This window comes from Hetaerina americana, unplaced genomic scaffold (assembly GCF_022747635.1).
Source record: "Hetaerina americana unplaced genomic scaffold, ioHetAmer1.1.p SCAF_9, whole genome shotgun sequence".
Classification (NCBI taxonomy): Eukaryota; Metazoa; Arthropoda; class Insecta; order Odonata; family Calopterygidae; genus Hetaerina; species Hetaerina americana.
In genome coordinates, this window is record NW_027287538.1 from 64,621,677 (window position 1) to 65,559,176 (window position 937,500).

The 937,500-nt window shown below is 38.6% G+C and overlaps 5 protein-coding genes across 16 annotated transcripts in view; 3 read left to right on the forward strand and 2 right to left on the reverse strand.

The window, feature by feature from the left end:
• The window catches only part of LOC139698643 (uncharacterized), a 212,860-nt gene extending 40,385 nt beyond the window's left edge, over window positions 1–172,475 (forward strand). For both annotated transcript variants that reach the window (XM_071597499.1, XM_071597498.1), the window contains exons 2-4: window positions 117,143–117,272; window positions 169,517–169,766; window positions 170,712–172,475. In XM_071597499.1, coding sequence (XP_071453600.1) covers window positions 117,143–117,272; window positions 169,517–169,766; window positions 170,712–170,843 — 512 coding nt within the window. In that variant the 3' untranslated portion in view covers window positions 170,844–172,475. The remainder of the gene's footprint in view (window positions 1–117,142; window positions 117,273–169,516; window positions 169,767–170,711) is intronic.
• Window positions 172,476–177,270: 4,795 nt separating this feature from the next.
• On the reverse strand, window positions 177,271–188,844 carry LOC139698989 (transmembrane protein 192). 2 transcript variants are annotated; one of them, XM_071597982.1, is made up of 8 exons: window positions 188,630–188,844; window positions 188,396–188,536; window positions 188,150–188,266; window positions 187,953–188,067; window positions 187,687–187,848; window positions 187,503–187,614; window positions 185,400–185,535; window positions 177,271–177,559 (listed from the first exon to the last, which is right to left on the reverse strand). In XM_071597982.1, exons 1-7 carry the CDS (start codon window positions 188,666–188,668, stop codon window positions 185,409–185,411), a joined length of 813 nt encoding a protein of 270 aa, XP_071454083.1. In that variant the 5' UTR covers window positions 188,669–188,844; the 3' UTR covers window positions 177,271–177,559; window positions 185,400–185,408. The 2 variants fall into 2 exon arrangements, with proteins under 2 accessions (XP_071454083.1, XP_071454082.1); XM_071597981.1 differs by lacking the exon at window positions 177,271–177,559 and adding an exon at window positions 183,480–183,852.
• Window positions 188,845–201,148: 12,304 nt separating this feature from the next.
• On the reverse strand, window positions 201,149–714,726 carry Snap25 (Synaptosomal-associated protein 25kDa). 10 transcript variants are annotated; one of them, XM_071597944.1, is made up of 11 exons: window positions 714,661–714,726; window positions 714,526–714,573; window positions 694,441–694,492; window positions 524,930–524,978; window positions 398,290–398,389; window positions 243,689–243,730; window positions 222,146–222,194; window positions 214,768–214,885; window positions 211,600–211,728; window positions 210,733–210,877; window positions 201,149–203,658 (listed from the first exon to the last, which is right to left on the reverse strand). In XM_071597944.1, exons 5-11 carry the CDS (start codon window positions 398,380–398,382, stop codon window positions 203,593–203,595), a joined length of 642 nt encoding a protein of 213 aa, XP_071454045.1. In that variant the 5' UTR covers window positions 398,383–398,389; window positions 524,930–524,978; window positions 694,441–694,492; window positions 714,526–714,573; window positions 714,661–714,726; the 3' UTR covers window positions 201,149–203,592. The 10 variants fall into 10 exon arrangements, with proteins under 10 accessions (XP_071454045.1, XP_071454048.1, XP_071454053.1 ...); XM_071597947.1 differs by lacking the exon at window positions 524,930–524,978; XM_071597952.1 differs by lacking the exons at window positions 222,146–222,194; window positions 714,661–714,726 and adding an exon at window positions 217,451–217,499 and having other exon boundaries at window positions 714,526–714,654.
• Window positions 714,727–715,047: 321 nt separating this feature from the next.
• On the forward strand, window positions 715,048–738,779 carry LOC139698976 (uncharacterized). The gene is made up of 8 exons (XM_071597970.1): window positions 715,048–718,028; window positions 722,291–722,488; window positions 726,436–726,552; window positions 733,555–733,690; window positions 733,891–734,012; window positions 735,929–736,045; window positions 736,128–736,199; window positions 738,219–738,779. Exons 1-8 carry the CDS (start codon window positions 715,200–715,202, stop codon window positions 738,297–738,299), a joined length of 3,672 nt encoding a protein of 1,223 aa, XP_071454071.1. The 5' UTR covers window positions 715,048–715,199; the 3' UTR covers window positions 738,300–738,779.
• Window positions 738,780–834,157: 95,378 nt separating this feature from the next.
• Window positions 834,158–937,500, forward strand: part of Rat1 (5'-3' exoribonuclease 2 Rat1) — a 319,165-nt gene continuing 215,822 nt past the window's right edge. The window contains exons 1-18 of the mRNA XM_071597487.1: window positions 834,158–834,324; window positions 834,413–834,540; window positions 834,647–834,758; window positions 834,874–835,047; window positions 835,240–835,402; window positions 836,032–836,190; window positions 837,299–837,603; window positions 841,873–842,079; window positions 846,427–846,543; window positions 847,048–847,269; window positions 847,480–847,587; window positions 848,414–848,503; window positions 848,652–848,808; window positions 851,232–851,406; window positions 851,829–851,885; window positions 852,165–852,233; window positions 854,864–854,992; window positions 862,127–862,230. Of these exons, the coding sequence (XP_071453588.1) occupies window positions 834,250–834,324; window positions 834,413–834,540; window positions 834,647–834,758; window positions 834,874–835,047; window positions 835,240–835,402; window positions 836,032–836,190; window positions 837,299–837,603; window positions 841,873–842,079; window positions 846,427–846,543; window positions 847,048–847,269; window positions 847,480–847,587; window positions 848,414–848,503; window positions 848,652–848,808; window positions 851,232–851,406; window positions 851,829–851,885; window positions 852,165–852,233; window positions 854,864–854,992; window positions 862,127–862,230 (2,551 nt within the window). The 5' untranslated portion in view covers window positions 834,158–834,249. The remainder of the gene's footprint in view (window positions 834,325–834,412; window positions 834,541–834,646; window positions 834,759–834,873; window positions 835,048–835,239; window positions 835,403–836,031; window positions 836,191–837,298; window positions 837,604–841,872; window positions 842,080–846,426; window positions 846,544–847,047; window positions 847,270–847,479; window positions 847,588–848,413; window positions 848,504–848,651; window positions 848,809–851,231; window positions 851,407–851,828; window positions 851,886–852,164; window positions 852,234–854,863; window positions 854,993–862,126; window positions 862,231–937,500) is intronic.

The following is a 937,500-nucleotide window of genomic DNA, read 5'->3' on the forward strand; positions in this document are numbered from 1 at the left end:
GTCACTCCTTACTTAGTCATTCTGCATGTCTTCGTTAAGTTAGTATTAATTTGATCAATAAATATTAAGCATCATCCTCTGGCCGTAGACAGGAAAATTACGCAAACATTTCAATACTCATTTAATAGCGAATTATCTCGAACGGATGGTGCTGGCAGAATCCAATTGAATTTGATTTTGTTGTCGGATTTGATACCTGTTCTGCATTCCACCAAAGTGCTTAAGGAAGTTTAACGGAGCTTAACATAATGGTATCCTAAAATATGCGAATGTGTAGTCATCAATGAATAGTATAAGGTGCACGTTTTTCTTTACAACTCAGCGCCTAAATAAGAGAGCGATCTCGAAGTGAGCGGGAAGCAGAAAATGAGACGAATCTTCTCTCTCGACTAACAGAAATATCGCCAATTTACAATGGAAGGAACAACACGAATTTTATAATGGGTGGTAATATCTTTAATTAATACTTTTTTTTACATCTAGCAATTATCTTTTATGAACTATAGAATTTGACTGCTTTCTACAAAACATGGTGACGTTTTTTCCATGGTGTGGGACACTGTTTTTCTCGGTTTATTGGAATGTTACCTTGATTTCATTTATCGCGGTGAGAATTACGTATTCTGCCGCCTTACCGTCATAGTTCAATGGAAATCGTCTCGGAAGGGTGGTCCTGCCATTTTTTTTGCAGAATTAAGCGATGGGAATCAAGTGATATTTTAACGGCATTCCTCCGTACTTTCCAAGTGATTGAACAACACGTGGTTATGGTAAATCGTGGAAATGAGCTGTGCACTGGGAAATTTGAGCGCACCCCAAGTTTATTTTATCTGATATATATTATATATATATATATCAATATATATGCAAATATTATAAATATGCGTGTACATATATATATATATATATATATATATATATATATATATATATATAATATCTGCACTAAACAGGCATATCATTAACCATCAAGGGCAAGTCTAAAACAGGTACAGAATCAAATATTCCGTGCACATTTCAGGGATACACCACGAAGGATTATTTATATGAGTGCCAGCAGACAAAGCGAATAAATTCATTAGGTGAATGCATTCATTGTTTTAATCTAAATCTTTGAACCCATTAGGATATTGGAGAACTTGATTTAAATTTACGTAGCTTCTTACATTTTGCAAGCGTTAATTCTTCCTGTCCGAGTTCTCTCTCCGCCTTCATCGAGCCAAACTGACGTATAGGTAATACGGTTTTGATCTGTTTGATTCCAACCATATGAATTTACACTGTTCATGATCTGCTCCATTTTTCTTATCGAAGTTTTCCCGCTCCAATAAAAACATCAAAACGGAGAAGTTTCTAACAAATCTGCTGACCTTTAACGAAAGATAGAAATCTATTTTCACTTTTCACTTTATAATTTGTACAAATTATGTATTATCGGCTGTCTTTATATTTTTACGTGATTGAAATTATAATGTACCATGTTGCACGCTTTTCTGAAAAGGAGGCGATGCAGTCTCAAGAGTTAAATGGCAGAAAGAGAGAGATAGTGTGACAAAAAATGTCTCCTGGCGATTCAGAATAAGTATATACTATATTTAAAATATTGCCTTAGATTAAGAAGTCTTACTGGACATTACGGAACAATTGAAACTAATTATACTATGGATGAAAGACCTTTATGATTCTATGAGACGGAAATAAAAAATTCCCGTTTAAATAAAAATACTTTTTCCTACAAATAACTAAATAGCTCTTTCAACTCATTTTCAGGCGCTTTAGTTTTTATGCAAGAGTAATATTATTAGCACAAGATTTTATGCTACAAAGCGTTAATTAAACATGTAACGGCGAGAAGAAATTGCTATTGAATAAATTCGGAGTTTATTTATGTTCTTCTACTGTAATTCTTGAGATCCAAATGGGAGATTAAAATGTTAGTGAAAGAATTGAAAGTCATCGCTGACAGTAAGTCTGGAAGTAGGTGAAATATTCAATAATAGCAAAAAATTGTCAATTTAATGGTAATTTTCGTATTACAGAAAGTATATATGCATTGTAGTTCAAGACGAGGATAACTCACTTGAGTGGAAATTGGAAGACGACACCATTGAAACACAAGGCTCGTTCGCTAGGTCGGATTATAGCTCATAGATTGAGGACCATGAGCATACCCTAAGTGTGTGAGAATTACACATTAGATTATTGCGGTATTTTCCTTTCACTGTGCGTGAAGAAGGTCTTGTATTCGAAAAATAGCGCAGTTTTGGTAAATCTGAAAGAGACACCTTGAACCTCCTGCCAGTAGCCGGGCGCTCATAATACCCAATAAGCTACAACGCCCTTGAAATTCGAAGCAAAAATGTATCCAATATATTCCCTAACCATATCTCCGAAATGACTACGGTAAATAACATCTGTATTGATCCTTGCGCTTACAATTAAATATATTGTCTGCTATCGTAAGGATATTTTGGACCAATACGACGAATACTATCATCAGATTTTTTTCATTCTATACACGCAAGAAAAGGTGCGATTGATTATTTGCGCATGATTACAATTCTAATGTTAAGATTCCTTAATTTAATCAATTCACTTCGAAAGTTAACTTCTTTGATGAATGAGTTAAATGCCATTCATCAAATGAAGCTCTTGACTTAAACTTTTGTTTGAAATTTATCCAAAATTTGAAATATCCAAAATCAATATTTTTTAATAAGAATACGAAATCATTGATTGCCCTTCATAGAGTTAGCACGTTTTTGGAAGTAACTCGAATTTAAAGTTAGTGCTCGAGATTTAGGTAACTAATTACTCAAGAGTGGCAGGAGTTAGGAACTGATTTTCTCTTGGAAGTAATACAACAATATTGACAAGAACCAATAATATATGATAAATAATATTGTGATGAAGACTTCTTAAAACAAGTATGAGCTAGCTTGGGTCAGCTCATATACAACATAAGTACGAGATCTGAGAGTCACTCGGGAGAAAGGGAGTAAAACATGATAACATGAATACCATTTCACCCCAAAAAATGCGTACCTTCAAAAAATTAATATTCTCGTATACATATATATGTTATATATATATATAAAATAAATAAATATATATATATAATTTTCATATATTTCTGCACACACACACACTGTGCAAGAGTACTCGTATATATATCGAGTAAGGTCCAAAACCTGTATAAGTATCACACTGCGCAAGTTCTGGTAGTAGATGGAGAATCAGGATGGGCAATAATAGGCAGGGGTAGTCCACCGTCTTTCAAGTTTCTCAGTGTTTAAACCACCTAAAAGGTGAGATACAAGTGGAAACGAAAAAAGACAGAGGTGAAAGTGGGCTGGGATCTGATGAAGTCAATTAGATTTGCGGATGATCAAAGTTTAGCTGGCAAGTCACCCGAGGGAGTTCCATCATTGCTGAAGGCATTACACAGTCAATGTGTTGGTTATGGAATGAGAATACACCATCATAAATCGAAGGTAATATAGTTATTAACAAATAGAATGGCTAAGGTAATTTTCAATGCTAAACGGTCATAAACTAGCGCATGAAAAACAAGTCACACATTAGTGCTTTGGACGAATGTGAGCTAAGAAGTTATAGAACAATCAAAGAAGGATATCACACTATTAGATAGACGCTATTACAGGAGGGAATCGGCAACGAGGACTTTTATCACAGATAGAATGATGAGACTGGTGAAGACTTTAATATTGAGCGTGGTTTCTACATAAGCGAGCATTAGCCGCCGAGGCTAGAATGGCATCATTGATTGCTTTTGAGAGGCGGGAGAGGAAAGTAATGCAAAAGGTGAAATGGATGTAAATGAAAACAAACGAAGAAGCGTTAGAAAAGGTAGGAAAGGAGAGAAGGTTGGTTGTTGGGAGACATTTAAGGAGGACATGATAAATGAATACATGGCATTTTGAGTAGTAGTCAAATGTTGAAGACTGTGAGGGAGAGGAGGATGCAAGGTATGGAGGGAGGAAAAGATGAAGCATTTTGGACGGAATGAAGGGAGGCAGAAAATATGAGGAGTTGAAAAATGTTTCACATTAGTGTGAAGTGTTACGATATTCATGTCGTGTGGGGCGAGGCTTAAAAGCGAAGCAGTGGTTAGCATCTTATGTCCATCACGAATCTATCTTAACCGATAGAGTACCATTTGTAACAATAACATATGTGGAGTAAAGTAAAACGTCGTATAGTGTTCGCGATCTCATTTTGGTTAGGTTCTCTTCCCGGTAGAGGAGCCCCATATAAGGCTCCATTGATATACGGCTTCGCATGGTATCATTTATTCATTCAATCCATGGCTTCATTTCGTAATTTATTTTAAATCAAGGTCAATGCTGTGCTCTTTGCCATTTTTCTTTGCTAAAATCCATTCTCATATAAGGATATAGATGGGTACGACCTGTTACTCAGTTATATCAGATATAAGGCTCATTTTTGGCAAAATATTCAGATAATAGCACCGAAATCCACATCCTGCTTTCCGTATTTATATATTGGGAAGTTGGTAACTTGCTGGAGTATGGCAGACGACAATAGTAAGAGTACATTCGGTGGAATATAATGGTATCACTATCACCGATAAGCTCCACTGCCGTTGAAATGAACATGACGGAGGGATGACTTTAATTTTTCAGATTACTAGTGCTCGTCCGCAAAGCCGAGACAAGAGAGGGAAAGAAAAGGTCTTTTAACGCAGGAAAGGATATGTCATGAAAAAACAGTTAGGCTAAAGGCAGAAATAAACCAGAAAGTTTATATTAATTTTTAAAAAGGTAATTTTCGACTGAAATATGAAGCATCCATTGGACTGCGAGTGTGAAATTGAAAGAAAGATGATTAAAAATAAATTCGACATAAATCTATAACCAGGAATATTTTTTGAGTTGGATGGATGACTGTTCTAAAAGATAAATAATGTCCCAATATTAAGTTGGATATACGTTAAGCGTAATAAAGGTTTTTCATAAAAAAATACTCGAAAGATAATACCGAATATTTTGTCATTTTTACCAACATCAAATTCATTATTTTCGTCCAAAGTTAAGTTTCAGCTGAACACTGATAAAAAATCTTGAGTATCCCCCACTTCCAGTTTAGGAAGGAATATATTGATTTTCAAATAATGACAGATTATGCGACATTTCAGGCTATTTAGATAGATTTTCTTTATACTTTAAATCACAGAATTCAACGTAGAATAGTGAGGTATCACTTGAGATCTTTTTTAAAATTCGAAGAATTTATTGACGGCAACGGGAAACGTTTATCAACCCCACGAGAAGAAAAACTTCCCAAGAATACTATCTTTTCTCTGTTATCTTTGACACTCCTCCGACATTCACATGGATTCGCACCGAAGAACACGCATGCATATACACGTAATCCATTAAAGAGGACGTCACTTCCTTGTCACGGTGACAGAACCATCTCACGTAAGCCCCTCGTGTTGCTGTAACGGGCTTCAGAAACGGATCTCTTTTCATACCCCGCATGAAAATATCTCCCACGTCCTGAAATGGGGATAAAAGCATTGCACACGTATCCTCCGCAGCCATTTCGTAGCTTCGAAGCTGTTGTTCGCGAATTTATACAAAGATCACGCGCTAGCGTGTATTCGTCCATTAGATGGAATAGACGAATTGGAGAGGAAGACGGCTAACGAATGCAAATACCGATGTTTTCATTTAAGATGAGTATTTGAAATTCCGTCAAATGCCGTGGAATTACACCTATGAAGTAACTTCCGTGAATAATTTGAACAAATAGCAGTTTCAGCAACTCACCAGAAGTATTAAACAGAGTGCTCGGAAGTCATCTTAAAATGTAGTATACATATATCACACCTCGGACTGAAAAATTCATTCTTTCCTTCGAAGACGAGCAAATGCCAATGCTGGTGTCGATCTCTTACAGGGTACGTTTCAATAGTAATGGAATAGAATTTCCCATTCCAAATTTCCCCAAAAAATGTCAATAAATTACTTTGAAAAAATAACAATTGCATTAATTTTGGAATACACCCTGCATTTTCCCTCTTTTAGCTATGAGAGTTTACAAAGGTTCACTTTTATTCCGTAGAAAGATTCTACTCAAACGAAAAGTGTTCTTCTAACATGGCTAATTACCAATAACTCCACGAGCCAAGAAAGGAGAAATTTTAAAGTGTAATTCATTTGGTAATATACGTCTAATGCAGAGATTTTCAGTATTTGCTCCCTGTAATAAATGGTCACCCGTCTATTTAGATCACATTGAACATCTTCATTTATCATATGATAATAGCTTAACTTAACCACACTTCATTTGTAAATCTGAATTAAACAAAAAGCCTCAATATCTTCATTAACTATTAGTATAATGATGAATTCGTTGTAAAAGGCGCTTTTCATATCGTGTACTTTAAAATGATATGGCAAAGATCATTCGAATGTATGTTTCAATCAGTGCACATATGTATTGATCACTTCCTCCACTTTCTTTTCTACCCCGTTACTGATGATTACAGGCATTTTAAAGGGACTACTTACGACAATTATCTCGGGCATTTAAAACCCGTGACGGTTAGTTAGACGGCATGACTAACCATATAATTTTAAAAGAATAGAACACAAATAATCCAAGAAAGCATTTGCAGAAAATCGATGCAGGGTCCTTAAGAAAATCGATTGTTACTGACTGTGGAGAATATGGTGATTCTATCATCTAAACCGCTTTTACGGATTTTATGCAGGAAATTAAACGAAAATATTGCAATAATTATGCTTAATAAAATTATATTTTGATAAAAGCGCCTCCTGATGGGTTATAGAAAGAAATGGCATTAAAATTGTCCACTTTTCGCATGGGCTCTTATCGCTAGTTCAAAGATATTGTTAGAAAGACACCGCGGAGACATTAGACCATTTTTTTTCGCTAATATCATTTCCATTTCCCGTTTCGTTAAAACTCCATATTTTAGTCACGGTTTTTCGCCGTCGCTCCCGAAATATCACCGGCTCAAACAAACATATTTTCCACTCTCCACGGAAACAAAACTGAGCTTTTCCTATCAGCAATCTGGTGGCAACTGGCCTCGGTTCTATTATAATGTGCGGTCGAACACTGGACAGCAAATTTATTTCACTTTATTCGAAACACCATCGATGAAAATTGATCTTCCTCCGTTTATCCCCGGACGAACGCAAAGGAAAATATCCTAACTGATTTGTTCCGAGGCATAACGTGCAGGATAAGTGCCTCTTTTACATATTGGCTAGACTTCATAAAATCGCAATAAACGAACAAATGACTAGGACGACAGAGTAGCAATAAATACTCGTAGTATTATTATTTGTTTGAGGATATATTTTTCCATGCGTGCTATGGCTAATCACTTTCCAAATTTAAAGTTGGAAAAGTTCCTGACGGTGAGGTACAAATTGAATTACTAAGTTTACATGACTGGATACTATTCCCTGAAAAAAATTCAAAATATCTGCAGCGTGTAGGTTAACTCAACTGCATCTGGTAACAAAACGAGGCTAATCTCAAAACGTTTCCATTTGTAGGCATAACATTAAGGAATAGGGAGAAAATAATAATGAAAGCACATCACCGAAGGCAGAAATATTAGATATTGGAAATTTTAGAAAAATATTAGAAATTTGCATAAGGTAGTGAGAGGCAAATATAAAATGCATGGAAGGGTTAGAGCACTTAGTACGAGCAAATTTATGCAATTTATATTCATATTCTCATTGAAAATCCTAAATTTCTAAAAAAATGAGAATTATGACATTTCAATTTAATTAATTAATGTGGTCTCAATTCGGAAATTAAAACTTGTACTTTCTTATTTATGTCGCTCGCACCAAAACAAATAATAGACCAATTTGAGCTAGCTAATAGGTTAATTTCCATGAGTGAACATCCGTTTCATATATATATATATATATATATATATATATATATGAATTTCATACTTGTATATGTGTGTTATATGGTATGGGGTTTTATAAAGCTAGCTCACGGTGCGATATAAACTCAGCCGTCAGTTTGCATATCCTAAAAACTCAAAAGCAGCCATTATTAAGTACTTCAAAGGTTATCAATGCTAGATCTACATATTACCTTTCTACGTAGCCACCATGAGGGTATATTATGACAGGATTATTACATTAGATTGGTGTAATAGCTTATTGCTAGTATTCGGTATCATTTTCTTTTCTAGTAGTTCAAATTTTCGCGAATTGAGTGAGGGGAAAAGAGCCCGGTTCAGCCGTCAATATCCCATCATTGTGGTATCCTATCGTTGTGGCCTCGCCTACCATTGTTAAGGGGGCGCTAGGACTCTCCGTCAGCGTCACGCTAAAATAGTTGTATTTATCTAATGCTTTGAGTCTTGTGTGCACTTTTTGTGATTTCAGCGGCGCCCAACCCTGTATTTAGAATAATATGATACTTTTATGTTCGCTCATCACGATTATTGTGGATTTTCTCAGTATCTTATTAAATTCAGAAGTTGTATCCTTTTGCAAAAGGGTCCCAAATGCCTGACGCGTACTCAAATTGAGGCCTACCAACACGAAATTACACTCGTCTTTAACTTTTCCTTTCGAATATTTTCCAACTATTCGTCTGTTGATGGTAATTTTGTTTAAAGCAACTCAAAATGACTCTTACGTGTTTTCACCATTGTTTAAGCATTACTCAGAGGTACTTCATTTTATATCATGGTCACAGAAATAAACTAGTAACGTAATTGATTAGCTTGACAGACTATGCAATAGGAAAAATTAAGGTGTAAGGTACAGCTTCGGGAATCGGAATGACGCGGAGGCTGACGTATTGGTTTCTCAAGCAGATGGTCTAGTTTCGAATCCTAGAGACGGCAGATATTTTTCAGAGGTATCTCGATCCCTACTTGAGGAGCTTTGTGGAGAGCACTTTGAGTGAGTTCGCCGTCTGTCGGATGGGGCATTAAATTGCAGACCCCTTTACGCCTTTCGTTATTGAGAGGAGGCTAATGCCGACGTCGGGTTTCCCTTCCTCCTTTCCCAGCTATCCCTTATGGCGCAAATGACCTCAGCTGCCGGTCGCCTCCCCAAAAAACTACTACTACGAGCAGCTTCGGAGAGCGATAATATGGATCTATTTTAAACCAAACCATAAACAAAATAATCAACCCGAAGGTCGGTTTGGTAGGCGATAGTATAATCCACCAAGTACTAAGGCAGACGGCGTGTAAAATTCGCCCATCAGGGTTTGGGGGCCAGTTCCCTTCCCTGTCCCGCTAGGGTTTCCCAGGAAGATCTGGTAACCGAAAAATCACACAGTTTGGGAATAGCGAGAGAACTTACCCAGGAATCGAACCCGGACCCTCCAGTCAGTAGTCCAACGCTATACCCATGGACCTCCGCAATCCTCGAATCTTTTAATTTGACAATATTCGTTGTCCCAATGGAAAAATAAAATTTAAAATCAAACATTTCATATGATTTTGCAGAAAAATAGTTTTTCGAACAACTCTTAAACAATATCTAAATAATAATTACGTTGCTCGCATTCCCAATTTTAGTTGATGCTTTTCTTTCAAAACTCCTTCTATACGGCTGTGCGTTTCCTTTAAATGTTAGCGTTGTTTCAGTCCCAGTTGATCGCTTTCCTTGCAGTCCCGGCATTTAGAATAATTTGCATCGGCAATAGTCGAAATATACCATATAATTTTAATCGTGCTCAGAAGGATCGTAGAAATTCTGATGACTTGCAATTTTATATCCAATTCCTTTCCACAACCCGAAATTTGAGCTACCATATAAATGGTTAAAACCTTTCAAAAATCCTTACGAACCCGTTAGGTCGAGGCAGGGTTATTAGAGGAAGAAGAAAGATGGACAAAATCCTTATTTTAACCATTAGTTTCCTCTCTAACGATGGAGGGATAAGTGTACAAGCAAACATCTCGTGTAATTAACATAATGAGATACAAATGGAAGAACTGACGTCAAGGAGATTCGACCGTGGGCCAATTTTGTGAAAAGCCAACATAATGGAAACCACGACTGATCGGACCCATCGGCGTTTTCTCCTAGTCAGTCAAAATAAAAACCTTGATATTCTTAATCTCTTCCTTACCAACCGGTTTCCTAGCTTATGCTGTCACATGTCTCTAAGGCGAGGTGTACGGCAGCATATACAATTTTAGAACGTTACTCGATCTCAATATGGCTTCTCTCACGTGAGCATCACGTTCGAATCACACAAATATAAGAATCAACACCCAGTGCCGTCGTCTGCAAACGAAAGACACCTACGACGTCGTAATGGGCGATCAATATAAATTTTCGGCTCATTCTACGTTTTCCGAGTGATAGGCGAAGTAAAATTGAAACCTTGGCTTGTAACTTAGTAGTTTAAAATTTGGATTGGGGTAAGAAAGTAGAGATAAAAAACATTAATTCTCCAAATGATTGGGCAAGATAGAAGGTGGCGTGTCTGCCTGAGGAGCCGAAGGTCACTGGTTCGATTCCCGTGACCGGCGAAAATTTTTCAGCTTAGAAAAAAATTCTAAATGGTTTTTCAGAACGAGACAACCACACATTAACAGAAATATCAGCTGTGGTATCAGCTGCGGGCGAGAGTGAAGTGCACGGTATCGGCTCAGTACTGCGATGTGGAAGGAAACGGGAGACCACCACATTATCCTCCCTAGAATATGCGGCCTACCATTCTAATATAACGAAGGTTGCAGTAAACCAATCCTAGGATTGAAACACTGATAATAATCTCCAAATTAAATGTGAACATTATAGCAAAGCGAATATACGAGTATTTCTATTATAGAAATTCTTATTCGTATTTCTTCCACTCCACACCACATTACAAAATCAACGTTAACTGATAAACGCCGCTAGCACTCCAAAACCACCCCCTCCATTTCTAAATACTAGTTTCAATTGAGGGTTAAAACAGTTTCTGGGAATTAATGGAACAAGAGCAAGCGATAAGATTGTTGAGTACATCCCAAATTGAGGAATGAGCCATAAAAACACCTTTAAGTATATATTTTTAGCACTTAGTCCCGTCATTAAATATTCAGTGTCAATGCTTACATTGACTTTTATACTTGAATGTTCCTTTTGGAGGGAAATGTGAAAAGATCTTCGAAGCGGTCACGCTTAGCAAAGAAGCGTTTCACCCCAGCGGGACTAGCTTCCATACGACGATTCTACTTTACTCTATGAACTTCAATGCAAAACTATTGATTTTAAACATTTTCAAAATGATTTTGACTTATTTATTTTCAGTAATTTTTAAATACTATGAATAGCAAACATTTGAAAATATTTAGCATTATCATCTTGTTTCAACTTTTGTAAATACATGCCAACAACCGCAAGGGTAATGCCAGATTAAGAACGATTTCCAGATTATCTGCAAATTTTAATTCCTCATAAGAATTTTAATGAGTTACCTTTTATGGAGATTTATCGCATCCAATAATGATAGCCTACGCCAATAAATAAATGCCTATTTATTGATTTTGTCCCAAAGGTTCCTGTAGTATAGGATAAGGATACGAAACCGATTAAAAAGTTCCACATCGTCACAAATATAAAATGGTTATTACGTAGTAGACTACTTTATATCTTTCCGATCAAAAAAGAATTCGGTGGTAGTAATGCAACGAGGTAACAAGAGAATTCAGTGGTCATGTCTATGCATTATATAACACATTATGAATTATTTATGCATTAATATTTGATAGAAAATACATATTTATGATATGATCATGTATTATATAAAACAACATTTAAATCAACCTCAGAGGTAGTAATTTAGCGACTTTTTAACAGTCAAAGAGGATTGGCTGTAGCTCATACAGCAAATTTTCTTGGTTTTTCCATCAAACAACATTGATCTTCATGAAATAGAACGGTAGAAGAAAAACGGGGAAGTAAGTCAAACAAAGGAAAATAAAGCGAACAAACGAACAGCTAAGGTGGGTCGATTAGTCGAAATTTCAACATATTAACAAATTTGAAACTCTATTGACCGTAGTTATTTTGAAAACTATTTTTCAAGCAAGTTCAAAATTTAAAAAGAAGGATTTTCATTCGCCTATATTTTTTGTCGGTATTTTCAAGAGATTCGTTGTTTAGTGTTGCCATAACCAGTATCACGGGCAATTTATAACACATACAGTCGCCTCAATGTGAAATGAACTGATCAGAGATTCAGGCCCACAGAAGACTCAAATTTACATATTGATATTACATATTTTTCTGTTCGTTGAAACATTTTTAGTGGAAAATAAAATAAACAATTTGCAAATTAAAGTTGTTATCAAATGCAGTCCTCTCTAAATGAATTCCTTTATTATGCATGGACTTCCTACTGCACGTAGATCGAATATCTAAATTGGAAGGGCTTCAATCCACCTTGACTTTAAGCATGCATTTCTAAGCTTTACAACACCTGACATTAAATTTCAGTGTCTCGTTCACAGTTAATCATTCATTATAAAATAAAATATGATATTAACAAATTTTCAAGCCCCATTCCTTTTCATTTTCCTTTTCATGCCTTAAATAAGTTTTCCTAAGCGAGTGCGTAAATTTGTCTATGACAGCTATGCATAAATGGCTACATGAAAAACATTTTAAAATAATGGAGGCAAAAAGAATTTAAATTTAAGTCACTTTTCTACCAAACGTGGACAGAACCTATTTTAAATGCCCTGATTTCAGTCCTAAAGTTTTTTAGTACTTTCTTAATTGATAATTTGTCCAATTAGGGCAAAAATCTGTAGCTTTTTCAATTTATTAATGGTTGTAAGGCTAACAATGATATACAAATTAAATATAATTAAGTTCATACCAATTAATAATTTTATATTTTCTCTAAATACATAATTATGTATATATTTCAAAAGATTATAGCTAATTAAAACTAATATTAATAAATAACGTAAAAATAAATGCATGTGAAATTATAAACATTAATATAGAATGAGAGTTAATGCATGAGAGTTATGAGTTTTTTGGAAATTGTTAACTGAAAAATTCTCAAACTGATAACGGTTTTTTCGACGCTTAATTTTACATTTGGGATTAAAATTAATTGCTATTTCTATTACAATAGCTGTGTGCACATAATTGTGAACAAAGCTCGTAGGCACACCACTCAACATGTTCACCCAAAACCCATTTTTGATCAATTTCTCTTTTGAATAAGGATACAGTCCGGTTCTTATGGTTTTTATTACGGGCATTTATTACCATTCATATTCACATTGATACGATATGGATAAACCACAGAGACTAGACACGCAGTTAGATCTAATAAAAAGCGAAAAATGGGAAAAATTTCTGGAGAATATCTACTTACTTGTCTGCCAAGTACGGATCAAGCATCCAACAGCATCATCGACGTCTGGTCACACGCCGACACTGAAAGAACGAGGCAATGAAATACATTTGAATCTTTCTGCGTCCTCCAATCATTCAAAGATCCCATTACCCGAAAGGCATTATGAGAAACTCGATGACTGTTTTTTTTTAAATTAAGTGATATAATTTCTTTTTGAGAAATACTTTCCGTATAATTGTGTACCAAATTAGTCACTTGTCCAATTACCTCAAAACTCTTAAAGCAATCTCATTTGGTACTTGGCATCGTGATACTAATTTGTCATTAAGTTCAACAACATCTGCTTTTGTGAGAGAGGAAAACCGTACCACCTTAGTCAGAGGATTAAAAATACCTTTCACTAGATTTCGTTTTCCAGCGAAAACATGGAGCAGGACAGGTCTTTTACCCTCCCATACCCTTTTCTCGCACTCCTTTTAACCAACCCCTGTTTCAGAATTTTCACGCAAGGCATCCCTGGGGAAAGCAATTCATTTATTCCGTTAAAAGGTCGCAACAAATCGAGTTCCAGGCCTTTCAGCGCTCCTCTCGATCCCGAGATTAAAGTAGGGAGAAGATGAAAGGGATTTTGACGCGAACTGAGAGCGGCAAAAATGGTTCTTACGTCCGATACAATTGAGTGGCAGGACCAGAAAACCAGAATGTTTATCCTGTACGTTGCTTTTATACAAATTTCACCCAGAATCTCGTGGAAGAGGACGCGTGTGAATGGGCAAGATCTTTAATTTTCCATTCCCTGTTTTGGTTACTGAGAATATGTGTAATATATTCGTACAAAAAATCGGATGAAAAACGAAAAACTTCATGATGGACATTCAACTGTGGAGTAAATAGACATGCGTATGAAATTTCACTAATCTGGAGGTTTCGGAATGAAGCTTAAAGTCGCTCAATGAACAGATTCATTTCTTTGTCTCACGCCGTGTGAAGAAATGGGCTCGCTGAATCAACTTTATGGCTAAAAAAGGCCCGTATGGTAGACTCAGAGGAGAAATAATTTTGGAGAAAAATAAACAAATCTTTTAGCAATTCATTTTCATTTCCAGCCCCTAAAGTCCATTGCGTTCAAACACTACGCCTAAGTACGACACGCATACTTCATAAACTCTCCGTAGCATGATTTAATGGCGCCATACGTCGATGGCCCTGAGATAGCACACGACACAGAAATTCCATGGGGGTGAAGATACTCCACTAAAGAAAGGTAACTAGAAGGAGAGCATGACTCAAAACGAATGAGAAAATTCTTTTTTTTTTAAGTGGGTAACTAAAGAAGGAAACCCTACTGAAATAAGGCAAGCGGAACAGGGGAGATCTAAGACAGCGCACGATTGCGCAATTTATGAGAACGCGTTGGCATGACAACGTGGTTAACTGTGTTTAGGGAAGGAAAATGCACACGGGGAAGAGAGGGTGGGAGAATGAGAGAGAGGAACAAAGGGAGCCGAACGCACGCATGGGCATCCGCTTGCTTCTCGAAAGATTCACTAAAGGGTAAATACACCACCGGCTCAAAGAGAATGTCGCAATGGCAGAACGAGCAGCAAACAAGATTCGAGTTTATTCCCATATCATAGTATTACTTCATCTTAAAAATGAATCCCTTTCCGGGAGTTCTCAACAGAGCTACAAAAGACACGGCAGACACAAAAAGTTACGAAAACGTTTTCCATTCCTTTACTCATGAAGATGGAATAGGTTTCAGATCTGTACATAAGAGAGACGGCGTCGAAGAGAGAAAATAATTGGTGAGTCGCATCAGAAATACACGACACGATGGGTGACTGCCAATTTTCCGACAGAAAAAAATTGAGCACAGAAACTTAATAATGAGATCAGACGAAGTAAAAATGAGGTGCCGCATATTTAACTAAGTAGAATGATTGTTTTGTCTGCAAGGTAGGAAGAAGATAACAATATACAAGAATGAATTAGATACGAGAAAGCTATGGAGGTGCAATGGCGATATTTGGTAGCTTTGTTTACCGTGAAGGCTGTTATAAATTGTTAACCGAGTATTTTCTCAACCAAGTCCAGCAAAAACCACCACCCTCTGATTGGTCCACGCAGAAAAAAATCCAAAATTGTGTCATAAATTAAAGATGTCAGCACAGCTTGGTGTGAACACTTTTACCTGAAGGAATAGCGATCGATCAGCAAATGAAAATGGATTCTTCGATCGGTAATTAAACTAAGGGACACTTAAAATTCGTCGGCATGCCAATTCAGGTCGAGGACATTCAATTATATACGTACTAATTCGCATCACATTGGTGTTCACATCATAATATTTCAATCGCGCATCATAACACGGTACGATAAACAGAGGAAGGGAAATTGCAATATTTGATCGATACATCTTCTCATGCTTGTATCGGTAATTTTTCGATAATTAGATTTACGAATTAATGCAAAAGAGGGCATGTTTGGCACCTCAGAATTTCTTTTTCGATTATCCGCCAAACAAAACGGCCATTTTGCAACTTTTTACATCGTGCGAGTTTATCGTGAGCTTGATCGAAGACATGCTTGGTTGACTCGGTGGAATATTTGCAAAATAATTGCCGATAAAAATATGAAATTATTCAACGAAAAGCCAAAAGGTACGCGTTTTCCAAAGCGATGAAATATTTCCAGGTCCTGAAGACGCTCGAGATGCATTGATCGCTGCGAACTTGGTAAACATTTATCGTATCGTAAACACAGTCGGTCATGGGAACAGTGGCAAGGAACGTGCTCCCCTCACACCTACTCCACCGCCATCGCACTGAAAAAGAATGAAAGCACACTTGTTGATTGCCCGACGCGATACTTTCCGGTCGTAAAAACCCAACTGCAGCACGTCTGCGCAGCAGACGCGAACCCAAAGCGTTTTCGGAACTTGTTAATACAATGCGTCAGCTGCGGGGAGAGTGTGATTGTTCCTTGAAGTCGGCGAGGGCTACATTTTTTTCACCCACGTGCCCCGTAATGGGAAAACTTTTACGATAGCCGTAGAGAAAATCTTTCCTCCGACACAGACGCTCTCTCAGTTCGTAAAGATGTCAGCTCAGGCCAAGGCTCAGATTCTGTTCCTTCGTGACGAGGTAAGGTGTTGTGAATAGCAAAACGTCTTGTTAACATCTTTTTCAAATACCAATTATGCTTCAGGATCTTTCCGCCCAGTTAAAATAACATATCTTCTAAAGGCTTGCTGTGATCAGGGTCTCATTGAGATGCTAATGAAATTAATGTGATGCTTCAGGCTTAGTGCAGTTCCATACTTTAATATTACGGCCAGTAAATCTTTAAAATGTGGTGTGATGCAAGAACCAAGAACACTCTAAAGATAAATATTGGGCGAAACATTTAGTGATTTCAATTAATTTTAAATTAGAATCTACATAGGCAAAGTCATATTTTAAAATGAGATGACTTAAAAATTTAATATTTTGGTTCATATAATATATTTTCATTAGCGCTTCAGACTAGAAAATTTTCCTCACTAAAAAATCTGTGACTCTATTTCCGTTTTCGGCGAACTTTTATGCAGAACATATCTTAAGTATTCGTCCCAATTCTAATATTTAGTGTTTTGAGGTGTGAATAAATTAACTATGGCAGAAAAATTATTTCTTTTAGAATTTGATTATTCTGAATGAGATTTGCGTCTCTATGAAAACTAAAGCTTAAAAACTCATTTCGCAGAAGTATATGACAGGACATTTGTTAGATTCCATTTAACATCCAAAGAGTTTTGAAAAGTATATTCACAAAAATTAATAGGACGATAAAAATAAATAAAAAGCGGAACAATTTCCAACTTTCAAATTCCATAAACATTTCCGTGGTCCCGGTAGTCCAGTGGTAGTTGGACCACTGACCGGAGGGCCCAGGTTCGATTCCCTCTCTGGGCACCCTCGGGTCCACCCAAGCTATGTGATTTTTTGGGTACCAGAACATCCTGGGAAACCATGACCGACACAAGGAAAGGAACTGGTCCCCCTACCCAGATATGTGAATTTCACACGCCGTCGGGCTTAGTACTGGGTGAACTCTACCATCACCTACCAAACCGACCTTCGGGTTCATTACTGTGTTTATATTAGACATTTCTAAGACCTCCTTTCCTAAGCATTCTTTTTATTTCTCTCTCAGATGTCCCGTGTAAGATCTAGGATGCTTTCCCGATCTCTAACAAACATTTATTGCAGACGCTTTATTTGGTTAATTCACAATCCAAATTATGTTTGACCAGAAAAACAAATACTTTCCTTAAAATGAAGAACCAATAGGGTAGAAAAATGTCCTGGCATTTAAGTTTGATATCTCAAAACGATCGAAATGCATTTCTGAAGGGGACTAATTATGGTAGTTATGGCATCAATTGCGAACTTGGTTTCATCCGTAATACTCGCGTTCCTGACATATACATACACTTCGCAAATTGTTTGACGCGCAGAAAAGTTAGTTGGTCCATTATACCGCCTCCGGAAGCCAATCATCATACACCAAATCGTTTCTTTCCATAGGATGTTCACCGATTGATTCCTTTCAATCTTTTCTATGCGTATTGAGCGCAGTGATTACGCACACCGACGCTCTTTGAGATCTGATGGTAAATCAATCACTCCGTCAATGATATCACTGGTTTATCTCCTTGGCGTCAACAAGAAAGAGTAATTTTCGCAACTGACGCAGGACGTTGGGTGCAATCAATCAATTGGACTTCGAAATCCCGTGCATTCACCCCACGTCAAAGAGCTAATGCACTGCTATGCATGGAAAGGAACCAAAAACTTAGAAGGGTGAGGACTAGGGCGCATGACTGAGATATAACCCAGGCAGTTTGCTGCAACTCGAACGACTCTCACAAGGCTAATTCAAAACATGCGTCGGGACTGCGCTTGCAGTGGACTCTGCATTTGTGGCTGTAAACGTTCCAGCTGGCAGTGAATAGCTCAGCGGCTGAAATCCGAAATAACTACTAGGGACAATGATTTTTTTCATTCCGAGGTGTCGCATGATATAACCTTTCCACCAACATAAATAACCTGTAATGTTCTCCTTTATCCCACACATTCACAGCTTTTTGAACTGCCTTAAGCAATCGTAAATCACCTCCTCACTTCACCATAAGAATTTCAGTTTACTTTCGGCTGCAGAGGTATATCTCCACTCCAGGCAAACACAACTTTCGTTCTTGAGTATGGCCACTAATTTCTCCTGACTTGATAGCACTCTGTGCTAATATGCAAATGTACATATTTACGAGATAATTTAGTTTTAATGGGATTCATGAACTAATGGCTACCTATGTCTCAATTGCAATTCAAAGGCGCCCTTTCGCCCATTATTTTTATTGGAGGTAATATTACCGTAATCCCTACTCAGATTTATTTTATCTATGGCACTGAAAATGGCTTCAAAGCAGAGCACCATTTGGTAAATTGAACGTGTCGCAGTTCAAACAATTTCTACATTATGTGTAATTATTAATTGCATTTTAAATTATCACCCACGTTGAGACTATCTACCTCAAATACCATGTCGTTCCATTGTAAACGTGATCTCAGATTTTTTTACCGAGTCCCAAAAGATGAAAAAGTAGCGGCAGCCTAATGAGTTAGATTGTTCGGATACGGAGTGACGGTAGAAATCTCTGATGACGCCTTGGGATAACTTGGTCAGAAATGATCTAAATGAAGTGATTTTCAGATTACCTTTCTCTTATGGGAAACCAAACGATGGCTCAAGGAAAGGAAATGTCCAGATGTGTGAATTTCAAACGCATTAGTGCTATGTAATTATAAATAAATGAAGCTTTCAAATTAATTACTGCAGTGATGACAATATGAAATAAAACAAGATTTTCTGTTTTTCAGTAATGTAAGACTTATTTTTCCTCAATCCTATTTGTTTCAATATACGAGTATGCAATGCAAATTTACACTTCAATTCAACAACAGATGCCTTATTTCGTCGATGCTTCAGTTCAAATACAAGAGAATCAATACGATACAGAATTCACCAAAGTAATAAAACAATCTGCTTTTCTAAGGAAAACGATTTTTTAAAGTTATTTCCACAGGCGACACTTTGGTTACATATTTTTCATCAAACAAGATCCACTGTCGGATTTAAAATATTTAAAAAGCTATAAATATCCTGAGTTTTTTCAAGTGACAAGAGTTAGCCCCTGATATAAGAACGTTATTTTGTAAGACTATGGAAACTGTTGCACAAAATCCCCAAAGAAACGAATACCATGGATAATTTACTACAGTGATTACAGTAGAAAGATTTCTGCCATTATTTCCAAATCAGATCATCATAAAAATACAGAGCGTCATTGAAAGTCACCATATAAGATCGACTTTCCTTTCACGTGCATTAATGTAAGCTCGGATGGGGGGACTTTATAACAGTAAAAGCTATTAATGGGGCATTCAAGATTTGGCCTCATTGTGTGAGGAACGTTAATGGAGATGGGTGCGGGAGTTGCTGATGACCCATATTGGAGTCAAATGGTCCTTGCATTACTTAAGCCAATAGAATACCGATGGCTGACGATTAAAGTGAAACTGGCTTAAATTTATGGGCCCATTCCGCTTTGATTGAGTGACTTGCGTTGGGTTTCGAGATTAGGCAAAGCAGAGTAAATTGCGGATCCCCTTCCAATAAATAATGATAATCCATTTTAATTCTATTGGTATCGTTTCTTGCTACTAATTGGCTAACTTGAATAACTTGTCCTGATGACAAATCTTTCGTAATATAATCCATAAAAATTAATAAAAATTAACATGAACTTTTTAAATGTTAATTCAATCTGCTCACATTTTGAACGGTATAATTCATTTTATATGTAGAAACTTAGCATTTTGTTGGTCACGAAGGATCATCAAAATTGACGTAAGATGGTGGAACTTTCATATTTCACTTCACGTACCTTTTCTTGATGAATAACGCTATACAGAGTGATTTTCGCAAGTCCAGTGGGGAAAACCATAAAATAATTTTAGACTAAATTCTACCTTTAAATCAAACACTTTCTTTCCTACCCAGTTCAAGAATATATCATTTACCTTCAATGTTTACCATCGTAGCACTCGAAAAACAATTCCCGAGCAACTTCTCATGCTGTGAAGGTTTTTTAAATAAAGAAAAGATTAGTATTAAACATCAACCATATACATTAAAATTTCTGTTATCATCAACCGATAGGACTCAAACATGCAGAGAGAATGAAAGCAGATAAATTCCCAGATAATGAAAGCAAAATAAATCACTGAATATTATTTACAGAAATTCCAAACACTTGAAATTCATTCCAGACATTAATTTTATGATATTTTAAAACAATGCGAATTTGCATGCAAGTCCATAAAAGCGTTACGATTAGTATTCTGTTCAGTCAGTTGGCAGAAATTGAGACCCGCTGACCGCCTCTTAAGCATTCCACTAAAGGAATGATTATCTTCGTGTTTAGAGTAACTTATGTTAATATTTTGAATTTTCCTGTTTAAATTATTGTGAATATGGAAATAGAATAGCTAAACAGTTACATAGCATAAGAGTAGCCAGAGCAGAGGCCCATCAAAAGGGTAATGCCCTTGGAGATGATGACATGCATGAACGGAGATCTAGCACACATTACAGTGACCTGGTGATTAGCAAAGTAAAAACAGATGCAATTAATTAACAGTTAATGCATTCAGTGTGAAATGCAAGTAACCATAATGACAAGAAATATAAAAAGATAGGTTTTCCCCTTCAAGGATCACCTCCGCCACTGTGAAACATTCTAGAAAAGGTCAGGCACGACGTATGTCCGCAATAACGGCATTTTATAAGGAGATAGTATATCTATACTCGTATTTGAGAGTTAAGCCAAAAGATGTGACTATTCAGATGGATAAAAGGACATATTGGTTAATTGTCGCATAAGGAAATGTTACTAATTAAATGAATAATTGAGAACGAGGGACGAAACTAGAAGAAATATTTCAAGAACCACAGACCTGCTCTGGACAACTGAAAGACATGCCACACGCCAAATTTATGCATAAATTTACTCTTCCAAAGTACTCATCTAATTGGTCCAGCATTTAAAACTAATTTAAAACGCCTAATTAAGTGGTCATCGGAGACGATGCAATCGGTCTTTGGGAATCCGAACACAAGCGTTATAATAAACGTCCGAAATCTATATGAAATGTTTTCCCCTTCAATGGCCTTTGAATGGTAACTTTCACCAAGGTGAACCATAATTAACACGGTAATTAACGATCGATAGTATTTGACCACCAACCATATACGGAGAGTATTCGTCTCTCAACCAGGACTTAGAGAAAATAAGTGGAAGGAGATAGGTGCGTGTGTACATGTATGTGTGTGAGTGTGAGAGAGAGAGAGGAATGCTCTTGAATCGCATAACTGGAGACGTGGGGGACTACTCACTGGCTCTCAGTCCCTCTTGACTGAACTTTTCTCATCAAACAAAGTTTTAATTAAAATGTAACAGGCGTCAGGAAGCATGCGATTGCAGTCGGGTGCTGTCGGGCAACCACATTTCCCGTGGGTGGGAGCTTATCTCGTCAGGCGCTTTAACACTACCAAATAGCGAAGCTCTTTTTAAATGACAGCCCGGTTAGAAAAAAAAAGGAGAAAATCAATGCGATGACGTTCATTGACATCAATGTTGGTGGTAGAGATGTAATCATTACAAAAGTTGTCGGATGACGCTTGTTCCACGAGTCATCTCATTTCAATAAATGATATCGTTGTGTTCAATTTGGTGGGAGAATGCTGAGTAAGAATAGTAGTTTTAACTTTAAGATAAATTGACAGTGTCACCCACGATCAAGAGTATTCATTATTCTTATCGAGTGATGTGAAAAATTTCTGCGAGTATAAGTTCAGGGAGCAATAATAATTCCTATAAATCAAGTTTCCCGCTTATCGCACGATTACGTAAACGACACGTATTGTCGTATAAATTCTTTTCATCACCTCATTATTGTACAACATTGTGAAACAATTATAAACAATAACCTGACGGCCATTTTGAGCGAGTGTGATTCTACATTCTGATTACAGTAACATGAGTGGTGTACTCATGAAATTGAAAGTAACCCTCCTGGTACAGTCATAGCGTTTCCAATTCTTGAAATGATAATCATTAAAGAGAAAGAGTCAGATGTTACATATGCATAAACTAGACCATATCCACGAGAAACATGATTCTAGATACATCAATCAAATATTTAATTAATAATATTTTTCAAATTCAACGCTACCGTAGAGTAAAATACGACTTTTTAAGAACTTTTCTTAAAAATAAACATTCGTCCATATGTGTGCGATGCACTACTACGGTCAACGAGTTCACAAAAATAATAGATCTAATTGCGGACATGAATTCTACAATAGTACTTTGGTTTTGAGAAGACCGTATTCACTAAGAAGAACAAGCTCTGCGTATTCACTTATTAAGAGAATCGGAGTTTGCCACCAGAGTTTAATACGCAATAACCTCAAAATGGCTCAAATCCGCATTCGCAGGCAGACACAGTAATCCATCCAAATCACGGAATAATAAAGGCAACCAATGCATATTGCGAACGCCGGTATAAGGGATTTCGAGGCCTCTTCCAATATCCTTTCAGGGTCCGTGCATCATCCGAGTGACGCCAGAGACGGGCTGCAGACCCGTCAAACGTATTCGTCCCCCACCGTCCTTGCCAATGAATGTCATTTTGTTTTGAAATTTCAACTTTTTAACTCACTGATGAGATTTAGAGAGAGAAAACAGCTTTTATTGAACGAAAAGGAATGCGATGCTTCGGTATTATTACTTTTTTGATCCATCCGTTGTTCAGGGAATGAATGACTTTTTAAAAATCTAGAATAGAAAATAATACGAAATATCCAAGATTTTCTCCTGTTGGGAATTTATTATAATACCTTTTTGTCACAAATCTGTGCGTCAGTGTGCGGCTATTTTTACCTTCTGCCGTCAAGTGTAAAGTAACATTTTTCCTTAAAATATTGATTTTTTTTGTACTCTTCATTTGAATATTGTACCAATGGAATTTTAATTGTCATGGACTGATCCTAATAGCGTGTGGGTCCAAGCGTCTTAAAATGTATTTCAGAAACATTTGGAAAATAAAGAGGTAGTAACACTTAGCAAGTAATTTTTTTTACATACGAGTGTCACTGATATGTATGTTTTACTCGTATGTCAATTAAGGATGACATGAAGGATCAAATGTCAAATAGGTATGTCAAATGACATGAAGGATCTCAGGTTTTCCCGGCGTATGGTATTCAAGAAGTTCTCTCGGGTTTCCCACCGGGTCAGGTTGCAGTACACCGAGTACACCGCATAAAGGGTCACTTCACCCTGAAGACGATGGCAGAGTCAGCCTTCGAAACGTTGGTGTACTGCAACCTGACCCGGTGGAAAATCCGAGAGAACTTCTTGAAATGAAATGACATGATTGACAGAATAACTTCAAAATATTCACTTAAGCAATTAATGTCGATTGACAATATAGTATATTACTTCTTAACATTTGTGCATCCCAAACAATAACAGAGGAAGATATTTTCCATTCCTCAGATTATCCTTGGCGGTTATTCAATACGAAGGTATACGTGGTTACATTCTAAATTGCCGTAGCAAAGGAATAGAGTGAATATTTCACTAATGGAACGAAGGATTTAAAACTTCAAGCCATAAATATAATATATAGAATATTTGGGATCCCAATGCAAAGGCAAAAATTGTCAATCACTACTCTTAACTTCAAGTGGAAGAACGGTGAGGGGGTTACTCCGATTAGAACTACACATAACCCAAAGGGCAGCATATTTAATAGAATAATCAATGAGAAAACTAATTACTGACCTCTTGTTTCGCACTTTATCATCGCTTAAATCCATAATATATTATGTCAACAACATAGACACATCTGTTTGAGCGAAATTGGGTGACAAATTTATTAATTCATAATCACAGATGATCATCAGACATGTGAGGTCTTACGTAACCATCTCTTTGTCTTAAGAAAAGCAATCTTTGTTATCAGCGATTTCCTCTCACAAACCCCAACTTGATCCACCAACCACTTGTAGAAAATGAGTATTTGCTCGAGAACGATGGGCCGAATCCAGTTATAAATAAACATTGACGGAAACACCAGTAATTGCCCAGAAATCTTTAACCTCCCTTTCCTTAATGTTCACTTTCAAGGCGACTGCGGTATCAGAAGCTGGAACTCGAGCGATTATTCGGGACATGGCAAGGATGAAGCAATATTGAATGAAGGCGTAGAGCCAGGGGGGTCGACACATGAGGAGGGGTACGGGGAAGAAAGGCGAAGGGGTCAGGGATAAGGAGGGGATGATTTGAAAGCGTCGAGGGAAGGGAGAGAGAGGGAGGGAGGGCGAAGGTGAGCATGGGGAGGGGGGGCGTAGTAGTCGGCCAGTGTCGATATGCCGCTGCCCAATTTCCGCCTAATTAATTCAATGACCCTCGGGGGATTATTTGGCTCAAAAGAGGATCTAGGCCCTAACGTGTAGCCCACGAGTGTATCTAAATGTACTCGAGCAGGTGAAGAGGGCGAGGGTCGAGTGGATGAGGGCAGCTGCGGGATTTTGTAAACGTGGATGAGGAAGAAGTAAAAGTTGTGTAGAATAGAGGCAATGGAATGGATGAATGAGTTCCCTGGCCAACGAAACCCGTGGAGTGAATGGAAAAGACGGGAAAACACACGTGCGCATTTGGAGATATGAAACGCCATTGAAAACAACCGAACTGGATCCATAAAGGAAATCAACATTGGCTCTAATGGTCACCAATGTTGGAAAATGAGTCATAAGTTCAATATGTTTCCCCAAAGTCATTTGGAGTAGATTAGAACCCTCGGGGGCCAAACTATTCATCACTGTTTCATCCTCGCCGCCTCAAGATAACGAGCGAGCGCAAGCAATCCGGATTGAGTTGAACTAATATGAACACAAATAAACGATAGGCACGTGATTAGACTAGTTATTTCTAAATGCCCGATTAATCTTTATTTTAGAACCATTAACTGCGCTTCCATCGATTCCTACACACATTTTATTTCTGCTCGCATATTTATTTTTATCGAAATTCATCCACAAGGTAAAAGTAAGAAATGTAACGCTATGTCGCCAGACCTAGTTTGAATATGATTTTGACGATGCCACTTGCAAGAGAACGCTAAAGTTATAAATTTAAATAAAAACATTATATACGTTCTAAATATATTTTAACGAAAGCTCTTAATTACTCGGCAAAATGTTGCATGCCTTAAGATGCTGTGTTCCTTCTGAGAAACAACCGCTATAGTGATCGACTCAATTACGGTTCTTTAAGGTGAGGCTACCCTAATAAGCTTACCTAATACGAATCCCGAACGGCAGATGCATTTTAAGCTTCATTATAGAGAGCTAATTCCTCTCCCTCCTGATAAAACATATTGAATGAATATATATAGCCTAAAGCAACAAAAGTTTTATAGACACCTGCTAATAGGCGCTTAATACGCAAAATTAAACACTGAAGCCTATATTATTGATTTCGTCCTAGAAAAAGCAGAAAACGAATAAACGGAGATTCTTACTTAGTAAATTGGATGATGTGGTAATCATATTTTTGAGGTATTACGCGCTTTGAGAGGCAAAAACTATCGAAAACGGAAGTTGACCTTGTCGAGGTTGTTATACTAGATAAATAAAAAAGAATCGACCAAATAATGATGCAGTACGAGGGACGTTGATATGGGGGAAACACCTTAAAGATTCCTCGATCATGTCAAACGCGAGGAGACTGGCTTTAAAGAGGGCATCCAAGATGGGAGGAATCTTGACTAAGGTTGGCTTCGCAACTTTACACATCATGGGGGCTAGTTTCTTCTCTCTCTGATAATAATTGCTGATTGCCACCGACCACTAAAAATCGAGTAATAAAGAGCATAGATTATAATTTTAGAAACTCAGGTTACCTTTAACCGATTCTTATATCGTATTTTCCATTTAAGAATCGTGAAATAATGTCTGTTGTTCGGGGTCAGTCAGTTACATATGATACTTATGTCGTTCAAAATTTATTGATTATAAAAACAAGAATACAATTAAAAAACCAGATTCATTCGCATCTATTACTATTCATAGTAACTACTTGTATTGATACACTTATTCAAAATATGTTTTATTTAGCATTCAATTTATTTATATTTACCTATTTATTTTTCATGCAAAATGATATATTTTCCATTTTAATCGTTACAGTACCTACCCGAAGGGTGGATTGGTTATGTTGACCGCTGAAGACGTCTGTCTCATTAAAAAATGCAAACATTCTTATATATGGGATTAAGAAGAGTTAAAAAAAACATACAAACCATTCATACGGAAAAAGTGATTCCACAGTAAACTACGTGATTGAGATGATATCTTTAGCTACCAATTCCAGAGGATATACACGTAACATAACTGATGCGAAAAGAGTAGGAAATAATAAAGGTAGGGGCATGGGGTAATAAATAACAGGAGGGAGAGAGGAAAGTGGGATGGGAGAACTGGGAAAATATGTATTCCGAGGAGGGCAAGCCAGGGAGGAAGGAGACGAGCCACGGGAGGGAAGTGGAAGACTGAAGGGAGAATATAGATTGCCCTTTGACGAATACGTCACCGACAGGTTTTTGTCAGTGGTTTTTTCCTCCCGGTGACGTCATTGGCGGAGAAAATATTTTTTTCTCTTCTTTCTGGTCCTCCCCCTTCAGTGTTTTGAATCCACAAATTCTTTGTTCGCCACGTTATGTCAGCCCGATATCTTGCCGTGCGACCGTCTTTTTTTTTATTTCATATTTCGACCATGGGAGCTCCAACGTATGTTGAAGTTTTCCATGGGAAGAAAGAATGATGGATAGGAAACCAGATTCGGAGTTTTGAGTGAAGGTAGATGTTGGATATGGGGAAGCTCAGAAAAACAGGAGAAATCGTAAAGAGTAGGTCGCTACTGATCAAATGAACGTGACCTCGGTGCGCTCATGACAGCTACATGATGAGATGATGGGCAAAGGACTTCATTACCTGCAGTTCCCACATGTCTTAATAAGGCCTTAAGGTTTTCTTTTAAACAGCTCAGAATTAAAAACACTTCAATGGTGAATTATAATATCATTTTACTGAAGAAAATACTTGGCATGGTGAATATTTTATTACTCTTAGGCAACGTTGCAATTGTATTAAATACATCGGGTAAGGTAGGATAAGATATTTCACGGCTAAAAAATTTGAAAGACTCTTCTTGTAATTTTTATCGCACATACAATTTCGTTGTTTCAGGCGTAACTTTACGAAATCTACTAATATTGAAGTTAAACAAAAATACTTAGTTATTCCTCACAATATTTATTCAGAAATGACCTGGTAAATATTGTGGGAAATAACTAAGTATTTGTGTATATTCTATTCAATCAATATATACAAGTTAAATCACGGGAATTGCTTATTTCTCTTATACGATTCCAAATAATTGCAAATAAAAAGTAACGCAGAAAGTATGAAAACTTCTACAAGGGAATCAGCCTGAGAATAAAGATAATTCTTGAGAAGGTAAAACTAGAGATATTTCAGTTCTTATTTTTGTTCATACCTGAACTGATATTGCTGCGCACAGTTCGATAACTTAGGATTACTTCTATTGGCAATTTAACGTTTTTCCTGAAAGTAAAATGGAAATGCCCATTGAGCAAAATCTAGATGCTAGTTGGTTTTCAGAACGGTGAACGCTCAAAAGGTGAAATGCATTTCAATATGCCTGTATAATGCCAATTCTTCCCAATAATTATCTCTGCATGAAAAGTACCTCATTGTGTCAAATATCTGTGCGACAATATGCCATACAAGGCACGTACTAGAACACCATACCTAAGATTGCCTTCTAAACGCTAATAAAGATGATTTTGTTCCCTCTGCGCGTGTGCAAGAGCAGGGACGAAAACACGAAATGATTTCCAATATACATCCATTAGAAATTTTGACACTTGGGCGCACATTAACGATGGCAAAGTTTTGTGAACGCTTTATTTTCATGGTATGGGATTTTCAATGGGGACAAAAGGCAGCCTGCAACCCACATTCCGGCATACGCTCATGGAGGGATCAAATTGATCCCCATGAACCACTTACGTAAAATAGCGATATATCTATAATCTAGTGGTCTGTGACGGCTCTCCACGGAGTAGTACCCAAATGATGAAGGGTCACAAGAGGAAATTACACTTTCACCTCCCATTGTCATGCATGCATCTGAAATCTAAACAGTGTCCAAGTGACGCCCCCACCCGTCGTAATGTCAAGGCTAGGTTTGGACCCAAGGGTGATCTGATGATTGCATTAAATTTAGTTGTAGTTTTAATCGAATTACTGTCAGCAAAAACTATAATTTTTATGGATACATATGTTAAAAATTGTATTTTAGATTATCATTCACTATTTCACTTAATCTAAAGTTGAAAAACTGATATTGAGTCTAATTAGTCTCAACTATAAAGCAAGACAACAAGCCAGTGTGTCCAGTCTTTAGGTGTATAAGAAAATGTTTGACTGTCTATGTAGTAGTAGTACCCAGACTTCGACGAAACTGGCCAAATGTGTTAATGGTGGATTTCAGTAGTGCAGCAAGGAAAAGTGAAAAAAGCGCATACTAGCGCCTCAATAAATTTATTGTAATGTCGAAAAATAAAAGCGTCAGGAATTAAACGTCGGAATAAAAAAAACACGATAGCGATGTACGCATGGATAGAGAAAGGGGATGATGGTCTGAGAAGTGGTGGGGCTCGCGTCGGGAGAGGGCTAATAAAAAACGAGCGATCGATATTGCTACATTCAGCTCGGGACGTTTTGGACCCCCGTGTGGTCCTAATTAAAATGCCCTCTCTGCTTAGCTAAGCGTGACCGATTTAACGATTGGAATTTATCAAGCGAAGGGTTGCTCATCGTATTTAATAACATTTGCTCGGCTTGTGCTTACTTTGTACCGTTGCCTCTTCGCAAAGGGCATTCAAGGCCGGCCAAACTATTTAAACCATGATATTGAATGTGATATGACAGCACAGAGTGAACATCCGAGCGCATGCGCGCCAATAATTGCATTAAATTTTTCCCAATTGCAAATACCATCCTTTTTGTAAACGAAGTCCCAGAATGCGCCACATAAACGTTTTTCTTATATTGTAAGGTAGTTTCGGCAATGCATACTGCCAATAATGTATGAATGTATCTGATCAATATTTGTTCTACATAGTATAAATGATCACTTTGGTAAAGTACATTAATTATTAGAAGTTTTACATTCTTCATAAACGTGTTCTCCAATCTTCATTTGTCTTCAACTCTACTGTATGAAGTATAAACCATTACTTAAACACATATTTTCCGAACCAAAAAGAAGGTATACGAAATTGATTAATGCCGGTCATTAATCGCAGTTCTAATAGAATAAAGTATTAATATAATATTGATTTCCAAAGAGTTTCTGAAGTATAGAACGGACTAACCTTTCGAATAACTTTGCCGACACCTAAGGACCCGATGCCAAGGAGTCTATGATGAAGCCCATCACTACATTGAATATAACGTGAATCTGACTGTGAACATTTGAATATATTAAAGTTTTGCATTACATTAAAGTACGTATGTTTTAAATTACATTAAAGTATGAATTCAAATCAGAGATTTTTAGGCCTAAGATGAGTAGAAATATATAAAAAATTAATCTTAAAGATTTAATTAATTAAAGGAGGAAATTCTTTGTAGGTAAAGCATTCAAAAGGACACTAGGATGGAATATGATAATACATAACGAAAAAATCGACGAACTTCGTCGCCAATTTGTGGATATTCTGAATACTTGATATAAATAACCATATTTTCCTTGAGTAGGTGGCTTTTATTTGGAAGGTTAATGGTGAAGGATTTATTTTTAGTGGGAATGGACATAATGAGAATATTTTACTCCATTGATCATAATATATGATTGTAGAGCAAATTGTTCAGCTGAATTTATCTATCCGTGCCAATTTGATCCATCCAATTTATTCTCTTAACATTTTCTAAAGCAAACTGACTAGACTGATCGAAGGGCAGCCTTATCGGAAAAGAGTTTCTCACACATTTCTGACATTTATGTATAAACAATACGGATCAAATCGACTTCCGTGTTCTGCCAGGATTTTTTTTGTTTCTTTTTTTTTTTGATTTCTCTACCGTTATCGTTCACCTTGAGCAAATGGGTAACATAAAATTAGAATCTGAATAAAATCTATTCCGCTAAACATACAAGTCTCTCCCATATTTTTTCATTACTATTACTTTTAACTCATATGGAGGCAGGAAAAGTGGCTGAAGGGGGTATTGACCGGCAGCGGGATGTTGAAGACTGTAATTGAGGGGAGAATGTTAGGCAAACGAGGAAAGGGAAGGAACAGGATAGGGATGTTGGACGGGATGAAGGGAGGAAGGAAGTACTCAGAGCTGAAGAGGGACCTGATGTAGAGTAGGATGTTGTGTTTTGCTAGGGGTCACAAATTATTTAATTAGTAATTACGTCCATCCAAAAACCTACCTTAACCGGTAGATTGCCTAAATAATAAATTACTTTTAACATGCTCTTGAGGACACAATGGCCATTCATTTGCGCAACAGATTAACTTTACAGCAATAATTTAGGGTCAATAAATTACACTGTGAGCCATCTTCGAGTATTTTTCTCCGAATTTAAAAAATGTGCATGCTTGAAAAAATATACACAGACATTATGAGATACAGTCATTATAGTAATCATTAGAGAAGGGGGCTGCATTTGAAGAACTCTGATTCCCTACGAGCGATTTTAATATTCGTAAATGGCACACGTGTCATTAGTACTATCACTTTCGATATCCTGTTCGGAGTCATCGACGCGACCAAATTGGAAAATATGTGAACAATCATTTTAATGACACTCAATAGTTTAACCTTACTCTGAGAGGCCTCCGAGTGCCTGCAAGACAGTGAGTACCAACAAAACGAACTTTTTTCACCATTCCCCAACTCACGATGGGCGAGGTAGTGTGTCTACATATTTTTTGGGAGTGGTAGAAAAGGATTAATAACCAATCGCATGTCAAATACTTCCGCCATTACCAGGTTAAAGATAATATAAATCCTCTTGCCTGCCAGAATCTCTGCTGCCCCGTCAATCAAATACTCTCACGCAATCACCCACCACGGATCCGGCATTCAGTACTCCCTTAGTAGTCACGTGTGGCACCGAAGGCAATCGGAAAAGGGCACTGGAAATGAATGCGTTTCCATACTTTGCTCTTCCCGTCGAAGCTATAAATAGTTTCATTCAAAGTTCTTATTCCTACCCGAATTCTCGCAAACATTCCTCTTTTTCCCCCACCCTTCTTTCAACGAGGGCTTTCGTGCGTTCTGTGGGCTGGCGTGACTCACGTCATTTGTCCGAAAACCGACCTCAGATAATCCACGGGGTGTATTTATTTTCGAACGGCGTTTAAATACGGCTTATCGTACGAAAATCATGGTCTGAACCCTTCCCCTTCTCCTCCTTCCCCTGCCTTCCCCACCCGTCGCCCTCGCCCCTCCAGTCCAAACTCCTTACGGGCCAGTCCTCTTCGCGCCCTCTGTCTTCACTCCTCATTTCCTCCAGGTTGCGCCGGCTTCTTCAATACGTACTACTCGGGAGGGTGCCCGGGAAGTTAGCGGAAACAAATGGAAAACGGGGAGCGATGGCGTCCATTTGAAATGTAAAAAGAAAACAGCCTAAAGAGTGCTGTATTACGATTTTCTTCCGTTTCCCTGCTCGAACGCTCCTCCCCTTCTCCCTTTCCGCCCCTTTCCCTTCTGCTCCGATCTGAAATCGATATTGTTGGGGAAGGAGTTGGATAAACCGTTCAGGAAAACGACGCAGAATCGCCGTCTTCACGATGAATGAGTAGAAAAAAATTGGGCCGATTTCATAAATAGTCTCTCTCCGTCTCTTTCTCTCTCTCTACATATATTTATTATTAGGTAATCTACCGGTTAAGGTACGTTTTTGGATGAACACAGCTACTAAATAAATATTTTGTGACTCCTAACAAAACTCTACATATATATATATATATATATACATACATATATATACATATATATATATATATATATACATATATACATATATATACACACACAAACAAATATATATAGTACATTACACAGTAACAAACAATATAGAAACACAAAAAAAGGAACACTCACACGTTATTTCTTGATAATTTCGACGGAATTCTACTCCGTCTTCATTGGAAGAGAGAGAAGTAATGAATAAGTCATTTATATATATATATATATATATATATATATATATATATATATATATGTGTGTGTGTGTGTGTGTGTGTGTGTGTGTGAGTGTACATATATATAGAAAAACATTTATATATATATATATATATATATATATATATATATATATATATGTATATATATATATATATATTAACATATATATCTATATATATATACACACACAATTATACGCGTATATATGAAATTTTCCTGCTGCTGCTCTTCTCTAACACTACTTCTGTCTTCATAAACCCAGCTCCCAAAATTCAATGACGTAACAGGACTTCCCGGAAAAATACGTCATCATCGACAATTTCTTTTAACAGTTGTGATGGTTTCACTTCAATCAACTTAGAAGAGAATCCGATTCCGCTTCCGAGTGGATGAGATTGACTTCAAACGTCAAAACGGTCTCACTTTCATTCGGATGACGAGGACTGAAATTGCGACCGCCGCCTTAATAATTCGGGATTCAATTACTACCTTATTTATGGCCTCTAGAGAACTAATCTTGATCCATTCGTTCGCCTCCTCATTCGCATTTTTACACGATAAGGGATTTAAATCCTTTCGCGTGACCACCACTTTGAAAAGGACCAAATGAGTGCCATAGAACTCATAACTGCGCCAAGTATGGCGGTAATTAATGGTCAATGAACAATCAGAAACTCGAAACGGTGAATCTTCTCTTGGTACCAGTAGAATGATCATCAGAGTTATAATTATGAAAGTCATTCTGGAATGGGTATTCCGGAAATATCAGCCTTGTCAATGGCCTGCGGTATAGAAGCACATGTGTATGGTGACTAGATGGATTAACCGTGGATTCTACCTTGACTAACCGCTTAACGATCATAGGGTCCTTACCGACCCACGTATATATATATTTATAATTATATATATATATACGAATATATATATATATAAATATATATATGTATATATATATACCTACATATATATAAATATATATATATATATATATATATACTCATGTATACAGAAACATATATAAGGAAAAGGGATAGGAACACGTATAAAGGACGAACACAATAGAGGTGGGGAAGGCGGAATCGAACGGATCACAAGAGTAAAAAAATTTCCTCAACCGGGACTCGAACACCGGATCTTTCCACTTGCCGGGCGGATGCTCTTAACCACTTGAGCTATCGAGGACATGTAATTTACCCTGAGATCCGTGGCTCTTATATGTCGCCAAGCGCCCCGATTCTTTAGCCAAGAGATGGCGTCAGGGGGCTGTTTCACCCACCAAAGGAGAAATAGACAATACACAAGAGGAAAGGATAGTGGTTAGAATTCATACAACATCATACAGGAAAAGAACAGTGCGTTTCGTGGCACGCATAGCCAGAAGAAAGAGATGAGCCACATTGGCCAAATACACATTCAAACACGAAATCCCGCCAAACGGCGAATAAATACTCATATATACAGAAACATATATAAGCAACATGTAATGTAACATCATATATAAAACATGTATGATGTTGTATGAATTCTAACCACTGTCCTTTCCTCTTGTGTATTGTCTATTTCTCCTTTGGTGGGTGAAACAGCCCCCTGACGCCATCTCTTGGCTAAAGAATCGGGGCGCTTGGCGACATATAAGACCCACGGATCTCAGGGTAAATTACATGTCCTCGATAACTCAAGTGGTTAAGAGCATCCACCCGGCAAGTGGAAAGATCCGGTGTTCGAGTCCCGGTTGAGGAAATATTTTTACTCTTGTGATCCGTTCGATTCCGCCTTCCCCACCTCTATTGTGTTCGTCCTTTATACGTGTTCCTATCCCTTTTCCTTATATATGTTTCTGTATATATGAGTATTTATTCGCCGTTTGGCGGGATTCCGTGTTTGAATATATATATATATATATATATATATATATATATATATATATATATATATATATATATATATATATATATAATATATATATATATATATATATATATATATATATATATATATATATATATATATATATAAATATATATATATATATAAATATATATATAAATATATATATATATATATATATATATATATATATATATATATATATACCTACAGGGTTCGTCCGGAAAATAAGTGTACTGAGCTCAAGAAAAAAAATGTATTACACTTTTACATATCTTAAGCTAATATTCCTCAAAATAGGACCCTTGTGAGTCGATACACTTGTTCCAGCGGCGTTCCCATTCCTGGAACGCTCCCGCGAAGGCATCATCGGGAACCTCTCGAAGACACGTCGTTACGGCCTCTTTGACGGCGTCCAAAGTCCCGTATCGCGTTCCTTTCAAACTCCTCTTTATCTTCGGGAACAGAAAGAAGTCCGGTGGTGCCAAGTCCGGGCTGTAGGGCGGGTGCGGCAGCGTTGCCACGCCGTGCTTGGCCAAGAAGTCCGACACGACAAGCGCGGTGTGAGACGGCGCATTGTCGTGATGCAGCCGCCAGATGTTTTTGATCGCTGGCCGGACGCGGGCGACTCGTTTTCGAAGCCTGTCGAGCACTTGGACGTAAAATGCAGCATTTACAGTTTCTCGTTCAGGCACAAATTCGTAGTGGACGACTCCCCTTTTGTCAAAGACAATGAGCATCGCCTTGATCCGAGATTTGCTCATGCGAGCTTCCTTTTGACGGGGTGATGATGGGGTGTGCCACTCCGCACTTTGTCTCTTCGACTCCGGGTCGTACTCAAAGATCCACGTCTCGTCACCCGAAACAACGTTCTCTAAAAAATGTGGATCATTTTTGCAATGATCCGCAAGTTGTGTCGCGATTTCCAAACGATTGAGTCTTTGATCATCACTGAGCACTTTCGGCACCAACTTTGCACAAATTTTTCGCATCTGTAATTGGTGCCTAATAATCTCGTGCACTATTGTTTTTGGCACATTACACTGCTCTGCTAACATCCGAACACTAAGACGACGATCAGAGTTCAGTACATCGCGAACTTTTCGCACATTTTCGTCGGTGAGTGTCGTTGATGGGCGTCCAGGCCGTGGTTCGTCGTCGACCTCTTCTCTGCCCTCCACGAACATCTTGTGCCACCGAAAGATCATGTTTCTGGACATGGCTGGCTCCCCGTAAGCCTGGTTAATCATACCGACAGTTTCGGTAGACGATTTCCCAAGCTTTACCGCAAATTTGATGGAATAACGCTGCTCCAAAAACTTCGGCATCGCGTTCCGTGACGTGGGTCGAGCGTGGAGGTTCGCGTTAACAGAGCTCCTCACTACACCACAGCTCAGAGCCGTCTGCCTTTTTCAGCGTCGCTTGCCAACATACCCCCCCCCAATCGCAGCCCGTCAGAGCGGTGCTGGGCGCGCCTGGAGCGGCGGGAAAAAATCAGTAGTCAGTACACTTATTTTCCGGACGAACCCTGTATATATATATGTGACCGGAGGGTCCCGGGTTCGATTCCCGGGCACTCTGGACACCTGCAGCTCCACCCAAGATTTTTCGGGTACCAGATCTTCCTGGGAAACCATAACCGGCGTAGGGAAAGGCACTGGCCCCCCTACCCTGATGTGTGAATTTCACACGCCGTCGGGCTTAGTACTGGGTGGACTCAACCATCAGCTACCAAACCGACCTTCGGGTTGATTACTGTGTTTATGGTTTACATATATGTTTGTGTGTGTGCGTACGTGAGTGTATATATGTAAATGTATATATATATATATATATATATATATATATATATATATATATATATATATATATATATAAACAGAGATGTAGATTTTTAGAATATAGAGACACAAAGAAAGGACACTCACAATTTGTTATTTGACGTTTCGACAGCACGGCTGTCGTCTTCAGAATCAACAAAATTAACATTTCAACAGAATTAAAAATCTACATCTGTGTTTTTATATATATATATATATATATATATATATATATATATATTTATTTATTTATTTATTTATTTATTCATTTATTTTATTTATTTATTTACATGTATACTATATACACACACACACATCGGAGGTGAGATGAGTATAAACCACACAAAACAAAAGCAATTTTATACACAAGATTTAACAAGGCTTTGCTAAATATTTAAAATGGAGAGCATAAGATACTATCAGTAAAAAAACCAAAAATGAGAAATCCAAAATATGAAAATGGGGAAATGATGGTATTTTTATTTGTACTGGGCTATAAGTACAAGCATGTTATCAAGATTAAAATCACCAAAACTTGGATTGTGTCAATTAGAATTTTTTAGGAAAGAGATTGAGCTACATCAAGAAATTTTCATTTTGTTTAATAGTTGCGAAGATGGACATCTCTAACTCATGCATGGGCGTATAACTGGTAGAAGGCAAAATGAATTAGCGATGGATACCATTGGCAAGTAGAAGATTTTGGTCGGTGAAATTCGAAGGAGGCAGAAAAGATGTCGGAAAAACATATCGGGAGGATTTTTAAAGATGAATGAAGAAAAATATGATGAAAATATTTTTCCTCCAGGGAAGAGAATTTCTAAAAGGCGATTTGGGCATGATGAGTGAGGTAGGCATTATGGGAAGGTGATGATAGCCCACATGTGCCTCATTAGTAGTTAGTATCTTATTAAAAAATATTTCATAAGTCATGAAGAGTGTTCGTTAGTTTTTATGAGTCATTCAAAAGATTCTTCCACGCGATTAGTAACTGGTAATGATAATTTATTGGATTAAGGAAGCTTTTCTGAGTACAGATGGTTTTTCTTTCGCGGATTAATATGATTGGAATTGACGAAATAAACACAAAACTCTGAGAATAGGATTCCGAGAACGATGTGGTAACATATTCTGAGATATTCTCTGAAATGTTTCACCCCAATCTCTGCCCACAAAATTATTAATCAATGCACTTAAGGTTCACTTAAACGATGGCCGAATGTTGTAGAACCTGAAAAATCTTCCTTGAGTAGTGTTATATTATATTACTAAACTTTAGTCCCACACGTATAGCCAAGTCTTAATTTTAAAATATATTTTAAATATCTAAGGCGAAACGATTACTTGAGATTTTGTTTTGAAACGAAAATAATGCCATACATATATGACCTTAAGCTTCCAGTTTAGATTCAATTCACCCATATTTTCAAAGATTTAACATGTAAGTACATTATTCTGATGGAGTAGGGTTCAATGGGTGTATTTTAATATTTGACATAATTTTTCTTTAAATGAAGCTATCTATACTAACATTTAACGCTAAATATAAAGTAATAAGTAATCTATTGCTAGATGATGTGTAAAGGTAATCTTTTTATGCATAGGGTAGAAGAATAATTTTGGGATAAATTATTTCGAGTGTTTAGGGTGATATAATTGTTAACTAAACATAAAGGTTTGGGACCATATCATAAAGTATCGTAGGTGGATTGTTGATTCAAAAAATGTTCTTATAAATACGCTAATGTTTGCGTTTAGTAACGAAACAGTTTTAAATAAAAATAACGCCTTTATTATAGAACGAACGAGGTGGTACTAAGCAAAAGTGTGCGAAGTTCACTCAGAAGTAAGGGAGGCGACTACTTCCCTTGTCACCGCTAATACCCAAGACTTAGACATTCATACCATTTACCTTTAGCTGAGGCATTGAACGGAATAGTTCAAACTTGAAGCTTAGTTTTTCCTCATCCGTAGCCGATCCGTTGATCTTCCATGTCGCAATGTAATATTGATCGGAATTCATGAATCAAATTGCATTTTAAAAATTTCAAATTATTTCTTTGACATTCTTTAATAAGTTTGGCAAATATTACTCTAGCTATTTCGATGCGAATTTCTTTAAGGAGTCGAAATATTCTCCATAATCAACCACATCATTCTAATCGATTTATACCACTATCGTAGCACGTGGACAGTTCAATTCCGCAGTTTTATTTTTTTTAAACGCCACTAGGAGATCACGATACGAGCGCTCACGTTTCGTGATGAATTCATAACAAAAACGATTCAATAAAGTTTATCCTAAATAAGAAAGGCACTATGGTAATGGCGTGGGCTACGATCCCTAATTTACTAGAATAGGTTTACTCGATCGAAATGAAGTATATTTTCATTGGAAATTTGAATAAGCCACCATTGTTTCAACATATATTAAATGCAGTCCAACTACGAGGGTCATCCGGAAAGTAGTACCCGTTCGTGAAATAAAGACACAAAAGTAAATATTAACAAACATAAAAAATTTTATTTGAAAGAGGATACTTTAAACTACTTCTCAACATAATCTCCAAGCAAATTAAGGCATTTGTCATAACGTGTGACAAGTTTCTGTATTCCTGCTGCATAGTCCTTCGCCGCCAGCTCATTGAGATACGCGAGGGACCCATCTTGCACAAATTTTTGCATAATGCAGATGGTGTTTAACAATTTCATGAACAATTGTTCGAGAAACATTGGGAAAATGCTCACAGATGTCATCAATTGTGACGCGCCAATCGTTCCTCACGAATTCGTCAACTGAGCTCACCAGTTGGTCTGCAATGACAGACGGTCTCTCCGAACGCTCATCGTCGTGTGTGTTCCCCCTCCCCATGTTGAAGTTGCGACACCACCGCCGAACAGACGACTCGTCCATTACATTGTCTCCATACACCTCCTTTAATTGGCGATGAATATCACATGGGCGAACGTTTCTTGCATTGAGGAATTTAATCACTGCCCTCACTTCACAACTGGCGGCGTTCTCAATTTTTTTAAACATTGTAAACAATCACAGAAACAACACAGGCAATGCTAGCGTCACGCAACTTGGCTCAGAGAAGGCAGACAAGCCACTGAAGCTATCTGACCTCGTCCAGCGGCTACTCGCGTCGTCAGCACTTCATGCGGCACGAACGGGTACTACTTTCCGGATGACCCTCGTATATTGCCGTATTAGCCTTTACAAGCGAATGGAAATTTGTTCACAAACTCAATCTCATTTTATTTCAATATTATGCGAGTGAAAATTTCAGTCATTTAAATCAACCCCTGAAGCTACAATGGCTTTAAAAGCCTAAAATATGTATACAAAATCATTAGCAAATACCAAATGGAGACATAAATTTCTATCGTGGAATTTTATAATATGCTCAGTAAGCATCATGGAAACAGATTAAAGCGAGTAAACCTTGAATAAGCGTCCTATTTACAAGGGAAACAAAACTAACCCCATAAGCCTACGCTTGTTTTTCATCAGTCCATATATTAGCTAGAGAAATATAAATTCACGTTTGGGGCTAGTCGCAGTTCCTTCCACTGAAAATACGAACTTTCCTCCGCAGTATTTGGGATTTTTCTAACCATCCATTAATTTCCAATTGATCAGTCTTCTCCATAAAATATCTTTTTTAAATTCTTACAAAAGTATATATATATGTATTTATGTATATACATATATACATATATCCATTTATATATATATACAGGTATATACCTGTATATATGTATAAATGGATATATGTATATATGTACATGTATATATATATATATATATATATATATATATATATATATATATATATATATACAGGTATATACCTGTATATATGTATATATGTATAAATGGATATATGTATATATGTATATATGTACATGTATATATATATATATATATATATATATATATATATATATATATATATATATATATATATACACCATAAACACAGCAATCAACCCGAAGGTCGGTTTAGTAGGTAATGGTAGAGATCACCCAGTACTATACGGCGTGTGAAAATTCACACATCAGGGTAGGGAGGCCAGTTCCTTTCCCTGTGCCGGTTATGGTTTCCCTGGAAGACCTGGTACCCGAAAAATCACTTTAGCTTGGGTGGGGCGGCAGATGCCCCGAGCGCCTTGCCCGGGAATCGAACCCGGGACCCTCTGGTCAGCAGTCCAACGCTCTACCCACTGGACTTCCTGCGACCCACTATATACATATTTATATATATATATATATATATATATATATATATATATATATATATATATATATATATATATATATATATGTATATACTTTAAAAAAATAGTATATGTATATATATACAACAATCTTTGACAGCAACAAAAAATATAAGGGAACATAAAAAGGTCACTCACACGTTATTTCTTGATCATTTCGACGAAATTCAACTCCGTCTTCATCGGCAGAAATAGAAGTAATGACTGATTCAGTCATTACTTCTATTCTTCGTTGCTGTCAACGTTTGTTATTCAACACTTCCGTGTTACTTCGACGAAATCATCAGAAAAAAAAATATATATATGTATATATATATATATATATATATATATATATATATATATATATATATATATATATATATATATATATATATATATATATTGTATACATATGTATATGTATATACATATAAATGCATATGTATATAGATACATATATATACATACATATAGACACACATACGTAGAGGTAGATCCATAAATAGATACAAAGGTTTTCTTGCTTCAAAAGCGAGGTTCCATCATAATTAATTCTGGGCCCCTTGGTGTTCGTTCGTAACATTTCCAACACAGCCCTATGAGAGTCCCTAACTTACTGGCTTGGCCAAGAGAATTTTCGGCGCGAAACAGCGCAGTTGGCTGAAGGCAAACGTCTTGAGGGATTCCTTCCGGATAAGATATTGTGCATTTAAGTGGGATCCTCGGTGCATGCCAGGGGAACGAAGGTCGCCCTGATTCTGGTCCTGGCGGATGGTTTCTATTTCAGTGTATCGCATCGTCTTCCGCGTCTCAGAGAGTAAATGCGAGAGAGAGAAAGAGAGGAAAGAGAGTGGGTAGCTATGAAATCAAAAGTAAAGTGTGATGCTGTCATGTTAAGAGCAGTACAGGTTAGAAAACAGAAGGATCAGTTAGCATAAGTTTAAACGAACACGATCTGTTTACCTCTAATTTATGAACGCTTCAAGAAAATCTTCTCATTATATTATAAAACGGTCAAATTATATTCCCGATATTTGAAGACATTCAAAATTCATTAGATTAACCTGGCACTTCGATTTATTGCAAAGATAATTCGTGTTCCATTAATGGGGCACACATCAAAATGGAATAGCATAATGTTCTTTTAAATCACGAGGTAACTCTAGGTGATAAAGTGGGTCAAAAGAATGCATAGGACCTCTATGCATATTTGATATTTTTGGTACGCTTAATCTTGCCTAAATAAGTATAAACTCGCATTGCTTTATTGGTTTGAGTAAATGTCATAAACCTAATGTAAGTAGTACGTTATTAACTTACTTTTTCCGACGGTGGTAGTGCCTACGGTATCTTCCGTCTCTCAGAATCTCTTCCAACCAGGGACAGGGACCAACTCGTGCCGAAAACTACCGTTAGTTCCTTAGAAGATTCATATAATTGCTGTAATATTATTACTGACGATACTTAAATATAAATGTCTGAAATAATTTCACAGTCTACCAAATAAATTTTTCTTTGCAATTGATATGAGGACGATTATCTACTAATAACTTCCTCATATCACAGTAACAAGTTCCTTCTTAGGTGTACAAATTGGTAATACCGTTTATGTGTGAATTCATAAAATTATATATCATTTTATCATTTAAATGTAACTTTATATTATTTCTAATTTCATCCAGTATAAACTACAGATTCAGGTTTGATGTGATGGAACTGTTCCGTAATAATAGAGACGAAGACTATTACCATTTTCCACTTAATAATGATTTGTCCCTACGACATCATTTCCAAGTAAAGCTCTCACTGTACAGATTCCAATATACTATATATTAAAAAAATCGTTCGGTATACTGCCACTGACACACCAATTCACTAAGAATACAACGAAGTGAACGAATTATAAAAATAGTACATGCAATAGCACATCAGATCACGTATCTCGCAAATAAAAAATACTAGGTTGTGCAAAATACATGGCATTTAAGTGTTCATTCAATTTCTAGACCTTGATTAAAGAGCGAATCACTGTTTCACGAGGCAGCCACGCTAATAAACAGAGTACCTGATAGTTGCCGAGAAACCCAATTAGTTTTTATTTTGCATCGATTATTTGATTTTCATTCTCAAATGCAAATGGGCGTAGATAGGGATGAATTTCGAACGCTTAGAAAGGGTTACGACATCGAAGGCGAGAGAGAAGGCTCTTGCGGTGTCGGAATGATTAAATCACAAAACTGTCCAAATGCGGATACTTGAATGTTAACGGACGACACTGCCTTTCGTTACTCCCATCCCTATCATACGACACATATCCTGTCACATTTAAATCAGCGCCCTCCGACTTGCCATGTTTCTTTTTTACCCTTAAAGTTTATTTTTTACCCTCATCATGAAAGAATTCCACAAATTTAAACCTGAAACTTCTATGTTTAATATAAATGATATAGACAAACTTTAGTATGACACAGACGTGCGCAGTATATCCGACAGAAATCTTAATCCCATCAAGCTTTTTCATATTATATTTCGATTCCATAAATGACAGATCGCGAACCACAACTGAGACACAACTAATATGTATTACACAACTAAGATACCTTACCAGATAAATTCATAACAATGTTTCTATTGAATTCAAAAAGCGAGATCCTACATTATTACCTTCTTTTAATCACTGCGTTGATAATGTAATATCAGTAAGTTTATCAAAGTGGTAACTAAGGGTGGAAATCGCCAGCTAATAAGAAGTTCTTAAAGTTCATCTCCGAGAGATTCCTCGGAGAATCCCGATAATAACTCCAGCCTAGTGATTTTCTCGGAACCTGGGCATTCTGCAAAAACTCAAGAAAGACACAGAAGAAGAAACTGGCTCTCAAGGCCTTATATTCGGATTTTTATACGCTATGGGACAAGCCTTACAACTCACAAATACCCCCAGATACTAATTTCTTGAAGGCAGAAGTAAATTTACGAACCCTCTCAAAACAACTTGAAAGAGTAATATAAAACGTTCTACGTAAACCTCATTAAGGGTGAAATGTAGGCGTCAAAAAGTTTGGGATTGTGAGTCCCGTAATAGAAAGTTTTGTGTGAAAAACTTCAAGAAATTTGAAACTTGTAACTTTGAGCAAAGGGTATGCACCAGATTTATCTGTGCTATGGTGTTTAATGAGTATATTTTTATTCGTAAGTTAATTATCAAACTGATATCTTTCGCTTCCCCGTATCTCCATCCAATTTCAATGAATATTTCGGTAAATCACAGGTTAGGAGCCAATTCAATAGTCGGCAAGTTTCCCTAATGTAAATCCTATGGCTCTAAAGGTCTCCTTGAGGACAACTATTCGCAACGGATTCTCTCCGTCGGGAAGCTTTTGGATGGCAGGAGGAGGGCGGGACGAAGTGAGGGAGATATCTCCTTAAGAAGGCCCTTATGGAAGTTATCTTCCTCCAAACCGCCCCCATCCTCTCTTTCCCGCCCACGAAAGCGAAAACCAAAAATAAAGCGGGAGATTATATCGGAGGGAGAGTAGGCATCTTGAAACGTCTTGAGAAAGGATCGCCAATGGACTAGGCCATCAAATACGGTGAGGTGGGTGCGAGTGGAGAGAGGTTTCGTTTTTGCAGCGGCTCTTTGAAGATGGCCTACCGTCGGAAATTTTATGAAGCCATGCGAAAACCGAGCACAGAGCAAGAAAATCAGTCACGTGCGATGAATACGTGATCATTCTCTACATATTATTGTTCCTGGAAATACACCGGGAGGTCAAGGGAGTCCGTAGTTCAATGACCATGACAACTGTCACAAGAATCACAAATTACTAATATTATATTATATATATATATATATAGTAAGGCTGAAATGAAATGTAATTACGAATGACTGTCTGCATATTCGGACAAGAAGACCGCTTCCAAAGTTTTAGGGGCGTTGCTAGGGCTACAAACTTGATAAAGAAGAGTTTAGGGAATATGCTTATAGTAAAACTCCTCTAATACTTTTTTTCTTTTTATGCTATGGCTGTAAATTGAACCAGGGTTACCACAATCTGCTCGGTAATGTCTCTTACTCTCTTGTACGTCCTACTGATGGATTCGTGCTTGGCTTATGTACAAGGTGTCTCAATGAACACAAATGGTGCATTAAAAAATATAGACCTGCACTGACCCCCTGCCTTGTAACTGTGCTAGATCTATTACTGGAATTTACATAGAGTACGTCTGAGAGACTCGTTTTGTGTTACCAGAATTAGATATAATTCCGACCACCTAATCAATATACCTAAATTTACTTTTTCATCATGGAGTACCAAAATACATGCATAACTTGCAAAAGAATATGCAGAAAAAAACTTCTTATATTTTATGCAATAGTTTCCTCGTATTTTAAAAGTTTCAAATGAATTTTGGCTTTGACTTCGGACGGGCTCAAAAGTTCTCGGTTCATACGATCCACGCTGTGACCACAATCATAAAAAATGGCATGCGCAGTAAATAACCCCATGAAACAAATTCCCTCGCAAAATAAATGAGAGCCGTAATTTATCATGATTCTCCGCAAAAATACCTAGGCTTATTATTTAGAATGCAAATTGTAAGATTCACATGCCCTGGGTTGGCTGATACTTATTGCGGAAATACTGCGAGTCGAGCCAAAACATCTGGCCGACTCCGGAAAAATATTAAATTCTACAAAGATAGTATTCATCACGAAAAGCCTCGCATAAAGTCGGAGTTGCACTTCAAAGGGATGTACCTCCATTAGAGTGAATCAAATATTTTTTTTAAATAGTACATATTTCCATGGTGAAAGAAAGATAGGAGTGGTTGGTGAATTTCTTATTATTTAGATGCAAGTGTACCCTTGGTTTGCACGAAACAATGCCACGGATAGTGCCCAAATATTTTTGAGGTTTACTAACGGATGTTTCCAATTCCGCTTTCGTCCTAACGTTAGTGCGCAGTGAGAATTTGTGTTGGCTGTTGAAATTACCCGATATCAAACAAGTAGAGGAAGCCATTGGAATCGGCATTTGTGTAATTAAGTACAAACGGAAAGAAGGGAAGAAGTTTGCGGGAGAAATTGGAAAACGTTGGAGCGTGAAAGCGATTTCGTATCGGAAGCAAAGATGATTTCGCAAATTTTTTTCGCGTTTCAATTTTCGTCGACTTTTTCCTTCACAACGGTCATGCCGCGGAGATATAAGCATGATCTTCCGCGCGATATTGCTTTCGAGAAGATAAAACGAGCCATCTCTTTCAACGCTGGAATGAGATTGTGTTTGTGTACGGATGTCTGAGGCGATCACGAAGCTCTTTTTCAAAACCCATAAATGTATTTTGAATAGGCAGGCACTTCATTCGAGTGTGGAATTCTATTTCTTCTGCGCGGCTATTTCCAGCTCCCCGACTTTGCCTTAGAAAGGAATCCACGCTTGAGTTATCTACGATTCAGGCGCTCCAATTTTGCCACTTTATCAACACCTGTACTTATTCTACATGCATGAATTGTATACGTGTAATAATTTTCTCGCATCAATTTTTAATTCTGTAGAGGAAGAGTAAAGTTCAAAATTATCAACCATTTTATCGGGGATTGTCGTTCTAAAGAAGCTGTTGAATACCATACGATTGTACTAGATTGTAATTCATTTGAACGATAAATTACAAAACTAAAAAAGCCTCGTCAAGGAGCGTTAGAAAAATTATATGGGGAAAACTAACGTTCTATCCGACAATTTTAAAACAAAAACATTATTTCAAATTGTCTTGGTTACTTTCTGACTCATAAAATATGAACAAGGATGTCGTCAATGGTAAATATATTCCAGTAAATTTTCATGAGTATGTTTCTTTCACTAGCTAAAACAATTCTCCCGCATCTAAACCACTTGAAATCTACTTTTCTTCGGCAATACTCTGCAATTGAAAACAACTCAATTGGCTTTACACTTTGCCGGTCGATATATCAATTAAATACCTACAAAGACTTTAAACTCTTCTTTCTTCAAAGTAAAATAACACACCATTTAGATATGAGATTTGTTGCCATAATTTTGTTGAAATATTTTTTATAGCGAAAATTAATATTATATAAACATTCTTTCGAATATTGGACAATATTGTTCACTAGTCACGAAGAAGAAAATCTTGGCAACTGTTTCAGATGTGATAATAATGTCTGAACCACAGCGTGTTACTCAAATCAAATGAAAATAATCTGAAACACAATGAAAAATAATTAACTCCTACAGTGAAGAAGTAGATAAATATTTCTATTGGCTATAAGTGTTAAGTACAAGTATACCCTACAAGTATTCTCCTCCCATTTGCATTCAATCCAAATGAATCACTATGCTTAATGACGCATGTGTACATAAGTACAGCTACGAGTAATTGTCACTACTGACATTCCATTCAAAAAGCATGTTTCACGAATATCAATAAAAAATATGCATGAAATAATGGACGACCATCAGGGTAGTTTTTATTCCCTTTGGAATAGGGGATGAAAGTTATTCAAGCATTAGTAAAAAACTTCGAAAAAAAAGAGCGAAGTCTGAAAGCAACACGCAGAATTTCCGTTAATTTAATGCTTGCGTGAGCAGGACTGCAGTAAGGTTGGATTTTTATCACTAAAACAATGGGAATTAAATCGTACACGACACACTTACCCTTCCAATTCGAAAAAAATCTTTTTAGGCCATTCTTTCGTGTCGGAGTTGCAACTTTTTCTTTGGAAAACAGAATAGGAGCCGCGACTTCTGGGACGCTTCAAGTTCTGGGCAGGGATGGAATCCCTTAGGTTCAATTGACTTCCAAGGCTGGCATTTCTTTATAATTCTTCAGCGGAAGTAGACCTCCACTTCTCACGGCACGATTTTCTCACGCCCAGAGAGCGATCGGATGCGATACCAAGGCGAGTGCTTTGAAATTCTCTCTCTCTCTCCCTGTCCCACTACTTCTCAACTATTGTATCTTATTCGAATTTTGGCTAGAGGGATGGCGTAAACTTCTTCCAATTTCCGCGTGGAATGTATGTGAATTTCAAACTTTTACAGTAAAAAAGTCTCCGTCGGCGATTGTATCTTACATTTCCGTTGAACACGAAGTTTGTTCAGTGCCAAAAGTTATATTTCTAAATAAACCCGATCCTGGGTCATGGAAGCTATAATATGTTTGAAAATGGCATGATTATACGTACATTATGACTCATAGTATAGTGACTTACTTTAACTTATAATTAATTTCTATATTTTTAGGTTTTTTAATAAAACCGATTTGAACGAAGAATTAGAAAATAGGACTAATTCAGGCACTATAGAGAAAATAGAATCGCCTTCTAATTTTTAAGTTATCGTGAATTCATTAAACTTTTTTTACGGAAAAACTTATTTTTCAATTCAAGAAGGGCAATCATGCCTTTAGTGGGTAAAATTCTTAATTCCTTGTTTTCCACTCCAAACCAAACGTCAGTGATGAACGGTTTGGTATCTGTATACATTTAATGAAGAGCTAAGCCGTCTATAAAATAATCCAGACATGAATGGGAAAAATTATAGAATCTTAACAAAAGTAAGCCAGGGAACGAGCATCGTTTCTCTAGCTAAAGAATGGAGAAACAACATTTAAGAATAGTTAGAAGTATTGTTTTATAACGACGAAAAAAAATAAAATTCACGATATGTGGCCAGATAAGACAATTTTCCATATGATTAGGTAATAATTTAGATAGCTATGACAGTAAAGTTAGTGAAATAGCAGCTGCACTATTCTTTTATCCAAGTTTAACAAAAATCCCAATTATTATCTTCAAATAGAGATTATGAAACATGTCCGAATTTTCAGATGCTATAATATTACGTTACGAAATAACAACGAAAGCAGACCGACCGTTGCGCTGTTTCAATTTGTAAAAGAAGCGTGGAACTACAAATAACTACGAATCAAGCAATCCGGTTTTCCTGGTACGTCGCGTATTCAAATTTAATGGGTGCGAGTATTGCCCTCGTACTTCTATTGTTGTATATGTGAGAAAGTGTTTGAGTTTCTCACGTTGTGATATGAACTGCACATCAAATAAAAACTAAATAAAATTAGTAATTGCAAGTTATCAATAAAATGCTGTGCTGCGGATATCGCATCTATTTCTAAAATTTCCTATGCTTATTGATCCTAAAAATATAAACTACCATCAATTTATTTACAAAGATGGAATAGATAATAAAAATAACTTTTAATACTAAAATGACAAGAAACATAATGATCATGAATACCATTTGAGTGCCAAAGATCTATTCTGATAACTTTAGTGAAGTCTAGGACATGGCTATAATATGCACACTTCTATGTGAATTTATTATTATCGAACTACTTCATATATTCCCCTCTTGGTTGATTATATAATGTGCACCGCACTAACCAATTAAACGCCCCGCCCTAACCTTATAAGGATGAACAACAGGTCAATGAAATTATGAAGGAAAAATCGAAAGCGAACAAGGACGACGAGTATTGACACACAGAACTCAAAAACTGGCTGCATAACGAAGTATCTGAAACGAGTTGAAAAAATCCCAGAAAACGTCGAAAGGAATTAAATACTCCTTCTCAGGGGTTCCATGAACGACTTAAAAAAGTAAGCAAAATAGTATTCAGGTAGCAGTGAAACAAATCACTCATGCTGCCAATAGACATAATTGAAGTTCATCTTAAGGTGGCTTCCATAATTGTTGCCCGTGTGCGATACCGAACCAGAGCTAAATACTAAGCCTCAACATTCCCGTTTTTTATGGATCTACCGAAATTTTTTGCGTATTCATATGAGTGAATATGCTAAAAAAGGACCGTAATAATAACCAAAACTGGCCCACTTATCCGCATATCTGAGTTATTCGGGGATAGTATACCTATTTTTGAAAGATTTAATATGCAAAATATGAGTACGAAGAAATACGCACAGAATAGAGCTTGAAAAATGAATGGATTAAGTGATGTGCGAAAAAAGTAAGAGTTAAATCGTATACAATGCATAGACTTTACACAAGATAAACTTTTACATTACATGACAGCTTTCAAAACGTTATGGTTATCCTAAACCTTTCATTTTTGTAATTCCTAGAAACTGCGGGAAATCTTACAACATTAACTTTTAACAGAGTCATCCCCTAAATTTGCATTACAATGTCACAACTTGTGAGTGTGAAATTCATTCTCCTTGACCGGAATTCGAACTCAGTTCCCTCGATATCCGGCCGAGCCGCCGAGGTAGCTTAACTGGCCCGACTGCACTCGGCCGGGCATCAAGGGATCTGGGTTCTAATCCCGATCGAGGCGAATGATTTTTTTTAGACTCAGAAATAGTATGTTACATTTTAATTTTCTGCCTGTTTTGAAAGACTTGTACTTATCTCGTTAAAGAAAAACTTTCGGGTTGTTCAATCATTGTTAGATTATACGATTTAGAATTGATTCTAATTAGGAAACATGGAAGTGTCTCTTGATTACGAAAGAGAGCTCTTTCATGATGTACATTTTGAACAAAAACTATAAGAGCATCAATCTGGGATCAAATTTCATGTTGAAGGAAAAAGTGAATTTGGAATCATGAATTGATCCCCATTATGTTGAAGAATAGGTGAAAAGTAAAAAGGAATGAGAAAAGACACTAAAAATAATATGATCATGGCAATCCTCCATTGACTTACAGTCTGTTTAAGTAAATCATGAATTCCTCCTCTACCCTAAACCATGTAAATAAAAAAATGCTCCCTTTCTGCATGTTTCATTGATTGAATGGCATATTTCACATATGTCATCTCTAGACACACCACGGATTTTGGAAGGCCTCCAAATATACCTGCATCCCCTGCGGCTCCGTTTACATATATACCCGCTTCCAGTCGTTCCTCCATTCTATTCACCGCTATCCGTTTCACATACCTATGCACATACAAACATCTTTGGTCCAAATCACTCGATTCAACTTCCACCCCGCCGACGTCTTCCTTGAATCCCACTTTTTCCACTGCGACAGCTGTCAGAACGATCTCTTTGCTTTTGACGTCCCACGCGGAGGAACCTCAATATCCCTTACACCTACGCCATGACTTTAACCCACCCCTCCACACTTCAACCTCATCCGTGAAAGCCCTTTAGGGGAAAATAAGTAATAAACACATGTAGTGGGTACGCCCACCTTTCACACTTCCGATAATGCAAAGCTTGTGGGGCGATCCCGATGATGAAGCTCCGTAAACGTCCCGCCAAGTTATGCGAATTCGAACATCATATTCATATTTAGTATTGTATATGTATCGGCATCTACCTCCGCTTTGTACATATTATTAAACGCTTAACTGATATAAGGTTATTAAAATATTCTTTGAAACTGGTGGAGGAGAGGTTATAATATTGTTAAATCAGTTTTTAAATCGATGTATTGTATCATTTACGAGGGGTATTGATCGATTGTTATAAAGAATTTTTGATATTTGTCAAAGAAGTCGCCAACTCTTTATCGCATCCCGTACTATTTTTTCATAGGAGATAGATCTTCCTGAGATACAGTTAGCCATCCAACGAGCTAATTCCTTAAAGCATTAAGAGGAGAATAAATATATCATCTCTATGTCACCCAATATTTATGGTATTCGGATTTGTAAATTAATAAGTAACAGTATCCATAACTCATTAACTCGCAATCGAGTTGACAAAATCTCATTCCCCCAATAGTGATCCAACATTAAAAGAAATAAATGTTCGGCTTAAACGTGAAGTAAAAATATGAGGTCGTAGGTGCACGAAAATAGAACAAGAAGTCGCAGACAAGTCGGATCAGGATTTTTCTTCGAAATTTTGCGAGGAAGAAACCCGTCTGACAAAGTCCTTATAGTCCCATCCCGGAACGAAACAAAAGAAATAAAATGGTTATAAAAGTATCATCTTGAACCGAAATCAAATAAAAATAAAAGAATGCTGATCTATACGTGAAAGTGTTTTTAAATGAGTAAAAATACAATGTTTCAAGTTATTCGGCTGATTTTCTTAACTTCAACAATTCCATAGCAAATACATCACACTTTGATGATGACGCTAAACAGACATTTTCTCACTCCATTAATAATTGGTTCTAATTAAAACTAGATCATTCAGTTCTTCTATGACCAAAATGATCAAGTAAAAACGGTGATTTGAATATTTTGGTCATTTAACTCACCACCTCAATGCTATTGATGCTTCTTTCTCGACCAAATTCCTCGCAATTAAATGGGAATGTGCCTCAAGTCCAATATTTTAGGTTGTCGCCATTTTTTAAATTTCAATCAGAGCATTTCCGCTTTTATGGAATTCTATTAATACCAGGTGCGGGCGTAAAATGTGTGGAGAGATTTCCGAAAAATGATTTGAGAAGAAAAGATTTAGTTTTAATGAAAATGGCACAATGGAGATTCATATCTTATTGATACAGACTTATATAACGGTAAATTTTCACTTGGAAGACCTTATTTCTGGAACTGAAAGTTAGCCTTAAATAAAGCCTGGCGACAATCATGACTTAAAATTTGTATTTCATTATTTTTCCCATTAATATTTTGGAAAATGTTCGACGGCAGCCCAGTAGCATTTTCCTGCGAAGCGAGAGGTTAGAATACCTGGAATAAGTGACTTTAATTTGGTAATGTCTATCAGACCGTCAATTATCAGATTACATTTCAATTAGTTTGAAAAAAGTTTCTCAATATTTTCTAATTCAGTAATCACGAAATCTGTATTGCGTAGAAGATTCATTACACCGAATGGCTCACTTATCTGAACCAAGTTTGCGAAGCTATGGTGGACATGGTTTCGCCAACAAAGGTAGCGCATGACTACACCTAGCTAGCTATCGTTACTAACATTGGTCCGAAATAATTTTTAATATCCCGATTACTAACAATTGAGTAACACTCTCGGTTTTATAATAGTAATTATTCGGGATTCTAAATTTATTTGTCTTTGAATTAAGTATTTATAAACTCGATTTTTACGTACAAACGCCAAATTAAACGAGGTATTACTTATGCAAGATAATAATGTCCTTAAAAATTTGATTTATTCTCCTTAAATGTTTCATATTTTCCCGTCATCTGACTGAAGTTCTTTGTAAAAATTCTCAAATATTTCAATGTGATTTTGATGTAACGTTTGAATGATGGCCAAGTCTGGTACCCTATGTTTCTAAATACTTACACTGTCATTTTATGTTTCTATGTATTAACCCACGACTAAAGGGCGGAGAGTGGTGTAATTACTTTACAATAATGTGGATTGGATTAGTTTTTTTGATTTAGATGGAGACTATTCGGGACACCAGTCATTAGAATTACTAATATAATTTGAAAGGCTCTCTTAGTTCATTATATTATCTGAGATGGTCAAATGACTATATCATCAACCTTGCGTTGCTATATACTTCAGCGTCTGTGTTATTGATGTAAATGAGGAGTAAGGGGGACCAATCACGAAGGCGTCTTGGGTAGTTCCAGGAAATTAGAACTATTTCTTTCAATAATGACATTTTTACTTTTAGGAAAAAATTACAAACCCAATTTAAAATGTTATCATCAATGCCAGATTATCACCGCTAATTTTAATAGCGAATTTTTGTGATTATTGAGCAATATATTTTTGATAATTTATGTGCCATCCAACTGCTCCTTTTTATAACCCCAATGCAAGTAAGTCTTAAACGAATGAACTCCTTTGAATTTCACAAATTCTCCTTTTTCATTTTGGTATTTTTGAAAGGAAGTCATAAAATGACACTGTCCATACGAGACGTCATCCCAATTATACGCAAAAACATTTTTCGTGAGCAGAATTTTGAGCACATCTGTCCTAATAATTCCAAAACATTCACCATACCCCTTGTACCCATAGTTTTTTAAAGAGAATATTCGAAAGGTCAAAGGAAAAATTGAACTACGAACAATAAACTCCGTTTGGTTAAGATCTCCGGATAAATTTAAAGGGACGATATTCATCCTCGAACGTTGGCTGGCGCGGAAGAGTCAAAGTCTATTCCACTAATGAAAAGAAAGAAATATCGATACCTGAGTCAGGGAGAGAGTTTCGTTAAACATCCCATCTGCTTTCTGTGATAGCCGATCATCCATGGAGTAAAACAAACTCGATAGTGATTGATTTATGAAACTCCTTTCCCAGAGGAATGGAGACAGGTGGATTGCCTTCTCTCTACCCTGTGAGCAACTGCGTGGAAACACAGCCTGGGAGGAACCGCTATTGAAGCAGCCATGCGCTCAATCAACTAATGAGACACGCATAATTTTACGTCAAGAAAACCACTGAAGAAATGACATTATTTTCATTCCTGGTCACAAATGCTCCATCGTCATAAGTATCAATACTATAGTGTTCATCGAGGAAATAAATTGTATTCATCCATAGTAATCGTTGATGTATATCTTATTGAATAACCTGAAAATTGAAGATTGAATAAATATTCTGTGAATTTTACGCAAATATGAGCGTTTTTTTTCAAAGTTGACCGGCCCTTTGATAATAATATTACACATATTTTCGTGAAATACATACACAATTTATTCATTCCATGCTCAAGATGAAATCTCGCAAATTTGAACCTGAAGCCCTTTACCTTCGATATTTCCAACCAACTGTTCAATTGGTTCCCTTTGTTACGTCTGCCTAACGAGCTGGCTCTTCAAGCTATTCTGTTCATTCTAGATAATATAATCTCCTGCTTTATATCATGGCTTATTAGTAAGGAACTCGTATATCAGAATGATTGTTTGATAAAGGTCCTTGGGGTCTCTATATTCAAGTTAAGGAGGGCTATTTTCTTTCCATGTTCTGCCTGAGGTTTACCTGTGAATATAGTCCACAGAAAGTTAGAGAGCTTGGATTGGCAGAGTTTGTCAAGAAAACATTTGAATCGGGACTCTCTCATCAGTAGTGATAGTAGATAGTAGATATTCTGTACCCTTTTTTCTTGCGCACTATTTATATTTATCAATTTGAGTTATGTTACTCTTACTTAATGAGTAAAATTGGAGGGTTTATTTTCAATTTGTACGTGGAAGAATACTACAGATATATATTGAAAATTTAAGCTCAAATACTCTTCTAATAAATAGGTGAAGAACATGACACATAAATCAAATATATTTATGAATGAGACCCAAGTGTAGACTAATGCTGTCAGGTGCTTAACAATCATTAATTAGTCCTTCAAGTTGAACAGTGATTCATGGAAATTCCTACAATAAATAAATTTCTGAGAAAGGGTGGACAATTATTCTCACGATCAAAATAAAAATGTTTAACGGAGAGTTTTCTTATGCATCAGACTGATTATTTTTTCAATTTAAATAGCATATAAAAAAAGAACAGACGATATTTAACTTGTAAACATACATATTGTCGAAATAATTATGTTTTTATTAATTTAAAACCCTTCGAATTTCTTGCTTAGGATAAAACGTTGTTAAGAATGCATTTAAAAGAGTAGACGATCAATCAGCTTCAAGAGGAAGCAATTTATAGGTAAGTTTTATAAATTATCACTATACATGTTTTCATTATTTATCGCATAGTAGTAAGTAGTGGAGGCGCTGATGTTGGAAAGTCTCAATTTACTTCACTTTCATCACCTATTCCGACCCTCCTATGACAGACGCCATCAATACGTATTTTGAATAAATTAATTAATAATAAGGTGTTTCACATATGGCACTGCTTCAAGTACGAAATGATCAGGTCAATTTCCTCAAGCCAAATGTGTTCAGTGAAACCTGTTCATTACTCTCTTCTTTACGGAAGAATAAATGCATCGAGACTTGGGTTCCTCGGTGGTCTTGGGCTAAGATATTATAAATTCAATGTTCGTAGGCTCAAAAAATGATATTGGTAGAATTTTTGAAATTTTCGTTCAGTGATTATTAGGTACACTAATGACTTTATACAGCCTATAGCTATTCATATTATATACACCTTAATGTCAAGATAGGTAAGTCGAACAATTTTTCATAATAGTTACACATCGCCGCATACTTTTAAAGCTCTTCTACAAAATGTAAACATGCAAGCATCTTTTTCCCTTAAATATTTCCTCCTTCAGCCCCTCGTAGTTTCTGCCCTCTGTAGCTGTTTTGTATTTGCAGGCAATTCCGTTACGATGCAAATGATACACATCAAAAATACACACAGATAACCCTTTGCACATTTTCCATTACATATTTAGACAAATAAAATTTTTTCGAGTTTTGAATTCAAATGCAGTTGCGGCGATGTCCAGAGGCATCTTTTTAACAATCACAAGAACAAGCACAGCTCTATATTTGAAAAAAATTGCTTCATACATGACTTAAATTATTATTTCTACTTTTTCGATAATGAAAGGAATGAATGCTTAGATTTTGGAGCGCGTTCGTGGGTCGTCGATGCGATAAAGGAATAAGCGTGAGGGGTAGAGAGAGAGAAAGAGATAATGCCTAAATGGCAATGAACGGATTTTTAAAGAAGAAATGGAGAGGAAGATAGGGAACTGATGAAGGGCAGGTGAAAAGGAAAGCGGGGATGCAACGGGAAGGGAGGAAATGAGAGTCTGGAAAAACTGAACCACCCTTCCCTCCACCACAGCCCTCCCTCCACCTCCTCTGCCACCCTCTCCCCCTCACTCATTCCTCTTTCCGCTTGAGTGACGTCATTTACACCGCCCCACCCCTTTCGTCTCTCCCTCCCCTTTTTCGCCCACCACACCCCTTCCCCCACGCCCGATCCCACTTTATACTCTTCCCAACGTCCGCCCGGGAGGATGTAATTGGTCACGTGACACCGGCCTGATCACAAGAAGAGAGAGGGAGGGCTTACCCTCCTCCTCTTCCTTCGGGGAGATCCCTTCTCTCTTCTCTCCCTCGTTTCCCGCAGTAACCCTCGTGCTCTTCCTCCCCCCCACCCCATCGATTCCGAACCAGTTCCCTTTCGTTACGTTTTCTTTGCGAGCGAATTTACACGTCTGGCAAAGCCACCAGCCCTAGGTTATAATTACATCTTTTAAGTATTACGGTTCAACATTATTCAGAAGATTTCCTCAATAATCTCCATACATATTCTCTATATTACCCTTTGAATTTCTAAAGAACCAATTTGAAATTTGGTACTTATAAAGATTTGTGTTGTGAAGAGATATGCAGCGTTGAAATTAGCCCTAGCTGTACCATCATTGCATAACCTGCAGAGTTTTGAAACACTGGACTATTGTTTATCAAAATATGTACTCGTAATACTGATTGTTCACGTCAAGCAGAAGTTGCGTTTTTCTCATTACCTTTGTAGATTTCCAGGCTATATGGTACTAATTTAATTTATCTTAAAGATAAGGCAGTCCCTTGTGAAAAGTACCGTGGCTGGTGGGCTGATGCGAGCTGTCCCTCGCGGTTAAATGTGATAGAAGTCTTCGATGGTATCCTCCAGAAGAACCTTGAGACATAAAAATAAATCTGGTTTCGTGAGACGCCGTCATAATTTTTTTTTTGGTTCCCATGTGGCATCATGAAACACGCACGCAATGCTATTTAAATCAGGAAAATATCGCGGCGGGGTGAGTTAGGCAACTGTTTCGTTGTGTGCCTCTGAGTACGCTGTGGTCAGTGGCTTCATGGGTGAGAAAGAGGTTTCTGCAGTTCACCGTGGGAACCGTTCCTGTGCGATGGAAGTGCAGATGAAACGCATCATGGGCGTAAACGCACAAAATTAATAATGCGTGATACATACAATCGTGAGATGTATTGTTGGAACCGAAGGCCAAACTTTGGCTGCACCTCGTTTGGAGTTGGCTTCATCGGCATTGGTTGAGTATTGATAGAGCTTAGTCCTCGTGGGGAGACAGCGAGAAATGGGGAATTGGAATCCCCCCCCTTTGAAATAACAGGCAATAGACAGGTCAGATGCGTGCAGTCACTTCGACACTATAGGAAATTACGTACATGTATAAACGGTACTAGCTAATAACTGCTCCAGGCATTCGATTCCCTAAAAGGACTTGAAAAACTTATAAATGAATAGGGCTATAACATATACAAATATGTATCAAAAATAAAAAATGATAATTTATTAATATGAAAAGATGAACAAGAAGGTCAGGAATATCTCAAGTTAGTAGGTCACCACAGTCCTCTTCATAAGGTATGGAATCTATTGAATCAAACCCTTGCAAGTACGTGTATGCTCAAATTTCTTGAAATTACACACCGGAATATCAAAGAATCTTAGGGCAACAAATAGATGTCATGTCTCTTAGGGTAAAAATATACTGACTTTCTAGTTGGGCGTCAAAACTCGATTTACGTAAATTTGGGCCATGTTTTATTGATAGTAGTGTATAGTAAAAGTCCCACACATAAATGTTTTAAGACCATAGCTGGGAAAGAGGAAATGCAAAGACAAATGAAATAATAATTGCGTACCATCTTAAGCCTCGAAGAAAGATGATTAGCTGCTTTTCAATGACTGCCATTGTTCGATGCACTTCTACGCTCTCTATACTATAGTTACAGAGGGCCATTTGATGAAGTTTTCTCGGGTCTTCCACCGGGTCAGGAGTTCCATATTGGCCGACGTTTTGGTGCTCGACTCGTGCATCACCCTCAGGTTAGATGAGCACCATTGTTTGAATTCTCATCGTCCCGTCCTATTGAACTAGATTCTATAGGGTATAAACCCAACACAGCAACTATCAGTTTTGCACAAATTAATTACCGTAGAGGAAACCTATTGAGAAAAATTACTGCCGACAGGAAAATCCATCAGAACATGGATTTTCCTGTCGGCAGAAAGGGAACATGGATTTTCCTTTTACAGAAATACTTTTAAATTTTAGAGCGCAGGTAGGGAATAGAAAATAAATTCCGTTTTCGTTCGTGAAGGAAACTAGGGGTTGAACTAGTATTTAATTACACGATGAGTCATAAATATTTAAATGATCCACGAGGAAGAGGCGACGTCATGGTTGATAGGAAAATCAGACCTGCTATTTGTTTTTGATTCGCCAGTGGCATATATTTTATTATTTGTTAGTGATTGGTACTAACCCTGATCGCCTTATTCGATTTTTATGGAATCTCTCATGTAAATAGTTCTCTTTTTCCAGTCAAATCTGCAAAATCTTTTAGTTAGCGTACAGAGGCAAATGAAATATCATAGGATACAAGTTTAATTTTTAGATTCAGATTCTTGCTGCACTCAGTAAAACGGCTGCACGATACCTCGGTTTCCTTGTACTTTAGAACCTCTTAATAACTGCTAGAAATGTTTCCAAAAATTACCATTCTTTCCCTCACTTACATAACCTCGGCTACCTAATGCTCCACTTCTATCACAGTCCTCATTGAAAGGATAATATGACAATGCATTATGAAATACCTGAATGCTTAAATCCTTCCAAGTGTCTCTTCGCAAAGGAATTGAGAAAGGGATTCCGCGAAGGCCTTACTTGTTAATAAGGCTTACATCGCTTCGCAGGGCGTTCATTTGGGAAATTTAGGATGTTTAAGGGATCGCACAAAATCGTTTCTAAGAGATCCGATCAAAGATTTCCAGGATGTGATGCGAAGAATCGATTTCGTACGATCGAATGATCTTAATAATTCGCAATATTGCCTTGTTCGAAACTATGCTTCAATCTGCGGCAGTCGATACGATGATTTCTTTGATCTTCCTGTCTCTAATAAACCGAATAAGTTGAGAAGGAGATGCTGGGAGATATGATTGATGGAAATGACTGCAAACAACATCCACTTGAACCTCAAGACCCTATTAATTTAGGCATTGTGTGAGCTCACGCCGACTAGTCGAGGCTGAAATTCCAAGCCTGTTGCTCACGATCCCGTTATAGGATTATCAAATCAGAGGATGGGAATTATTTTCGGAGTATTCCACTCTTACACAACGCATTGGAATAGGGGAATCCGTTGAGATGATATTTTTTTAATAGATGCGGAATACGGAATCACGCCGTTGGGTTAATAAGTTTTCGAAGCTCGTAAGTATTATCGAGTGCGTGATTACAGATCACTTAACAGTCTCAAAAAGGTATCCAAGTATTACTACGTAAACGTCCATAAGATAACAAAAGGAACAATCCTGAACATTCTGGATTAGCCAACCTCACCTGTATATGAGTTTACCTATACTTCCCGTAAAATTTTGCAAATGCATCCTTTGTTTTATTATTCTCTTCAACTCTACGATATTGAAAGCGGCATGGTCGAATTTAAGCATAAAAATATCTTCCCAAATTTCTAGGCATTTGGAGGTAAGCAAGGAATACATACGAGTACATTCAGTTTGAAATATATCACCGGAGATTTTCAAATGAATTGGATTGATCTTTGTGTATGATGAGGTTATACAGAACGATACATATAGACTTTGCATAGAAAAGTATATTATTGTTTCGGAATTATTACTGGGAATCCTTATTATATGGATTTATGCGCCCTATTTTAAATATGGTTCTAAATTTTAATAAGGCAGAATAACAATTGATAGTTGATTTTGTTGAGGAAAACTTCTAAGAAACAAAACACTTTAACCATTTTTTCCTAAAAAATATCATCATGGTTATTTAAACCACAAATAACTTTATATCAGGGCCGAAATAAAACTAAGGTCACTCCTTCACAAGGATGGATAGAATAAGAAACGGGTGTGACTTGAGCGTCTTGCTAACAAGATCGGAAATATTTTTTTTCGCAGCCGTGGGCCCGGTGGAGTGCGCCTCCGTGTTTTTACGACACGAATGCTGTCTTTTTTTTCTATCTCGTTATGGCCCGAAACGCAAATGGCCCCATGAGGAAAGATCAAATTTTTTATTCAAGATTATGGGCCATAAAGATTGAGAGGAAGGTTTCTTTTTCATCTCTCGCCCACGCACTTGCCTGATCTTTGCTTTTCTAAGCGCAAAATAAAAACTTCGGCCACTCAATTTCTCCCATGCAATATATTTATACCAGACGGCTACCCTCTCCACTCTCACCTCTCTAGAGGATCCGCCACATTTGATCGACTGTGCATCAGCATCTCCTCTCGTAGGAGAATTTTCCTAAAAGACACGGATTTGAATAATTAAGAGTTACTTTAAATACATCAAGTGTATTCACGAAGCAGTATCCCTATCATTCGGAGTGCAATTACATGTTTCCGGAATTCGCAATGGCGTTTGGCGCTGGTTCAACTCAACTTAGAGCATTGAAATTCAAAGTTCTAGATCCCTTCCTCATTTATTGGATATTACGAAGATTATTCTGTTGAATGCAGGAAGAAATTGGAGAATTTCATTGAGGAAAAAATCAAATCCTTAATTATGCAGGTGTGTGCAGAGATAAACCAAGTGACCGATGAGGAAGTCACAGACAATTGGTGAAGAGATGAGCTAAATGAAGAAGGTATCGGTAAGAAAAGCTAAGCTAATTCAGTAAATTCCGAGTGAATATATTTATCTATACAATGAAATAGAATCAATGACGGAAAGGAAAATCAACCGAGGAGAGCAAATAATTAGTTACGAAAAACGTGATCGGCGGCAGCAACGTTCAAACTATGAAGGGATAAAGAAATACCGCACAAAACTAAGGAGTGCTTCCAGCCGATTCTTAGACATAATCTGTAAATTCGATTAAAATATTCTCTCACAAATTTACTTTTACTAAAATGCAGGGCAAATATTGCCCTAAGTCCTAATCTTTAAGAGAGTACAAAGATTATGGCACAGCATACAAAGTGTAAGGGACCATTAGGAAGAGCGTTGGTCTGCATTGTTTTCTGACGCCCGGAGGTGTGTTCTAAATTGATTTTCTTTCTTTTATACTTGCAATAAATGAAAATTTGTGTCTATAGGATGAAACCCGATATTTTATGCACCAAAAATTGTATTTATCGATTTTGGGTAACGAGTACGTATTGAAAATTCTGCGCTTTGAAAATGTTTGGAAAATCTTATTGTTTACCATGACCAGAAAGGATAGTGGTGAATTAAGAAATAAACACTTGTATTATCGTTGCTTACAAATACTCGATTAAAAAATTTTACTTGGCACGAATACCACAAGTGAATTAACATACAAAACTATCTATGATTTGGACCATACACCACAACAATTAATTTATGAATGCAATCGTATAAATTGAATGAAATTACGAATCAATCAGTTTATTAAACTGATTTCATCCATTGGGAAATGTCAATAAAAAACTGGCGGAATAATTACAGAATAGTATTAATTTTTCAGCTTTTGAAAATGTATTCAAAATCAGGTAATTGAATTTTTTGATAATAACGCTTTGTTTTGAAATAACAAAAAACTGAGGGAGCAGTAAGCTTTTAAAGTTCCTTTTCATATTTTAGGTCTTCGATTTCGTTAAGATTCCAATAATAGCTTGTAAGGTCTGCTATAAATAGCAATTATAAAGGAACTTCTCTAAAATTACGATTTATCAGCAAAAGCTTTATATTTCATATGAAATCTCAGAGAGAGTATATTGTGAGTCAATTTAAACAGATGCCATACTCGCATTTCGTAATACTCGCGGAGCGGTAGTAAATGCAGGTCATTAATCGGGAAAAGAATTCCTCATTATTTAACCTTGGAAAGGGGTGACTGAGGCTAACGAATCCTTCACCAAGGCATCCTTGTGGACTTGAATATTTTTTTTCATTTTCTTTTATCCAGCGGCTGAGAAGAACTTCTTGGCAACTCTAGGGCATCGGCTGCAAATCACACCTAGATATGCTTCTCCATGAAATAAATATTTTTCTTTAATTCCGTTCTTCATCTAACTTCTAGACTTATAAAATGATTCCCAGATATGTCACATGAAACGAATGGCGCCTCAGAAGTTTTAAATCAGAGCTCAAGAGTCTTGGTGGATGGAATAGCGGCTATGGGAATGGAGGTGCGGATTGCCGGTGACTGGATGAAAAGTCGGGCCCGTGAAGTTGATGAAGGACGGATTTAGTTCTTTTGAGTATGAGGAAAAGCACAATCGTTACAAGAATATTGCTTCCAAACTAACCACGACTCCTGCCACCGTAACCGTTAATTCCAGCGAAGACATTCGGGACGCTAAAACCCAATCATATTGAGATATAAAATTGATCACATACCATAAAAGTTCCGCGATCAAATTAGTATTTCTCGATGAAGTTAAAAGATGTTTTACTTTAGAGTTTTTTATATACTACAAACACACATCAGTTCTTTTTACTTAGGTGATGAAAAACTGCATCTAAATTGCTTGATGAGGGTAAAAAAGAAACTTTACACTTCCACAATAAATATTCAATCTTTATTGAGGAAGTGTAAAGTTTTTTTTTACCCTCATCGTGAAGGAATTCCACAAAGTTAAACCTGAAGCTCTTATGCATTGGTTGAATAAACCATAATACTATGATCAAACGGTATTATTAAAATCTTTATAATTTTGGAATACATTCACTGTAAACTAATACGGCCAAAATATTCAATACGACCGAGTAAGAAGTGTTCATTTCGAGATAAATGCGAGAACTTAGAGCGCCCATGGACCATGTTGCCCACGAGTTGAATTGCGACGCGACATTTTTTTCCTTTTCCTTTTGGTTCGCTACAGTTAGAATTGCTTAATGGGACCACCCATTTTGAAGCATTAAATGCATTTTGTGCATTCGCACTTAATGAAGAATACACGTTCGATCAAAGAAACTTCCCACACAAGTGACTCACTCCATTTGGGAACTCTGGCACTCGAGACGTTTGAGCTTAATTAATTTGTGCTCTACTTTGCCAATTTCGTTTTCTACATTTTTGTGGCTTCGACCGCAATAATTGGAAAACTTCAGAACAGAGGCTCCACAAATGCATTCGGAATTGCAACTTCAAAATACGAGTTTTGCTTCTGAAATCTGAAATCAGAGAAACGCAAAAATTTCACATACGCAAAAAAAACACTTAGATAATTATTCGGAAGATAATTATTCAGCGGGTGTTTATGCAAATTAGTTCAATGGCTGGTGAGGATTGACTTCACTGGTTCAATAAAAACCCGCATACTCTTGTAAAATATTTCATAAATACATTGCACATTGTATATTGCACTCGCTCAACCACCAGCTCACACAACCTGTACACAGTTTCTATTCGTCGAGTGTTTTCTAACGTCTTTGTTGAAAAAAATAATAACATATTTCTAATTATTCACACCATTTACAGAGTGCGTTCCAAAAGAAATGCAATTATTTTTTAAAAGTAATTTATTGAACAGATTTGCAGAAACACTGAAAACTCTTCAAAGCACTGTTCTTGGGCATCTACACATTTTTTCCAGCGACTCTGCCATGACCTGCCGCGCCCTGGAAGGTGTCTTTGAGGACCTCTTTCAAGGTCTTCGTCACGGCCGATTGGATTTCTTCTATGGACAAAAAGCTGGTTCCTTTCAGGGCTGCCTTAATCTAAGGGAGCAAAAAGAAGTCTGCTGAGGCGACGTCAGGGACTATGGGGGGCTGGGGCAGCGTTGGTACCTGGTGTTTGGCCAGGAACCTGCGGACTCGTAGCGCATTGTGGCAAACACCTTGGGTACGATTTTGGCGCACATTTTCCTCATCGCTAAGTCTTCAGTAACAATGCGAAACACAACAGTAGACGACAAGTTCAGTTAATTGGCAACCATCTTGACACTCAATCGACGGTCAGAGGCCAGCAATTGTTGAACACGAGCTACATTGTTGTCGGTTTTACTGGTTGACGGCCACCCAGAGCGTTGTTCGTCGTGAACCTCTTCCCGGCCCTCCTTAAAGGCCTTTAACCACCTCATAACTTGTGAGTAGGACCGACCAGAGTCCCCGTAAGCCTCACAAATCATTTTGTTAGTCTCCTCAGGAGATTTTTTTCAGTTTGGCATAAAAATTTGTAATCGCGTACCGATGCTCGATCGTCGATTCCATTTCTTTCGTGGCGAGGTCGACGCGCAAAGGTTTACTATAACTGACGTCATGCCGCTTCCACAGTTTGGAGAGCCCTGAGACCTGTTTTGCGGCTAAGCTTATCATTGCCTCCACCTGCGCCAAGTAATTTAATCCCAATCCGACCAATAGCAGCTGCGCGGGAAATTCAATTGCATTACTTTTGCATTACTTATTTACAAATTACCATAGTTAAATTATAGTTTGTAACAGCACTAACTCATTGGGAAGAAGATAAAGCATATATTTATGAATGGTATATATGGAAGGTTCTGCGCCATATTGTACAAAACGTTCTTCGGCCAAGATAGAAAAAAAGATACCAAGGAAGAATTCCAGGAAATATTCTCAATAAACATGATATGCATTCTCTGCTGTGACAGGATATGCGTTGGTGTGATTTGGGGATAAGAGAGCTAGAAGGAGGCAAAGAGCGAGATTTTCGAACGCCATAAATGGCGGTATTAAGATTGTAGTTGAATAATAGTTTAGTGTAACAGAGGGAGAGGGAATTCAGCGCGATTCTTTAAAAGTGCTAGGATCAAATGAAAATCACGAGCTTGATATAGTAATATTTCTGGGTAAATCAACAATCTGCCTCAAATCACAAAACGAGTACTAATAAGTAATCATCGTATGGAGAAGTGAAAACCCTCAAGTTTGTGGAGCGGCTCAATGGTTCTGCATCACCGGATGGAATTCGAATAGCAATAAGGACAAGACGGCGCCATATTGCGAATCCCTCGGAACGTTTCAGCGACCCTTAGCGGGAATTACATGCATATATGCGGGCAGTTATTCATAACATAAGTTCTTGTTCATTTAATGGCAACAGATGGAACCCCTGGATTTTCCTTGTTGCTTTAGAGCGTGGTTGAATATGTATGGAGGAGATGGTTAAAAGAAAGCACGGAGCCGTTATAGGCTATGTCTTGGCACGGATGTATTCCCAGCTGGAGTGCCTTAGTACGGATAGCATGAAGATCCAACCACTAGGAATCCCAGTTTTGATGCGTCTTATTGCTTTACATATCCGTGGGATATTTCCAAATTCTGTTGCAGAAAGTTAAATCTTCATTCATTGTCTAGCCTTATAATCCGAATTTTGGGTGGCGGGAGACTGTCTTTCTTTCGTATCCAATGCTTATTCTCTTAAGCAGCTTGTCTTAATCACCTTGTATTAATTTGGTCTCCCCATAGTCCTTTTCTTGGAAACTTCCTTTGCCATCCTTTATTACGATGCGTAACAAAGCCTAACAAAGGCATTGTATGTACTTCAAAGTGATTTTTTCACACAAGTTTTAAAAGTATTTAATAATTTTTGTAAATATTTCCGTCGAAGTTTGAAAGTTTATAGTAAAAATGTAAACGCTACATAGACTGGAAGGGAAAAAGAATATTGAATCATCAGGATGTGTTTCAAAAAAAGACTTGAATAAGGAGTCCATACTGATTTCAGGCCAATTGAGTACTTGAGTGATTCCAGATGAAAGTAATTCCTGAGAAAATCGGACGCGTAAGATGGCGAATCATATCCAATAGGATTTTAACTATTTCAAGGAGCTTCGATCATTGCAAATATATATACTCGGAGAGAGAAAAAATCAGGAGTTAGCGGGAGAAAAAAATTATCATGACTGACGGTGTACCCTCAGATCGTTTGTTATAAGAGAATAATGAGGATGTTACATTCCAATGCAGTCATACTCACACATGTGCATATTTGAATGAGTATAAATGAGTCCTCCCTTCCACTGGAAAAGGCGCAAAAGGCACCGAAAGTTCTGAGTTTCTCTTCTTCTTTATGTGATCTGCTTTATCCTTTCGTTAACCTGCCTAGCCTCTGTTGTGCTACCGATATATTTAAAAATCTAAATCTTGAGTGCTGCTTTTTTTGAGGTTTTTAGGGGTCGTGGTAATGTAATTACGTGAGGCATTACGGTTAAGGTATGAGGGGAATAAGCAATAGACTTTTTGCATATAGAATTTGCAATAGAATTGTTGCATTGAGAGCAATAGACTTCGGCAGGAGACAGGGGTTAATCCTCACCAACACTTGCTTTAGAATCCTTGGCAGGCGTAGGTATACAAGGAAAATGCCATGAGATTCAGAAAGGTATCAGCAAGACTATGCAGTAGTAAGGTCACCGATAGAAAAAATATACAGGAATAAAGGACTGTAGAATACAATCAGGATTTATGCGTCTTTTTCGTAGATTTCGAAAAAGCGTTTGATATAGTTAATTGGGTAGAATTTAACGAATGTATTGCAGAAAATATGAGTAGACTGGAGGGGTATGAGGCTTATGCGCAACATGTACATGTCCCAGACAGGTCAGGAACAAATGGCAGATGGAGATTCCGGATGGGCGGTGTTAGGAAGAGGAGGTCCATTGTCACCGGTGTTGTTCTACATAGCCATGGGAAGAACTGGAGATAGGAATGAAAGACGGCGGGGAATTCATAAAGTCAATTAGTTCTGCGGATGACCAAGCTTTAGTTTTCCAGCCAGCCAATTGGTTGCAAACTTTGCTTAGCGCATTGAAAAGTCAGCGGGATAGAAATGGGATGAGGATAAATGTAAATAAAATAAAGGCGATGAGGTTTTCAAGGTAGAGAAAAGCTAAGCTAAATGATAAAATAGGAGGGCAAAAACTAGATGAGGTAGACGAGTTTACGTAGGGTAAGTTGATAGATGGAGAAGAATTGTATTTGGCAAAGAAGGAGAAAGAATATTGATAGATTTAATGAGGAGGAAGAAGTTGACTTCGAGGAAGTATGTTAAGAAAAGGCTCGTAAAAACCTTGATACGGAACATGGTTTTGCACGGCGCTAAAACGTGGTCATTGAAGCAGGATGATAGGCATAGTTTGGAGGCTTTTGAAATGTAGGGTTATAGAAAGAAGGACGTAAAAGGTGCTGGGGACTGAAAGGAAAACAAATGAGGAAGTTCTAGGTGCGGCAGGGGAGGAGAGAGAATTGTTGGGATTAATCAAAAAGACGCAGGAAATATGGATGCAGAGCGTTTTGATGGGAATGAAATGTTAAAGATTGTGTTAGAGGAAAGAATGTTAGGAAAACAAGGAGGGGGCAGGTGGAAGGTTGGATGTCGAGCTGTGTTTATTTAAGAAAAACAGGGGAATCGTCGCTCTACCGTTAAGTAACTTATGTCCGTCCAAAACCTACCTTAACCGACAAATTACCAATTAATTAATTATATACATAATTTTAACTCGAGGAACGATAATCTCATATCTTAAATTCGGTGTATAACGAGGTGTCTCAATTCCCGTTCGAAATATCTGCTCCTAAATCGACGATATTCTGGAGAAAAGTTTTCTGTCACTCAAAGCAAACCTTAGTATAACCAAGCAAAACCAATCAAGGCATGATCACGCGTTTAATATCCATGTAAAAGTGTTGCCTGACCTAGTTTCAAAGATCACAGCAGGTCAAAGCATTCAACATCATCACCAGCTAAGCTCAATTTATCTTTAAGCCAGTACATATCTTCTCTATACCTTTTCAATACTGCATCCATAAATCATCACCGCGCGCGATAGCATACTACGTAATCTATTGAGAGGAGATAATCAGGGGAGAGATAATAATCAAAAGTACCGTTTTTCAAACCACTGGTTAAAGGAATGACGGATGGGCAAGGTGAACTCTTAAGAAAAATGATGGGTATAAGAAAATCAGTGGATAGTAGGACAAAATTAATAATTTTATGCCCGTTGCAGAGTTCTGGTTTACCTATATCAAATTATGTCCGCACCTTTAATTTTTTGCATTCTAAAATTAGTTGTAACCAGCCATTCTGTACTCTTATATGCTAAATCATGCAGATAAATAAATGGACATGCAGATATAGTGAATAAGTTATACGAATTATACTATTTTTTTCTAAATACCGAAACAATATTAATATAATGTAAACCTTGAAACCTTGACGCTTCGATTTATATGTCTTGAGCAAATTAAGCGCTGAAATTGTAATGCATGATTTTGTAAAAAATTTGCCCCAAAGGAGCAAATCTTTGCAGAGTAGTAGAAATATGACAACTATCGACATCATTTAACCCGATACGCAAAGTTCGACTGAACTAGTTAAGGTTTGATATCCAATTACTTTCAAAATAACTTCCAGCCATAAAATTTAGCATTTACGTCGCATTCAGTTGATGAGGGCCACTTTGGTCACCATTGTTCATGAAATCATGCTTTCGAGGTCCATGAATATAAAATCAAGACTGATCTGAGAGCACTGTAATTTCGTCAATCATTGTATCCTGGGAATTTCTAACGATTCCGTTTTCCCTAAACGAAATCTATTTGGCAGGCGTGAAAAAGTGACGTTAATCCTCATCGGGAAGTCCAAAAGAGAAAAGAGGAATTCCCAATGGGTCAGTTTAACGGAGGAGGTAATATAATTGATGCTTCCAAAGTCATTGCAGAACAATATTAACAAAAACACAATGGTTACGTTATATTAGACTTCCAAATTCGTGTTTGGCCAATAAAAGAGCGCTTGGAAATGTAACGACGCTGAAAAGAGAACAAGAAACGCCCAACTTTTGCAAATTAGCTTCGTATTACAGCGTTATCCTTGCAAAAGTGTTGTTAGCCCCACCAATTTGAGGGTTCTTAGTTTTTTGCCTTTGGATTCCGACTTAAGCATACTTTTCATGGAATTACACCGACACGGAAACCAAAACAAAGCAGAGAGAAAGACGTTAGGACAAAATAGAGAAATGAGAAATAGTAGAAGGGAAAGAAAACCAGTGGATGAAAAAAGTGAGGTCTATTGCGAAAATAGAATGGAGATCCAGTGAGGAGAGAGGATGACTGTATTGGACGTATCTATGGCGTGGATTGGCACTCCATGTCCCGCCCGAATCGACTTCCAATCCTTATAGAGACCAAATTCTTGCTAGATGAAAAAGAATAGTAACAGTTATCATCGATGTCGGTTAAATCAGTGAATTGGAATACACAAGAGAAAATTACATTCGTTATAAGGCTGTTATACAGGGTCGCACCCAAAAGTGGTAGGACTGATTTTTTTACAAGAATTTTATTGACTATATATAAATACATCGACTTAATAATCTTCAAAGTATGCTCCTTGAGCTGCTACACACTTAGTATAACGTTGCTCCCATTCCCCGTACGCCCGCTGGAAATTTTCTTTGGGGATGCCGTTGATGACCCTCGTCGAAGCCTCTTGAACGGCCTTTTTCGAGTCAAAACTTCGTCCCTTGAGCTGTCTTTTCATCAGGGGGAAGAAGAAGTCCGGTGGTGCCAGATCGGGAGAATAGGGCGGGTGCGGTAACGTGGCAACGCCGTATTTGGCCAGGAGCTGTCTGACGATGAGCGCGCCATGGCACGGCGCGTTGTCATGGTGAAGCACCCAGCAGTTTGCGATGGCCGGTCGACTATTTTCACGCGTTCTCGGAGGCGGGTGAGCATCTGCACGTAAAAGTTCGCAGTCTCCCCTGTCGGTCTGTGTTCAGCAGTGTCCTCACTCTGTCCACATTCGTGTCGGTTCTTGCCTGCGACGGCCGTCCGGAGCGATGGTCGTCTTCAACGAGCTCCCTACCCTCTTTAAACAACTTGTGCCACTCAAATACTGTGGAACGGCTTAAGGCAGTGTCCCCATAAGCCTGCTTGATCATATAGAGGGTCTCATTTGCCGTCTTCCCGAGTTTCGCACCAAACTTCACGGAATAACGTTGCTCTAAATTCAGATTCATTTTGTTTTTCGACGCGGACAAAAAACTTGCTTCACTAAAAACGGTGTCCTCACTCAACGACAGCCCGCAGGCGACTGAGGATGGTGTTGGTCTGTTGCTAAGAGCACCCCTCCACCATATCCTGCCAAGCAGACCCCCCTCCACCGCTCCGTTCGCGCCAGAGAAAATCAGTCCTACCACTTTTGGGTGCGACCCTGTTTAATCATTATCGAGGTACTGATGAACATAGGAAGGTTATACCGCAGCATAATGACTTACGGATGCCAGTCTTCAAAAATCTGATGTAACAATAAGTATGTCAAATTAAAGTAATTGTTTTAAACTACCTAAGGAGATTTTTAATTCAATGGTCCACGAATTACTAATTAGAAGGTTCAACTGGCAAAGTAAGAAGGTAAAGTGGTTTAAAAATTCGTACATGAATCAGTACCATTGTTGGCATGATACATTAGAATTATCCCTGTGTAAAGGTTTTTCACTTCTAATTTGCCTATTACTCATATGCTTGGACATAATTTATTGTAATATCATAATGGATTAGGAGGATTTTAGATTTTAATTGATGCAGAGAAACTTCATAAATGCAGTCCCTTTTATTTTTCTCCATCCCTGCATGCCTTATAAACGACTTAGTTGTCGAAGTCTGTAAATACATAATATTTTGATACATTTTATGTCTAGAATGAAAGACTGATTTATTTACACGTATAATGCGCTGTTTTATGGTCTTAATCTCTTGGAATGTACATGAAATTTTGCAAAAACATCAATACTAACTTGTCGCCATAAAATAAATAGCGGAAAATCATTTTTAAAACGGGAGAGAATTGTAATTTGAAGGAGCATGAAGAGCAAATATCAATATATTGAATTGTACGTCTGTAAATCCCACAACCAGTGCAATGAGCAGAAAACGTTGTTGAAACTACTAGTAACACTCGCTACGACGTACATTTCGGAGAACTTTTGAAATATGTCTCAGGGATATTCCCTAACCATTTTGAACTGTTCCAGATCGATTAATTGGAGATTAGGCAAACAATCGTAATTAAGGCGATAGTAAAACCAGTTTAAGACCGAACAGTGAGCTTTGGAAACCTGTCGTAAATTTAGATTCCAAATAGTCTGTTCTAAAAGTCAATTCGTAAGTAAGAGCAAACGGCATTTAGGCCTCGATTGCCGTTGGGTGACATTCAATAGTTTGTTGCTTATCGCGAATTTCATAGACCACTACGAGACGGCAAACCCGTAAGATAAACAATCACCACTAAATTAGTGAAAAAAAGGTAAATAATGTTTCATTTTTTAGCTGCTCCGTTCTAAACATGCCAAATATTTCCGATAATGTTAATTTTTGGTGAAAGATTTTCATTATTATTATGCTTTTTCATTAAATCCTCCAAAATATGCCGAAGGTAAAGATAAAATCAGAAAGATTAAAGGAAATTTCATTTGGCTACTCGTCTAAAACTGAAACTGGCAAATTTTGTCATGTGGATTGTACTATCCTAGGGCATGTCATGGTGGAACAAACACATTTTAATAACTAATACCGATTCATTTATAGTACTAATCCACGATAGCTTCGATTAATTAATCGCCGCACGTATCCAGCAAATTATCAATTATAATTGATCAATAAAGCTACATGTATAGTCTTTATTGTAAAGAAAATAAATTTGCATTATAATAATATTTCGATAAGTATTAATAACACGAGAGAAACTCATTTTGAGATAGCATTTTTGCCCTCTCAAATCGGACACTCTTCCAAGCTGTGTAAATACCCCGCAACATTCAAATAATTCCTTCTCTACGCTTTCTACGTTTATCATACAGTACACCAGACGCATAGACGGGAGGAGAACCGGCTAAATGTGTGTATGGAATGAAGGATAACAGGGAGTGTGACGCTATGCGGGCAATGCCCGAAATTTTGTGCGATAAGTCCTAATGTCTGGACGGATTTCAGGGATATTTATCTCTTAATGCTACAAATATCTACCGAAAATCGATTCCTGGCATCTTCCAAATATATCTATATATACCGGCATTTCAAATCCATTCCGATGTGGATATCCTTGGAAATATTGATGTATTTGCGAAATCTACATGATAATATCGTTAGAAATTGAAATTTTTAACATGGAACAGGAAATATTTGTTAAAAAATCTACAGAATATTGGCTAGCATTACTTAGTTCATCTTTCTAAACTATAATCATCTCAAGAATTATTCGGAGGTAAAGTCGGAGATAAAATCATTAGTCAAGGTTATAGTAAAAAAATCCTTCTTCCTTCTTATAATTCACACTCAAAAGAAAACCAAAGTTTAATGCCCAAATAATAATCACGAGAGAAAATAATTGTGAACTGACCTGCCGACGAGCGCATTAACTTAACCTCTTATTAAAGCTAAAGGCTTGTGTTTTGATACACCCTGGGCGATTTCAAAGTGCAACATAGCTACACTATTTGTAAATATCCTCGTTAATATTAATGAAAATTATATCATAGTTATTTTTCATGTTAGCACCTGAAAACAATACATAATAAGTTTTATCTCCATTTAATGAAAACTTTCGTCATAAAAAGGATAAAACCCTCGTTATTTCAGAAGAGTCCATATATTTTAAACATCACTCAACTAAAATAGACCCGAGCTTTTCTCATAGAAAATAAACTGAAAGAGAAAATAATGCTGACAAGATAAATAATACGAACACGTTTTGGTAATACTCGCGTGCTTAAGTGGTCAAGGATTTGAGCATTTTTGTAGCCGTGTTTAGACGTTCAAAACGAGAAAAACATTAGTTTTCTTCATTTCTTTAATTATTTTCGTAATTTTGTCGACAGAGATAACGCCAAAAAATATGTAGTTGTCTCCAAAAGAACTCACACTACAATAATGTGATTAGCATCTCGCTGCACGCTTCTGAAATTAATGTTTGGATTTCATTCGATGGCTGGAGGAAAATTTTCAGTCCTCTGATGATATTTTAAGTACTTATTTTATGGAAAAAGTCTACAAATAGTGATTTTTTTCGAAATAGTATTCATCAAAATCATTTATTTACGCAATACTGCTGTTATTCTAGCTATTGGTTACCTCCAAAATTAATTTAATGAAATCACTCTCACTTAAGTTGCTACAATAGCCCATATCATATTTTATTTAACCTGACCATAATTATTCCCTCCAGCATATAAAATGTTTAATTTCTTTCACTTTGCACCTGAATATAAGTCATTCTACACCAAAGTATTACTACTACCCTTTCTTGGTACCCTATAGAAATGAACTCTGGCTTGATGATATTTACTTAGGTAAAATGATGAAAAAAATAAAAATTATTCCTGGAAATTTGGTGTTATTTCATTTATTTTGTGATACTTCATTTGTAAAAGTTTCATGAAATATTTATTGAAATGATGGCCCGCCATTATGGGGAACATATCCTTCGATCTTTAAAGTTTCATTGCTTAGAATTGTAATGCTGATCTCTTCGAAAGCATGGGAAAGAACTCCACAAAGCCACGAAAAAGCGAGTCGGAATGCAAGGGTTAGCGCGGATTTAACGTGGAGGGAGACGGAGGGGAATAGGTGGGAGTGGAGGGGAAGGGAGAAAGACGTCTGCACAACCGCGCTTGGTTGGCTTGTAACCGCTGCTAACGGCAACAGAACTGCAAGGTTTGGACGTCATAGGGGGATTGGCTAGGATGGGTAAGTGGGGAGTGGGGTGGGGAGGGGACTGGGAGACATCTGGCGGCGGTGCGATGCGGTGTGCATGGCGTGCGCGTTTTCGGAACGAGCGTACGTTAGTGGGTGCGTATGTGTGCGTGTGTGTAGGGGGAGGAGGAGGGAGACGTGGGATTTAACTGACGTGGGAAGGGTTGAAGGGGGGAGGGGGCGGGGGAGGAAGGTGACTCCAGAGCCAGGTGGAGCTATGCAGTGGGCTGATTGTCACAGGGAGGCTAGCGGTGAGGAATTTGCTTGTTAAGGTTTGCGACTACGACCACTTATCCCTGTTTCCCATGCGCCAAATTTTCGGGAAAAATAATTAAAAACTAGACTTTTGCAAAAACGCATTGTTGGTAGGAGGGCAAGAAAGGTTGCAGAATGCGTGCATCTTACTCTTGTCAGATCGTATTCGCAGCATGCACCTAGTACGTGGAATGGAGCCGAGTATGTGATGTATCATCCGTGACATAAGAAAGATTAAGAGAAGGGCATCTTGATTTATCTGGAATTGTCGTAATGAAATGTAGATTTTCACTGTAATGCATTCAGATCTGGATTGAGAATTGCAGTGGAAATGAATATTTGACCCCAGCTTGAAATTATGTGCAGAAAGACTTTATGGCAAATAGTTTCTCATCTCAAATACATTCAATTGCCCGTTTTCCATATTATGCCGATGGAACACATGTAAACTACATAAAAGAATATTAAATTAAAGGGATTCTTTCCCTACCAGAAATTCGTGATGGTAACTTCGTGATGCCCTAAATCTATTTCCCATTCCCAATCTCACACCAACTGTGCGCAATGTCTATTGGCTTTCAGAGTCAGAAACAGGAGAGATAAATCAAAAATATGAATAACACCTTAGAATAAGAAGAAAATATTCATCAAGAATAAACCTAACAGAATTGGATGCTAATTACCATTTTAAGAAATCGATGCATTTTTCAATTTTCCATTAATAAGTTGAAGGACAGCGCTGGGGTCATTGTTCTTGACTCTACTGCTCTATTCCGTGTTGCTGATCCTTTGGCCGGTATTGAAGTTATTTGCTTGAGCAAAAGGGTGAAAAATATTGGAAATGCAAATCACAGCTACTTTTCAGTCACACTAATTAACCACAACCATGATTCTGCTGCGATGTATCAATTTGGTAATAGTGAAAGTCATGTCCACGATTAGTGTGATCGTGAAATTCCTGCAGTTAGAATTTTCCTTTGTCCTCTGAAGATGAAAGAATTCCATGCATTTAAAGTGGAAATATTTCATTATATTGGCAATACTGTTTTAGAAAATCTCTAGTGACCCCCCTTGTTCGGCATAAACTTGAGTTCAAGACAAATTAACTAAGGAATATCGCACGAATGTGGATAATTTCCTTCTAAAGTTAGTATTTGGCTGTCGAGTGTATCGATGCCCGACAACATTTCTAACCGCGAGCGAAATGACAATGCAACCAGGTAGCATCTACCACCACCTCCGTCACAGGATTGAAATACTAGATCCCAGGGTTAGCAGGCGACAATAGAATATTATATTTTGGAAGTGTACAAAATTTTATTTCTTATTCAAACCGTAACACTGTAGAGCCAGTAAGTTACGACGGTTGATTACATTGAACTGGATTAGTAAAACTGTAACTCGAGACATTAAAAAAATATTACTGTTTTATTTACGAAAAATATGATTAATGAGAACTTTTTGTACCAGCAGAATTTTTCTGTTTTTCCTCTAATTAAAAGATTTAATATTGTAGTGAATAAAACATTCTGCTTATTTTTTGGTTGAATTCAAAGTATAGTACGATTTATAATTACAAATGCATCGTTAAAAACTGTCAATCTAAAGATAGTTTTTAAAAAGAATATGTATGTCCATAAAACTGAAACATTAAACATATAATGCAATCATACATTCTCCGAAAGTCGTTTTCAATCTTCTGTGAAGAAATTCGTGTATGTCTGTGAATACATCCATGTATGATAATGAGATTGAAATTAATACTGGACTTACTTTTCAATATTTACTGCACAAATATCAAGTAAAGCTGGACTCAAATATTGTACATTATATACATATATACTTTCTAATGCTAATATAATATATAGTTGAAGATACTAGTTGATCAAGTGGTATATATTATTGCCATGTACTGTCGAAAAGGTTCAATTGTTTCACAGCTATTACCTATTTTTATCTACGTTACCTTTATTAATACCTACATTATCAACGTAATCATGCCAAAATTTTAATCATTATATTTATAATATCTTCATATGTTATATGTCACCACAAATTTTGTTGTAAAACTAAATCTGGGGTTTGCTTTCTTGTCTGTTTTGCTAAAATCCTAAGCACTAGTGCATAAAGTAACATGAAGCAAAAACAGGAGCAGCTCGTCAGCGCAATGGAGATAAGGCCACGACTGCAATGCCACTTGCCACCGCAGAAAAGGAATATTGAAGAGACTTGTTTCCACGTACAAGTAGTTATTTTTAATAGCTGGTGTTAAATACTTGTAAGCCTCATAAATCAATTAAAGATTTTATCTTTAAAGACCAAAGATATATATTCTTAATTGACGCCCACGTACCAGACTGTGCTGTGTGATAGCACTTCTTAATCAACGATCGTATTTTAACCACCTATCACTAGAACAGTGAACATATATCCGATAGCAGATAACATAATTCTTAGGTTTATACGTATTTTGCGACCTAATGCTCCCAAAAGAGGCATAGATTTTAGATAAAATGTACTGAATTTGGTTGTGTGTTCTTACACTAGATTATATTGTTAACAATGAAGTTAAATTATGTAAATGGTAATACGATCACGATTATAGAAATATAATCAAGATTATATAGAATAACACACCATAGCATGAGTGTTATTTTTCTGAAAAGAGATCTCAATTTCCTCTAGTGCTATCTGGAGATGAAAATGCTTTGATCCATTCCATTAACAGCAATCGATGATTGATCAAAGAATGTTACCTGATTTTTCGTTTTTTTCTGTACTCAAACCAAAGGGAAGCATCGATCAAGTTGTCAAGCTTAGTGTCAAAAATATGTTCCATAAATTACCACTGAATATCAATCAACTAATTATGATTAAATTTACAGGAAATGATTTATGAACGGGTAATTGGGATCAAACAGGGTAGGGATCAACTGAAACATCTTCTCAAAAATAACTCTTTCATTCTAGCACATATTTTTCGTAGATAGACCCTGATCCGCACAGATGCAACCTTACAAATCTTGGAGAAACGCATTTGGTGAATGGATGGACAGTTTTTGAGGGAAACTTTAGTCCTGTGTAATTCACAGGTCTTATGGAGATACTGTCACGACCTGACCGTTATTGGACCACCCGACAGGAAACAGACTTCTTCATTTATCATTTCAAATTCTACGTAATGGTTCCCCGGAAAATTACTGCCCGTGTATTTGCCTCGAATATCCTTTTCCAATGTAGGTTTATCTAATCCTTATTGAATCGCGTTTTAAATAATTCATCTGCTCATCCCGCTTTGGTCCTCCCATCCAGCCAAGTGTAATTAAGATCACTGTCGAACTAGGGAAAAATATGCATAGATCCCTTCCGCGAATTTGTAATTGGTCTCTTCGCGGAATTCAATGCGCTTCCTCAGTACGTACCGGAACCGATTTCTTGAAATGAGTCCCACGCTTTCCTACTCCGACTGCACTCGGAAAAGCCGATTCTAGTCGAGATGGAAGTGGGGATGGGGTGGGAATGAGGGGAGGGATAAGATGAAGGGAACACCAGGGGGTTGTGAGTGTGGACTTAATGAAGATTATTTCCGAAGCCCACCCCGTAGTCTCCGAAAACGAAGGGAAATAAACGTGAACAAAATAAAAGGGAATCTCCAGACGGATTTAAATCCGCAGGAAAACGATCAGACCCTTTGTATGCTTATCTGGATTTAATCGACCTCCCCCCCCTGGGATACGTTAAATCGGCTACTTAAGGGTAAGTACACTCTCCGAGGTGTATCAGAAAATTTAAAGGAAGGACCTACGGTTGGCATATCAATTCTATTGAGATGAAATAACTAGATTTCCAGTAATATCTGACAAAAAACTGCTTAATTTGCATGTATTTAAGTATATGTATGAAGAGGTACGATACAATTATATAAAAAATGATTTGCATTAATTAAGAATAAGTTGATATAGCGTCTAAGCTTCTTGAGTTGTAGTAAAACACATTGTAACTAGAAATGTCAAAATAAATGAGACTAAAATAGTTGATGTCGTTCAATTTAAATTCTGCAAATAACACAAATACTTAAAATAACAACCCATCTTAGATTATTTATTTCCCTACTGTAAAAGCTAACCCTCTGCCGACTTTCTGCCTGAAATAGAGAAAAGTTGAGATGCAGGTGTAAGTACTAGTAATAAGTACTTTTTTAGAAATATATTCAGATGCATAAAACATCAAAAGTAATTCTGCGTAAAGCCAGGTCTAAAGTTCAATTTTTAGCAGTAATGAAGGCATCGCGAGCAGATACTTGATTAATGTCACGCTGCCATATCGCGATTCATATCCACATAACTAAGCAGCATCCCGGTGAGTAAGGTAGCAGTCACACCGGTAGTGAACCAAAGGGGAAGGAGGGCGGAGGGGTACGGAGACAGGTCTGTGGGAAGAACTGTGGGGCGGGGTAGGGAATGGGTGGGCAAAGTGCTCTGGAGAGGAAGGGCGGGGTGGACGTCGGCGGTCGGCGGGAGAGAGGGAGGGAGAATGGGAGGTTAGGAGATGAGGGAAAAGGCGAGGAAGGCGGAGGAGGAGGTGGAGGTGCGGAGAGATAAATGCAAGGTGTGTGTGTCTCTTGATGCTCACGAGAGGGTAACGGGAGGCGGTGGGGAGGTTTCCGAGGGAGCGGAAGCAACTGTGCCGGGGCCGGATGGTGGGGGGGGGGGGGTTAGAGGGTGGTGAGCTGTGGTGACGGCGGAACTGCGGGTGGAGGTCCTCGCTTTCACCCGTGCTTGCTCGGCGTCGCGATGGACGTGGAACTTTGGATTTGAAATCGTGATTTTTACAAATCCGCGTCCGAATTCCACAATTGGGTGCCTTTCCGAAGGGAAGACGCCATCTAGCAGGGAACCCGTATTTATTTATTATCCGACTGGCCGAATAATTTAGTCAACCAAGTATACCCTCAAAGATGAAAGCTCCGCAGCATATACTTTCCCTGTGCGATCTCATCCCGATTTCCTGATTCTGTAATTCATTCGGTACAATTGCGTGTATTTCATATTTTTATATTACAGAAAGCGTGTGACGCCATGAAAAGTTGATGGGAAAACCTGACGAGAAGATGAAAACAGATGTTACGTACATTACATAAGCTAGGACTGGTATTATTAGGTTAAAATATGAAATACTTTGGGTTTGGAAAAAGGTTTTATTTCATAGGTAGTATACACCTAAGAAGGGTGAGATTTTTAAAACAATGCTAATACATGCTGAAGTAAGAAGCAGATTAGAGAAAGAAAGAGGTTGGAAACTCATAGGGCGAAGGTTAAATGATAGGTAAATCCTATTAAGTTATTGCAGAGGTTTTATTTTTAATTTAAGTTAAAAATAAAATAGCAGCCTCATCTCACAAGGGTAGAACTTATATCTTTCTGTAAACGTACCGAAATCAAATGACGACGTTTCTTCGAAAGGTTATACATCATAAAGACGGAAGACACATAATGAAATTCCGAATGAGTGTTCGTGGTAATCAACCCACAGCTAGGCAGTCACCACCACGTATTTAATGGCAATGAAATAGTCTTTGGGGTAGCTTGAAGTCAGAATGATATTCAATACGCTTACTAGCATATTCTTTTAATGGATCCACTGAATCCATTACATATGGTCTACTCACTATCGACTGTCAAATAATTACGCTCAGCAAGTAAAATTATGGCAATATAACTATTATCGCAGGAGATTATAAGCCCCAAATGATTGATTTGGCCACTTACTGCACATAAAGACGACGAGAAACTATGATTCTCAAGACGCCATTAACATTCTCCAAGAATTCCTTGTAAAATTAGTTAAATTGCTAACATGAGCCACTATTATACTCCACGCATTTGAAAACAACACAACAGAAATAACTTCTACTGTCAAAATAGGTCAGGTCATTCGGCACCATAAAGCTATTTATCGTAGCAATCTATTATAAATTCGCGAGTGGGGAAAAAAAGTATAAGGTATAGTTATTAAGCAAATATTTTCATAGAATTCGATTAAAAGCAAGAGTAATTACCATAATTTACATTAAAATCATCAACACAGGCGACTCTTGGAAATAATTTCTTAACTTTCTCCGTTCATGAATAAAAGATTTTAAAGTTATTTAAACTTAACCTCGATTACTGAGAAGTGAAATGGTACGAAAGAGAAGCTAGAACAGCTTTAAGTCAGCAAAGATATTCTTTTTCAAGTTTTAACATAGTTTTAAAGAAAAAAAACGGTAGAACAGTTCAAAGAATAAACTCGTAAAATGTCAAACACGTTCAATTTAGGATATGTGCAAAGCTCTACGTTACGTACATTCCAAAGTAAAACGATTTTTTAAATATTACGATGAAACCCCAAAATCAATCTAATCATAGGTACGAAGTTCAAGGGAAACAACCAAACTTGGATTTTTTTTAAGGGAGACAACTTCGAGAAATAAGCAACATTGTTAACACAGCTATTACTCTAAATAATTTTTTCAGCCTGCCTAAAGGTAATCAACTAGTACTCGAGCCATAAACGTATCCCCTCCAGCACTTGATAAGCAAATGGTGTTCAGAGGAATTCCAACTCAAACGGATTGCAAAACATCTCCAAAACATAAAAACACATTAAGCCCCAGGACCAGTAGAAATACCTTCCAGTCTAGAAAAGGAGCTGGCATAAGGTCGCAGAAGGTCAATGACCATGAGTATGGAAAATATTTCTCATAATCCCCATTAAATTGTGGCAATTGGGAGAAGAGAATAATTAAACTAGATTGGTCGTTACTCCCAATACAAAGAGAACGAGCGAGGTTGAAAACCTTTTGAAATCCATGGGCACTAATGAGTTTTCTTGTGACATGGAGGAAGGACACACGCACTATCTCCGTATAATAGACCAGCTGGAAAAAATAAGAGTAATTATAGGCTCCAGACAGAAAGGAGAGATCCGCCACAATACTCTTTCTTCGTTGCAGAATACATGTTCACAAGAAAAACAAAGTGAAGCCTAAGTAGGAGAATAAATTCTAAGAAATGGGATTGTGCCGTTAGAACTTACTAACATGCTAGAACCCAATTCACATAAATATGCATAAAGTTGAACAATAAAATAATTAAAATGTCCACAATTTCACTGATATTTAAATAGACGTCATGGACATAATGGATTTTAATTCAATATTGCACGATCGTTAATATCAATTCCATCAAAATTCCTATGAAAGTCCTTTCAAAGTTCTTTCAAAAATATAAATATATTTCAAAAGCACAAATAAGGAATATTTGCCTAGTATGCAAGTTCATTTTTTGCGTGTGGCTTGATTTTCTGTGTGTTGAGTCATCTAGGAATAATACTAAGTTAGCAATTTCAACTGAATTGTTAAGCAATTTAGTTTAGTTTATTTCGTTGGTTTAATTTATTTAGTTTAGTTTATAAGTTGAGATGTGGGGCTTCATACAAACGTCATAAGCAAAGAAATTGAAGAATGCTTCAGTACTGGTTTCATAAACCTTGCGCACAAATATTACGAGGTCAAAATTGATATTGCCCGCATGTTCCTGTACACAGAGTGCGCCTTCATCATTATGATAAATGGAGAAAAAGTTTAATGGCATGATAAAATCTAAAATTTCTTTTTTACTTGAGCATCAAATTCCTGTAGGTTTTTATTATCCAGGCTTATAATTTAATATCACATATCATTGGTGATCCAAAGAAAATTCTTTAAGAGCTTCGTAATTAAGTCGTGTAAAAAATTAATATTTGAAGAGTTCATTTGGATGAATAGAGATAGGTGGGGATATTGAGATATATGATTAAGCGGGTGCCTCGCCAGCCACTACCATTTCGCACTACTCTAGGGCCAATTAAACTTGCAAAATTTGCCGCTCAAAAGAAATGGGAAGTATTCATAAAGAATGATATATAAATAAATGCGTATATTATAAGAGGTATAAATTCTGAATTAAAAAAGTGGAGATGTGTTGATGACCATTACAACAAGGAACTCTAAATTCAAATAACTGATCAAAAATTAGGGGAAAGACAAGGGTGATGAAATAATAAGGGAACTTCCCCGTATCCTATGCATTTTACGTATGATTTGATTTATACGAAACATTCGTATTAGCATGAGATATTAAATTCTCCGAATTCATGTCTATAATTATAAGATATATTTAAGTTAATAGGAGAACTTTTCAATAAAGGGTAATCGTAAATTTTGATCTGCATAATTTGTCGAGAAAAACACTAATCATACATAATTATACTGATAGCTTACTGCGTGATGTAGTACAAATTTCATTAATTTGACCCCATTATTGCGTCATCGGCAGGCGTTGCAAATTGAAACATGTTCCGCTCACCAAACAAAAATAGCGGTAAAACTGAGCGAGAAATAAGCCTACATTCAGCTTTTGTTTCACCGTAATAAATCGTCACCCGATGCTCATATAATACTTAAGGAAGTTAAGTAGAGTCTGCTCTTCCCTAAAGAACAGCTAGAAGACGGTTTTAAATCTACAAAGAGGGGAGACAGTAAATTTCAACGGAAGGAGGACTTGGAGGTACAGTCACTGCTCTTGTGGAAATTAACATAAGCACCGCTGCTGTCGCTGTGAGAGAAGATCGTTGAATAAACTTACGAAAAAGACTATCAGAAATATCAAACATCTTATTGGGTGCCACACTCACGGTGGTAACGGGAATCTCAGGCATCGTCAACACTAAAAAGTTGGGTACTTGTACTTGGAAAGTTATGGTTATTTCATTTTTCGATATCCAAGAAATGGTGTATCAGCATATCATACCAACACACACACAAATATGATTGGAGCATACTATAGGAATTTACTGAAAATTTTCCAATATCATACTAATTGTAAAAGTCTACCTTAAAAAACCACTGGCTTCACCACGATATTACACGACCGCACATCCCAAAATTTGTCGCTAAATAACCCGCGAAAATCAATATAAAATGTACTCCTTATATTCCCTTTAGTTGAAAGAGCTCAATATGACTTTTTCTGTTCCACGACATGAAGAAACACCTCCGTTGAAAGCGCCTTACATCAGCACAACCAGGCGTAAGCTAATTGAACACGTTTAAACTGGAAACGGCTGCCGTTTGCACAATACTGGTGTGTAATCAAATAAAGCTGCATCGCATAAAACATTACACATTAATTGAACAACATCTCTGTACTCATTTTTTCACAATAAACTACGCGAATAAACATTGTTCATCACCCTTTAATTGAGTTAACCTCGCAAAATTTGCAAAAATAATCCACCACAGACTCTTCAAGTTCATCAGGAGAAATACACTAATGAGGGCATTGTCATCATGTGTATGAAATGTAATGAGATTTAATAAGAAAATTTGTTTCCCAGGAAACGAGAATAGCCTACAAACAAAACGGAAGGATGATGGCACTAAGAGGTGGGAGGGATGGACGAGTGGAAGACGCGGAGAGGAAAGCCAAGGAGAAGAAACTCCGACGACAGAGGAAAACGTTGGAAAAGCTTCAGCAATTTAGAGGGATTAGATAGGAGATTAGATTATGGGCATTCCCTGAGAAAGAATGTCAGCCCTAATTATCCACCGTTATCTGAAATATCTCCGTCCAAATTAAGAAAGCTCGTAGGCACAAAACAATTCAAAGGAGAGTGCCCTGATTCAATTAGCCTCATTCTAAAATCTACAGGCCTGTATAGTACCATACGTAAATCTTACAGCACAACTAACGCGATGATTTCGGCTCCAATTCATAATTTAACTGCAAATTACATTCCAATAAACATGTCCGATTTTAACCGTTTAGAGTGCTGGGGAACCGTCGTAATTTTTAAAATTTCTATTTAGTCTAGAAATGTGCAAATATGTGATTGATGAAAGTATAAAATATAATCTTTTAACTTTTCCAATATAAACTTCATCATACCCTTATTTTTGCTTCGTTCCCTTGCATATAAATTCCCACACATACCATTCTGAAACTTACCAACACCAAAATGACCTTACCTTCGCTGACTCATTTGGCAATTTTATTGTTTAAATGTTTAAAAATTAACTACATATCCATGTAATGATCCTCAGTTGAATTATTGCTTTTTAAATATTTTCAGCCCTCAGATTAGTATTTTCAGCGAACGATTTTCACTCCACTAACCTTTTATGGAAGCCTTCGAAAATATTTTCGACTTTCGTGCATTGGTTACACACACCTAAATCCAGAATCTACCAACGTATTTTGTATTTCTAATTACTCTGGAGCAAAATTGTGATTAGTTTGAATTTCGCAGGACTTCAATAATATTTACGCGTTTTGAACATTGAGTATTTTTGGTTGAAAAAGCCTTTTTTAATAAATTCGAAATAAGGGTCATCATCTACATTCGCAAAAGAATACGCAGAATAAGGATAAAGCACGATTTCTTTTAGTACGCTTATACCGGAGCCGCTAGAGGACAGAATATTGTGAGCAAGATTTGACCTGATTGATTAATAAAACCATTACTCAATTCTGGCACTAAATGACTGATTATAACCCAAGATTACATTGAAAAGGTAGACCATAAATAGAGGCTAACAAAAATTGACATTAATTGCCGTGCATTGATATTAAGAATGATTTTGCCATTACACTACTTCCGACCACGAATATATTCAAAAGATATTCTATAGTTCAGGATACTTAAAAGGGGGTTTTAAAATCATTATAGCATAAAAATATGATGATAAAATAGAGATTTTTGCTATTGATTGGTTACCTAACGCCCAGCCTCATGGCCCTAATGAGGATTTTAGGGTAATGTGTTGGCAAAGACCTCACCATGTAGAGTAAGAGAGATAGTTGGTTAGTAATTGGTTGACGATTCGTTGCAACCAAACAATAGATATCTTTGCAATCTAGCATTAAATTTTCGGGTCTGCAGAGACTTCCACCTCAGATTTTAAGGTAATTACAGGTTCAATAGTTTCAGCCTCAACTTTGTGGAAGTTCATTTTAATAAATGAAAAAGAAACACTTTGTTCCAATCCAATGGATGGAATGGAATCCAATGGATTGGAACAAAGTGTTTCTTTTTCATTTAGTAATTACAGGTCTTTTTTTCTGTTATTGCAATTTTTCCATCAACCGAAAGGTAATTCGTTCAACACTTAAATCAATATTTTATGAATTTTAAAAAATTCTCAGTGTATTCATTGTGATAAAAATACCGATATAAATAATACAAAACTAAAGAAAAATATTTTAAGAGAATTTTTAACATTTCAAGAGAAATGTTTCGGTCGATTTTTAACATTAAATGTTCCAGCATGACAATTTGACAAAAGCGTTTTTTTCCAGACAATTTCACAATTTTGTTGATGTTTTCATTATTTTATTTGACATTAATCCTGAAAAAGCTAAGTTTTGACATTAAATAGCGAATTATTGGCATGAAATAACCATAAATACCACATCCATAGGTAGATTGAACCCTTCTGGGCAGGAATCAAATCAAAATCATTTTTAAATTAAGTGATGATCACGATTATAATATTTATTGTTTTACCCATATTATCCAATAATCAATGATTTATGCTAATTGAACGTTATTGGCCGGTTCATCAAAAATCGTATAGAAAATAGTATTTGTCAAGCTGTCATTTCGCGACCATGGTTACAATTTATTGTTTTATCATCATCTATACCTATACCTGCCCAGTAATTATAATCACTGGGCTTCTGCAATCAGTTTCTCCATTACACGAGTTAATGATCCGTCGCTTCATGCTACTCCTCCCCTTTCTCTTTTCTTAACGGAGCACTTGAAGGCAATACTTGACCTCCCTTTTCCCCTGATCGAGAGCCAATTTGACATTCTCTTCTCTTTCGCTTAACTCAGCGATTCCTACAGTGAGGATCAAGGACCCTTGAGAGCACGGTGGAGAGAGAACCACACAAAAACTGGACTTCCGAGTAAAAGTATGTAGGCACGCATGCCCTTTTTGCGACGAATGAAAGCGCACGTTGAGTCCGCAAGCAGGAGTTGGGTTCACAACCTGTTGCTCTGGCCAAGGGCACACCCTTAGACAATACACCAAGTTGAATTACGGTAACGAAAGGCTTTGCTAAATAGAAGTGGGCTACTGAATTAAGTTTTTTTTTAAATTCCTCCATCAAATTCTATTTAGTATCACGCTCTAATTCCTTTATATTTCTCAGTTGGGGAAAAAATCCGCCACACCTAATTCCTGCAATTGAAATAAAATAAAAAGCAACGAAAAAAATTACATACTCACAGCTAATACTCCTCATCATATAGTTAATTGAAATGCTGGCGCATATCATTAAACAAATACCCGATTCATGACAACTTAAAGTGTTTTGCATCCGACCCGATCAGCGAGATGGTTAGGATTGAAATGATAAAGAAACGAAATGATATCCAAAGATTCCGCCTTGACAGATCATTTCGTCCGAGTTTATTGACATTTCTGTGAATACCGAAAATAGTGGAGCGTCTGTTAGATGTCCTTCTTTGAATGCCTACCTAAAAAATATCGTTTTTTAAATTAAAATAGAAGACGTCACTGACCTTCCCGATTCCATATTCCACACCATTGCCCCTGCCAATGATCAGCACAATCGATTCCTACTTCATATGGACAAGCTTTTCATTTCACGCAATCACTTAACAAAACCTTGCTCGCTTGAATGCCAACGAAAATAAAAACCCTTTTTTTTGTTTGAGGATCCTGCTCATTGAGCCGGAAGGAAATAAGTAAACGAGGGAGCGGGAAAATGAAAACCCCTCTGCCTTGATTTCAAAACTCGGCAGTTTCAGTTCGCCCTCACATCCGTCCCTTACTAAAAGAGGGCGTACCCTGCCTCTATATTAATTAGCGGGGGAGAATTAATGACATTTTTTTAAAAGGAAGGAGGGAAAAAGGGAGGAAGAGTGATTGGGAAGGCAAAGGCAACGGGTCATGAAAGTCTAAGATAATGGTGGGTTGAGAGCAAGGAATATCAGTTTGAAAGAAGTATGTACATATAGTATACAATTCAAGAGAATACGGATGGATCTTCGTTCTGCGCGACAGGGTTTGGGTGCCGTGACGCATGGGATAGCGAGAGAGGAAGAGAGGCCAATGAAGCAAGCACCATGCACGGCAATGATGATACAGAGTTCCGACGGTTGTGGACACGCACGTACGCAAGTGATTTCGACGTTCCCTTTGACCAGATTCAACCAGCCGCTTGCGCGTCGCATTAGTCGCTCGGATCAAGGCTCAGAGTAACAAGGTTGCTAAGGGGACGATCAATCAAAAGCGGCTCATTACAATGACTCTGGGAAGTACAGTGAGAGTTTCTGAGTCTGTAAAAAAATTGAGTTTCCCCATCACCTCGAACCTAGCATGGCGAAAACAAATACCTTTGTACTAACGTTGCCTCCTTGAAGATATTAGCATTTATCATGGACTTACTTGGAAAAAATAGCCATGACAAATCGAAATAAATACGCTATTTCTCCATATTTACACCTCAAAGTGATTATGTTGCAAGCATTTACGGTAAATCAATAGAGTCGTCGGAAACAGGCTTGGGAATCACGTATTTATTGCTGCAATTGGCTTAAAATAAACTTTCCATTTAAGTTGCAAAATATTGTTTTGATGAAATTGTAGATTTTTAAAGGAATTTCTTTTTATGTCACATGGATATCCGAATCATTTTTCCAAAACAATTCATATTTATATATTGCCAAGTGCATCAACACTTGATCTCAACACCCGCTCAAATTGTCAAAGTGGGAAAGCGCCACAAAAGTTTTCACGCTAGAATCCAGTTTAGTTTTACTTTTAACTTTTAAAATACCGTGTTTTTAAATCATTTTTCAAGATTAAGTCGCAAAATCTTTCTTATTCCCTCTTTTAATTTGAGATCCAAATGATAATCTAGAATGATATCATCTTAAGTTGTTTCAACTTCTGAATTTAAGTGTTATTTTTATTCACCGCGCCATAAGCTCCGTATTTGGAGCCATCAAAACAGCGTATCTCTTACCTAAAATGCTAAAACAACCGATTCTCCAGGAGAATACGAAAACAAACTGCTACTTTTCTGCTAACAACAAACTTGGTTAATTCAGTTTTCACAAGATGCGTCCAGATTCGACGGAGCTTGCATTCCACGTTTTGGAAAACTGCTGACCAAAGGGGAGACGACCATCTACGGCTTTAGTTCCAACCGGTACCTGGGTGGATACTCCAACAGAGAAATCACCTCAATGATAAAAACTCCATAGAGTTTTTTAAAAACTGAAATTCTAAAGAGGATGATACGGATTATATGTCATCATTTAGGCCAATTAAGCTATGAATAGAATAGATTTATCAATAAGAATGACATAATTATTCGAGGCATGCCTCATTTATTAATAGATTAAGTAAAATGACATAGGAAATAATACTTGCTGGCCTCGTCTAAAACATTAAATGAAGGAGACTGATGGGTACGGTGAACGACTTGCTCGCATGATATCTCAAACGTTTTTCCAAAAGGTAACATGTACGGCGCGGATCAAGAGAACAGTAGGTTTGCGTTCCGCCGAAGGTATTTCGCCCTTGCAAATGGTGACTCAGCTCCGGAATGACCTCATGGCAAGCCAACAATGGATTATCGGGAAGCAATTGCAATAATCATCTTCCGGACAGCAAAACAAATTTTAAATGAAATAGAAAACTCTATAGCTAGTTTCCTATAGCTAGTTAAAATGAAAATAGGAGATTTTATGGAAAATTCAAATGTACACGAAAGTAATCGGCGTTAAGATATTGCTTGCCTTCCAAGTGCGTCGTCCATCACCCTATTGTGAACAGAGACGGCAGGCTACAAGCTGTATCTCTCCCAGAGAATAATTAATACAGCTAAAAACTGCATCTTCGGCAATAAAAGTTCGTAATTGATGTTAATTAAAAAATCAATGAAAATGCGATAGAAAACTGCAGATTTTGGACGAACTTTTGCACAAAAATCAAAAAGATCATCAAAATAGTTATAGATAATATAAATATAATATTAAAATTATAATTCTATCCGAAATCCGATTAGAAACCGAAAAAGCAATCTAAGAACTCGGTGCCTAAGTCTGATAAATCCAAAGAGTTTCTGTTTTTAGTTTTTACGCGTATATTTCCTGTAATTTGTCATTGGTTGCAAATAGTTCTTTAAAATGAAAAGTTTGCACATAATAAAATTACATTAATTTTAAATAATGTATTTTTATTATGTGAAAATAGAGTAATAATCAACTCCTGTTAGTTTTTCTTAGTCAGTACATCTAAGAGTCCGAAGTTTTTTGTATCTCCTATAAAAATCTCTTGGTACTTCCATAGTTTTTACACGGGGTCTTCAATTACAGGTAAGCCCTTTAAGCTATGAGAAGGAACACTTCGGAAATGCCTGAGGCCCAAAACATTATTTCATAAAGAACAGGTCTCCTGTAGTGCACACACAATATTAATATTTGATTTATTCCGAAAATGTGTGATGCTTGATGGAGCGAATGCCATATTTGAAGCGCCAACAAATGGTGTCTTCGGTTGGCTATATTCGCACATTAAGTGAAGCGGGCCGTGCAGAAGAAACACAAGAACAATTTTAACCTTTAATTAAATTTCTTTGGAAAGACAAAGAATATTTTCATCGGAATATAAGTATGTCAACGTAAAGAAAATACATTACGATACGAACAGTGCCCCTGGTTTAAAAAAATATGGACTGAAATATTAATTTTTTTGGGGACAAATACTTGAAGAGCAGCTGTAAATCCCGCAGTTTTTAAATATAATTCAAAATCAACAACTTTTACGAGGGAAAACAAATTCGATCGATCAGCCAGTTATGTTGAATGGCTGTATGGTTTACCTTAACAAAATATCTTGGGATCTACATCTACATCAATACCCCGAAAGCCACCAAAAAGGTGTGTGGCAGGGGGGGCCGGGGGGAATTCCAATGGACAAAGCATTCAAGACGTAGATTACCAAATACTGAGAAAATAAAAAATGTAAAAGAAATCAGAGCTTTCCATTCGTAATGATGGCCCTAAAGTGCTAGACCAATTCGTGAAGAAAAAACAGTGAGGTCAGTCAACTACTCAGCTACAATTTTTCGAAAACTTAAGAAAAATTATCAATATGATCAATATTCGACCCCCGCAGCTTTTGATGAAGCCTGTTCGCTTATTTGAGTTGAATGGTAATGGCATTCTCGAAAATTCAAGCTATGTTTAAGGCATCGAATGCTCTTAACCTTCGGATCCACCGCGAAAGACGTCCAAAGCGGAAGATTTACGAGCTGAGCAGTACTTGCAAGCCTTATCCCTTACCAGGAGGCAGACAACATCAGAGGCACGGCAGAACCAGAAAGGAATCGCGGAGAAGGGAAGTCGAGGCAACATATTTTATCGGATTCAGCTCACGCAACGCCTCAACGTTTAGCGCTCATTTCTGAAACATACCATATGGCCGCGACCATTGTTACGGCTGGATGAAAAAAAAATAACTTTCTATGGTGGATGATTGTTTTTTTTTGGACGTAACATCTCTCTTTCTCACCCGCGGAAACGTCTACGATCAATGGGAATAAGGTAGGCACGTACACGGAGTCTCCTCATCCACAAAAGTTGCCCTAACGTAACCAGGGACTAACACATAATATTTACTAATAAAAATGTTACAGCCTACCTTCAAGCCATCTTCAACCGCGACCTCATTCTCTTTGGGAATGGATCTCGTATTCTATCTTCTAATCACTCATTAGTGGGACGCAGTAGTCCAGTCGATAAGAGCGCTTCTGGGCACCCTCTACGCAATCTGTGTGATTTTTCGGGTACTATGTATATATTCGGGTCACGGTAGTCCAGGGGGTAGAACGCTGGACTACTGACCGGAAGGTCCCGGGTTCGATTTCCGGGCAAGGCACTCTGGGCACCTGCAGCTCCATCCAAGCTATGTGATTTTTCGGGTACCAGGTCTTCCTGGGGAACCATAACCGGCACAGGGAAAGGAACTGGCCCCCTACCCTGAGGTGTAAATTTCACACGCCGTCGGGATTAGTACTAGGTGAACTCTACCATCACCTACCAAACCGACCTTCGGGTGGATTGCTGTGTCTATGGTTATGTATATCATCCTGGTAGGAAATTTTAGGTGTCAAAGGAACTGACTCCTTATTACCTTGCCGTGTGAATTCCAAACTCCTTTGGCTTTAGCAATAGGTGAGCTCTAATCTCTACCCTAATTATAATCAATAATGTAATGATTGACTTCATTTTTTGTAGAATTTTTTAATCTCGTAGTGCAGCACCCTTTAGGGCTATCTCTCAATATTCTGGCCATGTTTATGTTTCAGCTAAATAATAGTTATATTTTATTTTAGGGAAATGCCACTCCACGTATTCCGTTCATCATTAAAGCTAAACTGAGCTAACTTGCAGGGGATAGTCCTTAGTTTCTGCTCAAGCATAGTACTACCCATATAAAATGATATCTTATTATGTCTCTTCTTATTTGCATGATCACATATTAAATTCGTATAGTTAATTGCCTGGTAATGGGTGCGAACAAGCTATTATTTGTCTTGCAACTCTTTCGTAAGCAAACCTATTGTTTTTGGCATCCTGTACATAAGCTTTCAAACTTCCAGAAAATTTTGCATAGTTATCCTTAATAAGATCAAATGCTTTCTTCCTCGGATGTTGTCTGTTATTTTCCCTTGGGGAAATCATGTTTAGGCTTTACTCGGTTTATTAATAATTTTTATGAATTTATCCTGAGTAACACAAATATGTTTTGAATATGCTTTGCTTTCAATGAGTATTCTAATACTTCTCAGCTTTTTATTTTATACCTATCCTCCACTGTTTCTGATCACTAATGGCAAAAGAGTCGACTCTTTCTCCTCCACAATAACTTATATATACCTTATCCTCAATCTATCGCTTTAGTATTTCCCGCTGCCATTCTATTTCATCTCAGATAACCCTACCTTTCTATGCTTTCTCTGTTTCCTGTTAGATGCTATTCAGCTTTCCTATCCTCAACATCGCCCTAACTTCCATACGCCTATTCTAAGAGTTGCGGTCCAATTCTGTGTCTCTATTTCTGATTCTGTTGACTTGTGTACCTGGTTTTTGTGTGATAACGAGAACTGAAGTCTTGCTTCTCCCACTGTCTGGTACAATACCCTTCAGACAAATTACCCGGACATAATACCAGCACATTCAATCTCGTAGTGACCATAATTCATTACAAAGTGCAAAGTGTCCATTGAGTTAATTGAGAAGTGAAGTTTTTTCCATTATTATCCCTCATTACTGTTCTGTAATAACACCATAAGTTGAATTTACACCTTATGCCTGCGGACAGTACTGTAGCCGCCTCACTGAGAGGTATGAGGTCTCTCTTTCCTCTGGATGGTACCCTTCGAGTAGCTACGCATGAGAAGCCCTTCCAGAAGCCTTTTTTTCATCAGTGATATAGATCTCATTAAAAAGTAGTACTCTCTCCAATACGGAAAAATTACACTCTATGTAGGTTGAACACGCAAATATAAGTACGAGTTGTAATTTAAATTTCCTAAAGAGAATTTGCATTAAAAAATAATTTGTGGGAATAGCAGATAAGCGAAAGAGAAAATCAGGAAAAATGGAACAAATTAAGGCCAGAAGTTTCAAATTTTGGAATCTTTTCTTTGAATAATATTGCACTAATCTTATATAAATATCCTCCAAAATCGCTCGTTTGAAAATGCACGACAACCAACAAGGCACGCATTCAGAAGTAACGAAGAAGGAAATTTTGCTGTAATTCCGTCTCAGCCAAATGCAAAAAAGTACAGGCACGCGAACGCATCGTTCAATTTGCGCCGTTTGTAAATGCTCGACCAACGGAGCAAACTTCGGCCCCAGCCCCAGTCCGAAGGGACGCAGAGTCAAGGAGTGGATGCAGGAGCCAGCGTTTGACCCCTTGCTTTATAATATGCAGAAGTGGCAGGTGAGCAGCTGAAGTGAGCGGGTGTCGATCACGAGGTGCCTCCCGAATTGAGAGGAGGAGAGGAAAAAGATAAATATAATGACAGCGGTAAAACCGGCGACTCAATTATTCAATACGGATGAAGTACTCATAAACAGGAAATCCTCACCACCCACAGAGGAGACAAGGTGGTATCGTACATAAAGTGTCGACGGAGTCAAACAGTAGAAGAATGATCGGCGAAAATGGATTGAAAAGAAATTTCCCGATGCATATGTTGCACTTTGAATTGACCGTGAATATGTTGCTTTGGATAGTTTGGTCATTGAATTAACCACCTTAATTTACTCCATAATTCCAATTTTTTCGTTCAATTAAAATGGAATCTTCATCGCTACAAAATATTAAATAAATAAGTTAAATGAATCATTTCAAACTTGCTCTCTATTAATATCGGGAAGCAAGCATATGAGACAATAATTATGTGGACACTTGAAATACGGCCATTCCTTATCTAATATTATTCATCTAAATCAGCATAATTAGTTATTTTTTATAAAACAAAAATATATTCCGTAAGAAGGTTTCGTTTAAGAGAAACGTTATTAAACATTGCGAAATCTAGTGCGAATGGTATACATGGAAAATGTTCTAAATATAACTCCATTACTAAGCAACCTATTACTTAATAGTTTAATGAGTTTATCTCCTTCACATCTCCCTGGTAAACCAAAATAATTTTAAAAATTGAAATTCTTCATAAAATGTATCGTAAGCATATTCTTCCTTGTGTGCTCTGACGGAAGGATATGTCACCATCACCAAGTGACAATGACTGGGAGCTGAGTTGGCAAGAAAACTGTCGTAAACTGTTCAAATGGAAATAAAAGCGTAACAAAGCGTCCTCTACAGGTTGACTATTCGTGAGTACAAAGGGTGGCAAAATCCCAGAAGTCGACGACTCATCCTCAGAAAAATTACGGCATGGAAACGACTAAAGCTTCTCTCCCAGAGGAAAGTCATTCCAAAGTTACATCAAGATTAGAACCACGCACAAAGAGGAACGGGATTAAAGCCAATGCCGTTCTTATCCGGAAAAAGAACACTCTTCAGGAGTATGAGCGACCACTGTCGTGGCTATAATTCTTCACTGGAAAAGCTATCGATCATGATTCACTGCTATACAGTGTAAAATAAAGATTTTAGCAAGGAATTTCCCTTGTTAAAAACTTTTTTTTATTCAAATGCCATAATTTTAGATGTTGTTTCAAACCCCGCGAATTCTCCAATGATAAGACCATTCGCGGCGTTCCTCCAACCTGTACCAACGGCTCCAAACTTTGAAATAATTACTCGATCTAATCTAAATTAAGAATAAGATGACTTTTCTCGATTTTTTACATGCAGCCAAGTCTAAAAATATTCAACTGGCTAATGAAGCCTTAGCAGATCATTTAATGTTTCAGGAAAATTAATGTCCGAAATATAATTATAGCAGCAGTGAGGCATCCTAGCGAAAAGTTACTACTAGTCATTACTAGAAGTACGGACTAGAAGAGTCCGGTTTAAATCCTTGTTAATGCCTTCTCACGACTAATTTTTGCACTTTGCTCCCCGTTCGGTGATATTTTCTGCATTCCAAAACTTCGTGGGAAATCGGAGTTGTCACGGAACAAAAGAATTATTTCTAGCCTAATAATTTAAATGTTTAATAATGCTGTCTCCTATTAACACGTCGTATACATATTTTATAGTATAACTGAGTAAAATACAATTGAAGAAGTGGCGGAGGCCACCAAAATAAAATATGTCAGCTGAACTTGAATATTCTTATAGTAAATTCTCTGAAATACGCGGGTAATAGAGGTAAATAGGCTTGATTATATGGAAAGTTGTCATTTTATAGAACCCTCAGAGGAAAAATTTCCATATAAAGTATTCTTAGCTTGGGTACAAGGCAGGAGAACTCGCAATATTCATGGAATCACGGTTAAGTGACCACTGAAGTAGTCGAACTGTAGTTACTGCCTGCACGAAGTAAAACAGGAATCGGGTTGATAAACATCAGGTATCGACCATCAGGCACATATCTCGGCTTCCCTCACCTGGGGTCCAGGTTGGTTAGAATTCTGGAAGTGGCAATTTTTTTAGCTGCAGTCCAAATTTTAGGGGGGTGTCATGTTGAGAGCACGTCAAGTGATCCCTTTTGCGGCTTCCATTAAGGGTACGCGGGCAGGTTTCTTTCCACCAGTTCCCTGAAAATCTTACCTCTACCTAATTACCAACCGATTCCCATTTGACCTCATCTAGCAGTGGCTTCTCCCTTTTAGCTTTCAAAAGCTTAATGACATTGGCAAGGATTGAACTCATAGTTTCCTTTTAATTACCATTATTCTTGTCTATCAATGAGTAGTTTTTCACTTCAGGAAAATGAAATGATATTTTAATCTCTCTTGAATGTCTCTGCTCAGGATCCTTCGTCAGTTCATTGTCGACTGGCAAAAGTATGTTCTTAGTTCTTCTGTAATTTTTATTCTTAGGCAATTTGCTTTTTTAAGCCCTTACAAGTGATTACGTACCAAAAGAGCACCAGGATTCAGATAGGAAACAGATGTTTCGAGGTGTATCTCGTGATAAATGATAACTGTAGAAAATTAGATGTTTTAAGTTACTGTGTCGTTTCCGGATGGAAAGAAAAACTTAACAAACTCCGCCCCCACTAGATGTACTTACTGCCAGTTAGATTATGAGTCGGAAATACTTGGTTAGTAGTTTTAGAGATTTCATTATCTGAATATCTTTTTGTTTTTCAGACTCAGACTTTTCATCTGCAGACTCAATGAGTTATTTTGAAGCAGCTTTCTACCCACGGACAGGGTGTTTGATGACGGGCCTTTATCTTTATGGGCTATGAGAAACTTTCATCCCTCTATTTTTATCAAAGTGTAGGCACTATCTTTTTCATTGAAATATAAGAACCCTCCTTTTGTTAAACTTTTTCCTTTGAGCCTTGCGGGTATCTTCGGTTAAAAATATATCATTTTTAAATCTCGACGTCAATTTCAGAATTTGATTCCTCTCTTTTAAATACTTTTTTTCATTCTTAAGAAGAAAATCAGAAACCCTTCCAATCAGAGGTGTACTAATGATATTGAACAATTGTTAGTACTTTTCCACTAGATGTTTATCTGAACCACGACTGGTTTCGATGGACTACCGTACATCATCTTTTGGTGAAAACTTCAGGGATGTGCCTACGTGTATACCTATTTTAACCAGGGAGGAAAGGGGAAGGAAAGAGTGGCTGAGAGAGGGAGGGGAATTTGGCAGGAACGGGAGAAGGTAATATCGTCTAGGGGAATTAGCGAATATAGCGAAAACAATTACAATGCAAAACGTTCTATTCGATTTGTTTTCGCTATTTTCTGCCAATCCTTCCCCTATCTTTCCTTCTTACGTTCAAGCCACATTCTCCCTACTACCACTGTTTTCTTCCCCCTTCCTCCCCGGCACATACATATAAGTCGGTACATCCCTGAAATTTTCACCTAAATATGCTGTATGTACTATATTGAACTCGGCCGTGGTTTAAATAAATATCTAGTTAAAAAGTGATAATATTTGTTCATTACCATGTCCAAATTTCACAAAATCATACCTGAAACTGCTTTTGTTCTGTATTTGGTTCACGGGTGTGCTTTCATATAGGATCCGCTATACGACAACGTGCATTCAAGTATTTGTGGGAAAGGAAATTAAAGTAATGAATAAATTGCATTTTCAAATTAATTGTGCGTGAAACTTAAAAACACAATATATAAAAATTATGAATAACTCATTTTGAGTTTTAAACGGTGTCGCACTTGTAATATATCGCCTAAGTCACGCTTGTTATTTTCGACCGACTTCGTCTTTCAAAATGATTAACCATCGTTTCATTAAAGTTTGATTCTATTATTTTCACAATGCGCTCCCTTCCAATATCGAGTGAAAATGTGACTATCATCAATCCGATGATAGGTTTGTAGCAGCTCTCCAAAAACGCCCACTTCTTTCCCTCATAGCTCCTTACAACGATATTTTAATACTTTTTCTCATGGCTCATCCTTGGAGTTCCTCTGCAATCCTTCTCCTCTATTGCCATCAATTGGACTCAAAACGTCATTCGATAATAGAATTTACTCTATTCCATCTTACATATACATGTATGCACTTCTATATATCTCTATGAAATAATGTATGTATTCGGTAATTGTGGAGGTGCACTGGAAAAGAGGCTACAGGTGGCTCCCTGTCATAATGGCTCTAAGTTTAAATACCGCCTGTTTCAGCCAAATATTTTCGAAAGTCGCTTTCCGCCATTGGCTCATCGATTTAATATTTTCGCATAAAACACTTTCATTTCAAAGTTTTCCCTGCCGTTTAGGACCACACTAATATTTTTTACACCATGAACATAAAAAAAAATTGCGGTAGCCATTTCACATTGATTAACCTAGGATAAATACTTCATGCCAAGTGGAATTAAATTGGAAATTTTAGATTTCGATTTTACAAATATTTGCATAAAGAAAATAAAAGTGAGTACATGAAGATCAGTTTACGGCCATAGGTCGCAGTTCACTAAATTCCACTTGAGAAATTACGTAATTATTCCAAGAAACGTGTTAAGAGTTTCCTTAATGCCAATAAATTCACTCGAAATTCAGAAAATCCAAGCATTTTGTTTTCTACGCTTAACGTGAGAACATTGAAATTCTTTTTCTGACTGTATCTCGTAAAATATCCACAATTCCTCCTCTTGTATAAACTTAGAGGTTTTACAGGGAAATAATTTAAACAGTGTAAAGAGCATAAGCGTGACGACTCCGTTAATGTTACTCAGTTACTGCTACGCGGCATCTCCCGCAGTTTCTTTGAATTTTTTATGGATATTTTTTCTTTTTAAAAAAATCTCAGCAAATAGCGTTTGACTCCGAATACGAACTCGAAAAACTGTTGGTATACATATAGGTGAGCGGTCACAAATCTTAAAATCATAGAGGAATAAAATTTGACGTAGTCATCGCACAAGTTTGAAAAATCATTTAGTCTAGTATTTAGGTTATTTTTTAATGAGTCTAGTTTTGGTTTTTACCGAAGTTGGAAATGAAGACATAAAACAGCTTTTACGACTAAGTATAAGATGAAGTTTTAGCAAGGGGAAACAAACTACAAAAAGGTAATTTAATAATAACCAAGAAAATCAATATTTCTTTGTAAAACGATTAACTTTCTAATGGAATGATACATAAATACGAGAATATGAAATTACAATAAAATCATAACACCTAAGAGAGCTCACTCAAGATTTATTTTTCTTAATTGTTATGCTTTAGTTTCAATGCAATAAATTCAGAGTGTAAAAATCATTCGCCTTGACCGGCATTCGAACCCGGATCCCTCAATGTCCGTTCGAGTGTTTTAGCCAGTAAAGCTATCGAGGTAACTCTGAAATTTGAAATGCATATTAGCGGATGACTCCATTAAAAGTGGTGGAATCTCCCGCAGTTTGTTTGGAATTATGCTTTAGTTCCAAAGAATACGAACCTTATAATTTTCAGACAATATTTTTCATTTTAGTGTTGAATATTTATAAATATCAAACTATCTAATCAATCTATTTATCAAGCAATTTACTCCTAAATTCTGACACGAAGAACACACCAAGAATGCCAACATGTTTAACGTTTCTTATACACGTGAATGTGCCAAGCTGACCATAGATTCATGACTCCAATACTTTCGCACATCACCGAACGTGTCTCTGCAAATGAGATCTACATAAAGAGTTCTCCATCATTTGAATGAATGCTAATTAAGTTGAGAACAATATCCCTCCGTGGGAGATTATTTTTAAAAGTCATGATTTTTTTACATAGTTGACAAACGTATGAGTTCTTCAAATTAGGAAAGTATTTTTTCCAACAAGAGTACTGTGTGATTGATAGTTATCATAAAAGCAAATTTTCATTCAAACCCTTATGAAATTTGTCCAGATTTATCATTCTGAAATGTCCAAGAGAGGTCACTTCTTAGATTTTAGGCCACCATTAGTTTTAATTTCGGCATTAATTTTGGCGTATGATGCTAAAGAATTACTTTTTCCTACAATTTATCAATCTTATTTTCTGTTATAAAGATCCTTCTTACTGCTGAAGCACTAAAATTTAATCATCCTAATCTCGCTTTTTCTTTGTCACTAGACGACGGGATATATTCCTCAACCATTTCCCTCTGTTCTGTGTCGTTTTCTCCAAATCTCTCTCCGCGTCGGAGAGACAATCGCCGTCGCGGTAGACGTCAACTCAACAGGAAATAGCTTAACCCCCCTAAGGGGACGAAAGGGACATTCGTGGTAGGCTTTCCCTCTCCCAGTAAACCCCCTGGGGCTACAGCAACTCGCCATAAGGGCTCAGCGTCCAGCCGTTTCTGACATTTCCTTTCATCATGACTGACGAAATTCAGCCAAGGTCGATTGGAAGGGCGTTGATTTTTGCCGCTCGCGGCCACGACCGGCGAGTTTCCTTTGAAAAAGCGTTCACGCAGCTCTCGCCACCAAGTGAGGGGTGGTGTTTTTCGACTAGTATCTTAAAAGATATCATTCGCGTTTATTCTGGCTTTTGGTTTGACTTACTAGATTAAATCAAATCATAAAACATTTTACTTTGCGGGGACACTTTTAGACACAAGGACCATTGCTGTGTCTGTTAAGCTGGGTCCATTAACTAAGCTGGCGCGCAAAAACATGAATATTCTGTTTTGAACGCCGGTTCCGATCGAGCTGGAAACGCACCAACGTATTGAGGTAAAAGCAATCTCAGGTGTCCCAGATTCTCCGTATCGCTTTGAATCCAAAGTGCTTCTGAATATCCTTAGCAAATTGGTGCACATTGTCGTGAGAATCGGTAATGTCGTGCAAGAAAACATTTTGCCCTTTCAGTTACAAGGCAGATACATGATCGCAGGGTAATTGACGAACCGTTTTACTTGTTACACCTGTTGAATCACTGAACCCCTCCATACTCGGGTTTAACGGTTCCGACAGACGGGCATGTGCCTTCAAAGAGTACTCATAAATCTTCTGGAACGATATTTTTCAAACAGTCGGAGTTTTCTGAGAGCTTGATTCAATGGGACAACCTTTGATTACAAGTTCCCTAAGTTCAATGCTTTGCCTAAAAGAGGCGTCTTGAAGGCCTCTGTACTCTATCCATTGCTCAAATTCTAGACAACGCCGTGTAAGATCCATATTAAAATTATATAACTACAGTTTAGACGAGGATATAAGCTAATCATACTGCATTAATTCAATTAAGAACTAATTTATACCAACATTCTTCGTTGAGCATCTAGAGATGGTTCTGTTTATAAATGTCACATAGTATGAATTGTGTAATGCAGTGAAAAAGTGAAGTGCAGTCTCTGAAGCTGTGATACGCCATTATACGCAGTTTCTAATTTCTGTTATGATTTCACTAGCTTATATTTCTTTGACTATCGACCCGAAACGCTCCACAATATTAAATTAGGACTTTTTATGACGCCCGTTATTGATAATACTTTCCCGATTTCCACTGCTATAGAAAGCTTCAAATCAAGTCAAGAATTTCAAATCTCTTTTAGTCTCCTTTATCTATTAACTCTTAAACTAACACCCGCAGTAATGCAGACACGCGCCATTATTTCGAATGTCTAAATTTGTCTTAATGTCACATGAATAATACATGCTGGCCTTCTGTTGAAAGCGTTCCAACTGTGTAAAGCAGTATAAAATCCAATATTAGAACCCCTTTGCTACAAGAAAAGGGAAACTAGATAGTTCTCTCGTTTTTACATTTATCATAGAATTTCTCTGCTATTAATTATCTCCACAGATTAGATTTTTTTATTTCATTTTTCTATTTTACCAGAAGAAACACTAAAGTCAAAAGATAATTTATGCTATTAGTACCTGTGGTAACACTTAATTCAACATACAATTTTCATTTAAAGAATCTCTTGAGTTTTAAAAATCACTTGTGTAAACACAATCAACGAGGCATATTAAAAGACTTCTGCTCTTTAGACATTTGTGGTTACTTTTTAAAACTGGAAGCTTTAAGTACAGCTTCATTAAAATCTTTCATTAAAAAATACGAGGGAAACAATTTATTTTTTAATTTAATAACCCCTCACTTAATGAACATCCTTTAGTTCTATTATTTTTCCAAAAATGTAATTCAGCGTATTCCGAGTTCCAAGAGATTATTACAGCCTCTATATCCCATGATATAAAATCCAAGGACACGTCCGTAGCTGTTTATAATGCCCTCGCAAGTGAGCTCAGTGACAGCAGCAATCAATGTACAATAATTCAGCTATTTCTAAACATGCATCCAAAATTTAACAACAGTTTTTATTAAACCAAATCTTTTTCCCTTAAATTTACATTTTCTTCACCTAATTGATAGAATCAAGGTAAAAAACGATCATCAGCTAATTTCTGCTTAGGTTTGCGAGAGCCTGAAACTGACTATGGATTATATCAGAGACGAAGACTGCTACAATTTACCACGAAATCAAAAAATAAATTATTCACGAACATTTTCCATGCACTGCATCTAATTGTCTAGTGAAACTTGAAAATGATTTAGGGCATCGAAACTGGCCGTGAATAAATTTTTTTTCAGAAAAAATCATACAAAATTGTTGTAGTCTTCGTCTCTGTTAGTATGGAACAGTTCCACCACAACACACCTGAATCCGTAATTTACGAGAGAATATTTTGTACCACCGATAAACGTTGATTCGGTTCAAGGTAGCTCCTCCACATGTCACAGTCAACATTCGGAATGCGTCCGCGCACTTAATTTCGTTTTTCACTCAAAATTTGATTCAGATTCTTTGATCCATTTTTTGAAACAGGGAAAAATCGAAGGAAAGCCGAAACGTGTCCAAGCAAAACAACTGCCAACAATTAACTGAACATTCAAAATGGCCGAAACCTTCGGCATAAGTGAGAGGCATAAGTACCAATATAAGGCCCCAAAAAATCGAAAATCATATATAAACGCAACCAGCGGAAATTCAAAATTCGCGATACTTTTTGAACCGACCTCGTATATATTTCTATGGATTCTTGATTCTATCAGTTATCAACCCTCACGTTACCATTTTTAATGATTAATCAAATGACATTTGTTTTCATGAATAAGTACATATTGAATTAACGGGAGATATATTCATATTTCGATACTCTTATAACTTCTCAAGGAAATCGGCGCGGACAACGGTTGAGCAGTTTCTACTTACTATTTTCTCCCTTCTATTCAAAGAGAAAATATGGATTTGTTTACTCCTGCTATCGTCGACTCTCACAAATACTTCATTTATATAGTCACATTCGTTCGTACGCACTCCCATTCAAGTGCCCTCTGCAACAGTACCGACATCGTATCTTCATATGCAAACATTATATTGCAAAAGGAATGTTTCTACTGAACGAATTAACATTTGTTTTATTTCCTCACTGTTCCGTCAACTTGCTCTCTTTCCAAGCTGATAATTCTCCGCGTATAATGGCAACATCCTTCTCCTTGACGTACGACAAGAAAAGAATATTATGGGTCTATTTCCCACCCACGATTTTTAGCAACTTGCTCATCGTCATCATGACTTAGTATTTCCCCATCACGAATCCCGTGCTAGATTCCGTCCATACTCTACCAGTACCCCCAGCCCTCTGGTGTCGGGAAATCACGGGCTAGTGTGAATGTTAGTGTGTCCAGAAGAATGAACTGGTAATATGTGGCTCATTGGCGAGCCAACACATTTTGATTCACTTTGGTCAATCTCTGTATATGCGCCCTACGAGATTATAAAGGCTTCAAGGTAGTGAAACGACCTTTACTTGACAATCTGTACCACACATCAAGGCGAATCTAAAAAGAGCCTCTTTCTTCCTAAATATTTCCCTATTCTTCCTATTTCTGTAGGCTCAATTTTACTACGATTAAGCCGTTTTCCCATCTGTCTCTCCTCTCCCGTTGCCATCCCTCCCTACTTACATCCCCCCTTCACCCTCTTCCCTCCAACCTCCTCCGTTCCTCTCCCCCTTCTCCTTCCGCTGCTCAAAAAGAACAGAGCGTGCCAACCTCCGCCACGGATCCTCCCCCTCAGCTTCCAAGACTGGTTTTGTGCACTCTTCCATAATCGCCGGGGAAGGGAGCGAAATAAAAGGGAGGGAAGGACGTTCCGTACCTCGCCGGCGAAGGTCGTCCGTCGCCGGCCACCTCTTGTGCTCTCACGGGCCATGTCGCGTTCGCTAAGGCCGTTATTGCCTCGAAGCCATTCGTCAAAAGGTACGGTTCCTTTAAATACATAACGCATGGATGCGTGCAAGGAGGAGAACGAAGGACTGCGATGGAAATATTAATATAGGATCAGCTGTCACAGACGCAACCCGAAAACGGAATGACACAACCTAGAATGAAAAAGCCACTTTTATCAACCTGAAGGTCGGTTTACAAGGTAAAGATGGGCCTCGTCTAATACTAAGCCCGACGGCCGGCGTGTGAAATTCGCACATCAGGGTTGGGGGGTGGCAGTACTTTTTCCTGTGCCGGCTATGGTTTCCCAAAAATAAGTGGTATCCGAAAATTCATACAGCTTCGGTGAAGCTGACAGTGCCCAGAGGCGTCTCCAGGAATCGAACCCGGGCCCTCCAGTCGGCAGTCCAACGCTCTCTACTCACTGGACCACTAGAATGGAATAGAACATAAAACATAAATAACATCGAATGCTGTAGGATTACTACAAATTGTTAAGTGGATGAGGACAATGAGGTTATATTTCTGAAAAAAGTTGGCCCGAATCAGAATTTTCCAAGAAATATTCTTTTACGAAGAAATAAAATGTAGGATCGCCGACTAAAAATCTGATAATGCTTGTGGAAATGTATAACATAAGGAATACCTATAGGCACTTGTACTACCATCAGTATGTGGAATTAATTACATTTTCAAAGGATTTCCGCATGATAATTACATTGATGAAACCACAAGCAATGTTTTCATTATATTTTCATTGTGTTTTAGTAGTAATGTACATGTACGTGAATGTGCTATAGCTTTTTCAGTGATTCTAGATGGTATAACATGTTCCAAACAGTTTTGATGTGATACGTGTTAAGAGAAAAATATTTTGGCTCTACTTTGTAGAACATCACGATGTAGATAAAGATGCCACTCTTACAACAGAAGAGGTTATTCTGTTACGAAACCTGGCCGTGTAATAGATACGTTTATATGTGGAAACGAAAAGCATTGCTTTCATCCTGTGGATGATATATGTTTTCTTTAAATCAGTCTTCCTGTTGTCGTGTATGCCTTGATAACCTCATTCTTTTACGATAATATCCCTTGTGATAGTTGAAATTCTATTAGGTGCTGAAAGAAGTTTACATTTTGTAACATAAACTGAAATATGACTTTTCTACGCTGTCAAATCGAGTAAATATAACAAAAATACGCTTCTCCCCAATTTGCGAGAATGCTACGAAAACACGTTTTGAGTCACTTAGTATCATGGCTCGGAAATAAAAAAGAAATTTAATTTTATTGTTATGACTAAAATAATATCGTTAGGTGCAAGTTCCGAAGGTGGCACGTGCCCTTAGAAGATATTTAAGTTTTGAGAATCGAAAAAGCATAATATTGACCCAAAATTCAATACTCTACGAATAGCGACATCGGTTTCCGCAAAACTTGCCACTGATCAGGTGACTTACGGTCACGCTACTGGGGCCCTGTAAGCTAATTTTCCCAGGTCGAAATTTATTGCACGTGCGTAGATTTTGGGAACATGACGTAAGCAACGAGCTGGCCAACCCTGAACGACGTCAATTTTCACCTGCATTAAGTTGCCTGACACGTGCGGTTAAAATCCCTATATCGTTTTCTATGAGAGGAAAATAACGACACTATTTTAAATAAACGAACATCAGTTATTAGAGGATTAATATAATAATTTCAGCCTTTCTCATCTCTTGAGATGAGAAAGGCTGAAAAAATGGCGTAAAGCCTGGTCTCAAATTGCAATGGTATTGAATTCCGAGTATTCTGATTGGTAATCGAAGCGTATTAGTAACAACACTCTTCTCTTACGTAGGAAACGTGTGAAATTGAGTAATTTTTTTCTTATATACCTTTTAGGTATTATTACAATATTATCGCAGCCGTGCGTTTGTTTTAAATGCATTTTCATTGTGTATTGTGGTATTAAAGTGAATTCAAGAGTGAGAAATATAAAAACATCGATTAATCTAAAGATGCTAATTTTAATATATTTTTTTGTTTCAATCGAAAATAACTTTGAAGAAATATTATGATAAAATAAGGGTAAACGATGTAAAAATGAAGAATAAAATCTGCAGTTACACAAAATGTCTCTCACTTACCCGTAAAGTAACTACATAATTACGTGTGCATAAAGTTGAATTCTACGTGCATTTCATAAAAGAGGTCCAATTGGCCGAACAGCTTGGTGCTTTCCATTTTTTTTCAAATTCGTAACTGTTTTTATACCTCAAGTTAAAAAATTTGAATCCTAAAAAGCGTTTTTAACTGGAAAAAACATTTACGTGAAGTTTCAATGCAAAAATTTCAGAGTCTAAAAATCATTCGCCTATTTTACACTCTGAAATTGTTGCGTTGAAATGCACATTAGCGGATGACTCCGTTAAAAGTTACTGTTGCGGCATCTCCTGCAGTTTCTTTGAAATTTAAGTGAAGTGTGTATTTAAAGAGTGTCCCCTTATGTACGGGTCGTTAAGTGCCTAATGAGGCGATGTAAAATATTTGGCTCGAATTATTTCCTCGTACTCTTGTTTAATAACACATTATTGGTATATTTCCCAAATTAGTACATTTCATTTGTCTCCAGAGCCCTTCATTCCAGTTTTTTACTTAACGCGCAATCATCTCTACCACCTAAGGTATTTTTGCAAGGAAATACAGATGCCCATCTCACTTAGTTATACACGCATATTTTGCACTTTCCTCACTATCTTCTTATCTGATGGCGATGCTAAAAATCCATTAAATAACTGCCATGATTTACATTAGTAACAAGGGGGGACGCAATTAAATATGATTTCAGCCGGCTGCGGCGGCTCTCAGGGAAATTTGTCGGCGTAGAATCCTAGAAAAAAACAAATGGCAATGATACCTCTTGCACTGGAGGGAATTTCAATATGGATTATCCAGCGACTACCTCCTCCTACGACTAGCCCGAATAAGAGTGACAAGCTCAGACAATAATTACAATGCTTTAATCCAGGGCAGACCTTTGAAAAATAAGGGTTACTTCATATTTTTCAGTTACATCAGTTACTTGGGGATCTACTGTTTATCTTCAAAGTAAGTCAAAAGAGAGGAAGTGGCCGACAGTTTCTTATAGCACCAGAATTAAGTTGCCTTCCGATAGCTCTCCAAAATGAGTCAATCGCGATCGATATTTGAGCAGTCATGCTTTGGATCAATGAACGCGTCGAATCAATTTTCACCGAGATTCATCGCGCGTAGGGTACATATCACGATGACAGCTGAGTCATGGGTAACCATTATTAAACGTGAGGACAGCGCAAAGACCCTCTATTTTTGGAATTCTTATTTCATATTTAGAAGTTTCTTTGAGAAATGCAGATCCTAATTGAGAAGAGAATAGAGGGGAAGGCTGCTGCAAAAAAATTTGAATTATAAAATTGGCTAATAATTATGGGCCACATTTAATATATTTCCGAAATTTAGAAGGCTACTTATTCTACAGTAAAATGAATATCTTTGGAACCATGCCCGGATTATTAAAGTTTTCCAGGAGTATGGTTCCAGTGAAATTTATTTCACTGGGTGAAATAACATTTCCTTGGAATTCCGTGGATTGATCACTTTCGATTTGAGGAAATAAACATAACATAATTGACGTGTCACTGACATTTCACAGCAGGAGTGGGCACCATGGAGTCCTGGATAATGATTTTTAAGCAAAATATAAAATTCGTATTTGTGTCATTTATTATGAAAAATGGGTGAAAAAAATAATTTGTTCTTCCACGTTGAGCAACGCACGTACACAGTTACCAGGTAGTTGAAAATTTAAACAAGAATGAATACGGAGATAACTTAAAGTTGAAAACAAGATATAAAATTGAGTGAACGGACTAATTTATTCAAAGTTCTGTTCCTTAAATATTACCATGTCAATTTCCAACACCAATTCCCTACCAAGTGCTATGAAAATTTCGTTCAAATTTTGTCAAATTTATAATTGTTGAACCTTAAAGCTTAAAAAAATTAAAATCAGTCTGCAAGATTCGTACTAATTACTATTCCATGCCTCTTTTTTCCACGGAATCCATTTTTGACAGCCAATTCGACAATTTCCTTAATGAAATTCTTCTCGACGGGTACAACAAAACTCTTAAGGCCTTCAATTAAATCAGCGTAATAGTAATCAAAACCGACGTTATCAGCATTTCAATAGTGATGAGTTGCTTCACACTTCCAGCCTAAATATTTGGAGACTGCTAAACACTATGCATCATAGGGTAAGGAGACGGAGAAAGTTTAGATTAAAACTAATAAACGTCCTACATATTGCCGAATAAATGGCGCGCAGTCTAACGAATCTCAGAAACTGATTTTTTCGCATCATAATGAAGCAAAAACAGGCATAAAAATTATGCCTTTCTCCTTCGGTCATCCGATCTCAGCGCGGGAAACACAACCTTAGTTTTAGAGACAAATACAAACCCTCTCGTAATCTTCGTAATGTTGCGACACCATTCGGCATTAATTAATTTGCTTTTTGCGAATATTTCAAATATCTTTTCCCTCTCTATCTAAACTAATAAAAAGTCAAAGTTAACATATTCTCCGATCTATGAAACATACTTTTGGCTTTCTTCAAAGATGCGTGGTAGTAATGAAGGAATCTCTATTCCACCATTGCAAATCCCTATAAATATTCTAGGGTTTTCATGCTGTTCATTTCCTGATGGGTATACTGTAAAAATTAAAAATTTACGATAAACTCCTCCCCATAGGATCAATAAGAACGTTTGGTCCCACTTCCTTGCTTACGAAAATCAAATAACAACCGATAGTACATGAACCAATGTGAATCTCTTGAAAACATGTTATTGATGCACTATCAGTAAGTAGTAGGCTTGGCAAAAATTAAAATCTAAAAGCCTAATTTAAATAAAATAAATAATTCACAGATAAGCATTAATTTGCCCTGATCGTTCCAACAAATCGTATTAGATTTTGCCTATGCTTTAATAATGTCTGTGAATTTGTTTTTTTTTTCTTTTTAATCCTCTGCTAATTTTTTTAAAACCTCTCCCGACGTTTCCCCTAACTTATAATGGAGTCGTGACTTGTAGTTAGAGAGTCACTGTCAAAGCACGCAAAAGTCACCTAACATACCTCTTAGTAATTCAGCCTCCACCCATTTTAGTCTTCTTCGCATATCCCCGCGAAACGCATGTCGACCCTAATCTCACACGGTAGGAAAACAAATCCCTTGAGGCGCGGTGAGTGCGACATCCTCCCATCCCTGAAGATATATTCCAAGCATCCAAACTCCTGGCCGAGGAAGGTTAGTGGGTGAAAAAAATTGATTACTCGCCCACACTGCGAACATTAGCGGAAGCAGACGGTTTATTTTTCGATCCGAATGAGTCACTTGCGAGACGCACCGTGGCACTGGGAGGACGTAGGAAAGCAGAAGAAGGAGAGAAAGGCACAAAAAGCCAAGTGCGGCGAGAGACAGTGGTGCAATGAGTCGGAATGGATTAGGAGAGTCGCCCGCCTCTTGGCTAGGCGAGAGTGAATTGGCAGCGCGTCAAGGGGAGAGTTTTGGAGCGAGGGAAGAGTCGGAAGGCGACGGCGAAGGGACCCCGCGAGCGCCAACCTTTCCCAACCCACCGTAGCACGGAGAATGCAGCCGGCCAAACAAAAATTTCCGGAAACAAAGCTGCCTCCGGGTTATCACTCCTGAATAAAGCGCTTTAATGGGTATCTCGATACGTCCAGGAGCATCTGCGAAATGTAACGATGGCATTTACGTATGCTGTTTCATGTGAACTCTTGCCAATGATGTCAATCATTGCAAATGATTGGTAGATTGTAGCTTAGAAGACTCAAGGCCTGATTTACTATGAAGCTGCATTTTCAAAATGGTGGAGTCACCGCGCCATCAAGGCAAATTATCAAGTACTGTTTCGGGAGCAATGAAGGAAATCAATCAAGTCCTTGATAAGTTCATTAGTTCACCGCTAACAAAAAGTTATAATTCCACGATATAAAATTTGACTTGGATGAATATTATATATATGTATATACAGGTGTATATATATATATATATATATGTATATATATATGTATATATATATGTATATATATATATGTGTGTATATATATATATATATATATATATATATATATATATATATATCTGTATAGTCCATCATGTTAATTTTGGGAATGATAATTGAGGTGGTTTCCCGTTGCCTTCCTCAATAGTGTTTTTAACGTGACACCATCACTTACTGGCCGCCCCACTAGGGTCAGACGCCATTGCAGCCGCCTCACTGAGGAACAGACGCTGCGTGGACTACCTTTCGTCTGGCTCCTAACCTTCGACCTATCTGGCATGGGTGACCCTACCAGTAGCAATTATTATTACTGCCGCCAGCACAGCTCTAGGGGACATTGGAACGCACAAGTCCTTCCACCACGTCAAGTTTGTAGTCCGGGGAGGGATATATATATATATACTAGTATATATATATATATATATATATATATATATATATATATATATATATATATATACACACAATATCTATATATATACACACATACATATATATATATATATATATATATATATATATATATATATATATATATATATATATCTATATATGTGTTTTTGTGTGTGTGTCAGAGTTATATACTAGTATACATATTAAACCTCGATTATTGAAGAAAAAATCTAATGCAATGTGAGTTAATTTATGAAATGTCCCTACTGATCGAAATTAAAATATTTGGATGCTGTTTGAGTCATGAAAGAAGAACAATGAGTGTAAAACGAAGGTTTTTGAGGTGCAGAATGAAATAAATAAGGTGGGGAGAGACAAAAAGGTGTACGTTTTCACGTACGTGGGTGTTAAAGTAAATTTGAATAAAACAGAAAATTTAAACAGGGAAGATACTGAGAGGTAATAGATATCGTAAGTTCTGATTATAAAACCGATGAAGGAGGAAAAGAATAACATTTTTTATGGCATTAAAGGGGAGAGTGTTCCGTGGGAATGGCAGAAAAATGTTCCAATTGAAAACAAAAGGTGCGTTGCGGATTTGCTTTAGAAGTCAATGACGTTTGGTAATACGAGGACTGTTCAACAATGAATGATCCTATTCTTTTACAACAGACCTTAACTCATCCACCAAATATTTTATTTTTCTCCTAAAAGTAGTCCTCACTGGAGGCAATGACCTTACTCCACCTTCTTTTCCTGGTTTTTAAGACCAATTTTTATAGGTCATTCAAATCGTCTCAGCAGCCTTCACCACTGCTTCTGATGATGAAAAACTTTTTACAAAGTAAATTTTCACATTGGGGAAAAGAAAAAAGTCTCGCGAATCCATAGTGATTATTAGGAACACCTCCACATTGATTTTTGCAAGATATTCAGCAATGACAATCGTGACGTGTGACCGTGCATTATCGAGGTGCAGCATCTAGTCTGATGTTTCAAAATGTGCCCCTTTGCGATTGATATAGCCTTTGAGAATTATCAGTGCATCCCTATAGCATACTTCAAAAGGACGTAGCCAAGTTTTTTCTACAGTGATAACCTTAAAAATAAAGCCCCTCGTCTACCGGTAACATTAACTTTCAGCTGAGATCAATCTTCACTTGAACGTGCTTTTGTTCGGGTATGAACAGCATCGGTACGTACCCACACAGCACATACGAGTATCATGCGTTATTTCTCTGTAAATAACGCGTGGGTGGCACCTGATAAAATTGTTGATATTTCTGATAGTTTTTCTCTTGAGACTACTTGACTACTCTCACATTTGCAGCAGCGTGTATATGTTTACTCCTTTAAAAACGGTTCCTGGAGCTACGGGTCCACTTCCCTTTGAAATTGATTATCTCTCCTCATCATAGAATTAAAACCAAAATTTACTATATATAGGGAAGGACAGGCTTTCCATAAATATCCTGCAACATTACATATGCCTAGGCTGAAGATTTGTTTAAGCGAAATCAAAATATCAATTTAGCGTGTTGCTCTTCGCATTTACCTACATTGTCGCCTCAGTCGAACCGAAAACATTTAAACCTGTAACGCAATACGTAAGTCAAATTACTCAGTCTTATATTAGTAATTGCATTGGAGAGCTGATATTGGGTGATCATCCGTATAAGAAAGTTTATAGAAGAAGAAAATACGAGAACCCAAGAATTGAAGGGGAGACGGCCATGTATAGCAAGGAATAAAACCAAGGTCCAGGAGACTTAAAGAATGCAAGGGAAGATTGGATTGATAGCTGCGAATAAATCAATAGAAGAGAGAATAAATCAATGGAATCATAAAGGAGGGAAACACTGAGACAGCGTATAAATTAATCACTTCGGAGAAAGAAAAACGAAATATCACAGCATCAACGAAACGAATGCAGATAAGCTAATGGAAGATGAAGACAAAGAAAACGTGGACGGAATTCCTCGAAGTAGTGTATCAAGGAACGAAAGCTCAGGAAAAAGGCATAAAGAAAGATGAGAGAAAATTAGGCCCAGGTATACCAAGAAGTGATTTCGGCAAGGCAGTGGAATTCTGCGGACACACAAGACTCCTGGAGGGAATAACATCTGCGAATAAATGATCAAGGCGCTCGGAGCTAAAGGAATATTGTTCGGAAAACTTCTTGGAAAGATATAAGATATATATGAGCAAGTAAATGTGGTTAAAGAGCATCGAAAAAGTGTAATTGTTGTGATTCCGAACAAAATGAGGATAGAGAAATTTGATAGACAGCGAAAAGTTGGCAAGATTGCCACATGCAGCCAAAACACTAATACGAATAAAATCATCCGAAGAATTGGAGGATAAATTGAAGACAACCTGCCGGTAAAAACGATTTAGACTCAGAAAGGATGAGGAAACAGGAGATCGTATTACCAGTCTAAAGGATACCGGTAGAAAAAATTATATACCATAACAAGTCTTGGTATGAGATATTCGTGGTCTGTTACTTCTTGGCAAGGGCTAAAAGGAAAGAGGAATTACTTAATAAATATATAAGAATCCAGTTACCATAATACTAATGAAGGGCAAAAAGGAAATAGATGCAAAAATACCTTTCGCCTGGTTTGAAAGATATTCATTCGCCTCTAAAATAGAACTCATGGTCATTTGTACTTACAATGAACTGACCAATTGTTGACTTAAATGAATTAATTACTTATTTTGATAATCAATTGAATTCTAAAGTTACAATGTCCTGACTATTGGTGTTACATTTATTCACGGTTAAGTAAGACTGGTTAGCATCAATTGTTTTCGGTAACTGTTTAGAACATTCTAATTCACGATGTTCCAGGTGCTACATGATCGTAAGTGAAACGCGTGGCAATAATCACTTTTTGCTCTCTCGTCCCATTAAGCTTAGAGAGAGAGAGAAAATGACGAAGCGTCGGGATTCGATAATCCCTCTTTTTTCCCCCCATTCCCTCGTTAAGTCGTTACTGTCAGCTCTGCTGTTTCCTCCGCTCACAACTAACACGGAAGAACACTCCGCCGCAAATGGCAGAGTTAGGCTTTGCAAGAAATGAGCCTCCCAATGCAAGTTAAGAGCGAGCGCTTTGCTTCAATGAGCAAGCAATTCTGAAGATTGTAATGCCCGCCTCGGGAATCGACCTAAAAGGGAGTTTGAGGTGGAAACTATCCTCATGTCACTCCATATGTCTCTCTTTCCTCATTTGATTATGCTTGTCTTCTGGTGTTCATGTGCGATTGTCGAGAGCTTAATGCTTTGTTTTGAAAAGGTTCCTTCTTCATATCCGCTGATTCGGAATAAATGGTATAGGATTGATTAGTGGTAGCATTATTGGAACCACTACACTTAATTCTCACCAAACAAAAATATATACGCCATAACTTTGGATTCCTATAGAGTTTTGAAAAATTTTCACTTGCCGGAATCTTCCCTATAGTGACTTTCCAGAATATATTCATTGACGAAATACTTTTTATCTGAAATAAATCGGTGAAAATCTTTGGCATTGTGAATAGTCATACATCGCTTTGAACTTGAGAAGCGGCAGCCATCATTGTCTTCATAACTACCGGCCATTTTTCATAGTAAAAATTAATAGTGTGGTTTTTCACGGGCTTCGCCTTATTCGCTCGTAATCTGAAGCAGTCTCTCGAAAATTCGTTTGAGAAAACTTAACTTCTACGACCGCGGAGGGTTTGGGATCAGCAGCCTTTTGGTTTTGACCTCCAACAAGACAAATTGGGCTAGCCCATAAAACGAAATCACGGGTACTTTGCACATTTCATAGACTTATGATACCAGATGCTTGAGAATAAATTTAAGAAATATGGAAAATTCCTTTTATATGAGCTCAATCTCTTCATTTGCACAAGATTTTTTTTCCCTTTCGCATGGGCAACAGGTATGATTCGTAGTCACAGTATGTATGACTAAGTGTTTGAGCGTTGGGTCGTGCTTGGCTTCACTTCAACTGTACCTAATAAATTCTGTGGTGAAAGTAGGTCGGTCGGTCATGCCGTAAGTTTATGCATTGTTTGTCGATAAGAGAGTCCGCTGTGCTAGAGAGGGCCCTGCAATTTTGCATGCTGCATCACTGTGAAAATCACACGGTATATTCAACCAGAGATTATATATATATATATATATATATATATATATATATATATATATATAATTTACATTGTCCATTACGTATATGTGGTTTTTCTGTTACCTAACTGTAAAAAACTGAACATACTGAACTCATTATTCATGATGACAGATACAACTTCAGGCTTAACTCAACGAAACCTTCTGCATGATGAATGAAAAGAATGGCTGCTTCCTTAACAGTTAATCTAATTACTAACAAATATTTCGATACTTGACCAACGTAATCTCTATGCATTCTTTTAATATAGGAGCCCCCTGGGTAGAAATATAACCTCTTTCTTCATACTGATTAAATATCACATTTTTACAGTCTGCCCATCAGTAAAATGCAGCCATAGTTCCACCAAAGAGATTTGATCGAGCATTGCCTTAGTGTTTTCAATGTTTGCGAGTAAATTTCCATATGCAGCTAATTCCCATTGTATGAGTATCCTCATCTTTGATTTCTAACTGCGTTGGACCATATTTAATTGTATGCATATCAATATAAAACTTAAGTATTCAGCGTGGAACAGGTGAATAGATGTAATGTTCATCTCAAAATTATCGAATAATGAGAACAACTGAAGAATTGAGGAATTTAATTTGAATAAGGTACTTGCTTTCTTGTAATACTTCGTCCTTTGACCCAGTCGAGCTACTACATATAAAAGAGGTGAAGACTTGTTTCCAAATTTAACCCAGGGAATGAACTGCCAATTAAAAAACCTTTTAAAATTTCAACCCGAACAACACACTTAAAAAAACCTAGCAGTCTTTGAAGTATTTCTCAAATTCCACAATAATAACATAAGTACGGCGAATTTGCATGAGATTGCATACTTTAGGCATATTAAATACAGTCCATATTAAACGATTTTGTAATTTTCTTGATGATGCCGCAAATCGGTGAAACGCGTTGTACCTTAACATAAAGTCTATGAAATATTACAAACTCATTTAATATGGACATCAAACAATGCCAAGAAGTGAATCCTGGAAGTGTAAAGTATATATTAAATGCTATCTATTGTTAACGCGCACTGTTCCACAACAAATATCGGCAAGATCTAAAATATCATTCGGTTGATGCGAGTAACTGTTATTCTCTCTCTCTCTCTCTCTCTCTCTCTCTCTATATATATATATATATATATATATATATATATATATATATATATATATATATATCTCTATATATATATATATATATATATAGATAGATAGATACGAAGCAATGGCCTCATTTTCCCATGAGGCCATTGCTTCGTACTTTTTAGATTAAACTGGGGATATCACTCGTCACCAAGGGGTAATAATATTTTTGACAATGGTCGTAAGAGCCAAATGATCAGTTTCATAGTTTTTCCTCCGTAAATTTCTATTTCATCAGGAAATTACAAAATTTCCGTAATTTCAGAATCAATGTTGGTGATGAACTATACGATCTTACTTCCTTGGGGTCCTCTGCGAATACTCTAATATTTTATGATTCCTTTAGGAAAACGATGAGATTCAATAAATGAAAACGTAAATTTTTAAATCATTGTAATCAGAATGTAAATTTCACATATATGTTTATTCATTTGTATTTATGGTTAATGGTGCTAAAAATAATAAATTCACATTTCAATGTCTCTAAATACCAAGAGTTGATCTCGGCGCAAAAAATCTCGATAACTGAAAAAAAGACTTTATTTGTTACCCAATGCGATGCAGTCACTCGCGCAACAGGTATTTTTATGGAGGGTAAATCAAAGCACCGAAATCGCAGTATTAATCGTAAAACTTTAAATCAAAGATGAAACACGAGCCTGGCCAAGACATTAAATAATATACTTATGTCTTTGCGAAACACCTTCATAAAAAAAATGTTGGGAAATCAGCCAGTAATATTTGATTTTCAGCTATGATCATTGATGAAAATCGAAGTATATAAATTATCACAAGATGATCTCGACGCGTTATGTAAGATTAGAGCTTGTGACACGCTATTTTATACACACATTCAAATAGGGTTATCACAGACTTATATAGAACACCATAAGTTCAAAATGGAATACGAACTGCCCGTTGAGTTTTCAAAAGAATTGAAGCACCCATATATTTTACTCAAATTTTTTTTTGAAAAATATTAATTGCTTGAAGCAAGTTTATTACTCCATTTCTTAACTCCAGACCAACATCAAAACAACTGAAGAGAATTGGAACTGGATTTTTTGAGCTGGTAAATTCATTCATTAAGCTTCGTATACGCATATATATATTCAATAATGGCATTGATTAAATCTAGCAAAGGTCTACTCGTCTGAGATTTTAAAAAATATTAAGTTGACAAAAAATTAATGAATTTATTTCCAATGAATTTTCTAAATGGTAGAGAAATAATTCCTATATAATTTAAAATTCACTCTGCTTTACTTGTTATGTACATTACGAAATCACCAATTGCAAACGTGGTACATCTAAGTGGTCTTCATTCTTCCAGCTGGAGCCGAAGCAGCCGACGAACACATGGGTCCATCCAGTGAAGGAGACACAGCGCCAGAGGCGACCCTAACGGAAGCTGGAGGAAATGAGCACGCGCAGTATCACTCTCATATTCCTCCCGGATTCAGGTGAATATCACAATTGACAACATTACAATAAAATTCTTATTGTAAAATTGCCATAATCTCCCATGGATACTGGATTTTAAGGTCGTTCTCTCTTGATACGCAACGAATTGAAAGATTAACTAGAGAGTATGATCGGAAACCACTTTCTCATTGGCGCATGTTTATTGAGTAAAAACTGACTTCTACCCCGGAACACTTGAAGGTGAGATGATCCATAACTGCGTTCGTTGGGTCTGCCAATTAGATCACTTTTTCTATCCGGCAAACAAACAAACACGTGAAAACCTCGCAGGAAGCAATGCTTGGTGAATAAATTAGCTGGATATGGTGAAAGTTCCACGGAGGGACTTCCAACGAAATAACTCGAGATTCCTTTGGCTTTTATTACATATCCTCAGAAATTCCGTCAGAATTCACAGGGCGCCGGGTCTCCTCAGGTCAATGTAACCTTAAGGAAATAGGAACTGGGTTATCTCTTTTGTAGAAGGAAAAGTCATTCTTTTCCTCCTGCGACATGCAGGACTGAGGACGATGTTTTTTTTTATATTTTCCTAGAAGTGAAGAAAGCTCCTCAAGTATGCAAATCATAGATCTGCAAATGGTCAAAACATTTCTTTTACGACCATCTTTTTCTTAAAAAAAATCATTTTTAACAATGAATACATTTTTAGGATATACTACATAATAACTTGTAAATCACGCCAGGGTTAGAAAAACTACGAAGTTCTAAAAAAGGGTATTACTATTAAGTCAGAAACCTTTAAGAAGTTGAAAGCTATAAGCTTAAATCCATATCATATTTCCTTTTAACGATGCTATCAAAGATTTTTCATGGTTATTTTTTAAAAAATCCTATGCGATTGCTTTCTTCCTTTCATTTTTTTAAGAAATCCAGAATGAGACAGTCAAACTGGTTACGGCGATACCAAGGGCGTAAAAATATTAAAATAGTTACCCTTTCATGTACGCAGTTACGCATAAGACGTCGACCCCTTGCCAGAGGTCTGATCTATATGGAAAACATGTATAGCGTTGGGACCACTCCCCAGAGAAAAAACTACACGGTAATGAAGCCACTGAACCCTGCCCGATTTTCCCGTCAAAAATACCTAGGCATAAAAGCGGCCGTAAACTTTTGTCCCACTTCTTTTGAGAAATTTTCGCCCCCACTCTTTTTCACGCAAACCCTTTTCCACACGCATTAAACTAAAGGTCGCTGGATTCCAAAGGACACTGTGGCTCTAATGGTGCTCTTACAGAAGATGAATATTCTACGATAATATCACCTTAGCCAATTTTGTTTCCTTACCATAGCATTTTCAAAGGGAAGAGATATTGCTAACTGCTGGATCCGCAATGATAATTTTTTATCGCAGAAAACAGAGACCACTTTAATAACACAGTGATTATTCTTATTTTAATGCTTAGAATTTGGTTCTAAAAATGCCTTCATCAAAACTTCCTTATCTGAAAATTAGCAGGCCTATACAATGAAGCGTTGAAATATGCTTACATTCTTTCAAAAAATTGTGACAACTCCTCACTTTTCCTGCTTTCACCCACTATTCCCAAACTGCCATTTCTTAAACAATAGTATACTTCGGTGCAGTTTAGATCCGTTTTCACCAAAGAATAAAATAAGAAAGAAAGAAAAAAATAAGAAAGAATGAAATAATTAAAAATAAATAAAGACGATAAAAAATAAAATACACGTCATAGTTAATATCAAAGGTACACCGTATAATAATTCACATGAAAAAATGCAAATCCGCGTTATTTTGTGCATTCTGTGATACGCTCTTAAATTAATTTTTGACACACGTGCTATTGATTCCGATGGTTTATGAAAGTGATATTCAGTACGAGTAATCATGAATATGAGGCTATTCTACCCTAAGCACATTAAATATCTTTTTTTTGGGATTAATATTTTGAGCCTTCAATAATTTAATTGATCGAAAGATTAAAAATCAAAAAAGAAGCATTTTTATACTCAAGATATTCGCGATAAAAATCCACCAGGAATAATTTTTGAATTGTTTCGTCAAAATATTAACGTGTTATAGTTTGCACACTCCGAAAATAAATGTGTTTCCTCAAAAGGTCCTCTTCGTTTTTTTGCGTGATGTATGAGATTCCAGAAAGAGTAAAAAAAATCATTCAAAAAAGAAGCATTGATTCAGCTCATGATGCTTTTCATTGGAGGCCATATATTACTGGTTTGATGAAGGGAATATCTTCTATATCCATGATTCTCCGTCAACTAACTTTATTGGTCCGCAGCGGTATCATAATTGCAATAGGGATGATGACCTTTTCATTTGACAAGAATCCTTCCATGAGCTCTGTGAAATAATTCCCAACTTCGGAGCATATAAAATAGTCAAATGAACCATCGCAGTCGATGACACGCTATTTCCATCGGCAGCCCGCGCTACTCTCACCTCCTTATAATCACGTCGCACTTCCTCAACATTTCGAAGGATCGCGAACTGAGAAGCCTGGAAATATTTCAGCTTGTTCTTTCCCCCTTTTTATCGCCTTGTGCACGCAAATTTCCCGCTCCGCATAGGTATTTATTTTCGACCGCACTCGAATTTATTAGTTTTCGTTTTTGTTGTCCCTCGTCATCCGTAAGCATTCAAATTTTTCCCACAAAGATGAACAAGAGAAAAAAAAAAGAGGCCCGGGATCCTTTTTGATTAGAGAAGATGCTCGTTGAGAAGGAATCTCCCCTTTTTTCGTGGGGATGATAAAAATCAGCCTCTCTGAGATAAAAATACATCCCTTGTGAAGAGTGGGGACGGTGGCAAAAAAAAGTATATTTTTCCACCATCCTCGAATCGGAGAGCGTTGAACTTCAACGTAATTTCTTTTGAGAACAGCAAAAACCTATCGTGGCACCAAGAGGCGTCGCGTCGGTGCCTAGAATCCCTCGCATCACCAAAAGTCAACTCAAATAAAAATAGATGAAGAAAGCGATCGTTTTGCTTCTCAAAAGGACTCTTTCTCTCCTTCTCCATCCCTTCTTCCTACCCCCACCCACTCTTTCTCTCTCTCTTTCCTCCTCCCAATCTTCCACCCTCTTCTTCTCCCTACCTTTTTTTATCACCCGTACATATCACGTCGCCTCCAAGGGGCCACCACGCGATGAGGGAGAAGGGAGAATCGATAAATCGAAGTCACCGTATTTTTTCGCTGTTGTTTTTTTTGGGAGTGGGTGGGAAAGTCGAGTATTCCGGCATTAGATGGAGGCAGTCATGGATGGCTCAGAAGAGGTTAAGGTGGGAAATACGCGGGCATGTGGGTAGGGCGTGGGTGAGGACTTCGGAAAGATGCACGAAGAAGAGGGATTTGAAGCTTTTCACGCCACATATCTCCTTCTTTGAAGGTTTGGATTCTCGCAGAGGTGAGAGGGTGTATGATTCACAGCCCAAGGTGGGCAATGGAACAGGACGCCGGCAGGTGCGAGAGATAATAGAAGGTTAACGCCTTAACGAGGCAACTGATGCATTATTTAACCACATTCCTCAATGCACTAAGGACATGGCGTTGCTCTTTTCTGAGATTCTTGAAAGTAATTCGGTACCTCCAAGGTTAGGTGAGTTTCCCTAACCCGCAATACCACATAGTGACCCAAATCACTCGAAGAGTTGGCCAAAAATATAGTTCTCATATAATGCAAGACTGTACAGGCACGAGGGTAAGTCAATAAATAAGTCGCAAACGTGAGCAAGACAAACGCAGGAGCTGTGACAAATGCTTGAATCGGAACGCTTGAATCATCCACCGTACAGTCCCGACTTAGCCCCTAGTGATTTTCATCTGTTCTAACCCATAAAAATCATTTAGGTGGGCGACGTCTTGAAAATAACGATGCCGAAGTGCAAGGGGTTACGCGTTGGCTGCGACAGCAAACAAAAGACTTACTTGCTGCCGGCTAGCAACGACTTGTAAAGGGAGTGTGTGTCTGAATGTACGGGGAGAATATGTAGAAAAGTGAAATGAATTTCAGGAAGTTACTTTGATTAATGTTGCCTCTATCCACTTTTGCGAATTATTTATTAACTTAACCTTTAATACGAACGGGTCGGCACTCTTGCGTATGATATGAAAAACAGAATATTCTAGAGGGATGGTTGCAGGAGGGTTATGGCGTTGATGGACCAGCCGTTCATGGGCAATTGGACTTTCTAGTGGTTCCCAAGAGTTTGGATGACTTGGGTATCTAGTATCGTCCCGGAATCCTCGGCGCCCCACATAACTTGGGAACACTTGGCGTAACGGAAGAATGTGAAGCCCTCGAGAAAACCATATGGCATCCTCCCTTTACCAACAACTTGTGATGCTTACGACAACACAAATAATTAAAAACTGAGAATAATATCGAAATAGAGGGCAACCAAGATCTCCGGTTTAATTAGATCTTTCCCTTACAAGCCTAAAATAAAATATCTTTCTTATCATAAGTTTCTTTTATATTCGCCGACTGCTCAAACTCAAAAGGATGTAATTTCAGATTCAACGAATGAACGTTGGTTTTTAAGCAAGCAATGCAATTATTGGTGAATATGATTTCAAATTAGTGTGGTATTTTATGCAGTTTTTCACTCTAAGCATGATTTCGTTCCATGAAGTAAATCCACAGAGTGAGATACCTAGAACTACTTTAACATTCTTTAATAGCATACATTTCTATGCAAACCTTTGTTTTATATTATTTTCTGAAGACAGACTAATAGACGGAAAAAAACGAGTCCCGTTCGTACTCCCTTTGGATAAGAAAACGTGGGCGATTTCTGTAAAACCTTTCATCTACATCTACATAATACCCCGCAAGCCGCCGCAAGGGCGTGTGGCGGGGGTTGTTAGGTCGCCACCCGTAAAAGAAAACAAAACCACATTCAAAACCAACACATACATGCAAACCCTTACCCAGAGTGGCGCATAAATTCATGCAAAATCCTTTCATTTTACACGCATGCAAATACATATAATAGGCTGATGGGCTATAGGGCATTAGAATTAAACTTTCACTAATCGAAAAAAACTTTTTTCACCACAAGAAAAAGAAGAGAGGCACGGAAAATGGATGCAGAGCATATTGACTGCCGATTGGGTGTTGAAGACTGATAGACGGGAGAATGTTATGTAAGCGAGGAGGATGCACGATGTGATAGGATAGGGATGTTGGATGGAATGAAGAGAGGAAGGAAGTAAGGAGAGTTGAAGAGGGGCCTATTGCACTGCTGGATGTCAGGTTGTATTTTGTTAGGAGAGACAAGGGAATCGTCACTGTACCGTTTCCTTTGCCTGTGTCCTTCCAAAGCCTAAGCCTAACACCCCAAACACCCGTCGAAAGGGCGACTCATTGGGTAGGGCATAAAAAAGGCCGGAAACGAAGCTGGGACGATCCCAAATGCTCGATTTTTAGTGTTTTGTTCGGAAATATTTCCAAAAAAAAGAATTATTTTTCCGAATTCTTTTTCTCTTGTGCCTAATTGTACTGATTTTATGGAGCAGTTTTCCCAAGAGTATGCAATTGTTTTGGAGAGCACCTAAGTTCACAATCCAGCCGTCTTAAATTGATAGTCATGAAAAAATTTATCCGTAGAAAATTGACCCAAAAAAACGTGTATAACACCTAAATTCTAGAATAAAGGGATCGAGTCTCGTCTCGACAACGTCCCAAAACCAAAAATCACGGAGGACAACTGAGAGCGCACGAATTTTTATCTCGATCGCATTGGGCGTAAGAACCAATGGCAGACAACACAAAGGAAATAAAGCTTTCATGTTTTGTTCTCTCATGCGAAATGTGAGGTTATATTTATAAATCTGGTACACGTGATGACTCTCTTGACTGATGTAGATTTTCATACATATTTTACTCATCAATTCCAGTTTAGAGATTGAGTTTGGGTGTACTTGGCTTTTTTAGGTGTAAATTTGGCTGTTCATAGTCAAGCAGTGGTTCAGCCACTGTCTCACAAAATTTTGAAGTACAAAATAGCAAATACGAGCATAATTCTCAGAATTCACAGCTTTCAATTACAACTATGTCCTAGTGTGAATGACTTATATTTCCAGAGTAATTAGATTTATCGTGATAACATATTATGGAGTTAAAGCACACATAGCTAAAACATGGTGCATGGCCATATGAAATAACAGTGTCTAGTGTGTATTATGAGGCATGTATGTAAATGCTTATTATTGAGGAAAAACGAGAGGAATGAGGAGAAAGAGGATTGAGTGAGGGACAGGATAAGGAATGAAAAAAGAAAACCATGCTCACTAAATGGCCAATTTTTAGGAGCCAACGTTTGAAAGAGTTACCATTGTCGTCTCTTATATCCTATTCCATCCTACTGTCTTTCCAATACTCCTTCTCCAGACTTACCGCCCTTTTTTCTCAGTCATTGGCCATTAAATTCACACCTCATAAACTATCACGCTTCAATATTAAATAGCTTGCTTTATCTATGCATCTATATCTACATCTATACCCTGCGAACCACCTAAAAGGTGTGTGGTAGGGGGTACAACACCAGGAGGACAGGGTAAGGGATGACGGGGTTAGGGTTTTTCAAATGGACGGGGAAAGGTGGGGGAAACCTGCGAAAAAAAATATATACATATATATAATAGAACTAAAATATATACATACATATAATAAAAACACATGAAAAGAACACTCACACGTTATTTCTTGATTATTTCGACGGAATTAAGCTCCGTCTTCATCGGAAGAAGCAGAAGTACTGACTACTGAAGTATTACGGAAGAAACAGAAATATTGAGTGCTTCTGTTTCTTCCGATGAAGACGGAGCTAAATTCCGCCTAAATTATCAAGAAATAACGTATGAGTGTTTTTTCCATGTGTTTTTATATTATTTTTTGCGGTCCAAGTTTTTTATTCAACACTTTCGTGTTGAATAAAATATATATATATATATATATATATATATATATACATACATATATATATATATACGAGGCTCGTATATATATATATATATATATATAAATTGTACGGAAAAACTCACACGAGCGGCACAATAATGGGCTGACACAATATAACACAAATAGAAAATAATAGCAACACTTAAAAGAACATACACACTTGAAGAAGGCCTCTGAGAGGGCCGAAAGCTCGATCAATTTACCGTGTGAGTGTTCTTTTCAGTGTTACTATTATTTTGTATTTGTGTTATATTGTGTCAGCCCATTATATATATATATATACATATACATATATATATATATGTATTTATATATATATAAACAATAAATTGAGGCGGGTAACAAATAAAGCAAAAGAAGCATGGTGGAAGACGCAGTGCGAGGATATGGAAAGTCTGCAGAGGAAGGGTGAAATCAGTGCGCTGTACAGCAAAGTTAAATCTTTATCGGGAAGTAAGAAAGGGAGATCAACGACAGCAGTTAGAGATAAGGCGAGTAAGGTAATAGTTGACGCGGGAAAGATCCAAGAGAGATGGAAGGAATATATAGAAGAACTGTATAGTAAAGAGCTTAGACCAAAAAATCTAGACATAGAAAAGGAACATGACGTAGAGGAAGATAGCCTAGGTCCAGGCATACTAGACAATGAGATAGAAAGGGCATTAAGGGAGATGAAACTAAATAAGGCCGTGGGGGTGGATAACATTCCCGGGGAACTTTTAAAAGGCTTAAAAAATGTGGGAGGAAGAGGCTATATGGGCTGATTCGTAGCATTTATGAGGAAGGAATCTGGCCGGAAGACTTTGTGAGAACAGTTTTAGTTCCTATTCCGAAAAAGGTAGAGGCTACATCATGTGAGGACTATAGGACAATAAGTTTGATATCCCACGCAGCTAAAGTTGTTCTCAGGATCATAAACAAAAGGATAGAGAGTAGGGCAAATGATTACTTAGGATGTGATCAGTTTGGGTTTAGGAAGGGGAGAGGTACGCGTGATACCATTGCAGTAATGAGATTATTAATCGAGAGGAATATAGAACACAACCAGGAGGTATTTGCCTGTTTCATAGATTTCGAAAAAGCGTTTGATAGAGTGAATTGGGAACAACTAATGAGTATATTGCAGAAAATAGGAATAGATTGGAGGGAAAGGAGGCTAATCCGCAACCTGTACATGTCTCAGACTGCTCAGGTAAGAGTGGGGAACGGGGAGTCCGGTTGGGCAGTGTTAGGAAGAGGTGTAAGGCAGGGTTGCCCATTATCACCGTTGCCGTTCAACCTGTATGCAGAGGAAATGATTAAAGAGGCATGGGAAGAACTGGAGGTAGGAATGAAAGTGGGCGGGGAATTCGTAAAATCAGTTAGATTTGTTGATGACCAAGCTTTGGTTTGTCAGTCAGCCAAGGGGCTGCAAGCATTGCTTAGTGAATTGGAAATTCATTGCGAGAGGTATGGGATGAGAATCAATATTAATAAAACAAAGGTTATGCGATTTTCTAGAAAGAAAAAGGCTAAGCTTAATATTAAAATAGGAGAGCAAAAACTAGAGCAGGTAGAACAGTTTACGTATCTCGGCAGTGTTTTGGACCAACACGGTCAAAGTAGTTGGGACGTAAGGAGAAGAATTGCGCTAGGCAAAGAGGCTTTCACAAGGAGGAGGGAGTTAATGACGGGGACGTTGAGTAAGGATGTTAAGAAAAGACTCGTCAAAACTTTGATATGGAGCGTAGCTATGCACCGCGCGGAAACGTGGTCATTGAAGCAGGAGGATAGACGTAGACTGGAGGCTTTTGAAATGTGGGTGTGGAGAAGAATGGAGAAGGCAAATGGACAGAGAAGAAAACAAACGAAGAAGTACTTGGTATGGTGGGCGAAGAGAGGGGTTTGTTGGGAGGAGTCCTTTGGAGGCAGGAAGAGTGGCTGAAGGGGGTATTGACCGGCAGCGGGATGTTGAAGACTGTGATAGAGGGGAGAATGTTGGGAAAAGGAGGAAAGGGAAGGAACAGGGTAGGGATGTTGGACGGGATGAATGGAGGAAGAAAGTACTCAGAGATGAAGAGGGACCTGATGTAGAGTAGGATGTTGTGTTTTGCTAGGGGCCACAAATTATTTAATACATATATATCCTCGTATAACCATGCGCAGTCCCTACCTTGTAGGCTAATACTTATTGTGTCGAACTGACTCCTGGGGGATGTCAATTACAAGCATTCCGGTATCTTATTTTTCTTGGAAAAAACGGTATTTTAAACCGGTCAGTCCTGCAGTCTATCTTTCTACTCTTATATTCGTGATCCCTCCGCCCGCAATACGTTGGGGTTAGTATTATGTTCTTGATGTCATCGGAAAAGAACCCATTTCTTTAAATGTTATTAATAAGTTTAATCTGTATTTCAAACGCCGCTGTGTACATATTATTTTGTAGATATTCTCTCAGAAATAATATAAAAAATGAAAATAGTTAATCAGTTATTCTATGATATCAATTAGGACAAAGACTCTCCCCATCTGATGGATTTCATCTACCGTGGAGCACCTGTTTCTTTTAACCATGCCTTACCGGAGAAAGTATGGCTCCCATCAATGTGCACATATCCTTCCATGAGTTATTAACCGCCTGGTGACGCCGCGTTCGCGCGTCAAACGTGAGATTTTCGAATACCTTACACGCATCGAGTAGCATCTGACGAGTGGGACTAACTGGGGCAAGGAGGGAAAAAAAGGCCCAAAGTTCGAGAGGTGAGTTTGAAGAGGGGAGGAAGATAGGCGTGCTCACTCGTATGCGTCAGCCCCGAACCTTTGGCCTCTCTCATCTGGGCCCTCATCATTAGCACCAAGAGCAGCACATGCACCCTTTTTCCTCACCCCTAAACCCCCACCGCCAGCCCCATCTCGAGGGCAGGGGGGTTGGGGTTGGCTCCGTGGAAGGACGCGATTCGTGCCGAGGGGATGGATGAGGTGCTCTCGGAAGCATGAGAAAGGAGAAGAGGGGTGGGCACACAGGGGGTGTGTGGGGGGGAGGCGCACTCACGGGCTCTCTCGTACGGGGGACTTGGCGCAGGAGTTCGTGTCGAGGCATATTACTGGGAGCCGAAGGTGTCTGGAGGGCGGGGGACGCGAAGGAAGGCACTGGCGGCGGGCCGCGGAGTCGCGCCCATAGTGAGACCCTTCCCCTGGCCTAGCGGTCCCGAGGCCTCGATGGCTGTGTTCAGAACGAAGGGAAAGATCGCACGCCCCCACCACAAATGTCAAAGGTTGCTGGGAGCGAATGAAAAGAGAGATAGTGAAAACACCAAGATAAAACGTTAAATCTTCCGGGAAAGCGTATCGTCAAGACAATGTTACGCCAGCCGCCATTGCGATCTCTACTGCAAAAAGACGTTCGGGACTCGTTTTATTTCTTTCAAGGCGCCAGTTCTGTTTCCTGACTTTTAGTTCTTCAGGCTTTTGAATTTGTTTGCCGGTGGATCATTTCTTTCTCCGTAGAGGAATAAAATCGATGCCCCAATTTTTTCCTCTCTCCACTCAAATCTTATTTTTAGCGCCAATTTAAAATAATTGTTTACACGTCACTTTTGAGAAACAAGGTAAAAGGATATGTCACTCTACTTCTCGTCCGGGTCTCTTAAAACGTATTTTCCGAATCGCACTTCACGACCAGAACAAGTTCTTCGGGAGGAAGCAATTAGATGAGCTCTTTCTCCTTAAATCTTTTTTTCAATAGAATCGATCATTTTACCAAACAGAGGAAAAAGTATACGAATAAATTTAATTTTCGCGTGGATAACCTCGACATGCGAACGAAAAGTTCACGTGCAATGGCCAATTTAAAAACAATTCGAGGATCTAATGGCTGCCCGCGCCTCTGAAGCATGCAATCAATACCACTGGGAGTTGATGCAACGACCCGTGTCATTCCCACTGCTGGAATCAAACCTGGAGCTCCGTTCCTGGAATGCCACTCTGCACTTTCTGTGATTCCACTTGAATGACACCAATCTCCTCGAGTGAATTTTCCGTCGATTGACATTCCTTTAGAAAACAAGAAATCACAGGGGACCGTATCGGGAGGGAAGGGTTCAGGGTACCACAGTCCGTGCATTGATTCTGAGAGTTATTACGAGTAAATATCCCCAATCACGAGTAGATGATACACAGTACTCGCACCGATTCTCAATTTCGTGAAATTATTTTCCTATCACGCTAACAGGCACAGAAGTATAAAAATACGAGATCGGTTAGGTATAGTCTTTCACTCGCCTTGTGTATCATTGGGAGAGTGAAAATAACACTTGGACTCAATTTTCGTGTGCCAGAAATCAATTCACACTTGTATCAAAATATGCTTACCATAAATACGAATGTTGGAAATGACATAAATGCATTGGGTTGGATAATGACCAAATACGTACGTATGAGTTGGTGAAACCAGAGTTGCCCTCCCTGAAGTACGAGCCCTCGTAGATCCTTGCAGCATTGGAGCAGGGAGCTTTGTACCTGTATATCCGTGTCGATTTTGATATTTAAGAAGATTCATCGGTGCACCCTGATGGATCACTGCCATTTCGTTTTCTGCAAAAAAAAGCTGTCCCAAAAAAATAGCAGACAGAGCCTATTAAATTCTCATGTCTTGGGGCCAAAACCTATTCCGCGTGCATCACTTCCCGTGGCATCCCTGTTTCTCCTGCAGTGGGGTTACTTCGAGAGAATCTGGAAACGCGCACCTCAGGGTACGCCCACGATGCCACAAATGTTGAATGGTACGTCGAAGATACGCCGTCAGTAGTTCGCCGAACACACCCCGCCACATGCCCTTGCGATAGCTTGAGGGGTATCGTGCAGATGTAAATGTAAATTTAGGTCATCGGGAGGACTTGATCTCCATTCGTTCCGCTGAAAAATTCGAATTCGTCGGCAGAAATTCTGGAGACTTTTGAAGCCTTCACAAATCTAGTTACACCTATAACGTTTGTATCATTTCCAGGCTTAAATATTTCTTTCGCCACGCTATTAAAACAAACAGCAAAAATTTATGAAGGCATGTCAGGTCTGCCTTTGCTCAGTAATCGCAGAAGGCCACTTAAGATTACTGTATATTGACATCATGAAGAAAACGCACAATAGCACCTATCTCAGTGACTTACTATTTAGTTGTAACCTACTCCTCATTCCCTACCAGCCCACCCATAATCTTGTGAATAGCAGTACCCTCCTAGACCTCTTTATTGTCGACGACATGTCCAAGGTTGAAGAGTATGGACAGCTCCCTGTCTCTTTTTTGTCTGAACACGACCTAGTTTTCATTAAATATAGATTTAAACTGCAAACTTATAAACCTAATTATATGTGTTTTCGTGATTTCAAGAATTTTGATTTGTCCAAATTTGCTGCAGACTCACTTGAAACTAATCTAAGTGAACTTTTCAAAACCCATCTGGTGGATAAAAAAATTAATATCTTCAATACAATACTCATGCAACTCTTTGATACACATGCGCCAAAAAAAGTTATTCAGCCAAAACGTCATCCAGCTCCATGGTTAACCTCCGAAATTAGGAACCTCATGGCCGTTAGGGATCGTCTTCGCCGTAATTTCAGAAGAACTCAACTCCCGAACCTTCAAGAACAATAGAAAGTGGCTCGCAATCATGTGCAGCACCGAATCCGTACCGCTAAACAAAAATACTATGTTTCGTGCTTTTCCGATAAATGGGACATAAAGTCCACTTGGCAGGAGCTGAGGCGCCTCGGACTTGGAAAGCCTAGACGTCCCCCATTCAAAATGAAATTCCCCTTGGATGATTTAAATAGCTACTTTCTCACGTCTGCTTTCAAGGATGAAAATAATGTCGAGGATGGTAACCATTCTACTCAAACCCAAAATAATCTCACTTCATTAGATCATGCATTATTCTCTGACTTTGACGATGGAAGGCTTTATTTCCCCCACTATACACCCGAAATGCTGATAACACAAGTGAAAAGTTTAAAATCAAATTCAACAGGTGTCGATGGAATCAGTGCAAGAATGCTAAACGTTATTCTCCCAGTAGTAATGCCTATGATACTAAACATCTATAACTGTTCACTCAATTACTCTATATTCCCTACCCTGTGGAAATCTGCCCTAGTTCGACCAATAATGAAAATAACAACTCCGAAAGAAATGTCTGACTACCGACCTATTGCACTTCTTTGCTCTATTTCCAAACCTCTCGAGCGAATCGTTCATACGGTTACAGTGGAGCATCTTACGCGGCACAATTTCTTCGATGAGTATCAGTCGGGCTTTCGTAAGCCCTATAGCACTCAGTCGGCTTTGATAAAGGTAACTGATGATATACGCAGATCCATAGACGCAAAAAAGGTAACAGTTTTAGTCCAATTCGATTTGAGCAAGGCTTTTGATTCAGTAGACCACGGCATACTACTGGAACGTATGAGCAAACTCAAGTTCTGTTTTCTGTATCTGTTTTCCAACCTGTCCTATGCGGAGTTCCACAGGGGTCAATTCTCGGGCCTTTATTATTTACTATTTTTATAAAAGAACTAGCTACCATAATAACTCATTGTAAACATCACTTTTATGCTGACGATCTACAGATATATCTTGAGTCCTACCCCTCTGAATTTAACCATGCCATTGACTTGGTCAACAAAGATATCCAACTCATCTGTGAATGGCTGACTGAAAATCGGCTAAATCTAAATCCCAAAAAGACCAAGTCGATAATCTTTGGAAGCACCGCCAATGTACATATGCTGCTCGCAAGTGATCTACCTAAAATAAGTGTTTTAAATATTCAAATTGACTACTCAAATACAGTGAAAAGTATTGAAAAGCTTAGGAGTTTATCTAAGCAGCACCTTAACCTGGCGCGAGCAAGTAAATGCCATTTCTAATAAAGTTCACAAAACTCTTTACACAATGAAGCATTTCAGACACCTAATCCCTATAACGTTACGCCAGAAGCTTGTTCAAACTTTAGTATTACCACATCTCGACTATTGCTCAGTTGTCTACGCTGATGTGAATAAGGAGCTAAGTACCAAATTACAAAGGCTCCAAAATTCTTGTCTACGATTCATCTTTAATATGCGTTTTAATGAACGTGTAACTCCTTACTATAAAATGTTGAATTGGTTAAAACTCGATCAGAGGAGAATGCTTCAAAAGGCCTCACAATTATTTAAAGTTCTGAATTCAAAAACCCCCTCATATTTATATGAAAATTTTATATTCAATTCACTTACGACAAAGAGATCAACCCGCATTACAAAAACATTCCATCTTCCCAAATACCGCACGGCTATATATGAAAAGTCATTCAGTATTTCATCCTGTAATCTATGGAACTCTTTGCCTAATAATGTAAAATTATCCAGCAACACATCCCAATTCAACAGGAAAATGTTTGAATATCTGTCTACCACACTACCAAAATGACCTTATTACTGTTCTATCAGGCTAAATATTTAACTATTGTTCTTTGTATTTGTATGTATGTATTGTACTATATGTTTCGTTCAACTGATGTTAAATTATGTCTTGTTTCACTAGTTTAGAACCAGTTTCACTCCATAGGTTTCAAAACCTAATGTAACCTGTATTCTGCTCCAAGGGACTTTGCTCACAGAGCAATAAAAATTGTTTATATATATATATATATATATATATATATATATATATATATATATATATATATATATATATATATATATATATATTTCAAGTACCATACGCGCCAGCACCAAACTATCTAGTAATACTTAGCGGCGAAAGTAGTGTGCATACACTACTCAGTATGAGCTCGTTAGGTTAAGTATTACCGAGAAAAAATACTTTGATGCCTTACTTTTTGGTAGCAGGAATATTTGTACGAGCTAAGGAATAATTTCACAAGATATGATATGCATCTTAAACATGAACTTATTAAAATATGCGCAATTTATCCGACTTTTCATATTTTCTTATGGACGTCAAAATGTAGAACATGTTTATAATGTAAGTAATGCATTTTGGAACTTTTTGAAATCAGTCACAATTTTACGTAAAACTATTAATGTAAATATTGCCCTTATCTGGTTGATGGTAAGTTATGGAAAAATATGTTAACATGAATCGAACATGGCCACATTTAGTCAATAGAACTTGGTAAAACCCGCAATTGGGCTTAACAGGTTCTGAGCGTGATGTGATGCCAATTTCTCATGCGTCGCACTGGAAACCAAATGTTTCCCTTAGACACGCTATTCTTTAATCTCTCAGTTATCAACATAAATTCAAATATATTACTAAGCGTGTGATGACACGTATGGAATAATGGATTGTCTAATAATAATTAATAAAGTGACATTCGACATACCTAAGAGCCTATCCTACATCACGAATATGTTAGAAGGAAGATATACGCGACAAATATGTGGGAGATGTGGCAAATACATTAAAAGTAAGAGGAGATGCACGATGGGAGCATAGAAGTTATTCCTTAGTCCTTTTTCTCCTTCAAAAGTCATTCTTTTGGGCTGACTGTGAGTAGGATGTTTTCCGTTCGTCTAAACAAGGAAGTGTATCCAGTCATTGACGGTGAAGGAAAGTTGTGCGCGACCTTCGGTGAGCTCAGAGAAGCAGCGAGAGGAATTCAGAGAAAAACTTGGGGTAAATACAGGAATAGAAGACCTTTTTAACTGTGCATGAAAGGACTATTTCTTTGACAACAAGAAGCGCCTCATATTTTCCTCCTAGCCCAAGGAGGAAACAATGGAAAGTACAAGCCTGGCGACCCCGCAATTCCTCATTCTATTTTATATCCCTTTCCTACGGGTCTTATTATGAATATGTTTGATAAATATATCAATCTAATTTATATTTTTACATTGACTTACTATTATATTGATTTATCAGAATTTAGATAATACTCAAAAGCACAATTCAAATAAAAATAAGACAATTTTGGCCAAATTTCACGCCGAATAGTCCTTGGAAAGGTTAAAGTATAGAGCAGAGATGCAATGACTTGGTGTATTTGAACTAAGATAGGGATTTAATGGAAGGAGGGGCTAACCTATGAAAAAGATGTAGAAGAGAAATATGGAAAAACTATTCAAAACTTTGCCAAGATGAATAGACTATTTTGGGCGTTATCTCGCCAGATATAACCGTCTCCTGGAAACCTTAATTGGAGGAAGAGTAGGTAGGAAGAACTGCGATGTCCACGAATCGAATTTGACAATAACACGGGGTAGGGCAGATTAATATGTTACGAGTACAAGAATTGAATACGGCAATAACACAGGGTACGACAGACGAAAATGTTACGAGTACAGACATGAGTACAAGTTACAAGCACCAGTGTGCATACAAAGATGCTCAGTGAGAAGAATTTTGAATGTTGTGCGCCAGCAAACCGATCTCTAGGTTTGGTAATACTGACAATTTCATTTACTCTATATCCAACAATACATCTGCTTAAGCGAACTGCGATATTGTGTAACGCGACTTGTTCTTGTCACATTGGTAATATCCAACATTCTACATCAATGAAAATAAAATATACCAGCCCTGGTTTGTGTGCTGCCGGGGAGATCCTGCTAATGAACGAAACGAACTCGAACGCATAGCAAGCAGAAGTCAGAGTGGGAAGGTAGGAAGGTAGCTGGGGAGGGAAACTCTTCAGAGCAAATATTGCAAGGAGAAAAGCTGTGGCAGTTGGAAAAGGGACACATATTGGAAGGGTAGAGATTTCCCTGAGAGGGTTCGCCGAATAAAAGAGGGAAATAAGGCAGAAGGAAAACCGTGGCGAGGGCATGTCATGGAAATCTCCTTCCCACTGTCGCCCTGTCATCGATCAGTTCTCATCTTTGCCTTCCAAACTCCCATTCTCTCTCCCCCTGCTGAACGACACGGTTCATCTTCAAAATGAAAGAAGGACGAAAAAGAACAAGATGTGAAGCCATGTGTCTCTTAACGTGAATAAGTCCTTCTTATCTACTCACTCTGCTCCTTGGTCCTTCTTAACTAAAACCCACCCCAATTTAACGACGAAGCCCTTCTGAGACGGACTGAAAAGGAGGGTCTGGAGAATATATGTTCGTATTGATATCAATACGCTGTATGCTATTACCATTATTACCGATACCCAAAAAATACATATCGAAGTGTGTATACAACATAGTACAGACTTTACTCAAAAGTAATAATTCCATTTTGGTATGCCTTCAAATTTTATGAGCATAGTACATCACCGAAATTTCCCATCAATACCATTGAAATACTATTAGGATGAACCAAATTTCACAACAACTCAGTGGAATTATCTGAACTTAGCCGTTTCAAATCGAAATTTGAGATTTACCTGAAGTTTAACGTTCCAATCAAGTCCGGAAGTCTGAATTTGTGTCTATGAGCGGGCTGAATATTTTATTAAACCATCGCATAATATGAATGGCTAAATATCGTCTATTTAATAGCGATGCTTCCACCGGGATAGCGATGTGTAATTATTGCGTTCGATAAGGTCTTCTAGTGGTAACTGTTCCTCTTCCCTAGTAACGTGAATGAATTCCCTAGAAGTGGTGGGACTGTTCTTGTTCCCTAGAAACGGAGCCGAAAAGAAAAGGTGATGGCTGCCTTGGAGTTGGCGGAAAAGGACATCTGCGTAGATACGTCAATGGGATAGGAGGCAGCGCCAATTTTTGGGAAACAGAAGCAAAGTTCGGAGAAGTGTCGCAATTGCCTGTCAACCTTCAATGTGATCTCCATCGTCAACTGCAGGATCGAATAAAAATGCACGAATAAATCTGCCACGTCCGATATAAGTACTGTAAATAATATTCTCCGAGATTTTTCGTTTCGATCATTTATGACCATAATTCTCCTTTGATTAAAAGTTCCATGCCCAAATCGAGGGTTAACCTTGATGCATTTAGAGGAGTACAATATTGCATTAGGATGCTTGGGCATGGAAACACTACCTACTCACGTCGGAAATCAGGAACACTAACCACGCCGGTCGATTCTTGGACCTTTAATATGCCTAAAAGGTTCTTTTGGGGCGCGGGTGCCTTACTCTCAGTCTTAATAAAAATAGGAAGTTTATGAGCCTCGAAATTGGACATCTATCGGTCATAAAAAAAACCCCGCGGAATCCTCTGGCTCACTTTTACCAAATATGAAATAAAAGTTGATATGGGCCTGAGTTTAGCATAAATATTGCGTAAAAAATTCAATCTTTAATCGGTTATAAATGGAAACATGGTTTTTCTAACGCTCCACTCGTACTGCATGAATTAATTACATTATTTTTGAAGAGAATAAACTGTTATTCAAAATATTATACCTTTTATACTCATGCATTTTCAATGTCTGAGGAAAAGGCAAAGAATCTTTCAGTGAGTAAGAGATATTTCCAATTTAATAGTGCATCATAAATACGGCAATATAATATTGACTTAAAATCCAAAAATAAGAAAAGGATATCTTTCCTTGATAAATTACCACATAAAAACCCAAAATTCCAGCCCAGGTAAACGGCGATCGATATTACTGTCTTAGGCGAAATAGTGCTATTGGCATGACATGCTTACGACTAGTTAAACAAGTATTTTAATTTTTAAGTGAACAATAGATGAAGCAACTGTATGTCTCAGTAATTTTCAGAAATAACGATGTTATAAAGCACCAACCCAGGATAAATATGCATTACATTGCATTTTGTATAACATTTTAGGAGCGCAAACAAAATTTATATATTATTACTAAATCTGTTAACTAATATTTAAATATGAATCTAAAATTTAAGCAAGCGGCAGGGACTCTGTAACATTATTGTATATTATTAGCTTCACTGTACTTAAAATAATAAGCTCATGTTACTCTTTTCACAGCCATTTTGAGAAACTTTTAGTTACTTTGTTGTTTTTGAGTGTGTCGAATATATTTCCCCCTCTTCCCCATTCAAAGTAATTTTAGTCATTTCCACAAAAAAATTCAAGAATCCACGATGGAAAATTCTGATTCCTTGCAAACAAAAATTTGAAGCGTGGCTCTATTTCCAAATGCAAAGACTCCAAAGCAAAGAAAAAAAAGAACGGCGGAGTTTACGAAAACAATGAGATATCATTCTTTTAAAAATTCAAACTCCGAGGTAAAGTGAAGCGCCGATGATGTCTGCTAAATCAGATTTCATCTCATGAAACTCATCCGGAAGGCGGACGCCCACACAGTTTACTCGAGATAAAAGACACCCGATCGAGAAAAGCAACGTCGCCGATCGGGATGCAACCCCACGCCGTGAATCTCGAGGTCACTCCAGGCTATCTTTGCTCCCCGATTAATCCACCGATTTAAGGATTCCATTTACGGGGTAAGACGCTGCCAGCTTCTCTCTAGGTCCCACCCCGTACGTTCGTACCACACGCCCACAAATGCCATCTAATTGCGTATTCCCGTCACCCGAGACCTCTAACGAGCTCCCAGGGGATCCCTTTGGATTTCCCACGTCTCTTTCCTTTTGTGCGCAGGCAAAATCCAGGGTCGGCAACTCTCCATCCTCCTCAGGAGTTGCACGATCCCTGTGATCGGATCTGGGCGAATCGCAGCGACTATGACGACAAAGAGAGAGAGAGGGCGGAAGAATGAAATTTGAAAAAAAAACTAGACCACCATAGTCATTCGTTGAAGTAGCGTTCGTAATACGTTGAAATAATAAGAGAGGGAAGGATATCAGTTGTAATTGTGAAATAATATTAAAAGAATCACTGTATTGCCTTCAAACCTACAGGATCGAGGAGTCATCTGAGGATAGAACCAAAGTCACTCTCTGCGGCGAAATTTGAAGAAAAAAATTCGATGATGTTATAGTATAATATTTGGCTCCGTCCAAAATAAAGTTTTATTACTTCCATGTCTTCTTCCAACCCTCTTTTCAGGGGTCATGTGGTAGAAGAGACTCCAAAGTCTCAATTTCGCCCAAAAATAATGACTAACATCTATCCATCTACCTATCTTTCCAAGTACCATCTTATATTTCCCCCTTCAAAGTCGCATCCCTCTTCAACCTATGGATTAAAGTCTAACTCAAAGCTCTTCTTTCCATTTTCCCAACGTTATCCGTGATCCATCACCCCCTTTACTTCCCAATTGGTGCACATACACACCAAAGATTCAACCTACCTTCTATCTTTCTACATTGAAATTGAAGCTAGTGCGTCCTTCTAACAAACAAAGTTTGATTGCACTCAATATCAGGTATTTAATTTTTAGTTTTTAGAATAGAGAGCAGAATTTTAATCCCAAAATGTAATTGGAGAAAAAGATAGAGCAGGCGAGTGGACTCCTGAAGATCATTTAGTTATTTCTAGCCAAACTTATACGCATTTACCGATCGGACTGACGACATAATTTTAGAGGGGTAGATGTCAGAAACTATAGATTCAACGGGTCCTTTTTGCCTTAAACTATATGTGATAGCAGCAACTTAGATCTCCCTTTGAATAATGAATCCTTCATTCCTGTTCTCATTCATAAATATTTGCACCCTCTCCCCATGCACCATTTTTTGTCTTGTAGGACAAACAAGTATATTGAACAATGGCAATCAGCAGTAGACTGAAGTTGAAACTGCAAGCATTGCGACAAGAGCATGAAAACGAATAAAGGGATAATTTCTATTTTTCTATCGGGATAACAAAGGCATAAACTCTAGCTACCACCTCGGAAGTAAATCAAATTGGGATGGAGAAAACCATTCGTGAATAACCGTCTCCTACTGTTCCAAAAGGAATTACCAGTACAGGCAATGAGGAAACATATTTGTGTGGGGAGTGAAGAACTAATGGAATGAGAAGCATTGACAACTGAATAATCAAGCTAAAGAAGTTTGGAAACTTATGCAACATATTGCTGGGGACTACAACTAGAAAACAATTGAAATTTAAAGAAATAATTGACTTTGTAATTCCACACACTTTATTTAAAAACACTAAATAAAGTGTGTGGAATTACAAAGTCAATTATTTCATTACATTTCAATATGTTATGCAAAATCCACAAAGTTACGCCTGAGACAACATTTTTTTTTAGAAAACAATTGACTAGATATGGTGAGGAACGAAAAGTTTGTACGTAAGAGAATAATTTAGAAATCAAACGGAAGAAACGAATATGTTGCGCTCTCCGTCCGGCAATTGGTTCTTGGGGAGTTTGAGGGATGAAAAACGAAAAGTAGATCTACAGGTCAAGGAACTACAACTAGTGGAAGAGATTTAGAAGTGGTAATCCAGAATTCGATAAAGGAGTCATCATGGAAAGGAAAAGAATGAGATGACTATAGTCAGTAATTTTGGTCAGAAAATTAATTACGAGGATGATTGGTATATGATATGTTACGTTGGCTTCACTTCATTCCATAGCAGTGACTAAATCAAACTGGTAGACAATTATCTTCAAATGGTATGCAATTATTTTAATACGTAATCCCATCCAAATTTATTTAGAGTAAACTACGCATTAATGGTTCAAATGCATTTCCATCTCGGTGAAGATAGTATTAAACAAGGAATTATTGGAAAAGGGAGTTCTATAATAAAACTCCCTCGTGAAATCACTGTTTATAGTATAGTGATTTATGGTTCTTATATATCTATGATGTCCCTGATGCACCTATGTACATAAAATACTATTTCCGTTAATAATCATTAGCAATTTTGTTTTAAATCTAATTGACACTAACTGAAAAGGTTTGAAGGAATAGTGCGTTGAAAACAAGTGATGAAGAAGTTGAATCCCGGTAAATATGATTTAAATGTCCAATTTACCGTGGAATGTGAGGAATAAGGAAAAAACCACGGTTCAATATTTCGTTTCCGTAGCGACTTTAGCGCGCAGACGAATTGGATGTATGCATTTGTATCACTTGGTGAACGTAGGTGGACTACAAGAGGGAACCTGCTGACAAATCCTCTGACGATTGTCAGTACCTCGTTCTCGTATACAGCGAAACCCGTGATAAAAAGAAAACTTGTTTATATTGCTATTAATGAGGAGAATTGAATTACTATACATTTAAATTAATGCCGTGTTTTAAATCAATCGCAGCATTTACCTCAATGAAAGACGTGATAAAAAGGACAAGGGAGATCTTTCTTGCTGTTAAAAGTATCTATGAGAGCAAATCAAACGATACGGAATCCTTCCTTGTTTACCTTTAGCATTAGCCTTAAAAGAAATAAAAAAACGAATGTTTAATACCTTTAAATGTACGAATCACTACATTTTTACATGCTACATGCATTACTCCAGGTTTTTGGACAAATTTAAGTTCATTATGGAGTAACCTGGGAACTTGGAAAAACGTAGACTTGATTTCTACTTACAATTGATACTACCGCCAACATGAGACGGAGTGAGCAATAATTTAAGACGCACCCACTATCAATAAAACAGGATTGGCCGTTAACACAAACGAGCGGGAAAACAAATTGCTTAGCCATTGTCACGGAGTTTAGAAATAGGAGATCTCTCTGAATAGTGCTGGGACGACTTTATTCTTGCCAAAGGTTTCGCAAACCATTTGAGAAGCGGTCCTGCGTAAACAATTGTCATCTTCTTGGTTACTCATTGCTGGAGTTGTTATCGATGGTTTGCGGCAGTACGTTTTGGCCCTTTCTCGAATATTTTTGTGCTGTAAGAAAATCCCACCATGAGCAGAGGATAAAGCTGAGAATCTAGGTCTTGTTGCATTGGAATGAGGAATAAATCACGGAGAACAAATGAATGTAGCGGAGGTCAAATGAATAATTACTTAACATTTTCACACGTCAAACAATTAGATGACGAAAGGAAATATTTTATACTATTTTATTTGAGAAAAATCTAGTCGAAGATTAATCTTTATCTGATGATATGTATATTAATATAACCTATCAGGTGACGCAGGAAGTTAACTAGTTACGAAGGAGTCGCGTTCCATAATTTAATCGCAACATTGTTAACTTTGCATAAAGTATCTCCAGCGTAATGAATGAAATAGCAGCAAGGCAAGGAAACGAATGATCATACAGAAGGATTGGAAGGAGACCATAGCTGTTGCATATGAACGTCACTAGGATAGAACTGTCGGCATAAATCTCGCGCTAAAATTTGAGATCGCGAATACATTTTCTAGTTGCTCTGTCGCCTTTCCTGGATTGTTTTTATTAAATTCTGTGTAGGTTTTGAATAAAGCTGATCAACAAAAACCAGTAAAAAACCAAAAATGTTATTATCCATCTTCGTGTACTTTCAACAGTGAGAATATATTGAAATATGGAGCTTTTGCGAAACATTCGAACATACTCCTGATTAAGTTGATTCTAAAAGTCGACGCACTATGAAGTGCAAACTTTTGGCTAGTCTTCATTAAACGGAGTTCTGAAGCGGCCGGTGATTCAAGATGGCAAGATGCTGACAAGCTCTTCCTTGAAACTTTATACATGTATATATTCATACACATTAAATGTATAATATATATAATTTATAATGTATATTATATAAAACAATATAATATATATAATGCATGTATGTCACAAGTCCAATAATAAATCATTAATTCTCGGATACATTGGCTCAAATGATTTTCTTAAAAATGAAATGATCATTTTTCATTCCTCGCCATGTAGATTTCTTAGATAAAAGTCACGGCTGTGGGTGTAACATTTGATATCTCTTTAGATAGAAAAAGACTATCAACAACAGTACTGTTTGAATTTTTTTTCTAAACCATATGGCCATAGCAATACGAGAGAACCTGGAGCTAGAATTGTTTCCATGGAAACTACAGCTGTAAAGGTTCCAAAATCATGCATGGAGATTTTTCAACATTTCAATTAAAACGCGATAAATGAAGAAATAAAAAGAAATTTGTCATACTGGACCAAGAGAGTTATATTTGATACGCTAAATAACATTACGAGTTCTGAAAGAAATTCAATAGCAGTCCCTAGATATGAAAGGTGCATTGAGTCACCTGAAATTCTCCAAAATCCATGGATTACTCCCACGTTGGCATTTCAATAGCAGTCCCTAGATATCAAAGGTGAATTGAGTCACCTGAAATTCTCCTAAATACTGGCACAAAGGTCAATGGATTACTCCCACGTGGATCTATTTCGGTGGGCGATAGTTTGCGCAGTGCTCCCATTTAGCATCTTTGGAGCCGACTTAAATTTGCACATACAATTCATTAAATCAAAAAAATAAAATCCTTAAGAGTAAATCATGTTTCCATACAATATTTGCGATCTGTAGAGCACGGGCTCTTCGGGATCTGATTGAAAATTCATGAATTCTAGGTTAATTCAGCAGTTGTATGACATAATAGTGAATTAATGTATAATTGGAACTTCAAGCCACCAGTACATGAGGTTCTAATGACAGTAACAATATAGCATTGATATTAGGATTTTCAATAGACTAGAAGGGCTCAATGGAATGGAATTTTGCCCAAGGCATGAGGGGAACAGATCATAACCCCGCCATGGTCGTATGAATTGATTTACCTACGTATGGAGGGCTGAGGGATTGAGGTATGGGTACGGAGGGGTAAATCATAAATTGATTGAAAGAAGGACATCAACCAATGGATGGATCTAGTCGCGAGGCGATAGTGGAATGGAGTCACCCGGTGAAACGGCACAGTCCCTTTATGAAAAATGTGGTTTCTGCGGGACCATTTGCGGTGTCTCGTTGTACTCCACGTTACCCTCTTCATTTTCATCTCTAATATCATATTCAGGGTTCTTGGTGTCCTGTGAAATCCAAGTCTTGTCCATTCCTGAGTCCTTTTTTGTGCTGCGCATTTTAGATTTGGTCCTCCATGCAGTTTTATCTATACACTGGCATAATTTATTTAGCTTAGTTTTCGGAGTTTAACGACCAATAAACAATAATTCAGAAAAAATAAAAACTGGTTTATTTTTTACGTGTGTGGTTCAAATATTTCGTATCGTGGTACGAGGAGCTCAGAAGTGTAGCAGTATATAGTCCCACTGTCAATTGGAAAACTACTCTTACTGTTAGAATACCGATAATTCTAACGTGCATACCCTTCACGACATTCTACGAGGGTAACTTGAAAAGATCTCGGAATGGAATAGAAATAAACGACTTCCCTCAGTGAAACGTTTTTTTATTTTTCAATATAGTCTCCCTGTACTCTTACATACTTGGGCCAGCGATGTTTGCTTAGTTTCATTTGATTTTTATTCGATGAAAATATTGTAACCCTGGTAAAAAAAATAGAAAAATGTCGCCATATACTGTCAACATACACTAAACTCATCATCTAAATTCGACATCATCAACACACATTATCGATATGAAAATTGGTTTCTACTATTGATTTGTTAGAAATACCACAGTTATTAGAAATACCAACTCGTGATGAAAACTTCCTTCTAAATTATTTGTACAGGTAAAATTCGAAACATGTTACAATGTCATACTATAACCGTTTAAAAATGTCATGTAATTTATATTCATTGCACATAAAAAGTCACTGCACAACAGGTCAAGTGTATGCTCAGATTTTGACATTGAATTGAATAATCTATGAATCTTTGTGGCTCAACGATGGGAGTTGTAATGAATATTGTGGCTTTAGATTTCTTATTGGAAAATTTTATTTAATGGAATTTCTACAAATATGAGGGTAATTTGAAAAATTATCGGAATGGTCGAGAAATAAACGGTATACTTCAGTGAATTTTTTTTTATTTTTCAAATATAGTCTCCCTGTACAATAATTCACTTGGTCTAGTGATGTTCCAATGTCTTGATCCTATCTCGAAAATTAGATTACTTCTGGGCTGTAAAATACCCGTCTACTTCGGATGATAGTTCTTTGTTTGAAGAGAATCTCTGTCCACGGAGGAAAATTTTGAACTTGGGGAAGAGATGGAAATCTGATGGAGCCAAATCAGGTGGATGTAGCGACAATCCAATCTTAGTTCATTTTTGCCATAGCTACGACACTTATGTGTGGGCGTAGTGTATCAACATATTTCCACCGCTGTGACTGCTGTTTTGTCTCCCGGGCATAATAATGGACTCAAGTTTCATCCGTGGCCACGAACCGGCCCAGAAAATCTTGTTGGTTGCCCTTACGGGTCAATCATTGTTCGTAAATTTCCATTCTGATGACTCTGTAATCCTGTGCCAAGAGTCGTGGCACCCATCTGACAGCTATTTTTCTCATATCCACTTCCACAATTGAAGTGTGATATGACCGTTCAGATGTCATACCTAAAGCTTCAGTGATTTCTCACTCTTTCAGTCGGCGATCCTCCATCACCATTTTATGCACTTTTGCAATAATTCATGGGGTAGCGTCACATTTTGGCCGACCACTATGCGGATCCTCATCCAAGCTGTCCCGACCAACTTTGCTCTCATACCTTTTTTTACCAAGCATTTAGCCACTGCTCAAATCTCAATTTTTTCCATCTTCACAAATCACTACATGGGAACAAAAACTGAGAGGCATCCGCACCACAGATCTCTTCCTAGGGTACTGACGCGTTACGTGTTTACTCGTAAAGGATTACCTATTACTACACGGGAAACTCGTAACACTAGCACTGATATCTGGTGGCGATTCCAAGAACCTTTCAAACTACCCTCGTATTTCAGGGTTTATGCAATAAAAAAGCTTGATTTTAGGATAGGACCGGACTTTCTTTTTTACAAATGTTTTTCTTACTTGCCTCCCCTGCATATTTCTCCCACCTCCGTCCAGTTTATTCATTATTGTACACAAATTTGTCTTTTTCGGAGTTTCTACATTATTTACCATGAGAGCCTCTCCCATCAAATTGATCCATAACTCTCATAATGTGTCCCTTCCTCCCAAATTATTCTCATCTCTTTACTTTATCCGACGAGTCGCTTGACTCTCATTCATTCTCTCCGCATTACCAAAACAGTGAATCAAACTTCTCAAACCTCTCCCTCTTTGTATCTCAAAACTGCCAATTACACGTAGGTGCAACTGAGTCTTCTTCTATAACTGAATAATGGCATGGGCTCCTCTTTCTACCTCTCCTATTGTCACCAAAAGTAATGCTCGAGTAACCCATACCCACCCACATTCAGCCGAAATTTATATTTATCCTGGCATACCCAAGATGCACTACGCAATGATGTGCGAATTAGCACATTCCTTTTCACATGGTTGATTCTCTCCTAATATATTAAGTTACATGGGCAAATATCAAGAAAATTTTATCCCTATATTACTAATATATTAATTCATTTAATGGACTCAAATGACGTGATTATATCACCGATGAAACTTTTCGCCGGTGAAATTTAGTATCCCCGTAAAAGAAGAATACTGGCTGTGATTTAAATGAACAGAATTCTGTTTTTATGCCAATGCAATATCTTTTATAATTTGAAGCGGCACTCCCTCTTTTATTAAATAAGTGAATGCATGAATTTCATATCATTCTTTGTGTAAGAATGCAGAAATCTATACTAAGAAGGTATTTATGCATGAAATAACAATGCAATTATAAATATAAAAGGCCAATATCGATACCTGCAACTAGTTTCGAAAGTTAATATTTTTGAAGCACACATCTGTAACCTGAGTCGATTTAGTGTGGAAACCGTAGTGTTTTCTTGTTTCTGATGTTCTTAGGTTATTACTGGAAATTGCTAAAATGTTTCCACTCTCTTATGTTGGTCACCATCGCACTTTTACTTTTGAGGGAAATTGCTTACGAAATAAAAATATGCATGAATAGTCTAAATTTTAAGTTTTACGTAATCGAAAATGATTATTAAGTCCTACAAAGTGATACTTGAAAAGTTTAAGTACATTTAAGACAAGCAGTTATTTTTCAAAATTAAATTCAAATAAAGTTCAAAACACCTACGCGACTATGAGAAAAGAGTGGATATGAGCGACATTATCGATCAACTTCGGGAGTAAAATAGATCGAAAATTTAGTTAAGGGTTGATGCACTTAAAATTTTGAAAATAAGATTCTTTCACCTGAAAAATTAGTGGTTTCTCAGATTTTCCCATAGACTCCACGTACTGTCAACGACCTTTCTGTTGGCAATCTGCCGTGTTTTTATCTCGTCTACCTCACCGTCTTTCACCAACATTCTGCCAAGTTATAAAATATGGTCACGTCTCCTAAGACTTTCGTCATGAGGTCACTCACACTCATTCAAAACTTCACTCCATTTTCCCCAAAGCTCGTCCTTCAAGATTTCACTAACCTACCACTCGAGCACAACATGCTACAGTCATAACACTCCGATGCTTACCAAAAGTACTTCACCAGAAAACACACTATACGGGGAACCAACATTACACACGTCGAATCGGTAAAATACTTGGGTTTAACGACAACTACGCATACGTCCTGGGGAAAACACATTCGTGAAATTTGCAGAATAGCTAATAAAAGTTAGGATTCATAAAAAGCATACTTGGGAATTGCAATGAAAGGGTCAAGGAACTTTGTTATCTCACGTTAGCTAGGTCCCACCTCCATGCTGCAAGTGTATGGGATCCTCATGAAGTAGGCCTAATTTCGGAACTAGATCGAGTGCAACGAAGAGCAGCTAGGTTTTTGAAAAGTTGTTATGAACAAGATAGCAGTGTCACAACACTATTTGAAATCGCCGGCCCCGGTGGCGGCGGGGTAACGTCATCGTCTGCCATTCCAAGGGTCGCGGGTTCGATTCCCGCCTGGGTGAGTTTCCCTCCATCTAGGGCTTGGGTGTTTGTAAATGTGACATTGTTATCGTTGTTAATAGTTCGATGTAAAGGCCTAAAAGTGCTGTTTTCGGACTTATACTGAATAAATAAAATAAATAAATAAATAAAAGAATTACTAGGATGGAGCCACTAGTTGACCGTATGCCTAAATACAGGTTTAATTTACTGCGTAAATTTGAGGCAGGCTACTTATCTGACGATGTTAAGGAAATACTACAGGCCCTCATGTACTATGGTAGATCATATCACCAACGTAAAATCACGGAGATTTATTGTAGAACGAATAGATTTCAAATGTCGTTTTTTCCTCGAACCATTAGAGATCATAATAGACATGACAGCAATCGCGTAGGATAAAATTAGAATTGGTAGTGTATATACTTTTCGATATCTTGCACATTTCTTCCTACATATTATTCTTTCTACTTGATAGACAAATCTTTTTAACAGTTATACAGCATGATTTGAATGTGAGTATCCTGTTATTAAATATTGTTGCATGCAAGTACTTTCTTTCGTGTGATTAAGGTTTGTCGAGTGCATGACAAAACTAATATTTGTGTAGAAGTAACATGATTTGGTTTGCATGTGGTTTTATTCCAGTTTACGGGTGGTGACCTAACAACCCCCTCCGCACGCCCTTGCGGCGGCTTGCGGGGTATTGTGTATGCAGATTTCCGTAGATGCAACTTTCATGTGAACCCAGAGCAATCTAAGGTGCACGAGCTAAACTTTCCTTAGATGTATCCGAACCCCCTTTTTCAGAACCCTGACTCTAGTGACTTCGAGTTGGGGTGGGAATCATTTGAAGAAAGACAATTCAATGCAAGATTTAAATTACTAAATAAATTCAGATCCACATGTTTCAGCACCGAGGTCTCGCAAATTATTCGCCCTCCAGCATACATTGGTCGCTTGGATCATGAGTATAAAATTGGGGAAACAGATGCCAGGGCTAGCAGACTTAAGGACTCCATCTTCCCACGGACAATACGGGATAGCAACTGTAGGGTTGTAGATAGCGAAAATCCCACTTGCCACCCACAGCGTCTAGCGAATAATTAGTTCTACATAAATGCATGCACTTTCACTAGCCTCGTATGTTTTGTTGTCAAACCCATTCCCGCATGATTGCATGGGACTTCCATTTAAGTATTTGGTGCTCGTTAAAGTATTGCTTACCCTGTTTTCTTTGTTTCCAAGTTTCATTTTGTTCTTCCATCCCTCGTCTCTCTCTGTGGGGTCACGCCTCCCCTACCTGCTGCGGTGTGTCACCTTCCCTATCTGTGTCTTTAGGGCTCTTAAGTTTCATGTCCATTTGACAGTAGGGTTTCCCCTTTTTGCTTTTCAATTCTAATTTCCACGTCATTGGATGGATTTTAAGTAAATTTTTGAAAATTTACTAAAAAAATAATTGAATATGTTGGTTGATGGTATATGTGTTTGCATGCGTGGGGGTTGAGGAGGTTTTTGCATGAATATGTGCGCCACTGTGGATGTGGGTTAGCATGAATATGTTAGTTTTGCATGTGTTTTATTCCCTTTGACGGGTGGTGGCCTAACACCCCCCGCCACACGCCCTTGCAGCGGCTTGCGGGGTATAATATAGATGTAGTGTTCACTGTCATCAACTCCTGCACATAATTCCTGACCATTCATATTAATGTCGACAACGTCACGATCCTTGTGCTTTGTTTCACATACGCAAGGGACATTCATCCATCTCTCCATTTTATTTAATTTTTTTTTTACTTTTCTCCTCCTGAAACAAAACACGAAAGATTGAGTGAGCAAGGTCATCATCCTTAATAGTCTCCGTAGCGCGTTCATCATTCCTTACTGATTGTTAAGGCACTCTACCATTCAACTTGAACACATTTTTGCCAGATTTTCAACGGCAAAACTAAATTTCTACTAACCTCCTAGACCTGTTTTTTTATTCTAAATAAGCTAGTATCCTCTCTATATGGTCTATTTTGATAGCCAAGATGCCGTTGCTCATACGCCAAATGCAGGAGATAAAGGTTGTATAATGATGCACTAGTACACTGGATTTCAGAAGGACAAAAAATTTAAGGTTCAAGAGTTAGCTATAGACAAAAACTTTTGGCAATATCCAAGCATGATAAATATTAACATAAGATAATTCGATAAATACATGATAACCGTTTACATCACACGATCAAACCCGATTCATTTCATTCAGAAACACTGAATAAAAGTTGTTTCATTTTGCGAGAGTATCACGAAGCTGGCGACATCCAAGAAGTATGCTCAATACATAAAACTTTGTAACTCTCCATTAGACTTCGTTTAAGTGTGGCACTTATTGAATTACGAGGCAGTTTCGCCAATAAAAGTGAGGACGAAAGTCGTTTCCGATGTCGCATTACATATAATTAATTACAAATAAATAAAAACAGTTGCCACCCTAGACCTACTACGCTGGGTGTTTGAAGAGTAAATGGATCTCGCAGGATCCAAAAGCAGAGAAAGCACTAAACAAACCTCTTACAAATCCACGTATTTCCTTCCGAATGAATTCCGTGTGATTCGCGTGTTTCTCGGGCAAAAGGCAAATAATGGCTAAGACTCAGACGGATGCTTGTCCACTAGAGTAACTGGGAGTCGCATATCTCAACTTCTTATTTTACCGTTCAATCTCTACGATATGATTCGCTTGAAGATAAGTCTAAATTGAAGACAATGTTGCCGCATTAAAGATAGAACAAATTGTGGATAAAGTGAATCTGTTGGAAAAATGATACTATTTGATGCGATGGTTCATCATCCGCTCAATTATTTCACTGTTTTATAAATCTTGGGTACGAAATTCTTAAGCTGAGTTGATTTTACTTATTAAAGAATTGTAAACGCTTCCTGTCAAATATAAGAGAACATCATGCACTTTTGAGTGCCCTCCTCACGGTCGCCCTTATGGTGAGAGCGAGAGTGTTTTCTTATTATGATGACAACATGTATGATTAGGTGTTGAAACTAAGGAATGAGAATCAGAGACACGAAAATTTAACTCCTTTTAATATTCTCCTCACATGCAGAGAGAGAGAGCTAATGCCTCTCGGATAATTTTCTAAATTTTCTCCTGCCAGACGCTAGCCTCGCTAGGAGGCAAGACGGCAAGTGGACGACCGCCTCCGATCCCCCAATGGATTTCCGGGTAGGTGATAAGGATCTCAAAGTCAGATAAAAGCGATAAAAACATTTCTTTTTTTCTATTTTGTAAAGCATGATAACTGCATTAGGGCTCGTTGAAATAAATTACTGACATGAAATTACGATGTGTCTAGAACCCTTGACGGCAATCTACTCCGCGAAATCCGACCGCTTACCCTCACAATTGATCCCTAGCTCCAGGGACACCGATGGATTTCCTTTGTTAAAAAGGGCACACACGGAAGATATATATTCCGATTGAGGAAAAATAGTTCATATTGACCAACTAAAAATTAATTAAAATTATTTTCAGTGCTAATGCAGAGATATACGAGATCTGAGCATTAAATACGCGAATTGATGCGATCTGGCGTCCATGACGCGGACTATAGCCTTGCCCACTTGCAGCCCTAGTTGCCTGAGACCCAATGAGCCGCCTGTGCTTGGCGGATCGACGAGCTGTGCGCATGGTGCCAGTTATATTAGTTTCTGTTGTCCTTGTTTTTACTGTTTGTCAAAAATAGAAATTGACGAAATCACGGAGCCACGAATCAACATAAAGGTCTTGGGTGAAATGCGGTAAAAGTTATCAAGAATTACTGAAATGTTGACAGCTGTTTACTGTAATAACGCCCTGTAGAAAATATCCGTTTTCAAGTAGATAAGCGATTTAAAGATGACCGAAAAGACGCCACGGATGATGCAAGGCCGGGACGGCCTTCAACTAACTGTGTTGACGACAACATTGATCGTGTGCGGTCCCTTGTCCTTACCGATCGTCGAAAAACTGTCCGAATGATAGCTGATGAACTTAATTTAGGAAAATCAACAGTGCACACTATTTCAACCGAATATTTGGGTTTTAAAAAAATTTGTGCAGAAATCGTGCACATTCAGCATTGAATGTTTGCCAGTTTCTGGCAAAAAATTCAATCGCCAACCTTGATCATCCTCCTTATTCGCCAGATCTCGCCCCCTGCGACTTTTTCCTATTCCCAAAATGTGAGGAAGGGATATCACTGGGTAGATGTTGACACAATAAAGCAAGAAACTACGAGAAACTAAAAATCCTAACTGCCAAGTACTTCCAAGGGTGCTTTAAACATTGGAAAAGAAGATGAAATAAGTCCATAGCATCGAATGGAGAGTACTATGAAGGAAGCAAAATCTATGTGGATTAAATTTTGCAAAATGAAGTTTTTATGGCCTCAGTTCGCGTATTTATTGGACGAACCTCGTACATGTATAAATTTTTCTTTCCGGATTTCCCACTAAGCGAGCCACAAGAATTTACACATACTAATGCCTGAGACGTGACGCCAACCCGTGGCCTTTGAGGGAGTTATTAATACAGTAAATAATGGGAATTAGTGCTTTCAAAATCCCATCACAAACACATATATCATTCAGGTGACAGAGAGATATGGAATATTTGTGGATCAATATAAACGTCATTAATTTTTAATTTTCTTCCACCAGCCTTCGTGCTCAGGTTTTTCCATTGAGTTATCGATCGTAACGGATACAATTATATTGATTCCCCCTAAAAATGCGAAAGTGGAACATGAGAAACTTTCACACTCGAAAATAGTAAACTAAATGTCTTTTATACGTGCAGGATGATGAGAATTGTAGGGTAGGGGTTGCGTTTATGAAAAGTGCGATTTTTGGCAAGATCAAGGTTCCGTAATTTGATAATGAAGAGGATTGAAATAGAGAGTGGTCCGTGAGTGGCGAATCGCCAGCTCTTGGAGCCAAAGAGTAGTTCTAAGATAGATCTCACACATTCATAAAAAACTTGGCGGATTTTAGTTATGGTGGGAAAATATAAAAACCTGTCTCTCAAATTCGGGAATATTGTGATCCTATTACATTATATTCTCCATATTTGTAGAAAAATTGGGTCAAATTCCCCAAAAGGTTTGTAGGCATAATTTCCCGTTTTTCTGGCTTTCCGCTTTGTTTTGAGTAATGAACCGCAACCGCTAACAAGGAAGAATTACCGAGGAAGATGAAGGATATATTATAAGAAGAAAGAGAGTATAAGGACGTCAGCGCAAGGGAGTATGAAGGAATGAAGTGGCTGGCGAGTATCAGAATAGTTTGGAGAACTGCCTGCAATCCAGTAATCGGATCGAACACCCATGATAATGAATCTTCAACAAATGTAGCCTATTTTAGAATAGCATGCGTCTAACATTTTATCTAGAGTGGCTGAGTGCGTTGTCTGCTGGTCAGTGAGTAAGTTAAGCCAGATGTGCCGTCGTGCGTCTGATAGAATGAGGCCGCGACATTTTACACGTTTCATGGCTGCGCGTGGCAACTATTTTTTAAAATCAAAATGGGCGACCTTAGAAGCATTTAAAACTTTAAAAATCCTCAATTTATATTTTACATTTTGGAGATACTCTTGCAAATGTTTGCATTTTTATAAAATACGACAGGGAGCGAACGCAAAACTAATGTGATTCTTTACATTTTGAGTTCTTTCCTCTCATATTCTGCACTGCCGTTACATGTGACAGTCCATAAGTCACAATGGCATGCGTTAGCCGGGAATTGAACCCTTATTTCCCAAGGGATCGATGTTCTGGAGCACGAGGAAGCTATTGCGACACAAGTGAAGCTAACCCCCTTTTTTTTAGTCATTGTCATAATCGGCGAAAAACGGATATTTGTTCGTCACAGCGCTCGGCCGGCCTTCCTTCAATCCATAATAGGATGGCTTAACCAACGACGAATATTTCCCCACTGCAACTATCCTTATGCGGGCGGTGAGAATCGACTCGCGGCGTGGAATGTACGAGGACAGCAGCGGCGCACGGACACTGGGCGTCTGCGCCGGTGGAGGGGCGAGGAGGGGACAGAGTGATCCCGCCACATCCTTTTCCCTCGCATTTGACACGCCTCCGATTCGGAATGAGATCCAGTGTCAACAAGCGGACCTTTAAGACGGTCGCCGGGGATATTCCCTACTTCGACCCCTAAAACGTGTGGCGTGGCTTCGAAGCCCACCACTATGCCCACTCTTTCGTCTTCCTCGAGATATTTCGCATGCTGTGGGAGACTTCCCGGTGCGAGGAGTGAGAAGGCGTAGCAGGGTATATAAAGGTATATCATCTCCTTACAGTGCATCATCGCCCTCGTAGCAGGAGGTGAAAGAACAGGAAAACGGGCTAAATGTCCTTCAAGTCTCGAGGTTTCACGATGTTTTGCTATTTTTACGGTGTCCACGAAGATTTTACGGGGAGCAGGAGATTAACTGCTGCAGCTGATGCGTTGGACTAAGTTCTGTGGTGGAGCTGAAAAGGCCCTCGGAAATCTCTTGAAATCCTTGGAATCCATTTTCACTTCTTTAACTCGATATTGATGAATTGATTGCCTAAATCATCTTAAAATGGCATAAAGACAAAATCAGTAAGAATGAGGACCAAACAGGTGGAAAAAATTAATGACTTTTCCTACACAGAAATGTTTGCGTTTGATAAAAATGGCAAGCACAACGCAGGCTAATTAAACTAATATGTTAAACAGGTTCTTAACCACCTCAAATTTTCGTGACACGTACACTATTTTACAGCTCATGCTGTAGAGAACGATGAATGAGTGACTTAAAGTGACTTCCAATGAAGTCACTTTAAGTCACTCATAAGACCTCTCAAATAAAATATACTCAGAATATAATAAATTATTTCGCATCGCATTCGGATCCACTCGGATCAAAGAACGGAGAGCTGTCGAGAGAGTACATCAGTTAAGTTTACCATACAAAGATTTACAATTTATAACTGGAACCACATTAGTCCGATGGGTCATGTCGGAGCTGCGGAAGACCGAAATACCTGCGAGCGAATACGTGGCAAATGGATCTAGATACTCGTATTTTAGGGTAGGGTGAAGCGAGATACCACGAAGAAGGTAACTTAAGCAGGGATAACTACAGGACAATTTACAGCGGATCTATAATTGGATATGTAGGTGCGAGAAAATCGACGGACTTAAAGAGCTTTCGGCGGTGTTACGATAGGATCGTTAAAGCGAGAATTGAAACTAAACCTAAGATCACCAACGTAGTAATGGAAGTACATATGCTTACATCCGACTATTATGGCACTGGCATATATCTGTGAAGGCATAGAGAAAGTGATTTTTTTTCTTTTATTAGAGATGAATATTTTCTGGCTTATTTCGTATTGAATTACTACATATCAATGTGAATAAAAAATACATTTACATTCAATCTTAATCATATGTAATAGTTAAATAATCTTCCTCACATATGATATACAACAGAAACATTTCAATATAAAATATAATTACAGACAATTTTCGCCATATATCATAGGCGTATGATCTTCATTATATGTAGTATTACTAATAGTAGTATTTAATGACTTTTATAAATGGAATACTCATTCTAGTCCTGCTAAGCCAGTCAGTTCTGGCTTGACAGCAGGTGTCACATAAACAAAAAAATAGCTTAAACTGTTGCAATTATAAACCTAAATAAACATGCATTCTGTGTCAAGTCTTGTTCCGAGCCCTAATCCATTTTGTGTAATGGCCATTCTTTTATTCTCCCTTTCACAGCATTGGCCGACTGTATCATTCTTAAATCCTTAGGTATTTCATTAAAAAATTAGAGGTACACTAACCTCCAATTTTCCTCTACCTTGATTTTAATGGTATATTTTGTTATGTCTTTAAAATTGTCCCTCGACGGTCATTCCTTTTTATGTAAATCAGGTATTTTACATTTGAGATTAAAATAGTTTCCTATTATAATGGTACATCTATACAGCCTGTAAACAGGCAGGATTCCCAATTTTTGAAAGATATTTCTTCCATCTAGAATATTTCTATTTTTCATCTAACCTCAGACATGTTCTCGAGTATTTTTTGCTCTCTAAGTTTTGGTATATTAATTTTTGTGTAACCAGTGGATCCCCACACTGTTATACCATATCTCAAAATACTAACCAGTGCAAAATACCCTATCTTGATGACATTCAAACTTACAAAACTAGTACTGTAATGAACTACAAAAAGTGTCAAAGGATAAGAAAATCATTCATTCATCCCAAAGATTGCTTGGCTGCACCTTTTATTCGTCGAGTGTCAATTGTAATTATGCAATTGCCTGAGGACCCGATAACTCTTCTTTCTTCTATCCCATTTTATTTAATACGCGTATATATTGTTCCTCGCTCTTTCTCATTTCATCATCCCTTTTATTTTTCTTGATTTAGCATTCCAATTAAATCAATGAGTCCCAAGAATTGTCCAATTCATTTGCCCCTTCTTTTTCATTTAGCACTCTGAAACGATTTTTCTTCTACGTATATTCTCTTGTTTATCCTGTTTGTCATGAATTCAGCTCCAGCATTGTATTTCGAAAGAATCCCTTCTTCACCGGCTCGCTCCTTCAATAACCGATTCTCGGATGCACTGAGAGAATTTGAGAGGCATTTTATGCAACAAGCGAATTCTTTTTCATAACTTCCCTGTCTGCATTCCATTAGGGCTCAGTATGTAGTCGCCTCTACATCATCAACTCCTTCTTAGCTTGAGTTATTTGGCACTTAATACCAGTCGGGCATCCTTCATCTGATTTTACCAGAGTTAATTGAATGATTCCACACCGTCTAATCACTCCACTCGTCGCAAAACGCCTGGCTTCAGCTTCTCCCTCGATTCTAGGATTTTAGTTTTCTCTTGATTCAGTTTTATTTTACATCCTTGAAGTATTTCCTATCGTGCACACGAATTCCTGCTGATTTTATGCAATCCACAATGCCAAAGTGGGCAAAGAGAGCAGCATATGGAGGACACTTACAAGAAGACGAGGGAAATGACTAGGAAATATCGTAATTCAAATGGATTTACTGATGGCCATGAGGCCACGAGACGGGTAGGGTTGTATGAGGGATTACATGTACAGGGTGCAGCGCTTAGATCCGGACAAATTTCAATTTGAATTTCCATCCATATCGTAGTTCCACTGGAGGTTGCGATTGGCGTTCTTGAAATCTATAGGCATCTAGTAAACAGTTATAACCTCAAAATGGTCGAGATGTTACGTACAAGTGCGGAGTACAATCGAAGAGCCGCTATTATCGAAAGTGCTCGCGCTGGACGTCATATTTTTCGAAATAGTCCCATTCTTCTTCTGGTACCCCAGATCAACCGTTTACGATATTGTGGCTAAGTAAAATGCTTCGGAGAAGTCTGGGGAAGATTTCGCCAACCCGGCGAGGAAATCTCATTCGGGGAAACGCATGCTTATCCGGATTTGAGCGCCGCACCCTGTATGTATATGCAGGGAATATCTTCAAGAGCTGCTATTAAGCAATCCTCAGATTGATAACCAGAGACAACAAACATAAATTGGCCCATATTATGATGATGCTTAAGATTAACGCTGTCCTTGCCAAGAAGAATTTAATTTCAAGAATTGATACATATTGACTTGAAAATCGTAATCTAGTATTGTTTACCTGATGATGTTGTCAATTGCATGATTTCAGCACAAATGTAGGTCCACAACAACCCAATGCATAGCAAAAAAATAAACCAATTCATTCCGTAAAGGAATTAAGCAAACAAATCGATACGTGTGAATGGGTCCATTTTCACCTCGTCGTCCACAATACGCATTCTCAATCTATTCACTATAACTAATAATACTCAACTATCGATCTTACTACTGAAACATTAAAGAGTAATACGAGATACACTCCTTAGGTAATGCGATGTCTAAGAACGCAAGAAATAATGGAGCTTGGAAAGTTACTGAACCTGAGATCTTGAAAAGATACAAGAAGAAAGTAAAGGATATGCACATGGAGAAAAACAGCATTGCGGAAAGAAAACAGAATTTGGGGAAACAGGCTTCAAGAGGTTTCGAGACTTTCTCGGATATCACAAGGCAGCAGAGAGCGGAGTTCCTTCACTCTGCGGGGACTTTCCCGCGTTTCATATCAGCTGACATCAACTACTCCAAACCCAGTCTCTCCCCTCCTTCCCCCCTCCAAAACCTCCCCTCCCTACCACCATCCCTAAGGTTAAACGAAGACCTATCCATCACGATCGAAGACAAACGAGCATCGTTGAAGCGCAACACGCCACGACTGGAGCAAAGTGGGCGGAGGAGTGGAAGGGAGGAGGGTAGGGGTGTTGGGGTTTTGAAGACTGGGGAGGGAGAAGTTGGAGGGGGCAATAATACGCGTCCCTAGCCGTTGGCCTCTTAAAGTAGTAGGAAGTCATGATGAGATGGATGTGTTGATGCAGGCATGCAGAAAAGTGGGGACGTAGAGAGGAAACCTTCGCGAAGCAACGAGATTCGTTAGCGCGTGTATTCTATGGAAAATCTGTGACGGCATAAGTGCAGGCTACCTCCCCTAAGGTTGGTAGTTCACTGCGTATATTGGTCCTCTCCTTTGATACAAGTTGGAGTTGAGTTTCTAGAAGATGAAGTTAGGCAACTTATGGGGGCTGAAGTTCGAGCTCCTGATACTCAAGAAATGAAAAATTATAATTCTATAAGAAACTGAAGAGTAACTAAAGTTTGACATAATTTGAGATGGACAAAGAACACGAGCCACTCTCAACCTGCGTCCACGGCAGAAGAAAATGTTGAAAATTATAGCTACAAAATTAACAACACTTTGATTCTCGTTGCGATCACCTTCCTAAGTTCAATTTATTCTTCTATGTATTTATTTACTGTGTAATTAATTATTGTATGTTTCAATAATCATTATCATATACACGTTCATTGAATAACGGAGATGTAATTACTAAATTACTTGCTGATCAACCATCATGTCGTAAAACTTTAGCTTTTACGAATGATGACCTTAACAGTCCCAGCTAAAATTAATTTAGCGGCTAGCAAGGCAAATGCAGATATAAAATTCCATACAAGAGTCTCTAACATCACATTTATGGGTATCAATTGAATAGGGCTCCAACAAGATGGAAAAAATAAAAGAATGACCCCATATCATGCAAAGAAATAAGTTGATTTCACATCGATGTTTTGAGTCAAAGTTCCACAAATAGTTTCTAAAGGTTTAAATTTGGAGAACACAGAAATTCATCACCAGTTTCCCAGGATTAACTAATACTAAGGGCTTGAGAATTTCACATGACATGGTACCAAAATGACGACATAAGGGCGAGGGATCGGGTCTGATCGAGCGTGATGTTACCAGGCATAGAGGTGAGAGTCACGGCATACGTGACATGAATGTCGCAACAGCGACCTAAGTAATAAGCGAGATAAAAGCAAAGTACGTAACACTACTGTATGTTTTATTGAAAAAATAAAAAAATGTGATTGAAAAAACTGAGTTAAACCTGGGAAAATATTCTCGGAGCATGACGTCATATTGAGGAAGAAGGCTTGATGTGACCTCACGTGGAAGGACAAAGGGGGCGAGATAGCATGTTTTCAAAAGTCCTAATATATCAGAGCACAGACGTCGTAGAGGATTTTTAATAGAATCTTTAATGCACTTGCGGTTGTGCTCGACCGATCATGTTCATCTTCGAAGCCGTGCGTCGGAGAACTTCCACTTGGAACATATGGGGCAGGGATAATGCCGGGCTGAGAGAGGTCGCAGAAGATTGAGGGAGGGGAAAGATGAGAGGGAAAGCGGCGAGGCAATGAAAGGGATAGAGAGAGGGAGAGATAGAAAGCTTAGAGAAAGAAGAGGATGGAAGCGTTATTTCCACCGAGACGTCCATTGAAAGGAATAAATTCTGAGAGTTCAAGACGTCACGGAATGACGCAAAGAATCCCGTGACCTAGAGCCTCTATCAATGACTGTGTCCAGGCAACGAGCCGAGTGAACCGACCTCAGGAAGCCACTACCGAATTGACCCAAATATTCCATTGCCGTGACTCCTTTCACCTCCAAACCGACCCTCCCCCACTCACCACACACACAGACCCTATCTATCCACCAACAAATCTATACCAATACGTAACCACCGCAAAACACACACGGACATGCTCGTACATAACCCCTCCTCTTAACGTCTCTCTCCTCTGCCAGCCCCGTCGAGAGGAAGAGGCAGGAAAAAAAAATCGAAGACGTATTTAGAAGGACGGTCCCTTGAGGGATGGGATCGCCGACATTTCCATGGAGACGGCTTACGGTCGTTAAGGAGGGATGTTCGACTCCCTTGACCTTTGCTCCGTTTTTCGATTTGCCATCGAGGAAGCGTAAAAAATAAAAGTTAGCGCGATCGTAATATTAGAGACTGATCACCGCCGTATCGTTCCTCGCACCAAATTTAAAAGAATCTTATAGATATTCTCATCTGCTCTCCTCCAAGTAGTTTCCGCTGCCTAGTACCGGGGAACACTGAGTATGGATTTGAATGGAATTGGATAGAAAATTTTGGACCGCATGGATATACGTGATCGTCAAAATTCAATTTAAAAATGAGAAAGAGTCGTTGGAACTAAAGCTTGCCATCGAAAACATACGCCATGGGTGTGAGCAACACGACCTTCGTAGCTGAATGAATGAGCCCAATGTGAATCTATTAAATTATAGTCTCAGCCTCCCCGAGGGTTATTTTCTTCAACTCTGGAACGGCATATACATATAGATATATACAGAACGTTAATATATGATCAGGAAACTAAAAGATGCTATTATACCAATGAAATACTTCTCTATAACTAATAATAAATCGAGGTGATAACTAACGCGCCCTCCCATAACACACACGGGCTGCCATTACGGAAGGAAGAGAAACAGTGACACTTTGTCTTAATAAACTATATTTTAATTAGGTTATACAAATGGTCCCGCTAGTGACCCTAGCCTAGTCCCGTAGCAAAACCTTTATGAAGTTATTTTTCCATAGCATGTAAAAATCACTGACGACAAATGTTTCAGTTTCGACAAATTCAAAATTATAGAGTAATAATATCTGTTTAAAACATTCCAGTCAAGAGAAATGGAGGATTTGGATTCGAAAAACTTTCAAATACTGATTAATGGAAATTAATTAAATAATTGAGTAGCTGGCAACTGATGAGGTCGTAGTTTAAAGCATGAGATTCTTGTATCTTCCCAACACCACGATGCTACATAATTCCTATGCAAATATCTGAACCCTTCTCCGTCTATATACATGTAAAAACCCCTCCTAGTAAAACATAAGAGGGTTCTGTGAAATGGGGGGTTAAGAGATCAGCTATAAATTAAAAACATAGCAGAAAAGAAATTTTTCATGGTGAATTGCCTGAGGCATATATAATTAAAACTATTAAAATGCTACATCATCTATTTACCTAACACGTTTGGTGGAAGGTATCGTTCCAGTTTCTATGTTAGGCTTTTTGTATCAAAAAGCCCACATTATCTGTCGACCACTGGGCGAGTGAAAAAGTATTTCTGACATATATCGTAGTGGTTATTTCTCTCTCTAACATCATTTAATTTTCCAGAAGAAAACTAATCTTTTTTCAGAAATCATGCAAATGAGCAAGAGAAATAGCAGATATAGGATAATCTTCATCCTGTTTCGTACATAAACCTGTAGTAAACAGGGATAAACATGGAGTACAGAGGTAATGGAAATTTTCCGGATGCGTGTATAATATTTTTTTAACTGAAATTATAACTTTCAAGCATGAATATTAAATTATTTACTTTTCCATGCGCTTTACCATTTTTGTGTGTTGCCCAGTTCAATAAGAGTTACATTAATAGTAAGGATGGTCACAATAATAATTTTTTAATCAATTAGGTTCTTATGAAACGCGCATAAGTTTTTGTGGCTGTAAGTACAAATGATCGAAAAAAGAAAAAAAACCTCAAGCTTCTAATTTTGAAACGTACTTTTAATGTTCTTATAACTCAATTATTTACTTGAAATCTTAAATGATTTCCGAAAGTAGTTGAACTAGTTTGGAATCCAATTAGCTTTACAACTACAGGGGAGTGTCACCAAAGCCATAGAATCATCAGGTTAAATAATGGAGGACAGTTACAGCACAAATCCGTTAGACTAAAATCATTTGCATGCTTCCCTTAACTTATCTGCCATAGAAGCATTCATTCCTTTCCCTCATTTAGCCCACCCATTGTCTAAATTTTCTAATTTCATTGTGAAATTTCAACTCTAATCTATATAATATATACACTGAATTCACGAAAGTGTGAACATAATGCATAACGTCTCACGAATTTGCTGTTGCATGCCTTTTCTCACCGACTGATAATGACTTACATATTTTTGGATCACAAAATCGACAGACCAACTTCCTTTCGTTACCGACTATTTTCAAATGCTGCGATTCTCTTACATATTCAATATAATCCCAAAATTTCAAACGCTCTTCTTAATTAGATCACTTTTTCTGAAATCATTTCATTGACAACGCTATATTTTGCAAAATCTATTCGATAAAATAACGATTCAATAAAATGCGACAAGGTGTTAATCGGAAGTACGGCAGATGTCTTCAAAATCTCGATAATATTCACAAAGAGGACAATTAAATACTTCCGGTGGGCTACATTTAATACAGGTTTTCTCATAATAGGAATGAAATTAGTTAAAAACTCGTCCAAATCAATTATGAAGTAGTTTCATCCATCGGGAAATTAATATTTGCCCGCTTTTCATTCGTATGGAAGGATGGATGAAATGGAAGCAGCCTCCTATGCACACGTACCCCTCGTCGTTCCTTATGGTTGCTTTTAGTCCTTCCAAAAACTCGGTAAGATGGCAACCTCATAAGGCTTGACAGTAAGCTGAAACAGCTATTACTTTTGCTATATTATGTAGGCTTCCCTACTTGTCAAACAAGGTTGGGAGTGGCTCAGGGAGCTCTGGAAGCCTTTAATGGAATTATCATCCTTAGAAAAACAAAGGAAGAAATACATCCACCATGTGAACGGATTTTTACCCGCACAATGATCTACGAAAAGTGGCGCCCAAACTGATTCTTAATTGGTTCATGAAGAATTGTTATGATAAAACATGAAGTAATACCTAGTGTCATCAGATCAGTCAGCCTCATTGAAGTCATAGATTGAGATTTTTATTTCCCCAAATGGTAAAATATAAAAATAAAAGAAATAATATCGCCCTAAAACACATACACTCCCTCTGTTGAACGATGTTCAGTGTTACCAAATATCCCACGGAAGTATTATTTTTAGAAACCTGCTAGTCGACTAGAAAACCAATATACGTATTTCTTCTTACGTCATGCATAAAAGAGTGCCATCGATATTTCTAATTTAGGGAGCCATTCGAAACTTGGATTGACTTTTCCCATCGAGAATGATAAAATCGATGGAAAGGAGCATATTTAGGAGTCAAACGCATTATCTTTTATGCCCTAAAGCACAAATTTATACCCGATATTTGCCACCGTTCGTTTCTTACTTCATGAAGCAGATCAGTGTGTGATACACTTGATGCGTCACATCATCGACAAATTAGAGGCAGCACAATGGCATCTTGATAATAGCAACGACATTTGGGTCCATACTTGCCACTACTTAGCCAAAAGAGCCTGCCTGATTTAGTTAAATCAATAAAAAAATTATAAAAAAATGCAAATATCATGTTAGTAGACTCGTAAGTTTTCTCACCAGGTAATTTTCCCATATCCATAAACACATAATTGAAATTGTGTATCCCTAAAATCACAGTAAAAATAATCAATCAAGAAGCTATTCTATTCACCACCCACAAGTTATTATATAGAGTCATCGGTTTAATTTCACTGATTTTATGTTATTATCCTGTTTAATTTCTACCCTTTTAAAATATGAGAATATTTTCAACAAAATCAAAATTTATTACAACCAAAATGAATGAAACCCCACTGTACTTTCACATTAATGTTGCTGACCTCGCGTACCTCTATGCATTTTGTACTCAACAGATGATTATACACACAATTATGGCGTTTTGGTAAGTCCAAATTGCATATTTAAAGTATGTCTGATTGAGCAACATCTCATGAATTGGTTCAATTCGCGTTCCAAGGGATCGAACCCGAGGGTTAATTTTTTCTTTAAATGCGAATATTAGAGTAGATCTAATTACGCAATAACTAATAAAAATGGAGGAAAGCCTAACTGGTTTAATTACAGCATTAAAAATCAGATGCCGACAATTTTTTTACGAGTAGGTACTTAATTTATTGATTCCAAAACCTTACTATGATCATTTCGGTCTTTTTCCTGGTTGAAAGTTGTTACTAATTTACTCTGGTACTACAAGGCCCATTACAAAAGCGAGGGTGGTTTCCTTCAATTTAAGTGTTGTCGGGTGAAAACAAAGTTGTTCATATGCAGCGTCATCGATTGATTTTTTTCTGAACCCACTAAAGTTAATTTTTTGATTCATTTGTCTTTTACTTCTTGGTAAATGTAAATAACAATGTCGCGAAAATCGCCGCTCCCGCCAGTTGTTAAGTGCTTAGTCGTGATTCGATTTGTGTGTGCAAAAGGATCATTAGCTACTCAAAATTCATTGAGATTCGTGTCTAGTTTATGGAACAACAGTAATGGGTCAAGGAAAGATTTGACAATAGTGTTGAGACTTCAGAAATTACTGCAAAAATGTTCTTGATGAAGGGCGGAGTGGTAGGCCCAGTATCCAGACCGATGAAATCGCCCAACGAATGGACCAAGAACTGCGATCTGATAATCGACAATTGACGATTATGCTCTGGCTGATGCATTTCCTCTTGTTAGACGCACCGCTATTTATACGGTTGTAAGGAAAAAGCTTGGATATCACAATTTATGTGCAAGGTGGGTACCGAAAGTGCATACCAACCAACACATACAAGTGTTGGTTGGTATGCACTTCGCTCAACATTCTTCGCTCTATACTCCTGTATAGAGCGAAGAATGTTGAGTGGACGAGAGTTTATGGATAACTGTCGAAACTCCCGACTTTGCACCTAGCGACCGTTTCCGCTTCTTTCACTTGAAACAGTGGCTTGGTGGACAATGATTTGAAGAAGACGAGGATCTCAAAGACTGCCACTGTCAACGGGTTCAATTCCCAGGCGACGGACTTCTATATTGAGGGATTAAAGAAGCTGGTTCACCGTTACGAAAAGTTCTTAGAAGCGAACAGCGTATTGTGTTTAAAAGTGTAGAATGTTTTTAGGAAACTAAAACCGCCAATAAAAACTTTCTCTAACGAACATATTTTGTTCATGACCAAACGGCTCTCACTTTTCGCATATGTCTCATAATTATATAAATACTGATTACGCGACACTCTTCGAGGAATAAATATGTTGGGTACTGTAGCTGATTTCAGAAGACTCGAATTTGACCGAATTCCTTATAAACATTTTTCAATTCTGCAATGCAACAATTATTAGACTAAATAAGGCGATGGAGGCGATGGAAATGTGGTGCTACTGAAGAAAGATGAACATAATATGGATAGAGTAACAACGAGGAAGAGCTTTGAAGATTGGTTTAATAGAGAAGCCCATGGAGGACACTTTCAAGAGGAAAAGGGAAACTGATTGGACACATATTGAGGTTGGACAAGGGTTTACTGAACACAATAATTGAAGGAAACTCAAATAAGAATCACAGAGGAACGCTAAGGACGAATGAGGTGATGGAAGATGTCAGCTCAAGGAACTGTAAACTAATGAAGAGATTGGGAGGAAATATGATAGCTTGGAGAGCTGCTCTTCGGATTATCCATGATAACAATATCCCACATTAAGTTTAATGAATGGTAGTATAGGTCTTTTTTGTAACTAACAAATACCCCTAATGAGCTATGGATTGACTAATAACCTATGAATGTAAACAAAAATGTACTTACATTCATTCTTAACTACTGTAAGTTCCTTGAAATACCTTATCTCATTCTTTTTTTACCAAAAGCTAGTCGCAGGTACGGTACGAATGTAGGATTGTGATTTCCTAGAAGAAATGTTGAAAAAAATGTCCGGAGAGAAAAAACGTCATCGCAACTAATGAATTACATCTCTCGAGTTTCTGAATTTTGAACACCTATCGCAAAAAAGTGTTCATGTTTTAAAAAAATGCCAGATACACCCTATGCACATGACAAATAAAAAGACTAAGATAGCAGATTTATGTACTCATTTTATATTACCTGCTAATTGAAAGAACAGCTTTAATACTCCACATAATTAATTATAAAGGCGTTTCTTACAACATCCTTAAGAGTTTTCACTATCAATCACCAGTCGAGTAAATGCAACCCTTAAATCCCTAGGCTGATTTCAATTGAAGAATTCGATCACCTCTTGGGAACAGCCCAATCAATGAGCGAAGGGGTGAACGCGTTAGAGTTGCGTAAATTAATTTTACGAATCCGTGAGGTTTGACGAGAGGAGGAGTAAGGATCCGTGTCCGAGGCAGATTATGAATGAGCGAGAGATACCACTCTTACCTCCTTGAGGCGAGCCCGAAAACCACTCAAAAGAGAACAAACGAGCCGCCGCCGCCGTGGAGAGATCTCCCGGTGACGCAAGGACGGACGGAAGCCTTGTCCCGAGCCCTCTGCTTCCATGCGCACGACGCGCTCACATAACCGGCTTCCTTGACTCCCCCCGCCCCCATATCCCACCCTTCTCCCCCCCCAGCCCCCTGAACCCACCCACCTCCTTCGGAATCCCCTAACGACCACCAACCAACCCCCATCGTAAGGCCAAAAACACCTTCCACCACCCCACCTCAAAACCTCCCCGCCCACCTTTCTTCTGCCGCCGTGAAAACCCCTCCTCCCTCTTTATACGTCCCCGCATCTAAAAACCCACGCAATCAACTTCGTTCGGAACGAAAATACGGAATCGATTCCCAAGGCCTTTTTTCTCTCTTTTTCTCCTTCCACACCCACTTCCCAACCTCGTGTTCCTTCGCAGGAGGAGGGAGGGGTTTCTGCATGTCCTACTCCCGCCTATTCCATTTGCTCACTCTCGCACTTCTTCCCCCAAGGAATCCCCTCCTCACCCAGGAATGCCGACGGAGCTTTTGTTTGCATTGTAAAAAGAGACGGGACTGGTGAAGGCTGCGGGGGTGGTTAGAGGGACAGGGGGGGGGAAGGTACTTGGGGTTTTCGGGAAGGGTCTGGCGGGAAAATTGAGGGGGAAAGGAGACCGAGGGAGCTCACTGCCGATCTCCAAAATAGCTCTGCGAATATTTCGATTCCTTCCGAGAACAAAAGGATTTTCGGTGACAACATTTTCGATAAATTCCCGTCACTTGGGCACGTATGGTAAACAGACACGCGAATACTCTTATCATGCCAACGACGACATCAAGCGCCCTCCAAAAGAAGTAACATAGCGACGCTCTGAGATGATTATCTTAACATTTTCCGGGGAAAAAATTTTTACAAGAATAAACAAAAATGGGACGCATTAAAAAAATTGATTCCAAAATAAAAAACAAGAGTAGAAAGGAAAAGCAAGTATAACTTGCCAAAAAAATATAAATGAGAAGGGAGACGTGGCCAATTATTGGAGATCAATCCTTAGATCAATGAAAAAATGAATTTCGAGAATCATTGTAAACATTGAAAAATATAAGAATAGCAAAAATAAATATTGGTTTGAGAATCTAATAAAATATATCTTTACCTTGACATGTGTATGTGATAAAATTGAAACAAAATAAGGCTTCAAAATGAAATACAATGAAAAAGAACGAAAAAATTCCAATGCTAAACCTGGTGATATTGAAAGATAATGTAACCAAGAAACCCAAAGGGATTGATCAATTACATTGAAAGTGAATTCCCAATATTTGTGAAATCTTTGGCAAACTATTATCCCATTTCCTATGATTTACTGTTTCTAGTCCGATTTTTAATTAAATTGCTTTTATCGTGCGTCATTTTATAATTCTAAATTTCTACAAGGATATTCTTTCACTGTGCACTTTGGTAAGAATACTTACAATGCACTAGGGATTATTTTTCAATATTCAATATAGAATAAAAAATGATTACAATAGCTGCTAACTAATTTCATGCCTTTTCCTGCGATTTTCAAGCAAACAAATGAATTTTATTCATAATATTTTAGGTTTCTTCGCTTAATAAGAACTATCCGAAAATGACTGGAGAAAATGCATCTAATTAAAGATTAATCACTTACTCACACCTACGATAATTTCAGCGAAAATTAAGCTTACGTCTGTGAGCATGTGTAAAAATAATTAATTGAATAGACTGCTCAGAAAAAATCTTTCCTTGATTGCCCAAGGGAGAATGGGTCGATGGGCCAAAAAAATCTATCAACTCTAGTTAATTTTTTGGGTATATGGGAGGAGTAGTTCTTAGGAATTAATTTCTGGAGATTGATCTTGCGCAGAGATATTGCACACTGCTGATGTGGATCAAATAATAATTACTGTAACAGCACGAAAGAAAAAATATGGAAAGCAAGATAAACACAGTGTATGTCAGAAATGAGAAATAAAAGAACTGATGAAGAAATTCCGCAAAGGGATGGAAAGTAAAAACCAATAAATATCACTACAGAAAATCGGGTGGATTGAGAAGAAAAACGACTACCTGAGGAGAGTACTTACTAGGGCAGTGCAATAAATTAACCACACGAGTCAAAAAATGGATATGATAAAAAGGAAGGATGGATGGCGAGAATGGATTGAAAAAATGTTCACAGAGAGATAATGATTTATTTGAGGGATGTATCAATCTAATCTTCATATCGCGATGAGGACGGTATTCCCCGTTTCTAAAAACATGAATGATACATTAATGCTACTTTTTGATCCACCAGGATTTGAACCGAGAGATCGACTGACTCGGCTACCACGCCCCGGATATAGAGAACACTCGGAAAAATAAGCACCACATGCATTAACTCGCAATTTATACGGTATCGGGAGCTTTAGGAGCCAAATAACGAAGCTACTGTCATGATGACAACATGGACTTAAAAGGGAATATCATTTTTAATATGCGTGTTATTCATTCTTCAAAGCCACACTACTTAACCACATAACTCTGCCCTCTATTAAAAAATGTTGAAAATAATATAATTACAGTTTCACATAGTCCCGTAAATCAATTTCCTCCCTTGTTACACAATTTTGTTTACGCGTCTTTCCGTACCTCCTGTCTAAAGAGGTGATTTTTTTTAAAGATGACACCTGGAATTGGAGCGATTATTTATGGCGCCTTGCTTTAAAGATTAACTTCGTATTCCTTTCATTGAGATTGCCTACGCTTACTTTTTCTTAACATTCTTATCTTATGATTTTTTCTATGATGAAGAGATCTAACATTCATCCATATGTCCCACGTAGGTACTGTACGTAATACCTTCGCTGACGATTGCAATTTGTAGTCTGATAAACAAAACTTGTGTCATCGCAAAGCCAACCGGTTCAATCAGCCCAACAGCGTTGTTCACTTTTATTTGTTGATATGCCATTTTTAGCATACTATCTTTCATTTATGAATGAAAACCGCACCCGCGTCTCATTCTTTATGTACAGGGTGTCAGCATATGATGTCTACGTATTTGATGATTCAGTGCCACTTTAAGTAACACTCGCAAAACACGCATTATTGGAAATATCAATTTAATTAGTTTCATGGAGGTAAATGAAGTCATTGGTAGAGTTAAATTCCACCAGGCCGCCACCCGCAATCCAACGATATTCAGGTACGATTGACTTTATTGTGAAAATGCCGAGGGGCACCGTCTTGTTGATAAATATCAATAGCCTGCAATTGTGGCATTTATGGTTCACTGAGAATATATAGTATGCGATCAGCTGAGCCATGTCATCGCCGATTAGATGAAGTATAAGGTACGATATAGTTTTTCCTCGAGACAATGCGGCAAAAAATTGACAGTTTGGCTGTTTTGGCGAACTTAGCACAGTGCAAGCAAACAGAATAGGCAAATAGCAACTGAGCACGAATGTCATTAAAATTCATTGAATTGATCCTTCACTTGGCTTGAGTTTTTTATGCGTAACTTAAGGTTGCTCTGAATAATAAAACACCGAATGCATTATTTACGGAGACTGTAAATTTATCCTTCCAGATAAAATCACTTGGTTAAATTCCTTCCCCCTACCATACGGGCGTTTGGGTATTTAATGAAACTTCATATATTTGAACCAGCCTTTCCCCATTTAGTACAGGCGGCTTACCAGGCAGGGTTCGAGAGCTGGAAGAAACGTTGGCAAAGGTGTGTCCTCAGCCAAGGCATGAACTTCGAGGGCGACATGTTCGATTTAAACACGTTATAAAATCAGTCCTATCTTTTTTCACCACACCTTGTAAATCATGGCTCCCATGTCATCTGAACTTGACTGTTTTCAACGTTTCGAGACTAAATCTGTAAAACTGTTCATGGGAATCCTTCACCTCTCCCCTTCATTCCGGTATGCATCGCTCAACACAAGAACTTCATTCCTTTTCCGACGCAGCATTTCAAACATTGTGTCAGTCGGGAAACGGTCCGGTACTGCCCCTGAACCCATAAAAGGTTCAGGAAATGGATTTCGCTTCGAACTGAACCGTTTGGTTGATTACGCGTTCGGCTCCGGTCCGAAGAGCGGTGCTTCCGGTTCAATGGATCCATTTCGGACATAGCGAAGCAGTGGGCTCAGTTTCGAGAGGGCGGAGGGTTTACAAAGGTTCTCGGAGACCAGCTCCAGAACGGATTCGGTCCAAGCTCCCAGTTGGATTCGCATGCGTCCATTAGGGTCGATTCGTGATCCGACTTATCTTATCTTTGGCTTTGCTAAATCCGACTAGCAAGCTAAGCTTATTCTCGGACTATGCAGTTATAGAATCAACCTCGATGGACACACCAAAGAGGTTAGCATAGCAACGGTCCTAATAATGGACATTTTCGTTAAAGATGCTTCCCATAAATCCCTTCGACCCTTCATCGCAAAAATTGTAATACCCTCTCACGAATACTGTGTATGTATTACGCAAACTATTGGATGATCACATCTGATAACTCGTTAAATATTATGCTAGAAACATTAGAGTGGTTGTGTACTGCCTCAGAGGTCTCGAGCAAATGAAGTTTCAATATTTATGCCAACCCCGCAACTTGCCCGTTTATCCTAGAAAAACGCACGCGGCAGAGGCGAGGAAACTGATCCCCCTTATTGTTCTGCTAGCACGTGAATTTCACACCCCAAACGAACCCGGCGAGGTCCTCCCTCACCTATCAAACCGACCAACCTTTGGGTTGAGTGCCATGTTTTTAAATCAACTAAATTCTCACCTTGCGTTTCCTCGATGACATGTATCCTCGTTTTATCTTGCAGCTTAGTGGTAAACGACGTGGATGCGGAAAAGGCCAGTCCTCCGATGAGCCCGGATGAGAAAGCAGTCATCGACAGGAGCGATTTTGGTGTGGAGGTTGTGGTGGCCGTTGAGTGTGACCCTTCCCTCGAGAGTGTTTACAGGGAGGAGAGCAAGGAAGACGAAGGGGAAGGAGATTTCAAGAGGCACGGCACCCTCACCCACTCCTCAAGCCAAAAGGAACTTTCAGACGCCAGGATAAAACAAATCCAGGTAAGCACTGCAAAAGGAAAATAAATTCTATCGACTCATCCTGAAATAATAAATAACCAGGAGTTTACCAGGTCGGAGAAAAAGATTGTTTTGCTTCGAGGTTATTTCTTTTACATTCTCAACGAGAGTTAACATGTAAAAGTCGTAAAATATGTTTCTAAATTAATAATAAATTATTTATCACATTCAATATGCTTATATGTTTGAAATATACACAATTAGAAATAAATTGCCCCAGTATAGGTCCAAATGTGTACTACGTATGTTTAGCCTAAAAAATATTAGCAATAGTATTCTGAAAGCAGGTCGACCGCAACCCCCAACTTTAAAATAAAACCTGATGCCTCCGTGATTCCCACTCTTGATTCTATGGCATGATGCATAGAAACATGTCATCAAGAAGTAAATGTTACAACTGGCAATCTAGAGGGGTTCTCATCACTAAAACTTGGGAATTTTAAACCTTATCACATACCATACTTGGATCAAGAAACCTCACAAAAGAAATTCTTATGCAATCCTTAATGCCAAAATGTAATTACACCGCAATTACCCAGCCACTAGCTTACACAGTAATTACACTGCATTACCCAGCCATAGTTTTAGACTGAGTAATTATCAAACTGACATCAGAACATGAAAAGATTACTTATTTCCCTAAATTTGCAGTCCAAAGTTTCCCCAGCTCAAATTTTAGATGATGAAACTCCTCAATATGAATTCAAACGCTCCAGTAGTACATGGCAAGAGAACTTAGTTAACTGTTTTAACTTTGAAGGAAGCACATCCCAGTCGTGTCCCTGAAGAGATATGTTAGAGATCTTACAGCTGAAGGATATGGCACAAATTATGATCCAAACATGTTTCCTTAAAAATATTTCATAATCAATGTTTACCAATACCTTCTGATAGTGTCTCACATTAATTGAATCTATTTAATTTCAGGGTGAAGTAGAAAGCAGAAAGAATGAATTTGCTCGCCTCTTGGAAGAGCATGCCCAAGTCGTGAAACAGCTGAAAGCAATGGAAGAGGAAGAAGGTGGGGATGGCAGAATGGGAAGACAACAACTCCACTAGTACAATTAAGTGTATTAAGCGTCTTCCCCTTCCAAAGCATAACAAATCCTGTGGTACAGAGATGCAGGAGTAATGTAATTGTAAATGGTGTGTGAAGACCAACAATTGATATTTTCAAAAGTTACATGGGGGAAAATTTAGGGATTGGAACATAAGTAAAGCAAGAACTCTTTCGAGATCTAACTGTGTTGAAGCACAAACCACCCAACAAGAAGTTATACACTATTTTTCCAGCATATTTTTGGAAAAGTGCCAATATAAAATTTTGATTTCTGCATTAACAAAGGTAGCCATTAAGGCTAGTTATAGTGATTTTAAGTAATTATCATTTGGCTGTATGAAAGTACATATAGCTTTGAAGTAGGAGCCATAGGGTGAACGAAATGGAAAAAATAATGTCATTATAAATGGATTAGTATTTGGTAATACACTAATTCCAAATGAAATTTGTTGTCAGCTGAAGACATTCAATTGGCTAGAGTGTGATTTACAGGTGTTTGTAGAGGGTGAGCAAGTAGCAAAATATGCCATCTAGTAAAAAATAATTGCTTTCCATTTTAAAGCAGCACCTAAAACACTCAGGTTTTCAAAGTTTATAATTTCTATTATTCATGTTTTACCATAGATAATTTTTATAGGTGCAAAGAAAGCCTCTCAATTCATAAAGCAAATGAAAGCTGCAATGATACTTAAAAATGTACTAATTTTACAGAAAAATATTTGAAAACACGTCCTAGTTTTGCTAGATTCTTTTGAGCAATGATAACCTCTGCAATCAAGTCTTATTTTATTTAATTAATCAAATGTGAGGCTTGAGTTACAACCTATGATTCTGATTATGATATGTAAATAAGCAGGGTTTCGTAAATCAGGAATAATACATGTAACCATTTGAAAAAATACCTATTTTGCAATTTAACTGTTCCATATTTATGATGAAAGCATGATAACAGCATATACTCTACTATGTGAAGCATGCAATTGTAACTTATTGTTGGATGTAAGCAGAGTATAAACCAAAATAAATCAATGTAAACGCTGGAGGATAATCCACTTCGTGAAAAATGTCTGTGAAGATTTCAACTGAATATAAAATTTATAGATGATATATTTATATGTTTGTCCGTATAGATTTAATGATGACATTGTTCAATGTTCATATATTTTTAAGAAGTCCCCACATGTCGAAATTAAATGGCTAATTAAAATACAGATCACGTCTAAGTAAGTGCTAAGTAGTATTTAAAAATGTTGCATTAGATGCTTATTTTACTTCTTGTTCACAGGAAAAGAAAGAATATTTCATCTTGTGAACATTCAGCATGTACACCCTATTGCTTTGATCAATTTTGCTTCTCTAGCAAAGGGTAAAAATAAGGGTGATACATAATGAGAAATAGCCAATCTGAATCAAATAGAGGTATGCAGTGGATTTATGTAATTTATCTGCTACTGTAGTTATCAAGACCAAATATCAATGTCCAAATGGTTATGAGTTACAAAATGTAATTTTATAACTTTCACAAATGTCACCCATAGAGTTAGAGAGAAATATTTTCCCAAAGATAAAAGTTTGTAAAAAAAGAGAGCTTTATAAAATGGAAATGCCACATTACTGTGTGCTATTTATAACAAAAGATAAAAATCAATAAATAATTGTAAGAAGTTATGACTATTACTGACTCCCATGTTTCACCAACAGAGTACACCTCAAAAAAAGATAAGAAAATGAAAATTTAGAAAAACTGTCACAACAAGAGTAAATCCCTCAGGAAGATGGTAACCAGAGACTGAGTTCAACTGCTGGACATGTTTTCCACGATGAATAAACACTTCACAGACTAAACATTGTATGGATCAAAATCCCTCCAACTTATGGTACTCATGTCATCATTGGCTATTTTTTCTTCCACAAGCCAAATCATTCATTTACAAGGGCATAAGGACTGTATAAAAATCCACGAGTAAGTGTAAAGTATGTTTTTAAATGAGTTGCATCTTCAACTACATATAGGCATGATAAATGATGAATCTGCGAGTATTCAATAAACCACTTTTTTTTCAACTGATAATCTACCATAAGTACAACATAATATGTTTTTTGGTGGTATGAGATGAGGAGGTTAGGCTACAAGAACAGTTTAGTACATAAAGAGATCCTGCCAACTTATATATGTTAGCTGCACAAAATGTTGAAAGTGAAATTTTAGATAATTCATATATGCCACCTTAAAGCAGCTGTACAAACAATGAGTCTTGGAATTCAAACTAACACAAATAGAGGCTACCATTTAATGGCAGCAAGACAAAACATGAAACTTTAGATATCTAGCAAGAGCGGAGAAAATTCTGTAACATTTGACAGGTTTTATGGCTTTTCTCTCATTATATTTAAGCAAACTTCTCTACCTGTCCATCAGACAGTTTCATGAAGTTCCTAAATGCTACAAATGCCTACAAGAGCAGAAGTTCAACTGAAAAATGAATTAATGGCAACCACAAAATCCTGCTAAAATACTAGTTACAGGCAATGCCTCAGAGCATGATCCTATTCAAATTTTATCAACAGCAAGTGCAGAGGGGTATAGGTCCTACTCATGCTAGCACCACCTGGCCAGCACATCCACCAAGGGACAAGTATGGTGTTCCAACACAGGTATGACCCATTTACTTATTGCACTCATTCATACAGATGAAAAAAGAGAAGCTATTCCCCAAAGAGTATTACTTTTAAAAACACTGCCCAAAGGAGTATGAAAAAATCTCACTCACAGCATCATTTCAAAGCAATGCATGACAGCTTACAAGAGTATGGAATGTTTCAATGAAAGGTATGCAAGTTTAAGAATATTATCTGCAAATTATGACATTTTCTACTTTTAATGGCCATCATTTGAAGCATAATTCAAAGCTAGTCTACTTATCACTCAAGAAGAATAATCAAACACAGTAGAGGAATTAGTACTGTCAGCTGCTTAAGACATACTTTGTCTTTGGAGCTGCCAAACAACTTGATGCAATATTCCTAGCTGATAATGTTGCAGCATGAAGTAAAAGTTTCATGACAAACATATGAAGATGTAAGTGATAGAAAAAGTGTACCATGGTATATAATTTACTCTCGATTTGATGGGTTTGCCAATGTTGCCAACTTGGTACAGGTTACTTTTTACATATGAAGGCGGAAAACTGTTCATCGTGAATTTATCTCCTATGAACCACTAACTACTCCTTTTAATTTTGCAGAAACCTTGAAAATTAATTATTTTATCAATACTAATGAGTTGGATTGGGGGTATATACATGAGAGCAACAATAACATAACCAAGTACAGTGAAACTTGTCATCAGAGGAATCAGAGAAGACCAGGACATTTTTCCGGAAAAGACACTTCCACTCAACTCAGGGTCAGCCACTGGTGCAAGGGGGGTACACCACTTTCACTATTTGACCATATGAACGGGTATTAGAACATGATATGTAGCTAAAATTACACAAGTGAGATGGCTGATAAATTACATAATGCCACATTGTATATGTACATTTCTACATTATAACTAATATTAACATTTATTAACTATATATGCACATATTGTTATTTTTTATAGTTAACCTTCTTTTACCCTTTCACAAGGGTGGTTAGAAAGGTTCCCTGGGCCACCACCAGATATCAGCGCTAGCACAATCGGTTTCCCAAGCAGCAATAGATATACCTTAATGAGCAAGAATGTAATGCATCAGTGCTCTGGGAGGGGATCTGTGGTGTGGATGCCTATCTGTTGCTGTTCCCATGTGATGATTTGTGGAGATGGAAAAAATTAAGATTCAAGCAGTAATTAAATACTTCGTAAAACAAGGTATGAAAGCAAAGGAAATTTATGCTGACTTTCAGAACACTCTCAGTGACTCTGCTCCTTCAAAGTCAACTGTTTCTAAGTGGACAACCAATTTTAAGTCACGTCGGGATAGCCTAGATCCACATAGTGATGGCCAAAATGTGCAACTACCCCAGAAATTATTTGCAAAGTGCATAAAATAGGCATAGAGGATTGCCAACTGAAAGTTCAAGAAATTGCTGAAGCTGTGGGGATGTCATCTGAATGGGGATATCATATTTTATCACAGTGGACTTGGATATGAGAAAATTGTCTGCCAGATGGGTACCACCTCTCTTGACGCACAATCACAAATGCAACAGAATGGAAATTTCTAGACAATGTTTGACCAGTTTTAAGAGCAACCAACAAGATTTTCTGCGCCAGTTTGAGACCACAGATGAAACTTGGGCCACTACTATTCTTCAGAGACAAAACAGCAGCCATAGCAGAGGTAACGTTGATTCCCCACCACAAAATAAGCAAAAGCAATATGGTTAACTGGAAAGTTAATGGCTTCTCTTCTGGGATGGGAAAGAGATTCTGCTGATAGATTATCTTCCCACTGGTCAAACAATTACTGCACAATACTATGCTAACCTCTTGGACCAACTGCAGCAATTATCTTGATATAATAATAAAGAAATCATTAGTAGAAGAAAGCATGCCAGGCAGCTGGAAGATAGCTTCTGTAACGCCCATATTTACAAATGGAGACCAGGAGGAGCCCAGTAATTATAGGCCAATATCGCTCACCTCCACCTCCTGTAAAATTCTTGAACACATCATTGTTAGTTCCATTTTGAGATACCTGGATAGCCAATATTGATTAATAACCAACTAAGGTTCCATAAAGGTAGATCCTGCAAAATTCAACTCGCACCCTTTGTTCATGATATAATGCATTCCGCTGAAAGTAATATTACTGTTCATGCCATATTCCTAGATTTTAGAAAAGCTTTTGATAAAGTCCCTCATTGCAAGTTATTCGCGAAGTTGGAAACTTATGGAATACACAGGAGTATTATACTCGATTAGTATGGAGTACACAGGAGTAGTATGCTGGATTAAACAATTTTTAAAAAATCGTGTTCAAACAGTAGTCCTGGACGGTGTACCATCGGATACTGTCAAGGTCATGTTGGGTTTACCACAAGGAAGTGTCATAGGCCCCCTTCTCTTCCTTATTTACATAAATGACCTCAGTACCGTAATTAATAGCAGGCTCCATCATTTTGCTGATAATGTGGTGATTTATGTGGACATTCGAAGTCGGGAAGACAGAGTCGCATTAGCTAACGACCTAGATGCAATTCAGACTTGGGGCGATACTTGGCAATTGGAATTAAATTTGAAAAAATGCGTAGCAATAAATTGAGTAATTCCTTCCCATTTAGTTACAAAGTAAAACAAACAGAAATTGCAAGGGTAGATTCCTTTAAATACTTGGGTGTAACAATTACTCACGATCTATCCTGGGGAAAGCACATACGAGAAATATGCAGTCATGCTAATAAAAAATTAGGATTTGTAAAAAGTGCTGAGTAAATGTGACGAAAAAGTGAAGGAACTGTGTTTTCTTGCCCTAGTCAGGCCCCATCTAGAGTATGCTGCCAGTATGTGGGATCCTCAAGAGATAAATTTGATTTTGGAATTAGATCGAGTTCAGCGGAGGGGGGCTATATTTTTCAAACATTGCTATGACCAACGCAGTAGCTTATCTACTTTACTAGAATATTTAGGCTGGGATTCCCTCACACATCAGCATTTACAATATAGATTAAACTTAATAAAAACATTTAAAGATGGGGCCTTTTCCGATGACATTATGAACATGATACGAACCCCAACGTATTACGGGCGGAAGGATCACGAATATAAGATTAGAGAGATTGACTGCAAGACAGACAGGTTTAAATGGTCATTTTTCCAAGAACAATAAGAGACCAGAATGCTTGTAATCGAAATCCCCCAGGAGTCAGTTCAACACAATAAGTATTAGCTGACAAGTTAGGGACTGCGCATGGTTATACGAGCATAAAAAAATATATATATATAAAACCATAAACATAGTAATCAACCCGAAGGTTGGTTTAGTAGATGATAGTAGAGATCACCCAGTACTAAGCCCTATACGGCGTGTGAAAATTCACACATCAGGGTAGGGGGGCCAGTTCCTTTCCCTGTGCCGGTGATGGTTTCCCAGGAAGACCTGGTACCTGAAAAATCACTTTAGCTTGGGTGGAGCTGCATGTGCCCAGAGTGCCTTGCCCGGGAATCGAACCCGGGACCCTATGGTCAGCAGTCCAACGCTCTACCCACTGGACTACCGCGACCCATATATATATAGATATATATATTTTTTTCTGGCAGGTTCCCCCCACCTTTCCCCATCCATTTGAAAAATCCTAACCCCCCTCATCCCTTACCCTTTTCTCCTGGTGCTGCACCCCCAGCTGCACACCTTTTTGGTGGCTCGTAGGGTATTGATGTAGATGTAGAAAAGATAAATGAAAAAGACTAGGTTTGGCAAGAAAGAAAGTTATCTTTCATCAAAGCAATGCATGCCCACAGACAAGTGCCATTGCCATGGCAAAAATGTCAACTAAGATATGCATTGATGTCACACCCACTCCATTCACTTGATTTGGCTCCACCAGATTTATCTTTTCCCCATGCTAAAAATTTTTCTTGGTTAACTTGGTTGCTTGATTCTCTTCAAACAAAGAACTAACGGCAGAAGTAGATGGATATTTCGCAGGCCTGAAGGAATCTCATTTTCAAGATGGGATCAAGACATTGACCCAAGTGCTTCAGTGTACAGGGAGACTACACTGAAAACTAAAAAAGTTTCACTGAGGTTAGTCGTTTATTTCTATTACATTCCAAGAACTTTTCTAATACCCTTGTACGTAATTTCCAACATGTTCAATTGCTTAATTTAAAATTACAATTAATGAGTTCCAATTTATTTTTCAATATTAAGATGATACACAGCATGGTGAGATTCACTAAACAGATAAAATAACCCAAACCTATTACCATGTTAAGCAAATTCCATAAAGTTACGCCTGAGACAACAAATTCTATTATGATGTTGCTCACAGATGAGTGGCTAACACGAAAATGAGCCAGCAAACAATTAACAAGTGCTGAAAATTATATAAGATACTTTAGATGTATACTAATGATGTCGCACACAATGAAACCTGGGCTGCCAAATAAGTCATGTGGAGAGTAAAGTTTCTTACCTCATTCCATAGATAACTGCAATCCACATAGTTACACAAGATAGTATGCATTCAATTTTACATAATTATCGCCTGTATGTAGCTAGGGGTGGCAGAAAATGAATGTCAACTTGGGATACATTCTGATAGCAGGCATGCTCTGTTAGCAGAAAAAATACACTTTCTTGGTAGTTTGAGATGGGGGAGACCATTAGAGAAAATACAGAGAATATTTCCCCTGCTGAAAAGTGAGTTGGGATGAATTAGTCATAAAAGACACATGGCTATGGCTAACTTGCAATAATGAATGATGTATTTTGTCTTGAGATTCTGCTTAACAATAGACATGAAAATGGATATCAATTCTGATCCCACATTAGTTTCCATTTAACACAGAATAAGAATGCATATTAACCTATAGTGCAATCTGGAATTAAAACTTATTGCAGGATTTTGCAGGTTTCTGCTTAATACCGGTTCCATCCACCCAAGACGTCTCACTGTGAATATCAAATATCTCTAGATTCACTTCATACTTAGACTTAGCCATTTAACTGTTGAATATCAAAACAATTTTGTTATGATTTATACCTGTGCAGTCAAAATCAAGTCTTCATCACACTTTCAGTGGGGTTTATTCACAAATAATATCTTCTTTCTTTCATAGCAATACTTCAAACTACAAATTTCATTGAAGAATGATCTGGTACTTTCCCGGCGAATAATGTTTTCCAAGATTATTCGGGTCTCCCACCGGGTCCACGTTCGTAGGTTTGCCGACGTTTCGATGGCCGAGTCGTCCATCGTCTTCAGGGCATGTCGGTACTCAGGTATTTGGCCGCCTTATATAGTTTGGTCTTTGCCGAGAAGAGAAATTTTGGGAAAGATTGACTAAGGAAGCAATAGCGATCCGGCTCGAAAACAAATCCATTAACCGAGACAGCGGATACTCCCTCAGTAACGCGTGGAAACCCATTTTGAGGAACATCAAGGAAAACAAGAGGCGGAAAGCGTCCGACCAATCAAGACGTGACCTGAACTCCCGACCAAACTATATAAGGCGGCCAAATACCCGAGTACCGACATGCCCTGAAGACGATGGACGACTCGGCCATCGAAACGTCGGCAAACCTACGAACGTGGACCCAGTGGGAGACCCGAATAATCTTGGAATACAAATTTCATTACTTTCTTTTAATCCACAGCACCATATTCTCACAAGTTCTCATTTCTTGGCAATGCATTTGGCATAAGGTAACTGTATAGCCAAAATTTTGAAATGGGCTAGTAAAAACAGAGCACTTTATTAATGATACTGCTTTCATAAAATGTTAAATTTAATTCGAAATCCCAAATGAACAAATTATAGTTTCAAATTTTGTTGAAAATTGCTACACGAGGTGCTTCATAATAAATTATTCTCAGCAACAAATTTAAATGGCATCTGAAATAATATTGCTCGTTCTTTCATTGACTACCTTATAATCACTTGTCGATTGGAAATTTTGTAGATTAAGTTTTAGGCTCGACTTTGATTTGAAGAATTTCCGTTATAACATACAATTCAATACTTTTTTCAAAAACTCATAAGCACAAAAATTAATTATACATAGTTCCCAATCTAAATTATTAATAATTCAACAACAGTGGCACTCATAGTAGTTGATTATCCGCCATAGTAATGTCCTATTAATGTCATAGTAATTTTAAGTAGCTTTCATAATAATTGCTAGGGTTTTGAATATGAGTTTTTAATCATATTCAAAACCCAATTACCCTCCTATATTGGAAGAGTAGAATTCAAAATAATATTAATGCCTTAACTTTGGAAGTATTTTACTTAGGTCATTCCTATTGTAGATGGAAAAATTAAACAGATTTTGAAAGGTTTACGTATTTAATAACACAAAGCACAAATTCTTCTACGAAAATTGAATGCTGATAGCTTTTAAAGGAGAATACATTCAAAGGGACAAATTGAAGATACATTTGGCCAACTTTTGGAAGTCATTCATGAAACCAATATGATAACTGCCATCGTGAATCAGAGCTCTGTCAGCTACAGTCGGATCCTCCCAAATTCCTAGCCTCACTGGAAGGACACTGTTTTTGGAATGACATACTAGATCCAAAACAAATCCAAAATTCTAATTTTGAAAATTTTTATACCATTTCCTCTCGCATAATTTAAAAAATTTTCTATAAAAGTATGTGTATTTTTACAATAGTTTTCTCAACAACAAGTGGGACAAGGTAACACACTTTCGAAATACACGATTTTATCATTTTGAATCAGGCAGCAGTTCCAAATGCAGAGGTTGCTAAACTTCAACGTACTTGGAACTTTAACATAAACATGATGTCTGAAATCAGACTTACTCATCACTACATACAGATGTTTGCATGTTTTACACAAACAGACATTACTGAAGACTAAAGATCCTTATCAACCACCACATTCTCCATTAATATATTGGCACTTGTTATATAATATTGAGCAGATAGTTACAGAAGAAAGAAGTGTCAGGGACTGGAAAGCAGTATCACCTGATATCCCTAATTTCCATTACACCAAGGCAGGGAGTCAAATACAAGAGTGCCCAGGGCTAAGAATACCTAACATGGCTCTTGGGTGAAAGTAGACCACTCCTTAGAAAATTCATATTATCAGAAAAGGTTTGCTTCTAGCCATGTTAATTGCTTGTGAAAACAGTACCTTGTGATTTGGCTGTGGCCTCGTCTATTGTGTGAACTTTGATTCTTCGATCACTAAAAACCATATCTTGGATTTAGTCTATCATTTAGGAGGAAGTCCCTTGTATAGGATGTTCTGAAGGATGTTCATCATTTGTAGACACATGGCAACATTTAAACTCATTTAACCAATTGTAAACAATTGAAAACTCAAGAACAGATGCACCATGAACTTCGTCCAACTCGGCTTTGATTTCCTGCTGTGTTCAGCCTTTTAATGGAAGTGTTTAGTCACCCTATGAGACTCACTTTTCCCATTTTTTCTAAATGAACAAAAGTTTGTTTCTTCAAGCAACTATGGCGATAAGACCACATGATTGAGCAAACATTTTCTGATAGAAGCAATCTATTAAATATATTATTCAATACTTAGGGGTCAGCTGGGAACTTAGAGTTACATCACCAATTGTATGACCTATAAAACCGAATGGATCTATTACAAGAAACTGTAGGCAAAGCCACTACAGTAACTTTTAATGGAGTCATCCACAATATGCGCATTACAATGCAACGATTGCAGACTAAAAATCATTCACCTTGAACGAATAGATTGTTACACTCTGAAATTGTTGCATTGTAATGCACACAGGTCTACTAATTGAATGGGAAAAATTAAGCATACTGTGCCAAAATATTTGAAAAAATTCAAGTAGAAGGCCCTTTCCAAAAATTTTATATGACATAATGCTTTTTACATTATGGCTTTAATTTTTTATTTAATAACATTTTAATAAAAAAAACTATCATTAGTCTAATGATATTCAAAATACTTCCAGATTTCAAAATCAGAAACGTTTACACCAATGACTTTAGAAATCTAGAAAAAACACTACAATTTGGTGATCATAAATGCAACTAATCAGCTAGATGTGATTAGACCCTAGAGGATTATTTCTGTAAAAATTGGATGCTATGAAAGTTATTCATTAAGTTTTATACGATAATTAATCTCAACCATTCGTTTATAGTGCTGCAAAAAAATTTCTCCAGTATAATCCACGACATCACAGTAGAAATAGCAGTGTGACTATCATTTGTACATGATTCAGGATAGTTATTGATATCATGGCACTTTATGTATCATTTATATTCAGTACTCATACCATAATGAAACATATGATAGATATCCTTAAAAAATATACAATCTATTGTTAAATTTCCATCCCAATTCATAATATTACTCAATATTCCTCATTGTAAACATTGGATGCCATTCACAATTTTAACCAAAACTAAGCCTTCATCATTAGCAAATTCAACAATCATGAAGGTACGGTGAAAGGTCCTTGGACTGACAATGAAAGACTGCAATTTTCAGCCAAATATTATTTTATTTTTCTACATAACCTCCCTCAACTTCAACACACTTGGTCCAGCATTTTTCCAACATCAGTATTCCTTCCCAAAAATGAGCGTCTAGAAGCCTGTGAAAATATCCATCTATGGCCCTCTCAACTCCTTCATTGAACACAAAGTGCTTCCCAGAAACAATATTCTTCAAGTTTGGGTACAGATGGACTTCTGAGGGTGCTAAATCAGGAGAATTGGAGGGATGGCTGAGCAAATTGTTCCCCAAATCATAACTTATTATAATAATAAGTAATTTTCTCATCGCCGATGCACCTTTGTGAGCAGGTGACAACAGGTTGTCCCGGTGAAAGATGATTTTTTTCTTCTTCAAGCCAGGCCTCTTCTCCCGAATTTTGGCATCCAGCTGGTCAAGAAGGTTGGAGTAATATTCGCCTGTAATTACTCTGCCTTTTCAAGGTAATCAATTAACAGGAGCCCTTTCCCATCCCAAAACACACTGGCCATGAACTTTCCGGCGGATGCAATAGAATTTGCTTTCTTTGGCACTAAACCACCGACTTCCACCCACTGCTTGGGCTGCTGTTATGTTTCTGATGTGTAGTGGTGGGCCCACGTCTCATCCATGGGTACAAATCACCACTCAAGATCAATCGGTTCCCTCTTGAATCGGTCCAAACATGGATGCAAAATTGGTTGCACATGTTCTTTTGATCGGCATTCAGCAAATGTGGCACCTACCTTGCACAGCTTTTGCATCCCTAATTCTTTATGCAAGATGTTTCGCACCCTTTTTCCAATATCCCTATGGCCTTACCTATCTCACTCACTGTCACTGGCCTGTTGTCCAACATGCTAACGTGTAACTTTGCAATGGTTTCTGGTGTGGTTGTGGTCTTTGGCCATCCTTCAGGTGGGTCATCTTTGAGGGATGTGCGACCATGTTTGAAGTCAGCTGCCCACTTTTTAATGGTTGATATTGAAGGAGCAGAGTCCCCATACACTTTTGTCAACTTCGGAAGATTTTCCTTAGGGGTCTATCCATCAAAAACAAAGACTTTTATGACCGCACAAAATTCAAGTTTTTCTATTTTAACGAAAATCACTCAAGATGCCTACTGCAACAATACGTGTAAACAAACTAATCGAGAGAACAATTTGAAACTTGTCTTACGACTTACTTGTCTGCACCCAGGCAGGAATCATCAATTTTCACTGACTGGAATGGCATCTCTGTGTTAAACCGAGAAATTTTCACCTTACCCTCATATGTATGCTATTGCCACCTTTCTCATCTGACTGTTGTATATTCGCAGCAATGGTATAAACCCATACATTTCAAAAGTTGCGGTACCCAAGCCACTGGTGAAACAAAATAATATGCCATCTGCAAAGAATTTTTAAGAATGAAGTGTATACCTAACATCAATTAATATAAGCAGTGGTTGAAGAAAAACATTACAAAAATATAAAGGTACAACGTGCTTTGGGTTAGTACACCATATAGTTTTACATTTTATTTAAAAAATCAATGAAGTGGAGCACATGTATTATACAAAAATACAAAAAAAATCTCTTGACTCTACACCACACTTTGATGGCTGTACAACAATTAAAACAAAAATATTTTTTTCATTCCTGGGAATGATGCCTTTATGAGGGTCATAAATGGCATGAGTGGAATCTATATTATCACAGGTATATTTTAGAAGACAGCTGAAAATTACAAATGCCATCACTGAATTTAAAATTTTCTCTTAGGATGTGACTATTATTAGTTGACAGTAATGATCTTAGAACATCTGGCTAGAACTTTATGGTGATCCCTCAAATACAGTGTCCCTGAAACAAAATGACAAACTTTGACAACAAGAACATATAATCATGTCTATACTTATCCATAATACATTCTTAAAGTTACATATAGTATTCAAATATGAAAGAAGAGCATCATAGAACCAGGATGACTTGTTTGTCTTGAGTGGCTATTCTACGAAGGTTTCAAACCACATTTACCCTTCGTTTAGTCAGTTATGAAACTTCAAATAGAAAGCATCTAAACCTTTGACCATTGGAAATTTTCATGTCACCATGTGGCCAGTGAGTAACGGAGGTCTGAAACTGTGAACATCACAAGGATTATGATCCCCATTTCCCTGAATACTCAATCAAATCGTGCATCTGGGTAGAAATTGTGGCTTGCATCTCTCACAATAGATGTTTGAAATCAGACCTACATCTTTTTCTTTGATCTTTATAATGTTGAACAGAGACTACAACAACAAAACCATAATGGCTGTTTAATTCAAGTACACCGATTCACATGCCTGGATAATGTCCAACTTTTTGTCAAATTTCGAAGCCTTTCTCCTAGTCAAGACCTGCCTCCTTCATTAGCCAGTCTTCAAAAAGTCACCAGTAAACTGAAACCGGCAACATAGTGGTAGTAGCTTCAGGGGAGGCGACCAACAGCAAAGGTCACTTGAACCATTAGGGATGGATGGGAAATGAGAAAGGGTGGAGAGAAACCCAGAATTGGCATTAGCCTACTCTTAAAAAAAAGGTGCCAATGGGTATGGCTAACATCCCATCCAACAGAAAGCATACTCACTTTTAGTGTTCTCCTCAAAGTACCTCGTGTACAGATCGGGATACCACTGAAAAAAATCTTGTCTCCAGGATTCGAACCCAGGCCCTCTAGGAGGGAAGCCAGTATATTAGCCACTGCACCATCCCAATCCTCAAAAAGTACCATTGAAACAACATATGAGACACCCATTCAACCACGGAAGAGTTCAACACAGACAATGAATCAGTAGTGTCACTTGAAATATTGATGTGATTTACTTATTATTATGATTTCACTGCCTTAGGCTCAAATCAAGATGATACTTTTCTATACCCCAGCTAAACCCACCCTTCGTGCAAAATTCCCTGAATATCATAACTTCTTGGCATTCAAAGATGGCATAGGAAAGGGAACTAACTTCATTAACCTGAATAAATGAATTTCACATGCCTTGTTGCTTAATTAAGTACCATATAAGCTCAGACCTGCATTCATTTTGCTATTTTTAAGTTGTCATTGATAGCTTCTTTGAACAATGGTGGAAATAATTGGCAGTATGACAGTAATACAGAGGACCAGGATGGTGTAGAGGCCAACTAAACATGAGAATTTTTTGGCATTTTTTTCCATAAAAATCTAGAAACTTCTCAAACCCTTTAATTATACTACCACAAATCAGAATCCAAGCATTGGACATACATGTATAATATGTATTTAGAACAAGACCCACAAGATCCCAATGCTCACCTTCATGTACATCATTATTTTAATCTATTCTAATTCAACCTTTCATGCGCATTACAAGACCTTGAATACTTACAATCATTTTTCAAGGCAGCCTGAAAGAAGCTTCCCATTGAATTATTAGTGCACAAAGAGCATCATTTCTGTCACGTAAGCACCGAATAATGCCTGCTTGTTTTTCTAGTAATTTCTGACACTGTTCATTTGCATTCCTAAAAGATAAACGAAAAGATATTTATAATCTCTGAAGATATGTGGTAATGGTATTTCAACAAAACACACCCATTTCTACCTTTGTGACTAGTAATTTTAATGAAAGTTTTAGCAACATCAAAGTGATATTATCAAAAAAAGTGACTACATATTAGCAAAACCTAGTTAAGGTACTAAAACTGTAGAAAAAAAAGGCACACAACTATCTGATTGGAAAACCAAGAAAATAATCATCACAAAATGAATCTTGTTGAGAAATTGAATTGAAAAGTAGGTTCCGATTATAAGAACTATTTCAGCTTTCCATTAATTCAATGGTGATGTGATTAATACAAAATAAAGTTGCACAGAGAGATCAAAATGCTTTTACAAACAATATAGAAAATTAAAGTTAACTTTTGCAATATTATAATAAGATACACTAACAGAGTTTTACAGAGAGTAGGAGAAGGAATAGAATGAAAACTTTGATGAAGTATCAACCCAATCTGGCTCATGTTGAGACAGTTATAAATCAAATGAAGATAGCAGCTGAAAGGGAATATTTCAAAGAAATGATGACTAAGGAACACCCAAAATTAGATACAAGGAACAAATAAAATTAGCTTTCAAAGAGAAATGTGTAAGCAGTATATGGTTAGCAGATAAAAGAAGAGTGAAGAGATCCAACTAATCAATATTGCCAATGATGATAAAAATATTAAAAATAATTTAATAATAAATTACATATCATTAAACTTACACCTTTTTTTTACCAGCACATAATGGAAAACCTCTAATTTAATATCAAAATATTTTGAAGGCGCTCTTGTCATTTAGACATTATCTTAGGAGGGCTGAGTCAGGAAGCATCTACAGCTATTTAATAGCTGACTGCCACTGCAGACACGGGATTACACTGAAACATTTCTTCCCCTTATACTGTAATTATGCAACTTTTATCACTACAGGTGTTTTCTACTATATCCACTACGGTCTCTGAGGTCACACAAAACCATAAGTTAATTATATTTTTAAATTCCATGAGTATCTATGTTTTTTTTAATTTGCTGGCAGACACCAGCAGTCACCGACATTTTCGCTCCTCGTTGTGCTTGACACACGTCTACAGAATACTCCTCATCTAAGCCTTATGATTGGTACGTTTAGACACTTCTAGAGATGAACTAATTAATCTAAGCCAACCAAATATCAAGTACCTAAATAAGGAGTTATCATTGGTTATTCCAGTACAGTTCTAGGGATCACTGGAGTATTCTAGCCATTCCACCATGCCATAGGTTGTAATACACGTGTAAGGATTTCAATAGTAAATTAGACCAAAATGGCATAGTAATGCGGACATAACCATATATTTTAATGGTAACAAAAGAGTCACTTAAAAATGGAAGGAATTGATGACAAGGTCCCTGAATGAAATGCAATAGATTAGTGAGACTTCAATGAGGAGATTAGCTGTGTACAATTGTAATTGTACACTTGTGGGGAATGCAAAAGATATTGACACTGAGATGCTCATATCTGTGACAAAGGGGAGATGGTTGAGAAAGGGCAGAAGAGGAACAAAAATGAATTTAGATGACATAGCTAGGATAAAAATGCAGGGCAGATGTTTTAACACTTAATAAATATATCCAAGTTCACGACTAATGTCAAGGGAGTCTAAACACATAACCTTTAGAATAACAATATTAGATTGCAACCTATGATAACGACAAAATACACAAAATATTTTTAGTACATATGTATAATTCATCAAATGTTTTATTCCATGAAAATAATTCTTAGTGGGCACAATGATGGCCTAATTTTCCACAGAATATAGCATTTTTTCAATTTACAGTATTTTTATTAGTCAAACATGTTCAATGGATATCCTTTTACCATAGCCTCGCATTCTTTTTCTAAGATTAGTAGTCGTCCTGTCTTGTAAACATCCATTCAAATATTTTTGCAGTACCCTTACCATAATCCAATTTCACCCGAGGCGCGGCTGCTTTCCCCTATAGTTTGAGGCCCCCAATCATTTTTCATGAAGTCAGGGGAAGGCCTTTCTTTGTTGTAGTTACGCACTTTCGCTGAAACAGACTCATTTTTATCAATATATTTCCATTTTTCAATAAACGACAATCATTTTCTTACGAACTCACCAATGTATGATAAGCAATATGGGATAAAGAACATATTCTCAATGGTAATAATACCGAGGAGATATTCATATGGCTTCAAAAATGATGCACTATCACATTTTTTCTGCAGGTCACCATAGTTTTGGTATAAAATAGTAACTATTACAAGCATTAAGGTGTTGGCTGAAAGATTAGAATGCGAATATTACTAACCATTACAATGATAATTGCATGATCACCGAGTGTATAATACACAAAGTACTATAATATTCAGCACTTGTACTCACTTGCAGACACTATATAAAATGTTATTTTGCCAGAAGTAGCAATTACTTTATGGAAGTCCACATAACCCCTTAGCCTAAGCACATGATGTTTTAGCCTCAGGAAATTGTGGATGATCTGCAAAAAGTATTTATATTTGCATAATGTAAAGGGGCATGAATAGTTTACCACCTTTTGATTGATTCATGAAAATACTTACCAACGCGATCAACCAGAAAACTGCATGCGTATAAATGATAATATAAAATGGTTCACATCTGCCTAGTGAAGGAGGCCACAAAAAATATAATAGTACAGCTGTCAGTTCAACACCAACCTACGACACAAAATGCATGGAAAAATAAAAGAAAATAAGCAATCCAAACACTACTTATACTACATAAAATTCCGTAAACTTAGGGAAATGGAACATATTCGTTATAAACACTTCAGTGACAGAGCTTACAGCAATCATTAACTGAAGCAATACAATGTGTCCTGTGTTGAGTGGACTAAAGCTATCGAAGTCCTCACGATCTCTTGATGACAGGATACAGTCATTATCGTCACCTTCTTCCGGGGTGTCAGAGGATAGGAATACCCCTCCCTAGATTCATAATTCAACAGAACCATTTGATTACAAACTCAATAAAAGAAGTAATACCATAATAAATGAAGTTATTAATATAAAACCACTAACACCAGAAGAGACGCTGACACCTCTCGCAATGCTAACCATTGCTGCGAAACAACATAATAATTACCACCACTAGGCACAGCTCGGATAAATATTTCAAATATATTTTACCATTGGTCATAAGATTATGACTAAGGTACATAAAACAACTCGAAAGAATTTCGAGTGGGAATTTCGTATTTGGAAAGTCGAAGCTAGAATCGACAACGATCATTCGATAGCCGGTTAACAGTCACCTGTTCGAAAGTGTGTTAAATTCGCATGTACTACTAAAGTTGAGTACATTTCTTTATGCATTTTACCTAAAATATGCACATGTCGATGTCTATGCATAATGTTTTAATATTGAGTATGCTTATGCACAAATAAATGCGTAGAACACTTTTAGGTGACCATTTATTAAGATTTCTAACAAAATTGCAGAGCTAAATTAATATTTATCAGTGCGTTTGTCATAGGCACAAAAGAGGATACAAATCAACAACTGTAATAACACATAACTACGATCCGAATTGACCAAGAAAATTTAATTTCATTGAAAAGTATATATCATTATATTAAAAAATATTATTTAACTACCACTTTAGTTGGGGGGCTTAACAGTTAACTGAACTTGGCCCACGACTATCTACCGGCCGTTGGTGCTCTGGATTTTTCAGTCATACCAACGTAAATATTTTTTCACGAGGTAACTAAGTAAATCCCTAAACCATAACAGTAATCTCACTACAGCGGACATATTATACTCAGTGATACCCCCTGTAATCACTTGCAATTGTAAGACCAGGATGAGTTATGTATAATATGATATACGGCCCTAGAAAGACGTCTAACTGAAGTTAGCCCAAACGGGAGGTCGTCTTTTATTGCGAAAACTAAGAGGTCATCACGAAAACGTTTTCGACAATATCTTCTCAACAAGAAAAGTAATTTTCTTGAAAATCACCAAAAACACTCGGCACTCCCTACTCTATCATGACGTAGGCATAAAACCCACATCCATAGCCTAATTTAGCATCCAGGGCTCAGTGCAGTCACCAGAGTCGCCCTTTCACACAAAAATGAGAAAGTACTTAACAATATCTCCTAAACTAGAACATTTTTTTCTAAAAAATGGCAAAAAATCAACCCTCTTTCCTCTATATTCAGCCTTTCGCTTACTCCAGGCTCATGGCCTAGTTTATGACCCAGGGCCCACTGTAGTCACCAGCGTCTTCCTTTCACACGAAAAAAAAACAAAGTACTTCACGATATCTCCTGAACTAAAACAATTTTTTTCCAAAAATTTGGCAAAAATATTAAAATCACTACACTCTGTTTGCTGCCTTTCGCTTACTCCATGCTCATACCCTAGTTTAGTAACCAGGGCCCAATAACGTCACCAGGGTCGTTATCTCACACGAAAAAACACAAAGTACTTCACAATATCTCCTAAACCAGAACATTTTTTTCTCTAAATTTTACAATACACACTAGGCACCACATACACTTTCGGCAGTCTTTCGCTCACCGCATGCTCATGGCCTAGTTTAGTAACCAGGGCCCAATAACGTAACCAGGGTCGTCATCTCACACGGAAAAAAAAACAAAGTACTTCACAAAATCTCCTAAACCAGAATCGTGATCAACCCATAGAGTCGACAGGTAGCTACCTCGTCGATGCCGTCATGACGTCGGTCGCTTGGTGGTAATTGCTATTATATCGTCTTTTTCAGCCAAAGACAACTAAATACCTTTAATTTGATGAGTGCGACAACATAGGGAATCGTTCCAAAGGTATCGCGGTTATTTATTTTAAGTAAATGATAGAAAATATCTGCACAAAAACTGTATTTTCCCTTCGATAAAGCGCGCGTTATCTATAACGAAAATGTTCAAATTATCGAAAGAATAGACGCTGCGCGTTATGTTAAATGAACATTGAAAATATCAATACGATAACATACTTATGTACACAATAATTTTAACGAAGAGTCTCGCAAAAATAAATTGCGAGTGCGAGCATGCCGTTTAAATTGCATTCTATTTTACACAGATCTGCCACTGTTAAAGTTATTTCACCTCATGAATCCATGATAAATAAAAGAAATATATTTTCAATACCTCATTAATTCTAATACGTAGTATTTTTTGTTCTGATACATAGTACTTCTTTGTTCCAATACATAGTACTTCACGAATACGTAGAGTACGTTGTATGAAGTACACTTATGTATAAATATATTACAGGATAGGTTGATTACTGCAATCAACGACATTCGTCCCATGAATCACACTTAAATGAATTAGGTGCATTTTTTATCTCTTCAGGCAAATCACCTAACTCTCTCTCAGAGGATAACTCTTCCTAATCATCTAGCACTGGCGATGAAATAGTGCTTGAAGAATTTTTAGAACCGTTTTTACTCAAGTCACTCTGACAACGCATTATGATCCACCAGCAGGATTCGGTTTGGTTTGGTATGGTTCATAAAGCATTTAATTTATTTCATAAACGCGATATTTAGTTAATATTAAGTGCATCCAATTAGTTTAAAGGCCGCCATTTCAAAATATAATCTGTAATTTACGTGTATATAAGACACAGCACCTGTCTTATTGACTGACATTGGATTTTGTTATGTGATATGCCATAAATAGGGTTTTATAGTATTAATATGTGAAAATCTAATACAACCTACCAAACCTTCTTTCGGGTTGATTGCTGCTGCATGAATGGTTTCGAAAGGCACGTCAAAAATCATAACATGAAGGCACTTCAAGAGTTTAATCTGTTACTCACATTTTGAATCGACATAAATACCCTGCAATCCACCAGAAAGTTTTGCGGCAGGGGGTGCAAGCAACAGGTGGGAAGGGTGTGTGATATAAGGGACAATAAGGCAGAGGAAGGGAGAAGTGAAAAATATTTGTTGAAAAACTATCAAAGAATGTGCAAATCTATCGGGGAAAGACCTTGATTCACATGAAACAAGAATTATTTACATGACATTCACGTTTGTTCCTAGAATAATGTGTGGCCATGCGATACATGGGACCAACTTTTTGAATATTGAATCAATGGTATTGTTGTGGTATTCATATTACTTCACTTTCCGTGTTTGAGTTAATATTTTGTTCTCTCTCTCTTTTTTATAAACCTAATCGCCCCATTTACATTAGCGAGCATTTGCACTGTGGTATACTGTACCCATATAATTATTTACCCGTATTGCAGTGATTCCACAAATGATCAAAGCACGCGGAATTTTGGAAGTTAAGAGGTAATCGAGCAAGCAATAAACTACGAAGTATTAACATGCATTTTTGGAAACGTAACCCAGGCTTGTGCACTAATGCGCCATGGCTCGGATTGACGAACTCATAGGTGAGCAAAAAATAAAGCATATAAGGCTTTTATTTGCACTGCAAAAAATAAACAAAAAGTCGCATGTTGTTGGTCATGGAAATGTAAAAGAAAATTTTCCTTTCACCCCAGATACTGTTAATAATTTTTTTCTGAAAAGGTGCTGAAGACAATAATTTCTTTGAAAAAGTTGATGCTGTCAATATTGGCAATATGCTGCAAAATCTCCTCTGAATAACTAAAATTTATAATGGAATTTTGCTTCCCCATTTGATATAATAATGACTGCAAAAACATTTTAAATATTCAACAGTAAGTATATTTATGGTCTATCTAATTCCCTAATAAAGAACATTATAGTGTTCATTAAAGAACCATTATCTATGTTACTCAACTTATGTTTTGAGACAGGAGATCATCCAACAGCTCTAAAGATTCCAAAACAGTACCTGTCCATAAGAAAGGTTATGAAGAAGATTTAACAAACTATCACTCCATTTCCATAGTCCCTCTTCTGGGTAAAATTTTTAAAGTCATCATGAAAGATCAAATGTATGATTTTTTTGAGCCAAATAATCTGTTTTTCAAATCACAGTATGGCTTTTGATCTGGCAAACCTACAATTATGGCTGTAGAGTTTATATTTGATTATGTCATTTATGCAATTGAAGAGAGGGAATCAGTCTCTGTGACAATTTGTGATCTTAGTAAGGCTTTCAACTGTGTTCATTCATTGTTACTACCGAAGCTAGAGTATTATGGTTTGAAGGGAGTAGCCCCGAAGCTAATGCAGTAATATTTGGATGATTGCCACCAATTAGTTTAACTTGATGGCTATCAATCTGCAGCTCTTAAAGTAATATTTGGAGTCTTACAAGACTTTCTGCTTGGCCCAGTGCTGTTCAACATCATGATTAATAATTTGTCCTGTAATATGAAATCTAAATCTGTTTTTATGCTGATGACTCCACTTTGGTACAAAAATATCAACATCTAGAAGATGCAAAAGCACGATCTAGCTCTGCCAAAAACCAAGCTAAGGAATGGTTTGATATTAATCATTTACATTTAAAAGCTGAAAAAAGCCAGCATTTGGTATGCAGTCTCGAATAACAAATAATGAAACTGCTAAAATACTAGGAATTTATATCGATACAAAACTTAACTGGGAGATCCACATCATTCAGATCTGTAATAAACTGAGTAAAGCTGTTTATATTTTAAGAAAGCTCAACTTTCTCATTTCAAATGAGTATCGTTTAAAACTTTACCATACCTTCTTCCAATGTCAGTTGAACTATGATGCATAGTTATGGACTCATTCCCCACATGTTAAACAAATCTTACAATTGCATAAGAGAGCTATTTGCTCTCTTGCTAATATACAACCACATGATTCCTGCAAGCCTTTGGGAACTATAGGTGGTGCAGGGAAAAAACTGACCACCTTACCAGATGCGTGAATTTCACAGGTCATCAGGCTTAGTACTGGATGAGCTCTACCCTCACCTATCAAACCAACCTTCAGGTTGATTACTGTAGTCGAATTGCCTGAAATATTTACATGTTCTGCAATATAATCCCTGGACATTTTTTTGGTCCAGCAAAGTATCATAGTCACATGAAAATAGCCTGGGATAGGGAGCTCATAGGAAACATTCTACTCACATTGTGATGTAGATCTATTTTTATAAAAATGATTATCATAATAAATTATCTTTTGACTTAATACCAGAGCATAAAATTTAAAAAAGTTTTCTGGATGCTCTAAACACAATATTGATGCCCAAAGGAGAATATAAAATATTTTCCAGTTTAATTATTGCTTTCACCAAGTTATATCTTTTAACTATATGAGGTCTATCTAATCAGTATGCGAACTGAGGCCATAAAAACTTTATTTTGCAAAATTTAGTCTACATCGATTTTGTCCCCTACAAAGTACTCTCCATTCGCTTTTTAGTTTTTTCGTCATTTCTTCCTTTATTGTGTCCACATCGTGCCAGTGAAGTCCCTTCATCACATTTTTGCATTTTGGGAATATGAAAAAGTGGCAGGGGGTGAGATCTGGCAAATAAGGAGGATGGCCAAGGATAGTGACTGAATTTTTTGCCAGAAACTGGCAAACAATCAATGCTGAATGTACCGGTGCATTGTCATGGTGAAGGATCCATCCATCGCTGTGTGTTAAATTTAGCCACACACAACACACATGATCTCTCAAATGCTTGAGAACTGTAAGGTAGAATTAAGCATTTAATGTTTGTCCTTCAGGAAGAAATTCATGATAAACAACACCTTTGACATCAAAGAAAACCAGGAGCGTGACTATGATTTTCAATCGGCTTTTTATTGATTTATTGCTCTTGAAAACGGATGTGTTCTTTAAAGCATTATCATCATAAACAGCTGTCAACATTTCAGTAATTTCTTGATAACTTTTGCTGCATTTCACCCAAAAACTTTATGTTAATTTGTTGCTCCATGATGTCATCAATTTCCATTTTTGACAAACAGTAAAAACAAGGAGAATAGAAACTAACGCAACTGGCACCATATGCACAGCATGACAATTCGCTAAGCACAGACAGCTCATTGGGTCTCAGGCAACTAGTGCCACTAGTGGGAGGAGCTATGAGGTTGATCCCAGAAGTACTGGCCCCAACAAAGAAAACAAAAATTTTGGAAAAAAAATATAATTATTTTTCAGCATAATTTCCTTTCAGCTCTACACTTTTTCCAGGGATGTTCAATAAGTTTGATACCCTTTTTATAATAAGAACTGTCATGCTCCTCAAAATAGCTAATGTGCTAAAATTCTCATCACCCATGGGCACTATTATAGTTTGTGCTTCTTGGAATGGTCTCTGAGTTTGGTATCATTCCCCACCATGATTTTCATCTTTATGATATTTGGGTTTTATAACCGCAATACTGGGCAACTGCAAAAGACTAAGAGTGCTGCCCTGCCCATCACCATGCTGATGTGCTTGCATGAGTAGCTGCAGTTTCTTTTACTATCATTCTTACATTATATTTACTCCAGCATGTTAAATGCAATTAAATGCAATAAACTTGTACATCTACCTCTATGTTACAATTCTTATATACTAGCTAAAATAATATAATTAGGTAAGTTTCTATGTGAAGAAAATTGAACACAAATCTTAAAATTTTAATCATCTTCTAATCTAATTTTAATCTCTTAATCATAATTTGTGAAATTTCAAATATTTTTCACATGATGAATTAATATTTGAAAGGACCCATCATATATAAGTTATATATAAGACATATTGCAAATTTAATTTTATTATTAGGTGATATTGCTATGGAAAAACTATTGTCAAATAGACATTTTTCTTCAGTGTTAAAGTGATATCAATTTAGCTGTCTAAAAGTGATGTCAATTTGGTATCCATCTCGAGTATAAAACGTCAATTGAGTATCTATCCCCAGTATTTATGTACCTGTCTAAAAGTGATGCCAATTAAAAATCTTTCTTTGATATAAACATGTCATCAGCAGAACAGACTATAATAATTATGCACTAAGAATATCATCCAGGGAATATGCTGCCATATTGAGTAAAATCTCTTATCACATTACTCAATAGCTTTCAGCTGATGTGGCATAGAGTACTGAAAGCACCATTTACATACTACTTGAAAAATCTGATACACCTTATCTCACTTCTAGTCTTAGAGAATAATTGAGATAGCCAAGTGGTCAAACTGCCTATCAGTCTAAAGGCCACTTGTTCCATTCCAAGAACATCAAATATATTTCTATGAATTTATTACTCTGATTTTTTGCTTTTTATAATTTAGTTCAAGCATATGAGTCATATCATTTCACTTAAATTTTTATTAAAACAAATTTATGCGATTGCCTTGTCAAAAAAGATATCTGTTTGATGCCAAATTTCCATCTAACGTCTCCTGTAAATATCAGATTTATGCCAGCCTCCGTTGGCTACCAGCCAATACCATTTTAACTAATATTATGTAATGATGCAAAAATGATATTAAGAAGATCGAGTATCAGGAAGCTGCTTGGGTACTATCATTGAAAAGAGAGGTTTGAAAAAAAATTTCCTTAAACAAAAGCTGTTGATAATTTTATATTCAAGAAAAGTACACCCACTCAAAAGAATCCATGACCTTAAGGTTAATAAATTTTATGAAAAAAGAAATTAATATAATGGGCTCATCAAAAATTCAATTCAAAATTTGTAGAAAAATATTGAGCCAGAATTTTTAAATCCAATGTTTTAAGAAAATTTGTTTCATTCAAGGAAACATATTAAATAATAAAAGCACCTTTATATGAGTTTTACCAACTTTTACTCAAATGCAGTCAGTGCTTCTACTCTTAATTTAAAAAATCAAAAACCTTTGATGATAAGATTAATAGGATTAACCTATTAATTTAATTGGGCCCTGAATTTCCAATCAACACCTAATTATCAGAAAAACATATCTCATCAGGGTATTAAAATGTGTGAATGTTTCTAAGAAGACAAACATTTTTTTTTTCACTAGTACATTACTCTCTCATAACTCCATAGAAGATATATTTCTAAAGAAAGTTAAAATTAAGCTTTTGGAAAAGTCTCAACTAATACTCTCCTAATTCTAATGGTGGACTTTTGTGCCTTGTCTGCTTAGCACATCATATGAAGCAAATGTGTGAAAAATAAAGCATAATTACTTCCTGTTTTTATTATTAATAAGCCTGAGGCTAACTTTTGCAAGCACTGTGGCCAGAAGTACCGAGCATAGAAGTAATGCTGTAAATTTCCTCATAGAGATTGAGGTAAGAAAGAATGACCAGTGAAAAAAAAGGGGATTATGTCCTGTTTCTGCCTGCCAGGGGCTATCTGATTTCTTTACTTGCCTGCTTGGCACAAGCAAGGGAGAATGTTTCATGGCCACAGCTAAATGTTGCTGATTAAGATTGCAATCTATTAACCTGCTTTGGAATGGTGAAGCACATTTCAAGCCTAAATAACCATGAATCATTATTTACTTAGAACAAAAGCAATTACTGCCGTTTAGTATTATTCTAAACCTCACAGAGGCAGCATGTGAACATTATTTATTCAGGGTTGCGTGATCGTTCCTGTCACCTATGGTTTCCCAGAAAGTCCTGGTACCTAGAAATTCATGCAGTTTGAATTTAACTGGGGGTAGCCACATATCTTCTGAGGGCTGACCTATATTATTTCTTATACCACTTTTCACAGAGTGCACATGACCTCCTAATATCATCCTCCTTCCATCATTATTAAGTCTTTACTGCTTACTGATTTTGTCTTTTTAATTTCCATGCACACAAACCCTTAAACTGTGCATCTACCTTCCTGAAAGCATCTCTCACTCTTCCATATTTCTAAATTGTGTTTCTTTTCAAGATTAATATGTAATTAAGGGTTATCCAGAACATGTTTCCCTGTAATGAAATTAGTTGACAACAGGTGAAAAGTAGTATGTAAGTACTAGTATTAGCACCTACCTCATTAGATTATCCATTCAATGATGTAATCTCCGCACCACACCAGCTGTTTTGGAACTCATAGATGTGCCCCTATGCCTTAATAGTAAATTTTTACATTTACTCAAGATATTTTTCTTTTGGTTGATGACAATTTTTTAATAGATATGCATCATATATTTTCATAATGATTCTCAAACTCATGGTGATGCCATCCCACTAGCCATTTGTTCACTTTATGTATTTCCATTCATCTTTGTGAGTTCATATCACCAGAAGATACCATATTAATGATATTTAAAATATTAGTAATTAGAAATTTTTGAAAAATTTTATAAACATACTCATGGCAAGACTTTGTCATAAGTATATATTATCAACTTTCATCAGAAAAAAGTTTCATCATCAGTATTTCAATCCTAGGATTGGTTTACTGCAGCTACTACATTCTACTCTATTTGAATGCAAGGCTGCGTATTCTAGGGAGAATAATTTTAGGGGTTCCTGTTGCCTTCCACATCGCAGTACTGCGGCTGATATCATGAATTTCACTCTCACCCACAGCTGTGGCGGCTGATGCTGGGCCGATCCACTCAGTCTGCACCATCCGGGCCTAATGGTGAAACTGCTGCCTTTCACCATGGGTTCAGGGTAGTTTAAAGGTAGACACGCTACCTCTGGTTCACCCCCGCAGCCCCTTTTGTTTATATGTTATAATATAGCTACTCTACTTTAAAGTCAATTTCAATAATGGAGCTTATCATCTCTTATAACCTGTTCAGCAAAGCATGATGAAAGTTGATTCATCTTATTTCCTAAGGATTTTATCTGTTGGTAAATATCCAATAAAGTAAATGCGAGCTTAAAAACTTTTCCCTCATGGCAATATATAAGCTTACTTACTGCACTTTTCAAAACAAGAGTATTGCTATGAAATTGCAATTCTTTATGGATGAAATAATTAAATAAGTATGAATTAATTCAACAAACGAGCACAAATTCATTTTCATAGATGCTACGTGTGATTGCCGAGTTTCAAGTGTCTGAAAAGTCCTCAACAATAAATATGAGCAATGTAAGAAAATTCAGTTAACTTAATGATGACTCTTGTGTATAGAGGATAAAAATATACCTCAAAGTTTACATTTAGTTATTCCTTCTTATCCCTCCCATCAAATTATAATCATTAGTCTTAACTTTGACTCCAAACCTAATGTTAACTAGGCCTCAGTAAATTGAACTTATTAATCACTGATCTGAAACTTTTAAATACATAGACACATGATGGTGTTTCATCATCAATCTGAACCAATATATATGTACTAGTTTATCAAATAGGCAAATAGTCTGAATATAAACAACCAATCTGCCATTCATACATGTAAACATGAAGCAGTAGGGACCACTGAAGTTACATAATACTTTAATAATTTGACTATATATATATATATATATATTATTTGGACGGCACATTAGAACACAAATAATATAGAGAACACTTAAAAGGGTCTTACTTGAAGAAGGCCGAAAGCTCAATCAATCTACAATGTGAGTGTCCTTTTAAGAGTTATCTATTTTATTTGTGTTCTTATGTGCCATCCAAATATTACACTACTCGTGTGAGTGTTTCTACATCATCGATATATATATATATATATATGCTAGCACTGAAATGAGTGCATACTTAAGAATTCTAAGGGTTTGCAGCTATGGTCACCAACACAAGCAAATCTGAGAAAGGAATGATCAATGGGTATCCTTGTGTGGTGAAGTCATGTTATCACAGTGAAAGTTTAAGGCTGAACAGCATCCCATGCCTGGATGTTGCTGAATGTTTACCTAATTTGATTCATAAAAAGAAGATATGAAATATGCACCATAATCTTTGATGAATAACTGATTGAAGCACTTTTCCGCATGATAAAATTTTTTATTTTACGACCGGGTTTCGATGTATTACATCATCATCAGGTCCAATGATGATGTAATACATTGAAACCCAGTCGTAAAATAAAAAAATTTTATCCAGTGGAAAAGTGCTTCAATCAGTTATTCATTATGTTCGACTTCCACCACATCACGCCTGAAGCTACTCAATTTATAATCTTTGATGTTTTCATACAAATTTAATTTAGTTAAGAAGATTAATTTCTGATGAATATTCATTTTTTAATAATGCAACATTTTCTCTGTGGTGTAAAAGAAACTATACAAATAAATATGCAACTAATTGTATTTTATTAAAAAACATTGAGGGCATCATGTTTAACAACGGAATATCTGATCATCTTAAACAAATCCATCACATAATTCCCTTAAAGGCATGATCTATTTTTGTGAGAAATTATTTGGAGGGAGAAGATTTGTCAACAACATAATAAAATGATATTCAAGGCTTGCTCTCTCTTTGTCTCAGCAAAAGTATGTGAAAATTTAATTTGGCATCAAGCATGTTAACATGTTATCCTCATTAGAAGTCTTGAATTGACCCTAGCCATCCCTTCATTTAAATGCAGAGACTGCCAAGGACAAAATGAAATTCTTTCCAATATCCTATGCTAATGTCTGCTTATTATGCTACTTCAGAAATCTACTTTTTTATCCCTCTTTAACATCAACAGTATAAAATTTTAGCTTTGCTGGAAGCACCAGTAACAAGTTCATTGATGATGAAGATGCATTAATTTTGACAAGTAACCAGCAAACTTTCTTTTTTATGTTCACCAATGAATATTGGCCACCCCCATTTGTGTTGGCAAATTTTGGATGGAATATGGCCATGCATAATGGCTTAGTTGGAATTTTGTCACAAATATACCAAAAATTGAACCACCAGAAAAAATGTCAATGTGATAAACCCACTGACCTGCAGGCTATAGGTTTCCATACACTATTTTATTTGCTAAAAAACAGAGAACTTAGAGAAAATGTGTATAAAAATGAAATATTTCTAAAGGATTTCATTTGAATGGTAGAAGTGAGAATATGATTAAACAAATTAAAAAAATTTCATTGCAAAAATAAAAATGGTTAGATAAAAAACTGAAGTCAAATTAAATCAAATGGTAATAAAAATTGAAATTAACATAAGTACATAGTCTAGATTCTATAAATCATCTAATCAGTCTACAGTACTCGGGCAAGGGACTAATCTACCTACTTTTAAGCAAAAAAATGCAAATTCATTTAGAGGAAGCATATTGCCTTCAAGCCGGTAGAGGTACTAAATCCAACTGTGGGAACGTAATGCCATCAAAATTGAATGTGCAAAAGTACATAAGAAAGTCAAAACCGAAAAATTGCATCACTGCCATATGTTTGATGCAGTTTTTTGTTTTCATAGTGAAATCAAAAGTTGGTGGATGTTAAATGTAATATTACACTTCAAAATCTCATGCCAATTGCGGACACTAAACTTGTGACTCTTCTTAACATATTTAAAAATTAGTTGTGTAATACTTTCATTCATTTTATACCATAAAACAGGTGACATATCATGTAAGTATAATTGACAAAATGTTCAAAGACTTCACATTGTAATTTTATGTTTAGTTCACCTGTCATCTACCACAGATCTCTTCCCATGCACACAAAAAGAATGAATACAAAATCTTTATTTAATATATTTAAAATATCAAATTTGGGTATTCAGGGCATAAAAATTTAAATATTAGATAAAATTCTTTATATAGGGGATATATATTTTCTGAAGGCATGTACAATATTAGTCACTAGCAGCTGTTAACTTTATACTGGGGGTAATCAAAACTTGGGAATGAAAAAGCTTGATATGACCATTAAAAAATAGTCATCCAAAGTAATTTCTACAGATGTATATATAAAACTACAGAAAGTATACTATAAAATGTATCTTGTTACCGGCTTGATAGGTTTATTAGAAATATTCCAAAGTGGTAATTATAGTTTATTTTGACATTTGGCTCACAGGACTTCATTATAAAATAAATGGCTTTGCTGTTTTCAAAAAAAATACTCAAAAACATAATACATATTTGATGTAATCAGAGAAGAAAATAGATTTCACAAGCATTGTAATCAGGTTTTAATGCAGCAAGTGGGTTGCATATCAAAACAATGTGTGAAAGAAGAATTAAAATTACAGAAAAATATCATAAAATTAATAAAATTATACAAAACAAAAGGAAACATGAAATAATACAAGGTAGAAAATATAAATTAAATTAACAATTCAGTAAAAGTGAACAATTGTTAGAAATCATATGACTCTCAGTATATGTCAGTAAGTACTCTAAAGGGCAAATGTTATTTGAACATAAATAAAAACTATTTCTTTTTAGTTTTGAAGTACAAGTATTAGTAAAAAGTAAGAATCATGCCATGAAAATTTACTTTTGCAAACATATGCTTTAAACATACCATATCTAAAATGCATTCATAACCAGTCATTTAAGAAACTGTTATAATGCTTGTGCACTTCCAAATAATAATGGTATTTACCATATACTTAGTTGTTTAAATCAATGCCCATGTAAACAGTTTTGGCATATCTATTGGTCCATCAGCCTCAATTACATTAAGTACATAAACCCATGGAATGTTAGTAATAAAAGTACGTACATTTACTCAACATCCTCTTCTTAGTTATACACAAAAGTAAAAAGAAATCCTCGTAACATTTCAGATAATTCATACTGAGAGAATCTTTGAGTGCATCCTAATATGAACTTAAGTAACACAAAATAATGGTTACTGAAGCCTAAGTCAGGGATATCTACTCTATTTCAGTACCATGAAAAATCTTTACAGGAAAACAGTTTATTACATTTTCATAAAAAAGACATTTAAAGCACTATCATAAAATAATCCTAAAGGAAGTGTAGACACAAAAATTCAAGATAATGTTCATTAATTCCTTGAAATACCACACATAACCAACATTTCAAGAATAATAATATATCTATTAATTTTGGAGCATTGCATAGCATGTTCTCTATTAACCTATGTTTCAAAGTTACCATTTGCTTAAAGGGGGTGACAAACTGTCCATTAATTTAGGTAGTCTTGAAATGAAAGTGAAAATTCATTACTCATTTCTCAATTTTGTTTTCCTTTTTTTCTGCATCTCTAATTCAGGTACATCCCATTTTTTTAGCTTGTTAAGATGGGTGCCATATGTGTAGATTTATTTTTGCTTTATTAGAAATTCTTCTAAAACTTGAACATCCAAAATATTCTAATTACATGAATAATTATAGATAACACATGACTCAAAGAAGACACTATAATAATATTTTCTGAGGAACATTGCCAAAGTAATTAAATTTATGTACATATAGGTAAGTTTGATTAGAATCATAACACCCCCAATGATATATACAAAATGTACACAGTTGTATTTATGTATTTAATACACTCTACTCACATTATAACAGATATAAGATTGAATGATTCATTTGGCCAAAATTTTCTAGAAAAAAAATATTTCCATATTTTGTACAATGTTACCAACCAGACAAGAAGAAACTACATCAACGGCAACATGATAGGTTATTGCTCAATGTAGTTATGCTTAATAATGATGTTAGAACAATGCCATGAGTTTGGCTACAATTGTTCTTACTTAATTAGTAATAATTAAGAGTTATGTGCGACACAAGTTATTATAAGCAGAATTAAATTAGTATTCATTTTAAGTACCTCCAACACTCATTCTGAAGACAGGAAACATCAGAAACTACTGACCTCCCATTCTTATAGCCATACAGCATGGTCTCCAAGTATTTAGGTTTACAGTGATGCCAGTTTAAGGGACCCATAAGGAATATGAAAGACTTGGGCCAGCCAGCATCAAATTAATGAAAACAACTACCAATTTTTTTTGACATTTTGGTACACACAGGTTTTAAAAAGAGGATGACACTTACAAGATAAAAAATGATGAGTTAATTCACAACTGATAAGAAACAGACTACATCTAATACAGTCCCATGATGACAGGCTGGAGGGTGAATGAGAGCGTAGGAGTCTAATGTTGCATTGCCCTTTGCATCCATTGATCAGGCCTTGCGGGTGTCATGGATCCTTCGTGATGTTGCCGTTTTCAGTGTAGCAGCACCCTGGCCCATCATGCTTCTCCTCCTCCTTATGATTTGAGGAGCTTGTTGGCCCTCTGGTTGGCCACCGCTATCCGTGTCTCGTTTGATTCTCCCTAAATGGTCGATGCAAGTTGGCCAAGTGGGTAGTATTGAAGGTTTGACAGGGTCATGGATAACAAAGGTGTCATGATTTTCAAAGGGAAATGGGAAAATACAAAGGATAAGGGAAGGCACCAACAAATAGTGGTTTGGGAAATGAGAAAAATAAACAATGAGTAAAGCTTATTTTAGCATTGCATCAGGTTTAATAACAGCTCTTAATAACATCAACTGCTAGCTCAGTCTGTATCCATTGTGGTCAAGAACCATATGGATATAGCAGGCCAACTTCAAGCGTAAATCAAATGCTATGCTTGAAATGCCTGACCAAATTATAAATGCTTCAAGCTCTATGAAATAAATTAAATTAATGTTAATACTGCAGAGTTTACTGTGTTCACTAGGAAATTTGATAAGATGGAATAAGATAAGACTGAATTAACAGTGATAACTCATAGGCAAGTGCTATACTTATGAATGTAACTACACCACCATTCTAGCTTAGGTAAATTATTTAAATATGAAGTGAAAGAGCTGATGATTCAAAAAATATATTATGCTCATAAACTGGTAAAAACGCAGAGATAAAAATTAGCAAGCTGAGGATACTCCGAAGGAACCTAGGATGAGGGCATGATTTCCTAATCAATTTGAATACTGTTATGCAAAAATATTTCATTATGATACATTTCAATTTTTAATGGAGGTAGATATGTCCTGAATGGATATTTATCGTTTAGATATAAAAAAAATATTCTAAGATGAGTGATGATTTACAAGATCTAGTTAAAAAGGACCACTACCTTCACTCTGTTTAACTATTTAAACGTACCAATTACACTAAAATAGGGATAACCTTAGAAAAATAATCATAGATATACAGGCATCCACTCTTGCACACTACCTAAAGAAACCCACACAGGCATATGTCGATTTTCTGGCAAGGCTGTAGAAATAAAAAGGGCATTGTTTTACAGAAGAATGCAAAGATAGGACGGACAGGGATAATACACAATAATATCCAAGAGGAGAGGTTTATCCTTTGTTTTTAAGATTGGAGAAGTTTACCAGTTCGCTGAGTGACTGAGGTCACTTGGAGGACATTAGAATCCGCCTGGAGAGAGAAAGAGAAGAGAGGCAGCATGGATGTGGGTTGGAGGAAGAAGGCAGAGGAGAGTAAACAAAGAAACAGTAGAGTATCAAAAAACCTGGGACCAAAGAAGCATGTGCAAAGACACAAAACAAAATAATTATATGATTAACAAAATTATAACATGGCGCACATTTTCTTCCACCAATGAAATTAGATGTTCAATTTTCTGTTCAATAATGAATGAAACACTTCACAACAACAAACGTCTGAATGATTATAATATCTCATTGGATGCAGGCTTAAAACTGCAGAATAAAAGTTTTTTTAAATGTTTTCCAAAACATTCTTACACCTGAGATTTGTAGTATTACATGACGACTTCAATGAATTATAGTATTCAATAACAAATGGGTACTGTCAAGATTTCAACTTCTGAATGTCGAGGGCTCACAATCCGGCTCCTTCATTAGCCAGGCTATAAAGATGTAAACAATATATCTGACAGCATAATGTGCTATAACTTTATATACAGTTGATAAGGAAGACAACACAATATATATTTACCACACGTCTAAGGCATGGATTTTACAGACAGAGACTCCAAACTTTATTGCTCCCAATCAGCGCTGTCCCACATTATTTCAGAAAATGTTGCAGCACAATATTTCGTTTTTAAAACTTATTCTTTGCATTAATGTTTTTTGAAGTAATGATGAATTTAAAAAAATTCTATGTGACACCAGCACAACAAAATATAATAATTGTGCTAGAACAAATTGTTTCAAAGAGGCAAATATTGGTGCAAGTGAAAATCAAGATGGCACAACTACAACAAAGACATGGTGATTATCATGATATTCATTCATTAAGATCCCACATTATATTGCATTCATGAATTATACTCTCTCAAGTAAAATATTGATGAAGCCTTACTGTTTTCAAATATCATTATCACTTGAGCCATACCTAAGTTTTTAAATAAAATTACTTGAGGAAAACTACAAGTCAGAAATAAAAGAGTAGACGCTCAATTTCAGAGCAGTGGTAGACGCAGGGTGACAGATTCAGAGGGAATCACAAGCAAATGATGCTATGTAACCCACCAAACACATGACTATTATTTATTTTTAGGTAATCTACCGGTTAAGGCAGGTTTTGGATGGACACAACTACCAAATAAATATCTCCTAAAAAACACAATACAGCATACTAGTCTACAAAAAGTCCTTCTCCATCTCTTTGTGTATCCTTCCTCCCTTCATCCCGTCCAACATCCCCATCCTATTCCTGCCCTTTCTTCATTTGCTTATCATTCTCCCCTCTATTACAGTCTTCAACATCCCACTGCCGGTCAATACCCCCTTCATCCACTTTTCCTGCCTCCATAGGATTTCTCCCAACAATTCCCTCTCCTCACCCACCAGACCTAGCATTCCCTTGTTTGTTTTCCTTTAGGTCCATTTAACTTTCTCTATCCTTCTCCACATCAACATTTCAAGAGCCTCCTATTTATGCTCATCATCCTGCTTCAGTGACCATGTTTCCATGCCGTACATAACTATGTGCCATATCAAAGGTTTCATGAGCCTTTTCTTAAAATCCTTACTCAACATCCCTTTCATTAACTCCCTCCTCCTTGTGAAAGCCTCTTTCCCTAGTGCAACTCTCCTTACGTACCTACTATTTTACCATTTTGGTTCAAAACACTTCTAAAATATGTAAACTGCTTCACCTGCTCTAGTTTTTGCCCTCTTATTTTAATGTTTAGCTTAGCCTTTTTCTTTCTAGAAAATCGCATAACCTTTGTTTTATTAATACTGATTCTCATCCCATATATATCGCACTGAATTTCCAATTCACTCAGCAATGCTTGCAACCCCTTGGCTGACTGACAAAGTAAAGCTTGGTCATCAGCAAACCTAACTGATTTTACGAATTCCCCGCCCACTTTCCCGCCAACCATATTTCCTCCATAATGTCCCGTTAACTCATTTTTCCTCAATAGCACTCAGCTCTTTTCCCTCTTCATGATTTTTTCATGACTATTGTTATTTTCCAACAGATTACTTTGAAATTTTTGAATGATTTTTTTTTATCTTTAAAAATATCAATAAAATGTAACAAATGATTTTTTCATGGGACCTACCTCTGCTCTTCTTCTCCAAAAAAACCCTTTGAAAAAATTTATGAAATTCCACTTAACCACTTCAAACGTAAGATCCCATACATCTACATAATTTTTAGTACTCAACTACAAATTTCTATGAGACTCATAGAATACAAAGAATTGCCACAAGTGGGTGTGTCCCAGAATGGCAAAACTGCAAAAAGTGACATAGTAGACCCTGGCATGAATGTCTATTTTTCATACAGACATAGTCTGTTGAAATATGGAATTATGGTTTGGGGGCTAATTCACACCATTTCATAGGCTCCTTGGGCTTCAAAAAATGGGTATTCAGGATTCTGAGTAATATCCCAGGATAAAATAGCAGTTGGGCCCATTTCAAATCTTTCAAAATACTCATTTTATCACTTCTATGCATCATTTGACTCCTTATATAGTTTTTTTCTGTTTTCATATGAACTGTTCAATACATATAAACCACACGTCATGGAACCAACAAAAATCATTATTATTATTGCTAACTGTATTAGTTTCCTATTTTGCATTAATTCATCACATAGTTAATCCACTGTACCCTAATTTGAAATTAACATTTTTATCATATGGTTGCCACCATTATGAAAGACTGTCAGTGAATGTCAACCTAGCTCTCAAAAGAGTTTTGAAAGTACTGCTCTTAAGTGCCTCTAAAATTAATTTAGAGCAAATTCCATCGTTCAGTGAGGAAAATTTAAAAGTTCTGGGAATACCTTCACTAAATGCAACGATTACATGCTTCTGATTCACGTCTATTGCATTTTGTGTTTATAAGGTGCAATTAATATTTTCTGATTTTCATTTTTTTACAAATAAGCATACTGAGTTTTTACATGCTTAGGTATTTTTAGATGCCCATTATTTATTAGAATGCATAAAAAATGACTAAAAGGTCAGTTTCACCAGTATATTATTAATTCTTATTTATTTATTATAATATCTTTATATTTTATTTATTATATTTTATTAATTCTTATTTATTTATTATTATAAATATATATTAATTATAATATCAAATCGCATGGGGTAGTATTGGCTAGCATTTTTGTACCCCATGTATGAGCTGTAAGCCAAACTCCTTGGAGAAAGGACTAGTTCAGCATGAAAGCCAACACATTCAGTTGGCATTAAAAAACCATGCTATTTTGAGAGTGACTGTATGGCATAGTTGTATGTATTAACTTGTGATGGAGGGAGGGGAGCAGATCAGATGGTGAGTGAAAGGAGGGCACAGCAGATGACACAATTACTGACTGTGAACAGGAATATGGCAGAGGGGTCAGAGGAGTGTATGACTGGAGAAAAAGACATTGAGCATTGTGGATTGGGAAGAAAATTTCAGTGTAAAGCTCTCCCATTCCTAAATTTTCTCACTAAAGCCTTTGTGTTCCGAGCAAAATAGGGAAGATAAGAGATAGTGTAGTCATCTTTGACACACTGACTGATCCAATAATTCTACCTTCCCCAGAAATTAATGTTGAAAGTCAGCAATTCTCAGAGATATATCTAGGATTGGACTTTGGAGGTTGGGAGGGCAATGATCTCCATGTGCCAAAGCCACTGCTCCATAGGTTAGACTTAAGGTTTTATGATGGATAAACTCCACAGAAAACAAACATAAAATTTATGAAGTTTTACATATGGTAGGTTCAATGGTATAGGTTACATATTGCAATGCTTATAAAAATATAAGATTATGGAATTAAACCAAAGTTGCTATGAGTGTAGGCTTGGGGGCAAAATATATTTGTGTGATGGAAAATTAAAGACCTTCGAATGTTAGATGAAAAGAAAGATAACTTCAAAGTTTTCAGGTGTAATGCTTGCAGGTCCCTTGCTTTTCAAGGAGAGGTTACAGGAATAAATGGTAGCTGGACCAAAAAGGTCCCTGGGTGTTTGCAGGGTTACTTCCACCAAGGGTTTCATAGTTTTAAAGCATTATATAATGTGCCCAACATTTCTTATTAAGGGGATGGCACAAATACAGCTGATAATGTATCATCTGCATATACCACCAAATCTTATTGAAGTTTTGTAAAAAAACAACATGACAGCATTACCTTAATTTTTAAAAAACAACTTAAAATTATAAAGTCAATTTATGTTTAAAGTTAAAGGTCCACTCCCTTGGTTGACATAAAGGCATTGGCAACCACCACAAAGGAAGTTTAAAGAGTCTAGCCATGGTATTAACATACTGAGTGATGAAGGAATGATAAAGACCTGTGGTACTGAGTCATGCAACTACTTCATCTATTCGAAACCATTTCCTTTCAATTATTATTATTAGGTAATCTACCGGTTGAAGTAGGTTTTGAATGGACACAACTACCAAAAAAGGTTTCTCCTAACAAAATGAAACCCAGCAACCTACTCTATAACTAGCCCCTCTTCATCTCTGTGTACTTCCTTCCTCCCTTCATCCCGTCCAACATCCCTATCCTATTCCTGCCCTTCTTCTTTGCCTAACATTCTCTCCTCTTATTGCATTCCACTGCTGATCAATATGGTTTTCATCCATTTTTTGCCTCCTAATGATTACTCCCAACAATCCCCTCTCCTCACCCACCAGACCTAGCACTTCCTCATTTGCTAGGTATGACACATGATAAATGTTGCGCACAGCAACTTTTCTAAGCTAGTTTTGGCAGGATCTATTACATATATTCATAGACCAAACTAAATTTCCTACATAAGAATTTTTGTCGAATGTTATATCCTATATATAAGGTCAATTAAGGCAAGTTAAGAGTTCATTTCAAGAAATGACTTCCATTAAAAATGAACATGCTATTCCTAGTTCCACTGGAATCACTTCTAAAGCATACCAAATGGATTTTTTTTATTCTCCTTAAATCATAATTTTTTGATTATTTACCCTATTAAAAACATCTTCGATATTAGGATTTATTGTTTCTTTATAGGCTGAATAATACTATAGAATAAAACATAACAGCCTTGTCTCATTAATTATTGAACAACCTAAAAGATAATAAACAATCATTCCTGAATAATACAGTTCTAACAAATACTGTGATACTATGCTCAACCAAACTTCAAAGGATTTAAGGTGACTGGATTGATTTCTAAATGTGTATAGATTTTGAGGAACCTTGGCATATATGCTCAAATGTACCATCAATGTATATCAAAATTACTGCTATCAAACTGAAGGTCAATTTGATAGACGAGGGTGGAGTTCACCCAATATCAAGCTCGATAGAGTTAAATTCACGGGGGGGGGGGGGGGGCAGTTCCTTTCCCTGTGTTGCTCATAGTACCCCTGGAAGATCTGGCCCCATTAAAATCACAGCCTAGGTGAATCTGAGGGTGCTCAGAGGCATCCACGGGAATTGAACTGCCTTCCAGTTATTAGCCAAGTGCTCTACCCACTTGGCAATCATATCCCCCCTCAATGTGTATATTATAAGAAAAAAGGTGCATCACCAGGATTAGTTTCATCTATAGCCCTGTAAGTTTCTAAAAAACTAACCAATTTGGCCATGTATAATATTCATATAATGCATTTATATAGGTTTCTCTCTGCAAAAATTCAAATGAATTTAATGAACTTTAAAATTGAGCATATACATGTGAAAATTTAATTCTGAGGTCGCATCAAAATGTGATAGTAATAACATGACTTCAGAAGGGTCAATATTGAGGAACGGTGCACATATGCCAGGAGTTTTGGCATCAGAAACAATTTTGTTCAACCCGAGATCCTTCTGGCATCAAGGGATTTACTAGCTACTGAATGAACAAAAATTTCTTTTTAATTCAGCTCACGTTCACTGAAAATCTTCCAGAAACACTGTCTGAATTGCTTACCTTGCGGTTGATCCTATCAACCTGCCTATTCTGATTCTCAAGTTCTGATCCCATATCAATGGCCATGTTGCGAAGGTTACCAATCATTGTGTTCACCTGCCCCATGTTATCTTCCATTTCATCTTCACGAGCATCATTTGTAATCCTGGAAAAACAACATATTTTTAAGCATATTCTAGGTACTTCAACCTTTTTTAAGAATGATTTACAGTGCTTCATTACAATAGATGTATATAAAATGATGGCAAGAGAGATTAAACTTCAATTTTAGAATGAAACACTGATGCAAATTTGCACTGGTGACAGTGCAGATTTGCAGTGCAGACAGATTAAGACAATAATTACTGCAATTTCCACCAAATTAATCTGATGATCAAGAAGCCTAACTTCTGGCATAAGGGTTGCAAATAATATACTCAAAAGCTTATATTAACTTAGGCCAGTTCCATTTTTTTTCACATCTGGCTAATTTCCTAAATTACGTTTTTTCCATATTATGAGTAGCCCTGAAATATAGTAACCATTATGGTGTATTGTGGTCATACTTCACTTTTGGTAATTTTAAATTGCGTTAGTTTTGTAAATTAGGTCTTTATTTGGCCATTGAAAGAAATATCTGACATTCATTTTCTATGGTTAAACTACAACAAAACACTTATAACATACAACTGAGTGGCCTCCGTTGAGAGAGCCAAATTCTTGACACAAATTGGAGAAATTAAAGAAATTCATTGCTCTGATGAGAGCGAATGAGAATGAGAATGAGAATTCCAAAATGCAGTGTCATGAAATAATGCATACCAGTAGTAATATGTATATATTTCTTCTGTTAGGAATCACACATGAACACATTTCACTAATACCCACTTTGCGATATATCCACCTTGTGGACCAAGCCCATTGCGGTCATCCATAACCCTCTGAGGTTGGTTGTTCACGACTTTGCCATCATCATTTCCTTTCCAGGTACCTTCATCCTCCTTGAAAGAAGCTGATCTGAAGGGAAAAAGTAGGAAGTAAACAAATGAATATCATCCAAAATACATAAAACAAAGGTAATCTATAAAAATGCAACAATTTTAGAGTGTAAAAATCATTCGCCTTGACTGGGATTCGAACCTGGATCCCTCGATGTCTGGCCAAGTGCTTTAGCCAGTTAAGCTATCGAGGTGTCCTCTTACACTCCGAAACTTTGGGGACCTTTCTTGGAAGTAATCTATAACAACCACTTAACCTCATCCGTTCATGAGGAAGAAAATATGAGTACAAACATATATAAAAACGGAATGCAAAATTTTAAAATAAATAGACTCATTTCAACAATTCAGCTCTTGATAAAATATAAGAACAATTTCCAATATAAAAACCTCTTCAGTCCAATTTCATTTTTTCCACTCACTTAGAGTATTGTTTTATTATTGTTTTGCACAAGTGTAATTCAGTTTGAGTATCCGGGTGTTAATGCTAAGAAAACATCTAAATCAACATGTTTATGCATGAATTAAAAAATCAATCTCCATGTAAGACCAGTAACAAGAATTATAAGAATTTTTCTGATTAAAACTTCTTTAATAATTCACCTCAAACCTCATCATTGCCTAATTTTGTGTCTAGAACCAAAATTTGTAGCAAAACTTTATTTGTCATAAATTTTCTCACAGATTTCAATAAAAGACAGTTTATATTGCGAGTTTACTATTACAAAAATTGAAAATAAATATTCCTTTGGTTAATAAAAAGGGACTTATTAGGGAACAGGAAACAAGTGAATGGAAGAATCAACTTCCATCTTCAAAGGTTGTCCATTATTTGAGAGGCATTAAATTAATTCAAATCGAAATCATTCACATATACTGAGTCGCATTTTTTTAGTTGAGCATTATATACCCAGTAACATTAGCCCAAAAATGTAATCAATGTGGTCTAAATGCAATATGAGGTCTTCAAACCATAAAAATAGGTAAATTAAAAATCTATTTTCACAAATGAAAACATTTCCTATTTTTGGTAAATAGAAAAAGTTAAAATAAGTTCCTAATAATTTATTCATCAATATAGTCTCATGATTATTCAAAAATTTTTTAAACTTTTTCTTAGCAACACAGGAAGATTTGCTTAAATGTGTAAACACCAATTTTATGGTCCAATGGCAGTTCATGTTTTATTCATCTTACTAATGAAAGATATCTGCTCCTGTTCATATGATTGGCATTTCATGGAAACAAAAAGACAAAAACATTAATGCGAAAACTCATAAATTTACATTTAATGAGCCTGTTAACGTTTGATTATTGTAAGGTGACACTCATTCATCCATTCTCTGATGGTAACAGAAGAAGGGCATAATTTAAATAACAGAAATTGGATCCTAAGAAATTTGCACACCATTGAATATGACATCTGCTGTACTCAATTGTTCCCGGCTCAACTTTCTGGAAGTTCATGTTCATTAAATGAAGACCACAATGTATATATTTCCAAGAACAGTGGAAATATACATTATGTTCTTCATTCAATGACATCTACTCGTAGAAAGGAGTATGTAATGGGCATTCATACATTCAGATATGGCTTGAGTAAAGGGCATTAGTAATATAGGAAATAAGTACAAGACTACGCATCACAAGAGGCATATTTCATTATTAAAAGAAAATGTACATGCACAGATACTGCACTGATTTTCCCGAGATTACTATAAAAAGAGAAAACTTTGTGAAGAGAATTACAAAGGCCATTAGTCAGAGACTGAGACACTATTATCAACGTGGTGATAATTGTTTATTGCATTAATGTATATTAACATTGAATCATTATTTATTCAACCTTACACCTTTATAAGCCTTCCCATTAGAATAAAATTATTTAGAAACATATTTTTCCCCTCATTAGGCAGTTTATAATTAATTGTGGCTTTATACTAATACTTCAAGAATGGGAGTAATGGTACTATTTACATATTTTTTATGTGATAAATACTGCAGATTGCCTTAGAGTGAATCTTAACTATTGCACTATAATTGCTTCAAAAATGCTGTGAACAGGTGTAAAATGACATATTATTCATTGCACTTCCTGCATGAGTAGAAAAGCAATACACATTTCTTGGGAATAAGGGGGTAAAGAAAATAGTTGAAAAATGACTACAATTAGAATTCACATTGCTTTTGATACTAGAAAATAATTCATGGTACCCTGTCCCTGAGGCACTGAAAAATACATGATTAACGGACATTTTCCCTCTTTTCTTCAGTACAACTAGTGTAAACAGATTTGCATAGAAGTATGTAAGCATTGAAGCTAATTAAGCACTATACTGTATATTGAGGCATATATGTCAGTGGCATATTTTGATATGAAGAATTCATGTTAAATCAATGATTCACAACTTAATAGCCCAATTCTTTCTAGTATCCAAAAAGTATGAAATCTAATTATTCATTCAATGATTGAAACTTGCAAGTAAGGAATTATTGTGCTTCTTAATTGCTTAGCACAGATAATTTTTACCATTTTCATTTAATTTGACTATGGCAGAATCCAAATATTTAGAAACAATGTACACAGATAATCTCAGTCTGAACTTCAGAATTGTAAATGCATAAAATGTAAAGGATTCCAACAAAAGTAGCCAACCTAATGGCATTTTGAAGGTCAACATATCAACAACAGGAAAAGTTATTTTCTCAGCTTATAACCAATTTAGCTTGCTAAAATATTATAATTCCTGCAAACATGTGGTGAACTGGGATGCCATAACATAATGATTTCAACATATTATTTAAATGGCAATAGCAGCTCCGGAGGATTAATCTTAATGAGTTTCCATTTAATCAGAAACCAACTGGTTCAAGTTGGCATTCAAATACCAGGGAAAAATCCCTATTTAAATAATTCGACTAAATTTCAATAGCTTCATTATTTTTCCTCATTTATAAGTTGAGCCTGGAACTTTTAGAGAATATTTAGTGCATCAAGAGCTCGGCATAGATGCCACAATATATTGTATTTCATTTAGTTAAGATAAAATTGCCTCACTTGTTGCATGGAAGCACACAAAGACCACAGCACTTCTCCATGCCTGTGAGGTTCTTCTCTGCCTCTCGCATGTCGGCATTGATCTGGTCCATTCCCTCCTCGATGCGATCCAGTTGTTCTGGTGTTGTGGCGCCACGGCAGATGATCAGGGCGCATCAGTTTTTTTGGAGATATTTCATGGATTTGGAGGGGAGGGGTGTCAAGTATGCAGGAAGGAAGAGGGCCAAGGGATAGAGAAAGAACGAATGTGGGTATGTGGTGAAAGTGAGTGAGGAAAAAAGGATGTGCAAAGGAAAGATTGAGAAAAAAAAAGAAAATGGAAAGAAACACAGTGAGGTGACGTGATTCAAAGAGATGGTATTAAGGGAGAAAGGAAAGAATGAAGTTTTTCCATTAAAAATGATTGAGGCAAATGAACATGTGGAGAAGAGAATAAAATGAAGAGGAAATTTGGGTGACAGAGAGAGAGAGAGAGAGAGAGAAGTAAAAAGAGATACAAAGGAAGCAGGACAGAGGGGGAAGAAGGGGAAAGGAAAAAATTTGAGGGTCATAAAGGGTCAATACTCATCACATCAGAAAAAAGTTTTAACAAGAGCAATTTGACTGATCAATAAAACAGCTAATTTTACTGCTTTACATTTATTTTCAAGTCTTGAATTTTTTTTTAAAGCTTTTTATGTTTCAATGAATGCACATCGATTAAGCAAAATAGCTCGGCCCATTCAATGACCACAACAAGTGAATGACTAGTACTTTGCGCTATAAAGAATAATAAAGCAAAAGATTCAATGATCAGAGAAAGTATATTACATTAATTGCTCATTTTTAAGCAGAAAAACTTAATTAACTGAGGCATTACAGGAAGTGGAACAACTTGTCTAATGTTTCTAACCTGAATGTTGCCAGCCAAAATAACGCAATGAAAGACCATTGTACACAAATGAGATCATGCAATCTGTATTCAAATTTTTTGGACACTCATTTAATACTCTTAAATATATTAACACAATGAGCACATAAAAAGCTCTCAGCAAATTTTTGCAAACAAGGATGTATTCCAGTTCCTATATGGCCTTACTTAGAAGTGTGTTATATACAGAAGTTTTACTTACCACAAATGAATAAACATAACATATTTCATGTCTGTGTGCTATAAGTGAGTGTGCCAAATTAATGAATAAAAACTGAATTAATTCTCAACTAACTTTTCAATGTTTCTTTGAGAATGAATGATTTAAAGACCGGGCGATTATTCCTAAAATTATAATACTTTAATGAGGAGTCTTCCTACACAAATAGTGTGCCAGTGTGCTCATTTTTGAAATAACTATGATAAATGGACGCATTTGACCACAAAAATAAAAATTTCACATTACTACAACTTTTAATGGCTTTGGTATTTAAAACTAATATTTTCTTTTGAGGATTTAGCATTTTTTCTGTTACCACATTTCACGAATAATAACTTTAGTATCTCTGTAAGCAAATTAGTCAAACTCTTCATTCAAAAACTTACCTCATTAAAGATTACATGCCATACAAACTATTGATAAACTAATGTTTGTTCCATTATGATGAACACATCACTATTTCCTCCTTCAATGCCTATTTATTATCTATCCATAATTAGCGACAACAAGTGATAGCTAGTGTTGGACAATGAGAGGTAGAGGGATGTAATTAGGTTTATCATAAAAACACCAAAATAAAAAGCACACAAAATAATCAATGTAAAACTATAACCAAAGAAATTCCATAACAGCCCTCAAAAGAAACATGAGTTCCTTTCAGTTGTCACTGTGATTGGAGCTTTCTTATATTATATACTTGCCTCGCGAAATTTTTGAAAAATAAATAAAAAGAAAACTTGGAGAGTATATCTGTTTAGAAATATAGAAGATAAAGAGGAACTATTATCTCTAGTGGTGTTGGTTCAGTGATGCAGAAGGTGCTACATGAAATTTTTTCCACTTTCCAAACATCTAACTACCCTATCTTGGTACAGGTGGTTTGTGTGTGTTTTAACTTTTACAAGTTTGGCATTAGTCTAGCAAAGCAGCTGTGTTTACTAAGGATGTAAAGCCACGAATGCTCAAGGCTCTAAAACGGAAATTCTACTCAGGCACACAGCAAAAGAAGTCTACACTTGCGAATTATACCATGTACCAAAAAGTCCATCGACTATAACCTGTTTTAACTCATTAACCATTTTAAACAATCAAAATAAGTTTCACTTTAGTGATTGTCTACAATTCCAACAATTTGAATAATGATTATCTATAAAGTTAAAAAGGTATACCAAATAACATGCCAATTTTTAAAACATTAAGGAATATCTGTCTGGAAATTTCTATAGGTAACTAGCCTAAAAAATACACAAAGAGAAAATTAGTGAAATTTTCAAAATTACTCAAAGGGATAGAAAGAGTTCTCTAAATTCTGAATTTCATTTCTTTAAAATTCTCTCTTTTTCATTAGAAGATATTTTTCAAGAGCCCTTTTTCAAAGGAATACTTAAGAACCTTGAAGAAATGGCATGATATGAAGAAAGTTTACTTTGAAAATTGTAGGATTGTCAGAAATTTTTTCCAAAACTAATTTAGGTGCACAACTGCACAAGGTCGCAATGAAAAACGAATGGTAGGCAGCACACAACAGCTATCAACATAATGTATTGTCTTACCCCCTTGCTCATCCAACATCACTAGCGTTTTCATTCCGACTTCGTGGCTCTACAAAAACAGTAACAACAGGAGGAGAGCATCATCAACAAATGTGGGATGGACAGCAGAGTGCGTTGTTCGCGCACGGCAGCGTCTGGGTCCCGTAGGGGCAAAGGGGAGGGAGCCAAAGGAACCAAAGCAACAAAGGGCTCTTATATGGGAAGAAGGGGAAGATCATATGGGTGGAAAATTATGGATAAATAAGAGGACTCATAGAGAATGACAAAAAGAAACATGCATATATAGAAAAACTCTATAAGGTTGAACAACAAAAGATAAAATTCTATAAGAATAACTAAATAACAGATTAACTGCATCAAAAGGAATGCAAGAGTTTAATAAAATCAATATATAAAAAAATTGGGCCATGAAAGCAAACTGGGAATAATGATAGCAGTAAAAAAAGATCAAAGGAAATATAAATACATACACAAGAATATGGATATATATGTATCATAGAACGTCCATGATTCTCTATTTCTGATTGAAACAAATTGGTGGGCAATTGGCCATCTAGCCTTCTATGCCTCATAGGGCAACTATCACACTACGACTGGCATCGGAGAACTATATAGCTGCCACCATCACTGCCGAACACCAATCACTGGCCATCACCCACCACAACACCGTAGCTACATAACACACTAGTCTACAGCAGGGCATCGGCGCTTTGATCTTAGAAGGGACTGCAACGGCTCCGTAAAATATGCAAGAGGGTACATTCTGTTAGTGGGAATATCTCATCTACACACACTCTCAAACAGATTCACACACATGATGGTGATTTTTTTGCTACCTAACGGACAAACACAGGGATACAAAAACCTTCACTCATCCATTCACTCATCAAAACAGGAAAGGTTATTGTGAGTATGCAAGTAAAGATGGACAGATGGGTCAGGACAAAGGTTGACATATGCTGTGGCCGGCAACTGTAACCAGTTTCATAGGCAAAGAGCCGACCATTAAGGCAGCAATACCCACTTGAGGGTTTCCCATTATCCCATAGTTGGAGTAATGGATACTTCTTATTTACTTTTCAGAACTACCAACCAGAGCAAGCTTGCACCTCGCAAACAAGAGGGAAGGAGAGTGCCAAGTGCTCTTCACTGTGACACCATGGGAAATGGGGTCCATTGGCATGGGGGGACTAGGACGGGGGTTGGAATGAGGAGCGAAACACTAACAGACTGGGCATACACACAGTAGAATTGGTTGTGCACGGCCTTCCGTAGCCCACAGAGATGACATGCAGAGGCTTGAAGTTATGAGGAAAAAAAGGCACCCTTTTCAACCATCGCCTAGAATGAGTTAACAGACTGTTAGTGATGAAAGGAAGATGATGGAGATTGGTTGAGAGGATCAAGTCTGATGATGTAAGGGGAGAGTCCAAGTATGAATAACGTAAGGCTTTGGAATTTGGGTGTGGATATTCTTGAAAGTTTTCTTTTATTGATTTTTTTAAATATATGATCTGTTAGCATAATATGTCTTACCCCCTTGATGGTCCAATGCCCCCAAAGTGCGAGCACCAACTTCTTCACTCTACAAAACAAAAAGCAAACTCTAATATAAATAATAGCAAAATAACAGCAAGAAAAACAGAAAAAAATAACACAAAATAAAAATGTGATAAAGAAATTAAAAATTTAAAAAAGTTGAGGAGATTTCCCTTGTTTCACTTTGAAATTCCACTTCATAAACTCTTTAGTGCATTCATCAAATCATCATTGGATGAAGGTTAACCATACATATGTGAAATAATTATCTTTTGTTTTTCCTTCATAAATAATGTTGAAAATAATAATGGATATTTATGGAGTTTAATGACACAAAAAATGTCACCAATTCAAAGAGAGTTCAAGCAAACATTTTATTTAATGGAAAATTTAATGGTTTCTATTGGTCAATTTTTCCGAAATTTTTTCAAAAGTTTATGTATACACTCAAGGATTAAGAGAATATGAAGTAAAAATACAGGAATCCAACATGGAAGAGTTTAAGACAAACTTACTCAGAGACAAATGAAAAACGTGACCAAAAATCTTTTATCTAAGAGAGACTCATCAATTCCAAAATGGATTTCAACACAACTAATTTAGAAATGAGTTGAAGTTATACATGTACATGGAAATTATAGTATTTTTAACTGGTAAGAGTGTCCTATCTTTTAAATCAATAAGAGTCTCTCACAAAAAGCAAGGGGAATCTCCTGGAAATATCATTTGCTAAAAAGAAACAAAGTACTTTCAACAAATAAGCAGTAGGCAACTTAGCAATAAACCATTTCAATTAAACTAAAAAAATTAAACCATATAACAAAACAATTCTAATGAACATATATCCTAAGATGGCATTGTCATTACTTCAAACAAAACTCAAAGTTTGCATTAAATATTGCAAGATAACTTCATACAAAGCTTGCTAAGGATAATAAAAATTGAATGTCAATTGAAAAAAACCCCTCCTTCTAGCGATAAATGTCAGGGTAGGGTCCCAAAAGATATTTTTATTAGGTTGATTTTTTTACTTCCCTGGTAGCATGGGGTTTTCAGGAAAGGGCTTATCAGACAGGTACATGGTGGGAAAATGGGAGGCTTACTGGGGCCTTCTGGCACCACAGGGCTTTTCCTGCTAATGTGCCTAAGACTAAGGGAAATGGCCTAAGCAGACAGAGCTGCATAAAGCAATTTTGAAAGATATGAGATACAGAAACAGGAAACAGATCATAAATTACCCAAAGTGAAGGCTACAAGTTCTATATTAATAAAAAAAAGTAAAATAAATAACTAAAATGAATAGGCATCACTGATATTGATCCCACACAGAGCTGCAGCAGCGACAGAGAGCATGGTTGGGATGCGTTGTTTTGGCGCATCAGATTGTGGCTATGAGCAGCTGCTGTCGTGGGCTATAGGGCATGGGAATTTGTTTATGGAACACAGCAGGAATCAGTTGAGGCAATCTTGGAAATAAAGGTTAAGAGGCAGGAAACATTGACCAAGAGCAGGCCAGAAAAAGATATGAAACGGAAAATAAAGCAATGATTTAAGAGGTCTTATAGAATGAACATTACAGTGCACACTAGACAAACTATAAGGCACCTCCCTTTGAAATGGCCAGAAGCGTTCACGTCTAGAAAATAAATGGCTCAGGGAGGGTGAAGAACACATCAGGGAGCTAATGGAACACAAGCCATACGTAGATATGGGAAATGTGGAACAAGGGATCAACGAAGATACAAAATGAAAATATTCCATCATGATGAAAATATAGTGAGGATTCTATTAGGGATTAATGATTGTTAAACATGTTAGTGTCATTTATTTTATTTTTGAAGCATACACCACCCATGCATGAGCTTCTAGAGTAGTTTTATTTAATACAGTTAACCTCTCTTATGTATAAATGGGGAGAGCTGTAATATTATTATAATTATTATAGGCATTAATTAAAATATTATTTCATATTAAAATGGTAAATTCCCTGCTTAAATGAATAGTTTTCAAAATGATGGCTCAACCCGTTTGCAATAAATGCATGGTGGGGTTCTGGTGTGAAACTGAAAGTAGAGATGAGTGGATAGATGCTTAAAAACGGCTTGACCCAGCATTTTGAGTATTTTCTCAAGCTTTAATGAACTGACAATTTTTTCCAAACCGAGAGACATCTTTGTGATAAATCAATGGTTCCAAAAGTTATACATTACTTTTAATCAATTAAGAGTACTTATTACCACTTTAAAGACACAAAAATTTACTTTTTGAAACATTTGGTAATTTAAGCAGTTAATCATTATGGGGTCATGCTGTGTTTAGGCTGTTAAGTTTACTTATTGGAATTAAATCTATTTATTATGAGCTTATTCGACAGACTAAATAAGTTAAATATAAATGTGACTTGCATGCATATAAAGATGTCCCGTATATTAGTTTATTTTTCCTAGCAGTTAATTTTCCTGAAGAAAGATATAATTTATTTTTTAGTGTTATAATGTGGTAACAGTGTGAATAGTTAAACATAACACATAATGCACACTATGTGAGTATTCGTTTTATAATGCGAAGGTATGTCCTCTAGTGAGACACATTAAAAATCACACACATCCACAAACAGTCACACAAAAAAATACTTCCCAAGAAGGAAGGTCCATGTGAAAAGTATCAAGTAATATATATCAAATATATATTTACATAAATATATTTTTCTGATGGTATTCTCGCTCTTTGTTCGATATTAGTGGTCTTGTAAAGGTGTACACTATGATTGGCCATTTTTCCGGCACTGTGTCCCTGTCATCGTTTGCAATAATGTAGCATGTGATTCAAACTGGAAACAGGAGGTACAAATATGAGGTATCTTGGAAAAAAAACTGGAAGGAAAGAATGGGAGGTCAGAGGACAGAGAGAGAGAGAGAGAGATAGAGACAGAGAGAGAAAATTTGAATAAGGTGGCAAAAAGGATAGAACTTGCAGAAGAGATGAGAAATGGCAACATCTTTCTCAGGCTTTTTTTGCCTGCCTCTGCAAGAGCTGGTTTTGGACGGTAATGAGTTAGGGAGAAGGAGTTAAGGAGGAATAAGGAGAAGAGAAAGATGGGAAATAAAGAAAAATAAGAGAGAGAGAAAAAGACAAAGGTGACAGGAGGGAACTCACCTCCCTGGTCGTCGAGTGCAACCAGTGTGCGGATTCCAGCTTCCTTGCTCTGAGCAGCACGAAAAGAAAGAGCCACACGATTTTAGTCTTCTGTATATATATATATATATAGATATATATAAGCATGGTTTCCTTATTTAGAGAAAGTGTTACGTGGTTAAGATGGGTTTGTTTGGGATCGTTTTCTTTTTGGTCAGTGGATGAGAGATCAGGGTTGAAAAAAAAATACATAAAAATTTGGGGAGAGGTAATTTTTTTTAAATATAAAGGAGATTCAAACAGAGACATGCATTATCAACACTTATCAACATTGAGAAACACCACACGCATACGACAGCTCCACGCACAAAAATCACAAAAAGAAACACAGCCACTATTAAAAGTATGTCAGCAGGGTAATTGGGAGTGGGGAACAGGAGGTTTATATTCCTGAAACACCTACACAAAAAAAATAAGATGAAAACAAAATTTAAAAAAAAATGAAAGAAAAAAGTTTGACACACTTATTCAACATGGAGGGTACAAAAGCACACGGGCACATAGATAGAGAAAGATAGAGAAAGAGATAGAATACCAAAGCAGAGAGTAATCGCCATCCTTCGTTGGATACAGAAAGACAGATATAGAGAGGCATTCCATTATAGCCCCACACTGCAGACTGGTTTGGTTTTTTGGAAGGAAGGTGGAGGAGGTTAAGGATAAAGCAATAAGGTTGAAAGGATTTACAAGGAGGCTTCCTGATATTTATATAAATATATATATAGACATTTTTTTTTGGAGTTCCCTGGCCTTCCCACATCATTCCTGCCCAGGGGGAGCATGCAGGCATCTACTGTGGTGAGGTCTGGTGAGACTCGGCAGAAACCAGTAGGGATGAGTAATCTATTTGGAAACCCCATGAAATGCAGCTATGGGCTGGGTGAGGGAACAAGGGTGCATTTTCACAAGGCGGTGATGGTTAAATTGCATGGGTTTGATTGGAATAGATGACGGGGAGGATATTTATAAGGGGGGGGAGGGGGAAACACCAACTGCCAGACAATCTTACCTCCTTGTGACCTCCGATCGCCCATTCCCACAATGCCTCACGACTCCAGCAAGGTTTTTCATACAAGCTATCTCTTTTTTCTTTTTTTTTTAAGACAGGGGCATTTGTGGTAACAAAAATTCTCGTTGACTGGGATAATACAAGGGGAGAGGGACAGGGGGGGATTCAGAGAGGGGAGTATTCCAGAGGGTGACAAAGGGGGAAGATTGGTCAATGCTGTCACTCGCGTGTCCCCAGGTCCTCTCCATCTGACCAAACTGTCGCATTGTGTCATGGCAATAAATCTGCAGATATGAGGGTTAGACAGTGTACTATAATTGTGGATGACTGTGGGTTCTGGTCGGCTGTGAGAGAGAGTTGATGGGAATGTAAGGAGTTGGATGAGGCTAGGTTTGAGAGGCGATCAAAGTGACAATGGGAGGCTGCAAGAACCTCTGATGAGAACAGAATAAGAGCTGTATGATTAGTTGACCAAAATGCTACAACAGGTCTCTAAGCTTCAGCCTCTGCTCATGAGCCAACTTGAAAGAGAGAAATATTGTTACTTTAAAGAGATATATACAAAAAGCAGCAACGCCAGGACAGCTGGGATGTTGGTCCTTTTGTAAGCAATGGAACTTCTTATTTTCCATATTTTTCATGTCTTTTAAGCAGCTGAATTAATGAGGATAATTTACAGAGGAGTGGCAAGTGGCAGCCCCAAAAAATGCAGATGATGCCCTTAAGAAGCATTGAAACCATATTTACAGAGCAGAGGAGATGACCAAGCCACACAAATCTTGAACAGCACCAAGTTATTTCCTGTAATCTTGTAATTTCAAAACCTTAGAGAATTAATTTCACAAGTACTACATAATTTCTGATACAGCAGCAGCATGCACTGAAACCAGAATATGTTACTACTTCAAATATGAAATGGGGACCCATTAGACATGGCAGAATATTTTCACTTATTTGAAATCTTTTTCTAAAAAACCTTGACAGGTAATGAGGATGTGGAGTGGAAATAGGTGCAAAATTTGGGTGTAAAGGCAGTGAGGACTGGAAATTTTACTTAGCAGGAGGCTCTTCAGTACATGGGCTGAAGGTATTAGAGTGAACACACAGGCAACAGCTGACAGAAATACATAACACCACGGAGCAGATCACAAAGGAGGATCATTCACAGTCTGCACAGAGAAAAGGTTGCTGAGAGAGAAATCATTTGTGAGTAGAGGAGAAGTAAGAGTAGAGGGACAGACAAAGAGAGAGACAGAGCACAGCAAAGACAGGAGTGTGTCCTTGATGCATTCACGGAAATAGTTACAGTGAGTACAGAATGCCTATGCTTGTGAGCGTTAGCATATCAATAAAAGATACTCTATTGGCAGATTGGCAGAGGAAAGCCTCTTCCAAATGTGATTACAGTGCATCACTGATTTTAGTGCTAAGAGACATGCATCAAATACAGAAATAATTTTTGAACAGTACTCTATTATCATATTGATGCTATCTTAATTGCTACATGTGACATATGCCACGGCTACCAACTAGATGGAGATCATTTGAAATAAAAATTACTAAATTATTTCATAGATACTAGTAAAAATTAGACATCATCAAATAGCAAAAAGAATCGAATAGTGGCTGTAGATTAAAATTAATCCCACCAATGGTGCTCAAACTTGAGGTGCAGAGGTGCAGCTGTACACCACTCCCTCAGGGGGCTCTGGATGGATGAAAGCAGTAAAAGTAAAAAAGAGAAAGGATGGAAAGGGATGAGGAAGATAGGAAATAAGGGAAGGGAATCAATCAGTAAAATTAAGTCAGGAATATGGGATTGATTATGAGAGGAAGGGTAGTATACAACCACAAAATGCACATCACGAAGCACCAAGTGTAGAAGCCACTGCATATGCATCTGATTCAGAGAGAGATCCATTTATTTATCTTGAATTGCCTAATATTACTTTCTCCATGATTAGAACCACCATTTAGCGGTGGTATGATGATTGAATAGCTCATTTTGTGTCCACTCATAGAAATTGACTCAATATAATGGGTCTATCAGTTTTCAGTATTAATGGTCACACCAAAAACAGCATTTACGCAGGTTAATTTTGTGACACAATATTTTTTTAAAAATCCATGAACATGAGCTTTCTTATCAGATCAACTGATGAGCTTAATAGTCAATAGCTGATATTGAGGGTATTGAATTCAATTTTTCTTTTGCCAAAGTGGCAACTAATATATGAGATATTATTTTTTACATAAAAAATCACCAAATAGAAGAAACTTAACTGCAATCTGCCATTTGAAATTTGGAATACAACACCACAAAACGGTAAACAATGTATATATACATAATAATATGCCAAAACACACACAGCACATAGGCAGTTACTACAGATATGCTCAAGAGGGTGAAACAGATAGATAGGGTGAACACGATTTCAAGCAAGGCTTAAAACATCCAGTATTTAAATCTTGGGATATAGTGGGTGCATGCTGTCATTTTTGGTAAGCATTCCAAATATCAGATCTGAATATCTGGCACATCACACAGTGCCTTGAGAGTAGGAAACCAAATAATAAATAAAAACAATAAATCAAATTCTTGTTCAATGATTTTGCAATTTTCAAAGAAATTGTTTCAATATATTATAAGCTACTATTTAATTTTGACAAAAATAAATCCATAATACTTATTTAGGTACTTTGTATTTTTAATGGATGTTTTAGAGCCATTTACACAAGAATTAAAAAATATATGTGCTGGACTGCTGTTTCATTACTTTAACTTAGTGCATGAAAGAGACAGACATGTTAGAATAGGAACAACTCTCATAAAAGTGAAGCCATGACTTTCATAAAATTTTTCATTTTTCATGGTCAAAAAGGCTTAAGCTCACATTCACATTTTGTAATAGTTACAAAAGCAATCATATGATAAAGCTGACATTATAAAAATTCACATTTATTAGAATATTAAAAAGAGCAAGCATGTTTTTTTTAACAGTTTATCCATATTAAAACTTCATAGAATTCCAAAGGATGATCTTTAATTAGCACTGTGCCATCAAAATGTGGAACTTTGGTAGAGATAAACAAGCATTTTGTAATTACATGGCACTTAATATCATTACTTAAAATGTCTAAACCATTTTAAATGAAATATGTCACAAATATTTATCTATCAATACAAAATTTTAAGTTCATAAAAATGAGACACATATTAAAAGCGGGTTAAGCAATCAAGAAGAAATATTTCACCTCTTCACTTTGAAAATAAAGTTGAGGCACATGATGTGTGCAGATACACAAAGATGAACACCACAGTTGAAACAAAGAAACTCAAAGGAGTAAAGTTGTGACTCTTTATGAAACTCGGACAGTTTTCTGTCTGAGGTGACATAAAGTGGACCAAGGCTATCGTACACACAGAAATGGGATATTTTACCTTTATTTGAAAACAATAATCATTGGAAAAATAGTATTTCACATTATTTTTTACAGTTTCTGAAATTCTTCATATGAGAAAATTTACATTATAAAGAGAATAACAATATTATGATTTAATAATAAATGATGTTATTAGTTTATACAACATTAACTGTAGACAATATTTATCGGATTTAGTTAATTCTGTGACATATGAAAATGACTAATAGAGAACCATTCAAGGCATTTGACTAATGAGTGAATTTCTGATGAAAAATTTATCAGGTTGAGCTTTTGATGGGACCACACCTGAGCTAGCTACTTAAAGATGGAGAATTGTTTTATAACTACTAAAGATAATTCAATCAAGAGTTATCATATCATTTAATGGCACAATTCTTACAATATGACATTGATCAAAGAATTATTGCCAGCCTCAGTGGTGATGCGGTAAGCACCTTCCCAGCTAATCCAGAGCTTCTGGACTTGATTCACAACTTGAATCCTGGATTTTCCTCCATCTGGGGTCAGGGAATTTGCAATATTCTTTGCCGTCATTTTATGTTAAAAAATATTAAAATCTATGCCATCAAGTTCTGTAACATGTAAATGAAACAAATTAGTATTCAAGTGTAATAATTATTAGACAGTTTTCCATATCTTCAAATCAATTAAATTCAATCTGTACATGAGCAAATGGCATTTGGAAAACTGAAAAATGCATTGACTGTAAAGCAAAAAATTTTTTTCTATGAATCACTCAGAAAAAGTTGTTCTTCTATTTTGTAAACTAAATGCACAGTACTTTATAAACAATATTTCAATGGTTGAGAGGCAATAATCAGTTCAATTTACTCAAGGCTCAAAATTCATGAATCCCATACGTTTACTGAGTGCTCATTAATGACCTCGCCTGCTCAACAGATTCTTACCATTGCAGAACAGAAAAATTTATCATTTATAATGAAATGTTTTTCTTACATTGATGCTCAAATTTTTAATTTAGGGTATGTGGTACACAATATAACAACAGTATATACCATTTTATAGTACTTGATGGGAGGTGACTATACCTCAGCCAGAACATTAAGGAATATCTCCACCTCACATGCACTATATAACTTGGTGATATAGAGAAAACTTCATGGTTTCCATTGATAGAAAATGGCAAATGGCTAAAAGAGCAATCTGTTCTTTATTCAAAACATTTGTGGTGCAAATTGCATGGCAATATGATGTAGTTAATACTTCATTTGATAAGAAACTGGAGTATATTATATTTTGTGAGCATTACAAAGGGAATATTAAGAAGAATGTCATTTGGTCCCCATTAAAGGCTATCACACAAAACACTAGTTCCTCATATGTATGAATAATTTACTCCAGGAATTGTTACTTGAGAAGATGAACCTTTTCCCAAAGATATGGGAGGCTTTCCCAATGTTAAGCAGGTCTCACCACAATGGACCTGGAATATTTTTGTTTCCTAACTATTGTCGTTAGCTATTTCCTTTCCTATATTTTTAAATGTTGAGAAATTCCTTCTTTGACATTGTCTTCCTCTAGCTTTTTCTTCTCTAACCAATTATATGCCGCAACAAAGGTTTTAATGTACACTGGGCTCGATGAGCAAACTATGGAGCTGTGAAAGGTAGCAAAATTGAAGGCATGCCAACACTGACAATAATATTTCAGACGTTTTGTGAATTCACTTCCTAAAGCTTACTTTGGAAGGGAGTGGGGGATGGGAGTAGTGAGCAAAGTGAGTCAGCACCCATGTCTTTAAGAAGGGACCATCAAAGCAAAAAAAAGTTAACTTAGCCCACTTTGAGTCAGCCCTGGGTCAAAGATAAGTTTGCCGGGGGCACAGATATCTAGCTCCATCCCTGATCTAACCTAGTGGGTCTAGGGTTAATCAGTTTCAAACAGGCACCTAATAAACACTAGTCACTTTTTATGCCCTCTTTGTAGAGCAAAATGGGGTAACTTTCATTAAGAAGAGAGAAATCTAAGCATCTCCACTTGAGAAACAGACTTGAAGACGTCAACTGTAGCATCAACGAAAGCATTTCAAGCTCAAACAGCTATGAAACCATCGCAGCATCTAGACAAAACCCTGATCGAGGAGCTTAATGTAGTCATAATCGTGGCTGCTATTCACTTCACTTAATTTGAATGGGGACTCCTTCACAAACTGGAAGAAGAAGATAAGAAGGGATGGAAGGGAGGTGCTACAATACAATAATAGCAATCCAATGGAATGACTTAGCGACTAGGAGAGAGATGCCTGCAGAAGACATCAGTGATAAGAAATAAGCCAATGAAGTATATCCCGATGCACCATGACTTAATTACAAGTGTAATAGACATGGTGGAGTGGTATAACTATGGTGCAAGGTACACAGCGAATAGCGAGTAGTTACACGAATGGGATTTTCAAGTGGGGACATTATTAGGAAAAACAATAAGATCGGCAAAGCGCAAAGATAGAATTGAAAGCATCAATCTAAGGATGTTCACGCATGACGATGATTTTCGGATAACTTAATTACTGAATAAAGGCCATTCGCAAGGGGGGTGCGGCCCACGCAATACCCAAGGGTTTCGCGGCGGATGGGTCGCGGGGGAGGACGAGGAGGAAGAGAGACGCAGAAAGGGGGATAGTCATTCCAAAAATATACCCCTTGAAGTGTTTTATCGGGGGCGATAGGGTCACGGCCCAGTCGATATTGGAAGATCCAGTCCTGGTTAAAAGAGAGGAGAGGGAAAGACGGAGAGAGAGAGAGAGAGAGAAGGGGAAAGAGGACGGAGGGGAGGGGGAGGATAGAGGGGATGGTAGGCAATTGCTGCCGCCTCCTCCCGGCTGGTCCCTCCAGTGACGACCACTCCCAACCTCGCACCACACACCCTCTCCCCACGCCCGCCTCACTCCCGGGTGCGAATCCACCCACGCCCCTGGTTACGAGACGTTTCCGCGACGCGCTCACGCAGCCCTCGCCTGTTTTCCTTTTTGTGCTTTAAGCCGAAGGACCAAAGGGGGCGATCCTTAGGCCCGCGGGCCACTGCCGGCGGCACTGGGGAGAATCTAGTCCATCGATAGTACGGGAAAAATGACGCACTTACCCCAACTGAGCATGCGCTTTTAAATATCCTAGAATTCCGACACGACTTTCTTTGATAAAGCTCTAGGATGGATATTAAGAGGAGATATAAAGTGACGTACGCTTCCTCCTTGGGACGTACATATGCATATTAATAACACAAGTGTTATTTTGGGGTTTTTCTCGCAGTGAATTTTAAAGAGAGGGACAATCATATTCATAATCACTACTAAGATATAAAAAAGTTTTTACAATCACTTAAGTCTCTGTTTTGAATTAGCTGAGAGAGTACTTTTTTCTCGATTTACCCCAACTATGTGTTACATAATATGCTTCGTGAGAAGGAATCGAAGGGACGAATGCGCCATAACCTAACCAACTAAGTCAAAATAACCATCTACGCACTAAACGCAAATGGCGTGAAGAAGATTAGGAATTGACAAAGATCGATTTCTCATAATGGTACAGTCGATTTGGATATGATGAGTTTTTCATTTTAAAACGCATATCTAGTTTCAGATGACGTTTACCAAGTTTAATTCCAAATCCTAATTCAAGCCTGCGTCTTGAAATCAATGCTACCTTGGAGTCAAAGAAGAACATTTATTAATTGAGTATTTCTAGAATTATAAAATCATTTATAAATTTAAACTTTGAAGTGAATGATTAGTTACATTCACAGGTATGAGATTCAGTCTTGTGAAATCGCATCTTGAGAAATAAGTAAAACTTCTTAGATTTCGCCAAACTTTATTGCGGTAGGACTGATTTCACCACATTGCGAATAAACAATCAACAACACCATATTGAACCTTAAGATGCCACAAATTAGTTGCTTTGGTCAACGTATGAAGCAAATGAATTGATTTTTTCAATGAGTCGAAGAAATTTACTGATATCTTTTGACCCACTGAAAATTCCCTTCACACTCCTACCATTCGAAGTAGTTATGTGAGAGTACAAACTTTTGTCGACTCACTCAAAGAAATCAACATGCTATTTTCGCCATTTCATGTTTAAACATAGGCGTTAAATTCTTGGTGCCCTGCAACCGTTAATTAAACTTAAACAGCGCGGGGAATTGAGACAATTCACTATCCATGGCGGCGCAGGGATTGCACACAGAGAGTCCAGGCTGTACGCAATGGACATCGGCGCATCTATTTCGAGTTGGGGGTCGGTCTCTGTTGCGTAGTTGCGATCAAAGTCACAAGGTTCCATCTGTTCGAGAGTTTTTGACTAACTAAAAAAAGTCTGTTTACCTCTGCACCCACTTTATTACCTTGATTTCGATCTGCGCGACTTTTGTGTCAGATACCTTAACTCCAGAACCTAGTGAAAGGCAGCTTTTATGATAACGTGGTTAAGATCCAAAGAGCTGTGATGATAAAAACGGGCGGCATGAAGGGTACAACCTTTCACCAGTCACTCTAGTCGCCTTTTCGTCGTGAGAATAGAGATTCAGGATGCGGCATGAAGTTAATTCAAATGAAAATGTTAATATAAGTACACATATATAGAGTATTACTTTTTAAACCGTCAGTCTTACCTTCCAAATAAATCGCTGTGCGCTCCTCTGCAAGCATCTTGCATTAACAAATCCATTACGTTTAGATATAAAACACATAAGGTCCTATTATATTTTGTTCATGCATTTTGAAGGAAGGAAAGATGTTTTTAAAATGGTTAGAAATTATACCTACTGTACCAGAATATCTTGTTTTTAATATGCAAAAAGGAAGGCAATCACGGTAATTGAATAAAATACAATTTGATTGCTTGCAAACAACCTTAAAAAAATTCAAATTTACTCCAAAAAATAAAGTTTAAATTGGAATATAAAATAATCTACGCATTCGTGACTAGATTTCACCATTCGAAAAAATGCCACAAGGTGGATACTGCTTTGCCAATGCACTATAACCGGATTGACATTCTTTTTCAATTAGCAATCTTCGAAAGGAAGTCGTGATGTGTGACCGAATGGAACAGCCGTTGCCGGTTCTTCCTCGCATTTCTTTATTCATAATTTCAGAGAAGAGAGAGGATATCCAACGGCTCTTTCGTTTCCCATCTCAAGAAGAGTTGAGTAGGGGTTCTTATCGCATTAATGACGTCACTTTCATCTCCCCGCAATTTGAGCATATATGAGGGACGGTCATTCGAAGCCGGAGACGCATTCGAGAAATTTGCGTCGCTATCAAGTCTAAGTGATTGACGAAAACAATCAATAATTAATGGTATACACACAACAACATGGCAATAGCGAAATTTATGTAAAAAGGGTTACAGCTTTGTTTTTCTTCAAGAACTTCAAGACTAAATTAAGTCTCAATCAGGAATCAATTGAATTTCAACATTTTTTTTGGATGCGGTATTCAAAATATTAACTAGCCGGTAAAGGTATCTTCAATGGGGGCTGCCTCCCACTGCACAATCACGATGGAAATATGGACAGAAAAACATCAGTTACTGTCTAGAGTTAATACTTCCGTCATGGTGGACTGCATTTCGGAATCCCTTAGAGAGTTTCCCCGTCACCAAGAACAATGGTTTAATTTAAAAACGCAAAAAGCTTTTTTTTCCGAAAAGCATTTTTTATAGTCACAAGGAAGATTCTTTGGGAACGTTCACGCGCGATTAAACCCAGAAAAGATACGTCTGATAACATTCTTATGAAAAAGAAAGGCTTACAAATACATGGAAAAATTTAGATTTTAATTTTAAAAATCAGCGATAAAATCTTAGTGCGCTCGCCAACATCCCGCAGTGTTTCGTCTGAAGCAAATATCACACCCAAAGAACACACTGATTAGATTTTACACAAATGTAGTGCACACGTATGAATGCAGTTTCATCGCACATATGTTGGTTCAATCATTGAGATTTTTCTCTGAGCTAAAATGCTAAATGCATAGAGAACAATGGTTCTCAAACTGTACGTCGCGACGTCATGAAGAAGAATGAAGTCAAGTCAGGGGAGGCGTAAAAAATTATCAAAGAAAAGTAAAAATAATACCTTACTGCATTAAATTGAAGAAGTTCTCTAAGACATTTATAAAAATTTCATTTTTCGGATATCTTAGATTATTTTAGCTGATTACTCATGCTTTTCTAAAATCGGTACCTTGAGGAGGAGCGTGAATTTCTTATATGATTAAGGAAGGCGTCAAAGAAAAAAATAGAAATTCATGGTGCTTGGAATTTCTCCCAGTTAATTTTCATCGAACGATTTCAAAGTGAAATGCCGAAAAATGTTTTTCGAGACATTTTTTTCATCATTGAATAGGCAAACAATCACGTCGTCGCTGTACATCGATTCCTCAGGAATTCGGCCCAGACACATTCAGAATCAAACCAATGACACAGCCGAAAAACCGGCAACTAATTTTCACTATTATATTTAATTTACGGTATGGAAGTGGGTTTTGAATTTATTCTGACTTCTACAGCACAGCATTGCGTTCTCCCTTTTATTCTAATATTCTCCTTCCTGACATGGTCTTCAACACTCATTACATTTTAATGTCTCCTCCATTCACTCGTCTTCCTCGATTGCCTTCCTCTCTGTTCATCTTCTTTTCTTCAACCGTATCCATGCCATTTCTAAAAAAACACGAGCGTATTCTCACTTTACTACTTCAAAGACCAGGCTTATGAACTATAAAAGGCTACACTTCAATTAAAATCTTAACTAATACATGCTTTACATGTGTCTTTGCATAGAGTTCCTTCCACTGTTTTCATCTTTCATTTATGCCTCTTTTGGTAACTCATTTCTCCCCCTAATGCAATTATAATAATGGGCATTTTCTTCCAAAATATTGTCCAAAGGCGAAAACTGTTCCTTCTACTTTAATATATGCCCTTCAAATATTTTTTTTACCTTAGCCTTTCTACTTCCTAATAATTTCATTACTCTCGCTTTTATTAGATGTATCTTTATCAAACACTTATCACAATGATTCGCTGATGCGCTATACCATATCTGAAATTCCCTGGCTGACTGGCTAAGATTCATCATTTGCAAATTTTTGAGACTCAAGGAGCTTCTCTTTGGCTTGGACACGCCCACTCTTAGTCCCAAATTTTACTTATTTATCTAAATTATGCATTTCCTCAGCAAACGTAAATATGCGCGGCAAAACTAACCAAAAACTCTCCTTAACGCTCCCTGCTGTTAATCCAGCCTGATTCTCCATTTCGACTCGTATTTACGCAGTTTGAGTATGAAACAGTTTCTATTAAAGCCCTCACTCTCAAAGCCACTCCTAAATTCCGCCCAATACTTTTATTTACTTTCTCCACACAACTCTAGAAAGCCTTCTCGAAATCGAAGAAGCGAACAAAAACATCCTGATTACGTTCTGTATTCCTCTAGATCAATAAGCATTATTCTACGGCGTGTGCAGAAATTTGCCCAAATTGAATATAATATTTTCAATTTAATGTCTTTATAGTCTCACAGAATTCGGAACAGTTATTTAAGACATTTATTGACGCCTGAAAAGGGATGGAACGAAGACGGACCGTCTCCAACCGACAGGCTTCCATTCAAGCAAGGAAAAAAGTGGGAGGAATTGGGGGGGGGAGGGGTATCCGCGTGGGTATCTTTGATAACCGGCTGGAGGCGCCACCTTGTCCGCATCACATCAACCCTCACAGTTGAGTCGGGTCCCGGCGGAGCGGTGCCTTAGACATGGGGACGGCTACAGGCGTGGCGGAGACTGGGAGGGGGAAAGGCCGGGGGAGGGGTGAGCTGAGACGAAGCATGGGAGTGAGCAGAGGTGTTAAAGGAACGGAGGTTTCCAGTCGCGAGCTCGACGGGCAACGGGCGGGGGTGGAATTCAATTGCTAGGAGTCCCTAAAATATTCCAAGGTCGCGCTCCAAAGATTCGCCGAAGAAGGGGCATGACGGTTACGGATGAATAATGCAAAACATTGGCTCTCCCGTCGCCTCCTTCCCTCTACCAACCAGTCCTCCATCGGCCGCCCAAAAGTTTTAGCCGTCGTGTGACACCAGCAATGCAGAAGGTGGAGGAGAGCACCTCGGCAGCGATGCGCACTACGCTTCAGCAGGTACGTACGTCTCGTGTCTATCGCAGGCACCGGCGGGGAGAGGATGATGCTCCACCCGCCAGCAATCCGATGATGTACACTTGCGCTTGGCGGTAAACCATGTGCTATTGATTTTAGAACGCAAGCCGAGCTTCAAATTCAATATCTGAAAAAGGGATTTTCGCTGAAGAACGATATATACATATACATACATACCTTCGAAAAAGAGCGCTCTTCGGCGACGCACAAATATATAAAGACATTGCTAAAGATTTTTAAAACACAGAAACACAAAGGAAGAACCCTCACATATGTAGTTTTGACGTTTCGACAGCACAGCCGTCATCATCAGAAAATCAAGATTCTGATGATGAAGGCCGTGCCGTCGAACGACAAAACTATAAATGTTAGTCTTCTTTCTGTGTGTTTCTGATTATACCTGTATTATATATATATATATATATATATATATATATATATATATATATATATATATATATATATATATATATATATATACACATATATATATATATATATATATATATATATATATATATATATATACATATATATTTACTATTATTATTATAAGGTAATCTACCGGTTAAAGTAGGTTTTTGGATGGACACAACTACCAAATAAATATTTTGTGACTCCGAACAAAACACAAAATCCAGCAACCTTCTCTACATCAGGACCCTCTTCATTTCTGAGTCCTTCCTTCCTCCTTTCATCCCGTCCAGCAACCCTATCCTGTTCCTTCCCTTTCTTCGTTTGCCTAACATTCTTCCCTCTATTACAGCCTTCAACATCTCACTACCGACCAATACGTCCTTCATCTATGTTTCCTGCCTCCATAGGATTTCTCCCAACAAACCCCTCTCTTCCCCCACCATACCAAGTACTTCTTTTTTTCCTTCCGGTCCATTTCACCTTCTCCATCTTTCTCCACACCCACATTTCAAAAGCCTCTAATCTACGTCTATCCTCCTGCTTCAATGGCCAAGTTTCCGCGCCGTACATAGCTACGCGCCATACAAGTTTCAGACTTATTTCTATTCAAAAGTAGCTCTATCGGTCATGAATTTAGAATAAGTGAGTCTTCAAAAATGAACCAAAATAATTAAAATATTAACCATTTCTATATTCACTGTAAATAAACCAATAAAGTGAGTATCTGCATTGCTTTCATGATTTCACTAAATGCTTATGAAATACGAAGCATGTTACCTTATTCTACCCCCTTGAAAATCTAATCGAACAACTGATATGACAAGCCGATTGAAACATACATGCATAGCCGTGGGAAAATGAAGTAAACGAGGGAAGTTGCACGGGATGCGTAGATAGAGGCTTAGATCTCCGGAGACGACCGCCAAAAAAGCTTTCAGAACAAGAAAGCAAACGTAATTTGAAGTTCTTTCGCATACGACTTCACGAAATATGGGCACAAAAGTAATTCAGTTCAATCCGAGCGTCACCAACGAACCTCTTCCGCTCATTTTGGCTTTATAATGTACGAGTACTAAGTCCTGCACACGGACGAGTTTGATAATGTATAGGAGACGATGTTTACTCTCAGTGTAATTTCTGAACCCTAAAAACATTCCTCGTTAAATTCCGTCCCACCAGTAGAGGCTGTTGATTTGGTGAAATGAGACAGATATGAATAGTTCATCCCCCCATAAAAGATAATGTACGTTTCTCGTGAAATATAAAGCTCGGGAGTAGCGACGTCTTTTGAAATAAATTGATCCCCAGACGGCTTGGTAGTCTGTTAGGGAGGACATTTAGCCAACGACTACAAGGTCTTGGATTTAAATCCCTTTGGAAAACTTGAGAAATTTCTCTTGGCACAACCCATTTCCAGGAAACCACAGCAGCACCGGGAAACGCTCTGTCCCCGCATAATTTTAATGCGCGAATTTCGCGCGCGCGTCTGTTAAGCCTTGGGCACTTGCTGAGCTCCACTCTCACCCATCAAGCCGAACTCCGGGCCGAAGGCTGAGGTTTACATTACCATCCTTCCCACACCCAAGCCTAAACCTTGTTTCCCTCACGTCTGCACTCGCAGGACTTAGCAATTGGTGTCCGAAGTGGTGTTGTGAGGGAAGGGACGAGTGGGAAAGGCAGGGCGGTCGAAATTACTCACGAGAGAGAACAGCTCACACAAGGAACAGGTGGGACAGGGGAGGGAATAAGAGGCAGGAATGGAAGAGAGGGAGTCGGTAACGGCTCGGCAGGAATTCGGAATTGCACGGGATTGATTCTCGAGAGTAATTCGTAAAACGAGGAGTAGATGGAGTTGCGGTTGAGGTCCTATTGGGAAGAGAGGGAGAGTGGGAGAACGGGGGGAGGATATTGGGAGGGCGGGCAGATGGAGCGGATTAGGGAAAGGGTAAGGATGAAGAAAAGAGAGAATGGTGGGTGGACAAAGCGAGAAAGGAAATTGCTGGGAGAAATGCAGGAGAAAACGTAAATCAAGGAAGAAAGCAACAGAGAAGGAACGCCATGATTGCGTCTACTTTGTCTGATGAAATACACTCTCTTGAATTTAAGCATTCCTGACCCTTTCAATGATACGGAAATCAACCTTCCCCAAACGCTATTGCTGTTCACCACTGCACTAAACGCGTGGTCAGGATGTAATATGGTAACGGATGAGCAAAGAGAAGCTGGCGACGCAAATTACTGGGGGCCTCGTTCCCAACACGTGACGCGCGTTATTTGTACGGCGCACCATCAACGCATGCAAAATCCATACACCTTAATATGTCACGATAGCGTAAAAAAAAGAATAAGCATTATGTTCAACAATAACTAATTTTAAGGAGCAAAACAAAATACTGCGTAATTCCACATTTAAAATATTTGACACGACCTAGGTTTCCCTGCCGTATAGAATTATCAGGTGGACCTGACAACAAGTATAGACAGAAATAGTAAAGAAAATCTCATTTTCACAAAATGCGAGGTCACACCTTCCATTATCCTTTTTGTTGTCTCAGACGTAACTTTTTGGAATTTGCATAACATATTGAAATGTAATGAAATAATTGACTTCATTTCCATTATCCTGTAAAGATCTGCCGGAATTGTGAAGCTATATAAAGATGGAAGACTGAAAAATAGCGGTATTTCGATGTAAATTTAAGCATAAAACGCTATCTCATCCAGATTTCTTCGACACCTATATTTCAATCAATAACGATTTCCAAAAATGAACGTCGTGAGTGGCTTGAGAGAATTCCAGTCGTACGATAAATTTCAGAATGTCAATTGTTAAAGATTGAGTTGTCGGGCGTTGAAACTTCTTGATGACACGAATGAAATATTTCTCAATAGGAATCCTCCACACTGACCACGCTCTCTGCATGGGGTGTGGTAAGAGTAAGACAGCGAATAACATCACACCCCTCTAAATGGACGAGATCTTTAATTTGCTCCCATATACAAAAAGGGAATATCGTACTCTCTCGCTAAAGAACCGTAAAATAGCAAACTGTCGAACATCTCCCTAACTTGGTTTCGTCCAGGCGATTGATCCATGGAATTTCATTCTAAGCACAGCATATTATAGTTACTATTTCCCAGTTATTAATAGAAAGAAACTTTGCTTAAAACGGGCCTTGAATTATAGACTGCGACTTGCGATGAGAAGACAAAGATGTTAATATCACCCTTGGCAAAATACGATCGTTAACTTTCATCTTGTTTCAATTCACCCAAATATAGATGTGTAAATTTCGTTGATCAGTTAATGCACAGACAAAAAATTGAAAACATTTGGAGGAAGAAGATAAATAATCACTCGATCTATTCTCAAAAACCTCTCAAAAGAATTCATTTTTCTGTTACACCGTTAATTACTCCCGAAACGGTTTCCAGAAACTATTTCTCTCAATTTTCAGCAAGACAACTTTTGCAACGTGATTGAATCATTTTACACATAGGCAAACTGTATTTCTGGATTAACCACTTCGTTATTATATTAAAATGGGAGTAAAATTGATATACAAGAGAAATAATATCAAACAAAGTTTTAAAAGGCCATATGGGTCACACTTTCTAGGTGGATATATCAGTAATGATCCTTTACCTATACCAACATAACAGGGGGAGTAGACAAGAAGTTTGTCACCACAGCGCAAGATTAGTAAGTTGGGACGCATCCATAATCTGATTCGTCAAGTTTACTACTATATTTAGCAAAAATGGGGGCTATAACGTAGGTTTATGAACAGGTAATGCCGATTATGAATGGTTATTTTCTTTAGGTACTAATTTTTTACTATTCATAATTTAAATTATCTTTCAAAACAGCTAATCTTCTGATTGGGTGCTTTGAAAGATAATTCCAATTATTAAGAGTAAAAATCTCCATCTTGTAAATTACAATACTGGGGAGCCAACTCGGTGGATCCGGTGTTCGCGAGAAGGCAAACTAATCCGGAGATTCGAATCCCTCCTCGGACACGAATGTAAGATTTTTTCACGAGCCGTGCCTTCGGAGTGCGACACCCACGCCGTGTGACGGCGAAGTAAGGTCAATTACTACCATGCAACGCAGAATCACGAGGCGTTTCTATTCAGAGGGATTCCGTGAAATACCGGAGAGGTCATCGCGATCTCGGAGATACACCTAGAAAAAGTATGGGTGGCATCGGGAGGGTACGGGCAAGAGAAGGAATGGATGGAATGAGAGAGAGAGAAGCAGGAGGCTGGTCTCGCAATGGCTGATTCGGAGCGTGGCGCCTCTCGCGGAAGGGGTGAGCGAATCGAGAGGGCGGGGGCGTGGGAAGGGAAACTGCGCCGCCCTGAATCGGAGGAGCTCCGCCCGCGTTCAACTTCTTCCCCCCTCGCTCAAGTTTCACCCGCTTCCACCAGGACGAGGAACCCTCGACCTCGCGAAACGTAGTCGGAGGGGAATGAGGAGTCGGAGGCATTTACAAGATGAGCACACCCCGAGAGCAAGCTGGGGGAAATAATGATTAATAGAATTGATTGACATTTATATAATCGGTACTTATATGATTTAAAAAAATATGAAGTTAAAATTTAATTATCGTAAAAATAATCAATTGTGTTACTTCTAGGATTCAAAAATTAATGTATAATACATGGAAGGCTGATAATAAAAAAAATAATATGATAATGCAAATAAGCAGACATCTGTTAAGGGACCATATTAAGGAAATGGTCTTTCCACTTTTGTACTCTCTTTTCTCAGGATAAAACTGGAAAAAGCACTCCAAAAAAGGCGTAAACTTTGCGATGCATGACATCCGAAACCAACTGCAAATAATACAGTTTTTATATTTTCACTCATTTGTCTGTAAAATACAATTTTCAACTCAACTATGAACATTTTTGTAAAAATTTCTTTAAGTTAAAATGATTTCTTGCAATCATTTTTTATGACTACCCGGAAGGCAGGATTGGCAAGAATACTAGGGGATGCACGGAAAATTCGTAGAGATCAGTGGTTGTGAATTATTTTGCACCGGGAGGGGGGACTTATAATCAACTGTAGTCAAAATCAAATTTGATAATTTCCCAAAAATAGAGCACAAATGAAACGGATCCAAATCAATTACTCAACTTCGATATTTCTATTTCGATTAACGCATAGATAGCAATACCATATTTCGTAAGTTATACTAAAACGGAAGGAGGCAATTTCTCACGCATATGCTCTACTGCTGACAACACACAGAGTATGAAACTGCTGACTGATAAACAGTCAATAATTTTTTAATAAAACCCCCAGCTGAATTATACAATCCCCACATTTTCACTGGACAGACAAATTAATAATTACCCAGAATTTGGCCCAGATACTGCTTTCATCAATGTTTTTTGAATGATCGAAGGTCAGGGCTAGGGCAGGGTCAGATTCTCAAATAAGCCTTGGCCTAAGAGTGACTTAGCCTAAGTGACTGTAAACTACGACGCATTTTCTTTTACCGATAGCGCCAAGTCACCAGTTTCTAATGGAAAGCGTACGAGAAGACAATTAGAAATCAAAAAAGGGGGGTTGGAGTTTTCTATTCACTGTCACTTGGCGTATGTTGGGCTGTCTGTCTGACGTGTCACTGTAGAAATGTTGACATAGTAACCACGCAGATGGCATGCGGATGAGCGTCTTTCATGTGATAGGAATTACCCTTCGTTCATAGATACACATATCTATGTGTGTGTGTATATATATATATATATATATATATATATATATATATATATATATATATATATATATATATATAGTATATATATATATATATATATATATATACACCTATATACACACACACACATACATACATATGTGTGTATATATATATATATACACACACGCATATATGCGTGTGATAACAGTAGAATCTACGTCGTAGCAGCAGCAGACAGAGATGCAAGAGGATGCTACTTGTCCAAAACGGAATTAGTCAAGTCTGCGATATGTTTGTGTTGGCTGTGGCCCGTATCTTGAAGAATCAATCCTTGATACTATTCCGAAGGGAAGACAAGGGAACTCGAAGCGAAAACATGTTCTGGCTCATCGAAAACATCTGGACGATGAAGAATGTTCTCGGATTGTGAAAGGGGTGATGGCAGGGTGAAAGACTACAAACAGGAGAGGATGAAATAAGAATCTGAGACTATCAGAATATATGTAAGCAACATTTGATATGATAGAAATTTGAATGATATCGATTTCAAAAGCTAAAAAAATTATAAATTTCACAGATAAAACCTACCATCCAAATTATTGTTTTCTCCATTCGAGATAATGAATACAATATTTTATATTAATAACAACGGCTCCACATGCCACACTATTAGTGCTCTACATTGAAATTAATAAGAACTATTTTACATGAAATAATTATATAATCTTACCCATAAAATTAGATAATAGAATTGCACACTTTCAGCTAGTTTTTTCATGCACCAGGAAATAAGTTAACTCGATATATGCCTTGAATGATTCTCCAAATGCCATTGATTTTCACACTGGTACTTCATTACAGCCTTTTATTTTATGATAGAAATCAGAAAATTACAAATATTTCTAATAATATTAAAACGATAAAAAATGTCACTTCACCATGAAACAAGAAAGTCTAATTATTAATACAAAAGTGCTGCTTTGTTAGTCTCAGAATCATCCCAAAAGACACAGACCTACTATGATCCACTACGGCCATAATGCAGGAAGATTCCTACCCAAAAATATTTACTCTTTGGTAATTACATCAAATTTATAAACTATACGATGAGATACCTCTACCATGTAAGCATGAAATCGAAAAATTCTCAAAAAACTACATAAAACAGGTTTAAAAATTTAAAGACAGTAACAAATTTTTGCCAACTATTATGGAAGGTAAAATTCAGTTTCAAAATCTAAAAATAACATGAACATGTCCACAAGAAATGATAAATAATTAACTTGTAAAACATTATGATTTATACGGTACGTACTTGGCATAATTAGACAGCTAAGTTGAAAGGGAAAAATTATTTAGGAGATTTATTAGAATGACCTGTACGGCAAAAGGTTCACTGATTGTTATTTACTCGTTTCAAAGAGATACCTCGAATTGCTGCATTTTAGTTAACTATTGGCTTGACGTTATTGTAGGTACATAGTCATTCATAATTTCGAGTATCTCATCATTCATTAAAAATAAATGTAATTACTTGGACACAAAGGCAATTGTATCGATTTTGGGGAGACGGCGGTGATAACTAAAAACAATAGCGCTTCGAAGCACTTTCACAGGAAAAAAAGCTCGCGGAGAATGTCCAACGTAAGGGAGAGCCTTTCAATGTGAAACAGTCAATATTTTATAACTCACGTTTAAAGAGAGAAATAATAATCAGCTCATCGGTATGGCATTTTATACTCGAGAAAAAATATAAAAAAGGGCTTGGAATCACGTGGTCGAATCTCATGGGATGATGCTGAGAAAGAATGGAGTTATGCTAGTCGTAAGACTACCGCGAAAGTAGACTAATAATTTATTGCTGATTTATTCGCATTTAAACTTTGCGTGCCGGTTAAACGCCCCATTGCATACCGGGGCCATTGGGCTCCAGTGGTGGAGACCAACTGACGATCTGGAACGTTTTTTTTTTCTTGGTGATCGATTCCTTCAACCGGAACACAAAGCATAACCGCATTTCTGTTTACAACACGTGTACAACTTCCGGGTTATTTCTTCGCTGACCACTAGGAATCCTCGGTGAAAATAAGGAAGACCCGAGGTTGGATTTATCTTCGCGGAGGTGAGACTTTGTTTAAGCCCTTAGTGAAAGGCGTGTGGACTCGGGAAAAACCTTGAGTAGGGGGGAGTGAGGCAGCAGTCCAGCACATGAACGGAGTGAAAACACGCGATCGTGGCAGATGAGGGGAGTAAGAGAGGGAGGAGAGAGAAACAGTGAAAGAAAGAGCGAGGCTAGCGGGACTCGGGATCCCGGAGATACCGATGGGTGAGCGGAGAGGAAGATCGTGCGTTTCGCAGCCACAGGGGATGACGAGAAGTGACATTAGTTAGTAGGGAAGTTGTTACACACATACTTCATCTAATTTTAAATCTATCTTTCTTATAAAAGAAGGAGGATTAGACGGGTATTTTAAAGTTTTCGTTATCCTGAGGGAGATTTACTTTAGGGGATGGGGTAAGATAGACTGAAAAGGACAGAGGGAGAAGATTGAGAGAGAGATAGAAATATTTATATATGCATATATAGGTATTTAAAGAGAGAGAGAGTAGGTGGGAGGAGGCGAACAGGGTTTTTTGTTCGGCCCCCGGCGGGTGCCCAGGGGGCCACCCGTTGAGGGCAGGCCCCCTTGAGGCTCTCGCTTAAACTGGGGGGGGGGCTTCCGGGGGGAAGCAGACTCACCTCCTCGCATAGCGACAGCATACGCCGGGTGCTCTCCAGGGACTGGAAAGGAAAGAAAAAAACAAGTATTAGCACGGATCAAGGCAGCAGAGCGTCGGGCAAACATTGTGGGTTCGCTGGTCGATAGGACAACACACAACAGTCCGGGGCGACCACATTTTGGAAGGCTTAAAAATAGGGACGTGACGACCAATATGTGTATGGAAAAGAAAATCGGCATGCGCAGTCGGGTCGAAGGCAATTCCGATAGAAGCACCGTGATTACGTCGCCTTTCCATCATGCCATGCGTGAATGAGTGAGCATGACGAGCCGAAAATCCCCACCCCTTATGAATCATATTAAATAGTTTTTTTTAATTACTCGACAATAATCCCACCGAGAATACTATAGTTCACACGCATCCTTCAAGTTTAGGTGTGGTGGGTTTACTCAACTGACCGGAATTGGAATCGGTGTTTGTAAGGCAGTCAATTTTAATTGTAATACTCATTTAAAATTTTATGTAATCCATTTCCTCTTTATAAGGAGGTATACTCTTCCTGATAGCAATTCTCGTGTCCGAACGTGCGTGGGCTGCAATTCTAACCGGAATAGATACTTTCAATTCTTAGAAATTCTCAAGGAAAGAGAGACAATCACAGAGAAGCAAACGGATTTCGGGAAGTTGGAAGTTCTTTTTCAAACGAATGGCAGGCATGGATCTCAGAGAATTAAACATTAGAGTGAAAGAATAACTGAATATATATTGCTAGTAAATAATCTAGTTACTTGCGTTAATTCAGTTAATATCACATTAATAGACCTATGCACCCCTAAGATCTTTCATTAATATGAAACCATTTTGAGGAGGCAATATCAATTAACATATTACAAAATACGAAAATATTTTCAAGCTGGTTCAAACTCATGGCATATGATTTCATACAACGAATCTGTAGATGTTTTGGCAGTACGATAACACAATCGCTTTCCGTTTCACCAACCGAGAGAAAAATTATGTTCTTAAAATCACAAGATTTAAGATATAGCAAAATACAATAAATTGAACAAATGTGGTTTATCGAAACATTTTCTATTGCCTATTAGTAGATTTTTAAACGAAGAAATGAATAAAATTAAACCAAAATAATTCTAGGCAGACAAAAATAATTTACCATTAGTAAAAATGGTGTAAGTCTTCGTAATACCATATTAAAAATTATTTAAAAGTTCAATATCAATTGAATGCAAGTTAACATTAATATTTGATTCCGCAACCATCTGTTGAATCATGAGCCAGATATAAAAGTTTACCACGATCCACTACTTTTCGGTTTTACAGATCCGCCAGCTGGTAATGGGAATTACTAGAGACAGGGAAATGCCTATAAGCAGTTCGGTGCATAAATTAATATAACAATCATATCTAATATTGTACTTGGTAGTAATTTAATGGTGATCGGTGAAGTAGTAATCGGTGATCTATCGGGAGATATCTGGGGATGAGGATCGTTTTATTCTAGAGCAGGATTTAGATTGCATTACTAAATGGTGTTCTAACTGGGGATTGACTCTAAATTATAATAAATGTTCAGTGGTAAATTTCTTTAAAAGATCAACGGGATTTGCTTACAAATTAGCTGGAGGTGACCTAGCAGTAGTTGATACGGTAAAATACCTAGGTGTCACATTCACCAAACACCTAACTTGGGGGACTCACATACGTAAAGTCTGCGGTCAAGCATATAAAAAATTGGGATTCATTAGACGCATTGTCGGCAAGTGACTCGAAGGTCAAGGAACGTTGTTACCACGCTCTCGTAAGGCCTCATTTAGAATACGCATGCAGCGTGTGGGATCCGAGTGAAAAAGGTCTCATTCGGGAAATTGAGAAGGTTCAACGCCGGGCAGCCCGTTTTGTAAAAAATTCCTACGATAAAACGCAAAGCGTCACCGAAATGCTCATGGATTTGGGGTGGGAATCATTGGCTGAGAGACGATTCAATGCAAGATAGAAATTATTAAATAAATTTAGATCCGCATGTTTCAGCACCGAGGTCTCGCAAATTATTCGTACTCCTACATACATTAGTCGCTTGGATCATGCATATAAAATTCGGGAAATAGATGCCAGAACTAGCCGACTCAAGGACTCCTTCTTCCCACGGACAATACGGGATAGCAACTGCAGGGTTATAGATAGCAAAAATTCCACTTGCCACCCTCAGCGTCTAAAAAATAATTAGTTGTATTTAAATGCATGCTCTTCCACTAAACTTATGTGTTTTGCTATAATAACCCATTCTTTCCGAATGACTTCATTCATGTTCTGTTCATCTGTTTTTAAGTTTCCCTTTCAATCCCTCGTCCCTCTCCGCGGGGGAAAATTCCTGCTACCTGCAACGTTGGGTCCCATTCCCTGCCATTTAGAGACTCTTTGGGGGTAGAGTGTTTCGTGGTGCATTTTCATGTGGTAGTGATGTTTCAATTTCTTGCTTGTTGTGTCCTGGCTTCCGTGTTGTAGGATGTCTTTCGTGCTGCATCATGGGGTGCAGTTTTTTAGTTGTTTTGCGGTATATGTGTTTGCATGAGTATTGGATGAAGGGATTTTTGCATGAGTGTGTGCGCTGCTGTGGGTGTAATTTTCCGTATTGTTTTTTTGCATGTGGTATTTTTCTTTTTTACGGTTGGTGACCTAACACCCCCCGCCACACGCCCTTGCGGCGGCTTGCGGGGTATTATGTAGATGTAGATGTAGAATGTTTACAACTGACATTAATATAACTGACTAAAACTCGTCATAAAGCGACTCTCCCACCAATTCCCTACTCCTCATGCACCTCCAGCAATGTAGTTTGCCTTCTGAAGTGCAAACTTTGCCATGCCTTTTATATTGAACAGTGTACCACACCCCTCAATATTAGAATCAATAACCACCGGGCCTTATGCAAGAATTCTTCCCTGATTGGTATGCCCCCAACCCCAAACACGCCTCTGAACACAACACTCCCTTTGATAAATACTATAATGTTTCCATCTTAGCATCCCTCCCACACTCCGATCCTCCACTGAAACTCAAAACAATAGAGCAAGCCGTCATCTGGCTCTTAAATTACTGGAATTGCCCAGGTATTAATATTAGGCATTAATTACCCTGATCTGCATAAATTTTCATTCCCCTCCACCCCCATCGCCTTCCATATTTTCCCCACCCTTCTAAAAATCCCCCTTCGTAGTGTTCCCCTCCCAAACCTTTCCCCACCTTCTCCTTCCATCCATCGTTCCAGCCCCGTATTTCCCTCAAATTTGTCCTTCTCTTCCTTGAGAAAGATGGCTTGGACCACCGAAAATTCGAAACCGAGTGAGTTTCTTTTCTTTTCTTGTGTGTTTCTGTGTTTTTGTCTTTGTCCCCTAGCTCTATATAAATTATTATTCCCGTCCGTGAGACTTTCACTTAAGTGTTATATACAAATATATACACGTATACACACAAAATGTACACTCGTTCCGGGATTCAATTTAGTTTGGCCATATCACTCCTGATTGGTCAATCTTACGAGCAATTCCGGCTTGCCTCATTGGCCGTGATTTCTCCCTGAATTTCTACATGTTTTTAAAAACTGTTATCCAGGCTTTGCTAAGAGAAAAACTATACTGGAATTATTCAACAGAATCTCAATGGCCTCTTTTGTTAGCCTATTAGCATATTCCAACACTCGGCCAAAGCGGCAGAGTAATTTAGTTTGTTCCCAGCTGATGGTGTGGTCCATGTTGTTATTTCGTTCAGCTACGGCGGATTTCTCCGGTTTTCCAAGTCTGAGATATTTCTGATGTTCTTTTAACCTTGTGGCGAAGGTGTCTAGGTGTCTCGCCTATATTAATTTTTTTCCGCAGAACTTAGCGGGAAAATAATAATAAATTGCAACAGAAACACTTGGTTACTACATTAATACTTTTTACGGCTCACAACTTTGGCTCCGGCTTGAAACGTCATCATCAGGTGGCTGATCAAGCACCTTAATCATGAGTCGATAAATATGGAAACCCTGGTCCTGATGAATAAAACTTACTGGTAGATGGATAAAGTGTTTGGGTTTGAATTTATACACAGCTTCACAGCCTGAGGACTCATGATCGATTTTCGGAGAACTTCCGACTAAACACTTTTAATCCATTCACCTATGTGGTTTTCATGTGCACAATTATGCAACAAAGTCGGAATATTCATTTATGCACTCCCTGGATACTTCATTTGTCCTTTGCTAACGCAGGTGGCATGTTTCTGTTACATCATGTTTTCTCTCTAGTGGGTGAAGCCAACACAACTTCAGTGTGGCATCCTTTCTCACATCTTAAGCACCTCCGTGAATAATTTCAAATATGTTATGAATCCGTCCCCGAGAGGATTTTGTGGAGCCATTACGTCATATTTTCTTTTTAACTGCCTTTCTCTAACGACCCTTCCAGGATTTTTTTCCGCTGCCATCTTAATCGTAAAGAATTACATCAATTACTAAAGGCATAATAACTTGGATCCCTAATTAGAAAGAAATCATCCGCTATCTTTATAAATTGCTTTCCTTCGTTAAAAGACTTTTCCTCGTACACCAAGAATTCGGGGTCCAGCTAAACAAATAAGGCAATCCATAATTATTTAAAAGCCAGAAAACAGTTATTCACACAATACCAAAGAGCCAATTAAGGAAAATTATTCTGAGTAATTTGAAGGATTAGAATTTTCCATGACAAATTGACCCAATGTTGCAAACATCTTCAGTTAATACGAAATATACTAAAATCGAAGAATTGAATTTTTCATATAAATTCACTGTGAAAAATCTTGTTCTCATTACCCTGTTCATTCTTCATTATCTACTCATATTTACGCATACTTTTTATGCTAAACATTGTCTCATTGAAATTGACGATCGCAACATAAATATTAAATTAACGTTCACAAAGGTATTCACTTGTATAAGTGTTCAGTAATTTTTCTTTGTAGAAGGAATTAATATGGGGTATATGAGCTATGTACTCGGGTGACTAAATTCCAATACTAAAATAAAACTCTTCCCCCTCCTCTAACATACTAACTTACATGAAAGCCTTCAAAATCCAACTACCTAACTCCAGCCACTTTTTCTCTCTTCTTCCAATTTCCCCCAGTAATTACCTCTTTTCCCAGATCGTATCATATCCTGCATACCCATTTGAGGTCCCCACTCTTCTACAAAACCGAATCTCCTCAAAATCCTCCAATTCTCGTACGTTCTACCTCTTTCCCAAAGCACTGCTTTAGGTGCCAGATAACGCTGCGCTCCATATTAAGGTTTATTTTATGTTTGTTTTGCGTCTTTGTTCAGTCCCTCCACCATCGATCCCCTCCTATTTGAGAAGACATCTTATGCTAACACAATTCTCACTCCTGGATCTAATCTAAGTCTCGGTCCTAAATCTCAGTTTCAAATAAAAAAAATACCTTTTATGTCTGACAAATTCATGGGAGATGCACAAAGCGTTCGTTCCATCGCGACGCCATATGTCGTTTGACGCCCGTTTGTGGAGAAGAATCACGCTCAACTGAGATTAGGGATCAGCCCAGCTTTACAGGGTGGTAACTAAAGATTCCCTCTTCTCCCTCGCCCCCACCCCCGCAACCCCTGCGAAGGCCTTCGCGTGTGGATCATAGTGGAAGGGAGCGATGGCGACATTGCCCGCCCCATTTCTCCGCTGCGCCGATGGGTGGTCCATATATATCTCGGGCAATTCCTTGGACCCCCTTTCCTAGGCCGTCTGCGCGTCGCGATCTGGTTTAGCTCCAGAACATCCCAAATCCTCCACGGCTGCTCTTTCTCTGGCCGTTAAACATCGGTTGCGCAACAAAGCCGTGCCTCAGCATGATTTGAGAACGAACGGACCATTCCCATAATCGGATTCGTGGACAGCAAGCATTGCAGTATGGCCTTCCTCATGAGCATATGAGGATTCCTTCGATTAGACTGAAAACCAGACGCATATGCGTGGCCCAAGTTGGGGATACACCGACTCAAACTCCTTAGATCATATGATTATGCGGTCATTTTTCATGGAAATCGAACTGCGTTTGGATTTTGATAGACATTAATGATTATGAAAACTATTTTGACATACATCTAAACAAAGTAAAATGGGTACAAAGTTTACATTACTGATACATAATACCTAACTACGTTTACCAAACTGAGAAATAAGAAAAATACTCTTTTTTAAACACAACTATTGTTGAATGGAACTAGCGGCCTGGAGGTTTGTTTGAGCCCTTTCCATCCAATTTTAGGAGTTTTAAGAAAAAGTGTAAAGCAGTCACTAGGTGATAAACTTTATTGGTCGGTGGATATTATACTATTCTACTTATTATTATTCTTCTGTGCGTGATGTGGATAGCGTGAGAAGTTGTATTGCAAAAGTGATTGATGTGTTAACGGTGCGTGATTTTGAACGGTATTGAAATCGAAGAGTGCGTGATTATGGACGGAGTGCGGCGATGGACGGTGCGTAATGAGTACTCGTGTGGTGTGAACCTAGCGCATGTGTGATGCTAAAGGTCCGGTTGGTAATCTTTAAGTGTTATTGTATATAAGAGCATTTTGTCTCATATATGTGTTTCTTGTGTATGTACGTATGTATACTGCAAGAGTGACCGTTGACCAGACTTGACCGTTGCTCCCAAGACAATTGTCTAATTGCTACGATATTTATATTTCTCGTCTTTGATGGAATCACGGTTTTGGTCCCTCTACCCTGAGGACGATGCACGAGTCGGGCATCGAAACGTCGGTCAATATGGAGCCCCTGACCCGGTAGCAGACCCGAGAAAACTTCATGGGGATTCAAATAATAATAATAATTTACATAAGAGACCTTTTCAGGTGTAACTTCACGGAAATCTATCACACTAGGAAATTCACGTCACTAAAATTTCCAGAAACAATTTTATTCTCCTCGACATTGGTACCGTGTCGTCGAAAAGCGAATTCTTTGTGGAAATTGCAATGCTGTTGTTTCATCAAATTATTAAGTAACTGGTAGGTTTTATCTCATAATATGCGATCATAAACATCAAAGTTTAACAAATTAGCGCAGGCTTACTCTAAGCGCTACTCATGTACACCTTTTATTTCCGTCCGAGCTTAAATACTCCGTCAGACAAATTAGTACCCAGTCTATATTAAGCAACGATAAGTCATGACTTTGACTAGTTCCTTAACACCCCCATCAGGGTCTCTTGGTGGCTCAAAGAGTAATATGTTGCTGCTTCGATGAGATTACCTCTGATCAGTCGGTATTTCTCGTCTTTAATGGGAACATGGTTTTGGTCTGAAAATATTTAGAAGCTTTATCTTGGGAAACGCAAACGATTTACGAAGGAGGATGATAATTTACCTTTATAATCGCTCAAATATCAAATCATTTTGCTACAGCCAATGTAAATGCCGTGGAAACTAATAAATGGCGATGTTACAATAAAATTTATCCCATTACATCGCTTCAAGTAACAATCTGAAATACTGTAATGCATCGCGATACTATTTTTATCTACATTAATTTCATGTACTTAGAAATTATCAAGTTCACACAGAATAGTCCACGCTAAGATAGCTTTCTCGAGGATGAGGTATCTACAAGGTATCTCGTGCTTTGCTCATAAAAAGATATTGTAACAAAAAGGAAGTGTTGAGTAAGAAAATTCGTGACTCTCCACGCATCGTGTAGAATATCATGAGTGAGAAGTCACATTCTATCAATCTGCAAAACGGGATGGATATTTTCCGCGTAGAAAGAAAGAGATTAAGGCTAGATAGACGCTTTACAAGAGCTCCTATCCATCCCGCTACCCCTTTATTTACTTTCCCGATTCCAAATAATAATGATTCTGAGATTTTATTCTACCCTTTACCCCGCAAGCAAGAGGGTTGAGGGAGCAGGATGATGTAGCCATTCATTTACCTACACCATTGTCACGGCATTGCACAGCGATAAACGCTGTTTAAAACTCTGTCGCTCATTTGGAAAGTGAGTCGTTTTCCCAGACCTTTCCTCCATTCGTCCGACCACTCCCTTCACTCCATGTATGCTTGGCTATCCAACTTTCTCTTCCAACACGCCGGCATTTTCCGACCTCCGAACAATAAAGTCCGCGTGCATATTTGACCGGCACGTCCAACCTTTGGGCGCTGCCACGTATCGACGCGGGGCCACGAAGCACCATTAACTCCCCTCCAAGTCCCTCCCCAACCCCTTCTGCATTCCGCCCCCGCATCCCTCCCTGCCTCTCTGCCATCTCCTTCCAATCTCCACCCACCCCAACGACGTCCATTCTACTCCATATTCGCCTCAGGATAGTAAGCTTTGTTATCCTGCCGATTCCTTTTGCTACCCCGTTTTCGTGCCTATCGTATGCAAATCTCTTGGAATTCAAGGTTTCGGGAATACTTGTGGGTCTCCGGGCACAATTCACCACCTTCTTGCCTTGCACTGTGAACAATCACAATGCCATATTTGACTTGAAATTACCAAGTACACCTACTTGATGTACTGCGAGTACATAACACTTGCTAAAGAGACTGTGAGAGAATCTGTGCTGTTGCGCATGTTTTTCACGATTTATTGCTTCTAAATTCCCAGTGGTGCTGTAGTGTACAGACACAGGATCTATGTATTAAAACATGGGATGAGTGCATGGCGAAGGGTTCTGAGATGCGAACTTAATAAACGGGAAAGCAGAAATGCAAGAAAAAAATTGTTAGAGATCGTAGATTCAGAGAGGAAGTTGCTGGCAAAATTTAATGAAAGACGAAAAATCTATTAACAGAATGCGACATTGAAATAATTTGATGGAAAGAAGCAATTTGGGTTTTAGGGATAGAGGAAACGAGCAGTTTTAGAATTATATAAAAGAGAAAAATACGAGGAGTATAAAGCATAAAATAATTGTGTGCCGAAAGTTTGAACAAATTGTAAAACAATTGGAATTAAATCCCGTGCTTTCGAGTTCTTCCTCGACTATGCAGAAAATTTATCACATTGAAAAATTGACATCTTTACTCTGGCAAAATTAATACCCTTAGGTCTCTTTCTTTATTTTCATTTGTTATATACTTAGGTGGACGCTAAATGTATAAATGTTCAAATAAACTACTTCGCTAATGTAAAGGTTGGTTAGGTTTTATGGAACTTTAAATAGTCAAACGATAGCAGCAAGGTAAAAAATAGCAACATATATTAGCAGCATACGGTAACCTTGCATTATTGCATAATATGTCATGAGTCTTGACATTTATGTGAAGAAAATGATTGATAGCAAAAAACGCAAAAGAACACAGGAAGATACTTCTTAGAGCCTAACCAAGAATGTATGCAGTTATGTATGCCTAACTCTTCGTCATTATAAAATACGCATCATTCTTTTTGCATGGTTTAGTTGTACAAAGAAAATAAATAACTCCGATCAAAGATATAGATTTCAAAACCCACTAAACCTTCGAATAGGTAAAAGTTTACGTGCCAGGAGAAACTTTCATACAACATCGCAATGATCACATCGCAATGCCCTTGCTTATATTATATGAGAGACAAATTCGCCTTTAAGATTTTCCTTAAGCAATTTTATCACTATACGGTAATAGGAATTACTGCTCTTTTATATTCACTACGAAAATCTGATATTTCAAACAAATTCAAAGTTCATCGCTTTGCGTTCTGGAGTCTTCATTTATTCTCTGAAGGGAGACTACGCACTACGAGTTAATGAATACATCTCTAATTTAACAGTAGTCAAGTTGTTCCACGTAGGATGCCTTTTAAAAGAAACCCTACAGAAAATCAACGTTAATTTTTAATCGATGGATTCATTATCAATTCATTGAATGAACGCACCAAAATACGAAAACCTTTAAAATTTGCCCTTGGGAACAAAGAAATAATACTTCTATTATTGTTTTTAATTCCTAGAATTTCAGTAATTATTCTGTTTAGAAAAGAAGCAAAGTCAACCATCACTGGAAATTTCAGACTCCACTGCAGGGAATAAGAAGAAAGAAGACGCTGAGTATAATTTCGTGAAAAGAATAGAGCTCAGTCTAGAGTCTTTCATGCCCCCCTCCCAGAAACACAGTTTTAGCGATATTTTTCGGATGCAGCAACGTGCATGTGAATATATCTTTGTTTTTAACGAAAAATGAGTATTCTTTTGTTCCCAAAATTTCTACTGCCATGGAACCCCGGTGTGGAAATATTTTCTTTTAAACAACCACACCCAGTTTAGGTGAGTACATTAAAAATAATTTAAAGATAAACGTACATCAATTTATCATAAAAAAAGGAGCCTCGACGAACTTCTCTGATGTTAGCATTGATTGACGCCATAACCTCTGGTGTGCCAAATTCTTTGCGGAAACCAAGGAAATATCCTCAGAACCAATTTTGGTAAGTTGTATTTTAATCTAATAGAAATAGTTCATAAGTATAGGTGAGGTATTGATTTATTTTACAACTTTGCGACACATTTTGGAAAAACGGAGGGAAATGATTCTCATTATTGTGATGCTGAACAAAAAATGCAAGCCAATGGAAGGAGTTGCACTGCCATAAAATATTTCATTCTTGACAAATCAAATCAGTTGAAGTGCTAACCAGATACATCAGAGATCTTGGGTTTGAGTTATGCCTTAGTAACGGCCGTCGTGTTACTTATTCGCGTCGTCGAATATAAGTTAGATGTTCACCCGATGGCGACGGAATAACCTAACACTTAAGTAAATAGCTGCACGCGGCACTGGAAGTGCTCTCTAAAAATATCTCGACTCGGAATCGAAATGTCACCGAAAAATACACAAGAATTGGGACTCAAACTCTCGGATGCATAGTCGAGAGCGTCCCCGCCAATCCCCAACTCAAATGGAGAAATCCATTTGCATTGGGCTGAATTTAATAGAAAATCCGAAGCATACAATTCCATCTACCTATTTCTCAGGGGAAAACGAAGTTATGAGAGTCCTCCAAAAAACGATTCGCCAAAAACCATTAAATGAATTAAATGTAACTGAAATTGATAACTTCATCCTATTTCAATTTTTAAGTTCGTTCACCCAATATCTACTCGAGTAAACAGAAACTACGATAATTTTCACTTTCAAAGTATACCGCACATAAATATTACGTATGTTTAAGTGCCTTTAATGTAATATGTACGGGGTAGGTAGAGGAAGGGACTAAAAGTCTCAATATCGGCGCAATGAAGTCGTTAAATAAACAAAAAATAAGCAAAACGTGAGAATGAGACGAAGAGAAAAAACAAAGGCAAAATAGTTCGTTGTTGATCACCTGCATTTCTTAACTTCATAGTTAGTGATTTTATAACGTTCCACGATCTTTTATATAGTATTAATTCATTTGATCTATTATCAATACCTACTTCGTACTTTGTGCACATTCTAAAAAACAAATTTAGAAACGCGACGTCTTTGATACGACGTAGATATTATTTCAAGAAACATGAATAATTTTATTCGTCCTCAGTTTTCATACCGAACACGAAGATGTTTTAAGAAGACATGGGAGTTGAACGTTGTTATCAAACAATAATTACAGCCAAGCATGCAGCCACAGCTTCGAGAGGCCGATTGAGTCAGTAGCTAGCAAGATCAATCACTGATAAATTGAGCAGAACCAATTACGTCTCTCTTTCTCTTTCAACATGAAACAAAATAAGACATCTAAAAATGATTAAGACACGATCAGATTGCTTACTTTTCACCCGAAACTGCAATAGGTGTAAGGGCTTAAAAGTTAAAACCAATTTCTTTGCTCGACATTTAATGAAGACTTTCTTTTTTCTGAGCAGAAACAGTTTCGGTGTGACACAGTTGGGTAGATACGGTCATATACTATATATTGGAACCAAATAGTAAAATTCTCGATTATTACTGCCCTTATATAGTATTCCTAGTACGTGGTCCTCCAGCCTCCAACCTTTCTCGTGGCGCGCACACAGACTTACGAACATTTGGCGTTGTTAAAAATTCTATGACCAAGTATATAAATCTATTTATTTGGGGACAACAAACTTAGAATGTGCGACAAGTATCTGGGAAAAATTAGAGAAATCGTAAATTAACGAATTGGTTGAACCTCAAAGACACCACTTAGATTTTTTTTTAATTGTTAGGAAATGAAAGAAGGGCGAAGAGGTAACTGAGACTCAAGCATGCGAGTCCTTCCAAATGCGAAGGAGCAAAAAAACCTAAGACTTATGGAAATGAACGAGACACTGGTTTTGTGATTATGAGAGAATTATTAGAGATTCACATTATGCAGGCCGCATGCTGATTGAATTAATTAAAGAAATAAAACATCATCACCGGCAGATTGAATATCTTTCTTCCCTCACACAATTTGTGATTATAAAAAAACCAAGATTATGAATACCCGCCCTACTAATATTGAACAACCATGTTGTAATTTGGTATTTCTGTCACGACTACATCACATTCATTCGCATTCACATAATAAGACAAATAACTAAACGCTACCTGCCACATGTTGCGTTAAGCCTCACAGAGTACAGCTTAATGTTACATCGGTTGGGAATCGGTTAAGTATTTTCGTAAGCTAAGTATTTTGCAAAGTATTCGGACCCGTTGGCTCCATGCATTTTTCGCTTCAGCTAAAGTCGCTACTACACGGTTGAATATTATCAACGCTAACAACTATGCCATCATAGGCATAGGCAATAGCAATTATGTCTGCTTCGCAGAGGAACAGAATCAAGCTAGCCAATTAGAGTCCATATAGTATGTCTGATCTACACACTATTCTCGCCTTTACTTGAGTCTCGGTTTTGATAGGAGAGCTATCGATCCATCAATTAGAAAAATTCAGCGTGGAAAAGTCGCCGCTTCAAAGTCACCTATTTCATTTATGTTTTGTAGGCTATTAACAGCGCGACGGAATTAGATGGAAGAAGAAGAGTTATGAGAGGTGTATTGCCGGCATCGGACTACTCTTGACAAGAGGCACCATAGACATCGAGCATATGAGGCCCACCCGAATAGATAGTCTAAGGGATTTTAAATGATCTTCACACGACAAACGTAAGAGAGATCGGAACTGAACTAAAATGCTCTTCTCCCTTCGGAATGGATTGAGATAGAATTCCACGAGGAATCGTATAGCAACTTTATCCAAGCGACAATCCCTACAAGCGCCGGCCGTCAGCCGTCCCTACAACCGACAAGCGCCGACTGGCAGGGCAGGTGTACGTAAGTTGGGCGTAAGCCATCAACCATTGGCAACCTAATAAGGCTAATGACATAATATTTTCTAAAGAATTCGTTTCGAAAAGACATTCTAAGGTAGTGCTAAAAAATATTGAGCATCAATAGTGCTAAAAACAGCAATATGCTAGGTGGCTTAACCTTGGTATGGTAAAAATAGCGAATCGTGCGAGGAGGAACACATTATTCACACCTAGCAGTTTTATAGGCCATTTATATTATTTTATCTAGGCGGTTTTGGATGGCTATAGGTTTTCAATTATTTCCCATCATCAAATCCTTTATACAATTTTACAATAAAATCAAAAACTACTGAGCTACAGGGCGTGTGAATCGGCGAGTGCCATCCCGCCAAATGTAGAAACACACGTTTATTCATCCGGTAGGAGACTTTTCCATTTAGTATTTCCGAAGAACATATTCCGGGATGACGGAATCCTATGGGATACTGGCAATATCAACCATTAAAAGATGAAATATATCGTATTAAGATTTCAAAAGAGAAAGAGAGTAAAGTCATTCAGAACTGACTGAGAGCTACGTATCTTGCAACACATCAAGAGGTCATCTACATCGACATCACACCATTTTGGTCGAGAAATGAACGTGTGGTAGGCGGTATTAGAACACAAACCTATACATTTTTTTATATGCGTCGAATCATATAGCCATCCTAAGAGGAACGGCACATGATGACTGAAGTTCTTCCTGAAACTATGTTGGATCACAGAGCTTTAGTTTTGTTGTGATAGCTAATTTTCGAAAGAAGAACACTTTTCAAAATCATTTATTATCTTTTACAGTAATTGAATGATCTATCTTGCTGATACAGTGTGTGGACCTTCGCCATTTAAATGACTCGAGCTGCTTTCCTCTAAACACGAACTGAACCCTAATGACACGAATAAATCTTTTCTCAGAAGAATCCCATCTCTGGGACGCTTACTCTAAATGACATATGTGTGACTACGGCAAATCAGCCACGCTTTTTGACTTTAAATCACTTCAGCTAATACTACTTCCCTCTTGTGTGAAGAGGAATTACTGCGTAATGGTACAGCACCTTATCATCGGCCGGGTGAATGCAATTTTTCCCCGCGACCATCCTTGAATTATGTTGACATATAAGCGGTAAATTACTTGTGAGCGCGATACTGTTCAACGTATCTAAAACGATTTCAATTGTTGATATATGACATTCAGAAAGGTGCACTGAAAGGTCCCTGATGAGTCTACCGAGAGGAAAGGGACACACACGCATGGACAGGGAAATGTTACCGAGGATAATCCTCAGTGACTCGAGAGGTAGTCGGTTAATAATAATAATTTGTCTGAGGTGACATTGAAGCAGAGCTAGTCCCTTCCGCCACCTGAACAGGAGGCCACGAGGGGGGGAGGCAAAAAACAAGGATGGAGTGTAGGAAAAGGACAGGAACGCCACGCCGGCCGCCCGAGTAGACAAGTTCAATTGATCCTCTGTGGATATGTCGTTGCTATGACGACCAAGAAGGCGTGGGAAAGGTCTTCCTCCGGGGTGTTGTCGCGGGAGAAGGGTAGGGGGAGGGGGAAGAGCGTGGGCGTGGCTTAGGGCGGAGTGATGGGTTGCACCGACGGGGTGAAGTGGAAAACGGGGAGCGGGCGGGCAGGGAGTGGATGGGGGAGGAGGCGGTGCGAATTCCCCTTCAAGGTTTGGCCGATTCCGAGGGGATTTATTAGTTACGACCAATATCGGCGCGAATGAATCACGAAAACGCCGAGCAGATGACGACGGGATCCCGCCGGCGGGGCTCGGAAAGGAATCGGTGGCAGGAAGTGACGACGCGGAAACTTTGAATAAATCAGGAAGAGAGGAGAAACAGTGGCGTTGGACGTGAGAGGTCTCACCAAATCCCCTTCTAAATGCGATAGATGGAGTGCACAGATCGCTGGGTGCAATGTCTGGACTAAGGACAATATCTGGCCAACGATTTTCTCACTTCGTGTATTGGACAACTTAGGAAATGAAGAAGAAATTCGGTTTCAAAATATATGGATATTGTCGTTCGGATTCCAGCAATATCCCCCAAAACATGTGGTTTGGAGTATGGCCAAAAGTTAAGCGCCTGGGGATAAGCCAAGATAGAAAGAGCGGATATGTCGAATTCCTGCCTCGCATCATATAGTATTTCAAAGTCTCGGCGCGTTCATTCACGACCGTTTCAAATCAGCTCACTTAGGGAATCCTTACTCTGTACAGCTGTTTAAAGAGCATCACACAATGGTAACTGCCTTTTGTGCGAACACAATTTCTTCAGGTGAAGATTATCTCAGTCGGTTATTCTGAGGACTATGAATATGATGCGCACAATTATAAATTTAGGAATGGATACCTGAAATAAAAATGTCCTTTCCAACAAGCACAATAAGCCATCTGCAAAGTGAGAACGGGATCAAGTGAATATGACTGAAACCTTGCATGCCACCGAGAAAACTGTAGATAGTCTAATATCCATCATCTATTCAAACTCTTCACCAGTGCCTGGATGTTCAATTTAGAGTCAGCTTGATGCAGCTTTTTGAGCATGGATAAAATTCACGCCTGCGGCATTAGAATGAAAATTTACGATCAAGAACAAGAAGCCTATAGCTTTTCTAATTCTAATAAATATCAATTCTACCATTATGCGTGAAAATTAATTCAATTCGGTCGAGATTGGAATCTAAACAAATGATTCATGATTCCGGTTCAGATATTTCTTCCGTGTGGTACCGTCCGCAGAAATAATCAACCCAGCCGAACGTATTTTCCAAATATATTAGATATTCAGAACATCGATTTTCCCGACTGGTTTCCGAGGGAGATTATAACGATAAATATATAAATCATACCTTTTAATACGCCCCATGAACTTGTGGTAGGCGGTCGGGATATATGCCTTTAATCATTTTAATGTAGGGAGTTATGAATTTTTTTTACGAAATGAATGCAAAACGACCGGCTACCACAGAGACCAAGAAAAAAAAACTATGAAGAATTTAAAGCTGTTTTCATTGAGATCACGAATCGCAGGAACAGAAGAGGCCAGACTAAAATATGAGAATGTATCAGGGCGAGCGTATATTTCTCTTATTATCTTAGATGATATTATCTAAAAATACTCTGCCGATGTAGGATTCCATCCCCTTATGTAAAAAGTAAACTCAAAGGCAAGGAATTTTTCCTGAACATCTTGTTGATTACTAATTAATAAACTAATAAAAGCATAACCGTATAAATTCGAATATCGTATCAACCTCAAATTAACTACAGTGCTCTTTTTCCCTGTTCTTTTCATCACTGTTACCGCATGAAATTCATGAATTTTTAAGTTCCCATGCATATACTGAAATGGTTATCTTACACTCGACATTTCGTTATTCAGATTCCCACACGTATTCGAAGATAAATCCAACCTCATCCAGACTCGGTGAATTTACGGAGGGCAGGGTTTTATACTTCATACAAAAGTGTTACTTTTAAGCTTAAAACGAAAAATATTCCCCATAAAAATCTATATGGATTTTTCCCAACTTAAAAAACAACCGAAAATTATAAGTCACATGGCATTGTCCTTGGCTTACTTTCAAGTTTTCATATTTACACAAAAAATTACAAATATTTCAGAGGTAATCAGTTCATCAAAGTTTCTCCGACTTTTGGTATTGGCAGGAATCGAGTCGACTAATACCACCATAAATACACCTTATTCCCTTAAAATTACATATGCCGTCAATTTTTATAAAATCCTTTCATTGGTCGAGGGAAAATTAAGAGCCGTCAATGTCAAACGTAAATTTCCACTCTTGGAGGATCAAAAAGTAATGCCCTGTGGATTACATTTTAACGGCGTAGGAGGTAGGTCGAACCATAATTTAATACAGGTGAAAAAAACTGTTGTACGACCATCCGACTAAACGAATGCGGTTGACAGAGATAAACACCGCGTTGTATGGACAAATAGCTGAAAGAATAGTTTTCTAGATGGACTAGAATCAAAAACCTATACATTAAACCTGTAACTTTGATTGGGTGTCAAGGACTCTACTTTTCCAAACAAACGATATCGTCAGGAGAAATTAAATAGCGGTCAAATATGCTCCGAATTCGTTTACTTTTCCAGTTTTACACGCTTCTTTCTCTTCTTTCTTAAAGGCATCTCGACTTGGATAACTTTTCCTTAATTCTTCATTTCTCGCAGAAAGTATATATTTCAGAGTAAGCTTGAGAACCAATCAATAAGGCTCCAAGATACGATAAAAATCCAAATTTCTCTTTTTAAAATGCAGTTTAACACTAAAAAAAGTCTAATACGAAGGTAAAATCAACAACATTCACAAATATTAACTATTATTTGGTGTATCAGAGAGGACTGACTCTTGGATTTCTATGCATAACCAGTTTTATCGCAAAAGAGTTTCATCGGATGTAATTTGTGAAAGAGAAGTAGGTAAGCATGCATTCATCTTCATCACTGCGAACTTTTCCATCTACATTGAACTCTGCGATTCGCGGGCGAGTGTACGCCGTATTTAGGAAAAAAGCTTTTTAATTAGTGTAGAGTGCTTTGAGTTTATTTTTAAAATTACTACAAGGGCAAATTAGATACAGAAAAATGGTCTATGCTTGGCTAATCTTCCGGTGTAGCATCGATGGTTTGCCACCAAATACAAATCGCAAGTAAAAAGTAGGACACTTTGGTTTATTTATCAGCCGATTATTCCTTTATAATCCACCAAGATAACAACATCCAAGTCATACTGTAAAACTTATAAAATGACGTTTGGATAATGGCTAAATATGGACGGTAGTCTACGGTCGTTATAATGTCTGTACAATAGTCTGTATTTGCATGCGTGTAAAATGAAAGGATTTTTGCATGAAAGTATACGCCACTGTGGGTATAGGTTTGCATGTATGTGTTCACTTTGCATGTGGTTCTGTTTCCTTTTACGGGTGTTGACCTAACATCCTCCGCCACACGCCCTTGCGGCGGCTTGTGGGGTACTATGTAGATGTATAATAATCATTTCAGTGATAAGATCAAATATAAGAAAAAATCAAATTGGTATAAAAACGATGAAGATAATTAATTACCACCAGTCTCCGGAAACGTCCAGTGGCCATTTAAAAACCCGTAATACACATGGCCATCCACACACAGATCATTTACACACAAGACCCTAACACAATCTACGGCGCAATTAGACCCCCCTTCGACCTTTACTTTTTTCAGTATCTTCCATGACCAAGATCCATTATTTATTCCTCATTCAACTGCTTAACTCGTCGAGGGTGCAACCATGAAAAAGTGGGAAGAAGCAGGAGCAGGCGGTGAGAATGCGGAGGCCGAACTCCGGGGAAGAAAGGTCTTCTTCCCCCAAGGAGGAGGCGAGCGCGAGCAGCCCACCACACGAAGGGCACTCGGAATCTCACACTAAAACTCGCGCCGATCCCATTGCATCAATTTTTTAGCTGACATATTCACCACAATTTCTCATTCATTTTAAACAACTAAGGAGTCACTCACGGTCATAAAATATGAGACTTAAAAGTCGAGTATAGAAGAAGATCAGATTAAAATTCAACTTTTCCTGATTTTGTCCACTAAATTTCATGGTTTTAAGGCCGGAGGCAACTGATTTGAATTCATGCCAAAGTTGGTACAACCCAAAACTCTGGAATTAATAACTAAATAACTAGTTGAAAAGTCTTTTAACCTGTTTCTCGTCTGAATATACTCACGGCTCATTACCATCATCTTGGACTCATGTCAGCCAAACTCACCTGAAAGGAAAAAAATATCTGGTTTAAAAGAGTGTCCACATAAAATAGACAAAAATACACGTGCATGATCATTGCAAAGTACATTAAGCCACGCGTGGTATACTAACGCGGATATGTTTAGACTCCAATCACAGTTTTCATAATACAGAATAAGTATTTATTTTCATATGACACTAAAGAGCATACATTTTTGGAATTATGCGTCATGTTGTGATCAATCCACATTTAAAAAGACTAACATTACAAATTATTCACCAAATGTATTTACATGGAGAGGTATTCTGGCTTTTGTTACGATGAATTTTGACAAAAATATGACATTTTTTCTTACGGTAAAAACAATATGAATATATAGCATTATCAGAAAATGTTGCCAATATTTTTACATATTTACACCACCGTAAAACTTACGCTGAATATTTTCCTATTCGAATTCAGATAAACTAATAATTAGCTAATACTCAAAAATCACCGCACAATGACTAAGCTAAATCGTACTTAAAATCCGCCATCCGCATGTTTCTCAAAATGTAAACACCCACTGAAACTTCTCAGATCCCATTAGCACTTCAATGAGCAAGTAGGGCGTCGGTATCACTTTCCACCATTTGATACATAGAATGAATTGAATATTAGAGCAAAACTATATGGTCCATAATGCAAATGGACGTATATCGAGACCGCCCACGCTGCCAACCTTCCAGAGAAAAACACGCAACCGTATGAATTTTTGCCATGCAGCGGACACACAGAGGCACACAAGCGACAAATAATGAATGGAATAAGGACATACAAATCAAGGAAGTAGTCATATAATGTAAAATGAAGATAATTTTGAATAGGATAGAAAAAACAAGAGGACAAATACCCGATCAAATGCGTAGAAATAATAAATGCAGGCGAGCTACAGATATGAATCCATGCGAAGGAGGTTGTCCACAACACTAATTTCAATTCATATGTACGGTGCCATGTTAAGCTGCAAAAAGTATTCTTCACTTCTCAGCCAGCATGACTGAAGGGCTCGTGTTTCTTCACACAAAGAACCTTAATCATCAATCACCTGAATACATTTATCACGCGGAATAGATAAAAGAAGGTAAATAAGTAATTGCTTATAGGCAATACTAACCTAACACCAAGAGCGCTCTTCAATTACAATATATTAGCTGTAATAATTCTCTTTGAGGTTATTTTTTGACGGAACTTAAGGAAAGCCGCCAATTACTGGAAAATTACTTGACTCACGCACAATGACGGTTGATATCATATAATCATCATTTATCGTTGCCCTATTTCAGCATTTGGTATTTAGGGACAGAAAAAAACTAAAATTAACACAATATAATTCATCAAGTCACGGAATGGTAGAAATGAGTACTAGACAGACGCAAAACTGAGGTCTGCTATTAAATGTCTATTGAAAAAATAAGTCACTAAAGCAAGCCTTTTACCTAGAAAACTGTAAGGCTTTTTTTTATGTTTATTCAATCCTTTCGTTCTTATAAAAAAAACAAAAAGCTTCTCCGTGGTTTATTTTGTGCACGTACACATAAGTATAGTATGCGCAAAGAAATATGTACAAACATACCAGCTGGTTCATTGGGTCGATTCCAGGCGAAATTATAGTTATTTTTCATTTATTACACTTGCGTTCCATTACTGATTTCCTTAAATTCCTGTATAGAATCGTTTTGGTATGTATGTGCATGTATGTATATGCGTGTGTGTGTATATGTGTGTGTGTGTGTGTGTGTGTGTGTGTATATATATATATATATATATATATATGTATATATATATATATATATATATTAATATATATATATATATATATACATATACTCATTTAGAAAGAAACAGATATAAGGAAACGGGATAGGAACACATATAAAGGACGAATCCCGGTCTAGGAAATATTTTTGCATTCTTGATCTACTTGATTCCGCCTTCCCCACCTCTCCTGTGTTCGTCCTTTATGTGTGTTCCTATCCCTTTTCCGAATATCTGTTTCTATATAAATGAGTCTTTGTTCGCCGTTTGGAGGGATTTCGTGTTTGAATGTGTGTGTGTGTATATATATATATATATATATATATATATATATATATATATATATATATACACACACACACACATGCACATAACTTCACCTCCACGGTTTTCCACCCTAAGGTTGGTTTGATAGGTGAGGGTCAAGCTAACCCAATTCTACGGCCAACGACATGTAAAATTCATACATAAAGGTAGAGGGGCCAGTTCCTCTCCTTGCGACGCTCGTGGTTTCCCAGGAAGATCTGGTACCCGAAAAACCGCACGGCTTGGTTGAAGCTGAGGGCTAACAGAATCGTCCACAGGAATCGACCCAAGGCCCCCTGGTCAGTAGACCAACGCTCTACCTTTTGGACTACCATGTCACCTACAAATACAAGTCTCGTATATAGTATATGAGTCTGACCTCAAGAATACCTGAGAGAAGGCCGAAATCTTTAACTTTCTGAAATGTGAATGTCCTTTTACGAGTTATCTATTTCATTTTTGTGTTCTATCGTGCAGTCCAAATTATATATATGTATATGTATAAGTATATATATATATATATATATATATATGCGTGTGTGTGAGTGTATACCCATGTATATGTCCTTTATATGCGTGTGCGCGCGCCGATATATGACTTCCCTCCCGCACTGCTTAGGAATAATTAGTAAACTAGCAAACGCAGATCGAATCATCCATTCATACGGCCTTTCCATCCATCCATTCATAGTAATTTGTCACGAGGCTCTATGAAAAGGAGATGACTGCTGCGAAGTACATATGTTGAAAGGAATCATCACGGGAAATTAACGGATGACATTCACACCGCTGTCGAATTCGAAGCAAACACCGGCGTTTATGGGCGTCAACAGCCCATTTCTTTCTGGGAACGGACCCTTGCCCCCTAGCTCCATTCTCTCACCCCCCCCCCTCTTTCCCTCCCCCCTATTTCACACGCATGCCGGCGAAAGGGAGGAAGAGAAACGGACGGCATTGCCGCCGACGCGGAAGAGCGGGGAGGATGCGAGGGAAAAAGTGGGCGGAGTCGGGAGATGGGGGTGGGAGGTGGTCCGTCCCGTCTCCGTGCTGTGAAGAGGAGGATGAGAGAACCCATGCATTTTGCCCGGGGGCCGACACACATATAACGCGTAACCTCTGACCTTTTAACGGCCCAGGCGGCGGTGTCACCGTGAATTGGTTTATTTCTACTCACCAGTTCACGACTCCACTCTCCACCCCCTTTCCCCACCTCCACGCTTCACCCGCCCCACTCGCCCAATCCCTACCAAACCCCCCTCTCCCCTCCCCGCACGATACACGGGTCCGATATCCGGATTGATCTTCAACCATCTCCTCCATCGGGGACAAAAACTATTTCCGCGGTAACGGAGATTTGTGCTCCCATCTACTCGTCTCACACCTCCCATGGCCAGGCTTCGAATTCGCGCACCCAATAACAAGGATATAAACGTCGTTCTGAGAATAGAAATGCTCCCGGACGTGGGTCAAGAACATAATGGTGGCTCAAATGAATTCATATGCCAAGTGTAAAATTTGTTAATGACCGTTGTTGGGCCAGTAAAGCAAAAACACATTTTATCATTACTAATAGCATTTAAATCCCCCGTTATTTCGAATCCTCAGCCTCGAATGCCTCAAAAGAGCATGCCAAATTGAGATAATGACAAGTATAAAGAAGAGTTAAAAAAGCCAATACTTCTTTAAAAAATTAAAGAACGATGCAGCGAGCACTAAAAAACATAACCTTTTCATTTTAGGTTTAACATTAAAAAATGTGGTAGGCATAAAAATAAGTTGAAATGAAACAGAGGCAGGATTTCATTTAATATAAACCGAAACGAAATAAATAATACTGACAATGTCCACCTCAAAGTATTCTGCTGCATAAATCATAATAACATCGTTGAAGTAAACGTGACGACATTACAGGTCCATTGCGTTCAAATAAAACAACAACTCAATATGCTATTTTGACTTCTCTTCGTAAAGTGATTGGCCTACTTCACGCGAAACCATTCAGCGCGATTTACCTGTTAGTTAGGTATATATTACGCTAACGTAAACATTGTTTGTAACGTGTAACCGGAATACCAAAAAATCAACTCCAATCACCCAAGCCCAAAAAGCCAAGCACAGAGTGATCTATCGATTACGATGCATACTCAGTAAGCATTTTCTTTTGGTGCTGTTTTCCAAAAATGGACTCAAATATTTTAATATCTGAAGCGAAATCTTAAACTGAAATAAATTTGAATAATCAAACACTATAATTATTTAAAATATTAATTAAATTGTCTACCGAGGATGCATTTACGCAATGCTAGTGATTTCTTCCAGATTTTTGATTCATCGCAACCCAATTAAAGGAACAAAAAGGAGGAAAATCAATGGCCAACCGTTTCAAGGAACATCAAAAGATGAAAAAAGGAAGAACTCGACTTGGTTTTCCTTTTCCTGGTGACTTGTTTACTAAGACCAGATAAAGTAGTAAAATCATTAAATTAATATATATATATGTAATTATATGCATGTATACATATAATTATATGTACATGTATACATATATATACAAACACACACACATACAAACGCACAAACAAAAATATATTTAAATATATGTACATGTACATACTTTTCTCAGCACCGAATTATTATGATTATTAAGTTATAATTATTTATCTTGGATATTTGTTATTTAAAATTACAATTGACAACCATTTTAACTTCGACTCCATGTTGATACAATATAAATAACTATGTGATTATATGAATGTTGTGTTTTTCCTAGAAATTGACAAGTTCACTGTCCGAGGTTATGTATTAAACTGCAATCATTCATTTTTTATAAATTATACACTGATCCTCCGCTCTACATGAATTGGCTTCAGGGCACGTAAAAATTGTCAATTCATTACATCCTTGGTAAATTTCCTTTCCTTCAGAAAATCCCGATTTATTTTCCTCACCAACCCCCTCAACTTTCCGGTTCCCACCTACAGGCTCTCCTAATGACATTTCATGAAAATTTACCACAATCGATGTGGTCAAAGTTATGTGCAATCTAGTTTGTGGTCAAGGAACTTCCATCTATCACGATAATATCTGATTCCAGTTTTCAATCTAAATCGACCCTTTGAAGCACACTGGAGATGTTTTCTATTTTATTTCCTCATTTCCCCAATCTCATCACCACCTTTGCCATCGCGAAATTCGAAATATCCTATAGGAAATTTATCCCATGATAAAAAACAATGAATCCATTTCCATCCTTCCAACTTTCCCCTCCGTTTATTTCAAACGTTCGAATACATACCGCTCCCCACGATAAATCCTTTGGTATCTGCTTCACCGTAGCAATAATAGAAATCCTCCTTAAAATAGCAGACAGCAATGAGGCGAGAAACCGCGAGTTAGTCCATAGCTCGTAATTTGCTTCGAAAGGCTTTTGAATCGCCCCGTTTAAACCAGGCACACTAATACCCGATATATAGATGATATATATAGATGATTTCGTCGAAGTAACACGGAAGTGATGAATAACAAACTTTGATAGCAACAAACAATATAAGAATGCGTAAAAAGATCACTCACACGTTATTTCTTTATCATTTCGACGGAATTCAGCTCCGTCTTCATCGGAAGAAATAGAAGTCTTCTATTTCTTCCGATGAAGACGGAGCTGAATTCCGTCGAAATGATAAAGAAATAAAGTACGAGTGATCTTTTTAAGTCTTCTTATATTGTTTGTTGCTGTCAAAGTTTGTTATATATATATATATATATATATATATATATATATATATATATATATATTAACAAAAAGTAAGTAATTCTATTAAATAATAAGTAAAATGTTTTGACAAATCCACCAACATATATGGTTTTACTTTAAGTTACATTTGGAACTAAAGAGATACTTTTATTTTGGAAAACTATTTCAGTTTTTAGAATGGTTCTAGTAAAGGCAAGCAGTCAGGACAGCATTTATGTACTACTATACACTTAGAGGTAAAATTACTTTTATCTTCACCCAGTTGACATATTCGAGTGCAGTTCTGCAGGGAAAATTAGGAAGAGAGAGAATAGTACGAAAGAGAAGGGATTTGGAAGCCACTACCAACGACACGGCCTTTTAATCCTCTCCAGTTACTCGAGCCCCTACAAGCCCACCCTCATTTTGGTTCCAATCCCATTCCTAACCACCATTACACCCCGGCCTTCTTAAAGTTTCGCACTTACGCGAGGTAAAAGTCTTTCTCGTCTCCGGCTCCTTGAGGAGGCACCCCTTTTTTTGGGCGGATCACAAAAATCCCTCTCCCCCCTCCATCAAGACAAGCCGCTCCCCTCATCTTCCCCATCCCTGGAGTCACAACAGAAGCGGGGAGGGTCCGACCCTCTCTAGAAGGGCGTCAGGGCTCGGGTCCCGTCGTCGGATGGAAGGGTGACTGCGATTAAAAACACGTTCCGTACTTGTCGGGCAGGGATGACGGGGGAACAAGATGGATGCCGTAGTCGGAAATTGCAGGAGAATGCGGAGGAGTAGGTGAGGTGGTGTGACGGCAGCGGAGGGAAATAGAAAAAAAAGAATAACGTCTGCATTTTATATCAACCCGGAGTGAGGCGATTTTTTTTTCGAATTAGACGCATGAATAATACAATAAGGGTCGACTTTAAAAGTTGCTACGTGAAGCTCGTCGTCTGAAAATTGAAAGTCGTCAGCGCAATCTGTACAGACGGGCGACGTCCTTCGTCATGCCGGAGATTGTAACTTAACGACCCCGTACTAAGACCAAATTAACCCATCGTTAATGATGCAAACTCTGGAGGCCAAGAAATATTCATCATAACAAGGGGTCTTGTTTCCGTATTTACAAGACACTGAAAACATAGTGTCGTTGTAAACTGAGCGGCAATTTGCGAGTTTGATAATGGCTGTCGGTGTAATAATGGTGTCGGATGAAGCCCAGAAGAGAGCATTCATAGTATGACTCCCTAATTATTTACTGTGTGATAACACTGAGTACACTGAGGCAATAAATTCAGCAAATTATTTTATATAGTCAGGCATAGTAAGATATTTCAAATATAGTAAGATAGCAAGCAATATAGTAAGATACTATATACGATATATAGCAATATAGTAAGATACTTATCGAATCGCAAACAACTATTAAATTCGATTGCTTACATTGAATACAACGTAGCACACACCAATCTAGTAGCTGACACTTAGGTAACTCACGGACAGAAGATTGAACCAAAAGAGAGAAGACACTAATAAGGTATCATGGTATATTGCAATTAACATGATTAACACAATACGAATTAATTGGGGGATCGAGATGGTGCGGCGGCTAACGTATTGGCTTCTCACCTCAGAGGTATCTCGATCCCTACTTGAGGTGCTTTGTGGAGGGCACTTTGAGTGAGTACGCCGTCCGTCGGATGGGACGTTAAACTGCGGACCCCTTGGCGCCTTTCGTAAAGAGTAGGCTAATGCCGACGCCGGGTTTCTCTCCACCCTTCATCCTTTCCTGTCCATCCCCTATGGCGCAAATGACCTTAGCTGTCGGTCGCCTCCCCTAAAAACTACTACTACGAATTAATTACCTACACAGCAATCTAAGTCACTGAAAGCAGAAGGTTTTGACGGTGTAGATGTTATCGGAATAATAACCGTAAACCTTGCAGTCCTTTATCTCAACTATCAGGGATGATCGAATAAATGTCGAATGGTTTTCGACCATGATATCAAATTCTCTTGATTCGCAGAAATATCAGATACAGGACTGGAAAGCCAAGCGATGTAGGGAGCGAGGGAAGATGGCGGCAAAAATGAAACCATGATCTGAAAAACCCTGGAACGGTTCAACAAGAACGTTAGTAGGAGTGTGTGGGAAGGGAGGCATACGGGATTAACGGGCAGAGAATTGGTTCATGGGTCTGAAGTGGCCGCCCTCATATACAGGAACGAATACATCGAGCTGGTCAAGCGGGTTGAGTAAGACCGTAGTGGTGGCCCTTAATTAAAAGCCGGGTCTAGCGGGACGTCGGGGCATTGGAGAAAGAAAGAAGGGGAGACGGGAAAGAGTGATGAAGGGGACACCGGCGAGAGAGGGAAGGTCAGCGTGAATGCTTAATAGAGCTTTGTACGAGGCAAAAGAGGTGGGGAGGGGTGTGGGATACGCCAATATCGAGGACCACGGGGGAGTTGGGCGGGGTAGCGGGCACACCTGCCGTCGCGGTCGACAAAATAACGGGGCGACGGAATCGACTCGACCATCAGGAGATTGCACAGTCGAGAGAGAGGATGCAGGGAAGATTAAGTTTACCAGTGCGGATTAAATTTCATGAATAAACTATTTCAGGGGACACACAACATAAGAGTATTCCGTTAAAATGATTAATTAAGGAAACATAAAAATTCAATCAACTTTGGTTGTTAGGGAATGGAAATAGTGCAAATCTTATTTAAATTCGAATTTTTCCTCGAACAATGATGGTGGTCATTAAAAAAACAAGACAACGATTTATTTTATTGTGTTAATCTATGATTTTAGTGCGCGTCATGTCTGGGCTGTGGAACGTAGCCATTTATTACACTTTTACAGCAGAGGTAGGGAGTATATTGATTCCCTGCACATGGATTTAAATAAATAAATACATTCATGCATTCAAATATATTCACACACGCAAACATACGTCTAAATACTACAAATGGCATCAATACCAAAAACAAACCAGGGTCAGTGCTCATAAAGTCACATTTATGTGAATTTCGGAATTATCTCCCTTAATCCTCTCCTAAACCTTTGGGGGACGAAACACTTAACACCAAAAGATTCGAAATAAGGGATACGGGGTGTACGAAACACCCATCACGGAATAAAAACTCTAAGCTCATCGAAACCGTAGTGGATCGACGGCAAAAAACACCTCTCCCAAACTAAGTAAAACATGCATTAGGGGGATTTATCTCCAAGGGAGTGGGATGATGTTGCCTCACCATGGTTAAGAGGGCATACAAAGCAGAGGGCGCTCATCACCCATAGATATTCACGACTAGAATGGTGAGGGAGAGAGAGAGCCCAAAGTGACGTCTCACACACCGAACGCCCACATCCCGCCCCTAACATTATCCCCTCGCTCAGAGGGTCTTCCATATGATACCAAAAAAATGCCTTGCCGCTTATCGACAAGGCCAGATATCTGCCCGCAGGCTGGTGTGAAAGCTTCAAGGAACGCAAAAAACTCGCAGAGGTTTAGTAGGCTCCACTTAATGCGACCGCAACAGATCATGGGATATCTAAGCGATCGATGCGAGCAGAGAATGCTTCATAGAATTCGATTGGAATAGAGCAAACGTAAAACACTTGTTTTATTTCCCCTTATTTATTTTACTTTCACACCGGTAATTTTAATCATATGATTTTTACAATAAATGTCATCATTCATTTATATTCGAAGGTGACGTGATACGTAAAAAATAATACAAAATAAAAATGTATTCACGAGATAACACATAATATGTTTAAAATAAATACTCTTTGCTTTAAAAAGTCCTTATTCGCGGGTAAAATGTACTGAAAAACCCAAAGGATTGCGCAAACGTTTAATAACAATAGCAAGTCCGTCAGGGTTAGTATGGTTTGGAGGGAGGGGGAATTGAGGGGCGAGGGTTGGGAAGGGGGGTGGAGACCGATCCCGACTCACAACCCAAAGGTCGTGCATTCAGGTGTCGCCTTGGGTCCCCCTCCCCATCGTGTAAGCTCAGGTGGTCTGTTCCCTGGGAAACCTACTGTCGGGAGAAGGCTTATCGGGATCCAACAGGAACTATGTTCACCAGTAGCAACCGAACACCAAGGAGGTAAACTAGAGGGTGAGGGGAGGAATCTCTCCTCCCCTCTCCCTTCCCCCACACATATCCTCTCCGCTCATCCCCAGAGAACGGCATTCTGATGATGACGGCCGTACCGTTGCAACATCATAACTACATATTTGAGTGTCCTTTCTTTATTTCTATGTTTTAAAAAACCTATATCAGTGTTTTTATATATTTTTGCGTCACCAAAGAGCCTTCTATTTCGAATATATATATATATATATATATATATATATAAAGATAAACAAACAGTTTTTCCCCTGCCAATAAAAATTTTTCCGATCAATAATACGACATTTTTTTTTCCGCCAACTTTCCCCTCACGTTTTTGCTTGACTAAACATTTGGGATTCCCAAGTTTTCCCATCCGATCCAAGTTTTCTCCCCACTGATTTTCAAGAATCTTTCCTGTTTTCATAATTCGAGGACCTCTCGCCACTCGGAGAGACACGTGCGAGACTGAGAGCGAGGGGAATTTGAAATAGAAGGCGGCTCTGGACCGGGAGTCTGGTACCCTTCGCCTCCCTTCCCCTGCCAGATGCAGCCGGGCGAAAAGAAATGATGTGACTCCGTGGACGAGCGGGCGAACGAAGATGAGTGACGCGCACTGATGACACTACCCACCGTGGCATCGCGGGACGGAACACCCGGCCACATTCTTTCCCCACGGGAAGACCCCACGAGCGCCATTGTGGCCTCAGCTCGGGGAGCGGCACACACACACACACGGAAGTACGCTTTCACTATGCTCCTCGTCGAGGTCGTCTCCTCTTCAATCTCGTCCAGAGCGCGAGATACAGGAGGGAGGGAGAAGAAAGCGATCGATCCCTGGATGAAGGGCCTGAGATTACGTAAATAAAGAGTCTCCTCCCTCCCACAGCCTAGGTCTCCTTTTCGAACAAGAAATGACATTGGTAATCTACCATATTCTGAGGTCTCTCGACGAACGACGGATAAATGTTAAAGGCAGAACGGAAAAAAATAGAATGTTTCGCTATAAAACCCGGGAATTCCTGGAGACATTTTTCAGGTAACATCAGATGACGAAGAACATTAGTTTTGTGGTGAAACTAGTACTGCGCAATACTAATTTAGAATTAAATAATACAGTATTCTACTTTCGAGTTTGAGAGTATGTTACATAACCTCAAACCTATGCCTTTTCTATTTTCCTTCATAGTTTCTATCGAATGGAGGTGGAGGAGAGACATGAGAAAGATAATGGGCCAAAAAATTATTCATGCACACAGACCATTCCAAGTGACACTTACATCAATGAAGGCGTACCAAAACTTTTAAAATAATAAATAAAATTAAGCATTTTAGCTAGACGTTAAAGTCACCCCAACAAATACTTCCATCAGTCAATTCAATATGGAACGGAAAACTTTACGCATAATTTCGTGAACTTATGCAATTTTGGTGATTTATTCACTATCGATTTTTTTCTAAATCCATTGAAAACGCAAATGATACAGACACTATTTTCAAATAAATGTACTGTTGCGATATCAAACTAATGCCACTGGAATCGCTTATGCATAAAAATATTTTCAATTTTTTTAGCTTCATGCCCTTCACATCCAATTAGGTACGGTAGAAGGAGTAAGTTATCAATCAATGTCATTTTCCACTACCAGAAAAAAGCACATATGAATTCCATAATGAAATTCTCCAAACAGAAAGTTTCAACTACTAAAAAAATGAAAACTAAGCTATGAAATAATTTTCCATGGAATATTAGCGTTACTGTTTTTAATAGAATTTGATTTCACGAATAGTAATTACGACAAAATACGATTACAATTTATACATAAGACATTAACTTTACCATGACCATTTAGAACTTTTTTAAATGTTTTGAACACAATAGTTAGCCCTCAAACTCAACTTTTTTTACGCTATAAAAAACCCTTTGCGGGATTCTCTGAGGGTATTTACATGTAAATTTTCGAGGGATGAAAATCAATTCGCGAGTATCATGAATCTAGTTCGCCTAACTATACCCTAAAGGCACAACGATCCCAAGAATCGAATTTTATCTGATTGGAGCAAGGCGGCTGAAAGAAGAAATATGTCGACTAAATCCACCAGATGAGAGAAAAAGATAAGGAGGATCAAAACAAAATACACTCCCCAGTCCAGCGTTTGGTCGGCATCGGGAAGCGGACTTTCTCCCCAGAAATGGCGCTGGCGGCGACGAAAGAGGAGCCAGACGACCCATAGGGGATAAGGCGAATCTCGAGGCCGCACTCTCTCGGGGAACACGGCCAACATTACGGGGTATATCACGACTGGAGAATGACACTCGCAAGATACATCTCGACCATTCCGCTCATCCTTTCTTTTAAACGGCCTGCGACCCGCCGTCGTACACGCGGGCATTTATCTTGAGCTTCTCGAAGATTTCCCATCAAACCTCACGAATGACCCACAATCAATACGGTGAAGCTCGCGCGTCAAAGGTCATCTTTTCACGCAATTTAGCCGTTCAAAACCTACCATATCCTCACATTACCTTCAACCCTAAAATTTAATGACCTGAAAGATTGAAGATGAGAATTATTGAGATTACTCATCACTCTCGCAATTAATTAGGACATTGAGGCGTAGAAGTTGACTGAGAGTTAAATACTTGGGTGCCACCGTAACATCGGACAAAAAAGTCAAAATATCCGCAGACCAGCGGGTAAGAAAGGTGATAATCGAATAGTTGGGAAATATTTTTATGAAAAAATTATGGAACAATGCCAGTGCTCATCAGTAGTTATACTAAAAACGCCTAAAAAAGGGGATTAGTAGGAGAAAGAGTAAATTGTGGATGACATAAATGCCAGAAAAAGGCTCTCGATTGGGCGAATAATTCTATTAAAGAAAATAAAATAAAATGAGATTTTGGTTCCACTAATTAAATACAGGAGTTAATTGGAATCGACTATTGGCAACAAATAATAGTGATGCACAGTTCAGAGCCACAACGATAGTAAAGCACTGCGTTAGAGCTTTTTAATAGATGTTCAAACACCTCCTGACGGCCGATAATGTGTTGGGACTTCGGGGGTTTTTAGTCGTAGTTGCATGCGGCCGAATGGGAGGAAATCGATAAGAACTTATAAAATTTCCCTGCAAAGGTGTTTTGGAAGAAAGCATTTTTCAAAAAAAGATACAATATTCTTGTCGAAATTAAGTCAACACGGGTATATCCCAATTACATTAGGAGATGCAGAGTTCCAACAACTTAGCATATGGCCTCTAGCTCCAATTCTGCATCCGTTAGGGATGCTCTGAAATCTAGACGCATTTGTTCAATTCACGGCGCAATATGATCAAAGCTTTCTTCCATTAGCATTTTATAAAATCAAACAATAGATCTAATTGGTGCATGAAAACATATGAAAAAAGTCAATCGTTCAAAAATAAGTATTTAATATCAAAGGCAAGTATTTAAACTCAAAATTCGATTCAAACAAATAAATATTTAAATGCAGCATTCTCCATATTAAGTATTTTATAAAATCAATGCTCTAAAATTAAGACAACTCACGAGCATTGGGACATGTATGATGGTATAGATGTCAATTGTTATTAAAAATACTTCAGACAAGTAAATCTCACACAATTTGATGAACTTATCTCCACTAAAAACTATAATCATTTCTATCGTGTCTTTTATGGCAACTTACAGTCAATAGCGTCGACAACATCAATTTACCCAGGGCACAAGATCTATTATGGGTGAAAATAACGTCATCATTTGCAATGAAACTTTAGTATTGTCAAACTCTAAAGAATTCACCTACAGCTAATTATTTACTAAGGAGTTTTAGAGGTTAATATACAATAAATCCCGCAGTTTAACACCAAACCCTATTTTTCCAGCAACGCTTGAGCATAATCACAACTGCAATATTTAATGATTCAGCATATACGTCCGATATAAATAGGAGAAGCTTAGAGTGCAAGTTTTAATGGAAAGAAAAAGCAACATCCGGGAACTTCTGCAGAGCATATCATACTATTCCTTTTTATACATATTCTCTAGTACATAAAATATGTTCTCAATTACTATCGAGCTGTTAATTAATTTCAGTGCATGATGCAGATGTAACGATAATTTCTCGTGAACACTGCACCCATCTCCTTTGTGGACACAATAAATTGTGATCATGATGAAAACGTTTTCATGAGTGACTAACAATGGCTACTATCATTCAAATGGAACGGATGCGCTCTTCTTTATAATACGAGAACAGCACACACACTATCCCTCAAGGTATACACCCCAGCTAGTAACAAGGGCTGCCCACGTTTAAGGATATAAAGACAAGCATGGGAGCTGAATTTCATGACGTTCAGTTCCTACGCCACGCCATTCTTCATTCATACCACCCCTTTTCGTTCTCGACATACACGACGAATCATGCGGAATTCCAAGTATCGGTTATCTTCGCATGTGGATGATATATCGATAAAGATAACTTTTATATGTATTGTATACAGTATAAATATTAGAAGTAGGTTTTAGGTAGTCAGTGAGAATCTTAAAACATCGCGGTATTTCAAAAGACAATCAGGGAGCGTCAAGACTTTCTGGCCAACACCGTACCGATCTTACGGACATCATGCAGATTAAATTCCCTCATGAAGTCCTACTTCACCTTCAATGCTACCCCATAATTCTTCCTTCCATCACAGTCTTCAATATCCCACCCTCTTTCACCATCTACTCCATCCATTCTCCGCCTCTTTTGGATTTCCCCAACAACTTCCACTCTCCCCCCATCGCATACAACACTCCGTCGGTTAGCCTCTCTCTCCAGATTTTTTCTCTATCCCTCTCTATACCCACACCTCAAGGGCTTTCAGTCCAGGCTCATCCCCTTTCCTCAAGTATTCAAGCAGCTGATCCATATTACACTAAGCTACATTTTAAAATCTTTACTGATCATTATTAGTTTCTAATAACAAATTTATTTTAGCGCATTTTTACCAACACGATCCTTCTCCTATTTCCATTATGTCCATTATGTCAAAACGTCAACGCCCCAAAACATAATAGATAGCAGAAAACAAATAACTTCGAATGAAGAGATAGAAAGCAACCAACATTCAACCAGCAGTAATGCAGGAAGGAAAAATTAGCATTGTTAAAATATCCTCTTTGACATGTATCATTTGCTGGTAATATTTCTGCTGAGGAAAGTCGTAAATATTTAAATATTTCTGTTTCAATTTATGGTCAAATCCTTCAACATATCAATCACGTATACATTCTGAAATATTCTTATAATATTAACATTGAAGGCAACCCACGACGAATGTCAATCAAATGAACTTTGCGCTGCTTTAAGACAAAAGACGTTCGTATAAGCATACTGCTATGGATGTGTTGAGAGAAACGAGCCACTATTATGGATAATACACACTGATAAAAATTCACTTTTATTTTTATAATAATTATAAAATAAATTTCCCCTTACCCTCACTCACTTTGTTTTTGGTCGTGTATTCAAAGGTATGTCAACTCTAATTTTCCCTTCAGCAGAAGGTCGAGCAAGGGAAAACCAATACAGTAGAAACCTAAAGTAAATTATTGAAGAAAAATAAAATAGCTTGACGGTTCAGTGAGAGGTGGATTAAAAAATCTGTTTAGGCCTTCTGCACGGGTTTATAACGCACTCAGAGCGGGGAGAATCGATTCTTTTTATGGTCCTTAAAAGCGTTATAAAAGAAACGTAAATCGAAGGGCGATTTTGACAGGCAATAAAAATGGGTTGCGGCCAACGCATTTCCTGTCTAAATATAGAGGATGAATTATTTGCGACCCAAGGCTGTCATTGCTCGATAATCATACATTAACTCCGCTAATTTTTTATTAATTAAGATGTGTTTCCGTAAAATACCTATTGACAAAGCATAAAGTGCGATAAAGGTGTACATATGTATTAGCACGGGCACGATAGAACTTGTCCAAAAAAATAGCCATTTTATAAGTTGTTACCTATGTAGTGGCAAGCTCAAGCATAGATTGCCGATTGGGAGGGTGAAATCTATTATCTCGTGTCCCGAGATATGAAAACAGGTTAAATGGGAATCAGTAATCTAACAAAGGATAGCGTTAAAAATTATGTTATTTCTAAAACTTCGTTGAAATAATAGCAGAAAAAATTGGGTCCTTCCTATAAGAAAGCGTAAGTTATAAAATAACCACTAGCCCTAGATACAAAGCAAATACAAAATCCATCTAGATTAGCAGACAGCTGTTGTTCTATGGGTGTAAACTATGTAAACTCAGAACTTGGTGTAAACTATGTAAACTCAGAACTTGAAGTGTGTAACAGCCGAATATTTTATTTTCTTTTAAACGAAGGGAATACAGAAGAGTGGAGGATAAGTATATTACAACTTGTACGTTACCGTATAGTAAGCGTAAATTAATCACTTCGAAGGTTGGTTTTGATAAGTTAATAATAAGATCCAAACTTAGCCATTAAGGGTGTGAAATTCACACGTTAGGTTTGGGGGCCGTTCTTCTCCTTGAGTCACAAATTGACTTACCACGAAGTTTCAGTAATCAGAAAAGGATGTATTTAGATGGGGTCGTGTCAAGACTTACTACTGACATGCACCCACCCTTCAGTCGGAAGTCGACCGCTCTATCTATTGGGCTGCCACGCCACTGTAAAACTAGGAATATGTTAAGGAAGAAGCGTTTAGGATGTCAGTAATAGAAAAACAGACACTGGTTAACCTCGGTTATCACTAAAAAAATGTATTTCCTTGAAATTTAATCAAATTGATTAATCAAGCTAATAAAACCATTCATTATTCACTTATTTAAGTTCCAACTTTTCTAAATCCCGTAAACTACAGTATTAAATTAGCCAAAAATGTCCAAACAAAAGTTATCATTGCCACTCAAATTATTTGTGTCACATTTTTACATCCAATAAAATAATAATAATACTACTGCCACTATAGTTAAATTGGTCAAAAATATGAAATTCTTATTTGACCAATTCGTCATTGTTTTTTCATCAAAATACATTCACAAATCAGGAAATTAAAGCAGGCGAATGCGGGCGGTTTCCTGGCATGAAAATTTTAAGTGCGGTAAAGTCGTGGTTCTTACTTCTCTTGTTACATGTAATACATTCAATAAGTGCACCCTACACACATTGCATTCTATTCTTATTTAAGCCTTATTTTAAATTTTTGAGATTTTTTTAGCCTTTTTGAGAACAAGAGAATTCGTAATAATAGATATTTCAACAGTATCTCACGTCCCTAACACGGAAATTACTCTATATTTCGCAACGTTGATTAGAAATGAAATTCCTATTTTAGGGGGAAAGAGAGAATGATCACAATTTTAAATGGGTGCAAAAATTGACATTACGGACGCAGTAAAAAAAGGGCAGTCATCGCAATATATTTTCTTCGACTTAATTGTTTCTTAAACATCATCGTTGTGATCAAATCGCATTTGATTGCACGCGAGAGTCAACACTTTTAAGACCACCTCGGAATCAGGCGCGAAATGGAGGGAACTCGGCTTGACGCATATCAATTCCACCCGACCCTCCACCATGTCATCACCAGGTCCCAATTGCCTAATTAGCTCACTTTTGGTTCCCTCGCGTCATGGAGACGCGAGGGACCCAAACCGCGGGACCTTCTTTGGTTCGAAAAAATCAATCGAGTCGTGAGTAGGGGATTGGGATTGGGGGAGGGGGGGAGCGAATCTTTGCGCGGATGTCACGAAGGGAACGAGGGCCAACGCGCAATCACAACGCAGTCGAGATGCTTGAAGCGCTTCCCCGGGTAACGAGGCGCGCTTAATAAGCTGATCGCGGCCCATAGCATTCTCGTTTGCGCGAGGTAAACGGCTTCGGGGGAAGAAGGGGGTTGAAAAATCCAGCCGCGAGCACTCGGTCTCTGGATTAAACGAACTTAACGACGCTTTCAAAAAGCACTTTGGAGAGGTCTGTGGATTACAAACAGGCCGTCAAATGGAGACCACACGGGGAATGGTACGGGGCAGAGAGTGAATGAAAGAGAGGGTGAGAAGATGGGGGGGTGGATGAGAGAAGGAGACTGAGGGGGAGAGAGATGGAAGTGAAGGTAGAAAGAGGTTACGAGAGGCGACCATAAGGTGCCACTAAATCGGATGAAACTGAGTTAGCTGATAATCCATCGCGCGATTACACCCTCGGGCAGCCTTCTCCCTAATTGAAGTTATCGTCTCGGCGCATTAAACGTAAGATTTCGATCTAGGAAGAGCAGCGATGCTTCACTTCAAGATAGATTGCCGCTGAAGTTCAGGTCGATGAAACATTTCAGCGAGGCCTGGCGGCATATGGTGAAACCTATCACCAGGGTTCGACAGAGGTTGAGGACAGAAATGGGGGGTGGATTAAGCGTGGGAAACGAAGGGGCTGCCAATACGTATATTACCAATAAAAACAAGCCTCCAAATACCATGTACTCATTCTGGCACTTCTCTAATTATCTGCCTTTGGCCTGAGGATTCCGCACGTAAAGCTTAAACTATAACTAATGCAAGAGAGAGCCGGCCTATTATTGTTTCAAGGCTTTAAACTGGGGTTAATAATATAATTTTCCATCAAATTTGTTCTAAAATCAGTCCAATTCAAATAAGAAAGCTAAGAGGTAAAAAGTGCCGACACTTTTCGTTGTGTCGTAAAAACTTTTACCGAATCGGGCTTCTAAAGGTCTTCGGATTTTTTATTTCCACTAATAGGAAACAGAATGCTGGAAAGAAATACAGTAGTGGACGCGTGGGTTAAAACCGCAATGCATGAAAATAGCGAGATAGCACAGTTCTACAGCTTTGAAAGCGCATTCGATAGAAATATTTGAAAAAACTCTTTTTCTCTTTCTATACTTGAGAGCCAAGAAAAGAAATTCATTTCTAACAGTTACTTCGATGCATTTATTCCATTGAAAAACATAAGGATCAGTCCCAGCCTTATACTATACATAATAATTCTCTTCATGAACCTTTCCTCCGATAAGGTAGACCCGATCTCTTATCATAATTTATTTCCACTAGCCTTAAATCAAACCATTTAAAGGTATTATCAACATCAATACTATAAATTGATTTTTTTCATGGATTGCAGAAAAGGAATTCATCTAATATAAACTGCTAAGATTCGCAAAGGACCTGCTTTTTAGACCAGGGTAATTGTTCAAATGTAGACGTTTGGGGCCAATTTCTCAAATATACATGTAAATTTAAAAAATTGTTTTACAAAAATGTGCGGGAAGAATAAATTAAATACATAGATATGTGAGATATTACCAATTAATGTGTTCTATTACAAGTTTATTACAATCAGAAAGTTTTCTACCAGAAGCCACAGAGAATTGTGTAATTAATTGTAAGTTTTGAGAAATGAACCCATGAAAAACATAAGTATTTAAAAAGACAGCTTGCTTAAAACCCAAAGATGTTATGCTTTATTTGATCAAACTAAGCTAGTGTTATAGTTTTAGAATCAATTCTATGGCCTGAACATAAGATGTAGAATTCTATGTGATCAGGAGGAAAGCGCAACCGGAAGCACTGAAGGGAAAGATGTACTTTGGAGAAGTGGTCGTTCAACTTACTCGAAGGTAAATGGATATTAATGCGCGCAAGCGAAATAAGTAATCTCTAGACGTATACACGTATTCAAGGGGATTGCAGGGCCAATGCTTATGTGCTCCATCCTTGAACATCGAAAGAGTTGATGTTTTGGGAATTGAAGTCATAAAAAAATTCTAGTGCAAGGTAATGTACGAGACCTGTGCCAACTGCTTAGACGCTATCTTTTTTTTTGTAGAAGATAATATGAAAGACATCAAAAGTGGACCCTCTAAAACACTTATCCTGAAACGTGACTTACAAAGGTTACCACCTAAATAATAGAAAATAATTAAAAATGAAAGTTACTTTGAGATAGAAGGTACATTCCAAGAAAGTACGCAGATAGAGGGGTTGTTTAATATTGCATTATTCTTGTCCTAAAATATTAATAACTTTAATTTGCACTAAACGAGGTTTAGGATGCATACTAACATACTGAGTGCCCTTATGGAGTTGGATAAATATTATATTCCTGCGGAGAGTCCACGAGAAAATGCGGACTGGCCCATTTCCATTGCATGGCTAAAAGGGTACACTGGCTCTCAGGTGTAACCTTTTACCCACGCTGTGAAAACTGTACAACTGAAAGTTTTTTTACATAAAGTCGACGGGAAAACACTTTCGTTACTTTCTAGAGGAAAAGATCGCAGGTGGAGGGTAGTTTAATATGACTAATAAAGAACAATATGAATCATATTACACACACTTTGGTAGACTACAAACCCTGGAGTACTAAAAGTAGCTTTACGATAAAAATACAGGAAAACATTTTCCGAATATAAAGTAAGAGCATCAGTAAAATCCTGTCTAGTAAAGGAACTCGTAAAAATTGTCAGAACAAAGAAATCAGTGTTTTTTTTCGGGCAAATTTTACGGAGGAAAGCAAATTTACTATGGCATGTCATTGGCAAGATCTTGAGGAGTCACCTTTATGACTACCAGAAATATACAGAGGAAAAGTGGAATATTTATTTGGATAATCAATTTTAATAATTCATGCGTAAGGAAGGGTTTGGACCCAAGAGGTTTGGGTCGGCAGACGTGAACATTAACCAACACCAACTAGGCAGTTAGGTAGTCGTGCAAATAGATAGAGAAACTTCAGACAGGACCTACTGTTTGCGAAAAATATGTAGTACCTACTTATAATTCTTTCCTTAAATATTTTGATGAATTAATAACAATTAAGTATTCATGGTCAGCAAGTAAAGACTTAGGCTAAAGTAGTCAATCAAATATCACATTTAAACCTACCTGTTCCATATTGCACCAATAATTCAACTTAAAACTAAATAATATTCCATAATAATTCCAATCGTCCGAAAGCATAGCTGGGACTCTTTCGATCTTATCGCAGCGATATTCAATCTCCTTCACGCCTTAAGCCTTCACACCATCATGAACAAATCCAACCGATCACTGTAATCAACCCGAAGGTCGGTTTCATATTTGAGAAGAGAGCTCACTCAGTACTAAGGGCAACGAGGTGTGCAATTCATACATCAGAGTAGGGAGGTCAGTTCCTTTCCCTGTGCTGCCTATGGTTACCCAGAAAGATCTGGTATCCGAAAAATCGTACAGCTCGGGTGAAGCTGAGGGTACAGAGAGACTTGCCCGCGAATTGAACCTCGGGGCTTCCTGTGCGTAGTCCAATCTTTACAATTGCATTACAACAATTACACTGGACTAAAACGTCCCTATTTTGAACAAATAGTATTTCATGAAATAAACATGTCCTCAAATCGGGATCAAGGTAAAGCAAGATAGCCATGTTCCTAATAAATATACTTTATTCACTGACACATAGTTAATAAATACTAATAATATCCCGCTTTGAAAGAAGTTTTACTTAAAAAGCCAGAAAACTATATCACCGGAAAGCAGCCAATGAAACGTGGGGAACAAATACGTGTATACCAAATTGAAAAGTCATATCCATTAGTGATATGATTCTTCCTTGTAAGGATGAGATATGGGCCATTGATGTTTTGAAACCATAATGTCCCCATTAGGGGACAACAACAAAAACGAGAACTGCGCATTCTTCTTTAAATAAACCCTAACAAGCCGATCGAAACGTCACGGGGTAGATGGAGGAGGACGAGGTCACCACAAACTTCGCCTTAATGACCTCAGTGGGTAGGGAAGGGTGAGCGGCGAGAAACCGAGAAGGGGGTGGGAGGCAGAAGGGTCCTCGAGGGCGTCACGGCCGAAATCAGACGGACATATTTTCCCTCGCCGGTGCACGCGTGGAGGAATTAGAGAGCACGAGAGGGGCGTTGCCACTGGAGTAGCGGTTATTAAAACTGGAAGTAGACCCACAACTAAGCCCATATAAGACAAGTGGCACCTAGTATTTTACCTTACGTTGAACATTAGTGCTTACAAATGAATGCTCCGCATAATCCAGACCAAAACGTAATTTACACGAAGAAACTGATTTTGCGAACTCCACAAATGTAAATTGTCATTAGAATTTTACAATTCCATTTTTGAGGCAGCAGAGTTGCACATTGCATATTACAATCGAATTTAAGCATACCAACTGGGTCAACTTAAAATGTCATACAGCTCATAGCGATTAAAACGTTTCTAAATACTCCTCCGACACTTTCCCGCGAGTCAAATTGAAAGATCTATCGGATCGGATTGGACACGCGGGCGGGTCTAAAGAGACTGGTGCGTAATTAGGGGTCCACAGAATTTGTAGAGAGTGGATTACGTGTGACGAGAAACCTGGCGTCGTCATTAGACTACCCCAAACACAGAAACGAGAAGAGACCCCGAGTTTAATGTCCCATCCGAAGAGAGAGTGACCTTAACAACTCTCCACACGACACCCTTAAAGTAACCGGATTACCGTTGACGGATCCCCCACTTCTGTAATTAGAAACCGGAATTACAGCTTTTGAATCCAGTTTATGGTGGACAGAAAGGAGGTGTTTTCGATTTCCAGGTTTTTTCTCGATGTTTTAGAAGAACAATTCCATCAAATATAAAAGTGTTCTTTTTACGGCGAAAAAAACTTTCCGGGAGGTTTTGAGAAGTAATATGCAAATGCTATTCACCGTTCTCATTTTTGGGAACAAACTTTTTGCAGTAAAAATACCGCATATTATATTTTAAACTTGGTGAATTATAATTAAAACGATGAAGCACAAAGTAATTTCCTTATTATTGCCCAATATTATTCGAGTCACAAGGGGATCGAGATGGTGCGGGGGCTAACATACTGGCTTCGCGCGGGTTCAAATCCCGGCGATGTTGAATATTTTTCAGTGGTATTTCATTCCATACTTGAGGTGCTTTGTGGAGGGCACTTAAAGTAAGTACGCCGTCCGTCGGATGGGACGTTTAACTGCGGACCCCTCGTAAAGAGTAGGCTAATGCCGACGCCGGGTTTCTCTCCACCCTTCATCCTTTCCTGTCCATTCCCTATGGCGCAAATGACCTCAGCTGTCGGTCGCCTCCCCTAAAAACTACTACTACTCGAGTCACAAGGTATGAAGCATCCATTATAATGGGTTTTACTGCCAGACTGTAGGTTATTATTAAGGTTTTTTCCAATCCCAGTTTCAATGATTGAAGCATCGCTGAAAAAAATACAATAGTCTTTGGGCTGAAAAATACCTCCACGAAGAAAAATACAGAATTTCACTCACGTACTCCATTAAAACGATCACATTGTGATGGTTAATGGCAATTATAAATAAGCACTATTGGATCCCCACCACTCAAGCCGTTCCTTGTGATGACGCAACAGGAGAACAGTGAGATCAATTAGATATATTATTGATGCTATAAATGTCATCCTTACTATCGTTTTCTCTGTTCTAATGCTCGCTCTAAGCATTAAAGATACTAATTGCGAGCGATAATAGAATATTAATAACAACTACACATCTGCGACCACTGGCAACCGCACCAATGCTAATCCTTCGTCGACACGGAAATGCGACCTGTGCCGAGTGATCACGGAACCCTTGGAAAAAAAAGAACAAAGTTTATAAATAAAACAAAACGACACGGGTGAAGGGGGCGCGATCGGTAAACAACCCTACTGGCCGATTGATGAATATAAATAAGCATAAAAGACGGGGTTGGGGAGGTAGGACGAAAGGGGCGGGGCGCAATAAGAGATGTTTCCTGTGGAGGCAAGAAGGGGGCAGGGGGAGAGAGGAGACGGTGGGTGGAGAGGTGTGAGCAGGAAAGGGTTTCGTGAGTGAGGAGGGGGGGGGGTAGGGCTCGGCGGGGAACCCGTGAGAAGAGGACAGGCGGTATTGATCTGCGGCGGCAAGGAGAGGAGTGTGAAGGGAGGGAGGGCTGTGGGCGAGTGGGTAGGTGGGTGAGTGGGAGCGGTGAGTGGAGTGGGGCGAGAGGGGGAGGGGAGAAAGTGAGTGGGAGGGGTTGGGAAAAGGAGGGGGGCTGTGCCGGAGGAAGAGTGAGAGATAAGAGCGGGGGAGGCTGGGGACAGGCGGGACAATGGCCCTCGTTTCGGGCGAATTTGGGAACGCGATGTCCCCTTTAGGAGATTTGACCCACGAGAGAGGTTGTTCGGGAGGAGGGTGTAGGGATCGGGAGTGGGGGAGATGAAAGAGAGCCTTGCGAGACGCCTGCGAAGACAATGACGTCGTGGGTGAACAATGACGGGACATTCCTCACCGCACAGAGCAGAAGTCCTGCGATGTGTTGGATTGACAAATACGCAGGAAACGACCCGGAGTAGCAATTGCGGGAGGATGCGGCTGCCGGAATCGGGACGATTTCTCTGCCAACGGAACGGGGGAAAAATGAGAAAAACGGAGTAGGTGGTGTTACCGAAGGTAAGAGTTTCAACGTCTCAGCCGAAGGACGGTTAATGCACCTGGAGGGTCCTACGCCCACAGGTAATTTCACCGAAAAATTTCTCAAAACCCTTGGCATCTACTCCATCTCTCGAGGGCGAAAACGATCATGCAAGGGAATGTTTACATACCGTCGCGATAATGAAATGTCCATCGGGGAAGAGTGCATTATGATAATGTCACGTAAATTTTCACATCAGAATATTAATCCGAAGCACTGTTGTCTTTTCCGTATTTACGTTAGTACGCAAGAAGTAACAAAACCTAAATTTGCATATCAAAAGTGGACATGCAGTAATTTCAGAACTGAAAACTAGGGGCGGCCTTCGTAATTCTATTCGAAGAATTTTCACGGCATCAGCTTGGATTTTCGGAAAATGATCATTAAATGGAGCCGGAACTCATTAATTCAATCCATCTTTTTCGTTTATCAAAGCAGGAATAGTGTTTCACATATGCAATTTATCATACACAGCGTATTTTATTCCGCGAAAAATATTTTCAAACACTCGTTCACGGGTTCGTGAGACCAAAAAGATTATCAGGTACTCCTCGGAGGGGGAGATAAAAAAAGAAAGGGCCAAAAATGAAGTGAAATGAAATAAAAAAAACTAGGATATGACAAAATTAAAATTTACAGCAATTCACCTTTGAGGTAATTTTTCCCTAAACACAATTTTAACTTTGATAAAAATGATTCGTAGGATTCCAATTTACTTGAATTGTTGCTGAAAGACACGATGTACACATCATAACCACCACATGCTAAACCGCACTGATGATGACTAGGAAGCGAAAACAAACATGAATCAACTTTAACAGATTATGATGATCGGCAAGGTGCGCTGTGAGGAAAAGTGACGTATTTGCATCTTCTAATGAAGTACTTTAAATGTCTGTTTTGTATCCATGGATTAAAAAATGATTGACGTAACCTATGACTGCATTTGAATGCAATACTTAAGAGAGGCACAAAATCGAATGAAAATAAACTTGTCAAAGACATTAGTGGGCTATGATTAACTTTTAGATTCATCCGCCTAAGCCAAACCTGCAAGAATGCATTGCTAGTGTTACTTTTGAGTCATGAAATGTGATTATTTGGGTAAAACATTAGGGATGATTTATTCCAAAAAGTTGAATAAGCATCTCTTAACGTAAAAACAGGACAACGAAAGACCAGTGGTAGCAAAAAGCGTATTTTGAAACGATCCAAGAGCACATATGATTCGAAGATATAACAGCCTAATGAAAGAAAAATGTTGGTCATATTTTAATATTTAATGCTTCCGGATATTATCATAAGGATTTCTTAATTATTCGACTAGGTAGAATGTAAATGTTCTAGTTCAAATACACGCCTTTTATGATAATTTATTGGTGCGCATGAGATTCAAATTGACTGAACAGGAATCATATAATATAATTTTAGAATAAAAGATTTGATGCAAATGGAATAACAATTAGGTTGCCACCAAACCTATACCACACATGAGCTTAAATTTGATTTTGTTCTGTTCGAGTATTTTCTAATGCACACCATGGCGGGAAGCCCTTTGTCTCTGAGAAGTCAACCTTGCGCGCTGAATAGAGTCGGATATAGCATGGGCGTATTGCACAACGAGTTTATTTACAATTCTTCGCCACTGACATGAAAGAGCCAAAAACGCTTAGCATTCCTCAAATAACAAATTATTGTTTTTTTGAGGAATTAATCCATGAAATATAAGAACTGGAAGAATGCCAATAAAGTTCCACGGCTGCCATGACAATCGACTTCCCTTGAATTTTTTTAAACCTTCAATCTTTGCTCCTGATATTATATTTGTATGAAATATTTCGAGTAAATCTATATTTGTAATTAAGGATCCGGGTAACGGGTACGCACTTCTACTTCACACGAACCAAGAGAGTTAACCTGTCAAACCGAACCAAGCGATTGAGTTTTTGACTGAGAACAGAAATAATCTCGAAGGAATTCAAGCACAGATCTCACATGACATGGTGACCTCTAAATCTAAAAAAAGCAACTGATCGGGACACTGGAGTACTCTTCAATTGACGGGAGTGACGATGATGGAAAGAGACGAATACCGGTCTAAGAGGGAACAAGAGAGAGAAACGGACCACGGGGAGCAAACTGTGAGCTTTTTAAAGAAGGAAGAACCAGGCGCAGAGGGCAGTGACGTGAACCCGCGCATCAATCAGTAATGAACCATTCTATTCCTAGCGCTCCGAGATGAGGTAATTGCGAACGAGATGGAGTCACACGAAAAGTATCACCGAGAATCCGCAAAGGCTTTTACGAATTAAGTATATAGTCACGAAGGCAGAGCATTTCACCCTTCTCCAACCCAAGATACTTACTGCGCACAAAAAAAAAGACTGAAAACATTATTTACCAGTAAATTACGTTGACCAAAAGCACTGAACAAATAACTTTTAGTCTTATATTGCCGTTACAAGTATTCATTTTACCAAGCGAGCCACGAGGAATGGAGCGTAATACTGAAATTAGAGATTTATGGCTAATGTTTCCAAAATGCACGTGGCTTTTTGCAAGTGGAACGCATGAAACAGTCCAAATGTCAACAAGTAGAACCAAAGATTGCACTTGAGACTGACCCTTAACCTTCAAAGATAAAAAAAACCACAAATAGCATAGTGTATTAAAGATGACGAAGAAACCACTAGGTTGGCATTCGAAATTACAACGTCCCACAACAAACACTAATAGGGTCAATTAGATCGACCCACTTTCCTGTTGACATTAGCCCAGGGGCCGAACTTAGAAATTATTAACAACCGACCATATCGGCGCTATTCAATAATCATTTCGAATGATATAATATTTATATTTATAATCTCTACTCTTCGAATAAAAACTCATGCCTGCACTACAATAGGTTTGACTGAAATCCTCAAGTGAGAGCTTTCATGATGTTGAAGAGTAAACCAAACGAAAAGCGTTCGAATATTACCATTTAACGAAAATCAACAGAGTGAAAAGTCAAGGGAGTAGAGAAGACACTGAACTTTTTACGGTGAAATAATATCATTACTTTGCATTAGTTTTACTCTTGCGGAATCTTAAAATATAAAACAGATATCCCAGAAATATTTCGAGGAAAAAAACAATAAATACAACAAGAAAATTTCATCGAAGCTTGAAGTGTTAATGCGCATTATTGATAAGACGTATTCTGGTTCAATAAATATCTTGTTTGAACTTCGATGAAATGGAGGCAAAAAAACGTGTCGCAATAAATCATGTCATTTTAAATTATTCTTTAGTTTCGAGCAGGTTTGCGGAATTGAAATCCATACATGTATCCACTCTAAAAGGTAAATTTTTCCAGAAGTTATTTTTCTTTCTTCATAAGCTAATATTTTTAAGATGAAAGGTTTAAAGGAAGAGGTTTGAGAAAAAGGCTTCAATGACTACAAATATATAACCATAATCAGGCATTATTTGATTGAAATAATTAAAAAAACGAGCTGAATAGAAAAATTTCGACGCCTAGACATTTCGCACGATGCACAAACGTGTTTCTGCGTTGAATACCAGTTGTTACCACTAGAGCATAGGTTCGGCTTAAGATTACTTGGCATCTTTCAAAAAACAGTAAAATATTTGAGAAAATGCGAGTAATAGATAATATGTTAAAATAATTATAAAAAGTAATTAATTAGTTATTTGTGAAATCCAACGAATTATTAACGAACGACTTAAGTGAATTAGTATACTAAATTAAGAAGTTGTAATTGTTTTTCAACAATAATCTTATTGCCTAAGCAGTTAGCATTTTAAAGTGAAATTTAATTTTATTCATTCATGCTTCTTCAAGTATGCAGCCCTGATTTAAAATAAGCCAATTCATTCCATACTTCTCTAGGCTTGAAAAATGCGCTCTATTGTGGTAGAGGTCGAGGTCTCTATTGTGTGCATGCATATTCTTCTATTCCAGAGGCTTCTGTGCTCCTTGTCTCGAGAGTCTGAGACCACACCCACCCACCTATGACTTTCTTAATCTTTCCCATCCTCTCTAACAATTAATCCCTCCATGAAATTACGTCAATATCTAGTCTGTAGTGTTTACTTCTGTACATTTTAGTCACCTAAAAAATAACTGTTAATCTATGTTAAGTTCTGAAACACAGGATTGAGATTTAAGAAATTCTCAATTTGAATGTAGACCCAATAAGCTGAAAAAATAGCCACTTACGAGGCTAGAACCGTGTGTAACGAGTAGTTGATAGAAAAGACGACTAACAACTAATGCCACTTGTGCTGTTAGATAGAGGCAGATGCTTTGAAAGTGGTAAGATATACAGGGAATGGAGAAAGATTAGAGAGAAACCCGGTGTTAGCGTACTCTAGGAGTAAAGCGCCATGGGGTCCCAAGTTTGACGTCTATGGTCGACATAACATACCTGAGGTGCTTCTCCAAGTGACACCCCAAAGTAAACAACGGGATTTCACTGAAAAATCCTCCCACCTCCGGGATTCGAACCCGAATAATCAGGTAAAAAGCGAATATAATAGCCACCACACCATTCCAATCCCCCATGCATAAAAAATTGTTAAATATGACGCAAGGGCTAAACGTTACGCAAGTTGACGGTTTGTGGTTAGTTGTTCGGATTACGTTTTTCCATGCAATGATTAAGTTATTAAGCAATATTAGAGATGTGAAATGGTGCTAAAAACTCGAAAAGGGAAAAAAATGATAACTGAATTCACACCTAGATTGCCTTCTTGAAAACTTTCACTAGAAAAAGTGATATTACGATTTCATGATGTTTTCATGAGGGCGGCTTTCTAGACACCGACCTTCTGAAATACTCTTTCCAGACTTTCCTGGAGCTGGAAGTAAGTGCTAATACTACTCGCAAATTTTGCAAAATACTACTCGCAAGCATGTAAAATCTACAGTTGTGTCATAAACATAGTCAACTTTGTAATCGCCTTTCAAGTTTTGTTGCGTTTTGAGTATTTCGTTACTCAAAGTTGTTCTTGCGTTGCAGTGCAAGACCCAGAAGCGAGATAATGCCCACTTTTATTCCGTCTCCTAATGCAACACTATATATATTTTAAGAGAAGTTAGGCTAAAAATGACTCCTTTATGGATCTTAAAACTCGAAAGTCAACTCAGCGCCTAATGATTGTATCAATACTATTTTAATCTAATGATTATTATAAAATTCTACGATCAACGATGAAATTCGTATCATTATAATAGTTAACGAAGGAAAGTAAGCAAAACGGAACGACTTAACTCGTATACATATAAATCCTCTCCCTTCTCCCACCACCGTAATTTACAATTCTCGCGCGAGTTTCATCTGTATTCTAAGTCTAAAGCTTGTCACGCCTGGGCCACCCAATCATTTAAATTGCCACACTATGAGTTGCTGAAAAGTCAGAAAATATGGTTTAGGAAACGTCACACTCCTCGCGTCCCCGCGACATGGCTAAACGGATGTGGGTCGTCTGATGGACACGTCAAATGGAAAGCTGTCTCTCCAAAAATGGAAGAGCCGCGGAAATCTATTTTGGCACCTCTGAACCGCACAGCACTCGATCTTACACTCACACTACACGTCGTTAGGAAAAGGTAAACAAAACACCAGTGAGACGGAAGGAAAACAATAGTCGAGTCGAGCGAGGGAGACGGAATAGTGATGTGGGGGAGGAGGGGATGATGGCGGCAGGGTATCAGACGAAGGGGTGCAATGGGGCTAAAAGTCTTCCGAAGTGGGCGTGGGAGAAGGGGACGAAAGAAATGCGCCGATTCCAAGAAATGGACGCGAGAGGAAGGACGGGTCCCTATCGATTGCAAATGGGTGTGGAAAGTTGAGGGGACGGGAGAGAGGCGGGAGGTGTGGGGTCGAGAGATAGCCGCGGAGGGAGTGGGCGGTGACGGAAAGACTCCCCGGGCGCGAGATGGGCGGCTGAGCGAAGGAAGGCCACCGGAGGGAATGATGGTAATGCCCGATCCAGTAAGTGGTACATCATTTTTAGTGCACCGTAGTAAACGACCAATATATCTCGGGCATTTGGGCCCTTCAAATAAAGGTAGAGATTGATGAATCAAACGTTATTAAAGGAGAGCCGCAAAATAAGCAGATGCATTAGATGCTATAAATTAATATAGAAGGATATGTACTGCATAGGCCACACGCTTAAATTATAAATAATTAGTTTAAACACGTACTATTCTCAATTTTCCCTAACTTGAGCTCCCTTTAAAATAAATTGAGATTTCATTACGAGGTGTGTAGAAAGAAACAGATGACAAAAATTCAGGTTAACATTCATGTCGCATATTTACAGGAAAAATGGACTTATAACCCTGGTTAAAAGCACAAAAATTGAAAGATTTATGTTAACAGAGCAACACATGAAATATGATTTGGCAAAAGGAAATTAAGTGACCCTAAGATATTAATTAACTCAGCAGCCAGATATTCCAAAATATGGTATTGAAATGAAAGGAGATTGGTCGGAGATTGATTAAAAATGTTTGATAAGTTAAACTATCTCGATTCCGATTCATACCTTCCTCAAAACCTCTAAATCGTAAAAAAAGATCTTCCCAAGTGCCAACGTCATCGTGAATACGGAAAAAGTCTTGCAGCTGAGTAGATGGATTCTTCTGGGCTGCTGGAAGCGTGGGCGATGAAAACTAATGGCAAAAGACTTACAAAAAATGAATCCAATCATCGAAAATTCTCCCGGAGTAAATAAGTCCTTCGTACCTGAAACTAACGATCCGATTTTAAAAAAGCCACTGAATCAGGTCAAAGTTATTAAAAAAATGTTTATGTGAAAACTAAACTGTTAATTGGTGTTTCTCCAAAACTGCTTCTACGAGAATTTCATTCTTTTCAAATTGTATATCAAATTCCCTCATTCATCTCCAAATCTAATCAAATTTGGAAATGTGATTAAACATTAAACCGGAATAGAGTAGAAAATATAAATCTATACAATTTATAAGTACAGGAAATAAGAAACAAAATAAAACTGGATAGTTGGGTCAATATACTTAAGGGTTCCTTTCCTCGAATTTTCATTTTAAAATATATACCAATATTTTAATTTAAATAAATACAAAACCCACGCCATACTCGTAAAGATTTTGAAAATACGATATTATTAATTGGCAAACTAAATAATCTTATTTTAGGACATGATATAGCGGTGACAAATGATCTATTATGGTAAATCACAAATTCGTTTTTCGTAACATTAAAGAGAAAACAATTATAGTATCCATTATCGCCCTGGTAGTTTCATAATTTATATCTGCTGCATGCTTTATATTTAATTTCTTCCAAACAGATGCTTATGCAATGAGCAGACCGTCCATAAAATGGATTACCTCGGTTTTTTCCTCATAATCCATCCGCAAACGGAAGTAATGCTGCGCATATCTGCAACATTCCCTAGCCCAAAGACTTCGGAAGGAGACATTAAGGCTTACAAAACACTAAGGCTTTGCCCCCAAACGTTAGGCCCTGAAGTTACAACCAACCACAACAGCGAGGAACGAAATCTTTTGCAAGAGCAGAGAGATGGGGAATGGCCGTCTTGCATCATTCACGGAGCACACTCCAAGCGGGAGGGAAATGATCCATGGCCTCCTGCCTCATACAACACGTCACAGAACACTATCGACGAGAAGTCTGGACGGAGGAGGAGGCGCAAGAGAAAGAGAGAGAGATGCATTAAGACAGGTCAACACGGTTTTTAGAGCAGCATTGAAAATAAGAGGGAGGAGAGGCCGACGCTGGCGCGGTAAATAAGTATTTTTTTAGAGGAGAAGTTACATGGACTCATTTGCGTAGGACGAAAATGCAGACGTATCACGAAATGCTGAAGCTAAAGAGTCCGAGAGTAACGACTCAATCGAATTATAATGACTGTCTATCTGCCGGCAAAACGATGAGGTTTGGCAAGTTTATTTCACTGAACTTTCTCTATCAACGCCCTAAACAGGTGAGCTACATCATACTTATGTTCCGACGCATAAGTATGTCGTGTTACAATGCAACTCACTTCGCAGTGTCGATAAATACTTCAATGGCGACAGTATGTTTATTACGGAAAAACTAAACAATTCCTGAAAAATACGCAGTTAATTTATTTAAGCAGTTATCGATTTCTCATTCCTAGAAAGATTTAATTTTTTCTACATTCTGGACCAAGAGGAAAATTCAGTTCCTTCGCAGAGGCATACTTATAATTATCTTTAACATGGCTGTTGTACTACGTAAATTGTGATTCTTCAGAAGAATGAATCGCCGACAACAAAATGCAAGGTTTATCAAGTTTTAGTCGCTTAAAATTTTCTCTCCCATGACTTGCAGTGGGGAAAAGGGGAAGGCAACCAAAATCCCTAGGAGATTGAGGAATAGAATCATAAGTATATCATCGAGGTGAAAACCAAAATGATACTGCGTGTCACGAACGGAGACGCCTAAAATAATCAAGAAACACAAGTCGAATCGGAGATATGAAGAGCGAAGTAGGTGGGAATGCCAACTCGAGGAACCGAGAGACAGTTACTTGGCGCGCACATCGAGACGATTCGTGGGGACGAACGCAGGGAAGGAGACGAACTCGGGGAAAAAAATGAAAGAAGGCAAACAAACAAAAATGATGACGGGGAGGCCACGGATATGGCAAAGACGACAAGTCACGTACTTGCGCCTCTCCCACCGCATCACTCCCTCCACAGTCGGGCCTTCCACCTTCATCGCGATGACACACTGGCAAAGGGGTTAGGGCGGCCGCCTCACTAAATGACTCGGGGATCAGGGGACGAGATAAAAAATGGGAGGCGAAGGAAGGGCGTGAAGGGGGGCGTTCGGGCAAGGTGGAGGGGGTCGTGGAGACGAGGAGTGGGGTGGGGGCGACGCGGAGAAGTGGTGCTGGAGGTCCGAGACGTGGCCGCAGGAGGAGGTCTGAGGAGTTGCGACGAGGGGGCAAGAGAGGACCAGGGAGGCGGGGCAGGGCAAATGCAACGGAGAGTGGGGGGACACAAATGGTTGCGGGGGAGGAGGGAGAGAGGATGGGAAGCCGCGGGCGGAGAGGAGACCGGTCGGAAATCACATTATTTTTCCCTCGACGCGAGGACACGTCGACAAGGCGTGTTCGTGTGTGCAAACACACACACACACCACGGGCGGAAGACCACACGGCGCGGGCGCACACGGAGCGAGCACACGGCTGCGATTGCGGTAATTACGGAGGCCGCCAGGCGCGGGGGCACACGAGGCAACAAGGTCACGCCATTCCAGTGATAACAGCCGTCCCGGGGACCGCGGGGGGACGGTATCTTTTTCCCGTTGAATTTTTCCGTGAACATGTTGGTCGCGATATGCTGAAATAAAATGAAGTGGCACAACACCCAACGAGGGAATGAGGGATAAGGGGTCCCTCCTCACTCGGGAGAGTACCGGATCTCTCTTCCCGACGCCTCCTTTGGGCCGAAGAAGCAACAAAAATGAAAAAAAAACTCGAGAGAAAGAAAGAAGAGAGATTTATAGCGTCGCACAAGCAAGTATTGCTTTTATATTTTTCCTTTACGTACACTCCGTTTTCGTCTTCCCTCTAAATCTCTCCCTCCTCACTTCCCTGCCGTCTGTATCATCCACCGAGATCAACAGAAAAGTTTTTAATTCCCATATGGCTGCTTATGACGAGAATCGAAAGAGAGGGTCATTAAATAAACGGGTTGAGTCCCTCTGTTCATACCTATTTACGGCGCATAATAAAGGATAACTAGACGGGCGACCACACTAATTGAGTAAATAATGTCATTTAATGGAGACAGAGCGAGCCGCGAATTATGACGTGACGTTCCCCACAAAATGTTTTAATGAAGTAAATACAAAGCGTATTGTAACGTGTCACGACCAGCACAATCTCACTTCCAAGTAGGAATTAACGAGGGCATGACACAAATATTTGACCCCAGGTTACGTTACTTGCCGAGAGTATAAATGAGTCTTCTTCCTAATTTAGTATCGTTATTACAATGTTTCACGGACAAAAACAATTTAGTTTTCTTTAGTCATATTTTTAAAGACAACTTTCGGTTGGGAAAGTGTTATGTTTTTGCTGTGTTACATAATTGAGGGACAAATGTAACAACATAAAAAGAATGCCTAATACAATAGAGAGGAATTTTAGGATAAGGCATGCCTTTATAAGTACCATTGCATCTTTATATCTCTATTAAATACTAGTCCTCTATTCTATCTCTCTAGAAATTCAAATTTGTCAGGCAGGAGCCTTAAGAATCCTACAGGTACCGCGTTTCTATGTAGGTAATCAAATTGCACACGTTAGTACTTTCCACAACTTTGTATAAAATTCATGGAAATAATTTCGACATATTTCAGACATTTTCTGATGCCTTTCTTCAAGAGTTACGGATTTTCACAAACTAGAGCCTGAATTTTCGTGATTTCTCCAGTAAAAATTGAATGTTTCACTAAAACCAACGGCAATAAAGGGAATGAAAGTTACACACAGGTTTTTACAAAGCACAAATAATATCTCCTCTATTTATTGCCTTTTTTTAAAATATTACCGATCACAATAAATTTTTATCTTTAATTTACCCATGAAACATATTTAAGAATGCTTATTTTGTTTCTCGAAGAGGCGGACAGTCATTTCGACAGTCAGAATCTTACAAAGCACACACTAAATGCAACTCTAAATGAACACTAAACGGAAATCAAATAATAATAATGAAACCTTTGAAACCGACAATCCTTTAAAGTTAATTTCGCAGTGCTTCTACTTTCTTGGGAGGAATTTTGGCCGCGAGGCGACGGAAAAGGCGGCTAATGAGAAAACCCAGGCGCTCGCTCATCCCAATTTATAGGTGGAGGGTACTGGCACTCTCCAAATATTTCCCAAAAGCCTCTCACCTCCCCGATCTCACCCAATCCTCTCTTTCCCTCCCTCCCCTCACCCCCCCTTCCCTCTCGGCAACCCCATCCCCTCCATGCCGCTCCCTCCACTCTCCATCCTTCAATTTCCTGTACCACTCATTCTTTACTCAAATCCTCTTCAAAACTCCCAACCTCCCACCCCTCTACACCCTCCTCCCAACCCGCCCCCCCTTACCATCCCTCCACACTGCTTTTACTTTCACTCTAAGCGCAACTACCTACTACTCACTCGCTAAAGGAGTAGTGTGGTGATGTACAACCCATATACTAGATATTACCCATATACTAGATACACTGGAAATTCAGGAAATTCTACAGAAAGCATTTTTATAAAAATTTAATACTACTCTTCAAAGGCTTACTCAGATTGAACTTCCACTAAAACAGTATCGAAATTCGGAACTAGTTATTAGAAGCCATCGGAGTTACCTACTGCCTAATAACTAAAAAGTGTAGGAATATGATCGGGGGTTTAAATTTTTCACTACTAGACGATGCAAAGGCGATCAGAGCAAAGCCAGAAATGTAGTCAGCGCATCACTTTCGCAATGTTTGTATCCTTTTTTCAAAAGGTAAAATTATGAAATACATGCAATTAATAATAATAATACCTGTATTTAATAATAAAATATCACCCGAGATGAAGAAAGGTATTAATAGAGATATGTTTAATTAATCAGTAACACTTTTTCCATTACTCCGCACATGATTGCATGCAATGATTAATGGTCTCGAAGTCATTATCACATCTCCCCGCCAACTAATTACCTTCGCATTTCCCACCCCCAAGTTTTCTCTTTCCATAATGGCCTAAAAAGAATATATATATATATATATATATATATATATATATATATATATATATATATATACATGTACTTCGTTTCCTTTTATGCTATGAAGGTATCTTCCTTTCATCTCCATTTTTCGACGCCCTACTGCTGTACACAGTCATATCCCTACATATACATTAAATCGCCATTTATTTGTAAACGAGTAGAAATTCACCCACTTCTTACAGAAAAATTCAAATAATTTTTGACAAAATCAACGATTGAGAAAATCTTATTTATTCTTTTGGTTTAGGTATAATCGTAATCTTCCCGACTTTCACACCAATATTATTATATTTTATTTTTTGTAGAAATCAAATGCTTTATATGACATCAGTTTTCGTTGACTGTAGTTTCGTACAAAGCATTTGGCATTTTCTTACGGGAGAAGTAGCCTCCGAAATATTGTTCGTGGAACAATGAATCACAACATTTCTCAAACGATTAGTCGTAAAATTAAATTTACAATGTTGAATTTTATAAATGCATTTTCCCTTGATTAAAATATTGCTAAACACGCTTTGAATTTTTAATCAAGGAAATCAATAAAATAAAAGAAGTAACTTTAATAAACTTCCACATCTGACCGGTTAATTATGACCTAAAAATTGATTAACTGTTTTTAGATAAATCATTTTTATACACGGCAAGAACAGTTATTAAGAGGTGAAATGTGACGGCAGAATTAAAGCTTTTGATGGATAAATGATCGGAATGAACACATGTTTAGAAACAAGGCTTGAACCTCTTAAAGCTTTCTCTTTAGACATCTCCTAATTTGCTTTGAGTTCTATAGAGCGAACACATCGCTCAAGATTTAAACCCGGAACGACAGCATCATGTGACACCGATGGTTGAAACGATCTTTCACGATATCATCACATAACTCACCGTTTCAGGGTCTGACAGCTTTTATACCTACAGCTGGAGTTTCGATAAAAAACTATCGCCTTGACATAATCAATTCTGCTATATCCCTAACCGCTTTACCAATATATTTTATCTAATTGACTCGCCATATTTTCCAGTTATCCTTATTTTCCACTGTCACAGCTGACCGCCGGGCGTTAACTGTTCAGATTTATACAGTGAATGGATCAATCTCAGTTCAACGAAAATGACTTCATCGAAGTCGACGGAAATGAAACTCGGAAATTAAACCATAGGATGAGAAGAGTGCGAATATGGACGGCTCCACCGAGGAATTAATCAGATTCGTCCAACGGTGAATGTTGGTGGGCTCGAGCGGGACTCCCCTGCTGTCTTTGATTCCGACTTAGATAGGTTTGGCGGAAAGAAATGCGCGGCCCCCGCCGGGAGACCACCGCAGAAATGCGAACAATTAATCAATCCTCACACTCTCACCTCCATTCCTCGGTGACCCCTCTCCCCTCAATCCCCCCAGTCCCGACCTCCACAGGGGCTTCTCAAACCCCACCCCCTCACTCAAACTTCGCCCCCCACTCACTCACCCACACCGCGCGCGCGCCCCGGGGAACTGCAGCGGCAAGGAGGGCGGTGGCCTAGGGGTTAAGCGGAGCGGAAACGCCGGGATGCCAACGGCCTCCCAGCCGCCACATACATTTTTGAATGTACACACACAGCAGGAAACCCAACGTCGCGCGAATCACAGCTGTCCGCATTCACCAGAGCGTTATATTTCATGTACCTACGTATTCGTTACTGCATCCTATTCACGTCTTTTTATGCGTGGTCCAACATTTAAACTTTGTCGAAGATGTAAACCAAGAAGTATTTTTTAGAGAATTCCGATGGCACACGTTCGTTACCCCGAGGGGATCGCCAGGGAGGATATTCAATTCCATACAAACTTAAACGACTTTTACCATATTTGGGTCGAGCCCAAGGAGTCGCGAATTCGGTGGACTGGTATTCCGTAGTTGTCATTACATAACCAATCACCACTAAACGGTTTCAGTGAAAGTAAAGAAGAGTTTGCCCAATAATATTTCGAGAAAGTCTTCAGTGTTCCTTTTTTACACATAACTATGTTTCTTTAATGCTTGTCCCTTAATTTCAAATATTTAATATTTTCACATTCGAGATTATTCGTTTATTGATTATTAGTATGATATCACATTTGAAAATATCTTTAATATACCGTGGGTACATATTTCATTTACACAGTCAGTGGCAAATTAAAATAATTACTCCGATATTGAAATCTCAAATTTTATTTGGTATTTGAAGAAGGTATACTGAGTAATTACTCTAATTAAGTAGCCATATGACGGAGAGAATTTTAGCCAATTCCAAGTGATTATTAAAGGGGAGATTTGAAGTGGACTCCTACTCTTGAACAAACCACTTGGAACGCAAAGGCTGGGTTCTGTGCCTGACTCTAGTGGATGGAAAACTGACTACGCAGACCCGACTCCTCCTGAACTTCTCCATAAGCCTGTGCCCGTATATAACCCCAGGAAAAAAGTAGACGGTTGGGGAATGACGAGAACACCACTAACCTCTAGTCACGACGGCGGTAAATTCATTATTTCGGTATGCCGACGCGCTCTCTCTCTCTCTCTCTCTCTCTCGAGTGCGAAATCGACCTATCCACGAGCCAGTAAATGCGATGGGCTGTGAACCTGCCCGGCAATAAACCATAAGGTACCCTGGTGGATAATGGCCTCATGAGATTGTGCTAAAATGATACACTTTCGGATTTACTGCATCTTTTGTCTAAACTGCAAAGTCGTAATTTAAAATTACTCACTTGGATTCCATCTTGGGCATAGAAACTTTTGAGCCAAATGGAGATTACTGGAGATAATTGTGAAAAAAAGATTGGTTTCCGCAAACATTTGTGAACTAAAGAAGTTTCAAACTTTGGAAGCTACATCAGGCGGCGAAAAAGGCCGTGAGCCCATTGTGTTATTTTGTTTAATATTTTTAAAAGCCATGTTCTTCTACCGACATGAATACGCAGATATTTATACGGCATTCACGCCAAAGTCATTGTCACAAGTCGGAGTGAAAATCACGAGCCAAACATTCTCTCTACGAATAAAAGGGAAATCTAGTTCTCCCATACGACGGCGAATCAATTATTGACTGAAGACATCTTTCCATCTATCTCATTCAATAAATTCAGTGTTTCTCACATATGAAGGATTTAAATGCATGATGTATCCGTCATCAAATTTTAAGAGTTAGATTCCCGAGATAAGTACTATCGAATGAGGAATGACACTTTGTGACCGATCCATGCACGAAATTGTTTAACACATAAATAGTACTGTTATCATTATCCGAGGATAAGAATGATGAAGCATCATAACCACATTTTCAGAAAGAAGATTTCCATGCTTTTGTGCTAAATATTCTTCTCAACATACTATTCCAACCTATAGTTAAGTTCATGCCAACCTTTCCCTCAAGAATCATCTCAGTGGATTTGAAAAGTATAAGCATCCTTGATAAGTCCTACCTTGACTCTGATCAAAGGACCCCATTCCGACTGCTTCCTTTATCCTGGTTTAAAAAGAGATAAGTCTACAAAATGTGTTATTCACGGCGAAAGAGTACCATGAGGTCATTATTGAGAGTAATGAGGCAAGCAACATGAATAAGTGAGTAATAATAGGGTTATAAAATAAAACGGGTTTGCTAAATTTACCATGACCGATAACATTGCCCTAAAAAAAAGATTTTACATGCAACTATTGGAAAAATGTATTCCTTTTTAAGAGTGGAGACAAATTTTAAATTAAACCTAGACCATTCAAGAGCACGCCGAACGCTTCTAATAGCGGTATAGCTAATTGGATGGTCGATCCCAATCCCATTGGGAACGTGAGCGTTGCATACCCGACGACGGAGCACTTGAACATGCATCCATTTGTACGCTTACATGCCGTATCACCATTGCCGTCGCTACATCTAAAACGGGTTCACATTGAAGGATCACAGCGGGTAAATTCAAATGAACGGAATAGACTTATTCGTTCGCCATTGGTTCACGCTGAGCAAAGAGAATCGAACGCAACGCTATCATCAAAATCGCTCCAAAAACGAAAATGAGAAAAAAAGATAGGAAACTAATCGCTATTAGAAGTGGACACGGAGAAGCACCACTAGAAAGCAAAATAACAAGAAGCTAGTTTCCCCAACGTCCACCTAACTCCCTATACATCTTGGCGAACAAATGCATTCTCTTATCCGAAAACGCCACCAGAACGAATTCATCTGCACCCTCCGCAAGCTGGATAAGCACTTGTCTAAGATACTATATTTCCAACATGATGTGCAGCGTGCGTACGCCTCCATAATGTGTCTCCGATCATGTGCATTAGAGTGCTAATAAACGAGGTACACCCAGTTCAATGGTGAAACTTACGTCTGCCGGGATAAATGAAACAGAGGAACCTACTACTTTTGATTGGGATGAGAATAATGAACTATAATTATTCAACAAGGGGTTACGTAAAAATCCTATCATCAAATATCACAAATATCACAATAAGCAACCAGAAAACACAAAATCAAGCACAAAGATCACAATATCAATCAATTATCAAGGGTTGGCTCCGTAGCTGTGGGTAGAGCTCAGCTCGTAATAACTTTCACTACGCATAAATATACATTAGGATGGAAGGGGGGGGGGGTCAGTTTCATTACTTGTGCCGCCTATGGTTTTCCACGTAGATCTGGTACCCAAAACATCACACCGCTCGGGTAAAGCTGAAGTTAACCAAGGTTACCGAGAATTAAACCTGGGCCTTTAATTTAGAAACCAAATTCGCTATCTACAGTATTTGGCTGCCACTCCCTGAAAAATCTAATTAACAAAAATAAATAACTCACATCCTGAAATAGTCTAGTGCGCAACAGTAAAATACGAGGAGATTAGAAGCGTTCCAAATTGGGAAAATCGAGGGAGTACGGTGAGTTCATTAGGAAGGTTTCGGAAGGATACTCTAACATTCTCTCTCGAATAATTGGTGCCGAAGCGTGAAATCGGATTCCAACACCTGCGTACCAATTTGGGCCAACAGCGGAGTGAGAACTATTGACCATGAAATCCAGGGATTTGAATTTCGTGACCTAAATACGAACGAACGCGACTACCGTGGCGCGATGGCTTAATAAAAGCATACTAAATGGAATGAATGACATGTGGGTGATCGCAGAATGGAACCGTTCACTGTAGTTAAGCAGAAACCACACTTTGGCGAAAACATAAATTAAGAAAATAATACTTATCGTGACTTAAGGCTTGAACTGATTTTTCATTTCATGAAGTAATGCCCAGGCTCATAGTTTTTGTTCCTATCAGTTTGCACCAGTACCTTTAATAAATGTACACTATGAACTTCATCCGTTTAAACAATGACACTTATATGAGAAAGTGATGTTGATCTATTGTTTTAGATTTTGAAAGAGATTCTTTTACTCAGGAGAATTTCCGATCAATGGCTACCGGCTAAGAAGAAAATTCAGTATTAGATTAGAATGTTAATAAATAAGTCATCATTATGCACTTGAAAAGTATTATTCCTAATTTATAATCATGTATTGTCCTTGTCATAGGCTATCAATCCCTGAACTGAAAATGCATACTTTGTTCGGATTGATGCCGTGTATTCTTGAAGTGAACCTAACGTTCCGTGACCAAATGCCACTCGCTTTTTCGAGAGAAGACAAATAATGATTGCCGCCGAGATAGTAAGAGTGTATATAGCTAGGAAAGAACGGAATGTGAGTGGCGAGGAAGATTGCAGGGAAAAGGGAACGAAAGAAAAGTTTTATTTAAAATTTTGCTCAAAGAGTGGCTGAGCATCTTATTCAGCTACCATTTCACTTGCTAATTATTCTATTTCATCATAATTTCTTGAGCTGACTTCTGACATTGCATGCCTCTAACTCGCAATTTGTAATCCTACCCCGCGATTGTTCTATTACTAATTTACTTGTTTTGGGAAAGATTAAACAGCTGTACCTTGGGATTAGTCCAATTAGTTTTCCTGTCTTGTAATTGTTCTCCATTGGCTTTTATATTTGCTCTCTCTCTCTCTCATTTATGCATTCCGGTCTATGTTATTTTCATGACTCTTTTGTACAACCACATTACCATCGCTTATAATCTTCTTGCCCCCCTTTCCCATATCGTACATGAATGAAAAGCAATTAAAAATAAAGTTCAAACAGCATTCGTCGATCGCAAAATATTTAGTCATATTTGCCTATCATTTTGAAATTTAACTATAAAAACGCGTGTTCGTTTATATGATAATCTTTGCTTACATACCTTGTAAATGATCTACTTTTACAGTTAAGGAGTAAGAGTTATCGAATGTTTAATGTCCCGACAGCCGACAGATTCTAGAGCATTTCAACAGGCGTCTTCAGGTTAACCCTTGCATTAAACCCGAAGACATCAGAAGGAAACAGGAAGAACTTTTGGAAACAAGCTATGATAAGAAAACCGAGAATCATGCAGCATTCATATACTACACACTCGAATAATTTGCAACAAATAATGGCTCGGGCATCAATGATACAAAGCATAAAGTCGATTATTTCCTTCAATCTCCAATTCAAAAATCGGCATTATTTCTATTCTATTTCTTCTGTGAGCAGAAAAATCAGAGAGTACACTAGGCTACAGAAGTAAGACATTTGAATTCAAGAGAATAAAATCATACGAAGCATGCAGATTGAACAGTTAAAGCATTTCACTAAGCCGGACGCGCTGAGAAGCAGAAAATTATACACAATGCAGACGGATTGTAGCATGAGAATATTTAAGAATAATACGTATCCCGATGCGTCTTTAACGCTAAATATCCCGTGCAGTCTATTTTAAAATCTTCAGGCATTCTCTTTCTTGCCCACATGCAGGGCATGAGGTAGAGAGAGAGAGGGAGCAGAAAAGAGGGCACGAGCCCCTTAGGCTCCATGCTTTCACGCTGCACCTTGCTAAGAGAAAGGGAGCATAAAGGAGGGAGGGTCCCTTCCTCCAGTCCCCCATCTCCTTTTCCTTTCAGTCCTCATGACGTGAGAGCAAAGCCGAGGCCCAAAGTGCACAACGACGGCGCGCATTATGATGATGAAATACTCTCATTCCCAGGGTGCGAGTTCGATATTTGTAGAGGCCGCGGAGGAATGTCTCCGGCTCACGAATACCGACCATGACTTGAAACAGCAACAGGCGGGTTTGTAAGAGATGCTGAACAAAAAACACAGCTTCGTTAAAATTCTACAGACTTTGTTCGTCTTCAAAGGAAAATATGAACAGGGAACTCTTTAAAACCAATGCTAAGAACCTCTTTGTGGGACCTTCCATCGTCATTATGGTTATGGCCCATAAACATTGGGAGCAGGATTTATCAGGTTACGAAACACCGTACATTTTACACAGATCGATTGGACTACATGAAATTAGGGTAAGTGGAATTATTTGATAGTTAAAATATCTACTCATTCGTAGTGGGTATACATAAATAAATAATAGCATACTGTTTCAGAAATAGGCCTCTGCCTATATTATTATGCAGCTGCTATAGTTGAAATAGTGACGCTGTGAAAGGGTCACATACTCAAGAGTGGCTACAAAGATTTAGGGAAATATTACCAGGGTATTACCCAATTTTCAGACCCAAATTTGCAGTTTTTCCACATTCCTTCAGAATTTGTAACAGCGATGCCTAAGCTTTCGAAACCGTAACAACACATTGCACCTTATCAAATAGAATCTAGTTTACACTAAGAACCAATTACAGTTTTAAAAAAAACTATGACTAAAGCATCCTTTGTTTATCACATACTATATTTCTTTGGAGAAAATGTAAAGCACGTAAAAACCCTAATAAGTTCATACAATTTTTCAGTAATTTCTCGAATCAGCGAACATTTCCGTTGGATTATTTAAACACATATTGGGACACATTGTCAGCTAATTTGCTGGAAAAGTTGCCAACACATGTCCCCCTAATCGTACGAATTCCAGGACATATTTGTAATTTTCCTGGGCATTTCCAGAATTTACAAACACTTAAAATCCAGAACATTTCCAGGTTTTCCAGGTGAGTGGCCACCCAGTTTATAGATGCACCTGGCTGATTTTGGAGAAAGGTTTGCACCACGTGCTGACTTCGGTAATACCATTCTGTGTGTCTGGAAACTCACCGATGCTAAAGGAATTTTCGCAAACGCGGTAATGTCTCTCGGGTCTGCTTGTAGGGCGTAATAATGAAAACATGCAGAACATAAATACGGTACTTGTGGTGCAGATAAATTGATTTCTACCCTAAATATGAAGATCATTTTCCTATATGATATCAGCGAATATGCATTAAAGAAGAAGAGAAATTGACTCGTGAAAGAAAATTACGATTAAAATGAATACTGTCTAGTTGTAGCTCAGAATACAACCTGCTTATTCTAATAGCAGACATTTTTCACGAAGGATTATTCATATCTATCAGCAGTCGCAGAAGTGCAACGCTGGAAATATACTGGAGTACTCATATTTTCATCCAAAAGTCACCATTCAATCACTTGAAAAGGGACTCAATCCACAAAAACACGGTTTTGAGATTGAAAAATTTTGTTCTGCACTCCTGGGAACCCAACTAAATTGAGGGGGGTAACCAATTTTTATCTGCTCCCATACTCCCACGAGAGAAATCAAGTCATAACATATGTATTGCCCGACAAGCAGGCGCTAATTTCCATCACATCTCGAGTCTCGCATGAACCAATCTGATTCCGCCAACTCACGGCGACTAAAGCATGCAAGCTTCGACTTGGGGGAACATTTTGCAAGGGGAACCCGCGACGCCAATCAAATATTTCCGGTACCCGAGAGAGGGGGGCATAGAGGCGGAAGGGCGGAGACGAATACGAATTTATAGTTCCCCGGAGGAGAGTCTAAGACACAAAAGAGTGGAGAAGATGGAGGAAGGAGGCAAGGCAAAGAGGGAAAAGCTTGGGTGGAAAGCCAAGCTTGAAGGAGAAGAGCTTCCGCCAATCGATTCCCTTGGTCCCTCACATCAGAGGTCAGAAACGCCTCATTTGCCATTCCCTTTACACGGGATGAGCACAGGTGTGTAACAATAATTCAGAGCATAACAGGGAAGCACTCCAATCTACCGCCAGTGCCCGAGGGATATGGCATTCCGAGAAGAGTACCTGATGGTTGCTTCAGTACGGGTACTCCGACGGCGGAGGTCGATGAAGATCACCCAGGGGTAATCTGCAAATGCTAACAAACGATGGATCGCACAGTCTTCCCTTCCATCCATCAGCCCACTTGGACTCGAATATGAAAATCGGTTTAAACTTGATTGACATTCATAAATATGATACCATAAACAACATAGCAATGAGGAATCATAAAAAGAACTTTTTGGATTTCATCAAACTTTATTCCGGTGCCACTAGTTTCATAATATTTGCGACATCTTCTGGTGCAATGTTTGATCACAGGATCGTACCTGAAAACGTCACGCGTGCGATGAAACTGGTCGTATCGCATAAAGTTTCGTGACATTTACAAGGTTAATCTAATTTCTCAAAATACGATTTCACAAGGTTGAGCCAGATGCCAATAAATTATTCTATTTGATGATTAGTCATTTACAAACACGCTTTCAAATTTTATTGAATTATTATTATTATTTATTCATTATATTCAAATAACAACTGGGATACGACTGGCAGACACTATGACTATACTACGTGAAGCAAATGAACACATTTTCCTCCATCTTAGCTCCAAATATGCCTTTTTAATCAACTAGAGGAAACGTTGGTCAACACATGTACCCCGTCCTGACTTATCAAGTCAACACCGGAGGCATTCGATTATCCTTACCCCAAAGCAGAATATTAAACTGTTCGCTCTAAAAGTACATTACATTTTTAAGAATTCTTTACTACGCAACTAGAATGAAGTATTGAATTAAAGTGGTAGGTCGGGGGTTAAGGCACTGACCTACTGAGTGGAGACCCCAGGCTCGATTCCGGAAGACACGTCTGGGTACTCTCAGCTTTACCCAATCTGGGCTATTCAACTTTATGAGCATCAGATTTTCTTGAGAACCCTAGAGGCGGCACAGGAGAAGGAAGCTCTGCCCGCATATGTGTTTGTTGCGCTTAGTAAAATGGAAACTCTCTCTTCATCTACCAATTAAATCTGCAGACTGATTATTGTGTTACGTAGTATGCTATATGTGGTACTGGGCTGCTTGATGGCGAAGGGAATACCAGAGCAGCTATCAGAATATAATATTTATCATCATTTTCATTATTTCGGAGCAAATTCCTTAAATATTCATACCTTTTCGTAATCTGAAATGTGGCCAATTTTTTTTCAAAATGTCATGTCTCTCGCACTTCCTCACTATGTGGTACTTAATAATTCTCGAAGGTGATACCTTAAACAATATAAAATTATATTTCATAACTGGCTTCAAAGAAAGGACAATGAATGAGGAAATATTCAATATTTAAGAAAGGAGGGTTTTTCAATAACACTAAGAAATCTGGGTAAAAGAAAATCTAAAACGAAGTTACATTTTAAATAGATAGTTTTGTGAGATACCTTGAAGGAATCGATTATCATTTCGTGATTTTAAATGGCTATATGAAAGCAAGGGCATCGTAAGAAGTGATGTATTTTTCTAAAAACTAATGAAAACATTTGGGATGAAAATGAAAATTCATTTAAAATGACGAAATGACAATCGATTCCTTCAAGGTATCTCACAAAAAACTCATAATACTATATATATATATATATATATATATATATATATATATATATATATATATATATATATCGATAAAAGTAAAACATAATACCATGCGATATGGAAGATGCGATTTCTAGATAAAAATAAACTCACAATTCACACCTTATAAACACACTCTCCGATTATCCTAAAATATCGACTCCAACCAGAACACTTGAATCGTGAATCAATATTGGAGAAAATGAAGGACACCAGGTGTCTTTTCTGGAAACGAGAACGGCTGAAATAGTAGAACCAATAATAATTTATACTGAGTCAAATTTCTAAACAAAAACTTGAAGATACCAGCAGCAGAAAAAAGGAAGAAAGACATTCTGGTAATTAAATCATTTTGGTAGTGGTGATTCTGATATAAAGAGAAATGTTCGAAGCAAATCTACTCGAACTTTATTTCCCCGTCAAAATGACATTCTATGGTGTGGTCCTCAAAAGGTAATATGAGTAAATCTTTAAAGGGAATTGTTGACAGCATATTTCTTCGTTAAAGGGACTATGACTAGCCAGCAAGTAATTTGAGGGTAAATGTCTCCTATCAGACCATCTTAATTATGGAATTCACTCATGATTTCGATTTCAAGCCTCCGACATTACTTGAATGAAATCACAATCGCCAATTTTAAATAATATATTATGTTGCCTTAGAGACAGTTGATCTCGTTACTGTTAATTTTAAGAATTTTGCTAGATCCATGAAAACTAATTGCACAAATTTGCCCAATAGAGTTACATTTTGATATTAAAAATTAACAAACTAATGATAAATTACACAAGTACACGTATATTAGGACGAAGCGTGATTTTAAAGGTTTACGTTAACACTATTTCCATAAGGTAGTTGGTCTTAGGGAATTTAATTTTCATTCAACACGCGATAAAAACGGACCTTACAATGGAATGGTAGTTAACGATCTCTTTAAACACCTTCTTTCGCTTCGCAACGTAGTAATTGAAAAGAATAGGGATGACTTGTTAAGGTAGGTAACCCGTTAACTTGAGGGTTTATGAGATAATAAATTCACATATTGAAAATAAAGCTAAATACAATAGCCATTGTCTAAGATGCAGATACAAGTCTTGCGTATATGATGTTCAAATAAATAAATGGAGAAGTATCTAATTAGAAGAATATTAAAACTATCGGGATAATCATCGATTATATCAGAGGTAAATTTAATAAAATTAGAGAGGAAAACATGAACAAAATATTTATTTCTTTAGCACTAATCCAATAACAGTCAATGATGGCTCTTTACATCGGATAACGAACATGGTATTACAACAGTCACAAACAATCACAGGTAAGCCCTAGGTGGAGTAAAATCTTTTTCATTGGGGATTTGAACTCACAGCGACTTGAGTTGGCCGGCGAGGACGTTACCCCGCCGATAAGGGCTGGTAAATGTGTTGAAATAAAGGGAATGGTGTGGAAAAGTGTGTGCTCGTGAGAACTTAAGAGAATTAACGAGGGGAGAAAAGATCCGAGATAGAAGCATCTACAACTAGAAAAACCTTAATCTAATAACGGAAAAAATGGAAGGTTCTTATAAACAAAAAACATATTAGATTCATGACCTATAAATTTTGAAAACAACAAGTACTATATTTATGAATATAAAAGGGCAATATGAAATTTTATGATAATTTTATTCCATTCAACGACAGCAATCTACAGCGTCTTATCAACACACTGACTTCCCTCCGATATCAATGTACAACGTAGACGTGGGCGGTAGAAAAACAATACGACGAAGAAGGTGCGCTCAAAGAGAATCCACTAACTGAGTAAAAATCAAGCACTTGCGAATTATTACTCAAAATAAAAAGCATCAATGATAAAATAATAGTAAAAAACAATTTCCAAGCAAGCAATTATAATTATTAAAACCCTTGATATATTGTCGTGGCAAATTAAAATATATCAAACATAGCGAAATAAGGAGGTAAGTCGAAACTGTAACTAACGGAAAATTCCGATATACCTCGATATATATGATACTCAAACTACTGTATTCCTTTTGTGCACCTCTATGGATCGTTAGAATAACACTTAACAATTCAATATTAGATTAAGTCAAATATTCAAACTGGAATCAGATGGAAAACGTGGTTTCGTACAAAAATAATCATCAAAATTACTCATTCGTTGTGCTCAGGTAGCCGAATGATGCAGAGCGGCTTCTAAGTTAGTTTACGCAAGCAAGCGTTGCACTTTAACGAAAGTGAACTTTAATTACTAGTTCAACAATTCAGTAATGGGTGGCCGAAGAAAGGAATCGAAAAGACGGGTTACCATGCCGCTAGTACGGCCACTGCCCACATTTGACCGGAAAAGACGGCCACCATGCCCCACGCATAAACCTTTCCTCCACCTTCCATCTCCATTCCTCCACCCGAAATCGTTCTGCTTTTCATATTTCATCCGCACCATTTCAAACCTTTTACGCCTCCCCTCTTACTGCCACGCCTGTCCCCTCCCTCCGTCACACTCCCGGGCTTTCGGCCCCCATTGCTCCCCCGCCCTACCCCGATGCCCCGAGAGGTCTCTCCCGACCTCCCCGTGAAGGGAGACGGGAGCCGAGCGGGAGAATGAGACAGCTCCGCCTGGGGATATCCAGGGCGCCGGAGTGAAAGGGCCCGGCTTTTCCTACTTTTCTCCCTGGGCATCGGGCACAAAAAGTGGCACCCGCCGGCCTGGCGTTTGCACTCACTGGTCCCCCCCGGGGGCTGCCTCTCACGTACCTTGAGAGGTAAATTTAGAGGGCCGATAGGGCGCGGCCGGAGTCTAGCAAGATTACCTGCGGCGGACAACGGGTTGAGCGGAATGGGGAGATACGAGAGAAGCCGGCGTACTCACCACCGCACGGCGTGAAGAGCGGACCAAAGCGGCGGGCACACATGTCGTTCCACCGCGGCGGACATAAGCGGAGTAGCCGGCATTATTGTGCCATGTATCGGGATAAAATTTTACCTAGTGCTTGACTTGGGGCCCAAGTCGATGATGCGGAGTCAGCTGACAATTTCGATTTCCTGCTAATCCTTTTCGAAAATATAAACAAGATCTGGATAAACATCATTAAAAGAGTAAGAGCTATTTTTAATGCCTTTTAAAAATGCCATGGCCAATGTGGTGCTTTAAAAAGAAATTCGGGATCAGCGGATTACGCTCGGGAAATCTGCTCCGCTTGCGATTGAAAAGGCTGGATTCAACAATACGCATTCAACGGAACTGAGAAAAAGGTCCGCTCCGCTCGGGCAATGGAAAACAATCCCGTGCATTTCATACCCCTGTGCACTCGCTTCCCTTTTCCCGCGGGAAAGGCAGGGGGCGCGGGTGGGGTAGGAGAAGCGGAGAAGCGGGGGATCGCAGAGAGTTTCGCCCGGCTCTCCATTCCGCGGATTGAGCCGCCGAAATTGGATCTTGGGTTTTTCAATTCCGACGGTCGTGGGCGAGGGGAGAAGAGAGCGCGGCGGCCGACACGACCGCGATAGGGGACAATAGGGATGAGGGGTCGGGGGGTTGCTCGCGAGACAGGTCACACTTCAAGGCGCCATCATCATAATCATCGCCCTCGGACAAGATCTCCGGGAGTGCCTCCTGCATCCCGTGCGGGCTCCACAGAGTGGAAGATTGAAATCCGTACGCCGCGACATCTCGGGGGTCTATGTTTGTAATACTACCTGATAAACTCCATGCGTAGCTGAGGAGTCACGCGGTTCAATCATAAACTGCTACGAAAGTCTAAACAGGCTAAAGCATCACTGACTCTCTCTCGCACGGGAAAGGGAAAACATTAAAATGAAAGAAATAGACTTTCCTGTTGAGTTGAGCGAACGAATACTGATCCGACGGTTTTGTGCCCAACAATCGAAGCAATCTAGGCTGCAATAGAACGGCCATTAAAAGGAAATTCCTTCTAGCGTGTCTTAGCTATGCATACGGGAGGTGAAAGATGGATTGCGCGAGTTCAGTTTTTCACTCCGTCGCAGTTTAATCAATTACGTGCATCCTATTCCCCATCCATTCATCTTCTATTCAGTCACAATGAAACATCTTGACGGAGTTATGCCAACCCTTCCCAAAGCACCACATCGCGAGTCCTTTAATTGGGTTCTTATGTATTCTCTTTCCAACTCCATTACCATCTGTCTCACTTGGTTTGCTTTCGAAGGAGAGGACCTGGTATTGGTGCACCCGTCGCGTTTGGAATGGCGCAGACACCGCCCATTGCATTCAATGCAGTCCAATTTACGAATTCACATCAGACGCGAAACATGACGTCGAAGGATCCACGGTTCCCAGGGTGGACGTGCATTTTGTAGTTCTTATAGGTTAAGTAAAATCCTTTGCAACGGGACAGACAATAATTTTACGCTAAATAAAACTTCCTAGAAAAAAAGCATGGAAAAGATTCGCTCCGTTTCCTACGTAATTATCATTTGCTTCCAAAATGAACCAAGGAGAAAAGAAATTGTGAATTTCTGGGGAGTGATCTTACTGAGAAATTGAAGGCGGCAAAAGGAACGAAACTAATATGTGAATTTCAAATTTCGCAAACTTTAGCTTGTAGGTGAACTTAAACATAACCTATCTTATCTTGGGGGTTGCTTGCTGTAGTTTTCCGTTTTCTATTTTTTCTCACCACATGCCATTGCAAAGGAAATGGGCAAAGCTCCTTATCAAGTATTGTAAAGAGTAAGCTAACAGCTGAAACTAACGATGTGGTATTGGACCTCGGATGTAATACACTGAAAATTTATACAGAAAGATGACTACTCCTTTTTCCTAAACAAAAATTAGGAACCATTAGTCAGAAGAAATATTAAGACAAAAGCAAAAAAAATTATTCACAAAAGATAAGGTCCAATCCTCCAATTCAACGTCAAGAAAAGTTGAACATTTATTGAAAGCACTCATTCGGTACGATTCCACGCACAGTCTCTCAATGAATATCAGCACTCGTGGCAGATGTGCGTATTTCTAAATGTGCATTGAATTGAAATATTGAAAATTCAGCCTATGTCCATCCAAAACCTAACTTAAACGGTAGATCATGAAGCACAAAACGGTATACGGTAAATTTTTGCCGGCGACCACACGGTAAACTATTTAAAACACATTAACCAATGCACGCTATAAATGGAAGCTAGTCCAAATATCTATTTGCAACTGGAATTAAAGGAAAACTATGAGATCAAAGGGATGACTTTTCGTTGATCCCAGGGAGTAATATTTAATAATAATGAATAACCTCAGCAGATGAACATTATGAGAAGAAAGGCTTTAGAGTGTATCGTTTCTTCCAATTTTGTGGAATAAATAAAATATCCTGATTGAAATCTAACTGATACAGGACAATTTTACCTCGCCTAAAATTTTAGCCGATGATAAAGCAATTTAAGCCAGTTTTTGTAAATTACTCACTTCCTTTGGCAGGAAGAAGTGATTTACCGTAAGGACTACGTTAATTCGGACACGCGATTCTTCAAGAGTGTATACGTGTAATTGATTTTTAGCATGAATAAGAGGGTCCCAGAGCTCAGAGGTACTAAAGCAGGTTTTACTAATTGAAACAGTCGATTAGTCTTAGTCGAACAGTCTTCATGCATTTATGATTAAACAATATTTATATTACAAAATAAAAAATCTATCCAAATATTTCCGACTTTAATTCATCCAGCATTACGCAGGCAGGGAATTTTCCTCGCTTGTATCAGACAATTTAGGGATTTTGAGAGACAGTATACTCATACAAGTGTTGCCTTCAGAGTTTTCCGATTAAAGATAGCCCTTTTTCGGTAAATTTATAAAAGGAAAATGTTTACTCATTTTATAATACCTTTAGCCCCGATAACAAGCTGGCTATTATTCCCGTAATATTCGCTATTCATTCTCAATGTTTACTAGGTACACCATTTCTGTTGATCAGTTTTTCACTTTGGCTAGTTGAAAGCAGCCCAAAACAAACTTTCAAGTCGAAACCAACCTCAAGTCAAGTCCAAAATTTTTTCTATTAAACCCATCATTGCGGTGAACCAATTCTCAATATGGAGCGAATAAATACCTGGCTCTTGATTTCAACGTCCATGAGCACGCTCACCTGTTTATCGATCTAAATTCCGGCAAAGCCACCGGCACACAATCTCCGGCGGGGCGGGATCCGGTCTCATGCCACGCAAGGGGCGGATAGCGAGCGACCTCATACTCCCACGCTTTTGTGCCCCACTCTCGCATGCTTCGTGGAGAGCGAAGGGCCGCGGGTCGAGGAGGACCTTTGTGGAAGAGCCCGCCGAGAGGGGTGGGGAGGGAGGAAGACGTGGAGGGATGGGCGCGGACCTCATTAGCGACACCCACGCTGGGCGAGGGGAACGCGTCTCGAGCTGCGCGTGCATCGGAGGGCAGCTGGTAATTGGGTCAGACAAGGAGTAGTTCGAGAGGATTCAATCGCATTTCGAGTCACTCCACGTACCTGAATCCCGGATTTGGTGAATTAGATAGAGATTCTAGAGGAGATACGCGAATATTGTTGGGCGAATAAATCCGTCCGCACTCTCCCTTTGCCTTTCCCTGAGGTGGGCTACTCAAGACCAAGATTAGCACTTCTGTTCCTTCAGTAAAGAAGAGTATCAAAATATGGAGATAACTGGATGTGCAGGAGACTAGATTCTCATCTTTAATTGTTATAGGAGATGGATCGCAATGAAACTAATCCAGTCGAAAAGTATAGTTCCAACATTAGCAAAATTTGCAAATAATATTTTCACCACGTAATGCTAGTGGTGGAATTCTCCAAAGTGTTATACACAAACTATCCACTTCTTTAACACAGATTAGGGTTTCAGGGGCACTTTAAAAGTAACTAAAGCAAACATTTTTAACTTTGAATTTATTTAAAATATGAATATTATAAATTCTTCCCTAACTTTCTTAAATGATATAAGCACTTTCTAAAATTCACCAACCTTAAATTCAACGGCTGCCTGAATCTATTCAGCCAACCTACTGTTCAGAGTAATTACATGCTTCATTAAAGCTTGTATGTATCATACAAACATCTTATGAATGGCGTATACCAATAATAATGAAGTCTCAAATTTAAGTAGAAATATCCCTCGATTCCGCTTGGTGGCGATACAAAATGCACAGCTTATTTATTTACAACTACTTGACCAATAAAATATTTCTACCGACACTTGCGATGAAAATTTTACATTTTATAGCAGCATTCAATTTTAAATGATCCGAATCATTGGGAGAAAATAGCATAACAAAAAGAAAGGATTTTACGGCAAACCAACGATTTGCGGCATTTTGCTCAAGGTTTCGTAATGCGCCTGCGCTTCTCGATGAAACCTGACACTTATTCGCAGCTCATTAGGCATGCAAAAAGTGTTTACACGACTCCATCCCACTACGACCGATACAGTAGCAAAGGATATGCCGCTGGTAAACAGTTTGCTCAAAGATAGTATCTTCATCTCTTAAAGCTCTGCTAGCACGAATGCAAAGATAAAATTTGCACTAATTAGCATTAGGGATATATTTAAAATATTTTAAGATGCCATCAAAAATAAATAGTTTAATAATTTTTTTTCCGTGCAACAAAGAGACCAAGGGAATTACGCTAGCAATCTTTATAAGTGTGATCGTTAGAAGGGACGACAGATATTATTTTTACGCTTTCAATTAGCACATATAAGAAGAATATATGAATGAATTAAATTTGTATCGTAAGAACTTAATATAAACTTAAACTACTTCAGTGCAGATCAGTTTACCAATACCGGAGGATTTCGATAGCTCGACGAATAATTACGCAGAATAAAATTGGCCACAATGAACTTGTACATTGTTTCCAAAATGAAATATAAGGCGTCAATGCAATTAATTAATTATTTATTATCCTAATTACTTATTCACCAGGGCATTTAGATTTAGAAGGTTCCCCAGAAGGTGAATGCCTTCCCCATGAGGCATTCACCTTCTGAGGAAGCCACAGAAGGCAAAGGGGAAGGGTATGGCATTACCTGATATGTGAATTTCACAAACTTGAGGTAGTGGCGAAATTATCTCTTAATTCACAAGAGCGGAATCTCGATAACATTCATTTCTAGGAAGACACAGAATTTAAGCTGTGGAATTACAAAGTAAATTACTTAATTTCATTTCAATCGCAATATCAATAGAGAATTGCCGTACGAAGAGATATAAGTTATCTACATTACACAGAATAACGTGATACAATGAGTGATGTGACTGATGTAATTCCGCCACCGGAGTTCAACGTAATCTCGGAAGGCCATTACACTTGGAGTGCTAACGCCATTAATTTACGCAGAAATACATTGCCCATGATACATCAATCCTTAACCTCAATTGAGGTAGTGGCGAAATTATCTCTTAATTCACAAGAGCGGAATCTCGATAACATTCATTTCTAGGAAGACACAGAATTTAAGCTGTGCAATTACAAAGTAAATTACTTAATTTCATTTCAATCGCAATATCAATAGAGAATTGCCGTACGAAGAGATATAAGTTATCTACATTCTTAAGCAATCTCTATAGTTTATAAAATAATTTTAGGGCAAATTCAAATACTGAAGGGAAGACTACACTTAAATTTCCATGTTAAACAACACACGATTTGATATTTTTTAAACCTATAAAAATGCTCTCATTAATATACCTAATTAAGGGTTAATTAGAGCAATCCAATTAAAGTAAACCTAAATAAAGCGATAACCAATAGAAATGACACCTTGTCAGCTACGGCTCTAATAAACACGGAAACAAAATGGTAAATTCCTCTAAGCAAAATTCAGAAGCAAGCTGCCAGCACGTTGGAATTTTGGTGAGAGAGAAATCCAACATTAAAGTCACCCAAAGAATTTATCCAACGATTTTTCAGGAAATATTCCCTACAACGCAAATCAATATCTTACCATTTTTCATCTGTCAAGTTCGAAAATGAACAAAATAGCCTAAATATGTGGGAAAGAATAGTCTCTCGCCAACATAAGACCTTGAGAGAGCACCCATGAACGAGTCACTTTAGCCTTGCCACAGCGCATACGGAGGACGACTTGAGAAAGTAATTTAAATAAATCGCAGAAATGAAGGTATAACTACAACATTAACAGTGATAATTTAAAAGGCTAATAAATAATCTATAAGGTTAAAATTCCCATATATGCATACACTTTAATGACACTCATATTTTACCATTAGAGGGAGGTAAAAACTTCAACTTCTCGTGAAAACCCTTATTTTGGTCATTTGAGTAGCAATGCCAATATTAATGCCTTTTATTGAACGTAGGCTTGAAAAATATTAAAGAAATAGGTCTATGCCTCGCAGAATATTATATACTTCGTAAAGAACAATTGGTGAAAACGAATTTTTCTTAATGCTACAAAATTTTTAAACCAAATTTCAAATTAGCCATATTTATCTAGTTTTTTTCTCGCCTACAAAACTCTAGCATTTAAACCGGTTTTTAAACACACACATCATATAAAAAGGCAAAACAAATACGAAAAATTACCAGAGATATTTTCGAGCGTTCTGCAAGGGTTAACCTCTTAAATTTAACATAGAATTTAACACTGTAAAATTGATTGAAGAATAATGTAAACCAGAAAATGAATCCAATCCTGACAATGAGCTCATTTTAATATACAGCAATTCTGTCGGTCACCTTTCTAATAAAAAAACCGAGAAATCGGCAGAATATATAATGACTTGTAACCATGAAAGCTTTGACTTAGCTTTAAAGCTCAAAAACATTTTCTTTCTTGTTATGCCAAGTGATGAAACAATATAGCCAGTTGCTCCCTTGATTTTCAAGAATTGAAAGAGTAGACGTAAATTATAGAGTCCAAGAGACTCGCGGTCTACTTATCACAATTGAGTATATTCTAGCAAGTTCAGAGATACCATACAAAGCCATTACGAAGGACGTATCGCTCCTTCTTTTATATGCAATGAAAAAATACCTCGTCTGAATACCTATGGCAGCCATTCACCTCTTGCCATCGGAGTAGATAAAAAATTATAGTTTCAGATGCTATGAGGCGGCATGAAAGAGTGGTCTCAATGTTAGAATAGGACGAAATAACTGGAACGCATAGCGTTTATAGGGGCCGGAAACATTTTAGATGCACCCCAGCATTAATTATGTATTAAAGAATTGGATCCGGCACTCACGTTTGAAAGTACGAACGGTCCAGAAATCGCCTTATACCAATGCGGATAATTTCCGCGCGATCGCGTGACCAGGGAGCTACTCGGCGGAAACTAATACCGATGCACCCATCCTGTGCGACACTAAGTGAGAAGGAAAGGGGTCATGCTTCTGTAAACGCTACGATGCGGAACTACAGTAAACAAGGACGGTTGGAATACACAAATTCCATACATTTTCCAACATACAAAAAGCAACAAGGGGTGCTTTGCAGTCGTAAAAGCACGCTTAAACTACCTATTCCCTGTTCTTAAACAGTACTTCCAGAACCCTGAGTCTTCACGCGATAACGCCCCGCGACGGCATTTTCCTTGTTGGATGAAGAATAATAAATATTTAAAAAAATAATTCTAAAGCAATTTTTTTAATTCATGAAAATCACTACAGTCGAGAGACTTTATCAGTAATTAGAAGCACGCCTGCTTGAATGTAAGGGGTTTACGTGATTTTAAAAATATAAGCAATACATATTTTTCTTGTTGGTCTTGATATAAACGTATTCTATTTGTGCGCATGGAAAATAAACCAGGGGAATATGATGTTTCTTTATATTGCTGGGAGAAAATTTAAAATGCATGTAAAAGCTGAATTACTATTGAAGATTCTAGTTTCATTATAATTTCATAAAAGCTTACCCTAAAAAATGTTATGCATTTTTCTGATCATGAAAAAACCGGCACACTAAACGTCATTTAACCGCTATATGCTCGAGTGTAATCCTGATTATCGATATCAAGATCCCCAAAAAGTGGCTTTCCCGATATAAAAAAACGTCAAACGACGATTTACCAAGACTTAGACACTCGATTGAAAAGCTACGATATACCCTATGCAGGGTAATAATGAGCGGCTATAATAATCAATTCTAATAAAAAATCAATATCCATGTAACGCTAACTGATGGATGCTGCAAATCAACACGTACATTCTTCAAGAGGGTTTCTTTATAAATAATGAAGTCAGCTAAAGCATAATACTAATCATGAAAGTATGATATGCCTACTCAAAAGTGATATAATGCAATTATGCAATCAATGCGCTTACTAAAAAATCGAATTTAAAACTTTCACTTAAATTTCTACTAACCGATTTTGTACCAACATCATAATAACTGTGACAAAATGTTTAAGGTCATTCAAATATTGTATTACAATTCTGGCTCCACGTGTATGCTGAATTAGTTAAATTAAACAAAGTACTCCATAATATAAAATAAATCCATGGAAATACGTCAATATTCCGAAGTGAGATCCTAACATTGTACAATCAAGCCAATTTAGGCGATGGTAAGACTTCAAAGAACGGAAACAATATCATCATCAACTATCCGTAGCCGTAAACTGTTAGCGTGGCACTACTTTTGAAGGACACGCAATGCGTAAGGAAGGTCAGATGCCTAAGAGTTTCACTTTAGATATGTGGGAAGCGTGCGAAGGGTGTGGGAGTTCCAAAGAGAACACCTTACCGAGCGAAGACAAAAGGTTACGAAAATGTTTGCCAAGTTGTCAAAGTGATCAATCCCATCCGTTCCTTCTTCCTGATGATGGCCTATCCCGCTTCAAACACTTTGACCGTAAAATTCTCGGGCGAGTTACAATTGAGCAGTTCTCTTGACCTTCAGGATAATCAATCAATTTATTTTTAAAAATTTATTTAACGACTTTTATCGGGGCGAGACTGAGACTTTATAGCACCTTCTTCCACCAAACCCTTACATTACGTGAAGGCAATTTCAAAGATATAATATTAGGCATTCGTATTTAACATTAGCAGGCCTATAAGCGTGATTAGGGGAGGAGAATGGTCCCTCGATTCTTAAGGGCAATTACTTTACCTGGAAAAGAGGGCCATTTTCCTAAAAGGCTAACTTAAAGAGATAACTGTGATAAGTCGACAGGCACTATCCTTATTCAGAATAGTGTATGAAGCCACTAAGTACCCTGTTTACCTAAGCATGCAGGTGTTATGGAAAGTAGAAACTGCTCTCAGGGAGAAAAGGTGTTTAATAATAAAGCGTGCATAGGAAAGCCTTGGGTTGTCAATTTAATATTCTAATACAGTTTTTACATCAAGAGTTAAACTCCGATAATTAATACTTACTGCCATAATGAAAAGTAAAGTTACGAACTTCCCATCCACCGAATGATTCTAACCCTGTCTTATTAGGGAGAACAATATATGAAAGGAATGTATATCAGACGGTTTTTGAAAGACGATGAGCTTGACTCATATGCAGGAGAATCGGTACAAATAACCAAATTTCTAGAGAATTTCGAAGACAATCGTTACGGAGGAATATTCTAAGACGCCACAAGGACATCCGCAAGACATCTGTATGGAAAGCCTCACTGCGACCTTCATCTGAATTTTATCGCTCACGAATCTATAAGATTCATGATATTACTCAAAGAGATGTCTCTGGTGCAGCAGGGGAACGGATGATAGATCGTCATAAAACGGAGTAATCGAGGAGGGAAATTAGTGTTCCCAGACATGAGCCCCAGTACGAAGGGTCCCGACCCGTTCAACGGAGCGCATAAACACATCTTGCACACGAACGCATAAACACATTTCATGCCCAGCGCTTACGGCTCCTTAACGACCACCTCGCAAGGACATCACTAAGCCGGGAGGGTAATTCCCTCGAGCGGAAAGCTCCACTCCATCGGGATGACCGGCGGGGACGGGATGAAAAAGTAATACGGAGAGCAGGAAAAAAATGCACGCAGGATCGAGTTATCTCTTCCTTCTCCCTACCTCATCTGCTTCCCTTTACGCCGAAGAAATGAGTCTACCGGCGCACTTAGTCTTTCGGAGCAATCCCGACCTGGCCATTGATTCTTCAAGGACGGCAATGGGGAGAGGAGTACGAAGCCCAAAGGGATCCTGCGGCCGAGAGGGATTTCGGGACAAGGGAAAAGAAGAGGAGGAGAAAGCGGAAGAGATGGAGAAGAATGCAATGGAGAAGGAAAAGGAGGGAGGAAGGAGGAGGGCCCAGAGAGAGAGAGTAAAATGAAAGCGGCTTACATGGGGATTCGGAGATGAATGAGCACTTCCGAGACGAGACCAACGCAAGTCATAAAAAATTCGACTGCAGGACGATCATGGCTAAGCCACTCCCTCGAAAAGATACGGCCCCGGAATCATTATCCTTAGCTCTCGTTCCACGCGAGTACGGGCCTACAGGACTGTTGGCCGTTGACAAATGAAAATTGGCAACGGTTCGAAGCATTTGGGTGTTTCTCGACTAATTTCTACGAAAAGAGCCTTTGGCGAGAACCGTCCTCAGGTCGAGTAGCACGAGATAAAATAATCAGTCAGAGATTAAGATCTTTTGTGCAACAAGTGCTTACATATGGACTCACGCGAAGACAGAAGAAATTACAAGTATATCTTTCGACCCATATTTCATTGAGACTTTAATATATATGCCTCTCTAAAATCCTAGGGACCATCCTAAAATGATGATAAAGTAATATCTATCAAAATTATTCGTTTGCGCATGGATTTGTGAACTCGAAGCGATTTGGTCATTGAAAATTGGAACGGATAAACATACCGCAAACGGACAAACATCCAAGCTCACTTTAAGCATTTCTTAATGACTCTAAGTACATCATGTTCGAAGCGCCCCAGTATCTTAAGTAAATTTAATGTGAAGAGTTTGGGCACGAGAATGACTCTTTGAAAATAAATTAAAAAACGAATTAGGAATATATGAAAAGATAGGGAATATGTAATAGTTGAGAAACACATTTTATGTACTTAAGTTTTTATGATGACCTGCAGCCAAAACATCGATATTATAATATATATACTGACGAACGAACCGACACAAAGTATTCGATACATTTTATCGAACATGTTTTCAAAGACGTAATAGTCAATCATAATAGCAGTACGTAAGTAATAGTAATCAGAGTACATAGCCTCCGTAAGCGAGTTGAATCATTTTCAAGGTTCTTTTGCAAAACAGAGGAGAAAGGAAAGACACCCGAATCATGCACTCGTAAAAATGTTCTGCAAGAGATCATATTAAAGTTGGAAGCACGCTGACCAAGATGACTAAAGGTCGTAAATAGCTCGTTGCAGCCATTAGTACTGGACGGCTCGACAATTAACACATGAAGTTCAAATTAATTTTTTGTTCGCCTCATATTAAAAACATCCATTCGGTATTAAAAAATCTAGATTTTAAATCCAGCTAGTTGGTAACGTTACTATCATAATTTTCCAACCAACCCTGGTGAACTGAATTTGTCCTGGGAAAAGACATACTATAGAGGAATCTTACTCAAGGATTGAAATATAATGATAGCAACATATTTTAAATTTTTACACCGATTCGTATTTTAAAATGAATTGGGAAGGAAATACAGTAAAAAATAAATACCATTACTAACTGATGCATTAAAACTCAATATTCTGGTAACTAAAATACCAATCTAACCGCCAATATTTATAAAATATAAACTTGTTGGAGTTCAAGAATCATCACAAGGGGTTACATTTCAGGAAGACATAAAACACAATATCAGAGCAAAAAAAAGAAAAAAGAGGTTAATAGAAGTATACAGGAGTACATTTTTGAGGCTGAATTGAGTTTTGGATGACGGTTTAACTCGCAAAAATGAAGTGGTGAGATAACAATTCTGGGGAAGGGAGACGGAGGACAGTGGTGGGCTACGGCTAGCGAGACTGAGCTTAAACGACAGATGTATGCGGGGAGAGGGAGGATGGAAGGGGAGTGCGGAATTGGGAAGCGTAGTAGCGGAGAGTGCGGGCTGATTTAGAGGGTGACTATTCACCCGACGAGATTATCAATCTTTCACGAAGGACCGAAAGCTCGGGTCCGGAAAAGGGGAGCGGAAACGAGTCGGTTGGCGGGACGACCGGGGCGTGTAAGGGGGGAGGGGCGATTGCATTGTAAGGAGGGAGGTGGGACGGGATGGGGCGGAGGAAGGCTGACTCGTACATCTTTTGACGCGAGACATTCACACATTCGGAAAATTCCTGCCGCCGTCCGTTTCCCCCCATCCTACCCCCCCCCACCCTTCCTTACTCGAAAATACCATAAATACATTTATCGGCTGCCTCTTCGTTTTCTAACTCAAATATACCTCCTTCAAACGCAATATTCACTCACGTCGCTCCAAATGTCTCCCTTCTACGGTCCCTCTCGACTTCCCTCTCCAACTCTTCCTTTGTCGGTCGGTCATAAAATTTAATAACACATGATGGAGCGACGCGCTCTTTTTAGCCAGTACAAAAGTGTTCCATTAGACCCTGGTAAACCAAACGGTCGATGCAAATATCGATTTTGCACGCTAGTAACGACCAGTGCATGTAAGCAAACGCTACATCCAACGCCGCTTAGCAAATAAAACATTTCTTCAAAGTTCACGTGTTAATGTAATTGGCTATAAAAAGGTGCTCGTGCTCCACTGCTTATGAATAACCGTAACTCATCCATATTAAATCCTAACACTAGTCCGAGCCGGAATTCTAAATCGCGCTCCTCGGGTCACCCAGGAAGCACTCCACTCACTGAACCTTCCAGAATCGGCTCCAACAATAATAATTTTTAGTCACACACAATGAAATGGTTTCGATAAATTAAAAATTTACTCCTTTGTTAAAATGGCTCGTAAGAGAACAAAGGACACGAAACTGAATTACGCTGGGCAAAACCTTTCAGCACGCTCTTTCTTCTGCGGCCGTGAGTTTGACGGAACAGAACACCGATGAAATTGATGAGATCGACTGATTGAATAGAATTAAAATCAATATCAATTCCATTCCATCGATTTCAGTTATCCTTAATCATACTCAAAACTATGAAATTTAGGCTTCGATATACTTTCGGGTATCTAAAACTTGGTAATTGTGATCACTAAACTAGCATGCTAATTAATAACGTTGCAGTAAACCCGTACAACACGCCATTGTTGAGCTCTTAAGTAAATTACGCCACGCATATCGCTTCACTTCTGCCTTTTGCCTATTTGTGCACAGGAACGTGCATGTTGATGCGATAAACCCATCCCGATAAATTAAAAACGTACCCAACGTCCTTTTGTGTGCTCGAAGTCAAGCGTGTAACAGAACATGCAAGTACCCAATCTACAAAAAAAATCGAAAACAAAGAATTGCTGACATTTTTTTGAACGGCATTCGGGAAAACTCTGTAGATTTTTGTTAAATTTTCCACGGGTAAAAAAATTGTTTTGCGTGGAAGCAAATTAGGTGGAGGAAGGTCCCCTCAAATGAACTAGTTTTCTGTACTTCACGAGTCAATAGTGAGGGAGTGGTCGTTCATTATCGATCGGTGACTGCGTGGTTTGTCCATCCACCGGGTGCCCATGAGAAAAGACGATTTATTGCCATCGCCAATCAATATGCACGCATTCACGTTCAGTGACATTTATCCAATTATACGAGACTTGCGCTGCGGACGTTGCTTGTGCGCCACCGTGAATGTGATGAGTGGTAAATGGGACTTTGAGATGACATCTACAAATTTGGCAAGATTTTAGAGACACCCTTACATTTTACTTGATCGCATTTCGACATGGAGCCAGGAGTTAAAATACAATACCCCTGTGTCGGAGAAAAAACTCAACGGTTCGACGTTTCATCTCGGGCAGTAAAAAGGTGGGACCGTTTTTCGCATCATCTGAAACTTTGCCACGGGTCAGAAACGGATTAACCTACGAATGAAATCACCAGAAGGAAAATATTAGATTCACAATCCCGCACTCCAACGTACATGGACTGTTTATGAGAAAACCCTGTAGCCGAGATACTTAAAAGAAAGCAATGGTATATTTCCCCATCGCCTCTCAATGTTTATATCAATAAATCCGGGTCAATAGTTCGACGTTGTAAATTTACGTAAAGGATGGGAAAGAGGGAGAGCGAGAGAAAGAGAGTTCCTGAGCATTAGCCCAGTTTAATGGACAGTAACTATGAAAGACGGTTTGAATTAGGCACATTTAGAATGGCATTATCCTTTACATATGGAAGATATCTGTGAAAAAAGCAAAACTATGCCAGGAATAAACGACTAATGACACAAGCCCTGGCATAGAAAATATACTTTGGCTCTGAAAACCCTCAATACAATTGGAAGAATCCGAGTCAACGTTCGGAAACTTCATCGACATGGAGAAGATTCGATGATGCTGTCTGGATTAGAATGCTGACAATTCCTAAGCGTCCATGAGTAGTCCAGAAAACAGATGAGTGATTTGAAGAGCACATGAAAAGCACTTGGAAATGATCATGAACAGCTTCAGGAGCTAATATGCATAACTAAGAAACATAGAACGAAAATGATTAGCAAAGTCTTCTCAGTTTTAAAGGGAAAACTCACAAAATGAAGGTAAGAAAAAAGAAGGCTGATCAAATAGCCAATTACAGCAACTTTGAAGGAGAAGAAAGAATGAAAGAAAATATTTCCATTCATGGAAATGAAAATGGAAGAACATAACTTAAATATTAATGTAAATAAAGCAAACCTAATAATTTGTGAAAGTTGAGAACCGAATAAGAGGACACGGTAGAGAGAATATAAAAAAACCACTTTATCATGGATTCATCATCACCTATGGTAGGAGAAGAAAGAACAACAAACATAGGAACTCAGGAAGGGAATATAATCAACAAGAAGGGCCAGCTGAACACAACTAACAACACAAGATTATAAAAGGAGAAATATCCCATAAAAAGGGAAATTTCCTGAAGCATAAAACAAACTATGGTGGTGACGCATTAGCAGCATAGCAGTGAAAAGAAAAAAAATTGCAACCAATAGAAATAAGGTGTGACATAAAAATAGAGGAGAAAGGGGAGACAGCCAAATACGATGAGGAAATTCTAAGAAGTACTAAGAAGGAAAAAGGTTTCTTAAGATCTCTCAGAAAAAATGAGAAGAAAATTGGCGTCACTTCCCATGAGGATAAAGGAATAATCATTAGAAGTCGCGTATAAATACACCAGTAACATAGTAAAAGCTGCATTGTAATGAGTAATAAAGAAATGAAGACGCCAGCGATGAAGCGAAGAGTTTGAAGAGCAGCAGGAAACAAAAATTTGGATTTACAATTATAAATGATAGAGAAAAATAATGTAATTATATGAGAAGAGTCGAAAAAATAATATTCATACATACCACATTTGAAAATTAACCAGATACATTTAAATGGTATCAGGATCAACCTTGTGAACATTCATCTTGAGGAATAAGAAAAACTTTGTAAAATTCACCAAATATTTTTTGCACAATTGTTCGAAGTTTGCCTTATTCCTCAAGATTAATTTCCTTTGCGACTTATTAATTCCTACGATTAAAAATATCCTAAGCAATAATAGATAATTGTCACTATCTTTATTTATCACTGAACAGTGAAATAATGCTAACGACGATTAAGAATAACATTGCCCGTTTATGAGTTAAAATAGCATTCAGCCTCATTCCGCAAATATCACTTCGGAGCCGAAGCGCCACAAGAGATCAAGGAACTTCCTGGCAATTTATTTTGCCAGAAATAACTTCCCGGGACGGATGCGAGGCGAGGCATATGGCGCAAAAAAGGTCCAGATATTACTCATTCACATTATCAAATCCCACGGAAGGCGGGGAGGGAGAAAAGAGAAGAGAATGCTTACAGAAACGTTGAAATAATTAGGAAGCGGAGTGGACAAAAAAATTCGTAGCGCGGTCGGTTAAAGACGCTGAAAAACCCAACGTTAAATTTCTCAGGAATGATATGACTCCCCCAAATAATCCCTAGATTTACATAGAAATAAAAATAAATGAAGACGCTCTCGAGGAGCTGTCGTGGACTAAGCATGATAAATGATTAAGGGCATTCTTCAAACTTAAGGAATTCCCCGAATTCAAGGACTCACTTCATTCAAAATTCTTGAAATTTACGCATAATTCTTCAAGGTTGGAGGGAACAGTTTTTAACTGCAATGCCTTTCGACAAATTGTGCTTTTTGAGTAGAAAATGCCACATTAGCGAGAATATGGGACTGGCCTAATCTTTTCGAAGGCCATTTCATCGGAGGAGATTTGAAAATTTAGAAAAAGTTAATTAATCAAAACATAAAATTCTTAGAATTACTAAATAAGACTCTGCAGTAAAAGAAAATTAAGCATACATATTGCAGCAGATTGTTTCAAGGCCATGCATGAGCAAATTTATGAGATAGACAATGAATTCATTGGATAACGTCGGCTATAATTATCGAATTGAATAGATGTATAGCCAATGGTTGAACACACGCCTGGTCAAATAATAATTCACGAGTGCCCGTCAGTACTTTTTGAAAGGATTTTTCGGGGCCACGGGAAGTCAAAATTTGAAAGGAAGATATATCGCCCACTAATCAAAAAAATTTATTTTCCTGGCGTATTTTAATTTTTATCACTACTTCTAAGTCCCATTACCCCACGTAATTAACCTATTCTAATTTCATACGGTAAATGATACATAATTAATTGATATTCGAAAAAATAATTACATTATTTCTGAACGAAGCGCAATTTAAGAATGGAGACTTTTAAACAAGTTTCTACGCCTTTATAAAATATGGTATATCTTGAAATCATAGGATTCCGGAATCTGTAGGGATATGAGGGGTTAATAAATGAAGGCTACCTGTAGGGATATGAGGGGTTAATAAATGAAGGCTATAAGGAATGAGTTTAGATGTACACGCTGCCTATGGTGTACAGCCTATTCCCACCCCCATCCTTGGTACACCTCTAAGTACGATAATGATTTATAATACAAGCCATTCGAGTAAAAATGAGTGCAGAGTGATTGGAATATTGCACTAGATGGATTCTTAGACACATAGTAATTCGGAAGAGTAGACTTCCCGTTGAACGTACCTCAAATCAACACTATGTAAGTATTAAGTAGTCGAGTATAATTGGAAGAAGTCGCATGGTTTTTCTCATCCCACTTCCTAAATAATTAAGTATATTGAACCAAAGATGTCAGTAAGTAGCTTTAAACGTTTTAAAGAACTTCAAATGGGAATGCAGAACTGATAATTCGGGCACGGTTCGTAGCGTAGCTAAATCTAACCTTGGAATTTGAAATCAAACTTATAGTGGATCATCTAAACATTAAGAATTCAATGTGGAGGAAGAATTTATTAGGATAATACTATGCACCTTTTTAAATAGCTATGTATGTCACAAGGGTAGTGGTAGCCTAGTAAATACCGCGTTGGACCACTGACCATAGGGTCCAGATTCGATTTTTGGGAACGCCTCGGGCACTCACAGCTCCACCCGGACTGTGTAATTTTTCGAGTACCGGATATTTCTGGGAAACTATAAGCGGCACAGTGAATACCCCCCACCTTGATGATTGAATTTCACACATCGTTGGTCTTAGTACTAGGTGAGCACTACCTTTACCTAATTAACTGATCTTCGGGTTAATTACTGTGATTGGTGGTATGCCATCGTGACCTAGACAATGACAAAATGTATTATAATTCCTGAGATGAGCGAATTTAAGGAGCTCGAGTATGGTGATTCGCGACTTTTTTACTTCTCAAAGAACTGCATGCCATACATTTTTCAAGTTAAGACTTGATATTTTTCATTAAGGTTTCTAGTTGGGGGGGTCATTATTCCAGCTGACTTCCTAAGGGAAATATCAAAAGCATATATTGACCGGTAAACTTGGATACGCTAATTCTGCGATACAATTTAAGGGAACTGAAGTTTGAGTATGACAAGCCAAAAATCAAGTAAGACGCATAGATTGTGCACACGAAATAATGTGAATATATAATATAAGAGCACCATTGATTAAAAAGCAGGAGCCTGCGGTTTAATACGAGTGTCATGGTTGCTAATGGACATTTAGGATTAATGTCATCTGGCATAAAGATTATCATAGCACTCGTTTAAAAATGTGTAATCCACGAAGAATAAGCAAAGAATGACGCAAAAGCGAAAACAAGAAAAGAAATATGTATTGACTGGGAAGGAAAAGAAACACGCTAACTTTAGAGAGCTACTGGTTATCAAGGAAACCTTATATCCAATGGAATAGAGCCAAATTTAGCACTACGGATCAAAGACACGCAATCGAAGGAAGGCCAACTCCCAAACGCCGCCCCCTCATCCAGTAAGGCATAAGTCACGGAGAGTCGACTGGCTAAATGAACGACGCATGGTGTTTCCAATAAACCAAAGATTTCCAAGCGTCAGTTTGATAAAGAGTGACGCACGATTGCTTCACCACTGCACGTGTCCTCCGATACCAGAGCTTAAAAAGCATGCTGACCTTGTCAGGCTGCAGCCGAATATGAAGAAAATTATATGCACAGAATCAGTAGGGTATAGTCATGATTATCCATTTGGGAGGACATAAAATCGAATTTCGCTTACCAGAAGAGTACCTCCTACAGTATCCAAAATGTGGATACATATGGAATACTCAGAAACAAAACTTATGCCTGTAAATACAAGTATGCCTGCATTAAGACCACGTAATTTTCTGCAAATGCTCATTTCTTGATAAGATACTTATGAGGGAATTTTTCATTCATTGTGGAACGAGTGATATTTTCATAGAGAAAAACATCTATAACTGTGGCTCTACAGAGTTAACTGGTTAAGACAAGAATTAGAAAAAAATATTCAGGACATAACGACAAAAAGTTAGCCCTTTCAAATTTAGAAAGAGTATAGCCACAGGATTTAACAGGATAGTAAGAATTTCACGAAGATGCTGTCTCTTACAATACTAATTAAAAAATATAGATAAAATAAAATGAAGAAGACTGTCTTGGCACGGATATAAACGAAAAATGAATGAGGTTCGATGAACCTGGAGAAAATAAAATCGGGAACCCTTGGCGGGCAGGAGGAGGAGAGGACGACAGAGAAGAACATAAGAGGTTAGGAGTCAAGTAAGCCATGCTCCGCAGTCAACAAGATGAGAAAGGCAAACACAACGGAGGTAGATTGTATTGAATGATGCGGTCAAAGCTTTTAAAAAAAAGCCGCAATAAAATATTGAGTCAATTAGTTTACCCTCAAAGACATGAAGAGAGCTTAAGCCAGCCAGGATTCTGGTTGTTATTCAGAGAGATCCGTAATAACACCTGTAGTTCCTATCAATTCAAGTGTTTGTACCAGAAAATACATGCATCAATAATGCGTTCCAGTAACTTGGCAAGAAAGAAACTCGGGGATGAGATGTACTCAAAAGGTAGTTTTTAAAGAGATTTTAAATAGCAGGGGAACCTAGTAGACACAAAACATTGGATATTGGGCCGTCTCTCGTGAATGAAGATGAATTTGCCGAACTTCCTCCTCAGCGAGTTTCGAGTTTCTGGCGAAATGAATCAGATTATCCAACAAATGTACAGCAATAGACTGGAAACCTCCTCTTGCACTCCTCTCCACACAATACAATGGAGAACCTGTCCAAGGAGTGAGGAGGTTATTATCTCTATACGCTAGAGCGTAACCTCTACACCGTTTTCTACATTACATAATACTCCGTTCGTCTTAATATCAGCATCAACAACCTTCTTCATCAACCGCTTCTTGAGAACCACAATTCCCGTCAGTCGGCCTCCCCGTCCCAAACAAGCCTCCCTCCACGATGATTAATTCCATAATTACTATAATATTTTAGAAAATGTCTCACTCCCACCCATCGAACATTCGATCAAACTTAAAACACTTCACAGGCATGTAATATAATTCCTGAAATACCGTCACCCATCGCTCATTGCTGTACACCCAGGCACATTCCGCCCCCCCCTTTTTTCCTCTCTCCACTGCCAATCCAATCACCCAATCTGTAGTTCCAGTTCTGACAACGATCATTAATTACAACATTTGTCAAACCAATAAACGGTCGGGAATTGTAATCAAAAAGAGCGCCTTTTGGCTTGAATGACTATGATGGTCTGAAGGGTATAGCTTTAGGGTGAGGTGCGTAACCACGTAGGACTTCATGATCTCCTTAACTCAAAGCGACAACAGCCGAAAATAGCTTACTACTTAGTGCTCCCTTTCACCAGTAAAAAAAAAGAAAAAAAACAATGCATATTGGTTTCATGCAAGACGAGCAGAAAGACAGAAAAAAAACAAAAAAAGAGGGGAGTAAGAAGATTTAGTATTTTCAATGAGCTCAGGCCTTGACGGCGGCACGCTGAACGGCTCAAATTCCTCGCAAAGAAGGCGGCTAACGAATATTGGCGAGTAAATTCCGGGCTCGTCCCAGATTCCCATTTTCTCAGTCATTCGAGCACACGATAGAAGACGAGAACTTTTGCCGTTCCAATTCTTGATCGAATCCACAATTCCAGACCTATCGTATCGTCCCGTTTCCAAGCCCCCCCGCTTGCGCCCCGGGTGCAGGCAGGTCCCGCTCAAACGGGCAGCGTGGGGCAGCGCGACCACCTGCGGCGTGGTGAACACTTCCCATCTCCCAAGCCCTACACGCTCTGTGCCGTTCATATTATTTTCCACCCCTCTGCCCACTTCAGCTGGCGTCAATGGATCGCTTAGAATTACCATCAAAAGCATCTGTCTCGATCCTCCGCAAACAAAAGAGGATTCTCGAATAATTAAGGGTTCGAAATGGGGAACTAATCAAGGTGAAGCGTCCATGCCAGATTTTCAATACTTCAAAATGATCCGGACAATTTAAATGCCAAATTTAACTGCGCTGATGGATCGTATGAGGTAAATCAGTAATAGGGGATAAAAAATTATATCGGAAAATGTCAGGTTCCACTCTCCATCATACGACATTTAAAAAAAGTTATTCTATGCCCATTATCTATTCACTCAACCTGTTTTGGCGGGATTTGACACACTAAAACCATTTCTAAATAAAAAATGTATATATTGAATTGATTATTTATAGTTAACCATGTACCTGGGAATAAAAATTAGGCATTTATCGTGCAAATATTAGCGAGGGCACTTCAGTTTCATGACAAACGCTTGGCGACAACATGAGACAACATAATCAATAACTCATTCATTTATTTTCACAGAAGACGGCATTCCTAATATATATTCATTAAATCTATCGTTTAAACTGATTCCGTGTAATTATTTTTCCTGGTGAGGAATCGTGACCTATATAATTTATTTCAGCGATAAAAATAATACTGCAAAATAGTAAGTCAAAACTCATGCAAAAAATATTTTGAAAACTAGAGTTAAATCAGCATCTCTACATGCCATGTTCTTCAAAGGTACAATTTCTTATCACCTCCTATTATTTTTGTCACAAAACAATATTTGAAACCGCAAATCTAGAATTGTGATTGAAAATTAAAGAAATCCTAATTGTGTAACAACTCTGATTTACGCCATTCGATAACTGAACATAATGTATCACATAATTGGTGTTATATTCGTCTGAGCACATTATGTTACGAGCATTCAACCCGACCTAAATTAAAGCATAACGATGTTTTACAACGGCTCGGTTGAAAATAGCGCCAGCACTCAAATACTTACTCTATCACATCACTGCTATCACCCTCGGAAACTTGAGGTTCTCTTTCTCAAGATTTTGAGAGATATTTTGTGATAACTGAAGCAAAAATGAGCATCAATATTTTGTCATAATATAACACTCAAATATTTAATAAAATTATACTACCATAGCGTAACCACAGAAACTCAGAATAACCTTTCTAAATTTGGAAGAAATATTCAGAAATAGGGATCAGTGATTTTGATTTATGGTATTTAAATTTGCCTTCCATTATCATACTCAAAAGAAAAATCTATGAAGCTTCATAAGATAACGGGACGCCTTGGTTTCACATAAAATTCTCCATTGCTTTCAACATTTATCTGCGGAGACCTGTGGGTCGATAAATCCATTTTTGGCTTCGTAGAAATATATAAAACAGAAACCTTAGGATGGCTTAGTGGTGTTTCCACAGAATTCGAACGCTCATGATTGACGGAGGGAATAATATGTATGAGTCACGAACGTAATTTTGCAATAGAATAATATCTCTCCAGCTTAATTAAACATTTAAGGGATTATAGAGAGTGAAATCCTTCAAATTTTCAATACTTTCAACTCAGGGTAACTTATGGTAAGGAATATTTAATGAAGAAAAGTCTTAGGTTAAAATTCCTTTGATACACACAAACCTTCCAGTCAGAAGAAGAAAATTAAATATAAAGTAGATATTTAAAGCTCGATACAGAGGTAGACAATTTGATTTTCTCAGCAGTAAATCATTTTCTTATAATTTCTAAATATTTAGCAACAAGCAAATTTCTAATTAATCTCCATTATGCCCAATGAGGCGGAGGTAAATCTATGATACATATATATTATTTTAATTGCGCAGTATCACAATGAAATACATATCAACAACTTGTTAAGGCTTATTCGTCGCACAAAAAATATTTTAAAAATCCTTTTCAATAAAATTTAGCCAACCGATGCCACTGAGGAATTTTCACATGAAACATTCACGATTCAAAGAAGAAATGATATTTAGGACAAATAAAATAGTATAGTAGACTCACCGGCACCACGTCGAAATCGTAGCTTTGCTCAACTAGAGCAGCCAAGTTATGGAAGGGAGGGATTGGGGAGATGGATGAATGCAACCCGCGGCGCGCAAACGCGTGAAGGGTCATATATACTAAAGGATATTCTAGTTCTCGGCTGGTATTCTCGGTCGGAAGGCCGGAAAAGACGAATTGCTAGTCACTGAAACCTAGCTGTACTCAGCTCGAATCTTTTAAGTTATTTGTAAAATTAAACTATATCCCAAACAAACATGCTATTTAAACAAATAAAACAAAACATACTCGTCAACTTCAGTATTAGTGATCTATTGCTAATTTTTATGCAAGGAAAATTAACTAATAGGAAGGAAAAGTACGTGAAAGTTTTTTTTTAACCTACTTCCCATTATTTCTCAAAAAAATAGGTCAGGGACGGCAAAATGTGATGTTAACTATAATATTAAAAAATTAATTATCTATTATTCAACAATTAATAACCAACGAAATCATAAAAAGTATAGGCACATGAAACATTCGTTTCAATTTCAACTCCTATGTCCCTTTTATGGTCGCAAGCACTTTTCATTAAAGAGTTACCGAACACCAACTGACTTTCAAATGTAATACAATGACTACAAGAATAAAAGTCTTGGTCATTTGCGATAGTTTAAGAAAAACTCAGCATAATACTGCAGAGTATTAACAACAACTAAAAATGTGATTAGAAATACACCTCTGAAAATAAACAAATTATCTAATATGATATTGTATCCCTAAAATGGAAACCTTAACATGTTATACGAACTAACAGGGTACAAGGACCAAATTTTTAATATATACCAGTGACAAGTATACAGCAGACTATGGACAAAAGCTATACAGATAAACAATATTAATAAGGAGGGATAGATGCTTAATTTACTGCTAATTTACTTAATTAGGAATAAATCTAACGTATAACGAGTTATTTATTGGCTATATTGGTGAAGACGTTATCACTATACTGGCGTAAGAAGTCATTGATTTATAAGAAAAAATTTGACGGATATTAAAATTACCGAAATAGTAATGAGCTGAACCGCGTATAAAATGGCTCAGAAAAATCAATTCTTTCGATCGACAGAATTTGATCTGCTGATAGTTTCCCTATAGAAATAAAGTACAAAATCTAAAAAATTCTCATAAAAATTCTAGATAATAAATATATACTAGATAAACATATTATTTAAGCAACACAGCCCTTATATTGGGACGCTTCAGTCGTGAGAAATTCTGCTTTCAGTATTAACATAAAAAAACATCCAACAGACACTAACTTAATAGGGCCAAATGCGAGTTCTCCGAATAAACGATATTTGTTTCCCAAATGGGACGCGTACGTTTAGGATAAATGCTTCAATGAACTATCAACAGGTCAATAATATCACTGGTTTCCGGAGGCTAACTGCAATTTTGAATCCCTACACTAAGTAATATCTTTCTGCAATGATATACGCAAAACTAAAGGAATATCTATGCAAGAATGTCCTCTTAAATTCTTAAATGCCTGACTTGTTTCTTCGGATGCCTTCGAACTTAGTAATTTAAGATAAATTAATTCACTCATATCCCAGGATGATAGCTTCATAACTTTTAATCATTAATAATAAGAAGAGTAACCTAAGTGAAACATAAATCTCTCCTAAATTTTTTAATCCATACAAATAAAACTAAGCTTACGGGGACAACTTATTGTCACGACTCACAGAAAAAAAGCTAAAATAAGCAGGCATAAAATGGAAAAAATCGAACTCATTCCCTTAAAATTAACCGAAGACGATCTTCGGATTCATCGCCATTTTATAACGCAATCAAAACAAACGACTACGTAAATTGAGGCAAACATGAAATGGGATAGAAATTTGCAAGCTCGTTAAAACACTGCAAAAACAAAAAGGCAACGGAGGAAGGAAAAAAGACTCAAAGGATACGGTGAATAAATGCGGGAAGAGTTCACCCGTGCCGACTAGGGCTTTTCACGTTGGATAAATGGCCATGCCGTGCCTCGGTGTGCAACGCAAATGACGAGGGACAGCCCTAGAAAAGACGTCTTTTGCCAGCAGTTCGGATGAAAACAATAGGTTTAACCCTGAAGATAAGAAAAGTGGGAGACGGGCATAAAATGGAGGGCCGTAAAATTTTTAATTTGCAACAAACCCAAGCAGAAGAGAAACGTCAACGGGACTCGGTGGAACTGAGAAAGGTACTATAACATGAAAGGAAGACTTTAGGATAGAGATGAGAAATTTAAAAAAAGTATGCAAACATAGTAAAGAGCTCAAAACACAAAATAATTAGGATCTTTAAGGCTCGCCGGGCATTTGGGTCAGACACCAAAGAAATCTGACGATGTTTCTCATATAAATTTGGTATTCATAAACAGCATCTGATATTCTCAGCTTGAACCTTTTTCAGCCAAGTACCCACGGTAAAGAACGCTTCTCACAATCCTGTGACTTAGAATATTAGACCTCTCAAAGACCACATCTTAATGAGTGACAATAGAGTAGGGAAACGGGCGAGTTAAAATAGGATATGGACAAGGATACAACTTCTCGCCCAGAATATAAGTAAATGGGTAAGATTTACTGTCGACGCGATCCTGGTAACAATTTACCAGAGACGTTCTTTGCATATTGTGCATGAAAACGTGAATTATAACTGATTGGCAATATTCAGAATTGAATTAACCCTGGGCCAAGGGCATCCTCAAAACAGAAATTGCTCCCTTGCAATAAATATAAAAGACGCTCGAAAATAGTTTATTAAAACAGAGTAGGCAGGCACCTAAACTGCTAATCTTTTTGTAGAGTTTTTTCTGTCACTAAAGATAACTTTCTTCCTACTGGGATCGAGTGTTGATGACTGCGTAAGTACAATAAAAATCTGCATATGTAATGAATCACCTTGGAACTGTAGTCACCCTGTATAAGTGTAAACGAAATGGATATAAAAACGTAAGGAACTAGGGAAGAAACATTTCGAGATATTAGATAAAATACGTGGGAAAGAGACACAATCGAGAGAAGGAAGAACACTTGAAAACAATCCATAAATGAGAGAGGGAAAGAGACCCTCGGAGACGGGTGGAAGGGTGAATAACAAGCCCTATATTAATGACGAGAAGGGGGCAGGAGGAGGAATAGAAGGGGAAGGGTAAAGGGCAGTACGCGGAGAACGGAAGTGCGAAAAATGAGTCTTAAGGAGGAAATCAGAGGATGGGGCGAGGTAGGAGAAAATACTGAGGATGGTGGTGGTCTGGAAGGAGTGGGAAGAGAGATGCACCGGGCGAAGAGCGCACAGAAGGCAAATGGTGAAAAGATGGGGTATTTTAAAGGAAAATGAGGCCGAAGAAGGTTAGAATGAGAGGGTGGAGTGGATGGGGAAGGAGGCGGATGAAGTGGGAAAAATATGTATGGGCGCCTTGAATGGAGTGCATATTACTCATGGGGGGATACGGGGCACGGATGGCGGTGGAGAGGGAGGAGGGAGAATGAGTAGGGGAGGAGAGACGGCCCAAGAGAAGACATTTTAGGAAATACGTGACTCGTCAAAAAAAACAGGAGGCAGGTCAAAGACTAAAGAAAAAGAGATGACGATTTCTTCCACCGGGGATAATTCGTTTTCACGAGGGTAAAGCCGTTCAGCATCTAACCGTGTTTAAGGAAGTAAAGAAGAAAAATAGAAAATTGAAACGTGAATAGACTACAGGCAGCTGTCGGCTAAAGATTTTATCCAAGCATCAGATTTAAAATCACGTGATGAATAAGGGACCTGAATTGTGCACACGAAAACGTCTGGATTCAACTTCAAAGAAGTACTACTTGAGAAACGTTCGAGAGATTACTAAGCAATATGAGGTAGCTTTAGTTTGCCTTTTTAAAATAAATGTATGTACTCATTGTCACCCGCAAATATTTTCCGACATATTTAAGTTTTCTTAATTGGGAAATTTTCTATTTATTTTTATTTGCGAAAATAATAACCAGAAGGTTTTTTAAGATATTTTATCTACTTATCATTAGTGGTAGAAGAATATCGGTTGAGGGTAGATTTTAAATGGACCTCCCGCACTTTTATGCTCCTTAAGTCCTTATGCTCCTTAGTCTTAACTTAAGTCAAACAAAATATCCTTACACTCCATAATTCATGTTCCAATAACGCAGTCCATCAACACACGATCTAATGTAAAAATTCTGATTCGAATAAGATCCGGACAAGTAACACAACTACAATCAAAAGCACAAAAACATGCACATGCTCCATCAATTGCGTCGAAATGCTACTTTGCTATATGCTATAACTTGTTGAAAACTGAGACAGAATTAGAATATATCTTTACAAACAAACTCCATGTTTTATCAGCATATTAAATATTGAATTTAAACTATTTCACCATTGAATTATATTAATAACTGTGGCAGGATATGTCGCATATCTGAATTTCCGCCCTTATGTAGGTACTACTCAACTTAAAATGGCTTAAGAAACCCTTTATAGATGGAAAGTTCAGTTTACAGCGAAGGAAATCAAATTATACTTATTTTTCCTTTTTTATGTATCCTATGAAATTATTTATATATTTTTTAATTAACTATATCCACTCTTTACCGAAAGCTATAACAATGAAATTGAATTTAAACTTACAAAACGTCCTCCTTCGACTCATGGAAAAATGATTTGTAAGAACAGTGCCTCTAACGGGAATGAAACACGAAACACCGCGGAATATAGCATGCAATTGTCAGTCAAAGAAACCAGAGAAAAAAAACTAAAACACGGCAGCTGGTCACAAAAATTTCCCCCTCCTACGTAGGTGTACATCACGCGACGATCAGCAGTAAATGGCAGTCAGGTAAGGAGATAAATTAGCTCTACCCCGAGGAAATGAAACGCACGATAATGCGATAGTGGCTATTTGCTTTAAATGGGTTAAGGCCATCGAAACCATTTTCACATATCTTTCTCTCGTCATTGTCCTCATAACTCTGCGATGGGAAGAACGGTCCCCAACTCGGTCATCGCACGCGCTACGGCCCGTGAACTCGAGGCAACGGGGGGTTGGCAAAAACCAAAGAGGAGGTAGGCGGGACGCAAAACACACGGATCTCGCCGGAACACAACCTGTTCGAAGAACTTGGGTAGGTTGAGACAAGACAAGAGTGGAGAGGAAAGAGGGTTTAAGAAGGGGTCAGACAACATTCGACGCTCAAAAAAACTGTCTTAACATTCTCAAGCATGTAAATCTCTGCGATCATACCTTAGGCGTACACCGACAACTCCAATCAAAGAGACGGCAACAACACCAAAAGCAACACAGTCAGAGGCGAGGTCGGAAGAAACCACGGGATAAAATGAAAAACTGAGATGCATATCATAACTTATTCCGATAAAGAGTGAGTGGTGTGAAAATAAAAACAAGATTCCAAGAATTAAATTAAATACGGAGTACATGAAAACATAATAAAGAGGCATTTCAAAGGCAAGGAGGAAGGACTCGAGACACGAAGAGGTTGGCAGGAACACAGAAACGCACGGGCTGAGAAAATTCTTTGGAGAAAAAAGAGCGTGAGGGAAACAGAGGAGGATGGGAGCAGAGAAACACTGAAAGATCCGACTAAACACTCAATAAACACACATACGCACACAGAAAACACTTATATAAAAGGAAGCCACACACACACACATATATATGCGGAGGGACACTTTTCTCTGGGGGAAGGAACACGAGGGGAACACTTCATGTCAACCACACAGAAACGACACTTTCCGAAGAGCGACACGAAAAATTTTGCCGGTAACCACGCACAGCACCACACACGAATCGGAGACTCGATCGCTCTCGACATAACAGCACGCCGAGTCCACGTCCCGTCTCGCGCTTGAGAAGATTAATTAAGCCATCCTCAAGGCCATATATGCATATATTAAGGAGTACGAACCCCTTAGGACCGGCCCTTCATACTAACCCCCCCCCACCCAACGACAATATCTCCACCCATCCGTTTGACAACAACTGGTCCGATCCCTTACCTCCACCTGCTTCCCGGTAACCGTGGTCTGAGGCGCCTTTACGTCGCATCTTTCCACCATGGCTTCAGCCTGCGGGGGAGGGACTACAGACGCTGTTGCCCAGTTCACGCCTTCAGTGCGTGTGCTCGTGTTGACCCACGAAACGAGCGGAGGACAGGGTGAGGCATTGGAAGGGTTGGAGGTAGGGGAGCACCTATTCGTGGGGGTGGGAGGGGGGCGAGGAGAGCCAGGGAGGAGAGGGAGAATCGCGAGGGGGGAAGGGGTGAGAGGGCGCGGCGGCCATAAAAGGAGTGGGAGGCCACGAGTCGACCGTGGGACGCCGGTGCCGGGGAAAGCGGGGTCGGTCTGGGGAGGGGCCGTCTCTAAGGCAACGGCCCCACCACACCCCCGCCCCCCTCCTCCTCGAGAGACATGCGGGGGAGGGAATGCGCGGAGAAGAGAGGGGGCGGCATGGGAGGGGAGCGGGGAGAGGGGTCGAAGGGAGACGGGCCACGGCGCATGCGTCCGAGGTCGCCCTGCCCCACCTCCCCCTCGCCGAGAGGAGTCCCCGCACTTTTATGAATGGGGACGGGGCGTAAAGGAGAACCTATTGGAAAATTCCTATTGGAATATGGTGTGCGTGTGTGGGCACTCGGGGGCGACTGCGGGCCGACAAACTGAGGTGAAGGGATTCTAACTATCCCGACTCTTCATGGGGAAATAATAAACGTCGGCGGGGGAGAGATGGAAAAAAATTCAGACGAACCGTCTCCCGCTTGAAATATAGCGCCTCGACAAAAGAGTTCGCGCCTTTGTCTGGCGTGGGCAAGGACGGGAGGGGAAGGAATTCTCGAGAGCGTGGGAGAAAGGAGAGAGGGAAAAAAGGCTACGACAGTACAAAACGAAACAAGGGGGTGAGAGAATGGCGGAACGAAGTCTAAATGGGGAGTCACTCACTTATTGTCGTCAGATCAGAGGGCTACGAGAGCTTGACCTTTATTAAGAGGTGCATTAACTACAACACTCTTAAAATGAAAATGGGTAGAAAAAATAGCGCAGAGTAGTCGAAAAAATGACACTGATCTGGTGGAAATATCAAAACGGTTCTTGTAAAATACCAAGGAAAGGAGAAGAAGTGGGAAAATTTCCATATAAATCCATTGCGAATAGTTTGGTGCAGAAAATTTTCAGGTCGAACAGTCGGTTCAATTACCCTACAAGTAAGGTTATTAAACCCACAAATCAACAGCATGGACTTGTACGCTTGTTTCAATCAATTAATCCACAGGTTGCTCGCAGGGAAGATGTAAACAAAATAGGGATATGTCCGTAGGATCAATAAGGAAACCAGTTCTCCTTTTGTACGAGCTATGCTGAATAAAATATGATAACTTTTATCTGCAAATTTTATTGCGCAATCATTTTAAACTGTGTTATTTTGGTAGCCTATTGTATAATTTAGTATAAGTGTTATTGATTGGACTGCGTCAGTGGTAGGGCGATGCAAGTCGAACAATATTCAATTCGCCTTTGAAAACGACGGAAGTAACATGTCACTGGATTAAAGTTTTACTTTCGAGTGAAAAAATCATTGCCCGAGGCCTATGTATAGCTAAATAAACTTATAGAGACCTCTTTCTACCCTATGGCATACCGATAAGATCGCTTAAAATGTTAAAAGAAAGAAGGCAATCAATTTCAAAGGAAATTGGACCCGGGGTACCCGTCACTCCTTTCACGGAAGTAAACATTAATACAGCTGCTGCAACTTTGAGAGATGAATACCGTCACGAAAACAATCAGATATATCTGGCATTTAATTGGGTGCCACCTACTGGTCGGCAAAACAAAAGTTGCACTTGCTTGTGCGTAGTAGGTTTTACAAAATGAACTTTTCAATGAAATTGATACAAAACATACATTTAAAATTAGGCTACTAATGTAACAAATGAAATTTAATTCAACACAATAAATTGTGCTAATTTACTTATTTATGAATTACTCCTAACTGAAAATCCATTACATATACGAGTCAGTCAATTAACATCGTTAGCTCAAGAAAGATGCTTGGAGTCACATGCGATAAACAAGTTAACCCACTACTAAATGAATTAGCTTTCATAAGGACTACAGAGAGAAGGCATACTTCTATAATAGTGGATATATGTTTTGTGAGAGGGAAGGGTTAAGTAATAAATTATTCCATTTCAATGTTTGACCCCACAAATATTCAACATTAATGCAGTGAACATTTATTTACAGCCCTTATCGGATTGACTGATTTAAGATACCTCGAACGAACCCACAATTAGCAGTTCACTCAAGAATAGCAAAACCAAACTGTTTTAATGTGGTTTCAACAAAGGGTATACGAAAGAATAACCCCACGAATGTGATGAGTAGACAACTCCAGGAGAGAAGGGTCACGGATGTTTCGATTTCAATCCAATGCACAAAGGTGATGTTAAATGAAATCGAGATCTCCACTGGTGATATTATACATATTTTATTACTTTACATATGGCAATATATTTCATTAGGATAAGAGCTGAATAAAGTATGATATGGTTAAACTGAGGAAATTGTATTTTACGACTGAAAACACATAAACGGTGAAGACAATTTGTTTACGACAGAAAATGATATCAAAACATCTCTATAAATAATGAATTTTATGGTTTGAAAAATAAAATAATAGGAATTTGCTATTTTCAAATGCTTCTTACGTCCACAGAACATGATCACGGCTTTTAATGAATGAAATCTCTCGTCATGTGACGGAATTAATTTGCGCAAAAAGAAGTATGCCCTCATCAATCGGTTGTATTAGAGTTCGAATGAGTAAAATACGAGGGCCGAGCAACCAAAATGACTACCTCACAATATTTAATGAAATCGTAGAAAAATGAGTCATTAAAGACAGAATCACTGATTGCGAGCACTTGATGTAATTGAAATCCACTTTTTAAAATATACCCGTCTAAATCTTCTCAAAAATGAATTCGCACAGTGAACTATGAAGCAGAAATAGGAAATCAGTCAACAGCTGGGATTTAATATTGTTAACTCCACTAAAAATGAGATATCTATTATTGAAGGAAACGGATGGCCCTGAACTGGAATAATAATACGAGTAATTATAATGGATATAGAGAAACCTTTTAGTTATTAAATAAAACATTTTTCGAACGAGCACATTCCTATATACCAATCACCTATCGCATAAATATTTTCTGCGTTTTGAGGACGTGCTGCCTTGGGCCAAGATTGAGTAAATGCACTCCGTAGCATACTTGCGTTCATCGACATCTCATCTAATTCTACAAAAGCGATTCATCAGCTTTAATAAATAAGCTACCCAGCTATTTGAACACAGCTAACATTTTTGAAGATAAATGATTAGTTTTTAATTAAATGTTCATTAAAAACTTAACACGGACGACTACATCTTGAAACATATCACACTGAAAATTAATTTATTTTTTTTGTACATTTCATTGGTTTCCGATTCAATTGGTATTCCTCAATATTTTTATACATCCACTTCAGTGCCAAAATGAGGACGCGCTCTTACATGGTTTGAATCAATCAAACAACAACATCAGAACTCCTATAACCCACTGAGCTCAGCTAGCAGTAGATGTTACTCGATGGCCACGGGACTTATCGCTGCGAACATATGAATGTGGATGCTCATACCGCGAACCTGAACATCAAACTGTCATTTACTGAAGGGAGTGTTTGTGTCTACTGCTGCTCTAAATCTGTCCCTACAATAAATGAAAATGATCTGAATCCATCACGGCCAAATCGCATTTATAAAATTGACTTCCACTCGAGTATCGGAAATTTTCTAAACCACCCAATAATTTTAACGGGGCATCGTCATCATAATCATCAGAGCAGATGCCCGTTAAAAAAAGATCAGCGAAGCGGTAAAAGGTCTCGATCAAAGGAATTAATGCATGCCTCGCGTGATTACGCCCGGCTCATCGCGCACATTGCGCCACATATATTTACAACTTAACCTTTCGAAGGCGTCCCATTGGATCGCTTTGTACAACGACTAGGCTTGACTTTTATTTGCCAATGCGATGGCGCGTGAGTTTAAACAGACCGTTCGGTACACAGAGAGGGGAAAGGATTTTCATAATGACAAACGACAGGGATTGAATGCACACTCATCCCGAGAGGAGAGAAGGCACGAAGGGAAGGGGTGCGTCGCAGTGTAAGGGCGGTGGCAGTTGCGAATAAAGGCGAAAGTGCCAGAGAACATTCGGTACGTACAAAGGTTCGCGAAAGACGCTTAGGGTTGAGGGGGTGGGAATCATGGAAGCCAATGATGAAAAAAGGAAAAGCTAAAAGATAAGGAAAATATCCACAGCAACATATTACGGCCCTCCAAGCTCACAAAGGAGTTTTTGATTGGGGGAACTGTTAACACTAGCTTCAAAGAATAATTAATGAAAGAAAAGAATCGTACGAAACGGAGGGATCCTTTCGACGAAGAACATTCGCCTATATATAAAACTGAAACGGAATAAAATGTAACCGGTGGCCAGAAGACCAGAAATATTATTACCAGAGTTAAAAGGAATTGTGAATACGAAAAACCCAGCACCACTTCCTCGGTGCTCCTAAATTAACTTACTCCCTACCACGTTAACCTACGCTACCCTGCACAAACTACGACAGTTTTAATTTAAACACATTATTTCTCTTCCAATTTCTTCTTTGAGTAAAAATTAACTTCGAAATAATAACCTAAAAAATTTCATTTCTTTACGTACGTGAAAGAAATGATTGATATTTCGGGATTGAGACCAGTTATCATTTTGCTTATTATTTTATTGCCCTGAAATGTGAATAATTTTAAACATTTTTCTTTTAAAAAAGGTCCTCGAACTTCCATGATTTCAAAATCGCAAAGAGTAACAAAAAATAAAAACAAATTCACCAAGAGCGGTCATACACTTGATCTCAATTTTCTATTTCTTTCGATGACTGGTATTATTGGCGCCAAGCTGAGAAAGCGACAAGCGAAAAGGGAAAAGGCGAAGACCCAAAGGCAAACTAATTGAAATTAATACGCACTTTCAATAAAGCTAAAAGGTAATACATATAAATGAGCGCGCTAATTATGAATCAAGTTTTTAAATTCATAATCTGCATGGAAATGAACAAATCACGAAAAGCAAAGGGATATTAAAGGAGTCACATAAACGTTGGAGAGATATCGTACAAAGGAATCTAAAGAGAAAATGGTGAATATCAGAGGTCAATGTATGCTCATATTTCTATGCGTATTTTTCGGTTTACCTTGATCCATTTTCATAAATAAAAATAAAAGAAGGCGGAATAATGACAATCAAAAAAATTGGAGATACAAACAACATAAGATAACAGGAAAAAACGGAGAGAAGTATGAAAACAGCACGACTTCACTAATTTTCCTGACATCCAGGTTTTTCAGATTAAAAATTCAGATTATTTTCCAGATGACAATACAAAATTTGGCACTATCCCTAATCCCCCATTACTGAATGGTTATCAACTACAGCAAAGTCTGAACTGGGTGGATGAGAGGGTGAACTGGGAGGTTGCTAAAAACAACCAAGTAGCCTCATTTTTACGAATTCCTTTGACCTTATAGCATTTTGTTCTACAAGCATCTAGCACCATCACTATAATTTATATTCTTCAACTCTTTCAGATTCTCAGCAGTTGAATTTTCCTTATTTTCCAAATTTGTTCGAATTAATTTCACAACTTTTCCTCTATTCTCCTAAGATTGAGGAAACCATGCTCTCCTAACGTCAAGAAATAACCTTGAGAAAAGGACCTCTTGATCATTCTCCACTGTTGCGTGAATCAAAGGAAATGAGAAAAGGAGGAGGATTACCCTGATAATATTGTCTCAATAAAGTGGAAAGAAGGTGAAAGTTATGGGGAACATTTAAGCCAGAGAGTGTAAGGAGAGAAAGCGAAAGGAAGTGGCCGTGGAAGTGACACGGGATGAGGAGAAGGAGAAGGACATGGAGGAAGAAACTGAAGGAAATTAAGATGAATCTGTTGACATTTTCCGCGTCCTTGCTCCGCAACCATTCAATTCCGAAGGGAAAAGAGGCGGAGTCGCCCTCGGGGGATTTGGAGACAGAGGACTCCAGAGAATTTAAAGAACAACCGCGCGAGGCGTAAGGATAAGGGATTGAAAGGAATGGTGGCCGGGTGGGAAGGTTATTTTAAGATCGAGGACAATGTAATAGTATTCAGGAACACTCCAAGGGCATGGACAGAATGAAGAAGTTGCAACTTCAGGAAAAAGGCAACCAGACCATTAGTGGAAAGGGTACACAAGAGTACTCATCATTACCATTTGCGTGTAAATTCATACTTAAGGAGCTTTATTAATACCAAATGCTCAGCTAAATCATATCGAAACGTTAACGGCATCATTCCACTCATTCAACTTCGAAAAGCAACTGATAGCAGAATCAACTGTAAAAAACGTGTATTCAGGTCAACGCGCAGCATTCTCATCATCAGTTCTATTGAACAACGGAACAAATGGCATTGATTTACATATTAAAACGAGAGGCTCAAACTTTCAACCACATTTGCCTCCAATGAATGACCATGGCACAACGCATGGATGAATTCAACGCTTACTTGTAATATTTGATTTCAAAGAGCACAGCATCAGGAAATACGCATCATAACAATAAGTCGCTACAAAGACGTAAGGATAAGGCGCATATTGTGTTAGACTGGCGAGCTAATTTTCCTTCTAAGACCATCAACGAGAAAATGGAAGGAAACAAAAATTATTAATAACGAGCACACACTTATCCGTTACAGTTCCTCTTCGAGCCTGTTCCCCTATTCATGCAATCCACAACATGAAGTTACACCCCTATTTCTCATCTTGCAATATCTCTTCCATGACACCCATCTTCATGTAGATATTTTCCCAAACTATTCCATAATTACTTAAAACTTTTCTTAAATTCATGGAATCATCACTAAATATTCGTGCAAACACGGTCGTCACTTTACATTAACGTTACCCCAATGTAATTGGTTGCTGCCTTTAAGTCTGAAACGTTTCTGACCTGAAATCACAGGTATAAACTTCATTCCTGAAGGCTATAATTCCAGCTGATGGTGTATACTATCCCTTTGAAGTAATTCCACATTTACGACGAACAAATCACATCAATTTAAAAATGATAAACTAAGAACTTAAAGCAGACTTGCTAACTTAATGCAGTACTAATTTTTCCGTGATAATCGCCCTCACCAACCATCTCCAAATCTGCAAAACAACACATTTTTAGTAGCACTGCACCTTGCCCATTTTTTTCGATTCTATGAAGGCTATCCTCTAACAATTGTCTTCTGCTAACGGCAAAGCTAAAAAAGTCTGATGTTAAATTACTTCAGAAAACAATAAATTTCAATTATTACTTTCCTAATGCCCTGTACCTCTCAAACCTCGCGTGCATTTTTCGAATTTATAGATTGTTTCATAAATGCTCTCCTGTTAAGGAAATTATAAAATAATCGTAGTTCAGCTCAAACTGATATTTTGTAACAAATGTGTGATCCATCGCAAGCTGTGCAATGAAGATGAATGCTGATTTCTAACAGTTTTCTAACATAAATAGTCTTTCTAGCATAGCATAATTAAAACAACATTTAACTTTAGTTTTTAGCATTATAAAAGCGATCCCAAAAAGGTGTCCTAGGAGCAGTACCTGAAGTGTCATTAATTAGGAAATTATTGATCTAAAAAATTTCTTCAGGTGCATGTTAGAGGTCACATTTCGTGGTCCACTGCAATAGCATTATTTTACCTCCAAGTACTCTATAAAAAGGGCTAAAAACGATAATAAACTAATTAAGTTCAGACCGCAAAAAATTAAAGAGTATTTTCATCGACTGATTATAATTACTAGCACTCAAATAGCATATGGCTCTTTATTGGAGATGATGCTTACCCATAGTACAACACGCAATGATTACGAAAATATTCTAAGGTCATAAAATCAAATGTGTGTTTTAACTTTTTGTAATTATTTCCCGTAAACGGGACAAATACTTTTATAAATGTGCAATGAGACTATATATTCAACATAATAAAAAAGTCATGTTGAATTTCAAATACGTTTTTCCTGTAATTATACCAAAAACAGAGTTGTTTAGATCCTTGCGAAATAAAAAATACTCCTCCGGAAAGACCAGAATCCTGTAATTGGAGAGTCATTAAAAACTCCGCTCGTGACTACGAGGAGAGAACTGAGGTATAAGTACCGCCACTCATTACTTCAGACCTTTGAGGAAATTTAATTTTTCATTAGTACAGCCGATTCGACAGCGCATATCCATTGAATAGGTAAAGTCACCAGTGAACTCAAGCGCGTACTCTCGAATCAACATATAAGTAAACGAGTTCACTTCAACGTACGCAAGCAGGATCGTGATGTGTACTGAGACAGCTACAAGTACCGTTAACTATCTCTTCATGCTTCCAAAATCACATTTATTTCTATTGATTCGCATATACTAGAGAGAACCTAAATCACAAGTTAAGTGTTTATTTCACCCATGATCTTATTTAAAATCTTAATTTTACAGAGCACGTAATTTCTCTTTTGTACTCTATGCAGGGGCATCATTAATTTTTTTTTCACTTTTCATTGAAAATTTTGAGAAATTCCATTAAACCCTTTTGCATACTCTCACCATGTGTATTTTTTGTTAACATTTCTATCTTTCATTACCATAAAATCTATTTCAACCTTTGCGAAATTATGATGATTCTTAACATTCAGTCATTTTATTGAAAATTGGTTGCATCCGCTCATCAATTCTTCTTTATTTCCATGTTATTTTCTGAATACATCGTTTTTCCTAACTCCGTTTATCTTCGCAGGGTTTTTAAAAAATGTTTCAAAAGGATATCAAGCAAATTCTCTTACAGGATTTATCTAAAATATGTCTCCAGTATTCTCTATTCGTTTATATAATTTCTTACTTTAAATATTCTACATTCTTTTACATCAGTTACATTTTGGAATATAATTACGTACTGTTAATGAAAGGACAATGTAGTTTTTCCTATGCACATAATATTTCCAAATACATACATGATTGTTTTTCTAGTCCTTCGTTCTGTCAGAGTAAAATGTTGAAATTTTCTGACTAAAAGTTCCTAAAAACAAAAGCTATCAATGCAGAAGAAGAAGAGATAATAAAAGAGGAAAAACGATATCATTGAGATTCCTGAATATCACTTTGATAAAAAAAAGTGACTACATGATTAGATAGTGAGATTTAGGAACTTTGTGCATGACTTAGCTACTTTATTGAGGAATCGTATTCACAAGGATAAAAAATAGGCATAACCGTATTTCCCCATAACACGAATGGGACGCTTGCTCTGCAAATTAATGCTGGAATTCCCTAGAGCTTAATGCCTGGTACGCTTATTTGTAGAAATGAGTCACGATACACTAAATGACGATTTTAGTATCACAGCAGTAGTACATATTTACTACGAGGTGAATTAAACTGACTAATAATTGCTTAATACCCAAAGAAACGGCACTTAATCACAACGTTTCAAACGCTGGATTTGACACACTCTCCTGACGCATTACTAATTAATGTGCACGGATATGAAATTGAAATGTTTGGAAGAACATTAATGTTTACCGCAAAAACGCATGCTAGTTTATTTAAAAAACAAACTTTGCGGACAAGAACTCGTAAAGATAAACAGCGTACCAAGTACAAAAACGAACGCGTTGGGGTAGAGTAGCAGGATCTGCCATTAATGGCAAATTCTGGCGTAAATAATAGTTCAACTGGTTATAATAAGTATCACACTCGCATATTGAGTGTGAGCACGTTTGGGGATGGCTGGTTCCTACCGACAATGTCCTTCCACGCCACAAACCTATGCATTAATCTCGGATGGGGACCACAGTGGATTTTCAGGGGTATTGGTATTATGAGGAGCCCTTGAGGCGGCTTGAATTATAATCGATGGCTGATTTATTTCCACCCCTCCTCCTCTTCCAAAAACCCCTTACCACATCGATGCACTCATCCATTTATATTGCCCTCAAATAACTAGGGTAGTTTTACATTTGAAATAATAATTGTATACTGAGGTATATCAATATTTTTTGGTTGGTTGGTTTCCACATCAACAAATGGTTGATGTGATAACCCTTTGATTATGAGTTAAATATAGGCTAGCGTTGGAAAAAAAGAAGAAACATGGATGAAAAAATTCGACACATGCAAACTTTGGCTGCAAATTATTCATAGTGCTCCTTAAAAAAGTCCAAGTGACAATGAACCTAACTGACTACCCCAGTGTTTTTGGAGCGAGAGGTGGTTCTCACTTACACGAGAGAAGACAAGGGTGTTGGGAAAGTGCGGTTCGCAGTTCACGACGTGAGCGATAAGGTCAACGTGTAGAGCAAAGAAGCACGTTCCGCTCGTGAAAGATCCATAGAGCTCGTTAAAACAAGGGAGTGACGAAGGGAGATGGTTGCGCACTTCGCTTCCATCACCATCCCCTAAGTTCGGAACTCTTGAGACCAAGAGAACCGCAGAAAATTTCATCGGCACACACTGACAACGTTAAGACTCCAAACTGTAACGGGATTGAGAACGAAGGGTGGCATTCCCTCCATCTCGAGCCCTCTTTAGCACAAAATATAGCTCAACACGACATTCGGCTACGCATTTTCAATCACCATCTTCGGACGCGAAATTCAATTCTATGATATGCAGATTGGAGAAAACGACATGACACCACCCACGGCAAATTTCAAAACCATATAAAAAATACGATTGAATTAAAAATATTACTGAAGGAGTATTCAAAAAAGAATGGGAATTTTGCAAATTCGCATAGTAAATGGCATGGTGCACTATTTAGTGTTTGCCACAAGGTCACACGATCAACAAAGAAGTTCAACGCCGTTTTCGTGAAGCAATACGAACAAAAAAACCGTAATTGTGGCGAAACAATTCGTGGCCTTCGCACCACTGCAAGATAATGCACCTGCTCAATGCTTGTTCGTGAATTTGTAGCCAAAAACAATTCAGAAGTAAGTCCCAGCCTCCATATTCGCCAGACATTGCCCCGTGTGACTTTTTTCTGTTCCTAAAAATAAAGAGAACCTTAAAAGACCGTCGTTCTACAAGCATATATGAGATTGAAAACGCAACTCATCGCTGAGAGGGCTAAAAGCTGTACCAAAGATCGAGTTTCAGCAGTGTTTCGAGGATTGGAAAAAGCGCTGGCATAAGTGTATAATATCTAACGGGGACTACTTCGAAGGGAATAACACTGATATAGACGAGTAAATAAAATTCATTCGAAGTAACTCAAGCTCCCGTTATTCATTGAACATACTTCATATCTACTGCGTAACTCAATGTTTCTACATTTTGAAGACTGTTGTTGCTAAAAAATTTGACTGAAATAATAAAAACTATGATAAAAGCGAGAGCATCAATTTCATCTTTCATTTTCCTGCATAGCATATAATAAAATCAATCCACTCTATATGCACGAACAGGTGTATACGTACGTACGTAAAGTGTGCATATCGAAGTTGATACGTTGATTCAATATTCGGAGTCGTTGCTTCCACGAAATAGACATTAATCAGTCGAGTTTTTTCATTTCCCTACCAGAAATACGAGAGCTACCAATAAATCCTTGCGGTGAGCTGCATGTTGTTGAGATTCCATCAAGTCTTCTCATAACGATTTCATATTTCCGAGTCTCTATCAAAATTATTTGCCTGGCCCGGTGAATAAATGGGTCAAACGGATATGTAATATTTTAATGAATTTGCAACGATTTACACAAGGACGACTTATTGTTCACAAGCTGAATACTCTTGATTCACCCTTAATTCCGTGCTTCGATCCGTTAAAAATGCACCTGAATCTTCCATTACAACGTATCTTTAAGTATTGGGGCGCATTAAGCGTGTAACTAATGAAAGAAAAATAAACATAACAGGTCAGACACGAAATAATCCTGCCCATCATATAAGTCATTCGGTGAGCTCTCCAAAAAATTTAAATTTTTCACCGTGAAGTCAAATATGAACAGGGACGTAGAGGGAGGGATAGAGAAAGAAGGTTAGGAAGAAAAAAGGCATACATTTATGTATTCCGAGGGAAAAAAAATTACATTCATGATCAATTATAATATACTAATAATAGGATATGACATTTTCAAAAAGATAATTTGAAAGACATTTTTTGATGCCGCACTTTTTGACATGGATTTCGCACAAATAGAACAAGAAAAATGTTTTGATTAATAATTTGGGATGACAAACATCGATAAAAGCTATTGACTAACGTGATCAGCGAAAACCTTCCACAACTGCATTCCTGAACATGGTCATTTAACTTTAAGCCCTAAAAATTATACATTATTTCCCGTGACGAGGAATGAGAAAAACACAGCACTAGGTTTCCCCAGTATGTGCGACACATTATCTGGATAATCTATGATGAGATGAAATAATATTTTCGCTTAAAGATTGATATCTCTATGACGCACGAGTCTGTCCAACCGGGGCGTCCGAATACAAGGGTTCCATTTCCGTCCCATAGAAACCCACGATCGCAGCACGGTGGAGGACAGCGATAGAGGGGGGCGGGGTGCACACGTGGAGACGACCCCACGGGGAGGAGCACGGGTGAGCCTTGAGAGAGTAAAGGAGGGGAGTGGAACATACCCGGCGGGACGGCTTGTCGTAGAGGGATGTGGGGAGAGAGAGGAAGTTGGGAGCACACGCGTGGCAATTCTTCGGGGAGGTACCCACGGGCGCGGCGGAGGTTGCAAAGGGGAGAGAGTGGATGGACGTATTGCGGGGGATGATGAGGGAGGGGTGTCGGCAGGAGGGGAGGGGTGTCGGCGGGAGGGAACGTGATGCGGCCTCGTCCCAATCCACCCCCGGCATCTCGCGCCTCTCCCTCCCGGCACATGCTCCCGACCGGGAACGCGATGGGACTCATGTTTGGCGACCGAGAACGAGACGATCTTCCCGGCTGAACGAGGACACCGACCGCTCGCGTCGCCCCAGGGGGGTGGTGGCGGTGTTGCTGTAGTGGTTATTAGGGAGGGCGACCGACAGTGGAGGTCATACGCGCCACTTGGGACCGGCGGATAATTTGGTGGAGGTTGAATTTTTGGGAGCGGCGGAAGAGTGGAGGGAGACATGGTGACGACATTGACTTGCTCCGAACGAAAGATGGATCTACCCAATTCTTACGCCATTTATTATTATGCCAGCCTTTAAAACCTTTTACAATCCAGTTTAAACAATACAAGAATCTGTAATTTGGCGCTCTTCACTCCGTCGCGTAGGTTCAACTTCACAGTAAAGAAGCGGCAAATCACGCAAACGTTATAAGCGTCTACTATTGTGTCCGCACGCAACTGCGTCTACCTTTCCGTGCCGAGTCTCCACCAGATGAGTCGAAACGTTTATCGCACTTTTGAAGTATTTATTTATTTATTTAATGCATTTATTCAACGCATTTATACATTTCTTTTTTCAAGATGTCACGGCTTCTTATTATCCGCTGCCTGTTCATTTCCTCGTCGCTCGATTGCCAAATAATCCCCCTTGCCTCCGTTGATGTAATAATATTTAGTGTAGCGGTTTCAATATAAATTCAAGGAATTGTATCTAGATAGACCGTGAACGAAATTCGCGGTCGTACGAGGTTTTAGAATTGGCAGTCTTATCCTAAATAAAGGGTGTCGCAATCAATGGTTTGCATATGCTTGAGGAACTTCTTGTTTTAGCCGGCAGGCTAATTTGAATTTGCATAGCAAAACGCGAGAGATTTCATGTGAAGTCTCTTCTGTTAATGTACGACTCGTAAACCATACGACATACATGACCTGACTTAGTATGGTGATGGTCTATCGTGTAAGTGGTTGTGGTTTATTTCAACTCCCTTCATTTTCGTATAACGAAGAACTATGCCACTAGGTGAAATACCCTATTGTTTTCAACTAAGTTTTCCACCGGTATGTTATTTAAATATGCACGTTTTTTGGAGGTTTTCCGTGATTATTTTTTCCCATTTCCCTTCCTCCACTTATTTTTCCTTATCCATCCCACCTGGTGCTTGCACCCACTGCCACGCACCTTTTTGGTGGATCACGGGGTATTTATGTTGATGCATTCAACCGGGAGGTTGGTCTGATCGGTGAGAGCAGAGCTCACCGAGTGAATCACAACGCGTTTGAATTCATAGGTCCTATTTCCGTGGTTTCCCAGAAAGATTCGGTACCTTAAAATCACATTTCTTGGAGGTTTAAGGCGCCCAGAGGAGTCACTTGGAAACGGATTCGGGCCCTCGGGTCAGTAGCCCAGTTCTCTACCCACTGGACTAACGAGTACGTGGACCTATTTATGTCATGTTCAAATTGATTTCAATTGTCTCCGACAAGTAAGGGCATTTCCCATCACAATTCACTTTTTCGCCTAAATATACTTGGCTCTTTAGACGACCCTTCCTGACTCGAGTAGTAGGCCGAATCTCTGAACACGTAGTTATGAATTACTCAGCATTGGACCGTAACTTTTCATTACTTTCATTTTCGTTTGATACTTAAACGGTGATGTCAGCTGTCGGTCACATCCCTTAATATATACATGGAATGGCTTCAATGCAATAATTTTAGAGTGCATATTAGCGGATGACTCCTTTAAAAGTTACTGTTGCGGCATCTCCCGCAGTTTATTTGGAACATCGAATAGCGACAAAGAATTCAGATTATAGTATCCCAATCGAAACAATAGGTACAGATGGGTATTCCAATAAAAATTGCCACGGGAGTGGATCGAAGGCTAGCCTCGGCATAGAAAGGCTATAAAATAGCTATTTCCCTAAAGATATAATCCCTCCCCTTCCTCACCGTTCAAATTCGATACTAGCTCAAAAAGAGACCTGAGTTTACTTAAGCTTGGAGTTAAGTCTTTTTTTCTAGAAAAATTGAATAAAGACATGTAAAAATATTGAAAAGTCTCTCTCTTACATACTTAGTGTCATGACATAGCATTAAATTTTAAAATACCAATATATTTAATCAATTAAAACTTTATAATATTTTAAGGAAGTATTTTCACTGACAAAGCCTTCCAGCATCATATCGTCACATTTAGGCACGTAACATTTAGCTGTTAAATATTTATGAGGGCGCTTCAACGCAAGAATAAAAATATTTCTATCAATAAAACTTTAAGAGTGTTTCATTCAATTGAACCAAATGAAGTTAAGGTCTACTAAGTGACGGTTGTATCAGCACCTTTTTTGTTTTAAAAACAGATCTTTCCGAACAGTAGCCTTTTACAGTCCCACAGTATCCGCCCATTACCACGCCCTCAAAAATTCCTATTCCCTTCCTCCTCCTCTTTGGCCACCCATATCTCCCTTCCATCTTTCCAGACGTCGGCACCCGCATATGTCACATAAGCACACAAACGATGCGTTTATCTATTTTCCTCACCTGCTTTTACGCACACCACCGAACACTTTCCCGCTCGTCTTCCTCACCAAATAATTTACAATCTACGTCCTTCTACAAAGCAAGCATTTCAACATTTTGCACACCACGCATATTTTCTCAGATCAAAGACCAAGTTTCTGAACCATATCATTACTAACTAACCACATTCTCAGAAAAATAACATACTACAGATGAAAGAATGCACGTAAGATTTTGAGCATGTTGGTGAAAGTAAGTTTCAAGAGAGAGGTTTAAGAACGCATCAGATACGACCCATAGAGAAAGGGAAGAGACCCTCACACACCCCTATCGATAAGAAGCCACCGCTGGCCTCCGCAGCAGTCACCTTTTTACGAGCACCCACTCCTTTTGCCGACGCACCTTACTCTACACGGTTTATTTTCCGACCCAATATCCGAGTGAAAGGAATTTCCGGAGCTAAGAAAAAGTAAGTTGACATCCCTCTATTTTATGGCGTCAATGGAATGCACTTTTCAAAGAGGCACGATTTCAGGATAACGCTAAATAAAAGAACTCTCTTTTGGGGGCAAATTGTGTATCCTGGGTAGGAATTGCCGAAGACTTGTCAGCCGTGTAAAATTTTGTCCATTTCCCAAACATTAAATCCATAGGTCCGCATCCCTTTACGTGAAGGGTGTTTGTCGTAGCCCTCAATTTACATTAACAGCTAACCATAGATTGAGGCTTTAAAGATCCACTCGATTGCTATTCATCAAAAATATTCGACGTGAAATCCAGATTTATCCGTGGATAAGAAACAACGGCTAATTTACTAGAAAAACTACTATAAATAAATATTTATGAAAAATCAAATATTCTCACTGCTATTCAACAGAGCAAAACTAAATGCAGACCAGCATGCTCATAAAAACGATAAAATATATGAAAAAAATTACTGAATGATTACGAAACACTACATAAGGATAGAAGGCTAAGCTCGAACAAAAGCATTTTCCCAATATCATTCGGTTAGCATGAATAAATGCATAATGAGAAATGACATTTTACCCTAATGCATTGGAGACAAGTGGAAGTTGGTTTACTGAAGGGTAAATCTGGGCAAAAAAGTAGGGTACTTAATTAGAAACGTATATTTCCGAAATATAAATGAAAAATACTCAAAATAATGAAGTTTACAAGTTCAACGGAATTCCATTGCAATCACTCTAAAAAATGAGCGAAATTAGAGGGTCGAATATCACAAATAGCATAAATCGCTGTTTTTATATTGTATTCATATAATACATAGATTTTAAGAGCATACAAGAGCAAGAAAAACAATGATTGAGACAAATTTATGCAAATTAAACAACTGTTGTATCAGAAGGGACACTAACGACCTCTATGTCTACAGTAAGCAGCGGCAACAGTCTTTAATGCACATATTTGCGATCTAACTGATTAAATAAGTGTTTTTTGACAAGGGTAAATAATAAATTGCCATGAATCACATTCAATTAACGTTATTTTCCACAACTGTTACAAATTATTAAACATATCAATCAACGAAAATACTGAAAATTCGAAAAAAATGCTCAAACAAGGCATTGAGATTAGCGTGATAGCGCCAGTATATTCCAATTCATTCCTCGCGAACCCCTTTCGTCAGATTTACAGTAATTACAACGCGAAATTCATAACAGGTTAATTAATAAATCTATTAATTGACAATAAACCCGGCAGACGTTTAAGTTTCGTCAGAAAAATGAGAATACAAAACGCCGACAGTGTCATTCAAGCCAGCTTCCCGATCTCTCCCTCCCGCATCCACGCTAATGACTTCTGAAATTCAAACGTTTATTCGGGCGAAAGGGACGAATGGGAGCAGATCGCGGAACGAGAGGGAGACGAGGCAAATCAGAGCCACGCATCGGGGCGGAGAGGGGCCGGCGCGAGATGAAAGGGGGGAGGGGGAGTGGGATGGGGGAGAGACCGCGGGCTATTTAGCGCCGACACGTCCCATGCATGCGCACATTGTGAGCGCGAGGTGGTCGCCCACGCTCGACGGGCCTCGGCGTTGAGATGGCCCTAAGGAGCCACCCGATCCGCCGCCTACCCTCCGCCTCTCCTCCCTCGCTCCGACATATCCTCGCGTGTGGGCGGATTTAATTTGGCGCAGAGGGACCCATCTCTCGCAGGCGCCACTCCAATCAAACGAGGACCAAGGGATTCGCGATCCGGGGCCCATCCAAACAGCGGAGACGTGTTTGGCGTGATGCTTGTGCGCCCTCTTAGCGGTGGAACCCATCAAACAACGCGGTTAGGATTCAGCTGTCTTAATCCGGCGATTACGTCGAATTTCGATTCAACGTGCACGTAAACTTTTCTATTCCGAAATTCGGCTATCTAAGCCCCTTAACCATCAAAACCTTTGATTGGCTTGAGGGGAGATGAATGATGATGAATATATCGGGGAAAAGGTTAATCATTACCAATTCTTCGATTGATTTGTAGAAACACACCAAACTACCCTCTTCCATTCCAGTTCCCTCATTATGGTCTTCCTTCCTTCTGACGTCTCCCATCCCCTCAGACTAATTCATCCTTGGTCTGGCTCAGTCATTTTTTCCCTCTATTTTTTTGTTCAATCGTGATTTTTGGTATATTATAGCATTTCACTATGAGTCCAAAAAGTTTCCCTTTTCTCTTGTATCTACCATAGTCTTCGCTCATCCTTCCCCCCACACGTTGCCACATTTCATCATTCGCTCCTGGCCTCCCCATTTTATTTTCCTCATTTTTATGTTATGCCGTAACTTCGTCGCTTATTAAGTTCTTTTCTTTGCCACTGAAATAATAAAGTCACAAAATCGTAAAAAGGAATACAGTACATAGAATTTGCAGGGTTAAATATCCTCCTCCTCTCTTGCTTCTTCCAAATATGGAGATACTGCCTTCGAAACAGAGGAGTTTTTTCACTGGCTCAAGAACGCTTTTTTATTGTTTCATTTGAAAAAATATCTTCTTGAATTTGGACATTGAAAGATACATTTCCTTCTCTACAAGTATAGCTATTCGGCCGTTTTTCGCTACTACATGCCACCACTTATCCAAACAAGTTGAGAATAGGTTGAAAATAAGCAAACAATAATAGAGAATAAAATAGGCTACCTCGGTATCTTCACAGAAACACATGATGACGATGCCTTCTGACCCCCGATCTGAATATTGACGAACTCAAAACTAATAATTAACGAGTTAGAATCCTCAAGATATTTCTTTCTTTAAACAGAATTTTTATAATTCATGAGGCGACCCATAAAACCCAAACATATTGGGATTTAGCTTACAGCAAGATACAAATTACAACGTAATTACTTAAACTCAATGTATTTTGGTCAGACCGGCAGAAAATTTCAAAAAAACGAATTGAAGAAGTTCTTAAAATGGAGACTCCACCTTCCTCTTTGCGAAACATGCAATCAAAACGATGACTTAGCACTACAAATCCTACACTGTTTACCGAAGGGCTTGAACATGGACGCACTCGAACGGATGGAAAATAAAATATCCTCAGAGGATCCTAACGCCAACGTACGCAACGAACACTCACCCTTGCCCACTACTTACAGCAATATTAATGTTGCGAAAACAGAAACCCCCACTTCCCAGCCTCCCACGCATTGCCATTCCATCACTCCCCCTTGACGGACGCCACCAAATTACCCTTCCACTCTACTCTCTACCGTCTTCCAGTGCAACCTTGTCTAACGCCCGACTCACCTCGAATTTCTTTCACTTAAGCCATAACTGACTGGTCTTCTCATGGTTATCCATGTATCTGTTTATCAACATTAATTTTTCAAACAATCATTGGGCTAAAAGACGAGCCGTTGACACCAAAAAAACCAATCCTATTAAAACTTCTCAGAAGAGTCCCGAAGATCGGAATAAAAACGCGTTCGAAGTGTGAAAAGTCGCAGGATAATTAGCTGGAATTAAATAATTCCCAATCTCAAAAGAGACATCCCGTAAACGAATTGCAATACGTTGTAAATCTAAAATCTGAAATCAAGCTCTACTTTTACGTTGGACACCAAACTTTAACTAAATTGTCAGAACAGTAAAAGCATGCCATTAAAATCTGAAATATTATCTACACGGCAAAACAAATCGGTGGGATCAGTAAGGATAATAGTGGATGGTAGTCTCCTGGAGAAAATAAACTGGACAGAAAATATAGAGAGAAGCTTTAAACAGGGAAGGGGTAAATTGGAAAATGTTGTTAAGGTTGTATTACGATAACAAAGGTCTTCCGAGGGGATGTTGAAACTTAGCTTTGCTTGAAATACTGATGGAAAATGTGGGGTGAGCGAGATTAAGGAAAAAGGAATATTAGCATTTTAAACTGAACGCTCAGTTGAAAATTATGAAGCTGCAATGAAAACCCATTTACGCTTACATAAAAAATGAGGAATAATTTTAGTCCATTAACTAAAGGTCCATTAAAATTTTAGTCCGTTAGGTTGCCCTTTAAATAGGGGAATAATAATAAAAATAATTCAATTCAATCTGGTTTATGTAAAAATTGCTTGTATTAAAGGACCTGTACACAAACGGAATTTGCATGCTACTCCTATTAAAAGAGGAACAGAAATTAACGGTCCCACGTGAGAGAGTAAAGAAATAACGCTCAAAAGAAGGTAGCTAAATACACAGAAGGCAGATGCAACGTGATACGTGACACGCTGGAAGGTGGTGATGGACCCCGCTCACACTTCCGCGAAGGGCGCGCCGCATCCACGGCCTCGACAGTGAGAAGAAAATGAAGGAGGGAAGCATCCACGCCCGGTGTCTGCGGAAAAGTCCGAAATGGCAAAGGTCAAGAGGCCATGAGGATGAGTTCCGCTTCACGGAAGGGATAGAGGGGCAGAGTGGGAAGCAGCGGCTGCTATGGGAAGAGGAGCAGGAAACTAAGGGAGCTGACGAATGAGGCAAGGGCTTGGGGAAGTGTGAGATTTATATGTGCGCGTGTGTGTGTGTGTGTGTATATATATATATATATATATATATATATATATATATATATATATATATATATATAACTGTAGGTGTAATATTAGGAAAGGACGGTGCCAGTTTCCCCTTACGCTCGCTGCGCCACTGAATGGGCATTGAGTCAGCATTCGGAGTGGAATGCGTGATTGTTTCTCGCACGGATATGCACAAATTGAATTGGAAACGATGGTTCATGGCAAAATAGAACGTTTCGTCGGCTAACTCGCGAGAAAGTTGTACGCTAATGGTAAAAAGGAACCATTGTCATTCCATTTCCCAAAATAAAAGAGCAGAACATTTCTGAATCAAGTCCTTATCAGCTTTTCTGAGTGATATAAACAGAAATACAATTTGAATGGAGTGGAAAATAAAGCACTAACAATCTTTGGCTTTTTCTATAACCAGAGACTCTAAGTAGCTACATCATAATATTATAGGGTGAATGAAAACAAATCTACTTCTTTCAATTACAACAATCACTTCCAACGTCTTTAATTGATAATTTAATTATAACTTAAGCATCTGAAAAAAGTTGATCAACAAAAGAACCACTTGGATGCGATTAAAATTTAATAAGCCATTTAGCTACCAATTAAAATGAGAAAATTACACCATGAACACTACATACAGTTTCCGAACACTAGAATGGTTTTCTCCTGAGTTAATACACAAAGTGTTTCAGATTCTCATAAAAATTTGAGTCATCTTTTTAGTCATGAGAAAGATTTTGTTAAATCAAATTATTAACTCCTATCTCCACGCTGTTCGTCATTTTAATGAAATAGGGACATAACTACTAAGTCTCGAATCCTCGTAAGAACTAATACCAACGGCTGAGAACAATCTCGCGGAATTTAGTTGTTAAAATGAATTATCGTGCAAGAGCACAGAAATGTCGAAACGTAGGTGAACATTGTTTATCAATTGGGAAGGTGATTCACGGAGAACAAAAATATGAACTACTCCAGTGGATATTCCTAAACAGAGTTCATCTTAAGGTGCAGGAGTACTGTTGTATAAAAATTCCTAAAGTAGCTGAAAGCAGTAATGGAAGAGCATCGAAGAGAAAGTGGCCTCTCAAGCTATATTTTTAACATAAGCACTACAAGCACGAGACTAAAAAATAAAAACCACATTAGTTCCACTTTTGAACAAAGTAAGAGGCCAAAGAAAATCATAATATCAGCCCATGACAATGCCGGAATGATAATTTCACAATAAAAGATAATATTCTCCTTATTAGCCTTCTTTTTTCTATTTTTCTTCTGAAGTCTCGTGACGTAATTCTGATGTGACTCCCCGACCCCGGAGAATCATGACGCACACTTCGGAAAACTGTGGCGTAACGCATTCACGTAATTCATGGAACACCTACGAGGAAGTCGCCCACGGGATTTCGACCCGTGAGGCGCCGGAGAAGTTTCCAACATTTGATTGATTAATGGTGCGATGGAGATGAGCCGGCTCACCACACCCAGGCAAGCACCACGGATGTGAAATTTCCTTAAGGGCGGTCGTATCTATTTCTCTGGCATGCTCCATACAATGTACCTTGTGTTGCAGAAACACAATAACCCTCGTCTTTTATACCCCACCCTTTAGAAGCTGAGGGATCGTCACTTATGCAGAGAGGTGATTGAGTGTAAGCTATGTGAAGATGCGAGTTAAGAACTTGCTCACGGAAGCCTCAAGTTCCAATACGTCATAAAGTTGAACATATCTTGAGTGTAATATTTTAAACAGTGCTCAACAAAAATTTTTTCACTGATAGACAGCGATTATAAAACTAAGTCTTTATGCTTGCGATACAGTATTTCCGGGCATTAAATTATTGACACTATTTGAGGCTCAGAAAAAATAAATAAAATAGATGCAAAAACTCAGATTAATTAGGAGAGTATTTGGGAATTCCAAAGATCTCTAATTGCCACGCTATCAATAACGTATCGACTACTGAGAACTAAATGGAATTTAAGAGAACTTTGACTCTCATTTAGGAGACAAGTTCATATTTAAATCCATTATAGAGTATGAATTTTAGGAAGCCTTATGTTATACCTAGAAATCCGTTACACGTAGAACGGTGACGATTTCAATGATAGCCATAATCAAGAGTCGAAGGAATTTAGAAGAGTTCGCTTAGCAAAAGAAATCATTAACAATCCAGAAATAACTAAGTTAATAACATCGAGTAGACAAATTCCATACTCTTTGTTTTTTTGTCGACAATGTTGGCAAATGCGTGAGAAATGTTGCTTCAGGGTGGAAGACATTTTTCCATTGTCCTTCAAGATTTAGTAAGATACGCCGATCAAATTAGCGTCAGAAAAGAAAATGCATTGACACATTCGGTATTTAGTGGCTCGGAATAAAATGTAAATACACCGAGGTGAGGTAATTGTAAATGGATATATCTCGACAGAATACAAGACATCCAAATTTCAGGACTGAAGGACATTTTACCGGCTTCAGAAATAATTGCGAACTTAATAGAAATTTTACCAAACAACAACCAAACAAACAGCGACGAAACCAGGACATTTTATGTGATCATTTTACACCGAGTGCTCTTAAAATTTTTAAAAAGAATAAGTGACCCTAAAGTGACCGTTGTCAATGAATCCTTTTATCCCATCGTTTCCCCATCCTTGTTACAGCAGTGCAATAGAGTAGATATCTTCATCTTTCTCCTTATTATCCTTCTCTCCATGATGTGTTTGTAAGAGATTTGCTGTTTTCTTTGCCCAGCCTTATGCTGATGCTAATGTACTGAAATACGGATCGCGTCACTTTGTAACCGCGGAGGTTTGTGGAAGTTTCCCATCAATCGAAAAATAAATATTTATTAATGACATTCTCAATTGTTAGTTTTAAATTTGAAATTAAAACACGTCATTGGCGAACCTAAGAACGATTGAGCTCAAAAATTGATATGACGATGCAAATAGCAAACCTAATAAGAGAAACAAGCATGGGCAGTGACACTATAATATTTCACATAGCATTCAAGTACAGTATACTTGCATAGTGACCAAACCAATGATCACAACGTGGAAAATGATTCTAGGAGCATCTCCATTGATTTCAGCTGGTTATTTATAAGGGTGCACTCGAAGATGAGTCCAAAAATATAAATTATCATGGAAATTAAAATAATAAGAGATTACCGAAGCCACCACCTCTTGAGGAAACTCCGAGGGACGTGAACGTGATCCGGAATTTTCTAAAAACGGAGCGTCTAAAAGGCGTCACTCGAACGCTAAAGGAATTTTGAGCAAGACTATATAGAATGGAGCCTGCTTGCTGAGTGCCGGAGGGTTTGATATACTGAGTGCAATTGAACCGGAGTTGTCGTCGGCCTGCCCAGCAGGGCGAAACTCATTCGTGCCATGCAACGTACAGCAGGCACGGAGCCATTGAAGTCCCTTAATTTACAGATTCCCCTTCCAAAAGATAACCACGCACGGGCGGGAGACATGGGGGTCGGAGTGTCTCGAAATTACACCCCGGAATGTCCTCAAATTAGCTCATCGGCGGCCAGAGAGACTTCCATTGCCATGCAATTTAAAATCGACCCAAGAAAATACCTCCACTACAACTCGATACTATTAACGAGTAATTATCCTCGAGGAATGGGAATACTTCCTCACAAAACCCCCTGGATTCCCATAACGTTTCATCTGAAACTTTATTTTTTTAGAACTTCAACATTAATGCAGCTCGTGATCGTATGATAATTTCTGTAGGAAATGTCAAGAGTATGAGAAAAATTTTGCGGTCGGAAGAGTTCCGTAGGGGAATCGTCTAAAATTTCCATCTTGAACTCCGGATAAAGCTGGGGCATCTTCAAGCCGGATAAATGACTTCTCGAGACCATTTACGATTTCTGTCTTCTGAAATGTTTTTGACCAAGTTCCCCTCTCTCTCAGCTTAAGACTCCAATTCCCTGTCCAACATTTCTTACCAACTGACTACACCTCTCCTTCTCCAAACCCGCCCATTATATCCCTTGTCCAGGATTAAAATTTCCTCGCTAAGCAACGCAGAGTCCTCCAAGTTTCAACTGCCTTGAGTGATATAAATCTCTTCAGATAATCTTCATTCCTGCTCAGCCATCGAAATAAAATCGTAAAATAGACCTATGTTAGTGGTAGCGCCCTGGGGGGATAGGAGTTAATTCAACCAGCTAAACTGTTTCCCTACAGGTGCCTCATGCTCAAGGACTCCAATTTTCCTTTCTCATGCGAATGACGGAACGGTAGGGGAGTTCACGTTCCTGTAGGCTCAACGGGCCCCACGAGCCATAGTTTCCATGATGTTACGAAGAATAAGGAAATATTGACGAGAATCAGTAATTAAAAGTGAAATGATGTCGACGGTGAGAGGGAATAAACAAGAGAGCCGAAGAATCTTTTGCCTAAGAGAAGCTATGCCTAGGGTTTCATTCGTTCCTTCCTTTAATATTCATGGATTTGTTTTGGAGGGCGCCGGAGGGGTTCACCTGTTGGCTGAACTTCCGCCCGACGACATCATCCCGAGGGACTTCTTGGACTAGGAGGTGAGAAGAAATGGAATACGTGTGGGTGGAGAGGAGGGATGGTCCCGCGGAGATAGCGAAAGGAATGAAACAGGAAAGAGGAGCGTGGAGGAAAGGAAGGAGAGAGGAAAACATAGAGACGCTGGGAGAAAAGAGCGCGCAGATTAGTCCATGACGTGTATGATGGACGGAGATATTAGACAATCATTTTGTACTGTACTTTTGCAAGACATCACCCTGGGTATGGATCTTTCATTTTTTACCATATGTGATTAAATTGTACAAGAGGTCGGCACAATTCTTTGTATACTTATTAGGAAATGTTTGAACAAAGAATTTTCACAAAATTTCATTGATTCAAAACGACTTAATCATTCCGATTGCTACAATTTTTGTTCTATTCTCTGCACCTTTCTCCCAATTTCATTCATTCATAACGTTTATTATGATAGATGGTATATTTTTAAAGTTTCGCCTAAGTGAGGAAATTCATTGTTCGAATTTTATTCCTGACACTGGAGGTTTGTGACACATTTTCTACCTCATCACTTTAAGGGTATGGAAAGAATATTCAGATGAAAATTGAGATCATAGGTATTCGCGAAAAAGGTCATCATATTCATATTTTTCTGCGTGCAACATAAGTGGGAATTTCCACTGTTCAATAAACTTAAATGCCTGGTTAATTTTCCATTACTTTAGTGATACATATTGATACATTCAACTCGCGTCATGACAAATAATAATATGAATTATTATGGATGCATGATCCTACGAAGCCTAGTAATTATCAATAACAAATCAACTACTACAATATTATAAATCAGTCCTCTCAGATCAGTCCTCAACTCCCCTTAAAAATTAGCCCTAAGAACTAATTGGCCCAGTCTTGCATAAAAATAACATAATCGACACTTAATGTCAATACTAAACACTTTTGAGCCTATTAAAAAAATACCCTCCATGGGATTAATTGCCTCAAATAATTACGAACCAGAAAACTTCAGAGCAATGCTAAATTCGCCGATATGCAAATTGTAGAATAACATTGATCGAGATAGGAAACCGAAAAGTATACACCTCCCAGAAAAAATCACCAAATTATGGAAGGGAGTTAGAAATTGCCCGCGAATCACCACCAACCCACCCTCCCTTTCGCTCAATCTCCGAGGAACGAGAATGGAGGAGGGGAGATGGGGGGTGGAGGGAGTTGAGGGAGGAAGAAACGCGTGGAGGAAGAAAATGCAGAGAAAAGCGATAGCGGTGGGCGGGAAAAGGTGCGGCTCAGGGGTGGGGGAGACGTTTGGGGGGGTGCGAGGGTGGAGGGGGTAGACCGTGGGAAAGGGAGGCAGGGCGGAAGAGGAAAGAGCTGAAGTAAGCGACGGGAAAGTTGTTCAAAAGGAGGAGCGCGGAAGAAAAGTGGAGGGAGGGAGGAGAGACGCCTCTGTTTCCAGGGAAACGGTGGAAAGGGCGGAGGGTTGGTGAAGGGGGTTGAGTGTGGGCGTGGAGGGAGGGGCGGAAGGGGCGAGAGAGGGCGACGGGGCCGATGAGGGTGGGCCCGGGGCCTGTAGGTGGGGCGAGGGCGATTCGCGGGTGCCGCGTTCGAATGGGGCGAGGAAAGACGGCGGCGGGAGAGTCAATGACAGGAGATTGGGGCCGGAAGGGCGGGGGAGGGGCGAGGTGGGGGGCACCGTGTAACCTTTCACCTTTACGGCGACCCGTTCTGCGGGGGTGGGGAGCGACCGGCTTTGGCAGGGCGCGGTGGGAGGCGGAAGCGAGGTACTGAGTGGATGGAGGGGCCAATAACGCCGGCTGCGCGAGGCAAGGGCCGACGGGGGAGGGAGAAGGGGCGGCCCAGACGAGCGAAGGAGTGCGTGGAGCGGGGATGAGGAATACGTATGCGATGAAATCAGGGGATTGGGGCGAACGAACATTTTTTTTCATGCATTGCTGGAGAAATATCGGATGCTTGCTAGATATCACGACGTGCATATTTTAATGAATCTCTACAAGAGGAGCGTAGAGAAAAGATACTCCGAAGACGGGGGTTCTGGCGACTGGGTCTCGGTAGAATCAACTCTCCACATTTGAGGACGGAGGGGCGCACCAAAGAGCGACCAGTTATTAATTTTTGCCTCCGGTGGAAGACACACACTAATCACAGTACAAATTACATCGGCAATTTTTACGTTAATTTCACAGGAAGGCAGGTCTTTCGTCTCTAAGAAAGTCATACCAATGGAAATATTTTTTGCGAAAACTAAAAACATCATAATTCAAAGGTAAAGCTAAATTTATTTCAAAGTAAAAATTTTCCTTTAAAAAAAGGACAACCTAAAGATTAACAAATATTTATATGTACATGATGGGTTAAGAACTAAATAGCAAATAGCAGCAGCATTGAATTAACTATGTAATATAATTACTTCCCGATAGAAATGCTTGCTTGCGCCATTCGGGCTTAATGTTGAAGTATTTTAATTTTTAAATGCCGTAAACGAGAAAATAATTTAACCCCAATCATTCACCCGAAAGGCAAGGTTCTGGCTTTATTTGAACCGTGGGGTATTTTAAAATGATGTGTCGAGGGGTATTTCAAAATAAAAATTGAAGGATGGGCATCAGTCATCAAAAGAGATACCTACATCAGTATTTAAAAACGAATGAGAAACCAAAAAAAAGCTGAAATGTACAAGTTCTTCCGAAAAGGAGTAATTCCTAAATCGTAGGAAGAGAAAAAAAATGTCATCAACATCTCCGAAATCTCCGAAATATTCACATAAAACCCACGCAACCATACATTTTTAATAGAAAATGAAAAATATTTGTTTTAAATTTCCTATTTAAATAAGAGAACATCGATAAATATTTTCTTCTCATGGTTTGCTCCATTATCATGGATTTGAAACCGATACACTTCAGTCGGTAGCTGAGAGTTCTAGAAAAAGTATGCTACCTTTCATGCAAGTATTCCCTGATTAAAAAAAATCACCAGCAAAATACTTAATTCCCACTATGAATATCAGAAAGGAGCGCCCACTTCAAACTGGTTATTGAGGACTAATCCACTGACTAGTATGACATACACGACCATCATGAATGGGAACATAAGAATACATATCAATGCGTCTTTACGCAAAGTAAGCCTAACACTGGGATTTTTTTAATGATCGAAAAAATGTTTACCAATGCTTCAATGTCAAAACAATTATTGGATATAATTGATAAAGACTAGACGTAAGAAATAATTCTGGAAAAATGAGGATAAAAGATAAAATCTCAATTATAGAACAATTAAGAGACGAGGCAGCTGAAAAAATCGAGAGCGATAAAGCGGAAAGGGGAGCAGTCCGAGAACTGCTGCGTGAGCAAGCAATGCCTTCCTTGGAGAGAGACTCATCCGAGTGAACGGGATACCCCGTGGGATGCAACGGTTTGTGTGACAAGTGCGCGAAAAGGAATGGCAATATTAACAACGGCAGAATGTGTGCTGATTATCTACTGGCCATCGGTGATATTTCATTTTTTTCTTTTTCATTTTCATGGCAATGAATACAATTCCAATATGGTTAAGGATAAGATGGAAACTAAGCGATATTGGCAAAAAGACGATTGTCTGGTTTACTCTGTAATCCCGACATGTTTAATCAGTGCTCCCTTTTTAAGAACGGTTTGATGGTTGATATAGATCCGCCTGTCACACTTATGGTTCGTGGTTCGAGTCAGGTAAAATATTATTTTGAACATTATCCTTCAATCTCCCCCATGACATATGACAGGTTCTGCCACACCAGCCTCGACCACACTATTGCGTTTATTCTCCACTGAGAGCGAACCTGAGAACACTGAGAACACCCATCTTGACGATATTATTTTCAAACCCAATTTTTCGTGCAAAGTTGAAAATACTGAAACACGTGACGCGCATGCCCTTGGCCTCAACTATTTCGCGAACTATGAATCCTCAATCACTCAAAACCATATCGCGGATTTTGTCGATCATTTCGAAGGTAGTCACTCCCAGTGAACGATGATCATCATTTGTGGATGTAAGGTGTACCCATGCAAATTCCCAATACCAATTCGGTAAATGGGTACATGTAAATGTAACCGTTTACCGCATTGTAAACAGTCGCAAACACAGGAGCAGAAGTGCCATTAACTTAATCCAACACGGCACTGATCTATTTCGGTGTTAGGCATTTTATTAATAAGAAGTGTTTCGTCACCGCACGACACTAATTATTGTTTTCTAAATAAATGTTTGTTACTTCAATCGACTATGAAAATGAAACCATGAGACGGATATGGCTGAAACGTTAACAGCCGTCTTGGGAGAAACGAAGCTTACTACTCGTATAAATTAACCTTTCCTGATGCTAAGAGCGCCCTCCCTCGGATATTTTAAGAAATATTTGAACGACCCACGCACCGGAAACTTGTGAGGAAAAGGGTACGAAAGAAGGAATAAGATGAGAAGGAAGAAGTTGCAGCATGAGCTGGCAATGGCATTCACGAATATTTACAACCAGGACATTCAGCTAGGCTGTGGACTAGCATATACTAATTGAACGTCTACGAGTACTTGCATGGGAGGCACTAGCCGCTAATGGATAACGTTCGTGCTCTAACTGTAATAGGTTGTCACACATGATCGCAACACTTATGACTTTAATAGAAAGTAATGTATACACTATTTGGATTTAGCAATGAATAAAATTAGAATTTTCAGAGGTATTTACACCTTCGATTGAAGCTCCTCCCTCACATTATTATCCCGTCCCTCTTCGTCGTCTTCCTTCTAACCAGATGAATAGACTTCATTTTTTCATTTAACTTCGGACTATTTAAGGGATATTTCGTCTATGAAAACTAATTTTCCAATACTATTACCCTTTGATAAACGACCAGAACAAGGTTACGCCACTCATAATCACCCTAATTATAAATATAAGGAAATTACAGAAAAAAATCACCGTTGCTAAGACCATGAGATTCAGAGGAGGGCTAAGAAGCTTTACTTTATTCCAGCTTTGTTTTTGCAACCTCCAATTATAATTTCAACGATTCATGGGGACGATTTGCACAGAAACATTACGCGAAAAAAATCATCTTGCTTGCGAGTAAATACATTTTATTTCCCCCTATACTTTTTACGACAACCTAGGTTGCCCGAAGACATGGCCTCTCCGACAATTAGTTCTATTTTTAAGTCCGGTTCAATAGATCCAAGTCAATCCTTCTCGTTCACGATTTTTAAAATTAGAGGGAAGCCTCTGCGCTGTCACGTGACAATCCCAATATGACTGGCGCATGGATTGTTGAGTTTCCGCACTCGTGAATTTATTTTATTTATCCTCATTATCGAGGAGTAATCTCTCTCGGATCCCAGCGAATAATTTCACCCTTCAAAATTTGATGCGAGAGATTTGTAGAAATGCATAAAAGAATGTCGGAACTACATATGATATTTGACATTTCAATCTGATGATCAATTTCATCAGTGACTCTCTTTTTAATTATATCAAAAACGCCATGGTAACGAAAATAAAGGGATTTGGCCATCACACTTTGGAGCTTGATAAATATTATAATTAATTATTCGCGTTATTCATTCCTACTGAAGAACATTTTCCAATTTCAAACCAAATTAGCTTGGCCTTGTCTCAAAAACATAATACAGCAAAATAATAAGTCCCACACACCTAAAACTAGTTCTTTTTACCATAGATATGTTGAATGAATGGACACTTTACCCCTCTCAACTTGTACAACCCAACTTTATACCTAAATACCTAACGGTCAAACATAAAATTCCATCTTCGATCTTCCGTAGTGGTCTTCCATTTGAAAGGAATTATTACGGCGAAAATAACAGAAAATTTCCCCAAATCATGTATCCCACCTCTGGCAAGGATCTTCAATTTGAAAGAGATTTTCTCGTGCTCGTAAAAATAAGCATCCTGTCACTCCTCTTTCAAAGATCCTATCTTATGAAGGTAGTGCAAGCCAAGTTTATACTTGAAGCGTGCTTATAATTCAACCTATGTCCGAAAATTAGAAATTCAACTCAGCCAATAGCTATGCAACTTCTCAATTGCTATATTACAAAATATTACTGGTAAATACAGAGGAAATAGTCTTCCGCCAATACAAATGTCAAGAAAACGCTCAAATTTCAGTAATTCGTTCGCCCGGTGACCATTTTTGTGAGAAAGTTATTCCACGCATTGAAGAGGCATTATTTGCTATAAGAAGCCAATGACTACGTGGGACTCCATAGCTGACAAATTACGAAAATACACAAGCATTTTCTCCAACTAAATACTGGCAAAAGTCTATATCATATAGATGTCAACATTAGCCAATAGCACGTCAGCATCGTTTAATATAAATAACCTCGAAGAGGATATCCATGTTGGTTAACCCACATGGACACTCCCACATTCAGCGTACCAAGATGACAACGTGAACTCACACAGGGACAAGGGCAGAAGGGTCCGTAAAAGGAATTCACGTTTCTAGCACGCCACGAATGACGAAAATTCTTTCCAGGAAATTATTTAGAAGACCGCTTCACCCAAGATATTTTTCGTTCATTATTCATTAAAGGTACTTCGTGGAGTTCTCGCGAGTGAAAATGAAACCTTCATCCTTCGGAGGTGGAGGAAATAATCAGCAAATGCTGCATGAGTAGTGTAAGAGATTCCCTGATTGAGAGGAGAAGAGGAGGAGGGGAAGGTGCCCGCGCGTGGAGTGGGTGCGGAGGAGAGGAGGTGATTGGCTGGCGAGACGCGGGAGTGGGTGCGGGAAGTGTAGGTGGGTGTGTGTGTGTGAGTGAGGGGGCGGCGGCGCGAGATGAATTCGTGATAATTATCCGGCATCAGGTGTTCCGCCGCGGGCTTTGTACGCGGCCCCGGTGGGATTAATGCGGTATCTCACGCGAGGGCGTGCGGCTGACATTTTGCGATTCCGAGTATCCGTAAAACACCACCTTTATGATCGTTTTGAGAGATTATTGGGGGGAGGGGGGGGTCACCAGTGAGGCATGTGCTTATTTGAGAAGTGGTGACGACATTACCGAAGATGGGACACCACTCGGCAGAATTCTCTCGTTGTTACACGCCGGAGAACTTGGCGGTGTCCGCTCAGAACTCCATGGGTGACAATTATACAACTAAGTCTCATAATCACGGATGAAAATGCACACATTTATAAGTCGTATCGATTGATAGTTCTTCTCAAGAGTCGTGATGGAAAAATACGCTATACTTAAGACAAACGCTATTAAGATATTAATTCCAAAATTTGAATAACAATAGTTTTAGGAAAACAAAAAAATACCACATCAAAATAAACGTTTCGAAACCCCTAATGATTTATACGTACTCCAGAGGGAGTCGAGAGAAATTTGAACTTTAATATCTTTTACTTCTTCCGGTTTTGCAAACGATTTTCTTTCCCATTTTCATATGGATCTCTGATTTCTCGAATTTTACCAAGTTATTTACCTACCTAGATCCATCATGGAAGGCACAGAGAATGACATTATAAAAGAACAATCTTTTACAAAACATTTCTTGCCATAAAAATGGCTGAAGAATAGTCGCGGAGAGATTTATATTGAGAATGTTGGGAGATAATTTAAAGATTAATACATATATTCGGCTGCCCTGGTTGGGTCATAACGCAACTTTTAAATAATGCTAGAGGAGAGGAACATGGATGGCCTGCTGAAACCAGTTCTGATAATAAATCAAATGATGTAAGATTAAATAGGATTATTTTCACTCGCAAAATGGAACGCTTCCATAAAATTTAGCCTGTAGCCTTTCGCTGGTTCCAATCAATTGCATTGAAAAGTTGAATCTTTGCATCGCTAAGTGATGGAGTAAATTGGCACAATCTCAGTAAAAATTTAAACAAACTAAAAAATAAAAAATGATCACGGACGAAAATAAAACATTTATTTACATAACAACATATGCACGTGGAGTTGAATAGAACGCAATCTCTTCATATTTTTAAATAAAGTAAAAATGTTGGACCATTATCTCCAATTAAAATCCAGTGATATTAAATTTAATTATTGACTGTAATTGCACACACTTTATTTAGAAGACGACCCAGGTTCCGGAATTGAACGTCATCATCAAGTCCGATGATGATGTCATTCTGACCTGACGATGACTCTCAACGTCGAAACCTGGGTCGTGTTCTAAATAAATCGTGTGGAATTAAAAATACAATAATTTCATTTCAATATATTACGTGAATTCCATAAAGTTACGCCGGAGACAGCAAATTTAAAAAATAACATCTAATTCAAGCGTTATGTTAAGGCATAAAAATAAGTATTCATATTTGGTTTCCCTTCCATAGTCTGCATAAATATGATTACTGCCAGAAGTAGGAATATTATGCAATTGATCTAGAAGTATTAACAAGTGACACCAATTGGGAATAACCACTTGACAGCTAATTATACTGTGCGTATCACGTTTTATTTCACTACACCGTGACTGACTTCGAGCATCACCAGAGAAGGCGTCAATTCAGGTTATTACTGCTCATTGGTTTTTCATTTCCTTCCAGATAATATCGTAAATTTTCTGAGTTTTTCCTATAGTTTTTCCTTAGCATCCTAATATCTCTGAACTAGGCGGGATTTTCACCCATAAATAAAATAATTAATTTGTATTTCCCATCAATGATTAGACGAATTTCGACATTTATCAGATCTAGCATTGCTTAACAGAAGATTTAAACCGAATATCTCGGCATTAGGTATTAGCCTACCCTTACCCAGACGAGGGGAGGTCAATACCTTAAGACACAAAGTAACGAACATGGTATCACGCTTCAAATGATTTAAGCAATCCACCCAATGAATGGCTAAAGAAAAGCCCTCTTTTAATTGGAATACAATTTGATTTATCGACCCAGTATATCTAAAATACACTCTTCGACATAATACTCCTTTGGCTATTATTATTCTACCGACTCATCAATCCTTTCACATAATTTCGAATGCGTTTTCGCAAAATGTAATTTCAGATTTCCCACTGCCTATACTCCATGGTTCCATTGAATAATCCCCGCTCCCATAAAATATTATGCACTAATACAAAAATAACATCACTGATAAATTAGTACTACATTTTATGTAGGCTTTCTTCAGAGTCTTTATTACTGTCATCATAACGGTTTAATATGAGTAATTATTTTTCTATTAAAATATGTCCCACCCTTGCCGATACTTATGGCCAAAAAGTCCCCAACGATAGTTCTGTTTCCAAGCCGAATATCGGCATTCTAATCCGAACACTTCACTATTACTAATTTCTACCTCCCCTCTCGTTACCGCATATTTACTATAGTAAAATCCTACGAAGACTAAAGGATTTATACACCCAAAGAAAACAAGGAGAGAACGGATAAATTGGCCCGGGAATAATGTCATCACGAAAGCTTTTTATTTGCTTACAAACTCAACGACACCCGCAATGCACACATGGCATGCGGAGAAGACTCCCCCCCAGGCGTTTTCATCCCAAATTCCATCGACACACATTGCTGAACCACTAGATTTGTTTTTTTTTTGGATTCATCTGAAAGTATTCTCTTAACATACCTACATACTTATTAACTTGGGTCGCTATTTTTTTAAATGCGAGTTTTTGACATGGGTCATCAAATATCCATTCTGAAATATGTACTAATAAAATGTGCGATCACTTGACCCATGATACTGACAAAAAAGACAGTGTCAATTTAATACTCGCGATTTCATGAACGCGTTGATTCACCATTCATTTCTATCGTTCACTGATTACTTTAAAATCTTAATATTATACTGATATTTACAAAAAAATGTTCCCACCTGTTTACAATAGTTTCAAAATTACGAGTGATCAACTCGTTACGTAGATAAAATGTTGCTATGATGAATATTTCTTAAGGATTTCCGTCATATTTTACTAAACATTGCTTCAAAGGTGTTGGTAGTGGGGCGAAAATAATTTGGTAACATGATCAACATCGATATAAGGCAAATAGTTTTAATATGACCAAAAGAGAGTCTACACATATGTAAAATATGCGATCCAAATAAACCTCAACCACTAATCAACGGTCGAGTAAGTCAAACCATACACCTGCTTTTGTAAATTAAAATAGAATACTGAAATGTTCATCAAACTGCACATGTCGCATCCCCAGAAATTGCTGAATACACGCCCGTGCCATCTAGCGGTGTCCAATGGAACTTCATCGTTCTTTAAATCGACCCGTTGAGGCTAGCGCAACATGGCGCAGCGCAATGGCACGAAGACATTAAAAAAAGATCAATAACATTCCTATGTGCATTTTGTCATGAACAACAAAAATATCTCTTTTAAAAAGTCGTGCTAAGCCATGAAATCCACCCAATTTTTTACGACAATTTTGTCAGGAAATGGGGGAATGCGGTGAACTCTGATTAAATGTTGTACTTGAAACGGACTGTTAACATTTATTAGAAAATAACACATTTGCAGAAAACGAATGAGAGACAATAATGAGCCGTCGCCCGATATTTCAAGTAATATTCGACAGGGAAAAATCATATTGAACTAAAGACTATGAGGAGAATCGCGTTTCAAAATAACTCCTCTTCAGGTTGACGAATATCAATAATAGAATGCAGTTTTTCAAAGTTTTATTCATTAAACTCATTGTTTGATTTGGAAGCAAAGGCTACAATAAAAGTAAACTCAGTACTGCGACGAGCAGTAGGGTATTTGATTAGTACCGTAGCGGCTCGACGGAGCAGCTGGCGCCATCACACCGTCCAATCCCGAACTGCATAGAAGGCGTTTCGCTTGGTGGTTCAGTAACTACCCGCGCTGGCGCCACACGCAAAGACCTTGATAAGGGTCGATTGTGAAAGAGAAACCGCCATGGGATAGATAGTAGAAATGACTTCATGATTACAGAAGCAAGCAATTTTCATTGACCAGGATGAATTTATTAAAACGAACGCAGAGACTGTTATGTCTTCTTAATATAAACCTATGAAGTCCACTCTCTCTAACTCAGCATTAGAGTGCAGTCACCCCTAACGTGATGTGTGAATTTCACACGCCTTTGAATATTTGGTGCGCTCTACTCACAGCTATCAAATCAACCTTCAGGATGATTACGGTGGTTTGTAAATAAAGATGTTCTAAAATAAATAAATAAATAGAGAAACAAACGGAGAAGATAACAGTTATATTGTATTGTATTTAATGAACTCAATTCTTAAAACGATTAGTTATCGAGAGCGAAATAGGAAATACACTACCTAGTAATAAGCCTGTACGCACTATGAATATACTCTAACTTGTTACTGAAAAAATCATTTATCCAATTGCATACCAATCACACTAAAAACGAGTGTCGATCATGTTCAAGGATGAAATTAGGTAAATTATTTAACAGATATATTCTCATTCGTATGCACCCATTAAAATGATGTTTCAAGTTAATTTCCGACTATCATTCTTCCTATGATAAGAATATATCATATTTATTTATTACTGTTACGTTTAAACCATGGTAAGACAAAATCATGAAACAAGAGGTACTGTAATTCCCGATGCTTATTAATTATTATACATGCTGGCATAGAACATATTGCAATTATACTTAAATGGTTGCAAATGTATATATAAACAGAATATTATAAATGCGTGCTCAATAATTAACTTAGTAGTTAACGATGCCAGCCTTAGGATGACCTGAATATCTATAGGAATGTTAAGCATAGAACTTTCACATATTTTTTAGCAGAAAATGTGCCCACATCTATCACGATAAGCAGACTTTACGCCGAGATACATGCTCTTCGTCGCAAAATAGCGTTTGCGATCGGGATGACAAACTTAAGATGACTTCTACCCTAATGACACAACTGTCCATTGCGTAGTATAAATATGGGAGAAAAACAATCAATGCCCTTCTACCCTAATGGCATTTGCTCGGGCGCATTGGCGGCGAAGTGATTAATGATGGGGGTCCAGTAACCAATATCAAGTGCGAAAATGGCCCGTTCTATTTCTACCGGTAGGGAGGAACTCGTTCAAGGCCGTAGCACGTCCCACTTTCGCGGGAACGCCAGATGGGGTATTGGGGGAACTTCGATTCTCTCTCCTTCTAAGTTCGTTACAAGCCTATAATAAGGAGCCGTACCCTATTCATTGAGCTCAAGTCAAAACACTCCTTTTATGCCCACGAATTCATACTAGTTCCCCATTTCTTCAGATCTTTCAGTGAAAACTCAAATATGTTTGCTATCAAATTACATGAAATCGAAGAAGGAAATCACATGATAGTTTATCAATTTCATCGTATTGCTTGAGTCTGGAACCTCCGAGACTCTTATTTAGCTTTACACCTGGGATATTTATGCATGGTAAAAAAATTAAGTTTTAACCTTTAATTTATAAGATATAATCAGATTTCACCACGGAAAAGGACTTCATGCATTCCACTGATTGTGTCCACCACTTGATGCCGAAAAAAGGTGAGATAAAATTAAAGTGAGTCCAACTTTTTTTACTTTTGCTACCCTTCCCATAATGGCATTTATGATAATGAAGGATTTTATCACTCAACACATATCCCTACTTGCTTTGCAATACCATATGCTTCAATAATGACCATATATCACCAGCTGACTTACATAAATGGGTCCTGAAAAATATTTCTAGCAAAGTTCAAATAAATATCGTAAATATATTCTATTGTTTCAGGCTTCACTTCGTGGAAGTAATTGATATCCATTATTGAAATAGAAAGAAAGACTCGTACTTTTCCACAGATTTTATTATACGGCACGACGCGTTTCACCGACTTGCGGCATCATCAGGTATAACAGAATAAGTTATAAACAGTTATTCTGTTATACCTGATGATGCCGCAAGTCGGTGAAACGCGTCGTGCCGTATAATAAAATCTGTGGAAAAGTACGAGTCTTTCTTTCTATTTCAATAATGGATATAAATATCGTAAAATTTTCAAAGAAATATGCAAAATTAAGTGAGAATAACAAGCCGGGAAATGGAAGCTAGCATAATACATTGGAAACTATTTCAAACAGGAAATTTATCCTAGGCTAGAGGTGAATTTAAGACACAAAAAGGCTCCACCCCAATGCCATAGCATCTAAAAATCTTTTAAAATTCGCTTATTATGGCAGCCCTAACTAAAAAAGTAAGCAGGCCATTAAAAAATGAACTATGATGCAGCACTGAAAGTCCAGGTATGTCAGCAGCATACACAATTATTTTAGTTTAGAGTCGTACGTATATGTAAAAAAGGCTTCAATCACAGGTGGAAACGGAAAATTAAATTAGTAGTGGCAGAAGTAGTTATACCTGCAGAATATAAATCACTCTGTAACATTCAGCACTTTTACTGCAGAACCTCAACTAGGTCAACCATATGCATCATCAAAGTATAGTACAACAACGTATAATGACATTATCAAGTTTTTTTAGTATCAATGCTGAAATAATTAACCACTTGTGACAACCGCCTGCCATCCTTTTCTAGCATTGATTAGTGCAAAATGATTTATTTTATTCCTAAATAAACACAGTAGAAAAAAGGCTAAATGATTACATAATATAATCATAACAAGACGTGATAAACCAACTTCTTTGCTTTTTAGGTCAACATCAAACCTCCAAATCCTGAAATTCCACAGAAATTCATAAGAGCTCTTACCCAAGGTGAAAAGATCTTTTGAATCCGATTGAAACTTGTGACGCTGGATTATCACGCGAGAGATGAAATACATTAACACGCAATCTTAATCTAGTTGAAATCATGAAACAATTTCCTGATTCTTGGCCAACAGTTTTGAATAAAGGCTTGAACAATACGTTACGGTAAATGAAACATTTACGGTGGCTTGATAAATCTTAAAAATAAAATACCAATGATGGGAATTTGGAAGAATGGGGTAAACACTGTAATCAAAATACGCTGGCATATATAAATTAATTTCAAACATTTATTCAAAAACACAAAACACAATATTATGTCCAGGCACTCGAGTTTGGCAGGAAATGTAACGTCGGCAATGAGTGCCCAGCGAATCGCTGAATGGGCAAGTGGCAGAAAAATGTGACCTTATGCAGTTTTGACTGTTTGTGAAAAATGTTAGTAAGTGGACGGACAGAAAAACGGGATTATGCATAAAAAGTGAGTTCATTTGGGCTTGTGTAATCACGGAGAGAGGTACAGTTTAATATGGCAGAGGCTTTAACATTTTACGACAAATTACGCTAGCTCAATTTATTCACGTAACCTATAAGGGCAACATTATCTATTCCGCAATCCATATTAGAATTACATTTTCAAACTATTGTGATGACCAGCTCTGTCATACAACATAAAAAAGTGACACTTTCTAAAAAACGTAACTACTGTTAACTTTTCCAGATAATACGATGCACAATACATCCTATAGATCCTTATAAAATAGCACAAGTACTAAACGTAATGAGAAAATCTACTCGTCACGTCTACCGACGTTTTGCATAAATACGAGTATATTAGCATTTATCGTGACTTGATAATTGAAGATGTAGAATGGTATGTGTTCGTATGAAAGCAGCCTAGTATCGCCAAACCATTTAGAAGACTACGGTGTAACTAAAATCACATTAATGCTGAAACTAAATCTGTTGTAATAAATAGTTAAAATCTTCCCCTAAACGCTGTCATTTAAGATGGTCCGGTGTATAAGTAAGTTTTGGGGGGTCCCTTTACGATAGCTACATGCATTATCGAGATTAACTGAAGTAACTGATTACTCCAACACATACCCAGCACTTCATTCCCATTACCTTCTTAACTTCTCTACGTTTAAGTAATACTACAATTTGTGCATACTCTTCATAATTTATTTGTAAAACTATCACTAAAACTACTCATGGAACGGCGAATAAATCAAAGAATTAATATCTTGAATATTTGAAAGTAGGTTCCTTTTGCATTGACGTGAAATAGGTACTACTAGTCTCGTCGTACTACGGTAGGAGAAATCATGTAAATAAGATTAGACCGAGCAAGTGTAGAACCGACTGATTCGAATTGTAATTTTTCCCACGAAAAAGAAGCAATTACGAGGGTCATCCGGAAAGTAGTACCCGTTCGTGAAATAAAGACACAAAAGTAAATATTAACAAACATAAAAAATTTTATTTGAAAGAGGATACTTTAAACTACTTCTCAACATAATCTCCAAGCAAATTAAGGCATTTGTCATAACGTGTGACAAGTTTCTGTATTCCTGCTGCATAGTCCTTCGCCGCCAGCTCATTGAGATACGCGAGGGACCCATCTTGCACAAATTTTTGCATAATGCAGATGGTGTTTAACAATTTCATGAACAATTGTTCGAGAAACATTGGGAAAATGCTCACAGATGTCATCAATTGGGACGCGCCGATCGTTCCTCACGAATTCGTCAACTGAGCTCACCAGTTGGTCTGTAATGACAGACGGTCTCTCCGAACGCTCATCGTCGTGTGTGTTCCCCCTCCCCATGTTGAAGTTGCGACACCACCGCCGAACAGACGACTCGTCCATTACATTGTCTCCATACACCTCCTTTAATTGGCGATGAATATCACATGGGCGAACGTTTCTTGCATTGAGGAATTTAATCACTGCCCTCACTTCACAACTGGCGGCGTTCTCAATTTTTTTAAACATTGTAAACAATCACAGAAACAACACAGGCAATGCTAGCGTCACGCAACTTGGCTCAGAGAAGGCAGACAAGCCACTGAAGCTATCTGACCTCGTCCAGCGGCTACTCGCGTCGTCAGCACTTCATGCGGCACGAACGGGTACTACTTTCCGGATGACCCTCGTATAATAACTCTAAACTACCGCGCTAGGGGAAAATGTACTCAGTTTAATTCAATTATTTAACCTTTGCAAGGAAAACTAAAATTTAAGGCACTAAATTACAAGCCAGGTGTGGAACACCCCCTGCCACGCACACCAGTGATCGCTCGTAGTTGACCATGCAGATGCACGCTAATCCTTATACGCTGTACGCTATACTACAAGACAGAGTAAGCCCCATTAAACGACAACAATCAAACGAGAGTTATATGTCCTTAGTCAAAAAAATGCGACAAGCCACGAGGTGCCAAATTCATGAAATAAATAACCTCGCTAACTGGCTTATACTAACTGAGCGAATGCATCCGTCGAAGTCATTCAAACTTAGCACGCGATCCACATTTCTTTTCCCTCTTCCACGCTAATGAGGAAAAGCGACCCGCATGTGAAGTCAGAAAAAAATAAAATTCTAGTTCACGAAGCACCTATTACCCGCGTGGAATTTAATTTTGTTCCAGAGCTCACCGAAACAAAAGGAGATGCATTTATCGGCTCATGGCCAGGTGACAATGGCCGCCAGCCAAGAACAATGCTCGGTAGCCTTGGCCTCGTTCCGCGGAAAGGAAGAAGGGCGAAAATACCCCTCGCGGGAACAAACAAACTACCCCGAAACGCTGCACCCTCCCACAACATGATACCAGGTTTAAATGAGAAGAAAAAACTAATTCGCGACCAGTAGAGCTCAATAATTTACGCGAATTGAAAAAATTTTGCCCTTTCCTGCTCTTTAGCTGGTGAAAGACGCTTCTAGGAAATGACGCCCGGACAAGGTCGAGAACAATTTTTTCGGAACATTGGAAAGTTTTTCATTTTGAGGAAAACTTTCACAAAGGCAAGTTTGAAATCTTATTATATCCACATATTCAAACCGACGGAATAAGTGCTGTATTCCTCTTTTTGATTAGGAGGAAATGTGATACGACCCTTTGAAAAAGTGAAATAATGAAACAAAAGAATCATTGACCCTGAATTTTAGTAGGCCAGCGTTTTTTCTCGTTTTAATTCACACTGAAAGTTAATTGAAAAAAAATGGAATTTACCAAGTGTCTTGTCAAGTGATTACAACATAAATGTTTACATTTAAGATCTAAAAGTTTTGAGAAGGAATTTTCAAACACACTACGCTTAAGGAATGCAGATTACATAGCCTATTTAGCAGATTTTATCGCATTATTCGGACCATAATAGTACTAGGGAGGAAAACAGCAAGGCATGATTTATCTCCCAGGTTCGAAAACCTTCAGTGGAAAAAATTTACCTTTTTAATGTATTACAACAAATTCGTTCCTTCCCACCCCACACAGGGGGAGGCAAGGAAATTATAGCCGAAACAGGCCAATTTATGGTGAAAAGTGACTGGTAAGTACATTTTAAAATCGCTGGATAAAAAGAAAACATCACAGATTGGCGTAAAGTTTGCGTGGTTTCATTAGATATTACGAATTTTAAATAATCATTGGTGGCCCGAAAATAAATCGTTTCATCGCACGCATTTTGTTAACGAGCAAAGAAATTTCTATAAATGATGAAAATATTCACCATGTGCTTCCATTATTTGCAAACAAACCTTGACGTAAGAGCGTTTTCACATTCATCCACACACTATACAATCGGTTCCACATTAATGAGGCATCATTAGGCAAACTATATGTGTTTACATTCTTAAGTACGAAGGGACGAAAGGGAACGGAGTTTCGGAAGGGAAACTTCACTTCTGGGCTATTTACGGAGAAGGTGTTTGGGCGGCATTGCACACGTGGAGGGGTGCACGATGAAAGGGATAAAGCGTACGAACTGTTGCGTAGGATCGGGAGTCAGATTGAGGAGGAGCGTCGGGCGTGGTGTGTGAAAGTGGGAGCAACTCAGGCGTGCACCCATGGGGGAAAATTGCGTGTCACTTTGCCATAGAAATTGGTTAAAATTGGAAGAGCGCAAGTGACGGCGTCATCCTAAAGGACCTCTCTCTGCACAGCATGAAATTGTTGTTCTGTGCAAATCGTGCTTCTTCGGCGATACAGAAACACTAGGGAAGAGGGTGAAAACCAGATGAAGCACGTTGCGCTTCACCAAGATCCGGAAGGTGACAAGAAGTGAGGTAGGGAGTGGGTGGGGTAGACGAACGTTATTTCTTGAAGTTGAAAGTGAGATACGATTGATAGATATGAATATTTACTAATAAAGTATCCAAAAATATCTGATTTTGAAAAATCTTAACTCGTTTCAAAACATTTGTATTTCAGCCGTCCAATCCAGCACGTTGGGTAAACAATTAAAATTTGGTGGTCTAAGCCCAATCTAATAAACATAAATTGGGTGGTCTAAGCCCAATCTAATAAACATAAATGTTTAGCAAGAAGAGGCGTGATATCAAGATATATTGTATTATCAACCCCAGAAAAATAGTCTTGGCTCGTCAGGACGCGTCCCTCCCTGCCCTACACAGCTTGCCAATCAGTCATTGCACACTAATGTTGAGGCATTACTGGTGCGTCTAAGGGTTGAGCTTCAAATCAGACGAGCCTATGTAAAATATCTCATGATTCTCGGGAGAACTTTTCGGAAACCTTTAAACCATGATGGTTCAAGCTTCCAAGAGTAAAATCCTTAACGCTCTCAACATTTATTATTTATTAGTGGTTTATTGTTGGAAATTTAAATAATTTATTATAGCGTAGCAGCATCTAATTCACCAAAATTGTTTTTGTTTGGGGATACGCCATTTCTGCGTGAATCTTTGGACAAAAATCCTCATATGGAGAAAGGAAAAATATAATGCGACCATTAAATTATTCTGGGAGAATTATATCTAAACAAGACTAATATTCTCGAGGATCACCAAGTAGTAGCGGGACATTTTGACCACCGTAACGGAATCACACTGTGACGCAAGAATCCTGAGCAAAGTTAATTTAAAAATATATGAAACAAATCTCTCCGACAAAACGTCTTCAACACGTACTAAGCACGTTCAACTACGAGAGGAAAGCGACTGTTCCTTGGTGCTCCTGTAATAATTTCTCTTTGAAAAGTTTTCAAAGACAGCTTTAAAGGATTTCCAGGAGAGAACGGTGAGGTCTGGAGTCCCTCGTCCCATAACTTATAATTATGATTTCGCGAGTTTCAACAGTTTCCGAAAAAGCCACACATGTTCCGCGCAAAAATATATTGCTAAGCCATGTGCCACACCACGTAACGTATCCAAATTATTATTTCTGCTTCTACTGAGACACCCAAAAAAGTAATTACACAGCTCCTCTCCGAATACCGAAATTAACTTTGCCACATGTTGCAAGAGCACCCCTTAATACTTGAACCGCTTTAATACCAATGAATGATCGCTGACGGTTGGCATTCAGTTGGCTAAAAAAAAGAGCGCTAGAAAAAATATCACGACCAAGGACTATACAGCAAATTGAACAATTACCATACACGATTATTCTTCGATGGGTGAGTACAAGAAATATTTAGGTCTTACATCCAAACTCCTCTTTCAAGGTATATCAAAGTTTCTCCTTACCTTAAATTAAAACTCATGCCTTGAGAGTGTTGTCTGATTAGATTGGATGGATTCTGGTTCCTTCGGATTCAAAGAACAAAACTGAACGACGGATGAGATTTAAACACCATTACAAAACTGGGAATTTCTAAACTCAACCATACATTTTATTTGATTTCTAGGATCTAAATGAAGGATTATGTCGCCCTTTAGCATAATAGTAGCCATCATAACGATGAATGCCTCAACAAAAGTCGAAAATTTGTACGATCCGCCGCTATATTCCTGTGGGGTATAAACAAGGATTAAACGTTTAACGTTGATCTGAACTGCTACAATAGCGTTGATCACATTTCATGCTTATCTTACATCCTCACTGTCAAGATAAGACCAAGTTATGTTTACTTTCGACACTTATAACGCTGTCGCTATTAACTTGAGATAGGAACCTCATCGTGGACCAACACTACATTCGACCCAATTCAAAAATTTTTCTTAACCAATAATGGCATCGACAGAAATAATCAAACTACGCATTATTCATATTTTTATGCTAAACGAAAGGAAAAATATTTTCAAAATCCGCTGCCATTCTCACCTGTGCAATAAATATCAACTTTGTGTATTTCGCAGAAACAAGAAATTAATGCGACGGAGAAAAACCAAAACTTCCACAACATATAAGAAAATACGTTCAATTCTAATTTTAAGTAATACAAGTAAGAAGCAAATAATTAGTTAATTTTAAATATATAATATGAATAACAAGAAAGTAATGGGTAATAATGGGGTAAAAAATATTCTCGGAGATATAATTATGTCAGCTTAATGGATGACATTTGTTTGAGATTCCGGTTTAGAACAGGGAGGAAATTAGATAAATAGAAGTAAAACTTAAATCTAAAGCTTGAAAAGTAATTAATTAGGGTGAAGGAAGGAGGGACTTCGGTGGTCAAAATTTTAAGGAGTAAACATTACATTGAAGAGATAATGAGTGGCAGAGGTAAAATGAAGTCTGATAAAGAATGTCGAAAGTTGGAGAACCTGAAAAAAGAGGACGTTGATAGGCGTTTGGATAGACGCAAAGGGAAGTAGAAGCTCGGAGGTGCAAGAAAAGGCAATCAAGTGCGGAACGGGTAAAATGTAACCCCGATTCGAAATAGTTTAAGAGCCCAAAAGTGTACATTATACTTTTCAGGAGCGTCCTAAAGCCAACTACACACACATATTAGATTGCCCATAGATACGTATCATTATTATTAGGCATAATAAAATAAAAATGTTTCAGAACTTCAAATGAATAAGATTATACATATTTTCTTTTACTTATACCTCGTAATTACCAGCGCTTTACTCAGCAGCTTGCTTAAGTTTTAATTGACTTCTAATTTAACCCTGGAAACTTAACACCACCCCTTAAACTCCTCCACGTGGTTGATTTTGGAGAGGCATGTGGATATAGATTTATGTATTAATCAACTCTAAAAATGGCAATCGAGGCGACTAAAAAAAGCTTTAATAGAAACGACCATTTCGTCCCTTTCATTATTGATTTATGATTCTAGTCTCTCATTATCACTCAAATAGCCGATAAGATCCCTATCGCAGCCATGACTACGGGATCACAAAAAAACTGAGAGTTTCCATGCCGCCTCAATCTACTGCCGGGAGAGAATGAAACAAACGCTAACTCCACTAATATCACGAGCTGCAAAATGGCTAAAATGGATGACATTGTCAAAGCGCTCCGCATTGACAGTTATGTCCCCAGGACATTGGATACCACATCGGCAATCGTTGCCAATTGTTGAAATGCTTAACATAAAACATGGTCAGAGTTGAAAAATTGACCAAGAGTTAAATAAATTAACAACACCTAAGCATATAACTGAGGAGAACGAATTGACTGCAACCGAATGGAAATTTAGCAAGGATGAACTTTTTCTCAGCAATTGCATTCATTGACTTGCCTTGCTATATTTAATGCTATCTACGTTGAACCCCCGTTAACACTTCCATCGGCGCTATAATAATGAATAAACATTTTTAAAAACGAATTACATTACCAATTATTTTTAAAGTTCAACAACGGTAATATAATAATTGCTAAACAAGAGAATTGTCAATAAAAATTCTAAATTTTCTCGAGTAATGAGAAACCTATCGAAAAAATGCATTTTCGCAAAATGGAACTTGTCTGCATGCAAGTCTCTCTGCGGTAATTTAAGCATTCGTCCTTTGATATATTATTAATATAATGTGGAAGGAGAGAAATCACCTCAGGGGATAACAATTGGGAGAATGATCTCACCCATGATTCAATTAAAACATCATCTAGAATTAAATCGCCTAATTTTCTCGCTCTAAATACATACATTCGTGTATTAGTTAAGCCACAGAAATAAGAGTCAATGAAAACGCTAATGTTATATTTGCAAGCTAATAAAGAAAAAATCAAAGTATTTTTCCATTGCCTGCGCAGGATACGAGCCTGTTTCTTTGGAGTGGGCTTACAGGTGCCAAACTACTAGAAAAACCAACCAATGCAGGGGCATGTTAAATAATTATTAGTATTAATTTTTTTTAGTTTAGCTGAGTAGTCAAGTTTTTTTTACGTTTTGTTCTGGAGCTTCAGTCACGCAATCTCTCTCACGGACGATTATTTCAGGCTAAAAACAGATATTCTGTTTATGTATATTCCAAGTTACAATAGGACACATCCAATGTAGGCCAAACTTTCATAACGTCCCACCCAGATCATCGTAGATGAAATCTGGCAGAGAATTAGGCAGTTCCATTGAATAAATTTCTACTTTACACCAGTGTTACGATTCTTATAGATGGTTCAACCTTGCTGTTAGTGTTTCTCACGTTCACCAGTTCTGAGTCACCAAATATTTTCACTCTATGGGATAAAACAGAAGCTATGCCCTATTTCTCGAATCTCGTACTTGTAATTTGAAAGGTTTGAGAAACATATACCAGGACGAAACTGCCTAACCCAATAATTTTTTAGTATTTAACGATTTTTAACTGAAAATAAATCTTTTTAAATGACTACAGCAATGGCCTGACCGACTTAGACCCACCTAAATTATGTGCAACAAGAATCGGTAAAACCCACTGTAAAATTGAATGACTTTGCAGAAACTTCCAGATTAAATAAAATGAAATCTCTATCAGGAGATGGCTCACTACGGATGGTATTCTGCACTTCCAGCAGTCAATTAAACCATCGGACTGATGAATGCCCAATTTGAAAAACATTACACATTTTAAAATACCGTGGCTATTTGAAGCCACAGCCTTGAAACCATTATACTTCAAGGCTGAATAATGGCGCTTGCCGATGCGTACAACCGAGTTTCCAGCCTCATCCCACAACAGTGCATAAGGTGACAAACAAGAAAGACAAGGGTGTCATTTTGGCGATATCTTCACCCAATCAGCGACCCTACGTAAGGTTTCACTGCTATCCTGCAACTCCAATCCGCCAGTCCGTAAAAACAGAAAGTCTCCCTCATCGCCGAGTGAGTCTGTCAAGAGTCATGAGCTGACATTAATGATGGCATGATGCCGATCCCCGCAAGTCTGTGATAATATTAGTAATATCACTTCTATAGAATTTCTTAATACAAGCATATACATTAACAGATATTCCTAAATGTAAACAATATTATTGACGGCAGGGCGTAAGTAACTTACAGCACACCTTGACAACAAGAATTGATGAAATATTGTCACAAAAATAGTTATTTCACTCTGCTAAAAGTTTAACAGCTACTGTAAACAAACAGAAAAGACATATAATATATCTTGTTTTTAAAATAAAATGTGAGACCAACAAGAATCCGAAAAGACAAATTTTAAACCAGTGTCTGTCTGAATATTTCGCCCCCCAACCTTTTTAGTCCCACTAACGTAAGAACATGACGACGATATTAGCAATAGATTTAATAACTTTTCGAAATCGACATGACTTAAATTCAAATCAAAGGAAATTGCTTTAAAAGGATAATACAGTACAAAAAAATCCGATTTTTGAAACAAATACATTTTATGATTGATAAAATATTAAAGAATATTATCACATGAACGTTAAAATCGAAATTGAAATTTAAATACTTTGCCTGTCAACTTGTCCATCCATTTAATCCACCAATAACTAAATGGCGGGAATGTACACAGGAATGAGGACAGCCAGATCAGCATTTATCAATTCCACCGCGATCGCGTCTTCTCCCAAAACACACCATTCCTGAACCCTTAAACGCCCCTAACACCGCGGCCCCTGGCTTCCTTACGCCCGCCCTCACCGCCACATTCCTTACTCCCGACCCACGTCACTCAAACGTCCATCTCTGCCCACCAGGATTGCAACTCTAACCTGCTCTTTCCCAATCCTCATACATCAAGTCCAATTCTGACTTCCTCATAGGCACGACTATTTTCCACGACGGAAGACTAAGCCCAACGCAGTCAGCAATTAGCAGTGGCGCCAGCGAAAAATCTGAAACTCGTTGCATCTTTAATCTGGTAACAAAAAAAGCAAGTCTCTTGCAATATACGGCTCAAGAGCAGAGCGTAGAGCAAAAACTCAGGTAAACGCCATTTGACTACGGCGGTAGACGAATTATGAAAATGGTATTATTACTCGTACATGTTTAACGAAAACCAGGGCAAACACCTTTTTGGACAATCAATCATTGTCTCCTTGTCATTAACCATGTGGCACTCCACATATTGAGATCTGAAAGACAGCAAAATTTCGCTGAAAAAATATTCAATAAATTCCATTTTATTTCTACGTTTTGAGGAGAGATAAGAATCTATTGCCCTGGACAGCAACGGTTTTACACATTTTTTTTACGGATTTTCCCATCTGCAGACAAAGATATTTCGAACAACATAATATTTATCAAAAGGTTTCTCAAATGAGCAGTTAATTTTTTACGTAAATACGCCTTTTTCCAGTACCATCGATCTGTTTTTATGGATTTAACTCTTGTACGGGCCTATAGTATTAGCCAACGGCATCAACTTGTGAGTTAAACATTTATCTTACAATCACGCCTTGTTTCAAGTGATTGCGTGTTTGATGTTATGACAATATCCCTCCTTTTCCTGTTAGTCACCTCTCACCACGTCTAGTACAGATTATATTTAACACTGTACATCAGTGTGATTGGGGAGTTCTAATCAGTTAATCAGAGAGCGACTGTTAAAGACTCGAAGAGTTCATCGTACATCCTCTTAACAGAATTACAGGATGTTCTATGGCAATGAAGTGACTGGACAATATGATAACAATATCGATTTGGAGTCATGCGAGTCTCGTAATATAACCTGAAAATATGTATACTTTGATACAATTTATATTCAAGCACTACAGAGGATATCATATCGTGTCAACATATTGACGTAGTGAACAGTGAAGCGTATTAAATTTTTCTATGCCTCTCCCAATAGAGCTAAATTACAATATTGCTCTACACATTATCAATTACATTTTTAAAATTTAATACCGACCGATAAAAATCAAGACGTCAAACAGCCTAATCTAGAAGGTAATTACTTAAGGCCCAAGCAATTGAAATCTTCTCAATAATACTACAATTATGCAAAACTTTTATGTTTTAAGGTAGAAATTATTCCAAAGCACGGGTTTAAACTTGTTCTCAGAGTGATATTATATTTCCACGGAGGTAAATATAGCTAAATATTTAATACTTTAATTAAATCCTAGGGCATAGAAAATGTGCGCCTAGAAAATGAAATTAATGACCTTGAATTTTCCCAGAGTTTTATTGTAAATTTACTACACTTTCCATTTCATTGCGAATTCAATTACATTTTAATACCTTGGAGTATAAAGTAATTACCTTAATTCGTGGGAAAATACAATTTCGATAGTGACTACTCAAATTACAGCCAGGAATAATGCAATGTTCTCCACGTGAGTTAATGATCCCGAAAAGTTAATACACCGTTAATTGGCCAGCAATGCGCCCATCCTTGTGCACACGTCGCCTTCCTCCTCCCCATTCCTTCTAATGCTCCCCGCTACCGTTTCCGCGACCCGCGAAACCCACCACTCCCGTCGCCGTGCAGTGTTCGGGTATGCGAGAGACGGGCAGCCTCCAAGGAACTGCGTGAGGCTCGCTAACTGACTAATGCATATGACATTGTTTCCCTGCGTGAAACACTCACGAAGTTCTCCATAGAGCCATGCGCACGACGGGATGTAATCAATTACGCATTATGCAATCACATTCATCAACTGAATGCCCTCCCCTTAAACAATAAAGATAACGTTAAGAGGGAGACAAACTGAAATAGCAACGCCAATCTTCATGCTTATTCTCCCCCTAACTTTCGCAATTGCTGTCATCCAGGTGCCCCAGAAATGAGGATAGCTGTGCTGAGCCAGGAAAAAAGAAGATTGCATAAACTAAACTTTAAAAAATAACACGAAAACGAAATAATTATGACACTTTACCATAGAATGCACGGCATACACGAAAATCGAGCGGCTGATTTTTTTCCATCAACTTTAATTCTTAGCAATGATTCTCAAGCTGTAACAATAATAAATAAAACTTAAGTATTTAAATAAATGAGTATCCTTATGAATGCGTACATGCTTAACAACCTTCTACGTGAGCGCGGTACTTGTGACACAATTTCTATTTTCAATAGCAAAATTATCGCCACGTTTAAATGAATGATGATATCATGCTGAATGCGATTGCAGAAAAAATTTCGCTGTTTAAGAAAATCACACGTTTTCAAAAAACGTATAAGAGCACTTTACACAGGAGCCTTTAAAAAAGAAGCAGATACCTATCTACAGGGAAAACATTTTTCGCTTAAAAACCCAAAAATGAAAGTGGCTCGTCATGCTAACGCCACGAAATCGGTGACCCCAGGTGCACTCTCAAGGAAGCACGCTATCTTAAATCGTACCAATTCATTTCTCCCGTATGGCCGACCCTCGATTACGAGCCGACGCGGGGACACGTGAGGAGAAACGAGGATAGCCATTAGGAAGATTGCAAGAAGACAAATAGCTACATGATACACTTACCCAGAAGACTAACGATATTCCCCATATCTACTGTGGGAGATTTATTCCACAGAGAAATAATTAGGTCAAATTCAGAACGTATGCTGCTTACTCTTAATAATGCCCGAGATGATATTCCAGTGTACTGCGAAAACACAATTAACAAAGTGAATTGTGCTAATGTACAGAGAAACCTCAGCTATTAAAATACTAATCTCACTTATTTACGGAAACTAAGCATTAGGATGAAATAGTACCCATAAAGTAGCATTCAACAATTCATTCAAGGAATAGTGCGTATTCCAACGTCGTCCGAGGTGATCAAAGGCAGACGCAATGGACCGTAGACGCAAGATACCGTAGGTTTTATTACAAACCGTACTGGCGTATGGTTTGTAATAAAACCTACGGTATCATTAGTTTACCCTGAGATTACCAACAAAATGCAAATGAAGTTGAATAATAGTATTAAATAATAAGGGCTTATATTATATGCCGTAAATTAAACATTAAATAGCATTAATATATCCATTAAACCACTTGGAACCGAAATCTAATAGTAAACTATAATGCTCACTTCAATTCAAATTATATAATACTAAACACACTCATCGGGTGAATCAATATGACAAAACTTCAACCTAAAAATTATACAACTTGAAACCTTTCTCAATGTTTTCAATAACCCCCTGAATCATGTGCACTTTAGACATTACGAAAGAACCCTCCAACAAACTCCATTTACATGTCTCATTCATATCTACCGATGACTTCCTACGTGACGTCCTCGGGTCGAATGCCGAATGACGTCTTCGATAATTGATGCGAAGTGCACGTCCACGGGCACTCGGACGCCACGTCCGCCCTTGCCGGGGAAACGTTAAGCACGCGGACGCGGGGGGCGGGTGGCCCTTTGTGCGCGCGGGAATTGGGTCAGAAGGCCGAAAACGTTGGCTTGGGGAAAAAAACGACCTCCTACCCATCACAGAACTTCAACACCCATCCCCCGCCGTTCCTCCGTGCCCCCTACCAAGAGTCGCGAGTGCGCTAATGAACGGGAGACAAGTCCATACGGCATCAACCCACGGGAGACGAAGCCCATGCACGTCCCTCCCCTTCCCACACCCTCCTCCCCCAGCCGTGACGTCACACGCCCGCATCACCACCCACCGGGGACTTGAGCAATTCTGCACGGCCTACGAAATATTCCAGGAAAGCGCCGGGCGCCTTTGAGCATCTACGAAGGGCGAAGGAAAAACGTTCACTCTCCGCGAAAAATTCCCTTCGACTTTCCAGCGAGCACGTGCTTCACACAAGCTCATTAAGGAGCTTTACTAGTCTTAGGGATTTTTGTTTCATCCCCGACAAAATTAAGATTCGCCTTCTTTTTTAAAAAATACCACGGTTAAAAACTTCCCGTGTGTGACGAAGGATAGAGGAAAACATTTTAATTGAAGACTAGGGCGAATGCTCACGAAAGGAGAGCGAGACGAAATTGAGGAACCTCAAAAGGTTGAACTTAGTCATAGGAAAATGAAGTGTTGCGCGTGATGTACAGTGGCTCACGACACTTAGTACAAAACAACCAACACTATGAAACATTAAATTACCCATCTGGAGAAGAAACACGAATAAAATCTAACTATCTTAGTCTTCATCATTAAAACTGTATGTACTAAATACCTTGTGAATATTCTAGTTATCTTGAAATACGTAAGAACATTCATAGTAAAAATAAAGTTTTTTCGTCGTTTGATTACGCGACTTCAAAAATATAACAATCATACTGAATCCATTGTTTCATATACTTAAATACACGCATTTCTTGTAAAACCAATTTTCAAAATGAATTCAAGTACTAGTAACTTTGAGCTACATCTTCAAGCTCAAAGGAATTTTTTTTGTAATGCATGATGTTACTTTTGCCAAATTCCAACTTGACTTATTTTCTTTCAAAGTTATGAAAATTCACAATAGAAACTGTTAATTACATGTCGTCGAATAAATTAGATGGAAAATAGAGAAATGCAGACTCACTTTCCATAAATGATGAGCACGAATATTTTAGTGCAGGATATTTTATCTAGTTTAGAAAATTCCAACAAATATAAGAACAGGTTCTTTATATTTTTTCAAATTATTCCCAAATACTAGAACACATTAGTACGTATTATGTGAAGCATAACTGAGTGAATTATGGAAAAAAGTTTTTAAAAACCGAATTAATAAGCAGAAAATATTGTACTTTATGATAATCACGGATTGATATAAATTATTTAAGGTATTCACAAGAGCTGAAACACATTCCAGATGACACGTTTTATTGACATAATAAGAAAAAGGTTTTCATCAATAATGTATTCCTTACGTCAAGGAGCAAAGTAAACACTTGGACTAAATTAGTTTTTATTTATTATTTTTTTATTTGAATATTACCTGGCTCGCTTCTAATTTTTGATTGGTTCAACATTAACTTTTGTACTCTAATTTTTAATGGCAATTAAATGTGTGTTTGTACAATTGCTTAGTCTGCGACTATCCAAAACCTACCTTAATCGATGGAATACTGATTGATATTATTTTTAAAATGTTGTTGTAATTGTAATTTATAATTATTGACTGATTTAACTGCACATTACCACTCAGCTGATTGCCAAATTAAATTGCAATAAATAAATAAGTGAGCCAAATAAATGTTTAAGTATTTCAATAATTAAATACCGTGATTGTCATTTAGTTCCTTTTAGAAGTGACAATCAAACTAGATATGCTTAATCCTTGTTTGCGAAGTTATGCACACCATTCACTTGGTTTATAAAGACGCGACAGAATCGCAATACCACAGGAAAGAGCAAAGACCAAAGTGGCGCCCCCCCAGCTACCGTTTCACTATGAAAACGGCATTAAGACCCAGCGGAATGGAGTGCGGAGAGCTAATGTTCAACGAGCTGCCTGAACGTATGCACCCAAATGTCCGTTCTATTTCAGCATCCCACTTCGCTGTTCCTGAGTATTGAAATATCATTAACCTACATATGAAGAACTCCCAGCCGCTTCACATGCGAGGGCCTCGAGCCAACTACGAACGACGACTGGATTTTTAAATATGTCACGTGAGGGAGCACATACGGTCACATGGCTGTGACGTAATCGAACCGCACCCACACCTGACGACACTGCAAGTGAAATGACTTCTCGAGGAGAAAGACACGGGATACGGAAACGGAGAAACATGAGACAAAGAAAACCACAAGGAATCTTGGTAATCATGGAAACGACCATGACTAAAGAGTACTACGTATGTAGTAATAGTCCCATAGCTAGATTTAACCAATACTCTATTTCGGTCAAATGAAACCCGACCGAAATCGAGTCTGGGTGAAGCGGTAGAGAAACCACCATCATTTTCGACATTTTCTTAACATTGATCGCAATGTAATAATAATTCAAAAAAGCTGCTAAATTAAAAAGAAAGGCATTGAGAATTACATAATCAGAAGGATATCATCCCATCCGCTGGTACTTCATGTAGCCTACTTGTTTTCAATTACCTCAGTTTGATGAATAAACATTTTCCCTGATTTAAGCTTCCACGGCAAAGTGTACAGTTATTTATGGCAACCTGTACGGTCATTATTGTTCATTCCCAAGCACGCTCATGCGTATAACGTCGAAGGTTAATTAAAATTATGAATCAACTTAAGGTTTTTTAAAACTTCTATTGCTCAAAGGTACAGAATAGAATGAAACAGGACAAATATAGGATGCTACCAGCAGTTAACTATGATTTTATGCAGGATATGGAAAGTGTTCAATGCTGTAATTTTTCGTACGTGTCATTATACGACATCATATTCTTAACAACCGCTTCAAAGCTTTCGAATAATATCCAAGAAGCAAGACAAGTTGTACAGCTTAAACTGTATGAAACCTAAACGCGATGAAATGAAATTCGTCTTTCTTCATATGAAAATGTCACCTTCCAAAATATAACTTTGGAGAAAACATTTGGGGACAACAACAACACATCGAATGAAAATAAACGAGCATCTTCAGACAACATTATTCCTATTCATGGCAGCACTACAAAGCCATATGACTGAATAGGCTCTTGAACTACATCGAGTCCCACATTAAAATTATCCAAAATATATTAACATTTTCGCATGACATTGTTTTTATTAAACCGGAATCACCTGTGGTTGGTCTTACTAAGTCCGAAATCACAAGAACGTTACCGAAAGATAAAACAACTACGCAAAATTTCACAATTTATTTCTCAGCATTTGCAGCGAGATAAATTGTGCAATTGTGCAAGGTTGCTTTTTCTTTCCCAGTTAAGACGTAATATCACCGTCAAAGCTTCTACAGTTAACGTTATAGCTGTCGTAGTTCAACGATAATTTAAAATCATGCAATTTGATGGGATCAAGACAATATTTGATTGAGGTGAAATAAATGGCCGCGGAGGAAATAACAAGCATTACGTGAGAAATAACCGATGATTAGCTTATTAAACAGATACGCGACGTTCAATCTGTGTTACTCATCCCGTTCTACCCGTTTTTTAATAGCAATTTCTATCCTTTCTTTTGACGATTTAGTCAACAGCGCTCAATCTCAGAGCACATCTCAATTATTTTAGTTGGGGCTGAAGAGAATATTTTTGCAGGCACCATTTGTGACCTAAGAGACTAAAAACAAATTTTATTTCAACTACGCCCGGCACTATCTTGGCGTTTATAAAATTTAGTGCTTCAGAAATAAGATTAAATACGGGCATTGATAGAAATAATCAACCCTTTTCGGAAAACAAGCATTTCTATCCGATAGTGAAATTCAAAGGCAACTAAACTGAAACAATAGTTTTCGTTTTAAACTAATTAATTAGGAAGAGCATTGGCAAGATGAGCGACCCAAAGTATTGGACATGGAGCTGATAATAGGCGTCCAAACGTTAGTTGTGAAATTGATGAAAAAGGTTACCTACCTCATCTGTAACCTGCCCAGCTTTGAGCTGCAATTCCTGCAGCTCCGACTTTGGGGGACCATTTTCAGGGGCTGCGGGCTGCGGAGCAGGCATCTTGTCTCTGTTCGAAAGAAGAAGGGAAAAAATGTAAACATTAGACACTGAAGGAAACAATGGACTGAAGGGAAAAAAGACAAAGAAAGACACTGAAGGGAAAAAGAAGAGAAAAATGTAAAAATCAGACACTGAAGTGTTTGTAGAACATTAGTAGGACAGACAGAAACGATGACAAAATGCTCACTAAAACTACAACTGAGAAAATAGAACGGAAAAGTCACAACACCATATTCTCAAACACACGGAAACACTTATAATGGCTTAAGTAGCACAAGATATGGACTCTGGGTTCAGCTCGAGATTTTCAAGGTTTTCCTGAATCGATAAAACGAGCTGAAGTTCTTGAAATAACCTTATCAGTCTGAAATACTGTGCGGTATGGAAATAAATGCAGAAGGGAAGTTCGACTCCATTCACCGGCAAACGTAAGCAGCAGTCGACAATACATCACTCCAAAAAAACCGCAGAACAAAATAGTATCCAACAGCACAGCGGAAGATATCTTTCCGAACACTCTCTCGAATAGAAGCGAAAGAAAGCACCATTAGCTCATATAAAAGCACTCGAAGCAGGCTTGTTTATAGACCATTCAAGTAACAACAACAAATCCAATACTTCAGCAAAACATTTTTACTAAAGAAAGACGAGAGTCAAGCCGCAGAAATCATTATATTAAGGCTCTCGTGACCTCCACTATCAACACGCAATCGCTGAAAAGCGTATCAACACAGTTCGTAGGAAAAATATACCCTCCAATTTTATTGGTCCAACAATTACATATCAATAGAATATCACAACCTTGAAATCGAACGACTGGTTGGATAGAGCCTGAAGAATGAGATTTTAGTAGCGAAGGAAAGTATGGATCAATAAATACTCAAAAATTAATTTTAAAATCAGGTCAAATTCAAGGTAACGCACAGGAAGTGGGTCAATGCCATTAGTATGGTAATGACCCATTACATCGCCGGGTCCCGTGAGGAAAGCACTTCTAGTCACATAGGGGAGACTCAGAAGTGTAAATGGATCATCAAAACTTTCTTATAGCCAACCGCTGGGGCGAATCGCTGCAGAAACATGATTCGGGTACATATAAGTACATGTGAAAATAGCACATGATCTGAAAAAAACCTCAAGTTGGTAGTGTTTTTAAAGATAAAGGGAGATTGGTATCTTTTTCGATCGCATTTCGAGTAAACAGACGGCGCAGGATGAAAGGTTTCGATGTAGTTTCGCCCAATATATTCAACATGTCTAGAAATGTACTAGAAATGCGCCATTAATGCTAGCAAAATGCAAATTATAAAACGCTATTAATATAGTCAACAACATAAACTATAGATGAATAAGGTAACTAAGACTATAACCGATAGAAAGTTCCTATCCGTCATCGGTCTTTTTTAGCCAGTTCTTTCCCTTCATACTTCTAAGTCTGCATCGATACATCACAAAAAATCCCCAAAAATATAAGTTTAATTACATATTGTATATTTAACTGCCCTTACAGGGGCCCTTGTGGTGTCTCGCAAGGTTGGACGCTAATGTAGAGTGAAAAATACTCTCCCGAAAAAACCTGGCAGTGTTATGCGTTGCAAGGCAACATCAAGCTCTAAAGGATATTATAGGCGACTCCCCCAAGCAAACGTTCAACACAAAACTAGGTATAGACAGCATGTCGCAATAGTAACAATTATTATTTTAAATCAGCTTCTATGCGTCGTCAACATTTTACCCAAATTAAGTGGATTTTTACGCAGAGGTACGCTAAACATAGGTTTTCAACAAGACTTCTTGATTCCACTGACTAGCAAATTTCAGCGATACTTTTAAGGGCAGCCTTGGTGATTGGAAAAAACATTAAATTTTTCTCGAGCATGTTTATTTAATCTGTGAAATAAAAGAGGCCACACAGTGGGCCCAGGTTTGAATCCCGGGTGCAGCAGATATTTCCAGGGTTATCCCGATCCCTACTGGTGCATTGTGGAGAGCACTTGTGAGTAGAGAGAAAGTACGCCGTGCGTCGGATAGGAGATGGGAACTTCAGTCCCCTTGGCGTCTTTCGTTAAGAATAGGCTAAATACCGACGCCGGTTTTCTCTCCACCCTTCATACTTTCCTTATCCCTAACGGCGCCAATGGCGCCAGCTGTCGGTCGCCACCTAAAACTACTGATATGAAATATAATTAAACAGGATTTCAAAACGAAGTGCCTTGAACTTAAAACTACTCGGTTCTAATGTAGTGATTCGCAGAAAATATTCGCACTCGAGTCCATTTTTGGACTGCATCGACAGATTTAGACCTCCGGCAGCCTATTAGAAGACGGACATATGCCTGAAATCAACGGGTACTTGCTTAAAAAAGTCGACTTATCAAATTTCCGAACAATAGAACAAAATGGCGACTCTTAGATTTTAATTGTTTATAAATTGCACCAATTTTGTCTAGAGTATATTATTCCATGTTTGATAGATAGCATACGCAATTTAAAAAGTGTCGTCATTTTGAATTAGAAGGGCACGTGGAACTAAACTCATCTACGATAATGCCTTTAAGTAGATTCTGGGCGTTGGTCATCGGGACTTATTCTTTGTAATTTTTGCCGACTCCCAGAATGCACCACAAGCCAATAATTGAGCAGGGCAGTCGCGGATGGAAGTGCTGTGCTCTCGGAAACAAGCATCGGATACGAAGATTAGTCAAACGAACGTCGAACCAGTACGTGCGAAACGTTATAACTAAACAGCATCCAATTTCCTAGGCGACAACCACACCGGAGGTATCCCCGCGCGGCCGGAGTTCCTTCTGTACGGAGAGAGGGATTCCCGAGAATGAGGTCTCGACTGCAACCGTTGGAAACGAGTCGGTGAGCGGAAGCGCTGCGATTCGGGTTCTCATAGGAGGTCGGCTGCATCCCTCCCACGGCCCTCATCAATATTTCTCCTCGAGGCATGGGAAATTATTATGCCCGCTTTTCACTGATTAACAGAAGTTGGGGGAGGAGGAGGCGGAATGCGCATATATTACGCACGAGGTGTGTTCACAAAGTAACGGGAATTTTGTAATTTCGCATAGTGCACGGCTTTAAGAACCATGAGTTCTGACCACAAGATCAAACGATCGTTAAAGAGTGGTACTTAAAAAGTTCAATCCCGTTTTCGTCAAGCAAGATAAAAAAACATCCATATTTGTAGCGAAACAATTCATGGCCCTTTGCACCACCATGAGAACTGCAACTACTCACACTGCTCACTGCTTTTTCGTGAATATTTGGTCAAAAACAGCACTGTAATGATGTCCCAGCCTCCATATTCGCCAGGCATGACCCTCGTGTGACTTTTTTCTATCCCCAAAAATAAAGTAAACCTTAAAGTTTCGTCGTTTTACAAGCATTGATAACATTAAAAACGCATGGCTTAGAGAGCTAAAAGTTATGACAAAGATCGAGTTACAGAAGTGTTTCGAGGATTGGAACAGGCGTTGACATAAGTATACCTGTACATATAATATCTTATGAGGACTGCTTAGAAGGGGATAGTACTAATCTATTCGAATAAATATAATTCTTTCCAAGTAACTGAATTCCCCGCTTTTTAGTTTAAACACCTCGCACGTAATCATCTTCGAAAATGCAATGTTCACTCATTCCCTTTTGGAAATTCAACCACATGTTTTAGACTCTTGTTAACCTGGACTTATTCAGCTCAATATTCTCAATAATTTTCCATATATTTTCCTTTTCACTGGTGAGGTATTACAAAAGTTTATTGTTGTCAAATCGACTGAAATTGAACGGCGAATAATGTCTCCATGTTCAAAACTACCATAAGCACAGTAGAAATAGTATCAACGCTGACAGAAACACAAAGAATGAGTTACAGGAATAATTAAATAACTTAGAGCGTATTTAATTATCAGAGAATAAAATACGCTATGATATTTTCACGGTACTTTCTAGTGCGATATGATCGAAATGATCGACCTCAGTTGAATGGCGATAAATACAACGAAGGTGGATTCTAAGTATCGAACTCGGCCGTGGTCGATTATGAGCTCGCAAGAGTGATGTACTTTACAATACATTTTACAATTCGACTCCCCTCAACAAGTGAAGTACCCCTCTTAATTTCAATGAGCATCAATTTATAAAAATGAATGGCTAGAAAGTAGCGATTAATCAAACCATCAAACAGTTCATATGGGGATTTTATGAACAATATTTTAACATAAAAATCTATACTTAGGGTTGTAAAATTCATTACTGACTTAGTCGACGAGTATCCTTTTGATTGCAATGGAAATATCAGTGACATTGCCTATAAAAACTAAAAGAGACAATTTCACAAGGACCACTGAGATAATATATTATTAATTATAAGCGGAAAGCTTCGAAAAGGCCAAAACAGTTTACGTTGAATCCCCATTGAAATAAATATGTTCATGAATAAACTTTAAAGACTAAGAGATTCAATTGTTTTGTTTTTTAAAGGGATCAAAATTGTGAATAAACTATAAAATTTACTTTTCAGAATTTTCGACAAAAGTTCAATAAAAAGTTCTTAAATTTATCCGCTATCATTCACTGTCAACACTGATTATATATGGGGAATGAAACGTTGTCTCTAGCAAATTCCAAAGAAACTGCGGGAGATGCCGCAACAGTAACTTTTAACGGAGTCATCCGCTAATGTGCATTTCAATGCAACAATTTCAGAGCGTAAAAATCATTCGCCTTGACTGGGACTCGAACCCAGATCCCTCAATATCCGGTCGAGTGCTTTAGCCACTTAAGCTACCGAGGCCTCGGTAGCTTAAGTGGCTAAAGCACTCGACCGGATATTGAGGGATCTGGGTTCGAGTCCCAGTCAAGGCGAATGATTTTTACGCTCTGAAATTGTTGCGTTGTCTCTAGCGTCGAATAAACTTAAGAGCTCCATTAATGAATTGAAATCATTGAAGAAACGTCATTTCCTCAACATTTATTGCCACCGCAGTAATTAATAGATAACAAGTTTTATTACCAAACGCTCGACACTACTTATCCTTAAAAAATATTATACACGCACATGTCTGAGTTCTGATTTTAGTAATTATATTTTAGAAAACTATTCATTCGGAGGAATTCAGAAATTAGTTGATGATTTTTAGAACACAAGTAATATTTACCAAGAATATTAAAGCAGTTCAACAAAATAATATATATATATATATATATATATATATATATATATATATATATATATATATATATATATACAGGTATGTGTATATATATATATATATATATACATATATATTAAAACCTAATTCAAAACGTTCTTGCGCTTTCCAGAGCCCGCTATTCAAAGCTACTTGTTAATCGATATGCCATTTTGGATTATACTCATTGTAGTGAATTTAATACAACGCATTGCACATGCCTGGATACAGTACGATTGCAAGTACATTACGATAGGGTTAGTTTTCAAATTGACTCGCAGATTTGACAAGTGGGTTTCAGAACTAATATTTAATCTCTTTGAATTTCTAAGGGTTTTCAAATTTTCCTGGTTTCTAACACCCAAAGGAATTGCCACTTTGTTATGGCGGGCGGGGGAGTCCCTCTTAATCCTCCTAAATTCTTTCATTCAAGTTTCCACGATATCCCAAAAAATGAAAAACCATTAAAGTCTCCGCTCGATTCGGAAGTTTAATTAGGGTTTTGCAACACGAATGGTGGGAGGGCCAGGTGGGATAGAAATGTTTTGATAGGCCCGCTCCGTTTCAAGTCTTTTAATTGACCTGACCCAACCTTGATGAAAAAGTATGGAAGAACCATTTAAGACGGTGTAATAGGATACGGTTAAAACAAATGTTTGCGGTAAAGTGGTTATTCCGCAAGGACGCCAATGCGGTGTCTTTGGTAACGGAATATTATTTTCAGAAACGCCATTCAACTACCAAAATAAACTCGGGAGAGCAGGTGAAGGTAAATATTAGAAAAGAGGGAGAATAAAGGAGGAGGTCTCATACGCTTCCCCATATCCCCAAATTCCTTCCAGCAGTTTCAAACTTCGAATATAATTAAATAAAATCGGAAAAATTACAAATACATTTTGAGGGTGTTAAACAAACGGGTCTGATTAGTATCTAATTACTTTCCCGCAATACTAGTGTACATTCATTTATTTATGGAGTATGTAAAATTTATTATAATGCTTCTACTATGAGTAATAAATTATTCATTTAATCATTTAAAACCGCGGTGTCATTTTCCACGGTTCACTCCGTATTTTTGCATATTTCCGTTACTTCTTATGCCACAAAAATCATTCATTATCATCAAACCTTAAATAGCACTAAAATTAAATTTGTCAATACCATGCCTCCTCTCAGCTTGGATAAATAGAGATGAAATTAACTACAAAATGGGCTTTTAATTGTGCTCCTAACGATTGAAAAATTTTCAACATTAGCCATGCAGAAAAATATAAAGTTGGATCGCAAGGTTTATCATTTAGTATCGGATCCCATGCATCAGCACCTGACAGTGTGAAGTTTGTAAATACTTGTATACTAGCGTTTTTGTTAGGTAAAAATTAAATCCTCGACGATTGGTTTGTAAATTCCAAAATCTAGGAAAAAATTTGCTCAAATTTGAAAATTTTATAAAATTATTTATATTATAGTAGGCAATAACCTGAGTTTTTTAATTAAGCCATTACAGAGTTAACTTGTATTTGTCAAAAGGTAGACAATTATAGTTTGTGACTGTCATTTTTTTGCTTTTATCATTAGCCAATTTTGACACAATTTATAAAATTTGGAAACTACTAAGTTCGCTTTACCTATAATCAACCAATATGTCCAGGAAGTCACAAATTAATTATGCTAATGATCTTAATTAATAAAAATAGCATAATTTTTGTTAATTTCATTCTTTTTAATAAAATATGCTAGGAAAAATTCTGTAAGGTTGTTATAAGCTTAAATTTTGAAATTTCGCAAAGCCGTTCTAACTGGATTTTTACGCACGTGCATTTATTACCACCCTAAAAGAAACAAACATAAGCAAAAAATGGCGTTTATGTCGATGCATATCGACGCTTATGGTACAAAAAATATATTCAAAAGATATATTATAAACCTGAACATAAAAGAAAAAGTAATTCTAAAATAGTTAACTGCTTAAGAAAGACTTTGAATGATTGATATATGTGTCTATTAATGATGTCATCGTGTATGTGATTAAACTTTTACGAAATATTCGCACTGTATTATTTAATGGGTAATTTAGGTTTTCCCAGAGTAAACAAGCTTCGAGTAATTTTGCATTGGTATTGAATAATGGAATCTTTGATCACAATTCAGAAACTATTACAGTAAACATGAGATGAAAAAGGGTCTCGCGGAAAAGGCTCATTTAATTAGACCAAGGCTCAACAAACTAACTAGAAAGCCACGTTCACTCCCATGTAATGCATAATTAGTTCATTTGAATAGTCAGGCCATAATAAAGTAAAAAAACTATTAGTAATTAATGTTAACTGAAACAAATCGCCGCTCTTGCAATCGTAGGCATAATTGGAACAAGAAATATACTCGATTCAAAGAAAGACAGCGAACTATAATGTGCCATTCAGAGATAAATCGCCTTTACAGAAGTTATTGAGAGCTCTGGATTGTCATGATCTTTCTTACTAGTCATACGAGGGTCATCCGGAAAGTAGTACCCGTTCGTGAAATAAAGACACAAAAGTAAATATTAACAAACATAAAAAATTTTATTTGAAAGAGGATACTTTAAACTACTTCTCAACATAATCTCCAAGCAAATTAAGGCATTTGTCATAACGTGTGACAAGTTTCTGTATTCCTGCTGCATAGTCCTTCGCCGCCAGCTCATTGAGATACGCGAGGGACCCATCTTGCACAAATTTTTGCATAATGCAGATGGTGTTTAACAATTTCATGAACAATTGTTCGAGAAACATTGGGAAAATGCACACAGATGTCATCAATTGTGACGCGCCGATCGTTCCTCACGAATTCGTCAACTGAGCTCACCAGTTGGTCTGTAATGACAGACGGTCTCCCCGAACGCTCATCGTCGTGTGTGTTCCCCCTCCCCATGTTGAAGTTGCGACACCACCGCCGAACAGACGACTCGTCCATTACATTGTCTCCATACACCTCCTTTAATTGGCGATGAATATCACATGGGCGAACGTTTCTTGCATTGAGGAATTTAATCACTGCCCTCACTTCACAACTGGCGGCGTTCTCAATTTTTTTAAACATTGTAAACAATCACAGAAACAACACAGGCAATGCTAGCGTCACGCAACTTGGCTCAGAGAAGGCAGACAAGCCACTGAAGCTATCTGACCTCGTCCAGCGGCTACTCGCGTCGTCAGCACTTCATGCGGCACGAACGGGTACTAGTTTCCGGATGACCCTCGTATTTAGAAGATTTTTCAAGAAAACAAACCAAATTAATCTTTATTCATTTGTTTTTAAACACGCGATCAAAAATATCACTACTTAGTCTCATAAATATGTATATGACTACGTTAAATACTTTAAAATAATTACTACCGACTATTTGCGCTTACTGCAGTTGGTGTTATTTCTGCAGCAATATTTTAAAATGCCATTCTATTATTGTCAATCTAGGTTTCGACTTTTTAAGGTAATTTGTGAAAGACATTTGTACAATACTACGGGAAATAATTGAAAATCTTTAAGAAAATCTTTTGGAAATCTAGAATTGAGTTGATGAATAATTGATCGATGCAGCATTTTGTTCGAGTTCCACCACATCACGCCTGAACCTACTCAATTTGTAGAATTGAGTTTGTTTAACTCCAATTAACTCTCTCATAGAACGTTAGAATACTAAATAGGTTGTTTGAGTAATTTTCATGTTTAGTTTCATCATGCTCACAGGAATGAGATATTCATATTCTACCTGGAATAGTTGAAAATGAATAAAATGCTACAACGTACCTTGATTTAATTTAGAACGCCGTTCGTAAGACCTTAAATGAGTTCTACGAAAGTTCTCGCAGGATGGTAAATACTTCAGGCGGGAATGAATTCATTATCTTTTTGTCGCAATGTAGAAACCAGAAAATTCCACTCACATTATCACTCAGTAATCAACTTCCTTGAAACGATAAAATTTCACATCCTGGACTATAGACCATGATAATTTGCATCAGCTTTTTTGAAGTGATAATAATTCAATTCCTGTCTAATTAAACCCATAGAATTTATTCTTCAATTAAAACTCATGATAAATAAAAAATCTTAAATTACGATTATAACTACAAGTATCCATGACGAACGATAAGTAAATCAGCAGGAGTAATTTCAAAATAAAAGTGGCTCAGTGGTAATTTCTTTCAGACACCAATTCATCCTGAAGTATTCATTTCTCCGTTTTTGAATTATATGCGGCATAATTCACATATTTCATCGTAAGCTCAGTCAAAGAGGTTCACATTTCATTGTAATAGCAAATTAATGAGTCCCAAATAAAAAACGTGATGAGAGAATAAACGAACTCATCGCTTTAAATATTCATCTCGTTAACGAACTGTCAGCCACAGGATTTTCATTTTAATTAGAAAAATCTTATTTATTTCGCGGGAAATTACATAAATTAGAAAAGAAGCTGCTTTTCAAATCAGTGTTATCTTTTAAATAATCCCTCGACCATCTTCCTCCCCGTCATTACTTTCAGTTTAGTAAGGAGAGCACTCCATTTTTCTCCATTCTTTGTTAAGTTCTTTACTGCTTCATGACTTTCATCTCCCATACTTTTCTCAATTTTTGCACAGCTTTTATCCGTGGTTACATGACCAGTCGCAGACATTCCCCTGATCTTCCCATACATTTCATCTCTTACGAATTCCTGGAATCTAATGCTGTGCACAATATAGACATAAAAAACATTCCAGTGGGAATATTTTCATAATTTCACGCGGAAATGATGGTATTTATGAAAGCCCTAAAACGACACTGCGTTGCTAGCCTATGCGGTTAGTTAATATCCCTACCATATGGAGTTAATAAAAAATAGTTAGAGAGATTTTCATCGAGGTACATATTCAAATCGCAAAAAAAATTTTTAAACCTTCACACTAAATAAAAATTACTGGTAATCAACGCGCGTTTCCACTGGCACAGTCATTTTCAGGCACAAGACTTACAAACCGCAAAAATGGTGGGAAACCCGAGAAGACTTCCGACAGAGAGCACGCCAGAAAAATATCAAATCCTTCCGATACAATGAGAATTTATCTTCCATGGACAAACCTATCCCTACTTCAAGAAATCAAGAGTGCTGTGCATCACATCATGGGCTACTGTGTGGTCACATCACAGTCAAATCAAACGTGCCGCAGAGAAAGATTCCCTTTCGGGCGCCATGACGCCTTTTCCCTTGCTTCGGGAAAGGAGAATCCTCACGGTATGATAGCCAAGGGTCCTCTAATTCGTAAATTATTTTCACCAGGCAGGCCATTAAGAAACTCCATCTCAGGCCGGAGTAATTAACTCGAAACCCCGTACTTTCACCACATCTACGATATTTTACCCTTAGTTTATTACCCAAATCATATGTTTGTTATTAATCAATCTGCGCTCCGCGTTTATTTTCCGAATGGAACTTCCTTTATCACTCGACCTACCATTTAATGTTCAATCCAACACAATGCTTGCGAAGCTATAACACCATTTCCTATTTATTAACAAAAGTCATTCCACAACCAACAATTTATGTGGAAGCCCCTCCGATCCATTGTAAAACTTTCCAAAGAAGAAAATAAGTAGTTCTAGTCTATAAGGACTGCGAATAAGAAGAAACATTCACGCTTTCTACATTCCCCATTGAAATGTCGATAGCCCATGTTTAAAAACTTTAGATGGGGCAAAATTTTACCGAGGAGAATAGATTCCATATACTAATTCATTCAGTTTCTTCGTGCCAGAGAAATTAGCGTCAAAATATATAGAAGATTAGTAGTAAGTATATAAAATGGTAGATTATCATGAAAAATATGGGCACCCGAAGAAAGGCACCCGCAGCATACTTTTCACACCACCTGCGCTTCAAAAAAAAAACCACAATTTACACTTGTTAACTCGGACGCTCAAAAAACTCAAACCCACGAAGAGCCCCTCTTTAGGATACAAAATTCCGGCGGCGAAAAAATGCGTTCGCCGAAAGAGTAAGAGAAGGTGCAAGCATTAAATCTTCCCGATTCTACGATAAAACCACGGAGGAGGCGCCAAGACACGTACTTATATTCGAGAGAAGATGGAAAAGGGTAAAAGCTGACTCCCGCGGGCTCGAGATTTATTAACGGGTACAAAGGTCGCCTTCTTCGAGCTCTTTACGACAGGTCTTTCCTGTTGAATGTGTGTGTGTGCGTGAGAGATAGAAAGAAGAAAGTGGCTGAATGAAGGTTCAAGAATAGCTAAGGAAAGGAAGTGGCAAAGGCTGGAGGATGGATAAGAAGCGAGTGAAAAGGGAACCCAGACAGACACACACACGCACACGAAAAGTGAATATTTGAAGAGGATCCGAGAGCGGAACGGCAACGGAGTGGTGCGCTCCGTCTCCGGCGGCCGAGAGGCGCGCGGGGGGGCGCCTGTCGGACGGAGCGGTGCGGAGCTCGCCCAGCGAGGCCACGTTGGCACGGGTGCGCGTGCAATCGCGTCTGCGCCCATGAAATCCGTTTCCCGAAACCATCTGCCGCCAACATATTCCGGAGAAAATCTACATCAGGTCTTAAGAGGTCGCAAGGAATGGGGTTAAGACGCCAACCTGCAATCACGTAATTATCATGTAAGTGAACATTTGGCACGGAAAAACTTTGAATTAGCCAAGATTCCAGGTTTCCCAATTATTGTTGGGTTGTCCTATCCAATACCCTTACCCCTTATTACCATCTTACACCCTTAAGGGTTACTGCTTACAGCATTTTGCCAGGGTATAAACCACAAGATTTTTTAATAGCTTGTAGGGGTCTCTTTTATATTCATGAATGCAAAATGGATGTCGTAGTACAGTGGACAAAGTGATCGACAACCGACTTGAGGGCTCTGGTTCGATTCCCGCGCACACGCTGTGTGATTTTTCGGATACAAGATATTTCTGGGAAATCAAAGGCGGCACAGGAAACGGAACTTGCCCCCTTACCTTGATGTGTGAATTTCATACCCCGTTGGGCTTAGTACTGATGTAGCTCTACCCTCACCTATCCAATCGACCTTACATTATAGCTACGGTTTTCTGCTTTTGTGCTATACACAACACCTTCAGTTTGATGAAAAGCTAAATCGTGGACTCACTGTTTTTTACTTAAATGGAAGTCAAATATCGATGTAAGCTTACTCTACGCCCCTAATTCTTCTGATGCACCATATAATAGATATTTTTCAAACTAATTGTCGACGAGTCGTCAGGACTCGGAAGTAAAGCATCAATCACGTTTTTATTGCGCACTATTTTCCATTAACATAGGCATACATACCCACTACGATCCGTTTAATTAGTCCCGAATTTGAGACCAAAGAGAATATTCAAAGCATAACCGCAGGAAAGGGAAGGGAGATTGGAAAATAAAACCCATCAAACACGATGTAGCTGAAAGGTTACGTCGAGCCGAACTTTCAAAAGTATTAGGATATTTTTTAAGACATCAAGGTAGGTAGGAGTTCCCCTCCCTCACTCAAATAAGTTTTGCGAACCCGAAAAGTATGCAAATATTTATTCTCTTCGCGCAGAAAGGTACACACTGAAATATAAAATTCGTCCAAATATGAATCCCTCAGCAGTTAACCCACGAAATACGGTCATGAATACTTGATTGTAGCAACAAATGAAAATTTCACCTTCTACATTTATCAGTATTGCACGACCTCATTAAAATGATTAAATCATCTTCGAGGTTATATCCATCAATTCAAAATAAGAATTCAAATTGCAAAAATAAGTTGTATTAAGATTCGGGATATTTGCTAGGAGTTCATGCAGAAGTGTACACGTAACTTAGCGAAAATAAAATCGAACTGTTTAATATCTAATCGCTATCGTAGCTCTAAAGCAGCGGCATGTTATTTAGAACAGGAAAGGGGGAGGTCAATCCCGTTTTAGTTACAGAAATGAAGGTGTCTCTTAGGGATAGCTGACAAAGACTAGTAGCCACGCATTCCAAAAGAATCTTTGCCTTAAAAAGCCATTAATACAGAAATATAAGTATCTCTATTGATTCACTAGGATATTTTTGCGAAAGTACGTCCATTCAAAGGGTATATTGAAAACTGAATGAAATAATTTCATTACTCAAGAACGCCTAGGATTCGTTGCGACAAAAATGGCCATTAGAAATCCTTTTTCTCTTTATTCTTCTCTCTAACAATTCAACGTTTCCCATTCTTCTCCATGCCCGTATCACAAAACCCTTCAATGAATTACCATTCTCTTTGTTAAAGTAACAAACCACTGGATATTATTTCCTCTACACTCTATTTAAAATATTCAATGATAATGTTTATATCTCCACTCAAGAAACCGCCGTCATCAGAAGATTGCAGTCGAAGCAAGAAAAATGATGAAAATAAAGAAATGTAGGGAACGTAGCTTTTTTCGAAATACGTGGATTGAGAAAAAACTAGCTTTTCCCGACATTTAGATTTTTAAAATGTGATAAAAATTAGGAGGCAAGATCCACCGTATGTGGTATCAACTTCAAAAAATAGAAGAATTTTACTTCAGAAGCATAAATATCAATATTAAAATCATTTAAATCAGTATAAACCGTTTCAAAAATAGCTAAAATTCTTGCAAATCCGAAGAATATCATTATACCTTAAGACACACTAATACTCTCCACAAATATATATTCAAAGGGATTCATAACAAAATATTCTTTGGAATAGAGAATAATATATAAAATTTTAACATAGAAATTGAAATTCGAAAATCAATCGGAATAATATTTTAACGAGCGTTGCAATTTTTACTCCAAGAGAAAACGAAACTTAGATAATATTACCACGAAATATCTACACATATACCAATCAAACATACTTAAACGAATTAATTTTCTTCTAATTTTTGTCAGAATAACATCTGCTAACTTTCGAAGTGAAAAGTCATAGGACAAACTTTATACAATTGAATTAGTATGAAGTACCAGCTAAAAAGATATAGATTAAAAATACGTCGAAAAAACCCTTATTTTTCGTAGTAGAGTGGAGTTCACATCTGCAAATGGGATATTATATAACCTTTGGGATCTCTGGAGAGGCGAGAATCGCATAGAGTTCGAAACCGTCTTCACTTTAGACAGTGGAGCAAGGTGGTGCATTTGTAATCGAAGAGACAAGTGACATAAAAAAATTGAGAGATGCTCGACGGAGAGAAATGGGACGCCTAGGATGGTTGAGGGGAGAGGGGCTGAAGACGGGGAGATGGCAAAAACTTAGTGATTGATGAAAAAATAAAAAAAGGAAGGCACCTCTATAAATGTCACCCCACTCGTTCCACTCGCCAATCCTTCTCCTCCATGACGGAGTAAAACGGAAATTTCGCGAAAAGGTCTCAAGAGAGACTCCCCGTGGAGCAAAGGGTGGAAGTGAAACTCTGGAACCAGGTAATGGTTCTCGGTAAGTGTCTGCGAGGGGCGCCCACTCTCCCTCGGTCCTTCCCTCCTCCCTGCAGCCCGCGAGTAAAAAGAACTACCGAAGCCGGAGAGCGATCCTCTGAAAATAACTGGCACATTACTCGAGTGAAAAACCATCTGAATCACCGTTCTAACTCGTTGGTACGGTGTAAACCCACATGCAAAAACCTCCACTTATTCCCTGAAATGCTTCAATAGTTATGAAGAATATGTAGAAACTACCAATATTCAATTTAGCGGAAGTAGTAAAATTAGTGAATTTCCTCCTAACGAGCTCTTAAATATTAAATCTGTTTCCCACAAAAAGGCATCACAATACCACATTAAACGGTGTTTTATTTTTCCGATTGAGATATTAAGGGTAAAATTAGCAATATCATCTATCAGTGCCGCCGGGAAATTCAACAAGTTTATATTGTTCCGTTAATTCAAAATTAATGGCTTCAACAAAGTGGCACCGCAAATCATCCATGTCATAAAGGTAATACCTATTTTTCTGAGTCTGTCCTAAATATACACATTCCCATTCCGCCTAAAATAAAATAACGTAAACTACTCGTGCATATAATTATTGCAACAAATAAATATGGCGATGAATTGGGCGGGGTGGAAATTTTACAAACACGAAATGAATAACGAGTAAATTTACGTCCCTATAACTCGCAAACTTGGTTTGTGAAACATTTACCCAGAAGAAAGAAAATACTTGAATTTACAAATATTGATAGCATGCTTCACTTCAAAAGATATTTATAATAACTGCTCTTCCGTGACTGGCTCAATCCTCCGAAATTAATATTCACCCTAAAGATGAAATAATATTATAAATACTCCCAAGTGGCAATGATAGAATTTTCGCACATGAGGCTACAAATTCACTCACACTACAAAGGTCTGTATGGCCTACTTAAATAACGATAAAGACTCCCATTATGGTAAACGGAAATGTAAACTGTCTTGTATGATTTTTCAAAGGTATATCAATGTACATTCGATAGATTATTCATCAGCTTCCATGTCTATTTACTGGCTGACAAGACGGTTTTGGTTATAAATTAAAGCGAACAAATTGAGCTCTTCGCGCATTTTTAAGACAAATGGCTCGGTAAATAACAAGACTGCTAAAGCGTATTTACACAGAACACACAATTGGTTGAAAACCAATCTGAAAAAGTAGATATGTTGAACCTGTCCATTGCAGCGGATGAATTTCAAATTGCGATTCCACACCTTAAGGACATATAATATAATGGCTTTAGACATAATCAAACACATATGTTTTTTTCACTGGTAGAGACGGTAATTTTAGAAGTGCATTTTTTTATTATTTGATCTAAAAATTTGGTCTAAAAATTGCTCATATACTAGCTGGTGTTTTCAGTCATTAAAAAAATCAACGGTCAATCAATCATATTCTTAGTAAATTATGCTCTTCCTTCACTCTGCTTTTACTCTTTTAATCTTTTCCCCACATCTAACCGAAAGCTCTCGGATTGTGAACAAAACTTACCAAAGACTACGACGAAGACACGATTTTCATCTACCTATTTCATTTTAATGTTAACCCCGGACTAAAATTTGCAAAGCAGAAATCCTTATGTTTTAATCAATCCAAAGTTTTCAATTCATCCTAGGCCGCAACAAGGGGGAGAAGGGTCAGGTGGAACACACATCCAGGAATCTGCGTTGTAATAATAATTGTTTGTGCACTGAACATTCCTTGGCACTTATGATTATTCCCATTACGCGAAAACAAGTGCGACAATTGTAAAAAATTCGCGATTCGTGCAATTTTCGAATGCGGGGGCGTCAGAATTCATTCTTTCCGGTGTGACACAGGCATTAGGTGCGGGCTTGAATGAATCTTTGAATCTTTTACGGGAACCTTCAAATTGTTTGGCGTAGAAGTGTACTTCGTCCGCCTGAATATTTTCCGTGCACCCGCGATACTCGATCTTAAGGTGTACCTCGGGGATCTCGAAACTCTTATTTTTTATTAAACCGTCAAGAAATCAGAGGTTAGTTCTTTCTTAATAATTTTTCAGTATCGGACACAAAAAATATCTGACAGAGGCCATTTGGGCAATTATAAGTTTGTAATTCCCTCGGGTCGTCATTGACTTGTGTGTGGCCAAGAGGAGCAGACTCGAAATGAAAATAATCAAGAGGCCATACACATAGAGAAGTATTTATTTCAAATGAAAAAATCGATCAAACACACTAGCGGTGATCAAAGTAGAAGCCGCCAACCAATATGCTGAAGATATTGATTTTTACATTACCGTGATTTTAAAGCGTTAACCTAAAAATAACTGCCACCCGGCATATGCAATTTGAAGGGGATTTGCTCATATTATGTTGGGAATACCATCACGTATAATAGCACGAGTGAACTGTCACCCTGTCAACCGCAGAAAATCGAATAATACTAGAACTAACAATATGAATTGGGCAAGGACAAAAAAATCCACAACATTCAGAATAAAGCCCAAAGGATATATAAGATTTGAAGGAAAGATAAACACTCCGCTATTCCACCAAAATGCAACTTTCCTGCGGCTGGTTTCGATGCCACGTGTCAGATTCATTCGCAAATAAGTCTTAATTTGGAAAAAGAGAATGTTTTTCTTTCCACCCATCATGAAGGAGTAACACCAAGTTACGCCTTCCAGCATTGAATATAAGATCTGTTATTTCTTAGTGACTTAAAAGAAGTCCATAAGCGTTATGGAATTTTAATTCCTATGATGAAGTAATTTCTATAGTTGAATATGAAACATTTACGATGGTCGGATAATATCGTTTGGCTATTTAGGATGGTTTGGTCTAAGAAAGCATCGCCACTGTATTAAAAGTGCATTAAAACGTCATAGCTGACCAAATAATGAAAAATAGTGCATATAAACCTAAATAATATTTAGATTTCAATTATACAAGAATACCAAATCAATTATCAATTGATTTTAGTACAGATTAATAACTATATTGACATTTTCCATTCGCGTTCTTCTTTAATTCATCTTGGTCCAAAACACATAAGTTAGATCGTTATCCATAAATATACGGGCAACATAACCAAGTGAATTTCCCTTGCTCCTTAAATTCAATGTAAAGATTTTATACGACAATTGCAAAACAGCGCAATGCAACAGCTCATGCATACAAAAAGGAAGTTATTTTTAGCCTGTAAGGTCGAATATTTCTGACTCTTCCCCTAGGGTGTTACAAATAAAATAAGGAGCAGGATCACCTCACGGCCTGAGCTCTTCAAATGGATACTTACTAATGGATAACAAGTTATTTTCCGGACGAAGCACGCAAAACGAGTTGAGAGTCCCCTCGCAGTCAGCCGCCGGCAAAAACTAGACTCCAATCAGTTCGCCCAATTTATCCGGCTGATACACGTAACTACGTCCCAATGATTCAACGAGATACTCCGACCAGGATAAAGCCAGACATCCCAAAAAACATTCCAACCCAAACTAAAATAAAGGGAAAAACCATTTGATTCAAAGCTTACGTATTTACAACATAATATTTTCGGAAGTTAAGGAGTCACCTTATGACGCCGAGCTCAGTAGGGAGAACGAAACATTGAGTCTTATAAATACTCAGAAAGCTGCAGGATATCTTCTCTAACATATATTAATAATCACTCCACGTTGAAATAAGACAACATAAATAAAATATATACTCATTTTTAGTATCCGACCGATACGGCCTATAATAAAAGACCTAAATAAGTACCTATAGACATAAAAAAATTCAAAAGAAATAATACTTGCTTAATCATTGCTGTGGCGTGAATTTGTATACCACCGTAGGTCTGTCCCCTTAGGCCAAGTTTCTTGATCTTTAGGTAGTAAAAGATCAGCAACAATTCGATTTAATGCACACACATACGGCATTCCGCGAGTAACTTTGGTGAACCGTTTATACTTTATTAATCAAGCCGAAGCAGTAAATTCCTTATTTAAATTCTATTTCATTTTAAATACGTATCGTAATGATAGTAGGAAATAACAACGACAGTTGAATTAGCCAAAGGTACACGAAAATCTTCAAGTACGTGCACCACTTAGTACAATATGTTACCACTAATGCGTGAATAGCACCCAGTGCAGCTCTCCAGTCGCGTCCTACGGTGAAATAATATTAAAAGAATTCAAACTCAACTTCCCCTGGACATGGAAATAACTCTGGGTTAATTTAAAACAATGCTTACCGTGGTACGTATTCAGTAATTTTCTGTGAGTAAGCGTCAAGAATTTTCTATACAAGTGCATTAAATGCACACTTTTACAAAGAAAATCGATAAAAAATAGTAAACGCGCGAAAAAAACGGCGGCGACATTGCCGCAATGCGTAAGCGCATCTATTTTAGACAAATCGACCCAATGTAGACCACAATATGAATTATGGCAATCGAGACAGACAGAAAGAGAGACACACACCCAACCACCCACAAACATACGTAATATGCCTGTGTGTGTGTATGTTTATAAATCTATACACACACATATATATATATATATATATATATATATATATATATATATATATATATATATACACATATATATATACATATATATACATATACACACGAACACAGACATAGACATTTGATGGGCACAATAGAATACAAAATAAATAGTTAACACGTAAAAGGACCCTCACATTGTAGATTGCTTTGAGCTTTCGGCCTTCTCTGAAGTCTTCTTCAAGTCAGACTATTTCATTTGGTGTTCTATTGCGCCGTCCAAATGTTATCCTGCTCTCGTGAGTGCTTCTACATCATCTATATAAATATATATATAAATATATAAATATATATATATATATATATATATATATATATATATATAGATCTTGAGTCTCTCTTGAAGAAGGCCCCTGAGAGGGCCGAAAGCTCGAACAATTTACCGTGTAAGTGTTCTTTTATATGTGTCTATTCTTTTCTATTTGTGTTATGTTGTGTCAGCCCATTATATATATATATATATATATATATATATATATATATAGTAAAACCGTATTTCTTTTGCATTCGAGAAAGTAAAAAAAAACTCTCGCAATCATTTCTCCTGAAATTTTCAGGCAGCGACGCGACACGGGGAAATAGGACTTGTTATTTTTCTTCGCTCGCGAGAACGAAAACTTGAAAAAAATACCCACCGCTCACCTCCCACTACCCTTCTGTTCACTTATTCCCCGGCCTCCAGCTCCGTTAATTTCCCACAAGGCCAATCCCCTACTCCCCTCTTCCCTCCCTTTGCAATCCTTTCCCCTCAACCCTACCTATAGACTGCCACCACCACCTTTTCCACATAAACTGAAACTCACTCCCGCCGGCTTTACCTTCATCGTGAAGTGCGCGCGAAATAATTCATTTAATAAACGTCAGGAATGAAAATGACATGAGAGCGACGAGCCATAACACTATTCCAAAAAAAAAAGCATTGCCCACTCGGCCAATTCGGCGTCACCGCAAATTTTTCAACTACGTTTCCTTTTTTTTGCGAAGCCTTGTTGAAAACAACCAAGGTTTAACAATCAAGAAATTTGATTCAAAACACGCTAAAAAGTATTTTTAAATTAAAAAAGTATTTTAATGACAAGCTTAAAAAACTTTCAACTTGAATCGAGTAGAGTGAGCATGTAATTATGATGGCAACACAAATTGTTTCCCTAAGAAATATTACTCGTGCATAAAAACTATTAACCACTTGAGCAATTATTTAATGGAATAATTGCATTATAAATATCATAAGATTCTTGGCATTCCCCCACATAACCGTTATCATACAATATGCGCCTAGAATGGTTTACTAATTCTCCAGAATCCTTTACCTGGATCCCAGCACCTTCGTTGACTTAAACACACGTTTATCAACGGAGACGTAAATTAGATAAAAAATGAGCAAAGTGGATTTACTGAATATGAAATTATTACTCTCCCATGCCTGAGGCATCGTAGAAGAATGAAAGACGAGGGTAACTTTGCATAAAATAAAAACTGAACGCTGACAACATTGTTGAAGGGTTTTCTCTCTCGAAACTTTCGCGCCTGTGAGGAAGATAGAAGTGATGATACTTGGAGGTGTTGCGGAAACAAAAACTTGGCCCGCGACCATTTTATTTCTCCCACAAATATCTCTCCGGTTCCTTCACAGCACTTTAATTCCCACCACTCGCTTCGGCGTCGGGAAATAAAAATAAACGATGAACCGGAATAGAAACACACTTATAGAGCTCAACCTCATAAAGGCAAAACTACCATCCATATTGACCCGAAGAGAAAATACGCATTGATGGAAGAGAAAGTATCTCAGGTATGCACAAGATTAACGTCTACGAAGTGCTTCTCATTGAGATACATTTTTGGCAGACATTTTTGAAAGCTCACGAAGTTTACCTCAGTAGTATTGCAGAGACAAAACTGTTTATAACATCCTAGGAATTAGCACAGAAACAAATTGATCCTTCCAGTTTTTTGCATTGACGTGAAAATTCTTAATGAGAATTGCGCAACTTGGTAGGTTATAATATCAACAATAACAACTAATCAAACAAATTATACATGGCATACAAATAAAATTGCCGACCCCGTTGGCGGCGGGGTAACGTCCTCGTCTGCCATTCCAAGGGTCGCGGGTTCGATTCTTCCGTCTGGCTGAGTTTCCCTCCATCTAGGGCTTGGGTGTTTGCAAATGTGACCACTGTTATCATTGTTAAAAAAGTTCGATGTAAAGGCCAAAATGAGCTGTTTTCGGACTAATACTGAATAAATAAATAAATAAAATAATTCTATCTTTTCTTCTCCTTGCCAATAATTAAAAAAATTAAAACGTTCATAGACATTTCGTTTATCAATTATATCTACCTTCGTTAAATGATGTGCTAACTGTCAATACCATTTACAGCCGAAGTACAATATTAAATAATTTATCCATGAAATTAACCACAGCGCTACTTACAGTCGTCCTCACTATAGTGTTTCAAATTAAATCAAGTTCCTTCTTAACATATACATCTCATTCTCATCGTTTTCTCGGTTTTCATTTAACACCCGTTATGAATCGGAAATATTCCAATCCTTTCGGAAGCAATAAAACGCCATGATGCCTACTTGTAAGTGTAATTTAAATCCAAGATATCCATTTAATTATTTATCCATTGGGAGTCCACCATGCGAATGTGCCACAGAAACAAGCTCGCTTATTCTTCCGAAAGCAGGGACCCCCGCGCCGCTCGACTCATCCAAAATTCCGGACTTATTGTCCACGCAACAACGATTGGTAGTGTGTTTCGGTTTACTTGACTAATGACGTGAAGTTGTAGGTAGTACACCACGTTCCGAGCTTCCCTTGAGGTTGAAGCACTCCCACTGACACGAATTCCCACTCCCATCGGAGATGTGAAACGAAGTGGATCAGAGGAAGGGCCCAGGGAAACGGACACACGTGGCCACGCTGCTTGTTCCAACAGCCACGTCTGCGAATGGTAATTCACTTATAAGGTCGCACGTATTGCAGGCATAAAATAAGGGTGAGAATCCGTACCTACAACAGAATAATAATAGTATGAGCTAATACGAAAAGTAAACGATTAAGATGTCCAACAAGTATTTTCTAAAGGAAAAAGTGGACGTATATGAATGTATGCGAAAGAACGAAATATTTTCTTTTCCGACTATAATCGCTTCAACAAAGTGACGCCTTCATACCATTCTATTGAAAAAGTGAACCATGCGTCACACGTCTTAGTTATTTCATTTACAAGAACATGACCGTAGGGAAATACATACCACCGAACTGACGAGTTGGATTTTGGGAAGTTTGTCTTCTCGAGATCAAGTCAGTTAATGGAATGTTCCATTGCATCTCAGTGAGTGATGCTAAATATTGAAAAAGATGAAAGTCAGGAAATAAAACTTTGTCGGCCAATTACAGGGTAAGGAATACGACAAAAAATCATTGTTTAAGTTATTCAATTAAAAAAATTCAAAGAAAAAGAGGTTTCTTTACATCATTAGAAACTTAATACCTGAATACGTTTTACGCACGGGATCACAAGTTAAAAGCTCTTAAGCTTTTTGTTGTCTCAGGCGTAACTTTGTGGAATTTGCATAACATATTGAAATGTAATGAAATAATTGACTTTGTAATTCCGCACACTTTGTGGAAGTGTGTAGAATTACAAAGTCAATTATTTCATTACTCTTAAGCTTTGTTGATTTCTGAATATTTCTATACAACTCGCGATAAATTCACAAGTTAAATTCCCGTTTCCAGATTTTTAAACTCATTCGTTCACTTGAACACTCGTACATTCTACACTTCAGGATCATCAGAAAAATTATTACGGTGGATTATATACGAATGTCAACGGAGAGGTTTAAATTTCCTTGGATCAGTGACGACTGCCTCTGATTCAATAAATTTATATCGACTTCGTTCACTTTGCCTACAGATGACCTTCGCCCTTTGGCCTTTGCCCCAATCAGTGAGCTGTAAATTATTGCCTTGGGTTAGTTATTCCATAATTCAGTTTTATGAGGAGAACTCAACTCCATAACCACCACATGATTCTCGGTGCCATTTCAAACAAAAGAGCAGGCGAGAGTTCGTAATCAGAGACTGTGCCAATATTTCAGCTAATGTTTCTGTGCCAATATTTACTTTCCTACCCTCTTGGAGCCAGGCTATATAAGTTGAAAATTTTTTCATGTATGTCACCTGATGATGATGCGCAGCATCGAAACCATGGTCGTGTGAAGTAATAAATCTTTATGTGGAAGTGCAAAGTTTCTTTCTCTACCCTAATTATGAAGGAATTCCACAAAGTTAAACCTGAAACCTGTAATGTTTACCAATATTTCAGACCTTGTGCTCATCTACTTTTCGATTTTCCATTCCTTTCGGTTTTCTATTCCCGCTCACCCTATTCAACATGTTTTCACAATAAACTTCAAGTTTTATTTTATTTACGTCGATAAACCAAAGCGCATCATTCAAATTTAATTTTAGACCACAGGCTGAAACCGCGGAGGAACCGAATTCGTTAACATTAGAAAAATAGACTCCCACGTTCATTTAAATTTCCTTTTTCCGCACACAATGCGCGGAGACAATAAAACCAAGTTCAAACATTATTTTAGAGAAAAATCACACTGATATCTACCACTCTTTTTGCGGGTTCTTCTAAATTACAAGCAAACATAGATAAAAACGATCTAGACATAAGAACTCGTTACACACTCTTATTAGACGCTCTCACAAAGACTTGGAGTGCATGATGTCGATAGCACCACCGAACTCCGTTATAATGGAGACTTATTGGAATTATTGCCATGTTCCTCATTATTCAAGGGCCCGGAAACGAAAAGAATCTTATTTCTCCCAACGTAGACCAAACAAGGGTGAAAAAATCGCCCATCCCGATTCGAATGTCAGTTTTAGTCAGATAGATATTAATTCCATTTAAAATTTGGGTTGCCACACAGACCACGACTTGTAATTGTCCCAAAGCTTTCTCCCATCCAATACATTTAGTGGTAGTGCGTTGAAGCTACTCGTACGAATGAAAAACGAAAAAAAAATTAGGCACGCATACGCAGACTCATTTAATCAGCAACTAACAGTACATGCAACCCCGCAGCCCACTGGTCCACCCTGGCTATTCAGTGATGGAACAACCATTACACGCGATGATTTCAACTTTTGTACTTTACCATTCAAATGGAGAGTTTATCAATTAACCGACAGCAGGGGTGTCTCAAACAGATAAATATATTACAGTGGTTAGCAATCTTTACCCATTTGATAGCGAATAAAGGATGGTGGAAAAGAAAGAAGCGGGTGAGGATAGAGTTGGAGAGGTGAAACACAAAAGGGAACACGTACACATTTGACGGTAAGGTTGAACGGCCAACTTTATCTCGCGAGAATAAGAAGGATTTAGAGGGGAGAAGTTCAATTGTAACTTTCCCTATTCTAACCCTCTCCTGGACGCCTCTTTCAAGATAACCTCATCCATTCAACCTAAAAGTCAGTAAGTAAATTACACCCCTGCGCTATACCTTTCCTGCTTCCTGCGCTGAATCGCCTACCTATAACTACCGTCATTATAAATCCTATAAGATATTGCTAAAAATCACAACTAAATGTATGAAAAAAAGTCTAAGAAAAAAGCCTTATCATTTTGTTTACTAGTTACGCCATCAGCGCTTGTGCTCATTGTAAAATATTCGGAGATGAATTTAGATGGCGAAGATATTATACCGTCGAAAGGCGATGCTATGATACCTTCACCATATGAAAATTCCCTCATTCAGGTCGAAAGTCGTGTTTGTATGCGCCCGGCACATCCCTCACCTTCCAGCTAATTAAAATTCTCTCTCATGTCGTGCTCCAATGTAACCCACGGTGAAACAAGAGCGAGCCCGTGTATGGATACGTCATCCTACCTTTCAGGCCAAAATGTCGTAAGCCCTTGAGTCTTTCAGTCTAACTTGATCGAAATTCCTAGCAAGAAACTCATTTAAACACTTTTAAAGAGCGGGAAGTTTTCACCAAAAATTATGAAGAAGGGTTGTATCAGTGGGCGGAAACTTCGTTTTAAGTTTCCTCGAAACCAGAATTAATTTCTTGAGTTAACAGCAGTGTACTCCGTGCAACGAAAGGACGCGCCTAAGTCTAAAATAAACACGTAAAAAATCATCGTGAACTACGGCATAATCAAAAATTGTGCGGATAATCTTCCACACTGAACGTTGACACTAGCAAAAATGCCAAAGAATGGTGCTTTGGATGCTTAAACTACGGCTGAATGGCTTGAATAGGAAAGGGCCTCCAACGAGGCCCGTAAATGGCAAAATTACCGGAATTGGTAGGAGATTTGAATTTAATTGGGTGAAATAGTGAACGTCACAACAAAGCAAAGGAATGAAAATTTAAGATCCTTTTACAATGTGATAATCTCGAACAAGCAGAGTTTCACTCCTCTGTAAACACAGTTCAACGAATTTATAAAACCATAAACACAGTAATCAACCCGAGGGTCGGTTTGGATGGTGATTGTAGATTTCACCCAGTACTAACCCCGACGACGTGTGAAATTCGAACAGTCGAAGGTTTCTCAGGATGATCTGGTGACTGAAAAATCACACAGCTTGGGTGGAGCTGAAGGATTTTGGAGAGGGGTAAGCTAGGGAATCGAACCCGGGTCCTCCGGTCAGTAGTCCAACGCTCTATTCCTAGACTACCGCGACCCTACGAATTTATAGAAAAGTTCCAAAAATTTAAAGTGCTCGACGGTGAATATACAGTTTGGTACAACGGAAAATAAATATATCAGCACACAAGATAGGATTTACATTTATAGAATTAGCTATAATAATATTTTTTTATCGCCGTAATTCTTGATTAAATTTAGCCTCGAATCAGCCGCTTTCTCACACAGAAACGCGTAAGCACCATAGCCGGATAATCTAAATGACTAAGCAAATAGCAGTTTTACTCGCCGATAGGGGTACAAAAACCGTTAATGAAAGTGAAGACTAATGAAATTCATATAATTCGGCTCGGAGCAGCTTGGATCTACTCTAGATGAAAATAAACAGGCGTTTTTCAAACAGCTAAGACCGTCGAATCAAAATAACTGAAATAAACTATAGCAACTCCTAAATCCTTGATTAAAGAACTAGCATGCCGACAGCTGAGCAGAAATAATTTAGAGCACACTCCCCCCAAGTTCTAATTAGAATTTAGCGATGGGGCAGAAGATAATAAGTTTTCACGATACCTTCCATAAAGCGACTATCGCAAGACTCAAGGAAGAACGTTGGTGAGAACATGGGTGACGCGAAGAGACTGCCTCGTACATCGCGATTAAAGGATGAAAAAAAAACATTTAAAGTTCGCTGCTGTGCCCTACTTATTACTAAGGGGCAGAAGGGTTACTCTGAAGGAGGCCCTTAAAACGTGGAGAAAACCGGTGAAAAAAGGGAAAATTTCCTCGCGAAAAACAATTAACGACGTAAGTAAATATCCACCACTGAAATTTCTAAAGCGAGAAGAAAAAATATTTAGTCAAGCCTTTAATGAGGAATATGACGCAAGACTGTGGAGCCATGTATCCGAAAATGAATTTTAGATTGTTTAGCAATTTTAAGAAGCAGAGGAAATTAATAGACTTGATATTAATGTATGTACTAATGAAAAACGAAGAATTAACGAAAAGTTAAGAATGTACTAGCCAAAGGGAAATTGAAATACTTGTACAACTCAGCGAAATGAATTTGAACGCATTCATTTCATGGAAACGAAGAAAAACCTTGTACGTAACTATTTTGTACATAAGACTCCTCAAGAATTACTGCATCCGCAATATAAAACAGAATCGAATAAAAAATTATTACTTTGAGAAATTCACTTTGCCCGATTTATGGTAAATGTTAAAATACGCGCTTTATATAAAATTAATTATGCTTAGTCATAATTAACTATTAAAAATCCTAAATTGGATCAATAAATGCATTGCATCTGATTAAGAATACATAAAAATGAAATTGGCGGGAGAGGCTCACCAAGGCTTTCAGGCCAAGGATTATTACCTGCAGAGTTCCCCTATTTCCTGATCAACGCTAATTAGTTTATTGATATAAAATTCCACTTTCCCAGGATTTCCATCACACATTGGTCATGCTATGCCACATTTTCATCTTGTGGCCTTTTCCACTTTTACAATCATAAATACATTGCCTTTTTGCGTATCGTATTCACATGTTTCCTCTTTCCCGGAATTTTCTTCACTGCCACTTATTCTTTTAACTCTTCTTTTCTTAGTTTGAGCGTCTACATCGTTTTAGCAAACGGCAGTTTCAAAAATTATTAATTTAATTCTGCCAACTGATGCAATGGTGGCCCCATTTCTTCGTCTCCATATATTTAATGCTAAGGAAGACTTTCCCTTGATATTACCTCTTCATACGTGATTTTTTTATCTAAAGAGGATATAGGTATTATAATATTAACATGATCGGTCAATGGAGGAACACGTGAGAATAAAAGCACAAAATGCTCAAGTCCGTGAATAAAAGTAACTCGAGGTTGATGTTACAAAAGGAGTTCAGTTCAAGGAGTAGAAAACGAGAAACGTTTGGCAAAAGTATTCGATGTCTTCTTCAAAGCTAAGCCATGCTTTCATTAAAACGTTTGTACGGAAGTATCGACGGAAATCCAAAATGTGATATGATCTTAATGGAAAAGTCTTATCAAGGTTTGTTTCCAATTCACCCAAGGATACTGCAGTTTTTGTTCCAAACCAAACTTGCAATGCATGTTTCTGAGAGGGTATGAATCATTCGACACAAGTGAGCCCTGGACGAAAATTTCTCGTCATAGACAAAACTATATACATTTTTCTCTCAGAAAACAGAGTTCGATCAAAAAGATACTATTAAAATAAATGTCAAATGTTCATAAGCTAACATCTACGAAAAAATGCAGAAATCCACCTGAAAAGGGAATGTGTCAAGTAATTGATAAAGAAGAAGAGAATGCTTATCCTTAAATGGCAACTCGGGGGTGATGAGAAAAAGATATCACGCATGTGAATAAATTTTATTTTAAACCAAAACTCAAATAGGCTCCGATAAAAATTTATAGCAACACAACAAATAACGTGAAACCTACGTTGCTTGGTACGTCACATGGTTGCTTATTCCTAAGTAGGAAAAATTAACATATTTGATATTACTGCTTAGTCCATTAAGACGATCGCTAGTAAAACGTTGAGCCATAATATATTTCAAAATTCCTTGATTCCTTAGAGTTAAAAAGCTTCTGCTAAAGTCTACGACCAATCTTTGCCAATTTTTAATGTTTTTGTAACTCTATTGCATTGAAATTTTCTCTCTAGAGGGACAGAACTGATTCCAAAGTGATTACAAATTTCATTGATTACCTTCTTTTACATCTCTTCCTCATTTCGAATTCCATTCCATTCGTAAACTGATTCCACTTAACTAAATTAACTTTGAAGTTGACTTTTGTTCCATAAAAACTACAGATATTTTGACGCTACGTGTTTCCAGTGAAATTTGTGGCAATGTGAGCTTTTGATTAGACTCAACACTGAAAATAAAATATCGCTTTATAAACAGTCATAAATATTTTCTATTTATAAATATTAAGATTCTACAAAGAGCCTTAAATACCCACGACTGACTCGAATTCCTAAACCGATTAAATTCCATAGTCTACCACCAGGTACTGATTTCCATGCTTCCTTGGTCCCTATTAATACTACGTAGTTATTACTTTAGCAGATTCCATACTTTCAAATATTACAACAAATCGAAATTTTTCAAAATGGAAATCCAAACGATAATTATGCTGTACTCTATGGAATCAAATCCAACACTTATTAATCTGAAAATAGCAGCATGCTCACTAGATAGCTATAGACATCAACGCGGATACTTCTTGCAGAGTGAGAGATATCCTACTTTAATTTTTCTGGTCTATACTAGTTATTTATTTATTAGAAAATGCATTTTTTTTAATTTTAGGTCTTAATTATTTAGATCACTCTTTACATTCACAATGAATTAAAAAATTTGATAAACGGATTTGCTTTTTCAAAAAATAATTTCTCATCCTTTATTTTTTTATCATTTATCCGTGTTATATTGTGACATTTTTTGGCTATTGATAATGATTTGGCCAATATTAAAACAGCATAAAATTTGTTATGCATAATTTATATTCAAGAAATTAAATTATATTGAGATTATTACTACAAACTTCTTATAATAGCCTTGGTGGAAAACTTGAAGGTTTCAAAAACAAGATTTCAGAAAAAAGTCCTTTGCATAACGAAACGTCGCAACACGTAAAACGTCGTTAACTACAATTCCGATGGAATGAAAAGCAAAGAAAATGATAGAATATCATACTAGATATAGAAAAAAATAACATCATAAAAGCCCCGCCTAAAAGGAATACGGAGATTCTTTTCATTTTTCACAAAATAATCTGGCTAAAAGCTTGCACAGAGAGTCAACGCTTGAATTTCTCCATAAAAGGAACGTATCTAAAAGAATTGCAATTTGAAGGCATAAGATTTCTCAACAATTTTTCTGGTTCCAATGCCTCTGAGACCGCAATGAATTCAAAAAACCATCATACTCGTACTCGGTTTCCTCCATTCCAAATGATTGAAAAATGAAATTCATATTATCATGATAAACTATCTCCTATTACCTACAAGTATACGTATACAGGCTATACGCTGTATTTGCAAGACCATTGAAAAAATCTGCCATCGTCAAAGGACGAAAGGAAGGCTGTTGCCATTGTATTATTTGTCCTTTCGGTTGCAGTACCAATATAATCATAAGACATTTAGGGGGAAACATGAGGATATTGAACACATTTTAGGATTAACGAAGTTCCTCCGCATTACGTCAAGCTGGGAACAATAAACATTGCACGTAATTTGTTTTACTTCAGTACTTAGGAAAGTAACAGGAATTATTTGATGTACTTCACCAATTTTAACCCCAATATTTTATTTCACTGCAGAATTTCATGCATTTCACCAATTTCAACGCAGCATATCATTCCATTGGAATGCAATTTGGACACCGCCTTGTCAACAATATTAAAATGTTGGTTGAGTCTGGCTGGGGTAGGATCAATCGCGCGGATCAAAATGTTCACATAATTTAAGGTATTTATCACAAGAATTGAAGACGTAAGAGCGAGCAAAATAAAAGGAATTGAAACTTGAGGTGATGAGTAAGTACATCGACAGTGTGTAACCAAAGCTTCCAGTTTCTCCTGGTCTCCACCCTTATTGACTCAAATGTCACATGATCGCCCGAGAATCGATAGCAATCAATCTTGACGCGTTGGCCTTCCCTTTCCAGCAACTGCACGCATTATGCCACATCAACAATTTTTGATTGCCGCTGATGAGTAAATGCAATTAAGGTCCGGCAGAAACACACAGCGCCACTACCCTTTGACCAGAGAGTCCTCAAATTTTAATTTTGTACACCATATTACCCGCAGCGAAAAAGGCATTTGCACACAATGTATTGCGAATGAAATATCTACTCACGGAAGAAAAGAAAAAAGAAACGAAACATCCGAGGAGGATACTAACATTACTGAGAAAAGAGAGCGGCATTAAAACGTAATGGATATTTTGCTCTGCAAGTTAGAAAATAGTAATCTGGAAATCATAATAAATAACAAATTTGCGGAATAAGGGAGGTAAGGTTTCACACAAATGAACGATCTTAACCAAATGGGCAATTCGACCGACGTCGGGTAAAGAACGATGGAGATAAGTACGCAAAAAGAGCAAATTAAAGATTAAGGGGATATCATTAGTCGAAGAATATTCCAAATGGAATTACTTCTCATAATAAGTAGGAAACTGGTTATTAGAAAGTATTTCAACGTAAAATCCTATTAAAATATGCTGTGTAACAAATTGTTTGGGCAACACACTGATGACAATAGCAGCAGAAAAAGATTATTAAAGTTCAAACCAAAGGGCGCGAAAGCAGCCTAACGTGAGATTTTGGGTCTAGATCTTGTAATAAACCATGCAAAATAATCTCGTCAAAACGCATAAAATATTGCTGAGGCATTTCCCAAGATTCTTTTTTTATTTTCAAAAATACAAGAACTGACTGAGGAGATTAGACATAACATTATGAATTCAAACCTTAAGACTTGATCTCCACTACCACAAGAAATTAGATATCATTTGTTTACTAATCCAATATTATATTAAGAGCTTAAACTGGTGAAAAATATCCATTTCTAAGATACCTACACATAAAAATGCTTCCCAAGGGTCAATCTACACTCCGTGGAATGGAATATCAAGATGGTATAACTTTTTTCTATAATTCAATACGGATCCATCAATTTCAAATTAGTGGGCAAGCTGAGATAACACTATTTTCTTATTTTTTTATTTTGTTTCAGAGTATTCAATACATGCAATGCATGATACGCAAGCATATCTGCAAAATGTAAGTACAATATCGAATGCCTTACTAAGAAATACATTGCATAACCATTCGTTCGATAATCTTTTCAGCATTTTAACGGAAAGAAAAAAAATACAAAGCTGAATCACGTGATTTCTGCAAATGAAGGATACATTTTTCAAGAATGAATTGCGAACGATTCATGACAAAGCAAGGACTTACGAACAAATGGTGCTAGAATTTGCTAATATACTTTATAAAACCAAGATAGCATAAGTTAAGGGAATATCTTGCACGAAAATTAAGAATCTAGAGAGGAATAACACTTAATTTGTTGCAATACTTTACTAATTTAAGGTAAAAAGGGCGTTCCGCGATGGTATATGTAGACCAAGAGTAAATATTATAACACCTATTGTGATTACAGTTGTATCAGTCATATATTATACCTATCTTCTAAAGCCGTGGACAGTTAAAATCTTGAAAATACATACACCTAATATGCAATTTTGCTAATAAGATCGCAAAATTGAAAATCAGGTAATTGACATTTAAAATATTATCCTCCTAAAGATCAATTCGGATGGCTTAATTCGATTTGCAGACAACGCAAAAAAATCAATTTTTCATGTCACTCCAGCTTCCCCGCATTTTCCCGATCGCGCCGACCGAATATCCGTTTCGCTCCAAGTCAAATGAAAACACGCCCTAAGGGGAGAGACACGCAACAACAGCTTCCGTCGCATGGGAACAAGACTCGTGGCGCACGGTGCGCAGAAATTGACCGCTCGGGTCGTTCACTCGCCGCTTATTCTGACCGCTCACCGCTTATTCTGCGCCGCAAAAAATTCTGACCCCACGAATAATATTTTTCGACAACGGGCGGACGCACGTACCCGGCGAAGAGTCACGCGCAAACACATAACAAGGCACGTCACGGTCGGCTTAAAACGGTTATTTTAGAACCGTTAAGGAAACTAATACCATGATCCAATCGCTAATGTCGGCAATTCGATGGGAAACGGGCATCTCTCCCGATGGGCTGGCCGGAGGAGCGACTTGGGAGGGAAAGAGGGAGGGATGGAGGGAACGGCTGGCGCAAGGGCCGGGATCGAATCCTAACCGTGTTGGTGTCTCCGCGAGACAGGATGGTAGGGGAGATCCCTGTCGGAAAATCAATACTCGGGAGGACTGCTGGAGGGAGGACGGCGGGAGATGGTAGTGGGGTGGCGGTGGGGGAGGAGGAGGTAGGGGTAAAGGGCGGCGCCTACCACATAACTTTCCCCTCCCCTCGCACGTACCTTCCCCTTCCCCTAACCTCTCCAACCCCTTTTTCCATCGGCCTCTCCTCGACCTTTCTACCTTCCCTGCTTGCACCCATTGCCGACGGCCCGGCATTTTCGGGGCTCCGCAGAGGAAGAGCGGGCGAAGGCGAGATGCGGGGCGCGTGTACAAGGAGGGAGTTCATAGATACTTGACCTCCCCTCCAACAGATGCTTCCTTCGAACAGAACTCCTAAAACAAACAGTGCACCGGGCGCCGCGATGCCTCCTGTTCGAGAGGAGACCGAGTTCATTTTGCGCCGTCTTCGCAGAGCACAGCGGATTCCGTCTGGATGCGCGGGCATTTTTGGCCATTCCGTACGTATGAAATTTCCCGGAATTCGCGCGGGTCCGCCATTGGATGAACTCTCTAGGAGGATCGCTCCCTCGCCGGGTGCTTTTGGAGATAAAGGGTTGCCGTCGATGCCCTCCGGTATTTGAAAAGCGGGGAGGAGTTCGACCAGAGTGACCCACAGAGTCAAATCTTACGATGGGTTGGAATTCGGACTTCTGTTCTGTTTTTCTTTTTTAGAGTTGAAGCGGCAGGACTACGGTTGGCATTCATCTCCAAACAGTTGACGGTTGACGAGCCCCTTTCTATAAATTATTTGTGGATTCACAAGTTCATATCTAAAGATTTAAATGAGTTTCTAAAACCTTCAGGACATTCGACATGGATATTGATTTTCATTTTCGAAATACTCATAAATCATATCCCTAGAAGATAGAAGAATATCGGGCCGCCGCAAACGTGGTAAGGCGCCACGTGGGACAAGGAGGCCCGACGAAATGGAAAATGTCACTCAGCGCAGGGAAAATGCCGCAGAGTGAAAGTCCGATAGGCGGGTTCACAGGCTATTATGCTTTCGAATATCACTTCGTACTTTGTCGTCATGACAATCGTAATATTAGACACTGAATATAAACCCGAGTATTCCATTGTTATTTGGGCGGATTGGGAACCTAACCCGAAAACCGTGAGGCATAATCCAGCGTAACCCATAGGGATTGTGTTATAATACATAGGATTTCCTGTAGCGCAATATTGTGCCAGCTCTGAACTTAAATTAAACGCAAACCATCCAGTTCTGAGGAGTACTTCAACTGACTTCTAAGAAATCACTGCACCGCGTAGTGACCGTCAAACAGCGCTGCCAAAGTAAACAAAAGACCGACAACCAACCGAGTCAAACTTTACGTTTCCAAAAACGGATTTATGCTGGACGACTCCCCAATGAGAGTTAACACATCCCTATTTCATGGGTGGGTATCGCTGATGCATACTTCGAAACCTAACGAAAAAAAGCGAAAAGAAGAAAGCGAAGAATGAAAATATGTCTGCGGGGATTAAAAGTTCGCGAACCTGCAACAGGGAATAATTTTTCAAGATCAGCGAGGGAAGGAGTTTCAATGACAACTTAATGAATACATGTACGTATTCCGTGGCCTGATAGTGGCCGAGAGCATTGAGCGAGCGGCGTTAGAGCACCGATATTTAATGAAGTGATGGTGCTGGTTCATTTGAAGTCTGTGTAACAGAGGTAACACATGAAAAGGTTTTTCTAATTCCACTTGCGTGTTGGAGTTTTATGACTTCCTTGCGATCGAAATTAGCTAGAGAAGAACAGATACAATACCTATCCGTGTTCATGTCCTTCTTCTGCAATGCTATCTGAGAGACGTAATTTGCCGTCATAATCTGGGGTCCTGAATAGTTCCCTAACAAGTAAAGTCCACTTTTCTTCACCTTTCAGGAAGCCTATTTCTCCTCACGATTGGAGGAACTCAAATCCTTGTTTAAGAACCCGGTCACACTTTCTTTTTGAAATGTTTTATATCCATAAACCGGATTTCTTTCAATCTTCAACCAATGCATAACTAGCAATTTTTTCCAGCTAAATAGAATTAAATATATTCAAATACCGAATAGGACCCCTAAATTGTTAAATCTTATGTCTAAAACACTTTTAAAAAACCTTACTATTCAGCAAACATACTAAAGAGTAGCTGTCATGTGGCCAAGAGATAATATGAAAATTCATCTGGAGGAGTCAAGGCAAGATAGCGCGGCGGATAACGCATTCCAAGGCAAGAAATAGGTTTGCAATCAGCTTCCCGATTCATGTGTTGCTTTCTGCTCTGGAAATGGGATTTGCATTTGATAGGGATTAACACCAACTACTGAGAGTAAAAATACTCTCCAGTAAAGCTTAGTAAAATATTTGAACGAAAATTTCAATGGAGTCATTTAGAGCAGGTATTTAAACAGAGGAAACGATAGATCATGCTACAAATACAAATGGTGGAAATCACCCGGTTGGTTTTCTTCTTCTTTAGCATTTTATTGAAAGAGCAAGGAAGCATTTATTCCTCTTAAATATAAATCGGTGGCCCAAAATGGACATTTATCGGGTTCTCCAATACGCACGCGTTCGGACGCGTAACTTAATCGAAGCGGAGTGCCAAACTGGTTCCCAGATTATCTTCAACTAATTCATCAGCTTTCCCGATTGAAAGGAAGATGAGAAGCAGGGGGGGGGGGGAAGTGGAGATGATGGTCGGGATAGGGAAGCAGTGATGAGAATTGAGCCACCTTAGGCGTGGGCGGACGCCAACATTTTCGGCCCACCGCCTCAGACCCTTCCTTCCTTCGCTCACAAATCCCGTAGAAGGATTAAGTCGCGTAGAATGGAGCTGTAGTATTTTTAATTCAAAATCAAAAGCATAAAAATATGTTCACATCATTGAAATTACTGCCTACGCACTTTGCCATTTGCAGGGATATTGAGACCGATTGACAAAAGAAGGCCATAGAGAAATGGCTCCAAAAAAATAATTTCAATCTAGTAGCATTACAAATTCTATTCATTCAAGTTCTCAGTCAGAGACTGTTTGTGCAAAAATTGTCTATGATGCTGAGGAATAACTTAATGTATACTATAATGGCGGGAGGTTTTCCAATTAGAATTGCGTGAGCCAAATACGAAGCAAAGATTTTTAGAATTGAAACACTACTATATAGTTGTTAAAATTCACCACCAATACTTAATGCTGCAGTGCTCATAAAACTCACAATCCACCCATTAACTCGCTTGGTGGCACGGCTTGAGTCAACAGGAAATTTAGGTGCTTTGTACATCTTGGTTTCAGAAAAATCGACTTCTCTGGCAGTCTCACTTAAACTTTTTATCGATGAACCCATGTTTTGAAAATATCTGTCACCTAAACGATATATTGCCTTGGAAATCCGGTTTAACGACATAAAATCATCACTTACTTTTAAACTAACGGTTTTGCTAATTTTTGCTTATGTGGGATGGCCTTTATAAATTGAATCAGTACGCTAAATAGCTGATTCCTACCAATTACAGTACGAATGAAGTATTATAGAGTAAATGCGTATTTCAATCTCATTAAATGGCGATTTGAGGACGAAAATGTTTTTCGGCGCGGGTAGAGGTCTCCCATTAGGAATGGAGGCGGATCAGACACCGGAAAGTCAACGATGAAAAAATTGATGAAAGGCTCTCGTTTGAAAAAAACGTCTATGTGGACATTAAGCCTTCAATATATATTTGTTGACCGAAAAATATTTTATCTAATATTGAATAAATAGGCATATGGTCGGAGCCCAATGCGCAGAAAACACGACTCCCGACTATGATCCGCAGGAAAATCGAGAGAAGGGCCGCACACCCGGAGCCTCACGACGCTTTTCATTGGCTCGGGCTCACTATTAATGGCTACAAATCAATTTTTACTTCTCCAAATATAATTCGCAAATTTAGAATAAAAATCACAAATCAAGCCTTACGAAATTGAAGTAAAATGGAATAATGGGGCTGATTTAATTTTCCATATAGAAAGCTTTTCGCGAGTAATGTGCAATCTCGGTTAATTTGTATTTTAACTTCATTAAACATGGAAACGGATTTAAATATGCACACATGAAATACCATCGTATCTCCACAGACTTGCTTCATTTGTTACGTGTTTTTTATTACTGCACAGAAAGCAGAAGACCAATTAGAATCACCATTTTAAATTAATCAATTGTCAGCATTTATGACAAAATATACATATTTCAAACTTCGCGTGCTAACAAAAACGAAACCATGAATGGCAATCGTAAGCTCAGTGTGACCGATTGTAATAACGTAACGTTTTCGCACTACCGAAAAGTGGTCCGAGAATTTTCGGCTTTTTCAGACACGTGGACACACTTCGCTTCTGATCGCAGTCGCACAGGTATACAACCGCCGGTCTACTGTTCAAAGCGGAGAGTGAGTGCTAATCGAGAAGAGGAGACTCGAACATCCACTTTGCGGTCGCGGGGGAGAGAAAGGAGAGCGGCCGGGAAGAGGGCGGCTGAAGGGGCGATGGCAAAGAGAGGAAACAAGTGACGGCAGTGATGGGGAGAGGAATGGTCCCGGACGGGTGGATGAAAGGAAAGAGAGAGGGGAAGCCGACGTGAAAGAGGAGGGCTGGAGGGTAGGAAGATAGGGGATGGGAAGGCAGAGGGGGTAGGCGCTCGTGTGGAGTGAGGGCAAAGATGAATGGAAGAGGCGACAAATTGAGGGAGGAGCAAATGGAGGGCGGGAAAGGGCGGAGAGCGAACGCGCGCCTCGGGGGAAAGGAACAAGAGGAGGGAGAGAGAGAGAGAGAGCGAGGGAACAAGAAGGATGTGTGAAGCAAGAGGCTTTGAAGACATCAAATACCCCTCCTTCAATTACGGCATTACAAACCAAATCACGGTCCATCACTTCAAAGACTTCAAATTTAGATTATTATTCCGTGAGTTTCCCGCAAATGTAACTCACTCGGTTTTACACATTTCTAACTTCTTGAGACAAGTTTTGCCGCTTTTCTAATTCTACATACATGCCCTGCAAGCCACCCACCCAATGACATATCTCGCGGCGTTAAGCTCCTCTGAAAAGGTATGCTGAACAAGGAATGGATTTGGAGTGATTACACTGGATGCAAAGATTTTTCTGTGGTAGTGATCAAATCTTATATGGTTTCATTGATTTAAATAATTTTACAGTCGTACATTCGACCGACTTATTTAAGATTGAGTATGACTAACTCATTGCATTTCAGATACATATTCATACACTTTCTCTACAACACAAGTAAATTTGGAAGCATACTAAACCTAAAGGGTATAAAAAATGGGTTAGGAAACGCTGCAGCCAAATTCCAAATAACAATTCTTCAGCCCCACCTCCCATTCATGTATCATATCCCAAGAATGGCGCCGTAGCAAATCATAAAAATAATCTAAAATCCGGTGGAATTAATGCATGATATATTCTAGAATATTTTTTAAATTACCTATATTTATCATACCAGCTAACTTATGGCTTTGTCATTTCTCATATCGGTATCACTTTTTGCGTGTAAGTCTCAAGGGCTAATGATTTAGAGCAGCGGCATGAAAATTAATCGCAAACCATTTACATATACTATGCCAAATTCTTTTGTTCGATAAGCCTGATGATTTACCTACATGCCAAGATCCATATCCAAGCTCGCCCCAAAGTGCTTCAAAAGTCACGACGGATTGATAGGTATTTATAAATAACCCTATAAATATCAAAATAATTTGGAGGTCCATGTTGAACACTGCAGCATCTCAACGATGAACAACAAGTGATAGTTTTCCAACTGATTCCCAAACGTTTACATTGAATTTTAAGGCAAATATTGTTATGGAATTATTTCAGCTTTATGCTATTACTAAAAAATGATCAGGTTATTATTAAATTCTCCAAAATTAATAAGCAAAAGCCCTTGAATGTCACAATTCCAGTCTAAGGAGCATCCATAGGAAATGTAGGGAAATCTTGTGCATAACATATTTAGAGTGGAGAGGGACTAGATTTAGAATTAATTTTGCCCAAACTGGAAGAAATAGAGCTCTTTCTGATACGCCATGACCAGCAGCTCAAAAATTCTTCTTATACGCATCGTATCACACATACGTGTATATAATAAAGAAGGTCTCAGAGAAGACGGAAAGCTTAAATTTCTGAAATGTGAGTATCCTTTTACGTGTTTTCCATATTTAGATATTGAGGCCAAAATGGCAAGCGCCTAAATTTCACAGTGTTGCTGTAAAAAAATAACCCGTTGAAATATCTGCACCTTCTCAAAGAAACAACGAAATAACATAGAATTGAAGGTTCATCTCACCCCGAGCCTCTCACGAAATCTCCTTAAAGATAATAATGTCAGTCACCTTCTATGAAAAAAGAATTTGCAACGTTAGTACATAAATTTTTTAAAATGCACAAATATTGCCAAATAATGCTCATTGTTTTCCATTGAAATTTTAACAACAAACGATCCTTTCGTTGAAAACTCCCTTAATTTTTTCATTTCCCTTGACTCGTGAGCCCCTCGATTGGGCTCGCTTACTTTCTACAACTAGTTCACATAATAAGTTCTCCACATGTAGAGAATTGGGAACCGCGTTTATCACGCGTTGGGAATTATCTCCCGAGTAAAACAAGGGAACAAAATTATAAACTGAATTATGTAATTCTAGCCCTCAATACACTTTAATTAATCTGAAAGATTACTCAGCCGTATCCAGCTGGGATGAAACGATCTTAGAATTTTATATTCATAATTTTAACTCCAGTCAAGCTATCATAGGGTAGAGAGAGAGAGCAAGAACTCGTCTAGCTCAATTAAGTACAACGAAAGTGTCTTAGCATGAGCAATAGAAATAATTACGCAGTACACATGATGAGTTTGTAATTACGCAAGTGCAACTATCATGCACTTTATACTTTCGCGACGTCTTTTGGAGCTAATGTTCTCCAAGTTTAAACTTCCCTTTTGAAGGAAATTTTGTTATTAAACCATTAAAAAATATTCTTAACTTCTTTCACTTTTAAAGTTCTTTCAACCCGTCATCCTCCTGACAGTTCTCAAGGCTTAACCAACATTCGGTTTCATCAAATGTGGGCAATCATATTAGCCGATTTCAGATCTCTTTATAACATTCCGGACATCCTTGCCTCTACACGAAAGAGAAACTAATTCCCAACGAACCTCTTTCCACCACTCGACCCCTACCCCAGCCTTCCCGGTCCATTCAATCTCTGGTTGCAAACCCTAAAGCAGCAAACGGAACTCCCCTGGAACCTCCTGCGTTTCTCGTATCCCTAAGACTTCCCCCTCCCCCGCCCTAGAACGTTTATGACGCGAACGCTACTCCTGTTTCGGCTGCTGCTTCCCCTCCGCACCTCCCGGCGCTAAGGCTTAAGTATTAGCGGGATAAACACCAAGTTTGAAGATCCTCACGCTACGGTGAATTCCTTTGCGTGATTACGGAGGAGGATGAAAGGCATATCACAAGGGGGATGGAACACGAGCCGAGAGCAATTAAATTCCGAGGTATTTAATCAGCGCATTTTAAGCACGAAGACCTTGATACAGACTAAAATGAAGGAGAATCGATTTCCAGGAATGCTCCTCACTGGGAGGGCAAGAGGAGGAATTCAGGAAAAGGGTAAACCACGCGTCCTCGAGGATAATGTTCCTACCACAATAAAGAATATGGAGAGTTTTTTCCTACACCCGCACCACATTTTTTTATAATGCTTACATTTCACCAGTAGAAAGGCATCGTCTGATTAAATTACGATGTACGTACGCATTTTTTCATTTCTTAGGCACGTGTTTCTCATTACACAGAGTAATAGATGAAAACGTTTAAATCGTAAGCGAATTGTTTGCATAGTGAATAATTACAAAACTCACTCAGGATCAAGCGATTTGGCGTACGACCGATAAATTTCTATGGTACTTTTTTTAGTCGCAATAATATTTGTTTGACGGTAGTTAGTACCGCTTCATATTACATGACTTCAGGCTCATCGGTTACTTTATTGTAAATCTTTGATAACGTAACCTTATTTTTTAATATCCTGAGTAAAAGCGTTACTAACTAAACTAACATTAGAAAATTGCAGCCAAGGTGCGAAAATATTTATTTTCACTTTACTTGGAAAGGAGGGAAATACACTAACGAATTCGGGAAAAAATTGAAACAAAGGTGAAAATAATGTTTCCTTAGTTTCTTAACGTTTTGTTAACGAGAGATATTCTTCAAATAAATCAATTAACTCCGAACTTAACCTCATTCAGTTCCAGAATCAAACACGAATTGCATTCTAATCATAGACGTTGCCTGAATTGGCCGCCAACTTGGTATGCCAACTAGAAATATATTCCAGGCTGAATGTCCTTACAGCCATAAGGCTTTGCAAAAGACTCATCACATAAACGTTTTCACAGGGTTTACAATTGTCATAATACTAGAAAAGAGAGCACATATTTGGAATTTAAATAGCTAAAACTATGCTAATGAGTGCTGAATCTGTCCAACCACATTCTGTTCCATTTTTAAACTTAACTTCTTTACGATTACTTTCATTATTAAAAGAAATCTCTCGGCTTAAAAAATTCTACGGAATGTGTAAACCGTATGAGATGGAGATAGCGTCTTTGATTTCTTATGAAACAGTAAAAAAGGAAGATGTGTGAGTGAAGAAATGTCCCACAGTGACGAAAGTACTCGTACCTGAAATTACCGTCATTATAAGCATATATATATTTAAAATGTTTATCTTCGCCCATGCAACATTATAATAAATTTTACACAGTACTTCTTGGCGCTATCTGCATTCGATTACTCAGTGACTATCAAGTCCCAAATTATTTGATAAAAAGGATTTTATTTTCATGAGCGCACAAATAAATAAAAAATTCCAGTCAAAGACCTCTCAACCAGCCCGTCTACATTCCCTCAGGCCGGCTCTTCTTTTCGAGGCCTTGGAACTAGATCCATGCATGTGTGAACTATTACTCTTATGCCAAAGTTGTCACCTACTCGCAATAGCCACCGCTGTGATTTTCAAACGGCGGGCATAAGCTGCGAGGCTTCAAAGCACAGTCATTAATTAACCTCTATCCACAATATCATTTACTGTTCTTCATGAATGGCGATGCTTCGCAGCAAGATTAAGAACTATGCCTACGGAGTAGGAACAAAATTTTGCCCGCCAAAGGGCATTCGGCTAGTGATGTTCGGATATAGCATGAGATCATCGCTTTTTTTAGTACGGGAAGCTACCGTAGAAAAATAAGGAGATCGCAAATAGTTAATGCCACATTTGGTAGTAGTAGTATTTAGGGGAGGCGACCGACAGCTAAGGTCATTTGCGCCATAGGGGATGGGCAGGAAAGGATGAAGGGTGGAGAGAAACCCAGCGTCGGCATTAGCCTACTCTTTACGAAAGGCGCCAAGGGGTCCCGCAGCTTAACGTCCCATCCGACGGACGCCGTACTCACTCAAAGTGCCCTCCACAAAGCACCTCAAGTAGGGATCGAGATACCTCTGAAAAATATTCAACACCGCCACCGGATTTGAACCCGGGCCCTCTGGGTGGGAAGCCAGTACGTTAGCCCCCGGACCATCTCGATCCCCATTATGCCACATTTATGGCGCTAGATATTGACACACAACTCGTCATTAAACGGTAATTTCAAAACGCTCTGATAAAATACACTCCGCATTGGAATGCGGGCTTTATTTGACCAAAATACATTTTTATAAAATCATTTTGAAGCCAATTACCCCATTGGTACTTATGAATGGGACTTTGATGAGTGGCCAAAATAAACGTCCTCAAATCTCCCATTTCACATTTAAAGGCAAATGGAACTTTATTAAGAATAATTGATTGCTCAGTCACGATGGACATAATCAATACAGATGATAAAAAGAAGCTTAGATCTTCATGTAATTAAATTCTAGGATTTGAATAGAATGTTAAAGGCGTCATATTTGTGTTACAGTAATTATAAAAAAACACAAATGAACGAAAATAACACTACTTTTTATGAAATACTGCGCGGTGGAGAAAATATTTCCCCATCTGGAAAACAATTTCGCTAACATTTTGGAAGAAATTTGTCTCATTGAGTTAAGAAGCTTATATCACAAGTTATGCAGTGCTCCTAAAGCAAGATGAGGAAACTAAGATTATTTTCCACCGAATGAATACGAATTAAATCTTCCTGGAACTAATTTCTTGTTTCCCTTGAGGTAGACGAGTAAAATTTCAAATCACGGAATAAATAACGTCAAGAGACTGACACACTTGTTTACAATTCGGAGGGATAATCATCAACAAGCATAATTTAGGCATGCCCTCAGGGGTGAAAATTTCAATCCTATAATGCTCCGTTTGTTTGTCAACCAGAGGAATCCATCAACTGCATGATGGAAGTGTAAGGTTCCCAAACAATGAACATTACTTGGCAATTAATCACCACCCGAAGTCATAATACAATTCAGATTTGACAGTAATTACCACTCCAAACAACAAAAATCAAGATTTCACCACTTCAATTGTTTTGGAGAAAAAAAATAATTTGTATTTTGCATACGCTTTATTTTTAGTTAGGTATAGATGTGAGTGTGTATGTACAGGGTGGGACAGAATACACTCCCTAGTTTCCAAAAATCACTGAATAGCGAAGTTTTGAAGCGAAATCACTGAAGTTTTCCCGTTTCCACATACGAGGGCTGTTAAGAAATTAACTTACGTTAAGGCCTAGCGTGGCGGTGGGTAGGGCTGGAGTCACCATCTTGGTGCCTAAACGTCCCTATACTCAGTACAGACTGTGGTCCTCCTACTTTCCTCACTGCGAACTGTTAAAATGTGTGAAGCAATAGAAAATTCCGCGAGTTGTAAGGGAGTACTATTGCTATAAGAAACTAAAGTCACACAAAAATGTTGATGAACGAAATTGTCTACGGTTACATTGAGTTATGATTAATTTTTTTCCAATAAAAGAACTGAATCAATAAGGTCAATCTATTTGGATAAAACTTTGATGATTTGAGACCAAATGGGAGCTTGCTGAGACATCATAGGAATCATAACATGATATTTGAAGAGCATTCATCCCGTAAGCCTTTCAATAAGATGTCATCCAGTAGAAAATCCTCGATGTGTCATGAAGTTAAATCACGAGAGAGAAACAAATTTTTTATCTCCTCCATCGCGTCAATTAGTTGCATATTTTAATGAAAATATTTCCCAACATGTCCTTCCTTTTTCAAAATGAATTCACCCTCTTGTTTGGCACACATTTCACTTAAACGAAAAAGTGTCAAAATAAAAATGTGTACCCAGTTCGAAAACGAATTCTCTGACATTCCAACTCCCGTCCGCCTCCCGCGTTGGATCTGGAACACGGGATCAACGCTTCAGAGTGGACATACCCTAGCATTTAAGCCCCACACTTAGCATCCAATTCCTCACCCCTCAAATCCTAAACCGCAGATTTAACGTGAAATGGGCCACGAAACGTCGCCAGTGACTGCGACGAGGATCGGACGTGAGGAAAGGAGGATGATATTATCTTTCGCCCTCTTTCTCTCCTCACTCGCACATGAAATGAAATCCTTTTGCCTGCCGGCTTCCCGCGACGCATTCTCCTTTTATTAGAACCCTCTATCTTTTGGTTGGTTCCACAGCCTCTTCCTCCAACTCAACCCACGCAAAACCTTCATTCATAACTTTTCTCATCCCTTTCAGACTTCTAATCTCCCGAAAACTCCTATTTCGTTCCATCGTAATCCCAGTAATCCTCCACCTCAACCCTCTCGCCTTTTCCTGTACCTTCCTACTTCCAGCACCGTTACATCCGCGTACCTTTCCGCTACTCTCTGTGGATTGAACGTCAGGAGGAAGCAAATATCAGGCCCGTATATTTCACCCCACAATAAAGACTACGGAGACGGCGCGAATGGCACCGCCGCACACACCTTTCACTCGGAGTTTGTGCCCGCACTGAAATGAACAAATTCGTATCAATATTACAAGTATTACTCCTCTATAAAACAGCTTGGCTATTCACCACAGAGAGAAAATTTGTCAACTAAGTGAGTCTGCTTCTACTCAGCGTTTGACTTTGCCGATTTAACAGAGCGAATTTTAAGCCAACACTAAAACTATGGCATCATAATCTCTTTCTATTAGACGCTGGTTCACCTTAGTCGTATCCCAAAGAACAACTAAAGCACTTACACGCGGTTAAGCTCCTTTCCATTACTTATGAGAGAAAGAAGAAAAGGTGCAGGTTTAGCTAATTTTACGGACTTGATTAGATCTATGAAAGCGATTCCCAAAACAACATTTCCACCACATAAGTAGCTCAACTCATTGCGACTCCATTGCAGGGAATGTTCCGAAATTCAATCGCATGGACGACTGGATCATCAGATTGGAGTAATGATGTCATTTCCGTCCCTATTTATTAATCCTGGGCCCAAGAAAAACTTCTCCGATACCCGCTAACACAAAATTACCATTACAATAAAATCGGCTGTCGGAAAAATCGATTGACATTACACTTACTGGAAGGTTGAAGTCACTAATATAACTACGTTGACAACATTTTGAATATACTACCTTGATCAAAAATTTCCCGGAATTTATTCAGAAAATTAAAAATACAAGTTTATTCATCTAAATCTATATTGTCCCCTTCAAAGTAATCCCCATCGACTGCAACACACTTATGCCAGCGCTTGATCCAATCCTCGACACATTTTTTATATTCGGTTTTCGGTATGTCCATCAGTGCTTCCTGCGATTTTTCCATTACTTCCTCTCGGCTGCTAAAACGCGTTCCCCGTAATGGTTTTTTAACTCGATTGAACAGAAAGAAGTCACAGGGAGCCAAATCAGGTGAATTCGGTGGCTGTTGGATGGTATTTGTTGAATTTTTCGTCAAAAAATTACGAATAATGATAGCACTGTGCGACGGTGCGTTATCATGGTGCAAAATCCACGAGTTTTCTGCCCACATTTCTGGTCTCTTTCGGCGAATTGCTTCACGCAAACGTCTCATAACGCCCAAATAATACTCTTTGTTTACTGTCTGGCCTTCTGGCAAAAATTCATGATGCACTACACCGTTGTAATCCATGAAAACCGTCAGCATTGCCTTCTTTTTTGACTGAAAACGACGTGGTTTTTTTGGTCTCGGCTCATTTGGTGAACGCCATTCACTTGCCTGATGTCTGGATTGCGTGTCGTACTCATAAACCCACGTCTCGTCTCCAGTAATGATCCTTTTGATGAATGTGGGATCGGATTCAGCCTCGCAAATCATGTCTTTTGCGACGTCAACACGGTCTCTTTTTTGCATGAAATTGAGGTCTTTTGGCACCAACTTTGCTGCTACACGACGGAAACCCAAATCATTAACCACAATGTCTTGGGCGGATCCATAGGCAATGTTCAAGTCCTCCGCTATTTCTCTGATGGTTAATTTGCGGTTATTGACCAACATTTCTTTTACTTTATCAATTTTTTCACCGACTTTCGATGTCGATGGTCTGCCACTGCGTTCATCATCTTCGATTGACTCACGACCACTTCTGAACCGCTCGTGCCATTGGTAAACGACCGTTTTTTTTAGAGAATCGTTGCCGAAACACTTTTCCAACATTTCCAACGTCCGTGCGCCACTAAATCCGTTTTTTACGCAAAATTTAATACAAGTTCGTTGTTGAAAATTTAAATCCATTTCTGCAATTGTAAAAAATCGCCAACACACACAGAGATAGATGTACTCTTGGCTACGTAACTTTTGCAAATGTCAAGTTATGACACTAAGATTTAAAGGGAATATCAACAACAGATGTACCAATTTAACAAAAAAAACAGAACTCAAATCGGAACGATGGGAGCGCCACACGGTGGTTATTCCGGGAACTTTTTGATCAAGGTAGTATTTCCACACAATTTTCATATGAATCACTTGTTAAAAGTATAAGGGAAGCTTAAAAAATCACATTATACACTACGATGGAAAAAGCACTGGAGATATAGCCATCTAGTTGGTACAATGAGAAGAATAAGGACGTACGTCAGTTTCCCGGGTCCCAGTGTTTTCCTCTTGTCCACTAGCGGGAAGGAAATGATCCTTTCCTGCACACAGGAATCTCCTTTTCAATGGGATCTTTAACAGTCATTCGCAGGTGAGACGTACAATGCATGGGCTCAACAATGTAATGCAATTATTAAAGCAACAGAAATATTAAAAAATTAAATAATTACAATGAGACCAAAATATTAACAATCAACGCAGAGAATGCCAATTAAGGGAGAGGATAAATAAGAAACAAGTAAGCTGAATTCAATGGTATTAGCTTCAACTATATGGAACTTCATGATGAACAGAAGCAAAACCAAACATTGTAAGTACCAGTTTCAGAGTGTAAAAATCATTCGCCTTGACTGGGATTCGAACCCAGATCCCTCAATACCGGATATTGAGGGATCTGGGTTCGAATCCCAGTCAAGGCGAATGATTTTTACACTCTGAAACTGTTGAATTGAAATGCACATTAGCGGATGACTCCGTTAAAAAGTTACTGTTGCGGCATCTCCCGCAGTTTCTTTGGAATTGTAAGTACCATAATTTTTTATTTAAACGAGCCGCTTCGTCGCAAAGTTGACATATTTAAGTGTCGACTGTTCGACGAAACTTACAAAGTTACGTTTTGCCACTATTAAAAAAAATAGTTTTTATCTATTGAAGCAGTTCACACATCTTTTAGTTGAATGAAAATATTCCTGTGGATTACCAAATAGCTGAAACATATATCAGAAAATAAAATGCTTTTATGGACTATTACCTGGAAACATGAAACATATCGAAAAAAATGACCAGGAAGGTTCACTTTTCGTCACTGGTTTCATGCGTACCAACCTAAGACTTTATACCTTCAATATCTTCGAAACCTTCTCGCATTGCCAAAAAATAACTTTAAGTTACACAATGCATTCATATCAAACCAACGCATGCAAAATTTCCAATCCCGGAACTGGAAGACCGTACTTGGCTGCTATGACTGAAGATGAAACTCTCGAGCTGAGCGTCGGTTCAACATGTCCCACGGGAGCCCAACAACTGGGAATGCCGTCTTAAACCCCTGGGACGACTTAATTCGGCCTTTCATTCCGTCCCCTCCATCCAAGGGTCGGTCACGCTCGCGAGCGTCATCTCCAGCAATGATGACACTTCCCTTTTCACGCCCCTGAAACCCAGGAGGATGCCCCCCCTTCCCTGGTACACGCATTCACATCGCGGGTGGATTCACTCGCTCGCTCGACGGAGGTACTCGTTGACGAGAGAGTGGCTCGAGTAAGTGGGCCGGCATTTGAGGGACCAGGCAAATGTATTCTTCGCGGAATCAAGGATACACTACGATTGGGAGCCGTAATAAAAGAAACCTACCCACGGCAGGCTTATCGCAACGTGCCTAAACCGTCAACCCATGCCGGTGGAATATTTGAATGCGAGGAGTGCCTGCGGACGAGTGAAGGGAGAAAGGGAGAGAGAGAGAAAAACCCAGCACTGCTTCGTTGTCGGGTGGATCCATGACAAATCATTTTTTAACAACGAAAATAAAAAATAATACTAACAGCTGGTTTTGTCCCACCCAAAAGGGGGTGTAGTTGAAATTTCGATTCTTATTCACGGATTGCACACGTGATAAATGACGACTTCGATAATAAATCAAGAATCGAATTCATGCTCACCTTTTAGGCAATAAAATGTACCCGGAATAATCCGTAGAAATGGCTGCAGACGTTTTTAGTTTCATTGCACGCGAGCTGAAAAATCAGTCGCAACAACTCATCGAAAGTAAAAAAAAAAGAAATGGAACCATCCACTAATTCAATACATAATTTTATGACTGATATGACTTCCACGATTATCGCTCTCCGCAAATAAATATAACAGAAACTGTAAAAGAGTAAGGCGTCTACAAATGTCCAGAAAAAAATTTTTCCAGCTTCTAACCAATGACAAAACTTATCCTCTACTCAAGTCGCATCCGCTGGAAGAAATCTTATAGATAAACTCCTGTAATATTTGAAAGAAACCCAATATAATTCACTCCGGCCAATAAATCGAAAACCTATTCAAATTCTGAAAAAAAATGTAGTCATAATCAAGGAAGGCTAACACCAAAAAGTGAACTAAGGGAGTTTGAATGTTTAAATACAATTAATCAGCACATAATACCGCCGAGGTAAGTCGCTAAAAATGAATGGCCACGTAATGTAGCATTTCTCTCATTAAACCACATATTTGTTCATTCCGACGAACCTATAAGAGAATCAGCATCTTCCTTATCAATAACTAAATAAGCCCTCCATATCTTTCTATCATGGGCTTACATAACTTTTTGATAAAGGCTGCTCAAGTCGCATCCACGTTTTTAGACTTAAAACGATACGCCTGCAAATTAGAATTCCCCAGAGGAATCCAATGAAACCAATATTTTTTTAGGCTTGCCATAGAAATGGGATGATTGATCTAAAACGGATATCTTGAGCCCGTTTTTGCTCTTCGCCAAAATTGGGGTTTCAGCAAATCACAGAAATATCCAAGCCGCCAGTTACCTGCGAACCCTTTCGGTTACGAGTAGAATCACATTAGCCCAACCCATCACTTCGTGACAAAAAGTCTCTAGGCCCCGCCTATTAGTATCGAGCAACCAATCAGAGTTCAAAAATCTGAACAACTAGTTAACGACTGAACCTCTAGGTACTTTACCTCTGCGACTCCCGATGTACGATTGCTAATCCTTCTGTATCCATTCAGTTATTCCCCTTTAGCAGCCTTTCACGCTCCTAATAAAACTAAAACTCCTTTCCTTAACTTTTAGTATTTAGAAATTATTGTTTCCAGTATTTTTTCAATTGTTGCAATAAGAATATAAATTTCTGAATTTCCATATCTGCATTTAGGGGTTTAAAGAAGTAAAAAGTTTTAAATTCTTCCACCACGTTAGCGCTGGCTATCGCTTATCGCTCCCGTGTCGACGAATACCAGCAAGACTTAATTTATTGAAGTCTAATGGGAAGTCAACTCGTCAGAGAGTACACAAATATAGCCCGGATAAATTTTTCTCGCATAATCACAAATTACATGTAAAATAGTATTAGTAAAACGGCGTCGTGAAAACGAGAAAAACGTGTTTTAACATCAATACTTATTGGAAAACCATTAAAAATAATATGCAATCATGGTTAACATGAAGCATACAAAAGATGACTTAAGTTTGCAATATATCCAATTCCGACATATTGCGTCTGTAATAAACTAAAAAATAATCCGATAGAGGGGTACATTACCAATGAATGGCAATGTACTGGATAATTAAACTCTTAAACGATGAAACAATTAATATAGATTCAAAATTACTCAACATTATATGAATTTGGTAACCGATGTGAAAAGAGCTAAAGCAATTAATTATTACATTCCTGTTAATAAATACACCATTGCAGCAGATTTTATAACCTCTCAGCATAAATACGGAGTGGGCCCGTGAAATTCATTCCCCAACGAAATTAATTCGAGTCCATCATGTAATTTTCATACGATAAATCAATCTATATTTTTCAACTTAGAGCCACGTTGTAATTACTATGCGCAATTAATATTATGAGAGTAGTGCATTATAAAAAAAAGAAGAATCTTTCAGAGAAAAATTAAGCAAACTTGCAACGAGTGGAAATATATATTTGGGAAAGATAAGTTAATTTTTTTAGAGAAAATAAAGTTATGAATTCTTCGTGCAACAACAAAAACATTCTTTGCGCTTTAAAACGATTGCAATTAACATTATTAATAAATTCCTGAGTGGACTTGTGTTAGAGTGAAAGCAAATTCTTTAACGCGCTCTATAACACATACAACATTAAATTTTTCAATAGGAAAAGATATCAGATTGAAACATAAAATTGATTGGAATTCGCTGTAACCGAAAAGGGGGGATACGAGCATAAAATAATTATACGCGAATATATGCATACATTTTTACACAGTGAAAATTCACATTGAAAGTGGAGAATTAGAAGATACATATTCGAGCGCAATATTAAATATCAATTTCTTAGAACTATTTAAAGGGCACAGCCTCAGGGACATAGTAAAAATAAGATGTAAATCCATATGCTAAATACGAAACAATACCTTTCATCAAATATCTGAGGTTTTTGCGTAGCAACCTGATGTGGTTTTATTATAATAAATTAACTGTATCAAAAACTTTGTCGGATACAAGCATTAAATTATGTAGTATCACATATTTTTCTAGCGTTGGTGAATATTAAAAATATTTATTACTTCTGAGTTAGTGGCTGACTAATTATTGGCAAAGCCGCAGGCCAAAGTACAGCAGTTTTAAGAGAAATATTTTAGGTCATATTCAGGTCTTGGCAAGAGCCTGCTCATTCGATGAATAACCTCGCTTATTACATAGCCAACCGCTATATCTAAAGATCACCCCGGTATCCGTAAACCTGAATTATTCTATTCTTATAGCAAGTGAAGTTGATGGCAAAAGTTTAATATTAAAAACAGTATTTTCGACGCAGACGTGAAAAAACAAGACTGATTGGAGGGGAATAAGTACACATAAAACTGTCAAGTTGAACTCTACGATATAATTAATTTGGACCTCTCAAAGGAAAAAGTATATTTATTATCCTCTGAAGCATATTTTGATGAAAATTACTATACACCCAGGAGACTGACAACCTCGTTGGCATTAACTCCTGAGAAGTAAAACCTTAAAAAACCGCAATAAAACGAGACATCGTCAGACTTCGTGTTCATGCAGATGAATGAGATTTAATGTCAAGACAAAAAGGAATGGGATGTTAAAAACTATGCAAGTAACGAAACGAATATTCGAAATGAGATTCATTTAAAATCGCGGTACTTCCACATGAAACAGGATAAATGTAACAGCAATTGTCATAAAATAATGCCCATGTTTTTCCGCAATCACCTCTTAAAAACGTATTGTGTCATATTCAAACACAAAACGAAGTGTAAAATTAAAACACATTCAAAGGCCGTCCACACAGTTCCAAAATGATAGCCGGGGTTCAAAAGTTAAGCTATATGTCTGATGTTTGCCCTTTCTTCAAAGTGACTTTTTTTATTATTTTTCCAACGGCTTAACAGATGACATTCGCAATACTTACACAAAGCACCGAAAAAATAACATTAAAAATACAAAAGAACGAAATAAAAAACATTGCAATTCCACGCTTACTGATTTCCTGGACATTTTTAACTCTCCGTGTTTCAAAGGCGGCGCAAATGCCGACTCCACACTCAATTGTCAAAACATACCGAATAGGAGACCAGTAAATGAGGAAGAAAAATGCCCGGGAACAATTATGCCCGGATTTAGAATCTAACTAAATAAGGCAAGGAGAAGAAGAAGAAGCTGAGGTTTCACGCGTAGTTAACCGATGAAAAGAGTTTCAGATAATAACAATGGAAACAACTTTAATCAATAATAGAACATTTGGCGAGGTAGTTTAAGAGCGGTGTAAATTATATAAGAAAATTAAGGCCATAGTTTAACGCAGCCGTGTTACTAGTCTTACCATGGAAGAGGCCGAGGCCTTTAATTTCGAAAAAATCAGGATTCATTCATTCGCCCAACGATGGCGTATTTTATATTTTTCCCAACCTGCAACAGTCACCCTTCCAGGCAGGCACTTACAGATTAAAGTGTACATCCTTTGTCTTTGGCTTAACCAATTTCCATGAAGCTGACTTTAATCCACAAGAGACTCGGCCGATTAAAACAAAATCACGTTTCTGCACTCTTAAATAGTCGTTCCTCATCGGTTAAACATCTACATCTACGTCTACGAATCTACATCTGCATTTTACCCTGCAAGCCGCCACGGGGGCTTGTGACAGGAGGTAATCGGTTACCAGCCATTGTAATAATCACAGACTAATTATGTTTATGGTTTCGATTTGGGACAAATGATTCCTTTTATAGGGATATACCGATATCAAGGCTAAAATACCACAATGATTTACCACGTGGATATACAAAATGATGTCGTGATTTGTGGTTGACCCCATCAAATGATAAACCGTACCTCATCACGGGTTATGCGGCTTCTGTTAGTGTTCAATAAATCATCCCAGCGAGACGTGTAATGAGCCCAACGAGAAGTCCATAATGAATTTCCAACGGCCTGACCCTTGGTCAATAAATTTTCAACCATTCCAAGCACAATTAATATAAAGATCAGATACACCCAGGAAAGATCACAAAACTCTTATTTAGTCTTCCGTATACGTAAATTAATGCGTCACCTGAAGGCTGATTGGGTTAATAGACGGATGATTGGCGTGACGAATATTCCCGATACCCGTCAAGTAAGATACGGAATCGTTCCACGAAGAATGTGATTATTATACTACATCATATAGGAGTCGTCAAAATTTCCAAAACTTTCTCGTGCTCAAAGAATCCATTTAAGTAATTTTTTTGCAAAACGTAACTATTTGAAAGTTATCAATAAACAAAGTTACACTATTTTATGCTTGAAAACCAAAAAAATGTAATTCAGAGTTAATTTCTCGGCATTAAAATATTCCTGTATCGAGGACGCGTGCATGGTGCTAGCAAATCTCCAACATATGTCATTTCCAAATTCGAAATTATTGAGCGTGAACATTTTTAGAAAACCTCCGCTTAACTGAGCGTAGTTGACAGAAATTTGAACTTAAAACCTAACAAAATGATATTGTTAACTGCGTAGAAATTGCATGGTAGATGTATTCTACCTCGAAGTGGAAAACATAGAATCGCCTGTGGAAAATAGGTACGAGCAAAAAATATTTTTTTTTCCTCAGGATAAAGATCTTGTCAAGAAGATAAATCACCACTATTACCCACCAAATATATAATCTAAAAAGATCAAATGTAGCAGTGAGAAAGAGGGCGTAAAAATATTAAAACGCTAAAAGAGACGAAGACGTCGAATTAGTCAACGCAACGAAGAGGAAGGTATACAAATATGGGTGGGGATGATGGCCGAGTGGAAGGGTAGAGAGTCGAAGGGTTGGGCGAAAAATGGCAAGATTAGGGAGGGTGGAGTAGGGGAGCAGAGAACGGGAGGGCCCTGGGGCGGGGGAGAGCGTGGAGGAGCGGCAGACGGCTGGAATGGGATGCGGCGAACAAAAGGTCCAGTGCAGCTGCGGCTGTAACCTCCCAACAATGACGTCAGCAGCATCAAAGCCACCATAAAATAAACAAAAGAAGGCTGGGTCGCGAGGCGGAGTGCGGGAGGAAGGGGGAAGGGGATGGGAGGAGGGCTGCAGGAGGGGAGGAGATGGAGGGGGGAGGAAGAGGAGGACGGGAGCGCACCGGGGGCTCTGCGGCGAGTGGTTGAAAGGTGAGGAAAGCGTGGAGGGATCCCGGGGAAGGATAGTCAGGCAGTGGGTGGGGGGGGGCGAGAAGGGAGGAGGCGGTGGGGAAAGGAATCCGAGTTGGAAACGAAAATCAAGAGGCGAGCTCACGAAAACGGAGAGAAAAAAACAAGTCAGTGCTGCGTCCTCCTACGCCCAAAAAACCTCCATCTCGAATGACTCGGATTGGAATAGAGAGACATTTCCCCGGGGATATGGGATGAAACCCATCGAGTCTAAATTCGCATCCGCTTCTTTCGCTATCTTCACAAGAGTTAGTTTTCGGTGAACCTCAGATTTACGAGAGTGATTTGAAAAGAGCATGTTACAATGAGAACAATTTAATGTTTCGGGATGAGCCATTGTTATTTTTCAACAAGGGTCTACTGTTACGTTTATAAATTCCTTCCAACGCTGCCCAAGTTCCAACTCAGGAAAATAATCATTTGTCTCCCCCAATCACCTCCTCATGTGAATTACATTTTCTTCTCGCCAGCCATTTATAGGTCATTTACTCACACTGGAGAACATACACTATTTCGAAGGAGCGAAATCTGGAGAATATAAAGGAGAAGGGACGAGCTGGTATCGTATCGCTACAAAGTTTGTGACCAGTTCAGAAGAGTGAGCTGGTGCGTGGTGTGATGGAGAAGGACTTTTACGTTGACCAATCGCGGACTCTTCTCTTGTTGCTCGTTTTTCAAACGGTATAATAACGATGCATATTACGCACCTCTAATAGTGTAACCCTTTGACATGTATTCAATGGCGACAATTCTTGCAAACCCCAATAAACTGTCGCCATAACCACCCAAGCTGAAGGAATGGTCAAAACGTTCTTTTGTGCTAATTCCCCGCTAGCAACGAACTCCTTGGATGTTCCTTGGTTTCAGGCGTATCCAGTGTAGTTCAGGACTAGCTATTTTTCATCCACATAAATAATTTTGGAAAGAAACAGAAAAGTTGCGATACCTTTTGAACAGACCTTGTATGTTTCTTCTAGAGATGCTACCAACTGAAAATATGCGCCCCAGTGGTGCCATCTATATGATTTCGGACGGACTTCTCGCGCGTGTAAGCACTTTTCATTTGTTGGCAAGTTGGCAAATAGAACACAGCCAATCTCTTCTGGGACCTCAAAAAAAGCTTTGAATAGATATACCACTAACAAGTTTCCAAGTCCCGAATTAATAGCACTAAATTATTTAAAAACTCCTAGCCATTCTCCATTTATTTGCAGCAACCAGTTTCCTTCCTCATAAATAATATATAAACCCCACAAGTTATTCTAGTCACCTCGGCCTAAAAGCATAATTATGGCAAATATTTATGACGCCACTGAATACACTACGTCATATTACCAATGTTTAAAATACCCATTACGCAGTATTTGTTCATCAAAACAAGTATATTGTAGCAATTTTATTTTCCTTTTAATTACTCGGGATAAATTTTCCTCCACGGTAAACAAAATACCTTAATTGACTTAAACAATTTCAAGTCTAAATCATGTTCACACAAAGATTGAAGGAGGTGAAAATGAGCGAACAACGCTACCAAATAAATCAAAGTCTACTTGACCCCATCACGACCGACGGAAATTTCTAAAATACATATTCGTCGCTTGTGGAGTGTTCGGCCTACTGCTTAGAAAAGCCGGGACCACACCATTAGACCGAAAGTAGTTATAAATAAATTGTAATGTTTTAAAAAAGATTAGCCATACACCAAACGTTAATCAAATAGTGATATGTAACTTCAATCACATAATAGTTTAAATATTCGAAAAGGTTGCATTTCTAGCGATTGAAAAGTTTTAATGAATCTAAAAGAAACCGTATACATTTCCAATGTTTATACGCTAACGGCTACAGCTCTGATAACCATCCTTAAAAATACCAGGAGATGGATGGTTTTTCATTTTTTTCACTCTTATTTCAATAGATAATTGACTGCCTTCGATTCAGAATCCTGATTCCACGGGGAAATGTAACACTTATCCGCGAGGGAGTTCAATGGATTCTTTCGTTTGCGGTCATGAAGATCCTTCCAGGACCGATAAACCTTGAATAGCTCCATGAAAAGAGATAAGAAAAAGAGGGCCGTAACGAAGAAAGCCATGTTCCTGGTGCACTCCAGATCTGAAGCAATCAGGGTGTACATCGATTACTCCGACTGATGACGCGTCTGCCTTTGGCGAGGGGAGGCCGACGCCCAATCCATTCTGGGTAAGATACGATCTGTGATCACGCGCACTCGAGAAACAAACCACCCAGTCCACTTAACAACTAATTTAGTCACACTGGAAGGGTAAACAAGACCAATAAATAACCTGTCATTTGCCATGAAGGATAAAATAACGGGAAAAATCAAAACACTTCGAAAATTCGCCGTTTACGACCAGTTATTGACCACAAACAATGCCAAATCACTGAGTTTCCACAAAATAAGTATATAACACATTCATCCAGTTCATGCAACACTTAAAATGATATAGAAGTCAGATTTCTCTGAAACATCAGTCCAATAGATCAAGTAATTTTTTATTCAAATTACGGAATGTCCACAACAGGCAGTCTGAACAATGAAGTGAAATTTTCAAGGCAATATCCCACCATTTACTTGTATTTACAACTACGGGTAGTAGCCAGATACACGCAAGGTGAGAGGCATACTGGCACAATAAAATAGGAAGCAGTGTGTGTCATCCATTGAGTACGTAACTGTACGGTTGAAAAAGCAGATCATATAACACTGGAAACTTTAGAAATGCTGTAGGGAAAAGCCATATAAGGATGAAAATAAATCATAAGAAGGAAAAAGAATTGGCGTGGAAGGCGGTAGAATATAGTCCTACAGACATGTTAATTCGGAGTGAAAAGAAAGTGATGGTGACTAATACAGTTAAGAAATGCATTGAATACTTACGTTAATATACATTCAGACATAGTTAAAGAAAAACTTTGATTATTAGTTGTGCACCAGTGATTTAGATAAGCAAAACCATTAGTCGCACATCATAGATAATTTTTTATACATGTAGGGTCTTGTAGAACTTAGCGCTGTAGTTCTCTTTTATGAATGACTTCCAAATGCTTCAAAAGTGGGCAACTTCCCTGAAGAGACCCAAAAAACCGCCCCTCTAGATCACGGAAAGACCCTTAGCAGGCCAGATAGTTTTTCTTTATATCTTAAATATCTGCAAATTATTAACAGTCAAACAATTTAAAATTGGCCCCAATACTTTAAAAAGACAATTCACTTGATTCAATAGATTTGTACCCATGATAAGAGAAAGCTCAAAAACCCTCAACGTATATATGTAATACAAATAGAATTTTCATCCAAATAGTACTGATATAGTTTACCTCAAATATAAAAATGAGTTCCAGCATTAATTACAAGTATCCTTCATCAATTAATACTGCGGCTAGAATTTGGTATGGCAAAGTTAATAATATTTCACATGTAGAGTAGAATACTTTTCATATTTTATCATTTAAAGTTGTGCATTTTATACTACAACACATACCACAGTTTCACAGGCAATATGAATCGCGAGATGCCAAATAGGAGGAATCGTAATTTCAATCAGCTACTCGTTCCGAACCAAGGGCAAAACACAATACGTTTAGCTTCTTCAATACGTAGACTGGTAATAAACTTAACACTTTCAGGCTTCACGTCGTAGAATTGTTTCATGCCCATATTAAAAGAGTTCGTAATTTTCCACAGACTTCGTGTCTGTATGTAAGTCCGTGGAAAATAACAAACACTTTTAATACGTACACTGGTAAGGCTGAAATTTGAATATTTCCCGACTATCGCGATCGTTTGACTCCTCGAATACAAAGGGAACAATGATGACTTGGATTATTACGGCTTCTGCTTTTAAATGAAAGACGAAACGAACTAGGTAAGGCAAAGGCGTGACCAGAACACAAATATTTTTCATTCAGCGAGAATATGATAGAAAAATTAAATATCGACAAATGAAATTATATTAATCCAAAAACACACAGACATTACTACAAAAATTCATTTAAAAATTGAATAAAAACATTTATATGAAAGAAGTGAGGTTAAAGGGAGTACAAATGAGAACTGAGTAGAGAACAGAGTTGAAGAGGAAATACGTATAAAAATGAATTGTGGTCACAACTTCCAGATAATTCCTCGCTAATATGGCATTAAAACACTTCGCGAGTAACACTCACACTGAATTTAATCAATCAGAAAAAAGCGGCATTTAAATGTATACGCAAAAAGCACCATTCCATTTCAAATATCACCAAAACATCACCTAACTTTATCACATTGCTTCTAGGAATCACATTACTCTAAATTTCAGCTTTCCATTTTATCATCTGAACTGAATCAGAGAAATTAATATCACAAAGGAAGGTGATAAAAAAACCTTCCTCCGACGAAAAAACACTCACGGGAATGAATGGGAGAAAACCGCTTAACGTGAAATACGATGAATTATGACAACATATTTGCTATTGAAATATGTCTAAATACTCGTGAAGATAGGGATAGGCAATAAAGATTTCTTCAAGTAGAGAGGCACTGGCTTCATCTACACGTGTACTCAACAAATTCAGCGCTAGTACACAATCCTCCATCTTGTCTACAAATAGGGTGAATACTTCTCACCCTCTAAAACTTTATTTTGTAATTGAATCGGACAAATTCTAACAACCTTTCTTTTATCTTGAATCCCTTGATCACCTACTATTGCATCCATCAATCAATCATTTATATTCACCCATCAGTCATTAATTTATCAGTAAACATAATTGGTAATCCATTTGAAAACATATCATCTATGTCATCATTAATACTCGATGATACAGGTATTACGCTGCCCATGAAATTTGCGACTATATTTGGATTACCTTTCGTTTCGTTGTATTACTATAAAGAAATGGTTATATCGTGAATTATTCTAGACTGTTGAAATTCCAGAACGGGCTGAAGTCATCTACGAAATTTTGAAAAGGATTAAACTAGTATCCATCACCAATATCTTAACTTTCATAGTCCTGGCAAAACAATCATTAATTAATGGGGTACGATCTATAGATCAGCTTGAATGGGAACTACTTATAAAAAATAAGGACCTCTTAACTGCCTTAAATCATAAATTCCTTCAGTTTACACAATTTCTTTTTTCAGCTACATATACATTTTACATATTTTCAAAAAGTAAACACTGCCTTTCTTTCCCTTGCTCTCTCTCTCTCTATCCCAATATTTTCCCTTTTTATTGAAGAATCCAGCATTTCACTACCTCTTAAAATCCCCTCCGTTCCCTTTATCAGCCTTCTTCGAATTTTTCAGGTGCTTGCCATTGAATTTGCATTCCTTGGGAACAAAATGGAAGAAAGATAACGGATCACGTCCGTTGAATTTTAAGAGCAGAAATAATTATAGTTATTGGAGAAATGGTTAACGGTCAATTATGATTATTATCGTATGCGGTAAAATAAAATAAATGGAAAATTGAAGTTTCCTTCAAGCCGAACCTCCTTTTGAACAAAACCGATTTTTTTTTATAAACTAGATGCGCTTTTTGTAAACATGCGCTCAACCCTGGCAATAGGATTCAGCTGTGACAAGTGCAATGACGAATCTCAAATAGGAGAGATAAAACAAACAGAAACTTTTTTGGAAGGCAACTAATATCTTTTTGGATTATCAGTGGGGTCACGACTGATGACGTAATTCACAGAGGGGTATTCAAGTATGAATGGCTGATTCTTCCGTCATAGTTACACAAAATATCCCATCCGTGGAATTCAATAAACTCATTGCTTCCTTAAAGTCTATTTTGCCATAATTACCCTCCTTCCCTAAGGAGACTATGCACTGTCGCCCCACCTTACAAAAACCGCTAAAAAAGGCGGGTTAACACTTGATCAGCAAACATTCAAAGAGAAAATTCTTTAAAGAAAAGACAACAGTTCTCCGATCTGGGTTGAATAGTGATTCTCGTTAAATAAATTCATTCAAGAAAAGTCTGGGTCATAAATAAGCAGGTGTATCATGTATGATATAATGTAAAACCTATAACTAAATCAGATCTAACTGGAAGTTTTCAGCAAAACTTAAACACGTGATTTAGATAATGGATTTCAGCGGACCGGACTTCTGAAGTTCCGAAGATGATGAATGAGACGGTCATCGAAACGTCACCGGAGATGAAGGGCCAACCGGTTGGAAGACCCGGAAGATATTATTTCATATGCTTAAGACCTAATCAAAAACAATTAATATATCTTGCCGACTAGGATAGTTTGTTAAGTGCGCCAAACACTTAACTATTCCCAAATTCGTGGAGCTTCCAGGGGACAAGAGTGTCGAAATTCAGATGAAATGAAATAATTTTACTCAAGTATAAACTATTTTCCTTAAATTCCCGAGGGGAGTATGCCTTATATCAAATTCAACTCCTAACACATATTCAGTTCATTTTTAGTACTGTTCCAATGACTTAAGTGCAATTATTTAAAGAAATTACAGTTTTTTTACACATGACATCATTTTTTATCGCAAACTGTAAAAAATGTTACAAAATGTATAAAATATTCACTGGCTACACCCTATTACAGTCCGATATTAGAATTAATGTGTGAGCCAGCAGCTACGAACACCGTCCCATCACATAACCATTGCAGGACAATACGACGCCCGGAGGAACATTGGTATTCGATCGCACACCCTTCGGTTGTGCGGCAGTGTGCTAGTATGCGCCTTCCACCTCAATAATCCGGCCGGACCCAACCGGGTGTTCTCACAGTAAGAAAATAGCATCCTGCCCGAGGAAACCTTCCCCAGCACTGAACTGGACCGTGAATGAGTGCCACGCAGAGCCGCAAGAGGAAGCTCTTCCATTACAGCGGCTATCCGCTCGATCCGCCGGCCACCTCACAGGCCGACTGCCACACCAAAAGCCGATCCGGGCGCAAGAGCTTGCATGTTAATGGTCCCATTTGCATACGCCCTCCAACCGATACGCGGATTTTCAGTCCACTCAAGGATGAATCGAATATCCGTCGCTTTTAATCTAAACGAGGCAACCTACAGATACGTCAGGTGAAGAATGTTCAATGTGACAGGCGTGCCTCCCGAATGGCAATGACATCATTGAAATGTTTTAAAGCATTACGGTCACTCGAGGCGGTCCCAGATAATGACCAAAGGCTCAGAACTCTTTGGGCACTTTACATATGAGTATACGTCATGCATTAGCTTAAGTTGAATGTTCCATACCGGAATTCGGAAAGTAAATGGTATCCTGAAAATAAAATGTTGATGAGAAGAGAAGGGTACAATATTCTCCGCCCACCCTCGCAAGCACATTCAATCATGAAATGCTTCAGACAGGAATTCCAATGGGAACTAGTGTCTAAAGTCAAATGAAAGCGAGATAAACGCAGAAAGGAAAAATACCCTACGATCAACACAAAACACACAAAAGAAAATACGTGGGTCGTAATATTTTCTTAGAAAATCCAAGATATGGTGCTCGTAGTATCAAAAAGGTGTGCTTTTAGTAAGAATCATTTTCCAATAGACTACTTTTAAAGTTTCAGCTATATCCATCACGTGGTCCCATTTTCATAGTCGATTGAAGCAACAAACAATTGTTTATTGAAAAATGGAAAATATTAATTTCGTGCGGTGATTAAACACATATTTAACAGGCTTAACACCGATAGATCTCAAGTCCAAGTGGGATGATGTTCATGGCACATCTGCTTCAGATTTGCGGCTCTTTATTTATTTAATTATTTAAAACATTATTCACATACAGTATTAGCGCCAATTTACAGGTAAAATATAACAAAAACATGGAAGAGGACAAAATACAATAACAGCATAACAATAAGCAACGAGAACCGAACATGGATAGGGGAAATATTTAATTATTTGACAGGTGAGATAAAGCCTGGATGGTGAAATTTTTACATGATAAATAAAAAGGATCGAAAGTGTGATGGAGTGACTTCAGAAGGGAGGAGAGGCGAAATACAGGTGAGCGCTTGGTGAGAGATATTCTAGAAATACAAATCAGCTTTAAGCCAGCGGTTTTGTGGGCTAGACATGGATAAAGAAGACAAAAACATTTGAGGACATATTGCGGAAATGTGGGACTCAGTGTTTGAGTATTTTGGCAAAGAAGTGAGAGATGCAATTGAGGGATTTTAGAATAGTTGTGGCTGATGTGGACCAATTTGGGGAGCAATGGGAGGACAATTGTTGAGAAGTACGAATGGAGTGCTATTGGATTTTTAATTCCTGTGAGACGGTAAATAAGGCCTAATAGGGACATTGCTCTATTTTTAACAGTCTGAATGTGGTCGGAGTAATTAGTTTTTTGTCGGTTAAAACGCCAAGATCTTTCACTGTTGTTACTCGATTTAAGGGGGTTGAGTTAATGGTGAAGTTGAATGCCAGGCGTTTTTTTCAGAGCAAGAGTCATGATGCTGCATTTTCCAGGGTTTAAGTTAAGCATTCAAGTATCACACCACAGAGAAATTTGATATAAGGCAAGTTGAAGGTGAATAAAGTCAGAGATTTTATTAATTTGCTTGTGAATCATGCAGTCATCAGCATATACAGGGGCATGCACTTGGGAGGAAAGGAGCCGGAAAGGAAAATCATCAATGAATAAATTGAAAATATATGGCCCAAGGACACTGCCCTGGGGAACTCCAGACGTCACAAGAGACCAAGAGGAAGAAGCACCCGAGAGTATCACACGCTGCGTTCTGTTGGTGAGAAAAATAGAAAGAAGGCTGAGGAAAATACCATGTATGCCAAACTGTTGGCTGAGTTTATGAAGGAGGAGTTGATGATGGAGGATGTCGAAAGCCTTGGAGAAGTCAAGATAGATGGCATCAAGTTGACTTGATTTGTCTATTACCATGAAAGACGGCGTGGTGCTGAAAGACAGCAAGAATTGTCAGGCATGATTTTCCTGGGAGGAAACCATGTTGCTGGGAGGATAAAAGGGAGAGGTGAAAAAATTAAACATTTTCTGAGTAAAACGCTCACAAACGGAAGACAGGATTGGAAACAATGAGAAAGGGCGATAGTTTGAAATATCATTCTTGGGACCTGTTTTATGTATCGAAATAACGTTAGCGCATTTCCATTGAGGAGGGAAATTTCCTATGGAAAATTAGCGATTGAACAAGAGGGCTAAAGGTTGCGAGAGGGATGAAGGGCAATTGCGAATACATTCAGGGTTGAGACTATCAGGGCCAGGTGAGCGTTGGAGGGGTATTTTGCAGAGATACTATTGGGTAAATGAGTGTAAACGTCGCCGTATATCCACAAATGATGACCATTGTTCGGGACGTCCAGTGGAAGTGACTTCCTCCGAAGCGATTGATTAAGTCCACGATATGGCTTTGAGGGATCGAGGATTAAAAGTCCAAGAAATATTCGAGGCCACAGGCATATCACAAAGTACAGTGGTTTCAATTTGGCACAAAAATTGAGTGTAAAAAATTTCGGCAAGATCATTATGCTCTGCGTGACGAAAAAACGCAATCGTGTGGTCGATTCGTTGACTAGTTCGGCGCTTTTCCTTCGCAATCCTGATGAGTTTCTGCGTCGATACATAACTGTGGACGAAATATGATTATACTCCTACCCACGACGAACGATAAATGGAAAATATTATGCGAGGTTATTGCATCGGTTGAGCAAAGATATCTATTTAAAATGTCCTCATTTGCAAAGAAAAATATTTTAATACAATGAAAGGGTGCAATAAAAATATCCATCACGACAAATGCAAGGGTGCATACGAGCGGTGTTTCGAAGACGAAAATTGTGGATTCATGGTTCGAATTATTACAGATGCCACCGCATTCACCAGGTTTGTCTCCCAGTGACTTTTTTCGTTCCCAAATTTGAAAAATAGCTCGGCGGAAAAAGATTCACGTCGAACGAGGACCAACACATATGCCTATTTTGAGGACTTTCCGAAATCCCACTTTTTGGACAAAGGACTTTGGACTTTTTAAAAAGGTCGGAGAAACGCTGGAAACAGTGCATCGAGCCGGAAGAAGATTAAGTTGAAAAATAAAAATAAAACTACACAAAAACAATTGTCTTCAATTTTTCCCTGAGGACTTATTGAACGACCCACGTAGCAGTAACTCTGGATATTTGGCGTCAAAGCAGTCACGATGAAGGGAAAAGTAGTAACCACATCATTTCAAGTCGCAGGTGGTAACACAGTCACATGAGACAATCTAGAACAGCAGGTATGCTTGAACGTGATTCGTACCGCTAAATGCGTTCTGGATAATGAGTTAGCCTTAAAATTGAACATTTTCTCATTGATAAAATATGACAAAGACAGTATTACACAGCAGTGATCGATTCAAATAATAGCTAGCGTCATAGAATAGCTTCCAGCGCATTAGAGTTATGCAATGACACAATAGAAATTATCAGAATAATATGATAAACCTTATATGATTAATATTTCAATACGTTAAAAATTTATTCTGTCATGAAACCAAAACATCTCATTCAATTTATTTTAAGGTGGAGAGCGATTAAACTGTCACCTGACAACCAAGGAAAAAAATAATCCTATCTATCCATTAATTCAAAATACAAAATTAAATGAAGATAGCATGAATTCATTCCAGTTATTTAGAAAAAGCACGTTTCATTTCAATCTGATGGCTATCAAACCTTTAGCCAATATTTTCGTCAAAAGAGGGACCTTTTCCTTTCCTCTTTTTCTTTCTCAGTGAGCATGTCGCGTAATCCGTTGGAATCTCCATATTTCAAAATATCGAGACTCCTACAGTCTACATGACGCAATCGCTCGACAAAGCGAGAGCATTTAATACCAATTTGGATTGACGATGGCGCGCATTCTCGGAAAGGCTAACGATGACTGACACAGAAAACTCGCATTTGTTTCCGAAGGGTTAAATAGAGCGGTTCTCGCAAAATGGTTCATGTTGAAGCCATTTAAGTTCACTGCCGTCGCGTGGTGTATGAATCTTTCTGCCCGAAGAATGTGAGTCAGGCACATGTCGGCTTTCAACTTTCAACGACACCCAAAATACGAAGTCATAAATCTTCGCCATTGGACATCAACCGCTGCATACAATTACGTCAAGTTCGGTACAAAGGCGCCCTGAAAATAATGCAAATGATGCAAACTTGATTAAAATTGATAATTGCAAACTCTTTTAATATGGAAATGAAACAATTCCACGAAGTGAAGCCTGAAAGTGTAAAGTATATTTTTTAGCAACTTGATAATATTTAAAACTTGCGGTTAATTTTTTCAATTTCAATCCAACATAATTAAAACTCAGGATGACGACCTAATGAGCAACACAATCCAATAATCATCACTTGCTCCTCCCAATGAGCTTTCTGTCGTACTTTGGGTCAAAATTATGTACAAATATTCATCCTGTACTCGTCTTTTAACTTGATCCAATGTGTCCTTCATTTTAAAATTAACAAAACCATAAGTACTTGGACACTATTGGCACTAATAGACCGGCTATTTAAAATGAGTTTACTGCTATGACCCTTAACTTGTCAGGATTCTCACAGGTGAAAAAATTTCAATCGGTAATGAATGAAACTATTCTCATATCATGGATTACAAAATTTTGTCTGTAGATATGTGTGGCCCATTAACTGCAACATCCTTAATTAATTTATTCGTACCAAAGCATTTTCTTGCTGAAAATACGTAAGTAATAGCTAAATTGCAAAGGATATGATACTATGTATTTAGGATTGTGTACTAAGATTGGCGGATATGAAATCAGAAATATCCGTGAAATTAACCATTCATACTTATTTCAAACCTCATATACATTATACTTAAAATCTTGAATGGTGCTAATAGACGATTTACGTTACTGAAATAACTTAAGTTCCGATAGTTTTCCTCATTGACAGTGGAGGAGTAAAACACTGGCTCCCAAGCCTAACGACCACAGCTCGCATGCTTACTCTCATATATGAGAGAACACGACGGAGAAAACTTAACTCCGCTCTCCGCCACCAAAATGCAGAACAAATGCTCCCCAAAACGCCCACTGTCACGGGCATCTATTGAGTTGGTGAGTTTATTTCCTGCCCCCCCCCCCCAATCTATGCATCACCGCCATTACTCCCCCACGCATCCTGTCTGTCGTGGGGACGTGGTGGTGGGGTGGGGTAGGGCACACTGCGGATATGGATCATTTAGACGAAACTGGGACAGGTAGACATGGGATAAAACCAAATCCGCTCCCCCCCCCTCCTACCTCCTAACGTCCCCTTCCCCTGCTAGTAAGCGGGCATAAATTCTCGTCGGGTAGGCAAGCGGCTAGTGACACATCCATCCCGTACATTCGCCCGAGACCGCTCATATGCGGAGGAAGAGAGGGGACGTCGACGAAACAGGAAAGAGGGGAAACGAAAGGGGGAGGGATGCGTGGGTGTGTGGAAGGGGAAGGGTAATCTCGAGGAGTAGGGAGACGGGACTAAACGGCAGTGACAAAAGACAGGGCACAATCAAGAGGGACTCATGATGGTGGAGGAGCAAAGGGCTGAGAAGTCAGTGCGTAAACGGAGAAGGTCGAGAGGGAGCTTAAAAGCGGTTAAATGGTGCGGTAATGAGAAAGAAAGCGAGATAACTAAATAGCCGATTTTAAAAATATTTCGCGTTTCCTATAAATTTACCACGGGTGAAAATCTTATCACGATGAATGGGCTGATGAATTCACTAACTGCGACTATCCTATTATAAAAAGAGTCACAACGCTTGGGAAACGAAAAAATTATAAGAAGGAATGAATACCTCATAACATTTCAGCCAATAGCAACGTTATTATTCGGACGTACTCGTATAAATTCAAATCGAACAAAAGTGGTCATAAAACGTTGCACACCTGTCTGGGTCGACCGAAATGACACGGCTTTTATTATTCAACAGGTAATGAACAATCAATAACTTTAATGACGACATATGTATTCATAAATAGTACCTTCCGTCTCAAAGAGTTTTTCCCGACAACAACGGTATCCGGCATATCCAATTAGCATATCTGCATCTAAACGTGTAACGACTATAAGAAATCTCTTTTTGGAGAATATGCCGCACGCTTTGCATGCCTATACATACCACATAGTCGATGATTCTAGATGAGAAAAACGTTCACCGGCAATTACTAGGGAATTTGTAGGAGTCGTGGAAGCACTTGGGTTCCCCAAGGGCACTCCAGCAAGGATGACTAATAAACGATTTCTTACTTACTATACCTTCGGAATACCTTACTTATTTCTTTCTTACTTACTATACCTTCGGAATAAGAAGGAGAAACAAAAAATAGGGATACGCATCACGAAAGAAGTCATTCTGTCGTTAACGACCAAGACGGCATGTTTCCCAAAATACCAATGCCAAACTCTAATCCTGAAGGATATAAAAACCGATATCATGAACCGAATATTTTCTGAAATAACTTTAACTAATGAACCTTTCTCACGAAAATTCATTTTCCATGTTATTGTGGCTGTATCTACCTTCATGTGTATTCATGCTATGAAATTTTATTCACCCTCGAAAATGTGAATATTTTAACCAGACTAAGTACTGTTGTTAACGATATCTATGAGGTTTACAAAATTTTAAATTTATTTTTCCACTGATAAAAATTTTACTCCTCAGAAAAAGTAATCTTATGGGCAAACGATTGTTTTTATAAGTACTTAAGTGTAAATATACGAAAAGAAAGGGGATAGAGATGTTGCTGTGGTAGTGGATTCGCGGCTTCCCACCCAGACGGCCCGGGTTCGAATCCCTGCGGCGTCAAATATTCTTCAGTGGTATCTCGATCCCCACTTGAGGTGCTTTGTGGAGGGCACTTTGAGTGAGTGCGCCGTCCGTCGGATGGGACGTTAAGCTGCGGACCCTTTGGCGCCTTTTGTTATGAGTAGGCTAATGCCGACGCCGGGTTTCTCTCCACCCTTCATCCTTTCCTGCACATCCTTATGTCGCAAATGACCTCAGCTGTCGGTCGCCTCCTCTAAATACTATTACTAATATTACGAAAACAAATAGGACGTGTTTTACAACCAAAGATTTCAGTGACACCGACACAAGGATTTTGAGTTCGAATATATAAGCCATTATATTACCATCAAATTTTTAATATATCTTATTTAAAATTGACCAAAAAATTTCCATTTAAAATTCAGGCCTCTGATTCGAGCCCCAATATCTCTACAGGAATTATTTTCTACGGCCATTTGTGGTGAAAAATATTACAAAGAACACTCAGCGCATACTAAAAAGAAAGGCCAACAATAAGAAAAACTAATGGCATAGCCTAAAATTGCAAAAAAATAGGAAAAATTTAAGTTAAATTTCTCTGGTATTCTGCTTTGGGACGAGATGTCAAAAAATTAAATAAAACCCCCGAGAAATAAAAGCCATATTTTTTAAAAATATAAAAATAAACTTCACGGAGACTCTCATTTTTGGTTGGCCAACCCCAAACTTCCTGAAGTCAATGGGTTGATATTAAATACGCTCACGAGTAAAAATATAATGAAAGTGAACAAGATCTAACTGGATATTCCTCTCTAATCATTCGCAAAAAGATACGAAGTCACCATGCAAATTCATGATATTCATAGTTTAGTGCCTGATTAACGGTTGAGTAAGATTGAAATCGATTGCGTCTGACAATATCTACCGTATATTTTTTGTTGGAACTCCCAACGTAAGGAGTCCCCTGCGGCCGAAATAGAAATGATGAACGACGGACGGCAGAAGCATGATGAGGACACGAGAAACGGAGCCGAAGCCCATTATTAGTCACGGTCGGAACAAGGATGGACTCGTCATGAGTGAAGGGGAGTTTGGTGAGTGGCAAGCGAGCAAGGGCCCGCGCGGGGGAGCGAGGCTAGTCGGATGAGACCGCACACACACTCCATTCCCAGAGCCCCATGTCCTACTCATCCTACCCTTCCCTCACCCGCCAACCCTTCCACCGAAACGATCCGCAACTGCCCGTCACATGCCACGCTTCGCGCCGTGGCGGGGGGGAGGAGATACCCTCTCCCCTTTTATTGCACGAAGGTAAGGAAAAGCTTCAGACTAAGGCCCGGTTTATCTTTCACCTGGTAACCGACTAAAAACCTTCGAAAAGCCTCCACGAGGACTTCGTCTTGAACGAGTTTCGCCATCCCTGGTCAATATTATTCGCCGGATAAATATCCAATCATCTACCAATAAAATATCACCGAAGACTAAAACTGCTGCGAAACAACGCTCGTGATGATCTCATGCAAATGTGGATATTTCTACTCGGCGAAATGTTTATGTTTCAGATGTCGGTTCATTACTTTCAAACTTATTAGTCCATTATAACTCTTACACTGAAAACTTTTTGAATCATAGATTGGAATACGGAGCAGAATTTCAATACTCGTTTTCGTTTCTCTTCGATAAATATTTTTTCCATAGTTCCAGCAATAAAACTTCGACAGTTGCGGCAATATTACCGCCTTTCTCTGCCCAAGAGCGAGGACCCGATGGTGAACTTGCCGACGGGATCACGTGATATGGGGTGCAGGAGCCTGTGGCCGTCCACAATCAGGAGTACTCTCGCCGCCGCAGGGTCCCATTGATAACGAAGGACAAAATGCAGGCAAGCCACCGGAGTGTCACGTGGGCGGTCGCTCGCGGGCGTAATTGCACGTGACAGTTAACCTCCGCGGGAGTTGTGCGTGTTCAAATAACTCTCATCAACTCGAAAAACTACACACCGGTGATTCCTTCCCAACCCAGCAGTGATGGACGCGGAGCCCGAGTTTTTCACAGGAGAAATATTAAAGTACATGGGCAACGTCGCAGAATTAATCTACTCCGAAATCAGCGAAACGCTCTTAAAAAATTCGGGTTAATTTTAAGTGGATTTACAAGGTGAACATTAGCAGATTCCGCAGAGACTCGCAAAATTGCGCAATTTGCTTCGTCCAGAACAAAATTTCCCCATGGCTTTTCACCTTGTCGCTTTCAGTCGTTAAATATTGCCGGAGAGTAGGCCTCATAAATCACACGCAGTAGTTAGAATCAATTTCTCCGGACTGCTGATATGAATCTTTAAGTCCACCAAGCAATGCGAAGTGTTAACCAACCTAAATTGTATTCGCCACAAAATAATTAAAACAAACTTGCTCAACCTGACTAGACCTATGTAAAAATCAATGTTTAAAATTTTGAAATTAATTTTGTAAACTATGTAGAAATGTAAATGATACATTTTGGGCCAATACCTCAAACCTCGCTACCTAATTCATGTGCATATAGTGCATGGTTAAGGGTGCCGATGATCGAGAGAATTATTGTTACTGTGATATAAATACTTGATCTTTGGATGTGCGTGAACGATACACGGTCTTTAATTTTTTGCGTATAATTGCGTTAATAACGAAGGTGGGAAGAGATAACTTTGAACACAAACCTTGCTAGACTAACGCACACAGTCTCGTGAAAGAAATACGAGTATAATCATTATCCCTAACGGATGAAAAATAATTCTTAGTACTCATGTGTGCCCTTATTGTTAGATTTGGAGTGAGACTGAAGTAAAAGTAAATAATTAGCGGTGGTTAAAATGTGCTTTCATGTAACAATGCAAATAAATACATACATACACTTAAAGAGAGACAAAAGACTGCTATGGAGACACAATTTTATACATTGCCATGAACATTTTTTTCTCGAACAGTACGTAGAATCATTTCTAGACACAAGTGGAAGAATTCTACTGGATGCAAGCTAATGCAAACTTTTCCTCATACTATTCCCAATAATGCCCCCAAACCTTGTCTCCTTTTCCATTTATTTCCAAGGCATAAAGTCATTCATTTTCATATCTGTCAGTTGGAGCTGGCCATGGCATGTTTGAGGGAACTTGGCTCAGTCCTAACTATCACAAAATGGAAAAAGTAGCGTGGAAAACACTTACGCCATGCTTGGGTACTTATCTTCGAGGGCCTTTCAACACCGGAGTGTCGTGACTTTAACCTCATCGAAGACTTATTTGCCGGAAATATTTATGCTTGCCCTGTCCTGCGTTTTACTACAAACAAAAGAAGATAATCGTTTTGATACGAAGGTAAGATAAGAAATATAGTGAACCATGCAGTAGAAAGCCGAACAAAACAAGAACACTTTTAGCCAATAAATTTAGTAGGTACCACTTGCGAGTTCTCAATCGGTGCTGGTTATGGAAGTGATAGAAGAGAATATAGCCGGCTGTGTTTTACATTAGTTTTTTTACATGATGAAGTTAATTTATCGTAATATGTAAGGCTCCCTGATTATCTGATGTTTTTAAACTGGAAATATAGCATAATACTGATAAATTAGCCCACAAAAGACTATGCAGCATATGCTACATCCGCTCAAATTAGGATTAAAAAGTGAATAGACATTTCCTTGATTCTATACACGTATTATAAATTTTCTTTCAAATTTCACTTTCCCACCTCGAATCGTGGATCATTATGTGCTAAGCACTTCACAAAACTTATACATCATAGAAAAATTTAATGACCAAACTAGGCGAATGTTCCAGAGTGTCTTTTAATTGTGATAAAAACATCAACATGAAGATGAACTTATTTATTTGTGTCAACTAAAGAACTGCGCACAGTATATGCACAGATACAATTAACATCAAATTCCATGTGATTACAGTGTCATTGATCAGCTGTTTTTTTCATAATAGGAAAGGGAAAATTGTAATAAGCTAGAACGATTAACGCCAAAGGCAAAAAACAATAATCCGACTACATCGATTTATTCGTACTGCGAGGAATAAAGAGCTAGTACTTGATTGAAATTCATCGCCGCAGGCACAACATTTAAAACCTATTTAAGGCTATGAAATGTGCTAAGCTTAATCTGGAGGATATCTCCGGTCCCTGTGAAAGGGTAATTCGCATCTCTCCTTAATGTTGTTACTTCTTTTTGTAACTTGTTATTTACTGTCCACTGGCCATTAGCACCTCCGAAAATTAGCCGTAACATTTGCGAATGTGAATTTGGATGAGTGTCCCTAAACACGAGACTCGCTTGACATAGCCGCACAAATTCTCATCCTATACAAAGGGATTTATTATTATTCATTTTTAATACTTGCTATCACAATTTTCCAATAATAAAACCTTGAACTGAAATAGTAATATTACTTCAGCAACCTCTAAAAATTTTATTCCACTCTTGGAGCCGAAATTCATCACACAAACATTTAATAAATGCATCAAATATGATTACTTATTAGAGCCAAACGCTTGAGGGGAAAAAAACAAAAGTTTAGCATCAGACTCATCGCTAAAATGTAATATCAACCCATAAAATTTGAGACCATTCCACTTCATCAAATATAACAGGAGCTAGTTGAATTATCAAATCCTAGTCCCATCGGTGAAACTGAAGGACACTAGCGGCCAAATTTATCATCGCTAAACATTTTATTTTCTGTGATTCGGCCGATGTTCAAAAATACAATGTGTATTGATCAAGATTTTTTTAAATAGGCATTTAGGTGATAGTTTTCCGATTAGATGAATGCGTCGGCCTTAATAAATTCACCTCCTAGCTATAAATTCACCGTCACACGAAGATTCTGTAATTATTCCTGGTGTGAGAATAAAAACCACTTAAAAGGGAAATGGGAAAGCCAGAATAAGGAGAAACTGCGGAAAAAAATCTCCCAGGAAGTAATGGTAACGGGAAAATTATCCCAGAGAACTTTCGTAAGTGCCACGGTCTTTACCAAGCCCCGGTGATATTATAATAGATATTTATGACCTCAAGAATTTAATTTTTCTTTCGAGAAAATGTGTACCCTACAAAGCAATCACATGAACTCACGAATTTATAACAATCCTGTGAAATCAACCGCTTTACTGGTGACCAGTTGTCAGATACGAATATTTCCCAGCACGCCCTTTCACTGGTCGAGTTATTTTTTCGTAAAATACATGCAAAATTTTGTAAGGGTTTTTACGTAAATTTCTCATCCGCTAATACGTTCTACTACCTTCTTACCGCACCATGACATTTTGTTTTGAAAGAACGAACACCGAGAGCGCTTACTTTCCGTTTCTCTGCATTTATCGAAGACAAATGGAAAAATGCAAATTTTGTACACGCATGCGTTATCTCCGGAACGTTCGTAAATTTGTAAATGCAACAACACTCGCCATTAACAATAGCTACAACTAGGGCACTTGTTTCAGAAAGCCGATTGCAGTCCCAATGATCAATAAGGCATAATGCCACGCACAATGACACCATGAATAGGACCCAGAATAATTAGAACTTTACATACATAGTTGCGTATATTCTGAGTGTACATAATATATACAACACGATAACCTTCCACGCTTCCTTAATAAACAAACTCTAGGAACTTCTCCATCGGCGCCATAATGATGATTCGCCTTGATGAAGGGGTATGGGGGGCGGGGGTGGCCTTCAAAACACCGTGACTCCGTCGCCCAGGCACCTCGGTTAAGAGACACGGGAACCGCAAGATTGCGTGCGACTCGAGAGTTGAACGTGCGGCTAACGATCAGCACTTCCTTCCGTGAGTCGTTGGAGGCGAGGAGCGGCGAAGGGATTGCGGCAAAGAAGGACTGGAAGGCGGGTCCATCGATCGAGCGCGCCGTGCCATGAAGACAAGCTTCTCACTCAAAAACACCATCAGTTTGGCGAGTGTAACAACAGCGGAGAGCAAGGTTTTTAGTCGCGGAGCCACGGCCGGACCGCTTTCTCGCAAGGCAACATCCATAGCAGCGGATGCAGTAGGAGTACGTGACTCAACGTAGTTCAAAAAGATTAAAATGTACCATCACGCACTCAAGGAATCACAAAAAATCATAGTATTCCGACGTACATTTTTGTCAAGTTAGAAGGTAAATTTTGTCGATTTTGCCGGCCTCTGTGGCGACGGGATTAATTCCTCGTCTGCTAATCAATGGGTCGCGGTTTCGATTCCCGCCTGGATGGGTTTTCCTCCACCTACGGCTTGGGTGTTCGTAATTGTCTCCATTTTTTTCACTGTTAATAGTCCGATATAAAAGCCAAAAAGTGCTGTTTTCGGACTATGGCTAAATACATAAATACTTAACAGTTCAAGCGGAAATTATACTTGAAAACAATCAACTTCAACGACTAAAACAGTCAAGAGTTTAAAGTGTCTCAATAGAACTTTTAAATGAAAGGAAAGTAGACCACTGAGTAAATTATGGTTTCCTCACGCAGAGAAACGTCCCTTTCTAATCGGTTTTTCAACACTTCTGATTTACCTAAGAAAATAAATTAAGGCAATGGCCTTAAATCATTAGCAGTGCATAAAACAAACTATCTTAAATGATTTCGCCATCCTAAGGCATATAAAATACACCCGGCGTCTGAGATATTCTAATAAAGCCAAAGGAAACTTTAGTGAGGGTAATAATGCCACAGAATTTATCACATCATGCCACTGATATTGCTTCGTCTTTCATGGAAAAAAGTTTCAGCGCGCTGCTTCATTTCTATGCAAAAATTCACTATCCAATAACTCGGTATACTAAAAATGGATCGGATGATCGACAACAGATACCCCCCCGGTTGTGAGAAAATGAAATTACTTCAGATGAGATTCCTGCTTCAATCTTGCATAATTAAGCACATAAAATATGAAAGAAGCATTATGGCTGGATTTCAAGATAGGACTTTTTCAAATAAGTATCCCGATAAGCACGAAAAATATTACAATACCAAATAATGAGTGAATTATTCTTAACGAAAATAAGTATTTTTTTTATATTTCTTAAAAGGTGGCAACAATGTTATGGCCGATAAATGGAACCTTCTGGAAGGAGTCTTTTAAAAATTAACGCAAAGAAAGAAAGAACTGGCCACGAAGGAGACGGGAAAAACCGCCCATAACTAATGTGAAATCTCACGAGGGCGGCTATCGACACAGGGAACACCATCAATGACGGCAGGCGACTACCAATAAAACCCTGCCAAAGGGCTTTATTCTGACCCCAAAATAATGGACCGAGGGATCGGGAGAAGGTGAACCGCAGACGAAGCCGTAACCCACGCCCCATTCACCCAGTCAGAACGAAAACCACTCCTGTGACGCCGTGAATAATGCATGGGCGGCGAAAGGAACGGAACGACCAGAGACGAGGAGAGGGCGAGGGAGAGTCACGGGGAAAGGAGGAAGAGAGGATTGGGAGCCGGATTGGAATCTAATAACGACTCCTCATCCTTGGAAAGAGAGAGAGAGAGGAGGAGGAATGGGAGGGAATTGAGCGAAAACGAATTACGCCTCGAGGAGGAAGATATCCTAGACCACCTCGCATAATCCCCAAAAAGCCATGTCCCGAGTATACAACCACACCGAGGGAGAGGAGGTCCCACACCTCGGGGGTGAGAATGAAAGAGCCTTCTGCCTGGGAGTAGAGCGGGGGTGTCGCGGAGGGACGGGGCTTCCTCGCGCACAAGGCGACCCCGCCGGGGACGACGTCCGTCGGTACTCCGGAGAAGGCGACTGTCTCAGTGGGGCCCCCTCCGCCAAAAAAAGGGGTAGAGCCGTGTCGTCTCGCCTGACGCGAATCGATCCTTAGCGCCCTTTATTTTGCGGATCTGAAAGAATTTCCATATTCAAGAGCCACACAGCACGCGGGGAGGTGAAAGAACACCGCCAAGCGGAACTGAAGAAAATCTCTCGCGAGGGAAATGCCGGCAGCTCGACCTGCCGAGGAGGCAGTAATGTGATTAGAGGCCTCAAACATCGGGCTTTTGCGACCGAAATAAGTGAACTTTGGCGCCGCGATGATAGGTAAAAATTCTTAACGAACCGAAATTCGATGCAGAGTACACCCGGAAGGATATTCTACTTGACTTAAATTAACATTTCCGGGATGGCTTTTATTACCTAAATGGAAGGAATTAATCAATAAAGATTTCCGAGGACGATCCCTTTATTGAATGACGGCTGATAACAAAAGAGTGTATATATTAGCAAGTTTTCCACAGAATGAAAGCCTAACATTAAAGATACAGATTATGCATGCTATTCTTTTAGGTAAAGATTGCTGAACGTTTCATACTAGAGTTTCATCTGCAAAGAGCTGAAGCATCTAATTTAAACATACTGACTGAAATTTGAGTTTATTTCTGTTGTCATATTTTTGACCAAACCGAAAACGGTAATATTTATTAAACTCATTCGCAACGTCAAAGTTTTGAATGTAAAGAAGGGTACCAATCGGACACATCGTCGAATGTTACACAAAATATATCAACATAGGTTGGATCCAAATATAAATTTCTAAACATTAGAGACGCCGTCCACAAGACAGAGACAATGCACGTAGTTGGAAACATTGATGAAAAATGCAAAAGGAGCAATCTGCGTCTTATACTCTCCTAAATTAGGAAAAACTTATTTCAATAGAGGAGCAGAGAGAAATTAAGCAAACATGTAGCAGAGTCACTTCGTCTAATACGGCCTAATATGGAAACCGATGAGAAAAATGGGTCCCAAACTTAAATAAAATTAAATATTAACATTAAGCATGGAATTCTAGAGAAAGGTTAACGTGATGACTTGGAAATTGGAAAAATATTCGAAAGGATATAAATTAAAATACTCGAACATAAAAACGCCGATGTGCCACTTCCTCGTCTTTTTGGCAAATTAACTCTAATCCAAAAATCTTTAACAAGAAATTATTTTCTTTTTACAACAATGAACCGAAAATTCTCTTAAAAACTGGAAAAAATCACCGCAAATCCAACGGTACCCATTTTATTGAACCTACCAAAAATACGAACCAATAATAATTCATTAAATAGTGATGCTTAATGGCATTATGAACAAAAAGTTCTAGTCTCCTTGAAATGCATATGCATTTTAACTTTATTCAAATCAAAAATAACACGCAAAGCTGGTCGAGTTGTCAGAGATATGATAAAAGAACGTACGGATTCGTGAAAATCGTAACACGCCGTTTTCTATGGAGATATTTAATGATTAAAGTTATTGTGAAGTCGTAAAAGGATTTTAAAATAATACGTTTTGATGACAAAGGCGAAGTACCAGAGCGCTAAAGCCTTTCAAATAACCAAATCAGCCACGTTCAAAAAAGGCGTGATTAAATTTCAAGATTGAATCCGCGTTATGCATAAGTATATAATATTTTGTGTGTTTCATTGCTCATGTGAAAAATAATCAGACACCGTGATCGAAGGGCACGAACTTTGGCCGTTTTTTTCTATCCATATTATAAATACTGGACATTTCCATAGGTATTAAAATCTACCGATTTCAGGCGAAACACATTCAGCATTCATAAAGTTCAAAGATGAAAAATTCGTATATAATTTCCCATTCACATTTTTACCGAATTGATTATTTGAACCCCGTGTAAAAGGAAAAACGTATATTTTCACGGCGGTCTCGGATCTCTAAACCAAAGTCGCTCATCAAGGCTTTCAGTCACGGGGGGGCGCAAAACACGGCAAGTTGCTTTGAGCCACGACCGTTCTAGCATGGTATGGTTGACTAAAAATTCGTACTTAACATGCAAACGGTAATTAGTACTTAAAATTATTGACGGAAATGACACACCTCAGGGAATCATTCACTGAATTAAAATGAACTTGAATGAACCATTCGTACTTTTGTACAGATTACGGACGTGATGGTATTTAGATATCACTGCGCCAAATTCAAAAAGAGAATGGAACGAAGTGGATAATTTTACCTGCTATATTCCAAAGAAACGAAAGCGCCGTAATAATTACTCGTTCACGCAAAAATTAATTCACCATCGTTTTGAAGACATTAGCTCAAATTCAAGAGAATCGCCGTCGCACTAAATACATGCATTATCCTAGAATTACCAAATGGATGAGAACGCCCACGACACTAGTAAGTTATCCGTAGAATGGAAGCCTAACATTAAATACAACGAGATTATGCCTGTTATTCTTTGAGATAAAGATCGAATCAACGCAAAAATTGATCTGAATCTTAGGGTTTAATTAAATACAAGGGAAAACAAGATTTTCATCAAAGACACCGGTGGAAGAAAAGAAGGGGTCGACTGAAATGCGCCCATAAATGTATCTTGTCCCGTAAATCCCTTATGCGCAGCATTCGAGCTGATCAATTGATATCCTGTGATCTGGATATCTGGTCCTTTTAGTAAAAACCACCCAATTCCGTTTCCTTTCACCCCACCTCCGTTGTCACATGGCGAACTTGTTGTTTCCCAAACAGCAGTTTCTCCTGTTTCAGCCCAACCGTAACGACACGTCTTCCCCACCTACCACTGGCCTCTGTTTTTTTTCAATCCCAGTCTGCCCTCCTCGAAAGTACTTCAAAGTTTCGTTTCCACACACCACCCTTCTACTGATTTTTTATTCCGCCCCAAACAAACATAACATTAAAGTATGAAATATGTTCAACAGCTTTATGCATTAGAAAATGATTAAATTTTATAAATTCGGAAATCGATACATTTTAAGATTAGCCTTGCGTTATATTTATTTGCAATTTAGAAGAAAGGACTTTGACCTCTTTCAATGAGCAAAAAAATCTTTCCCTAGTTTTTGAAAAGAAGCTTTTGGAAATAGGTTACTGAAATTTTCTTCATTATTTACCAACCCAGGGTATATTTCAAGGTAAAGGAAAACCAAAATAACGAATTAGTCGCAGCGACAAGAAAATCGAGCTACCACCGGAGCATAGCAAGATAACGTTCGTGAACAGACACTGCGAGATATCCACAGATAACTAAAAGTAGACACCGAACTGGAAATTGAAACAGATTGACTATACGTGACTTTCAATGACTATTACTTTTGTATAAGGTAATCTACCGGTTAAGGTAGGTTTCTGGATGGATACAACTACCAAATAAATATTTTGTGACTCCTAACAAAACACAACCCAGCATCCTACTCGACAATAAGTCCCTCTTCATCTCTGAGTACTTCCTTCCTCCCTTCACCCCGTCCATCATCCCTATCCCAATCCTTTCCTCGTTGGCCTAATATTCTCCCCTCTATTACAGTATTCAACATCCCACTGCCGATAAAAATGCTTTTCATCCATTTTTCCTGACTCCTAATGATTTCTACTAACAATCCCTTCTTCCCGCCCACCATACCTAGCACTTCCTTGTTTGTTTTCCTTTCGGTCCATTTTACCTTCTCCATTCTCCTCCATGCCCACGTTTCAAAATGTTAACCAATGTCAAACCAGAATAAAGTGTTGCAACATTATTCTATTGCCCGGTCGGCAGTGCAAAAGCACACTGGTAAAATAATTTATTTTCAAATGAAATTAATTATTCACATTCAATAAACTACCAACCAATGGGCGGCATAAGACATCAGCGTCCTAATTACATAATCATAGGCGCTGAAGTCATTTCAACCTCCAGTCTTATTGGACGCAGACACTCCGCTGGTCACGTAAGTATTGCCTGATGATGCTACACCGCAGCGAAACGATGGTTGCGTTAAAGTTTACTTTTATGTTGATTGACAAAGTTTTATCTTGGCATTATTCATCATGGAACAATTCCAAAAATTTAAATCGGAAATGATTGATTACAACACGTAAGTATTGACAAATTAAATAGAAAAAAATATTGGCCGGTAATTTTAACAAAATTAAAAATATCGCATATTACCTAGAGAGGTTAACCAAATATAAAAATTAGATTTAATAACTCACAGCTATAAATGCACATTAGTGAATCAATGCAACGGTAGATAAAGGAAAAATTAAAGTGAGCGGTCCAAGAGAGTTTAAACAAGAGAAGCAAAAGCGATAACCAACATTTTGATGGCCACCGAACAACTTTGCCTGAGCAAGAAAAACTGCCTTAATTAGATCCTGGCCGTTGTCGAATACCTTTGAGATTCTTTTTCTCAGAGGAAAACTGATACTTTCGCATTTTACCCAGGTGCAATAAAATCGCGCCTTTGACGCGACTAAGCGACGGATACACTCCACAAGCGCTGAGGGGCGGATTCCAGAAGATTAAGGGGTGGCAATTTTGACGAGGTAAGGGTGGAAGGCGGCGGGAGAGAAAAAAAAGAAAGGGAGAAGAAAAGGGTAAGTTCAAGTCGCAGTCGGAGGAATTTGTTTTTCACTCCTTTCCGCTTCTAAAGCAGCAGTCCCAAGGTTCGCTCGAGTGCCCCCATCATTAGATGGTGAAACGGGGGGGGGTACACAAGGGGACGACTGAAGCAGGACAATAATTAAAACGTGTCTTTCAGTTTCGAACGCCTAAATAAAGAAAAGGGAGAAATTTTCGAGTAAAAGAGGCTCTCAACAGACTCACTTGGCCCATTAGTACACAATGCACTGGCACAAGGGTGCATATCTTTTGTCCAATTCAAGACATTCGAGGATTGCTTTACAAAGTGATTTGATGATGCATCGCATTGCGCCTCTGTAAAATCAGTTTTCACTAATCAAAATCAAGATAGCATGAGACGAAATTTAAAATATGGAAAAAAATTAAAATGCTCTTTCGGGTTTTAGGAATCTAAATTCAGATCTTTTTGAAAATCGCTGTTCAAAAGTTCTTCATTACAGGGATAAAAATACTGAGCTTTGATGTAAACTAAAATATTCGAAAGTTAGTTTTAGCAAGGCTTTACTTGGTGAATAGGTGCCACGACGCGTGTGAGATAACTCTTCGTAATTCCTCCACGGAAACTCACGAATTGAATGTACAGACACTACGGGTTGAATATATTAATAATAATAAAGAAGGATTGGTGAATGGCTTATCATTCTGCTTAAATGCAATAATTCCTCGCCGCTAATTTCCCTCACTTGAAAAGTCTAGCCTACCGGAGGTCGAACTACATTTATAAATGTATAATTGAATGACCCAGGCGTTACTTGTGGATGCCAATGATAATAGATGTGGCATTTAAAAACTTAGGACAGGCAAAAAAATTATAAACAACCATTCCAATGTCTTCGTTTTATTCATATGGGATTGCTACGTTGGCACAAGGTATTTTTACCTTGAAAATGACGAATTTAAGACTCATATATCGATCGGTTGTTAATACAATGTGTGGGACTGCGCAATTTTCACCACCTTCTCTGGGCATACAATTTTAAAAAATTATGCGCAAGAGTCGCCAAAATGGCAGTCTCTTTCCCATACCCTACACAGCATTCAACAACGTTTGTGTCGGGCCATCATCACGACAATCTTCCTAATGGAGGGGGGTACTTACACATAGCCATTGCACTGAATTTACAACTGCCGCATTGGTCATATCGAGGCTATTCACCAATTCTTTTACTTATCAATACGAATTTTTTCCCTGAATATTAAATCTATTGTTTCCTGGGAACTTTTAAGAGGACTAGATCGACATTTACGCTAACGACGAGGCAATACGAGTACTACAAAATAGCTGTGACAATATCCACCAATCCACAATACTTTCTTTTACACTTGATGATGTGATTTACATGTTTAACAGAAAGTTAGCATATGATCACGACCACTAGGATATTCCCTGATATTACCAAGAGTTACCTGTGGTATTACACAGGAGTCATTTGAATACTTTGCAATATTTTTTATCCTTAATATTACCTGTTCCACTCTGAATTTAATGCTTTTGATACTCCAAATTGCTGAAATTTAGCTCAAATAATTACGACAAAGAAAATTAATAAATGAGATAACTATTAAAACACAAGACAACAGCCTCATTGCAAGTAGGAAATGTTTCCCTATCACCTGCTACGACTTAAAAAGACATGGTGAATATCCTTGGCCAACGGAGTTCGCCAAATCTCCTCCTCCCCTTACTTCCTAACAGCGTGCAGATAAAATTTACGTTTTGTTTAACTTTTGAAGTCACAGTCACCTTCGTACTTTCAAAGTTCCGTTTTCGACCGTGGAGTACCACCTAGAACGCCGAGCATGAACGTGTACGTAGAATTTCCACTCCAATTCGCTCATCGGGCAACCGAAATGGTGGGGAGGGGGAGAGAGAGAGAGAAACGTCAGCATCCAGCCGCGGTCTACGCCGGTGGCCAGTCTCCCGCCCCCCACTCGAGCACCAAAACCCGTTCATTCGGCCTTTTGACGGGAGGGAGTAAGGCAGGCGAAGGAGGAGGCCCAAACATCCAGTCGGCGAGCTCTCATCCGCCCAATACCCCCTGGCGATGCGCAAATTCTTTGAAGAAGAAAGAATGTGCATTACCAGCAAACGGAACCCCACCTGGGCTTGAGAGACGAGCCGGCGGAAAACGCACACGGAATTGCCTGCCTTTACGCGCGAATGCACGATATGCCCAAATAAAACAATTTTCAGCGCTCCACGGCATGCGAGGTGGATTAATCGTATTAAGCTCATTCACCAACTTCGAACCGACCATCGCATGCCCCATTTTAAAAAATCAGCTGCGAGACTTTTACATTGATGGATTTACACGTAGATTGTAATTGATTCCAAGCGAATAGCATGCATCATTGAACTAACAATCGTAAAAAAAAGTTTAGTTGCATCTTTTTCCCATCAACAGCATTGATTATAAGCACTAAATATTCATAACAATCATGTACGAGGGTCATCCGGAAAGTAGTACCCGTTCGTGAAATAAAGACACAAAAGTAAATATTAACAAACATAAAAAATTTTATTTGAAAGAGGATACTTTAAACTACTTCTCAACATAATCTCCAAGCAAATTAAGGCATTTGTCATAACGTGTGACAAGTTTCTGTATTCCTGCTGCATAGTCCTTCGCCGCCAGCTCATTGAGATACGCGAGGGACCCATCTTGCACAAATTTTTGCATAATGCAGATGGTGTTTAACAATTTCATGAACAATTGTTCGAGAAACATTGGGAAAATGCTCACAGATGTCATCAATTGTGACGCGCCGATCGTTCCTCACGAATTCGTCAACTGAGCTCACCAGTTGGTCTGTAATGACAGACGGTCTCTCCGAACGCTCATCGTCGTGTGTGTTCCCCCTCCCCATGTTGAAGTTGCGACACCACCGCCGAACAGACGACTCGTCCATTACATTGTCTCCATACACCTCCTTTAATTGGCGATGAATATCACATGGGCGAACGTTTCTTGCATTGAGGAATTTAATCACTGCCCTCACTTCACAACTGGCGGCGTTCTCAATTTTTTTAAACATTGTAAACAATCACAGAAACAACACAGGCAATGCTAGCGTCACGCAACTTGGCTCAGAGAAGGCAGACAAGCCACTGAAGCTATCTGACCTCGTCCAGCGGCTACTCGCGTCGTCAGCACTTCATGCGGCACGAACGGGTACTACTTTCCGGATGACCCTCGTAATTGTACCAAATCGGTTATATTACATACATGCAGCCTATAGAATTTAAATGAGAGAAACCCACGATATTTTCCTGGGAACATGAACGACCCAAACCATGATTCTGGTACATGACGGACAGTACTTAAGTGTATTTTTTCAAGTGATACCGACAAACTTTAACTTAAATTCATAAAATACAACACCATTTCGAGTAAAATATCATCGAAGAGTGAAAAATCAATCTATCAACTGAAGTCTAAAGCCTTTGTGAAAATCGTTGCATAGAAATCCTTCCCGACCCTGCGCCAGTCTCTAGGTGGCGCTGTATCTTCCTACGACCGTAACCGCATCCATCATCAGGTAACAGCACAGAATATTGACGTTTAAATATATTGATTTAGCTATCCGAGAGCCAGTAAAAAACGAAATCCAACTGAAGTTTAATTTTGACTTGTGAAGACACATCTCATCTCCAACCAAGCTGTCTAAGGCAAGTGAAATATAAAAATTCGGGATAGAGGGGCGTAATCGTTTCCCTTGGCCATCTGCGGTTTCTCACAAATTTCCAGAAGCACTCAGAAAATTGCACCGCATGGGTTTGAACTGGCGTGTCCAAAGGAATTAACTCAAATATGACCCCCAAGCTTTCCAGTCAGTGACCGAACTTTCTACCCACGACCCTACCATGCCTATGGAGCGGAAGTATGTGAACTTTGCTTTACACATTATATAATTGCATTGACGGTTGTTCATTAAAATTTCAAGTACAACACTCCATGAAATATCAAAAATCGTAAATCATCTGATAAAATAGAAAAATTATAAGTATACCTCCACCAGGAATTTTCGTAGGCGACTCACGTTAGGGTTATCTATGGTACTTGTGCACTCCCTCGCTGGTCATTGAGCCGTTAATTCAAAATTGTGGGAGATGACGAGAAAAACAAAGTGGGTACCATCAATTTTCCTTCAACTCGTCAAAAAAAGTCGTCATAATCCCATGCATAACAGCGCCTGATTCTAAGAACGTAAGGAAGACATCACGTAAAAACTCCAGTTTCACCGTATATTTCACCTCAAAAGAAAGGGCATCGCTCAATTATGAACGGTAGAAAGTGACACGATACCGAAGAAAGTAAACTTCCTCGACGAAGGTAACGGTAACTCTTCGAAAAAACACGCCGGCAAACAAGTACAATTTTAAGACGGAAGTTCTCTAACCTCAAGCACCGTTTCATCAGTGGGACACAGGGCCGGCACGTGTTACCACCGTTTGATACCCAAATTGGAATATTGATTCGGAACTTCGGAATCAATATTCCAATGCGGAAACCCATACGCATTCCACAACCAAATGCTTGGCTAAAAACGGGCGATATCGATCAGAGGTTGACAGTGTTTGGGGGACTTTTCATTATCTCCTCAGTTTCTCAATCAAATCCCAAAAATGTAGTCAACGGTACAATTTCCAGAATACAAAAGGAACAAGATCTTTCGATGGCCGTATAAAAAATACAAACAACAACCCTTCAAATCGTTACTCCCATGAAATTATACAGGATTCTAATTCCGTAGGCACAGCAGCCGCGGGCTGGCACCACGGGGGAAACACGCCAATAAAAAAAGAAAAACTCTCCGAACTGGAAAGCTAAAATTTGAGATATTCCCTTTTTGATATTTGCCGACATACCTGTGACGATAAATGGTGTTTAGCCAAGACAATTTTGTTCCCGGGCTTAATTCCCTTTCCCTTGATTGGTGGCCATGCAGTAGGAGACCGAGCGGAGAAGGGTGGTGGCTAGGGGGTAGAGAATGGGCTGGCTCACATCCAATGAAAACGAACAAGTTCCCATCGGTGGACTCGTTCCATTGATCGTGAAAATTGGCGCCACGAGCGAGGAGTTTATATGCGGAAACGAATTTTGCAATCATAATGGAAGGGCTGGCATGCTCAGATATCCCCGTAGGTTTAACCAAAGAGGGCGGTAAATGCGCCGGAAAGTTACATCGCCATTAGCCGGCGAAGTTAATTGAAAAAAAACTCGAGAAAAAAAACCAAGGAAGCACAGATATTGGTTAATCGTGCGCTAAGCGAAACTAAGTTAAGTGTCTAACTTAATGGGAGATGCACCACGTTCTGGAAATGTGGTTACGCAGAATAACTCCGAGGAAAAAAATCGATGGCTCGAATGACTAACACAACAAATTTCTAAGAAGACTGGGGAATGATAGATGACAATAGAAAGCACGGAAAAGAAGAGGAGATGGAATACATTTTAAGACCCGAAGGTCTTTTAAAGACAACTCTATGAAGAGAAAAATGAACGGGAAGAACCGGAGACGAATATTGTAGAGATGCACATAAACAAATTATGACACACATGTAGATGAAGCAGCGCGATAAAATGAAATTGTTAGGAGTAAGGAAGACTATAATGTAAATTTATAAGTTCCGTTAATTCTAAAAGAAAATATTTTTTTTGCAAATAATCACAATCGCCTTGAGTAAATACAGCCCAAGTTATAAACCTCATTATCATAAAGGTTTTATTTTAATCGAAATATTTATAAAGTTGCAAGCATAGCAATTTAAATAGCGAAAGAAGCCGTCGTGAGATAGGTTGAATTGATTCTAAACAAAATCAAGGCTAATGGTATTCCTAATTGACAAACAATTCCGTGCGGGAAGTTTATATTTGGTTGGAAAGTGAAAACATTGATGAACGCAAAATTGTCACGGAACTTCAGACCTTTCCCTCAAAAACGAAAGTTAGTTTTTCGAAAGATGTTATGTTCAACAAAACTTCCAATTGTTCTAAATAAATATTTAACGAAAGAACAAATACGAAGAAAATAATTAAAATATGAAGTAATAGCCTAGGGTTGTATAAATTATTAAACTTGGCCATCAAATTAACCTACATAGTGCATACTATTAAAAAGGTATTTTTTTTACTTATTTTTTTATCATGTTTTAATTTACTCATGTCCAATCGATCACAAAAATGTCCTTGTGGATATTAAGAAAAACTCATCATGTTGTAGGATAAATGAAAGCTGTGCAAAACTCAGCATTACCTAGAATAAAATCTCTAGAGCCAGAATAGTTGTCGTAGAAAGTAAAAATTCACTCCTGAGCTACCCATCATTCTGTCAAAAATTTTCCGCTAGAGCTTTAGTAATTCACATATTTTTCGAGTTCAAAATATTTTCCTTGCCGATCCCAGAATTCTGGGTTCTGTGCCCAGAATTATTACTGACGGCAGTCTGCGTGAGGCACAAATGCTTCGATTACCAATTTACTTGAACATCCAATTATCCACTTCACACGATTAGGGAATGAAAACTATCACAAAATATATGGATTAATCCATACAAGGCACTTGTATTTCGCATTAAAATAGCATCGCACAGCAAGAAATACGCTCGAGTAAAATAATCGATTTATCGATTTCCATTTCGCTAAATAAAACGACAAAAATGAATACATAAACCTATCCATGAGGGTTCGATGGCCCATTTCCCAGGTCAAAACCAAAACAGAACAACAACACGCGGAGAAGAACATATATAACCCCTTATATGCTCGCACATGCAATAATGGTATCATGACATTAGCCAAAACCGCTGTGCAGCTCAAAAGATTACGGTCATTAACACTTGGGACGGTCATGGAAATAGAGAGAGATGGATAGCGGGGACTGTAAACGTCCTTGGGAATCGTAAAATAGCATGGAGTCGTTAACATGGGGTTAGTCAGGAAGCTAGTCATAACGTTGGCAACGTTGGTGGAGAAGTTGGACAGGAGGGGAGTATTTTAAGAGAGGGAGAATATGTGTAAAAAAACGAGAGTGGAGGAGAGAAAGGCGAAAGAACTCGTTGTTGCTGGATGAGAGGGTAGGCCGCTGTGAAGACAAAGGGACGACGACGAGACGGATGTCCGAAACGGGTCTAATTAAAATCCCCCGCTCTTGCAGGACCTTCAGTGGGCCCCCATCCACTCTCTAACCTTCCGCCGTTCAAAAAAGCCCCTCTCTTCTTTTGATTCCGACGTGCCGGCCACCAGGCAACCACGATCCCTCCTCGCTGATCCTCCTACTCCCCTTCCCATATCTTTAGTGGCCCGCAGAAAATCAAAAGCTCACGAAAACTCCTACGTCGGACGACCGAAAACGAACTTAAAAAGTCCCCGACGCCGACTTAGCAATTTAACCGAAGAGGATCGGTAGGAAGGCCTCTCCAAAGAGCAGCGGACTGGAAGCGATTTCCAGACTCCGCACGCCTATAAGCTTGCCGTTACGAACTGCTTGCGGCGCCCATTACTCAGTGGTTATTTATTAGAATCCGGACTGCTTTAACTCACCGATCCAACGCAAGTTCTTTTGTCCAAAAGAGAGGCTTTTGAAAAGGGAAACTATCGGGTCCGAGAGCAAGATACTACATTACGTGCGTATATTATACGCTATTAAGCAAATAATTTAAGGACTCAACCACTAACTCAAGAAAAGTATGATTTCGAAAGGATCGAGAGATCTATTTGTCATAAATACTATCCAAAAGCCTAAGTTATCTGGCTATTTCAATTTTACTCTGGTTAAACAAGAGTAAAAGTGAAGAATGGTACATAAATATTTCAAACGCATTTAAAAAAAATCACATAATAAATTACTTGCGTAAGAAATTCCAAATATGAAATTATTAACTATCCCTTGGAGGTCAAATTTATGATGTACACTGCTCCAAATGTTACCACGTTCTGTATACAAAGGTATGGGGAAAGTATTGAATTCATTAAAAGAAAAATACTTAGATTTCAAACAGCATTAATGTCAAAAAGTACTCGGAACAAGATTAAGACCGATTTCCAGATTATGCCTGCCCGAGTGTGTGTATGGGATTAGGATTCTTTCGCCAAAAACTGCTCATCTCCGCGACACAAGAGGCAATATTTGGTATTCATACCGCGGTTAAAACAATCAATTAGACGAAAAAAATTGACTCACTGGAATGAATACGTTACTTTGAAGGAGAGAGAGAGAGAGCAAAACAAGAAGCAGAGGTTGACAGAAATGTGAGGACGTAGGCTAGCATTTTCACCTGCCACTTTTTAAGACAACCGTTATTTATAACGATGACCATAATGGAAAGCTGTAATGAAGAAAAGACTCCATACTAACAAGAGGAAATAAAAGAACAGATATTCGTTTATTCCCGCATATCATCGATAAAATATAAACATTTCTGGCGGGAATTACGAAGGTATTTCGCCAATAGTAAATCAATTTTTTCTTGGCATTGAAACTACATAGAGAGCATTAGGGAAAATACTATTATTTTTCATTTAAGAAAAGATAAAACGATAAGTTCATAAGATAGGATTATTTGCAATAAGTGTTACTTAGTATTAGTTTTAAAAAAGTTACCACAAGGGTGAAAGGGCAATGAATTGCCTAAATTATATGCTTCATTCAGCAATAAATAACCTACAAAATAAGACGCCAACAAAATTCGCAGCTAAAAATGACAAAGTTATTACTTCCTTCGGTAAGTTCCAGGAAAATTCCCTGCGATACAAGAACACAATATCTTAAAACGAAGGCCGTGATCACTCAGTATTGGCGAAATGTTTCTTTCGAAGCAATCTGTTTTCTTTTTCAACAAAAATTGCATTTCTAAGCGAAAATCAAAACCTAGCATTACGACTACGAAAATATTCTTCTAGAATTATCCTTCTGAGATCTACATCGAAGTGCTTTGATATTGAAGTGATTATTTCGGGAAAAAAATTATTTTTGAATCATTTTGAGATAAGTATAATGCAAAATTCTGGCAAAATATTACGCATCCCACAACAGAGACCAGAATGAATAACATACATATCGCTATTGCTTTTTACATCTATATGTCATCAATGCGATTTTCTAGAAAGAAAAAGGCCAAGCTTAACATTAAAATAGGAGGGCAAAAACTAGAGCAGGTAGAGCAGTTTACGTATCTCGGTAGTGTTTTGGACCAACACGGTCAAAGTAGTAGGGACGTAAGGAGAAGAATTGCGCTAGGCAAAGAGGCTTTCACAAGGAGGAGGGAGTTGATGACGGGGACTTTGAGTAAGGATGTTAAGAAAAGACTCGTAAAAACTTTGATATGGAGCGTAGCTATGTACGGTGCGGAAACGTGGTCATTGAAGCAGGAGGATAGACGTAGACTGGAGGCTTTTGAAATGTGGGAGTGGAGAAGAATGGAGAAGGTGAAATGGACAGAGAAGAAAACAAATGAGGAAGTACTTGGTATGGTGGGAGAAGAGAGGGGTTTGCTGGGAGAAATCCTGTGGAGGCAGGAAAAGTGGATGAAGGGGGTATTGACCGGCAGTGGGATGTTGAAGACTGTGATAGAGGGTAGAATGTTGGGCAAAAGAGGAAAGGGAAGGAACAGGATAGGGATGTTGGACGGGATGAAGGGAGGAAGAAAGTACTCAGAGATGAAGAGGGACCTGATATAGAGTAGGATGATGGATTTTGTGTTTTGTTAGGAGTAATAAAATATTTGTTTGGTAGTTGTGTCCATCCAAAAACCTACCTTAACCGGTAGATTACCTTAAAAAAAAAATGTCATCAAGCCATCGAAAAAATGGATGCATCATAGAGGATGATTGAACGAAAACCTAGCCTAGAACAAACTGTAAAATAATTGTGTGTAAGACCTCATTGTCGCAAGGCTTGAACTATCACCGTGTACAAGATATTAATCGAACATTGCTAATTTCCAAATCCTTGAATGTTATTCGTATTATTTGAGGCATATAAGGAGCAAACCGAAAGGTATTTTCACCATTTAAGTTACGATTCAAAAAATTGTATGACATTGGGCACTTCTTGACAGGCATTCTTCCTAAGCAATTAATGAATTAAAACTAATAGTGTAAGTGAACAGTCGAAAGTTGCTTTCGAAGAAATCTTTTATCATTTGTAACTTCAACCAAATCCGCAATAGTGAAAACAGAGTAATCTGCCAGAATTGCCAAACATGCTGAATTTTTTTGCATGCGTGAAGGTTCTCGCTGGACATCAATCATCTCATTAATAAGTAAGTCATTGATCTCCATAACTGTCCATTATTACCCATAAAGGCAACTGGTTCAGACCCAGGTGTCACGCTCCCAACGGAAAACGCACATTTTTAATCAAAATCAATAGAAAAGCAATTCGATTTAATGAAGGCCTAAAATTCAAATGGAAGGAGAACTGCCCAATCGATCAAGCAAGTTAAACAATCCTTAAACCACACTTTTCTTTGATAAAATAAAAGAGAATTCTAGAGTCAATTGATGACGAGATTGAAGGCAGTAGGGGGCCGAGAAAAATAGTACATACGAAAAAACTATAATTTGAATTTTTTTTGTTGTCTCAGGCGTAACTTTATGGAATTTGCATATAATATTGAAATGTAATGAAATAATTGACTGCAATTCCACCGACTTTATTTTAAAAACACGACCCAGGTTTCGACGTTGAACGTCATCATCAGGTCACCTGATCTGACGTTCTACGTCGAAACCTGGGTCGTGTTTTTAAAATAAAGTGTGTGGAATTACAAAGTCAATTATTTCATTACATTTCAATATAATTTGAATTCTGTGTGCTTCAACTGAGCTGATTCTTTGTGGGAGCTGAGACAATCCACTATTTTTTGGGTTTGTGAGAAATAAAGTACTAAACGAGGTGAGAAATTTCAACTCAGTTCTATGGATATAACTGAAATTAACTACGCAGTGGTTCACTGTTTCTGCTTGGGATATGGAAATACCAGGAAAATAACCCAATTCGAAGTAATAAGATATAAAATTATCCAAAAATGAAACTTTTATAATAATCTCCGCATTGAAAATACGTCATTACTGCACCTTAAACACAGTCTATTTGGCTTAATTAATCCAAGTCGTACACACCCTAATGGAAATCAAACCATCAACGACTATCTTTGATGCTTTTGTCACTCATATTTTCGAGCTAATCTTTCTAGTATTATTTTTACCTCTATTACATAAAATTAACGTCCATTTTTTTAATTTCCTATTTCTCTCCCTTAATGTTTTATCTTTCCCGGAAGAAACCCCGAATAATCATAAAGATGAAGCATTCTTAAAATTCCAGACCGACGCTCCAAAACGGAAATATTTTAATTTAGGAAAAGGATAGCGGCTCAAACTGCAGTTTATATTACATATATAAACCGCAGTTCAGTGTTTTGCCAAACTTATTTTTTTTAATAACGCAACTGCTAAAGGAAAAGAAAACGATTAATAATAGCGAATGCAGGCACGTTCAAACGATACAATTAATGAAAAATAAAAACATGCAATAATGGTGCATTACAACAATCATAAAGGTTGCATGGAATACCAAGGAATGAGAATGATTTCTTTGCCATAGTCTTTTAATAGAAATAACATCCCGCATTTCCACGGAATGTAAGTATTTGATACAACGCGTCTCACCGTGCTACGGCATAATCATTAAGTAGTTAATTCTGTGGAAGAGTACGTTGATCCCTCTAATATTATGGATATATAAAACCCCCACGAAGCTAAAACTGAAACCATAGAGTTTATTCATTCCCTTATGCTTACATTTTAGGTGATAAAAAATCTTGAACCGAATCTTGACCTCCCTTCCTGGTCAGTTGTTTTAGCACAGGCTAACTTTACATAACACGCAAATGAAATTAAGAGATTATGGATTACGATTGCAGTTTAGAAGCGATCAACCAAGAAAATCAGATTGAGGTTATGAAGTTCGTATAAAAGAAAAGATACATTAATTCGAAGAATACACATCATTTTTCCACCAATTCATACGAACGCTGAGGACTTGATTACGATTTTCGGGCACTGGCCGTTATGTGTATATCGTTTCAGAAATCGATGCGCAGTATTTGACATTTCTTTGACATTTCTCGGCAATAATTTTCCGAATTGTATGTATTTTCTCGGATTGTACACGGCAAGTACATATCATATCTTCAAAAATATAAAAAGAGGTAAAATTATGATCCACTTAAAACAAGAAAATAAAATATTAAGAATCTTATATTAATCTGGCGCACATCATTGTGCCTATTTTACCTGGCGCTGATGCATTTTTTTCCTATTGTATCTCACAATTACTGTGTTTATACAACTCAATATCATGGTTATTCTTGAAATGAAATATCATACGACTGGATAACGGAAGAAGGAAAGGTCACGATAAAGCTTATCAGTATTTACTTGACGTTTAGCGAGTTTGCGTAAGCGTTTCACTGACTATTATGACCTTATAACCTCACACTAATAAAATAAAACAATATGAAGCCAAGTGTGATTATATCCACCAGGAGAAGGAAATATCACACTACTTCTTTATAAATAGGCCACTGTTAATTACAAAATAGCTAATTTTAAAATTGGATAATAGACTCTGAGATAGAAAAAGGTTCAGGATAATGATAATGTTAAATACCATTACACATCAAATTAAATATATATCAATAAATTACTACCAATAGAAATTTAAAGATGATTCACGAGCTGTTTGTTTTCTTGAACAACTTCCTCGACTCTCGCGGTCAACCACTGCCAATTAATAGGTAATCAAACACGCTAGATGTTACAATTATTACACTGATGTCCACAGCTCTCAATATTGTTTATTACGCTACATTTATGCATGGCTTCCGTATATTACTCGAAATTTGTTTCTGCAGTAGTCAATTAAGTTCCCCCTGACAAATTTCCATAATCACATTCTACAACATCAATGACAAAGTATTTTACATTTTTCAATTCTTGATGAAATTTTTCCAATCGGTCACCCCACCACCTGCATTTTCGGCCTTGAGGGATTACGTTTGCTGAAAAATGTTTTGTAGCCAAAATGATGATGACCCTTATTTATTGAGGGTGTAATATATTGAGTACCAAGAAAATACCTAATATTCACATCGCGCATTCGTTTGAGCGAGAAAATACCATAAGATCAACTGCATGGAGTCAGGCGTGATATGATGGAAAGGCGAGCATTATGGATTGTTAAATAATCACACTATTCCACAATTCACAAAGATTTATTACAATGGTTTCGACGTTAATTCGTCATCTTCAGGTGAATAATGGATAAATTACAAATTTTAATGGACACATGGGCTGGCACTTTCCCCATTATTCATTCACATAATAATGACGAAGTATCGTATAGACCACGGTCTTAATAAATCTTTATATGTTGAGATTATTTAACAAGCTACCAAATGTGGTGTTCCTCATGGAATTGTCTCTCCAAAGTGACAAATGTGAACGGAAATGAAAATAAAGTGAGGTATCAAAAAAATTACGTACGTACATTTAGTTCCTGAAATCAAAGTAAAATAAGTGACTTTGTCAACCTATGAAACGAACGTTTAAACAACAAAAATAGAGTATAATGTATAAGTAGATTCCGAAACACAAATACGAGCAATGTTAAACGTTGGAAAATGATCGCGTGAGTATTCTTATCTGAGTAATTTCGAGCTAAGTAATCAATAATGTACTTACATTATTTTCAAATCTCCAACGAAAAGCGCATTTACAGTCTTTTGAGGGTAAAATAACAAACTACGTAGCGTATTTGAGTATATTTTTCTTTGAGTGCAGGATTGCTTAGCTGTATTATTTTACCTCGCAAGTGTGCGGATCTGATTAATTTAATCTTTGATTTAACATATTTTTCAATCAAGATTTTACCACAGTCAAAACTATTATTGAATTACACGGAACGCATTCTAAATACCAAGGCAAAAAGTCGACGATATAATCACAGATAAAGCCTCTAAAAAGGCGCCGTGCTGATCTACTGAGGCGATAGACATGGCTAAATGGGCTCTTATTTCACTCTCTTATCTTATTTATTCAGCTGAATGCATGGTGTCGAAACAAAAAATCTTCTCCGAACGTTCGAGGCATTGAAACATATTCTTGGAGTAGTAGTTTTGAGGGGAGGCGACCGACAGCTAAGGTCATTTGCGCCATAGGGGAAGGACAGGAAAGGATGAAGGGTGGAGAGAAACCCGGCGTCGGCATTAGCCTACTCTTTACGAAAGGCGCCAAGGGGTCCGCGGCTTAACGTCCCATCCGAGGGACGGCGTACTCACTCAAAGTGCCCTCCACAAAGCACCTCAAGTAGGGATCGAGATACAACATATTCTTATAATAATACGAGTAATATAGGATCGCCTCGCAATACCTGTTCTGATATGATATCATTTCGAAGATCAGTGAAAGGTCATAGAAATTTAAACTTTCTGCAGTTGGGACCACAATAAAAACAGAGACAACTAATTCAAAAATGGATTTGCGCTCGAAGTATCCTTGAGTTTTACCCCTCGATTGACTTACTGGGTGTAAATAGCCTTAATCTGGTACTAACTAACTATGGAATATATTAGGGGGATGAAATTCACAGTTATTGGCCCAATGCCTTCTGCGGTATCCCGAAAACATGAAAAATGCTTGATCAAATAACTGTCTCTGTCAACAACAGACTGAACTACCCAGACTACTAAGCCGCCAATTGTAATAGTTATATGATAAAAATTTAATACATGACAGACAGATAAGTATTTCTACATCAAAGAAAACGTTTTGTCCTGCCACTATTTCCGAATAATCTTAACTTCAAATTTTATAAGTGTTCCCGCAGGTCAATATTTTCAATGCTCAAATCATATAATAAAGACCTACACAGAGTGTATTTTGAGTATAGCTCATACATTATCAATTCCCTTTCTAAGCAGAGGGGGCACATCATGAAACTTGGTCCTACTTACTAAGTAAGTGTCTTATCACATTTCAGGGTATTTGAAAGTTTCACTAACGTTCCGTGGATTAATCCATACATCCTATACATAGATATTGTGTGAATTCCCGGTTGAGTTATTATTATCAGTGTAAACTTGAAAAAAGTTATTTAATATTATAAAAAACTCTTGAATCAAGACCATGAATAAACGATGATGGTAGCGCAGCCTAACAGCATGTTGAGAATGCTTCAAAAGACACTGCACTGGAGAGAAAACTCGGGGAACTTAGGAAATGGAAAAGAAGGAAATGCTTCCAAAATAAAGAAACGCAAAACCGGAAAACAGGGCTCATTCAACCACTTCCGTATGAACGGACAAAGGGAAAATAGGGCGAGAAGAGTTGATGAAAACCGTTGAAAAAGAGCTTGAACAAGGAAGAGAAATTGAGACAACTAAAAGAACAGACAGCAGAAATTACTAAGATGATGACGAACCACGGAAGACAACCGCCGATAACTCGAGTTGAGGAAGGAAAATAATCAGTCCTTGGGAGATGTATGAGTAGAAAGGGTCAACGACCCTTCGATTACCAGAGTTCAAGAAAGGTTTTACGTGCTTGAGTGGAACCGGAGTAGTGAGAATAAAAGAGATCAGGAAAGAAGTATCTCATGGGAACGTTAGAGAGAAAACCTATGGCTCATCGTCCATGTTCAATGGCTCAATAGCGAAAAAAAGAACGCGGCCGGGCACTCATAATAATAATTGATAGTAACAGACTACAGACACAAAATTGTTTTGAAATTATTTTTGAATTCAACTATCAAATATAGCCAATGCAAAAAAACGTATTAAACGCGAACAATACGATAACTCGAAATAATCGGATTAGAACTAAGTATAGATGATGAAGATCTAAACTTAAACATAGAGTGGATGTTATGGGATTAATAAAAATAATTAATGATAACAAAATAAGGAACATGGTAATTTAAACTTCGTGGAAATCAAAACCATATACAGTACTATTCCATTAGTAACATGCATGCCGTTTATCCAACAACTAATGGATTGCACATTTTAGAATAAAAGAATAGAGCAGCAAAAATGGCTATTGGAACACATATTCAAAAATTAAAAGCTCTCTTAGATTTGGGGTATAACACGTAAATACTAGTAGGAAGATTGTAATTTATACTCATTAAAAAGTACAAAAACTTCAGGCCACATCGTCGTTTCGACGATAGTGCAAACAAATCTACATATTTAACATCACAGAGACAAACTGTTACCTTTACGGGAATTTACGAGTAATCTCAGGAACTATGCTGCCAAAATTCTTCAACTACTTTCCACTAAATATATATATCAGCTAATGGGGTTTAATCAACAATACCACGATGTCCGTTATTGATGCTTCCACAAAATATATATCAGCGGTTTTCAGTGACACAAAGGTTATGCTGCCCTTCAGATAACCACTGCGCATTGCAATTTCAATTCTCTCTCGCCCCAACACAAGGCGCAGTGCTCCAAAGCCCATGCGCATAACTAAATGTCAGTGCCTTTCCCCCACCACCCCAAGCACCATTCGCCTCCCCCGTGCATCAATGCAACATCCTGTTTGAGATGCAATTAATTCATTATTCAGATTTTAACTAAGTAGCCGAATCCTTCGTTTTAAAATGCATGACGGGAGCAAGCCAACTCGGCGGACGAAACAAATTAAGCGTGCAGCGTTGAAAAGTAAGACATAATGTTTCTATACGATACAAAAACGCCTACTCTCCCCCACCCTCCAGCGAGTTTTCCAATCGATTCCACGAAATACTTTCCGAACAATTCTCGAGAAACAATTGTGCGTAGTAGTACAACGAATGAGATAGTAATAGGAAACTGAAAGCGAAAACTGACTTGAGCTTCACGGAACACGAACGGCAACTTAATGAAGCGATTCAATGGATTCAGAAGTAATTTTATTACTTCTTAATATTGCCAAACACTAGAAGAAAATTAAAAATCTTATCTTACTGACGATTTATATAATTTCAGCCTGTAAAAAAGAAAATTATGAGAAACTGCGTAGGTCTAGAATAGAATTATTGTGAACTTTAACACTCTACTCACGTTATTCAGAATTCAATCATGTTTTGCACACAAAACATGACTAATGCCCTGATATAACACAAAAAGACATTTCATATGCACCATTTCACCGTATGACTACAACAATTTTTAATAAACAATGACCACAAAATTATACCAATGACATATGATGACAAACTATTATTATAATCACAAAAATACAGCCCAAGGAGAAATCTAGTAAAGTTTTCCACGACCTGGATGGACTAAAAATGTGCAAATAGTAAAAAAATTAATTGAAATTGATATTTGAAATGCACATTGGAAACTTGGATCGGTTCAAGAGAATGAAATAACTACAAAAAGTCATAGAAATAAAATAATAAATATTTACCACTACATTACACAAAATATTTTATCTACCACTCTATTAATGTATGATAAAACTTGCAGCAAGTTGGAGCTTTCGACTTTAAGCATTAAACACCACTAGAAAGTTAATAACTCAATATCTCAATCCAGAGAGAGAGATTCAAACAATAATCAAAAATGCTATAAATACGCCATTGCCGAAAGTTATCCAAAGAAACGAATATATTCGAAATCAGACTAGAAATAAGGAAATACGTTCACCAGGGCATCAATAACTGTCCCTGCTATCGAGGAGTATCGGGGAAAAAAACTACTATTGGGAAATTTTGAATTGGAAAATTCTTAGTCGCGGATCCAACCGAAGGAAATGGGAAACGGTCGAAGTTAATGGTGTAGGGCGGAATGCGAGATAGAGGATACACCACATCGCTTCCGCCTGAACGCACAGGGCAAAATAACCCCACGCACAGCGTTCCAGACAGGAGCCACGCCCCCTCCCGCTCGGACGGAAAAGTCGCAACTGGAACCACACCGCGCCTGTCGTGACGGGGTACTTTCTCCCGAGGGCTATTTATAGATCACTACGGATGGGCGTGGAGTTAAAAAAAAATAACACTTTAGCGCTGGAAGCTTCCCTGCACATTAGGTAAGCGGATACACGCGTACGCATCCATTGATTCACAAATTCACAATGGAACGGTAACTGGCCTCAAATTAGATGGTTAGCCAAAGATTTGCCCAAGTAAACTCTAATCTTGGGAAGCACGAAATCACTGGTGTTAGGGAATAGCGTGTGGCTATGAAGAGCACTCGTATTTTCTCGGGAAATTCAACCTCAAAATACTTGACACAATAATGAGGGCATCGAAGCGTAAGGATGAACTCGAGCAATGTTCGCCGCTTGCTCACTACTGCTGGGCCGACACTATAAAAATTACGATCGTTAAAATTAAGCAGAATGAAAGAAAAAAGTTATAGGACGATGAAGAGTTTTATTTTTTATGCTCTATTCATACACTTTATATTTGAAAAAATTATTATTTCGGCAACTTCCAAGTAGATTTCTACACGCGAAATGTTATTTATCATAATTCACCCCTTCAGACGAGATAAGAGTGGATGAATCCGATTATGTTAAAACAAAAATTACCAAAACTTTACGCTAATTTTCAGTTCAATCATGCAATGTATTACTTTAACCACCCCATAAAAATCCTGAGTTTAACGTACTCTAATAAAACGTCCGTATTAACTATCCATTTGTTGACCAATATTAGCACGCTTCTCGTCAACGGAATTTCAAATGTTATGGAAGTAAGGGAGTATCAAATTATATCACATCACCACCTGAAGGCCTGCAAAATGATTTAAAAGATAAAGTACTTTCTCATGTTTATCACCTTGGTTTAAGCTGTCTTCGAGCTTAGCATTCAATTTTCTAGATAAACGTCGAAAACATTGATGGGCTACACATTAATTCGGCCACAAAGAATTAAATACACTTAAAAACATTAATGAATATCTCAGAAAATTATGATTCCTTGGTAAGCAGTATGTCGTCAAAGCTAATGAGGCAAACAAAAAACTTCGAAGTGTCACATTCCAGAAGTTGACTTAATATTAATTAAAAAGTAACACAAGAGTGGACAATCCTGACTCATCATTGCTGAACACGACTGAGGAAATCGGAATGTAATCGAAGGGAATACATTCACACGAAATCAAAATAGTGACGATGAGTAAATCGGAAATGAGATGACGAACGCCAAGGCGGGAGTGGATAATCGCGTCGGAAGAGCAATAACACATAAGGAACCCTCCAAGAAACACGGATCCGCCGACGACTCTTCTCCCGAGATAATCCCAACGAGAGCACACACATATCACACCAAACTCCCACAGGCGAAGGACTGCGAAAAAAAACTCTGCAGGCACGAAAAAATACTCGCCGGGGAAGAAGAAGGCTGGAAAGAGGAAACGGGGGACGATGATGATGAGGGAAAGGATACCATCATTACTCACGTTTATTTGTCCTCGGCGGACACGGAAAAAACCCGGGGGAAGAGAAGCGGGCCCAAAGTACTCAAACACGGAGACTTCCAAGACTTGAAGAGTTTAAAATGCGTGAGAGATGGCTGTGCAGAGATATATGGGATGAGGAGGTGGAGGGAGGGTGGTCGGGAGGAGTGGAGTAGAGAGAGAGAGAGAGAAAGAGAGGGAGTGAGAGAATATGGCGACGGAACGCTTAGTATAACACTTGCGCACGTCCTGACAGTCGAAAGGTCTAACGCCGACTGACCGAACCTCTCCAACACCCTCCCTCGCTTCCCACCCCTCCTTCAGCCCCTCCCCACTCCCCAAGAGCCGCACTCCGCGCCTTCCCCCCCACCGCCCGCCTCCAACGCGCAGACCCCGCGATTCGCTCCCACTCCCCCTCTAGCGACTCTCTCCCGGTCTCTCTTCCACCCGCACTATGCGGAGGTTGAGGGAGAGAGGGAGGGCTCCTCCCCGACCTCTCCCACTGCTGCCCCCAACTTGCAGACGCGGGAGCCCGCTCTCTCGCCCCCCACCCCCGCCGCCATTCCCCGTGTCGACTCCCCTCCCCCGCTCCCACCACCGCCCCCTGTAATGCCCCACTCTCCCCCGCCTCGCTTCCGGATAACCCGACTATCTCTCTACCCCTCTCTACCCGCCCACCTTGGACCTTCCTTCCCTTCCTCTTCCCGCCTGGCCTTCACCCGCCGCTCACACAGCCTTGCTATACCCTTTCCTAAGTCCCAGAAAAGGGATAGCTAACCCTGCAGGAACCCCCGTACCCAACCCATCGGACCTTCTCCACGCCCAAACCCTCGCAATCCTTTTATCTCCATACCTGCTACCCAGCCTAACCCTTCTTTTCTCTCGTCAACCATCCCCTCGTGCATTCGATCTAGCCCAAGTCCCTAGATTCTCTTACACGTTCCAGGGACGAGGTGTTCATTCCCGATCCTAAAACCTGCTCCCGAGTTGACCGGCCCAACGCCCCTTTGGCTTTGGCCTCACATGGGAGCATCCCCTTGCCTCCCTAAAGCACACTCTCTCGAGTACTACAACGCGCAAAGCTCGAGAACTGCAAAAGCGTTCATAGTAAGTTCCTCCAAGACCTGATGGCGGATTTTAAAATTTCTTGGGATGAACTGATGAAGTCAGAGAAATGTTGTGTTACGACGTAATTACAGATAAAAGGAAGCCAGTTTTAGATGACGTTCTTCCCAAGACAGAAGCATCAACACTGGACGATTATTTTGCAAAAGGTTTAGCGCTCTGCTGAAATTTTGAGCAATCTTTCGAACTGTGATCAGATATAACTGTTTATAGCAATAGAGAATGATAATGACATTGGAGCAATAAAGGTTTCATCGAATGGTACCCATTTTTAATGCATGCCTTCTAGACCCCAAATCATCATCGTTACTTTTACTTTTTGATTCGACTAAGAGCAGCTTTCTCGTCCATTCTACTTAGTATTCTTATTGCTCAAAAATGAAAAATGTAAGAATACGCTTCTTTGCCCCTGTATATCTAAGAATTTCTTCTTTCCTTATTTCCATATTCTTTTCCAAAATAATCGTGCATCCATAGCGTTTCACTCATTATTTATAACGTTTATAGTAGCTCTTCAGTCCATCGTCAGTGTGTACCCACAGTTCTCACAGCGCCCATTCCCAACATCATCAAAAATGATAAATCATAGCCTAATTAGCAATAGAAGTGAAACTTTGCTAATTACTGTAAAATTTGCAAAAAACATGTTTGACCAACAAAAAGCTGTAAATGCTGACTCAAAGAGGAAAGTAAGATAGGAATTTGGAGACTGGACTTGTTTATTTTTGAACTGTGATATATACTGTGTGTTTGTGAATATATATATATATATATATATATATATATATATACACATATATATATGTGTGTATATATATATACACACACATATATATATATATATATGATTTCGTCGAAGTAACACGGAAGTGTTGAATAACAAACTTGGACAGCAACAAACAATATAAGAACACATTAAAAGATCACTCACACGTTATTTCTTGATCATTTCGACGGAATTCAGCTCCGTCTTCATCGGAAGAAACAGAAGTAATGACTTCTGAGTGAAAATGAGTCATTACTTCTGAATGAAAATGAGCCATTAATTCTATTTCTTCCGATAAAGACGAAGCTGAATTCCGCCGAACTGATCAAGAAAAACGTTTGAGTGATCTTTTTATTTGTTCTTATATTGTTTGTTGCTGTCCACGTTTGCTATGTATATATAATTATATATACATATACTACCTTGATCAAAAAGTTCCCGGAATAACCACCGTGTGGCGCTCCCATCGTTCCGATTTGAGTTCTGTTTTTTTTGTTAAATTGGTACATCTGTTGTTGATATTCCCTTTAAATCTTAGTGTCATAACTTGACATTTGCAAAAGTTACGTAGCCAAGAGTACATCTATCTCTGTGTGTGTTGGCGATTTTTTACAATTTCAGAAATGGATTTAAATTTGCAACAACGAACTTGTATTAAATTTTGCGTAAAAAACGGATTTAGTGGCGCACGGACGTTGGAAATGTTGGAAAAGTGTTTCGGCAACGATTCTCTAAAAAAAACGGTCGTTTACCAGTGGCACGAGCGGTTCAGAAGTGGTCGTGAGTCAATCGAAGATGATGAACGCAGTGGCAGACCATCGACATCGAAAGTCGGTGAAAAAATTGATAAAGTAAAAGAAATGTTGGTCAATAACCGCAAATTAACCATCAGAGAAATAGCGGAGGACTTGAACATTGCCTATGGATCCGCCCAAGACATTGTGGTTAATGATTTGGGTTTCCGTCGTGTAGCAGCAAAGTTGGTGCCAAAAGACCTCAATTTCATGCAAAAAAGAGACCGTGTTGACGTCGCAAAAGACATGATTTGCGAGGCTGAATCCGATCCCACATTCATCAAAAGGATCATTACTGGAGACGAGACGTGGGTTTATGAGTACGACACGCAATCCAGACATCAGGCAAGTGAATGGCGTTCACCAAATGAGCCGAGACCAAAAAAACCACGTCGTTTTCAGTCAAAAAAGAAGGCAATGCTGACGGTTTTCATGGGTTACAACGGTGTAGTGCATCATGAATTTTTGCCAGAAGGCCAGACAGTAAACAAAGAGTATTATTTGGGCGTTATGAGACGTTTGCGTGAAGCAATTCGCCGAAAGAGACCAGAAATGTGGGCAGAAAACTCGTGGATTTTGCACCATGATAACGCACCGTCGCACAGTGCTATCATTATTCGTAAATTTTTGACGAAAAATGCAACAAATACCATCCAACAGCCACCGAATTCACCTGATTTGGCTCCCTGTGACTTCTTTCTGTTCAATCGAGTTAAAAAACCATTACGGGGAACGCGTTTTAGCAGCCGAGAGGAAGTAATGGAAAAATCGCAGGAAGCACTGATGGACATACCGAAAACCGAATATAAAAAATGTTTCGAGGATTGGATCAAGCGCTGGCATAAGTGTGTTGCAGTCGATGGGGATTACTTTGAAGGGGACAATATAGATTTAGATGAATAAACTTGTATTTTTAATTTTCTGAATAAATTCCGGGAAATTTTTGATCAAGGTAGTATATAATTATATATATAAATATATATATAATTATATATACATATATATAATTATATATATATATATATACATAATTATATATATATATGTATATATCTTGCATATGCTTGCAACTAACTTCTATTTACATTATAGATTTCAGATGAATTCATAGAAAAAATTAGAAAATCATTCAAATTAAAATGCCACAATAAACCCATATGCCCATGATCATTACTCTAAATTTGAATATTTGATATGGCAGAAAAAGTGAAAGGCATTTCAAGAAAGGTACTTTAGAGATGTATCTCTCCCTACGAAATACGAAGCGGAACTCCGAACACTTATTTTCAAGCGAGCCGTTTACTCTCAGGTGTATCCTATCACACACTTGTACATTTACGTCGATTATGTGACATTGTCATTACTGATACCATGTGCAAAAGGCACTTACTTCAGTTTCGATATTCAAATTAATTTAGTGCGCAGCCAAAATATAACCAACTTCGTGGGTTCTGCGTGCTCGTGTATTAGTCCTGTCGAAACCTGTTTTTTTCCTGGAATACGGGTGAACATGTAATAACAGTGCTCAGGAAAAAACGACGACGGTCAGGAGAGCTCGATGGAACCCAAACCCGGGTTTGCGAAAACCGCGGACATATGATATGACACTCGGGTTGTATGTTGGGACCCACGTTCCAAAAATAAAATATAATATTTTAAATGCAATAAAAATATTTATTTAACATCAAATTCCGTTCCCAATATTAAATTTTCATCGCGTTTTCTCTCACTCGAGAACACCACCAACACGATCTCGAAAAAGCATAACGGTCGACCGGTTGCTCCAAGTTAATTCCTATTTACCCCTCTTACGGCTCCTCCCACTGTCCCATCCTCATTCCTAAATTTCCCCTTCTTATCTTCCTCTCGCTCCCGCATTCCACATTCACACGTTCTAATCCTTCCCGTGCACACACTGGCACTCTCCCTTCTCCATTCCTCCCGCTGAAAAATATCCCTCCCACGCCTACACCCCCATGGGGGCCCACAGCTGGTACCGCCCACCCATTGATCCAGCCTCCGGCGCACTCACTGCCTTCTGCAATGAGAGAGAGAAGAGAGGGGGGGATACCGGGGAGAGGGGGGTAGGGGGATGCGGGCGAGTGACGGAGAAAGAGTTGGAAATGGAGAAACGGCGGATTTGAAGATGAAAACGGTGGCTGGAGAGATTACTCCGAAAGAGCATGGATAGAGTGGCCGGATGGTCGCCGAATGGCCGGAGTGTCCAAGGGGTCTTGCGCCGACTGAACTGCGCCTTTCCGACGATTCTCCTCCTAATTTACTGCATCGACTGTCAACAAAATTTCGAAATTATTAAAATTCGAAAACTTAGATGACGGGAACCAGCGATATAGACTTCCACTGATAGGAGCGGGAATGAAAATGAAAGTGACAAAGGTTAATCGTCAACAGGACCTGCATAATATGGAGATTTTCATTCAAATAAATTCTTCGCGAGAAAACCGTTCTTGATAAAAGTCTGCAAGCTATTTGGAAGTTCCTTTTCAGCAAAAATGAAAATTGAAAATAAAGGATTCTCTATAGATAAAAAAGCGTCACCAGATATTCGTAGAGTTCACTGAAACGATAAAAATGTGCATTGAAGTGGAGAGCATAAATGTTTTTCCTTAACGCGTAAATCGTTGATAAGATGCAACATACGACCGGGGTATACAAATGAAACATGCACGTCTCGGGATGAAATTGCGAAATGAAACAAAATCAGTATGCAGTAAGCCGCGAGGAAACAAGAAAAAACTGGATATTGATGAGGAGCGGTATGAGAGTAGAAACAGGAACCAAAATCCTCAAGTAGCCACATCCTATGAAATACAAACATCATCATCCGAAATTAATTTAGAGGTTATATTCATGTCCGGTACGAAATAAGACCCGGGGTACTATATTTACAACACTAAAATACTAATTCAAACACCAATTATCCGATTATAATGCTTGGCAGACATTCGAGATCACCACACAATAGCAATACAACGTTTCTCCAGAAATAATATTGATTGAATGCCGTGGAGTCTCGTGCAACTGAGCGCCAAGGATCAATTTCGCTATGCATAATTTAATAAATATACAACTGGACAAATGTGCTAATGCAAATTGTTCGTTCTCGCGAAAGGTTTTATGTGAACACTACGGTTTAAAATTAAGGGATGAAAGTTTCATGCGCTCCCGGAAGTAACCCGACGTCGGGCTAAATGAGAAAGGGAAGGGAAAAAAGTGAGTGAATGGATATGAAAAGATGTGGAGGAGCGAAAAAAAATGAGATATGAAGGTGGAATAAATGAAAGCAGAGGAGCGACGCCCGGAAAGGAGACTGAAGGAGGAGGAAGAAGAAGAAGAAAGAGCTAGCCGACGTGGTGAATGGAGAAGAAAGAAAGCAAAATGGGAAAGAGGTGCGGGGAGGGGGCAGGGAAACTTCCCGGGCGAATGGCAGAGGAGGGACGGAGCCTGAAGTGTTCGGAGACAAAATACGAGAGAAGGAGGGGCGCAGCGCGGAGAGCGGGCGCATGGAGCAGGCCGATGCCGATGGAGTCGAGCGGCGGGAACTAACTGGGGGAAAGAGAGGGGAGGGCAGCGGAGGGGGGGGGTTGTGACGTCGCTTTGCACGACGCGCGGGGGGACATTACGGGCAATGCAGATCAAATCGAGGTGAGAAGAGAGAGCGAAAAGAATGCCAATCGCGTGAAAAGGGTACCAATGGGGCCCTATCGAAGGAAAACATAATGTTGCGACCAAAAAGGGAAAATGACAGCTCGCAGGAATGAAAGATGCGTCCCGTTACGTTTCAGTACGGTGATGAGGACGCACAGTCAAATATGGTTCCTCGATCCTTTTCTTTTTAGGTCAGGATGTTGTCCGGAAGAAGACCAAGCGAAGCGAAAAGAAGCGAGCCTTGTTTTCCAAGAAAAAAATAAGGCACCATGATATAAGGTAGCTCGATATATTGTAGGATGTCTACAAAAAAACTTCATATCTCGAAGGTGTATCTCCCTTCAACAATCGTAGAAACATTCTTGTTATCGCCCAACAAATCTCGTACCAAGGACCATTAAGAGTCGAAGAACGTTTAATGATCGATCTTCCGTAGTGTATACACTAAAAATGGCAAAAATAATTAACGGTAGCTTATTTTGCATTCATAGGTGAACATAAGAGTATTATTTAGAAACGTGGAAATGGATTAAGAGGACCGCGACGTGTCAGGTTAGACATTTGACCAGTTCCTCTTGGCTGCTGAGACACCGAGGTATGCAAGTCTCCCAGTCAGTAGTAAGACCCAGCCATCAAAATGCAATAAGGCGAATATAGGAAGTTCATTATTTACAGCACATGATATTTGTTCAGAATTAGGACTCTGAGTGTCTTCGACGATGAAGTGGACCATATTTCATCGTAAACTACGGTTTTCCGTCTCTCATATTTTGGCTTTGACAGCTCTGTACATCATTAATTACGAATTTCCCACAAATTTTATTATAACCATCATTGCTGTTAGATATTTTTGCTTGTGAAAATTATCTTTGCAGTCTTTGTGAAAGCTGATACATAATATTTGAACATATAGAAGAAATATGAGTAACCCAAGAGTTATATTCCAGCGTCAAATACAATCCGGTCTGTCAATAGGAGATTTGGTGATCTTACTCATCACACAATCCACGATTTTGTGAGTTCCATGAAGAATCCGAAGAAAGAGGACGAGGTGGGACGACGGCAGAATGGAATTTGGACTTTTTGATGCAAAAGGAGCAGAACGAACGGAAATGCTGTAAAAAGCTACGAATGCTCCTCCAGTCCGGAGATGAAACGATTAATTGAAAAGATGGCACGACAAAAAATGAGCTCAGGAAAATTATAGGCACGTGAGTTCAGAAACTCCGGGAAAATTAATAGGGCGAACAGGATGGAAATGACGAAGAAAATTAATTCAGAAATTCACCTACTTTTCTCTATCAAGAATGGAAACTCCCCTAACTAAATCTCTGGTTTAATAAGAGGGAAAAATAGCACATGATAAGAGGTGGTTAAGAGTAGAAAATCAAAGTAGAGGTGAGAACACAATCTGTAAACGAAACGCAACTTTAACGTATTATAAAACTGAATGTAATTGAGTAAACCACAAAAGGTGATTAAAAAAGCACTCAAAATAAATCAAATTATGAAATCGTGAAACCAACGAACCTGAAATTGACTGAAGTTCATTAGGTGGAAGCCCTAGAGACTTGAGTAACTTTTAAACGGACTAGGAGAAAAATTGTGCTTCATTAAGTCCGACGAACAGGCTACGTTTACGTAATGGCTGGTCTGACCACAGGACTGAATACCTGACCAATGAGAGTTAAGGGCGAGAACAAAGAGAGATGAGATTTTCAAGGCGTGGAGCAAGGCTATTTTGAAGTGAGGGTGCGGTTAGCATGCGAAACGAAAAAAATAATCGACAGGATGCCATTTAAAGCCGCTTTCTACCGTGATAATGCTTTGACGTACTTCATTCGTTATAAAAGTAGCTGAAAAGAAATCACTTACGAGAAAAACATGGAAATACATAACGATTAATTAGCCCTAGTCTTAAACACAAACATTACCTGTCATTATTCATAAGAGTTCTCAGCCTAATTTTTAACACATTTAAAAAATTAACGGATGAAACAATAAGAGATGGTTTATGCAAATTTTGCGTATCGCTAAAAAATCCTTAAAGAATGACTTCTATATTTATAAATTCAAATGGCGGTACCTCTTCAATATTTTGATTTATTTCGTGTATCCGTCGTTGTGAATGTGATTAGCTAGTTACATTCCTTCGAAAGGTAAATGACTCTACCTTGACGCTATTTATTCGATAGTGGCGCTACCGAATATCAAGAAGAAATATGAGCTATGAATACAATACAGTTTTCATGTGTCATCAAATTTCATATGATAGCCAATATAGTTAATATGAGAGTATAAAACATATTTGATAACTAGTATGAATTTAACTCTGCCCGTTCAAAACTGAAAATAAGATACACGTTTTGAAATTGATTGTTTTGAGTTGAGTTAATAGTTACATTATCCCATGAAGTTTGCAGGTTCTGCAAAAAATGTACGCATAGATTACACTAAGATTGCAATAATAGTACAAACCATATGGAAAAGCAAGTTGGTAAAGTCTTATTGTGATACTGTTAGATAATTATCCTTTCATTTTTATCATACCCTGAGATGCATTTCAATAATTAATTTTCTAGAACAAAACACGACAATTAACTCCAAGCTTCATCATGAAAAACCATCCAGCTTTTTTATTTTGACACCAAGCAAAATTTTTTTCGCTTTGAAGTTATCCGAGATACTTTTCCAAAAAATCAAACACGCACGTGGCGTTTGAGATAAGGTTGGGTGAGACAATATCATTTAAAAGCATTAACAACAAGCTGATAAATAAAAAGGCGCCATTTGCTGAGGTAAGGGTCACGGGGGCTTTCTAAAGAATTCTTCATACTCAAACTCACAACATATAAACTTCACCAACGGGTGCGTGCATTAAGTTATAACTTATCGCCATCCTTGGGATCAGAAGCCTTCGGATTTTACTGGAAGGGAACCAGTCCCTTAAAATAATATGACTAATGAAGATAATTTAATTTTCTACGCAGTCATAATTTGAACGGAAGAAAGGAAGCAGCATTTGATGCAGTAGTTTTTAAATTGGCTTCGTTCCTTAACAGCTAGGATTTTATAAAAAAGATACTAAACAAATAAGGTTTTTTGAGAATGAGAAGATCCGAAATATTATAGATATGCGTATTAAGTACGGAAATTCCGAAACCCAATCTTCTCTTGAAGGTCAAATGGTAGAATTAATCAACTCAGACAATTCGACACATTACTAAACGAAAAAGTCTTTGTAACATTGATTACCACAACTCCTAATTATGCATATTAATAATTTATTGCTGCCATAAATATTTTTTTAATCAGGAAACCCATTGTGTCTATCATAAATTTACCTAAGAGATGCATAGCTCGAATCTCACGAGGTACTTAAAGATATTTTGGCACCGTAATCAATATCTATTTGAATTCTGCACGGCAGAGCAGCATTAGGGACATAATAGAAAATACACGAAAGTACTAAGAATTTTTTTATGTGATGAAATGAATTTGAATTCTCTTTCTTGATGTTTATAAAAAATTAGGGACATGATGGTATCAAAACATTCTTTTGCAATCATAGATGTCCCATAGGTTACGGGAGCAACTATAAGCCACATGACATGCGTCCCACCTTCATCAAATTTTGAGACCACACATTTCGTAAAACATCTGCAATAACGTATGCAGCAAATTCAAGTCCTCTTTTACCTGGGAAGCTTTCGAATTAAATAACTGCGACCCTCTATGAAGGAAAGCTTCGATGTTAAAACGCTGGTATATCAGAGTATCATTTCCAACTGGCGTCACAAATGAAAATGCAATATTTATTCAAATTACACTTCACCAGGTGAAAAACATGGACATGAAAGAATTAAGAAATTATTGCGCCAATGGTATCCAGGGAAATCCTGGCACCAGAACAATCACACGGCTTGGATGAAGCTCAGGGTGCCCAGAAGCGTGTCCGGGAACTGAACCCAGGCCCTTCGGTCAGAAGTCCAACGCTCCACCCATGAACTAACGCATCCCCTATATTTATGTACATTATACATCTTCCCCTTATGGGGAATGACGATATGATACATTCTTAACAGGATAAGTTGAAGAACGTAACTGTGCCCGTTGAAAAGAATATTGAATGAATTTTAAATGCCCAAAGAGCCTATTTGATTTTTTAGTACCTGCAAGCCACATCTAGAGCGTGTGGCAGGGGGTGAATTCACCCCAGACTAATTTTGACCCGAATATGGCCCTACCGTGGTCGAAAAGTGCCATTCTGATCCCTTATCGTTCGTAGAAAAAAGGGCATCTTACATCTATTTTTTCTACACTTAATCTCTCTAATTTTATTAGCATGATCTCTCCTACCGTAGCACGATGAAGGTAATAATACATTTTCAGCATCACTGCTAAAGAGACCTCCTTCCAGTTAATGCAAGAGATTTAATCTGTGATTTTACCTTCGCTCCGTGAGTGATTCCCAGCCTGGCGGCTCTAATAATTTGGATACGCTACTAAGTTTATCACAACAACGTTTTACAAATCTAGCTCCTCTACGCTCCACGCGATCCAATTCAGCAATTAATCCAACTTCGTGAGGATCCCATATTACTTGCAGCATATTCTACATGAGGCCTAACAAGCAACAGATAACATTTCTATTTGACCTTTACATCACATTTACCCAGTACTCTTCTAATTAATCCTAATTTTTGTTAGCTTGTCCACATACAGTATTCCCCATATGTGTTTCAACTATCAGAGGTCGTGAGTGAGAGTAACGCCTCGGTATGTAATTGAGTCTACACATTCCATTTCGGTGTATCCAACGTAGTAGGCGTTCGGGTGAAGATTGCTCTTTTTCCAAAAATTTATGAATACGCACTTTTATGACTTTAATTATAATTTTATAGCATTGCGGTAATCTGACAAAGCTGCTGTGTCCTCAGGATCACGGATATCATGGTAAACCACTGCTTCGTCGGCAAATAAATGTATCTTACTAGTGACTACGGAGTCAATGTCGTTCACGTTAAGTAGGAGTAAATAAGGCCTGATAACACTTCCCTGGGGAACACCTGAAGTCATGTATAATGCATTTGAGCAAACTCCATATATCACTAGTCTTTGTACCCGACCATTCAAAAGTCTTTAATCCAGCCCCGGATATTTTTCTCTATGTCATATGCTTCTAGCTTTGCGATTAGTTTGCTATGAAGTACTTTGTCGAAGACTCTCTTAAAATCTAGAAAAATCGCGTCCACTGGAACATTGCTCTCTCCCAAAATAAGAAAACCATGAACAAAAAGTGTAAGTTGTCTCTCGCACGATCTAGCTTTTCGGAAACCGTGCTGATTTTTCATTAATAGTAACTTCTGATTATCGAGGTGCCTCACGATCGAACTAGCAACTACGTATATGACCTTGCATGGCATGGATATGAGGGAAATAGGTTTGTAATTGCACGGCTCCTCCTCGTCTCCGTTTTTAAATATTGGTTTTACGTTAGCCGTTGTACAATCTCTGGGAACCTTTTGATCTAACAGCGAATTCTTAAACAGTATTTCTAGATACGGCTCAACATCCGAAGCTAGTTCCTTAAATATACGAGCAAGTATTTGATCGGGCTCGGAGGCTTTATTAGGCGTAATATTTTTCAGCAAACGTTCTATTCCATTACATGAGATTTCAATTTCGGGCATCGGTTGACCGGCACGATTTGGTAAGCTATCGGAGGTACTCGGTGAGATAATGGGGAAGACACTTTAAAAAAAGGAATTTAATAAGTTAGCCTTTTCCAAAAGTCTGGTTACTCTTTCGTTTTTATCATTTTTGAGTGAATAGACTTGACTTATTTCGCTGAACCTCTCAGACGCACGATCAAAATGCTTTCGGATTGTCTTTCGAATTTTCCGCTTGAATTGATCTTTTCCTATTGAATTCGCTTAACGCTTTTCGAAATTAATGCTTAGCATTCGCCCTAGATATCTTATAATAAGTGGCCTCAATTCTTTTGTCGCTAGATATATCATCCCTAGTATTTTTCACCTTGGCGTGACATAGCCTTTGACGTCGCAATGCTTTCTAAAAAATATTCGTTGAACCATCAAGGTTCCGTGTTACCTTTTATAAATGTACTGGGAATATACTTGTTGACTGCTGAGCGCGTGATCTTAAGGATGTGATTCCACGTATCCTCAGTATTTCGATTATTACTATCTTTCATAAAACTTGCAAATTGGTTCTGTAGCACGCACTTTAAGCCATTGTAGGGCCCTTCTTTAAACAAGTAATTTTTCCTTTCAGACTTCTTATTTCGGACCCCATGTAGCGAAAAATTAGTATTTACTTCGCTGTGGTCACCAAATCCTTTTATAGTTTCTACAGTTAAGACTTTTCCAGGTAGTCGCCGTTAACTAATCAAAAATTTTACACCCCAAGTTGGTGAAGTAACAAGTTGATCCAAGGAGTTCAACGAAAAAGAAGTCAATAGAGACTCGCAGGTATCTTTGTCTTTACCCACCGTTTTACAACTGTATATGCTTCAATCAATAGATGGAACATTGAAAACCGCAACAAAGACACCGCCCCCGATTTTTTTTGCCCTTTCAACTTTGCAAACGGAGATGGATTTTGAGAAAATTTCACCGTCGACGATATCAGTGCATAGCCAGCTTTCTGTCCTAATAATTATATCTTATATAGCCTTATTATAAATAGTATACAACATTAAAAACTACATATTTATTTTTCACCAAAAACTCAAGAATCAGAAAGATACTCTACGAACGCCTTCCCTTATCCTTTTCCAGATGGCAAATATCCCACCTTCCACGTATCCTTAAAAACATCTCCGCCACCGATCCCTTAACGGCTCGCACATGAGAGCAGAATAAAAGGATTGCGGCATGGGGGAAGAAAAGAGAGGGTCGCGCGTGCTAAGAATCGTCAATTGACCAAGCAAATGCTACCTAAGGGATAGCATCATCACGCTAAGGAAAGGCACGGCATAAAACGTCCCATAGATACGGCGAGGATGGATTGGTGTAACAATGTGGAGACCGGAGAATTATTCCACGCAGAACTCGGTGCGTGCCAGAGAAGTACGTATACGTGAATAAGATCATCTCTTTCCTTCGAAAGGAATGTTAAGCAGGAGAGATTTTGGCTACGACTTTTGGTCAACCTGCATTGCACAGATAGAATAAATAAGGCATCATACAATGTAAATGACTAAAGTACAACTGAAAAAGGCTATGAAAACGGCACAGTGTTAAGAAAGGACCGCTCACTAAGTAAGATGCAACAGCTAACAAATTTTTATATTTAGAGGGAACATTCCTCCTTCAATCAGATAATTCATTGCCTCCTACATTCTTCGCTATTGTTTTACGCCCCACTCGATTGTTTTATTTCACTTCTTTCGATTTTGTGTCGGCATACTCCTTCGATATTCACCGATTTACCACTGTTTTCCACAAATCTGCTGATTTCAAGCAACAAGATGGGTCGGAACATAAACTTATCTGCGTAAAAATGAATTTTTCAAAAGCTTAAAAAAAATATTTAAGAAGAATTTCCTCTCCTACCGTTCTAAAAACTTTCTCGTTTCTCCTTTCATCTCTCCGTAACATCAATCTGCTTATAATGAATATATTAACATTTTTATGGAATACATTTATTTAATCTATGAATACGAAAACTTCAACCTTATAAAAGCTCTAAATAACAAAAGTAAACCCTTTTTAAAATGAGATTTGGAAACTATGCAAGGAAATTTGCACTGTTTGGTGTACAGGTATATGATTAAGAAAGATGGAGTGTGCTACCAAAATAATGGAAACGCCAGAAATTACGCTTAAGGACTGAATAGCGTGTTTTGAGTTAGCCATTTTTCCAGACTCGAAATTCAGGGTTTTTAGCTGCAATTCAGTGCGAAGTGTCAGTACCGAACACGACGAAAAAATATTTTAATGCGGTTGCATGCGTTCAAGCTTTTCGGCGAGTTTTTGTGAACAAGAAATATCATTTTGGACATTTAATTCATAAATTAAAATTAACCAAAATTAGATTCCTTTTTGAAAGATCGTACACAGGGTTATAGCTTGAATTTACTTTCACAAGATGGACAATCTGGTCAAATGCGCAATAATAGGGTACGGAGAAAAGAATTTCTATTATCCTCAAACCTGCAGACCTTAACAGGCAGATACAATGACATTGTGCAAAGCGAAATATTTGGGTGTCAGTCTAAACTGGGCATCGGATGAGAAAACACACCAAATATCTGTGGACCTATAAAAAGAAAGATAAACGAAAGGTGAGAAGTATGAAATCAAAATAATTTGAAAAGTCAAAGTAATTTGGAAATATAAATTTATCATATTCTTCTTGCTGGTCAATACCTCATTGAACGCGACTTTAATTTATCGGCCCATTGAACAACAGCTTAAAAAGAGGGTATCTAATATATTGATCAGCGTTTCCTTCGAACTATGACCCTGGTGTGCTGAAAGGGCTTGCGCGTTCCGATGACCTCTAGAACTCCTAAGGTATTTGCGGGAGAGAACAAAACTGCATATGGCAGGGTCACCCGTGATAAAAAGGTCGCAGGGTGAGATCCAGTCGAAAGGCCACTCCGCGCCAGTTTCTGAGTAAAGCGTCAACACAGGAGTCTTGTCCCATTTGGGTGGCCACTTAAGAGATGGTGTCACGTCAAAAACTATTGACCAAGTCAACGGAAACCACCTCACTTATTTATTCCATGATAATACCGACGGTATTCATTTGATAATGAATCCTCGTAAATGGAGGACTACGCCCACTGAGGCGGGTGTTGTTCCTGGTGGCGGGAAAGGCATGGTCTCCGCCATCGTCAACGAATGAAGCCTCTGCACAGACGCGTTCCAAGCAGTGGGAAAGAAGACTCGGAAAAGATACAGTGTTAAAATAAAAATGGAATATAAGGAGGATGTTAAGGAAAGGAATGTTATAAAATATCAGGAAAATTATTGGGAAAGAATGAATAGATATTGCTGGTTGGTACGAGATGAGATGGTGAGACAACCGGGACTACTGGACCTACAGTAACAGAAAAAAATAGAGTAGAAGAGAGAAGATGATAAAAATTAATGTTCATGAACATGAAACCGGACAAAAAGGTAGCGGATTGAGGGAAAGTGAGGAATAATATTAATTGGCGGAGATAAAATCAAAGACCCCACCAATCTAGGGTAATCTAGGAGTATATTCCGATAAGTATTGTCAACCGAAGGAGGGAGCAGATATTTTGTATGATTTATAAGAAATAACTAAGAATATTCCGGGAAGGAAACACAAAATAGTGAACAGAGATTTTAACATGATGATTGGTGAAAGATGAGATGGTAGGACATAGAGGTAGTCGAGGCTGGTTAAGAAACAAGTGACAAAGAAGGACATAAAGCAACGAGTTTTGCAAATTGCTGAAGCCTGGCTTCTCCCATATGAAAGGATTAAAGGCTCGGGAAATCAATGGAGAAAATAAGCTTGACGTGGGGGAAGACTAACGACGAGGTTTTATAATGGTGGGAGAAGGGAAAAAGTTCTTACAGGAAATACGAAGAAAGAAGAAAACATGGGAGGAAGACATGTTGAAAGGCGTTGTGCTGTTAAATCTCGGGTTAGAAGGAAGAATGTGAGATAATCGGGGGAGAGTATAGCCAAACTCTTTTGGATATCATGAAGGATGCTAGAAGGCAAGAAGAACAAAATAAAATAATTTAGGGAAAGACGAATTCCATGCGATATGCATTAGATATTAATTCATAGGGACCGCCAAGAGCCTAACAAAATTATAGGTCCGCTAACTATGATAATGATGGAGGTATTGAATGATTGCTAAAGATCGCCATTTTTCAAATGCATACCCTTAATTTAATCAATATTTCCTAAAATGGAATTCGATTAGTGGGCACGAAACTTCTAAAGTTAAGGAATGTTTCAATAAAAAAATTGGAGACTATCTGCTCTTCAGGTATCGAGGGAATGAACCTGATAATATATTATGACCTTGCACTGCTCCAATTAGCGTATACATGTATAAAACTACAAACTGACGACGGACTTACTGATATAAATTACGTTTAAAATTTTAGTTCATCGGGTAGACTTTACATCGGTAGACTTAGGGGAAAAACCGTAAATGCCAAAAAAGTTACTCAAATTCGAAACCAAACGCAATCGATTTTCTTTCAACCATGAAAATATGAAATAATAGACCTAAGTTCATAAAACTAGGGCAAAACTGAGGATTAAGAAGGCAAAATTAATTCTGGTTTCATTTATTTGCTCAAAGTCTCCAAATAAATATTTCATGCACGAATTTTTGAAGATTTTATCGACATTTTGGTATTTGGATTAGTTTGAATGACTAGGTAATGAATACGAGTATTACGGCGCATTTCCACATTATTTTAAGGAAAATAGAAAATTAAAATTGCTTTAAATGAGTATTATACGGCAGTCTTTTTAATGAATGAAATACACGTTCAATGAAATGAAAATAGTGTAAATTTAAAGCGTGCCGTACCCACTGCACTCGTTAATATATTTTCATTAATTTCGTCTATTTTCGATCTTTTCTTAATAAGCGATAATTAGTCAAGGCGAATGATTTTTACGCTCTGAAATTGTTGCATTAAAATGCACATTAGCGGATGACTCCGTTAAAAGTTACTGTTGCGGCATCTCCCGCAGTTTCTTTGGAATTTGTCAAAGGGAAAACACCATACGTGTTTAAAGTTGGCTTTTAACCTCGTGGACAGTGGCGCCTCGCGCACGACTACGAATGCATGTGACATTGTATGTACGGTATTTCGTCATAACATCTAGTTCCTTTAAAAGCCCCAAAATTTCAGAGTTTAAGAGGACGCCTCGGTAGCTTAAGTGGCTAAAGCACTCGACCGGATATTGAGGGATCTGGGTTCGAGTCCCAGTCAAGGCGAATGATTTTTACACTCTGAAATTGTTGCATTAAAATGCACATTAGCGGATGACTCCGTTAAAAGTTACTGTTGCGGCATCTCCCGCAGTTTCTTTGGAATTTGTCAAAGGGAAAACACCATACGTGTTTAAAGTTGGCTTTTAACCTCGTGGACAGTGGCGCCTCGCGCACGACTACGAATGCATGTGACATTGTATGTACGGTATTTCGTCATAACATCTAGTTCCTTTAAAAGCCCCAAAATTTCAGAGTTTAAGAGGACGCCTCGGTAGCTTAAGTGGCTAAAGCACTCGACCGGATATTGAGGGATCTGGGTTCGAGTCCCAGTCAAGGCGAATGATTTTTACGCTCTGAAATTGTTGCATTAAAACGTATTATACATATATCTCGTTTACAAAATTTGTGGAAATTGACAATAAAAAACTCTAAAATGCAGTTATGCACAGGAGATAACCATAAAGATCTGAAATATACTTGAAAGATAATTTTACTTCAAATTACAGGAAGTGTAAGCATAATTTGAAAATAGTTCTGGGCAACAAGAAGAGTATAATCTTTAATCCTATGAGCGTTTAATATCACCCGAACCGCTTTGGATGATAATACATGATAATCCTCATAGAATCTATTTTGTGCTTTTATTAATCACGCTAACAAACTGCAGGCACGCGATTACTGGTTTTAAACCAAGGCATTGGAATACCTGTATTAATAAAAATGCATTCAATTCATAGTAACCTCTGTGAGAATGTTAAGAATATTTAGCAAGGCAGGTTAAAAGGATATAGAGCAACAAGAAAAATCAATATTTTAGGGCGAGGCCATGCTCCTACGCCAGCAACTACGGTCGATTTCTGGAAAAAATTGTACCTTCTTTTATTTCTTGGCCTCTCATCTGTGTCGTATCCTCTGCTAACGCGCACTTCACATTTCATTCAAAATGAAGTGATGAAAGAAAAGTGAGATTCCAAATGGAAAATATAGATGAATCAACAAATTCTATAAATATTAGAAACCCCATGATTTTACAACATATTGCTACAAACAAGAAGTTTTAATTCAGTAAATGTATCATCAAATGATAAAACTACAAACCACAATAATTCTTACATAAAAATCTGCTGAAGAGTAATACATCTACGGCTACACAACACTCGCAAGTCGCCGCAAGTGCGCGTGGCGGAGGTGTGGTAGAACTCAGCATATACGCATAACTGACCTACCTGCATGCATTTGAATATATGTTAGTACATTAGCATAACACTCGTAAACGGACACACGTGCATTCCTATAAACAACAACCAATAATTGACTAAATCATTTAATATCTGTCTTGAAGTAAGTATATACGAACGTTTGGGTTCCATTTTGTCATGGATGCGCATCGCGAGAGGGAAGGAGGAATACTTGAATTAGATGGAGACAGTGTCTACCTCGCTTATTTCATCTCAGTGGAAGAACCTACCAATATAATTAGGTGGCATAACAAGTCCCTCGACGTGGCAAGAAAACTCTGGCGACCACATAAATGGGAAAAATTAAATGAATGAATTTTCTAATTATGTTTGAAAATAAAAATACGATTTCCTAACGGGAAATTCCCTATTTCTTCCGCAACGAACGTGTTGAATGATATGTGTATACAAGGCTATTTAAGGTCGACGTGAATTGCTTTATTTCTAAATTAGTTTTCATTCACCTCTTTACCTTCGGTTCTATCACTTACATCACACCATCAACTCAAGGAGTTTATGCGAGGGGCACATGGACCAGGAAAAATTCACGATTTTATGCGAATTCCAAAGACAATTGCATAGGAATGTTTTTCATGCACGACATGAATTTGATAATAGAGCGAAATACCTTATTTTAACTCTAAGTACATAGGAGGAGTGTCTTAAGTTTTCACAATTGCCACACTGCAAAACAGTGGCATAATTTTGAAGAGATTTAATAAAATGGAAAAGATACAAAGAGATGATATGGAGAATGTGAAATGAGGTGTAACGAGACGCGGTGATTCATGTGCGCCAATTTCAGCAAGACCTTAGCAACAAAAGCATCTGCTAAGGCCCGCCTGAGAAATTAAAAAAAAGGAGAATTGCTGAGAATTCAAGGGGAGGGGGAGAGTAGACAAGAGCAACAGCCCGAAGGGAACTCGAGAGTAAGCAGGGGTAGAAAGTTTCCCGTGGACGATTAATATGCGGGATACGGGAGGAAAGACGCTGGGCTCAACCCAACCCAAGTCTATCCCGTCGCCGGACGTCTATTTCGCCTCTTCATTATCAACGACCGACCAGACAACTGCAAGCCCCACGATGTGAGGTGGTCCCTTCCGATGCAGGGAATAATCAAGCCATCTGCGACTGGCTTAGGAACAAACACATACTCGCGAGAGAGGAAGTGGTCTCGTTTCTCGCGTCTTCCCGTGAGGAACAGCGTAAGGCCCTTATGCAAAAACAGTACGGAGTTACTTTCGAACCGCGCTGCCATCGCTAATTGCGGGAATGCACACTACAGCAAACCCAATGGCTCCAACATGGTGGGAAGCTGGAGCCAATGAAGGGGTTACCATCCGACCCCACACGAAGGCTTTCGTGCATCGGGTTATGTTGGGTAACGATGCTGGAGAGTGACGTTAGGTCCATCGTTCCTGGTCGGATCCGGAGTCCCAACACAAAATTATTGATCGGGAGATAAAAAGCGAGCCATTCTCCCGCGCCAAAAAGGATTGCAGGATACTAAAGATCAACATGGACGCTCTCGAATCAGGTCTCAAACCAACCTGAAGGTTGATTTGAGAGCTGATCCGAGATTTGACGACAATATATGTATATAAATTCAAAACAACTGGACTAATTAAAAGAACATCACAAAAATATAACTATACTTTAGCTTCCTTCGCAATAACTTCAAATGTCTTTTATCAAGTTACAAGCGAATTCAATGTCACGCAAGGAATTAGAAACTGTCAATGATGGCACATTGATTAAAACTCACAGGTGTCATCACAAATTTTGAACCAGAACCGATTTCCCGGAACAAGAATTTAAACTAACGAAAACATGTTCCATATGCATTCACCACTGAACAGGGAGACTGGTAATCCAATGACTGGATAAGCTCAGGCTATTTTTAAAGTCGTGTGAAACTGTGTACACCACGTAAGACCTTGGGCTAATCTCAATAGAGAGTTGACCAAGTTATATAAAAATGTTCAGCTGGTGAAAATGCTGAAAATTTCAATAGATATTAAATATTGACCGTGATTTCTCTTAGGGAAAATTTAATGGAAAGGCAATGCACACATGCATAAAATACTGTCGAATTGAAAAACTCTGAGTACGGTCGAATTGAGTTTCACTATTACTTCAAACAATGCATAAGGAGCACTCATCAAAGGAACATGAACGCTCTTTCCCGAGTCTGAACCTTCCAATATGGGCGACAAATAAGAGTAATGGTAAATGTTAAGGACATGACGTATATCATAAAAATTGACAAATATAAGTCTCAAATATTTTGTAAAGTTACAATATAAGGTACAGAATACAGACCTCAGATTAAAGTGGCAAATAGGGTCATCCGATTTAAATATGATTGCTCAATGTCACCTATTAGATATCGCGATCATAGCATAACCATAGTTATAAAAGCATTCTGATACGAAGGAGTATTTTTTCTGCCATTCTTCTGACAACACTTCTTACATTCCCAAACATCCGTACATAAGTAAAAGCTGGAGTCTTAACATAATAACGACGCCCATCCGCAGAGCATTACGCACGGCAAAGACGACAAAATAAGCATGTTTCATTAAAGGAAGAGCCATAAGAATGAATGGATCTCAATAGCCATGCAAAAATACTGTCGATATTACTACCATATTCCTTCAGTGTGTTTTTTGTACTTTTCAAGTCAAAAAATAAGTTGCATCCTCAACAACTTATAAAAAATTAGTATTGTTAACTAACTGATTGTTCTAAAGATAAAACGTTGTAATTTTGACCGCGGAACAAGGCTTGAAGAATTCATGGATAGTCATAACACTATGATACGGGCGAATTGCCAAAAAAAGATATGCGGCCAATGGTCCCAGGGGTAAGGCAAGGCCTGTTAACCTCTGTTTATGTGTCTCGGTCGTCTGGAACCCTACGACATCAATTTACATGGCTAAGCATCAGGTGTATTTGTGATAAAATAAGTAAAATTTAAAAGTAAAATTAGATGATCATTTGGATTCGGAAAGCATAGAAGGAAAACATGGGCACTGGACGCATGTATTGAGCAGGTAAAAAAAAAGCCGTGCCTCAACCAAATCTTTCACCTTAAGTCCTACTTGAGAGCATGACTGATGTACTGATTCTAGCCAAAGAGAACCAAAACTATTTTCTCTGGGGTGGAAAAAATTTTCATTCTTAACATGGACCCTAATTCAATGTTGCGGCAACGACACTCCATCTGTAATACTCTGGATGGACGATGTTTCGTAGGCAAGTCTAAGACTGCGCCATTCAGGATAAAACAAAATATATACATTCGGTTGAGGCTGACTAGCCAGTTTACAGAGAACGAAAGGCAATTTGGGATGGAAGATTACCGTAGCAATCGAGTTCCCTTTATTATAAGCCAGGGACACAAAGTTTTTCAGGGTGTAGGTCTTCAATATGGAGATGATCAGTTACTTTCGGGCTCGGTGCGTTATGGCATGATGGATGACAAGGACAGAATACGCCACAAACCATGTCAATAATCGGTCATTCACATATGCTCAACAACCACACAATCTTACCGCAAAAATAGAGCCATAGGTATATTACCATTCGTTAAACAGGGTAAACACGAAGTATTCAGTAAAAATAAATAATTATTTTCAGAAAGTAACTGCGGGGAGAAAAGATCGACTCCGATCATGATTATCAACTTATTTGCAAAATGATGACAGCAAATATTACCTCCAAAAATTAGGATCACTCCATTTTTAGTGGCCACAGATTCCCACTAATGCATAAAAGCGGTCACAATTCAATACGGACGGCTTCCGCCCTTGCGCAAACCAGTGAATGTGTCCGCAATGTTGCCAGTTAGAGCGGAAACTCGAACGTCACTCAATATTCGCAAAATGAGTACGTCTCCACCGCTTCCAAAGGTGACGCTTTCATCCTACGCGCATCTGACAATAAGCCGTAAAAAAAATCACAATGACTGCAGGGAGTCGATCGTTTATGATGACGCAATAGTTCCGCAAACGAACGATAGACATTTATTCCACCAAGAACCCCCGCATTTATTGCTTCACTGCAATAATAAACCTATAAATGTCGAATGCATGTAACATTTTTATATTACACACGAAAGACCATAAATTTACGAAAAAAACTAATCATCAAATATGCCCACAGTGGAAGAGGTTGTTATTAGTTAAATACATCTGAAAACCATTATTTGGTACGGTCGAGATCCAATCCAAAAATTGCACGACAATGTATTAGTAAAAAACACTAAATGATGGACACGAATTTTGAGTAAGGCCAATGAAAAAAAGAGAGTAAAGCGACAAATTAGTAGCAAACGCTAACAATTTTAATTGCTTTTTCACTGTATAATCATTATCTTAACCCATTATCTAAGAAAAATCTGATGTATATTATTAGTTGTGAAGGAAAATTCACCGAATAGGAAACTGCTGATTAATAATAGATTCACTGTTCTATATACATTTTGAAGTTTCTTTATTTTGTTCCCAATTGCGTTGTTATTCTGCGCTACTTTTAAATTTTTCTATCTAAAATTTGGAAAAATTGCAATGCTCATAACACCTTTCTTCTTTTATAAACACCTCCAGGAATTCAAAAAATAAAGAGATTCTAATAAGGCATAAAATTGGATTAAAAATCCGTTTCGCGGATTTGTTTACTTTAATACATAAAAACCCTAAGTGATTTTACGGTCAAACTATTCACGAAGTTTCAGTAAAATTTCAAAGCGGAAAATCACAATTATGATGGAGAGCGTGGAAAATTCTCTCCGAAATTACCTCACTGCAGCCAAATTTGAATAGTTCTTAATTAGTGAAGGGGCAAAACACCTCCATGCTGAAAATTCACTGATATTATTCCCTGTAGAGATAGCTCAAATGTTTGTTAAACCACAGTTGAAAAAATTTTCCCCACAGCAATTTCACTGACATTTCTCAGAAAGAATACGGAAAAGATGTCTATTCTTATCGATTCACACGTCCACGAATGTGCACGGATTTAAAGTGATAAGATGAGCGTCATCTCCTGAGTTCATTAGCGAAAATTCTGAAGTTATCATTAACAACTAAAATGATCCCTAAGAACTTTCACGAAATAATAAAAATATTTAAAATTCTGTCCAGGAAACGTGACTGTCGACGGGTTCAAATCTGAAGCAACCTCATGCGCTTTGTCAAAATAAGAAGCAGTCTCACATTCATAACGTTTGGGCATGAAATCTTAATTCCTTACTTCTATGGATTTATATTTTCTTTTCTCCCCAATATACTTAACTGTATCCTCACCGCTTACTTTATTGGGACTAACGAATATTTCCGAAGCAGTTAATTTGTAAAATTTGTTGACATAAATGTTGAAGAAAGTTCATATCTATTTCCTATACATAAACTTTTAACACTGGATTTGACAAATACATCGGCTGAACCCTAAGAATGTGTGTATGTGTGTGTGTGATTGTGTATATGTACATCTATATACATATATATTTCTATATACAAACACATAATTGTATTATGTAAATATATGTACAAGGTTTGATCAAAACTATCAATGTGTATCACACCAAATATTGAGATATGAAAGCCAGCAAATTTTCACTGAAAACATATTCAATATATTCAATTTTATTCCTAAATTTTAAGGAGAGATAAGAATCTATTTCTCAGGACAGCAACGGGTTTAAACATTTTCACGGAATTTCCCGTCTGTAGAAAAAGATATTTCGGGCAACATTTTATTTTTCAAAAGTTTTCTCAAATGACCAGTTAATTTTCTACATCAATATGCCCTTTTCCACTACCATCGAACTGTTTTCACTGATGTAACTCTTGCTATATAATATATTATATTATTATTATATTATAAAAAATAACGTTGAGAGGTATAAAAATAAAAATCTGTTGGTTAGTTCGGCACAATTTTCTCGTAATAACTAATAACGAGATAGAACAAGGGGAAATAGAGGGGAAGAAAGAATATTCTGTTATTTCATTTTAACTTTTAAATAATTCTCCATTCAGAACTAAGTGTAGAGTTAGGCAGTAAATTAGATACCTCGGCAAAACTATTCAAGTTCAATACAATAGTATTACATTTCTAAAGAGAGCATAATTCATATTTCTAATTAAACGAAGGTCTCCATTTCCTTAAAAATAGAACCATTTATTTTCAATAATTGATACATTATCATAAACACTGAACTTTTCCCTGTCATTTTACATAGTCGCCATTTCGGTCGATACGTTTTTTTAAAGGCTAGGGCATAATTTTTCGTTTGCCCATGTCATACCAGCTCGGTGCCGTGTCGCTGAGTAAGCGTTGAATCTCATCTTTCACCTTGCCGTCTTGGCTGAAGCGCCCTTCTGCCAAATTTTCTTTCAGCTTAGGAAACAAGTGGTAGTTCCTGGGTGCCAAGTCTGGACTATGGGGTGGGTGGGTGATGATATTCCATCCAAACTGTTGCAAGACAGCGACGAATGAGGTTTGACGGGAGACGTGGAGGCGAGCGTTGTCGTGGAGAAGGATTTACGCCCTTGCTTAGCATTCCTCTTCTTTGGCGCTGAATCGCCCTCCTGAGTTTTTTGAGTGTCTCCCAATACTTGTCAGCCCTTATTGTGGTCCTGGGAGCAACAAAGTCGACCAACAATAACACGTTCCGATCCCAAAACACAGATTCCATGATTTTGCCCGCAAAATGTGCTTGTTTGAATTTTTGAGGCTTGAGCGAAAAAGAATGCCGCCACTCAAGTGATAACTGTTCGATCTCACGTGCGAAAAGGAACACCCGTGCCACTCATTACAAGCGACGATGACGAGAGGAGAGATGCGGTTCAACGCTTCCTCAACGACTAGCATGACATTTACATACAAAACATGCCCTGCGACTACAAAAATGCATCAACCAAAAGAGTGATTACGTAGAAAATAAATGAACACTGAAACTTAATAATAATGTATCAAGTGTTGAAAATACATGATTCTTTCTATTTCTAAAAAAAATGGAGACGTTCCTCTCGGGATTACCCTCGTAGTTAAGCAAAGCATGCACTGTGTTCATATTTTGCCTCAGTAAGAGGAGGCATTTTTTCATTGCTTTTTATTTATTTTTATGTTTTTTCACAATGACAATATCCAACTCCCTTGGAAAATACTTATCTAACGGATGAACAAGATCTGTGACAAGATACGGTAGCCGTGGATATCTAAAATTTCAGGTGAAAATGGGCACTGATCATTATGAAACAATCAGGTGTATACATTTGAAAACACCTAAAACGCTTTTGATAAATTAATTTCTAAGTAATAACAATAAGAAACGGTGCTTTAATGGTACCAACATTGTTTAGTCATCTTTTAAAGAGCCGCTGAATATATATCTTATTTACTGGCTCAACATAACGTGTGTCCCTCGAATAGACCTTAAGAATGGAAATTTATGAATCAAGGCATTCAAAATGATTACAGGTGCACACGGAGCAGAAGGAAATACAGAACGCCAACTCATTTGAATGAAAATACTAATTCGGAATTGAGAAAATCTCCATCGGAATGCACGGAATCTCATCAGGGTACGGAGTTCTTCAGCGCCCCTATAGTTATGAAACAGTCATAATTCATTTGAGTATGGAGTTGTAAAAAAATCGCTAGATCAATTAAAGAGCTGTACAATATAACAAAAATTTTACTTAAAATTATGAAATCGATGGATGTACAGATTTCTAAAATAAAAATATATTGGTCAATATTATGGTATTAACAAAATAGTAAGAAAAAAGCACTCCCAACCCCTACGGTCACCCAGTGATTATTTCATGGTTACATAATATAGGATTTAAATAAGCTGAGTGATTAACTTACAAGTTTTGAAAGCCGCTTTCAAGACTGGATCCGCTTGTTAGCACACCACCTGGAAAGTAAATACAATCCTTAGTACGCTTATTAATCTCAAAATATTTTAGTACAGCTTGGCAAACATTCTTTTTGACCCACGATCTTCTCGCGTAATAATTAGATGCAATATTTATCAACACAAAAGAATAACATATAGTAATAAAATATAGCAATAAAATAGCATAATAATAGTATCATCAGACAAACATGGGTTATAGCTCTCAACAAACAAAAAGTGTAAATGAAATCACCAGAGAGGATCGAAACACTACACCATGATAATTAGAAAAAATTTGTATCTTGTCAATCGAACATTTCATCTCGTATCGGCACAAAAGATATGATTCGTAGGGTACGGCAGAGGGAAAAAAAAGGAACCATTATTGCTACGAGATAATTTATAAGACTAAAAATATAACTGTTTTCACGCAATTTCACAAATTCGGTAGGAAGAAGAACGTATTAATTCAATTAAAGTACGGAACTTAGGGAAATATGTCCATAACTAACTTAGAAAATCCTGTTCATCTGAACGCAAGAAATTTCATTTAAGTTAAAGCCATTACGTAGTTCACAAACGGCAAGCTTTAGTAAAACCATACGGTGATGCATCTATAATCGATGATTGATCATAGATATTTTAGTAAGAATTATAATCGTGATCTCTACGTAAAAATTGGGGTTTTTTTCCGAAATTTTTAGCCTATTTGGATAAGAATTTATTATTATTTTTATTATTATAATTATGAATTCTACTTTATGCATACAAATGCATATTATAGTTCTATTTATCTAATTTTATAATTTTATACTCTTAATGATTTGTTTCCCAGGTTTGTCTTGAATATAATGTACGGCTTTCATTTATTAGGTCAAATATTACAAATATAATCCTTAGCGGCAAGAGTGGGCATACGAGAAACAATAATAAAAATGTCACACTCATATGCATGCAATAGTTTTTATTTTTATACAACTTTTTCACAGATATTTATGTTACAATACAGAATCTTTTACTTCAAAATAAAAAACACTAACATTGAACAATATCAAGTAGAAATAATGTAAGAAATTTGCCCTACAGGTACGGCAAATCTATGGAGCAAGAGCCCTGGTTATACAAGGCATATTCGAAGTGTAAGGGCCGTTTGGTCATTAAAAAATGTATTCGTTACAAAATGATTCTTATTGACGGTTTTAGTTTGCTACAAAGCTACCTCACTATTCTACATAAACACGGTTCACTTCTATGCAATTTTCATGACTCTGCACCAGCTTCTTTGATCCCACAGCATAGAAGTTCGCCGCCTAGGAATTGAACTAGTTGACAACGCCGGTCCTGAGTTCCTCGTTAGCTTCAAACCGTTGTCCACCAAAACACTATTTCAAGTGTGAGAAGAGGAAACAGTCGCTAGATACAAGGTCGGGACTGGAGCGTGGGTGATCAAAAAGTTCGATCGAGATAAACATTATTTTCTCTTTGTGTTGGTCGGTAAACATTTTCGCTTACTACCTTGCACACAATTTGAGAATTCCGAGATTTTCCATAACAATCGTGTAAACAGTGTTGCTTCCAAAAAGGAGAAGTTTATCACCCAGAGCACTGATCGTCAATGGCTGGTAATATCGCAGTTCTTGGTCCACTAGTTGAACGATTTCATAGTTCCGGACACTGGGCTTACCACTCCGCTCTTATCATACACATTTATGCGCCCATTTTTGAAGTCTCGACATAACCGGCTAACCTTTCCTTCACTCATTACTGTAGGTCCATAAACTAGATACAACTCTCGTTGAATTTGGACAGCTTTAACACACAAAAATCGAATCACAGCACGCTATTCGTAACCGTGGGGGAGCAAGGATTTTCGCGACTTTGTTCTCCGCTTTCACCGACAGGAAAAAATCTACTGAATAAGAACAATTACTTCAGTGGCTTCGTAAAATATCAATAGATGACGCTGCAAGAATACAAAACACACGTATACGTATACGTTATTATTTATTTAGGACAGTATTACGCAACTTCCGTAATGTATTGAAATCGAGTAGTAACTTGATTGAAAATAAATTGTAAATAGAACACTAAAATAGTCGATCAGCATCCCAGCATTGATTTAAAATTGGAATTAATTGTTACCAAAAACATTATTTGGATAATCACTTAGGCCTACCATTTTTCACGATGAAAACGCAGATTCAGACAGAATAAAAAAGCGGACGGACCACGCCTATAGATAGTTTAATCACCTCGCGTCTCCCCCTTTACACCCTCCACGGCTAGACACCCTCTCCTGCCCCAGTCCCACCACTTCCCTCGCGGTTTCCCCCCTGCCATGCACCAAGTAAGGTCGTGGACCTCACTTGCAGCTTCCCGAAAGTGCAATCGCCCACCCACTCCCCCACCTAGCCGCTACAACCCAACCCACTCCGCCACGCCATGAACGATCCAATACCTTATCCGTGAAACTACACGCTGTATATAAAGGGCTACTAGCGTCCCCACGACCCTATCCAATAGAGAAATTATTATAAGACATTCTTGAAATCGTTTGGTATCGTTGATGGCACAGAAATTACAGCGCTGTGTCATGTTAATATCACACCTAAAATCATTCATCAATGCAAAGCAAATTTTATGAGTGCGAATTACTTTTCTCGTAGATTTCAACATAAGTTTAGATATTCAAACCACAGACTCTACAAACCGCGTACAAATATTAATGTTCCTACATTCCTTAATCGGAAATTGGTCTTGAAATTAACTCAAAGGAAAGCCACAAAGAAAGCAGTCAAGTTTTTCCTTTAATTAGTTACTCTTTAGTTGGGATTCACATCATCCGAAGAAAATGCCTCAGGAATCATTTAGAACAATGGCAATTGTCATCCTATTTCAGTCAAAGCCAGATACAACTTTGAAGACAGTCGATAATCTGAACAGCGGCTCTTATTCAGCTGAAATATCACATGCCTTAAGAAAAGATTAAAGCAATTCCAAAATAATATTCCGAAAGGAGCCAATTAGCAAGAGCGGATTGAGTAGTAACTATAGTTATAAAAGATTGAGATCGGTCAAAGTCAACATTTCTCAATAATTCATAGAATAGGGCAGGTTGTGATAAAAGGCATATGTAATAATACCGGTTCACCTGGCATTCCTATACAAATTTGGTGCATAGCTCCTGAACTACTAGGGATCAGGAAGATGTTTTCAAAATAAAATTGCTCTTCAAAACATATCTAAAAACAACAAATCATTTAAAAAAATGACTTGTAGCGCTAAACAGCAAACCTATAATAAATCGGGAAATAATGTTTACTTTTTATTGATTGGGAAAAATTCTTTGTAGTGAGGAAAATTGCGAACAATGATCTTTAAACCATTCCATTGTAGATACTAAATTGATAATAAATGTAAATCTTATAACTCGAACGTTAGAGGATTAATGCATCATAAGTTAAAGGAAGTATTAGTACCCGAATAAAATTCACGATTACAGGACACGGCGATTTTCGGGTCATGTTATCATGAGAATGGGGAACTCTTGGGGAGTAGGATCTACACAAAGGGTATCTGGGATTCTCGTCTCGTACGTATTTCATAATTTTTTTGGTTCTCTCACTCGAAAAATATCGCCACGACAGCAAAAACAAAATACCTGGACGACAAAAACAAGCCAGGTCAGCCAAGCCACATATACACAGACGAACCTGGACTCAAACATCATGGGAATCGCGTCCTACACAGACTTCGCGTATTCTTTACGGGAACTCCTTCGGGAAAAAATATTCTACTCCCATAAGATGCCTACTGTACGCTAACCGTATACATATACATTGTCAAGGGTTCACTGTTTCTTCATAAGGCTATGTGAAGCAGGACTACAAGATATAAAATTTGAAATAGGGATTTTAAAAGCTTGCCCTTGAGCATGACTTCAGGCATAGCAGGAAGCTTCCAAGCATTCCAAAATCCTCTGATTAGTTTAAGAAGCATGTCTTCCAAATACTCAACATTAAAATAATTTGGTTTCTCCCTAGAGATCAAAATTTTGGTTTTCCAAGAAATAAAACCATTGTTGATGAGGGGTTTTCCAAATACCAATTCTTAACTATGACAACATAGAGCGATGTACATGCGAGGCGTTAAAAATTACCGTAAAAACCGATGTCCAGGTAAGTGCGACATTCCGTATCTTAGAAAAGATTCACGAAATTTTAATAAAATTAAGCTTGTCGCAGAGACAATATTGATTCCTCCTCAATTCAAAACACACTTCATATTTCGAGATAGCAATTCAACGCAAATAAAGTGAATATGAAATATAAATACAGTTCAAGGTTCTCTTCCTCATTCTGGCGTTACGGCTAATACATATTGCGCTGGGAGGCAGGCAAAACACTTTTAAGGCGACTTTGGAAATATTAAAAATACAAAATTTACGGGGTGTCCCGCCAACTGGGGGACGTAGTAATCCAGAGAAATAGGATTGGAGCTATTGGAGAGCCTGGGTTAGATTCCCGGAAACGCCTCTGGGCCCCCGCAGCTTCACTCAAGCTGTGCAATTTTTCGCGTACCACATCTTCCTGACAAACCACAGGCGCCACAAAGTAAGGAACTAGCGATCTGTGAATTTCACATTCCGTTAGGCTTAGTGAGGTCTGTCGCCACCTATGAAACAACCCTCGGATTGATTACTGTGGTTTCCTATCATAAAAAAGACGGTATCCCTTCAACAATATTCCCATGAAAGGCCACGAGAAACGATTTCAATTATTTATCCCAAGAAATGATTATGAACAAGAGTAAAGGAATGAGTCCTGGAACCTACGGAACACGGACTGCTTAGAAAAGTGAGATTTCCGCGACCGTCATCTCAAGAAATCCTTGGAAAAGGGAAGCGAAATAGAGAGTAGCAGCACACAGGACACAGAGGAGGAAAGCATCAGTTTCAATGGGGACCTGAAATCTAGGACCATGTTGAGTGCATGTGAATTAGAAAATATAAAGCGGGAGAAGGAGAGAGGAAAACTACGAGAGATCTTTGAAGACTATGCGAGGTGAGATGGAAGGATATCGGGGATTACTGAAGTGACAGTGGTGGAGTGATGCACAGGGCTTCCCAAGGGGTAGTAACAATATAAAAAAACGATTGGAGGAGGATAGTAAATATAAAGCATGTGAGTAATAGATTATTAGTATTAATAGAGGTAAAAACTGAAACGATGAACTTTTTCACTGTCCAAGTCTACATGCCGACAAGCAATACTAAGAAGATAGACGTCGACAGGATGTACGATCAATTAAAGGAAATAATTAACGATGTTCCTGGGAGGAAACATTAGATCGTGATGGAGAATCGGAGCGCGACGGTAAGCGAAGGAAAAGATGGTAGTGATTTAGGCGACTACGGTTTAGGAGCAAGAAATGTCTGCGGGGTGAAAGCAATATGGTTTTGCAGAGGAAAGGGTCTAATCATAGCGGACGCGCACATCGCAAGGCGTAGGTATGCATGGGGATTTAGAAAGACATCGGTTAGTCTACATTATGGTCAGGCATCAGTTTAGGAACAGCGTGACTAATTCTCACGGTTACTTGGGAGCGGACGCGGATTCGGATCATAATATAGAATCATTGAGGTGAAACGGAATGAAATAGAGAAAACGGTTTAGGAAATGGAACGCAGAAGCACTCACCGGAACGACTAGAAAGGTTTACCAGAAGGCTGCAGCTAAAATAATGAGTGAGGAGAGGGAGCTGGGAACTAGGGAAGAAATTGAATGCATCAAAAAGAGATATCGAAAGCCGCTTTGCTAAGAATAATCGTAAGCACACTTTTCATCTCAGCAGCGTCTATACCCTTAACTTAGTCAAATCTGTAATAGAAATAAGTTTTAGCAAGGTTCTCCGAGAGTCGAGAATATATCTCACCTTAACTTTGGAAACAGACAAACTATTCCCTCAGAACACAACACCAAGTCTGAACCGAAAATGGAATTCTAGATATTAATGTCAGCCCTTGGTTCCTTATGTCCTACGGGATTCCATAAGGGTTCAAGCGTAGCAAAAATGTATTCCTAATACTTAATGACACAGAGAGGGTATCTGGAGATCAACTACCTCTTTCGCCAACTACATCCAGATAAATTTATTGAAGTGTTACAGAGAGTATGCAGCATGCTTTAAGCATCTTTGCTGAAAGCCAAAAGAAACCCACTTGAATTATCAGCTATTTCTTTTCTCTTAAAGACCAGATATTTATTATGGAATCAATAAGTAATTGAACAACGAAGTGTAAAGGAAGGAAGAAGACGGGAAAATTCACACTTAGATTGAATCCAGGAACAAAACTGAAATAAAAAAACAACCCATCTGTCGGAATCGTGGAAAGATACATTGTTTTTCTTTACTTCAGTGATATTGGATTTCAACAAAGTTAAAATTGAAAACAACAAATATAAATCAGGAACAGAAGCAGTAAAAGGCGCAACGTTATGATGAAGTTATCCCTAAGAATCAATAAAATGTCAGAGAGTAATTTCCATGAAATTAAAAGGAAAACTTAAAGAGAACAAGATAAAGATGTGAAGTGGCAATGGCATTAATGATGATTTTCAAAATGACAGAAGAGAAGAGCTCAGAAAAATATTATGGACACAAAGACATAAGAAACAGAAAAACTGTAATACATTCGTAGATAATGTACGAGTATATGCAACAGAGCATGGAAAATAAGAATGTAATTCTTTGAATAAAAAAGAAGGCAATTTTTTGCATTTATTTTAGCCTAATGCGAATAAGTCTTTTACCTTTGAACAGAAAATGAAAAGTATTAAATTAAAAGGATAATTCAAGCGCGGTAAAAAATATCATTTGATTTTCCATTAACGAAATGAATCAGCAGAAAGAAAATACATATTTTACCGTCGAAGTCTGAGGCACCGCCGGATAATTTTATCACCCAACAAACTTACCAAGTAAACTGATATTCTAACCACAACCTTTAGACAAATTGGAGTGCGCATTACTCCAGGCTTAGTAACTAATTCACGACAGCACGAGTAGGGTAATCTGAAACGGGAGAATGATCGTCAGATAATCCGGAAGAATACATACAGAATCAGGCTCTCAAGGGTCACTTCGGGTCAAAGGCTCGCATTTCTGCATTTCTCCCCTAAGTAATTAGCGCCATTTCTCATCTTGAATAGTAAGTTTTAACTCAATGAGTTTATATCCTCCGTAGTCAGGAGAGCTCAGAAGACATTTTTGCTCGGCCTGAATCCGAATTCGTGTTCCACTTGTTAATTTTGGTCTAAAATGATTCTCCTATTTAACTCTCTTCAATCTCATCCCACTCGCAATCGGCTAGCTGTAACTGTTTCAATTTAAATAAATCTCATGCAAATTGTTCATAGAGTTGTAACAGAATAAATTCTGAATCACAGTCACCAAATGAAGGATAAGACTGGAGCCATTTTCAATAATAATTGCAACATAAATCAAACTAAATTGTATCAGATCCGCTTAACTATTTTACCACCTGGCATTCACAAAATAAAGATCTATTGGTTACATATCGTTTGCAGGGATATAACAAAAACAGTACAGTTATAAATAGGTGGAATGTGATTGGAAATAAATACCTGCGTTCACTTGTATTCATTAAACTTAAAATTTGTGCAAACGCTAAACAGTATTTTCCGATAATATTAACAAAATAATAATAGCCTTGCGTGAGAATGATAAATTTAAGAATTAAATTCTGTCAAAAGACAAAGAGTACGCAAGCCGAACGCCAGGGGAATGTGAGGCGAAAATTCCACCAGCATTAAACGTGGAAAAAAGATCGAAAGATCGAGGGAATTCCTGTTTTCGGGCCAGGGGGAGTGTACGATGGGTGGGCAGAGTATAAGGGAAGAGGGGACCCGATTTTGAAGAGGAGACGATCCTGTGACAAGGCCACCGGACGAGAAGATATATGGTTCAATCTTTTGGGGTGGGGTAGAGATGGGAGGGTGGAGACTAGTGGATGGATGCCGGGCGAGGAGTCCGGAACGATGGGGAAAAAACTAACCAAGACATATCGGAAAGGGGGAAATCCACATTAAGTACCATGGGAGATAAGTTTCCACTTCATTTTTCTCTCCCACGAGAGAAGGAGAGGAGCTCTCGAAGAGAGCCGCCGTGACAAAAAGGACGAGCCCACGGGAAACATCCGATAAGAATTAAAAATAACTCGGAGAGGAACCGTAATGAGGTCATGCTTTAAAGTAAGGAATTAAATGGGCATGTAGCCGTGACACATTCTAAGGCACACAAATCCTCTTGAGACAGAAAGGTGCACGTCTGCAAATTTTTCCAGAGAAAATCGGTGGTGTATAACATCTTCGCTAAAAAATGGCAGAGAAAGATTCAAATATGCATGATTCTGAAGGAACACTAATTTTAACCAATAGCCCCAAAGTTGGAATTTAATACAAAAATGTGTGAAAACTATTACAAAACGCAACGATAAAAAATAAGAGTGGGTAAACAGATAATACCTACGAATGAATATCTCGGTTAATACAAAAGTATTTTGGCAAAAGAATGTGCAGATTTGCCAGCGTCTTCGAGACGGTGAGTATACAAGAAAACCTTAAGTTAGGCGAACCAAGACGCATACCGCAAAATGGGTTCATTCGATCACAATTATCATTGCTCTTCACTAAAATGAAAACCAGACGATTTTTCAATTAACTTAGTAAAAGTCGATAAATGTATCACATGAAATGATAGGTTTAATCTATAATATACACAAGTCATCCGGAGCTCGAAATTTTTGAAAAGTACATTTAATTCATAGGATTTAGTAGTTCAAACCAAAGACATGCATCAATTAGAAAAATGCACATAATATGAAACACGGCTTGAATAGGAGCCACGATTCCTATTATTTATTCCATCCCCCCTCGGAACAAAATTTAACTGGAAGAGAATATAGGGAAGTTTAAGGCAGTAAGGTCTGAGAAATATGCAAATATTTTGCAGTAATTCGATGAGGGATCTTCCATTTCTAACATTTCGGTAGTTTCCAAAAACAAAACCGGTAAAAGTATCACATAGCACATAATATCAGGCGTCGACGACCCTTAATGGCTCTCCTGCGAGTCTTAATCGGAATAAACATTTTTCAATCACATAACCTAAAGATAATCGCTACTGGTACTAATACAGGTTATAGTTTTCTAGGAAGGGTCAAAACCTGGAATCCTGCATCGAAAACGGTCCAAAATAACGTATTAATACGGAGCTGCGAAGAAAGTAGCACAAAACTTAATCAATTCTAGGCTTTATTGACGCATTAATTTCCCAGAAAAAAATAGTGACAAGGAAAATACGCAAGTCACCTCACGGTTTCAATAAATATAATCATTTTTATCATGCTTCTATATTATTCAATATAACTGCTTCAGTTATTATCATAGGGAACAAACTGGAATCTAACCCTTCTGCATTGATGCGTTAATAAAGACTTGTAGAAATACTGTGAGAAGTGAAAGAACAGACCAAGGCATAATATAATTAAGCCGAAACTGTAAGGGAGGACGAAGGGAGTTATGATGAGCGTGAGGGGCACAGAGAATGCGGCAATGGACCTTGTGGGCTATTCCACCTCACACAGAAATTATTCCCGGAGACTGTAGCTAAATGCCTTGTTTACCCTCGACCATTCGGCAAGTCAAGATAGCCCCACTACGGGGTTAGGAGTGCGAGAGATGAGGAAGAAAAAGGCGTAAGAATAAAAAAATTGGGGCTAAACAAAAGTACGGGGAGAGTTGAGTGAGTGATTGCGTTAGCAGAAGAGGCCTTCGAGAAGGACGGCAGGAGGGGAAGTGAGGGCGCGGGGGAGGGTGAGGGCACAATGGGGATGACGGGCCCATCCGGAACCGTGGTGTCACGCAGGCCACTTTGCTCCGTGAACATCCTGAGGCGCGACCATCGACCCCATAAATTTTGGCGAACCTTCAGAACTTTAGAAGGGAACGATCGTTTTGAAGAGGGCGATGCTCTCTTCAAAGCGATCCCTCCTCACAATGGGATGCATTCCTAAGTACCCGCAAAGTAGAGTTTTTACGCAGCGAACTTTTCTTTCTTGTTAGCAGCGATTCCATTCATTTCTCCACTTTACTTCCAACACGAGGGCACCCCAAGTGGAGTATTCCGACAGTCGGATGAGACGTTAAATTTTGGACCCCTTGGTTCCGATCGCTAAGAGTAGACTAATCCAGGTGTCAGGTTCCTCCCCACCCTCCCTTCCCCATTCCCGGATAAATGTGCTTCCACTAAATTATCCATGTCATCTATCCCTACTGGGGCAAATAACTTGCAACCGTCGGTCGCCAACCCTAATAACTGCTACTACTACTCCATTTATATTAAGAGTTCAGAGTCATTCTAACGCTCGGAAAATATGCAAATTTAGTTACCCAAACCTAGGCATACGGGTTTATGGATTAGGTCCCATTACATCCCCCATAGCTGATAAAGGGATCAGGAATATGTTATTGGAAGCTTCAAAACAAGGTTACTCAATTAAATTGCTTTTATTTAGGCGAGTTCCTTCCGCTATAACACCCCATCTGTTTTGCGTGCATGTATACATCACTGGAAATGTACAGAAAAAGTATGCCAGGGCTAACTATAAGGCTACATGGTATAGAATTTTAATTATAACTATCCTAAGCTAACTATAAGGCTACATGGTATAGAATTTTAATTATAACTATCCTAAGGTTTAGAAAAAAAGAAATGAGACTCAGTGGTAGCCAAACCCTCCTATTTCCCCGAGAAGTGAATACTAAATTTTGCCATGCCACCATATTCCACAGTTGGAGAACATGTTTCCGACAAGTATTCCGCGATCTATCGGGTGTTGATGAGTAATAACGATAGTTAGTTGTTTTCGCAATTAAGAAATATCAAGATACCCGAAACAGATCTCTGAATGCTCCGGGGTAAAAATACATTGTTTTCTACGGCATGTAACATACATATAATTACTTCAATGGTAATACGAAAAACATATCGAAATTTAACGACTATTGTATTCACTGGCAACCATGCTCTTTTGTGCCAATAAAATTCGATGCAAGATTAATTCACGTCATAGTACATCAACTGAACATCATCAGTGCAAGTTATGTCTACATCCCAGAGCGATATAATGTCAAGTTTCCAAAATATATTCAACAGGGCGTGTTTTCTAATTTCACTGTTTCCAACCGAAATCCTCGTTCCTTCGATGAAAATGCATTCTGGTGCTCCCGGCCACTCTTTTGATTACTGGTGGAATGCGGCAGTCTTACATTCCCTTCTTTAAAAGGCGTCTAGTTATTTGAAGCCACGACAACAAAATTACTAAACATTACAAGATACGAACAAAGGCGCGCCACATTACTGCACAGATTACCTCCCCTGCAGATCCTTACTTTAAGGATTACACACTAGGCTATGCTCCTAATTTTCCAAAATGAAAAAACCCGAGCGTGGCCGGGTAAACAACTGCGCCGTATAATCAGATTCCAGTTCCCGCAGGCAGTGATTATGTTCAACGCATTTTTTCACCGTTTGCCAGTCGATATCGCAGAATTTTTAAGGAGCCTTGGATCCGCTCAGTTCGGGATGGTACAAAGAAAATGAGGTTACTCGAAATCGATACCCATGCTCAGCTTAAAGGAGGGAAAGAATCCCCTGATCCTACAGAACACCACGTTTTTCAAATACTTTAATGACCTTGGATGGAAGAGGGATCCGGATTTTGAGAGATAAAGACTGCCGTTCCAAAAATATGCCGCAGAGAAGCAGGTCTCGTTCTCGACGATTTTCTCGTGGAATTATTCCAAGCAAACAAATAAATTATAATTCAGATAGCTTTCACTCAAACCGCGACTAGTTCTGCGTGGAGTATAAAGAGATGGAAAACGTGTGTGGCCTTTTGTTACAAAACAACAATCACGGTCTTCGGTAAGAGAATGTACAATTAAAAGAAATTAATCGTATTTACTGGGGAGAGATTTTTGATCTGACCTGCGATTCGCATCCATGACTGCATTATACGAGTACATATACAAATCCCGTTTAATATAAAATATCATCAATAGAAGAAAGATAAATATTTCCCACAAAAATAGGGGAAGGCATGTATTTACATTCAATTATTAAAAAGTACTTCGATGAATTAATTCAGAAATATAATTATACGTACGGGTTATTTCAACCGTATTTTTACGAGAAGTATTCAACTGTAACTGTATTCCACCCTGAAACGTGAAATAATGTAGTCTACTGGAGAATAAAATAATAAGTAGCATCAACTTACATAAATCAACATTAATTTTCGACGAGAGAAAGGCATAAAAATTATAGTGACAGAGAACAAAATACGAGTTATCTAAATGAAGTGCTCAAAAGAATGGTCATCATTAAATGGACGGAGTGAATTTAATACCCAAGGAAAACTCTACAAAACTTTTATAAACGAGTAGCTATAAAAGAATAAACACACAATTGTGCTTGTCTCAAGTCAATAAAGTTTTCTGAAGAAATTACGCAGTAATTATAGCACAACATTGGAAGACCTGGGATAAAATTAACAGCTCTATAAGAGATTTAGTGGAAAAGTTCTTTCATGTTTAGAATTAAAATGCCTCCGGGCTATCCACAATTCAACTTCTTTGTCTCACGACCTGTTTTCATGCTATCTCTTCATTTTCAAGAGAAAATGTTCAATATAAAATGACGCCGGAGCGTCTAAAAACGTGTATGTCTAAAAACGCACTTAGCAGACAGACAGCGCAAAGTAATTTATTTATTAAAATTCAAAAATAAAGCAAACCCCAATGTATGATACTTGAAAAGAGAGAGAAATACTCTATTTTGGCGGCCGATTTGGAGACATTCACCTCATCTAGCATCCAGCCCATAAGAAGGTATTGAAGCAAGTAAAGGAAAGAAATTATGATGAAGCAGAAATATTTTGATTACCAACTACAGATGCTTTCCGCCAAATAAAAAGAACGAGAGCTATCAAGAAAACAGAAGACGAAAGCAGTCGTGCAGTGTGTGAAACTCTTTGTATTAGAGGCATGTCCCATTGGAAAAGCAGATCAGATAGAAGAATACTATATAAGGCTTTGAAACGTAGTGCCGGAGGCGAGTTCTGAAGATCAAATGGACAGATTAAATGAGACAAAGAAGAGTGGAGGAGGTGGACAATCATGAAAAGGGCAAAGTGGGTATGGAAAGACTTGAAGCATAATGAATTATTTTGAATCAAAACAAAAGGAATATAGAAGTGAAAGCCATGGGATAAATAAGTAGCTTCAGATGGGGCAATTAGGAGACGTATGTAAAGAAGGATATTAAACGATATAATAAGACAGAGAAGAGGAAGTATGGAGGGTAGTAATAAATCAACCTTCATATCGAAATAGTAATTATGACAGGATAACATCAGTACATATGATACCAGACAAATGCGTGAGACTGAGCAGAAGTAATTCTAATATTAGATAGTTAGGTCAAAATTTGGTGGTCAAAATGAAATAGAATGCGAAGAGTATTAATACTCACGTCATGTAAATGCCGAAGAATAATATATTAGCGGGTGATACAAGTGATCAATATTAAAAATACTCCTTAACTTTATTCGACCGCAAACTGCTCACACGACTTTTTTACTGATCAACTTTTCTACCTAATTGGCAATCGTAAACCTTTCGGTCAAATACGAATTATTAAGGAAGTGTGGCGGGGATAAATGAGAGGACAATGGAATAGAGAGTCACAGCAAACTGTTTTTCATATTGCAAACGGCAGCTGATGAGAAGAGTCGAACCGCACAGTCGCTCAAAATTCAGGAATAACTTAACTTGAAGTGAACGCGTGAGATCGAAGCTTACGGCAATAATAGAAATTACAGCATATAGGAGTGTGACGTGACTTAAGTACGTGACAAGGGACGATCCATCATGAAGACGAGCTCACGTGCCCACGCCCCACGTCACCGTGAACCCGCGAGTCTTGGTACGGGCGGAGGGGGACGCTGCATGGGAGCCCGACGAGGGTCACGGCCGGGGAGGGAGAATGCGACGGCCCTCACCCGTCTCCACCTCCTCCTCATGATTCCCTACGCATACTATGGGCTCATGGGTGACAGACCATTTCTTCCTCGCCTACTAAGAGGGTCAGGTCACGGAAGAGTAGTGGCGTGCAGGGCATTATTCTTTTGCCACAAGGTGTCAAGTATTTCATTCCACATCTCCAAAGCACGCAAATCCTTCCCCCAATAACACTTCTCACTCTATATACTTGCATACAAATTCATCGGCGGCGAAAAAGAATAAATTCAACATTTCAATATTATGGATGTTCACAGGAACCATAAAAGAGTCAATAGTTCCACACTATAGACTGTGCTACCTACCTAAATCTAGGAAGTTATCTCCTGGGTGTGACTTCGGTGGCAAGTATTCCGATATTTCGTCGCTAGCGGAGAAAATTATATTTCAATTCCGTCCATCTTTCACTACACTCTCTGATAGAGGAGACCACTGCAAGATGCATTTTTGATTACTACCGCCATTTTACGATGAGATTGTAATAATATTTTTATAATTGATAAAAGAGATTCACACCACAAGTGAATGATTTAAGGCTCAATTTTACTCATCGCTGTGTAACATTCACCGTAGTTTTTATATCAATCAAGTCATACTACTAACACAATGTTTTAGTATATCACCTTACTTGATTTCCACATTTTTCGGGCTGCGTCCGCGTATGTCGTTTAAAAGTACAACAGTTTCGCCAGCTATCCTGCTGGCGTCCTCAGGTCAAGGATGAAAAGAAGCTTGTTGTCCCGTCTTATATAGGAAAAATCCGGCGCCAATACCGGGAAATTTCTTGGCCAATCAGGGAACGTCCTCATATTTGCGCGGGATTATTCGTTTCCACGCACTGTGGAGTGGATATCCATCCTCTCTGTTAAAATTTTTTGGCCTTTTAACGATTTCAATGGCCTCTCTGATTATTCTCTGGAAGTATTTTCCTTCTTTCGCTATTATTTTAGCGTCGTCGAAGAGAATAGAGTGTCCAGGTTCACTCCAGGCGTGCTCAGCGATGGCCGATGCTCTAAACTGTTTGGCCTTGGTTGCCCTCTGGTGTTCACTCATGCGTGTTTTCAGCGCTCTGCACGTTTCACCGATGTACCATTTGCCACAGGAGCATGGCACTTGGTACACGCCTTCTGATATTAACGGTGAAATTCCATCCTTGGGTCCGGGTAGGGTGTCAGCTATCTTGGTGACGCAGTTGAATCTGGTCACCACATCATGTTTCCTTAAAGCCCTCGCGATTCTTTCCGAAGTCCCTGTGATGAAGGGGATGGTGACGTAAGCCTTCGGACGTGGTCTGGAGTCTTCCTCTCTGTCAGGAACAGCGGTGGTTTGTCTCTTCTTTTCTTCCTTCTCGGCCCTTTTTTGGATCATATGAGCGCTGTATCCATTCCTTTGCAGGGCATTTGTCAAGTGTTTCTTCTCGTTGGCAATAGAATCGGAGTCACATATTTTATATGCTCGGTTGACAAGTGTGTCTACCAGTGAGGTCTTCTGACTGGGATGGTGGTGCGATGCAGCATTAAGGTAGCGGTCGGTGTGAGTAGGCTTCCTGTATACTCTGTGTCCAAGCCTCCCATTCCCTGTATTTCTCTTCACCATGACGTCCAAGAAGGGCAGTTGATGATCCTTTTCCACCTCCATAGTGAAGTGGATGGCTTGATGCTGTGAGTTCAGATGTTTCAGGAACTTTTTTAATTCTTCCTCTCCGTGTGACCAAATGACAAAAGTGTCGTCGACATATCTTAGCCACAGTGAGGGCCGCTTGTCGCAGGATTCCAGTGCTTTCTTTTCGAAGCTCTCCATGTAGAGGTTGGCCACAACCGGGGAGAGGGGTGAGCCCATCGCAGCTCCTTCCATCTGCTCGTAATGGTCACCATTCCATAGGAAGAAGGAATTGCGGAGGCAATGCTCCACCAATCCTGGAAAGTCCTTAGGGATTCCGCGGGAGGTGAGTTCCTTGATGATATTCAGCGATTCCTCAATAGGGACGCTGGTGAAAAGCGATTCAACATCGAAGCTGACCATGAGATCGTTGTCGTGGATGGTGATGTTTCTTATTACGTCAATGAAATGCGTCGAGTTTTTTACGAAGCTGGGTGTCTGTCCGACGTGGTCCTGCAGAGACCGCGCCAAGTACTTGGCGAGTTGGTAAGTCGGAGCGTCAATCTGGCTCACAATCGGTCGGAGAGGTACATCCTTCTTGTGAATTTTGGGCAGGCCGTACAGTCTCGGTGGTTTCGGTGCAGTCGGAAGCAGGCGTCGTTGCTCTTCTTTTGGAATAAGCGATCGTTTAATGATAGCCCTTGTGCTTCTCTCCGTCTTGGCAGTCGGATCGCTTTTCAATTTCCTATAAGTCGGACTGCTGAGGATGAGCGATATTTTCCCTTCGTAATCCTCTCTATTTATCAGGACTGTTGCGTTGCCTTTGTCAGCTGGTAAAATGATTATACTCTCGTTGTCCCTTAGCTCCTTCAGTGCTCTCCTTTCTTTGCCGATGGTGTTTGATCTTGGTGGTTTTGCGCCATGGAGGATACGTGCGACATCTTCTCGGATTTCGTCGGCGGCCGCCTTCGGAAGTCTCCGGATCGATGACTCTACCTCCGCGATGATCTTCTCAAGTGGTATCGTCCTTGGGGTCAAAGCGAAGTTCAGACCCTTAGATAAGACTGCGAGGGTGGCTTCATCTAAATGAAGGTCCGTCAAGTTCACAACCGATTGGCCATTGTCAGCCCCATTAATCGAGGTCAGTGGATGCTGCTTACAATGAAGTTTGTTGAATTTGTTGACTTGCTTTTCCCGCGTCGCCATTAGACTGGCTCGGGAAGAGTCGTACGTAATCCGCTCGGTTGTGTCCCAATCGTCAGCTTGTAGGGTGGCAGCCAGCTCCAAATGAATATAGTACAATTCTTCGGAGAGGCGGTCGAGGTCAGAAGACCTCACTGGTAGACACACTTGTCAACCGAGCATATAAAATATGTGACTCCGATTCTATTGCCAACGAGAAGAAACACTTGACAAATGCCCTGCAAAGGAATGGATACAGCGCTCATATGATCCAAAAAAGGGCCGAGAAGGAAGAAAAGAAGAGACAAACCACCGCTGTTCCTGACAGAGAGGAAGACTCCAGACCACGTCCGAAGGCTTACGTCACCATCCCCTTCATCGCAGGGACTTCGGAAAGAATCGCGAGGGCTTTAAGGAAACATGATGTGGTGACCAGATTCAACTGCGTCACCAAGATAGCTGACACCCTACCCGGACCCAAGGATGGAATTTCACCGTTAATATCAGAAGGCGTGTACCAAGTGCCATGCTCCTGTGGCAAATGGTACATCGGTGAAACGTGCAGAGCGCTGAAAACACGCATGAGTGAACACCAGAGGGCAACCAAGGCCAAACAGTTTAGAGCATCGGCCATCGCTGAGCACGCCTGGAGTGAACCTGGACACTCTATTCTCTTCGACGACGCTAAAATAATAGCGAAAGAAGGAAAATACTTCCAGAGAATAATCAGAGAGGCCATTGAAATCGTTAAAAGGCCAAAAAATTTTAACAGAGAGGATGGATATCCACTCCACAGTGCGTGGAAACGAATAATCCCGCGCAAATATGAGGACGTTCCCTGATTGGCCAAGAAATTTCCCGGTATTGGCGCCGGATTTTTCCTATATAAGACGGGACAACAAGCTTCTTTTCATCCTTGACCTGAGGACGCCAGCAGGATAGCTGGCGAAACTGTTGTACTTTTAAACGACATACGCGGACGCAGCCCGAAAAATGTGGAAATCACCTACTCATCGCCGCGGAAACCTTCGAACGAATATCACCTTACTTTTTTATTAATCTAGTTTCCCTAGGTACACTTAATCTACGAATAATACAGAATTCAATTGGACTATCAAATAATCCTTATCATAGAAATGGTGAGGCCTTATATAAACGAGAAATTACATCGCCTATTTGCAATCTCATTACGCGTTATCACCCCTGATACATTAAAGATTTTGGCAGCAGATCGCATATTTCTCGAACGTTTTCAGAAATGAATCGAGTGAGGTGAGTAGCTAAGTATTTAATAGATACTTAATTTCTCATATGCATACGTTAGGTACCATAAGGTGTCTAGGGAGAAATATTCTTTTTCAACTATTCATTTTTAATTTTATTTGAACTTCGGTTTATTTGCAGAGTGACACGTTGGACTGCATATCGTATACGTCATTTACTACCGCAGCACCGTCCTTGTTATTGAGAATACCTCAGGACACAATGTCTCGATAGCGAATTGGCGAAGCTTACTATTAACTAAGGCATTTAAATCATTAACGTATAGAAGGGGAAAGAACAAGAAAGAGGACTCTTTGTTGGCGATCTTCCGAGAAAACTTCACTGTAATCGAGGTTTATCTATGTCTATTTGTACAGGGTTACTTGAGAATCGTCTAATCTAACATTCGATAATTTTGCACAACCGTTGAACTAACTTTGTGTATCCCTTTTTATCGATATGTCTCCCCATCATTACTGTTTTCGGCACCTTATTTCAAATAAATCAAGAACTCATTCCCTCCCAGACACCGATTCATCATATTGTTTTAAATATTTATTAAGGATTTAAATATTATTAAGGATTGCATAAATTGACTCAAGGTTATCCAATTATTTACATCCATTACCCTAAATGTTCTAAGAATTCTTGTAAATTAGTAAATACACTATTGTTATAGTACACATACATTCATTGCCGGGAGGTTTAATGGTTTCCCATCAATGAAAATTGACCAGCTTAATAGAAGTGGCTGTAGACCAGATGAACTCTTCATAATTAACTTTTACGGACCTAGAGACTTTTTAGCGTTGCACAGAAACCAGTCCAACAGCAATGAAGTTTCTCTAACTGTTAAATGACGGAATTCTCGGAGGACAAAGCCGATACGTGGCCAAACACATTTGATATACTTCAGCCAGGGAAGGTCAATGCCAAAAGAAGAATACAGATAAACAAATTCCAAGGAGAGAACGTGGATCATACCAGGACTGGCTAATGTGTGGCGAAGTCCAAAGATGGTAAATAGTCCATATGTTTGAGAATGATAGAGAAAACGGGAATTAACGAAAAAGAATGCTAGATTTTTTGACCTGTGACAAAAAGATATTATTACTTAACAATCTCTTGTATAATACCTCATATGCATCATGTTTCGCATATTTCTTCTGCATGAGGTTTCCTATTTCAAGTTTCGTTAAATTCATCGTTCCACAGAAAAATAGATTTCGAATAACGATTTAAATAGCAAAACTGTTTCTGAACCAATTGGATTATGAACTCTAAAAATAAGTAAATCACGGCTCTTGATTTAGCAAACCATTTGAAATAGATGCTAAAAAGATCCGGTAGCTCAAAAGCTCCAAGGTATATTTGTTAGTCGAAATTCAGGCAATGCAACCAACCAAAAAAGACGATTATATTTATTCTTGAATCATCACTACAATAAGGTATACTGCTGCATGATTCTAATCGTGGAATCTTTCAAGGGATTTTATTTAGATAGCAAGTATTTATAACGTTTTACTCAATTATTTTATTATAGTTGAAGGATTGAATCAAATCTGCAGAGTATGGAATATAAATATGGACTTCGTTATACAAATTACTTCAAAAATGTATTTAACGTTATTGATATCACAATTAATTAAAAAATAATTTGAAAATATTTTTCCAAGGTGCATGGTTTGATATTGGAAATAGGAGAGCTTAGACAGACACGTGAGTTTTGTCAAGACTTGCATTGTCAAGGTACAATAATAGATAACTTGGTCTTATCCCATCTCCGTTTTCAACGCCATAACTGGAAAGGTACAAATATAGTGAAACATGTCAACCGAAATATTTTATCAATCCCAAAACTCCTTCTTATGATTCTACGCAGTTCTTTCTTACTTCTGACATTTCGAACTTGATGCCGTAATTTAACTAAGCTTTACCTTCCAACTTCCCTGTCCAATCCCTGTTTTTTTTAGCCAATGAGAGTGCGGTCACCACCGAAAGTATGGGAGCCAAAGAAAAGAAGGCTGGAGACTTTACTAAAATAAATTACACGTGGGAATAGCGGCTGGCGGTGTCGTGAACACAGCCTGCGTCACGAAATGTGCACCATCGACCGCGTAAGCCTGAGAGTAATGCGCGTGCAGCCACGGGATCGGAAGTAATGCCTAAGAGCGAGGTTTGTCCTTGGCTCCAAGCTGCGTCTAACGATGATGCAGCGCCGATAAATAGATAAAAGAGAGACATCTGGGAAGGCGAAACCAGGAACGTGTACTAAAATTGAATTTAAATTTGCATGTAGGAATCTACGAGGCAAAAATCACCTACCCATCGATGACGTGGATAAAGCACGAAATAGAAAGAGCGAGCAGTTTAAAATACGAAGACCTCCATAAATTACAAGGTGATAAAAATTGAAAGTGTAGAATAGGTTCTCAAACGTTTCCGAATTGTTTATCTTGACCTACAGTTAACGCAGAAACAAAATTTACACGACATCAGGGAATTATTTATGATTATTCTGAATCGTGGAGCTTTACTCTTGCTTAGGTCAATAATTTTAGTATTTACTAAACTATTATATAAGTTTTAAACCGTGAAAACCGACTGGATATTTAAAAATGCTCACCTAAAAAAATACTCCAATTTCAAACCTAATTTCATTTTTAATTTTCAATGAATTTTCCTCGATTATTATCTCCAAAATAAGAATTTAGTATTTTAGTATGATGCCGTACAATGCTGTTGGTCAGCATGTGACCAGCGACATAAAACTTCGTAAATAATCGCATATAAGTGAAATAATGGGAATTAACGTCCAAAAATGTGTAATAGGAGATAACAAACGTATGCCAGGAAGATTATAACCCGGGTGTGCAGGGTGAATCTTACAATAACACGTTAACGACTGGACAGGGCTGCGACATCGTTTAGAAAAAATATGCAAATTTTACGGCAATCTCCATTAAGTAAATGAGAAAGTATTGCCTCTCTTGAAGGCGAATTCTACTCCAAGGAAAGACTGAAAGGTTTCAAAAAATTCCCTGGCCTTTAAAAGCTACATATTGTTTTTTATCGATGAAATTCAGAAAAATTTATCACCACTCGGACTGCTGGATGGGGAAAACCAATCAGAAAAGACTTCAGAAACTGATCCATTCAAATCGGGTTTTGGGAATTTACTAGCGCTCGACTAATCTCTTTAACCGAGCAAAGTTATAACCGGGAAAGGGAAAGGGCCTAAATTTTGGATAGGGATGGATCGTCGAGGAGCAGAGTGAAAGAGGGAGGGAAGGAGAGCGAGAGATAGAAGCGGCTCCGCTGAATGGAGAAGCGATCCTGCGCACACTTTCACTCCGCACTTGGCCATCGGGGGCAGAGCGCAGACTGGAACTTGGAAGGCGTTCAAAAATAGCAGGCAAACAAAAGAAACACGCCGTTCGAAACGAAGAAATGGGTAGATTTTGATGGGATTCCCGCGCGGGGAAAAAATTCACCAGTCCGTTATTGCCAAGGCGAATGCAGAGAAGGAAAAGGACAAGGAAAGTGTTGGAGCGCATGACCGCTATAAATCAAGAAAGTACACTTTCCTTCAAAACTTTATATTTGAATCTTCAAGTTTGCTATAATTCACTGCAGTTCCACGAAGGAAATAGGAAGAGAAATGCACCGATGCGTACCTGAGGATCCAGCGACGAAAGGGCCAGCAGACCCACATTTCGAGAGCAATAGTCAAGAGATTTGACAATATTTTCCCAGGTTGATTCGCAAGAAAACGTATTTAGATCCAATAGACCCATAAATGAACTTTTTCCTGGCTTCTTTCACTAAATATCTTCAGCGACTATGATAAAATATCTGTAAAGATGGAAGTATGTGGGCCAAGTCATTTAGCGAAGAGTAAAAATGGAATCTTCTTCTCGATCGAAGTATGTATCTAATACCCTAGCAATAAATATTACATAGCGTTAAAAAATTTTAAAATACACAAACGTAAGTCCATCCGTATGGTCTTCAAAAAAGATCACTGCTTTGAGCTCAGAGAGGCTATAATACAATAACTAAGTTGGGTTAATATTCTCACCCTAACTCAGTCCATATGAAAAACCTATATGGTGAATTACCTTCCAACAAATTGCCAGGAAATATTCTAACCTGGATTTATACTTTTTCGAAACACAGGGAAAATCAAATTCATTGGTTTTAGGTCTTGAGCCTACCAAACGGGTGTATTGCGAAGTATTAAACAACCTGATAACGCAATATATGTATGTGTGTGTAAATATAAATATTATATATATTATATATATATATATATATATATATATAGAGAGAGAGAGAGAGAGAGAGAGAGAGAGCCGAAAGCTCGAACAATTTACCGTGTGAGTGTCCTTTTAAATGTTGCTATTCTATTTTTGTCATATTGTACCAGCCCATTATTGTGCCGCTCGTGTGAGTTTTCCGTACCATCGTTTTGTGTGTGTGTGTGTATATATATATATATATATATATATATATATATATATATATATATATACACACACATATATACAACACAGTAATCAACCCGAAGGTCGATTTGGTAGGTGATGATAGAGGTCACCCAGTCAAGCTTTCTAAGACTAAACTTAGATGATTGCAAAAGACATGCATTCCAATTGGTCATATCTGCTATTTTTACTCTTCTGGACATCAAATAAATATTTCAATGGTTGAATATTTAGCTCCAACAATAGACAAATAATATAGCATTACCATGAAATCTGAAGTAGACACAAAACCTGCCTGTAATTCCCACTTATTTGAAACCCTTTGTGGGGAACACCCTAACCACACTCTATTGTATTTTCATCGTAGTAGATGTAAAGAAAACAGTGCTTTAACCAATTACCTTTAATTTAATTTTCAAAGTTCTGAGTAACGTGCAAGTCATTATCAAGCATAAATGATAAAAAAATATTGCATTTCTTTTAATTAAGTTTTCTTGGAGTCAATGAGGCTATATATAGTTCCGATTGTTAGCCTAATCAAAAATTGTACCCACGAAAATGACTTGGCACTCGTCAACTCTATTACCCAATAAAATGAAACTTAATCATCCTACCGAGTATGTTTGGGGTTCGATTCGTTTTTAATATAATTGGCTATGTGCATAACACTGCATATCATTGGTAATATACCACTTAGAAACAAGATTTAACTTTTATCACTGACAAGTGGAAACGTAAACGCATACTACCTTGATCAAAAAGTTCCCGGAATAACCACCGTGTGGCGCTCCCATCGTTCCGATTTGAGTTCTGTTTTTTTTGTTAAATTGGTACATCTGTTGTTGATATTCCCTTTAAATCTTAGTGTCATAACTTGACATTTGCAAAAGTTACGTAGCCAAGAGTACATCTATCTCTGTGTGTGTTGGCGATTTTTTACAATTTCAGAAATGGATTTAAATTTGCAACAACGAACTTGTATTAAATTTTGCGTAAAAAACGGATTTAGTGGCGCACGGACGTTGGAAATGTTGGAAAAGTGTTTCGGCAACGATTCTCTAAAAAAAACGGTCGTTTACCAGTGGCACGAGCGGTTCAGAAGTGGTCGTGAGTCAATCGAAGATGATGAACGCAGTGGCAGACCATCGACATCGAAAGTCGGTGAAAAAATTGATAAAGTAAAAGAAATGTTGGTCAATAACCGCAAATTAACCATCAGAGAAATAGCGGAGGACTTGAACATTGCCTATGGATCCGCCCAAGACATTGTGGTTAATGATTTGGGTTTCCGTCGTGTAGCAGCAAAGTTGGTGCCAAAAGACCTCAATTTCATGCAAAAAAGAGACCGTGTTGACGTCGCAAAAGACATGATTTGCGAGGCTGAATCCGATCCCACATTCATCAAAAGGATCATTACTGGAGACGAGACGTGGGTTTATGAGTACGACACGCAATCCAGACATCAGGCAAGTGAATGGCGTTCACCAAATGAGCCGAGACCAAAAAAACCACGTCGTTCTCAGTCAAAAAAGAAGGCAATGCTGACGGTTTTCATGGATTACAACGGTGTAGTGCATCATGAATTTTTGCCAGAAGGCCAGACAGTAAACAAAGAGTATTATTTGGGCGTTATGAGACGTTTGCGTGAAGCAATTCGCCGAAAGAGACCAGAAATGTGGGCAGAAAACTCGTGGATAAATTCCGGGAACTTTTTGATCAAGGTAGTATATTTCGCGATTTGGTCATGCAATCAGGCCCAACTGAAAGTCACAGGAACCAAGGAATGACTGAGAAAGACTAGATAGATAGAAATTTCTTAAATTTTTCGAAGCCCTCTTAGCATTCATCCATGGCAAAACAGTGCCATGAAAGTTTCCAAACATATCATACTATACCTACAATTTAACAATTTCAGAGTATAAAAATTATTCGTCTTGACCGGGATTCGAACCCGGATCCCTCGATGCTTCTTCGAGTCACCAAAATCTCGGGTTCGAATCCCAGACAAGGCGAATGATTTGTACACTCTGAAATTTTTGCATCATCATGCATATTTAGCGGATGATTCCGTTAAAAAAATTACTGTTGCAGTATATCACGAGGTTTCTTGGAATATATCGTACTGTGTTGACTAATCTTCATTGCTAAAATTAGACATTTTATAAAAAAACCCCATCTGTATTATAACTTTCTATAATTCAACTAAGGAACATTTTGCGGGATATATACATGGTAGTCAAAGTCTAGCAAATAAGTCTAAAGAGGCTGGACAACTTAAAAGCGAATACGGTGTTTAAAATACTTGGTAATAATTATGTCTCTCAGAAACCTTGCGAAACACTTATACGCTTGGCATCGTAAGTAATTCTCTGAAGACGGACCTTAATTATTTGTGCCCACAAACGATATCGCCCCCTTTAGATGCTGTTATGCTTTTGAAAACGAGAAATTGGCTACATTAAGAAAAATATTAAACCGTCTAAAGATAATGAAAAACATCACCCTTTATTTTAAAACTTTTAACTTTTAAATAAAATGATTCCAAAATTTACATTATCCCAGCTCACCATTCAACAAATAGCTTCATGCTACTTTTAATATATACAATACAGCATTTCAGCTTAACCACGGAAAATACTTCACAATCACTTACTTAAAATATTTTGAAATTATTACAATAAGTAGATAAATAGCTAATGATATCAATTTCAATACATTGCTATTACTCCCTACGAGGGACAAACGCAGAATTAAGCCCGTGAAAATATAAAAATAATTTCGCAAGGTTAGTGCCAAGAAATAAACTTTTCGAAAGCATATTTCCGGAACAAAGTGAGGCCGCCATCCCAAACTAACACCTTCGAGGAAAGTTGCGACAAAGGTTCGCAATTCGCCTCTAAAAGCTCGCGATTTCAAAGGGAAATCGATGGTCCAGGTGGAGGAGCGAAGTTTCAGGAGCTCGTACGGATTCAATACAGAAAACTTTACAAGGAGGGTTCGCTAAGAATGTGGAAAGGTGGCGGCAACAGAAGAGAAGGATGATATAATATAGTGAGACTGTTTAAGGGAAAGTGATTTAAGCATGCGCCTCCTTACTAGCGTATAAATCAACTCCAAGAACATTTAATTAATAATGAGAATATTCTGGATGAGAAAGACTATTCTAACTTCATCAGCAATCATTCTCCATGCATATAAACCTATTTAATTCCAGTAATAACTTTACGCCATGGTTATAGTTCCTACTTATTTAGCCGAATAGGCGAGGGGAAGTCCAGAAAAGCACCCACCGGATCCATTAGTCGTTAAAAACACACGTTTTAATAACAAGACGTACACTTCTGTCAATTAATACAGAGCAATCAACATGATATACGCTGAACAGGTAAAAGGACTAACCTAAATAGCTCACTTTATTGCATTTAACTGATGTTACACCTATATCATTTCGTCCTAATCGCCATTCAGGTTCGTAGCAGGCTATGTGAGAGGGCACGCTACGGTATGTAATTTCTACAACAGATTGGTAAACTAAAGCAGTTAAACACTGAGCCAAAATTTACAATTTAGTTGTTTTACAGCTTATTTAAATTAAAGTTATCTGCAATACGGATGCTGGGAATTTTATTCCATTTCACTCAAAGGCTAAGATGAACTTTGCTTAATTACATTGATGCTTTGAATTTCCCAATAGGTTGCAACCAATTGATCAAAATTACGCATAAGCCAATCATAATACTATTTTAGGACTATTTCTTTATGCTCAACGTGATCCCACAAAATTCTCCAGCAATAAAGGTGTGTTTACAGACCAAAAAATTTCATTCCGAGTCGAAGAATGATATCAGACAACTGATATGAACAATTATATATTCTAATACTCGTACTAGGAAAACTGATATTCCAACTTACGTTTCCAATTTCAGCAAAGATTAGCCGTCTAATAGTTTAACTAACCCAAGACCAAATTTAACTGTGCAAATTTTCCCACATCGAGGACGATTTCCTTATAATTATAGAATGGCGACAGGAGTTACTCTTGATGGCAAAATATTAGGACGGAATATTGACCGGCAAAATGTTCCGGATTAGCCTTATTCCCCTATGTAGAATAATCAACACTGGCATTGTCCTATGAATCCACGACTTTGCAACGCCTTTCCCACTCCACCCACCAACTCGCTAACCCATCCCCTTTCCTCAAACCATTCCTCCTCCGCTACCATATAATCTACCCTTCCCCCACGTTTCACCTATCCGTGTACCGCGTCTCCGCCCTTTTTGCCGACTACTTCCCGGAGATTAAAACAGCCAAGTGCCTCCGTGCCGATAAAATTTGTACCCGATCCCCCAACGTGAATAATTTGGCGAACGATGGATTATCCGAATTAAGCCGAAACTGGGAACGAAACGAAACAAGAAGCATCATCGATGAGGGATGGAGATTTCCAGCTCCTGCGCACCAATACGTGGCAGATGGATTTGAACGTGGGAATGCGACACAAAATAATTTATTAGATTGGCTCTTCATTTCTGGAGGGAAAAACGGGACGGGATTAATTGAGACCGGATAATGGCGTCGAGGATAAACCGGATGCTCGGCAAAAGGGAGCTTCGGAAAAGCGGCAATCAATGGGAAAAAATTAGTGATAGCCACGAAAACCTAAGAGGGAGGAACTGTGCGCTGCGAATTGGATGTGCCGAAACGAAGGCTAAATTTGGCGCACTAGTTGTGCGGAGTCAAAAGGGGGGCGTGGGAAGTGTTATATTCCAGCCTTTAAAAAATAATAAACACAAAAAATATCCTTTTAAGCTCGTCCCTTGTGTATATGTCTTTCAATTGAATACATGGGACAGTTAAATGCATATTGAATACATTCGTTAAGGGCATTCACTCAGCATTAGCCTGGTTGAATAAAATATTCTGAGAATGAATAAGTCATTAGTCGTAAAAGGCGGAGCCTATGGCACAATGGCACTACAGTGTCCCTTCTCCGAACGTATTCCCTGGTTCTCGCCATTTAGCCATGCGTTATATGAAACACGATTTTCTCTGAATTTTTTTTATTACTCAAGAATTCAATTGACTACACACATTTGAATCAAGTGTACAGTAATCTATTTTTCGTGAAGCTATAAATTACCTAATCCCCCGAACCTTTAAAAGAGTCAGTGCTTAAGCTAAAAACTGGTGACAGTCTCCCAATCAATTTATATTCTCACGTATACTATAAAGCAAGAAATATTGAAGTCCATAATTTAAAATGAACCTTGAATAATTAATGAAACATTAGCATAAGTACGTAGTACATACAATTTGTTGTCGCCGGCGTACCTTAATGAAATTTATATAACACATTGAAATGAAGTGAGTGTGGAATTACAGAAGTGTGTGGAATTACAAAGTCAATAATTTAACTTCAATACGTAGTATATAAAAAAAATCGATAAATCAGTTTAGATCTCAAAATTTTCCAAGGTATTAATTGCATATCATAAAATGGAGCAATGTAGTAACTCATCAGAGATAGCATAAAGTATCGATAAAATCTCAATTACACCCACAACGAAGAGTCTAAAAAGAATCGGAACTGAGGAAAGTGCTAAAATAAATAATAGGCTTAAATTATCGACGATCAAAGTATTCTAAATCAGTATGCGGGGAAATTAATGCTGATAGACTCCTGCTGAGTATGTATCCTTGATATGTCAATACGAATGCACCCTTAACGTTATTTCGATCTTGATGAATCGCTTTAAAATCGACAAAACAAATTAGCTACCTCGCAAGAATTATAAAAGCTATTTCATTTTTATTCATCCCAGCAAATAAGGATGATGACTTAATTCAGGGCTAGAGATAATTAATTTTCACACTTCCATCCCAGAAATGCATTTTGACATAAAAGCGGAATACCGCCCGCCCACACTCCGGGCACAGACCAGACGCATTAAAAAAGAGTTCCGCTTCGACGTTTTTGGGTCGTTCTTTTTACACGCGAATGCCATTTGCGAAAGGCAGGTCACACTTAACGCTCTCATATGCCACCTCCTACGCTCATCTCTCCCTCCCCCCACCCAGGATGCGCAAAAGGGTCGCCCTCGCAAAGTGCAAGGGCCTTGAAGCGGAGCTGGGCAATATCAATGCTCGGCGGCGCCATCTAAGAATGAAGTGGTGCAGTCTGAATATTCAGACGCGCGGGTTTCTAGGGAAGGGAGGAAGGAGTGGTGAAGGAAAGGGAAGGAGAAAATGAGGCACTTCCTTAAAGATGCCCCCATTCATGCTTTCCGATCGTTTCTCTACGATAATGATGCGCCTTCGTAGATTCACGGCTAGTGTAAGGGGAGATAAGATTGTACTATCTCGGAATTATCACGTGGATTATTTCAGGTTCCTTTCCAAGAAATGAGACGCAAACAAATCCACTTCAGCGTCTAAATTACTTTAATCTTCACCCAAAATGCTGTTTAAGCACGATGCTCCACTTAGAACTGACCACACGAGTATTACCATAAATTTGATATAGATACGAGTAGGATAACGTAATGTAGGATACTCGTCTTCCTACAAGTTGAGTGGTGAAATGATCATTCGTTAGATATCCCCGCCAAGCAATCCTGACTAAAATTTTATTTCTTTGTACAAACCTTTATTGAAGACCTGAATTCATTAACAAAGATGCATATCACTATTATGGGGTAGTCTAAAATGGATATATCCAATGGACTAAATTAGCTAACACGCCAAAATTATCCGTTAAAGGAGAATAGCCAATTTTAACGTGATTCAATCTCAAGGATAATTTATTACACAAATCTGATTCCTGATGTAATAAAGAGCCCTGACACTGATCGTTTCAGAATATTAACAATTTAGGTCAAATGAATTCAAACGAGTTGAATGCAAATCACCAAAGACGAAGTAGCTAATTTTCAGAATTAAAAAAGTGATCAATGTACATACTTCATAAAGACTGGAGAGTAATTAATAAATATGAGAAAATTATTCAACAGCTAGACCATGGTAAATTTTAGTCCACTTAATTAAGAAAGCGGCAATAAGCTGGAAATAAGACGGATTACAAACATTAGTATCTCTAAAACCTCTAAGTAATAATGATACCATGGGATGATTAATAAAAAATAATTAAAGCCGAAAATGTGTAAGTTATGGGAATCCTAATGCCAATAATACGTGAAATATTTCTTTGACAGAAGCATAATTCATAGTCAGAAAACAGAAAGCGCGTAAAAACCGGATGTGCAATTTCTATTCGAGCAAAGGTGTATTGCCGGGAAAGTATCCGCAAATTAGTGGATTCAGGTCTTCTGCAATTATAAAAGCGCCAGTCCAACGAGAACCGCCTTATCTCCCTTCACGTTCCTCGCTATTTGGCAAGCCTCTAGGACCGTGGAGATAACGTAGGAGGACGAGGCATGTCACCCATTCATAAGAAGGTACAATAACGCCATTCCATTTCTCTATTTCCTTCCGAAATGATTGATCCACCAGCGGTGTATCTACTTTATTAATTCAGCAGGCCATTCCAAGAGGCGGGGAACCATTATCACATTAACATCAGTACTTCAGTCTTAATATTTGTCAAGTAAGATCTGGTGCTTTCCCGGCGTATTTTCTTGAAGAAGTTTTCTCGCGTCTTTCACCGGGTCAGGGGTTCCACGTTGGCTAACGTTTCGATGCTCGCCTCGAGCATCGTCGGCCAATAGGAACCCCTGGCCAGGTGGATTACCCAAGTAAACTTCATTAAGATTAGTTTATTGCAGCCCTGCATTTTTCTCTATTCATTGCTATTGACCTCACCCCGTGATACCGTCTCTGTTTAACATCCAATTCAATTTGTACTGCATGTGTACTTGTCTCTTGGACTCAGTCGCGGGATCTTATCTTCTATTTTGTCATCAATAATTTCTAACGAATCCGCCGTGCTTCAAGGTGAGCCCAATACCTCTAGTTCTTCTTTGTCTTAGGGTGCTCCATATTATTCTTCCCTTTCCCCTCTTCTACATTATTCCTCATTCCTTACTTTGCCTTTCCGTTTCATTGCCAGCATTCTTTTCCAGCACCAATTTCCTAAGGCTAATATAGTATTCTTCGTTGGTCCACTTTTCCAACGTTTGATGTCTCTGACCCGTAGAGAGTCAAGCTCAATACGAACGTTTTGATGAACTGCTTCCCTCGTTTGCAACCTTCGGTTCATTGAACAGAGTAGTTGCCTTTTCTTCATGAACGGTATCTGTCTCCAGCTACTCCCATTTTAAATACTACTGGTGAGAGGTTGTATCCTCTTCTAGCTCCATAATTTTGGCTGCTATGCCCAATAATTTTCATTTGCATGGTTGTTATTTGATTCTTCCTAAGGTGATGAATTTTCCTTTTGTCGTCGTAGTCCATTCCAAGCACTTCTAATAACTTGATAGGGTTCTTCCATTTGGCTTCGTCGAAGGCCTTCTCCATGTCCACGAGTGGTAAATATATTGTGAATAATTTTCCGGCGCACACCCACAAGCAAGTATTGACTCTCATGCTCCTTGGTTTTCCTGAACTCGAATTGATTTTTCATGAGGCTTTCATCCATTTTTCCTTGTATTACTCGGATAGTCATCCCGGTATGTACAAGGGGTTATCGTTTTTAAATAATTATCACTGATAAATAACCGAGATATCTGGACACAATTTATTCGGCAAATTAATCGAACTTATGTCCATTAAATTGTGAATTACAGCTAGAAATGTTGATTTGTTTTGTTTCAGGACGTTGCAGATTGAAGTAACTCGCAGTATGGAGAAGACAGGGGATCGCAGTGTGCTTAACTTCTTTCATTTGAAAGGTCACAGTACCCGGAAAACCCACAGTGAAGCGATGGCTATTTATGGAGATGATAGCAAACGATCCAATAAGTGGAAGACTATCACTCACGAACGATGCTGCCACAGTAAGAAAGTAAAAGACTTTATCCAAATAGGCGGAAGAGTGACCATCCAAATGTCCAAGAATGAGACTGATCTTAGTCACGATATTGAGTGGGAATTTACTCACGAAGAACTGCGCATGTTAAAGGTGTTAGCACGCTGGGTTCCACGACTACTGACTCCTTTTCAGAAACAAACAGGGCGCGACCGGCAGTCAAATCGATGTGACTTCAAAATTTTGCCACATTCGCACTATTCTCCCAATATCGCCCCAGGCGACTTTTTCTTATTCCCAGAATTCAAAAACCATTACAGGATCGGAGACCTCATTTAAAAGATAGAGCAATGGTTTTTGGCACAAGCTGCTGAGTTCCACAATGACGGTTTCGAAATACCAAGAAACGCTTGCATGAATGTATGACTCCTGTGATTACGTAGTATGTCTTTAGAATAAGAAATAAAAATTAAGTTTCCATGTCAATTATTTATTAGAAATAATTGAAATTTTACCATACCCGCCCCGCGTATTTTGACATGTGAGACAATAGACTCAATGTTCCTAGTTTCTTCGGTTTTGCAATTATCAAACTTTTCTCGTAGTCCTCTGGTAGATTTGCAATTTCGTAGCTATCTTTGATTATTCCAAAGAGGGTTTCCTTTGCCTTGACTACTTCTGTTCGTTTTGCCAACTCCTGGTGCCTTTTTGTCTTTAAGTCTTCCTCGGCCCAGCTGAATACGCTTTTCGGTACTCCCAGGTCCCGTTCGTCTTCTTCTATCACAATTTATTCTTTAAATAAGTCACATTTAATTGGTTTGGACCCTTGGTAGGGTACTTCATTGTATTCCTATTGTTTTCTCCCATTGTCAAAATTTTCTTTTAGTATATTTCCATTAGCATCTCGGAAGTACTGGGATTGTTTTTCTTTCTCCGAATAGTCCCTTGAACATTTTAAAAGCAGTTCCCTGTTTCCCTTTATTTATGTCATTATTGATTTCTTTGCAGCAGGTCTCAATCCACTTTCCCTTAGTCTTCTTTCACGCTCATATGACTTGATTCCGCAAATTTTTACAGACGATTTCCTCAATTTCATTTCTTGGGTTCTTGTATTTTCTTCTTATCCCCATGTGGTCTCTAATTTGAGCTGTTTGAACGCATTTTCTTTAATTTTCACTATACTGTTTTCCCAACATTAAAATGCATTTCAGACAATTGTACGGGATTATTTGCGTCATGCCGAACCATTTCGTAATGTCTTTTGCACTATCAATTCATGAGTTGTTGTAACGCCTTCATTACAGTATACCACCCTTAAAGCAACCGCTTTCAAATAAAGAATTATTTCTCAGTATAAATATCTTAAATAAACGTCAATTTTACACTTAGGGCACTATAAGTACTTAACGTCGTTATATTTTTAACATCACATCTCATTGAAAATAAACATAGCATGATTAAGCTTCAGAGTCGCCTTTAAAATGCATTTGCCAATGAAACAAATGTGAGATGCGCTGTAATTCATATAACCAAGTAGGTATTTTCTTTTCAATGAATCATCAGCACTTGAATTCCTCTCGCTCATACATTGTATTCAAACTCTAACAAGTCACATCTAAATCTCCACAATGAAACCATTTTTTTCATTTTTACGAATAAAAACCGCATAAAACTTCCTATTAATGAATCAAGTGCACCGTACCATTTGTTGTCGATTCAAAAATATTTTGCGAGCATTTCCATAGAAAACACTATAGAAATATTCAAATCAATGCGCAGCCCACTTGGTCGTGTGAACTGTAAAAGCGAGGGAAATGTAACCAAATATGAGAAAATTAAACTGCTATACATACAATTAAATAATTATCACAATCTTATTACTCCTCTTCTCCTGTAACCTTAAATATTATTCCCTCCGCTTTGCTCCGCCAACAATTAGTCCGACCATGTACATTTTGAACACAGTACAGAACATATAAAACCAACACTCCTTCCTTAAACTCTCGATCATAGTAAACCTGATTCAAGAAAATGAACGAGAATGAAAAAGAAGAGATCTGATCCACATATGAACGAAATAAAGATTAAATTTTCTCGATATAACTACGCAAATTTCCCACCTTTCACTTACCTTTTTTCCCTCACTTCCTGACGTCGCATGGTTTTTTCCGATGATAAGAAACTGCCGAGACTATAAGAGTGATGCCTCGACGTAACTGGCTATCATTGGTAAGCACCTAACTACCGCGTGAGCCGTCTAAAAGGGAAATATATCTTCCCAGGGAAGTATCGGACGGGTAACCCATATCCAAACGCCAGGGGTTAAAATGAAAAGCCAAGTACTCTCACTTATTTACAAGCACGCTCTCTCATACGATGAGAAACCCCATGTCTTGTTAGTCACTGCCGCATCGACCTTTAGTGCTACAAAATAACTAATTGCTATTGATAAAGACTGAATTATAAGAGAAAAATTAGGGAGAATGCGTTTACGCTAACTTTAACTGCATCATGAGGTATTTCTAAAAGTCTGTCAGCGAACGATATAAGCAACTGCTTCTGGAAAATTTAACACCCAAGAGTTAATATTAAATTACCATCGTAATCATACGAAAATAGGGAGAAAAATAGGAGCATTTAAATAATAGGTATAGAAAATCTAAATAATTCCAGTGGATATTAAAATAGCTCAACATATTCAATGGCAAAAATCAGTAGCACGCAATAGACATCACTGGTCAATGCAGCTAAAGACTTCTAGTTATTTAAATCTCTGTCATAATAAATGGCGTCAAACTGGAAATAGTGAGATATATCTTAATTATTAAGTGCACATTCAAGAATTGTTTATTTCTGTTTCCTTAGAGGAGCCTATAAATTTATTTCAGTGAAATTTCATAATGATACATTTTCTTCAAAAAAAGCATACCTATACATAACAAAAAAATGAGAGTAGCAAGCTATATCGTTCCGAACAGTTTAGGGAAGCAGTTTTCCACAAATACACTTAAGTCCAAAACCGTCTCGATAAATATTCCTTAAGTGACCGAGTTACTAAATAGTATACTGTATTTCTCTCTTCACATGTAATGAAGGGTACATTCAAACGCAGTATTAGACATTCAAACAGTATTTTCTTTAACCTTCAAAAACACTTATGAAAGTAAGATAGGAGAAAATAAGGGAAATAGATATGGCCATCTGATGAAACGTTAGGGGCACTTGATGGCCATCTAACATCTATATTATTATTATTATTATTATCAGGTAATCTTCCGGTTAAGGTAGGTTTTTGGATGGACGCAGCTCCTAAATAAATATTTTGTGACTCCTAGCAAAACATCTACATCAGGTCCCTCTTCATCTCCGAGTACCTTCTTCCTCCCTTCATCCCGTCCAACATCCATGTCCTGTTCCTTCCCTTTCCGCGTTTGCCCAACATTCTCCCCTCTATCACAGTCTTCAACAGCCCACTGCCCTAACGTCTATAAAGAACACAAAATTACCAGCACGAAACTTTAGCTCAAAGAGTCGTATATATAAAATTGATACAAAATACTTCAATCACCGGGTTAATAACTACAGAACTATCACATGTTCCTTCAAATACTCCAGAAAATACTTGGCATTTTCATTTCAATAAAATGCATAACCTATCGAACAATTTAATAGAAAATTAAAAATTATCTTGACAAAGCTAAGCCATGGATATAATGGTTTACTGAAACTGAATTGAACTACGGTTGGCAAACAATGACATTAACAACAGGAACTTCTATGCGCAGAAGAATTATAAAGTAATACCAACTCCGAAATGAACGCGAATATAAACACAGGATTCAAACTAAACGTCTCCAAATGATTCCTAAAGTGATTAAAAAGTTAAAACTCGATATTATGACATCCATATAATAATGTAGAATATTCCTTAAAGAGAGACGGGATAACGGTCGAATGAGATTATCGCCAATAGAGACTAACTGGAGAACTATGTTTCCCTACTAAATATCATGCCCATGTACTTAAAAAGAAGCAGATGCAGGTGCAAAAAATGCAATCAATATTTTTAGGACGCAATTAGTTTGATACATAAAAAAGTTTGTGTGCGCATGTGTGCGTGTGGGGATAAACATAAGATGTTCACAATTATCAACACTTTGTACGAAATAATTGCTAACATTTTTCTTAGAATAAAAGGGAGATAATAAAAGGAAAATTTTTTATAAACATTATATTTCTGATACTTATACGCGTAACGTAACTTTTTCTGCACCCTCTCAGGATATCACTCCTGATCAGACAAAATACAAATGGTTTTCTTACATGCTATATTAGCGTATATATTTATAATTTAGCATTGAAATACCTACAATATTATTCCCAATCGTGTGTCATAGCATGTTCTTAACATTTTGCAGCCACTTCGTCAGCCATATAGTTCAATAGCTACGTTGTGGCTCCCAAAATGTCGTCCTCGCCTGAGATTCCCGTTTCCCATGACCTCATCACTCCGAATTGCTTCTTCAATTGACCAAAGTAGGAGTGACCAATTAAGATAAGGTCACCGATTCCGTCAATTAGTCTAAAAGGTATACATTCCTGAATTTGAGATGAGGGAGATTATAAATCACTGCAGGAGGCGAAAATGGCAGTTTGAATAAGAGTTCTCCAGTGTATGGTGCAGACAAGGTTTATTTTAACGGAGATGAACACTTGACACTTTAAAAAAATAATCAAATAAGTAAATAGCCAAGGAAATAAGAACAATCATGGAAGCACTACTAATACCCATAAATAAAGTAAGTGGAGCCATAAATAAAGAAAGAGCCCGTTTATTAGTTACAATAATATCCCATTTATAGCGCTTGGCATAATTATAAAAACCGAGCAGCATGAACCTTGACGACATTACACTATTTTTTATATTCCTTTAGCCTACCGTAATGATAAGCAGCCCATAATCTCGTCCTCATCAAAGTTCAAACTATCACTGCGTCTCGATACCCACAAAGCTCTATTATTACCTAACAAAATAACATTCCTGGAAATTATCTAATGACATTAAAATTCTCGTATACTGAAATTAATGTAAAATAACACATAAAAGGCATAATTTTCCAATGTGCAAAGATTTACGTCGACACCATAAAATAAAATGATATCGATGCATTTTATTGCCCTGAAAACCTCAGAATTCAGCTGTAATAGTTTAATTCTGGTTGCTTGCTCGATTAGTCAAAGTTATTTGCCTATTTTGCCTACATAAGTACTCGTATTAGTCTAACTGTAAGTTGAGAAAATCCAGGCTTGCGTCTGGCGGATGAATTCAGTGCTTTAATTCAAATTTCGATTTCAACGAAACTGATGATATATAAATAATATGAACATAAAATCAACTGAAGACGTATTATAAATCTACATAAAATTCCTGAAACACCGTGAAATGAGAAATCACACAAGTATTCATAATTTTTAAAACTCAAATTTTGATGCCTAGAAAATCATTCGTCAGAGATCTTGAATTTTGATGTTACGCGAATATCGTGGCAAACCTATCCACTTTACTTCGAAAATCGACGAACAAAAAACAGTGTTGTTCAATGAACAATCCTTTTCCTATTTAAGCCTCTTTGAGAAAGTACTAACCAAACACTAGAAAAATAATAGTCGAAGCACATAAAGCATGAAGTCCATTCCATCTCCGTTTGTCGTTTTAAAAAAATGGTGTCCAGATGACAGTAAAAAAAACAGCAGCTGGGACGCCACGACGTACTCTAAACAATGCTCACGCATGAATGAGGGCAAGGGTCTCGGTCAAAATAAATTGAGGGCAGGTCAAAGGAAAACTACGCTCTGGAGCGAATCGTGTTGGAATGTCTTAACATTCTACCATCGGCACACCGAAAGACGCCGCAGTCAGTAGATTACCCAATTTGTGCGAAAGCACTAGAGAAATACGACATTTTTTGACGTGCAAAGCTGATACGACAATGACTACCATCCTTGGAATCCTACTTCCAATATGTTTCAATGAAACACTTGTCTCCATCGCCAAATACTTCCCCTTCACCATCCTCCATTCCCACATTCCATTGCTTTGTCCTTGGCATTGTCGTATTCGGCTCTCATGATCTTCACAGCCAGGCACGTCCTCAAGACTAAGAATTAGCCATAGTGATTTTCGTATTAATTGATTCTTGTCTAGACAATTATTTTTAAAATCATTAAATCGATAATTCCACCTCGAATGACAACTGATTTTCTTGCACACACTGCAGGTATCAGTCAAAAAAAGGAAATGAACAGGAGACCAAGCATTTATTACCAGCGGATTTGTCGCCCATTAAGGGCGACAAATGTTTTGGAATCCGCATTCATATTTTTGCCATTTCTTGTCAGTCACCAAATTTATCATTCAAATGAAAATAAAATAAATCTTAATAATTACAAATGGAGAAAATAAAGAAGGAATTTCAACATTCTTATCGAAACATTTCCTTCACCTCAAAAACTTCGCCGTGAATAATGTTAAAACATAACTTTTTAACTCCACACAAAAAATAACCTAGGTTTCACTGCGGTGCAACATCCTCAGGCAAATAAGTTACATTCACACAGGTATATACACATACATGGCTGATGGGTGGGTTAAAGAATGGGAGAGGGATGGGTTGGGTGTAAGGGGAGAGGTAGAACACCGTCCAAGGGCGCCGATTCATTACTATTTATTACAATTATTCATTACATCAAAATCGACATTATATCAGAATCTAGTTTTGCCCCGTGAGCTACTAAATTCAATTTTTCAGCATTCAAGTCGGGGAAGCCAACCGCATTCTGCTAGATTGTGTTGTGCCGGTAAAATTAAAAATATAAATTATTCCATCAGAAATGTCCCGTTAAGATTTTCTAAATGTGTCGACAAATAAGCTCGAGTTCGTTGTACTCTATCAAGCGGTGTTTCCTATCATTCTTATCTTATCTATCAACTTCTTAAATATCTGCAAAGCTCGAGTAAACAAGCCTTTGGGTTCAGGAATGTACATTCCACGGATCCAATATTTCCGGAATTAGTGACTAGATATTTCTTCAAAATAATATCAATGAAGGACTCTCTACCACTACTACTTAATACCTATCGTGAAACCTCTACAACGCTGTAAAGTACTTACATAATAAAGGATAACCACAGGACATAATCATGGACGTCTTTCCCGCTAGATGACTCACCTAAAAGAAGTCTTGCGTGGGACGAGAGGAATGCCAGTCGGTCAGTGGGTCTGCTGTTGTCACCATGGACATAAATGTGAACGGTCATTCAACCTCACTTAAATCCACTGTGTATCTCGGTGGCTTTAACCTTAGTGCGAATCGCACAAACTATTACAAGTTTTATAAATCAGGTCAGCTGTTACACCTTAAATAAAACATTTCTTAAAGACCTCTTCTCGATCAATGAGACAGAGTATCCTACATTATAAATTCAAAATATTAAGGCACCATTTGGTTCAATTTTGATCTACGAGTAAAGTTTAAATCACCTACCTCATAAAAATTGGCAAAATAAAGACAATTTTCTCAGTGACCACATGTATTTATTACTTAATTGGGCGAGTATGTATCACCTCTTTATTATAATTGAAATTTTCCATGTGAAAAATAATGACTTACTGAAGGGAATTAAATAAGAATCAGCGGCATGAAGAACTAAGAGAACTTAAATTAATAGTTGATAATGAACTATGCCAAGGGATGGAGACATCGGCACAAGGAGTTAGATATTACTGAAAAGCCTGCCAGAACACAGGATAGACTGATCGGCTGTAAAGATCTACAAGGATGAACTATTCGAGTTAGAACGCTGCGCAGGGATTCATTATTGTTTTACGCACTTAAATTTGGAGGCGGTGTGGAATTCGCAACCCACCCGCTCTAACTCTGTCCATTCACAGTATAAGTTAGTAATATGTAAAAGTAGTTTAAGCATAAGTACAATTATATAACAAGCATTTTTAATTCATTGGTTCAGAGCTGATCATTTCAATTTTTCATGATACTGCGTTTTTTTCAATGAAGTCAATAACCATGCTGTACGGTGTTTATTAGTGCTGTACAATTTTTTTCATATTGCCTGCAGAGACGGTCAAGTATAAACGTTTACGTAATTACCTAGGTTAACAAGAACCCTCACCCCAGCCTCCCAAGAGAAGCGCAATTGTAATGGAAAACATTGCCATTTTCATAATTACTATAAGCATCACTTGCGTCAGCACTCGCAAATGATGTACTGTATTTAAAAATTTCAAAATCCACGATTTATTATCAAAGCCAAAACTTTTAAAATAGATTTTTATTGATACATATTCGTTTTATTACGGCGCACTGACTTTCCAGAGTAATAATGGTTTAGTATTAGTATCTTTGATACTAATTAACATAGTAATACCTTAAGAAAGATTTAAAATACAGGAAGCAACCGTATAACAACTACGTGACATTTATGCGCCACCAAGGGAAAAAGCTGACCACTGCATATAAGACTGCGCCAACGTTGCGTATAAACACTGAAGCAGGCTCGGACCGTTTCAAGCCCGTGAAAGCCGGCTATCTTTCGGTCAGTTAAATACGAGGAAAAAAAGGAGAACGCGAGGGGAGGCCGACGAGCAGGTACGTGATTGAGTTGGAGGAAGAGCGTGAGAGATTAGACACCAAGGACACGAACGCCCGAGTCGGTTCGTGTGGGGTAAGGTCAAAGGCCAAAATACGAGCCGGAAGACATTATATCGTAAGGTCACGTGCGTGGATGAAGCCACGTCTATTTACGAACCATTACGGCGGGGGAGACAAAGAGGTCGGCCCTTTGGAAACTGCGAGGCAATGGGGTAAGGGTAAGAGAGGATCAAAACTTGGCATGGGAATTAATTATGCAGAGCGGGGAATGAGGGCGAAGCTGTTCCGAATCGATGGAATCATTTGAGAATTCCCTGTGCAAAAGGGAGAATGGGACTTGTTCGCAAGGAAAATGTACTGATCGCTTGAATGCTGGCGCTGACAATGCAGCGAGGAGCGATGCACGAGAAATAAGTTACCGGAAGTGAGTTGGAAACAACAGCATCGTTCAACTTAAATAAGTAATAAGGCTTCAAAATAAAACACTGGCAGTGACTTAATGTATTCCAGATATTTGGAGCACTCGAGGTAACATGCAGAGACCATGGTTTAGAATTAATAAAAATTAAGTGTAGCGTTGCCAACTGAAGGTAGTGTGATTTAAAGCAAATTCTTAATTCATGCATAATAATGCATACTTCACTACTGTAATGCTTCATCGTCAACTTGCTGCATTTTCTAAAACCAATTTGGAAAATAAGAGCCATCATTTAAAATAAGTATGGATTCGGAATACCAAATACAATGGTGCCAGAATGACATATAATTACCTCATTTGCCAAAAATTGAATGCTCATAATGCTGGACAGTCCTATTTTTGTGAGCGTACTAGTTTCAATTGATTTCTATTCGATAGTACGCGTATTTACCATTGGAATTATACTGCGAATGAAACAATGCTCAAGAACTTCCTCTTATTCTAAATGATACAAAAAACAGAACAAGCATTATTGCCAAAGTATCAGCAAAAAACCACTTTTCAGCACGTAAGATATCACAGAAAGCAAAATTAAATACAATTAGCTTTAGCTACTACATTTCAAAGGAAGCACTCTTGAACTGATTGCGTTTAAACTAAATATAAAATATTTTTCCTATAAATACGCTAACATGAGTGAAATTGGTAAAATTTGTTTTTCCTCGTATTGAATATCATTTACGCGTACAGATTCGAGTTCAATATGTCTACATAAATTCAAACTGATTCGAATATCAACAATTGGAATTAAATATATACCTACATAGGCAATATGCACTCAGAGAAAATGGAGGGCCTGCATTTCATGCGGCAGCGTGCTGAATGAAGACCTGCTCATAAGTGTTTTCAAAGTTATTACCACCAGAGAGGAGACGTAAACTCCTGGGAAGAACAGCGCAAACAAGTGGAAGCGTTTGGAACGTGGGGGAGGAAGAACTCGTGAATACAAGATGAAGAAAGTTAGAAACCAGGAGTCATGGCTGTTCGAGGAAAATGGTGAACAAAAAATAAGGCAAATATCCGGCTCGGAGAGATACTGAGGAAAATTCGGACGAAGAGCGCATTTGATACGCAGGAATTCTGCATAATATGTAGATAGGAAATATCGCACTTTTATGCATAACTAAGTCAAATTACTAAATGACTCATTCATGAGCGTTGCGATATGCTTTAGATTAAGTAAAGGATCATTCTCATTCACGGCAGCATCGGCGCACGAGTGATAAATAACACACCCATACCCTCCGATTCATTTTAAGTAATTTATTTTGCATTCCTAGGAAATCATACCAAGTTCATTTTATTTTTTACACTTCGCACGAAAACTACATGCAGTCATGAATAAATTACACAAAAACCAAACCGACACCGCGGTTTAGGCTCGCATATTTAAGTAATAATTTCGATGCATATTCATTAAAAAGAATGGAAAATTTGTCACGTGACAATGCGCTAATTTAAACATGCCACTTAAATGCAATCGCATTAAATCGGGAAATCTCTCAATTTTAACAAACAAGCGAAATGGCCATTGCCTATTTAGCTCATTCTGAGTAGAAAAAACACGATGAAACACATAACTTGCATCCGAAACCATGAGGACCTCACTACGGTGACCTCACCACCACCGTGCGACCACTTTTCGTAGTCGGAGATGAGGAAGGAAGTGAGTCGAGAAAGGTCAGGAAGGAGGGCATCGGTCTGAGGAGAGCGACCAGACTCGGAGACAAGAGGACCCAAAGCGTAGTCGACAGATGACGCGCCGCCAGGGAAGCGGAAGATATTTCCGGCAGCAAACTTGCTTCCCTCCCGCACGCCTCAAACGCCGCCCCTTACCCTCTAACCGCCGCCTTCTGCCCACACACTTCCCGTCCACGCAGTCTCCCTCCCCCGCTCAAATCACCCTCCCGATCGCTCCCCCACCCCTCCTCGGAACTCCACTCTCGGAAACGCCCACGCGCGACCAAGAGGGCGCGCATTACCCGGGGCGAAATAGAGAGGAGGTAAAAGGGGTAATTACTTCTCCCCACCTATAATTTCAAAAACACCCAACGGAGTAACCTTTACATCTCGTCCCGCCTCTTCAAAAACACTGCATTTTATACCGCATAACTCATTGACTACTAAACTGTGTCTCGCTATGGAGATATAGATAAACAGAGGTCAAAGGAAGTTTATGTGGGCAAAATTGAGACCAAATAGTCCCTTCTTCCATTTAACCCATCGTCATATACATACTGCATTAGCCATAAAATTTATAATTACATACATATATATAAATACATATAGACAGACAGACATATATTATGCATAGATTTGCATTATATTATTACAAGAGGGGAGAGGCGGAAATACGCTACGGGAGACCAAATAATAAAAAAATCTAGGATTCAAAAATATGGAAGTAAAATGTTATAAGTTAAGATGGAAACCCAATTCTTGAACAAATCAATACATAACCTCCACTGTGTCTATATTACCATCTTATTCAAAATTATAAAATTTTCACGGTTGACTGGTGCTTATTGTGTGCCTTTCTTAAAAAATTGTTTCGAACCGCTAAATTCAGCGTATTTTTTTATTTTATTATTATGATTATAACGATTTTATATACACATCATTTACAAAAAACGCTTTTTTTAAACTCCATTGAATTTTTCATAGTAGTTCATTCCTTAAAATAAAAAATGTATTCATATCGGCACTTGATAGGGAGTGAAATAGAGGGAGAAGTGAATGAAAATAATTTTCTATAAATAGGAATGATGAATTAATATAATTGGGGATTTCTGATATAAGATTCTTAATTTAATCCAAGTTAAAATTTTTGGGTTTGTTCTTCATTGGCGTCTTCAAGTAAAATTAATTTGAGAAAAGATATTCCCGGGAGTGCAAAAGGGCAACTATTATGCATCAAACAAAATAAAAATGTATTTATTTCTTTATGTGCACTACACGCCACCGCTAGGGTGTGTGGCAGGAGGTTAATACACAAGAGACTAATTTTGAACCGAATATGACCTTACCGCGGTCGAAAAATGTTATTATGATGTCTTATCGTTCGTGGAAAAAATGGCATCTTAAATCTATCTGTTGTACACTTAATCTATCTAATTTTATTAGCATGATCTCTCCAACCGTAGCACGATGAAGGTAATAATAAATTTTCAGCATCACTGCTAAAGAGACCTCCTTCCAGTTAATGCAAGAGATTTAATCTGTGATTTAACCTTCGCTCCGTGAGTGATTCCCAGCCTGGCTGCTCTAATATTTTGCATACGCTACTAAGTTTATCACAACAACGTTTTACAAATCTAGCTCCTCTACGCTGCACGCGATCCAATTCGGCAATCAATCCAACTTCGTGAGGATCCCATATTACATGCAGCATATTCTAAACGAGGCCTAACAAGTAACAGACAACATTTCTATTTGACCTTTTCATCACATTTGCCCAGTACTCTTCTAATTAATCCAAATTTTTGTTAGCTTGTCCACATATTTCCCATATGTGTTTCACCCAGCAGAGGTCGTGAGTGAGAGTACGCCTAAGTTGTAATTGAGTCTACACATTCCATTTCGGTGTATCCAATGCAGTAAGCGTTCGGGTGGAGATGGCTCTTTTTCCAAAAATTTATGACTACGCACTTTTTTAAGTTTAATTGTAATTGCCAAATGCACCAACGTTTTATAGCATTTGGGTTATCTGATGAAGCTGCTGTGCCCTAAGGATCACGGATATCACGGTCTACTACTTCGTCATCAGCAAATAAAGGTATCTTACTAGTGACTACGGATTCAATTTCGTAAATGTAGAGTAAGAATACAAATGGTCCAATAACACTTCCCTGGGGAACACCTGAAGTAACTTCTACTGTATTTCCGCTAACTCCATCTATATTTACTCTTTTAACCCGACCAATCGAAAAGTCATTCATCCGACCGCGGGTATTTTTATCTATGCCACATGCTTCTAGCTTTGCGAGTAGTTTACTATGAAGTACTTAGTCGAAGGCTTTCTTAAAATCTAGAAAAATCGCGTCCACTGGAACATTGCTCTCTCCCAAAATAAGAATATCATGAACAAAAAGCGCAAGTTGTGTCTCGCAGGATCTAGCTTTTTGGAAACCGTGCTGATTTTTCATTAATAACTTCTGATTATCGAGGTGTCTCTCGGTTGAACTAGACTCTATATGTTCAAGAACCTTGAACGAAATGGATGAGAGGGAAATAGATCTGTAATTGCTCGGTTCCTCCTTGTCTCAGTTTTTAAATATCGATATTACGTTAGCCATTTTCAAAGCTCTGGGAACCTTGTGATCTACCAGCGACTTCCTGAATATTACTTATAGATACGGCGCAATCGCAATTTCCGAGGTTAGATCCTTAAATATACCAGCGGGTATTTCATTGGGCCCGGAGGATTTATTTGGCTTAATATTTTTCAGCAAATGTTCCATTCTATTATATGAGATTCAAATTTTGGGCATCGCTTGACCGGCACGATTTGATAAGCTATCGGAGAAATTCGGGGAGATATTGGTGAAGAAGTTTTGAAAAAATTAATGTAATAATTTAGCCTTTTTCAAGCTTGTGGTTACTCTTTCGACTTTATCATTCTTGTGTGAATTAACAGTTTACTTATTTCCCTGAACTTTTTTGACGTATGACCAAAATGCTTTTGGATTCTATTTCAAATTCTCCGCTAACCTTTTCCTTTTGAATTCGCTCAACGCTTTCCGAAATTCATTCTTAGCATTTGCCCTAGATATTTTGTAATTATAAGTGATATTATTCCTTTTATCGCTAGAGATGCAGCTATTTGTCATCCCTAATATTTTCCATTTTGACATGACATAGCAACTGACGTCGCAATGCCTTTCTAACATCCGCCGCGTTGTACCATTTAAGTTCCGAATAAAATCATGGCAACAGCAATATCCCTAACCCAAAAAGAATTTCCCTTCCTAACAAATCAGAAATACTTATCAACTATATCCGCTACTTTCCACTTATTTCTATGGTTCTTACTGATCCCATTATTGCTGAGTACTTTGAGTCAAAAGTAGTCTGGTGTGTAATCACCCACTGCTACATACCCTAGCGATGGCTTTCAGGGTATTATATATGTATGCAAGTATAAGAACGACTAAGCATTCCATTTTTCATTCAAAAATTACTTATAATACAGTTAGATGGCTGTGTTTGACCAGTCATCCGAGGAAAAGATCGAAGTGCCTATTTTGGCACTTTTCGTCAGATAGCTATCGATCGAAATGCTGTCCATCTCGTTGTGCAATTTCTGCCGTAAACACTTGTATACCCCTAGAGTTAAAAGGGCATGAGGTGCGAAATATGACATTTATGCCCGTATATTCACTCGAAACGTATAGATCGGAAGGTTCCCAAACGGGCGCCCTGGAGAGGAGTTCTACTCAATAGGGGAGGGAGTGGAGGCTTTCCCGCGGGACATTCCGACGAATCTGGGGAGAATAAGAGCGCTTAACTTCCCGCTCTCCCGATAACCCCTACAAACCCAGGGGCGAGAGAGCGAGACGGGATTCCAGACACCTCCGCAGCCCTCCCAACCCCTTCCCGACCCTTCCTGCCCCCATCCAGTCTGCGGAGAGATACCGACAGCGACCCTCAGCCCCAGACTCCGCGAGGAAATGAGACTTACAGCCCGAGATGGCACGCGGGCGGGGAACGGATAAAGGGATCCGATGCGGTTCCAATTAAAGCCAACGTTCGTTTACTTCGGGAGGAATCCACGGAATGGGATAGCAGAGACACCAGAGCAGGCGCCAAAAATACCCGCAGAGTTACGTAATGTGTATCATTGCAAGGAACTGCGAATCGCAGAAACGACACCAAGGAATGCTCGGTGGCCCAGATATAAGCAAGTCGTAACAGTAACCTAAATATACGGCGTGATTTCAAATGCATATATGCCTAAATATAACCCGGAAAAAACATCATAGGAAATGACTGCTAGGTTGCCGGCTTGCGATTTATCGCAAATACTGAAATACAATTGGATATTTATTTTATTTTCGAATAATTTGCATCTTGGCGCCTACCTTTTTCCGTTGCTTAACCAACTAATGAATACAATGAAACGTTTTTACATCGCAAATGAATAATCACAGAAGTTGACATTTTAGGCAGCGATTCCGACTAATAGGTGTCTTGATAGAGAGTGGGTGTGTAAAAACTCACCGAAATTCGCGTATTGGTGACTTTCAGGACAGTAACTAGACGAAATATTGGGTGGGATCTGTGCAGATGTTTTTGCACTGAAAGTGCAATTCTAGGGCCGTGGTCCAAATACCGTAGTGGTATTCTTTTCGATCTCCCCCCTTCCACTACTTAGTTATCGCATGCACATTTAACTGTGCCCCTCGTCCATTAGAAGGGTTACTGAACAGCAGCCTCATTGACGCATTGCGTTAAGAGTAGGAAAACTGCCACATTTTCTTCTCTCTCCAACATTTCTCAGTTCCGAGATATCCTACTTCGGCCAAATTACCCTCGTATCCCTCACGGTAGTAAATAACGTGAGCAGATGGTCGCCGCCTATAATGGGTGTTCCATAAACCGCGTAACGTGTTGAGAGGTCAGGACAGATGTTACGCTCCATTGAAAGGAACATACATCAGCGTACCTCACATCCTAAAAGATACATTTTAAGATTTAAGTCGCATTTCGGTTTAATTACGATAAAGGTTTTATTAAAAGTTTGACAAATTCAAAGATTTGCGAGAGATGCTGCGAGAGTTACTTTAACGAAGTCATTAGTTGATATGCATCGAAACGCAGGAATTCCATAAGGTGTATCAGTTTTCTGAAAATCAAGGGTTAAGAGTACTGATCAAGACGAAGAATTTTTGCATATGATAATTTCAAAATTTTGATTAAAAGTTTCATATGCCTTAGCTGTGACATATTTGAGCAACTGACATTCAAGAGGTACCTATGCGGAAACATACGATTAGAAACAGCAAACGTTTGGTAGGCGACATTGCGCCGTCCGTGACAGCTAGCGATGGCCTAAGCTTCAAACCTCGGCCAAAAACCAAGCAATCGCGCCACCACTAATAATTATTCGGTTGAGTTGGAAATGTAGATAAATCATTTCTTTCAAAATTAGCATATCATCCCATGCAACATACGTTGCTAACCATTTAAGTGAAAAGATAATTTCGAGCATACGCTATTTCATTAATATCAGTTCCATTAATCATTTCATATGAATTTATAATCGATTACAATAGCCTCTATCGTAAGCCCAGGGTCTGAACCAGATCAGAGTAACAGTAGCTAGGAAGTGGTGTAACAGTCATTGTTATTAATCCATAGAAGATAATATTTAACGTTGAGTTTCTTAGATGAACATAAAGATTGTAGAATGAAATTGAATAGGGAAAAATAAACTTCGATGGAACTGTACTATTTCAGCTCTACTCCCGAGTTCTTAGACTTTCTCTAGAGTTGATGGAGATAATAAGTTAAAAATACTCCAATTCATCTCTGGGTCATATCTGATTTACCATGCGTACATATAAGCCGGAAATCATGACACATTTTATGCTCAACCGAAATTTTTAAAAATCGAGTGTTCCAACTCCATGCAATTCCTCAGGGTGAAGATTTTAAAAGACTCCAGGTCCTTTTTGTGAAGTCAGTCACTCCGTGGCACACGGGCAGAAACTATTAAGAAATTCCATCTTTTGAAAACGTTAATTTGGTGCTAGACAATACTCTAGTGTGACATTCTGCGCATCAAAATCAATTCTTCTGGGGAACCCTCCCGAATGGATTCTCTCGACGAATGAGGTCACGGCTACGCCAGATAATAAGGTCACGGTCATGGAAAATCTAATCTGCGAGCCAAATCGGTTTCCCCGCAAGGACGAGTCCAACTTGAACCCCCACGTCCTGGCTTTAATTGTATTCCCTGCCGTGATAAAACAAATTTGAGATAATTCTTACGCCATAAAATTTGCTTATCATTTGCATAATGAGTGCATGCATTTTCAATTCGGACACCGCCGAGTATGCCCGAAGAATTATTTGCCAAAATTTCAAAAATATAAAAATCTTTTTACCGCTGATAATGCACCGCGGTATTATTGGAATAATATCTATAAAAGTGCATAGCTATTACAAAAAAATCATCAAATAAACGTAAATAATCAACTATTATTTATTCCATAAGGAAATTTTAATTGCCAAAATAAAAATATTTTAGTATAAAATCATACGTAGCATATTACCATATTTTTTCGCAATGGTTCCGAAGTTTTGGATATGAGAGCTTTTCATAGGAATAAGTATAGCATATCAAAATACCTACAGCGGAGATGATGCTGGCACCCAGAGGGGCGCGTCAATTTCTAGACAAATCCACCTTAAGACAAAGCGAATTTACATTTTAAAAACTTTCTCAACTTGGATTCAGTCTTTGACATAAATGCTTTGTTTTCCAAAAGAATATACCATACAATCATAATAGCATGTGCTCTTTTAATTACAATTGTTTGGCATGTTATAAAGTTGGGATCCACTGAATTGTGAACATCCTATGGCAATACCCTTCAGTTGAAATAAACATTTTAGCACTTCCGTTTGGACGCATTGAAGGATGAATTAACTAAGAATCTGTTTCCCAATTTAAGAAACGTAATACGAAAAAAAGTGTAATAAATGACATGGGATACATTTAAGATGAAATGGAGAATATGCCTAAAAACAATTAAACCAAAGGTCAAAGTACAAGGGAATTCACACTATTCAGAGGCTCACTAAGGTCATTGAAATTAGCAGGGTAGGAAGTAATCTTGGAACATAATTCCAGCCCTTACACTAGTGCTCGGGTAAGTTTTCCACCTACGTGTATCTCTGGATAAAAATTAAGCTACCACGAGTATATTCTAATAAAACTGCGGGAGATGCCGAGACAGTAACTTTTGACGGAGTCATCCGCAATACGCGCATAACAATACAACAATTTCAGAGGGTAAAAATCATTCTCGATCATCCCGGTCAGAGCAAATGACTTTTACACTCTGAAATTGTTGTATTTTAACAAGCTACTATATCTCCAGTATTTCAAATAAATGAAAGTTGCATTACAAATTAAAGCAGGTAGCGCACAAAAATAACCATATTCTACCAATCATCTTCTTTATTACAGTCCTGGATGTCTGAGACTAGGTAATCAGCTTCACAGGTATTTAATGTATATTTATTGCCACCAATGGAAGAATCAGAGCTCAGAAAAACCCGGACATTCGGCGCAAAAAATATTATTCTTCAGAAATCGCCGAGTAGACGGTGAGAGGTTGGTAAAATCCAGTAATACAATACATGAAGTGACAAAATAAAACGTACGAAAATATGTAATAACATATTCCGCACGAATCATTCCGAGTAGAGTATTTCACCGAAATTTTAATCTTATAATGAAATCATTAGAACATAAATACATCCTCTCAAAAGATTCGAGTGGTTACCGCCTTACATATACTACCTTGATCAAAAAGTTCCCGGAATAACCACCGTGTGGCGCTCCCATCGTTCCGATTTGAGTTCTGTTTTTTTTGTTAAATTGGTACATCTGTTGTTGATATTCCCTTTAAATCTTAGTGTCATAACTTGACATTTGCAAAAGTTACGTAGCCAAGAGTACATCTATCTCTGTGTGTGTTGGCGATTTTTTACAATTGCAGAAATGGATTTAAATTTGCAACAACGAACTTGTATTAAATTTTGCGTAAAAAACGGATTTAGTGGCGCACCCTTCATCCTTTCCTGTCCATCCCCTATGGCGCAAATGACCTCAGCTGTCGGTCGCCTCCCCTAAATACTACTGTACGGACGTTGGAAATGTTGGAAAAGTGTTTCGGCAACGATTCTCTAAAAAAAACGGTCGTTTACCAGTGGCACGAGCGGTTCAGAAGTGGTCGTGAGTCAATCGAAGATGATGAACGCAGTGGCAGGCCATCGACATCGAAAGTCGGTGAAAAAATTGATAAAGTAAAAGAAATGTTGGTCAATAACCGCAAATTAACCATCAGAGAAATAGCGGAGGACTTGAACATTGCCTATGGATCCGCCCAAGACATTGTGGTTAATGATTTGGGTTTCCGTCGTGTAGCAGCAAAGTTGGTGCCAAAAGACCTCAATTTCATGCAAAAAAGAGACCGTGTTGACGTCGCAAAAGACATGATTTGCGAGGCTGAATCCGATCCCACATTCATCAAAAGGATCATTACTGGAGACGAGACGTGGGTTTATGAGTACGACACGCAATCCAGACATCAGGCAAGTGAATGGCGTTCACCAAATGAGCCGAGACCAAAAAAACCACGTCGTTCTCAGTCAAAAAAGAAGGCAATGCTGACGGTTTTCATGGATTACAACGGTGTAGTGCATCATGAATTTTTGCCAGAAGGCCAGACAGTAAACAAAGAGTATTATTTGGGCGTTATGAGACGTTTGCGTGAAGCAATTCGCCGAAAGAGACCAGAAATGTGGGCAGAAAACTCGTGGATTTTGCACCATGATAACGCACCGTCGCACAGTGCTATCATTATTCGTAATTTTTTGACGAAAAATGCTACAAATACCATCCAACAGCCACCGAATTCACCTGATTTGGCTCCCTGTGACTTCTTTCTGTTCAATCGAGTTAAAAAACCATTACGGGGAACGCGTTTTAGCAGCCGAGAGGAAGTAATGGAAAAATCGCAGGAAGCACTGATGGACATACCGAAAACCGAATATAAAAAATGTTTCGAGGATTGGATCAAGCGCTGGCATAAGTGTGTTGCAGTCGATGGGGATTACTTTGAAGGGGACAATATAGATTTAGATGAATAAACTTGTATTTTTAATTTTCTGAATAAATTCCGGGAAATTTTTGATCAAGGTAGTATACGAAAAACGTGATTTCATCATAATATATACCATGCAGGTACAAATGAATATGAATAGTTCTGTCAGCTCAGCCTTCTGGCATGTATTTAGAGAACTTGCGGTGGAGTGACCATTATTCTATACCTTACCCAGCGAAACTGCGAAAACCGTAAAGCATACCACTAAGTAACGATAAATCTCAAAACAGCTATGGTGACATGGAAACATAATCATAGATTTCCAACACGTATTTTCTGCCCATATTATATATGAATTGGTAAATACTTTCCGTCTATCAAGTGACTCTTCACACAACGATACCCTCAACTTTCAAATATAAATGCATGTCTTCTAAATTCGGCAAAATATACTATCATTGCACTCTAATCAAAAGATGCATTGATTTTTTTATGATTTAAGACAAAATCACACCTGACTCGGTTCACATAGCGACATCATAAACACACAACTATCAAATCACCAATTTCTCTGACAGCGGACCAAATTGAGATGGCAGGCTATGAAAGCATCCGGTTATTTGTTGAAAAAGTAAATAATTTACAAAATATCTAAGAGCTGGGATAAGCTAGGATTCATGAATTTTAATAAATATTCTGTTTCCATCTAAAAATGGCAACGAACTTATAAATAATTTATTCATAATTATGTCATAATTAACAAACTCCAAAAATTTAGCTGCTCATGGCGCGGATGAATTGTGAAGGTTTCAGATCAGTGAGGCTTCATTGAATGCATACGAGACGAGGAGATGAGGGGGAGAGAGAGGGGGGAGGGGTCCGTGGAGCCACTGTTGCGTCACAGGGGGCTTGCGAAGGCTGCACGATCGAAGTTGCCATCAGGAACGAACGAGGTGAGCGGACGCCTTCCCGCAAACGAGGAGCCATTGTGCATCGCGGTAAGAGGAGAGGATTCTCGCGAATGAACAAGGCCGAGTCTTTCAAGCTATGGAGTACGAGACGTCTACCGTGGACAGAGCGAGATTGAAACACCAACAAAGCTATTCCTTCCAAACAAGCGCACATCTAAAGTTATGATTTTGAGTAGAAGTGCTCGGATTTATACCCAGCCAAAAATTTGTAATAAACGAAGCGCGACATTTCGTACCTACAGCATTTTCATGGACAATGACGGGGAATTCACTTTTTTCTCAAACACGGAAAATAACATTTGAAAATCTGGAATATGGAATGTTGGAAAATGACGGTTGGCAATATCAAAAAACGCAGTTTTGCATTAAATTCAAGAGGGTCTATTACAGTTGGCAACATTGAAATAAAACACCAAATCCATGGCCGAACTTATATGTACATGTGAACTTGCATGTTACAGTTTTTTAATTAGAAGTAATCTTCCGGGATGTAGAAGGTTTTGGATGGACCAAAGCACTACACTCAACTGTAATTCCACGGCCTACCTAATATAACACAATAACACAACATATCGTCAAACCCCATAGTGCATACTACAGTAACTCATTCTTTAACTCTGAAAGCTTTCTACCTCCCTTTAATTAACCCAAAATGTCCATTCTATCCCCCTTCCTGTCTCGCTTTCCCAGTATTCTCCCCTATAATACCCAAATTACCTCTCGGTTTCCCCGGCATCCCCTTATCCTGCCTTCTTCAAACCTTGCTCGCCTTTCTCCAGTTGTCTCTTTTCCTAAAACCTTATTGTTTATTTCCTCTTTCCATCAATGTTATCTTCTCCTTAATTCTCCACATTCATAACTCAAATGGATCCGATCTAAGCTTATCCTCTTTAAACATTTACCAAATTTCTGAACTATATAAAATGATGCTCCATACTTTTAACGTTCCCACGCGTATTTTCTTTACAACATACCTAAGGTACGAGTCATCAAGCCCTGTCTCTTCGTAAAGGCTTATTTGTCCAACGCAATTCTTCTATTATGTCCCAACCACGCCGGTTACTTTCATACCAAACCCTTCCCGAATGGGTACACTTTATAACCTTTTCTAGCTTGTGCACCCCAACTTTAATGTTTGTCTTGGCTTCTCTCCTTCTTGAGAATCTCCTTACCTACGATTTCTTGTGATTAATTCTAATTTCATGCAAATCACACAGATTCCGCAATATGCTAAATTAAAGACTGTAACCCTTTGGCTTACTATCAAACGCTTGACCATTCACAAATTCGTTTCCTTGAGTTTGTCCACATCTACTTTCCACGAAGTCCACACCTCTTCCACTCCTGCCCGCAGCCCATCCCATACCTCCATAAGTCATTTTCTCCACGTATATATTGCAAAAAAACAGGTGAAAATGGACATCTTAGTCTTACTCCCCTGTCTAGCGCTGTCCATAACGACTCTCCAGTCGCTATCCTCACACATGCAGTCTGCCAATGTGCAGGTAAGCCGTCTATCCCACAAGTCTACTCCTATCTTCTGCAAAACGGCTATTCATTATACTCGTTTCCTTAGGTCTTATGAGAATCACATTCCCTTTCGACATCCAAAGTCACTAACTTAGTATCTTATCATATAGTTCCTCTTTTGATTTTTTCCATCTTCTATAATACCTTCTACTTAGATTCTACACACGTCGTATCTCTTATGGAGCAGAAAGATTTACCTTTCTTAGAACCTAACATTTCCTTCACCTTTCTCCATTGCGCGCCATTCCGTATCATGTAATTTTTCCACATTCCCGCACTGCACTTTCCCACACTTTTCCTTTGCCCCACCAGTTTCTCGTCTCATGTTATCAGCCAGTTTTTTGTCACGTCTTCTCTCTAATTTTGTATTCAAGCATTTCCATTTTCTTATTTCACACATCCTTCCAGGCATTTTTTTCTTTAATTTATAGCCTATCTCATTTTCTATTTCTTTTTCCTTTCGCTTCATTTGCCGCTTTCTTTATTCTTCCTTTAAGATAGTCCCCTCTTTCTTTCGCTGTACCCGTCCCTTTATACTCTATTTTAACTGCTGCCTCCTGACCCACCATTTCCGTCCAAATTAAGTCTTCTATATCCCATTTCCTTACCTTCTGCATTATCTTTCATTTAGCATTACACTTCATGAGCACTAAACGAGATCCAAATCCGTATCTGCTCAATTGAAACTGGTTGAGTTCAACCCACTATTCTTAAATCTACGCCTAATCACTATGTAACTGATATTTTTCGGTGTCTCCCGGATTTATCCATGGGTACTTACGTTTACTGTGCTGTTTAAACCAGGGGTGAACTATTTCTTTTGCAAATCTCTAAGTTTTCCCCCACGGCCATTCGTTTCTCCAGGACAGTACTCTTTTACCTCACTCCGTACTGTCCCTGCGCCTACCATTGAATTCTCCCTTCATCACCGCTAGATTGACCGGATCTGCCCTTATTTCTATAAATAATATTCCTGTTATTTACGCGCTCAACGTTCTCCTTCTTTCATTGTTCTTATTTAATACTATGGCTACTCCACGTTGACTCTCCATATCTCCTCTGTATATCACTCTTTAACTACCACTCCAATTATCCCCGTCATCATTCCACTTTACCACATGCCTATATTTGGTCTGTCTCAAAAATAAGTATAATAAGTCCGGGAAACACTGATTGCAAATCAAAGCACAAATTATTAAATTCTTGAAATTCTTTATGCATGGGATGATTACTTTATTTTCTGGAAGTGAAGAGATGAGCATGATGCGATAGCATTAGGGCTAACTCTTAGAGAGGAATATAGAATACAATCAGGATGTATTTGTTTGTTTGGTAGATTTCGACAAGGCGATCGATAAAGAGAATTGGTAAAAGTAGTGAAGTTATTGCAGTAAATAGGAGTAGGAGACTTATTCGCAACCTGCACATGTCTCAGACTGTTTTAGTTTGCCACTCAGACAAGAGACTACAATCATTTCTGGGTGCATTAGAAACTCAGCGCAATTAGTGTGGAATGAGCCAAGTTAAATAATTAAAGAGGTTTAATAAACTAGAATCAATGCAACAGTTTACTTATCTCGGGTGTGATTAAGCTCAGAATGGTCACAGTAATTCGGACATAGAAATAAGAATTGCGTTAGACAACGAAGTTTTCAAAAGGAAGAGGGAATTAATGTCAGGGACGTTGACTAAGGATGTTGTGAAAAGACTATTTAAAGCTTGTATGTGAAGCGTGGATTTGCATGACGCGAGATCATAACAATAATAAAACGTCTTTATTACGGCGAGACTAAGACTAAATAGTCCCTACTTCCACCTAAACCCTCGTCATCTGCATGCATAAATAGGTCAACAATCATCAAAATAAGGAGTGTAGAAAATCTTGCAGTGATTACGGGAAAATACGAAATAAAATATATTTAAAAAAATTACAATAACAGTAAAAGTCATGGTAGATAAAGCAAGACAATTATAGGTGTATATTAGAGGGTTTTTAAGATATGAGTGAGGAGCGAAATGGATAAGCTATCATGCATCGAAGGAGAACAAACAGAGAAGGACCAAGCAAGGTGGAAAGGAAAGAGGGTAGATAGGAGCAATGAAAATTTAGCAGGAATGCGTTTTTCCATTGGCGTAGAAATATATTAAGACAGTGATAGAGAGGAAAACGTTAAGCTAGCGAGGAAGGGATACGAATAGGATAATTTTGTTTTGACGGAATGAAGAAAATTTATTGTAGCGTCTAATGACAGGTTGTGTTTTGTTAGGACATGTAAATAAATGTATTGCTGCATAGTCCTTGCCCATCCAAAACCTACCTTAAACGGCAGAATACTGATAATAAACATGCCCTATTCTCATTAGGGTGCATCAGCAAATATTTCATGAATGCTAGTGCTTCACTCAGTAACGGAAAGCTGGATTCAGTTGAGCATCAACTTTGATATGCAATCAACCTACATTGATCGAAACTATAGCGTTCTTATTCAAATCATTCATTGGAATGGGAAATAGTTACTAAACTCGGCGCAAGTAATAAATACTCTACCAATAAATAAACTGCCCATAAGAGAATCTATAATGCACAGGCCAAGGGCTATCATGAATATTGCGTGAACAAGGTCATTTAGCTGCACTAAAGCAAAACAACAAAAATTACGAGATTGCGATGAATGCTTGGATTAAGTCATGACATATTGATCTTTCAACTACACGTAAATTTCAAATGAAAATTCCGAAACCTAAATTTGGTAAACATCGTTATATTCTGAAAAGCTTCATCAACAACAGTTCAATATTGCAGCCGTGCGTTATATTTTTCCGCCATAAACCCTCGCTACCCATGCATATAATTAACTATTTGTTAACAATTTATTAGTAACCTAACGTCGCCCCCACTATACTCATACTTAACTCAAATTTCAATCTTACCATTAAAAAATATAGCATTTCTGGAATAAAAATTAAATACATATATATGCCGCTCGTTGAATAAAAATAAATATGAAATTAATTAATGCTATGAAATAGATTTGCTAAGCTCCTGGATATGTGAATTGAGTGTAAACGTCGCATTTTTGCTCCAAGTACCATTGAACAAAATGAATATATTATTAATTTTATATATAATTTTAGGGATTCTACCGAATAAAGGTAAGTTTTGGAAGATTTCTAACGACTACTTTCTTATTGGGGTCATGACAGATTCCTCTTTTTTCTTTTATTATTTCTTATTTATTTCTTCATGTATTCTGCCGGCCTCCATGCTGTCTAAAAAGCCTACATTCTTCTCTCCTCTACCCCGCTTACCCAATATTAATTAAAGTAATGTACATTTTAATACCTCACATTTTGAATGAATGTACGCGCAATTCATTTGCACATTTTCTGGAAATAAATCCAAAATTAAGTATGAAAATGACGATAAGAAAGGAGATGATAACCTCCGGTGTGAATGTGATACTACAGTAAAGACTTTTAGGGCAAAAATCACCAAAATACCAAGGAAACTAACACAAAATTTGAAAATTATTCAAACATAGCTCTACAATCTTTGGTGTATATGAGAGGAGAGCTACCAGTGGACTTTGAGAAGAATGCAATCGTGCCGATACCAACAAAGGAAAAATAAAAGAAAAATGTGGTAACGTCTGAGCAGTCAGCTTAACGACCCATATCGTACATCGACGGTTTGGACAAAAATAATACTCAGAAGAATAAAAAAGAAAGCAGAAGAGTATTTGATTGACCAATTTGGACATAGAGGAAGTAGAAGAAGAACAGAATCTATTTTTACCATTAGATCCTGCGTGGAAAAGAGGGCTCACAAAGATCAACAGACCTGTACCACATCCGTTCGTATGGAGAAAGAGGTTGAAAACATTGACTGGCATACGATGCTACGTACCCGAAAAGCAACTGCAATGAACTAGAGCGACATGAGACCGATGCAAAATTTATACAGGGGGTTAGAAAAAGATTATTAAATACTTGCTAAAAACAGAAACGGATGGTATAACTCGGTAAATAGAGATAATAAAATATGTTAGCAAATGTAAAGATAAACAAGTGAACAAATGTAAACATGGAATGAGATAAAAATTTTAACCTAGTTTATTTGAGAAAAAATGTAAAAAATATTATATTTTCATAATATACACGAAAAATACAAGTTTGAAGAAAAATAAGAAATGCTTCTATGCTATGTAATGTTAAATGAGCAGTAGTCTTCACTGCATAATGCGCAGAGAAAATATTTTACAACGAACAGTTGACATTAACAATACAATTTAATGTGTTAAGTAATTAATTTTTAAACAAATAAATGGATCACCTTTCCTTTCTGAACAAATAATTCTTAAGTAAAGATTAACCATACAATATAGTGGTGAAATTGCGTGCTCTGAAAGAACAACTTAATCATGGAATTAATTGCTGATAATCACGCATCTAGTCCTCCTGGTCTAAATTTAATCGTGATTAAAAAAGATGTAACGTTCCTTGCATTTATTCAACAAAAATTTTTCAAAAAAATTGTTTTCACGTATCAGAATTCAATATTAATTGCATAAATAAAAAACACTGATTTTAATTCATGAAAACGTCCACTAGACTGCGCAAGCCCAAACCAGACGGAGTGGAAATCTCCATTAGTCAAAAAAATCTTTTTCTCGTGAACTTTTATCATTCTTGTTACAGAAACAACATTGGAAATAAAATTGAATATTCTGCCAATATAAGGTAATTCCTTTTTGTAACCCGGCTAGTAAAAATGATCTCGATAGATTTGCATCACATCACCAGCAAAGGATGACATTGCACTTACTTACTTTCGGATTTGAGACGTACGATAGGAGCAGCAGAAGAGAAAATAAGACTCCGAGGCGATGGTGTTATGGTGCTACTTAATAATAATGAAAATGAAATAAAATGACATGGGTAAAACATGGAAAACCACCTGGAAGAACAGTTTAAATGATAAACTCACGGAGATCACTTAAAAGAATAAAAGAGAAGTTGATTGGATACTTTCTGAGGCACGATAGCTTACTAAAGAATACACGGAGCGGAAGAAATACATAGGTAGACCTGAGATGAACTATAACAAACAGACAATGGAAAATGTCAGTGCAGTTAGCTATTAAGGTACGAAGTGTTTTTCTGAGAAGAGGAGTGTTACGTAATAGTTAATTGGGGAATATTTGTACAATAAATAGGGGCTTTAGAAAGGTAGAAGAAATTTTAAAAAAATAATAAATAGCATGGTCTACCTAAATTTTCACATTTTACCTCTCGAGAGGGAGGATATAATCAGCAATTTTTGGCACGCATTCCCAGATAGTAACACATTTCTCCCCTCCAGTTAAATCGACCGCTAACTTCCATATATCTTTCCTAAATAATGGATTTCTTTATTGTATGGAACACGGAAACGATAATTTTTCGAACTCATTTACGGGAACGTGGATCCATGAAGAAATCCATTACTGCTACCCCCTCCACACGTCACTTCTCGTGTAAATAATTGCGTACCGCTGGAGGAGGCTGAATCCCACATAAAAAAAGCCAAAATCCGCACCCTCTCTAAGAAATAACGGTATGAATACCTTGTAAACCACACCCGAAGCAAGCAACCTGTGGGTGGGGTTGACATTGGATGTTAAATACGTTCTCGTACCCTCCTTCCCACAAGGCAAGCCCCGTGCCCTTCTCCCTCGCTCCCCTCGCATACAAAAGCATGACTTTCGAGCAAAGCAACCCCCATCTCCCTCTGTCCTTACCATTCTCTTTTCCATTAACCCTTCTACTTAACCCCATCTAAGACCGCCACTGCGGCATGAGGAGGGAAGAGGAGCGGGAAGAGGTTAGAACGGGTGGAAAGAAGGGGAAACGATTTCTGAAGGGCGCTGGACGTGGCACGGTGAGACGGGTAGGCGGAGTGCGACGAAGGAAGAGGAGAGGTGAAGGAAACAAGATGGGGACGAGAAGTAACGCGATGAATGCGAGGAAAAGACGAGCAAAACAAGGGGATTACGAGGTGAGACGTGGAGAGCGAGGTGTGGAGAGATGCCTGATTTTTTCAAAAACCCTCCAGCCAATCGACTTCTCGTCATCTAACCAAGCTAGCCAACCCATAATGGAAATGCCGCAAGGGGTGAGAGAGCATCACCTCTTCCGTTATATAATTGCAAGGAATTACCTTTTGGTTTCATTAAAATCTTGAAATTAGTTTTCCCGATTTGAAACGGAAATATTTTCTTAAAAATTATTAGGGTGTTCAAACATTTTTTGGTGACCAGGAATTTTTCGATGTGAGTAATTACAGTTAAAGGTGTATAATTTGATTTCTCTTTTTGTTCTGGCCATGCATTATGATCTGGGATCTAAATAAAACCGTCTTTGATGGAAATGTCAACTCGAGTGCTCATTACGTCTCTAAGAGGCTTTACAAGACGCGTCATCTTCGTGAAAGGATGAGCTGTCCTCCGCGGTTCTCGGATAATCCAGCAGAAGCTTGCTTCAACTCGAAGCAATATTTGACGAGTCAAGGCTAATCCCTTTCGTCTAATTCCTTAATCAACACTTTTTCCACCGGATAAAAAAAATACTTGCCGCGTATTCTAAATTCTTCCTAATTGTGAAATACCACTCGTCCTTGACTTTTCCGATGCATTTACCCACCGCCCGCCTAATGAAGCAAAGTTTCTTTAAGGCAGACTCGCAAATTCCTCTTTCCTCCCGCGAGGTGGCGAGGTCGAAGGAAAAATGAATGGGAGGAACAAAGGCGGAGAGGGGTGGTGGGCGAGAGGAGACGAAAAAGGGTGAGTATGGAATTGAAAGAAATGATCCAGAAAAAGAAAAGCTAGGCTACCGTAGAGGGGAAGGAAGAAAGGGGGGGGGTGTAAGTGTGGGGGATGAAGGGTGTAGGGAGGACGACAGGAAAACTCCCAGAACAGCGAGAGAGGTGGGGTGGGGGCGAAAAGATAGCGAGAGAGAGAGTGGAATTCCCCGCCAAACTCCCGACTCGATTCTCCTCTGCGCTGTTTTTGTATGTACAAGTGGCGCGAAACGAGAAAAGAGAGATAGAGAGAGAGAGAGAGAGAGGGAGGGGGTCGATCTGGCAACACCGCACGCCACAGTGGCGGACACAATCGATACGAGAGTGGTGCACGAAGGAGGGGTTGAGGGAGGGTGCGACGGAGGGGAGGGAGGGAAGGAGAGAGCTGGAGGGGGTGTGGAGTAAGCGTTCGCGTGTGAGTGTGTGGGAATGTTTGTCTGTGTGAGTGCCTCTATGTCTGTGTGGAGGAGAGCACGGGGACCGAAGGAATGGGGGAAAAGGGGAGGAGGCTAAACGCGACAAAGGAGTTCAATGCAGAGGTGACCCAAGTGAGAACGAAAGGAAGGAAGCAAGGAAATGCAAATACGGCGGAAATCGTTCCATTTTTTTTATCCTACTATCTCCTTCGTTTGGATTTTCCCCTCCTCCCCTTCCTAAATTAGTTTATTTAGTTCTCGTGCTCCGTCGCCGAAATGTTCCAAATAAAAGCGGAACAATCACGAGGTTCATTCTCCACTCATTCTGAATCGAGCGTTTGAGTGGACGTAAAAATAGCACGTCGCAAAAGTGTGTGCTCAATCTACACGTTTAGTTTGACCGATGGGTTGGTCTTCCTTCTCACTGTGTCAAACAGAGCCACCATTTTATTTTATACCTTTAGGGCTCATGCTGAGGTGTGCATAGCAAATGGAACATTATGATATTTATTCCTAAGAAACCTTATCCTTTATCATAATCGTTATGTGCTAAACTCAAATCGTTTGATGCTTGATGAAATTGTCGAATTGTAATTTTTTCATCGCCGGCTTTATTAATCTATAATCTATACTTTTAACTGGTGCATAATTAAGTTTAATAATACGGCGCATTTTTGGTAGTCTGTTTGAGCGCACGATTTGTGAATAAATGTGTTTAAGCAAGAAAAATTCTCTTGCCTTGCTTTCAAATTAAGCCAATTCCCATTTCACTATGTAATCTTCAGGCTTATGCAGTGATGTTGAAACCGGTTCTTTGAATTGATGTCTGCGAGTAAGAATACCACTTTCTTACTCAGCATCCATTATCGAAAAATTCCATCAATTTAATACTTCAGATTAATGTCCAAATAATTTTTAGTGGTTAAATTATGTTCATGTTAAATGACAGCGGGAAGTCTACATAGTCATTATTTAACTTCGAAAGATTAAAGATGTTATGGAGAGCCAATATTACCACAGTTGATGCCAAAAATGAAAGGATAACGAATGATGAAAGTGAAAGGCACGACTACGAAAACATCGTAAGGGGACAAACCACTTTTATACCAAATAAAGCACGATAAAATTTGAATTTCAGATTATTACATCAACAACGCCAATAAATAAATGGCCTTGATTAGAATGCTCTAACACTAAAAGTTTAAATTTCGATCATTTTCAATTGATTACAGCTTATTCCAACTTCTTAAATTGTTACTTCCAGTTGGACGACAACAATTTTTGTGATTACATTCATACGAATACATCTTTTTAGGTAACGCCGTCAACTGTTACTGGAAAATTCCACACACGCATTAAAATATCTACGCCCATTTTAACTGCGACTTATATTCGACGCGAGTCCCGACAGTGTAGATACGTAACACAAGGATAAATATTAGCATGCAAAATTTAGGATATTACGACGCAGTGGTATAGAATAGGAAGATCGAACTTTGCATCGAATAACTGGACAATGCTTGTGGAACGTTTCGTAAACTAGAAACGAATAAAACTATTTTTAAAATACCAAATCAGATAATTTTAAATAGTCCATTAGATACCAATAACACTCTATTGATTATGTTCATGGGATAATCCTAAGTTTCCCATTAAATTTCATCAGGGAAATATCACAAATATCATACACAAAAACACAAACAATCTCTGCAATAGTTGAATTAATTATGAGCAAAAAATAATGGAATCCTGTGCGCTGAGTTTACTTTTCATGAATTATCAAAAGACCAAAATTACTATTGGAGGCAAAAGGAAACCACGACGCAGAGGATAAGTGTCATGTATCTCAACTGCACTACCCGGTAGCCCTCACTTCACCTCATGTGTTTATTTCCTCGACTATTTGCATGCAACCACTCTTCGCAATGTCTTCCAAAAACGGAAGTATTTCTTCATCCCCGTCCAGAAAGGCATCTGCGCGAATTTTATAATGCCTACGGCTCCGGGAAAGGCATTAGGCCGTGTGGTTTCAATCTCGCCCTGATACGATTACGCCTTCCATCCCCCCTTCCCCATCTTATCTTCCCCTTCCAAACCCTCAGCAATAACTCTTTCACTCTTCCCACAATTCCGCGATCCCACTTTTCGAAGGATTTTTTTCCTTTCATTTGCCGTCGAGTCTTCCTCCCACCCGTTGGCCTCACCATTTTTTTTTTGTGGAGACGATATTCTACTTCAACAGTTAAGAGAGATATTCACTAATCTCTTTCCCAAGCAGATCACCGAAGTGATCCGGAAAAATCATCAAAATAGGTTATGTGAAAGCTACCACAGTATATTGCAAACTCTCTTGGCATTGGACAATGCTCCACCATTGAGCTAATGTGGCAAGCGTTGAATTCCGAGGGAAAACTAAGAAGACTGATTTCGGCAGCGCCTCTTTTCAAGGCAAATTCTAGCCAGTGTTGCTCTGACACCCTTTAAGGAGAGGGTTTGGAAGGGAAGGAAAATGAGAAAGCACGATGAAACAAATCACTCCCAGATGAATGTACAAATAAACACAAGAAGATGGCTGCTCACTCCATATATTTAGATCATTCAGACGCACTAGACGAGTTAACAACACATTTGATACACGGTAACGGAAAGCAGTTTGGGAAACAAAAATGGACGAACACGAAGAATAAGTAAATTTCAAAGGAGAAAATATGACATCTAAGATCCGAACCTCGGAACCCTTCACTTGAAAGGCGAATGCTCTTCAAATGAGTTTATGAAGTAAGTTGTTTCATCACACCTTTCTCCTTCCCTTTCCTTCGATCTTTATCGTCACCATCGCTATCTCAAGTATTGAAGAGAAATTAGCTCAAAAAAACTCGAAAGTCATACTTCCTTCAAGAAAACCTTGACGAATGAACTGATACCACAGTCACAAAAATAACAAATAATTTTACGCTAAACTCTTATTGTTAATGGTTTTTAACTACTATTTCTCTACAAAGTTGTGAAACCCTTAGGGTTCAAAGATATGTAAAAAGAGTGATAATTTGATATTTTGAATTGCCCGAATCTCAACTAAATTTTCCTAAGCACCGATGTCGCAAGAAATAAATCAGAATTGGTAAATTAATAATTTTTATGTGGTAGGAGTTCCACACCAAAATTAGGTAAAGGTTTTTTAAATATATTTGCAATTAAAGCTTACATTACTCTGATCCCAATGCCAACATCAGCCGTATTGGCCATTGGATGAAAACGATATTCAATTCCTAGTAATTTTATATTTCCCGTACTCCATTTTCCTTTTCCTCAAGACTGATACTTTCAACCAAGATCTTAAGATATGAGTTACATTTTTGAAAGTGAAAGGGCTCACGTTTCTCATAACTTCGCTTATTGAATAAAAATGAAATTATTTTTGTCAATTGGAATGGAGTTATACCGTGGAATATTTTTAAAATGGAAGTTAACGGTTACATAATATATAATAACGCAAAAATATTACTAATATTTCTTTTTTCCTCTCTCGCATGTATACTCAGAAAAACATCTAGAGACTACGTACATAAAATAGTAGAGCGATTAAAATCTCAAACCAGTCGGGGAGTTACCATACATAACCTATTATTTCCTCCCTTATTAGTCCCTATTCAGTGCTTATACTACCTTGATCAAAAAGTTCCCGGAATAACCACCGTGTGGCGCTCCCATCGTTCCTATTTGAGTTCTGTTTTTTTTGTTAAATTGGTACATCTGTTGTTGATATTCCCTTTAAATCTTAGTGTCATAACTTGACATTTGCAAAAGTTACGTAGCCAAGAGTACATCTATCTCTGTGTGTGTTGGCGATTTTTTACAATTGCAGAAATGGATTTAAATTTGCAACAACGAACTTGTATTAAATTTTGCGTAAAAAACGGATTTAGTGGCGCACGGACGTTGGAAATGTTGGAAAAGTGTTTCGGCAACGATTCTCTAAAAAAAACGGTCGTTTACCAGTGGCACGAGCGGTTCAGAAGTGGTCGTGAGTCAATCGAAGATGATGAACGCAGTGGCAGACCATCGACATCGAAAGTCGGTGAAAAAATTGATAAAGTAAAAGAAATGTTGGTCAATAACCGCAAATTAACCATCAGAGAAATAGCGGAGGACTTGAACATTGCCTATGGATCCGCCCAAGACATTGTGGTTAATGATTTGGGTTTCCGTCGTGTAGCAGCAAAGTTGGTGCCGAAAGACCTCAATTTCATGCAAAAAAGAGACCGTGTTGACGTCGCAAAAGACATGATTTGCGAGGCTGAATCCGATCCCACATTCATCAAAAGGATCATTACTGAAGACGAGACGTGGGTTTATGAGTACGACACGCAATCCAGACATCAGGCAAGTGAATGGCGTTCACCAAATGAGCCGAGACCAAAAAAACCACGTCGTTTTCAGTCAAAAAAGAAGGCAATGCTGACGGTTTTCATGGATTACAACGGTGTAGTGCATCATGAATTTTTGCCAGAAGGCCAGACAGTAAACAAAGAGTATTATTTGGGCGTTATGAGACGTTTGCGTGAAGCAATTCGCCGAAAGAGACCAGAAATGTGGGCAGAAAACTCGTGGATTTTGCACCATGATAACGCACCGTCGCACAGTGCTATCATTATTCGTAATTTTTTGACGAAAAATTCAACAAATACCATCCAACAGCCACCGAATTCACCTGATTTGGCTCCCTGTGACTTCTTTCTGTTCAATCGAGTTAAAAAACCATTACGGGGAACGCGTTTTAGCAGCCGAGAGGAAGTAATGGAAAAATCGCAGGAAGCACTGATGGACATACCGAAAACCGAATATAAAAAATGTTTCGAGGATTGGATCAAGCGCTGGCATAAGTGTGTTGCAGTCGATGGGGATTACTTTGAAGGGGACAATATAGATTTAGATGAATAAACTTGTATTTTTAATTTTCTGAATAAATTCCGGGAAATTTTTGATCAAGGTAGTATACCACCTGCGCCGTTCTCTTTCGGAATAGGCAAGATTGCAAAGCCTGATTTTAAGTAAATTCACGAAACTTGCTCCATTTAATTAATTCCTCCGTGCTTTTATATTCTTCCGTTCTTTTATCGCATAGGTTGTTTCTGTTCGCTCAATAACTACTGTTTTATACATATTGAAGAAACTATGCATGGAAATAGAGTTGAGGCGTCATTTCAAATACAGTGAAAGATCTTGATAACCTTTCTCCCACGTCAGTTTGCTTAATTGTGATCAAAGAAACTATAGACCTTCAGGAGACACTCATTTCGTGGCAAGGATATCTCAAGGAACGAGAAATACCCGCCTGATTTCACAGCTAAGGAATGTCCTCTCCCCTATTTTTATTTTCATAACTACGCTGATTTGTCCAAGTTCTTCCTCTTATTCCAGTAGATACCACGTTGACGGACCCAAATATTTGCAAAATTCCCAGTCGGCCAACGGTAAACAGAGGTTTTGCTCAACCACGCGATGAAGTAAAACGAAAGTCGTTTTCGGACAGAGTAGTAAAGATAGTAATGACGTCTTCATGTACGCATAAAGTACACCCATCATCATTTTCGGTTCACTCCACGAGCTTTTGGAATTCCATCATAGAATGAACTTCACTGGCACTTCAGTCTACTAATAAGATTCAGTAATCTAATAATAGCTGCAGTTATTTAGTGGTTTTACTATAGACTCAATTACTCTTTTGAACCCCGTCAAGTGATGAAACGTTTATCCACCAATTATCATAAAAAATAATCTATGACAGAGTTTTGCAAAAGCTGATAATAAACAAACTCTAATCAGAGGCCATCATAAGCAAAGGCATTATACAATTTTGGAACAATAAGAATTTAAATATTATGTGAAAATTGCACCTTCAATACAACATACTGAATGAACTGCTTAAGAAAAGATGTCAAAAATTTTAAGAACAAAATGAATTGGAATATTAAGCGATTATTTCGCCTTTAATACAAACGATTCAATAAACTAGTCAGCCATGATTGCAATCGTTTAACTAACGGTTGCGGCGATGGTCAAATAACTGAAGTCATAAACAACGGCAATCAAACTATTTCGATGTTCATTTGGTCATCAGGCTTAGTGATACGTTTAAGGGCATTTAACGGAATTGAGGATAAGATGAGTCGTTTCCTGAATAGTTTCCGAGATGGGGTAATGGGCTTCCTTTCTGTAGACATGCTCAAACCAATAAAGGGGTTACCATTGATCGTCACGGAACATAATATGATTACAATGCGAGGAGTAGTTAGCTCGAGGTACCTACAATGGGTTGATTTACGAGCAATTGGGATCCGTGAGCAGCAAGCGTCCGTCTGAGAGAGTCATCAAATCGCATAACTTATTGCTTTGACTGAGGGAAAGGTGCATTTAATATACCGATAAGCTTCAAGTTGAGACACTGGAGAATGGCGAATAAATTAAACAAAAACGAACCGCCGAGAAAAGGTTCACCAGATATTAAGGCTTACATAATTTCTTTCGCCAACTCAATCCATCTGAGCCGAAAATGTTCATTTTAGCACTTCTTACTGTTTCAATAGAATTAGCGCTGCCTCCCACAGAGACATATTTTTTTTAGTTACGACAATACCTCTTTATAACGTGAATGTAGAGTGTTCACAAATCGAGCCATTAGTTTCAATTGAATGTAACTTTTAAAGAAATGTGCCAATTTGGCTTATTACTCGTATAAAATATTCCTCACAGAGAGAATCCAGAAATGCTAGTTATCAAATGAGGAACACCTCAACGATGGACCTTATTTTGTCATTTATTTGCAAGTGTCCATAGGCGATTTTTGGCGTAACTAAATGAAATCGATACTTATACTGAGAATAAAACATCAACAAAAATTCATACTTAGACTAAAACATTAGATGATTACAATTTAATCTCTATGTATTATTGTTTAGCTATGCTGTTTCCAAAAAAGTCAAAGCCAAAACACACCAAAATGAAGATAGAAACAAATATAAAAAAGCTGATAGACAAGGATACAACCGCTATCCAACGTATATCTAGAAAAGGCGATAACAGAATCAGAAGAAGTACGCATTAAAGAAATCAAGGCGAATTTCGGAGAAATGAACATGCTCTATCTCATAGATGAATACGCAGTAGTTGTAGGAACATAAGAGGACCTACAAGCAACTAAGAATACTATGAAATGAGTATCAGCAAGAAGAAAACTAAAATCCTGGAGTGGGAAAAGGAGCAGATATCGCGATTAAAGGAGTGTAACTAGAGCAAGTGGAATTCTTCATCTACCTGGGCAGAATTATAACTTGGGATGACTCCGATATTCGCATTATGAGACTGACGTGAGAAAATAGATCATGCTAAGAAAGCGTTCAAAGAACCTAAGGTTAAAAACCAGGAAGAAAGTCGCCAAAACGTTCGTAAGGAACATAGAACTGTAAGAATCAGAGACTAGGGAAATTGTAAAAATGGACCAGTGAAAAATAGAAACCTTAAAAACTTGGCCCTGGAAAAGAATGCTGAAGATTAAACGGAAATGCAAAGTAAGTATCGAAGAAGTACACAGGAGAGAAGAGGAAACAGTCATACGGAGAATTCTAGAGCAAAGAGGTACTTAGATGGATTGGACAAACCTGGACGCACAATGGATTAGTTAGAAACATAATAGAAGGGAAAAATTGAAGGAAAGATCAAGCGAGGAAGACCACGAGACAAGAACATGGAAATAATTTATAAAGGCGAAAAACGCAAAAGCCATCTGGGGGTGAGTGAATACACAGTGAATAGAGGACTGCAATAAATCAATCTTAAAATTGAAGTATTGATTATGATGATGACACTATTTCTCCACACACATTTTCTAGTTTTTATATCAGTAATAAGACTTTTCTAGTTTATAAGAATTTTTACTAAGTTATTTAGTTAATAAGAATTCTTCTACAACTTCACATTATTAGCTTCGCATAGAGATCTGCCAGTGGAATCCTTCGGTGATCTTGAGAACACAGCACGTATTTTCTTCACTCTCGCCCCTTCCACATATCACATGTGCTCGCAACAACATTTGTCACATACATTAACACTTAGGAAACCTCCAGGTAAAATCTCACCCTAGTTTTCCGAGATACCAGTATCCACCGAGAGTTGGCGCAAGTTTTTATTTTATAAACTTTCGTGAATTTTTTTCGAATTCTTTATTCTTTTTTATGACCTCCAACTCGAGCTTCGAACAACAAAGTGCACGAGAACGAGTAAACACAGTAACATTTAATTAACACAGTAATTAGGTAGTCCATTAACGCGCTACAGCTCAAATTTTTCGGCTAATCTCAGGTGAGCTCATTTGCTTACAAAGACATAGGGTATGACGTTAGAAACCATCTCCTTCAAATTGACTCCGTTTCTACTTCCCAGTCAATAAAGCCTAAAAATGTATACACGCCTCCAATACCCACGCCGTTACGCAAGCGTGGGTACACCATATACAGCACAAAACTGGTGGAATCTTTCCCTAAATAAATATAATCCAAGTTTATGATATCACGCTCGATATAACGGTGGTTGCATATTTTTTCCCTTTCAATCCCTATGAATGAAATGAATATATATGCCACCTCACCCCTTATCTCGGCCATTTTTCGCACTAGAACGGAAATTAAGAGGAACAGAGAAAATTATCAACTGCGACCAAAATTTAACCCCATCTTTCCGTTTAGGACAACAGTTTATCCAGTTGCTCTTCAACTGAATGGCGAATGGTTGAATTTATTGTAAATCACACATAAAACTGACTTCCTTTTCATTCCTAACGAGTTATATATCACACATGTAAGGAGGATCGTTAGGGTCCCGAAGGGAGAGTCCCGGATTCAAATACTTAGCGATGAAAGACCCTATACACCCGAAGCTTATTCTAATATTTGTTTTCAACAACCAGATCTTTCGGAAAACGTACAAGGGACACATGGCAATGCCGCAAAAAGAGATCAAAATGCTACTCTATACGGGCGAGTTTTACACGTAGGGTTTCGTAAATTGTGAGCTCTCCTAGAACCCATCAAGCTAAAACTTATGATTGGTAACTGGGAGTTAGTGGTTATCCACTTCATTCCCGTTGATCCAAAATTATGTCATAACTCATAAGATCTTATCTCAGGCGATAAAGGGGTGACATAGAGGCGATTCCACCGTCCGTCCTTTACGTTGTCTACACGGAAGAATACTCGATCAGAACAATTTTACATTTGCAAAACACCAGGCACCCGATGACAAAACCTCCTCAAACTGCTCGCTACGTCAAATGCTGCAAATAATTCCTCTTTGATCATCCCACGGATGGAATTTCAGACAATGAAGTGGCAATTCAATAATCATAACGTGGAAAATAACAAAATAAACCGGGTAAAATATAATTCCGCGTAATTCCCATTGCGAAACTAATCGATGACTTAAAAAGTTATCGAAGCGAAAAATACGCAGGATACCCTGTAGTTTTGTTTTCAAAATTGAGAGCAATGCAATTTTAATAAATTAGGATCCATTAAATAGTTATCAAAATCATTTATGTATTCTGTTCAAAAGTAGCGGATTTACATCATTTCCTGTGGTCTTCAAAAATTTAATTTAACCATGGAAATTTAACTTGGCGCTTTGTTCGACTTTTGCCTTTTTCAAATAAAAAATCCAAATATGGCAGCTAAATCGTAATGCTTAAAAGAACATTTATATATACATTATAGTACCCATAATATTTTCTCATATTTTTATCACCAACCAGCATAATTTACACTTCAATCACATTATATTTATAAAATATTAAATGTTCGTAAAACCTTAGGAATGACTTTCAATCTTATTGGGTATTTTTAAGCAATTATTTTCACAATAATTTCTTATAAACACGGTATATTTTAAATGTTACACGAATGTGACACAAATAGTGCATTTACAAAACATACTTTTTGCAGTTGAAAAATCATTACCTATATTAATAGGCATTTTACCTAAAATAAAATTGCAATTTTTACCTAAACCTCTACAGAAAATAAAGAAAGAGGTGAAATTTTAGAGAATGCCAGCCTTATGTGGATCTTTCGAAATGAGATTTGCTTGCTACTACCGTTAAGTTAGCACAGTTAACCAGCAACGGTGAGGGTCGATGCCCGTCGATAGGATCAACGATTCTCTCTATAACCCATATCTTCCACTCGTCCGTCTAAAGACGCTTCATAGAGCCCATACGAATCATGACAGCTGGATATACAATAAATTATTCACTATAAATCTTTTTGTATCACTCTGGACATATGTATCCTAGAATATGAAAACAGAGAAACATCCTCTAATGTCGGAGGTAATTCTATCAAACTTATTTCTCTCCCTATTTCATTTCTCTAATATGCCTTATTGTCAGTTTGCACATCTCTCTCCATTTAAGAGATAGGACTGTGGGTCACGGCGGAGCACAGAAGGGAACCGCACTGATGAGCGACATATGGGGTTTCCCACTTAAGATGCGTGTTCCTCAGTTTAGTGGGAGGAAGGAAAGGCCCGATGGAGGTTTTAAAGGGTTGGGAAGGGGGATCAGTGGGGTAGGGGTTTAGAAAGAAGGGTAGACGAGACGCAGGGAGCTGAAAAAGATGTGGGCTCACAGATGAGTCAGAGGGCGGATGAAAATGGCGAGATTGAGGATTAGGGAGGAAAAAGTAATTGTTTTCCTTGGTTATCAAGGGCAACAAAAAAACTTTTAAGACAAATTATTTTACAATTATAAAAAACTTTCGCAATAATTATTCAAAGGATAATAATAATCGTTTTCTTGCATTCGTTTGCAAAGCTATATTTTAGGCTAAAGACCAGGAGGGAGAGAAATTGTTTTTTCTGATTCCAGTTATTACGTTACGTGGGTCGTTCAATAAGTCCATAGCGAAAAATAGAAAAAGTATTTTGGGTAGATTTATTTTTATTTCTCTAATCTAAATGGAGATTTCGTTTATTATTAAAACGAAATCTCCATTTAGATGCATACACTTTTCCCACTGCTTATCAGACTCTTTTAAGTAGTCTAAAAAGTAGGATTTCGGAAGGTCTTCGTTTAACGTGAATCGTTTTCCGCCGAGTCATCTTTTCAAGGTTGGATATAGAGAAATGCCAGTGGGGGCCAACTCAGGTGAATAGGGTAGATGTTGTACACGTAATAGCTCGAACATCTATTCAATAACTTTCGCCATCGAAACTACAGAGGAGTGCACCAGTGCATATACCTTGACGCATTGAGACTTTTTTATTTACTGAGGACTTTTTTTATTTCTTCGCTCAACTGGTGCAATGACGCCGCTTAATACTCTCAATTTATCGCAATAATCGCAATTTATCCCAAAAAACCGCGGCCATCACCTAGTCGGGCAATTTCGTCTTCGGAAACGGGTTGCCTTCAGAAACAAACTGTAATCGGCTATTCCAACTAAGCTTTTATCTCTTTCGGTGTTAAGCATTTTAAATAGAAGTGTTTAACCACCGCACGAAACTCATTTATTTCGAGTGTTTCTAAACAAACAACAGTTTATTTAGAAAATATTTTAAAGCAACCATGAAATATTTCAAATAACAATGAAAGTAAATATTTGTGACGGGTACAGCCGATACTTAAACAGCAGTCTTGTAAGAGATGTGCCTTAATAAAAGCAAACATTTTCAGATACTATGAGCGCAATGTCTTTGATTTTTAAGGACTTATTTAATGACCCACTTATTTCGAGTTCAAGAAAATCACTTTTTTGGTACAACAAACCCTATGCGATCGCTTCGAACACGCCGCCACAGCATGCGTGCCATAGTCAATAATATGATTTCGCCCCTGAGACATCTCATGACAAGCGGCCCTTGTCAGGCTCCCAAGGTGCGTGGATCACCTCAAATGTACGGAGAGCAAATGAATTACACTTTTTACCTATGTAAGGTACACTTGAATTTACATTTTTACCATAAAAATCATCAATTCCCTAAGGAAAGAAAGATAACATTTTCAATCAAATGCCCACACTTCTGCTCGTGAAAAAATACAAATTTATCCCTTTATCCCACAGGTGTTGCTGCCCAATTCAAGGCTTTTTCCCCAGGTATTTCAAGGATTCTCCATTCCCAGTTTCTTTCTACGGTTCTCAAGAATTCGATTATTGCTGATCGTCCTTAGTGGCATAAATATGGGCACTGGCGGTTGCGCAAGAGGAAAAGAAAGATGGGGAGGGAGAATGAGATCACGAGGGGGGAATGGATATAAATGAAACCCATTCCGTGAGGTCTTGAGAGCCGGTACGAGGGGGAGGAAGGAAGTCGGCGAGGAAATGGATGGAATCTGAGGGAGACCAGCGATGCACGAGAGGGGAAATCAAGAGCGTCCGTCGCGGGGTGAGAGGGGGAGGGCTTCCGCGCGACCCGAGTACGTGCCCGAGTCGATACAATATGGGATGTGAACCGAGCCTTGGATTCAGAAGCTGGCGGTAAGGAAGACGACTGCCTTAGTGTTTGCAGGCGTCTTGTCTCAAGACGAGAGCAATTTGAATCAATTACGTCTCGCCTACCTCCAGTAGAATAAAATAAAAACTATGATAAATGAGCTGTGCATATCCTGAGAGAAATAATACGAGCATAATGTGATTGTAACATAAGTAAAATATAGCATTACTTTTGACAATTGTCTGAACAAACTCCTAAAAATGGCAAAAGACATGCCCTATTATGATGCCCATAGGGAGGGTCCGCCCAACGGAGAAAGTGTTAATTATACTGCAAGATGCTCAACGACGATTCGCCAGATTTGTCAAAAAATATTTCGAGAAGAAAGTATTAGCTACAAGTTTATTAGGGTGACTAGAAGGAAAGCACGGCAGAGCGGGTCCCAGATTACGTCGAGTCTTGATGAAGACCAGGTTAACCAATCCCGTCTCCTTACAATGATGTGCTTGGAAACCATTATTAATCATTAATTTCTGATTATGAACAAGCACAGCCATTCATATACACTTACTCTTAGTGCTGTGTTGTTGGTAATAGACCTAATAATTTAAACCCTGATTAAATGTTTGTTCAGGTCAGTAGAATTTACGCAATCGTTACAATCATTAAATATTAACATTTGCATCATACATCACGGCCATCGAATCAAGGCTTTAAACTATTGCAAAGGTACTGCTCATTCGAGTCTATTTCATGTCTTATGGAAATTATTACGACCCTAGTAAATGGACTAAAAGACGCAAATAAAATTATAAAAGTATATTTCTATACAGTATCTTTTAGTAACAATATTTTTATAAGCACAACCACTACTCGTTTTTCCAACAAACAAAAGAATATTTAAAGTTTCACTACTCTATACACATGATTAGCTTGAAGGAATGACTGATATCTACGTTCTCCGCTGTCGTTAAACATATAATACAAATTATATTACATCATTAAAATCTAAATTGAATGTGTTTTAACGCTAGAGTTGTGAATAGCACTCTAAGATCGAATATTGGTACATTATCTCGTTCAGATTGTTTTAGTTTATTATAGTTCACAGTGAACAACACCAAACCCGTCGATGAACCTAGTAATAAATTCATAAATTGCGGTATTAACCGCCCATAAAGCCACTCGGCTTTCATTTAATTAAACCGCCGTCTGTATTTGACGAACAATCTGTCCCGCCACTCAACAAGGGCTCCGCTGGATTAATTCCTCTAAGAAGAAATTAAACAAACAAGAGGATCATTATGATCGGGGAGTTTTTAAGCGGGCTTCCACACTCCGGGGTATGGACGAAGGCAAAAAAAGGAAAGTTATAAAGCTCCACAATCCCCTGTAATTGAGGCTTGAAGGCATGAATAACTGCCCTGGTCCACCAAAGAACCAGCATTCCGGTTGCCTCTTCCTCCCCGCTGGCTCGTCCGGCCTTCCTAGGCTTTTGACCCTGCGACCTATCCCCACAGCCAGGCAGAGATGGTAATCGCATCGGAACTGAAGTTTCATTTCCACTCGAGAATGAATTGAAACTAAGAGGTCCTTTGAGTTCATCCCATTACAGTAGGGAATACAATGCTGTAATTTCGGCGTTAGTCGTAACGTAATCATTGGAGACGAAATTATCCTTCACACCATAATTCCGTTACATCTAGTTCCATTGCGGAAGCCGGTGGAAAAGAAGCAAGAGTTGACACACAGAAAATACTGAAATATAAATGTACTATATATATACATACATACAGTAGTGTGTGAACACATAAGTAGTACATATAGTAGTATATGTATGTATGTATGTATGTGTACATATATATATATATATATATATATATATATATACACACACACATTAACATACATCATTTAGATAAAATACCGAGCGCAGTAAATCCCATTAAAGCACCTCGTTGCTTATCGTAAGAAATCATGGAAGAGTTGACACCAAAAGCCAGGAAATAACATTGTTTCATTACATGCCCTATGACAGCAGTAAAACAAACATACATCGACTTAATCCCTATTTCACATGATTCAAGGCTAAATTATGGAATGAAACCACACAATCCCATTGGTATGAAATTTTAAGAATTTACAACTGGTAGTTTAGTTTCAGAAAGCTCTCTAAATTTTGACCAGAGTAATTTCGAAATTGTTCCATCTCATCCTTGTGCTTCGTCCCCTTTCATACTTAGGTTTATCTCCACGAATGAAACTACTAGGAATATTCTACTGTTTGTATCGCTCGTTTCGTTGGCCAATCCCCAGCAAGCAATCCCGGACGGCGGGTACTGCATGTATACCTCCTTCCTCGTCCTCACTTGAGCTGAAGTGGATGCGCAGGCGTAGTACATGTACGCCTCTGGATACCTAAAATTCGGTTATGCCCGTCCTATCCGGGAGTGGGAGTGACTGGGGCAAGAGAAGGGAGTGAAAGAGGGAGAAAAGGAAGAAACAAGAAAGAGCCTATCCTCGGCCGTAAATCCTATCATTAGAGTACGTTACGTGGATAAGAGAGGTTCCGTTTCTGAGGAGTAAATAAACGAGATGAGGAAGAAGCCTATGGGTTGGAATAATGTTTCGGAGAAAGGTGGAGGACGAGAGATTCCGGGCGAAAAAAACAATTCACGGACTACCTTTAAAGGGTTATAAGTTAGAAAAACGACAGTAAAAAGTACTACCAGGCTGTTTTTTTAAACTAGCCATTTACTTTACTTTGGCTTCAATTAACAGAATAAACTGTTCTCCATTCCCCTGATTGTGACGAAGGTCCAAACAAGATTTAAAAATAACATTGCACTTAACGTGCATTCCAACAAAAAGAAATGAATCTCGTGATTTTTTTTTAGCGTTTTTAAGTTCTATTGGGGTATAAAGGTAATATGCCTACCACATGTGTATTATTTTATCTCAATTCCACACATAAAAAATGAAAAATTTGTCAAATCATATTTAAACTAAAGTGAAATAATTATCAAGTCACTAGTGGTCTTGTTACAACTGAAGAATATAAAAAAGACTGTCGTAGACAAAGATATTCGATGTCATTTTATTTCTTCGTTTTAACACACTAAAATTTTTTTTAAAATCAACTGCTCCTTTGAAATCTTTATTCCGGTTAAGCGGAAAATTGATACGAGGGTTGCTATTTTTATCTTCAGCCGAATAATGAAAAGATAGTGATTTATTGTTGAAAATGACTTAATTGTTTTTCTAAGTATTCTCCATGATAATCAATACACGCATAATAACAATAATTTCATGCGCTCGAAGCAATTTTCGTAACACTTTTTCCACTCCGACTGAGGTACCTCTAAAACATGGTTTTGGAATGCATCAACGGCTTCTTCTGTCGCCGAAAAACGTTGGCCACGCAATTTTTTCTTGATAATCCGGAATTAAAAGAAGTCATTTGGTGCTAGATCAGGGCTGTACGGAGGAAGACCCATTAATTCGACGTTTCGGTCAGTCAATTAGGAAGTTTTTTCAGCTGAACTGCAAGAGCTTGCATTGCCATGATGAAGAATGAGCCTACGTTTCCGCTTCTTTTTCCGTATTTCACCAAGCACTTCCGGCAAACATATGCTCAAGTACGAATTAGAATTCGCGGTTCCCCGTTGTTCTAATGCTACGGTTGCCACATGTTGCCACAGTTATTCTGAAGAAACACGCGATCATTTGCTTTGATGTGATTCGTGCACGAATCACTTTTGTCGGATTTGGCTCGTCTTTAAAGACCCAAACAGTGAATTGTAGCTTTGTTGCGGGCTCATACGCATAGATCCAAGATTCGCCATCGGTGCAGATGTTATACACACAGCTTTTGATGCACCGAGATTGTATTTCTTGAGAATTTATTTGCACCAAGTGACACGAGCACCTTTTTGAGCATTTGTCAAATTATGCGGGATCCAACAAGAACAAATTTTTTTCACAGCTAAATGTTCACGTAATATCTTATTGATGCTCGTCATGCTAATCCCCAAGGATGCCTGCATCTCACGATAAGTCACATGACGATCTTCCTTCACTAGCTCTTGCACAGCATCAATATTTTCGGGCACATCAACTGATTTTGAATGACCTTCACGACTTCAGTCGCTGAGCGGCAGCCATGATGGAATTCGCTATACCAGCGTTTCACAGTGACAAAGGATGGGGCTTCGTCGAAAAAAGTGAAAGTAAGTTGATCGATGCACTCCTGTCTTGATAATCCACGCCGAAAGTCGTAAAAAAATCATCGTACGAAAGTGTTCACGAGTTAACTCCATTTTCTCGCTGGGACAACATTTTCGAGTCATTGTAAACAGCACAAGTTATGATCAAGCGACAAAATAATCTGAAAAAGTTAGCGTTAAAAGGGTCAAACTTTCAGATGGAAATGTCAGATGGCGCCTAAAGCACTTAGTGTTGTCAAGGCTCAAAATATAAATAGCAACCCTTGTATTAGATACGAGGGTTGCTATTATTCGCAAGAAAAGTCCTCTATCTTTTTTTGCGAACATAGTTTACAAGTTATTCCGCTGATTATTAAATAACATCGATGTTCGATTGTGTCTCATAATAAGATGTTCGAATAATTTTATAGACGACGAATCCAATTAATGCCAACATGTTCCCTAAAAATCGATCGAAATAACATGGCCGAAATTCACGGTTGCTAATCAACTTCTGATAAATCAAGCAAAGATTCAATTCACAAATTCAGATAAATTTCTCACTAGTCAGACGAATTTTTTTACTAGCACATCATGATACCCATTAAGATAAGAAAACAATTTCGGCCGGCGTGTAACCTTGAAAGTGAATTTTTCAATTGCCATTCATAAATGAAGAGCAAGTGTCGACTGTAAAATTTAACCCTATTTATTGCATTTGTGAATAGCATTTGACGTTGCCCTCTTATCTTTTTACTTGAAAATTTTATTTGGACCGACGGTGGTTGATTAAATTCAAGAGCTTAAAAAAAATATTTCATATAATTTTAAACGGATTACCTTATTACGAAATAAATACGTTAAACCTTGAGGATCACTTTATTATGAAACGCAAAGAGGCCTCTTTTGAGTTCGTTGTCAAAGAGATTAAACTGCTGGATTAACTCTTAATCCTCTGATATGAACTATTAAAACACGAAAGCACATTTAAAGACATCAAAAGTGAGATTTGAAGTAACATAATTGGCGTACTTGGCTACTCGAACAATTTGACTCTCGATTAATGCTAATCGAATGCTATGAATGTCTACCATGGCTGAAGGACAAATAAAAAACCCTTTCACGAGCAGAGATGAAACTGAGGGCAAAAACATTTCAGGGCTTTCCAATTTGAGCTATCACGCTCGTTAGCCCAGTAGCTGGCCGCTGCCAAGGACAAATGAAAGTAAAATCCAATAGCCACTACAAAGCCTGTAAATATGTCCGCAAAATTAATGCTGTTAACTAACAGAAACTCAATTCAAATTCGTACTAGTATGCCGCACGCTCTCGCCTGAAGTATAATGGAATATACCAGTAATCAAGATTCTTAGATGTTTTCACTTTTACCTTCAATTCTTTTAACCGGAATACAAATCGTTTCAGAATAACATTTACAACCATAGCGAGATCGAAAAGGCGTCCAAAACGGAGCAGATTGTCGAGAAATCTGGGCCGGGGAAACTCCTCCCGATCGAAAATTGAATTTACCAACGCTTTTCTTCTTGGCAGAATTCATTCGAGCACAATACACTTGCATCATTTTTCTTTAATATTTCCTTTTATTTAACGCCGTGCTTACCACAAATGGATTTAACGATGCCTGAATTACGTTTCCGATTAATGATTAAGCGTAACTCCAGTAAAAGTGGTGTCCGTAAGAAAGAGTAAAGACTACCCCGCAAAATATATCCAATAACATACCATTACGAATATGGACGCAACACAAAAAATCATTCGTGGGGAGAATGAAATTCAATTGGTAAGGTTGGGATGGGACCTTTAGGAAGATAAGAAGAAAAAGAGCCTTCGGGATGCAATAATGAATGTGGATACCGAAGATCAAGGAGGCAAGGGAAATGAGATACGTATAAGATGCAAGAGGCAATGGTCTTCGGGGAGTACTTGCGGAAACGGAGAATGTTTGGAAATCGATTAGGTACTTTAGTGAATTTTCCCTCGCCACTGCGCGTCCCTTTGGTACTTGGGTCCTTCAATAACTCTTTAGAAAATTAAAGAGATGGTGCTCGTAGTATCTGGAAAGGTTACTCCAGATACAAAAGAACAATCGAAACAGTGGATTTTATAAGGGATCCGGCTTCGAAGAAGGCGAAGACAGAGAAATCGCCCGACAAGGTAATGGCCGCGGTTTTTCTGGGATGCACGTGGAATCATCTACACCGATTACTTGCAAAAAGGACAAACGATAAATAAAGAGTATTGTGCGACTTTTTCGCACCGGTTAGGCGAAGAAATCAAGAAAAAGCTTCATCATTTTGCGAAATAATCCATCAAGATAATATACGGGTGGACACCTGTACAGTTTCGATTGCGAAAATTTTGGAATTTAAGTTCGAATTATTACGTGTACAGCATCCACCGTATTCACGAGAGTCGGCCTAACACGCATTTCTTTATTTCCAAACTTGAAAAAACGGCTTGGCGAGAAACGATTCACCTTGAACAAGGATGTAATTGCCAACAGAGATTGCTATTTTGAGAGCCTTCCAAATCCTACTTTTTAGACTGCTTAAAAAAGTTGGAGAAACACTGGGAAAAGTGCATCGAGCTAAAAGGACATTATGTTGAAAAATATAAATAAATTTACCCAAAATAATTAGTTTTTCTATTTTTTCTTAAGGACTTTTTCAACGAACCACTTAAAGCCCGAACATTTAAAATAACTAATAACTTTCCCATACATCCTGAGATGACCGAGGAACCCTCAGTCACCAACAAATAACAGGCGGAAATATTTAAACATAATTTCTTGCAGCAGGATAACTATGACCTATAAGTTAACGAAACAATCGTACTGAGAGGAACAATTGGAAGTCTTTGGTTGCCTCTCCTAGCACCCCTTTTGCCAAACAAGGACCTCGAGTATGGTGGATTACGCACAACGGCCCTGAATCAACAATTTGAAATTTGCACCCAAGCGGCAACATAAGACGCAAGCCCAAACATAACTATTTAGGAACAGTATCAGAGGCTAGATTTGGGTTGATAATTTTATAACCTAGTACCACCTCCCTAGCGTACGGAAATTTCAATAGAAAATACAAAGGGAAGTTTTTTGAAAGGGATGTACTCACTCTTTAGGTCTCACCAAGCAGAGAGGTTCGTTAGCGTCTTACCTGAAAGAAAGAAATCACAATATTATTTAGACAGATTGGTGCAGTTATTTCACGTTAGTTAGACCTGACAAAGATGGCGTGGTAGAGTAATAAGTAGATAATTTCGCTACAGGCCGGAGAGTCCCAGGTGATGTCTTTGATAAGCACATAAAATCCAATCCACATAGCCATATATTCGGTTTTCATTTATTTTTATTCTGGAGAAGTTCTTCATATTATTTTTTAAGTTTTGTTAATCCAATAGGATCAGTTCCCCGAGTATATATGAGGGTTTAAGTATCAGCAATAAATTAAGTCGAACGACATACGACGAAGGATGGCATAACAGAGGACATACTCTCCGACAATAAAGATAAAATCAGATCATTGATAATTATCTTGATAATCATCAGAAAATTACCTTGATATTGATTAACTTCACCTATGCTTGATATATTCGGTATAAAAAATTGAACGGAAATGGGAGATCAATAACAATGTTTGAAAGGAAGGCTACACATCGATGGTCGGCATTAAATACTATCACGGACTACTATGCCAACCCGGACCATACCTCAAGCTAGCCCATTAAGGCTTGTTAAATTCACACAAAATGGATAAAGGACCTATGTGATTTCCCAGGGCGATTTTGAACACACAAAATCGACATTTTGGTGATGTTGGGGGGGTCCAAAGGCATAACACGGATTTAAAGAGGATCGAAGTTTTACCACGCCACCGTAAGGCTTGAAACAAATAAATGAATCCTAAATCAAACTCGATGATTTTTTTAATCCTTACAAAACCGTATTACGCTGGATTTTGTTGACCAGTGAACAGAGAAAAAATAGAACACACGGGGAAATTTTTCAGAATCTGTAAAAATATAATCGGAAGTAATGGGCTGCATTGATACTCATAGAAAGGAATTCTCCACATTACAGAAAATACAGCATCACAATACTAAAAATGTATTTAGCTTACTTGAAATGACTGCAATATTGTTCCCATAAACTTAATTACTTAAAGTTACGTTTAATGTTGGTATATATCCAAAGAGAGCCCACAACTGTACTTCAATACATTTTTTCCGCTAAATTTAGCACATATTATCCCACTGAAGGAAACACAGTAACAACGTGAATTTATATTATTATAATAACCTATATACATATGTACATATATATTCCATGTAATGCATAAAATTTAGAGAAAAAATAAGCATTCTAGACTACTAAAAGGAGGAATCAACATTATTTATTTGCTTTTTCTCGGGGAAATGGTACTGCATGGGTAACCGTCGTGAAATACTGCTCTGCCTCAGGTCAATAGAAACAGCGGAGCGGAATTACTGAAGGAGTGTATCATGATTTTTTTTTATTGATCACCTCAAACTTCCGTTGCCTAGTTATGTCTTTCCTAAAAAAAGTACTTCAGATATGGATATCATGATTTGATGGCCGTGAAATAGAGTACTTATGCACGATTAAATGACTGCGACCCAACCAACATCTTACTCCCGGATCCCATTTTGCACGAGTTTATATCGTCTGCCCTCTTCTCATCCGTTCCTCCCAAAGTTTCTTCTCCTTAGCGAACTTCACAATGGAAGCACCCTTTCTGTTCGAAAACTAGCTCTCCCATCCACCTCCTCCTTTTGATCCCACCCCTTGTCATCCTTCCTCCTTCACCGTCATTCACCCAAAATTGTTTCTCCAACTACCCCCACGCCTCATCACCCCCACACCATTCACGTGCCAGTTTCCGCTTTAACAAATCCCTTATTTCACCCCAATTCAATCCCTATTCCTCTCTCTCATGCACAGACAGACCTCCATCCCGTCTGCCCCAGGTGTGCCGAAAGGATATCCCGCAAACAAAGGAAAAGCGCAAGCGTCTGGGACGGCCACGAGAAGCGAAGAAGATAGAGTGAGAGCAATACGGGAGTTCATATGAGGACTAAACCATGAACGGCGATGGGTGTTTATTGGACTTAATTCTTTCTTTTCTCGCGGACGGCTCAGGCTATGGTATACGCGTGTCCCACTCATTCATTGTAAGAGATTAAAATTCCAATATACCTACAGATATGTACCACACGAACTGAAACGTGACACAAACCTAGAATTTACAAAGGTCTTTTTATTTCAAAGTGATTTCCAAAAAAACAGTATACGAACTTGCTGCCACATTGCCTCGAACGCCGATTATATCGGAACCTAACTCTTGCGGCCCTGGTTAAAATATATGATGCACGATTTCGAACTGGGCCCTCCATACTCCACGGATGAGAGGGTGAAAATATTTGAGAACGCTAAGTTTAGATGGACTTCTTTCGAAGTTGACCCTCGTAATTGAATGTCCGATACGAATTCATTCATCAGAGTTTATCATTAATCGGGTATTACATCAGTTTTTCGTTTGGGCCACTTAAAGGTTACATAGGGGCCGTTCTCACAAAATATTCACTTTTTACGGGAGAGCCAATCAATGTCTCTAGTGTGTGAGTCCACAGCTAAAGCGGTTTATAGATTTGGAGGGCACAAGTGATTGAAGACGACGGAAGCGGTGGGGTGCGGGTGGAAGTGAAGATGTTGCCCATGAGAGACTTCGATTTAAAATTAGAGCTGGAGTGAGGAAAGAGTAGATTGAGGAAGCGGCGGAAAGGATTTAAAGCAGGAACACATCAACATAAACGCTTAAGCATGTAAAATTGGTACTAAGGAATCGGCGCAACAAAATTCGTCCTGAGTGATTGAAATAATACCTCGTAATAATATACTTATAAATCATATTCAATGCACAGTGGAAAAGAATTGAGATCTAAATGCCAACAAGCCCATGCAGCAATTTTCCAATAGAACATAACCAATGGAAATTTCTAAGAATACATTAAATCATATTTAATTTCTTTTTGTATTCCGTACAATCAACATTCAACTTGTGACCTTCTTAAGTAAAAAATACTTTTACTTAGTCTAATTTACCCTATGTCTACATCGATTCTTACCGTAACTTCTTTAAATGCAAGGAATTCGTTTTATACCATGATGCACCTTTGTTACAGTCATCAAAACAATGTTGCCGTGAACGATTTGCATCATTATACCACTGCCAGCGTATCCATACAAGAGTTACGTACGGAAAGGCCTTTTTCACTCATTTCCAATTTTGCGACACAATTAATTGATCTTCGTCTCAAGTTCTCTCGGTAATGAACAATTGGCGCGAGGTTCATTCCGGTTCTAAGCTCCTTAATTAAGCATATTCTACGTAAATCTGCCGACATGAGATTCGCAGCTTCAAAAAAGTCCATAAGATTGACAGCCAGTGATAATTTTTCTTTCCAGCATTTCTCCGGTGCGACCACTTGAATGGTTTCGGGACTAAATCAATGATTCCGAGACAATAAGCAGTTGAACGACTATGCCGACGAATCCACTCGTACAAGTAAAACTTGACTCATCAGGATCTCCAATTGAGGCATTATCTCCGCGAAGGAACGAGTGTGGAGTATGAGGGTTATGAGGGATGCCAAAGTCGGTAACGATACTCTGAATGAAAGGGAAATGAGACGCGAGGGAAGGGCTGAAGGGGAGGGGGATGCGAGTACTTCGGAGGACAAAAAAAGATGATGAAAAGAGAAGATGATGACAGCTAAAGTTTCAGAGGAGCGACGATGGTGGAGAGAGGATAGAAAGATGAACGGCGGATTATTTTCTAATTTCACAAGGGGGGACGGCTTAATAATATCCACAACAAGGACTCTTGGCTCCAATCAAAACTGAGACGATAGGGAGATCACAACCCCTTCGACGCATCGATTCCTCTTCGTTTTTTTATCTTCGGACCTACGCGTTAAAACTGCCGGGAGAGTCGATAAAGACAAAGTCCTCTTCGGTTCAATCAACAAGACAAATAACTAAAAAGAATAATAAAATGCAAAACCCAACACCTAAGTCGCATACGGATTAAGGTATCAATATTTCTAAAGGCTTTTTCAGGAGATATAATGTACAATGGGAGATATTTCACCATGAAATAGGATATACTCATGTAACTTCCCAATTATTTAGAGACGTTTTCCAAAAATATTGGGCAGATTCAAATTTGTAAAGTAAATAATCACAACGGCCAATGCAATAACCCCAACTATGGTCTGGAATGTATGTATGTATATATATATATTTATTTATTTATGTAATATTTATTTACATACATACATCCATTTATTTATATGTATAATATACACACACACATATATATATATATATATATATATATATATATATATATATATTTATATATACTCATATATATAGAAACAGATATAAGGAAAAGGGATAGGAACACATATAAAGGACGAACACAATAAAGGTGGGGAAGGCGGAATCGAACGGATCACAAGAGTAAAAATATTTCCTTGACCGGGACTCGAACCTCGGATCTTTCCACCTGCCGGGCGGATGCTCTTAACCACTTGAGCTATCGAGGAAACGTAATTTACCCTGAGATCCGTGGGTCTAATATGTCGCCGAGCGCCCCGATTCTTTAGCCAAGAGATGGCGTCAGGGGACTGTTTCACCCACCAAAGGAGAAATAGACAATACACAAGAGGAAAGGACAGTGGTTTAGAATTCATACAACATCATACAGGAAAGGAACAGTGCGTTTCGTGGCATGCATAGCCAGAAGAAAGAGATGAGCCACATTGGCCAAATACACATTCAAACACGAAATCCCGCCAAACGGCGAATAAATACTCATATATACAGAAACAGATATAAGGAAAAGGGATAGGAACACATATAAAGGACGAACACAATAAAGGTGGGGAAGGCGGAATCGAACGGATCACAAGAGTAAAAATATTTCCCTGACCGGGACTCGAACCTCGGATCTTTCCACTTGCCGGGCGGATGCTCTTAACCACTTGAGCTATCGAGGAAACGTAATTTACCCTGAGATCCGTGGGTCTAATATGTCGCCAAGCGCCCCGATTCTTCAGCCAAGAGATGGCGTCAGGGGACTGTTTCACCCACCAAAGGAGAAATATTTCTTTTATATGTGTTCCTATCCCTTTTCCTTATATCTGTTTCTGTATATATGAGTATTTATTCGCCTTTTTGCGGGATTTCGTGTTTGAATGTATATATATATATATATATATATATATATATATATATATATATATATATATATATATATATATATATATATATATATATATATATATATATATATATATTAGTTCAATAATATACTAATGATGATCAAGTGCCAAAGGTAATCATGAACTATCTTTCCGCATGTCGCTGAATAACATTAATTTAGATTAAACTTTCCCATGATTGAAAGATAGTTACCGGGCTAAAACAAATATTGCTAGACCGCCACAATGTTCCTCTTGATACATGCATTATTCTTTCTTCAGCCTCGATTCGCACTAATTACCTAGATGTTTGTCTCATGACTTTTACGCTTTATTTGACTCAAATTTGAATTAAAAACTAAAAAGAATAACTTTAAATTTCAATCATATATTATATTTTTTTCAGATTACATGAACCTGTGGTCCGCCTACGGCAAGTCCCTCGCCAAAGATAAACTTAAATTTATCTCCAATGAAGGCATGGCCGAGAGGGTATAATTGTTAATTGAAATAGCAAAACAGCAAATTGAAATCACTTTACAAATAATGTAATTGAAAATATAAAACTTCCGATAAAATTGGAAACGAGAGCAGAAAACCAGCAACAGCCCTCAATATGCACTAAAAATACAAATGCATCCTTGTTTATTCAGTTCTCTTAGATAGAATATCATGTAGTATATGTAACTTAATGATTTAGACGTAAATAATCACAATATTTCAATTACATAAATCATAATATAACACAAATAAATATTTCCAAAACATAGCTGTATTTCGGGATGTAAATGTAGCTCATCGTAAACAAAAACGGTACAAAGTTTATCATAAATTTGGGTAATTTCTGCCCGGTTAGTGTGTTTAAAAAATTTTGATAATGAAGAACGGACATCAACAGAATAACTGCCTTATACGAAGAAGCTTTTAGGAAAATGAATGAGCTAATGAGGAGCTATAGCAATGAGGAGTAGAAAGACTGCATAAGGAGAGCCTAAATTGAATGAATCGGAAAACTATTTATTGCGACAAGATGATAGGTGGTCTGGGGAGTATGGAGGAGGTAGATTGGGGGTCTTCGAGATGTGGTTGTGAAGAATAATGGAAACAATAAAAATGAAAGGAAAAGGACAGACGAAGGATTGCTAAGCATAGTAGAGGAAGAGAAATGGTTGTTAGAATAAATTCAAAAAAGTAGTGAGTAAATCCTAATATACCGAAAATAATAGGCAATAGGTGAATAATGACACACGGAGGAAACACTTTGGGTTAGCGAGATGGTGTGGAAGTGATAGCCAATGTTGAACGGCATGAAAAGAGGTAGGAAGTAAGTGGAGTTAATAATGGTCAATTGAACTGCCCAGAGTAACAGATTTAATGTCGTATTAAACTAGCTTTCGCTGAAACCTAGTCTTGGGAGAGAGCAGTGGTTAGTCTCTGGGCGCATCAAAATCCTATTTTGACCACTGGGCAGCTGACAATATTAATAACTCATATTTTTTAAATAACAAAGACTAAAAATCCGTGTTATCCCGAATCGCTTTGGTAGTTTTCTGGTAATCTTTTAACTCCACAACCTAGTTCCGGCTGAAAATTTGGTCATCATACACCAACATATAGGAAAAAGTAAAGCGCCTGGAGATAAAACGATACACTAAGATTAGCAGACGTGCAAGTTGGGATGCGTGCATTCACGGGGCTACAATGAAAGGACCACGCTACACACTGTTACCACGAAAAGAGTTCAATTGTCCGCCCGTCTTTACGGTACCTAACATATTTCCACACATTATTCGGGAAGTGTTTGCAGAAGCTTACTATGAAGGATGAATATTATTATAATTATGACATTCGACCCTTATAGGTAGGTTTGGGATAAAAAAAGAATTAAAATCTCTACCTTTCAAAGCCTCACCTAAAAAGACACCCTGCACTACCTTTAGTACCTTCTATACAAGTAATTACGCGTGATTGCGGACACACATGTAATTCCGCATTCAATCTGAATCCGTCTATATTGTCCAACATGAATATCCTTTTCCAATCCTGCCCAACGGTCTTTCTCCATCACACTCTACTACGTTCCATTATCAATCAAAACGCTCGAACATATATCCACTTCTCCAGCCACCATTGGATTTCTATCATCAGCCTACTCTCCGTCCCACCATACTAACTACTTCTTCTTTGTATTTCCTATCCGTCCATTTGACCTCTTCCATCCTTCTCCGCACCGCCATCATATAAGCCGACGCTATCTACGCATATCAAATTGCTTTACGACCAAGTTTCCGCACCGTAAACAATCACGCTCCAGATCAAAGATTTAGCGATTCATGATTGAGGGACACCCGGTAATTTCCCACAATAATTTATTGAAATACTTCGCCGATTACCAATTTTGGCCCAAAATACCTTCAAGGAAGGTAAACTATCCCACCTGCTGTAGTTTATGTCATCTAGTTTTAGCGTTTAGCTTGTCCCTTCTCTTTCCCAAATTGCTATTTATCTTTGTTTTGTACACGGTGGTACTCATTCCTAAAATATTACATTATATTTTAGTGATGACGTCACGTTAAAAACTCCATTGGGGAAGTCAAGGGGAAACCACCACAATTGTTTATCCCAAGAAAATATAATGGGCAAAATGAAAAAGGACGACTTCAATACCAAAAAAAGTATCCAAAAGAAAGGAACGCAATAATAATAGATACTGTAAATCATGACGTGAAGAATAGCTGGGTGGAGATGTTTTTAAGGAGAAAAAGGGTTGTATATTTCCTTGGTATATGAGCGCAGACTGGAAGCTTTTGATGCGCGGCTATGAAGAATAATGAAGAAAAAATACCGTCGAATAGGAAGATGCAGGAGGAGAGGCTTAGCCATGGTGGCGTATAAGGGGAATGAACTGAGGGAAACATGAAAAAGAAGGAAAAATTTATTTGCGGATTTACTTGCTTATTGATAAGCAAGACAAGCAAGCAGGCCAGGAAATTTAGAATTAGGTTGCACGCAAGTGAGTATTTTAGATGGCGTAGGCAGGTTGATAAGTAACTAAAGAATTAAGGCAAAAAACTAATATTGTGAAATTCTTTGCGCCGCGTCATTGAAGACCCAGTCATTGCGTGCCAAGTTATTAGAAGACCCAGATGCATAATACAAGTACTTTGCAGACTTAATCTCATACGTACCGGTATTTTCGGCACACCACCTGCAATAATTAACGACCCAAACCTTCGAAGGACGTTGAAAACTCGAATTTACCATTAGTTGCCCCTTCCAAAAAATGGAGATAACGAGACATTTTCAATTGTATCCAATAAATAAGTAAAGAGATAATATGGCCACTACATCTAACCTCAAGATATCTTAAGACAGATTCTCGATGCCAAATTACTTCCAACTTCGACAGAAAGAGTGGTCTTAACTCCCTCAAAAATTATCGCCATTTGAATCGACTCTCGATAGAGCAAAGAGCTAAAATTGAATTCAAACAATCTGAAATACAACACCGTCCATCAACAGAGGTATACAAAAAATAAATCAAGAAAGTTCGAAGTATTTAAAATATGCTTATTTAGCTCTATAACCCTTTCCGGATAGAGAGCACGTCTCACAGGCACTCGTCAGAGACATTTTTACTGCATGAAATACACGTGAAATTTCCCTAATGAATAAATTTAATCGATTTAGAAGATTTCACTGTCTGCAGAAAGAGTTGTCTTTTGTTCCCTTCATTCGAAGAGACTCGGATGGATTAGGAAGGGCCTGATTTCAACGAGGTGCACTGGATAGTTTCTACAAAAACCGTATATAGGATTAGTATCTGGCGAGGAGCGTTTTAAAAATATATTTTCTTAGTAACTTTTACGTGCTACTACAGACGGAATAATTTGTAATATGCTTAAATTTGGTAACTTCCAGGAAACTGGTACTTCATTCGGCTACAATATATAATGTATCACAAAATGAAGACCTAACGTGGGAAGATGATAAAAATAATCGTTGCATGCAGGGTGCATTAATCTAAAAGGAATTTAAGAGCGAAATCATGCGCGTGAGGGTAATTAAGTCCGATGCTCAATAAAAAGTTAATTATAAATCTTTATGCGCATAATTTAATATGCAGAAATTCGATCTTATTTTACATTGTTAGCTCAATGTGTATTTTAAGTTTCCAACATTTCATTCGGTTTCATGGATTTTACTCCAGTATTGCGACAGCCGTTGAGTATTCACTTCCCCCGCAGCAATGATACGTAGAGGTACCATGCGATACTGCCCTAAATGTTTGCTTTTTCCTGAATGCACCGTAAGCCAAGACCTTGTATCTATTGCTCAAGGAGGTTTCTGGGGAATCTGATATTCCATATAGCACTAATACACGATTTCACGACGTTTTAAATGTTTAAAGAGGAGAGAGAATCTATTTCTATGGAAGAGGAACCCAGAACTCTAATCACTGATGTACTGGAAATAATCATTAACACCACTGCGCCTTTGAGAGCGAAAATTATACAATGCCATTGAGAGCCCAACCAGAAATATTGAAAATTTCATCGAATGCCATGAACACGTTGGTAACAGATCAATTACAAATAAGACGTCTTTGTATGAGATGGGCTCCAAGACACCCGCGATTACGGGTATATAGCAAATATTAATTAGGTTTGCCCTTCATCTCCTTATAGCCCAGACAGCCCCAAGTGATTATTTGCTGTTCCCCAACGTGAAGAAGCACCTTCGTGGAAAGCGTTTTCCATTATCCGCGCACACACTGTAATTCGTAGGTGAACTGAGCATGTTTCAATATGCAACGGCTGCCGCTCGCTAACCCAGGTTGAATCCAGTCATTGCAACTTGTACCACATATACATTACACATTAAGCTAACTATATAACATTATATTTATTTTTGCACAATAACTTATGCGAATACAAATGTATGCTCACTCATGATTAAATGACCCTCGTACATAATAATGAAAGCAATTCGCTCATTGGTTACAATTCCTAAGTCTATTAAGTCTAACGGAGTGGATTACTACGAGTCGCTAATAGGCACAGCAACCTTAGAAAAAAAGTAAATAGGGAGATGCTTTAAACCACTGTCACAATTGCTATAACAATATTCAAGAAAGCTTTTTTCTGAACTAAAGAAAAACCTGCAATCGTTATATTGTCTCCATAACTTAATGTGCTCTGATTTAGAACAAAACTATAGAGTACCGATCATCGTTATACACATGAAATGACTAAACAAGAGAATGCGTGATTGTGGAAACATGCAGCTAAGCGCGATGTGACAAAACAACAGATGCATTATGTATTTATAAGTGAGATGACGGCAAACGAGGAATAAATCAATCATAACAAATGCTTTGAAAAATAGCTACCATATATTTCATATCTATAAATGCATGTTTATTGCCATGATTTAATAAACATTGAAAAGAAGATATTTGAGAACAGTTACATGAATACTGTGAGAAAGTGTGACCGAGAAAATAGAATTAACATTTGCGCACATTCAAGGGACGTAGATTTAAAATTCTCTCGAGTCCCAATTAGAACTCAATTTTTTAAATGCGGGCTTCACCACAATGAAAATAAATCCAAAGGATAATTAAACCACGATAAGATTAACTACTGACCACTATTACAGTACTCACTGCTCATTTTGACGCTTGTAAAACCAATAAAGCTTTAATGTACCAACCAGCAAATTCTTTACTTAACCCTAATTACCAACAACAGTAATAACAAAGCGGTCCAAACTAGATTAATGGGGGATTTTCGCCTATTTCACTGGGATTGACCAGAAACAAACTGGTAAATATTCATTGGTAAAACATTAAAATGCATATTAACTCTCTTACTAATGTTAAAGCATCCCCTGCACTTAATAAACGCCAATTAATACAGTAATTTCAATCATTTTGGACAAAGTAAGGTTCAACTTACTATTCGACAAAATCCTTTACACAAACGTTGGCAAATTCATGATTCCGTGTCGTAAGAAGAAATATTGCTCACAGAAAATAGCAACTTTAGAATCTCGATTCAGTTGTTTTTTATTGTAAGATTCAATGTATACTAAAAACTAAAAATAAAACATCAGGGCGTTCACTGGGATACGAAAGCATGGAATAGGAATCGTGTGTAAGGCCGAACATATGACAGGCTTTGTCAAAAAACAACATATATTTCAATGTTCCATTCATTTATATAACTGTACAATACAACGGAAAACTCCTTCTTGCCAGTTCCAATGAAGTTATTACAATTCAAATGCTCTTCATTCGTCAGCATACCTACAGATAATTACATAATCTTGCTACATGAGAATTCTCCGTGGAGGCCTCTGGAACGTTGGTCAATTTGTCTTTCGAAGGGGAGATGAGAACTACAGGACTCCAAATGGGCGAAGAGCGCACGAGAAGGAAAAGCGGTGTGAACGGAGCAACAAAAGAGGCGACAGTAACGAGAAAAGAGACCATGGGAAAGAAAAGAGAATCAAAAGTGACCGTTTCAAGCGTCCAGTCGGGTTGGGGAAGAGTGAGACTGCGGGTGGGTTTTATCCGAGCACCATCGATCACCCAGAGGCATGAGGGACCCTTGTTTCGGGAAGAGGCATGAGATTTGGCACAGGATGCCGAAATCTACCAGCGTTGAGGATGTAAGCTTCTTGCGAGTTTCCCATGATCCAATCAAGTCATTACTCCCGCATGAAACTATTATTTGGGTATTGACCGAGGCCCATGAGAAATGAGAGACATGAAACCGAAATGTTAACTATTTAGGAAGAGGACTGCCGTTCCTTGCGAAGTCATACATTCTACACAGTGTAATGAGAAAGCCCATTTACGAGCCCTTAATCCTATCTCTACAATGCTACTTATTTAATTAAGAAACTGGACCTAATTCCTGCCTTTATGGCTAAATTATCATTCTCACAAGAACATTCCAGGGAATTAACTGTTGGACGAAATGAAAAGAATGACATTTTTTATTTTAAATATCTGATTTTTTTACAATCCAAATCATAACGAATTTTAATGGGTAAAAAATATCGCCCTTCCATTTATATAAATTGAATTTTCATGGAAATCAACTTGAATCAATTATCGAGTTTGCACTTAAACTTGAATCAATTATCTAAACGCCTTCCCCACTCCTCTTGCGCAGACTTTCTTTTCGAGAGGGTTCCGGATGAAGAAAATAGTTTCCGATGATACAGAACGATATTGAATAAAGCTTTGAGTGTTCAGTACGTATAGAGAAACATACCGCCAACCACTTATATTCATAGAATTTTTTAAACTCATTGGGTGATTGAGGACTTTCCAAAAAATGAGAAACGCTTTAGTCGTTTGCGAAATTTATATAGGTAAATCAAACACCTTAGGCCAGGAATGTAGAGAATTGAACACATGACAGTTGAAAAAGTACGAGAATGATGCCTGCAACATTCATTTTTTCGGTGGAGAGAATAATTTCCCTATCACCCATGAAAAACGACTTTCACGGCATCATCGGTGACAGGTTGTCCCTGTTAAGCACCCTGGATTTGGGGAGAAAAGAAATTTTTTTGTACGGGAGGAAATCGGTAGCTTTACCCACAGAAGGGGCAAGCCATCAGCGATTGGTGGGCCAATACGGTTATCATCATCCACACCCTGCAAACTGTTGAGCCAAAGAAAGGGCAAAAAGTTTCACCAGACGACCCACTACACCAAATCCCTTTTCTTTTTCTTCACGCATCCTCGCGCATGTGGCATAAAAAGGTTAGGTAGCGAGTCTGCCGAACAGTTCTTCTCGTCGCTAAGCTACTGATAAATATGATGACTGAGGACCGACAGTTCAATAAGTATCATAATTAACCGCTCACATTTATTTATCCGTTAATTGTAAGTAAATGCAGCTTGCTCACCCGTAATTCAATGGGAAAAAATTGTGTCCTTGCTAAATGTCACATGATTTAGAACTCTAAAAATGATATATGGTATCAACTACATTAACAACGCATACACATAAATGGGGTCGTGGTATTCCAGTCGGTAGAATTCTGGTCTACTGGCTGGGATCGATTCCAGATGACGTCTCCGGGTACCCTCAGTTTCACCAAGATGTAATTTTTCGGGTATCCATCCATCCTGGGAAACCACACGCGGCTCAATGAAAGGAACTGGGCCCCCTACCCTGATGAGCACATTTCACATGGCATGCAAAATGTGCTCATCAGGGTAACAAACCTCCCGTGATGATTACTGTGGTTATACATATGTACTTCTATTGATTCGCATCACTTGATGGGATATTTATGAGCGGTACAAAATATGTTCTTCCCAATTACTCTTCATAAAAAATAGAAAAATTCTACATTTTCAAGTTACTTGATCCAAAATACAGCTCCAAACTACGCTTTTTACACGTGCTTTGCTAACTAGTAGCTATTATAACTTTCATAAACCTCTCGTGGAAAAATATATTTTTTTTAATTCATGGCAGTTATGCCATCAAAATACCACATACCTTGGAGCTACAAATTAATTAACTGAAAAAGTAATGCATAGAACTTTTCCACAATAATAATGTTGAAAATTAATTATTGCTGATGGAAAAGGTTTGCAGAGAAGATACTGACCTTCGCATTCTCTTAATTACTGAATTCAATTTAACATGTGTTTTAAACGATTGAGTTCGTGTCGTCAAGTCTCACGAAACTCAGCTTAGCTGAAGTTGGCTAGATAGGACGGTCCCTCAGACAGAAATATTGAACATAATAGAACTGTATTTTGGTCCCTTTTTATTTTCAACGTTCAAGTTATCCAATATCGGATTTGGAGATTAAAAGTAAGCGGTGGGAATTGTCCTTGGGCAAAACATCCGCTGCGTCACACATTCGGCGACTGTGTTTTTAAAAATCGTCCTCTATTAAAAGGTTTACGTTAAACTGAGAGACTCCAGCATCAGCTCGAATTTGGGATACATGTTAAATTAAAGCACACATATAGCGTGAAAACATGACTTCTGGAAAAATATCAAATTCAGCGTAGTTTCAGATGGAGCATACGAATATATATATATATATATATATATATATATATATATATATATATATATATATATATATATATATATATATATATATATATACATATATATATATATATATATACATATATATATATATATATATATATATATATATATATATATATATGCATATATATATATATGTATGCATATATATATATGCATACATACACACACATATGTATACATGCATACATTCAAACATGAAAACCCGCCATATGGCGAAAAAATATTCTTTCACATGGAAATAGATATCTATTTATCTATTTCCATATGTACGAGTATGTATGTAAATATATAGCAGGCATCTCATTATCCCACGTTAAACATTATACCCCAGGGAAAAAATTAGTTGAGTGGCACACACGTGAAAAACATGAAAACATACGCTATCGTAAGAACGCCATCTTTCCGACGGACTTTCTTTTTTTATTTCATCAAAATTTCAGTGGTAAACTCCCCGAAATGCAAATCTGTCATCGAAGACACATAGGAAAAAATGGTCCTTCCGATCAAAGAATGCTCGAATCAATTTCTGATAAATGGTTCGTCACCAGCTTGCGGTCAATGGTTCTCACACGAACATGGAGATTAAGGTCACCCAGAATTGATTGAACGTTTTTGCAAGCAATGAGGCGAGAGAAGATCAAAGGACGGTGAATAACGCAATCAAGTGACGGACTCAACACCCACAGAGAAAATTCATGAGAAAGGGGAAAAGAGGAAACATAGCAGCCACGTTCTATTATTATGCAGAACAACCAAACTTTTGGGATCCATATATGCCATGGCATGGTCTTATGACCATAAAAGTTCAGATATATTCACAATTCCTCCTCTTTTTTTAAGAAGACAAAATAAAAACAAAGCTTATGAAGTAATTAAAAGCGGATCACACTCTATCACAATTGTTTCCAAGGCAGCTGGGTTGTGAATCGGACAATCTGTTGAGGAGTTAGATGAAAATAACAGTGCAGTCATTGCTGCTAAGTTGCTACGTTCCTTCATTAAGAAACTAATTTCCTAGCATTAAGCCTCTAATTTCAAAGGGTTCGCTGCTTCTGTGAAGTGACTCCACTAACTAACATCTCTCTCGACTCCACCTAACACAATCTCCTCTCAACTAACTCCTAGAAAAACGAACAGTTTTATTTTATTTGTTTAGTTAACGTGTGGGTAACACATGAAAACATCATTTATCATATAGAGGTATACAGGGCGCGGCAATTGAATCCGGACAAGTACGCGTTTCCTAGAATGAGATTTCCTCGCCAGGTTAGCGAAACCTTCCCCAGACTTCTCCGGAGCATTATGCTTAGCCACAATATCGTAAACGGTTGACCTAGGATACCAGAAAAATCAAACTATTTCGAAATACAGGTATACCTGTACAACGCCCAGCGCGAACACTTTCGATAACAGCGAATCTTCGATTGTACTCCACACTTTCACGTAAAATCTCGGCCATTTAGAGGTTACGACTGTTTACCAGAGTATGCCTATAGCTCCCAAGACCGCCAATGGCGACCACCAGTGGAACTAAGATATAGCGGGAAATTCAGATTAAATTTTTTCTGGATTTAAGCCCTGCACCCTATAGATATACATGCATGTAAATCCTTGATAATAAAAGATACAACCGTAATCAACACATAACAAAAACGCAGTTGAATTTATGTTGTTTATTCCATACACTGCGCTTGGTTCAGCATGAATCAAGTCTGACTGGCTACCCTGGTATGCTTGCTCGTCGCATAATTTTGTTAAATGATAAATTATTTGGCGGGGTGAACCGTAGTCGCACTCCCGAGACTCAACCATTTCCCATTTGTGATGCATCTCCGCGCATTTACCGTGGCCACTTCTAATTATATTAAGAGAAGTCCAATTCTTCCGCGATGGTTCATACGCTATGCTTCTCGTCTTGTTGACATAACTCGTGGAGTTCTTACGGCGCGGTTCCAAGCCGAATCTCCATCCATTTTCCCTTCATGCTAAAATTCGTCACCCAAAGCTTTTCAGTATTCTGATTTGGATGGCTGGTGCCTTGACAGCTGCATATTTATTTCAAGGTCCGGGATGTCCCACTGGATCTGGAGGCAATGTTGCCAAGAGATTTTAATTTGCTACCATGGTGTGAGGGCGGTGTGCTGCTAAAGCCTAATTGCCAGTGGCTTGAGGTCGACTTAATGATACCTGATATGAGGTGCACAGGGATATTAAGCTGCACATACATCAAGCACATTTACGTGGGCACTGTTAAGCAGCATTCATGTGTGGAGTAAACCAGGCACATATATTGCGTTCTGCTTTTAGGACCAGAACTAGGAATGACCACTAATAACAATTCATTACACATCCGGGTGCTTTTCCCTTATGTCAACAAATATTTTAATCGCTTTTCGGAAATCTAAAAAACATAGCAATTCATGAAATGGTCACATCTCCCGATATATGCGTAAAAGATTGTAAGCGAACCTGTTTTAGATATCGGCAGCTGGTAGTAATGAGATAAACCAAATTCAAAGTATTAACAGCAAAATACAATAAACATACCGACGGCGGCTTTACAATACGTTCCATATTCAGCCGGTGAGTGCATGTGTAATCACTTGTGATCATCTTGGCGTGACGGAGAGCATGGAAAGGGTTGACGAAATTGTATCCAGTACTCATGGAAGCTCAAATACTAATACAAATATAAAATGGTTACTTTTTGTATAAAGAAAAATATCAAATGCGCGTATTACAATTTCCTAAAGAGCACTTGCTAGATAATTTTTTATCTAAAATTAAAAATTTTAGGCCGTAAATCTGCACATTATATTAAAAATATGAAGTCAAAAGGTGCCGGAACTGTCCTTGAGAAATCCATTATAACTATGTACTCAATTTGTTACTTTTTCAGGGTCTAAAATTCCTCAGGGCCTAAAGGGATCAATTGAATTTAAAGTTACCTCATTATTTATAAGGATAGTTAACATTAAAAATATCAAAATAAACAATAAAATATAGATAAAATATGCCATACCCATTTCAACATTATTTTAAGGGAGCATTGGCTGAAAGGAGCCTACAAATTAAAATTTGAGAAAGTTCATCAACTCAAATTACCAACACCAAATATACTTTGCACATTGAATTGCAATTGAAATTACAATTGAATTACAATTCAAATTTCGTAAAATATCTCTCTGAATATCATGTAGTCAAGTTCATCGAAGATACGGATGAAATGCTGTTTGTACCTATAGTAATAATGTGCTTCATCTTCAGCTACACACTACAATATTGTGCATTTCATTTAATTTTATGGTATTTTTTCCTACAATATGACCTCAACTGGATTTTTTCAGAATGACTATTGCACGCTCTAGTATATGCAATAACCTTGCCTTTTTTTTAGATGGCCATCAACTTTATTTCAATGTTTATTAGTGAATAGGATTTCACGTGAATACAAACAATTTATGATGACAATTCTCTATTCACATAGTGCACGCTTCTAGGTAGTGGTGCGCAATTTACTCTGATGACACGACAGGGAGATGAGAGGCGCTTTTTCGTGACACATTCTTTAGCTCTCTCTTCGATTTTCACACTCCAGCATTCCTGGCCTGGATAACCAAATAATAATGAAAATTTCTTAACCGGTCAATTGTACACATATTTCCGCGAGAGTTGGGTTTAAGACAACGTGATATGTTGGGCGTGCTCTTCAGTAAAATTGAAATTCATAATTGAGGATCTTCATGTAATCCATTGTGATATCGGCCGTCAGAGCATCCCTTTCCACAACATTCATAGATTCCTTATCCAACTTCTGACCGGTGTACAAAAATTACCTCGCACGTCCACAATTGGCATACGTACGTAAAGGCGTTCACATTTATCTTCGAGGGCCATTAAGCTCGATGCTTTCAGAGGCATACAACAAGCCATTTACCCGAATGCGTGGCAATTTAAAAAATTTACCCGTTGATTGCACTGCGTCCCTAGCTTTCCAGGCGACACCCCGCTCGCCGTGCTGGGGATCATTTGATCTAAACTGAACGTGCGGGTCGTTCGACGTGACCCGCCTGTCGCACGAGCGACTGCTCATTGAACCTTTCCAGAAGCCCCGCCGTCCTACACAGCCGCCTGCGGGCGAAGTCGAGCTACGCGGCCCCCGACGATCTATAAATACGAGTATAATAGCTTCCCAGTGGGAAAGACGTCGCTCTAGTCACATGCATCGCTTGGGACTGTGTGGGAGGCGTAAGACGCTGCGAGCTGAGGGAGCGAGGAGAAAGAGAAAAATTAAAACAGTTGTGAGGCGCACTCCCTTGCCCTCCACCCTTTTCTCACGTTCTTCCCCTTCCTCGTGCTCCATTGTTCGGCACAAAACGATCCCACGCCTCCCCACAGCCTCCTCCTCGTCTCCTCCTCATCCATCCTCTTTCTCTCTCGTCTCTCTCGCCTCCCTGGAGCTTTCTCAACCCTCCCCTCTTTCACGGTAAACTCCACGCTTTGTGCTCCTTCCACCACGTGGCAGAGTCGTTTCCCCTGGGCGTGTTCTCGACCTCCAACCTTAATAATTCAGGCCCGAGGTTCTTTTACCGTGAAGAATATTCTCATTCATCGTCGTCTCATTCTTCACCCCACGCCATATCCCTCACTGATCATTTAAAACCTTCATTTATTTTGATTTGAAAAAATTTCAAGGTTGTTTTTTTCACTCTGGTTGTGGATTTTTCCGAATAATGCCGCTTGCAACTCTCCCCTTCGTCGTGATGACCTTCTCGCTCATGCCTCCCTAGAGACGACGTCATGGGATTAATTATGCTTTCTATGCTTTAGCCTCCATACACCGCAGGAATTTGTGCACTTCTAAATGTAACTGGACATAGTTTGTTTCCCTTAAGGGTGGCAGGAATAGTTAGTGTAACGTTATGGCATTTCTTTGAAACGTGAAAAAAACAGGAGGTCAGGTTACTTGATGCAACTCTTTAATGAGGTCCTCCTCCTTTAATGAGGTTCAGCAGTGGAATAGCATCCTTTTCATGAGCTAGACACGTAGCAGAAGTATAGCAACAATTTATTTACTTCTAATACTCTCTTTACAGAATTATATGTGCAAGAATCATTCCTATAAACGTTATAATTAATTGTTGTAACCCTAAAAACTTCCTTCGAGATAAAGACACATGAAATTATAGACCGAGTTACCGGTTCGCTTACAGTATCACTACTATTAGGATCAACTGCGATACGTGCCGTGATGTGTCTTTACAACAAACCAAGAGGCTCAAAACGGCTTCGTTTGAATATAGTAATGATCTAATTCCATTAAGAGAAAATCAAAATAAAGTCGTTTGCCAGACGCCATGTTTTTCTTGTTGCACTTAATTCCCAAGAAGTTTATTTGCACCTAATATTTTCACAATTAAGCTGGGACTGCTATTAAATCTTTAAAAACCGGACACTAGCATTGTATACGAGCTGTACAAATAATTGGTGCCCAGTATACACAACATGTGATGAGGTCTTAAATTAAACAGAGAATGCCAGCTCTGTCACACAGGAGGAATGAGGTCGTTACACCTACACCTAACATGCATTTGAACATACGTTAACTGTAATAGAGGGTGTGGTCCATCTTTACTGCCTCGCTGAAACCGACAAAGAGGCGTTATGTTGGAGTCCCCACCCCTCATCCCAGAGAGTTCGTTAACGCCTGCGGTGACTGCGTGCGTGCTATATAGCGTCGCGAGGAACAAACTAGGCCTTTCAAATTCCAAAATAATTTAATGGACAAAAAAACGTCACTATGATTCATACATAACATTTTCTGGTAAACACTTTATCGAGTCAGATTTTTCGTTTTACCGATCATATTTTTCAATACCAGAAACAAAACGAAAATCTGCAAATTTGACATAAAAATAATTCAACTCGGAAAAATTATGGACTACTTCTGAATCCTTTCAGGTTATGATTCAAGTCTCAAAGATCAAGGGCTTCCAAGTACTTCAGACACCGAGTTTTTTTGCTGAACTGAGTCCACTGGTACCGTAGTTATGCTCACTGACAAGTATATTTAAACCAAGACAGCCGATAATCTTTAAATTGATATTCTTAATTATATAAAGTCTCATTTCACCAATTACGACTGGTCTTATTTTCATTTTCAAGCATAATAAAATATCATTAGCACATTTTGAATCAACTTTCATCACCTCGCCACCGAATATATTTGTCATTTTGGCATCCAAATTACCGCTAAATGAGCGCACATTACCATTAAATACACGCAAGAGTGTCATGAGACACAAATATTTGGATTCTAAGAAGTATGTTACTGTTACCTTGCAATAAAAATATTAGTATTTCAACAAACCCGTATCGAATGGTCCTGAATTTCCAAAAAAGAATTCGATCACTACAATAAACGGTACCATTTTAATACTTTCAGATCAATAAGTAATCACTGGGTTTTTAGTAAAAAAACCAAAGCTGAGATAAACCATGCCGTAACTTTTATACTGCCAAATCCAGTACTACGGTATTTTATGGCCATGGATACGAGCCTAGGGCCATCAGTTAATAAGAGTCTGATATCCACTGAACCAACTTGGTCAGTAAGATGCTAGGAAAAATGTCGATGCCAGTCCATGTAACACTCATACACATGAATACTATGGTACCATAAAGCTACTGATATTATCATTATTATTAGCTAATCTACCGTTTAAGGTAGGTTTTAGATGGAAACAAGTACCAAATAAATATTTAGTGACTCCTAACAAAACACACCCCAACATCCTACTCTACATCAAGTCCTTCCTCATCTGTGTGTTCCTCCTTCCTCCCTTCATCCAGTCCAACATCCTATCCTGTACCTACTCTTTCCTCGTTTGCCTAACATTCTCCCCTCTATTACAGTCTTCAACAACCCACTGCCGGTCAACACCCCCTTCATCCACTTTTCCTGCTTCCATAGGATTGCTCCCAACAAACCCCTCTCTTCGCCCACCATACCAAGTACTTCCTCATTTGTTTTCCTTTCGATCCATTTCACCTTCTCCATTCTTCTCCGCACCCACATTTCAAAAGTCTCTAATCTACGTCTATCCTCCTGCTTCAATGACCACGTTTCCGCACCGTACATAGCTACGCTCCATATCAAAGTTTTTACGAGCCTTTTCTTAATATCCATACTCAACGTTCCTGTCATCAACTCCCTCCTCCTTGAGAAAGCCTCTTTGCCTAGCGCCATTCTTCTCCTTACGTCCCTACTACTTTGAACGTGTCGGTCCAAAACACTACCGAGATACGTGAACTGTTCTACCTGCTCTAGTTTTTGCCCTCTTATTTTAATGTTTAGCTTAGCCTTTTTCTTTCTAGAAAATCGCATGACCTTTGTTTTTTTACCATTGATTCTCATCCCACACCTGTCGCACTGAATTTCCAATTCATTCAGCAATGCTTGCAACCCCTTGGCTGACTGACAAACTAAAGCTTGGTCATCAGCAAACCTAACTGATTTTACGAATTCCCCGCCCACTTTCATTCCTACCTCCAGTTCTTCCCATGCCTCTTTTATCATTTCCTCTGCATACAGGTTGAACAGCAACGGTGATAATGGGCAACCCTGTCTTACACCTCCTCCTAACACTACCCAACCGGACTCCCCGTTCCCCACTCGCACCTGAGACAGCTGAGACATGTAGAGGTTGCGGATTAGCCTCCTTTCCCTCCAATCTATTCCTATTTTCTTCAAATATTCATTAGTTTTCCCAATTCACTCTATCAAACGCTTTTTCAAAATCTACGAAACAGGCAAATACGTCCTGGTTGTATTCTATATTCCTCTCGATTAATAATCTCATTACTGCAATGGCATCACGCGTACCATTCCCCTTCCTAAGCCCAAACTGATCATCCCCTAAATAATCATTTGCCCTACTCTCTATCCTTTTTATGATGATCCTGAGAACCACTTAAGCTGCATGAGATATCAAACTTATTGTTCTGTAGTCCTCACATGATGTAGCCTTTATCTTTTACGGAATAGAAACTAACACTGATCCCACAAAGTCTTCCGGCCAGATTCCTTCCTCATATATGCGCTACTGATATTGCATTGAACTTGACAATCTTATATTTTAATAAAAAGGAACACAAAAATCTTTCGATCCCAACACAGGAAGTGAAACAATGCCAATTCAAGCTTATAAAAAGATCACAGAAGTAAAACTTAGAATATAATAACGTGATTGGCCAATACTATCATTTCCAATTCCTGAGATGCCACAAAGTTTCTCAGGCTAACTAAATATTTTACTAAAACTGAACTTCTGCAGACGATTAGCATACCAAACGACTATCTAGTATTTTAAGTGATCTCTCTCTGCAGAGGTATTTACGTTTCATTCATTCACCGAAAGAATCGACAGTAATGCGGAGACTTGGGATCTGCCTGCTGTACGTTAGCGAAATAAATTCGCCTTCCGCAGAAAAAAAGCCTGAACTAAAGAACACCCGATGAGATATGGAGGAAGTTAAAGTAAATTATGTGTTCCGGCGAGTACTTCCAAACGTGAGCAAATGAGAAGGGTGCTTTCTCGTCGCCACCGAGTCTCTTAGTCTTGGGAATTAGCTTCTTGGTGAGTTATCAGCTGGGAAAATTTCGGAGAGGTCGACCGTGCCAATCCCTCTCTCTTGGAGAAGTGGGGAAAGACTATGGAAATACCCACCACCCACAAAAACGCCGTCGACGTTAACATCCGGAATCGAGATTGAGTGATCCTGCAAAACATGCTTCCGAGAGAATATAACCTCTATTGTTAAGAAGACTAAACAAGTAGAACTTCGGAAGTACAAAAAAATTCAAATAATACTAATATATTACAATAATTAAACTAACAAAATTTGGCAAAAAATATGCTTCGCATATTTTTCGCCAACGAGCAACGTAAAACGTCATTTGCAACGAGCATAAGAAATATGCATTTGTATTGGCTGGCAACATGCTATAATGCCGGTTGTGAGTCGCAAAAAATTGTTGGTTTTCATGCATTTAAATATTCAAGACTGCTTAGCAACTTGAAAGGTTTGAAAGGTCTTTATTACCTTAGGCGGTTAGAAAAGATAGCTCCACTCTTAGATCCCAAGCCCAGGAGAAGGAGTAAAATCGGAATATGATTAGACTTTTATCGAATAATATTCTGATAACGAGATTTTCACTATCAAGGAAATGAAGGCTGAAACAAATTGAGGAAGAGAAGTTGTAACCCATATGAACTGATCGTCACAGTCAAGGCTTTTCTGAAGAATCAGAGTTCTCAAGTGCGGGGGAGGAGAGGAAACGGCGCCGGCGCAAGGGCTGATAATAAGGAATACGGCGGATGGTGAGATAAAGGCTGGACGACTTGAATGGAGAGACAGCAGTGGGGGGCACGTTAAAGCTGCACCATTTGCAAAACGTATATCATCATAAGAAAAGCAATAAAAATATAGTTCTCCTCGAAATCCATTTGTAAAATAAAACACTTCTGAGCGTGAAAGTAACTGTGGAAGACAAATTGAACAAATATTCATGAGTGCCTTCCATTTATTTCGCCTCTTCTTTCGCCAATAACTTTGCGTTAAAACTATCCAAACCAGGGTTCTAAACGAGTGATTGTAGAAAAGATGGATGAGATGACACTCGAATTCGAGTAACAGTATTCATAAGGAAGGATATGGTTGAGAGAAATTTAAATGTAATATAAAACAACGGAAGAACAATTATTCACAAAAACTTTTTCAAACCAGTCCATCAACTTCATATCATCATTCAAAAAGAACACGTAATGAACTCAAAGGACATGACGCCTTTCTGTTTAACTAATGAACTGAATATTCATATTAAAATATATGCTGAAGGAAGGCAAGAAAGAGATGCCAAAAAAGAAGGAAAGTTACGTCATATATGGATGCACATAAGATATTGTTTTAACGTTCGAATTATTAAGATTTACTTCATCGACAGTTTAAATTTTTAAAAATTGAGGGTGATGTTACAGGAAATATTTTAAAAAGACAATTGGAGATTATAATAGGCTCTATCCGAGGACGGATTACCCCACCCAGAAACTTTTACAATATACTCCTTCTAAATATTGTTATAGTGCAAAAATATTATTCTTAAACACAAAGATACACTTCATAATAATGAAATTTCTTTAAGAATTGGTGATTTTATAAACAACTGCTTCAAAAAATCCTCTATTTACGGAATATTTTTTCTTCAGAAAAATGATATTAACTCCCCGATTAGAAATACATAAAATTGTAAGGGCCTTCCATTCAGCTGGAAGTCATCGTCGCTTCCTTAATGACGCTAAAAAGGACAAATCATAAATAATGTAGTTTCTTTCCGAGCATGAACGTCGACGTAAATTGATTGTACCAAAAGTGCCAATGAGAACTTCAAGCTGCAAATATATGTCGCGATCACATTGCAATATCTACATCCATCTACTTAATACCCCGCAAGCCGCCGCAAGGGCGTGTGGCGGGGGGTGTTAGGACACCACCCGTAATTTAGAAAAGAAAAAAAAACCGCATGCAAGAACCACGAAAATATCGAATAAAATATCGAATTCATACTATATATTCATGATTGCATTATATCTGGGCGACCTAATATTTTATGGCACGACGGTCGACCCTCTCCCATAGTCCTATTTAAACGAACCTACACAGATACCAACCGTATAGATGCGCACGATAATCTAAAAGCATCCACACTATACCCTCATTACTCCTCAATAATAAAATTGTCCAGAAAATGGAATACATATTCATTCACTAAGACAGTTATCAGCGAGAAGAGTAGTGTTTATAGGTTAGGGGAGGCCTTACACAGAGCTAACTCCTAAATCGTGTGAAATAAACGCGTTCAGGATAGATGGGTCAGTTCCCATGACAGTAACCCCAGTAGATTCTCACAAAGCTCTGAGATTCAGAAAACAGCTTGCCTTGGATATTTGATCGTTGGTCCAAAGGCATCACCTAGTTATGAGCAAGGGGTCTCACGATCATAAGGGTCAACATTTACCCATGAGGCCATCAAATCGCCCTAAAACCACAATAATCAATCCTAAAGCTGGTTGGGATTGAATTTATCACAACCTAAATTAATTTCAATACTGGTATTACAATATGCACTAACCCAATGGCTTCGCGACTGGACGAAATAGTTCGATGATTTCACGTAAGCACGTTACATCGCAGTCGATAGATCGCAACATCGAACAGGCTTGAAATAACTTGAAGGGAGACACTTCGGATTGGGGACAAAATGGAAAGGGAATAAGCGAAGTGAAATGGAGAGGGAGGAATCGATGGAGCATGGCGCCGGAAGGGAGAGGAACGCGGATTACGCGGAAAATAAATACGCAGAGCGGGGAGCGGGGTCTTCGGGAAAGAATGGCACGATAAGTGGACAAAGATATACCTGAATGGTTTCGCCAGTGAGCAGTGTGGAAAAAGGCAAGCAATGAGAAGGGGAAGCGAAGGCGGAAATACATGACGAGACCGAGACGGCGCGAGACTGTGTGCGTTATAATCCACGCCTGACGCCGGCGACGGACGACCGATATGGTGGGGATTTTATCAACTCGACCGAGTGCTCGAATCCCGGAGAGAAAGGGCGATAGACGAGGGTGCGGGAATCGGACAATAAATTAGATATACAACCAGTTTTCACGATTTTTTACCTCGACACTCCTCCCCCACTGCCTTCCCGAAGGAATTAATTTTGAAGCCCCCACAGAAAAATTCCATTTTCAGTTTGACGTAATGAATGACCTACCCATGGCCGGTTTTGGAAAAGTGAAAAATGTTCCTCCGCTGTTTTTTTAAATCGATGCGGGAACATAGGCAGAGGAGAATTAAAAGCCCACGGGCGTTGTTTTAAAGGTGCAAGCCGACGAAACATTTTACTGAAGATAATGGCGTGAAAACGAGATTAAAACGTTACCTGACGGTGAATGGATTGCGACTTACGGGAGGAATGATGGGGCTATCGCTTTGTAGGGAAATGGGGCTACATTCGTCACTAAGAATAAAAATTGATAAGGACCATTCACTAGAGGCATACATGATACAAAAAGATTGAAAGCCACACAAAGATACGTAAACAAAGGCGTGATACTTCTGTCAGACCATACCTTTCCTGTATGTCAAGTCATGTATAAGAAAGAAGACACCACTGCATCAGTAAAATCATCTCCTTACATTTAGAAGCTGGAAATAATAAACACAATGGAAGCTGGAAATCAAGTGAATCAATGTTAATGAAAGAGAAATAAACAATCTCCATGCCACATATGAAGTCGCATTTATACTATGCAATCAAAAGACTGCTTCTTGAACGAAACGATAGGATTCAAAGGTATATCATGAAAATCAATATAAAAAATTCTAAAACTTTGATACATGGAAAAGGAAACCTGAATTCCATGCGGCAACGTGGAGAGAAATTAGAACGTGTGATCTCTTTCGCATATCTCGAAAGTGGTACAGCCTGTCATGGGAGATGTACGATGAACAACAACTACAGGTCGACCCAAGAAGGTGCGAATGTGAAGAGACTGATTAATACATTGCTCATTAAGGATACGGTAACCAACAAGAAAGCAGAACGTGAGAGCATTCCCAACAGCACCCCATACTGAAACAGAGGCATGACTATTAGAGGGCAGAAAAAATAGCAAATTAAAAGAAGAAACAACGAAGAATAGAGAAGAACAGAAAGGAAAAGGCTACACCCTTTGAATCAGACAAACCTTTTATTCAGACATTTATTCGGAAGGAACTCAATACACCGGAGATGAGGAAAAGGAAATAGCCCGCGACGAACCCCAAAGAACAAACACCCAGGCCATCAAGGAGGGAAGTGAGACGGAAGAGGCATCAGACCATAAGAAAATTAGGAGTGGAACGACTGGAATCGAGGGCTGCCATTGATTCTTTCGACCGAAAGACTAACAGTAATGTTTTCAATTAATGGCAGAAGACTCAAACAGCATTGATACCAATATAATTAACACAATTTCAAATAAATACCGCACGAGAGATCACTAATTAAATCATGCTAACAGACTGTTCAGCTGAGGGAATTGACCGAAAAGGCTCACAAATTGCAATAAGTACTCGCAAGGATAAACAGGGTTCGTCCGGAAAATAAGTGTACTGAGCTCAGGAAAAAAAATTTATTACACTTTTACATATCTTAAGCTAATATTCCTCAAAATAGGACCCTTGTGAGTCGATACACTTGTTCCAGCGGCGTTCCCATTCCTGGAACGCTCCCGCGAAGGCATCACCGGGAACCTCTCGAAGACACGTCGTCACGGCCTCTTTGACGGCGTCCCAAGTCCCGTATCGCGTTCCTTTCAAACTCCTCTTTATCTTCGGGAACAGAAAGAAGTCCGGTGGTGCCAAGTCCGGGCTGTAGGGCGGGTGCGGCAGCGTTGCCACGCCGTGCTTGGCCAAGAAGTCCGACACGACAAGCGCGGTGTGAGACGGCGCATTGTCGTGATGCAGCCGCCAGATGTTTTTGATCGCTGGCCGGACGCGGGCGACTCGTGCACTATTGTTTTTGGCACATTACACTGCTCTGCTAACATCCGAACACTAAGACGACGATCAGAGTTCAGTACATCGTGAACTTTTCGCACATTTTCGTCGATGAGTGTCGTTGATGGGCGTCCAGGCCGTGGTTCGTCGTCGACCTCTTCTCTGCCCTCCACGAACATCTTGTGCCACCGAAAGATCATGTTTCTGGACATGGCTGACTCCCCGTAAGCCTGGTTAATCATACCGACAGTTTCGGTAGACGATTTCCCAAGCTTTACCGCAAATTTGATGGAATAACGCTGCTCCAAAAACTTCGGCATCGCGTTCCGTGACGTGGGTCGAGCGTGGAGGTTCGCGTTAACAGAGCTCCTCACTACACCACAGCTCAGAGCCGACTGCCTTTTTCAGCGTGGCTTGCCAACATACCCCCCTCCAATCGCAGCCCGTCAGAGCGGTGCTGGGCGCGCCTGGAGCGGCGGGAAAAAATCAGTACACTTATTTTCCGGACGAACCCTGTAGCACCTCTGATTTTTCGACCAACTTGCTCAGAATGCCCAGGAAATATGTTTTCCAATTCCATACATTTTTCATACTATTAGAGACGGAATAATTTGTTTCAAATAACTAAATTACACATAGTTAAGGCCAAAAACTTTTATTTTGATGTTTTAAAGAATACTTCTACAGTACGCACAGTTTCTATAGAAATATCGTCTATAAACGATGATAAGACCTTTTTCGTTGGATTTCACGATATTTAGACTTCCAGATGAAAAAATCTCCGAATAATTTAGGTTTATTAGCCAGATTCATGAATTTTTCACTGGGTTTTCATTTATTTTCCCATTCTTTTTTTTAAACCAAGGATTAATTCTATAATACGTAGCATTAAACTTGAAAACCCGACTTTCAAAATAAGATGAGCAGTCCTGAAGTCCAATTCAATTCTTAAAGTCCATTGGTACTACTTCCAAGGCATATACTACGCACGGTACCAGAAAGAGCTCTTCCCTCTACTTCACGTCATCACAAAACGTCTTATATAAAAGAATAGGGGTTTCCTGACGGCGACAATAATGGAACCCACAAATTTTACGGTTTTTATCCTTCTGTGGGTGCAAAAAGCACAGTTAAACGCAGGCCAAATCCATGGAGAGCTCAAAATTTGAGCACATATTTCAAGTCACTAATAGAAAAGAGTAATATCATGCTACCTCAAAGACAAGAGCAGTGATTAATCTCGAACAGCGACATAAACTTTGGCACAGTGCACTGAGATCATGAGCTTACTCTGACTGCAACTTGCAAAACTCCGTAAGACGTAGGAAAATAAATTCACTCGCTCCTATGTCAACATCAATAGAGGGCTTTCATCATTATTTGAACAGAATACGCGGGCAAATCATCATTCAAAACGTCTAAATTACATGACTACGTGTCAAAATTACCTAATCTATGCTTATCCTCGAGGATAATGCCACGATCTGGAGAGTTAACTGATCTGTTGATGTTTTCTAGTGTAAATAGTTCAAATGCATCGAAAAGTAAATTCAATCTGGAAGTTTTACTCCAAATAATACCGGCCATACTAATGAACCCGAAGTTAGCTCCAAAACGTAAAATAATTATGTACATCCAAAATATCGGTAAAGGGAGCGAAACAGAATATCAAACGGCTCGAATGATTTATGATAATTACATTTCAAATGGCTTTGGCCTATTGCTGCATTCTCAACGGCATGAATGAGGGATAAAAGTTTCAAAAAGCTAAAGAAGAAAGAGCCCAAAGAATTCTTTAGCATTCCTTAACTTCATGATGAATACCAGACACAATGATATTAATTATTCTTAACAATAACACAGATACATTTTTTCAAACTTCACAGGGGATTTCTTGATATTTTCCTTTTTCTCACTATCAAGATTTGGTCAAGATCTGTTACATCACCTGAAACAAATGGACCTGGGTAACTCTGTTAAACTCACGTATCCCATTACTGGAGTTGGAACCCCCTTGATAGCGAATATGAAACGCATCCCAGCGCTGAGTGTGTCAGCAGCTACTCTTTCAGAAAACATACACGGTAGGCAGTTATTCAACGCATCACCTCCATCTACTTCGCACCCATTGCTACTAACTGCAAGACAAGCTCCAAGCCGACGGTATCAGAATATAATACTTCACTGAATCCCGATGAGTTTCGGACATTCGGTTGTTATTTTCCAACGTCAAAAAATAATTCAATTATTGGGCATGATTATTGTTTCGGATCTGTACGACTCCATCAAAAATAGGTTGAAGTGCCATCATGTTTAAAATTTTACATCCTCGTCAAGATACTTTTAGGCCAGTTTTACCATTTTTGGACTTCTTCACGCATTAATATTATATAATTATAATAAGAGGCTAAGTAATAAAATAGCTAATACGAAATTAGAAATCAATGCTCAATACTGTGAACGGTCGTCGAAATAGGCAGATCATCTACTTGCAAATACTTTATGCTGCCAATAATTGTCACCCGTCGTTTTCTCGGATTACGTTTCGCAACATATTTAAATTACATCTTATATTACAATTCAAATAATGCTACGAATTAATCAGCTCTTAATGCTTATCCCATTAATAAGTATTAATTTGCAATTATTTGTATGATTTTCTAAACTTTCATTTCATTTATACCAAACTTCACATAATAACCATGCTAAGAAATGACATCTCACCAAAACGTCAGCAACTTCTATCCTATTTTATAATTCTGTAAACCACTATTATTATCGCTAATTATCCTACTTAATGAAAATGTAAAAATCCTCGGTCTAGTACACCCTTAATTAGCAACTGTATCCAAATTCAGTGGGTCGGGCAACCTGATCTCCCCAGTAGATAAATCTAGCTCTGTCACATACAGAATACGAAAGTAAATGCAGCCTACTTAAGAGCTTTCTGCGTAGTAATTTAAATTCCTAGACTCAAATTTATAAATTGCACCCACTATGAAAGCAGTGCGTCTGGGTTTCTGGCAAAGTTGATAAGGAATGAGTAGCCAAGTGTTCGTTTTCACGAGTGGTGATAGCGGGATTAGCCTCGGGATGAAACCCCACGGGGTGGGTGTGAAAAGAGGTACTCACTGGCTTCGATGCCATGATTTTTTGAACATTCGCATGAAAAAAAAATTAAGAAGAAAATCACCCGAAGGAAATTAAGCAGAAATAATTTTTCCATTAAATTTGGTGCGAGGATAAAACCTCTTAGAAATGTCGCCGAATATCTATCCAGCAGATTTAGAAGGAGGTAATTTGCCATTGAATATTCCATGCGATCGTCATTAACCGCTGCCGAAGTAAGATTAAATACATGCATCCCGCCAGAGTTAAATTAGTAATCTGATATGATTCACGGGAGTGGAGCGCGGAGTGAAAAATGCCACTCGCTGTCAACTCATAGTTGATTAAACGTGTCATTTATTTTACAACACATCCTCAAGTCAAGAACTAAGAGTAATGAAGAAGAGAAGCATAACGAATTCATTAGGAATGATAAATAAATGCAGAAGAATGATTAAATGTTGGCATCCGTATTGATAATGATTTAAATAATTGCTCATGTGTGCACAGTCATAGATCAAACCGCCGTCCGACGTCCTGACAAAGAGCTATTTAAAGGACACAAAGTGCATCATAAATGAGAGAGTAAATACGGCATTAGGATAGTCAAATTTCACTCATAAAGTATGATGCCCATTCGCTGTTAAGATGAATGATTCCATACGTAAATATTTTTGTAAAATGCTTCACCTCAGAATTGTAAACTTGATCCACCTGAGAATTACGCATTAATTTGCAGAGATTTACTCTTTCAATCAGATTATCCATTCTACACATTCCTCTTGTCAACTGGGTATGATTTTTAACTGATATTTGAATTAGAAAACTGGCCATATGAAAATAGTTTTCCGGTGTGGATTTTAAGTCTAGCTTTTAGGATTGAAGATTCTCTGACCTTAACGGTGGGTATAGCAATATACTATAATAACGAGTGCTTGCTTTCGAATGGAATACGCTTAGTATTTAAGGAATTTGTACTTCAACAAATTCATCCGTGTAAGAGATAAACTAAGTGTTCATTATTTGAAGTGAGGGCTCAAAGCCAGGCGTAAATATTGATGATTCCAGGAGTGTGACATGAGGTGACAAAGGAAAAAAATGAATCTAGCTCGGCAGTACAACATTCTTATTAGATTAAAGGACCATAAACCCACAGAGTATACGCCGATAATAATTCACGATCAACTTTATAAACGAATTGCTTATTTAAATTGATGAGCAAATAATTACGCGCGGTTACTTTGAAAGAACCCAAGCGCTGGCTCGAACTTTTGGACGGAGATATAACGAACGAAATGAAAATATTCTAACAGCTTAAATTCAAAATCAATTGGGTACGTTTCAAAAGAAACCGTTATCGCATCGCAGCTGCGACAGTATACAATTTTAACGAAACCTCGTCACACGCAAATCGTTACCTCTCCGATCTCTTACACGTTTTCGGTCGCGTCAAGCCGATTCCCTTTCAACAACCAACTTCTACATTAATCTAAGCCCATAAGGCATTCACGCGAAGGCGTTCAGGCTTGAGAATTCCCCGGGTAACTCTAGGATCCGAGGCCGACGGGTGTGAATTGTAGCGTGACCGACCACTGACGCCAGATAGCGTGTTTCTGCCGTCGCCAGAGGGGAAGCCATCGAACGCCACAGTGCCCAATATCGTCTCATTATCACCTCTCCCCATCCCACCCTGAGAATTCACACAAAGCTAATACCACGCCAAAACCATTTATGGAATTCCCAACTTTCGGGCAAGAGAATTTCACGACCCTGTTGGAGGTAATTTTGGGAAAATGCTTGAATTTAGGACTATTACGAGCACACTAAATTGCAAATTTTAGGCAAAAGTGTACGAAGAAACTCATTCCCGTATTTTGAGCTCAACATATATTCAAACGGACGTTTGCCAATCCCTCATTACTTTATATCCGAGCTCGAAAATTAACAAGTCCAAAATCAGCGAATACGAGACATAAAACAATAAAAACTGATTTCTTACTGTTAATCATAATATGATCGTATGGTATAAGTTTATTTTACAAACAGTACTTCACACTATCAATTACATCCAGATAAGCCAAAATGCCAATAAAAACCACCACAACATCCTTCCAACTTTTGGCAAGGAATGGGGTTTTATGAGGGATGTATTACCTATTGGGTTCCAAATCTCTATGGCTTCAAGTTTTCTGTATCCTTTGCTCTACCTGTAAGTTTTCTGTAGCTTAAAGTAGTCTGATCCATTCCTGAATCTAGAGATACTTAATCTTAATATACTTCCATTGAAAAATTCACAGCATAAAATAGTTTCCGATAAATATTGGCTTTTTTTAAAGTTGACGCCACCCAATGCGACATCGCACAGATGGAAAAAACCGGTTGGCAGTAAAAGAGACGTTTCCACGAGGCTGACAGTGTAAAAGCAATTAGGGCACCGCGGTAGGAATAAGAGGGCTGGTATGTGTCGTACCGAATTATCTAAGATCAAAGTGATTTTCTTTTCCCAATTAAATTAGGCTCCATATACATGAAATTCACCGAAAAAGTAAACTACATAAACGTCAGCGTGAATACAAATCGTTAATACTCATGCCCACACTTTAATGTCATAAATATTTTTCCGGAGTTAAACTAAGGTGACTTCCTCATTTGCCTTTTTCAAAGCTGCAGAATATACACAAGTTAAACATTCATTTTAACCGCCAAAGAATTCTGAACTATAATATAATGTTCCATTGAATTTACGCATGAGTACATATTTATGCTTACATGCTAAACAACTCAGTTACAACCTGCCTCGAAAAAATTCACATCTCAATCAAACAAAACCCATCAGCAATCAAGGAAATTATAACCAATCGTTCCGAAGATACCAGGCAATGGGTAATATTGCGAAGAATCAATATTCACCGGGAAAGGTCATGATTGATTTCTTCATTCTTTCAATGTACGTCTGTATCTCATGCAAAATTACATCACGAGAAAATTCTACTTCCTAGGTGAACTGTTCTATGTTATATAACCTCATTTCTTTTGTTTTACTGGCAATGATTCTCATCCTATATCTACACATATTAGACTTGTCCTATTATCTGCTCAGTAATAATTATAATCTTTTAGCTGACTGAATATCTAGCTCGATCGTGTATTATCGATCATCATACTCTTATATCTGATTTTATGATTTTCCCAACTATTTCTCCAATCTCCAGCTCGTCTCATATATTCTTTACCTTTTCTTCGCACATGAGATTAAAAGCACACGTTATAATGAACAGTCCTGTTGTTGATCCTCCTGCATAGCACTACCCATCCCGGCTCTCCATCCGCTACCACAACCTTCACAGTCAGAGATATGTGAAGGTTTCGGATGTCTTCGATAATCAGTCTACTCCTATCACCAGCAAAATATTAATTAATTCTACCTAATCCACTCTAACGAACACCTTCTGGAAAAATAAAACGCATAAAAATACATCCTATCTGTATCGACTGCCCAAGCTGAATATCATAAATACCAAAGCACTAAAGGGCGAAATCAGACTTATTGTTTTATAGTCTTCACACACGGCTTCCTTCCCATTTTTAGGATGGGATTTAATGCTGATCTAAGTCTTCCAGCCAAATTCCTCCCGCATAAGTGCTAATAATTAACCATTAAAAAGTCTCCCACACATTCTTAAACCATTAAATAGTTCCGCGGGGATTTTATACATCCTCTTGACTTTATTTGATTCAAGTACCTCCAAATTCTTCACTATCTCGCAATCAAATACGTATGCATCCCCATCCCCATCGACTTCATCTTTTCTGCGTCTAAATTTGCTCGCCTAATATCACTACCATATTCCACCTTTATGAATCCTTTCCCTCCCTTTGATTCCTTTTTCCGGTCGATAAATAATATTCATATCGGATATCTATCAGTGTGAAGAGATCATTCCCGAGTTCCTGACAGTACTTTCACTTTCCTCCACAGCGAGCGCATTTTCTCAGTGAACTCTCCATATACTCAGCACTACTCCTTCCTCCGAACATCCTTTTCCCTAATTAATTAATAATCTCAATAACATTTTCTTCTGCCTAATTCTTGGATTACATTCTTCCAATAATTTCTCTATTTTATCATTCTAATACCTTATTCCATAATTCATGTCCTACCAACATTTTACGATTTACTGTTCCTATTCTTTACCTTTCGTTACTGATCGATGAAATAAAATCTAAATGCACACATCAAAACGTACAATTTCAATAAATTGTAATATATAAAAACATTTAACTGTTGTGATGTTAAAAAATAGCAAAAATACTGAATCTAAATCATACTTCAAGCTCACTAAAGGGCGCACAGTGGGACCAGGCTTCTGATGATTTATTGCATTGGGTAATCATTTTGCTTTTTGGATATTTGTAAAAGAGAAAAGAAAATTAAATGAAAATAAAGTTCACATATCATAAAATTTAGGGTTTTGTTTTGACATAAAACGGAAACTGCGCGAGAGAAAGTATTTAATTCTATCACAGCACGACTCTCGCATTTACTCAAGTGAAATGTTATCCGAGTGCACATATTGTATGGAATTTAAATAATTCCTCAGCGCCTAAAGATAACTCGAACGCCACAAAAATTTCATTATATTTCCAGTGTTACAATTCCTCGTTCTATCTACATCTACACAATACCCCGCAAGCCGCCGCAAGGGCGTGGGGCGGGTGGTTTTAAGCCACCACCCGTAAAACAGAATAAAACCATTGGCAAAACTAAAAAAAAGCATGCAAATTCACACCCACAGACCTATATTTTTATGTGAAACCCATTTTAACTTACAAACATGCAAATATATACACTAGCAACTAACATACCCCAGTACATACACCTAAGAATATACCAGATGTCTACGCAGCGTTTAATTTTGTCCTCAATATTAATTCGAAGGCCTTTGCCGTTGTTATTACGACTTCGATTTCTTACTATTATGATTCCTAATTGTCCGAGGAAAGAACGAATATTTATATCTATCTCTACTGGAGTCGGTCTAACTAATCTTTGGGGTCTTTATAGTCTAACCTACCCAAGTAGCGTGGGGCCATAAATTCTATTAGTGATTGAAGGCTCTCCCATTCTAAGCAATACCTGAACCTTGGAATGTCTAGGCTAACACATACTTAACCACTTGGTCGTAGAATTTCGCCTTCTTATTTTTCAATTTCTTGCTAGCACGTTATTGGATAAATGTCTTACTGCATCCTAAGGTGAAATAATTTGTTAGATGATAGTATATGTATCTGCAAGCTTGTAAAATGAAAGGATTTTTGCATGAATGTATACGCCACTGTAGGTATAGGTTTGCATGCATGTGTTGATTTTGAATGCGGTGTTATTGCTTTTTATACGTGGTGGCCTAACACCAACTGCCATACGCCCTTGCGGCGGCTCGCCGGGTATTTTGTAGCTGTGGATGTACTTGGAAACGATTTCCACCAAGAATTAATGTCCACATCCAAAAAGACCACGTGACTCACTGCCCCTCCAATCTCTGATCACAACCCCCACATTCCTCACACAACACGGACACCTATTCCGCGTAAAGGGGCAAGGCTCAAAAAACCTCCCGAAAGAAGGAAAGAAACACCAGAATCAAATGCGTTGAGGAAATGCTTGCCTTCTAAAAGAGATGAGCGTGCAGGAAAGGAGTAGGGAAAAGAAGGAGAAGGGATCCAGAAGTAGGGCTTTCTCCAACAAGGATGGTTGGAGGTCATTGGAGATAATTCAGGTTCGGAGGCAATAATCGGAAGTAAGGGGTGGAGCTGGAGCAGAATGTGGGGGGAGATTGAAGGGGTGGCACACGTGGAGAGGGACCCGAGAAGAGGCGTGAAGGAAGGCTAAAAGGTCAATGTTGTGACAAATCTATTGTGCGTCCACGCATGAAGGGAAAGCATGAGAGCGCATTGGTTGGATGGAAAGAATGTAATGTGAAAGGCGAGTAACAAAAGAAGTGTGCTGAAAATAGCCGGCCGAGGGAAACGGCCCCTCACCTTTGTCCAAGCGATGACCTCGAGCGCGAACATGACTGGTAAAAAAATTCAATGCAATGAAGGCAGGAAGGAAGTATGCGGAACCGAAGAAGGGTTTATTATAATGTCGGATGTCAGGTTGATTTTTGTTATGAGACGCACAGAGATTCGTCGCTGTCCAGTCTCGATCCATCAAAAACCTACCTTAAACGATAGTTGTATATATATATATATATATATATATATATATATATATATATATATATATATATATATATATATACATATATTATATATACGATGACGATTTAAAGGATGAGAACCTATAGCTGCCACTACCCTTTTAAAAAACGAAGACATAGTGTCATTGAAACGATGTTCACAGAATCTACTTAGAAATGATGAAATATTTTTTTCATCACTCGGTTGTAAATCTGTTATGTGCAAATACTCACAATTTTCAAACTCCGATGTCATCGAACTAATGACACCATTAATGGAATGATACTCTCGACGTTTCATCTCACACAGATGGATATCATAATGTATCTCTTACTTGGAGCAAGCAAAATAAAACTTAACAAAATAACTGAACAAAATGACGACTTACAGGGGCAAGTGATTGTCCCCTTGCGGAATGAACGGAGTCACTCCGTACCCATTTATCCTAACGCGGCTGGATTAACGGTAAAAGATGAGAAGAGAGAACGCTGAGAACGTAAACTGAAGGCCAGCTGGAGAAGTTGAGCGACTGGAAAGGAGGACGAGATGACAAAGTCTCCCTCGGACTCCGCGTAGGGATAAAGGAAAGCGGGCGGACGAATACTGGGAAGGGACCGTGCTGGAGTTAAAAGCTTGAGGGAAGAATTCGGGCCCGTGGATGGTAGTGTACGCAGCCTTCAACTCTGCTGGGACAGTGCTCCGGTAAAGGAAAAATAAAAAAATCTGGCGCAAAGCTCCTGAGTGAATAAAAAAATCAAGAAGAAAAAGGCAAGTCCTATGGGGTATGAGAGGGATGAAAAAGGGTTAATACGCCGACGACCCTTACCCCCTCTATCCGAAGCTCCACGCCCAAAAGGAGTGAGCTCTATCGAAGGAATGGAAATGAGATGCCGGGAGGGGCAACAAACACGCTGCTGGGGGACCTGCGCAAATGATTCAGCGTTGCCTCCGTGACCTGAGCTTGCTTTTTGTTATCGTGAAGAGAGTCTGAAGTCATATCGAAATCCGAAAGCGCACAGGAAGGGCGAGGTTTCCAATTAGGCATTAGACTTTCCATTCCCCATGTAAAACATTTACATTTACACGACTGGGACGAGAATTCTCAGCCGTATCATGAATGTAATTACACATTGATCGAGCAGAGATGTATTACGCAACTATCAACATAAAAACATAAAGAGATTTATAAAGGTAGGACTCAAAAATCGGATTTCCTGAATTTGCCAGGGTCTCCTGACCAAATACTACCTTGATCAAAAAGTTCCCGGAATAACCACCGTGTGGCGCTCCCATCGTTCCGATTTGAGTTCTGTTTTTTTGTTAAATTGGTACATCTGTTGTTGATATTCCCTTTAAATCTTAGTGCCATAACTTGACATTTGCAAAAGTTACGTAGCCAAGAGTACATCTATCTCTGTGTGTGTTGGCGATTTTTTACAATTGCAGAAATGGATTTAAATTTGCAACAACGAACTTGTATTAAATTTTGCGTAAAAAACGGATTTAGTGGCGCACCCTTCATCCTTTCCTGTCCATCCCCTATGGCGCAAATGACCTCAGCTGTCGGTCGCCTCCCCTAAATACTACTGTACGGACGTTGGAAATGTTGGAAAAGTGTTTCGGCAACGATTCTCTAAAAAAAACGGTCGTTTACCAGTGGCACGAGCGGTTCAGAAGTGGTCGTGAGTCAATCGAAGATGATGAACGCAGTGGCAGGCCATCGACATCGAAAGTCGGTGAAAAAATTGATAAAGTAAAAGAAATGTTGGTCAATAACCGCAAATTAACCATCAGAGAAATAGCGGAGGACTTGAACATTGCCTATGGATCCGCCCAAGACATTGTGGTTAATGATTTGGGTTTCCGTCGTGTAGCAGCAAAGTTGGTGCCAAAAGACCTCAATTTCATGCAAAAAAGAGACCGTGTTGACGTCGCAAAAGACATGATTTGCGAGGCTGAATCCGATCCCACATTCATCAAAAGGATCATTACTGGAGACGAGACGTGGGTTTATGAGTACGACACGCAATCCAGACATCAGGCAAGTGAATGGCGTTCACCAAATGAGCCGAGACCAAAAAAACCACGTCGTTCTCAGTCAAAAAAGAAGGCAATGCTGACGGTTTTCATGGATTACAACGGTGTAGTGCATCATGAATTTTTGCCAGAAGGCCAGACAGTAAACAAAGAGTATTATTTGGGCGTTATGAGACGTTTGCGTGAAGCAATTCGCCGAAAGAGACCAGAAATGTGGGCAGAAAACTCGTGGATTTTGCACCATGATAACGCACCGTCGCACAGTGCTATCATTATTCGTAATTTTTTGACGAAAAATGCTACAAATACCATCCAACAGCCACCGAATTCACCTGATTTGGCTCCCTGTGACTTCTTTCTGTTCAATCGAGTTAAAAAACCATTACGGGGAACGCGTTTTAGCAGCCGAGAGGAAGTAATGGAAAAATCGCAGGAAGCACTGATGGACATACCGAAAACCGACCGTAACTTTTGCAAATGTCAAGCTATGACACTAAGATTTAAAGGGAATATCAACAACAGATGTACCAATTTAACAAAAAAAACAGAACTAAAATCGGAACGATGGGAGCGCCACACGGTGGTTATTCCGGGAACTTTTTGATCAAGGTATCAAGTATTTCAGTTTTGCAGGGGAAAAACCACGTTTTTCTAATATCCAATACTTTTTACCCCCAGCGCACAGGATTGATGGTTTCCGCCGGCGCTCTCTCCCCTCCCCCATGACTCACGAAGTATATATGCCTAGAAGTACTATATTTTTCAAATTCTGAGGAATTAACATTTCATCAAAAATTTGCAGATATTAAGACGAGAGACGATTTAAAAATCTTCGAAAAGAATCAATTCTAACATTCGAACCACCAGACAAAACTAACCATTAACAAGTTATTTCTTCACACAGTATCATAAAGACGGAGTGTTTTTAACTCTACGTACTCAAATGTTATTAATAGCATCTTACAACCTCTAAAAAATCAAAACCAAGCATAACAAAATCAAAAGTTGAGGATTTGTGCTCGTTGAAGAATGGATAAAAAACATCAATCTTGGGTTATATTAAATAGTTATGTGATACTCTCAAAACTGTACTGGAACAGCAAAAAAAAGACATTTTTTGTGGAGAGGATGAAATTTTAAGAACGATTTTTGTTTGTTTGTGTGTACTCCATTTGTTTCATCAATTTTAAACTTTCTGGGAGATATTTAACAAATCCTTAGCTTTTAATTTTCTAGGGTATATAAATCCATTGCCTTTTATTCTATTCTATATTAATCCCTATCCCTCGAGGATTGATGATAACATTGAAAAGTATGCACACCAGTCATACGCAGTCAAATTTTTAAATGGCGAAGAGTTAATGACAGTAGGATATTCACGCACGGGTACGTGTAAAAGCTAAAGAGAAAATTTGAAAATCAACATGGCTTTAAGACTATCGCTACAACATTAGTACGCTAGGTAGGAAAGAAAACAAGATGCTGAATTAGGAGTGCGCTACCGTGGATTATAACTTAGCATCGTTAACTATGAAAACCAGAAAACTAGAAAGAAGAATGTGATGAGGTTGGAAAGTTTTGATATTTATTAATTTTATTTTTTATTTATTTTACCACCCTGAAAGCCACCACTAGGGTATGTGGCAGGGGGTGAACACACACCAGGCATTTGGATGCGGAAAAATTGATAACACTTTATGAGGAAACCCAACCCAATAATTTCGCACAAAATTAGTAAAACGGAAATTTAACCAGAATAAAAGCAGCCATCATTTAATACGTCCATAAAAATTTCTAAGGCCTATTTCTCAGAAACGTTCCTTAATATGCCGATCCGGATAATACCTCGACAAGGGCAGTAAGGTGCCATAACTCAATTTCCCACTGGAAAAGGTAGAATGCAAGAGATATGGTCCTATTAAAAACACTGGAAAAACAGAACTAATGTGAATTTCCGAACGCTAATATCTACACCATTTATGTGAAATCTGTCGAAATCCTGCATACAAAGTTCACCATTGTAATAAAATGTGACGGAGACGATACTTTTTTAATAATAATATCTGCAGCACCATAAGTACCAATGGATAATTCAAATGTTAATGAGCGTACACGCAAGTATGCAGTGAGGATAAAATATTGCGGATATGAAGAATGTTTGTCGCTGTCCTCACTCCACAGATGCTAAAACCTTCCGACGTGCCTCATCCTAGGCAAAAATAAGAGGCATTTCAAAATCTCATGAATGACTGCACGCTCCACTGAGCTCTTCTAAATTGATAATCTTTTCCGATATTAGGGCTGTCATGCGACAATAAGGAGAGCACCAAAGTTGCAACGGAGAGCAAACGTACGAAGTTACCGAATATTGCCTCCACATGAAAAACTAATCCCAACGGCTTACATGGCGTACGACCGATTCCAGAAAAATCGACGATGGAATGAAAATGGGTGACCTCGCTTCAGATTCACATAAGGGCATGTGCCATCGAAAATAAACTGCAGTTTCCATTCGGCGATAGCGCGATGCAGTTTAAAGTTTCAAGGAGCTAAAACGAAAGGGCTCTCCCTCGAGCAACGACGAATATGGTTTTTTGCGTGACATCTAGATAAAAAAAATACCATATCGCTTGAAAATGGATCTTTGATTTTCGACAGGTTGCGCGTCATGGAAATCTTGCCGCGGCTCCTAGAGACTCAATCTGAATTTGACGGGAAAAAATAACGGGAGAGAGAAACTTCTTTGGAGGAGTGACATCGGAAGAGACTCAGTGCTGCGGAGCGGAATCGAATATTTCGAAAAATCGAGAACGAAAAACTTCTCAAAAGAAGAGAGGCCTCACACCGCGAGTCACGTAATTGCCTCTATCCATTTTTGACAGGCCAACAAGAAGTGATGGAAAAAGTTATTGACTACACGGAAAAGCTGCTCATTATCTTAATGTAGGCCAAGTGAGACCTACTCAATTGAACCGTTCGCTTATGTTTCCTGGGTTGCATGCGCCTTATGTTAAAAATAATTGCTGCAAATCTTTAAAAAATACACTTGAATACTTGACTAATCGAAGGAAGAGGGTTTTTTTGTAAATCGTGGAAATATTGTGCCCAGATTTTTTAGGAGTTTGATACAAAAAACTTGCCGTAGTTCTTAATTATCACAACTGTCACAGATGTGCAACATTCTATAAGTATAAAAGTCCAGAAGGGTAAATTTTTATGCATTTTTCATACTTAAAACCAGTCTTAAGTCATCTCAAAGAGGCGTCCAGAGAAGTCATTAAAGTGAACGGAGAAAATATCTCCTTTGCTGAAAAATAGTTCATTTCCGTCTTTCACCATATCACATCGCATCAAGAACCTAGTATATAATTATCTCTGAATCTTGAGATTATGGTCATATCACTATTAGCGCGAATTAATCCTCTTAGCGAAAGCCTCTTTACAGTTTAATTTAGCAAGAGCCTCTTTTCCTTTTATCTGGCCGTTCTTGCAACACAGTGAAACTGTTGTTTCCAATACAGCAATTTTTCTTATTTAAGTTTGCAAGAAGTCTTCTACCTCGCCTCTCACTGCCCTTTGTTATTTTAAAGCCAATTTTCCTCCCCTTAAATCCGATTCCCAGCTAAAATTCCATTCTCCGCCGATCCCATCTCAATTTCTCCTCCCACCCTACACTAATCCTATTCTCTCCCATCAGCCACACAAAATATTCAACAATGGAAATTTAGTTCACATATCCATCGTGCATCTATTCGTGACTCCACATATTCAATAAAATTTCGGAGGATGAGTATTTCACCCGAAAACACACCATACAGGAAACCAATATAATAAACATAGAATCGGTCAAATGCTTGGGTGTTATGACAGCTAAGAATATGTCCTCTAAATACCAAAGGTGACATTTGCGGAATAGCAAATAAAAAGGTAACATTCGTAAAAAGGATACTTCGGAAATGGTATCGGGAAATAAAATGCAAGGGTTAAGAAATTTCGCTATCTCTTATCACTCAGACCCCACCTTGAGTACGCTGCGGGTGGGATCCTCACAAGGTAGACTTAGTTTTGGAGCTAGATCGAGAGCAATGTAGAGCGGTTAGGTCGGTGAAAAGTTATAATAACCAAGGTAGCAGTGTCACGACAATATTGGAAGAATTAGGATGGGGGCCACTAGTTGACCGTAGATTGAAATGAAGTTAAAATAAACTGCGCAAATTTGAAGCAGGCTACTTATCTGAGGATGTTAAAGACATATTACAGGCTCCGACTTACTATGATAGGTCAGGTTATGTGCGTAAAATCAGGGAGATATATAGTAGAGCAGAGAGACATAAAATTTCATTTTTCCCTGGTACCATTAGAGATCAAAATAAACATGACCGCAAGGAGACAGTTAGCATTGATAGTGTATATAGTTTGTCGATATCATGCATTTATTTTTAAATAGGCCCATCTTTCCAACACTCCTCCCGCATGAATATACGTGTCCTGTCATTGAATATTCTTGAATGCGAGTACCATTTATCGTGTGATTAACTTCGTTCCAGTACACAATCACACTGACATTTGCGTAGAGGTGTCATAATTGGGACTGCATATGCACGGTTGGTGACCTAACACCCCATCACACTTTCTTGCGACGGTTTTCGGGGTATTATGTAGATTCGAAAATTGATAAATTAGCGTAAATTAGGGAACAAGATATTTTACACTTAGGCAGGTGTCATATTTATTTCAATAAGGCTTCGAAATCAAAACTATCTGAGCCATTCTCGTGTCCATTGGTCACATCTTTACCAACTGAATAACCATCTTCGGAATTAAGTTTGTTAAACTATGTTGTGTCGAAATATACACTCGAGCAACTAAGGAGCAAATGTAAAATATCAACCATTTGATTTGGTCAACACATCATCGAATAGAGAACTTCCGGAAATATACTAATTAAATATACCTAAAAGTTGAATCTACCTATGCGGTATTTAATGATGTGATAAAATCTTTTTAATTAAATATTTTCAGCTATGCGATTCAATAAAGATGGTAAACGTTGAACTTAAAAATGAAAGAAATAGTCTTCACTATTCACCAAGAACTGTTCAATCCGATTTTACCATTCCAAACTATTTACGGTAAACTTAAAGAGGCGAGACAGAGGTGAAATCAAACGGAGGAAAAGTTCATTAACTATTCACAACGATACACTGGAAAAAGAAAAAAGAACTTCAGGGGAAGCGAACTTTGGAGGACTTTACACACAGTAAGTGATTCAATACCTATGACCCTGAATAGTTCATTGAAGTGATTGATACCTTTCGAAATACATGCATTAATATTAACTCAAACCGCCCATCTCTACGACAAAGTAACTTTAACAATATTTGACGAACGCTTTACGAGACTTTCATAAAGTTTCCTTAATTTAAAAGCGATTTCATTTTTGTAATTCGATTCTCAGCTGCTTCATTCTCCAAATTCCGAAATTAATACGTGATTGAAATGGCTATATTGTATATACTAGCTACATACACAGCTATAGTGACCTCATTTTTGCTATGACAATAAATGCTATCCCTCTCTCTTAGTGGCATGCTACTACTGTGGCCTCATTACTGCTATAAGCTCTCCTCTTTCTGAACCCAAACTGGTCATCCAAATAATCGTTTTCCCTACTATTCATCATCTTATTGATGATACTAGAACCACTTTAGCTGCGGGTATATAGCCCTCATATATGGCTGACTTTTCCCTTTTTCGAGTACGAACTAACACTGATCTGACAAAGTCTTCCTGTAAAATTCCCCCCTCATAAATGCCTCGAATCAGTCCATAAAATCCTCCCACGTTTTTGTAAGCCCTTAAGTAGTTCCGCGGGAATATTATCTATCCCCATATCCTTACTTGATTCCAATTCCCTTATTCCCACTCTGTCTCGCCACCAAGCATGCCTGGACCAAATCTCTCCCCATCTACGTTATGTTCTGTTTCTTATCTTGCTGGCCAAATGCCTTTTCCTTGTACCATATAAGTGGTAAAATTTCATTGATTTCACTTAAGTATTGCGTCAGCGGCAGCATAAACTGAAGGGAAGTGACAGCTCTGAAATACTATAATGGTCAAATTTTGATTTCCCTTAAATATATGTTTAGTGTACTTTTATCTTTTCTCGGCCGCTTTTTGTTGTCAGTTTATTACTTCATAACCAAATTAATTTTGCTTATTTATTTATTTTGTTTATTTTTGCATGTTTACTGAAAGTCCTAGGATTGTACAAAATTATCTATCGACCTCAATATTCTCTTAATACCATTTTTAATTCATGTTTGCATTTGTAATGAGCATAACGTTACGTGATCTTTCATTTTAAGCACTCATCTCAGTTCCTCTTTTTCTTCGGTTTGATTTAAATGATAATAATAATTGAAATAACCTGAAGACCAGTACCATGATTATGTCATAATTGAAGAAGTGCATAGGTATGGCAGGTATGGTGGTGATGGAGGGTTGGAACCGATTTCTTAAACGACGGTTGCAAGATAAGATTATACCTGGAAGTGCATTCACGGAGAACTTTATCATATGCTACTTCCTGAACGAGAGAGTAAAATGCCAAGGACATTTTGATGCAACTAAAGGAAGAAAATTACTTTTATTTGATGATGTTAACTGATTTTATGAGGTTTTCCAGTTAATAAATCCCAGTATTTGTTATTAACATTCCACCTACAAGTTACTTATTCATAACATTATTATATTACATAATTTAAATTTTCAAGCTATCAAAAAAGATATTACGGCGTGCAAAGTGGTTATTGATAACGGCAGCAGAAAGAGAACAACGTGAGGAAAACCACGCAATTCAAGTTTTTGATCGTTACACACGCTAATAATTAATTTAGTTGCCAATGTCAAGAAAGTTTTTTTATGGATATGAAAACTGAGATAGCGAATTAGAATATCTTCTATAACATTAATGTACATTAACTTATATCGCTAAATTTTCTTTGCGAATAATAATGGGTGAATTTCTTTTGAAAAATTGGATAAGTGACTTAACTAATTAGTAACCAAAAACAATCCTTATACATAACAATCCGGGATATTCCTACGTTACTGTCATTAATAATTCACTATACTAAGCATGTACCTGACCTTCGCGACTGGCTTAGTTCACCGGGGAGAAATTCGAGCATGCATAACGTACCGCCATTTCGTGAATCAGATGTTACGACTACTTAAAATCGGAATGGAGGTGGACAGAAACGATAGCACTTCGAGCAAACCCATCCATTTATTTTTAGTGGCATAAACCGACTGTTGAGAAGAATCACTTTTGTTCCGTCGTAGACAGAATGATAAATTTCTGTTCGGTTGGAGAAATATTCCATTAAGAATCCTATCGACCGACGACTGCAGATCTTTTCAATATCCTACGTAGAGAGACAAGTTTGCTCCCATACCATTTCCAGCCGTAGCACGATATTTCCGGAGAGTAGATGGATGAATCACCTTTGCGTCATCCACAGATTAGAACGGAAAGAAGAACGAACGCCGTGACGTCCGCCACCACGTCATTACGCAGCACTTCACCCCAGACGCGTAGCCAGAGATTAGTCAAGGAGGAAGGGGGCGGCTGTTAGGAGGGTGCCCATTAGGTAACAAGAGATAAGGTATCACCTCCTCAAAAATTGGACCAAAACTCTAATGCGTGCTAACTCTGCATTTTATAGATGAAACGACACAATTATTTTACAAATACTTCAACAATATTTTCAAAGAAATTTTTTGAAGCACAATATCTTTGGCTAAGACAGCACAGTACATACGAGAGGACAACCGAAGGGGGTTCAAGGGAAGCGATTACTCGCACCGGCTTCAGGAAAGCTGTCAACTCTAATAACGCAATGCACGACTCGTAGCCAACCATTAGTATTCGGTTAACAGCTTGCACACACCTAAATAAGTGTTCCGTTGGTATATATTGGACTCACCTGTCAGAAAACCCAAAGAGCATACCATGATGATTCTTAATCTACGTTCATCGTACAGATATGCTCTGAATTTCATCGAGCTAGTATTTACCATTGAAAACATTCTTCAAATACAGACACGCTCACATGATAATATCATTCATCATTATCAGTACTCTTCATTAACAATTTTTACTCTTATTATTCTTTTCTTTGTTAGTCAGTGCTACATACAGCCGTCATGACGAAACAGCGTCTCGAGAGAGTAATTCTTAATACCGTCAGAATGACTTAAAGCAAAATTTAATATAGTGATTCAACCATTAATATTTATTTCCTACAATCATGGTCTAACAACTGTGTGTCAACAACATGTGACACAAGATAATGAAACCATGGTACAGAGTACAAACATTAATTATGGATTCGCTGTGTTTAATGCTCTCTGTACGATGGAAAAACTCCACCAAGTAATAGCTAAAACAGTTATATACGATTTAAAGCAATGTGTAACGTGGATTGAAACAGTTAATGAAATGAGATCTTTTCGACACCGCAATTTTTTACATGATTTTAGTTTGGAACAATTAGCAATTGTTATAAGGATATCATTCAAACTAAAATCTTGTGAAAATACTACGGGCAAAAATCTTTGTTTGGCTGCGAATTTTCATCCATATCATTGCTAATATAGCTATTTGGGATAGGTTCTGAACAGTCTCTAATAACTACATTCGTGTGGCTTCGTATTAAGTCCCTCTTTCGCCTTTATTATGCCCTTTCTCGATTCTTCATGCATCCTACCTGCCTTCATGTCGTCTAAAAAACCATTTTCTTCCTCTGTGCACCCAACTTGCTAAATACTCTCTCTTCTATAAAGAACTTTAACATCCTGCTACCTCTCATTATTTCTTCTTTCCACTTTTCCCACTGTCCCCGATGCCTTTCGATTTCCGACCAGCAACTGCCTACCTTCTGGAATCATACTTAAAATTCATCATTAGTTTTTCTCTCTGCATAGCTTATTCTCCCTATTTTTCTCCACACACACCTCAAATGATTATTATCCTCTCATCTCAAAGACTAGGTTTAAAATCCAAAGATTTCTAGGTTCCATATAAAATCCTGCACTAATATTCTCTTTAGCTCTTTACTTGGCGTACCTCTCATCAATCCCATCCTCCTTGCAAATGGTTATTAGATTATGCAATTTTCCTAGTTTCTGGCTACGAATATGAACTGCATTGAATTAACACAAAACTTGAGTTATTTCTTCATATCCGTCACGCCTACTCGTTCTCATAGCAATATTTTAGAATTCTAGCGATTTTTCTCAGAGCTTATTCCATTTCCTCAATTTATGTTGTCTCTCGTAGGTCCCAAATGTAGGACGCGTAATCCAAATGCGGGCGAACTGAAGAGAAAGAACATTTTTGTATTATATTTTCATGCATTTTCCCACAACCTGCCTAATGAAACGTAATTTCTTTCCGGCTGACCCGCTATTGAGAATGTGTACTAGATTTGTTGTCCAATTTATTAATGTCCAACGAAGCATAGAGATTTTAATATTTTTATTTTGCCAAGAGAAAAAATATGCAAACTGAATGAGGGCAACGACATGTTCCGTGAGTACGTACAAGTAAATTTTGGTGTTCGATGAAAGAACCTAAAAAATTAGGCGTGCCAAGATTAAAGATGCAGAATTGAAAAAACATAGGTTTAAAAAATACTGAAGACTGATATGAATTTTTTCTAAATTTAGCAAACCTCTTTGAATTAATTTCTAGACAAAATGGTAGAAAAAAGGCTTTGATGAAAAATAAACTTGGAGTCTATGTAGTAGCATTTCACTGCTCAGTGTGCATTACTGTTTTCCTGCAATTAATGCAAACAATGAAGCAAAAGTTCACGCTACGAATCTCATTTCACGCATCTGTAAGCTTTACTTACCTGCTGAGAGCAATTTAATGAAGAAAATTCAATCAACGATAGCGATGCCATCAAAATCCGACTCGTACTGGTCAGCCAATACTTCTCTGGACAAGCATAGCGACTAGCCAAAGAGTCGTGAGTTCAAATCTCTCTTCCAATCAGACACTGTGATCTGGTCTGGCACTGACGTTACGCCTGAAAGTAACCCGAATACCAGAAGCCGAGGAACTCGATCCGTTAATTACGTTTGGCAGTGATCATGCTCGTTAATCCCATATCAGGGATTTGTAACCTACCGTGGAAAAGGATATTGTTTTTTGATTTATTCATATTTGTAATTAGCACATAACACGTGGAATACGCGCATTAAATTCAAGCGAAATAGATTCTTAACTCAATGAAAGCTAATAGGATTTTCATGACCTGGTATAGTACATAAGTTTTAGGTTTTTATGTAATCCAATATCTGAGATAGCTTTATCCCATCATTTTCTACCAATGAAAGCACCTCATCATATAGGCATATGACTCTTTTGCAGAAGTAGCCGACTCTAACAATTTTAAATCAAGAGTTAAGGAATTATAAATGTTAAGGAATTATAAATGCAACTGAAGGTAAGGTAGATAGCCATTTCGTATGGAGACGTACTAAGCATCTTACACTAACGTACAGGCTTCCCACCAAGAAGGCCCTGGTTCAAATCCTGAAAACAACAAATATTTTTCAGCGGTATCCTGATCCCTACTTGAGGTGCTTTGCGGAGAGCACTTAGAGTACGTCGTCCGTCGGATGGGACGTTAAACTGCGGACCCCTTGGCGGCTTTCCACAAGAATAGGCTGATGTCGACGCCGGGTTTCTCTCCACCCTCCATCCTTTCCTGCCCATCCCCCATGGCGCAAATGACCTTAGCTGTCGGTAACCTACCATAAAAACTCAACTACTACGGTTCCTAGATCAATCTGTTACCACGTTAATCACGAAATTTTGGATTCATCGAGTATCCACGAGCACCACACGGGTCTACGCTCATAGGCGGTCGTTCAATGGCCAGTACTCATCTCATTATTCGAGTGCTACATAACCTAAGTCCCATTGGCAAGATCCGACCATACATTCAATTCCACACCACAAGCGCGTGGTTGGTTCAGGTTGGAAAATATGGTTTATATTGTGCCTAACATTGAGCGGATTTGAGTTTGTCTACTGCCTATGGTCCAAAATAAGTTTAATCATGATATTTATTTTATTTACACAATTACGTTGCAATTAGGCAAATTTCCTGGTGGCAACGGTCAGGTTAGGTCAAAGATAACTACTAACAACGAAAATTACATTCGAACACATAAAAACAGATAAGAGACAAAATATTTTTACATAATGACACTTCCACATCACATACAAACAAACTTCCACACCACATACAAAATGCCGACCACATCACACACAAACAATATTTTCAAAACTACAGTGAAGTTTATTACCCAGTGGCTACTTTACATTTAAACTTAAAACTTCTAAAATTGGATGGAAAGGGCTCAAACAAACCTCCAGGCAGCTGGTTCCTGAGATATATAACAACTCTGAACATATATTATGCCCAATAAATTCTAGATGTAAGGATGATCGTGGAGAAAGTCATTGAATCCAGTATCCCAAATAATTATGAGAGCATTTATTAAGATACCCATGCATCCACTCGGAAATTTCGAAAGGATGGATATTCTTGTGTACCGCCGGGAGCGGGATCACACGCAGCCTCGACCGAATACTCTCCAGCGCAGCGGAAGGGACCAGAGAGAAGGGACTAAAGAAAATCGCGAGCCCGGGAAAAAGCCCGACCCGCACGCCCCTCTACGCGCCACGGGCGGCATCGCCAACACCAGCCTCAAACGCCGGAAGCCCTAATTCTCGCGCGCCAGCGAGGAGAAAATCGATTCCTCCCCCTCACCTCTCTTTCTCCCCCGACCTCCCGGCCCTCCCTCACGGGATCTCACACAATCATGCGCCGCTTGTTCTCCCCGCTAACCCGTCCACGCGGGCGAGGGCCAAGTGACGGAGGGAATGCGCAGATCATGGTGAGGGAGATCAGCGTCCGGGAAGGTCGCGCTTGAGGTTGGTGCCAAACCTACCGCTTTTGAACCGCCCGAGTGACCTCCACGACTCGGGGCGAATGAGGCACCGCCCATGAATCACCACACGCGTATGGAAAAGAAATCCACTGTACTATCGCTCTCATGGCTGTTCACCACCCACCTCTGTTTTGACGCACGGACATAAATTTAGAAGTGCTCAGATTCTAAACTCATTCAAGGTTAGACGCCAGATCAAGTCAATGAATAGGATTAAGAGGTGAAAGGGGAAACAAAAAGTTTTTTTCTCGCCACGATGTGGATTGCGATATCAGCGTAACTGTTATCATTTACACTAATTAAATTCACTAAATTAAAATACTTAATCTGCTCCAAGTTAATCATCATACACCAGCCACAAATTCCTACTTGAACCTCTAACCGTCCTTCTGATGCCGATTCGATTTCATGGTCGAATCCACGGGTCTTAGGTTGGCACTAGCATAATCTTAAGCATGGTTATCCACGGAAGACGGAAGGGAGGTTTGCAGGATGAGAGCGAAAAGGATGAAGGGTAAAACGAGTGGAATTTTACACCCCCAGTGTCCTCATTCTCCCCACTCAACCCCCTTTTCCTCTTAACTATTTCATCACTGAGCTTTGGAATGCATTCCATTCGCCCACCACAAATCTCGACTGTCCCCTCATCATTCTAGTCGTCCGAAGTCTCGATATCGCATTCGCTGGGAATGAAACATTTGTGAGTACCTGAATGAACTTCATTTCTATGCCATACTTCCAAAGAGTGACGCCCAAAAACTAATGGCATTACGTCACGGGCTTTGGAAGAGGGGTTTGACCCATTGTGACACTTCTGGGAAAGAGGAACGTACTAAGCATCTTACAGTCTTCTGAGATTTATGAGATTTACTATTTCGTCTACGACCGTTGTCGAACGGATCGCAAAGTTACTTGTGGCTTCGAGAAACGGGCCCACAAGAACAACTCAGCCTTATATTAAATGTGTCAGGATGCCGATCGTTGGTTTCACTATCATCGGCGAATTGCGCGAGCAAAGATCATGAGTACTTAGTCTTATCAGTGAGGAAGTTAATGTCACTTATTTGATCCGGGTTATCTCATCCGGCGATACAGCGGGATATCTCGAAAACATCAATGACAGAATAGATTATATGAAGACAAATATTATTTCAGGTCTCCCATTCCACTAAATGATTGCACTAAAAAGCAACCGATTCACCGCAAAGATAACTTAATTCGGCACCCTCAATAGTTTCAAACGCGTCCACTATTTCTATAAATGCAAAAGAGGAAAACATCGTATTAACAAAGTAATAATGTATTCCCTAAAAAAATACTAATAACCTTCGATAGTAATGATCACTGGCTTCTCCAGCAACCAAAACGTTAAAGGAACAAATGAAGGTTAAAATTCGTAATTTAATCCATTGAGACTCTTACCCATTCCTTTACAATAGTTGTTGCACCCTAAACTGCACATCGTTGTTGTCTTAGAGATTATGAAAGGGAGACGAGTACAAAATAGAAACAATTTAAAAGACTCCAAAACCAATCTCCCAAAAGCACTTTGCTTGGTATTTGCTCCACCTGCTATACACCGTTAGGTTTCGTAACTGTCAGGACTATGAACCTATAGTCCCCCTGCATTGTAAAGCGATTGGACACTCAGAGCGTGGTGCCAACTGCGCATACGACCCTCGCTTCTTGGGCAACAACAGCACGGTACCATGGCAATCGAAACCTGCTGATCAAGTAGGCGGCAATAATAATTGAAACGGAAGAAATAATATCCCTGGACGCAATAAAATTCCTCCATTTCGATTTCACCGGTTAGAACGTGCAGAAAATGATACAGGAAAAGAATATTGTTTGGACATAATTTTACTTAATTTTATCAACTTCCTATGTACCCAATGAGCTCAGTACTAGTGGATTATATAAGAAATATTAATGCGACGGGTGATTTTAATAGAATTGTTTCATTTGATCATCAAAAAGTGAAAAATTAAACTAAATAGAGCATGGGATGTCTTAATTAAAGCTTTGAGTTTCCCCCAGCTGGTGTGAACCCACGGCCAATATCTTTCTTTTCATGCCATTGAATGGGGAAATAATAGCATCGCAACAGACGAAATACGAATACTAAGTTTAATGTCACAAGTAAATCTTAGACCAATGACAGAAAATATAACTGTAAAATTCTTCCGCATAAATTATTTCGCCAGAGAGGGTGGAAATTAAAATATCAATACTTTGTTTCCTAATAAGTTGCAGTATCATATCTCTCGCCTAATCGAGGTTTGATCATCGCGATCTTCCAACTAGTGAAATCATTTTACTCCATTCGTCATTCAAATGCATGCATGCATTCTTTCTCTGAACTATTAATAAAACGAAAATTAAAATAAACATTTTTGTTATACTCATTTGTTATGAACACCATTAAAGCCTTAAAAGAATTATGAACTAATTTTAAATGAATCGCTTGACGAGGAATTTATTCAAGATATAGGAATTTGATAGCACGTTCGTTTTCATTACCTGAAAGGTTTCATTAGGAGCACGGTGCTGATATAAAAAAGACGGGCATTTTAAATAACGTAAAATCAAACTGTTATAAAATAATTAATATTTTCCCAGGTTTTTATTGAACTATGAGATATTTTATAAATCATGACGTTCAAAAACATGACCATATTCTAAAAAAGTCAATGGATATTAAAGTTTGGTTCTTTCGTAGAGCACGCCTACCTGCTCTGTATTTAAACGTAAACCGAATTTCGACAATCCTATGGCATTAATGAATTGATAATAATATATATATTAGTCTTAAAAACTCAACACTACAACTGCAACTCTCGTGCGCAAATTATAAGGTGATTCATCGAATAAATACTGAAACACTAGAGTGTGCGTATCCTCTTAGGTATCCAGATAACTTTCACGAAATATGGATTACATACTCCTCGCAGTCAAATCGTGTGAGACCATACTTCCATCAGTATATATTAAGCTGAAAGCAGACTGAAAGGAAATATACACATAAAAGTATATATGTAACTAGTTAAGTGCAATAATGATCATAAATAAAAATGCTTTCAATTTCTTTCCAGCCAAAGCTTTAGTTTTCTCGATTTCTTACTCTTTTAATTTAATATTACAATAGTGACTGGATAAACAGCGGATGGTTGCAGTTCTTTCCTAAGAACTAAATTCGAATATCGTTTTCCTGTGACAATTTATCTGTTCAAGATAATGTGTGCTTTTAACTTTCTTCTACAACAGGATTTACCATTCGGTTGGTAAAGGAAATTCAGCTAAATAAACGTGCACCTAAAAATCTGTACACCATAAATATTGTCAAATTATTACGAGTATAGGGAGAAAGCTGTTATAGTTGAAATACTAAATTCAAATAATATTAAAAATCTTATTAAAATTATTGTATAATATTAAAATCTTATTGAATTTAAAAGAAATAATCGCAGGCACGCTCTTAAATAAATATATATATAACATGTTATATCAGCGTTAACTTTGCGAAAGAGTGGGTCAAAGGTTGTTTGGCAACAGTCAAATATATAGATAGGTTATAGTTATAAATTCACATAAGCAACCTTAAATAGAAAACTTTATTAAAGCTAAAATCGAACATATTTTTGAAAAGGGGATTTTGGGCCTATTTTAATTTCAGTCGATAAAAGTAACAAACCAATGGATACTAACTCATATTACCCTGAAAATCCGAGGTTGAAGCTAAGCACTTAGTTAACTGAGGTCTCAGAGTCATATATTTATATTTTATTATTATTTACATATTATAGCTATTATAATTGATTGGCTTCTTCAAGTCACTCCAATCAAAATGATACTCTCTCATTGAAAAAGTCTTCTTAGTGACGATATCAAAATAGTTACTACTAAAAATCCGTAGAAGTAACGAAGTAAGCTATATTAAAAATGAGCCAAACCATTCTTGGTTTGCTAAGCAATACAATTTAGCGAGCAAGTCTATTTATCGAAACTACGAGCAGCAGTTAGAATATTAGATATAAAATGCAAAATCAATGTTGCTCTTCACGACATTAAAATGAATTGAAACAATAATAAGTTATATAATGCCAGTAATTTGACAGCTGGGGCGGAAGCAAGTAATTCTGGTGAGCAATCAAAAAATCGTTTTTCAGTCCTAGTTTTTCAATCAAATAATTTTATTTTCACCCCATTTCATTCCCCATTACGCAATTCAATAAAATATGTGATTTTAACATTTATATTTTCATGTTAAAAATGCATTTAATGACTTTTAACACCAACCATTTTCTCGGAGGAAGAAATGAGCTATAGAGAGAGAGACCATAATTCGCATAACATTCGTTGAGCAAAATTAAGATAAATTAATTGGAGTGAAATAATTTAAAATTCCCTAAAATAACACATTTTTCTAAAAGCAATAAGCATAAAAACTGAGCAGTGAAAAAACGATTATATATTAAAATTTTTTTAGATTGCTGCACCAAAAATACTGCGGATCGAACGAAATCAATCCCACAGATACAAATACGATTCAAACTAGACTACAGAGTCAACAGTCAGCTAGCATCTTTTAAAAAAGTCAAAAAGTTGAAAAATTTAAAACATGCCAATTGAGTCACTTCATCCATACTCTGTGATTGTTTTACTTGAATACTAGTCAAGGTATGACCCAAGAAATATATCCTTCTCTTCGATCTTGTGTAATAATCGCCGAGAAATTTGACTCTCTCACCTATCAGAGCAGCAGTTTTCGGTAAACCCGAATTCCAGCAAACCTCATGACCCGGGACCAACCCAACGTGAAAACACCTACTTATACATGGATGCCAACGAAGGAAACACCCATGTTTGTTAATCAGGATTATAATGAGCCTAAACCTGTGTTGTGGTGCGCCTAAATCTACGGGAACACTAGTCGACGAACATGGAACACGCGACCAATTTATGCGGAGTCACATCTGTCCCGCGCTGCCCACCTTCCCCGGCCCACCCTCGCTCTCCCGCGAGGGACAGCATCTCGCAGTTTGACGTTCAACTCGAGAGAGTGGCGAGAGCGGCTAACTCTCCGATTAAGCGCGTCACCTTCGGTTAAGGGTAGGTTAGCAGATGATGCGAGGGCCTTGACACAGTTCTCCGTGGCTGCTTTCCCAGGATAGTGCGATGCATAATGGATGATCGAACGACGTCCACTGTACGAAAGGGCAGAGTGGGAATCGTGCGTCTGATTAGGGAACGTATATCTGGAGCACCCTCGGATTCCTACCGGGAGCGTGAGCACCATACGCTATTTTGTTGCCAGAGTTGGCATTTTGATCAAGTCAAAACGAATGACCTTTCTACAGCCGATAGCAATTCCTGTGAGTGGTCCATCTACACGGACGAGTCGTGAATGGACCGAGGAGGGTAGACGAACGAAAGATATCAAGTTTAGCATGAATACGAGACGCTTTCGAAACAGCTTAACTCAAGTAGAGCTATTTTCTGGGTAAAAGATGTATTCTGTAAATAATTTCACCGATTTCAAAGAGTAAAACTCATTTGCCTTGACCGCGAATGACTTCTACAGTTTGATATGGATGCATTTTAAGGCACATTAGCGGATTAAGTCGTTAAAGTTACTGTCGACGCATTTTCCGCAGTTATTTAAATTACGTAAATAAGAAGATGCACAAGGGATGGAAAGGTTCCCTTACCCAAGATTCATATACTCGCCAACCCAGATATCTTCCGATGGATAAATTATTTTTATACTCTTATGGAGGGATCGAAGTGATACTACGGTGCCTAGTACAACGGCCTCCTTCTTACAGCGTCCAGGTTTACGACGAAGTGGAGACACACCCTTCAGTGGTATCGCGATCCCAATTTGCGGGTCGAGTGGAGAGAAGTGCAGTACCTCGCTGGATGGATCGTTAAATTGTGGACCCCATGGCGTAATTCATAATCCGTAGGCTGATACCGACGGCGAATTTGACCACGCTCTCTTCCTCCGCATCCTAAATTTTTGAATTGCCTTCAAGCTACCCTTCCAAGCCTAACGGCCTAAGCTGTCTATAACCTTCACTAAAAATCTTACTAGGATGTTTATGACTGCAGAAATTCATTGAAATTCACTTCATCATTCAGGTTAGGTAGGAAAGAATTGCTCATTATTTTTTCCGTTGGTAGCCTCCCCACATGACATCCTCATTTCCCGCATTACTTTTGATATTCATACGCCAACAGTACATCCTTACGGGCGTATCACATTCATTCATGTCACAATGAGATGTCGGCCCACGTCTTAAGACCAGAGGCCATCATTAAAGCTTATCTAACAGAAAAAGTTATTTCATTTTTTGTAGTGAATGCACTTTGAAGTGAAATGAATGTTTTCGTTATCAGAGCTATTGCTAACATTCTTATCACAGAAATATGTGGTAGCTGATATCGAATTTTCCATTAGTGGTTGTCTCCACCCTAATCAGTCACAAATTATGTAAATATTATTATATAAACACGAAAATACTACACCGGGAGGTTTAAATATGCTGGAAAAATACGAACAGCGCCATTCCCCTATAATAGTGGCATTACGCTTCCGTCCTAGTGGATATTTCTCAATTTCCTTCAACACCTGAGAAGATATCTTATATTCCCTGGCTATTTTTAAACAATGAGCTACAAGTAAAAAAAAATGCCGAAATACCGAAACAAAAGTCAAAAAATCGCTCATTGAAATGAGAAGTAACATAGAAAGGAAAATATTGGAAGATTGACCGAAATTTTTCCACTACATTGAAAATAATTTAGGGCATCTGTTTGATGCAAATTGAAAATACATATGATATTTACATGCAACATCTTAGGCACTCCGATTTTTTCCGCAATAAATGAACGATCTCTTTTCGTGCAATGTACGGGTAGTGGATCTCTCTCGGAGAACGATAACAACAGGGATACAAGGAATGATTAAATTAAAATACGAACAAATAAGTAAGCGCGCACATCTTTTGAAAGTACTTGTACATTATCAATATTATCCTTAACTGTAACGGGTAATGATCAGACATGTGAGCTCTAATTCAACATATAACTACTCTAAACATATTTGGATGCTGGTGAAACATAATTACCTGCACATCCGTGATGCAATACTAAACACGAACAATGCACACTTAATAATGTTGAATTGACTATAGAGGTGAAATTTCCCGTTTAAATATGTAGTTTTCCGTCGAATGTTTCCCAAATTATCAAGTGCATTTTGAATTTTCACATTAATTCCCTTTTCAAATACGCTGAGTAACCTATGCATCATACAAAATGGATTCAATCGTAAATTTGAGTCACAATGAGTTTCGTCTGGATAAAAGTAAAGAAAACATACTTAATGAAGAGATAATGCAACATGGGCAACCAGCAACTAACATATGTCTAAAATGCGTACTACCCCAAAATATTCAGATATTAATAGTTAGCAGACCAAATTTAACTGCTGATTGGTTTAAAATCATACCCAGGCTGTGTTGGAATTCATTTAGACATCAAAAATCAAGCATCCACTACCCACCGCAAATACCTCAATTACGAATAGCTAAAGAGAAAATGAAATTCGACTGGCATACGCCGCCATTATCATGTATTAAATAGGAAGTTTTCGAATTCGAGCCTTCAAGGTGCATAACGGCATGTGTATAGAGAGTCTGGCGCCTTTGTTCTTAAGTATAGGCGTAAAAAAGTATTTGGAAACAAAAAAATAATATTTAAAATAATCACGGATGGTTCTTTAAACAAAATGCTCCATAAGAAGTAATAGAACAAAAACTACAAGTTTTCCCACATCATGCAATTTACAGGTTTTTAGGTGCAACAAGCTCTCAAAAAACAAGCTTTTCCTGTTTTTTTCATAGTATTCCCATTCATTATTTAGATTCTACGATGTACTATATTTCTTCCGCTCTCATAATTCTATCAATAATAGAAGTTTCTTCAATGCATAGATATCTTCATTTTCTTATTAATTTTCAGCGTACACTATGTATTCATTGTTTTATATATTAAACCATATAAAATTTACGCATGGCCAATATAATTTGGGTGTCATATACAAGGTCGGTCCCAAAAGTAGTAGGACTCATTTTTTCCCGGATAGACGGACGGACGGGTGGAGGTTTCTATAGCTGTGTTCGAGGGAGAGAGTCTCAGGAAAGGCTGGAGGCCGGTGGCATATAGCTCCCAGCCTATGCGGAGTAGGGATCGTTCGTTTGTGAAACCTCTATAACGTGACCTCGTTACGCTCTGTCATGAACCGGTTATTGAAACGGCGCTACGCCATCTAGTTTTGCGTGAAACTGTGCAAAATTAGGAAAGGGATTCATGATATGCTCAAGGCAGCTTATGGGTAGATCGGGTAGTTTTTAGTGGCTCAGGTTGTTCTGGGAGAGTAGAGAATATGCTGAAGACGCCGAAAAATCAGGACGCCCTTCGACCTCAAGAAGTGACGTAAATATTGCAAGAATGAAGGTTTTGTTGAACAGGGATCGCATATCAAGTGTCCGCATGGTTCCTGACGAATTTGGCATCCCTTAAAGTGACGTGCATCGACTTTCGACCGAAATCATGGGAATGAGAAAGGTGTGTGCGTAGTTGGTGCCGCGAGCTTTCGAACGAACAAAAGGAAACTCGCACGCGGATCTGCCAAAGTTTCTCGACCATGTAAGTGAGGATCCAAATTTGTTAGACATGCCCCACCAAACTGCCTCTTCCCTCGCCTCAAATCCGTCCTGAAAGGCCGTCGCCACGGCTCGGGGAAAGCATTACAACAGGCAGTGACGAGGGAGCTTAGCAGCATTCCGGGTGCCGCCTTCCAGAAGGCGTAAGAGGTGTGGAAAACCCGCTGGCAGCGGTGTGTGGTCACACAAGGGTGCTACTATGAAGAATTTTGAGGGAATGTATCAATTCTAGCAACATTGTTTTTGTTAATCCCCTCAGTCCTACTACTTTTGACCTTGCAGTAGATGGTGGAGGAAAATGAAACAGTGAATATTCCTTTTAATTCCGCCGATAGTAAATGATAGTTTTGCGCAAATCCCCGTTTTCTTGTAAGTTCATATCAATCCATGTTTTAATGAAAAAGCTACAAAAACTGGAATGAATCCATTCCGAGTTTTCTGCCTTTTTTTAGAATTCGAGAATATGCAGCGACCCTAATTAACAATTTTCCAATAATTTAAAACTTGCACATTCATGAGTAAAATTCAGAACATATCGTCAATATGGAACGAAATTTTATGTACAAAGACAATTGCAACGATGATCCATCGGGAAAGGGTTATAATGAACTTGATTGGTCCCCATGTTGAAAATAAAAATCAAACTCACCTATTACCCCTTTGGAATACCAAATGACAATGTTTAGCCCAATCCTCAACACCCGCTTCACTGAGCTAATCAATAACGCTTGTGTGCAAGGTTATGCAACGAGAGATGCTCCAGAACTAAAACACCGCATATTGCTCGCATCCTTTGCGAAGACAGAATTAAATAACCCCACAATTATGTCTGAACCATAATCTCCGACACTTAAAACTAATATCTAAAAATAAAAAAAAAGTTAATGGTAGCCATAAGAAAATCCGCAAATGAAGTGATTATTTTGTGTTCAACTGAAAATACAGTAGGGTAAAATGTTTAATCTTATTTTAAGGCAATATTGTAATGTTTATGACCTTTTGTCATTTATTTTTACGCAATATCATCGTAAACGAATCATCGTAAATATTATCGCAAGCATCGTGCTTAATCGTTAACGCATATTTGAATAACTGCTTCCATTACACTTGTTACGAAACTAAAAAAATCCTCATAATTAATTAGATACACTTTCATTTGCATTTGCAATGGACGGTTCCTAGTTTCCTGTTAATGATTCAAGAAGTACGCCGCTTTAGCATTGGCATTTATCATAAAAAGGTGAAAAAAAAATGTTGGAGGCGAAGTATAGAGGGGTGGCTATACCGAGTTACGCCGAATAGCAATCATTTATATTTTAGACGCTTGCCTTAACAAGTAATACAATCCTGTACTGCTTGTAAAACGATTACATTATTTCCTCATCAAAAATAAGTCCCGTGCGTCTTTCAGTTCGGTTGGCACGAATTTCAGCGATAAATGTTCAAACTTATGGATATACAGGTATACTCTCCCATGACAGCCAAACAGCTTCGTGCTCATCCGAGAGAACCCTGGGGCAGAGGGGGGAGCGGACCCGAGCACCCAGCGGCAGGGGAGGAGAGGGCTAGGCAGCGGCCGGTTCCGAGCATCACAGCGTTAAAAAGCGGGATGACGTCATCTGGAATTGAGGCCGCGATAGGCTCCGAAGGAAAGGGATGTGAGAGGAAATTGCTCGAAATCAAAGCAGGGATGGAGATAGTGAACTGCGGCGGATGGACCGACGAGGTGGGTGATTACTGGAGACAAAGGATTTTGGCCTCCAAGGAAAGGGAATTTATGTAGACCTAAGTGGTCGCTGAAGTCGATGGGAAAACGTATCGTTTCATAAACATTCTGCATGCAGAAGCCAGGGGTTTGAGGAGAAAGAGGACGTTTATGCTTTAATTCGTTAGACGAAAAGGAATACGTGATTCTCGATGCTATTGTTGCTATAACAAAGAGTCCACTTCTTCTAAAATAATGAAAAACCGTATTCAGGTTTGAAAAAAGCTTTTTTACGATGACCATCTAATGATCAATTCATTACAATTATTCGTTGGAAATAATGCACTACCATCATTGCCAAGGAAGTTTTTTTTTATTTTAGTGGCAATACATGGAGTAAAATGAGAAATATATTTTAAAGCTCAAATTACAGGTTGATAATTGATTCTATAATTCTGAAGCGACAATTCCATTAGTGAGAATTTGCACAAAATCTCCATTGGTGGTTCAGTATAACTAAAATTCTAACTCACTTAAAAATAGTTGAAGTAATCCTATAGTAAACCTCACGTAAGATTCCTCCTCTACCTCTCCCCCCCAGGAACTCTAATGAAATAGAACACCCCCTCACCATTCCAAAAATCCTAACAAAATGTAAAAGCCCTTACACTGTCCTTATTGCACTAGGTCCGGCGCAAGTACATCACCCGGGTGATCACTGGGTATTTAATAAAATTGCAATTTTTTCAATAAATATTCCATTTTCTAAAACTAAACAAGGTGGTTTGATTGACGTAAGCTCAATTAACGCGTTTGAAAATTGAAAATATCTCAACTAAACTGAATTAGATTTACAACCATTGAATCAATTTCAATGATTTTAAACAGTAAAATAAAGAATACATGGCTTCTCTAGTTAACATTCTACAGAATTTTTATTTTAGTGAAAGATGCGTTTTAGTGCTTCTTTGGTGCGAAAAAATGATTTTATCGGTACCTTAAAACTCCGAAAATTTCTGGAATTTAACTAGCTAAAAAATAGAAGCTTATCACGTACCCTATCTTTAATGAATGACTATATTTATTGTCGAACATTTCAGATGCTGACATTACAATTCCGTTATGTTTAATACCTGGAGAACTCTGGATGGTTGTGTGATCACTTGGGCAAATTTTTCTCAATTTCCACCAGAAACAATATTTGTGAATTTACGTAATCTGAAACTAATTACTACCGTTGACATTTTTCCACCTCAAGAATCACCAAAGTCATTCGTCCGTTAAATGGACGACAAAATCAATCGAAGTTTACTTTCAGAAAATTATTCAGAGAATCGATATGAATAACTTTTTTTTGCATTTTTTACGTATTTATAAAAATTTCAGGTTGTTTAGGGACACATATTTTCTCAATATATTTCGTTTCACTATGAAAAATAGAAAAATATTTAAATATGGGTCAGAATCGCTAACCGGAGGGGTAGAAAATAGTATATCTCCAAGTTAAGACTCCAATTAATGCAAAAACACCAACAGAAGACCACCCGTCAGAATTCTTAATCAACAGGAATTTGATGAGCAGTCACTACACATTAAAATAAGCTCACAGCTACCGGTCACCTGGAGAGAATAGATAGAAAACACATTACGACAACAACTAGGCGGTGTTAACGCTATGAGTACATTTAAAAATTAAACAAGGAGTGAAATGGTTTGCTAATCCTTTTTGTTGATTTTATGACTCCGAATGATCCAGCCGACTACTTAGTGCTGGTAGGCTAATTGTACCAACGAATGCAGTGAAATGGTGTGTTTACCAGCCTTCTTTCTTTACGCAACCAAAGCAAAGTTATGTCGACATGTATTTGTTAGAGTAATGCCATTAACGAACGCAGTGAACTCGGTAGACATCACTGTCGATCGGATAATCAAGTTCTGAAACTGAAATTTTGATAAATATAATATTCGTATTTAAACAGCTTACCAGTGCATGGTCTAACTGCATACGGTATAGGCAACTTGGCCGCATTCCGAGCCACTTTATATAACAATTAACAAACCTGTAACGCCAGTACTCATGCACTCATACCCATTAAGATGTATCTTTCCTCTCCTACAAAAAAACATTTTTTCCAGAAATGGAACTTAACTACGATACGCTATTCCATTTTAGTGACTAGCTAGACGAATGGTTGGTAATTTAATCTCAAAAGATCAACTGGAATAGTTTAATAAATCCAAAAAACTCACCGTCAACATATGACTTCAGTTGGAGTTAGATCTAACCCACCAGGATAAAAATAATTTATCAGGTATGGTATTCATTACACTTGAATTCAAAAGTTTTATTTCCTTTGTTTTTCGCATTCGGTGAAAGAGTACAAATCTTTAAAAAGAATCGCGGAGTTGGATCAAGGAAACTAGCTCTAGTAAACGAAACGGGTAAATAAGCTAATCGAGTTAGTTGAGCGTAACCTTCAATTCCCCTCAACCCTTTGAAATCTTGCGAAGAACAAAATAATTTACGATGGAAATTTTGATTAGCAGCTGGATTCATTAAACACTATCATAACCGAACACATTGTCTCACGATTACCGGAAAACCTGGGTTACTAGACGCACAATGAGAGAACAGAAGACAACCAACAGGAGGACTACCAAATGTACGAGTTCAATACTAACACCGACGGAATAGTTCTAGCTCCGCATTATATGAATAGACAGGAAATACCAAAACGAGTGGGCAGGGGAAGGAAAAAAACAGAAAATAGAGAATGAGTTACACGCACAAATCTACATGTATAACGAATCCATTTTTTTCACACAAGACGTGGTCACAGGAAGATTAATCTATAGGCACACCATTAAAATAGCACATCTCCGATGTTTTCTAAATTTCGTGACAAAATCGTGGTAACAGCCTTTGCCAAACGCCGTTAGCAGACTAATGCGTAGCTGAAAGAGTTGCTTTAAGATTGCTCACTTACATTTAATTTTTTTAGGCTACTGGTGGTTATAATATTTCTAACAGTTCTTATAACGGTACAGTAGTATGCGCAAACAAAATTCTGAAAGTAAATCATTTCCTTTAAAGCTTCTGGGTACTACATTGTGTCCATGAAATATAGGACTGATCGGCATCTTGATTACACTCTCGCTAGTATATACTACGCGCACAAGTGGAGCTCTAACGGCAAAAACTTTACAGGTCTCTGGCAGTCTAGATATTCCTGACGTCATGTGCCGAGTATCAAGGTGAAAGGGAGCACGTATAAATTACCGGCGAGGAGCACTTAGCCTTGAGGAACCACCAAGCTAAAAAAATGTCAAAAATATTTACGGTCTTCGGACATCTTAACCGGCCATAGGTCACACATTCTGCTATGTCGCGACAACGACACACGGTTCAAGTCACCGTCATGCCAATTTCAAGCCATAATTTTCTCCGCCTACATGACACTTTTCAGTCATAGCAGTCTGGATTGTAAAACATATACATAGATAGCCTTCGCACCTTTTGCTTTCGGATTAGGCAATACTCTAAAAAGCCAGGTATCACCAAACAAAAGAAAACATTCTCTAATTAATGTCTTCCATTTTGTGATATCCTTAAAAGCATATTTTGCCTCCGTCACATTCAACGATTGTTTCACACATGCTCTTCTATTCTTGAAACTTCTAATATTCCTTGTATTGAGAGCATCTTCAACCACATTCACACTTGATATTCTCAGTCTAAAACTTTACCTCCAACTATTCACTCTTCCCTCATATATATTCCACTTTCATCCGTTCTCCAGAGAAACACATTCCTTTCATAACTTTCTATTAGTGGTCCATCCAAGACACATTCTCCAATGACCCACTCCCCACATCACTCCAATTTCTTCTATTTTTACCACAAACAATCCTTCACTGATTCATTGGAAACTCAATTCGACGTGATTTGATGGTAGTTTATCTTGCCAAATCCATGTTTCTCTTTTTCATTTAATGATGTCGGGAGGAGTAAATTTAAACGCAGCCACTTTTACTGCCTTAAAAATTATTTTTTTTTATTAACTTGGCATACGCGGACATAAGGGCTAATTGAACGACCTACATACTACTAAAAATCTTCCTGCCAGTATTCGTACGCCTTTTAATTTTTTGATCAATCTCACTGTTTTTCGTGAACATGGAGCCAAGAAATACACGATCAACCATTTGTTCCATTATTTACCCTTTTCCTTAAATGCAAAAACATCCTTGTAATTCTCCTTATCAAACAGGACTACTTTCGTTTACAACTTATTTTTCATCAAAGCAATCCCTTCTGTTACCTCCCTGAACCTATCCAGGGCCATCCCGGTATACCTTGTTCAGGCAGCAATACTCCATCATCGGCGTACAGGAAGGTTAACTATAATTTCCAAAGTCTCTAGGCAGTATCCTGTGTGCCGAGAATTGTGGAAAGGTGAAAAACATTCGTTATGCTGGTATTCAGTGAATAGCAGGAGTTCCAGCTTCTCAGAGCGACGTAATACTATCGTAGCTGAAGTACCTACCATGCATTGAATTGAATGGGTGCTGATTTTTATTCTCTCATTCAATATTATTCCAATTCGATGAATTTTTAACAGCAGCCTTTCATTTTTCCCTACCTAATTCTCACACAATTACATTTTCAATGAGCTCGTATCGTCAAAAGCTATAATTGTAATCACAAAAATTATAAATGTAATCAGGGTCGTACCTGGAGCATGGTGTAGTCGCAAGTGCTGTTTTTGAGCGCGCCCCGAACGTTGCAGAGAAAAAAATGACCGTTCCCGGACAGGTGCGAGCGCAAGGCAAGTGAGTCAGTTTTCCGGGAGAGTGACAACAAAATTTCCCTACAGCATGCGACACTTAAATCTCTGCCACTTGTACCGGCCCTTGGTTGCATCGTTTTAAAATGATAAGGGAAACGATCATTCTTTCCCTGGCATGCCCATCATGATCCAGAGGCGTCTTAGTAAGAGGGTTTGTGGAATTATTAAAAATTATAAACGCATTTCATCAAGGGAAAGATTGATTTGCATTTCACCCCAACAATTTATGCTACCATAGAAGTCTATACGGACGCCATTCCAGGACAGGGCGGAATTGCGATCCCACGATGGAATTAGTACAGAACCTTTCAAATTAATCCCGAATAGTCAATCAACATCACTGACACTTTCGCAGCCTTGCACGGAGCGACAAAAGCCATTCTAATACTAAATAATCTAATTCTCAGTCATTTTCTTGTTACACTGTTTAAGAGAAATACTAAATCCTTGTACATCCTCAAGAAGGGTAATGATTTCTGTTCCGTGTACATCCAGAAATATTTGAAGTGTACTGCAGATTAATAAAAGAGTTACGTTCACAAACGGTGACGTGGCGGTACGTCCCATCCGAGCTTAATCTGGCCGACGGGACCTCACGGGCCGTACCCGCTTAAAATATGCGTGCGCCGGCCATATTGGTCGCTACCCCATATACAGGGTGGCGTGTATATATCTACGAGGGTCATCCGGAAAGTAGTACCCGTTCGTGCCGCATGAAGTGCTGACGACGCGAGTAGCCGCTGGACGAGGTCAGATAGCTTCAGTGGCTTGTCTGCCTTCTCTGAGCCAAGTTGCGTGACGCTAGCATTGCCTGTGTTGTTTCTGTGATTGTTTACAATGTTTAAAAAAATTGAGAACGCCGCCAGTTGTGAAGTGAGGGCAGTGATTAAATTCCTCAATGCAAGAAACGTTCGCCCATGTGATATTCATCGCCAATTAAAGGAGGTGTATGGAGACAATGTAATGGACGAGTCGTCTGTTCGGCGGTGGTGTCGCAACTTCAACATGGGGAGGGGGAACACACACGACGATGAGCGTTCGGGGAGACCGTCTGTCATTACAGACCAACTGGTGAGCTCAGTTGACGAATTCGTGAGGAACGATCGGCGCGTCACAATTGATGACATCTGTGAGCATTTTCCCAATGTTTCTCGAACAATTGTTCATGAAATTGTTAAACACCATCTGCATTATGCAAAAATTTGTGCAAGATGGGTCCCTCGCGTATCTCAATGAGCTGGCGGCGAAGGACTATGCAGCAGGAATACAGAAACTTGTCACACGTTATGACAAATGCCTTAATTTGCTTGGAGATTATGTTGAGAAGTAGTTTAAAGTATCCTCTTTCAAATAAAATTTTTTATGTTTGTTAATATTTACTTTTGTGTCTTTATTTCACGAACGGGTACTACTTTCCGGATGACCCTCGTACATATACGCCTGTATATTGGGCGAGCGCTGACGCGTCGGCAGTCGAATAACATATCGGGTTTAGGTAGGGCGTGTCGCCACCAGTAGTTCAGCTGCAATAGCTGGGAGAGAATTACCATTTCGCATGGATGACATTTTATCGACAGCGTATGACATCGCGTACATAAGACAACGAAAAAATATTCTTTCGTAACATTTGTTTTCAGACCTCAGGGGGATGTTCAATGAGTAAACATAAATTGCATTGGGTTTCTCAGGCCAATTTCAGGATTGAATGAGAGGGGAAAATATGGAGTTAAAGAAAAGGAGGAGGATGAGATTATGGGGAGAGAGGAGAATGGGGAATATGAGTGAGCATGATGAAGGGAGGAAAAAGGTATCCACACTTACTTCTTGAAGATGAAGATTTTGGAGAAATACCGTCGAGAAGAAATTCAATTCATGTATTTTAAGGGCTCTTGATTTTTTTTAAGCTTGGACATTTACAGGCTATATATTAGATACTGTACTTTCATTTATTAAAGACTTATTTCTTGATTATAAGTACCAGGACTGTGAATATAAAGAGACTGCTTTATAAACTACATAGAGACGGGGAGAGAGGGGTTTCTTTTCGTGTGTAGTAAAATGTATGTGTAAGAACTAAGTATTTTCCTTCTCAGAACGAATCGCTCCACCAAAGGACGCCTCAAACTACCCAAGGCTTCTAAATGTAAATAACCTGATATTACAAATAGAATAACTGATAAAATATTTTAAAAAAGGTTGAATAATAAACCTCTTTAATTATTTTCAAGAGCTTGTTCTGGAATGTTTCACGTGACGCAATTAACAACTAACGCGTGTTTTGATAGTATGAATTGCTAATCTCCAGGAGAAAAAAGGGATCCTGCCTCATCTTCTGAATTTCCTGAGCCAAGTGTACTACAATTATCATTCTTAAAAACACACAGAAATTCTTCACAGGTTACAATATAGAAGAACAGTAAAACGATAATCCAGATGGCTCAACGATTTTCATTTTACGCACGACGTTCAACACGTAATATTCCGTCACAGAATTTCACAGAGTTTCATTAAAGCTACGGAAATCACTGTTTTCTCTACGAATTTATGCGAAGTACACAGGAGAAGTCCACAACACATCTGTAAGCAGCCCCTATACCAGTCTACCAATCCCTTTCATTTGAAATGCCTAACTTGGCCTTAGAGGAATTGGGCCGAAAATGCAATTCAGGAACAATAAAAGGCCCTTAGCTTTGGTCCGCCTCTTACCCCTACGACGACATAAACAGGCATCCCAACCACGAGCTAATTCTCGACGATTCGACCAAGGGATTCGGTAGTAAAACGGTCCAAGAGCAGGGCGTCAAGTCATTCGTGCGACCACAATTAGGGAGACGTTTGAGCCCAGCGGAGAGTGGCAGTGGGCAAGTGGGGGGGAAAGAGACGTCTTATAGAGATTCCTTTGAAGAGGACACAGAGGAAAAGATGAGTCAAAAGTACTACAATGAGTCAGGTCAGCCGAGAAAGAAGGTGGGCACTGGTCACTGGCCTGTCATGAGGATTTTAAGGAGAGCATGGCACTCGTCATTAATATATCGAGCACAAAGAACATCAATCGCAATATTTTAATTGCCGCCAGGTTTAAATAGGCAACGAATGAAGTTTCTCCAAAGTGAAATCTCAAAAACATTTGCAGTATGATGGATTCATATGGAAAAAATGGCAATTCAAATTAGGACCCCCACCAACAAATGTAAGAAAGCATTTATTTATGCAGGGATGTATTAAAAAGAGGAGAGTTTAAGATGGGATCTACAATTTACACATGGATTTGATAATACACGCTGTGACTTGAATCATTCATCATTCTGCACCATCACCATGCAACAAAAAGCCGTTTTAAGAAAATTATCAATTATGAGAGACTCATGTGAAAATTCTTTCCAAGAGTGGATACTAATTAAGTCAAGCTTTTGCTTTTCATACAAATACGTAAGCGCGTCACATTACCACACGAGCATTAAACTGTACAGTTATAAAGCTGAAATATAACACTCATTATCAGTCTTAAGGGTTTCTCAATTTACAGCCGTTGTATTTGACTGGTGCCATATTGCACCATTTAGCAATATTTACTGCTCGTACGGGAAAAAAACTGAGAGTGAAACAAATCCATGCTCAATGAAATCTGAGCGCATGCTTTTACTGAATTCGATTTCCAATTCTGAACTTAAATCCGATACGTTATTCCGCATTGAGACGTAGCGTTTCTTGACAATATGACACCACCACTTAATATATCCAGGGGGAATTCATTAGGGTGATCATAAACAAAATAGTGAACGTTCATGACTAAACGACGCTTAATCAAATCCACACACGTTAAATCATCGTGGTGTGTTTTTCAAAATACTCAATCCAAGCTTCACCTTAGAAAGAACCCAAACCGGAAGGCATCTACTACAATCCCTTGTACATTTTCATTTCCAAATTTACAGTACACTCCAAGCTCTTTAAACTCAATCCTGGTTGATACTAATTAAGTTTTAAGGACATTTAACGCAATATTTTTCTCACAGAATCACTAATGATCCGAACGATCAACAACTTAAGAAGAAATGATGATTCTATTTCGGAGAAAAAATCGATTTTCATTAACAATAATTAATTGGCTAGGACCACTCACTTTTGAGATTATCAACAACATTAAGGGGTATTTATGATTTGGAGCATGTGAGATTCCATGGCGCGGAGGAAAGGTAGATGGTGATCCGGCATAGCCCTGGTACTGGCTTACACTTAACATTAAGAGCTCATGGGGCCTGCGGTTGGAGGGGAAACACTCTTCATCCGGTGGTAGGGAAGCAATACTTTCCGAACAGAAACCCAAGCAAGTGTACCAATACCAATTCAAAAACCAGCCATTATGTGTCGAACCCTTGGCGAGGGATCCAATTCCAATATCCAACGCAGCTCTCCCCTTATCTTAAATCTAACAGTTCTGCACCTCTATAATTTTATTGACTTGATCCTCCTAACATAGGACGAAGGGGCTAATAACACTTATCAACATCAATGCTAAAGAGACATCCTTCCAATTTCTGCACTATATTTAATCTGGTATTTAATCTCCGCTCCGAGAAAGATTCCCAACCTGGCTCCTCCAATAATTTTGATGCGCTACTCAGTCAGAACAACGTTTTATAAATGCAGTTCCTCTACGCTGCACGCTATCTAATTCTGGAATTAATTCAACTTCATGAGGCTCTCATACACTAGCAGCAGATTCTAAATGAGACCTAACGAGCGAAAGGTAACATCTCTCTTTAACCTTTTCATCACATTTCCCCAATACTCTCCCATTAAATTCCAATTCTTTGTTAGCTAAGCCACATATTGTCCATATATGTTTCACCTAGGTAAGTCGTGAGTGAAGGTAACACCAAAGTATTTGATCAAGGTTAAACTTTCTATTCCATCACTCCTGATGTAGTAGGCGTTTGGGAGAGTACCCATATTCCAATAATTTATCCCTATGCACTTTTTAGAGTTTAATACTACATGCAATATGGATACTAGATGCTTAATTATGGAATATTCAACCTATTAATTATGGTTATGCTATTTAATTCAATATTCATTTCAATATGGATATTAAATGGTTCTCATATCGAATCTCTACGCTCTATTATACGATACTCGCAAGAACATCTTCTGAGATACGATAACACCAAGTTATTTTTCTAAATTTCAAATTGGATTTTACATTTTCAACTTTCAGAGTAATCGCGATTTAAGTTAATGGTATAATTTCTTATTTGTCAGCAGTAGTTTACCGGTTAAGGCAGGTTTTTGACGGACCCAAGGGGTAAGCACTTACACACTTCTCATCCCCGCCTACCACGACACCAAATACCCTTAGGCCCAATTTACAATAAACCATTTTTGCCTTCTATACTTTACACCTAACTTCATTCCATCAAGCCAGCCATCCCTCTATTACATTCCTCAGCATCCAATCCCACTCAATATCTCCTGTATCCACTTTCCTATGTTTATCGAATTTCTCTCCACGGTCGTCTCTCTTCCCTTACTATGCTTGGAAGTTCGTCGCTTGTTTTCCTTTCCCTCCTTTTATTTTTTCCATTCTTCTCCACGTCGGCATTATGAAAGAGACCAACCTACGCTTAATTTCTCACCTTGAGAACCGATTTTCGGATCCATAAATAGTTGTCTTCCATGATGAAGTTATTAACTGATTTAGCAATGTATATACAGAGAGCGACGCTTTAATCCGGATAAGCACGCGTTTCCTCGAATGAGATTTCCTCGCCGGGTTCGCGAAACCTTCCCCAGACTTCTCCGAAGCATTATACTTAGCCACAATATCATAAACAGTTGATCTGGGGTACCAGAAGAATCAAACTATTTCGAAATATAATGCCCAGCGCGAACACTTTCGATAATAGCGGCTCTACGATTGTACTCCGCACTTGTACGTAACATCTCGGCCATTTTCAGATTATGAATGTTTATTAGATGCCTACAGCTTTCAAGAACGCCAATCGCAACCTCCAGTGGGGCGACGACAGGGCGGGAAATTCAAATTGCAATTTGTCCGGATGTAAGCGTCGCACCCTGTATTATAAGGTTATCCAAAAGCTGAAATAATACAAATATGAAATCTATTCGAAAAAATAATACCACCTGCAGGTATTAAAAGTGAAATTGGGAAATAATAAAATTTTTCAGGCACCCGAAAAATCACACAGCTAGGTTTGAGCTTAGGGTGCCCATAGAGGCGTGCCTTGGCACCCGGACCCTCTGGTTAGTGGTCCAAATCTCAAACCCTGGACTACCATGAATTTAATTTACGCCACTGAAATAATGTGCAGTATCCAAAATAACTAAAAACATCTTTCCCAGTCACATAATTTCGATCATGCCCACATTCGCTGAATAATCGATTTTTAGTCATCTAATAAACAGTATGCTTATCGCTTACAACGTACGTGATATGCTTAACATTAGAGGAAATACTGTAAGTATTTGGCACTTACTCTAACGGTTTCATTAATTAAAAACACACTAATAAAATGCAACGGTGCAAGAAACATAAATTCAGGTGACGTTTCCGTTGAAATGAACATTCTAAATTTCGTTTGCTGACAAATAATATATGCAGAAATATCAATAACACATCTGCCAAAGAAGACTTCCAATCTTTTATGGAATCAGGTCCTGTTTTCTACATTTTTTATGTTTTATCCATGCTGCAAGGCAGATATTTTAATGACAAAATGTGAGCCGAAAAAATTCAAGTAGCATCTTTTGGCTCTTCTCCATCATGCATTGGAAAATTTGAGAATGGCAAAAGGCTATCGTGTGGGTTACATGGCGACTATCCAATCTCACAAAGCACTCGAATTTGACAACCTTCATAAACTCCACAGGAAAGCCATGGCCGAAGATAAGACATTTTCGAGGGATACACTGTTCACACAAAATTATCCCAACTTTGCTGATACTATAAACTTTAGAAAGTCCCATGATTTTTGTTTGGAATAAACTTCACTGGATGAAATAGGTAATTTGGCGATTCATTGTAATAAGTGCGGAAGTGTGACGCAAAGTAAAGAACGAAAAAATAGAAATAATTATATACCTGCGATGAGATGTCACTAAAAGGATGCCAAGTCATGAGAGGTGCACGTAATGGAATAATTTTTTCCATTATTTGTAATTCACAAACGAGATAAATTCTAAGCTTTCATTGTGCCGGGTTTTTTTACGTGTATTTTTCTGGAAAGAAATAATGTGCAACCATTCTATTTTATTTACCTAGACAACTCGTAATACGATTGCTGATCACTTGGCGGTACATTAAATATTGGAGGAGTACCAACAAGAATAATATTGCCTAATTTTTACAAGAACGTCTTCATATTTTTATTCACTCTTGGTGAAAATCCTGACTGCATTGCTACATACTTTAAATAGCTAAAATAAATGGAGTAATAAGAACTGCTTACAATTTATAAGACATCTCCAATCTTCTTATGTATAAAAGCTTATTTACGGATGCAAAACATAGTGTCACAGCATTTTCTGGGAAAGACAGCAATGATAATCCTCTCAACGCAAATTCTAGGTGAGTCTAAAGAAGAATGCATCTGCATCATGCAATTTTTCACAAACATGTTAGCTTAACAGTTTCGGAACCGATTTCCCCCAACTTCTATTCAGCAGCGAAATATATCACGTAATATATCTTGAAATTGTATGTAATAGCTTAATTTTTGATTTTTTTCTTGTTGATTGGGGACCTGATGTCGATGAGATGGGAATTTTCTTTTTATGTGTGAGAGATCTGTTTGGAAGTTTCCTGTAAGTGTATTTTTTTACTGACTGATTGTATTTATTATATTTTGTGATAGTGATTCATGTTATGATATGTCATGTCATTTTTTCCAAGGCAAGTTTGGTTATAATATTTGGGACTTGTTTGCCACCTGACATTGTCCATCTGCACATGTAAGTTTAAATAATAATAATAATATCAATGCTACTGTTAGAACCAAAACAATGAAAGAAAATTTTTGGAGATATTTCACCATAAATCATTCCTGGTGAAATAGAGTAAATGATTTTTTAGCTTGAACAAGTATACCTAACTGCCAAGTACGTGCGATCTTTCAGGCGGTATTATTAGTAGCACGTACGTACAACTCTGTTCAAAAAAGAAATATTATTTATTTTTATTGGCATCAATTAATGCGCTTAAATATTAATTTTATGCCATATGCTAGCGAAACTAGTACCCCACATAGATGTGCATCGTCATTTAATTTGGGGTACTAGTTTCATTGCACCAACTCCGGCATTGCGTCAGCGACAGCCGTTGAAAGCTGAAACACACTCAAGTTGCCTCATATTACATGTCATGTTGTAAAATGCTTTACACGAAGGCCTTCCTTCATGTAAGGGCATAGTAAGAAGTCACGAGGAACTAGGTCTGGCCTATAGGTAGGATGAGGAACACATTTCATATTTATTTTCGTGAAATAATCAAGACTTCGCAGTGGGTTTCGGAGAACACACCACGCAAAATAAACCTCACATGCAATTTTTATGTTACAAACGTTTGGATGGCACCAAATGAAATTTCAAATATTTCTAATGGTACTCTTAAATTTATTCTAAAAATTCTCTGAAATTTGCAGCTGCGGTGTTGATATTTACTTCCGTAACAGCAGTGACTGGAGCTCCGGGTCAACCCTCCTTTAAAATAGATTACTTCCTCTCTATAACATTTTAAGCGTCTTCTAGCAGTCGTCAGGGCTGACGAAAGTTCGTTCAGGCGAAAGCAAAATACCAATGTAGCATGAAGTGTTGCCTCCATCGTTGCCGCAAGCGCACTGAACCTGTTTCAATTTGAAACGGCCGCCGCTGACGCAATTGGAGTAGATTCTACAATGTTTGTACCACACTACAAGGTTTTTAGCACCCGTACGTTACAGATAGCCTAACAACATAACACAAAAATAATATTTCTTGCACCATAAATAATGCCCGTAAAAATGTATGACCATTCTTTATTTGACAGTCCTCGTACTAAGACCCACTCGTTTTGATTGATTCGTTCCAAACAGTACCACGTGAGTGGAATATTACCTACACATCAAAAACCCAAAAATTTAAATCAATGAAGCCGGATTAATGGCAACCATAAACACTGTGAATTTAAATATTGAAGGAAGGTTTTCAAGTAATGCCATAATGGAGACATCGGCCCTTAAGCGTTATGCTTGTTTTTACCATGGTTAGGCAATGATAGGAAAGATTCTTCTCGTGAAAAATTACAATGAAACTATCATAAGGTTCATTGGACATACCCGAGCTGGTGTAGAAAGGAAGAATACTGACAATGACAGAGGCAATAACATAAAATTAATGGACAACGAAAGAATTTTTAACAAAATTAAAATATCACTGCGACAAATTCAAAGCGTACAAATCATTCGCCTTTACCGGGATTCGTACCCGGATCCCTCGGATGTACGGTCGAGTGCTTCAGCCAGTTAAGCTACCGAGGCGTCCTCTTAAACACTGAAAGTTGCATTGAAATAATGTCAGCAAATGATGCCTTTAAAAGTTACTCCCGCGGTATCTCCAGTTTCTTGGAATTTGAAAATATCACGTTTTCCTCTAACATTACCATCTTAGGTAGCTGCGAATAAGTGCGAAAAAACATGGTAGAATTTACAAACACTTTTACCGTGGCTTGAAGGATGTAAAATGGGCAAGGTATTGCCTACAAACGGAAGTTGAGCGCGAACGGGTCTCTTATTCCAAACCTCGAGCTGGCCAGTCAGTCTTTAATCGCAAATATTGGCGGTTGTGCTGACGGGGATGTGCGAAAGGGATTATACCTCAAAAACCTCCAACGCAAAACGTGAAAGGTGAACAGTAAGAAAAAGGGGAGAGCGAAAGTGAGATACGAGCGAGCGACGTGACGTCAATGCTTCAGACTCAAATCCGACCCCAGCAGTGGGACGAGGAAACGGCTTGATTGACCGCAGCAGCGCGCTGCTTGCACCGTGCGTACTCCGCATGTGTGCGGCCAAAGCAGGAGCAATGGAGTGAGGTAAAAAAAACCCGCAGGGCCATGATGCCTGAATGACAGGCAAGATCGACAGAAGTGGGGAAATGAGAAACGTGTTCAGGGTATCGAACAGGCTTACGAGTTAGGGACTTTCACGGTTTCTGTGCCGGTTCTACTCCAAAATTTTCAGGCAAAATTTCTGTCTTGTTTGTAAGCTAGCAAAAAATATTCATTTTAAAAATTATTTTTGGCAAAATAGCTTCCAATGTATTTTATTTATATGGTAACAATGGTAGGGTTTAGACATACCGTGCTAATCCGTATCAGGAGCCTGCGATGTTTTTGCATTTTTTTGTGAATGGATCCTTATTTACATTTACTTAAACCCTTCTCATACGTTTATTAAAATCAGGTAAATAATTATATTATATACAGTGGAGACGTAGCCGATGTTACCTGGTGGTTGTTCGGCTACAAATCGGAGGGTCCCATGTTTAAATCCGGACTATTCCTACGGAATCCTGACCTGCGACATGCTGGTTACAAGCGGTGTGACATGCTGGTTACCTGATCAATATCAGCAGGAGGACCAACAAATAAACTAAGCACCCACTACCATTAATCAGTGAATTTCCCAAGTCGATGTGCTCAGCACCAATTGAGCGCAACCCCACCTATCAAACCAATGATCGAATGCAAACAGAGATAACGTGCACATTGAAACAAACAATAATATTATATCATACTATTAAATAGGCGTTCGAAACAGGCAACGCCAGAAATAGCATAAGCACAAAAGGCTTAATAAGGAGAAAATAAAGAAGAATGAACTCTATACCTGTATTAACAACGTTGACAAATGTCGAAAAATAAAAAAAGCCGCATAAATTTAACTTATTCTGTCAGGGGAACCTGAAACTTCAACACAAAGGATCAAGTTTAACGCCAAACGTGGGCGTCCGAAACAATCCCGATAATCCAATTGGCGACCAGCTATTTTGAAAGTCGTAGGTACGTCCTGCTGACATGCGCTGCGACTGCGTCTTTTCTGTGTATACTGGAAAATGACACGTTCCCGATCATCGCATTTATTCACCAAAAATTATCACATTAACAAACCTTGATACAACCACGAAGTCTCAATGACTCTACCCAAACGGCACTGATGGGACCGCTGCTTGAGGAACAGCGGTCTGCACTTTCAAGATAGCCATTGTAAATATTGTTCCTGTTATCGATTCTCCATATGTCATCAAATATCCATACAGCTATTATTTACCTAGACGAAAAGTGATACTAGCTATTATACAAAATTAGGAATTAGGAAAGATAAGACGGAAACGAAATTTCAAACCAATATAGTACAGCCGTCCATTAGTTAGCTCCTTGCTTGCGTCTCGTTCAATGCCATGATCTTTTGTAAATTTTAAATGTCAGTTTTAAATAAATGCTTTCGTTGGAAGTCACGTAGGCGGGAAACATTACACACCTGGCTGACTAAATCGCATACAAGTTCTATTCGAACATTCAAACATGTTTCCCTTCACGGACAGTATTCAAGAATTACGTACATTTGTAAAAAAATTCATTAAATTGCAAATGGAAATAGTTTTTCCTAGGAAGCATGTAATTATAGAACAATTAACACTCATTACAAATGCAAAATAAATACCAATTAGTCGATCCGGTTGGAATGCTAACTCTAATATAGGGCAAGCGGGATGGGTGAAAGAAGAAAGCAGAAAACGTGGTCATTTTATTTATTCAAACGGTGGTGAAATTTAACTTACTATAACTAGAAAGTAAAATTATTTTTTGTCCCTATCTACACATGTTGGCAGATGGATGGTTTGCGTTATTTGGCCCAACACCGTCGAGGACACGCGCCGTGGCCGGGGCCTTAAATACGCTGACGCGCAGCCACATCGCAAGTGGGCCCGGAGAAAAATTGGGGAGAAAGGGAACACGGCCGCGAAAAATCCGGGCAGGGGAAAGTCAACGAAAGAGAGAGAGAGAGATAGGTGGAGAGACCCTGGGCGACAATTTGTCTCCCTACCCTGACCCAGTGGGAAGAGGGGTATGATGGGAAAAGGGGGCGATGGGGAGAGAAACGGGAATGGGAAATGGGGTCGAAGGGAAAAAAACCCACGAGTTTGGGAGGGGGGAGGGAGAAGAAATAGAGATGTGGAAGAGACAGCGCGGAGAAGAGGGGGAATGAAGCAAAGAGGGGGACAGGGGGCATGGAGCTAACTGGCGCGGATTGCCTACCCAACATCGATGGCCCACTTCTCTCCACTTCTAGGGACTCCCTCTACCCGGCAATCGATCCAACCCTCTCCTCTCCATCCCTCCCCGTACGAACTGGTACCCCTTCCCCTCCCCTCTCCCACTCGCCACCCCCCCTGCGCCCTCCCTCCGAATCCTTCCACTCTTTTACCCTCCCCTTGCTCCATTCCTGCCTAGATAGACCCTTTACGTCCACCCCCCCTCCCCCCGGACGGCATTCTTCGGCAGAGCGACAACAATTCGGCGAGCTTGTCGTCGAGTCTAGCGACTAAGACCCGTGCGATATTCCACCGTCCACCCTCGACATTGAGCCCCAGTAAGAGACAGCAGCTCACTTACAAATGCTCGATTTTAAACATATCGAATCTAGGTCGACCACTATTGAAAGATCGAACTTACCTACACAATAAAAACTATGATCAACAAATTTACGGTGGCAGGAATACTAAAGACGGTCGAACATTTTAGAATATAAATTTATTGTTATTATTGGTAGTATATTATTTTAGGTGGGTTATAGATGAACACCAAACGACATGGCTAAATTCCTTACCCTTCGTCTAACAAGAAACAGCCTGACACCGTACTCTACATTAAATTGTTCTTCAATGCCGCACGCTTTCTACCCCGCTGCATTCTATCCAACATGCCGATCCTTTCCTTGCCCTACCTGGCGGAGCCCTGCATTCTCCCCTCTCCCAGAATCTTCAACATTCCATCCACAGTAAAAATCCTCTGCATCTGCCTTTCCTGCCTCTTCTGGATTTCTCCTTACAATCCTCTCTCCTCCCTCAAATTGCCTAGTACTTCGTTTGTTTTTCTTTTCATTCATTTCACCTTTTCCATCCTACACGCCTGCGTTTCAAAAGCTTTCAACCTATTTCTATCATCTCATCTCAACGACCATGTTTCCGCGACGTGCCTAACCTCACCCCATACCAAAGTTTTCACGAGTCGATTTTAAATACGTATTCCCACTCACCATCCCTGTAATCAATTCCCTCCTCCTTGTGAAAGCTTATCTGTGCAATGCAATTTTCCTTTTTCTACCCCTACTACTTTAACCATCTTGGCCAAAAACAGTGATAAGATAGGTAAGCTGCTCCACCTCTTCTTGCTTTCGCCTCCCTATTTTCACAAGTAATTTATCCTGCCTCTTTCTCTAAAACGTCGCAATCTTTGCTTTGCCTACATTGATTCACACCTCACAATTATCAGACCGATTTCCTAATACACTCAGCAATTATTTTAACCTTAACCCCTTAGCCAACTGGCTAACTAAAGCTTAATCTTTCGCAAATTCAACTGATTTTATGGATTCTCCACCGACTTTCATTCCTATCTCCAGTTCTTCTTATGCCACTTTAATAGTTTCCTCCACAAATACGTTGAAAAGCCCAGATGATAATGGTCACTCCTGTCTGACCTCTCTTCCTAAAACTGCCCATCATGATTCCTCATGTGCAGTTTACGGATAAGACACCTATCCCTCTAATATACTCCTAGTTTCTGCAATACATTCGCCCTGCTGAACGACTTCTCAATACTTACGAAACAAAAAATACATCCAGATAGTAAGTCATATTCCTCTCGTTAAGCGACCTCAACACTGCTATGGCATTACGTGTACCTCTCCACTTCCTGAAACCAAACTTAACTCCCCTAAATAATGTTTTGCTTTCATCTCCATTATTTCATTGAAGATCATAAGTACCACCATATTCTCTGTCTAAATTTTCTCGCCTGATTTCTTCGCAATATAGATATATGTATTCTACATTCTGTTACATCTCTATAGAATCTTTACTGATTCAATCAGTAGTTTCCCTGCCAACTCTCACATAATGTGTACGGAGTTCCCTCCATACCTCCTGACACCGCTTTCACTTTTCTGAACAGAGAATCCATTTACATTTAGATGTGTTTACATTCTTCATTTCGTTCTGTCTTCCGAATCAAGTCATTTGCAATCCATGGTTTCCTTGACCTTTTTCTATGTTCTGTTCCTATACTCTTGTTTGCTCCTTCCGATATGCCTTTATTGAGGTATTTGAGATATTTAATGTCCTTGACTTCGTGCAACAAAATTCACTGGCTTGGTTTGTTCAAATTATTCAAACAAGACTAGGAAACTTTATAGCGACGACAAATGAGATGGAAACAGCGCACAACTCTATCGGCGAAAGTAATTTTTTAGTGTCTCTACCGGTAATTGATTAATAAATCATACGTTATTTAATCATACATAGTAGAATTAGGCGAGAGGAGGACTCCGCAAAAAGATGGAAGAGGGAAATCTACCAAAATAAAAACCCAATAGCAGGGTACACCATTAGTTAGGTGTTTATAAAAAATTCCATGGATACATACATATGAAGCATAATAATCTAAGATGAGGAAAGAAATGACAGCAAAAAAAGAAAAGATAAAAAGAAAAATAATTTGTTACGCGTATTTCTAAAGAATGGCGACTGTTTAACGAACGGGACAAAACCGAAAACGAAAAATGCACCCGTCTTAGGGTTAGTGTGAAAATATAAAATCCCGTTTAAATAGGGAACACTGGAGCAGAATAAAAACTCAATGGGGATATTCTACGGCAAAAAAGAGTGATGAACATTTTAATAAGAGGAAAAATGGGTGGAGCGAGAGAAACCCTAGAAAATTAAGTGAATTAATGCCCATAGTAATCGGTTTTTAGTAGCTCTTACGGAAAACCCCTAATCTTCAATAAAGGGTCACATAACCTTAAATCTCATCCGATATACTATATGATACATAAGTTGACCTCTACATAAACCCGAGGACTAAAAAATACTGCCCACCAGAATAAGTCCAAACTACAGGGGACACTGGCGAAAGCCTTTCCACAGTATTTGAGTGGCAAAAGTTGTTTAAAGAGGGTAGGGAGCTCGTTGAAGACGACCATCGCTCCGGACGGCCGTCGACGGCAAGAACCGACACGAATGTGGACAGAGTGAGGACACTGCTGAACACAGACCGACACTTAACCAGTGAGGAAATTGCAGACCAGTTGGGTCTGTCTGCATCCAACGTCCAACGCATTATTTCACAGGATTTGGCCATGCGCAAGGTGTGCGCCAAGATGGTGCCGAAAATTCTGCCATGGCGCGCTCGTCGTCAGACAGCTCCTGGCCAAATACGGCGTTGCCACGTTGCCGCACCCGCCCTATTCTCCCAATCTGGCTCCACCGGACTTCTTCTTCTTCCCCCTGATGAAAAGACAGCTCAAGGGACGACGTTTTGACTCGATAAAGGCCGTTCAAGAGGCTTCGACGAGGGTCATCAACGGCATCCCCAAAGAAAATTTCCAGCGGGCGTACGGGGAATGGGAGCAACGTTATACTAAGTGTGTAGCAGCTCAAGGAGCATACTTTGAAGATTATTAAGTTGATGTAAGTATATCGTCAATAAAATTCTTGTAAAAAAATCAGTCCTACCACTTTTGGGTGCGACCCTGTATCACGTCCGCCAGGGATGGATGGTGCTTGAGAAGGTAGCAATATTTTTATAATATTATTTAATGATCTGACGATGATTACATAAAACATCATTCAATGTTTGACCTTAATATACGAAAAATACCAGTAAAATATTTTTTGTTATCTGATTAGATGAGTACCTATTTTCTGTGTCCTGATATGAGAACGTATTGTGTGGATTTGCATAAAGATTCATACAAGTATAACACTAGTATAATCTAATCCCTTTGGTACATACGACAGCTGACACCCAATATAACTGCAAATTAAGGCCAGAGTATCTACCCAAATTTTATTTGTACATATAGATACTTGAATTTTTAAGGAAAACTTCGGACATATCTTAAACTTCAACAACTCCGAACTACCAACAATTATTACCAGACCGATGTTTTATGTGACATTTATTAATTAAAGGTCTGCTTAACATGGCTTACGGCACACATTATTCAAAATATTATGATAATATCGCAATGTTTACAATTATAATAGGCCCTAAGTGAGCAATAACATGAAGCACTGCATTTAAAATATTTTGCTACTAAAACATACTAATTTGCCAAACTATTACGTTATCAGGGACTTAGAATAGTTAATGTAAACATTAAGTTTTTCACTGGTCTACAGGTATTGGCACTTCTATTTGTAAGTAACCCCAGTAATATTGATTTTTATAGCTGGCTGGTCATACCGAAATAAAATACAAATAGTATCCGTTGGTACCGAATAACGGTGATCCCCCATCTCATTGTGGGAGAGGCAATATACGCGCCAGAATTTGGATTGTGCTCAACAGTTTCATGGAATTCCAAACTCACCATTCATTCGTCTCGACAAAAATTTGCGCATTGAGCATTAGATTATGAATACAAGGAAGTGTCTGAATATGCCAATCCAGCATATTTATACTTCCTCCAGAATTGCAACGCTACGGTGCACGGTATAAGTCTCTCTGAAACCGCAGATTTTACTCCAACCCCTTCTGTTCTCCCAGATTATCCCATCCCAACGCCGCTCACTAAATCTAGGGTCTATTTATACCTTGGTGTCGCAGGAAATGCAGAAAAATAGCACTGAGTAAAATAGAAATGAAACAGAACTGGGAAAATTATCGCATGAGCGGAACCTAGTAAAATAAAGATTTTAGAAAAACTCAAGAAGTCGCCCATAGCCGCCGCCCTCCTGCCCCCCCCCCCCCCCCCGCGTCGACAACATTCTTAAATGTCACGTTCGGTGATTGAATAATATCCTAAAAACCAAAAGAAAAATAAATACAATTAGGAAGGCGTTAAATGGGATGCGACTTGACAGAAATTACTCCTCGAGAACAATCGAAGCTTAGATTATTGAAAGGTTCGATGATATCGAAAATTTCACTCAAGGTCAGAAAAATAGCAATCACATTATAAGTAAAGGAAAATAATACCTTAACCTCACTAATAACAGATGTGATCAATGAAAAACAAAATGCAGATGTTCCCAGAACCAGATTAGGTAAACGATATCAATCAACCAATGAAAAATCTCTGGAGAATATTTTGTTCCTATTATTCTGCAAGTCAACTCGTCAAATGCCAACTCTACTAACTTACTCCTGCTTTTGAGATTAAATCTTTCGATATATCATTCATCATTTATGGCAAAAAGGTATGTCAACCCATACGAACTTTAAATTTAAAATTTTAGTAAGAGGGTTAATTATCACTGTATTCAACTCTTATCGTTTCCCTAAAAATATGCCGAGGATTCCCTCTGCACACCACTTTACTCGTAAAGTTTGCTATGATGGTGCAGCCTTCCTGGGTGTCTTGCCTTGTCTTACATGTACTCCGGACTGTGATACTCAGATCTAGTAGCAGTATTAAGGGGAGGCGACCGACAGCTGAGGTTATTTGCGCCATTAGGGAAGGACAGGAAAGGATGAAGGGTGGAGAGAAACCCGGTGTCCGCACTAGTCGGTCGGCATTCTTTGCGAAAAGCGCCAAGGGGTCCGCAGCTTAAAGTCCCATCCGACGGACGGTGTACTCACTCAAAGTACCCTCCACAAAGCACCTTAAGTAGAGATCGAGATACCATTGAAAAATATTCAACAACGCCGGGATTTGAACCCGGGCCCTCTGGGTGGAGGCCAGCACGATAGCCACCGCATAATCTCGATCCCCTTTAAAACCTAGCTTAGAGTCATTAAAAATTCGTCAGTTAGTAAATATCCGAATTTAAACACTATAAACTATTTAAAATCTCCACCGATAATGCACCTGACCCAAAAATCATTTGGAAAATATCATTTTTAGGATATTCGGCAAAAATTAATATTTTGCTGTTGTTAATTAACAGAGAAATGTGACCATTTCATGTATTCCTTCTGAGATAATCTCGCACAACGTTTTGCTTATGATTCGAATTTCAATAGCTCTAAAGGAGGTATGTCGGGAATGGAGAAAATCACAACCGTATGCAATAAACCTGCTCTCCAGTGACCAAGATCAAACTGGTTAAAAATTAAAACTTTTACATTAAGAGTATCGATTTGGATAAAAATACTCCCTATCCTTTTTCAAAGATACTTTTTCTGCGTTATCTGATTCTTGCTACACGTAGACAATAAATCGAAGATTATCAAATAATAATAAAAATGTCAACTGCCACGGAAGCAAACAACCACGACCAACCTTCAACGCCAAAACACAGGCGTAAACAATGCCAAAATTATTTTTTAGAAAAGTATGACCATCATTACCCTATAACATTTTAAGGACTAACCATTGAACTTCGGAGGGTTCATTAACCTGCACTGCCGGAAATGTGTCATCCGAAAATAGCTACCGTCGCAATCTGGTTGCGGTTCGGAGTCATGTTGAGGAATATATTTTAATTTCAAGAGGATAAGGACGCGCCAAATTACGCCGTGCTTACTATATCTTCTGGCCTTAACTGAAAATTTTCAAATGCAAACCCCAATGCACCTTAATTCATCACACTGGGTTTATACCAGTGCCTTTTAACAAACATTCTTTATCTTAAGATTCTGAAGTGATTCAACACCCTGAATTTTATAGGTTCTTCGGGTTATTATGCTCTACATCTAAACTTCATTACATTATTCCAGAAAGTAGCATTTGAAAAATCACATCAAATTTGTATTTTTAAGTAGTGTGCACTTAAAATTTCAGTTTCGATGACTTTTTATTCCAAATTCCCTACGACGAATGTTCGATCCCTTCAACATTCTCATATTCTCCACACTTACCAGACTTGAGGCATACTCGTAGACTGTTTCACGCAAACCGTTAATCAAAAACTGATAATAAGTTATGGAAGACCCAATTAGTATCACGGGATAAAATATTTTCGCGGTAAATATCCAGTTTGAAAACGTTGAATTTTCAGTCATTTCTTAATATTCAACATGAATTTAGCAGGACCGAAAAATTAGAACGAGTCAACCGAAACATGATGTTTAGAAAAAGACTAAAAATTGATGATTTTACAGAGTATTCCAGGTAAAAAGTATAACTGGTAAGCATATTAATTAACTAAATCGCAACACGCAAACGAGCTTCGACGCATTAGCAGAATTTCAGCATCTTACAAGACCTGTCGAGTATATCAGAAAAATCGCAAGCGGTTTGATCATTGCTTCAGTTGAAATGCCTTCACATGGCTGACCACTACCGTGACGCTTCCCGATAACAGGCCCCTCTCTCGCCATCTCCCGCCATCCGGCACCGAGATACTCCCCAGACCGCAATCCCATCCCCCCCCCCCCTCCCCCGAACCACACACCACACTCAAATCAACGCCGCAGACGGGAGAACGGCGACGGAGAAAGATTAATAACACCGACGCCCGAATTTCGGGACCGTGTTTTTCCCGGCGATGCACTGACATGGCAATTGGAAACCGCTCCTCTGGCACTCCGCAGTCATCCCTTTGGAATGACCGGAGGGAGCGGCTGCGCCCACGTGTGCACCGGGTGTTCACGACGTGCGAGGAAGTTGTGCAAAAACACGTCATTGGCACGCTGGGACGGAAACGACAAACATTTACACTCTACTTCGATAAAAGGCCGTCGACAACTAATGCACAGTGGCCAGTGTCCAGCTTTCCAAAGAAACCGCGACGCGAACTCATTCAACTGCAAATATGAAATGCGGGGAAACATGGTAACTTCAGTATTCAGATTTAGCCGAATGAAGGACGTATTGTCGCAAAAGTTTGCATCCACCGCCCTTTCCCGGTCCGAGTTCAAACATATACATTTTCTGCGTCACCGCTAAAATAGCAGGAAATTAAACTCTCATCAGTCGCCAATTTGGTGAGTATATATTTATTTCAACTACGAAAGCCAAAAGATAAGTACGCAGGTTTCCAGAATTATACGATTTAATTCTTCATGGCCACGGTTTCCTTGCGAGTCATGATGATGCTGATTCGAAATGAAAGATACGAATATGATAATGCAATAGAGATTGCATTGTTTTTTGTTTCTTTTCTTTAGAATGTTAAACAATTAAACCACTTATTATAATTTTAACTTCGCACATCAATTTTTGCAATGTCCAACAACTGCTCCCGATGGGGCAGAAAAAAATATGGTCTATTTTAATATTATTTCCGTGTATGCATGTAAATTTTGAATGGCCGGAGTGAAGCTGATCATAATCTAGACAGGTAAGATATTAAGTGATAAGGCATATTACAGCACTTTGAATTCAACATCTCTCCACCGAAGGTAATAACAACCTAATTTATGTACGCTACACAATTTATACACGTTTATGTGAATGAGAATTGCGGAGTGTTCGGCCAAGCTATTTTTCGTACCATGTGCATACAAGTATATAGAATTATTTTCATTGAAAGGTAACAGTTATTAAATTTCATAACAAATTAGAGGCTAAAGATTTCAAACCAGACAACTGGGTATTTCTAAAGTTGAGCCAAAATGGTTGGTGTAGTCGGCTGGCACTTAACGCGCTGCCATCTTTAGCAATAGCCGTGGTATTTCCATGATAGCTAAGCAATTGGCGATAATTCTGCTTCTTTTACACTAAACGATAAAATGCAACACATTACGTCCTGCGAATGAGTTGAACAATGATGGAATGCTACAATGACGACCGCAGAACATTGCGAGAAAATAGTCTAGTTTAAAAAATTGTCAACGCGCTTCCCACTGTTCCCTCTGAACTTGAGGAGAGTATCGCAAATAACAACTGGATTCAGTACTCTTTATAGATATATGGGGAAATAATTTTCCCAGTTCAAAAAAAAATGACATCTGAGGATGACATAAACACAATGGTAAATTTTTAGCAACATGCTGACACTGTAAACGACTGGCTGAAGGCTACTCAAACTAGTAACATATGAAATCGGTGGCATTTTTTGAGTTTTTAATTTTTCCGATTTACCCAATGACCACAGAGTTACTGGAACTTGAGCATATACTCGTATGGTCATTTTCTGAGGATGCGATTAGTGTGGCGGTTAGTGATCCGGCTTTTCACCTCGAGGTACCGGATCGAATCCTGATGGTGTACGAACTTTCGAGTTGTCCCGCTTCCTACTCGAATGCCACGCGGAGAACACCTCAAAGGAGTAATCGGACGTCGGGTGGGATGATGTTAAATTGTGAAAAACTTGTGCGTGCATATTTCGTTCAGAGTAGGCTAATGCCGACGCCGGGTTTCTCAATACCCTTCATCTATTCTTTGGAAATCCAACCTCTAACAAAATAACCACCCATTCCTATTGGCACAAATGAGATCGACCGTCGGTCACCTCCGCTAACAACTACAACTGTAATTTCCAACGGTAAAGCAAGGGAAGAAGCGGATTACTTATTATTTAAAAAAATGCGTCAAGCTGCTTACCTTGGATATGTGAAGCTGTTCAGCAATGAAAATTCACCTCAGTAGATATCTCCTGGAAATAAAGAGCACATATGAAACAAAGATATCAATTCAATGAAGAAGAGTTTTTGCACTATCAACTGAAAATTAAAATTAAGAAAATTTGGTTAATATCAACACCACCGAGAATATCTTACACTGGTTCAGTCACCATTATACAGATCGGGTGCAAGGATATAAGGGAAGGGAGGGTTGAGGGGTTCTGAAACCTCTCAGATCAAACATTTTATACACAGAAAAGAAGATTGTAATGAATAAATAGTTTGTAAAACCCTAATTATCCAATATTTCCCCGCCAATACTCCCATGATTTTCATTCCTCGGCATGATCTCAATGTGACTGACCAAGATTCGCTCATCCTGTACATTACGACAGCAAAAAGCGGCGTTAATAGTAAACAGTTATTACTGAAGCCGGGAAAATGCCAGAAGATTATCGAAACCAGTCACAAATATGACTCAGTCGCACTTATTCCAATTCTATCGATAGGAATACCAATTCTCACTTATCACAGCATATACTTAAGTGCCGGCCCCGGTGGCGGTGGGGTAACGTCTTCGCCTACCAACCCAGAGGTCGTGGGTTCCATTCCAACCTGGGTGGGTTTTCCTCAACCTAAGCCATAGGTGTCTGTGAGTGTCAATGTAATATTTAGGAACCATATACTCTCAATCTCGCCCCAATAAAAGATGATCCGTTGAAGGAATGAAGAAATCTGCAATAGTGGGTAGTGATATTTTGAAATAAATGTAGAATCTCACTAATGCGGCATCGCACAGCCAGCCGGAATTTTGAAAATCCCGAGTAAAAATCATCGTTGCAAATTGCATACAAACCCACGGCATATTTCATAAATATGTTCAGTGAGTATGCATATGCAACGTAGAAATATCCCGGTCAAGGCGAATGATTTTTACACTCTGAAATTGCTGCATTGAAATCCATAGACGTTGCCCATAACAAGTAGAAGTATTTAATGCATTACCAAATGTAACCATAAAAACATTAACATTGAGACTATCATAATCAATAAAAATTCCACCTTTTGTCTCGCTTGGCATCACACAGCCCTTATTGCTGGAGCTCGATGCGTCAGCGTTCAGAGGTATCTAAGTGAGGTATACCCCCCTACCCATAAGAGAGGAGCTGCCAGGTCAATTACTAAGGCTAAATGAGATGAAGAAAACATACTAGGCCACTGAGAATGAAAACAGAAACATACTTTTCTCCATAGCGCTGTCGGATACAGTTATTCTGATCCCTTTTCGTTCTTGGGAAAAATGACATCTTAAATGTATTCATTCTACACATAATCTCTCTAATTTTATTTGCATAATCTCTCCTACCTTTAGTAAGATGAGGCTAATTATACATTTCCAAAATCATCGCCAAATAGACCTACTTCCAATTCGTGCAAGATTTAATCTGCAACTTAGCCTTCGCTCCGTAAGTGATTCCGAACCTAGTTCCTGTGATACGCAATCTTGATACGCTACTCAGTTTATTATTACGTTTTACAAATCCAGCTCCTCTACGCTGCACGCGATCTAATTCAGCAATCAACCCACCGTCGTGAGGGTTCCATATACTCGTACTAGCAGCACATTCTAAATGCGGCGTTAACAGCAAAAGATATCGTATCACTGCTCTTTTAACTTCTCGTCATATTTCCCCTAAACCCTACTAATAAATCGCATTCATATCCAGCCACTAGTCAACCATCAATGCATTGACAGAAGACGCTGTCAATCGAAAGGGTAAAATCTCTGATTTCAGCATAAGTAAGTTTAAATTGAGGACGCCAACTCATTCTACTGTTGAAGATGGAGCCTACTGTAAAAACTGTAGATTTATTCAGGTCAGGAGTTGGAATCAACTCTAAGCCTTTTGGTTTTTTATCTAAAAATAACTGATGACTGAAAGAAAGCAGTGCTAAATTTTGATAAACACTCATCTTATTTGAATTGTTTTACAGAAATATACTGTTACTAAAAATTAGGGAATTTTTTTTTATGCTGCATGCCTGATGTGTAATCACCCCCTGCCACACACCCTAGTGGGGACTACCATAGATAGTAAATATTGTGTTCTTACTACAGATTGTTTATGCCAGGAAAATAGTGCCCCAGTTTTTCACAATGAGCAAATACTTCATGCAATACTAAGGTATTGTGTTAACATAGACAGTAATACACAGCTTGAGAAGGTCTTGGAAAAAGGGATACTCCAAAGTACATAAGTTCTATCATACAAAGTCCATACAATACCATTGAATCATGGAATAAAATAGTTCTCAAATACGGTTGCAAAATGGAATAAATCAAAGAGATATTCTATTTTAATCCGTGAGGCTGCAGATATCAGTGCAACAGATCTCTGTGTTCAGGATTTTGACTTGGATATACCAATTCTTACAGAGGACTATGCCACTCATACCCATTAGTGATTTAACTGGAAGGGTAGCTTCCTTAATATCACGAAATTTGACATAAAAATGCAATGCTTATGGAAGCAAGGATGATAGGGCAGCAACTATGTTCACAAAACTCCAAGGGGCACAAGCTGTCCGTGTGTGACATATTTAGATAAGGAGGGAGATTTGAACTTCAAGGAAAGTGATTTAAAACGAAGAAATGGTGGACATGAAAGAATTAGAGGATCTTGTATTGAGGAAGGAAATAAACGCATTTAAGAAATCCATGCCATGATGCCAAATATGAAAAAAACCTCATCCATATGTATGGCTTTGCCAAAGCTAGGGTTTGAAGGGATGGTGGAAGAGAAAATTTTGTTCAAGGAGGCTGAGAAAGAATTGGCATAAGAAGGACTGAAATTAATTCCCATGGCACAATCTTTTAAATTAATTACTGGCTATTGTTAAATGTAAATTAATTATGTGTTAGAATGAAATTGGTAAGTTTTAAAATCAAATTTATGCTATGGCCTTTTGGAGTGGGGTGTTTGGAAAGGCAATATTGGAGCGAGGAGAGGCCTTCTCTGTGAGGGATTGATGAGAGAAGATTAAGGAGTGCTAGGATTAGGCAGAAAAAGAGATGCAATATCTTTGTGGGAGAGGGTTTTATGGGGACCTGTCTTTAAGAAATGAGAAATTTTTCATAAAGCTATGGATATGATTAGCAGTTATGGCTGCATTTGAGTTACTGGAATGTTGTCTGTTGGCCTTTTATAAATAACTACAGTAGTTGTACCGTGGTGCTGAGAACTACAGTAGTTGTACCTTTATCTGTTGAAATGATGACAATGTTGCAACTGCTGAGTTTCTTTAAAATGAAAGCTTCAGATGTAGAAAGATTGTTTTTAGGTTTTCAAGTATTCAAAAAGGAAGGGCGACAGCTTTTGGACATGATATCTGTTCTGCATTACTGAGAAAACATTTTTTGGCTCTTGGGATATGAGGCTCTGAATTTAAATAGTGCAGGGTGGATGAGTCTTGTTGGCATGAAGGATAATTAATGCAAAATACCTTTCACCTTAAGATATGCCAGCAATTGAGGGTATCAGTTGGCATGGTGACATGGTTGAATTTGGGGCTGGTGGCAAGTAAATACCTTTGCTAAGAGATTTTTCCTTCATGCCAAAAGAGTTAAGGAAAGGTTTAAGCCTTCTTCAGAAGGTGTATCATCATAGGGGTCCATTATTTGGTTAGGAGGTGGTGGATGATCATTTGCCTGAGGGGTGTGAAATGGAGGTAAACTTGATGGGACACCTTGGTAGCTTAACTGGCTAAAGCTCTTGGCCGGACATTGAGGGATCCAGGTTCGAATCCTGACCAAAGTGAAAGATTTTTACACCCTGAAATTGTTGCACTGTAATTCACATTTAGCAGATGACTCTGTCAAAAGTTACTGTCGCAGCATTTCCTGCAGTTTCTGCAAATTTGATGGCAGAGGTGGAAAAGGGTCAGTTTTGGTTACGAGTAGGTATTAAGGAGAAAGACTAAGGATTACAACATGCTGTGGTAATGACAGGTAATCTTTACTAGTAAGAATTTATCTATATCTATGTTTTGGCCAGCTCACCAGAAAAAAACTAATTTGGTTGAAAAGATTATTTATGTACTTGATTCACCGCACACAAAATTATCAAAATACAATCAGATCTTTTTCTTCCCCCTACATGATGAAAATAACTAGATGACCCCTTTATACTATTTTAGTACAAAGTCCATAATTAACAGTTCTAAATTCAATTCATCAATCAAAGTACTTCATTGTTATTTTATGCACGTCCTACACATTCTACATCACTTAAGAATAATTATACACATATGGGAAGATTAAATGATTGTGGAAAATCCTGCACATATAGAGAGAGACCCCTTCAGCTGTGCTGACTCATGTGATAATTGCTCCTGGTAGGGTTACCCGTGCAAGATAGGTTTAAAGATAGGAGCCAGATGAAAGTTAATCAGTTCAGTCTCTGTTCCTCAGTGACGAATGTACAAAGGCATCTGCCCCAATGGGACAGCCATTTGAGTGATGATGTGAAATAAAAAACTCTCTTGAGGGAGACAACAGGAAACCACCTCAAGTAATTATCCATAGGATTTATCCTGGGTATATGTATATCAGATTATGAGTCCTAGAAACTCAGGGATTTGACCAGCTGGGCCGTGCAGTGGAAAAGGCAAAGCTTCTGTGGTTGTCATTTCACAAAATCCTTGCAAAGCACAAATAACAGCAGCCCTACAAAAGACAACATTCGAATTGACACTAGTGAAACTAATAGCAACAACACAAGAAGAATGTACCAGTTGGAATAGGGACTTAGAATGTTAAGACGATGTTTAGGACATAGAAATTATAAAAAAGTGAGAGTCTGATAGAGGAAATAAAGATATATTAGGGATAAGCGAGGTGAAATGAAAGAATTGTGAGGATTATTGAAGTAACAGTTATACAGTAATATACAGCAGAGGAGAAGAGGGCAATTTAGGGAAGGCAAAAGTCTTAAACCATAAGTAGGAAGAAGAGTAGTAAACAGAGCAAGCGAATGACAAAATAGGAGTATTAGCAGAAGGCAAAGCTAAACCAACGAACTTGGTCATTGATCAGGTCTACATACCAACAAGCAGTCACAGAGAGGAAGAAGTCAAAAGGGACATAAGTGTAATTTTCCTGAAATGAAACCTTTGATAGTGATGAGAGATGGGAATGGGATGGTAGGCAAAGGAAGATATGGCAAGAGGTCAAAGATGGGACAGGGCTTAAGAACAAGGAATGACAGCAGAAGGATACCAATGGTATCACAAGAGTGAGGATTTAATCATAATACACAGTTTAAACACCAGATTAGACATAGGTAGACATGGAAATTGCAAGGGGATCCAGAAAGTTGAGTTGGACTTCATTATGGTCAGCCTCAGATTTAACAAGTGTGATCAATTTGTCGAGCTTACCAGGACCTGATGCAGAGTCAGTTCTTAATTTAGTACTATTGCAGTTTAATATCAGATTCAAGAGGATAAAATAGGATACAAATTTAAGGAAATTGAATATAGAAGCATTAACCAGGACAATAACAAAAGAGTATCAGCATGTCACAGGGAAAATTATGAGTGAGAAAAGGGAGGTGGGTATAATAAAAGAAAAATGGGAACATATCAAAAAGGGATATTGAAAACCACAGATGAAACTATACGAACATTACAAGAGAAAAATAAATGAAAACCATGGATTACAGAGAAAGTTCATGAGACAGGTACACTAGAGAAGGCTATGAAAAAATATAAACAGAGATAGGTAAAGGACAGTTTTAAGTGCTGAGTAATAAACAAAGGCAAGAAAATTATAGGGTTTAAGAAAAGGCACTGTAAGGATATAAGAGTTCACAGAGGAAGTGATAAATGGGTGCAATCTCCAGGAAGGTGAAAGCACTCTCAGGAAGTCAAAAGGGAAAATCCACAAAAAAATTAAAAATAAGTCAGGAAAATAATTAATTGGACCAGGAAAGATTCGAGAGAGATAGAGAGAATTACGACATTATGCATTGCCCCAATGCCTTATTATGCAATAAGGCATTGGGGAAGATAACAGCCCTGAGGAACTACTAAAGAGTTTAGCAACACAGGGTAGGAAGAGTTTATACACTAATTTATGACTTATATAAAAAATAATTATCAACCCAAAGGTCAGTTTGGCAGGTAAGGGTACAGCTTACCTAGAGTTAACCCCAACGGCATGTGAAATTCACACATCAGGGAAAGGGAGCCAGTTCCTTTCCCTGTGGCACGTATGGTTTCTCAGGAAGATCTGGCACCCGAAAAATCACACAACACAATAAAAGGAAAAGCAGCAAAATGTGAAGATTATAGAACAATAAGTTTGTTTTTGCCACAAGTTCTCATGGAGTTTATGATCATCAATAAGAGGATAGAGAAGAGGGCAAATGATCACTTTGAAAATGATCAGTTTTCGCCAGGAAAAAGGGAGAGGCATGTGGGGTACCATAGCATAAATTAGGTCAAAAATAGAGAGGAATATAGAATACAGTCACAATATGCTTGTTAATTTAATATATTTTGAGAGGGCATTCAATAGAGTGAATAAGGAGGAATCAATTAATATATTGCAGAAAATAGGGTTAGAATGGAGGGGTAGGCAACTTATCCGCAAATTGTACATGTCTCAGACTGCTCAGGTGCAAGTAGTGGATGAAGAATCGTGATGAGCACTGTTGGGAAGAGAGGTTAGACAACAGTGGCCATTATAACCAGGGCTTTTCAACATATTTGTGGAGGAAACTATTAAAGTGGAATGGAAAGAACCGGAGATATGAAATACAGTTGGTGAAGAACCATAAAATCAGTTAGATTTGGGAAAGATTAATCTTTAGTTAGCCAGTTGGTCAAGAGGTTAAGGTTAAAATCATTGCTGAGTACATTAGAATATTAGTCTGATAATTGTGAGGTGTGAATCAAAGTAGGCAAAGCAAAGATTATGAAGTTTTAGAGAAAGAGGTAGGATTAATTACATGTTAAAATAAGAAGGCAAAAACAAGAACAGTCGGAACTTCATCCAAGAGTTCACCAGATTTAGCCCCCTCAGATTATTTTCTGTTCTCATACTTGAAAAAATGGCTCAGTGGTCAAAGATTTTCCAACCGTGAAGAAGTGATGTCGGCAGTTAATGGCTATTTTGAGGAGCAAGACGGGTCTTATTATGAAAAGGGCAACGAACTTATTGAACATCACCGGGTAAAGTGTATAGAGCTGAAAGGAGATTATGTTGGAAAATAAAAACATTTTTTTCCAAAATTTTTGCTTTCTTCGTTGGGCTGGGTACTTCTGGGACCACCCCCGTATTTTACAAAATGCTGCATTTTTAAGATCCTTGGGGATTTTTGGGCTCTCACTCATGGACTACAACCCTGACATGCTGGATGGGCTTATATGTTCTGTTAAACCCTACATCTCTACTGTCATAGCCAATGATAACCATCAAGGTTGAGTCGAAGGGTATGAGACAAACGAAAGGATTACACAGTGTCCATTCCAGTGTGGTGACTGCAAAGGTACATGGTCCCAGTATGGTACCGATTCAATTGATTATGCCTCGCTAAAAGTACTGTTGAGAAAGCCAAAGGGCAACCATTACATTTTTTTCAAAATATGCTACAATTGACGGGTAGAACTCAATAACAATCACCAGGGAGGTTGAATATTGGTTAGAACTGTTAAGCGTGGTAACTTTGTGCACACAAACTTTCTTTACTTTTAAATACCAATCAAAAACTATGCCATGGTACTGATAACTAAAAGACCAATTGATTTAAAGTAAAGTCATTTACCATGATAAATTAATTAATCACTCATGCTTCAAAATATTCATTATAAGCAAAAAAAACTAGAAAAAATTGGAGGTCATTTTGCAGAGGACAAGTTCAGCTTTAGAAAATGGAGGGGCACAAAAAAAACTATACTAGCAATAAAATGAGTGATCAAAAGAAGGATGAAGGAGAAAGTGGAATAAATAATGTTACTAAAATATGATGAAATCTAGAACTGCTAAGATTCACAATGGTAACAGCAAGGTTGATGATTTAACATCTTATAGTTTAACAATATGAAAAATAATGCATAAAAAGTAGAAACAAGTGCTATTCCCTTTGATTCAATTCATGTTTTCACAATTTTAAACGATACCCACTTCAATTAGACAATCAATTCAAGAGGGATAGAGTCACAGCACTTGGTGTCTGTGAATAAAAGTTGTTGCAAAGAGAACTTAGGAATATCTTCCTGAGTTAGAAAAGTAGACTGAGGATCACTAAAGAAGAAATTATGGAAGGATAAAAGCTACACAGCTAGGACAAATAACAAGAATCAAGGCTGATATTATGCTTTCAATTGAGAGACTAAAGTGATTGTCAGGAAAAAAATTCTCGAAGAAAAAAATCTATCTTGAACCAATCTTTAGATAGCTTAAATGGGGCAAAAATGATTTTCATACATGTAAAAAAGTGAATATTTATTCATTCCAGAGGTGGCTTATGAATGTTACTGCATACGAATTATGCATTATTTGGATTATGCATACATCTATCTACTTACCTAACTACATGTTACCCTGAAAGCCACTATTACGGATTATGTCAGAGGGTGATTAAATACCAGACATGCAACATTAATAAGTTTCTCTTAATTTTTAGCTACAATATAAAGATGTCGGGATGTGGTAGTCCAAAGGTAGACGGACCGGGTGGGAGTTGGGGTTTAATTCCTAGGAACACCTCTGTGCCCCCTCAGCTTCACCCAAGCTGTGATTTTTTCGGGACCAGAACTATCTGGGAAACCACAGGTAGCACAGGGAAAGAATCTGGCCCCACTACCCTGAGGTACCTATTTCACATGCCATTGGGTTTAGCATTGAGTAAACTCCACTATCGCTTATCAAACCAACCTTCGGGTTGATAACTGCGTTTATATTTTTTATATATAGGCATAAAATAATCCTCAATACTTAATGTGTGCCATATGCAAGCACATGAGAGATAGATGAAAAGATAAGGTATGAGTAATATGTGGAGTTGTGCATATACCCATCTTTCTAAATTCCGTAAATGAAATATCACCTGACAGTCTCAGTGAATTTCCAGGGAATCTGCTAGATAGCAAATGAAGTGAGATAACAGGGAGAAAATTGAAAAAAAAATTGAGTTACATGAGAGACTTAAGTTTTGAGTTCCATTGAATCAATAGTCTCCAGTTTACTCTATCTGGATTTTTGGCAGACCAAAAAATCTGGGCACTTGTGGATTCATTTGTATTAGCTTGCGTTTCTCCCGGTGGCTTCCATCAACTCATGTGAAGTGATAATAAGCCCCTGGGAGAAACACAACCTAATACAAATGAATAAAAATGAATGAAATAGTGCCCAGATTTTTTGGGCTGCCAAAAATCCACAAAATCAGGGTAAGCAATGTACCTATTCGACCTGCAATTTCCAATGTTTTAGCCAAATACCACTTATGGGCTAATAAGTTAAACGTCTTATTCAACAATTTTTCCAAATTTTCCTCGAAATAGGGAATAAAAAATTTACAGGAACTTTTGAACGTGTTGTCTAAAGAAATAGTCACCCCCAAGTGCCTAATGGTATTATTGAGGTCACAAATTTATTTCCCAGTGTTCCAAGATCAGAAGCTCTAAATCTTACGGAAGTTACCCTTGTTAAAGTAAGGGTTCCTATCTCGGTGATTTTTTAATTGTGCTCCTCCTTAAAAGTGTGTGTTGAACAAAAAAGTTCTGTGTTTAATGGCAAAATATACCAACAACAAGACGGCTTGGCTATAGGCTCTCTGCTTTCCCTGCTACTAACAGACTGGAGATTTTTAAAGGGCCTGGAGATTTTAAAGCAACTAATGTTATCCTCAGAGAATCCCTTTATAAAAAATATCCTCTGCTGGTATAGATATGTAGATGATGTTTTCTGTGTCTGGACGGGCTCTGACAGACAATTAGACAGTTCTTTGAATTTCCTCAATTCCAGAGATAAACATATAAAATTTACCATGGAATTAGAAGCAGATGGATGCCTCAACTTTCTAGACTTAACTATTGTAATTGAAAACAATAGTTTGATTTTTCCATTTTCAGAAAACAGTGTTATACAGACCAATTCATTCACCATAATTCTAGGCACTACTCTCAAAAATTATCAGCCTTCCACACCATGTCACACAAAGCATGCTCTATCCCCATATCTAAAGAGAACACACTTAAAGAACTCAGCATCATAAAACAGATTGTAGTGAACAATGGATATAGAGAATAAACTTTACAATAAGAAACTATCCCGTTTAGTCAAGTAAGCCATGTATAGTTCTCCCACATCTGTAGAAAAGCAGCACAGTGGCGGAGCTTCCCTTTTCTTGGCCACTTGTCATTAAAAGTGCAAAGAATCCTCCCAACAGAAAAAGTGAGGCCAGCCTTCTATAATAAAACAAAAGTAAGCAATCTGTTATACCACACGAAGGACCAAGTTGAACCCCTACACAAGAGTAGGGTGTACAAACTCCTCTGCAAAGACTGCAACCGGATATACATAGGCCAGACGGGAAGGAGATTTGAGACGAGAGTAAAGGAGCACCAAGCATGCTTTAGAAACAACATCTCCACTTCACTCTTCACCAAACACCTCAGAGATTGTGGACACAGAAGCGATTTCATCCCCAAAATCCTGCACATTGAGAAGAAAGGCCACCACCTCGATGCGCTGGAGCAATTACAAATCCTTTAGAACATGAATTACAGAGAAGATGTTTTGACCAGCAATTTTCTTTACACTTCACGTTCCCTGTTATTTATTTCCCTCACCCCTCTACCAACTAAATTGACACCAAGCAAACCTTTTCAACAATGTAGTAACCCCTCCAAGCCTGCTACTTAATCACCTGACTAATTACCCAGTGCCGTTCTCCCAGTTTACATTACCCATTCTCCCACTCCTCTGCCAACTAACTTGATGCCAAGCAAACCTTTCTCAACATTGTATTGATCCCTCCTCCCAGCCTGCTAATTTATCAATATTACCAATCCTCCTCCTCCTCCACCCCCTCTTCCAACCTCAACCAAGCCTTGCTTTCCTCCCTCCTTCCTCTTCCCCTCTGTCCAGATATATATATTCTGTGTTTGACCTGTATTTTTACCTGTGAATGTTATACCATAGCGAAACCTAGGTTGTAAAAAAAATTTTCTGAGTGGAAAAGCCAAGTTGTTTATTTCAATAGGTCTAACCTTGTTGGCCTAAGTTCTTTTCTATACAGTTCTTCTAAATATTCCTTCCATCTCTCTTGGGTCTTTTCTGTTTCAACTATTAACTTACCCGTCTTATCTCTAACTGTTAACACAGATCCCCCCTTTTTACTTCCCTGTAGTGTTTTAACCTCCTTGCATAGTGCACCAATTTTACCCTTTCTCCGCAAACTTTCCATATCCTCGCACTGCTTCTTCCACCATGCTTCTTTTGTTTTATTTATTACCCGTCTCAATTTAATATGTAATTCAAAAGCAGGATATGGTTTAAAAATAAATAAGAAAAAACATGATCCATTTTCAATATACATCAGGAGGAAATGATAAGGGAGACATTGGCACGTCTGGAGAGTGTAGTTAAATTAGGTGGGGAAATCTTCAAAGCAGTCGGATTTGATGATGAACAAGCATTAGTTATCCAACTGGCCGAAGATTTCCAATCATTACTTGGCGCATTGCATCATCAGTGTGATAGATATAGGATGAGAATTAATCATAACAAAATGATGGAAATGAGAGCCTCAATAAATAGAAATGCAAAGGTAAACAAAGTTAGGGGAAATATACTAGAACAGGTAGAACACTCCATCTAATCAGAGGTATTTTAGAATAAGGTGGGCAAAGTTATAAGGACATTAAAAGAAGAATTACATTTAGTATAGATGTTTTTATTAACAGCTAAGAATTTATGACAGGCACCTTAGGTGAAGATAAAAGGATAAGCAAATGCATAAAGAAAAGACCAGCGAAAACTCTAATATTGAGCATAATTATACATGACTTGAAAATCAGGTCACTGAAGTAAGAGGATAAGCATAGATTGAAGACTTTTGAAAATTGCAATGCCATGTCACATGTTGTCTTCATTGCTGCCATTTGCAAACAGAACATGTTTCAATTTGCAATAAATGCCGCAGATATAGCCATCAAATCAATGAAATTCTAACCATACATGCGTTACACTTTAAGCTAACAACATGACATAAAATTAATATTGCACAATAAGTTATGCAAATAACAATTAATGATGACTTTTCATTGAAAAGCCATTGTAGATTGGTGAATTGTAAAAATTACAGAACCACTCTTGCTGTGCCACTGATGAATGCGTTCATTATGTGGAGACATTCAATCTATTTTCAGATGAAAGCATAGTATGCATGATAGCATTCTGTGCAACACTCATGTGCTGAGTAAGACTTTTCACAGAAGCAACAGCCTCTTCATGCAGTTCAAAATCCAAGGACAAACTCATCCATATCAGCATGAAATCATGACCACTAATACTGAACTGCTAACCTGAATTTGAAGAGCATATTGAGAAAATGAATGAATATAAATACATATATTTGTGTGCATGGGTGGACCAATTTCACTGCAAGTTTTGAGTTCATTCAGGAGAATAAGCTAAAAGCTGCACATATAAAATTTGAGTGGCAGCAGAACCGAAATGCAAGTCTTAATTCGCTAGTAGTATCAAATGTGGTTATTGAGTAAGTATTTATGCATTGAAATGAGGGGAGGCAGCCTCAGTAGGTCAAGCCGGCTCCCTACGTGGTGGGTGGCTAACCACAACAGGAGGCTGAGGAGAGATTCCTCTGAGGGTGGTGCCCACGAGATGCAGATGGGTGCCAGATGCAACAAGAGGACTAGCCACCACACTGAAAAATCAGCGAGAGGCACCACCCCTGCTAAGGAGGTCTGAGAGGGGGAGGGCCCTTGGGGCAAGGTACCTGCCATATCTGACTAACTATGGGCAACATGAGGTAAGGGAGTTCCCAGACATTGCAGTACCAGGAGACAATATGAAAGCACTCAGTCGACCCAGGGCTGAAGAATGGAAAGCTACAATATCCTAGAAGTTGCAAAACATTAGGGAATAAGGTACCTAGCAGTCAGTTCAAAAACCAAAGAGTTCAATGTGAGCAACAGAAAATGGTTGTTTATCTTAAAGAAGATGGAGGAAGGATTGTAAGAAGGTTATGTTAATACTACAAGAGTTCTGGCAAAGTTATGATATAGATTACTCTGAGACACTCAGTCCTATACTGCAAAGAAAGATTTTTTACAGTCGTTGGACTGGTTGGCAGCTATCACGCTCCTCATAGATTTTAATCATCTACACGTTGTTTTATGGTGGTAGAGTATGTCACTGATTGTGGTATAGGATGTGTAGCCAATATTACTGCTGGAGATTGACCCAATGAATTTTCAATAGCCACCTAGAAGACTATTGTTCAAATGTTTCTAGCTTTCTTTACTCTGATGTTCCAAAAAACCATATGATTCCTTAAGGCAAAGTTTGAGGCAAGAAAATGTAAAATCTTTCCAGACTTTACTGGAGTTAAATGTATCCTTGAATCAAGTGTCCCATCTGATATAATCAAGTATAACATTGTTGGTAACATTGTGCATGATAACTGCCCTAATCATACAGCAAATATAACCAAAAATTTTAAAGTGCCCTTATTGATATTTAGATAATTTATTTTGGTCACCACATTTGTCAGACCTCAATTCAATTAAAAACCTCTGGATTTTGATGTAACAGAAGTAGTCTAATGATAATAAAGAAGCATTAGAAGTCCATGCCCAAAAAGTGTGGAACTCATTGTGGGTTATTTATAAAAAGGTCTATTACAAATGGGCTGTAATGTGTGATATAGACCAATGGAGGCATAACAAGATTTTAAATGTTTTCTTTAAACATCTGGGTACAAAGTTTTCACTTCAATTCAATTATAAATATGTTTCTTATTTAACTCAAGTAATCCCCCATAAGAATTTCTTATATAATGTGGAACGTGTTAAAATTATCTTTTCTTTCTTTAAATAACCTTCAGGAATAACATGACATATACGTTTCTATTAGATTCTAATATGAATACTTATTAAATGGAATGAGTCAAGAAAATATTAAAACTTAAATTCTATAAAGGCAGTGTCATTATATAATGGTACAACCTAATATTTGAAATGTAATAACAGATATCCTTTTCAAAAGTAAGATGCCCATAATTTATTACGAGTTTTTTCTCCAGAAAAATGAAAGGGGAATACATTATTTTACAATTAACACTTGAATGTAAGTGTCCTCCAATGAAAGGGAATAGACATTACTGATATTTCAAACCTGTTCTTAATGACAAGCAGTAAATTCAGAATCTTTTCCGAATACTTTTGTACACAAAAAAAGATTTGGTGGAGTAGCACACTTTGTTACCATCATGCACTCATACTTTGTTTAAGTCGTTCAAAATTATTCTGTTAAAAGTTGTTGCCAGATATAACATGTAACTGCAGAGGATGGATGGATATTATGGATATGAATATTAAACACCGGAAATTTATTTTCCCATTTTCAGAAAAATAATTGCTGTTTATTGTATGCCAGAAAATATTCTCAATTACTTAAATTGGTTGGGGAGTAAAAGCAGAAATAACTGTGACAAGATAATGAAAGTGGATCGTGGTAGTCCAGTGAGTAGAGCGTTGGACTGCTGACCGGAGTGTCCCGGGTTCCATTCCCGGGGAAGGCACTCTGGGCACCTACAGCTACACCCAAGCTATGTGATTTTTCGGGTACCAGATCTTCCTGGGAAACCATAACCGGCACAGGGAAAGGAACTGGCCCCCCTACCCTGATGTGTGAATTTTACACAGCGTCGGGCTTAAGACTGGGTGAACTCTACCATCACCTACTAAACCGACCCTCGGGTTGATTACTGCGTTTTTGGTGTTTTCTTAAGATAGTGAAATGTTATAAAAGAATGTTTTATTTCATTGGGAAAATAGAAATGGAACAATTATTAGATGTTCCAATAAAATTTAGCAATTAGGAACTACGAGTATAATAAGTAGAGAACCATTTGCATAAATTTATGAAAAATGAGTTTGAACCCCAATATCAATCCCAAACTACCCACTATGCTACAAGCACAGCTACTTAAGCTGCACTAACAAAAGCTGAGTTTGGTTAATAGCAGTTTTCATAATCACTTGATAAAAGTAGTCAAGAAGGGTTTTGAGTGATAGCAATTACAACACAGTTAATTACAGCTGCTTAAGACAATGAATGCCAATGTAATCGCCCAAAAATATGGGAATCTAAGGTAGACAATTGTACTTGGAGACAATTTCACCGTAACTTTGCATAACCAAGTATTCTAACATGCTGCTAATATAAGGGATCCTCACGAAATTGGTTTGATTGCAGAATTAGATCGCGTGCAGTGTAGAGGAGCTAGATTTGTAAAATGCCATCATGATAAACTTAGCAGCGTATCCAAAATATCAGAAGAGCTATGCTGGGAATCACTCATAAAATTACAGATTAAATCTCTCACATGAATTGGAAGGATGTCTCTTTAGCAATGATGTTGAAAATGTATTATTACCCCAATCGTACTACGTTAGACAAGATCATGTGAGTAAAATTAAAGAGATTAAGTGTAGAACAGATAGATTTAAGATGTCACTTTTTATTGTGAATTCAATAACAGACCAGAATAACATTGGCCGACCTCGGTTGGGATAAAAATATCAGGTCAAAATTAGTCTGGGGTGTTTTCACCCCCTGCCACACACTCTAGTGATGGCTTGCAGGATACTAAAAAAATACTATAAACATATCATACTCTATGGACAGAATCATAGTGTATTGAAATTTAAATAACAATTCCAAAAACCGTAATTCTGATGATATTCCAGTCATAATACGAGGCATGTTTTTAATTAAGTACCATTTTGAAATTAAAAAAAACAAATATACTCGTACTTTATTTACAATTTTACTTTTCATGAAAGTCTATACCTCAATCCACTTTTCTACATTATGTTCACTAATACTGAGGCACTTTCCGCACCATAGAGCCAGTTCTTGAATCCCATACTCATTGAAGTCTGATGACTGATTTGACAATCACTGCAACATGGTCATTTTGACCTCATCATCATTATCTTGACACTGACCATCCACATTCACCTTCAAATACAAAAACACGTGGTAGTCCCTTGGCCCTAGACTAGCACTGTAAGGAGGGTGATCAAGTTATTCCCAGCCAAATGATCCAATGAGATCTTGAATTTGACAAGCCATTTTTGGATGGGAATTGTCATGGATCGAAACAATCCCCTTACTTGGCCATCTCAATAAGCTTTAAGCCATTTCCGAAGCATTCCATTACTCATAATATTTTCTCCATAAACTTCACTGATCTGATGATGAATTTTAGCCACTTTCATGCCTTTACCACTATGAAAATGAATCACAGTGCACATTTCACAGTCGGCTGGACTCTTAATTAGTGGACGCATTTTAAAAACTCACAAACAAACCTAAACACTATTGAATGTTCCTGTAATAGCATCCGTGGCTTCCTAACAGATGTAGGTACACAGCGAGCATGTGCTAAATGCTGACTGCATCACTGCAGCAGCCAGATTTTAAAAAGATACTAACTAAAAAAATACACCTCATACTAGAAACAGATATTATTAATGTAATTCATACTAATAAACAAGACATTAAGTCCAATACCATGGAGTCAGTTTTTTGGAGGACTTTTAAATCCCACAGTGCATACCCTTTACGTTAGATATTGTTGAGAGAGGAAGTTGCTGGGGAAATCCAGAAAAGGCAGAGAATATTGATGGAGGAAATTTTGAAAGCCAATTGGATGTTGAAGGCCACAATACATGGGAGAATGTTGGGTAAGTGGGGTAGAGGAAGGGACAGATTAGGCTTTTTTAGATAGCATGAAGGCAGATGGAAGTGTAAAAGAAATTAATTGAGATATACGAGATAATATAATACAAAATATGATAATATAGAACAAAAAGAAGAAGTTCTCACAATGTGCAGAATAGCCTCTAAGGAACACTTAAAATTTACCTAAAAATAAACAGAATACCTTAAATAAAAGGAACTTGTACACAAAACATGCATTGTGTACTGTTGTACCCATTCTATACATACGCATGCATAACTTACAAACATATGCACGGTATATATTGCATAAAATTGTGCATAAACACTGAATACAATTGGGTAAAGTCAAGTTTGGACAAATTTTGTTCATTAAAAAATGTTTCATACAATTTTTTCAGACCACAGACTCATTGTCCCTGTCATATTGTCACTCCGTTGCAAAACAGAGAATGAATGAAGAAGCAATTGTAATGCTTCTTCCTATCTCAACTACCTTTTCTGTGGTGTTAACTCTCACACTGAATGCTCTAAAATATGGGTTTTAAAATGATCCTGGCCATTCTATTTTGTATTTTGGTGCAGTGGGGAAACACCAAGGATGCAAGGGCAGACCCCTGCTGATATCTGTAGACCTTTTGCATATTCCTACAAGTTCCACTGAATTCACACTCGGCTTCATCTTGACCAAACTTGATGGGTCAGTGCATAAACAATTGAATAATTTATCCAGAATTTTGATTACTAATTCTCAAATTCTAAATTCACTAGCTGTTCGTCTGAAGTCCATCCTTCCATCTGGCTGGAGACCATGATCCCCTCTATTCATTGCCTGCTTGAGTCCAGAGCAAGTCCCTGTTCTGCCCAATCCCACCACCACTATTTATCCTCAAAATACCACATATTTATTGTCGGATGGGTCAAGAGGTTTTCTGACCGCAATTCAACAATGGAAAAATGGAATATTGTAATTTTTCCATTTCTGACATAAAAAGCCTTCAATATGAACTTTTACTGTATGTCAGTGGAGACCATTCCAATATAATACATGTAACAAATTTCCATTCTGAAATCCTGGCAGAAAAGTTAAAAATTAAGCATTTTAAGCGTGAAGAGTTTCAATGCAGGGAATGAGACAAGTAATTTAAGATAAGAGGCCCCATTCTCCATCAAAGAGCAGTTATTGAGCAATGCAATCTTACCACATAGTGTTTCTGAACATAAATACTACTCCCCATGCATTGCCAGACACCAAATTTCATAACGTCATGAGATGCCCAGAATAACCATTCAGTCAAAACTCTTCCTTTGTGATCCAAGTATTGTTGCTCAGCCCCTCAGAGTGTTGCCGCAGCAATTGCTAAAAAAATGCCTAAAATTTCTGCCCAGGGGTTTATTGCTAAATAATTTAATTTCGTGATAGTCCCTGGTCCCACTAGAAAAATGGTCCCATGACAGCAGTGAGAGGCCCTAAAGAAGAACGTTCCTTGAGAAAGCTCCCTCACCCGCTTTCTCTTTATTGCATATAAATATCCATTCCATCATAAATAAAATTCCCAACATTAAACTCCTCTTTCCCAATTATGTTGCTGATGTAGTAGCTGACTGTGGGTACCAGGACTACTATAACATGACGCGCACAGTAACAACGAAGGACAAGCATTGATTGACTGGGAGAAATGGGCCATCTAGTCTAAACACATAATTAAACAAAATATACTTGATTCATAGTTCAGAGTGCCTTGATCGATTAATAAATCTTTAATTCAAAGTAACTAAACTAATTTTGGCTTACACTACTAGTTTTTATAATTTGCTCAGTGGTTTCTGATTTCTATTCTAAAAAACTTATATATAAAAGTAAGATAATGATTACTACTATGTAACAGGTTCTTTTTGTACTTTAACTCGACCATGAGAAGATATAGTCTACCCCATTTACTACAAATATTATTTAAAATGTGAAGTAAAATATCAAACATGGAATATTACAATGTAATTTATACACGGGGTTGTTATCAAAGGATTAATGTTACTCTTTTAAACGATAAAAAAACACCATAAAGTGATCCGCACAAAAAAATAAAATTACAAATAAATTTTAAAGCTTTACATATGCTTTCAGTACAATATTTGAATATGAATTATATGTTTTTGAGAATACAACAAAAATAATGATCAGGCACCCATTTCGTGAAAACGGCACATAAATGTCAATAATTTTCGAGGAAGGAACCAATAAGTCGTCATTTTAATTCTTAGGGATGAATAGAGCATATTTTTGGGATCGTGAAAAAAATGAGATGTTACTCTTATCTCATTACCTCTTGATAATTGAGCTAATGGTTATCAACATTTTTCTCCCAAAAATTTTGCTAAGACAATAAAAAGAATTTTTTGGTACTAAAAGGAACATTATAACGGCAATGCATATTTTCTGGAATTGTCATATTATGACTGATTAAGCTACAAAATGCTTTGAGAATTGGTTGATTAGTAAGTGAGATGTATATTATTTAATACGAAATTGCACCTTGCAGAAAACGGCAGACATTGAAAGTATACCTTAACTTTGACATATTTTGCATCAAGCACTATTAAAGCTAGATAGTTAAAATTTGGCAAGGGGAATAAGTTCGGTTAGGGGTTGTAACGTAAGAGAGTCTTAGACCGTAAGAGATCAAAATCTTAGGTGATACATGTTATGGCTTACTTGAACCGACATGGAATTACCACAAAAGACAACTCACATTAAATAAAAACAGTAGTACATCGAGTGGGTATGTGGTTTAAAACAGAACAACACGTCATTCCCCATATCATTCTCTAAAGTGGTTTGTTTCCGATAAAGGCAAACAAAATAAAATATCAAAACAGGATTAAAACCTTAGATTACTCAATTTTCATGCATGACATTAAGTTATTCCAAATTTTAGCATTTTATATTCCAGATCCTTAAAAATTTAACGTGTCCGGCATATCAAAAATTGCCGAGTTCGTTAGCGCAAGTACTCGAAAATAGTGGTGACATCATTTGAATAACAGAATACTCATAATATGTACCTTGCCCAGAATCCTACGAAGCCCTTCAACTCTTGTTATGATATTAGCCTGGAAATGAAGAAGTGGAAACCTTGAAAGGAGACTGCAGAAAACAAACCCAATAGGCCAAAATTCCACTGACAGCTAATTATTGACCTTGCAGAAGAGAACAGCAGAAACAGTTACGGTTAGTCTGTCGATATATCGTTCGGAATCTTTGCGGAGGTTCCCATGCTTGAGTTGTCGATAGGTTAACAAAGATAGCAACACATGAAGTATATAATACAATGTTTATCTGGCTATAATAAACTAATACGTATCTTTTAAGTATTATTTTAAATAATCTAATTTTTTTGAGCGATTTTAATAATATGACAAATTTAGGTACCACCTTATAGTATAATAGCAACTCTCCATAACATTCGTATTGTGGCTAAACTGCGTGGCTATCAGCGTATCGAATCGTTGCACTGCTCTGAAAATATATTTCATGTGTTTCCCAGATTACAGCACGTTGATCCTTTGAATCAAGGAAGGTGACAAGTAATGTGGTTGTTCGGTAAATATTTATTCTGTAAACGACTAATTTGGTCGTGCGCGATCTAGTTTCGTTCGTTCTTATGGATTTAAAATCGATTGAAAGCTTTTGGTGTTTTGTTATGCGAAAACGTGTTAAATGTTGAAGATAATTAGTCATGGAAAATTTTTACGAAGATATTCCCTTACCCTCGAGGGGATTTGCTTACACCGGGCCTCGTCCCCTCATGAGTACAGTGTTTCCGCACCCATCACCCAACCATGAAAACTTCAACAGATTTCCAGCAGTCGGAGGTAACAATTTTTGCCATCATACAAACCCCAACTTGACCCATTTTGGCCGGAATCAAAACGAGGGAAACAAATTCGAAATATACCCGCCACACAGAAATATTCCGAAAACACGTTACAGATGGTTCGATACACATAGGCCTTACAGCCAAATGAATGTTCAACCCAATGTATCAGGGTATAATACTGGATATCATACCAATTCAAGAAATGATGTTCATAACTTCTTTCAAGCAAACTTAATGCAATATAAAACATTCATTGATTCTCGTGATGATGGGTATCCCAAGAAAAAAAAATCTCCGGAACAAGATGAACAAAACGATGCTGAAGCAATTAAAAAGTCTAACCTCGCAGCAAAGTTAAAAAAATCTTTAGAAGCATTCAAGAAGAATCCATCGTACAAAAAGAAGAATTTATCTATCATAAATAAAAGTGATGGGAGCGGTCCTTCCAGATATACATCAGAAATCCAGCCTTGCTTTCGCTGGGACCTACCTTTAACTGTGGACGATTTAAAAACAATAAGGCGGTGCCCCTCTAGAAGTGGTTCAAATGATCAATCCAATCCTCAGCATGATGTAATTGAAACAAGAGATTATTCTTCTGATACAGAGCCAATAAACATTTCTTCTCCCGACATAACATATATTAAATGTTGTCGAAAGAGAAAGTCGTCTGAAAGTATGGACTGTGCGGCAACGAAAAGAAGGGTAATTGGTCATCGCAGGCGTCACCGTTCAGCATCACCTAAACTTTGTTTGGAAAATAATTCTATACCAATTGTTGGACAGCGTCAATTACCTCAAAGTCCCCTTCCTGCCGAGGAAATTTTAAATAGTGGTTCAGTTGGCACTACAACCAATGAAAGCTCTCCAAGCAAACCAAAGTCCGTGCAAAGTTCCAATGTCATGCAACTTCTTGGGATTAAAAGAAGAGAACTTGATGAGTTGGTCAATCAGCCTCGAAGTCCTCGTGTACAGTTTATGCTAAGACTCTTGATGAAACGGCACAAAGAACTTCTCCTGCAGCGTGCGATGCAGTCTAGAATTTCGAGTGCCCAGAATGAAGGTGGAACAAGTAGCCAAAGTGAAGAACTTGACCCTGTCCAGGTAAGCGAATCTCCAAGTTTTGAAAATAAGCCAATCAAATTAGAAGGTATGGGTGCTAGCGATACAATAGACCAACTGAGTAATATACTTCTCGAGTCTTCCCTGGCTGTGGATATTTCAAACCTACCTCAAGAACTAATTGATCAGTTAGGTACATTTTTGGAAATGGGGGCAGACAGTGGTAACCACAATGGAAATATAGACGAATGTAGTGATAGTGATCCAAATATACTAACTGGAGAAAGTAGTGATAAAGTGGTTTCTGAAGAATGTAGGAATAGGGAGAATGGTGTTTTTGGTGTAATAGAATATAGCAGTAGTGATGCTTCTAGATATGGGGGCAACATTACTAGAGCAGAAACGAACATCATGTCCCAAAGTAATTTTCTCTCTCCTCAAGTTGAAAGTCAAGCAGCAGAAGTGGACCATTGCGGCGAGCAACAGTTTAATGTGAACAAACAGACTTGTAATGAACAAACTGAAAGCAGTTATGATTCTCATGTGAATTCTAGTACCCCAAAAGTCATGCGAATGAGTCAGAAAAGAGAAGTAACCGAAAGTGGAAGTTTAAGTGGAAATGGCTTATATGCCTCAAGGAACATTCAGCAGAGAATAGATCACGGAAGAGCTAGAAACTCATCAGTGTGTGCAGAGGAATCATCTGAGCCCCCTCCTTCAAATATTTGGGAATATGAAAATACTTCCACTAGTGAGGCATATCCTAAACAAAATATTGGCAGGTTTTATGAGCAATGTTCTCATTCAATCCCATTGCAGCCTCAAGATGATGAAAGCACGGAGGAATCTGAAGAACACACAATAGCAAAATTATGGTCAATTGATGCTAAAATACTTGAATTAATGGAAGAAAAAAAGATATTGTATCAAAAAATTTTGAGAAACAAAGTATTGTTTCACAATACGTTGGATAGAAATAATTCATTATCTGGATCTGTACAGAATAAGAACACTGCTAATTCTGCTTTGGCACCAGTGTTTGAAAATGCATCTACGTCAAGTTCTCAGAGTACAATCCAAGCTCATGGAAATCGTATTACTCCTATATCTAATGTTACGAGTCATCCAAGTGTAGCAACTACTGCAATGAATTCTGTGAATCAAATCTGCCATTCACAGTCTAGCCCTAACCACTCTATGGCCCCAGAAGATTTTAGCAAAGACATTGCAGCTGAACCAGAAGTGATTCCGATACCTATTTCACCTAAAGGGCCCAAAGTGTCCAGTTTACAATGGCACGAGAAAATTAAAAGGAATTGTGAAAAACTGAATGTTAATAATTGTACTCCGCCAGATAATTATCATAATGAATCACGTAGTAATGCTGTAAATATTTCATTAAATAAAGATCATATCATGGCTTCTAGCAGAAATTCAAATTCCAATCGCGAAGTAGTCAATTCATCTCCTCGTGGTGTGCCAGCAAATGTAGAGTTGGATCCTGATATAGTTGAAATCATTGATGAGCCTGTGGAAATAATTTATGATTCTAATGTTTGTAAAGCTACTGACAACAGAAATGAAGGAGAGTTCATTGGCCACAAAGATGCTGTTCTAGCTCTCAAGGTAAAATTCATTTTCTTTCCAAGTTAATTTTGATTAATTTACTGCTAATTTGCTTTTAATGTACATTAAATTATAATGGCTAATATACCACTATTTTGGCTTAAATTTTGTTGCATGCAAATTATCAATGTCACAACTCCTTTAATTTATTAGTTTTATATAATTAGCAAAACTATGTTAATGAGTTCACATATTGGTGACTGCCAGTCTGGTACAGAATTGTGTTCAATTACTAAGGTTGGGGTCTGAATAGGGAGAAGTAGTGTAGAAATAAGAGGATCAAGTGAAAAAGGAGAGAAATTGCTCAAAAGGAAAGAGAATCCAATGAGTAAAGGTTAAAAGGGTGATAATGGCTAATCCTCTAATGGGAAGGTTGGGGGTTTGGCATGTCTACCCATTGTCTAAATCTTATATATTTCTAATAAGTCTCTTTACCAACTAATAAAATGCTTATGTACCTACCCCAGCCATACAAAAATTTTCATTGCAGGACAACTCCAAAGTATCATTCGCTTAGGTCGATACACTGTGTCAGCTTTTTCTTTTTTTCTCACGATCTTCTCATTTTTGAGAAGTAAATAAAACAAAAGTTAAAGCACGATGCACTTCCAAAATGAGATACAATTACTTATTTATTCCACACAAAAAATTCATATTTGATCTGAACCTGAGTTTCACTGTAAGATGCCATCGTCATATTATGTCTTTTCATCTTTATTTGTTCAGGTTTTAACATCTTATTACCCCAGTCGAACACTGTACGTCAAAACTGGGGTGGTAATCATATACTACAGTTTATTAATCAGTAACGAACATATATCTTTCTCCTAGCATTAGCAATCATTATCATTTTTCACAGTTCATGAGTCAATTACAAAGGCTGTTGAATTCTATCCTGACTTACTTTCTGGCCTGTGTTCATTTGCACAAAAGAATTATTTATCACTAGCAGAACCATCCTTCCTTTTTGCTTAGACAACTCATCAATTTCTCCCTGCAACTTCAATTGGGAGTAGTAGTAGCAGATTCAGAGGAGATGATCGACAGCTAACATCCTTTATGCCATTAGGGATGGATGGGGGAAGGATGAAGGGAAACCAGAATCGGCATTTGCCAATTTTTGAAGGAAAGCACCAAGGGGTCTGCTGTGTAACATCCCATCCAATGGATGGCGTACTCACTTTAAGTGCTCTCTTTAAGTGCACTTTAAGTGCAGTTCAGCATTTATATTGGTTGGGCTGAGCCCTTTGAAATAAAAGTATTGTGTATCTTATAACGATGACCAATTTTCTCCATTTTCACAAATTCACTGAAAATGTTCACTATTGATGGCTGCCAAACAAATACTAAACAACTTAGCATCTTCAAACTTAAAATATATGCTTGATAGATTACATACTTTGTACTACAGCGATATTTTTCAAAAAACTTCCAACACCTCTAGGTCAGGCCGGGGTACCTCTGGGCCTCCCCATTTAGCTTCATGTTTGAGAGGGAAGTGATGCGCAGATTATAGGTTCTGTAGGGGAAGGGGCTGGTAATAAGGGACCTCTTTTGCATGTTTTGACAAAATTATTAATATTCTTGCCTAATTTCTTCCCTCGGAAATTTGATAGGTGGTTCTTTCATTAATAATGTCTCCTTTAAAAGCTGATTATAAAATCCTTTCATTAAGACTTTTTAGTGGTTTGCAAAATTATGTCCCAGCGATCTGGTTGATATGGCTAATTTACTGGCTCCTCACCCCAAATACCCAGGTTTGAACCCCATAGGTTACAGGATTTTTCAGTGGTATTCGAATCCTTACTTGGGGTGCTAAGTGGAGAGCACTTTTTGTAGAGTATGCCATCCATTGGGTGTGACATTAAGCTGTGCACCCCTTAGCACCTTTTATTAAGAGTATGTAAAAATTAATGTAGGGTTTCTTTGTGATATATTAATTTCCACTGATCGAAAGCCATAGGTTCCATCTATTGGATATTGATGTTCTATCATGTAACTCAAAATTCTCAATCCCTCTTTCTGTGATAATGTTGGCACATGGTAATCCTTATCTTAATACTTCACCAGGTTTCTCTGGGCATTTGGACCAATTTCACTTCTTTCCTATTTAAATTAAATCGCTGAATTTCCTTTTCAGTATTGTTGCATACCTGTGCAAGCTGTCTAGATATTAAATTTTTTCTATTAAATCACTGTTTATGGACATTACTTAACTACATTTATTACCAGGCACACAACAGTCTTCCATTTCAGAGGATTACACCAAGATATCAATTACTTAAGTACCTGTCATCATTGTGTACACCAATTTACTGATTTCATCAAAATTGTAATTTATTGTCAATTCATATTCTCTGACTCTTGACCTCTAAGAACACTGATATTTCATTTATATGCAAAATAATTTTCGATGAAAAGTATCTGTGCTGAATTGTTAAAAATGTATATCTACCTTAATCAAAATAAGTATAAGGAAGTATGAGTACTGTTTGATCATGCTGCATTTTTGGTCCTGTCATATATTCTATATGCATGGGGCATGGTTGGTTGTCAGTTAAATTTACCAATTGTTTCGACATTAAAGGTGTCAATCCAAACACTGGCTTGTAGCAGCACTCCAGCTATATTGTTGTGCGCCAATCCATTTAATCCTTCATAGTTCAGTACGCAGACTACTTTTCATGTACCATCCTTGGCCTTCCTGTGTAATTCTTCTTCTCGGTGTTTCCTTTAATTATGATTTTTAACAAACTCTCATGTCTTCGTATGTCCATAGAGTTTCTCTTCTTGTGTCTTCCACAGGATATTATGATTACCCACTCTTCAAAGTACCTACATCTTCCAAAGCAACCCATTATAATTGCATGTATCCTCTTTCCTCTTCTGCAGTCCTGATTTTATTTCTAGTACCTTATTACCGAATACTAGAGTATTCACCATTAGTAGTTATTTCTTTTGCTACAAGGTCTTAACCTGCACCATTCTGCTCTAACTCTAGATGCCTACCTCATAAGTTTTCCATCACTGGTGTGTTTGCAGCATAAACAGCAAAACTCTCTCACTCCTTCAATGTTGTCTTCCCCTTTTTATAGTCTTGTTGGAAAAGTATCTACCCAACTTTCATTGTTGACCATTACCTTATTTTTCTTCTTGTTTATCTTGAGATTCCAACTTATACTCATCTCAATAGAGATAAGCAGCCTTGTCTGATAACCTCTCTACCCTGCAAGTATCACTCCATCATTGGAAAATTGCAGCCTGTTTATTTTCTCCTATCATTAGTTTGTTGTTATTATCTTTTCATTAATTTAATCCATTGCCTTCACAATGTAAACCTAATAATCAAGGTCAATAATGTACAATTGTGCCTTACTAGTTTATTTCTTTTATCTGCTTCCCAGCTTTACCATACCTAACCACTGGTGTGTATTCCATGTAGAGAAAGTCAGAATTTGTTGTTGTTATAGTTAATTCCATTTTATTTAAGGATGAATAGCTTTGTAAGGCCAGGTTGTAATTGTGCACTGTTAAAAAAATTATTAAAAACTTGTATATAAAAATGTAAACAAAATTTCCCAGCCACCAGTGACACATACTAATACAGTGGCTTTTAGCTTTTGCTATACCAGAGAATCCAAAAGTTAACTCAGAAAATCTCTTCCATAAAGCCAAAAAAGTTAGCCATGACATTTTTTTAAGCCATTTTGAATGCATTGTAGATGTTAATGTCTTTATAATAATTCAGCAGAAGTGTTTTTTAATAAATTTTTGTTGTAAAAGTACGTCCTAAAGTTAAAATTCTTTGTTGTTGTGCTTCATAGCTTTAATTTTTAATTGAAGACAAATTAATGTACTCATACATGCTACATGTAGACTAGTGTAATATTTATGGATAGAAGGTTGAGTTAGCATTTAAGTGATATATTATATTTTCTGACTTCATTGATCCTCTTGACTCTTATTGTGATTATTAGTTACTATATTGGCCATTTAAGTTTTCAGTAGCATGATGAGAGTCAACTGTATAACAGGCATAGGGCAAACAATAAATTTAAAAAGAAAATTTAAGTTCTGTTTAATTCTATTTAGCATAAAAAAGTTATTTTTACATGAATGAAGGAAATTAGTGCACGAGAATTTGGCTAATTTTGTTTGCTATTAGGATTCAATGCATAAACATCATCAGTTTTCACTTGAACACAGTAAACCAAACAATATCCGGAAATATGTTTAGTTTTATTTCTTCTTCTTTTTCCCAGGTTGCTGGTAATTACTTATTTGCCTGCTGTTCAGATTTCTGTGTGCATTGTTATGAAATAGAAACATGCAAGCTTATTCAAACCTACAAAGGGCATACTGAAAAAGTTACCTGCTTACATGTTGAACTGTCTGGAACTGGAAGTGGAAACTTATACTCAGGATCTCATGATCATCATCTAAAGCAATTTGATATTAAGGTATGTACTCGTAATTATGATGATAAGTTTTAACTCACACTTCCTATCCTATGAACTTTGCCAGCCTTAAGAGTCCATTTTTTTAGTGGAAATTTTGACTCTAATAATAATATCAGTGAAAATACTGTATATCCATTACTTAAGTTATTTATGCTTACCTAGGCAAAGTCAATTTTTTGCAATTTCCAAGAAATGGAATGCAGCCTGCTTTTATAGCCTTAAAACTTTAGGAACATGCCTTTTTTCTAAGGAAACAGCATATTATGAGTGATGGATGATGCCATTGTGAATATTATACACAAAAACCAATTGATGTGCAATTATGTTAGTGCCAGATTTGGTGCTTTCCTGGCATATTGTTAATAGAATTTCTCTCAAGTCTTCCACTGGGTGAGTCTCCTTTCTGGCCAACATTTCAATGCTCAACGTGAGCATCATCTTCAGGACAAGACTGTCTTCCTTTTCCTTTTTGGCCACCTTCTATACTTGTTCACCTGTTTTTATCTTTTTCCTGGCATAAGTTTCTCTGCATTTGCATGGGATTCTGTAAATGCCTGGCAGCATGAGACTAATTGGTTCCTTGCCTCCTATGAGTATCTTTGAAATTTGCTGGAAGTAAATGAATCACCCCAATTCTGTCTGCCCAATATTCTGGAAATTATGCAGGAAACTGAGGAGATAAAGTCTAAGCATGCTCTGGTGATCAGCTCCTCCCTTTCCTCCTGTGGGCTCTCTTGTGTGAAAGGACCTTTTTAGGACCAGTGAGATCTGGCATTCTCCATATCCATCCGGATGGAAGATTGTCATGAGGTGCTTCATTTCCTGGGGCAAGCTGTTCTTGTTGATGATTTACCTGGCTCTGTGAATGAATTATGTCAGCACAGCCCATAGTTAGGAGGGATGACGGTGTCTGCTTCCATTCACGTATAGGTCACTGTGGGTTGGCTTTGGGTAGACACTATGCCCAAGTTTCTCAAGAATCCTGAAGATGATGCCAGTCAAGCATCAGATCGTCTACCTGATTGGAGACACCCTGTGGAAGACCCAGGAGGAATTTCTGTATGTTAGTGCCAATGTAGCAAGTCCACTTGATTTCTCAACTTGCTAAGTTGACTTAGTAAGTGATTTGTTCTCCTCAAGATTTTTTTCCATAAGTTTGGAATGAAGAAATAGGCAGTCATTGTGGTTTTTATTACTGGTTGTCTACTATTTAAGGTAGGTGTACAATAGACATAACATTGCTTCTTTTCTTAGAAATGTCAAACAAGATACTTTTGACGCCTAACACTAAATTTGCTTCAGAATTCTGCTTCTGCATATTTTCTCAGGCATGTTGAGAGCTTAAAATGTCATCAAATCTGCTCAGGTCATTCAAGTGACAACATTGTTCACTGAGAAGAATCATCCAAATGTAATATAACTGAACACCTCATGTGTTGTTTTCAGGATGACCATGAACTATGTGTGAAATGGTAATTTTCCTCCACCATTGATTGCCTCAGCTCACCAGCCAGTCCTTTTTCCCCTACCTACCATAGTTGTCTTTCCTCAGATTTTGAGTTTATGCTACCTCTCTCTTCTATTACATTCATTACTTCTTGTGTGAGTCATGGTTTCCTTTTCATGGGTCCTTACATTCAAGTTTTCTTAGTGGCTTTGCAGAATTAATTCCTCATTTCTTGCTATTTTTCTTGTCTTGCGTTTTTACATTTTTTCCTTTCTTTTTCCAATCTCTATTTGAAATCCAACCTTGGCCCCATTTATTTCGGCCTGTTTAATTCCTATCGAGTCTTTATTCTCTTCTTCAGCTTCTTGTATTTCAGGTGGCACATGAATAGCCTGAATTTGTGGTCACTATCAATATTTGCCTTGAGCCAGCATTTGCAGTCCTTGATTAGATTTCTAATACTCTGCTTCTGTAGTAGGTATCTAATTAGATACCATCTTAAATCGCTGAGTAGCATCTTAGTGGGTGGTTCTGAAAATGTTAGCCACCATTGATTTTTACTGTTGGCAGAAATTCCAAAAGCATTTCTCTTCATTTATTTAGAATTCCTTGGAAATTATTTCCTCATATTTTTCCTTCTTGCCCTTCACTGATGATTGCAATTTGTCTACTAGCCTGATTAAGTTTTTGCTCTCTCTTAACATGTTTTTAATTATTTTGGTGATATCATGATACCTCCTCCACTTCGCTGAAATTCTGGTCCATCATTGGTATGTAAACACATGCCATTACAGTATCTCCAGATTTTGTTGCTCTTGCATCATTCATAAATGCATTGCAGGAAGCTTCTGACCATCGTAGGAGCCCCATTGGGCAAAATTGTGCCTAATCCCACATTTTCATTCAAGAGCCTGTGAGAATGATCATATCATTTCTATGCATCTCCCTTTACCTTATCTGGCTTTCCCCACACACACAAAATGAATGGCCATTCCAAGTTCCTCTTCTAAATTGATTATCTTCTTTAATCCATGTGCACTCTCAAATATCCCCCGAAGTTACTTTGAGCCACTCATGCAGTGGAACGAGTGTTGTTGTGCTGTATGCCATAGTCTCCACAATCCTTTTATGGAGGAAGACTCCTGCCACCCACCCTCCTGGTGGCCTATTGTTTGGAGGAAGCCAAGTCACTGTACCTCTTTAGGCTTTTGCAGAATTTTTTTGCATTCTTACGTAAAGACAGTCTTTGCATTCTTAAAGAGTATGTATATCTAGTGGTCAACCCAAAATGTGTAGCCAGTTGGATTCACTCAATGACATAAAGCTCAGTCATTTTCCCATATGTAATAGTACTGTTATCTAGTTCCGTTGCATGGTAGTCCTGAGGGTAGAAGAGCATTGGACCTCTTGACCGGAGGGCTGGGGTTCAGTTCCCAGGGATACCTGGGGGCACCCTCAGCTTCACCCAAGCCATGTGATTTTTTTGATCACCAGATCTTCCTTGGAAACCATAGGCAGTGGAAGGAAAAGAACTTGGCCTCCTTCCCCGTTTGTGTGAATTTCACACATGGTCGAATTTCTAAAAAAGTTGGAAAGGTGTCCAAGTAAGCTCTACCCTCACCTAGCAAGCTGACTTATAGGTTGATAAACATGGAAATAGTGCCCTCAGTTATTGCTTGGTGAGCTTGCTCTTCAGGCATGTTATCCTAAATGAAAACATTTCCAGCTACTGCTCATTGTGCCTTCAGCGTTTTTTGCTATTTTTATAACAGCATTTATAAATCGATATCCTATGGAAAAACAAGTTTTGCCCAGTTTAGGTTAAAGTGATTGCTTTTGGGCTAATTGCATTTAATTTATGAAAATATCTCCAATAACAATTTCATTTCAAAAATGCAATGCATTATGTAGGTCTTATAAATAACAGACATAATTCATTAAGTAAGGTATTAAAGCAATATTATGGAAACTGAATTATCAAATCTATGGTGCAGGGAGATTTTGAGTGAATATGGGTTTTTACTGGTTTGCTCTTTAAACCAATCCAGGCAGTAATTAATTACATTAATTTGAGGACTGAATGAGTTTGGGATAGGTCAATAATTTAAGTTTTTTCACTGTTCCTGTTTGTGCATGTAAAATCATTATTTGATACAAATTTCATTTATGTCAGAATCACCAGAAACAAATTTGTTTCCATTGATTTTGTCTGCCTTTCATAAGGTTGTTTGGTTAACCTTATTGATTTTTATACCTGGTTGGATTTTTTGTATGTTTAAGACATATGGTAATTGAATGAAGTAAAACATATGTGGCTTAAAACTACACTCCTAAGATACCCTGGTTTGTATTTTCCTTATTATCAATCCGATTACAGCATCTTAGTTATTCACAAAATAGATGTTTTGTTTCACATTGAATTGTTTAAAACTGCAATACACATTCAATTCATGATCATGACAATGTGTTTAATGCCAGCATTCTTTATCTCTTTCTATAGAAAGGAAAACTGCAATGCACTAAAATATTGGCTGAGCCTATACAATGCATGGGGGAAGGCTGGGGATTTCTTTTCCTTGGCACAAAAAAAGGGAAGATTGAAAAATACAGTTTAAAGGTGAAGTACTCCAATATTAGTCGTAAGTTCATGATTCACATATAATATTGCTAGCATTCCAATAATTTGAAATGTACCAAGAATAATTTATTCAGTAATAATAAAAGATAAGTTATTTCTTTGGATTTTTTTGGTATTTTCAGCCAAAAATTCAATTCCAATAAGTCTAGTTATTGTTATCCTACATTATTGTCCATGGAAGGACTTGGGAACCATAATTTATACACAAGAGATATTTTCTTTTCGAAAAGAAATACTTAGTTATTCCACATATATTTTTTATTGAACACGACCTAGGTTTCGACTTACAAAGTCATCATCAGGTGACCTGATGATGACTTTGTAAGTCGAAACCTAGGTCATGTTTCATATAAAATATATATATATACGTGGAATAATTATGCGATTCTCTTGAAAGAAAAAGGCTAAGCTTAATATTAAAATAGGAGGGCAAAAACTAGAGCATGTAGAACAGTTTACGTATCTCGCTCGTGTTTTGGACCAACACGGTCAAAGTAGTAAGGACGTAAGGAGAAGAATTGCGCTAGGCAAAGAGGCTTTCACTAGGAGGAGGGAGTTGATGACGGGGACGTTGAGTAAGGATGTTAAGAAAAGACTTAAAAACTTTGATGTGGAGCGTAGCTATGTACGGCGTGGAAACGTGGTCATTGAAGCAGGAGGATAGACGTAGACTGGACTGGCTTTTGAAATGTGGGTGTGGAGAAGAATGGAGAAGGTGAAATGGACAGAGAAGAAAACAAACGAGGAAGTACTTGCTATGGTGGGCGAAGAGAGGGGTTTGTTGGGAGCAATCCAATGGAGGCAGGAAAAGTGGCTGAAGGGGGTATTGACCGGCAGCGGGATGTTGAAGACTGTAATAGAGGGGAGAATGTTAGGCAAACGAGGAAAGGGAAGGAACAAGATAGGGATGTTGGACGGGATGAAGGGAGGAAGAACGTACTTGGAGCTGAAGGAGGACCTGATGTAGAATAGGATGTCGTCTTTTGTCAGGGACCACAAATTATTTAATTAGTAATTACGTCCATCCAAAAACCTACCTTAACCGGTAGATTACCAAATAATAGTAATGTGGAATAACTAAGTATTTCTTTTCTGAAATGAACCGCTTCCAGAAAGTGACGCCTCAAACAATTCTATTTAGCAAGAGGTATGTTAACTATGTTGCTGCTATACTGTAATATGTCATCTCAGAAATTTTCATTGAAATGTTAGCATGAAAGAGAATGGACCAGTTTGTTTAGTTCACATTTTTCATAAATGCACATAATGCAAATTTCACAAGTGCCAGAATAAGATTGACAGACTTACCTGTTACTTTGTGGAAATTCCAAACATTAGGTTGAATAATCCTTGTATCCATCACCAAAAACTACTCTATTTAAATATCCTGTTTGACATAAGATGACCTTGATATATTGAAACTAGAATAGAATACTAGGGTTGTCTGAAAAGTTTCCTAAACATGAAGATGGCAACAGTCTTCAAGAAAGTTACAAAATGTGTTTGCACATGCACTGAAAGGTACTCACCAAAATTTCAGTCATTGTGGACTCTCGGTTGTTTTTTACAATCGTCGAAGTGAGTTGTTTTCAGGGTTTATGTGAAAATGGAAAACATTGAGTTACTAGCTGTAGTTAAATGTTTGTTTTTGAAGGGCAATATGCCTACGCTAATCAAAGGTGAGCTGGATGCCGAGTACGGGGACTCTGCAGCATCATTTCTGACAATGATATTTTCGGCATCTGAATCTCAACATGGCGGTACCAGCTACACTGATAATTAGCATTCAAGACGGCCAAAAACTGGGACTATGTCTACAATTTTACCAATGATACTGGACAATCCTCAAATTACAGTTAGAGAGATAGCAAAGGCCTAAGTTAATATTGGAAGGACAAGTTTGTCTTTAATTGACAGAATAATTGGACATAAGTAAGCTATCCTCACATTGGGTGCAGTGTTTGCTCACTTTTGACCAAAAACACATTCAAATTACCAAGCCCGTTGGAGCTGTGTAAGTGAACGGAGTCATATTTTTTTCTGTTGACTCGTAACTGTAGATTTGTAGATGAAACTTGGATCCAGCACTTTACTCCTGAAATGAAAGGGCTGTCAAAACAGTGGACTGCAAAGGGGGAACCTGCTCCACAGAAGGCCCAGATGGTTCCATCAGCTGGTTAGGTAAAGGGAACTGTTTTTAGGGATGCAAGGTCTGTTCAAATATTTCCCAATTTTTTTTCCAAAAAAATGTCACCATCAAATCATTGATCAGGGCCCTATTCAGAGTAGTCTCCTCCCCAAAGTATACACCAATCCAAACTGTTTTCACTTTTTGAAAAATTCCTTGAATGCTTCTTTCAGAATCTCACAAACTCCCTTCGTCGAATATTTTGCTATCTCAGGACCGGTGGCAAATCTTGTTACTTTAAGTGGTTTTTTTAGTTTGAAGGAAACAAAAAAAATCATATCTGGTCCCCTTGTTGCTCCTCCAAAATTTGGGTCTTTTCCACCAGATTCCTTTCTCGTAGGCATTTCATAACCCCCAGCTAGTACAAAGTATTGACTGTCTGGTATGAAGGCAGGTATTCGTGGCAACCCCCCTCTCATTAAAAAAGAAGTACGCATCACCTTGACATTCTAGCGAACTTCTCTGCATTATTGGGGTAGGGGGATGTTTCACCAATCCATTATGAAGATAGCAATTTTGTTTTGATGTCACATCCTTAAAACCATAACTCATCTTCTGTTATGATCCTGGACAAGATTTCATCCTCTTCAGTTCCATAAAACAGTTCCTGACAGACTTGAGCTTGTTGTTCCTGGTTTGCCGTCATCAGGTGAGGCACGAATCTGGCAGTGACTGGATGCATCCTCAGTTTTCAGTCAGGATTTCATAGTACAAACCAAATAAGATGCCATTTTCTTCTGCAAGTTCCCTGACAGTGAAACATCAATTTCTATGGACAAGATCATTCACTTTCTCAATGTGGATGTCATCAGTCTATTTTTATGGTCTTACGGAATGCTCTTAGTCTTCCATTGATTGCCACCCCCCCTTTTTGAACTGGGTATACCACTCATAATATACTCGGTATATTTCATAGCGTCCTCACTACAAGCCTTGACAATCAACTGCAAAGTTTCCATGAAGGATTTGCCAAGTTTTATTCAGAATTTTAAAGAATAATGCTGCTCCTTCAAAGAGCTCATTTACAATGGATCAGATTTTTTGTCACACTCCACAGACATCCCTTCACATAAACAGCCATTACTAACCAACAAAACAAGAAATCAACTAAGTGGTTGAAGGTAGTTATCTGGGAAGTGCTTTTCCATCAGGACAACAAACTTGGCAAAAGGTAACCATTTGCACTTCGAATTGATTCACCACTCACAGTACACACTAGATTTGCCCCCAGCAACTTTTTCCAGTTTCTTACCGAAAAGTTATGGTTAGAGGAAGGTGACACGGTTATTAATTTCATAATTCACTATTTTGTGCAAGACTTCAATTGCTATATTGGAAGAAATATAAAGGTTAGAGCATTGGATGGAAAGTATCGACTGAGAGACCATGTTGAAAGATAAAAAATAAATTTGAAAGAGTAGTTATTTGCTAGGTTGGAACTTATATTAACTACCTTCATAGGATTTAAATGTGGAAATGGATGTTTAGTTGATAACCTAAAACGCCAATTGATTTAACTTTATAAGTAACACTGTTTTTACTAAGAATTTTCCCAAATAAACGTGCCATCTTTTTTTCTCAATTCTTCTCTTGATGCAATGATTGCTAATGCAACAATTTCAGAGTGTAAAAATCATTCACCTTGACCAGGATTCGAACCCGGACCCCTCGTTATCCAGCCGAGTGCTTTAGCCAGTTAAGCTATTGAGGCATCCTCTCCAACTCTGAAATTTTGAAAACTCAAGTTTCTTTGGAATTCTTCTCTGGATGCTTGAAGTCTTTCTATTATCCTTAATCACTTCACAAGCCTTTTCATTTTCTTACCCTTGTCAACTGTAACAATTTTAGTGGTCAGCAATCATAGGATAGACCGGATGCAACTGTCTACTCAAGTCTTCTCCCTATGTTTTACATACTGTAAGGCAATCAGTGGACTGCAGACTTTGTAGAGAGTACAACTGAATGTGAAATACTTAAGTTCTAAGTTAGTTTTGGTTCTTTGAACAAGAGTTGTAACAGGCTCTATCATCTCCGCAGGGAAAACAAAATTATGGACCCCTTGGTATCAAAACCCCCATCAACAGTTTGCCAGCAGAGGTGATATTCATCATAACATATGGGGAAGTATTTGGGTCGATGTAGGATGTTTAGGGAATGAAGTAAGAGTTGCAACTAACCCCGCATCTGCAATAGCAAACTAACAAAAACTATTAATGGTGGTCTTGTATGCTAAGGGGTCCAAAATTTCTTTCTCATCTGAAGAAGTGTGCTACCTCTTTAAGTGCTCTCAATATGGCTCCAAGTAGGGACTGGGATACTTCTTCAAAAACCCTGCCACCGCTGGGACTCCTTGCATGCCTTCCTTGAGGTGAGATAGAATTCCTTACCCACACCACCAACCCAATCGCCTTAAGAAAACCAGTGTATTTTATAAAAAGCTGATCTACAAGATGGCACGTTAAATCAAAGATTGTTCCATGCAAGTCTTCATGGCAATTGCCTTGGATGAATAGAGCTAAAATTTCGTGATTACCCATCACCCCCATTCACTGAAGAATATTAACATTGGGGTCCTGACCGGAGCAGTGATATGGCAAATGACATCACAATGGTACTGGTGATATTAAGAGATTTGATCCCAAAAGTACCAGACCCAAAAAAACCAATATTGGAAACAAATTTTTTTATTTACATAATATCCTTAACTTCTATACACTTTTCACAGCTCAATAAATTCGATACCCTTTTCATGGTAAGAATTGTCCTACTCCTCCCAATTGGCATTGACTGCCAACATCACTCCATCACACCTGGAATACTTTTGCCCACCAAGCCATTTTTCAACTTTGCAAAGAGAAAAAGGGAGCAAAGTCTGGCAAGAAGGTTGCATGAGGTAGCAATTCAAAACTTTTAATTCATGAATTTTGGCAATTTCAATAATGAATTTGTGAACTGTTGCTTGATACTTCACTCAAATGTTGCAATAAGTTTGCATAATACTCAGTTCATTTTCCTATTTTCACGATAGTCAATGTAAATTATCCCATGGAAATCCAGAATCACAGCTCCATGACCTTGCAAGCAGATGAAACTGCCTTCACCTTCCTAAGAGCCACTTGGCCCTCCTGAATTCAGTGTGTTGATCTTTCTTTTGCTTCTGGTGTGAATTAATGGACCAGTCTCATCCATGGTTGTGAAACGGCACGAATATTCTACCCAGTTGCCCTGAAACCTTTCTAAACACTCAATTGAAACATCTTCAAGACACTGGTTTTTCTTTCGTGTGAGCTAACTCAGCAGCCAGCCTGATCTTAATCTTCCTTACATCCAAATTTTCAGTTATGAGGAGCTGAATTTATCTTTAGAGGTCAATTTTAAAGCTGTGCACAAAATTTTATCCAACTTTGCGCACAAAAATCATTAGTATAATGTGTTCAAACTCCTGTAGATGCTAGTGAAATGGGACTGGGTGACATTTACATTCCGGAAATTTCCCTTGATATACTCACGAGGGTTGCTTTAATAATCTTCCAGACAGTCCTCTGACTGCGCTGCTACCTTTACATTTCAGTTAGTGAATGCCACTATGCATTGTCCTTGGTCTTATTAGGAAGTTGCTTCCGTTGTTGTATGCAACCCCAATTTTGTCTAGGCTATTTTTTCAGATGTGTGAAAGTTATATGTAGAGGGGTTCTTTCACTGCTAGCGGGCAACAGACCGTTCTCAAGTATCCTTACCTCTTGTGTCGTACTAGTGAACATCCCTGTATCTGACCAGGGAAGGGGTTTTGATGCAAGCATACAGAATCAAATTACACTTATTTATATGCAGGGAAGGGTCACGATTTGGTGACATTTGACAAGATTGTTTTAAAGTAGGGATGAATTTTATAATATTTATCCATTTCAAACATTCAAGTTAAACAAGCAACATTTTTCTTTTTCATTACCTTATAATGAATTTCTCATTTGGCATTCTGACAATTAAGTCCTTAGAATCAGTTTTCACTGCAGTAATTTAATTTATGAAGTTCTCTAGAAATTTTGAGAACACTGGAAGTAGAATATTTAGCAATCGGCATAAAATGAAATGCTGAGCTTTTAGGGAACATGGTGTTGAGAGCTGGTTATGATACCTCCTGTTGACAGTTCGCTTAAGAGTGAACAGAAATTACCATGATGATGACAGAAGTGGCCACCCTTCTTTGGTGAACAATGAACAGCACCTGAATACTGATGAAAAAGTTCGTGAAAACCAGCGCTATATACTGTCTGATAGAATTCAGAAAGTTTTCCTCTGTAGCATGGAACCACAACTGAAAAGTTGACCACTTCATGGCGGGCTCGTCTCAATGATAACTTCCCAGATAGTCATCAGTTCGCTACTATCTCATGCAGCAGAATTTTATGCAGAAGCAATTTGAGAACTGTCAAAGATTGAACCATTTCCATCTCTTTGGCATATGTTTATGAAATTTGAAATGTGCTTTTGAGACAACAATAAATACTCGATCTATTTCAGGTCATGTTATAGCATAGTGTAGTTTCCTTTCTGGACAGCCCTCGCATAGTGGAATTATTCGAAACGTTAACGGGTTGCTTAAGGGTCTTAACTCTTTGATAGCAACAAAATTAAGGCTTTTTAGTTAGACTACTACATATCATATTATATGAGTAAGAAGTATAGTTTCACCGTGTGATAACATATTTGCAATATGTGGACCGTAATGTTTGAACTAATGTGAGCAACTTTGTGAAATCTATGACATTTATTTTTATCTACTCCTGTTTCAGAATTGTAATTTTGCTAATGGTCTCAGTAGTTTAAATCATGAAATCATGGCAATTGAGACAAGTAAAGAAGGACCACGTAAAGTGCTCATTGTAGCATGCAGAAGAATCCCAATGATTGTCCGTGATGCTAACACTGGTAAATACTTGGTCCTTGTGCAGACCTGGAATGGAGGGCACCTTCTAGTAGAAGTGGAAGGTGTCATGCTGCTCTTAACTTGCAATATCATTGAAATTAAACCTTGCATTTGCAACTTTCTGAAATGTGAAAACTCAAGCTTAGTCATTCTTACACTGTGCACTTACTATGCTCATTTATGTTAACAACTTTCACCCTAGGTTTACTGCTGCGAACAATCAATGAAGAAATGCTGAACACCACAACCTACTCAATGTGCGAATATCAAGGATTGGTATTTGCAGGCACCAGTATGAATGGAGTAGTAGCATGCGATTTCACGGTTTGTTCTTGAAAATTTTATATGCCATCAATTTGTGGAGTGACGCCACTTCTTTTACTAGCATAATGAAATATTAAAAATTACCTTAACACAGCTTTGTTTGGCGTACGATATTCGTATTTCTAAATTCGTACATTTTTTTTTCTAAACCAATATTTGAGACATAATTAAATCAATAAATAAACGCTGCTGAATAAAACATGTATGACCAAAGAAATATTAATTAAGATAATAATGCAACCCTAAAAAACCAAGGGAGCAAATAGATTCATGAAAAATAGAACAGGCAACATAATTCAGGGTAAATTTTTCACTGAATTGCTTGTCAAGGGCTTCAGTTGTACAAGCATTAGCTGGTATGCAAGAGAAGTTCTCAAGGTAAATGCACAAAAGTGATAGTCAAATAAAACATGTACCAAACCAGGTATTTGCAATTGGCTAAATATTAATCTTTTGTGGAATTCCTTTTCTGCCTCGAAAAACAATGCATCCTATTTTACCCTTGCCCTAGGGAACTTTGAAGGAATCAGGATTAAATTTAACTTATTTTGAACTCTTATTTTACAGGAATAGTTTTAAAGTCTATATATTTTTAATTTCAGAATGTAATTTTTTAAGATAAGCCATTGCAATTTTCCAACTTTAAAGTCTCCTTCCAGCCATTTACATCATTCAACAGCACTCCACTCTGTTGAACCTCCCTTGATAATACCAACACGTTTTACTCTGTAATTAGGCATTTATTTACATAATTACCTTCATTTTAAGGAAACCTTTTTAACTCCAGACTCTGATAATTTGAAATTTCGTAATGACGGAATTACTAAGAGGACCTGCTATCCTAATGGGAAACTTTCTTGTTTTCTTCAAGAGTTACCACTTCATTCTCTACTTCCCACCCCTTCCCTTCCCTTTTTAGCAAAATAATTTTTTTTACAAGATGCATTTTAGATATTTAAGCTTTGATACATATTATATCCAGAAGTTCATCGCTTATACTTAGTAAATCATGGCAGCAAAATTAATCCTAGGTGTCAGTCACTAGTTCTCAGATTTTTTTATGCTTCAACATGCTTGGGTCAAAGTCATTTTCATCCCTCAATTTCAATTTAGATAAGAAATCCTAGTTGTGCTAAGTATTTATTTCTGAGCTATTATCTTTTCCTGGCCTACTAAAATTCCAAGTAGTTCACATTTCCATTTCTCAAATCCTTATAGGTCCATATCCAAAGGTTATATATATGAAATAATGAAGTTTAATAAGTTTTCATCTAGGTTGATGAGCATGGGTAACAGTTTTACAATTAAAACTTTTCAAATCCAGCAGATAGTGATACTATCAGTGGGAAAGCTTAAAATGAAATCAGAATGCAAGACACCACATACATTGGTAAAATAAACTTCAATTCCAATCCTCCAGTGCTGTAATAAATCAATCTCAATACACACAATTTCCAGTCTCATTGAGGTGTAGCAATAATAGAAATCCCTCCGGAATCAGCAGTGAATAGTACAAAGTTTTTGGGTTAATTTGTCATGGGCTCTTAAGGGCTTTTGAATCATATTACCTTGCCCTCCCCACAATATCTCAAACACTGCTCTGCCCTCGACACCCCCTCTGCCCTGCATTGCTCTCATCATTTCCCCAAAACATTACGAAGCCCTTGATACCCCCTCGGCCCTGCATTGCCCTCACCATTTCCCCACAACCTTCTCTTTCGTTTGTGCAACCGAAGTAGCTTTACCGATGAGCACAGAAATTTTTGTATCTGCCCCATACTATAGCTTCATTTAAAAATATTTCTTGCTCATGACCTTAAAATATCTTGGTGGAAAATCTTAGCATTTGCCAGATTTAAAAAGATATCAGTTTGAGGTCAGCTACCCTTCTCTTAATTTTATCATTTTAATTTCAGAATGGCAAAATAATAACTAACTATACAGGATGTGGCAGTATTGTCTCTGTCAAAGTCAAAAATGATCTACTCTATGCAGCATGTTACGATGGTAAAATATACATCTATGATCTCAAGGTAAGCTGTAGTTATCAAATTCCAATGTTCAGTAATTCTTCCAAAATTTGCATGTCATTAATTTCAGTGTTTAATATTTTAGAGTTCCTCACCCAAACATAAAATTGATGCTAGTACCAAGATGCTCTTGTGTATGGAACAGAAGGATGATATGGTAATTATCCTAGGTTTATTTACTTAACTATTTAAGAAAGTTTAGAGTAAAATAAGATTCATCAATGTCAGGTGGTTTTTTCAGGTGAGGCAAGTTTATTTCTAACAATTGTATTGACTGTGCAGATCTAAATGCAGGTGTTGGCGGCTTAACAGATAAACTTGTTAAAGTCTTGCAGGTGTTGGCGGTTCAACAGATAATTAACTTGTTTAATTCTCCCACCAGCACAATGCGAGATGGTAGCTTGACCGCAAGCAAATACAATAGAAGCGTTCAGCTGCAACAACATACTATTTTTTTTTTACCTTTGCGAACCAAATGCAGTACCAAGAACATCATCTGTGGCGGACATGGCAACCATCAAAATGTATTAGAAGGAATAGGTTCCTCGAAGTATGATAATTATGAGGAAGAGCTTAAATTGTAATTAGGCTTTTACCAAATAATTCTAAGTTAATGTCTGTACATGAAAATTATAGTGCGTAAGTTTTTTAGAAGTTTATTTACAATAGGTAAATAATATACCATGGAAGCTTGCATAACGAGCAGAAGTATTTTTTATATGTATCACTTACCAAAGAAGCAACACTAGACAGGAGTGATAAGGAGTGGAAGAGTCCCAAAATTGTTGCATTCCTGCTGCTTCAGTTTTTGTTTGCATATCTCTTAGTGCAGCTAGGGATACCAATGCAACTGAAAGACCAACAATTATTCATACATAGTAACCATATTTCCTTCACTGTCAAATAATTAACGTGAACACCATGATTGATCGCATGACATATTGGGTATGATTCATGGAAATATGGTGAAAACAATGATTTCACTTTCATCAGTAACTTCCCTTCACGCCCACATTATTATATTAGTTATATACTTGCGCTGTTTTCTCCATATATTTAACCATCCTGAGGTTTTCATTGCTGGTAGCAAGTAACAAAAATTTTTGAAAGCCAAGGAGCTCCCGAAGACAAAGAGACAAAAGTGGTGCGTGAAATGTGTGCAACCTACCAGTCTAATCAAAATTTCAGCAAGATTTGCAGCCCAAGAATGTTTTCCAAGACCTTGATAACTACATCCTATCCTCATACGTAACGATTGCAGGGGAAAGTACTGTGTTCACAGAATAAAATTAGACAGGATTACAATTTTAGGCCCATCAGTGAGTTTCCGTTTGCCACTTCACCACCCAAGTACTTATTATTATCCTTGAAGGAATGTAGGATAAGGCTATAAGCTTTACTAAGAATAGATTGACGATTGACCAATAAGATTTTGGTGTACCTTTGGTCATAAACTGTCGATGGAACCATATTTTTCTCGCCCATAATTCATGGCCAATACACTTCATGTATGGAGTCAGTTAGACACTAATTACTTTTTATGTACATTTCAAAAAAAATCATGAACAAATATTAATGGGAAATTGTAGGAAAATTTAGGATGGCTAGTAATCCCATGAAAAGTCTGAGCTTCAAACATATTCTCAGTTAAGTCCGTAATATAAGAGATATTTTCCTCTTCTTGCCAACCGGAAATGACAATTTTTATTGCTCTAAAATTACCACATCAACATTACCATTTAACTCTGATTATACCAGTTTCACTGTAGCCATTTCTGAACAATTAATAACAAAAATTTATAGCCATCAAATATTAGTAACCAACCTACCATCATAAAAGCGAATTTATCGAATCGACATTAATTCCCGAGTTGCCAATGTTTGATGTTAATCTACCGAAGCCATTGGATACCGCAATTGCAACAATTACTCACCATTAGCCAAAATGATGCACAGTGTTTTCAATTAATTACAAAGCATGGTTTACTTATTCTGTAAATATTTAAAAAGCTTATCCATTTATGTGAAAAACCACTGTCCCACACAGACCAATTAAATCAAGCTTAAAGTAGAAGTTAAGCAATTGCACATTTCCTTATATGAGGATGAAGAGTTTATTGAAATTGTTCCAGGTCTCTCATTTTGTTAAGCTAATTCCCTCATTTATTTCCTTAAGATTTTTGCAGGGGATGTCAATGGGCAGCTAAAATTTTGGAAAATGCCTCCACCGGAAACCATGAGGAGAGGGACTTCATGAAAAAGTGAAATATGGACCATAAGACTGCCTTTTAAGTATTTATATAATTAATTTACTTACAATTCACCACCTTCAAGGTGAATATGTACAAATTATAAGGTTTCCATGTTCATAATTGAGAATATTTTTGTTGATACTTTTTACCTCTAAAAGCCGATAGCATTTATTTAAATGTGAACTTTCATGAGGTTGTGAGTTGGCCATGCCAAATCAGCAACCTTAATGAACCACATTGTGGCTATTATTCAGTCACTGTTCTGTAAAGGTGGAGTAAGTATACATATTTGACCATTTTATTCAGTTGACAGTCAAGTGAGTATTTCCATGGAAGCTGTTAAACAATATCCAATACAAAAACTGCAGATAGTCAAAGACACTGCATCAGGATATAATTTCTGCTGTACTCACAATATTATTTCTGCTGTTTTACGATGTTTTTGTAAATATTTTTGTAAGCTAAAATAAAGTACCTCAAATACATGGCATACATTCATTTCAGATTCCTGGGGCCATGGTCCTGCTCCTTTATATACAGAGTAAAACTCAATTTATAAGTCATTAAATGTTAATGAATGGAAAAGTAAAAAGCAGAAGAAAAGTGCTTGCTGGGGAGGAATCAAGAGAGAAGAGGGTGAAGTACTACTCCACATAATACCCTACAAGGGCATGTGGCGGGGGATGCTAGGTCACCACCCATTAAAAGGAACATTGCCGCATGCGAACGTAAAACTACACCCACAGCATCGCACACACGCAAAAAAACCCTTCATGCGACAAATTAACCTTGAACCAACGAACACCTTCATCCCAGGATGCAGCATGAAAGCCATCCAACAACATGCAAGCCAGGACACAACAAGTAAGAATGCCGAACTCCACCACCATATGAACATCCAGCACTAAACACTCTCCCCCAAGGATACAACTAAGGCAGGGAATGCAACCCAACATTGCAGGTAGCATGCAGTACCCCCTGCAGAGAGGGATGGGGGATTGAAAAGTGGGCTTAGAAACAGATGAACAGAACACTAATGAGGTCATTCGGAAAGAATGGGTCATGATAACAAAACATGAAATAAAACATGGTTACTGAAGGAGCATGCAATTGAGTAGAACTAAGTATTCCCTAAACGCTGAACTAAGTATTCCCTAAACGCTGAGGGTGGCAAGTGGAATTTTTGCTCTCTATAACCCTTGCTTTGCTATCCCAATTTGTCTGTGGAAAGGAGTCCTCGCGGCTGCTAGTTCTGGCATCCATTTCCTACATTTTATATATGCATGATCCAAGCAACCAATGTACGTAAGAGTACAAATAATTAGCTAGACCTCGGTGCTGAAATGCAGATCTGAATTTAGTTAATAATTTCGATCTTACATTGAATTCTCTCTCTTCCAATGATTCCCACCCGAAATCCATAGGCTTTCGGTGAAGCTTAGAGTTTTAACATAGGAATTTTTAACAAAACAGGCTGCCCAGCATTTGCGTTTTAACATGGGAATTTTTAACAAAACAGGCTGCCCAGCATTTGCGTTTTAACATGGGAATTTTTAACACAACGGGCTGCCCGGTGTTAACCTTATCTATTTCCAGAACGAGGCCTTTTTGAACTCTGTTCTCAAACGCTACATGCGAATTCTAAACGAGGCCTTACAAGAGCGTGCAAACGAACATTCCTTGACTTCGGAGTCACTGTTGCCAACTATGCGTCTAATTAATCCCAATTCTTCATATGCTAGCCCGCAGATTTCACATATGTTAGTCCCTAAAGTCTTTAGTAAATGTAATACCTAGGTACTTTCCCATATCAATTACTTCTAGGTCAACTCCAGCTGATTTGAAAGCAAATCTCATTGATCTTTTATAGAAATTTACCACCAATTTATTTTAATTTAATGACAATTCTCATTTAGAACAGTTTAGTAATGCAACCTGAATCCTGCATAAAACGATTCTCATCCCCATATATCTCACATTAGATCAGTGTCATTTGCGAACAACTTTCTTGGTTCAAAACTTAAACAAAAATCGAGAAAAGCAAAAGCCCGATTACAATTCCCTGAGGTACCCCCGAGGTGCCTCTTACGCTGTCGGAACTAGTGCCATCAAGGACTACTCTCAGTTCCCGCTCTGAAGTCTTCAACCCAATTTATTGCGCCCTTGTTTATCCCCACGACCTTTAATTTATGTTTGAGTTTGCCATGGGGAACCTTATCAAATGCCTATTCAAAATCTTATAAGATCGCATCCAATTGCCCACCACTAAATTAAGTCCCAAGTAAATAATCATAGTTTGGTTCCGCATGAGCAGGTTTTCCTGAATCAGTGTTGATTGCCACTAATGTTCTCGAGGTATCTCATCATTGAACTGACAATTATGAGCACTAAGATTTTGCAACATACAGAAGTGAGAGAGATAATTCGGTAATTTCTAGGGTCCTCCCTGTCAACTTTCAAAAATAGGCATTATTAGCACATTCTCCAATTCTTAGGGATTCAGCACCATATCAGGGATTTGTTAAATATTAATTAAAGGAATGGGGAAGAAGTACTAAAGGTAAAGGTCTTAACCCTCTTAGTGCGACAGGCCGATATATCGGCTTTTGTATCCCTGGCGACAAGTGCGGCGGGCCAATATATCGGCTCTTGCATAGGCTATTGTTCAAATCGCTGTAACTTATGGTTTTTTCTTCAATAATTTATGGTTTTGGTGCTATTGATTGTGTGAATTCCATACAATTAAATAACACATTTTTTAATTTTCTATTAGCAATTTTAAATGCTTTTCAAAAAGTATAATTCTTACTATAATTTTACGTTCAGGTTCCGTTTTGTACATGTCGGGAAGCTCAGCCTAATTGTCAGCGTTTTTTTTTTTGCTGAGTGGTCTTTCCACTATGAAAAACCATTGAAGGCTACTAATCTGTTTTCATCCGTAATCTCTTGAATGTGTTCTTGCCATCCATCCTATCTAATCATTTGCGCCCCTAACTAATCATTTGCGCCCTGTGTATTGGATTACATTTTCAGCAGTTCTCTGTGTTAAAACTTCAGTTTTCTTCTGCCTTTAGATTGTAACACAATGCCACATTCTCTTCTCTCTTGGCTGAGGAAGTTAAGTGTGGTTTTTTCATTGTTTTTTCATTGCGAGAGTGAGATTGAATCAAATGTGATTTCAAGCATTTACATATTTTTTTCATTTTTCTGTTCATTTCGGTTGATTGAAATGGCAACTAAAAAGACTTCGAAAGATAAATAAGATGAAGAATTGGTTAACTACTTGTTATCAATCGGTGATGACGATTCCTCGGATGAAGATGAAAGAGTTGGAATGATGAAGTGAACTCGGACTTGCGACTATGACTTTGTGATTCAGAGGAAAAAGCCAAGAGTTATCAAAGAAAGTGATGAAAATGACAGGAACTATGATGTGACCAATGCAATTCCACCACCAGAGTTCCAAGTTATCTCTGAAGGCGGTGACACTTGCGAGTACTAACGCCTTCAGTTATGCCCAAGTACCGGGTCCGAAGCATGCGCCATTATCTACTGCTGACCCCAGGGTATATTTCAATTTGTTTTTTACCCCCATGCTATGGAATCTATTTACACAGGAAACCAACAGGTATGCAGCAGTTCCTAGCCGCCCAAGAAACATTGCCGCAAAGAGTTAGGCAGTGGCGGTAAGTGACAGTGACAGAGATGAAAGCATTCCTTGCAATTTTACTAGAAATGGGAATTACAAAAAGGCCAACCATATTTCCTTACTGGGCAAAAAATTCCTGCACCATACCGTGGTTCAGTAAAACGATGACTAGAGATAGTTTTCAAATACTATTGAGGTTCTTCCATCTCACAGAAAATTCCAAACTTTTCCCACCAGGCAATGAAAAGTATGACCCTTGTGCAAAATTTTAGCCCATTGTTGATCATGCTAATCGCCTATTTCGGCATCATTACACACCACATGAACACCTTAGCATAGACGAAACATTAGTTGGTACTAAAAGCCATTCACAGTTGCTTCAATATCTACCAAATGAACATCACCACAAATGGGGTATAAAATATTGGATGCTCTGCGATTCTGTAGTGAACTACTGTCTGGCCTTCTGCTGCTATCGTGGTGGGAAGAATAAAGAAAATAAGAAAGACTTTCAGGAGCATGGCCCAAGTTATGTGGTTTTAAAAATCTTTGGAGTGGAGGTAATTATTTTCTGGAAGGGTACCATGTTGTTGTGGACAACTTTTTTTCTAGTGTTGATCTGGCACACGAGTTTTATAAAAAACAAATGTTTTTGACAGGAACATTGAGAAGGAATAGAAAGAACATTCCCAAAGAATTGTAAGAAAATGCGAGTGTGGGGGAAAGAAAATATTATAGAAGTGGTGAAATTCTAGGGCAAAGGGGAAAAAAATCCTGTTCTGCTGCTTTCCACAAAAGCTACAGCGCAAAGCACTCATTTACGTTAAGAAATGGTGAGGCCAAAAATAATAAATTTTATAATAGTTACATGGGAGGAATTGATACATCAGATATGATGGTGTATTCATACTTGGATGAAAGTGTACTGTCAAGTATTGGAAGAAAGTTGTCTTTGTGTAATTGTTCATATGCTTCTTAATTCCTATCTAATATATAAAGAAAATAATCCCATTAGAAAAATGACTTCATTATACATCATGTATCATAGTCTCTTGAGCAGGAATGGTTCAGAAAGAATGAGAGACATCTCCTAGTGCACTTGGATCCAGAGCTGGACAGCAGCAACTACCGGGAAGAAAAAAATTGAGTGGTTTGTAGTGGAAAACATGGCTAAAGGAGAAAATAGTCCCACACAGTGTGCATAAGTGCGAAAAAGGTGTGCACAGCTTTGCATGGTTAACCGTAGGTGCTAGATGAACTGCCCAATGAAAAGGGGAAAAGTCCCAATTTGACTATGTGAGATCAGCCTTTTCAACAAAATCAAACTATGCAGAAGTTGACGCAAAAATTTGCAATTCACCGGTTTTTCCTTATATATTTATAATTTTTTTTACATGTCTTATGCCTTTTTGATTCTTTCTTATATTTAAATATGGTAGTTTTAATGAAAAAAGTTTTAAAAAAATATTAGTATCGTGTCCAAAAATCGAAGTATTATTGCTAAAACAATATTCAAATTTATAAGTGTAATAATTACATTTATTTTTCAGATGATGTAAATGTATAACATCATTATTAACTACAATATGTTATTTAAAATTTAAAAAACTGCATATGGATATCTAAACAAATAACTTCATAATGTTTTTTTTTCCTAAGGTGATACATTTTCTTAAATTACCCTTCGAACTTCTCACTAGTACCCCTGGAATCCCCACCGCACTAAAAGGGTTAATTATGCTCATCCACTTTAACCTACATCACCATCACTGCAGATATTCAGAAAAGAACTCCACTCCGGGTCAGATAGTAACTGGGAACCTGCTAGGAACTTGACGATCAAGCTATCCAAAAAAGATGTCAAATCCTTGTCGCATGGGTCATTTAATAATTCCTTTGAAAAATGAAAGGGAATTGCACTTTCAGTATTAGGAAAGGTTTGCTTTCAGGAAGACTCTCCTCTCACTAGACAGCTGTTGAAATTTCAGCCATACTATTCCCATGGTTATGATTTCATAGGTAAATAAAGCACCTCAACATGCTTATGCTGAACACCATTTGAGAAAGCCATGCAAAATGGAGTTCATGGCTTATCTAATTCTTTGTTTACATTTGTTTAGAAGTCTGTAAATGCATTTAAAATGGCTGTTCATTCTCAAATGATGACTCATTTGTGACATCAGTTCCTATAAAATAAAATCCATAACATTTTGTATGAACAATGAATTGAGAGTTTACAAAATAGTTGAAACCACATCACAAAAATTCAATCATCCATAAAATTTGGGTACTAATAAAATTGCATTACAGGATTCCTTATTGTTTACCCTACTCGATTGGTGCCATTTCTACAGCTTCAAGCACTCTACTTTTAGTCCTAAGCATCCCTCTAAGCAGAGCATTCACCCTATGAGGTCCACAGTTGATTTTAGAGCCTTTCTCCATGATTGAGTTTTCCAGAACTGTGATATTATTTATAGGTGGAGATAAATGAATACAAGAATTAATTCACAGTTTCATCAAAGTTTTCTGAAGACCTATTTAGAAGAATTGTCAGAAAATTGAAGATGCCCAATGGAACCTGGACTTCCGATACAAATACGAGTTGTCCTTTGTATTCACACTTTGAAACACAGCATTTACTGATACATTTCTACAAGAATTTGGCGGACTACTACAATTTAATCATTAATATTTTGAAAATGTTATCTTTTTCAGACAGAAAAATATAATTTTGAAATTTGTTGTCGAAGATAATAGCATTTGCAACCCTTTTAAATCATTGAGGGACAGGAATGCAAGGTTACATGGTGGTTATTAGATTTCAGATTTTTGTAAAAATAATAGGAATGTTTGCTAAGACACCAGAAATGATTATTACAGACAGATTTTTCTTTGCCTTCTGGTTTTCTATCACCTGTATCTGGTGTTCCTACTAGAAGAATGATTCTGCATTTAGCTAAACAAATAGCACTAGATACCTGAATTACGTGAGCATGAAGGGCAGCAACTTTCATTTAACATCTTGATTTGTGCACCTTTACATACTTAAAGGATCAGAAACTGTAAAAGATTTGACATTGGGAGAATACGCGGTTTTCTGGTGAGTTTTGTTCCACATGTACTTAATCAGGTTTTATATAAATTTCCAATAACTGGAATGGGTTATGGGATAGTTGGAATTTTAAATATGCCCTTCTATGGAAGTTGCCAAGGTTGACTTCTTATTATAAACTTAGGGCATTGCACTTTCCAGATGCTATTTTATCTACTTATTCTGATTGACAATATTTCAGTTTTCAATATTATTGGATTCAGAGAGCGAATTAATGTTGTGTATTCACCATTGAAGAAACTATCAATAGATAATCCAACACTCATGTGAACAGGAAATCAGTTATTTAACAGGTCCGTAACTGCATACCCGGGTATCTACTACCTTGATCAAAAATTTCCCGGAATTTATTCAGAAAATTAAAAATACAAGTTTATTCATCTAAATCTACGAATATATTGTCCCCTTCAAAGTAATCCCCATCGACTGCAACACACTTATGCCAGCGCTTGATCCAATCCTCGAAACATTTTTTATATTCGGTTTTCGGTATGTCCATCAGTGCTTCCTGCGATTTTTCCATTACTTCCTCTCGGCTGCTAAAACGCGTTCCCCGTAATGGTTTTTTAACTCGATTGAACAGAAAGAAGTCACAGGGAGCCAAATCAGGTGAATTCGGTGGCTGTTGGATGGTATTTGTTGCATTTTTCGTCAAAAAATTACGAATAATGATAGCACTGTGCGACGGTGCGTTATCATGGTGCCAAATCCACGAGTTTTCTGCCCACATTTCTGGTCTCTTTCGGCGAATTGCTTCACGCAAACGTCTCATAACGCCCAAATAATACTCTTTGTTTACTGTCTGGCCTTCTGGCAAAAATTCATGATGCACTACACCGTTGTAATCCATGAAAACCGTCAGCATTGCCTTCTTTTTTGACTGAAAACGACGTGGTTTTTTTGGTCTCGGCTCATTTGGTGAACGCCATTCACTTGCCTGATGTCTGGATTGCGTGTCGTACTCATAAACCCACGTCTCGTCTCCAGTAATGATCCTTTTGATGAATGTGGGATCGGAATCAGCCTCGCAAATCATGTCTTTTGCGACGTCAACACGGTCTCTTTTTTGCATGAAATTGAGGTCTTTTGGCACCAACTTTGCTGCTACACGACGGAAACCCAAATCATTAACCACAATGTCTTGGGCGGATCCATAGGCAATGTTCAAGTCCTCCGCTATTTCTCTGATGGTTAATTTGCGGTTATTGACCAACATTTCTTTTACTTTATCAATTTTTTCACCGACTTTCGATGTCGATGGTCTGCCACTGCGTTCATCATCTTCGATTGACTCACGACCACTTCTGAACCGCTCGTGCCACTGGTAAACGACCGTTTTTTTTAGAGAATCGTTGCCGAAACACTTTTCCAACGTCCGTGCGCCACTAAATCCGTTTTTTACGCAAAATTTAATACAAGTTCGTTGTTGCAAATTTAAATCCATTTCTGCAATTGTAAAAAATCGCCAACCCACACAGAGATAGATGTACTCTTGGCTACGTAACTTTTGCAAATGTGAAGTTATGACACTAAGATTTAAAGGGAATATCAACAACAGATGTACCAATTTAACAAAAAAAACAGAACTCAAATCGGAACGATGGGAGCGCCACACGGTCGTTATTCCGGGAACTTTTTGATCAAGGTAGTATTTCAGTTTTCCTTGAAGAAGTAACTAATTGATTTCCCATAAAACATTTTAAGACCGCCCAGATCACCAAAATTAAAGTAGTTTCACACCAATTTTTTGTGAAAAATTTTTGCGATCAAGGATTCAATAACAGCTATTAATAATCGAACTTCATAACACACCCCGTCATGACCAGGGACCCACTCAGGTCTTTGTGGAAGAAAGCCCGGCTTAAACTGACTAAAGAGACAGTACAAGTGTTTTTGTAACTTGACTGTTCATCACTAACAGGGAACTCTCATACAGAGCATGTCTTTCGAGTTAAGAGAATTTTTTTTTCTCTGGAGGCGAATATGGCATTTACCAGTTATCTTTTTCCCTCCGGTTGAATCTAACCGTGCCTGGATTTCCTGGCTGTTGACTGAACATGTGGATTTATGGCTCACCACATCTTGTTAATCGCCACTTCATGAAATGCCTCGTGATTGGTGCATTATTTGAACAATTTTCGACAAAAGAGTACACAGCGCTCTAGTCCATTTTATCTAACTGCTCTCTTGCCTGAGAACAAGTTCTTCTTAAGCAGTTTCAGTTGGGTACCCAGTTATAGAACAAATGGTGAAAGTATGTTTTAGGACCAGACGGTTAAATAGTATAAGTAAGAGGATTTGAATTAAGTTATAGAAGCCAACAGAACCTTCTCATGCTGCATGGAATTTATACTGGGTCTGGTGATCCAGAAGCAAGAAGAAACGGTCATGTAAATTGTTTTCTCCTATATCTATTTGAATTGTCAAGGCACATAAGTTTCTGGTGCGACCTGGGAGGAAAACCTTCATATTGAAATTGAAAAATAACTAACTTGGCTTTTCCACATAAAAATAAATTTGCGACCTTTGTTATACTGTAGTGAAACTTCATAAATTTTTCACAAGGGGAGAAAACAAGTTTGTTATTCTTCAATTCAGTATGCATAGAAAATCATTTATGCACGTTAACTTAGCTCAGCAAACAGTCTAATTTTAGAGGGAATCCTATACAAGCGATGTTAGAAATATTGAAAAAAGGTGAAATTACGGAAGGGCATAAGATCCATGCACGCAGAAGAATTATCAGTGGAAAGATGAGCTCTGGAGAGAGCCTCAAATGATAGTACAAAAAAAAACATGGGTAGGGTCGACAGCATAAACCAAATGATGTCCTATCATCCAAGTGACAAGAGCTAACTTTAATACATAAAACTTATATTTAACTTCTTCCCAAAAATGCTTTTAGAGAGTTTAGATTAACCGGTTATTTTTCCTACTATTATCCAGCACAAATTCTGTCCCGACATCGTTCTGCAGTTATAACCAAGAAAGAGATGTATCATGTGTGATTGAAATGTCTCGTCTCCATCTCCCTAAATTCTTCTCAAATGTGCCATGGTTTTAGAATCACTTTTAACTGGATTATTGGTTTTGTGATAATGCTTTGATTAAAGCTTGAGCAACTTCCCTTTTTGTTAAAAACAATGCATTTTTGGATTTTGCAGGTATTTCAATTTAACCAACAATTTTATATTTTTGTCAAAATAAAACTTTACATTCTTATGCATTGATTGAGGTGTAAATGTTCTTATGCATTGATTAAGTTGTTAATACATTTTTAAGCCACCATGCCACATGTACAATAGCAGAGCCTGCTGTTTAAATTTGAAGGAAGTGTGTACATGAGTGATTATGAATTTCAGAGATTCTATTGTGAATAAATTACTTAAGTGAAGGGTCTTAACTTACTTTATAGTTAACTAATCACCAACGTTACAAGTGGATTATACTTGACAGTTTGATATGCATTAACTCTGCTATATTCAGTGTCCCTTCAATGTGGCCAACAAAATTTTCAACTATTTGCCACCAGGCATTAAAGCAGCCCCTTCTATGGTTACGTTTAAGAATTATCTGAAGTATTTCCTAGTAGTTATATGCTATTGTTTGGATTGAGTTTCTGGATTCTTCCAATTGTTTGTTCTCAAACATCCAAAAATTTATTAGTCCTGTAATCAATAAATAATACTATTCCTGATAAATGCTGTACCACCAGCCTTTACCATGGAAATAAGCGCAAAATATTGCTTCCTTGCAGTCCAGAGAAATAAATTGTTGGCTTCCTCAATTTCAGCTTGAAATATATTCACATATTAGGTATGGTAATAATTCACATTCAACTTCCTCTTATCAATAATCTAGTTATAACCCCTTTTCCCTGAAAATGTTATGTTAATTCAATAAGAATTATAAAGAAATAGTTTTTATGGTGGAGCAGAGGAGACTGTAGAACTCTCTAGGGAAGGAAATACCCAATAGAAGTCTGCTAGTGGAGACTTGTCTACCCCCATTCTTTCCAAAAGTAATATTTGTACTTGCCTGTCAAGCATGAGGGAGATGTCTCACTTGTCCAACACTGCTAAAGCTCTTTCTGGTTGACTAATATGTCTCCGATTAACCATATGATCTAGTACCAGAACTGGTTTATCAGAGCATTTGGACAACTGGGTGAAGACCTTGCTCTTTCTGCATTGGACTAGAAACCAGGCGTCGTAGTAGTGCATCCAGCCTTCAATTCACCTGAAAACAATGATTTAAGAAGAATTTATTCACAATCGGAAAAAGTCAACTTTTGGAATTAGCCTTAGTTCTTCAACCCTGCTAAATATTAATTTCACAATTCAATTCTTCCGACATGTAAGGAATAATTGTAGACATTTCATGCATATATTTCTCTCGAGGAGAATTTTTTCAACAATTAAAATTAGCATATCAACCCTGGATAAGGTTGACTCATCCATTGGGAACTACACTGGAAACTTAATCCATCACCTGTCTCCAAGCTAGCTGGTGGTGATTATAAAGGGATTCTTCCCCTTAATGAGAGACTTTCCTAGAATTCCTTAATAACCACTTCAGTAACCTCTAACAGCAGCAAACATCCTCTTTCACAAAATTAAACCCCGCTGCTCATGGTCGCCAAGAACTTTCGTCAATTTATCAGTATGACTATAGGAATAGTGGTGATAACACTGTCTTAAGAAAGAGGTAATTGATGATGAGCTCCCATGGGTTGACATTCTCAGCTGCTTCTATACTTTCATCTAAGACATCTCATTTGTATCAAATAAAGAAAGCAGTTAATTCATTAATGGGCAAAGGAATGTTATTTCAACGTTTGTATGAGAATGCATCTAATTAATCCGTGATGAATCACGTGGTTTAACTTGAGGCAAGGAACCAACCAACAATTCATTCATTACAAAACTGCTGAATCAGTTCCCTGCTTTAAGTCAACATGTCATGTAACTTTATTCCAATAAATAAAACCAAATTTGTTATTCATAAGGTTTGGATTACATGGGCTACTGATTAATCCCTTTTATTCCCAGACATTGGAGAAGATCTCGAGATTAAACAAGTTTCAGCTAATGTGAATTATTTTGCTTTTAAGGGTAGTCAATGAAACATTTTCTTTAAAATTATGGAAAAAAAGCAGTGCAATGCAGCAAAATACACTCTTTTTAAAACTTAGCGTGGTCAAAGTTCAAAGCAGAGTTGGGATGAAGTTTGTTGTGCACCTCCTTAGTTCATAGCAAATAAGAGTGGAGTAAATGAGTTTGCACTGCCAGCCCATTTCAGGTGAAATGTGGGAAGACTGCCAAGGCTTTTTTCAGGAAGTTTGCAAGATTCTAGATTGTGACTAGTACATTTGGTTCACTAGCAGGAGAGTATGCCACTGGCCCAAGAACTGAAAGAGGCAGAGAACGTAAAAGGCAAATATAATTTGCGCTATCAACATATATATGCCTTGAGAATTGGGAAAACCATCCTAGTAATTGACAGAGATAAGGAGCCATAGAACAAACCTGGAATTGCCAGATCAAGGGTTACATGCATTCGCGAATGATGAACACTGTTTGGGTCATCCAGTGCAAGTGACTACCAAACCTTCACTGCATGATTTTAGGAATCTACTAAAAACAGGCAATATATTCACATAATGAAAAAAAAAATTTTTTAAATTTGCCCTGGTTGTATTATGTTCACTGAGTTTCTGGTGTGTGCAGTGCCTAGAAACTTTTCCATCCCTGAAATTCATTTTAACCAGTTGAAAGAGGGGGGGACTTAAATCATTTTAAAATATGTTTCCCTATTCTTAAGTCATACCATGAAATGAATAGGAAAATGTTTCAGGAACATTTTCCTATTCGTTTCATCGCTAAAAACTTGTGAACTGCAGTTAGCAAAAATTAATCTTACGCACAATTGCTAAACTTAGGTTTACCTTAAATCAACTAGACACCCTTTCCACGGGGAATCATGATATCATGAAACTAGGCACACTGCACTCAAAAGTTAATAATTACCACCTTTAAAGCCCAATGTACCAGAACTCATGGTATCTGAAACATAAAATATAAATTTCTGATTGAATACTTACATTCAGCAGCACCTGATGGTAACTACTGCCCTGTAACCTGATGTCCAGACTTACTTGGGTATTCAGTATTCCAGGATAGGAAAGAAACTATCTAAAGATTAAACAACCACAACCATTATCCTACTATTTTAGATACCTCGATACTAATGACATGTAATGACTCCATAAAATGACAGCCTTCCAGAATAAAAAGATTGAAAATAAAAGTACAATGATATAAATTTGTTGACGTTGGATTCTGGAATAAATAATACTTCCCAAGTGATGCCCCACCGTAGTATATCTGAAAATGCCAGGGAAAATGTGTAGTCACTTGCAATTTAGTGTCACTAGTGATCACACATTTTTCCAAACTTTCTAACAGACTCAGCGCAGCAGGTGCTCCTTGCCTGGTCGCTCGATGAGGAACAATCTTTGCAACTTACTCTCTTCTCGCCACTCTTTACTTGAAATATCACCTAAGTAAATTATTGAAATTTGTTTTGTTCATTACGAGATTTATAGAAGAGGTTTCACTGTATTTGTCCCTGTGTGAGACTATATATTCACAAAATGGACAGGTAGGTTCAGAAAATTATATTATCAGGAGATGAAAACAAGATGTCATCGGCAGGAACTATCATGGCTAGCAGAACATTGATGGCAGTGTTGAAGATTTGATGAGGCCACAGTCTTCAGTACACAGTACTTGAAAAGTAATAAAATAAACTTTCATAGTGGTGTGTACCGAAACTGTAGTCAAACCATTCTCCCCATTCAAATTCTCACCAGAGAACATCAGATCACACATCTCAATTGTGATTTAATAAAACAATGAAGGTATAGGCAAACAGGCAATCCAAGTAAAACCAGGCATCATTCAACTTTTGATGACATGATAGGCAATTGTGGACAACCAATTATTTCTATCAGTCAGTAGGTTTTAGATGGACACAAGCTACCAAACGGGATTCTTGTCGCTCTCCCAAGAAAACGACCACTTAATTTCTTTCTCTACAATTAAGTCCCCTCTTCAATTCCATACACTTATGCTCTTCATCACGTCCAACATCTTCATCCTTTACAGCCCCTCCCAAATTTATCTTAACATATCCCCTTAACCATAGTTAACAATCTATTTGCTCCCCAGCCATTTCCCCTTTCCCCTTATGATTTCTCCCACAGATCTTCTCCCCTACCATATATGCTCTTCATCACGTCCAACATCTTCATCCTTTACAGCCCCTCCCTAATTTATCTTAATATATCCCTTTAACCATAGTTAACAATCTATTTGCTCTCCAGCCATTTCCCCTTTCCCTTTATGATTTCTCCCATAGATCTTCTCCCCTACCATATTCAGCACTTCCTCAATTTTTTACCTTTAATCAACTTCACTTTTGTCAACTTCGCATCTTAAAAGCCCGCGCATTTCATAAGCCTCTAATCTACACTTATCTTCCTGTTTCAACGACCATCTTTCCTCAACTACCTGAATTAGGCTCAATATCAGTTTTAACCAGCCTTTTTAACATCCTTACTAAACATCCACATCATGAGGGTTGCTATTTATATCTTGAGCCATGACAGCAGTAAGTGCTTTAGGCCCCATCTGACCATTTCCAACCTAAATTTTGACCCTTTCAACGCTTTCTTCGAACATTTCATTCTTTGATCACAACTTGAGTTAAAATTGAATTTAAAATACTTCCGCCTTTCCGCATAAAACACTTAAAACTTCTTTTACGACCTAGGTTTCTTTATGGTATAACATCGTCAGGTCAGGGAACCATAACGAAACTTAGGTCGTAGTAAGTGTTTTATCTGGAAAGGCGAAGTATTTTAAATTTAATTTCAATTTGAAGAATTTCCACTAAGTGACGCCAGAAACTGTTTCATTTAAGAACTTGTGTTGTTTACAGTGACTCGTAAGTTCATACCAGCGAAACATGGGAGTTCACTCGTGAACACTTTCTTACTTTTTTAAGACTCATGACATGGCTTATGAAGGGCATTGATCAACTTAATTCCTCTTTTGGCCATAAAGCTCCATCCTCTGCCACTGTAAATGCTGGTTTAACAAATTCCATCACGCCCAACGTTTGTTCGGCAATGAAAGCCTTGAGGGTCGTCCAAAATCAGTTGGGCCAGAAAATGATGTTATGCAAGAAATAGTTAAGGAAGATAATCATGTGACATTTAGCTGTGAAAAAAGTTTGCTATGGATAGTGCATAATTTGACATAGGCTCAAACAGATGCATGTCAATTGGTACAGAGAAATGCTCAACAAATACAATCCTGGGGAATCAAAAGCTGTATATCATAATTTATTTATTTATTCAGTCTATTAACCACGGTAACAATGGTCACAAACAAACACCCAAGCCCTAAGTGGAGGGAAACTCACCCAGGCGGGAATCGAAACCGCGACCCTTGGAATGGCAGACGAGGCCGTTACCCCGCCGCCACCGGGATCGGCAATATTTATATAGTTGGCGAATCTTGGATCTAACCAATTAAGCCTGAAACAAAGCAGCCATCTACTGGTTGGGCCTTTCAAGAAGAGTGAAATCTAACAAAATCCATCAGTCCACGAAGCAACTGGGGTTAGACCTGTGGCTGGTAGGGACAAGTGGCAATCACAATCACATAGAAGTAAAATTTTCCCTATTGTTTTAGCAGTTGGCAGCTATCAGCCACAAAACTGTAACAGCAAGGGATATATATTTCTAAAAACACTTCTGCTCATAATTTTAATAAAAATATACTAGGCATCCCTTAGATAATTCATCTGTTACCTTTATTAATGCATTGGAGTCTCTTCATAGTGGTTCCATTACTTATTAAAGCCTCCCTTTCTTAAATACTCTGCCAGCACACTTTTCTACCCATCTGCCTGCCACATTCGAACTGCAAGAAAAGGCCTTCTTCAGTTAAAAGATACAGACCAATGTTTTCAGCACAAATTATTTTCAGATTCAAAATGCGCAATAGTTATTCCCCCACAACTCCCACTTCACAAATTTCGAAATGCTACTTCAACCCTCGGACACTTCTGACAAGGCACTTAACTTCCTAATCCCATAAAAAATAACTGAAAACTTAACAGTTTCCTGTTTAACCAGGGCCTTTACAGTTATTCCTTTGGCTAACTTTTGACTGAAGCACTGTACCAAGGCAATTCAGAGTCAAAAGACTTTCTACGAGTTGATTTCTTCATTCCATGCATTGATTTTTTCATTCCATGTGTTGATTTTTTCAGCCACTGTTGTTTTACTTTGTTTATGAATTGCATGAACTCTTCGTACTCCAATCTGAATTCTTCCATCAGTATTTGGCTGCTTCACCTGCATAAGGACTAATAATATGGAGTTTCAGGTTTATTGATATGACCACATTTCCTTTTTTAAGCTAGTTAATTTCATGATACTTCATCAACATACAGTAAGCTACTTCCATTTGGCAAAACAACCTGAATGATGAATTCTTCATTAGGGAATGGAAAAAGTTAAAATTTTAACAAAGGCTTGCACAAATGTGGGGGCAAGAGTAGAGAAGCAGTTCACCTTTTTTCCGTATACAGCTGCGCATAAGGAATACGCAAGTATCCACACGACCCCAGTGCCATGAAAGATGTTAAAAAAGATTAGGTGCCAGTACATAGGGTCAAAAGGCAAGCTAATATTACCTTTTTAACCTGCAGTTACCTTAAATGTAGAGAATTCACAGTGTAATTAATAACAACGTCTGGCCTTCCTACATTATTATTTTGATCATGCATGATAATGGAGGGCTGAAAGGTACAGGAAAAAATTAGGAAACAACCTCGGAGATAGACATTAAATAAAGATTCAACTTAAGTGTAAGGATTGAGTAAATTTGCAAATGCTAACCAAGTACTTTGAATACAGTTGAACAGTGAATACTAATTAAGACATGCAATGTATTCCATGTATATTTCAAGCATGCAGCACAACAAAGATTTTGAAAAACATGGAATGTATCATAATCACACACTCTGCAGTAAATTAGAAATCTGCAATCCCCAATTTACACTATTGCATTGTAATTGGGTATTGACAAGGGAAGGAAATCCAAATAAGAATTTTAACACTTCTTGTGGTGTTAACAGCAATCAATACCAATCATTCGAAAGAATTGAATGTAGCTTTCAGAATGATAAGTATTGAGGGCTGTTTAATGGCAGCCACCATAAAAACACCTCGTGTTAAATATTAAGGTACGCCATGTAGTAATGCATATTTCAAGCATGCAGCATAACAAAGATTTTGAAAAACATGGACACATTTCACATGTATCATAATCACACACACGGCAGTAAATTAGAAATCTGCAATCCCCAATTTACACTATTGCATTGTAATTGGGTATTGACAAGAGAAGGAAATCCAAATAAGAATTTTAACACTTCTTGTGGTGTTAACAGCAATCAATACCAATCATTCGAAAGAATTGAATGTAGCTTTCAGAGTGATAAGTGTTGAGGGCTGTTTAATGGCAGCCACCATAAAAACACCTCGTGTTAAATATTAAGGTATGCCATGTATTCATGCATAATATTTCAAGCATGCAGCATAACAATGATTTTGAAAAATATGGACACATCTATGTATCATAATCACACACAGCAGTAAATTTGGACTCTGCAAATCTCCAATTTACACTATTGCATTGTAATTGGGTATTGACAAGAGAAGGAAATCCAAATAAGAATTTTAACACTTCTTGTGGTGTTAACAGCAAACAATACCAATCATTCGAAAGAATGGAATGTAGCTTTCCGAGTGATAAGTGTTGAGGGCTGTTTAATGGCAGCCACCATTATAACACCGTGTGTTTAATTGAGATCATGTACTCCAATCTGTTTTGTTCCTGAAAGCTAATTCCTCATGAAAAAATTGCATATCACAAACCTGGACAACATTTCATCCTAGGAAAAATTTCTTGGAAGTTGCCATCATGGCAGGCATTGCTCATCCTCGTCAAAATTCTGTTCTTGAGCAGAGCACTATTTCCTACATGGAACACTCCAAAGATAACATTAACTTGTGAGCGTTTAATGCAGGAGACTGTGCTTGCACATGACGTGAAAAATGTGGAGACTCAAATCACAGATTTGAAGTAGACAGGGTTAGAGTATATTTTAATCACATTTCATGGAAGTGGTGGATATTGTACACAACACAGATGTAACTCTGCCGGAACACACAGCTCAATAACCTTCATACAACACTCAAAGTAGTACAAAGACGAACACTAATTGTTATATACAGGAAATTGTGCTGTGCACATGATTCGAATCTTGTTCATTCTGAAATATATTAAAAATATTCTGCTGTCAAATCTTGGAATATAAACAGGACCTCCGAATATCCTAGTGCCAATGCTAGTGATGAAAACATCACCTCTATTACTTCCAAGCAAAAAGACTTGTTCCAGGGAAGAAGTTCGAAGATGGGTGGCAGATGTCCAAATTCTGTACAGCATTTCCTGATTACTGTCATTGATATAAATATCATGATTACTAAAGCAGTTCTTGTAGAAGGTTGGAGTAAGGATGTCCTAAATCTGAATCCAATGCAAATAAAATTTAAGCATTAGCCCATGTCAGCATTGGAACCAATTTTTTTCACCAGTCAATTAAAACAAGATTAGACAAAATGGCTTCACAGGGCTCATAATGAGCCACAGCAAAATTCCAGTGTCTCCTCCACTAAAAACAACACGTTTCCAATGTAGATGTGATAATGATCACTGCCACTAGCTATTGCCTTACTATTTGACTTAATTGGTACTAGCCAGCACACCACGACATCACAGTGTGTTTAACCTGTTTGCATATCAACTCAAGGAAAGATCTCAGTAGGGCACCTGGCAAAGCATGACAAGATCTATGAATGGAAAAAAGAAAATGATGCAAGTAGACCACACTGTGTAATATCAGTATTATCAGACAGGTTTTGAAGAATCATGATATTTAAGAGTTTTAGCTCCTTTTCAGAGTTCCTACCTAAATATGACATGCCATGGGGAAAAAAATAACCCTGGCAAAAAACTTATTGCTTTTGCATATTAACAATCAATGCATTAAAATTATGCCTCAATGAACATTGGCAAATGAATATCACTGTTTGCCATGAGTTGATGTAGATTCCTTGCCCAAGTTGCGCAATGATAGAACTATGCTTTTTGTCACGCAAATTGTGTGTGAAGTTGCCGTGAAATTTTCTTACAAAACCTAAAATTAAGACGAGGCTATTGAATCTGGAGCTAAAATAATTGTGCACATGGATACTATGCTTACAATGAGTATGCCACAACGAGCAAAAAAATATTGGCCCAGAAAAAGCCATGCATTGCTGATTGACTTTTCACATAATGGAATTTCTCTGATTAATTGCTACCTGCCATTACAGTTCGTTTTAGAAAAGTTTAATATTTTGTGCATCGTTTAAAAATTGACCCCTAAGAAAAATCCATTAGTAGTCATAGAAGAATAAAAACAAATTACGGTGGAAGTGAATAAAAGTAATTGAAAATGAGGGACAATGGGTGAGCATGGCTGATCTACGACATCTCAATAATTGGTTGAAATTAATGAATGGCCTTTTTATCGAGAACATTGACAAGACTAAGAGACGAGATGCTTTTGATAGAGTGACGTGCAAGCATTGAGTATCTAAGCAAAAGATGGTTTTGATAGAGTGATGTGCCAGCATTGAGTGTCTACGCAATGCAATTAGTATCTATGCAATACAATTAGTATCTATGCAATGCAATGAGTATCCACACACAGGTTACATATTCTCAACAATACACAGGTTACATATTCTCAACAATACACAGGTTTCATATTCTCAACAATGATTTAAGGTTGCTTCCCAAACGTATTATTATTACCAACAGGGTTGTGAGGCATCGTGAAGCAGCAAGCTCTTAAAGAGAGGCAGCAAGGAACCATCAGACGAAAGATTATTAACGCTACCTGCCACAACATGTTTTTTAACGTCTCAGACATTTAGCTGTGCTTCAAAATGTTATTTCAAAATTTTTCGGTGAAGAAGTGACCTCTTCATGATACACATCTGGAAATAGTTTTGAATTAACTGGGCAGCGATTTGTTTCTAGATCTACACAAAAAGTGCGAAAAATTCAATTCAAATTGGATTACACACACACTATTTGAAAAGGGCAAAGAAAACTAAAATCTGAGCAATGCCATTGAAGGCATCTATTTTCAATGTAACATTTGATACATTCAAGTTTAGAATTTTAACTAGTTTATTTAATGCCGCGGAAACATATACGTCAGGTTGAATGCTAAAAATAAATCTGAAGCTATCAGCTATCATGAAGCTACATGGGTATGAGGGTAATTATTAAACGGCTCAATTGACCAAACTCAAATATTATAAATGCTAAGTTATTTCATATTTCACAGACGAATGTTCATTTTCCACATTAATTAAATTGTGCCAACTGTAAATTATTAATGCGATCCCACACACATCTTCAACTAAGCCCTTCTCGGACTCATACTATAACTAACAAATTTCAGCATCACTCGGGATGATTTATCTATTTCCATCAGGTTAAATCACCATTATTGTTTCTTACTAGTAATTCTCCTTCAGAGCATTTTCCATTCACAGTTGTCAACAAGATCACTTAACAAAATGGTCATAAAAATAACGGTGGCCAAGAGCATCTGAATTAAATAATAGGATTACTTCTAATTGAAACTATTACATAAAAACAATTTCATATGGACAAGTAATTTTGTCCTCTTTCTCGGCATGGCTTAAATAGGGATCATCTATCAATATTTCCATTGCTAACGTAGTCAAGAGATCATAGAAAATTTCTTATATGATATATCTACAAAACTTACTTTTAGACATTAAGCCTTGGATTACTCAAACCACAAAATATTTTCAAACTTTAAAATGTGGGATACCAAGTGTAATTAACAATTGCTAGGTTCTTACCTTAAATGATCACATCATGGCATTCATCAATGATCAGAATTACTCCTCAAAATCACAACCTATTGCTCTGGGTGTTACTGAAAGTTAATGTTAAGAGCGCCTCTCTCAGTCCTGAACATTATCGAGTATCACTAACACAAAATACATTGTCACTGTCATTCCTTCAAAATAATTTAAGTATCACTTGATCAAAATGAATTAAATGGAATTACTTACATCATTAATCTGATGATACATATGCTATCTATCTCATTTATCCAATCTCATGAAGCATTGAGGCTGTCCCCCTGGATGTTCCTTAGGTTGTTTTGGGGCCTCGTCTACTACCTCAATATTAAACCTGTACCTCGATAGAGATCATGAAACAGTTGGTTTCATACAAATTATTGAAAATATGCAGCAAGTTTAATGACTGATTAATATGCAGTGTGTTAATGATTTCTAGCATCTCTTAAATAACAATTTCTTGTTTTAAAAAGGGGTAATTCCATTTGAGAATTAATGGATTTATCTGTGCCTAAAACTGGTCCTATTTACACATGAGATCTTATCCACAAGATCTGACATAAAAAAACCATGAACACAATAGTCAATTTGGTAGGCGATGGTTGAGTTCACCCATTACTAAGCACAAGGGCTTGTGAAATTCACACATCAGGGTAAGGGGGCCATTTCCTTTACCTGTGCCGGTTATGGTTTTCTAGGAAGATTTGGTACCCAAAAAATCATACAGCTTGGGTAATGCTGAGGGTGCATTGAGAGGCCTGCCTGGGAACCGTACCCAGGCCCTCCAGTCAGTCTTACGCTCTACCCCATGGCCCATAAGACCTGGCATACCATATCTATTTTTCATCTTCTTTTGATCTTGTGGTGAAACTAATGACGACCTGCGTACTGTTTCATCATGTGTTGCTTCCACCAAAGAGGATCAGATAATTAACAACAGTTACCAATATCACAAATTACAACATGCAATTTACAAGTATGCATCTTTTTAGCGCAATACAATAGAGAAGCCAAACAAAAGTACAGTAAGCATAGTATATAGTGCCATATATTACCAGCTGCCAACTTCCACTTTAAATGGTTGCTATTGGCATTATTTGATATATTTAGAGCGACGCCTGTCATGTTTACTATCACTATGCCTGACAGAGGGAGCTCTAAATACCCAAATAGGCCTTCACTGCTTCTCCTTATCTGCTTTTGATTCTTTGTCATTCTTTCTTCACGGGTGCATAAGTAATCATGATCTTTTAGAATTGCGATTGTCAGGTTCAGATAATTTACCTAACACACACATCTCTAAAACCTCAAAATTACTAGGGATCCCTACATTCATCAGAACTGAGACATTGGTTGTGAACACCAGCAAACTGAAAGAAAGAAATTAACAATTAATAAGTTGATCTCCTTAATGAAAGTGACAATCGAGTCATACCATCAAGCAGGAACAATGCAGCAAGTAGTACTTGATGAATATTTAAGGCACAAAAAAGAAAGAAATAAAATTCTTGAAATACACTAAGAGCAGGAATACAAATATTTCTGCAGCAACTAAAATATGCGGGTTCTTCATTTAGTCCTTAGAAAATCCAAGGGATATTGTACCCGAAAACCATGGCTTTTAGTAAGCATCAACTTGCACTAACACTGAGAAGTTTCACCTAAATCCATTACATTTCATAGTTTATACAAGAAACAAACTCATGTTCATTAAGAAAAATGGAAAAAAATTGGTTCCATGCAGCAATTGAACAGTTTTAGTTACATGGTTCAACACCAAAAGCGATCAAGTTGGATGAAGTTCATGGCAAATTGGTTATGTTTGCTACTGCTGTATCAGGGTGATGATTCTGTGTATGATGCAACACTTTTACCTATGCTATCTTTTTATGACCTCCACACATCATTTAGTATAAGGCTCACGGAATATCACAATTGTAAACCAGCAGGGGTTTTATTCTTAAATGGCTACTTCCACTGGTACAAAATTGCAGTGGGAAGTGTGTTCCACAGGCTCGCCACCAGGCAATGCCGCCTTCTCTCCTGTTGTTTACAGCATATAGTTTGCTTCAGCATCTTTTTCCAGAAGAGGCAAGTCCCGTCACAACTAATTATCTGTTGCAACAGGTAACCCTCAAAATCTGCACGCTTCTTGAGGTCGCCATAGGAAGTTCCCAGGTACCTTTAGTTTGAGGTTGCTCCTTCAGTGTTTTTCATAACACTGCTGATGCTGGTTTTCTTTCAAAACTTCTCTAGCCACCCAGCCTGCCTCCCTGATTGGCCATTGGCCTCTAGCCACCCAGCCTACTTCCTCTTGGTTGGCCTAACCCTTGCCTCTTCCTCATTAAGTCAACGGAAACCTTTTTTTCTTCTCGCACATGATAATCAAATAAATAGTCTCCTGGCTTTCACTTTGAATTTATCCACATTAGAAGCAACCTTTCAACATCATTGAGAGAATAAGTAGCCATTCATTGGTATTCTGGACGCTCTCTTCAAAGGATTCTCCTCTTTTTTTTGTTCTCGAGGTTAGTGCAAACCGTTCGTGTTGATTAATTGTGCGTGCATAATAGATCAGCTACGCTCGCACTTCGTACTAGCATTTCAATGATTTTACTTTTCGATTCCACTAGCTACTTTCCTCCTTAATGACTTCTTCACTCTAATGGCTTTTCTTTTGGGATCACTTTCAAAACATGAGCAAATTATTATTTATTATTTAACATAAACTAAAATTACTAATGTTATAACACACTACGTTTACATTATTCTTCAGGCTTTTCTTTTGAGGTCACTTGCAAAACTGTGAGCAAATTAATATTTACCTAAGACAAAAAATTACTAATGTTATAACACAATACGGATACATTATTCTTTGTTTAATGAATATGAATTTCCACAAAGTTGAGCCAGAAACCATAGGGAATACATAACCCCCCCCAACCAGCTTAATAGGTTCCCGCAGCAGATAACTTACCCCCTCTCTTCCTTTCCCCCATCAAAGATTACGTTGCGTGCACCGCTACGACAGCAGCAGTAGGGGATACTACGTCATCATATTTAATCGTACTTGTATTGACGAACAGAGCAGAACGGATGTAGCACGAAATGTTAGAATTATCCTAAGATGCGCTTTATTGTTGCAGAGATTAATTTTTGGCCACCAAGTGTGCCCAAGGTCTGGCACTGGACTAATTAAAAGTCTCCTTCACGCCCATACCATGCAAGCTCATACAATATACAAGGTGTGCTAATAGGTTGGCGTCTTTTCAAATTTCATGAGCAACGAACATTCGATTGTAATGCTTTGTTGTGACAGTACACTTGTTTTCAGTTTCAACAATACATTCAAGCGTATTTAGTTAGCTAATGACAGATATAAATGTTAGGCGTGTTTTGGGTATCTCAGCGATTTTCTGCTGTAAAAAATGGATCAAATAATTTTCATTAAATTTTGTGTAAAAAAAATGGAATTAAGAGATCCGAAACACCTATTGTTGATAGTGGCACACGGGGAGTCTACTATGAGTAACTGAATTTGTAGCTCTTCCGAAATTGCCAAAAAGATGTTAATTACGAACCTCGCTCTGGACGCCCCAGCACGTCAATAACAGATAAACACTGAAGCAGTGAAAAAAATTGCTTTGGAAAATAGTCGAATCACTATTAGAGCAATTGAAAAGTATGTTGGCATATCGGTTGGCTCGTGCCATGCAATTGTTCCTGTTGTTATGGGCTTGATAAGTGCCAGCGAAATTCGTTCCGAAACTGCTTAATTTCGCATTAGCATCACACAGGAGCTATTGAACGACGTCAGTGATGATCCTGATTTTCTCCTAATTCTCATAACAGGCGAGTAATTTTAAGTGCATGGTTATGATGACGAAAACAAAATCTAGTCCCCCAATGGAGGAACCCTGGAGCACCCAGCCGAAAATAGCACGTCAAATTCGATCGAATGTCAAGGTTTTGCTCACTGTTCTCTTCGATCACCATGGCATTAAGTATCACAAGTTCTTACCACAAGGTCGTACGGTACTATTAGTAATACCAGTAAGTTATGCTAAGTTTACGAAAGCAAAAAAGTCCTCATTGTGCAAAAACAATTCACGGTTAGTGCATACACCTGCTCACTTAATCGTGGCTCACGAGAGATATTTGAGCCAAAACATCCCTCTGCCATCATATTCACCGGATTTGCCCCCCCTGCGACTCTTTCCTGCTCATAAAACTGGAGAACTAGGAACAGCCGGAGATTTTATTAACTAATGAAATGAAGACTGGATCGCTGAGAGAGCTCCAGGTAGTAGCACTTTTGAGGGGAGGCGACCGACAGCTAAGGTCATTTGCGCCATAGGGGATGGACAGGAGAGGATGAAGGATGGAGAGAAACCCAGCGTCAGCATTAGCCTTCTCTTTACGAAAGGCGCCAAGGGGTCCGCAGTTTAACGTCCCATCCGACGGACGGCGTAGTCACTCGAAGTGCCCTCCACAAAGCACCAGGGTTCACCAAAAAGTGCTTATCAGAATTGCTTCGAGGATAGAAAAAAGCGTCGACACAAGTGTATTATATCTGGGGGGATTACTTTGAAGTGGACAACTTGAATATTGAAGAAAAAATATTTCTTCATAAAAATATTAAGTCGCCTTACTCTTGGAACACTTCGTATAATAATTAAATCGATATAGGGAACTCAACAGCAGAAGAGAATTATTGATTGGTAAAAACCAGCACGAATATCGATAAGGCAAATCGTACAACACAACGTACCCTTTATGTTCACGATACTAAATTGTTCGCTTGAAAAACCTTTGACGAAGCATCCCTAGTGGATGACTCGCTAAGCTAGAAACTCATCAGATCATCCCCGGGAAAGTATAATCAGCCTCGGCTCTAAAAGGAATTAACTCCCCGTGGTTCATTATACTATATGTCACAAGGGTAGTGGTAGCCTAGTAAATACCGCGTTGGACCACTGACCATAGGGTCCAGATTCGATTTTTGGGAACGCCTCGGGCACTCGCAGCTCCACCCGGACTGTGTAATTTTTCGAGTACCGGATATTTCTGGGAAACTATAAGCGGCACAGTGAATACCCCCCACCTTGATGATTGAATTTCACACATCGTTGGTCTTAGTACTAGGTGAGCACTACCTTTACCTAATTAACTGATCTTCGGGTTAATTACTGTGATTGGTGGTATGCCATCGTGACCTAGACAATGAAAAAATGTATTATAATTCCTGAGATGAGCGAATTTAAGGAGCTCGAGTATGGTGATTCGCGACTTTTTTACTTCTCTAAGAACTGCATGCCATACATTTTTCAAGTAAAGACTTGATATTTTTCATTAAGGTTTCTAGTTGGGGGGGTCATTATTGTTAGTTATGCAGTTCGGCAGTATGATACCCTAACTGCCGACGATGACACCCATAGTCCCGCGAATGAAGTAGCTTGGTCCCGCGGATGAAGAAGCTCCAACTGGAGAGATAAATTAACGCCTAATAATAAATCTAAAAAAATAGCAGGGTTAATTGTTGGAATAGCAGTACCCAAACGCTTGCTGGCTCAAAAATACCGAAATGGATATTTTTGATTCGAAATCATTCACGGAGGCATGGCCTTTAACAACTTCTTCAGGGAATAACAAACGGGGAAATATGAACTCTGTTACAAAAATTAAAACAGAGGATCACGGTATAGTAGAGGTTAAATTACATTACAGATTTAACCTCTTGCGTAAATTGGACGCAGGTTTCTTTAGCGGTAGTATTGAAAGTATGTTAATCTTACCTCTTGTACCAAGGTAGATTAAAGATGCGTTGCAGCGTATCACAGTACCTGTACTACTAACGACAATGTGCATTGGATAGAATAAGAAAAACTTGGCCAATAGGATCAATTGCAATAACATGGATAATAATAATTATTAATATTTATGAACGACCACTCCCTTGGAAAAAGATACACGACCGAGATTTTCGAAGCAGCAGCGTGCGAACGTATTGACGGGAATGGAGGAACATGGTTACAGAAAGAACACTTGATAGCTACTTACGACATCTATATAACGATTGTACCATTGTATCAATTCGCCTGACGTCTCGGGTGTTAAATGAAACAATGAAGGTCGAAAGATAATCGAACAAGCGGAGATTTAACGAAGTAGACAAATGTCGTAAAAAGAAACGAGCAGTCCATTAAATTTCGTTGCATAACGATTTCTTCACATATTTATCGAAGACAACTTGGTTATTCACACTATTAATGCGAATCGACGAAATGCGACGGTCAGCAGAAGATGCCTCGAAGGGCTCGGGGTAAGTCGAATGCACTTTAAGTGGAAAGGAAAGTTTCATGTTACCTGCTACGAGTTACTTGCACGAAGTTGGCACAGAGCAATGGATTTCCTATATATACTTAAACATTGAAAATGAAAATATCTTTTTGGTACTCAACGCATAAATATTGAATTCCGATGGCTATCATTCAGAACACAAATGGTGTTCCAAAAACCTTCGGGTTACAAGGCAAGTCGTAAGACGGTGTGATTACTTCTACGATAATTAATAAGAACCACTTATACATTATGGCTAATGACTTGCATGTTTCCTTCATGTCTACAAGTAGAAGAACCACAGAAATTGCATTTAAATCAACGTTGAATCACTTCTCAAAAGCTTCAGTAGTATAACAACGGAAAATATTGGAGAGAACACCACGACATCAGAATAAAAAGGAATAACTCGTAACATAGAAACGAGCTGTCTAGTAAGTAACTAATCCAACAACATGTGATATTTCTAATATAATAATGAATTCTTACAGAATTAATTCCGTTGCAGCCTCAGAAAATCATTTACCGCAAAAAATATTTAATATTTTTTTTTATTAATTGGTTTAATAAATTCAAACTGTCATTTGTTTCAATAAATGCCGCACAAAATGATGAAATTAGACGGAACCTAAGACAATCGAGCCGGCTTACCAGACGGCCGCAAGACCCGTTGACTGGTCACACCCGCAAGCCGTCGACGCCGCCCTGCGAGCCATCAATTGTGGTTGTGTGAGTCTCTGTGAATAAAATTAGGCGAAGTAAAGAACAGACATTTAAACTGATTTCCCCGATTCGTACGAAAACGAAAACTACAGCTAGAGCCTAGAGATTTCGCGCCGTTATCCAATTGACAGTCCTTGGAATTTAGGTGGGCAGAGCAATAGCGGATCGAAAGGCTGCGAAGTAACAAGAGGAGCGCCTCCGCTGCGGCTATTGCAACTAAAATGGTATCAGTAAACTTAAATCACTCGTACATTACCAACGAATTCTTTAAATAATTAATCCACGTCGATAAATAGGCGACGAAACCTAACCTCTACTATCAGAAAATGAAATCTTCTGCCCAAGCTCCTCTTCAGTCATAAAATTAGATCTTTCACGTTCATGGTCAAGATTTGTGTCCCAGGAAACTGAACGTACAAATAAATGTACCATGCATATACACGTACATGCAAGGAAATAATTCCAAAATAACCGTTTATAGAGTTAAATATGTACAAAAAACGATTCATTAAGATTCTAAGAATATATGAACGAATGCATTGCAAAACAAAACCTCCATACTAAATTAAATAAATCAAGTCTTATTTCTAACTTACACTCCCGTCAACGCCAATGACATGAATGCAACTATAATCGAGTAATAAATAATGTGGGTATTTCCCTTTGACAATGTATCTAGAAGTTTATAACCATAACTAATAAATACAAAATATATGATATTAACTAAATGCTACAAGGCATTAATTGAAATGCAACTATCACAAATTTTTAACTACACCGTAGACCGAATTAAACACGATGATAATGCGTACTAATTAAAGCGGTATGAGATGCACTCATAATAAAGGGTTTCAGAATTCTAATTCGGATATTGTGTGGGCGGTTCCTTAAATTTTGTTAACAGTTTCTTATTTAATAGTTCCTCGCACCATACAAACAATTAATAATGCCCCGTATTAAGCAATGTCAAGTGAGTGATGTGAATGCCATATTGAGGTCAACCATTTGTTGGTCGGAACTTCAAAAACCTTAAAAATAACCGAAGCAAGGAGTGAAATCAATGTATCATAAATGGTGACTTGTGAGTTGATCTTTCGAGGCCTTGGCATTTGCCGACACCACACCTCAGCCTTCGGGTAGTATCGGACCGACTACCGACATTACTTTAAAGTAAAAAGGTAAAAAGCAGAATTTCGAAAATTTCGAATCGGTGCTAAAAACCTAGGGAATCCAGTCACAACAGGGATTTACTAATTCCAGATAAGTTTAACTGGGTGCTCCGGCGAATGCCTTCCCAGTTCTAAATTTGAATAATGAAAATTCAAGGAATGGATTACCGTGCACCACACAGCATTTGCTCACGAAATACAAAATTCAGCTGACTATTGATTTTACCCCACATTATTCAATATTCCTAACGCGAATGATTACAGTTGAACGAAAATCAGGAAACCCTTAAAATTTGAGGCATGCCAGAAACCATCCCCCCCTGAAAGATGGAACTTGCGGGAATTCCATAAATAGAATTTCTTAACCCGCTTCACCCGAAATATCTACGGCTACGTAGAACGGATAACTTTGAATATTTAGATGTCATTAATAGAATTCTTGCACATCGGACGAGTCTGGTTGAAACACTCGCCGAAGCCACTTGCTGACAAGTACGCCAAGTTCTTTCACTAATTACCATGACACATCTCCATTAATTTCCGTGGGACACTTATAACAATCTGGAGAAATTATTACGGTCACATCCCTATAACAACGATATTAACTCAACTAACCTGGGTGATTTCTCCTTCCATGGGTCGTTCTCAGCCAAACGGCTAGTCCGCGGAAAGATACCACTTGCTCCTAACACCGTCGACTGACAGCACTTGAATAACTTCGGGAAGTTTTCACATGGCTTCTTGTAACTGACGGAAGAAGTGCTGAGTGGGTGGGCGCAACCGGTCGGAGTTCTATGGCCAATCAACTGCGTGGAGATCAACCAGTGGACCAATGGGAATGGGGGAGAAGGACTAGGGCTTGGGGTGGAATCCCTTTTCGAAAGGAGGAGGTGGAAGGGGCGAATTTGTATTTGGGATGAGGAAGGAGCGAAATATCGTGCTTCCACAATTTTTTTCCCAGATCTTTGAGGCAGGCTGCAACTTGAGAATGCCAGTCTGCGGGGGAGGGATTTTTTATTTTATATATTAGGTAATTGCCCCCTGCATACTGATTGATGAAGGTGAAAACCAAGACGCCTCTAGACCCGTCAGAAGGTGCTTTCTCACGGGTGTCTTATTATAAACCGAAATTTGTGGATCTGTAGGGACGACATCGATTCCCTGAAGGGACGAAATGTTCTTGCATTATCGGCGTTGCCCAATTCTGTTTTCCTGCCATTTCAAATATTTCAAAAATTAATTTTGGGACCATAGCAACTGCGGTATATCAATAAAAGTCAGCGCGATAGTTATGGGATGAGAATAAATATAAATAAGAAAAAGGATGTGAGGTTTTCTGGAAATGGAAAGGCTATGTGAAACGCTAGGGGAAAAACTAGAGCAGGTGGAACGGTTTAACTATCTCGGAAGTAATTTGGACCAAAATGCTCAAAGTAATAGACATTAGGAGAAGAATTGCGTTAGGCGAGGAAGCTTTCTAGGCGTGGCTAAGAAGTTATGATTTTAATATAAGGCCTGTCGTATCTACTTTAATGACCATTTCATTAGGAATATCGTAATTTTTCATGATATTACATTATTATTTTGCTCCAATAAGTAGATGCTCGTCTACATCATGAGACATTCATCGCGCAATACCTCGCAACACGGGAGATGAAGAAGGGGTTGTTAGGTGACCAGCCGTAGCAATGTAAACGCGCGTATTTGATGATGCCGTGTCGTGGTATAAGTAAAACTGTGGAGAATACATAAAATCTGAGAGAGAAAGTTAACCCATAACATTCATCATTTGCAACATACGCCTCCTCGGCTATCCATGAAAGCGCTTAGCAGGGGGTTTGATGATGTTGAATTTCGGAATAAAGTTACCACTACTTCGTGATTGAGATTAACGTAATGGTCCGTAAAAGGGACGGCATATGACAAATAAAAGTAATATGTTCTTAGGAAAATGGATAATGAAGAAATTTCGAGAATCCATAGAGAATGCCCATTGTATCTTCACCAAACCCACTACTCATTTTTCCTGAGAAACTATAAATGCCAGAGGTCGAAAAGGTGAGATTTCGACAGCTCACAGGAGGACCAAACGTGTCTAATGCGAGACTTGTCAATTCCACGCTCCGAAGACCCCAGAAGAATCCAGAGGGTGAGAGATAAGAGATATGTTTACTAAGCAGGAAAGTTAAGGGAAGGGGAATGCAGCTGAAGGATAGGAAGAAGTAAAAAGGATCAGTTACGGAGAATGGTCGAGAGGAAAGGAGAGGACAGGGGGGGGTCTTGAGTGCTGATGCAGGAGGACTTCCCACCCTAAGCCCCCGGAACTCATCGCCCACCCACTCCTTTAACACATCTTGAAGCGAAGGCAACATTAGTTTTACCCAGAAGTATTAGGGTGGGCCATGTGTCTTTTTTCTGCTCGAGCCCAACATTGCCCATAAATGTGATCGGCCCTCGCTCGAGAGAGATGAAACGTCCCTGATAACCAAGAAAAACTGTTGATCTTATTTGAGAATATAAATGAAAAAGAATACAAACGTCATATACTATCTTAATACTACACTCGTTGAAGGTATCTGGACCCTCTCTTTCAATATTATCTAGATCAGCGGAGTTTAATATATCATTAGAATTGTTGCGCGACAAAGTATCTAAGTACTGCAACTCTGGGGTTTCTAGTGTAGCAGCACGTCCTCTATCCAATCACTACAGGTAATAAACAGAAAATAAATATGCATCTCCGCATCACCATGTATGACACCAAAAGGGAGTGTGCCGGGGTTGCTATTCCAGCAGCGGTACATACACAAAGTGTGAGTTGTACATGCTTATGATTATTATATATTTGCTCACATAAGCAAACACCCGTATACATGAATATACGCATTCCAATATATTCATCTCGTAATAGTTGATGTATTAGACTAAATCATAAAATATTTGGTTTAAAATAAAATATTCCGATGCTTGGGTTCGATTTTGCTATGATTTATTTGTTTGTTTCACATCAATCCGAAAACAGCACTGTGGCCTTTACATCGGACTTTTACAATGATATGACAGTAGGAAGAATTACATTACAATTACACATGATTACATATCGTGCAAGGAAAGAACGAGTACATGAATGTATCGATGTCGGAGTTGATTTATCCGGTGTTCGACTCTTCCAATATTACGAGTATATGGGGCCATGATACGTGCTTCACTCGGAGTCATTAGATTATTTTGATGTCATATTCTTTTCTATAAGTCTTTGGCACGTATTCCAAGACATTTCTCCAAGCCTCACGACGATCTCCTCGTCTGATAGCGTGGAAGCTTATGGAATAGATTAAAATATCGTAAACTATACTATATTAGATTATTTGAATGGTCGCGTACAAAGGTCATAGATGGTGTGAACTCCAGTGCAGTCGTATTCACTTACGGTGCTCCCTGGAAAAGTGTTACCTAACCTCCTTCTTTATCTTAACGACATTAACTCTCGTGATTAATTACGCATATTTGTCGACGGCGTAGTAGTTAACACAGACATCCGTAGCCTTCAGGATGAATTAGTTTTAGCAAAGTAGACTTTAATACAATACTACGTTGATATGACACTTCGCAATTACAACTAACCTAAGCAAAGTGCAGGGATGATTTTTTTGGAATAGGAGTAGTTATTAAAAATACCGAAATAGAAACTTTTGATTCGAAATCAATTACTCCGACATGACCCGTTACGACCTCACCTGGGTGAAGCATACTCCTCGTATACGGGGAATATGCAAACAAATCAGCAAAAAATTAAAACATTACAATGATGTTGCGGAAATATGACGAGAAGTGAAAAGAGCATGCTATCGTTTATAAAACATGTTTTTAGGCGTAAATGAGGGAAGACTAACTTGGCAAATTCCACTAGAATATTTTGTTTTTCACGACCATGGTTTCGTCGCAAGGCAACATCATCAGGAAAATATCACCTGATGACGTTGCTTGCGACCAAACCACGGTGGTGAGAAATAAAAAATTCCTGTGAAATTTTCCAAGTTAATCTTCCCTCATTTACGCATATAGTGAAAGACTTTCACCAAGTAACGCCTGAGACAGTGTCACTTATGTTTTTGTTATTTCCACATATATGCCAACGATTTTAATTTTATTTGCGGACGAGAGAGTGACATTCAGAGAAAACAGGATATCGGCAGATTATGTGATACTCTCTAACGATTCCGACAAGATATCGGAGTGATATAAACTTGTGTTGTAGATGGGATCGAGCTAAGCAATTTAGAGAAGGTCTAATACTTACACTGTTTCGGTGTTACACTGACTTAAACCCTTTCACGGGGTACTCACATTAGCAGAATATTCGGGTAAGCCTTAAAGAAGGTAGATTTCACTTGATGAGCTGTGGGAAAGTGTAATGAGAAAGTAAGTGAGCTGCGTTGTTTAGCTTTAGTTAGGTTAAATTTAGAATACGCGGCAAGTGTCTGTTATCCATGGGAGAAAACGTTAAATTAATACTTATCGTAGATTAGGTTAAGTTAAAGTTTAAAAGAAAACCCGCCAGAGTTGTTAGGAAATGCAATTAGAAGCGAGTAAGTAAGGGTATGCTAGAGTATCTATGCTGGGAACCTCTTGAATCCCGAAGAAAAGAGGTAAAGCTTATAATTTTAGAAAGGCACAGAGCACCTGAGTTTCCTGCGGCAAATAGTTCATTGATACGGCATCAAATTGTAGCGGGGGAGTGGACCACCGCGTTGAAATTTGAGAGATGGAAACCATTGCAGACAAATTTATGCATTCCATATTCCTTCGCAAGATGCGCATACTCGCATACTGCGTATGCGCGCATACATACATATGCGCATGCTCATATTACATCGCGTCGGCGATTTGGCTATTCGTTCTACATCTACATCTACTTAATACCCCGAAAGCCGCCGCAAGGGCGTGTGGCGGGGGGTGTTAGGACACCACTCGTAATTTAGAAAAGAAAAAGAAAAAAAAACCGCATGCAATAACCACAAAATCATATATCCAAAAAAAAAATGGCATACATTCATGCATGAACACTTATACCCCACACACATGCAAACACTCAATCTACATCTTACATACACATGCACCTGAAAGTATACCTACAGCTTTGCAGTGTTTAACTTTGCTCCGACTAGTAAATTCAGTGTTTTCAATATTTCTAAAGTTACTTCGGTTTCTTAATGTTATGATTTCTGATTGTTCGGGGAAAGAATGAGTATTTGTACCTATCTGTCCTGGAATCTATCTCCCTTAGTTTATCTTTGTGGTCTGATCTACCTAAGTAGTGTGGGGCCATTATAATTCTAGTTCTAGTTCTAGCGATAATTCGGCCAATATATTCAGAAGTTTTTCACTGTGAACGCCGTTTATATTATATTTCCAGCACAATAACTCTCTTAATCATCGTCGGCAAATTCAAGTCGCCGGCAACTGCCAAAATACTAGATCGTATGTCGCTATGCTTCGTGAAGAGTTAGGAAATTTGTTCTTTTTCTCTGTTGGAGTCAGGTCAGTCTGAGGAGAGAACACACTAATAAGCTTCTATGATTATATTCCTCGACCTAACATCATACATTTTCTTCGACGATTTCTTCTCATTCATAACGAGGACTGCTGCGTTGTGAGGTACATTAAATGAACTCTTTCACCTAATCTATTAAGCCTGTCTTTTCTATAGATGAAGAAACCTTCTGAAAAAACCTCGCTGTCTGGATCATCTTCAATGAGCTAACCTCCTGCACCGATGACGACGTAGGAATGCATTCGTCATATCCTTTTTCTCGATTCCCTTTCCCGGACACGTGGATCGTTATTCATCTGTTCATATTTCCTTTTCGGTGGCTAGCCGAGTATTTTATAAATATTGACCTATTCAGTGCAAATTATGGGTGATTGTTTTTCAAGTTTTCAGCTTGTTTGGGTTAAGGCGGTCTGAGTCGAATAAAATTATATAAATCGCTAGGGCTATTTCATTACAATTACTAGAAGCATTTTTGTATTTTGAAATTACGTCCCGCATAACGTTATTGATCTTGAAAATTGATGGCTTTTCATTTCGACTATTTTCGAATAAAATTTTCTGTCAGGGAAAAGGATGATGCTGAGGTATTCACAGCAAAGTTCACTGAAATATTCAGAAAAAAAATTCGGAATAAATTGTCACGGATAAGCCAAATGCGTGGTGAAAATCAGTTGAAAATAATAATTTGCCGGCCCCGGTGGCGGCGGGGTAACGTCCTCGTCTGCCATCCCAGAGGTCGCGGGTTCGATTCCAGACTAGGTGGTTTTCCCTTCACCTAGGGCTTGGGTGTATGCAATTATCAAATTGTTATATCAATGTTCAAAGTCTGATGTGAGGGTCGAAGTGCTGTTTCCGGACTAATGCAAAATAAATAAGTAAAGTCTCTCAAAAAGTGTAATTTCTTTAAAAGTGGCACTGTGGTTTCTTGTCAGGGGGTCGCTATTTTAACAATTTAAGAAATATTTTAGATCTCCTAATCCTAAATATTTTCCGATAAGGCCATAATGACACTATTAGTCGTACTTGAGCTTGTGCTAGAGGATATTGTACCTGTTAGAATTTCGAAATCAGCAAAAGTGGATTATAAAAAAATTGGCAAAAATACAAGTATAATATTTTTCCCACCACTCCGATAAGTTTCCATGTCCTTTTACATCCCTTGCGACTTCCAGAAGTTTATTTAATCTGCGAAATTTAAAAATTATAACGAATTTGATGACCTCACGTGGAATGAATCTCTTTCGGGCCTTTTAAGGTTTCTCCACTTTCCAGAAATGCCTCTCTTTTCTTTAGAAAGAAGTTGGCAGAATTTTCTTTGATCTTCCCGCGTGAGAAATCCGCGTAAGCGACTCGGGCATTTCACAGCTCCGCATGGGGTGAGGTCGAGAAGGGAAGGGGATGCTTCCGAGCCAACCATTGTGGATTTAGGAAGGGTTTTTCCCCGGCAGTGAACCCTACATTGTCCCGCGCTGGTCCGTCCTTGGGGCAGTCGAGGCGAACGCGGGAGAGGCCTGTGAAGGGGGATTCGTTACTCCACAAGGAGAACCGCACGACCTCCGTAGTGCGAGGAACCCAGCGTGTCGCCTCCAAGTGCGTGAGAACAAAACCTGTGCCCCTCTGTCCCTCCCTCCACCCACTAATCCCGACTTAGTTTACATTTATCCTGTTTCATTGGGAAAACCAAACTTGAAGCATTTCAGTCGAGGGTTCTTTACCTTTTCCAAGAAAATTCTTAAGATATTTTTAAGCGAGTATAGAAAGTTGGTCGGTAGTAGAATCATTTCGCCGCATAATTAGTTCACTGCTTTCATCTATATAAAAATAATGGAATACAATACAGCAACATATTGAAATGTAATGAAATAATTGACTTTGTAATTCCACACACTTTATTTAAAAACACACGACCCAGGTTTCGACGTTGAACGTCATCATCAGGTGATGATGACGTTCAACGTCGAAACCTGGGTCGTGTGTTTTTAAATAAAGTGTGTGGAATTACAAAGTCAATTATTTCATTACATTTCAATATGTTATGCAAATTCCACAAAGTTACGCCTGAGACAACAAACAATACAGCAATTTCAGAGTGTAAAAATCATTCGCCTTGACCGGGATCCCGGTCAAGGCGAATGATTTTTACGCTCTGAACTTGTTGCATTAAAGTACTTCTGTTGCCAATCATCCTCGATTACACTCCATTCTACTTTTATCTCTGGGTCTTCAGTCCTTCTATATTCTGATTCACGCAATTTCGCCTCGTATTGAGGTGTTGGCGGAATGTAGATCAGCTGTGGGTGGCAAAACCCTGTTATTGGTGTGTCACGCGTCCTTTTCGCAGTGGACAGCCGTCTTATTATCCATTCCTTCGGCTTTGATTGTAAAATTGAAAAAATGAGAAGCGGACAGAAGAGGTTTAAGGTCAAGGCGAATGATTTTTTACACTCTGAAATTGTTGCATTGAAATGCATATTAGCGGATCACTCCGCTAAAAGTTACTGTGGCGGCATCTCCTGCAGTTTCTTTGGGACGGAACAGAATATAAATATAGGAGAAAATAACTATCGATTGAAAGATTCGGTAATATGCCGAAATAAATTTTAATCCATTGGTAATTCGCTGAAATCGCCAACAGTGAAAGTTTCCCAAGATCCCTTTCCGTTTACCGAAATTAGAGAGGAAATGGAATTGGGGCGGTGTCTTCAATTCAGCTTTCTACATCGATGCATCTATTCCCTGCCCCGCAAGCCGTTGCAAGGAAGTGTGGCAGGGGGTGTTAGGTAATCAACCATACCACATCTTCTCCATTATTTGCACACACACATTATATTTCCAGATCCGCCGAAAGGGCAAGTGGAATGGGGGCGACTAAACACGCCAGTCGTGCAATATCCTTTACACATATAACATTTATGCTCTTATTTACCACTCCACTGACTACTAAAAAGTCAAATAAGAAATCCCAGTAAAAAAGGGCGGGCTCACGTGCTCACACTTACAATACCGTTACATTCCTACATCTAAATAATACCCTGCAAGCTAATTGCTAATTGCTGCTCCCCAGAGCTAATTGATGAGTGATTGTATGTATTATGGGGTTGAAGGAAATGTTGTCATGTTAGAGCTTAGAAGGCCATTGTATTGATCTCGGATGAACGTGCAGAAAAGAAAGGACTGTTGAAACTTGAGTGCATGTAGACTGGGGTGCAGGACGGAAGGTAGGCCTGATATAGGGAACTTAATGCATAAGAAATCTTAGATGGCGACATTTCTGGGCGATGCAACCCGCCACTCAATCCCCCGCACACACACACAGCGCTCTCACCAAGTTCCGGCCGCCTTCCCACCTTGAGCCTCCACCGCTCCCTCCAAATCACCCGGTCGAAATCTTTATCAATCTTCTCCTGTCCAAAACATCTAGTCCTTCTTTCCTTAAATCTCTAAACCCGAAAACTAATCTTTCCCCGGCCGAATTAGCTGAGTTAAAAAAACTCACACGCAACCCCAACCTAGTCATCACTTCTGCCGACAAGGGTTCGACAGTTGTAATCCTAAACACTACAGACTACCTTCAAGAATGCAACAGATTACTCTCCGACACTTCCTCCTATCAACATATTCCTGCTGACCCTAACCCCGCATTCCAAAAAGAAATAATCGCTTTCCTCCGAGACAATGGCCCTAAGGAGAATCTTTCCCCCAGGGACATCTCCCTCCTTTCCCCTTCCCAACCTCACACCCCTCACTTCTACATCCTTCCTAAGATCCACAAACCCAACAACCCAGGCCGCCCTATAGTCTCCTCGCGTAGCTCTCCGACCGAAAGAATTTCCGCCTTCGTGGACCACTATCTCCAACCTTTAGTTCACTCCCTACCCTCCTTTATCAAAGATACCTACCACTTCCTCAGATTGCTCCACTCAACTTCACTCCCTCCGGACACCCAAATTACTATGGCTACAATCGATGTCACCTCCTTATACACATCCATTCCTCACCAAGAAGGCCTTTCTTCCCTACGTTACTTCCTCTCCAAACGCCCTACCCCTCAAATCCCCAGTACCGATTTTCTCATTGATCTTTCCAATTTCATTCTCACCCGCAACTCCTTTTCTTTCAATAATAACCATTACCTCCAAATAAAGGGCTGCGCCATGGGTAGCAGATTCAGCCCTTCATATGCAAACCTCCACCTCGGTGTCCTGGAAGAGAATTTCCTTTCCAACTATCCTCTGCAACCTCTCCTGTGGCTCCGATACATTGACGACATCTTTCTACTATGGCCACACAGCATAGATTCCCTCAATTCCTTCATCTCCAAACTCAATGATTCCTCATCTTTGTCTTTCACCTCGACCATTTCATCCTCTCAGATTACCTTCCTCGATGTTAATATTTCCCTCAGCAACAACAAATTCCTTACCTCTGTTCACACCAAACCTACTAATAAGCAGCAATACCTTCATTACAGCAGTTGTCATCCCTCCCATACCAAGCGCTCCCTCCCTTACTCTCTTTCTATCCGCGGTCACCGCATTTGCAACCATCCCGAATCCCTTAACAAATACCTTAACAACCTTCACCACTCCCTCCTCCAACGTGGATACCCTGATTCTCTCCTCCATAAAAAAATACTTAAACATTCCTACACCCCCAAGCCTGCCTCAACCACAGACTCCCAGCCTCTCTCAATCTGTACTACCTACTTCCCAGGCATTCAGTCTCTCAAATCCATCCTCAAAGACCTATTCCCCATCCTCAAAAATCACAACACTTCCTCCAACCTTCTCCCCAATTGCCCCTCTGTCACCTTCAAACGTCCCGCCAACCTAGCAGATATCCTCAAATCCACCAGGCCACTCTCAAAATCCCCTAACACCCCCAGAGCCATACCCACTCCATGTCATCGAGCAAGATGCAAAACCTGCCCTATTTTCACCACTCCACCCAACTCCATCCCACCATTCAACTCTCTCCCACCCTTCCCCTATTCCTCTTGCACTTCCAAGAATGTTGTTTATCTTCTTACCTGTAAACTCTGCCCGTCCTTTTACATAGGCCAATGTTCCACACCACTTAACATTAGGATTAATAACCACCGCGCCTCGTGCAATCCCTCCTCCCCGTCCGCGGGTCTCCCCATCCCTAAACATGCTTCCCATCATAATACCCCCTTCAACAAGTGTTACAATGTTTCCGTCCTAGCGTCCCTTCCCACATCCGATAACCCTATGGAATTAAAAAAACCCTTGAATTGGCATTCATTTACATCTGTATGGCCTATCAGCATCCGGGCCTCAATGTCGTTCACTGATGGGAGTGGCCTATAAAATTGTTACTTCCACCCCTTCCCTCTCCCTTTCCTCTCCCCAACCATTCCTTTCACCCCTCCTTCGCCTCCCGTTCTCCCCTTCCCCTGGCCCCCTTCCCTTTCTCTCGCACCCCTCACCTCAACAATTCCAGCAGTCATTACTTCTATATCTTCAGAGGAAGACGGATTGTTTCCGTCGAAATATCAAGAAAATACGTGTGAGTGTTCTCTTTTTTTGTGTTTCTATATTATGTGTTACTGTGTATGGTACTATTCGGCACTTCCGTGTTACGTCTATGAAAGCATATATATATATATATATATATATATATATATATATATATATATATATATACATATATATATATATATATACATATATATATATAATGCATTAATCAAAAACTCTTATATATATATATATATATATATATATATATATATATATATACATATATATATATATATATATAAATATATAAAAACAGATGTAGATTTTTAGAATATAGAGACACAAAGAAAGGACACTCACAATTTGTTATTTTACGTTTCGACAGCACGGCTGTCGTCTTCAGAATGGCGTTCTCGGGGAAGAGCGGAGAGGATGTGCGGGGGAGAGGTGGGGGAAGGAGAGGTAAAGGGACCAATAGGAAATGAACAAGGGGGTGGGGGGATATGTAGGCAGCCAATTGATGCATTCAGTGGGCTTGGTTCAGCCCGGGCGGTTTGAATGATTGGGCCACCCAGATATGCGCCATCTCGCGGGTTCTCACCTCTATTATACTCGCAGATTTGGGAAGGATTTCAATCACCGAAACAGAGAAGCAGTCGTCAAAAGATTGGTTGTGGGAAGCGGTGTGAGTAGGGATGGGATAATTAAGAGAGGTGGGAGATTTGGTGGAATATCGGTGGTTATTCATGCGGAGGGAAAGTGCGGTCGTGCATTCGCCCACGTAGAAGGCAGGGCAGAAGTTACAGGAGAGGCGATATACTATATAATATTTTTTGAGGTACAGGTGGCGAGTGGTTGGGAGTTGGTACTGAGTGAGGGGGAGGGTCTTAAAAGATGACAGCATTTGCAGCGTGGGCGGTTGCATGGTGCGGATAGGGGCGGGGGAGAGACGGGGGTGCTTGAAGTTGGAAATATATATATATATATATATATATATATATATATATATATATATATATATATATATATATATATAATGCATCAATCAAAAACTCTTCTTTAAGGTGATAGACGACTACTTCTAAACACGGAACCGAGATGGCACACGTACTACGCGGAAGTTAGGAAATCTTTAGGCAGTCAAGGCTACATCATGCGAAATTGAGAAGTACACGGAATGATACCTACATTAACATCAACACAATACCCCTTAAAGCCGTCACAAGGACGTGTGGCATGGGTGTTAGTTCAGAGCAGCCACTCATGCATTAATTTATTTTCGGAGAGCGACACAGCCGGACTCTTTAGGAAATCTAGGCTCCGATCTTGTTTTCTTTTTCGAGCGGCGGTTGACCGCCTAGTTACTCCAAGAGCGTGAGGTTTGACTCTCGACTTTCTTCCGCCGGGAAGGCTTTGCTTTCGTTTTGTTTACTGGTTCAAGACCTTAACTCCTGGTATAATAGATCTTAGGTTCCTTTCTGCTTGCTACAGCCGGGTGCTTGTAGCGGGGAGGGAATGTACAAGAGTGTGATTCCCCTCTGGAGTGCTCGTTCTTTTTGTACGCTTTCCTTCTTCACGCTAGCCTCTTTATTTGATTTTGTTTAATAGTTGTGCGTAGCTTAAACACGCTCACCTTCTAAGTGTACGAGAAGGCGAATCCCCATACCCCGTTGGAGGGCCACCTCTTCACGCCATCGCGGGTCGCTGAGCGTAACACCCGAAGAGATAATGGCGATCCAATTTGGATGCGATCGCTGTTTGTTATTCCCGAAGTTGGCAATCGAAGCTACAATGGCTAATATTTTTAATAATACTCCGCCGAAACTACTGTTTCCGTCCTTAAGTGACCAGAGAACGATAATTACTATGGACGAGATTCCGGCAGCCCGTGTAACGTCAGGGTTCTTTGTCTCCCCATGAAAACCCTGTTGGAAGACATAGCAAGCGAGATCCAACGTTTCCCATCGCTTGTGGGAGAAAAGGCGGGTGGGAGACAAGATGGCGCCTGTGATAACGGGTGCTTTATAATAATTTTCCATTGCTTGTTAAAATCTTCATCATAATATCTGTGAACCTTGCCTTCTGCATAAACTCCCGCAGATCTCAGTGTAAATCACGTGTCCACGATAGCTCAAGTGTTAGACCATTCAGGCCCGGCAAGTGGATAAATCCGGTTTTCAAGTCCCGGTCAAGGAAATATTTTTGCGCTAGTGAATTGCTAGATTCCGCCTTCTCCACCTCTCCTGTGTTTGTCCATTACATGTGTTCTTATCCATTTTCCTTGTATATATTTCTATGTGAATGAAATCATACACACACCTGTATAAACACACACACACACAGGGGAAAGAAATGGCCCCCCTACTCTGTTGGGTGAATTTCATACGCCGTCGGGCTAAGTAGGGGGTGACCTCTAGCATCACCTACCACACCGATCTTCGAGTTGATTCCCGAGTTTATAGTTTATACTTCGGGGTCGGGACAGCCTCTCAGTTGCATCGCACATTTCATTGACATTTCCATTTGGAATAAGCTTCAGTGCTGTGGGTAATGCCTCCATTCGTACTTCTAAACAATTGTCCTTCCGATCATATCATATTGCTCCCCCATTTGCTCCACCTCATCCCCAACTAATATCAAATCCCTTGATTGCATCTCTCACTTCTTTGCCAAAATAGTCAAACACCGAGTCCCACATTACCGCAATATGCCCTCAAATGCTGTTCTGTCCTCCTTATCCATTTCTAGTCCCCAAAGCTGCAGACTTCAAGCTGATTTATAAAAACTCCTCTATAACACCCTCAACTCAACTATTGATTGCCCTAAACTGCTATCGTTCTTCAACTTATGGATACCAATCCGATCCACCCGCACCCACTCCCTACTCCATCTGCCTATTCCTAGAATATCTCTCAACAAACGCTCACCTTTATTTCGCCTCTCCTCACTTCTAAAAGCACTCCCTCACACTGTCGATCCTTTTAACTTATCATGCAACAATTTCACAGCCCAAGCTTTATCCCACCTTTCAGTAAATTAAAATTTTCCCCGGTCCATGCTTGGTTCTCGTTGTTATTGTTGTCTTTTGTCCTCTTTCATGTTTTTTTATATTTTTCACTGTAAAATGGCGCTACTGCTGTATATGAATAATGTTTTAAAATAAATAAATATATAAATAAATTTATCCTCCCCTCTATGTGTTTTTGCGCTTAATGTACCATTCTTAAAATTCACCAAACGAAAACCTCATATTTTTTCGATTAGGACGAAACAGACCAATTAATGTTTCCTTTAAAACTCGGAGGCACAGATTTCGACATTTTCCTTAAATTATCAGCCACTCCTGTGTTGGATGTCGAAAATGTTGAGTACTTTGCCTTTGCAGGAATTAGTCGATGATAGAATTAATATGTCGACTTCATCATCTAATTTGCCTGATTCGTTGAAATCGGTATCTGTAAAAAAGGAATTTTTCTTTCGCTTGAGAGTCGGTCTCTCAGGCCGCCGACTAAGCTCCACGGTCCTACTGATTGCAAAAAACTATCCACCAAGATTCCATTAGCACCGATGTTTGTAAACTAGAGGAAGAATGCTGACAAATCATGGTATTCGACTATCTTGAGACCCGGGCGACGGTTTATCGCTGAGATGACGCCCTGACGGACTTATATTGGCTCGTGGAAGCGGCTTGAGGCAGCAGATAGCTCCACGCCATGGGCATGTAGAGCTCGCCCATGAACGTAACCTTGCACGTTCATTGTATCCCTGACCTTGATACGTGTGGTGCCGATTATTTTATTCAGGGTTTCAAAAACGCCAAAATGGCGAAATTGTTATAGACAGGGTATATAACGCCAATATCCTAAATCATTTTTTTCAAAACGTCTGCTCCAAAAATATTGGTGCACAAAACGAAATACCCCACTCATCTGAAGACCACATGAGCGATATTTTATTGTCTCAGGAAGGTATAGAAAATCACTGTGAATACGAAAGGTGCTTGAGGAAGACATCGCACCTCATTTTCAAACCGATTTATTCAAAGATGATTGAAGAAGTTACAATATCTCTCGACTGGAAGCTAGCTCACATAAAACCTCTCTACAAAGGCGACGATAGGTATGAGCCCAGGAATAACAAACCGATCTCTTTAACTTCAATATCCTGCAAAATCTATGAACATGTAGGCGATATAATGGACTTTCTCGAAAGTAGTAACATGCTCTATCATCACGTGTTTAGGAAATCGGATCAAGCGAAATACAATTGGGTCTTTGTATTTGTGACATCCTTAAGTAGGGGGAAAGGAAAACCCAAGTGGATACTGTATTTTTATATCTCAGCAAAGCCTACGAGAAGGTCCCTAACGAGAAATTGATGCACATGCTTAGACATTATGACATTAGCGAGATACGACGAATTGAACTCGATACTACTTATCTGACCGCATTCAAAAGTGGCTGTCGATGGGTTGAGTTCAAAGTATTGTAGTACCTAGTGCCTAAATCCTATTATTATAATAGCCTACATGATTCATAACACCTATCATAATAAGTAGGCAAATATCTGAAATAGCCAGCGTGGTAGTTACTTTTTTTTACAGGTAAAACGGTTTTAACGTAAATGTGAAGGAAATGGCATGAAAAGAGGCATGGGAGAACCTGGAGATAAGAATGAAATTTGGCCTACAATTTACGTAATCAGTTTGCGGTGTGCGAATGATTAAGCATTAGTTTTACCGTCAGCTAAAGTTGCAAGCATTGCTAAGCGTATTGGAGAGTCTGTGCGATAAGTATGGTATGAGAATCGACGTAAACAAAACCAAGGATATATGATTTTCCAGAAAGAGGAAATCTAAGTAAAAAATTGACATAGAACCTCATATACTAAAGGTGGAAGAGTTTCATCAACTCATACGTGTTAACGCCAAAATGGTCACTTAAATATGGATATAATACGAAGAATTGAAGTAAGGGAAAGAAACTTAAACATGGAGGGAATTGATGACAGGGACCTTGAGTAAAGATGCCAAAAGACCGCTCGTCGAAACTTTGAAACGCTGATATGAAAAACGGATACTTGAATTTATCCATTCAATAGGAGTCAATTCCTATTTTGTGACAATTGTATGTCTTGCTTACGTACCTTGGCGGCTGAATTATGCCTTCCCTGTTGGATGCAAAACCAAACGAATGTTATATTCGATGTTCTCGGGCTTAACTGTTTCTATTTCAGTGGCAAACGAATGTCATTTTGGCAATAGTAAATAGTATTGATCTAATCTTTAGTCTTAGCACATTTAAAGGTCCCCATCCCAGATATTGGGGTAAATGAATGACGCTTTGCGTTCTTTCGTACAACTTTTTCGAACAATTGGTTGAGATTCAAATGTCCATTCCATTGATTAGACAACCTCTAGGCAGGGGGTGAAGACGAAATTACTTACGAGTAGTTTTGACTTTCTTTTACGCCGAACTTGGTAAATCTCTGGTCGCTTCACCTACTACCGGAAGCCCCTTAGTCCTCAAATTTCCTACTCGCAATACACCTGGACGCCTTAGACCTATAATCCAAACCAGAGCAGCCCATCATCGCCGTTTAAGTTTCTCTAGTTTCCCCTCTTCATTGGTAATGCTGTACTTTAAAACCTAGGTTACTCTTTGAAATCTTCGAAATCTAAGAAGCATCCAATCAAGTCCTCGATCTATTCTGCTTGTATTTCTTCATATCACTTTTGTATTACTTCATTTTATTTTTCTTTATTTTTTAAAATGTCAGTACCCTGCAAGCCACCGCTAGGGTGTGTGGCAGGGGGTGAATACATACGAGACTACTTTTTACCCGAACATGGCCCTACCACGGTCGGACAATGTTATTATGATCCCTTATCGTTCGTGGAAAAAATTACATCTTAAATCTATCTGTTCTTCACTTAACCACTCTCATTTTATTGACATGATCTCTCCTACCTTAGTACAATGGGGGTAATAATACATTTTTCACATCATCGCTTAAGAGACGTCCTTCCAATTAATACAAGAGCTTCAATCTGTAATTTAACCTTCGCTCCGTGAGTGATTCCCGGCCTAGTTGCTCTAATATTTTGGATACGCTACTTAGTTTCTCATTACAAGTTTTACAAATCTAGCTCATCTACGCTGCACGCGATCCGATTCTTCAATTAATCCAAGTTCGTGAGGATCCCATATACTTGCAGCATATTCTAAATGATGTCTAACCAGCGAAAGATAACATTTTTCTTTGGCCTTTTCATCATATTAACCCAGTACTCTTTTAATAAATCCTAATCTTTTGTTTGCTTGTCCACGCATGTGTTTCACCCCGGAGAGATCGTGAGTGACGGTAACGCCTAAGTACTCGTATTTAATTGGGTCTACACATTCCATGTCGGTGTTCCCTCCGACGAACAAATATCCACTATCAGCAGCAGACAAAGGAACAGTATTACTATAATCGCTGGGGACACAAATCTACCGTCAATTGACTGGGACGACTACTGCGTAGGAAAATCTGCCAAAAACAGAGATTCATGCCAAGAACTCCTTCATATATTCACAAAACACTCCTTAGAACAAATTGTTAAATCACCAACACGGGGCCAAAGCATACTAGACATCTTTGCGACTTCTATGCCCGAAATCATTACTAACATTGAAATAATAGACGGAATCAGTGACCATAAGGCTGTTCTTGTAGAGTTAAAAACTAAGTTCATCAAAATAAACAAAGAAAAGCGTAAAATATACCTATACAACAAGGCAAATTTTAACGGACTAAGAGAATATTTAAACCTAAAAATACCAGAATACATCACAAAAACACTGACAACAAATACAGAGAACACTTGGAATTATTTCTTAAATATTTTACGCGAAGGAATAAAGACGTACATCCCGTCCAAACTCAAATGCGACAGTAAGGAACCTAGATGGTACAACGGGGAAGTCAGATCGGCATTAAGAAGGCAGAGAAAGCTACAGTCAAATTTTAAAAAGAGTTTAAAAAGTGACGATATAATTTATATGAATACAACCAAACAGCAACTAAAAGAATGTCGTAGTAAGACGAAAAGTATTATGCGCACAGCACTACACTCTTTTAAATCTAAAATGCTAAGCGAATATCTTGAGGAAAATCCAAAGTCATTCTGGTCCTATGTTAGGGAAATACAGGGTAAACGTCCCACTGTTCACTCTTTGAGGACGGAAAATGGGGAAATCATTACAGATAGCGTGAAAAAGGCAAATATGTTAAACCATTTTTTCCACAGCGTTTACAACAAAAACACAAACGCACCAAACGATCCTCCACACCCACCCGGGGAACACATGAGCGATCTTACACTGACCAAGCAGGGAATAGTACATCTGCTTCGTAGTATCAAAGCACACAAGGCACCTGGTCCGGAAGAAATACCTGCTAGAATATTAAAGGAATTAGCTGACGACATTGCCCCATTTTTACATATTGTTTTTCTAAAATCGATAGAAGAAGGCTCAGTGCCTCGCGACTGGAAGCTAGCCCATATAACTCCCATCTATAAAGGCGGCGATAGGGATAAACCAACCAATTACCGACCCATTTCTTTAACATCGATCTCTTGTAAAATATTGGAACACATTATTGTCACTAACATTATGAGATTTCTTGATAGTAGGGAAATACTAATCCACAACCAGCACGGATTTAGGAAAAGCAGATCTTGCGAAACACAACTTGGTCTCTTCATTCACGATATACTTAGATCGGGAGAAAACAACACACAAGTCGATGCAGTATTCCTGGATTTCAAAAAAGCCTTCGACAAAGTCCCACACAATAAATTGTTACATAAACTTAAATACTATGGGATCAATGAGAAAATAATTAATTGGATTAGAGACTTCTTGTCAAACCGCAAACAAATAGTAGTCATAGATGGGTTGTGCTCAACGGAGAGAGATGTAACTTCGGGCGTCCCCCAGGGAAGTGTAATAGGGCCTCTTCTGTTCTTAATATACATAAATGACTTAAGCACACACGTTAGTAGCAATCTAAGGTTATTTGCTGACGACACGGTGATATACAGGGAAATAAGGAGCCAACTAGATCGCGAGCTACTCTCTAGAGACTTAGACAATATCTCGGAATGGTGCAATAAATGGGGATTAACACTTAATATAGATAAATGTGCAGTTTTGAAATTTTGGAATAAAGGAAGCGAGGAACAGGATATAAACTACAAAATAGAGGGTTCAGTATTGACTACGGCAAATCAAGTTAAATATTTGGGGGTTGTTCTAACACCACGCCTTTCATGGGGAGCACATATCAGGACAATATGCGGATCAGCTTTAAAGAAACTTGGCTTCATAAAACGGGTGGTGGGGAAATGTAATGAAAAAGTTAAAGAGACGTGTTATTTTGCTCTAGTTAGACCTCATTTGGAATATGCCGCAAGTATTTGGGATCCGTGGGAGAAAATTTGGCAAAAAGAATTAGATAAAGTCCAGAGAAAATCCGCTAGATTCGTTAAAAATTGTTATGATAAAAACACAAGTGTGACAGGTCTCTTAGGGGATTTAGGCTGGGAACCACTTGAAGTGCGGAGAGAACAAGCGAGGCTTAGACTTTTAGAAAGGTTCAGAACAAACGAGTTTAACTATGACACTGAAGGAATTATAATGGCCCCACACTACTTAGGTAGATCAGACCACAAAGATAAACTAAGGGAGATAGATTCCAAGACAGATAGGTACAAATACTCATTCTTTCCCCGAACAATCAGAAATCATAATAGCAAGAAACCGAAGTCACTTTAGAAATATTAAAAACGTTGAATTTACAAGTCGGAACAAAGTTAAACACTGCAAAGCTTTTAGGTATACTTTCAGGTGCATGTGTATGTTAGTTGGTAGTTTTATTGTGTTTGCATGTGTGTGGGGTGTAAGTGTTCATGCATGAATGAATGGCATTTTTTTTGTGGATATATGATTTTGTGGTTCTCGCATGCGGTTTTTTTTCCTTTCTAAATTACGGGTGGTGTCCTAACACCCCCCGCCACACGCCCTTGCGGCGGCTTGCGGGGTATTAAGTAGATGTAGATGTAGATGTTCCCAAAGCAGTAGGCGTTACGGAGGGAATCGCTCTTATTCCAAAAAATTAATGACTACGCCCGTTTTTAGTTTCCTTGTAATTGTCAAGTGTTGCACCAGCGTTGTATAGCAATAAGGTCATCTGACAAAGCTGCCGTGTCCTCAGGATCACGGATATCACGGTAAACTATTGCATAGTCGGCAAATAAACGTATCTTACTCGTGACTACGGAGTCAATGTTGCTAACCTTAAGTATGTAATAAAAGGGGTCCGATGAAACTTCCCTGCGGAACACCTGAAGTAACTTCTACTGCATTTGAGCAAACTCTAGCTATAACTACTCATTGTAACCGACCATTCAAAAAGGCTTTAATCCAACCTCGGATATTTATATCTATGCCATATACTTCTAGCTTTGTGAGTAATTTATTATGATGTACTTTGTCGAAGGCTTTATTAGCATCTATAAAAATCGTGTCCCATGGAAAATCGGAATATCCCAAAGTAAGGATATCGTGGTCAAAAAGCGCAAGTTGTCTCTCGCAGGCTCTACCTTAATAATCCCCTTACCGAACCCAAACTGATCATCCCCGAAGTAATCATTTGCCCATTTCTCCATCAACTTGTTAGTAAATTATATATAAAAATAATAAATATGCAAACTGAAGATGAAATGAGAAAGATCTTGCCCCAAGTAGATAAGGAGAAGCAGTGAAGGCCTATTTGGGTGTTAGGCGCTCCATCTATGAAGCATAATTTTTTTAAACCTGACGGGCGTCACCCTAAATATATCAAATAATGCCGACAGCAACCACCATTTCAAGTGAAAGTTGGCAGCTGGTTACCTGTGGGGGTACATGAGGGTTAGGGTCCCGTGGCCCCCCGCAGGCCGGATGCTGCACGTGCGAGTCATGTCCTTGCGACAACAGCAACCACCATTTCAAGTGAAAGTTGGCAGCTGGTTATAAATGGCAACTTACACAAGGCTTACGGTATTTTTGTTTAGGCTACTCTATTGTATTGCGCTAAAAAGATGCATATTGCAATTTGTGATATTGTTAATTGTTGTGTATACTATTGATGCTCTTTGGTGGAAGCAACACTTGCGATGAAACATTCTACGTGGGTTAATAGTTATAAATTTACCGAAGAGATCAAAAGAAGAAGACCAAAAATAAATAAGGTATGTCAGGTTTTACAGGGTATGGGTCGCGGTATTGCGGGGGTAGAGCGTTGGACTACTGACTGGAGGGCCTGGGTTCAATTTTTGGGAAAGCCTCTCTGGGACCCTCAGCTTCACCCAAGCTTTGTGATTATTAGGTACCAGGTATTCCTGGGAAACCATAGCCGGCACAGGGAAAGGAACTGGCCCCCACTACTCTGATGTATGGATTTCACATGCTGTCGGGCTTAATACTGGGTGAACTCTAGCATCACCTACGAAACCGACCTTCGGGTTGATTACTGTGTTTATGGTTTTATTTGCGGCCATGAATTATGGAAATTGAATTTAAATTCATCAATAAGTTATCTTTTAAGAAATTACCTGTTCGTGCATTTTAACAACTGGCTGCTCCGTCTTAATTATTTCTAAACGTTCAAAAGGGGCCGATATGTTTTCAAATAGATTTTACCGGCCATTGACGTCTCGGCAATGAAATGATATGTCAAAATGAAAGATTTCCGATGCACGCATTTGTTCTTTTCAGTCTAAAAAATGTTTTCCGACTCGTCCTAACTAAGGCTCCAATGTATGTATTTATTAAATACGTCTTCAGCCATTTAATCATACATCTGGCGAAACAAAAATGATTAAGTCAAAATCATTAAGTGCTACTTCTAGAATCAGTAAATCTTTCAATTTAGAATGCTTGAATAAAAACACTGAACTTTTTACTGAAATATTTTATTTTTCACGGCTATGGAGTAATGCAAAGCAATCACATCGGGAGAATCAGCAAGATAAATTTGTAAGCAGCGTTTTTACATTTAATCTCAAATATAATTACCAAACTAAAATGAGGCGTGATTTTTTTATGAGAATTCTCATTGGTTGTACTGACTGTAAAAATAACGTATTCCACACCAAAATTAACCCACTCCCCAACTGTAAAAAATGAATTTGCACCAAAGTCATGTTTTGTCTGCCCAGGTAATATTTTCATGAGCAGTTTTCTTCAATTAGATGAGAAAATGTATGTTTATCTTATTTTGCAGAGAAAAAAGATTTTGTCGTTTTTTCTTTTTGAATTCAGATAGGGAGGATATAAAAGTGAAACATTTCAAAAGAGAAGTCTGCCAATAGTTAAATTGTATTACAGCAATGTGTTCAATGGTTCTGTGCTCATAAAATATGACCGATTAAACTGTAATTGGTGATGACCCGACAACCTTCATCAATCACTTCCGGAGGCGGTGGAGTTACGTCCTCGTCTGCCAAGGTAGAGGTCACGGGTTCGATTCCCGTCTAAGTGGGATTTTCCCCATTGAGGGCTTGGGTGTTTGTAAAAACTTCTATTGTTATATTCGTATCATTGTTAAAAGTCCGACGTAAGTACTGCTCTCAGATTAATGTGAAATACATAAAATAACATATTAGTGCGGCGGGGCGATACATCTGATCAAACATAAGTTATTATTTATAATAATAAATATATAATAAATCGCTATAATTTATTAATTTTTTATTGCATCTAGTGTATTGTTTCTCGTATCAAAGAGTATGACTTCTCTGCTTTATAAAGCATACTTTTTTTAAAATTTTTGCTGTATATTTTAAATACCTCTCGTAAAGTATAAATCTTGCTGTAATTTTTACGTTGAACTGTTTACATGAGGGGAAACTCAGTCTAATGATATGCTAGTTTCTTTCGCTGACTGATGTTTTCACTATGATATCCCACTGAAAGGCTAATCTGTTTAATTCTGCAAACTTAAGAATGCCTTTTGATGAGTCTGTTTTGATACAAACTGCTAAAAGACTTGGGCGATACGACGCTAGTGAAAGTAGTACTATGCAAACGTTGGTTTCTCTTGCCTTCCGTCCTACGTAATCATTTGGGCTCTTCGTAATCTGACGAAATTTGTCAGCATTTTTCTTTCTGATAGGGCTCGTTTCTTTTACAACCTTGAGATAGAAAGTTTAATTTAGATGGTATGCGAAGAACAGAGTTGATCTTCTTTTGGCTTTTAGTTTCAGTGTCGTTTTTCCCTTTCGGCGGTCGGTTGAGTCAAGCGCGATACTGCCAACCAACTCTAAACCAGAAAAATTAATGTAGAACGGATGGATTTAGAATGTCGTTTTTTCCTCGTACCATTGGAAATCAAAATAGATATGACAGCAATGGCCTATGAGGTATTTAGAATTGGTAGTGTATATATTTGTCAGTAACCTGGATGTTGTTCTTTTTATTGAATACACCCATCTTTTTAAAAGTTAAACAGCATGATTTGAATGTGCGTATCCCGTTATTAAATATTTATGCATGTAAGTACTTCATTTCGTGTGGTTAAAATTTGTCGAGTGCATATTCAAACTAATATTTTTGTAGATGTAACATGATTTCGTTTTGAATGTGGTTTTATTCTGTTTTATGACTGGTGACCTAGCACCCCCCGCCACACGCCCTCGCGACGACTCGCGGGTTAGTATGTAGATGTAGATTCTGAGGAACATAGTGAGAGCGAGCATCTGAGTGACGACATGAATTCGGATTCAGATGACTCTGACATTGTGATGCAGAGGAGAAAGCCAGGAGTTAAACAGGGAAGAGAATAAAGTGATACAATGAGTGATGTGACTGACGTACTTCCGCTACCGGAGTTCAACGTACTCTCGGAAGGCCATGACACTTGGTAATGCTAACACCTTTAATTTACGCAGAAATACCAGGTCTCCAACATGCGCCGCCATTACCTATTGCAAATCTCTTGGCATTATCCATTACGCATGAAACATTATCCTCCACCTCGATTGAGGCAGTGGCGATATTATCTCGTCATTCACAGGAGCAGAATATCGATGGGATTCATTGCCATTGCACTGAAATTGTGTTGCTTGTAGTGCAAAACATGACCAGAAGTAAAAAAGGTTCCATAAGTGTGCGTGCATTCGTGTGCACAGCATTTGTTAGGTTCACTATTGGAGGCTAAATGAAAGGTCAAACGATAACGAACAAGCCCAAATAATACACAGAGGTAAAATTGTACGATAAGACAAAATGGGACTATGTAGAGGGTGACAATGAAGAAAGAAAAATGATGCCATTCGCTAGCTTTTCCTTATATATTTATAATTTTTCCCGCATTAATTTTTGTTCATATCTTCAAAGTAACAATGGCAGTTTTATTATAAAACGTTTAAAAAAAATAATATTACTATGAATCTAAAAGTCATGATAATATTGCGGATTTTTTTTATTTATGACTTTGAAATAAATACATCAATATTTCAAATCATGCATCGCAATACTAATATTATTATTAAAAATTTCTACTTGTCTCCAATAAAAAAAAATCCGTTTATAGATATCTAAAACAATAATTTCAGAATAGTTTTTCCTATGACGATAAATGTTCATTAAATGAAGAATACAATGTATATTTCCGCTGTTCTTTATTTACGTACAACTAGTTTCAACGCTTAGGCGTCATCATCAGACCTGACCTGATGATGACGCCTAAGCGTTGAAACTAGTAGTACGTAAATAAAGAACAGTGGAAATATACATTGTATTCTTCATTTAATGAACATAAACTTCCACAAATTTGAGCCAGAAGCAATTGAATACAATAAAGTTTACTAAAAATACCCCCTGAATTTTTCACTTGAACCGCCCGCGTAAGTTAGCACTAAGAGCGTTTAGTAAATTAATCTAGTGGGAATTAGCAGGGTAAGATGTAGATACGTATACGTTACCATAGTAATGCTTAATGTCATGAATTTATATTTAAGCTAAAAATCAACTTCGATTAAGCAATATTGTAGCAAATATATGTGAACAGAGATTGTAATGGAGCACATTTCCTGCTCCTCAAATTATGAACAATTAATTGTCTTGCTTAGATATTTTAGATAGATATAGATATTTTAGTGCACTGCAAGCCATCGCTAGGGTGTGGGGCAGGGGGTGAATAAACACCCGACTGATTATGATCCGAATATGACCCCACTGTGGTCAATGTTATTCTGATCCTTTATCGCTCGTGGAAAAATTCTATCTGTTCTACACTTTATACCTCTTATTTTATTGACATGATCTCTCCTTCCGCTTTTTGGTTGGCTTGGTGCTGTTTTAAATGTGCCTTAAAATATCAAACAATATAATCCTGAATACTGAAGTAAATTCAGCTTGGGTTATACTTTAAAGTTTTGTGAACGAGGTATCGGAATCGGGAATCAATGGTAGGAACTTGTATCGAAATCAAGGTACTCAGTTTTCAAAACATATTAGGAAACAAATTTGCTATTTACTGCACATAGTAATGCGCACAGATTTACTTTTGCTAATACTTATGCTCTCTAAATAAGGAAATGAATTTCCTAAGACATAAATACATATACTTGTAACTTCATAGATATATTATTTTATGGGAGAAAACTTTGACTCCACTCCATCTTATCAACCTTTAATTGAACATAATTAGTCAAACAATATTTTTATTTCAATCTCCAGATAAGAGTTATCCGCCGCCCCAAAAGAAGTGTATGTATCCATGCAAGCAAATAAATGGATTAAGTCCATTTTACCCAAAGTAAGGAAAACTACACACATATGTACACATTAATGGCACTCACTGGAGGGCGCTACCGATCCCTCAATTTTGAATGTTTTCGATAAATATCAGTGGATATCCCGACAGCCAAATCTACCGCGACTAGTCACCCTCCGTACCCACACCCTTCACGTCCCTTTCCATGATTTTTTAGTCTCATTCCTCCTTTCCTCAAATTTCCTTTCCCTCGAAGGGTCCTAAACTTCCCTTGGCGCGAGATTTTTGGCGTCAGGAAAACCCCAAGGTCCCTCCCTACCCTTATTTATGACCACCTTCTTTCCCTCCCTCGGTCCGCCACACGCCAAACCCAGCATGTGGTCGTTAAACGCTTACGAAGCACGCGTCCTTATCTTATGAGTGGGGCCGATGGTGGGTGGCCTACAAACGAGTGCGAGTGGACGGGCAGACTGACGTTCGGTGTTTTCTTCATTTCAGCTGACGCTTTCCTAGTAGCGGCAGTTTTCACTAGAAACGTTTTCAATTTCAACTGTCCCATCGGTATCCAAGTGTTCTAAGAAGGAAGTTGAAATCATGAAAAAATTTTAATTTTCGTTGTGGTAATCCTTTGGCATCCCGAGGTTGTGACATCATATTCTTGTGATGATTACTATTCTGAATTTTTTTGAGATAAGATATAATATCTATTATATAAAGGTAGGAACAGAAAGACTGCTGAATACGATAAGCACATTCCTTTTACCCAATGAAAGCCCCGTAAGACTCATGGCCTTTTTAATTAGGCGAATGACGATTAGGCAACAACCCTTCCGTAATAAAATAAACAAAATCCCCGGATCAGAGGATTTTCTCGCAGGAGCGTTGAAAGAGAATATAATACTAAGAATAGAATATACTTAGAATCTTAGAATAGATATTTATCAAATCGATTTTGGAAGGAATAGTTCCCCAGAAGTGGAACATAGCGAACGTCACAAATATATTCTAAAGTGAAACAAACAAAGATAAAACAAGGAAGATAGATTCCAGTACAGATCGATACAAATACTCATTCTTTCCCAGAACAATCAGAAATCGTAATAGTACAAAATCAAAGTCACTTAATTAATATTAAAAACATTGAATTTACAAGTCGGAACAAAATTAAACATTGCGAGGATTCAGGTACATTTGTAAGTGGATGTGTATGTTAGTTAGTAGTTGGTGTGATTGCGTATGTGTGGGGTTTAAGGGTTTTTGAATGAATCGATACCATGTTTCGTTTGTGGACTATGTAAATTTATGGCGTTTGCACGAGGTTTTTTTTCTTTTCTTAATTACGGGTGGTGCCCTAACACCCCCCGCCACACGCCCTTGCAGCGGCTTGTGAGGAATTAAGTAGATGTAGATGAAACAAGGCACCATTATTACTAGCAAATATCTCATCTTTTATTAGTCCAAGAACATGTCATTTTTAGCAACGTCATGATATTTCGCTACTCTGACAATGTTACACCAGCAAAAATATGGATTCAGAAAAAAGAGCTCATGTGAAACGCAGTTGGGGCTTTTTATGCAATAAAGTACAGATAATAATTAAAAAGATCTTTGATAAAGTCAGTAAATGATAGCTTAGATGGTAGGCAAGAGTGGAGGTCATATATTGGGAAAAGTAAAGTAGGATCTCGCGCTTTTTGTCACTTAAGATCAGGCGATGACTCTCAGATCCCAAAAATAATAGAACAACTAAACACTTGCCTTAACAAGACATATCTGATCAACAATTTAGGCCAACAATAAAAGAAGTACATGTCAAGAAATGAAACAACAAAAAAATACTTACTTGTCGTAGGACAAAAGAGCCGAAGTCGATGAAATGTTCCAAAATCTAGACGCGGATATAGTTTTGGGAACGGAGAGCAGCTGGCTTACGGATGATTTTAATGACGGTGAAGTTTTCCCTTTAGGTTACGGTATATACAGACGAGACAGGGGTAATAGAAACGGAGGAGTATTCATTGCCATTGAAAAAAACTTAAAAAAAGCTGTGCGCGAAAATTTGAAGACCAGATCGAGAGCGTTTGATGAACAATATGGAGAAATAACCAGAAATAAATGCGCGTATGCTCATTTTACGGGCCACCTGATTCTGCTTCAGATGCAATAGAGACTTTAAATAAACAAATAACGGATTTTATCCGCAAGAACACGAAAAGCGATATTATAGTTGGGGGTGACATCAATTTTCTTTCGATAGACTTGAACAAATACTGCATTAATACCACTGCGAGATACCGCGATTCATACGAGGCTTCCCTCAATATGTATGTTCATCGCCAACACGATGGGCCAACTAATAACACCACCAAGGGGCAACAGCATTCCAGATCTTTGCTTAATAAACGATCCCGAAATGGTCACACATTCATATTTAACGTAAGGAATAAGTTACCAAAAAGCAATTGCAATGGAATTATCTGTTTCGTTAAGAAAAATGGTTAAACCCAGACGATAAGGAATACCTATTCGAGAAGGGCATCCTCAAGGATTTGGCCGCGTGTCATAGGAAAAACCTACAATTACACATTACGAAAAAACACAACGCGGGACTGAGGCTACATTGTAGCATTTCTTGGAATGAATCATACACAGTAGAGGGACGGGCATATATCCCTACAAAGGAGAAAAACGATAGTAACGAACCGCGATGGTACAACGGTGAGGTTAGAAGGTGTTTTAATTTATTTATTTTTTTAATTTATGTATGCACCCTACCGCGGTCGGGCAATGCCATTATAATCCCTTATCGTTCGTGGTAAAAATTACATCTTAAATATACCTGTTCTGCAATTGATCTCTCTAATTTTATTAGCATAATCTCTCCTACCGTAGTACGATCGGGTTAATAATACATTTTCAACATTACTGCTAAAGAAACATTTTTCGCTCCCCGAGTGATTTACAGCCTAGCTGCTTCAATATTTTGGATACGTTACCAACTTAATCACAACAACGTTTTAAGAATCTAGCTCCTCTACGCTACACTAGATGTGATTTGGCAATCAATCCAACTTCGTAAGGATCCCCCATACCGGCAGCATTTTTTAAGTGAGGCCTTACCAGCGAGAGATAGTATTACTCTTTGACCTTTCCATCACTGTTACCAAGTATTCTTCTAATAAATTCTAATTTTTTGCTAGCTCGCGTAAGGCTTGATAGATAATCACAACATGTTAGGTTACTTGGAATTATAAAAGAAAAAAGTGCTCGTTCCCGCCTAGCGCGCTATTCCACGAATACCTTTATCCTGATCCCTTATCGTCCGCGGAACAAATGGCATCTGTACTGAATCTATATTATTTTATTTACATGACTTCATCCTTCATTCGAGAGATTTAATCTGTAATTTAGCCTTCCCTCCGCGAGTGATTCTCAATCGAGATCCTCTGGTAATTTTGATACGCTACTCAGTTTGTCATAACAATTTTTACAAATATAGCTCCTCCGCGCTGCGCGTGATCTAACGCAATCATTCGAACCTCACGAAGACCCCATACACTCAGCAGCACATTCTAGTAGTCAAAGATACCATTGCTCTTTTAAATTCTTCCAGCTAGATGTTTACAATTTTTCTTAAAATAAACAAACGAACTCAGTAACGCGAATACAAGGTAAATACAAGTTCCGATTTTAAACTAGTAATTTTCTCAAGCTCCTTATTTAAGATCTTACTGAGAGAAAATTTAGAGTTTACTTCTCTTTGGTCACTGATTCCTTCAGAAGAAACGTTTTCGGGTACGTATGTTGTTAAAAATTAAGGTATAATTGTGTGAATTTCACACGCCGTCGGGCTTAGTACTGGGTGAACTCTACCAACACCTACCAAACCGACCTCCGGGTTGATTACTGTGTTCATGGTTTTTTTTTATTGCCGCTTGTAGGTGAACTGAAAAGTTAATGCGTTGAGTTCTACATAAAAGAAAGTAAAATCGTTTCGCAGATATTTCTGTCCTCAATTCCCGTTCTAAAACTACACATGCTCCAATCAAAGGATGAGATATGGAAATCTCAAATGATTACGCGTATAATGTCTTACATTTGGTTTAAGGACAAAGACCTATTAACTCGCTAGTGCTGAATTGACGCTAACGTTTGGTGGTCTTTAAAATGCGATTCGTAGATTTTTTTGATCGAGGCCTTTTCATTGAACAGCAAACACTTTCCAAACCGTTATCTGGACTAATCTTAGCCCAGCAAACGAAAGAGTTCTGAACTTCGACAAAAACTCTGCTCCCAATTCTATTTAATATGTAATTACGGAAGTTTATTTTGGCGATATTTCACTGAGGCCAATTTCAGTGCATAACAATCTAGCAGTTTCCATTAATATGTTAGCGCCTGAGCTTTGAATAAGATATTAAGCAACTTCTTTTTTAAACCTTTGGCCGCCTACTAATGCAGATATTGTATCCTCGAAATTAGGTTTGCTTTATTTTGAACGGTGTACTTTTTCTTATTTTCGAGTCCCTTTTGAAGCCTTTGACGAATCTTACTTATTTATTACAGAAATCGTAAAGCTTTCTTTGAAGCACAATGCGTAATAAACGGCAAACAAAATCAGTAGCTGGAACCACAGACGTTTGCATATGTCTCCATGCCTAAACATAGCAAGGAGGGAATGCATAGGAAAGAATAACATGTACCGTATTTCAAGTTATTTAAAAAATTAAGGCGATTCACGATAAAACCGAAAATCACGATTCCCACGGCGAGGCATTAGCGTAGTTGGTTGTTCAGAGCATGGATCTTCTTCTGGGGTGACTATCATATACATGGTTTTAAAACCAATCATAGGAGTAGGCTCATACAGCTCTCGTATGAAGGTCATAACGACAATCGGTCTACGCACAATTCCATTCCCATTGCCCACATAATTATGTGTCTCATAGAATAAATAGTATATAATGAAAATTCCAAAGCATAAAAAATAAAATATCGGACATAGAACGTCTTTGAAAGTACATACAAAGGCCGCAAGTAAAAAATAGTTGTCAAAAGGTCGAGTTCATTATAAGCAGACGTAATGTCGGGAGCGCCGCAGGGAAGCGCAATAAAACTCCCTACTCCTCTTGGTATTAAGTAACTACTTAATAAGCTCCCACATTAGAAGTATCCTTTGATTACGTATTTGCAGATGAGACAGTGATTTTTACATAGGTGCAATGGCAATGGCAGATTTCGGACAGCTCTCTAACGATTCAAACCGGGCAACCGTTCTGCACGAGAAAATATTATTATAGAAATTGGGAAAGGCCCTGAGAAAATCCGCTAGATATTTAAAAATATTTCTACGAGAGGAGAGTAAGCATGAAGCGCACGTTGGAGGAATTGGATGTTGAGAGCCTCCTGATTCACAAGAAGGGCAGACTCATATTTGTGCATATTTTGATGGAAAATTATATGTATATAGTTCAGATATTGCTACAATGCCTCATAATCCTTCAAACTACATCCCTTGAGCGTCTACACACTTCTGGCAGCTGCTTTTCCACGACTCGAAGGCTCTCTGTTAGGTAGATTCCGGAATTTCCATAATGGTACGCGTGCAAGCTTCTTTGACGGCACTTAGGGACCCATGGTGGTGTCCTTTGAGGAAGGATTTCACTTTTGGGATTAGGAAATTGCCTGCTGGTGCCCAGTAAGGACTGTTAAAAAGGTCAGGGGTCTTCTTCAACAAGTTACAGAAGGTCTTCGGAAGCATACATTCGACTATGCTCTTGGTCACCCGTCACGACCTTCGGAAGGACGAGTTTAGCACGTACCCTTCGTATCGCCAAATTTTCAGTGATAATAATGTGCATTTTCATCTTATCAATGCCAATGCGATCAGCGATAATGCGCAGACTTAACCAATGGCCTGAATTCAGCACTGCAGGCACAAGTCAGGAAAAAAATTGCTACGCATACTTTTTATACATGCCTTGCATGATAATTAAAATCATTCAAAGATAGCACTAATTAATTCCCAGAGTGAACTCCATTTTTAAATCAATTTATGACACTCATATTGTAATCTGTTCTGTGTCCCCTAAGGCAGATCAAGTATGGGCAGACGCAGAAGAACCTGAAGCGCAATGGGATGCTGAAGCCAGCAATGGGGGGGGGGGGATGCTGGGAAAGTGAGGTAAAGAGAGGAAAAAAATAGTCATTTTGGATGGAATTAATGGAAATGAGAACTATGCAAAGTTAAAGAATGTGTTACTATAATGTATAGTATAGCGTTTAAATATAGTTGGTGTAATGTTAGCTGTTAGCCCATAATGGTGGGCTTCGGAGTAATACAGTAGGATGCAGTAGCAGAGTTTGGAGTTTATTTCACTGGCTAATATAGGAATGAGGATTCTAATTTCAAATGAAAAAGGAAGATTTGGATGTGAGATTCGATGGAAAATAATGCAATGGTGCAAATTAAATTTAAACAATTTTGGATATGGTCCATCCTTAAAGATAAAACAAATAAGAGGTTAGCAAGAAATATGTTAACTTGCATAGTATACATAAAATTTCAGGAAATACGCATATTGAATGCCAGTATATTCACCAATTAATTTGTAGCCACCGGCATTCCCTCACTCCCACTGCCATTTGCGTGGTAGTCTAGTGTCGTAAGGGGATTAAGTTCGGGCTACTAACCGAAGTGTTCTGGGTGGATCATAGATCAAGAAGGCATTCCTGGGTTTTCCTGGGAACCCGAAGGTGAAGAGGTCACCTTCCATGACGTAGGCATTTCACGCGTGGCGTCGCTTGGCTCAGTGCGTTGGTTTGCTTAACCTTGAAGGAAGAGGAACCTAGCTAATCAAAACTTAAATTGAATCCTGCGATTGTGAAGGGAAAACAATAGAAGAGACGAATGCGAAGTACCTATGACGTATGATATTTCTGAAAGCCGTAAACAAAAAACAAAACTCAAGGCCACATCTCATTGGTTTTTATTGTTTGGCCTGTGATCTTTTTAGGGTCTTGGATGCAAAGAAAGTAGATTACAGCGGTAAAATACGGTATCACTGAACCTCCAAATTTTTTAAAAAATTTGGTGAATTTCTTCAAAACTACTACTTTAAAATCACTGGTTGAAAGTTAAGTATATGTACCTAAGGAGTTTAAAGTGTATTTCCTTGGGAGAGAATTGCTTGGCTTTCAGTGGAGGTATTGCGCGCAACCTGTAAAAACATCGACATTCCCTCCGTCTAGTATCTTTGCAAAACTGTCGAATATCATTAAGATCAATACAAATTACAATGCGCGATTGTACGTCAACGATTGATCACAGGAAATTAAGCTAATTAATGAATCGACGGGCGTCCTCACAGAAAATAACCTCAGTTGCGTGCGAACAGTATTTCAATCAGCCACGGAATCCCACCTTCACAAAAATGCCATATTCTAAATTTGACTGCATATTCATTAGTATAACTTTCAATTTACGAAATTCCTTGTGCCACCTTGGTAAATACTATGGACATGATATGGACATTAGCATAATCTTTCGCATGGTAAAATAGCTTGTAGGTTGTCTGAATTTGAACTTTATGAAGGCCATGGGTTCGAATCCCACCCAGTTGAACGTACAGGTATTTACCCCACAAGGGGATTTACTTTGATATTTGAAATTTCCCAAAAATGAATAGAGCAGGTCTTTGCAGTCAGTTATTGAGCATTAAGAAATAAATGGAGGAAACACAAGGAGGAATATTGTCTATACATTTCATGCGTGAATGCGATGCGGACCTAATGCGAAGCAATTGGAGCTGCTTTGTCACATTTCACATTTCAGTTTTGTTGCTCCCAACGCACTACGGTGGAAGAGATCATGCCAATAAAATTAGAGAGATTAAGTCTAGAACGGACAGATTTAAGATGTCGTTTTTTCGACACACAATAAGGGATCAGAATAACATTGTACGACCGCGGTAGGGACATATTCGGGTGAAAATAAGACTGATGTGTATTCACCCCTTGCCACGCACCCTGGCGGTGGCTTGCAAAGTACCAAAATATCAAATATCCGAGCGATGCCTTCTGAAATTCAAGGCTGGGAAGAAAACGATCAGGTGGCCGATGTGACAACGGGGTCACTTACCATCTAGGTTTCGGATTCATGGGCGTAGAAAACATCAGGAAGGCCAAGGAGATCACACAGGGAAGGTGCGGTGAGCAGTAATCCGATGATATGCGTCCTAAAAGGCGAGGGTACATTGCCTCCCCAGGGTGTCTTCCAGTTCATCCCCTTGGCGGTGTTTTGGCAAACTACGACGCCCAGTCCATCCTGGGGTGAAACCTAACGCTACAAAATTCGTCTGGCCACAGGTAGATGTGACATTAGTCGTATAATGCACAGATTTATTTAGATTTAACGCACAGAAATGGGAAATGTTTCTCATCATTCAAGTACATATATGAAGAGCCGCTCCCCGGGCCAACGATTATTCCTAATATTTACATTTTCCGGGCAAAGATAGACATTTTTTGGAAGTTATCCGAGGTGAATCTTTAGAGGCTTAACATCTGAAGCGAACGGACAAGACCACACTGCACCGCTACCAGATCTGGAATAAGACGACCGTTTTTTTGAGCCCGAAGAAAAAACAACAAACAAAAGGTGGGTCTAGTTCATTACATTTTCATTCAAGTTTTAAGTTGAAGAAGGATTCCACGAACAGAGAAGCAGCAATCTTCAACGTGAGATATCTAAGTTGCGTTTGGTACGATGCTCCGGCGAAGGGAGTGTGTCATAAATGAACATTATACACGTTCAAATACTTTTCGAATGTACCTGTAGGTATATTCGAAAAGTATTTGAACATTTTTTATAAAATTTTTCCAAATCAATATGTCAACTAATGTTTTGTGGTAATAATTCCAGATTCTCTCTCAAAAGATCGTAAGGAACAGACCTAGTATTCCGCCTTTCAAACGTGAAGAATATTTAGAGCGCCGTTATTTCAAAATGTTAAAATATATTTCAGATAATTTTTTCAGGCCCCTTAATATCTTCAGTGAACTCATCATTACTTTCCCCGAGAAACGCTGTTTTTTCAGGAAAATAATTGGTCACATACATGTTTTAAAAATCTCAAGTTTTGATTTACGTATTTGAACAAATCGTTTATTGATAGTTTTGGGCATGAGACATTTTATTTCATATGACATCATTTATGTACACCATCTACCTCACCATCCCTATTCCCCACGATTATTCGAATCAATCCCCAGGCGATTCCCTCACATTAGTAAATAAACTCCACTCCTTAAAAGAAAAAATGCGCAAGTACGAACCATTTGTTGAAAACCAATCGATTATTGGGACTTAAATGAGTTATATAGCGCCTATTGCCATTAACTTGAGGATCATCAACCCGCTATAATAATACTTACTTCGAACAAAAACTGCAAATTATCCTTAAAATTGTGATAATTCATTTAATAAACCGTCAATTTGAAATCGTCGGTCGAGTGATCGCCATATTTTATTTAGCGCGCCGACACAGACATCATACAAAAAATCACTCGCATAGAACCTAACAACCAATAAGTGTCATTGAAATTTTTATTTGATGATAAAAAATTGATGTTTTTTCTCTTTCACTCTCCAGTTTTTTGTCACCTATTCAGACGCTAGAACGCGCCTCCACGGAGAGTCATGATAAGTGTGAGACGATTCTTGAGACACTGGATCCAAATTATACCCACTCGGAATGAGTAGTCAAATTGGGATCAAGATGAAGGTCTCCTATCCTCTCAAATCGTCACACACCAAGCGGTCAGACTCCTCGTACGGATGATGTGGGACGGATGGATGATGACATCGTCTTCGGTGCCGAGAAATTTGATCGGCAGTACCACAAGGCGAAGGAATGTTTACGTTCTCCTATTCGTTGAGCATTAATACCTTAAAATTAAAAGTAGTCTTGTCTGAACAGAGAAATGATGAATACAGCAATTAGCAGTGAACGCCCCTTTGGTCAGATAGAAGTGGCCCGTGAAATTGGATGGAGTTGTTCAGGGCAGGATGGCGACCTCTATGTTTTATCATATTTTCGATCGATACTTGTTGAACAATATTGAGCAATAAATGTTTGGACCTTTATTTCACTTCCTGTGACATTTAAAAGACAAATTCTGTGAACATAATAGTTTCAGGCTTAACTTTGTGGAATTCCTTATGATGAGGGTAGAAAAAGAAACTTTGCACTTCCACATAAAGATTTAATACTTCACACGGCCATGATTGTAACAGAGAAAACGAGTTCCCCGAGCCCATTATCTGCGGGCTTGGCAGTCAGTCCATTTGTTGACTGAAGTTAGTTCTCTCGTTCTTGCTTTTGGAGGTATTTCACCGTGGAAGGGTCCGAGTGGCCTTCAAGCTGGGATGGGATAGGCTTTGGTTGGCGTCAAAAGTGGTAATGCCCTCGCCATTCTCTTCCGCCAGGCTCATCATTCGAATACGCCGGCCCGACCACTTTGACCGCGAATCAAGCAATGGGGTTCGTTCGGCCGATTCGAAAAAACTTTGATGAGTTCATTTTTTCAACTTTCTCCGCGTATGCTCCGAAGAGATTATTCATTCACACTCAGCAGCACATCGCTCGTAATGAATGCCTCAACATTGATCTTTAAATTAGTGTGCAACCTGTCGAAGTTGGGCCAACGAGAAATGAATCACCATGGTGCATTAAGTCCACCGATTTTAGTGAAATATACAGAAATGAAAAGGAGTTTTTAAGAGGAAAGGAGTGGAATTTTCTAAGATAATATACGTAAACTGGTGACTTAAATATCCCATTTTTTTGTATAATTTTTTCAAATTATATAATCAATTGTAAAATATCCGCCATTTTTACTTTAAATTTGAGTTTAAAATTATTTTATTTATTTGTGTACCCTGCAAGCCACCGTTAGGGTGTTTGGCAGGGGTGAATGGACACCAAACCAATTCTTACCCGAACATGACCCTACCGCGCTCGGACAATGTTATTTTGATCCCCTATCGTTCGTAGAAAAAACGACATCTTAAATCTGTCTCTTCTACTCTTAATCTCTCTAATTTTATAGACATGATCTCTCCTACCGTAGTACGATGGGTGTAATAATACATTTTTAACATCACTGCTAAAGAGACCTCCTTTCAATTCATGCAAGAGCTTCAATCTGTAATTTAACCTTAGCTCTTTGAGTCATTCCTAGCCTAACTGCTCTAATATTTGGATACTAAGTTTATCATAACAACGTTTTAAAAATCTAGCTCCTCTACGCTGCACGCGATCCAATTCTGCAATTGATCCAACTCCGTGAGGATACCATATCCTAGCAGCATATTGAAATGTAATGAAATAATTGACTTTGTAATTCCACACACTTAATAAAGTGTGTAATGAAATAATTGACTTTGTAATTCCACACACTTTATTAAGTGTGTGGAATTACAAAGTCAATTATTTCATTACATTTCAATATGTTATGCAAATTCCATAAAGTTACGCCTGAGACAACAAATTTTCCTAGCAGCATATTCTAAATGAGGCCTAACCAACGACTGATAACATTTCCCTTTGAACTTTTCATCACATTTACCCAGGACTCTTCTAATAAATTATAATTTTTTGTTAGCTTGTCCACATTTCACTCAGGAGAGATCGTGAGTGAGGGTAAGGCCTAAGTATTTAATTGAGTCTGCACATTTTATTTCGGGGTTCCCAATACAATAAGTGTTCGGGAGGGAATCGCTCTTATTCCAAAAATTTATGACTACGCACTTTTTAAAGTTTAATTTTAGTTGCCAAGGGTCGCACCAGCGTTGTATAGCACTAAGGTCATTTGATAAAGCTGCTGTGTCCTCAGGATCACGGATATGACGGTAAACCACTCCATCGTCGGCAAATAAACGTGACTACGGGGTTAATTTCTTTAACGTAAAGGAGGAATAAAAGGGGTCCGATGACACTTCCCTGGGGAACACCTATAGTAGCTTTTACTGCATTTGAGCTAAATCTAGCTATAACTACTCTTGGTACCCGACCATCCAAAAAGTGTTTAATCCAACCCCGGATATTTTTATCTATGTCATATGCTTCTAGCGTTGCGAGTATTTTAATGTGAAGTACTTTGTCGAAGGTTTTCTTAAAATCTAGAAAAATCGCGTCCACTGGAACTTCGTTCCCTCCCGTAATAAGAATATCATGAACAAAAAGCTCAAGTTTTGTCTCCCAGGTTCTAGCTTTTCGAAAACTGTGCTGATTTTTCATTAATAACTTCTGATTATCGAGGTATCTCGCGATCGAACTAGCAACTATATGTTCCATAACCTTGCACGAAATGGGAGGGAAATATTTCTGTAATTACTCGATTCCTCCTGGTCTCTGTTTTAAAATTTTGGTGTTACGTTAGCCGTTTTCCAATCCCTGGGAACCGTGTGATATACCAGCGACTTTTAAAATATTATTTCTAGATATGGCGCAATATTCGGAACTAGATCCTTAAATATACGAGCGAGGATTTCATCAGACCCGGAGGATTTATTAGCTTTCAGCAAACGTTCTATTCCGTAAGAAGAGATTTCAATTTTGGGCATCGGCTGACCGCCACGATTTGGTAAGCTATCGGAGGTATTCTGTGAGATATCGGTGAAGACCCTTAGAAATAAGGAATTTAATTAATTATCTTTTTCCAAACTGCAGGTTACTCTTTCTCCTTCGTCATTTTTAGGTGAATTAACAGCTGATTTATTTCCCTGGACTTCTCCGAAGAATGACCCAAATACTTTTGGATTCTCTTTAAAAATTTCCGCTAACCTTTTCCTTTTGAATTCCCTTAACGCTTTCCGAAATTCATTTTTGGCATTCGCCCTAGATATCTTATAATCATAAGTAATCTCATTCTTTTCGTCGCGAGAGATATCATCCCTGTTATTTTTCATCTTGGTGTGGCGTAGCCTTTGACGTCGTCAAGACATTCTAACATTCGCTTTTGTGCCATCTAGGTTCCGTGCTTTCTTTTATAAATTTACTGAAATGGAACATGTTGACTGCTGAGCGCGCGAGCTCAAGGAAGTGATTCCACGAATCCTCAGTATTTCGGTGATTAATATGTGTCTTGGAACTGGCAAATTGATTATTTAGCACGCACATTAGACCATTGTAGTCCCTTCTTTAAACAAGTAAAATTTCCATTTAGGCTTCTTATTTAGGTCCCCATGAAGCGGAAACCTGGCATTTACTGCCCTTGGTCACTAATGCCTTTTATTGTTTCTATAGTTAAGTTTTTTCGGGAATATTCGTTGCTAACACATTATCGCATCTAGTTGGTGAAGTGACAAGTTGATTCAATGAGTTCGACGTGATAGAATTCAATAGCGACTCGCAGATATCTTTGTCTTTACCACCAGATTTTAAACTACATGTGCTCCAGTCAATAGATGGGACATTCAAATCTCCACCTATTATACCGTCGCGATCATTGTGTTGAGATGAAAAACCTATGCCAGATGAATAATGATGACATTAAATCCAACCGTGATTCGAAGTCTGTATCATGTATCACCGTTGTTTGTTTCTTATCAGTTCCTCAATAGTAATTGTTTGCATTCTGCAATATTCAAATCCTTATGAAATGTGTTGTCATGGTACTTTGACACCCATCAATGTAACTTCTTGTTTGCTTGCTTACTAATCGATATATTTGTTTACTTAAGTTTGTCTGAATTCAAGTTATGTTATCATGTTAAAAGTAAAAAAAATTAAGTTTAATCACCAGTACTTCAATCCGGAAAATATACGCATGACTATTTCATTGTGTTGACAGGAGACATGCTAAAAGCTGTTATATTCTCGTATGAACACTTATTTGTCAAAATCACTTGGATTTATAATAATTCGGTATCTCCAAAAATGACTGAATGCACGATCCCAAAGTAAATTGGCATCAGAAATACCTAAGAAGTATTGTAAACTAATAAGAACACAGACCGTGTATCTAAATATACAACACACTTGTTATCATCATGGACAAGATGGACATGGAAGTTCTTGCACTGGCTCAGAGCCTACTGAAACCATAGATATCAGTACATCACAAAGAGGATAAAATTATTCATCAATGGTTTAACAATAAAAAATTTCCCCGAATCAATTCTCATTGTACTCGAGATAATAGTTCCATTTCATAATATACGTATGAGCGGATTCAAGGGAAAAAAAATCGCTATGCGAGGTAAATTTTATAGCATCGACCGGCAATATTAAAGAAATTTTAATTTCCCGATGAAACATCTAAATGAAGATAATCATCGGTTTTTCGAAAAATATTGCTGTAATAAAAAATATCGTCCATAGCTCGATCATCGATATCGTGGTATCGACCATGTAAAAATCGATTGTATCGAATATTGTCTCCTTGGTCGTATAGTATCTCAACAGCATCATCTACCGACAATATGGTCATTTTATGTCATTCTTCAAGGCGGATGTATTTCTGTGGCACTGTTTCATTACTTCATTTTGAACCGACTCTTTTACTGATGCTTTATTGTGGTCGGCAGTGTTAGTACAGTGCTTCCAAACTGAACGTCTAATACAGCCGTTATGCACAAAGGTTTCCTTCATAATTCTGAAAAAAGTACTACTGCTATTTAGAGGAGCACCCCCCACCCTTACAGATTCCTCGTCCTCTTAATCTCTCGCAACACTCACAGCCCGTTCCCTGCGACCCTTTCTCGCTCGCCACTCCTACCCCCCCTTTCGCCTCGGCGTCTGGTTCTTGTCCCTTACGGCCGAGGAAAGAGGTCAGAGGACTTTGCCCACCTAGCACGTTGAAAGACGGGGTCTGGTTTGTGGAGAGTGGGAGGGAGGGTGGAAGAGTGGTGACAGAGGTGGTCTATTGGTCCCTCCCTTACATCGCCACCCACGCCTTCTTCACACCATTTCAGCCGCCCCTATGGTGGAGAGAAGGGGAAGGGCCTTTACTGTGGCGGGTCTGCCGACAACACCCACTCCCACCCATTCTTTTTCCCCTTCTCTCCTACTCTGTAGATTTTTTCAAGGGCCCTGTGGCTCTGTCCCACTCGGTCCCTTTTTCACGGGTGTTTTGACTGGAAAAAGGCACCGCTTCACAGATGGGTCGCCGCGAAACACTGAAGAGTTCCATTTAATGCATTTAACGAAAATCTGCTCTTAGATACGTGTCGAGGTTCTTCATGCGCAGAAGAGCCGCGAGCACTATATTGAATCCCATGACGGGAGTCTGCCACCCACCCTCAATTCTGGCCAATGCCGCTTCTAATAGTGTTAAATCCCTCTCCTCGAAGTGTACATTGTGCTAACTTTTCAAAAATTGATGCGCAAAATCAACGATTTAAAAATTGTTGAGAAATACCTTGCCCCTTATAAAATGCAAAACTGGACACGCATTTATTTATTTTAAAAAAATATTCACATACAGAAGTATCGCAAATTTACAGTGAAAACATAACAAAAGCATGAAAGAGGACAAAATACAATAAAAGCATAGCGATAAACAAAAAAAACAGAACATGGACAGGGGAAATATTTAATTTGTTGACAGGTGGGATGAAGCTTGGGTGGTGAAATTGTTACGTGGTCAATAAAAATGATCGAAAATGTGAGGGAGTGACTTAAGAAGGGAGGATAGGCGAAATAAAGGTGAGCGCTTGGTAAGATATAGTATATCCAAGGAATAGGAAGATTGATTAGGGATTGGGTGCGGGTGGATCGAGTTGGTATCCTGAAGTTGAAGTGAAGTTAAATGTGTTGAAGTGAAGAGTAGTTCAATGCAATCAATAGTCAAGTTTAGGGTGTTGTGGAGGAGTTTTGAATCAGCTTTAAGTCTGCGGTTTTGGGGGCTAGAAATGAATAAAGAAGGCAGAGCAGCATTTGAGGGCATATTGCGGTAATGTGGGACTCGGTGTTTGACTATTTTGGCAAAGAAGTGAGAGATGCAATTGAGGGATTTTAGATTAGTTGGGGCTGATGTGGAACAATTTGGGGAGCAATGGAAAGAACAATTGTTGAGAAGTACAAATGGAGTGCTATTGGATCTTTAATTCCTGTGAGACGGTAAATAAGGCCTAATAGGAACATTGCTTTATTTTTTACAGTCTGAGTATGGTCGGAGTACTTGAGTTTATGGTCGGTTAAAACGCCAAGATCTTTCACGGTTGTTATTCTATTTAAGGGAGTTGAGTTTATGGTGTAGTTGAATTTCAGGGGTTTTTTTCAGAGCAAGAGTCATGATGCTACATTTTCCAGAGAATATGATTCTACATTCTTGATGAAAAAATTTTTCATTTTCCTTTCTCTATATTTAACTTAGTTCACCAGTTTATATCGAGCTGCCAGGCGCCTCGAGCTCAGGCGGTGGGTGAATCCCGTACGAGCGCAGAGCAATTTGAAATTTTGTTATGACATTGGATGGCGTAGTGTTCGTCGTATTATCACTCTACACACAGCGTGCAGATCACAGTCGTCTTTGAAACGTATATATGCGGTCAATATTAAGAAAGTTAAATTATGTGATCTTGATATCCTCGATATTCATTTCAATGGATTTTATTACAAATTTAGATATTTTACGAGAATGGAGGATAGAGAAAAGTAAACAATATCGTATTTCCCTATTTTCGATTCAGTTAAGTGACGTGGCATCCTTCTATAGAGGTCCTTCTATCCATTTACTATGGTGAATTTTATTCTCGTGTTACTTTTAGCATTCTCTTCTGGGGTCCCTCTCCCCATGTGGGCATAATCTTCAAAATCCAAAAGAGGATTATACGTATTATGAGCAGTGCTCCTTGCGATGCACCATGTAAACCTCTCTTCAAAAGACTTGGTTTATTACCAGTACCTTGCATATATATATTTAATGTCATCTTACATGCAAAGGGTAATATTTCCCAGTACAAGTCCAACCACAATTACCATAGTCACTATACAAGGACCTGCAATGACCTGCACCAACCATTTGTCAGGACACACAATACTGCTCATGGGCCCAAAGCAATGGGCTTAAGGTTATTCAATAAACTTCCCCATGAAATCAAATATGAAACAAAAGTACCTGTTTTCAAGAAAAAGCTGTTTGACCTTTTAAAAAATGTTCTATTCTGTAAATGAATGCCTGGATTTGTCGCTATGCGTCAATTCTGGCTTAACCAATTAATATGTAATTATACTAGTGTATTGGTATGCATATTCATATATTGTATCTCCTCTAAAATTTTGAAATTTATATCTGACGTGTCCTATATTTGTGTATGTATGAATATGTTACAAATCTCTGGACAAATAAATTTATTATTATTATTTCACTTTCAAAGAATTTCATGCGTTGATGACCACAGAAAGCTTACCCCTTCTATTTCTGGGCATGCCAGATGCGAAATCCTATAGTTCCAGGATCTCAGTTCATCACTGTTTTTTGGGAGAAAAAATTGTAGTGTTTTTTGGTTGCCTTGTTCAATAGTGTTTTTAACGAGACACCATCACTCAAATGACTGGGGTCTGACACCTCTGCAAATACTTAATGAGGAAAAGGAGCTGTGTGCACTACCTTATGTTTTGCTTGGCCTTATCTGGCATTGTCCTTGTCTTTTGGCTTTATCTAGTATGGTCCAACTTATGAACCCATCAGTTTTATTCATCATTGTTTCCACCATCACAGTGGATTAGAATTCATCAGAATTCACCAGCCCTTCCAGTATCTCAAGGTTGTAGTTCATGGGGAGGGCGAATATCATTATGAATATAAAAATATTAATCTAACCTAGATGATGCTTAGGTTTAAAAAGTAATTTCATCTTTAATTTCTCTGAGACCTGTTTGCCATTTTTAAAGTGGTAATATGTCTGCGTATTACATAATTTCTTTCATGTTAGCTCATGAGAGACAGGGGAAGGGAGCCTATTATCAAATGGCATGAAGCCATGTTGCAAAAATGGGAAGAGAAAAAATATTAGATATAAATTCTTAACATGTGGCCTAGTTAAAGACATGATATCAAGATGAATGAAAAACATGTTTTTTTGAATTATTCCTGCAATATGATCTTCTTGCTGTGTTTTCTGGGAAAAAAAACAATGGTTCAGATGATTCACTACCTGTTTTTCATTTCCATTGATGGCAGTGCTTCAACTCCATCCTGTTCCTTTCTGTATACACTGTGCAAGTGGGTGTGCAGGAGGAAGGGGTCTCTCCATAGGGATCCTCCACCTCTGCAGATGCTGGAGCCGAATGCAATGACTGGGTCCTTAGTCCAAGAAAAAAATACCAGGAATATCGTAGACTTTACTCAGGCTTGGTATGTATCAAATTTCATTAAATATTTTTCAGATATGTCTATATTTGAATGAAGTGCGGCTTAATTGGAAACTTAAAATGAACATACCCACGGTCATGAAACAAAAGAAAACAAAAAAGCCGAGACCATAGACTTGATTGAAACTGGGTTTCTTTTAGGCGGTAGGTAAAAACAAGGAGACAAGTCAGAGGAAATAAAAAATACACCCTGGGTCAATTGGTGTGATTGGGAAACAGTGACCCTCGTGTACTTCAATCACACACAAACAATAAAAAATTAAAGGAAACAGACCACCACTCGATCACTGGAGTGAGTTAAGAAATAACAGTCACTCTCGTGAATCGCATTCACACACACGCTCAGGGAATGCATGGAAGACAGCTGCAAGTCTGCCAGGTAATGGGCCGTTTAGTAGGGGTGGTTTGTTTCGAGCAGGATGGGGCATGCGCTGGGAAGTGGGGTTGAAAGCACATCCCGAGAAGGAAACACCTCATCAAAATGGCCGCGCCGAGGGTCGAATGGGCGTCACGTAAGAAGAGAGCAACGACTCGCGCGCTTGCGTTGACCTCCAAAGCTTTCCAATCTCACAGGCGGTCCCGCACCCACACGAGAGCCAGCGGTGACAGCTTTTTCGTCGCGCGTTGAACTCTCCGCCTCTATCTCTGGCACCCCTCAGTCCTGTCGTTGTGAACGCGACTACAAAGTCTTTTCGTTCAATTTTGCAAATGTTAAATCGTTTCTTACAACGTGAGGTATTAAATTGACAAAACAGATGACGTAATTGAAGATTTTTCGAATGGCAATAGGATACTGGTAATCAGAGCATATATTTTCAACGGACGAAACCTACCATAAGTGCTAGAATATCAATAATAATAATAATAATAACTGACCAATCCGGAGTAAAAACAAAATTTTTAAAATTCCCTTCGGAGAATTCAGGAGTAGGAAAAATACGGACGGGTCGGAATTGAGTCTATTATAGTCTCTTCAACACGTCTATGGATTTTGGAAGTCAGTTGTTAGTTCAGTGTAGCCACAGCCTACACTACAGACCATCTTTACACCGTTATGTGGAGTAATAAGCCGATGAGCGTATTGAAAGCAGTAGTTTGAATGTGGTCAGCTCTTGAGTCAGCATGTATCAAGCAATCATGTAGGCAAGTCCACATTTGAGTTTAAGGGGTATCTTCCCAGAGAGGATCGTTTTTGGAAGAGAGGATGGAGTCAAAAATGTTGACTTTATTCATCCCAAATACAGCCATTTCAAAATGAAAAAAATATTCGCCTAGACCAGGATTAAAAACCTGGACCCTTGATTTCCGACCCAGTGCTTTGACCAATTTCCGAGCGACCTAAGTTTCCTGTTACCTCAAGAATTTCTAGGAACATGATGAACGTCGTCGTGTTATGACGAAATAAAAGTTTAAATTTAATGCTGAAAGAAATAATTTTGTGGAAATACCCCATGATGGAAATATATGAACAAAATTTTTATTGAAGGCAACATTCTTTAAAACGCGGAATCCTGGTTCAGTCATGTCACGGTATTGTAAGATACACAGTCATAAAGTGTATGATTAATTTTTCACATCAAGAAAAGAAGGTGAAAAAGGATAGAGATAGGCACTTTGGTGTATGGCAGTGGGCTATAGGAAATGTGTGGTGGGCTGCTAAGAGGTGGAAGCGGGGAGTAAGGTAAACATACAATCCTCGATAACTCATTCTAGAGGAGGTGGGTTGGAGGAATAGAGATTGATGAGTAGGGTGGAGATACAAGGTTTGATCAAAAAAAGACAGGACTGATTTTATAACTTATTTATTTCGACGGATACAGCTTAATCGAACTTGTCACCCTCAAAGTACATGCCTTGGCTGACGACACACCTTTGCCAACGTTTCTTCCAGTTCTCGAACCCTGCCTGTTAAGCCGCCTTAGAGATCCTCTTCAGGTCCGCCGTACAATTAGTTTTAACTTCCGCAATGGAGTCGAATCGGCGCCCCTTCAAGGTTGATTTTAACTTCGGAAACAAAAAAGTCTGATGGAGCCACGTTTGGAGAGTAGGGTGGCTGCGGGATCACGGAAGTTCCGGTTCTGGCGAAAAACTGTCACGATCAGCGCCGTGTGAGCCGGCGCGTTATCGTGGTGGAAACGCCATGCATTGTTTCTCCACATGCCCGGCCTCTTTCGGCTCACTGCGACCCTCGGCCTCTTCATAATCTTTAAGTAGAAATCTTTGTTGACGGTTTGATCTTGAGGGACGTATTCGTAATGAATCAGTCCTTGCCAATCGAAGAAACACACCAGCATGACCTTCACATTGGACCGGAACATGCGAGCTTTCTTTGGTCGCGGATAATGAGGACCTTTCCAATGAGAAGACTGGGCCTTTGTCTCGACATCATAACCATAAACCCAGGTTTCGTCACCGGTTGCGATGGTTTGAAGAAACTCTGGTTCGGCATTGGCTCGATCCAGGAGTTCCTGACAAATGTCCACACGTTTTTGTCTCTGTTCATCAGTTAGCACCCGGGGGACGAATTTTGATGCGACGCGCGTCATGCCCAAAATGACTGTCAAAATTGTTTGACAGGATCCAAAACAAATGTTCACTTCCTCGGCTATCTCCCTAACAGTTAAACGGCGATTTTCCCGCACCAAATTGTTCACCAATTTGACATGGTTGAGGTCTGTCGAAGTGGAAGGCCGCCCCGTTCGCGAATCTTCATCTGTCGACGGTCTGCCCGATTTAAAACGACTGTACCACTCAAAAAATGGCTTCGACTCGTAGCTTCATTACCGAAGGCTTGCTGAATTGTTCCAAATGTCTCCGTAGCACTTTTGCCAAGTTTGAAACAAATTTTCACGCACACACGCTGTCCCTCTAGCCCCTTCATTGCGTTGCACGCGGCGACGAAGAGGTGACACGTACCGTTGCTGCTGCTTAACGACTCGATGTAAAAAAACGCAACACCTTTAGTTTTAGTCGTCAGATGTATCGCTAGATGACGCACTGTGTCTCGTTTCGATCCATTTAACGGTTTGTACAGAATAAAATCAGTCTGGTATGTTTTTGATCACACCTTGTTCGTAATGATGTTGATAAAATCAAGTTTTCTTGTTGCATTTCTAATTACTCCTAACTGTTAAGGTAGGTCAAAGTTTGGGTCCCTTGTCTTGAAACTTCAATGTGTGATCTAAAAATTGGGTGAGTGTTTCTCTTAAATGAATTGTTTAACAAACAGTGACTGACCTGACCTGTGGAGACCTGGTTGGAGACCTGGTGTGACCTGACATCACCTGGATTCGGAACGTTGGAGACGGAGGATAGACCATCAGACCTGGATATACCTACAGAAATTTCGACGTACGCCTCCCTTGGAATATTCTACTGGATACTTCTAACCCTGGTTGCTGACATCATTAAATAATCGAGGGACAGCGAAGCAAGGCGCCGGTGGCGCCCAATATGGACATCGTGCCGCTGCCAGCGGACACTATAAGGACTCCTCTCGACCAGCAGCTGGAAAATACTTCTTCAAACCCTGTTCATACTGCCGGCGCTCTAAATATGGACGTTTCCATGCATCAGAACGGGCCGTCTGCCCCTGCCGCGAAATTCAACGACGACTGGCGACACGTCAAGGATCCCAGAGGAGCCGGGAAGCGTAGCGCACCATTCCTTTCCATTGAAGAAGCAACTAATAAGCGCCCGGTAAGTACGAGTAATAAATTCTCACCGCTCGTCACGGATCCGGACACGGACAACTCTTCTGCTCCCGTGGCGATGGAGGCTGAAAATTCATCTGCACCATCTGGATCCCCGGCAAGCCGAAAAAAGGAACCACGCCCCCCGGCACTCATCATATACGATGTAGTAGACCACGCGGCCTTGCTGAAACTTGTCCGATCCAAGGCAACGGACAAGTCCTTGACTGCAATCCATACAACCGACTCGACGAGACTTCAACTAAAGACTGCGGCTGATTATGCGGCCATAAAGCAGCTGTTGGTGCAGTCAAATGCACAATTCTCGACCTGGGGCCCGAAATCCCTACGAGCCAATTTCTACGCGGTTCGTGGACTTCCGTGCACCTACCCAGTTGAGCTACTGAAAGAAGATATGGACGCCATGGGGATTCCGGTGGAACGAGTGCATCTGGTGCGGCAGGGAACCTTCTTCCTTGTCGTTGTCAAGGAAAACCCTGAATGGCAAACAAAAGAAATGCTTGCCATAAGATACATCGGCAATTCCCGTGTCAGGGTGGCAAAATATCAGCACAGGGAGCCACAAATGTGTTACCGGTGCACCCGATTCGGACACGCATCTTCCAACTGCACGGCAGCCCCGCGATGCTACAAGTGTGCTGGTGCACATGAAGGCATCCAATGTCCGGATACGGAAAGGAAGAAGACTTGTTGCTGTAACTGCGGAGGAAACCATCCTGCATTTTTCAGGACCTGCCCTGTCTACGCCAAACAGAAGGAGATGAAGATGGCTAGCCTCCGGAGGAAAGGCGCACCAACCCAGGGGGCGAAGAACACCGCCGCTGAAACAGAGCTGCCTTCTCCTCAACAGAAGACGCTTGGTACCTTCAACGCGTCGAAGCCGGGAGACCCAACCAACGCAACCCAACGTCTGACCATGTGCAAGCATCTTGACTTTCCTCCACTCTCGACGCCGGCTCCGGTCGCCAGGGAGACAGCAGAAGAAATAAAAATTCCTCTTCTCCAGAAGAGGCGGGCTGCAGACTCGCAGATGCCGACTCCAACTTTGGCTACATCCCTCTCTTCCATCCTGGAAGCATTGACGTCCTCTGCTGCGCTATTGCAACAACAGCTGCAAGCTTTAACTGTCGCCCTTACCACTATTTTCCCAAACCAAAATGGACCATAGGCGAGAATTAAATAAATCTATCATCCTAGCCACATGGAATGTCGGCGGCGCATTGAAGCGAAAGACCCCTGAATTGCTTGCCTTTCTACGGAAGGCAAGAATCTCAATCGTCTGTCTGCAAGAGACTCATCTCCGTCCTGGAACTTCATACGGCGTTCCAGGCTATGCAGTTTACCGGGATGACCGGCAAACAAGAGGAGGGGGCACGGCGGTCCTCGTTTCGCTTGACCTGGCTGCGAGAAAAATTGACCTACCAGCTCGACTGCATCTAGAGGCGACAGCCATTGAAGTAGATACTTCGATCGGCTCTCTCACAGTGGGGTCACTCTATCTCCCCCCAAAACGACCTCTAGCCACACAGGATTTCGAAGTCATCTTCTCCGGGTCACGGCCGTCGCTTTTTCTCGGGGATCTAAATGCAAAGAATGCTGCATGGCATTCAATTACACCGAACCCTCGGGGTGAAGCGCTGCTCACATGGGCTCAGAACAACGGAGTACGCGTCGCGGGTCCACATGGGCCAACGCATCAGCATCACGGCAGGAGCGAAGACGTCTTAGATATTGCGCTGCACCGTAGGCTCACGAGTTCGCTTTCTCTCGTGGCGACACCGACGTTGGACAGCGACCACTACCCAGTCTGCGCCTATCTGGGATGCTGCCCAACGTTACTTCCCCCACGGCCGGTGCGATGCCTGGACAAAACAGACTGGACAGGGTACAGGCAGATCCTGTCCGACATTTTACCGGAACAGCCGCCATCACTGACGTCACAAGCTATGCTGGACGAATATGCTTCTGTCATAACAGCTGGCGTGGACCAAGCATTACAGAACACCGTGCCAATAAAACTGATCCGCCCTTCTGGACATCTGACGCTGCCTCATTCCATCCTTCGCCGCATCCGCGAAAGAAATCGGCTTCGACGACGATTTCAAAGAACCAAATGTCCCGCGGATGGGGCACGGTTTAGAAGAAAACGAGCCGAAGTGAGGCAGCTCATCCAGGACCACAGGCAGACGACGTGGGAAAGGAAGGTTGCTTCCCTCCGAACCGAAGATGGGAGCATCTGGAGAATGGCAGCTTCTCTTCGCCACAGCATTCGGATCGACCCACCGATCGACTCACCTGGTGGCCCTCTTATCACGGAAGACGAAAAGGCTGAATTTGCAGCAACTACGCTGGAGGCCACTTTCACGTCGACTCCGGATCCACTGGTACCGGATGATCCTAGCGACTTTCCTGAAGAGGATGAAACAACGGAGGAGGGCACCATGACGGTAACGAAGGTTACCGAAAACGACCTGAGAGCAGCCCTTGGACGACTACGCTGCAAGAAAGCACCAGGAGAGGACAACATCCCGAACGAGGCCCTTCGACAGATGCCTGTCTCGCTCGCAACTCACCTGATTACGCTCTTTACGGCCTGCTTCTCCATGGGACATTTTCCGGCCATCTGGAAATCGGCAAAAGTCATCCTATTGCCGAAGCCGCCGAAGTCCGCTAGGAACGTAGAGAACTACCGCCCGATCGCCCTGCTAGCGACCCTGGGAAAGCTGCTTGAGAGGGTACTGCTGCCACATCTCCTGAAGCACATCGCGGCCTACTCAATCTTGCCGGCATCACAGTACGGTTTTCGAGAGGAACACTCCACCACACACCAGCTCGTCCGTCTCGTGGAACAGGTGACGGCCGGATTCAATCGGCGATGCTGCTCAACGGCGGCGTTCTTTGACATCAGGAAAGCCTTCGACCGGGTATGGCACGCTGGTCTCAGGCGAAAACTTGCAATACAGCGGTTTCCAAATTGGCAGCGCCGCTTGCTAACATCATACCTGACAGGAAGGACTTTCCGTGTCGCCTGGGGACGCGCGCTGTCACAGCCGAAACAGGTCCACGCAGGCGTGCCGCAAGGATCGGTGCTCGGACCGATACTTTTTAATCTATATACGGCGGACCTCCCGGTAGACCTTGGACGACATACCATGGTTGCCCTGTATGCGGATGACGCAGCAATAGTGACCACTTCGCGGAGAGCACACATGGCGGCAACATACCTACAGCGAGCAGTAGACAAACTGCTGGAGTGGTACGCCCTGTGGCGAATCAGCATCAACAGCGCAAAGACACAGACGATTCTTTTTTCACCTGGAGGACTGCGAGAACCAGGAGAAATCCTCGTGGGCACCGAGGAGGCGCCATGGAAGGAAGAGGTGACCTATCTAGGCGTGATACTGGATAAAAGACTGACATTCAAAAGTCACGCCCTCGCTGCCACCAGGAAGGCAAGAGGAAGACGACTACAACTCTCGCCGCTGCTGCGTTCACCGTCCCTCTCTATCAAGACAAAGACGTATCTGTACGTGGCGGCAATTCGCCCAATCTTGATGTACGCTTCACCGGCATGGAGTGGCAGAATGACTCAGACGGCCTTCCACCACTTGGAGGTAACGGAAAGAGGGGCACTCAACAGTGTACTTGGGCTTGGCTGGAACTATGCCGCAGAAATTCTCCACGCCTTAACTGAAACTGCGCCCATTGGAGATGTCATCAAGACTCGCGCGACGGCCTTTTACGAGGAGCTTGAAGGCAAAAAAGAAGAGCACTTGCGGTCGATCGGCGGCTTAAAACCTGTCTCCTGGGAAAGGCACAAACGCCCAAGAGCAGCAACGGGACGGGACGACGACCAACCACCATTGAAAAGGAAAAGGAGTTGATTGGACCTTCCTTCATCGACGGCCTAAGAAGCCGCAAACACAGCAGCTGAATGATTAAATCATCGGGCAGCTGCAAGCCAAGCGTCAAGAGGGAACGTTTTGGCAAAAAAAAAGAAGACGAGGGAAAAAACAGTGACTAAAATTCCTTCTTTTGAAAACAATTGCTTTTATATTTTCTGTCCCTCTTTTAGGCTTTCCTACCTTTCTGGTCTATATGTACTGCCTGGCCACCATTGTTTGTCATCTTAATGTTAAAAATATTTCAGGTCAGAAAACTTGTATTCGGGTATGTTTTTTATAGAATTAGGGGGTTCAAGTATTCTATCCTTAAATATCCTGCGGAGTTATTTTATTTCAGTTACCCTTTTTTGTTAGGGTACTGGCTAGAGGTTCAGATTCCAATAATGCCCCTGGACACCCAAAAAGTTCTTTTGAGAATTTCTAGTTAACATATTCAACTAGGAAACTGAAATTTCCTCACAGGAAAGTAGTCTGGTGTTTAATTTCATATGCCCAAAGGCTTTGGATTGATCTTTGGTTTGAACGTTGTGCCTTGGCTAGGAACATTCACACACTAGGCATTGGTGAAAGAATAGAAATTATTATTTAGAGAATTTAAATAACTTAAAGGCATATTCTTGATCACCTAATAACTGTTGACTATCTCTTGGTGATGTTCTTTTCTTATGCGATATTCTGCTGGTACTATTCGAATCCTTTATTAGTTTCTCGGGTAGTTGCACAACCCCATCCCTCACCTTCTAATCTGGACCATTTTATTACTCAGTAGCATCCCCTTTCTGCCTAACTCATTTGCTTGACGGTGAAAGTGAATGATGTGGGTTAAAAATCCAAGGAAAACTTAACTACCAGGATTTCAGCTCTCTCTCATTTAAAGAAATAATTCTGAGGCCATGAATATCCAAAATGTGACACTCGTTTGAAATGAACAAAGGAAAATACAATTTTTTTTTCCAGTTCTTAAATTCTTTCGCACTGTGTAACATTTTACCCTCAACGAATCAATAGTGCTCTCTCTCATCTGAAACCATTGATACCTTCACTTTTATTTCCTGTGTGTACTTGTTTCCTTCTGCTTCATTTCATACCTTCCTTATTTGAGAGCAACAACTAACGAGTTAATTGAGCCATATTTATAGAATAATAACAAAATAGTGCTGCTGCTTTAATAATATAAAAAATAATACTGTTCATATATTATCTTCATATATTCTACTGTACCCATATACAGGGTCGCACCCAAAAGTGGTAGGACTGATTTTTTTACAAGAATTTTATTGACGATATACTTACATCGACTTAATAATCCTGTTATATGTGTCACTGTAAATTGGCAATCCTGCTGTATGTGCACAATTTTTACTAAATAAAATAAAATAAATAAATAAATAATCTTCAAAGTATGCTCCTTGAGCTGCTACACACTTAGTATAACGTTGCTCCCATTCCCCGTACGCCCGCTGGAAATTTTCTTTAGGGATGCCGTTGATGACCCTCGTCGAAGCCTCTTGAACGGCCTTTATCGAGTCAAAACGTCGTCCGTTGAGCTGTCTTTTCATCGGGGGGAAGAAGAAGTCCGGTGGTGCCAGATCGGGAGAATAGGGCGGGTGCGGCAACGTGGAAACGCCGTATTTGGCCAGGAGCTGTCTGACGACGAGCGTTGCCTGTTGGTCGACACTCAGAATTTTCGGCACCATCTTGGCGCACACCTTGCGCATGGCCAAATCCTGTGAAATAATGCATTGGACGTTGGATGCAGACAGATCCAACTGGTCTGCAATTTCTTCACTGGTTAAGCGGCGGTCTGTGTTCAGCAGTGTCCTCACTCTGTCCACATTCGTGTCGGTTCTTGCCGTCGACGGCCGTCCGGAGCGATGGTCGTCTTCAACGAGCTCCCTACCCTCTTTAAACACCTTGTGCCACTCAAATACTGTGGAACGGCTTAAGGCAGTGTCCCCATAAGCCTGCTTGATCATATCGAGGGTCTCAGTTGCCGTCCTCCCGAGTTTCGCACAAAACTTCACGGAAAAACGTTGCTCTAAATTCAGATTCATTTTGTTTTTCGACGCGGACAAAAAACTTGCTTCACTAAAAACGGTGTCCTCACTCAACGACAGCCCGCAGGCGACTGAGGTTGGTGTCGGTCTGTTGCTAATTTCCCCCTCCACCTTACCCTGCCAGGCAGACCCCCCTCCACCGCTCCGTTCGTGCCAGAGAAAATCAGTCCTACCACTTTTGGGTGCGACCCTGTATTTCTATGTATCAAAAATAAACTACAGGAGAAAAAAGTCCCAATTCAGGTGCTTGACCAGTAAGATATGGCCCTCATTCACAGAGTATCAAGAACAGCGTAAACACAATGCTGGCACAAAAAGGACAACATTTTCATTTATCGCATCAGCAAAGTTGTTAGTATAACAAACACCTGGTATTTAGTGTCAACTATGAGTTAAAATATTTGGAACTATTCATTTATATAGAATTTTCCTTTGAATATCTGAAAATTATTTTAAAAACTTTACGAAGCCACTCATTTTTTAAGTCTCGGGCCGTCATGATTGTTTTATTTAATAGTTGAGGTACTTAGGTAAAGTTTCTGGCTTAACAAAATAATGATCTTTCTGCAGCAGTTGAAGCGGTAGTGACAACAAAAAAATATGACGCATTATCCAACAGACAAAAATAAAAAGCATTAAAAATTGTAAGCCTATATCTCGGGTCAATGAACAATGAGATACAGTGTTATGTTAAATTTATAATAGTAAGGTGAGAAAACAAAAAAAATATCGTATCCTACAAGGTAAGCGGATGTACAACTCACAATAATAGCGCAGGTTGCATACTAACCAGGAGACAACCTTTGTAACTCGAATACTTGAAAACACGAGGTCTGTCCCGAAAGTAGTATGACTTATTTTTTTCCCGCATAGACGGACCGACGCAACGGGCGGCGGTTTCTCCGGCTGGGTTCGAGGGAGGATGGTCTCAGGAAAGGCTGGAGGTCCGTGGCAGTTGCCTCCCAGTTTTTGTGGGGGGCGGATCGTTCCTTTGCGAAACCTCAAAATCGTGACCTCGTTACGCTCCGTTATGAACCGGTTATTGGAACAGCGCTACGCCATTAAATTTTGCGTGAAACTGAGCAAAACCTGGAAAGCGACTCATAAAATGCTCAAGGGAGCTTATGGTGAAAACGCTTTGGATAGATCAGGTTTTTTTAGGTGGTACATATTGTTTCAGGAGGGTAGAGAAGATGTTGAAGACGCCGAACGTTCAGTGCGTCCTTCAACCTCAAAAAGTGACGAAAATCTTCCAAGAGTGAAGGCCCTGTTGGACAGGGGTCGCATATTATGTGTTCACATGGTTTATGATGAACTTGGCATTCCTTCAAGTGATTTGTATCGACTTGTGACTGAAAACACGGCATGAGAAAGGTGTGTACGAAGTTGGTGCCGCAAGGGCTCTCAGACGCACAAAAGAAAACTTGCACGTGGATCTGCCAGGAGCTTCTCGATCATTTGAGTGAGGATCCAAATTTTTTAGACAATGCCCCATCAGTCTTCTTACTCCTCTCCCGGCTCAAATCCGTACTAAATCACGGCTCGTTGGAAACGTTACAACAGGCCGTGACGAGGAAGCTTAGTAGTATTCCGGGCTTCGCCTTCCAGAAGACGTACGAGGCATGCAAAACCCGCTGGCAGCAGTGTGTGGACGTACAAAAGTTCTACTTTAAAGACTTTTGATTGAATGTATCAATTCTGGCAGTAACTTTTTTTTAATGAGCTCAGCCCAACTACTTTTGGGACAGACCGTGTATACAGGTAACCCATGCTCATGAAGCTAAACAGAAACTGTTAGCCTAAAATGATACCACTTGTAACAAATGTAATAAAAAATACGTAGGTAGTATAAAATCCTTTAACTCAAGAGGTTTAAAATAAACAATGTTACCATAAACTATAATATCCTCTGGGCTATTTACTTTGTCTTTATCATTATTATTATCATATTAAATGTAGCGCCTTTATTTCTAGAATGAATTCATTCTTAATTGTTCAGCCTGTAGAGTGGTCATTTCAATTTTTCCATGGTTTTTAATTAGGCTTTTTGGGTATGTATGTGTGCTCTTATTGATTCAAAAAGTAATGTTTACTTTAATTTGCTAATGTTAATTTGGATGCGTTAATATTTAATAAACTGAAATAAAATATCACTTATTTTACTCATTAAATGCTGTGACTCATATTTTTAAAACTAAATGAAGCAATAAAAAATTAAAATACATATTTGATTGGTCTCTATCCATCATAGTTAATACGAGGGTCATCCGGAAAGTAGTACCCGTTCGTGCCGCATGAAGTGCTGACGACGCGAGTAGCCGCTGGACGAGGTCAGATAGCTTCAGTGGCTTGTCTGCCTTCTCTGAGCCAAGTTGCGTGACGCTAGCATTGCCTGTGTTGTTTCTGTGATTGTTTACAATGTTTAAAAAAATTGAGAACGCCGCCAGTTGTGAAGTGAGGGCAGTGATTAAATTCCTCAATGCAAGAAACGTTCGCCCATGTGATATTCATCGCCAATTAAAGGAGGTGTATGGAGACAATGTAATGGACGAGTCGTCTGTTCGGCGGTGGTGTCGCAACTTCAACATGGGGAGGGGGAACACACACGACGATGAGCGTTCGGGCAGACCGTCTGTCATTACAGACCAACTGGTGAGCTCAGTTGACGAATTCGTGAGGAACGATCGGCGCGTCACAATTGATGACATCTGTGAGCATTTTCCCAATGTTTCTCGAACAATTGTTCATGAAATTGTTAAACACCATCTGCATTATGCAAAAATTTGTGCAAGATGGGTCCCTCGCAAGCTTACAGATGAGCACAAAACCAAGCGTATGGCTGCAGCACTGACGTTTTTGGGACGTTATTCTGATGAAGGAGACTCTTTCTTGACTCGCATAATTACTGGTGACGAAACATGGGTTTGTTATGCATCACCTGAGAGTAAACGACAGTCAATGGAGTGGCATCATGCTCATTCACCAAACAAACCAAAAAAATTCAAGACAGTTCTGTCCACCAGGAAACTCATGGCAACCATTTTCTGGGATCGACGAGGTGTACTACCTTGATCAAAAAGTTCCCGGAATAACCACCGTGTGGCGCTCCCATCGTTCCGATTTGAGTTCTGTTTTTTTTGTTAAATTGGTACATCTGTTGTTGATATTCCATTTAAATCTTAGTGTCATAACTTGACATTTGCAAAAGTTACGGTCGGTTTTCGGTATGTCCATCAGTGCTTCCTGCGATTTTTCCATTACTTCCTCTCGGCTGCTAAAACGCGTTCCCCGTAATGGTTTTTTAACTCGATTGAACAGAAAGAAGTCACAGGGAGCCAAATCAGGTGAATTCGGTGGCTGTTGGATGGTATTTGTTGCATTTTTCGTCAAAAAATTACGAATAATGATAGCACTGTGCAACGGTGCGTTATCATGGTGCAAAATCCACGAGTTTTCTGCCCACATTTCTGGTCTCTTTCGGCGAATTGCTTCACGCAAACATCTCATAACACCCAAATAATACTCTTTGTTTACTGTCTGGCCTTCTGGCAAAAATTCATGATGCACTACACCGTTGTAATCCATGAAAACCGTCAGCATTGCCTTCTTTTTTGACTGAAAACGACGTGGTTTTTTTGGTCTCGGCTCATTTGGTGAACGCCATTCACTTGCCTGATGTCTGGATTGCGTGTCGTACTCATAAACCCACGTCTCGTCTCCAGTAATGATCCTTTTGATGAATGTGGGATCGGATTCAGCCTCGCAAATCATGTCTTTTGCGACGTCAACACGGTCTCTTTTTTGCATGAAATTGAGGTATTTTGGCACCAACTTTGCTGCTACACGACGGAAACCCAAATCATTAACCACAATGTCTTGGGCGGATCCATAGGCAATGTTCAAGTCCTCCGCTATTTCTCTGATGGTTAATTTGCGGTTATTGACCAACATTTCTTTTACTTTATCAATTTTTTCACCGACTTTCGATGTCGATGGTCTGCCACTGCGTTCATCATCTTCGATTGACTCACGACCACTTCTGAACCGCTCGTGCCAATGGTAAACGACCGTTTTTTTTAGAGAATCGTTGCCGAAACACTTTTCCAACATTTCCAACGTCCGTGCGCCACTAAATCCGTTTTTTACGCAAAATTTAATACAAGTTCGTTGTTGCAAATTTAAATCCATTTCTGCAATTGTAAAAAATCGCCAACACACACAGAGATAGATGTAATCTTGGCTACGTAACTTTTGCAAATGTCAAGTTATGACACTAAGATTTAAAGGGAATATCAACAACAGATGTACCAATTTAACAAAAAAACAGAACTCAAATCGGAACGATGGGAGCGCCACACGGTGGTTATTCCGGGAACTTTTTGATCAAGGTAGTATTGCTTATTGATTTTATGGCCCGTGGAGACACTATTAATGCCAATGCGTATTGTGAAACATTAAAGAAATTACGGCGGGCAATACAAAATCGGCGGCGAGGTCTATTGTCTACTGGTGTCATTCTCGTTCATGACAATGCCAGGCCTCATGCAGCTGGGATAACACAAAAACTTTTGCAGCAATTCAAATGGGAAACTTTCGACCATCCACCGTATAGCCCGGACTTGGCCCCTTCAGATTTTCATCTCTTTACAAAGCTTAAAGACTTTTTGGCAGGAAAAAGATTTGACAGCGATGAAGAACTTAAAGAAGGAGTGACCCTGTATCTCAATGAGCTGGCGGCGAAGGACTATGCAGCAGGAATACAGAAACTTGTCACACGTTATGACAAATGCCTTAATTTGCTTGGAGATTATGTTGAGAAGTAGTTTAAAGTATCCTCTTTCAAATAAAATTTTTTATGTTTGTTAATATTTACTTTTGTGTCTTTATTTCACGAACGGGTACTACTTTCCGGAAGACCCTCGTAGTTAATTTTAAGTAAAATAATTGTACAAAATTACACTCTTGTACCATCACTTAAGTTAAGCATTTATTTTCAATAATTGTGAAATATTCTTACCTTTTAATTAGGATTCGAGTAATACAAACCTCAGTACTTTACCATCATTTCCTTTTTACGTCACCATTTTGATTCTTATAAATTTGTTTGCTATATAGCGCCACCTCAACAGAAGTCTGCATTCATTTTCCATTAATTAAACTAAAATTCATTATAGAGGGCTTTACTTTGTTGTGTTCATACCTAGTAATTTAATATGGGTGTGTATATTACCTATGCTAAATTTGTTAGTGTGAACTTCAAGAGAGTTGTATTTATCAAGCAGTTTGAATACTGCACGTGGTATTTGTGCTACTGATGAATTCCAAACCTATGCCATTCAGTAATAATGTGACGCTTTAAATTTATTCATAATGTGCTTTCATAAAAGCGACCTCTTCCGTCTTTTCCCTGGTTAATTTTGAACTTGCTGAAGTCATAACTTTATCAGTGCAGCCGATAAAATACAGGGCAGTTTTAGAACACATTTTGGTGTAAAATAAGTGCATCTTATGGGTTGAGAAATACAGTAATACCTTTACAGGTTACATGTTTATCCAAGGTTACATCACATAGATTTCCATAAAGTATCACATGTCTGGAAATTGATTAATCTTATCATAGCATGGATTGTTTTACCACAGATTTGGTAGTAGAAGGTATAGAGAGTAATTATTTGAGTGGGTTTGTAATGATCTTTGTTTTATAGCATATTTCAGAATGTGCAGTGCTGCATATTTAATGTATAGATGAGCTATTTATGTATAATGAGAGTATGAATATAGCTAATATTGAAGACTTGCCATAGATGTAGTTATTGTGGTAGATATGTGTTTTTTAGTTAATGCATGAGTAGTCCTGTAGAATGTAGAATAATTGACCAGAATGAGTATTGAATGTATGAATGGTGTGTATTGATTTGTGAATGAACATTTATTTATCAATTTACATATGCAGAGGATTAGTTGCTGATAAGGGGCTGTTAGTCTGCGAGAAGAGTAGGGCTGGATCGTAGTTGTCTGAAGTTAAGCTATTATTCAACAAATGCTCAAAATTAGGTACCCATACTCACGCAAGCACTATTTATACTACAAAAACATAAGCAAGTCATAGTACTCATAAAATTTTGCAAATGACATTTGGAAGTACTGAATTTTTTTCTGCTATTTTAAATTTGTTACTTAAATCCCAGTATTATTTATACTCCTGTAAACATGACACTTGTGGTGGCCCATGAATATTTGAATAGGGTTTCCTTTACTGATAGCCAAGTCAAAGTCATTCCTATGCATAAAATAACAGTTGCAATAAAAAGCTATCTAAGATGTTTCATTGTGATTAATGGGAGTTTTTTCTTGAACAAGAATATTACCCCCATTGACCCATTTCATTTTTATTATGCAAGACAAGATTTTCTTTGAATGAAAAGAAATATTTTACCTCCCTCATTCCTTGAAGTAATAGTGTAGTTTTGATCATAGAGATTGATGGATAGAGAGCTACAAACAAGCAGGAATCTCTTTTCTGATATTCCCTTCATCGCCCTTTGAAGCTCAAAAGTGTTTCATAGTTTAAAGGTAACAGCAATGGTTTTTCTATGATACCTTCTACAACTATTAATGTTTTGAATAGGAGTTTATGTTGTTGAATAACTTTTCAGCTCATGGAAGTTTTGAAAAAACAATTTTTTCCAATAATTGTTCCTCAAGTATCCAAACATCTTCATCCAGGCCCTTCGGTAAGTAGTACATCAACTTTCTAACCTGATATATTCATTATGAATAACTTGTATTTTTATTATGCAGTATCCAGCATATAAAAGTTACTTGGAATACACTAACATGTTCCTGTGATTGGTTTAGTACCTATGATATTGATTTATAGTCCTAATTACTCTTTAATAAAGGTAAGCAGGCATGGAATGTTTGAGTCCCCCTTTAAAAGAAATGATAGAGAAAGTTATGTACTTGTCAAGCCTTATTAATGGAAGACATCCAATTGATGTGGTACACAGAAAACTGAAGAATGAATGCTAACAGGATTTTACCTTTCTTCATGGGGTGGACCATGTGGTGACATTAGGGAAAATATCTCTAATGGGCTGCAAAATATGAGGGAGATATTTTCACTTGAAAGGCATACTGGGTCATTCAGAGAATAGAATAAGTTGCATGTTAATAAACAGACATGCATTGTAAACAATGGAAAATTGCAATCATATTTCTTCATTGCAATATGAAACTTCTAGGAGTTGCCATTCATAATTCATATGATATATTATGTGTAGATTTCATTATATATCTTACATAAGAACTGATACACATATCTTTGTAGAATAAAATAATGCTTACCAATATTTGAGAATAAGGAGTAGAGAATTATGAATGAGGATGCCTGTAATATAATTCAGCAGTAGCTGGTCAACAATTTTTTACAACTCCCAGAGAAAAAAACTGCTAAAACATGGTGTACATTCTGAATGAAGAAATGGAGGGGATACTGATCTATTCTTGCCCTTAATAGCAATGCCAGAGTATATTTCTGGTACACCAGGCTTGTTTTTCGCAATGGTTATGGTGCAACTATAATTAGAAGCTCAGTTAAAACTCATGTATTCCCAAAAAATTGAAATAATGCTTCAGCCATACCTAGGAAAGTCAGTGGTGGGTGTTTATACTTGGGAATATGAACATCAACCAAAAAAACATTAAATGAAGAAAGCAAAAATGATGATCTGAAGGATGGTGAAACAGTACCAGGTATGAGAGGTCAATCATCACTTCATCATAAAGGGGAGGAAAAACTCAAAAAGGCCTCATCAAGTGTTCTGAGAGGGGGTTACATTGGGTTTTGTGATATCCAAATTTTAATAGAGACTTAATCAATCAGGGAAAAAGTAACAGTAAAGTATTTTGATAACAATTGTCAAGAACTGGATTGGGTTCATGAATTCATGAGTTGAAACAAAGCACTGACATTTAGGTTTGGGGAAAATGTTAAAAGTATTTGATTGGAAGTGAATAAAAGTCTTGTGCTGGACTACTTTAACCATTTAGCAATACCTTTAGATGGGTTACCCTGGAAATATTTTAATAATGGCAGAAGTAATTCTGTTGATGATCCTAACAACACCAGCCATCATTAAAAGAACACAGTACTCAGAAAATTTGAAAAGTGACCATGTCAGTCCAGATGGCTGCTTCTGCTAGGGGACTATTTTTCCCCATGCACTGCATATGAGGCATCTTTAGCTATTTGGGGTGAAGGACAAATTTATGGTGCCTATTTCAACAGATATACATTTTGATGGTTTGACATAGAAATTTTTGGGGATTTCTTTATCAATACTTGTATCCAATATAATCCAATTACTTTCCTCCAATGTAACACCTTCCCAGCCCTAAAGCATTGCTTGGGTAGTATTTGCCAAATCATTTGTTGGAGGAAATTTTGAATTGGGCATGGAGTTAAACATTCAGTTTTGGGTGTTTCATTCAAACTGGACATTTGCTTTCCCAATTACTAAATGCATTTTTCAGATTGCTTACGGTGACTTTGATAATATGTCTTGACAGCTGGAAAGAATGTGATGTTGGTATTCTATAAAATTGTGAATTTCCAGGAATGCTGAAATCAGCACAAGAGTACAGGACCCTCCCTGTATGTTGGACCCTCCCTTGAGGATAATAGTTGTACCAGTGTTTAAGCTACAAGTGCAAAAGGAGGAGTGAAAAAGTGCAGTTGCAAAGCAAAAAGATCACCTTGGTGAAACCATTTCAAGTTGAAGGTTGACAAAAAATAATTCCCTAAATCGAGCAAAATCCAAATTTTTTTGGTAAAATACGAAATGAAACAACGTAAAAAGTGGTAAAATGTAAAAAAAAGTGCCTCTGTTACCCCTTTGATCTACGTTCAAACAAGCTCTACTTCCACAATTTCTTTTACACCCAGAAAAGTCATTCTAATGGGTGATTCCAATGTGCAGCATGTCCACATCAAAGGAGTGGAGCAACGTGTGTTTTATGGGATCAAAGCTAAAAAAATGAGCTGAAAGGTGGAAGAAACTGCTCAAAATGTGAAAATCAACAAAACAGATAAATGCAGAAGTACTAATCCCAGTATACCGTGGTATACAAGTATTGTAATGAGTCAAAATGTGATTGTCTGCTGAGGGAGTTCAGCATGTGGGATGGGCAGAAATAGGGATGCTCACGAGTACAACACAAGGGGTAAGGATTATCTTTATAATGGCCATTGCTGAGTGGCAGTACTAGCAAAAACGCCAGAAGTTTTAGGAAAACTGCTCTTTAATTGACTTCCTGAGGAGCTAAAACAAACACTTCCTCAAGAAAATAAATAAATAAAATGTTAAAAGACTTTTCTGTAAATAATGTTTTTAATAGGGTCCAAGAATACATAGAAAGAGCCAATGCAGGGAATTCTGTTTTTAAAATCTTCAATACTCGTTATTGTGTAATTCAAATCCATCCATATGTTTATGAATGTTTATTTTTGCATGTTTGTTTGTAATTGTTTGTATGTTTGTTAATTTTATCAATTCTTTAACGAAGCCCATACAATTATGTATTGTTCCATGGTGTTCCATGTATTGTTCCAATATATTTATCTATCTATCTACAACAGATACTGCGGAGGAAGTAGATTTCAAGTTTCCTTCAACATATAGAACAGGAGAGATACAACATGGAGAAGATGGCACTCTGGGTGCTGGTGACTGTGCAAGGTTTGTGGCCAATGAAAGAGATAATATATATGGGAAAAGTAATATAAGCGCATGCCAGGAGTTATCTCTGTTGAATTTTCTTTTTTAAGGAAACTCAAAAACAAAAGATAACTTGTTTTGTCTTACCAGAAATAAAAGATATTGATGTTTTACCAATGATTCAAGTTACTCATAAACTAAAACAACCTAGAGACATTAGAAGAAGATGACTTTATTTCTTTGATGGGTAACCAGAGCTTGTAGAGTGAAATAATATGACTTTTGAAATAAAAAAATAACAGGGCAAAAATTTTGTTTTGTGTTTATTTTTACCATCTGTGCATTTGTAAAAAATAAAAAATGAAGCACTTAAAATTTAATTATGTGAAAAAATATAATTTTACAGAATATTATTAGAAAAGGTATTTGGTGGTCAAATTCACCCTATAGTGTAGTATGACTATTGTAACTTATTCGTAGTTTCAAAAATATTCTGTCATTTATAGAAAATACTTTGGGAGATTGTATTGCTAAGGTATTCTTCCATTTGATTCCACTTTCTATGCATGTAGGACATTTTAACTGGAATAAGCAGTATCAAAACTGCTAAAAAATCCAAGTCACCCTAATTTGCACTAGTTAGCTATACATATAAGAAAATCTAATTTTTACATTGTGATACTTAATTGATTTATGAGCAGATGATTAATACAGGATGGTTAATCTTTACAGCGATTTAATAATTAATCATTTCAAAGGAAGCTCATTTATTTCAACAATTTAGATTATGTCAACTAGTTTGTTAACTGGATAATAGCCAAAATAATTCTGCATTTAAATCAATCCAGATGATGTACATTGATGAATGTGGCCATTGTCCAATCAGGTTGTATCACAAGCATCAGTAGAAGCACAGTGTAGGCTGAGGATGAGGTGGAATGGTATTGACCATGATTAATTTCTTTTAATTTAGAGAACATTTGCCAAATGTTTTGAATGATTGTTTCCCTAGTGTTCCAAAAATGTTTTCAACGAATGTTGTGAAAGTACTTTGAGGGTTTCCTAGTGTTCCGGGAATGGCCCCTGAATATTTGTTTGGTGTGAACTACTAGCCCTCGTAGAACTTTTGGACTCATGTGCTCCCTAAATGTTTAGGAGAGTTTTAGATACTTAATGCTCCTTGAGCTGCTGTTCATTCCTAACAAAACACTTGATGTATTGATTTACTGTACAAGCATAGTGCTGTTTAATGAGAAAGTTATACCTTGAAAAAGAAAATCTGTTTCTTGTTGCCATATGGCTACTGAATCCTCAACAGTTATTCCATGTATTGAAATTAATATAATTCTCAGAATCAGGCCAGTATATATTTATTTTTTATCATAAGACTTGTTGCTGGCCTTATAGGATTGAGAAAAAACCTGATTGATATTAGGAATAGATGTCCCCGATTTGTATTTGACCAATAGTTGGCCATTGTGAACGAAGAAGTGGCAGTATGATGTTTTGAAAATATTAATATCAAATTATGAACATTGGCTGAAATATCACAGTATATTAAGCCAATCTACTTTAATGTAAACCCAGCAATGGACATAAGCATTAATTAATTAATGGCAAATGTTACAACCTGATGTTGGCAATACACTTTCAATATTCCCTCTATTATGAGAATGAGTCAATAACAATGAATCTATACGACTACAATGATCAATATAATTTTTTTACAAAAATATCTAAACATATATCTGCTACAAGTCCTTTTTGTGTCAATTGATCATCATTACATTTATCTTCCAATTTATCCTTTCAGAAGTCATAACAGCTGCCATGCGGCATGACTGCCAAGTGGATAGATCAGTCTGCAGAGAAAGGACCTATCCCTCATATGTCAATTTCACATGCTGTAGTGCTTACAGTTAGTACCAGGTGACCTTGGGTTGGAAAGTCATGTAAGAGGCACTGCTTTTAAAATGTACCCAGATTCATACATGAAATGGTTCAATTTACTGAGGAGAGTAGGACAGACTTAGGAGTATTGATAAAATTCATCATATCTTGCCAAGTTTGTCAGAATTCCTGTATTTTTGGATTAGTCTAATTCCTAGATTTGTGGACACTCTGCTACGTGTATTGGGTTGGAACACAATGGTCTCCATGAATCTGATTGACAGAATGGATCGTTGAATATTTTTTGAGCTATTGTGCATGGGTTTTCCATCTTCCCAATTAAAAGATTTGCTGTCACAACTGAATTGCACAGCATAAGGCATGGTGGCAGGTTTAAAAACTATTGATACGTATCGTTTACCCATATTTGGTGGGAAGTATAGTGCGAAATTGCTCGTATTGTTATTCTTACCACCCGAAATCATATCACATATAACAAAAACGTCATTAGGGAGACATTGTTTTGGAAACCGACCTAAATTTACATTAGGTTCCTTCCAATTGCATCCTATCTGTATTTCAGGTGCGTCAATTTAGAAAGAACATTCAAGTAACCTGGGAACCAGGACTCTAGATACATTTTTCTTTCTCAAGAAACTATCAACTAATAGCTTTGACAACATATTTTTAATTAGGGAAAACATTACCAGACTTGGACTACGCTGAAAAATGACTAACTCATGCGTTTAGTGGTTAGAATGAACCGCATCAGGTGAAAAAAAGTGACTCGATAAGGACCATACTACACAAATTCAGCTCACAGAGTTCCACAACACGTCAAACTGAAGGGAATGTAAGCATTAATCAGGCATAACAAGTGAACCCTTCAATAATGTAAATGCGGGAAGATACAATCAATATGTATATAACAAGGTATTATGAATTTACAGCCAAAGCGATGCGAATTACCAGGTTGGCATGTCAGTATATAGGATGAGAAAAACTTTTGCCAAAATGATAGCGTATTGTATTGTTCCAAAGGAGGCTACGCTTGGCTTTTATGGACAATTAAATACTCAGGTTAAATATTTTACAAATTCTATTCATTTTTCAAAGAAAGTTACGGCCCCAAGAGGTAAAATTTAAGCATTGAGTCGATGCTTCGGATTTTCGGACTTCAATTGTCATATTCGGCGTTTTTTTTTATTCTTCACTCAATCGCCTAAATCCGCCATTCATCCGCCATCCATACACAAATTGAACACATGAAGTGAGTGTAGGTTGTTATTTCGGCGAAAGAAATTGTATTAATGAGTGGCATATTCCGTTTTTCTTTGTGAAACTAAAGCCATGGGAGTTCCCGCATTCTTTCGTTGGTTAACGAAGAAATATCCTTCTGTAATTGTCGAATGCGTAGAGGAAAAAGTGAGTATGCCAACATTTTCGAGGGAAAGAATTAAAATTTTAGCATTTTTGTTCTTCGTTTTGTCAATTAAATGTTCCATTTTTTCAGCCAAAGGAAGTATATGGAGTTAAAGTTTACCCCAATTCGTCTCACCCTAATCCAAATGGAGTGGAATTCGACAATTTGTATTTGGACATGAATGGAATTATTCACCCATGCACGCACCCGGAAGACAAGTCAGTATTGTGATATACATCTATTAGTGTGCATGTTATGGCATAATATTAAGGAATAGTTGACGATAATTAAGGAAACACTTCAAGGCAAAATTTGAAATTTCAGACCGGCTCCTAAGGACGAGGATGAGATGATGGTGGCAATCTTTGAATGTATCGACAGATTGTTTAGAATAGTTCGGCCTCGCAAGTTGTTATACATGGCTATTGACGGCGTTGTAAGTTTTATGTGATGCATGCATTTAAAACTATTAACTACTGAAAATGAACCATGATTATTTTGTACAAACTTCTTAATTTCACTTTACCCATCCGCTAAATTGCATTTTCTAGGCTCCAAGAGCAAAAATGAACCAGCAAAGGTCACGTCGATTCCGGGCATCTAAAGAAACTACTGAAAAGATAGATGAAATATCCAGAGTCAGAGCCGAATTACAGGCTAAAGGAGCAAAGCTACCTCCAGAAAAACCGAAAAGTAGCCATTTTGACAGCAATTGCATTACTCCTGTAAGTGTAAAGAACACGCCACATCGAAGGATAATAATAAATATTCACTTTTAAATTTACATTTTCATATATACTTACCGCAGTGTAAATGGAAACATGAAAGTGTGTAATGCATTTTATTTGAAACTAGCATTACAAAAATAGAGGTATATTTAAATTTTATGCAGGCTAATTTTATGTTGTTTCATTTAGGGAACGCCTTTTATGGCTAGGTTATCTCAGTGTCTCAATTATTACATTCATGATCGGCTCAACAGTGATCCAGGATGGAGGAACATTAAAGTGATTTTGTCTGATGCAAATGTACCTGGAGAAGGGGAACACAAAATAATGGACTACATCAGAAGACAGAGAGGTATCATGGACTTATTGGTGAAGTATTATTTAGAGAAAAAGGATATCATTTGAAGGTGGCAATTGAAAATCTGGGAGACTGTTGATTATTATTAACTTGCATTAATATTATTTTCTATTCTGATCTACATAAGTATTGAGATAGGTGGTCATTTCTTAATGGACCTATTACATGGGAGTAAACATGCCATTGTAATTTTGAAAAATCAGGAATCTGATTGTGCTAGTCAGTTTATTATTGACTCTACTTTTTAATTATTTATTATTATGAAAGAATGGCACATTTAAGAATCTTATTCAATATATATTTAAGTGCGTTTAATTGTTACTGAGTGATTGTGTGATCGATGTTATTGCAATAAGCTTTTTGCTGTCTAGTGCCCATCATTTATTTTCATCATGGTATGGGTTAAATATAGGGTTATTTATATTGGCCTAAGATTGTACAAATTTTGATGAACTCTGATGTCATTGAATAGCTAAATACTGTAGATATAATTAGAAAGTTAACATTTGTTAGTTATTTACAAATTAACAAAAATCATGTTACAATTAACTTTCTATTGCATTAATCAAAGAGGCATTTTGTTTTATGTGCATATATATGCTACAGGAAATATCCTTTTTCAGCTCAACCTGACCATGATCCAAACACACAGCATTGTTTGTGTGGGGCTGATGCTGATTTAATCATGCTGGGACTTGCAACACATGAGCCCAACTTCACTATTATTCGTGAGGAATTCAAACCGAACAAGCCAAGGCCCTGTGATATTTGTGGCCAATTAGGTAAGCCCTTGTAGTTCACTCGTTTGGTTGATTTATACATTTTTGTGCTATTTTATGATATTTTAAATAAAACACTTATACAGTATATATTCATGGAAAGAAAACTTATCCTGTGTAGAGAACATGATAGGGTAATTAGATAGGGTAACATCCAAAAGTACAAGCAGTAGCGATTTTCCACTATATAGGATTTATTGTACGACTGGATTTCGATGTATTTCATCATATTCAGGTACCAAAATGAAGTCAAGTGCTGTGTTATATACATTTTTACATCCCAGGGAGGGGTTGGATGTAGCAAGAGAGGGGAGGGAATGGAAAAGCTGGCCTAGGATTGCTAAATACGAAGTTTGTAACATGTTGAAAACAGTACATAAAGTCTCTACGGCCGCTAGTCATCCACTTGGATGACTAGCGGCCATTGCAAATCACCTATTGGCAGCAGGAATGGCATCAGGATGTGTGTTTTGACTGCCGTGTGACAAACATCCACCCCCACCCCACCAGGGATGTGTACAACGTGTAGGGAATCCATTCCTTACCCATCCTTCCATGGGACTTTAATCCCCTGGCCCGGGCCCCAACCAAGACTGCCCTCCCCCTCCATTGCCTGATGCCATTCCTGCTGTCGATCGATGGTTGGCGATGGCCACTAATCACCCACGTGGACCTCAGAGACTTTGTGTAGAGTATTTAACATGTTTCAAACTTTGTATTTCCCAAAGCTATGTCAAACTTTCTCTTCTCCCATCTCCCTCCTTTCCTGGTACACCCACCCCCTCCGGGATGTAAAAATGTTTATAAGATGGCATTTGTACCTGAAAATGATGTAGTACGTTGAAACCCTGTCACACAATAAATCTTTTCAAATGGGAAAATGCTACTATCTGTTCTTTATTCTTTGCTCTTTTATCAGCATCATGGTCCATGTAGATAGAATGATTGCACTCAGGTATCACTTCATATAGTTTTTTCATCCTTGAAAATCTACGCATTGTATTTTGTTAAAAGTATTTGTGTAGATCAAAACAACATTTTTATTTTCCCCTTATGTGACTCAAAATCATTGAATTGAATCACAGAAACTGTTTTATTAATTTCATTTTAGGTCATGAAATGGCGGAATGCATGGGAGTTGAGAAGGAATCTGATCCTGATGCTCCTCCAATCTTTGGTTCTGAACAAGAATTTATATTTGTCAGACTCAATGTGATGCGAGAATACTTGGAAAAACAACTGCAAATGCCCAATTTGCCATTCCCATATGATTTTGAACGTGTCATTGATGATTGGGTATTCATGTGTTTTTTTGTTGGGAATGATTTCTTGCCTCACTTACCATCACTGGAAATCAGAGAGGGAGCAATTGATCGTCTGGTGGAATTGTATAAGAAAAATCTTTATAAAACAGGGGTAAGTTAAATTATTTTTTGACAAACTATTACTTGTAATATTTGTGCATTTAAGTTTTGTAGATCTTTTAGATAGAAATTTAGAATGTTTACTAGTAACATGGAGTTAGCATTAAAAAATTAATTGGGAAGTGCTTTCCCGTAGGGTTGTGGAACGTGTCTATTACAGGAAATAGATAGCAAAAGAATAGAGTTTTGAGTTTTGGAAGAATGTTAAGAATAAAATGCTGATATAAATGGGAGGTTTTGAGAGGATTTTTCAAATAAAGATTGAATACCATGGAGGGCTTGAAAAGAGAATAGATTGGACTTGTTATGAAACAGTAATGTTTTTTAAGAGATGTCCTGGAAGGTACAGTAATGGGAGAAGCCAAATATAGGATGAGAATGTTGGGTAATCCATGGGGATGACAATGATGCTGACATGAGATAGGTGGGAAACAGAGAACTGAAGAGGATACTCCTGGGTCCTGAAATAATAGACCACTGTAATACTAAGGTGAATAGGCATGTCTCAGTCATTGTTTTAATTCCTGCACAAATGGCGTAAACAGTCAGGTTGTTGACCTTGTTGAAAATAATAATTTTTATCATTTTCGATTTCTTTGGGAATTGTTAGGCCAGACATGTTTGGCATAATGCAATGGAATATTTAATCAGCAATGAATATGCAGAAAGATGTACTTCAATCATTAATGGAGAGTAGTCAACAAATTAAGGAAGGCATTCAATATTTCCCAGCAATCGACTAAATTCTTGATGTTAAACAGCTTGTATTTATATACAAGGTCTGTTCAAAAAGTATCGTGAATTTTGAATTTTTGCAGGTTATGTGCATTTGATTTTTGATTTTCTCATGCCGTTATGTTTGCACTTATGTCTCTCACTTATGCCAAAAGTTCGGCCGTTCGTTTTGCTTGGGTGTGTTTTGGCTTGTCTTCGATTTTGTCTGTTCCAAAAAATGGATCAAAGAATCTGTATCAAATTTTGTGTGAAAAACAAAACTAAGTGCGCAGACGCATTCTGAATGTTGGCTGTGGCATATGGAGAAGCTACCTTGGACGGAAGCAACGTTTATCGGTGGTACAAAATATTCTCATAGGGCCAAGAAGGTGTGAATGACAAAGGGCATGCCGGACGCCAATAAAAGATGATGAAGTGAAGAAAATAGTATTGGGCAGTCGGCTAATCACCGTTAGAGAGGTTACTGGGGACTTAAACATGTCGATTGGTTCGTGCCGTTTGATTTTTACCAATGATTTGAGCATGACACGGGTCGCCGCGAAATTCCCACCAAAATTGCTCAATTTCGACCAAAAACAGCAACGCTTTAACATTGCTAATGAGGTGTTGGACTCTGTCCACGAAGACCCAGATTTGCTCTAGAGGATCATAACTAGTGTGGAATCATCATGGGTTTATGGTTATGGCGTGGAAACTAAAGCTAAATCATCCCAATGGAAGCTGCAACTCGAGCCAAGACCATAAAAAGCGCACCAATTTTGGTCGAATGTGAAAGTTTTGCTTACAGCTGTCTTCGATTGCAGTAGCGTGGTGCATTAGTTCTTGCCACGGGGTAGAACGGTAAATAAGGAATATTAACGGCAAGTTATGTGCAATTTGCGTGAAGCAATCCCAGATTTGTGGAAGAACAGAAATTGGCTTTTGCGTCATGACTATGCCCCTGCTCACACATCCTTACTTGCGTGCTAATTTTTGGCCAAAAACCACACAATAATGATGCCGCAGCCACTGTATTCCCCAGATCTGGCCCCCAGTGACGTTTTCTTGTTCCCAAAACTGAAGAGGCCCATGAAAGGATGACTCTATGCTACGAATGACGAGATAAAGACTGCGTCGGAGGAGGAGCTGAACAAGATCACAAGAAATGATTTTTTGAAGTACTTCGAGGATTGGAAAAAACGTTGGCACAAGTGTATAATATCTAATGGGGATCACTTCAAAGGGGACAAAATAGATATTCATGAATAAGTAAATAATTTTTGAATGAACACTAAAGTCACGATACTTTTTAAACAGACCTCGTAGATGTGTAAATATGAAGAAGTGTATTAACTATGAACATTTTATCTTTGGAATCATGGACTTCATTGGAATATATTAAAAATATACAAAATTCTCCAATTTGCTTGCTCATTGGAATTTTTTTTCAAATTGGACAGCTCATGAACTGGAGGAAAAAACAATGTGTTTGAAATTTTGTCCCATGCCACCCAAATATGATAGAACAGGTTTAATTTCCCCAAATCTGTATTAATTGATGTAGCAGGCTGGAATAGTTAGCATGTTATGGCGGCATCAATCAGAAAACTAATTGTCAGTGGTATATAATATCATAAATAGTTAGGATCATGAAATACACACTTTCTTGCGTAGGCTAAATGGTAATTCACTCATTAGTTGACTCTTGGTTATTTAGGGGTCCTTGTGTTGTACTTCTGCTTGGGGTAATTCAATGCTGTTGTTAGATTGTTTTTTTTCATGATTTGTGTGTAGCGCAAACTAAAAGGGACTTTTGGGTTATCTGAAAAGGACTTAAACTGGCACAATAGCATTCAAATCTTTAAAATTATTGTCATGACTCCATAATTACTCTTCCTTTTTTGAATTACTGGGGTTTGAATGTTTGTCTAAATTGAGATGGTGCAGAATATGTTCCTTGAGAACCTTCCGCCTAGATTGGGATTCATATAGCTAAAAATACTTATAATTTGGTGGCATGGTAGCCCAACCATTGGTGAGAGTGTTTTGAGTATTGCCCAGAATTCCCCAAATTCTAATTCAAATGATACCTCCTTCATACACTTGTGGCTTTGCTTGAGCTGTATTATTTTCTGGATACCGGACCTCTCTTGAAAGCTGCAATAATGTAGGGAAATGGAATAACACTTAACCATAATGTGTGTATTTCACATTATCAAGAAATAGGTAAAAGTGAGGTCCAACCTCCCCACTGTTGCTGCTCATTCTATTTATAAGTATATTGTGCATGTAATTGAATAATTCGGAATGATTTTGGATGTGATTGTAGGTACAAATATAGCATATAAGTTGGTGTAAAATGTTTGAATTAACAAAAATTGCTTTATATCTTTTTTTATGAATTAATTTTATCCCATAATCATTAATTTATTATTATGAATCATAATGTTGTGTTGTGGTTTGTGTTAGATGACTAAATGAATACTGACAGTGTTGAATTATTACTTTAACCCCCTCATGCTCCTATAATACCTTTCCGTTGGATTTTATTACGGTACAAGTGTTGTTTTCTACTTTGGTAATAAGTAAGCACTGGCCATGAAAGAGTAAAGGCCTTAAATTGTCATGGTGCCTCTTTTAGTGTGAATAATAGATCATAATTCCCCCCCCGTATTCCAATTTTTTTAGACATCCATTTTAAATATTAATATACAAATGTGAAATGATTTGCTATGAAAGTCATTTAATGATTTAAAAAATGCTGGTATAAAAGAGAAGAGGAAAGATAAATCTGAAGCTTACAAACATTTCAAGGCGGGTGTCCTTTGTAAGATGAAGACTGCCTTCTGCTGATGAAGGGGGTGCCTCCTGGCCTTGAAAATTTCACAATGTTCACGTGTCTTTCCTTTTATGTACCAGCTTTTTACTGTACAGTTTATTTTTTATTGTATTTATTCAAGAGAGAATCCAGAGGCTCCAATTTCAAAGTTGTTCGTTAAATATTCAAGAGAGATTATTTAACAATTTAAATATTTTGATCCCATTTTCAAAAGTTCATTCTTAAAGAAAAATTTGGATTTTACGAAATGAATGAACTTTAGAAAATGGAAGAATGAATTCTTCAGGGAAAGAACGGAATTTATGACAGTTATCTTACATGTGTTATTCACATTTATCTTATGTGTGTTACTCCTTAAATAAGGTTTTTTATGCTGTACCATGCATTGAAAAAAAGAGCTTCTCAAATAAAAATTTTAAATCAATTTTCCCCTACAATACATATGTTTTTACAATATTTCATCACTTTAAGCATACATTCAAGCATCCACAGTGGGCTCTGCTAAGAAAAGCTGAGTGTAATCTTCTAAAATGAAACTTATTTTATGCTGAAGTAATTCTAATTTTACTGTTTAGGGATTCATGTGTAAAATTTTACCACAAAATTTAATTGTTGTTTGTTTGCGTATGGTTGGCATTTTAATATGTGATTTTTTTTTTAAGGAGGGATTACTGTCTTTGCTGACATAACTGTTATTTTTTTTAATAGGGATTCATAACTGACAGTGGACATGTCAACCTGGACCGTGTCCAGTTGATAATGTCTGACTTGGGAGAAGCAGAGGATAACATTTTCAAGAAAAGACAGGAGAGAGAATTGACTTTCCGAGCTAGAGATAAGGCTAAGAAAAGAAGGGAAGCTGCCATTTCTAATTTCAAACCAAAATGGATTCCTACAGGAGATTTAGCACCTCAGGTATAATAGTCTCTTTGTTAGGAAAACAGTTCTACTAGAGTAACATTTGGATACTCAAGGTTTTCTTTCCACACCAGGGGATCTTAATAAGTTTATCTCATTGTTAATTTGACCCCATCCACATGCTCCCTTTTTTGGAAATTCACAAACAGAATATGGCATAATTAATGAAATGCTGTCTTTCTTTTTAATTCCCTTTCCAGGATGTACACACCTTTTTCTTCCCTTACTGTAGTCACGGCCACATTGAGTTCAAACTATTTTTGGGATAAAATTTTTAGGAATAAATATAAGATATTTTTCTGTTATAGAACAATAAAGTTATCGTGATGCCATTGTATAAAGTGTAGTAGGAGTACTGCACCTATTAAAAAAGATGGAAAATAATTATGATTTTAATAGCTTTTATTGGAAAAATGGGTAGAAAATAAATTAAGGGCAATGGCTGACTGTAAATAATAAATAAATATCTTAACCATCTAAGAAAGACTAGTAAAGTAAGCAGCTGTGATACAGAAGCTAGGAAAGTGACACCAAGACTATGAAAACTGCATGCATTGAAGGCTAAAAGATACTTACTGAAAAACATCATGGAAGCACTTGGAGCTGGCATCTGTTAAAGACTGCCTTGGGAAAAAAGTGAGAAGCGCATCAGTGTTGAACATGTTAATTTGCTTCTTCAGTGCTGAATCCAGATTTAATTACTGCCACCTGCTGATGATTATACAGATTGAGGGTCATACTTTTATCCTTTTAAAATGCTCCAGTGTCCTTTAATGCAGTAAATATTGCTCTCTCTAAACCCACAAATGCAATGAAGGTGTTTTGGTAATTGTGTATGTCCTTTCTTATACAGTGAAACCTTGTGATATGACCATGATCCATTCCTCGACCTTTCTCGTAAAATTGAACACTCTTTTAGTGAATCATTGAATAGCTTCTTTCTTGAAGGGTCAATGTTGAGTTGATGGTGAATTACCATCCTTGTAAGTCGATGGGTTTCCATGGTTGGAAGCAACGTCATCAGTTCTAATGGTCTTTCTGACAAGGTCTGTCCCAAAAGTAGTATGGCCGGGGTTGATCAAAAAAAAATCTATTGCCAGAATTGATACATTCAATCAAGTCTTCAAAGTCGCATCCACACACTGCTGCCAGTGGGGTTTTTCACAACTCGTACACCTCAGTGCCTGGAAAGCTTCTAAAAGCACTCATCACAGCCTGTTGGTAATGCTTCCACCAATCGGTGGTGACACCCATCCACCATGGATTTGAGGCGGTGGAAGAGGAAAAAGTCTGGTTGGACAATATCAGGGCTGTAGAGTGGCTGAGGCAGGGTCAAGAAGCTCTTGGCAGATCCACGTGCAAGTTTCCCTTAGTACGTCCGAGAACACTCGGGGCACCATCTTCGCACACACCTTTCTCATGCCAACGTTTTCGGTTGCAAGTCTATGCACATCACTGTTTGGGTTACTAAGCTCATTAAAAACCATGCGAACATGTAATCTCCAATCCCTTTCCAATAAAGCCTTCACTCTTGCAAGATTTTCCTCACTTTTTGAGGTTGCAGGACGTCCTGAACATTCGGCTCCTTCAACATCATCTCTACTCTTCCGAAATAACTTGTGCCACTCAAAAACATCTGATCTACCCATGGTATTATCATTATAAGCTGCCTTGAGCATGTCATGAGTTTCTTTCCTGGTTTTGCTCAGCTAGCACTGTTCCGTAGAGGTTGTGAATGAGGGTAACATGCAAGTACAAAGTTTCTATTAGAAGTATTGGGAAAAGTTTTGGAAAAATAAATTGTTTCAGATATTACTACAGTTCCTCATAATTCTTCAAAGTACACCCTTTTAGTGTCGACAAACTTTTGCCTGTGGCTTTTCAGCGACTTGAAGGCTCCCTTGTTGGCGGATTCCGTAAAGTGCTTAAGGGTACACATGCAAGCTTTTTTGATGGCACTTAGGGTCCCATGGTGGTGTCCTTTGAGGGAGGATGTCACTTTTGGGAATGGAAAATAGTCTACTGGTGCCTAGTCGACACTGTAAGGGGGTTCGGGAATCATTGCATTGCAGAAGGGCTTTCCAAACAGACACTTGACTCTGCTTTTGGTCATCTGTCAAGACCTTCAGGACAAGTTGATCGCAGATCATTTGCATCCCCTGATTTTCATTGATAATAAAGTGCACTGTCATCTTATCAATGCCAATCCGATCCGTCATCATACACACACTTAACCAAGAGTCTGAAGCCAGGACTTTGGGTGCTCATTGCACGTTGTCATTGGTTCTTGACCTCAATGACTGTCCAGTGCAGGGCTTGTCCTCTACACCCTCTCGGGCATCTTTGAAGAGCTTGTGCCCATTAAAAACTTGAGTTAGTGACATGCCTTCATCATTGAACACTTGCCGAATCATAGCCAACATCTGTGTAGCTAATTTCCCCAGTCCAGCATAAAATTTGTTGGTGTACTGCTTGTCAGTCGTACTCTTCATTTTTGCTTACAGCGAGTCATTTGACAGGGGTCCAGGGTAAATACAATATAGCCTGAACAAATGCTCGGAGGTATTGGGAGCTTGGCTGTTGAAGGTCAGACCCCTCACCACAAAGCCTGTGTGATGTACAGTCACAGCAGGAAAAAATTGTGCCCGATACTTTTTATACAATCCTTGTATTTAGTTGAGTCTTCACATTCAATTTCATTGTTCCTCATGCAGTAGGTGTTTTTTAGGGATTTGAAAAATTTATTTCAATTGCTTTACTTGCTTGCTTTGCTTTGGATATTTTTTACTTTACTTTTAAATTTTTGAGCAACAAATAAGTCAATAACTATATACTCTGCATTATTTTAATGAGTATCATATGGTGAATATGAATGTGTGTCAGTGATCCTTTGTCAGTATTCATCCTTTACTAGTAATTTGTTTTTTTTCCTGGCTTTGTGAGTGGATTACTTTTCTGAGAAAAATATGTCTGTGCTGCTAGTATCTTAGTAATAGTTTTTTGCTCTGAAAAGCTTTAATTCGGCCCATATAAAAATGGATGGAAAATTGAATCCAAGATGAATGCTGATCGTGCTTGGTCTCGACATAATTTGATGTAGTGTGTAGTAGTGTTGTATAAGCTGTGAGGACCTGCCTTTCAACTCTTAATATTTGGGAAGTAGGGATCTCAGAGCTTTTCTTCAACGTCTCTTTCAAGCTTTGGTGGAATTTATGGAACTTTATAATAGAACTTCATCCAAGAAATGTTTGTTATTCTCAAATCGATAAATGATCCATCAGGTTACACATTCAAATGTGTTATGATGTGATCAATGCTTTCATTTTTTGATCATTGCTCATTCGTAAATTTTTTTTGAGAGTTAGGATCATTTTAAGTTGAAGGATAGTCACCCACCCTATTATTTTCATGATTCCCAAAATAATTCAAATCTTTAGCCTGACATAACAGTGATCAGACTGTTACTGTGCCAAAAATGAAAAATATTGTTAACACTTAAGTAATGAATTTTCCATCTTCGTCCTTTTATAAAAAGCCCTCTGTTCTAAGTTAGTTAAATCACCATCATTGTCAGTTTGGGAAGTTATTACTTATTATTATAATTTACTCATCTTTTACAGCCGTTATTTCAATGTTGGTTAAGTTAGACTGGTGGTTGATAGAAAATTCTATTTTTTTGCTGAACTATTTTCCAGCACTTGCCTTTTTTTTTATCAGTAATTTTGTGGAAGGTAGATACTTGCATTTCCTATTATGTTCCGAACATTGTTGCCCTTCTCTATAGATATGACATGAATGTCTCATATGGTGCACAAAAATGTGATGGAGCACAAATGCAGACTCACAAATTCATTACTTTGCTTGGCCATCATGCTGTCCCTTACATGCTGGCTCAGAAACTAGACATGTTTTCCACTTGGTTCTCTATTTGATTTTGTAATAGGCTATAGTATATGTCTTACGTTTGGTCTTAAAACTTAAAGGTTGCAGTTTTCAATGTATTTTCTTTTGCATTACTGTCAGTTAATCCATTTAGCTAAATACTTAAATGTAAATTATACATAATTATTCAGGTGTTCAGAGTGCCAGTGAATTTTTGTTGTACTAATCCATGAAAGTGGATATTTTTATTGACCAGGATTATTTAAATACCGAAAGTTTTAATTTTGGATCTTGGAGACTGTTGTTTTGTATATGGATGCCCTTGAGTTTATTGTTTGGTGTGGTTTATACAATTTATGTTTTTTTGTAATTGTATCTTATTTTATAATATGAAAATTCAAAATTGAATACCCATGACTTCAATTTATTAAAAACTAATCAACAAATTCTATATCCTTGTAGACTCCTGCAGAAAGAGTAAATTCTTTGTGGGAAGCTCGCCAGGATTCACATGGAATGCGGAATACTTCCATGAATTATAGAAACCAGAGTCCTTTGCAATCAATGATGAGACCAGAGGTGAGCGCAAATTTTGCCCATGCAGAAGAGATTGTAAATGGAAAATCATTATGGTTGTAGCCCTGTGTACATTACCAAAATATAAGTTGCATCCACCCCACCTTTGCAGGGTACTATTTCCAATTTATTTAACTCTTCAGAAGTTGAATGATGGTCTAAGCATTCTAGTAAGATTTTTTATTAATAGACTATAAATAGAGCAGCAAAGTATTCTGTTTTTTCTGACCAATCATATGAATCCAAGATACAATTCATGGGAGCTTGGGTTTCCTGGAATGTACCTATTGATGGACAGAATATTTACACTGCGACCAAATACTCACTCAATCATTTTGTGCTGGCTTCGATACTTTGGTGCTCCTTTCTTTTTGTTCTAATTCACCCCCAGTTTTATCCCCTTGAATCAGACGTTATACTTCATTAGTGTTAAATTATGATTTGAAGCTTTCATTAATAGTGTTGAGTGTTTTTTTTTGTTTCTCAATTTCTTCATTAATATTTCAGGGTCGAGACAATGAACAAAGAGGCATTAAACGTAAATCAGATCATCTGGAAGAAGAAGAGGACGAAGGCCCTGCTGATGAAGTCAGGTTGTGGGAGGATGGCTTCAAGGACCGATATTATGAATCAAAATTTGACTCACCTCCAGAAGATCTGGATTTCCGCAGTATGATTGCAATGGAATATGTCCTAGGACTTGCTTGGGTTCTGCAGTACTATTACCAGGTAACTTTTCAAAAGTGAATGTTTTGGAATAAAATTGCAATTGAAAAATATTATTATCAAGTGATTTCCCTGCATCAGATGTACCTATGTTACATTTCTATGTATTGTTACAGTGGTTACATTTTGTTGCCTTTGACACTGAAACTATTCACTAGCTTGGGATTGATGTTTTAGATTGGTGATATTAACCTGCAGTGATTTATTTTTCAGGGTTGTGCCTCATGGAAATGGTATTTTCCATTTCATTATGCCCCATTTGCATCAGATTTTATCAACATTGGCAGATTGTCTACCAAATTTGAGAAGGGAACTCAGCCGGTAAGGTTTTAATTCTCAATTCATTTTATAGGTGGAAGTTGCCAATGGTGATGCAATTCTCAATTTTTGTTGGTAATTTTTGGTGATTAGTTGTGCCAGCCAATACATTAGTTGTGCCAGAAAACAATCTTAAACGCCCTATACATATTAGCTTTTTACTTGTTTTCAAATTGAAACATGTGTAGATATAAAATAAAAATATGTGTTGTAAACTATTAAAATTAGTTTTTCCACTTTCAAATTAATTTTTGCAAAATGGCTTAGAAAATTAATAAATTGGCATCTTTGAAATAAATTTGTAGGTGTATGAAAGTTTTAACCTATAATTTCACCAACATTAGGGAGGCATTTATCTGAAAATAAAATTTTAATTTACTCGTAATTCCAATAGCTTATTACAGTGTCATAAAATGTATTTAAAACCATTTTAAGGTAAAAAGGATTTGCCCTGATGAGTGAATTTCACTCACCCTTGAGCTTAATATTAGGTCAACTCTTCTACCTATTATTATAATTGTTATTATTACTTTTTACCTACCTACACTTTTCAAACCGACCATCAAGATGATAACTGTGTTTATGGATTTTTTATACCTCTGGATTACTTAACCTAAGTTTCAATTTGGACCAAAACTTCATCATAAGGGAAACTTAGCCCTAAAGAAATTTCAGCAGCCTCAATTTACAGTATTTCAGGCAGAAACAAAGTTTACAGTCCAATTTAATGTTTATTCAGCATTCCTTTTGTTTATCAGTTTCTGTTATATTATAATTTAATTGCTTTAAACTATGTGCTAATTATATATTTTTGGATTTAATTTTATAGTTTAAACCATTGGAGCAGCTCATGAGTGTGTTTCCAGCTGCAAGTCGGAGTCATGTACCTGAACCATGGGGTACCCTAATGACTGACCCTGTAAGTTATTTTCATTTCATCATTAATTTTCTCAGCAATTTCTTATTTTTTTACCTTTAATTTATTTGTCAGTAGAATAAAAATAATTTTTCTAATTAGATTGTTTGCTTAAGTGTGCATTAAATTATGAAATGTTCTTTTTTTGAAGCATTCACCAATCATTGATTTCTACCCAGAGGACTTTAAAATTGATCTTAATGGAAAGAAATTTGCATGGCAAGGAGTTGCACTGTTGCCTTTTGTTGAAGAGAAGAGATTACATAAGGCGTTGGAACCTTATTATAAGCTCCTAACAGACAGTGAAAGTAAGTAAATTGAGAATAATGGTGAATCTTAGTAATTATTTGCAGGGCTTGCCACCTATCCAGAAAACATGGGAAAGTCGGGGTTTTTATGTGTGTTAGCAATGCTTGAAAAGTCAGGGAATTTAGAAAATATCCCTGCAAAAAGTTCTAGTATCTTCACCTTTATCTTCCAATACAGAATATTGTCAAAAACTTTTCCAGTATTATACCTGTATAAAAGAAGGTTGAGTCTAATTTTTGTCAGTTTTTTTGAGATTTTCATGCTCAATTTTAATGAAATAATAAAGAAGGCTTATTTGTGCTGATGTACGAGCGATCAGGAATTGCCAGATAAGGGTGCTTGTAATCATACCTTAGTATTTAAAATAGTCATATTTGTAGTTAAGGGTTTTGAATATTTTGCAGTTGGCTTTGAAGTTCTTTCCTTATTTTTCATTTGCTTTCATTTGTTACAAGGGTTGCCAAGATGTTCTGAGGCATCCTTTTATTTACAAAAACCTTTATTTATATATAAAAACCTTTATTTTATTATATTAATCTATTAGTATTGTAGTGTAGTATCATTTTATCTGGTTCTTAATGTAAATAAATCAAAAGAAATGGAGAACATAAGAAATGCATGTCTACTAAATAAAAGATTTATTACGACATGTATTTCAGCTCACTGAGCCATCATCAGATACCATAAAACCATAAACACAGTATTAAACCCTAAGGTCGGTTTGGTAGGTGATGGTAGAGTTTGCCCAGTACTAAGCGTGACGGCATGTGAAATTCACACATTAGGGTTGGGAGCCAGTTCCTTTCACTGTGCTGGTTATGGTTTTCAGGAAGATCTGGTCCCCGAAAAATCACTTAGCTTGTCTGGAGCTGCAGGAGCCCCGAGGGGCTTGCACAGGAATCAAACCCAGGCCCTCCGGTCAGTAGTCGAACGCTCCACCCCTGGATTACTCTGATCCATCATCAGATACAAGACCTTCCATATTTTAGCTCAGTTGAAATGTGCATCATAAAATCCCTCCGTTCATTATCAATTTCTGAAATTCTTGATTTTTTTCCTTTTGAGTATAGACTAATAATTTAAACTACGGAGAAGGTATTGAAAAACACTCAAACGTAATGAAAAGTCAATTTAAAGTGTCTTGAGTTAACAAAATTGTACATGTCTGACAAATTAGATGAGGCATATTCTAGTGAGACAACTATGAATATGAATGCTATAGGCTTTCTTCATGTACTAATGGATTTAAGTCAAAATATGTTGACTCTGATGTTTTAAAGACTTTTTAATAGTGCTAGGTGATTGAAGCACAATGGTAACTGAAGGGATTGATGGTAGTGAGGTAGCGAACTATGGTTCAGGAGCAAGGGATGATTGTGGGAAAGAGCATTGCTTTTTAGCCGTGAAGTCTCAGCATAAAAATAACTTTGATGATATCTGAAAAAGGTTTAATTGAAAAATGCATTCCGATGTTTGCAAATGAATCAACACTATGCCATTTCCATGTGTTTGCATTGGTGCTGTCGATGATATTCATGATTGTGCAGGCACAATTAACTAATGGCTGCACAGTAATAGCCCTTCTTGCTACTTTCTTGCCTCGACCAAAATTTATTAATGATGAACTGACTGAAAAGGGTCCAGATATGGCCAATGATGCCTTTCAAAAACTCATAACGTTACGATGAATGCAGAATTTCTGCTAGTTCGCACCCTAATGGAGCTTAGCTAAAATTTGGGAGTTGAATCATTTATATTCGAATGGAATACATGATTTCATCAGCTTTTGCCTAATTTCTTGTGCAAATTGGATAAATCATATGTCTGTAGATTTGAACCCATTTTTCTTGAACACACCCTCTTTCAGCTGTGAAGCAAAATTATGTCATGCAAATTTTTATTTTTACGTAATAGAAAAAAGTTATGGTAAGATTTATCCGAAACCACTCTTTTGCAAAAAGACAATGCTGTAGAAAAGACATTGCTGTAGAATAATTATTTGTGAAAATTAATGCAAACCAGAAGTTTTAGGCACAAATCTCAACTAATACTTTTGATTATCAGTGAATAAGACAAATTTATTTTTTTAGGCATATTTTGATGGGAAGAAAGTTCATCGTATATGCAGGTTAATATGGTATTTGTAACCATTGGATGTCTCAGACTGCTAATGTTTATATGGTATATAATATCTATACACATAAACTATTACCAAATTATAGTATCATACATTGTACATGTGATACATGCATACTATTTATGCTTACGAGACTTTTCTATGGTTTCTAAAATTTCTCATCTAATCCAAAGCATAATTTCAACTCTGTGACTAGTTTTCTGTTTAATAACTTAAGTATTTATTTTTTTTGCGCACGAAAATGATTGTTTCAATTTCTCATTCTGTTTTTCTTAAATTTTCTAGGAAAACGAAATGTGAGAGGTGATGATAGGCTTTACATCCGCGAGGCTCATGATTCTTACAGATTCTGCCTAGGGCTATATGAGAATAAAATGGCGCATGATGTGGAAACCGATATCCTCACCCAAGGAATGAGAGGAAAAGTCCTATTATCAAATGATTGTGTATCTTATGAGGGGTAAGTATTTGCTGATTTTAGGTTATTTTATGTTCATAGTAAAAATAAATTTTGTCATCTTCTGTGGAATATTAATTGACTTGTTCCACTCTACTCTTATGAGTATCTTCTCAAAATGTACGAAGCAAACAAAAATGTCCTGTCTCTCTATTTCTTCTTGTATATATTTTTCAACACAGCTGTGGCATGTCACATAGCGCCATCCTTTCTAATTCCAGACAGATTTTCCTTCTCATTGGTAGTTGTTAGTAATCTTCTCCATAATTTGTAAATTTTCTGTATTACAATCTTTCTGAAAGGATTTAATATATTCCAAATAATTTTCTATTTTTTTTCCCTTAATGCCCTTATATCTCAGGGGACTAAGTTATGATGGTTAATTTGTAGATATTTGTTTGTAAAAATAATTGTTTTTTCCCCAGGTCGCTGGAGTCACCTGTGAAAGGACTGCCAAAATTGACAAGGAATGCTGTTTTATGGTGATTTGCTTTGGTTATTACTCATTAAAATAATATATCAGTAATAAAATATTAAAATTAAATAATTGTTGTTCCTAATGATATATACTGTATGAAACTATGGGCTATGAATTTTATTTTAACAAAAAAAAGCATTAATACCTCTACGTTTTGATATTTCTTGAGGTCCTGTTTTAGTTTATGTAAATGTTTTTTGTACTGATGTTTTATGCCTGGAGAGTTTTCACTGCATCATTTATTGGATCTTAGAATGGTATTGAGAAAGTTTATTTTTTCCAGTGTACGATTCAGAGATCCTAAGTATCCAGATTCATTTATCTTCCCAGCAAAGCGATTGAAGGGGGCAATGTAAGTCTAAAAACATTTCTTCAACCTTTTATATGCTAAAAATTATTGTTTAAGAGTTTTCCTACTTGTGAATTTGTTTAACTTTCTAAAACTACCCACCAATTGTTTTAGATTATTTTCATAGATTTAACATGGCTACCGTAGAATCTTGATTTTACATAAAATCTGGTGACCATGGATATGTGTTTTGCAAAATCAAGTTATTTAAAATCAAGATTTTTTCTGTAATGATGAATAAGCCTTTGCTTTCATACACAAATAGGCATACCTGAACGGCAACACTTTTTCATTAATTTTTCATCTCACGAGTGATTATTAAATCATTCTGCAGTAATTCCAAATTGAAATAATAATTTAATGTCTAAAAACAAATTTTATTTACAAGTGAAAATACATTTGAATGGCAAAAATGAAGTTAGCCTTTCAAAATGCTCATATTAATCACCTGACAAATTTTAATCATAGCCCTGACAACATAGCCTAAATAGAACTAGTTATTGAAATTGAAAATATGTCAGAGATGTTATAAATCAGCAAAAACAGTTAATCAGCTTTTAATACAGGGTATGTTGCAAAAATAAGTAGAATAAATCGGGGAAATTATTTATTCCAGATCCAAATACAAATACCAAAATTCTTTAAAATAGCACCTTTTGCATCAACACACCGATGCTTGCATCTCTGCCAGTCACAGTAGGCTTCCTGGAAAGAATTGATGGTCACCTCGCTCCGGCACCTCTTCACAGCTTCTCTATCCTTGTGTAGTCGATCCAAGATGATTGGCAATCAAGCTCCTTTTTATTCTTGTGAAGGAAAAGAAGTCCAGCAGTGCCACATTAAGAATGGAGGTCAATTTTAATATGATCCTAGAGATTATGCGAAATTGTCACACAAACCACCTTCTGATCTCCTGACAGCACCTTGGGGAACCTCTTGGTGCACACCTTTCTCATGGCTAAATCTTCTATTAGAATGCATTGCCTAGTGCTTTTTGGAATATTGCATTCTTCTGCTAACATTCTGACACCTAGGTATTGATCAGAATTAAGCACATCTCTCACTTTATGGACATTTTTGTTGTACTGTGTTGTTGAGAGGGATGTCCAGGGAATTCCTCGGCGTCAACCTTCTCTCTACCCTCCCAGAACATCTTGTGCCAGTGGGAAAATATTCCTTGGGACATTGCTTCATCTCCATTAGTATCCTTAACCATGTTCATGTTCTTCAAACCCAATTTACCAAGCTTAATGCAAAATTTTATTGCATATTGTTGCTCCATGGAATGTGGCATCGTAAATTCATGACTGATCATCGAACAGGGTTCCAGTCCAGCAGTGATCTGTGCACTGTAATGACCCACAGAACTGATTTGGGTCACATTGCTTTCCCAAGACCTATCACCACCTCTCCGGCCACAAATCACCCTACTCCAGCTGCCTGTGTTGGCAGGAAAAAATCATTCAATGTTTTTTGGGCAGATCCTGTACCCACCTGTTGTATAGAAAATCTCAAAATATACCCATTAACTCAAATTGTCAAGTACCAAAACTTAGGATGACAAAATTTGCATATATGTATGCAGTCTAAGGTTTCCACTCTATCAGTAAATCAGGAAAAGTATGGAACTTTTTCATATCTCTGAACCCTCAAGGAAACATTAGGGTGGAGCAGTTTATGTGCAAAGTAAATATGATATTTAGATAAGGGGATGCAAAGTCACTACATCAAGATAGACAATTTAAAGTAAAGCCTGCTGTTGAAGTAGGGAAGATAATCTCTAAGTAAGGCTAAGGAAAGACACTGAAACAAGTTGAAAGGGTTTTGCTATTTAGTGAGCAGTGTCACCAGGGAAGGAAGAAACAAAAGCATGGGGTGAGCAGAAAATATGTAAAAAGGCTTTCTATTGGAGGAAGCGATAACTAAGTAGTCCTAGTGGAGATACGAGGTAGCAACTTGATAAAAGTTATGTATGGCATCTCCTCTTCTATGGATGTGAGAGTTGAATGATAGGAGCAGCAGAGAAAAGAAGATCGTAGGTGACGGGAATATGGCACGACAGAAGAAAGCTTAAAGTGAAATGGATAGATGGAGCAACTGATGAAGAAATGCTTTGAGGAGTGACTGAAGAGAGGAGCTTATGGTGGACTCTCACTGGGGGGATAGGGGAATTCACTGAGCCTATCCTGGGGCACAATAGTTAACTGAAGATCATATTTGAAGGAAAGGTGGGAGGGAAGAATTACTGTGGAAGGCGTAGGATGAATGTCCAAAAACAAGTAATGAAAAATGTTTGTGTAAAAGGTATTGAGGTAGAAGGCTTTGAAGAGATTGGCAGGGGATAGGAGAATTTGGAGCTACAACAGCTATAAACTAATTGAATTAATAATCCTTGTTGATTATGACACATTTCTATCTGATGAGCAGTTGTATGCATAACAGATGTGTGCATTCTGAAGTGATCACCACTCTGATGTAAAACTAATCACCTTTAAGTTATTGTTCTGTTTATTTTCTTCACATGTGAAATTCTGCGTATGAAATATGTATTTCAAAGATCCTCTCATTCTGATATTGGCACAAAATTCCAATTTAGATATTGTTTTAATTCATTTTTAATTTTACTATTTCAGAGAACCTCAACCGGTGTTACCGCCTGGCGATCTCCCTCAATCAGATAATCGCAGTTGGAGGCCACAGGTAGGGATGGTTCGTTCCAACCAACAAGCCTCCCTTGGCAATGCAGGACACAATATGCTCAGGTAAGCATTTTTGATGTTATTTAAATGATTTTCATGCTCTTGTTTTTATTCACTCTTTGATAAAATTCATTTGTCTCATGCCAAATGCTGAGAGAAATGATCTGAGGAACTTTTGTCCAAGACTTGGTAAAAATTACCGCCATCAGAATAGCGGATTAGTAAATAGGCATTTAGTTGCTATAGTTTATAGTAAGTAGGCTTACAGTCATCCATACAGGGTGACTGTGACACCAGAGTTGAACGTGTCCAAGATATTCTTTCCGGTTTTCAAGCTTTCAGTTTGTGCTATATTTGTCCTCCCTTTTCCTCTTGTATTTCTTTTATCTCTTTACTTGAAATTGGTCATGCCATTTTAGTTTTTGGATTTTTTACACAAATTTGTATTTCCTGAATGTTAGCAATGAAAACACAAAAAGACATCATGTCATATTGATCATCCATCCATATGGTAAAAAAGAATGAAAAGCTCCGATGTAGGACCCAAAAACTACTAGCAGTTAATTGCTCTTCCATTTAAAAGATTTTTATTGAGGTGATGTATTAATTTTTTGAACTATCTTTATTAATTCAATTACTCATGAATATCTAGGCTATGAGGTAAAATGCCTAAATAGTCGTATATGTAAATTTAGCACTGTCCATTGTGTTACATCGGAGATGCAAGTTAGTTAAAATGGCAGCACAAATTCTTAAAAAAACTAATTTTCTCCTTGAAAACTCTAAGAAAAACCTGGAATCATTAATCATCTGGTTGCTTGCTACATTACTATCACCAAGCCATTCTCCCTAAGTGAGGGTGTCCACTCATTTGGTTACTATGGGAAAAACACGGGACATTAAACTACTTGTGCAATGTGATTGAATAGCCGAGGAAATCTTACAAAAACTTGGGAATTATAATAATTTCATTTCTATTTTCTGGAATCTCTTTGCAATGACAGATTTCTCATTTCTTGCCTACAGATTTAAGTGTATATTTTCCCAAGTTATGTATCATTCTCTATTGTGGTTTCAAATAACAGTTTCCAACTGAGCTTACCTGGTACCTAGCTCTATGAGTGTTGAACATTCAGAGTGAGGGAGTCAGTCCGTTCCCCCCAGGGACTGCAGCTTTGATGTGATTGAAGGGTTTGTGCATTCTTATGATCTCTGGAGCTGTGATAGTGGAAGCAGTGACTTTTACTGGTGATAGGGTCACCCATGCTTGATAGTTTGAAGGGTAGGTGCCAGACGAAAGGTAGTCACTTGAGTTTCAGTTCCTCATTGAGGCTGCTGCAGACGAGTGCAGTGGGGTGGTTTTGAAAGATGTCATACTGGTAACACTATTGAGGAAGGAAATGGGAAAATACCTCAATTATATAGCCCAAGAAATGATAATGGCCAAAAATGTGAATGAGTATTGGCAAATAAAGACTCGGCCCACTGGGTCGCATGTTGAGCCCAATAATTCTTGGAAAGCGGAATTGACAGCAGCAGAAGATAAGAAGATACAGACAATGGACCAATTGGAATAGGTACGTGAAATGATAGAATGATTTTGAGGATGGGAAATAACAGAATGTAAAGCTGGAAATAAAGAGAGGAAATATTTTAGGACTCTATGATGTGAGATGGAAGGATAACAGGGATAACTGGAGTGATAGATATATAGGAGGAGAAGAGAGCCAGCAAGACATGGCATTAGTATCCAACAAAAAGGTAGGGAGAAGCATAGTAAACAGAGTAGGCAAGCTATAAAGTATTATTAGTAGAAGTAAAAGCTGAACCAACAAACATGTTCATTACTAATATCTATGTCACAAAAAGCATTTATTGTAGGAAGTAATTGACAGGTCGTACTATTGACATTTACAATTACAATCGACAGGTCTGTCCCAAAAGTAGTAGGACTGTGATGATTAAAAAAATTAATTGCCAGAATTGATACAGTCACTCAAAAGTCTTCAAAGTAGCACACTTGTGGGTCCATGCACTGCCAATGGGTTTCCCATGCCTCGTATGCCTTGTGAAGGCGTAATAGGCTTGGCGTACTGCTATTTCATAAACAAGAGCCGATGGGACAGTTTATTTTTCCTTGGAAGTGTCTTGGATGAAGATGGTGGTATTAGTTGGGACTCAAGAAGGAGAATTAATTTTGGAAATTAGGCATTCATAAGGAGGAGGGAATCAACAGTGGGGATGTTCAGTATAGAGATTAGAAAAGACTAATGAAAACTTATGCATAGAGTGTAGTTTTTACGGCACACAAACTTGGTCATTGTGTAAGATGATAGGCTTAGGTTCGACGGTGTTTGATGCGGTTGTGCAGAAGGATGGAAAACAGTATTGAAAGGAAAACAAACGATGGAGTACTTGGAATGGTGGGGGAGGAGATAGAATTTTTGGGAGAAATCCAAAGAAGGCAGGAAAGGTGGATGCAGAGATTATTGACTGGCGATGCAGCGTTGAGGATTGTGATAGAGAGGAGAACCTCCATTAGGCGAGTTGAGGGGAGAATAAGGGTTGGTATGTTGGATGGAATGAAGGGAGGTAGTAAGTATGCGGGTGTCAGGTTGTGCTTTCTTAGGTGAGGTTAAGAAACTTATCAGTGTCCAGTGATCATCAGTCTAATCAATGGTTGAATATTTTATTATGATAATAGTTTCCACTAGTTTGGTCTTCTAGTGTGTCTTCTTCGGTGCTTCTGATATTGATTTTGCTCTGCCAGTATTTCTTATCATGGAAATTGCGGAGGCCTTGCCCTCCCCCTCACTGCTGGAAACAACACACGGTCTACAAGTTTAATTGATTTGTCTCCAGTAATTTGCTTGCGGCATAAACAAAAACATGGCCAGCTGCCTTTCAGAATCAATGGAGGTTTAGGAGGTTTTGAGGAGGAAATTTTACTTTTGCTTGAACTAATCATTAGCCGAAACTGACAAAGTGCGTTCCGAAATTAATGCAATTATTTTTAAAAAGTAATTTATAGAACAGATTTGCACAAACACGTGAAATTCTTCAAAAAAGTGCTGTCCTTGGGCCTCTAGACATTTTTTACTAGCGACTCTACCGTGACCGGTACGCACCCTGGAAGGCATCTTCGGGGACGTCTTGCTAGGTCGTCGTCATGGCTGATTGGATCTCTTCTATGGATGGGAAACGGGTTCTTTTCAGCGCTGCCTTAATCTGAGGGAACAATAAGAAGTTGCTGGGGCGATGTCAGGACCATAAGGGGGTGGGGCAGTGTTGGCAGCTGGTGGTTGGCTTGGAATCGTAGAGCGTTCTGGCTAACACCTTGGGCGCGAGCTTGGCGCACACTTTCCTCATGGCTAAATCTTCAGTAAGAATGCAAAACATAACAGTAGACGACAAGTTTAGTTCATTGGCAATCATATTGATACTAATCATTTTGATCTGAAGAGCAAACAGCTAAGGCCTGCTTGAAAGTCTCCGGTATCAGCAACACTAAAAAAGCCCAAGTGGTGGCGTCTGCTAGGAATATGTTCTTATTTTTTTGCAAACACAGCTGGAAATTTGGCGTATGTAGGTGCTTATATTAAGAAAATTCCCCAAGTCCATACCAACGCAGAAGTCCATATTTCAAGGAAATAGGCTGCATGCTGTACCACGATGATGCACATCCGGGCGTCGTAATTATTTTTGCTGAATACTATATCTTGTGAATATAAATGTGAAATTTTTTTTCTTCATCCTCCATATAGTCCAGACCCTAGCCCCTTGCAAATTTTTTTTCCTGTTCCCCAATGAATCAGCAACTTTTTCGAAAGCCTTTTTCATCATCAGAACAGGAGTAGTTGAACTGAACATGCTTTTAAGTTGCCATGGTTGCTGCTACTGCAGTACTGGAGTATGAAACTTGCTCCACTTATAAAATACTGTTTAAGAGAACAATGCGACAAAAAGTAATTTTTTGCCCATTTAATTGCACAAATAATGAATGAGTGATCACTCTTTGTATGAAAATATTATAATTATTGTTATTTAACTGGCCTTGTGTAAGCAATGGAGTAGTTTCGGGCGTGATGTGGTGGAAATCGAACATAATTAACAACTGATAGTTGCACTTTTCCACTGGATAAATTTATTTTACGACCGGGTTTCCATGTATTACATTATCGTCAGGTAACAAAATGTTGTGTACCCCATGAACACAACTTAACACAACACACACACTTCATTTTGTTACCTGATGATGATGTAATACATGGAAACCCCGTCTTAAAATATATTTTATCCAGTGGAAAAATCTACTATCAGTTATTCATTAGGCCTTGTACAGTGTTGGAAAGGACGAGGACAAATATATTCATGATGGAGGTTGTATTGATTGTTCAGTGCTACTGATTCTTTTAAATAATGCATGAAATATGAAAGGAAAATTAAGGGTTTAATGTAGAATTAATTAACCTTACATGCATATTTTAACTACTCTAATGTTTACTGAAGTGCTGAAAAATTGGGATAGGAATCGCTTGACTCAAGGAGAAAGTAAGCATGCAAGAGTACCTGTACCAATCTTACATTGGGGATGTTGCGTGGAAAGTTATTTCAGAAAAGTTGGGAAAGCTCTTTTACCTAGGAAGGAAAGACTATACGTCAAAGATAGAGCCGCGAAGTAATTTTTCCAATCCCGGAAGACATCCCTTTTTAAATAGCGGGATAGAAGATTGGAATGCTCTACCCAAAAGTATCCTAGGACCCTTCTCAAGTAACGTTGGGACGTTTATGATTTGGGTTAGGAAAAATTGATTAATATTTTTGTGAGAGTATGTTGTTTTGTCTCGGTATGTATTTTTTACCCCCTATACGAGTAATATTAGCATCATTTCTTTTTTGCCACTTCACTTTACCACCCGATCGAATGGTCGACTTTTCAAAAATTGTATTTATTATGAATAATAATATCCTCGAAAGATTTTAAAATAATAGCCACAGTTTTTCCCTGGATGGAAAAAGGCTTAGTGGAGCATTGAGGGAAGTGGGAAAGCAATATATTCGATCCTTTCGCTGTTTCGGGTCTCCATGCGACATTAACCGAGCCATTGGTCAATAAATCGTTCCCTCGTTTTGTTTCATCTCTAATGTGTATATTCGGCAAGTTTTGAGTCGCCCTACTCCGTGTTGAATGGCATTCCTCTAATCTGAGGTAATCGAAAAAATATCCGGAAACAACCCGGGAATTTTTTCCTCTATTTTTAGTGGACACACTTGGGAGACCAAACGACGGAGGGATATACATGACAACCGAGCAAATCCTGGGCGAAAGGTCCCCTTAAATGTGAAATGAAGTCGTGAGAAACAGTCAGAAAATCCAGGAAAAATGGAAAGGAAATAAAAGTTAAAATTGATGTACCTCTTTAATAAATAGATAAAGAACGTACTACGGCCGAGTGCATGGAAAGAAAGTAAAACCCAAAGCCGTACACTTTAGTGTACGGCTTTGGGTTTTACTTTCTTTCCTTGATGTACCTCGCGATTGCTCTTTTAAATGTCTGCACATGCGCGAGTTTGTAATCAAGGAAGTAATTTACGCGCACAAGTAACTTCTGGGTTTCGCATGGGGACATACTATATTCGCATTTCTCTCTCCTCGCGCCATTTTATTTCTTCACGACTCCTCCTTGTGTTCCTCTTCGCCTTTCTCCATCCTCCCGAATTTCCAGTTCCGCCTCCTCACCTCCCCCACGCCAGCGGCGATTATAAAAGCGATCGATGTCTCCCTTTCTAAACCTCTCCAGGGAGTCTTATCTCACTCGAAAGGGAGAGGGGAAGGGCAAGAGGAGTGGGGAACAAGGGGAATCGAGGAAGGAAGGAGAGGAGAAATGGGAGCCCTACTAAAGAAAGCACTCAAAAACCATCAGAAAGAGATCCCGGTAGGGGTGGAAGGGGCACCTCGGAGGTTGTGCACATAAAAGGCGGCGCTGGAGTGGAGAGTAGACAGGGTTAACAACACTTCAATGGGCCACTGGGGTTGGGTCGGGCGTGGAATTTGTGGCACGCGGCGTTAGGAAAGATCCGGAGAAATTTTTCGCCAATTATAAGCGTGCCCTGGTAGGTTCTCAGTAATGCCTGTTTCCCTTCCATTTTCAAGAAGTTCCTCCACCCACCCATCACGGCCTCGCGCCACTTCGACCAACGATAAATTCGGTCTCGGCGACCTTTTTTTCCGGTGATATTCGAACAAAGAAATGCGCATATAATAACCAAAAGTGATATTAATGTATGCCCTTAAAAGTTTGTATTTTTATGTGTGCAAATAGAAAAGAATAGTATGAATTGTCCATAGAAAAGTGTATCTGTTCAATTGAAGGTTCTTTCGAATTTGATTGATTTCACTTACCTTGGGGCGAACTCTTACATCGCGAAGATCGACCTGCTCTACGAGTGTACAATGTTTCTTTGCAATGTGATTCGGATAGCCAGAATCAAATCCGATGAAAACTGCGTTTTGGATAGCTGATGTACTTCATTTTTATTTTTACTCATATAAACATTAAGGTTTGTGAGAGTCTTTTTGATTTGGAATAGGATCATGGTAACCAACTCCTTATTCCGGCTGGCTGATTAATCCTTAGGTCGCGGCCGAATGCTTCCACAGGAAAGGATGATGAGGTGGCCTCTACTGGCTGTCATTTTGGTCATGACCTCAGGCATCGGAGATTCTAAAAATTCCAAATATTTTACTGTTCATTGGAAAATGAAGTTTGAGTTAAAACTATATTGCTTTGGTTTCTTATTTTTTGGAAGATTTCTGAACATTCGCTTTAATATCATAGCAAGTTAAGGACATTCACTTATCTGATAACGGCGAAGGAGTAAGTAAAGAATAAAATGTTAATCTTTAATGCATATATTTTTAACCTTGACAGTGCAAAAACACCTACCCTGTACTCGTTGCTTGAAAATGTTTGTTGCTAAAGTGTAGTATGTCAATGAGGAAGTACCACCCTTTTAATGTCGTTAATCTGGAATGCGTTTTCATGAATCAGTAATATTTAATTCAAAACTGCATTCAAATTTCTAAGGACGCCAGTTATTTATTGTTTTGTTTTTCAAGTGGTAATCATATGGGCGCTGTGCGTTATCAAATGTAAATCATTTTAGTTCACTAGTTATACATTTCCTATTTTATAGGCACCACACTCCAAGGGTAGGGGGCTACAACAACGTGCCACCACCCACTTCTCAGATGGGCGCTGTGCCGCGATACACTCCCAGATCTGCACCGCATTACGCTGGTAAGTCGTTGAAGCAATTGTTTCACTTTCTTCGTGGGTTATCTATCCGTTTCGTTTCCAGGTGCTGTTCGGAAGTGATGAATTTTTCGACGTAATGGGCATCATCCAAGTGAAGGTGCCATGCTTTTTGGTGGGTGTAGTGTTAAAGTTATTTGCCCTGCTCTTTTGAAGAATGTGCTTCGTAAACTTAATAAACTTTTTAGACAAATTTCCCGGTTTCACTCTGCTTTTGAAAACGCCAAACCACGGGAAAGTTGGAGCGTGACTGTTCGTTGCGGATTTTTTTCGTAATTCTGTCCGCCGTCATTTCTTGTCTCCTTCGGGATCTCCCTTGTGATCCCTCGGACACTCTCCGGTGGCCGCCCGTGCCCCCGTGCTTCGTCGAGGCCTAATTGGGGCGATCGCGAGGGCTCGTGAGGAGGGCGGAGAAGAAAAGCATCGCCGCGCCATTCTTCATTGTTTACGCACGAGGGATCCACTCGAGATCTTTTATTTTTTTATTTTTTTTCGTCCTGAACTCACTCTCTCTCCGCTGAGGACTTGTTCTCTTCCACTACTTCCCTTTCCCCAATCCTTTTCTTATCTCTCATTTGCCCTCCCCCGAAAAACTCTTTACCCTTGACGCGTCCAATCTGTCACACCGACCTACCCTTCACCTCCTCCCCCCTCATTTCTTTCCTCACATACCTCCCCTAACCCCCTACGAGTCATATTTCAATCTCCGACAATCGTCTTGACAAGACAACTGTGGCAGCAGAAATTTCTGCTTCGCGGGCGACTTAATTATGGTCGAGTTGCTCATTAAAAAAAAGTATAAAACAAACCCCGTCCTCTCTTGTCTTTCTCTCTCTCTCCTCTCCGATAGTCGTTTCCTTCCCTCACTCCGCGCTTTTTTTGTCCCTCCCCCCTCGCGGAAGGAAGGAGTTGGGGATTGGGCGGGGGGGGAGCACGGGGAAGGATAGGGGTCAGAGATAGGGTGGGTGAGTCAGGGGTCGGTCGCGCCTTCGGGCAAATTTAAGAGAAGGCGTCGCGGATGATAAAAAAAGTGCTATTTTTTATTCGGAAGGGTTCGGTGTGGGTAGGGGAAGCTGAAGGGGTGGTAGGGGTCGCAGATGGGAGGAGGAAGGTTTGTCAAAGGGGGTGGAGGAGGAGGTTCTTTGGTGCCACCGTTGAGTATTGGGTTGGGGCCTGCCTGGAGTTAAGGCGAGGGCTTGGCTTGGGCCGGGGGAAGGGTGAGATTTTGGGGCTATGGGGGGGGGGAGACAAAGGCCTGCGCGCGTGCCGTTGCCGTGGTAACGGAAGACGTCGTCTTCCCCTCAACAATTATGTTTTCATTGTTGTTTGATTGTTGACAGAATCCCGTCTTTTCTCTTCCTCCCCCTCTTTCCTCCTTCCCCCCTTCCCTCTCCGTTCGTTTCCGCCAGCCCCAGGGTATCACGCCGAGGAAGAGAGGCAGATGAGGATGTGGCTCCCTGCTTTACCAAAGACCCCTTACCCCCCGTTTGGGATTTCAGCACTTTAAGGTCTCGTTCCAGCATTCCATTTAAAATGAGTCGTAATTTCTCTCCAATAACTTACGTACGCGTATTCTTGGTTTCTCATATTTTCGAAAAACTGCGAGGTTTTTAGTGCCACTATGGGCCAGACCCCAGTTAAGTTAAATAGGAATAAGGTGCCAATCAAAGCCCATATTGTTGGAAACACGGGGCCTATTCCAGTATTGTACTTCATTGTCTTTTTAACATTTTAAAAATACTTGTGAACGGCTAACTTTAGATCCTTGAAAGTTGAAAGACCAATAAGGGTCATAAACGGACCCCAGGAACTTGATTCGTGAACAGTATTACATGCAAACATGTATAAATAAATATAATGACACACGTATGTGAAGTTTATTAGTTACATCGAGTATAAATATACATGTTGGGTATATGTTCAAATGGTCTTTCGTGTTCACAACTTTATTTTTCAACAACGTTATATTTTTATTTTTTTTGCTCTCCAGATAAATAGCTAATATCGCGGAATACGTTGTGAATCTGTTTTTGTTGTAATCTGTTTGTCGATCTTGGGCGGGATGAATGGTACCCGTATATTAGCAGAGCAAAACACACCAAAACATGCTTCACTTCTCTCTCAACTTCTCCGGCTTACTCGGCCATTGTTTCTATTTGTAGCTCAGTTGGTAAATTAAAGGAAAAGGCCTATTAAGATTCGCGTCAAATTTTCCACATTGATAAAAAAAAGTTTCCGAGGAGGGAGGAAAGTTTGGAAACCAGTGAAGAAATATTAGAATTGAGGAAGGAAGGATGTTCAAAATGCCCTAATTTTCAGGTTCTATGCATTGAACTTTTTAGGTGCCGTTATGAGTCGAAATTCCCCAAGGTTAATGCATGGGGATTTTTGAAGTTGAATTGAAAATCATCTTTGATATTTCATATTCGTATCGGAAATTCTTTCAACCAACCATCATGATTATTTGATGGTTTAAAAATGGAGTAGTAAATCTACTTGAAATAATCTCATCGTTGGGCTAATCTCATAGACAATTGGAAATAGTGTAAATTGATTACCTAAATTGAGGCGGCCCATATTTTTCCATATTGCTTGAATTAAAAATATTAAAAAGTGCGTGAGATTCAGGAAACCTTGAGGTTTTTTAAGACGAAAGAAGACAGTTTGCTTTTTGCCGTGGAGTATTTGTATTACGACCTAGGTTTCGTGAAAGCGTAACATCTTCAGGTGAAAGATGATATCATGAAGATGTTACGCTGAAACGAAACCTAGGTCGCAATAAAAATACTCTTCATGTGGAAAGGCACAGTGTCTTCTTTCATTAAGGAGGATTGACACCTTGTTGTGCCTGAAACTGTGTTATTTATTGAAGAATTTATTTAGGTGGATATTGTAAGCTAAAGATTTTATTCGTACCTAATTGCTTTTGATAATTCTAAATAGAGTAGAACAAGACTTGGTAGCTGAACGAGAGTAAGATGTCTCATATATCTGAGGTAGATTAGCGTACTCGCGTGGTTTTAGAAATAGAATTGGCCGGAAACTTTCTTTAGAAAAACTATGGGAACACGCTACATCTGTGAAGACTTACTCCCTGTTCTTCCGTCCAAATAATTTATTGGTTTCATTAAATTCTACACAATACCCCAAAACCCGCCGAAAGGGCGTATGGAGGGCGTTGTTAGGGCACCAGCCATACATGCTGAAAATTCTAATGTGTCCTCGTTGCACTCGGAGCATTATGGAAAGAATTGAGGGTTCTAGTTAAGGCATCGCGGTATTTCGTGCCTTTTCTTTTAAATGCCTGGGTTTAATTGCGACTTTTCTTGACTAACCATTGAAAGGAGATGCTCAAGTATTCTTAATTTATATAATTATTATGTTCTTGTAATCCTTGTTCGCCCTTTTTTAAACTTGTGTAAATGAGCCTCATGCAGTTAAAACGCAACTATTCTTCAAGTTAACTATAGACGAACTCAAGAATTCATTAGAAATTAATGGTGGTCTTTGTCTACGGAATTTGCATCACGCTCTGAAGGTTTAAGTGGTGACAAGTTGCTAGACTTAAATTTGCAAGGCCAACTCTTTAAATGCATCGTACAATTATAAAAACTTAAAATTCTGTGTAATTTCACTTTCGTTCCAATGTAGCGTAATGTCGCTCGGGCTGGAGCATCTTTGATTATGGTGCTGATGGTATGGTAAGGTGATCTAGCGCGACCTCTTAAAGGAAGCGTACCCTAGGTTGAGGTATCCTAAGGGTTCATTTTAGGCCTGAGTGACCCCCTTCGGTGGTAGTGGCTGGGTAGACGGTGGTTGAAACCCTAGTTCGGCTTGGCGTATTGACTGGTTGTGGTGATAAGGTTGTGAAATGGGTGTCATGTTCGGATAGGGGAATAAGGGAGGGGTAGAGAAACGATGGGTCATGTGGGGTTCGCTTTCGTACCCCGTTCCTCCATCCCTGGAACGCTGTATTCTCTTCGGGTGGGGGCGGGGTAGGGGTAGGCTCCGCGTTGGGTTATTCGGAAGGGTTTTCTTTGTTCGTGCTGTGCCGCGAGTAATTAGTAGAGGCGTGCTCCGCTATTGTCATCGTGTCACATCCTTGTCAGACCCTGCTGTTTGGCTAATTTCCCACTGGGTCTCTTCCTCCCTCACTCCTCCTCTCCCCACTCCCCTTGCCATTACCGTTTCACCCCAGAGCCTCGACACTTCCCTTCTCTCTCTCCATTCCCCCCAACCTCCCTCTTGGGCGTGGGGGCAACCCCTCTCCTCCCTCCCTCCCCCGCTTCCGTTCGCCGCGTGTCTTTCTTCCTAGCGCGTCCTTAACCCCGCAACCACTTTGGCGAACCGATAGCCGTTTCGCTGAACTTCACAGTTGAGGTAATCTCCTTTATACGAATCCCAACTGTCCAATACATTCCCCAAATCAAAAATGGTATCTAGATTTGGGAGTGTTATATTAAATGCATAGAGAAAACTCTTCTCGGTTTATGCTTGCCGTTAATTTTAGACAGGAATCCGTTTTTTTAGCAATTTTTAGAGCGGTGCATAATGAGCTTGGTGTTGGCCCTTTCGTCATGATTTTGACGCACGTGTGTGAGCAGAAGTGTTTCGTAACTGCGTCTCTCATTTACCGTGCGTGACGGCCACCCTTGGCGTACAATGGTCGGTGTTGATGCACACCTAGTCCCACACCTTGGTGGTTATTTTCATGATAGGTGTAACCGGAGGAATCAGATCTGCTGAGAGTGTAGGCTGTCTGCTTTTCCAAATTCCGTTTGCAGACGTCCGAAATAGGGTGCTACATATTGAATTATGTATCCGCATTTATATTAACATGTACAGGTATGATGGATTCTTATTTCCATTTTTACTATCGAGAAAACTCCCAGAACTTCTTGAGGGTTTTCAAGATAATAAGTGTTACAGTTTTGGGTAATCTGAGTGATGATTTAGGTCTCGATTTCTCCTTATCATTTTTCAATATATGACCTTTTGTGACATTAAATAATTGTTTCCTAACCTAACCTTTACTCTAACGAGCACATATATTCCGTAAACACGCGAATACATTACAGTGAATTATTAGTACTAAATGTCTAAATATTCACTGTAATTGATTGTAGACATAATGGCACGATGCACATAATTACCAGTGTGTCAAGTAATGTTTGGAAAAAAACGATATACCTGATGAAAAGTAAGGAGCTCCGCGGCGTAGCAAACATTGAGAAACAGAATTAAGATAAGTGTTCGTCACTTTATCATAAATCATGTAACGTGGTACATGGGCAGTTTGGAGTCAATTAATTTCCTCCTATAATGATAGATTATAATGAAATCGTTGTAAAGGTCTACGTTTTTAGCAGATTTTGTAGAAAATACATAGCCAAATGCTGGCAACAAGATGCTTACTTGTTAAAAAATAACTGAGGGAATTATTGCAAAGGAATTAAAACGCAAGGGAGATCCATGCGCTCATGTACTCAGTGGGCCGAGTAATATTCAGTGAAGTTAAGTTCCAGGATCCTATGTCTACGGTAGCTTATATATTTCATATACTTAATGAGCAAATTTTAGTTTCAGTTTTAGTAATGTTTACATCTCCTGCACGGCAGACTCGTGTTACAAGGAAAAATATTACATAATATTAGACATCCAGTGAATTTTGGATTGTGTTCTACACCCTTCTCTTGTTTCTTTGCGTGCTATAATTTCGTTATACCGTTTGAGCTGAACTGGAACCTGGTTATAATGAATTAAGACCATTCGCCATTCAACTTTCGGAATGATATACCATTGGAATGTCCTCAGTGGATTAGTTGGTGGCGTTCCATTTTAGGTACTCGTCATTATTTGGTTCCGCACCTTAAGCACCAGTATCTTGTACTGCGATTAAATCTTCGTGTCCCTGGAGTAGATTGGGTACTGTCTAATTGAGATCATCACTCATGAACAGGTAATTCTCTTCCTTCCCTCTTCGGTACTCGGGATCCCCTCTCCCTGCCGAGGCGTCCGTCTCTTCGGCTGCAACTCGGCGTCCGAACCCCTCGACAACTACCCACTAGCCCCCGGGCAGTTCCACTCCTCCCCAATTTCTTTCCTCCTCCTGCCCTCTCCACTCACTTCCCTTGACCTCTCTTGCGTTCAGTATTTGGGAAGGGGCGAGGGACGGAGGGTGCTTTTGTGGGGACTGCGGACACGCGCGCGGGGTTCCTGAAATTGGCGCTTTGGAGTACCCCTGCCCTCAAAACCCACCTTCCCTCTCCCCCTTCCTCCCCTCAAAGCCAGCCTCTTCGCGGCGCCTCTACCCTCCCCGTATCCTCACGTCCTCACGGCCCGCTGCCTCTGTTTCCGTGAGAGGAGTCGTCTTATTCTTCGTCCTCTGCCGCAAGTCCCTCGGGGCGAGTTGCCTCGTTAGATGGATGGGTGGGGTAGAGTGAAGAACAAGGGAACTGTGCCCTGGAGGTGGTCGGTCGGCTCTCTCTCTTGTCTCTCGGCGGCCGTGTTGGTGTGTGAAAGGGGCCGCATTTCAGATTTGGGGGTTGCTGGGGATTATTTTTTACTCCCCTCGGAACTCCGGTTGGAGTGGTCGATGGACGGCACGGACTCCCAGTTCCTGGCTATGTATAGTATGTCCATCTATGTTTTATTTCGCCCCAGACTAACTGACAAGCGGTTTATTTTGTTCATCTCATTCTATTCTCTGTTTATGCATTATTTTGTAGGGTATTAAATAGAATCGTGGGTGAATATCAATTTGCACCTACTCGTGTCTTCTTACTTAGAATTTGGAGTCGTCCTCTTTGAGAATTAAAGCCCACTGCTGTGTTCTATTTAAGTTTTCTTTCTTCAGTGCAATTGGGTAACAGGTCTCGCTTGTTGGAGCTGATGCCGCTTCCGCGCTTTGGGTGTCTAGTTAATATTAATACTCATTACAACATTGCATGAGTGGACGAAGGCTATACAGTTCGAGAAAGCTCACTAACCTAAGAAAATTCCTAATGCGAGGGGTGTTAAGTTAACCAGCGGCATCGGGGTTTATTATATTTTCTATGGCAATTGCTATATCACGACTTCGTTCTGTTAGATAAAAAGTATGTGGCATACCGTCGGCATTCGAATAATTAGGCTTGCATGTTTCATGTCGCAAGGTAGAATTTCCCTTTCATTTTCATGTATGACTTAGAATATCTTAATTCTAAATTACATTGAAATCAACAATAAACAATTGGGATCATCCTATAGGTAAATCATTTTAAAGAGAGTACATATTTAGCAAAATCTCATTTTTCTTTTTGAAAGATGTCGAATATTACTTGGGTATTTTGTATCGAGTATTTATAAAAATACCGAATATAGCGGTCGTACTTCTGTATATTAGTAGAATCGTTATGTAGGTTGTAGGTAATGGCTGCTTAATTGTATTTCTTTGGATCGATCATTGGTAATTTTCAAGGTTTACTGCAGGTAATATACGTAGTTACTCCGTTCATACGCACCGATGTAGCTCGTATTTATGGGTGCTTCAGTTCCCCTTATTTTTCTGGCGTCACAACTGCTTCTAGGCTCTCTTCTTAGTTCTCATCGCTTCCTCCAATTAAGCGCATTGTCTCATCCGCAGCTTTTGTGGCCTCGTGAAGGGCGTCTTTCATCTTTTGTCTTTCACATTCGGCTTGTTATTGCTTCCCATGCCCTAGGCGGCGACGGCGCTCCCGCCGGTACCTCCTCCGTCCAGTTGTCGTTCGTTGGAGAGCCAGGGTTGCCCCAGGATATTTTAAAGGGTCGTGTTGGTTGAAGCGAACGCTTTTGAAATTATCGAGCTTATTTCGTGATTTGATCGGCTGATTAAGTGCACCCTTTGTGCGGGGTCTTTTATGTTGAGTTCGGCATACAATTCTAAGCGCTTGCTTTTCTAAGCTGGAAGTTTTTTTGTATTGTCCGGGAAGTTTGTTAGGTCTCAGTTGGAGAGGGAGCGCTTCTAATCCAAGATTCATATCCTCCAAAGGAGGTCATTAGAGTGCGGTGCGATAGCTACCATTGCCGTGTACTCGTATGTATGATTGGCGTATTGTTAAGCATTGCTGATCTCTTGATTATCCTGTCACTTTCGCCGTAAATCTTTCTATGGGATTAGGAATAGAGAAGTAACGTCACGTTGAGTAATGAGAGTGGGATGGATAATTTTTAATACATTACATTTGAGAAGCGCCTGGAGATATTAAGTATTTTTCGGACCAATCCTCTTTGTGTTACACCCTTTATTCAACCATTCCAAGCTAACCTTTTAGTTAAAAATATGTAAATTTTACGCATTAGGCGGTGCATATACAACCTTGGATCAATTTACGGTGATTTTATCATGATCTGTTGATCTGTTTTCCAAGTTAATTAGCATTTCCATTTCTCGTGCTGCATTTCGATGAGTGTCATTGGTTTAATAATGTCGACGGTGGTTCTTCGTTAAGTTTTGGTCGCGGTACCATGTAGCAATCTGATAAAACCTGTAGACCTCATTACGATGTATTGTTTTTTTTTCAAAATACGCGAAGGGAGTTTACTATTGAGTTCATGGGGTCTTTGAAGTCCTTACGTGTACCAATGAAGCACAGGGGTCAGTTTCAGAAAAATATGAGTTTATTGTTTCAAAAATTACCTGATTTCATTTTATGATGTCCATAAAGATTCCCAGTAAGTATATTTCCTTACCTTGAATACTTGGTTGTAATCAATTGTGCAAAATTTTAGTGATACCAGGGGTAGAAATTTACTTCTGGTTATTAGGGATGCATTGTTTAGAACTGTTTAACTTAACGGGAGCTCCCATTTATCATGTATAAACCTCTTATTTAGGGCAAGAGAGTTTCGCCAGACTGCTTGCTCCGATGGAAACCGAGTCCCGAGGGAATCACCCTGTCCTATTATTCATGGAACATTAATGGGCGCGTAACTCGTTGCTAAGGGCTGGCCGTTTGCTTCAAAATGTTTTGGTCTCATCCGACCACTTTGTTTAAGATGAAAAATCTCCAGTATTACATCGTTTGCGTACTTTTGAAATTCTTAATATATTGCACATTAAATGAAATTAGGTCCCTCCGCCCGCTCGAGTTCTTGGGCAACTTACTTTTAATAGCATCATTCATACGTATCGTGCAAAATTCGGGCTCTTTGCGGCGTTCTACTTCCTGCTCATATATCACGCTTTATTACTCTTGCCCTGGATTGCTCCCCCACTTTGAAGAGAACACATTTTATGGACAGCACCTTTTTGATAGAGAACCATAGACCAATGGATTATGGTTATGGCATTTACTGTCTATTTCTGCTGCATTTGCTTAGAGGTGAGCCTGTCAAGCCTTTGAATTTATATCAGATGCTCATGTCTCACCCTCAAAAGGAACGATGCCTCAAGCAAAATAAGATCTTCATCTGTTGTTGACATATTTCAAGATGATTGTGTGTCTTTCGTGTGGTTCTTGAGTGAGCTGCGAGCCAAAGCCCCAACACGTTATGAAAGTTATACTTTTCTGAGGGAAATATTTAGTGGTTAAAAAAATTGTTAGGGTGGTAAAATTGTTATCGTAATAGTCAGTACGTTGGGTGTAATTTAAGGTAATTGACTCTAAATTGGTTGGTTTTACTTTAGACTGACTAGATTTCCAGATCACTTGCACCTCACTCGTTCTGCTTGGTTAAAAAAGACGGGAGGGGAGAGAATAAACGATACAGGGAACTCTCTCGAGGACACGCTCCTTTATCCTCTTCGAGCGGAAGGTTATATTTTTAGCTGGAATGGTAGTCTCTCGTCGTCAGTGATTTTCCCCGGGATTTGACTCAAGGCTTGTCAGAAGAGAGAGAGAGAGAGAGAGAGAGAGCCGGCGAGAGATATATCTTTCTCGTCCTTCCGAGGCACGACAGGTTGCTAATTGACGCCATCTCCCCCATTCTCAGCCTCCCGTCGTGCCCTTTTCCTCCTCACCACCCTAGCAACTCCCTCTGGCCCCGCCCCACCCCCATCCGCTCCATCCCCTTCCGCGCCCCACCCCTTTCTAGCTTCTTTGCCTACTCTCGAGTTCGCTCCCAGGAGTGAGACAGGCAAGAGGGAGCTCAGAGGGAATCGGCACACGTTCGGCACGGAGGGAAGGAAGCCTTCTCGTTTTTCTCACGGCAACGGGGGTGGAAAGGGGCTTGCGCGTAGTGTTTTCTTTATTTATTCGGGAGGAGGATATCGTGGTGCGTTCCTCGGGGCGTGTTCTTCCTGTGGTTTTGCGATTCGTGAAGGACTCCTCAGAGAGGGAGGAGGGAAAGAAATAAAATAAGCAGGAAGAGGTGGAGGGATGGGGTACATGAGAGTGAGAGAAGTGGGCTCCTCACCTATAGCGAGCGTCTTTGTATTTTATTAATGTTTTTTTCGTCGTTGGAGAAGCAGATGAGACATTGCACGTGTGCGTGCGTGTGTGTGTGTGTGAAGATCTTGCGGAAGACACGGGGAGGGGGGAGGTGTGGTGGAAAGGTGTGGTGAGGTTTGGTGGAAAGGTGGGTTTGTTGGTAGCAGGGACGGAGGGGTGGCATGAGTGTCGAGGCTCCCCTTGATGCGCCCCATGGCGCTTGTTTCGCTCTTCTCGGTGAGACGCCCCTCCCAGCCCTCCGCCCTCTCTTCTCACTCCATCAGACCACCTCTCAACTTCCCAAGGTGCGTCCACAAACACGCCAACATAGTTTACCAATCCTAAGATTGAAGCCATCCTGTTACTTGTTTTGCTGTCAATCTCTTAAAGCTTCACGACCCTTCGCTGTCTTCTCTTCTTATTTCTCCCAATTAAACAGTGGCATTCGTCTTGAACTTATCTTCGAAGGTTTATTCCTCAATGTTTTCCCTTGTATGTTCAGTTAAACAAGCGCATATATTCAAACTGTATCAAAGGGCGAAAGCGGTTGCCCATGGGATTTGATATTTTAGAAAGGAGCAGAAAACAAAAAATGGACAATATCGGCTTGTGTTTTGCCAACTACTAGCGTGCGAAACCCCTTACGAATAGAAAATAGATTCGAAACTAAGGAAATATTTGAAATGGATTAAGATTCAATCCATGGATTCGGCAATGATTTGGACACCATCTTTATAAATCTAATTTTCGTTGAAACGGAGTAATTGTATGCAATAAACATGGTGAGTTCCACGAGTAATACAATTATTTTTTAAAAGTAATTTATTGAACAGATTTGCACAAACACTTATAACTCTTCAAAGCACTGTCCTTGGGCCTCTACACATTTTTCCAGCGACTCTGTCATGACTGGTACACGCCCTGGAAGACGTCTTCGGGGACCCCTCGCAAGGTCTTCCTCACGGCTGATTGAATCTCTTCTATGGGCGGAAAACGGGTTCCTTTCAGGGCTGCCTTAATCCGAGAGAACAAAAAGAAGTCTGCTGGGGCGACGTCAGGGGGGGGGGGCAGCGTTTGCACCTGATGTCCTAAAGAGGAATTCGCGGACTCGTATTGCGTTGTCGTGATGGAGTTGCCAGGTAGCGGAGATGTCTTTTCTCGTCCTGATGATCCTTTTTCGGAGTCTTTCCAGCACATCCACGTAGTAGGCAGCGTTAACTGTCTGCCCCTGAGGAACAAACTCCTTATGGACCACTCCTTTACTGTTGAATAAGACAATGAACATTGTTTTCACTTTTGATTTGCCCATTCTTGACTTTTTTGGCGTGGGGGACTGATTGGTGTGTCACTCAGAGCTTTGGCGTTTGTTTCTGGGCCGTATTAAAAAACCCAGGTTTCATCACCAGTGATTACGTTGTCCAAATAATCAGGTTCATTTTTAATACTTGGCTAAAGTTCACTTGAAATTTCCGTTTCGTTGGTCTTTCAGTCGTCTGACAACACCTTGGGCACGAGCTTGGCGCACACTTTCTCATCGATAAGTCTTCGGTAAAAATGCGAAACACAACAGTAGACGACAAGTTCGGTTAATTGGCAACCATATTGATACTCAATCGACGGTCAAAGTCCAACAATTGTGGAACGCGAGCCACATTGTTGTCGGTTTTGCTTGTTGACGGCCGTCCAGAGCGTTGTTCGTCGTGAGCCTCTTCCTGGCCCACTATAAAGGCCTTTAACCACCTCGAAACTTGTGAGTAGGACCGACCAGAGTCCCCGCAAGCCTCACAAATCATTTTGTTAGTCTCCTCAAGAGATTTTTTCAGTTTAGCACAAAACGTAGTAATCGCGTAACGTTCCTCGATGGTCGATTTCATTTTTTTTGTGACACGGTCGTCGCGTAAAATTAACAATAACTGACGTCCTGCCACATCCACAGCTTAAAGAGCACTGAGACCGGTTTTGCGGCAAAGCTTAGCATCCCATCAGCTACCTTAAGTGGTTCGATCCCACTCCGACCAATAGGAGCGGTGCGGGAAATTAAACTGCATTACCTTCCGAACGCACCCTGTGCGAAGGTTTTAGTCAAGTGGTAGCGCTCGGGGATCTAATTTTCGAACCTCGGATGTGGACGGACCGATAAGGAATGTTATCAATTATAGAATAAACGAGTACAGTCGTGAAGTATGTTTCAGGACACTAATACAAAGTAAGTGAACGTAGATGGTGAAAAACGTGAGGAAATGAAAATACTCCTGTTTTTGATTTAAGAATAATTTAGAATGGTATTTTTTTTAATAAATGACATTAATTTTTACTCGCTAAAAGAAATTGAAAGAAGGGTTGGGAAACTTATAGATTTAACGGCTGCACGGGTCTAATAATAGCAGTGCAAAGAAATCATTCATGTCCTTTTTTCATTTTGTCAAATTTACTATGATTTACTTATCGACTAAAATGATTATACGCGGTCTGTCCCAAAATAACAAGTAGAATAAATCGTGGGAAAACCTAATTGTAGATCAAAGTACAAATTAGTAAAACTCTTCAGAACAGCACTCTTGTGGATCAACACACCGATGTCAGCGCCTCTGCCACGCTTCTAGTACGCTTGCTGGAAGGAATCGACGGGAATCTTGTTCAGTCACCTTCTCACGGCCTCATCGACACATAATCCAGTGGTTCAACATGGCACTCAAAAGGGCTTGTACCTTGGTCGTACCCAAAAGCTCATCTTTCGTCGCCAGTAACCACCTATTATTAAAAATCCGGGTTAGTGTCTCAGTGATGCAAGACAAGATTGTCACGCCAACTATCTTCTGAGCGAACCTTGGGGACCATTTTGGCACACCTTTCTCATGGCTAAATATTCTGTAAGAATGCAATGCACTGTGGTTTTCTTAACATTGCACTCTTCTACCAACATCCTGGCACTTGGGGGTCAATCAGAATTGAGCATGTCTTTCCCTTTTTGTATATTTTCATCACACTTTGTTGCTGATGGATGTCCTGGGTATTTCTCATCGTCAACCTCCTCGCCACCCTCCCATGCACTATGGTTTTCTTAATATTGCACTCTTCTACCAACATCCTGGCACTTGGGGGTCAATCAGAATTGAGCATGTCTTTCCCTTTTTGTATATTTTCATCACACTTTGTTGCTGATGGATGTCCTGGGTATTTCTCATCGTCAACCTCCTCGTCACCCTCCCAGGACATCCTGTGCAAGCGGAAAACCTTGGGGCATTTATTCATCTCCACAAGCATCCTTAACCATGGTCGTGGTCTCCGAACTCGATTTCCCGAGTTGAACATAAAAGATTAATGGCATATAATTGCTACATGGGAAGTGACATCGTGAATTTGAGACAACTGATGCTGGTCGTGTGGCTTTCCCAAGATCTCTCACCATAATACCCGGCACAAATTGTCCCACTCCAATTGACCATTTCTCCAGGAAAAATCGTTTTACTTAATTTTTGGGACAGATCATTTACTTTGCATCACTCATTTTTAAAATGTGATCCAAAGGATATATCATCAAAATTACAAATTCACCAGATCCCTTAAATGCATCACAGTTTTTAAGACATCTTTAGCGGCCTCGAGTTTTATGTCTTTCGTTCGGAGGTTCCTCGTCCGCTGATTCTCATGCTGGATACTGGTGTTTTACCTGTAAAAATGAATTGTTATTTTGTTTACGTAAAACGCTCTTTTTAAGGAAACATTGCCGTTTTTTCATCATTGAGTCACAGGCAAAGATAAATCTTTGGACTACTTACTGGTAGAAACTGCTCATAGCTAATGGAAATCCTTGCTCTTGCGTTTACGGCCGAATTTAACATTTTTATTTGAATTTCGCATCGGGTCACGCGAACGCATACGGGTTTATATGATTTACAGAAGGTTCGACTTAGCTTGTTAAATGCCGCTATTATTGTTCCTTAAAGTATTTGTCATCAGTATTATAAAAATAATTTTTAGATATTTATTGAAGTGAGCTTTATTTTACCTTACTTTGGAGTTACCTTATATACGTAATGTAAAACCAAACTTAGGAGAATCTCGACTGAGTTTTTCCTCCCGGGATATATGTTCATACTGTCATCCGCGAAACTTGAAGAATAGTTTAAGGAAGTAAATGCCTCTTTGGCGAAAAATATCGGTAAAATCCACGTTGTCTTTTGATGTTCATTATTATTGGCTTCTCATATCGCGAAGTATATTTTGTTACAGCGGGGACATCGGTGGAATACTCGTATTGTGAAGATTTTTTGACACTCTTGCTTATTTTGAGATGTCTCTACGAATGTTTGATGGTGGAATGCTGGGTATTTTTGCTCGTGATAATCGTTGCTTTCAGTCAAAAGTAACCACTTTAGGTACATTGAGCGATAGCTTTAAAAGGGTGGTGGCAATTTTCTTTTCCTGGAGTAAACCTTGATTTTTGCATGAGGTTGTGTGTACATTTTGAAGGGAAATGATTCAGGAAAGTGTTGTAAATTTGTTTGATTTTTCTTTTTACCGCCGTGTTAAAGATATACGAAAATAAATCCATTTCGTACACAATGGAGTTGACATCTTAGTGCCTATGACTCTGAAGTAATTGTTCCCAAACTTATATTTTTAAGTATTGCTTTTATAAGTATTCTTAATGGTTGAAGAAATTATTTGAAAATTGGTGGGACGTAGTAATGGATTATTTTTAAATTTTTATAGGATTTACATCAAAGACTACGTTACTTTTTTATGCGTAGGGCTTGGGGTTACATCCACTGAAACGACGAGGTAATGGAAAGAGTTAGAAAAGTGTTGGTATTTTAAGCGCTTATAGAATAGTGGTGGGCGAATATGTCTTGTAAGCAAAGGTTTGATTCTGGGCCCAGTTTAACATCCCCTTTGCACATTTCCTGTGGCTTCGAGCACCTGTTATTTGAAGCACCGCGGGTTGGTTGTAAAATTTCCTTGTTGTTTTTGAATAAATGAGTAGAAATATTTCCCGAAGAAGATATATTTTCGATGAGAAATATCTCAAGTCTTCGATAATTTGAATAGCACTTGACCAAATGGCGAGTGTACTTTTACTCTCGCGAGCAACAGGTTACGGGACCTTATTTGAAACGCTTTGACTGAGAGGGAATTCAACTAGAGTAGCTTGGTAGGATTTTTCCATAATTATATTGATTTAAAACAAGTTTGCATTTACAAGTGCCACCTCGAAAGCCGTTTTAGAATGATTTATAGCAACAGGTGATAAAAAATTGCCGTGGATGCTTATCGTCAGTCATGGAAATCAGCGGAGTTTTGGAAGTTAATTTTTCTTTCATCGGTCGGCAAATGTGAGGATTGTCTACCTCTCGCCATTATTTGATAATTGTAACCTATTAAAGAAGATAATAAAAGTTGAAAATTGTGGTAATACGTAATTAGTAAAGCGTGTTCTTTAAAATGTATATGGTATTTTTATTTCTCATAAATGCATATAAAGCTATTTCGACAGGAATTTAGGGTGAGACCGATAACTGTTTCAAATGTATCTTGTCAAATTTCTAGTCATCCAGTGTCAGCCTCGGGTTTATGCTTATTATAAAATAATATAAAGATATAAAATTACATTGCGTTTATATTCGCTGGGAGTATAAATTTCTCTTGCTCTGGGGGTATTATTAAAACCCAATTGGAATTTAAGCCCAGCTGATTCCAGTGTGCAATCATTAACGATCGTCATAATATGACAAAATAAATTAATAAATACTCATCGACCGTAATGTATTATTTCAGAGGATTTGGTGGAATCATTAGTTTTGCTGCTCATGACGCTTAGGAAGTATATCCTCGAGTATTTATGGTATTAACAACGTGTGCTCTTGATATTATAACTACTTGATCTTTATAAAGATAATGGCTCATTTTTCTTTCATCATAAAACTCACATTTTTCAGATGTTATCTTTTTCAGCCGTCAAGATTTCTGCAAATTCACGACTTTAGGTCACTCGCATACCGAAGGTTAATTTCTGATCTAAATCTCTTGCGTATATCTAAATAAGGAATATCTTGTGATGATTTTAGAAGCATTTCAAAACTCTGTTGTCTCAGGCGTAACTTTATGGAATTTGCATAACATATTGAAATGAAATAATTGACTTTGTAATTCCACACACTTTATTTTAAAAACACGACCCAGGTTTAGACGTTGAACGTCATCATCAGGTGGTCCTCACAGAAGCACGCTGGCTATATATACTTTCTGATCAAGTTAGGGGGGTTGGTCAGAGAGTGAGGTTGGAGGGGTAAAAAGGTTACAATGTAGCTGGGAAGAAAAGAGAATTACATCTTTCGACTTAGAAGAGTGGTAGGTCTAGGAGTGGAGAGTGGGAGGGATACAAAATTTCGTTGGCAAGTTCATCTTTCCAACGGACACATTTCAAAATTTCTAACTGCTCCAAAGCATCGAGCCTTTGACCTTTATCTTCACTCCTCTCTCCACTCTCACTTCTCGTGCTTCTATTAGGACCACCCGATGATGACGTTCAACGTCGAAACCTGGGTCGTGTTTATTAATAAAGTGTGTGGAATTACAAAGTCAGTTATTTCATTTCTTTTCAATTTCAAAACTCATTGTGTTAGGGTAGGATTAAACTGAAAAGAAAAATTGCGTTTGTATGACTGACGGATTTAAAATACAATTTTTACGCCAACTATACGATAAGTCATTGGAATAGCTGTTATCAAAATTTCTTGGGAGGCAACTGATTCGTTGAGTACCAATTTATGCATTTAGCGTAGATAACTCGTACTCTGTGTAGTACTGTTTATATTCTTGAGTATAACAAATCGTCTCACATGCGTTAGTACAACATTATACACCGGAATTATCTCGACCATTTTAATCCGTTATCATTCTTGGGAAATGAGATTTAAAACTTGTCAGTTATATAGTCCCTATATTCAATTCCATTAAAAAGATAATTCCTGCTGCGTTGCAATGGGTTTGTAATTTTTACCAGCACCTAAAAGGAAACCTTTTGTCATACTATAGAGATTTTAACCCAGAGAGATGGAAAGAGAAATATAATTGAGAGGTGTAAACCACAAATTATCCTTCAGAATGCAATTGCCGCTTATTGCAGTCGTGAATTTTCAAAAGGCATGTGATCTCTTAGGCTGAAAGATATTCATCTGTTTTACTTGTTACCTACAGCTAGTTTATTCCTCGGAATTAAAAAAAAACATCTAATCAGCTAGTTTATGAAACCAAAGAGAATATCGGAATTTTTATAATTGGGTCTCTTTAAGGCGGAATAGAACTATACTCGGATGATTTTCGATAATATCCTGAAATTTTGAAAATGGCACGTTTTACTTGATAGTCGTTCATGTTCTGAACAAATATATTCATACGTATATATCCTTTCTCAGTAGAATACTACCTTGATCAAAAAGTTCCCGGAATAACCACCGTGTGGCGCTCCCATCGTTCCGATTTGAGTTCCGTTTTTTTTGTTAAATTGGTACATCTGTTGTTGATATTCCCTTTAAATCTTAGTGTCATAACTTGACATTTGCAAAAGTTACGGTCGGTTTTCGGTATGTCCATCAGTGCTTCCTGCGATTTTTCCATTACTTCCTCTCGGCTGCTAAAACGCGTTCCCCGTAATGGTTTTTTAACTCGATTGAACAGAAAGAAGTCACAGGGAGCCAAATCAGGTGAATTCGGTGGCTGTTGGATGGTATTTGTTGCATTTTTCGTCAAAAAATTACGAATAATGATAGCACTGTGCGACGATGCGTTATCATGGTGCAAAATCCACGAGTTTTCTGCCCACATTTCTGGTCTCTTTCGGCGAATTGCTTCACGCAAACGTCTCATAACGCCCAAATAATACTCTTTGTTTACTGTCTGGCCTTCTGGCAAAAATTCATGATGCACTACACCGTTGTAATCCATGAAAACCGTCAGCATTGCCTTCTTTTTTGACTGAAAACGACGTGGTTTTTTTGGTCTCGGCTCATTTGGTGAACGCCATTCACTTGCCTGATGTCTGGATTGCGTGTCGTACTCATAAACCCACGTCTCGTCTCCAGTAATGATCCTTTTGATGAATGTGGGATCGGATTCAGCCTCGCAAATCATGTCTTTTGCGACGTCAACACGGTCTCTTTTTTGCATGAAATTGAGGTATTTTGGCACCAACTTTGCTGCTACACGACGGAAACCCAAATCATTAACCACAATGTCTTGGGCGGATCCATAGGCAATGTTCAAGTCCTCCGCTATTTCTCTGATGGTTAATTTGCGGTTATTGACCAACATTTCTTTTACTTTATCAATTTTTTCACCGACTTTCGATGTCGATGGTCTGCCACTGCGTTCATCATCTTCGATTGACTCACGACCACTTCTGAACCGCTCGTGCCACTGGTAAACGACCGTTTTTTTTTAGAGAATCGTTGCCGAAACACTTTTCCAACATTTCCAACGTCCGTGCGCCACTAAATCCGTTTTTTACGCAAAATTTAATACAAGTTCGTTGTTGCAAATTTAAATCCATTTCTGCAATTGTAAAAAATCGCCAACACACACAGAGATAGATGTACTCTTGGCTACGTAACTTTTGCAAATGTCAAGTTATGACACTAAGATTTAAAGGGAATATCAACAACAGATGTACCAATTTAACAAAAAAAAACAGAACTCAAATCGGAACGATGGGAGCGCCACACGGTGGTTATTCCGGGAACTTTTTGATCAAGGTAGTATATACGCCTATGCATTTATTTGTATGTGCATGTTTAAATCTGTAAGTGAATACGTCGCTATTTGAATGAATAAATGTATTCTCTCTTTGGAAGAAATCTCTATTGTATTAGAAGGCAAATAATACAGGGAATTTTTTGTTCTCAGCGCAAAAGTTCAACCTATTTAAAATGTGACTTGCCAGTTCAATTATAAATTCCACAGTAGATCTCTGTCCTCAGTCACGGTCACGTGTGTAAGTCAAAACCCTTGTGAGTGATAAGGCGCCATGAAAAAATCAATTAAATAGTACAGAATTTGTACGTTGCCTGTATTTATCTAAATTACCCTAGCCAGGGAAAGACAATTTATTATCCATGATCGCGGATATCTTTTCAAGACTCTCGGTAATTATTGGTACTAGATAAATACAATCGGAGCTAGGGTCCAAGTCAACTCAAATGATATAACGGCGAATCTATCGAAGCTAGTGTATTATTCGTTAATAAAGTCTTTCAACTGTCCAAAAATTTTATTTGACGGAGCGTTTCAACTGTGTGCAAGTTAGAAAACTAAATAGGATAAAGAGGATACTTTAAACTACTTCTCAACATAATCTCCAAGCAAATTAAGGCATTTGTCATAACGTGTGACAAGTTTCTGTATTCCTGCTGCATAGTCCTTCGCCGCCAGCTCATTGAGATACGCGAGGGACCCATCTTGCACAAATTTTTGCATAATGCAGATGGTGTTTAACAATTTCATGAACAATTGTTCGAGAAACATTGGGAAAATGCTCACAGATGTCATCAATTGTGACGCGCCGATCGTTCCTCACGAATTCGTCAACTGAGCTCACCAGTTGGTCTGTAATGACAGACGGTCTCCCCGAACGCTCATCGTCGTGTGTGTTCCCCCTCCCCATGTTGAAGTTGCGACACCACCGCCGAACAGACGACTCGTCCATTACATTGTCTCCATACACCTCCTTTAATTGGCGATGAATATCACATGGGCGAACGTTTCTTGCATTGAGGAATTTAATCACTGCCCTCACTTCACAACTGGCGGCGTTCTCAATTTTTTTAAACATTGTAAACAATCACAGAAACAACACAGGCAATGCTAGCGTCACGCAACTTGGCTCAGAGAAGGCAGACAAGCCACTGAAGCTATCTGACCTCGTCCAGCGGCTACTCGCGTCGTCAGCACTTCATGCGGCACGAACGGGTACTACTTTCCGGATGACCCTCGTAGTTTCTAACTTGCAATGTGCATGCTCAAAATAATTTTCCTTGCCCTTGGATATAATTTATCCTTGCTATGTTTCGGCGTGATTTATCCGAGGGATACTTCTATTCCCAATCCGTCCGCAGCACTTCAATTCCTATTCAGACGAAGGCGTAGCCTTCCAGCATCCCGATCTTTTTAAGGCTCGGAACATGACGCCCGAACTTCGCCGAGAGGTGCGAGTTAGTCCTTTTAAAATTCGCTTCGTGGAGGAGAGAAGAGATGGTTAAGGGAAAAAAAAGGAAATAAAGGGAAAGCGCGTTTCATGGGATTGCTTCACACCATCTTGGGAACTCCCTCTCCGCGCCCCCTACGTGTCTCCACTTGCTCCCTAACACAGATATCTCTTCTTACCCGCCCACTCCCCGCTCCACCGCGACCTATCTTACCTCATCCTCCACCTATCTTACCTCATCCTCCACTTCCGAACGGTGGGCGTCTGTGATCGATCTCCCCATCGATCAATTCAGAAGTTGGGAGAGAGATACGTTCGCCTTCGGGAAATGGTGGTTGAGAAATATGTGGAGTTGGCAGGGCAGGGGGGGGGTTTGATGGCCCGGAAAAGGGGGGAGGACGCAAGCGGGGGTTGGAGTGCGTGGGTGGGACCGCTCGCTGCTCTAGGTCTTGTTAAGGAGAACTCTTTGGAGAGGTTTGAGTGGGCGGGGTTTGCAGGGGGTGAGAGAGGGTTGTGCTGGAGAGGGTTAGGGGGGCGGGGGGAAGGGCCGTCCCCCTCCCCGTCCTCCCTTCGCCGACTGCCAACCTCGAAAAGCGCCGAAACTTGGATCTACTGGCGAGGGGTGCCGGGAAAGGGAAAGGTCGGACGCTGGCGGTGCCGCGGTAGGTGACGGGAGCCCCGGTAGATGGGGTGGAAGAGGCAGTGCAAGCGGGGAGGCGTCCCCTACTGCCCCACCACTCTCTCTCCCCCTTGAGAGGTAGCGGGCCCCTCCGCGCGCCGTGGCGTTGGGGGTTGCATATGTTATCTGAAAGCTCGAGTATTTGGGTTTTCGAAAATTTGGGCGTACGAATCATAGAGGTTACTAGTAGAGTAGGTGTCGAGGTTTCCTAGCCAGAGTAAAAACATACTTGCCGGAGTGACTGAAAGTGGCAGAAGATTGTTTGACCAAAATGCGATCAACGCGAAATATTTGTCTTGGTCCCCCACATTCGTCAGAAGCAAAGTTTCGTTTGTAGTATGTGACTTCCTCAGTTTTGTCGTGCATAATTTCCGTTTGAATTCCTTCGCACCTCTTACCTGGTTTCATGATGTCTAAATAAATTATTTTCTTTTTCGGCAACCCCGCTAACCCAATATCCTTTCTACTTTCCATCACTACCTGCTACCTCTCTCTTACTCCTTGTTTATTCTATCTTCTTCGTGCTCCACCCGGCAACACTTCATCGTTAGTCGTCTTCTCTGTCCAACCTATTTTCCATATATCTCCACTCTTATATCTCCAAGTCTTCCAATCTGTGCTCATCCTATTGCCTTGGACACCAAATATCGGATTCGTCTTGCGCTCCGCTGCGTAATGAAGTCATTGTTAATATCCTTTTTATGCTGCTTGCCTGTTTGCAAATTAACTTTTCGCAAATGCCTCTTTTGCCACGCAATTATTCTTCTAATGTCCCCACTGCTACGCTCATATTTTCCCAAGGTACCAGACTAGCATATTTTCGTATTACGCAGCAGTAATTAGGAGGAGGCGACCGACAGTTGAGGTCATTTGCGCCATTAGGGATGGATAGGAAAGGATGAAGGGTGGAGAGAAACCCGGCGTCGGCATTAGCCTACTCTTTACGAAAGGCGCCAAGGGGTCCGCAGCTTAACATCCCATCCGACAGACGGCGTACTCACTCAAAGTGTTCTCCGCGAAGCACCTTATGTAGGGATCGAAATACCTCTGAAAAATATTCGACACCGCCTGGATTTGAACCCGGGCCCTCTGGGTGGGTAGCCATTTTCGTATTACTTTCGATTCAAATGTTTTACTTGCGCTTCCGGCGTTTTCAGCATCTCATTCATTACTTTGGGTCTTCTTGCGATTAATAGTCTTACCGCACATCTAATATTGATCCTATAAAGCATTCAATAATAATTGTATTCACTTCTCTGTCTTATTGGTTGTTCATTCCTCGTATGCATACCTATCTTATTTAATTACCTCGCACCCACTTTTATTGTGCTCTCGAGCCCTTCATATATTTTCATATTTTACTGTAATTCCTCGGTTTGCAACAAATGACTGGTAAAGAAAACGGGACAATACACTTGAGATGAAGCCGTACGCCTTCTACCTTCATCCAATCCAGGAAAAGTTAAGCACTACTTTTTAGTTCGGCCTCAACTTGTGAAATCATTTTCTACTGAGGAAATGTAATGGCTTCATTTCATTTGACTGCTTTGACTTTATTTGACTGGAATAATTTTCATTTATTTATTTTATTTTTTTTATTTATTCAGTATAAGTCCGAAAACAGCACATTCTGGCCTTTACATCGAACTATTAACAACGATAACAATGATCACGTTTACAAACACCCAAGCCCTATGTAGAGGAAAACTCACCCAGGCGGGAATCGAACCCGCGGCCCTTGGAATAGCTGACGAGGACGTTACCCCGCCGCCACCGGGGTCGGCGAGTCTCTCAGTATGGCGGTCCAGCAGTATTTTTCCGAGAGGGCCTTGTGTGTTATTTGATATTCGGTGAGTTTATGTTTATTTGGAATGGATAATGGATTCGTTTGTATTCATGCGTTTTATTAAAATATGAAAATGTTTACTCTCATTTAGGAAAAAAAAGAATTTAATTGAAAGATTCCGTATGCCTGCATTTTCGGATTAAATGGAGGATCACCATTATCATTTCTTCTCATTTTAGGTATTTAGTAGCTTTAGATGTTTATTAGTGGAAATTATTCAGTATTAATGAACCTTTTTTTGAATTTTTAAATCACCCTCTTTGATCGCGAGAGTAACCGAGGTTTATCCAGAAGGGGAAATAAATGTTGGTGGTCGATATATGCTAAATTTAAAGAGGCTCTCTCGTGGGCACGTTTCCCAAGTTTCACGTGATAAAGTTTCACGAAACCTTTCTCAAAAGACATAATTTTTCAACTACCTAAGGATGTGACTTATGTAAACGTTCTGGGAAAGAAGTAGGGCGATTCGCCTCCTCCTCACTACGCTTTTGAGTCGGAATGGATGAAAATTGCGGACAAAAAAATATAGACAAGCCTAGGAAAGCCGTAGGTTTAAAAATAAGTAACATTGTGACAAATGACGGTTCCTTGACATGGTTGCTCTTATCCTTCGGTCGCCTGAACCTTCAGAGGGACTTATTTGTTTCGCCATTTTACTTCCGCGCATTGCCGCGAGAGGAAAGGTTCGATTCCGCTTTCACCGCGCCGAGATAGCTCGATCTCTAACCCTCTCGAAAAAGCCTTCGCTTTCCGAGTGGGTGGGTGCCCTGTGCATAGAGACCTTCAGCACGGCTCCCTTCTCCCCTCGCCCGCAGGGAGAGCCACCCTTCTCTCTCTACCCCTCGTCCTTCGACTCCCCCACCCTGTCTTCGCTCCGGAGCCTTTTCACGGGCACCCATGATCGCACCCCTCCATTTTAAAAGCCCCCTTTGGCGGGGAAATTGACTGGGAAGTAATTATGGAAATTGATATCCGGTCGACTTGCCTTCACCCCATCAGAATGTGACATCTCCACGCTTTGGCTTTCCCATTCCCCCCCCTTCGCTCCTCTCCCAAACTCCGGTGACGGGGAGGGGAGGTTGTTTGTGCTTGCGGGAGGATTTAGGGGGGGAGGTGGCGTGGGGTGAGCAGAGGGTGCGATGCTTGGGTGGGGGGGGGTTTGTTGCGGGGGCGTGAAGCGAGAAATGGAAGGGTGTTGGTGCGAGTCTCCATTTAGATTGACTCACTCTCACGCGTCCTGGTCTGTATGCAAACGACGTTTCTCTTCGATTTGACTCGTCGGAAGCCTGGAAGTGACGAGTGTTGAAGGCCTCGCCTGGTGGCCGCGTTAAACTCACGGGAGCCTCCGATTGAATCGGGTCTCATTACTTCGGACGGTTTTGTTTATGTGATTAGGGGAGCCAACCGATTGCCACCGCGATAAACGGCGACTACTCTTCTCATCATCTTTTGTTCGGTAGCGGACGGAAAACGTGCCTGTCAAGTGGCCCAGGCGTACTCTCCCCATGTGGTCTTCTTGGGTTCGCTAGCTCGCTTCTTCATCATTGATTTGTAAATGGCAAATTTAAAAAGTCCTTCAAGAACTGAAAATAACTCCCATGGAATTGTGGACATGCCTTTCCATTCATGTCATTTCTTATTTCTCGAAATACTCCATTCGACTTGAGTCCACGACGATGAATTCCTTGTCATTTCGGTACAGCATCCAAATAATCCTGACTTCATAGGTTTTTCCTCAGAAGGGAGATTGTTTAATCTCTCCTCTGAGGCCACATTTCCTCGCAATTGTCGTAGTATCACCCGGTTATAAATTTCAAATGTTTTCGCCGTTGAAATCGTTCGATTTCGTGGGCATACTATGTTCACCAGTTATTTTCATTTTCTCGTGTATTTTTATTTCCCTTATGCATTATATGTGATTCGAACACTTTGTTGGTAGTTTTTTGTAAATGCGCCAATTCGATTCGAGACTTCCTGACTAACGGGAAGCGGTTCAGTTTGTCGTTGTCATCCTGTTGTACAAGATCCCGTCGTTATGAGGCATTTTGAAGATTTGCAAAGGAACGTAAACATGCTTTTATTTACGAGAGCGTATGAACACAATGAGGCTATACGCATTAGAAGTGGAGCCAAACAGTCGCTCATAATATCGTAGAACACTACAATTCAGAGATTGGAAGGAGGTTCTGCAAAGCTGCATTTATTAAAACAAATATGCGAACATCATAAAATGCAGTTATGTGATTATTATAAAAAACTGCGTAGTCGTGGGGGGTATCAAATATCCCACGCCAATAGCTCGGCTTGAACCTTTTAATTAACTATTGGCACTTCGTTTATAATTGTTTATATTACGAATATCATGAATACTGTAATTTTCCACCGACGCCTGAAGCGGTTAAATTTACTGTAATGCTAACCTGGATTTGATAACAGAGGGTAGAGTTCACCTTGTACTGCCTATAAGCCCAATGCAATATGAAATCCATACATCAGGGTAGGGGGGGGTAATTCCTTTCCTGGTGTCTCCTAGTTTTCCAGAAAAATCTGGTACCCGAAAATAATCACACCGCTTGAGTGAAGCTTAGGGTATCAAAAGGCATCCGGGATTCGAACCTGGGCCCTTCAGTCACTAGTCCAACGCTCTACCCAATGTGCTTTCACTTATGCCCCAGGCATTAAAATGAAATCTTAAAAGCTAACCTTGGAAAAATTAATCCATTTAATTGGATATTATGATAAACGTAGAAAATTATAGCCAATGGCTTATTTTAGCGGAGAAGGCTTTCTTTCTTAAGTGTAGCGGTGAGGAGTGCGTTCTTTCCGAAGTAAATTAGTGATTTGAAGAGGCGGGAGATCATGGAAAACCAGTGCGGGACAAAAGAAGCGAATATTCGTCCTGGTGTGCTTAAAATATTTTTCTAAAAAAGACGAAACACTCGAACACCCTAGTTAATTAGTTCCCGGGCAGTGGGCAAAGCCCAATTTTCTAACTCTCCCCTCCGAACCATTTCTTCAGTACTTGTTGAGTGAAGGAGAGAGAGAGAGGGAGAGGAAGCACCGCGCGTCAAAGCAAGCGTGTGTGTGTGTGGAAGCAGGACGGAGAGAGAGAAAGAGAAAAAGTGGCGATTATGTCATCCCTTATGGTTTTTACTTCTCTCCCGTCGGGCCTGCTTAAAGGGTTTTTGTGTCGGCGAGGGAATAAACGTCTCTTGTTCGACGATGGGACATGCTCCCGCGTTAGTGTGCGGTTTGCGGAGAGTGGTGTAGTGGTAGGAAGGTAGTGAGAAGGGGGGGGTCGGTGGAGGAGGAGGCGGTGGGGTAGGTGGGTTGGCCGGTGGACTGAATGAGCCGTTATCTCGCGCACGAGGAGAGTCGAAGGAGGAAGGGGGAAGAGGAGGGTGAGGGGGGAGGGAAAGGAGGAGGAAAGGAGTGGTGAGGCGAGTTGATGTGTGTCCGTTGATGGGAAGTGGCCCTGCTGGAGGGCCCTCCTGGTCCTCTCCTGTGAAGCCACACCACATCCAACCGTATAGTAGTAGTAGTAGTGGCGCGGCGGTGGTGGTGGCAGGAGAACCTGGGAGAGAGTGAGAGGGGCAGGCGGGTTGGGCGGAGGGAGGAAGGGCTTTTTAGGAGCCGGGGGAGGGCTGAATTTCCTCCCTTCTCCTCTCTCCACATCGTCGAGGTTAGATGGGGGAGGAGGAGTGGTAGGGAGACTTGGCCGGGGGAGTAAGATCGCGTGGGTGGGAAGCTCGTCCTTTTGTTTATTTTTTTTGTTTATTCCCCCACTCACTTCCTCCTTCCAGTGTTTTTTTGGAGCTTAAAAGGACGCCTTCCAAGTCCAGGTTGGATTCCGAGAGAGGACTCCATATGCACTTCTTTCTGTCACTCGGAAGTTGAGAGGGGAGGCTGAGGGATGGGTGGGCGTCACGAGGAAACCTCTCCCTCGTCCTCCCGTCTCCGGCTCACTCCTCGGAGAAAGAGAGGAGTCCTCCACGGAGTGGTCCATTTTGCAAGGGGCAGGGGGGGAGGGGTGAGAGAGTGGGGGGAGGGGCAGAAGGGGTTTGTGGGGCATGTAAGCTGAGGACGGCCCTGGGGAAGGCAGGAGAGGTAGGCAGAGGGTGAGGGTGGGTGACAGTCGGGAGACTTGGAGGGCGTTGAGATCTCTACGGATGGTCCTCGGGTGTTCAGATTCACGAGTTATTTGTTTTTTTTTGTGTGGTGCTCGCGTGCATAAAGCGTGACCCGTGCGCGCAAGCGTGCATGAAACGTTGCCGGGAGACCTCTTGGGTTAAGCCGTTTGGGGGGTAGTGAGTAGTTCCGTGCGGAGTGGAGCTCTTTTATTTTCCTTTATTTTTTCTTTTAGACTTCCTTGAGTGAGTATCATGTTGTGATGGGTGTCTCATTTCCATCGATTTTTGAGTATTTCGGTCCAGCGACGAAAGAGCCGGCGGAATGTTTATCGTCTTTTGAGTCCGTGTAGTTTCATTCTCCTTACGAGGTTTTTTTTAAGGGCACTTGGAAACTCGCAGAAAACGTATACCCTTGTTGAATCGAACTAAAATGGTGCCGCTTTCTTTAAAAGTTGGCTTCTTTTGCCTTTAGGTCATATCTCTAGTGTTGATCTTCATGTACTAGTGCTAAAGTGACAGAATTCCTCCAGTATGAATTAATATTATTTGCATGGAAAATATTCATTTCCTTTCTGATTCAAGCTTTTAATTTTTTGACGCTATACTTCATTTTAACCCTTCATACATACTCTTCGACTGTTTCCCTTTTTCTTTCACGTGTATATTTGCAGACTGTGGGCAACATATGAACGAATTCAAAATACATTGAAATTAGATAATGTGGAGTACAATTTTGAGTAATTTAGCATATTTTCATTGTAATTGTGGAATAAGCTGATAGCTTAGGTCCAGACATACTTGATTGCGTGGTAGGGAGGAATTTTAGGGAATCTGAATCAATAAAGGTCCTGAGGATAGATAGCATTCCCATGGAACTACTTACGGGTCCCAGGAAACATGGGAAAAGGTTTTTATGGACTAACATTGAGAGTTTTTGAGTGAGGAAATAGGACGAAAGATTTCGTTACATGGTGGTATTTCCCATAACAAAAAAGAAAAAGATAGCCAAATGTGAGGAGGAGGAGGATAAGTTTGATTTCAAACGTAGCAAAAGTGGTACTTATGATATTTAATAGAAGGATTGGGAGAAGGGCTAATAATTGCTTGGGATGTTCAGTTTGGGTTCAGAAAGGGGAGAGGCATGCGCTATCATATCATCTCAATCATAGAATGGAACACCCATGGTTTGTATAGAAATTATTGGAAAAGTTTTCGGAAAAATAGATGCATTTCAGATAATGCTACAAAATTCTTCGAAGTACATGCCATGAGCATCGAAAAACGTTTGACTACGGATTTTCCATGCCTGGAAGGCTCCCTGGTTGGCGGAATCCGGAATGTCCTTAAGGGTACGCTTTCAAACTTCTTCGGCGGCACTTAGGGTCCCATGGTGGTGTCCATGGAGGGAGAATTTCACTTTCGGGAATAGGAAATAGTCTGCTGGTGCCAAGTCGGGACTGTATGGGGTTGGGGATTCTTCGCGATGCCGTTTCAGGTCTTTGCAACAGACAATCGACTCTGCTCTTGGTCGTCCGTCATGACCTTCGGGAGGACGAGTTCAGCGCAGTTCTTTCGCATCCCCAAATTTTCAGTTATAATGTGTGCACTGTCTTCTTATCTATAGCCATAGGATCTGCGATCATGCGCACAATTAACCGACGGGCTGAATTCAACAATTCACGCACACGTCAGGGAAAAAAAATTGCTGCCGATACTTTTTACACAAACTTTATAGAATACAATCAGGATGTATTTATTTATTTCTTAGAGTTTGAGACAGCATTTGATAGAGTGAATTGGGTAGAATTAATGAATGCGTTATAGAATATAGGAGTAGATTGGGGGGATAAGCGGTTTTATAGAACCTGGGTATGTCTCAGTGACGGCAGCGGATCAAGAAATGTCGGCATGGGTGGTGTCAGGAAGAGGACTGGGACAGCGGTGCCGATTAGCATCCGTGCTTTTCAGCTTATATGTAAAGGAAATGGTATAAGTACCACGATAGGAGCTGGATATTGGAATGAAAGTCGTTGAGGAATTCATAAAATCAGTTAGGTTCGCGGTTGATCAAGCCGAGTTAGCCAGTCAGTCTAGCGGGTAGTAATTGCCGATCGTATTGGTAAATGGGTGATTGGTATGCGGCAAGAATTAATATAAGCAAAACAAAGGTTACGAGATATTCGAGAAAGAGGAAGGCTATGATAAACTCCGAATAAGACGGCGAAAACTAGGGCAGGTGGATCACTTCCGTATCTTGAAAGCGTCTTTAAAAAAGTTTCACAAGAAGGAAGAAATTGATGACGCGGACGTTAAGTGAGGTTAAGAAAACTTAAGTATGAATCATGGTTTTGTTGTACGGTCTGGAACCTTGATTGATGAAGCAAGACAATGCGCATACACATTTTAAGAAGACGTCACTATTTTAGGCCAAATTTTGATCAATTGTAAAGGTAAAGTGATGATTTTTGTTGTCATTGCCTGAAGGCCAATTAGTACATAATATTTATATCCCTAACTGGCGTGGATTCCGATTTCTGAAATGTCTGACTTTTGTGATAGCAAATCGAGGGGATAAATATAATTTTATATGCTTAATAAATCTTTCAATATCTACGGTTATTTTCGGTCTTATCTGCTGAAGATCCAGGCGAAAGCGTCTTCACGTTTTCGTTTCGCATGAAGTAATGTGGATTAGTTTTATCACCTTGGCATCTAATTTATGCACCTCAAATTATACATTTTACATGTAGTATTTACGGCTACATTTGTAGACCTTCCATATAAGTTGTTTTCGCGGTCAGCCCCATTTGTTGTGAAAAGTAGCCTGGGGCTCAGATGGGCCACTCTACTGAGGCGAGATCCGATCCAAAGTGGCTGGACTCCTTGTTTTCCTGAACGTAATCCTGCTCATATTTAATTCGTCCTCTTACCGCATCCCACCACTTAAAGAATTCCCTTCCTCCTATCCGTCAATTCTAAGAAGTTCATTGTTCGACAAGGTTATCTTTGTCAAGTGGAAATAGCTTCTTGCCATAGACTTTGTTGGAGTTATTCGAACAGGGGATGGCAAGGGCATTTGTTCCCCGTCTCTACTCTTTATGTCCTGTTCAAGGCGGCTGAAAAAAAGGCTTTCTTTCTGTGGGTTGGTTCTGCTTAGGAAATCGAAGTGGAATATCATTGCTCAGTTTGGTAAATCCAAGACTGGAAGACGATGAGTACGCATAATGCTTAAATTTTGCCAGTTCTTTATATTTACTTTCACATTTTAGTGGCGGGAGGTTTCATTTTATTTCCTGAACTGTCCGTATTAAGGTGAAATTTATTCAAGGTGCTTTACATATTTTACGGTTTATCCACTTTCCTTTGTGGTCGTCTTCGCCATTTGAATATGAACAGTTTTTTCTGATTGGCATATGCCCCATTTTCATCAGCTTTCTGTTATTTTGATCAGTTGAATTGCTCGGAGTTCTTGCTAAGGAAGTTATTGAGCGCTGGGAACTACAGGGTATATAGCCTGGAAATTCTCGTCGAGAATCTTCATCTCATGGTATTGGATTGTTGGTTTGGTGCTCAGATTTGTTAGTAAATTATGCTACCCTCTGGATCATTATGACGGATACGAGAATTCTTCTGGGAAGTGAAAGGTCCATGAATCAATTGCTTCTTCAGATGATTTTTTTCTGGATTAATCCTCGGAAATCAATACATTTTTGATTTAGAAATATTTTAAAAGACATTTTGAAACGTTTATATTTGCGAGGAGCCTACAAATTTGTACATAGGTGAAAAATATCCGTGGCCCTATGCAAGATTGGAGATGCATCTCCGTGCGTTTCTTGAGATGATATGAAATATTCCTCACCATAGTTGTCCTTTTGACTATATTCATCTGTGACTCTCTACGCATGTCATGTTTTTATCTCCACTATTGTCTTTCATTGTCATTCTAACGGTAGATACGTGAAATAATCCACTCGTTCAAATATTTATCCGTTTACACTCACTCTGTGAGTATAATTCCCCATGCCTAATGGAATGAGGAAGAGTTCAGATAAAGTTCGCTAGATCTGTTGGAAATTGTTGCGAAAAAGGTGGAAATGGGATGTTTAGGGAATAATGATGGGAGTCCTTTGTGTGTCACGCAGAGAACAAGCGACTCTTAAGACTTGAAGAAATCCACAGGGCACCTGATTTTGATTGTGACAGCAAGGTAATAATAATGGCTCCAGTCGTGTGGGAAGCGTTCATCATCGGAATAAAATAAGAGAGATAGACGCCACCACTGACATATTCAGGATCTCATTCTCACCTTGCACGAAGCAAAATCATAACATATCAAACGTGGTCACTTGCATTTTAATTTAAAAAAGCGGAATTCATGCTTTACCCAAATATCCATTTTATCATGATAAAATAGACGGGTGTGTGCGAGTGTTGGTGTATATGTGTGTGTATCATATATATATATATATATATATATATATATATATATATATATCCGCCATAAGTATTTATATATATTCTACCAAATGTGCGTATAGATCTAGGGTTTCATGAAGATAGTGCGTAACTTCAGGTGGTGGTGGGCCATGTGATTTCAGCATTTTTCGTATGAACACGTGGTCTGAGTTTCTTAGTTTAGGGGTTTCCGCAGCAAGCTGCCATAATTTCATCGAGAAAGTCCTTCAGTAATAATGAAACAGATGCTCAATGGTCGCATTAAAACATGACCAATTTATTTTGGAAACCACCGCAAGAATTTTTAATCGCATTTACCTTTGATTTCCTGTCACCTTCATAAAGCTCCCTGTAGATCTTGTGGGTGGTCTACCAACAGTTTAAGAAAACGGGCATCTTTAGAGCTCCAATCCCATCACCTCCTGCCAAATTCATGCGTCGATCTCTCACACATACATTCAAGAAAACATACGGGTGTAACAACCGTGCTGACATGACACTTTCTTATTTCACTCCACGCTCTATTTCCAACTAATCGTTCAACCTGCATTCGAGATGCTCACATTTTAACATACTTGCCATTCTATCGTCACAGCTTGTTTTTATGTATAGCCTCACTGTTCTTACGATACTTTTCTCTTCTTATCCCTTCGCATGGATTCTCCATTTGAGGGAATTTGCAGGTAGATTTTTTCGCTGAAAGTTGTGTCATTTTACGGTTGGAACTATTAGATAACTTTGAATTTGGTAAGGTTATTTCGCGGAATTTCAACGATTTATTTGTCGGGATTAATTCTCGATTCTCGCAACCTTCATGTGGATATTTTTTGATTTGTTGGATCGCACATAAAAATGTATACTGCCTGAGACTTGAGATTTTTCTTCTGCCTCATTTAGTGTACAGCGTTATATGACGATGGTCTTGTTGCTGTTCTGAAACCGTAAATGTCTCCTTTTATAATTCACGAGCGTCGCACAATTATTGAGAATGGGGTGCATCAGGAAGGCAGCCCTTTCATGTCATATGTTACCGCCATTAATTCTCATGATTTCTGCTACTGTTATATTTATCAGGCACCATGAAGTCATAAGCTTTTTAGCGGGTCGGTTTACAGTGCTTTGACAGCCGAGTGACGGTTTCGAGTACCCGGCAGATGGTTACTGTGCGGCGGTCCCCTCCAAAAGTGTTGCGCTTTAATCCTCTGCATCCTCCTGGTGAGTTGTCGCACATGGCCATCCAGCTGGAATGCTGCTCGATGGCGTGTGTGTGCCTCGTCAAGGTGTTCAACTGTGTTGAAGAAACGGCGTTGAAAACGATCTGTGTTCACGGAGATTTCACTGCTTAGAAATAGTTAATTGGCTCAGCGAATGGTTTGAAATTCACGTTGGTGGCAGCGATGTTCACGCCGCATTGCAATTAAGAGTGGGAGTAAGGAGCGAGCTATGCACGCTGGGATTACATGCCATGAAAGGAATAGAATGGTTACATAGCGGATACACACACAATCCACTTATTCCCCGCGTAAAGCTTTCTTCTTTGGCGAAACAGAACGTCTGCGTCAACTGGGCATACTTTCCCGTTGATGTATAATGCGTATGAAGGCAGTGGTTAGGTTTCAATAGGTAGCCAAAAATGTCGTTTTTTCCAGCCCGGATTCTTTACTCAGCAGCCATAGTGAATCGCTTAAATTTTGGAGACTGGTTTGAGTTCTTGGCAGTTAACAAGCGGGGTTCTACTTAAAGTAGCCTTTTATTCTTTATGGGGGTTTGGGAATAATTTGTTGCGTGAATCATATTGGACGCGGTTTTAAATTGATTTCGTCATTATCAAAAAAAAAAGATAATTTCTGTGAGGGTTTATCAATCCATGCCTTTTAGTCACACGGTCTATTGCTCTCACCTTTGAATTTGATCCTTAAACGGCGGAGCACATGCGTGTAAGGATTTAGTCCAGTTGTTCGAGATGAATAGTATCCTCCAGGTATTTTTGTCCATATGCCAAATCATTCGCACATGGAAATTGACGTTGAATATTCAACTACGATTATATGATTTATACTTAGAGCTTTTTAATTTACGTGATAAATCAATTTAATTTAAATTAAATATACCTTTTTTGTGATTGGCATAGTTAAACTTTGTTCCGATATACGATGGCAATACGTCTTATGCCACGTATTTGTGCTACGTACTATTAATATTCCAAGAGAGACATTTACCCTACTCTTCGTCAAAACATATTAGTGGTTTGTAATAATGCAATACCTTAATAGATGAAATATGTTGAAAATGCAATTTATAACATGTGTTTGTAAACAATCTCTGAACATTTGAATGAAGTTATGTTTTTGCATTGAAGTAAAAAATACCAATGTATCTCTCCACTTAATTTTTATTCGGTACCACTAGTTTCGACGCATCGGCGTCTTTTCGTAATAAAATTTAATCTTCGAGCTCGCCATTTATAAGACTTGATGTTCGAGCGTAGAAACCACTCTTTCGCCTACCGCAAGATGCTTCATTTTAGGGTGTACAGGGCACCGGTAAAGAAGAAATGATTCTCACATGACCTCTATATCTTTCAGAATTTTGTGACAGATTTATAGCGAACCTAACGCCTCTGCCAATCGACAGTCTTTAACCCGTCATTGACTCACTGTAATACGTTTCTCACAAACAATTGGTGGAAGTAATAAGCGGTGTGGTTAGCCTTTGTGTCCCCCCATCGCCTTTATTACATATTCCGTCGCCCTCCGCATTAAATGCGCACCCGGCCTCCACCCCCTCGGGCCGCCCCCGTCTAGCCTTCAGCCCCGAGACACCCCAGGGCTCTCCCCCCCCTGCCATCATCCCGGTCCATCGCTCTCGTCCCCAACCCCTTACTCTGTGGGACCCCCCCACCTTCCAGGGCCGCCCGCCCGGGCTCCCCCTTCAGCAGCACCCCCTCGGGGTCCTCGGGGCCACTTGGTAGTTCCCTCTCCCGGAAGTAAATCGGCCCGAAGCCAGCTCCCGATTGTCGCTCTTAGATTGCCCGATAAGCCTATCCCCTCCTCTCGACTGTCTCCCTTCCCGCGCGCCCACGAGACCGTCTCCTCCGCATTAATTCTGCTAGCGTACACCAAAGTCTTCGGGGGCGCGTCTGTGTGCGTGATTTTGAATAGGGGTTGCATTGGGGTGGTTTGATGGGAGGGAGTATTTCGAGTGTAAGAGGATGAGGGGGGGGGTGGCGTTTCATGGGAGCTCTGTGCCTAGAATGGTGTCGCTCTGGGACCCTTTTGGAGTGGCGTCCCCCCCTCTCCCCCCCTGGGTGAAATATCCCTTCCGCATCGCTCACGCCCGGAGTTTTTACTTCCCGCTGTGCTCCTTTTCCCCCTCCACGCCCTATCTTCACATCTTCCCGCTTTTGTGTCCGACTCTCTTATTCTACATCCGTCATCTCTCTCTTTCTCTGTCATTCTCTCTCTCCTTTTGCGCCATTCTTTTCGCGCCCTTCCTCTCCCTCCCACCCGACCCCAGAATTTGCTTTAGCACCCGCGATCTTATCACCCGACGTTCCTGCTTCCGAACCAATCACCGGAGCGCGTGTTTGCAGTGTTTTTCCCATGTGTAAGGGCGGCCGTTATTGTACGTGCATTCATATCGCGTCGGTGGCTTCCGTAGCTCCCGTGTGCTCAACGTCAATCAGTTCTCCTTTCGGAGGAATTCCTCGCTTTTAGTCCTTTTGTTAGCTCCCCCTTAACCGTGCGGGGGGTAGATAGTTTGCGGAGCTTCAATCGATCCTTTCTTGTTCTCTCTCTTTCTCCCTCCCTCCTTTCCTCCCTCCCTCTACCCCCATCGCTATTCTCGTACGCGATCGGGTCCATTTCTTATTATCTTCATATTGTTTGCTTAGCTATTATTTTCCTGTCCGTAGGACATCTATTGTGGTTTTGTTAGCGTGTCACTCCGCACTTGGTTTTTTTCGGAATATAGCTGAGTAATACAGATAATAGACACTAAAAAGGTATACAGCTGTGACATCATTGCATTCATTGAGTTTTTTGTCCATAGCACAACATTTAATGGCTGTTGACGGGGCATTCCCTGCCACACCCCTGGTTTAGTCTTTGTGGGGTCGGATGTAAATATAAATTAAGATACTCAAACTTCGCCTTGACGATACAATCTGTATCGGAGGCGAAACTGTCGTCAGGTGAAGACAACGGTTGTGTAAGATTACTAGCTATTCATTTCTACATTTATATTTTTGGTATGCTCTATTATCGCGCCTTGCATTAATGAAGTTAATACTCGTGAGAACCTTTAAATGTAAGCGGGAATAATAATAGTGTATTTTTAAGAAACAACGATGAACAGCAAGCATGAGGGAATGGTGGGAAGGAGAAAGTCGGGTAGGAAAGAAAGGCGAAGGAAGTGTGACTGTCCGGGGTGGCCAGCAGTCCTTCAATACCTTCAAACTGGAATGGGAGACGCCTTGGAAAAAATTGGATTGAGTGGAAAGAAAACCTAAAATTGTGGATAATAATTGTTATTTTACCAGAAGTTCGATGGTGAACAATAGAAGAAAACATGACACACTTCGTCCATTTGATTAAATATGAATACCTATTTTTTCGATTAGCTTTAAACATTTGGGTTTCAGTGTATTCTTTAAGATACCTAAGCTATTTGTGGTACATCTCGAGACTTGAAAGGAGCTTTCGTTTAAAGCTTAACGTTTAGAGCTTAAACGGGCTGAGTGTCTCGTTACGAAACTTCTTACCTACCGCTACACTGCAGCTAAGTAATAATCATTAGGTACTTGAGTAAGGATACCAGAGTAGATTCCACGCTAATACTTCGGAATGGGAATGATTTTTTTCACTAGCACTATGTATCCACTGATATTCTCACATATGATCAATTAAGTGCAGAATATTTCTGAATTAGAGAAAGCGGTTCAAAATCTTGTATTTATTTTTTAGCATTTAATACTCGAGGAACTATCAATTCGTGGCAGGACCTGGGAGATTTCCAATTCAAAATCAAATTGAGCTTGCGTGTGTAGATACGTGTATGGTTTTCCTGGATGTTGGCAATAGAAAACGCGCAAAGGTGCCATGGCATGGATTTTTTGTTTTCTCTCACATGATGATTCTATTTTATCGGGCCCTGCCACGTCTCCATGTGGCGGCGAAATTTTGATAATGATAATTTCTCCCCTGAATCCTTTTTTCTTTCAATACAATTCTAAAACTTGCCGTGACTCCCTTAGATATCCTGTCATTTAGGGCATTATCATTATGTCGTTGTGTGATCGTCCAATAGAGCTTCCGAAATTCGTTCGCATGTCTTACAATGTTGCCCCGCTGCATCGCATTATTTGCGAATGGGCATCCCATGGAAATCAAATACGTACTGTGTTTTTCAAAGTTCTGGCTAATTAATAAATTTTCCTATAGATTAATGTGGGAATATCTGATTAATCTGTTGGAAAAATTTTCTCTCTGTTTTCACTTCCTCTGTGCATTTCTGTTCCATTTTAAAATAGTTTAAGCATGACGTTTTATCAATTATGTTTAGCGGTTTTCTTATTTTATAGCTAATATTGTACGAATACATTTTTAAAGTGGTTCAATAGTTAGGGAATATTATACCGATAAAACTACACCTACATAATACCTCACAAATCCGCCGTAAGTGCGTGTGGCGGGGGTTTTGCGTCACCTTCCATCCATGCACAATCATAACATGTATGTACAGTTATTAGTTCGACCATTCACTCGAACAAAATTAGTCACCACGGAAGAAGCTACTTACATGCGAAAATATTATCTACATCTACTTCATACCTCGCAAGCCGCCTCAAGGGTGTGTGGTAGGGGTGTTAGGACACCACCCGTAATTACGAAAGAAAAAAACCGCATGCAAAAGCCACAAATTTTTACTATCCACAAACAAAACATGGCATACATTGCACCTACAAATATACCTAATATCTTTGCAATGTTTAATTTGTTCCCACTTGTCAATTATATGTTTTCAATATTTCTAAAGTGACTTCGGTGTCTTACTATTATGATTTCTGATCATAATAGTAAGTAGTAATACGTTTAAAAGTGCGGGTGCATTGGACGTCAGTCTGACTCCTCTTCGTAACACTGCCCACCCTTTCTCTCCATTATCGTCTCGTATCTGGGCTCTCTGCGACATGTACAGCTTGCGGATTAGTCTCCTATTCCTCCAGTCTACTCGTAACTTGTGCATTACACTCTGTATTTCCTCCCAACTCAATCTAGTGAACGTTTTCTCGGAATCTACGGAACAAATACATCCTAATTGTGTATGTATTCCTTCCTACTAGTGACCTCAGTACTGTAATGACATCATGCGTGACTCTCCCCCTTCAGAACCTAAAATGATTGATGATGATCGTCTGCTAGTTAATCATTTGACCTGCTCTCCATTGTCCTTTTGTTGATCCAGAGAACAACTTAAGCTGCGGGCGAAATTGAAATTATTGTTCTGCAGTCCTCACATATCATTCCCGTGTTGCATATGGCTGTGTTTCCTGTTGTGGGGTAGCTATTAACACGGGATATTTATAAATCTTCTGGCTTAATTTGCCCTCATAAATGCTATTAATTAATCCATAAAACTCTTCCTCCCGCCTTCCTTCCTAAGCCCTTATGTTGTTCCCCACAAATGTTATACCCTAAGGCCATATTTGATTTCAATTCTCCGAATGCCCTTTCTATCTCGCTATGAAGTTTAGCTAGGCCTAAGCAGCCTCATCTGCGTAATTAATTATAAAGCATAATGTATAAATGTGACATCCTCATATGCCTACACAAAAGGGACGCATCTACAAAACACTCCGAAAGCCGCAACAAGGAGCTGTGGGGGGGGGGGGGGGGCGTTAGGACACCATTTTTTTATGTGTGTATAGAATTTTTTTCACTCATGCATTAGTGTAAATACGTACATATTTACGCAGATGTGATATATTAAATTTTTGACATTTTTGTTTGAAATATTTAGAAACCATTTTAGTGCCAAAAATTAGTTGAAAATTGAGTAGTCACGATTTGTGAAGTCGTTGTATTGGCGATTCTACATCTTCTACTCAATACCCCGCAAGCCGGCGCAAGGGCGTGTGGCGGGGGATGTTAGGACACAATCCATAATTTTTTTTTCACCCGTAATTAAAGAAAATAAAAAACCGAATGCAAAAGCCACAAATTTATACTATCCACAATTAAAACATGCAAGAACACTTACACCCCACACACATGCAAACACTCAAACTATCAACTAAGATACACATGCACCTACAAATATACCTAATATTTTTGCGATGTTTAATTTTATTCCAACTTGTAAAATCAGTGTTTATAATATTTCTAGAGTAACTTCGGAGCGATTCGTACCGTTTACATAATAAGAAATGGTACCTGTCCACTGTGCGGCGTTTTAAACTATATTTCATTGGTTATTGTCCCTTTGCAAATTTCCTTGAGGGTTTTGATATCGTTTCAGAAATTCCCGAGCATCCTATGCGCAAATGGGAATTAGGTCAGGCTTAGTTCGAATTTTGGCACTTAGCGACCCTTCCATACTTCTGTTGCGTTCTCTTTTCCGCGGGAAAACGACGGCTATTCATCGCAGCAAATCCCGGTCGATCAAGGCCTCACCTTTCGTTGCTCCCCCCCTCCTGGTCCTCTCTTCAAAGGATGGTTGGCCGTGTGCGGACGAGAAGTGGAGGGGCCGTGTAGCGTCGGCTAATTCGGGCCAACGCATTTATCTCAGTTATTCATTGGCCGTCGTCACGTGTGCATGTGCGTGTCCATGGCTACAGTTACCACTTCCACTCTCTCAGTTCAAAAACTCCTCTCTCTTCCGCTCACTCCGTCTCTTTCCCCGGCTGCGACGCCATGTTTTTGGGGCCCTCTCCGGCCCCCACTCCCCTCATCTTTCCCTCTGGCCTCCTCCTTTGCGTCAGTCTCTCATTTTTTTTCAAGCCTGCATCCTTTCTTTCCGAGCCCCTGCCTGTGGCCACCTTTCCCTTTTTTCCCCGCCCAATCCCTCCCAGGGACCCCTCATCCCCCTGCCGGCCTTCTTCTCCCGAACGCGGGGTCAGTGGAGCTCCTTGTGCCATCGCTGTAACGTTTTTCCCTTCCTCCCTCCCTCCTTCGCACGCAAGCCCCTCTCCGACCTGCCCTCCCACTTCAAGTGCCCATTGGTCCCGCCAATAACGACCGCCTCCCCACCCCTCTTTTTCCCCTCCCCCCCCCCCGCGCCCCCGGAGCGGTGCAGGTTTGTACAATGCGAGCGCCGAAGCAGTGGGGAGGAAGGGTGCTATCCGGTTGGTTCCCATAACAATGAGATTTCTCCGTCCTGCCGCCCCTCTCGCCGATACATGCCCCAGGAACCTCGCCAGCATCCCCCCTTCCCCGTAAAATACAAACCACCCCCTTTACCCGTCCTGAGGGGGATGCTATGGTGTTGAGGGCGGTGGGGATGGGGCGAAGAGGTGGGGATGAAATTAGGAGTTCGAACTGTAGCACTTAATGCTGTTGTGGATTTTTTCCTCGTCGTGTTCGAACCGTGTCCCTTTCAGGGTTACCAGGGGTTGGGGGAAACATTACATGAGGTGCGGTTGTTTTGGTACAAGGGGTTTTTGCTGTGTGGAGGGGTGAGGAGGAGGATGGGGAGTAGGGTTGTTTTCCGGTGCCTCGGGGGAGGGTGGGCATTGGAGATGCCTGCGTTTTCTCCCTCCTTCCATGCGTCGTCGATCTTGTCTCGGAGTCTTGTCCCAGCTGTCAAAGTAGGTGGATGAACCCGAGGCATGCATGCTGTAAGAAAAAAATCCACACATTTTGTTCCATATGAAGAGGGATGTGAAGTGGAATGGGATGTGGGAAAGAGTTGTAATGCAGCAAATCTCGGAACTTAGCTGGTCCCACCGGATACAATATTTTGGTGGTTTATTATTCATGACATAGAAAATAAATTTTCATCTATTCACGTACACCTTTCACTTATACACGTATGTATATTGGTACAGCTGGCTCTCTTGGCAGTGCGGAAACTCTCTATTAAACGTCAAAAGAGTGATTTCTTAGTGGAGATAGAATTTTTATGTGCATATGAAGTAGGCCAGTCAGCTATTTGGGTAAAATAGTTCTCCGAGGTGTTTCATCTGTTGTCCATTAGTATCGTTAGTTGTGTGTGCGAGCATTTTAGCTTCTAAGCCGTTTGGATCACTTCGGTGGGTTAATCGCCTGTCCTCTAATCGAAAGGCCGAGAACCCCACCTCAGCCATGGCTGTTCTTGCGTTTTGTAATAGTAATAGCCCCTGAGAAATCCAATGAAAATCAAAGATCTACGGGCACCTTGTGTCATCGTGTATATCCATTTATCAGCGGCCCAGGAAAACTGGCAGCTTTAAAGTAGGTAAAAAACACCTCCAATGAGAGGACAAATGTCTTTAGATTTGCTTTCTCTAAAGTTCATATTTTACATTTTAGGCCACTAGGCAACTCGAAAAATTTCAAATTATAATTATCGAGTATTTTCTGCATCTCAAAATGCTTCGAAAATTTTTACACGTTTATTATGATTAGTGTCACGAGTATGTTGGAGGATTTAGGCTTAGAGCCTCTTTGATTCTTGATAGAATGTTACAGGCGACCAGAGTTTTCTTCCGATACCGAGGGACTTTTAATGGTACCAGAAGGTATTGGGAGATTTGAACACCTGGGTTCAGTAAGAGAGATAGACACCGTCACAGACAGATTCGTACTCGTACTTCCCATGCACGTTACGCAAATATAACAAAATCGAACTCAAAAACCCGAAAAAATTAGATAAACTTCAACATTAGAATTTGATAAATTAGTCGAGCGTAACAATTATTGCATGATGTACTTATATAGGCATGTATATGCACAAGAGTTGCATATGAGCCAACATTTATTCATCTGTACGTATAATAATTGTGCATGTATGACTGGCACCCTAAAACCCCCTGCCACACGCCCTACGGCGGTTGGCATAGATATTATGTACGCATAGATGTAGATTTATTTATGTGGCAGGAATTTTTTGTAACTGCCAGTTTTTCATCTACATCTACGCCGTTTCCTGTCATCTAATCCCCCAGGAGGTGTGTGGTAGGGGGTGTTATGTCACCAGCCATCAGCAAGTAAATGGATACATTTTTGAGGTTATTTGTTCCCAGTCGGGATCATTGGCCGTGGGATTTTCTCACTGTAGCTTTGTTTTTGTTGTGATCGCGAATCGTATGAGGGAATAGTGTCCCTGTATATATTGGTCCTGCAGTATCTATATCCTTTATCTTTCCTTTTTCTCCCGAGTGCGATCGCTTGCAGTTATTCTGATCCCCCATCGACCGTGGGAAAAATTACATCTTAAATCTGGCGGTGATCTCTGTAATCTTACGGCCATTATTTCTACCACTGTAATGCGATGGGGCTGATAATAAATTTCAATGTTGGTTTTCTTGTCGTAACATCTTCTGAAACCTTCTTTGAACCTTTTTTATCTCCTTAATCAACTCATTCTCCGACAGACCTCAAATCCCTGCCGCTTATTCCAATTGCGGTCTCACCAGCGCAAAGTAATACCTCTCCCGTACTTTCTCATTACGTTTCCGTACAACTCGCTGAATGAGTCTATAAGATTCTTCAAGTACTCCACCAATCTTCCTCATTTTCACGTACGTTATGTGATCAGTAGTATCACACCTGCAATGCACAGTACTGTGTATTCCAGGTGTGGATGCACCACACCTGGAATGCTAGCGCTTTACATGATTCATTTTGTTTTATTTACGATATGTTTACTGTTTTTCCCGTGTCTTTTTCAAAGGCGGTCCTACACTGGTCTGAAATGTATTTTGGTGTTTCAGATGCAATTTCCTTAAACTTTAACTCACCGTCGTACCATCGTTGCTCGTTACTTTCGTGCTTTTTTTTGCTAGGAATATATGGCCTTTTACCGTGTTTAATTAAATTTAGGGAACACACCCATGAAGTTTTAGTTCCAGTATTGTGCGTTTTCGTGATAAGTGATTGTAGGTTTCTTTTAAGATAGTCGGTAAAATACTTGAATTTATCTTTCTTTTGCTTTTACGATATTAATTACCGATGGATGCGTTTCGGAAACAATGGTTTTTGTCATTACTTATCCCTTCGGTTACATCAGAATACTCGGGTAAATTTATCAAACTGATATCCAGAATGCACTCGTAATTTCTTGTAGTTGGTATTCTTATTCTTTCGCGCGTTGCGTGGTTGGTGAACAGATTTTGTTGCCTCGCCTGAGTCACAGATTTTCGTTTAGGTATGAATGCAGTAGTTATTCCAGCCTGTTGAAGGAAGACCGAAATCACCTCCTGCTGTAATGTTTTTCGTGTTCTTGCGGTAGAATTGCGACACGTGGTAATATAAGACAAGTATTCCGTCCGAAGTGGAATCGGGTGGCATGTGAAAGGAGCGTACGATATGTGCACGTTTTTCTGGTATTTTTTCTCCATTGGACACCAAATTATCTCACTCTGGTCATAAGTCAAATTTGAGCGCATAGGTTTTTATGTGATTTTTGGCGGATATGAATTCTCCTCCACCGTTCCCATTAACCATGTCTCTTCTAGAAATGCTGTAACCTAAATGGAAAATCAGTAATTTTACCACGTATTTAGCTGCGTGACTACTGCAGAGAATAGTTATTGTGCCAGGGAGTAGGAAGTAGAAAATTTTCTCTCTCATAAGGCCACTTATGGAATCCGCGGCAAGTATCTGGGATTAATGGGAGGAAATGTAAATCAAGGGATTCAATAAGGTTCAGAGATAATCCGATAGTTTTGTTATAAATTGCTGCTAGAGACGAGTGGGCGTCACCCCGTCACCGGGGGTATGCCGGGGGAACCGGGTTGAGAAGCTCTCGAATCTCGAAGGTAGCTGGCAGGAATTGAACTTGAAGGAAGGTAAAAGGTACCCGAGGTTTCTTGCGACACTATAGGAACAACTGTGGAACCAAATTATTTTGGTATATTCGATCCCGGGGGAAATAAGAGAGATGGAAACCGTCAAAGACAGATTCAGATACTCGTCCTTCCCTCGCACAGTACGGAAATATGACAAAATCGAGTACCTGAGCCCGAAAACATTAAGTTAACTCGAACGCTAGAATTTGATGATCGGTCTAACCTAAGCATAATTGCGTGATGTACTCGTATATATGTATGTAGGCATGTGTGTCCCCGAGGGTTTTTCTACATTTGCGAATTGAAGTTTGTCTATCAATTAATAATACTGTATGTGTTGATGGTGTCTTAACACCCCCGTCACACGCGGGATATTATGCAGATGTAAAATTTGCCCTAATTATTATATAGTTTTGAAACTGTCCAGTATTCGGCCGTGGTGACCTGTGGGTGCCAGGGAAACTTGAACTCCCAACTACAATACTCTAGCAGCCCTACGTTCACTAAATCTGGAGGAATGCTGAGTGGCGTCTTTTACAAAAATAAATAATATCAATCGTATTTCAAGGTGAAATAATGAGCGTGGGTGTCCTCGGAATTCCGAGTTCCTCTATTTTGCTATAATGGTGATATATTTGAAATTAGTGTTTCTATCACTTCTAATTTGATTATTCTAGCACATTCAACCAGCACTCTCTTATCGTTTTTGATCATTCACTCGAGGCAGAGGATTGAAATTATAATGAGGATATTTATTTAGCATGCTGTCATATGTCTTCACACACTTCCAAGAGAAAAGTTACTAAGATACGAATTTAAAAAGACTTGGACCGAAGAACATTGGCGGGGCACATGTGTGATTTTTGCGGATGAAATTAAAAGTCTAATAACTTGTGTAAAGTATTTGATCTGTTTTTGCCATTATTGCATTATTTAGATTTTCAGTATTTTAAAGTTCCCTTATCGCCCTTCGTTTATATTTTACGGCGGTCATTTTGCAGAGTTTCTGTTTCTATGTGTTCATCCTTACAATTATGTATCATTCTCAGTCGCTCCGATGGTTTATTGTCTGTTTTCTTCATCTTCTGGTTGCATGGCATAATTAAACTTAATGCTATCGCCAAGCGAGCGTTTAAATCAGGTTGAAGTCATTTCCTTGAAGGCACATCACTCAAATGTACGTGTAACTTCTTTTATGTTGCGTTAATTTCACAATATTGTATATCAGGGATTTTGAACGCGTTGGCCAGTATTTTTTTTAGTATTTCGATCAAATCTTCACAATTCTCCCCTCTCGCTATTCTTGAACGACTCCCCAAGGCACTTTCAAGATGTGTCCCTACAATGGACGAAAATGAAATTTCCCTTTTCTTTATTTCTTCACTCCCCGAGTCGTCGTTGATCTAGGTCTTTAGCTCGACCCCGCGTTTTTCGTCGCATAAATGCCTTCAGCGCTCCGCCGTTGATGCTTTTAAATGCCTTTCACCGCAAACTCCTCATCTAACCCCTCCACCGTGATTCCTTTCCGTCTCCTTTGTCTGCTTCCCTTCCTCGCTTCCCTTTACCCATCTTCATCTCTCCTCCCGTGCATTTCCCTCTCCCCGAGCCCTCCCCTCCTATTTCCGCCTCCTGTTCCGTGGGGAGGAAAAAAGAATTCCAAACTTACCTCCACCAATCCTCCCCGTCCCTCCCGCGCCACCCCCGAACCGCGTCCCTCTCGCCCACCTCCCACGCCCCTAAACCCTCCTCCAGCGACCGACCTCCGCCTACCCCCCCATATCCCTCCCTTGCCCCCTTGGCCTTCCCGTGCCCAGGCCTCAGCGGAGCTGAAAGCGTCATTTGGTGCCTTCGTTGCGGCCTAAGTAGAAAATCGCTCGATATTAAAATGTGTTTGCTGCTGGGAGAGGAGTGCTGGGGGGCGCGGGACTACCTGCGGTGTTGTGTGGGTGCTGATGCGCCTTCCCCTGGCCCTCCCCACCCGTCCCTCATCGTCCCATCCTCAATGGGATACGTAGACGCGAGCCCATTGTGCGGGCGTTGAAGATGGTAGACGGGACGCGTACTGCTCGGCCTCGGGCGGCGGGGGGGGGGGGGGGGCTTGGCCCTCGAGTGCCAAGCGATCTGCTCGCGTGTATTGAGGGGTTGGGGAAGGAGGGTATGGAGCATTGTGATTACTTGTGGTCCCTTTAGCCTCTTTGTGAGCGTTTTTTTTTTAAACGTTCGTACAGGCCCGGATGTGTGTGTGTATGTGTCTGTCTGTCTACCTGTGTTAATGCCAACTAAAGCGAGAAGATGAGGTTCGCCCCATTTCGTGGAGGTTAGATAATCCCGCCGGTTAAATCGTCCGTTAATGCTCTCGATGGAGTGACCGTGGCTGGGGGAGGCATGGGGAAAAGGCCTGTTGCTCTCATTATGCCTTCGTCCAAGTTGGGAAGAGAGTCCCGCGAATATGTACTCGTACTAGTCGAGCGTTCTAGTAATGGAAGTAAAATGCACTGTATTTAAGTTTTGTGATAAAAGAAAAGAGGAACGGGGCATAAAATATATAATAGATGGGATTTATTTAAGCAATTCAGAATAGAGCAAATACTTGTGAGTTACACATATGCCATCTCTTTCATGGGATGCACATCAAAAGAACAACCCCGAGAAAAGATGAATTTTCGCCGGAAGCGTACTCTAGGCCAGCACCTTAACAATTTCTATTTGAACGTCTACATAAAAATAATGAAAAAGCCGAGTTCCAATCACAAATGATGATCTCATTAACTACGTATTATTGTTTCAGAAACGAATATGAAACTTCCGAAGTATAAGAAAAAGTAAAGCTCTAGGTCATGAAGAAATAATCCCTGCTTAATAAAGGAACTTGCAAAAGCTATCGCACTTCACTTATAAGCACGGAGTCCCAAAGTTTTGGAATAATGGAAAAGTAGAAGAAGTAAATTATAAAATGAGGTATGATGGAAAGAAGCAACTCAGGAGGTGTTCCATTTTTCTTCTCTTAGCAGTTTTTGGCAAATTTAGCGGATTCTATGATTTCTCCCATTTCTATATTAAGGTTTTCTCCCATGGGTCCCAAATAGCTCCCGCGTATGCATTTTTAGAATGATACAGCACTCTAAAGCTTTTTCGGGAACCTGAGGGAATTATTATGGCCACAGAGTATATTGGTAGATTCGGCTACCTAGGTAATATATGTGTGAGGTGGACGTTGTTAATGATGGATTTAAGTAGGTACTCGTTCTTCCCCCACGCGATACACTATGATGACAAAATCGAACCGAAGCTCTCGAATATTTTTATCTCTAAAGAAAATTTAAAGCATATATGAAATAAACTCATTGATGAACAATATTGATATTGATGAACTCGTATTGATGATTTTCTCGTATATGAGCAATATAGATAGATAGATGACGTCTTTATTTGGGCGAAATTGAGACCTAATGGTCCCTTCTTCCAATGTACATTTCATTTAAACGCAATTGATTCGGAGTGAACGATGACACAGAAAGAATAATTTTACCCGGCGTTAGTGGATAGTATGCTGTGAGACCACTTTGAGATTTTAAAGTAATTGGACTACGGAACCGATAGATAGAATACTTTTGCATCATTGTCAAATGAAATTTGGGATGGGTATAGGTTACCCGACGTGATTGTATCGTGCAACTATGAGGTCGTTGAGATAGTAGATCGTTAAATAATGTAGATTGGAAACTCGTGATACGTTTGGAAGGAATGCTGTGCTTTAGTTTGGTCATGTTGAGAGAATGGGAGAGTATCGAATCCCTGAACAGTTGTACTACGGAAGGCGGGAGAAGTAGAAGACGAAGAGAGTCGTGGGTGATTATGACCTCAACACTAGAAACGTTAGATGGGGCAGTGTAGAAGAAACTAGTTTCGAGTACCAAGTTCTCTGATATAAGCAAAAGTCGAGATTTGATCTCTGAATAGTGATTATTAATGATTACGGGTGGTGTCCTAACACCCCCCGCCACACGCCCTTGCGGCGTCTTGCGGGGTATTAATTAGATGTAGATGTAGAATAGTTCCGGGTTCTCACCGCGGTCGTGGGCTGGGGCGGACAACAGTTTCGCAAGCAATCCTACGAGCGTATATGTTGCCAACTGAAGCCAACGACGAAGCGGTAAGAAACCGGGTCTGATAAAAAAATCAACTGTGCAACGAAATAGAAAACTTCGCACGATTATGGATTCAGGCGTTCCTGATTTTGCGTACTCCATAAGAGAACGACGCGTTGAGTATTTACGATATATCAAACACGGAACGGGTTAATCAGTCATGAAATAAAAAATTGCTCGTGTTCAGCAAATGTCGGGGGGAGTTGTGTTTCAATTCATCGTGAATCCGTCGTGAAGTTACGCCTGAGACAACGAATTCGGTAAAACCCGAGGTGGTAGAAATCCATTGTACTCGAAGCCTTTTTCGTAAACGATGGGTGAGATCGCTGAGAGGAATGGGCGGGTGAGAGCATGTGGGAACACTTCAGCAGTTTTTGCACTCCCCTCGTATACCTCCCTTGGACACATTTTATAAATGTTGACACCTCACACTTTCCACAAAATATCTTTGAATGCCAAATTGATTCTCTTGCGATGCCTCTTGGTTCCTATATGCCAGTAATTGTATTTGACTCTGCATCTGTGTATTTATACGTTATATCCTGCAAGTCAGGACGGGGCATATTGCAGGGAGAATACCCTTCTTGGTCGTATAAATACAGGTGACGTTGAGGTTTTGTAATAGGGAATAAGTTCATTGTACAAGGTCATTCTTTGAGTACTATTTTTGGAGAAATTAAGGTTGTACCTAATTTTATCCCAAATTGTGGGAAGTGCTGTAACGAAGACGGGACTATGGTAGCAACACACAATTAAGGGGAAAATGTACAATGCTGTTGTACTCGTAATTAGATATGAGTCAAAAGACTCAAAAAAGTCTAAATTTCTTAAGGTTGATAACGTTGACGTCACCCAATTTATAGCTATAATAAGCTCAGTTATTAGATACTTATTATGCGTTACCAAATCCTAACGCGCTCCCTTTTTTGTGATGCTTAAAATATTTCCTTCTGCTATGTTTTCAAAGATAGCGTTTAAAAATGTTCGTCATTTAACTGATACTTTTATTTTTGACAAATCCCAGGACACTGCAGGAGATGCCGCTGTAGTAACGTTTTACGGAATCGTCCGCTAATATGCATTGAGAGACTTCTATTCCTGACCATTCTCGATACACTTTAAGCTACTTTTATCTCTGGGTCTTCAGTCCTTCGATCTCCTGATTAACGAAATTTCGCCTCGTATTTAGGTGTTGGCGGAATGTAGATCAGTTGTGGGTGGCAAAACCCTGTTATTGGTGTGTGTCACGCGTCCTTTTCGCGGTGGGCAGCCGTCGCATTATCCTTTCCTTCGCCTTTGATTGTAAAATCGAAAAAAATTGTGTGCGGGCAGAAAAGGTCAAAAAGTCTCTTATTTGTATATTTATCTGCCTATTAATTTTTCCTCTCACTTAATGCGACAACTCCGTTTTCACCAAGTAAATATATTTTTTCACTCTTCGTGCCACAGTTGCGGGCTACCGAACAAAAAATTAATCTAGAGCTATTTCGTTGGCCAATTTTAAACGTATACTGCCACATTTTTCATGGCATCGTTTTTCGAAACATAAACTTAAAATTATCACTAACTTGTTGATAGGAATAATTTACAGCAATGCACAGATCTATGGGTTAATTATTGAATAAATCCCTTATGTGAATAAGAAGCAAATTTACTAAGTATTTACTGGGAAAGGTTTAACAAACCTCATGCTATGGCCGAAGAATTATAGAAATTAGATGGCTAAACTGTGGAATTGGCAGGGTTACTATGTTATTAACTCCAACGATAATGGATCAGAATATTCTTTATCGGAATCCCCTAGGGATACTTTTTGTACTATGTAGTCTACCTATTATTTTAGCTGCTATTCTATCAAACTATTAATCTATTATGAAAACTTATAACGACGTTTATTGTATTGGTGGGCTACTAGCCGTGACCGAAATAATGTTGTTTAATAGAGCTTAAACCTAGTTTTCTCCTTTGTTTGAATCATATGGCTACTCACTTTGTTCCATTATGTGGGAATATTATAGTGTATGTACCTGGTTTGGAATCACCCCCTGCCACACTCCCAAGTGGTGGCGTAAATTTGTAGACTAGTAGAGGTGTAGACTGTAGATTTGTGGAGGCATGACGGACATACTGGAGGAATAAGGGTGGGAACCTCTTGATTCTCGGGGAGAGCAGGTTAGACATTTCTCCAAGGCCATGTCAATCGCAGAAGGCCACCTATAAAAGCAACAGGATGGATATTTCACCGAAATAATGCACGGCCGCGCATTGGAAATATTTTTGCTGAATATTTCGTTTAAGTCAATGTTAAATGTTTCCCTCATCCTACATACAGTCTAGACTTAGCCTCGTGAATTTACCTTGATCCACCGTTTGAAGAAACACCCTCGTGGAAAAAGTATTCTTCTCAAAAGCAGGCGTAGGCGAACTGAGCATGTTTAAACTTTCAACGTTCACCGCTATCCCATTAATGGAGTCAGTTCAGCGTACCCCGTACCATAAATAAATAAATAAATAAATAAATATATATATATGTATATATATATGATGCACTATGCAAGAAAATATTTGCACGTCAAATTATACGAAGAAAAATGTTACGATTACTCTCTGCCGAAGAGCCTTCGTGAAATCTCAGCATATCTCAATTCCACTGTGTCCTTACAAGTTTCGTGTTGGAATTAATTTGGCTTTGCTTGTTGTGGAAAAATATAGGCGGAAGCCGTGGGTAATTTTACCAGTGGTTTTGATCATGTTAGTTATTAACAGCGAAATGATCCTGCAATTAATTTGACGCAAATATACATTTTTAACTGTTAGGTTTTTCTGCCTAGAAAACGAAACTAGTTACTTCTATGCGTTTAGCTTCATAGTTCTGTCGAGTTGTTATTGGTTAGTGTTTTTGAATTCATGTTTTACGATTAATTAGTGCTAAAACAACGAACTCTCGTGTTCTTGCGAAGGCTATGGCAGCATGTTTTCTAATAAAATAGCAGCGTCGAAATTTTTTTATGTACAGCTTTATGAAGAGCTGGAAATCGATTATTTTTCGAGAGGCATTTCTCCCATCTTCCTCGTGGTTGCTATCCGTAGAGTGTAGGGCTCGTTGGACGTTAATCAAATGGAATGATGGCACTTAATTAAATATGCTTAACTTTTTTAACATAGCTCATACTAATCCTTTATCCTGTCATTTCTTTTTTTTTTTGCTCTACGTTTTTGTGATGCCGCGGGTTATGTACACGAGGCATTAAATTCTCGCCGTTGAGAGCCATTTCGACTCAACAAGTAATTGTTCGTGAATTCACCATGTTTGTACGTAGTCGTCGGTCTTTACTGTTGACCAATTTATTTGGGTTAATCCACTCGCGGAAAGTGTGTTGGCTCAGCTAAGTAGATGTGTCGGAAATGTCACCGCAGCGGTGAGCAGCAGCGGTGGTCGTTCGCAGTGGCTCACCCTCGGGGGATGAGCGTAATTACATAAACTTCGTTTGCGTCGTGCGCATGCTATTTGGAGAGGTGCAAGACACGAGTCACGCACACGTCGGGGCAGGATACACGTCATATTTCAATCTTTTGTGGCCTTTAGAAGGGTGCGGCAGAAGTTGGTTGTACTTGTGCGTGCTCTCAATCCCGCAGAGTTGTTCGATAATCGTATCGTCGAAAGAATGGCATAATTGAGGAGTAAAATGGAATTGGGATTAATTTCGTAATAATGATTTAAAAAAATGTTAGAAATGTCCCTACGCCCATAGTGTTTTGCTACCTAATTGTCCCTCTTTTGCACGGAAAGGAATTTCTAACTAAATTAATGCCTATAGCTAAAAATTACTTGGACTGCTAACTATACTAATTTATTCGCAACAGTAAATGCCAAATTCGCTTGTTTTCTTTCAAGGAAAATAAAGAAGGCGGCCGAGCCTTTACTTGATGGCCAATTTCGGGGATGCATACCATATTTTTTTATATTTATGCATTTATATTTAGCAACAGTACGAAATGAAATGGCAAACAACATGAAAATGAGGACTATCACTCACTTACAATGCGAAATTTGAGGAATATACGCTAAGGAATCGAATCCGCAGCTTATGTTTAGCATGCAAGGACGCGCCTCTCAAACCGGCAATTGCTCACCATTCCTTAATTACCGCGATGATGGCCAAATGAATACTTTCACTGAGTGAATGATTTCAATTTGGATGCCCTGTGTCACTTCCCCCAGTCGTGAATCATTTTGAACCCTTTGAAACCAGATTTCGGTCGATTATGCATAGTGAACGCAGTGAATTCTTCTCGGGATTTCATCCGGGTAATCTCCTCCATCTCCATCGCTGCCGACGTTTCGATGAAATCCTTTTCCATCGTCATCAGGGCCGCCGGGAGAAACTGAAGTCCTACATGCATAGTGAACACTTATTTTTTGTGAAATTATTCTTGTATAAACTTTAAAATATAGCTGTAAACATTTATCTTGCTTTTTTCACTTGCCGCTAATACTCATCTCGTGGTAAACGTTTATTGTGTTCAGATGAAGTGTATACACAGGGTTATAGGTATCTAGTTACCTAACTTTTTAAATCTTTATACATTTATTTTAACCCTGCCACATGTCCTTGCGACGGCTTGCGGGGTTTTATGTGGAAGTATCTTGGTTTCCATGAATATGCCGTGATTAATAGTAAGCCAGTGTTCTTAATTCACGTCAGTATTATCAATACATTTAAATACTTGGCTAGTGAAAATACGCTGAATTAATTACATTGAAATTCATTTATTTCTGCTTGCTAAAGCAAATATGAAATCGTAATTCTAATGCTTATCGCCATAGTAAAAATTATTTTTCATATTGCATTGAATTCCTTGTTAGATTTATATTAGCAAATGCTATTTTTGTAAGCTGTACGAGACATGCTGATTTTCATTCGAAAAATCTGGAAAATTCGTGACCTTTGTTTAGTCGTTAATATTAGACTATCCGTAAGATTCATGTCAGATAAAAGCACGTAGTATTAAGTAATTTTCATGTTTTTGGTCGGGTACTAGTTCGAATAACGGCACAGAAAAATTCTGTGTACACTAATATACAAGTTTACGAGAAAATATTCCAGTTTTTCAGGGTTAATCATTTCAACATTTTTATTAAAATACTAGGTCCGTGCCATATTTTACGATCAGAGTTTTATATTTATGAAATTTGGGAAGTACAATTTATCGTAAATTGTTTCTTGCTGTTATGGTTTCAAGTTATAAAAAGAAAAAATCGATTTGAATATGTCTTGTGTTTGTGAAATCACTATCGTCTATCTATGAATTGCATGACGTTGCTTAAATGTTATTCTCAAGGATTTTGTCTGAGAGGAATGTTAAATGTGATCGGTTAGTCTTTTTAAGGATCTGCTTATTTTCGCGTTTAGAAATGTTGGTGCCGTGTGTTATTATTTAGCATATTAGTCAATTCGGCGTTTAAACTTCTGATGACAAGTTATATATTCTCTCCAGAAAAGCTGCAATAGCCAACCCTGTCAGTATTCGTGATTTAATCCTCCCCGTCACTGGGATTGTTTTAGCTCTGCCCGACTTCTACATCTACTTAATACCCCGCAAGCCGCCGCAAGGGCGTGTGGTTTGGGGTTAGGACTTGATGTTTCTCTAATATTTTGGATAGTCACTCATCGGTTAATTAATCCCAGAGAAATTTTCGATTCACTTTGAATGATCAATATTGTATACGCTCTCCAAACATATCGTCAAGAAGTTAGCTTTGGCTAAACTTTCTGCTACTTCTTCGCTTCTGCGTATGTTCAAAGGATATATATAGCGTCATCGGCACACGAGATTATTACATTCTTTCTGCCTAATGTATTCATATCTAGCACACCTAGATGTTGCGGAATATTTTGAACCAGGAAAAAGGATGATAAAAATCATGAAATGCAGCCTCTTTCTCGGAAAACGTGATTTGCTAGGACTATGAATTAATCTCAACTAATTTAAAGACAAACATTTAAAAACAAATTCCCCAATAGGCCTCGCACATCAAAGAAGGCCTGTAAAGGTAACTACATTATATACTTCTCACCCCTCTTCTGTTTCTATATTTTTGCTAAAAATTTTGCGGATCGCACGGATAAGGAATCAATCTCGTATGTTCATTTCTGTCTCAGTCCTGTCAAATAGCATCAACTTGGTTATCTTCGAATGCCTGATGACTTTCCCAGTTTAAATGATATCCAGTTTACCCCAACTAACCCTCGGAAAAATGAAACAATTTTTCACTTCCCCTCGCGCGACTTAAATTGTGTAATGCTAAAGAAATTCACACATGGAAAAATTTAGTGCTGCGGTACCAATAAGTTCTTCGGAGTACTTTTCGCTACTTAATTTGTGAGTGGAAACATTAGGCACTTGAATGTAACGCCGCGCTTGTCACCCTACTTATTTTTGGAGAGAAATGATAAATAGCAATTGTGATTTCCAGTGCACTTAAACCGAAATCACAATTGTTATGCATCATTTCTCTCCAATATAGAAAATTTTTCCTCGAAGTTATGCCTGAAACTATACGGTCCTTTATTTAATAATACAACCGTAATTCAAAATATTTTTTGCCGTTACGTGATATAAGTATATGGTTTCAATATTGTATCACAATTCTTCACACAACTCCCTCTCCCACTAACACAGAATTCACCGGCGCCTCTGTCTTCTTCCAGATATGGCATAATTTTTGAAGAACTCGTTATCAGAAGATAAGGATAAATCACGGAAAATTGTTGTTTGAAAGTCATGGAAATATGATGCAATGATCGTCAGCAGCCGCAACGTTTTGTGCGTTGTGGTACCGCTAATTTCATTCCACGGATCTCAATACGGGCTGCAAGTCGGCCTTGTACCCTGGTGGTCGCGGATTTGAGAACCTTGATCCCCTCTTCTTCGGGGCCTTTGCGTCCCGCGCGTCCTCTCCCGCCGTTCCTCCCTCATTTCTTTCACCTCCTGTCCCTATGCTCTGTTTCTCGAGTATCTACTCGTCCCCTACGGAACGCGGTCCCTTTTTATTCCTCCACCTCCCCCTTCTCTTTCTGACATTTTCCCTCGAAAAATTTTTGCCCCGATTTTTCGTCTCACTTCCCCCACCACCCTTTAAAACTCCGCCGTCTCCCGCCTTCTTCCTACTCTTGCTTTCAATTTTTTATATCCCGGCTTCCCTTTATCCGCCTTCGTCGTCCTCCCGTCTCCCCGCTATTCGTCATTCATTTTTTTTCTCCTTGCGTCGCCTTTGTTTTATTATTTACCCGCTCTTTCCCATCGGGGCGCCACCGTCCTACTCTTGGCCTCTCCCCCTTTTTCCCCATCTCAAGCGGCACGGCTTCTGTTTCTTTATTTCTTTCTTTCTTCCTTCATTCTCTTCGCCCCCTCCTCACTCCCCCGTGCCTCTCTCTCTTCCTCTTTTTTTCTGTACGTGTGTCGCGCATTTCTTTTTCCTCCATTTTGTTTTTCGTCGCCCTTACATGGCGGATCTCCCTCTCTCTCTTTCTCCAATTTTTTCCCCTTTCGGATGTCTTTTTTTTATATTATGGAGTCCTTGTGTATCCCTTGTCTCAGCTCTTTTCACTCCAAATCTCTATCCTCCTCCCACCCCCTCCCATTCCCCCCCTCGTGCCCTCAACACGAATACCCAACACCATGTGAGCCCTGCCCCTGCCTGCCATTATTTGGTCGCTTGTTCTTTTCTTTTGTTTCTTATTCCAACCCTCATTTGTTTCCATAGACCTCTTCTATTCCTTCCGCCGGCGGGGACAGGGTACAGGATATAGGATACAGGATATAGGATACAGGATATAGAAGCTTCTGTTGTTTCAATTGACTTGCCTCGTCGATATTTCTACTGGAACGATGATCAGAAACTATTAACGCTCACCTGTCCATGCTCATAATTTCCCAGCGGAATGAGGTAATAATGAGTAACCATTCCGCAGTCGCAGTTAGTGTTCTCATTGGACTCTCCCCTACTTTCGGTGTGGGTGTTCTTTCGAGCTTATCCGTAATTTCTCCAGTGTTGCATGATTTTTGTCCAATTCGCTTCTTATCGCTGATATGAGCAAGATGGTTTTCGTGTCGTACTTGTCATGTTTTTCCCGTCTGCCAATTGCTCGTGTGAGCATAAACACCCACGTTTCTTGTCAACTTCAGCCCGTCTCCGAACATATCCACCCCATGATCCATTGTGGTCTAAAGGAATTATACCTTCATCACCACTGCATTACTCGAAGCAGTAATGTTTTTAGCCAGATTACTTGCCCATAATTCGCTACGTTTGCCTCGCAAGCAATGTCCTTTATCAATCGAAAATTATTCCTTCCATCATGACTAAAGCCCGTATCTCGATATTCACAAAAACTAATGGCATGATTATGAGGCTTTCCGGATATGTTTTTTGCCTTGCATTTGTGGTGGCATTAGGGATTAGATCTTTTAGCTAGGATTTGTAAACGTGTATTGACTTTTTTTAGAGCATCTCTTTTCGGCGATTATGGTCAAGTGCTGCGCACACCGTGAAGTCTTCGTCTCTTCAACGTCATTGTAATTATTGCATTTCTCTCTCACAGTATGGCTGCCGCAACTAAGGTTTAATAAATTTAAATTTTTTTTAGAATAAGTGATCGTGGAGTACACTGTGAGATTTTAATTTTTCGTAGGGCAATTTTGGAACGTGGCTGTATGAAATGCTTTCACTTCAGTCCGTTTTTTCATGTGCTACGCGGAGCCGAACTAAAAATCACAACAGTGCATGTTGGTAATCAGTAAAATATACAAGATTTCCACGCAATTCCTTGATGAGCATTTATACGAGGCTTATGGAAAATAACGCATTTCTGAAAAATTAGTATTCAAAGTGAACTTCGTGAGGAACGAAAAAATCTCTTTGTAGACTACCAGTCGCATTTCTTATACATTCTCTGCAGGATTTCTGGTGGAAAGAAATAATTTCGTCTATAGTTTCTCTGTGCTTCTATCTAAGCGGATGTTTACAATTTCGGACATATTCTCTTCGGTTTACTTATTTGCGGAGCAGTCCTACAACGATACATGTTTAGTTTTCTGATGAATTACCTATTTTACAAAAGGTTTGTAACCCTTGACTTTAATTAAATGCCGCGTATTTATCTTTATCAACGAGCTGCGGAAATAAATGTCTCATTATTATTTCAGCACGCGATAATTTTCATTTCAATTTTGTTTTGAATGTGTTGGTTCTTTTTCCCAGCTATTTTACCTCCCTTCTACAGCCGAGTATTTCAGATTCCATGCTAATATAACACCCACATCCGTTATATTAGTATTGGATCCACCTCAGTTATTAACGTTTATTAACTCAGTCATACCCTATTCGCACAGGCCTTGTCGTATTTCGCATATTATACTTACGAAGACATAAAGGGAGACATAAGTAGGGAAAAGAGTATGCGTGTTGATTGCTTGTATACGATGCAATCAACACGTATATAGACTGTTTAAAGTTTTATAACTGCCGGGCTATATTTGTGTCTATTGTTCGTAATTTTTATATGCAAGCAAACGCAATATCATGATTCATGTAAAATATTTTTCGTTGCTAAATTTTCTGCAATTTGCTCTTACTAGCTAATCTAATAATAGCTACAAATAATTTCCCTTTATCTACTTATGATGTTGATAACATGTTCAATAATTCGTATTGATATCAATTAAAAATATGTGTTAAAATTAACTTTACTCCATCCCGAACATGATATAGCAGTTTCTGCCGAAACATTACCTATTCCAGGTTCAATTTTAAGTTAGAGAATATTTAATTGATAGTTTCAGGCCGCCATTAGGATTCTTCCATATTTGACGATGACGGCGTGACCGCCGAAACCATAAATGTTTGTTTGTGTGCATGTACTTGATAACCTGATGAAAGTGACTCGGGCCACCGATGTAATAAAAGCGAATTATCGTTTATCTTTCAATTATATGAATATGCGTGTGCTTTGAGCATTAGTGACTGTCATAAAGGCGTTATCTGTACTATATATACATATATTGCGTGTGAAAATGTTTGTATATGTGCATTATTTCTATTGCGTAACTTCCTCTCTACGTCGCGGGTGCCGTTCCAACCTGTATTTTCTCTCCTACGATCTCTCCCTGCTTTACTCCGGCCAAGCACATAACCGTTCGCTTTCCAATTCCCCACTCCTCACCCCATGACTCCATTTCAGTCTACACTCGCTACCTTGTCAGTACGATGCCCAGCCTTCTCTATATAGGTATATGTGTACGTGTATATATATATATATATATATATATATATATATATATATATATATATATATATATATATATATATATATATATATATATATATATATATATATATATCACACATACACATATATCAGTCCCTCCTTTCCTCCCTTCTCTCATCACTCCTTCCCTCGCTCCTTCTTATCCGTTCCCCACCTCTCCCCCTCCACTCACCTCTTCTTTCCCCTCTCGTCTTGAATAGAGCGGCTGTAGCGGCGCATTATCCTGGCCTGTTTGATCTCTCAAGAGATGGCGGTGTTCCTGGGCTCTACCGGCTGCCATTGTTCTCTGCTGTGTGCTGCCTGCCACTTCACATGCTCCGTCCCTTCCCCCTTCCACTCCTCTTCGCTCTCCCTCCTCCTCTCCACTTCCTTCCCCCCATTCCATCCAATCCCGTCTTCCGCATCATACCCGCCTCCCTCTTTTCTCGCCTCATTCTCGTCTTCGTCTTTCTTGACATTCTCCATATTTCTGTTCCCGCTCTGTCTTTATCGCTCTTTCCCCTTTTCGTCCCTCACTCTCCCTCTTCCTTCTACCATTCAATGCTCACTTTCTTCATTCACAGTATCTCTCTTTGCGACTGCTTTTACAAATTCGATGCGTTCCTCACTGGCCTGACAGGCGCTATAGTTTCAGTGAAATTAATCGTAGCCGTGCAGGATTTCATCTATGAGATGCCGTGAATAATTATTCCATCGTAGGGCTGTCAGGATTGCAAAAGAATATTTTTACTCTTAGGAACAATGCAGCACAGTGAAAGGGGTTCAAACATCATTGTGTTGTAGACGATGGTTTTCTCTCTTTTGACTCGCCTTTGGTTCAAAGCAAATCTGAATCATATTTGGAACTGATCATTGGGAATTATTTTCAAATTCTAATGTATCAAAAAATATGAAAAGCTTATAACCTGCATCCAGTCTCATATTTATCAGTCTCTATTTATGCATGTACAGCTACGGACCACGCCGCAAGCCTCCACGAGTGCGTTGGGTGAGGAGTGGTAATACACAAGCAATATTTGCAAAAATTCCAATTCATGCATGCATATATATATCTGCACATATACACAAACATGTGCTCACACAAATATCTACATCCTATCTACATCATGCAATCGTAGGTTTTGTATGAGTAAAGTTTAAAATTTTGCATTTGGAGTTCATCTAGTTTGAATTTTTACGTCTGATATTGTTATTATCAGGTATTGTGCGAGGAAGGAACCAGCATTTGAATTTGTCAATATCTATTTTATCTTATCCTAATGGTACAATGTGTCATTGTAATGTGAGGCCATATTAAGTCCCTCGGTGTTGTTGATGAATTCAGTTGGTTTGTATCTGTCGATGAGTTGTATTCCTGCTTCCGCTCTTCGTGATTCTGGAGGTTTCCGTCGCATTGCTTTCTGCACACCCGTCTGGCTTACTAGTTTCTCATAGCAATGTTTTTACAAACCTAACGGTTTTTCTCTGACCTTTTTCCTACTTCTGAAGGTGATGTTTTCTCCCATAGGTCCCTGGTCGCAGAAAATGCTTGACGCGTATTACAAATGTGGCGACACTATAGTGAAGTGACCCCTCTGCTTTGTCTTTTCGTTAGATTTTCTTTACAACCCATTTATTGAAATTCAGTTTCTTAAGGCTGACCCACATATTCTCCCGATGTGTGTAGCTCATGAAAGGGTTAATATGTGTAACACCGAAGTATTTGAATTTTTTTAAGTTGCTTAGTTCGAGCACTTCCCTTCTTGTTTTTCCCCACTTTTGTTTTGTTAAGAAACTGCTGCATTGTATAATTTCTTATTCTAATCTCCAATAAATACACTACTCCGATATCTGATATAAATCGCCTGACAGTAGCTCAAAATGTGCCAATGTTGTTATTTGTTCCTAAATATCTGTTTCGTATGAAAATAATTTAAAGTTGCTGGCAGCGCAAAACTTATGACGGAAATGTTTATCTATAGGAGTATGGTCACTAATACATTTCCCTGTGGTGCTCCTGAAAGTACGAGGGTCATCCGGAAAGTAGTACCCGTTCGTGAAATAAAGACACAAAAGTAAATATTAACAAACATAAAAAATTTTATTTGAAAGAGGATACTTTAAACTACTTCTCAACATAATCTCCAAGCAAATTAAGGCATTTGTCATAACGTGTGACAAGTTTCTGTATTCCTGCTGCATAGTCCTTCGCCGCCAGCTCATTGAGATACGCGAGGGACCCATCTTGCACAAATTTTTGCATAATGCAGATGGTGTTTAACAATTTCATGAACAATTGTTCGAGAAACATTGGGAAAATGCTCACAGATGTCATCAATTGTGACGCGCCGATCGTTCCTCACGAATTCGTCAACTGTGCTCACCAGTTGGTCTGTAATGACAGACGGTCTCCCCGAACGCTCATCGTCGTGTGTGTTCCCCCTCCCCATGTTGAAGTTGCGACACCACCGCCGAACAGACGACTCGTCCATTACATTGTCTCCATACACCTCCTTTAATTGGCGATGAATATCACATGGGCGAACGTTTCTTGCATTGAGGAATTTAATCACTGCCCTCACTTCACAACTGGCGGCGTTCTCAATTTTTTTAAACATTGTAAACAATCACAGAAACAACACAGGCAATGCTAGCGTCACGCAACTTGGCTCAGAGAAGGCAGACAAGCCACTGAAGCTATCTGACCTCGTCCAGCGGCTACTCGCGTCGTCAGCACTTCATGCGGCACGAACGGGTACTACTTTCCGGATGACCCTCGTATGTTCTAAGATTTTACCTGGTTTCGATGTCAATTGGCCTAATTCCAGGGGTTCTCCCTATCACCGCCTTGGCAAAGGTGGACTATGTGAGCTAGCTTCCAGTGGTGACGAATTGAACCTTTTTCTTTCGACTTGTAAAATACGTTAAAACAGGTGCAATATCTTCTGCAAGTTCCTTCAGTATTCTAGGGAAAATTTCTTCTGGACTTGAGATTTGTTTGTTTTTACACTTCCGAGTCTTTCTATTGCTTCTTGGGGCAACAGTATGTCCCTCAACAGCTCTTCAACTTCTTGGCTCTTTATCGTCGTCTTTCATCTACATCTGCAGAAAATCCTGCAAGGGCGTGTGGCGGGGGAATTTAGGACACCAGCCTGTAGCCCCCCCCTAACCTAGCATCTCACCAGTCAGCGTTTGCATCTGTTAAAGGGGACTTCTTTATCCTGTCACGTACAAAAATCAATCAATCAGAGTTACCAACGTGAATATTTGCAGTTCGTGTTTCAAATTTCTCCCTAAGCCTGTTAAAATTCCATTATTGCACGTATGTACTATTGCTTAACTATTCTTTACTCACTTTTGCGAATTCAATTTTCATTTCTATCAATATGAAATTATGGTCGATAATGCCGTCGGTCATGTTCATCTTTGTATTCTTGTTATTTTTCTAGTGAATACTTGTTTAAACACTACTTAGGTAGATCAGACCACAAAGATAAACTAAGGAAGATAGATTCCAGGACAGATAGGTACAAATACTCATCTTTCCCCGAACAATCAGAAATCATAATAGCAAGAAACCGAAGTCACTTTAGAAATATTAAAAACGTTGAATTTACAAGTCGGAACAAAATTAAACACTATAGAGATGTTAGGTATACTTTCAGGTGCATGTGTATGTTAGTTGGTAGTTTGAGTGTTTGCATGTGTGTGGGGTGTAAGTGTTCATGCATGAATGTATGCCATGTTTTTTTTGTGGATATATGATTTTGTGGTTATTGCATGCGGTTTTTTTTCTTTTTCTTTTCTAAATTACGGGTGGTGTCCTAACACCCCCCGCCACACGCCCTTGCGGCGGCTTGCGGGGTATTTAGTAGATGTAGATGTAGATGTAGATATCTATAATTTGAATTAATCTACTGACGTTTACTCAACTATATTTTATTGCAGGAACAAATAATTATAAAGTTGATTCGTGCAAAGGAATAGAAATATTATGTTTTAAAATAATAATTTTTGAGAATTCTGGACACGAACACGCAGCCTAAACTACTGTTTTTTAAAGCCTCTGTGTAAGTCATCGCCACACTCGGAAATATCTGCTACCCCGCCTTAAAGATACTTCCATTCCTCACACGAATAGTTAAAAATATTGTGTGTAGTTGGAGATATAATTTAAATTAATATTTAAATATAAGGAGAACAATCTCTTGGAAATGTTTACGAGACGAGTTGTTTGGCAAACACACGATTCATGACCACAGGAGTTAAAAGCAGCGCGTGCGATGTTTTCATCGTCCATATAATAAAATGATGCAGAATGCTTTTTGATGATTTTGTAGAATCAGGCGAGATGCTGTTGAAGGCGAACATGATCGATTCGTAGAAAATAGTAATGCACCATTGCATTGCTAATAAAATATATATATATATATATATATATATATATGTAGTGGTTTTGAGGGGAGGCGACCGACAGCTAAGGTCATTTGCGCCATAGGGGATGGATAGGAAAGGATGAAGGGTGGAGAGAAACCCGGCGTCGGCATTAGCCTACTCTTTACGAAAGGCGCCAAGGGGTCCGCAGTTTAACGTCCCATCCGACGGACGGCGTACTCACTCAAAGTGCCCTCCACAAAGCACCTCAAGTAGGGATCGAGATACCTCTGAAAAATATTCAACACCGCCGGGATTTGAACCCGCGCCCTCATGGTGGGAAGCCAGTACGTTAGCCCCCGCACCATCTCGCTATATATATATATATATATATATATATATATATATATATATATATATATAACCTAGGTTTTGACGCATCTTCATCATCCTCAAGACCGGAAGATGAATCGGAAGACTCCGGACGGAAGTTACGAGGGTCATCCGGAAAGTAGTACCCGCTCGTGCCGCATGAAGTGCTGACGACGCGAGTAGCCGCTGGACGAGGTCAGATAGCTTCAGTGGCTTGTCTGCCTTCTCTGAGCCAAGTTGCGTGACGCTAGCATTGCCTGTGTTGTTTCTGTGATTGTTTACAATGTTTAAAAAAATTGAGAACGCCGCCAGTTGTGAAGTGAGGGCAGTGATTAAATTCCTCAATGCAAGAAACGTTCGCCCATGTGATATTCATCGCCAATTAAAGGAGGTGTATGGAGACAATGTAATGGACGAGTCGTCTGTTCGGCGGTGGTGTCGCAACTTCAACATGGGGAGGGGGAACACACACGACGATGAGCGTTCGGAGAGACCGTCTGTCATTACAGACCAACTGGTGAGCTCAGTTGACGAATTCGTGAGGAACGATCGGCGCGTCACAATTGATGACATCTGTGAGCATTTTCCCAATGTTTCTCGAACAATTGTTCATGAAATTGTTAAACACCATCTGCATTATGCAAAAATTTGTGCAAGATGGGTCCCTCGCGTATCTCAATGAGCTGGCGGCGAAGGACTATGCAGCAGGAATACAGAAACTTGTCACACGTTATGACAAATGCCTTAATTTGCTTGGAGATTATGTTGAGAAGTAGTTTAAAGTATCCTCTTTCAAATAAAATTTTTTATGTTTGTTAATATTTACTTTTGTGTCTTAATTTCACGAACGGGTACTACTTTCCGGATGACCCTCGTACATCGAAATGTAGGTCGAAATATATTTTATTGAAGTGGAATAGTGTATTATTATTGACTACGAATCGATACAGAATGCTATTAATCACCAATTATTTTAATATATTATATTGGGTTTCATGTTGATATAGATGAGACCTTCCCTTGTCTGTAGTGACCCCATAAAAATCCAGTCTTGTGTCTTATTTCTGCGAACTGCGATGCGAGATTTCTCTCTGGCATCAAGCTGCTGTGATAATTCCATACTTGCTTTCTGATATCACAGTGCGATTTTTTCTTAATCCAATATGGTCACGGTGCATTCGCTCAGGGTTTTCGTTCAAATATATAGTCCATGTAAATTAGTGGAAAGAAAGCTACTTCACAGTGAGTGGGGAATTGTCATCTTAAGGCTCAGTGTGATATAATGGTGGTGTTCTCAGTCAATGTCATGATTTTGATACATCGGCACAATTACAGTTTGCTGTCGCCGATGATAATCTGGGATCTCATCTATCAAAGACGAGTAAGAATGAGGTTCAGAGAAACTCTGATAAGTTTGTTAAAAAGAATATGAAGAGCGAGTAAGCGAAACGGATAAGCGGGAGAAATTACGAGTAGGTTGGGAGCCTCGCGATTCTCCAAGAGAGCGGGCAAGACTGAATTTGAGAAAGGTGCCGGAGTTTCTTTCGAGTTTTACTGGACATTTTACGAGATTACTTTTTGGCGTCTTTAAGTTTTGTCATTAATTTAAAAACATTTTAAAAATTTGAATGGATTTTTCTTTGCCTTCTTTAACGCCGTGCTAACCTCTCCGTCGTAAATATTGGTTCCATGTTATCGTGTTTTATTGTCCCATTTTAGCAGTTTAGCGTTATTTACATCCATTTATATAATAACCAAGAGATTTTTATTTATAAGCTTTTTTTTTAAGTTCCCCATTTTTGTTTTTCCGTTTATATTTTTTCATCATTCAGTTGTTTAGAGGGGTAGCTGCCCCTCCTCTCCAATGGCGCCCATATGAAGTATGGTGCGTTTAACTTCCCAAATGCCTTTTATTGCCAGTCATAAAGTACTCAAATGGATGGCGACCTATAGTATTACTCCCTGCCACACGCCCTTGTGGCATTTTGCTTTGTAAGATGTACTGGCCATGTGTCGATGCTCGGTCTGGACCAAGGCACAGTCGCAGCATTAGGGCAACGTGGCACGGAGAGGGAGAGCGTGATGTGATAGGAAGTTATGGCGAGGGGCGGGAGTAGGGTGAGGTGAAGGCGGGTCTTACGCCACCCTCTCCAGACCAGCCAACTTTCCGCCACCCTTTCTTCCCCCACCACCCCTTTGCCTCTGCGCGCTGCTCCGCCCCCCGGTGGCGTGGCTGCTTCTCTACGCCCCCTTTTGCCTCATCCACTCACCTAAAATCCTTCCTTTATTCCTCCCTCTACCTCATCCCCCCGGCCGAACGTCACCTTCCGTCCCATCGCCTCGCAGCCCCCTCCCCTCATGCGTCCCTCCTCATCCCTGGGACAACATGCCTCCGTCGATTGTTCTCACCACTGTGCGCCTAGCTCTTCTCTGCCTAAGGTCTGCCTATCCTCTCCAACGGTACGAATGCCGACCATTATTGAGCCATTGCAAAGTAAAATGCTCAAAAATAGCCAGTTATAATTGCGTCGCTGAGAAACTAATGTCTCACCAGGTTGGTCATTCTTATTTATTGAAAATCGGAAACTATCGGGAGTGAAAAGTTCCTCGTCTAAGGTGAAAAACTCTTTCTGAGGTATACTATATTCTACAGCGGACACAGCATACTTAATTAATTATTTCTTGGATATTTGGTCTGATTATTACTTTAGGTATTAGGTAAAATTTGTTGCCAAATTCTTCGTTTACATTAATTGATGTCTTGATTGTGTACCATTGTTATTTTACTTCAACATTGTTGACACGTTGCTCGCGAAGCAAACAGAGTGAGTGAGTGATATTGCTACCACTTCTCGGTGTAAGCTTTTTATAAATCGAAAATGATATTTATGAGATAATTATTTGATTTAAAGAAATGATGAATAATACAGGGATCAAGTTAAACAAAAAGGCGATAAAATTCTGTGTTGTACATGACCGTTGGACCATAGAATTTATATCACCAATTGCGTAATTTTTAATGTGTGTGTGTGTATATATATATTTTTTATACATACATATACATATATATATATACACATATACATACATACATATGTGTTTATATATATACATGTATGTATACTCATTTACATGGAAATATATATAAGGTGGGTTGCGGTAGTCCAGGGGGTAGAGCGTTGGACTGGTGACCGGAGGGGCCCGGGGTCGATTCCCGGGCAAGGAACTCTAGGCACCTTCAGCTACACCCAAGCTATGTGATTTTTGGGGTACTAGATCTTCCTGGGAAACCATAACCAGCACAGGGAAAGGAACTGGCCCCCCTACCCTGAAGTGTGAATTTCACACGCCGTCGGGCTTAGTACTTGGGTGAACTCTACCATCACCTACAAAACCGACCTTCGGGTTGATTACTGTGTTTATGGTTTTTCATATATAAGGAAAAGGGATAAGAGCACCCATAAGAGACTAACACAGGAGGAGTGGGTAAGGCAGAATCGAGCAGATCACAAGATCAATTATATTTCCGTGACCGGGATTTGAACACCGCATGTTTCGACTTGCCGGGCCGATGCTCTAACCACTTGAGGTATCGAGGAAACGGAATTTGCCTTGAGATATATATATATATATATGTATATATGTATGTATATATATGTGTATATATATATATATGTGTGTATATATATATATATATATATATATATATATATATATATATATATATATATATATATGCGTACCTGTAGGGGTGGTTTTGTGCATGATTTAATGTACATACAAGTATATACAACTTGTATATCAAAATGCATATATGAACTATTTTTTGTGATTGTGCACAATACCCCGTTCGACGCCCGACGGCAACCGGCGGGTTATTGTTTATGTGAGATTAATCTACTGGTGATGATATCTTCGTCATGATTTTGAGTCTCAACATTTTTCTTTGTCTTACTTGATAGGATGTTTTTGTGACTACCAAACATTCATGTACAATACGTGGCTGCAAATTTTTGCGTACCGTGCATGCCTGGTGTCTATGCACCTCATACCATACACCTTGAATGTGGCTGCCAAGGTATTTCGTGAGATGTGGGCGAGGGATGTGGGTGGGTGGCGAAACGGACCGGTAAGTGCGGGTGGGCCGAGTGGGTGCATTCGAAGAGCAACTGCTTGTCGGTGGCGAGATTACCCTTCCTGCCCCCCCCCCCCCCCCTCATTCCTTGTCCCCTTCGTGCGAACCTGTTAAAAGAGCAGTGAGTGAGAAGGCGGCTAAAGGAAAGAGATCCCTTGGAGGTTGCGCCTTTCCCGGGGGAAGGAGTCGCCTCTTGGCTTGCTCGATTAAGGGCCATTTGGGATAAGACGGCGACGGGCCTTCCCCGTGTTAATGGCGTCCTCGACGCACGGCTCCGCCTTTCGATTCGCCGATGGATCGATGTCGCCCAGGACACTCTAGGAGTTTTCGGACATCACAGCCTGAAGTGGCCGAAGCGCCCTCCACATGTCGTCTCGACTCTTCAATTTCTTTATTTTGTGCCGGGGCGTATCGTCTTAGTCGTAACTGGTTCTTTGGGCGCTCAAGTCGGATTGTTTTCGTGAGGCTGAAGTTTTAAATGTAAACACTAGCTCACTCGGATTAAATAATAAAAGCAGACTGATCCGAAATCATTAGCGAAATACACCCGATATATCCTTGCCAATGGTAATTATGAAAAAATAACTTAAACTTAACATTCTGTGCCACTTAAGTACTATAACTTACAATACTTCGCATCAATCTAGAGTTTCCCTGTCAAGGTATAACATAAACTATATTTGAATAGCGTAATTGATCTAGTGCACTACCCTGGTTCACTAAAACTCTTAACATGTACTCACTCGGCGACTAGCTGGTTCTAACGTAGTTTGAGGTAGACCGGTAAAAATTATGTGACATTTTCTATCATTTTATACTTTCGATGAATGTTTGAACATTCAAGGTCTATTCGGTCAACTTTGTTGCAGGATTTTATTTTTTTCAGGGTTTTCCCTTGGGAATTTTTATTTGTATGAAATACCTCAAATGATACTAGAAGTAATTTCAGCTCATTTTTGCTGGAGGTACGCCAGATTTAAAAATTACTAATAGCTTTACTCTTCAAGTAAATCTATATTGAGTGAAGTTGATGAATTTCGTAAGTGTTACATTCAGCCTAAATTTTTTATACTTGCCGAATACGAGATCAGCTCCCAATATGGAATCAACTCCTTCCGTACTCCGTAGCAATTGAGCATGTATGGCTGGTGCCTTACAATTTCTCGCCTAACTCCCCTGCGGCGGCCAGTGGGGAATTTTGTAGATGTAGACATGTAAAATGAAATTATGCAGAATATTATATTTGTCAGGATTGTCCCTTGGGAATTTTTATTTGCATGAGAATACTTTTAAAAAATGTTGGAGTGATTCATGGCCAGGCGTGCAACATGAACAAATATTTCTGCTCAGTTGCTGGATATCAATATTTATGTTGAATATTTATTATAATGGAGATTATGTCAATGACGGGAACATACACTATGATATCTAAATTTAATGTGCGTATGCGAAACAAACTACTGCTAGTAGAAACAAGAACATTACAATAAAACTACACAATAGCCCGCAAGCTGCCACTGCAATTCCCTCCGTGTCACTGGTATACTCAGTTATTGTGTACCTCTCGATAAGGCTACTAGTCTTGCTTACTGTATCCGAGAATCAAGAGGCTCGCAGCCTAATTATGTCAGCATAACTGTCATGCTTTTTCGTTTCACGTAACAATTTTTAAAACGTAGCGGATTTTCTCTGAACCTTATTCAATTTTATAATCAGCATTTTCCGCTACGGCTCATGGATCGAGGTAACACCTCTCTCTTACTTTCTCGTAAAATTGTCCCGCAACCCGTCTAATGAAACCTAGCTTCTCGAAGGATAACCCGCATATTCTTTCAATGTGTGTATCTCCTGAAATGCCCAACTCGGTCCCATTTGTTTTATAATTTACATGTATCTTTTACATGTTCCCTCTCTGCCGGTGCCATTATTTATCCGTAAAGCACATGTGCCGTCTGAAAATGCTCAATTATTGCTGCTAACGTGGGAGGCTCGGCCGTTAATCCATTACAAAAAGAGGAGTGGCCCTATGGCGCTTCCCTGCGGCATTTCTGAAGATAGGTCTGCTTTATCAACACATCCTCACGCTATCCGAAGGCGGTCACTAGGACGTGTGGCAGAAGGTGTTGGATTTCTAGCCATTCTACTTCAACTCCACCACTTCCACATTCACATGACACCTCGCGATCTACCGAAAGGAGGGCGGCGGCCGGACATCATTCACGTTGTATACATACTCGTATACTGTTACTAACTACTTCACGGAGTACGCAAAGAAGGGAACTAAAGAAACATACACAAGGGCGGGCTCACGTGTTACTTGTTTTCTAATTATGTCCGTCCTGCATGAGTAGAATGCTACCTGGTAATTAGTGACTGCGTTGCATGACGGTTACGACCCAAATATTAACGAGCACAGAATACCAGAGCGTCACAATTTTACAAGTCTTCTTACTTGTCTAATATGGAAGAGTATTTTAAATAAACATACGTTAATATATGTAATCCACGTAATTATTGTCCACATTGTGTTTATTAGAGGCCATTGTTTTGCATTTTCCTATTACTGTCGCAAATCTACCGACTACAAGAATTGAGAGCAAAATAGTTTCGATTGTCTATTTGTTTGATTTGTTTAAGCAATTCCAAAGCCATCGTTATGTGAAAGAAACAGTGATAAATTTAGTGAAAAAGCTTTTTGGAGTACGATGTTAAAGACGAGTAGTTGCCCTTAGTATTGTGTTTTAGTTGAAAGCGTGATATAAATTCGATAACTGAAAACGTCATAATTCCAAATTTCAGTTAACTTACAGAATTAAAAATATAACGAGGTCGAATGTTGAGAGAGTTTGTTGTTGTAGCATGTGGGATGGATGGTTGGTGACCTAACACCCCCCGCCACACGCCCTTGCGGCGGCTTGCGGGGTATTATGTAGATGTAAATGATAGATGATGTAGCTAGGAAGCAACCCGCAGAATGTTTAAATTTTGCTAAAGGCTAATAGTGTACCACCTCGGAGAGGAATCCGTTCTAATGTGTCATGACGGTGACGGACTACAGGGTTCGTCCGGAAAATAAGTGTATCTACATCTACATCTACTTAATACCCCGCAAGCCGCCGTAAGGGCGTGTGGCGGGGGGTGCTAGGACACCACCCGTAATTTAGAAAAGAAAAAGAAAAAAAACCGCATGCAATAACGACAAAATCATATATAAAAAAAAACATGGCATACATTCATGCATGAACACTTACACCCCACACACATGCAAACACTCAATCTACATCTTACATACCCATGCACGTGAAAGTATACCTAACAGCTTTGCAGTGTTTAACTTTGCTCCGACTTGTAAATTCAATGTTTTCAATATTTCTAAAGTGACTTCGGTTTCTTACTATTATGATTTCTGATTGTTCGGGGAAAGATGAGTATTTGTACCTATCTGTCCTGGAATCTATCTTCCTTAGTTTATCTTTGTGGTCTGATCTACCTAAGTAGTGTGGGGCCATTATAATTCCTTCAGTGTCATAGTTAAACTCGTTTGTTCTGAACCTTTCTAAAAGTCTAAGCCTCGCTTGTTCTCTCCGCAATTCAAGGGGTTCCCAGCCTAAATCCCCTAGGAGACCTGTCACACTTGTGTTTTTATCATAACAATTTTTAACGAATCTAGCGGACTTTCTCTGGACTTTATCTAATTCTTTTTGCCAAATTTTCTCCCACGGATCCCAAATACTTGCGGCATATTCCAAATGAGGTCTAACTAGAGCAAAATAACACCTCTCTTTAACTTTTTCATTACATTTCCCCACCACCCGTTTAATGAAGCCAAGTTTCTTTAAAGCTGATCCGCATATTGTCCTGATATGTGCTCCCCATGAAAGGCGTGGTGTTAGAACAACCCCCAAATATTTAACTTGATTTGCCGTAGTCAATACTGAACCCTCTATTTTGTAGTTTATATCCTGTTCCTCGCTTCCTTTATTCCAAAATTTCAAAATTGCACATTTATCTATATTAAGTGTTAATCCCCATTTATTGCACCATTCCGAGATATTGTCTAAGTCTCTAGAGAGTAGCTCGCGATCTAGTTGGCTCCTTATTTCCCTGTATATCACCGTGTCGTCAGCAAATAACCTTAGATTGCTACTAACGTGTGTGCTTAAGTCATTTATGTATATTAAGAACAGAAGAGGCCCTATTACACTTCCCTGGGGGACGCCCGAAGTTACATCTCTCTCCGTTGAGCACAACCCATCTATGACTACTATTTGTTTGCGGTTTGACAAGAAGTCTCTAATCCAATTAATTATTTTCTCATTGATCCCATAGTATTTAAGTTTATGTAACAATTTATTGTGTGGGACTTTGTCGAAGGCTTTTTTGAAATCCAGGAATACTGCATCGACTTGTGTGTTGTTTTCTCCCGATCTAAGTATATCGTGAATGAAGAGACCAAGTTGTGTTTCGCAAGATCTGCTTTTCCTAAATCCGTGCTGGTTGTGGATTAGTATTTTCCTACTATCAAGAAATCTCATAATGTTAGTGACAATAATGTGTTCAAATATTTTACAAGAGATGGATGTTAAAGATATGGGTCGGTAATTGGTTGGTTTATCCCTATCGCCGCCTTTATAGATGGGAGTTATATGGGCTAGCTTCCAGTCGCGAGGCACTGAGCCTTCTTCTATCGATTTTAGAAAAACAATATGTAAAAACGGGGCAATGTCTTCAGCTAATTCCTTTAATATTCTAGCAGGTATTTCTTCCGGACCAGGTGCCTTGTGTGCTTTGATACTACGGAGCAGATGTACTATTCCCTGCTTGGTCAGTGTAAGATCGCTCATGTGTTCCCTGGGTGAGTGTGGAGGATCATTTGGTGCATTTGTGTTTTTGTTGTAGACGCTCTGGAAAAAATGATTTAAAATATTTGCCTTTTTCACGCTATCTGTAATGATTTCTCCATTTTCAGTCTTCAAAGAGTGAACAGTAGGGCGTTTACCCTGTATTTCCCTAACATAGGACCAGAATGACTTTGGATTTTCCTCAAGATATTCGCTAAGCATTTTAGATTTAAAAGAGTGTAGTGCTGTGCGCATAATACTTTTCGTCTTACTACGACATTCTTTTAGTTGCTGTTTGGATGTATTCATATAAACTATATCGTCACTTTTTAAACTCTTTTTGAAATTTTACTGTAGCTTTCTTTGCCTTCTTAATGCCGATCTGACTTCCCCGTTGTACCATCTAGGTTCCTTACTGTCGCATTTGAGTTTGGACGGGATGTACGTCTTCATTCCTTCGCGTAAAATATTTAAGAAATAATTCCAAGTGTTCTCTGGAATAAAAAGGAAAAATACCACATGCAAAAAAACAACACGGAAAATTACACCCACAGCAGCGCACACTCATGCAAAAATCCCTTCATCCAATACTCTACAACTAAAAAACTGCACCCCATGATGCAGCACGAAAGACATCCTACAACACGGAAGCCAGGACACAACAAGCAAGAAATTGAAACATCACTACCACATGAAAATGCACCACGAAACACTCTACCCCCAAAGAGTCTCTAAATGGCAGGGAATGCGACCCAACGTTGCAGGTAGCAGGAATTTGCCCCCGCGGAGAGGGACGAGGGATTGAAAGGGAGACTTAAAAACAGATGAACGGAACACGAATGAGGTCATTCGGAAAGAATGGGTTATTATAGCAAAACACATAAGGTTAGTGGAAGAGCATGTATTTAAATACAACTAATTATTTTTTAGGTTTTTAATTAATATGCTACGGCAGTTTAATGTTATAATTTTAATATGGCTAATAACTTCTTGTTTTTCGGTTTTATGTACGCTAACAAAACTGTTTTGAGACGATTCGTGGTGAACAGAGACAAAAGAATTACATTCGCTTGCATTGCTATCTGTTATGTATGTAGAGGCACCAATTTTATTAAATTTACGTGGGTTATATGTTGTTTTAACGCAAGTATTTGTTTGTTCAATTTTTTTGTGGATATGAGAGGCATTACCTGAACTGAATTGACAAAAAGCGCTGGATTCTACTTTATTTTTCCCAATATATGACCTACGCTCTTGCCTACCAGCTATGCTAAACCCTCGAAACGTGTTCGTGTAACCTACGCGCTACCAACTGCGATGCCTCGGCAGTATAATGGACCCCGGAGCGATTAAGGGGTACCCGACACGATGAGAGGACGGGCCTCAGATCAACGAAGTCCTGTAGCCTCAGATCAACGAAGTGTACTGAGCTCAGGAAAAAAAATTTATTACACTTTTACATATCTTAAGCTAATATTCCTCAGAATAGGACCCTTGTGAGTCGATACACTTGTTCCAGCGGCGTTCCCATTCCTGGAACGCTCCCGCGAAGGCATCATCGGGAACCTCTCGAAGACTCGTCGTCGACGTCTTCTGTGCCCTCCACGAACATCTTGTGCCACCGAAAGATCATGTTTCTGGACATGGCTGACTCCCCGTAAGCCTGGTTAATCATACCGACAGTTTCGGTAGACGATTTCCCAAGCTTTACCGCAAATTTGATGAAATAACGCTGCTCCAAAAACTTCGGCATCGCGTTCCGTGACGTGGGTCGAGCGTGGAGGTTCGCGTTAACAGAGCTCCTCACTACACCACAGCTCAGAGCCGACTGCCTTTTTCAGCGTGGCTTGCCAACATACCCCCCTCCAATCGCAGCCCGTCAGAGCGGTGCTGGGCGCGCCGCTCCAGGCGCGCCCAGCCCAGGAGTCAGTACACTTACTAATTTTCCGGATGAACCCTGTATGCCAAACTACCTGCTGAGTCAACGTTGCCTTTCTTGCTGTACCATATGTATGAAAGATAAACACAGTTATCAACCCGAAGGTCGGTTTGGTTGGAGAAAAAGGTAGAATTAATGAATGCATTGCAGAAAAAAGGAGTACTCGTAGATTGGCGTGATAGGGGACTAATCCGCACCTGTACGTGTCACATGGCTACTTGGTGCGAATGGCGGATGGAGATTCAGGATTGACAAGCCTTAGAAAGAGAGCTAAGGCAAGGGTGTTTATTATCTCCTGTGATTTTCAACGTACATGGTGAAGGAATGGTTAGAGAGGGACGAGAAGAACTGGAGATAGGAGTGAAAGTCGGTGGAGAGTTCATAAAATGAGTTGCATTAGATTTGCGAATGATTAAGCTTTAGCTTGGCAGTTATCCAAGGGGCTGCAAACATTGCTAAGCGTTGGCAAAGTCAGTGTGGAAGGTATGGTATGAGAATCCAAACTAATAAAACAAATATTATGAGGACTTCGAGAAAGAGGAAAGCTGAGTTAAGTATAAAAATTAGAGTTTATACAATATGTATAACAGATGGAGCGGTTTTCATATCTCAGAAGTGTTTTGAACCAAATGATCATAGAAGTAGGGACACCAGAAAAATAATTGATTGGTAAAGAAGCTTTCACAAGGGGATGCAATTGATGACGGGGACGTTGAGAATATCAAGGCATTCAATTCTTTGATAAGGATCATGATTTTGTTTGGTGCGGAAACATGGTCGTTGAAACAAGTTGGCGGAAATTGGACTACTGTTTATTTAAGTTTGAAAATGGGGAAGTATGGAAAATTTTAAATGGACAAAAGGGAAAACAAACGAGGAATAGGTGGAGAAGGCATGTTGGATGGGATAAAGGGAATAAAAAGTTTGCGGAATTGAAGAGGCTCTTATTTTTTTGTCTCAGGGTATTATTTTGGGTATCAGGTTGTGATTTGTTCGGAGAGGCAAGGAAATGCTATGCACCTTTGTATCGTCTGTGTCCATCCAAAACCTACATTAATCGGTAGAATCTAATGAAAAAAACAAAAAATATAAGAAATTCACAAAATAGAGTATATTTTAAAATTACTTCACCGATTATTTCAATTTTAGGCTAACTTTGGGGGTATGAAATGTGATCCGAAATGGGCAAACATTTTCGAATAAAGGCTGGTTCAAGTCCACTGTGGCCTCTATGCCGGCCCTATATTGTGTATAATTAATTATTTGAATAGGTCTCCTGAGGTAAAGTAATGAATGACTCAGTGTTAAAATTATGGTGTCATTTTTCATTGATAAAATTTGCTTACTCGCTTGGGCAAGCCCTATGACGACATGCTTTTATGCGAGGTTAACTGTTATTATAAGTTAAGAAATGTTTGCGATGAGTAGTTATTGGTTGCAGCGTG

Coding starts and splice junctions, on each gene's coding strand:
- Snap25 (XM_071597947.1), bottom strand. CDS start 398,382: ATGCCTGCTCCGCAGCCCGCAGCCCCTGAAAATGGTCCCCCAAAGTCG. Junction 222,195..243,688: donor TGCTGTCGCTATGCGAGGAG/GTGAGTCTGCTT, acceptor CGTGCTGCTCAG/AGCAAGGAAGCTGGAATCCG. Junction 211,729..214,767: donor TGTGTGCTTCCATGCAACAA/GTGAGGCAATTT, acceptor TTTTCCCTTCAG/ATCAGCTTCTTTCAAGGAGG.
- LOC139698989 (XM_071597982.1), bottom strand. CDS start 188,668: ATGGTTAGCATTGCGAGAGGTGTCAGCGTCTCTTCTGGT. Junction 188,068..188,149: donor TTTTCTGGTTGATCGCGTTG/GTAAGTATTTTC, acceptor TACTTTTTGCAG/ATCATCCACAATTTCCTGAG. Junction 187,615..187,686: donor ATATTGCTTATCATACATTG/GTGAGTTCGTAA, acceptor AGTCTGTTTCAG/CGAAAGTGCGTAACTACAAC.
- LOC139698976 (XM_071597970.1), top strand. CDS start 715,200: ATGGAAAATTTTTACGAAGATATTCCCTTACCCTCGAGGGGATTTGCT. Junction 726,553..733,554: donor TTGAAAAATACAGTTTAAAG/GTGAAGTACTCC, acceptor CTCCTGTTTCAG/AATTGTAATTTTGCTAATGG. Junction 734,013..735,928: donor TAGTAGCATGCGATTTCACG/GTTTGTTCTTGA, acceptor TTTTAATTTCAG/AATGGCAAAATAATAACTAA.